The sequence below is a fragment of the Eumetopias jubatus genome, unplaced genomic scaffold, assembly GCF_037043125.1.
Source record: "Eumetopias jubatus isolate StellerSeaLion01/CBP00866 unplaced genomic scaffold, mEumJub1_p1.0 scaffold_2, whole genome shotgun sequence".
Taxonomy (NCBI): Eukaryota; Metazoa; Chordata; class Mammalia; order Carnivora; family Otariidae; genus Eumetopias; species Eumetopias jubatus.
In genome coordinates this window covers 78,707,343-79,860,775 of record NW_028274808.1, presented here as the reverse complement: position 1 = coordinate 79,860,775, position 1,153,433 = coordinate 78,707,343, and the positions used below count along the sequence as shown (strand labels likewise).

Here is a 1,153,433-nt window from a genome sequence, read left to right as displayed (position 1 = left end):
AAAAAAGTTTACAGAGGAATATAATATAATAATGTCAAAATAGAAGTAAAATTAGGGAATTAGAACAAGGGAAAATATAAATGGATGTAGAATATCAAGGTCAGGTAAATAAGAACACTTAGAATAAGTGTGGAGTGTCTTTTTTGTCTTTCAGTGCTTTACTTTTGATAAATCCAGAATTTTTTACTGCAATATGTGGTACATTTATCATTCAGTTCTTCTCTATACCAATTGCCAGTTGTCCCTGCTATATTTAGTGATTAGTGTGATGCCATTCTCTCTGTTCTAGCATTTCTGATCTATCATCTTTCATTCTCTTAAAATAGTTCATAAATTCTTCTGAAATTTAAATATAATTATGTTTTATCTTTTTAGTCAAAAGACATAGCTTTTTTATATGCCTTATTTGTCAGAACAGTTTTAGATGCACAGAAAATTACAAAGGTAGTAGAAAATTGCCATATGCCCCTATCCAGTTTCCCCTATTACTTAAAATATTATAGTAGTAGGGTCCATTTGTTATAATTAATGAACCAGTATTGATCCATTATTACTAACTAAAATCCATCTTTATTTTAGGTTTTCAAAATTTTCCCTAATGTTCTTTTTTCTATTCTAGGATGCCATCCAGGGTACCAGATTACATTCAGTCATCATGTCTCCTCAGGCTCCTCTTTGACTGTAACAGTTTCTCAGACTTACCTTTTTTTTTTTATAACCTCAATATTTTTGAGGAGTATTGGTCAGGTATGTTACAAGTGTCCCTTACAAAGAACTGAATTATGCCTACCCAAAATGCATACATTGAAGTCTAACTGTCAATGTATTTGGAGATAGTGCCTGTGAGGAACTGATAAAGATTAAATGAGGCCGTAAGGGTGGAGTTCTTTTTTTTTTTTTTTAAGATTTTATTTATTTATGGGGCATCTGGGTGGCTCAGTTGGTTAAGCAATTGCCTTCAGCTCAGGTCATGATCCTGGAGTCCCAGGATCGAGTCCCGCATTGGGCTCCCTGCTCAGCAGGGAGTCTGCTTCTCCCTCTGACCCTCCCCCCTCTCATGTGCTCTCTCTCTCCCATTCTCTCTCAAATTTATTTTTATCTCAAAAAATAAATTTGAGAGAGAGAGAATGGGAGAGAGAATGAGGGGGAATGAGGAGAGGGAGAAGCAGTCTCCCCGTTGAGCAAGGAGCCCAATGCGGGACTCGATCCCAGGACCCTGGGATCATGACCTGAGCCGAAGGCAGACGCTTAACCAACTGAGCCACGCAGGTGTCCCCCATAAGGGTGGAGTTCTAATCTGTTTAGGCTGGCACACCAATAGGAGGAATAGGAAGAGACACCAAAGCTCTCTGCTATGTGAAGACACAAAAAGAAGGCACCATCTCTGCAAACCAGGAAGAAAGCTCTCCCAGAACTTGACCATGCTGGCACCCTGATCTCAGACTTCGAGCCTCCAGAACTGTGAGAAAACAAATTTCTGTTGTTTTAGCTTCCCAGCCTACGGTATCTTGTTACGGCAGCACAAGCTAATGTACCCCTCAATTGGGATTTGTCTGACATTTTTTCTCAAGATTAGACTGGTGTTTTGGGTTCTAGGGAGGAAAATCACAGAGGTAAAGTGCCATTTTCCTTATATCACATCAAGAGTGCATACTATCAACGTGGCTCATCACTATTGATGTTGACCTTAAGGGGTCACCAGGACAGAGCAGTGTTTGTCTGATTTCTCCATAGTAAAGTTATCTTTCCCCACCCCCCTTTCCACACTGTGCTTTTGGAGAGGGAATCACTATGTGATTCCCACACCCACACTTAAGGAGTGAGGAGTTATACTCCACCTCTCTGAGGGCACAGTATCTAGAGAAGTTATTTGGTATTTGTCTGCATGGGAGACTTTTCTCTTCCATTTATGTATTAATTCAATTACTTATTTATATCAGCTTAAAGGAGGGGAGAAAGGAGGCTACCCAGGGGTAGAGTAGGAGAAATGCTCTTGCCCCAGGTGAGATAAAGCACTATGTAAATCTTTTCCATGGGTTATAGGAATTTCACAATGTTTACTCTTACCCTTCCCCACCAGAGCTACAGGGAAATTTTCTTGGTTGTTCAGTAGAAAAACCTGGTGGCATCCCAAAGGTAAAACCCTTGTGGCCCCAGGAGTTCCTCACTCTCAAGCTAGTACACACTCAGCCTCCAGCAATTCATTAGAATTACTATTTAAGTTCATGTCTCCAGTGGCCTTTGCTCTAGGTGGGCAGATCTTAGCTGGGACTTTGAATTCTTCTCTTTGTCCAGATTTGGACATGGTGGTTTGCCCTGTGACCCCAGTTCTACCATGGGTCCAAGAAGTCACTGATTTTCAATCTGTTCAGCTTTTTCTTGTTGTATAAGGACAACTTCCAAGCTCTTTACACATAGGAGCTGAAACTGACATGAAGTTCTAATAATTGCCACTTTGTAAATTAGGTTTAAAAATCAGATGTAGCAAATCAAGAAGAGCTATCTCCTTTTAAAATACTTTTTTGCAACTTTGCCCAAAACTTATTCCACATAAACTTTAACAAACATGAACTGTTTCTATATACTAACCATAAAAATTTTGGTATCTTCACCATTTTTTTGTTTTTGTTTTTCCAGTAAGGAAACCATAATGTTTTTCTTTATGAAAGAAGTTACTAACTTTAAGTAGACTAGGCTCCAAAAAGGCAGTAGAGCTGATTTAAAGCCAGACCCTTACTATTTTTCTTCAGAGAAAAAAACAAAGATAAGAATGGTGCTTATAATTACCAAGATTTCTAGTTGGATAAGATCTAGAAATTTTAATTTATAATAGGAAGCTCAGAATTAAAAACTGAAATTGCTGGAAACTCAAACGGAGAAGAGGCAAGTATAAATACAGAGAACAAACTGATGGGAAAGGGGTGGGAGGTTGGGTAAGGGGCCTGGGATATACAGGCTTCCAGTTTTGGAATGAATAAGTCACGGGCATAAAGGAATAGCATAAGAAATGGGCCAACAATACTGTAATAGCAATGTAATGGGATAGACAGTAGCTACATTTGTGGTGAACATAGCACAATGTATAAACTTGTCAAATCACTAAGTTGTACACCCGAAATTAATGTAACATTGTGTGCCAACTCTAGTCAAATAAGAAAAAATGTATAGCAATAAGTAAGCATATATATATATATATATGAGCATAGAACTGTATAAAACTATATATTGTAAGAAGTATATGAAACAAACAATGGCCAATCCCTCCATACTTGTGCTATTATATGATTCTATGACTAGGGAGAAATATATGGGAAATACAAAAAAAAAAAGGAGAGAAGATCTGAAGTCATGTGAGTGGGTTTCAGGAGCTAGGACTACAGACCACCTATGAAACCTAGCCTTTTACCTTCAGTTCAGATTCTATTTTTCTCATTGGGGTTTATCATTTTATAAATCCCTTAAGTGCCAAGATTAATACCCACATACTTAATTTTTTATCTATCTATATATATTATATATATATGTAATAGCTAAATAGTAATTAATGTGCAATACTTCTGGAGCTTCCTTACAATCTGAAAATTTGCTAAACTCATTTGTTACTTTGATTAGTGTTGGTTAATTCCATAATTTCTATGACTTTTCTAATTTTTAATGGGTTTTTATAAGAAAGTTATTTCTGAAATATTTTTCTCCTTATTTTTACTTATGATTCTATTTTCTTTTCAAGTAACTATATTGGAAATAGGTGAAATGAGTGTTAGGCTAAACAGTAATGGTGGCAGGACAGATACTCACTTTACTCCTGGTTCAAAGAAACAGGTTTAGTCTTTCTTTCTTTCATTCTTTCTTTCCTTCCTTCCTTCCTTCCTTCCTTCCTTCCTTCCTTCCTTCCTTCCTTCCTTCCTTCCTTCCTTCCTTCCTTCCTTCCTTCTTTCTTTCTTTCTTTCTTTCTTTCTTTCTTTCTTTCTTTCTTTGACAGAGAGAGAGAGCACAAGCAGGGGGAGTAGCAGGCAGAGGGAGAGGGACAAGCCGGCTCCTCACTGAGCAGGGAGCCTGATGTGGGGCTGGATCCCAGGACCCTGGGATCATGACTTGAGCCCAAGGCAGACGCTTAACTGACTGAGCCACCCAGGCGCCCCCAGCTGTAGTATTTCTGAAGTGAATGTAATGTTTCTCCACTCTAAATACATATTATTAAAAACTATTTTATACTCTTAAGTAACTTAATGAAGAAAAGATGGCAAATTTTATGGAATACCTTCCTGGAGTCAATTGAACTCAACTTGTGGGCTTTTGTTTTCTCTCTTGTTAATCTGACGAATGTTACCTTTGTGACACAGGAGCCCCACTTTATTGCAATACTTCTACTTGAATAGAGGATATTATTCATCTGCTCTGTAACTATACTTTGCTTGCTTAGTTTCCTATGGTTTTATTTTATCTTTAACATTTGCCTATAAGTTTCCTTTTTCTTTTATAATTTGATAGTGTTCATAGGTTTAAATTTAAAACTATATTTTATTTTCAGAATTATATGTTTTTGGGGTGCTGGGTGGCTCAGTTGGTTAAGCGTCCGCCTTCAGCTCAAGTCATGATCTCGAGGTCATAGGATCAAACCCCAGATCGGGCTCCCTGCTCAGTTGGGAGTCTGCTTCTCGATCTCTCTCTGCCGCTCCCTCCCTCATGCTCTCTCTCAAATAAATAAACGAAATCTTTTAAAAAATTTTTAAAAACTAAAAAAAAACTATACTTTTTATTTCAAAAAATATATCAGGTAACATATTTTAGAAAAGCATATTTTCCAAAGAACATATATTTGGAAATTTTAGAAATTTGGAATTTGACAGTTTTATAATATTCAGGAACAAATGTCAATTTTCTTTCTCTCTAGTTGATGTTCCTTATTTCTTGTGCTTATTTGGTTTGTTATCAATTTTATAATTAATCATTTAACTTGATAACAAATTTATTAATATAAACTGTGAATGATCATACAAAAATGATTTAAAACTTGTCCTCAAATGATCTTCTGCATTCCTGATCCTAACTTATATTTTCTCTTTTCTTATCATTTAGATCAAGTTTTTAAATAATTCCTAGCAGTAGTTTATTCAACTTATCCATTATTTTTATCTTAAATGTTTATTCATTTTCCATTTTATTCCATCCTTTAGCTTTATTTCAGCATCTCCTTTTGCAATTACATGGAATTTTTAGAGAAGAATATATTTTAAGAACAGCTTATGTGATTTCTATAGGAAGAAAACCAAATGACATCTACTTTGCTTAGTACAGATTGCTCTTTACTCCTATAAGGGTTAGCGAGTCTATTATATTATATGAAAATTAATTTACCAGGGTGGAGCTAAGATACCTACCAATCAATAAACAATTGTCAGACTAGGTATTCTATCACTGACTTATTTATCATTCAAATTCTGAAACAGGAAAAAAAAAATCTTTCAAATATACAGAAAAATGCCGAGGTCGTGTAAAAGATTGAAGAGGGATGGTTGCTGGGTCTCTGTCTTTTATATAGTCATGTTTTCAAAAGGTTTATAATAAGAACAAATAACTAGATTGACATTCAGTACTGACTCCTATCAGTCTACACACCACCACCAGGGCAAGAACTTCTCTCAGATCCTTGCTTCCCGATGTGATTCACCTTACTAAAGCTCAGCCAACCTATCTTAGTTTAAAGAACTTCTTTTTCTCACAGCGCTTTCAAATTCTAATGAGATCTCCAGAAGTCTATTGCAAAATACCTGTGGCCCTTTACACAATTTCATCATTGGCTCGTAAAACAACCCTTCTTTTATCTTCAAACAGTCTACAGGCGTTTCAAAGGTTTTTTTTTTTTTTTAAGTTTTGTTTGACTATACAATTCTAGAGGATTTTGTGTTTTTGTCTAAAAGCCAATGAGCTTTGGCTTTGAGGAATTTCTTTTTGTACCTAAAGACACCTTCAGTTTACATTTTTGCTGATCACAGAGCTGACAGGTCCTGTGAAAAATAATAAGTTGTCAACCTGACTAATCTTTGTCCTTAAAACAGGAGGCTAATCCCATTAGGGTCTGTGAAGCTTCTTGACTTTACCTGCATGCTACTAAAGATGGGAGAAAGAATAAACAATCAAAAACTCACCGTGTAACATTTACACATAAGAGCATACTGACTGAGTGGCTTCCATTTTTCATCCTTTTACAATTCTGTCTGTTTAAAAGTAAAATCCTGGGCATTAAGCCACTACCACAAAACAATGGGGAAAAAAACAATAACCAGAGGATTGCTTTTAAATAAATATTAGAACTGCAAAACATCCAGCTCCAGACTAGTCGAGAAGCCAAGTCTCATTCATCTTTGTAATCTCTCTCCCTTAGGATTGTCATGGATGTGGCTCTTCACCCCTCTCAACAAGGACTGGTTGCCATCAGGCCATACAGGGCCTCCATACAAATGAGAAAAAGACATCTTTTCCCCATGTAAAAGTTTTTAAGTCAGTATAGTATGTATTTCTCAGTTATAACAACTACAGCAAATGTAAAGTCATTCTTTATAAAATTCACAAATCAAACAACTGAATGTAAAACAATACAAAATTCAAAATTGTAAACACAAAAATTAATAATGCTAACTAATTTAGATTTAGTACTTTGTTTAAAATAATTACACAACATGCTTTCTTGGCATATACATTTATTACAGCAGTTCTAATCTTTATTTGTAACTATGTCTCATTCTGTAAAAATGGCCACTTGGTGAGACTATATTTTTTGTGATCCTGTAGGCCTGAAATCATGTTTAATAAATTTTTGATTGGAGAATAAATCTTCCACTGCAACTGACAGACTTAAATATAAACTGAGAACCAGGTAAGCATTTGGAGTGAATTAAAGCCTCACGATGATATCCCTTTTTTGTTACTGCTTACCATGTACATCAGTCAATTTCAATTATAAATTTGTATGTACTTGTAGTAATTCATTTCTACAATTTTTCAAAGTATGTATGTCATCTAGAACAGAAGTTAGCAAACAATGGCTCACAAGCTGAATCTCATCCACCATCTGTTTTTGTGCAGCCCATGAGCTAAGAATGGCTCCTGCATTCTTAAATGATTAGAACAATGTTAAAAGAATAGTATTGCATGACACATGAAAATTTTGTGAAACTAAAATTTCAGCATCCATAAATAAAATTTTATTGGAACACAGCCATGCTCATTTGCTTATGTAGGGTCTAGGGCTGCTTTTATACTACAATGGTAGAGTTGACTAATGGAACAGAGACCATATGGCCCACAAGCTTAAAATATTTATTATCTAACCATTATGCAAACCCTGACCTAGAACTCTAAAAGGATTACGACAGTCTTTTTTCTTTTTTTAATTTTTTAACTTAAAAATTTTTTTAATTCTAGTATAATTATCATACACTGTTATATTAGTTTCAGGTGTATTATATAGTGATTCAATAATTCTATACATTATTACTTAGTGCTCATCTGTGATAGCTTTTTTAATACTGAAAAACTTTTTAAAATGATAATCTTATTGTATCATTTTTATGTATTTGCAGTAATGGTTATATTAAGACATTATTGCTATATATTACTATTTATTATTATGATCTATATTTCTGTATTAATATTGCATGTTATTATTCTTTGTAAGTCTATGCCATTAATATACCTATCTACATATTTAGGTATTTCTAATTTCATCATCAGCAATTTCTAAAAGAGCATCACACTCTGCTTCTAACATAGTTTTTAGTGACAATGTTATCAGTTGACTTCCCCATCACATATTTGACAAAGATTTTTAAGGTTTTTTTATATTTAGTAAATGTGTTTTAAATACAATTCAATGTTTGGCTGAAGTCAAAAAGTAGTTGGGTAGTTCTTGAAAGATAATTAAAATTTAGTGGTGTCAAAGATATTTTTTACTTGTATTGTTAACTATCAAGTTTAAAGAATGCACAGATAAAAGAATTAAAGGTTCTGTTGTGCAATCTGTTGTTTTCTATATACATTTATATTATTTGTCCTTAAGACATGAGGCTAATCCCAGAGGGGTCTATGGAGATTCACAAATTATTTTTGTCTTTAAAATTGTCTTTTTAAGTTGTTTAGTCCACAAGAAATGTACACAAGTCTTTAGTTATTTAACTTACATGGCAAAATTCCAACCCAAGAATTCACATATGGAAATATGTGCATCTCTATAATCCACAAATCTAATAATAATTGCTCTTTACTCTATTTGGCACACATCAGGAATTGTATCTAAAATAATTAAGTCGTGTTTTACATTTCTTGTTATCCAAACCATTCTGCTACAATTTTATAATTTTGGCTTTGTATTCTATCCCCTAAGAAGTATGATATGTTGCCAATATCTTCCATGGTATAAAATCCTGCTACAGTTTCTAAAAAATACAGCAAATCACCATTGTCTCATTAAGTTTCTTGAATAATTCTCTGATGTTAGACATAGCCTTGCCAAAAACTGAACCTTGCAGATTAAGAGGTCATAGAATGCAGATATTTTTCTCTTTCCAAGTAATCTCTGTTAGCACCAGGAGTTATAACATTTTTCTATAAGATTTCAATTTTGAATATTTCCATTATGGTTGGTGTGCATTTTACTTTTTTCAAGTTTACTAAGAATATGTAATAAAAGCTGACAGTCATTTCATACTTTCTTTCATTAGTGGAATTTTTTTCTATCCCCAAAGCATTTACAATGGAGATAGAAAATCTTTTGAGGTAGAATAACATAATCTCATTATTTTCAACATTTGGTAGAATCTGTGTATAATCACTTCTGAAATATTCTTATCTTAGTTTCTTTTGGACTGTTATACTTTCTTGCAAGAACTGGATACTTTTCTACAAGAGTGGCATGCCCTTTTATTTCATATTCAAATTAGATGACCATGAACCTGAATCTACAAATAGAATATTCAGTTTAGTAAATTCTTTTGTGTTTTTTCCCCCTCAAGTTGTTCTTGAAATTCTTCATTTAGAATTGACACAAGTGGAATTAACACCCTGCTTCATTATTGACATATCTCTGCTCCATTCTGCTGGAAATTATGGTTCTGAAGTCCTTTTCTGTTTCATTCTCTCATTCCACCTGTTTCTCTAGAACATTTATTTAACCAACCCAAATTTCTCTTTAATTATCTTTTCCAAAAAGTTCCCAATTATTTGTTTTCTGATACTAATAATTTATTTAAATTTTCCTTTCAATATCTCAGGGGAAATAGCACATTTTTCAAAAATTTGGAACATTTAAAAATATTACATAACATGTCGCCAGAGTTTAAGAGGTTAATCTCTATAACAACACTTCCATAGTAACAAAAAAAAAGCCAACTCTATAACATAATTAACAAATTGTTACATGGTAATCTCTATTTGGTATCTTTGCAAGACATACTTTGTAGATTATTAATGGAAATCGTATCATTACATAGTAAATTGTGTCATAATATAAGAACTTGTAGATTGATTGGTAATTTAGCAGTACAGTTCTGGTCCAGGAAACAAATAGCAGATGGTATAAACTATAGCATATGATAACTAATTAAGCCAGCATACTAAAACCAATAGGGGATTTTTTTTTTTAAAGATGTTCACCAAGATATTCAATAAGAAGCTCCTTGTTCCAAGGCCCAAGTTATTGGATCAAAGAGTTTTTTTGATTATTAAGCTCATTCCTCTTTTATGAGATAAAGCATAATTATACACATCTTCTCTGTTATAAGACATAAGCGTATGTCCATCTGTTAGAAATCTGTCACACTATGCTGACTTCACTCGAGTGAAACTCCTTGCTGTCACAAGCCAGGAAAATGTCATCAAATACGCGGATAATCCTTCTTTGGAGTGAACAGTTAGGATAGAGTAATTTTAAAAGTTCAATAGAAGGATGTCTATATGTGAATACAACCCCCATTGCTATGACACCTTTGTGTAGTATACACCCTGAATAATGTGAACAGCAATTATCTTTAAGAAGAAACCCGGAAATACTCTCCAGTTCCTATTGCAGAAGTAGGTAAACAAATATTTGTTGCATGAGTAGCACCTAGTGCCTAATTGGAGTATTCCTTTCTCTTTTCTTTCCCATCCCCATCCTTTTTCCCATTTTTGTTTCTTCTTTATTGTGAAGTCAATTTTAAATGTTATGACACAGACTTTGGAGCCTCAAACTTCTTCATTAAACTTACATCATTGCTGAAAGTTGAGATTGTTCTAGGCAACATCAAGCATTTTATGCCTCTCAACAAGATGATCAGCCAAGGCCAAAGAAAGAATTAACTTAAAAATACGGAAGACTGACTAGTCAATAGTCTTGTAGTAACTTTGTATGGTGACATATGGTAGCTATATTTGTGGTGAGCACAGCATAACATATAAAGTTGTCGAGTCACTATGCTGTATATCTGAAACTAGTGCAACATTGTGTGTTCAACTATACATCAATTTGAAAAGAGCAATTAAAAATACGGAAGATTAAGTAGATGTTAGTAACTCTCTATTTGGATGGGCTGTTCACATAAAAATGAGAATACAACTACTAGGTATCTAGGAAGTGTTTGATTTTTAATGTGAAACAAGAGTAGGTCAGCAGAAAAAAGTAAAGAGATAATAATATGTCTCCAAGAGCATAAATTCAATTCATAAAAGGATGTATTAAGCACATGGAATATTCAGCACTGAGCACCCATCCTGGGAGGAGAGATTAGCAATACACAGATTGAGTCTATACTCCTGGAATATGATATATACAATAAAATAGAGAAGATGCTATGGGAAAATAAAAGAGAAAGAAACTGCTTTGACTAGGAAGCATGGTGAAAATTTCATGACTTAATTGACCAAATATCGATGGAGGACGTACAGTGAGCAAGAACTATTTTTAGTGCTAAAGCAAGCAAAACAGCAAGAACAATCACCCTCATGAAGCTTATAGTCTACTGAAGAGAGCAGACCACAAGCAAATAAAAACTAAAATATCTGTCAAACAGTGCAAAGGGCCATGGAGAACAACAGCAGCAGAAGACAGGAATGTGCCGGAAAAGTGCAATTTTAGGTAGGATATTCCGGAAGGCCTCATAAGGAAAGCAATGTTTTTGCAGATCCCTGGAGGAGGCAAGTCACGTGAATCTTGTGACTACCAGGCATGTCGAGGGAAGTGCTTGTGCTAGAGTATGAATGGTGCATTGGAGGAATGACCTATCAAGGCACAGCGTGAAGGCCAGCGTGGCTGGGATGGAAGGGAAGTGGAACTATATGGAGAGAGAGAAAACCAGGGACAGATCACGTAGGGCCTTGTGAACCACTGTGAGGGCTTTCCTCCCCATGAGACGGGAAACAATTAGAAGTTTTAAGCAGAGAAATGCAGGAACTGACTCGGGAGAAGCCAATATGAAAACTGGAAGACCAATCAGGCAACTATCTCGAAACTCTGGAGCACTGGTGATACCAGCTCAGACCAGGGTGATAGCAGTGAAGAAGGTCTGCAGTGGTCATCGGTGATTCCTTAAATCTCTTAACCAACATCTTTTGAGTGCCTACCAGATGGCAGGTACTGTATCTAGCCCAAAGGCCAGGCCTCACTTGGGAATCTTTTGCGTGGACCCTCAGGACTTCCTTCTTCAAAATCCCAAACTCTATTGAAACTGAAACCACCACCACCACCACCCTCTCAATGAGCAAATATCCCTCATTGCCGTTTCAGGCCATACTGACCTCCTGGATTTGGATTCCAGCCTAGCCCAGACCATTTTTTGCTACAAACCAAAGATGTGGTGACTTGAATTTCCTCTTCTCCATTGTCCCTAAAAGACCGAGGTGGAAACTTTCATAGCACATTTGGAGGAGAGCACCCAACTATCCTAGACACCTAAGATAAGAATGTATACAAAAAGCAGTGCTGAAATATAAGACTGGAAATGTAGACTTGGTCTGCTTGACATTTGCACTTTAACCTTAGGGATAGGATATTTTATTGCATGCTTTTTAATCACTGTACTAAATTGGATTCTGTTCAGCAGGTATTCACTCATTTTTCCTAGGATCATAGATTTAGCTGGTGGTTTTTCAGATGAGTTGAACATATAAAGCCACTGTAATCTTTCAAAATGAAGGAGGAAGATCCTCACACCATCTATCTGAGAAAATTAGCCCCAGGCCTAATGGAGAGAAAAGGTTTCCAGATCCTTCTTTATCACTATCTACCTGTGAGATAAACTTCTTAAAAAATAAATTGTTTATATGATTTTTCAGAAAACCATGTGTACTATCATATCCTCCTTTGAGATGCCAAATTTAGAAGTATTTATAAAGCAATGTAACTAGTCAATTACATGATCAATTTCTAAGAAATGTCTTGATGGATTTGCACTAGATTGGAAAACCCACCACAGTGAGAAGTTAGATATGCCCGAGGCTCCCCATTTAAAATGTGAAATTATTTTTTAAAAGATACAGAAGTAGAGAAAAGGAGATCAGAAACAAAAAAGCTATTTTTCTCTACCAAAGGCTGCAAGATTTTAGGCAGTAACATTGGCAACTAATTAAGTTTATATGGAAGCAGTTTCTACTTACAGGCACTATGCACATATAACCTCGTTTAAATTCACAAAACATTTTGGATAGGTATTACCGCCATTTTACCCATTTCAAAATGAAGCTCCTCAGCAAGTGTGAGGAACTCCTCTGAGTTCACACAGATAGGTAGGCCTGTATATTTGCTACCATTCCTGGCCATCTTCCCAAATGGAATCCACCAAAACGTCTCATGTGGAACACGGTCATGAGTGCGTTGTGGTGGACTGTAATTCAGAATGCTCTCTGCCCCACATGTTAGAGAGCACTGCCTCACAGAAGAAGGATTGGAGGTGGATTTGGCTACGGAGCTTGTCACTTAAATATTTGTTGATCAAGTGATTGGAAAGTTAAATGGAACAAGTAAAAGGTTATTAGGAAAAGATTGCTTTTTGCCTGTCTCCAAGTTTGAAATACAACCTTTTACTAAACCCTGCAGACCCCCTGTATTTTTCACGAATTATCAACAAGAAAGAAAAAAGAGGAATATAAGTTACTTTGAGGAAAATGAAGATAAAATTTCACATCACCCTCGAATAAAGTCACACGTCGCTCTCTAAACCTTTGTAGTCAAAAAGATGCTATTAAAAAAATAAGGTACTTTTTTATATCCATAAGCCTGTCACCTGATCAGCTCTCAGGCTTCTGCTATTAACTGATTAGCATAGAGTAGGCTGACCTCAGCTCCTCCTCTGAACTTCCCTCTCTATGACGAGTGAGAACCTGCTTTCTTGGGACAGGCCCATACTCGAGCTTTCTTGGGCACTTGTCCATGTTTCACTAGCCTCAAAGTTTAATGGCAACTCCGTCATGAGAATATGAATCACACATGTTGAAGTTACAGATTCTCCAATATTCTTGAGCAAGATGTGCTAAGCCTTATGTTTTATTTGGCCCAGTTAGACTTAGCTAAAGGGCACACCTAAAGTTCAGTGGAGCTGTAGAAGAGCCAACTTCTAGCCTTATAGTTTCCTTGTGGTGTTGCATTAATGTTTAAAATACTTATATTCTTCTCATTTTTTTCTTATGCTCTTCAGCATAAGACAAACCCAAAGGCTTTGCCTCCCTGATAAGTAATTTTTTAAATCAATTCAGTAAGAGAAAAATTAATTAAATGGATTATTTTTCATTGAATAGAAGAAACTACCAACACAGCAGATTTTTCATGCTACAACTGTTTATGTTGATATAATAATGACAAACACAAAGTAGACAGTGTCTATCCAAAATAAAATAAAGCCTAGCCCCCAACACCCCATGTGACAAGGCCATGCCTTCCTTTTGACCTTGCCTCCTAGCATTCCTTTATATGATCGCTCTTCTCCAACCACACCAACCTTCTTTCTGTTCCTCAAAGAAATCGAGCTTGTACCTGTTGGGGCTCTGCACCTTGCTGCTCCCTCTGCCTAGAACACTCCGCTCCCAGGTTAGATGCATGGTTTGCTTCTACTTGTCATTCATGACTCACTTTATGCATCACCCTCAGACCTGCTTTCCCAGGTCACCACTACCCCACAACTCACACATACAACGAGGTAATCCCTCTCTCTCTACAGCTCTATTTTCTTCACTATCTGAAGTAGCTTGTTCATTTGTTTGTTTAGCTGATTTCTGTCTGTCTCCCCATCTAATATAAGCAACCTAAGAGCAAGGTCCTTGTCTGTCTTGTCTACCAGTATATCTCCAGAGAACAGGACCTTTGCCTAACAGACGACTCAATGAATATTTGCTGTATGAATTAAGTAACAAATTAATAAATAAATGAATGAATGAGTGAATGAATGAATGAATGAATGGTTTTTCTGAAAGCTGTAGCAAAGCCACTAACACTAAACATACCCAGGAGTTATGAAAAAGCAGCAGTCTTCTACGGCGGAAGTGAGTAACTTTGAGAACAAGATTCTACCTTTGATATTCATCCTTATGTTTAGACAAATTCCAAACAATGAAAAAGAGAAAATTCTTCTTTTTATTGCCATGTTAGGCTTATCTCCTTGTGCCAAAGGATGATATTCCTAAATAGAAACCAACAACTCGAAAGCCACCACATAGAAACTTTGTACTTTCTGTCTTCATAGTTAAAGGGATTTCTCCATAAGCAAACAATTTGGAGTTTTCTCAATTTAATGTATTCTAAACACTATTTTTGCAGCTTACCTGGTATAAAATTTGAATGTACACAGTTCACATTCTTTGGTTCTACTTAATCTTGACTAATTTCTGGAAATTTCCATTTGTACATTCTCTCTCTCTCTTCTCTGTCCTCTACCTCTGCCCCAACCTTTTCTCTCTTTTTTTTTCCCTCTCTGACAATATATGCCTAAGTTAAGGATAAAAAGAAGGATTTGTGGACCACAGCATGGGCATATCTTGAGTCATCTCTGCAGTCAGAGAGACAAAGAAAACAAGCATGTTACATAACAAAATGTTTGAAAACTGAACTAGAATGATGTCTCTTTTGCCTAAAGAAAAGCCACCCATAGTGGCTGCCTGACACCTTTTTTTATTTATGGAGACAAAAGTATTTCTTTTTTATTTAATACTATATATAGAAATTTAATAAATCAAAACATATGTCATCCTGTTAAAAGCTGATTATCATTTTTGTTGTCTATCACTCAAACTGTTATATTCATATATATAATACATTTCAGTTTTATGAAGAGAAAAATTTGAATATTTACCATTTATCTAAAATGCTTAATTACCATATTAAAAATACATGAAAATAACCAGCTAAAAATTAAAATTTCTTTTTATCTAGAATTTAAAACATTCGAGATTTAATGACCAACATTTAACAAGCAGTAATAATGGTGATAAAACAAATAAAAGAGAAATAATTTCTACCACTGTAAATGTCTTCACATTTAGGCAATTTTGACAAATTGCCACCTGGAAAAAAGTTTAGCCATACATTGATTAAAAAAAAAAAAAAAAACATATATACTATGGGCAAGGAGTTAACATTTTAGTTACCTAGCATTTCCTCTACAGAATGAATTTCTCCAGCCTCAGCATGCTTTATGCTCCATTCATAAGCTAATACCATAACCTGCTCCTAAGCTAATATTCAGATAAAATGAGGCAATTTGGTGACTCAGACTGATCTTCCAATACCCTTAATCTTTGGCAGGCAAAAGCCTACCAAAGGTGTGCTGACACCTTTTCAACCTAATCTCAAATGCATATAGTTGGGGTTTTGTTGCTTTAAAAATTGCATTGCAAAAATGACATGATGACCCTCCCCCTCATCACAAGAACTTCTTCTGTGCCTATTTTCACTCAAAAGTACAACCAATCACACAGATATTTTAAGACTAAGTCAGCCATTGTCATATTAGTCTAACAACATATCAGATGGGGCCTACTTGTGGCAATAATGAGATTCCCATCCCATGTAAGCTCATTTATACAGCCATTCCCCCTCCTCTGTGGGGGATATGTTCCAAGACCCCCAGTTGATGCCTGAAACCAAAGATAGTATCAAACCCTATATATACTATGTGTTTTCTTATATATACATAGCTATGATACTGTTTAATTTATAAATTAAGCATAATAAGAGATTAGCAACAATACTAATAAACTAGAACAATTATAACAACATCCTGTAATAAAAATTATGTGACTATGGCCTCTCTCTCAAAATATCTTACTGTACTGTCCTTGTGACACAGCCTTAGGCTACTCTTCACTTCACAAGGACCTGAGGACACTTGAGAAGGAGGAACATCTGCTTTGGGATCAGTAGATCAAAGGTGACTGAAACTAGGGAAAGAGAAACCACAAATAAGGGGGGACTACTATATAGACTAACTATTGATATATGTTTGGGAATTTGCATAAAATAAGACACTAAAAAGGAAAAACAGAGAGCCAAAACCCTAGAAACTGCTTTTGGCTCTAGTCTAGAATAGTTTCAATGTCACTGAGGCTAACAATAATGTGAAGCTTTCTGGCCATCACCTTAACAGAAATGCATTAACAGAACATATTTCAAGTGAGTGACTTTTTGCCAATTAAACATTCTCTTTATTAGTGCCAAGACTCAGAGTTTACTATGGGTTTACCTGTCTGAAGAGGGAGAGAACACATAGTAAAATAGAGACGTAGAAAACTGTGCTACAAATAAACGCCCAAGTGAAAAGTTTTTATACTGTTATTTTTTTTTTAAAGGGAGAGCTCAATAGGCAAACAACGAATCATGGAACACTGCAGCAAAAACTAATGAAGTACTGTATGACGACTAACACAACATAATTTAAAAAAAAAAGGGGGAGAGCTCAGGGTCTAAAGTTAAAACACATATAGTTTACAGGGATAATATGCAAAATCTTTTCACTATGTCATGAAAGTTTGTTTTTTGGAATTTAATCCAAGTTCACTTAGGTTCGTGCTAAGAAAGAAAAGAGTAATTGACCACTGTTCTTCCTCTCTAACAGGCCAGCCTCATAACCAGTCATCACAAAAATGCCCATTCATTTAGATCGCCACTCATTGCATTATGGGTTTAGATGGCGCTATGGCTTGGAAGGGGTGGATATGAATGTGTTTGTGTGTTTGTGTGTGTGTGTGTTGTGTGTGTGTGTGTTGTTGGGGATTTGCTGTCTTGAATTCAGTCTGACTGAGCAATAGGATAGGAGCTTCTATCCCTCTGGCTGCATTTTCCTGTAGGGAAGACCTCCACTCAACCTAGAGGAATGTGTTTCACGTCTTGCCACCTTTTTACATCTGTGTGTCTGTGTTTAAATATAAAATCAACCCTGCCCCTCAGGTGAGCCACTCCACTAAATCTTATGGATTTTACTAAAATATTAGGATAATTAGGACAATGGGAAAGTACATATCAATGTTACAATCTATATTTCTACTGAAGTTAAGAATTTGGTCATTCAACTCTGTTGAGTATTTGATATTTTCAGTTGCTCACTCAATGATGAGCAAGCTATTCAGGGTTGTTACATTCACAGGGCTTATTTTTAAAAAATGCTAAAAGAAAAGCCTTACACCTTTTCTTAAATACATTTTCATCATAAGGGTGTTTCTTCCTTTTCTCTTCAAAACTGCTTTTGGTTGAAAATCTGAGGTTAGACCACAGCTATTTGTCAAAAAGAATATGGAAATATCAAAAGCTGTTCAAAGAAGAAATGAACTGCCTCAAAGGCAATGCTTGTAAGGTATACAGCAATGTGACTCGGGTTGTCAACTTTTTGCCAGTCAACGCTTTTTGAAATTTTGTAACTACTTTTCTAAACACAGAGTAGGGAAAATTGAAGTAGACAGCATGGAATTCCAATTATCCCAAATGAAAGAAACAAAGTATTAGCAACTCATCACACATTCTACTCTCTTCTTTCTCTTCATTCTATTTTTTTTTTTAACTTGGTCACTTTCCCCTTCATTAATTCATTTATTCAGACAACAAAATTTTTAGCAATTGGCCAAACCCAAAAATTCTTCAGATGAACATTACGTCTTAGAAAAGGTCCACTGCTTGGATTTCAAAATATATTTCTTTAATATACACTGGGAAGAAGCCTATATTTATATCTATTTGTTAATAAATTTATGAAGTAAGGGATCTATTCAATAGAGGATGGAAAAGTTTCACTGTTATCCTTCAGAGAACAGCCTAACCAAGTTTGTTTTTTCCTTTAATCTGTGAAATATAATACACATACAGAAAAGTACATAAAACAAAAACTTAACAAATCATTATACAGCAAACCTGCATATCTACCACACAGGTCAAAAAATACCATTCCAGATCAATTCCACCACTCACCTAAATGAAATGTTTTTCTGATTTTTATGGTAATCATTTCCTTGTTTTTCCTTAAAGTCTTATCAACTGGTATACAATCCTAAATAGTTTTTGAACTTCATAAAGATGGCATCATACAGTGTGTATTCTTTTGTGAGTATAGATTCTGCAGCTTACTGCTGGTGTGATTTGTCCATGATGTCCCATTCAACTATAGTCTGTCCACTTTCTTTAATGAATACTACTACTTTGCACAAATATGCACTACTATTTCTGTGTCCTTTCTTCTGTTAACAGGAAGTTCGGATGCTTCCTCTTGTTGGGGCTATAATGAATCCAGCTACTATGAGCATTCTTGGACATATGTTCAGGGCATATATGCCTGCCTTTCAATAGAAATGGAACCGCTAAGTCATAGAGATTATAATATCTTCAATTTTAGAAAATATTGCCGATTTTACAAAATGGTTGTACTAATTACATCCCCCACCAACTGTGTATGAGAGGTTTTGTTTTGTTCTTTTTCATTTTAAACATTCTGTTGGGTGTGTAGTGCTCACTCATTGTGATTTTAACAGGCATTTCCCTGATTATTAATTATGATTGATCACTTTCTTATACATTTATTGGATATTTAAATTTTTTTAAATTCTCCTTTCAAATCTTTTGATACTAGGTTGTCTGCATTTTTATTGATTTGTAGTTTTTTTAAGTACATTGGATACAAGCCTTTTATTGGTTATAAATTTTGCAAACATCTTCACTCATTCTGTGGCTTGCCTTTTTCAGTCTCTTGCGGGCTATATACTACATATAAAACTAAATAAATGTATGACAACATTAGAACAGATGGTGGGAGTGTCATGGGAATTGTTTTCATTATAATAATTAGTTAATTATGGTATCAATTCCAGGAAGAATGTGATAAGATAAATGACATTTTAATCATTTGAGTAGAAATTAATAGAAAAGTATAGCTAAAAACAAGAAGAGGGGCACCTGGGTGGCTCAGTCGTTAAGCGTCTGCCTTCGGCTCAGGTCATGGTCCCAGGGTCCTGGGATCGAGCCCCGCCTCGGGCTCCCTGCTCAACGGGAAGCCTGCTTCTCCCTCTCCCACTCCCCGTGCTTGTGTTTCCTCTCTCGCTGTGTCTCTGTCAAATCAATAAAATCTTTAAAAAAAATAAAAACAAAATAAAAACAAAAAGAAAAGATGTAATAGAAAAATAGAATATTCTCAATTAACCTAAAAGAAGACAAAGGAATAAAGAACAAAGGAAAGTGGAGGGAAAATTACAATTATAGTTGGAGATTTATTGCCCATCTTTCATAAGTGATAAAAGTAGGGAAAAAACACAGAATATAAAAATTTGACCAATATGACCAAACTGGCATTTATTTAGTACTATACCCAACAACAGAATACATATTCCTTTAAAGTGCATATGGCACATTCACCAAGATATTTCAAGAAATTTCGAAGCATCGTTCTCTAACTGCAGTGGAACTTAATTAGACATCAACAAAAATAACAGAAAATCCTCAAATATTTGAAAAGAAGACATAAAATGAGATATATCTATAATGTAACTTGATGTAATAACCACTGTGGAAAACAGTATGGAGTTTTTTCAAAAAATTAAAACTAGAAATACCACATGATTCAATAATTCTACTACTGGGTATTCTACCCAAATCAAACAAAAACACTAATTTGAAAAGATACATGCACTCCTATGTTATTACAGCATTATTTACAATAGTCAAGATATGGAAACAGACTAGGCATCCATCTATAAATGAATGGACAAAGGAACAAACAAACAAGCAAACAAAATAGAAACAGACTCATAAATACAGGGAACAAACCGGTGGTCACCAGAGGGGAGGAGAATGGAAGGATGGGTGAAATAGGGGAAGGGGATTAAGAGATACAATCTTCCAGTTATAAAATATATTAGTCACAGAGATGAAAAGTACAGCACAGGGAACATAGTCAATAATATTATAATAACATTAAATGGTGACTGATGGTAACAATACTTACCATGGTTTGTAATGTATAGAATTATCAAATCACTATATTGTACAAGAAATTAATATAACATTGTACATCAACTCTCCTTGAAGAATAAAAAAATTAAGTTATATGAGTAGTTAATTAGTACCTGAAAAAATACTCAGTATCATTAGTCATAAGGGAAATGCAAATTAAATCCACAATGAGATATTACTTCATTCTGACCAAAATAGCTAAAATTAAAAAGACTAACAATACCAACTGTTGACAAGGTTAGGAGACAACCAGAAATACAGTATGTCTGGCAGTGCAACATGGTACATTTGGGAAAATAGACAATCTTTAAAATTCAATATACACTTACCTTTTAATCCAGCACTTTCCCTCCTAAATTTTTACCCAAGAAAAAATTAAAAATATTTCTACAAAAAGAGTTATATAAGAATATTTATAACAGGGTTTTCATAACAGGCAAAAATTGGAAATAATCCAAATGTCCATCAACAAGTTAATGGATAACTGAATCATGGTATAATATTATAATGGAATACTTTTAGCAATGAAATATTATGAAATACTAACACACAGAACTATATGAATGAACCTCAAAAACACTATAATGAGTGAAAAAAAGCCAGATACCAAAGAGTATATAATATGGATTCCATTTATAGATTCTATTTCTGGAATAGACAACTCTGTTCTTTGGTAACCAAAATTAGATTAATTATTTGAATAGGGTATAAGTAAACTCCCTAAGGTGATGGAAATATCATATTTCTTGGTTCAACTAAGGGTTACATGTACATATACATTTGTTAAAATTCACTGAACTAAAATCAGTTTGTTCTATTGTAAGTAAATTATAAAGTGGAATTTTAAAAGACATATTATAGAAAGAAATTTTAGTAATAACTTTAAAAAATAGTGTAAACAAAGTAATTATTTTCTATAATCAGGAACAGATTATCTCATTTCGCTTTTTTTTAATTGAGGTGAAATTCATATAACATAAAATTAACCGTTTTAAAGTGTCATTTAGTACATTCACAATGTTGTACCATCTACTTCCAAAAAATTATCATCATTCCAAAATAAAACCCTATATCCATTAAGCAGTTACTCCCTATTCTCCCCACCAGCCCTTAGCAATCATCAATCTACTGTCTCTATGGATTTACATATTCTAGATATTTCATATAAATGGAATCATATGATGTGTACAATATAGTATCTGGCTTATTTCACTTAGCATAATGTTTTCAAAGTTCATCCATAGTACATAATTCCTTTTTTTAAGATTTTATTTTTAAGTAAGCTCTACACCCAATGCAGGGCTTGAATTCACAACCTCGCAGCCAAGAGTCATATGCTCTCCCAACTGAGTCAGCCAGGCGCCCCAGTACCTAATTCCTTTTTATGGCTGAGTAATATTCCATTGTGTGTATATACCATCATTTGTTTACCTATTCATCAATTGACGGACATTTGGATGGTTTCCATCTTTTGGCTATTGTAAATAATGCTGCTGTGAACATGGCATACAAGTTTTTGTTTGAGTAACGGCTTTTGATTCTTTTGGCTATAAAACTAGAAGTAGAATTGCTGGGTGATATGGTAATCCTATGTTTAACTTTTTGAGAAAACACCACCTACTTTTCACAATAGCTGAACCATTTTACATTCCCACCACCAATGTAAGAGGGCTTCCAATTTCTCTGCATCCTTGCTGGCACTTGTTCTTTTCCATTTTGATTTTGCTTTTATTTATAGTCATCCTAGTGGATGTGAAGTTGTATCTCATTGTGGACTTTACATTACTGTTGTGCAAAGCTTGAACACAGAGAAATCCACCAATTAATTTCCTTAACAAATAATTTATGTTGCTGTCTTGGTAAGGAGTCCCCTCTAAGGATATGCCATTTTGTAACATTTAACAACAACAATAATAAAAATGATAATAGCTAACATTTACATAGTTTTTATTGCTTAATAATAGAATTATGATGATGATGATGATGATGACTCATTTAACCCTCAATACAACTCTGTGAGGTAGGTATTGTTAGCTCCACTTTGCAGATGAGGATACTGGGGCACTCAAGTGACTTGTCCAAGGTCTACGACCTGTTAATACTGGAGCTATGATTCACACCCAGCCAGTCTGACACCGGAGTTCATTTTTTTTCCTGTGGTTGCCAGGCTGTACTCCAAAATGGTTGGAGTCCTGCCGGCCTTACAGAGATAACATTAGGTAACTTAATTACGACACATAAATTCAAAATTAGGCACCCATGTTGTATTTAAAATACAAATGTGTGATTAGGCTTTTAGCTCTTTGTTTTAAAAGGACTGTTGTTGGGGCACCTGGGTGCCTCAGTCAGTTAAGCGTCTGCCTTCAGCTCAGGTCATGATCCCAGCTTCCTGGGATCAAGCCCTACATCGGGCTCCCTGCTCAGCCAGGAGCCTGCTTCTCCCTCTCCTGCTCCCCCTGTTTGTGCTCTCTCTCTTTCTTTCTCTGTGTCAAATAAATAAAATCTTTAAAAAATAAAAATAAAATAAAAGGACTGTTGTTATATGTTCCCCTGAATGCACCTCCACTCTCAGGAAGGGTCAAGTACCCTCCATCCCAACTGGGTGAGTAAGTGGAGGGCAAAGGCCAGGATCCAGGATGCCCAGGGTGGCTTCCTACTACCTGTTATGCCTCTCCCTCAGAGACCTGTAGGAGGCGCCATTCCGCCCTGCCAGCCAGCAAGGATTTGGCTGTGACACACTGAAGTCTCCACCAACCACCCTCGGAAGCAGAGGCAAGCCCAAGCAGAAAAGTAGGAAACCATAACCTTTAGCCTTCCTCTTTGGATCCTCTCCATTTTCCCTCAGGCCTCTGAGCACTAGAAGCAGCAATGAAATTTCATGTCTCTGTAAAGGGAAAAGAGCCAGTTCTTCCTCTATCTCTGGAACTCAAACTTAGTTCCTAATCAGCAGCTCCTGATTCAGCTCCTAACTGATAGAAACTCCCCCACTAAACTTACAGCGTTATCTTAAGATTTCAGAGGCAAAAGAACACTCCTTTCAAACACCTCCTCATCCCCACAAAACTACAATCAGTCTCAACTGATAAAGAAAAACCAGGTTTTAAAAGAAAATTGTTTTAAGCCTTCATTAATACAGCAAAAATCATGAACCCCTGCTAAGAATGTGAGCAAGAATTACCTCTCAAGGACAAAGAATGACTCAGGTTACAGAACTTTCTCGAATCCCCCAGCAGGTCCAGAAAGCCCGGAAACCTTTGCCCTCCTCATGCTTGTCATTCCAACCTAGACTGATGAGTGTCCAGGCAGTGTCCTTGGTGTGTGGCCATTCTCTCTGATGAGACAACAGACCTGCTGTCCCGGCCCACCACCACCCAGAAAAGAAGGAAATGAACATCTGCTGAGTACCTACTGTGTGCCAGGCACCATACTGGCACCATACACACATAAGAAGTAGCAATGGATGAGAGAAGGGTCCTGGGGTCAGGGAGACCAAGGTTTGGTGTTCAACGTTCCTCTCACCAGCCAAGCGACTTTGCCAAGCTGTTTAACTCCTCTGAACCTCACTTTTCTCATCTGTAAAATCTAACAGCTCACATGTCGTAAGACTGTGGGGAAGATTGCATTAGATATATACTTATCAAGTGCTCTGCACATAGCCTAGAACAGAGTAACTTCTTGGGGAGTATTAGCTAGTAACAGCAGTACTACCATTAGTACTGTTATTATTGCTCTATCATCTAGCATTCTCTTCTTACGCAAAGTGAGAAAAAAACTCAGAATGGGAAGAACATCCCAGATCTAAGCCAGCTCTCCCCAGGTTAGTCCCATGGGCCACTTCAGCATGTAAGCTGTTCCTTTCATCAAAAAGTGTCCCTGCCCCCAGGAGGCATCCGAGTGGACACCAGGCTTCAGTGCAACACTCTTAACCTGGGCAATGTTTGCTGTATAATTGCTCAAACACAAGTCTCTGTAGTTCTGTCTAAATTGCCTTGCGAAAACAGCAGTCAACCCCAAATGTAAACTTGCGCACTTGCTGAAACAAAAAAAAAAAAAAAAAAATGCCATTACAATTGGTACCCTAGGTCAGGGGAGGATTCATTGCTAAAATAACTGACTGCCTCCTGCTAAGAGTTTACATTGCTACTGCACCGATTAAAATCCATCTTTAGGATGTTTCATCAATGATGGGTCAGTTGAAAACTTTTGCCCATTTTTAGAACAAAATTGGAATTGGCCTTTTATGGTGATTCAAAGGCAGACCGATAGTATCTGCAATTATTTGCTTCTTTGCATTTATGGAATTGCTGCTCCCCCAAAGCAGGTGGCCTGAAGCAAACTGTGCTAGCTGCTTCCAGAATAGCCCATGTTTGTACGTTCACTCCCCACACACATACTCCAAAAAAAATCCACAGGAACTAAACAGAAACAGGCACATGTAAAAAACAGGTCTCTGACGCATGCACCTCAGCCCACAGTAATCCAGATTTCTGTCCTCCCTTTTTGCTCAATTAAGTGGACAATTTTCAGCTCTTGTCCTACTTGACTTTTTGAATACTTTCTGAAGCATTTACACTGTTGTGTAATGGAAACTTTACAGATTTATGGAAACTGCCTCATCCCAGTTCTGGTGATAACCTGTTCCCCAGGTTCTCTGGGCCTCTTCCTGTCTCTGTCCCTCCATAGGTTCATCTTCCCCTGTGCTCCCCACTTACACTATATGTGTTATCTTGGGATGCTACCTCAATGCTCATCTCCTCTCACTATATGGTACACTAAATGGTACCGCATGGCACATACAGCCTACTACTAGGAGGAAGGGAATCTGAACAATTACAACATTTCAGTTAGAGAACATTCTAAAAATTTCAATCTTACTTTAAAAATAAAATATAAGCTCATATAATTTCAAAGGCATTTAGATGCCTAAAATAAAACAACTTAAGATAAAGTCTCGGGCGCCTGGGTGGCTCAGTTGGTTAAGCAACTGCCTTCGGTTCAGGTCATGATCCTGGAGTCCCGGGATCGAGTCCCGTATTGGGCTCCCTGCTCAGCGGGGAGTCTGCTTCTCCCTCTGACCCTCTTCCCTCTCGTGCTCTCTATCTCTCATTCTTTCTCTCTCTCAAATAAATAAATAAAATCTTTAAAAAAAAGATAAGTCTCTAAATCATGCTCTGTTTACAAGAAGACAGAGAGACAGGCTGGTGGGAAAATTAAATTGCTATAACCTCCCTGAAAGCAACTTAGCAATAATTTTCAAAAAGTCTTTATAATGTCTGTACATTTTGATGCAACAATTCTATTTTCATATAATTAGGAATATGTGCTAATATTCATCTTAATGCTCAATTAAAAATGCATTTGAAATAACTAAAAACTGAAAGCAATCTAAATACTTCAATAAACAATGGCATATCCATATAATAACATCTAAAAATCTCTAAAATGCATTACTTCATGAAAAAGTGAAAAATAGCAAATAGAGTATGACCCTAGTTCTTAATATATGTGTATTTGAATAAATATACATAACGTGAAAAACAAGAGGGGGAAAAAATGGAAAGAAGTCACACCCAGTGTTAATAATGATTATTTCTTTGTGTAAGGAATATGGATGGTTTGTATTTTATTCTTTGGGCTTTTCTATATTTTCAAAATTCACTAAAATAGCATGAATTATTTTAATAATGAGGGAAAATAAACTTTTTAGGGAAAAATCTCCAAAAAGAGAGGTCATATATAAAGATGATATAGTAACCATTCTCCTAGAATACTGACTTGTAATTCCTGTAAGATCCATACACTGAGACTATTTGAAATACAATATATGTTTCAGAATGAGTGGTATTTGATTAAATAGACTTTAAATCCTGTTTGAGGTCAGTCTAGGGACAAATATCTAAGTGGAGATGTCTCATCTTATCACAACTTAATATAGGTAAGGGAACAGCATCTGACTGACTCCAGAACTTGCCAAGAGATAGCTTAGCTTTCTCACATGCAGTGAGATACATAGTACAAATATGGAAGCCTTGCCTTTGGAATTAGAAGAGCATCATTTAGCTTCTATCTGCCCCACTAACTAGCTGGCTAGCTTTAGGGAAGTGACTTAGCATCTTTAAACCTTAGGGATTTTCAATTTATGAAATAGGGACAATTCTTACTTCACACAGTGTGGATGTAGAAATCAGTTGATTCTTTTTATTCATGGATTCCATATTTGTGAATTTGCCTATCTGCTAAAATTTATTTGTAACCTCAAAATCAATACAGTGCTTTCAGGATCACTTACCAATATGCTCAGAGCAGGGAAAATTTTGAGACATAACCCACACATTTCCAGCTAAGGTTGAATAAGCGATACTCTGCTTTGTTTCAATTCTCATAAACAAGTATTCTTTTCACATTTTTGTACTCTTTGTTAGTGATTTCACTGTTTAAAAGGGCTACCTAGTGTGTTACTAGTGCTGTCTAGTGTCCCTAAGTACAAGAAGGCTGTGATGTGCCTTACGGCAAAAATAGATGTGTTACTACTGGGTATTTACCCCAAAGATACAAATGTAGGGACCCAAAGGGGTACGTGCACCCCAGTGTTTATAGCAGCAATGTCCACAATAGCCAAACTGTGGAAAGAGCCAAGATGTCCATCGACAGATGAATGGATAAAGAAGATGTGGTATATATATACAATGGAATATTATGCGGCCATCAAAAAGAATGAAATCTTGCCATTTGCAACGACGTGGATGGAACTGGAAGGTATTATGCTGAGCAAAATAAGTCAATCAGAGAAAGACATGTATCATATGACCTCACTGATAGGAGGAATTCTTAATCTCAGGAAACAAACTAAGGGTTGCTAGAGTGGTGGGGGGGTGGGAGGGATGGGGTGGCTGGGTGATAGACATTGAGGAGGGTATGTGCTATGGTGAGCACTGTGGAGTGTGCAATATTGTTGAATCACAGATCTGTACCTCTGAAACAAATAATGCAATATATGTTAAGAAAAAAAAAGAAGAAGATAGCAGGAGGGGAAGAATGAAGGGGAGGAAATCAGAGGGGGAGACAAACCATGAGAGACGATGGACTCTGAGAAACGAACTGAGGGTTCTAGAGGGGAGGGGGGTGGGGGGATGGGTTACCCTGGTGATGGGTATTAAAGAGGGCACGTTCTGCATGGAGCACTGGGTGTCATATGCAAACAATGAATCATAGAACACTACATCAAAAACTAATGATGTAATGTATGGTGATTAACATAACATAATAAAAAAAATACACATGTTAGATAAGTTTCATTCAGGCATAAGTTCTAGTGCTGTTGGCTGTGAGTTCAGTGTTAATGACTCAATACTATATGTTAAATAAGGTGTCTTTAAACAGGAACACACATAAAACAAAATGACATATTGATTAGTTGACAAAAGTTTTGCAACCAGAGTCTCACAGGAACCTAAACCTGTATTTCTCCTAGGAGCAATGGTTCAGTAGTTGCTAATTCACTCTTCATGGCAACTTTATAGACCATCACTACTGTGAATAATGAGAATAGACTGTATAAACAATTCACTCATGCTTTCCACAAATATTACATTAAATTCATCATGAGCTAGATTAACACCATGCCCAGAATGAAGAGAAATGGGTAATCAATGTCTATTGAATAAATGTAATGTTGCCTTAAATAAAAATAACAGATGTCATAATATGCCTATTGTTAACCAACATTTAGTTACATTTTCTGAAAAGCCTTAAGCATGATGGCTTTACAAACCTCCTTTGCCTGGGCTATCATTGCTTGCAATAGTAGTTAACCTTGAGTTCTCACAGGCCAACTTGCACTTCAATAACCATTCTTAGAAAGGGAACATCCAAAACACCTTCAAAATTATGTTTTGGCCTAAAGGTAACTACTGATTCTCTTTAAGGAGAGCTTTCCAACCATAAAAAATTTAAAAAGGAAAAAAAATTTAGCTTCTTTACAACCTAATTCATTCTCTACCTGCAAGAAGATACAATTACAGCTTATCTTTAACTTATTAGTTAATTCTGTAATATTCAACATCAGTATTTTTGAAAAAGTAGCCAGGAACAAAGGAGTTAAAAAAAAAGAGGGAAATATCCATAATTTTAATCTAACCATGAGAAATTTCAAAAAGAATTCAAATTGAAGAGCCTACAAATTTGAGAGTCCTACAAAAATATCAGTACTCTTGCAAAGTTTCAAGGTCACAAAAGACAAAGAGAGACAGAGAACTGTCACAGATTTGAGGAGACTAAGGAGGAATGACAACTAAATCCTAGGTTGGATCCTGAAACAGAAAAAGGACACTGTTGGAAAACAAGAAATTACAATAAAGTCTTTAGTTCACTCAAGAATACTGTATCTGTGTAATTTCTTAGTTTTACAAACTGTATCTCAGTTGTGCCTGGTGTGAACAATATGGGAAGCTGGTGAAGACTAAGGGAACTCTTACTAACTTTGCAATTGTTCTCTAATTGTAAAAATTGTAAAAAAGTTTTGACAAGAGAGAGAGTAGGAGAGAGTAAGAGAGGGAAGAAATGGCTCATCTCCATTCAAGGTATAAATACTGAACTGAATCCAGGTTGCAGGGAGGGGTAGACAAACAGCTACATTGGGTAGTTGGGCAAATTCCTTGCCGCACATAAGGGCCCATCATTTTCTGAAAGAATTGACAGGAAGTAGTTCTTTATTAGTACCACATGGAAGAACAACTCCCCAGAACCCTTAAATTCCTGTCTTCTGGAGGATTTTGGCTAGGCACACTGAATTCTGAGTACCCTACAGAATAGAGACCTAGAAAGTGAGCACTCTGTAAACACAGATCTTGTTTCACCTGAAAACTGAGCATAGGGGGCTATTTGTGGCCTAACAGTATTTTCTCTGGGCATGAACTCTATGTCCGGGAGAAAAATATCTTCAAATGTCCTTCTTTGAAAGCAAGGCCCTTGGGCCCCAGTATCCTGTCATTACATGACCATGACAATTCTAGCTCATAATTATTACCTGCTACAATTTGTCCCCAAGTTCCTTTGAAAGCCTATTGCTGTTTAAAATTCTGTTTTTCTCTAATTACTAGAAATCATGATGGGCATGATCCAAACAGAGGGGAGGAAGCTATTATTCTCTTCTTGAAAATACCTCAAAGCTAGGGTCTCTTATTCTGAAATTTGAGGAAATTTATTTTATTTTTCATAAGTTTCTTGAGCCAGCCCTTCCTGACAGCCAGCTGGTGAGTAGGAGGCATTCAGCCCTGATTGTCGACATTTGACTGTCCAGTGTGCATCTATATGATTTTAGAACAATTGTCATGATCATATTCTGTATCTATCCAAGAAATATGAGAGTTCAGAGCTATATACCAAGGTCTGTCTAACAGATGCAAGAAATCCAGAGTGTCACTGAAAACATACTTCCTAAAACCAGAAAAACTCAAAGGGCCTAGATCATAAGTTCTGCTTAGAAGAAACGCTGTAATTCTGGAACAGACAGAGGCCTAAATGACCCAAGTGTGCTTGCAACAATGATGGTGTAGAGTAGTAACATAGCAGCAGTAGTAATAGTAATAATAGTAAGAAATGCTAACACTTACTGAGCATTTACTGTGGTGCAGACACTGTACCATGCACTTGATGTGTATAACAATTTTAATCCTCTCCACAACCTTCTGAGGTAAATATGATTATTGTCCACCGTTGGAATGATAAAGACTAGGACTTTGTGGGGTTAAGTAATCTGCCAGAGCTCACAGGACTAGTAAATGTAGGAGATGAACAAAATTGCCCTGACACCAGAGCCTACCCACTGAACCACTACCCCGCACTGAGCACTGAGTAACTTGAGATGTTCCAGGGTTCCTTGTTACCTGATTTCTGAACCAATCTGACCTCTAGGAGAGGCTTTTAGGCAAAGTGAAGTGTTCAAAAACCACTTTAGTCTTTGGTCACTCTCTCCTCCTGCCTCCCTAAATACGTAGTTTGCTCAGGTCTCTAGTCTTCACTCCTGAAGGAGTCCTCGTGGTTCCCAAGGCTTGGATTCACCAAGCAGTTTTGTATCCAATGTTTAAATGTGACTGCCTGCTTCCTGCTCCTTTGGGTCAGCTCTCCTCTAGGGATAAGAGCAAAGGGCCAGGAATAAGGCTTGTTTTCTAGTCCTCCCTCTGCCACTAACTACTTCCCTGGACTTTGATAAGTCTCTTTATTTCCGTGTGTGTGTGTGTGTGTGTGTGTGTGTGTGTGTGTGTGTGTGTGAGTGAGTGTTTACTTCATGGAGTTATTTTAAGCAAAAATAAAAATCTTACCTGGGTATAAAAATACTTAAGTATTTACTAAAGCAAACTGACTGAATAATGAAAAATCCTGGGACTCCAGACTCACTCTGGGGATCTAAAAATCATCTCACTCAACTCAACTCAACTCAAATCTCTACCCTCGCCATCTATATTACAAATGCCATCCAGTCTCTTCTCTAATGGACACTTTTATAGCTGTGGGCAGGCAGCCAGCATGGCCTGGTTTTCTCTTGGGAAATGCCTCCTACTTTCCTTTAGATTCTATTGAGCCCATCCATCAAAAAGCTCTTTACCCCCTGTAGACACATCACTCAGGCTGACCAATGAGAATAATTCATCATCCAGATATAAAAACCCAAGAAGGGTTCATCCAAGTCCTTTCTGAGGGATTAACATGGATGTTTCTTTTGTGCTTTCGTCCCAAACTGTAAGGATTCCTGTGCTTGTATCCACCAGGGATATGTTGCCCTAGAGAGAGTGAAAGAATAAAACAAAGTAGTGGTAAGCAATACTGAAAGACAAAGAGAGACAAAGACAGTGAATATAGATAGCATCGCAGAGACAGAAAGTGGGTAAGATTGTTTGAACTCCTGGATACGACAATGCTTAAAACCAGACCTACCACTTAAAGGTCCCAGTTAAGTAAACCAAAATAGTCCCTTGTATATTTGGTTGTATGGGATTTTTGGTCACTTGCAACATACAGTCTTAACCAATACAGTGGACATTACAATGTCATTGATACCCAAGTTTCCTTCTTAGTTCTTTTAATCTGCTTTTAATTGTTGAGAAAGTGATGAAAACATGAAATAGTACCATTTCTCTTAAGAAAAAATAGATAAGAAACAACGCAACATATTTTAAGAAAAAAGAAAAAGAAGAAGATAGCAGGAGAGGAAGAATGAAGGGGAGTAAGTCAGAGGGGGAGACGAACCAGGAGAGACGATGGACTCTGAAAAACAAACTGAGGGTTCTAGAGGGGAGGAGGGTGGGGGGATGGGTTAGTCTGGTGAAGGGTATTAAAGAGGGCACATTCTGCATGGAGCACTGGGTGTTATGAACAAACAGTGAATCACGGAACACTACACCAAAACAAATGATGTAATATATGGTGATTAACATAACAATAAAAAATTTTAAAAAAAGAAAAGAAAAAATAGATAAAATCCATGATTTTTCATGTACTAACCATGTGAAATGAAACTCGAGATAGAGAAAAATTAATAGTGTGTTGGGTTAATTAAAATAATAAGGAGGCACCTGAGTGGCTCACTTGGTTTAAGTGTCTGACTCTTGAATTCGGCTCAGGTCATGATCTCAGGGTCGTTGGGTCAAGCCCTGCATTGGGCTCTATGCCCAGCTTGGAGTCTGCTCGTCCCTCTCCCTCCTCCTCTGCTCCTTCACCCACTTCCCCCTCTTTCTCTCTCAAATAAATAAAATAATAATAATAATAATAAATTATAAGTTAAAAAGGCCCTGATATTGTTAGCTTCAGAAATATTGACTACTATTACATATAAATTAGATGTGTATATTTAAACCCCATGTAATTTCTAAAACTGTCAGTGTGAATGTGTGTGTCTATGTGTGTGTATATATACATCATTGACTTCCAAATTTATTTTTCCCACTTTGACTGCCTCTGCTGAATGCCAGATTCATTTTTCTATCTGCCAATCGGACATCTCCCCTCTGATGTCAATATGCATCCAATGTCCAAAAGAGAACCTGGCTCTCTTCAGAGTTTTCCTTTTCAATAAAAAGAATGTTTAATTCACTCAATGGCTAAGGTGCAAATCTTAAAGTTATTCTTGATTCCTTTCCTTCTTTCACCTCCCATCTAGTCAATAAATTTTGTTGGTTCTTCTTCAGAATGTATCCTGAATCCTACCACTTCTCTCTATCTCCACCATTATGACCCTGGTCTAACCCACAATTACCTCTCATATGAATCACTACAAGAGTCTCTTACCTGGGATGCCTGCTTCCACTCTCAGCTCTGTCTAGCCAAATGTTCACACAATAAGCAAAGGTACATCTTTTATAATACAAACCTGATTATGTCCCACCTCTGCTCAGAACCCTTCCATGGCTCCCCATCACACTCAGAATAAAGCCAAAGTTCTTATCACGACCTATGAGGCCCCACAGGATCCGGTCCCTCACAACCTCTGATGTCATCCTTTATTACTGCCTCCCTCATTCCTCTCCAGTTGCACTGGCCTCTCTGCTATTGCTATAATATAGCAGCATGCACTCACCTCAGAGCCTTTGCACTCCCTATTTCTTCTACCTAGAATGCACTACCCCTCAGCCAGCTTCAGAGCTTACTTTCTCTCTTCATTCAGGTCTCTACTCAAATGTCACTTCATCCAAGAAGCCTTCCATAGCTAGCTTAAGATTGCCATCCCCTCTTGCTCTCTAGCACTTACCCTGCTTTATTTTTCTTCATAGGTCTTATGGTATGACATTATATTATTGTTTTTACTTCCCGACTTGTTCATTGACTAACTGCCTTCTCTAGAGTATAAGCTCCATGAAAAGCAAAGCCTTTGTTTTATTTATGGCTCTATCTCCAGCACCTTGACCTATGGTATTTTGTTATGGCAGTACTAGCAAACTAATACACCTCCCTTTTTAGAGGAGGCACTCTACTCCCACCCCACCCCCCCATTTTGAGTGTGGGCTGAACTTAGTGACTTACTTCTAAAGAATAGAGTACAGAAAGTGAAGAATAATAAATTTACAGTGAAGAAATCTGGCAAACGCCACCAGAACAAAATGACCAAGGTTAATATCATCAGTGCTAAGTCATGTTGACAGCATGTGCCCCCCACCCCAATAGGATATGATGGGAAAGGCATTCTACCTCTCTGGTATTCTTCCCAAAAACTAAACATCCCAGTCAAATCAGGAGAAAACATCAGGCAAATCCAAGTGAGAGATATTCCACAAATATCTGACCCGTACTCCTCAAAACTGTCCAGGGTCATAAAAACAAAGACTGAAAAACTGTCCCATACCAGGGGAGACTAAGGAAACATGAAGATTAAATGTAATGCAGTACTCGACTAGACTCCAGAACAGAAAAAGGATAATAGTGGAAAAACTACTGAAACCTAGAGTCTGAAGTTTAGTTAACAGCAGTGCACTAATGTTGGTTTCTTGGTTGTGACAAATGTACCACAGTAATGCAAAATATTATGTAGGATATACAAGAACTTTCTGTAATGATCTTTGTAATTCTCCTATAAACCTAAAGTGATTCCAAAATAAACATTTATTTTCTTTCAGACGGGCAAGGAGAATGAATAGGCACAACACTAAAAAAATGCAGATAGTCAAAAATCCATGGAAATTATAAACAAATATAAGTAATCAAAGAAATGTAAACAATAATAATGAGTTATTTTTCATCCATCCATCAGAGTGACAATTATTTTCAAAAGCGATATGACCAATGTTTCTAAAAAGGTGTGGGAAAATAATTTGCCACTGGCATCTAATGTCTTTATCAAGTACATACCTCAATTCATTTCCCGAGGAAATAAGCAAGCAAGTACTCAATATAATAATTAACATTTATTGAACACTTACAATGTGTGAATGATAGTACAAATGTATTAGATCATTTGACTCTGATGATAATTGTCTAAGGTAGATACTATTATCATCTATATTTTAAGGAAGATACAATTAAATTATAATCTTTGTAACTAGAATATTTATTATAGTAATGGCCTCCTCCAATGAATCATTCCTTCCTGTATCTGTGCCCTAGCATAGTCCCCTTCCACAGTGACTCTGGGTTTGGCCATGTCACTTGTTTTGTCCAATGAGATATAAGCAAATGTCACAAACAGAGGATATCCCTTTGTCTTTCTGCTTTTGAAATCTTGCCACAATGTTAAGACCCCTACCCTGCTAAGACTCAACTTCAGTCAATAGCCAGCATCAAGCATCAGACAGAGGAAGGCTAATTTAGACAACCCAGTCATAGCTGAGCTCTCAGATAACATTAGCCACATGAGTGACCCCAGGTGAGAGAAGCAGAAGACCCACCAAGCTAAGCCCAGCCCAATATGTTGGGCTTACAAACTCATGAACAATAAATGAACCATAAAATGGTTGTTTTAAACCACTAATTTGTTTTGCAGCAATAGATAACTAAAAGACAATCCTATAAGAGTTTTGTTACATCTAATTTATACATAAGGAATCCTGGATTTAAGTTAAGTAGTCTGTCTGGTAAGCAGCAGAGCCAGGATTCACAGGGACATAGCTAATAATTTTAAGAGAACATTCTTAAACTCTGTGCTATGCCACTGACCATTCATCTTAGTAAAGTAACTGAAAAGTATTTGAAGAGATTTGTTTAAGTAAATTATGTTACAAATAGATACAGTAGATGATACAATAAACTACCACTAATAATAGAATAGAATGCAATTATCCTCCCAACAATATAAATCCATGTTGATATGAGGAGATAATAAAAGTTCACTTTTGTTGGGTGTCAGTATGTGTCATGCACTCTTCTTAGTATCTTATGTGCTTAATTCATTTGCTATTCACAACAGCTCTCTGAATAGATTGCAAATTGTTCTCATTTATTATTTTTCTCAATTATTCCCATTTCCCATTTCCTTACAAATGAGGAAAATGAGTGCAGAGCAATTGAACAACTTGTTCAAGGTTAGTAAGTGGCAAAGCTGAGCTGCAAACCCGGGGAGCCTGACTTCCAAGGCCATGTTCCCAACCACAACATCATGCTGTCTGTTTTTCCCACAATATATTTTTAGTTGAGAAAGATCAGATTATGAAAACAATATGTGTTTCCATTTTGGTAACAGAAAAGAAAGTGTGGGTGGTTGTGTGGCATGTGTTTATGTAGGCATAGGAGAGAATATGGAGGCACTTCTTCTAAGTCTACACTATCAACTGCAGTTACTCCTGAGTTAATAGGATTAAGAATGACCTTTTTTCTATATATTTTTATGCATTTCCAGATTTTTTGCAGTGAGAGTTTACAACTCTGAGTATGGGAAATATACAACTCTTTTTAAAAGAAACACCTTAACACTTCAATATTTAAACACTATAAAATAGATTTTAAAATTTGCAGAATTTTAAGTTATTTTATATTTTTAAGTTATTTTATAGTTATTTTATATTGTCTTACGTGACAATATAAAAAAAGTACAAATTATTTTGTTAACTAAATATGGCGACAGATGTTAACTAGACTTACTGTGGTGATCATTCTGTAATATATACAAATAGCTAATCCTTATGTTGTTCACCTGGAACTAATATGATGTTATGTGTCAATTATACCTCAATTAAAACACAAAAAGCACAAATTAAAACCTAATTAAAATAATTAACAAGTTAAGACAATTTTTCTCATCAAATGGGCATCTTTTAAATGTTAATTCTCAGTGCTTGCAAGAGCCTTGAGAGATACGTATTTCCAGCCACTGCCACTGGGAACATAAAAACCCTACATACATATTGTATTAAGAAAGAATTAATATCACAACATGTGTTAGTGAGGATGCAGAGAAAAAGAAACCCTTCCTTGTATGCTGTTGGGGGGAATGCAAACTGGTGCAGCCTCTCTAGAAGACAGTATGGAGGTTCCTCAAAAAATTAAAAATAGAACTACCTTACAATCCAGCAATCACACTACTGAGTATTTATCCCCCAAAAATACAAAAACACTAATTCAAAGGGATATGTGCACCCCTATGTTTATAGCAGCATTATATACAATAGCCAAACTATGGAAGCAGCCCAAGTGTCCATCGATAGATGAATGTAGAAAAAAGATGTGGTATATATATACAACGGAATATTATTCAGCAACAAAAAAGAATGAAATTTTGTCATTTGCAACAATATAGATTGAGCTAGAGAGTATAATACTAAGCGAAATAAGTTAGAGAAAGACAAATACCATATAATCTCACTCATATGTGGAATTTAAGAAACAAAACAAATGAATGAAGAAAAAAAGGAAGAGAGAGAGACCAATCAAGAAACAGACTCTTAGCTATAGAGAACAAACTGATGGTTACCTAAGGGTATGGGTGAAATAGGTTATGGGAATTAAAGAGTACACTTATCATGATGAAAAAGTAAAATAAAATAAATGAGCAAAAAATAAAATAAAATAAAATTACACATAAAAAAAGAATTAACATTATATGTAACAGTAGCAATGACATCCTATTTATAATGCAACAAATTGAAAAAACCCTAAGTCCAACAATAAGAAAATGGTTCGGTGGGTAAGGCAACATCTGTATAATTGGAAAGAATATAGCCATTAAAAATCCTGTTTTCGTAAATATTTGATAACATTCACTATTCCCTATTACTTTATTTCTCCTATTACTTAAAAAGCAGAATATTGGTAAATACCAATACAATCCATATGCAAATGAATATGTGTGAATGAATGTGTAAATGTGCCCTCCCAAAAAAATCCCTGAAATTAAATACACAAAAATTTAAACCATTATCTCTGAGTAGTGACATTTTAGGTAACTTTAATTTTCTACTGAATGGTTGTCAAGCACCTAGGACAAGTCCATGTTGAAATCAGTTGATCCTAAGGGGCATACAAGTCAGGATCTCTACCCCATGTCTTAGTCCAGATAGCTACTACACATGTGAATCATGGCACACTGAAGGCCAGCACAAGTGCAAGTGCCAGAGTGTTGCTGAGTATGATTAGAACCACAGTACAGATGAAGAACTTACACTCCTGACATTCTCAAGAGAAGGACTTCACAAAGTTGCGTGTACTTGTGGGGAATCAGACATATGCGTGATCTTCAGCCGGAGCACATGAGAATCTTTTTAAGCTTCTTCAGCCTGTAAGTCCATTTGAAATTGAACCTAGGAAAGAATATCAACCACAGCACCTGCTACTAATATGTGTTTCTATGAAATATATAAAACATCTGGGACCAGCAACAGACACATGAAAAATGCTCAACATCACTCGACATCAGGAAAATACAAATCAAAACCACAATGAGATACCATGTCACACCGGTCAGGATGGCTAAATTTAACAAATCAGGAAACAGATGTTGGTGAGGATATGGAGAAAGGGGAACCCTCTCACACTGTTGGTGGGAATGCAAACTGGTGCAGCCACTGTGGAAGACAGTATGGAGGTTCCTCAAGAAGTTAAAAACAGAGCTACCCTATGACCCAGCAATTGCACTACTGGGTATTTATCCAAAGGATACTAATATAGTGATTCAAAGGGGCACCTGCACCCCAATGTTTATAACAGCAATGCCCACAATAGCCAAACTAAGGAAAGAGCCCAGATGTCCATCAACAGACGAATGGATAAAGAAGATGTGGTATAAGGGTGCCTGGGTGGTTCTGTCAGTTAAGCCTTTGGCTCAGGTCATGATCCCAGGGTCATGGGATCGAGTCCCGCATTGTGCTCCCTGCTCAGCAGAGAGCCTGCTTCTCCCTCTCCCTCTGTCTGCTGCTCCCCCTACTTGTGCTCTCTCAGTCTCTTGTGTGCGCTCCTTTCTCTTGTGCACACACTCTCTCTCTCTTTAAAAAAAAAAAAAAGAAGTGAGATACACACACACACACACACACACACACACACACACACACACACACATAAACTAGAATATTACTCAGCCACCAAAAAGAATGAAATCTTGCCATTTGCAACAACATGGATGGAACTAGAGGGTATTATGCTAAATGAAATAAGTCAGTCAGAGAAAGACAAATATCATACAATTTCACTCATATATGGGATTTAAGAAACAAAACAGATGAACATAAGGGAAAGGAAGGAAAAATAAGACAAAGACAGAGAAGGAGACAAACCATAAGAGACTCTTAATGACTTAAACCAATTCCTATAAAAATCTCCTCCTCTATGTATGTGTATACATCTTGTTGGTTCTGTTTCTCTGGAGAACCCTAACTAATCCACTTGAGTAAAAACAAACCATAAATGGAGGTTTGGAAACTCAATTCAATTTGTAATGTGCGACATGATCACTTCTAGCCTTTCGTGGCTATTTAAATTTAAATGACTTTAAGTAAAATAAAATCTAAAATTTAGTTTCTCAGTTACATTAGCCACCTTTTAAGTGCTCAATAGCCAAATGTGGCTAGTGGCTACCATACTGGACAGCATGGAGGAACATTTCCATTATCATAGAAAGTTCTAGTGAACAGTGCTAAACTGGAGATGGTTTGGTTACCAAACAAAAATGTAAAGAACAGAGGGTTGACTCCACTTCCAAACAAATCAAAAAGTGAAATCCTGAACTGCCATCGGTAAAACTCCAGCCATGTCTGCTCCAAAAGAGAAAAGGAAAAAAAAAAAAAAAAAAAAAACAAGGATAGGTCAGGACTACATGATACCCATTAATAAAAAGCTTACATTCCTTCTCCCCAGCAAAGCGCAGTACAGCTTAACCTCAAATGGAACGTGACATTAAGGAATGAAAATGGAAAGACGGGTAACAGAGCAGCTGAAGCTAAACAGAGCAGGCCCCATGCGCGGCACGCTTCATTCCACAGCCATAGTCTTTACCCTGAACTTTGATCAGTCAATCTCTTGACCTGATGGGAGAGCTAATAGCAGTGAGACAGAAGTGGAGGTGGTGTGGAACACACTGTCACACTCAGCTCTGTCTGGAATATCAACTCTGACTATGCAACGAAAGCAACAAGCACCACAAACAAAACAAAGAAACGAGCGGATGTATTAGTCAGGGATTAGATAGAAGAATAGAGATTTACTTCGGGAATTGGCTCATGTGACTGCGATGGCTGGTGTTTCTGAATGTGTAGTACAGGCCAGAAGCCTGGAAATTCAAGGAAGAGCTTATGTGGTTTTGAGTATGAAGGCGGTCTGGAGGCAAAATGCCTTCTTCCTTTGGAAGCCTAAGACTTTTAAGACCTTCAACTGATTTGATGAGGCTCATCCACACTATGGAGGGTATTCTGTTTTACTCAAAGTCTACCGGTTTAAACGTTAATCATATCTAAATCATATCTAAAAAAATACCTCCCTGGCAATATCTGGACTGTGTTTGACCAAACTGGGTACCCATAGCTGAGCCAATGTGACACAGTTAACCATCACAAGGGGATGGAGATTGAAATCTTTAGCTCCAGGTCCCTAGTGTTTGGGGCCTCCTTATCAGCTCCCATTCTGGCTACTTTCCTCAAGCTCAACAGCATCACCAGTGGAGACTGTAATGTTAGTGAGGCTGTAATAAAGGCAGACCTGGCTGTGGTGGCCACTGGTCACCTGTCCCACATCAGTTTATGACAATAGCACGGTCTCCATGAGCTTTCAGAACAGGATGCCTGATGTCAACACTGAGGATTGCTCTAGGACATAGAGTAGCAGAAACACTAGCCTTTCTCTTTTCCCCAAACTGCACCCTGCCAAAGCCTACCCAAGACACTAAAATTTGGAATCACGTTTTGCAGATTACATGACCACTTGGGAAATCCGGAAAATAAACGAGACGTTTGTCAACTACTTTGAGCGTCTCAAAAAACAAGCTCAGATGGAGGGAAAAATGGTTTTCATTAAAAAAGCCTTTCCAGGGGCGCCTGGGTGGCTCAGTCGGTTAAGCATCTGACTTGGGCTCAGGTCATGATCTCAGAGTCCTGGGATTGAGCCCCACATCAAGCCCCGCATGGGGCTCTGCACTCAGCAGGGAATCTGCTTGTCCCTTCTCCCTCTACCCCTCCATCAGCAAATAAATAATAATAACAAAAGAACCTTTCCAGGCTTCTAAACCCAGCTTGAATTTTTCTGTGAGTTTGGTAGGCAGCAAAGAAGGAAATTTGCTTGACTTCTAGAAAAAAAATTCTTCCAGACCATGGGCTTCATGGTCTATGAGCGATATAAGTTTATACTTCCACTAGAAAGTTCCTTCTGCCCTTAACTATTTCTGATTTTACATTCATAACTGATGAATATATAGCCTGCAGTGGTATTATCTGAGCAAGAAGAAATTAACTTATAAATCCATAGAAATCCTTCCTCCCCCCCAGTGCTATTAGATATTCAGGTAGCAGGTTTTTGGACTGATTTCCTTTATCACTTATTTCAAAGTCTAACCATAAACTTTGTGAGTCACAGACACTAATATCCAACTGCAGGTTTTTGCCTTCACCTTGGCATAGTCCTTGGGGCACTTTTTCTAAGCACTCAATCAGAAACCAAGAGTCCTTGGTTTCTTATAATATTACAAGCCACACTCCCCGCATCTGTTTATTCCACAAGACACCACTAAACTCCATGATTACCAGTTACCAGTTGAGGAGAAAAGGTTATAAAAAAATGCAATTATTTAAGTCCACAAAAGTATCGGTTTATTTCCAATCTTGAGCTAGATAGACTTCAAAAGATTTCATGGACCAAATCCCATCATATTTGGGTTTCATAGGAAGAATAAGAATTGTGTATAATTAAAGTGACTTAGTTTCCAAGAGTCAATGTAAATTCAGGAAATGACACTAGTAAATTCTTTCATATGAGAATATGCCCCATTCTACACTTTGCCCCCTATCCACCTTTCCACATTCTAGACTTATATTCTGCTACCCTCACCTCCCCTGTCTTGCATCCCACCTTCTCAAATTCATCCCTCCTTTTGAATTAATCCAATGCATTCCCATTTACATACCCACCAAAAGTCTGTCTGCCAGGTTCTTACCATCAAATCCCGCCTTCAATAAGCCTTCTCAAAACTAATCACTTAGAATGAATCGCTCCTCTTCTATACTTTCAGAATATAGTCTTTACAGAATTAGAGCCTTCATCACATGTCAGGTTAGTGTTACTTGTGTATCTTTCTCGTTACTTGTGAGCTCTGACTCAAAAATTTACTGTGTGTCATTTTTCTCTCCCAGCACCTAACACATCAAATACACGTTTAGAATGAAATGGGATGGAGAGGGATGGAAATAGCTCCAAAGAGGGACAGTTTCACAGCCCAGGTTCAGCTGCTAATACAGCTTTTCTGAAAGCCAAGTGATTCTGTAATGTGGCACCATGACTTTAGCCCACAGGACCCCAAAGGCAGGGGAGAAATGTCCTTAGAGAAATGACACAGGGAAGTAGAAAAGGATAGGGCATCCAGTCAAGGAGACACGTTAGCAAGTTCCAGCATGTGCTCACTCTCCCAGCGTTGCCTCCAACTTCCCATTCTCGCAAGAAGACTCTAACTCTGCTACTGCATCTTTCTTAGCCAAGTGCAAAGTGGTGAACTCTGACTACCCCCCCACGGCATACTATAATAAGAGAATAAGTTGTGTTTAAAGCTCTTCCATCTACATTAGCATATTCCATTCTTATGTATCCTGTGAGGTAGGCAGGGTAGTTTCACCTCATTTTATAGATGAAGAAAAGGAATGTCAGAAATTAGATCATTTTCCTAAGCTCACCTAGACAGTTTGTATCAGAGCTGGAACGGTAGCTCAGGTCTTTTGATTCCTGATTTAGAAGTGGCGGTGCCGGCCACACTCCCACTTTTCTAAGAGTGAGATTTCCAAGCCTTGACTGACATTCACTATGTCCACTCCAGACATTCTGGGGTTGGGGTTGGGAGGGCAGCATGTAGCTCCAGAGAAAGCTTGGGCAAGGGGCGGTGGAAGTGGGGAGAGAGCAAGCCCTGAGTGTTGGATGTCTTGTGTCAGAGAAATTCAGATTTCCATAGAATCTTTTCCTCTAGAAGCAGAAACTTTGCCCATTTAAGACAAACCCTTCAGAGATCATCAGTAATTATAATTTTCCAAGTTAGGTAAAAGCAAAGGACTCCACGCTGGCATGCAGGAATGATGGAGCTTCTGGAACCGACTCAGGAGTCATTGGTCCATCAAGGCGAGGAAGGGGCTGTCCATTTCTCCAGAAGAAAGAAAAAGGCAGGGTCTTTTGAGCTCTCAAAATACACAGTCTTGAGACATTTGATCTTGAGAGAAAGTGCAAGTACCTCCTTGACCAAAGTCCAGGATGTTCTGCCACAGGCAGCAGCCACTTTTCATGGACAAGATTTGCTGACAAGTATGCCTAATTCAGTGTTGTGACATTTTATGGGCATTACCCAAATACTGTGGTTATATGCAAATGACAGGCTGGGAAAAAAAGCTGTTCCAAAATGCAAGGTAAGGTTGTTCATGAAACCTTTTTGGCTCTTTGGCATCTGGTATGAAAAGGGGAAGGGGGGCACATACATTTAGCCAACATGTAACAGATGTAAATGATACATCTGATAACAAAAGACAAAATACAGGTTATTTCTATGTAAGATTTCTACAATGCTGAAGATAAACTGGATGAAGAACCCAAGGAGTCCCTAAGATTGAAGGGAAAAGAGAAAAGGATGGAAAGAGATCAGTGAAAACTGAGAGAGAGGGGGGAAAAAAGCAAGTCTTTGCAAATACAAATATCTGCTCACCATAAAAAAGATTTTTATTTTTTAACCTAGGTTGCAAGAGTACCATTTCCATAAATTTATTTTTTTTTAAGATTTTATTTATTTATTTCAGAGAGAGAGAGAATGAGAGATAGAAAGCATGAGAGGGAAGAGGGTCAGAGGGAGAAGCAGACTCCCTGCTGAGCAGAGAGCCCGATGTGGGACTCGATCCCGGGACTCCAGGATCATGACCTGAGCCGAAGGCAGTCGCTTAACCAACTGAGCCATCCAGGCGCCCTCCATAAATTTATTTTAACTATTGTTCCATTTTGCTTCAGTAGGTTTACAATATCCAAAAAGAGTTTGGCTTTTTAAATAGGAAATACTGGGGCACCTGGGTGGCTCAGTCCTCAGGCATCTGCCTTTGGTTAGATCATGACCCCAGGGTCCTGGGATCGAGCCCCGCATCGGGCTCCCTGCTCAGCGGGAAGCCTGCTTCTCCCTCTCCCACTCCCCCTGCTTGTGTTCCCTCTCTCGCTGTCTCTCTCTCTGTCAAATAAATAAATAAAATCTTTAAAAGTAAATAAATAAATAAATAAATACTAAAATGTATAATTTATTGAGACAGTGGGACTATGAACACTTTTTAAAGTTAGGTAATTGTAATACTGTTTGGAATATGTATGTGTGAATATAGGTGTGTGTGTGTGTAATATATATAACATATGATATGTAAAAATACATGTATATTATATATTTTTATATATTATATAATAAAAATATAAAAGTGTATATGTATATACTTATATATATATTTTTTAAGAATACCGGCAAAGGGAGATCTTAAGCAGGTTGTGAATGAACTTTGGGTTCGCTGGGCAAAATGGAATAATAATTTGGTTAAAGAAACAAATTGATGAGAAGAATAAATGACCAGGTTGCTATGCAGATTTTCTCCTGGCTGGTCCAAGAAGACAGATATAGGGACCTACCAGAAGTGGAATCCCGTCTGCCTCACTGCCACACCCATCACCCCCAGATGTCAGCCACTAGGAAGTGAAGCAGGAAAGAGCCGAGCCCTTTGATTTGGAAGGGGAGCCCTTGGAAAGCTGTAGACCATAGCTAATTAAAAGAGCCAAACAGATGATGGACTCTGAAAAACAAACTGAGGGTTCTAGAGGGGAGGAGGGTAGGGGGATGGGTTAACCTGGTGATGGGTATTAAAGAGGGCACGTTCTACATGGAGCACTGGGTGTTATGAACAAACAATGAATCATGGAACACTACATCAAAAACAAATGATGTAATATATGGTGATTAACATAACAATAAAAAATTTAAAAAGAAGATTTCAGAGGGGAGGGAGGGTGGGGGGATGGGTTAGTCCGGTGATGGGTATTAAGGAGGGCACGTACTGCATAGAGCACTGGGTGTTATATGCAAACAACGAATCATGGAACACCACAACAAAAACTAATGAGGTAATGTATGGTGATTAACATAACATAATAAAATAAAATTAAGTTAAAAAATAAAAAAAATTTAAAAAAAAGGAGCCAAACAGAAAAACCACCACATCCTTTCTGATAAAGAGGAAGAAATTAAAGACTTAGTTACAGGGTTGCTGTATAGAGTGTGTGTGCAGGTGTGTGTATTTTAATGCAAAGTCAAATCAAGTTCTAAATTACTGTCAGACAGGTAGACCCTAAAAGCAAATTTTGGACTTTGAAAAAAATGAAAATGAATTGTATTTTATCCAAAGCAACAAATCCATTATGGTGTTATTATTATTATATCTTGCCTATTTGAAAGAGAGACAAAGAAGGAATTTGATGTAGCTTTTTGTTAAAGTTGGGCATAAATACGGTTGGAATAGAAATTAAAACCAGAAAAGAAGAAAGAAACAAATGCTTAACCACAAAGGATAATACAGTTACTGTGACTGAGCTCCATGCTTGGCCCCAAGCTTCTTGGCAGTCAAGACCAAAAGGAAAACACAGTGAGTTATATAATGCCCATGAAAGAAAGCATACAGATGCTTCAAGGGAGAAAACCTTTGTTTCTGGTAATAAATTTTCCAAAAAGCATTCATCACTAGATTAAACAATAATTGGTAACAGTTGAGCTCTCATGGAAGGAGGTTGCCTTTGTATTTCTCAAAGGTTGCTATTTTTTATCTTGTCAAATACCTATCCTTCAATTTTTACCTATGAGAGGTTAATATGCATACTGGTGATGCTACATTTGTACTCTTGTAGAAAAATGTATAAGAACATGGACAATATGCTAAAGTCTTAACCTTCTGTCATTCGTAAGTGAACTTTACCATTTTAATCAAAGCCAGAGGCAAGTCCATGGTGGCATCCAGTAGAATTGGTTTTCATCCTCAAATTTACTAAGGGATATAGAGAACTACACCTTCATAAATAAGTGAGCATTTTCCAAAGAATGGGGGAATGGAAGAATAGTGCCCATGGGGGGCACCTGGGGGGCTCAGCCGGTTGAGTGTCCAACTCTTGGTTTTAGCTCAGGTTATGATCTCATGGGTCGTGAGTTTGAGCTCCGTGTGGGACTCTGCGCTCAACAGGGAGTCTGCTTGAAGATTCTCTCCTTCTGCCCCTCTCCCCGCTCTCCTTCTCTCTAAAATGAATAAATAAAAAATCTTTTAAAAAAATGCCAGTGGGATTTTAAGATAGCTTGGATATTTTCCTGTAGTCAAAGATTTTTGGAGTGCAGTGGGTCTATTTCTATTTTAATGTCAAAAGTAGGGGAATGGATTTATTCCTCTTCCTTGGAATGATGGAGAGAAGAGTCTCTCTAAAAGCATTACACAGGCACATGAAAAAGGGCTATAGAAAAGATTAAGAAGTGAAAGATACAGGATTATACGAAGACAGAAAATAAGGGAATGCAGATATCAAGGGAAAGGGTGCCAAAAGGCATTCACGAAGGTCAAGAGAAAGAGATCCAGGTGGATTTTCTAGGAAAAGGTGAATTTTATAAAGAAATTATTGAAAATTGCTGAAAATCCTGCTTTAAAAGCAGAACGCAAGAACAAATAGGAAAAACAAGTTTTAGAGACAACAGAAATTCTGGAGATCCAAGGAGTTACTTAAGAGTTTAAGGTGTATGATTCTGGAATATTTAACTTATCAAGTTTATGTTATAAAAGAACAGGAATTACATTCGCATAAGGATTTCAAGCCTTGTGACTATTGCTGCCATAACCAAACAAAGTGGAAAGAAAAGAAATAGATACTATAGGTACAGAAATAAGAAAGACAAGAAAGAGACAAGATGAGAAGCACAGACAGATAGAGCTTGGATTTGGAGATGGGCTCACGTAGATGTGAATCCCTTTTCACTACTCACCGATTCTGTGATATGACAAGTTACAAAACTTCTCCAAGCCTCAGTTTCCTCGTTTGTAAAATAAGAGTAAAAACAGAATTATGAGGAAGAGTAAATGGAATAGTATGAAAAACACTTAGCACAGTGCCTTCCACAAAAAGTATCGATGTACTTATAGGGATTGGGTGGGTGGTTGGGAGAGGAACAGAGAGTGAGTGAGGGAAGGAAAGAAGGAAGGAAGGAAGGAAGGAGGAAGGGAAGGGGGAAAGAAGGAAAAAAGAAATCCCTACTTAGAGACACTTCAAAGAAATATAAACAGGCAAATAAATTAGGGGACGAAGTCCATGCTGTTACATACTATTGGATGTATTAGAGTAGAAATGCCCCTTAGAGATTATGGAATTCAGCTCCAATTTATAGGTAACTAAATTGAGGTCCAAAGTTATATTAACTCAAGGGCACACTGCAAGTATGCAACAGATCTCTTCTCTGGAAAAAAATGTAAAGAGAAGATCTCTTCTCTGGGAAAAAAAAAAATGTAAAAAATAATGGTTATTTTAGAAAAGAAAATTACTGTCAGACAAGGTTGGCTGATTTATTTATGGCCATAAGTAAGGGATAAGCATTAGCCTTGGCTGGCTTAAATTTCCAAAATATACAACCTGAATGTTTTACTTGCTTTTGGCCTCGTCACTTTGAACACTTTTTCTCCTAAATTTAATGAACACTGTTTCATATTCTACTTAAATATAAACCTAAAGAATCTATTGAACATTTTATTCATTATAAGACTGCCAAGACTGAGCATGTAGTTCTTTGGAGTAAATAATTATTACCTCTTTGTTACTTTAACCACTGTCTCTGAAGACAATTTAGCCCAGACATGTCAATTAATTCCAGAATCATTAGTTCTTGGCTGCCAGTGCTTCTTGATACTGTTTCTCTTGTTCTAGCCAAATTCTAGAAGCTATAATCACAAAGGTCCTTTTCAGTGCCCTATAACCTTGTTGTTATTTTAAAACTGTAGCCAGAAAGAGTATTTCCCAAAGGAAAAAAAAAGTTTTGTTTCTGAGGAGAAAAATTATGTGTTCCAGCCAAAGAAGCCTATTGTTGAATATTTATAGAGAGTATAAGAATATGTTTTAGTTTTTTTCACTGTTTAAAATCCAAATAACTAAAAGATACTTGGAATGGGATTTTGGTTTATGTTTATTTTGACATCAGTATATGGCACAACATCTACTGAAGTGACTTCATCTTAGGAAAATGGCGGAGGTCCTTGATTCTATTGTTTAACTAGATTTCTTGACTTTTCACTTGGTTACTACTGTCACTCTAATTTCAATCTGCAAACACTAGCTATAAGATGTGTTCCGACTCTTTAAAATCCTTACAGAGAGAAATGTCAGACAGATTTACCTATTCTGAGGAAGTTTAGCACCTAAAAGAGGAGATGACACTTAAACGGTTTAAAAAGATAATTATCAACACAAGAAAAGACATCATTCCGCCAGTTACAAAATGAGTAACTTAGTGAGTAAACGCTGAGTCCAGAGGAGGGATGTAAGATGGTCAGGGAAGACCTACATCTACATCATCATCATTATCATCATCGTCAGCACCACCACTACCACCATTATATGTAACATATGTGAAGTGCTTATCACGTGCCACAGGATAGTTTAAGTATGTATATCCATTAGCTCATTTAATTTTTACAACAACCTGTGAATAGGTAATAGTATCCTCATTTACAGACGAGGACATTGAAACTCAAAAAGGTTAAATGATTTATCCACATCACACAATTAGTAAGTAGCAGAGCTGAGATTTGAATCCATACATTCTGGCTTCAGAGAATGAACCCAAAGGATAACCAAAGAAGTGAGATTTAATCTGGGTCTTGAAGGATAATATTTCACTAAATGCAGAGGAGATTAATGGGAAAAAGTAAGAGCAAAAGCAAAAAGGTGAAAAAAGTCAGTTTGCCTGGAGTAGAGAAATACAAGATTGGAAAGATTGGCTATTGGTAACAATGACAACAAAACCACTGAGATTTTTAAGCAAGAAATAGACATAGCAAAATGACATTTTAGGAAAATGAATATGACAATAATGTGCATGATGGATTCAAATAGTTAGAGGACTAGTTATAGACCTTCATGACAAGTGAGACGTGCAGATACAAAGACTCTAACAAGTAGTAAGAGAGATGGAAGAGATGACTGAGAAGCATTACAAAAAGGAGTGTCATCTCAGTCACTGAATTTGCCGGAGGGGTCAGAAAAAATGAAGAATCAAAGATGGCTCTGAACCTGGACAAACAGCAGTATGATATCACTATTAACAGAAATTGGAGAGTTGATTTTATAGAAAACAGTGAATTAAATTGATCGTTTTTCCCAAGTCATTGGTTTTCCTATACAAATGATTCTTCACTGCATTACTTCTTTCTCTGACAATCCATTTTTGTATTTCCCAAGGCTTAGTCCTTGATGCTATTTTCTTCTTCCCCATCCTTTCCCCTATGGGCACTGCATCCAATCTTATAGTTTCAATATTAATTTGTATGTTCACAATCCTTAATTCCATATCAATATCTAGCCTATCTCCTGAGTTCAATATCTACTCTAATGTACTAAGGCTTCCACTTGGAGATACTTCCAGCATCTCATATTAATATGTTCTCAAATAAGTGGGGTAATGGCAGAGCGGATAACAAAGCTAAAAAGGCAACCTTTACTACCAACACATATGGTCAATATATCTTGATCCTTGCTATACAGTAGAATCAATTATGGAGCATTTAAAATCTACACATGGCCACTTCATACCTCAGAACCTCTAGCGGAGGGTCATGAACACGTATGTCTGAAAAATCCACAGGTCTTCTTATTGTGAAATAAGGTTTGGAAATTACTAACCGATAATATGATTGATCAGTAGAAGTACAGCTCAATGTCTGGAAAAAAAGGAAATGGAGCAATTAGAAGTTAGAATCAAGTTATAGAAGAGAGCTCAGTTTCTTGCATGAAACAACCCCAGCAAACTTGTAGAGGTGTTAGGATAGCAAAGATCAGAATTGGGTCTTAAGCCAAAACCAGGGGCATCAGACACCAAAGTCATGAGAAATAGAGGAGGCATTACGGTATCCGCCAGCAGTTCTGTGGAGCGTGATTCCCCAGACCAACCACTTCAGCATCACCTGGAAACTCAAAAATGCAAAATCCCTCAAGCACACTTGACCTACTGAATCTAGAACCCTAGTAGTGGGACCCAGCAACGTGTGTTCTAACAGTCCTCCAGGCAGTGGTGATACACTGTAACGTTTGAGAACCACTGGTCAAGAATCTTAGAGAATGGACAGAAGGAGAGGACATAAGTAGAGAGGATGTCTGGAGGCCTTAAAATGTTTCCAGCCATCCTATGGAAATCTCATTAATTAACTATGCCCTATGCTACAAGGGAAGTTTCATATACTACCAAAGGATTAATATTATACAGATAGCATTCTCTGACAGCAATGCAACAAAAGTAGAATAACAAAAGTCTGTAAAAAAATATAGTTAGAAACTAAACGCCATACTTCTAAATAATTCACTGAAGAAATAAATATATACTGGTACTTATAAAATCCTCAGACGTGAATGAGGATTGAGAAGTGAATGAGAACAAAAATACTGCGTATAAAACTCGCATGATGCCAATATAGTGAGACTGAAGGGGGCAATTATCGTCTTAAATATGTACATTAGAAAAGATCAGGGTCAAAAATTAATGAATTAAGGTTCTAAGGTTCATATTTCATAGATGAAATATGCTATCTTTTAAATTTATCAAAATTAACTTAAGAAGAAATACTGAACATGAATAGACTTGCCATCATAATAATATCAAAGGTTCTCAAATTGAGAACCCCGGACCAGAAATAACATCATGTGGGTACTTGTTAGAAATGTAAATTCCCAAGCCCCCCTCATACCAACTGAACCAGAAATTCTGGGGCTGGGGCGTAGCAATGTGTATTTTCGCAAATTCTCTCTGTGATTCTGGTGCAACTAAAACAATAAAGCCTACTCTACAAAGGAAGCTACTGAAATCATTTCGGTGATTTTTATCTCTGATTAACACCAGAGAATTTGCTTATAATCATTGTGAAGATTTGAATGGGCTTTCATAGGTGAAATCAGTGAGAGTCACCGCAATGTGGATTGCCTAAAACATTTTGCTCTCGTTTTGCTTGAAGATGGTATAAAAGCCTGCTATGCCCTGCAGCCGGTACACTCCCAGATGGCATCCTAGCCAAGGTCTCTAGTCAGTACCATGTCCAGCTTTAAATGCAAGCCATTCCATTTGCGTGAATGATGCCTCTAGGATATTGTAATGTTTGATATGACCTTTCCAAACAAGCTGGGATCAGAACACCTAAAAAGACGAAGATTTGAGACTTTTACATACTTTTTGTTCCTACCTTCTAATACATGTTATACACAGATGAGAGTTTGCTCTGGGACTAGCTTTCATGATAAACTGGTAGTGAGATGATAGAAGAATAGCAAACCCCTGCTTGTCTGTCGTGGTGCACACTGGTAGGTACTGAAAAGAATCTCACGGGCATACAGAGTCAATTAGTATGGGCTAGTTCACGTTAAGTGGACTTAAATGAGAATGGTAAAGAGAAGTTGGAGACAATAAATATAGACAATTCCTTCAAGTAATTTTATAAACGGGAACAGAAATGCTGGGGCATGACTGGTGTGGGGGGAGTGAAGTCAAAAAAGATTATTGCTTTTGCTCTGAACAGTCAGTAAAGTAGTTATCCTATCTTTTTTCCTTTTTTAAAAAAGTACTCCCCCAATACATTGAAAGTATCACAAAGAAGAAAACTGAGAGCTGATGATGCTCAAAAAAACCTTAAAGTGTTTTAAGTTAATTCACACTTTTAATCTGTTACAGTCTACGTTTGAATGTGCACATATGTAATCTATTTATTATCCCAAAGAGTTTGGCAAATTAGGAAACATATTTAGACCAACAGAATCAGTTTTTAAGTTTTTAATGTTTTAGCCACCAAAACACAGAACAGTCGTGAACCTTCCATTCAGCACCTCTTATTCTGTTCCTCTCCTGTGGCCTGCCATTCCCCCGCCACCATCACAAACAAACTTTCTATAGTATCTGTTCTTTGGAGTATTCTGTTTCCATAACTTCAGTTCACAGGAGGTTGGATAAGAGAGAAGGACTTTTTGTTAATGAAACCTTCTCTTTTTCCAAAGGCTTAATCCTGCTCATTAGAATGCTTGATTTTCTTCTGCAGTAAATATACCCCAGGTTATTTTCCCTGGTGAAGTATCTGGACACAAATGAATTCTGAGCTTTCGTGGCCTGACTTCAAAATTTTTTCTTTTACAATTCCCTGCCTGGCAGAATTCTTAAGCTGAACACTGACTCACACAGACTGCTGGATTGGGCATTCTACACAAAAGAATGAGTCTCTTCAGCTTACAGTACTTACTGTAGGAACTAACCAAGGAAAGGTGAGTCCTAAGTATCTAGTCTAGAGAAAAGGCTTAGCCAGCCAAAGTGAATTAAATACTTAGACTAGGACATTCTAAACATTTCTAACCCACTATCCAGATGTTTCTATGAAAACATCTCCAAATTAGTTCCTTTTGGGAAGCATAATTTTGAAACATTGATGAAAACAAACCTCTGTTTTTCATCAGATCTAATGAATTGTTCTACATTACTAAACAAAGAACTTATTATTCTGCACCTGTCTTTTCCTCATACAAAAGTACTCATTTTAATAATAAAAACTAATAAACATTTGAATTCAAGTTGTCATCTCTCTAAAGAAGTCAAGAATTCTATTCATTCTTTAAATTTAATCTTTGGGGATGCCTGGGTGGCTCAGTTAGTTGTGTCTGCCTTTGGCTCAGGTCATGATCTCTGGGTCCTGGGATGGAGCCCCGCTTCTCCCTCTGCCCCTCCCCCCGCTCATATGCACTCTCATGCTCTCTCTCTCTCTCCAATAAGTAAGTAAAACTTTTTTAAAAAATAAATAATTAATTAAATCTGATCTTTGAAGATAGTCATTGGGAAAGTATGCGAATATTTAGTGCTAACTTATACTTACCTAAGTTTGGTTTCTTAAAGGACCTTCACATTTATTCTCTCAACATCTGTGAGACAGGGATCGGAAGGTGTTATCACTGCCATTTGGCACATGAGATTCAGAAATTTAAGGGACTTGCTCAAGGTCCAACAGCTAGTAAGTGCTAAAGGCAAAACAAACTCCAAACCCAACGGCCCTCTCATGACATGACTTAGGTCCCATTTGAGTATCTAAGCAGAAGACAATGGATCTGCCAGTACTGTCCATTTCCAAGAGGTTATATATCAATCCTTTCTCAGCTGACTTAGTGATTGAATTCTAAACTGGCCTTACTGAATCGACTATCAAAAGCACCACAGAATTTTTACTTAAAAAAAAAACTTTCAATGTTCAAATAAACTCACGGTTCAAACATAATAAGGAATCTAAATATTTAGAAATGTTGGGGCCCCTGGGTGGCTCAGTCGGTTAAGTGTCTGTCTTTGGCTCAGGTCATGATCCCAGGGTCCTGGGATTGAGTCGCGCATCGGGCTCCCGGCTCAGTGGAGAGTCTGCTTCTCCTTCTCTCTCTCTCTCTTTCTCACTGTCTTGCTCTCTCTCTCCCTCAAATAAATAAAATCTTTAAAAAAGGATTTAGAAATGTTTAAAAAATATTTCTCACCAATACTGCATTAATCCTCTAATGTTATTTAAAAAAAAAAGAAAACCTCTATCTAATATTAACTCATCAACAGAGAGAGGAAAAGTATGTTTGTTAGAAAAGAGACTGAACAAGACTCTAACAAAGTATTAACCATTGCTATACAGAACCCATAAAGTTTTCAGCTCAAGGTCAGACTAAACATATATGTTTACTTTTCATTCCTTCCCAAACCCCATTTGAAATAAATAAATATATCTTTATATGTAAATAAATATATATATTTAAGGAATAAATCCCTAACAGCACTGGAAACAAGAAAAAGTATAATCAGTAGACCAGAAATTTTGAGGAAATAAAAAGCAGATGAAATCAGATGGATGGAAGGTGTAAACCAGAGAAAACCGGAACACACGATAGGTGTGGGAGAGACAGCTGTGAGAGACATCCGTCTCTAAGGACTCCATCAGAGAGAAACTGTAAGCTCCAAGTCTACAAATGTGGAAGGCAGAGTGGAAGATAATAAATTAAGGAAATATCTATAAAACAGCTGAGCCAACTGTGTCCCTTCTTTCTGTCTATGGAAATCTTTTGGCTGGGGTATTCGCTTCCAGAGGATCTGACTAGGCAGGGTAAATGGAAGCACAGCAGAGTCTGAGGTAACTCCAGACATCCACAATGGACACACACACACACACACACACACACACACACACACACACACACGGAATCAACTTTCACACCCAAACATTCCTTGTACTGGCAATCCTGGGGGTCTCTCAGCTTGCACAATTGCTCCTAGCTAACATACTCTAAAAGAAAGCATGTCTTCTTACACAGAAAATTTTAAATTCTAGACAAAATGTTATGTCCCTAGAAAACGTAAATATTCACAGTTCCAGAAAAAGCTGGAAACCAAAACTGGGTAATAAACATAGGATAAATTAAATGCATGGGGGAGGGGGAATAAATGTATGCCCCAAAAGGCAAAGGACCCAGACTGTTTCATGTATAAATTTGTCTCAATAAAACCAATAATCTCTATTTATTTACATTGTCCCTAGATACTTAAAAAAGACAAAAAAATCTCCCTGCTCCTTCTGTGAGGCTAGCACAAACACATACACACATACCAAATGCTACTAGCTGGGTTCCATGGGCCACATCTACCTTGCCAATGATTATATGTACATAGCATTTTTTTAATGTTGAATATAAGTATTATGAGACCCAACATCCATTCTCTATCATAACAGTCTCTCTTCTTTATGAGCCTCATCTACTCTACTTGATTTTTTTAACAAATTTGGCTCCTCTAGGCATGTGAATTTATAGTTCTTACTGTAGACAAGTTTCACTTGCAAATGTGAATTTTAAAATTCTTACCAAAATATTAGCAAATCAAATCTAGCATAGAGTAAAAGAACAAAGCATTATAACGAAATAGAGCTTATGCAGGGACTGGTTTATCATTAGAAAATTAATTCACAGAATTCACTATATTAATATATTAAAGAACCATTTGATAGATGGACACACACACACAAAATTTTATATCCATTTCTGATTCTTTTGTAACTCTTAGTAAGCTAAGAATAGAATACTTCCTTAATTTGACAAAGAGAATGTATCTAAAACATAGAGTAAATGACATTTTTTTTTAGGATTTTATTTATTTGACAGAGAGCACACGCGAGCACAAACGGGGAGTGGCAGGCAGAGGGAGAGGGAGAAGCAGGCTCCCTGTGGAGCAGGGAGACCCGATGTGGGGCTTGATCCCAGGACCCTGGGATCACAACCTGAGCTGAAGGCAGATGCTTAACTGGCTGAGCCACCCAGGTGCCCCAGCAAATGACATTCTTAAGGGTAAAAGATAAGAAAGAATTAAGAAAAAGACAAATCACTACTATTAAAATTATTTTTAGTTCCTAAATAATGTAATAAGACAAGAAACCAAAGGAAGCATAAATATTAGAATGATAATAGACAATGTTTCAAATAGTTATAGCTCAAGATAATTCATGGAAAATTTTTAGAACTAATGAGTTTTCTGGAACATCAAGATACAAGGTAAGTATACCAAAATAATGACATTACTAAAATAAACAACAATAACCCATTAAATGCAATAAAAAATCATATTTATAATAATTAAAAATTTATATATACATATATTTTAAAATAATCAAACCAGAAAAGTGTAAGAAAATTATTAATAGAAAAACCTTTATAAAAACCTGAGTATCAAAATATGTTCTTCTTTTTTATATAGGAAGATTCCATTGGTAAAGGTATCAGTTTTTGCCAAGTTGAATATGATTCTGACAAAAACCCAAACTATTTTCAATGGAATTTGAAAAGTTGATTCTAAAGTTTACTGGTAATAATAAATGTGCCCAGAAAAGGGGCTTAAAATTGAAAAATAATGATTTTTCCCCTGGCAAATATCAAAACAAACTATAAAGCCATGTTAATTAAAACGGAATTCACGTTAAAAATATAAATTCACAGACATACACATACACATAGATACATATAGACACACACACACACACACACACACACACACACACACACCTCCAGGGTACATCCAGAATCAACAAGAGTGAAGGAAATATATGAAAGAAGGAAATAAATGAGTCTTCCTGAGTTTTGTATCCTTAGTGTACCACCATCAGTCAGAGTAACCATTAAAAGCTAAACGTCAAGGGCGCCTGGGTGGCTCAGTTGGTTAAGCAACTGCCTTCGGCTCAGGTCATGATCCTGGAGTCCCGGGATCGAGTCCCACATTGGGCTCCCTTCTCGGCAGGGAGTCTGCTTCTCTCTCTGACCCTCCCCCCTCTCGTGTGCTCTCTCTCTCAAATAAATAAATAAAATCTTTAAAAAAAAAAAAAGCTAAACGTCAATGAAATTATGCAGTTCACAAACACTTTAAGTGCACTGTAGAGTATTTATAAAGACCAAATGCCTGTAACCTGTAAGTAATTTTCCATATAAACTTAATAGTAATAATCTGGTTAAGGGTGAGGATTTTATTTTTAATCCTGGGTCACAGTTGGCTTTATTCTACAGAAACACAAGAATTATGACCCAGTATCAAGGGTCAAAGAAAATGCTTGCACTATGAACCTGGGGGCCAGAATTTCTCATCTGAATTTTTGGAATTTGGGGGTCTCTAATCCTCAGTTGTGGAGCATTTCCCCATGCATTGTAAGATGTTTAGCAGTGTCCCTGACTTCTAGCTAGGCCAGAATGACATTTTTATAAAGAAATTGGATTGTCTCTTTCCCTTATTCAAAATTTTCTGATGACTTCCCACCAACTTACAATGAAATCCAAATTCTCTTCTGTTCTGTGACTGCCAGAATGCACCACACAGACCTCCAACCTTAGATGCCAGTAGAACTCTTCCCGCATACATACCTTCTCAACTGTGATGACCAAAAATGTCCCCAGACACTGCCAAATGTCCCCTTGGGGGCAAAACTGCCTGGGGCTGAGACCCACTACTATGAACAACTCCAATCAAACCTCTGCTTCCTCTGGGCCTGAAGAGCACTCAATAGTGTGCAACCCCATTTTGATATTGCTAACCCAAAGCTCTGGTGGGCCTTCTGTGTTACCTGGCATTCCTGCATTATACCCTAGGCCATCACTCCCCTAGAGTCTAGGAGAAGAGACCATAATTTCATCCCCCCCGCCGCCGTTTTTCTCAAACCACAAATTCATCCTCAATCCTCACTTTTGTCAACTACCAAAAGACAAAACTGCAAGCTCCAAAATAAAATATGTGCCTTTATTTAGGGTCTTAGAGATTGCAATCGGGAGACACAGACCCCACCAAAATTGAAAGCATGTTCCAGAGAGACAAAGGCGATTAGAGCTTTTAAAGAGGAAAGAGGGAATTTACATAAATTGTTTCAAACAAAATGTGATTGGTGCTGGTATAGTTACACTAATCTATACATGATTGGTTGCTAGGGCTGTTAGGCAGAAAGTTCATTTGTGTCCATCTTAACATATAACAGATGACTTGGCTTTCAGCTGAGTTCAGCAAAAATTCTGAGAAGTTGAGACAAAGATGTGCATAACCTCCACATCTTCAATGTCCGCGCAGCTCCATTTTAAATAACCCTGTTAGCAAAGCTTACTCCATTTTTTTCTCCCTGTTGTCACTTTTAACTAATGGCTTTTCTTCCTATTTCACTGAGAAAATAGAAGCAAACTGAAAATAGCTTTCTCACCTTTTTACCACAAATTTCACCAGCATTCATGTGGCTGCACATTAGTCCCCCCCTTATCCGCACGGATGTGTTCCAAGTCCCCCAGCAACTACCTGAAACCATGGATAGTACCAAACCCTGTATATACCGTTTTTTCCTATACATACAAACCTATGATAAAGTTTAACTTATCAATGAGGCACTGTAAGAGAGTAACAATAACTAAGAATAAAATAGAACAATTATAACAATATCCTGTAATAAAAGGTATATGAATGTGGTTTCTGTGTCTTTCTCAAAATATCTTACTGTACCACACTCACCCTTCTTCCTGTGATGATGGGAGATGACAAAATGCCTAAGTGATGAGATGCCCTGGGGTGAAAGGCGCAGGCATTGTGACTTAGCGTTCGGCTACCAATGACCTTCCTGATGACTCATCAGGAGAATCAGCTGCTTCTGGTTGACCACAGTAACTGGAAATGCTGGGAAAGCAAAACCATAGAAAAGGGGGGACGACTCTATCTCTATACTCAACCTTTTTTCCTGTTACAATGAGTGATCCCTCCTTGCTCATAGCTATATTCATGTAATCATAATTAATACACACATTAATTTTATAGCCTTTAGTAATTCATCGTTGCCACCATCCAAAGGATATGTACTTAAATTAAGACCCTATCTTATTCCAGTTGTAGCACTACTGTGATAATGCTCCATTTTTAAAATTCTGAGCTTATAGCCCAGTAACAATATTTATAGATATCAATGAAGTGTGAGGAACCCTGATATCTAATATCTGTCAACAAAATGTTTGGAAGTCCAACATCTTTGAAGGATGGAAGCTTTCAAATACCTGGTATCAAGCAACCACATTCATAACTTTGGGCAAATTGAGGATGTTGAAGAGAGTAAAGGTGAAACTTGGGTTTTATTTTTTTAAGAACATTGCCAATGAGAACAAAATGTGAAAGCATTTTGTCAAGTGTTTTATTGAACAGCTACTACACTTTTTAAAATAGCTCAAGATAAGTGGGAGTCTTTAATAAGGTGTGAAACTTCCAAATTTAAATTTTTCCTTTGGGGAAAATAGGATCTCCTTACAACGATTTACCTTATGATGCAATTTCCAGAGAAACTGATAAGAAAATGAGATTTGCCTGTACCTGCCCTACTTTTCTCATGGGAATACTCTGAAGCTTTTAAAAATATTTTGGCTATAAACGCAATTTGAAAAAGTTGAGTGAATTAAACGCAAACTATTATCCAAAAAAAAAAAAAAGTCCAGTTCTTATCATGGAAATATTCTATCCTAGGGTGGGCAGCATGATTACTATGCATGGTCATCCTTTTAGCTTTTAAAATTTGTGGGACCAGGGACTACATCTATTATATTCTCTTCCATTGTAAAGCCTAAATAAGGACAATTTTTAAAATGAATAAAATTAAACAAGCATTTAAGTAATTTAAAAGACAGAGAAAATGGATGCATTCTAACCCCGGAGTGATAAGCATAAGTGGACTCAGCTGGCCAAGTCTGGAAAGCGCTCACCAGCTAGGTGCATCAATGGCTAGCACTCGCTTGAGAGTGGTCAAATGTATTTGTCTGACTAACCCCCAAGAGCACCTAGACTCAAAAGTAGGGCCTTGCCTTAACAGATGATAAATACCGACTAGTAGGATTCCATTTGCAATGCCAATGGAGAGACAAGACACGCAGGAGTTTCAGTTTCCTGTAGTTTGGGGTAGAAGACAGTGAAGATCCTCACAGGGTCCAGGGATGGGAGTGTAGATGCAAGCAAACACAGTGGTTCTCAGCATTCTAGAACTGGCTCTGAATAAAGATAGAAGGAGCAGATGAGGTGAAGTCTTGTATATGAACTCAAGTTAGTTCCTAGCAGCCACTAAGTAAAAGGAAAACAAATGTTCTAGAGAAATATTGCCACAGACCAGAAATGAAAAAAAGAACATTAAAGAACATTTCCAAGGAATAAACTAGGTAAGGGCTCGAAGTAAAAGAGCTTAAAATGTTATCAAAAACAATCTCTAAGACTTAATATACTCAAGGCATGATTTTTTTCTAAGTCTCACATAGATAGAAATTACAAAACAATAGCATGAATAAACTTTACCTGTAGTGACTAATATCTACATAGTATTACTAAAATGAGGAAAAATCACACATAACCACATCCTTGAGAAACCTACATCAGCATTTCCTAATGTTATGTAACCACGGGATGCTTTATGAATTATAAAATGTTGATGGAACACCAACATTTTTTTAAATTTTTATTTAGTTTTTAAAGATTTTTATTTATTTATTTATTTGTTTGTTTGTTTGTTTGTCAGAGAGAGAGCACAAGCAGGGGGACAGCAGGCAGAGGGAGAAGTATGCTCCCCACCAAGCAAGGAGCTTGATGCAGGATCCATCCCAGGACCCTGAGATCATGACCTGAACTGAAGGCAGACGCTTAACCGACTGAGCTGCCCAGGCATCCCACCAACATTTTTTTAAAAGATTTTATTTATTTATTTATTTATTTATTTATTTATTTATTTATTTATTTATTATTTGAGAGAGAGAGAAAGAGAGCCAGAAAGAGAGCACAAGTGGAGGGGAGGGGCAGAGGCAGAAGCAGCCTCCCCGCTGAGCAAGGAGACCGATGTGGGACTCGATCCCAGGACCCTGGGATCATGACCTGAGCCAAAGAGGGATGCTTAACCCACTGAGCCACCCACATGGCCCAGAACACCAACATTTTGACAGAAGATATTATGCACACTTGATTAAAAGAGGACAGCAAAAAATAAGTGCCTTGGAAAAACATCAAAATTGAATTCATATGCTTGAGAAGAAATAAATACTTAATGAAATCACAAATAAATTCAATAAAAAATAAACATTTAATAAAATCATAAATAAATTCAATAGGAAAATGTTCTTCTATTTTAGAAGTGAATGCTATGACGTCCATAGCCTACTTTAAAACATTCCCACAGAAATATGTACATTTAAAAGCACATAAAGCAACCTGAACACTTTCTTTAAGTCATGCAAACCCAAAGGTCAGTACATGAAGTGGCAAGTTGGAGCGAGCTCTGGAGCCTGGAGTATAGTGGGGTGTGCTAAATATGTCCACAAAGTTGAGACATTTCAAGCCATGGGTGCAAATATTAAATGTTGTGGGCTGCATTATGTTCCCCCCTAAAATTCATATGCTGAAGTTCTAACTGCCAGTACCTCAGAATCTAACTGTATTTGGAAATATGGCCTTTAAAAAAATAATTAAGGCAAAACAAGATCATATGGTGGGCCCTAATCCAATACGACCTTATAAGAAGATTAGGACACACACGTACTCAACACACTCATGCAGAGGAGAGACCATGTGAAGACACTGGCAAGAAGGCTGCCATCTGGAAGGCAAGGAGAGAGTCCTCAGAAGAAACCAGCTCTGATGACACCTTGATCTCAGACTTCTGGCTTCCAAAACTGTGAAAAATAAGTTTCTATCATTTGAGCCACCCAGTTGGTGGGATTTTGTTATGATAGTCCTAGCAAAAAAATACAGATGTCCTCCCAGATATATTCAAATCAGAAAGCTGTAAACAAAGGTCCTTGAGATGCAGCCCAATCTGTCCATCATCCTTCAGGCAAAGCCACCTCTATGTCTCCCAGGTGAGGGATAAGAGTACCTGATATCCACCAGAGATGACTATTGTTGGCTGTGCGCGCTGAGAATGGAATTGTGAAATCTCCGTTCTAAATTCTTCACAGCACAAAACCCATCAACCAGTTTTGGATATCGATCTCTGAATAGCAGCCTTAAAACTCTGGTTGACTAAGATGAAAAAATTTGAAACACTTTGCTACAGAACACACTGCATTAAACACTACCTAAATTTAATCAATAAGAATACATGAAAAGCTGGAAGTCTCAGTCATTTTTTTCCTTAACTCAGGATTCAGGTGAGGTCATGAAAAACATCTCAGCAGCATTTCAAAAATATAAATTAAAGAAATTAGGAAGAGGCTTTGCTTCAAACTTTACCTTAGATGCAAGCTTCTTTGTCTCTTGTTCGCCTTGGCTTGAAAAATATAAGTAGAATTGTTTTCCCCAATAAAATTCCTTTTCCAAACTTACCAAGAAGTCTTGAAAAAAAGCCCAATGTAGTACATGCTAATTGTAGATGGCGTTGACTTTTCTTCCACATATTACAAAAATAAATTTAGCAGAAAGATTTATACTCATTCCTTAGCAATGTCCCTGCATGTCTTTTTGCACTGTTTCTAATTACTAAGTTATTTTGAATGTGTGTAAAGCAGAGGAGTTTGCCTAAAGGCCCAGCGTGACATCCTTAGAACAATATCGCCCTTATTGCCCATCTCCCCACCCCATTCTCACTCTTCATTCTCTTTGACCTCTCTTGACCACCCACTTGCTCCTGTAACTCTCTTCTTTCTTCCCAGCACAGACATGGCCCTTCCCTGGCTCTTTCTCTGATGTTTCTCTCTCTTTGAACAAGCTTCTGGTTGTTGCTTACCCTAACTGAATGCTTTCTACAAGGCTCATCCTGGCTTCTTGGCCCTTTTCTTTTTCACATTTAGTCTCCAAATGAAATGCTTCCAACTCAAGGCTTCAGTTACTGTTCACTACCCTCATTCAAGCCTGAAGGCCTCACCTAGACCCAGGCCTACAGTTCCATATGCCCTTAGATATCAATCACATCCACTTGAATGTTTTCAAACTGTTTAAAAACTGAATTCATCTGCTTCCCACTTACATAAACCTCTCTTGCCCCTCAAACCTGGCTTCCCTTTCCTGGTACCCTGATAGATTCACTGTCAATCTTCCTCACCTGGCCTTTTTGCTCACATTCTGTGTATGGTTCCTTTTTTCAATAAAAGCGAAGTCCAGTAACTTTGACAGAGACTGTAGGGTCCACAAAGCCAAAGTATTTACTAGATAGCCCTTTACAGAAAATGTTCCCCGAGCCCCTGTATAGCAGATAGCTCTATCCTAACACTTGGTGGGCTGTTTTTAAGCTGTTTATATATCTTTTCCCCCATTAGACTCTAGACTTCTTTTTTTTTTAAGATTTTATTTATTTATTTGACAGAGACAGGGAGAGCACAAGCAGGGGGAGCAGAGAGGGAGAGGGAGAAGCAGACTCCCCGCTGAGCAGGGATTCCCGACGTGGAGCTCAATCCCAGGACCTTGGGATCATGACCTGAGCCAAAGGCAGCCACTTAACCAACTGAGCCACCCAGGCACCCCTAGACTCTAGACTTCTTTAGAATACAGTTATGTCTTATTCATTACTGGTTTTTTTTAAATCTCTATTCCTAGCACAGAACCTGGCATACACAGTATTTACTCAATAAATATTGGCATAGAGTCATTTTTTTATTCCTCCTGCTTCACCCTCTAGATCTACGCTGCACCCTTTCCCCCAAAACAATTCTTGGTTTCATGAGATTGTTTGCAAAAATGACTGCAATAGTTCTCTCACTATTTCCATGCCCTTGGTTAGTCTCCGCTGATACTGGCTCTGGCCTTGACCATGTTACTTGCTTTGGTCAATGGGATGAAAGCAAACATGGTGCAAGATGACACCTGAAGACTCTTTGGTTACTGGGTCTTGCCCTTGCTTACTGCACTTGGAACCCTGATACCACGAGATGAATGAGCCAGGCTAGCCTGCTTGATGATGGAAGACATATGGCCCTGCCAATCCCTTGCTCCAGCCAAGAGCCAGATATGTGAGTGAGGCCATCAAATGCTAGCTGACTGCACATACATGAGAAAACTCTACAACATGAATGAGCCTAGCCAAGACCAGCCAAAGAACCACCCAGATGAATCTAACCAAAACTGCTGACCTACAATATCATGAGCTAATATGCTATTGTTGTTTTAATCCAATATGTTCCTTTGCAGGTGGGAGTTGTTTTTGTTTTTTGCTTTTTTAAGATTTTATTTATTCATTTGCAAGAGAGACAGAGAAAGAACAAGCAGGGGGAGAGGCAGAGGGAGAGGGAGAAGCAGACTCCCCACTGAGCAAGGAGCCCGATGTGGGACTCGATCCCAGGACCCTGGGATCATGACCTGAGGCGAAGGCAGACGCTTAACCATCTGAGCCACCCAGGTGCCCTGGGGGTGGGGGTTGTTACATAGCATAAGCTGGCTGCTATTTTGTTTTTCTTCATTTAAAATATCTCTAGGATTTCTGCCTTAAACTTGACCACCAAACCACCAAAGCTCTGTCCACCACCACTTTATTCTCTACCCTTATGCTTTATACTAAGATAACACACGGTAGGAGAGGAAGGAAAAAACTTTCCATCTACCTTTCTTCTAAGTTCTCTGACTGATTTAATAATCTAACAAATAGGGGTGCCTGCGTGGCTCAGTCATTAAGCGTCTGCCTTCGGCTCAGGTCATGATCCCAGGGTCCTGGGGTCAAGCTCTGCATCAGGCTCCCTGCTCAGTGGGGAACCTGCTTCTCCTTCTCCCTCTGCCATTTCCCCTGCTTGTGCTCTCTCTGTCAAATAAATAAATAAAATCTTAAAAAAAAAAAGATATGTAAATTGTGAGCTCCACAAGAAATAAATCATAGACTCCTAAAGCATAAAAAGCCTATAGATGATGTGATCTTACAACTTCCTCTTATTATGAGCAAACTGTCTACTTTCTGCATGTCCCACCATTATATTTTGGAAGCACGGTTTTTACAGGTTCACAGCTGGGAAGGAATTTTGCCTTAGGGAAAAATCATGTCTCTAGTCTCACCCATACCTGATTTAGATGATATTTAGATGAGACTTTGGACCTAAGACTTAGAGTTATTGTTGGAATGAATTAAGACTTTGGGGGGCTGTTAGGCTAGAATGAATGTATTTTGCATGCAAGAAGGACATAAATTTAAGGAGTCTAGGGGCAAAGTGTTATAAACTGAATGTTTGTTTCCCCCTTGAATTCACATATTGAAACCTTGTGATATTGTGATTTATAAGAAATATTTATTTGGTCATTCAGATGACCAAAGTATATGTCTCACATGTATTTCGTCTTCATCAACAATTCCTGGCTCACAGCTCCCAACACCTTGGAATTTCCTGAGCAATAAGAGAAGCTTTTGTTATGGTATTTGGTCTCTTGACCTCAATGCCAAAAAAACACTTCAGATCCATAAAGGTGAAATGAGTGTCATGTTATTCATGACAAGCCCCTTTCCAACACAACTAGGCTATGTAAATGAGGTGACTTTTGGAAAGAAACTAAGGATGGGGGCTAATTGTCAGGGGAACCAACCATGAATAGAGGATTGGAACTTTTAGTTCATGCCCTGATTTCTTGAGACTGAATCAATGATCAATGGCCAATGATTTAACCAATGATGCCTACATAATGAAGTCTCCATAAAAAAACAAAAAACAGAGGGTTTAGAGAGCCTCCAGGTTGCAGAATCAGATGGCTCCCACATAACACCATGCTGGGCCCCAAACTCCATAAAGACAAAAGCTAATTTGTTTAGGACCTCACCCTATGTATCTTTTTTATTGGGCTATTGATTAGTATCCTTTGCTATCCTTTGTCATAAATCAGTAACAACTTTCCTGGGTTCTGTGAGCCACTCTAGCAAATTAATCAAACCAAAGGAGGAGGGTGTGTGAACCTCTGATTTACAGCCGGTCAGTCAGAAGCACAGACAACAACCTGGGTTTGTGATTGGCATCTTAAGTGGAGTGCCATTTCTTGGGACTGAGCCCTTCACTTGGAGAGTCTGATGCTATTTCTGGGAAGATAGTGTTAGCATTGAGTTGAATTGTCAAACATCTAGCTGATATTGGAGAACTGCTTGGTGGTGTGGAAAACTGCCCCTTCAAATATACCCCTCCACACATTAAAAGTGTTGATCAGAGCCCATGAAGCCTTAACCACCAATGTGATGGTATTTGGAGACAGGACCTTGGGAGGTAATTAGGATTAAATGAGGTCATGAAGGTGGTGCCTTCATGATGGGAATAGTACCCTTATAAAAAGAGATATCGGAGTACATACCCTTTCTCTCTCTCTTTCTCTCTCTCTCTTTCCCTTTGCCATTTGAGGACCCGGCAAGAAGCCAGAACCTGAGCATGCTGGCGCCCAGATCTTGGACTTCCAGCCTCCAAAACTGTGAGAAAATAAATTTCTGTTGTTTAAACTGCCCAGTCTGTAGTATTTACTAGGGCAGCATGAGCTGACTAGGACAACTGGTCAACATCCAAAAGGCAAGAATCGCTTGCATCTCTACCAATCAAAATTAATTGTAATTTCAATGTTCAAGAATCTCTTGTATGGCTATCAGTTTTCTACAATTTACAGAGTTGTAAAAGAGCTCAAAGGTGATGGAAGGCACAGATAACACAGAAAAATGCACTAGACAGGACACCTAGTGATCTTTTCTGCCAATTTCAAAATCTACCGTAAGTTGCCCTGACATATCTAAAGAACAAACTGTAAGCTAATTGTCCTTAACTCTCCTGCCCTGAGGTTATTATTCCACAGGACACCTGCTATCACCTTTTTTGATTAAGTCTCTTTATTCAAGCTTACACATAACCTGTTTGTTGTCTTTTATTACAAGTGCAGCCCACAGTTCCCAAGCCCATACCAACCTAAAGGAGCATTCAAGAGTCAGAGTCACAATGATGTCCTCATAGTACCCATCTTGATCTCTAGCCCTCACTAGCAAAATCTTGAACCCTCAGGACAATGCAGCTGGTTGCCATGCTCCTTTAAGTCTCTTTTAATCTAGAAAAATACCCCTTTTTCATTGACTGACTTGTTGAGGAGATGGGGCTAGCTGTCCTGTAAAATGTCACACTTTCTGGATTTGTCTATTTGTTTCCTCACGGCATTTGTCTAACTTGTAGGTCTATCTCCCATCTTTCCTGGAAACTAGATTAGCTAAAGTCTTTTTTTCTTTTTTCTTTTTTTTTTAAAGATTTTATTTATTTATTTGAGAGAGAGAATGAGAGAGAGAGAGCACATGAGAGGAGGGAGGGTCAGAGGGAGAAGCAGACTCCCCACTGAGCAAGGAGCCCAATGCGGGACTTGATCCTGGAACTCCAGGATCATGACCTGAGCCGAAGGCAGTCGCTTAACCAACTGAGCCACCCAGGCGCCCAGATTGGCTAAAGTCTTAAGTTAAACATTTGTGGCCAGGCAGAATATGTCATTAGAGGACAACTAATATCTGCTTGCCTAATCATTAGTAACGCTAAGATAGAATGATTTTTTTCAGCCCTCCAATGAGGCCACCAGTGGTTTACAAAACATCTGGCTGCCTTAGGCCTTAAGTATCTTTGGATGAGGTCACCTGCAGTCTTGGCCACCATGTGCAACATTATTGCAGTGAGAAAACACTTTAGAATCCTCAGCGACCTATCACAAGCTAACATTTGGGAATACTTCCTTTTAAAAAAACAAACTGTAACATAACATGATAAAATAAAATAAAAAATAAATAAATAAACAAACTGCCTGCAGTGAATTTCAATTAAAAATGGAACTTAAACTCACCGGGCTTGCTTTTTCTTCTCCAGGTACATTGGCAACAGTGAGCCTTGACCCTGACACTGCCCAGTGTGAAGGCTACGGTGATGGGTCTGGGTCTCTGATGTGCATGTCCCCAGCTTCTCCCCTTCTCCTCTCACAACCAGCTTTCCAGCCTTTCTTTATCTTTGTGGTTCTTCCCTAACCCCTTCATGTTTTCTTCCCCCAGGGGGCCCTGAAAGCGAACACAACATTTTTAGCAAATACTGTGAAACGCAAATCTTTTATCGCACTTCAAGTTTGAAGATCTTAAGAATTAGCAATTGTGAAATGGATTTGCAAGTTTGAATCAAGAAACTTAAATTGATAAGAACTTTTATCCCAAGGGCACATGAGAACTTGGCTTTTAAGTGCTATCTTGAGTACTTCTTAATCTTCAGCAATTATTATTCAGGAAATCAATAATGATAATATGATGTTGAGAAAAGTCAATGTAACTACCATTACAGTAATGCTCCACTTATGAGCTGCTTGAACCAGAAGTCAAGTGTGATTAAGAAAGTCTCCTGGAAATTCCAAAGACCTGCAAATCTGCATTCAACCTACCCTTCCAGGGGAAAGAAATAATCCTTGGAAGTCAAGTTGAGAAACTTAGTCAAATATATTAATTATATGTTCATTAAAAGAACAAAGCAGGGGTGCACCTGGGTGGCTCAGTCGGTTGAGCGTCTGACTCTTGGTTTCCACTCAGATCGTGATCTCAGGGTCATGAAATTGTCCAGCTTCAGGATCTGTGCTCAGCAGGGAGTCCGCTTGAGATTCTCTTTCCCCATTCATCTGCCCTTCCCCGCTGCGTGTGCGTGCTCTCACACACTCTCTCTCTCAAATAAATAAATAATTTTTTTTAAAAAATACAAAGCAGGGAATATAAAAGTGGGGTGAGTATAGAAAGTCCTGTACATGGGGAGAGGGGTTAGTGGAAGTAGTTAACTTAAATGAAAACAGATTTAAATCTACGGAAGTCATTTTCCCCAAGGTAAAGCAGAAAAGACAAGAATATAAACCTCCAAAACCTAAGGAAAGTTTGTGTTGTTCTCACCTAGAATGAGGCAATCCCAATCCCTTACAAAGGCAGATCTATGCTGGCGATCCACACAAAAACGTATTTATTTACGTTTGAAGATCTTTCTTAGAAGAAGCAGTAAATTTATTTTAGGAGGGTTTACGGCAGATCAACAGGTAAGATAGAGAGGTAGATTTCATTTTAATGTCAGGGAGAATTTTTTTGTGTGGCAAAATATACGTAATATAAATTTATCATCTTAACCATTTTTAAGTGTACCGTTGTGGCATTAAGTACATTCACATTGTGCAATCATCACCACCATCCATCTCCAGAACATACTCTGAAGCACATTAAATAGCACATCCTCATTCTTCCCCCATTCCCGGCCCCTGGCAACCACCATACCACTTTCTGTCTCTGATTTTGACTACTACTCTAAGCACTTCACATAAGGGGAATCATACAAAAGCCGTCCTTTTGCATCTGGCGTATTTCACTTAGCGTAATGTCTTCAAGTTTCATCTACATTGGAGTATGTATCAGAATTTTACTCCTTTTTAAGGCTACATAATATTTCAGAGTCTGTGTGTGTGTGTGCTACATTTTATTTATCCATTCATCCATAGATGGACATTCTGGTTATTCCTATATTTTGGCTATTGTGAATAATGCTGCTATGAACATGGGTGTACATATATCTGTTTGCGTCCCTGGTTTCAGTTATGTTGGGTATATACCCAGAAATAGAATTATTAGATCATACAGTAATTTTATGTTTAATTGTTTGAGGAACTGCCACACTGTTTTCCACAGCTACTGGACCATTTTACATTCCTACCTGTAATGCACAAGGGTTCCAATTTCTAGACATTCTTGTCAACACTTGTTGTTCTCTGCTTCTTTGATAATGGACATCCTAATGCATGCGGAGGAGGAATTTTTTTAAGATTTTATTTATTTATTTGAGAGAGAGAGTGCATGCACATCAACGGAGGGCGGGGGTGGGGGGCAGAGGGAGAGGGAGAAGCAGGCTCCCTCCCGAGCAGGGAGCCCAACGCAGGGCTCGGTCCCAGGACCCTGAGATCATGACCTGAGCTGAAGGCAGACCTTAACCGACTGAGCCACCCAGGCACATCTGGAAGAGGAATTTTTAATAACTAGATTTGTGCCACAGTGGGATGAGATGTTCCCAGATTATAGGGCCGATGGATGTGCTCTACCAAAGACTGGATAGACTAATATGCTCAGTTATGCAAGTTGTGCACTGTCCAAGTGTGTTTGGTCACAGCGTGAGTAGGGCCTAAAACCCAGCACATGTTTCACATTCTGAGGTGTGAACCCTGGTGTAGAACTACCTCTTCTGGAGGAAACAATAACTTTTTCTTCTCTGGAAATATTCCCAGCTTGCCAAACCATGTGCTTGAAGGGGTACCTTTTTTTTTTTCAATGCAAACTAAGGTACTTATTTATGAAAGCTATTTGTTATCCCGGCTGACTGACAGAGATGTCATGGGAAAGCTATAGATAGATTAATACACAGGATAATACCTAGTCCAGTCAGACTAGATGACTATTAAGGCCCCACTCAATGGTGATATTCTGTGCATCTCTTTGATTCTTTTACAAGATGCCCCCTAAAAATTCTTTGCACTCTTTGCATTGACAGGTGGAGGCAATATCCCCTCACCTTGAATCTGGGATCAGCGACTGCTTTGTAATAGAATTCTGCAGAAGTGACACTGTACCAGTTTCTAGGCCCAGACCTTAAAAAACTGGCAGCTTCCACTTTCCAACTCTTTGGACACTCCTTCTTGGAACGAAGCCACCATGCTGTGAGGAAGCCTACAAATCACTTTGTAGAGAGACACACAGGGAGAAAACCAACACTCATCACCAAGTGAGTGAACCGTCTTGGAAGCAGAGCCTCTAGCCCTAGCAAAGATGAGCTGTCGCAGCCAAGCCCTGCTCAGATGGCAGAATCATGAGTAAAGTAAATGACTGCTGTTGTCTCAAGCCACTACCGTTTTAGGGTGAATTTCTTTAGCTGCAGTAGATAGCCAGACCAGCCTGTAATATAATGTTACCAGTGCTCCAAACTCACCTTTCCACAATATGTCTCACACCAGTAGTGCCTTAAAGGACTCCAAGGGAGAACTTCCTCTAAAGAGCCCTCAATTTTTTCTTGTATGTCAGAAGCAGTGGCCTTTGTCCCTCACCTCCTCTCCCACCCCCCAATTTAGGATAAAACTCTATCATAGAAAGATGCTGAGACCCACCTTCTGCAGTGTCTGCACCCTCAGTGTTTGAATTTCTTGAGGAATCGCGAGTTTCTCTGAGCCACACACTGGACCCTTCCACAGACACCCCTGCCTTACCCTGGAGCGGTATGGAGCCTTGGGGTGCAGGCTTCTAGAGACGAGATAGAAGCAAAATTTGATCCAGTCAACTGCTGTCTAAGGTGGCTCTTGAACATGCGATAAGCTTAAGAGGGGGCATATAAGCCAAGCCAAGAGGCAGGGAATGCAGAGGAGACCGCCCTACCCTGGGACCCTGGTTCTAGCTGTAGTCCTTCCCTCGCGGATCAAATCTGCCTACACTTACTGTGAAGGGGATGGGTTTTTCAGCAAGGCCCTCCTCAGTTCTGAGTCTTGTCGGTAAAACGCTCCTCCTTCGATTGCCAAACCCCCCCTTTATTTCGGGAAGGAAAGAGTTAAAAGACTCTTGCCCTTCAGGGCCTGGGAGGGGGCGGCCGCTTTGCGCTTTATAGTGGCAGCCTTGGGAGGGTTGGAAGGTTAGGACGGTCTTGCTGTCCCAGAGTGGAATAGACGGTCTGGGAGTGTTTCGAGGAGAAGGGGAGGACAGACGGGAGGCGTGTTCCCCTGGAGTTTTCTTTTTCTGCGAGCTTTCGCGCGCGCGCGTACAGTCATCCCTTTGGTCTGGCGATTGCGTGCAGGAGGTGGAGAGGCTCCGTCCCACCCGGTGGCCAGAGGCTGGAGGCTCGGGAAGACCTCCCGGGAGAAGCCGTGCCCAGGAAGCTTTCTGAAGCGGAGGCAGCTGCGCCTCCCGGGCCGCCGCGGCGCGGGAGCCGGGGGACGTCCACCACCCACCCTCGCCGGCTCCGCTTCCTCCCGCCCGGGTGCGCGCAGCTGTCTGAGCCCGCCAAGCTCCACGGTCGGTGCAACTCTTTCCTCTCAGGGAGCCGGGAAGGGGGTGGGGGTGGGGGATGCGCCGCCTGGGCACCTCGGCTGGGAGGAGAGGCGAGCCCGGCGCCTTTACGCCCGGCGCCCTGCCGCTTGGCGACCCTCCGCACAGGGACTGGCACCCACCTGCCCAAGGGCGCGTGGCGGGGCGGGCACTTCCCCGGGAAGGGCGCGCTCCGGAAATGTTTGGGGACTGAGGGGACTGATCGAAAGCCCCCCCAGCCTCCCCGGGCGGGATTCGGATTTTTAGTCAGAGGAAAACCAGCGGTTCTCCCTGGGTCTCCCTTTTTCCCCAAGCATGCGAGAACTTTGTGGAACATCACGCCCTTGTCGGTGGCTCCAAAGCCTACTTGTGAAGTTTGCCTCGCAGCCTTTTCGGACTCGCCTGCTTCTCCTCCCCGCACACCCGGGGTACGCCAAGGGTAGCCAAGGGCACTCGGTGTGAGGGACTGCTGTGTTTTGGAAAACCCCCAGGGCGGCTAGTTTGGAAACCTGCCTGCAGAGGTCTGGGCGTTTTGTTCTGTGCTCTCCTTTAAAGGGCACTTGTTGCGTTTCACGTGCAGAAAACAAGGGCTGTTTCTAGATAATCAGCCTCTGTTTACACCATCCTAATAGAGTTCCCGGATAGAGTTGGCGGCGGAGGGGGTGGGGTGAGAGGCATATTATAGTCAGGCGTCGTCAGTAAGAGCAGTTGCTATTTATTACCCAGAGAGCAGAACCCACGGAAAACTAGTAAAAAGTTTCTGGTTTATTTGTTTGGGTTTTTTTTTTTTTCCTCTCCTCCTGTAGATGTTCCCCCCCCTCCGACCTAGTACCCCCTCTGTGCTAAGTGTTAATTAATTGAGAAATACCTTGGCAGTCATTTCAGTAAATTACCTGCTTTAAATTTATGCCATTTCAGTAAGGTTGGAATTTCCAAATTACTAATTATGTAGGCCAACTTTAATCCTGAGAATCCAAGATGTTAAATGCTTACAGTGTAAGCCTAAGGATTCAGTCCTCTTCCTTAATAATAGCTTTTGAACTCCACCAAATTCCAAGAATGCTGAATCTATAAACCTTGGGCTGAACCTGAGATGCTTCACTAGAGAACTAGGTCTGATTATGACTGAGGGTTCCAAGCACAGCTTGGCTTAGATCCATGGAAAACGGCTACAGATTCATCCTTGGAGGAACATGCTTTTGAGAGGCTTTTGTTGTTGTTTGGTTTTGTATTTTTCACCCAATGATAATATGATACCCACATACCTTTGCCAAGTATCCCTTAGCTCTGCAGCTTAATACATGCAGAGAGCTGATGGAGATGTCATCAGAAAAGATGTGGTGGTGTCATTGTTGGAGGAGGAAGGAAAGTGGTTTTGGTGGTAGCTACCTCACACCTTGGTAAGAACCCACAGCCTTGGCCCCTTTACCTCCTGCATAATCAGCTGATGAAGCAAACCATCATGCTCATGTTCAGACACTATAGTAGTACCTTTCCTGAGGGTCATAATCACCCATGATAGCGAGGTCAGTTCACTAAATATTCTCCTAGTGGACTCTACTGGGCAAAGAGCCACTCCATTTCCAGGAAAGGCCTTCTCTCTCTTATTTTTAAGGAAACATTACTGAAGGGTCCATTCCAACTGGGGAAGTGGGAGGCTTTAGCCATCAAATAGCACAAGGTATTGAAGGATTTCTTTTCTCCCATAACTATGATCTAAAGAGGAGAATGATAATGTGCTTTGTTCTTTGAGTCCTGGTCTCCACTGTGCAATGCAAGTAGTGGCATTTTTGTGGGTCTATCAACATTCGGTCAAATATTCACTCCAAACTGCAAAAAGCAGGAAACAATGGCAAACTACTTATAATTAAGCAAAGCAGAGTGAGGCAATATACCTGTCCTGCCCCTTCTTGGCCATGAAGCCTTAACTTCTTTAAGACTCAATTTCCCAATTAAAATGGGAATATTGCCCCTGCCTACCTAGAGTTGTAAAGCTCAAGTCAGATGCATATATAATAAATTATTAATATACATACAATGTCATTATTGTTTCAGGTTCCTGGGAAAAATCTCAGGCAAAGGCAAAAGTATATGGTATTTGCACCTTGTACCTACTTCAGACCTTCTATACAAACTGAATAAATCTTATTTCATCTATATGTTGTCTAAACATAAGCTCTATTGATTTCCCAAGACAACTGTCAAAATTCCTAAAAGTGGTTAATACCAACCATAAATAGACCAAGAAAAAGGACACAATTTTTAAAAAAATTAAATTATGACTTGGACATATACACCATAGACACACGCCACTGCATTAATGAGCTTATGGGTCTTCATTTAAAGAATCATTAAAAACTCATGGGGAAGAAAATGTACAAAATATTTAAATGGGAGGAGCCATTTTTTATTTACCTTTGATTACTGTGTTAACCACCAACCCCCTCATTTTCCGCAACATCTTTCCTTTAAGGATTAAAGTAGAAACCTAGACTTTCTGAGCAAGAAAGACCACTTGCTCTCTGCAAGTCAATTAAGCAGAAACCACAAATGATCTTTCGAAAATATGTAATCGCCCTCCCGAGCCTATTGCTTCATCAAAACTCTGGAGACTCCGTTGAAACATTTTAGCGCTAAGAATGCAAGAGAATGAGAGATAGTGTGGTCTAGTGGCTAAGAGCGCAGGCTCAGAGTCACACTAACCTGCCTTACAATCAACATTTCCACTACCCCCTGTGGACCTGACAAGCTGCTTGCCCTTACTGAGCCTCTGGTTCGCTGTGTTTATAACGGAACTGTGTATCGGCTTCACAGGAGCATGGTATGCATTAGATGGCACGAGGCATGTCAAGTGCTCGGTGCAGTGGGCCTTATAAATGTAGCTACATAGGATGTTTAAAAGAGAGCATGGGACAGATGTCCCTTGGAGAGCCAAATACTGTGGCTGGCCTGAGAAAGCCACTACTCCCAGTTTCACTCATTGGCAAATATTGTAATAATAATTTCTGAGGAATGGAAAAGAAAAAAAGTTCCTGTCAGAAGGGTGGATTGTACCCATTATTCATCAAGATTTTCAATAAAATAAATATTTTGCCTTTATCAATTATATAATTTTTAATTGAAACCAAGATTGTTAAATGTATCGATGGTGTTCACCAGAGTTCTGATTTCAAAAGAGCATTTTATAACACTTTAAATGGCTGCCTGTGCTGTATTTTATTCCCACATCCATATTTACCATGTGCAAAACAGAACCCATTTTGGAATATTGAATTACAGAATTGGGTGATTTTTAGAATTAATACCATGTGAGTTCTACTTGGCAAATAATGCCTTTTCTCTTCCATTAACAAATAAAATTTTGTATCTCAACTCTTGAAGATTTTTGTAATTCCGGTTCTTATCAGTCTAGGTGTAACGGAGAGAAAAAACTAACTTTTTATCTACTAAAGGAAAAAGCGGCATATCCTCATCCGTATTATAATCTAGATATAAGGATAGCTATGGATGGAGATGAGAGAGGGAAAGGGGAGGCAGAGACGCAGAGAGAGAGAGAGAGAGAGACAGAGACAGAGATAGAGAATTTGCCATAATGGAGCTTTGGTCTTCTCTTTGTTTTTCCCGCCGTGGGATAACCTGACACAGATGATCTTACCCAATTACCAAATATACACTACTTTTTACTTGAAGTAATAAAGAATCATTGACTACAATTTAATTGGCAGCTGGATTTTGTAACCAAAATTATTTTTCCTCCTTTCTTTTCCAGGTGAAAAAAAAAACTGAGGGTATAAAGGCAACACAATAAGAGACACTTCCTCAAATCTGCATCGGGATGGAAACCTTTTGCCTCAAGGTGGCCTTTTGGGTAGTGCTGGTTGGATGTGTAATCAGTGATCATCCTGAGAGCTACAGCACAAACGTAAGCACTCCAGTGGATGACTTCACCATTTTTCATGGGACAGAACTCAACTTCCTGGTTACCACTCATCGACCCACTAATTTGGCCCTACCTAGCAATGGTTCAATGCACAAGTATTGCCCGCAGCAGACTAAGATTACTTCAGCTTTCAAATACATTAACACTGTGATATCTTGTACTATTTTCATCGTGGGAATGGTGGGGAATGCAACTCTGCTCAGGATCATTTACCAGAACAAGTGTATGAGGAATGGCCCCAACGCGCTGATAGCCAGCCTTGCCCTTGGAGACCTTATCTATGTGGTCATTGATCTCCCTATCAATGTGTTTAAGGTAGGAAGTAACCACAAATATATTTGCAGGTTTGAACATATGCTCTGATTGCACAGTAAGAGAGTTGCTGCCGACCTTTGGAATTTTAGTCCGCGTTTTTACTGAGAGTGATTTCTGCAGCCTTAGAACTCGGTGGCATTTAAAAATTTTATTATTTGTTAAATGTTGCACATATTTGCTAACTTAATTGTTAACAAAATCGTATTTCTGGGATGACTGTTCAAAGTCATGGTCTTTAGCGAAGCAGATTCTCATGCCAGCCCTGAGCTTGCTGAGTGGATGGGCAATGGTGGGAAGCAACTGGATTTTTCTGAGATTCAGTTTGCAGGGTGAGATCTATTGAGCCCAAAGAGTACTTAAAATAAGTATCTCTTCAGTTTCTATTACCTTTTTAAGGTGCTGCCATTCAGCAGCCAGATATCCACAGTACGTCTTGAAATGAAAAGTACCCATTTTATTCTGACTGTCTGGATTGATGATGGAAGGGCATGCTGGCTTCCCTCACTGATCTGGGTGGCGTACAGTCAGTGGGGTCCATGGGATGGCGGGCCAGTGCTAACCTTGTTGAACAGTGTCACTAAAGCTATTTAAATTAGGCATCAGTTTACTGTCACCTCCTTCGTTTCTTTGGTTTATGGAGTTTTCGGACGCACTGTGTCCCCACCCCTGAGCAAGGCAATCAGGATCCCAGGACAAATAAGACAAAGTCGGTGCCTCAGCCCCGAGGAAGATAATTAACCCACTGTCACTGTGATCACCTCGCTTCAGGGACCAGTTAGTACCGAAACAAACTAAAGCCAAAAAGAATTAGATATGTCGTACTTGGTCTAGCAGTTGTGGAGGGGAAATTGCTGCAAGAATCCAAATGACCTAAAACTCAAGTGAAATCACGTGGTCTATGCCAGATGTTCTGGAATGTCTTTATTCTAACTAAGCCCAGGAGAAGTGCTTTCCCCAGCCTTTATTTTTTTCTTCTATGAATTATCCATAAAAAACAAAGCTATTCTGAGCAATAATATTCTGCAATGTGACTTTAAATGGCAAATTTTTGTTTGAAGACATGATAAATTTTAAATGAGGCTCTCGGTTTCCAATAGATACACTTAAACGGTGGCAAAATTATACTCGCCTCCCAGGAAAAGCGGCAGTACAATGAAGTGCTAACAATAATGCTGAAAACATTGATCACAATCTTGAATGTTACAAATAAGAACCATTTCAGAATTACTCCAATATACTCTTTGCAACATTGGGGAAATTAGACAACAAATGATTTTTTAAAAATATACCATCTCTTTTCACAGAATAGCATGAAAACATATGTTTTCTATTTGAACTTAAAATGGGATTTCAGAACTGAACTATGATGCAAAACTTAAAATGTGCAATTAACTTAAAATGTTTAGCACATGCTACAGATCTTTAATTTTTTTAAAAGGTTATTAATTTTCTCTTTATGAAATATTATGTGTAAACACTTGACTTTCTCATGACATCTTTCTTTAATAATAGATGTAAAATGTTTATATGACTCTTATTCAAAATTTTACTCCAGTAGTCACGTTGTAGAGTATTAAACATTGATTATTCATACTTACACACTAGCTAACCAACCCATCAGGGCTCAGGAGAATAATTATCTCCAAATTAATTATTCCCATTTGACCATTTGCAAAAAAGCTTTTTGGAAAATCAATATCTGAAACTTGCTTATGTCTTTGAGGTGCTACCTGCCAGTCACCAGACTAAACGTCATTTCCATTCCATAGCAACATTTGAAGTCAGATCATCTGGAATATCTCCAGTTGGTGAAAATTCAAATAAAACTTTGTTTTACATTCATATAACAATGGGTAATAATTTACACGTCCTCATTTGACCATACGATTCTTCCCTCTTGGGAATCCAAGACTTTATATACCTTTTTATAGTTCTAAATAATGTGGACAGTTTAACATGTTTTCACATCACAGGAGTACATTTGTGTAATTTCTGTTTTTTCTAAAACTCGTGTAATGAGTCATTTAACCAACATTCATTTTAGAAAGTAAACCTTTTGGGTTACATAATATATATACAGTTTAGTTATTTTGATCTTCTCCCAGAGGAAAAGAAGAAAACATTTGAGTAAGCTAAAAAGCCTCACAATACTTAGGGGTTATTTCTCCTTCATTCTGTCAGCCCTGTCCTCTAGGTTAGGAGACCATAAGATGTTGCAGTTTCCCCAATTTCGGCCCAGGAGAGTCAAGAGAAATCCCTCCAAATGATGTGAGCTCGTAGCCCTCCTGCCTTTTGTCCACAGCTGCCTCCTGCCTGTAAGAGTCTGATGCTTTGGAGTCTCATGTATCAGACCTGTGGACTCCTCTGACCATGGCAAGCTGCCCTGCGTTATGGGGCAAAGTAGCAGTTGTCCAACTCGCTTTACCATTTTGTTTAGTACTGAGTGGCTCCTGATGGTCTGTGAGCATTCTGATTTCCAGAAGTTTCCTAATTGATCTCTCTATCTTCAGAGGTTCTTTCCTCCAGCCTCTACTGGTCTTCACTTCTACTTACTGAGCATTGCTTTAATAAAATATACCCAGGAGCTCCCACGTTTAGTAGTCAAGATCCTCCTTCCTCTGACCACAGTTCGCCTACTTCTTACCAGCTCCCAGCATGCGTACACAGCTCTGGTCAAAATGCCATCACTACCCCTAAATCAATGACATTCTCAGAGAGGCTAGACCTCGTCACTGAATGGCTGCTTCTGAAGGATTTACAGATCCTACATTGAAAAAAATGAGTCCGGAGTTACATATGCCTCAGAGAAGAAATACGCCAAAAAAGTGGAGCGAGACTCCTCTGGCCTGGCTTATACTCGCACACACAGACAAGCTACCTGGTGATAAAATCAGACGGTCTGAGACAATAAAAGACCAGACCTTTGGTGTGGAACCAAAGAAAGCAAATAAATGCCAATTTCCTTCTTGGTTTTTGAGCATACAAGGGCTTTGCAAATGGCAATGTCGAAGAAAAGTTATTACTAAGTTTAACAAAGGATTACTCTAAATTATGCAAAAAGCAGAATATCAATAATTACAAGAGAAGACTGACAAAAACAGGAGAGAGGAAAGGAAGGGAGTTACAGACCCTTTCAAATATCCACCCTTGTAACCTAAACTGATGATGGATTTGAATTGTCAAGAAATTACATTATCTGGGGCACCCGGGTGGCTCAGTTGGTTAAGCGACTGCCTTCAGCTCAGGTCACGATCCCAGGCTCCTGGGATCGAGCCCCGCATCAGGCTCCAGCCCCGCATCGGGCTCTCTGCTCCTCGGGGAGCCTGCTTCTCTCTCTCCCTGTCACACCCCCTGCTTGTGCTCTCTCTCTCTCTCTCTCTCTCTCTGTGTCAAATAAATAAGTAAAATCTTTTTAAAAAATTACATTATTTGATACATGAATTTTCAAGAAATGCACAAATTTAGCCAGTAAATTAATCTGTATATAAATTGTTTACATTCATTACAATGGCAAAACAAGTAAAACATTGTATCTGTGTTTAGGGTCACGAATAACCTCCCAACTACTAAATGCCAATATAGGTTGGAAGTACAGAATCTAATGATTGTACTCTTTACTGATCCCATGAGATTATGTTAACACCCTGGAGTGTTGTCTATAGGGAGGTGGGTTTTAATTTTGAGTAGAGTGGAAACCCTACAAGTGATGTGTGTGCACGGGTAAGCCAAAGTTGGGCATCACGTGCTTTCAGGATAGCAGCTCACCCATACATGCGCATAGATGTGCCCGTAAACCACTGTACATCAGCCCATTCAGGAGAAACAGGAATGTGGGGTAATACGTGTATGACAGGAGTAGATCTGAGGGGATTAGAATGGTGGCCAAGGGAAGAGGAAAGAAGTTGAGTCCAACAGCGTAGCGTAGAAAGCGCTAGCATGCATCGCACGGAGTAGAAACCAATGCTATCGTAGATCATACTGTAGGTGAATAATGTCCCCATTCAGCATGGGAGGTAAAAGTGGATTTGTGAGAACAAGCTAACCAGCCAGTGACAGAATCCCATAAGTGATTGTCAGTTACTAATTTGGTCCACTCTAAACACCTACCTCTTACTGAGGACAACAACGAAAAATAAACAAATACAATTTCTGTTTGAAATTATCAGGAATATTTTGCAATGGAAAATCGAGACTCAATATGTTGCTCTGGCAGAGGATCTGAGCAATGTGGAAACCAGAGACAGTCGCTTGGAGCCAGTTATCTCCGTATTCACACAGCCTTTGACATCTTGTGCAACTGGAATCCATCCTGTTGTTGGGGCAGCCATACAAAAGTTGTTTTCTAACACATCAAATCATCAAGGCAACTTCTGCCTCAAAGTTAAATTGCCACAACTTATAGATTGTGTGTCTCAAACGTGATAGTTGTTCCGTAAGTGCTTTTCGGTATGATTTGATTTGATTAGGGTCTTTACTGTTAAAATTCACTTCTAAACAGATTTCTCCAAGATCTTCATGGTAAAATATTGATGGTGATGATGATGACGATGATAATTTGTCGGAGGGACTCTCCATTTATGTACATAGGATATTACCTGTGGCCTCTACATCCTAGTCCCAAGTTGATCGAATTGCCCACCAAATTATTGCAGATGTGATAATGGTGGTGTTTCCCTTTTACTCATCTTCAAGCAAATAAAAACAGATCTTTCTCATGTACTCCAGTAATAGTGCTATATAATCATAAAATTAGGAATAAAAACTGTATTCCTTGAATTTTTCGAAAGAAAAGTGTGTCCCTTGACCAGGATCTCTGCGCCCTGTTGGTGCATTGCATCCCGGCTAAATGTTTCCTGTGGGGTAGCTCGGACCCTGCCTTCCCTCCTGGCGACTCCTGGGCACACGTTCTTCTACCTCCATTTACTCCAGCTAACCTGGCCTGTCTGGGAATACCCGGATGGTCTTTCTACCTGGCATATTTTTCCCTCATGCCTCCTCCGACTTATTCCACTTGATTCTTCAGATCTCAGCTTAAACATTTATCTCTTTGTCTGCCAAGTATCCATGACCCAAACTGGGTTATTGCCTTTTTCATGGGCTCCCATGACACCCTCTATTAGCTCTGAAAGAGCGTTTAACATATACTCAATTATTGTATTTACCAGTTGACCTGCCAGTCTGCCCCACTAGACTGCAAGTTCCTTGAGGCAAGCTGCCATCATTCTCCATTTATACAGTGTATCTCCTGCATCCAGCATGGTCCCCAACTTAAAAAATATTTGATGAATGAGTAAAATAAGAAAATGTACTGTATTTGCTTCTGTAAGAATGTTTTTCCTCCCACATAATTCCAGATCTAAAAGCTGACGTGTTTTTTGAATTTGTTGAATTTCTACTTTTTTCCTGCAAACCAGGAATGTCTCAGGGTCCATAAATCTGCGAGATATGTGTGCCAAGCAGAGTAGGACATAACAACAGGATCATTTTCCCCCTTTGCCTTTGTCTGGGCATTGTGTCATGTACCTTCCTCTGCGACCTACAGACAATTGAAGAGTCTTTTTTCAAGTTTCTGTGCAATATGCATTCTTGGAGCACACCTGATGGGACTGGGATTGAAATATTAAACCTACAAGTGATGTGGGCTATCAAAAGGAACATTCATGTTATTAAAGATTGTATTTGCTCTTTAGAGAACAGGAAATAGGTTGAGTTTCTGGCATTGCTAAGACACATGTGCATTGCAAAATTCATTATGCTAACTAGCTGATTTCAGAATATCTGTACACATAAAATGACAGAGTGATAAATTTATTACCCAATTTGCTGTTCGTTACAAGGAAGTTGCTGTCTGGAAAGGCTTCAGAAACCTCTCCAACTCTACCTCCTGTTCTGACTTTTCGTTTCCTGTGTCTGGGAACCTCATTGCTTTCTCTCATGGTCATGTTAAGTAATTATTCTCATGTGAGGTTACTCTGCTAACCCTTGGCATTTGGCTCAGAGCAGTTATTCCTACTTCAGGGGGATGGGGGATGGAAACCGTCCATAACTGCAAGATTGTTCCCATGGCTGAGGAGGGAGGGATGGTTTCAGTCCTGTTCTCATTAGGAAGGTGTTGAGATGTAAAAGGCATCATGGCTGATGATATTCCTCCATCGAACACTTAAGCAACTAGAAGAGGCTGCTGTGCTCTAAATTTAACGTAAAATAGGAACGCATAAAAGCTTTACTTTTGAGAAAACAATTTTCACAAGATACACTGTGTGTGTGTGTGTGTGTTTGTGTGTGTGTGTAAATGTGGTGCTGCTTCGAGTACTCGGATCAATAAAAGCAGATGTTCGGGCTATTTCATTCCGAAATATTTCTATGGTGTCTTCATCTCATGAGTTGCTAGGATATGAGTGTTATTTCTTTATTATCATACAGGTCTAGGCAGTCGGTGGAAAGAGCATGCGCACTAAAATGAAAGCGGGTAGGGAATCAACTTTACTGTCTCTGAAGTTGATTCTAAGACTGGAGTGATTAAATAAGGACTGTTCTAAGAAATTCTGTCAAAATAAATTTGGTATACTGCCAGCAGTTCTACAGCTGCTTTCCGGAGCTACCGCACCCTCCTGGGCACTAGAATAACTGCTTTCTATAGCGACAACCTTATTTTTAATTAGGTCTAGTTTGTCTTGGAAAAACTTCCCTACATTACAAAAGTTAATGGTTGAAAGTGAATTCGATAAGAGGACTAAATGTAAGTATCATTCAGTATTAACTTTTGGTACCCTTATTTTTAAGCTTGAACATCAAAAATTTTACAAAACCACGTGCTCTGAAATGTTTACTAAGATTTGGAGTCCCCAGTGTTCCTGGACTCAGGACACAAAGATCAAGTGTGCCCTCAGGAAGATTTAATACTCAATAGAGGTTACTTTTAGAGTTTAAGCATCTCTGAGAGTTTCATTGACAGTTTGCCATCTCAACTTTTAAAACAAGTGACTTAGAAAAGAGCATCAGTACTGGAAACTGGTCAAATCATGCTTCTCGTAACACTAATCCTAAACATAGGATCCCTATTCTTTTAGATCAAGTTTTATACTAAAAGATAATGGGAATGGCAATGGATTGGCCATTTGGTTACTCAGTGACATCAGATCTTTCTTCTCTAAATGTTCTTCCTTTATTCATTCAATAGATATTTATTGAGCTCCAACTATATACCAGTCATTGGGGAAATAGCAATGAAGAAAAACACTCATCCTTGCTCTCAGGGAGCTTACATTCTAGTAGAAGAACAAGACAATAAGCATGTGAAATAAGTAAATATATAGCATATGAGATAACTGCTAAAGAGAAAAGTAAAATGGGAAGGAGGAATAGAAAGAAGGGAGAAGATATTAATTTTAGAGTGGGTGGCTAAAGAATGCCTCAATACAAGGTGACAGTTGAATAAAAACCTAAAATATAAAAGAAGCAAACCATGCCACTGTCTAAGGTAAAAGCATTCCAGCCAGAGGAAAGAGCGAATGCAAACTCCCGGAGGCAGGAATGTGCCTGGAGGAGTAAAGGACCAGCGAGGAGGCCATAGTGGTGAGTGGAAAGGAGAGTGTAGTAACATGAGGTCTCAGGGATAGACACAGAAGGTATGTGATGGGGGAAGCAGATAACATAGGGCCTAATAATAGAGTAACCGTATATTTTAGCATCCAAACCAGGATAGTTTGAGAGTGAAAGCAGATACTGTCAATAATTGCATCTGGGCAATAGGCATAAATTCAGATTGTCCTAAAAATACCAGGAAACATGGTCACCCTACCCGTACATCTTTATAAAGCCCTTAGCCTTTTCCTCTGAGTGAGATGGAAAGCTTTTTTTTTTAAAGATTTTATTTATTCATTTGAGAGAGAGAGAGCACAAGTAGGCAGAGTGACAGGCAGAGGGAGAGGGAGAAGCAGGCTCCCCGCTGAGCAGGGAGCCCGATGCGGGGTTTGATCCCAGGACCCTGGGATCATGACCTGAGCCGAAGGCAGACACTTCACCGACTGAGCCACCCAGGTGCCCCGAGATGGAAAGCTTTAGAAGCTTAAGAGCAGATGGTGACATGATTTCGTTTATATCTTAAGAGGATTCTCGCTCCTAGGTTGAGAAGCACTTCCTGAATCAATGAAGGAAAAATATACGATCTTAAAATACGTTTTGTATACCAATGCATAACATGAGAGTAGCATTACCTGCAGCTTAACTAGTGTGTGCTTTGTGCCAGGCTAACTCATTTGATCCTCACAACAAGCCTGTGATTCACTACTGTGGCCTGAAAATGAAGAAACCGAGATGCAGCGTTTAACGAATTTTCTCAGGGTTACACAGCTAGCAGGTGGTAGAGCCAGGATTAGGATCCAGTCTCATCCCAGGGACCATGCTGTCTCTGAGCAGCCATCCTGCTTCTTTCCCACATACCTCATAAGGCAAACTTTATAGTTATCCAAATGCCATCCCTTGTACAGAAATAAAATTGCAAAGACTGTCTTCAAAAATAAAGTCAGACCCTTTTCTCTCCTCCATTGAACCCAACAGCTTCTTTAGTTGCTTATTTAAGACAGAAGTGACATATAAAGGAAAATGTGTGCAATTCAGAGATTGCTCTCCAGAATAGCATCTATGTTGTAAATCTTGCAGATTGCATTGGCACATCTGGTAAACAGATTTTTGTATTCCATACTCACTGTCATGTTGGCAAGGTCAACCGACAGAAAGGAACCGGAAAGTAAAATAATAAACTGAAAAGAAAGGTTGAGTTCTTGATGAACTGCTTGTCTAGAAACATGCATCTGCTTATCTGCTCAGAGGGACACATTTTGCCAAATAGGTGTCTCACCCAGTTCTTGCTGGGAAGGCTGGGCAATTTTTCTGTGAACATGAGACAGAAAATGAGTGTCTATGGCTAGTCCATAGTTTTATTTGGGGTGGAAACATCAGATTTTATTGATGAAACTAAATGCTGCATTCCTAGACTTTCCTTTCTAGGTTTCGCAGATGCACAGGAATTAAAAGGGGAGTGTGAAACACAATGAATGACATTTGGGAATAAGTCTCAACTGATATTTAAAAAAAAGTCAGAAATCTTCAATTTAAAAAAATTTTTTCATAAGAACTCTATGTTTTGTGAAGTGATTCTATTGACTAAAACTATTTAGGGGCACCTGGATGGCTCAGTCAGTTAAGCATCCAACTCTTGATTTCAGCTCAGGTCATGATCTCAGGGTCGTGAGATGGAGCCCCGCATTGGGCTCCGCGCTGGACATGGAACCTGCTTCAGATTCTTTCTCTCCCTCTCCCTCTGTCCCTTGCCACTGCTCTCTCACTCTCTCTCTTTCTAAGAAGGAGAGGAAAGGAAAGGAAAGGAAAGGAAAGGAAAGGAAAGGAAAGGAAAGGAAAGGAAAGGAAAAGAAAGGAAAAAAAGAAAGAAAGAAAGAAAGAAAGAAAGAAAGAAAGAAAGAAAGAAAGAAAGAAAGAGAAAGAAAAGGAAGGAAGGAATGAAGGAAGGAAAAAGGAAGGAAGGAAAGAAAAAAAGAGAAAGAAAGAGAAAAGAAAAAGAAAGAGAGAAAAACAAAGAAAGAAAGAGGAAAGAAAGAAAGAAAGAAAGAAAGAAAGAAAGAAAGAAAGAAAGAAAGAAAGAAAGAAAGAAAGAAAGAAAGAAAAAGAAGAAAGAAAGAAAGAAAGAAAGAAAGGAGGGAGGGAGGGAGGAAGGAAGGAAGGAAGGAAGGAAGGAAGGAAGGAAGGAAGGAAGAAAGAAAGAAGAAAGAAAGAAAAACTAAGCATGGAACTTGAATAGCCCTAATTATAAAAGCAACAAGTAAAGCAAATAATTATTGAACATGTTAAAAGTGTCCACAGCCATAGCCTGTCAAAGTGTGAAAGGTAATGAGCACACATCTCTGCCAAATACTGAACACTGTACTATGCCCCGTCCCACATGAGTTTTCTATCTGATGAAGAAATTATGCAGAATGTCTGTACCAAGAGAGAAAGAAAAAAAAATCTCTGCTGTGAACTTTTAACTTAGTTCCATAAAATAAAAATGTCTAGGACACTCCAAAATTTCTCCTTTAAAATAATGTCATTTATGTCATAAACACCATTTCTTGGCATATTCCCACCGTTTCCTCGAATTTGATTTTCTTATAGAAGCTAAAACCTATGAAAATTAGGGAAATGTTACATAATCTAAGAGCCATAATACTGTGTAAACTTTTTAAAATTTTTATTGAATATAATATACATCCAGAAAAATGTACATGTCAGCTCCATGAATTTTCACAAAATGAACACTCTGTGTAACCAGGATCAAGAAACAGAACATTACCTGCACCCAGAAGTCCCTCAGTCATTAACCACCCTAACTCCCAAGGCAACCACTTTCCTGACTTCTAATGTCATGAATTTGCCTGTTTTTGTATTTTATGTAAATGGAATCATATGATATATATTCTTCTTTGTATGGCTTCTTTTGCTCAACATTATATTTGTGAGAGTAACCCACATTGTTGTGTTGTAACTTATTCGTTCTCATTACTCCATAGTACTTCCTTGTCTGGATATGCCACAATTTATTTATCCACTCCACTATATGGAGGCATTTAAGTAGTTCTTAATTTTGAGCTAATAAGAATAGTGCATTTATGCATATTCTCAAAAGCATCTTTGTATGCATACATATGCTGAAATATATATACATATGTATAACCTACATATGTATATATAAAAATATATATGTAATCCTTACATATGAACATACGCCTCTATATTAAATATATATTCTAATTTAAATCTTGATTATAAATCTTTAATATAAATTTTGATCAGTAATTTTGGAGAACTTACCAGGACATGGTACAGTATTAGGAATCGGGCAGTATTTCCTAAACAGGAATTTTTTTCTAATTCTAGATGCTCTAAAGACCTGTGTGGTGGTATATGTGTGAATTTTGTTCATTGTAATTCTTCTTTGCCTTTCAAGCAAATCTGTTACCTGCCTCCATAATGGATAATCCCCAAATCAACTCACACATTAGCTAAGTACCTATAGAAAACACAAATCTAGGATAGCCATGACTTTAGTGGCATACATTCTGTTTGAAAATACAAACACATACAATCAAGTTAACCCAAATGCCACTGCAATTTTATACTTTGGTGTTTTGTTGAAAGTTTTTGAGACCACCAAACACACACACATGAAAAACATTTTGAATGTGAAACACCAATTAACATTTTATTTAAAAACAGAAACACTGTCATTTCTCATTCTCCCAAAGTAATATATGCATCTAAAACAAAACTAATCAAATTAATTTCTAGAGTTACAGAAATAAAATTAGGTTTCAGCATTTTCCATTATGGCTATAATAAATGGTTATTTATTTTATAATGTTAAAACACACCATGAAACGCAGATTCAAAAAACGCTTTTTTAAACCATGATTGCAGACAGTAAATGTTGTGGGAGTTTAAGTTGAACTGATGAAATTTTCCACACAATCTTTCTGAGGTTAATTTTGTTAAGTGACGTATCTTGGATGTGCCACTTGCTAGGTAATACTTGGAGGTTTAGTTATAATCTGGTTACTACACTGGTAAGGGAGGGTTGCTATAGAAATTTACCAGTAGTAAAATATAGTTTATGAAGACAAAATAAAATCCCCCTTAATGTCATCTGCAAAATTTGCATTGCAGCATCCCGATAAAGAAATTGTATTCATCAAAACCACCGACTCATGGAACATTACATCAAAAACTAATGATGTAATATATGGTGATTAACATACATAATAAAATTTAAAAAAATTAAAAACAAAAAACCTCCGACTTGATTTCAAATGGAACTTAACAATGGTCTTACAATGCAGGTTATACATACTCCCAGAAGGTATTCAGAAGTGTGTGAAATCTTATGAAAATGCATTTGAACTCAGGTGATGTGTTGAAACTTTTCCTGCTTTTGTTCCAAAGAAATAATTAGCTTCACAGTAATATTTTCATTGGTGTTAATGGACGGACCTTAAAGTTGCCTCCAGTCCTGGGCCACGAAGTGAATCTGGAAGGTAGTAGACACTAAAAGGGAGACTCCAGTACCTCATCTGCAAGCGCTGAGTACTTACCACTTCTGCTTTTTCCTGATTCTCTGACCCAGGGGTGGACAAACTACAACCAGTGGGCCAAACCCCACCCATCGCCTATTTTTGTAAATGAATTTTTATTGGAACACAGCCATACCCAATTACTCACATAAATAGTTTTGACAGATATCATATGGTCTGCAAAGGCTAAAATATTTGCTATCTGGCCATTTACAAAAAAAAAAAGCGTGGCATCTCACCAACTACCCTGCTCCTGTTTTTCATCCTTGCCTCTCATTCTTCATTTTGATCCCTAGCATGTCAAAGCTCAAGACCTGAACTTCAAAAATATTACTACATCTTACTAACCTTTGATTTTTTTTAAGTGGCTTGGCCTTCAATGCCCCCAAAAGTAAATGGGCATAATCCCAAGAAATCAAAATATGTTTTTTTAAATGGTTTGTGACTGATCTTAAATAAATCACTAGATCTCTCAAGTCGTTATTTTTATATGGAAAGAATAATGAAGAGCCCCCCATCTCATGGAGTCACGTTAGGCATAATGACACATAGTAGGCTTGTTCCTGAGGTGACTACTAACATCAAATAGAAGATCATCTCTTGGTCTTCCCCATTTAGTTATTGCACATCAGAACTTTGGCCTCATTGAGTGTCTCAGTGACCAGGTATCCATGAAGCCTATTGGACAAATCATGGATCTGTGGTCAAAACTGAAGAAGTTCTAAATTCTTTGTCATGAACTTAGAGATAATGATTATATTGTCTTTCAAACAATTAAGAGCAGCACTAAACCAGGTGACCAGATTTTGGACAGGCACTCATGTTTCAGTTAAGAAAAAGAAGTAAAGAAGACTTTTCCATCTATTTTAGGGAATTTTCATACCAAAAAAAATGTACTCTCTAAAGATCTTAAAGACAAAACCTTTACATATTTGAAATTATTTTATCAGAAAATCACTACACTTTACATTTCTTTGATAGGCCAATTAAATTACATGGCCAAAATTTAAAATAAATGACTTTTTTTTTATCTCTGTGCTATAAAATTCAAGGAATTTTTCTTTGATAATGGACCAAAGGGCCATGTCACAAAGGGGAAAATAGGGAAAGGATCAGAAATGCTCTGTGTTCCTTTTTTATACACTGTGTGTGTGTGTGTGTGTGTGTGTGTGTGTACATGTAATTTTGTGGCATCAGATATTCTCTGTATATATCAGCCCTTTCTCAGTTGTTGGGTGAAAGAAGGAGGAGCTACAGGGGTTGGAGGGAAAAAGACAAAAGTTGGGTGATAGATCCATCCCTGGGACTCAACTCTTCCACGGGGTGTAATTCATCAGGTACACAGAAGGCAGTTCGTATATACTTAGGAAAAGAAGAAGAGGTGGAAGGAGGGAGGGAGAGAGGCAGGGAACATAGATTCTCAGAATGTGAGGAGTCAACATTTTTAGTTCCAATTGTATGAACCAGAACACTGAGCTGTTTATAATCTTTTTTTTTAAGATTTTATTTATTGATTCATGAGAGACAGAGAGAGAGAGAGGCAGAGGGAGAAGCAGGCCCCCAAGGAGCAGGGAGCCCGATGTGGGACTCGATCCCAGGACCCTGGGATCATGACCTGAGCCGAAGGCAGACGCTTAACCATCTCAGCCACCTAGGCACCCTGAGCTGTTTATAATCTTACAGAGATCCTAATTCAAATTGGTTCTGCTTTCAGGTTGATGTAATAAAAGCAGTCTCTCAGCTGATAGACCAGAGTCCACCTCTACTATGTTTTTTTTTGCAAACAAGTTCTTTACTTGTTTGCAATAACTCTTAATTAACTCTCATGAAATGATAAACATTTCATAGTTTGTGGAAATGGTCCAGAAGACAAAGCTGGTACAGAATTGATTACATCTAATAAAATGTTACTGCCTAGCCAGAAATTTTGGATAAATGAATAAAAGGAGAAAAGTAAGTGCCTTAGGGCTTAATATTTATCATTCAATCCCTTTTTAGGTTCCTTGATCCTCAGTGCATCCCCTCATTCTGTTCAAACTACCTCTTCTCTGCTAAAGATATCCCTGACCCATGACAAATGGCTACTTGGTAATTTTCATGTTATGTATATTTTGCCACAATTAAGAATAATTTTTTAAACTATGGACTTAAATGAAAATGTAAAAGTATAAAACTTTAGAGACAAAAAGGAAGAAAATCTTTGGGATCTAGGACTAGGTAAAGAGTTCTTAGACTTGATAATCTATAAAAGGATTGAAGGATAATCTATAAAAGAAAAAAATGATAAATGATAAATAGAACTTTATCAAAACTTAAAACTTCTACTCTGCAAAGAACCCTCTCAAGAAGATGAAAGAAGGCTACAGACTAGGAGGAAATATTTGCAATCGACAAATCCAATAAAGGCTAATACCTAGAATATATAGGAAACTCTCAAAACTCAACAACAACAACAACAAATCCAAATAGAAAATGGGGAAAAATAGAAACAGAAATTTTACTGAAAAGGATATACAGATGACCCAACAAACACATGAAAAGATGCTCAACATCATCAGCCATTAGGGAAATATTAAATGGAAACCACAGTGAGATACCACTACACACCTACCAGAATGGATAAAATAAACATACATGGCTGGTGAGAATGAAAAATTATAGAACCACTCTTGCAAGGAGTTCGGATGTTTAGTATAAAACTACAACGCTTCAATCTATGGGAGTCCCACAGATTTTGACATCCTTAATCCTTTTGGGTAGAAAAAAAAGGGCCAAGAGGACTAAAAGAGTCACAGATGGGAAAGATAAAAGAGAAATTGGGGAAAAAAATCGTCCAAAATCAAGGGAAGGATTGAGGTAAGGATTAGGGATAAATGGAGTTGATCATAGTTTCAGAGAAACCAGTTACAGACTGGAGTTCTGATGCGAAAAAGAAATCACACAATTTATGAGCTGGCAAAGAATTTAGAGATAAGAAATGTTGGGCCAGAACTAGATTATTTGGCAGAGGAGGGAAGCAAGGCCCGTGGATTTCCGACAGAACTGGAGCTGGAAGTCAGGATTTCCAGCTTCCCCCTCAAGATGTTCCACTCTTCTCTCTTCCCATTTAATATAACTTTTGTGGTTTTAATACTCTCTATACCACACATCGCACTTCCCCAGAAGATAGCCAGGCTTCCGAAACTTTAATGGTGAATTGTTAAAATGCATGTCATTCTTCTGTGAAGTTTCATTACATGACTGGTAATTCGGACATCTTGGGTATTTTTTTTTTCACTTTATGTCTCAGCTATTGGAAATCTTGAAGTTTTATTGTCGAATGACTTTCTGTTATTACATATTCAAAATCACCTCAACCTTAGCTACTGTAACACATCAGCTTCAGCATCAATTGTGTTCTCCCTACCCTCCCCCAAGACACATACGATACCCTTTCTTCATGCTTCATACCATTTCTTGGTTAGATCATTGTTTCTAACTACACATAGGATAATTAATTTCCTATGACCACGTGACATACTTTACAATGAAGGACTAACTCCAGTTCTTAAGATTTTACACATTAAATCATTAAATAGGCTGCGTGCCTTCAACTAGGCCATTGACTTTCCCTTTTTCCTACTTAACCCCAATTCTTGATAAGTCTTTTGTAGCTACTCTGTAAATCTATATGTGGGGATCTCTTTTGTTCTGTTTTGCTTTGTTCTGTATTGGTTTTGCCTGCAGGTTTCTTTTAAATAAGTACCAGCATGTACTACTATAGAGACTGCTGAATAAAAGAAACAATAAAATTTTTCATAGGTTTTGGGCCTTACTCTGTGTCTAGGTCAGAGCACTTATTTTCTATAATTAACTATGCTTGCACTTTGTTACAAGAAAAGGTAAGCCTCCAGTCATGACACATATGTAAAATCTTTTCTCCATTCAGGAAAAAACAGGTTCATTTTTTCCAACATAAATCTTCTCTCTGTTATGAATGAAATCTTAAAGTATTGACACATATCTTTGACACTGACCTGTGTAATTTTGACATTGAGTCCTTCTGATGTTACTGCTTTAAAGAAGTTTAATTCTTTTCCACCTAATGATCCTTTGGTTTTCTGCATGCAAAATAAGCACACGTCCAGGTCCCCTGCTTCTAGATTGGCATCCTTACAGGAAATAGTTATTTGAAAGAAATATTTCTTTTCATTCCCAGCCTTCAGGTAACTGAGACTGTTGAGGATAATAAGCCCATTATCTTGGGTAAACTGTCTTTCTTCTAAGGAAGAAACCTTCATGGCTTTGGAACTCTGGTTTCAAAAAGTATTTTTCTCTTTTTATTTCCTCTCCTCCACTTGGTTGTTCTTTTTTTTCTTTCAAGATTTTATTAATTTTCAGAAAGAAAAAGCACAAGTGGGGGGAGCAGCAGGCAGAGGGAGAAGCAGGCTCCCTGCGGAACAAGGAGCCCCATATGGGACTTGATCCCAGGACCCTAGGATCATAACCTGAGCTAGAGGCAGAACTTCACCGAATGAGCCACCCAGGCGTCCCCACCTGGTTGTTCTCAACAGCTATGTATTTCAGATTCTAAAAAGTTAAGACCTCAGCAAACAGAAACACTGACAATTCAGTAGTGTAAGATGCAGACAGCAGGGAGTAGCAACTCCATGTTTTCCAGGGGAGTGCAGAGTAGCGGGAGCAGGGCCTCACGGGAACTAACACTAAGGATCTGTGATGGGCTAGGCCATGTTCTGAGTGCTTTGCATGGATTAATTCATTTCATACCCACATCCACCGGAGGGCATAGGTTCTTTTTTATCTCCAGTTTTCTCTGAGGCACAGTTACCTTGTCCAAGTGATGCCAGGGGACATCACAGACTCCAGATCCTATTCCCTCTGCCATTGTGCCAGACCACCTTCTCCTTCTGTTGAGCTGCCACGGGATGTTGCTTACAGCTTCTTTAGGAACTGTTCCATCTGTTCATCTTCCAGGTAGTGATTTCCTTGAGAATGAGGTCTCTTATGCTTCGGTCATCTTCTACCACCCTGCCTCCCTGGTAACCTGGATGATCCTCCTTCACGTTCTCATGGAAGAACAGGACAAAAAGTAGAGACTGATAACAATCATCTGTACACATAGCTCACTCTTCCAGATGCTTACTTCTGCTGATCCCTCTGTTTGGATTGTCTTCACCTGTTGCCTACAGTAATCCTCCGAGGTAGTTGCCACCCCGTCTTCATCTTGTAGAGGAACTGAAAAGCAGTGAGGTTAATCAACAAGCCAAGGGCACACGGGAACATAGCAGAGCCTTAAGTCCAGTCCGAGGAGAGCTTCAGGGCTCACGCTCTTAACTGCTATGCCAAGTCATTTGCTTTAATGAAAAAGAAGTGCTTTCCCATCCCCCTAGGTCACTGACGGCACCGAGCACCAGAACTGAGAATGTTCACGGAGTGCTGCTCTGCTCAGCATTTGTCATACACTCCAAATGTGGGGCTGGTCAGGAGGCAAAAGGGGCCTGTGGGAGGAAAATATGTGTGGATAGAGTAGAAGCCACGGTTTTTACTTTGTTTATCTCTATGAAAACTCTGCCTCGGGGCACCTGGGTGGCTCAATCTGTTAATTATCTGCCTTCAGCTCAGGTCATGATCCCGGGGTCCTGGGATCAGGCCCCGCATCGGGCTGCTCAGCGGGGAGCCTGCTTCTCCCTCTCCCACTCCCCCTGCTCATGCTTTTCTCTCTCTCTCAAATAAATGAATAAAATCTTAAAAAAAAAAAATCTCTGCCTCAATCCTGAAGCAATTAAAACATAAAGGAAAAGCAAAATCCTTTCTCAGTCATGCACAGTGATTTATTTTATTGTATCTGATTTGAGATTTGCAACAGCCAGAGAGCATGTTCACATTAAAGGCCTGTCCTGGGCAGCAACAGGCCTTATAATTAACTCAGTCTGTGTTATTGGAAGATGTTCTTGTTTACTACTGATTTGACTATTCAACTTCTACATCCCAGCCCCTCCCCCAGCAAGGAAGAAAACCTTAGAATCCCACTTTTTGAACCTTGGTACCTGGCCCATCATCTTCAATTCCAAGTGACACTACCAGAATTCATGGTGAGGAGAAGAGAACATTTAATTTGAGATTTTCAGCTACTATCAACTGTGTTCATAAATCCCTCATTCCTGTCTAGGATGGGTGGAGTGGATGAAGGGAGGAAGAGAATCCCTCAGCCACACCGGATGGGTTGGAAGGAAAATGAGCACACACAAAAAATGTGCCACTGGTTTTATTTATCCCATTATTAAGATGCCATGACAATAACAAAAGTAATACCCAAATAATAGCATTAAATGGCAGGAGATGACATCTGGAATAGATAAAGAGGGGCAAATTCATTTCTATTATCCTTGTTTTCATTAAGTTGTGCATAAATGGTACATTTCCATTTATTATTACAAATTATAGCAATTCAAAATAACTAATGTGTGGTACAGATTCAGTTTGCAGAATTCTTTCATATGCATTGTTCTTTTTTTAATTTAATTTATTTTTATTATATTATGTTAGTCACCATACAATACATCATTACTTTTTGATATGGTGATCCACGATTCATTGTTTTCGTATAACACCCAGTGCTCCATGCACTACGTGCCCTCCTTAATGCATTGTTCTGATTGAGCCCCAGGTGGTCATCATTCCATTGTTGGAGGCATGAGAACCACCCCACTTAACAAATACAGAAATGAGAATTACAGGGGTTTACCCAAGGTCACACAGTAACAGGTAGATCTTGATTTTTTTATTATTATATGTTCAGTTAGTCACCATACAGTACATCATTAGTTTTTGATGTAGCGTTCAATGATTCATTAGTTGCGTTGTAACAGGTAGATCTTGGACTTGAACCTAAGTCTTACGAGTTCACAACCTAAGCTGAATTGAGGGGAAAAACAGCCTTATTCTGTAGTGCCAGTCTGATGAGGCCTGAAGCATTAGGCTATATAATATTAGGGACTTGCATAACAGTGAAGTCACCCGGTATTGAACTGTACTTTTATGTACTGATGCCTTTTGGGACTGCTGGGGTGAGGAGGTACTGGGATGCAGGCCCTAAACTATTGTGAGTTTGATTTCATATGTCTGTATTTTATACCATTTCTGCTCCTGCACTATCTGGCTGTCAGCTATCATTTTTTGTTGACCATGGTGCTTCTAGAGTGTGGGTGATGGACCAACACTATCAGCATCACCTGGGAACTCTTTAGAAATGCAAATGATGCATATCAACTATACTACAATAAATAAATAAAATTAAAAAATGCAAATCCTCAGGCCCCACCTCAGATCTACTAAATCAGAAACTCTGGGAATGGAGCCCAGCAATCTGGTTTAATGAGCCTTCCACGTGATTCTGATGCTGTGAAAGCTTGAGACCCACTACAGTGGAGCAATGATTCTCAACCTTGGCTGTACACTGGAATCACCTGGGAGCTTTAAGAAACTACTGAGGCTTGTATCCCAGCCCCGAGGATTCTGGCTTATTGGTCTACAGTAGGGTTTTCAACCTTAGCACTATAGACATTTTAGGCTGGATAATTATTCACTGGGGAGGCCTATTCTCTACCAGCTGGATGTTAGTAGCTTCTGTTCCCCAACCCAATTGTGATAACCAAAAATGTCTCTAGACATTGCCAAATGTCCTTCAGGGGGCAAATTGCCCCAAGATGAGAAGTACTAGTCTAGGGGCATGGCCCAGGTACTGGGATTCTTAAAACCTCCCTAAATCATTCTCATGTACAGGCAAGACTGAGAACTATTACTCTGAAGCATTCCTAGTAATGAGCAGCTTTAGATGTGCACTGGACTAAAGAACAATGAAAGCTCAAATTTAAAGCACTGGGGGTAAAGTAGAAATCATCCTGCGGTGAAGACTCAGGCAGTTTGCCCATAAGGAAAGTACATGAGTTTTAGGGCATAAATTTCACATCAACCAACTGGCTCATTACATTTTTGCTTTCTTTCCGGTTGTTATGTTCCAGAAAACTGACATAAACAGGTACATTGCACATATCTGAGAGGTTCCAACCAAGTAGACATTGCTTTGTACTAAACATAGTGGTGGACAGAGATCCTGCTTTTGGATCTAGTCATTCTAAAAACAGGTTGCTTATGAGTGTACCATGCAGTATAAGTCCTTAGGTAAATCTATTTTTGACAGGTTAAAAAAATGCAGCCTGTCAATTTTATAATGGTTTAGACATAATCCAAATCAGCCACACATAGACATAGTTTCAACATTAATTTCTGCCATTTAGAAGTACTTTAGTTTTCAAGTGATGATCAGGGATTTCAACTGTAGAAAAATCCCCTAGGCTAGAACCAAGGAAAGTATCCTTCAATAAAATCCATACTCAGCAGACTGCCCTCTACTGTCCCAGAGATTGGTCTGTGGTGTTCCTCTGTATCCACTTGAGAATGCAATTAGACCACAGGATGTGCATCATGTCCAAGTGTCTGCTCTGTGGTTCTTATCAGGCTGGACAGTCTCATCACAGCCCAGACTGCAAGGTCTCCAAAGAGTTTGTGGCAGCTCCTCTTTAACCTGCAGTCTTAAATAGAACAGTATTCTCCCACTTCCTCAAACAACTCATTAGCTGGTGCATGGTTTCTTTCAACGTAAGGAATGGAAATACTACTCTGGAATACTGATAAACAACTTCTAAAAATAAAAAGTAAATTACAAGATGAATGTGTTTTCGGGGCAAAATTGGTACTATCTAATTTCAAAATATGAAAATATTTTCCTGAATTAATGAGTTGGGATTATTAATTCATTCAACACCTACTATGTGCTAGGGACTATGTGATGTCCTTGGAAGTTATAAATATGAGGGTTCATAATAGTATAGGCCCTTGTATGGCAAAAATAAGCTGTGGCTACCTGGTGCTTGATTAACCCTTTGAACCAATCCAACTTGTCAGTTTGTCAGAGTAGTTTGGTTTTTCTTTCATTGAATTGATAGTAGCTTGTTAACATTAATGAAATCAACCAATTCCTTTGCTGTGGTCTAGATTTATCCTATACAGTTACTTATTTTTTCCTATCCTAGTCTGAATTCTTTCACTGATGTGCTTTTAAAAATCAAAACCTTTTAATTAGGCAATAGAACTGCTTACCAGAAAAGTACTCTAGGCAAAAAAGATCATAAAAGACTGTTAAAAGATATTATTTCCATATGTTTCTACTTTTTTAAGAGCATATGCTCTTATGTACAAAGGAAGTTTTCTGGGAGAAAACATTAAACAATTAACAATGGTTGCCTTTGGGCAGAGAGTTTAGGGGCTTTGACTGGAAGGAAGGTTTGCTTTTCATTATGTTTCTATACAGCTTAATTTTTACCATTTTAAATATTGTTTTCAATTTCAAATGCTAGTAAATAACAGAAAGGATGCATTCCCAGTAAGTGGTCTTTCAGAAGTTCTAAAATACCTCTTCTAAATAAGAGAAAAATAGGTCATCTACACTCTATGCCTCTTTGATTCCCTCTTTCTTTTGTATATGCTTTATTGCTAAACCAGAGTAATCTGAGACTTGGAATGTAAAATTACTCCCACACTGGTTCCATGAGGAAAAGATTAATAAGCAGAACCTACCGAGATTGGGTAGCAAATGGGGGCCTCTTTGAGGAAGTCACCTTTAACGAGAAAAGGAAGAAGTTACCCCCGGCAGTGGCCTAACTTCCCCCCAGCTGCTTTAGGACTGTTACCGTCCATCCATCCTTTCAGAATGAAGTGGATATAGGTTAGAAAATTCTGCACTGTGATTGTCTGGAAATTTCCTCCAATGATTTCTTTTTTTTTTTTTTAAGATTTATTTATTTATTTGAGAGAGAGAGAGTGCAAGTGGTGGGAGGGGTTCAGAGAGAGAGAGAGTCTCAAGCAGCCTGCCTGCCGAGTACAGAGCCCGACTCGACTCAGGGCTCAATCTCACGACCCTGAGATCATGACCTGAGCCGAAATCAAGAGTCAGACACTTAACTGACTGGGCCACCCCGGCGCCCCTCTCCAATGATATCTTTCATTTCCCCTTGTCTTTAATTCCCAAGAAGAATCAATGCTCACTCCTGGGGAAAGGAAAAATAACAACAAAAATAACAAAACTCTACTTATGTCAAAGAAAGACAATTCTGTGATCTTTTTGGTGCCCACCAATTCTGTGATATCTTTCCCTTCAGTCCTTCCTCTACATCTCACCCTAATTGAAAGCTTTGGCAAGCATGAAAAAGGAAAAAATTCAATTGAGATTGGAAGGGTCTGAAACAATACATGCTCAGGTGTGTTTTTTTCTGGATCATTTTTCTTAGCCCTTGTCATTTAGACCCTCACAGGACTTCAGAGTCTCCCTTGTTAAGCAAGAAACATCCTGGGCGCCTGGGTGGCTCAGTTGGTTAAGCGACTGCCTTCAGCTCAGGTCATGATCCTGGAGTCCCGGGATCGAGTCCCGCATCGGGCTTCCTGCTCAGCAGGGAGTCTGCTTCTCCCTCTGACCCTCTTCCCTCTCGTGCTTTCTATCTCTCATTCTCTCTCTCTCAAATAAATAAAATCTTTAAAAAAAAAAAAAAAAAAGTTAAGCAAGAAACATCCTTTTCTCTCATTATTGGATGTGTGAATTGGGAAATCCATCCACATGGATTTTGGGATACTCTGTTTCTGATATGAACCAACCGTAACAACTCAATTGTTCCAAAGCATATCCTGTAAAAATCCCTACACGTTTTAATTACATCCTGTAGTCTTCAGTGGAGAATTACACTTGTGGGACAAAATATTAAACTTTCATTCTATAAAAAGTAGTTTTCATGTTTTCTTCTCTTTATGGGGGGAGATTCATCTCAGAAACAGTGTTTTATATCTTTACTTGCATGAAGCCTTAACAACCAGCAATCAGCAATGGTATAATTATTCGTTAGTTTCATTAAACTGTCATGAGTTTAGGGCATTGTTCCTGTGAAGAGCCCACCAATTGTCCTTGGACAAATGTTTATGCAGAAATTCTGGGAAGATACTAACCAAGACTCATCAGAGTGCAAGGAAAAAAAAAAGAGATGAGAGACGGAATTGGATTCTTCAATTCAGAGGTCCTTTCAGAAAACTGTTCAAAAGAAAGGGAAATATACAGGAAACAAACTGAAAGTTGCTGATGGGGAGGTCAGGTGGGGGAATGGGTAATTGCCTGATGGGCATTAAAGATGGCACTTGATGGAATGAGTGCTGGGTGTTGTTGTCTGCAGCTGATGAATCACTAAATTCTACCCCTGAAACTAATAATACAGTATATGTTAATTAAATTGAATTTAAATTTAAAAATTTTTTAAATGAAAGGGAAATATGTTTGAAGACTAAAAAGAGGATTTCTGAAATAAGTCACACAAGGTTTTAGCCATAAAAATAGAATTTTAGAGAGCCCTACATTACTAAATTTTCAAAATGAGTATTATATTAATGACCACATTGACCATGAAATTAAACCTCACATAATCTTTTAGATATGGGCGCCTGGGTGGCTCAGTTGGTTAAGTGACTGCCTTCGGCTCGGGTCATGATCCTGGAGTCCCGGGATCGAGTCCCGCATTGGGCTCCCTGCTCAGCGAGGAGCCTGCTTCTCCCTCTAACCCTCCCCCCTCTCCTGTACTCTCTCTCTCTCATTCTCACTCTCTCAAAATAAATAAATAAATCTTAAAAAATATATATATGTCAAAACAGAAATTCAAAGCTCAACTCAGAGCCACTAAGGCAAAAGGTACTTTGCAAAAAAAGAAGAAAAAGACAGGTTTGTCAAGTTAGTAGGATAGTGTTTCCTATTGAGTGGAGTCAGTTTCAATTCTGAGTCACTAAGCAAAAATTAGAAAGGAAATCAATACCATTTTTACTCTTGAAAAGGCATCATGTATTCAGCAAGGACTTCCCTTTTAGGTAGCTGAGCTAGTATTCAAGCCCATGCTCCTGCTCTAATACCTAATTAGATAAGTATCAGCAACTCACAGGGGACTTTATGTTCTTGCTACTTACCATAGCCACTAGAGGGTATCCATCCTTTCCTTCCAACAAAGGTTTTAAATTGTCAACATGGAAGAATAGACTTTCCGCAAATGCTACAAACAGATCAGAGTAACCACATTTGTCTGTATGATAAAGGGAGGTTTAAGCCTAAATAAAGAAAGGCCACTTACGACACACCTGGTGAAGCAGAGTCAGCCCCATCAGCACAGAGAAAAAGCTAAGTCCAAAATGGCGTTAAGGGTGTTAAGCCGATGACAAGTCGGTACATCCTAAACCACTTCCTTTTTCCAGGATTCTCTATCACCTTGAATTCAGAGACAGTGCTGCTTGTCAAGAGATAATATAATCCTCCAGCACTGCTACTTGAAAACTAGCTTTACTCATGGTTTAGTAAAACTAGTTAAGAGATGACTGCCTGCTTCTCAGTCAAGCTGTCACCCAAACCCTAACCTTTTGCTGCTCTTTGAAAAGTAGGTGGTCATTTGCCTCGACAGGGATGGAATTGGAGGGGATTATGCTAAGTGAAATAAGTCAAGCAGAGAAAGACGATTATCATAGGGTTTCACTCATATGTGAAACATAAGGAATAGTGTGGAGGACCACAGGGGAAGGGAGGGAAAACTGAATGGGAAGAAATCAGAGAGGGAGACAAACCACGAGAGACTCTGGACTCCGGGAAACAAACTGAAGGTTTCAGAAGGAAGGCCGGTGGGGGGATGGGGAAACCGGGTGATGGGTATTAAGGAGGGCACGTGTGGTGTTGAGCACTGGGTGTTATACGCAACTAATGAATCGTTGAACACTACATCAAAAACTAATGATGTACTCTATACAGTGACTAACTGAACATAATAAAAAAAAATTTAAAGAAGGAAAAAAAATGAAAAGTAGGTGGTATATGACTACTTCGCGTAAGATCAAAGGTTCATCTCTTCTGTTATTATATTTATCATTCTCTACATTTTTCCAAATTAAAAAAAAATGACTAAGGCTTTAAAATATTTTTTTAAATGATAAAAATGCTGTATTGCTGCCCTGCTAACTGGAAAGCATAATGAACAATACAATTTAGAAGTTCAGAGGATAATTAGAAATGTAAGTGTCCACGGATTCCATGCCAGCTCTGTTGTTTCTTACCACGGTGTCTCCTTCTTTCAGCTTCTGGCCGGGCGCTGGCCTTTTGATCACAATGACTTTGGCGTATTTCTTTGCAAGCTGTTCCCCTTTTTGCAAAAGTCCTCGGTGGGGATCACCGTCCTCAATCTCTGCGCTCTCAGTGTTGACAGGTAATGTGGTTCTCTCCCACCACTCTTGTTAAGGTTTCGAAAAGCATTTTTCTCAAAAAGAATAGAAGTCAAGGAGCCTTGAGAGTTGGTGCCCAGGACAGTTGTTAGTTTCAAGTGAATTAAAATATCAACAATCTAACCCTACTGTTTAGAATTGCTTTACACATTTGTTGATCATTAGCCATCTTTAGCTCAGGCAATTTGTATCTAGAGCAGCCATTTGGCACCCTATGGCAACAAAGGAGAAATGCACATATTGGATGGAAAGAACCTTGGAAAAGGAGATTTTAGGACATGCAAATGCTATATTTTCAGTGGTAGAGTTCTCATTAGAAAAAAGAAGATACCATTCAATTATATGTATAATACTTGATCACTTGAGCTGGGTGGTGAATATATAATATTGTTATTTTTTTTTCTATGTGTCTTTCAATACCTGAAATGTTTCACAGTGTTTGAAAAGAGGGCAACAACAGAAGCACTCCTTGATCTGATTCTGAAAAACCCATCAAGTATCTCTAAGTCTTTCTGGAATTCTCCTCAAACAGAGGACTCTTGATGTCAAACTTATGATGTCAAACAGAGATGTCAAAACTTCTCTCAAGAAGTCCTTCTAGATGGTATTTTCTGCACCTCCTAACTTTCATAGCAGTAACTATAAAGAATGAAGTTAGGAACTTTATAACACAGTCTATAATGTTCCTTTATATTGAATATTCTCCTATGCAAATGCTCTTTAATGTCCTATTTAATTGATCTACCACAATTTAGAAGAGGTTTCCATTTTTTTCTCTCTCACACTCTGGCAATCATTCTGTCAGAGCAACTGAGTCCCATCATCATAGAAATAAAAGACTCCCTTTCTTAAAGAACATTTAAGCCTTTACAGACATTCTGTTATCTATCATCTGCAATTACTTTGGGGGACCAAATCGTTATTGTTAAAACATAAAAATACTCATTCCATCAGTAGATGAAAATTATCGTGGCATCCTTGTTATAAAGGTATGCCTGTAATAACTGTCAAACACAAAACAAAATGTTTAGCAGTGTTATTAAAAATAAATGTATTGCAAAAAAATGTATTGCTGAAATTACAACACACAAAAAATTCCTTTAAGTAGTTTAGTCACCAGCTGCTGATGAAAATGTTGCCGATGCAGTGGTAAACACAAGCTCAGAGAGCATTTCTCCCTTATTAGTCGGATTCTCCATAGTTCGCAGGAAAACCTGAGGTCTGGGTGCTTTTCTTCTCCGTCACAGCAGACATCAAGGGCTGCTGTATGAACACATTTCAGAGGCTAGTTGGCCACTGTGTCCCTTACACTTGAAGAAATAACAGACTATGTTACCTTTGGCCATGTCCTAAGAAATTGAGTAAGCATTTATAATCTGGATTTTACTCACTAATGAATTCTCACTCTGCTGTTCCTACTCCTAGCATCATCCCAATAACACAATTTCGTCTTGTATTCAAAGTGTTGTAGTATCTAAAAATTAAAGCATTTAAATTATATCTGTGACATTACTAATACGTGTAAAATGTTTCTGGTATTTATCAAGTCGTATATTTAGAGATGTAGCTATGTATTCTTATTACAATATCCAATTAAATTTTCAATTACAATATAACTCTAAAATCCCTGTGGGGAAAAGAAATAAGAAAATAATCATGATAGTTTAAAAAAGAATTATGTTTCCTGCATGCATACTCTTCCTATATAATAGTGTTAAATATTGTAAAGCTACAGTATTTAAAACGGTCTGGCACATGGGTGCCTGGGTGGCTCAGTCAGTTAAGCATCTGACTCTTGATTTTGGCTCAGGTCATGATCTCAGGGTCGCTGGACGGAGCCCTGCGCTGGGTTCCACATTGGGTGTGGAGCCTGCTTGGGATTCTCTCCATCCCTCTCCCTCCGCCCCTCCCTCTGTTCCCTCCTCCCCAAACTAAAAACAACAACAACAAAAAACAGTGTGGCACATACATATAAATATACTGAGAAATAAATGGGAAAGCCAGAAACAGGTGTTATACTGTATGAGAATGTAATATAGACAAATCACTTTGAGTATAATGGGAAAAGGAAAAATAGTGCTATTTAGCCATCTGGGGAAAAAAAGCATGTTAAAGTCTTATCTTTTACTATATATCAATAATAATATTGATAATAATTACCACTTATTGAGTATTAGTATGTGCTAAGCCCTGTTAAAAATACTTTACAGAAGTTCTTGTCCTTGGTCCTTACGACACCACCTTGTGATGGTCCTATAATCACCCTCACTTTACAGATGAGGGAACTAAGGTTGGAAGAGGTTAACCAAGGCCATTTGGTGACCAAATGTCGGAGCCAGTAATCAACTCTAAGTAGTCTGCCTTGTTAACCACTATGCTCCAGCATGTAAAAACTCAAGCCATGTAGAAGAAAGTAGGCTAACATCTTTTTGATCACTAGAAAAGGAGGACTTTTTGAACTTAAAAAGGATGGCAGAAATTCTGAATATAATTATCAAAGGATTTCAGGACATAAAACTTTAAAACATGAAGATCAAGCATTCATAAATTTCAAAAACAAAGAAGCTGGGGGAAATATTTGCCAGCAAATACCTGTTACAAAACTACAACATATTAATATACTTGGTAATTAAGGAGGCCATACAGATAGTAATGAAAATCATAAGACTTCCATATAAAAAGAGCATGAATATAAAAATACCAAAGAAGAAACTTAAGTGACTAATTAACATATGAATAATGTTCATGTAATCAAAGAAATTCCAATTAAGAAAACATGTTTCTCAATATCTGGTGGGAGTAGAGATTTAAACAGCCCTTCAGGAAGGTAAAATCCTACAAATGCTTTCACCTTCTGACCCAGTAATTATAATTTTTAGGATGGATTCTAAGAAAACAGTCCAAAAAATTTGAACAGAGAATTCATGCACAAAAATGTTCTTTATAAAATTATTTACAGGAAAATATAGCAATCTCATTGCCCCATGTTAGGCCAATGGATAAGGAGGTTAAATATAACTGACATGTATAGGTATATGAATATAAAATTCCTTGAAGGAAACATGACAAATATTAGTAGTAGTTAAATCTAGGGATGGGGTGATGGGTGTTTGTAATGTTCTAGGAGTAGAACCTTATTTACCGAAAGTGTATTTACCTTTATTGCCTGTTACCCATTTTCCTTATTTACTCTATGCCACTTTATACATTTTATTTATCTCATTTATGTAACTCATTCCTGTGACCTCTGTTCTATATCAAGGCTAATTTTCTATGGGCAGGCAGCTCTAAAGCACAAGCACATAGGCAATAAACATGAACACAGAAGCTTCTGTACATGGAGAAATACATGTACATACCCAGCCCAGAGCTGCTCCTATCCCTATTGTTGCCTTTACAAAAACACCATCATATTTGGGAAAATATCATTTTATTTAAAAAACTAAACTTTGTCCCAAAGGCTTTAAAAACCAGGATGATAACGAGCGCTGGGAAAGAGAAACCCAGCATCCCAAAAGAAAACTGCACCTCTGAGGAAACATCCAACCAAAAGCCAAAGCCAGATAAGATCAGCATATGACAAAAAAGAATGAGAAACAGAATGAAGACAAGGATAATTCTTGTTTCCTATAAATAATAACATCTTTTTTAAGACATGTAAGTAAAATCCCCTGAGAGGCATGGATAAAAAGAGAAGCCAAAAGAGAGGAAGAACTCATGATCAGGGAAATGCAAATCAAAACCATGATGAAATATCACCTCCCACCTGTCAGAATGGCTGATATCAAAAAGACAAGAAACAACAGGTATTGGCGACAATGCAGAGAAAAAGGAACCCTGTGCCCTGTTGGTGGGAATGTAAATTGGTGCGGCTGCTGTGGAAAACAGTATGGAGGTTCCTCAAAAAATTAAAAATAGAATTACCATATGACCTAGCAATTCCATTTCTGGGTATTTATCCAAAGAAAATGAAAACACTAATTTTAAAAAGATATATGCAGCCCTATGTTTACTGCCACATTATTCATAATAACCAAGATGTGGAAACAACTCGTGTCTATCCATGGATGAATGGATAAAGAAGATGTGGTAGATATAAACAATGGAATATTATTCAGCCATAAAAAAGAATGGATCTTGCCATTTGTGACAACATGGATGGTCTTTGAGGGCATTATGTTAAGTGAAATAAGTGAGACAGAGAAAGACAAATACTTATGATCTCACTTATATGTAGAATCTAAAAAACAAAACAAGCAACATTAAGCAAAAGACAAGCTCATAGATACAGAGCACAGATTAGTGGTTGCCAAAGGGCAGGGTGGTGGGGGTGAAATGGCTACAGGGGGTCAAAAGGTACAAACTTCCAGTTATAAAATAAATAAATCATGTAATGTAATGTACAGCATGATGGCTATAGTTAATACTGTATTGCATATTTCAAAATTCCTAAGGGAGTAAATCTCAAAAGTCCTTACCACACACACACAAAATTCTATAACTATGTGTGGTGAGGGATGTAATTAGACTTATTGTGGTGCTCATTTCATAATGTATACAAATACTGAATCATTATGTTGTACACCTGAAACTAATATAATGTCTTACGTCAATTATACCTCAATACCAGTAAATAAATAAATATTTTAAAAAGAGAGAAGAAAGAATTTGCTTGGTTTGGTAAGCAATGTAGGCAAATTGTCATCCTTGTGATATATTTTCTTGTGAGAAAATGTAGAGTATATTTTGTGAATTGTGTTATGTGGCATAGTTATAGTGGTCCCTTTTATATTTTGTGTAAGTGTAGGTACTCAATTTTTTGTTGCAAAAATATTTTAAGGCACTTATTCCTTAGTGACGTATTGTATAAGAAATTATCCCTAGATTGAGAAGCATAATTCATAATTTAGTTCCACGGGAGCTCAGGCAGAAAGGGGATGATGCACAGACATGAAGAATAAAGCCCAGCCACTGGCCCTTAGAAGTCTTCACACTTGTGAAGACAGCAACCTGAGGACAAGGGAAAAGGAAATACATGAAGGTATTTAGGCTACAGGATGCCTAAATCACCTAAATCATCAAAACCCTGCATTGTTCTTCCCTCTCTTTCTTCCTTGGGGGAATCTCAAGCAACCATTTTGCACAGTTTCATTCTCCCCAGTAGAAACTCTACTGTCATGGGGTGAAGGGTGTGGGGCATGGAGGGCATGGAGGGAATCAATCTTAGGTTCTCACGTCAGGTGTAGGCTCACCTCACCTTACCACATCCTCCCCGCTCCCATCCCATGCATGGAGAAAAATGAACTAAATGTTCCATCACAAATTATCAGTTGTGTATCCAATGACATGTTCTTGGTTAAAAGAAGGAAAGAGGAAATGGCATCAAGTGTCTATTTCATTAAGACTTGGGCTCAGTTTTAGATAAAGACGATAAACCATTTTAAAATTCCACTGCCACAAAAATCTGCCTTACTCTAGGAGGTTTTCCTTGGTAATAAACTCAACACTCTTTGTCCCCTGGTTCCTTTTTTATTGCTTTTACATTTCATTTGGTACTGATTCTAAGCTTTGGGACCTGAATGTAGGGAATCTATTTTGACATTTCTATTTCAAAAGCTTGGTGTGCCGGGGCCTCGGCTCACGCAGTGCGGGCCTGCGGGAGACAAGGCGCATCCCCGTTGGGTGGCAGCCATGAGCACCCCAGCCGTGCCCCAGGACCTGCAGCTGCCCCCGAGCCAGAGGGCTCAGCCCGCATTCAGAGAACAAAGAAGACAAAAACTCAAGGAACATATGTTAAAAAGAAAAACTTTTTTTGCATACAAACAGGAAAATCACATACCCAGTAGAGACCAGAAAGTGATGAACTCTGAGGGCCAAGTCCACGAAGAGACAAAAGTTCTGAAATTTAAAACAAAAATGGCTGGTAAAGAAAATGTCAGTAGACCTCCTGGGAACAAAAATCATATAACAATCGGAAAAAATTGTATTCCTTTAAGACCTTCTAATGAGTTAACCAGTTCAACAATAGCAGTTGACACATAATTTTGAGGATAATCAAATGGGACAGTCTGTACCAATTAAAGATGACCCTCAAAGTCAACACATGATATTAAGCCAAGTGTTTCATCTTAAAAACAACAATAAAGAGAAACAAATATCCATAGAAAAACCAAAGCACGATGCTAACATGTCCAAGAAGCTTGTGCTTGGGTCTTACCATGGCCAAATTGTTCAGTCTAAGATTAATTCATTTAGAAAGCCCCTACTAGTCAGAGATGAGAGTTCTGCAACAACGAAGAAGCCTTCAGCTGCTGTCCTTAAAGACCCAGAGCCTCCACCCACAGACACTCGAAGTGCAACAGTGAGAAGTGATAGAGCCCCAAACATGGTGACCACCACTAAACTTGGGAGCACTGCATCTCAGAACAGACAGCTGGTGCAGCCTCCTATCAGAAGTCACTGCGACAGTGCTCAGGACACTGTGAAACGGGGCATCAGGCGAGCCACTGCCAATGTTACAATCCGGAAAGGGCCTCGGGAGAAAGAATTACTGCAATCAAACACGGTTTCATCTAGTGCCAAAACCAGTTCTCAGGATGTAGACAGAAAAAAGACACTGTCAAGAAGCCTGACTTCTGAAACTGTAGCCAGGCCTGCTTCGTCTTCTAACACCAAACTGATACAGAAATCAAAAAGCATTGACCCTCGCAGATACACTATAGCAAAAGCAACTCTTGATAGATCGGCTCAGCCCAAAGAAACAGCAGAAGACAGAAAAGCTCGTCTGAGTGAGTGGAAAGCTGGTAAGAGAAAAGTGCTGAAAAGGCCTCCTAGCTCAGTGGTTACCCAGCCTGAGCCTGAAGGGCAAAACGAAAACTCAGTTGGGTCCTTTTGGACGACCATGGTGGAAGAAGATGAACAAAGATTATTTACTGAAAAAGTAAACAAGACATTTTTGGAATGCCTAAACCTGATTAATGAGGGGTGCCCAAAAGAAGAAATATTGGTCATACTGAATGACCTGATTAAAAATATTCCAGATGCCAAAAAACTTGTTAAATATTGGATATGCCTTGCACATATTGAACCGCTCACAAGTCCTATTGAAAATATTGTCACAATCTATGAGAAAGCTATTTTGGCAGGGGCTCAGCCTATTGAAGAGATGCAACATGCAATTGCAGATATTCTAACAATGAAGAGTCAAGAAAAAGTGAAATATGGAGAAAATATTGAGGCTTGTGCAACTAAGGAATACATCCAAGAAGTCGACAGTGAAGATATAGGTGTTAATCTAGAGTCAGGAAGACCAGAAATGGAAAAGAAACCTAGAAATGTGGTATTTCAAGATGGTGAAAAAGAGGAAGATGACAAAACAAAAGATCCAACCAATGATGTTAAAAACCCCCAGTACAGAAACCAGGGGCAGTTGCTTAATTAAATATAATGTGTCTACTACACCATACGTACAAAGTGTAAAAAAGAAGATCCAGTTTGACAACACAGATACTACATTTAAAGAGCTAAAGTTTCTAACACCAGTTAGACATTCTTGACATATTCAAGAGAAGACTTCTAAATTGCTAGATATGTTAAAAGACCATTATCCATGCGTGTCATCACTGGAGCAGTTAACAGAGTTAGGAGGTGAAACTGATGCTTTTGTATGCCGTCCGAATGCAGCACTATGCCCCATGTACTCAGAGGCTGGAACAGCACAGGACAAATAAAGTGATGATAAGGAATGGGGCTTTTGTTGTTCCTGGGGGCTTTTGTTTGCTTGTTGTAGCTTGGTATGTCTCTTAGGAGTTGGCCAAGTACTTAAGTATTCATGGCAGTGAGCTCTTCTACTGATGTTCACGTTATAGCAGGAATGCCTTCTGTGCAGCAGAATGCTAATCCTACCTTGTCAATCTCAGCAGAGGGAGTTCCTAAGAAAGGTGAATTTTGTCAAGTAGTTTACTATGTTCCTTGAGTATAAACAGGTTTGATCATCATGTTGGCTTGTTCACTTTTAATAGTCTTAAATTGTTAGTCATTAAATATAAGTAATGCGGCAGACAGAATACTGACTTTTTTTGCCTTTTCTTAATTTTGGATCAGTAGGAAAGTCAATAATTGTAATGTGACTTTTTTGAAAGGTGAAGACATGGAAGATTTAGCTCGCTTTTCCACCCAATTCTTGTTACCCGGGCTGCTGTGGTCTCTTGTGCTTTGGCTCTTCACTATCATTTTCCATCAATGCTAGTGAGTCTGTGGTCTCTGTTGGCTTCTTTTTTATTGTAGCTGAGGTCACCACAAACAATAATTAACTAAATGCCCCATTTCTAAGAGGAAATACTTTGTAGTAAAAAAGAAAAGGTGCCAAATGCAGTGGGTATTTGAAACTTTAAATCTGAGTTTCTTTCTTTAGTTCCTTTCGTAACTTGGCTATCTAAAATGTTAAAACTTTAACTTTCCTCATTTCATTTGATATAGTTGTAGACTATTAGAATGGAATTAGAGAAGGAATATATAATGTCATTCTAATTTAGGTAGTATTTCTAGAATAACTAATATAAAATATAACAAATATAAAATATAATAAAAACTTTACTGTTAAGTCATGTCCCTTGAAACATGATAGTTATATACAGTAAACAGTTTCTTCTCCCCACACATTAAATATAACCCCTAAAATTGTTTTATAAGTCTCTGAACTAATACCTAAATACATCCTCTATCAATTCTACAGTTTCAAAGATTCGATAGTTTTAAAATTGTGTGTAATATAAGTGTGCTTGAAAATCACAGTCTTATGTTCACTCATTCCATTTGTATAATAGCACCTACCTTTGTTCTGTTGTCTTATGCTCTAGAGAGGAGTTTTATTCTTTTATAAACTGTGTTCCTAATATTTATAAATAATCTGTATAATGACAAAAAAAAAAAAGCTTTCACACTAGAGAATGAATCATACACACTTAATTCCAGAAGATAAGATACCATTTGCTTTGGGTCTTGATTTGGTTGCATTATATTCTACTAAAAATAAGAAAATCCCTCTTTACTTTTTTTTTTTTTAGAAAATCCCTCTTTAAAAAAATAAAAACAAAACAAGAAGTAAAAAGAGAGAAACTGGAACATATTACAAAACAATTTGCAGTCTGGGAATCCCTGCCTTCCTCTTAAGAGCTGAATGAATCAAATTACAGCTCAGGAAGAGTTCCTATGATTTTTTTAAATATATTTTAAATATATCTCTCATTTCAGAGTTGTTGTTTTTGAGAGAAAATAATGAGAGAAACTATATATCCAAGTTCTATACAATTTCTTTATTACTTTATTGATTATTCAATGAATATGGAATACAGAAAGATGAAAGAAAAAATCTAGCTGTCTCACTATCAGCTTTGAATCTGAATAAGGTAAACAAGAGAGTAAGAGGAAACCCATGAATTGCCCCAGAAAAGATGAGCTTTCATTGTTAATATCGACTATGGACCTGCCTCAGCTCTACCTGTTCACCAATTCCTCCTCAAATCTAACTTTTATTGATTTTTACTTTGCATCCTTAGTCACTTAAGAAAAAGATAAAACAGGAATTTCAGAAAAGACTGAGGAAATTTAGAAACAATTTTGACCTCTACTCAGCTTTATCAGTGACTTTTTTTTTTAATGCTACGGCAATATACTTCTAACATGAATGAATTTTTCCCCAAAAAAATAGGACTAATCAGCCATTACCAACAATTAAAATAGGTATTTTTGCATGCCATAAGTGACAAATTTCAGATGTTACTTTGAGTTTGTTTGGGGGGAAAAAAAGACGAGGCAGAATGGAAGGGGAATTCAATGCTGTTCTTTGTAAAGTTAACTGTCGTGTTTAAAGTGGAAAATGATGGGGTCAGACCAGTAAAAAGGTCTGGGTACAGCTCTAACTTGTAGTTAAAAATTGCCTGGGAAGGAGGCTGTAAAAAGATAAAACTCTCTTAACAACTGCTCCAGGAAGAATGTATAATTAGATACCTGGAAAAGTTGCAGAGACCTATGAATAAGGCAGTTTTGTTTGGTAAGCCTCAAATTCAAAAGCCAATATAGGCTCTTCATCCCAGCATTTCAAGTAATTGCTAAGTGGTCTCTATGATGTTCTCAAAGGTTTATCCTAAGTCAAGAAACATGAAAGTGGTTTTCTGGAAAACTGCATTTTTAGAGTCAGACTTGATTTGTCCTTATTCTCCTGGCGGTATGATTTCCCTTTGCTGCATGACGGTAGGGGAAACATGAAAGGCGAGTCAAAGCCAGAAGAGAGAACCCAGGGCTGGGACAGAGACAAAGCCAACGCTGACTGTAGGGCAACTTGGGATCTCATTTTGGGGTCTGTGCCCTGTTGCACATAGTTATGTATTCTTTTATCTTAATTCTATTGACAAGATCGAGCGACTGGTTAATTTTGCTATCTTTTTTTTCTTTGATAACAATCTACCCCAAAACTTAGCAGCTTTAGACAACCACCATTTTATTATTATCTCACCATGTGGTGGGGTAGGAATTTGGGCAATTCTTCCACAACTTGTCACTTCGCCTGGGTCTTTTGGTGGATTTAAGCTGGTGGCTAAGCCTGTCTCTTGGGTCCAAGACACATGACTAGCCCATTGGCAAGAACAGCTGGAAGTCTGAGCTCGTCGGAGCCTCACTCCCTCTCCTGTAGTCTAGCACCTCTCAGCACGTCCTCTGAGACAGGCCTAAGGCTCTGGGAGGCAGTTGCAGCTCTGCTCAGAGGCCAGGCTTGCCACCCACAAAGCATCCTTCCAGCTCTACTTAGCCGGTCCAAGCAGTCACAGGCCAGCCCAATTGAAAGACTCAGTGGAAGGGGCGCCTGGGTGGCTCAGTCGTTAAGCGTCTGCCTTCGGCTCAGGTCATGATCCCAGGGTCCTGGGATGGAGCCCCGCATTGGGCTCCCCGCTCCACGGGAAGCCTGCTTCTCCCTCTCCCACTCCCCCTGCTTCTGTTCCCTCTCTTGCTGTCTCTCTTTCTGTCAAAAAATAAATAAAATCTTAAAAAAAAAAAAAAGGAAGGAAGGAAGAAAGAAAGACTCAGTTGTAGAAGTGTGAAAGTACTCACCGCTATCTTTTAATCCACCATGCCTGGTTTCTCTTTCAAATTCTTCCTGCTGGTATTTTGCCTCCAAACCTCTGTATGGCAGTTGGTTTGTCTATCACATAAGAGGTATAAATCATGAACAAACATTACAAATGATTGTATTTGCTGTTAGTTAAAAATGTGCATAGGTAAGGATAGAAGCAAAGACTTAATGGAAGTGACAGAACTGAAGGAAAAATAATAAATTCTAATGTAGGCAGGTATTGATAGGCAACTGATAGAAACTTTTTTAAAGTACTTCAGCTACCGTGTCCTTCTCTGATTCGATAATCCCACTCAAGATAATTAATGCAAGAAAATCATTCAAAAAGAGAAAAAAAACTATATGTACAAACATATTCATAGATGGGTTATTCACCATCTTGAGACACTAAAATCGATGTGAACTTAGGAGAAATATTTAAGTAAACTGTATCAATATCCAGTTATACTGTGTAGCTATTAAATTAATAAATGCCATGCTTCTGTAGAAGCATAAGGGCATTTTTTTAAAGATTATTTATTTGAGAGAAGACAGGGAGCAAGCTGGGGTGGGGGGGAGGGGCAGAGGGACAGGGAGAGAATCCCAAGCAGACTCCCCACTGAGAACTCAGGGATCCATCCCAGGACCCTGAGACCATGACCATGAGCTGAAATCAAGAGTCGGATGCTCAACTGACTGAGCCACCCAGGCACACCAGGGACATTTTTTATAATGAAAAGTGGATAAAACTAAAAATAAAATTGTAATTGATATGACTGTAATATATACTTAGATTATGCTTATGCAAATAGAAATAGACAAAGAATAAGAGGAAATAAAAATAGATTTTATTGAAGCAGTATCTTTTGAATTTGTTTTATTTTATATTGTTTTAAAGCACATTCAATAATAAATATTTTAAAATTTAGTGACCATCCCAGATGGTACCTCAAAAATTCAAAAACATGCATTAAATGCCTTTGGCCTTGAAAACATGTAAAAATATATTTATAGACATATACAGTAACAAACATCTTTACATAAGTAAAACATGTAATTTATACTTTTATCTCGGTACATCACATAACAGGGCACAAGGTGATGTCATGGGAAAAGACTCCCCTGGGAGTTGGCAGACCAGAGCCCTGGTCCAGGCTCCCCACATTCACAGGAGACCAGGCAGAGGATGTAGTAACACTCTAATCCTCAGGTTCCCAACTAGTAGAACATGAAGGGGAGAAAGAGCAGCCCAAGGGTCCCTCGTGGGTTTTTTTTTAAATTATTTGATTCTAGGATTCTAAAAGTAATAGCTTTCTATCTGTTGCCTAGTCAGGGACAGCTTGAAAAATAAGAAAATGCTCAGAATGTAGTGTGTTTTATTGGCTTTAGCCAATAAAGATAAATGCACGGCCAGGAAACAAACAAAGACACTTAATTCAACAGATATTGATTTGGTACCTATTATTCTAGGTATTATGACCAACATATAAAATGTCTGCCCTCATGGAGCTTGTATTTTAAAGACAAGGGTGGACATAAGCAATAAACAAAATACATAAAATACTTGATTGGTTACATGGTAATAAATGCTATGGAGAAACAAAAATCGGAGTGAGCAGGTCAGGGTAAGTCTGGAGGGGATTCTGGCAATTTCAAATAGCATATTCAGGGAAGAACCCTGTGAAAAGATGAGCAAAGAAGGAGATGAGGAAGCAGCTCTGAGGACACCAGTAGGCATTCCCACTGGGGTGGGAAACCACTGGGGGATTTCACAGAGGGATGACATGATGGACTTCCGAGCTAACAGGCTCACTCTGGGCAGAGTGCAGGAGGACAAAGTGGATGCAGGGAGAATGGTTCGGAAGCTACAGGATAGGTAGTGAGAAGTGGTTGCATTTGGATGTATCGTGAAGGAAGAGGTTGCAGGGTTTGCTAAAGAACTGGATGTGTGGTAATGAAGAGAAAAAGAGGAGTGAAAGCTAACTTCAAATTTTGGGCCTGAGATGGTAAAGACTGGAGAGAGGTCAGGGTGGCTGTCATGGAAGAGGACCAGGAGTCTGGCTTGGGTGAGTTCCAATGCCTACTAGATATCGAGTGACCATCTCAGTCAAGCAGTTGGATAGACAAGTCTGGAGCTAGAGGCGAGATTCTAAGCTAGAGTTATAAATTTGGGAATTAATTATCAGTATTTAGAAAATTTAAATGATACTAAAAGCCATGAGACTGGCTGGATCACTAAAAGAAAGTGTGTCAACAGAGTAGAAAAGAGGTCCAAGGACTAAGGAGGAATCCAATGCTACGAGTGTGAGAAGTGAGCAGGTTCCAGCCAAGGAGATGAGATGGATCAGTTGGAGAAAAAACAGAAGAATGTAGTAGAAGCCAAGTGCAGAATGCATTTCCAAAAGGAGACATCATTTCTGGACAATCAGTTGTTAGTGGTTGAATCTACACTTGCAGATTTTCTATGGCAAGTGAGGATGTCATATGTATACACCAACTCCACTGAAGGATGTTTATGATCACACCTAGTGAGGAGAACATATTTGCGTATATGTGTGTTGTATCATTATGTTCCAAATAGACATCACTTTTGAAACATCGAGTATTTCTGATTTTCCACACCTTTCCCTGCCTGCATCATCACAAATGATTGTTTCTAATTGTTCTTACGATTGTTTTCTCATCTCATGGAAATGTTATCAAAATCAACATGATTACAAATGAAAATAATCTAATTCTCAGTCATGTGGGTTTGCTACACTACACACTAAACATTACTTCTATTTATTTAAAATGTTGAATTTACATTAAATTATAAATATGTAATATTCTGGGAGCTTATGGCACATTATAAAATGAAGCTGCACTCTGAATGTATTCATCATAAGAGCATGTTGACCATATTTTCTTACTCAAACCACCTTCTATCGCCAATCCTGCCTAAGAAATCTGGCTTTCTTACTCCCTTAGGAGATAAAGCATTTTATTTAAATCACCTTTCCTGATAGTTGCTCTAAGGGAAAGGAGAAGAGAAATAGATATAACTCACTGACAGCCTCAGGATATAGACATCCTGTCTCCATTCCTTTTAGCTTTTACTGGACATCAGGCTGCCAGTCTAATAAGGCAACAAAGAAAAGTAAACAGAAATAAAAAGCAAAATAAATAGCAGTCTTTATCCCACTGGAAATAACCATAAATTTAAAAATGCAACCTTGGCTATATCATGAAAGGATTTTCTTGGTCTGTTTGCATAGCTGTATTTTATTCTCTTCTGAACTAATCCAGACTTCTTTAAAGATTTGTATTGGACACCAATCTTATTTGCCCTAAAAATCTTTTGCAAAAGACATTTCTCCAGTAAATCGTGCTATATCTATGCCATGTGGCATCATCATGCATACCCAAAGTATAGGTTCTAATCTACAGTGAAGAACTAGGTAGCATAATTCCTATGACTTGTGTTTTCATAGATGTACTGAGACAGAACACTAAATATAAGGGATTTGGGTAGCTTGCCTTGGCTTCACTGACAAATCTTTGACGTTAAGTCACGTATCCTACAAACCCATGTGCACCTGTCCCCAATGCCTTGGTCTGTTTTACAGTCTTCTTCTGGCATTATCTAATGAAAGCTATAAAAAGAGAATGTTTCCTTTCCATTACAACAGCAAAAAACATTTCAAGAATGAAGCCACAAAAATACCATACCACGTCACAGGTCCCATCTTAATAGTAGGTCTAAAAGTCGTTAGCATCAGACCATCACATCAGGTCAAAGCAGAGTTTCTGAGACCAAACTTTCTCTAGACTTAACATCGAAATGTGATTATTATTACAAAAATATTGAAGTAAAAAATAAGGTAAACTATTTCTTAATGCCAGTTTTTTGATTGACATCATTGTTCTGTTACATTTATGTTCTATATTTTGGTATGAACCATTCTTTTCTATTAGACTATAAAGCCTAAAGATTAGGGACAAAGGTATCTTTAACTCTATTTTATCTATTCTAGCATGGGACCATAATGGGAGAGATACAGTCATTCTTTGACATTTACCAAAAATGTTTACTTTTTAATGCTGTCACATGGCACAAGGCCACAGTACCAGATGTACAGTGAGAGTAGAGGAAAGGAGAAGATGATGGACTATTTATGCCTACTATCCACTTAAGGGTATCTAGATCTACCTCATAGATAATGTTTCAGGTTTCTTTTTTTTTTTTAATTTAAATTCTAGTTAGTTAACCTAGTGTAATGTTGGTTTCTGGAGTAGAATTCAGGGGTTCATCACTTACATACAACACCCAGTGCTCATCATAACAAGTGCTATTCTTAATACCCATCACCCAGCTAGCCCATCCCCCACCCACTTCCCTCAAGTTTCTTTTCTAATATATAAAGAGAAATAAGATATGACCTGAATGAGTACCAGCAGCTTTCACTACTCCTTCCATCATCCAATTCTTCCCCCCCACGTAAAAAAACACAGGCAAATCTGTCTGATGCTGCCACATTATAATCTGTCACAAGCTTTTGCCGAACCCCAAATGAAGATCTCAGACTTAGGCCTGCTGGCAACTGATTCCCAGAGGGGTGGAACTCATCATGGTTCCACTTATTTTTCACATCAGGGCTCACGGAAAGTTCCTAAAAAGCCAATGATTCATCATTGGCCAAGGGGAAGATCTTTCCAGCATTTCTAATTTCTTTAATTGAAATACATTTTAAATTTCCTAACGACTGCTTTCCTTCACCACCACCACCCCCTTTTTTTTTTTTTTTCAGGTACAGAGCAGTTGCCTCCTGGAGTCGAGTCCAGGGAATTGGGATTCCCTTGATCACTGCCATTGAGATAGTCTCCATCTGGATCCTTTCTTTTATCCTGGCCATCCCTGAAGCTATCGGCTTCGTCATGGTGCCCTTTGAATACAAGGGTGAACAGCACAAAACCTGTATGCTCAATGCCACGTCAAAATTCATGGAGGTATGGCGAGTATAAAGGAAATTAATTGGGGGGCGGGGGAGGTCTTCATTTATACTTTACCATCGCCAAGACTTCATGGTAGTCTCTCTACAATGCCCAGCATGGTTTACTCCTTCAGTTCACTCATGTACTTTTCAGCTGCGTGAAAAGTACATGTTATAGGAGGGTTTCACTTCTTGAACAGAATAACTATTTTGTTTTCACTCTTATAGCACAATTGTAGACACGACTGTTGTTCTGCACCAAACAACTCAGAATCTGAAACAAACTTACTCAGTGTTCAATTCAGTAACACATATACTGAAGGAAACTAAGAAAGACAGATGTGCTATTTGTTTTTATAATAAGTAATACAGCACAACAATTTCCATCTGACAGGCATGCTGATAGGTATTTTAGGTTACTTGGGCAAATGCACATTGCTCACATTTTTTAAAAGATAGAGTTATTAACTTAAAGTAGGAAGCCATACTTGCATGTACTTATATTCGTACAAATTCTGCATGTAATATACAAATAATATAAATTTGCAGAACTTCTTAAAAAGTGTTTTAGTTTGGGGCACCTGGGTGGCTCCCGTTGGTTAAGCGACTGCCTTTGACTCAGGTCGGCTCAGGTCATGATCCTGGAGTCCCGGGATCGAGTCCCATATTGGGCTCCCTGCTCAGCAGGGAGTCAGCTTCTCCCTCTGACCCTCCCCCCTCTCATGTGCTCTCTCTCTCTCTCTCTCTCTCATTCTCTCTCTCTCTCAAATAAATAAAAGCTTTAAAAAAAAAAGTTTTAGTTTAACAAATTTCCTTGTCGTTTAATACACCTGACCACATTAATGTCTCTCTGAAAAGTTTAATTATGTAACTGAATGTATTGGAAAACATGTTTAAAATGCACATTTCCTTTGCCAAACTAGTCAAATGTAGACTGAGGAGAAAAACCAAAAGGATAACTATTTCTCTTAAATCAGCATAATTTAGTGCTTTGATGTAGGTTTCATGCAGCTCAGATTCCACATTTAATCATTTACAGACATCTCCAGGTATGTTTTCCTAACATGGAAAATTCACAAAATTAGTGGTTTTACAGTTGACCAGTTCTCCTCTTTGGAAATTCGTATTTTAAATTTAAAAGTGTTCTTGAACTAGAGGGTAGTATGCTAAGCGAAATAAGTCATTCAGAGAAAGACATGTATCATATGATCTCACTGATACGAGGAATACTTAATCTTAGGAAACAAACTGAGGGTTGCTGGAGTGGTGGGGGGTAGGAGGGACGGGGTGGCTGGGTGACAGACATTGGGGAGGGTATGTGCTACGGTGAGCGCTGTGAATTGTGTAAGACTGATGAATCACAGACCTGTACCTCTGAAACAAATAATACATTATATGTTAAAAAAAAAATAGAAGAAGAAGATAGTAGGAAGGGAAAAATGAAGGGGGGGAAATTGGAGGGGGAGACGAACCATGAATGACTATGGACTCTGAGAAACAAACTGAGGGTTCTAGAGGGGAGGGGGGTGGGGGGATGGGTTAGCCTGGTGATGGGTATTAAAGAGGGCATGTATTGAATGGAGCACTGGGTGTTATGCGCAAACAATGAATCATGGAACACTACATCAAAAACCAATGATGTAATGTATGGTGATTAACATAACATAATAAAATAAAATTTTTTTTTAAAAAGTGCTCTTGAAAACTGCCAAACTGGCAATGGTAAAATGAACGTATTCTGTTTATCTACTGACCATTTTATTAAGTCAGTCTCCATAGTGAAAGAACAAAGTAGATGGCAGGAGGTTATCAGAATTTGGGCACTGGGAATAAGCAATCTAGATATTCCCGACTAAAGTGTTAGAAAGAAGAGGCTCATTATAAGAAGGGGCTTACTAGCCTTCAGGAGTTCAATGTCAAGAAGGGGCTTACTAATCATGTGAACTAGACAAAATGAAATGGGCTGTTTTGCAAAGACTGAGTCTCCCATATAGAGTGGGCAAGCAAAGGCTAGTTACCTTAGGGGGTTTCAGTAACGGGTAGGAGTTTAAACTGATCATTTTTTAGATTCCGTTCCAAGCCTGAAGTTTTCAGATTCTTTTTCTCCTCCTGTTCTTTTTTTCTCATTTGATTCCCCAGTTTGTGTTCCATTCTTTCCTCCTCAACTTTGCTCTAACCTAGGCTGGAGGGAGGTCCCCCCACACCCTGGCTGATGACATCAGTTCAAAAGAAATGTGTGACCCCTTTCTCTACAGGCCTCTGCCTTGGAGGGGGCAGGGGACTCCGCCCAGACCCCTCAGGGGTCAGCATCTAGACGCTCTGCAGCTACTTCAGCATTCACACCCGGTCATCAATGCATCTGGAAAACCCGGTTACAAGTGAAGGGGTTGCTCAAAGGAGTGTTTGTGTGCACTTAAAGAGTTCTGTTTTTTTTTTTGTTTTTTTTTTTGGTTTTTCGACTTCAGTACTGAAATCTTTCTACCATGTGATGTGGAGAGGGAGATATTTATATGAACACACCTGAATAAACCTACGCCTTTGGTAGTTTGCACTAGCCTTAGGATAGAATTCAGGGGTCTGTGAACTTAAATGGAAAAGAAATTACATATTTATTTTCACTAACTTCTAACTGAAATTTATCATTTCCTTCTATTATGAATGTAGACAACAAACCATGATCATATTTAACAGAACCATTATATTTCCACTAATAGAAATAACATTTTCATGTCACAATAACAGTTGGATAATCTTGAAATATCATTTATGCTCATCATTGTTTCAACTTCTGATAGTTATTAGGACCACCATTAGATTTTTCCCTCAATTTGTTAAGAAACACCTTTATTACTATATCAGAATTTTCTTTTCAATAGTTCAATAGCTGTGTTTAAATATAATTGGTTACCACTGTAATCTTATTTTATTTTATGCATATAGAAGTGTTATTCTCAGAAAGAATTATAGCCTTCACCAGACATCCAAAGGAGTCCATGGCATAAGAACAGTTAAGAACCTCTGCCCAGAACTTTTTTTTCCTCAGGAACCATTTATAGATTATTTTAATAGACATGTTACAAATGTAGCCTACTGGGCCTCTTTCTATATTCAGCAACTGTCCAGTTTTTCACAGAGCAGCATGATTATTTTTTACTGTGGGAACTGAGATGATACAGGAGGCCGCATTATCCTTCGTAAATAAACAATCTGGAGAAAGAGCATAGGGGAAAGCATTTCTAAGTTGGTGATTAATTTAGTGGGAGGAAGAATGTAGCTATAATTTTCTAATTTCCATTTTTATTGGGTACTAAATTTTCTCCTTTAAAAAGACATAAAACTGAATAATCCTCGCATTTACAAATCCTGCCCACAAGGAGATAATGCTAACTATGCCTTTAGATAAGATACTCAGCCTCAATAGTTTCCAGGTGATAAGTATTACAAGAGTGAGAAAGGGCATGGTTTTTGATGGCTCAAACTGGCCGGCTGCGAGGTCACATAGCAAGCATACCAGGCAAAGGGTTAACTCCCAGGAACCAAAGCTACACAGACAAGCCATTCATAACCTTCGCTGTTACCAAACAAGATTCACATTAAGTACACTTTAACCACAAGGGGCAAAAGGAAACCAGGCAGTAGCAAAATTTTGAGGCTTATCAATAAGTAAAGATAAATACATATTCTGTATATCTCAAAATCATGCTTTATGAGCTTTGGAAGAGAATTCTTTTTCTTGATTAGGGCTCTCCCATTGTGTAATTAAAACCAACTTCAGTTCATAAAACGTATCTTCGTCAGGATAATTTATTTTGAAGTGCCATTCCTTCATGTGCTTTTATAAATCCAGGATGATTTTTGGAGTTTCCAATTTAATTGAGTTCTGAACTTCAGCCCCAAGCCCTTTGCCACAACCAGAGGGCGTGCACATAGAAACATTCCTGCAGGCGTGAAGATTTTGAAGCTACCAGAGGCACTGCCCAATAAATTTAGATTATAATGCCCCTCCTTTTCTCTCCCTTTTCTTCACCTTACAGTTTTACCAAGATGTAAAGGACTGGTGGCTCTTCGGGTTCTATTTCTGCATGCCCTTGGTGTGCACTGCGATCTTCTACACCCTTATGACCTGTGAGATGTTAAACAGAAGGAATGGCAGCTTGAGAATTGCCCTCAGTGAGCACCTTAAACAGGTAAACCTCATAAGCTCATGAAAATTTGGCCAAGACTGATTTGTCCCAGACAACAGAGAGCCTACATACTGTATTTAGCCGATGTAGCCTGGTTTCCTAAAAATATAGTGTCTTATAACTGTTTTCTTTATAGTTATAATATTAGGAATATCTCTTCTTTTTTTCTTTTTAGTTTTTGTATGTATGTATGTATGTATGTATTTATTTATTTATTTATTTATTTATTTGACAGAGAGAGACACAGCAAGAGAGGGAACAGAAGCAGGGGGAGTGGGAGAGGGAGAAGCAGACTTCTCACTGAGCAGGGAGCCCGATGCGGGGCTCGATCCCAGGACCCTGGGATCATGACCTGAGCCGAAGGTAGACGCTTAATGACTGAGCCACCCAGGCACCCCAGGAATTTCTTTTGTGAATATGGAGAGCCTGCCGATAAAACAGGTGACGCTGGGGGCAGAGCCAAATAGAGAGGAACTATTATTTAGTTTGCCAAGAGTATATTCAACATGTGTGTTTGTGTGTCTGTGAATTGAACTGGGCTTGGCACTGTGCCAGGACACAAAGACGCAGGCTTTGCAGTCTTGGTGCAGAAATAAAATACAAACAATTGGAAAACAGAATCACAAGGTATGTATGGTAGAAGTAGACTGTGTTGTGGGAAGCCAAGGAGGATGTAAGACCAAGTCACAGAGACACTTGTCATGAATGAGGGAGATTGAACTGTTCATAAAGGATTAATGGGTTTGATGGGGAAGGAGAAGACAGAGGGCATTTCAGGTGCGAGGACAAGAGCCCAGTGAGAACATGGTATGGGCAACATGCATTTGGGGTGTGGGAAAAAGAGATGAACCTCATTAGAGAAATATCTAAGGTAAGACTCATGATAGGATATGGGATTGGGTACAGAAAAAGAGGTCAAATTTTTGAGAGCCCCAAAATTGTACATATCAACAGGAGAATGCTGTTGGACCTCCAACCCCCATCCCCAGGCAGCAAATAGAACAGATAGGGCCATGTGTTTAGAGGGCAAACCTTTACACTTACACTAGCTGGCTCTGTGATGTTGGGCAAATTGCTTACTCTCTCGGAACCTCTAGTTCTTCATAAAATACGTATAATAATACCTGCATCTTTCTGTACAAATATCAATTCAGTTTGAAGTCTTAAAAAAATTAAAGAAAATGTATATAATAATACATCAAGGGGATTACCTAATGCATATACAGTGTCTAACAGAGCTCAACTCATAGTAAGTACCCAGAAAATGTTTGATATATAGTAATTGAAAGAGTAAAAGCAGGACTACAGGTAAGTTCTCAGTCTTAGCAGAGAAGTATGTAAGAACACCCAACCACACAAAAAGCTAATGAGTTGTTGATGAAGCCAGTAAATCTGCCCTCTACAATTGCCATACACAAACACCATTCTTCATCAGTGACTCCTTTCCACTACTGTACTGATTTTTTCTGAGCTTCAGCTTCTTATCTGTAAATTGGGCATAATAGTATATGAATTGATATCACTACAGAAATCAAAGGAATTAAGTGCATACATGTACTTTGTAAAATCTAACATGCATACAAATGGTAGCTATTATCTTTTAGTAAAATTTAACAGAAAAAGTATATTGAGTATGACTTTGTTCAGGCATGAATGTTTCAAGGGCTCCAGATGGGAAATATATCAAACAATTCTTGCCTCTCACTCCTGCAGTGGAGGTAATTAATTAGAATAGATTTGTAAAAAGCAAAAAACAAAAACACAGTGTTTTTCAGTATTGAGTTTTTCATTAGTACCATGATTGAGCCTGTTTAAGCTATGAATGGTAGCTGCTCTGAAAATAATTGAATAGGGATTGGTCACGAGGATAATAGGATGCTGCTTCACATTTCCATAGCATTCTTGAAGTTTACAAAGAGCAAGTTATTTGCTTATTTGATTTCTCCAAGCACCCTGTGATATAGGGAGGACAGATGTCCTTATACACTTGTTTTATGAGATTGGCTCATCCAAATGGAGATTAAAACTGAAGTCTTGGCCCTATGAGGCATTGCGTAGTGTCACACCCAAAGCTGTAGCAGGTTCTAACAGCAAGAGAGCAGGCCTGGCTGGAAGGCCTTCCACTGGGACTGTGGGGAGCTAAGCTCACAGTGAAAAGCCCTGCCACCCTTTGACCAGTATCCAGTATATGGCTCTTGGTCATGCTTCCTGCGTGGTTTTCTCGAATTTCTCTTCATTATTCTGACTGCAACTTTTATCAGTTAGGGATTGTGTTTGGATGCTGGTAGCAGAAAACCCAAAATAACATTGAGTAAAACAAGTGAAGGTTTCTTCTTTCTCCCACAGCAAAAAAATCAGATGTCACTGGTTCAGTGCTCAAGGGACTCAGAAGCCAGGGCTCAGCTCTTTTGCTGACTTTTCCTTTAGAAGACAGGAGATACAGCTCTACCCTTATATCAGATTTCCAGGCAGCAAAAAGGGAAAGAATATAGGTCACCTTCGTGTGTGTGCATCAGAGGACTAGCCTCCACTTTTTAGTAGCTTTTCCAGAAACCTCACACAACAATTTCTACTTGATCTCCATGGTCAGACTGTGTCAGGTGGCTTGCGGATGATTAGCCTGAGCTCTCTTGCTGCAGCAACAAAATCAAGGATCTGACTGATAGTAAGGAAAACCGGAGAATAGATACTGGTTAAGCAAATACCAGACTGCCATGGCAACATATTAATATTAGGTTTTGAAGGATTGTCCTCTTTGAGGATGTGCTCAAGGGAGATAACCTCTCCCCCAGTACCCTCCTTTTCTCTTTTTCCAGTCACACTGTCTTTCTGTGTACACAAAAGGACCCTTTAAAATGAGCCCCTATTCCTACAGATTGGAACTCTATTTTCTCAGTTGTTGCTCAGCTTGTATGTTCTCTGAAGCCATAGCCCAGCCTCCCACCCAATAACTCTGAAAGATTAAAGAACTCCAGTCCTTTGGGCTAGAGCAGCAATTGGTGACAACTGCCTTGAAATCTTTCTAAATGGCTCTATTAATCATGTGGGTTTATTGTAGGCTTCCCATACTTAATGCTATATGCTTTGGGTTGAACCAGCATTACCCTGCCAAATTCTGTTTTCAATCAATTTTATTTTGACATTAACTGATCCCAGTTACAGACAAGTTGCATTTTATGTTCCTAGTTAGGCTTTCAAATGCATGCTTTGTAATACTCAAGCATGATGCACACAAATGTCTGGTTGCAGATAATTCCTAACCTATGATTTTTCTGAACTCTACTGCTACCAGCATCCAAACACAATCTCTTGAACTCTAAAGTATGTAAACCTTCAAACTGAAGTCGCCCGGGGTCATCATGTCCCAGTCATTCTAATCATCATTGCTGATAATCCTTTACCCTCATCCCTCTGTTTGCAAACAAGAGGTCTTTGGAAGCTACATGTCATTAATAAAAGAATTTTAAAAGCAAAAAACTCCCAATGCTAGCTTTCTTCAACATCAAGAAATGGAGAAAACACATAGCTATTGGCTTTTTCTCTTCTATTCCCTACTTCTGTTTTCCAAATATCTTCATAGATTTGTTCGTTTTTTATCATGCTAGCTTCTGTCACCTTGACTGCCATGCTGCCATTAATGCTAGTTAGGCTTTTAGTTAACCCTCCCCCCCATATAGTCACTCACATACGCGCGCGCGCGCACACACACACGCACTCAGCTCCAGCCAGTTCCCAGTTCCCTGACATGAACTTCTGTCCTGACCCTAATAACCAGCTTGAGGCCACCATCCTCCCTGGCAGCTGCCCAAAAGAATCATTAGCAACTCCTTGATTAGAAAGTTGGACTTCAGCACACTCCAGAGCGCCCCCAACAAAGCGGTTCTCGGGGAGGTTGGGGCTGTTATCCGCGGCGGGGGCGCCCGCTATTGCACAGGCGCCTCAGAAAGATCTCTGCCTCGCGCGTGTCCTTTCGGGTCTGCCTCGCCCTCAGGGCCCACGAGAGCGGGGTTCCGCCAGTGCTGAGTTCTGCGCGCCGGCGGCAGCGGGAACCCTGATTGCTCTCCTTCAACACATTCATTATGAAGTTATTAGTAATACTTTTATTTTCTGGACTTATAACTGGTTGTAGAGGTAACTCTTCCCATAACCTGCCACCCAAGTTACTACTGGTATCCTTTGATGGTTTCAGAGCTATCTACAGAACTATGAATTTCCTCATCTCCAGAATTTTATCAAAGAAGGAGTCCTGGTAGAGCATGTTGAAAATGTCTTTATCACAAAAACATTTCCAAACCACTACAGTATTGTGACAGGCTTGTATGAAGAAAGCCATGGCATCGTGGCTAATTCCATGTATGATGTAATCACAAAGAAACATTTTTCTGACTTTGATGACAAGGATCCTTTTTGGTGGAATGAGGCAGTACCTATTTGGGTGACCAATCAGCTTCAGGAAAACAGATCAAGTGCCGCTGCTATGTGGCCTGGAACAGACGTACCCATTCACAATACCACACCTTCCTATTTTATGAATTATAGCTCTTCAGTGTCATTTGAGGAGAGACTAAATAATATTACCATGTGGCTGATGAATTCGAACCCACCAGTTACCTTTGCAACACTTTGTTGGGAAGAACCAGATGCAAGTGGCCATAAATATGGACCCAAAGATAAAGAAAACATGTACAGAGTGTTGAAAGAAGTAGATGACTTTATTGGTGAGCTAGTCCACAAACTCAAGGTGCTAGGATTGTGGGAAGATCTCAATGTGATCATTACAAGTGATCATGGGATGACCCAGTGCTCTAAGGACAAACTGATAAACTTGGATCTCTGCATTGATGATTCAAGCTACACTCTTGAAGATTGGACTCCAGTTGCTGCTATACTTCCCAAAATAAATACAACAGAGGTTTATAACAAACTGAAAATCTGTAACCCTCACATGAATGTTTATCTCAAAGAAGACATTCCTGCCAGATTTCATTACCAACATAATGATCGAATTCAGCCTGTTATTTTGGTTGCTGATGAAGGCTGGACAATTGTGTTAAATAAGTCATTACCAAAATTAGGTGACCATGGTTATGATAATTCTTTGTCTAGTATGCATCCATTTCTAGCTGCCCACAGTCCAGCATTCCACAAAGGCTACAAACACAGCACAATTAACAGTGTGGATATTTATCCAATGATGTGCCACATCCTGGGATTAAAACCACATCCCAATAATGGAACCTTTGGTCATAGTAAGTGTTTGTTAGTTGACCAGTGGTGCATTAATCTCCCAGAAGCCATTGGAATTGTTATCAGTGCCCTCTTGGTCTTAACCACGCTAACGTGCCTCATTATAATCATGCAGAATAGACTGTCCGTACCCCATCCATTTTCCCAACTTCAGATGCAAGAAGACGACGATGATCCTTTAATTGAGTAACATGTGCTGGAGTTTAAGTATCTTTGATTAGTCACAATACCAAGGATATACTCAAGAAATGGTGTTCTAACGATGAAAAATATACCTTGAAAGACAAAGAACTTAGACCAAGTATGCTAGAATTATTTTGTTTTTCCTTGTGCTTTGTTTTTGTGCATCAGCTAATACAAAAAACCCTGACCATAGTAAAAATTGTTAGTAAATCATTAGTTAACACCAACTATTTCTCTAACTGGAAACTTTTTTTTATGAAAAATATTGCCTCTGTCTTTTTTTTTTTTTTGCAATGAAGATTTGACACATTTTTAAATAAAAATATATCAAAATTTAAAAAAAAAAAGAAAGTTGGACTTCAAATCTTGACGAGATGGAGGCACTGGGAGGAGCGCTGTTCTGGCCCTTTTTAAAGTAATTCTTTCTCTGCTGTCTACTACTTCCTTTGTGTGGTTCTTTCCTCTAGCAGAAAAACACTAAACTTATTGTACTTTTCCCCCCCTCACTTCCCTTTAGCGTCGAGAAGTGGCAAAAACAGTTTTCTGCTTGGTTGTCATTTTTGCTCTTTGCTGGTTCCCTCTTCACTTGAGCCGCATTTTGAAGAAAACCGTGTACGATGAGATGGACAAGAACCGATGTGAATTACTTAGGTACGGGCCCATGTACTCGTTAGGAAATCGAGAGTTTCTCTGATTGTCGTGCTTATAATACTTTTACAAAACCATCTAGTCCACAATCTTGTTAGCCCTGAAAATTAAAACCACAAAGTTGATTATTTTTCTTTCGTTGACATAGCCTGTGACTGATCCCAGAGTTTGTGCGAGCCATATCTGTAATTTTGAGGCACCCCTCCTGGGGCTGTGTGTCATGGTTTGAGCTAACCAAGTGGCAGGTATATCCGTAAATGTTCTGCAGAACTGAAACTGCCACTTAAACAAGGACTTTAAAAAAATTCTGACTGCCACCTATAAGGAATGGCTCCTGGGCAAGAAAAATGCTTATTCTAGGGATAAATGCTAGTTAGCAGATTGAAAAACATTATCGTCTAATTATTCCATTTTCTTCTGTTCTAGTTTCTTGCTACTCATGGATTACATTGGCATTAACTTGGCAACCATGAATTCTTGTATAAACCCCATAGCTCTATACTTTGTGAGCAAGAAATTTAAGAATTGTTTCCAGGTAAGACTGTTTTACACATATCTTTTTAAGGACAACCAAAGGAGTACATTAAGTAGCCAACAATCATGGCTAATTTCCAGTAGAGAAGTGAAAATCCTATTTTGCCCAGACAGAGGGTCAGATTGTCAGCATAAAGCAATATTGTCAGAAAAATTATCCGAAAAGCAATACCAATTCAGACAACAAAATATTCAGGGGTTCAAATAAAAAGAACTAACTTAATAACATGTTAATTTTGTATGCTGCTTTATAAAGAAATGCTCAACTGTGAGCTCTAGGCTCCAGAAAATACACACAACCTAGTCATGCCTCACATTATCTTAGATGTTAACCACACCCTCAACAAAACATGAAATCTGCTGCTAAAAAAGCTCTTGCTAAATAATAGGATATTTAATAATAGCCTCTTCAAGAAAAGGAAATGCTTATTGCCCTAGCAATCTGAACTAATGTAATTTCATTTGAAATCAGTTTCCTTCTGTTCTTCAAAATTCCTTGCAGGTAAGCCAATCCATGTCTTCCCGAAGCTCCATGTACTTCTTCCTGAAGTATCTCTCCAGTTCCTGGGACAATTAGCACGGCATTAATCCTAACTGGATTTTGTTATCTTTGGCCAGGATGTGTCACTTCAGTTTATGGCACATATTAGGAAGAGTAGTGTAGAGGTCGAGGGTGCAGGATCTAGAAGCAAGCAATCTTGATTTACATCACAGCTCTGTACTTACTGTCTAATCCGGGTCCAGGTGGTACCCCTCCTGCCTCCTCAGTTTGATCATCTGTAAAATCAGATGATCACTGTATCTATCTCATAGGTAGGATTCAGTGGGTTAATATATGTTAAGCACTTGGGACAATAATAAGCTCTCAGTAGGAGTTTTTTATTATTAGGGATAGAGAAGAGAGGAAAAACCCCATGACTTCCCTCATGGAATGGACCATCTAGAAGGAGATAGACATACCAAAGAATCTTACAAACAGGTGAATCTTGGTATAGAAGTTCTAGCTGCTACCTTTTTGAAGTCTACTTGATAATGTTTACAAGTCATGCAGTGCTCTAAGAAAGATTCTGCCCAAGGAAGGATTGACTAAAATGCTGGTCATAATTAATCCATCATATAATCTGGAATTAATATCATTTTAATTAATTTACATATTAATTAGACAGGAAGGAAAATCAAGGTACAAACTCAGAAATTAAACCTACCTGTTGACTGATCTTCATACAGAGGTAGCATATGCAGGAGAAAGAGCTTAATCTAGAGAGTCCTGGGTTCTAATTCCAGTTCTGCCTATTTCCCCTCTAAGCCTCCATGTCCTCATTAATAAAATGGGGAAAATAGCACCTACCACCTAAGGCTGTGAGGAGCATCACATGAGGTGCCCAAAGCAGAGAGCCATGCAGGTGATGCACTCTGTAGAAATGCCAGGCACCTCCGGACCCTTCTCCAACCGTGCCCACCCCAAGTCATAGGACATGCTCCCTTGGGCTAACACTGCCTTCCCTTCCACTTTGATTTGGTGAATCACTAAAACAAGAAACAAGGGATCTATTTTCTCTTCACTAGAATGGACAATTGAACTTCTACCTAGAGATTACAGGCTCCATGCTCTAGATTACTGTTCAGGCTCACATTCTGTCCTCACATTTTTTGGTAGGAGCCCAAGGCTTCTGTGTTCTGCTGGGAATGGGTTGGTAGGCTCGTTTATTAAGAATCTCTTCCTTCCCCCAGTCTTGCCTCTGCTGTTGCTGTTACCAGTCCAAAAGTCTGATGACTTCAGTCCCCATGAATGGAACAAGCATACAATGGAAGAACCATGAACAAAACAACCACAACACAGAGAGGAGCAGCCATAAGGACAGTATTAACTAAACATCTTAAGAGATATTAATCAATAATCCTTCAAATTCTATTGGAGAAAAAAAAAAAAACACACAGCAACTGTGTTTCCAGAAATCTTTTCTCCAATCCTTCTCCCGTGACTCAGCCCCAAACCCAGAAAAATGCTTTCCAAAACATCGGAGGGTAGACTGGTTATGGTCACAAATTCAATGAATCTTACTTCTTTAATTTATCTAATTTACATATTCTACATGTTATATTCCGCACTAAAAAAATGGTGGGAGTTGGCAGGGGGAAAGGAGACTGTTCGACTAAATCAGAGGGATATTTACTACTTTTGCATGAAAATAGAGTCTTCCAGTACATAACAGCTTCCCTGGCAGTTCTGTGGAATGTCCAGTGAGAACTGGTTACAGTGAAAATTTAGCGATTACGACAAGATTTTCTATTTTTTTGAATTGGCCAGACACAGTAAGGTGAGCAATCAGGTTAATGCTTTTCATGTCACTTTTTTATTTTTAAAACATTAGTTCTCAAGCTGCAGCAGATATAGGCACTTAAAAAGCCCAGACTGATATCCACATGTGGCAGTGTAATAGCTGCTATTCAAAGAATTTTTAAGAACCTGTATTTTCTTTTGTAATGGTGTTTCATTACAGGAGATCTGGAGCATATTTTTATGTTAAATTTTAAAATAATGCTTGAATCAAATAGTTCTATTTTTCACAAGCCCAATCTTTTTTACTGTAGATATTTTATGTAAAATCAGTATCATGTACCAAAATTTAAATGTGTGTATCATTCAACCATACCTAAGACTTTCAGTGGAATGTATTGATGTCTAAAGCACAACTAGTAGAAAAAGACTGAATGTTTTTAGAAGACTTGGAAATTTTCATTGAGGGGATTTTTTTTTGTAATAGTAACATGTATATGTGTGTATTTGGTAATAGCAACATGTATGTGTACATGTATACATATATGTACACATACATATATGTTTTACATATCACCTCATAGTCTCTTGATTTCTCTAAAAATGTTAACTGTCGGTAAGACTTTTTTGGTCATTCCCTTTTCCATATAAGAAACCATTTCAAAGTGGCCAGCTGAGTTTATCATGTCAGTGAAATATAATTACCCCCAAATGCCACCATGAACTTACAGTTCTTCACTTCTCTGGGTTTCTAGTACGAATCTAAACACCTCCCCCACCCCCACTTCTCACATGGTCACCATTTCAAAGGGCCCACAGTGACTTTTGCTGGGCATGTTCCAAGATGTTTACAGACTGTGAGTACAGCAGAAAATCTTTTACTGTGTGTATATAAATATATATAAACAATTGTACATTTCCTTCAGCCAATTTTTCTGTGATTGTCTTTATGGAATGTACTTGTGTGTGTGTGATATATGCATGTGTGTGATGGTATGTATGAATTTAATGTAATCTAATAATACTGCCCTGTAGTCGTACCACAGGACACACTCTGAGTGGAATCTAAGTGGTTGCTCATCATGACCACTGGCCTTAGTCAGTTTTAATCTATCTGTGTTCATAATTCTTGTGAACATGTCACCATTACAAATGGAATATGGGAGGCAACATGAGTGGGGATGAATCATGGGTTAACAATAGTGTTTGTTCAGCTGGTTGGTGGGTTGGTTTGATAAAACAGCATTTGAGATTGTACTTTTTCCTGTGCTAGAGCAAAAGTCATTAAATATTGAAGTATTATATTGTCCTGGTTCTTCAACTCAGTATGCTGATGAAACTGACAAGAGGTCTGATGTTTCCCATCAGACTTCACCAGACAGACTGCTGATGATAAATTAACTAAGCTGACTTGTTGGGCTATATTTTAGCATAGTCATGTATAAAATGATATCAGGTTCCAGTTGATCTAATCACAGGGCTCCTTTATGTGTTAGCAGTCAAATTCCATAACTTACTGGTACATCACATGCAGTGATATATACCTATAATATAAGCCATAGTTCACAGCATTTTGTTTAGACAATTGCCTTCCTTTTTAAGATGTTTTCTCTCTTGCATATGAAAAAATACATTTCATAAGTTCAGAAAGTCATAGATTTCTGAATAACACACAGGCTTCAGTGTGCATTTTGTTTATGGACCAGTAAGTAGCCATGGTTTACTAGAAGGAATATTTCCAATTTCTACCTTTATCACACCTTTCCAAGTAAATCTGTAGAAATGAGCCAGAAGCCAAGGTCCCTGCATTGGCAGTGGCCCATAAGTATAAAATAAAAGTTTACAGAAGCCTTGCAAGCGTCTCTTCATTTCTATATAGTTCTACACAGAAAATGTTGATTACATGATATCTATTGCTAACATCTCCCTAGTAATAGCCCAGCAAGCAATTTTACTTTCAAACAGATATTTCCTAACTATATCCTATTTGCAACCTACTTTGTCATACAGAACACTTAACTCTTTCATCCAGTCCTTCATTCACCTTTCCAGTATATTTTACTAAGGATCTACTTTACCCCGGTCATTCTTCTAGGTATTGGGGACATAGTGGTGAACAAAACAGGCAGAGTTCCTGCTCTCATGGAGCTGGCATTCTAGAGGAGGGAGTTGGACAATAAACAGTGCATCAGGTGGATACCTGGATGAGGAGATCACATATATCCAAGTACTTATTTGACATTTTCACTTGAATGGCTAACAGACATACTATATGTAAAACTAAGCTACTCATAGCTCTCTAATCTGTGCTGCCCTAATATTCCTCTGCTCATGTATTAGTCAGGGTTCTCCAGAGAAACAGAAGCAATAGGACATATAGATAGATAGATAGATAGATAGATAGATAGATAGATAGATAGATAGATAGATAGAAGAGGAAATTCATTATGGGAATTGGCTCACATAATTTTACGGAGGCTGAAATATGCCATGATCTGCCATCTACAAGCTGGAGAACCAAGAAAGCCAGTGATATAATTCAGTCCAAGTCCAAAGGCCTGAAGAAAACAGGGGAGCCGATGGTATAACTCCCAGTCTGAGGCCTAGTCCTGGGAACCATGGAGCAGCCTGCTGGTAGAGGTCCCAGAGTCCAAAGGCCCAGAAACCAGGAGCACCGAAGTCCAAGGGCAGGAGAAGATGGATGTTCCATGTCAAGAAAAGACAGAGAATTCACCCTTCCTCTGCCCTTTTTGTTCTTTGCAGGCCCTCTACAGATGGATGATGCCTGCCCACACTGGTGAGAGCAGATTTGCTTTACTCAGCCTCCTGATTCAAATGTTAATCTCTTCTGGAAATACCCTCACAGGCATACCCAGAAGTAATTATCTTACTAGCTTTCTGGGTGTCTCTTGGCCCAGTCAAGTTGACATATAACGTTAACCGTCACAGCTTTGTTAAAGACAGCTCCATCCTTTGAGCTGTCAGGATAAAAACCTTGAAGTCATTGCCCATTCTTTCTCTGATATATTACACTCAATGCCTCAATACATGCTGACAGCCCTATCTTCAAAATATATTTTTGGGGCACCTGGGTGGCTCAGTCGGTTAAGTGGCTGCCTTCAGCTCAGGTCATGATCTCGGGGGCCTGCTCAACGGGGAGTCTGCTTCTCCCTCTCCCTCTGCCTCTCCCCCCCGCCAGCCCAGCTTGTGCTTTCTCTCACTCTCTCTCTCAAATAAATAAATAAAACCTTAAATATATATATATAATATACATATATATTCATTCCTAATTTGACCACTTCTCTCTCTCTGCCTCTACCTCCCTTTTCTGAGCCACCAACGCCTCTTGCCAGAAAAACTACAATAGGCTCCTATCATGCCTACTTGTTTCCAGCCTTGTAAACATTATACCCTAATTGGAGCCTGTCTCTTGACCCCCATAAATGGTCTAAAGGTATTCACATTTCCAAGCTAACTTGACCAGCATCCCCTGGGGAATTTTCCAGTAACAACTAAAGTAGGAAAGAGCCCTTTCCCACTGTGGCACACCTAGTAGGTCATGAGCCTGGGAGCTGCTGGCCACCATGCCTTGGGCATTATGAGGAAAGTCAGCCTAGAGTGTTACAAAGATGGAAGAGGGCATAGAAGTTCCTGGTGCCAGTTTTCCCTGATGCATTCCCATGGCTTGAGTAAGCAAACCAACATATTTACCTTTGTGACTATGCTAATTACATTTGGGTTTTTGTTGCTTACGACACATACATTCTAAGAACATCTCATCTAAATTATCTTGATTTGGGGCGCCTGGGTGGCTCAGTTGGTTGGGCGACTGCCTTCGGCTCAGGTCATGATCCTGGAGTCCCGGGATCAAGTCCCACATCGGGCTCCCTGCTCAGCGGGGAGTCTGCTTCTCCCTCTGACCCTCTTCCCTCTCGTGCTCTCTATCTCTCATTCTCTCTCTCTCAAATAAATAAAATCTTTAAAAAAATATATAAATTATCTTGATTTGTTTTTTCTTATTGCTTAAATTCAGAGGCTTTATGTTTTTTAGAGTTTTAGAGCGGATTGGAAAGTACAGAAAATTCCCACTTGCCCTCTTTTCCCCTTTCCCTCCAGAGAGTTTTCCAAGGGCTCCCGGGTGGCTCAGTCGGTTAAGCATCTGCCTTCAGCTCAGGTCATTATCTCAGGGTCCTGGGATCGAGCCCTGCATCACATCGGGTTCCCTGCTTAGCGAGAGCCTGCTGCTCCCCCAGCTTGTGCTCGCTCACGCGTGGTATCTCTCTCTTTCTCTCTCAAATAAATAAAATCTTAAAAAACAAAGCGTTCTCCCTATTATTTCATTTTGTGTTAGCGTGGTATACTTGATGAGCCAATATTGATACAATATTATTAAATAGTTTACAATGGGGTCCACTATATTGTACATTGCATGGATTTTGATAAATGTGTAGTGACAGTTATCCACCATGATAGGATCATTCAGAATAGTTTCACTGCCCTAAAAATCCCCTATGCTCTAACTTTTCTTCCCTCCTTCATTCTCCCCCTTGATTTATCTTTTCACCCAATACAAATGTAGTGAACACCCTCCATTATTACGCTGTGCGAGTTGCCGGGAATATGAAACCAGATGTATAAATAAATAAATGCACTAAAGTCCTTAGTGATAACTCAGTAGATGTCAGCATCAGGGCCAGTAAAGGCACGAAGACAAAGTAGTCAAAATTCTTTAAACTTCAGCTGGTGACAGTGAACAAACAAATTAGTGAACAAAAGTGTGAGGGTTCTTGCTTCTATGATTCTTATTTTAATGTAAAAATGTATCACTGCCAGGAAAATGGCATAATAAAAAGCAATAGACTATTGTCTGTACATTATGAGCTTTTTTAAGCCTGTAAATACATGTTATTCTCCATTCAAAAATAAACCTAATATCGGTGCATTTAAAATTATTAAGGTAATAAAACAAACTGGAGATTAAGTCCAGGAAGGAGCCAAGACAAATATGAATCTTTTGCTAGTCTATTATCTCTATCATTATTTTTAATAGTATTACTAGTCCATAATATAGTGTTAAACAATATATAGGTGTGGAATGAAGAAAATGCACTACCATTATTCCCAAACCTCTCCAGGCCTGAAATTCTGAGACTACGATTCCTTCATTTATAACAGAATCTAGTAGAGCACTCTATTGATTGATTTTTCTCCATACCTCAAATAAGCAAAGTTAAATCAAAACACAAGTCCACCATATGCAGTTGTCTCTGAAATTCCAGTGGGGTCTTCATATTGAAAACCGCCCCATGTTTCTGTTTGTTTTTTTAATAAATCTTACATTTGGAGAAGCTTCTGTCACACTTTCCTCTAAGTACTTTTTCCTTATTGCTTAAATTCGGAGGCTTTATGTCTTTTAGAGACTGGTTTGTCTCTTTATGTCTATATGTTTGTCTCTTTATATTTTTTAGAGACTGGCTTTACAGACACTGGTTTGTCTATATTTGGTCAGCACCGACACTCTGACTTTTTTGTTTCTAAAACTGAAAGGAGAAGACACAGTTCTTAGAACTAGGGAATAATCAAGAACCAAGAATAACATTATAACTGCAAAGCTAGGCTTTCCCCCTGAAGCAAACTAGCATGGATCACTTTTGATTTGATGAAGCCAGAAGTCCTAATATCTCACGGTTTCCCAAGCTTTTGGCATCAGTATTATTCAGTAGATTTCCTTGTTTCTTCCTGGGAGGTAATAAATTAGGAATGGCATTGCCAAACCTAGCTATAATAAGAAGAGTCATGGAATCTCCTGAGGGAATAGAGTAATCCACAAATTTTTCCTTTCTGGCCTTAAACCACAGTCCTCTTTCCTAATTTATCTACATGGAACTGACCATCTTTTATTTGAACTGGATTCTTTGATGATAGGTACAACTGTTTATTTGGTGTTATCCCAGATGGGAGACAGTAATGCGCACTGCCCAGACTGCAAAGTATCATATGACCAGCCAAATCAAAGGCCCCGGCACCTACAGGACACAGCCCTGACTCACTCCACTTACGCAAGTTTTTACAAAATAAAGCCATTTCTCTTAGCTCTTTTTTTCTCTCAAAGTGTGACCATTGAGAGTCACTGCAGTTAAATGCTTAGGTTTTTTAAATATCTTGAAATGAGAAAATCTACTAAATGTGATCAGGTGAAGGGAACACATGGGCCCTTTTAGGCTTTTCACGTGTACATTTGTGCCTAATGCAAAACTGATCTCTTTGATCTGGTCTTTTCTCTATTTTATGAAGCCTAATGGGGTTAGGCCTGGATCACTGCTCTTCACTTGCCATGAAGACCTTGTTGGGAGGGATGGATTTCTGCTGATCAGTTTAGGCCAAACAGGGCCAAATGGGGGTGGGGGGAAGGGTGACTTCCTGAAGAAAACCCCACATGGCTTTAGAAAGGGGAAGGGAGAACAGCGGTACCATTTCCTTTCTTCATCTTTGAGGTTATCGTCCATATATCCTGCTGCTCCTGATTTCTGCTGCCTTTTCACATTTTTAGCTTAGCTAATTCTTCAATTTTTAATACTTTCTTTCAAAAGAATTTTTGCTCTTCAAATTCTAAAAATCGTATACAAAATAGATCTGTAATGTATTTAAAGCCCTTCTAGAATAAAACAATAATTAATGAATGATCCATGTAGTCAAGGGGGGGGGAATCTTTATACATGAGACTTTAAATAGAATGTATGATATATTTAAATATATTATATTTACATATATATCTTACATTTATTGTATCTAGTCCTTTGCTACCACAAACAAGGCTCCACTGTACATCTTCATACAAGTCTTCATGGAGACTTGTGTCATTTCCCCCGGACAATTATAGAGGAGTAGGATTGCTGCTGGGTCACAGGGGTTTTGCACAGTTACTGTCCTTATGTACTGCCAGACTGTCCCCACCAGGTCTGGGTGGAGCCATTATTATTTCAGGGCTCTGGGTGCCTTGCAGCTATACCACTGTACACTGGCGCTGTCACATTGGGGGTGTGTACACCTTTAGGCATACGTACAGATGCTGTTGGAGACCTGTCCAGATCCTTCTGGATCCCTTGTACCGACTCTGTTCACCCATCCCTAGCTTCATGGTTTTTGCTACTGTTTGCACCTGCCCTTGGACATGGGAGCCCCCTAGCTTATAAGGAGAAGACTAAGTGACTGGAAATTTTATGTCCACCTACGACCCCCACAATGACCTGCGGACAACGACTTACTGGTGTGAGAGGACAAAAGTCCAGCTCTCATGCCTTAGGTGGGGCTAACATCCAGCACCCCAGGAGATGGGGCTGAGTCTGCAACTTCACCTGAAAGCTCACCTCTCTTAGGTTCTTCCGTCTCCCCAGTCTGCTTCTTCTACTCCCTTACTGGTTTCTTCTTCTGGGGCTGGGCATTAACAAACCACTTCTGCCCAAATCCTTAGCTCAAGGACTGCTTCTGGAGGAACCTGACCAAAGAGAGCATATTTTTATTTCACTGCGAATGTGACTGGCAAATTCCGACAATGAACATATTAGACTCTTCAGCATACTGAACTGGGGCTCATATGTGAAACTACTCTTTTGATTTCTCTATCTGGGGCATCTTAGATGTATGAGATCTCTTTACTAATTGGCAATCCAAACTTCCTCACCCTCAACGTTGTTCCCATCTGTTATAAAGGAGCATGTTTTCTGTTGGATGCTCACACAGACCACTCTAGGAGCTCCACTGCAAGCTCCAAGGTTTTCTGTGCATGCAACATTACTTCTAATGGAATGTGACAATACTTACCCTTAGGAGAACATGCCTCTCCCAAGGGTCTGCCAAATGAAAGGGTCAGTCATTTATGAAGCTCAATGAGAGAGGTAACGCAATTAGTCAGCCAGGGGTTGGAAAGTGCAGGTAGCAAGCACAGACCACTCTTTCAAAGGGTTGGGCAATGAGAGCCCCAGAGAACTAGGATGGCAGCTTGACAAAACAGCAGGGTCAAAGGAAAGCCTTTTGTTTCTTTAAGAGAAAAACCACCTCAGCATTTTTAAGATGGAAGAATTGAGGCCAGGGGAAGGAAGAGATCGTGGGTGGGTGAAAAAAAGAAGGTAATTGATGGATCAAACTCCCAGAGAAGATGAGAGGAATCAGATACGGCAGCCTTTAATAGAAGGAAAGATTTGAAACTAAAACACTTTGTATGTCAACTATATGCAAATCAAAGACAAAGGAAGGAAGAGGGAAGGAAGGGAGGGAGGAAAGAAGAAATGCAAGGAAGGGATGGAGGGAGGAAGATTCTTCCTTACTGATCAATCAATAGCATCTATTTCTTCAGGCATGTGATTTCCTATTATCTTACATTTATTCAGTCCTTTGCTACTGCAAACAAGGCTACACTATATATCTTCCAACCTATGACTGTCATTTGTCTATGTTTTAGGCTTATGGACAAGAGCAGAGCCTGTTTGTACTATAGGTAGAAGAGTGTCATTTTTAAATCATACCTTACAAGAACAACCTGGAAAGATACCAAGTGCACCTGTATGACGAACTCCTCACTTTGGTCAGCTCCTAGCTAGAGGAACTCAGAGAAGACTTTGTTCATTCAAATACTAGTCTCCTCAGAGACATTCTCATCCACACACCCAGAAAAAATGTTTTATCAGCTGAGCATCTCTTAGCCCAGAAAAGTGAAAATAAAATCGACACATAAAATTAATCATCACAGTTATACAATAAATACACAAGAAAAACCAAAATCATTTCATTACATGTTCACGTTTTCTTATGGAAACTATCAGGGAAAATAAATTTCCAATAAGCTGGACATGCATACTATCTACATAACTATGCTTTAAAGCCTTTATTTTATAAACATCTCCCAATCTCATAGCTGTTCCACATTAAAGAGTCTTTCACACTGTTCCAAATCTATCAGTCAGGGTAGCTGGTGGAGAGTAAGCCCTGAAGCCGTCCAACATGCTTCCCTTCCTCTGTGTGTCCATAGAGAATCTATAAAATGGTAGACTGTTTTCCAACTCTTCCCCTTCCACTGAGTGCTCCATTCCCAAATATACCTAGGCCTAAAGTTCATTGGGCAGAAGGGAGCCTGAGTTCCTTACTTCTTCCATGTTGACCCTCTGTTTCTCAGATGCTACATCATCTGCAGATACTCAGCAATTGCGTTAAAAATTGCACAACTCCTTGGGCTTGGTTAATCGGTACAGTCATCCACTTTTGTCATCAGCCCAGCATCCAGAATCTCCTTCAATCAAAAAGTAGAAGGGTCATGGGAACTTAATGTACTACTGAACTGTGAATTGATTCAGGAAAAATAACGGTAGAATTTCTGACCATGCTTGGGATCACACAGCATTCCACCAGGTTGCCCCAGTACTCCAGGGAATGTTGTGTGGTTACACTCGAGTACTCTCATCTAGGAATTATGCTGCATGACGTACAATCTTACAAGCTCTTGCCTCTGTTGATTACACAGTATGCAACAAATAAAAGGTTGTTATTCTGATTTCAGCTTAAATGTCACCTCCTCGGAGAGGACTTTCCTGATCATACAATGTAAATTAGTCACCCAGTCATTCTACCATATCATTCTGTTTTAATTCTCCGCACAGCACACGTCACTAAGTGATACTTTTTTACTCACTTAAGTTTATTTGTCTACTGTCTGCCCCCCTCCTACTAGATAGGACCTGGTCTATCTCATTTTTTGTAATATCTCCAGTGCCTGGGATAATTCTGGATGGCATATAGTTAGCCCTAAATATGTATATGTTAAATTAATTACATCAGGTGATATGAAAGAAAAAATGGCTAGGAAGTTACCTTGAGGCTACTTTTAATACAGGATGGTCAAAGAAAGTTTTTTCTGGGAGATGAGTTTTGAGCCAAACCTATATGACAATTAGATAAGCATATGAGGCTTTGATTATTATACTGGCCTGCACATTTTTATTGTTGATATGAGACTGTTCTTGTGAAGAAACGGCTTTATAACTATTGAAGAGTGACCCAAAAAAGTATGAGATTGGCCCAAAATTTCAACAGAACCGGTAGAGCACTGGACCTATAGAGTGGTTTTAAAAGAAGTAATGAGAAAAATCATTTTCAAAGAGGTAATGAGAGAAATCACTGCTTCCCAGAACATTTTCCTTTTCAGTAATCCAGAATTATTTTTCCTTAAAGTTCCTTCCACCACTAAGGCTTAATCACCCAAGGGAAGGGAATGGCAGATACCACCTACAACAAAAGTCCCCAGTGAAAAAATGATGAGAGAAGATTCCACCAGATTAGGAAAAATACATGTTCTTCTACTGAGCAGTGGGAAAGCTTAAGAAGGAACAATATGCATATCCCACCTAGGTTCCCTTGGGTTTCAGAGCTCACACCCCATACCCTTAAGATTTAGCCAGTTAAAGGGTTGATTGTGGAAACAGAAATCAGGTAAGCCTCAGACTGGTAAATTATGCCCTGTGTAGAAAAAGGCTTGTATGTTGCAGTTTCTGATTGGAACACATTAGCAGACCATCTCACAGAGCGTCTGCTGACCTAAATCAACATGCGGGTCTGCAGCTACTGAGAAATAAGCATGAGTTGTTAGACAGGGAGAATTGTATTAGCTATCCTCACGCCTCCCATACTTTCCCATGCAATGTGGAAAAGATATAGGTGTTCCTATACTTGCTCCGGGAGCCAAGAGTCAAGAGCCAGAGAGCTTGCCTTTGAGTTACTATAGAGAAAAGTGAGATGACACCAAAGGCCATAGGCTAGACAGGGTAGGACAGAGAGCCAATGGAGGACAAGACTGGACATTTCAGCAGTGGATGCAGTAAGGACAAAAGTCACTCACTGTAGAGGTGAGTATGTATCCCAACTGGTGATCAACAGAAAAGCAGAGAATGATATTACTTGGTCAAGGAACCCTTTTCCAAAACTATGAGGAAAAATAAGCTCCTCCTTGCACCTAGATGCCATCTTGGGCATAAGGAAAAAGAAGGAAGACTCTTCAGAAGAGAAACAACTCTGGTGGGGCTTATCTTATGAATTTCAAATTGCTTAAACACAGACAACCATAAAAATGAAACTATAAACTAGAATAGATGACATTACCTTCTAATAATAAGCTTTAAATAATGATTTTCTGCAATCACCAGGATTTTAAGTAGCTCCAAAGGAACATGTTACAGAAATACACACTTCAGATTATTTCAATTTTGACCCTACTGTTGTGTATAGCTTAAGTGTCCACTTCTCTTGTTCTAGTTTCAGATGCTCAAGCATGCTCAGTTCAACTCACAAACTTCCGCACTAGGTATCCGAGGATTCCTTCGGTCTTATAGTTGTCCTGGAGGCAAAGGTAGGGTACAAGTAAGAGAGTAGCTTTCTCTATTTGCTGTAGAGCCAAGGAAAGGAAACTTAGGTGGGTATTGCTTCCATACCCACAGTGACTATATGATTTATTAGCAGGACACTTGAAGACAGTAATACAAAATTCCCCGTAAATACCCGGACCATCAGTGGTGTGACTTTGAACTTCTCTGGAAGTGACCCTTCTCTCCTTGCCCTTGTGTTCATCTCTGCATTCCCATACACACTACTGCTCCCATCCTCAACCTCTCCCAATTAAACCTATGTCCCTCTTCTCCTGTTGCCACTACCAAAAAAAGTTATCTTTTCTCTTTTTCTAATACTGTGGCTGTTAAGAGCTAATAGGTGGAGCCAAGATTATCCATTAAACCAGGGTCCCATAGCATTGGTTCCTTTTCCTCAAAAGCAGGAAGACCTTTCTCCAGAAATAGATTACCAGATCGCCCACCCATAGAAGGGAAGAGAGAGCTTTGTTTTCCATGCTTGAGAGCGTTGCCCAAACATTCACTGCTACTTTTCTCCTATTCCCAAATAAGACAAATGACTTCTACAAATGCCAAAAAGAAAAGACAAACCCAAGATGAGTTTTGGGGACAAAAGAGATTGACTCAAGTAAAATAAGGTAGTTAACCAAAAAAGAAAAAAAGGTAGGATCCAGTAAAACAGAAGGCTCTAACACAGGAGAGAGGCAAAGAAATTTCCCAGAATAATAAAGAACAGCAGCAGGCCTAGAGCAACCAGTGCAAATAGAAATAGGAGGACAGAAAGCTTGAGAAAGAAGAGCTTATCTGCAGGGGAATAATGAGAATTAGTGAATTATCTAAAACTGTTCAAATTGTGACATTGCTCTAGTGCGGTAATCAGAGAAGGGAAAGTGTGTGTGTGTGTGTGTGTGTGTGTGAGAGAGAGAGAGAGAGAGAGAGAGAGAGAGAGAGAGAGAAGGAGAGCGAGAGATTGGGGTAAGACTTCATTTACCCTGAAAAGAAGCCAAAAAATAACGTGTAAAATGGTTAAATCCAGGGAAATGACAGTGTAAGCACATTGTTCAAAGAGATGGAGTTAAATACCAGTAAAAACAAGCTAAAAGTTGAAAGTGGTAGCCTCTGGGGAACAGGTATCAGGTGAGGTAAAGGCAAGGGGCTTCCTCTTTTCATTATTAGCTATGGTGGATCAAAGATGGCCACAAATTCTTCGACACTCTTCCCACAGAAGGGTCTATTTCTCCTCCCCATGAATGAATTTGGGTTGACCTATAACTGCTTACCAATAATGTCCCAGTGGGCAGGACACTCTGCCATTTCCAGTCCTAGCTTTTTAGAGGATTAGAAGCTTCCACTGTGGTCTCATGAATCCCTGAACCAACATGTAAGAAGACCAACCACCTCCCTTGAGAGACCACATGGAGAGGCCTTTAGGAGAGAGATAACCAGCTGAGCCCAACCTTATAGCCATCTCTCCAAGATAGCAGACGTATGAACGAAGCTGTCTTTGAGTCACCAGACCAGATCAGACACCAGTTGAATACATCCAGTTAATGGTACATGGAACAGAAAAATCACCCAGCCAAGCCCTGCTTGAATTCCTGATCTACAAAATCTTGAGACTTAATAAAATTATTGTTGGTTTAACCCATCACATATTGGAGTCGTTTGTTATATAGCAGTAGATAATTGGAGCCTAAGTCTTCTAGTCCTCAAAAGTAATAAGTCTTTAGTACTAAATTTTTAACATGTATATGTATAGTTTTCATAAAAATAAAAATTAATTTAAAATAGTCTGATCTGGGGTGCCTGGGTGGCTCAGTTGGTTAAGTGTCTGCCTTTGGCTCAGGTCATGATCCCAGGGTCCTGAGATCAAGCCCCACTTTGGGCTCCCTGCTCAGTGGGGAGCCTGCATCTCCCTTTCCCTCTACCTGCCACTCCCCTGCTTGTGCTTGCTCGCTCTCTCTGTCAAATAAATAAATAAAGTCTTTAAAAAAAATAGTTTGATCTGAATAAGGTCAATGAATTATATTGAGGTCAAGTTCATGGTTGCAATATTGTACTATAGTTATACAAAATGTTACCCTTGGGAAAAACTGGGTGAAGGGGCATATGGGGGTCTCTCTCTCTCTCTCTCTCTCTTATTTCTTACAACTGCATGAGACTCCATAGTTACTTAAAAATGAAAAGAAAAAAATAATTCAGGGGTGCCTAGTGGCTCAGTTGGTTAAGCATCTGCCATCGGCTCAGGTCATGATCCTGGAATCGAGCCCCACATGGGAGTCCCTGCTCAAGAGGGAGCCTGCTTCTTCCTCTCCCTTTGGCTCTACCCCTACCCCAGCCCCCATCACCACCACCCCTGCTTATGCTCTCTTTCTCTCACTCTGCATTCTCTCTCTCAAATAAATAAACAAAATCCTTTAAGAAAATAATTCAAACAGTTGAATGTTTCTAGCTTGTCATTCTTACTTATTTTTAACAAAAAATAGTGGCATACCTTACAAATTATCCTATATTTATTCATTTAATATATTTTGTACCTATTTCCATGTCAGCACTTATAGGTCTAGCTTATTAATTTTAATGGCTACATTCTTGTCCTCTGTATGGATTTTCTGTAATTTATTAGCTAGCACCTTACTGACAGATATTTAGGTTGTTTCCCTTTCTAGAGGCTGTGTACTCTATCAAATCAGAAGAATTCTAAATTCCCTTTGAGTAATAAAATTAAAAACTGGGCAATCTGGCAATATTCCTCTACTATAAACTGATAGAACTTATTTCTATCATTCTTATAATTCCCTTCCTGTCTTCACATCTTCCATAAGCAATTCTAGAATCAGTAAGCCTGCTTCTGAATCCAGGCAGTGTCCACATATCTATACATAGCTAACTCAACTTCTTGGTAGCAGATTGCAACTCCAACTGCCAGATGTCAAGAGAAAAAATAAATAAATAACTAAAACTCAAAACTCCAGCCCTGAGTTACCCTGTCTGAAGGGGTTTCAGAAAAAAATGAAACCAGTAAAGAACACAGATATATGAGAAAGAATTGATCTTCAAAACTAAGTCTCAAATGACAATGCTTCCAAAACCCATCATCTCAAAATAATTATTTAATCTAACTACCATGTTTTACATTAATGATATCATTAAGACCAAAAGAAAAAGTAAAAAAGATGTTCCAGGCAGATACACTGAATTTCTGGCTAAGAATAAGTCATTCTACCATCTGAAGACTCTGGGTTTTTAAGAAGGTGGATCAGAAGTGTATTATTCGCTCATTTCACTCATTCAGTCCCCAAATATCTAAGTGCCTGATAGTGTGTCAGAAGCAGACAAAGGCAGCTCTCACTCCCTGGAAGAACTCATACTCTAGTGAAGAGATCAAGAACTAAATAGGTAAATATAAACAATATGGTAGATGACAATAAAAATAAGCACATGATAGCACAGGGTTGCACAGGAGGGCATGCAAGACTTCATGAAGGAAAATTTTAAAATCTTAAAGTGGGGATCTTTAAAATCTTAAAGCTCTCTCTGTGGGAGAGAGAGCTTATTCCGGCTGGAGGGCAGCATGGACGAAGTCCTAGAAGCCAGCACAGGGTTGAGTGTAGCTTGCAGGAGTGGGTGGCTCTAAATGCAGTTCCATGCTGCCCCAGTGTACAATGGAGCATGGGGTTCTGTGAGAGGCAGCTTGGGTCCAACTCATATAGGGCTGGGTGCCTTTCTGAAGAATTTGACATGCATCCCTCAAGCAAGGGGGATCTAATGAAGAAGAGCTTTGCTGGGGGTGAACATATTTCCCAGTTTGACCAAGACTGTTCCAGTTTATGCTTGTGGTCCCGGTGTAATTATTAATAGTGCTCACTTTCACATTCAAATGTGTCCTGGTTAAGATGATAACCTTAATTACCACTGTAGTTATGACAGATCTACTTCCAGTGGTACTCAAGATCATTGAAAACCTGCTTATGTGAGAAATAACTGACAATATAAAGGAGGAAGAAAACAATCTATTTCCCACCCTGCAGAGACTCTGATCAAGGCTAAACCAAGTAGTAGTGAAAGAGTAAATGCAAAATTTTCATCAAATACATGCAGCAGCAATTTTTATAGTCTTTTGCATTGTGAAACCCAAAAATATGCACCTTACAACCCTTACTTTTCTTTCTTATACTTCATTTTTAGGATTTTCTTTCCTTTGGATATGATACTTGTTGATTTATAAAAGGAATACATGAATATCATAATAATTATAAAAGTGTAAAAGGAAAAATTAAGGTCTATCTTCCCTCCTCAACTCAGGCCCACTACCCAAATGACACCATATGAATTCATCAATGTATTAAATAGGATAAATCTAACTGGGCAAAATAAGAGAATAGGTTTTTTTTATTCTTCTATTGCCTTCAAACATGTTTGGACTGCCCTTCTTAGGGTTAGCTAATTCCTGAAATAGCCGACAACTGGCCTGCAAACACACCTTTCATAAGCAAACCAACCAATCCATAGCACATACCCCAACCATCTCCTTTATCCAACTGTCACACTTAAAGCCACTGTCCCCCTGCCCTAATCACCCCAGGCAAACAACTAGGCACAGCTCCCATGCCCCAGAGATCCCCCAAATTATTCAAACTAGGAGTGATACCAGCAAAATGACCAAATAAGACGTCCCCACTAGTACCTCCCCACCTCACAATCTGGCATCCATACAGTGTCTTTGGCTCCCAAAATTGCCTTTGTGGATGCTGTGGGACTCAGCACCATATGCCAAGGGATCCAGAAATACTCTTGCCACATCCCACACCCACCCCTATGCTATGAGTAACAGGTATACAGACCTTGGTTCCAACTGTGGACCCTGAAGTGGACCATGAAACTGCTCCAGTCTCTGCCTCTCTTGGATGTGGCCTGGGAGCAGCTGGAGAACACACTCTTAAACAATCACCCACAAGTGAGAGATCTTTGTGGAAGTCCAAGTTTCTAGCAGACATGTTCTAGATTGGGCACTAGAGAAAAAAAATCCAAGTTTGGATACATTGGAGAGCATAAGAGGAATAGTTTGACTTTATCAGCACTATCCCTCCCCCAAGGCAAGACAGCTTAGGGCCAAGAGAGTGATTTTTTTGCAAGGGGTTGGGTAGTGAGGTGAACATGTGTGAGTAAACATCCGGCTTCCTCAGATAATGCAGGATGCTGCCAACGAGGCCCATTTCTCTCTCACACCAACTGAGTTGAATTATGAACTGCATGACTCGGGGGCAGAGAGTGACTGGGAAAGAGGTAGATAGGATTCTTGACAGCATTAAAGAGAAGCAGATCCTAATAACCATGTCATAGACTCTATCAAGAAGCCCACCTACAAGCTCCTGGAAACCCTGGCCCTCAGATCTTTCCAACCGGCACCCCCAGCACTCCATGTACCTCACACACACATGTGCATGTGCACACACACACACGCACACACACATGTGCGTGCACACACACACACACCCTACCTGTGGTCAGCTCCCTGTGTATGCTCACAACAGTAATGAGAGTAAGCTTTGGCAGTCTCAGATAAAATTAGAAATGGAAGAGGAAACATTACAACTGATACCACAGAGATATGGGGGATCATCATAGACTACTATAAACAATTACATACCAACACATTGGATAATCAACCAAAAATGGATAACTTCTTAGAAACCTACAACCTACCAAGACTGAATCATGAAGAGATGGAAAATCTGAACAGAACAATACCAAGTAAGGATGTTGTACAAATAATCAAAAATCTCCCAACAAAGAAAAACTCAAGACCAGATGGTTTCACTGGTGAAATTCTACCAAACATTTAAAGAATTCACACCAGTCCTTCTCAAACTCGACCCCCAAAATCAAAGAGCAGTAAACATTCCCAAACTCATTTATGAGACCAGGAATACCCTGATACCAAAGCCAGATAAGGACAGTACAAGAAAAGAAAACTATAGGCCAATATGCCTGATGAATATAAGTGCAAAAATTCTCAACAAAATATTAGCAAACCAAATTCAACAGCATATTAAAAAGATCATACAGCATGATCAAGTGGGATTTATCCCTGGAATGCAAGAATAGTCCAAATATCAAATCAATAAATGTGATACATGACATTAATAGAATGAGAGAGAAAACTCATGATCATCTCAATAGATGCAGAAAAGGCATTTGCCAAAATTCAACAATGATTTATGATAAAAACTCTCAACAAATTGGGTATAGGGAAAAAGTACCTCAACATAATAAAGGCCATATATGACAAGCCCGCAACTACTGTTTTACCCAACAGTGAAAGGTTGAAAGCTTTTCCTGTAAGATCAGGAACAAGACAAGTGTGCCCACTCTCACCACTCCTAATCAACATAGTACTGGAAGTCCTAGCCAGAGCAATTAGGCAAGAAAAAGAAATAATAAGCATCCAAACCGGGAAGGAAGAAGCAAAATTGTCTCTCTATATGATATGATCTTATATATAGAATATCCTAAAGTCTCCGCCAAAAAAAAAAAAAATTACAGCTAATAAACAAATTCAGTAAGGTTTCAAGATACAAAATCAACATATAGAAATCAGTTGTGTTTCTATATACTTACAATGAAATATCTGAAAAAGAAATAAAGAAAACAGTCCCATTCACAATAGCACCAAAAAACAAAACAAAACAAAACAAAAAAACTTGGGAATAAATTTAAGCAAGGAAATGAAAGATCTGTACACTGAAAACTGTAAGACTTTGATGAGAGAAATTAATGAAGACACAAATAAATGGAAAAATATCTTATATTAATGGATTAGCAGAATTAATACTGTTAAAATGTCCACACTCCCCAAAGCCATCTCTAGATTCAATATGATCTCTATCAAAATTTCAATGGTATTTTTCACAGAAATAGAACAAAAATTTTTAAATTTATATGGAACCACAAAAGACCCCAAATAGCCAAAACAATCCTAAAAAGAGAAACAAAGCTGGAGGCAGCACACTTTCTCATTTCAAAGTATATCACAAAGCTATAGTAATTAAAACAGATGGTACTGGTATAAAAATGAACATATACACCAATTGAACAGAAGAGAGAACCCAGAAATAAATCCTCACATATATGGTCAACTATTATTTGACAAGGGAGCCAAGTGTACTCAATGGCAAAACGATACTCCCTTCAACAAAGGGTGTTGGGAAAACTGGTTACTCACATGCAAAAAAGTGAAATTGAATCCCAGTCTTGCATCACTCACAAAAATTAACTTGAAATGTATTAAAGACTTAAACATAACACCTGAAACCATAAAACTCCTAGAAGAAAAAATTGGGAAAAATGTCCTTGACACTGGTCTTGGCAATAACTTTTTGTATATGACTCCAAAAGCACAAGCAACAAAAAGCAAAAACAAACAAGTGGGACTAGACCAAACTACAAAGCTTCTTACAACAAAAGAAATGATCAACAAAATGAAAAGGCTACCTATGGAATTGGAAAACTTATTTCCAAGCCATATATCTGTTAAGGGATTAATATCCAAAATATATAAGGAATTCCTACAACTCAATAGCCAAAAACTAAATAGTCCTATTAAAAATGGGGAGGACCTGAATAGACATTTTTCCAAAGACGGCATACAAATGGCCAACAGGTACATGAAAAGATGCTTAACATCACTAATCATCAGTGAAACAAGATATCCACAATGAGATACTACTTCATGGCTGTTAGAATGGCTATTATAAGAAAGGCAAGAGATTAAGCATGTGGAAAAAAGAGAACCCTTGTGCACTGTTGGTGGGAATGTAAATTGGTACAGTCACTATGAAAACTAGTATGCAGCTTCCTCAAAATAGTAAAAATAGAAATACCACATGATCCAGCAATCCCACTTCTGGGAATATACCCAAAAGAAATGAAATCAGGATCTTGCGGAGATATCTACACTCCCATATTCACAATAGCCAAAAAATGGAAACAACCTGTCTATCAAGAGATGAATGGATTAAGAAGATGCAGTGTATATACACAATGGCTTATTATTCAGCCCTGAGGAAGAAGAAAATCCTGCCATTTGTGACAATGATGAACCTTGAAGACATTTTGCGAACTGAAATATCTCAGACAGAGGAAGATAAGTACTATACGATCTAACTCACATGCACAATCTAAAAACATCAAACTTAAAGAAACAGAGAGCAGAATGATGCTTACCAAGGGCTGAAGGTTGGGGGGAAATGGAGTGATGTCAAAGGGTACAAACTTACAGTTATAAGATGAATAAGTTCTGGGGATCTAGTGTACAGCATGGTGACTACAGTTAACAATACTGTATTATATACTTGAAATTTGCTGAGAGAGTAGATCTTAAAGGCTCTTCCCACAAAAAAGAAATGTAATTACATAAGGTTTGGGAAGTATAATTTAACCCTATTGTGGTAATCATTTCAAAATATGTAAGTGTATCAAATCATCACATTTTACACCTTAAACTTACACAATGTTATATGTCAATTATATCTCGATAAAACTGAAAAAAATTATTAAAACTAGCCAAAACTAGCCAATTCTAAACCTACTTATCATTCTTCCCCCTTTCGTTCCCACAGACATCACAATAAAGGTTCTGCCCACATTTTCCCCCCTCCCTCTGCCTCACCAAACTGCTCCAATCCCATGGAGCTGATCTCATAGTTGAGAGCATCAGTCAAAGAGGTTCTAGTCTTGATTATGGGAGAGGAAATTCCCATGGGTCATCACAGACATCTGTACTCTCCCACGGAAGCCTTCTCTTATGTAGGCTGCTGGGGTAATGATTACGGTACCCAACTCGCTACCTCTAGGCAAATCCTCAGCAAATGACAATATCTCTAATACCCCTCTTTAGAATGTGGAGATTCTTAGCCATTTTTCCCTGCTTTGAGAATTTAAGCAAAATTCTGAGCCAATAAGAAAATTCTCATTCTACATCCTGTTATGACAGAAATGAGTTACCCACTTTGGAAGCCATTGTAAAAATTGTAATCCTCAAGGAGTGAAAACTGAAGCTGCCTTCCAGTCATAAAGATCCAGATGTGTGCTTGCGGTGAGTGTTTTTACTCCCAGAAACTAGATGAGATTGGGATGGGGGGGGGGAAGGAAAGGGGCCAATCAGAAAGGTGAGGAAGAACAGGACAATACTCAAAAAGAGGGTCGGGGAGGCCCTTTCACCTCAATAAAAGAACAGAGCCGAATGTGATTCAACCCAAGCTATCACTCACGTTTTCATCCAAGAATTGCATTCACCACTAATCATCATGAGTATCCAGTTTGCAGTAATGCTCATCGATCTCTGGAGACTTTAATACTTTGTGGGATGACAGTAACACAATGGGAAAAATGTCCAACCCAGATGGGACCAAGAAGAACTATCTAGACGTGCCCTCTAAGCCAGAAGAAGAGAGGAACTTGCTTGTCTCTATCTGGATCGTGCATAAAGCTTCTTACCTTCTAATTGTCTTCCTTTTACTATTTTGACCACTGAAGAGAAATATGTTTTCATAATATTAAGATGTCCTGTGTTTTTAATCAAACAAGTTATGGATAGAAATAATTTTGTTGTTGTTGTTGTTAAAGATTTTTTTATTTATTTGCCAAAGAGAGAGAGAGAGGGAGAGCACAAGCAGGGGGGAGCGGCAGGCAGAGGGAGAAGCAGGCTCCCCACTGAGCAGGGAGCCAGATGAGGGACTCGATCCCAGGACCCTGGGATCATGACCTGAGCCAAAGGCAGATGCTTAACCATCTGAGCCACCCAGGTACCCCAGAAATAATTTTCTTTTAAAGATATTCTTTACAGAGCCTCTGTCTTCCTCTCCATTGGGAACTATTCTTTCTAAGCCTACATGCAACTGTCATCCTGTAATTGCTTTACATTGAACTCCTGACTTTCACTGTTTCTGTGTGTTCCTCTTGAGTTTTCTTTTTTTTTTTTCCCTAGTGAGTATCCTTGGGTAATTTTTTCAGATGGCAAAAGATGTCTTTCTTTTGCAAGCACTGGAAATATCTGTTTTTCCTTCATACCATAATGATAATTCTGCTTGTAATGAATGCTAGGTACAAATTCTTTTCCCTCAAAATGTGGCTGGTATTGCTTGTGTCATCAGTACCCATAGTTGTTGAAAAGATACCTAATAACATTCAAATATTTATTCATTTGAAGTAACCTGTTCTTTTATTCTCTCTGGTCATATTTGAGATTTTTCTCCTTTTCCTTAGAATCTTGAGGCTGCTGAGATATTTTCATCTGTTTATTCATTTAACAAATTTTTCCCAAACAAGTAATACAAAAGTGCAAGTGATACAGTTGTGAACAAAACAGATTAGAATGTTGTTTTCTCATTTGTTTTTGTTTTGTTTCTTTTCTTGTTTGGTATTCTTTTTTTTTTAAGATTTTATATATTTATTTGACAGAGAGACACAGCGAGAGAGGGAACACAACCAAGGGGAGTGGGAGAAGGAGAAGCAGACTTCCTGGAGCAGGGAGCCCCATGCAGGGCTCGATCTCAGGACCCTGGGATCATGACCCGAGCCGATGGCAGACACTTAACGACTGAGCCACCCAGGCGCCCCTCTTGCTTGGAATTCTGTGAGTCTTAAAATTAATAGAAATGGGTTAATTATTACTTTTTAAATTTTATTTAAGGAAGCAAGACACCATCTCTCTTTCTCTTTTTCTTTTCAGCTCTCAATTCTGATGAACACATTTTATCTTTTAGATTATCAACTAAATCTTTTTCCCCAATTTTCTAATTCATCTAGTCCATACACCTTTTTAAATTTTGCCATTCTGTTTTTAATTTCTGTGTATCCTTTCTAGAACTCTGCTTTCTCGTTTATGGCAGGCTGGTTTTGTCTGATGGATGCAATATTTTCTTAAATATCTCTGGGGATAGTATTTAGAATTTTTAAAATTCTCTTCTGTTCCTTGAATTATGTTTTCTCCAGAATCAATTATCATTTCAACTTTGATCTTCCATTTCACATGTTTTGCTTTCCTCCTGTGTCTGATGAGCTGTTATCTATTCATATCCATCAATGGTGGATGATATAAGTTAACAGAAGGAGCTGAGACAGGTTTTCTCTCTAACTGTGTAGGCCCCATTTCCCCAGTGGTCTCTCCCTTGAAAACTGGCAATAGATAAGTGGACAGAGGTGTGTTTCCAGGCAGCCAATATGGGTGATTAACCAAGAACTCTTCCAAATATCAAATTATGAAGGACTTTTTAGTGTATTTTACCCCTGAAAAACCTTCAGCTTCATCTTTCCTCCCTTTCCCTTCCTCTTCTTCTTCTTCATTTTGTTTTGTTTTAGAAGTCTAGAGTTACTTTAAATTCTGTGCTTTTTTCTCAGGCATGAGTAATCTCTCTAGGAGCCTCCTGCAAGCCTATTGTTGACTAAAAGCAGTTATTAACTTGGGCCTAAGGGTAAAGCAACTGCTCCCAAAGCCCCAATTTAGGGCGTGGAAAAATAGTACTAGCAATTAGGATCCAGCATATAATTTGCAGGCCTTGGTGCAAAATGAAGATGCAGGGTCCCTTGTTTAAAAATTATTAAGAATTTCAAGACAATGATAGCATTAAATCAAGTTGAGGCCACTTCTTTTTTTTTTTTTTTTTTTCTAGCTCTATGGGGATTAAAAGCCCCTTTATTTGCCTTGAACCTAAATTGAGGCCACTTCTAAGCAAGGGGCTCTATGCCACTGTACGGGTCCCATGCCTATGAAGACAGCTCTGACTCGCCATGGGGAATTTCTCCAGGTTCTACCAATAAATACCCTTAACCTCCTTGTTATTGCCTTTGTTCTGTGTTTCTACTGTTCTGCTTTTACCATCAATTCAACACCTTTTGCTTTCTACCAATCAGGAGTTCCCCAGATCTTCTGGTCTGCTCATGGTATTTACCTCACTTTCCAGTGACTTTTTTGGTTATATTCTCTTATAAAATATATTTTTCTATTATTTTGGAACTTTGAGAAGAAGAGGAAGCAGATGTCCACTTGAAACAAAACCTGATATCTTTTAATGATAAATAATCAGAAATATATGGGTGACAAACTGATTTTAAAACCATCTAGTCCCCTATAATTTATTAACCTTAGTAGCACCAGAACTTACATATTAACCAGTAAAACCAGAGCTATGTTTAGAAACACTAAAATACTACATTTCTGGGTGCACTTGTGCACTTCTCTTTTTAAAAATTTCACATTTCCTATATGAATTCATTTTAAAAATAACCACTCATATCAATTAAGTTGTCAGCCTGCAAAGTTGATGGGAGTTTCCCATCATACAAAGGAACATCACTTTACCAGAAAAGCCAACTATTTTTAAAGTCCAGTTTTTTTCAGCCAAAGATGTGATTTATATACAGAAAGATGAATGAACACTATAAATCTGAGGGAGGGGGGGAAGGAACTTTCTGATTTTAGCTTATTTTTTGTTTTCTATATGTATATCTTCACAAGCTCCACTCCCATCAAAAAAGAGAAGATTTAATATATGTCATTACCTGGTAAAGCCCTTTAGTGAGAAGAGACTTTCATTTGCCTCTCTAGAACCTATTGCAATTTTATTGAAATGACTTATCAGAAAGTGTTCAGAGTCCTAAGACTTCCTTGTACATTAACAAAGTTTTTTCTGTAAATTTTCTTTTGTGTGTCTAGCATTTGGCTATTTCTAGCTATACTCTGTCAGTTGGGGAGAAGTGGACTTTACTAATGAAACATCATTTGAGAACCATTGTTTCAAGTCACTCATGACTACTACTTCATGACTTGAGACAAATTTTCTCGCTTTCACAAAAGTTTTCTTGCAACTTACAGAAATGAAAATAGGCAGGAAAATGAGACATAACAATGTCATATTTTTTCTAGAAATAATACAAGTAGATACACTGTTTTCAATGGACAAACAAGAGCCTTAAACACAACCCACACCTTTTGATCCAACAAATCCAATTCTGGAAATCTACCCAAAAAATAATCTAAAAGGCAAGTTGTATGCTAAGCATGTGAATTTCCAGGGTTTTTTTTTCATAACAGTAAAAAGTAGTACGTCCTAAGAAGTGTCTGAGTATGGCTTCACTCTAAAACAGAGCCTGGGACACAGACTTGGGTAGATAGCTTGTTTGAAAGATGACTCTAAAAAACAGAAAAGGAAATGGAAGATTAAGAGAGAGAAGAAAGAAAAAGCAACAGATGGTCTATTTTGAGCTGGTTACATCTGTAGGTAACATGGGTCTGGTCCTGCTGGGGACACTCTGAAGAACCTGGCTTTGGGCATCTCAGAGTTGGGTGACAGAGCCCCAAGCCCACAGGATGTTGTCTCCACCTCTCATTGTATCTGAGCCTTTAATAGGCCATTCCAACATCTTACCAAGCTGTTGTTTCCAAGTGATATGGTATATTATAGTACTCATGGATCTTGTGGTCATGAGCCCATGGTCACACATCCTTTGCCCCCAAAATGGGTCCCTTGGTCCAAGGCAATGTTACGCAGAGGATCCATGTCAGGAAGTCAAGTATAGTAGGCAATAAGACACTCATAATAGCAGAGGCACTGTGGGCAGGGAATTTAAACCCATATTCTGCTGTACAAAAGCTTGGGCTAGACAAATGAATGATGAGCCTGAGTCTGAACTAAAATAGAGGCCACACAGAGAAGCAGTGAAGCACTGAAGCACTGAGGTGCCAAATATTTGAGTATAGGTTTCTTGGACCTACAAAACCAGACCAGCCCCTAGCTGAGTGCAGCTAAACAAGTGGCTAACCCCATGTAGAACAGAAGATCCCATCCCAGCCTGCCCCAAATTCCTGACCCAGAGAAGGATAAGAATAATAAATCATTTTTGTTTTGAATCACTAAGTTTTGGGATGACTTACTAGCAGCAAGAAGCCAGTAGCTTCTGTTTTCATACTCTTGGAATGCTACCTCTTAGAAACCAGCTACCATGTAAAGTGTCTGAATACTCTGAGACTGTCATGCTATAAGGAAACCCAAGCTAATAAGTAGAGGGCTTTATGGAGGAGCTCCAAGTCTCCCTAGCCAATAGCTCTACTCAATCATAATCAAGTAATGAAAAAAAAAAATCAAGTAATGCAGAACTACCTATGCAATCCACAGAACAATGAGAAATTTAAAAACAAAACAAAAGAATCATTGTTGTTTTAAGCCCTTAAGTTTTGGTATGGTTTGTTACATTGCAATAGATCATTGAAACATATGGCTACTCCATTCTTGGGCCCATTGCATAAGCACTGACCGAGGCTGGCTAACATCCACCAGATACGTTTGTCCATTCTATTGCCAAGTAACTCCTCTGCCGTGGATACTTCCTAGCAGATACTGTTATGAGCATAAAGATTTTTGTGCCCACACTCATGGTTCCCTCTGCCTCACTCTTTCCCCAGATCTTTACTGCCTAATTGCCTACCAGTTAAAAAATGTACACTTCAATCCTCCAATCTTGCTCTATTCAGGCCCCTGACCAACAAGCCAAGAGAGTTGCCAATGCTTAGACCATTTCTGTCATACAAAAATAACAGAAGTGTACTGCTGAAAGCTTTACCCACCGGGAGGATTTCATCTCATCACTGCCTTATAGGGTATACTCCAAGGAGGGACAATAGTGTGGCAGCAGTCCATTTTCAGATATCACCAGCATATTGAGCCAACCCATCCATGAACCAGGCTGATGGTTTTCTCCTATTTTGGTTGGTCACAGGGAACTCCTCAAGAAGCTATGGGGTGAGATGAAGGAAAGGTATGGGTACAAGAGAAGTAGGTAACATGGAGGGCAGGGCTACCTATCCCTATAAATTTATGCCCTCTGATTAGCTCCCAGATGTACTATATTATCATACAATATTGCAACTTTCTTTCCAACATTATGATTTGGGGGCTCCAACTCATGACAAAGTTCATGATAGGCAGTTTTAATAACATAGTTATTTGATACTCCCATTGTCAGCCATTCAATTTCTACTACAGTAACATTCTAGAAGCCTGTCCCTTCCTGTCAGTCATGAGACTCCTCTACGGGGCAATCTTTATCCTGGGCTTCCCATTGGCCTAGCAAAGATTTTCTCAGAGACTCTTAATTATTGTAATGTTACTATCACCAGTGAAAAGGTTTCATTGTTATCTGGTTGTTAAGTGATTTAGTGCTAATAAATAATCACAGCCTGATTGTCTAGGTTCTAGAAACACCTTTGTACTCCCTGTCTTAGATACAAACTTGAGTGCAAGTTTCTTTGGGAAATGATCTCAGGAAGCAGAGTAAAGGAATGGGAGAGAGAAAGGAAATGGGTAAAAGTCAAGTAAGGGTAAATTTTTAACTGGTGGTCAATTAGGGCTCAATCTCATTATGGATTCTGAGAGGAATCATGTTAATAGGCTTAGAACTCTTCTCCCAAAGAAAGGAAGCCGGAATATCTGCCATCTCCCACTCCTTCATGACTTGAGGGTTTTTCCCAAGGGTGTTAGTTCTTCTTGCTCTTAATACTTCTATGGGACATAAATGTCTTAAAAGCACAAGATTTTTCAAACTCAATCCCCTGGCTCCTTATTCAGGGCTTTTCACTACCAGAACCAGCCTAATAAAGGAGTAGAGGTAGGCGTCCACTTCTGGCAGGCACGTTCAGAAAGGTACCAGAAAGCCTTCATGACTAAACAATGGACCTGTCCAACAGCTTGGGGATGCTGGAAATGACCTTCACTCAATGGAAATGAGACCTCAAATGCAAGACCCCTTGGAGAGGAAACTGGCAGAGTCAGCCCAAAGTTTGAACAACCTAGAAGAGATCCCTGTGGAGGGCAGGGGAGGGACTGCATGGAGGGAGTGGAGGGTATCATAGAGAGGACCAAGGGACTAGGAAGAAATTGTTAAAGGCTTTGTATTTGTTTCCTATGGCTGCTATAACAATACCACAAACTGGGTGGCTTAAAACTACAAACAATTATCTAGATGCTACAAGTCCATAATCAAGATGTTGGTAAGGTTGTTTCCTTCTGGAGCCTCTGAAGGAGGAACCATCCCATGCCTCTCTCCTAGCTTCTGCTGGTTGCAGACAGTACTTGGCATTCATTTGGTTGTAGATACATCACTCCATTCTCTGCCTCTGTCTTCACATGGTGTCTTCCCTTTGTATGTCTATGTATCTATGTCCAAATTTCCCTCTGCTTGTAAGAACAACAGCTATTGGATTACAGCCTAATCTAATCCAGTATGGTTTCCTCTTATCTTGATTACGTCTACAAAAAGATTATTTCCAAATATGGTAACACTCTGAGATTCCTGGTGGACATGGATTTTTGGGGGGGACACTATTCAACCTAGTATAGTCTCCAAAGACAAATAACTAACCACCTAGCTCTGTCCTTTTGGACCCTTGGATTTGTGGCTTCAGGGGCCCACAGAAGTAGCTATTATTACACACTTCTCATGGCTTGAATCACTGGATAACTGGACAAAGTCTTCTCCTTGCATGTGCCAGAGCCAAAGTACAGTGGTAAACCATGCCAAGAACATTCTCTAGTTTAGTGCCTTCTAAACTCCTTTACCCATAAAACCCTTTGTTCAAATGAAATTTTACTAGGAGTGTTCAGAGAAATATAATAGATAACAGCTGCTCTGATGGAAGTGGAGCTGGCAGGACCAGGGTCTCCCCCTCCTGGATCAGATTATGAGAAAAGGAGCTTCACAGAACAGGACTGGAAATCCACTTATCCACTTCTCTGTTTACTTCAGAAAGCAATTGATAAGTGCCACTAACAGCAAAATAAGTACATAAGGGCTGAGAGAAGAGGTAAAGAGAAGAACAAGGTAAATTTAGAAAGGGCTAGAGAAGGGATAGTTATGGCCACCTTATGTATTTGGTTGGAAAAGCGAGAGGAAAAGTCACAAAATACCAATCTGTGGCCCCCTGGTAATACCAGGGGAGAGGGTAAAAGGATGGGGGAGGGGGGCGCCTGGGTGGCTCAATCGGTTGAGCAGTTGAGCATCTGCCTTCAGCTCAGATCATGATCCCAGGGTCCTGGGATCAAGCCCCACATCAGGCTCTCTGATCAGCGGGGAGCCTGCTTCTCCCTCTCCCTCTGCTGCTCCCCCTGTTTGTTCTCTTTCTCTCTCTCAAATAAATAAATAAAATCTTAAAAAAAAAAAAGGATGAAGGGAAAGGAAGAAAGGACCTCCTTATACAAGGATTTAGGATGGTAGCTAGTATTTTATGGCCCATGATGGACTCATGGAGGAAGCTCTAGAGTTTCTGGGTCAAGTTTGAGGCAATTAGCTACAAAGTGCAAGCAAGTTTACACTGAATGACTTTGACATCTTCTGTTTCCCAAATAAGTAGATAAACAGAAGACTTTAGGCTCCAGACTCATTAATCTAATACCTTCTGTGAGCACTCAGCATGCATACAAGGCCAAATAAAAGCATTCAATATAAATAAATCAATAATAATTTATATCTTTTGATCTCTCCAGAGAGAACTGTTTATATGTGCAGAAAAAATAAACAAAATGACATTTAAAGAAAGAGCCATCCCTACCCACGAACACACAGAACATTAAAAAAAGTGAGATTGGATGGGTGGGGTAACTGGGTGATGGGCATTAAGGAGGGCACGTGATGTGATAGGCACTGGGAGTTCTATGCAACTGATAAATTATTGAACACTACATCTGAAACTAATGATGTACTATCTGTTGACTAATTGAGTTTAAATTTAAAAAAAAAGTGAGACACTAAGCCATTTGATGCATCTTTAAAGTCTTTACCAAAGGGGGGAATTATCTGTCAGCAAGCCAAGGCGTGTGAGTCAATGAGTCAGTTAAGTTTTTCTAGAGTCATGCTCCCAAGAAAGCACTTTAATTTTTGTCTTAAATACTTTAGTAATTTAACCTATTAATTCTTTTTTTCAATTAAAGATTTTGTTTTTTTATTTGTCAAAGAGAGAGCACAAGCAGGAGGAGTGGCAGGCAGAGAGAGAAGCAGACTCCCCACTGAGCAGGGAGCCTGACACTGGACTTACCAATTACATTAAAATATAGTTATCACCCCACTCCTCCCCCCAAAAAATAGTTATCAGAATATTTTTTAAAAGCAAATTTGTAATAGGGCAATATATGTCTTTTGTATTAACACATTAAATAATAAGATCTAGTGGCAGGTCAAACAACTATCACAATTTCAAAGGAGGGATAAGTGTAGATGATATTTTGAGAGACCTTTCAATAATCATAATATGTGAAAATATCAATGATTTCTATTGGTGATAAGGTCAGAGGTACAGCTAACACCACTGTGATGTGTTTGCCCATATTCATAATTGAAGAAAAGGCCAACTATTAGTTCGAAGTGCATGAACATAAAAATGCAATTTTTTCCCATCCATATACTCAGCTCCCCAGATTCAAAACTCCTCTCTGATTTCAAAAGTTCTCCTTTTCTCAGTGCTCACAAGGGCCTGAATGAAAAAACACACCTGCAGAAACCCCTCCTCTTCTAGTTCCTGCTCCTGGCTCTCTGAATAAAGATTATTCCTTATCCCACCCCCAACACCTTGGCTAAGGCTCTGTGCCTCAGAGGCTGCCATTCCTGGGGCATGGCTGTAGTTATCATTTCCCAAACGATGTCCTGCACCCAGGATGCAGGTTGTAAAAAGACGGAGAGAAGAGAATGAGCATTTACGGAGAACCTACTATTTGCCTGGCACTCCACTGTAGGCACTTTATAGTCATTATCTCAAGACGCCCTAAGGAAAGAGAAAGAAAATGGGTTGGAGTGGATAAATGGGCTGTTGCCAGTTAGCACATGACTATCCTTGGTTTTGAATCCAAGTCTGTCTAATTCTAAAGTGCACAATCTTTTTTTAGTACATTTTGCATTGCTGACACTGGGCTGGCTTCTTGACCATTCAGAATCAGTTTCCTTATCTGGATATAAGATATTGTGGATCATTTGAGAATCTGTATACAAGTGTTCTGTAAACTATAAAACACTTAGCACACGTTACTGTTGTTATAATCATGTCACTGCTGTTATTATTAACATCAGAAATTTGGCATAACTTCTGCAATCATCGGAAATCCTGGGCACCTAGACAATTCTGTAATAAATGAGCCAAAGTAAGGAAGATTATGTCACAGTAATGCAGAGAATAATATTCTGATTTTTCCTGGTAATTACCTTATTATTTAAGGAAATTGGGTCTTTTCTAGTGAGGAAAATAATTTGCAAACTAAGTCCCACTTTATATAATATTCATTTTCTAAGAACTTATGTAAAGCAAAAAAAGTAATAAAATAATCTAAATATGATAAGAAAATATCTTATTCAACACTGAGGTAAGATAAGCTCTATCGAGGGGTCAAAATTTCTCATAATTCTTGGGCAGCGGCTCCACGAAAATGGATGTGCAATATCTTCTCAAATGCAACTTGTTCTTGATTTTTTTCCCCAAATGTTTCATTGTGATATGCGTTCAGTTAAAATAAAATGGTTTGTTTTGTAAATTTTTAATAGTTTTTTTTCCTGTTTACAAAAACAACATCTGCTTATTTTGGGGAAAAGAGAAACACAGATAAAAATTAAAATACCAAAAATAACCAATGTCAATTGGCTGTGCAAACTTTTCAGCCAATTTTTGAACTTTTCAATAAATTCAATACTTTGTTTTTGAACTCTGACTCCTTTAGTAAGTCAGCTCCCTTTTAGTGGATTTAGCAACAGTGACTTTCTATATAGGGAGCAAAAAAATCTCTTCCCTGATAAAACGAATACGTTCCAATGATCCAACTATGGAGCAACAGTTTAAAACTATAGAAGATTCACAGATCTTTAAAAAAGACACTTATTCTTTAAAAAAAAAAAAAACACACATGTAAGAAAAGTTGCCACTGAAAATCAAATAAAGGAATAGGATTGTGTCAAAACCTGTCTGAGGACCTTGGGGAGAGGCAGAGGAGGAAAAAGTTGGTTAAAAGAGGCAGGGAGGGCCACCTGGGTGGCTCAGTCGTTAAGCATCTGCCTTCAGCTCAGGTCATGATCCCAGGGTCCTGGGATCGAGTCCCGCATCAGGCTCCCTGCTCAGTGGGGAGTCTGCTTCTCCCTCTCCCACTGCCCCTCCCCCCGCTCACTCTCTCTCATTCAAATAAATAAATAAATAGATAGATAGATAGATAGATAGATAGATAGATAAGGCAGAGAGAGGTCCTCATGCCCCAGTCCTGTGTCCCATTTCCTTTTCCTGGGGCCCCCTGGTGGTCTCTGGCACTCCCACACTAGCAGTCTGGCATGAGCGGGCTCCTCACCCCCATCTTCACTGTGGGGCGGGGAAAGTAGAGGGAAAGCGGTGCCCTAGTCCTTCTGACATTCTTCTTTCTCACCTTGCAAAGCAAAATTGGTATTCAAGTCTAATGACCCACTGAGTTAAATAAAATGTAATTTCTGGGGACTGCAGAGCCCCACATTTTCTCAGCAGTTTGCTAATGCTGGCATTTCTTTTAACCAGGGCTAAATCTTTCACTTCTGAAATAGAAATAACAAGATTCAGTTCCCAAAGTCTTGCTGGGGTAATATTGAGCATAAATAAGTTCTCATCAAAGTGTAATCAAGTGAGATGGGAAGTCATTTTGGAATACGTGTGGGGGCAGGGTACCCTGGGCAAGAAGAGACTTGGAATGAGGAAATTCACAAAGATCTGATGTTTCCTAGAATTAACTTTGCTGACTTTCAGCTGATGGAGAACAAATAAAGGCCAGGCCAAATTATTTTTGTCATTTCGTTGCAATCATAGATGACACTGCCTACAGAACTCCAAAGATGTATCCCTGTGTGTAACACTGCCAGCCAGCACACAGTGTTTCCCTTGTGGTTTATTCATCAAGAACCCAAGATCCTGGAGCTGGACATGGTTTTTTAAAAATCATCTAGTCCAGACGCCTGGGTGGCTCAGTTGGTTAAGCGACTGCCTTCAGCTCAGGTCATGATCCTGGAGTCCCGGGATCGAGTCCCACATCGGGCTCCCTGCTCAGTGGGGGTTCTGCTTCTCCCTCTGACCCTCTTCCCTCTCGTGCTCTCTGTCTCTCATTCTCTCTCTCAAATAAATAAATAAAAATCTTAAAAAAAAATCATCTAGTCCAACCCCCTCATTTTCAGAAGAGGAAAGCAAATCCCCAAAAGTTAAATAAATTATGAAAGGTGGGCTCTCTAGTTAATAGCTAGAATGCAGTTTCCCAGGAACTTTTTGCAATCTTACTTTTATTTTGTTCATGGTGTAATTTCAACATAAAAAGCCTCACACATACACTGAATGAGGTTTACCTAGACAAGGTTGCTGACCTACATCTGTTTTTTTTTTTTTTAAAGATTTTATTTATTTATTTGAGAGAGAGAGAGAGCACATGAGAGGGAAGAGGGTCAGAGGGAGAAGCAGACTCCCCGCCGAGCAGGGAGCCCGATGCGGGACTCGATCCCGGGACTCCAGGATCATGACCTGAGCCGAAAGCAGTCGCTTAACCAACTGAGCCACCCAGGCGCCCCCTACATCTGTTTTTACTCAAGCTGTTTCTTTATAACAGCTATACCATGACACTAAAGAATTAACAATGGACACAAAAGATAGAGTGACTACAGTTAAATTTATATGTCAACTTGACTGGGCCACAGGGTGCCTAGCTATTTGGTTAGACATTATTCTGGGTGTTTTAGTGAGAGTGTTTTCGGGGAGATTAACATTTAAATCAGACTGTAATGAAACAGATTGCCCTCCCTAGTAGTGGGCGGGCCTCATCTAATCAGTTGAAGGCCTGAATGGAACAAAAATGCTGACCCTTGCCCAAGTAAGAGAATTCCTGCCTGACAGTCTTCAAGCTGGGATATCAATTTTTTTTTCCTACCATTGGACCCAAACTGAAATATCAGCTTTCCCATGTCTCCAACCTGCTAGCCTTCAGATTAGAACCACACCAGTGAATCTCCTGGTTCTCTGGCCTACAGACTCAAACTTTTCTGGGTCTCCAGCTTCTTGGAGAAGATCTACAAGATCTTGGACTTGTCAGTCTCTATAATCACGTGAGTTAATTCCCTATAATAAATAAACTACTCAATGAATAAGTGAATATCCTATTAGTTCTGTTTTTCTGGAGAATCCTAATACAGTGACCTTTCCTAATGTTCTTATGTTGTGTCTCTCATATACCTCAAAACACACTTTCAAGGAAATTTTATGAGCTTTTGCCCAGCTGTCAATATAAACCATTTGGTACCACCACCATAGTTCATACACATTGAAGAACAAAGGAGTAGAATGAACATGAACTCCCAAAAGTCATTGCTAAAATGAATACTGTAATATTCTGGTTGTCTTATGTTGATCATCTGAGAAATATGGAGATTAAGTTCCCGGACTGGTAAAATTTTATTACTAGATCAGAAGTTCTCTGGGAAAGTAAGTCAGGCTGGTGGCGATTGGCCAGAAAATGGGAAGAGAAAGAAGAGTCTAATAAAAATAGCAATAACCAGCATTTATTTGGTGCCTACTATATTCCAGACAGTTTGCAATTATTTATTCATCCAACAGATATTATCAAGCACTTCTAATGTGCCAGACATTGTTCAGGGTGCTAGGGATATACTCTGTAAAAACATACTTGATTTCCTGCTCTCACGGATCTTGCAGTTTAGAGAAGGGAGATAGGCAAGTAACAAAACTGGTGGAGAAAAATAAAGCAGGGAGGAGGGAGAGATAGTACGAGGTGGAAAGGGTTATCACTGTTGGTAGCGTTGTCAGAGAAGACATTACCAAAGCCAAGGTAACAGTTGAGAATAGAGCTGAATGAAGGAAGCGAGGGAACAAATGATATGGGGGACATTTTTCAGGTATGGGACTCAGTAAGTGCAAATGGCCTAAGGCAGATGGATGTCTGTATCCTTGAAGAAAAACAAGAAAACCAGTGGGGCTGGGGCTGAGTTTTTAGCCAGAAAAGAGTAGTGGAAGGTAAGGTCATAAAAATAACGATGAGCCAGATCCTACTCCAGAGTCTTGAGTGAGACAGACAGTAATGGTGGTATAAATGAGATAACTGGGGCTCAGAGTGGTTTGTAATTTTCCCACAATTTAGCTAGTAAATGATGGAGCCTAGCATAGACCTATGTATATCTATCTGGGTCTAAAACCTTTACTCTATCCTCTTCGTTATGGTCTTTCTCCAGGAAAAGCTTCAAGCCTCTCCAGTTGTTTTGCGTATCCCTAGTATAGTATTTTCAGTAAATATTTGTCTTTTTTTTTTACTACCCAACATATCAACATATCCTTCCTCCTCGGAGGGAAATCCCCAATGTGTGAGTCTTGGCTTGCCACATTCAAACCAAATGACCACACAGTCCTTCTCCCTAGCCCATAACAGTTGGAGTGAGAGCATGGGACCGGGGTCAACTCAATGACTCTGCCCTAGACTTTGAACCTTGAGGGTGTAGCCCAAGAGGACAGGGTCAGGTGGCTGTCTGAGGTGTCCAGCAATGCTGGTGGCAGGGCTCCAGCAGAGGTAGCTACAGGAGGAGCACTCTGACCAAAGGTGCCTACAGCAGGACCTTGATTGTATTCCCTGATTCCTCCCATTTTCTCAGCCTGATTTCAGCACTGCTAACAATGTTGCAAGACAAAAAAGGGGAGGGATCATCTCCTTCAGCTCCAATGAGGTACTCCGTTTGGGAAAAATTGTGCGAGACTTTGGAAAGGAAAAAAAGACGACTGACTGTCCTCTTTAACATACTTTCCAGGCTATTTCTGCCTTTTGTCGTTTTTGAGCTATTTTACAACTCTGTACTTTGTAGTAAGCTGAAAACAATACAAATGTTCTTCTCCATACAAATGCAAATGAGTTGTGTCAGATAGAATGCATTCCCACTTTCCTATATAATTGTGTGGTACTTTAAATTCACTTTTCAACCAGTTATAAGTTCTCATCACACTCCCCCAGTAATTAATGGGTTAAAATTGACACCATGTTATATTTACTTGTCAAATCATTTCCTCATTCTTTAGCTGTCTATATGTATAAATGTATGGTACGTTGGAGTTTTTCAACCAGTAACTTCTTACTGGTTTCCTTAACAATTAGTAAATTAAATAAAATCCATGGTGTACGTTCATTTTATATTTGTATCAGAGGCATGATTTTGCCACTTGGAAATATTATTCTTTAACAATAGTGAATAGGAAAATCACATCACTTTCCTGTCTTTAGCTCAGAGCTCTCTCCTCCTGACCTCCACCCACCATGCACAGCCATGTACTTCAAGAGAGAGGAGGCTCAAATGCTGGCCTTAGCTCTCACTTTTACCAACTTCTTAATTCACATGGCCTCCCTGGACTTCAGTTCCCTCATCTTTGAAATAACGAGGATGAATTCAGTATTCTTTAAGATCCAACTCAGCTCTGGGACGCCTGGGTAGCTCAGTCAGTTGGGCGTCTGCCTTCAGCTCAGGTCGTGATCCCTGGGGTCGAATCCCATGACAGGCTCCTTCCTTGGCAGGAAATCTGTTTCTCCCTCTGCCTGACACTCCCCCTGCTTGTGGTGCTCTCTTTCTCTCTCTCTCTCCCCCTCTCTCTGACAAATAAAATCTTTAAAAAAAAAAAAAAGATCCAACTCAGCTCTGACTTCTCATGACTGTGTTTTCTCCCCACTATCTTTTGTGAGTTTCTCGTCCCTTTTCCCAGACACTGCTGTATTTACTTCCCCTTATTTCACTTTCTGCCACAGCATGCCCTATTTTCCTTCTCTTACTTTCTCAAGGTTCAGTTCCTCGATATTCAGCTTCCTGTCTCCCCACATCTCAATAAACACACACACACACACACACACACACACACACACACACACACACGAATACAAACCTCTTGTGGGAACCAAAAGACAACAAATGTGTAGTTATTATAGGATTACATGGAAGAAACAAGTAATTTCCACTCTGCTTTGCCCTTAATCCCTCCAAAGGAACTACCTCAAAATAAAACAAACAAGTGCTTCACTAAAAACCAAACTAATTGAACAAACAAACCACTTTGATCTCAATATTCAGAGGTAGATAATAAGAGCACAAGTGATGGGCTTTCTTTTTTCTTCTCCATTCCCCTTGCTAGAACCACACTCAGGCTTCCCCAGCTGGGTCGGGAGAATGCACGTTCTGAGGATCACTCTGTAGCTTCCATAGAAAACTGCTCAGGCCTGCGTGCCAGAACTCAGGAGTTCCGGATTCTTTCCCAGCGTCCTTGAGGTCAGCCATCCTCAGGGAATCTGCTCTTACAAAACGCTTTCATGTGCATTTTTCTACCAAGTTCCATTAAGAATTCAAATGGACCTAAAGAAAAGATCCAGGAAGAAAGCCAAATTAGATTCTCCAAAAAGTTGTTTCTAGCAGTGATTCCTGGCCAGTGTGATGTGCTTTCTGAGCTTTCTTATAGCTCGTAAAAATGTCATGGGGTGTTTGGAGGTTGGAGGGAGTGTAGCAAACTGAAAGGCAAGAAGAAATTCCAGGCCAAGGATACCCATGGGCAAAGTACAGACTCTTCAAAGGACCCCTGTAGTGCAATGTGGCTGCAGCAAGGAGGCTGTGTAGGAGCAGGGAGGGGCGGTGAGAGGATGAAGAGGAGGCAAGCCGGGGACGATAAGGCTGAAGCTGGACTCCAAGGGCCACACCACTGCTTGTTCTGCCAGGTAGCTCCCAAAAGGAAACTTCTGTCAGATTTGCCACCTTGATAGTTTATAATTCAACAACACGTGGCGATGTGACTCCTGAAATGTCCCCTTCAAGGTACTCATTCAAACCAATAGCACTTCCCCAGAGACAAATACCAAGTAGTCATTTGACCCTAAATGTTTGCTGAAAATAGATGTGTAGTTGGGAGTTTTTGTTTTTCTCCAGGTAAACATATGTGAGTGATCATCCTCTCTCCACACCTCACCTTCCAGCAGTTGGAACACATGGAGCAATCAGCAGTAAAGTAAACAAGCACAGTTGCAATAACTCCAAATACTTTATGGTGCATTAACAACCCAGGAATTTGGATGGAAGAACATGATCATCTTCTGTCAAAGAATTTCAAACACATATTCACTTAATTGATTTTGGTCTCCTGGAGATAATATGAACAGGTGATGCTTCAGCCGCCTTGTTTAATGACTAGCACCGGGGAGGGCATGGCTCCCATGTCTGGCGAACTAATGATGAGGAGAGGCTTGGAAAGAGGGACTGCCACTTTGATAAACTCACACAGTTGCTTGAATCTAAAAATCTCCTGTTCCAAGGCAAAACCAGCCCTGAACAGACTCAAGAGAGCAGGTTTGCCGTCAATGTTCTCCCACCTCATGCACACCTTCATTCTTGTTCTGTCCCTTTCCTACTGAGACACACCAGGCATCTTAGTCAGCTCAAGCTGCTATAACAAAATGTCATAGAGTGGGTGGTTTAGCAGGAATTTATTTGTCACAGTCTGGAGCCTGGGAAGCCAAAATCAAGTTGCTAGCAGGGTCAGTGAGTGATGAGAACTCTCTCTCCTTGAGTAGCAGACAGCCACCCATGGGGCTGCATCTTCATGTGGCCTTTCCTCTGTGCTCAGAGGGAGCAAGAGCTCTCCTTTCTCTAAGGGCACTAATCCCATCATAAGATCCCCATCCCCATGACTTCATCTAATCTACATACTTCCCACTGGCCACAACTCCAAATACAGTCACACTGGAGGTGAAGGCTTCAACATATGAATTGAGGGGGAGGGGGATACAAATATTTAGTCCATAACATTCCACCTCTGGCCCCTCAAAAGTCATGTCCTTTTTGCACGCAAAACACATTCATTCCATCCCAACGGCCCCATGAGTCTTAACTCATTCTAGCATCAATTTCTAAAGTTAAGGTCCAAAGTCTCATTTAAATATCATCTAAATCAGGGGCACCTGGGTGGCTCAGTCGTTAAGCGCCTGCCTTCAGCTCAGGTCATGATCCCAGGGTCCTGGGATCAAGCCCTGCATAGGGCTCCCTGCTCAGAGGGAAGCCTGCTTCTCCCTCTCCCACTCCCCCTGCTTGTGTTCCCTATCTCGCTGTGTCTCTCTCTGTCAAATAAATAAATAAAATATTTAAAAATAAATAAATATCATCTAAATCAGATATGGGTAAAACTTGAGAGATGATTCATCCTGAGGCAAAATTCCTTTCCAGCTCTGAACCTACGAAACCAGACAAGTGATGTGCGTCCAAAGCACAATGGTGGGACAGGCACAGGACTGATAGTCCCATTCCAAGAGGGAGAAATAGGAAAGAGTGAAACAGTGTGGTCCTAAGCAACTCTAAAGCCTAGCAAGGCAAATTCCATCAGATCTTAAGACTTGAGAAATCCTCTTTGGTTTGATGCCCTACCTTCAGAACTCACTGGGACAGCCGTCCCACTTCCAAGGCTTTATGAGAGAGGAGTTGCACCCCAACATTTAGGGTTGGGGGGGCTCCTAAGGTCCCAGAGGGCAGCTCTACTCCTGAGGCATGGATGGGATCTTCCTGGCACAAAGAAACAAGAGAGACAGCCCTACCCTTTGAAACTGAGGAAGAGACAACCTTGCCTCTGGACCTCTTCTGGGTGTGATAGTCCTCATGATCTCTGGATCTCCTTCCGGGTCATTCTTCCTTTTCCTTGAAGAATAGTACACATCCACAGCCAAATAGGTCTATGGTCTTGTCTTATAGAATCCAAGAAGGCTGGCAGGCTTTCTTCATTTTGTCTCATCTGTAACCCTTCAGTTCAAACTGGCAGTGTTTCTTCTATAATCCCATAACTTTTATCGAGTGATAGTACATTCATGCCCTCGGTGTTCTTTTCAGAACATGCTTTGTCATTTTTTTGCAATATGGACAGGTTAAGAATTTTCCAAATATTCAAATTCTGGTTCCTTTTTACATAATAATTCCTTTTGCAATTCATCCATCTCTTCTCTCATTTTACCCTTCTCTCACCTCTGTTCTCTCATTCCTCAGTCAGGGGAGTCAAGCCACTCCTTCAACACTTTGCTTAGAAATCTCCTCACCTAAATATCTAATTTCATCACTCACAAGTTCTACCTTCTGTAAAACACTAGAACACAAATTCTTTGCCACTTCATAACAAAGATCACCTTCCCTCCATTTTCTAATAAGATGTTCCTCATTTCCATCTGAGACTTCCCAGAATCTCCCTTTATGTCCATATTTCTAGCATGCACCTCAAAACTTTTCCAACCTCCCATTTCCCAGTTCCAAAGCATCTTCCACATTTTTAGGTATTTGTTACAATAGCACCCCCACTTCATATATTCATATATATATGAATGATATGGAGAGATTGATTGATTATAAGGAATTGGCTTACACAATTATGGAGACAGAGAAGTCTCAAGATCTGCAGTTGGCAAGTTGGGAGACCTAAGAGAACCAAACATATAAGTTTCATTCTGAGTCCAAGTCCAAAGGCTGGAGAAGACTGGTATATCAGCTAAAAGACAGGCAGAGAGATCGAATTCTTTCTTTCTCAGGCTTTTTATTCTACTCAGGCCTTTGACAGAGGGGATGAGGCCCACTCATACTGCGGGAGGACAGTCTGCTTTACTCAGTCTACTGATTCAAATGTTAGCCTCATTTGGAAACACCTTCACAGACATGCCTGGATAGAATGTTTAACCAAATATCTGGGCACCTCGGAGCCAGGTCAAGCTGACATATAAAATTAAGCATCATACCAAGTCAATCTACCTTGACCTGATTTCTCATCTTTTCCTCACATGTTTTACCCTGGCTTCACCTGTTTATCACAATTTTCTGATTTTGTCCAATAATCGGAGCCTTTCTAAGAGACTGCCTGATTGCCCTAAAAATTACTACAAAGATATTGATGAGTGCAAATGACTTAACAGTTGTTCTGCCTATTGCATTTAACTTGTACTTAAGAAAAAAAGATCTGTTGTATTGTGGTAAAATACATATAGCATAAAATTTACCATTTTAACCATCTTAAAATGTACAACTTAGTGAGATTAAGTACCTTAACAATATTACACAGCCATCACCACTATCTATTTCCAGAACTTTTGCAACACCTCAAGAGGAAACCCCATACCCATTCCCTGCTCCCCAGCCCCCAGCCCCTGGCAACCACTAATCTGCTTTCTGTCTCTCTGTATTTGTCTATTCTGGGTATTTCATATAAATGGAATCATACGCTATTGACCTTCTGGGTCTGGCTTCCTTCACTTAGCTAAAGAGGAATGTTAGAAGATGAAAATGGAAAGTAGAATATATTTTGTGCTACAAAGATTTTGAGGAATCTTTAAAATTACACCAACTTTCAAGGCACCTGGGTGGCTCAGTCGTTAGCGTCTGCCTTCAGCTCAGGTCATGATCCCAGGGTCCTGGGATCGAACACAACATTGAGCTCCCTGCTCAGCCGTGACCCTACTTCTCTCTCTCCCTCTGTGATCTCTCTTGTTCTCACTCTCTCTTTCAAATAACTAAAAATCTTAAAAAAAAAAAATTACACCAACTTTCTACTTAACTATTTTATTTTACCAAGATTTAGGGAACTCATCTGTGATCCATCTCCCCCAGACATTCCACTTTATGTTATTCTTTCTTTCCATAGAGGTTTGAGGCAGCCAAACACAAGCTAGCATCAGGCCAGGATGGAGAATGTGAAGACACTTTCAGAGGGCCCATTTCCCCCATCAGAGAGGCCTTCCGTCCCTGCAAGTGACCTGGCAAAACCATGGGAGTCATAAGGTCATACAGCCCTGAGGGACACAAGGATGTTTGTCCCCTGACACTTTAGGTCTTGATGAAAATAAAAGCAAGCACATCTCTGGCAGCAGAGTAAATTATTCATGGGCTTTATTTAAAAAGACAGTATTTATAGGAAAAAGAAATGGACACCATTTCAATTCCAAAAATCATTTCCAGAAAAAGAACATTCCTAATCAAGTGTGAGTCAACGATACTACCTTCACGGTTCACCCAGCACAGCGACCGAATTATCAAAGGATCCCAGGTTTGCTTGGATACTGGTTTCTACAATGTGGGTAATTTGAAAGGATACATAGCTTTACTGGGAATGTGTTGCACAGATGGCCAGCCCAGACTGCAAGTCTGCTAAGTTTTATGGGAAACGAGCAGTTTGGCAGCCCCCCAGTCTAAAAGGTCTGAGAATGGCATGCCGGCAGGGCTCAGGCTGCAGGAGTCAGTCTAAAACACTGAAGCCTGGAGGCCCCACTTGAGGGTTTCAGCCTGTGTGGCAGATTTTATGTGCTACAAGCTCCCACAGCTTTATTTGGTCTAACGAACAAACGAACGTACCTAAGCAGAAAGCTTTACTTTCTTAGCTCTTCCGTTTTACTCAGCTCCTATTGTTATTAATAACCAAATGCAAAGAGGGTGCAAATATTTGTAGTCTTTATTTCTATCCTGTTACTATTTATATTTTTGCCAAGATCAAAGTTTAGATTCATCCTCAAATGAGTTCATGTTGTTTCTGTTGCTTCTGTTTCAAAATATGGACTGTGTAGTCTTTATAATTTTATTCCATGATGACTAGCTTCGATTTAATCATATACACAAGCTTTGGTAACTCCATAAACAAATCCATATGGGATAAAAGGAAGACCATAGGTCCAGTCTGAGTACAAGAGCCTTTATATTTTTCTCCTTCTTTTCAAAAGTTTCTGAGGTCTGTAACTGAACACAGTGGACTCTAGTTAAAAATTCACGATTCTTTTTTAAATAACACCATTTCTCTTTTTATGGGGTCCATCAGTCCATAAGGATCCCTATTTAACAGCATAGATATTTACATTCAGAAGACATGACTACAAGGCAAGGTCACTGGATTTTAACAAATACACCTGAATTTATCCATACAAATAAATGATGTCTCCCTTAAATAGGTAGCAACATTCCAAGAATATTGCTATTGTTTAAAATGATTTTGGAACTCCAGTTAGGAACTGACTTCCTTCACACACTGAGGGAATTGCTTCAAATAGCCCCAACTTTACAAAAAACAAAAAATATATATATATGTATATATATGTTTCTCATCGGTATAAGCATCATTTTCAGAAACAACCAAATCACTCAGTAAAGCAGATGGTAATTAACTGGATAGAACTGCTTTAGCTTAAATAAGAAGTGACTAAAATATAAGAAGACTAGCTTTTTCTTTAATATGATTCCCTAATTATTTTCAATGCTAATTCCAAAAAAATTTCCTAAAACATTTAGAACAATAGCAGTATGGTTGAAAGAAGTGTCTAGACCTCCAAAGCAACTCCTCTGAAAAGGAGGACTTTCGTGTGAATATATGGAGGGTTTGGGGTTTTTTTTTTTAAGTTTTTATTTATTTATTTGAGAGAGAGAGAGACAGAAAGAACACGAGTGGGGGAGGGACAGAGGAAGAGGGAGAGGGAGAAGCAGACTCCCTGCCAAGTGTGGAGCCAGTCCTGCAGGGTTGGATCCCAGGACCCCAAGATCATGACCTGAGCTGAAGTCAGACACTTAACTTTCTGAGCTACCCAGGCACCTCATGGAGGGTTTTGTTTTGTTTTGTTTTTTTAAGAAAAATAGGCTACCTTCTTTGATTTTCACAGAAACCCCATGTTATCGGTGACTAGATACAGGAGTTCGCTGTTTTTCAGCTTATGCCGGGATATAATTTAATTTAACAGTCCGATCTTTGGCGTGAACAGAAGGGCGAATTTCAGTGAACTGAAATAACTTCATAGAACTCTGCTTTCGTGATGTCTTCCAAAACAAAATGTTCATATGGCTATACAATCTGGAAGTCAATGTATATACTATGCACAACAGATAAAAGTATGTTCAATGTACATATGAATATTAACAAAATATTTAAAAATTAACTCTGCTCTTTAGAATTTATTTTTGGTTTCAAAGTCTTGTTTCCAAAGCTAATTTCTTCACTTTTTTTAAAGATTTTATTTATTGGGGCACCTGGGTGGCTCAGTCATTAAGCTTCTGCCTTTGGTTCAGGTCATGATCCCAGGGTCCTGGAATCCAGTCCCGATCGGGCTCCCTGCTCAGTGGGAAGCCTGCTTCTCCCTCTCCCACTCCCCCTGCTTCTGTTCCCTCTCTAGCTGTGTCTCTCTGTGTCAAATAAATAAATAAAATCTTTAAAAAAGATTTTATTTATTTACTTGTCAGAGAGAGAGAGCGCACAAGCAGGGGGAGGGGCAGGCAGAGGGAGAAACAGGCTCCCCACTGAGCAAGGGGCCCAATGTGGGACTGGATCCCAGGACCCTGAGATCATGACCTGAGCTGAAGGTAGATGCTTACCCAACTAGCCACCCAGGCATCCCGCCAAAGCTAATTTCATTAAGCATGTTTATGACTGGGTTGCAAGAATAGCATGTACTGGAATATTAGGCACTGTACAAATTAATTTAAACAAGTTTTGTATTTCACCCACATAGAGATAAATAATATAGGTAAACCTGTGTTTTATTTTTGTACTCCTGTTGATGAAAGGGAGAAAGAAGGAAATTCTTGCATGCTGGGCACCTATTTGTACACAAGGACTAAACACGTTACTAATTTAATCCTCTCCACATTTCTGAAGTAAATATTTTTAGCCCCATTTCTAGATGAAGAAACTGAGGCTTGGGGAATTTAAACAGCAGAATGCTGGCATACCACTGGCAAGTGGGAGAAATGCACTCAGAATTAACTGAGCAGGGGCAGAAAAAAAGTCAAAGGTCACACTCATGTGGTTTTTCTTCTCCCTCAAAAAACTGATGTTATCGTTCCCCCTAATTTTTTCCACTAATCTCAATAATTCCTTTGTCATACTTTTCTGCAAAATGAAATAGTGCAATTACCTCCTGATCTGGGAAAATAAAATATTCAATTAATTTTTATCATATTATTTATACAAGGAGCCTTTGGAAACTAGTTAAGTGCTTGAACCAGTTAAGTGTTTGGGTAGGACATATAAAAATAAAGCAAGTTAAATAAAGAATTGTTTAAGTGAATAAAGCAAAGGAAAAAAAATCATGATACTGAGTTAAAAAAAGAAAACACCCTCAGCTTTAATCATCTATGGAGGTAATAGGTTAAAGATTTAACTTAGGAAAAGGATAAAGAGAAGATCCTTCAAATAAATAAGAGGAAACAGAATCAACATCAGGGCATTTCATTTGACTTTACAGACATATTTAACTGTTGACTTTTTTGTTTTTAAGTGTGTTTCTGATTTGTTGTTGCTGTTGTTAATGGCCTCAATTTTCCAGTTACCTCCCAGTTTATTCTGCCTAGCGAAGCTTGTTCATTTTTACCTTTTATTTTCTTGTTCAGCCCCTACTGACTGACAATTTGAAAGGAAACAAAGTAAAATAAAGCACCTGGTTTGAGTAATGAATTTTTTTCATTATCCTGATGGATAACAATCCATTTTCAAAATAAATATAGGTTCCATAATTTACTAATATTTTGTGAGGTTCTTACATTATTTCTGCAGGGTTTCATTGTCATTGTCTTCTGTCTTTCCATTCATGACCCAAACTAACACCACCCAAATCCTAAAAGGGGTTAAACCTGAAGTGACTGATGTTTTGACAGTGATGTGGCCAAAAAATTATCTTATCCAGAAATTTAGATTTGTGAATATGTTATCTGAGGAGTTCTCAAAATCTCAAAATAAATTGCATAATTCTGGCTTTTTGGTTTGTTTTCTATAAGTTTGTGTCTGTTTCTACATTAAAAGGATATACAGAAACTTGTATGCATTGCTCATCTTAAATTGACGTCTTATGAAGCTGCGCTGAGTACAGAATTTTCTTTCACTTCAGAGAGCTGACCACAGGGTACAGAGAAAGAAGGGATTGGGTGCTTCCAGCCAAACACTGCCCTCTGGCACTCATACTCAACTCCCCTGGGATAGAAGAGGGCAAACTCTGGCCCCTTTTAGCCCTAGGTAACATTTCCCACAACCCCTGACTCATAAATATTGACATTTGGGAAAAACAAGAGCAGGAAAGAAAAAAAGAGCTTACCCCAGGAAAAAAAGTTGTTTTCAAATTGAAATGTTCATATATTTTCTAAAGCCTAATTTATATCAAAGGTACTGATATAATTTTAAATAAAATATACTTCATCTTAATACCTCAAAATATAGTCTTATCCATCAACAACTAGAGAATATAGGAAACAAAATTTTTGACAGAGTCTTAAAATGTATTTTTCCATGCAGAAAATAGTTTTAACTAACAGGACTGGGTTGATGCAATTTTTTCTAAAAGTAACTATAACAATGTTCTCAGAGAAACCCTTTTTTGCTGAATATCAATTTCTAAATCATAGCGAATTTAAAATTCTTTATTTTCAGCAGTCTTTTTTTTCCTTTTAAATATTTGTCTCCCCCCACCCCACAACCACCACCCCAGGCTTCAAAAAATAGAAATAATATGGCTAGCTAAGATCTAGGAGAATTCCTCACAGACCCTAGCCTGTTTTTTTCCATTGTGGAACTACAGCGCAACCTGGTGGTGATTACTGTTTCTACAATGGCTTATGCATGTGAATGGCCAAAATTACAAACCAAAATAAAATAATGCCCAGTGTTTAAGCTTTTAGAAAATAATCAGGAAAAAGAACTGTAGAGTGGCTCTCTTAAATCATAATTATGAATAGATCTCCTTATAGTTTCTAAAATAATATACCTTAAGAATGGTTTAGTAAGGTTACTGATGAGTCATTGACACACACTGACACAATTTTAACATTCATATATTTTCATAATCCCCCTTTTTATGTTTCAAAAGCAAAAGCATTTAAGGGGCAAAAATATCTTTAATAGGTGATAAAGTAAACTAAATATTTTATCAGCCCTGGGAGAATTCTTTTCTGCTTTGTGCCACAGGTACAATAAGCACCATCAAAAGACCAAAAAGAAAAGATGCACTTGTCATAGGATTTTTCCCTAGCTGTCAAATTTTAGCCAACAAGAACCTAGTCAGTCAGACTCATTTCCATTCTTTTTTTTTTTTTTTTAAGATTTTATTTATGTACTTGAGAGACAGAGAGAGCACAAGCAGGGGGAGTGGTAGGTAGAGGGAGAGGGAGAAGCAGGTTCCCCGCTGAGCAGGGAGCCCTACATGGGGCTCAATCCCAGGACCCTGGGATCATGACCTGAGCCAAAGGCAGACACTTAATCGACTGAGCCACCCAGGCCCCCCAGGCTCATTTCCATTCTTAAAAGGGAAATGTATTTTTTTGTAATTGTTTCCCCTAAAAGCAAAGACAGTTTTATATGCTTTTCTTTCACAGCTAACAATACCATTGATGCAAGATCTTGTGGACAAAATGGTGATTCATAGTAACTATAATCATTTATTACGTGTTTTTAGGACTTTACACCCATTCTCTTATCTAATCCTTTCAACAACCCTAACATCGGTATCTCCCTCTTACAGCGTATGACACTAAGGCTTAGAGATATGGAATAACTTGTTCAAGGTCACTCAGCTGATGAGTGACAGAAGGGACCAAACCCTTCTCCAAGCCCATGCTCAGGCTCTGGCACCTAGTAGGCCCTCAAATGTTGGCTGACTCAGTGAACAAAGGCACCTGTAGCTGGATAGTAAAGGTAAGCCTGTATTAGACCCAGTCCTTTGACTCTCCATCTGGTAATTTTTCAAGTAAGGTTTACACATACTTTGACTTTTCTCTTGCATCTGCATGCAATTATACTCTTCTGAGCCTGCGAAATGCCTTCTATTTTCCAGAAAAGAACAAAGCAACAGTACCAGGCCAGAGACACCTGAGTCTCACACCAGAGCTATTTTATCCACGAGGTACTAACAGGATCTCTATAATTTTTATGCTATAGATCCCTTTGGAAGTCTAGTGAAGTTTCTGGAACCCTTCCCAAAATAATCTTATTAAATATATCACAAAGGAAACCAACTATTTAAAATATTTTCAAATACTTCTTAAAAACTAACTGGTAATATATGCACTAATTTATTAATCCATTAAATAATGAGATTAGCATTAGCGGCAGATTTAATAACCACTATATTGATATAAACGGTATCTTGAGATATCTATGACTACTATAATTAATGTATCTGTGACTTCACTGGTAAGAGAGATATTGTTATACTAATATAATATATGTGACATAGATTCATAATTAAAGAAAAAGCCAAAATTCAGTTTGAAGTTAATGAAAATAAAATTTTTTTTTCATTCAAGTTCATGTACCCCTCACTCCTCAAATCAAGAAATCAGGCTAATCATAAAAGAGCTATCTGTAGACAAATCTTTTCAAAAACTAAATTATAAAAAAATTCTTAAATTCAAAAAGTGCTTTCAGCAAATATACTTATTTACATTTATATATATTTCCTTCAGTTACTAGGTGAGATATTCACTTTTTTTTTTAAGATTTTATTTATTTATTTGACAGAGAGAGACATAGCGAGAGAGGGAACACAAGCAGGGGGAGTGGGAGAGGGAGAAGCAGGCTTCCTGCTGAGCAGGGAGCCCGATGCGGGGCTCGATCCCAGGACCCTGGGATCACGACCTGAGCCGAAGGCAGACGCTTAACGACTGAGCCACCCAGGTGCCCCGAGATATTCACTTTAATATGAATGGTCTGATGTGAAGCGAGTCTCCAAAAATAAGCCTGGCTAGATTCCGGGAAGGTATAAATAGCCTTACCTGAGTCTTATGATGTTAATCAGCAAATAAACATTTATTGATTGCCTATAATAATAACTCCATTTGATTTAGCAAATATGTGTTGAGCAGGTACTATGTACCAGACACTCTTCTGGGAGTGTTAGGAACTAAGTAAAAAATGAAAATTTTCTATTATTTGTTTATGTAGCACTTTATAATATTCAAAGCAGTTCTCTATACATCCTTCATTCAAGCCTAATTGTAACACTGAGAGGTAAGCAAAGTCTGGGGACTTATTCATTAATTCTATATTTCCACAATAAATGCCACTTCAAACACATGGTAGATATTCAATAAATGCAGCCACTGTGCTCTGTTCTTATCCCTTAAACAAGCCCCTTAATTAGGGTTGCCAGATAAAATGTAGAACACTCAACTAAATTTGAATTTCAAATAAACAACAATTATTTAGTGTAAGTATGTCCCATGCAATACTGTAACACACACTGTATTCATTCATTTAGTGGGGCTGCCATAACTAAGTACTACAGACTGGGGGACTTAAACAACAGAGATTTATTTTCTCACAGTTCCGAAGGCTCTAGAAGTCCAAGATCAAAGTGTCAGGGAAGTTGGTCTCTTCTGAATCCTCCCTTCTTGGCTTGTAGATGTCCACTTCTCACTGTGTCCTCACACGGTCTTCCCCGTACACCTGTCTGTGTCCTAATCTCCTCTTCTTACAAGACTCCAATCATATTAGATTAGGGGCCACCCTAATGACCTCATTCTCTCTTACTTGTCTATTTAAAATTAGGCTCTATCTCCAAACACTGTCACAATCTGAGGTACTGAGGGTGAGGGCTTCAACATATAAATTTGGTAGGGTACATAAGTCAGCCCATAATACCCACTAAAACATTCTTAGTTGTTTATCTGAAATTCAAATTTAACTGGGCATCCTGTATTTTTATTTGCTAAATCTGGTAACCCTACCCTGGAGTTCTCTGGATTTCTCTGCTTCAGAGCTCTCTCCACTGCAGGAACTCAACCACAGGTAGAAATAGGCCAGAAGTGTATGGAGATGAAGTGTGCTGCCAGCAGCCAGCAATTAGTGCTGGATGTAGTTTAAGGGATAAAGACACCAGCTTCCTCTCTCCATCTCTCTCTGGGAGATAATTCTGAGCATGTGCTACAAAGTCTCCCAGAGGTTCTCCGTGGGTTGGAGCCCCAGCTGCCCATTAATACCACTTACCTCAAACTGGCTTCCTTCCCTTCCCTACCTCTCCTTCCCATGCCCCTTCTGCACATCCTGGAGTCATCTCCCAAATAAACTTTCATATTTACATCTTTGTCTCAGCATCTGCTTCTGAGGGAACTCAACCTACAACAACATGCTTATTGAACTACATCGTCATTTTCAGATGAGAGCTTTGGGGAGCATAGCAGATGCAGAAGAGCATGGGGAATGAGAGTGTTGGGACTTCTTTCCTTTATTCAGCATGGCCTCAAGTACCAATCCTTACACTCCTATCCTGTACCAGGCCCTGGGAGAGTCCCTTTACAGTATCTTGGTTAATCCTTTCAACTACTCTGCATGGTAGCTATCTATTGTCAAATTGCAAGAGGGGAAATTGATGCTCAGAGAGATTTTCTTTCGACACATAGCTATGGCAAATGTCTTTTCCTTTGCTTAAAAGTGAGTTGAGAACACATAACATCTATATATGAAAAGATAACTACAAACACAAGACAGTAGGTGGAAGTGTATAACAGGCAGCTCAAAGTCCTACAGGAGTCCAAAGAGAAATAAGAGTGAACAACGGGGAGATCTTCACACGGGAGGTTGTGAGTCTTACCAGACATGTTAGATTCCACTGTGAGAGGAAGGGCAGGGAGAGCGTTCTGGGGTGGGTGAGCACAATGCAGAAGCAGAGCTGGGCAGGTGTGCTGTGACTGTAGACAGACAGATGGCCTGAGGAGATATGGGTAGAGGGGACAAGGCCTTATTGCAGACCCTCCCTGAAGGGTCAGGGAGAAAAAAGGATAAAGAAAATTCCTTTACTGCTCCAGGGTAATGGGGGAAATGGCACCATGAACAAGATACTGGGAAGCTGGGTATAAGAAGATGAGCAAAATGACTCCCTCAGGGTATTATCATTTCTCTAAAAATTATACTCTTAAGATTTTTCTGAATGATCTGGAATTGTGACTATGTCCCCAGCTAGACAAAAGTACTCCAACCTGTGGGTGAGGCATTTATTTCTTCTTTACCCTCCGTATCACACACATGACCTTGACTCGCACTTAAGACTACAATCAGTCAGCTACTAACCGTAGACGACATTGTTGCTTCTGCTTGCCCAGTATCGGCCAGCCTCCCCAATTCACCTGGTAACGGTATTTGTCTTTCCCGTAGAGGTCTCATTCTATGCAGTCCAGGAGGGCCTGAGCCGCCCCCCATCCCACTCCACCCCTCCCACCAACTCCCCCACCCCTAGCCAGCTACAAAAATAAACACATAGCCCAGACCTAGCCAATTAAACCACCCTGTACTCCCTTCACAGCACAGATTCAGGAATAGGCATGTGGCCAGAGCCAAGCCAATCATTAATTGTAACTGTTATTAAGAAGTAACAAGAAATACTTCTTTCTGCTACAATTAAGGTCCATAGTAGGAGTTAGGGGTTATAAATTCAGGGTTAAAGATCAAAGGATGAGAGGAGGGCTGGAAAAGAGCTAGTAGAGTTGAGAGAAGAAGAGTCTCAGCAAAATCATTTGAACCCCTGGATCCAGCCATATCTGATGTTAGCTGAACTTCTGAACTTTCCAACTACATCAACAAATTCTCTCTTTTTTCAAGATTTTATTTATTTATTTGACAGAGAGAAAGAGAGAGAGAGCACAAGCAGGAGGAGTGGCAGGCAGAGGGAGATACAGGCTCCCCACTGGGCAGGGAGCCCGATGCGGGACTTGATCCCAGGACCCTGGGATCTGAGCCCAAGGCAGATGCTTAACCAACTGAGCCATCCAGGTGCCCCAACAAATTCTCTTTTTGTTTTGAGAAAAACAAATTAGACTTCAATTACTTGCTATCAAAAAAAAGTTTTTATATAGTTAATTTTACTAGCTTGTTATTAAAAAGTGTCCTGCCTATGCCAACAGCCCACATCATCTTAGAGATCATTTTATTGAAATTCCTTCATTGGCCCCCAGGTGTGTTACTCCTCCTCTCAACAATCTGCCTCCCACACCTAATATTTGCATTTACTTTGAAGAACTTCTAAAAGTTCTAGCAGCGCACCCTCCCACGTGTGGCCACTAACAAAGGAGGATCTCCAGAAAAGCTTCCAAAAAGAGAACAGCAAAAGTCCCAGGGCAGATAACAACTGCAGCGCTAACGGATACCTTGATTTCAGCCCAGTGAATACCTGGGCAGAGAATCCAGCCATCTGACCTATCAAAAGTGTGAGATAATCCATGTGGATTAGTGTAAGCCACTTTCTGGTAATTCGTTATGCCACAATAGAAAACCGACAGGGGCCACATGAACAACTTGTTTTTCACCTTGGACAGGATATCTTAACACACTGTAAAGGACTAGGACCTTAGAAAACTGAAATGGAGACATAGGGGCAGTTTCCAATGAAGCTGGATAGTTGAAACACCTATATTCTGTGGAGCCTTCTCTGCCAGAAGAAGCAGCTCCTCCAACTGTGCTTGAAGAGGTTAGTCTCCCTCTGCCTGAAGAACCTTCCTGGTATACTGTAGAAGAAGTATCTAAAGGCTTAACGAGATAGGAACTTTGAGCTCCCACCTCGGACACAAAGACAACAGCCTTACAAAAACTATTTAACCAGCTCCTACAATTGCGTAAGTCCAAATCTTTGTAACAAATGTGGTGTGTGTGTGTGTGTGTGTGTGTGTGTGTGTGTGTGTGTGTGTGTGTGTCCTAGTGTTTCTGCTTTTCTGGTTGAATCCATAGTGATGAAGGAGAAGTCATTGTCACTAATTCCATGTTCAGCGTATATTCTCTTTGCCCCAGGCCCTGGTATTAAGAGTTCGTTGGACAGTCAGGGCCAGGGTCCCCAACAAGAAGATATGGAGTCAGCACAGCTAAAATAAAACAGCACTAACATCCTGTTTTGCAGCCTTTGAAGAAATGACTTCTGCAAAACATCCTAAAATAAGACAATTAACCACAAGGCATTTGCCCCTAACACAAGCAAGAGGCAGTTAAGACCTAAGCCTCCAGATGTCAACAAAAAAGATCATCCACACGTTGACATTAACCCAATAGGTATACAGATACGTGACCAAAGCCCTGATTGGCACACCTCAGCACACCCTGATTGCTTAAGATAGTTCTGCAAAAGAGCTCATAAAAACCCTGAAACTTAGAAACTCCAGGGGCAACCCTTTCGGGCCCCCCTCCTTCTCTGGGAGCTTGTACTATCGCTCAATAAACTTTCCCTTGCTGCCCACCACTCTTTGTCTGGTCTACCTCTTCATTCTTCAAAACGGAGTGACCGAGAACCATGGGCACTAAAGGCAGAAAATTCCTGCAACACTGGTGTCTTCCTAATGTACGTTCCTCAAAGTGTTATTACCTACACCTCTGGAAGAGGCAAAAGTCACACCGATTTTCCTCAGTTTCACTCAAGAGGTTCAGGACATATGAGGCAATTTTAATGAAATCACCATGAGTTATTAACAACCCATTGTTTATGTATAAAAAAGAATAATGTGAGAAAATTTATGAATGTTTTGCTCCAAAAACTGTATTTTTTTTTCAAAAGTGTTACCTTGATATTTCTCTTTATTCTGTGAGGTTATTTTTGTTTAAGGAATGTGAAAAATCTAAAAAAAAATAAATATCCTTCTGGCTTGTATGCAAGTGAAAGAAAAACAAACTGGTTGTAGCAATCAGGCCTCAATCAGAGAAGCAGAGTCACTAGAGTATTATGGGAATAAGAGATTTATTATAGGAAATAGACCACACACAAACATGGGAGTAGCTGAGGAAGTGAAGGTCAAATGATTTGAGAAAGAGTCACTAACCAGTTCTCAAAAAGCACTGGCATGAGTGGGTAAGTTGGAGGTTGCAGGGAAATCTGAGAGGCAACTATACGCAGCTGCTTCAGTGGGATTGTGAAGGGGGAAGATGTTCCCTCTGTGGAGCTATGACCTCTGTGGGCCTGCAGCCAAGTTTCTGCATAAGGGCATAGGAAAGAACTATGCCTGCTTTGGATGAGCAGGGCCATCAGTTGGAAACTAGACAGTGCAGAGGAGAGCCAGAATAAGGTGGGACCCAGGGTGCCTCTGTGTCTGTCTATCTGACCAGGATGCTCTTCTGAGAATAATGGTCTTTGCTTCTCTTCAACCTTCCAAATCTCTTGGAACTTCCTCTTTGGTCAACTCTAACTCAGAACTGTGCACAGAAGAGGATTCTGGGAAGTGTAATTCCCAGCTTAACAAGAAGTCATAGCATCATCCAGCACACTAGCTTAGAAAAAGAGGAATTTATTGATCCTAGGATTCCTCAAGGAACTGAGAACAGGAATGAGATTAGGTGTCAGGAATACTCAAAAACAGGAACTCCAACACTGTCACCTCTCTGTTTCTTGCCTCTCTTGTTGGTCTCCACTTACCTGCTTCTTTATCTGCCTCTCCGCATACTGACTTGTTCCCCTGCAGGACACCTGTGCTAACTGCTGACAACTCTTGAGTTTTCTTTCTTTCTTCCTTCCTTCCTTCCTTCCTTCCTTCCTTCCTTCCTTCCTTCCTTCCTTCCTTCCTTCCTTCCTTCCTTCCTTCCTTCCTTCCTTCCTTCCTTTCTTCCTTCTTCAAAGATTTTATTGGAGAGAGAGAGAGAGAGCACAAGCAGGGCAGGGAGAGGGAGAGGGAGAGGGTGAGAGACAAGCAGATTCCCCACTGAGCAGGGAGCCCAACACGGGGCTTGATCCCAGGACCCTGAGATAATGACCTGAGCCAAAGGCAGATACTTAACTGACTGAGCCACCCAGGCACCCCTCCTGAGTTTTATTTCTTACAGCTTCTTCAAATGTGTTAACTGGACAGACTCTCCCAACTCTTATCTCTTGGTGCCTAGTCCAAGACATGCTGAGAAAGGACTCACTGGCCAGCAGACTGGGTCATGCTATCATATTGCTGCTCCCGCTGTACCATGTGGATGGGGAAGGAAGGAGCAGTTGTCAGAGGAAAGTAAAGTATTTTGAACAAAGCAGCTCAGAGGTGTCCACTGCATGGGGAAGTACTTAAAATATAACAGGCTCTATGCTAAGAGCTTTGCATGTATTATCTCATTTAATGCTTACGTCAACCCTCTGAGGTTGTTTTCCTTCTTGTTTCCATTTTACAGTTAAGGAGACTGAGGCTCAGAGAGATGATATCTTACTGAAGGTCCCAGCGTGCAGAAGTGGTAAGACTGGTCTGGCTCCAAAGAGTACTCTTTATACTACACCAGTGGCTTCTAGTGTTTCAAGGAGCCCCAGTAGCTTCATCTGAATGTCATTATGTGATGGGCTTTCCCAAGATTGCATTTCAACAAAACTTGCCGTTCTTTTTAAGTTCTTAAAAACCACTATGCCATATTGTACTATCTCCTTTATCATTTCACAAGTAGCAGAGACACAACATGATGACCTAAAATACACATCTGCAGAAAAGCTCTGACTCCTGGTACAGAGCTCTTTTTTCTATTCCATACAGCCCCTGAACTCTTGATCATCCACTACAGTAAATATGATAAAAGCGACTTTTAATTTCTTAGTTGTAACAAGAGGAAAGCTGTGTTCACTCTCAAGTTCATTTAGTTTAGCATAATCAAAATAAAACCCACACTTGATATAATCACATAAATTGCTACTGATACTACTTCAGACTCAAAAACCTTCTACCACAAAGAAAGGTCAAAGCAAAATGGAACAATAGCTTGGAAGTTCATTGTTTCTTTTCCTTCTAGAATTTCATTATCAACAGCAACTAATATATATTGAGCATGCTATTTTAAAGCACTTACCAGGCAAAGTAGAAAAAAGTGAACATGTAAAATACAGTCTTGGACTTTTCTTTAAATTCCAGTTAGTTAACATACAGTGTAATATTAATTTCAGGTGTACAATATAGTGATTCAACACTTCCATACATCACCCTGTGCTGATCACTCCTGAATCCCCATCACCTATTTCACCCATCCCTCCACCCACCTCCCCTCTGGTAACCATCAGTTTGTTCTCTACAGTTAACTCTATTTCTTGGTTTGCCTCTCTCTTTTTTTCTCCTATGACCATTTGTTTCTTAAATTCCACAGATGAGTGAAATCGTATGGTATTTGTCTTCCTTTGATTGACTTATTTCACTTAGCATAATACTCTTTAGCTCCACCATGTTGTTGTAAATGGCAAGATTTCATTCTTTTTTATGGCTCAGTAATATTCTATTGTATGTATATCACCACATCTTCTTATCCATTCATCTGTCACTGGACACTTGGGCTATTTCCATAATTTGGCTACTATAGATAATGCTGCCATAAACATCAGGGTGTATGCATCCCTTTGAATTAGTATTTTTGTATTCTTTGGGTAAATACCTAGTAGTGTGATTCCTGGGTTGTAGGTTAGCTCTAACTTTTTGAGGAACCTCCATACTGTTTTCCAGAGTGGCTGCACCAGCTTGCATTCCCACCAACAGTTCAAGAGGGTTCCCCTTTCTCCGCCACCTGGCCAGCACCTGTTGTTTCTTGTGTTGTTGATTTTAGCCATTCTGATGGGTGTGAGGTGATATCTCATTGTAGTTTTGATTTGTATTTCCCTGATGGTGAGTGATTTTGAACATCTTTTCATGTGTCTGTTGGCCATCTGTATTTCTTCTTTGGAAAAATATGTATTCATGTCTTCTGCCCATTTTTAATTGGATTATTCATTTTTGGGGTGTTGAGTTTTATAAGTTCTTTATATATTTTGGATACTAACCCTTTATCAGATAATGTCATTTGCAAATATCTTCTTCCAGCCTTTGTTGATTGTTTCCTTTGCTGTGCAGAAGCTTTTTATTTTGAAGTCCCAACAGTTTATTTTTGCTTTTGTTTCCCTTGCCTCAGGAGACATATCTAGAAAGAAGTTGCTATAGCCGATGTCAAAGAGGTTACTGCCTGTGTTCTCCTCAAGGATTTTTATGGTTTCAATCCCCATCAAAATACCAATAGCATTTTTCACAGAGCTAGAGCAAACAATCCTAAAATTTGTATGGAACCACCAAAGACCCAAAATAGCCAAAACAACCTTGAAAAAGAAAAGCAGAGCTGGAGGCATCACAATTCCAGACTTCAAATTATATTACAAAACTATAGTGCTCAAAATAGTATGGTACTGGCACAAAAACAGACACATAGTTCAATAGAACAGAAGAGACAACCCAGAAATAAACCCACAACTATATGGTCAATTAATCTTCAACAAAGCAGGAAAGAATATCAAATGGGAAAAAGACAGTTTCTTCAGTAAATGATGTTGAGAAAATTGGATAGTAACATGCAAGAGAATGAAACTGAACCACTTTATTACACCATACACAAAAGCAAATTCAAAATGGATTAAAAACCTAAAAGTCTCAGCCTTTTAAATTTGGTTGAGTGGATAGAATACAAACATGGAATATAACCAACCATTTATGGTAGCCTATTTTAGCCACTAATGAATGATACCGAATAGGGAATAACACTGAGGCCTGGAACAGTCAGAAAAGGTATCATGGAAAGGGGCACATGTGGCTCAGTCGGTTTAGCAGCCTACTCTTGATCTCATTTCAGGTCTTGATCTCAACTCAAGGTTGTGAGTTCAAGCCCCACCTTGAGCTCCACACTGGGCATGGAGCCTACAAAAGAAAAGAAAAGAAAAGAAAAGAAAGGAAGAGAGAGAGAAAGAAAGAAAGAGAGAGAGAGAGAAAGGAAGGAAGGAAGGAAGGAGGGAAGGAAGGAAGGAAGGAAGAAAAGGTATCAGGTATCAGGGGGGATATAGGAGTGGAAAGCCTGGACTTTAATACTTATTCCTATAATTCATTCATTCATTCACTCATTCATTCACTCATTCATTCAATACTTACTGAGTTGAGCATCATACTTAATGTATGTAAGAGTAATGAGCAATGGCATACAGGCTGGATAAGAGGTATGAGAGAATCATAAGAGGTATTATTCCACTATCAAAATAGTACAATTGAAATGTGTACTCTCCATTCTCCCACTCACCAGGCACTTGTTGAGTGAGTGTGTCTTGCCTGCGAGAGCTGCGCTAGATCCTTTTATATTTTATTTTTTTTAAGATTGCTTTATTTTAGAGAGAGGGAGAGAGCAAGCATGAGTGGGAGAGAGAGAGAATCTCAAGCAGACGCTGTGCTAAGCACGGAGCCAATGGGGCTCCATCTCACAAACCTGAGATCATGACCTGAGCCGAAACCAAGAGTCGGACGTTTAACGGACTGTGCCACCCAGGCACCCCTAGATCCCTTTTTAAATGAAGTAAAAGATAGCCTAGCCTGGTCACTGTCTACGAAGACACAGAAAACATTTGAACAATAAGATAAGTCTTTGTAAGAATAAATGCCGAAATAGCCCCTGTTGAGGACAACCAGGACTGTATCACATGGATGGATTAGGCTCAAAGAAACGGGCACAAGGAAAACAGGATGCATGCAGTACCCTCAAGTTCTTACCATCCAACTGCTTAGCCAGCCATAGCATGGTTATGCTCCAGGAAAAAGACATAGATCCTCTGCCGCCTTGCATATTTACGGGAGCAATGAAGGAGGCAGGAATTACTCAACTGATCTGGGAATTTCAGCCTAGCCGGTATAAGAAACACCCTTTGCTGGGATGTTAATGTACATATCAGCACTAGTTTTAGAGAGAGGTCTTGAAATTTATATCCCCCCTCTACTCAGCCAACTAATTGCTAGGCGCCTGAGGAAGGGTCGCTATCCTTATCCAGTAGAGAAATATTCCTCTTCTCAGAACTATGGGAAATCAGAGTGACGTGGGATAGGGAGATACATCCGCAGACAGGACTTGAATAGGTGGGAACAAAGGGGGTTGGACATTCTAAACAAGGGGCCTGCACAGGTGAAGGTACAGAGACAGAGATCAGGATGCCACATTCCCCGTAGTAACTCAAGTGCTTATCAATGCCAAATAATAATACACAAATATTTGTTGGCTGACTGAAAGATATTTAGGAAAACTGCATGCCCAGAATCTCAAACTTGGTCCATAAAATAAGTGGCAATGTCTTGGGGTATATTCAAAACCACAAGAAATAAATGGCAACAATTTTACGAGATTTACTGATACATTAATTTAAATTAAATATATGCAGATATATTAGTTTTAATTTTCTACATTATATATGTGTGTATATATAACTAGATTGCAAAGTTTCATTAAATTCTTCAAATAAAATATGAAATGAGATTAAAAAATGAAATCTAGCCTTTGCAATGAGCTAGAGAGTATTATTCTAAACAAAGTAAGTCAATCAGAGAAAGACAAATACCATATGATGTCACTCATGTGGAATTTAAGAAAAAAATAAACAAGTAACGGGAGAAAAAAGAGAGGCAAACCAAGGAACAGACCCTTAACTATAGAGAACAAACTGATAGTTACCAGAGGAGATGTGGGTGGGGGATGGGTGAAATAGATGATGAGGATCAAGGAGGGCACTTGCTGTGATGAGCATCAGGGGTTGTATGGAGGTGTGGAACCACTGTATTGTACAGCTGAAACTAACATTACACTGCCTGTTAACTGGAATTTAAATAAAAACTTCTAAAAAACATAAAATGAGAGAAATTTCTTCTTTGCAGTACCTTCAGGTACTATTGCAGGCTCCTGGGAAGGACATGTTCACTCTTCTCCACTAGTACTGTGATGGAAAATCTTCAAAAGCATGAGTAATGGGTTCCTGTTAAGCAAAAGTAAAAGAAAAAAGTGATGAAAATAGCAGCAAAGAGAGTTGTAAGGTTCCTAACCTTTTCTTGAAGAAAGAGTTGTTAGTTAAGACTAAGGAAATCTTTTTCTTTAAATCAGCAGTAAACTGGATTATGTGGCCTCTGCAATAAGTATTTTTATAATATGTATGTATATACTATATATCATATAATATATATTATATAAATTTACATATAATACAACTAATTTAAATATAAAATATATTATATTATTATATTAATATTATATTACATATACAATATGTATAATATTTATAATAAATGTTATAAATGCAAATAGAAATATTAGTTCATATCAATATCTTCCACAATAAGAAAGGGTCCAGCTTTATAAACCATCTTTGGGGAAAAATAAAAATAAAACCCTGCTAGATCTAAGAATTTGTAACTGTATACACACACACACACACACATACACACACAATGTTCCAAATTTAAAATAATCTGATTAAGGTGGGCAGAGCAAAATGGCGGAGGAGTAGGAGACCTGGATTTCCTCTGGTCTCAGGAATTCAGCTGAATACGGATCAAAGCATTCTGAACACCTACGAACTCAACAGGAGATCGAAGAAAAGAATAGCAACAACTCTCTGAACAGAAAAGCGACCACTTACTGGAAGGTAGGACGTGCGGAGAAATGAATCCGAGGTGATATTCAGGAGGATAGATGGCGGGGGCGGAGGCCTCCGTTGGCAGCTTCTGACAAGTGATAGAGCCGCAGAGCACAAAACTGGAACTTTTAGAAGTCGGCTCGGCTGAGGGACGTCGCTCCAGTGGCTAAGCGGGGGGTGGAACCCTCGCGGGACAGTGTGGTCTCAGGACCCTCAGGGTCACAGAAAGACCGGGGGTGCCTGAGTGCAGCAGAGCTCCCAGGTATCAGAGCGGGGAAGCCGGCTGCAGAGACGGAGCCCAGGAGCGGGCTCTCAGCTCGGGGTGGCCATAAACTGTGATCCGCGGCCCAGTCGGGACACTGCTCCTCCAGCAGGGACCCAACAAGCGGCAGAGCCAGGGAGACTCCCCTTCCTTCCCCGGGAGGAGCGGCGCGGGAGCGCACCACAGGGATCTGCTGGGTTTGGAGACTCCACACGGGGTTGGGTGCCAGAGATAGAAACACTCATCACAGGCCAGGTGAGCACGGAGTGCGGCCGGAGACCGGGGACACAGGAGTGACTGCTTTTCTCTGGGGGCACACTGAGGAGCGGGGCCCCGAGTTCTCAGCTCCTCCGGGCAGAGATTGGGAGGCCACTATTTTCACTCTGGTCCTCCAAAGCTGTGCTGGGAGCTTGCAGGGAACAAATGCTCCTGAGAGCAAACCCAAGCAGATTGCTTAGCCCGGACCGGCAAGGGCGGGGCAATTCCACCTCCAGCAAAGACATTTGGGAACCACAGCAATAGGCCCCTCCCCCAGAAGATCAGCACGAACAGCCAGCAAGCCAAGACCAAGTTTACCGATCAAGGAGAACGGGAGAACTCCAGCGCTAGGGGAATACTGCACATAGAATTCATGGCTTTTTTACCATGATTCATTAGTTTTTCAAAGTTAATTTTTTAACTATTTTTTTTAATTTTTCCTTTTCCCTTTTTCAACCAACATCTTATCAACCCCTTTTCTAAAAAAACATTTTTTATTTTTCATTTTTAGAGTCATATTTTATCCCTTCATAGTAGTTACCCTTATTTTTGGCATATATACATAAGTTGTTCTCTCTTTAAAATTTTGAGATACGGTTTCTTCTAACAGATCAAAATATACCCTAAATCACTAGTGTATGGGCTTTGTTCTAGTGTCCTGCCTGATCACATTCTCTACCTTTTTTTTTCTTTTTTTTTAAACTCCTTCTTTCTGGGGCGCCTGGGTGGCTCAGTTGGTTAAGTGACTGCCTTCGGCTCAGGTCATGATCCTGGAGTCCCGGGATCGAGTCCTGCATCGGGCTCCCTGCTCGGCAGGAAGTCTGCTTCTCCCTCTGACCCTCCCCCCTCTCATGCTCTCTCTCTCTCTCTCATTCTCTCTCTCAAATAAATAAATAAAATCTTAAAAAAAAAAAAGAATAAACTCCTTCTTTCTTTTTTCAAATAACTTCTTATGTTATCAATTCCTTTTATAAAATCTTTTATAATTTTCATCATTAAAGTCACCTTCCATCCCTTCATTGTATCAACCCTTATTTTATACATATATAAGTCTTTCTTCCTTTAAAATTTTAGCAGGCACTTTCTTCTAACAGACCAAAATACACACAAAATCTAGTGTGTGGCACTGATCTATGAACTAGCCTGATCATATTTGATCATACTCTGGTTTTTTTTTTTTTTGTTCTGTTTTTGTTTGTTTTTATCTTTTTCTTTTTCTTTTTTTTCTTTTTTTTTCTCTTTCTTTTCTCTTTCTTTCCCTTTTGTTTCCCCTGGTTTCAGGTCTTTTCTGATTTGTATAGAGTATATTTGCTGGGGACGTGGTTAACCTGTTAGCATTTTGTTCTCTCATTCATCTATTCTCCTCTGGACAAAATGACAAGATGAAAAAAATCACCTCAGCAAAAAGAACAAGAGGTAGTACCATCTGCCAGGGACCCTCTCAATAGGGACATTAGTACAATGTCAGACCTAGAGTTCAGAATCATGACTTTAAAGATACTGGCTGGGCTTGTAAAAAGCATGGCAGTTATTAGAGAAACATGAAAGAACTAAAATCTAACCAAGTCAAAATCAAAAAGGCTATTAATGAGGTGCAATCAAAAGTGGGGGCACTAACTGCTAGGATAAATGAGGCAGAAGAGAGAATCAGCGATATAGAAGACCAAATGATGGAAAATAAAGAGGCTGAGAAAAAGAGAAATAAACAACTACAGGATCACAAGAGCAGAATTCAAGAGATAAGCGATACGATAAGACGAAACAACATTAGAATAATTGGAATCCCAGAAGAAGAAGAAAGAGAGAGAGGGGCAGAAGGTATATTGGAGCAAATTATAGCAGAGAACTTCCCTAATGTGGGGAAGGAAACAGGCATCAAAATCCAGGAGGCACAGAGAACCCCTCTCAAAATCAATAAAAATAGGTCAACACCCCGACATCTAATAGTAAAACTTACGAGTCTCAGAGACAAAGAGAAAATCCTGAAGGCAGCTCGGGAGAACAGATATGTAACCTACAATGGTAAAAACATTAGATTGGCAGCCGACCTATCCACAGAGACCTGGCAGGACAGAAAGGACTGGCATGATATCTTCAGAGCACTAAATGAGAAAAATATGCAGCCAAGAATACTATAACCAGCTAGGCTATCACTGAAAATAGAAGGAGAGATAAAAAGCTTCCAGGACAAACAAAAACTAAAGGAATTTGCAAATACGAAACCAGCCTTACAAGAAATATTGAAAGGGGTCCTCTAAGCAAAGACAGAGCCTAAACGGAACATAGATAAGAAAGGAACACAGACAATGTACAGTCACAGTCACCTTACAGGCAATACAATGGCACTAAATTCATATCTTTCAACAGTTACCCTGAATGTAAATGGGCTAAATGCCCCAATCAAAAGACACAGGCTATCAGATTGGATTAAAAAACAAGACCCATCGATACGCTGTCTGCAAGAGACTCATTTTAGACCCAAAGACACCCCCAGATTGAAAGTGAGGGGGTGGAAAACCATTTACCATGCTAATGGACACCAAAAGAAAGCTGGGGTGGCAATCCTTATATCAGACAAATTAGATTTTAAAACAAAGACTGTAATAAGAGATGAAGAAGGACACTATATCCTACTTAAAGGGTCTATCCACCAAGAAGATCTAACAATTGTAAATATCTATGCCCCTAACATGGGAGCAGCCAATTATATAAGGCAATTAATAACAAAAGCAAAGAAACACATAGACAACAATACAGTAATAGTGGGGGATTTTAACACCCCCCCTGACTGAAATGGACAGATCATCTAAAAGATCAACAAGGAAATAAAGACTTTAAATGAAACACTGGACCAAATGGACTTCACAGACATATTCAGAACATTCCATCCCAAAGCAACGGAATACACATTCTTCTCTAGTGCCCATGGGGCATTCTCCAGAATTGATCACATCCTAGGTCACAAATCAGGTCTCAACCAGTACCAAAAGACTGGCATTATTCCCTGCATATTTTCAGACCACAGTGCTTTGAAACTAGAACTCAATCACAAGAGGAAAGTCGGAAAGAACTCAAATACATGGAGGCTAAAGAGCATCCTACTAAAGAATGAATGGGTCAACCAGGAAATTAAAGAAGAATTAAAAAAATTCATGGAAACCAATGAAAATGAAAACACAACTGTTCAAAATCTTTGGGATACAGCAAAGGCAGTATTTTCTCAAGAAACAAGAAAGGTCTCAAATACACAACGTAACCCGACACCTAAAGGAGCTAGAGAAAAAACAGCAAATAAAGCCTAAACCCAGCAGGAGAAGAGAAATAATAAAGATCAGAGCAGAAATCAATGAACTAGAAACCAAAAGAACAGTAGAACAGATCAATGAAACTAGGAGCTGGTTCTTTGAAAGAATCAACAAGATTGATAAACCCCTGGCCAGACTTATCAAAAAGAAAAGAGAAATGACCCAAATCAACAAAATCATGAATGAAAGAAGAGAGATCACAACCAACACCAAAGAAATACAAACAATTCTAAGAACATATTCTGAGCAACTCTATGCCAGCAAATTAGATAACCTGGAAGAAATGGATGCATTCCTAGAGATGTATCAACTACCAAAACTGAACCAGGAAGGAATAGAAAACCTGAACAGACCTATAACCACTAAGGAAATTGAAGCAGTCATCAAAAATCTCCCAACAAACAAAAGCCCAGAGCCAGATGGCTTCCCAGGGGAATTCTACCAAACATTTCAAGAAGAATTAATACCTAGTCTCCTGAAACTGTTCCAAAAAATAGAAATGGAAGGAAAACTTCCAAACTCATTTTATGAGGCCACCATTACCTTGATCCCAAAACCAGACAAAGACCCCCTCAAAAAGGAGAATTACAGACCAATATCCTTGATGAACATGGATGCAAAAATTCTCACCAAAATACTAGCCAATAGGATCCAATAGTACATTAAAAGGATTATTCACCACGACCAAGTGGGATTTAACCCCGGGCTGCAAGGTTGGTTCAACATCCGCAAATCAATCAACATGATACAATACATTAACAAAAGAAAGAACAAGAATCATATGATCCTCTCAATAGATGCAGAAAAAGCATTTGACAAAGTACAGCATCCTTTCTTGATCAAAATTCTTCAGAATATAGGGATAGAGGGTACATACCTCAATATCATAAAAGCCATCTATGAAAAACCTACAGCGAATATCATGCCGCGGTCAGGAACGTGGCAGGGATGTCCACTCTCACCACTGCTATTCAACATAGTATTAGAAGTCCTAGCCACAGCAATCAGACAACAAAAAGAAATCAAAGGCATCCAAATCGCCAAAGAGGAAGTCAAACTCTCACTCTTTGCAGATGATATGATACCCTATGTGGAAAACCCAAAAGACTCCACCCCAAAACTGCTAGAACTCATATAGGAATTCAGTAAAGTAGCAGGATATAAAATCAATGCACAGAAATCAGTGCATTCCTATACACTAACAACAAGACAGAAGAGAGACAAATCAAGGAGTCGATCCCATTTACAATTGCACCCAAAACCATAAGATACCTAGGAATAAATTTAACCAAAAAGGCAAAAGATCTGTACTCAGAAAACTATAAAATACTCATGAAAGAAATTGAAGAAGACACAAAGAAATGGAAAAACGTTCCATGCTCATGGATTGGAAGAACAAACATTGTGAAGATGTCAATGCTACATAGAGCAATCTACACATTCAAAGCAATCCCCATCAAACTACCATCCACTTTTTTCAAAGAAATGGAACAAATAATCCTAAAATTTATATGGAACCAGAAGAGACCCCAAATAGCCAGAGGAATATTGAAAAAGAAAAGCAAAGCTGGCGGCATCGCAATTCCGGACTTCCAGCTCTATTACAAAGCTGTCATCATCAAGACAGTATGGTACTGGCACAAAAACAGACACATAGATCAATGGAACAGAATAGAGGGCCCAGAAATGGACCCTCAACTCTAGGGTCAACTAATCTTTGACAAAGCAGGAAAGAATGTCTAATGGAAAAAAGACAGTCTCTTCAACAAATGGTGTTGGGAAAATTGGACAGCCACATGCAGAAGAAAGAAACTGGACCATTTCCTTACACCACACACCAAAATAGACTCCAAATGGTTGAAAGACCTAAACGTGAGACAGGAATCCATCAAAATCCTAAAGGAGAACACAGGCAGCAACCTCTTCAACCTCAGCCACAGCAACTTCTTCCTAGAAACATCGCCAAAGGCAAGGGAAGCAAGGGCCAAAATGAACTGTTGGGATTTCATCAAGATAAAAAGCTTTTGCACAGCAAAAGAAACAGTCCACAAAACCAAAAGACAACCGACAGAATGGGAGAAAATATTTGCAAATGACATATCAGATAAAGAGCTAGTATCCAAAATCTATAAAGAACTTATCAAACTCAACACCCAAAGAACAAATAATCCAATCAAGAAATGGGCAGAAGAGGGGTGCCTGGGTGGCTCAGTCGGTTAGGCGGCTGCCTTCGGCTCGGGTCGTGATCCCGGGGTCCTGGGATCGAGCCCCACATCGGGCTCCCCGCTTGGCGGGAAGCCTGCTTCTCCCTCTCCCACTCCCCCTGCTGTGTTCCCTCTCTCGCTGTGTCTCTGTCAAATAAATAAAATATTAAAAAAAAAAAAGAAATGGGCAGAAGACATGAACAGACATTTTTCCAAAGAAGACATCCAAATGGCCAACAGACACATGAAAAAGTGCTCAACATCGCTCGGCATCAGGGAAATCCAAATCAAAACCTCAATGAGGTACCACCTCACACCAATCAGAATGGCTAAAATTAACAAGTCAGGAAACGACAGATGTTGGCGGAGACGCGGAGAAAGGGGAACCCTCCTACACTGTTGGTGGGAATGCAAGCTGGTGCAACCACTCTGGAAAACAGTATGGAAGTTACTCAAACAGTTGAAAATAGAGCTACCCTACGATCCAGCAATTGCACTACTGGGTATTTACCACAAAGATACAAATGTAGAGATCTGAAGGGGGTACGTGCACCCCGATGTTTATAGCAGCAATGTCCACAATAGCCAAACTGTGGAAAGAGCCAGCATGTCCATCGACAGATGAATGGATAAAGAAAAGGTGGTATATATACACAATGGAATATTATGCAGCCATCAAAAGGAATGAGATCTTGCCATTTGCAACGATGTGGATGGAACTGGAGGGCGTTATGCTGAGTGAAATAAGTCAATCAGAGAAAGACATGTATCATATGACCTCACTGATATGAGGATTTCTTAATCTCAGGAAACAAACTGAGCGTTGCTGGAGTGGTGGGGGGTGGGAGGGACGGGGTGGCTGGGTGATAGACATTGGGGAGGGTATGTGTTATGGTGAGCACCGTGAATTGTGCAAGACTGTTGAATCACAGATCTGTACCTCTGAAACAAATAATGCAATATATGTTAAGAAAAAAAAAGAAGAAGAAGAAGATAGCAGGAGGGGAAGAATGAAGGGGAGTAAGTCGGAGGGGGAGATGAACCATGAGAGACGATGGACTCTGAAGAACAAACTGAGGGTTCTAGAGGGGAGGGGGATGGGGGGATGGGTTAGCCTGGTGATGGTTATTAAAGAGGGAACATTCTGCGTGAAGCACTGGGTGTTATGCACAAACAATGAATCATGGAATACTACATCAAAAACTAATGATGTAATGTATGGTGATTAGCATAACAATAAAAAATTTTAAAAAAATAAAATAAAATAATCTGATTAAGAAACCACAGTCCCCTTTTAAAGCTGAAATTTTTTATGGCCATAAGTGAAGATGACAATATGGCAGGTAATGTGATATATGATAATAGTTCATTATTAGAAATTTTAAGGATTAAATATAATTAGAAAGAAAACTGGACCGCCAAGATTCACTTCTGTATATTTTTGCATAAAATTTTACTAGTGTTCAGTTTCAAACTTTGCTCTCACTGCCTTGCTTCACTTCTTTCAGAAAAATATACATTGTGCAATTGGGGGGGGGTCCCTGAGGTTAACTAGTATGGTCAGTTCTGTGTGGCTGTAAACTTCAGATCTGGATATTGTCCCCCATTCGCTCTTTCCAAAGATGCAGGGCACTTATTACAGGATACCTGTCCTACTGTATTAGCTTAAAAAATGCTGGTGACAGTATAGCTGAAAAGTCAAATGGAAAAAAATTTGAAAGTCTCAGCATCTTCACTTCTGCTGATTTTTTTAGACTGATTCTTGAGAAGAATGTTCCTGTGCAGAATGACCAGGCTGTGGCACCTCTAATCCTGTCACTGCAAGTCCCTTCATAATCAGTGGAGATGGCCACACGGTTGGTTCATTCACCCCATAGTGATGAGAATCAAACGTGAAAATGGCTGAAACAACTGGGTCAAATATGCAGCTGGCCACATAAAAATGAGGGCATATTCAAAAATCATAACGGATCATACTTTCTGTGGGTAAAATAGGAGTGATGATGGGGAAGTATCAGCCAGTTTCAGAAGGACACTGGCAAGTAAAATGATGTAAATCATTCATATTTATATAGGTATGGAATAAAAATAAACAATACTGTTTATCATATAAATTTAGGCAGATTTATGTCCCAAACATCTAATTTCCAGCTCATTCCCTCTCATAATAAAAGTTAGCCAGCAATAGAAGCATTGGGGAGTCAGAATATTTTAAGCTTAAGTATTACTTTTAATACTGTTTCATTACGCTGGGGTGGATTTCTTCCATTAGCCATTCCAAATCCATCCTCTGCCCTTCTCTGCTGCGTCCTGTGCCCTGGGAGGCTGGTTTGGTTTGGGCTCTATCAACAGGCTTCCTTGTCCTCTGGCTTCCAGTTTGGTCAATAGAGGGCATGAAAGAAGACCAGAGAAAGAGAGGAGAGTGAGGGTGAGCATTGCTTCAACTCCCCTTGATGAGGTCATCCCTCCACATAAGGTAATGGCTCTTTCTAGATGGCCTATTCCACAGTCTGTCTTCAGATCCCTGCAAGTACTTTCTCCTCTTTGCTTTATTACTACACCACCCCTAGTGGTTTCCATACTCCTTGTCCAAACCTTTGTAAACAATCCCTCTAGTAAACTCTCCTCAAAACACCAACCTGTTTGACCATGTGTGACCTTGGTTGAATCACATGACCAGCTAGAACCTTGACTGAATCATATGACCAGTAATCATTGTTTATAATTATTTGGCAATTCATTTAAAATAATTGATGATAACAAAAGGTGGCTGTTTCCCTTCACCGTTTGCATGCTTTCCTTGCTAAACCTGAGACAAGATTCATGGAATGCACCTTCCGTATTATCTCAGAACTTCCTCAAGGGTATGTGGCCTTGACTTTATTAAAACAGCTCTAAGTCTAACAGCTGTCTTGGGGATGGAAAACAAGTAATTCTGTCAGGTTGACTCAAGTCAGGCCTCTATTCGCCAAATGTGTGATTTTTTGGTGATACAAGTCAAGTAGGTCTGGTTATCTAGTTTACTCTTTATTAGGGGATAATTCATTCCTTACATTTCCACTTGCTGCCTATCAGCTTTTGTTCTGAACTATCTTTTCAAGGATTTATATGGCAAACAGCCTTGGAATGTAGAGATAATATCTCCTTGGGCAAAGAGCACATTTGTTTCCTGACCAGGACAATAAGGACAAGTTCTCCCTCCAGGGCAAAAGTTGGGCAGGTTCGCCTGCAGATCCTTCTTAAAAGATTGGGTTTTCTAAATTTGGAGTTCCTCGGCTGTGACTCAAACCCGCTATGTTCACAGCATACACTGGGATCTTTTCACCTAACCCACGGAACTTGGAAGGCAAGGGAACCAATGCAGACATGAAGCTCACACTGCCTGCTGTGCTAGGAGTAGAAAAGTCCTTTGTCTCTGACCAAGATGTCCCCTATCTTCTATTGGCATTTATGAAACTATGGCAGGCTAATCTGTTTGTTTGTACACAGGGTAAAAATCTTATGCCCTTCACAGTTCTTAACAGTCCAAGGACTCCCACTGTAACCAAATTTACTTGAATTGAGTCACAGAGAGAAACTGCGGCAGGTGGAGTTATTGCATAACGTAAACATTATTTGTAGCAAATAAGGAGATCATGAGGAATAACTTCCAAAGCCATGACTCCTCAAGTAAGGGTAAATGGGTTCCTTTTATTTAGGGTTAGGATGAATATTTAGATAGGGGAGTCTTGTCATCATATATAGAGGGGGATGTAGGGTGGGGCATGTGCCTTAAGGAAACATGCCTATACATACAATGTATGTTATGTGAAGGTGTCTTGTGCTCTCCTTGGGCACAGATTTTAGTATTATAATAAGGTAAAGGTAACTGCTGGTCACTCCATGGGTCACTCCATGGTCCATCTGTGCAGGTGTGAATTGGGGTTAAGTTAGAACTTGTCTGATGCCAAGTGATGTGGAGCATTTTTTCATGTGTCTCTTATCAATTTGTATTTCTTCTTTGGAGAAATGTCTGTTCATGTCTTCTGCTCATTTCTTTTTTTTTAAAAAGATTTATTTATTTATTTATTTGACAGAGAAAGCAAGAGAGCACAATCAGGGGGAGCAGTAGAAGGAGAGGGAGAAGCAGGCTTCCCACAGAGCAAGGAGCCCGATGCAGGGCTCGATCTCGGGACCCTGGGATCATGACCCGAGCCAAAGGCAGACACTTAACCATCTGAGCACCCAGGCGCCCCTTCAGCCCATTTCTTGATTGGATTTTTGTTTTTTGGGGTGTTGAGTTTGCTAAGTTCTTTATAGATTTTGGATACTAGCCCTCTATCTGATAAGACATTTGCAAATATCTTCTCCCATTCTGTCAGTTGTCTTTTGGTTTTGTCGACTGTTTCCTCTGCTATGCAGAAGTTTTTTATCTTGAAGTCCTAACAGTTTATTTTTGCTTTTGTTTCTCTGGCCTTTGGAGACGCATCTAGCAAGAAGTTGTTGTGGCCAAGGTCAAAGAGGTTGCTGCCTGTGTTCTCCTCTAGGATTTTGATGGACTCCTGTCTCATTTAGGTCTTTCACCCACTTTGAGTTTATTTTTGTGTGTGGTATAAGGCAATGGTCCAATTTCATTCTTCTGCACATAGCTGTCCAATTTTCCCAACACCATTTGTTGAAGAGACTGTCTTTTCTCCATTGGACATTTTCCTGCTTTGTCGAACATCAGTTGACCTTAGAGTTGAGGGTCCATTTCTGGGCTCTCTATCCTGTTCCATTGATCTATGTGTCTGTTTTTGTACCAGTAGCATACTGTCTTGATGATGACAGCTTTGTAATACAGCTTGAAGTCCAGAATTGTAATACCTCCAGCTTTGGCTTCCTTTTTCAACATTCCTTTGGCTATTTGGGGTCTTTTCTGATTCCACACAAATTTTAGGATTGTTTGTTCCAGTTCTGTGAAAAATGTTGATGCTATTTTGATAGGGATTGCATTGAAAGTGTAGATTGCTTTCGGTAGCATAGGCATTTTAACAATTATTTGTTCTTCCAGTCCATGAGCATGGAATGTTTTTCCATTTCTTTGTGTCTTCCTCAATTTCTTTCATAAATATTCTATAGTTTTCAGACTACAGATCCCTACCTCTTTGGTTAGGTTTATTCCTTGGTATCTTATGGTTTTGGTGCAATTGTAAATGGGATCGATTCCTTGATTTCTCTTTCTTCTGCCTCATTTTTAATGTATAGAAATGCAACTGACTTCTGTGCATTGATTTTATTATTTTATTTTTTTAAATTTTTTTAAAGATTTTATTTATTTGAGAGAGTGTGAATGAGAAAGAGCATGAACGGTGGGGAGGGGCAGAGGGAGAGGGAGAAGCAGACTCCCTGCTGAGTGGGGAGCCCAATGTGGAGCTTGATCCCAGGACCCCGGGATCATAACCTGAGCTGAAGGCAGATGCTCAACCGACTGAGCCACCCAGGTGCCCCTGTGCATTGGTTTTATATCCTGCCACTTTGCTGAATTCCTGTATCAGTTCTAGCAATTTTTTTGCTAGAGTCTTTTGGGTTTTCCACATAGATTATTATGTTATCTGTGAAGAATGAAAGTTTGACTTCTTCTTTGCAGATTTGAATGCCTTTTATTTCTTTTTGTTGTCTGATTGCTGAGGCTAGGAATTCTGGTATTATGTTGAACAACAGTGGTGAGAGTGGACATTCCTGTTGTGTTCAGAATGGCTAAAAGTAACACTCACGAAATAACAGATGTTGGCAAGGATGCAGAGAAAGGGTAACCCTCTTGCACTGTTGGGTAAGAATGCAAACTGGTGCAGCCACTCTGGAAAACAGTATGGAGGTTCCTCAAAAAGTTAAAAATAGAACTGCCCCAAGACCCAGAAATTGTACAACTAGGTATTTATCCAAAGGATACAAAAACAGTGATTTGAAGGGGCACGTGCACCCCAATATTTATAGCAACAACGTCCACAATTGCCAAAATATGGAAAGAACCCAGAGAAGTCCATCAATAGATGAATGGATAAAGAAGATAAGGTATATGATGTAGTTTTTGAATGTTGGTGAAGTCTGGAGCCGAAGGCCAAGAAAGAATTCTTGAGATGTCTTTGGTGCAAAAAAAGGTGATTTTATTAAAGTACCGGGACAGGACCCATGGGCAGAAAGAGCTGCTGCCCCAGAATTGTGAGGGGCAACTGATGATATACTTTGGGGTTGGGGGAAGTAAAGACAAAGGGAAGTTCCAAAAAGATTTTCATATGCTAAAGGAGACTCTCAGGATACCAGAGGCCTTGCTATTGTCAAACTAAGGTCGTTTTTCCCTCTAGCAAGTCATTAAACATTAAGACAATTGGGGGCTTCCTGGAAGGTTATACTCTGCCTGCCTCAAGTACTTGTCAATGGGCTATAGGTTATAAGGACATTTAATTTAATCTACACGTCCTTCTGCCTTTGTTTTCCATATCAGCGCGCGCACGCGCGCGCGCGCACACACACGCACGCGCGCACGCGCGCACACGCACGCACACACACACACGCGCACACACACGCACACACACACACACACACACACACACACACCGGAATATTATTCGGCCATCAAAAAGAATGAAATTTTGCCACTTGCAACACTGTGGATGGAACTAGAGGGCATTGTGCTAAATGAAATAAGCCATATGATTTCACTCATATGTGGAATTTAAGAAACAAAACAGATGAACATAGTGAAAGGGAAGGAAAAATAAAATAAGAGGAAAGCAGAGAGGGAGGTAAACCATAAGAGATTCTTAACTATAGCAAACTGAGTGGCTAGAGGGGAGGTGGGGGGGATGGGGTAACTGGTGATGGGTATTAAGGAGGGCACTTGAAGTAATGAGCACCAGGTGTTGTATGCAACTGATGAATCACTGAATTCTACCTCTGAAACTAATAATACAGAATAGGTTAATTAAATTGAATTTAAATAAAATTTTAAAAAAAGAGAGAGAGAGAAAGAGAAACTGGTCTAGATGGCCTGGGCCCACCTGGGTGGAACTTTGTCCAGGCAATCCTCATTGCTTGAGGGGTAGTTTTGGTTTCTATCATCATGAGATGCTACACATCTCAGGTCTTTTGTCTGAGGTAAGAGATAAGCTGGAAAGAAATGCTTAAGGAAAAACATGGGATAAAGATCAGTGGGTACAAGCAGGTGAGCAGGAAAGGTCAGGTCTTGGGGTCTAGCTGCTGACACCATCTCAGTGATGAGGGAGCCAAAGGCAAGCTGAGGACAAAGCACAAGCTGACACCCTGCAACCTCACCTCCCCGCCACCCCATATGTGTGACATGCCTCCTGGAAACTCCCAACTGTCTTAATGCTTTGATAGAGGGAAAAGCAACCTTAGCTTGACAATAGCAAGGCCTCCAGTATCCTGAGGGTCTTCTTTAGCATATGAAAGTCCTTTTGGACACCTCCCTTTCTCCTGACCTCCCCCAACTCCCAAGTATATAATCAGCCATTTCTCACAACCCCAGTGCCAAGCTCTTTCTACCCTCGGGGTCCTGTCCCCTTGCCTTTTTTTTTTTTTAAGATTTTATTTATTTATTTGAGAGAGAGCAGAGTAAGAAAGAGAGAGCACGAGTGTGTGTGGGGGGGTGGTGCAGAGGGAGAGGGAGAAGCAGGATCCCCATGGAGCAGGGAGCCTGATGTGGGGCTCTGTCCCAGGACCCCAAGATCCTGACCTGAGCCAAAGGCAGCTGCTTAACCGACAGAGCCACCCAGGCGCCCCAAGAACTGCTTTTCAAAAGAAGAAAGTTATAGCATGAACTTCCTCCAAAACCTTGTCTAATCTAGGGCTTGCCAAAGTCTCCAAACAGCATCTCTGCTGCCAGGCACACTTTTAACGCCATTAGATCTGCTATGCCATAAGGCCCAACAGGCACTTCAGCCTGCTTATCAGCCTAGACCTGTTGCAGAGCTCGTTCTTATTCCAGAACCCACTTAAAACTGGCAGCTGATGGCTTGTCTCATGAATGGGGTGGTGCAGCATGCCCAAATGTGGTAGAGGTTGTCACCAAAATCCAGAAAGCTTCATCATACACTGTGCCTCTTTCTTTGCAGTGGTTGATGCAAGGTACTGCCACTTGTCTCTCTGTGGAAGGAATCTCCTAATATGCCCCAAATCACTGAACCCCTTGAAACTTCATCAAGGTGGCAGGGCCCTGAACTATCACAGTTTATCTCCCACCCTCTGGTATATATAGTTTCTAACTCCTGCTCACTAGATTCAATTAACATTGCAAATAATGAATGTAAAAAGAAAAAGGTGATGTTTCATAAAATACAATAAAAGGTATAGCTTTGTCTCTGCTATATAAATGCAAACTGCTCCTGATTGGGTTGGAAAAGAATGCATGTGCCAGGTCACATGTCAGGTGCCAGGGTGATGACTTGTTCCAGTCAATATACGTCTAAAACTGTAGCTGCAGCAAACATTACAATCTGAGTATGTCTGCAATAATCTATCATTTTCCAAAGCCCTTCAGGCTGTTGCTCTGGTCACACAGAAACATTTTATGCAGACATAATAGGAATCACTAACACTGCTTCTCTCGAGGTTTTTATGGCAGTGGTAATTTCTACCATCCCTTCCGAAGTATCTCTTCCCAATTACTACTGGTGTATTGTGCGGGAAGAGTTCCAGAGACTCTAGATGGTTTTTCCTTTCATAATAGCCCTCACTCCAAAGGACAGGAAACCAGAATGGTACTTTGTTAGTTATCAAGTCTATGTATGTGCATTCTCACCATATATCCTGTAACTGTAATAATAAACACAGTGTGGATCTGCAGTTCCACTAGACCCACTGTTAGCTGAATTTGGGTCAAGACTTCATGTAAAAGCCTGACGTCCATAAGCACCGACTTTGGTGGACTTTTGTAGAGTTTGGAGTCTCTGGGGATCAGGGTAAAATTAGAGTCAGTATGTCATATCTCCCAGGAGTTCTGGGTATTTCCCTTTCCCCAGGGCACGGTCCTGTGGGTAGATAGCTGCAGGTCACTCTGAGGAAAGCTCTTCTCCACCCTGTGGAGGAAATTCACTGTGTACACCTATAGCTCTCCTGCAGGGTTCTTTTTCAGAGGCATGTAGCCCCCACCTCTGTTGAGGGGCTCTGGGTCTGTACACTAGCTTAGTTCTGGGAACCTGGTAAGAAGTCATGAATCCAAACAGTGAGGTCTAGTTAGTTTCTTCCCAGCTGACCTCAAAGTATTCAAAGCAGAAGCTGTGTAGGCTGCCCATTTATTCCAGAACACCCCTATTACTCTTCTCTGTGGATTCATTGTACTAACCACACCAAACATGTCTTTGTTAGGATCTACCGCCTAGCTCCGTCCCCCTCTGAAGTTCCATTTTCCCACTGTCATCAGGAAATGCAATTTCCATGGCATTTCTCATGGTCTTTCTGGTTGTCAAGAGAGCCTCAGAGAGATGCCCTCTTGCTCCCTTACCCAATGCTTGGTGAACAAAGTGGCCTCTAGGCTCTCCTAGAGGGCATAATTAGTTGGTGGCAGAGCTGGCGACCAATGACAGGATTTAGAGGATCAAATCAAGAGGCTGCCACTGCCTCCAGTTTCTTCCCTATGAACTCTAGAATGCTGCTAGATGACCAAGCTGTGCTGGACACCTCGTACTGCCTTCTACACATCAGAGAATGCATCACTGGAGGAAGCCTGCTTCTCCCTCTCCCACTCCCCCTGCTTGCGTTCCCTCTCGTGCTCTCTCTGTCAAATAAATAAAATCTTTAAAAAAAAAGAAAAAGGAACTAATCACTATTCAGAACTTTAGCTCCAAAGGGTTTGAGAAATGTCCTTTCTAGCTAGGTGGCCTTGTGCCTATCCACAAGTCTTTTACTGTGGCAGAAGAGAAGAACAGACAGATGTGGGAGAATTACTCCCAGTCTGCCACACTTCCCTCTCCTTCTCTCCTGGTTCCCTCCCATCAGCATTTAAACATGCTCAAATCGCTGTTGTTTTCTGCCATTTCTGGAAGAGAAAACCATCCCTCATCTTCATCTCTTCTTTATTTCCATCTCCTTATTCTACATAGTTCTATATTATGAAAGAATTATCCTCAAATACTTATTTATTGGTGGATGCAAGAAAGTCTGAATTCAGCATAGCAAAGGAAGCTATAGATATCAATATGCAATATATGAAACTGACAGCTGTGGACTGACTGAAAGTTGAAGACTGTTCAGTGTCAGGTCATTTATTATCACCAGGTGTGGTACGCAGAATAATGGGCCCCAAAGATGTTCATACCCTACTTCCAGAACCTGTGAATATATTACCTTGCATGGCAAGAAGGATTTTGCAGATGAGATTAAGGATCTTGAGGTTATTTTAAATTATCTGAGCAGTACCAATCTAATCACATGTATCTTTAAAACTGTAAGATGGGGGTACCTGAGTGGCTCCGTTGGTTAGGCATCTGCCATAGGCTCAGGTCATGATCCTGGGGTCCTGGGATCAAGACCCACATCAGGCTCCCTGCTCAGTGGGCAGTCTGCTTCTCCCTCTCCCACTGTCCCTGTTGTGCACTCTCACTCTCTTTCTCTTAAATAAATAAATAAATAAACAAATAAATACCTTTAAAAAAATAAATAAAAGAATAAGATGAAGAAAAAAGAGGAGATGCTTGAAGGGAATTCAACTTATTGTTGCTGGCTTTGAAGGTAGAGGAAGAAGACCACAAACCAAGGATGTGGACATCCTCTAGAAGCTGTAGACAGCCCTCAGCTGACAGCCAGCAAGGACAGGAACTTATAGTCCTGTAACTTCAAGGAACTGAATTCTGCCAATGACTTGAATAAGCAAGGAAAAACATTCTCCCTAGAGCCTCCAGAATGCAATGTGACCTGGCCAACTCCTGGGCTTTAGCTCTTTGAGGTCCATGCCTCCAGAACTGTAAGATAATATATATTATTCAAGCCACTACATTTGTGTTTGTTATGGCAGCAATAGAAAATATATCAAACAAGGTACTTTTGCCATGTAAGTCTTCCTTCCTGGGGACACTGATTATAAAACCAGGGTCCCTGAGATTAGGGGAAGTTGAAAAAGATTAGTTCTGGGACAACCACCTGAGTCTTATATCCTGACTTACAGAGAGTTCTAGGCAGAGTATCAAGGAGGAAGGGAAAAAACAAAGACACTGCTCTTCTGTCTTGTTCTCCCTTCCCAAATGAGAAAACTGGAAAGCACGCATCATAGGATTTACAAAAGAGCAGCAAAAAATTCTAGTTCTACCTCTATATAGTAAAGATATGTAAATAAAAGCACTGATTACACTGGCCCAAGCCCAGTGGGATACCATTCAGAGCTATGCATGTACAGAATACTGGTTCTTCCCCATCCCTATATCCTACCTGTGTAAAAGCACAGAGGACATGTGCTTTACATGAGTTTACACAAGTGCAATTCACAGTGTGAAATTACCCCATAAAGAGCTCTCTTCATATTTGAAGAAAAAAAACCATTCCTCCACAGTAGTCCAAAATCCTCCCATGAATTCTCCTTACCTCACAGAAGTCAAAGCCTTCTTTCTATGGGGGATCACCATAGTATAGCATCTAATGTACAAATGAATGACATATTGATCTTTAAATCCTAAAATAATTTCTCAGTATAAAAACATTTTTCCTTTCTCACATTTTTATAATGCATAGAATCTTCTTCCTAACCAGAAATACCTTCTCTCCCAAATCTTCTGAATTATCTAGTTTTGAATCTAATTACTTAATAAAGTTAAGGTTTTTTCAAATTTCTTTTAACCTGTAACTTGGTATTTCTGAATTGTCACTTAAATCAGCCTGAGAATAAAACATCCATGGAGATAAAGAAAACAAAACTTCCCTACCAGACAGAGCTACTGGAAAGTTCATCTAGTGAGTAATAATTTATAGTAAAGGTAATTTATTATTTACCATGCAAGTTGTTTACGCCATTTACAGCATCTTCTTCACTTTAGTGACAAAGGCCAACATATACGACTAAGGATTATCAGGTGGCTTAAGATACTTTATCACCTTTCTTGTGAGGAAACTAAAGAACCCTATGGTCATTAATCCAGTAATTCTAGTAACGCACTTTTGAAGATGAGGGTGAATGTTCTACTCATTTTTTATTTCAGTAGTTTAAAAACAGAGACTTTATAAAGAAAAACCAATATAAAAGCTAATGAAGGAAGAAACCTGAATCAAGGATGTAAAAATTAAATCTGTAAGCAGAGAGAGCCATCAGAAAATATTGTTAGGCAAACCCTGGAAATGTGGGAAATAGTAATTGGGGTAAAAGAAGAAGCAAGGGCAAGGACAAAATCAAATCCAAGTCAGAAACACAGGTAGACTGCAATTTCCAAACTGTGTGCTCAGGGGCATAGGACACTGGAGTGAACTCACAAGGCACCATGGGATATTTTAAATTTTTGAGAGAAACACGGAAACATCTGCGAGACATTGTAAGAATGTCTATGGTTAGGTTGTTTGAACCTAATAACTTAACAAATGGAACTATGCAGTATTTCTTAGGCTCAAGGACACCATGAAAAAATTAAAGATTTCAATGGTGTTGTCAAACAAGTTTGGGAATCTCTGTCTTAAGGACATACTAGGGTTCAAAAGACAGCTTGTCCAGAGTAGAATCAGAAAAGTAGAGCAAAAGTTAAAAGGACAGTGCCTCCAGCCCCTATTTCCCTAGTTATACCTAGTGGGGCCTTTCTTTCACTCTATCCTGGTTCTAAAGAAAGGAACCTTTCTGCCCTATTACTCTGAATTTACTGCAGGATTCCTTCAAAATCAATGAATCTTGCTTATAAATCAATGAATCTTACTCTTACTTAATAACAAAAACAAAACCATGATTTTTTCAATGTTGGTTTGGGGACCAAATAACTAGAGTTCCCCAAATATTTAGTATGAGAAAGTCTACTAAAATTTAAATACTTCTCTAGTGAAGGAATGAACTTTATGTTAAAATTCATTCAGCAATAATAGCCCATTATAGAAGTTTTAAAATTTACTCTAAATTAAGGGTTGGCAAACTTTTTCTGTAAAAGGCCAGATAGTATTTTTAAATACTTTATCTTTTTTAACAACTCTAAAAATGTAAGAGCCAATTGAAAGCAGTGGGAGTATTCACATTGCAGTCAACCAATCTCCAAATCTCATTACATCTTAAAAAAGCTGAAACTCTACACCCACTGAACTAACAGTTCTCCCGTTCCCCTTGTATTCCTGTGTACACAGCAGCACTAGACACCATTAGGGGATAGAAAGAAGGGTCTGTGGTCAGGGTTAAAAGGTCAAAGTGCACACACCAATGTTCACAACAGCAATATTCACAATAGGCAAAAGATGGATACCCAAATACCCACTGACAGGTGAATGGATAAAGAACAGGTGGTATATACATACAATATCATACTAGTCAGCCTTAAAAAAGTTCTGATACCTGCTACAACATGAATGGACCTTAAAAACATTATGCTAAGTGAAATACGCTAGATGTAAAAGGACAACTACTGTATGACTCCCCTTACACGAAGTACCTATTCATAGAGACAAAGTAGGATGGTGATTCCCACGAACTGGGGGAAAAGGGAAATGGGGAGTTAGTGTCAAATAGATAAAGTTTCATTTTGGGATAATGAAAAAATTGCATATGGATTTGGTGGTGGCAGTTTCACAACAATATGAATGTACTTAACGCCACTTAACTGTACACTTAAAAATGGTTAAATGGCGCCTGGGTGGCTCAGTCGTTAAACGTCTGCCTTCGGCTCAGGTCATGATCCCGGCGTCCTGGGACTGAGTCCCACATTGGGCTCCCCACTCAGCGGAAAGCCTGCTTCTCCCTCTCCCACTCCCCCTGCTTGTGTTCCCTCTCTCGCTCTCTCTCTGTTGAAAAATAAATAAAATCCTGGGGCGCCTGGGTGGCTCAGTTGGTTAAGAGACTGCCTTCGGCTCAGGTCATGATCCTGGAGTCCCGGAATCAAGTCCCGCATCAGGCTCGCTGCTCAGTAGGGAGTCTGCTTCTCCCTCTGACCCTCTTCCCTCTCGTGCTATCTCTCATTCTCTCTCTCTCAAATAAATAAATAAAATCTTTAAAAAAAATAAAAAATAAAAATCTTTAAAAAAATGGTTAAATGGCAAATTTTATATTGCTATTTTACTACAATAAAAAGATGTAAAAATAGCTCTTAGCTCATGAGCCATACGGAAATAGACTGCAGACCACAACAGGGTGGCAGGCCATAGTTTGCTCTGAATCCTAAGACCCACTGAACAAAATGAACGAAATGACATGAAATATTTAAAAATTTTTTCCAAGTCATTATAATTGTCTTTTAACATGAACATGTTAAACAGATTTTTACATTTCACATATTTGTTACATCCACCAAAACTTTTAATGCAATCAAAAAATACTTGAGAGAAGTCTAAGATGAGGTCAAAATGTATATAAAGACATACAGACATATATGTAGAAATCTGGTATTACACAGACGTATGTACAGCTTTACCTATTACAGATGCAGAGGAGGCAAAAATGAATAAACTATATTGTCTTCAATGAAGCTTAAAATGTAACCTAAACAATGTGGTAGGTAAAGCTGACACTTAATGGGCAAAAATACTCAGTTTCAAAGTTCAGATTTTAAAGTTTGATATTACAGCTTGTTCCACTTTTATTTTCTTCCCCATTTATTGGGTACATAGTATGCTATTTTCCCTCCCATTTGGGGGGAGAAAAAAATGACACATTACAGAATCAAGCATAATGTAAAGACCTACTCACATCCCCTCCCTGCATTTGCAACCTTTAAATCTAACACTCACTTAACTCTTTCATTGGTTAGCACAATCTCAGACTCTGAAGGCAACATATTCCTAAAAAAGAAAACCCCAGATACTTTTTCTAGGCTTAAAGTCAGCTCTAGGCAAAAAATCACTCTATGCCAGAAGCCTTTTTCAAATAGATAGAGTGTATGTAAATATAGAGACAAAGGACATGGTTCCAGTTATCTATTCTCTGGCACAGACACGTAACAACCAACCCTAAACAAAGAAGTAAAACAATCATTTTCATAATGCTTATGGATTCTTTTTAAGACTTTATTGTTTTCTCAGAGCAGTTTCAGATTTACAACAAAACTGAGCAAAAGGCACAGAGAATTCCTATATACCCACTGTCCCCCCACATGCACAGCCTCTCCCATTATCAGGATTGTCTACCAGAAGGGTAAATTTTTTACCAAGGATCAGTCTACATCGACATATCAAAATCACCCAAAGTCCACTATTTACCTTAGGGTTCATACTTGGTGATGTACATTCTATGGATTTGGACAAAAGCACAGTGACATACATTCATTATAATATACAGAGTATTTTCGTTGCCCTAAAAATCCTCTATATTCTGCCTATTCATCTCTCCCTTTTCCCCATCTGGCAACCACTAATCTTTTTTACTGTCTCCATAGTTTCGTCTTTTCCAGAATGGCATATAATTGGAATCATAGTGTATAGCCTTTTCAAATTGGCTTCTTTCACCTTGTAGTTGTCATTTAAGTTTCCTCCATGTCTTTTCATAGCTTGACAGCTCAATTCTTTTTAGTGCTAAATAATATTCCATTGCCTGAATGTACCACTGTTTATTAATCCATTTATCTACTGAAGGACATCTTGGTTGCTTCTAAGTTTTGGCAATTATGAGTAAAAGTGCTATAAACATCAAGGTGTAGGTTTCTGTATGGACAGAAGATTTCACCTACTTTAGGTAGAGTAACAAGTGCAATTGTTGGATCACATGGGAAGAGTATGTTTCATTTTATAAGAAACTTACAAACTATCTTCCAAAGTGGCTGTACCGTTTTGCATTCCCACTAACAATGTATGAGAATCCTTTTGCTCCACATCTTCACCAGCGTTTGGTGTTGTCAGTGTTCTGGATTTTGGCCATTCTATTAGCCATGTAGTGGTAAGTCATTTTGTTTTACTTTGCATTTCCCTGATTGTATGATGTAGAGCAACTTTGCATATACTCACTTGACATCTGTATTATCTTCTTCGGTGAGGTCTGTTAAGGTGTTTGGCCAATTTTTTTAATGAGTTTTTATTTTCCTATTGTTGAGTTTTAAAAGTTCTTTATATATTTTGAGTAACAGTCCTTTATTAGATGCATTTTTTACAAATATTTCTCCCAACCTTGTCTTGTTTTCCAATTCTTTTAAGGCCATGGATTCTTCAGGTCAGGAATTAGGACAAGACAGAACAGGAATGGCTTGCTTCTGGTCCACAAGTCTATGGCCTCAGCTGGGAAGACTGAAAAGACTGAAGGGTGGCTCAAATGGCTGAGAGCTGGAATCTGCTTCATCACTCATGTAACTGGTTCCTGGGCTAACTGGAGGGTGGGCTCAGCTATGACTGTCAATGAGAGTACTTCAAGGGGTCTCCCTATTGTTCTGGGCTTTCCACAGCACACCGGACTCAGATAGTCAACTTCTTACATAATGGCTGAGAGTTCCAAAAGCAAGTGTTTCAACAGACAAGATGGAGTTGCATGGCCTTTTATGACCTAGCCTCTGACGTCACATATGGTGATTATGATCACTTTCACTATATTCTATTGTATAAATCAATCATAAGCCCATCCAGATTTAAGGGGAGGGGACACAAGGTATATCTTTTTATGGGAAGGACATCAAAGAAGTGGTACCATATTTTAAAACCACCATGGACATATTTAGAGAGAGATGGAAACCTATGCCAAAGGGTTAACAGTGCCACCTCCCAGGATCCCTCAAAGTGAATTTTATTAACTTATTATTTTGTCAGACTAACCCAAACATATCCTCCTTGGATGTCAAAGTTCCATCTACGTATTTTCATATAATACAGTAACAAAGAGAAACTTCATTTTATCTATATAAACTGCATTAAGGATGACTAATATCTTACTTTTGGCCCTAGTACCATCTGCCAGTTACAGCCATTTCTTATTTTCTGAACAACATCAAGCTGAGATCCATCCTCTGGCTTAGGCTAAGGCATATCCAGAAAAAATACAGAGAATACCTATAGCAAGTAGATTAAGATCATGCCAGCATTTTAACTGCTGAAACTGGTGGCCATTCTCTATCTCAGTGATTGCTAGACTTTAGGATTTCATGAACCAAGAAAAATTTCAGAAATAAAATAAACCAAATGGGAGCAAATAAAATTAGCAACATTTTATTTTCCAAGGAAAAATATTTAGGAAACAACTACTGCTCTATAACTGTCATCACATAAAAGAAATAGAATGGACAATTTCAAAATAAAGCACAATCCTTAAGAGTAAGTTTGACTAAATGAAAACTCACTATATATATATTTTTCTCATTTCCCCACTGATCTGCAGAAACTTCACCATAGATGAAATTCACAAACTGGTGTGTGAAACCACTTGTGCTTAGGACATTCTGGTCTCTTCCATCTCTTGCTTTATTCTAATAGTTCTAGAACTTTAGCTTGCTCCTAGGGACTCGGTCTAGAAGACATATAAATACATAATTATAATACAACATGAATGCTGTAAGGATACAGAGAAAAAACTGTGAAAGGTTTCATACATTGGGTGAAAATGATTTGCCCATGAGCAGGAAGGAGGAAAACTATTAAAGGTGGCAATGACTATGGCTGAAAGCACAGAGACAATCTGTGTGTGCGGTATATCCAAGGAATATATATTGTGTTCTAAAAAGTAAGTAGTGGTTATACTTGGTTGTACAGCAAGGGCTACTTTTCTTTATTCTTCTATTTTCTGAAATTTAACAGTGGAATATGCATTAATTTAATGACCAGGAAATAACTATTTTAATTTTGTAGACTACCTTAGGAAGAACAAACAAAAGGCCTATTTCCCTTTAAGAAAGCAGTTTGTATTAAAAGAGGCCAGGTTGGAAAATGGAGATGCTAAGGATTTGATAGATGGGTGCAGAAATCCAGCTCCAGACTTTGGCTAGAACGGATGACACTGGGACTGGTAACATTCCCTCAGTGCCTCTGTGAGAATTCTAGGCTAGGTGCACTCAATACCGAGGTTTTCTTGTCCACATAGTCATTAGTCAGAAATTCTCAGGTGGCAGGTGCTGTCTGACAGGTCAAATGCTTAGCAGTGCCTTTGGAGTCAAGAGACCAAGGTTAGAATTCTGGCTCTACCACTAACTAGCTCAATGAGCAAAAGGAAATTAATCATTTGAACCTGTTTTCTCATCTGTAACATGGAAAACTGCCTACTTCTCTGGCTTTTTGTACAGATCAACTGATATAATAGAGGTATTTAGTACAATGTCTGCCCCTCAGAAAATGAGAATTAAAATATAGGACACTTTTATATATCTAATGGAGAAGTTAGGTATTTGTTTGCTTTACTGGTTTTGAAAGGCCTTAAGGTCCTATTTGCCATTTGTTCTATAGGTTTAGCTAAAAGCTGTAAGCACATAAAAAGTCTGTCAGTTGGAATGTCAAAACCTTTTGAAACTTAAGGGTATGAGAGTTTCTAACACAAATTCTAAATACGGAAAGGATATTCATTATTTGCGGTTGCTTCTAAAATTAAGCTACCTTTAGAATGTTCTGCAGGATCCAGAAAGAACTAAGTAGCCCTCCCCTAGATTCGAACAACTGATAAAAAACGAGGAGGACGTTTCCCATTCTTCACTGACTTACTCCGGCTGGCTCCCCCACCCACTCCCAGAGAGAACCGGAGATCTTTGTGCAGCTAAAAGGCTCAGTTCTAAGGTCTTACCCAGGCTTTCTTAATGCTGGAATACAGCGAGCAGAATAATGTAGTAGGTGTTCCTCAAGTCTTTTCAAACAACTCTTAACAGCTTCCACAATGCTGTTCACAGGCCATCGAGAAGCAAGTACCAATTCCAACAACTCCCATCTACTCTTCTCTTCCCAATCTTCTCACTTCGCTACACCTCCCTACAGCCCCGCCCCCTGAAAATGACCAATCAGAGAGTGTAAAGTGAGCCGGATGGGGTGGGCCCAGTTTCGCGCTGTCGACGAATCAGCACCCTCAAACAGCGGGGGCGGAAGCGGAAGCCCTGGGGTGGCCTTGGGTTCCGCTGTGGGGGATGTCCCGTGGGAGTGAGTGAGGAAATCCTGGGGCCCGCTGGTTTCAGTCCTCACCTCTATCTGCCAGCAGAATCGGGCCAAGAGACGCCTGCCGGTGCGGGAGGGAGGAAGCTCCACCTCCCAAGAAAAGAGCAAGTGGGCAGGCAGCTGCGGGGCGGAACCGAACTGTGTGCAGGGTGTTTAGAAGTCGGTCCTGGTCGGCGCCGCTGTCCTCGAGGCCATGGTGCAGGCGGAGCTCTGGGCGATACCCAGGTGAGGGCAGCGGCTCCGCCCGGGAATTCCACCGCGGAAAAACTGGGTAGATGCGGGGCAGGGAAGAAAGGATGCTGTCCGCACTGTTCCCTGGTAGCACCCTGAGCGGCCGCAGTTGTGGTAACAGCAGCAGAAAGCACAACGCGGGCCGAGGAGGCGACTCGAGCTGCTGGTAAAGTCGCCCAACAGCTGTTTCTCTGTAGTATGCGAGTTGACAAAACAGCAAAAGAACAGGGCTCCCCATTACAATCTCCTTCGAGTTCTTTTTCCTTGCTACTTGGAGCTGATTTATGCGGAAACATGCCTTGCACTTGTACCTGGAGGAACTGGAGACAGTGGATTCGACCTTTAGCGGTGGTCATCTACCTGGTGTCCATAGTGGTTGCGGTTCCTCTATGCGTGTGGGAATTACAGAAGCTGGAGGTAAGAGTGTCCTTCACCATCGGCCTCTAGCCTTTAAAGTTGCCCATTTTTACGCCAGATGCCCCAGACTCTATATCCTGAAAATTGTCATGTAAATGAGCCCAGTCTTAGTTGATAAACCTGTCTGGTTTCTTGTTCACGGTTTTTCAAAGCATGCTGCAGGTGGAAGGAGGACCAGGTCGAGAAAATAGTTAGAATATATTAAGATTGCTGCTTAGAAGAGCACTCTTTTGCAAGTATTCATCAATTCCCAGAAAGGTAATTTTATTCCTGAAATCTGATCTGTTCAGATACTGGACTTCACAAGATCAAATAAACTACCTTGAAACCATGTATTGAATTTTACTAGCATTTAACTAGCTTCCTGAATTAAAGGATTCTAGTTGGTTTAACTTTGTAGTTTGTTTTTACTTACACATTAGGTCTTAACCCACAAAGATTTTGCAAAAAGTCCCTTGTATATTTTTTGATGTCATATTCTTATTGTGACATCAGTAAAGTACTACAAGCGGGAAGACCCCAAGGTATACTCAACTTAGATGGGTACTTTATAAAAATTGTATAATGAATTTTAAATTCTAAGTTAATAAATACCAGAAAATACTTTTATTTAGCAACCCTATTTTACAAGAGCATTGGCAAGACCATGGCTATTTTAGGCTTTTTATTATGGAAATGATTTTTCCATAATTAAAATGCAGCTTAATATACATTTTCTTTCTGTATGTTCACTAAATTATGTTTTGTTGACTTTCCCATATTGGCATAGCTTATGTAGTTATTTTTAATGTTAATATAACATTCCACTACATTAAATATTCCCCATGTGTTAGATGTTTAGGTTATTCTCATAATTTGCCTACCAGAATTCAAGTATAGACATCTTAATACAAATAGGTATCTTTTACTTGGGAGTATTTCTTTGGAGTGTGGTATAGTAACTCCTTTTAAGGCTAATATGTATAATATCAACCTAGTTTAAGATTTCTCTTAGTTGTTAGTTAACTGTAGTTTTTAAGTGCCAGCTTTTAAGGAAAATTTTAATCTGCAACCTCTACTGCAAACACCCTGAACCAAATTCTCTTCATGTCTTGTCTGGACTATTCTCAATTCACCAGCCAAAGTAATTAAAATGTAAGTCACATTATGTGCCTCTTCTCTAAATTTTCCAATTAGAGTCCCAGATTAACAGGCGATATCCCTAACTATGGCCATTATAGCCCAACATAATCTGACACCACCCCTGCCTCATTCATCTCTGACTTTCCCCAATTCTGGGCTTCCATCACAATGACTTTGCTCACACATGTGGGGTAGGCTACCTCCTTAAGGCCTTTGCATTAAATGTTCCCCCTTCGTGGCATGCTCTTACTCCAGATGGTATTATTCCTTTACATCTTTCAGGTCTTTACTCACATGTCACCCAGTTGCCCTGTTTTAAAAATTTCAAGCTTTCCTTCATCACAGTGATAAAATCAGGCTTGTGTTCTATATGGTGAGAGCTAAAAACCTGGCACCCACCTGCATGGAACTTAGTGGTGGAGACCAATACAACAACAACAACAAAAAAACCAAATCAATAAAATAAAACCGTACAAAATGGCTATGCTACCAGCTATGGAAAATTAAGTGGAAGTAAAGGGACGTTAGAAAGCTCTTTATGGTAGTTAAGAGGTCATTGGTGCCCAAGTTACAATGACTTACGGTCCAAATCAGGATAGCAGAAATAGAGATGGAAAACTGAATTTTAAGTATCGTTGGCAGTGAAAAAACAAGACTTGACAGTAGGTTTGGTTGGGGAGGAGAGGCAATGAGAGAAAAACAAAAATGACTGTGAGGTTTTTATCTTGAACAACAGGGTAGATGGTGATGGCAGTTAGTGGGATGGAAAATTGATAGGGACAGGTTTGAGAGAAATTGAGTTCTGCTTTAGACATTTAGTTTGAGGTATATGAGAGACAATCAGATGGGCATGTCAGATACACAGTTGGGTATGCAAGTCTAGAGCTCAGAAAGGTTTGAGCTGCAGATATTAATATGAGAGTTGTCAGAACAGAGATAGTGTTTAAAGCTGTAAGGATGGGGTGCCTGGGTGGCTCAGTTGGTTAAGTGCCTGCCTTGGGCTCAGCTCATGATCCTGGAGTCCCGGGGTGGAGCCCAGTGTCTGGCTCCCTGCTCAGCGGGGAGACTGCTTCTTCCTTTCTCTCTCCGTTAAATAAATAAATAAAATCTTTGAAAAAAAAATAAAGCCATAAAGATGGATGAGATTATAAAGGCTGAGGACCTGGCACCAACATTTAGAAATCTGGTAGAGGAACAGGAACTTAACAAAAAAGCATCAGCCAGTGAGGAAACGGAATGCCAAAAGAGTGGTGTCATGGAAGCCAGAACAGGAGGGTGTTTCAGGAAGTAAATAGTGAACGATGTCCAGTGCTACTGAGACATCTGTTGGTTTTCATAAGATAGGAGGGTCACTGGTGATCCTAGTAATGGTTTCAGTGGAGTTGTAAGGGCCGAAAGTAGAGGGGGTTGTTGGAAGAATGAATGTGAAGCAAAGAAGTGGTATCAGGATATGAAGACAAGTACTTTGTTCATTTTTGTATTTGAGTATTTTGACTCTGAAATGGACCAGAAAAATGAATGGCATTGTAGATAGGAGTGTGGGTTAGGGAAGCTTTTTTTCCTTGTTAGGTTTTGTTTTTAAGGTTACATACAATAACTAGAGCATGTCCCCAAGAATTAGGTATAATTTTATTTAATCTTCTTAAAACCCTTGAAGCATAGGAATTGTCCTCGTTCTGTAGATGTGAAAACTGAAACAGAGATAGTGGCTAACATGACATTGTGCTAAGTGCCTTATATACAATATATCATTCTCTTCATCGTTATTCACTAAATGAGCTTATGTATCTAAAATGCTTAACATGGGGCCTGCCACGTAGTAGGTGTACAAGAAGCCCTAATTATCACTGTTTTTAAAATTTCAGTATTGCTTTGGAGCAGCAGTTCTTTTTCTTGTGGAATAACATCTTAGTTGGGATTAGGTTCTCAGTTGAACACCTAAGGCAGAGTCACGTACATCTGCTTGAGCATTAAATGTTTAGGGACAGTTTTGCATGAAAAACATTTGTCTTTTAAACACTAGAATCCCTGTGCTTACACTGTGAGAAGTCAGTGGGAACTGAAATTGTAGAAAACAAGAAGTTCATAGAGACCATCCCATGCCCATGGTGGGGCATATACTTATTTATTGGAATGGCAAGATGACCATCTGCACTACTTAAAGTATTTCTGTCTCTTACTTGGCTGAGCATGTATAATGAAAGTCCAGTAAGTTAAATGCACACATATTGTCACACTACTCTGCAGTCATTTTACCCTTCCCTATGTGTACTTATGCCTCAAGTAGCTACCCTTTATGTTAAGTGCTCCTCTCTTCCCGGGAGGATTGGACCCAGAGAGCACTCTCTTATGCACTTTCCTCTCTGCTCTGAAAGCATTTGGCTCAGGTTCACTTAACTCACTCCTGGATGTTTGTCCTTAATGGTTTTTTCTTTTCTCTCTACTTTCTTCGAGTTACCATAGGGGGGAAAAAGTCAGTGCTACTTATCTCCTCCTTGTTTTGTGAACCGAAACAACCCCGCTTATGGCTGATAAGTCTAGATAATCTTAATGATACCCTCATATCAGTGTGTTTCAAGTGTGAATAATTTAGAAATAAATGTAAATTAAAGGTAATAATTATATTAATAATTTCTGCAGATACCTAACATTTACTTATTGTGTATCTTTATGTGCACACACAAAAGAGATTAGACTTCTTATGCATATAGCTTTTTTAGGTAACTCAAAAGTCAAACAACTATAAAACCATGATTCAAATTAATGGCATTAATGTGAACAGATGATGTGTTTCTGAAACTACCACCTGCAATGTAAAAATGGTACTAACTCTGTGATGCAAGTTTTTTTTTTTAATTTGGCATCACTCTACTGAAATGACTCAGTTCTCTAGTCACTTGTTTTATGATCATTTGAAAAGAACTTTCTTTTTTATAGCACACTGAGGATGCTTGGCCTTCATTAGTCACAAGCACATCATTTTTCTCTTAAAGAGTCTACCACCAAGTTCGCACTAAGGCAATTATAAAAACAAATATGGGCCCATTAAAATTACTATCACCTTATAACAGAGAAGATCTAGAATATGCTGCTATTATTAAAATGAATACAGGTCTTCCTTGACTTATAATGGGATTATGTCCTGATAAGCCCATCATAAGTGGAAAATATTGTCTGTAAAAATGCATTTAATGCATTTAACCAGCCAAACATCATAGCTTAGCCTAGCCACATTTAAATATGCTCAGAACATTTACAGTAGCTTACATTTGGGCAAAATCATCTAACAGCCTATTTTATAATAAAGTATTGAGTATCTCATGTAATTTATTGGATACTATACTGTACTGAAAGTGAAAAACAGAATGGCTGTGTGGGTATAGAAGGTCCTCAACTGTGATGGTTTGACTTAGGATTTTTTGACTTTGTAATGGTGTGAAAGCAGAATACATTCAGTAGAGACCGTACTTCAAATTCTGAATATTGATCTTTTCCTGGATTAGTGCTGTGTAGTATAATGTTCTTCTCATGATGCTGGGCCCATGCAGCAAGCTGTAGCTTTCAGTCAGCCACGCAGTCATGAGGGTAAACAACCAGTACATATAAAGCCATTCTGTGCCCATATAGCCATTCTGTTTTTCACTTTCGGTATAGTATTCATTAAATTACATGAGATATGAGATCTTGAACACTTTATTATAAAGTAGGCTGTGTGTTAGATGATTTTGCCCAACTGTAGGCTAATAGAAGTGTTCTAAGCATGTTTAAGGTAGGCGAGATAATATTTGGCAGGCTAAGTGCATTAAATGCAGTTTCAACTTAGGATATTTCAACCACGATGGGTTTATGGGTTTATTGGGATGTAACTCCATCGCACGTGGAGGAAGTTGTAAGCGTGTAGATTGTTTACCCTTGCGATCCCATGGCTGACTGGGAGCTACAGCTCCCTGTCCCAGCCCAGCATCAGGAGAAGAATGTCATACCACATAGCAAAAAACTCAGGAAAAGATCAAAATTTGAAGTATAGTTTCTACTGTATGCATATCACTTTTGCACCACTGTAAAGTCAAGAAATTGAAAGTTGAACCAGGTAAGTCTGGGACCACCTGTACTCAATTTTAAATGAAATTGAGCCAAGCAAAAATCCCTGGAAAATGACTGCTCAGACATTCCTTTTAGAATCTTCACCTTCACATACTTGCTTTTGCACTTACTATTTTGATTAATCTCCAGCATTCAGCAAGACTTTTTGTGTAGTTGACCCTTGAACAGCATGGGTGTGAACTACTGCAGGTCCACTTGTACACGATATTTGTCAATAAATACAGTGTTGTACTGTAAATGTATTTTCTCTTACGATTTTTAATAGCATTTTCTTTTCTCTAGCTTGCTTTATTGTAAAAAAAAAAACAGTATATAATATATGTAACATAGAAAATATGTGTTAAATGTGTTAAAGGACTATTTATGATAGTGGTAAGGCTTCTGGTCAAACAGTAGGCTCTTAGTAGTTTTGGGGGAGTCAAAAATTACATACAGATTTTTGACTGTGTAGGATTTGGGGGTGCTAACACCCAAATTGTTGAAGGGCTAACTGTATTTGCTTTTCAAGTTTTCCATACTGTTTAGTATAGAAGTTCATTGTTATAAAAATACATTTGTTCTCTATACTTTTGTTTTTTATACCCCTGTTGAAAAAAAGTATCTTGTTCAAAACAGTAAAACTAGAAGTTGTGGACTTCAACTCTTTTAATTAACTGTTCAAACCCCAAAAGTACCAAAATTAAATGCCTACTTTTTTCCTTTAAAAAGTTAGCATTGGGGTGCCTGGGTGGGCTCAGTCGTAAAGCGTCTGCTTGCGGCTCAGGTCATGGTCTCAGGGTCCTGGGATCAAGCCCGCATCTGGGCCTTCCTGCTCTGCGGGAAGCCTGCTTCTCCCTCCCACTTCTTGTGTTCCCTGTCTCGCTGTCTCTCTCTGTCAAATAAATAAAATGTTCAAAAAAAAAAAAGTTAGCATTAACTTATACTCCTGCCTTGAAGAGTGAATTCACAAATTAATATAAAATTCATTCCCTAGGGCCCCACAGATAGAACAGAGTTGTTGGGGTTTTTTGCCAGGAAGTGAGTGAATCACTTGAACTCTGCCTTAAGATGAGATAGTTCAGGGGTGCATGGGTGGCTCAGTCAGCTGTCTGCCTTCAGCTCAGGTCATGATTCCAGGGTCCTTGGGATCCAGCCCTGCATCTGGCTCCCTGCTCAGCATGTCTGCTGCTCTCTCTTCCCACTGCTCCTCCCCCCGACTCGTGCTCTCTGTGTCTCTCTGTCTCAAATAAATAAATAAATCTTTAAAAAAATATATGAGATTGTTCAAAGTGTATTTTTAGAAATTGAGCTTTTAAAGGATAAAATATTGATCAGATACTGACTTAAAAAATTAGAGGTTTTTAAAATATAATATCCTGAGTTGATACTGTCATATATAAGAGGGGTAGCCATATTAACACAGTTTGTCTGGACAGTAGTTGTAGCAGTACTTATCATCAAGTGGGAGGGTTAAAAGACATGTAAAAAACTTAGCAAAGTGTTAGGCAATACTCAGTACACATTGAACATGTTGGGTAACAATAAAATTCAAAGAAAATGTAGGTAGGATTTTTTTTTTTAAATAATGTTATGTTAATCACCATACATTACATCATTAGATTTTGATGTAGTGTTCCATGATTCATTATTTGCATATAATACCCAGTGCTCCATGCAGAACGTGCCCTCTTCAATACCCATCACCAGGCTAACCCATCCTCCCACGCCCCTCCCCTGTAGGTAGGATTTTAACTCTCCAAACATAAAAGCAAAGGTGTAGACCATAAAAGATTTTTGGGGGCGCTTGGGTGGCTCAGTTAAGTGTCTGATTCTTAGTTTCAGCTCAGATCATAATCGCAGGGTCATGAGATCAAGCCCTGTGTTGGGCTCTGCCCTGAGAATGGAGCCTGCTTGTGATTCACAATCTCTCCCTGCCCTTCTGCCCCTCCCCACCGCGTGCGCATGGTCTCTCTCTCTCTCAAAAAAAAAATAATTTTTAAAAGATTTTTAGACTTGTGGAAAATTTAAAAACTTCTGTACATCCCCAAACACAATAATCAAATATAAAAGACAACAAGCTGAGGAGAAATGATACAATGTTAATATTCTTACAGTACACAGTGCTGTTACAAAAGGCCTCACAAGGAAAAATGCTCAACCCCATGAGGAAAAATCCTACCCCTCCCTCTGCAAAACCACAAATAGGCTGTTTTTCAAAAAAGAAAAAAAATAGCCACTAGTCATTTGGAAAATGTTGGGCCTCCTTAATAATCAAACATAAATGTAAGAAATAAAAATACTTTATTTAGCTTTTTAGTTTTAATATCAGGATTTATTTTAATACTTTTTTTTTTAAGGTTGGAATACACACCAAGGCTTGGTTTATTGCTGGAATCTTTTTGCTATTGACTATACCTATATCACTTTGGGTGATATTGCAACATTTAGTACATTATACACAACCGGAACTACAGAAACCAATAATAAGGTAAATATTAATATAGTTTAATTCTTCTAGTGTTATGTTCACTTATTTCATAAATATGATGTAAAATGTTTTTAACTTATGCTTTGCTTTCCAACTAGGATTCTTTGGATGGTACCCATATACAGTTTAGATAGTGTAAGTATGTTTCATTTTATCTCATTAGCTAAGAACTTGCTTGATGATACAACTATATTTACAGAATGCTTAAGGTAATGAAAGTTTATTATTTGGCAATAAGAAGTCAGATTAATAAGAAAAGTAAAAAGATTCACTTGTTTTTAACGTTAATAAGAAAGATGAAGTATGACAATAGAAAAGATGAGTGTTTTAAATTTTAAAAAGTCTATAGCTATTTTCTTTGCTTAATCTTTTAAAATTTCCAAGTACTAGTTCTTAGTCCTTTAAAGATTTTAATATTTAAAATTACATTATCATCCTTTTTATTTATAAATCTTTTGAGGGGGAAAAAAAACCTTCCTTGATGGAGTCTAACATGCATTTGTCACAGATGACTGCTTTAATTTGATTACATATAAAGGAAATGTCTTTAATTGCATTTTCTATGACCATCTCAAGGAAAATTTCAGATTATATTTAAGAACCCAATAACAAAATAATTTAGCTTCTTTCTTTATATTCACTATTTATCCCCCAGCACGAATGTTTTTACCAATATCCAATATGTTTATTCCTTTAAAAGTTCATTTCACAGATTGTCTGGGAGCTCTCATAAATTTTAGAAAGTTTGATGTAAATATGTGATAAGACATCTCAAGCTTAAAAATTAGCATTGTGATTACCATGAATTGGAATGGCACTTCGTTTTATCTTAGCTGCAACTGTTTTTAACATCTGTGCTTTTTCATAGTGGATAGCTTTGAAATATCCCAGCATTGCAATATATGTGGATACCTGCAGAGAATGTTATGAAGCTTATGTCATTTACAACTTTATGGGATTCCTTACCAATTATCTAACTAACCGGTATCCAAATCTGGTATTAATTCTTGAAGCCAAAGATCAGCAGAAACATTTCCCTCCTTTATGTTGCTGTCCACCATGGACTATGGGAGAGTAAGTATGTTTTGTTTTAATCTTTTTATGTATTTAAGCAGAATTTTTAAGCATCAGTCAGGTCTCTGCAAAGCAGCATGTTAAGTACTATGAGCAGGACAGAAAGTTTAAGAAGAGTTCCTACCCTCAAGTAGTTCATAGTCAAGTTTAGAGAGTAAGAAAACACATTTTTATAATCCACACATACAAAGTACTCTCTTGTACTTTATTTATCCTAAATAGAAAACTTAAAACATTGCAGGGAAAAAACATCATAAATTGTTTAATCAACATCCTTTTACTATTGAGACCCAGGATCTACAGAGATTAACTTACTCAAAATTACATAGCTGGTTAATGACAAAATCAGGTGTAAGACCCAGGGAAAGATAGTCTAGATGGGGAAACAGCATATGATATGAAATAGGAGCAACAAATAGTGTTTATCCTAGTACTAAATAATGAGCTGTTAGCCTTATATATCCATAGAAGACAGTAAAGGAAAATAAAGCCTGAAAATGTCAGTTGAAGCTAAGATTGCATTTTTTATATGAATGAGCCATTGGATATTTTTCAGCAAGGAAACGTTTGAAGATACCATTTCAGAAGGATTAATTTTGCAATACTATACAGAATGCATTAGAGGGAGGAAGATTCCAGAGATGTGGAAATTAGGAGGTTATTATTACTAGTCCCTTTGTGAGGTAAGCTGAAAAGGAGGCATGAAATTGGAATAGAAAGGAAAGAGACTGGTAGGACTTGATCACTGATAATGGGGAATAAGGTGAAAGTTGCAAGTCAAGATGACTGGAATGATTTGGAGTTACACTAATCAGTGTAGATACAAAACCTGGGGATACCTATATTACCTACCATGCAATACAGAACCATTTGTACACCATTAGGACTAAATATGTCTCTAGTTTACACACTTGGCAATGACAGGGAGCTACCTAGCTATTCTAAATCATAAGCTCTTAATGTGTTCATTAACACACTTGATATGTATTTAGCACTTAGTGTGTGCCAGTATACGGATATATCCTAGTGCATATAACAGATGTAGAACTCATGGAACCTACATTTTGGTTCGGACGTTTGGAATTAAATGAAGACACAAATACAGAGTTACTTATATCAGGAAATGCTATGAAGGAAAAGGAACAGGAGACTGAAAGAGGAATAGTAAGGGAAAACTACTGTAAGTTGGGGATGGGGGAGAGATATTGTGCTCAGCAACAAATACAGTATGGATAGGGAGATTTGTAGCTAATGAGCAGATTGAAGCGATTACTAAGAGAAGACATCAAGGGAATGGGGATTCTCTCTGAAATGGCATAATAGAATTCTTGCTAAGGGCAGACCAAGCACTTACACATCAAGACTGGGGGATGAGGAGCTTATGAAATATCAAATATCAAGGGTAATCAGGTGTCAAGGGTAGGCAGATGACTTAGCAGTATTCTTGCTCAGTCTGACTTAGGCCAAGGACAAGGCCTAAGAATGATGCCTAGTTGGAAAAGACAACTCAGAGGAGACCTATCTAAAGTTTGATCAGGAGAGAGAGTCATTGTCAGATGAGAAGCCATTATAGGATTTTGAATAGAGGATTAGTGCCCAAATTTCATTTTCAGAGATTATTGTGTTCTTTGTAGACTGAATTTCAAGTGGAGAATGATGGAAGAGATTGCAGTAGTCCAGTAAATATAATGATGATGGCTTGACTTTGATTAGGACTCTCCTCCTAATACTACAGAACCTAAAATGAGGCTCTAGCTGTATCTTCATCACAATTAGCTAGTGGTCCACTAAAACCCCAGACCTTTTTCAAGTGATGCTACTGGTCAAAATCCTCCTATTCTATGCTTGTGCAATTGATTTGTTCCTAACTACACAATTACATTTATTCTTGTTAAATCTCTTTGTGTTGGTTTCATTTTTTCCTAAGACTCTTGAATTCTGCCTGAATAATGTCAGCAATGCATCCATAGTTATAACTCAGTACTCTTTCCTTTGAAAAAACATTAAGTGTTTACCAAAGTTAATGCAGTTTTAGCAATAATAAAACATCTCTTGTGTATAAATACATTGTAGGCTACCAGTCTCCCTCTAGTAGGTAACTGGCGTTACAAATCTGATAATTAATCAGGCTGTTGCTATTTAGGATAATTCAGTATAGTGCTTTGGTTATGATGTAAATACCATGGCAAGTGTGCAGTTGTTAACTGATTAAACAACTAAGTCTGCTTTTTATCCTCTTGTTGTAACTTAAACAGTGAACACAATGAGTTTTCTTTCAATGAACCTTAAATTTTGTGTATGTTCACGAGAGGAGGGGAAACTCTTTACCTGTTGATTTAGTATACTGGTGAAACAAATGTTTTCATGAAATGGTACTAATCCTTATTATATATTCCCTTCCTCTTGTTTTTAAAATTCAGGTCATGGCCTACCAAGTTAAATTTGACAGTTTGAAAAAAAATGCTCTAGGGTATATACCTTGTAGTGGCAGGCTAGGTCTTTAGGTTTTGTTCAGCTTTGTTACTGGTAAATTGTTTTCTGAAGTGGCAGTACCATATTCCTCTCCCACTGACAGTATAAAACACTTCTAAATGAACCACATCCTCACCTACATTTGGAATCTTTATATTTGCCTGTCAAGAGGATATAAAGTGGTATATTGCTGTGGTCTTAATTTGGATTTCCCTGATTAGTAATGAGGTTGAGCAACTTCTTATATGTTTATTAACCATTTTTGTTTCCTTTCTGAGGAATGCTTTTTTCTGTTTTTTTTTTAAATTTTTTTAAAGATTTTATTTATGTATTTGACAGAGACACAGCGAGAGAGGGAACACAAGCAGGGGGAGTGGGAGAGGGAGAAGCAGTCTTCCCGCGCATCAGGGGCTTGATCCCAGGACCCTGGGATCATGACCCGAGCCAAAGGCAGATGCTTAGTGACTGAGCCACCCAGGTGCCCCGCTTCTCATTTTTTAATGGGTTGTCTGTCTCATGGCTCTATAGGGGATCTTTATATATTTAGATACTAATTCTTTGTTTAGTGTGTATTGAAAATATCTTTTCCAGTTTTTGGCATGCTTTGCCACCTTCATTAAATCTTTTGGTAAATGGAAGTTTTGAATTTAATTTTAATATAGTTGAATTTATTTTATAGTCAATACTTTTTGTGTCTTGTTCAAAAAATTATTCCAATTATAGGATTACAAAACATTGTCCTGTGCTTTTCTTCTAAAGATTTCAAAATTTTCTCATTAAGATTTATAAACATTTGATGTTTTATGTGTATGTTGTGTGAGACAGGAATGCAATTTCATTTTATTCCATTAGCTAATTGTCCTAGCACCATTCTCTCCCTTCTACCTCACTGATCTTGCCGTCTCTGTCATATGTCAAATTTCAACACGAATGGGTGGGTCTGTTTGTGGCTTTTTGTTTTGGGTTTTTTTTTCTGTTTTGTTGGTTAACTTTTCTATTCCTGGACCAATTCCATACATTAACTACTACAGGTTATTAATAAGTGTTAAGTGAGGGGCAAGTACCCTGACCCTATTATCTTGGCTATTTTTGGGTCTTTGCTCTTACGTATAAACTTTAGAAACAGTTTGTCAGGTTCTTGAAAAGTCTGTTGGGATTGTTTTTTATTGTAATTGAATTCAGTCTTTAGTTTATTGATATCTTTATGATTTTTTGGTCTTAAACTATTAATATGGCCTAGCCTTCTACTTATTTAGCTGTTCATTTACCTTTCAGTAGACATTTTTCTCAAAGTATATCTTTGTTGATTTTATAAATGTATTTTATTGCTATTATAAATGGCATCTATTTTAAAAATTATTTTAATTGCTTCCAGTGTGCAGAAAGGCAATTGGTTTTGGCATATTGGTCTTATATCCAAAAATCCTGTTACATTTTCTTAGTCTGTAGATCTAAGTTCTCTGTGCAGGTAGTCCTCTTCAAGTGAGGGGTCTCTTTGTTTTCCGGCCTGTACTATACATTGCTCTTTCTTCTCACTGTGCTGGTGTGCATCTCTAGATATTCTTCTTGCATTATTCCTGATTTTAAAGGGAATTCTTATAAAATGTAATTGAGTTTTATGTTTCTAAAGGTGTTTTGTAGGCATCCTTTATCAAGTTAAATGAGCTCTCTTTTACTCCTAGCTTGTTTGAATTTTTAATCATGAGTAAATGATTAAATTTGATCAAATGCTTTTTCTGTATTTATTGAGATGGTTGGTTTTTGCCTTTAACCTCTTTAGTGAATTAGATTCATAGCTTTTCTAATGTTAAAACACCCTGCATTTCTAGGGTAAATTCGGTGATTAAGATGTATCGTCTGCTTTTCTGCACACAAGATTTGGTTTGCTAATATTTTGTTTAGAATTTTTACATCTATGTTCATGAGTAAGATTATAATTTTCCTTTTTTACATTGTTCCTGTCTGATATTCATATCCACATTATACTGCCTGAATAGGCATTATCACCTTTTATTTGTGTATCACAGGAAGAGATTGTAACTATAGCATGAAAGATTAGACCTGGACTTGTGGGAGGACAGGTATAGAACTGTTTCGGCTTCCTGTTGTTTCTGAAATCATTTTTTAAAAAATAAAATTTTTAGGAATTAAGCAGAATAAACAAAGTTTTAAAATATATAGGCAGGGGCACCTGGGTGGCTCAGTCTTAAGTAAGCGTCCTACTCGATTTCAGCTTAGGTCATGATCTCGGGGTCCTGAAACGGAGCCCCGAGTTGGGCTCCAAGCTCAGCAGGGAGTCCGCTTGGGATTCTCTCTTCCTCCCTGCTCCCCCTCCCACCCCACTCATGCAAGCACACACAGTCTCTCAAATAAATAAATCTTTATGGGCATACATCTCTTCTGGATCTGTTGTTATGATCCCTTTTCCATTTCTAATGCTATTAGTATCTTTATTTTTTTTCTTTGAACAATGTGGTCAGAAGTTTGCCTATCTTTCCTAGTCTTTTCAAGAACTGATTTTTGGGGGCACCTGGGTGGCTCAGTCAGTTAAGTGTCTGCCTTCTGTTCAGGTCATGATCTTAGGGTCTTGGGATTGAGCCCTGCATCAGACTCCCTGCTCAGCGGGGAGTCTGCTTTTCCCTTTGCCCTTCCTTCCACTTGTGCTCTCTCTCTCACTCTGCTTGCTCTCTCAAATATTAAAAAAATAATAATAAAACATTTTAAAAAGAACTGATTTTTGGCTTTGTTGATTCTCTGTGTAATATATTGGTTTTCTCTATCATTAATTTCTGCCCTATTTTTACTTCCTTTTTCCCATTTCTTTTGGTTTACTATCTTTTCCGAACATGTTAGAGTCTTAGGTTACTAATTTACATAGCCTTTCTTCCTTTCTTTTAAAGATTTCTTAAAATTTTTAAGGTTTTTTTTTTTTTTTAAGATTTTATTTGACAGAGAGAGACACAGTGAGAGAGGGAACACAAGCAGGGGGAGTGGGGGATGGAGAAGCAGGCTTCCTGCTGAGCAAGGAGCCCGACGTGGGGCTCAATCCCAGGACCCTGAGATCATGATCTGAGCGGAAGGCAGATGCTTAACGACTGAGCCACCCAGATGCCCCGAATTTGTTAAGTAATCTTTACACCTAATGTGGGGCTCGAACTTAACTCCAAGATCAAGTCACATGGTCTTCTGACTGAGCCGGCCAGCCACCCCCTTCTTTAATACTGCATTGAAAACTGTACATTTTCCTTCCAAGTTCTACATTCACTTAATCCCAGTTTTTTTATTGAAAAATGTAATTGACATACATTAAATTAATAAATTATACTAATTATGCTAATTTCAGTTGTTCAAAAAATTGTTCGATTTTTTTTTTTAAAGGGCAGGGACATTTATGATTATTCATGGAGAAAAGATGGAGCACGTACATTCAGGAAACATGTACCATATATTCCCATGTTTACTTTGGGGTGAAGACTTGACATGAGAATGAGGCAAAATTAAGTCCCTGATGTCAGGAGGTTATCTTAGGACAAGGAGAAGAAGCTGTGGGCATGCTCTTGAGAGCTGGTACAACCTGGATGGGGTCCTAGGGCTCCTTCTCTCAGGAAAGGAATCAGGAGCTTGCTTGTTCATAGGCTGCAGCCATATCAGTTGACCTTGAGTCCAGACTTCTGCAGAGACAGCTAGTATTTGGTAGCAGGGCCTGGTAAGGCTGAGGGGAAGCAAAGTATCAGGCCAGCATTTCCAAGGGGCTTTGTTGGCTCCGTAAAGTCGATCTGACTTTCTTAAAGCCGTCTCATCATATCTGAGTCTACGCATGTGTCGCTTAAAGATGACATTCCATACTATTTATATGTATTGCAAAATGAACACCACAGTAAGCCTAGTTAATATCCCATCACCACATAAATCTCAGATTTTATATTTTTATTATCATCCATGTAATATTTTTAAATTCCTATTGGGATTTTTTTCTTTACTGGAGTTATTCTGGAATACTTTAAATTTCCAAACAGGATTTGGGGTGGGGGGTAGATTTTCATTTTATTTCTTTTCATTGCAGTCAGAGAATATACTCTCTCTGAGACAGTCTTTGGAATTGGTTAAGATTTGTTTCATGTCCTTTAGTACATGATCAGTTTTTATAAAGGTTCCCTGTATGCTTGACGAAATTGTATTTTTTATATTAATGAATGAACGTATTATATTTATGTCCATGGGGTCAGTCTTATGTGTTATTCAATTTTTCTGTATTTCTGTTGATTTTGGCTACTTACACTGTCAGTTACTGAAAAAGATACTTAAATTCTGCCACTGATTGTCACTTTCTGTACTTTTGTCAGTTTTTGTTTTATATATTTTGATGCTGTTTCTATTCCAAAAATCTTTTTTGTCTTGGATGCCTGAGTGGCTCAGTCAGTTAAGCAACCAGCTGTTGATTTTGGCTCGGGTCATGATCTCAGGGGGGTCATGAGGATCAAGCCCTGCATTGGGCTCCATGCTGAGTATGGAGTCAGTCTCTCTCCCTCCTCCTCTCCCCCTCCCCTCAAACGCATGCTTTCTAATAAAAAAAAAAAAAAAACTTTTTTGTCTTAAAGTTATTTTCCTGTTCTTTCTTTTGTTTAGTATTTGCCTGGCATATCTTTCTCTACCTTTGACTTTCATCCTTTCCATTTCCTTATGTTTTAGATATATTTAAGTTTAGAATTTTTTGAATTCTAATCTGACAATTCATCACTTAAATTAGGCCATTTACATTTTTGTGATTATTGATATATTCATTTAAAATCTTGACATCTGTTTTCTTTTTGTCTCACTTTCTTCTATCCTTTTATCACTGATTCCATTTTAAAGTCAGCCTTTATTTTAGAATAATTTTAAATTTACAGAAAAGTTGCAAAGACAAGACAGATTTCTAACACACCCTTCACCCAGCTTCCCCTAATGTTTAACATCTTAATAATCGTGGTACATTTGTCAAAACTAAGAAATAACACTGGTGGGGTGCCCGAGTGGCTCAATTAAGCATCAGACTCTTGATTTCAGCTTAGGTCATGATCTCAGGGTCGTGAGATCAAGCCCAGTGTGGGGTTCTGTGCTCTCGGTCTGCTTGAGATTCTCTTTCTCTCCCTCTGCTCCTCCCCCCAACTCACATGTTCTCTTTTTCTAAAATAAATCTTAAAAAAAAAAATTGGTATAATACTTTTAACTGCAGACTCTTCAGATTTCCCAAGTTTTTCCACTAATGTCCTTTTTCTAGGATCCAGTTCAGGAATCTACATTTTTTTTTTAATTTTTTTTAAAGATTTTATTTATTTATTGGACAGAGAGAGAGGGAACAGAAGCAGCGGGAGAAAGAGGGAGAAGCAGACTTCCCGCTGAGCAGGGAGCCCGATGTGGGGCTCGATCCCAGGACCCTGAGATCATGACCTGAGCCGAAGGCAGACGCTTAACGACTGAGCCACCCAGGTGCCCCAGGAATCTACATTTTAATAAAGATTTTAATAAATAATTTTAAAGTTTTCCAAACATTAGAGGAATACAAACAAATGTAAACAGAAAAATCTGTTTTAAAACACCCATATTTAACAAATACTAATATATTAATAGGTTTGTGACTATATTTTTTAAGAAACCTTGAAAACCAAAAGCTTTTTCACAGCTCATATAGTGGCAAAACGGGGTATAATCTTTGACTATTTGTAATTTTAACATGATTATTTTACCTATTATGAAAATATGTATTTTATTGCAATTGTATCAACCTGTTTGCCGGTGCTACTCCAGATTCCATTGGTAGGTAGGTAGTTTATTTTGTTGTTGCTGTTTTCATTTTCTTACTCCGTTTTTTTATTTCATTTTTTTTTCTTACAGGTTTAAAAGTTACAGTTTCTAATGTTATGACTAGTTAAGAGTCCAAAATTTAGGGGCGCCTGGGTGGCTCAGTTGGTTAAGCCGCTGCCTTCAGCTCAGGTCATGATGCCGGGGTCCTGGGGTTGAGCCCCACATTGGGTTCCCTGCTCAGCGGGGAGCCTGCTTCTCTCCCTCTCTCTCTCTGCCTGCCTCTCTGCCTACTTGTGCTCTCTCTCTAACCCTCTGTCAAATAAACAAATAAAATCTTTAAAAAAAAAACAAGTCTAAAATTTACTGACTACTTAAAATCTAACTTTAATCTTAAAAATTAGACATATTTTTGGATAGTTTTTTTTTTAAAGTCTTTTGTAGATTTGACTACAAATATTAACAATTTACATGGGGTGCCTGGGTGGCTCAGTCATTAAACGTCTGCCTTTGGCTCAGGTCATGATCCCAGGGTCCTAGGATCAAGCCCCACATCGGGCTCCCTGCTCGGCGGGAAGCCTGCTTCTCCCTCTCCCACTTCCCGTGCTTGTGTCCCCTTTCTCACTGTCTCTCTGTCAAATAAATAAACAAACAATTTACTTGATCCACACTCCTTGCTTCTTGCATCTCAGCACTCTGTGGGATCATTTCCTTCTTTCTAAAGTCTGGCCCTTAAAAGTTCCCTTCAGTGTCAGTGTATCAGTGGCAAATTTTCTCAGATACCCTTATCCAAAAGTATCTTTATTTTGCCCTCATTCTTGAAAGACTGTTTTGCTGGGTGTAATTCTGTGTTGACAGGAATTTTCTTCAAGCGTTTTGAAGATTTTATTCTAATTCTGGCTTCGATTATTACTGTTAGGCTTCTCCTATCAATTTGTTATTCCATTATAGATGATCTGTCTCCACCTGCATTTAAGACCCCATCTTTGATGTTTTGCAGATTCACTATGAAGTATTTAGGTTGTTTTGTTTCTGTTTTAGTCCTGCTTAATTTACAGGGTGCCTCAACCTGTAGATTCGTATCTTTCATCATTTCTGCAAAGTTCTTAGCCATAACCTCTTCTGATTTTGCCTTTCCTCTCCTGTCTTCTGTAACAATGAATATATGTGAGATCTTCTGATTCTACTCAGTTCTCTGTAACTTTCAAATTTTTCTCTTTGTCTCAGCCTTTGCTACATTCTGGGCAATTTCTTCAAGTACATCTTCAGTTCATTAATTCTCTACAGCTTTCAAAGGTAGCTAATTGACTTTAATCCATTTATAAAGAGTATGGGGCAGGAAGCACAGCATGTACAGCCAAGGCATTCTCTCAAGAGGTCTCCCAACAAGCCCAAGTGCCCCCTTTAGGCCCCCACATAGGGCACACTTAGCTGTAAGTGGAGTGCACCACCTCAGCAGGGAGAAGCAGCTCTCAGCACACAGAACCCCAGCAGTTTCTTTATTCAATCCTATTAACATAACACCTCAAGGCTTGTATGCCAAATTCTCAGTCTTCTCAGTTTAGATGTAATTTTTTTTTTAAGATTTATTTATTCATTTGAGAAAGATAGTGCACAAGAGGGGAGAGGCAGGGGCAGCTGGGTGGCTCAGTCGTTAAGCGTCTGCCTTCGGCTCAGGTCATGATCCCAGGGTCCTGGGATCGAGCCCCGCATCAGGCTCCCTGCTCCGCGGGAGGCCTGTTTCTCCCTCTCCCACTCCCCCTGCTTGCTGTGTTCCTGTTCTCGCTGTCTCTCTGTCAAATAAATAAAAAATACTTAAAAAAAAAAAGGGGGGGAGAGGCATAGAGGCAGAGGGAGAGAGACTCCTCAAGTAGACTCCCCACTGACTGCAAAGGCTAATAACATGGGGCTCAATCCCAGGACTCTGAGATCATGACCTGAGGCGAAATCAAGAAGTCAGCCGCTTAACTGACTGAGTCACCCAGGTGCCCCTAGATGTAATTCTTAATATTAGGGGATTCATAATACATAACATTGATAATCAGTTCTCCTGATAGTAGTGCTAAATAAAGCATTTGCCCTCAGAGCAACTTGGTCTTTAAAGGCTTGTACAAGGCTGTCAGGTAGAGAGCCTTTTTGTTTTGGGACTTCCTGTTTTGTCTTTGTTACTCTTCGTGAATTTTCCCCTATGTTGAGTGAGCCCAGCAAAAGGATAAAAATTGTTTATTCAGGATCTTTGTGTGTCCTTTCATAATATCTAATCAGTCACACTCTCTGGAATAATATTTAAATTCCAAACTTGAAACAACCTTAAATGTAAATAATACCTTCTGAATACACTTTCACATATACATGGACACAGTTCATTTGTTACTCATTCTTTCTTCCAGAAACATACAGGGACAAACTTTTGTTCTTTCTGTGCTGCAGTAATCAGGAATTTGAGACTGAACACAGAAAGGGTAATCTTTCAGAAGATGTAGTCGTCAAATAATTTAAAAAACAGCATTTAAACAATGTTTGCTATGATCCACATTCTTCCCCAGTTGTCATTTAGAATAACTAAATTAAAAAGATTAATATAAATATGGCATCATTTGTCAAAGTGATTTTAATCTGGGGGGCTTTGGAGAAAATTTGATACTATTTAAATGAGTAGTTGAAATGCTAAGGTTTTTTTTTCCCCCCCCATTTGGCAGAGTATTGCTATTTAGGTGCAAACTGGGTGTTTTGCAGTATACAGTGGTCAGACCATTCACCACTATTGTCGCTTTGTAAGTACAAAGAATTTATATTATCATTTTAAAATCCTCATGCTCCGACTTAAGTGAGAACAGCTGATACAAAGAGCATTATTTACTTGTTTATGATATATAGTCTGTTATAAAAAACACAGTATACAGAAACCCTACGATATTAAAATAAATAAGGTGACTATAAGCAAAGAATCGCCACAGAATTCTTCTAAATAGCATTCTCTACAGCTTTCTGGAAAACATTTTAAAAATGCTTTTCCTTTTCAAATATTAATGTTCGCACAGCTTTACAAAAGTACCTGTTACATGAATTAAAGTATGCTACCTTCGGTCCACTATATGGTTTTATTTTCTATATGGATTATTTTCTATATGGTTAACTTAGAATATGAGTACTATATTCCAAGGATGAACCGTATTTTTCTTTTGTAAGAATTCTGTCAAGGCTTAGGAGGTGAGATAAAATGGTATTGTCATTAAGCTATCTGGTAAAATAAAAATTTAAGAATATCAGATAAAGTGAGTAGATTACATGTTTTACCTGCTATTCATAATTAAATTGTGCGTGTTCAGAGAAGGAGAAGGTGGTGAAAGAAGCATTCATTTCTTTTTTCTGCCTTTGAGCTAGCAATCCTTTAGTAACATTTACCTTAGAATTAAATCTAATTTATTTATGAAAGCATGCTTTATTTGTCTGCAGTTTAGAAACTGGGGAATCATGTAAGTTAATTCTTAGATCTGGGTGTTCATAAAATTTACCTCCCAGGATAGTTTGGGGAAAAAATTATAGTTGTATATATTGACTTGCATTACATGTTTTTCAAAATTAGGCAACATAATTTTTTTTAATCTAGTAATTACCCCTTCTAATTCAATGTGTGTGTCTTATTTTAGATTTAAGATGGGGGAATAATCATATGGTAACATTACTAGAAAAATTTTTTAATTTTAAACCACCTCAGTGACCAAAAATCAAATGATTATCTGTAGGGTCTTTTAAATAAACTGCCTTCTAAATTTAAATATTACTGTCAGTGCTATGTTTTAAAATATATTTTGATTTAATCATAAATCTCATTTTTACCATTTTTAAGAATCTGTGAGCTGCTTGGTATATATGATGAAGGGAACTTTAGCTTTTCAAATGCTTGGACTTACTTGGTTATAATAAACAACATGTCACAATTGGTAAGTAAATATTTTAATTGTATTAAATTAGTATCTATGACTAAATTTTCTTAGAAGTTTCTTTGGGAATAAAGTTTGTTATTTTTTAATTTTGAAATTCAATTTATAGGAAAGAACCTTGAAGAAACTTTAATATGTCTTTATACGGATATAAAGACATAGTATCTTTGTAAATTACCTGGTGACTTTTACCTTGACCTGTTTGTTCAATGTTTGTTCATTTGGTCCTGGTAGTCATTACATAGTTGTGTGGATGTCATAAATAAAAGCACAATGCTGTCCTTAAAAAACACATAACCTAGGCATACTCAGTAAGAGAAAATGTCTTGTCTAAAAAAAAAAAAATGTCTAGTTGGTATATGATAGTACCAGGTTTGGTTTTTTTTAAACGTTTTTTTCTAAGATTTTATTTATTTGAGAGAGAGAGAGAAAACGCGCAAGCGCACACAAGCAGGGGGAGCAGCAGCTGGAGAGGGAGAAGCAGGCTCCCCGCTGAGTGAGGAGCCTGATGCGGGACTGGACCCCAGGACCCTGAGATCATGACCTGAGCTGAAGGCAGATGCTTAACCAACTGAGCCACCCAGGTACTCCAGTACCAGGTTTGAATAAAAATGAGAGAATAAAATTCTCTCGTATATTTGGAATAAAGGAAAATTGCAAATGCCAAGTTTAAAGAAAAATGATGTTCTAGAAACTGAAATGCTCTAAAAAATAACTGTCTGGGGTGCCTGGGTGACTCAGTTAAGCATCTGCCTTCAGCTCAGGTCATGATCCTGGGGTCCTGGGATCAAGCCCTGCCTTGAGTTCTCTGCTCAGTAGGGGGCTTGCTTCTTCCTCTCCCTCTGCCCTCCCCCCATAAATAATAAATGTCTGATCCTTTCAGCTTAAGAACATGTACTTTATTTAAAATCTTTAATGTTTTCAACAAAATAATAGGTGCAGGGGCATGCATGTGTGATATTAGATGTTTATTATAATAATATGCGTGTGCATTCAAAGCTTTCGCATATAGGTTCATATTCTTTGGAACCAGTAATTCCGTTTCTGGGAATGTATCCTCAAGAAATGGTTTATTTTTGGTTTTAATATCTTTGGGTATACAGCCTATCTTTTTTTAAGATTTTATTTATTTGAGAGAGATAAAATCTTTAAAAAAATAATAATATTCCTCATGAAACATATGAAAAAGTAATACACTTTAAGTGGGGGAAAAGTTAGGCAACAAAATTTTATATTTAGTCGATGATACCTTTTAAAAAGCACCTTATGGGGGCACCTGGGTGGCTCATTCGTTAAGCGTCTGCCTTTGGCTCAGGTCATGGTCTCAGGGTCCTGGGATCGAGTCCCACATTGGGCTCCCTGCTCAGCGGGAAGCCTGCTTCTCCCTTCCCCACTCCCCCTGCTTGTGTTCCCTCTCTCGCTGTGTCTCTGTCAAATAAATAAATAAAAAATCTTAAAAAAAAAAAAAAACACACCTTGTGTGTGAAGGAAATGGTTGGATATGGGACTATGGACAACTTTGTATTTTTCTTTATTGCTTTCATATTCTAAAATATTTTACATGAACATTTTATATACTGTAATGGGAAAAACTAAACTTTCAGGGAAATGTTTATTTCTATGTATACTACATAGGTTGTTACAACTGATTTCTAAAAATAGTTAATAATTAAGTCTTAAAAACTATTTTAAAAAAGTAAATTGAGCTGGATTAACATACTGCCCTCAAGAAAAATTGTTTCCCTGATTCCTTACTTTCATATTTCATGGTCATTATTCTATTCAGATAGTACTTACTCTGTTGTCTAATAAGCAGATATATTAAAAAAAATAAGCAGATATATTTTTATTTGGGCTGAATGAGGGCCTTTTCCTCCACTCATGACAGTCATTTGTTCATTGTTTTCTTTATGGGCCCCCATAAGTGAATGCTGAAAACCATTTTCAGGGAAGACATTATGTATCTCTTCTGAGAAATTTCATATCCTATATTTTCATCCACAGTAAACTCTAAAAGCTCATTATTAATCTAAAAAATAACAGAACAGAAAGCCTAGAAAAATTTGCCTAAAACATTACTCTGTACCAGGTCTCTGTTTTCTCTGTTATAACTGTATTATTTCTGTTACCATCTTTAGTTATTCTTACTGAATAAGTTTAACTGTTGTTAATTTTGTTTCTAGTTTGCCATGTATTGTTTGCTCCTATTTTATAAAGTACTGAAGGAAGAACTGAGTCCAATCCAACCTGTTGGCAAATTTCTTTGTGTAAAACTGGTGGTTTTTGTTTCTTTTTGGTAAGTGTTGCTTTCTCTTAAATGTTCTCATTTTCTACAGGGCAATAACACTGTTGATTAGGGAGGATTTTCAAAATAATCTTAATATAGAAAATGAATTAAAATGTCTCTACTTACCTTTTTAAAAAGTTCATCTGTTTAGCCCTTCTTGGTTTTTCATAAAGAAATAATCAGATGGTCACCATAACATTTATAAGAAGAAAATAATTTGAGACAACCTAACTGTCTCAACACTAGAGGAATCATTAAATAATACATGATGGTCCTTTCATATAATAGAATAGTCTGCAGTTTGGAAGATAAACATAAGAATATTTAATAATGTGAGATAATGCTCATTTGCTTAGTAAAATATATTTTTTAAAGCAGAAGGCAAAACTGTACATGGTCCCAATTTAGTAAAAGGGTGGGTGATAGGGGACCTAGAACAAATACACCAAATTTAACAGTATACAAATACAAAAAGGGGAAAAAGAATAATCCTTGCAATCCTACCACTCAAAGAATGAATAACATCGTGGTGCAGATAATGTCACATATAAAATGCCACAGAAAGAGTTTCATACCATAAAAACTTGCAGAACTCAATGATACATTCAGTATGTTATGGATATAGTTCTTTGTCAATCACATTTGGGATTGTTTTTTGGTTTTACTAAGTATTCTGTTCTGTGGATCTAACCTTTTAACTACTCTCCTGTTGACATTTAGATTGTTCCTAATCCTTTCACCATTACAAGCAATATTGAAGTAAAAATCTTATATTACAGAACTATATAAACTTGTCTCATTATTAGCTGTTTAAATTTAACCTAGGGTCATAGCCACAGATGTGCTTGAAATGTTCAATATGACTCCCATTTTGGGAGTCCAATGCCTTCTGAGTTGGTCTGTAGTTCCAGCACTTCCAACAAGACTGGTTTCAAAATATTTTTTAAAAAATAATCTGAATAATTAACTAATACACATGTAAATAACACTTCAGTGTCTGTCCTTTATTTTAAATGCCTATTGTTCAAGGTTGTGGGCATTGTCTGTATATAGGAAGAACTTAAAATCTAATTACTTGTATACACTTTCAAAACGAAAGACATATAAACCAAGTTTTGAAGTTCCATGTGTATAATAATGCATAATCATAATTCACGTGATGAAACTGTACTAGAATAAATTTGTAAAGCAAATAAATGTATTTAGTGTAGATATACGGTGTCTTCAGGTGTATGCTGTGAAAGCAGGGCGGTGGTGGTGGTGGTGGTGGTGGTGGTCCACAAGTTGTGCTGGGGTTTAACTTTTTTTAAAAATGGCGTATTTTTAAAACAACTGCTCATTTTATGCTTGATATAGATATGGCGTTTACCTTTTCCTAACATATAGGCAAGCAGTAGTTATTGCTTTGTTGGTAAAAGTTGGCGTTATTTCTGAAAAGCATACATGGGAATGGCAAACTGTAGAAGCTGTGGCTACAGGACTCCAGGTTAGTGCTCTCTGTAAATAAAACTTTACTGTTTACTCATTTTACATATTATCTCCTAAACCTGACAACATGCAGGTTGTGAGGCTACTATTATCCTCACTTTACAGAGGAGAAAATGGAGGAACCCTAGAGAGACTAGCCATCATCACTAATTTGTGGTAGAGCCAGGAACAGAACCTAGATTTTTGTTTTTCCTAGTCAGTTTCTCTTTGTGCATTTCTCTTCTTAGTCTTTGGGCAGTGGATTGAGACTGCATTGTACTTTGCAAAAACATACTTGACTGAGTTAGTGTAAAATTTTGTCCTTTTTTTAAGAGGTGAGAAATGAGTTATTTTGGGAAAATGAAAAAATGAATATAATCTTATGGGGGAAATAAAACAGCTGATGATACTGAAATACTTTTTGAAAAGAGAGTAAGATAGTGCTTTTCCTTTATCTCCATAACTAGAGTTAAGCTGAAAGATGGCGATTTTTGTTTTTGTTATTATAGGACTTTATCATCTGTATTGAGATGTTCCTTGCTGCTATTGCTCATCACTACACTTTCTCATACAAACCATATGTCCAAGAAGCAGAAGAGGGCTCATGCTTTGATTCCTTTCTTGCCATGTGGGATGTTTCAGATATTAGGGATGATATTTCTGAACAAGTAAGGCATGTTGGTAAGTACCAGCCATTTCATTCATCCAAATAGATTATTGTAGTTCTCCTGCTAGGGCAATTTAGAAGCTGTTTAAGAGATGAAAAGACTTTGTTTAAAGCAGTACCAGTAAAGCTCTTCAAAGTGAGAGATGGGAGGGGGAACTTATTCCTAGCACGGTAAGCTTATAGTGGTAAAAATAACTTTTGACTAACTTGGGAACCTTTCTATTACTTTAAAGGAAGGACAGTCATGGGACATCCTAGGAAAAAGTTTTTTCCTGAGGATCAAGATCAAAATGAACATACAAGCTTGTTATCCTCATCCTCACAAGATGCAATTTCTGTTGCCTCTTCTGTACCACCTTCACCCATGGGTCACTACCAAGGGTTTGGACACACTGTGACTCCCCAGACTACACCTACTACAGCTAATATATCTGATGAAATATGTAATGATACTATCGAAGAAAAAAAAGAACTTATAGATAAATCTGTGGCCTCCTGAACAGTGTGCAAAAGCAAACTACTCCTGCTACCATGATTTCATTACCTGGTATCCCACTGCTCAGGATTTTGTGCTTGGGACAAGCCATAAATGATGGAAAATTTCAACATAAAGAAGGTGAAAGCCAGGTACAACCACTGGATTTATATAACTGACGTGAGTTTTGTATATCACAAATAATCAGTCTAAATATCCTAGACTTAGACTTGATTTCTTAACATTAGAGTATCACATACTCAGATGGTAGAAAATGACTCTACTAAATGTTCCTAATGTTACATTGCTTTATTCAAGAGGATGGACATTAAAAAAAAAATCAATGCTTCCTACCACTGCTGCATGAATATAATGCTCTGGATTTAGCAGAAAGTGTAATTTGGAAATATGAATTAGTGGAACTTAATCATAATCATGTGCCATTTATGCCTACCTAACAATTATTTCTCTATTTCTCAACTGGATGTCTTTCAATAAATAAGAATTTATCATTTATTTTCTGCAATTTTTTGTTTCTCATTCTTTAAACATAAACCCTTAACATTTTTACAAAAAGTTCTTAATTAGAGGCACAGCAAAAAAGAAATAAGTCCAAAAAGATTAAAGGTTAAAAATTATACCTACAATGAAAGATACCTGTATCTTCTATTCCTTTAGGAGAAATAGCTAGGACCCGATATTAATCTTTAAAACAACTACTATCTAAAAATCCTGTTTGCAACACTAGTAATAGATATCCATTACTTTCAGATGAAAAGAATAACCTAGAAGACTAGGAGAATAAATAAGAAACTTGTGATAGAAATGGAGTCTACTTTTCCTCAGTGCTATTAAGGGTGTCAGCAAACATAAAGCTAGGCTGAGTAGTCTTAATTATTCATTAAACCACAGTCAGTAGACATGTAGGTGCTATTTCGGAGACATTTATTACTTAGGATGGAGTTTCTCTAATTGCTAATCACAGCCCACTGGGTCATGTTTAACATTATATACTGAAAATCTAGAAAGTACCAGAGTAGGATGTTACAAATAGCAAGAATAAATATTTTCTCAAATTCTTTGCTTCATATATTTATGCACACATTCACATTTATGTACTGGTTCACAGTAATCAGATGCAAAGTCTTTATTCTGTCCACTCTTAGAAACATTTCTATTGAAGGTAAAGCAGGGTAGTATAATACTAGAGGCAATGAGAATAGGCAATGTAGAGAGAAGGTGCATCTTATTTTCTTTGTGTATTACTTAAAAAGAGTGCACAGTATCTACAAGGCACAAGAATCTTCCTTATTAATCTCTCTGTTGCAAGTCTTTAAAAATTGGGCCAATTATTATATATTTCTTACTGTGCATCCAGATCAAAACTTTAAAAAATACTGGTTTAGGTTTAGCACTTTCTTGAATTTACCAGTTTAATTTTCTTTGCCAAAGCAGACCAAGAAAAATGCTGCCTTAGAGATTTTACTTCATCCCTAACTTTTACTCTCTTAACAAATTCAGCTGATAGCTTAAATTCTTAATTCAAGTTTGCATTCTCAAAACACAAAAACCCAAGGAGTTTCAGAAGTACAGTATTTAAAAGAAGCAAGCTTGGAATTTACAGGTAACCATAAACCCTCTGTCTTTAGTAGAAGCCCCAACTTTCTGATGTATCCCAATTAAGAAGTTTAGACTTAAAAAAAAGCCAAAATGCCTTAAAAATTAAAAGTTCTGCTTTACTTACTGGCACAGGACAATGAAGATGGGACTCAAATCCCTTATCTTTATAGCTTTAGAGTGTAGACTAAAGTATCAAGCAAAATTGAAACCATTTTATGTATAACCAAGCAATAAAAACAAACTTTGCTAACTTGAAAAATTAATGACAGCCTTTTTTGGAAAGGAAGTCTGCAGCAATATCTTTGTAATAATGCTCCCCTTTAGAATCTTTTAAATATACTTTATTAATTTAAAAAAATATTTGACCATTACAAGGAATTAAATCTTCACACATATCCCCATTTTATGATTACAACCCCACTACTAATTCAGACCAGAACTGTGTACTTGCTGCTCTACCTGGACAGTTTTTCATTAGAAAACTGCTCTTCACTGCTTTACTGTGATGCTGACATTGCTTTTGTGGTGCTGCACATTTAGTACTAATTCTTCTCCCATTTCCACCTGGATGGGATTATCTAAAACAACTGCAGCTTGTTTCCAGTGGGAGGCTTCACTTGAAGTATCCAACCTAATCTCGTCATCAAGGTACATATGATACCAAAAGGGAATGGCAGTCACTTGTCCAGATTTACAAATGTGTACCTATGAAAATTAAGAAATCATGAAAATTTCATCAGAGTAAATAGAGTGGACTTGGATAAGTCTGTCTTTTTAGTCAATTTTAGCTCCAAATTTTATAAACTTTAATCACCCAATTCAAATTAATACCAATCTATTGTATTCACTAGTATTTACCCAAGCTCACTTTTGGATATTGTTTAGAAAAAAAATAACATTTAAATTGTAAAAAAAAAAAAAGTGGCTACTACTCTTTTGTGTACATGAAGTATTGCCCAGCTTAAGATAATTCTGAATATGACAAGAATAATCATTTTGTATTACCTTTACTTCTCTGTTAGAGGTGTTCAAATATGGAGTCATTAAATCTAGTCTTAAGAGTTCCACTGGCTTGCTTAAAGGTATACACGGCAATGAGGATAGATCCAAAAATACTCGTATAGGTACCTAGAGAAAGTACAAATTTTTCACTTTTACTCAATTCTTTTTGTGGCCAAGTGCCCTCAAGTATTTACTTCATACTTGCATCAGTATGATATAATGCTTTTTATATCTAATATCTCATTTAATTCCCTTATCAACCTTAAGGCATAAGCAGTTTCATGATTCCAGTTTTACAAGAAGGATGAACAAACCAAGGTTTAGGCAGGTTAAATAATTTGATATGGTTTCAATTATCTACAGATCCTTTGCTTGGATGAACGCAAATTAAATTTTTACTTAAGCCAAACAGCTCCAAAAATTTTAAACCCAGGTTGTGCTTATGTGTGAAAGACGAACTAATAAGCAAATAGTACAACATTAAATTATGGTATTGTTTGAGAAAATATGCCAAATTCAAGCAAATAATAGTGGATTTTATTTGGAAAATAACGTTTATTTCTAGAAAGCAATGGTTCTCAACTTTTAACTGCAAGTTAAAATCAGCTAAAGAGCTTTTTAAAAGCCCCAACTGCTCAGGCCACACCTCAGATAGATACGGTAGTTTTGAAAGTTCAGTCAAGGTTGAGAGCCACTGCTATAATGTGTTCCATCAATTTTAATACCAATGAAAGGTTCCTACTAGTAACTTTTAGCCTCTTCATTTGAAATAAAAAGGAAACTTGTTTTCAAAGCACCCTCTTGCCTTTGAGTAAAATATTAAGAGAGCAACTGCATGGTGAAACAGTGGACACAGATCTACCAACCTCTCCTTGGGCATCCTTGAAGGCATCCAACCTTCTCTGCCATGACAACACAGCAGTTCCATGCCATTTCCAGGACTCATTGCCCTTTATCCTCGTTTATATCAGTCACCAGAAGAAGCTCTAGATTCCTGCTACCTCTTATCACATGCCTTCTAATCCCTCATAGTCTGTCCTCACTCCTGTTTCTCAACCTAGCCTCCCGGTCACTCCTGGCATCTGTGCTAATTCTTAACATTTCCCATCTAGAACTCATCATTTCATGAATTCTCTAGAGTTCAGTTCTTTCTATATACCCCCAAGGTGATTTCACTCAGGCTTTAAATATCATCTACCAAATTTAAGTACCAAATTTTATCTCTAGCCTCAATCTTCCTCTGAATTCTTATCCTACTGTTCAATGATCCCGCAAACACATAAACAAAACCTGATCTTCCTGCTATTTTCCCCATTTCAGTAGATGGTAACTATCCTTCCAGGTGCTCTCGTACCCCACATCCAATATACCACAACCTACCTTCAAATATCTCTACAATTGGAACACCTGGCACCACCTCCACACTGCTACCACTCTAAGTCACTACCACCTCTCACCTGAATTACTGCAGTAATGCCTTTGCCTGCCTCTCACAAGTGGTTTACTTCTTTCAAAACAACAAGATATACCGTGTCGTTCCTCTGTTCAACACCCTCCAGGTGTCTTCCACCTCTTTCAGAGTCGAAGTCTTTATAGAACCAAAAGGCTCTACAAGATCTAGCTCCTAATACTTGTCTGACTGCATCTTTCATCTGACCTGCTGTTACTGAACAACTCCAGTCATGCTCCTCCCTCAGGCCATTGCACTTTTTGCTCCTTTGACTTGTTTATGGCTTGCTTCCTTATTTCTTCAGTTCCCTACCTAAATATCACTTATCCATGAGTCCTTTCCCTAGTTATCATTTATATAAAATAGTGTATCACTTACCCCCATTCCCTCTCTTAACTGCTTTATGTCCATAGCACTTGTAACCATCATCATTCTAATCTTTTTATTTGTTTATTATCTCTCTCTTGTTTGTCAATTTGAATCCTAGCTCCAGGAGTGCAGGAACTTATCTCAGATTCGCAGCTATATTCCCAAAACCTAAAGTAAAGTAGCATATATATGGCAGACATTTGTTGAAAGAATACATTTCTGTTGTTTTCTGTACAGTAGTCCCGTTTATCTGTGATTTCACTTTCCATGGTTTGTTACCAGCAGTCAACCAAGGTCCGGAAGCAGAGGATCCTCCTCCTGACAAACTGTCAAGTCAACAGTAACCTAACACCTGTATCATTCCCGTCACATAATCTCACTAGGTAGGCATTTTATCATCTCATCTCATCACAAGAAGGGTGAATATGGTACAATAAGCTATTATGAAAGAGAGACCACATCCACATAAGTTTTATTACAGTAAATTATTCTATCTTTAGTTATTATTATCTCTTACTCTACCTTATAAACTAAACTTCATCATAGGTGTATGTTTAGGGAAAAACAGTATAGATCGGTTCAGTACTATCGGTGGTTTTCATTGTGGGTCTTGAAAAGTATCCCCCATAGATAAGGGAGGACTACTGTATAGTTTATTTTACCACCTCTCATTTTGATTCATTGGTTCACTCAGCTGTCTGTGTAACAGATAATATTAGAAAAGAAGAGACAATATCATCTAAGAAAATGGGTAGGTGGACCAGAAAATGTAAAACTACCAGGCCAATTGCCTCTTGGGATGAGTAGTCACAGGCTGAAGTGAGACCAAAGTCTGCATATTCAGCTGTAGGAGTACCGGCACAGAGAGGGCAGAAAGCTGGACTTAACCAAGGTAGGATCTTCCCAGGCCAGTAGAAAAACTGAAGAGAAGGGATATATGAAAAGTACATGGACCATGGAATACAAACTATTAAGGAAGGAGGATATAAAACAGGAAATACAGTGAAAAGATGGAGGGATCAAAATACCATAGATTCTGATGGAATCAAACAATTGTTGACACCAACATCAAGAGGGAATAAGCTAGAAAGGAGATGGTGGTATTTTTGAACCACACAAACAACGAAAACTTCTGTCTTTTTTTTTTAGTTGATTTATTTTTTAGTAACCTCTATACCCAACATGTAGACTCTGAGATTAAGAGTCACGCACTCCTCCAACTGAAACAGCCAGGTGCCCCTAAACTTCTGTCTTCTGATAAGTGTATTCTCCTTATTAAACTCTCCAAAAATCTGAGATCAAACAAACTCTAAGATCTCATTTAGCCAGCCCTGGAAAAAAAGCATTTTCTCAACAAACTTATATTTGTTGATCAAGTACTGTTCATGGATCTCACTGCATATTCAAAGGCTTACTATGCATAGCCATTAGATAAAAGTTTGAGATATCACTTCTTTAAATCTGCACACAAATCCTACTTCCCAAAATTCTGCTTTCGCTTACACATCAGTATTCCACCTACTTCCTACCTGTCTTCAACCCCAAACCTCTTCCCCTAGACACTTCATCCACTCACACAATTTTAACTTACAAATTTGTATTCTCCTGCTAATGCCTTTGCCAGTACTAAATCTTGAGTCCTTGTTTAACCCCTTTTGCCTTGAGCTCCAGTTTCCTAAGCTCCTGCATTCCTACTCAGAGCAGTCTGACTATCTAGACATCAGCTGCTTACAATAACCTATCGCCTGCTAGCCTGAGGTTTAAATGTAATTAAGGGTTCAAGTTTAGAATGCAGGTCTTCTTCTGGCTGCTTCTGTTTTAGACAAGAAGCACCCTTTTTCCTAAGACTAAACCTAGGACCCTATTTTTCACTTGTAACAATTGGCTCAGAGGAATATCTATAGACTTTTGTCAGTAGGAACAACAGAATTCCTTGGCTATTCTAATCTCTGGATTCATTTGCACTCATAAATTCCTTTGCTCTAAGAAACTGATTACCATCCTAATCCAGCTAAACACAGTGACTCGATAAAACTACAGAGAAAGATAAGGTAGATGGTGGGTAAGAGCCACCCGGCTGAACTTCTAAACACTTACCTGAAATTGATTAATAAAAGGTGCTATATTTAATCCAAGAGTGCGTTCTGTTCCTTGAACAGCACTCTCTTCTACCAGTGTCTGTGATTCCACAAGCAACCCAAACATCAGCACATACTGAGGAAAGATCTTGCCTCCAGATTGTAGCAAACACCTAGAGAAGGAAAAATGTTTTAAAAAGCATCTTGATTCCCTATGTTTTATAAATACCAGTAACTAAATCATAATTAATCGGTGAGCTACAGATTGTACATAATCTAATAGACTATGTTATTGGCTGGTAGTTCAGAGTGGTAAACCACTGGAAATAATTTCCCAACAAGTCAAGGTGGCCCCTGATCCACGAAAGAGAAAAATAACCAGTTGGCTGGGTGGATATGTCTTTAGATTTAGGAAGAGTCATCAATGGCTATTAAAACTAGTGAGTGAAAGTTTTGTTAGGAAAAGATTACAAAGTCTCAAAGTATTGCCCCCCTCCCAATGACATACTCATTACAAAGGGAAACAGAGCAATTTATTGTGGAAAAACCTTGTGGATACAACTTAAACCAACTGATCTAAATTAACACAATAATGGGATAAAGCAATACTATGCGCCTCCTAATGTGACGCTTACTTCTGTAATGTTCATCTCTAAAATGGATAATCCAAATCTGATTAAAAACAAAACAAAACATGAGGAACATTCTACAAAATAAATGGCCTACACTCTTCAAAACTTAATATATGAAAAACTCAGGAACTGCTCCAGAATTAAGGAGACTAAAGAGAAAGGACAACTAAATGCAATGTGCGATCCTCAACTGGATTCTGAACCAGAAACAAAAAAAGTTATAATGGATATTATGGCAACAAAGAGTGAAATCTGAATAAGACAGTACACTAGATAAAGGTATTGTGGCCATTCTTCCTGATTTTGACAACTGTATGATGGTTATGTAAATGAATATCCTTGTTCTTAGAAATATACACCAAAATATTTAGGGATTAAAAGAACATGATATCTGGAACTTACTCTAAATAGTCCAGAGAGAATAATAAAGCAAATGTGGCAAAATATAACAATTTGTGCATCTGGGTATAAGGTATATGTTAAAAGATCTTTTTTGTTGTTGTTGTTAAAAGTTCTTTGTACTATTTTTTAACTTCTCTGTAAGCCTGATATTATTTCAAAATAAAAAGTTAAACACTGAAAGAAAATCTAATTAAAAATCCAAATGTTCTAGTAAAGAATGTGAGGAAGAGTGTGAGTAAAGAGTTAACAAAACCCATTCTCCTCCTCCAACTGGTCTTGGGTTCACCTTTTGTTTCCCTGGAAATCCCATTAAGGTGGAATGTCAGCTGTCTTAGTGTGATCAGCAACACTGCTTGGGATAAAGATTTTTTTAAATTGCCTCTCAATATAAGGTAGAGCACATTTAGACTGAAAGAACTATGAAAAAAGCACCCGATGGGAAGCTGTATCATCTTTGGGCTTCCCTGAGGGTGGTGTATCTTGTAACCAAGTGTTCCTATTGCTACACCCATGGAAGGTATTAGTTCCTATGTGAAATTTAAGGCTCTTAAGCCAAGACAGCACCCATGTTCACCTATACAGTCTTATTTCCTCACACCTCAGCTGTGAGAAGCATGAGGGGGTGAGTGGGTCACTTACTACCATCAAATGAAGCAGATTTGGAGGTTACTTTAAAGGACTTTAAACCAAGTCATTATTTTCATTTGCCACATTTACAATCACACATTAAATCCCTCATTTTTACTGAACATTCTAAGCTGGTTTCCACCTGAACTTCTAGGACAGGCTATTTATAGACATTTATAGATATAGATATATATAGACATATATTTATAAATATATAGCTATTTATAGAAGTGGACTTCATATTATCATATGTATCTTAACAGTAAATTTTTCCTCTTAAATACATAGAGGTAGTAAGGATCTATTTATAATAACACAAAGCTAAGGTTTGGTTTGCCAAGACATTTGTGTAATCTAAAAAAAAATACTTCCTACAAGTTACTTAAATTTTATGCTATGTAGTTTCCCTGAATAGGTCATTAAAATCTTGACAAATTATAAAACACCCATTCCTCAAAACCACTTTGGCACTTCTCTTAAATTAGTTTCAAATCATTAATTCTTCTGGCTTTTACTAAACTGATTCTCTTAACCATTTAAAAATACTGTATCTAAAACCAGAATGACAAACTATAATAAGACATGACAACTAAATGCAATGCAGGACCCTTGATTAGAACCTAGATTGGGGAGAAAAAAGGAATATAGGATATTACTGGGACAGCAGGGGAAATTTTAATATAGACTATATATTAAATAATAGTATTTTATCAATGCTGTTTCCTGATTGTGATTTTACTGTGATACGCAGGGGGGGAAAAGCCTTTGTTCTAAGGAGACACACTAAATGTTAAAGTAAAAGTGAAGGTTATAAAGACAAAACAACAGTCTTGTATTCACTGTTACTATTCTTGCAATTTTTAAGTTTGAAATTTTGAAATATTTCAAAATAAAAAGTTGATGGAAAAGTTTACAATAAGACTGTTCTTTTTTAAGATCTTTTTTTTCTTATTTATTTGAGAGAGAGCGCGTACAAGCAGGGGAGAGGGGCAGAGGGAGAGAGAGAAGCAGGCTCCCCACTGAGCAGGGAGCCGGATGCAGGGCTCGATCCCAGGACCCCGGGATCATGATCTGAGCTGAAGGCAGATGCCCAACTGAATGAGCCCCTAAACAAACTATTCTTCTAACAGCTCTCCCTAAAGATTAACTAGCTAATCAGAAGCCATGTCATAATCAGGTTATCTGAAGAACATAAAATCATCAAGGAAAGCTGGAGATGATTCCTAAATATAATGGCATTAGACTGATTGAGACGTCATGATCCTAAACCAGGATAGTCTCTTTTCAGTAAATATAAGTGCATGATTATTTATGTTGTAATAAGTCCTATATATTACAGATCAGCCTTAAAAAGGGCTCCATCCTGACCCCAATGCTTTGCTTATTTTCATTACTGCTTTCCTATCAACTTCTGGTATTTTAGGTAAATTCTAGTAGAAATTAATCTCTACAATTAGTAATATTACACAGCTCTTAACAAAATTCTCATCTATATCTTTAGCAAACCAGATAAAAATTTATCTTCCAAAAAACTGGAGAAACCTGTTTTCCTCAAATGGATCAGGTTTAATTCTGAAAATTCCTGTTACTAAATTTTTCTGAAGTTACCTGCTAATTGTGATCCGCTTAAATGGAACCAGATCTAATTTTTCTTTCAAGAGCACAAGATCTCAAATGACATAGTAGCCGCAGAGCTTTATGCTGCTTGACTAATTCCCTCCACCCCCAGATAACCACAAGAGGGTACTGTACTATGAAATTTGCAAGCTGAAAAAGCACACAGGTTAAAAGTCAACCTTCTAACCATAAAAATCTATAGGAAAGGGGAAGGGAGGACAATACATCAAATCATTTCAGAAAATTAGACTAAACAAAGTATCAATATTTTATCTGCTGAACCTTAAAAAGTCAGAAAAGGCTGAATCAAGTACTATGACCATACCAGAGATAAATACTACACAAAAGCAGTATATGAAAATTATTTTAAAAGGCCATGGTCCTACTATTTTAATCTAAAATCTTGTACAAATCCTTAACTCAATATTACTGTCACTAACAGGAATGCTTCTTAGTTATGTTTAGATAAAACAGTAATGCCTTGCAACTCTGCTTAGCTTTACTGACATTGTTTTGTCACTTATACCACTGGAGCTGCCAGACTCCTCAATGGAATCCTCTGCACAGCCAAATAATACTTCTGAACCATCTGTGCTTTTAGGAGTGAAAAAATACGTCCCAACTCAAAAGTCTAACCATAAATGGCAAAAATTCTGAAGAGAAGAAATTCTTCAGTTTCCTTGTGACCCAACACAAGATGTTTTTAAATGGGTTTAAATTAAAAAAAAAAAAAGTACCAAGCATTTAAACTTTCTCCTGTATTTTTAGTATGACTAAACATTTTAAAACAACAACTACAAAAGTAATTAGAAAGTACTTAAGTCTGTGAAATGACTCATTTTCCCTTGCTTTTGGAGAGGGGGGTGCTGGGAGGAGTTCCAGTGAGAGAGATACCCTTATCCCAGATATAATCTATTCTCCCAATCACTAATTTCACCCTTTCACCAGTCATGAGACCTCCCCTCTGTTAGAGGCAAAGAGGAGGCCTGTGTGAGAGCATCTGCATACCTCTATCCCCAGAATTGAGATAAGCCTATCCATCCAGGTAAGGAGGCTGTACAACAGCTTGGGCTAAAGGAAAGAACCACTGGTTCCCCACTGTTACTCAGGAGGGATTTGGAGGGGAGGAAAGAATACTGGGTTAAAACAATGATTACGGGAGCTACTAGCATTTAGTGCCCAGAGATGCCAAACATCCTGCAATCCATAGGACAATCCTATATAAGAACTGTAAAAAACAAACAAACAAAAACAAAAAACAAAACAAAGAAAACTGTCCCAAACTGCCAATAGGATTCCTCCCCCTACCAATAAACACAGGGAAGAGGAGTTGGTAGCTTTACATAAGTTGTTTCCCGCTATAATAACTAATCCTTCACACAGAACACATTGTCTGCTAAATTGTTTTTATAACCAAAAATGCTTTTTAAAAATCCTTTAAAAGTTCCATGTAAATAAAATGTGACTGACTGAAAGCTTTTCCACTAAGATCAGGAACAAAACAAGGACACCCACTTTCACTACCTCCATTCAACATAGTCACTGGAAGTTCTAAATGAAGCAATCAAGCAAGAAAAATAAAGGGCATCAAAACTAGAAATGAAGAAGTAAAATTATCTCTGTTCACAGACAACATCATCATATATTTAGAAGCCCTAAAGATTCCACACAAAAATGTTACAACTAATAAATTCAGCAAAGTTTCAGGATATAAAGTCAACACACAGATTAGTTGTATTTTTATAATTAACATGAACAACCCAAAAAGGAAATTAAGAAAACAATCCCACTTACAAAAGCATCAAAAATAATAAAATACTTAGGAATAAAGTTAACCAAACAGGTTAAAGATTTGTAAACTGAAAACTACAAACACTGCTGGAAAGACACAAATAGGGGCAACTGCATGACTCAGGGTCCTGGGATCTGCTTGTCCCTCTCCCTCTGCACCCCCTATTCCCCCTCCCCGCTCCTGCGCATGCATGCACTCTCTCTCTCACATAGATAAGTAAAATCTTTTTTAAAAAAAGATACAAATAAACCAAAAGACATCCCACATTCATGGACTGGAAGGAAATATTGTTAAAATGTAAATACTACCCAAAGTGAGCTATACAGATTTAATGCAATCCCTATGAAATCCCAAGAGCATTTTTTTTAAAAGATTTTATTTATTTATTTGACAGAGAGACAAGCAGAGGGAGTGGGAGGGAGAAGCAGGCTTCCCACTGAGCAGAGAGCCTGATGCGGGGCTCAATGGGGCTCAATCCCAGGACCCGGGGATCATGACCATGACCTGAGCCGAAGGCAGACACTTAACGACTGAGCCACCCAGGCACCTCCAACAGCATTTTTTTTTACCAAAATAGAAAACCCCCCATCCTAAAATTCATACGGAATTTTAAGGGATCCAGAATAGCCAAAACAATCTTGAAAAAAAAAAAAAAGTTGGAGGTTTTACACTTCCCAATTTCAAAACGTATTACAAAGTACAGGGAAAATAACCATATAAGCAAAATGGTGAATAGGAAGCCTCCGACTCACCTCTCCCCAGAGACACTTACTTAATAAAAACACACAGACTCAACTATTTCTGGGAGATACCCAGAAACCAGTTAAGAGGTTCCTGTACCCCAGGCCAGTGCACAGCCAGAAAGAACTGCATGGAAGACGGTAGGAAAATGTATCGCATTTACTTGCCATAATCTCTTCCCCAGCCACCCACAGCACAGTACAATCAAGAGAGAACTCCCAATTCCCAATTTATTTGTTGGGGAGAAAAAGAGAAGAATGGAATGTACATCATAACATTCTGACTTTTGGGGGGGGTGGGCTGCCCAAGGGACTGGTTTCTCTCTTGCATGAACCTAAGCAGTGACAAAAAAACGGGAGCCAGGTTGGGGACCTTTGATAGATAAAGGAGATCACTTGGCTTGGTTAAGGAGCGCAGAATGTGCAGTACCACAGACAGACATCAGGGTGAGCTCTAGTACCATGACTTGCCATAGCACCAAGGAAGCTGCAGTACTTCAGTCAGAATTACCATATGACTCAATTGCACCCCTAGATATACATCAAAAGAACTGAAAGCAGAATCTCAGAGAGATGTATACACACTCATTTTCACTGCAGCATTATTCACAGTAGCTAAAAGGTAGAATAACTCAAATGTCCAACAACAGATGAATGGCTAATGAAACTGGCATATTTATACAGTGAAATATTATGCAGTTTAAAAAAGAAGGAAATCCTGTTACATGTTACAACATGGATGAACCTCAAGGACATTATGATAAATGAAATATATCAGTCACATAAGACAAATACCATATGATTCTACATATGAAGTATCTAAAGTACTCAAAAAAATAGAAACAGAAATTGGAAAGGTGGTTGCCAAGGACCTGGGGGCAAGGGGAATTAGTGTTTTGTGGTTATAGAGTTTTAGTTTTGCAAGATGAAAAAGTTCTAGTGATCTGCTGTACAACAATGTGAATACACCTTAGTACTACTAAACTGTATGTTTAAAACGGTTAAGATGAAGAATGCCCGGGTGGCTCAGTCAGTTAAGCATCTGCCTTTGGCTCAGGTCATGATCCTGGGGTCCTAGGATTGAGCCCCCTGTGTCTGGTTCCCTGCTCAGTGGGGAGTCTGCTTCCCCCTCTCCCTCTGCAACCCCCCCCACCCTGCTCTCTCTGTTGAAGAAATAAAATCTTTAAAAAAATGGTTAAGATGATAAATTTAATGTTTTTTACCACAACAAAAAAAGAATTAGTTGCTTAAAAACACATTTATTATAAAGCTACAGTAATCAAAATAGGATGGTAATGGCATAAAGACTAGACATGAACATCAGTGATAATAGAACTAAAGACCTCAGAAATAAACCTTAACATATATGGTAAAATGGTTTTTCCCAAGGGTGTCAAGACTGTTCAATGTGGAATGGATGTCTTTTCTACTAACAGTTGTTGGGAAAACTGGGTATCGATAGTCAAAAGACTGAAGCTGGGCTCTAACTGAACGCCATATACAAAAATTAAATCAAAATGGTTCAAAGACCTAAATTTAAGACCTAAAACTATAAACATTCTTAAAAGAGAACATATGAGAATAGCTTTAGGCCATAGCATCTGACAATGATTTCTTGGAGATGACACCAAAAACAGGCAATAAAAGTAAAACAAACAAACAAAAAAAGTGGACTGTATAAAAAAATTTAAATTTCTGCATATGAAAAGATATTATCAATAAAGTAAAAAGGCAACCAACACACAGAATGGGAGGAAATATCTGTCAGTGATGTGACAAGGGATTAATATCCAGATACATACAGAATTCCTAAAAACTCAATAAAAAAAAACTGACTCAAAAACTGTCAAAGAACTTGAAGAGACATTTTTCCAAAGAAGAAATACAAATGGCCAGTAGGCACTCAGATCTGAACAGCACAACTAAAGGACCTTGAAACTTAGTCAAATTTGCTTTCAATATTAAATATTAGGGTCAAGTTTGCCTCCAGCAATCAACACTGAAGGGAAAATACCTTGGGGAGAGAACTGTATTATAAAATAAAGATTTTAAGACCTAAGAGGACTGGGGCTTGTTTATAAGAAGCACTTTGCTCTCCCAATATACCATCAAATGTGTACCACATGTTTCTTAAAGGTATTTTTTTTAAGATTTTATTTATTTGAGAGACAGAGTGACAGAGATAGTGAGAGAAAGCATGAGCAGGGAGAAGAGGAAGAAACAGGCTCCCCGCTGAGCAGGGAGCGTGATGTAGGGCTCAATCCTAGGACCCCAAGATCATGATCCAAGCCAAAGGCAGATGCTTAACTGACTGAGCCACCCAGGTGCCCATTAAAGGCATTTCTTTTATCATAAAGATGAGATTTTATTTTTCCTTATTTACAGAATATCTTATCGTTCTTATAAATCTTTACTTAATTCTCTATATTATATAGAGGCAGTCCAATCCCAAAGCAGGCTCTCTTCTTCACAATACAGAGAAGGCGTTCCTTTATATGAAAAAAATGAGTAATGACATGCAAAGAGAAAGGGATAAAGTCACATATTGTGAAAAGGAACACACGTAATCATGATTCATTTGTACAGCTATGCCATTAAAGAACTAAAAGAATTGACATGAATTTAAGCTCAAAAACCAAAAGTTGTATTTTGTGTTTTACCTGGATATTGCTGCTTTTTCCATTATTTCCTGCTGAATGAGCCCAGACGGCTCAATGACATCCAATATAATTATACTCCACAACTTGTCTGATTTTGGCCTTTGCAACACAGCAGATTCATCTTCCACATGTCTCAACCAAAACTCCAGTGTTTCTTTAGGAAAGTGATTGGCTTCAGATATGAGGTCCAGAGTGATACGATGCTGGTCTTTCTCCACAGAACTGTAAGGTTTAACCTGCCCAAGTGTGCCAGCAATTATGGGCAGAATAGAGAAGCCTTCAGACACATCTAACACATAGAAAGGTTCAGGGATGCTCTCTTCAGAATTACTCTCTTCACTTCCGCAGCTCATCTCATTCTGACACTGAGTGTCCATGGCCTGACACAGTTTCTCTGGAGTCAACGAAGACAACACTTTTCTCATTGCCATTTTAAAGCCTTCATGATAGAGGCTGTTATTAAGCAAAGCAATTTCTGTGGATTCCAATATACATGTCTGCTCCACAGCATCTGGTTTACTGGTCTGAAGGTTAGCCAGGGCACTACAGAGTTCAGCCTCACTTCCTAAAGACAGCAAGTCTTTATCCTGGGTAAAATTTTTTCCAGCACCCACTTCACGTTCCGAACCAAAAACACTGATATTCTGGATTCTTAAGTAACAATCTTGACAAGACACTTCCATCATCACATGGTCCCCAGGTTTTATCCAATAGTCTCCATAAAATAGTAAGAAAGAAAAAAAATTGTAATTGATGAATATATTTGTAAGTCTGAGGATCATACAAACACCTCCCACCCTCCCCCATTTTGAAATCACTACAGGAAAGATTGTATCTATTGATTTAAGAGAAATAAGTGGATTAATTTATTCATTTCCTACAAAACACCAGGAAAAATCCCTCCAGCTTTCTTGGCCAAAAACTTAAGTTTGAAGACAATTAACTCATGGCATGATAGAGATTAAAGAGCTCCATTACTGGACCCCAACTATTAGTACTATAGTGCTTTTAGTGCAATCAGTAGGTATCATCATCCCCATATTAAGGGGTGGGGGAAGAGCTGCAGGGGCTCTTAATCTTCTTCAGTAATGAAGCCAACAATAACAAAGATAAATCAAAGTCAGGGGTCAATACCAAACCCTCACCCTAGCTTAAAGGGACATTCTTTTCTCAAATTTCCAAAAGAACAAGGCAGCATTTAATAGAATCTTATCAGTAATATTTCTAACCGTAAGTATTTAGACATTTGCATGTTCAGGAATTTGACAATATATGGAAGGACTAAGTCCTACAATAAAGACCTATAAAGCTCTTATCCATGAACTTTCAAACTCTGTAAAACTTTAAAATATAAATGTAGGGGCATCTGGGCGCCTGGGTGGCTCAGTTGTTAAGCGTCTCTTTGGCTCGGGTCATGATCCCAGGGTCCTGGGATCGAGCCCTGCATCGGGCTCCCTGCTCAGTAGGAAGCCTGCTTCTCCCTCTCCCACTCCCCCTGCTTGTGTTCCCTCTCTCGCTGTGTCTCTGTCAAATAAATAAATAAAATCTTTAAAAAAAAAATGTAAATGTAAAATCACAATTCCTTCTTATCAGCTTTAGAACCAGTTGAAAATACAGGTTATTCCTGTGATTACACATTTAAAATGTCCTTCCCCTAAGAAGGATTAAAAAAAAAAGGCCCATATGTCTAAGTAACTATAAGAAAGTTTGAATAAACAAAAATAACACAAAAGATGTTCAACATCACTCATCATCAGGGAAATGCAAATCAAAACCACAATGAGCTATCACCTCACACCTGTCAGAATGGCTAAAAAAAACACAAGAAACAACAAGTGTTGGGAAAATGTGGAGAAAAAGGAACCCCTGTGCACTGTTGGGAAAACTGTGGAAAATAGTATGGAAGTTTCTGAATAATTAAAAACACAATTACCATATGACCCAGTAATTCCACTACTGGGTATTTACTCAAAGAATATGAAAACACTAATTCAAAGGGATACATGTACCCCTACATTCACAGCAGCATTATTTACAATAGCCAAGGTATAGAAGCAGCCCAAGTGTCCAATCATAGATGAACGGATAAAAAAGATTTGGTATAGAAGGGAGAGGGTAGGGGGATGAGTTAAACAGGTGATGAGGATTAAGGAGTGCACTTGTTGTGATGAGCACCAGGTGATATACGGAAGTGTTGAATCACTATATTGTACACCTGAAACTAATATTACACTGTATGTTAACTGGAACTTAAAAAAAATTTTTAAAAAGATGTGGTATATAGATATAATAGAATATTAGCCATAAAAAAGAATGAAATCTTGCCACTTGCAACAATATGGATGGATCTAGAGAGTATAATGCTAAGTGAAATAAGTCAATTAGAGACAAATACCATATTACATTCATATATGGAATTTAAGAAGCAAAATAAATGAAGAAAGAAAGAGACAAATAAAAAAACAGACTCTTAACTATAGAGAACAAACTGGTGGTTACCAAAGGGGAGGTGGTGGACAGATGGGTGAAATAGGGGGAGGGGATTAAGAGTACATTTATGATGAACACTGAGTAATATAGAGAATTAATGAATTACTACAATGATTATCTGAAACTAATATAATACCATATGGTAACTATACTGGAATTAAATTTTTTTAAATAAGATAAATAAACTCTATTAAAAAATGCCACTCACTGAGTGCCAGCTGCCATGTTGCTGATAGGCATTTTATATCCATTCTGGTTTTTTTTTTAAGATTTTATTTATTTATTTGTCAGAAAGAGCGAGAGAGAGATCACAAGCAGGGGGGAGTGGCAGGCAGAGGGAGAAGCAGACTCCCCACTGAGCATGGAGCCTGACGCGGCACCCGATCCCAGGACTCTGGGATCAGGACGTGAGCCAAAGGCAGACGCTTAACTGACTGAGCCACCCAGGTGTCCCTTATCCATTATTTCTTAAAATCCCTAGAACAATCCTGCAAGGTAGATAGCATCATCCTATTTTTGTGTATCACATAATAAAAGCTCTGAGACATAGTCAGCAAGGCCAGCCAGGGACTCAATAAGTGGCAGTGCCAGGACCTGAATCCAAGTCTACCTGACTGACTCCAAAAACACCATACTAGCCACATCACTATACTCATTCCAAGACTTAACAATCTTGCCAAATTAGATCCTTGACTAGGAAACTGCACAGAAACAGAAACTTATTACCTCCCCCCATTTAAAAAAGGTAGAATTTTTCTATGAAATATAACTTACGTGAATATATTGAAATCCATCAAATTACTGGTAAAAAATTTCTATACAAAAAATATCTTTACCATAGAACTTCCCTAGGGAAGTCCATGAATTTATAAACCCTTTATAAACTTCAAAAAACTTCAAAATTTTGTTTTATATGTGTGTGTGCACCTTTATGACCTGGGACTCCACAGATTCTGTAAGCAGCAAGAACTCCTACACTAGTACTTTTCCACTGTTCTATAAAAAATGGACTAGCATTTCTCTTATCTATAGATAACTAGAGTAATCAGAGCTGAAGAAATGATATTTTTTAAATATTTATTTATTTATTTGAGAGAGCTTGCATGTGAGAAAGGGGAGGGGCAGAGGGAGGGAATCCCAAGCAGACTCCCCACTGAGCACAAACCCCCTATAGAGGGCTCAATCTCAGGACCCAAGACCATGACCCCACCTGAAATCAAGAGTCAGACACTCAGCCAACTGAGCCACCCAGGTGCCCCAATGATAGATATTTTTGAGTAGTATGCAGCAATTATGTTTTACTTTCTTTTCTTAACTACATATATTAATTATTTAAAACTACTTTTTTAAAAAGTAAGTTCTGGGGCGCCTGGGTGTCTCAGCCCATTAAGCGTCTGCCTTCCGCTCGGGTCATGATCCCAATGTCCTGGGATGGAGCCCTGCATGGGCTCCCTGCTCAGCGGGGAGCCTGCTTCTCCCTCTGCCCCAGCCCCTGCTCATGCTCAAGCGCGCTCTCTCTCTCTCAAATAAAATCTTTTTCAAAACATAAAGAGTTCTGAAAAATTTAACCAATCTCCCTTGACTGGAAACTTCATACTCAACGTAAATTTTTTTTTACACAACTTCAAATGCTTAGAGGATTAAAGCAACAAGATTAAAAAACAAACAAACAAACAATTAGATAAGATATACCTGCAAGGTCATGTACAGGGTAGATAGCCTGTTCCCAACATGTTTCCACACTAGGACTTGTGGATAAACTGTGTTCATCATCAAGCTGGAGTACAAACCAAACCACAACAGCATCTAGTATGCCTTCTTTGATAACAGGAATACCAATTTTACCAGGTTTTTTAGTTGCAAGACTTTTTAATTCCTGACAAAAATGTAAAAGGAATGAAAACATTTTATATACTTAATATATACATGCCCCGATATTACATCACTTTCCATTTCTCTAAATTCTCAGATCTGCCCAGCATCCATAGGAAAATCAGTATCTTGACACACCTATAGCCATTTAAGGCATACTGGATGAGAAGCTCCCATCTATCATAGTGGAATACTGTGCAACTATTAAAAACAATGAGGCAAATACATAATACTGATGTAGAAAGAAGCCTATGACATATTGTTGAATGAAGGCAGCGAGTGGCAAACAAACAGGGATTTTGTTTTTTAAAAAGCGTGTGTGTGTGTGTATAGAAGAACAGAAAAGCAAGTCTGAAAAGATGTACTTCAAATTGGTGATTTGGGGAAAGTAGGACCTAGATTTTAAAAAGGAAGACATACACTTTTTCTTTTCTGTTCTTCATTACTTGAAAGTGTTAAACAAGCAAATATTACTTCCAAATTAAAGGCTTCCTAAAGTGGGTTTTTTTTTTAAACTGTGGCAAAAAAAAATTAATGTAAGAAGAGCTCAAAATAAGAAAAGGACAGCTTTGGGGTATTTGACATCGATAACTGTGTTGTTCCCTACTCTACCATTGTATCAGAAATGGAATGCTCTTGAAGCTCAGCCTCAGTAAGTAATGTCAAAGCGTTAATGCAGCTCCAAACCACCTCAAGAAGAACCCAGTAGCAATTAATAGGGGATTAAATTTTATTAAATTTATTAAATTGTAAAGATCATAGGCTAAAATGATCATTACAAAGTCTTCTGTCCCCAGGCTTGTCTCATCTAACCTTAAAGATCTTCAGAGAAGGACTCTATGTAACCTTTCTCCATTTCCTTGGGCACTTTCTTTATGCAGCACATCCGCCCACCACCCACCAATACACACACAGATAGATACATAGGGTGACCAACTTCTCCTGGTTTGCCCAAGACTGTCCTAGTCTAAAACTGAAAGTCCCATGTCTTGGGAGCCTCTCATTTCTGGGAAAACTGATTTGGGTGATCACCCTAATACAGATACAATCTAGAGATTTGGATTACTGTTCGTTTTCAAGGAATACTGTTAACTTGAAATGGCAGCAGGAAATTGAGAAAGTCAGAAAGCTCTAGGTTGTAACTCTTGCATTCGCACCTGCATAATTTGGGGAAAATTAATGTAAGCAATAGTTCCCTCATCTGTATAGCACAAGGATAATTATAACTCTAATTATAATTGCAACACTGTTGTAAAAGAAATCTAAGAACACATGTGAAAGCACCTGGCACATTATACATTTCCAACAAACCTTAGGGATTTTTTTTTCCTATGTATTTAAAGTAAGTACATAATTTTAAGAGAAAATACTGGTTACCATTTAATCATTTTCCTTATAAGTAGTAAGTAGAATCCCATGCAAATTCATAAAATAAGACTGTCCTATGTATTACTTTAATAATGCTTGAAATTTAATGCTCAGAAATTATCTGATTTTTTTTTTTTTACCTGAAGATTGTTGAAATCTACTGTCATAATTTCAAAGCACTCTGTCAAGGCCAAATATCCTCCAGGAACTCGATTCATTTTCTCAGTTGTATATGGTTCAACTGTCTCTTCAGCATCTATAGAAGAACAAGCTGGACTCTGAAATTTCACATTTGTTGGTAAACAGATCCCAGCAACATTCTTAGTACCCACCCTGGTAGGAGGGAAAATGAGAAAGGGAAGGGAGAAAGATGGTTTCTGTGTGGGTTTTTTTTTTTTTTTTTAGAATCAAGTAACACCATCTAATATTGAGTCCAGAAAAAATAAACATAAAAATGAAATAAAACTTCACTGACAGAGATTTAAACACAATTACATACACAATCACTAACTATAAAAGAAAACAAATGACAAATAGGTCTATTTAAAATTAAAAACTCTTGGGTGCCTGGGTGGCTCAGTTGGTTAAGCGACTGCCTTCGGCTCAGGTCATGGTCCCGGAGTCCTGGGATCGAGTCCCACATCGGGCTCCCTGCTCAACAAAGGAGCCTGCTTCTTCCTCTGACCCTCCCCCCTCTCATGTACTCTCTCTCTCTCTCTCATTCTCTCTCTCTCAAATAAATAAATAAATCTTTAAAAAAAATAAAATAAAAAAATAAAATTAAAAACTCTTTTCATCAAAAGATACTCAGCTTTAAGAAAGTACAAAGGCACACTGAATAGAAGCAATTTATAATACATCTATTCAAAAAAGGGCTCATTCCAAAATATATTTTTAAATTTCTACAAATAAAAAAAGGGCAAAAGACACTTCCCTGTGTAATTAACATTTTTCCTTTTGTAATAAATAATTTGTGGGAAGTTACTTTTAAACTTATAAATATCCTGACCGTCATTAAATTTCCCCCCCTTTGATTTGATCCATTCATAATTTTTGCTCCTATCTTTACATGGGGATTGCAAACAATAATTCTGCAACATTTGTTATTAGTCAACATTCTACTGCTGGAAAGAACTGTCCTTTTGTCTCCATTTATGAATTTATTAATCTATTTATTATAAGTAGGAACTCATGGATTCTTATTTTACTCAGTGGGTTTTAATTGATAAATGCCCTTATGTATGTATGTATGTATTTGGTGCTTAATTTGTCTCAGATTTGGCCAGTGGGAGACCCTTCCGCATGCTTCTCTGTCCTTTTAATGGCCTATAATATTTTTTGAGTACTTCCTTAATTTCTGACGCAAAATGTTTCAGAGTCATCTTGAATCTGTCCTACCCTAGTCCTGGAAGCAGCCATTTCTCCAAGGAGCTATATATAGTTCCTTTTGGCAAGAAATGGAATTTAGAAACCAAAACCTAAGTGCCAGGTATGCTCATTGCTCCTAGGATAATACCTTGTCTTTTTCACTTAATAGTATATTATGAACTTCTTTCCATGTCAGTACATGTACCTGAAATAATTCTTTTTGACACAGAGTACTGCACTGCGTAAATGTTTTATCAAAAATTATTGAAATATTTTCTTACTAATAAGCCTTCAGATAGGTTTTTTTTTTCCCAATTACAGCATTACAATAAACATCCCTGTACACGTATCGCTGCACACACCGGAAGGAGAAATACTAGGTCAAGGACTATACAGATCTTTAGTTTTGTTAGATAATGCTAAATTGAGCTACTAAAATGTTGTACTAATAGTATGTAAGTTTTCCCCACACCTGTGAGAAAATAGGATATTATCATTTTTAATGCTTACTAATATAAATATACAAAAAAAGTTATATTGACAACTTCCATTTCTCTGATTAATAGACAATTTTAAGTACATTAATGCTTTGTTGCAAAACTTGCAAATTTTAATCTCAGTCTGTCAACTGTCTTTTAACTTTATTTATACTATCTTTCACCAGATATATTAAAATCTTTTTAATGTGGTCAAATTTGTCAATCTTTTATAGCTTCTAGACTCTATCCTGTGTTTTCCTTTGGAAAGCCTTCATCTCTCAATGGATTTTCTACACTTATTTAATTCATCTTGAATTAAAGAATCTAATGTTTTTCCCCAAATGAAAAATATCATCTCTATCTCCATTCATCCTTTCTCTGCTGATCTGAAATACCACATCTGTATCAGTACTAAATCCCTATAAATTCCAAGGTCTGTATCTGTATTTATTGTGTTCCACTGATCTATTTTTCTATTTCTGCATCAGTGTTTTCTATTTCTAGAGGTTTATATCTAACAAGGCAAATGTCTCATTTTTCCTGGCTATTCTTAAAACATTTGCTTGTTCAGATAAGCATAAGATTCAACTTATTAGGTTCCAAACTAATTTGGTTCCAAACATTGTTTCTATCAGGGCACCTGGGTGGCTCAGTTGGTTAAGCGTCTGCCTTCAGCTCAGGTCCTAATCCTGGGGTCCTGGGATCAAGCCCCGAGTCGGGCTCCCAGTTCCGTGGGGAGTCTGCTTCTCCCTCTCCCACTGCTCCTGCTCTCTCTCTCAAATAAAATAAAATCTTAAAAAAAAAAAAAAAAGTTTCTACCAGGGGAGCCTGGGCGGCTCAGTTGGCTGAACATCCAACTCTTGGTTTCAACTCAGGTCATGATCTCAGGGCTGTGGGATCCAGCCCCACGTTGGGCTCTGCCCTCAGTGTGGCGTCTGCTTGGGATTCTCTTTCCCTCTCCCTCTGCCCCTCCCCCGGCTCATGCTTGCTCTCGTGTTCTCTCTCTCAGATGAATAAATAAATAAAATCTTAAAAAAAATTGTTTCTACTAGATAAAATAGTAGCACTAATCTTTATATTTTCAACACCTTTCCTCATGGTCCTCAACCCACACTGCTGAGCTTCATGAAAAATAAATACCAGGCCTCACTCACCCAGACCTACTCAAACAAAATGTATGGCATTTTTATTTTTACAAAAGCTGCTCTGGTGCTTCTGTTGTATAGTCAGGCCCTTATTTGCTATATAAATGAATCAATGATGAGGGGATCCTTTTTCAAAATGGTTGATACCAGTCAATTTCTATTTTGCTCAGGCAAACAAATTTAGTGACTTACCTATAAAATATAAAGAGAAACTAATAATAGCAAAGAATCTAGAATCATGTGATAGCAAGAAATCTCAGCTAGATACAACCTAGCTTTTCTGGTGGGCAATTCAGCAATGTGTCTCCATAAACTGAAAAATGTACATACCTTTTAACGCAATTCTTTTTTTAAAAAGACTTTAACTCAATTCTTTATTAAGAAATTTATCCCAAGAAAATAATAAAGACAAGTCCACACAGACCTAAGTATGAATTATTTATCCTTGTTCTTAAATCCCGAACAGCAGAAGCAACCTAAAAACTCTAAATTCTGAGAACTATAAGAAATTGGTTTTAAAAAATCATGAAGCATATCTATTAACATGAAGAGGCTCACAAAGAAAAAGCAAATATATTTACTGATACTTTTGAAACAAAATTAAGTTTATACACACACACATTTACTTACACAGAGCTGACACTCAACCAACACACTAATTCAGCCAATCTATTAATTAAGGCCACTGTCTGTTTGGTTGGTGCCCTATGCCCTACCAATAACTAAATATTTTTACTTATCACCCTGTAACATGCATAGAAAAGTAAGGAAGAGTATACAACAAAGATAAACAGTAGCTACCTAATGGCGAGGAGTTTAGGATAATTTTTATTTTCTTTTACTCATCACTATGTCTTAAAATATTTATATGTTAACTTTACTACCATTAAGTTATTGAAGGGAGCCTCTTTAAACGATCACAAATGAAAAAAAATACAAAGTTGTATCAAAATCAATTTTCCACTAAAAAACTGAAAGCTGGTTTTAATTCTGGAGTTCCACTTTATTTTTTTTTTTTAAGATTTTATTTATTTATTTGAGAGAGAGAGCACATGCACAAGCAGAGGGAGAAGCAGGCTCCCTGCTGAGCAGGGAGCCCAATGCGGGGCTTGATCCCAGTACCCTGGGATCATGACCTGAGCCGAAGGCTGACGTTTAACCCACTGAGACACCCAGTATCCCTAGAGTTGCACTTTAAAAGTAAGAAAAAGGCAAAAAGGGAATTAAGACTGGAATAAACATCACTGAATTTAAAGGTCACAAAACTACAAATTCTCATCCAAATAAATATTCACTAAATAAACTTTCAAGTACAGTTTAGTCTTTAAAATTAATGTTTTCTAGTATTTGCTATTTAAATAATCACTTACCTATGATGTCTTCTTATCTCTGCACATTCTACTGCCATCCCAAATATCACAGCACTTGCTGGTATAACTTTCCCATACTTTTCACAATTACCATTTTCACCTCTGGTCTAAAATATAACAATAAACATTAAATTCAATTACATGTATGTAAAAATATGTGTGCATGATTATGAGAAAGAAAATTAGTAAGAAAAAAACTTTAAAAGCAAGAGGTAAGTATAAACAAGTTAAGGTATTTTTTTCTTTAAAAAGTTGTTTTGGGGGTGGTATCTGGGTGGCTCAGTGGGTTAAGCATCTGACTCTCTTGGTTTTAGCTCAGGTCATGATCTCAGGGTCATGAGATCTATCCCCGTGTCGGACTCCACGAGATTCTCTCCTTCTCCCTCTGCCCCTCCCCCTACTCGCACATGCTCTCCCTGTCTCTCAAATGAATAAATGGATAAATAAAATCTTTACAAAGTTTCTTTTGGGACACCTGGGTGGCTCAGTCAGTTAAGTGTCCAACTCTTGGTTTCAGCTCAGGTCATGATCTCAGGGTCATGAACTAGAGCCCCACACTGGGCTCCACAATGAGCTCAGAGTCTGTGAAATTCTCTCTCCTTCTTCCCCTGTCACTCCCCCCATTTGCTCCACCTCCTCTCTAAAATAAAATAAATAAAACCTTGTAAAAAAATTAAAAAGTTTCTTTTGGGGGGTGCCTGGCTGGCTCAGTCGGTAAAGCATACAACTCTTGATCTCAGGATTGTGAGTTCAAGCCCCACATTAGGGTTAGAGATTGCTTAAAAATGAAATCTTAAGGGCGCCTGGGTGGCTCAGTTGGTTAAGCGACTGCCTTCAGCTCAGGTCATGATCCTGGAGTCCCGGGATCGAGTCCCGCATCGCGCTCCCTGCTCAGCGGGGAGTCTGCTTCTCCCTCTGACCCTCTTCCCTCTCGTGCTCTCTATCTCTCATTCTCTCCCTCTCAAATAAATAAATAAAATCTTAAAAAAAAAATGAAATCTTAAAAAAAAAAATGCAATTGAAAAGCTTCTTTTAACTAGACTTATTGTGGTGACCATTTCACAATATATACAAATTTTGAATCACTACATTCTACACCTGAAACTAATATAATATTATATGTTAATTGTACCCCAATAAAAAAAGCTTGAATATTACTCAGCCATAAAAGAGAAAGAAATTTTGCCATTAGCAACAACACAGATGGATTGTTGAGTATAATGAGTATAATGCTAAGTGAAATAAGTCCAAGAAAGGGGCGCCTGGGTGGCTCAGTCATTAGGCGTCCGCCTTCGGCCCAGGTCATAATCCCAGGATCCTGGGATGGAGCCCCGCATCGGGCTCCCTGCTTAGGCCAGAAGCCTGCTTCTCCCTCTCCCACTTCCCCTGCTTGTGTTCCTGCTCTATCTCTCGCTCTGTCAAATAAATAAATAAAATCTTAAAAAAAAATAAGTCCAAGAAAGATAAATACCGTATGATTTCACTCATATATGGAATTTAAGAAACAAATGAACAGCAACAAAAAAGAGATAAACAAAAAAACACTTAAATACAGAGACAAACTGGTGATTGCCAGAGGGGAGGGGGGTGGGGGAATGGGTGAAACAGGCGATGGGGATTAAGAGTGCACTTATCATAATGAACACTGAGTAATGTACAGAATTGCTGAATCAGTATGTTGTACACCTGAAACTAATATAACACTGTATGTTCATTATATTTAAAATAAAAACATAGTAATTAAAAAAATAAACAATGAATGTGATGCCAAGTTAATACTAATTTTATTTTTTTTAAAGTTTATTTCACTTTCATTGCTGTGTGTGTGTGTGTGTGTGTGTGTGTGTGTGTGTATACATATTTTTTTCAACAGTACAAATAGGAAGAGGAGGGCAACCATAAATCTGTATACAACAAAAAAACTGTTGGGTATGACTCTAACTGAGAAGCCAAAATCACTATTACCTACTTGAAAAACAAACTACTCTTCTTTTCAGCCTTTAATTAGGTACTTTTAATTCAAATCATTTCCTGTAAACAGTAAGTTCTTATGATATGTTAAAAGACTCATTCACATTACATATTATAAAAACCAGATCTACAATTCGTGGGCCACATTAGAGGATTTCATTGGAAAACACAATTTGGCAATTTAAAGAGTTATTCCTGTCCAATTGGTACCTTAAAACCATACCAAGCCAGTTATCACTACACTCCCCTTTAATAGTTTGCCAAAAATCCAAGCACTGAGGGCTACTGAGACTGAAAGTACTTCCCCCTTCCTCAACCCTACTCAAGAATTCCACAATATCTGTCTCACAATGTAACCTCAAATACTGAATTCCTTCCTGGAGTTTTCTTTGCCTATATACCCCATGGGGGTACACAAATACATTACATTACATGATTAAATGGCTTTTTGCACAGATTTCTTTCCAACTACACAGTATGTACCTTGAGAGAAGGATGTATTTCATACTGCTTTGCAAGTACAGGAGGGACTCAATAAATACCTGCTGAAATAATGAATTCTTAATCAAATTTAAGTGTTATCATGCTGCTTACCTTTGGCTGCAAAAGTAAATGCTCCCATGCATGAATTAAACTCTCCACAATTCCTTCTCCAAATAAACCTGCATCGACAGTTTCTGTTACAACTAGGGACACTCTATAGAACGATTTTTTAAAGATACATGTAAGTAAAATATCATGCTATTTAAGTAAAGATGTCAAAGCTGAGAGAACAAAGGAAAAGTATATTATAAACAGTCCACATATTAACATTTTCTCATACATTTCACTTTTTTAATATCTACCCTCAAATCTTACGGAACTTGACTCTACTGTTCCACAGGCTCCTCTGTTCTCCACTGGCACCCTCCAGCCAGTGCATGTGTCTGGGAGACACACAACCTTCTCAGGCTATTCTTTCACTGCCTAAATCCTTAAGAGTGCTTCATACCCACTACCTTTACCAGTCCCCTCCTTAACGCTGAGTAAATGGATTTCTATCCCCAGCGCTCTATAAAAATATTCTCTATCATAAATAACTCTACTTGTCAAGATGAACAATCATTCTCAGTTCTCATTTTCCTTAATCTACAAATAACATGTAATATACCTGAGAAGACCTCCCTCTCAAAATCCTCTCTCTCCCTTCATTACCCATGTTTACCTCTTACACATTCATTGTAGCTCTTGTTGCTTCTCTTGCTTTACCTACTATCTTTCAGTTTTCACAAAAGCTTAAGTCCACAGAGCTGTGATCTTCTGACCATTCTTTCTAGAAAATTTCACCCAAAGATATACCAAAATAATTTCTCCCTTCTCTGAACTTCTTTAGCACTTATTGCCAGTATCATTTATTTAGGTAATTAAAAGATAAAGAAAAGTTTCATGAATATTCCTTTTCTTCCTCTCTAGATTATAGGTGCCTTGAGGACAGAAAAAACTTTGGTATCCCCCATAATGCCTAAACCCAATACTATATAAATACACAAAATTTTCAATTTTTATGGTTGCATACATTTAGAATGTGGAAGTTATCTCAATCATCTAGTCCAATATCTTAAAATCTCTAGATTTGCTCAAGGTCAAAATAAATTAAAAACATAGTACTGGAATCCCTATCTCCTAATTCAAAACCCATAGGTCCTTCTATAACACTACCTGTGAGAGAAATGAAGGTTAAATCAAGGTAACTGATTCATGACATGGACTGAATTGTGTACCACCAAAATTCATAAGTTAAAGCCCTAACCCCTGAAGTGACTACATTTGGAGCTAGGGTCCTTAGGAGGTAATTAAAGTTAAATGAGGTCATATCGGTGGGGCCCTAATGTGACAGGGCTGGTATCCTTATAAAAGTGGAAAAGACACAGCCAATCTCTCTTTCTCCTCTCATGCACAGAGGAAAGGGCAGAAATGTAGCTGTCTGTAAGCTAGGAAGAGAGTTCTCACCAGAAACCAAATCTGCGAGCACCCTTGATCATGAACTTCTAGCCTCCAGAACTGTGAGAAAATAAACGTCTGTTGTTTAAGCCACCTAGTCTGTGGTATTTTGTAATGGCAGCCCGAGCGGACTACGATAATTCAGTACACTGTTTTATTTCTATAAAATGTGTCTCTCTGCCTCAACAATCTAATAAGACTTCTTTCAGGAAAATCAATGTAGAGCCCATTGAAAAGCATGAGTATTATGTAAACAAATATTACTATACATATGGAAGAAGACTTCTAAAAAATCACAGTCCAAATGACAACAGAGTATAAAAGTCCTCTTTCAATATAAATTGAATTTAAGATGAGAAGACAGACCACCCAGGAGAGGTAGTAAAGAAAGTGCTACATTAAGCAAACTGTCACTAAAATGATAGTGTTGGACCAGATAATTTGTAAATCCATTCTAGCTCTAAAATTCCATCACCCTTGTGATATAGATTAAAGCAAGAGGATACACTAAAAAGCCAAGACTTATAATATTCAAAGCATTTGAAGAACCCAGGCCAATATACTTCGAGAGCTTCCATTTTAGCCAAGGATAACACAAAATATGACAAGTCCATCAAGCCTGATCTCCTCATGTATTATTTTTAACTACAATTTTTAAATAGTGACCACACAGTAGGTAGTATCCAGTTTTACAGCCAGAATACTGAAATTAACAAAAGTAAAGTAACTTCCTAAAGGTCAAGTTTATTTAGTAAATCTCTTAGCATGAGTTTCTTTCAAGATCTCTAAATATTTATCAGGAATATGACCTTATTATGAAAATCCATCTTATGCTAAGTGAGCCTATGTTCCTATCTTTACAATATCAGGGTTTTAGCATTTTTATTTGGGCTAGAAGCTCTAAACAGGAATATCTTAATTTAAAAAAAATTACAAAAACTAAAATTATATTATATAAATATTATATAGTACCTTTCAGGAATGTGCTTTGGAATTTCTATGTCAAGTGACTTCATATGTAAGAGTCTGATTCCTGCTTCCATCTTGTTTGCTGCCACTACATCACAGGCAAGTTCATACATGGTCTTGGATAACTCGCAAGCATATACCGAGTGTGCTCCAGCTTTTTTAGCAAACATGCTGCAAGGGAAAAAAGTGCTCCATCAAGAAAAAATAATTCACTGTAGTATTTCAAATTTTAGTGGAATTATGATGCTTAGACATGGGGTTTTCCTTTTATTCTTTAACACAACCATTATTCGTTCCACATTAAAAAAATGAACCAATATTTGTATCAAGAAACAAATCATACAATAAATCATGACATTCGTGTTTTTAAGAAGACACAATGGGCATGGAAAATGTTGATAGGCTTTAACTTAGACAACTAGATTCAACCAGAATGTTAATGCAAAAAGTACTCTTAAAAGGCATCATTCAAAATTTCAATAGTCACCCCAAATTCTTAGTAGTTATGTCTAGTTCTTGCTAAATTAAAGTTACAGTGAAAAATACAATAATGGTAGTTGCATGAATAATCACAAGATTATGAGAAATAAGCTCTATTTTTAAATTCCACTGTTAAATTTTCCATATTTGGTAAAAAGCTTTAATTTACCTTAGTGTATATGTGCATATAATTAAAACACAATTACAACAAACCTTAGAATTCCAGTTCCTGCTCCAATGTCCAAAACACTCTTGGACCCCAAACAAACTGCATTTTGGATTGCTGCGTTATAAATCGTATTCCTTTTGGTGTCATTAAGCATGATAAAGTGCCAGCGTTCCACTAACCAGTTTGCAACACGATAAAAATTCTCCTTTGCATCACTGAAATCGGGGTTTAGCTTCACTGCTTTATGAAAATACCCAGCTGCTTCATCTCTAAAGCCCATTCTATAGTAAAAAATGACAGACAAAATATTCAATTATTATGATATCAATTACTGTGCCTTTGTTCATGCCACTCATCAGGCCTGAGAATCTCTCCAGCACCCTAAATCCTGCTCAACCCAAGCACCAACACCTTTGAGAAGCCTTTTGTGAGGATTACAATCCTTGATCATTTTTTAACTTTTTGAACCCTTATTGTATTTATGTATTCTAGGAGGCTAACTATAAATTACTATTTTACTAAAGAATAGTAAGAGCTCTGAGTCACCCTGCATTTAACCAACTCACTAGAAAGCCAGTGCTTTCTAAAAATCATTCCCTGTGTAAAACATACTAATGCCTATAGCTAGTAGGCTTCTCTGTGGTGTGCCTCTGTACCTTTTCTCTCAGTAATTGAGTGAATTATCAGTTGTGTTTGCTGCCAGACCAGTTTATACCTGTTGTACTTGTTATTATAATTACATATTTTAATTAAACATTATAGAAACTAAATAAATATAACTGCAAAGAGAGAGCCGTTGTTTCTGAGGACATTAAACTGAACGCTTTGGAAAAAAATCAAAGGTGAGTCACCCAAAAATTGCTACTGAATGAGATGTGAGCAAATCAACAATAAAAGGGGGGAAAACAATCAACTATCTAGAACAGTGCTTCTTGAACTTTCCGTGGTAAAGAACTCATCTCCCCTTTTTTGAAATATCTAAATATTTGTAGACCAATACAATTCTACTGCACGTGATTAGCATGCAACCCACACATCAGATTTCAGCAGCAACCAAACTGGTCCACATTCTCTTCCACAAGTGAGTTCCCTGAGCACATGCTTGGATTTAAAGTATCAAATTTCTATATACATTTCTAAACACTTACTCTCAATTTCTACACTTATCTGTTACTAACTGATAATTTGTGGACCTGCCCCAGTGTGTGGTCCACAAATTGAAGAGATGTGAGCTAGTAAAACCCTTTTACACTCATACTTCTTCACAAGAACCTTTAAGAATTTTTTTTTAAGATTTTATTTATTTATTTGACAGACAGAAACACAGCGAGAGAGGGAACACAAGCAGGGGGAGTGGGAGAGGGAGAAGCAGGCTTCCCGCTGAGCAGGACCCTGGGATCATGACCTGAGCCAAAGGCAGACGCTTAACAACTGAGCTACCCAGGTGCCCTGAACCTTTAAGCATTTGAAATCAAATCAGATTATTCATTCTAGGTATGGTTTACATAAAAAAAAAAAAAAAAAGACATTATGGAACTCCAAACAGGGAACTACACTCTAACAAAAGGTAATGGCCCTATGTCAAATGATAGGCACTCATGTTTTAGGTTAAAAAAAATGTTTAAGGTTAGTTATCTATTATTTTTAAGTATCTTAAAGACAGGGTTATCTTATTCTTATTCTGCAACTGACATTGCACACAATACAATACAAAACACATTTTAAGGGCGCCTGGGTGGCTCAGTCATTAAGTGTCTGCCTTCGGCTCAGGTCATGATCCCAGGGTCCTGGGATCCAGCCCCACATCGGACTCCTTGCTCAGCGGGAAGCCTGCTTCTCCCTCTCCCACTCCCCGCTTGTGTTCCTTCTCTCACTGTATCTCTCTCTGTCAAATAAATAAAATGTTAAAAAAAAAACACATTTTACATAATCATTAGTTGGTGAGACAAACCTAGCAATGCATATTTTAAAATGTTTAAATATCAACAATCTGCTAAATCAATGCCAAACCTGCCCCTATTAGTTTTCTGGGGTTTGTGCTTCCCTTAAGTTTGATTCTTAATATATCATTCAGTTTTCTTAAACCGTAATGATAATGTGAAGGATATATGGTCCACTCAATTAAAGTTTATCTCATATTGATAGACTCAACAAGTGTGTCAGTATCAACAAACTATAAAATCACCTTTCTTCTTTTAACTAGAAAAAAAAATTACTTTCCCAATTAGCAACTTAAATATGTTTTGTATCTGCTTTTGATGAGAAAAGTAGAGAGAACAAAAGCCAAGAACCACTGTTGTAAAGAACAAAGACAAACTGTATAGCAAAAGCCACATTCACACTATCACAAGTTCTGAATTCTCAATGTCTAAATTAGAAATTTTGCAAAATTACACCTCCTGAAGCAAACAAGCATTTTTTTGTCTCAGTATCTGGTAACTGCTCAGACTAATATAACAATAGGTCACCAAGTTACAACCTGTCAAAAGTATGTAGAGCTCCAATTTTCTGTTGAATTGAGTTTATACTTAAACATACGTTTTAGAATGTTATGATCATTACATCATATTATCTGGAAATACAATTGAATCCTATAGACTACTCCCCTTATTATGGACTGAAGAACTAAAGAAAATTTTGAAATTAAAATGTAGATTTGTAACTAATGTGACAAGTTATTTAAAAGTCTTTTTAAACTAAATTTCATTTAAAGGGCAAGTACTTGCTAATTAGTAGAGATGGAATCTGTGTAGTACCAGGATCAGGTTAGCTGTTAGTGTGAGCAAACAAGCCTCAGTTGACAATTTGCCTCATTTTCCTGGTTATTATCATACTCCACAATTAGAAACTATCAAATATTTGTCTCTTAAATGAGTACTTATTTCATTCCCCCAGGCCATGTTGATTTTAAACTGTATACAGCTACATCACTGAGCCTAATTCATTTTGATAAAGGTACTTCTTATATAGAACTTTTCATTGAATAAAACTTAACATGATTAGATGAACAAAGCAATAATACCAGAGGACAACAGCTGGAACATGTAAAATGATCTCACTATATAGAATAGGGCATTTTCATGGTGTTTCTTAAACAAGAAGTCTCCTTCTTTGCACAAAGAAGTGAAACCAAATTTATTAAAACAAATCTACAACAAAAATTTGGGGTTTTCATGTTTTCCTATTATACAGTTTCTATGGAGAATGGACAGATCCAGAGAACGGATTCACAAGTTCCCTGGCAAGGTACCACAGTGACTTACTTCACTGCCATCCTGCAATCCATACCTATGTCCTGTCCAACAAGGTCTCAATTTTAGCCCAGTGAGGGGAACTCTTCCTTAGATACTCTGTCTCAGTCCTTGGGGCAGTGGCTATTTTGTGGTATACAATATAATACTAAAATTAATCTGTTATCACATATTGTATTTGCTATTCTTATATTCTTCTGATCCCTGGTCACAGTTAATAATTCTTTATATTAAACTTTCCTTTTCAGACTACTGTGTGATTTTTCCCTGATCAAGACTCATACAAAATAATTCTTGGGCGCCTGGGTGGCTCAGTTGGTTAAGTGACTGCCTTCAGCTCAGGTCATGATCCTGGAGTCCCGGGATCGAGTCCCACATCGGGCTCCCTGCTCGGCAGGGAGTCTGCTTCTCCCTCTGACCCTCTTCCCTCTTGTGCTCTCTATCTCTCATTCTCTCTCTCTCAAATAAATAAATAAAATCTTTAAAAAAAAAAAGACTCATACAGAATAATTTTTAACAATACTGAAAATCACTACAAACCTGAAGAGATGCTCCCCCATACTATTGCAAATCACTTCATCATCAGGAAACAGTTCCAAAGCTTGCTCATAACAACCAAGTAAGTCTTGTGTTCGATTGAGAGCATCAAGCTCTTCAGCCCATCTGAACAGTGTATACTGAAAAGTTTCCTATGTGAAAGAGAAAACAGTAATTTAGTCAATAACATAAAGAACATACAACGTTTGATGATTCCACAGAGAATAGAACTATTATTAACTGATTACCTTAAATTTTATTTAGCTTTAGTAGACAGTTTGCTTAATAAATGCATAAATGAATTTTACCACCTGTGTGGCAATAACATGCACAAGTAAACTCTCTCCATTCTTAGCTACCACATCACATTCTCTACCTAACCTCTCTTTTGTGGGCTCCTATGCTTTAGGAGTTATTTCTGGCCGCCTTCTCCTTTCTCATCCATCTCTGGTGCATTAACTATCACCCATGCATTGACGGATGATGCTACATCTACATCTCCAATCAATACCCTCTCCTCTTCTGAACCTGACTCACAGACACAACTTGCTATCAGTCATCTCAACAAGGAACTGTACCTTCATCCATCTCAAATTCAGCTCAATTCAAGTATTTCTTGAACAATCAGTGTGCAAAGAACTGGAGCTAAAACACAGCAACGAACGACATAAATCCTGTTCCTATGCTCACAGAAGACTTGTTGGGAGAAATTTAACATAAAATTTTGAAAAAATTCAAAATGCTCTAAAGTGAACCTACTACAATCCTCTCACACAGGATATAAGGTTAAGGTACCACCCAACCTCAAACCACTAAGTCATTTTATAACGCTACCTTAACTCCAATGCAATTAGTTTCACATCCAGCCAATTCTATCTCAACATCTTTAAATCTGTCACCGTCTCTTCATCCCCACTGTTACAACGTAGTCTGGCCCTCGTAATACTTGCTGGACGACAGAAACAGCATTCCCTAGCTCCAATCTCACCTCCCTCCAGCCATTCTCCACACCACAACACCGTAGAAAGAAGAAAGGCTTTAGTCATTCCAGTTTTATGGTGAACACATTTTACATCATCTTCACAGATTTATACAGAAAAGTATAAAAATTGTACTTCAGATTGTACCTGAATTTTGATGGAGTTTACCAGATAGAAAAGGATAGGGAAGAAGATTCTACAGTTATCGGGGGGAAAAAAGCACAGATGACATGAACTGGGTCAGGGAATCTATAGGTAACTATCTTGATGTGGCTGAAGTGCGGGCATGGGGAATAGAGTGAATAGTAGGAAATAAGACTTAAGAGATCTTTTGCTAAGGCCAACAAGAAGAAATACGGACTCTGGTCTGCAGGAAACAGAAGTAGTTTCTGAACCCTACTGAACACAAGGTATTCAAACACAAGCTTTAAATATACTTTTGATGTACACTAAACATGTATAAAAAAAGTATTGTCACTGTTTTACAAAGGACGAACTAAGGAACTATGAACTAAAGAAACCACACTTGGGTTGATCCATTATTCTGCTGCCTACCTATAAGAGCAAACTGTATCTCAACATAGCACCTTCTCCTCCTTGGGGCCAGTTGCTCCTGAAATTTACACTAAATTTATGTTAACCACAAACATCTAGATGTTACTGACATCTAGCAGGTAGAGGAGATCAACAATGCTGCTAAACATTCTACAATGCACAGGACAGCTCTCCAAAACAAAGAATCATCCCATCCAAAAAGTCAGTAACGCTAACGTTGAGAAACGCTGGGTGAAATAAAGCAAGTAGCTTGAGGCTGAACGCTGAATGCAAAATTAAGTGAAATCATTTTATTAAATTTAGATTCTGAAATAACTTGAAAAAATTTATAGCATTTAAAGAGAATAACCATCACAATCCAGTAGTTGAAGCTTAAAAAATGCATCATCAAATGATTAGGCTACTTCCAAACTTTATTCAACTGCAGCTACCCACAACGGTCCTTCTGCCTACAGTTGGGACAAGGGCAAAGGTCCTGAGGCAAGGACATGCTAGAATTAGGTATGAGAGGAGGGAGAGGATCACCGGCGGCCTCGTTTGCAATACAGCGTTTATAGTAAAATGGAAGTTTTGAAAAAGAGAAGTGACATCGTTTGACTTGTTATGAAATGCTCACGCAGGCTGGGTTGAGACAGGCTACAGGGGAAAGCCTAGTTATGAGCCTACTGCAACAGCCAACAGATGATTGAGGCTTTAATCAGGGCAGTAAAGGAGAAGGTGGTGAGAAGTGGTAAGATTCTGGATATATCTCAAAGATGGAGCCGACAGGATTTTCTGATGGGCTGATTGTGGGTGTGAACAAAAGAGAAGTCAAGAATGAGCAGTAAATATTAATAGCAACCAACTTGCCACCCATCTCAGCCACCCACCTCCCCCAATTTATTTTACGTGAAGAACAGAGGATCTGCTAGCAAGTGAAAGAAGGGACCTCCTCCTCACCTTCGCGTCGTCTTTCAGCTCCGGTGCCAGGCTGAGTACTAGGAGGTAGTGGGCATAGGCGGTGCCGAAGTCCTGGGCGCCCAGGCAGTGCTCTGCGCTCTGCAAGGACCGGGACACCAGCTCGTCCCGCCCGGCTGCCCCGGCGCCACTCCGGGCACCCCGACGGGGCCTGGGCCGCGAGTTCGGCATGACAGAGCCACCGCCCTGGAACTGGCCCTTGTATAACCAAAGGGAAGACGCTTTCTAAACGGAACGACAAAACTGTCCCGATGGCCACACTTCCAAGTGACTTAAAGAGAGCACGAGAGCCGGTACAGGAAAGTTATCCCTATGCGGCGTGTGTGCGCGTCCACCTCCGCCAAACGGAAGCCCCGCCTCCTCCCCGCCAGACGGGCTCCACAGACCTCCGAACCTGGCAACTACCGGCACCGGCCCGCACCGCACGCCAAGCAAACGTCAGTGCGCCCGACGTGGGCACGTCGCGGTCCGCCCCCTCCCGTAGGAAGGGAGGTGCGAAGCGGCCAATGCGCGTGCGCGAAGGGTATGGTCTCTGATGGTCTCCTTTACTGTCGCTTTCCTCTCCCAGTCTCCTCCTTCTCTGCCCGCTCCCCCGCGCTGAAACTGAACTTTTCTTTCTCTTTCCTGGTGGTCAGGACCGTGTGACTTCGACTTCTAGACCTCACAATGCAGACCCAGTCGGCGCGAAGCTGCACCCGACCTTGAGGAACCTGGGTGGCTATGAGGACAGAAGGCAGGCGTTTGTGGTGATGCTTAAGACCTCTGGATCCTGATTCATCAGATCTCAAAAATGGCGAGACTGGAAAGAACCCCGAGATAACAAACGTACCTTAGATGTGGTAGAGCAAGTGCTTTCACAGGCATTACTTTAAATCACCCTCACAAAACCCCGTGAGGTGGGCCTTTTTAAATCACAATCTTAAAGATGGAAAAGAGGACACCCTGAGAACTTACTTGCCCAACATCACACAACCGGTTAGTGGCAGAGGCGTGGCTCAAACCCAAGTTCCCTGACTTATTTTAATACGAGTTTAGGGTTTATTTCATTGTTACATGTATCACCGCTATATAGTGATTATATTAATACATAGAAAACGTTTTTCTACCTTCAAGTGTGGCCCCCTAAGAGATGGATTCAAAACTTTTAAGGGGGGGAAGGTAGGAATTACGCTTTGAAAGCAGTCATTTTTGTCCCCATTTTAAAACATGTCAGTGGTGAGTAATTTACTTAACAAAAAACAACAAATAGAGCATTTGCATATCAAACTAACAAACGTTGGGGTCTCCTCCAAGTCTCTGCCTTCTCTATTGATCTGATTATCTGAACCACCCTTCCTTTGAGCACCTACCAAAGTAAATACTAATCAATTCTTCGGAGTCCAGGTCACTAGATTGTAACCTGCTCTCCTAGTCCGAAAGTTCCTCAAAGGCAGTAACTATTCTTAACCATTTTTGTAACCTTTGCCCCTAGCAGAGTCTAGCTCAAAGTAAGGACTCAAAATTTTTTTTTTAATTTTAATGGAAAGTACATTCCCCATTACCCGGTTTTGTAGATTTTCCCAATCATTGAGGTCCTTATTTCTCTCCCTATCTGAATTTGCTTTTTGTACTAAACAATTTAAGATATAACTATATATTTCCCTAAAATGCTAGTCCCTGTAGGATGTAGTAGAACACGAAAAGGCCCCTGAACTTTAATTAAAAAAAATAAAGTGCGTTCTAGTCCAACTAGTCTAATCCTTTTTTAAAAGAGTACTATATTCCATTACAAAGAACCCAAAAGCATGTTGCAAAACAAATGTAGAATGTGGATTTTATATTTAGTTTAGTTCAAGAAAATCAAAGTTTTCTTTAAAAAAAAATATCGAAGGTATTGCTCCTTTGTTCACAATTGCCTTCTTCCCAACTTCCACCTCACAATCAAAACTATAATCTTTAATTACCTTTGAGAGTCTATTTGATTCCTTCACTTACGGGTTCGAGTTCACCATCTTTTAGGGTTCCAAGAAAAACCCCACTAATTAGAAAACCACTGCTGACTCAGAGGCAGGTTTAATTGAGGTTGTCTTTTACCACATTCTGGGCGGCTTGTCAACAAACCACACATGCCGAGCTAGGAAGCAAAACCGACTCTCAACAAAGGCTCTCAATCAACTTTCCAATGTGCAAAAGTTGAAGGTTAACAGTGAAAAAAAAAAAAAGGCTCACAGGAAGTTCATTAACAAGTGATAAATAGCTTGCTGGGCACAAGTATCTTGTGTTTATACTTTCTGTGGAGAGTCATACCTTTTTGGGTGATTTAGTTTGTTTTCTTTTGTGGTTTGGAGCCTTGTTTTGAACTCTGCATTTTAGGATCATCTGGGGAGCTCTTAAACAGTATCAATGTCTAGTCCTTGGACCTGGAGATACTGATTTAATTGGCTTGGGGGGGGGGGCAGGGGGAGGGTCTGGATATGAGCACTTTTTTTTAAAGATTTTATTTATTTACTTGAGAGAGAGCACCACAAGCAGGGGAGTGTCAGGCAGAGGGAGAGAGAGAAGTAGGCTCCCCGCAGAGCAGGAAGCCTGATGTGGGGCTCGATCTTAGGACCCCTGGATCATTACCTGAGCTGAAGGCAGATGCTCAACCAACTGAGCCACCTGGGCACCCCTGGACATGAGTACTTTTAAAAAGCTCTCTGAGTTGAGTCCAAAGTGCGTGATAGGGGTGGGGTGTATGGTACAGGCTTCTATTATATCTGATATATTTGAAGTATTTAAGGTATTGTAGTATAAAGTGTAAGGGCAATGTAGGGAGTAGAAATATAATTTGTTTATGGCTTAACAAGAATTGTGAAGATTCAATTCTTTTGAAGTGATTGCTATGTGATGAAGAATAGAATGTTCATCATATTGAATTACTTGTTGGAGAAAAAAAATTATAACTTGATCAACAAAACACTACCACCAGGACCAACTGCTTGGGCACTGAAATTTGCATTGATACATTCCCCATGCTTAATTTTCCCAGTGCCTTCAATCTTTTTTATTTTACTACAGTTAGGATTATTTAGTTGTTGTTGTTGTTTTATAATAGCCCCTTTCTATTGTCCTGTGTACATTTCAAAATCTAGAATTCAAAGTTAAATATAAAACTCTAATAATAGCTAGATCAGTGCTAAATTCAGGATCTGTGTGCACAAGGGCCTGTAATAATGTGATAAGAGTTTCAGAGTTTCAGAGACAAGATAAGAGAAGATTCACTTATTGAGTGCTACTGTGCACCAAGCACCATGCTTGGTTCTGGAGAACCTGCCTGAAGCCTCTGCTAGAGATGCCTACCAAGGTGCTGGTGCTGGGACAGACTCCAAGTAGTCTGAACAGAGCATGTCCTCACAGAGCCCTAAAATCCATTAGGGAGCAAAGAATCTAATCACCTCAATTCTCTGCACTTTTCTCCTTATTCCCCATCAATCATGACTAGTCAGGTCTCTGCAGGAAAAAGATTCAAAGGGCTTAATTCTAGAGAGCTTAACCAAAGGACATTTTATTGAGGTGGAAGAAGTTCAGGGACTAAATGCAGCTTGTGAGGTACCCACAGAACAGCAATAGCTGGAAGCTATTACCACCCCCTGTCCCGAGGAAGCAAAATAAGAGGATTGTGTTACTGGAACCCAGAAAAAGCTGTAGCTCTGGAAGAGGGGCCGTGAAATGGAGGTGTACTACAAGTAGAGGAGAATTCCCTGACCTTTATCTCCTGCTGTCCTTGTCTCCCACTGCCCTCCAGCCCTCAATAAGATGCCAGCCAGTAAGGGAACTTGGATGATAGAGCCTGTAGAGTCACACCCTCCAAAGCACAGAATAGAGCAAAGAAAGGTAGAAAATGGTTCAGTAGGACAAAGGGAAAGCAACCATCAGTATTTACCAAGTTTTACCTCGTTTTACTCACTAATTTTTTTTTAATCTGCCTTCTCTTCTCAATGCTTATTACCATTGTCTGTGTTCATGTTCTTTTAATCTTTCACCTTGTCTATTTTAATGACCTTTTCATCATCCAGCCTTCAATTACACACTCCTTATACTCATCTTTTATGCTGTAGCTAGAATGATCTAAAATGCAAATTTCCCATGCAGTGGTTCCCCAAAACCTGTAGCTGTATTTTACAAACTTTTTTTCTTAGTTGTTTGTGTCAAAAATTTCCTAAATCCAGGGGCACCTGGGTGGCTCAGTCGTTAAGCGGCTGCCTTCGGCTCAGGTCATGATCCCAGGGTCCTGGGATCGAGCCTGGCATCGGGCTCCCTGCTCCGCAGGAGGCCTGCTTCTCCCTCTCCCACTCCCCCTGCTTGTGTTCCCTCTCTTGCTGTGTCTCTCTCTCTGTCAAACAAATAAATAAAATCTTAAAAAAAAAAAGAAAGAAACAAAAGAAAGAAACAATAAAGCTTTTAAAAAAATGTCCTAAATCCTAATTAAAAATATAGTCGTCTTTCCTCAGGAAAGGGTCATGTTGAATGTGTAGGTTTACACACAGAAGTGGTTTGGTTTAGAATGTATTATTTGAGTAAATGAACTGAAGATCATCTGGTGTCCTTAGAGACAAAAAGCCATAGGAATGTTTACTTCAATTGTCCACCTTGGGCAAAATAAAATAGTTGAGCCACTTAAGATTGACCCTTAGAGGTAAATGAACTGATAAGGACACTGCCCCAATTTCTTTTGTAGCAACCTTGGAGGAACTGGACCATCAAGGTACAGGCTTTCCTTTCAAAGGTAGAGGTGAGACAAATTGACTTTAAAAAAATCCAAGCCCTGGGGCGCCTGGGTGGCTCAGTCGTTAAGCGTCTCCTTCAGCTCAGTTCATGATCCCATGATTGAGCCCGGGATTGAGCCCTGCTTTGAGCTCCGCATCGAGCCCCGCATCCAGCCCCACATCGGGCTCCCTACTCGGTAGGAAGCCAGCTTCTCCCACTCCTCCTCCCCCTGCTGTGTTTCCTCTCTCGCTGTGTCTCTCTGTCAAATAAATAAATAAATAAATCTAAAAAAAAAAATCTAAGCTCTGGTCATAGGCTAGCCTTTTTGGGATTGGCCTTTTACATACTCTGCCTTAAAGGACTCGCCTTTTTTTTTTTTTTTTAAAGATTTTATTTATTTATTTGAGAGAGAGAGAATGAGAGACAGAGAGCACGAGAGGGAAGAGGGTCAGAGGGAGAAGCAGACTCCCTGCTGAGCAGGGAGCCCGATGCAGGACTCGATCCCCGGACTCCAGGATCATGACCTGAACCGAAGGCAGTCGCTTAACCAACTGAGCCACCCAGGCGCCCAAGGACTCGCCTTAAGACCCACTTAAAAACACACTATAGCTCAGTGATTGTGAGATCAAATACTGGAGCCAGACAGTTTGAATTTAAACTCTAGCCCTGCCACTTACCATCTAGGTATCTTGAATGTTTTAAATTCCTTAAATTCTGTACCTGAATTTCCTCATTCATAAAATGAGGATCACACAGTACCTGTATCTTAGCTTTGTTGTAAGGATTAAATGAGTTAACGCACTTAAAGTGCCTGAAACATATGAAGCCCTCAATTAAATATTAATTGTTGCTGTTACTACTCCACCTTTCCCTGGAGGACAACTCTAACTCTTCTCAGAGGAGCCAGCCTTCCACCCAAGAGGAGCCAGTGACTATCTTTGACAAGTCATGTAAGTCTTAACAGTGCTTGGATCTAGAGTACTTTAATGGGGGTAAGAAGACAAGTCATTCCTCCTCCGCCTACTGCCTCCCAAATAAACTGACATCTGTCTCAGAGCCAAACAATAAGTGCTTAATTTGGTTTTCTCCCACAGTTGAGGTAAGGAAAGGGAGCAAAAACAGTGTTTTTCATGGTAAAAGAGACCTTAAAGGATAAATCTTAAACTGTCATAACAAGCCCTCTGAAGGTTCTTTGAGCTTGATGGAAAGCAAGTGTTCACAGTAGAGTCCTATGACCTATTTTTTGTGCAGAGTACTGATTGGAAGTGAACCATGAAAAAGCCATAAAACCATGCAGAAATAATAATAATGTCTCATCCTGTGCTTTGTCTTCAGAGCAGAGTTCTTAAACTGTTCAGTCCTCATGCTTTCCAAGCCAAAGGTATCTTCTCTAAGCTCTTTATTTGTATGGTTTTGATAAGCACCCAACCCCTTTAGTTAAGGGAAATATTTGCAAGCGATGGTGTGAAAGTTAGCTGAGCTGCTCTGATTGAAGTAGGTATCAGAACCAAAGCCATAAAGCACAGTTGGCCTTCTGTCCCCTTTCCCCCACCATTCGCCAAATGAGGAGGGGCTTTGTTTATCCCAATTTGAAACTGCAATCTTACAAGATTAAGTCCAGATTCCTTAATTAAGTCCAGATTCCTTAATTAAGTCCAGCTACATGATTTGGTTTCCACTTAACCTTTCTAGCCTCAATCTTTAACATTTCCTACTTCACTACCACCATTCACACCTTTGCTAAGGCAGTTCTTTCTTTTTTTTTCTTTTTTTTTTTAAAGGTTTATTTATTTGAGAGAGAGAGAATGAGAGATAGAGAGCACGAGAGGGAAGAGGGTCGGAGGGAAGAGGGTCAGAGGGAGAAGCAGACCCCCTGCTGAGCAGGGAGCCTGACGTGGGATTTGATCCCAGGACTCCAGGATTATGACCTGAGCTGAAGGCAGTCGCTTAACCAACTGAGCCACCCAGACACCCAAGGCAGTCTTTCTTCATATAATGTTTTCCATCTTAGTTTGCTCTGTTACTCCGTATCACCCTTACTCAGTTCAAGATTCTTCCTTCCAGAAATTGCTAGTTTAGGAGGAGCATTCTCTTTTTGATTTCTCATAGTCCCCTGTCTATAGCTCTATCTTAACATTTACCCAATTATGTAAGTGAAATGATATGTTTGTCTTCCTGACTAAAAAGTGAGTTCTAGGCCTTAGGAAGTACTTTATTTATTCCTTATCTCCAGCATTCGGAATAGTGACTGGAACTTAAAAAGTAATGAAATGTGTGGGGAACTGAACTAAAAGCAGTAGCAGGAAGATCAGAGAAAGGAAGACTTGGAAAATGTGTAGAGAACAGAATCTATAGGACTTGAAACAATTACAGTATAGAAATACCAAGGACATAAGGAAAGGGGAGAAAGTTAAGGGGACGCCAAAACTATTAGCATGAACAACTAGGGACATGGTGGTGCTGCTAAACAGGATAGACAATTCAGACAACAGCAACAACAACAAGGATTTGAAGAGAAAGATGAGTTAAATGGCCGTGTTTGAGATATCAATGGGATATCAAATGAAGATGTCCAGTAAGAAGGTAAGAAAGTGTGTCTAGAGCTCACAAGCAAGATTTGGTCTAGAAATATATTTGGAGGTTTTAATTATATGGTAGGTTGAAGTTGTATAAGTGGTTATTATCCTCAAGGGAAAGTGTGCAGAGGGTAGAAATGCTCAAACCAAAATGTAGAAGGAAGAGAGAACAGCAAAGCCTCTGGGAGAATCCTCTGAAATTAGTAGTGGAGGAAAGTAAAATCCTGGGTAAGATGGATCATTTTGTAAAAATGCGCTATTCTAAGGAATGGTTTATAAATGAGTTGCCAGTAGGACCACGGTCTCTCCCAAATCCAATCAGGGTAAGAGCATATAGAATAGATAAATATAAGGAATATAAATGTTATATTTTTCTCAATATACAGGTATAAAGTCATCTTCAGATTTCTTTTGGTTAGTGAAAACAAGTATTAATATAGGGGTTTTGGTGAAAGTAAAGTGATGGAATTCAAACTTTTGGAAAGTGGGGGATACTCTTCAGTTTATGCCACTTCGGCTTACAGGGATTTCATAGGAACATTCTACCTTCAGATAGTAGGGAGAAGCTGTATTATAACTCATCTTTATGAGGATTTTTTTGTGACTTATTAAAAGTGAGAGTTGGAAAGTTGGAATTTATTGGCATTTCTCCAGGGAAGTCTATAGTGAATGCATTAAGTAACTTAATGTTTAAATAATTTAATATTTCACCGGCCAACATCTTCCTCTCTTTTTCTGGGAACTGCTTATACTTGTCAACTTTCACTGGGTTATGCTACATAACAAACAACTCTGAGAGTTCACTGGCTTACAAAACAAAATACTTTCTTGCTTATATTACATACAGACTACAAGTTGCCTACAATGGTGCTTCAGGCTTTGGGAAGTTGTCTACAGTGCACCATGTCTTATCTCATCCTGGATTCCAGGTTGAAGAAGCAGGTCCTAATGTGAGATCTGCCATTCTCATGGTGGGGATGGGGGAAACCTGTGAGAAAAATCAGGATGCTTTTTTAAAAAAACTTTATTTATTTATTTATTTATTTAAGTAATCTCTACAACCAAGGTAGGTCTCAGACTCACAACCCCAAGGTCAAGCGTCGTATGCCTTTCCAAATAAGCCAGCCAGGCATGATGCCTCTTAAAGCTTCTACACAAGGGTGTTGTATGTCATGGCCTTTCACTCCACTGGCTAAAGCATGCCATATGACTAAGCTCAGCCTTGATGGGCGGGGTGTATATATATATAGTCTTCACAAGGAAAGGGACACTTCAAGTCACATGTACATGGAAAGGGAAGAACAAATAAGTCAATAATACAATTTGCCACACTGTTCCTCTGTCAGCTTAACCTCCATGGCTCTTGTGGGAAAATTCCCATGTTCTTATATGTTCCCAGTTTTTTGGCCATAATTGATTCCTTCAGGGTTGAGCACATAACGGAGCCCTTCTATTTTCTAACAGGAATTGAGAGAGACGGGGAAAAAAAAAAAAAGACTCTACAGTAGCCAAATTATATATGTGCTGCTGAAGCGAGCGCTCTGGTAACCAAATTGTAAAACGTAGTGCGTGGGAGTTATCAGTGACCACGTTCCTTAACATATGGAGAAAACCAGGCTGCAGTGGTAGGGAACAGAGCTGACACACAGAGAAAAGTCAAACAAGGACAAAAAGGAAATTATGGTATTTCTGCTCTTCCAATGGTTTGGTTGTTCAGCCATTCCTTGGATTCTGTGAATCGTGAAGCTTTTCTTTTTGTCTAAGCTGAAATTGTATTGGTTTTTGTCTTTTGTAATGATATCAAGGTAATGGACGTTTAATTTCATTTAATCCTAACACAAATACTTTTAGGCAGGCACTGTAATTGACATTTCACAAATGAGGATTAGAATTAGGGATGGAAGTTCTCTCTGATACCTGGCTAGAAGAAATATTTTACAAGAACACCCAACTACATTGTTCTGCACTATGCTCACCAGCAGTTCTTTGTATTGGTCTCTTCCAAGGGCACTAACAAACTGGGAAACAGCGACCCCAAAAAATGGGCTGATGTTGGTTATCTTGCCAGAAATAGCTTGCATTATGAAATAACTAGTTGGTATTATGATTTATAAACTAGTTTTTTAGTGAGCTGGATTAGTGTGAATCATTTCTGAGAATTTGAATTAACTATTTAGAATTTAAGAATCTGAAAAGTTGAGGATTATATTAGAGGTAAAACTTATCCGGGTCTGACCTTGCCTAGAGCAGGTGCACAACCTAATTTTGGGCATCTACTTAGCTGTGCAACCATCATAAACTTGGATTTTTCAAGATGTCAAAAGATAGAATTTTTATAAAGAACTGACTTCTGGACACAAAATTCAGAACTTCCTGATCATTTCTATTTCAACACAGGTCTAAAAGATGTACTAGTTGCCTACAGTGTTTTTAGTCCTAGACTATCTAGTATCAGTGTTAAGAACGACCTGAGGTGATATCAGTGAAAATAGCAGAGTAACATACTCCAAATTTCAACCCCCCATAAAAGCAAATGAAAAATGGGAAAATGAAAAAAATGAAAAATTATCAGAATCAACTTTCTTGTGACTTTGAAAATTAGCCAAAGGCCTATAGCAAACTGTCACATACTTATTCGGGGAAAAAGGGCTGATTTTTAATACGAACAGTAAAAATGCATGGTGTTTTAACCTATGCCACCCCCATACCCTGCTCCTCAGATCAGTGGTAGCTGTGAAAATAACAGCCTGCATTCCTGGTACCAGAGGGAGCAAATCATACTTCATAAGCAAAGAATTGTAATTAATGGCAGTTGACCTTTGAATAGTATGGGTTTGAACTGCATAGGTCCACTTACATACAGATTTTTTTCAATAAATACAGTACTATAAATGTATTTTCATTATGATTGTCTTAATATTTTCTTTTCTTTTGCTTACTTTGATGTAAGAATATGGTATATAATCTATACAAAGTATGGCTTGATTGTTTGTTACTGGTGAGGCTTCTGGTCAACAGTAGGTTATTCGTAGTTAAGTTTTGGGGAACCAAATTTATAACTGGATTTTCGACGCACAGGGGGATAATGAGGAAGTTCACCATCCTAGCCCCCATGTCATTCAAGGGTCAACTGTATTTGTTCTAACCACGTCTGGTGGCTCCCTGGAATGTTGGCTCAAAGGCTTGTCTTTATTTTGCCTAACTCCAAACTAGCCTAGTGCTAAACCTCCTTCCCACAGGGCATTTGTTGAAAACATTTACAGTATAATGTCTTGGGTTGCAGTGCCTGCTATGATAGATAATAGCGGGGGTAAACAATAGACTAATCAGAAAGGCTGGGCTATGAGTGTCTTGTAAGGACTTACAAAGCTCCTAAGAATCTAGAAGGCCAAATGCATGCTCAGGATGGTGTGCATGCTCAGGAAAGACCGAAGCAAGCCCTACATTCTCACCCCCTGCTGACTTTGAGGCTCTTAGAAAGAAGGAAGTGAAGGAATAAGGCAGAGTTGTAAAGTGCCTGGTGAATGTTGAAAGCATGCCACAACATACATAGGCTCTCTGCAAAGACTGGGACATTTTTTGGTTCCAGGTATTTAAGGAAATCTCCGATCAATCATTAGCTGATCTACTGTAACAGATACTTCAGGGGCTACATACAACAAAGAACAGACTGCAGAATTAGTCCAAGGAAAGTCACTAAACAGGGGTGCCTGGCTAGCTCAGTCAGTAAAGCATGTAACTTGTGATCTCAGGGTTGTGGGTTTGAGCTTCATGTTGGGAGTAGAGATTACTTAAAAATAAAATCTTAAAAAAAAGTCACTAAACAAACAGTAACAACTACAATAAGCAGTAACATCAATAAATCCTAGGGAATGGAGAGTTAATATCATTATCACCCGAAGTCTATATTTACATTAAGGTTCACTCCATTATTGTACATTCTATGACTTTTGACAAATGTATAATGACATGTAGCTTCCATTATAATATCATACAGAATAGCTTCACTGACCTAAAAATTTTCTGTGCTCTGCCTATTTATCCTTTCTTCCTCTCCAACCCATGGTAAGCACTCACTCCTCTTTTTACTGTCTCCATAGTTTTGCCTTTTCCAGAATGTCCTATAGTTGAAATCATGTAGTATGTAGCCATTTCAGATTAACTTCTACTTACTAATATGTATCAAATGTTCCTCTATATCTTTTCACATGGATTGATAACTCATTTCTTTTTAGCATTGAATAATACTCCATTTCTTGATGTATCACCGTTTATTTTTCTACTCACCTACTAAAGGAAATCTTGGTTGCTTCCAAATTTTGGCAATTATAAATAAAGCTGATATAAACATTTGAATGCAAATTTTCTTTTTTTTTTTAAAGATTTTATTTATTTGAGAGAGAGAGAATGAGAGATAGAGAGCACGAGAGGGAAGAGGGTCAGAGGGAGAAGCAGACTCCCCGCTGAGCAGGGAGCCTGATGCGGGACTCGATCCTGGGACTCCAGGATCATGACCTGAGCCGAAGGCAGTCGCTTAACCAACTGAGCCACCCAGGTGCCCTGAATGCAAATTTTCATGTGAACATAGGTTTTTTTTTTTTTTAAGATTTATTTATTTTAGAGAAAGAGAGAAAGTGGCGGGGGAGGGGCAGAGGGAGAGAGAGAATCCCAAGCAGACTCTGCCCTGAGGAAGGAGCCCAATGTAGGGCTTGGTCTCATGACCCTGAGATCATGATCTGAGCTAAAATCAAGAGTCAAACGCTTAAGCAACTGAGCCAGCCAGGCACTCCAACATAAGTTTTCAACTCCTTTGGATAAATACGAAAGAACATTATTGCTAGATTGTATGTTAAGACTATGTTTTGGGGACACCTGGGTGGCTCACTTGGTTAAGTGGCCAACACTTGGTTTCAGTTCAGGTCACTTTTTTTTTTAAGGATTTTATTTATTTATTTGACAGAGAATGATAGCGAGAGCAGGAACACAAGCAGGGGGAGTGGGAGAGGGAGAAGCAGGCCTCCCACTGAGCAGGGAGCCCGATGCGGGGCTCAATCGCAGGACCCTGGGATCATGACATGAGCAGAGGAAGGCAGATGCCTAACGACTGAGCCACCAGGGGCCCCTCAGTTCAGGTCATGATCTCAAAGTCCTGGAATGGAGCCTGGCATTGGGCTCTGCAATTAGTGGGGAGTCTGCTTGAGATTTTCTCCCTCTCCCTCTCCCTCTCCCTCTCCCTCTGCCCCTCCCCCTCTCCCTCTGCCCCTCCCCCTGCTCATGCATGCTCTCTCTTTCTCTTTCTTTCTCAAATAAATAAGTAAATCTTTTAAAAAAAAAAAAAGACTATGGGGCACCTGGGTCGCTCAGTTGGTTAAGCATCTGCCTTGGGCTCAGGTCTGATCCCAGGATCCTGGGATCAAGCCCCACACCAGGCTCTGGGCTCACCAGAGAACCTGCTTCTCCCTCTCCCTCTGCTGCTCCCCCTGCTTGTGTGTGCTCTCTCTCTCTGTCAAATAAATAATAAAATCTTAAAAAAAAAAAAAAGACTGTGTTTAGTTTTTAAGAAGTCTCCTGTCTTCCAAAGTGATTATACCATTTCATATTCTCTGCAGCAATGAATGAAAGTTCCCATTGCTCTACATCTTCACCAACAATTTGGTACTGTAAGCATTTTGGATTTCAGCTGTTTTAATAGATGTGTAGTGATATTTCATTGTTTTAATTTGAAATTTCCTGTTGACATATGATGAGGAGCATCTTTCCATATACTTATTTGACATCTGGTATATCTTTTTTGGTGAGGTATCTGTTCATATCTTTTGCCCATTTTTTTTTAAATCAGGTCATTGATTTTCTTATTGTTGAGTTGTAAGTATTACTTGTATATTTTGGATAACAGTCCTTTCTCAGATACGCCTTTTGCAAATATTTTCTCCCACTGTGTGACTTCTCTTCTCATTCTCTTGATAGTGTCCTTCACATAGAATTTTTTAAATTTGACAAAATCCAATTTAACAAATATTTTTTTCATGGATTGTGTCTTTGATGTTCTACCTAAAAAGTCATCACAAGGTCATGTAGATTTAATCCTATGTTACCTTCTTTTTTTTTAATTTTATTTTATTATGTTATGTTAGTCACCATACATTACATCATTAGTTTTTGATGTAGTGTTCCCTGATTCATTGTTTGCATATAACACCCAGTACTCCATTCAATACATGCCTTCCTTAATACTCACCCCCGGGCTAACCCATCCCCCCACACCCCTCCTATGTTATCTTCTAAGGTTTTTATGGTTTTGCATTTTATACCTAAGTCTGTGATCTATTTTTAGTTAATTTTTGTGAAGGGTATAAAGTCTGTGTCCAGATTTTTTTTACATGTGAACATCCAGTTGTTCCAGCCCCATTTGCTGAAAAGTCTATTTTGCTCCACTGTATTGTCTTTGCTCTTTTATCAAAGATCAGTTGACTGTATATATTTGGGTCTAATTTGGAGTTCTCTAAACTGTTCCATTGATCTGTTTGTTATTTTGCCAATACCACCCTGTGTTGATAACTGCAGTTTTATAGCAAGTCTTGATGTCAGATAGTGTCAGTCTTTTAACTTTGTTTTTCTCCTTCAATACTGTATTGGCTATTCTGAGTCTCTTAGCTCTCCATATAAACTTTACAGTCAGTTTGTTGATACCCTCAAAATATCTCACTAGGATTTTTATTGGGATTGCTTTGAATCTATGCATCAAGTTGTGAAGAACTGACATCTTGATAGTATTGAGTCTTCCTATCCATAAATATGTAATATCTGCCCATTTATTTAGTTCTTAAATTTCTTTTATCAGAGATTTATACTTTTCTTCAAATAGATCTCGTACATATTTTGTTGGATTTATACCTAATTATTTCATTTTGCGGGAGTGCTGATGTAAATGGTAATGTTTTTAATTTCAAACTCTACTTGTTCATTGTTGGTATATAGGAAGGTGATTTACTTTTGTATATTAACGTTGTATCCTGTAGCTTTGCTATAATTGCTTTTTCATTCCAGAAGCTGTTTTCATCAATTCTTTCTGATTTTCTACATAAGTAATCATGTCATCTGCGAACAAAGACAGGTTTATTTCTTCCTTCTTAGTCTGTACAGCTTTTATTTCCTTCTCTTGTTTTATTACATTAGGTAGGCCTTTCATTACAAGGTTGAAAAGGAGTAGTGAGAGAGGGGACATCTTTGCCTTGCTCCTGATCTTAGCAGGAAAGCTTCCAGTTTTTCACCATTAAATATGACATTAGCTTAGGTGTTTTGTAGATTTCTTAATCAAGTTGAAGGTGTTCCTCTTTATTCCTAGTTTGCTGAGAATTTTTGTCATGAATGAATGTTGGATTTTGTCAAATGCTGTATTTGTGATATGATCATATGATTTTTCTTTTTAGCTTGTTGACGATAGATTACATTAATTGATTTTATTTATTTATTTATTTATTTATTTTAGATTTTATTTATTTATTTGACAGAGAGAGAGAGGAGAGCAAGAGAGGGAACACAAGCCGAGGAAGAAGCAGGCTTCCTGCAGAGCAGGGAGCCCGATGTGGGACTCGATCCCAGGACTCCGGGATCATGACCTGAGCTGAAGGCAGTTGCTTAACCAACTGAGCCACCCAGGCGCCCTACATTAATTGATTCTAAAAGGTTGAATCAGCCTTGCATACCTGGAGTAAATTTCACTTAGTTGTGGCATATAATGTTTTATACATTGTTGAATTTGATTTGGTAATATTTTTTTAAAGTGTGTGGTTTTTTTAAAGATTTTATTTATTTATTTGAGAGAGAGAGAGAAACAGCATGAGAGGGGAGAAGGTCAGAGGGTGAAGCAGGATCCCCGCTGAGCCGGGAGCCCGATGTGGGACTCGATCCCAGGACTCCGGGATCACGACCCGAGCCGAAGGCAGTCGCCCAACCAACTGAGACACCCAGGCGCCCTGATTTGCTAATATTTTATTGAAGATTTTTGTATCTATGTTCATGAGAGATTTTAGCCTGTAATTTTCTTTTCTTGTGATATCTTTGTCTGGTTTTGGTATTAGAGTAGTGCTGACCTCACAGAATGAGTTAAGTATTCTCTCTGCTTCTGTTCTTTGAAAGAGATTGTAGAGAATTGCTAAAATTTTTTCCTTAAGTGATAGAATTCACTACTGAGTCCATCTGGGCAGGTAATCATTTTTCAAAGATGATACCGGAGGGCGCCTGGGTGGCTCAGTTGGTTAAGCGACTGCCTTCGGCTCAGGTCATGATCCTGGAGTCCCGGGATCAAGTCCCGCATCGGGCTCCCTGCTCAGCAGGGAGTCTGCTTCTCCCTCTGACCCTTTTCCCTCTCATGCTCTCTATCTCTCATTCTCTCTCTCTCAAATAAATAAATAAAATCTTTAAAAATAAATAAATAAATAAATAAATAAAGATGATACCGGAAACAAAAAAACACAAAAAAATAGATAAATTGGACTTCATCAAAGTTGAAAACTATTGTGTGTCAAAAGACACTATCAAGAATGGGAGAAAATATTTTTAAGTCATATATTGGATAAGGATCTAATATTCGGAATATATAAGGGACTCTTATAACTCAACTCAAGAAAGACAGATAACCCAATTTAAAAATAGGCAAAAGATCTAAATAGACATTTATCCAAAGAAGATAAACAAATGACCAACAAGCATAAGAGAAGATGTTCAACATCATTAGTTATCAGGGAAATGCAAATCAAAACCATAATGAGATACCACTTTGTACACACTAGGATGACTATAACCAAAAAAACAGTAATGAACTCAAAATTAAAAATGCAACTACCCTATGATCCCAAAAATGCACTACTGGTATTTACCCAAAGAATACAAAAACAGTCATTCAAAGGAATATATACACCCTTATGTTTATTGCAGTATTATTTACAATAACTAAACTATGGAAGCAGCCCAAATATCCATTGACAGATAAATGGATAAAGAAGATGTGGTGTATATATACAATGGAATATTATTCAGCCATAAAAAAAACTAAATCTTGCCATTTGCAGCAACGTGGATGGATCTAGAGAGTATAATGCTAAGCAAAATAAGTCAGTCAGAGAAAGACAATTACCATATGATTTCACTCATGTAGAGTTTAGGAAACAAAAAAAGAAACAAAGAAAAAAAGAGACCAACCAAAAAACAGACTCTTACTATAGAGAACAAACAGATGATTATGGCGGGGGGGCGATGAGTGAAGGGGATTGACTACACTTACCTTGATGAACACTATATGGAACTGTTTAATAACTATTTTGTACACCTGAAACTAATATAACACTGTGTGTGGAATTAAAATTTTTAAAAAAAGCAGTAACAATTGTTGGTGAGAATATGGAGAAATTGAATCTATCACACAGTGCTGGAAGGAATGCAAAATTGTGTGGCCTCTTTGAAAAAACATATTAAAGTTCTTCAAAATGTTAAACAGAGAATTACTGTATGACCCAACAATTCCACTCTTAGGTATAAATCTGAGAGAATTGAAACATGTTCACAGTAAAACTTGTACATCAATTTTTACAATGGCATTACTTATAACAGCCAAAAAATGGAAACAAACCATATGTAATTCAGCAGATGAATGAATCAATAAAATGTAATATAACCATACAATGGAATATTATGCAGCCAGAAAAAGGAATGAGGTACTAATACATACTACTCATGGATGAATTTTGAAAACATATACTAAGTGAAAGAAGACAGTAACAAAAGTCCTCATATTGTATGATTCCATTTACATGAAATGTCCAGAATAGGCAATAGAGACAAAAAGTAGATTCGTAGTTTCCTAGGGCTGGGGTGGGGGTGGCCAAATAGTGGAGTAACTGCTAATGGGAATAAGGTCTCTTTTTGGGGTGATGAAAATGTTCTGAAATTAGACTGTGGTGATGGTCGCACAACATAGTGAAAAAACTAAAAACCATTGAAGTGTATACTTTAAGATGGTGAATTTGGGGATGCCTGGGTGGCTCAGTCAATTAAGCATCTCACTCTTGGTTTTGGCTCAGGTCATGATCTCATGGGTTGTGGAATCAAGCCCCGCATCAGGCTCCATGCTCAGTGAGAAGTCTGCTTGGAGATTATCTTCCTCTGCCCCTCCCAGCACTCTCTCTCTCTCTCTCTCTCTAATAAATCTTGGGGCACCTGGGTGACACAATCAGTTAAACACTGAACTCTTGGTTTTGGCTCAGCTTGTGATCTCAGGGTGGTGAGATCAAGCCCTGTGTCAGGCTCTGTGCTCAGCACAGAGTTTGCTTGAGATTCTCTCCCTCTCCCTTTGCCCCTCCTGCTTGTACTCTCTCTCTCTCAAAGAAATCTTTAAAAAATAAAATAAATAAATCTTTAAAAAATAAAACAAAGTGGTGAATTTTATATTATGTGAAGTGTATCTCAATTTTTTAAGTGTTATAAGGGAGAAAAATAACCTGGCAGGGGTTACAATTTCTAGAGAAGAAACTAACATGAAAAATTAGAGAAATTGTAAGCCTCTATTCAATTCTCATTTTTTTTTAACATTTTTAAATGTAGTTGACATACAGTATTAGTTTCAGATGTACAACATAATGCTTTGACAATTACATACATTATAAAGTCTTCACATTTTAAGTATAGTTGTACCATCTGTCTCCATAAAAAGTTATTACAATATTATTGACTTTATTCCCTATGCTGTACTTTTTATCTCCATGATTTACTTATTTTATAACTGGAATTTTGTACCCTTAATCCTCTTCACCTATTTCACCCATCCCCCACACACTCTCGTCCTCTCTGGCAATGACCAGTTTGTTCTCTGCATTTATGAGTTTGCTTCTGTTTTTTGTTTCTTTGTTCATTCATTTGTTTTTAGATTCCACATATAAGTGAAATCACATGGTATTTGTCTTTCTCTGACTGACTGATTTCAATTAGCAGAATACTCTCTATATCCTTCCATGTGTTGTGAATGGCAAGGTTTCACTCTTTTTCATGGCTGAGTAATATTCCACTGTGTGTGTGTGTGTGTGTGTGTGTGTGTGTGTGTGTGTGTGTGTGTGTGTGTACGCAACCTCTTCTTTACACATTTAACTTTCAGTGAACACTTGGGTTGCTTCCATATCTTGCCTATTGTAAATAATGCTGCAGTAAATATAGGGGGTGCCTATATCTTCTCAAGTTAGTGTTTTCATTTTCCTTGGGTTAACACTCAGAAGTGGAATTACTAGGTCATACAGTTTTTTTATTTTTAATATTTTGAGGGAATCCATACTGTTTTTTCATATTTGTTGCACCAATTTACGTTCCCACCACCAGTGCACGAGGTTTCCCTTTTTTCCACATCCTTGTCAAAAGTTTTTTCTCTTTTTGATGCTGGCTATTCTGACAGGTGTATGGTGATATCTCATTGGAATTTTGATTTAAATTTCCCTGATTGTTAGTAATGTTGACGATCTTTTCAAGTATCTGTTGGCAATCTGTATGACTTCATTGGAAAACATCTGTTCAGGTCCTCAGCTAATTTTTTAATTAGATTGTTGTGGGGTTTTTTTGGTGTTCAGTTGTAGAAGTTCTTTATATATTTTGGATATTAATCCCTTTTCAGGTATATTATTTGTGAATATCTTCTTCCATTCAGTCAGTTGACTTTTTCTCTTGTTGGTGTTTTCCTTCACTTTGCAAAAGCTTTTTATTTTGGTGTAGTCCCAATAGTTTATTTTTGCTTCTGTTTATTTTTGCTTCTGTTTCCCTTAGCAATAATATTGCTAAGGCTGATGTCAAAGAAATTGGTACCTATGTTTTCTTCTAGGAGTTGTATGGCTTCAGATCACACATTTAGGTATTAAATCCATTTTGAGTTTACTTTTTTTTTAAGATTTTATTTATTTATTTGACAGAGAGAGAGACAGAGACAGAAGGAACACAAGCAGGGGGAGTGGGAGAGGGAGAAGCAGGCTTCCCGCTGAGCAGGGAGCCCAATGCAGGGTTCGATCCCAGGACACTGGGATCGTGACCTGAGCCAGAGGCAGACACTTAACCGACTGAGCCACCCAGGCGCCCCTTGAGTTTACTTTTGTGCGTGGCATAAGAAAGTGGTCCAGTTTCATTCTTTTGCATGTAGCTGTCCAGTTTTCCCAGCACTGTTCATTGAAGAGACTGTCTTTTCCTCCCTATTGTATTCTTGCCTCCTTTGTCATAGATTAATTGACCATATAAGCTCGGGTTTATTTCTAGGCTTTCTATTCTGTTCTGTTGATCTATGGGTCTGTTTTTGTGCCGGTATCACACCACTTTGATTATCATAGTTTTGCAGTGTATCTTGAAATCTGGGATTGTGATACCTCCAGCTTTGTTCTTCTTTCTCAAGATTGCTTTGGCTATTCGAACTTTGGTCTTTTGTGGTTCCATACAAATTTTAGGATTCTTTGTTCTAGTTCTCTGAAAAATGCAGTTGGTATTTGATTAGGGACTGCACTGAATCTGTAGATTGCTTGTGGTAATATGGTCATTTTAACAATATTAATCATTGCAGTCCATAAGCGTGCATATCTTTCCATTTATTTTTATTGTCTTCCATTTTGTTCATCATTGTCTTATAGTTTTCAGAGTACAGATCTTTTACCTCTTTGTTTAAATTTATTGCTAGGTATTTTATTCTTTTTGATGTAATTGCAAGTGGAATTATTTTTTAATTTCTTTTTCTGCTACTCTGTTAGCGTTCAGAAACACAACCAATTTCTGTATATTAGTTTTGTGTCCTAAAGCTTTGCTAAATTCATTTATTACTTCTAATAGTTTTTTGGTGGAGTCTTTAAGGTTTTCTACCCCTTTCACACAAATGTTATTGTGCTTGATGTCCCAAAATTTCCCTAACCTACCCTACTTTTTTTTTAAGATTGATTGATTGATTGATTGATTGATTTAAGAGAGAGAGCACAAGCATGAGTGGGAGGAGGCAGAGGGAGAAGCAGACCCCCCATCAAGCAGGGAGCCCAATGCAGGCCTCAGTCCCAGGACCCTGGGATCATGACCTGAGCCAAAGGCAGATGCTTAACCAACTGAGCCATGTAGGTACTCCAACCTACCCTACTTTTTAAATTCTTTTTAAATTCTTTTCTAATTCTTTTTGCTCTTCAGCTTGGGTGATTCCACTGCTCTGTTTTCCAGATTGCTGATCCATTCTTCTACATTCTCTAATCTGCTGTTAATTTTCTTTAGTGTATTTTTCATTTCAGTTATTATTCAGCTCTGATTATTTCTTTTTCATATTTTCTATCTCTTTGTTGAAATTCTGAGTTCATCTACTCTCAAGTCCAGTGAACATTTTTATGACCATTACTTTGAACTCTTTATCAAATAAATTGCTTATCTCCATTTTATTTAGTTGTTTTTCTGAGTCTTGTTCTTTCATTTGGAACATATTCCTTTGACTTCTCATTTTGTCTGATTCTCTGTGCTTTTTCTGTGTATTAGGTAGGTCAGCAATGTTTCCTGGTCTTGAAAGTAGTGACTTTCTATAGAAGGCATTCTGTGGTACCCAATCTCCCGAGTCACCAGAACCCAGCACTCCAGGGGTGTCCCCTGTGTGGGCTGTGTGCACCCTCCTATTTTCACTGAGCCATGAATGCTGTGGGCACAGTTGTAGGCAGAGCTGACCCCTCGCCTGGTTGACTGCAATGACCAGTTGTGACTACTGTGGGTGCACTGGTGAGCAGGGCTGGCTCCTGGTATGACTGGCTGAGAGGCCTGGCTGTCGCTGCTTTATTTGTGCTGGTGGGTGGGTCTGCTTCCCCAAACCAGGGCAGGTAGTGCTTTGGAGAGGCACTGGTTCTGGCCAGGGCTATTTGCTGGATGTGGCAGGGGGGGTAGTTGCTTTTGGTGGACACCAGTCCTGACCAAAGCTGTCTCCCATGTGTGGCATGGTGGGAGCTGCTTTGGAGAGGAGCCTGCCAGGGTGGGTGGGTTGGATGGGACTGGTTCACAGGGCAACACCAGGTCAGGGTGAGTGGTGTTCTCAAGGTAGATGGATGGTGTCAGAACCGGCTCCCACCAGTGTCTGTCCAGCTAGCTGAAGAGGAGTAATAAAATTGGTACCTACCAGCATTTCTGTTTCTGGAGAAACTTTGTACAGATAGCTGCCCCTTCACCACAAGCCTTAAAATTAGTCCATAAATCTCCTTCACATATAACTGAAGCACTTTTTAAAAAAAGATTTTATTTATTTCTGTGAGAGAGAGAGTGAGAGAGAGTGGGGTGGAGGGGCAAAAGGAGAGGGAGAAGCAGACTCCCCACTGAGCAGGTAGTCCAATGTGGTTCTCAATCCAAGGACCCTGGGATCATGAAAAACATGCACTTTTCAAACTGCTGCCTCTGTGCTGGGTCTCAGACCAAGTGATATAGTGCATTGGCCCTTTATTAAGAGGAGAGTCTCAGCTTCCTATAGCTCTCCAGGTCTCCTGGGGGTAAGCCCCACTGGTTTTCAAAGCCAGATATTGTGGGGGCTTGTCTTCCCAGTGCAGATTCCCCAGGATGAGGAGGTGCCCAATTTCAGGCTTATCCCCTGGCTCCTCCTGGAGGCCCTCTGTGTCTATGATATCCCTCCCATTTTGGGGTCACTGGACTTCCAGGAGGTGTGAGTCCTGACCCCATCTCCACCCCTGCTACCCTTCTCAATGTGGGTTTTCCTTTATTTTTAGCTGTAGAAGAGCTGTTCTATCAGTCTTTAGGTCGTTTTCAGAGTGAGTTGCATTTTATGTAGTTGTAGCATCGGTGTGTCTGTGGGAAGGTGTACGCTCAGGAGCCTCCTACTCTGCCATCGTCCCCATCCTCCCATTTCAATTCTTAATCGTGGCTTCCTCTAAAAATTGCATTATAAGTTCATTTAAATGGCTACAATGAGTGGATAGACATTCAGGAAGGTGACAGGACTTGAACCACGTCTTGAAGAATGGGAAGTATTTGGGTTGTGCTGAGATAAGGGGAACAGTATTTTTTCAGAAGACACCAGCAAAACAGAAGCAAAAAGTTGAGAATTTATGTTGGAGAGAGCTGTCTCTACAGAAAACTATTTATTGTTTAAGTTGAGTAGCAGTGGCAAATAAAATCGAGAGTGTAGAATGGGTCCAAATCATGGGAAACTGGAGAATAAGACAAGGGAAACTCTCGAGTCTGAAGGTAATAAAAAGAATGTGTGTATATTTATTTCCTAAAGAAAAAGACAGGAGCACCTGTGTGGCACAGTTGGTTAAGCCCCTGATCTTGGTTTCGATTCAGGTTTTGGTCTTGGGGTCTCGAGATCGAGCCCCGTGTCCGGCTCTGTGCTCCGTGCAGAGTCTGCTTGGGATTCTTTCCCTCTCCCTCTGCCCCTCCTGCTCATTCTCTCTCTCTCTCTCTCTCTCTCTCGTAAATAAATAAATCTTTAAAAGAAAATAAAGACAAAGACAGAATTCACATTTCTGGAACACTGGAAAATTACTCTGACATCAGTTGCAAGATAAATTTAAAGGAATTCAAGCATGAGATATTTCAAGCCTGAACTAAAAAAACAGTCCTGGGACTAGGAATAAGGGAGATTTAAAAGGTTTTTGTTTCAAAGATAGAAAGAAAGAATATTTGGAAATAAATTTCTGGTGATGAAGAAAATAACCAAGTAAAAATGAATCATCAGAAATTAGGTAAATTGAGAGAAAAATGGAAAATGAAAAAAAAATGACAACTTACAGAGATATGACAGTATTAAGATAACCACAGTTAGTAAATCAAATTCCAGTTGAATAGCAGGAGTAGAGAAGCATAATCAGGGATCTTCAGTTTAAAAGTCTTCAGTATTGTATGGTGACTAACATAACATAATAAAATAAAATTTAAAATAAAATAAAATAAAAGTCTTCAGTATTCGGCTCCTGGGTGACTCAATCGGTTAAGCGTTTGCCTTCACTCAGGTTGTGATCCTGGGGTCAAGAAGCCCTGCATCCGCATCCAGCTCGCTGCTCAGCAGGGGGCCTGTTTCTCCCTCTCCCTTTGCCGCTTCCGCCTGCTTGTGCTCTCTCACTCTCTTGCTCTCTCAAATAAATAAAACATTAAAAAAATAAAAGTCTTCAGTATTATTGAAGCAATGAATTATTTTTTTTCCCAGATGAATATATAATGCTGTCAAAGGACTTTCGTTAACCTGGGAATATTCTCCAATGTACTTAACAAGAAAAGGAGGAATAAGTATGGACTTTGGGAAAATTTGTTAATCTCTCCATGTTTCACTTTCCCATTTTGTAAAATGAGGATAATAAAAGGGCTGATATAGTAAGAGTTCAATAGCTATTGATTTGAGGTGGGGAGGTTACATAACAGAAGTTTATTTTCTCAGTTCTGGAGGCTAGCAGTCCAAAATCAAGGTTCCAGCTCTCACATAATTTCCGGTGAGGGCTCTCTTCCTGGCTTGTAGGGGGCTACCTTGTCACGATGTTTTCAAATGGCCTTTCCTCAGTGTGTGTACATAGAAAGAGAGTTCTCTGTTATCTCATTCTCTCTTTTTTTCCCAAATTTTTTTACTGTGTTAAAATACACATAACATAAAATTTACCATCTTAACCATCTTTAAGTTTACGGTTCAGTGGTATTAAATACTTTCATAATGTTGCACAACCATCACCTCCACCTATCCCCATAATTCTTTTCATCTTGTAAAACTGAAACTCTATACACCCTGTATATACAAATGGCCAATAAGCAGAGTGACTCCCCCTAGCTGCTGGCAGCTTTCCTCTACTTTGCTTTTACTCTGCTCTTTTACTTCTGGTGCGTGCATGTGTGAGTGACTGTCTTATTTCACTTCGTGTAATATCCTCCATGTTCATCCATATGTTGGAATTTCCTTCCTATTTAAGACTGAATATTTCATTGTATATATGTACCACATTTTGTTTATCCATTCCTCTTTCAATAAACACATGAGGGCGCCTGGGTGGCTCAGTTGGTTAAGCGACTGCCTTCGGCTCAGGTCATGATCCTGGAGTCCCGGGATCGAGTCCCACATCAGGCTCCCTGCTCAGCAGGGTGTCTGCTTCTCCCTTTGACCCTCTTCCCTCTTGTGCTCTCTATCTTTCATTCTCTCTCTCTCTCTCGAATAAATAAAAATAAAATCTTTAAAAAAAAAATAAACACATGAGATGCTCCCACATTTTAGCTGTTTTGAATTATGCTGCTATGAACATGGGTGTGCAAATATCTGCTTGAGAAACTGCTTGCAACTATTTTGGGTATATACCTAAAAGTGGAATTACTGGATCATATAGTAATTCTTGTTTTAATTTTTGGAGGAACCAACATACTGTTTTGCACAGTAGTTGTGCTACTTTACATTTCTACCAGCAGTGCACATGGGTCCCAATTTCTCTAAATCCTTACCAACACGTTATTTTCTGTTTTTGTTTGTTTGTTTTTTAATAGTAACTGTCTTACTAGGTGGGAGGTGATATCTCATGGTAGTTTTGATTTGCATTTCCCTAAGGATTAGTGATGTTGAGCATCTTTTGATATGCTTATTGGCCATTTGTATATCTTCTTTGAAGAAATATCTGTTCAAGTTCTTTGCCAATTTTTGAGCCAAGTTGTTTGGATTTTTGTTATTGAGTTTTAGGAGTTCTCTATATATTCTGGATATTAATTCCTTATCAGATAATAATTTGCAAATATTTCCTCCCATTCTGTGAGTTGCCTTTTTTGTTGATACTGTCTTCTGATGTGCAGAAGTTTTTCATTTTGATGTAGTCCAATTTCTTTTTTTTTTTTTTCATTTTTGTTGCCTTTGCTTTTGGTGTCATATCCAAAAAATCATGTGAAATCCTATGTCATAAATCTTTTCTCCTGTTTGTTTTATCATTTTAACAAATTCTCCTTACCACCTTCTTTAATGAACTATGATACCAAGCATTTCATTAAATATTTGCACAAGTCACAAAATATTTCACTAATTATTAGTAGTTATTCTTAGTAGTGACTTTATCACAGATGTTATGTCAATGATCATACAAAGGCACGTTGAGCTTAAGAGTTTTTCCTAGAGCACTGGTTCTCAAACTTTTTGGCCTCAGGACCCCTTTACATTCCCCCAAATTATTGAGGGCACCAAGGGGCTTTTGTTTGTATGAGTTATAGCTATCCTATTTACCTTACTGGGAATTAAAGCAGATGTTTTTAAAATATTTATTTATTTGAAACAACAGTGATACATTCATTACATATTATCATACATAACATTTTTATAAAAATATTATATTTCCAAAACACAAAAAGTGTAGTGAGAAGAGTGGCACTGTTTTACATTTGCAAGTCTCTTTAATATCTAACTTAATAAAAGATAGCTGGATCCTCATATCTGCTTCCCATTCTATCAATGCAACATGTTGTTTTAGCTGAAGTTTATAAAGAAAATCCAGCCCAAGGGGCGCCTGGGTGGCTCAGCCGTTAGGCGTCTGCCTTCAGCTCAGGTCATGATCCCAGGGTCCTGGGATCAAGCCCCGTATCGGGCTCCCTGCTCGGCCGGGAGGCCTGCTCCTCCCTCTCCCACGCGCCCAGCTTGTGTTCCTGCTCTCGCTGTCTCTCTCTCTCTCTCACTGTCAAATAAACAAGAAAATCCAGCCTGACATAGATATGTTGATGTAAAAGTGAAGAGCATTTTAATAACATTTTGGGTAACTGAAGATATTTTTCTTTGCTATAATAGTCAACAGCAATAGTTTCTCTCTTTTTTTAAAGATTTTGTTTATTTATTTGAGAGAGAGAGCACGCACACACGCGGGGGGGGGGTGGAGGAGCAGAGGGGGAGGGGACAAGCAGACTGCTGAGTGTGGAGCCCCATGTGAGGCTCAATCCCACAACCCTGAGATCATGGCTTGAGCTGAAATCAAGAGTCAAATGCTTAACCGACTGAGCCACCCAGTGCCCAATAAGTAATAGTTTCTTAAAGGCTAGTTACAATATGGTCTATATTTAGTGGTTTATCTTACCCTTTAATGGATCTTTAACCCAGGCATGATTTTGTAACATCATGCTTTAGTCATTTGGAAAGTAGTTCACTGAGATATTTAGATCCTCCTAATGTTGGCACATTTTGTCATACATGATTAAAAAAAAGTCACATTTGTTATTATACCACCAATCTCATCAGAAAAATCTCTGTTTTGGGAAGCTTGTCAGTCTAACAGTGGTGGATGCAAATTTCCCAAAATTCTAATTTTTGCCTGAAAGTTGAATTTTTTCATTGGTAACAAATACCGTAAATTATTTTCATAGAAGTTGCAGGCTTACTTGGCTCATTTTCAGAAAAATATCTGCCAAATTTTCAATTCTAAATAACCATAGTTTGTCTTTAAGTTGTTCTTTCAAATAAAGATGGGGTTTCATTTTAAAAAGTGGCTAGTTCAGGGGCACCTGTGTGGCTCAGTCAGTTAAGCATTTGCCTTTGGCTCAGTTCATGATCCCAGGGTCCTGGGATTGAGCCCAAGGCTCTCTGCTCAGTGGAGAACCTGCTTCTCCCTCTCCCTCTGCCTGCCATTCCCACTGCTTGTGCTCCTACTTTCTTTCTCTCTCTCAAATAAATAAAAAAATCTTTAAAAAGTGGCTAGTTCAGCATTGCCTTTTCTTAAGATAACCATTATATTTCTGTATGCAGCAGAAATGCTTTATGTATATTTTCTGTTTGTCACCCAGACTATTAAAAGGATGTGTCTCTGAGGGATGAAATTTAATATAAAAGTTAGTAATTTTTACTGCTTCATTAAAGACTTCTTAAATAAAACTGGCTCTTTTTCCCCCTGCGAATGTGTGATGGTGGAGGCTATAGTAACTAGGTAATTTGGTACTATTGCCTTGATTCATGCTAAGGCACTTGTAATTTAACCCACCATTGTTTTCATATGATCAGTGCAAATGTGAACACACTGGGGAAGTCAAATAATGCAATTGTCTTATTAAGAGAATGTTTTTGACCTCTTGGACCCTCTGAGGTATTTTTGGGGGATCTGAAGACCACACTTTGAGAACTGATGATCTGGAATGTGAGCAGTATAAAAGTAGTGAGTTTCTTTTGTTCACTTTATATTTTCAGCACTGTTCTATCTAGAACAGTGCCTGGCACACAATAGGTGCTTAACAAATATTTCCTCAATGTATTAATAAAACAAGATTAATTTTTTATACAAAACAGAATAATAATTTAAGATGTATTTCTTTTTACTACATGTAGCTCAATAATTAACCAACATGTGCCACAAAATGGCATGAAAATCTAGTTTCGTTATTACAACTTCCTTTCATAAAGATCCCATTGACTACTAAATTATGAGCAAAAAGACTAAAGGATGTATGTGAAGGAAGAAATGTGAACTGCACCAGAATCAGAATAAATGCCATTTTTTTCCCACAGAAGCACAGAGCTTAAATGCCTTCAGAGATCATCTAGCCCAATTCCTTCATTTTTGCAAATGACGAAATTTAGCTGCCTGGGTGCAGAGTCTGCCCAAAGTCTTAGAGTGAGTGACAGGACTAAAATACAGGATCTTTCACATTTTTCTTGCGTATAGAAATGGTAGGAACAAGGGGTGCCTGGGCGGCTCAGTCGTTAAGCGTCTGCCTTCAGCTCAGGTCATGATCCCGGGGTTCTGGGATCGAGCCACGCATCGGGCTCCCTGCTCCGCGGGAAGCCTGCTTCTCCCTCTCCCACTCCCCCTGCTCGTGTTCCCGCTCTCTCTGTGTCAAATAAATAAATAAATAAAATCTTTAAAAAAAAAAAAGAAATGATAGGAACAATAATAGGAGGCAAGAAAGCTGTTGTGTATTTCTGCTTTGAAAAGGGGCCAAGCAGGTCAGAGTCAAATCCTTAAACCACTCCATGGGTACTTTAAGACAGAAGAGAGACCTGGGGTTAAAGGATAGGAGACTTAAGTAATATTTCTTTTTTTTTTTTTTTAAAGAATTTATTTATTTATTTGAGAGAAAGAATGAGAGAGAGAGAGAGCACATGGGAGAGCGGTGGGTCCAAGGCAGAAGCAGACTCCCCGCCGAGCAGGGAGCCCGATGCGGGACTCGATGCGGGACTCGATGCGGGACTCGATGCGGGACTCGATGCGGGACTCCATCCCGGGACTCCAGGATCATGACCTGAGCCGAAGGCAGTTACTCAACCGACTGAGCCACCCAGGCGCCCCTTAAGTAATATTTCTTGGTCGAGTCCCTGCTCCTTCCCCAAACAGCTCAGGCTGGAGACCTGCAAAGACTGCATGGGGAGTCAAGCTAGCCCCGCGGAACTGTCAAGAGGAAAAAATTCAGGCTCCAAGAAGTAAGCAAGAGGGGGCCTGATCCCTAGAAGGAGGGCCGTGGAGCTGTCCTGGATAGTAACATGGATTGGGCCAGGGACTGAAAAAGCAACAGAGAAGAATGTCTTTGGTATTTGCCAGCAGAAAGCTATTGGCATTTTATATGAACTGTCCTGCATTTTGCAGACTGTTCACCATCCCTGACCTCCACCCACCAAATGCCAGTGAATTCCATGACACTGGGACAACCGAAAATGTCCTGCGCATTTTCAAGTGCCCACTAGAGGGCTTATATCGGCCCCAATTACCCTGATTACCATGTACCACATATTTACTAAGAAACACACTTCCTGATGGATTTGGTGGGACACACTTTGGAGATATTTCTCTTTTTCACAGGCTTTTTGGTTCTCCTCCCCCACCACTAATCCTCCCCCTTCACCCACTGAGTCAATAGCATTCATGGCTCCAGGATGAGGGTAAACATAGCTAAGAATAAACAAGACAACGAAGTTTCTGAATGGGGGTTTTTGTTGTTATTGGTGGTGGTGGTGTTTAGTTTTTGAGTGAGTGACTTCTATTTTTCTCTGACATTATACAGTCAATTTCTACAAACCTTTCTCCAGAGAAAATCTGAATGGAATTTTAAAACCAAAGCTAAAACAGTAGGTTTTTTACTATAACTGAAGGTTTCTCAAAAGAGGAAGCATGGGATTTTTTTTTTTTTTTTTTTTTTTAGTTTTAAACCAGTTAGAGGTTGGAGAACACAGGGCAGATTGTTTACACCATAAGCCAAAGAGTTACCAGGTATGAAGTTGTCTACCAGAATAAAATAAACGTTCAACCTGCTGGAAGGAGAAGAGAATCTGAGGGCATGTAACTGTAATTTAAATGCTGATAGGTGCCTAAGAAAGGATTGTACCCCCCATTCATTCTTCTGAGTCAGCTGAGAGGACAGGAAATGTCCTGGAGGAAGACAGGAAGGACTTTAAAGCAAAGAGGATCTTCAACTTGCTTCCAGCAGGCCTCTTTGAGAGGGCCCCTGCTCACCACACAGCTGAGGCAGAGTGACTGAGTGAGACATGCCTATCCACCCTCCAGGTTACTGAGCTCCCCAAAGCAGCACATAAGTGGCTTGACTGGAGAGGCCTTGTGGTCAGCATGAGGTTAGCAGAGATGGATGCAGACGTGGGGCAAGAGGGAAAGGAGCTGACAACCAAGAGCTAGAGGTAACTGCCTATCCCAGCAGATCCTGGGCCAGGTGACTCTGAGGTTAGTACAACATCCAAATCCCCAGAAAAGGGGAGAGAAGAGCAAACTCCTGGATTGACTGAGTTTAAATCTGTAAATTGCAAAGTTTACATAGAAGGTCAAGTTTTAGGCTCCTAAATGAAAAGAGGCTTAGGAACTAAGTGCAATATTTAAGACCTAAAGAATGCAGAAAATTTATCCTCAATACAGTAATGAATATTTATACCCTCTTTGCTTAAGCCCTTTAAATTTGCAGAAGGTATTTAGATGCCAAATATCAGCTGTTTAGTTTGTTCGGGTTTTATTATTTGTGTGGCTTTGATGACTATTGGCAAACAAGTGCTCCTTTTACTTCTCTGTGATTGGAAACATCACTGAAGTGGCCCCTAACTATATAAAGGAGGCTGAAGATCGGTTGATTTTGCCTGTTATCAATGGATGAGATACTTCAGCTAGAATCTGTCCCTTTTTTAATCAGCAGAATATTTACCCTCTTTTGTACAAACTGTAGTTTTAAAATTAACTGTCACTCAAATTAGACTTTAAAACAAAGACTAACAAGAGACCAAAAGGCATTACATAATGGCAGAGGGATCAATTCAACAAGAGTACAAGATGTAACACTTGTAAATATCTATGTAGCCAACATTGGTGCACCTAAATACATAATACCAATATTAACAGACATAAAGGGAGAAACTGACATTAATACAATAATAGTAGGGGACTTTAACAACCCATTCCATCAACAGATAGATCATCCAGGCAGAAAATCAAATAAGGAAACGGTATCTTTGAACAACACCTTAGACCAGATGGACTTAACCAGTAATACACAGAACATTCCATTAAAAAAAAACAACAACAGAATACACATTTTTTTTCAAATGCACATGGAACGTTCTCCAGGATACATGACATGTTGGGCCACAAAACAAGTCTTAATTAACTTAAAAAGACTGAAATCATATCGAATATCTTTTCCAGCCACAATGACATGGAACTAGAAATCAGTTACAGGAAAAACTGGAAAAAACCCTGATGGGGTACATGGTCACTGGGGTGGCCACGGAATGGGCTGTGGGACACATTGTGGCTCCTGACCGGAGCCTTCAGTGGGGTGAGCTCAGAGCCTATCCAGCCTGCCACTCAGGAGGCCTCCACCCGCTCTGCTCCCCTGCCCCTGCAGATGGGGCCCTGCGCCTATGAGATCAAGCAATTCCTGACCTGCTCCACCACTCAGAGTGACCTGTCCCACTTTGGAGGCTTCAATGAGGCCCTGAAACAGTGTAAGTACAACCACGGTCTGAGCTCCCTGCCCTGAAAAGATGGGGGCAGACTGGTGCAAATTCTCAGGCCAGCCCTGCACCCACCTTCCCCCCCTTCACTGACAGCTGGACCATGGTGTCAGATGGCACCCATGTAGCTGGGATTGGGGGTGAGGATGGGGGTTTTCACCCCAGAGATGACCAGAGTCACAAATGTACAATTAATTGAGTTTAATTATTTTTTTATTTTATTTTTTAAATCCTAAAATTTATATGGAACCACAAAAGACCCTAAATTGCCAAAGCAATTTTGAAAAAGAAAAGCAAAGCTGGAGGCATCACAATTCCAGACTTCAAAATTACAAAGCTGTAGTAATCAAAACAGTATGGTAGTGACACAAAAAAGACAGAGGCCAATGGAACAGAATAGAAAACCCCAAAATAAACCCATAATTATATGGTCAATCAATCTTTGAGAAAGCAGGAAAGAATATCCAGTCGGAAAAGACAGTCTCTTCAACAAATGGTGTTGAGAAAATTGGTAAATTACATGCAAAAGAACGAAACTGGACCACTTTCTTACACCATACACAAAAATAAATTCAAAATGTGTTAAAGAGTGGACCACCTAGGTCTGACTCTTGATTTCAAGTCAGGTCTTGGTATCAGGGTTGTGAGTTCAAGCCCCATGCCCTGTGTTGGGCTCCACACTGGTCATGGATCCTACTAAAAAAAGAAAAGTGTTAAAGACCTAAATATGTGACCTGAAACCATAAAAATCCTACAAGAGGGCACAGGCAGTCAAGTCTCTGACATTGGTTGTCGCAACATTTTTCTGGATATACCTCCTGAGGAAAGGGAAATAAAAGTAAGAATAAACTATTGGGACTACATCAAAATAAAAAAGCTTCTGTACAATGAAGGAAACAATCAACAAAACTAAAGACAACTTACAGAATGGGAAAATATATTTACATATGACATATCTGATAAAGGGTTAATATCCAAAATATACAAAGAACTTATAAAACTCAACACCCAAAAAACAAATAACCCAATTTAAAAAATGGGCAGAAGAAATGAACAGAGATTTCTCCAAAGAAGACAACCAGATGGCCAACAGACACGTGCAAAGATGCTCAACATCACTGATCATCAGGGAAATGCAAATCAAAGATGTAATGAAATATCACCTCACACCTGTCAGAATGGCTAAAAAGAAAACCACAAGAAACAACAAGTGTTGACAAGGATGCAGAGAAAAAGGAACCCTCTTGCACTGTTGGTGGGAATGCAAACTGCTACAGCCACTGTGGGAGACAGTGTGGAGGTTCCTCAAACAGCTAAAAAGATAGAACAACCCTATGATCCACTAATCATGCTACTTGGTATTTACCCAAAGAATACAAAAGCACTCATTAAAAGGGATACATGCACCTGATGTTTATAGCAGCATTATTTACAACAGCCAATTTATGGAAGTAGTCCAAGTGTTCATCAGTAGATGAGTGGATAAAGAAGATATGGACTATATGTACAATGGAGTATTATTTAGCCAGAAAACATGACATCTTGCCATTTGCAGCAACATGGATGGACATAGAGGGTATAGTACTAAGTGAAATAAGTCAGTCAGAGAAAGACAAATACCATATGATTTGATTCATATGTGGAATTTAAGAAACAAACCAAATAGGCAAAGGGGGGAAAAAAAGAGAGTAAGAGAGAGAAGCCAAGAAACAGACTCTAAACTGTAGAGAACAAACTGATGGTTACCAGAGGGGAGGTGGGTGGGGGATGGCTGAAATAGGTGATGGGGGATTAAGGACTCTACTTGTGATGAGCACTGGGTAATGTATGGAATTGCTCAATCATTATATTTTACACCGGAAATTAAATAACACTGTATATTGAAGAAAGAAATTGAAGATGACATAAACAAATGGAAAGGCAGGCCATGCTCGTGGATTATAATGATTATATTGTTAAAATGTCCATATTCCACAAGCCATCTACAGATTCAGTGCAGTCCTTAATCAAATACCAACAGCATTTTTTACAGAACTAGAACAAAGAATCCTAAAATTTGTATGGAACCACAAAAGACCAAAGCTTTGAATCTTGCTTTGCATAGCCAAAGCAATCTTGAGAAAGAAACAAAGCTGGAGGTATCACAATCCCAGATTTCAAGATACACGGCAGAACTATAATAATCAAAATGGTGTGGTACTAGCACAAAAGCAGACGCATTGATCAACAGAACAGAATAGAAATCCTAGAAATAAACTCATGCTTATATGGTCAATTAATCTATGACAAAGGAGGCAAGAATACAATATGGAGGAAAAGACAGTCTCTTCAATGAACAGTGCTGAGAAAACTGGACAGCTACATGCAAAAGAATGAAACTGGATCACTTTTTATACAAAAAATAAACTCTGAATGGATTAAATACCTAAATGTGTGATCTGAAGCCGTACAACTCCTAGAAAAAAACATAGATAGTAATTTCTTTGACATTAGCCTTAGCAACATTCTTCTAGATATGTCTCCTTAGGCAAGGGAAACAAAAGCAAAAACAAAAGCAATAACAACAACAAAAAACTATTGGGACTACACCAAAATAAAAAGTTTTTGCAGAGTAAGGAAACCATCAACAAAATGAAAAGGCAACCTACTAGAATGACAGAAGATACTCACAGATGATATCGCCAATAAGGGGTTAATATCCAAAATATATAAAGAGCTTCTATAGCTCAGCACCAAAACAAGACAAAACAAAACAAAACAAAAAATCCCAAAATCAATCTAATTAAAAAATGGGCAGAGTGGGGCACCTGGGTGGCTCAGTCAATTAAGCGTCTGCCTTCGGCTCAGGTCATGATCTCAGGGTCTTAGAATTGAGCCTTGTGTTGGGCTCCCTGTAGGCAGGGAGTCTGCTTCCCTTTCTCCTTCTGCCCCTTTGCCCTGCTCATGTGCTCTCTCTCTCTGTCTCAAATAAATAAATAGAATCTTAGAAAAAAATGGGCTGAGGACCTGAATAGACTTTTTCCAAAGAAGACATATAGATGGCTACTAGGTACATGAAAAGATGCTCAACATCAGTAATCATTAGGTAAATGCAGGAAAAATCCCCAGTGAGATATCACCTTACACCTGTCACAATGGCTAGTGTCAAAAAGAGAAAAAATAACAGTGTTGATGAGGATGTGGAGAAAAGGGAACTCTTGTGCACTGTTGGTGGGAGTGTAAATTGGTGAAACCACTGTAGAAAACAGTATGGAGGTTGCTCGAATATTAAAAACAGAAATGCCACATGATCCAGTAATTCCACTACTGGGTACTTACCTGAAGAAACAAACGTTAATTTGAGAAGACATATACATCCCTATGTTTCTTGCAGCATTATTTACAATAGCCAAGATACAGAAGCAACTCAAGTGTCCATCAGTAGTTGAATGGATAAAGAAGAGGTGGTATATACACACAATGGAATATTAGTCATAAAAAAGAGTGAAATCTTGGGGTGCTTGAGTGGTGCAGTTGGTTGAGCATCTGACTCTTGGTTTCAGCTCAGATCATGATCTCAGGGTCATGAGATCAAGCCCTATGTTGGGCTCTGCGCTCAGTGTAGAGTCTGCTTGAGTTTCTCTGCCCCTCCCCCTCATGTGTGCACATGCTCTCTCTCTCTCTCTCTTTCTGTCTTTCATGAATAAATAAAAATAATAAAAATAAAATTAAAAAAATAAATAAATCTAAAAAACAGTGTGAAATCTTGCCATTCACAACAACATGGATGGATCCAGAGGGTATGATGCTAAGTAAAATAAGTTAAATAAAGACAAATACCATGTGATTTCATTATATGTGGAATCTAAAAAACAAAACAAATGAACAAGCAAAGCAGAAACAGACCCATAAATACAGAGACAAACTGGCTGCTGCCAGACGGGAGAAGAGTAGGAGGATAGGCAAAATGGGTGAAGGGGATTTGGAGGTATAGGTTTCCAATTATGGAATGACTAAGTCATGGGAATGAAAAGTACAGCATAGGGGATATAGTCTCAGTGATTTTGTAATGGTAGCTGCACTCACAGTGAGCGTAGCATATAGGGGTGTGGAATCAATATGTTGTACACCTGAAACTTATGTAAGTTTTTGTGTGTCAACTATACTTCAGTAAAAAAATATAGAATTTAAAAATAAGAAAAATAATATTAACTGCCACTAAGAGAACAACAAGGGTTCACACCTTGTAAGGTTTTTAAATTTAGATGTCATTAACATTCAGATTTTAAATTTGGTAGACATACCCGGTGTACAGACTCAGCCTGCCTGTGGAGATGACCAAAACAGGCTTTCTTATCTTATTGTACATACTCATTCCAAGTCAACCTAGAGTTGATTTCCTTGTTTTGATACTGGTAAGAAGCTCATGTTTTACTTTAGTAAATTTTGCCTTTCTCTGTCTCTCTCTCTCCAGAAAACAAGAGAATTTCAGCTTGCTCTCAAAGAATACCAAAATAGTCTGAGAAAAAAAAAAGTCTTAAGCTCTCATAAGCACATAATCAGATCTTCCCGTCTTTCATGGGGCCTATCATTTGGTAACTTGTGTTTTATGTTCCAAAAGAGCAAAGTGGCAGTATTCTAATACACTTCTAGTTTTGCAACAAAGTCCTGTAAAATTTCATGTTCTCATTATTAAATATGTGGTTTTTTTTTTTAAGGGCAGCCTTATGTCTAGGTGATAAAAAAAGAAATGTGCTGAACTTAGTCAATTTTATTACAAACCTGAGACCTTTTGTGGTTGAATTTGATTATTTGATTCATGAAAAAAATCTGCACCCTTGTCTTTCAGGTCATTTGGATAGCCTTGTGCTTCATTCTGTTGCTTTGGAGCTTTGCTTTTTATTTGTTGATTTGTTTTACTTTTCAGTGAAAATATGTTGGTAGTTCTAGTGGTATTTATGCTTTAGTTAAGTAAAGAATCAAGAGAAGACTTCTTAGCCTTCTTAATCATATTAATGTTCTCTCTAGTAAAGACAGTGACTGAGGCCGGAATAGGAGAGACAATTGTGAATTTAGAATTTCTTTTCTTCTTTTGATCACTTCATTCTGTAAGTAACAAGAAACACATGAAACAAAATTCTGAGAACTAACTTTAAACTCAACCTTTAAAAACCAAGAGAAACTATGAGTTAAAAACTGGTTATTAGTCACAGAGCATGCCAAAACAACTTATTTCTTGCTCTTGTAACTATTTTTTCTAACAGGTTAAAAACTGATAAGAGGCTCTTGGGAAACTCTTATCAGTCATTGCAAAAAATGGGTTAACCCATTCCTAATCTGGCAAAGACTTAAAAGGCCTAAATTCCTAAAAGCATTGGGGTATTTTTTTTTTTTCTATTTGCTAAGTATGCTGTATAAGAATCATTTCTGTTATAACAAATTCAGAGTTAAAATATCTTTTCATTCATGTGATTTGTTCTATGAGTGCATTTGCAGCCTATAAAAGAGATGGTTGCCTAAGCTGACACCGCAGAACATTGCAGGAAGTGTTGATTAGAATTTGCACATTTGTTCTGAGTTTGTGAATTCCAAGCAGATTTGCTAATGGAGAAGCAGTGGCTTTTTCACAACTGTTCAGCTCTAGGTCGTGGCTACTTATGTGTGTTTCTTTATGTGGTAACTGCTGTTAGTATTTTAGTATATATTCTTCCTGCCTTTTCCTCTCTTCATATAGTCTTTCACTTTGCAAAGTTAATCTCATAGCATACTTGCTATTTCATATTTTTTCTACTAATGGCATGTTATTAATTTTTTTGAAAAAATAATTTCAATCATATAAGATAATCCATCATCTAGCTATAACATAATTTATTAAACTACTTTCCTATTGTTAGACACTCAGACTATTTCTGATTCTTACCTATTGTAAATATTGTTGTAACTAGAATCCTTGAACTTAAACCTTTGGCATATTCTAATTGTTGTTTCCTATAGGTAAATTCCCAAAAGTAATACTATTGGATCAAAATGCAAATATTTTAAATGATCACTACCCTAAGATAGCCACTGCTAACAGTTTGATGTATATTTTTACAGTCTTCTTCTTTTTTTTTTAAAGATTTTATTTATTTATTTGACAGAGAGAGACACAGTGAGAGAGGGAACACAAGCAGGGGGAGTGGGAGAGCAGGTAATAATATTAAGCAGGCTTTCCCCTGAGCAGAGAGCCCAATGCGGGGCTCGATCCCAGGACCCTGGGATCATGACCTGAGCTGAAGGCAGACGCTTAACGACTGAGTCACCCAGGCGCCCCTACAGTCTTCTAAAAAAATAAATATTTATGTGCTTGAATGTATGTATACATACAAGAAACCTAGTTAGGAGTCCATAGCAGTAATCCAGCAGATGGATCAGAGTAGCCTGCAGCAGGAGGCAGGAGTGGAGGTAGTGCATGGTGGTCAGATTCTGGATAGATTTTTTTCAGGAAGACAGATTGGATATGGAGTAGGAGAGAAAGAAAGGAGTGAAGATTTACTTCAAGTTTTGGAGACCTGAGCATTTGGAAGGATGGCGTTGACCTCAAGTGGCAGGGGAAAAAATGCTGTAGGTGGAGCAGGTTGCAGGAGAGGGAGGAACAGAGTTCAGCTAGGAGAGAGTGAGAGTGAGATATTTATTAGGTACCCAAGTAGAGATGTCCAGTAAGCTATTAAGTATATGAGTCTGCAGTTCAGGAGTGAGCAGGTATCAGAAGTATAAATGTGGGAATCCTTGGCACATACATGATATTTGAAGCCAGGAGACTGGGTGAGATCACCAAGAGAGTGAGTACGGACAAAGAGAAGAAGAGTCAAGACTGGGGAGGTGGGCGCTCTTACCTGGAGAGCACTTCCTAGGTACCAGGCACTCTTCTGTGTGCTTTGCATAGATTATAGGTTGACTCATTTAGTCTCCAAAGCAACTCAGTGAAGGGGTATGATAACCCCATTTTATAGAGGAGGAATCTGAGGCACAGAAAGCTTCATTTAGTAATCAATAACTATTTCATGATATGAACTGATAGAATAAGTCTTAACTCCCTTTTTGAATAATGCAAACTTGTTTTGAAATATATCACAAACTTTTTCTGCATAGGTTTGATCCATCATGTCTCAAAAATCTTAGTAGTTAGGGATTCCAGTTATACTTTAACGAATCAGCATGACTAATCTGTTCAAAGGTGCTTTTCTTTCAGCTGACAACACATTCTAGAAAAGAATATTGAGGGGATGCCTGGGTGGTTCAGTCAGTTGAGTGTCCTGCTCTTGGTTTTGGCTCAGGTCATGATCTCAGGTTATGATCCCAGGGTCGTGAGATCGAGCTCCACGCCTGATTCTGCACTCAGTGGAAAGTCTGCTTGAAGATCCTCTCCTTCTGCCACTGCTTACACTTGCACGTGAGTGCACATGATTTCTCTCCCTCTCTCTATCTCTCAAATAAATAAATCTTAAGAAAAAGAATATTGAGGAGAGACTGAAAAAAGAAAAAAGCTTATTTTCAAAAAGGAGATAAGGAGAGCCATTTTTAGGGTTCAATATTTCTTAAAGATCTTGTGTTTATTTGCTTTCATGAATCTTTTCTTCAAGAGCCATGAATTCTTTAATCATATTTAAGGATAGTAGAGGCAAGTTAATAAAGGGAAATTGTCATCACTCCTACCATCTCACTCTCTACCATATTCAGAATATCCCAATGGGATGGTTTCTAAGGCTCTACCTCACCGTTAGCAGAAATGTACATAAGACAGGGAAAGACAAATTCATTATCATGGGTTAATTATTACAGAAGGCTTCCAGAAAAAATATTTCAAATTGTCCTCTTGGTACCCTGGAGCTTTTTACATCTTGGGACAAGGTTGCAGATGAATGAACTTGCAGTATACTTTTCTACCTTCTCTTCCTTGAGAGAAGGGTCACTGTGAAAGGGGAGGTGGGTAGGAGAACTTGCAAAATGCTTTTTCAGATAGTTCAGTTTTAGGAAAAAGGACAAATAGAAGTCAAGGATCTGGAAATAAAATGTTCCCTGCCAACAGTGTTTCTTAAAAAGTATTCACATACTTTTGAGGGTTCTTATAACTCAGGTTGAAGATTATTGTCTTAAATATTCCCAATAGGGAAGAATAAAAGAGATATCCTAAAACACCAAGGTGACTTCAGAGGTGTTCCTTTACTGAGCCCAAAATGTGAAATGATGGAAAGATGTGTACATTTATCTAAATACTAGAGAGCAGCATGACCCTTGAATAACAATACTGGGAAAAGCAGAATCCAGAATTAATTCAGAGATGTGAAAAATGTTTTTAAAAAGAGGGAGGCGGTTGGTGGGGAGGGCCCTTTTAAGGTCATGTTCATAGCAAGAACAAAAACATAAAGACACTGGGAAAAGATGATGTAATGTTTAAAAGATAACAGAGAAAGCAGAACTAACCAAAGCCTCTTTTTCTCCATTCTTCTTTCAGTAACTACTTTCAAATGAAAAGGGTAAGAGTAATGGTGGAAGGGAACACAAATGCAAGGAAGTTAAGAAACAATTTAGTTAATGGAGTTATTTTAATGAGTTTGTTTTTATGCCCACATAAATTGTATCCTGAGATATTTAGAGAACTTGTAGTTGTAATCATGTAACCACAGTTAACAATCTTAGAAAATAATTTTAGAAACAGAAAGCATAGATTCATTAAGAACCAATGCTCTCAAACTAATGTTACATCTAAGAACTTATTACTCAACTTAAGACCTAATCTATCTTTTTCATTTAACATTATATTGGAGCATTTCTTTAATATTTCTCATTAAATATACTTCTCTACTATAATTTTAGATAGCTATGTAGTTCTCAATTGTATGACTATACCCTAAATTGCTTAACCAATCCACCATGGTCAAGTTTAGACTATTTCACATTTTTGGCTTTTAAAAACCATGCTATGGTTAAGATTATTTAATGAAAAACTTTATAAATTACTATTTTTTAAATTTTAGGTCAAATTCCCAGAAGGGAGATAGATGAATCAATGGCATCATATTTCTTCTTTTTTTTAATGGCATTATATTTCAAAGGCCTTTTAATAAGCACCACCAAAACGGCCTCCAGAAAGAAGTACCTATTTATAGTTTCAAAAACAATACATGAATGACTGTTTTTCCAATCCTTATAATTACTGGAAGATTTTGGTAGAAAAACTTTATATTGGTGATTTTTTTGTTGTGGTAAAATATACACAACATATAATTCACCATCTTGACCACTTTTAAGTATACAATTCAGTAGCATTAAGTATATTCATAATGCACAACCATCACTACTACTTCCAGAGATTTTTCATCATCCCAGACAGAAACTCTGTACCCATTAAACAAAAATTTAAAAATAAATATTAAAGGGATGACTGGATGGCTCAGCCAGTTAAGCATCTGCCTTCGGCTTAGGTCATGATTCCTGGGTCTTGGAATCGAGTCCCACTTTGGGCTCCTTGCGCAGCAGGAAGCCTGCTTCTCCCACTGCTTGCTCAGTCTCTCTCTCTTTCTCTGACAAATAAATAAAATCTTTAAAAAAATATTGAAAAATTTTGCCATTGTTTTGCTGTATATTATTCAATCCCATCAGCAATACTCCTCCCCCTCCCTAATATCTTAGAATTCTTCTCTATTAGAAATAGGACAAGCTGTACCATGGTAACAACTCCAAAATCTTGTGGCTTACACAACAAGAGTTTACTTCTCGCTCAACTTACATATTCTATGCCAGTCAGTGCATATACTTGTTTCTTGGCCTTTCAGAGGTTCAAGCGAATGGAGACCCTGTCGTATAATCGCTTCATAGTTTGCTTGGTTACTGAGGCAGGGCAAGAAAGTGCTGTAGAGCCTTGAGGCAACAATCAAATGCCAATCAAATCAAATGACACGTGCCACTTCTAAGAACTTGGTGACAACTAATAACATGGTGGAGGGTGACAAGTACATTCCTCCCATGTTACCTAAGAGAGAGGGGAGCACTAGAAGTTCTGCATCTTCCTTTGTATCCTTACTGATACAAAGTTGGCTTTGTTTAACTATTTGCATTTTTTTCCTATTCGTGAAGCCCACACATTAATGTTTCACTCTATGTAATGCACAAGAAATCTTGGAATAAGTGAAAACCATTAATTTAGAAGTGTAGTAATTTGATCTAAGTGAAAAGCCACATGTTGCAGAGTAATCTGTAAACACTCTGTTGTGGCTAACATGTTAAATTGCCACCTTTGGGCCCAGTTTTCTTAATAAATTCTAACTTTGGAAGTAGATGCTGAACGTTTTAGTAGCATTGGACCCTCTGGGTTTCATGTGTCACTGTTCATGCCCCATGGAGGATGATAAATATTGACAAACACTTGACAAGTTGATTAGCAACTTTTTTGAGAAATGGGAAAGCAGTGCTTAATTTTTCATTAGACATGCACTCTCTCTTAGCTTATTCCTGCCAAAAGTTTTGTGTGTGTGTGTATAAAAAAAAAGTTACCAAACAGTAAAATTTTTAGTTATGTAACTACAGCCATGGAGCTCAGGCTTCTTTCTATATGCTCTGTGGTAGCTCTTGTAAGCCCTCATTTTCTTTTGTATATTATACTTAACCTGAAAGTTTTTATGAATCATGTTGACCTGATGACCTGGCAACTTCATTCATCTTGTAGGTTACTGCATGGGCCATTCTAAAATTGGCTGATACATCAAAGGGCCAGCAAGAGTAGCAGTGTAAACTACTGGAAGGAGTAACTGTAACTGTCCCTACCCGATCATATCCCAGGGAGCTTCATTAGACTGGTAAGTGCCCTTCTTGAAAGTGTGTTGGTTACATTGTTTCTGGAAAGGTCAAAAAAAGAGAGATAGGTTATCCTTGGTAACCTTTCAGATTTCCTACTTGTCAAAGTAAGAACTCTGTTCACTGCACATGTATCTCATGCACTACTAGATGAGACTATGGCAGGAGATCAAATGCAGGGTGAAGGTCCAGGAACCCATCTTGGCTTAATTTTAAAAATCTCTTCAATATTGGGGTGCATGAGTGTCTTAGTCAGTTAAGCGCGTGACTCTTGATTTTGGCACAGGTCTTGATCTCAGGGTTGTGAGTTCAAGCCCTGCATTGGGATCCGTGCTGGGTGTGGAGCCTACATAAAAAATTAAACAAACAAACAACAATCTCTTCAATGCAATTATTTATAGTAAAACTTTATTTCAAAATGACATATCCAGGGGAAAATTGTGAAAGGACAACAGCTTGGCATGCCAGCCTTGGAACAGGAAGCTGGATAGACTGCCAGGCAGCAGGTCTCTTTTGACACTCTTGGCTGGAACAAATGAACTTTGTTTCTTCTCTCAGTGCTTTACTATGCTTCAGAATCAAAGTCCTGGGAAAAAGAGTCTGGTTGGCTGAGCTTAGGGCATGTACCCCGCCCTTGGCAAAGGCAGGTCTGAGAGAAAGGATTAGCAGAAGGAATCTCCAGGGATCTCTTTGGATTTCCTAGTGTGAGGCAGGCACATGAATTTTACCAAAACTCCATGCTATGTGGGAAAATAATTACCCACGTGAAAATCAGGATGCTCTTGGGAAGTGGGAATGAAGGTTCAGCATCCAAAAATGCCAGTATCCACCAGTAAGAGCAAAAAAGGCATCAAAGCTCATGTACTCATGAATCTGTTGAGTTGATATGTGCTGATTTGTTTGACTATTTTCTAATTGTTAGATTGCTTCCTTTTGTTTTCTTTCCTGCAACAAATAGCCCTAAGCACATACATTAAAAAAAATTATTTTTTTTAGGACAAATAATCAGGCCTGGAATTATTGGGTCAAAAGACAACACATGAGTATTTAAACTTTTTTTCATTTTCTATTTTACTGAAGTGTTGATGGACTCTGGAAGTATGCCTCTGGTCATTGTAGATTGGCTTTCCAGTGACTGGATGATTGCCTGGTTGAAGGTCACCCTGTGAAACCTCTCTCTGGGTCAGGGGCATTTGTGGTCCTGGGAAAAGCATACTCTTTAGAGCTCTCCTCTTTCCTTCTACTAATGTTTTTTAAATGTCCATTGCTATCTGGATGAAATGAAGGGCAAGGTCTCTGTTTTGGTCAATTGATTCACATGTTATAAAAAAGAAGGTAGCATTTGCCAGAGGGATCTGTGGGCCGTGGGGAGTGCCTGCTGGTATATGTATCAGCATATATAATGGCATATACCCAGCTCCCTCTTCTCCATGCCAAGTATCTCCAAACCTGGGGGACAGGAAAAGCAGTGATTGCACTGACAGGGCACTCCACTCAAGGAACGTACTTGTTGAGTGCCTTGACACACCTCTTCTTGAGCCAGGTTCTTCTAACTCAAAATGCGAGAAGAGTCCTAGATTTCTTTGGAAGCAGCAGTGTGCTTTGTTTTATAATTATCCCTGTGTTGCTTATTCCCCATGGCTGGAGTACACCAGATTGTAGATGTCTTGATATTAGCAATTGTCTCACCTTGGTATTTCTTGCAGCACTTTGCACAGTGCCTTGCTCATTCCAGGTACTTAATATTTGCTATCTTTTTTTTTTTAAGATTTTATTTATTTATGAGAGGTAGAGAGTGAGAAAGAGAGCACACGAGCACCAGTCGGGGAGGGCAGAGGCAGAGGGAGAAGCAGACTCCCTACTGAGCAGGGAGCCCAACACAGGTTGGATCCCAGGACCCTGAGATCATGACTTATGCAGAAGTCAGGCGCTTTAACTGACTGAGCCACCCAGATGCCCCAAAATTTGTTGACTATCTTAAGTGGAATAGTTCTAGTATTTTCTTGGGGTCTAAATTCTTCCAAGTTATGTCTCAAGGTGCTGGAAAAGGTGAGCATTCCCTAAAAGCAATCAGGAAACCCCAGGGGGTTCTGAAACCCATTCTCAGTGATCTGGAGGAAAAGAGCTAAGCCTGGTGCAGATGCAGATGGATGAGCACTCACTCCCTTTCCAGGGGCTGTATCTCAGCCTGCGGTGTTCCCACCACATGACCTTTTTCAGTGTCTTGTACTAGCTCTCTGACCAAGGTTTTGCTGGGCATGTTTCTCCCCTCTCTAGGTCATATCCACTTTACCCGTACCCATTAACTCCTCATCCTTCAGATCTCAGCTCGATTGTTAATTCCTCACTAACATCTCAGAAAAGGCCAAATTCCTGTTATATATAGCATCATGTACAGCTCTTTCCTAGCACTTATCAGTGATTTCATTTAATATTTATATTTGTAATTATTTGATATGTTCTTTCTCTCTGACTGGAGACTATTAATCCATGAGGGCATGAATTGTTCCCTTCACAAAAGTGCTTGTTTTGTTTACTGTTGTCTTCTTCGTTCTAGGGTCCTCCCTGGCATATGGTGGGTACTCTGTCATCATTAGAGGCACACACATGTACCCACTGCCCTTCTGGCAGATACAGAGTATATTGGTATTCTCCAGAGAAACAGAACCGACCACTGGGATATATAAAATTAGACGTTTTTATTGTGGTTATAAATACCTATATTATTTTTATTGTGGTCAACTGCACATAACGTAAAATCTACCATTTTTAGCCATTTTAAGTGTACAAGTGGAATTAAGTATATTCACATTGTTGTACAACTTTCATCGTTATATTTTATAGATTCCTAGTTCACCAACTAGTGGAATTAAGTATATTGGGATTAAGTATATTCACATTGTTGTACAACTTTCATCATTATATTTTATAGATCCCTAGTTCACCAACTTATTGTATAGCATCATCATATCTTGGTGGATTAACCCACCTTCAGCTCAAAGGATGGACATATACAATACGAAGATGTCCCACAGTTTTGCATTTGCAAGCTGAAGAACCAGGACAGCCAGTGGTGTAAGTCCCAGTCCATGTCTGAAGGCAGGAGAACCAGGAGCACCAATGTTTGGGGGTAGGAGAAGATGGACATCCCAACTCAAAAAGAGAGAGGGAATTTGCCCTTCCCCTGCCTTTTTGTTTTATTTCTGCCCTCAATGGATTGCATGATGCCTACCTGCATTGGTCTCCCCCAGCTCAAAGGGTTGCCCCTCGGTAGCCTAAGCTATTTGGCATTACTCCTACCCTTTCCTCAGTGATCACTTGAGGGAGAAGCCTCCAGGTTTAATTGAGATAGGGCATGGCAGTCTCCTAAACTGGTTTGATGCCCTGATTGAAGTAGTTGTGATTGGGGAGCATCTTTCTAGTGCAGGAAGTGGCATTGCTTATGCGTAAATCTGGAAATGATGAAGCCATTCAATTCTTAGAAAGGAAGCTTCCAAGAAGCTAAAGTCAATACTCAGCTGGTGCAGAGCTGAGCAGATAAATCTACAGAAGCCTCTCTTACCTCTCCAAGGAGGATTTTAGTGATATGGTCCAATAATTTCTTGTTTATATTATTTTGGCATTTCCCCCCTTAATACTTGTGAGATAAAGCAGCCTGACACAATTTGGAAGACATTCAAAGATTTATCTTGCATTTCTTCTCTTTATATCATTTATGTTTTGCCATAGCTATAATTTATGTGCCTCACTCATAAAGGTGTCATAATCTCTGCAGCAGAGATTGCTAGGTTCCTGCTCAAAATCTATTGTCCTTTTCTCTTTGTAAAAAAATTCAAGTTTGATTTAGGTGGCAGTGTGCTTGGGTAAAAGACCACATTTTCCATTTTCCCTTGCAGTGATATGTGGCTATGTGACTAAGTTCTGGCTAATGAAATAAATAGCAAAAATGTCTAAGATCGGCCGGAAGGTGGAACAAAGTGCTGACTCAGCTGGCGGGGGGCGGGGGCAGGGTGCACTTTTAACCTTTCTCTTCCTCCTTCCCGGAGGGAGCTCTAGGAGCCACCTTGTATTTTGAGGTGAAACAGGATGGAACCCAATGCTTCCCTGGGGACTGTGGAATCATGTTAGACTATTTACTTCTGGACTTCTTTTACATGAGAGAGAAATAAACTCCTTATGGTTTAAACTACTGTTATTTCAGATTTTTCTGTTACAATATGTCTGAGACTAATTCTAACTGACTCAGTCTGAAACATATCCAAAGATTAAGTAGAAGCCATGTTTGACTTTATATGTGGCAACTTTGTTACTCATCAGGGAAAGACAACATTGTATGTAGCAGAACCTACATAAAGGGAAGGTTTCATCTGTATTAACCTCTGTTTTATCTAGACTGGAACCTGACCAATTTGCATTGTTTCAAATCCTTAACTAATCCAAGCATTTAGCAAAGCATAAGAATGCTTACCTGACATACATACTTGAATGTCTCCAGGCATCTAAAAACTTAATGAGTCTGAAACGGATACTGATCTTGCCCATCCCAGTCATCATTAATTACCACCACCACATGGACTTCTTATCCCCTGTTTTCCTTTTAGTGAATGTTCAGTGAAATTCATATCCACCCACCTTACTTATCACCACAAGGGCCTGGCAGCCATCTTTGACACCCTCCTCATTTCTAATATCCAGGCCATTGTCAACTCCCAGAATCTCCCTCTACAATCTATTTTGATCTATTTCTGTCTCCATTGTTACTTTAGAGGGTAAAGCTATAACATTTCTTGCCCACACCACTCCAAAAGTGTCCCTCTGGACTCGCATTCTCCACACAGCAGCTAGAGAGAAGACACAAACCAGATCCCATCACCATCATGCTGAAACCTCTTCAAAGGCTCCCAATAGCATTATAATACAATCCAAAATCCTAAATATGGCCTATGAGTTCTGTGAAATTTGGCCCCTGCCTCTCCTCCACCACGCTGTGTTGTCTTGAGCCAGTTTCTCTCACTGACTGTGCTTCAGCCACCTGACCTCTTTTTGTCTTTTGAATGTATCAGACTCTTTCCCATTCAAGAGGCTTGCACAGGCTGGTTCCCTGCCTGGACTACTTTGCTCTCAAAGCCCTCTATTTAATGGTTAATTCCTACTGATTCTTCTGGTCACTGATTAGATGACACTTCTCATTAAATCTTCCTGACCCGACTCTCGATTTTTATCAGGCCCTCAATTATAATGTCTCACACACTCTTTACTCTGACTGTATGGCACTTTCATTTTAAACTATATATTTATGTGTGTGGGGTATTTTTTTTGGGGGGGGTAGTTACTGTGTCATTTTCCCTCCAGAGAACAAAAGCACCATGAGGACAGACACTGTCTGTTTTGTATACCGCTGTATCACCAGCACCTAGCGTGGTACATAATACATATAGAAACTTAACAAATATTTGTGGGAAGAATGAATGAATGAATGAACAAAAATGAGACCTAGGAACCCTGTAGTATCTGCTTTTGTGATCACTTTCCTTGAATTCTGTCTTATGTGATTTTCGGAGAACAGATTCCCCTGCCCCCCCTCCCTTTCCCCCATATTGATGGAATGTAATCTTCATCTCTTCTTCCTCCTCCTCCCTCTTTTCAGCCTACCCTCCCAACTTCCTCCTCCTAATATAAAGTATTATAACTTTAGCAGATGCTTTACAAAAACAATTTTATTAAATCTCCTCAACCAACTTGCAGTTGCAAAATCATCATCTCCATGCCATGGATGGCAAGCCTGAGATTTAGTGAAAATTTACCTTTGCCAAGCTGGTATGACTACTAAGTAGTGAAGGTGACTAGGAGCTCCTAAATTTCTATCTATCCATTGTACCATAATGTTTCCCTTCACTTGGCCATACTTCTCATTCATTCCACAGTTACTGATCAACTCTACTAGGCACTGGACAAGATGTAATTGAATAAAACTAAACTACTTAGGCCTTTCACTCTTGGTGATCACAGTAGACTTATTTAGTATTGAATTAAGAGTCATATTCACCTGCTCTTTAACACTGTTTCCGGCTGTGTGTGTGCAAAGACAGAAGTAACAATGTTTTTGTGATGTTATAAAATTGTTTTAAACAGCTCATTTTGTTCCAGATACCTAAATATCTAAGGAAGAACTGGCCACAGTGAATGAACCAGAGTGTTTGTGGCTGGGAGTAGAAAGCCGTAAGGAAAGAGGCACTTCTGGAGCAGCCCCTTGCCCCCTTTCTTAACTTTGTAATTAAGGTACTTCACATATTAAAAAAATTCACCCATTTAAAGTGTACAGTTAATGATTTTCAGTATAGTTAGAGCTGTGCAATCATTACCAAAATCTAAGTTTAAACTATTTTCATCATCCCCAAAGGAAACCCTTACTCTACACCCATGTCAGCATCCAGCCTCTGACAACAGCTAATCTCCTTTCTGTCTCTATTGATTTCCCTATTCTGGACATTTCACATGAATTGAATAATATATGTGGTCTTTTGTGACTGGCTTCTTTCACTTACCATGTTTTCAAGGTTCATTGTGTTGTAGCATGTATCAGCACTTATTTTTTTTTCTATTAATATTCCATTAGTAGATTAACATTCTGCTGTATGGATACACACATTTTCTTTAACCCTCCATTCATCAGTTGTTGGACATTAGGGTTGATTCCATTTTTTTAAAAGATTTATTTATTTATTTATTTGAGAGAGAGAGAATGAGAGAGAGAGAGAGTAGGGTCAGAGGGAGAAGCAGGCTCCTTTGCTGAGCAGGGAGCCTGATGTGGGACTCGATCCCAGGACTCCGGGATCATGACCTGAGCCGAAGGCAGTCGCTTAACCAACTGAGCCACCCAGGCGCCCGGGTTGATTCCATTTTTTTTTTTTTTTTGGCTCTTATGAACAATGCTACCGTGAGTGAGTATTTGTGCAGACATAGGATTTCATTTCTCTTGGGTATATACCCAGGGAGTGGAGTTGCTAGCTCACATGTTAATTTTACGTTTAACACATTGAGGAGTGTCAGCAGCCCCTCTTTATGAGGATAAGTTTAGGGTTTTGTCCAGAAGACTGAGTCAGTTTTTCTGTTTTGCCAGGTCCTCAGTGTTTGTTTACATCCCTTCTATTCTTGCGTCTTTCGCCTCTTCTCTTCTGTGTAGAATCCAGCCCCCTGCTGATTTTAGTAGGAACTGCAGCTTTCAATGCCTAAAAGTTATTTGTAAAACATTTTGAACTCTCTGGAGGATGGACATTAAAGCAATAATGTTTATCTGTTTTTCCGTGGGTCTGCCGCACGTGGTTCTATTTTGTAACAAAAGAGTTCACTGAGTAGGAGGCTTATTTAACTTGTTCCTGAGAGTTACACTCCAACAACATGCTGTCCAAACAGATTCTTAATTACCCAGAGCTGAGTCTAAACGTTTTAAAGAATCAGTTTGAAGTTTCTTGGAGGATATTAACATCTTTAATAAATCTATATAGGTAAACATATGTTGAGAGCTTGTAAAAAATGTATGTAGAGTTCCTGGTACATAATTGCTTAATAAATTGTTAGTTGCCATTATCAAAAGTTACTGTAATGAACGACTGATTTAAGTATAAATCTCAATTACTTAAAATGTCTTAATTTTTTTGGAAACACATTTGAGTTCTGTTTCAGAATACACAGGATACTTTTCCATGTGTGCTGACATAAATTCTCATTTGATCGTCACCCCCACCTCGTGAAACCTGGCATTTTTTTCCAGTAGTTATTTTTAGAACAATAAAGATCATTTCCACCTACCCAAGCAAAGTTAATCTGAATACGACGGAGACAACTCTTCAGTGGTTTATCCACCCGCTCCCTTCCTCCAAATCGTTCAGTGTGGATACGCGGAAGAGTGTAATAGGAGCTGTCGGTCCCCAAGCTCTCCCTGCTTGGGTAAAGCTTTCAATTAAAGCGGAGATTTAACACGCATTTTACTTGAGATGAGGAGCGGGAATAAGGAAAAGCGAGCCCTGCGTGCGAGAGCTTTCACAGCTCAGGGTCGCTCCCAGGATAAATAATATCGAGTCAATCGTTTCCCCTCGCCGAGTCAGACATCTGAGCGCTGTCTCCCGGCTGAAGGGATTAGAGACTGCTATTAAGACGCCCCTTCCCGGTCCTGGTCGAGGTCCCGGCCTCGCGGAGCTGACTCTGAGTCACCCCAAGAAGGGGAGCCGAAGAAAGGGGATGGGCACGCACCCCGGGGGTGGAGGAGAGCCGCGGGACGAAATTCTAGACCGAGTAAGGCTCGGAAGGAAGAGGAGGGGCAAAGGCGCGAGGGGGAAGAGAAGGAAGAGGCTGCTGGAGAAAGGAAGAGGAGGAAAGGGAGGGAGGAAGAAGGAAGGCGGAGGATCAAGAAGGGGGCGAGGGGGGGCGGGGGCGCGGGGCGGGCCGGGGAGGTGCCCGGGGCGGGGCGGCTCGCGCCTCGGGGAGGGTCTGCGGCGCGGGGGCCGGGCGGGGCGGGGCCGCGGGCGCCCGGGGCTCGGCGGGGGCTGCCGGGATTGGGGCGCCGCGGCTCTCGCTCGCCTCCGCGGCCAGGCTCAGCTCCGAGGGACACGTCCGTGCCGCGTTAGCCCGGGGCTGCGAGCCTCTCCGGGACTTCCTGCCCGCGAGCCCCGCACCTGGCCACGGCCCCGAAGCCCGGCTCCGGCTGTAGTGCGCGGCGGGCGGGCGGCGGACCGCGGCGGTCATGGGGCTGCAGCCGCTGGAGTTCAGCGACTGCTACCTGGACAGCCCGTGGTTCCGGGAGAGGATCCGCGCCCACGAAGCGGAGCTGGAGAGGACCAACAAGTTCATAAAAGAGCTCATCAAGGACGGGAAGAACCTCATCGCAGCGACCAAAAGTAAGCGGGGACCAGGCTGCGGCACGGCGAGGCCGGGAGGAGCCTCTGCCGTAGGGAGACAGGCAGTCGCGTGCCCCGGGTCAGCCGCCCCCGGAACAGGAGATTGGGGACCGGGAGGCCCCGGGCTCACTCCTGCCCGGCTCCCCAGGCAGCGAGTGGCGAGTGCCCTTTCCCGCCCCTAGCCCTCTACCAGCGGCCAGAGCCCGGGGCTGTGCGTGGGAGCGCGCCGCCCGCAGCCCAGTACCCCTCGGTGCCTGCGTTCCCTGCCCGACCCGCCCCGGGGTCAGGTGGGATTGTACCCTCAAGCTCAGTTTCGTTAGTTTTGCCTTGTGACCTCTCCAGAGGACTTTCCTGGGGATTCTTTGAAAACCTGCTGCGTGCTGACTTATTCAAAAGTCCCTTCCACTGCACCCTTACCGTGTGATTTTCCGATCTTTTCGGATAGTCTCGGCCCGGGTCCTTCACTGTGCTAAACCAGAAAGTCCACCCGGCGTCGTGCTGCTTTCCGCACATTCTTTCCCTCCTGCGCTGGGGAGGGTTCAAAGACTGGGACTTGTCAGGGTGAGCAGACAGCGTACCCTTTGGCCTCAGCCAGCGTTGCCTGCCACCAGGGAATTTCACCCACGATGCCTTCCTCCCTGGTTCTTTTATGCTTTTTGAAAAACTAGGAAGTGGCCACCGGAGAAATAGATCTCTATAGATACATCTGTATCTGAGAAGAGTCTTTTCTAGGAGGGAGAAGGGCCAAGATTCTGGGTGATGGTTGGTGATGCTGCTGGATGGGGGGGGGCATTAGCTCCAGTGAGGAGCTGCGGGGCTGGACCACACCTGTAGCCCATAGCCCTTCCGAGGAGGCCTCTGAGGGTCCTCTCTTCTTAAGAAGACAGCAGACAAGCGACAGGGCAGTATCCAACCTCACAAGTCTGTGTTGTTAGGGTCTTTATCGCTTCTCTAGTTTCTCAGTTCGGTAATTCCCAGCTTTGGGAGTTAGTCCCTTGTACACTTGTTTGTAGACCTCACCTCTGGGAAAAATACCCCGTATCACTCTCCCCCACTACCACTATTTTGCATTTAGGAAGATGAAAACATACTGTACAAACTTTCAAGAACCCAGCACAGTGTCTGGAACAGTAAATATAATGAGTTGAAATAAGTTTTAATGGGAAGAATTTAGTGAGCCATCCCTGTAATTTTGGAAGCAAGTCACTCCTCTGGATGATGTCCAAAGTTCCTTTTGGTTCTGTGACCTTGTTGGTGTTGCAAAAGAAGGATTGGGAATCACTTTGCCCTATGGGACTAGTAGGCTTATTTGGTTGATGGCTGCCCAGTGCCTTGGCATTAGATATATGTGTTGGGTGGGAAGTAGGGAGGGGTTATAAATATGTAGGCAGGAGTGAGAAGGGCAGTGTGTGTGTGTGTGTGTGTGTGCGTGCGCACATGAGCACATGAGGGAGAGGGTTTCTTCCTTCTGTAGCTTGGTGTTAACCAGTGTCACTGGCCTGGCGAGTGTACCTTCTGTCTTACTGGCGCTAGCAGCTCCCTCTGAAGCTAGGATTAGAGGAGGGAGGCTTTGGTATGGGGAGAGGCAGATGGCAAAGCCAGTTTGGCCACTGGTAGGAAGCTATTTATGTGACTGCATGTTAGCTCTTCTGCCAACAGGACACATGCTTGGTGTTCCAGCGGCAGCTGGTGCATCTGGGAGGCCAGCTGTCGCCTTCCTCCCCAGAATGTAGACTTTCTTGAATTTGTCACCTGGTGTCTTACTCCTTTTGGTTCTTGTCCTTTACCATAAGAAACACAATTTATAATCATGAGTAAGAGAGCAACCCGAAAGTATCTTTTTTCTCATTTTGTTTGATTAACTTAAAATCTTTCCCAGAAGACAGCAAAAATACAGCTTTAGCTCACATGCTTTAGGCAAGTTAGAAAGACCCTGTGTTTGCCCAGCTTGCTCCTCAAAGTTTAGTTCTAGTTCCTATCAAAGACTACGAGCATCTGACTTAAGTCAGGACACCTTCGTTTAATTCACCTTTCCTGTTAGGGCCTGGCCACACAACAGCTGAACGGGCCACTTAATTATTTTGTGTTCAGTTTCTCTTGTCCTACTTCTTAGAGGCACTGGTAAGGTCCTGCAGTGTTTGGAAATTGCAGTGTAGGTCATTCGTTCGCCTAACCAGTTGAGCCTTTCTATATAACATCTGTGAGTCAAAAAGTCAAGGAAGGACGTGAGGTAGGGGTAGGAGCTGCCGAAGAATAGCAATCAACTAGGTCAGACTGATTATATTTTCAGATGTCTTACACTCCGTTGTGTATAAATGGCATTTGGTGCATTTTCAGAATTGTGAGTTTGAGATTTCTGTTTTTAGTTGCCCTGTAAGATGTCTCCTGCATGCACTAAATACTTGTTAGATTTATGTAGTTTTGATGTCTTGATGCTTTGCCTATTCCATAAATATTTAAAGAAATTGGAGGTGGCTCTGTGGGACTTGAAGGCTTACTGCTGAGTTCAGTGATGCAGCAAATCAGCAAATATTTAACATCTATGATTCATTAAATATTGGGATTGAGATACAAAGAGGTAATAAGGCAGAGGCCCTTGTCCTTGAGTTTATCGTCTTGCGGTTGAATTCAGTCCAATATAGGGAATGTGGTTGAACTCTTATAGCATTGTGCTAAATTCTTGAAGAAACAAAGGATAAACACACACACACAGACACATTAAAAGGTTAAGGGGCACCTGGGTGGCTCAGTCGGTTAAGTGACTGACTCTTGGTTTCGGCTCAAATTATGGTCTCAGGGTCCTGGGATTGAGCTCTGAGTTGGGCTCTGCTCTCAGCGCAGAGTCTGCTGGAGATTCTCTCCCTCTCCTCCCCAACCCCCCATGTGCGTACTCTCTCTCTCAAATAAACAAATCTTTTTTTTTTTTTAAGATTTTATGTATTTATTTGACAGAGCAAGAGAGGGGGAGAGAGAGCACAAGTAGGGGGAGCCGCAGAAGGAGAGAGAGAAGCTGACTTCCTGCTGAGCAGGGAGCCCGACTTGGGGCTTGATCCTGGGACCCTGAGACCATGACCTGAGCCCCCCAGGCTCCCCATAAATGTTTAAAAAATAAAGTTTAAAAATTTAATGAGAAACGAGTATTCTAACTTTGCTAGAAACAAGAGTTTGTTGTAGGTTAGAATGAAGACATGACTGGCAGTTTGGGAACCTAAGTAAGGAGCAGAAGCTTGTAGAACTTGTCAGATTGAAAATAGCTGAGAAGAAACCTGAACACCACAGTATTTGAGGACCCCGAGGAGACCAGTTAGGAATGGGATAAAGGGAGAGGTCGGTTTCAGATTATGGAGGGTCATAAAAGCGAGGTTAGGAATGTGGACTTTATCCTGTGGAGAATCACTGAGGTTTGTCAGCAGAAGGCTGACATAATGGGAAAGAGTTGATTTCGAGACAGGATTTGACATCTGTGTGTAGGGTGGATTTGGACATAGCAGTGGGGGTAGGCGGGAGCTCCAGAGAGAAGTCTGGGATCATTGACTTATGTGGCACATTTGGAGATCATTCACTCAATTCAGTGGAGTCTTTGTTTAAATGGATTTTTTAGTCCTTTTTCTTTTTCACGCCTTTCCTTTCCTAGAATAACCAGTGTCCTCTTTTAATACAGTCTTTCCTTTTGTAAGCCTTTCATGCACTGTGTAGTTTCAGATGCTTATGATTCATAGAAATGTTTAGCATATCTGCCAGGAACAGAAATAGGCCATATATGCTTTTCCACAAATTTTACATTAGGCCACCTTGAGAGAATTTGTTGTTTAGAGGCAAAAAAAATTTTTTTTTTAAAGATTTTATTTATTTATTTGAGAGAGAGAGAATGAGAGATAGAGAGCACGAGAGGGAAGAGGGTCAGAGGGAGAAGCAGACTCCCTGCTGAGCGGGGAGCCCGATGCGGGACTCGATCCCGGGACTCCAGGATCATGACCTGAGCCGAAGGCAGTCGCTTAACCAACTGAGCCACCCAGGTGCCCGGCAAAAAAAATTTTTTAAAGCAAATAGTCCTTAGAGTTATTAAGCATTTATATAGTTATGTAAAATACTCTTTATTAAGCTTAGATTGTCTAGCTTTCTTGGTGTGTGTATTAAGCTAGAGAGCCCCTCATAAGTGAGCCTGCTCTAAAGCATAGACATGGAGAAGGGTGTGAGTGGCAGACAGGACTAGAATTGGAGTCTTCCAAGTCTTGGTTTTAGTACTTTTTTTTTTTTAAGGCCTTGGTATTTTAGTATTTGCTTTGCTTTTTCCTTTAACATTTTCTTGATTTTTGCTTTGCTTTCTTCAGGACAACATAAAAGTTCCTTTTTGCTTTCTTTATGTTAATGTTTTAGAGAAATGATTCAAATGATAATCCCTTTTAGGGGAATTCCCAAGTTGCTATTGCACTGAAGCATACAGAAGCTTGGAAGTCTTAAAAGAATTTCACGTTGTAAACTTAAGCCTCAGTTTCCTTATTTGTAAAATGGGACTACAGCAGAAAGCCCAGTCTGAGGATTGAATAAAATCCAGTGATTTTATGTGAAAGTGTTTTGCAAACACACATATAAAGTGGTTGTGTAGATTCTCTTGTTTGCCCAGCCAGCATAATTTTTCTCTATCGGAATTTTGTTCAGGTGTCTATACCTTTTCCCAGGAGATGCAGGGAAGGGTGATTAGGGGTAATTCTGATTAGTTTAAGTTTTTCAAGCCCAGCTGATCTTTAGAATCACCTGGGCAGTTATAAAAACATATGGTCAGGTTTAAGAGTCCCAGAACTCTAACTCAGTTATGGTGAACTTATTTTCTGGGCTGGTAACTGGTTTAAGAATGAGAATATATCTCAGTTCTGGCCGGTGAGACATGAGTGGAAGGCTGCTGGAGACTTTGGAAAAGATTTCCTTTTGTGTGAGGAGACTCTTAAAAAGGGTTCTTGGGGTGCCTGGGTTGAGTTGAGTGTCTGACTCTTGGTTTTGGCTCAGGTCATGATCTCAAGGTTGTGGGATTGAGCCCTGTGTCAGGCTCCATGTTTAGCTTGTAGTCTGCTTAGATTCTCTCTCCCTCTCCCGCTTCCTCTGCCCCTCCCACTCGTGCTCTCTCTCTCTCAAGTAAGTAAGTAAATAAATAAATCTTAAAAAAAAAAGTTCTTTATTATTCTATGCTATCTGGTTGTGTTGCGTGGAGCTGCTACCGCCATCTTGGGACCGTTGAGTGGAGCCAAGGTAAGGACTATGGAGCAGAGGTAACTGTATCTGGGTTTTTGATGTCATTGTGGGAGTCACAGATTGTTCTATGTCGAAAGCCCAACTCTGGATATATTGTTAAATGACCTAAGCCAGTTTGGGTTGTGTTTTCTGCTACTTCACACTCCAATTTTGATGGAGTTGTATAATTGTAAATTTCATGCTGATGCTGCTATTCAGTGGAATTTAGGGAGGTATAGAAATAAAATATTACTTAAAAAGTTGATAAATTACAAGTATAATTTTTTCCTGAATGGAAAAGAACACTCGTATGTATTTTTTGTCCCAAAGAAATCACCATGGATCACCAACAATTCAGGGCATCGCCTGGGGTAAGTCTTCACCTCTTGCTTGGGGTTTTAGTATGGTGGGCCAGTCTCTGGTATGAATGTAGACTTGCTGTAGAAAAACTACCATCAGACTGGAGCTAGGATGTGGACCCAGACAGGCTTTAGAGCTTCAGATGCATTACTCACTGTAGGTGGTCCTTGACTCCATATAGAATAGTTTTTTTTTTTTTAAGATTTTATTTATTTATTTATTTGACCAGGGTGGGGAGCAGGGAGTACAAGCAGGGGGAGCAGCAGAGGGAGAGGGAGAATCAGGCTCCCCACTGAGCAGAGAGCCTGATGCAGGCTTGATCCCAGGACCCTGAGATCATGAGCTGAGTTGAAGGCAGACGCTTAACTGACTGAGCCACCCAGGTGCCCCTATAGAATAGTTTCTATTTAGAGCTCTCTACTGGCCAGCCATGTTCATTTTTTTTTTTTAAGATTTTATTTATTTGAGAGAGAGAGAATGAGAGATAGCACAAGAGGGAAGAGAGTCAGAGGCAGAAGCAGACTCCCTGCCCAGCAGGGAGCCCGACGTGGGACTCGATCCCGAGACTCCAGGATCATGACCTGAGCCGAAGGCAGTCGTTTAACCGACTGAGCCACCCAGGCACCCCAGCCATGTTCATTTAAAATGTTTTATGGGTCAGTCATCCGGTGTTCCCCATGTCTTCCTGACACATTGACTTTTCCCTGTCCTCCCATTTGTTGGGGTTCCTTTGACCGCCTCCTTTTTGTTTAGTTTTTTTGGCGGGGACCAGGGAGCATTATTGACTTTTGGAAGAGGGGAAGTCAGGAGGGCATTTTTGTGTTTTAATTTTTAAAGTAGCTGATGATACAGTACAGGGTAGAGGATTAAGAGCACAGGTTGAGGGTACTGGTCTGTCTGGGTCCCTATCCTAGCTCAGCCACTCACTGGCAGTGGGACCCTGGTCAAGTTGCTTGGCTTTTCTCTATGTTGTCACCTATAAAATGGAGATCATAATACTATCCACCGCATAGGGTTGCTCATTGGATTAAATGAGCGAATACATGTAAAGCATTTAGAATAAGCATTCAGATGTGAAATGTTAACACTTATGATGTATTATTTAAATTGCAGGTACATGTTTTAATATCCAGGTCCTTTTCTTGTCTGAAAAATGGTGCTCTGGCCCAGTGACTAGTATCTAACCTTTTGGTGCTTATTACCCCTAAGAGTATATTGGTTCATATCCTCATTAGCGGTGACCAAGAAAGACAAATTTGACAAATGCTGGGAGGCTTCCAAAGTTTGAATGCCATGCGAGATGCTGAAAAACCTTGAAAATAAGTTGATGAATCAAAGCTAAATTGTGTCTTGGGAAAACATTCTCCAGAATTTATTTCCAATTCACAAAGATTTGAAGATGAAGTAGAGAGTGTCAGTAAGGCCGCTGTAGATCTAGCAAAACACCTGCAGCTGAGACTCAAGCAGTCAGTAGCGCGCCTCTGTCTAGAGGACTGAGAAGGAGGGGTTGAAGGTGACAGAGTTGTGCTCAAGGTCCTGGGATGATAACATCAATGACTGGAGCCTTCAGGTACTTAAAAATCACAGTGACACTTTTAGAGGATATTAATGTTAGTGTCTAATCTCCAGGAAACCCTAACAACTAGTGGACAGTGCTTGTGTCTGCTATGGGAAATTCACAATGAGAAAAGGCAGTCAGAGAGGCCTCTAAGAGGGCTGTACCTGAGACCTGTTAGGTAGTCCTATTCTCTATGAAAGGATCCTCAAAGTCTCCTCAACAGATTCCCAAAGAAGCTGTTTTGAGTCTGTGACTCCAATAGCTATTTATGACACCTGATGGTTTTGTTTGTTTTTTGGGTCATAAGCAAGAATTACGAAGGATATAAAAATGCTGGGTAGTGGGTGCCTGGGTGGCTCAGTTGGTTAAGGCGACTGCCTTCGGCTCAGGTCATGATCCTGGAGTCCCGGGATCGAGTCCCGCATCGGGCTTCCTGCTCAGCAGTGAGTCTGCTTCTCCCTCGGACCCTCCCCCTTCTCATGCTCTCTCTCTATCTCATTCTCTCTCTCAAATAAACAAATAAAATCTATTAAAAAAAATGCTGGGTAGTCTGCTAAGTTACCATAAATCGTGCTTTAAGTGATGGCGGGCTGTATGTGGCAGTGAATAGGTACGGTGTGAAAGCGTGTTCAAATCACACAGTTTGTCAGTGGAGGAGCTGGGATGGGAACCTACTTTTGTCTGGCTCTGAAACCCTTAACTGCAATCATTAGCTGTTTCCATAAAGGGGTGTAACTGCGGTCTTGTGTTAAGGGAAGTTATTATGATAAATCTTGGTTATCTGGAATGTGTGTATACTTCATGATGTAGTTGGGAGACTGTTCTTTTTTTTTATTTTAAAGAATTAAAAAAAATTTTTTTTTTTTTATTCATGAGAGTCAGAGAGAGAGAGAGAGAGAGAGAGAGAGAGAGGGGCAGAGGGAGAAGCAGGCTTCCTGCGGAGCAGGGAGCCCGATGCGGGACTGGATCCCAGGACCCTGGGATCATGACCTGAGCCGAAGGCAGACGCTTAACCATCTGAGCCACCCAGGTGCCCCGGGAGACTGTTCTTATTAGCTCAGCACAGGGGCCACCACTGACAATTTAAGGCCCCCTGGGATGATTATTGTAAATAAAACTGGTTTCTAGTTTGTATAATAAGTATAGACATTCAGAGATTGGTTGATTTAGAATCCATTAGATTCAGATCTCTGCTTTAAAACAGTATCATTTCCTTCCCCTCAGTCTCTCTCTCTTAATCTCCGCTCCCCCATCCTTCCTTCGCTGCCCATTCCTTGTCCCACTCTTTAGTAGAATATGTTTTCATTTTGTTCTCGTATTTTGGCATTAGGCTTTTTTGCTTACCAAAATTATGAGATAGTTTAAAAAAAGATACAGAGAATCTCATAATAACTTCAGTGTGTATATTTTGTCCTTCAATTAACATCTTGTTTCATTAAGATGCAAGTTTTTGTAAACATGTGCAGAAGCATATAGGAATAGCTGTGTTCTTAACTCATTGAAAGCACACTGTGTATAAATCGTCTTTCAGGTAACATGTTCTTTCATTAAGATATAAGTGGTTGTTAATGTTAGTGGAGAAGCATATGGAAATAGCCCTGTCCTTAACTCATTAATAACTGTGTGTGTGTGTGTGTGTGTGTGTGTGTGTGTGTGTGTGTGTGTATAAAGAATCTCATAATAAACATTTCTGTATTTGCATCTTGGTTTAGAAGAAAGCTTACTGTCTGCCTCTCCCTGGTAGCAACCTGTCCTTCTCCCTAAACATTGGAGCTATCTCAAATCTGGTGTTTATTATTTCTAGACATTTTAATATATCTGTACAAATTCCTAGATAATAGATAGCATGTTTTTAGACTTTATATAATGGTTCTCATACTATATGTGCAACTTCTTTTTTTCCCTCAATTTCATATTTGTGAGATTTGTCCATGTGGATACATCTGTACCTCTATTTCATTTAGTTCAAGCTCTTTTTCCTCCAAGTGGTGTTTAAGAAGACTTTGTTAATTGATGTTTTGTAGATGTTATATAAAAGCGTAAGATGTTCTATGATGTGTCATATAGTCATGCATTTTTTGATTGCCAAACAACTTATTAGAGAATTTATGCAGCATGAAAGCCTTATTGTAATTAATTTGATAAACTTTAAAACAGCGGCTTTGACAACAATCTGTAAATAATGTTCCCATGAATTTTGAAGTTCTTTAGTAAAATTTCTTTTTGATAAATTATCAGCTTAGTGTGGATAATCAGAGCAAACCAGTTTAAGTTTCAGTCACTGGTCTGAATCACAACAAAATTTAAAGCCTTTTCACTTCCTTGAAATTAGACTTCTGATATTGGTATCTAGAGAAAAAAATATTTGTATTCATCAACAGTGTGCATTAAGAACTCTGGTAACTGTCAGTCTAGATAGGTCATATGAACTTGATTTTTAGGCAGGGATTGGTTGGTATTTTGTGATAGGTCTCAAAGCAAACAGGAACCACAGCCTGCTTTATTTGATTATCCTAATATAGGAACCTAATTTATAGACTTGCCAAGGGGATCTTTTGTAATGAGGAAGGCTTGACATCCTTCTCTTTTAAACAAACAAACACACACGCCGAAAAACCCCTGACACTTTACATTCTAAGGGCAGGCATCGCTAAGTCCCAAGCAAGCATCACACCCCTGTTGCTGCTGCTGGAGGCCTGCCTCCCTGGTTGAACTAGAATTTCCTCCCTGTGTTTCCTGAGGAAGATGTTAATCCTGTGCCACTTAATATTTCAATGGTGAGTGTGATTTCTCCTTCCTTGTTGACTTGTTCACCCATGAGCACCGTCTGCCCTTGGGTGTCAAGGTGTGTGTTCTGCCACCATCTGGGAGTGAGTCATGGTGAGGTGTGTGGCTGGAGGAAATCCATTTGGAAATTCAGAGTAATGTCACTTCAGGTCTGAATACAGGATGTTTAATACTCTCTAAGAAGATGAACGTTTTTATCTCTGACTGTAAAGTTGGCTCCCCTACTTCTTAGCAGTGTAGACTGCTAGTCTTTGGGCAAATGAAACTTTGGGCAAATTACTTAAACCCTCAGTTCCTCACTTTTTTTTTTAAAGATTTTATTTATTTGTCAGAGAGCATGAGCAGGGGTAGCGGCAGGCAGAGGGAGAAGCAGACTCCCCGCCGAGCAGGGAGCCCGATGCGGGACTCGATCCCAGGACCCCGGGATCATGACCTGAGCCAAAGGCAGACGCTCTACTGACTGAGCCACCCAGGGGCCCCATCTCACTTTCTGTTTTGTTATTAGTAAAATGGAGATAGTAGGAACTCTAATGGGGTGGTATTATTTAGTCCTAATGTTCCCTAGTAAAGGATCTCAGAACTGTGTCTGGCCCCTGGTAGGTACTGTCCTCATCACCATCATCAAAAGAGCACCATTCTGACTTCCTTTGGTTGAACTTGGACACATTGTGGCTTTACCAGTAGAGAGAGTAGAAATAGTCTCTGAAACCTGTTCCTTGCTCTTTCAGGCTAACAGTATTTTGGAGCACTGGGCTGAATATAGGCCTTACATTTATTAAATAGAAGAAGCCAGCTGTCCTAGCATGTTGAAATCCAGCATATTACTGAAGCTCTTTGCTTGAAAGTTTTGGGGACAAAGCCAAAGAAGTACAAGGGAGTGGAGTGTCATTGACATGTCATTACTTTTATTGGAGAATCTGGCAGATAGGACTTCTGTCACTGTGACAGATAGTTTTGTTTTTCTTTTGTGAAATGTAGGTCAAAGGCAGCAGAGCAAAAATATTGAAGAGCATGGTCTTTGATGTCAGATTTACTATATGATCTTGGGCAACTTGTTTAACTCCTTTGTGCCTTGATTTCCTCTTCTGTAGAATGTGGATAGTAGTTTTCTTTCCCTAAATGTTGCTAGAATTAAATTAGTTAATTATTTCCCAAGCACTTAGAAAACTGATTCATAATGACCCCTGAATGTGTTTGCTAAGCACAGACAAAAAATTGAAAATCTATTCACAGTCATCATTCTAATAACCTCATTTATGACAGTGGGGACAAAGTGTCATCCCAAGTCATTAAACCCCACCGATTGTGGGCAAGTTGCTAGAGGTTTAACAGTGAATAGGGACCCTGGGTATCTGTGCAGAAGTCAGAGTTCTAGTGGGGGAGATGGAAGATTAATTAAATGTTGTCATTCACTTTGTTGAGTAAGACTGGGATGCTATGGCCCTGGTTAGCAGGACTAAAGGAGTCAGAGTCAGAGAAGACTTCAGGAGAGTAGCAGCTTCCAAGCTGAGGCCACTGGGAAGGCTAGGAGCTTTCCATGCTGAGGGTAGGGAAGAAGAGTTCTTCAGGCAGGGTCAAATGCATGCAAGAGGACTGGAGGCCAGAGAGATCGTGTGCTACACTGCTGGAGGAACATCTCTGGTGGGCTGGGAGTGAGGCGGGAGCAGAGTGAGAACAATGGGGCTGCAGAGTGGACAGGTGCAGGGTTGGGAAGGGCCTGGTGAAGCCAGTTAAGGACTTCGCACTTGCTTGGAAGCACAGTAGGAAGTGATGGCAACATTTCCAGCAGGGGATTGGCATCATCGGAATTGCATTTTAGAACAAGTTCTCTGGCAGGCAGCGATTGTGAGAGTGAATTTGACGAAAGGGGACCTGGAGGTTGGGAGGTCACCCATCTAGGCCAGAGGCTTTGGTAGCAGAAGAGGCAGATTCTTGAGGAGGAGAATACAGAGGCTGCAGGCTGTGGTGGGTGATTGGGTGTGGGGGTTGACGAAGGAGGCACCCAGGGTGATTCCTTAGTTCCTGCCCTGAGCAGTTGGGTGCTGTTCACTGAGGTAGTCCAGCTAGAGGAACAAGTTCTGTGGGAGAGAGGAGACATTTTTGAATTAGATATGTTGAGACTGAGGTGCTTCTCAGCTATCCAGTGGATACATTCAGTAGTTTGCTTTTTTTTATAAGTATGTATTTCAGGAACACGGAATAAAGCTGCAGGTAAAGATTCTGGAGACACAGCATATAGATAGGAAATGACACCGTGTAACAGTAGAAAACCTGCCCAGAGGAGGAATGTAAAGGGAGAAGGCAGGGAGGCTGGGCAAATCCTGGGGAATACAGCTTTAAAAATTTTTTTATTTTATTATTTTTTAAAGATTTTATTTATTTGAGAGAGAGAGAAAGTGAGAGAGAGAGAAAAAGAGTGAGTGAGTGAGAGAGAGCTGGAGCAAGCAAGAGGAGGGACAGAGGGAGAAGCAGGCTTCCTGCCAAGCAGGGAGCCTGATGTGGGGCTCGATCAGCTGAAGGCAGACGCTTAACCGACTGAGCCACCCAGGCGCCCCGGGAATACAACTTTTCAAAGGGTGGATGGAAGAAGAGCTTGAGAAGGAGGTTTGAGAGCTGTAACCATGGGGTGGGGGGGAGGGAGGAGATGGAAAATCTGGTGAGGGTTGCACAAGTCACGGAGAAAGGAGGAGAAAGGAGGGAGGAGCCAAGGTCATGTTACAAAGAGAACCAGTACCGGCAGTACAGATGACATTGCATTAAGACAGTGTCATTGGTCAAACAAAAGGACTCTTAAATGTAGAGAACAAACTGATGGTTGCCAGAGGGGAGGTGAGTAGGGGGGATGGGGGTAAATAGGTGACGGAGATTAAGAGTACATTTGTCCTGAAGAACACTGAGTAATGTGTGGAAGTGTGGAATCACTGTATTGTACACCTGAAACTAATGTAACACTGTATGTCATACTGGGGAAAAAAAAGGACAGCGACATTGGTAATAACTGGATTAGTTTACGGCCCAGCAGGGATGAGACCCTGATTGCAGAGGGTTGAGAGGGAGGGTGTGATAAATGAACCTGTGGTATAGATAGCTCTCCGGAACTATTGGTTAATGGGTGAGATTTGAACATGCTGATGACGATATCCAACAGAGAGGAGGAGCCTGAAGGTTCAGGGAATATTCCAGAGTACCAAGTACCCAATATAGAAGATGGGATTCAGAGTCCAGGTGAAGGCAGGACACACCCATCATCTATTTCAATACTAGAAGGGTGGAAGAGATGGGTGCAGACTCAGATAAATTTGTTGATTTGTGTCAGGACTTTGAGGAAATTATTACCAGTAGATTTATTTTCTCTGTGAGGTAGATGGCAAGATAGTTTCTAGTAGTTAATTGTGTTTTAATTTCTCCCCCACCACATTCTTTCTCTGGTTAATAAATAATACATGGCTTGTAAGACTTTTGTTTCACAGTCTGTTTGAAATGGGGGATGGATGGAATCTAGATGTTAAACTGAGACTAGGTAATGGAAGGTGGATGGGGAGAAAAGGTAGGAATAAAATGTCTGGATAAACAATCATCAAGACATTAACAAATGCCTAGGGGCGCCTGGGTGGCTCAGTCGTTAAGCATCTGCCTTCGGCTCAGGTCATGATCCCAGGGTCCTGGGATCGAGCCCCACATCGGGCTCCCTGCTCAGCAGGAAGCCTGTTTCTCCCCCTCCCTCTCCCCCTGCTTGTGTTCCCTCTCTCGCTGTGTCTCTCTCTGACAAATAAATAAATAAAATCTTTAAAAAAAAAAGAAATTAACAAATGCCTCAATTCCAGACTTTTATTCTACTGGCACTTGAAGTTGAATATTCAGTCTTTAAACTTTTTTTTTTAAAGTATTAAATGAAAACACCTTTTTTTCCCCCCCACAGAATGACACTGCTGATTTTTCTCTTTTATCTCTGTGGAATTATGCTGGTTGTCTTTAGATGCCTACGGAGAAGAAAATGCCTCTGGCAACGTCTGGGAAGAGACTCTAGGACTTTAGATTTTTGCCTTTTGTCCAAGAGAGGAGGAGGAATAGAACCTGTAAGAGTTTAAAGTGTAGTAATTATCAGCGATCTAAAAAGATCTTTTCATTCTCTTTTCTAGCTATCTGCTTAGGTTCTAATAAGTTTAAGAAGTGATTCTAGAAGAAAGAATTGTTTACGATGACTGTAACTCTTCAGGTGCAGTGGTGTGCAGATGGCACCCCTTTCTCTTTAGCCCTGGGTGCACTGAGTGTAGACACACTGTGCGCCTGGAGGTGAGGTGCGGAGGCTCTCAGTCTCTACAAAGGGAGGGACTCCAGCACTTTAGTGTAGAAGTTCATTGCTTGTGTCCCTAGAGCTAGAGTTGGTGGTCTCTTTGTGGAAGGTGTAGGATAGGGTTCAAAATTAACCTGAATCCTTTTTTCTTTCTTTTTTTATTCTTTTTTTTTTTAAACACTTTATTAGAGAGAGCTCGAACATGAGTGGGGGAGGGGCAGAGGGAGACGGACAAGCAGACTCCTGGCTAAGCAGGGAGCCCAACACGGTGTTGGATCCCAGGACCCTGAGATCATGACCTGAGCTGCAGTCAGATGCTTAACCGACTGAGCCACCCAGGTGCTCCATGAATCCTTTTTCTGTCTTGACAGCTCAAATTTTTGACAAACATGCTGTATATCCTCATTCATTTCTTTCAGTTGCAAGTGAGAGAAATCCAGTTTAAAGTAGTTGAAGCAAAGAAGAAATTTCTGGGCTCATGTGAGTGAAGTCTGAGGATTGGGGCTTGCTTTAGGTGTACCTGAATCCAGGGGTTCCAACAATATCATCAGGTCACTCTTTGTATCTCGGGCATTTCCCTCCGTTGGCTTGACCCTCAGATGGGCACTCTGGCATGGTGCTGATAGCTTAAGGCTATCTTTCTTATTGCTCTGGGAATTCCAGAGAACAGTAACTCCTTTTCCGTAGAGGATTTGTTCTCAAATGGATGAATTTGACCCCCCTGGAGACATGTTTGGTTGTCCTAATTGGGAGGTGCTACTGGCTTCTAGTGGGTAGAGGCCAATGATGGTGTGCTGCTGAATGGCCTGCAATGTGCAGGAGAGCCCCCTACAACGAAGAATGGTCCAGCTTAAAGTTAATTGTGCTGAGGCTGAGAAACCCTGTCTTTGAGGTGGGGATCAAGATACTTTTGTGAAAATAAAATTATGCCAGAGCAACAAGGATAAACTGGGATTGTCCTGGGGAAAACCTGGACATGTGGTTACCTTCCCTAAAGGCCCTGTCAGTCCTGGGTCACTTGCCCAGCCTGGACCCGCCGCTGAGCACGGCAGATGGTATACTTGGGCCAGCTGAATCATGTGCTTGCCACTGGGGTGAAAAAGCAGGCAGTAAGTAATTGCTTTACCAGAATGCTAAGGTTCCTAGCAAAGGGATTTGTAGAATGTGGAAAAAAGAAGCAGATCGCTGATCTGTAAGAGAACTTACATTTTTGAAGGTGACTTTTAGACCTGTTTTGATCTGGGCCTCGGGGCTTCACGGGGCAAATGAGGACTGTGAGAAGATAGTAAGTCAGAGTTAAGTTTGCCCTTGCAGCACCTGGTGGCTCAGGTGGGTAGGCATCTGACTCTTGGTTTCTGCTCAGGTTGTGATCTCAGGGTCATGGGATGGAGCCCTGCCTCGGGCTCTGTGTTTGGCGGGGAGTTGGCTTGGGACTCTCTCCTTCTGCCTTTGCCCCTCCCCCTGCTCGCTTTCTCGCTCTCAAATAAATAAATGAAAAAAAAAAAAGTTTGGGGCACCTGGGTGGCTCAGTCAGTTAAGCCTCTGCCTTTGGCTCAGGTCATGACCCCGGGGTCCTGGGATCGAGCCCCGCATCCGGCTCCCTGCTCAGCGGGGAGTCTGCTTCTCCCTCTGCCTGCCACTCCCCCTGCTTGTACAAGTGCGCTGTCTCTCTTGCTCTCGCTGTCTCTGTCTGTATGTCAAATAAGTAAATAAAATCTTAAAAAAAAGATATATGATAAAAAAATTAAGTTTGCCCTTTATTTTTCCCATTGCTTGGTTGATTCCTTTTAACCAAACTTGAGAAGGGCAGGAGAGATGAGAGATAGAAATGAAGTGCAGCTTGCCTGGATACAAGGTTAAGGTTATTGATGCAGTGGGGTAGTTAGTGTCTGTGCCTTCCTGTATTTAACCTCTAAAGTACCGAGTGATTGCGACACTTTCTTTTTAAATAATATTTTAATTTGTGACAGTCCAAGAAAATATTTTAAAAATTAAATAGTGATTTGCTGCCTTAATTTCAATTTCTCACACTGATACAGTGCTTCTGTTTAGTTTTGGAGAAGTAAAGTATTGCTAAGAAAAACTGATGTTGGTGAGTATAATTCATCTCACACAGTAGATTGAGCAATTTTACATTCTTTTTTCCTTTTAAGGAAAGAAAACTTTTCTTGAACAGAAATTAGAGCAGGTGTTTTTTTTCTGTTTGTATATATTCCAGCCTTAATTTTAAGTTTTGAATCAGATAATCCTGTAAGTTTCTGGAAAAGTTTATTATTAAAAAAAAAGTTTATTTTCTTCTGAATAGTATGATAGTCTCTGGAAATACTTCCCTTGTCTCCATTTTATTGTGTATGCTGGATAGTATTTAAAGCAAAGATTTGAAAGTAGGTAAGTGACCTATTTGGACTATTTTCTTTTCGTTGCTAGTCTAGGGGAATTGTGATGGTTAAATTACACATTTATGATGTGAACTCTGGAATCTTTGAGATTTGACTGTATGTCTTAATTGATATTTTCTAAAAGGCTTATATGGCTATGCAAAATTGTTGATGAGCAGTCCTGCATCCAGAAACCGGATGTATCACTTAACCACAGTTAACAGTTTTTTGTTTGCTTTAAGGTGGTTCACTGCCTTTTGGCAGTATCTACCGGAGTGCCTGCAGTACTGATTTATCTTGACAACCATGGAACAGAAGGGTTTAAAAAGTGCTTCTTTGTCCAGAGAACAAAGAGGCAACTTTGTAAAGACCTTTAAGTTTTGTGACTTTGAAGTTTTCATTTCAAAAGCTTTAAAGCTGAATGTGTAGTTTTGAGTAAATGTACTTCCTCAGTTCAATGTATGTGACGGGTGAGAACAAAATAGAAAGGAACAGGGAGAGAGTGGGTTCCATGGTGGAAGCTAGAGTAGCAGTGAGCATTTGACCTTTGGAAGGTGTTGGAGGGCACCGTAGAATGATGCATGCCAGATTGTGATGTGTTTAATGAATGTGTACCAAAACTCAGAATTTACATTAGAAAGGAAGGTTGGAATGGAATTAATATATAATCAGCTCTGTGGGCTTCCATTATGTGTGTATATATAATCTAATCATAGTTTAGATGTCACTAAACTGTGTTTATTATTTAAGAGGGATCAGTGATGATTCCTTTAAAATGAATAGTCATCTCCCAACCTATTTTTGGTATGTGTATGTGAATATCCATTTTTGTCTGTTTGATTTGTTTAAATGAAGGTGCACATAAGATTATCTTCAATTTAAACCAGCAATGAGTAGGTTACTGTTGCTTTAAGTTGGAGATACTAGATTTTGTTTTAATTTGCTTCATAATTATCAGTTGAGCTGTTAGAAAATAATATCTGAGATGTACTAAAACATATTTCTAAGTTTACTAGGACTAATGATAATGATGGTTGTGGTAGTAGCAGATAGTAGGTTTTTATTTTTTAGCACTTACTGTATAAGCATGTAAACCTTTCACATGAATTAGCATTTACTCATAGTCTTGTTTGGTGCTCATTCTTAGATCTAATACCATTTTGCAACTTAGGAACCTGGGTTTAGATAGGTTGAGTTACTTGCCCAAGGGCACTTAGCCAGAAAGCTGTGTGGCGCCTGCCAGCTACACACTATTTCTGAAGCCTGTGGTTTTCAGAACATGCATTATTGCCATTGATATAGTATTTCACAAGTCTAATTTACAGTATTATCTTGTAAAGACACGGGGAGGGCGGTTATGTCTGCAAAGCACACTTCAGGAAATTAAAAAAATTTCCATGAAGGTGATAAAAACTTCCTTTGAGCTATTAAAAGTCACGGGAAAGGACATCACTGTTTCAGAGCTCTGAAATAGTGGCCATACTATTCTACTTGTTTTACAAAAAGTAAAACTTACTGGTGTTGGCTTTTTAACCAAAGCAGAATTTAAAAAGTAATGTTATGGTTAGTGATCCAAAGGGTGTGTGGGTTTGATGTGTATCGACAGCCTGATACTGTTGCCATTTTTCAGCTTCCCCGGCTTATCATGATAAGCCTGTAGGAGTTCTTCCTTTAAAGGGAAAGAAATACTTTGTTTTGTGAAATGGATGCTTTACTGTTAATGCCAGTTTGGACCCTTGCTGAAACTTGTTGCTATTTCATGCCCCAAATTGTATTGCCATCTTATTTTCTTCACAAGTAATGGCCGTTTCTTTTCTTTCTGGGTGCAGTTTCATTCTTTTTGGTGCTGTATTTTGAATGTATTTACCCTGAAATAGATTTTCTCCTCGTTCATGTAGGAGGAACTTGCTACCCCGAAGTTTAAGAATTTTGTCTAGAGTCATAGACAGTATTAAGGAGACATTGTAGTTAATTTGAAAATATTTTGGGGCTTTTTAATAAGTCTTGAGCTTAGTGAATTTCAATTTCCATATAAAAAGCTAGAATTAAAGTCCTGCTCTTCTAACATCTGCCACGGAGCTGGAAGGAATGCCCAACTCTTGTATTCTACAGAGGAGGAAACACGTTCTGAGTGGCCCCTTTAGATATTTGCTTTGTCCTCTCTGTTGGTTTTTTGAAGTTCATTTATAATGTTAAGTTTACATGGTAGTAATTTTTTTATTTATTTGCAGTATTAACGAGGAAATCTGGAAGTCATATTTAAAGGGTGATTTTTTTCCCCTTTGAAACTTCATGATGCTTAATGTCATATTCATATATGTCGAAATTTAGATGTGGATGAGAGTGAGCAAATTTTGAGACTTAACCATTTAATTTACATGAGTGAAAGCCCTTCCTTCTGATGCTTCATTTAAACTTGAAGTAGAGAAATTAATGAATTGAATAAAGATGATGTGTCTTGTGGTTGGGGTTTCCATTCATCTGCTACTGCTGGTCCTAGTAAAGATTGAACATTCCTATAAAAGCTTTGCCCCTCACCCAGCTCACATTCTAGATTCCAGTAAACTCTCAGTCCCTTGAGGGTGGTTTCTCCTTGCGGTCCTCCACTAGCGCCTAGAACAGTGCCTGGTTCTTAGGTCTTGGATTACTACGCTTGAGTAAATGCCTGTCTGGCTCCTGTGAGGTTGGAAGTCCTTGAATTCTGGACAGGTTAAGTGACACCATTAAAGACAAGAATGTGAGAATCCAGGCCCCTTCATTCCTTTCCTGTTCCTGAGCCTCTGATGTGAGGCAGAAGTTTCTTTTGTAACTTTGTATCGTATTGCTATCCCAGCTCCTCTGCAAATTCCCACTGAGTACTTTGTATTTTAGGAAAACAGGAAAATCATAATGCTCAGGAGGTGGAAGTTGCTACATTCTGGTTAGAAAGTTGTTTTGGCTTTCAGTTGATAAATGTTTGGAGCGCAAAGATGGGCCTAGGGGGAGTTAGGGCACGGTTGGGATAGCATGCCAATTCTTTTGAGGGCCCCAAACTGCCTCGGGATGCAGAGAAAGTTCAGGATGGTTCTTGTCCCAAGTGTATTTCTTTTGGTTGACTTTCTATTGTCACTTCTTAACGATTGTTTCTATTTAATATGCTGTAAGTTGTATACAATTTGTTGTTGTTCTTTTAGTCTGTTTCCACATAGAGAGAAACAGTCTGGGTGAATTTTCATTGTTACACATGAGTGAAGGTAGGGTATTAGTGTTTAATTTGTTTCATGTAATGAAAACTAACAGGAAAAAAGACAAAAAAATAGCAATTTTGCTGCACAGTTAAGTTGTATATTCTTTTATTCGATTTATAATAGAACAAGTTTCCTGAAAAATATTAAAATCCTTTAAAAAAATGATAGCTTTAAAAAATTCCCAAGCAGTCCCACAATTATGTGGTCATTTAATCTTTGACAAAGCAGGAAGGAATATCTAATCGGAGGGACACCTGGGTGGCTCAGTTGGTTAAGAGTCCAGCTCTTGATTTCAGCTCAGGTCATGATCTCCGGGCTGTGAGATTGAGCCCTGCCCTCCATTGGGCTCTTTGGTCAGCTTGGAGTCTGCTTGTCCTTTTCCCTTTGCCCCTCCCCCTGCTCGTGCTCTTTCTCAAATGAATAAATAAAAAAATTTGTTAAAGAATATCGAATGGGAAAAGACAATATGTTCAACAAATGGTGTTGGGAAAACTGGACAACAACATGCAAAAGAATGAAACTGGACCACTTTCTTACACCATACACAAAAGTAAAATAAAAATGGACTAAAGACCTAAATGTGAGACCTGAAACCATAAAAATTCTAGAAGAGAACACAGGCAGTAATTTTTCTGTCAGTTGTGGCAACTTTTTTTCTAGATATGTCCCCGATGCAAGGTAAATAAAAGCAAAAATAAACTATTGGGACTACATCAAAATAAAAAGTTTCCGCACAGCAAAGGAAACCATCCACAAAACTAAAAGACAGTCTACTGAGTGGGAGAAAATATTTGCAAATGAAATACCTGATAAAAGGTTAGTATCCAAAATATATAAAGAACTTATAAAAATCATTTAAAAAATGTGCAGAAGAAGTGAAGACATTTCTCCAAAGAAGACATCTGGATGGCCAACAGACACAAAAAGATACTCAACATTATTGATCATCAGGAAAATGCAAATCAAAAGCACAATGAGATAACACCTCACACCTGTCAGAATGGCTAAAATAAAAAAAACACAAGAAACAACAAGTGTTGCAAGGCTGTGGAGAAAAAGGAACCTTCTTGCACTGTTGGTGGGAATGCAAACTAGTGTAGCTGGTCTGGAAAACAGTATGGGGTTTCCTCAAAAAGTTAAAAATGGAACTAGCCTACCATCCAGCGATCACACCGCTTGGTATTTACCCAGAATACAAAAACCCTCATTCAGAGGGATATATGTACCCCAGTGTTTATAGCAGCATTGTTTACAATAGCCAAACTATGGAAGCAGCCCAAGTGTCCATCGATAGATGAATGTAGAAAAAAGATGTGGTATATATATACAATGGAATATTAATCAGCCATAAAAAAGAACGAAATCTTGCCATTTGCAACGACATGGTTGGAGCTAGAGAGTATAATGCTAAGTGAAATAAGTCAGAGAAAGAGAACATGATTTAACTCATGTGGAATTTAAGAAATGAAACAAACAAGCAAAGGGGAAAATAAAAAAGAGACAAACCAAGAAACAGACTCTTAATTATAGAGAACAAACTGATGGTTACCAGGGGGGAGGTGGGTGGGGGGATGGATGAAATAGATTATGGGGATTAAGGAGTGCACTTGTCGTGATGAGTACTGGGTGATTAAAAGAAAAACTTAAAAACATTTTCCTGAACAGTAATGATAAAATACAAGCAAACCTATTATTTAAGCAAAACCAAAACTATGATATTAGAAGTACTTGTTATTTTAAGAAGAACAGACTGTCATATTTTTCCTTGTGAAAATATTTTCTTACATAACCAGTTCTTGTGAAACTTAGTCTGGACATTCTGTGTTCACAGCATCACTTCTCATCTAATTTCTCTTAGAAAATTGTAAGGCATTTCATTCCATGTAATCCCTGTAAAGAGGAAGGGAGCCTAGCTATAGGAATATCAGTGCTATGTTATCAAAAAGAAAGAGATGGCTCGTTTTGAAAACATCATCATTCGCAAGCTGCTTATACGGTATTTTAAGGAGTAGCTTTACTTTTGGTCTTAAAAACATAGTAAATTGACCCTGCCCTCTTGTCCTTCACTTGCCCTTATATAGTGTGGGTAATACTGTTCTGTTTGTCTCTTTTAGAAGCTAGACTAGAGAAGGCAGGGATGTGCATAGTACATTGTGAGTCAGGCTCTGTGACTGCTCTGTATGTTGTCTTTGGTTTATTTTGCTGTGTTTATCCCGTATGTCTTGAGGAGCAATGCATCAGTCACAGCTGGTTGCATGCAGCAGTAGACAGACCTTGATCGAGTTGTTCATTTTTTTTCTTTTCTCTCACAATAAGTCAGTAGTAGGTGGTTGCTGGCTAGTTGTCAAGGCTGAGGGTTCTACACATTTCTTGGCCTTTTCCTCATGGTTGCAATGTGGCCCAGCCATTACACCCTCTTTCTAGGGCAACAGGAAGAGGAAGAAGTAGTAAGGAGGAGAAGTCTGTATCAAAGGCTTTCCCAGGAATCTTCCATCAGCTTCTGCTTATACCCCATTGGCCTCAGTTTTCACGTGGGTTCCCCTCGCTGTAGGAGGCTTGGGAAAGAGTTGTTCATGGTCCAGCCTTCACTGTAGAGGAAGGGGAGGGAAGAGAAGATTGGAATGGCTGTTGAATGAGACAACTTCTGGACCTCCCGGAAACAGTTTAGGATCTTAATAGTGTTTCTCCACTTAACCTCAACTAATCAACAGGTCTTTACTGAGCACTGTTAATGTGAACTCTGTTGTTACGGGCGTAAGTGAACAAGAGAGAGAGCTGCAAAAATATAATGGGTTGTCGTACTAGAATTTATAGTCCAATTGTGGAAATAAAAACATGAGACAAAGGTTCAGTGGAATTAAGTGCTGTGTTTTCTCACCAGATTTTAAGAAGAGGGGCCTTTGTGCATACATGGTATGATTAAAAATGCTCCGTACAGAAGGTAGAGTTGGCTAAGGATGGGCTGATGGGAGGGATAGAAATTTCTGGGAAGGGGAAACAGCTTGAATACCCAAGGTTATTTAAGACATAGTGGAAAATATTAGGACCTATCAGAAGGATGAGTGTGGAAATAAGTTCTGCCCTGAAATAGAACTGGGGAGTTGTTGTGGTTTGGGAGTAGGAAATATGAAGATATGCTGTTTAAAGGGAAACTAATCAGGTACTCCTTTGTGGAGCAGGGAGAGCCTAGGGCCAGAGAAGCCTGTGGAGGGCTGTCCTGCTCACCTTGAGGACTGGGGCCGTGGTCCAGGTTGGTAGCAGAGCAGTTGGAGGGGGAGAGCCTGCCAGAAGGAAATGAGTGATGCCTAAGGAAAGTTAGCAGGGCTCCATGGCTTCTAAGATTTGCTGAAAAATCTAAATCAAAGCTAATGGTGTTCGAAGTCTAGGCTGCTCTGTGTCCACCATCTTGACATCCCTCTACCCACTTCCATCTCTGTAGTGCCCACAGCTTTTGTTTGTTCATAGTTTCTGCATCCTTCCAATTTTGGCTTACTCGTGGGCTGCTTCTCTAAGTGTGCTAGCAGCCTCACTGTCCTCTACTATGCATCTGGGTAATTTCCATATTCTTAAGTCAGCTTGAATCTAGTTGGCCCAGCTAATTACCATTGCCCTTGTTTGGGGTGAGGTTGTCTGGCTCAGCTCTTGGGAGGTCACTAACCCACCTGTTGGTTGTCTGCTTTTGGATCTGGTGCCTGTCCCTGTCCAGCCAGCTGTAACCCGTGATACAGAACAGGTTTACCTGAGATTGCCACCTCACCACGGCCTGGAAGAGGAGGGGTGGTGGGCTGATTGAGGGGCAGGCACCATTATTTAGTTATGTGCTTAACTAGTATATGCGCCATAGCTTGCTTTGCATTTTCTAGTCCTTTCTTTATGGGGAGGAGCTATTTTCTGTCTCACTCTAAAGAATGTGGTGCAGTTACATGTGCATCAACCTTCGGCTAATACTTTTTATTTGGTATTTTTTTAACCACTTTATTGAGATCTAATCTATACACCCTATGAGTCACCCATTTAAAGTGTATAATTCAGTGACCTTTAATAAGTTCACATATAGGTGTAGCCACCTCCACAATCAGTTTTAGAATATTTCATCACCCCAAAAAGAAGCCCTGGACCCTGTGGGCTATGGGTTTTTGGTGGCTGATCATGTGTAACGTGCTTCTACACTTCAGCAGGTTTCAGGGTGAGGTGTTTCTGACCACAGTGTTTCATTTGGCACCCCTTCCTCCTTCTTTCTCCCCCTTACCTGCCAATGACACGCCACAGCCCTCATCACCTGGTATCTTTTGTGTTTTTGTGTATCTGTCTTAATGTCTGCTTTTCTCGGAATGCAAGCTTTGTGGCAGTGTCTTTTGTCTGACTTAAGATATCCAATATGTGGTAGGTATTTAGGTATTTGCTAAATGCTTTCTTAAGCGTCCTGCTACCAGTGTGATGGTCTCAGCTCCTTATTTTTCACAAGAGCCAGAGGAGGAGGTGATTATATCAGGTCCTAGTACCTGTCCAATTGGCATGAAATTTTACAGATGACAGTATGGAGATCTGGAGAGCTTAATACTTTGTCCAGATTCACAAGCTTTCTTCTTGGTAGGGTTGGGGGTAGAATCCAGCTCACTCGAGGCTTGGGCTAGTCCTTCAACATAAAGAGTTTGTCTCTCTGTCCCCCTGGTCCATCCTTGGCCTTCTGAGGGACTCAGTGTGTCAGAGAAACCCAGAGGTTCTTGCTGATTTCAGCCTTTGCTCATTTTGACCCTTCCCATATTCCCTCTTGTTTTGAACAGCTGTCCCTCCATCCCTACCCTAATTCATTGTATTATCTCTCTCCCTCTCTCTCTCTCCCCTTTCTCCCCCCGCCCCCGACAGGGTTCCTTTTGAGACTTTCTTCTTTTCCCCAAAATTCTCCCCCTAGAAGTTCCCTGTTCTGTCCCTTTATGATCAATAACTTAAAAAGGCAAACAAATAATGTAAGGAAAAGATCTATTAATTTGCTGACTCGATTATCTGAGGGCCAATTAGTCGGTAGTACAGAACTAGGCAAAGAAGATTTCCTCATTCGTGACCAGTTTCCCGAGGTCCCAATTAAAGGGGGGTTGTGTTAGTCTCTTCTGGGGGTGGTAGGAGTGCCCTGCTGCTGTTCGGGGCGGTGGGGAGGGGGGACTCAGGGCTGGGAGATGGGACCCCTGGGTGGACACTGTGGATGGGAACAAAATCCTAGGCGGGAACTGAAGAACCTCCACCTGAGAACTGGAAGGGAACTGTTTATGGGCAATAATTTCTGAGAGGCAGTTTATTTGATAAAGTTATGTAACCCTCTTTATAGCAGCCCAGAGTTAAAATTGTTTAAAGCTGTCGAAGCCTTCTCTAGGGCTTCCCCCTTGTCATAGTAATTTCTTCACCGGCCACAAGTCCGTCTCATGTGTGTTTTGTGTTTGTAGGTGGCTGCTTTGGCACTTTTTGGGTGGGTGTGGCAACAGCATTCAATTCAAACCACATGCGTCTGCTGCAATACACAGTGGTTCCTCTCTGATTAAATACTTGGGGTTTGGCTTTGTTTCCTCTCCTCTCCAGGGCAGTACCAGGAGTCTTTTTTTTTTTTTTTTAAGATTCTATTTATTTGACAGAGAAAGACACAGCGAGAGAGGGAACACAAGCAGGGGGAGTGGGAGAGGGAGAAGCAGGCTTCCCGCTAAGCAGGGAGCCCGATGCGGGGCTCCATCCCTGGACCCTGGGATTATGACCTGAGCTGGAGGCAGACACTTAACGACTGAGCCACCCAGGCGCCCCCAGCAGGAATCTTTTATGAGTGGAAGGAAGGCTTTTAGCGGGGACCTAGCCATTACATCAGGCGTTTACATTTATCCACTATAAAATGTAATTGTATGGAATTCTGCAACCAAACAAGAGCCAACAGTCTGAATTGGAAGATCTGTCCATTCATAGTATGTGGGCTAGTTAACCTTGCACCGTACTAGACTCTTCTTAAGGTTTTGTGCTGATGGGTGCTATGCAACTTTCAAGGTGTTTTTAAGAAGGCTTTGCTAGGACCAAAGAAGGAAAATAGGGCTAAATGAATTGAGTTAAATGAGCGACCATTTGCTTTAGCTTTTCTGAGCAGCATCCGTATGTTGCGTTCTTTCTCTTGACTCTGGTTTTCATGCTCATGCCTAGATCAGAAACTGCAGATTCTCCACCACCAGACACTTATTCCTTTTGAAATATAAATATGATCAATTAATATGTTATTATCTCATAGCAGATTACAGTCTTTAACATTGGTATTTTTTCTCCCAGCTTATTGAGCTATAATTATCAAAATTGTAAGATATTTCAAGTGTACAGTGTGATTTGATATATGTGTACATCATCTCCCCCCGCCCCCCGGCACTGACGTACTTTATAAGGACTAGTTGAGGCAGATACAGAATGGTAGTCTGGTAGGGGGGGCATAGGAAAAGGAAAATGAGTGAAATAGCCAAACAAAGAAATGATTTATTTTTTCACAACCAAGTGGACTGGGGTAGGGCAGATTGTTACTAATCAAAGATTAGTTGTTGCTACTCACCCACTCTCTGCCCTATTTGCTGGCAATTATGAATGATAACAGATTTCAACAATTGAGGTGAGACATAAACTGTGACAGGACATAAACCCAGAAGGAAAGTAAAGTAAGAATGAGTAAATCAACTAATGATACAATGTAAAAACAAAAGACCCATAATAAGTATGTATAAGATTCATTGCAAGATAGATGTTATACAACAGTGTTTCTCCATTCTCATTATGCACTAGAATAAAATGGGAAACTTTTGAAAAATGCTGATGCCTTAAAAAATGATTGATTTTATTCTGCTTGCTTTGGGATGAAGGCTGGGCATTGGTGTTTTTGAGAGCTCCTTAGGTGCTTCTTAGTGCAGCCAGGGTTGAGAATGACTGGTATAGATGTGAATTAAGCCTTACATAGGGAGTGATTATTGAACTTCGGTGGGAGTCAGACTCACCTAGGGTGCTCTTTAAAAATGTAGTTTCCTAGGGCGCCTGGGTGGCTCAGTCAGTTAAGCATCTGTCTTTGGCTCAGGTCGTGATCCCAGGGTCCTGGGATTGAGCCCCACATCGGGCTCCCTGCTCAGCGGGGAGTCTGCTTCTCCCTCTGCTTGTGCTCCCCCCACTCGTGCTCATGCGCTCTCTCTCTCTCTCAAATAAATAAAATCTTTAAAAAAAAAAAAAGAAAAAAATGTAGTTTCCTGGTCTCCACTCAAGTACTCTCTGGAGTTTGAGACAGTATCTTGGACTACATTTTGAGAAACACTATGTTGGTATAGATAATTGGGTAATAAGATCACTGGGCACTGAATGGGGTTGGACAGATTTCTTGTAAAGTGCAACATGAGCAAGTGTCTGAGTAACGTATAGGACTCAGAAGAACAAAGGGTGGGAAAGTAGAAGGTATATTTGGGGGCATTGACAGAGTTGGTTTTGGTGAGGGAGTAATGGGAAGTGAGGTTGGAAGGTAGAGGGACTGCTGTACCACTTTATGGAGCTTACGTTTTGCATTTTTAGGCTTGGAGAGACTTGAGTTTGCAGAGCCTGGTCTTAGCTAGTCCTGAGTAAGATAGGTCAGTAAACAACACACAGGATAGGCGTCCTTAACACTATAGGAAGTGATTGTTGTATGAGAGGTGACTTGGGAATTTCCCATTTGCCCCCTGCAGTAATAAAATAGGGACACTGAGCTAAAAAAACCTCTAAATTTGGAATAAATTAATCCAGCAAACATTTGTTAGGAGCCTTTTATTTTTTATTTTTAAAGATTTTATTTATTCATTTGAAACAGAGAGATACACAGAGAGAGAGCATGAGCAGGGGGGAGGCAGAGGCAGAGGGAGAAGCAGACTCCCCATTGAGCAGGGAGGCTGATGCGGGGCTCTATCCCAGGACCCTGGTATCATGCTCTGAGCCGAAGGCAGATGCTTAAGCATCTGAGCCACCCAGGCGCCCGTTAGGAGCTTTTTCTATGACCAGTGTGCTGAGGACCTATAGGTTATTTTTAAATAGCATGCTAGAATGCTTTGTTGGTAACACATTTATATAAATTCTGCAGACTCACCAGACACGAGCCCATCAGACTAGGGAGAAAAATAGCAACTGTGACTTTGGATTGTGCATAGATTCTAATAACATGGTCAGGACTTACTGGAAATGTTTTAATCAGGACAGCTTGCAGTGTTTTTGATGATCTTGATGTGACAAATATAATTGTTTTGTGTTGGAAATATTACCAGAATACTGCTGGAAGACTGTTCATTGGGAGTATTTTAAAAATATATTTTGGGCCACAGAAACCTTTGAGTATCGAGTACAAGCAAAAGCTGTCTTTCCACAAAAATGCACAGATACATATACTCTTGCTTATAATTTAGGGCTCTTAAATGCTGTGAGGTCAGTTTATAACCCATGTAGGTATTCACAGACTCCAAGTTAACACTTAGATTATGGAATTACTCTGATGTCACGCACATTTTGGGGGAGTGGAGAAATACAGGTGTTCATGGACATTTTCAGTTCTTTTAATTGTTAGTCACGACACTTCATGATGTGTAATTCAGCATCTGTTTAGGAAATGCTTTTGAATGAAGTTTGCATAAACCACAGCCCAAGTATTTCCATACGATAGTGCTGTAATTAAGTATACTTTGGAACAAGGGCGTGTGTGAATATGTATATGTGTATTTCAGTATGCTACACCCGTTTGCACTCCAGATAGGCTGCAGAGAATTGGGTATGTCTATTGTTGTTAGGTCTCCTGAAGTAAAACACAAGATAGGATTTAATCCAGCAATCCCCAGTGTATTTTCTGGGGGAATGCTACTTCTGACAGAAGCTCCGTGAAAACAGCCTAAGAAGATAGAGTCCTTCTATAACACATGACATGTTCTATCCTGTCTTGGAGATACACTACACATGTGATTATATTAAAAGAAGTCTGGCAATAAAGAAACCTGTTTAGCTTTGCTTAAACCCACTGATTCTTAAGTTTATTTAATCAGGATTTCTCTTCTCAAAACACTCTTTAACCTCTCAAAGATAAATATTGTGAAATATTAATTTCACTTACTGTCATCAAAGTTGGCTGCATGAACTATAAGTGAAGCCTTAATGTGTGTGAGCTGCAGAATTTGCTTTTTTAGAAAACCCATGTGGAAAGAATTATGTCAGCACTCTGACATAATTCTTATAACTTAGTCTCCCTGCAGATCTAGGGTCAGAATTTTGAAAGGCATTCTGAGATGATTGCCTAGACAGTACCTTTTAAAAATGGCCATATTTGTGGGGTGCCTGGGTGGCTCAGTGGTTAAGTGTCTGACTCTCATTTTGGCTCAGGTCCTGATCTCAGGGTTGTGAGATCAAGCCCTGGGGTGAGCTCCACACTCAGCAGGGAGTCTGCTTGAGATTCTCTCTCCCCCTCCCTCTGCCTCTTCTCCCGCTTGTGTGCACTCACTCTCTCTCAATAAATAAAATCTTCAAACAAAAAGAATGGCCATACTTACTCTTATAAAAAGAGAATTTATCAAGGTATTATCGAGAATCATGTTGAAAATAAAACAGAAAACTTTTATAGTTTTCTTCCACTAACCCATGCCTTTTGCTCAACTGAAGTCCTTTCCCCAATATAAATTGCAAATTTGAAAATAATAACTGATGGGGTGGAGAATCAGGGAATACCATATTTGAATGATCAAGGAAATGGTTCTTAAATAACAGGACGGATAGAGTGTTTTATGGATGAAGGAGCAAAGATTTTGATTATAGAATTATGAAGGATATTATATATGAATATACTAGGGAGTAACCATCCCCCCAACCCCCGACCTAAGTCTAAAGGCATGAAAATTATATTGTAGTTAATGGATTAGTCTTTCTTAATAGTTTATTGATTAACTATTTCAGGATGATTTTCAAATATTTAATTGATTTAGATCATGTATCAGACACTGAATAAACATCTGTAATTGGCCAGTACTCTAGCTGCTGAATATACAGGAATGGTTAGGATATCCCGAATATTCAGGAGCCTCTCCTGCCATTGAGAGGCTCATAATTTTGGTGGGAATTGCTTTCCCACCAATGTAATTTTCCACTGGGTGCCATCTTTTTCCTCTCTGGGCTTTCTCTCCTGTGCAATCCTTCCTCCCCCCCCTCCCCATTATTGCCACTTACTGTTGCTAGCCTTATCTCAAGCTGAATGAATCGTGGACCTGAGCACGGAGTACTTACATTGCTTTATTACATTGTGAAACACTTCCTGATAAGAACGTTAGAAGTGGTTTTGAGTGTCTGGAAACCTTGTAAACCTACTGCCAAATAATCCTGAAGAATCCACTGTTAATGTCTGTGTAAAGATTTGTTAGTGACTTATTTGCCAATTCCTTATTCCTATTCCCCCCTTTCTCCTTAGTTAAGAAAAAGTTATCGATGTTTTGAATTTAGTGAATTTTACTTAATTTTCCCAGGAATAAGAGACTTTAGGATATTCTCATAATAAGATTGTTTATTCTAAGAATCTTCTGTGCCAAAATTTTCCATTTTTTTTAAAAACATATTTTTTGCCAGCTACTAAGTAGAAATGAATGATAGAAACTCTAGAAATTGCAAGAGTTTGATATCACCTTTGCTGTTTTTGAAAGTTTTGATATAAATGCTTAACTACTTAAAAATGGGGAGGGGATGAATTACACAGTGGTGATATGCATATCCATATTCTTCACGTTCTGTTTTGGTGATGAGGCATTTTCTCACCATGTAGAGTAGAGTAGTTCTGGTCTTTAGGGAAGTTACTCAGTAAATGTTCTTGAGGAAGGAGGGAAAAATGGAAGTTATCCATTCTGGCCCATAATTTTAAACTTAAGGTAAACCCCTAATTAGAAAATAAGTGTAAATTTTATAGGCATCTAGGTTCTTATATATTCCTGTTCTGTGTTGTTTTCTTCATAATATGAACATTAAAAGTAAACCATGCATCAAAACTTCATTTCAAATGAAGTCACAGTGCTTTATGTGCATCGCAAATTCCCTATTAGCTAACATTCTGCTACCATGGAATTTCCATATATTAAGAGGTTCTTTCTACAGTGATGATTAGTACTTGTAATGATTACCCTGAGGAACCACAAAATCCTCTTGAGTCATCAAAGATTATATTCAGTATAGTTTTAATGTCACATACTTATTGTCTTCTAATTGTTTGAAAATTAAGAATCTATTTGTGATTTTTTTTTTTCCCTCTTGGTTGAATGCCCCATGTCCTGATCATTTCACATAAGAAACTGTAGGTTGCTATCAGAAATCTGTTTTTCTTTGTTACCCTAGTTTAAAAACCAGTGGCTGGAGTTAAGAAATGTGTTCTGGAGCTTCAGAGATGAGCCTGCAGTGACTTCTCCCTTCTCTAACCATGGAATATGGAGTATTGCTTTGGACTAAGAATGATTAAAAAGAGGGGTATTGAAAAGTCATCCTACTGTTTATACACATATTCCAGATAACAACAAAAGGGCCCAAGGAAAGCAGGGTCAAAAGAGTGTGATGAAGCTGCCCTCTTTGATCACAGAGATGTAGTGTGCATTCATAGACCAGCTGTTCCTCCCTAGCCTGTCACCACTTCCTTGGGCCAGGTCATTATCAGGTCTCACCTGTGCTACTTCATCAGTCATGTAATTGGGACATTTACCTCAATTCCAAACTTAACCCCAATCCACTGAATCGCTGATACAGTAGTGTTTGTCTATCATAGCACTTAGGAATTAACCTCATCCCTTTATATTATAGCTTTATCCATGGATCCCACATTCCAGCTTATAGTCGCTTGGTGTAAATAAGGAGTGGTCAGTATTTATGGAGCACTTACTTTGTGCCAGGCTATGTATTCAACCTGTAGAGAGTAGTTTGTGTTTTGACCTAGATTCAAATTCTAACTGTGCCACATACTAGCTATGTGACCTCGAGCGAATTAGCCTCTCTTTGAGTGTCTTTTTCTGTTATAGTAGTTATGCTAATTTGCTAGGGTTGCCGTAGCAAAGTAGCAGGGATTGGGTGGCTGAAACAACACGAATTTATTTTCTCACAAGTCTGGAGCCTAGAAGTCCAAGATCAAGGTATCTGCGTGGTCCTCTCTGATGCCTCTTTTCCTGGCTTAGATGGCTGCCTTCTCCCTGGTCTTCTTTGGTGCGTGTCTCTCTGTCCTCATTTTCTCTTAGAAGGACACCAGTTGTATTGGATTAGGGCCCATCCTAGTGACCTCATTTTAACTGAATTACTTTTTAAAAAGACCCTGTCTCCAGCCACATACAATCACATTCTGAGATGCTGGGAAGTAAGACATCAACGTATGAATTTTGGGGGACATGATTCAGCAGTCCGTAAGAGCAGTGAACGTAATATATGCTCAAATATTGTTGTACTGTTGTGAGGATTAAATGAAATAATATATGCAAAGGCCTGCCCTGAGGAGCTTAGCGCATACTCAGCGTTAACCTACTCCTCTCTAGAGGTGGGATAGAATCTTGTTTTCTTTATGTTCCAGCCAAGTGTAAAAGTAAACTGGTGGAATTGTGCCGTGAATATCTAGGTGTCTCTTTCCAGAGGCTTCCCATCTTCTTTACCCTCATTCATGCAACCAAATGAGTGATTTGTTTCAAAGCTGCTTGTGTTCTCTCTGCTTCTGCTCCCCGTCCATCAGCGTGTCATTACTTTTCAAGTCCACGGGGCTTTCCTTCCAGCGGCAGGAATGTCAGGCTTCTCCCGAGAACCGCAGTGCACCTTTGATTCCTCTCTCTTGATTCTTTGAGTGTTTCCACCTGGCAACAGTATGTTTCTGCCGTTTGACACTTCAGATGTCATGGTTTATGTTATTTAGACCTGTTCTTCCCCATCCCCGCCCCCCCCCCCCCCCCCCCCCCCCCCGGCTTCATGTAGCAGCACCCCCTCCCCACCGCAACCGCAGTTCCACACACAGACCAGAGGTTTAAGGCGGGGTCGGATAGGTGAGTGAGGAAGCAGTGTGAGAGGAAAATGAGCGCAGACTAGCAATGACTTACTGTTTTTGTTCAGACCTGTACCATGTGGTCTGTGCCTCATGGTCAATGAGCATAATTCCTCGGAGAACATTCTCTTGAAGGATCACGTCTGACAAGGCATTAGCCAGTGTGTATCATCCAGAGAATTCCAAGTAAACGCACATGAGTTTAAAATCCTAGGGTATAATTGGTCACAAAATCATTTCACTTGTTAACCTTCGGGATACACTATGTATTTTATAAGTGTTATTTAAAATTCTTTTACTGGCCTTTTCATTATTAACTATTGAGAAGTTTCCCCCCAGTGTTCTCTCAAGTTGAGAAGGTTTACTAAGTGTCGTTTTCCAACTGGAGCTTGGTTTCCTGGAAGCTGTTCTCAGTGTGGTGGATGAGTACAGCTGTTCATAACTTAATATTTCAGTTGAGTCACTGGGTGGGCGGAACTGACTAGAATTCCAAATGCAATACAGACAGGGGATAGGTGGAACTCTTCTGGAATTTACTAGGAGAGGTTTTTGACGGAAGTCCTACATTCTGGACTTAAGTGGTAAAAAAAAAAAAAAGACTTCAAGTACAAAGTATCTGAATAAATGTCTTCTGCATTTTGTTTTAGTTTTCTTTTTTGGTTGGTGGCAGGGACATTTTTTATATTAAGAAACAGTTAAAATATGTTGTCGAGATAGGATTCTTTGAAAATATTTAAAATAATATGCTTCCCTTCCAAAAAGACGCTTCTTTACTGTGGGTTAGCATGACCTTATTTTCATGAATGTTCATACGTGTGTTCAAGACATCATTTTTTCCTTTAAACACTTTGTGAAGCTTTATCATAATTCCACTCGATTTACCACAAATTTGAATTTTGCTGTATCCCATACACCACTTGGGAAGACAAATTCTGTTTATTGAATGGCAAGTGGCTTTTGGGCTGGCTAATATAAACATCCCTTGGAATGTGGGCCAGTGTAACAAAGAGGGGCAGTGGAAAGCATCATATTTTAGGATTCCAACTGCCCAGTGACAGCTTGGGAAGCAGTGTTAGGTTTTCGAGTTTGTGTTAGGAATCAACCCCAATCCATATGTGGGCTCGAATGTTACATTCTGAGTTATGACATAAACTGACATTGTAGTGTTTTCTAGGATGTGGTTTTCAGGGTTGCCATGATGTCATAAGGAAGGCTTGAAAAAACAGTGATTCACGGGTAAAGCTTCAAACAGTCTGTTAAAAAGCATGCACTCTCTAAAACAAGCCATAAATCAAAGTGGAATAATAGGGAATCCCTACGGGGTAGAGAGAGAAAGAGGGTTCTTGGCTCTGCACCTCAGGTCTTCAGAATGTGAATCAACACAAGTAAGAAAGTGGACAGCTCTGAAAGACACGTTTTAGAGCTCCTTGAAGCTCGTTTAAAGGGTTACTTCCTTTTCTCAGCCGTTTAGTCCTGATCAACTCCAGAGCGTAGCCTGAAATATGCTTTGAAGGCATCTGTGAAGCCACACATCAGGTTAGGCGCACAGATGTGAGAACCTGGTTGCCTGTGGGCTACACACTTCGGCCTGTCCTTCAAGCTATGTGATCTTGGGCAAGTTACCGACCTCTCCGAGCCCCAGTTTCTGGCTATAAAATGGGCATGATAATAGCATTCATAGGGGAGTTGTGAGAATGAAATGCATTAACATATGTAAGGCATTTAGGCTAGTGCCTGGCACCGGGCCAGCCCTGTCTAAGTGTTGACCGCTGTTATTATTTAGCACATATTAAAAACCCATACATGACCCTGAGCAGACCAGGTTGATACCCAGCGGCATTGTTGTGCATTCCTGACCTAATTTGTCCCAAGTTCTCCAGCTAAACTCTACAGTTCCCTAGGCTAGGTAGGCACGAACTCTTACTCTTGGTGGAGTGTTCATGGAATAATTTGTTTCTGCAGGTATTTGATGTTGTTTGACAGGTTTGGTTTGTGTGTAAGGGTGTAGGTGGTGCGCGTGACCTGGGCTTGTGTCTGTGGGGTTTAAAGTAGTCTTTAGGTGAGGGTTAGAATGGCGATTTTGAGATCAAAGTTTTCCTTATCTCTTTCTCTCGTTAGTGTTCTCCATTCTGTAACATACTTATTTTTAAGTTTTTTTTTAACCTTTAAACCCTCTTGATTGCCTGTGACTTTATTTTGTGGAGTGGCGACCACCCATGAGTTAGAGAGCTCACTGCCTGTGTGTTGTGGGAGACTGTATAACCTTCACATAATGCTTTTACTCAGGCACCTGTGTGTGTTTAATTTTTTTTTTCCTTGGGCTTGAAGAGGCAGATATAAGATAAACATTTCGTGTTGACTGAGCCCCGAGGGACTCAGAGTTGAGGTAAGCAGCATTTGCTCTGTGTCTTCTCCATGCTACTACTTTGCCGGAGCTCTTTCCCTGTCGATGGGCCTTACCTGCCCTCCGCATCCTCACCTGTGGAATCCAGGTGTAAAGCTTGCATCCCACCTCTGGGCCAGTCTGGAAATAAAAATAGAAATAAAGGGGGCTTTAGGTGGGTCCCTGCTGTGTGCTGCTTCTCCTTTGTCTCAGGCGGCTGGGGGTACTAGCCTCTCTGCAAGGGCCGAGCTGTGCAGATAGGAGGCTGCTGGACGAAAGCGGTTCCTGTTGTCTTGGGGGCTGGCCCAGGGGCCAGCGGTGGTGAAGGCTTTTCCTCAGACTGGCATCAAGGTCCTGGCCTAACCCTTATTCCCATAGGTGCCCAATTGGCATAATGTAACAAGGCCTGGTCAGAGAGAGAGTGGTGATTATTGTTGGTACCCTTGGCTTTTGTCAGAAGGCCATGGAAACATGGAAGGAGCACAGGCTTTGCGGTCAGGCTGACGTGGGTTTGAATTCTGCTCTATTGCTCACTATATCATTACAAGTAAGTACCTCCCACCGACCCTCAGTTTCCTCCTCTGGAGCATGGAGGTTCTCATTCTTCTTGCTCGGGGTTATGGAGTCAAAAAGCAAAGCGCAGCACACCAGGAGAGTGGCAGGCGCCGATGCTAGAGCCCTTGCTGTGTGCACCAGGTACTGTCCTCGGAGGTGACAGATAGTAAGTTACTCGGTCCTCTCCATGACGGCATCTCCATTTTACACACTAGCAAACTGGGGCATAGAAAGGTTAAGCATGTTGAACATGTTGGTACTGAAATCCAGATTCGAATCCAGGAACTCAAAAGTTTGCTTCTGCAGTTACCCCGACATAACTTTTTGATGATTTCTAAGATGTGGTATTACAAAATATAGTTCCTTCTAAAGTCTCCTTTAGAGAGACTCCTATAGTTCCTTCTTAGTCTCTGAATGGCAGCTTATTGGCTGGTACCTGTACCTTTTGGGGACCTACCGGTGGGCAACACATACAACCTACTGATGAGAAAATTGTCCTTTTGCAGATGTTATGAAGTTATAATGGTTGTTCTGGTTCTACGTGAAACCTATTTCTCCCCTCAGACACCACCTGTGGTACCTCCACAGACAGCAAGCAGCCTAGGAATTACTGTTCTAGAACTTTTGATGCATTTGTGAAAAAGAAAGTCTCCAGACCAGACCCTTGGGCTTCCCTGTGCATTGTTGCTTAATCCAAGTTGCCTGGGAGTTCTGCAGCAGCTGTTGAGGTAAGGTTTGATAGGGAGTGACTGCCCATCAGAAGCTCACTCATTGGGACTTGCCGTGGAGCATAGACTGTGCCCTTAGCTGCTGTGAGGCCCAGATGACATACGGTGGTTCATTCTGATCCTGCTAGAGTGATGGGGACTTTTGCCACGGCATGGTGAAAGCTTTAGGATAGGTTCTGTCTGACCTCTTCACTAGTGTGGCCTGCAGTCACATGGAGGCTTTGGGGGTAGGTGTTTGGCTATATTCGTCACTGACTAGTCCAGAAAAACTCTGGCTGGGCTTGACCTGGCAGCAGAAAGTAATGTGAGGTGCTGGTCGCTGTCACGATCAGTTTTCTTCATTTGGACTTGAGTATATATTCATGTTAAACTGTTTTGAGATGGGTGTGCCAGATCTGAGTTTCAACTACATATCTATGTCTGGTCACCATTAAGAAGTTTGGTCTCCTTGCTGTGCCAACTGAATGAAGGTGTGTGGCCGGATAGAATTGTCTGCTTAGGGTGTGTTTTTCAGACGTGGCCTCATGTTGAACCCAAGGCTTGGAGATGTAGCCACTCTGTCAGGCAGATCTGTGAATCACACTGGGCTTCCAGGGTGACTCATGTGTGTGTCATTTCTGACTGTGTCTTTACCTCTGGCGGGGAAGCTTATGCCTCTAAATAGTTAATATGAAGTGTGGCAATGAACCCTGATTTTTATTACCTTGAGTAACACCCCTGAGGTTATACACCGGGGCCCTTATTGTACCATAAATGTTGTGTTTTTAATGACCTAACTTTCTAAAATCTAGATTCTGTTCCCTGTACGTGGGGAGATGTCTTGAGAAGTTGGGGCCCTAAAACTAGAAAGGAGTTTTGTAGGCCCAGCCCGTGTGTGGTTACCTTTCATCACAATCTGTGTATGGCACTGAACTAGATAATGTGAGAAACAAAGTCGGTCCTGCGTCCTGTCCTCAAGTTGCTTGCTACTCAGGCGGAGATATAAGTGAGATTAAACACTACCTAGGTTTGCAACAGGGAAGATCCTCTTAGAAATGTCTGTTAATATTGGCACCGAGAAGAACAAAATGATTTGAAATTGATAGATCCCTAGTCTCTGAGTCTAGCTTAGACAAGATTATTTTTTATGGATTTCTTAAACTCTGAGATAGAGAAAAGTTGGTGTTATCTGTCAGATGGCAGATGTTATATCATTCTTGATGGGAAATGGGTCTTTTTGTCCCTCGTGTCACCTGGTAGAGTGTAACCGTGAAATTGTGGAAAAAAGCGAGATACGCATTGGGTTTATAATGTGCTACAACTCTTTAACCTGGGGCAGAGCACACTGATTTCTGCCGCGGCCTGGGGTGTTCTCTCAGACGTGTTGGAGACCTGCCTGCAAGGAACATGGTACTCAGAAAGTCCTGCTTCCTGTAGTCTGTTTTATCTCTGGGTCTTGGAGAGCCCTTTCCTCTATTTCCTTTTGGGTTAAAACCCTAGAGCAGGAAAGAGACATTTGGGGTAAGTACGCTATGGCACTGTCCCCACTCTCCCAAGGAAACTGCTTGTAGGGCTATGGCTAATTGGAATGTCCTTTTCCTACCTGGGTATAGCTGCAGCATCTTTCTTAACACATATTCCTGGCTGTCACTACTTTTTGTTTCAAGTCGGCACATTTTATGAAGTTTGTAATTCCTACCCTAGAAGTCTGAGGGGTTGTCATCATTTTGCTCTGTTGCATTTTAATAGGGGTTCAGCCAGTGGTGGGTTGTTAAGTGCTGTTGGCATTCAAAAGGCAAGAACGTGTTAGAGTGATCAGTAAAGATTTTATGGTGGAAGAGGGACTTGGTCTGTGCTTTGAAGGGTGGCTGGGAGTTGGATGGTGGAGAGGACGCTGTCCTGTGACTGAGGGGCAGAAGAGGAATGTATAAGCATAATCTGGGCATGGTGGCCTCAGAGGGTTTCTGTGGGGCAGTGGTTCTCAATTTTGCTTTATTGGCCACCTGTTGGGCCCCATCCCTGAAGTTCCTGTTTTAGTAGGTCTGCAGTAGGTCCCTATAACTTGCATTTCTAAACAGGTTCGCAGGTGATGTTAATGCTACTGGTCGCAGGGCCGCCCTTGAGAACCACGGCTGTAGGGGAGGCGGTGTAGTGCTGCAGGCGAGTTCTATTAAAGCAGAGGTGGTGGCTGGGGCAGCCCTCCTGGCCAGTTCCAGGGATCACTCACTGTTGCCATGCGGGCTCTATTCTGAGGGGGTGCAAAGTAATAGTCCTGCTGAGGTCTGGCGTGCCGGCCTAAGGAGCTGGCCCTTGATCGTGGGTAGTGAGAAGCTATGGGAGAATTTTATCAGGATAGTTTTATTGGCATCTCCTTTCCCAGTTTATTGGGTAGCAGGGAGGGAAATGGCCAGAGATGGTGAGACACGCTGGAGGGTTGTGCAGTGTCCAGGGGATGAATTATTTTAGGAGTGGGTTTTAGAGAAAGATCCGGAAGGTAAGAAAGAGGAAGAATACAAAGGTGATCCAACATTTCCTTCAGCTCCAGAGCCTGGGGAGTCGTGGTCACATTGCCAAAAGGGGGAATCAGAGCGGTGGCTGCTTTTGGGGAAACTTCTCAGCTATTTTTAAACTGAGTTTAAATTGTTGATCTTTTCTTCCAAGAAGATGATTGTCTCTCCTGTTTTCAAAGTGAAGGGTCTGTATAATTTTCCATGCCTTCCAATTGTTTTTTTCTTTAATGTCTCCTTTTCGTGAGTCTAATGTCTATGCTTTTTTATGAGACACCTGTCTCTCAAAATAATTTCCTCTTATCAAGTTTAAATGGGAGAATATTGTTTGAAAATCTCTTAGCTATCTTGCTGTAATTTTCTCTAGACCTTACACCCCTGTAGTCCTAAGTATAAGTGAAATGATGTGTTGTTATCAGTCACTTTTGTTTTTTAGCAATATAACATTAATTATGTTGGATTGTGGTATATCCCTCATTTTTCTGTAAGTTATTATAATTGTGATCATTATGAACACCCACGAATTGGTTTATATTTCATTACCCCCCTCATTTTTTAAAGTAATACATACTCATTATAGAAAATTTGGAAAAGGGATGCCTGGCAGTCTCAGTCAGTAGAATATGTGACTCTTGATCTTGGAGTTGTGAGTTCAAGCCCCATGTTGGGTGTAGACATTACTTAAAAAAAAAAAATGAAAAAAAATTTGGAACCTAAATATATAATAAGTAGGACTCAGCTGTGAACTATCCATAAATTATGTCCTTAACATTTTCATTTATTTCACTCTGTCTTTGCACGGCTGCATGTATATTCAGCAGTAGAGCTGGGCCTGTCTGGGTCAGAGCTGAGGCTCAGTATGCCAGTGTGTGGAGCTGAGTGGCAGATTTTCTCCTGCCTCCCCTCTCTTTAGTGTTTGGTTCCCGCCCCCCCGCCCCATGTTCTGGGTGAGGCCAGATGACTGGGAGTGACAGCATCCCCCCTGAGAATGAAACAAAATGCCAACGTTGAAGAGGTTGATGAGGAAGGAGTCGGGCAAGCAGGGCCTGAAGTGAAGAGGGCAACGTTTGTATTTCTGATGAGATGATACCATGCTCATCTCCACTGTGTTTGGATCTGTCCCCCTGAGGCTTTAAGGGCCTTCGGGAGAAGGCTGGGAAAAACAGACTGAATGAACGATGTCACAGCTCTGTTCTGGGATTCCCCTTGCCCAATCCACAGAGAGGGACTCCAGGAGGGGAAGTTCCTTGCCTATCATGCAGAGAGAGAAGGAAACACTTGAGGTCAGTGGTAGGTCAGCCTCATCCTGTGGGTGAGCTGAGCAGGGCAGCGGCCATGGAGTGGGGCATCGCAGGTGACAAGGAATGCAGCTAGTGACAGGACTTAAGGCACAGCTGGGCGTGTGGCTGGAGTGTCCTCCTCTGAGATGGGGTCCAGTGACGGTGGAATGGGCTACGGGAGCCTAGAGAAGCAGAGGCATAGGGAGCAGCCTGACTTTTGTGTGGGGGTAGGCCCTTTCTCCTCCACCTCTCACCTTTGGGAACTCCAGAGAGGGGGAGAAGGAAGGGGAAGGGCTCGGCTCTGGCGCTTGGCGGTAGGAGCCATTGATCCTGCAGACTTAGGGAATGACTGTTAGTGACCTTACCTGGGACCTGGAAGCCATTGGGGTATAGGTGTGGTGACCATCTAGCTTGTTGACCAAACTGGATACTGTTAATATTTATATCGGGCCTGGACCTGGCAAGCCTGGACATAGGGTCACCCTAGATATTGGAGATATTCAGGTTACATACACATATTTAAAAAAAAAAAATCTGGGAACTGCTTTTATATCTTAAGTAGCTCCTTCCCAAGGCTCTAAACTTTTTCATACTTTGACTTTTTTGTTCTCCTTTAAAAAGAAAAAAAAAAAAGGATAACAGTCCCTTTAATATTAGGAGTATTTTGGTATACTCAATACTGTACTGAAAATATTATTAATAGGTAGTTGTGTTTCATCTCATAAATGTACCACAACTTCATTAATTACATAATGTTACTAATGTTAATTCCTTTCCAGCTATTTACTATCAGGAATGATAGCAAAATAAAGAAATCATTGTGTATGTCTCAGTACTTTCATAAAAGTCAAATTCTTAGAAATAGAATAACTGGGTCAGACTGTATAGTTCTTGATACATATTGTCAAATTGTAGGCATTTATTTTAAACCTGAGTTTCTAAATGGACCAACTCTGATAGTTGAGTTGCTCTGATTTGGAAGTAATGTGAAATGATTTCTTTTTTTTTATTTATTTTTATTTTTTATTTTTTTATTTTTTTATTTTTAAAAGATTTTATTTATTTGAGAGAGAGAGAATGAGAGATAGAGAGCACGAGAGGGAAGAGGGTCAGAGGGAGAAGCAGGCTCCCCGCTGAGCAGGGAGCCCGATGTGGGACTCGATCCCGGGACTCCAGGATCATGACCTGAGCCGAAGGCAGTCGCTTAACCAACTGAGCCACCCAGGCGCCCTGATTTCTTTTTTTTAAAGGCGTTAAGTAGTTTTTACCACTTAGTATTTCTCTTCTGACTTTGGACAACAAAGGTACAATACAGTGATGCAACACTTGAATAAAGAAAACACTTTTATTGCTAATGCAGCATGTTTCATGTTGCTGTAGAGGGAATGTCTTGTCGAGACTGAGTTTACTGAATTTAACTGTGGTGGGTGTGTGGGGTGTGGACACAGAAATATGTGACCATGAAAATCCTTACTGTTTTTATTGATAATTTGCACAATATGGTTAAAAGATCAAATCTTGGGCGTGGTTAGCTATTTGTAGTTTTCATGAGGAACATGATTCTTTATGTCAGTGATGACAGTTGTAGAACATATTGGAGTGCCCATGGCATTTTTCACGTGGCTTATGCGTTTTTATTACTAGCATGAAACTAGCACATTTTCAGGAGTGGGTTCTTCTGGTGTGAGCTAGCTTTGCAGCTGACCAGTCAGCTACTAGTTACAGAATACTACTTTGTGGAACAGTCGTCAGCAAAAAAGAAAAAAAAAAGTCTTCCTTACCTCAGCAAGAATTAGAGCTGAGAAATCAGCTTTGAGAGAGAACTGTGTGTGTAGATCAGTGGGTCAAATGAAGTGAAGGTGCTTTGTTGTACAGCCTGTGTGGTAATTGGCTCAGTCATTGCCGGTGTCTGAATGCCACATGCCAGCCCTGTGTGTGAGGTGCCCATTACTGGCTATGTTACAACTTGCTCAGAGGGGCCAGAGCAGTTTGCAAACAGGAAAGAAGAAACTTCTGGAAAGTTAACGAATGTGTAAGGACTTCCTGGTTAGAGAGCATTCCTCAGTTGTTCCCAGTTCACCTGGTCTCTAAAGATTCAGAAGACCCAGGAAAGATTTCCTGATATTTTAAATATGATAGACTATGGTCAATGCTGCAGTATATGGGGGATTACGTTCTAACAGTCGGGGAAATAAAAATGTTATTAGAAGCGTGATGCTCAATAACACCCAAGCTAAAAGGAAAGAATAATCTTGAATATTAACTTGTTTAGCTCCTCCAGTGTTTATGCTTCAGATTTAAGATTGAAGCATGAGAGTTCATGCATTTGGAAGTAGGACTAAACCTCAAAATAAAGTTGCAGTGCTAGAGTTCTGCTTTCTGAGTTTTCCTGGTTTTCTAATGATGGCCTGTGGTGTTTTGTATCATTTGCTGTGTCTGTAATCCAGTGTGCCATTTTGCTTCTCTTTTATTTTCTGGCCCCAGATTTAACATTCATTGATTGACATTCCTAGTTGTTTTTGAAGGATGACTTGACAGTGCTGGGCATCAGGGGAAGCTGTGTTATGACCTTCAGATTAACAGCCTGTAGCTTTTAGAATGTGAGTGTTGCAGGCATAGGGCTTTTGATATCTTATGCACTTCCTTGAATTCCTTGGATGTCCCTGAAATGGATGTATGTGCCTGGTATCCAGGATACACATAACGTGCAGCATATGCTTTCGAAAAAGCCATCCAGGCAACCTCCCTTCCCCCTGCCACATTGTCGTATCTGAGCTCTTTATTCTTAAAATGCAGTATTAAGTCTATTGAAGATAATTTTCCCTCTGTCATCACTAGCCATGACTTTAGCCAATTTTTGTGGATTTTCAGCAATCATTTCATTTAAGGAAGGTTGTCCTCTATTAGATTTTAATATTACATTGGGTTTAAAAATAACTATAAAGGCTTGGCTCATAAATGACTCTTAAATGACACTCATTTTCTTAATCCTTTAGGTATGCCAACCACTCCCTATTTTCATAATTTATCACTGAATATATGTTTCTTATATCCCAAGTTTGTTGTGAAAGACTGAGCCCATGAGTGCCTTTTACAGGATAAACTTGTTTCTGATTGTAGGAAAACTGAGGTTGGTGCGTTCATGTTTATGGACAAGAATTTTTCTGAGGTGGGTCATTTACAAGCTCTTGGTTTCTTAACTTTCCATGTGCGAGGTTGCTTTTTTGGTTAAAGACAGACAGAAGGAGACCCTAGGCGAAGAAGCCATGAAAGTTTTAAATGGAACCTGCAAAGTCGGTTGTTCCGTGGAGCTGCCTTATGACAAGGCAGCTGGAGAGCCTGCAAGCCTCTCTTAAGCAGCTGCAGCATATCAAATAACTGATTTACATTAATATTACCAGGCAGTGTCATTAAATGTATTTGTTTTGTTGATCTGGCAATACCAGCATTGTAGTTGTGTGACCCCCTAAGTAATTCCCTGGGAAACGGGAGGGTAAGGTGTAGGACCCTATGGAGGGATCCACTGTTACGGAAGTCCAGTTCCTACCAATGGCAGGGAAAAGTAGTGACTCAAAATTTGTAGGAAGTATTTTCTTCTTTTCTATTCATTCATTCCCTTAACCTAGATATTTTCCCATCTGTAGGAGCAAAAGAGGCAAAAAAAAAAAAAAAAAAAAAAAAAAATCCACGCAACATTTTGATTTGCAGTATGGGAGGAGAAAGGTTGTCCCATGTCAAAGGATAGCTGAGGATAAAATGGTAAATTATTGGTGAGAGAATGCCGGTCATGTCTACTGGATGACACAAATTAGTTTTTGTGTCTGATTTAATTTATTCAACAATAATTGCTCTCTTGGACACATAAGACCTGTTAAGGTTATTTGGGGATATGGATGGAGGAAAAGTGGGCACAAACATGAATCTGTGTTCAGTCTCCATTTCCTTACCTCCCACTCTTTCATGGCTCAGACCATTGCAGTCTTTTCTGTCTTGTGTCAGTTGTCCTCACCAAGGTCACACCCTTTTGACTCAGTGTAGTGGATGCATTTTTTAATGTCTTAACTCCCTGGCAGCATGTGATACGTTGTAAGTCACTCCTTTGTTCTCAAAGCACTCCCTTCCCCATTCTGAAGGAGTCTGGAATGCTCAGTCCTTATGCTGAAGAAAGTCTCTTCTTCCCTACTTTTATCTCCCCAGCCAAGAACCAAGATGGAAGCTAGAAGATCAGGGATGTAACAACGTGTGAGGTGCCGTAGGCCTTCTGAACACAGCAGGGAACACTGGAGGATTGGGTGTGATTTCCTGGTAGAAGTAGTACTGAATTTTTTCTTTTGTTAAATGGCATTTGAGATGCACTTGGCCCACTGGGGGCTCTGTATTGGAATGAGTAAAGGCAGGGTTTAAACAGAGGGGATGGGGGGATGAATTTGTTTGATTTAGAAATCAACAGAGACCAAACGTCAGCAGAGGGGGAAGATGGAGCTGGTGAAGGTAAAAATGAATCATTCCCTCGGCCGCAGGGGAGTGATGGTGGGGGTGGGGCAGGCAGACGGCGAGTGTGTGTTCTTGCCAGACTCTGGAAGGCTGCGAATATCAGCCAAGGAATTTTGGGTTGTGTTTGTTAGCCAGTGGGTGGACTGGAAGGATTCTGAGCAGGAGAAGCTTTTGGAATTGGGTAGACTGATTCAGCAGCAGTTTGTCAGATGGGATTAGACTGAGAAAAACCTCATCTGGGTTTTTCTCACTTCTGGACTCCTTGCAGGCATTTTGCCCCACCGGAGGGGCAAAGCGCTGGCGTACTGCCTTCATGCTGCAATAGCTCATTCCCCGTGACCATTGCCTGATTGTCCTTTGGTCACTTTCCCTGAGCCACCTGGTCCCATGACCACTGACCACGGAGTTCCTATCAACTTGTGTGCACAGCATATCAAGTAACAGCCGTAACTCTGGTCTCCTGATACCACAGATACCAATACGGTAACCTTAGCAGAAGTTATGGTACCTGGTGGAGGCACAGGGGCAGTGTGGCTGGAGTTCATGGGAAGCATCAGGTCTGTAGGGGGGAGAAGGCCTGCGATTTAGAACACGAGTGAGGACGGCGGGGAGGGTGTGGGTACCTTGGGTGGGCTCAGGAGTGAGGGCTAAGGGCAAAATCAGGGCTAAGTTTGCCTGAAAAATCTAAATAGTTCCCAGATATGAAAAAAAAATAATGAGAATTTACTTCATTATCAGTTCTTCCTGTCTAGGCATCCTTCCCCCCATATCCACAAACCAAACACACCCCCCGGACTCCATATTGACACCATAATTGCTTGGTGTTTTTTTTTTTTTTTTTTTTTAAAGAGTAAGTACTTCTGAAGTCAAGAGAAAGTACGAAGGAAAAATTCTGAAAATGCTTCTCTTTGTTCATGCGTCTGTAAACTTGGGGGCGAGGACCAAGGTGGGGGCATCAGCACATGCAGCCAGGAAGGGTAGCGCCCTTCACATCTCTGCCAACCTACACATTTGGGAATGTACTACGAGTATGATTTGAGCAGCAGTAGTAGTCTGCATTATCAGTAACTGATGTCTATGCTAGGTCTTTCTTGTTGGTAAAAATGGGGAAAATAGTATTATGAAATATTTGTAGAGAACTCTGATTCTACAGGCTTTGGTAGATTCCTGTGACATCAGGAGAGCTAGATAGTTTTATGTGCTTGATTTCATGCTTCATTGTTGATAAGCTGAAAACATCTAGAAAGTCACTCAAATGGAATAAAAGTAGGTCTAAGTTAGAATGTCAGTGATATTTATTAAATAACCATAAATGTGATGGCTGGTGCCGTAAATCCATTCAGTTCTTGCGACAGCAGTGGCAGCTGGCCTCAGCCGGTGTGGTCTTCACTGGACCGAGGACATCAGCGAAAACTGATGGCAAGGTGGTGGCTGCTCATGTGGAGAGTGAGCTCCCTTCTTAGCTGCTCCAACTGCCTTTGGGAGGGTGACTGGGAAAGAGGCTCTTTTTAGAAGCATTATCTACTTTCCTTTCAGTCTTGTGGAAGTCGGTTTAACTATAATGTTAAACTCAGCTCGGCATCATTACAATCTAAGCAATATTTTGTCAAGGCGTGTATTTCTGTGTTAAGTGGGCTGTGTCCATTGAGCTCCAGGGTCCACATAGTTAAAGTGAGAGGTGCAGAAATGCCTAATTAGTGTGATATTGAATTTTGAAGCCAAAGAGCCTTTGGTCCCTGGTAGCAGTCCCATGTTTTAGGTACGGTTGTCACTAACTAGAAATCAACTGACCTGCCAGTGCCACACAGCTTTGCCAGACCTTCCAAGTTAGGGCTTTCCCCAATAAACTACTGTTGTTCTGTGTAAAACAATGGTGGAAGTCACAGCATTGGTCCAGGGAGACAGGATCCCAATGATATGGTTCATGTCTCACGCCCTCTCTGGCGTGGATTTTTGTGGACTCAGAGCAGGTGCTTTCTATTAGCACTTAAGAAGGTCTGTTCTTAATGAGCAGAAAGGTTTTTTGCTTTGTTTTTAATCCTAGTGTCTTAGTCATCTTGGACTGCTGTAACAAAATATCATAGACTGAGTGGCTTAAACAACAGACATTTATTTCTCACAGTTCTGGAGGCTGGGAAGTCCAAGATCAAGGTGCCCACAGATTCATTCCTGGTGTGAGCCTTCTTCCTGGTGTGTTCACCTTTTTGCTGTGTCCTGACATAGTGTAGGGAGGAGAGCTCTGGTCTCCCCCATCTTATAAGGGCACTGATCCCATCGTGGGGTGCCACCCTTATGAACGCATCTAAACCTAGTTCCCTCCCAAAGAACCCACCTCCAAACACCATCACACTGGGGGTTCGGGCTTCAACATATGAATTTTAGAGAGACACAAATACTCAGGCCATGACACGTAGTGATGCTGTTTTTTAAAATAGGGTGGCTATCTGATAGAAAGTATGTTTTCAATTTAAGAGACAATCCGGTGTATCAGTAGTTATTATTCATGCTCACAAATATTCAGAGATGTGAGTAAATGTTTTTGAAAATATCCAGAGACGGCTAGGTTAATAATTTGACTTTTTTCTACCTACTTTGTCCAGTTTATTCTGCAAATGCTTATTTGAACACATCTTATGAGTTGGGCCCTGTGCTGGTTTCTAGGCCAAAGGAATAATAAAATAAAGCTATTTATCTTTGAACCATTTGGTAGCCAGTGTTAAGGTGGCATACAGTTGTTACTTCCTCCAGTCTTCTTCCTAATACATTTTATCAGGTTTTAGTCTTGTCCTGTGTACCTTTTATATGAAATATTGTAAAAATACATAATATAGATAATATAATAAGTATGTAAGTACTCATACCTGGCTTTATCAGATCTTGATATTTGAAGGAAACATGTCAAAATTTTTTTTTTAATACGAGAAATAAACATCACTGGGAATTGAAGATTCCTGTACACCCCTCCCTGTCCTGTCTCTCTTTCTCTCTTTCTAGAAAGAACGACTGTCCTGAATTTGGGGTATATCATTGCCATCCACGTTTTTATACTTTTATTATGTGTGTATGAGTTTATGAGCAATAGAATATATGTCGTTTTTAAAACTTTATGAAAAAAATAGCAAACTATTTGTTCTCCTGTACCTTGAGAGAAAAAACAGCCAGGTTATTTGCGATTTATTCCCCTTGATACATAGCTCTAGTTCTTTTTAAAAAACTGATGTATATAGTATTCCATTGATGATTATTCTACATTATTAGTCTATTCTCTTGTTGTCAGATATTTTTGGAAGGTTTCCAGATTTTCATTATTGTAAATAGCACTGCTGTGGACATTCTTGTACCTGTCCTGCATATATGTGAATTTCTCTGGGGACATAAGTAAGTGTGTAATTGCTGGGTTATAGGATGTGAGTGTCTTCAACCCCAGACTTACTAGATAGTGCCACATTGCTCTGCACGGTAGACAGTTTGCATTCCCCTTACAATGTATCATTGATCTCGTTGATCTGCATCTTCTCCAATACTTGGTACTATGAAACGTTTGAGTTTTCACCCATCTGTTGGGTGTAAAGTGCTATGTTATCATTTCTAGCTTTAGTGCTGCATTTCCCTGATTGCAGTGAGGTTGCATATCTTCTCACACATCTATTGGCCTTTCCGGCTGTTGCTTCTGTGAATTGCCTGTTTGTCACACAGCCCCACTTCCTTACTGGTGGTGGTGATGGGACTCCGGTGCCGAGAAGTGGATTGATCATAATCCTTAATTCATGACACAGTATCACCATTTGGTTTTGCATGACCCTCTTCTTTATTCATATTTTTAATATAATGTATACCTGAGAACTCATGAAGATCTGAAACACTGCCAACAACTTACATCTACCTATGCTTCTCCCCTTCCATTCCTCTGCCTCCTGCCCCCATACATACTGTCCTGAACGTCATCCTTCCTTGTCATCTGGTTCTGTATGTGGTCTTCCTTCTGGGCCTTGCTTTTCTTAGTCCCCCATTATTAGCCTGATTTATCCAAGTTGTTGCACTGACTTTGGTCTGTTCATTTTCACTGCCGTGTAACATTCCCCCGTGTTGTTATTTTTCTACTCTTTCACCTTTGAATAGGCATTTGGATTGTTTTCAGTTTTTTTTGTAATTACGAACCATTCTTTTAGAAGCGTTCGTATACGTGAATCTTGCTGGCCATATGATCAGGATCGTCTCTTGAGTATGACAAGGGACTGAAAATGCTTGATTAGATATTCTCATGTCTGACTTTGTTAGCTAATGCCATTTTCCCCTCAGTTGTACCATTTATATTCCCACAGGCAGTGGGTCTGGTTGCTCTAGAGCTTCTGCACAATTTACGGTTCTTTTTATGTCTGTGATTTGCATCAGTAAACAGTTGTTGGTTTGGTGGGGTTGGGTAGTAAAGCCTGGTTTCCTTGTAATATGCCTGCTGGTATGAAAGGGGTGCAGGAGGAACACATAAGCCTGTCCTGCTAACTGTTGGAGGCTCTCAAAGATAAAAACTTGACATTTGCTGAATTGCCAAGTGGGCTTAGGTCTGTTTGCAACATCTTTCATGCCTGTAATCATTTTAAATTTATAGTGTATCTCATAGGTCTGTTATTTAAAATTCACAGTGGGTTTAATCCCTGCTCTTCTGTAGTGTCTGCTCTGTTTTGTCCCTGGTCAGTTTTTTTTTCCCCTGGGTGCTTTTTAGTTTTGGATTGTGAGCTCCTTTTCAATTGAGCATTATCTGTGAGAATCCTGGGGCACCTGGTCAAAAGTGTATTAAAAATATGGAGTAGGAGTGTCAATTTACAAAATACTTAGTGATGTTGGGTAAAATACAACAAATATCCTTTTAAATGCAAAGCTGTGATTATAAAAATAAAGTATGGAAACTTCCCAGAGTTGGACAATGAAGAGAAGACATAATTCCCAAGCAGTATGCTAGGAGTTGAACTTTTCACAGGTTCAAAAACAGGGGTCTGAACACCAATATGGGGAGAGAGAATGAAGCCTTGAGCAAAAAGTTGGACCTGGGATTTTACCTCATATCTGGTTAGCCAGGACCCTCCAATTGCTACACCATTGGTGAAGGAGTAGATCATGAAAAGTCTGCCCAGCACAGAAATATAAAGAAGTTTTTCCATCTCAGCCTGGGCTCTGGGTAGGAGATAAAAGTGCTCTGATCCTGTCTTAAAATTAGAAAGCACAGGTGTTTCCTTACCTCTTAGGGTTCAAATGTATACTACCCAAATTTTCCAGGAGTTACCAAGTCAAGAAGTGAGCTTAAAAACCAGTCCAGAGTCAATGATGCTCCTCTGATGAGATGCCTCACAGAAACAAATCTGTGCTATTTGTCTTCTGCCTCAGTAGTAAGCTTCTTGGAATGTAGCCATGGAGGTGATCTGATGCACCTTTGCACGTCAGTGTATTTTTGGAATGAATGAATGAAAGTAGAAACACATGGGCATTTTTAATAGAACTTAAGTTCATCTACAAGGTAGGTTTTCAACACATTAAAAAATAAAGCTTAGAAGAGATACGGTTTTGCAATTAAAATTTTCCACAATTTTCAAATCATTCTTGCATTAGAACCTTCTGCAAATCACAATTAGCAGACATTTATTATCTTCGCTGTTTTGTGTGTTGTGAAGGATACAGAGATTACCATGTGCTTTGTTCTTAGGGAATTGTTCAGTGTAGGGAGTGACAGGCTTGAACACAAATAGTTATGGTGAAAAGTGCAAAGTAAATGCTTTAGTAAATTTTCTGAGTAGTTTTGGGATTGTAGAGGTTGGCACTGATTCATTTCACCTGAGGAATTTATTCATTCCGTAATATTTAATAGAGCTTCTCATGTGGTCAGTATTGGGAGGGATTACAAGAGAACCTAATATTTATTGTGTGATCACCCATGTATTAGGTGGCAAACATTTTATGTGCAGTTAATCTCTACAACATAATTTTAATTCTCGCATCATCCCTATGAAGAGGAACCTATAATTATCATCATGCTTAAAACTATTTATTGGAATTTAGTATATATGTAGATATATATATATAGAGAGAGAAGGACACATTCATATGTGTACAACTGGATGGACTTTCATGAATTGTATACACCTGTGTAACCAGCCCCCAGAGCAAGAACAAACTGAATATTACAGACATTTCTGGAAGTCCCCCTTTTGCCCCCTTGACTTCCAGAAGCAATGTTTCCTTTGCTGTTTCTGTATTTTCTGAAAACAGAATCATATAATATGTGTATAGTTGTGGATTACTTATTCCTGTACTTCTCTAGTATTCCATTATCCGCATTTTACAGATGAAGAAACTGAGGCTGAGAGGTCAGAGTAACCCAATATCATGCAACTAGTAATGAACATATTACAGTGCCACTAAGTGTTTTTGCAAAACATGATTTTTAATGTTCCTGTGGTGTCCTGTCATGTACATATAGCACAATTAATTTAACCAATCCCCTCCTGATGGATATTTGCGTTGTTCACAACATGTTATCATTTATACTTTACCATAAAATAAAAAAATCACTTTCAATATTTGAAGTGTGTTTCTACATTGGTCCAAAACCTATGGGATACTGCAAAGGTGGTCCTAAGGGGAAAATAACATAGCCATCCAAGCCTCACTCAAAAAAATAGAAAAATCCCGAATTCAGCAGCTAACTCTACACCTTAAAGAACTAGAGAAAAAGCAACAAACGATGCCTAAGCCATGCATTAGAAGAGAAATAATTAAGATTAGAGCAGAGATCAATGAATTAGAAACCAGAACCACAGTAGGTAAGATCAGTGAAACTAGAAGCTGGTTCTTTGAAAGAATTAATAAGATCGATAAACCACTGGCCAGACTTATCCAAAAGAAAAGAGAAAGGACCCAAATTAATAAAATTATGAATGAAAGGGGAGAGATCATGACTAATACCAAAGAAATAGAAACAATTATTAGAAATTATTATCAACAACTATATGCCAATAAATTGAGCAACCTGGAAGAAATGGATGCCTTCCTGGAGACATATAAACTCCCAAGACTGAAACAGGAAGAAATTGACAACTTGAATAGGCCAATAACCAGTAACGGGATTGAAGCAGCGATCAAAAACCTACCAAAAAAAAAACAAACAAAAAACAAGAGTCCAGGGCCTGATGGATTCCCTGGGAAATTCTACCAAACATTCAAAGAAGAAATAATGCCTATTCTCCTGAAGCTGTTTCAAAAAATAGAAACAGAAGGAAAGCTTCCAGACTCATTCTGTGAGGCCAGCGTTACCTTAATCCCCAAACCAGGCAAAGACCCCATCAAAAAGGAGAATTTTGGACTGATATCCCTGATGAATATGGATTCCAAAATTCTCAAGAAAATCCTAGCTAATAGGATCCAACAAGGATCATTCATCACGACCAAGTGGGATTTATCCCCGGGATGTAAGGGTGGTTCAACATTCGCAAATCAATCAGTGTGATAGAACACATTAAAGAGGAGAGAGAAGAACCATATGGCCCTCTCAATTGATGCAGAAAAAGCATTTGACAAAATACAGCATCCTTTCCTGATTAAAACTCTTCAGAGTATAGGGATAGAGGGAACATCCCTCAAGTTCATAAAATCCATCTATGAAAAACCCACAGCAAATATTATCCTCAATGGGAAAAGCTGAGCTGAGAGCCTTTCCCTTAAGATCGGTAACATGACAAGGATGCCCACTCTCACCACTATTGTTCATAGTACTAGAAGTCCTGGCAACAGCAGTCAGACAACAAAAAGAAATAAAAGGTATTCAAATTGGCAAAGAAGAAGTCAAGTTCTCTCTCTTCTCAGATGACATGATACTTTATGTGGAAAACCCAAAAGACTCCATCCCCCAATTACTAGAACTCATACAGCAATTCAGTAATGTGGCAGGATACAAAATCAATGCACAGAAATCAGTTGCTTTCTTATACACTAACAGTGCAACAGTAGAAAGAGAAATTAGAGAAACGATTCCATTTACAATAGCACCAAAAACCGTAAGATACTTCAGAATAAACCTAACCAAAGAGATAAGGGCTCTATACTCTAGGAACTACAGACCACTCATGTAAGAAATTGAAGAAGACACAAAAAGATTGAAAAACATTCCATGCTCATGGATTGGAAGAATAAATGTTGTTAAAATGTCTGTGCTACCCAGAGCAATCTATACCCTTCAACGCCATCCATATCAAACTTCCAATGACATTTTTCAAAGTGCTGGAACAAACAATCCTGAAATCTGTATGGAATCAGAAAAGACCCTGCATCGCCAAGGAAATGTTGAAAAAGAAAAACAAAGCTGGGGGCATCACATTGCCTGATTTCAAGCTATTTTACAAAGCAGTAATCACCAAGACAGCATGGTACTGGCACAAAAACACACACACAAACCAATGAAACAGAATAGAGAGCCCAGATATGGACCCTCAACTCTATGGTCAAATAATCTTTGGCAAAGCAGGAAATAATATGCAGGGGAAAAAGACAGTCTCTTCAATAAATGGTGCTGGGAAAATTGGACAGCTATATACAGAAGAATGAAACTCGACCATTCTCTAACACCATTCACAAAGATAAACTCAAAATGGATGAAAGACCTCAATGTGAGACAGGAATCCATCAAAATCCTAGAGGAGAACATAGGCAGTAACCTCTTCGACATCGGCCACAGCAACTTCTTTCAAGATACATCTCCAAAGGCTGGTGAAACAAAAGCAAAAACGAACTTTTGGGACTTCATTAAGATAAAAAGCTTCTGCACAGCAAAGGAAACAGTCAACACAACAAAGAGGCAACCCACAGAATGGGAGATATTTGCAAATGACACTACAGATAAAGGGCTGGTATCCAAGATCTATAAAGAGCTTCTCAAACTCAACACCCAGAAAACAAATAAGTCAAAAAATGGGCAGAAGACATGAACAGACATTTCTCCAAAGAAGACATACAAATGGCTAACAGACACATGAAAAAATGTTCATCCATCATTAGCCATCAGGGAAATGCAAATCAAAACCACATTGAGATACAACCTTACACCAGTTAGAATGGCAAAAATTGACAAGGCAAGAAACAACAAATGTTGGAGAGGTTGTGGAGAAAGGGGAACCCTCTTACGCTGTTGGTGGGAATGCAAGTTGGTACAGCCACTTTGGAAAACAGTGTGGAGGTGCCTCAAAAAATTAAAAATAGAGCTACCCTATGACCCAGCAATTGCACTACTGGGTGTTTACCCCAAAGACACAGATGTAGTGAAAAGAAGGGCCATATGCATCTCAATGTTCATAGCAGCAATGTCCGCAATAACCAAACTGTGGAAAGAGCCGAGATGCCCTTCAACAGACGAATGGATAAAGAAGATGTGGTCCATATATACAATGGAATATTACTCAGCCATCAGAAAGGATGAATACCCAACTTTTACATCAAATGGATGGGACTGGAGGAGATTATGCTAAGGGAAATAAGTCAAGCAGAGAAAGTCAATTATCATATGGTTTCACTTATTTGTGGAACATAAGGAATAGCGTGGAGGACATTAGGAGAAGGAAGGGAAGAATGAAGGGGGGGAGATCGGAGGGAGAGACGAACCATGAGAGACTGTGGATTCCGAGAAACAAACTGAGGGTTCTATAGGGGAGGGGGTGGGAGGATGGGTTAGCCCAGTGATGGGTATTAAAGAGGGCACGTACTGCATGGAGCACTGGGTGTTATACGAAAACAATGAATTGTGGATCACTACATCAAAACTAATGATGTATTGCATGGTGACTAATATAACATAGTAAAAAAAAAAAAAAAAAGTGTATCCAAGTTTCCAGCTACTTTGCCGTTGACTATAATCAGTTCCATGTAAGTATAGCAGCTAATGAACATTAATTTCCCCTGTGGCTAAAATAGCAGCTGCTAGTCAAGAGTGGCTTTTGTAGTTTTCATGTGGTTTACTTGCCTTTTGAAAGTGCCTTGTAAGAATGTGCAGTGTCCTTGCTTTTTTTCCTCTTGCCATATTTATGTCTTCTTCTTCCTACTCCTTTTTTCCCCTTGAAAACTCCTCATTAGAGTATCTCCGTTCTGCTGTAGTCCAAAATTACATCCCTTTGCCTGAAGGATAGCTCTCCATCGGGCCTGTTGATGTGTTCTGCAGCAAGTTTTGTGTGCATCAGTCCTTCAGAGGACTTCATGAAACATTCTTCAAGAAACCTTCTCTAGTGCAGTGATTCACAAAGGGAACTTACAGGGTGTGAGCCTCTGGAAGGGAGGAGCTGTGTGTTCTTCACCATGATACCTGGCAGGTAGTAGGTACTCACTCAGTGTGAGGTGACCAAATAAAGATCTGTTAGAGCCTCAGATTTTCTTCTTTTTATTGACCTTTATAATGTTATGATTTATGCTTTTGGGGAATATGGATTAATTTTCTTAGACTCTTTAAACAGAACTAGGATACCTAGAGTTGTTTGTTTAAACTTTTTTTTTCCTGTTCTGATAGCAGAAGAGGAGTGATTTAGGAATGCGATAGAAAATAAGTTTGTGATGATTTTGTTACAGCATGAAGTTTCTTATATTTTCTCCATTCATTGAATATTTGTTAAAACCCTACTGAGTGTCATGCAATAGAGATACAAAGATGAATAAAATAATCCCTGCCCTTGAGGAATCTAGTGGGAGAGATAGATACATGTCTAAGTATAATGCATTGTGGTAAAATATATCCACATAGCTGTGAGCTATTTTTTGCTTGTTGGTTTGTTTTGAACACAATGGGGAGGCAGCCAGGAGGGTCCTCTGGGAAGATCTGACACCACCACTGAATCTTAAGGAAAGCCCATAAATCCCTACTCGATCTTCCATCCAAATGCTACTCTCCTGTTTCCTTATTTCTAGAATGGGAGTGCTGCCCATAGTTACACCATTCTCCCCCTTCTAATGTAAAAACCTCACTCTTGTCTTTTCCAGACATCACATAGCTCTTTTCTCAGAGTCCTGTTGATTCTAGCTCTGAAATGACTGTTTCCTCTTCCTTTCCGTCTTCACATTGATACCTCTTTGATTTGCAAGAACAGGCATGGGAATCATTCATCTTTCTGCTTTAAGTATCTGACCTATGGCACATAATAGGTTCACATTTTTGTTGAACCAAAATGAACTGAGTGACCTGTAACTGGCCTTCCTTCCTCTAATCCCTTTTATTTTCCTTTGATTCTATACAGGGTTTTATTGCTCTGCTTAAAATTATTCCATGACTCCGTATTACCCCCAAGATGGAAATCTAGCTTCTTGGCCTGGGTCCTTACCATTGACCTCAGTCTGCCTTAAGTCATGCTACTGTATGTCAGAACATGTCTGGGACTCTTTATGTCATTTTCATGGCCCCATGTACCTTCCCCTTTGCTGATATGTCGCTTCTGTCTCATATGTTAAGGTCCAGCTCAGCTGTCACCAACCCTGTGAAACCTCCCCTACCTTTCCCAGGAAGAATTAGTGGTACCCTCACTGGGCTCCCTGAGGTCTGCCCAGGTTGTTCTCTGGTTGTATTTCTATATTCGATTACAGTCTTCTCTTTCCCTCTGCATTTCTCCCGTTAGACTGAGGGCCAGGAATTGTGTTTGATTCTTTTTTGTCCCCTGGTCAGATGGTTGTTACCTGTCAGATGAATAGGTCTTGCCTGTACTGTCCCTTAAATATACATTCTGCTTTCACATCTCTTCAGTTTTGCGTGCATGATTTTCATGATGGACACACCCTTTCAGCAGCCCTATTTAAATCTAGTGCATTATTCAAGGGCCAGTGCAAGTCAGGCCTTGTTTGTGAAGTTGTCTTTGATCATGGCAGCCCAAAATATTGGCACTTACCTCTAAATCATCTTAGTTAGCCCTTGGCTGTGGCACTTACACAATACTTGCTATTATTATTTTTTAAAAGATTATTTATTTATTTATTTGACAGAGAGAGTGACAGAGAGAGAGGAAACACAAACAGGGGGAGTGGGAGAGGGAGAAACAGGCTTCCTGCTGAGCAGGGAGCCCCATTTGGGGCTCAATCCCAGGACCTGGGGATCATGACCCGAGCCAAAGGCAGACGCCTAACAACTGAGCCACCCAGGCGCCCCAATACTTGCTATTATTTATTTTTTCTTTTCTTTTCTTTCTTTCTTTCTTTCTTTCTTTCTTTCTTTCTTTCTTTCTTTCTTTTATTATTTTTTATTTTTATGTTAATCACCATACATTACATCATTAGTTTGTGAGGTAGTGTTCCATGATTCATTGTTTGTGCATAACACCCAGTGCTCCAAGCAGAACGTGCCCTCTTTAATACCCATCACCAGGCTAACCCGTCCCCCCATCCCCTCCCCTCTAGAACCCTCAGTTTGTTTTTCAGAGTCCATCGTCTCTCATGGTTCGTCTCCCCCTCCGATTTACTCCCCTTCATTCTTCCCCTCCTGCTATCTTCTTCTTCTTTTTTTTTTCTTAACATATATTGCATTATTTGTTTCAGAGGTACAGATCTGTGATTCAACAGTAATACTTGCTATTATTATTTGTATTTTTGTTGTGTATATATCATCTCTCCCTAGTTAGATTATAAACTCTGGAGTTAGAAGTTTCTCATAGACAATCGTGAATCTTCTCTGTTGAAATATGTAATTCCTTATTTAATAGTCATTTGTGCTTTAAAGGTAGGTCTGTTAGTGACATATTCTTTTAGTTCCCTTTGTTCTGAAGGATACTTTTCTGAAGGATTCTTTTCATTCATTCCTGAAGAATACTTTTGCTGGGTATAGAATTTGCAGTTGACAGTTCTTTCAGCACTGAAAAATCTATTTCCTTTAGAGTCCATGGTTTCAGATGAGAAATACACTGTCATTTTCCTGTGGCCGATTTCAAGATATTTTGTCTTCGGTTTTCAAAGGTTTAGTTATGATGTTTTGTTACTTTACCATTGACCCCAGCCTTGGCATGGCTATCTTTGAATTTATCCTGTTCAGGAATTGGCTCAGCTTCTTAAATCTGTATGTTTGTGACCAAATTTGGGAAGTTTTCAGCCATTGTTTCTTTGAATACACTTTTAGCCTCACTCCATTTCTCCACTCTCTCTGGGACTCTGATGATACAAATTTTGGATCTTTTGTTCTTCCATAGATCCCTGAGTCTTTGTTCATTTTTTCAGCCTGTTTTCTCTCTGTTCTGATTGAATGAATTCTCTTGTTCTTTCCTCAAGTTCACTGATTCTGTTCTCTGTCCTCTGCAGTCTATTATTGAGCCCATCAAGTGAGTTTTACCTTCTGTTACTATATTTCTCAGTTGTAGAATTTTTGTGTGGTTCTTTTTTGAACTTCTATAAAATTGCCAAGAATTTCTATTTTTTTCATTTGTTCCAACATAATTTATAATTGATTGTTGAAGCACTTCTATGACTTTTATGCTTTAAAATCCTTTCAGGTAATTCCAACATTTATCTCAGGGTTATAGCATCAGTTGATTGGCTTTTCTTATTCAAGCTGTAGTTTTCCTGGTTCTTGGTAAATGGATGGTTTTTTTTATTAAAGATTTGTTTATTTTAGAGAGAGAGCGAGAGTGCGTGAGTGAGGGGAGGGACCAGGTAGAGGGAGAGAATCTCAAGCAGACTCCCCACTCAGTGCAGAGCCCAATTCAGCGCGTGATTTGAGGCTTGACTTCACAACCCTGAGATCATGACTTGAACCAAAATCAAGAGTTGGATGCTTAACTGACTGAGCCACCCCAGTGCCCCAGATGGATGATTTTGATTGTATATGTTTTGCCTAGTTCTGTTAGGATATTCAGGGTCCCATTTAAATCTTTTATTTTAGCAGTTAGGCTGTTTGGTTTTAGCACGTAAGTCCTGGCCTACATTTGAGGGCTGGGACTCCAATGACAGTTAATTCTTAGAGCCTCTGTGGTGGTGTTTTAATTTGCTTGATGGTCAGGTGTTGCTGGAGCTCCCATTGCCCCCTGCTCTCACTGGCTGTGGGGACAGAAGGAGTTTCCCTAGGCAGGGGCACTGGGTATCTGGGGAGGGGGGGCAGGTGGATGCAGGCTCCTGGGGACTTGGGGCTTCCCTGAGTGTGATGGAATCCCCACTGCCTGTGTGGGACAGAGGGTCACCTTGATTCTATCACTTGTTGAAGTGAGATCTTTTTACTGGTGCCCCATGACTTTCCCAAGGTCTTCTGGACATGAGAAAGGAGGGAGTCCCAAGCCTGTGGGACCAAAGAGACTTCTTGGGCCATGTGTGGCTGGGTTCTTGTTGCATTGACTTGTCCTTGGGCATATGTCTTGGTTCCCCTAGTTGCTTATTGTTGGTGGGGCTTCAGATAGGTCCCCCTTTTGGATGGTGTTGGACTTGCCTCATGTTTCCAGAGGGATTCTCCTTCCATTTGGAGTCTACATGGTCCACCTGCTGTTGTTAGGACAGGGGCTGGAAACAGTGGGTCTCAGTGGTTGCCTTCTTTGTGTGGCAGGAATGTGTGCTTTCCCAGGGTTTTCTGGACAAGGGAAAGGAGGGAGTCCTTTCCTCTGCTGTGCTGCTCTTCTAGTCTTGAAGTCACAGACTGGTTTGCTTTTTTCTTAACAGTTTTCAGAGTTCTTTAATTATTTCCAGGAATTATAGTGCTTAGTAGAAAGGAGCAGGGAGAAATGAGTCTATGCTATCTTGAGTCTCTTGTCCTTCATTCTTAAATGTTGGATCTTTTTTTTTTTTTTTAAGATTTATTTGTTTGACAGAGAGAGACAGCGAGAGAGGAAACACAAGCAGGGAGAGTGGGAGAGGGAGAAACAGGCTTCCTGCTGAGCAGGGAGCCCAGTGCGGGGCTCGATCCCCGGACCCTGGGATCATTACCTCAGCCCAAGGCAGATGCTTAATGACTGAGCCACTCAGGCGTCCCTTAAATGTTGGATTTTTAAAAGCAATTAAAAATGTTAAAAAGTTTAACATTTATTTTCTACCTTTAGCAAATCATGTCAGTGAGCTCTCTTACTTTTTTGGTGAGGAAACTTGAGACCCAGTCAGGTTAAGTGACTGGTCTAGGGCTCCCACTGCTAGTTAATTGCAGAATTCAGACTAGAACTAGGCTCCTGGTAAGGAATCCACTATTTGTTTTATTGTAGCAAACTTAGTCAGAGAGTTATCTAGAAGAGGAAACAGGAGAACATTGCAATGCGGTAGTGTTCTGGGCTTTATAACATTAACACACTGAAAAATTAATACCCCAAATGAAAAACCTGTCAGAATACAAGAGTAAAAGAATCAGTTTTAAATTATATTGACTGAGATTGAATGACATGCCATATGTTTGTCCCCATTTTAAGACTAAAATTTTTTGATAAAGCCTAAAATAACATATCTTCTGTTTTTGCTATAAAATATCCAAATGACCTTAGAAAATGATCCTTCTTACAAAAAAGTTTTATCACTGGTTATCATCAGCATTCATATTCTACTTCAAAGAGAGTAAAAAAGTATAATTAAGATTGGTGGCACTACCCAAACAAATTAATGTCCTAGCTTAGCATTCTCTGTGGCTTTTTATCAGATAATCTTTGTGTACTCCACAGACTGTAGCTCTTTCTCCCAGTATTTCCCCATGAAGCTTTTTCCTGTATCACAGAATTGGAGACATGGAGAAACCCAGATGTTAACTATTCGGTTGTTTATAATTTTTTTGAAGTCTCCAGGGTTTTACAGCGAATAGGGTCAGAACTGAACTGATGCCAAAACTCTTTGGAAATCTGAGTTGGGAAGCATTTAGTTCTTCCCCTGGGACCTTCCCTGAGGCACAGTGAGAACGAGGTACAATGAGGAGGGCTAAACATTGGCTCTTTTTAATGTCATTTGGGTCATGATGACTGACCGAAGGGACTTGAGGAGGGGGTGCTACTGCCTCCCTTGCCCCCCTTGTGTACTAAGTTTCTCTCTTTCTGCTTTGGTGTTTTTTCCCTCTTCCCTACTTACGTAGTCTTTCTGGTAAGTAGAATCGCTGCACTGAAGAGAGGAATTTAACATTGGGCTTTGGAGAGCTTTTCCCATCACTCATGGTAAAACTTTAGCATAGGCAATCCGTATGCTAAAATCAGCTGCTTAAAATGAAGGGGTATAAATCGGAGGGGGAGACGAACCATGAGAGACGATGGACTCTGAAAAACAAACTGAGGGTTTTAGAGGGGAGGGGGGTAGGGGGATGGGTTGGCCTGGTGATGGGTATTAAAGAGGGCACGTTCTGCGTGGAGCACTGGGTGTTATGCACAAACAATGAATCATGGAACATTACATCACAAACTAATGATGTAATGTATGGTGATTAACATAACAATAAAAAAGAAAAAGAAAAATCAGCTGCTTAAAATATGGAGTCAAGTTTCTTTTCTTTTTTTTTTTTTTAAGATTTTATTTATTTGTCAGAGGAGGAGAGAGCGCATGCACAAGCCGGTGGGGTTGGGGTGGGGAGTGGCAGGCAGAGGGAGAAGTGGGCTTCCGCTAAGCGAGGAACCCGATGCGGGATTTGATTCCAGAATCCTGGGATCATGACTTGAGTTGAAGGCAGATGCTTAACTGACTGAGCCACTCAGGCATCCCTTGGAGTCAAGTTTCATAAACATCCTATACGGTATGGTGGTTAATTTTTTTTTTTTTTAAAGATTTTATTTATTTATTTGACAGAGACACAGCGAGAGAGGGAACACAAGCAGGGGGAGCGGGAGAGGGAGAAGCAGGGTTCCCGCAGAGCAGGGAGCCTGTTGCGGGGCTTGATCCCAGGACCCTGGGATCATGACCTGAGCCGAAGGCAGACGGTTAACGACTGAGCCACCCAGGCGCCCCTGATGGTTAAATTTTTAAACCTGTCTTATTTAATCCATTATGTATGTACTTGCGCTATATGCTGTAAAGGTAAGAAAGTATTAGTGCCAGTAATTCACCAGCTGTTGATTGGCTTAGAATAAAATAATGTTCACATGGGGCAGGACCTTTTTGGACCACTACTCTGAAGTCCCACCCTCAGCAAGATCTCCCTACCATACAAATAGTAGTGATGTCTCATAATTGCCCGCCCAGTGAGACAGCCCATTGTATTACAGTTAGCAAGTTCTGCTTTACTTTAAACCAAATCTGCTCCCTTTAGCTTCCACCTATATTGGCTTTTGGATCAGTCCGTTAAGACCATGTGGGGTGAATCTAAGAACTGGTCTAATTAATGTCCCTCAAAATTCAGAAACCTTCCCAAGATTTTGTTTTAATTGGTAGGGTTTTTGGAATCCTCACCATCCTGATAACTGTTCTTGGATATTCAATTTCACCAGCATTCCTTTAAAATGTAGTCCAAACTAAATGCAGTGCCCCCAAGCTTCCTTACTCATGCTGGAAATGTTATTTAAAAAAACAAAAAAACCCTAAAAAATAAAAACATAAAAGCAAGCTTGTAAAAAAAAAAATAACTGTTTTGTATGCTCTGTATAATACCATATGTGGAAAGGGGACATTTCTGAACTTGAGTCTTCACTTACCCTTTCTGTGTCTGTTCCCTTATTTGTGGAGTGGGAAGCACAGTGTCTGTCTTATGGAACCATTACCCATGTTAGAAACCATGTGTGTCAGGGATCCAGACTTGAATGCCCCAGGAGCCTGGAAAGTCAGTCTATGGCCAGCTGGCTATAAGGAGTGGAAGCTCCTAAATCGCTATACTCTATTGCCGTTTCCATATTATCTCTGGGAATCTGTTTCTCCTTCTCAGGGATGGCTCCAAGTACCTAATTTCTAGAGTTTGGGGGGCTTCTCCTTAGCTGTATGGCAGTATGAATGTGATATATAAAAGTTGGATATCTCTAACCTCCATTTATCAGCATCTCTTCAATTTTTAAAAAGCTAGTTCTTAGGTGGCACCGGGGTGGCTCAATTTGTTGGGCACTGACTCTTGGTTTCGGCTCAAGGTCATGATCTTGGGGTTGTGGGATCGGGCTTTGCACTGAGTGTGGAGCCTGCTTGAGATTCTCTCTCTTTCTCCCTCTGCCTCTCCCCCTGCTCATGCACTCTCTCTTAAAAAAAAAAAAGTTCTTAGAAACCAAAGCAAAAGAGTAATCTGGAAGTTAGAATTAATGATCTTACTTATATGGTATTGCTTTCAGAGGGGATAATAAACCTGGTAAATCTTGTGCTAATACAAATTGCTAATCCAAGAGCCATCCCAATCCAGCTCAGTACACTTAAAAGAAACCTATAAATTTTGTACATACACAATATTTTCCACTAAACGAGGGGAAATGTATATTCACTTATACAATTTATACTTCCACCCAATGAATCCTTTATATTTATCTTACAAGAATTACCAGTTTTGTTCAAAAGTGTTTTTGTACCAAATTATAGTAATGCCCCTACCTGTCTTCAACTCCCTATACCAGAGGACTCTATTTTCTTTCTCTACTATTACAAAATGATGGTGTGGCTCAATGTACTGATTTTATCACCCACTAAATCACAGATGGTGCACTGAAAAATTCTGCTCTGGGTACTTTGAAAAATGCTACTGTAGGTCAGTGCCACTCAAAGTGAAGCCTGTAGACCTATGCTAGTCTGCAGACTGTTGATTACGATAAGTTGACATCCTTTATCAAGAAATCTTGCTGTAGGGGCGCCTGGGTGGCTCAGTCAGTTAAGCGGCTGCCTTTCACTCAGGACATGCTCTCAGGGCCCTGGGATTGAGCCCGCATCCGCTCCCTGCTCAACGGGCAGTCTGCTTCTCTCTCTGCCCCTCCCCCTGCTCATGCTCTCTCTCTCTCTCTCTCTCTCTCTCTCTCTCTCTCTCTGTCAAATAAATAAATAAAATCTTTGGAAAAAAAAGAATTCTTGCTGTAAAATAGTGTCAGCCAAACTAGACAGGTGTGCTCAGTTAATTTACATTTTGTCCAAATTCCTTGTGTCTCGGGGACCCTGTGACTAACCGTTCAGGGGCTGGCCCTTGAGTAACATTGCCTGCAGGCACCACAAACCTTCCTTTGTCACCTAGTTCTTAGCCATGTGGCTCTCAGGTTTCCAGGCCTCTGGTAGATTTGGAAAGGTGAGGCAGTGCTACACTAATTTGGTATGTCAGTTAAACCCCCGTAGCCCAGTGCTGCCTAGTGTGCAAGCAAGTAATTCTACCAGAGTTTAGGAATGAAGAGGTCATGAGTTGGGAACCTGAGTGACCTGGGCTTACTTCCGGTTTTACTGTGTGACCTATTTTACTTCTCTGTTTCCCCACACACCTCTGTCTATAAAATGAAGACATAATATTTACCTTTGTGGTATGAGTCTAAGGATGAGGGGTAAATTTTATAAAACACACTCTGCATGATAGTAGATGCTTATTGCTTTTAGGGATAATTCTGAAATGATAGATAAAGTTCTAAAAGAGAAAAATAATAGAGTTGATTGGTTGTATTAAGTAAAAAGCATGACGTGAGACCGTGGTTTAAAATGTGGTACAGAAAGAGACAAAGTAACAGAATAACTCAGAGATGCCAGAATTAAGATTTTAAAAAATAAGGTTTAGGACAATTGGAAATACTCAGTTTAATTTTCTTCTAAAATGTTCTGAGATGTAAAAGGGTGGGTGCTTTTTAATCGTGAAAATGATGGAAGAAGCTTCTTCAAAATAATGGGGAAAATCTGACTACTTAAGAAGATACAAAATTCAAAATCATAATCCAAAAGAGGTCACACAATTAAGAGGGAAAATATTTAAAACAAAATTATGGATCAAACTAGTTGGGGTAGAGAAAATAAAGACAGTCCATTAATGGCCATTTGCACCACAGAAATACTTGCAATCAAGGAAATAAAGATTAAAGGTGAGAAAATACAAAAAAAATTAACTTTGAAAAAAGTTGGGCAAATGGAATAATGAACTCCCATGTACCTGTAACCTTCTTCCTGGAATTATGAAGTCATGGTCCAGTGCTGGGTTTCTAGGTTATAATTTCATAATTTTTAATAATTATGTCTTTGCTTTATCAGTTTGTGGAAAATGAAATCCAATATTTCCTTTTGGAAGCTTTCCATCTCTAATTCAACTTTTTCTTTCCTTCTGTGCTAACTGGCCCTGTGGCAAGTTTACTTTCTATAACATAGCTTGGTGAATAAAGGATGTTAGCTGATCTCTTGCTAAGTGTCCTGGAGCCTGGATATTATTAATGGGCCAGAAGTGTTCATGAAGGTCTTTACCCATCTTTTGCTTGTGTGTGTGTGTAGTTTTGGTTGGGGAAGGGTGAACCAATAATGTAATTAAATTTAGAGTGATAGTAATAAAAAACTTAACTGGAAAATAGGCTTTAGGGGCATGTGGATCTTCAGTCAATAGCTGATTATTTCTTACACATTTTATTTTATTCTACTTTTTAATTTCTTATACATTTTAGTGTTTCCTTTTTGGTTATCTACTGATTTGGAATAAAAACCATTTGAAATTAGGAACCATGGATTGCAAATAGTACGACCACATGCATCTGCTGTATATATGGATGTCTCATAACTGTGGAGCCCGGTTATAAAAGCAGGCAGGGGTAAACCCATTGAGCTTGGGGGAGTCCTGGGGGATTCGAATGTAGGTTGCACTTGAGTTTTGGAGGAGGTAGGAGAAGAGCATTCCAGACGGAAGGCTGGGCATGTTCGAAGACCCCAAGAAAGGAGAGAATTTGGCATTCCTCCTCCATTCCCCCAAGGAATAGGTGGGAGGCTGATGAAGCTGGAGTTGGGTGAGCTTAGGGGTTGAATGAGGCTGGAGGGCTGAGCAGAGACTAAATCACTCAGGGTATTTTAGACCTTTGGTGAGGAGTTTGGGTTTTATCCTAAATACAACAGAATGATGTTGAAGACTTAAGGTGGGGAGTAAGGAAATCCCATTTATATTTTCAGTTTGCTTTTGCTGCTACGTAGGGGAATGAGGGGCAGCAGAGAGACTGGTGAGGGCTGTGTTAACAGGATTGAACGTGTTAACAGTTGAGACAGAGAAAGTGAGCAGATCCATAGGATATTTTGGATGTAGAGTTGGATGTGTAGAGGCTTAAGGGAAAGGGAGGAATCAGGATGATTTGTCAGAGAACTACTTGCCAAATCCCCAGCCTTGCAAAACATTTGGCACTTTTGAGCATCGTCAGTTTTGTGTCCTCTCTGATTCTGCACACCCCTCGTGCCTCGTTTTGGCTCTGTCTTTTCTCTGTCTTGTCGTCTTCTCCGCGCCCCGCCCCCCCGCCCCTTGCTCCATTGTGAGTGTCCCTTCATGGTTCTCTTCTTTATTTTCTTCTACAGATTTCCTCTGCTTTTTCCTTCTAACAAGGAAAATTCACTTCAATTACCTTTCTGCACATAATTGACAATGAGACTCTCTGGACTTGACCTTTATCTTGAGCTCCTTTCAGAATTTCTGTTTAGTTCATCCACTACTTTGTGAAATACCTAAAATGCAGTTGTTTCCTCACCTTACCTTGGCTTCCTCTCTTGACTTCCCCTTTTAAAAAAAACTGGTTCCGCCATTCTATCAACCCTACAGGATAACTTAGTAATCTTTTGATTCATCATTTTCCTTTATGACATTTTGTTATATAAAACCAGTATTCTTCCCAAGCGGTTGGTGAAGAAACCGGAGCTTGGGAGGGGTGTCACCTGCTCAGGACCACTCAGCTGGTCCCCCGGGACACCAGTGTGTGAGCCCCAGTACATGTGACATGGTCCAGAACCTGTGATCTCAATCACTGTGCTGTGTTACAGGCCAGAGAGCTTTGTGACGAGGCTTTTCTGAGGGACAACTAACCTTACTTTGTAAAGGATGTCACATTTTCAGAGGTTGGGACCTCAGCTGTTAACTGTAGTGCTGGCTGGCCGAGCGTTTTCTCTGGAAATGTTGCACACATATTATCTTTTTTTTAATAGGTAGAAATGGGTCAGCTGCCATGGCAGGTTGTTTGCCTTCTTCCCTCTTTTAGGGGGAGGAAGAGAGGAGGAAGAGTGAGCAGCAGTTCCAGATTCATTTTCTTCTCCCCTACCGGTATATGAAAGGTTATTTACCTATATGCTTGCAAATACTGAATTTCACTAAAATCATATTGGCCATCAGTTGAAGAGCGATTTAAATTATCTTTGATGACTAGTGAATTTGGATTTGTTTTTTATGTATGTTTATTAGTGGTTGGATGATGTCCATCCACATTGGGGAAAGCCATCTGCTTTGCTCAGTCTGCCAATTGAAATGCTAGTGTCTTCTGGAAATGCCTCCCAGCCACACCTAGAAATAATATTTCATGTGATATCCAGGCGTCCTGTGGCCCAGTCAAGTTCACAGATAAAATTCACCATCACAGCCACGTTGTCTTATACCTTAGTCTATCCTGATGATCAGGTATCACCCATTCTTCTGTTTTGTTTTGGCTTTAACTTATTTTTTTCCCTGATTCTAAAAGTAATTTATGCTACATGAGGAATATTTTGAAAATACAGAGAATTAGAACATAAAAATAATCATTGGTTAAGATGGGGCAGGAGGACTTTTAAACTGTTAGGTATGCATCTCTATACTTTTCTCATGCTTTCAGTGACTTTACAAGTTGACCATGTGTCTTATTTATTTATATAATCCCTCTTTCCTCTTTTTTTTTTTTAAGATTTTATTTATTTGTCAGAGAGAGAGAGAGAGCATAGCAGGGGGAGCTGCAAGCAGAGGGAGAAGCAGGCTTCCCACTGAGCAGGGAGCCCAGGACCCTGGGATCATGACCTGAGCTGAAGGCAGATGCTTAACCCACTGAGCCACCCAGGCGCCCCACCTCTTTCCTCTTTGAACGTGGCTAGTCTTCAGGAGGCCCAGACCGGTGTCTGCCTGCCCTAGGAGGCTTGGGTTGCGTGGACCCTGTTGTCTGGGGTCCTGGTGTATGTGGATCTTGTTCTTCAGGAAGCGTGACACCAAGAAGCAGACCTCACAGACTTGACTGCCTGGCTGGTACTCGTTTTCTAAGCACGGCTCTTCCAGTTGCTCTTTCCTTTTTCCTGTCGGCTGCGGTTCCTCTGCATAGCTTTCTTGCCCTGCCCTTCTTCTTGGCCAACTTTCCTTTCCTAGGGATTGTCCACAAACATTTTTATTCCCCCAGAACTAAAAAAAAAATTTCATTTCATTCTGAATTAAAGACCGAACTCTTGGAAATCCCGAAAGCAATGTTATTACCATGGCAAAATTTCACAGAAATCATTTCACAGAGTGTGGAGACCAAGCCTGGGCCCCAGCCAGCTATGAAGGCTGTCTCTCCGGGGAGGGGCATGAAGGGGGCAGTGGCCTGGGTGGGCCAGGCACAGGGGGTGGCTGTGCCCCTGTGATAAGCCCTGCTGGGTACTTCCTGGGACCAGGCTCAGGGCCCAGCCTCCAGCTACCACTACAGGACTGCAGCCAGGGGCTGGGAGGGATCGCCTTATCTTCGAGGCCCTTCCGTGTGGGAGCCTTTCCAGCGGCCTGTGCCCCACGTTGCTTGCTTGCAGTGCTGTTGCTAGAAATTCTGTAGTCGGAGCAGCTCCACTTCCAGCCCAGCTTGCAGGACCCAGTCCAGGAGCTCCCAGTCCTTGCCTCCCCACTGGTCGCAGAGCTCCTCAGTGTTCATGCCTTGAATGTGGTCAGAGTCTGACTTGTAGAGCCCAAAGAGGCTAAAGCCGTTCACCTTCCAGGAACGGTGCGGGTCCCCCAATGGCTCCCGCGGGCCCGGCCCGTGACCACAGGTGCGAAGGCCAGCTTGTCCTCCACACAGTGTTTGCAGATGCCCACACAACCTTGAAAAAAAAATCTTGACCTCTCCTCGAAAGCTCCAACAAAATCAAGACATTTTGATGATTGACATACATTTTATAAGGGCATCGTAAGGAAAGGATCTTGTGGCCCATCCGTGGCCTGCTCAGTTTTCTCTGTGGGGAGGGTGGTGTATTGTGACCATTTAGGTGGAAATCTGGCTCCAGGGTTCAAATCTTTGCTTCACCATCTAACTCAGTGTGACGCGTTTGTGTCTTCTGGTGCTTGTCTGTAAAATACAGGGCAAAAAAGCATACCTAACTGAGCATAGTGCGGATTAAATGAGCTAATACATGCAAAGTACTTCCTTAGAGTGACCAGCATGTAGGAGGTGCTACGTAACTATTAGATGGTTGTTGCACACATTTAAACCATTTGGAAACACTGGACTTGAACCCATTTTCTAGTCCATTAGGAGTGTTAAAACTGCTTTAGGTCAGGGCGCCTGGGTGGCTCAGTCGTTAAGCGGCTGCCTTCGGCTCAGGTCATGATCCCAGGGTCCTGGGATTGAGCCCCGCATTGGGCTCCCTGCTCAGCGGGAAGCCTGCTTCTCCCTCTCCCACTCCCCCTGCTTGTGTTCCTGCTCTCGCTATCTCTTTCTCTCTGTCAAATAAACAAATAAAATCTTAAAAAAACCCCAAAAAACTGCTTTAGGTCGAACATAATTCCTTAGGTTAAAATGGCCCATCTCATAGACTCCTGCCCTGCCTACTGCAGTTTTTCAGATGGACTGGTTTCTGCCTTTAGGGGCATTTTGTGGAATTTTATGGTTAACGTAGTAAAATCTTCAGAAATAATTTTGACCTTTAAAGGATGTATTTTGTCCTCTTTGGCTTTGTACCCAAGTTGTCACTCTTGGCATTTGCTAACTACTTCACAGCTCCTATAAGGAAAAATGGCTTTGCTCACAGCCGCTACTGAGGAAGGGTCTCTGAGGACCACATGACCTCCCTCCTCTAGTCTCCCTGAGCTGGCTGACTTGCTTCGTGGGACACTAGACAGCTACTTCTGTCATGGCCTTCAGTGGTGGGGGGGGAAAATGAGCCGGACCTGTTTGATTCTCTTGAGAATTTTAATTGGGGGAAATAAGGGAAAAAGCAGTTAAGAGCTCCACTTCAAAGAAAATGAGAGAGAGAAAAAAGTAAACAGAAGACAAGTTGTGTTAATGGCAGCAACCCAGAGAGGAGATCCCATGGCAGGCTATGCTGCGAGCTCTCTGTCGGGACATGTTGTTTACTTTCTTTTCCTGGGTTCTTTGCTCTTGTATTGTCATTATCTGAGTCTTTATTTCTTGTATTCAAAAGGCCCTAATTTATATAGGTTGTGCAGTGTAGATAGTCTTTCTCATTCCCATCTGGAGGATTCCCCTCATTTTGTTCCTACTGCCTGGAATGTCTCCTCTGTGGTTTATAGCGATATAAACGTTAACTCACTTTTTTGGACCCTTTTCAAGCCACCCATTCCATGCTGTGCTTTCCTGATGACTTTCACATTTTTTTTTTTTTTTGAGTTTGTCTCCCATGGAACTCTTGTGCAGTGTGTAATCTGGACCCCTCAGTGTGTATTCGATATGTGACATCATGGCGATCTCCGACGGAGGTCACGGCTCCCTAGGACAACCATCACATCTTGGTGTTTGGATGACACGTTGGGCTGCGCTGAGTGAATGATGGAAGTCATGGGGCATTTCTTGGGACATTGCCTTTAGCTCTTCTGATCCTGGTTTATCTTGGGACACAAAAGAAGAGGTTTTAGTTCCCCCTCACAGTGAGTCTTGTTTTACTTAAGAAAAATTATTTTAAAGGAAACAAATGATTAAAGCATTTGAGAGACGGGGAAGCCTGGGTGGCTCAGTTGGTTAAGCATCTGCCTTCGGCTCAGGTCATGATCCTGCGGTTCTGGGGTCCAGTCATGCATCACGCTCCCTGTTCAGCAGGGAGTTTGCTTCTCCCTCCCCCTCTGCTCTTGCTCTGTCTCTGGCTTTCTCTCTCTCAAATAAATAAAGTCTTAAAAAAAATAAAGCATTTGAGAGAAATGAGAGCTACATAGTAACATTTAGCTTTGGCTGGCAACTAAGTATCTCTTTTGTGCTGTGACATGGTGATGCTTTGGTGGCAGGGAAGCGGGAACACTCATGTTCATTAGCCAGATGAACACCTGACACCAAAGGCCCTACTCCTATTTACTTTGGGCCTTAAGCATATACTGTGGTTAACATGGTAGCTTGTCTTGACATTATCCCCTGTATGTGGTTTTGTTTTTCTTTTTGTCTCCCCTCTCTTAGGACATTTTGGAAACCACTTTGTTTACAGGCTTACTATATTCTGTAACCAGAATGTTTGAATAATATTGTTTTGCCACAGAGCTTAAATCCCTGATCTGTACTTACCAATAGCGTTCTTATGCCTATATTACTTTTAACCCCAAGGTTACCTTATTTTTCTAAAAAAGGGAAAAAAAAATCTTATGTATTAGGGCTAGGGCTGCCATACCAAAGTACCACAGACTGGGTGGCTTATGTAACAGACATTTATTGTCTCCTGGCCCTGGAGGCTGGAAGTCCGGAACTGAGGTGTCCGCAGGGCTGGTTCTTTCTGGGGGCTGTGAGGGAAGCTTCTGTTCCAGGCCACTTTCTTTAGCTTGTAGATGGCCATCTTCTTCTGTCTCTCCACCTTGTCTTCTCTTTGTGTCTGTGTCCAAATTTCCCCTTTTTATAAGGACCCCAGTCATACTGGTTGAGAGCCTACTCTAATGATCAGCTTTAACTTGATTATACCTATAAAGACCCTCTCTCCAAATAAGGTGGCGTTCTGAGATCCTGAGGGTTAGGACTCTAATATATGAATTGGGGTGGGGGTGTTGCACAAAAGAACCCATAAACAGAGGAACAAGAACACTTTACTAATTTTAAGCACCTATAAAGCAGGCTTTCTTGGCTTTGAAGCCAAGATGTTTCAAAGGGATTGCTATCCTTGGGGAAGTTTTTGCATGTTAGACCCCTCAACTCACTAGGTTGAGATCCCAGAGTCTTACCAGTTTTTGGCACAGTTTCCAGAAATTCTTTAAAGAGGAACTGTCATCTCTCAGCAGTAGCCTCCTAACTTGTTTTCCTGCTGCCCCTCTTGTCTACCTTCAGTCTGTTCTCAGCACAGCAGCCAGAGTGAGCTGCTGAATGTTCAATCGTGACCCTCCTGTGCTCAGAACCTTCCAGAAGCTCCCCATCTTACTCATAATAGAAGCTCAAGTCCTTTCTTAACTGACCCCCATGATCGTTGCCCTTCTTGCCTATTGCTTTCTCTGTCCCTCCCTCAGTTGGCTTCAGCCATACCAGCCTTTTTTTTTTTTTTTAAAGATTTTATTTATTTGTCAGAGAGAGAGAGAGAGAGCACACGCACAAGCAGGGGGAGTGGCAGGTAGAGCAGGCAGAGTGAGAAGCAGGCTCCGCGCTGAGCAAGGAGCCCGATGCGGGACTTGATCCCAAGACTCTGGGATCATGACCTGAGCTGAAGTCAGAAGCTTAACCAACGAGCCATCCAGGCGTCCCAGCCATACTAGTCTTTTGCTGTCCTGCAGCAGGTCTGTGCATGACTGTCCCCTCTGTCTGGAAAGGCAGTTATCGGTGTGGCTTGCTCCTTGCATCATTCAAGTCTTTGCTTTGGTGCCATCTCTTCTGTACCATCCACTCAGATCTTCCAGCCTCTCCCCAGGCATTCCCATTTCCCTAACCTTTCCTAAGTGCCATGGAGAAAGTAATTTTCCACTTACCTGCTCCCAACATACTATGTAATTTACGTCTTATTATCTTCTCCCCCGTCTTGCCTTGGCCTGTCACCCATTCTCACCCCAGTTGGTGTGATGTATTTGTTGCAGAATCCTCTGTGTCTAGAACACTGGCTGGCAAATATTTGGATAAATACACAACATGAGTAGAATGTGGATGCGTAGAGTAAGGATTGAGATGCTGAGAAAGGAACACTGGAATTTGGGCTGCTTGGGTTCCTGGAAGTATAGGAATGAGATGAGGGTAGATGGGACGAAGGACAACAGAATGGTTCATTGATTCAGGGATATGTGGGTGTTCTTGTTTCTTTCATTTTAATAAATTGTGATCATTTTATTCTTTTGTGCTAATTATTTTGTTTTATGAATATCTACTACAAGAGTTGCAAGGATAGATTAATGAACATCCGTGTATCCTTTCGTAGACCCACCAGTTGTTTAGCATTTTGTGGCCTTTACTTCATTTCTTTCATTCCGTATATCCACCTGCCATGTGTCTGTGTCTCTGGCTGGCCTGTGGGGCCTGTTCTTAGGTCATCTTTCTATCCCTATTCATTTCGCCCTCGTGAAGTTTGGGTAGGGTTATGTGCCACAAAACCTGCCAGTGTGGGAAGTGAAGGCTCTGGCGCAAGCATATTGCTCTAGAAGGGAAAGTGAGAGGTCACATGTTCATTAGATGGGACATTCTGGGTATTTTCAGTTTACAGATGAGAAATCTGATACATACTATGTGTCTTGCCCAGAGCCAATATTTCAAGCCAGCTCTGCCTGTCTCCTTTACATAAACCACACTGCCTCTGGTATACTGTGCCTTTGGTTCCTCATCTGTAAAATAGGATCATTAGTCTAGATTGTCTCTAAGATGACGTTCCCCGCTAGAGTTCTTTAATTTAGGCCAGGACTTTGGATCCCAATGCCTCCAGGGGCCATGCAGATATTTTACATATGTGAGGCAGATGAGTAGAAGACTGTAGTGAGTAGGGGGGGCAATGGTAACTGGAGGGTTTGAGAGATTCAGATTAAAATTGTAATGAAAGGGATGGCCAAATAAATAAGTCTATGAGACAGTCGGTTTTTGATGCTCAGATCTAGGTACTTCCCTGGAAGTGTCAAGCTGTCCAAATATCAGCATGCAGCGCTGTCATTATAATGTTTGTCGGCCCCTCAGCCATTCTTATGCTCTATGAATTATAATCAGAGGAGGTGGAGCTTGGGAGTGTGTTGGCCTCGATATTCTCTTTCATACTTGAGCACTTCACCTTGACCCCCTTCCCCGTGTGTGCGTGCTTGCACTCCACCTTTGCGGTCTTTCTCTGGGGCATACTGTCCAACTGCTGGACCAAGTATTCCTCTGTAACAGGTGCACCACCAGGTTATCCTCAAACTAGGATTCTATACTAAAACTTGGATTCTAGATAGTGCTCTCCTTGAACTAGGTGTGTGAAATTGAACTAGTTGTTCAAAGTTGTGCTTTCATTTCCCAACTATATAGTGAAGGTGAGAGACTCTGTCGGTGATTTTCAGATTGGGTTTTCTGCAGGGTGCGCTCTCATCGGGGAGCCCTTTGTGGGAGATGGGGACCAGTTGAACGGGATCTTTATCTTACCTCCACCTGAGCAGCTTTGATTATCTCTTGGTTCTACTACTTACTAGTTGTATCATCTTGGGCAAGTTGCTTAACCTCTGTGTGACTCAGTTTTCTTGTCTGTAAAGTGGGCATAATAATAGTTCCTGTCTCTTAGAGTGGTTGGGATACAAAGCAGTTAATAAATGTAAAGTGGTTAGGAGAGTACCTGACATTATAAGGTATGGTTGGCAGAATAATGGCCCTCCAGAGAGGTCCCTTTCTCTTCCTGGAACCTGTGAATATGTTATTTTACTTGGCAACAGGAACTTTGGAGATGGGATTAAGTTAAAGGCCTTGAGGTGTCGAGATTATCCTGGGTTAGGATGGTGGGCCCGTTGTAATCACAGTAATCCTTAAAAGAGAGAAGATGTGTGATGGAAGTGCAGGTCAGAGTGATGTGATTGGGGGCCGGGGGCTCTGGGCCAAGGAATTTGGGCATCCTCTGGAACCTGGAGAAGGCAAAGAAACGGATTTTCCCTTGGAGCCACCTGAAGGAATGCATCCCAGTGAGACTGATTTGGGCCTTCTGACCTTGAGGACTGTAAGAATAAATTTGTTTTGTTTTAAGCCACTAAATTTGTGGTGATGAGTTACAGCAGCAGTAGAAAATGAATACATAAGTGTCTGCTAATTTTTCTGTTCTCACTGTAGATAAGATTTTCTTCGAACAGCTGAACCTGTGGCCAAAGACAGTTTGAGAGCTGGCCGGCTAGCCCTGCTCATCTGATAGCCTGTAGTGGCAGGGGTTCTCTCTGTACACAGAACCTAGCCTGCATAGCCTCTTCGCATTTGCTGAATGTGTGAGGGACAGTTAAAATTTGGAATAAGATGTAGCAAAGGTTTTGTGGTGGTTGCCAGTTTGGACCTGCCTATGAGGTTCTCTGCAGGGCTCAGATCACTCCCTTCTTAAGTGTTGTTCATAATTATTTTGGTTAACAGAGTCTGGTTGTCTGTTAAGTGCCATGTTGCGTCTTGGGTCTTCTACTCTGGATTTACACATTTGTTCCGAGGCATATGCATCTCTGTGGACTCATCTTATTTTCCTCTGCCCCATAGATTTTTCAGTTCAGGTCTAGAATATTCTAGCGATTATAGAAGCTGCTTTTTCTATGATTAAGAAGACCTTACTCTACGCACACTGCAGTTGGGCTGGAATTGGAGAGTTAGGGCCAGGAACGCCTTCATGTAACAGTTCCAGAGATGGGGCTGGCCTGTGAGCTGTTCCTAGAACGGCCTGTGATTTGGCCTTCAGGCCTCGACTGGCCCAGTAATGCATTTTGGGCTCATGAGATGTTTGCATCATTTAAAAAATCTACACAGTGAGTTACTTACTTTCTTATTTGACTCGTACAGAGAGGCCATAATGCTGTTCTTGGATATAGTGCCGCTGCCAGTTGTGTGAGTCCGGAAAACATGAAGGAAAATATGAAGCCAGGTAGAGGCCTAGAGGAATTTTGTTTCATTGCCAAGTTAAGTTGGATTAACACCAGCATTATTTCCTTGGCATGAATCTGGCATGAAAGATACTAAGTTCTTAGAGTCTGGACCCTGTTCCTGTCTAAATAAAATGTTGAAGAATTTTGGTGCCTGTTTTGTTGTGCAGAACGGGTGGCAGAGCTTCCAGTGGCAGAATGTTTGCATATTTGATAAACTGGTTCCTTTGGTCTCTACATGTAAAGGAATGTGAATGTCCAGGTGCACTTTGCCTATTTGAAAAAAAGGCTTTAGAACCCAGTATGGTGTATGCAAAGTCTTGTATTTCAAATTTAATGAGTAAGAAAGGCACATTTATTTGCTCTTTCATTCTTCTTCTCAAGCCCAGATGTATAGAACCTGCCGCGTTTCCTCAAGCGGCCCCATTCGTGCTCTGCTTGATGGTGTGGGAAGTTGCTGGAGACGGTAGTCACAACCTTTATCGCCAGACCTTTATCACTGTCACTTAGCGGTTACCCCGCCTGCAGAGCGCTGCCTTGAAGTGCAGGAAAACTAGAACAACCTGAACAGAGAGGCTTCCCATTCACCTCCTTCCAAGTGCCCGTATATGACTCAGAGTTCATGGTCCTGATAACTGTTAATGGGTAGGGATTCGCAAAAAGATAATTTTCTCACCTGTAAAATCAGCAGGGGTGAGCTGTGGCAATTTGAGCCAGTGTCTGGAGGCTCTCTGAACCTGGATTTAAACCGTGATTGCATCTCTCCACGTGGTGCCCTACGTCTCAAACCCACCAGGTCTCCAATAGAACTAACTCATCTCTCACACGGCTCTTAACCCTAAGAAGAGTTCTGTTGCCGGTGCTTTCTTCCGTTTGCAGATTGAAGACCTACAAGTTGTAGTCTGGGTGACTCTGATGGGGCAAGTTCATTTGAAAGAGTGCAAATCACATGAATTCTTTCACGTTAGCTGTGCTTTTTTGGGTGCACCTTGAAGGTACTTCATTCACAGTGGTCAGGAATTAGTTGGCAGGAGAGAATGTGGGCACAGACCCACCTGTATGTGAATTTTCCCTTTAGTTAGAAATCTTCGCTAGAGCCATTCAGATAACTGGGCGAGATCCTGGCAAGGGAATAATGCTCTGTCTTCTGAAAGTCAGAATGATGTAATTAATGGAAAGGACATTGGTAGACACTTGAGAGACTAGACAGTTGATCCTTTGCCTCCAGCACTTACTACTAGCAGTCTGAAGAGGTCTGTGCGAGGTCTGTGCCCTTGATCAAGTCACTAATCTATCTCTGAACTTAACCCATTTGTAAAATAAGGTGACCCTAACATCTACCCTCCAGGTTGATTATAAGGAGTAAGTGAAGTAGTATTTGTAAGTCAGTTAGCATAGAGTAGGCACTCAGTAATGGTATTCCCATCCAGGGGCCCCCTCACCGTCTTCCCCCCAGTAGAGGAATGTTGCCAGCTTTTGTAACTTGAGAACTAAAGACTGGTTGAGATTCATGTGCAGCGATATTGGAAAGAGGAAACATTATCCTTTGCACAGAGCATCTTTGTGCTTGTTTGATGGACTGTACTAAATATGGTGAACTGTCTTATGATTTTTATGTTATGTTTGAAAAGGCTGAAGATATCTATGAAAGTATAAATTACATGGGAGAATAAAATAAATTTAAAATGTATAAAATGATGGAAATGGGATAAATTTGTGATTCTTAAAAGGAATGGAGTTTGGGGTGGTCGAATTTTTAAACAATAAAAATTTTGCATAATGAACTCTAATAACACCAGAAGGAAGTCAACAGAAAGGAAAAACGATTTATTGTAAAATAAAGTGTTAATGTGACTATGATACTTAGCACTTAATAAGAGAGAAAAGCATGCTATTTACGTTGGGAGAAATATATCCTATTAGCTGTGCAAATGAACCCAAATTTAATCTGCTATTATAAACATTTTAAACTAAAATGAAATTAGGTATTATAAAATGTTAACAAAACGGATGCCTTTAAGTTTTAACTTTCTAGGGAGCATCCTGCCCTGGCCAGAGGAAACATGGTCTTTCAAGTATACTTTGACCTGGTGATTTGGATAAAATACCACAGGAAACAGCTCCAGAGGGGAAAAGTATATAATTTATGCCAGTGTTTCTATATTATATGAATATTTATATAAAGTATGTATACTATATAAGTAAATATACATTAACAAAATGGAATAACATAAAGTTATTCAAAATGAGAAACCCACACACTAGTAATATCTGGAAATAGGTTCATGAAATGCAAAAGGAAAATCCTGTTGTTCCTGTTTCAGGGGTACAGTGAAGCACAAGATCGTCAGTTGTTGCGCAAGACTGACAGGGTACTGTAGAGTGGGAAGGTAGATGACCCCGGGTAAGTTTTGACTAAATGAGGTAGTTCCAGGTGGTCAGTGCTATGAAGAAAAATAAAGAAGCAATAGTATAGAGAGGGATTTGGGACTGCTGGGGACCCTGTCTTGGAGAGGGGGATAGGGAGGAGAGGATTGTATGGGCTGGGCCATCAGGATTAAGAAGGAGCCCGCCCGGTGGGGGTGGGGAAGGAGTGTTTCAGGTGGAGGGAGCAGTGGGTTTAGGGTGTCAGACTGGCATGAGTGTGGCATGTGTGACCAAGAGCACACCAGTGTGGCTGAACCTTAGAGAATAATTAGATGTTTGCTTGGATTACAATAGAAACTAAGTTACTACTCTTCTGTGGCTTAAAAAATTTTATTTTTTAGTTGTGAATTTATGGCCAAAATACAGAGGCATACAAAACAAATGTACATGGTAAACAGGAACCATAAAGCAAGTATCTACAGACTCACCACTAGGTTATGAACTAAAATACCTTTAATCCCTTTCATTTTCTGTCTGCCTTGCTGTCCTCAGCCCCCAGTGGCAAACACTCTGTGACTTTTGAGGTAACGATTCACTTGCTTTTCTTTAATTTTGTGACCTATATATGCAACCCAAAATATAGTGTAGCTTGTTTTGAACTTGGTATGAGAGAACCATACTGTGTGTATTTTGTGTGTGTGACTTGCTTCTTTCTGTCCAAGTTGTGAGATTCATCTGTGTTGACATGTGAATTTATAGTTATTTTTACCCTATAGTGTATGAATGTAATATAATTTTCAGTTCTATGATTGATTGGTATTGGTTTTTCCAGTACCAATAGTGTTTGGCTATTTTTGTGATTGTTCTGTTATGGATTTTTTAGTACATGTTTACAAGTGCACATGTGTTTAGAGTTTATTTTGGGAATTTACTTAGAAGGACAATTTCTGGGTTGTAGGATATCATCAAATTTACTAGAAAATGCCAAAGTAAGTAAAAAGTAAGTATCCCAATTTTTCCTCTTAACCAGCAGTATATGAGGATTTCTATTGCTCCACATACAGAATTACACAAACACCTGGGCTTGCCAGACTAATTTTTCCCAGTGTGGTGAATGTATTGAGGTATGTTGAGATTTTCATTTTCACTTATTACCACTAATGAATTTGACCACCTTTTTCATGTGGTTATAGGCCATTTAGATTTTTTTTTAGTTCCTTTTGTGAAGGGCCTATTTAAGTGTTTTGTTCAATTTTTTACTGGAATTTCTGCCTCGACTTATAGCTGTTATTTGTGCCTCCTGGGTATGTGCTTATCTTCACTCTTTTTATGTCTTAAAAATTTTTAAAGTTTAACACAGTCAAATTCCATTAATTTTCTATATTAATTTATCTATTGCTTTGTAGCAAATCATCCCCAAACCTAGTGGGTTAAACAGCAGACATTTATTTCAGTCTAGACCCCGCTTGTCTGCATTAGCTCCTGCATGGAGGGCAGGAAAGCTCTGCTTCTGTGGGTTGGCTGTCTGACCGATGGGCCAGTAAATGGGAGGACTGGACCACAAGTCTTTAACCAACCAGCAAGCTAGCTGGGGCTTGTTCACATGGAAGGCAGAGTGTTCCAAGAGAGTTGAGCAGAGGTGTACAGAGTGTCGTGAGATGGAGGCTCTCAATTAGCACAGTGTCACTTTCACTACATCCTGTGGGCCATAAGACCAGCTAGATTTAAGGGGTGGGAGGATAGACTCCCCCAGTTGCTGGAGGAGCTGCAGAGTCCCATCAAAGAGAGGTGCCTACAAGGAGGGGTGGAGAATTGTCACCATGTTTGTAGTCCCTCACAATTTACGTTCCGGTGTGTTCTTTTGTTCCATACGCCAACGGTAAGAAATTACAATCCTGTATTATCCTCTAAAAGTGTTGTGATCTAGCCTTTCACATTTATGTCTTTCACTCTCTTCTTTATTTTAATGAGAAAAAGGATTTGAGAAGAGCAAGCTAAACATGAGTTAGAGGAAGAATGAAATTTCAAAAACCATGATAGCAAGGGGATGTTGATAATAGGGGAAGTTATGCATGTGTGTGGGCAGCGGGTCTTTGTGCCTTCTGCCCAATGTTGCTGGGAATCTAAAATTGTTCTAAAAAATACAGTCCTCTGGGACGCCTGGGTGGCTCAGTCGGTTGAGCGTCTGCCTTCGGCTCAGGTCGTGATCCCGGGGTCCTGGGATCGAGTTGCGCATCTGCATTGGGCTCCCTGCTCAGCGGGGAGCCTGCTTCTCCCTCTGCCTGTGCTCTCTCTCTGACAAATAAATGAATAAAATCTTAAAAAAAATAAAAAATACTGTCCTTTAAGAGAAAAATTAAGAAACAAAACCAAGGCGTGACAGTAGCTGAAAGAGCTGATGAGCGTGACTAGAAAGTTTGAGAAGTGAGAGAAAGCAGCTTGTCCAGGAGGTCATTGGGGAGCCTTTGTACTTAATGATTGGATATAAAGAGTTGGCAAAAGAAAAAAAAATCAAGTAGCATCTTCTAATGTAAAAATAAGAATCTTTTGCTTTCATTCCTTGTTTAGTCAATGACTAAAATAAAAAAGAGAAAATTGCTTCTACTATCTCATTAAAAACAGCCCTCAGTTTTTTAACATTGTTGACTTCCCTTTCTTGTTGATATTTATTGTTTGCATGAGTACTCTGACCAGCAGTTAGGGATTGCATTTTATTTTTTTTTCAACTTTTCAATTTGCTTGACATGAAACTTCAACACAATCTCAGTATTCACGGTACTGAGACAGGAAGTATAAGGACTACAGGAGTCAGTGAGCAGCTTCTTATAAAGTGCTTTAGACCAGTGGCAGGATTGTATCCTGGTCAGGGCATGGCTTTGTGCAGATAGCGCTGGAATAGAATCAAGCCTTTACTGTTGTAGTAACTGTGCAACTTCGTGTAAATTCTTTCACATCTCTGAGCTTCAGCACCCCATTGTAAAATGAAGATAATCTTTATTTTATATATGAGTATTGAATGAGATAAAAAAAAATCACCTAGCATGGCCCATGGCCCATAAAACAAATGTTACCCTATTTTAGAAGTAGGATTTTCCATTGTTAAGTTATTTTCCTTTCTATATTTGTATGTACTTCTCATTAATTTTTTTATTGAGGAATAATTGTATTAGTATCAACATAGTGATTCAATATTTATATACATTATGATATGATTGCTACAGTAAGTCTACTTACCATCTGTCACCGTACAAAGTTATTACAATATTATTGACTATATTCTTTATGCTATACTTGTGTCTTATTTATTTTATAATTGGAAGATTGCACCTCTCAGTTCCCTTCACTATTTCATTCATCACCCCCTCTTTGGGTGACCAATCAGTTTGTTCTCTGTATCTATGAGTCTTTTTCTGTTTTGCTTTTTGTTTGATTTGTTTTTTATTTTCCACATATAAATGAATTAGTGTGGTATTTGTCTTTCTCTGACTTATTTCACTTAACATAATGCCCTCTGGTTCCCTCTATGTTGTTGCAAATGGCAAGATTTCATTCCTTTTTATGGCTGAGTAATAGTCCATTGTATATATAAACCACATCTTCTTTATCCACTCATTTATTGATAGATAGTAAGGCTGCTTCTATATCTTGGTTATGGTAAATGAAACTGCAATGTAATTTTCTACTATTTTCTATTAATCCCCAGTTAAAAAAAAAAGAGAACCTATAGGTCTTTTGTAGAATAAATTCTTTCTACCATTTAAGCTTGGCCTTTAGTTACCTCCATGCTTCTGTCTTCTATGAAAACTCTTTGATCCATCTGGGTTTCTATCTGGCTGGAGTTTGCCAGTCAGTTAAGGGCTTCTGACTGGCTGACTTTGAGCTTTGATACTTTTAGATTTGAAACCTTGGCATCCAGCCAGTTCTCATCCAGCCCTGGGAGAAGCCATCAGGTGTGTGTGTTCCTAATCATAGCGTGAACTTTTGAATTGGACGAGTTCTGACCTGAGTGCTCAGAGACAGGGAAAGCGCTTTGGAGAATGGGAACAATGTGGAGCAGTCACATCTCTGAGGCTAGGGAGGGAGTAAACATTTCTTCAGCACCTGTTCTGTGCTAGAGTGTAGAAGCGAAGACAGAAGCATCCCAGAGTGTGCCAGGTTGAGGACAATGGGCCCCTTGGCAAAGGAGTTGGGTTGTGCCTCCTCGTAGATTGGGTGGAGAGCTCTACAGCACTGGCGACCTTAGGAGGAATACATTTCTTCTAAACCTGGACTTAAAGCCCCAGGTAACCATTAAATTTTTCTTCCTAGGTCTTTCAGCAGCCCAGCGGAAGTTTGCACATTCACTCAGAGACTTTAAATTTGAATTTATCGGTGATGCAGAGACTGATGATGAACGCTGCATAGGTATGTAAAGGTGAGGTTTATGGTTTGCCTTCCTTTGCTTTGGCCACCAAATAATCATAACTTTCTCTTTGTAGATGCTTCCTTACGCGAATTTTCTAATTTTTTGAAGAATCTGGAAGAACAGAGAGAAATTATGGTGAGTTGTGGGATGTAAACTAGTATATTCACCTTTAAGCAGGGAAAATCTGGGTTTAGAAGCTGGTTCTGGTAGAAGTTTTTTTTTCTTTTTTCTTCTTTAAGATTTTATTTATTTGAGAGAGAGAGCGGGGGGCGGGGCAGAGGGGGAAACAGACTCCCTGCAGAGTGTGGAGCCCGATGCTCCACGATGACGATGCGGGGCTCAGTCCCAGGACCCTGCGATCATGACCTGAGCTGAAATCAAGTTGACTGAGCCATCCAGGCGCCCCTCTGGTAAAAGTTTTGATACATTTATCTGCAGATGAAGTAACGCTTGGTAGTGGAAAGAGCCCTGGAGGGATTTCAGGGGGGTTTGAGGTTTCAGGAGCCTGGATTTCTAGTTTCACAGTGGTGCTGACTGCAGTAAGATCTTGGACAAGTTGCCTGACCTCTAGACCAGGGCCCCGTTTCTTTATCCATAAAATAGTGGTTGGACTATAGCAGTGCTTTCTAGATTTTTGTCAGCAGCGGAGCACTTTCCTTTAAATTGAGTCTCAGACAGAACATTAACGTACCCAGAATATGAAGGCAGAAAAACTTAACGTAGAGGCAGAGGGACAGCAGAGCAATGTTAGAGCCTGACTCGTACTTTGGTAGATTTTTAGGTTGTGTGAAGGGAGAGAATTTTGGGTCTTCAGAATCCCACTTTGCCTTGAGATTTGTGATCACAACAGTAATCATAATAGCTGCTCTCCACGTGCCTGATACTATGCTGAGTGCATTGAGGGGATGATTTTTATTTAACAAACACTCAGCAGTGGATTTTGAGGGTGTTGAATCATATTTTCTTACCTTTCTTAAAAGCGTCCCTCCTAAAGTCTGTTACTTACTCATTCAGTAAAGATTTACAGTAGAATTGCCCCCAGATTATTATATACTATCTATTCACACCGATTTTTACAGACTTTAAGAAAATGACAAACTTTTTTTCCCTATGTCCTTAAGAATGAGTACTAGCTGGAATTATGTTAATGTATAGGTGTACAAGTCAGTTTATTTGTGGTTGTAATAATAATACTGATTGGGATGGCTGAGATAGTTAGCCTTTACTCGGACTGGTACTGGTTTAAGCTATTAACCTAATATTTCATTTAATCCTCAAGTCAGTCCAATGATACAGATTCTGTTATTGCCCCCTGTTTTGCCATTGAGGAAACTGAGGGATAGTACCTTGCCCAAGATCACACAGCAGCTGAGAGCTAGAGCCAGAACCAGCCTCTCTGAAACACCCACCATTTTGGCCAGCTTCCTAGATGTTGCTCTAATTAATCTCGTGGGTGGTGGTGGCGGTGGGATTTCTGTCTGGTGGAGTTGCAGTAGAGGAAGAAGGAGTGGGAGGGCACTGATTTTTATTTAAAGGTGACGGGGACATATGGCCTTTAAAAGCCCCAATATAATTTGCACTGTGCCCTATTTCCTGAGCTAATTTGTATATATTGTAAATATTGGAGAGGGCAGGTGAAGGTACTGTGGTCACGTTAGGTTTTTGTGGCACAAACTGTGACATATTCAACGATTCTTTGTGTGATCCCGAATCACTGATTTTTCAGCAGTTTAGGAAAGTCTAAATGTGATAGTGGATAAAAATAGTGCTGTGACATTACCTGTCTACAACACAAAGTGGGTGTGGGTATGTTCTTAGTTTATGTGCATAGGATCAACTTTTTTGTTCTCAGCCCTCCATGATATTTGCTTGTACTTCTGGGATCCTGAGCATTCGGCAGATATACATTTGATCTGCCTGTATGTTCCAGTTACTGTTTAGAATCTGAGGACCTAGAGGCAAACCGAGCAAGGTCCCTCATGGAAGTTGCATTCTGGGAAGGGGAGTGATAAACATGTAATATAGGTCAGGCAGTAGTAAGTCCTACAAAATGAAATAAAGCAGGGTTAGTAGCCAGAGTCAGGGAGTGGGGCGAGGTGCTATTTTATCTAGGGTGCTGAGGGGAGGCCTTTACTGCCGAGAACTGTGTGAGGCATCCCGGCATTTAGGGGAAGAGGGTTCTACGCAGCCTGGTGCCTGGTTTTAGCTCCACTGAAATACAATGTGACTACTTCCTGTCTTGATGTTCTATTTTCATCTCATGTTCCTTGAGATGAATTGACCAGGTCAAAAAATGAATGTGGTCTTAGCTCCAGGCTGTCTGACACAGATAGCATGGTCCTCACAGCTTTTATTAGCTGGCATCTTGACTTAATCTTTAGCTGTGATAGGGGTGGATAGGGTCTTTTAGATAGGGTGAGGATGGTGGGGCTGGGTTTCCAGTACAGGGTAGAAGTAGGAATAGGATGTCTGCAGAAGGTCATGAACCTCAGGGAGGGATGGGGCAGTATGTTACCATCCATTTGGGGGAACAGCAACTCTTGCTGCATAGCCGGAAACTGTTCAATGCCGGAAAGCAGATTGGGGTTGCGGGGGGGGGGGTAGGGAGCAGCTGTGACCAACCATAGAATCAAAAGGACACCTAATACTTTTTTTTCCCTCAGGCTTTTTAGTTTGGAAAATTTTGAGCATGTATGAAAAGCAGAGAGAAAAATGTAATTAAACTACGTGTACTCAATGTTCAGCTTCAGTTGGTTGCCACACAACCAATCTTGTTTCTCCTGTACGTCTCACTCCCTGCCCCAGTCAGTTTGACGGAAAGCCCATTATCGTATCGTTTCATCCATAAATACCCTACTACAGAGCTCTAAAAGGTAACTCTCTTTTTGATCCATGGTATCCTCGACACACTTAAAGACAAGCAGTTAATTTCTTAATATTACAGAGAATTAAGCTGTATTCAGATTTTTCTGATATTCATTTACATCCTCCCATAACAGTTGGTTTGTTTGAATCTGCATCCAAACACGTTGCATTTGATCGACCTTCCTTCCTTCCTTTTTTTTAAAGATTTTATTTATTTGAGAGAGAGAGAATCAGTATGGGAGGGGGGAAGAGCAGAGGGAGAGGAAGAAGGAGACTCCCCACTGAGCACGAAGCCTGGCGCAGGGCTCGATCCTAGGAGCCTGGGATCATGACTGGAGCCAATGGCAGACGTTTAACCAACTGAGCCACCCAGGTGCCCCTTGATTGATAAGTTTCTAAGTCTTTTTTAATCTGTAGGTTTTTCTTCCTCCTTTTTCCCCTTGATAAGAATTCCTGATACTTTTCTGTTCACTTTAAAAGACCTTTAAAATAGTACTACTTCCTCAGTTATGAGTTATAACAACAAAATAATAAAAGCAAAAAAGTTTGGTATTTAACCCATATTGATGTTCTTTTGGTGTTTCTGTCTAATCTTGATCATCAGGGGTCACCTTTTTTAACCATAAAAACCACATAGAATAATGGCTACCTTTGTTTTAAATAGCTTTGAACACTTAATAAAGAGAACTTTGATGCTTTGTTAGACACTAGCCTTAAACTTTTGAATAAGAAAAGATAACTCTGTCAGGAAGTGCTCAGTGTGGCCCTGGAGAATAGCTGGTAAAAAGTGAATTAAAATCTCTTCTACTAAGGGGCACCTGGGTGGTTCAATCAGTTAAACGTCCAACGACTCTTGGTTTCTGCTCAGATCGTGATCCCAGGGTCATGAGATTGAGCCCTGCATCAGGCTCGGCACTCAGAGCAGAGTCTGTTTAAGACTCTCTCTCCCTCTGCCCCTCCCTTCCTCCCATGCTTGCTCTCTCTCTTAAATAAATCTTTAAAAATTTAAAAATTTTTAAATTTTTATTATTTTTTTTATTCTCTTAAATCTTAAAAGAATCTATTCTACTAAGTGTGATAATACAGGAATAGTTGGGGTTGCGTGAAGTGGGGAGCAGCTAAGTCTGTGCTTGTCAGGAAGGACTTTGTGGAAGAAGTTGTATTTGAGATGGAGTTTGTGGAGCAGAGACACCAGAGGAGGGCCTTTGTATGACAAAGAGATGGGGAAAGTCTTTAAGTAGCTAAAGTGGGAGCCAGTGCATTGCGGGAACTTTTAAGAACTCTTGTTTTACTTAAAATTATTACACGTTGGGGTGCCTGGGTGGCTCAGTCAGTTAGGTGTCTGACCCTTGATCTCAGCTCGGGTCTTGATCTTGGGGTCATGAGTTCAAGCCCCACGCTGGGTTCTATGCTGGGTGTGGAGGCTACTTAAAAAAAATAAAAAGAATACTTGGTTATCAGTATTATCATTAAAGTACCTCATTGTCATCTTTATGTGGCATAGTGAAAAACCTACATTAAACACATATTAAAAAAGTTATTACACATCAGCAGTACAGAGCCACATATTAAAAAAGGAATGCAAAATGACAGCTGTAAAATAGTGGTAGAATAGTCTAAAATTGGCTCTAAGAATTTAACAAAATCTTACTGGTCACTTAATCTTTAAAAGCAATCAGGGGTGCCTGGGTGGCTCAGTCGGTTAGGCGTCTGACCCTTGATCTCAGCCGGGGTCTTGATCTTGGGGGTCATGAGTTCAAGACCCACGCTGGGTTCCATGCTGGGCCTGGAGCCTACTTAAAAAAAACAAACAAACAACAAAAACAATTAGTGTTTTCTGAAGTCCTTAATTAAATGATGTTGTACCATGATAATTAGATATTCATAATTAAGACTGAGTCATTAAAATGTGAAAAAATATTTTAAATCTAATCTGTTTTTAGAAGGGAAGGACCAATGTCAAAAAACTTTTAAAAAGCTTTCCATTTCTTAAATAAATGTTAAAATAGGATGCTTGGCTTTAGGAATAAGGTCATCGGATTGGAAGCTCAACAATAAGGAACAAGTTCTTCTTTATTGGTTTTGAGCCACTAAGGGTGTATGTGTATGTGTGTGTGTGTGTGGACACACACACATGACTGAGCTGTATCCCTCAATAGGCTTAGATATAAATAGTTCAACAAATACCATGTGTGTCTACTACATGCCAAACACTGTGCCAAGGGCTTTAAAGACAAAGGCGTAGTTCCTACCTTCACGAAGTTAGCTGTCCGTTGGGAAAGACTGCCCAATTCATGCTTGGGGTAACAGAGTTATTGGGGGAATTCGGGGAAGGCATGTTGTAGACATCGTTTCAGACCTGAGTTGACAGATGATTCGGAGTTATCCAAGTAAGGAAAGACAGAAGTGAAGCACTAGTTTCTTCTCTGTGGGAAAACTGATAGAATTTGGGAAAGAGGGAGGGATCTGTTTGCATAGTTCCCACCAGTGTTTGGCTCTGTGGCTATTAAAGCCAATTTTGTTGGGGAGGGAACTGGAAAGAAGGCCAGTCTGGAAGTCAGAGTGTTTCCCCCCAGCCCCTGCATGTAAGTCTGGAATGGATTTCTGTGAATGGATGTGTCATGCCCTTTAAAAAGCCAATATTGACTTTTTCAGGGTAGTGTTTTCAAGTGAGTAGTTTTTACTGATAATTTTGCTAGCCTTGACTGTGAAAGTCAGTAACTCAAGTTGGGGAGCTGGGTACTGTTTGTGGCCAGAATTGCTGAGCTCACTTCTGTGCATGTTCTCCAAGGAGAGTACTGCGTGATGTTTCACGGCCAGAATGCTCGAGATGTTCTCTCTGGTGTGGCAGGACATGGCGTACTTATCTGAGGTGGGCAGCTGTCCAAGAATTTAAGGACTTTTAAAATAGTGCTGCATCATTTATGATGCTCTTCTAAAAGCCCTCATATTGTATTTATTTCTCTGCATGTGTTCTTTGATCATAACTTTTTTGTTTCCATCCTTTTCCCGAACACAACTGCTCAGTTTCTGAGGCTTATGGAAAATTAGGACAGTTGTGTAAGGCCCAGGGGTTGAGGAAATCTTCAGGGAAGAGGGGGTGCCTGGAGACAGAAGGTAGAGCTTGCCAGATGGTGCACAAAAGGCACTTGCCTCTCGTCCCGAGCGGGCTGGGGGCCTGCTGGGCTGCCAAGAAGAGTGAAGTGCCAACAGTGTCTTATGCACCAGCTGCATCCCGTTGCCTCCTTGAGCAAGATGACCCTGTTTGCCATTAGGAATTTTTGTGTTACTGAATTTGTCTTTAGCATTACTTATGAGTTCTTGAAAGGTGATAAGTATCTAAGGTATTACCTGCCATTGGGAAGATTGTGCCTTTAGTTTTGTATTTTTTTATGGTATATCAAATCTATTTTAATCAGTTCTTTTACATACTCTTTAGGCTGTTGAGACCTCCTCCTCCTCCTTTTTTTTCTCCTCTTCCATATTTTTCTCCACCACAGATTTCACTCTTGTGAAAACATCAGGTTAGGGAACACTTTCTGGGTGATTTGCTCTGAGCTTATGCCCCAGTAAAGAAGACTCTGGGCTTTTCAGTACCAAAGGTTTTCGTTAATCATTTAGGTGGTTCCAGTCAAGACACAATGGCGTGTTTCCTCAACACTTGCCTATTTGCTTCACTCCTTTCTCGTTGTTCTATCATTGTTTCACATATCTTACAGAATGATGTGATTAAGTGACTTCTGTATCTTTTGGGGTTTTTGATACAGAATTTTGCTCCAAGCTTCCTATTTTTTTTTCTTTCAAAAATATGTCACGATATTGTTAAAATGACATATGTTGGTTTAAATGAAATAAATATCTTTTACCTTTTGGGAGAAATTTTCATGCTGTTCTTTCTTTAGTACACTCTAGGGCAGTGGTTCACAAGGCTTGGTCTCTGGTCCAGCAGCATCAGCATCACCTGGGAACAAGCTAGAAATGCTAACTCTTGGGCCTCACCCTAAGCCTACTGAATTGGGAACTCTGGGGTGCGGCCCCTCAGTGTGTGTTTTAATAAGCCCTCCAGGTTATTGTGAAGCATGCTTACATTGGAAACACTGGCCTAGGGTGCCGGTGAAGTCTCTGCTGGCATTCCTAACCTTGGAGCTAGAGCTGTCTGAAAGTTGGAAATACTGTAAATTGCTTTTTGATGACTTTCTGTTTACCAGGAGGTTAAAATAGACTTTAAAAACCTAAGCTTTCATGTATCACTTCCAAAGGATTTTGAACTATATCTAGTTTGTTTATTTTCATAGAACAGGTTTCTGCTGTTAGGAACTTTAGTGTTACTTAATTTATGTGTAGCATTACTTATGGGTTCTTGTAATGTGATAAATACCTAAGGCATCATATGCCATTGGAAAGATTGTGCCTTTAATTTCATCTTATTATAAATATTGTATTTTATATGGTATATCAAACCCATTTTAATCCGTTATTTTATAGTTAAGGTGACATTTTTGTGTGTGTGAAGTTCTGTTGGAAAGCGTATGCAGATGGGGAAAAATCCATCTTGAACTTATTTGTGAAAACATTTCTCAGATTAGCTGAAAAGTTGTCAAATGACCTAACTTTATGAAGAATTTTTCTCCTTGGAACTGACCCTTACAATTTGACATTTTTTTTTTTCATATAAGTCCCTTTTTCCTCTTGTAAACTCACTATAATTTAGTCAGATGCAGATGTCATTGTGAAACCTGTTTCCTAGGAAGATAGCTTTTGCAAGTTGGATTTCTACCTACCTAGAATCCTATAGAGGTTACAGTCCGGACTGACTCAAGTCAGAATCCTAAAGTGAGTGAGGGTATGTTAGGTAAGAGGATTGGGCTCCTTGGTGGACCCCCTTCCGTGGAAGGCCTTGCTCATGACTCAGTGTCCTCTCTTTGATGACTCATAGTCATCTGTGGTCTTGAAGCCTTGTCATCATCAGATTCTACTTCCCTATTGAAACTTATATTTCCTATATTTCATGTCCTTGGGCTTGTTCTCTGCTTCTGAGGAATCAGCTCTTCTGATAAACCAGTTACTACTGACATGAAAGAGCAAAGAGGACACACATGGACTCCCCCTCAACCCCCCCCACACACACCAACAGACACCAGAATGTGACCAGCTCACTCGTTTCATTGTCTAATGTAGAGGAGTGGTTCCATTAGTGGGAATTAAGTTCAGCTGAATCTACAGTTTCATGAGAAAAATATTTTTGTCAGATCCAGTTATGAAGTACTCAATGGTATGGCCTTGGCTCCTAAAACAAAGAACTGAGAGAGAACTTAGGGAAACTTTTAACACTTTTACTTACCAAAAGAAGAAAAGGGAAACTGGAACTCAGTGAAGTAGAGTGATTTGATCCACATCACTTCACAGAATAAGTTGGTGACAGTGATGAAAAGAGAATCTCCTATCTCCTGGGAGCCTAAAGACATTATTCTTTGCCTTTAGCCCCTTGTAAGATTTACCAACCTTTCCTCCACCTTTGAACCTGGGTGAAATGGAAATGTATCCTTATAGCTGCCATCTACAAGGTGGCAGTCTTGAATAAATGTGAATTTTGTTATTTCTCCTGGCCTGTTTGGACATGTGTAGCCCCCCAACATTTCAGTCAACAAACCACTTGGCCACTTAAGGAAGAAATATGGTGGATATCTGAAAACCTGCCATTGAGGCCTTCTAGTTATGTCAAAGAAGTGCCAGCATTGGTAAATACCTAAAGAGTGGGTGCCATCACCTTGGAAGAAGATCCTGGGTACCATAGTGGAGCACCCCTTAAAGAAATAATGCATCTCCAATATTCTTAATGGCACAGAGGAGAAAAAATGTGTGGGCAAAACTTGATACTGGTGACTGAGATGAAAAGTGATTCAGAGGAGCTGGACTCTGAAGAAGTTTTAGAAATATCTTAAATATGTTTTGTTTTTTCTTTTATATATGCATGAAAGGGATACGTGATAAAAATCTGCCAAAGAGCTTTTTCAATAAATGTATAAGTTCTAAGTATTACGTTTTAATCAAGATTTCATTTGCAGTATTTTTTCCATAATAGTATATGATAGGGTGAAGTATTATTATTATATTTTATTTTTTGAGAGAGAGAAAGTGCTTGTGAGTAGGGGGAGGTGCAGAGGGTAAAGGAGAGAGAGAATCTTAAGCAGACACCATGTCCAACACGGAGCCTGACATGGGGCTCGACTTCACAACCCTGAGATCATGACCTGAGCCAAAATCAAGAGTTGGATACTTAACTGACTGAGCCACCCAGGTGCCCCTGGAGTGTCTTATTATTAGTGGCATGTTAGCTTGAATGAAATACAGAACTTCAGTGATGGTGGTGATTACTAGAGGCCCAGGGGTATACCAGTGGCCATGATAGTGTAGTGGAAAGAATATGGACTTTGGGGACAGTGGCAGACAAGCATCTCTCAGATCTCCCACCACAGGGAGTGGAATGGACCATTGGGCCCAGCTGCTGTATGGTTCCATCACGGCATTAGAGTGAAGGCCATGCCTCCCACAGGCTGCCCCCAGCCAGTGACCGAGACAGCAGGCGTCCTAAAGCAGCTCATTCCTGAGGACTCTGCAGTCCTCTGACAGGCAGCCTTGGCTCAGGGAATCCCTGATGGCCTCACTGAACTTTCCCTAGAACTGCCCTGCCGTCTAACACGTGTCCACCCAACCTTCCAACCATCCTTCCCTGCCTGTCTCCTTCCCCTGGGGTCAGACCGCATCACTGACGGCTCTTCTAGCCTCCTGGGCTCCCTCCCCATGTTCTCTCACAAATGTTTCCCCTAATACATTTCTGGCATTTCTAATCTTGTGGTGTCTACTTCTTAGAGGATCCGGTGTAACACAGAAACAGACTGTTCTGAATGAAGATAATGTATACAAGGAGCCTCAGCTTTCATGAATAGGCATTCATGTTACTGTTGTCACCATTAGCAGGGAATGTTGAATTTTTGTAGAAACTCTATTCTTTTTTTTTTTAAATATATTTATTTACTTATTTATTTTAAAGATTTTATTTATTTATTTGACAGAGAGACACAGCGAGAGAGGGAACACAAGCAGGGGGAGTGGGAGAGGGAGAAGCAGACTTCCCGCTGAGCAGGGAGCCTGATACAGGGCTCGATCCCAGGACCCTGGGATCATGACCTGAGCCGAAGGCGGACGCTTAACCGACTGAGCCACCCAGGCGCCCCTAGAAACTCTACTCTTTATGGTATCTAAATTTGTAGGAGAATCCTACCTCATTCATAAAATAAGTATTTTTGAATGCCTGTTAGGAGCTGGACGGTGTTCTAGCACCTGAGGATGCAGTGAGGAGTTAGGTCCTTATCGGGATGAAGTGCTCAGCTGCTGGCTGCAGAGTGGAGAATGAGGGCCTTTTTGCCTCGCACCCTCCTTTTCTCTCTCGGCCACTCAGATAGCCCAGGCACAGAAGGGCTGGAGATTAGTCTCTTTGCCATTGACCAAAGGTATAGGTGTTCTTTTCTGAACAGGTCTCCCCACCACTCCCTTCTCTCTGTCTCTCTCATAGTTTCTTCATACAACCATTTATGGCCTGATTTATCAGGTTCCACTAGTAACTATGCCTCCGACTTACACCCTTCACTTCAGAAATGTAAATATTTTCTTATTTAAAGCTAAAAAATAAAATTTCGAATTCTCTCATGATACTTTTGCAGCTTTCTGTCAAGCTCCTCTTTCCCTCACTTTTGTGGGGTTTTATTCCTTCTCTTATTGTTCTGCCTGGGTATTTATTAAAAAAAAAAAAAAGAAGCTAGATCCTTATTTTCCCTCATGCACAGAGGAAAAGAAGATCAAAGTTAAATCTCTTATTTAATGTCCTTATTAGGCTAACTTATTCCTAATACACCTAATCTTTGTTTGAAGATTCTAGGTTTTTCCCAAGAATAATAAAAAACAATCTTTTTTGGTAGAGTCTATCTGATTTAAACAATTGGAGTAAAATTGCTATCTTTAACAAATGGCCTTCAAAATTGATGCAAGGCTTCCTTTTTCTCCCCCTTCAAATAAAGGCTAAGATATTTGTTTGTAGAAAAGAGACATTAAGGGAAGCTTAAACTTTTGTGTTTCAGTGGCTTAACTTTTTTTTTTTTTTTTTGAGAGCCAGATTATGGCCAAATATTCAGGGAATTAAGCCAGAGTGAAGAAATTGTCAGAACTTCAGTTCAAATCCTCTGGTTTTGTTAGGCTCTGTTCAGAGTTTAGGATTGAAAGTTGACAAAAACTCTAGGAACCTTTTATTCTTGGACTTTCAGAAGAAAGCAAAGGTGTGGTGACTGATCTGGTGAAATTAGAATGTATATTTTACTAATTATAATTTTTAGCTTGTTAAATAGTACTGCTGTGGGGTAAAAGAATCAGACATTCAAGAAACTTTCACATTAATTGGCTCTTAATTTTCAGATATAAACTCTATAGAATTAATTTACAGCACCTCTGTACCTATGTCCCAGTTAGACCTCTGTATATGGGTTCGTTAAGATTCTCACTGGTTTTGAGTTGGTAAGTTTGAGCTATCACTGCTCTAAAATTTAATTTTGTTTTTACATTAATTTTTTCCACCAGAAGGATTAGCGTAGCTGTGAGCTGTGCTCACAAATAAAATAACATCCAGGGATTTATTTGGAAGTTAAAATTGCTTCTAGTGTGGCATTCCCTTCCTTTTTTTTTTTTTTTTCCCTTAATTGTGTAAAGTAGGTAGAGAGAGCAAGCATTATTCCTTTTCTTAAAGTTGGGAATACTCAGGTAAAAAAAGAGAATTGTGTTTTCTCTGGTGTAAAACCAGAACTGGTTAGGACCGAGCCCAAATGAGAGAACTTACTTGTCACTGTGGCAGGGCTCTGTTAGCACGACCAATTAGATGTTTTCATTTCTTCTCAGCATCACAGTCTTTTGACTTCTTTCCCTCATTATTTTAGGTATTAGAAAAATAGCTTTATTGTGCATTTTAATTTTCCTATTAGGACCCAAGTCTAGGTTGATGGGGGAAGGCACAGTCCAGGGAGATCCTGGCTAGATAGAGAAAAAGATTGCAAAGGATGAGTGTGACTGGGGAGTAATCTAATTCATGAAAAACGATCTGGTTTAATCAGGAGAAAAAACTTTAGGAATTGAGATGGACAGTACTGAAAGCATTTTGACAAGACTGTTGAAAGTTCTGCAGTTAAAAAAAATGTGAATCCTATGTTAGTCTAGATTCTCAGTTGCAAGGCCTAAGTATTCTGAACAGAAAGGGAATTTATTTAAAGAATACTTGGTAGGGCACCTGGGTGGCTCAGTCAGTTAAGCGTCTGCCTTCGGCTCAGGTCATGATCCCAGGGTCCTGGGATTGAGTCCCACAACGGGCTCCCTGCTCAGCGGGAATCCTGCTTCTCCCTCTGCCTGCTACTCCCCCTGCTTGTGCACTCGCACACTCTGTCTCTCTCTCTCTCACTCTCTATCTGACAAATAAATACTATCTTAAAAAAAAGAATACTTGGTAGTTTGCAGGATCTTTATCTGGTTCTGGGAACTAGAATGATGCCCAGAGTTGCACTTGCAGAGCTGGGCTTGGAGAAGACCGTCACCACCATTGCTTCAGGGTGTACATAACAGGGCATGTCCCAGGAGCACCTCTGCCCCTGCTGGTGGTTGTGGAACTGCTCCTTCTGTAAACCCACCATCTCATTAGTGGAACTCTGGCCAGGTCCCACGACCTCACTACAAGGGGGCTGGGAAAACAAGTGTTTGTCATTCCCAGCTTTTATAGTGGAAGGTGGGCTGTGCCTCCTTTGGTAGGAGAATTCTCAAACATAGGAAAGGTGTTTTAAGTGTTATGTATCGCAAAGGGCAGATATGCACTACCTATAATGTTATGCCTGATTATATGGCAACACCATTTTCCTATGAGAAGATTAAACAAAAAATGTTTTGGGATGGCTTGAATGGACACACATGCCTTAAGCATGTGATTATATAGTAGACATATATATGCATACCTATAAGTGTGTCCATTAAAAAAATATGTGGCTGTATTTTAAAATCAAATTTTTAAAGATTTTATTTATTTGTCAGAGAGAGAGAGTGAGAGAGCATGCATGCTCATGAGCGGGGAGGGGAGACGCAGGAGCGGTGAGCCCGATGTGGGGCTCTATCCCAGAACCCTGAGGTCATGACCTGAGCCGAAGGTAGACACTTAACCGACTGAGCCACCCAAGCATCCCTAAAATCAAATTATTGATGTATACTTTAGATTTTTTCCCCACTTATTTAATAAAAAAGTTATTCCAAGTCTCGACCGCTTTTATGTTAGGATGTTTATCACTGACATGCTCTGAATTTTTCAGTACAGCTGTCCAGAGTATTTCATGGCCCCGTTTGTTGGAGTTGAGATATGGCACCTTTAAAAAAATCTCTTTCTGATGGTTTCATTGGGTATTTTATCTTAAGCTACAGATTTGCAGCAGATTTGGACAGTCTCTTTTACAGGTTTTGTAATACAGATGTGTTTTTATGACTTAATCACCCACCTTGTTTCTTTTAAAGTGATCTTTACAAAAGCACCCAACACTTATAAATTGAGGTTTTCTCCAGAATAACTACATCTCTTAAATTTCTTAGCTTCCTGTTTTTGTAACCCAGACTTCTTTGTAATCTGCAGCATCTGAAACTAGGTGTGATTGGGGCCCTTTCAGACTAAGATTCTCAAACAGTTCTTTGTTGATCAAAATAATGGAAAGTCTCCTTAAGGAGACTGTGAGAATTCTTATATAGGGTTAAGTTTTTTTTTTTTTTCCTGAGAGACAATTTTGGGAAAAATACTTCTTATGTTCATATATATATATATACATACATACATACACACACACACACACACACACACACAATAGTTCCTTGGCACCCTTTCTTGAGGTTCTGTTTCAAGAAAAAAGTAAGAAACATGTCTTTGATGCATGGTTTCTTTGCCGTTATTCTCGATATTGGAGTTGGAAAGTAGAGTTTTCCTTTAGTCTAATGAAATGGGAAGTATCTGGAAGGTCATGGGAGAAAATAGTGGAAATTCTCCTTTGCTCTCAGATTATACATTCCTCTGGGGTCAAGAACACTTGGAATCCAGGCTTAAAATAACAAGGGCCATGGGGAACAGACATAATTCCTTCTGTTCCATTAGACTCCGTCTATCCTTGTTAGTACTGAGTGATTAGAAAGGCATGGTTTAGTACTTACATGGACTTATTCACTGTTTTATCTAGACTGAGACTTGAAAACATTGTTACTAAAGATCTCTTAGGATGTAGTTTTGCCTTTTTACTGAATATGGGTTTCTAGCCCCAAGCCCCATTTTCTTTAGATTTAGAATCAGAACTTAGCCTTCGATCTCAAATGGGGAAACTTAAAGCAACAGCAGAGGTTCCTCTCCAAAGCAGAGTCTGATTCTCTGCTGGTCAGCTGTCCGTTGTCAACAGATTTCTCAGCTACTGCTTGAATGGTAGAGACAGGCAGAGATACCACCCTCTCTTCTCTTTTCTTTTTAGACATTTAAGTTCTTACCTCCAGATACCTAATAAAAGGGATTTCAGACTTGACTAGTTGGAGAACTTTTAATCCCCCACACTGTTATAAAATAATTTTGTTCTTTTACTTTGAATTGTGAAGTTTTAATGGATTCTGTGATTGGCCAATCACATGAAATGTAGCTTGTATTTCTGCTTCTCCCAATGCACTTAGAATCCTAGAGCTGGGTAAGACCCCACAGGTCTCCTAGGCCAGCTCTTTCTCAATTCAGGCCTCTGTGGTAGAGTATCCCTGGATATCAGTTGTCTAGATTGTATTTGTTGGTGTGAAAAGAGCTAGAGGTCATGGTTTGCCTGCTCCATGAAGGTCTTACTGACCTCCTCTTGATAGCTAACTGAGAATCTGCTCTACAGCTTCCCCCATTAGACCTGGTTTTGTCTTCTCTAAGCAAATCAGAATGATTTCTTTCTTCTTTCTTACAGCATCTATTTAAATATTTATGGATAGCTTTCATGTTCCCTCTGAATAGTCTCTTCCTCCCCAATTCCATTGAATACCTCTGGTTTTCCTATTCCTTCTAAACTGTTTTAACATTCTGGGCACATTCCTGCTTCGCTCCAGTTAGAAATTGTCTCTCTTAAATCGCAGTACCCATCCTATTGAGATAGGTTCTGATCTTATGGGACACAGTTGAATGATTGCCTTGTTTGGTTTGAACATAGCCAATGTATGTGTTCATTCTTTTTTAGGACCTCTTATGACTCCTTTGACTCATGCTGAACTTTCAGTTAACTCATTTTTAGGGACTAAAGCCCTTATTAAAGTCTGCTATTAAATTCACATAAATTGTTGTTAAGATAGTTTTACACTTGAACAATTGCCTCTCATTGTTGAAACCCGCTGGATTGCTTATCCTGGCCAAACTCGACAGTATCGCCTTTGAATCCTTCTTTTCAACTGGACAGCTACTTGAACTGTGATTCTCTCATCCAGCATTCAGCCTTTCCACCCAAATTTTGGTACCCTGCAAATATGGTAAATGTATATTTAAAAAAATACATACAGTCCGTTAAGAGTAAGTAGAACCTCTTTGGCCATGATACTTGAGATGATTATCTCAGGCAGGGTTTAGCCAGCTGTGGCCTAAGCCCACCTGGCCTCCTGTATTTGTAAATACAATTTTGCTGGCATCTAGCTGTTCTGGTTCACTTACATACTGTTTGCAACTGCTTTTGTGCAAATGGCAGAGCTGAGTATTTGCAACCCAGTCTTTTATAGGAAAAAGTTGGCTGACTCCTGCCCTAAGGCGAAAGCAGCTGATAAATGAACATGTTTTATGTTCATGTAGATGCATTCTGTTTCTAAGCAAGACTATCCAAAACCCTTTCCAAGGCTCATTAGTCAAGGCTTTTTATGACTTCTTTTTGTGGCTTGTTCAAGTATTTTATGGGGAAAAATATGGTTATATAATCTTATTTGTGGATTCTAAAATCACAGTCTATATTTGCTTTTGCTTTTTCTCTTTAAATTACCAAATTTCTAATGTACTAGTATTTGAAAGCTTATGTCCGTGTTATTACTTCAGCTGTCTCTTTCAAATTGAGGTACTGTTATCACCAGAAATTTCCTTTAGGGTTTTAGGGGCAGTTCTTGATTTGGTATTCATTTTTCACTGGGGAAGAAGAATCACATTTTGGTGTTAGAACGTTTTAGTAACACTCATTACTAATAAATATGATATAATACTTCTGTGAAATTTATAAAAGGAACTGAGAGATTCCATGGAGTCTCCAGTCTATTTTGAGAAAAAGAAGAAAACAATCTTCATTGCTCAATCAGCATTGCCTTACTGAAGATTTAGTCGCCATTCTGTTACTTTGTTCTCGAACAGAATGCTTAAGGTTCAGTTCAGAAGTTACATAACCAGATTTTTTAAAGAAAAAAATGATAATTTTAAATAAAAAAATTTTAATAAAAAATTTTATGAAAAAATTGGATATAGTGGTATCAGAACTACTCCTTATTCTGGAAATTTCCTTTTTAATCTGCAAACAGTAAGACAGAAATCCCATATATTCTTGTCCTACACTAGTGTTAGACCTTGGGAGTCAGATATTGCATCAGATTAATTCTCCAAGTGAAGGACGTACTTAATGACCTAAAATTGCTCATGTGTAATCTTTGTGACCTGGTCCTTTTGTGAAGCACAATGTTTCCTCCACAGTAGAGAGTTTTAGGGCTCACATTTTAAAAGGCCTTTATATGTCCGTGTTATTAATGCCTATATCTAGCATTTACGGGGCATTTCCTACATCCTACTCTGTGATGGTGAATGGAGCCCGTTGGATCTCTTCAGCCTCCTCTGCTTATTTTCGGCTTCTTCAGCTGCGTTAGTGACACCAGGATTGCTTGCAGTTCTGTGTCCTGAGGTTGCCATTTTCCCCTCCTCTTTACTCTTATTCTTTGCCTGAAGAACTCTGATGCCCTATTTTGGGCTCAGGTCTGTTTTCTCCCCTTCAGAAGTCTTCTGTCACCCAGTCAGCGTCCTCCATACAGCTTGCCTGTGCAGTGTGATGCTGATAACGTTTACATCTCCTGGAAATGCTCTTCCCCAGGACGAACCTCACTGCTCACCTGCTCCCTGTGTCGCTAGAGAAAAATCTCACAACAGGGCAGATGGTGTCTTCAAAGATTCCTGTTTACTTACCTCAAAGGGCCTGTAGGCCTGCCTAGGAATGTTCATATTTCTCTAGGAAGTGCCCTACTCACTGTTTGTGAGGATTCTTTCCTTCATTCTCCTCTCTATTTAAACTTTTTCCCATGCTCAGACCCTCTTATAAGTGGCCTCGCCTTGTACTTCATGGAAAAAAGAAACGTCAGGTAGCAGGTCCCCCAGCCTCTCTTCGTGAAATCTGCACGCTCATTTGTACTGATAACTTGCATTCTCCTTACTTCCTGTTACAAGGGAGGGAAGGAGCCCTACTCCTGTGACAGGACAACACCCATGTGTGGGCAGCATCTCATCTCCCACATTCGAGGATTTGAACCATCTTTTCTGGATTCTTCATGTGGGCATTTAGATGTTTTACTATCTTTGCAGTGTCTCCTAGAATCTCAAATTTAACGTAATCCCTTAGTGCTTGCTTCCAGTTGCTTTTCCTCAAAATTTTCCTATTTCAATAAAAGGTATTCTTATACAGTTGCTCATGGCAGAAATCTGGGAGTGACCCTGGAAACGCTTCCCTTTCCCACATTCCGTCTATCACCAGTTACTCTGATTCTACCTGCAAATATCTCTGAAAATGGTCTCCTCTCAATTTTTATTATCATGACCTTATTCCAACCCCCAGTTCTCTCTTCTAGAAGAGAGAATGTGCTATTCTAGAAGCCTCCTAGCACATCTTTCTCTTTCCAGTTTTCCTCACCTCTAATCTCTTTTTCTCAGAGAAGCCGGAGTAATCTTTAAAAGATCTAAATAATCATTGTGTTAGTACCCTGCTTAAAACCCTCCAGTGGCTTTCATCATGCCCCAAATAAAAGAACTCTTTCCTTGGGCCTACAGGGCCCTGCATGTTCTGGTCCCTTGCCTTCACTTCTCCCTTTCCATCCACTTCTTTGTTTTTTATGCCCCCAGCCACACTAGCCTTTTGCTAGTTACTGTAAGACACAGATTCCTCACCTTAAGCCTTTTGGCCTCTGCTGGCTTCAGGCTGGAAACCATTTCCCTTCCTCTCTTTACCCCTAATTCCTGCTCATCTTTCAGATCTGAGCTTAAAGGTCATTTCTTGGATGGAGCTCTCCTGCTTCGTTTTTTTCCTTATAAATCCTCTAATAAATTCCTCACCTTAGCCCTACTTTTCTCCATATGAAGGGATTACTAGAATTTACTTATGCATTTACACATTTACTTATGCATTCATGTGTGCAACCTGTGTCTCCCGTGCTAGACGGTAAGTTCCAGGAGGGCGGAGACTATACTAATTTTGCTCAGGGTCATGTCTCCAGCACTTGGGGCTGAATGCTCAGCAAATACTTGTTTCATGAAATACAAGTTTACTGAGATGGCTGCTTGGAATGGGGAAGTCCCCATCTGGTACTTTTAGGCTCATACTTAACATGATTTTGAATCTCTGCTTCTATCTTCTGTGCACTTGAGCAGCTCCTAGCCCCTGTGTTCCCAGCACGTCATGCTGGGCTGACTTCTTTGAGTGGGCCAGCCACCATGGAGGATCTATGTGTGTGTGTATATATATATGTTTATGTGTAGGTTTATGTAGGAACACGATGTGGAAGCTAGGCAGCAACACTGGTGCTCATAGAAATGTGCCTTAAATTATTTTGAGATGTTGTGTGTGAGTTGGATCACTCTAAAAATGTATGGCAGACCCTCTCCTATCTGCTGGAGGCATTCCATATTGTTCTGAGTGGTTGGGAATTCCTGGTATGTGCTTTGTCCTTGCTCTGTTCTTTAGTGCAAAGGATTTTCTGGTTTGCCATTGTTGTAGGTCACACGGTCAACAATGTAAAGAGGATAAAATTAAGGTATTTTGAAAAGGATCCCTTTCCCTTGACTACTTGTTGCTCTTAGTTCCCTGTTGCCCCAGCTCCTTGATACCTAAGTGACAAATTGTCAGGGTGGGAGTGAGTAGAACCTAGTTTCTAGCCCAAGGAAGAGAGTTCAACTTCTAGGCCTCTCAAGTAGGCATAGTCACTTTGAGGATTCCCTGTCTCACAGTATGAATGGTCTCTTTGGGAGAAATCCTTACCTAATGGAACATTGCAAAGAAGCCTTTGGTTAAATTCAGAATCCTTCCTTTTTTTTTTTTTAAGATTTTATTTATTTATTTGACAGAGACACAGCGAGAGAGGGAACACAAGCAGGGGGAATGGGAGAGGGAGAAGCAGGCTTCCCGCCGAGCAGGACCCTGGGATCATGACCTGAGCCGAAGGCAGATGCTTAACGGACTGAGCCACCCAGGCGTCCCAATTCAGAATCCTTTCTTTTCCTTTTTTTTTTTTTAGAAAAAATTTTTGAAGATTTTATTTATTTGAGAGAGAGAGAGAGAGCGCAAGAGAGCATGAGGGGATTGAGGGGCAGAGGGAAGAAAGAGAAGCAGATTTCCCACTGAGCCTGGAGCCCAGCTCAGGGCTGGATCTCAGGACTCAGAGATCATGACCCGAGCCGAGTCGAAGGCAGATGCTTAACTGACTGAGCCACCCAGGCGCCCCAGAATCCTTTCCTTTTCTAAGGAAATTCCTTTTCTATAATTTAAAGCTTGGATTTCTAGGGGCTTTTTTTTTTTTTTTTGTAAAAAAAGGAATGACACACAGTTGTAAAGTATTTTGAGGTTTCCTTTTCTATCCTGAATATTTTTGATCTCCTGGAAATACAGGATGAGAAAACCACTACCCACCTGCATATTGTTAAATGCATTTTCCTTAGGTGATTATTCTCTTTTGTTTGTATTTTCAGCATTGTTTGTTGTATATTCTCTCTTAAAATGAAAAGCCCCAAACCAGTCAGTATAAGAATGAGTGCAGTTGTGGTTGGACTCCGGGTGTGGCTCCTATCATGTTGACTTTCCCCTTCTGTAACTGTTTGCCAGCACCCCCAATGTTTACTTTGTTGTGAGCTCCGGTGACTCTGCTTTGCTCATATACCTTACATCCTCATGAGGAATTTTCAATAAGACCGAGTGTGTTTAAACTTGTAGTCACAAAACTAGCCCTTTACATAATGTAGTCTGATAACTAATAAAGGAATGTAATTGACTTGTAAATTTCTGAGGAGGGGGAGGGAAAAAAATCTCAAACAGAAGTGTTCTGTTAATGAATGTGATAGACCCCTTTGTTGTTTAAAGACAGCCCTCTTGCTATTTCCCTGAAGAAAGAGCTGTGTTGGGGCTGTGTTGCACATTTCACTGGCACTTTGCCCCACCTCCTCTTCCCTGAAAATGTTTACGGAGATATAGCGTGTTAATAAATTTAGAAGTGATTTAATGGTTGCATTGGCAGGGTGAGATAAGGTAGTTAAAATATGTTGTTCATTTTATTTCTGGGTGGGGTGGAAGAGGGAAATGAAATACTGATTTTTTTTTTTCCTTTAGGGAAACCTAATACTGTGTTCTTTTGTTATCATTCTTGTTCTCTAGGCGTTAAGTGTAACTGAAACCCTGATTAAACCCTTGGAAAAATTCAGAAAAGAACAACTTGGAGCCGTAAAGGTTTGTGTCTAATTTGAGTGCACTTGTAAATGGAAGATGGAGGTGCCTCTGCTGTGTCTAGTGTACGCTTTATTCGCATTTGGCAGCTTTGAAGGAGATGCTGGAGTAAACCATCTGTTGTTTTATGTTTTCAATGTGCTTTTTCCCCTTTGGGCGATATGAAATTGTAAACAAAACAAAAACACCTGGGCAGGATCATAAAACCTCTAGTTGTCTTTGGCTACATCTTCCCATATCGAGTTTTGAAAGCATCCTTAACCAAACAGCACGTTCACTTGGAATAGAAGCATCTTACCTCTGTAGGGAATGCAGTTACTTCCTTGTAAGCCTCAGTTTTATGGAGGAGTGTAGCAGTATGTGAGGGTTTAAGATTAGAAACGCAGCTACACCATGATGCCATTGTGAAACTAGGAAGAGAATATTGGGTTATTGGGATGTAATTTCCTTCCATTGAACACAAGTTTATTGAGCTTCTGTTATGTGCCAGTATTGTTAGGTGTCGGGGATTCAAAGATGAGTGACCCACAGGCTGCACTCAAGGATCTGGGAGTTAGCCAGGATTCCTGGGAATAATATGGTGACTTGACCACAGGGAGCCTGGGATATATTTAGCAACTTCTAAAGTTTGTGAACTGAACTTTGAAATTATCCCAGAGAAATAATTTCCACCAACCTTTCCTGAATTTTATGTATTCACTTGAGGGACAAAAGTGTTGACTATTTTTGGCTTGGCCCAGAAGAGAATAACATCAATTTTAGGTAGAGAAGAGAGTTTTTATATTTGTATTTTTCTCCCCTACATGGCTTGGGGATGTGATACGTTTTTTCCTTTATCTTCCTAAACAAAATATTAAAATCCTTTTGTACAAATAAACATTGTGGCTTCAAGGGCTGTAGCTATAGAGTTGGGCCCAAAGAGTGCCAGTTTTTTAGTTGCTATTTATAGAATCAGTTCTCCTTTAAGTGACTTGTTAAAATATTAGACACTTCCTTTTGGCATAGTGTTTTACCGTTTTTAATGAAGGGCTGTGTTTTGAGAGGGGTTAGTGGGGGTACCCTCCAGGTCCTCTTCTTGGGATTGTTTGCTGAGCTGCACCAGGCTGACTGTGTCTTCTGGCTTTGCAGTAGGTCACCGGAGGTCTGCTTTCACACCTGTGACCTTGGGCAAGTAATTGCCTTTAGTTCCTTATCTGTAAAATGAGAGACCTGGGGATCTGACTGCTCTACTTTGTAGTTTATGATTCTGTTTTAAATCTCGAACATCTTGGTTCTTTCTTTTTTTATACTTAATTGGCAGGTATGGAATGTAAATAGTGTCCATTTATTATTTTTCTTATTTTAATTGGATGAAGGTGGTGGTGAACGAGGATATAGTATGGAAATGAAAAATGAATATGGCTTAATTAATATATTTTCTTTTTATTTGCCATACACCCTACTGGTTTTTTCATTTTTTTTTGTTTGTTTGTTTTTTTTTTTTTTAAAGTAAGCTCCATGCCCAACGTGGGGCTTGAACTCACAAACCTCCCAGACCGTGCTCTACCAGCTTGAGCCATCCAGGCAGCCCCCTATTGGGTTTTTATAAATTTCTGACCTGAATTTTCTGTTGATGGATGACTTCTCCCTCTGAAACTTTCCCCATTTCTGATGTTATAGTTTTTCAGAGTATATCCTGTTAAGTACCTGACAGGATAGATTGCCATATTAAAAGAAGAAGTTATTTTAGTAGTTTTAGTCTATGCCTTGAGTTGTTTAGTGGCCAAATTCCAACCTGAAGTCTCTCTCTCTTTTTTTTAATTCCTTCATTGTTCTCCTGGCTTTAAGTTTACAAAGGATATATCCCATGTTTTTGTTCTGTACAGTATGTGTATTGGCTGTTGCATCATTGATACTATTCGAGGAGGCCAGTCCTTGTGGGTCATAGGGAGAAGCCCTTTTTTTACTGACAGTTTTATATGTTATAATAAAGAGTAGAGAAAGGTGATTTCCTAGGTGACATAGTGCTACATAAACACCTGTTTCATTAGATTGTTCAGTTTTTCAGAGAAAAGACTGTGCTTTCCTTATTTTCTACTAGCCTCCACTCTGCCTTAATACATAAGGTATCTAATTAAATAACCTATTCTGATAATTCTAGAAGAACCTGGGGAGGGTTTGTGATCTGGGTACTTGATTTTCTACATCTGTGCTTCCTAAATATTTAAACATGTTTTGACAAAAATATTTTTGTTTCACTGGTTAATTGGGATACTTAAAAATAACTTTATTCTCATAGATTAAAGGTCTTTTTTTAAAAACAGAATAAAGCTTTTTTTTTTCTTTTTTGTGGGGATTAAAACAAAAGCCTTTAAAAGTTGGCCATAGCAGAATGTTTAAAATATCCTTGTTAGGATGTTGATCTTCCCTTTCTCTTCTCCTTCCCCACCTGGCATATCCTGCTGTCTGCCTTTTCAACTAGAGCCCTTTCTGTTCTTTCAGTCTTGGTTTCTCCAGTTTCCAGAATCCTAGTGACGCATTCAAACTGTGGTTTTCATGTGATCTAAACTGCTAGGTGGTTTTTGCAAGTTGGATTTTTTAAAAGCCCTGAGGTGGTATTTTCTACCGTTTGCCTCTGTTTGGATTTGTTCTCCTTCTGTCCTGTTTGGTTTGGGCTTATTCCTCTGTTCTTGGAGGTTCTGCTGATTTTCTTGCATGCTTGCCAGCTCCTCTGTTGGAAAAATTCCATTTCCCTCGCAGGACACCCGTCCTTCTGTGCTGTGTCACATGAGGTGACTCGTCAGAGTTCCTTTCAAGGCCTAGATCAGTTTTTATTTCCTCTGCAGCTCTTTCCCCTTCCCTGGGGCTTCTCACTTCTCACTTGTATCTGCGCAACCCTTTATCCGTAGCCACTGCCCATTAAATGTCGAATTAGCCCCAGAGGACTAGTACAGGTACTGAACAACGTAGGAGCCTAGTCGGTTGTGTGAAATCTCCACGAAATACCCCAGCTTGCTAAGACAGTGGGAGAATTAAAAAATTGCTCTTTTAGGTATTTGAGCAATCCAGTAATGACAACGTGGCTTCAAACAAGGGGCAGCATGCAAGTATCAAGTAGATTCAATTAAACTATATTGTTAATAGAGCCTATTCAAATGCTAGGTTGGAAAGAGCCCATTACCATTTTATTCCATGGAATAAAAAAATGTAACCTCAAAGGGTTGAAAAAGATATTCATTTCATATGAAATGAAATCTGCCTCAGATTTCACTGCCTCAGCCATTCACTGACCCTCATGCCAAATGTCTTTTGTATTTCTAAGACTAGATATCTAATGACTGAATATTTAATAAAAGTTGATTTCCCAAGATTCTTTAAATGACTACAAAATATGGGTAAAAAGCAAATCTATCTAAATAATCTCCCAAATTATGTTTGATAAAGCAGAAAAAAAATAATTTAATTACATTTCTTTCATTTAGTTATACAACACTTCCCAGTGCCTGTCATTATGGCAGGAGGCCCTGGGTACAGCTGTGAATTAAAACCCTGGCTGGTTGGCCTTCAGCTCTGGAGGGGAGATGTCAAATAAAAAAGCAATAAAAATACACTAAAAAGTGCTATAATTGGGGTAGGCATAGGTGCTCTGAAACATGCCCTATGATCTCAGCTTTGGAGTACTGGGCAAGTCTCTCAGGAAGACCTGAATCCTTGTTTGAATCCCACTTCTGCCCCTTAGCTCGATGTGTGATTCAGGGCAAGTGACTTATGGCATCTAGCTCTTGATTTCCTGGTATGTATGTATGTATGTATGTATTTATTTATTTAAAAGATTTTATTTATTTATTTGAGAGAGAGAGAGAATGAGAGATAAGAGAGCATGAGAGGGAAGAGGGTCAGAGGGAGAAGCAGACTCCCCGCTGAGCAGGGAGCCCGATGTGGGACTCGATCCGGGGACTCCAGGATCATGACCTGAGCCAAAGGCAGTTGCTTAACCAACTGAGCCACCCAGGTGCCCTCGATTTCCTGATCTTTAAAAGGAGACGAATGACCCCTGCCTCCGAAGGTTTTTGTGAGGACACATGAACGTGATGGTGTATTTCTCTAGAGTAGGGCCAGGCATACATAGTTGCAATTTATTTTATTATCCCATTTATGGCTTATGCTGCAGCAACTTGCCACACAGGACTCGCTCAGGTTTTTGTCCACTCTGCACGCAAGCTTCAGAAATAACATGCCACTGTGGCATGTGACCCTTCTGGCCAAGTAGCGCTGGGGCGATGGGTAGGTGACTCTGGAGCGACTGCTTGGGACCCCAGGGTGCCCATCAACTTTGTTGTTGTTGGTGCCTCTGCAGCCATAGGCTTCCTCCTTCACTCCTCCTCTGACGGGTGTCTCCTGGGTGTGGAGTCAGTTGCTAGATTCTGTGGGGAGGAAAGCTGAATTATCCTTTCTTTGGATAGGCTGATGGGACTTTACAGAAGGGGGGACAGTGGGGCTGAATCAGGCAACTGAAGTGTCAAGCAGGGATACAGGTGACACTTGGTGCAGGAGTTAAGGGGGGGTGCTGTTTTTACACCCCCGAGTAGGGGGGGGTGCTTCCTGGAAGAGGTGACGTTTCACCTGGGCGTGTAGGAGGTTGGTAGACCAGGGAAGGAGAACAGGGATGGCAAAACTCTGGTTGGCTTGGATATCAGGGTTGCATTTGAGAAGGTGTCCTGCTGTGAGTATATTACCTGTGGGCGAATCTTGTTTCTTGAATGTGTGGTATTACTCCCATCTTACTTAAGTAAGGGGGGGGAAGAGTTGGAATATCTAAGAAAGTATCTAGTTCTCCAGACTAATCATGCCTTATTATTTAATGTTTATAGTTGTAAAATAAGCCTTTTCATTTCCGCATCTTAGGAAATTTGTAAAATAACCAAAGCGTTTTAAAAAGATCATCTGGGAACTTTAAAAACTGCCCTCCCCCTTCTAAAACAAAACAAAAAAATTCTAGTACCCTAAAGAAATGTGGACAATTCACAGTAATGTTCAAGTTTCTGTGAGTTCTTTATATGTTCCTTATTCATTTTTCAGTGGAAATATTAATGTGTGATTTTAGCAAAAAATTGCTTAATCTTAAGAATGTTTTATGCATTAAAAATACTTGCTTCTTTTCTTATATATTAATTGCCTCTTCTCCCTGCTTTGTTGTTGGCCTTTTAGCTTATTTATTGTGGGGTTTTGTTTTGTTGTTTTGTTTTTGGATATCTAGACGTTCTTATGGCTTCTCCCATTTCTTTTTTTGCTTAAAAGTATGTCTCTGTTCTGAGATCTGATGAGACTGTTCTTTTTTATGGCTTCATTTTTTACTTGTGACTCTTTCAATCCATCTGGAATTAATTTTGATATGAGATGTGGTTCTCTGTTTCCAAGTAGTTAACTAATTATATCAACACTGTTGGATAAATAATATTTTTTTACCTAGTGAATTATGATAAAACCTTAATATATATAAATATATAAATATGTATATATTTACTTCTAGCATATTCAAAAGACCTGATTACTTAAGTTTTATTTCTTAGGTTTCTGAATTTCCTTTACTATTTATGCAGTGTACATCTTATTTGGTTAAGCTGTTTTAAATAATAGCTGTTCTTTACTTTTTTGGGGGGGGCATGGGTGGTTTTGTAACAGATTACAAACTGACTTTCAGTGAGTCATATTTAACCTGTAAACATAATTTTGCTTGGCTTACTCATGTGAAAATGTAAAACAAAACAAAACCAAAAACAAACTATTGCCATCATTTAAAAATCTTCGGATTTTTCAAAGCTGTTCCGGAAAAATCTAAGGAGATGGCTTATATACTAGCCTATATTCCCACATGGTGAAAATCTGCTGGAGCCATGATATGGCCACCTTCCCGTCTAGAATAGATGTGGACGATCTGGTTTTCCATTGCTCCCCACCTCTCCTTAATGAGTTCTGTCTTGCTTCACTCATTGTACTGAGTTCAGGTATACACTCATTGCACCCGGCTCATAATTACTTGAATTTGTACTGCTGTTTTGTACAAGAAATTTTCATTGTATTAAATTTGATTCTTCATAGAACCTTTTGTCATAAGTTACTCAATATATTATATATATATGTATATATATATATAAATCCACACACATCTATGTATGTATGTCTGTCGGATATAGCAGTGTTGAAGAAAAAATACTGTTCTTTATTAGATGCTACTTGAACATAGTCCCTTTTAAAATTTGCATTATTTCAGCACAAAAGCCTTGTGAGCACAAAGAAGCAGAATACTATTCTATAATGGGATTGAGAACAAATGCAAGAAGAAATAATTATTTAAGTCTTCAGGTTTAACAACAAAACTGCTTTTGTATAACGCCATACCATGTGTGAACGAATGTGTTTCCTCTCTGTTGGTGCGTGGAATGTTGTTTCTTGGCTGAATTCCTTCTTCACAAAGCCTTTGATACCCCCGCTTTCTTTCATTCTCAACTTTACCCACGTGTTAACTTACAAACCCCACAACTGCTGAGTGTGCTGGGTGTTTTGACTGCTGATTTTAGCATCACTGCTTCCTTTGTCCCCTTCTGTGATTCACATGAAATCAAATGAATAAAAATATTTTCAGTCTTCCTGGTAAGGATGAATCTGTGAGGTTAGTGAACGTTTGTTCCTATACGATCCCGCTTTGCAGTCCTCTTGTGGTGAATGCAGTGGCAGGACTTCTCTTCCTGTTTTGTTTCAGCTTGAGAAGAGGAATCCCCAGAGAACGCTGTGATGCTGGTGTATAGTCACAGTAGAAAGTGGCCCAGACCAGGACCCGTCTTCTCACCCCTAACCCCGTGTGCATTCCACCGTAACAACATTTTAAAATAGTGGAGATTCTGAAATGGTGGCCACACGTTTGTTTTGTTATTTTTTTGTTAGTCACCAAAATAGTTGACGAAGAGTGTAGTAATAAAAAGCAGAAAAGAGGGTAACCGTAAATTAATGCTTTAAACTTTTTTTTTAATAGTTGTAAATTAAGAGCATAAAGGAAAAGTACTTCTGTTTCAACAAAAGTGTGACTCTTGTCACACATGGGGAACCATTGGGTCACAGAACTTTAGGATTGGATCAAAGAATGAGCTAGTACCACCCCTCCCTCCCCCCAAAAAATCCCTGATCTTTTCAGTAAGAATTTAGGTTCTGTGTTGTTGCATTTTTGTTTTTTTTTCTCTAAGTTGTACAGCTAGAGTGTAATTAAACTTGGAATAGAAATGGGAAGAAATGTCTCTTCCGGAGCCTGCCTGTCCTCCCTCAGTGTGGGATGAGTTCAGGATCTTTAGATGAGCCAGCGGAGGCTCTGTCCCAGGTTTCCACACAGCAGTTTGTAGCCCTGTGTTGTGAAAAAAAAACAATGATAAATGTGAAGAAATAGACTTTTCATGCCTTGTTCAGTCTCTTTGCCTGCTAGGAAAAAGATTGTTATCAGAAAAGATTATTTTTGCTTTAGAAGATAGAATTGGAAAATAGGGAAGGGAATGTTCCTTTCCTGGAGCCCTTGGAAAGTTAGGGAGAATTTGAAGTTAACGGAAACATTTTGACAGTATGAGGACATAGTGTGTGCTCTCATTGGTGCTCAGAAATGTTTATTAAAAATCCACCTAAAAAAAAATCCGCTTAAATTGGCCAACAGTGTTAGGGGAGATAGTCTGTCTTTTCTGTATTTAACAATTAGGATACTTGTTTTCTCAAAAAGCTTCTTATAGCAAAAGAAAAGCAAATTCTAGTTCTAGGCAGTACCGGAGAAATGTTTGTAATGCTCAACCAAAGAGTCTCAGTATGAGGATGTCGGTGTTACTTTAGGCCCTCTTGACCTATTGATATATATTCTCAGTGGTGTTATAGAAATCACTGCAGAGGTTTTGGAAAGGAAATGATGTTTCTGATCAGAGGGTCTTATTAAATTCACACTGGACAGTTAAGGGAAATCTTTCCCAAGTTTTTTTTTTTCTTCCCCAATTGTGATGATGATTATTTTTTTAATCAGACCAAAATTTACTCAGTTTTAAAAGAATCCCATTTCTTTGCCAAAATCTGCACAAGTTTGCTGTTTTAAGCCTGTGTTGTTGTTCTTATTATTTCTTTTAATGAGGGACAAGTGTCAGGGCATCACTTCTAAACACTAAGTGTAAGTATTGAAAAATACCGTGCTCCGTAAAAAGCCCATTAAAGGAAAAAGTAAAAAGCCCATTTGTGACTCTTCAGTCCTAACACTGTTTTGATGATTAATAAGCAGTGGCCTGGGTACAGATAGATTTTTCAGATAACTTCATCACACTTAGTGGTACTTTATTTATTTTTAGATCCTAATCTTATTTTGAGCTTCTCAGTAGATAAACTGTATATATGCATTTTCCCCCTGTTTAATCATAGTTGTCTGTGTTTTCTGACTTGTAGGAAGAAAAAAAGAAGTTTGACAAAGAGACGGAAAAGAACTATAGTCTAATTGATAAACATTTGAATTTATCAGCCAAAAAGAAAGACTCACATTTACAAGAGGTATTGTTTTTATTTTCTGTTTGTTTCTAAAATTCAATAAGCAGTGCATGCCTTTTCTTTTTAAAATGTGCTTTTCTTTTGTAAACTTTTCATCTAGGATTATTAGGGATGAAAAAAAATGAACAGGTATCATCATGAATTAATAAAAAATTCTTGCGGAACAAGACAGAAAATGATGAATACATCTTACAGTGATTAATTCAGTAGAGATTCATAGTATTAACATTTTCGGTTCTGAGTATATTTTCACAGGAACAATTTTATCTGGCATTACTGAAGAACAGATACATTATTTTCAGGAATAGACTTATTAATTGGCTTTCAAGATTTTTTGAGGAAATGAATTGAATTTAATAAGCTCATCTACCATTTTGCTATTATGTGAAGGCAGCATTAATCTTATTTAACACTGAAGATTCATGAGGTTCAGCTTCATTGGAAGGAGGGCCTCTGTTTTACTTGTGTTAATAGACTTTTTTTTTTGGAGGGAGCCATGAGTAAGGAGAAAGGAATTTATATCTTATCTCTCATTTTGTCTGTCTTTGTCTTTTCTAAATTCCCTGGCACTTGGGTTTTCTCACTCACACACTTGAGTGGAAACTCAATGGTTTGCAATTTGGAACATATGTTTTCATTAAAAATAATGCTGTTTTGCAGCTGTTGGGATCTTGACTCATCCCACAAAAGTGTGATATTTTTCTCATTTTGTTTATTTTTAAACACATAAGGAATCTGGGCATAATATACCACTATAATATACACTTATTGAAGGATCATCAAAATGACACTAACAACATTGGCTCCAGTATATTTAAATGCCAGATATGCAGTTGCACACCCTGTGTATGTGTGGTCATTTTGACGTTCCCCACTTGTCACATTTACTTTTTCCTCTTTAATAACTTTAACTGACATTTGGAAGGTGTTTGAGTTTATAAAAGAGAAGGGAGGGGCGCCTGGGTGGCTCAGTCATTTAAGCATCTGCCTTCAGCTCAGGTCATGATCCCGGGGTCCTGGGATTGAGTCCCACATCAGGCTCCCTGCTCAGCGGGGAGCCTGCTTCTCCCTCTGCCTCTGCTCCTCCCCCACACTCGTGTGCATGCTCTCTCTCTCTCTCTCTCTCGCTCACACACTCCCTCTCAAATAAATAAATAAAAAATCTTGAAAAGAAAAATGAAAGAGGAGGGAGCTTTTATACTACTGAATCCTCACAATACCATAGGTAGGTAGGGCTCCCTTTTCTCCTCGTTCCATATTATGTGGAAAACCATATAGTTGTTATATGTGCTCCGTCATCTCCTTCCCTCTGTCCATTTTGAAATGATAGCTGTTGTTTTTATCGGCCCTCCTTATGCCAGAGGCTTTCTACCTGTCTTCTCCTCTCATCTCTCTTTTCAGGTATTCTGAAGGGATTTTTCATGCTGCTAGTAAATTTCCGTCTTCACTTCACTCTCTAATTACGTATCTCATGGGAGCTGTTGAGCAGGCAAAATCTTTATGGCCATCCTTAGCCCTTCCTCTCCTATGCCACACCTACTTTCTCAGCATATGTCTTCCTTAGCTTCAGAATATTCTCAGGATATGGCCACCTCTGACTCCTACCACCATCACCCTGGCCCGTGCTGCTGGCATCTCTCACATGGATTACCGTAAAGGCCTCTTAATTGGTCTCCCTGCTTCCACCTACGTATTCCTACAGTTTATATTCTGTACAGCAAGCAGAGTGAGCCTTTATGTTGCTTCTCTTCCCCAGACCCTCCCTAACAGCTCTCTCCAGAGGCCCAGGGCCCACCCTCCTGTCCTCACACCCACATGGGCTGTTTTGCTCTGACTGACTGGGACAAGCATACTCTAGGCTCAGGGCCTTTGCATAGTATGTTTCCAGCCCAGACCCAGATGCTTTACTCCTCCATGTACTCTCAAATACTGTCCACACAGAGTTCACCTTACTAGAGAAGTTCCTGACCATCTTATTTAAAGTACCCTCCCTTATGCTGCTTTGATTTTTTTTCATACTCTTACACACATTTGACATACCATGTATTTGGTTGTTACATGGCTTCTTGCACTCACATGTAAGCTCCTCGAAGGTGACAACATTGTTTGATTCGGTACTCTATCCTTTACACCTACTCCTTAGCTAGTCAGGGAGTAGGCACTTAATACATATTTATTGAATGAAGAAGTGTGAAGATGCTTGCACAGTGAGCTGGGGCTTCATTAATTTCATCATTCCCAAAGATAATTAAACTCCAGATCAGAAATTTGAAGAGACCCTCGAGACGAATAATTTTAGTTTCATTTAAATTATATATTCTGTCCCATCTTGCTGTTTGCTCTTTACAAACATACACACTCCCACTTGAAACAGCTTTCTATTACAAGTGTGAAGGCCTTAAAGGGGGGCGGATGCTCTTTAAAAGGAAAAGGTTAGATTTGGATCTTTATTGATTTTGGCATTGGCTTATGTATTGCTAATCTGCAGTGAACTGAGTTGTACTAGAGAGGTTTATAAAGGTTGCTGAGAGTGGTACTGAACAAAGGCATAAAAACTTGTATCATTCTTTCTCCTTGTTTCAAATGAAAATAACAGGAGACAAGTGTCACAGACAGCAGGCTGGCTATTTGATAATTCTGTTAAGACCGTTACCTATAGCTCTCCATTTACTGGGTACAGTAGCTTCTACTTCCATCCACACTCCCAACTTCTAATATTTGCACTAGAACAAGTATCAGACATTTGAGAAAAAATCTATTTCTGTTAATTTTTGAAGTACATTTTTGTTTTTTGAGTAGTCAAATGATTATATTTCAGTACATATGACCAGGGAAGTAGATCTTTTGAATAACTTTGCCTGAGAATGGTCTATTCTCATGATACATATTTATAGCAGGAATGGCCAGAAATGAGATGATGATCAAATAGAAGTTTGTTTAAAAAGTCACTTTTGCTTGGTATGGTAAAAAGTAGAGTTTGAATGTGTGTTTTCCCATACAACCCAGCGATTAACCCAATTCTCAGTCTACCTGGAGACCGCATCATTTCCAACAGGTAAAGGGCTCCGTCCCACAAGATGGTCCCTTCTTCAGATACCGGTTGCAAATCAAGGTTGTTTACCTATGCCTCTGACCTACTGGCTATAAATTAGACGTTCCCACCTTCCCCTCCTCCAGTTTGATTCATTTGCTAAGAGTGGCTCACAGAACTGAGATAAAACACTTACTTATATTTACTAATTTATCGTAGAGGATAATATAAAAGCTAGAAATGAATAGCCACATAGGGTGGGGTCTGGAAGGGTCCCAAGCCCAGAACTTCTGTCCCCGTGGAACTGGGGTGTGTCACTCTCCAGGCTCTCGTGTGCGTCCATCCACGGGGACGTTCCAGGGTTTTTACAGAGCTCAGTCTGTGGTACCCCTCCCTCTACCCACTGCCAGATGTCAGTGGGCAGGACTGAAAGGTCCAGCCCTCTAATCACCTAGTCTTTCTGGTGCTCTGTAGAGGCCCCACCCTAAGTCACCTCAGTAGCATAAACTCACGTGTGCTCCAGAGGGGCTCTTTATACAGATATAAAAGATACTCCTGTCACTCAGGACGTCCTGAGGGATTTAGAAGCTTTTTGCTTTATTCCATGTATAGCACATTCGCATTCTTGTGCAACCATCACTACCTTCCGTATCGAGAGCTCTTTTCATCTCCAAAGACTGAAACTCTGTGTCCGTTGAAAACTACTTCCCCAGCTCCCTACCCCCAGCTCCTGATAACTGCCCTTCTGCTTTCTGTCTATGAATTTGTTTTAGGTACCTTATAAAAGTGGAATCCTACAGTATTTGTCCTTTGTGACTTGCTTATTCCATTTAGCATAATGTTCTCAGGTTCATCCATGTTATAGCACATGTCCAAATTTCCTTCCTTTTTTGAGGCTGTATAATATTGTCTATATCTATCTATGTATATATCACATTTTGTTTATCCGTTTGTCAGTGGACACTGGTTGCTGCCACCTTTTAGCTTTTGTAAATAATGCTGCTGCGAACAGGGTTATATAAATCTTTTTTGAGTCCCTGTTTTCAGTTTTTAGGAGTATATACCCAGAAATGGAATTACTGTATCATGTGATAATTCTGTGTTTAAATTTTTTGGAGAACTCCCATGCTGTTTTTCTTTCTTTCTTTTTTTTAAAGATTTTATTTATTTGACAGAGACACAGCGAGAGAGGGAACACAAGCAGCGGGAGTGGGAGAGGGAGAAGCAGGCTTCCCGTGGAGCAGGGAGCCAGATGCGGGGCTCGATCCCAGGACCCTGGGATCATGACCTGAGCTGAAGGCAGACGCTTAACGACTGAGCCACCCAGGCGCCCCTGCCATGCTGTTTTTCATAGCAGCTACATTTTTTTGCATTCTCACCAACAGTGCACAGGGTTCCAAGTTCTTCACATCCTCAGCAACACTTGTTTTCTGTTTGTTTTTTTTTTTTAATTAGTTTTCTTATTATTTATTTTTTTGATAGGTGTGAGGTTGTATCTTGTATTTATATTTCCGTAATGATTAGTGCTTTTGAGCATCTTTCCAGGTGCTTATTGCCATGGCTTTGGAGAGTTGTCTGGATAAATACTTTAAAAATTGGCCAAGTTAGGAAATATGTGATGCCTTGTTAAGAGTGGTTTCTAGGATGACAGTTATTGTTCTGCTGTTCCTCCATGGAACCCAGCTTCTCCGCCAATTCCCTTCTAGTTAGATAAGATAAGCTGGAACCCCTTCCCCCCGCCAACCTTGGAATAGTCTCCTGACCATCTGGTGCCTGTTTACTCTCAGAGGACGGCACATTTTGAGGGCCTAAGAACATGATTACCTGTAGATGGGCTTTAAGCCCTGGACTACCTTTTGAGAATCAGGTTCTTTTATTTTACTTTCTTTAATTGAAGTATAGCTGACACAGAGTGTTACATTACTTTCAGGTACAGCATGGTGATTTGACAGCCCTGTACATTATGCTGTGCTGACCACAGGTGTAGTAGCCCCACCTGCCTCCATACAGCGCTGTTACAACACTGTTGACTATATTCCTGGGCTGACCTTTCATCCCCATGACTTATTCATGCCATAATCGGAAGCCTATACCTCCTCTCCCCTTCACACATTTTGCCCATCCCTCCACCCACTCCCCTTTGACAACCATCAGTTCTCTGTTTTAATGGGTCTGTTTTTGCTTTTTTGTTTGTTTGTTTAGATTCTACATATACGTGAAATCATGTAGTATTTGCCTTTCTCTGTCTGACTTAGCATAACAGCCTCTAGGTCCATCCGTGTTGTTGCTAGTGACCCCTCCCCCCAAAAGCTCCTCCTTTTTTATGGCTGAGTAATATTCCATTGTATGTATATCTACCACATCTTTATCCATTCATCTATCAGTGGACACTTGGGCTGCTTCCAGATCTTGCCTATTGTAAATAATGCTGCAGTAAACATAGGGGTGCATGTGTCTTCTCAAAGTAGTGTTTTTGTTTCCTTTGGGTTAATACCCAGAAGTGGAATTACTAGATCACATGGTATTTGAGAACCAGATTCTTGAGATGGTACCCTAGCTGCCACTTCCTCACCTGCTGCCTTCAGTTGTGCGTCCTGGGGTGACTAGATTTCCCAGGCCAACTGCATTCTTAGAGGATTTGTCAGTGGAAATAATGTTTATGTGATTTTGAATGTATGTGTATGGTTCAACCTTGGGGGTCAGTTGGGGTTGGGGTGAGTTTTTCGTGAAGAGCCATTCTGTTTGATGTTCAATCCTTGGGGTCAAGCTCATCATAAATGGCAGGAGTTGGCAAACTTTTTCTGCAGAGTCAGGGGGTAAAAATTATGTTTTTGTAGACAGTAAGGTTCCTGTTGAAACTAACTCAGTTTGACTGCCCCAGCGGGAAAGTGACCATGGAAGATACATAAACCAGTAGCTGTGACTATGTTCCAGTACAACTTTATGTAGAAAAACGGGCTGGGGGCCATATTTGGCACAGGGCTTGTGGCATTGCCAACCTCTGATCAAATGTTTCACTCCTCACCATCTCTGATTTAACCAGCCTCTATTGCTTTAACATAGGCAGATATCCAAGTGGAGCAGAACCGGCAGCACTTTTATGAACTATCTCTTGAATATGTATGTAAGCTTCAGGAAATCCAGGAAAGAAAGAAGTTTGAGTTTGTGGAGCCTGTAAGTATCATAGAAGGTTGTTCTGTTGTTAGATTTTTGTGATATAATAGAGATGTTTTTCTCTCCAGATGGAATTACCATTGTTGAGGGCCATAGTGCATACACGTGAAGCACAAGGCATCATAAATTATAAAAGTGGACACCCATCACCATGAAGTCAAGGAACCACCTACAAATTAGTGGTTCTGAGCCTTATTGGCACAGCAACATGTAGGGAATATTAGTTCTTAAAGACTCGGCAATCAGGTGGTATTTCTGCCACCCTATTGTAGGTCCACCCTTTAAAGAGAAGCCCTGTGAAAGAAGTGTTAGGATGGGAGAGACAGTGGTGGTGGTGATGGATAATCTTCACTCTGCTCGAGTTGGTTCTGAAGCAAGCACACCAGTTCAAGTTTTGGTACTTTGAACAATTATTGGTAACAAATTATTTCTAACACAACTCAGTGCTTATGGCAACCTGTAAAAACCAGCATGTGGAGCACTTGAAACTATCTTGTGAGTTACTCTGGCCATTCTTTAGACCTATTTATAGACATGTGATTTGTGTTTGTGCTTATATAGATGTATTCTAATAGCTTCAGTTCTTTATATATTTTTGTATATATATAATGTATACAGACACATATGAATATATGTAAAAGGTAATTTGTACTGTGGGTTTTAGTGAAAAAACCAAGAAACATTGAAATTTATGATTCTCAAGATTAATTTTAATGTAGCCGTTTTTGCATGTGATTTTTTTAAAAGAACTTTACTGAGATAGAATTTACATCCCATACAATTATTCATTTTATGTGTGATTTTGAGAAACAGAAAAAATAACAAAGTAATGATTAATTTAAAATTGACATTCATGGACGCAGTGGTCTAGTTAGAGTAATAGAATTAATCTTATTTATTTATTTAAGATTTAATTGAGAAACAAATATAGCGACAGAGATAGGAGAGATAGCACGAAGCGGGGAGGAAAGGGAGAAGCAGGTTCCCCTGCTGAGCAGGGAGCCCGATGCAGGGCTCACTCCCAGGACCCTAGGATCGTGACCTGAGTCGAAGGCAGATGCTTATCCAACTGAGCCACCCAGGCACCCCTAGAATTAATCTAATTTAAACAATGAGAGAAAATTTCATTTCCATAAACCTTTCTTTTATGTGAAATACTAATAATGACCTGCATTTATTGAGCATTTACAGTGCTCATTGTTCAAGTCATTGTTCTAATACTTCACCATGCTCATGTGTTTATTCCACACACTAGCTCCATAAGGAGATATTTTTATGATCCCACTAAGCAAATAAGGAAATGGAAGTACAGAAAGTTTCAGTAATTTGCCCAAAGTCCCATACGGAGCTGAAGTTGGGGATTGACCCTTGCTGGCCACTTCACATTAGAGTCCCAGATTCCTAACCATTGTGCCACGTGACATTATGAAGAAAATGAATCTCAGGATTTCCTTAATTCCTACCCCAAATCACTTTTACTCATTTTAAATTGACATGTTGGGCAAAAGCAGGTGCCCTTTACTCAGGAGGGGCAGGTTGAGGGTAGGTCAGAACTCAGAGCTTAATTATCACTCTGTCTCTACCTGTCTCTGCCCCAGTCACTGAAGGTTTATAGATAAAATAGAGAAGTCACAGTGCACTGGACGCCATTGAAGAGAGCTTTTAGCTTTTTAATTCTGTGATTTCACTTTCATTATAGATTGTATTGACCTATGGTGATAAAATTTCAATTATAAATGAAGGTAGAGATTTTCTTGACCAAAAAGAACAATGGGTGATATAGAACTCCATTTCTCCAGTACACTATACTCTCAAAGCTATCTAATGGCTCTGATATTTAAGGAAAAATAACACACCTTCCATTTTGTAAAAGGACAAATTAATAAAATTAATAAATAATATGTAGTTAGATTTAATTAATTCCGGTGACTTCTTTTAATTATTTTACTTCAGTAGAATCACAATGGGTTGAGGGGGACAATATGTGGCTGTTCTTATTCTACCCCCCCCACCCTGAGTTTTTGTTTGTGCTAATGTTATTTTTTTCCCCCTTTGTCTTAGATGCTGTCCTTTTTTCAGGGAATGTTTACTTTCTATCATCAGGGCCATGAACTTGCCAAAGACTTCAATCACTACAAAATGGAACTACAGATCAACATTCAGAATGTAAGGAAATGGAAGTTTTCTGGTATAAAAGGATGTTTGGGATGTGTATTTTCATTTTGTTTTATGAAAAGCCTTAAACCAAAACCAGGCTGAGCTGTTGGTGTTGAGAAACTGAGGCTACGTTGCCACCTTCTGGTCAGTTCTCAGTGTAACAAACTGCTCTTCAATTAGGTGAGGCTCAGGAATTCTGCCACCTGGCGGCTCTTTTTTTTTTTTTTTTAGATAATGAATTTGTTTTAAAAATTTATCTTGTCTTACTTTCAGAAAAGTCACTGGATATATGTTTTAAATCAGGAGTTCCATAATTTATTATTTTTTCCAGTTTTATTCAGATGTAATTGACATACAGTACTATATACGTTTCAGTTGTACAGCGTATCGACTTGGCATACATATGGCAAAATGATTACCACGTTAAGTTTAGTTAATGTCTGTCACTTCATACCGTTACAGAAACTTCTTTTTCTTGTGATGATAACTTTTAGGATCTATTCTCTTAGTAACTTTTCAAATATGTCCTACAGCAGTGTTAACTGTCACCATGTTGCACTTTGTAGGGATAATTGTAAGGATAAACTTTGTTACGTAACTTTCAGTCTTTCATGTAGGGAGCAAACAAAAGAACATACTCCACTTCAGTTGTAAGGCATTTCAGTTATAATGGTCTCAATTTCTTAATTACCTGTGTATTTTACTGGATTTTTAATCCCGGATAGGCTTATAGTTCAAGAGTAATTTCTTCCCCATGTTTAGGCATACTCACTAATGTATTGAGTTCACAGTTGCTGTTGGGCTCTATTATTTTCCTGGAAAGTATATGCTTTCAAAGAGGTCTTGGATAAAGAGATTTAAGAGAGCTGTATTAAACGGTATAACAGGGGATTTTGATCAGAAGGTGGTGGATGTTTTTCCTCTCAACACTTATATTGACTTTGGAAGTATCCTCACTGAAATTCTTTTCAGGTTGTGTTTAGTATAATTTTAGGCCTCATTAGAAAAAAAAATGAGTGAGTTTTGGGACAAGCACATTCTAGCTCATACTGAAAGACATATGAAGGATGGGACTCTGCTGTTTGCTGCCTGACTTTCAATTTGCTATCATCATAGAGATCGAGGAGGAATGGTTTTGTGTAGATTTTGTTCCTAAGTGTTTTGTATAGTTCCCTACATTTGGGAATTTAGATGATGAAATCTCACTCTCTTTCTCTCTCTCTTTTTCTTTTTTTGATAATTCAAGTGTCATTTGTTTTTATAGATTATTTTGGTGTTGAGCTGGGTTAAATAACTAAAGGAGTAACCATCCCCATTCACGGCCCCCCACTCTCAGAGACCACAATGTGACAGAATTTTAAAAAATATCAAAATGTATATGTATGTGTGGATTAGTTCTAATTTTAAAATTGTCTCTATAGGTAGTAGAATAGTCTAATGTTGCTGCAGTTTTTTCAGAATACTTTTGCAGACAGCAGAACACAGTTTTGTAAAAAGAATGCTATATAGTTGGTTTAGAAGATTAATTATACTCCTGATGTTTTCCTCTACCACCTGGCAGAGGAAATTTACCTCTTCTGCCTGGATGTCATCTGTCAAGTGCAGGGCTGGCCTGGATGAGAACCTTCAGGCAGAACTGGTTCCAAAATTTGTGGGGTCAGTATAAGATGGGAAGGCAGGGCCCTTATTTAAAAATGAAGAATTTCAAGACCGTGACAGCAGAGCATTAAACCAAGAGCATGGCCTTCTGAGCACAAGGCCCCCTGTGGTTGCACAGGCTACGTGCCCACGAAGCTGGCTGCATCTCGGTGTCTGGGATGAGGGGTGGGCATATCCGCAGACGATCCCTGCACAGCTTGCCTGTGGGTTTGTGGGTGGAAGTACTTTTGTAACACGTCCATGTGGTAAAAGGGATGTAGTTTCCTTATATACACCAAATGATTTCAAGAGATTAAATATTTCAGTGTAAATGAGCAATGCCCGGTCATGAAGTATTAGAAGAAAAACCTAAAAACAAGCTATCCCTTGAAATGGTTCACAAAATAACTTGGTTAACATCCTTACTACATTCAGAAGTTAACTTACACATTTGATAACAGTCATTTCCCATAGAGAAATGGGCAAAGAACGGTTGGCTGGAACATTTTTCTGAATCCTCTGGAACTCAAGGATTGCCATCAGTAAATGGCCCTAAAACCTCTTTTCTAAATACTCATCTCTTCGTTTTGTTCTGCTTCTGAGGCTGCTCCTGCACCTCTTCCATGCAGAGCCTCTTCTTTACACCTCACCTGCAGTTTTGAGAACACCTGATCGAGGTGTCTTTGCTTTCGTGTTTGTGCTTAGCTAATTCTTTTCCCTTCAGAAATGCCAGCACCTTTGAAGCACATGCCACTCCTTCTGTGGTACCTGCTGTACCTGAGTGTTGCTGTAGTTTGTTCATTTCTTGGCCATTTCTCTCATTACCTGATGATATCAGCTTTTAGCATAATAAAGGGAAATGCTGGCAATGGCCATGAATTACAAAAATCCCAGTTATGTGTTCTTTTTTATGCGATGTATATTTATGTATTTGAGGAAATAGATGCAAATATTAAAACCAAATCGTAGGGCGCCTGGGTGGCTCAGTTGGTTGGGTGTCTGCCTTCGGCTTGGGTCATGATCCCAAGGTCCTGGGATCGAGTCCCACATCGGGCTCCCTGCTCTGTGGGGAGCCTGCTTCTCCTTCTGCCCCTCTCCCAACTCGTTCTCTCCATCTCTCACTCTCTCAAATAAATAAAATCTTAAAAAATATAAAACCAAATATTAGCATTTAATATCTGTGTGCTATAATGCTATGGATAATTTTGGTCAACTTTTAAGAACTTTAGTAAAAAAAACAGCAAGATCGTTTTACAAAATCAGAAAAAAAGGTAAAAGTTACTTAAAAATGAAAACAACCTATTTTCCCCATCTGGTTTCACCTTTTCTGTTGTAAAAATGGCAACATCTCTTTTAGTTTTTTGAAAGCAATTTATTCCTCATCCACTTTCCATAATCCAGAGTAATACATGGAAAGCAAAACAGAGCAAGATGGCTTTTAGAAAATAGATTTTCAAGAAAAATATAAATTGCATCAAAATTGAAGTATATTTTAAAAAACTAAATTTAAACTTTTGTTATCTTTATCCCCAGAGGAATGTGGGGAAAGAGAAACTAGAATAGAATTCTTCCTAGAAGGAAATGTAATGTGTGAAATCTTAGAATTCATGAAGAATCCCCAGAAGATCCTAAGAATAGTTAAGATTTTAAGAATATGCCCAAATATTTTTGTTACAGTGTTGTGAGAAAAGTAGAACACTAAAACAATAAACTGTGTTTTTTTTAAAAAAGGGATTGGAAGTGATTGTGTAAAAATACAAAAGCGCTTATTTCTGAGGGATAGGCTTATGGTCACTTTTAATTGCTTTTAAACCTTTTCTTTCTGCCCCCAAGACAGGACTGTTTGTGTCCCTTCCCTCTTTCTTTTTATAATGTTGTGGATTTGTTTTTATATTCTGAAAAAAAATTTTTAAAATATACTTTCTCTTGCAATCAGATTTAAAACAATAAGCTGTTGGTTTGATATTGAAGATTTTCCTTTATCCTTTGACAGGGAATAATTGTGACTTTTGGGTGACTTCATTGTAATGGTAGTCATGGTAGTAATGTCATCTATATTTATTTTCTTATCATGTACCAGCTACTCCCCGTGTGCTTTATTTGGAGTATGCACATTTCATCTTCCTAGAAGTCCTGTGACGGAGACTTTGTTATTCCTAGTTTACAGATGAGGACACTGAGGACAGTAACTTCCTGCCATCCTGTTGCTTTCAGGTCGGGTCCAGCATTGGAACTTGGGCAGAGTCCCTCCAAGGGACCATGGTGGTTGGCTTCAGATTCTGTGCTGGGATATAAATGGGTCACTCATGGTGTATCTGGGGTCCGTACGTATGGGAGCGGGGGAACGTCTTGATATGGCCATCTGCTTGCCCAGACCTTAGCAACCTGTGGGTAACACGGGAGTCCTTTTAATTGTAGGAACTCAGATTTAGGCCCTGATGGTGAATCTCCGCTCACCTCCACCTGTCACCAGTTCTAAACTGTGTTTCCCTCATCCCCATGGAAGGTGTCTTATATGGGATTTAGACTCTATCACCTGTTCACCTGGGGTCTGTTGCCTGATGTTCCTTTTTCTGCCACCTCCCTCTGCGTGGGGCGTTTGAGGGGCAGTATGGGGATTACAGTGAGGGGATGTGTGTGTGTGTGTATAGGGCCTTATCCCTTTTCTGTTACATTATTTTGCAAGGTTACTAAGGCAGGGCTGCATGGGGCCCACCCTCATGTTTTAGAGCTGTTTCATGAAACCTTTTTCATATTTTTAATTATACTTTGCCTTCCTTTCTCCTCTGAATGAGGCCATGGGGCCAGGATGGGAAAACTTAAAATGGCTATCTGTCCTTGGAATTAGCCTTTTCTCTCTGCCTTGAAAGCTTTATTTCTGGGTATAGCACGGAGAAAAGCTCCTCTCTCTCTCGTCTTCCTTTTTCCCTTACTATGGGAGTGAACCTATGCTAAGCCTGACCCACCAGGTTTCTAGACATACTCAAATGTGTCTGAATTCCAGCTTCGTCCCCAAATTGAATCCTCCTCCTCCCAAGGAGGTGATGTAATAACATACTTAATTTATAAGGCTTAATTTAAGACTAGTTTATTTGGAGATTTATTTAAGAAAGTATACAAGGAAAGGAATTTCCTTTTCCTTTTCCTTTTTACTGACAATGGATAGCACCAGACTATCTCAGAGGTTATTTTGAGGATTAAAGCACCAAAAAGTGTTTTCAGTAATTCCAACCACAGTGTAAACACTCTAATGGCCACTTACTGTATCGTTTCCAGTCTAACATTATTATTATTTGATGATAATATACACCTAGAATTTAGGAATTGGAGATTGTGAGGCTCTAGCCATTCTGTTATTTATGTTCAAATTTTAAAAAATGTTGGGGCTCCTGGGTGTCTGCCTTCAGCTCAGGTCATGATCCTAGGGTCCTGGGATAGAGCCCCGCATTGGGCTCCCTGCTCAGTGGGGAGCCTGCTTCTCCCTCTGACCCTCCCCACTCTCATGCTCTCTCTCTCTCTCAAATAAATAAAATCTTTATAAAAAATTAAAATATGTAATTTTTATTCCTGTTCATAATTTACCTAAAATGGTAAAATCCTTCCCCTCCCTTCCCAGTGCAGAGTCCTACACATCTGAGGAAGTAGGACAGTGAGGGCAGGTGGTACTCCCTGGAGGGGTCTGCAGCAGGGAAGGTGGGGGTGATGGTGATGGTGGGGGTGGGAAGGGTATAGAGGCAGCCTGAAGAAGAGGTGGCTGGTGTATTTGGGAGATTGGTTACATTGAGCAGATGTATTAATTGAACAAATAAGTAAATAGATTGAGGATATGGGAGCTAGATTTCTCACTCTCTGAAAAGAAATGTACAAAACGGGGTAGGGAGGGGTGCCTGGGTGGCTCAGGCGGTTAGGCTACTGACTATTGATTTTGGCTCAGGTCATGATCTCAGGGTCATGAGCTCAAGCCCCATGTTGGGTTCCCCGCTGAGCAGGGAATGTGCTTGAGAGTCTCTTTCTTCCCCTCCCCCCCCCCCGCTTGCATGTGCTTGTGCATGTGCACACACACTCTCTCTCTCTCAAATAAATCTTCAAAATTGGGAAGGGATAGGCTAGAAAGAAACTGGAGTATTGGATTGGGATTATATTTACTTGTATGAACATACGGGGTTTTCAATATAGAGAGATATAGAAGTGTATGTGTAAAAAAAAAAAACACAGCCTATCTTTGTGTACACATATATACATCCATGTAGTTTTTCTGTCTGCCAGGAACACCCAGAAGCAGTGACACCCCTTTAACTGTGACACACTGTGCTCAGATTTTGGTTTCTAACTTCTACACTCCACTAAAAGGAACAAGGGCTTCTGGAGGTAGAGGGAAATCATTGCTTCTAGGACTGGGACAGAGAAAGTATAGGATGAACCCAGGACTCCTTTTGGGACCAGAAAGTAAGGGATTACTCAATTAAGGGGGTGTGTCAAAAGATACAAGATTCAGCTAGAAGGGGCCCCTGCTGGTCCAGTCCCAGGACAATTTGAGTATTAATATAAATAATGAGAGTATTGGGTGCAACTCATGAGATTAACAGGAATATCTGTGTGTGTGCAGGTGTGTACTCTGTGTGTGTGTGTGTGTGTGTGTGTGTGTGTGTGTGTCCCGGCATCTGTCACACGGCATGCACATATCTGTATATGTGTGTGTGTGTATACAGGCATGCCTCGCTCTATCATGCTCTGTTTTTTTAAGCGTCACAGATACTGTGTTTTTTACAGATTGAGGGTTTACGGCAATGTGTGTAATACAAGTCTGTTCGTATTTTTACAGTAGCAGTTGCTTACCTCGTGTCTCTGTCTCACGTTTTGGTAATTCTTGTGATATTTCAAGCTTTTTCACTGTTGTTACATTTGTGATCATGATCTGTGATCTTTGATGTTACTGTCAAAATTGTTGTGGGGCGCCACAGACTGTGCCCATATAAGATAGTGAATGTAATCGATGAAAGTTGTGTGGTTCTGACTGCTTCACTGACCAGCTGTCCCACACCCCCGTCTCTCTCCTTCTGTTCAGGCCTCCCTATTCTCTGAGACACAATATTGAGATTTGGCCAGTGAATAACCCTACATTGGCCTTTAAGTATTCAAGTGAAAGGAAGAGTCACACATTAAATCAAAAGCTAGAAATGATTAAGCTTAGTGAGGAAGACATGTCAAGAGCCCAGATAGGCTGAAACCTAGGCCTTTTGCACCAAACAGCCAAGTTGTGAGTGCAAAGGTAAAGTTCTTGAAGGAAATTAAAGGTGCTACTCCAGTGAACACATGAATGCTAAGAAAGCAAAACAGGCTTATTGCTGATATGGAGAGAGTTGGAGTGATCTGGATAGATCAAACCAGCCACAACATTCCCTTAAGCCAAAGCCTAATCCAGAGCAAGGGCAATAACTCTCTTCAGTTCTATGAAGGCTGAGAGAGGTGAAGAAGCTCCAGAAGAAAAGTCAGAAGCTGGCAGAGGTTGGTTCATGAGGTTTTAAGGAAGAAGCTATCTCCATAATAGAAGAGTGTGAGGTAAAGTAGCATGTGCTGATGGAGAAGCTGCAGCAAGTGATCCAGAAGGTCCAGCTAAGATAATTCATGAAGGTGGCCTCACTACACAGCAGATTCTCAGGGTAGATAATGTTTGGCTTCAAAGCTTCAAATGATAGGCTGACTCTCTTGTTAGAGGCTAATGCAGCTGGTGACTTTAAGTTGAAGCCAGTGCTCATTTACCATTCTGAAAATTGTAGGGCCCTTAAGAATTAGACTAACTCTACTCTACCTGTGCTCTATGAATGGAAAAACAAAGTCTGGATGACAGCACATCTATTAACAGCATGATTTACAGAGTATTTTAAGCCCTCTGTTGAGAGCTAGATGCCACTAAGAACATTCGTCATTCATGGGAAGAGGTCAAAATATCAACATAAGCAGGAGATTGGAAGAAACTGATTCCAACTCTCAAGGATGACTTTGAGGGGTTCAAGACTTCAGTGGAAGAAGTCACCACAGATATGGTGGGTATAGCAAGAGAACCAGAATTAGAAGTGGAGCCTGAAGCTGGGACTGAATTGCTGCCATCTCATGGTAAATCTTGAACAGATGAGTTGCTTTTTATGCACGAGCAAAGAAAATGGTTTCTTGAGATGGAAGCTACTCCTGGTGAAGATGCTATGAAGATTGGTTAAAATGACAACAAAGAAGTTAGAACCTTCCATAAATTTAATTGATAAAACAGCAGCAGGGTTTGAGAGGGTTGAGTCCAACTTGGAAAGAAGTTCTGTTGTTGGTAAAATGCTACCAAATATCATTGTTGTCTTATTTCAAGACATTGCCCCAGCCGCCCCAGCCTTCAGCAGCCATCACCCCGGTCAGTCAGCAGCCATCAACACTGAGGCCAGACCCTCCCCCAGCAAAATGATTATGACTGAAAGCTCGGATGATGGTTAGCATTTTTTTTTTTTTTGGCAATATAGTATTTTTTACTTAAGGTATGTACATTTTTAAGACGTAATTCTATTGTGCACTTCATAGACTACAATATAGTGTAAACATAACTTCTATATACACTAGGAAACCCCAAAATTCATTTGACTTGCTTAATCGCAATATTCGCTTTATTGCAGTGGCCTGGAACTGAACCCGTAATATCTCTGAAGTATTTATATGTATAAATATTATACACACACACACGTTGAGAAAGAAGTGAGGGTTGGGAGGAATCTAAGTAAAGTGACAAAGAGGCAAATAAATAAAATCGGTGTATAATTAGTATTAAAATGAGGACAAGAAATCCTGGAGGTATGGGAAACAGGGAGGCAAGAGAGGACTGGCCATTAACAAATGAGTCCCACCCTCCTTGCAATCCTGCATTTTGTTCTAGTACCTACATTTTTTTTTTTTTTTAAACTCTCAGCTTGGGTTTAAAATAAGTTTCTGCAGATAAGTTTTCCCCTTTGCAATCCACATTTATCAAACTCCCATTCCCCTAAAAAATGTGTACCATCCTACCATTTTTCTGTTCTAGGACCCTTGGTAACCCCTTTCATTGTAGGGAGGAGAGGGGAGGGATTTCAATAAAAATTTTTTTAATCTCTGCTTTTTCACAATTTCACATCAGCAGTTTTTTGGTGTTAATACAGTTATTTTAGAGTGTGGATAAAAGAAATGTCCAGAAACTTGGTGTTGCTGACTCATCATGCTTGCCTTGGTAATTTCGTCACTTCACCTTGCATGTACGTTTCCAGTGTGTCCGTTTGACAGAGATATTGGCATACCGAGTCTCCTGGGTTTCAGAAATGTGATTTGTCTCTTCGGATATCAAAGACATTATTTGTACATGGGATTCTGTCCCACCCCCCCCACCCCCTGCTTTATCTGAGAAGAAATGTCATTTCAAGTGCAATTGCCATGACCTGCAAAAAATGAATTAAGTTTTTTGGGTTCTGAGTACCTAATACTGCTGGTATAATAATGGTGAGTCAGGTTGATGGTGCGAAGGAGAGACTTCCCAGATATTTTATGACCTACTTTTTTTTTTTAAGATTTAGTAATATTGTGAAATGTGGAGGTATAAATTCTTATGTTGACTATCACAAGCATTCTTAGTGTTCGAAAGCTTCGAGAGTAAATAACCTCCAGTTACCTTAGCTTAGACTCCTCTATTAGCTATTCCAGCACTAATTTTTTCCTTTGAACGGTAATCTTAACAAAGAGACACACTGGAAAGGGTGGGTATATTTCAAGAAGTTTATAGGAAAATCCTACAAATTTAATTATAGTTATCCAGAGCCTTAAAAATGTACATGAAAAAGCTCATATGAGGACTTAAAACTTATATGTGTTTTTTTATCTGTTTCAGACACGGAATCGTTTTGAAGGAACAAGGTCAGAAGTGGAAGAGCTTATGAACAAAATCAGACAGAATCCCAAGGACCACAAACGAGCAAGTCAATTCACAGCTGAAGGCTACTTATATGTGCAGGAAAAAAGTAAGAGGACCTCCAGCAGTGATGAATGACTAATGAAAAATGATTTTAAAACTCTTACTGTAATTACTCTATTTTTTTTTTTTAAAGATTTTATTTATTTATTTGAGAGGGAGAGAATGAGAGACAGAGAGCACAAGAGGGAAGAGGGTCAGAGGGAGAAGCAGACTCCCTGCTGAGCAGGGAGCCCGATGTGGGACTCGATCCCGGGACTCCGGGATCATGACCTGAGCCGAAGGCAATCGCTTAACCAACTGAGCCACCCAGGCGCCCCTGTAATTACTCTATTTTTGGAATAATTATTGCTACCACTGCCTTTGCCCCGTCCTGTCCTAGAAAGTAGTATTTTGTATTATGGGGGAAAGCACATTCCTGCTCCAGGAAGGGGACAGTGAAATTAGGAACTCAAGGAGCACCCCACTTTCCAGATGCATCCTGGAATTCTGCATCACACTTTGCTAAAACTTGCTTATAAGGATGCCAGAAGTTGGTGTAAGGCTGAAAGTGAGGCGAGGTATTTTTCCTTCTTTCGCTTCATCCCTCGCCGTCCTTATCACCTACGCACACACATATGCACATTCATATACATATGCACACCCTCCCCCTCCCACAGCCCTCCTTTTCCATGTTAAAGTCAACAGGGACATATTCCTCCTATTCCTTCACATCAGTTCTTTCCACACCAATCTGAGATCATTTGTTCTTGCTAAAATTGTCAGGGTGATTGCAGATGGCTATAAAAAAGACTCCTAGATGGCATTCTAACTTACAGAATTTTTAGTATTGTTGCTCTCAGTGAATATGCGGTGCATAGAGTGTCCTTATTTTGAAAATGAAGGCACCTAAAAATTCTTTCAAACTTTTTGACAGTTTGGTCGTATTTTTAACTGTTCAGCTCTTAAACTTTACTTCCTCAGCTATAGAACCTGAGTATTATTTAGTAGAAAGGAAGAGAATGTGAAAATATTTCTCTATTTGCTGTTCTCCTGCCTTCCCACCCTTGACTGTCATCAGCACACTTCACAATTTTCATTAGTGCGGCTGATTTACAAGACTTTCCAACTGACCACTTGAGTAGGAGCGAGTACTTGTGGAAGAGCTGTGGGGTATCTGTGCTTCAGAGTCAAATTAATGCATATGTGGTTGGCAGAGGGGTTCTTTTGCCATTTGTCCTTATTCAGTCTGGGCTACCGCAGTCTTCATGTCTCGTGAAGAGGAGACACGGCCAGCGGAACTTTAAATTTTCCTGATGTTTTAGCTTTTTAATCTCAGTTTGTTCATTGAATTTGAAATAACTAAATTAACATGCAGGGTAGAGACATTGGAAGGATAGAGTTTTTGTATTACATGCCCAAGTGAAAATCACAGGAAACTTTAATTTTTAGATTCATAACTGTTGCTCAACTTGCTATCTTTGAGAGCAATTGGGCTGAGACTAGTTGGAAAAACAACAAAAGCAGTAGTGGCAAAAGTATCCTCTTGTTAACTGCATGCGAGACACTGTGCTAAGCTTCTTGTACACCTTGTCTCATTTAATCCGTTAAAAAACCCTATGAAGTGTACAGTACTATTATTACTCCATTTACCATTGAGAAAATGGAAGCAGCATTGAGAAAATGGAGAGAAACAATGTCCCCTAGATCACACAGGTCCTGAATGTTGGAATTGTCAGTCTGTGTTGCGCTCTCTAGGATATTACCTGGAGCATGGACAGCTGTGAAAAGCCTAAATGCTGGGGTTAGATGGGAGTCAGGAATGGATGGTGGCTTAATGAATGGGAAAACCTTGGTATTTGGGACCAGGGACTCCCAGTTTGAGGATGGGCTTTGTCATTTCTCGGGTATTTGGTCTAAGCTTAATTTTTTTTAAATTAGAGATAATAATGCACCATTTCCTCCTCAAAGTTTTTTCTTAGTATTGCGTGAAATATCTACACAATATGTTTTAAGCCATAGAATAGGATACAAGTGCTAGCTATTTGTAACACACACACCAGTGATCCCTGCATTCTGGTGTTTGTGTGCCTGATGGTCTGAGGTAAGATTTACTGTGGTCTGGTAACACCTTTCATTCCCCACTGCCCCCAAGACAATGTGAGCAGCTTTTTTAAAAGCTCAGTGGATTCCTTTTGAATGATCTCTTTTCTCCCTCCTAAGCTTGTCCTTCTTGAGTTTTAGGTATAGAAGGTTTGTTTGCAGGTAAAATGATGGTGATAAAAGATGTTACTTTTTTTTTTTTTAATCTTTATTTGGTAAAAGACACAATTGTTAACTTCTGTTGGGAATAACTTTTGTTATGATTGGACTTTTACTGGCATGTGAAACTCTAGATTGCTAGGTACTCCTGACATAGACCACGGTCTTCCAAAAGCTCTGGTGGTGATAATACTGACTTTACCAGAGGTAAAAAGAGGTTCTGAGAATGTTCTGGTCATATGTGAATAGCTCACCTCTCTGTTCTTCATTTTTCATTTTAAAGCTTAGCTTTACCATCATTAGTAATGGCAGTGGTCTACCAAGGTGCTATAGTGGGCTTAACACTCTTGTAGGTGCTAGACTAGATGATTTTTCTCCGCATTTTGATTCTATGATTGGTTTTGAGAGGCCAGAACTGAATCCCAAACAATTACATACATTGAATGGAATTCTTAAAACCCTTGTGAGCTCTTAATACCTGGAAGTAAACAAAAAATATAGCTCACAATGAAGAGATTTTTAGGTGTGAGGTAACAGTCCAATCTGGCAAACTGTTTGAAGAGTATGTCTTCAACTCATTGCTTTGTTGTTGAAAAGTATTGAATCTTCTCTCAAATGATCTCTCTGAGCCTTCTTATTTTCCCTACTTTTTTTTTTTTTAATTGGAATCAACAGTGTTGCTAGTTGGTTTCCTTGAGCTGTATTAGTTGCTGCTTACTGGGTTTTTCCTCTTTAGTAATACATTTGAAACTCTGCGTATCTGCTTATTTATGAGGAAAAATGTAAAGTTCTATTTCTTGTTGAAGGGCCCGCTCCGTTTGGTTCCAGTTGGGTCAAACACTACTGCATGTATCGGAAAGCAGCCAAGAAGTTCAACATAATCCCATTTGAGCACAGATCTGGGGGAAAACTTGTAAGTATTTGATTATATATTACATATTCTATGTGAGATGTAGTTTTTGAGGCTGACATTTTATTGATTTATTGATTTATTGATTTTATTTATTTACTTGAGAGACAGAACACGAGCAGGGAGGGGGCAGAGGGAGAAGCAGACTCTCCCTTTGGCAGGGAGCGAGACATGGGACGCAGTCCCAGGACCCTGGGATCATGACCTGAGCCAAAGGCAGACGCTTAATCGACTGAGCCACCCAGGTGCCTGAGGCTGACTTTTTTTTTAAGATTTTTATTTATTTATTTGACAGAGAGAGAGACAGCGAGAGAGGGAACACAAGCAGGGGGAGTGGGAGAGGGAGAAGCAGGCTTCCCCCTGAGCAGGGAGCCCGATGCGGGGCTCGATCCCAGGACCCTGGGATCATGACCTGAGCCGAAGGCAGACACTTAACGACTGAGCCACCCAGCCGCCCCCCGAGGCTGACATTTTAATGTGTTTATATTCTCTAATGATAAATACATTATATTTTGGTTTTAGGATTAAAATCTTTGTTTTCTTTTATTTCTAAATAACGTAGGCCAGTAAACAACAATTCTTGTGGTTTTTGGATTGTATGTATGAGTTTTTATGGTCAGGACTAGAATCCTTTTTATGTCTCTGTTCTTGGAGGATAAAGTGAACACTTAAAACGAGCTTTCACAACTCAGTGTTCTGTCAGGTCAGTATTTACAAAGATCTGATATGCATACATGTATTCACAGCCTGAAAACGTGCTACGGTAGATAGTCTGTAATGAATTTTATTGTTTTCCATTTAGACTTACAAAGTTCTCACTTAGGCAGTTCCCAGTTAACTACTCCTTCCACAGAAATAGATAGCGAAACAACACGTGATAGCAAGAAGACCTCAGGAATTGTCTGTGTAGGAAATATGATCGTTATTTGGGTTTTAAATAGAAACTGCTGCTCATAGCAATAATTGATAGTCTGGAGGCAAAGCTCTTCCACCAATATTGAACATAATTGGTAATGCATTAAAAAAAGGGGGAAGTCATTGCTTGCTGGGTATGATTTTGCTTAGGTAAATACAGAATTGACCCAAGTTCACTTCTATTTACATATACTTTACATCTTCCTGAAAAATATTTAAAGCAGCTTATAATACAGACATAGTTTTGTAATAATGAAATAGACATGGAAAATCAGGGCCATGGAGAAGAGGAGGAAGTGAGGAAATCACTCATAAAGGCTGATGGGATTAAGATTGAGCATCAGGTTTGAGTTTGAGATTCCTGTCAGGACTAATTCAAACGGCTAAGACATGTCTGCTTAGCGATGTCTTTCTGTTTAACCACCACATAATAAAAAATACACTTCAGAATATAATGACTGTGACAATTTGAGTCTTGGCATATTTGAATGTTTAATATTACGTGGAGATTCTCCTATTTTAGAAAATGTAAGACTGTTCTAGAAGTAGGTACTCAGAGGTTTTCTAGTTCTTTACTCAGAACCTGTGTTCCTGCATTGCTTCTATCTCCCTTGGATGGTTTAGTGAGGTAAAATAGTACCGTATTAAAACAAATTAAGTAAATATGAATTCAGGGTGGTCCACTCCGGAAACAAAACCCACGTTGATTGAGTGGCTCTAGCTTTCTATGATCACAACAGTTGCTCTAGGGCCTTCAAATATGATACCTTTTAGGTATATTCATATGGAACTGAAGTTTTTATAGGTCAAAAATGGTCACATATTGGGACGCTTGGCTGGTTCAGTCTTTAAGCATCTGCCTTCAGCTCAGGTCGTGATCCCAGGGTCCTGGGATGGAGCCCCGCATCGGGCTCCCTGCTCGGCGGGAAGCCTGCTTCTCCCTCTCCCACTCTCCCTGCTTGTGTTCCCTCTCTCGCTGTGTCTGTGTCTGTCAAATAAATAAATAAAATCTTTTTTTTTTTAAAGTCACATATTGCTTATTTTATGTGGTGTAACAGTATAAATTAAAAACATTTTTCCTTTAAAAAGTGCGATAAGAGAATAGCAAATATTCTGGCTTGTGGAAACTGTGTTGTTAGTCTGCCTTTTAAAATCAGTGCTCACGAGGTCTGATTTGGTGTTACTGTAATCAAAGCAAGATCTAGAAAACCTTAAGGAAAAGAGGATGACAAAAATGATTAAGATTATAAACAGGGGCACCTGGGTGGCTCAGTCGGTTAAGCGTCTGCCTTTGGCTCAGGTCATGATCTCCGGGTCCTGGGATCAAGCCCCATGTCGGGGGCGGGGGGGGGGTCCCTGCTCAGTAGGGGGTCTGCTTCTCCCTCTTCCTCTGCCCTGCTCACGCTCACTCACTTTCTCTCTCTCTCTCTCTCTCAAATAAATAAAATCTTAAAAAGATTATAAATAGTGTTTAAACAAACTTGTTTGAAAGAGAATAGGATAAAGGGACTTAAAATCTTGAACCTTGGGGTACCCCCTCCCCAATATAGGGCTCTTTAGTGTGTCTATGTTTATATTGTAGTTTTTGAGTATGTTTAAAATGATTATTTTCAGGGGGATGGAGAGGTGTTCTTTTTGAAAGAATGTACCAAGAGGCATACTGACTCCATTGACAGAAGATTTTGTTTTGATGTAGAAGCTGCTGACCGGTAAGTTATTAGAATTCTTGCACTTAATGAAAGAGTCCTATAAAAGATGATTTAAAAAATGGAGGTTAATTGAAACTGAGATTTCCTTGGCCTGAAAGAATGTTATCTTGTTACATTTCCAGGCTTTGTATTCATTTTGACCCGTTTAGTCTTTGTCTCTGTGTTTAGCTATGGAGTGATAGCTTGATCTTGGCTGGAGTTCGAAGTCCTTCTAACTAGTAATTAAAAATTACCTTGGAGCATTTCATTGTTGATCCAAGCCTAATTATGGCACTGAAAGAATAATGAATGAAAGTGAAGCAGTAGGTGACAAAGCTGACAAGACATGGTGGATTGTTAATACAGAACAATATTCATTTTTGTGTGTGGGAATTTTCGGTGTGTGTATTCTGTATGTGATGGAGGTTCATAGGCATACTGTTTATTTAAAGACTGCTTATCTTTTCCCTTGTTGTATGACTTTCAGTTATTTTGAAAGAATCTTCGCCAGAGAGGAGGAAGTAAAAAAAGGAAAACATTCCTCTGATAATATTACTACTTCTCTGGAATTTATTTCTGTATCCTCTTGTCGTACTGAGGAAAATCTTGGTACTCATAGAATATTTCTTTCGTAATGTCTGACAGTATGGTGATTCCTTGCCAGTCCTAGTCTTGGCAACACTGGTCTTTAGATAAGGCTGTTTCATAGTTGTATAACAAAAGTTTACAAGATGAGATTTCTGTAACAAAAGTTCATTTCGGGGTCAGGATCCACCAATACAAAAATAATTAAGGCTACCTCTTCCCTCAGATGTTGGAACCGAGTCTGTGGGGTGGATGCAGAGAGGAAGGAGCTATGCTTTCCTTTCCAGTAAATGAACTGAAGACCACATACATAAAAGTGTGCCACTAGGCGCCATGATAAATTTGGCATTACCATGAGAAAGGTAGTTTAATACGCATTTTGCCAAGACTGAAAAAAAAAATGAAAGAGAATGTCATTGTGGAAGAGGTTCAATTTCAGTCCAGTAAGGACTAATTCAGAGACTTTAAGAAGAGATTCAGGCTGTGTAGTACAACTTGAGCATCTGTGGGCATCTACCCAGTAGGCATTTACTGAGTCAGTGCTAAGTACTCTAAATTTTTCTGTGCTTTCTCTCATTGAATCCTCACCGTGGCCCTTTTAGGCAGCTATCATCCTTCCCATTTTATGATGGGAATCTGGGCCATAGAGAGCTTAGGTGATTTTCCCAAGGGCATGGAGTTGTAAGTGGAACGGCTGAGATTTGAACTCCTGCATTCCACCTCTAGAGCCCTTTCTGCCTCTCACCCACTACACCGTAAGTCTGAGTATTACCACGTAATTGTGACATTCCCTGAATAACTGACAAAGATGTGTCAGCAGTGCTGTCTACTAGAAAATGTGTTGAATGGGGTTAATCTGATTTGCTTTGAAAATAGGATACTTCTAGTGCTTTCATATATTGCTCTAGTATAGTGTGTATTGTTTTTGCCTAACCTCGTATTTTCTCTAAGACTTGATCATGCCAAATGCACTTGGTCACCAGTGATCCTTATTATGATGGTAAACACTTTCCACCCCTCACAGAGATTGACCAGGGATTACCGTGGAGTTATTTTCGCCTATATAGGATAACACCTTATAAATAGACTCTGATATGGTGAGCGCTGTGAATTGTGTAAGACTGTTGAATCACAGACCTGTACCTCTGAAACAAATAATACATTATATGTTAAAAAAAAAAAAGAAGATAACAGGAAGGGAAAAATGAAGGGGGGGAAATCGGAGGGAGAGAGGAATCATGAGAGACTATGGACTCTGAGAAACAAACTGAGGGTTCTAGAAGGGAAGGGGGTTGGGGGGATGGGTTAGCCTGGTGATGAGTATTAAAGAGGGCACGTACTGCATGGAGCACTGGGTGTTATACGCAAACAATGAATCATGGAACACTACATCAAAAACTAATGATGTAATATATGGTGATTAACGTAACATAATAAAAAAAGGGAAAAGAAAAAAGTAAACTCTGAGAATGTGGGGGGCAGACTTTAGAGATGATCTATTCTAGTGGTTTTTATTTTATTTATTATTTTTTTTTAAAGATTTTTTTATTCGACAGATAGATTGAGAGAGAGCACAAGTAGGCAGAGTGGCAGGCAGAGGGAGAGGGAGAAGCAGGCTCTCCGCTGAGCAGGGAGCTGGACATGGGGCTCGATCCTAGAACCCCAGGATCATGACCTGAGCTGAAAACAGCCACTTAACTGACTGAGCCACCCAGGCGCCCCTATTCTAGTGGTTTTTAAACTGCTTTATAGGGAGACCCTCTTTTCAAATAATATTTTACATTTCTGTATATGAGAAATAACAGAAAAAGAGAGTTCCCTTATTGAAGAGGGTAAGCGGCCTGGATCCCTACTTTTTCAGCTTCTTTCTTCTTGTAGATGTCTCTAATTTACTTCTGCTGACACCCAGAGCTTCTTTCTGGGATATCATGGTAGGGGGACCATTAATCTAGTCTAGATAGGTGGTTGAAGAAAGGCATATGGAGGACCTGACGTCTAGTTGATGACTGGTGGATTATTTGGAGTCAGCTGTGATTGGGACTCCTATTCCAGGCAGAGTGAATGGCTCATGTGAAGGCCTGGAGTCAAGGGAGGACGTGGCCCATTTGAGGTCCCCAGAGGCACCAGCAACACTGGAGTAGCCAGGAAGAGTAGGAGAAGAGGCTGGAGATGGAGGCAAGGGCCTGGCATTGAGGTTTTTTAGGTTAATCCATTAAATGGCTTTAAGTCGAGTAGTGAGTGATAAATTTATCTTTTTCAGAACTCACTCTGGCAGAGTAGAGAAAGGTCTGCAGGTGGCAAGAATAGATGAAAGGGCCCTGGATTAGTGTTGGTAGCAGTGGGAATGGAAGCTAAGGGATCCATTTGAGGGAGATGTTTAGAGCTAAATTTAGAGACAATTTGGATGTTGGAGTATAGAGTGAAGGTTCCTGGCTTAAGCACCTAGGTAGTGCCATTTACTAAGATGGAAAACCAAGGAGGCCCAAAGATGGAGGACAATGAATTCAGCTGTGGTCGTGTTAAGTTAGATTGCTCTGGGTCATTCAGTAAGAAACCCAGTGGGAGACTGGGTGCAGCCCTTGGCAGCTTTGGCAGCATTTGACCTACATGACTGAATCATGCTTGTTGCCCAAAATTTCTTGGACCTCTCCATTTTCAGCTATTGCTTTTTAAATGTTATTTCCTGTGGCTGTCTTTTCTTTCTTTCTCTGTCCATTCAGGTGGTTTCATCCTCAAAGTGAATCACTCTGCAGTCTGTATTTTTCTTTTTTTTCTGTTTTTTTTGAGCTGCTTTTAGAGTCTTTAGCTCCTTACACGGTATATCTCCAGTTCTACTCCTTTTAAAATTCTTGGTGATTTCACTACCGCTTGAGAGGATTCTTTTTAGCACTTTGCTCTTGACTCCTGGAACTCCTGTCCTTTGGTCATCTTGTCCTTTACCCTACCTCAGCCATTCACTCTCACAGTCATTGCTTAGGTCTTGTCATTACAAGGACTGGCAACCGCTCTAGAATCTCAGCCGCAAGCCTTTCTCTTTCCGCCATCCCCTATCCTTCTCTGCTTTTTTCCTGGTCAGTATCCTTAGAGTTTCTCTATAATCAGTTGAGCCTGTTGTTACTCAGTTTCTTACACCCTCACTTCCTTTCCTCGCCTGGTTTTAATTTCATAGTCAATCTTTTAAATATGCTCCGTTGTCTTTCTCTTCCTTTATTAGACTTGCTGGTACAACCCCAACTTAAGTAAGAGTCACTTCTGCCTTCCCTCTTCCTAGAGAGGCACATTTAACCATGTTCACTGGGATCACTTCAGATTCATGACCACTAACCTCAAATGAGCCATTAAGACTAACCACTAACTGTGCTACATTTTCTAGCTCCTTTATTCTCCTGGTTGATGAATATTTTATATATTTCTCTTTCTGAGCCTCTGACACTGCCTCTTTGCTGATAATTTTGTGTCCTATTTTGTTGTGACCGTAGAAGCAATGAGAAGAGATCATCCACTGCCATAAAGACCCACTCCATCACCATGCCCAGACACCCTGCCCTTCTTCCGTCTCTGTGAGCTATGTTCCTGAGCCTCTCTGTTCATTTGTCTCTCATCCTGTCCGTGCTACTCTACAGTATCACTCAAGCAGTTTTCTTTCTTGTTAACCTGAGGGTTGCCCTTTCTACTGGATTATTCTTATGACACAAAATACTCTTTTTTCATCGGAAAAAAAAAAACGCCCCCACCATCACATGTAAGAGACCCCTGTCTTGACCAGTCTCCCCTTTTGTCTGTTGCCCATTTCTCTCCTCTAGTAAACAAAAAAGTTCTTCGAACGCTGTTATATTAAGGTCTCATTTTTTCTTCCTCCTGTTCTCTTTTGAGCGCTCTCCAGTCTGTGCTTTGTCTCTCCTCTCCACTGTGTTGTGTTTGTCAAGCTGTCACGATCTCCATGTGCAGCGTCCAATGGTCAGCTGTCCCGTGCTTCCTCTTCTTTGTTGGCAGCAGCATCTGACATGGCCAGTCACATGGAGTCCACTCTCTTCCATGACCTACTTGCTTCACTTCTTCTAGAACATCATACCTGCCTGTTCGTTTTCTCCCACCCCACTGGCTTTTCAGTTCTTAGACTCGATGACACCTTCTTATTTCCCAGACCTCTTGATGTTGGGGTTCTCTGATGTTCACCCTAGAGCTCTTCTCCTCGTCCTCACCCTTCTGATCTCGTCCGGCCTCATGGCTTTAAGTGCCATCCTTATGGTGGTAACTCCGACGTTTATTATCTCTACCTAGATCTTTTCCCTGAATTTCAGGTTCTTATCTGGCTGCCTACTCAGTATTCTCAGTATTGTTTCCGTGATGCATTTTGAACAGTGCAGAGGTGGAAGATATTGTTTGTTTTGTAAATTTTCCCATTTTGTAAATTCTGGGAACAAACACGGTCCCTTTATAGGATCTAACATTTTATATGAGTCTATTCAATCTTATGTAAATACTAATATCATAGAAATACTTCTTCAAAAATAATACATGCTTATTGTGAGTCTTTTTCTAAAGCTTTTTGGTTAACTTGGAAAATAACTTTATGTATGTCTCCTTGAGTCTCTAGGATTATGTTACTTTTGAGTTAAATTATTGACTCCTCTTGTCTTTGCTTATTTCTTCATTTCTAAGCAGGGAAACATCTATTCAGGCCTGATGTTACCAAAGGATAGTTTTTGTGGGGCTCTTAGGTTCCTGCTACCAGCCCCTGCCCCATCAGTGCGTTGCTATTAGTCTCCCACTTTTGAAACAAAATTTGGAGGGAGGGTGAGTGTACTTTGAGGTCACTTCCCTAATTCTTGGGTTTCGGAAAGCTTATTTAGTGAAGAGTTTGAATGAGGTAGGCTCTTCTCTTGTGTATTTCTCCAATTCCTGGCCAAGTAGACTACTGGGAATTGTAAGTAATTTGTTCTTTGTCTATCAGATTATGAATCCCACGAGGGTAGAAACTCTGTTTTAGGATTACTTGGGACTGCAGTACCAAATGCGATGCTTTATATATGGTGGGCATTCACCAAATTTGTACTGAATTAAATGAAATTGAATTGTTGCTTGGAAGTGACAGAACTGGGATTAGATTCAGTCAAGCAACTACCAGTCAGCTGTCCTTTTCTTCTGTACCACACTGCAGTGCTGAGAGTGCCAGTGGTTTTTTGTTTGTTTGTTTGTTTGTTTGTTTTGCTTAAAGAAAATAAACTTAACCCATTGTGGAGCAGGTGGGTATTGTAAATGTTTCTGATAGATTTTTTAGAGAATTCCTATTGGGTACCTCCATATAGTAATTTCACAGTTGATTACATATGCTTAACACAAACATATTTTGGCTTCTTTCCTGGTATCAATTTTTGCTATTGTTTTATTCCTTGGGTTGGGAAAGCAGGTAACATTGTGACAACAGGCAATACTTCATAAACTGCAGAATGGAGCTTGGGCTTGCATTTGATTTATGTAGAGATAAATCAAGAGCTTTCACTTAATTGTTGCATGAGTTGAGATCAGGTTTGATTGCATGTAACAGAAAAACTCAAAATAAGATGGGTTAAATTGTGCAAAAGTTTATTTGTTCTTGTTTGGGAGAGCCTAGAGGTGGTCAGATCAAGGTGGGTATCATGCTTTTTGGTGCCAGGTCTTGTTCCGCCTTGTGTAGGGTTTACCCTTCCGGTCACCTTAGGTCCAAGATGCCTGATCCCACTTGTACAGCAGTCTCTTGTTGTAGGAACACTTTCTAGAGGTTGAACATAGCACTTCTGATCACATAACAATGTGAATGGAGTTGTATGGTTATATCTAGTTGGAAGGGAGGCTGGGAAATGCTGAGGCAGGGAGATTTCTATCTTTTGTTTCCAGACATCCATGTGCTCTTCTGATTCAGGGGGAATTTGTCACTGACAGTGAAAGAGAGAATGGTTGGTGGTGGGGGCCCAACTAGCCATTACTACTTTGATTATCAGTGTTAAATGGATCTGTGCTTCATTTTCCTCCTCTCAACTCACCAGAAGTTTACTTTGACTATTTCAGCTAAGAACATTTAGGAACACATGTGCTGAGAATGCCATCCAAAAAGTGAAAAGACAGCCCACAGAATGGGAGAAAATACTTGCAAATGGTATATCTGATAAGGGACTTGTATCCAGAATATATAAATAACTCTTATAACTCAATAATAAAAAAAGAAGTAACCCAATTAAAAAAATGGGTAAAATATTTGAATTAGTTTTTCAAAGAATATGTACAAGTGGCTGATAAGTACATGAAAAGAAGCTTAACAGCATTAGCCATTAGGGAAATCAAAACCACACTGAGGAGTGCCTGGCTGGCTCACTCTGTAGAGGATGTGGCTCCTGATCTCAGGGTCATGAGTTCAAGCCCCATGTTGGGCACGGAGCCTACTTAAAATAAATAAATAAATAAATTAATTAATTAATAAATAAATGTATTAAAAAAAAACCAGAATGAGATATCACTTCACACCCACTAGGATGGCTATAATTAAAAAATCAGATAGTTACTAGTATTGGTGAAGATGTGGAGAAATTGGAACTTTCTCATAAACTGATGGTAGAAATTTAAAAGGGTGTAGCTGTTTTGGGAAGCAGTTTGGCAGTTCTTCAAGAAGTTAAGCACAGGGGCACCTGGCTGACTCAGTCGGTGGTGGAGTATGTGACTCTGGATCTCAGGGTTGTGAGTTTGAGCCCCATCTTGGGTATAGAGATTACTTAAAAATAAAATCTTTAAAAAAAAAAAAAAGTTAAGCATAAAGTTATCATGTGACCCAGAAATTCTGCTTCTAGTTCTATACCCAAGAGAAATGAAAACCTATGTCTACATAAAAATCTTGTATGTGTATGTCCATAGCAGCCTTATTCATAATAGCCAAAATGTAGAAACAACCGAAATGTCTATCAGCTGATGAGTGGGTAGATAAAATGTGCTATATTCATACAATGAAATATCATTTGGCAATATAAAGGAATGAAGAACTAACATGTGCTATGATGTGGATGAACTTTGGAAACCACATGCTTAGTGAAATACATGAGTCACAAAAGACTACATATAATTTTATATTTATATGAAACATCCAGGACAGGCAGATCGTTATAGGCAGAAAGTAGATTAGTGGCTGTCTAAGGCTGGGGGTTTCAAGGGAAATGGACACTAACTGTTAATGGGTATGGAGTATTTTGGGAAGATGTTGAAAATGTTCTAAAATTGATTTGGTGATGATTATACAACTCTTTGAATATATTAAAAGCTGTTGAATTATATATTCTAGGTAAATTTGATAGTGTGAATTATATTTCAATAAAGCTTAAAAAAAAAACAGAGCTGCAAATAAGGACCATAAGTAAAATAAGGCTTTTAAAATGATACAAACATTCAGTACTTCACGCCGGCCACACTCCAGATACCATGGGCTGTGAAATGATCATGTCACTCATTTCAGGTGGGAGAAGAGGATTTTTTGTGGTTAGTTTCTCTTTGGCAAGCTGTAGCGTGTCAGAAGAAGCAGCTTTCTTCTCTAAAGGACAAAACACCATCTCCTTCCTCCTGCCCCAACAATTTTGTTATATAATGTGCTTTTAGCTTCCTTCGCATGCTTATCACATGCCTCATTGTGCTGTGACCCCCACACATTTGCTTGATAAATAATTACCATTGTGTGAGGTTCTCCCACACATCACATTCAGGCACTGCTTAAAGAAAATGCTTCCCATTTTACTCTCATTAATCTGACATTTCAGATATTCTGTTTGGTTTGATTTTGCCTGATTCCCAGTACGTTGGTCTTGAAGGACGGCAAGATATTTCTTACTTTATAATTCACTCATTTATGTTTTCATGATGATAGTGGGTAGAGGCAATCGCCTAAGTATCCGGAGCAATAAGCGTTTTTGAGTGCTGCTACACCAAAGACTTTATTTAGCAACTATGTGCACGGTACTGTCTTGTTTGTCCCCTGAAAAGTGAGTTAAGAACATGTTGCTTCCAGAATCCCATGCGGTTGGGCTGAATAATAATGTTTCTGTAGCACATTAACTGTGGTAGTATTTGTAAGTAGTGTAGAGAGCATGTCATTCAGGCACCTAAACAGTCATTAACTGTGTTTGGCACTAAGGATGCAAAAATGAGAAACTAAAAGGCCTGACCTCGAGGGAACTCGCAGGCTAAGAGCCTTTTCAGAGGTCCGAGGTGCTTTAGGAGCTGCAAAGCAATAGAAGTGGGGCTGGCGGGGAAGGCTTGATAGAAAAAATTAATTGTTAAACTGGATCTTGAAGATTTGGCAATAGTTTGGAAACTCAGAGGAAGGGTTGCCCAAGGCAGAAAGAATCACAGAAATCTTGAGACAACATATTGAGATAATCCTTTAAGTCCAGTTCTCAACTGTGAGTGATTGGAGACACTGTGATTGTCACTCCTAACATCTAGTGGATGGAGGCCAACCCTGATGCCAAATATCCAGCACAAGACAGTCCTTTGCAACAAAGTATCATCTGGTTCAATATATTCCTAGTGTGGCTGTTGAAAAGCCTTGCTTTAAAGCATTTGAAAAGACAGCAACTCCAACACATTTGTGGAATTGAATGCCATCGTTCTGTTGTTTTGTTTTTACATGAATACATTTATGGGATATACATTTCAATTAAAAAAGTGTAACAGCTTAATTGGTTATAGTTCAGGGGATGAGTAAAGCCAGAATGTGAAGAGATCTGTCAGGGCTGATGCATCATTCAAGAATTCTTAGATTCTAGTGTAGAGAGACTAGGAAAGGAAGTCACTTTAAAAGAATTTAGGTAGAACTGGTAGAAAATGGATTATGTAGAATTAGAGACAGCATTTCTTGTATATAAGCTTCTGTGTTTTTCACAGTATGTAAGATTTTGCCCTAAAGATGGTAGTTGATAGTGGCATACTGACAGACACATTTTATTTTATTTTTTAAATTTTATTTAAATTCAGTTAATTAACATATAATGCATTATTAGCTTCAGGGGTAGAATTTGGTGATTCATCAGTTGCATATAACACCCAGTGCTCATTACATCATGTGCTCTCCTTAATGCCCATCACCCAGTTACCCCATCCCCCCACCCACCTCCACTCCAGCAACCCTTAGTTTGTTTCCTATGGTTAAGAGTCTCTTACGGTTTGTCTCCTTCTCTGATTTTGTCTTGTTTTATTTTTCCCTCCCTTCCTCTATGCTACTCTGTTATGTTTCTTAAATTCCACATATGAGTGAAATCATATGATAATTGTTGAAAGACACATTTTATATTGGTTCCAGTATTTAAATGGAAAACTAAATTGACATTAATATGAATTTATTCTTAAAATACATGCTGAAAGACATTGGAATGTAGATCATAGAGCAGTTCTTAGCTTTTGTGAATAAAGTTGTAATGAACAGTTGTATAGAAGGGTTTTTGTGGACACATATTTTCATTTCTCTTGGAGAATCCCCCTTGGAGTGGGATTGCTGGTGTGTGTGTACATATATATTTATGTATATTTGGCTTTTTATGAAATTGACAGTTTTCTGGAGTAGTTTTATCCTCCTACCAGCATTATATGAGTTCCAGTTGCCCCACCCCCTTACCAACCTTTGACTATGGCAGTCATTTTCTTTTTAGCTAATTATAGTTAGTGATGTTGAATAAAATTTTTCATGTGCTTTTTAGCTATTTCTATTTCTTCTGTTTTGAAGTGTCGATTCAGATCTTTTGCTCATTTAAAATATGTTGTTGATCTTTTTGTTATTGGATTGTAGGAATTATTCTGGATACAAGTCCTTCAACAGATACATTAGTTGTGAATACTTAATCTGTGGCTTGCCTATTCATTTTCTTAACAGTGTTTTTCGATGAGAAGAACATCCTAATTTTGATAAAGTTGAATTTATCAATTATTTTTAAAGAGTTTATTTATTTTAGAGAGAGAGTGAGTACGCCATTTGTGAGTGGGGGTAGGGGCAGATGGAGAGGGACAGAGAATCTGAAGCAGACTCTGTGTTGACCGTGGAGCCTGACTCTGGGCTCAATCTCATCACTGTGAAATCATGACGTGAGCTGAAACCAAGAGTCGGAGACTCAATTGACTGAGCCACCCAGGCACCCCTGAATTTATCAGTTTTTAAAAATTTTATTGAGAGAGCTCTTTGCTCTAAGAAATCTTTATCCCAGTGTTGTGAAGATTTTTTCCCATGTTTTCTTATAAAAGTTTTATAATTAGTTTGTGACCTGTGAAGATTTTGTGGCGTGGGGTGGGGGGGTGTATGGTGTGATGTGTAGAGAGTGAGTTATTTATTTTTTCTTATGATTCCTCTGTTCTTTCTCAAAATTGGTTGGCCATTGTAGATCCTTCGCATTTCCATATAAATTTTACGATCAGTTTATTTCTACAAAAGCCTATAGTTCAATATCATCAATACAGAGTTTTAATAATTCCTGAGTAATTACCATTTATTTAGTCTTTAATTTCTCTCAGTAATGTTTTATAGTGTTTAATATAGGGGTTATGGACATCTTTCATTAAATTTCTCTAAGTATTTTATGTTTCTAAATGTTATTTTTAAAGGTTATGTTTTACATTTCATTTTCCAATGTACTGTTAATACATAGAAATGCACTGGTTTTTTGTGTCCTACAATATTGCTGAGTTGACTTATTCTTAAAATTTCTTTATGATTTTTTTATGTACACAATGGTATCATGTGTGAATAAAAACAGCTTTCTTTCAGATTGAATCTGTGTGTCTTTTATTTCTTTACCTGTCTTATTGCAGTGTCAAGACCTCTAATAAAATGTTAAATAGAAGTGGTGATATTGGAAATCTTACCTGATTCCTGATCCTCGGGAAAAAGCATTTATTATTTCACTGTAAAGTATAATGTTAGCTGAAGATTGTTTGCAGATGCCTTTGACATGTTGAGGAAGCTTGTATCTATTCCCAGTTTTAATGATGAATCGACATTGACTTTGATAAAATATTTATTATCTATCAAAATGATCATTAAATATTTTTCTTGAACCTGTTAATGGGTGAATTGCATTGAATTTTCTAAGTTAAACTAATGTTACATTCCTGAGTTAACTCTACCTGGTCATGATGTATTAACCTCTTTATCTATTGTTCTATTCATTTTGCTAATATTTGATTAAGGATACTTAAATTTATGTTCATGAGAAAAATTGTGTGTTATGTTCTTTTTTTGTAATGTCTTTGTCTGATTTTGATTATCAGGGTTATGGTGGCTTCAGAAAAGAGTTGGGAAGTTTTCCATTTCCTCTGTTATTTGAAAATGTCTGTGTAATACTGGTATTATTTCTCCCTTAAGTGTTTCAGAGAACACACCTGTGAAGTCCTCTTAATCTGGCATTTTCTTTGTGGGAAATTTAAAAATTACAGGTAAAATTTAGTGAGTAAAGAGATATTCAGATTTTCTTATTTTTCTTGTTAGTTTTCATAAATTGGGTTTTCAAAGAATTTATTTCCTTTAAGTTGTCTCAGCGTACCTTTCTTCATAATATCTGTTTCTTACTACTTCATATCTGTAGGATCTGTAGTGATACTTCATTTTTTATCTCTGCTATGGGAATTTTTGTTTCATTTTTTTGTGAAGTCTTGCCTAGAGCTTTATCAGTTTTGTTAATTTTTTTTTCAGATAACCCATATTGTCCATTTTATATTTCACTGGTTTCTGCTTTTATTTTTATCATTTCATTTTACTTACTTTGGATTTAATTTGTTTTTCTTTTAATTGCTTCTTAAGATAGTATTGATTTTCCATTTTTTTTTTGAATGTAGACTTCTTTTTTGAGAGAGTAACATGCTGGAGGGAGGGGCAGAGTGAGAGAAAGAAGGCTCCACACCCAGCAGGGAACCCCATGCGGGGCTCAATCTCACAACCCTGAGATCATGACCTGAGCTGAAACTGAGTTGGACACTTAACTGACTGAGCCACCCAGGTGCCCCTGAATGTAGACATTTAAATATATAATTTTCCTTATAAGGACTGCTTTAGTTTGCATCCTACAATTTTTTGATCCTACAAATTTTTATGTCTAGTGTTTTCATTGTAATTCAGTTGCAAATACCTTTTTTTTTTTTTTAAATGTGATTAGGACATAAGTATTGAATTTTAACCCAGGTGTTACTTAGAAATGTTTTAAAAGTTCCAGATGGTTGCGGGTGGGGGTTTCTATGTATACTATTTTGTTTTCCTAGTGTTTATTATTTTCTGTTTTTCTTTTATACTCTTTTTGGTCAGAGAACATACTCTATTTTATCAGAATTTGGAAGTTTACTAGACTTGTTCACTGCCCCAAAGGTGGTGTGTTTAGTAAATGTTCCATGTGCACTTGAGAACAATGAGTTTTCTGCTGTTGTTGGGTATAGTGTTCTCTAAATGTCGATTAGATCAAGTTAATGATAGTGTTGCTTGACTCCTATATTGTTTTGATTTTTAATATTCTGTAAATTACTAAACTCAGAGTGTTAAAATCTATTAGGACTTGCCTATTTCCCTTTAATTTTGCCAATTTTTGTTTCACATATTGAATATTTGAGATTTGTGTGTGTGTGTGTGCATTTTTATGTTTGTTACGTCTTGTTGATGAAACGACCCTTTTATCAGGGTGCCTTGGTGGCTCAGTTGGTTAAGTGTCTGCCTTCGACTCAGGTCATGATCCCAGGGTCCTGGGATTGAGCCCCATGTTGGGCTCCCACTCATTGGGGAGTCTGCTTCTCCCTCTGCCCCTCCTCCTGGTTCATGCTCTCTCTCTCTCTCAAAAAAAAAAAGGACCCTTTTATAATTATGAAATGTCTGTTCCTGCTAATAATCTTTATTTTGAAATCTACCTTGTTTGGTAATGTAGCCACACTAGCTTACTTATGCTCAGTGTTTACTTGGTATATCTTTTTTTTCTTTTTTTTATCTTTTTCCTTTTACCTCTGTGCCTTTATGTTTAAACTTTGTTTTTTATAAATAGTGTATTATTAGGTCCTGATTTTAAAAAATCTAGCCACTTAGTCTTTGCTTTTTAGTCAAGGTTTCAGTTAATTTATGTATAATATAATTACTGATTTGTATGGGTTTAAGTCTACCATCTTGGTTTTTTTTTTTTTTTTCCTCCCCACTGGGCCCAATGTGGGGCTTGAACTCACAAGATCTGAGATCAAGATCTGAGCTGAGATCAAAAGTCAGACACTTAATCATTTGAGCCACCCAGGCACCCCTTGGTTTTGTTTTCTATTTGTCTTACTTGTTCTTTGTTCTGCTTCTACTTTGCTTTCTTTTTAGTGAATTGAGTCTTTTAGTGTTCCATTTTCTATTTTTAGTTATGCCTCCACGTACGTACATTTTTAATTCTACGTACACTATGAACCCAATATACGTTACTGCTTTTACTTTATGAAATCAATAATTAGTAATCTTTTAAAGAAATTTGATGTTTTATTTATGTATGTGTTTTTCTTGTCTTTTTTTAATATCAATATATTTATCCATTTGATTTTCTTCATTTCTTTCTATAGAACTGAGTTTCTGTCTTGTGCCATTTCTTTTAAATTCCTTAGGCTAATTTAATCTGAGTATTTCATGTAATGCAGATCTGCTGGAGAAGAATTCTTTCATGTTTCATCTGTCTGGAAATGTATTTTGTCTTCATTTTTTTTTTAAAGATTTTATTTATTTATTTGACAGAGAGAGACACAGCAAGAGAGGGAACACAAGCAGGGGGAGTGGGAGAGGGAGAAGCAGGTTTCCCACGGAGCAGGGAGCCTGATGCGGGACTCCATCCCAGGACCGTGGGGTCATGACCTGAACCGAAGGCAAACACTTAACGACTGAGCCACCCAGGAGCCCTTTGTCTTCATTTTTGATAGATGTAGATTTCTAGATTAATAGCTTCCCCCCTGTGCAGCACTTCAAAGAAGTCATTCTATTTTCTTCAGTCCTTCCATTTTTTTTTATCATGATAAATCATCCATCTTTCTTATTCTCCTCTATGTCATCTTTTTCTTTTGCTGCTCTTAAGAATTTTTTTTTAATGATATGTGTAGGTGTGGCTTTCTTTTATATTGCTTTGGGTTCATTGAAGTTCTTGGATATTTGGGTTGATATTTCATAGCAGCTTTAGAAAATCTAAGTCATTTCTTCAAATACTTCTCCATTTTGTCTTTCTTCACTTTCTGGGATTCCAGTTACATTATCTCCGACCATTTGGTATTTGTTTTGGTTGTACCTGCAGGATTTTTATTTATGGAAGTGACTGAGTGATGATGTGGACAGACTAATGGCATTGGAAGACCATTTATTAATTAGAATTTCCAAGAGAAGAGGGCATGCCATGACACATAGGACCACACGGGGAATGCCAGGTTTTGGTCAGGAGTCAGGAAGGAGTGAGAGAAAATCCTAGACTAATCTTATTGGGGTTTCTGCAGAAAAGGCAAGGCAGAGAAGGGGAAGCAATTTAGGATTGGCTAGTTTGAATAATATTGGTGGGCTCTCTCCACTAGGGGTGGTTGTCCTGGGGTGACTTAGGGCAGAGGAAATAGTGCCTCCCTGAGTACAAGTTAGATAAAGGAAAGGTTGCAGATACTGACTCCAGATTGGTTGGCCTGCATATGAAAGGTGCCCTCCTGAATTCTTCATCCTTGTTCTTTTATTTTCCATTTCTTACATATCCATTTGTCTCTTTTTAATAGTTTTCACTTCTTTGCTGAAATCCCCATCAGTTTATGCATGTTGGCCACCTCGTACACTGGATCCTTTAATATACATATAGTTGTTCGTAGGTTCTGTCTGATTTTTTCTTCCTCTAATATCTGGGCTATTTCTGAGTTTGGTTCTCCTAACTGCTTTGTCTCTTTATGTTTGGTTACATTTTCTTCTTTGCATGCCTCATAATTTTTTGGTTGAAAGCCAGCTACTGTAAGAGAGTAGTAGAAAGAAAGTAATATTTATGCCTGGGAAAGGGTATGCACTTTATTCTGTGGGGCTGCTAATGGGTAGGGCTGTCCCTTTAGTTGTCAGTTGAACTGAGAATCTATGTTGTTACTTCATTTAGATTCTATTTATCAAGGATCCATGTGATTTGAGAACACCATCAGAACCTTCTCTGGAGGTTCTCCTGCTCTGCCCCTCATATTTAGCACACACACCTCAGAGGGTTGGTGGTAGGGGGCTCTCAGCCATGCTCTCACATTTCCTCCTGAGCACTTGGTGAAGTCCCATGGGAGGGTTGGAGGATGGGTTCAGGCTCTTTGTGTCTCCATTTTGTAGGGATTTGAAACCATCACACCCAACCATACTCTGCCTTTGCAACTCCAGTTCTGCTGTTGTCTTCCACTCTGTCTTCCTCTTTGCCCTGCTGCTTCTCGAAGGCTCTAAGTAGCTGTGTGTACATGTGTGTTTGTTTTCTCTTTAAGAAAGGGCTTGTTGCTGTCTGCATTTTAGTTCATTAGGGTTTTTTGTTTGTTTTGTTTTTGCATCTTCAGTTCTCCAGTCTTTATTTAAACACTATGATTTTATAGATTCTCCATCCTGTTGTTAGGGTGCAACTTTCTGTGTTCTAAAGTAGCAGTTCTCTAATGATTAATGGTTTGAATTCACTTTTATTAGAGGAAATAATCATACTTCTAACTATATCAATGCTTACTTGCTCTATTTGAAACCTTTTTTTGTTTTGGTAGACAGAAGAAAGAAGTTATTATAAAGTCTTTACCCTTAGTAAAATCATGCACCTTGCTTTGATCATTTCTGGAAAAATGTAAGATTCATTGATTTGTACTTAAATTTTTCCCCCTAGGAATCCTATGTGAAACTGATTATGACAACTACATTTCTATAACTTTAGAAAGTGTTTGGTTTGGCTTTGGCACTTTCCCCTTCTCATAGTAAAATTTAGTGCAGGATTTACAACATGCTGGTTTGTTTTTTTCCTTTTCCTTTTCAACATTCTTCTTAGAAAAACATTAAAATATTTCTAATTGGTAACATTGTAAGTTTTGATAGCTGCTTAATTTTTTCTCTTCTCTATTTACAGAATCTGTCATTAATTGGCATCTCATAAATGTGAATGTTTCTATTTTTTATATTTTCTTAATTTACAGGCTCATTGATCTATTGTGTAGAGTATAAGGAAAACACATGTCTTCCACACGCCTTGACTGAACTGTAAAAAATGCAGTTGAAAGAGAATTAATAGATATGGGGTCAAATGTGGAATACAGATAATAAGCTCTCTAGACTGCTTCTCATGTGTGGGCCTCAATAGTGCTTAATAGTGCATAGTAGTGCATATTTTATTAATGAGTGAAGGGAAAAAGATGAATTGCTGATTTAAGAACAAGAACTTGCTTAACCTAAGTGTTTTTCTTTGGATTTCAATTCTCTGCCTTGTGTTCTACAGACAACATTTATGGTTTTAACAAAAGAAAGATAGATTATCTGGTCAAGTTGTGCTCTTTTCCCTCATCCGTTTTTTCTTTATGAAGTTCATACTGTTGCCTTTGTATTTGCTAAGAATTAGTTTTGCTCACCATATGTGGTAAGTTACTCAGAGCTTAGCACAATGCCTGGCACATATTAGGTACTCAGATGTTAGTTTGGTTGAAATGAATTTTTTTTTTTTTTAGATTTTTATTTTTTTTTAAAGTTTATTTATTCATGAGAGACAGAGAGAGAGAGAGAGAGAGAGAGAGAGGCAGAGGGAGAAGCAGGCTCCCCATCGAGCAGGGAGCCCGATGCGGACTCGATCCCAGGACTCTGGGATCATGACCTGAGCCGAAGGCAGATGCCCAACCAGGCGCCCGGTTGAAATGAATTTTCAGATGAAGAAGGGACTGTTGTATCCTCAGTGGACCAGCATAGTGCGTGGTAGCAATATCAGCTCCAATTACCAAAAATTAGAACTTTGTCAATTCTAGTTCAGGCTCTGATGGAGTCACTAGTGTTACCGGAGCTTCTCCATGGAATGAAGAAGATGTAATTGTGAATAATCTAGCACACTGTAAAATTTTCTGTTCTTTGCTATCCGTATATATATTTACTGTGTCGTTCTATCTATCCATTAAACTTCATGAGTAAAACATGTCTTTGTTTCAAAAACTAAAGAATTTTTATGGTTTGGTTTAACAGTGAGATGCTATTAATACTGTAGTTTAAAATGTGTCCACTGCTTCCCTAAAGTCCCATATTTGCAAAATGATTTCCTAGCAATGGTTTATTAAAAAAAGAAACTTGAGAAATTGAAAATCTTTAAAACATGTTTTAATGCACTGGTTTTTACTTTTCCTACAGTAATGTTTTAGAGGTGAGGGCTAAGCAAATGGGGGATGAATGTGAGCCATCTCTTTGATTCATGGGAACCCAACTTTATATAATATTAGTGACTGATCCTGGTCTGGAATGTTCCAAGTGTGAAGTGTTCTGAAAATGTGTACTGTGATGAATTAATTCTCAAGGGGGGAGTTGTTTGAGTTACCATGCTATTAGTGTCAAAATGCAAACAGAAATAGACTCCTTTCCTTGTAGGTGATATATTTCTATTTCATCTCTCATCTTTCAGTAAGTTTGTTTGTTCTCTGCTGTGTTCCATAGAGGGCTAGGTGGCTCAAGCCTGAGTCATTGTGCTTGGAGACAAGACGTATAATAAAGATTTAGTTTTTATGCTGCATTGGGGTTTTATCCAGAAGTACTCTGGCTGTTTTATTGGAAGCCTGACAATTGTTTTTTTGTTTTCTTTCCCCCCTACTGTGCTATCTGTAGTTCTAGTTCATGACTCTAGACTCTTCATCATTCAACACTTTTTTCTTGTGTTTCAAGTTACCAGAACCAGTCATTGTTTCTCTTATCCAACATCTCTATTTGCCACTCTATATGAATATCCAACCATCTCCATGTAGTAAATACTATTTCCCCTCACATATCCACGGAGAACCTTAGGGGGAAGCAAAAAATGGAACTAGAAAGCACAGGATTCTCATCAGGCTCAGTGTCTGATGTTTTTGAGTGTAAGAGTATTAAGCCCTTATTTGCTACAATTGTTTTGGCTTTCACGGAATCCCTTTACTAGTTACTGGTGAAACACTGTAATTGACCTGTCCTTTACTGTTGATTTTGTTGTTGTTGTTGTTGCCTGTAGCATGGAGAAGCAACCTCCTATTTCTAAGTTCCTGCATATTTTCTTTCATTTGTGCCCTTCCATCTCATCCCCTCATTCTGCTTACAAGTCTCTGCAGCCAGCTCATGCCTATCTTCAGTCCATTTCCATCCAGCAGCCTGTGTTCACGTACACCTTTAATCGTGTTATTCCCCTACTGAAAACCTTCAGTGACATTGAGAATTAATCAAATCCTTCGCCCAGCCAAGGAGCCTTTTGTGACTGGACCCCCAGGCTGCTTCTGTAGCTTTCCACTGTGCTCCTCTCCAGCTGGGTGGGAAGGCAGCTGATGAGGCTGACCCAGCTCCTCCAAGGTGTGTTCCTTCTCTTCTGTGTGCCTTCTCAGCTTAGGGGTGACTCTGGCCCTGGTGCTCTGACATGGCCCACGTATCTTCAAGGCCTTAGGTTAAATGTCCCTTTCCCAAAGAAGCCTAACGTCCAGGGCTAGGTACGATCTTTTTCTTAATTCTCCATAGCACCTTGAATGCTGAAATTTCCTCTTAGACTGGCAGCCAAATTAGCAACAGTCAAGTCTTCTTGACAACAATTGAACATAGTGAAGTTGAATGCTTTTTTATTTGGGCATACACCTTCTGATGTCTTTATTATGCCCTCTTTTTCTCCTAGGTAGCTGGCTTTTTGCAGGGCTCCGTACAATTGTAATTAATAGATTACTTGTAAATTTTTTTTTTTTTTTTACCTTCTTCTTTCTCTTGATAGGCAATAAGCCCTTTGTGGGTGGGATGCCCAGCTCAGTGCCTAGCCTGAGTAAGATCTTTAATAAATAATTCCTGGCCCTCTGGCACAAGATTTAAAGCATAGTCAGCACTCACTCGGTGTTTATTGAACTGAATGTAAACTCTCTGTTTACCTTTCTATGATAGAAATTGACTTGTTTGGCCTTCTGTCCCATTTTCTCTGCACATTTTGCCATTTCTGGACTAGAGAAGCTGTCAGCTTGCTTGCTTGCTTTTCTTTTCTTTCTTAGATTTTATTTATTTACTTGACACAGAGCACAAGCAGGGGGAGCGGCAGGCGGTGGGGGGAAGCAGACCCCCGCTGAGCAAGGACCCCCCCCCCCCGCCCCGATGCGGGGCTTGATCTCAGGATGCTGGGATCATGACCTGAGCCGAAGGCAGATGCTTAACCTACTGAACCACCCAGGCACCCCAAAGCTGTCAGCTTTCTATTATGTATTTGCTATCAGATCTTATTTTGCATTTTATACTTTTGTTCACTTATTTACATACTAAATGTTTGAATACAGCTATGTTTTAGAGAGGTATCTAGATATTTTTCCTTCTTGACAAGAATGGAGCATTCTTGCAGACGTTAGACCCCCATATGTAAATATTGTTTTATCACTTAAAGAATGTAAAGAAAAACATTCGTGCCATCTGAAGTTTTCCCTCACAATTTTAATTAACTCCCTTGAGCCCAGTGTGGGTTACTAAGAATAAGGGCCAAAATCTTCACGTCCCAGTCAAGGAACTTCTTGAAACAGACTGGTTGTCTGGGCATCTTGCCTTTATTCTTGCTCCAAAAAGATGCTGTGTGTAGTAGAGCGGGAGGAGGTGGGACCTTGGGTCTGTACTGTGTGGTGCCAAGGTGATGGAAAAGTGGAACCAAGAGAAAAAAGTGCTGGGTAGACAATTAAGAGTCATTTTGCTATTTAGGGGTGGGGGTGGGGGATTATTGGTGATTTTTTTTTTTTTTTTAACCCCCTACAAATTTCAGTCTGGAGAAAATGGTTGTAGGCAAGAGCCTATCAATTGTAGCTATAGTTACTTTGTAGTGAACCCTAATCAAACAACTTCTCTTGTGCTTTATAACGATCGTGTGGGGAGAAAGCATAATGCCTGTGTGAGTGAGTGTTGGGAGTCCTACTTACATTTGGCTCGTTGCTTTTGGAGGACTTTTTACTTTATAGTACTTTATAAAAATTGCAGTGATTATTGAATTAGAGTTGATTATTACTGCTTGCTTTACTTGAAAGAGATTATCCATTAGTTAAAAATGAGTTGAAATACTACCACAAGAGTGATAATTTTAAAAAGTATATTCAGTATCCAACAAGAATTAATATTTACTTTTTGTTTCAGCCATCTGCTTTCATTTCTAGTTTTCTGTGTTTTGCCTTTTAATTCTTTGCCAGAAAAGTTCTTTTCGAATACTAATTTATAATATTTGAATCAAATATTCAAAATTTGTTTCATTTGCGAAACTGCCCCCAGGTGAAGAGGCATTATTAATGGCTTTTCTACCTAGTTATTCCTTCCCCGTATAAAGAGTTTTTCTGACTGAATCTCTGAGTGTCTGAATACACTGAACTGAGAAAAGATTATTTGACCCAGAGGACCAATACAGGGCTCTGAGAAACTACAAAGGAAACACCAAATGGTGAACAGTCTGCCTTCTTGAACATAGAATTGGGATGGGGTGGAAAATGATTTTCTGGTTTTACACTCAGTCCATGTAACAATAAGCATGTATCTCTTTTATAAATAAAAATTTAGTCATCACTAGCACTTCACACCAATTAAGATGGCTACTCTAAAAAAAAAAGAGATAATATAACAAGTGTTGGTGAGGATGTGGAAGCCTTGTGCATGTTGGTGGGAATGCACAACAGTGTACCTCCTGTGGAAAAGGTGTGGCAGTTCCTGAAAAAATTAAAAATAGAATTACCATTGACACAGTGGGAGGCAAAATTATTTCTCCCTATTCACACAATACTTCTTCTGTACTCTAAATATGTGGGTTTTTCGATACCCAACAAGTCTCCAGTTCTCTGCAGAGACCGAGTATCCTACAGTTTAACCGAATTTTGGCACTACCTCAAGTTAGTGAAGATGTTTCAGATTAAGGGCTCACTCCCACAAGACTGCACCCACTGCCTCAGATGCCAATCACAAGTCCAGGTTGTCAGCTGTGCTTTTGGCTATAAATTTGGGGTTTGATATCTTGGGTTTGATAATTTTCTAGAACAGCTTGTAGAACTCAGGGAGACTGTTTACTTCTGCCAATTTATGACAAAAGATATTTTAATGGAAATAAATGAAAAGCCAGATGAAGAGATATATAGGGCAAGGCATAGGGGAAGGGGCTTGGAGCTTCCATGTCCTTTCTGCACATGCTACCCTCCTAGTGCCTCCATGTGTTCTCCAACCTGGAAGCTCTCTGATACTTAGGGTATTTTTTAGATCTTCATTGTATAAGAATGATTGACTGACTCATTGGCCATTGGTGATTGAACTCAATCTCCAGCCCCTTCCTCCTCCTGGAAGGGGCATGGGGGGGGAGGTGGGGCTGAAAGTTCCAATCTCCTAGTCACACATTTCCCCTGGCAACCAGCCCCCATCCTGAGGCTGTCCTGGAGCTCCCAGCCTTGTTATCTCATTAGTATATCAAATGACATTTATTTTGGCTATTCCAAGGGTATTAGGAGCTTTGTGCCAGGAAATGGGTCAGAAACCAAATGCATTATTTCTTGTCATGTCACACCTAGTAATTCCACTTCTGGCTATATCTCTAAAAGAATTGAAAGCCGGGTCTTGAGATATTTGTACACCTATGTTAATAATAGCATTGTCTAGAATAGCCAAAACGTAGAAGCAACCGAGGTGTCCATGGACAAACGAGTGGATAAGCAAAATGCAGTGCATGCACACAGTGGAGTATTACTCAGCCTTTAAAAGGAAGGAAGTTCTGAAACATGGTACAACATGGACGAAAATGGAGGATATTATAAGTGAAACAAGCAAGTTACAAAAAGAAAAAATACCGTATGATTCCACTTACAAGAGTTACCTAGGAGTAATCCAATTCACAGAGACAGAAGGTAGAAGGGGAGCACGTCAGGGGCTGGGCAGGAAGTAAATGGGGCATGGTTTCATGGGTACAGCATTTTCGTTTTACAAGAGGAGGAGTTCTGGGGATTGGTTGCCCGATAACGTGAACATATTCAACACAGCCGCCCTGTACAGCTAAAAATGGTTAAGGTGCTACATTGTATGTTATGCGTCTTTTGTCGCAGTTAAAAACTCACCCCCTCTTCCTCCCCACAATAAAACATTCGAAGGTGGAAAAGCAGGGTTGTTTTCCCAGCCCCGGGCTCACCGGCCACATCCCTGGTGTCTTTCAGGCCTGGCGCTGCTCTGACCATGCAGGCGTTCTCTGAGGATGAGCGGAAGCAGTGGTTGGAAGCCCTGGGCGGAAAAGAAGCTGTAAGAATCCTCACCGGTCGAGTCGTATTCACATCCTTCAGCGTTGACTTGTATTTCTCTTTATGGGAGTTTTGCTTTATGGTATTCGGCAGGGGAAAAAAAGGTTTGCTGCCGACGCTGGTGTTTTGAATCCTCTGGGAAGTGTCCCGCATTCCAGTAATTTGGCGGGAGCTAGCAGCTGCACACAGAAGACCCGTGTGTCCTTAGTTTTGATTTTTGATTTTTCTTGACTTTGCCAGTCAGGTTTGCTGTGCTTGAGGAAGTCATCGAAACGCTCAGTTTTGTTTTTGTTTTTTTTTCTTTCCTACCTGACAGTTCTTTGGGTGATGAACACGATAAATGCTTGCAGTTCATTTTGATCTCAGTGGAGATGGAACAGTAAATACGAGGCCATGCAAGCAGTATTATAAGTGACTGCTTATATTATATATTATAAATATTAGATATTTTGCTTGATTTAGCAATTTATGGGTCAGGCTAATGGTTTATGGTATGCAATATCAGGTAGCCCTAGTCAATGGGCCTCTGTATGATGGGTATGAGGAATAAACTAAAGGGAGCAGTAGAGATCCAGAGGCACACCAACTCAGTCTGCTTGCGACTTGATTCAAGCACTGCTTTCATTTTAGTGGGCTGGTGGCCTTTGGGGGGAATTGAGAATTTGGTAGATCGCATATCGAATTGGGGACTTAGGATAATTATAGAAAACACCATAGAACCAATTTAAATAAACTCTGCTGAAAGTATTATGACTCTAATAAACTGCCAGTACAGGTACCAGGTAGGCTTAACTGGAAAGCATTTGCCATCTTAGTAGGGTTTAAAAAAAGGGAAAGAGAGTGGCTTGCAACGTGAAAGGGAGGTCATATATAGTAGAAGGAGAGGTGTCCGAATAGAGTTGTGAAACCGGGAAAGATGATGTTATCTGATGGTCACAGAGAGCACGTTGGTGGAAGTATAGAGTATGGGGGCCGGGGAGATGGGCCATGGTGTATGTGGCAGTCCTGGTTCAGTATTTGAAAAACGAAAACCCCAAGAACACATGTTAAAAATAGATGCTGTAGAGGAGAATATATCATGTTTGGGAAAACAAAAAAGTAGTAACCAAATTTGTCTGTTATTTTGTTGTATTTGACCGACATTTAGCCTTCATAGTTTTATTTCTGTCTATTCTTAAATTGTCCTTGAAATTTTTAGCTGGGAATCAAGAGTATTTAGAGCATTTATGGTTACTGAGATCCAAAACACATTATACTAATCCTCTCTAGTAAAAGCAATGCAGTGACTAGGACTTCTCTCCCCAGAGATTCAATAAGTGCTTTGGAAAGTGAGTTTGCGTAGCAAAAAGATCACATGACTAAGTCTTTGAGAAATAAATCTGTTGTCAGAGGCAGTGTAACCTTGAAGACATATATAACCTCTCCTTTAGAACAAGGAACCAAGTAATTAATTTGAGATAGACAGACAAAGGCAAATCTGCAGAAAGAAAATATTTAGATATGTATTTATGTGAGGACACTTAAGGTTGCATATTTTTTTTTTTCAGGTGCTATATATGCCTTGCAAATAATGGGTCAGTGCTGAAGTTCTTAGAAGCAGCCTGGAATTATCACCTAGCTATTTCAGATGTAGTTATTTAAATTATGAGCAGGAGTTATCTTTTTCTTAAGAAAATACCAGATTTTAGAAATAGTGGTAAAAAAAATGAGCTTCATCTTATTGCTTAGAATGCAGCAATTTCTTTGTCATTCGATACCTATAAGGCTGAGCATTTCAAATTTATATAAACTTTCAATGAGTTCCTAAGGAATCATAGCTCCCTCATCTTATTTTTACTACTGTGGCATACGTCTCTGTAAGAGACAGAGTAGACTCAGAGATGCCCCTTATTGTTCCTTATCTTAGTATTTGAGCACATTAGTATATAATTAACCAATATCAATGTATTCTTTTGCATAGTCCTAGGCATGCCTACTTGAATCCTTTATATTGATGTGTTAAAAATACTGTTTTCTCTTTTTCTCTTTTACTAGCTGTTACATAGTTTTAATAGAGCCATCGTCCCAAGACCAGAAGGAAGTAAGTGTTAATTCGTAAAAAGGACTGTTTGTTCCCCTTTTTCATGAGTTAGTTTTCATTACTGATGTCCAAGTGTTGCTGAGTGCTCTGTACCCTCTCTAAGCTAGTCCTCCAAATAATATATGTATTCTCTTTTACTTACTGGGGACCAACCCAGATTTTCCTGGACTACTGTAATCCTCATTGATCTTTTCCATCTCTGGGCTTTTTTTTGGGGGGGGGTCTTTCTCTATAATTACTTTCTCCAAAATGCTTCCTCCACAGTTTACTTTGATATTTATTTTCATAGCCATAAATAAAGATGTAAGAGTTTCAGGGATGCATCTTTCAGCTTCCTAAATTGTAAGCTCATGTGGGAGCTCTTTACTAGGTTCCCTGTTTGCAACCCCCTCACCCTGACCCTTGATATTTTTTATCCTTAAAGTCAGAGTATGGACTATATGAGTAGTAAATCACTGCACATTAGAAAATAACAATCCAACTTATTCAGATATTCTAGGACATCGATCTTCACGTGCATTGTATGCACTTGAGGAACATAAAGCGTAGCCCTCTAATCTTGATTTTTTACTGAGATAAAACAAAAATGTGATCGGAGTTGTTGGATTCTTTGTAAGTTTACTTTTGATATCTTCGGAGAAATTAAGGCTGCGTTTATCAAATGTGTACAGTTTGGAAACTTTATATTCTCTAACACACAATTTCAAAATTATCATGCTACGTGTTTCATTTGAGTCAGTGCTTGAGTAAAAGACATGTCTAGCCTGCCATCGAGAACGGCCGGTTGTAAACCCACGTGAAGCGCCTTCTTACCCCCTTCCCGTCCTCCCTCCTCTTCCTCCCTCCTCCTCCTCCTCCCTCCCTCCCTGTCTTTCTCCTCTTCTTTCCTCCTCCCACTCCTTTTCTCCTTCTCCCCTTCCAAAGGCTCTTAGTTTTTATAGAGAAATAAAAACATGCTACTTTTTTTTGAAAAATAGTTTTGCTAAACATTTTATAAAATGTTGTGAATAGTGGATCCTTAAACAGTAAACCACTGCCTTATTTTCCTCCTTAACGTTCTCTTTAAGCTTAGCATTAAACCTGCAGTTTATATTCATGGATGGTTCATGCTGTCTGCTCTGAGAGACAAGTGTTAATATTAGTGTTCCCTCGTTCTAAATACAGACTCAAGTATTCACTTCCCCTGATTTCATGTTTGAAACAAGAATCGTCTTTTATTAGGACACTCAAATGTGTCAGCCTAATCACAGGCAAGCATCTATATTAGAAAAAAAAAAGGAAATTTTTGAAATAATCTTTTCTGCTACATGAATCATTTGTTTTAAATTCATTATGAAAATAATAGCATATTAAACACTTAGAGCATGGTATGAAATGTGAGATTATTTTTCAAACTCATGGCCCAAATAATACTTTTTTTCCCCCAAATAATACTTTTAGAAGTGTTTAAAAAATTTTTTTAAAGATTTTATTTATTCGAGGGAGAGAGAGCATGACCCTGAGGTGGGGAGGGGCAGAGGGAGAAGCAGGTTCCCTTGTAGGGCTCCACCCCAGGACCCTGAGATCTTGACCTGAGCCAAAGGTAGCCACTTCACCAACTGAGCTACCCAGGTCTCCCTAAAATTTTTTTTCTTTAGGTTAAAAAAAAAAAGTTTGTGTTATTTCTCTGTCAAGTAATTTACTTCACTCATATATAACTAAAAAAAAAAAAAAAAATCCTGAGGTGGTGGTCAAATTTTGGCAAAATGTATCTTAACCATCTTTAGATAGATTCCCCCTAAAGATTTGTATCGTGTTCTTTTCCACTGTTTAAAATAAGTTACATTTATTAATATAAAAATTACTTTATATTATAAATTTATAAATTATTGGTAACAGATGTCCTAATATTCCGGTAAGTGCTTCTCTAAATATATGAAATTCTCATTTACATTATTTAAACAGGGAACACATGGCCTTTAGCTTTCTTTTAATAGCGAAATGAAAATTAAATTGGATTTAAATAATTTTTTCTATTTTTGTAAAGAAGAGAAATGTAAATAATTCATTGTGCCCTTAATATTTTATAACTGTATTTCTTTTAGGTGCACAGTTGGATAAGATGGGATTCACAATTCTCAGAAAGTGTATCAGTGCAGTTGAAACACGAGGTAACATGATTGAATCATTTTATTCCTGAAAGGCTATAGGTATGTAAAATCTAAGAGTCATTTAAAATGCCTGTTGCATGGGTAAGTGTTGTAGAATGGAATACTTCAATGCAAAATGTACATTCTGGGTGTCAGAGATTGAGTTGCTCATTTACCACGACAGGGTGGGATTTTCCTTTCTGTTTACATTAATATTTCTACCTCCCCCCGGTCTCCCATTGAGATTGAAGTCAGAGCTGAAATGAGAAGCATTCGAAGAATCAGCAGTGTCGGACAGCCAATCTGAATCATGTTTTGTTCACTATTAAGATATTCTCACCTTCCATTGTCTTGTTGGCCTCCCTTTAAAAAGTCCATTTCATCGAGGTGTCATTTACATAAAAAGAATTCACTGTCTTTGTAGAAATTGGTGAGTTTTGACAAATGTACTGTCGTGTAACTGCCATAACATAGAAGTAACAATCATAGAAGATTTCTAGCTTTCCTCCCCCCATTCCTTTGTGCCCCTTTGCAGTCAGTCCCCACTCCCTCCTTGGCCCTTGGCAACCACTGAGGTGCTTTCTATCACTTTAGTTCTTTCTTTTTTAAAAAGTATTTCATATAAATGGAATCATGAAGTGTAGTCTTTTGAGTCTGGCTTCTTTATGTAGCATAATGCTTTTGAGATTCGTCTCATTGGGTGTATCCCTAGCTCCTTTCTTTTTATTGCTAGGCATGATTTCATTACATGGATGTTTATTCATTTACCTATTGATAAATATTTGGATTGTTTCCATTTTAAATTTAAGGAAAGCTAATCCCTCCCCTGACCGAAAGCTTTCTCTTTATAGTCCCTAGAAAAACAGGGCCCTTCCACTTTGCAGCCATGGCAGCAGACTTTGGAGAAACGAAATATTGAACATTACAAAACGGGCTCCTTCTGGAGGTCGAGTTTCTCTTTGTTTAGAGACCTAGTGAAATATGGATAAATGGATATTTAATTCACTCTCATGTATTGCATACCCTGGTTCCGCTTTGGATGACTCTGTGGATGAAGCATTGCGTTCATACTTTCTGTCAAAACAAGGTCTTTGTTGTGGAGCCAGGTGCCTGCCATGTCTGAAATGAGAGTGTCGGATGACAGAAGAACGGCCGTTTTATGACTTGGGGATTTGCCCATTGATAGTAAAAATGCAAGCCACAGAAAGCCTTTTCTCCTGCACTCTCTTCCCCTGGCAATTTGGGCTGGAACAGATTTTTCTTCCATCTTAGCCTGCCCTCAAGTTGAGCTGACAAGTTCCTTCATTTTCCTAGAGCTTCACACATTTTCAAAATTTAGAAAAAATACTGTGATTTTCATATCTCTCACTTCATCATTCATGGTTCTGTTTCTCCTAAGCTTCTGAAGTGAAGTGCCTTAATTGTATCACTTGTGTGCTTATTATTTTGATAAATTATGTTCTTTCCCCAAAGGATATGATTTATACATACTTGCTTCTGACTGAACAGATTAAAATCTATCTAGAATGCTTTCTGATTGGTAGGTGTAGCTTTACAGAGTGTTCTTTGCCTTGAATGGAATATATATACTAGAAACTGCATGTATTGAATGTGTTTTTATTATAAATATATAATTTTTGGATGTTTTTAACAGAATGAATCTACACAATTTTTTTTTTAAGATTTTATTTATTTGAAAGAGAGAGAGAGAGTGCACAATTGGGGGGGCAGAGGGACAAACAGACTCCCCGCTGAGCAGGGAGCCCCATGTGGGACTCGATCCCAGGACCCTGAGATCATGACCTGAGCCGAAGGCAGACGCTTAGCCAACTGAGCCATCCAGGCACTCCGAGTCTACACAATTTAAGTTAGATTTTCTCATTTAAAGATAACAAAAAGCATAGTTTTTCTTTTTCAAATCTTTTGTTCTTAATGGTCGTCCATTACTGAATGAAGCTTTTTGCTTTTAATGGAATACTAGAGTAAAAACAGTGTTAAAAGCATCAGTGGTCAGATTATATTATTAAAAATGATGAGAAACATTGTAGAATCTCTGAGGCTTTTATCCTAAATTTGTAAGTTCCTCCGAGTAATATTGTTCTTAATGATTTCCTCCAAATCAGCTATCATGGCTGTTGATTTTTTTTATGCTAAAGGTATGGTTGCCTTACTTCTTTTTTTTTCATCAGGATAAAGCAGCTATCTCTGTCCTGTAACAAGAAACACACAAGTCCCTGTGGCTTAAAACAACAGGACTTATTTCTCACTCAAGCATTGGTATGAGGGCTTTGCTCATCACCAATACCTTGGCTTACAGGTTCCTGGTTGCCTTTGCAAACCAACCAAATTAAAGGTTCCTGGTTGCTGTGCCAGAGGGCAACAGTTCTGGAGGGCTTTGGACCAGCAAGTAGAATGATCTGGCCTTGAAGCGAGTTACATTCACTTACAACTAATTGGTCAATAGAAACCTCATGGCCCCACTCGACCCCAAAGAGTTTAGGTTGAACAACCCTACCAGGAGACTGGAAAACACACAGAGAGCTGGAAATATTTGGTGAATAGCATTAGTGACAACTGTGTATTTTGTGGATCTACATGCCTAAAGACCAGGGGCATTTAATGAAATTTCACTGAAAAATTATTTCTAATCACTGCTTTTAGTGTTTTAAATGTGACTATCATTGTCTGAAAACTACCATTTCATGTGTTTGGATTAAAACTATTAGTGTACCTTTTCCCTAATATGTTCTTCTAAAAATGACTTTTGGCATTTTTATTACTATCCACCTTAATTGTGACATCACTGAAATATTTGGAAAGCATCAGACAGATGTCAAGAACTTACTGTGGTCCTCAGTATCCTAAGAAGAGGTAACATTTTTAGTGTACTAACATATCTTTGACAACATATATAATATATATTACACTAAGATAATATATATGACACAAATATATATGTGACACTAATATATGATATCAATATAAATATATAATCTGTGTTAACATGTACAATGTATGTTGACATATACAGATGCTAACATCTTGACCCGAGTGGGACTATTTAGCAGTTAACTCTGCTTTTGAGATAAGAAAGAACCCGTTTCACTACAATATCAGCATCAGTTAAATCATACTCATCATTTCCATAGAGTTGTTTGCTCATGAGGTTAGGGGGTATGTGGGAGTCAGATTAACTGATCTACCAGCCATTTACCAAATGTTTGTAAATGCTGTGTACCAGCTCTTAATGGATTCAGGCGAACTGACTATCGCTAGGAAATTATTGCTTAAGTATGCCAAGCTGAAGGCCTTTCTAAAGCCAAGATTCCAAAATATTGCTGCACATTGGGATCATCTGGGATCCTCAAAAAATATGACCTGACTTCCCCTCTGCCTTACCTGACTTCATTGCTATCTGGTATGAGCTGGGAAGTGGGATTTTTTTTAAAAAAAAATGTTCTCCAGGTGATTCTGCTATGTAGCAAAGTTTGGGAACCACTGTCCTTAATGGAAGGGTTGCTTGTATGTTGGAGAAATAGGTGCACAATTATTATCTTTATGGTTATAGTATCCTGCCATGTGGGGAGCTTTTCTTTTAACTTCTTAAAAATAACCCAACCTAACCCCAAACAAACAAAACAGAGAAGTTCTGAAAAAATAGCGCAGTGTTCTTTTCCTTCCCTCAGTAACAGGTGACCTATCACAATTAAATCCTAGTTCTAACGTGAAGCCAGTCAGCTAACCAGTATTTATTTATTGAGCAGTCATAGTGTGTACATAGCTTTGTTCTAGTCCTTTGGAACACATATTAAAGGTTAGTTATATATAATGCTGGATACATGAATAGTAAACATAGAGATTTGTAATGTAAATATACCATGCGATAAAATAAAAGTGTTATACGTTTGCAAGAATTAAGAGAATTTGAATGCATGTTGATAGATTGCAGTGTACTTGATGTTGAGGACTGTGTTTAGGAATAGGCTCCCTTAGATTTAAGGGATAGGAAGGTATGTTTTGGCATTTAGAGACACCTCTGCAAAGATGTAGAGACAGAGTGTGACAGCAACAAGGCAAATTTGACTGGAAAGGAAGCATGAAGAAACACTATAAAAGCAGATACTCAAGCATTTGCATTTAATTGTGAAGGAGCTTGGTAAGTCCTAGAGGATGGTGGATAGAATAGGAGGCTTAGAGAGATAAATATGAAAATTAGTATAGGTAGCCATTTGTGGGATGACTGGGCGCAAAGGAGCCCGAGTTCTGCCTATGTTGGAGGATCTGGCAGGGCAGGTAGCAGCTGATTCAGGATGGGAGATTTGGCAGTGAGGTCAGATAACATGGATGCACCCCAGTGATTTAGCAGATGCAGTAGTAGTCACAGTTAGCAGTTGGTTGTATGTAGAGGATCAGAGTTCTGCAAGGAATTTCACCTTCAGATTTTAGTTTGGAAAACAAAGGATATCAAGGAAATTTCAGGGGCCATGGCAGACTTGTTGCAGATTCCTGGGCTCAGTCAGCTCTGTTGAATCCGTAATCAGTGGTAGCTGGACCTCTGCTGTAGACAATGTGAGTTCCAATAAGAATAGTCAAGGGGAGACAGGGATTTCTCATCTTCTGCTTTTAGGAGGTAGAAGAAGCCATGATGGTTTCCCGAGAGAGTAGAGTTTCTGAGGGCCCTGGGTCATGGCTCCATGTAGCTTTGGGGATTATGAGTGTGAATCTAGCAGATGTAGGGTAGAACCTCCATCCTAAAAAATGCACTTGAGAGAAGAAATAAGAAAATGGCTCCAAGTGGCCAAGTTTCAGTCAGAAGCCAAGGGCATTTCAGATTTCCAGCACACTGTAGGTGGATCCAAGGCAAATTCTGAAGTGCTCATGGTGTCTGTTGTTCACTGATACTGTGCTTCACCTCCAGCCCCTTTACCTGCTATTCCATGTGATGCCTAGTTTCTGGTGCCCTGTAGTAGTTTGTTCCTTTATGGGAAAACACCTGGTTATTCTCAAGCAGTTTTATACAGCCTTTCGTCCATTGTGTCTAGGCTAAAAACCATGCAGCCACCAGGTCTCTGGCTATCTGATGATGGAGCATCCCCTGTCTGATGATGGAGAATATGATGGGCTTATTTGCCCTGCCCCTGCCCACCCCCCCACCCCTAGCCTCTGAATCACCACTGACTCAGGGCTTCCCTGGGGACTCAGCACATAAGCTGCATTCTAAAGGATGAGGAATTGGCCAGGTGTACAACTCCGGGGTGTCAGGAAGGATTTTGGCAGAGGGATAGGGTGGGGTCGAAGTGTAGATGTTTGACAGAGCATGATGCATCTGGGACCTGGGGGCCATTGGCCAGACTGGAGGAAGAGACGTATTTAGATTACTCTGGAGAAGGTGCACCTCTTTGTTGGCTGATAGGAGTGGTCAGGTTTACACTCCAAAATGATGCAATAAGGTAGGCATTTTGGAAAGATTTTTAACCCTTCAGACCCTTAGTCTCTAAAAGAATGTGGCTAGGAAGTTCATACACACTGTCTACCTGCACCCACGTTTGTGAGGATGAGAGCTAATTTTAGTACATAGTAGATATTCATTAAATGTGTTTTTAAACTTTCTCTTTCCATCCTCCCTTGAAGAGCTTTCCTCATGAAAAGGAAGTTCCTCATTTGGCAGTTATATTGGCTGACATTGTTAATTATATTGTTCTATTTATTTTGTTTCTGGAACTTTATGGTTTCCTTGGAGTGGAAAAAAATGTTTTATTTATCCTTTGCTTGCCTCTTCTCATCTCTATATATATTCTGTGTCTTACATACATAGAACTCAGTAAGCAATTGTGTTTTGCTTGAGTATTCAAAGATTTGACTAATGCCATGTCAGAAAATCATGTGTTCCAGCAATTTGTAAAATTATTGGAAGGACTTTTTCTTCTATATGTGGTTGGAATTAGTACTTTTGAGTAATGTATGTAGGATTGGTTTTCATTCCTTTATGAATTTATGTCAGCATCTTTGGGAATTAAGGGTAAGAGTTTAGACATAGAAAGATACATCATGTTACATGTTGAAGCATTTTATGGTTTCAGAGCTTGGAGAGTAATTACACGACTTCCTTAAGTAAATTACTCCCGTTCCTATAAAGGGACCAACTCCCATGACCAGTATGTTGACTTTCTCTGGAACTGCATGCCATCTAGTTTTCAGGTGCATGCATTCATTGTAAAATACACAAAAACAAAGTTAAGACTCTTGCTCAAAAACTTCCTCTAGTTGCTATTTTTTAAATAGTCATCATGATTTAAAACTAAATTTGTATGCCACTTTTGTTTATGAAGTTTCTCTTAAAAAATCTTCCATATGTGAATAATTTGAATATTCACTTTAATTTCTAAAGTATGGCATTAAAATGTTGGTCTAGGCAAGCTGTCAGTTATCCAGTTCAGCACTGTAACAAGCTGTGAATTCAATGGGATAGAAGGAGGAAGTCACATCTAAGATGTGTCAGTCTTTGATTTGTCGTATGTAAAAGTGAATTTCTCTTTCCTTGAAAAGCAGAGTTTTAGGTTTTTGGAAAATCTTTTTGAAGTTGACTTGAGGATTTTTCCACTTCTGGAGCACCTCTGGAATTGTCCTGGGTTTCGAGAAGGGGCCTGGTAGAAGATGATGCTGTACAGCTTCAGTGTTAGTCTTTGTGGGAGGGAAGATGCCCAGAGTGAACTTGCAACATATTTAACCATGATTGCACATTAATCTTAAATTGCCAAGGGCAAATTATATGCAAAATGAAGAAAATAAAGAACAGCTGTCCCCAGAAAATTTACAGCAAGTAAACTTGAGTTTCTCGCGCACTGTCTCTTTTTTAATCATAATGGGTGTGAGATGGGAGTGGGTGGGTAACAGAGGACAGTCTTCTGTGGGAGGGAACCAGAGAGACTTGTGGTGTCTGCAGAAATGCAAATGCAAAACTGAAATACTAAATCCAGGCGAGTCAGGATTATTCATTTTCTTAATTAGTAATCTTATTTGTTTTAAGAACAAATAAGCTTCCAGAGCTATTAGTTTCTAAATGAGTGGTTGCTGTGTAAAGTTAATAGGGAAAAATGGTTAAACTATCTTGCTACAGAGTAGGCGTGCTAGATTCTCTGTGTTTGGTTCAGATTCTGAGGAGGTTCATGGTGTTTTATTGCAAGGGAGTGGCGAGAAGGGCATGAGCTCAAAGGTCAGTCTGGATTCAAATCTCTTTCAGCACGTATTAGCTCTGCAACCACCACCAGGTTAGTTACTTGACTCCCTGTGACCTGGTTTTATCATGTGTCGCCTGGGATAACGGTGGCATCCCCTTTGCGGGCAGGTTGTGAGAATGAAAAAGGAGTGCTTGGGACGTTGGCTCACATGGAGTGCCCAGTGAGTGTGAGTCACTTAATTAGAGATCCATCAGCGAATCGAGGCCAATCACAATTAAGTAGTTCTGTTATTGATTCAAGGCTCTGGGAGCATGGAGAAATTTAGTTTGGTTTAATTTTTTTTTTAATAGTAATTTACATAGGGAAATAAATCACTTGAGTTCACTTTAGTAATTTTATGTGACGCTTGTAACAAGCAGTAATAGTAACCGCTTTGGCTTTCAATCTTCTGTTCCTCAGTGTCTTGTGGACGCTTGAGTAAAAAAGTGGCTGGGAGGCAGTGAAGAAAAGGAAAGAGCCTCAGGAAGGAGACCATTTAGATTACCTCAGCCTCCCCCCACGCCCAAAAAAAAAAGAAATTGCCCAGAGTTGCCCAAAACTGGCTTGGTCCCTGATGGCGCAGCTACTCTGAGGTGGAGAGACAGACGGCAGCAGCGAGACACCTTTAGGCCTTTCCTGATGTTCTGCTCTCTGTAGAGAAGGGAGGAAAAGGAGCCTTGAAAAAACAACAGCCAACTTCTGCCTTGAGTCTGTGTTTTTTTTCTGATTTACGTAAGTAAAATTTTGTGACTGCTGAAGCTTAAGCTGCATGAGCGAGTTTGGAAATAAAATGTACTTTTATTTAGCTGTCCCATCCATTCCAGCTTATTTAATACTAACATATTCCTGGGCATGCATGTGTTAGATGGGCTTTAGTCCTTTCTTTTTGGGTGTTTCCTACAGGAAAGATATTGGAGGAAAAAATGGTGCAGATATGGTTCCTTTTCTTAAAGATTAGCTTCGATCTAGTTTCAAGGCAGTGAAGGCCCTGATTTTATGCTTTCATGTGAACAAGTTATTTTGCGGTTTCATGGATGCTAGTAGAAGACTTAAGACTCCTAGATCAGAGATGAAGGATAGTTTATTACTCTCAGTAGCCAGAGTATTAAATTTTGTATTGGTGCCTGATTCCCAAGGGCACTGCAGAGAGGGTCAGATGAGATCTGCACACATAGTGGGTCATATTATAAGAAGAAAAAAAACCTCTGAACTTAGGAAACTTGAGTCTATTATGGCCAACAAGCATGCCTGCCCATTGTTCTAGATGGAGACACTATCTCTCTTTTCCAAGGCTGATTCAAACCTGTTCTTTGCTCCAGAGGGAGCTAGTGGAACAGATGGTGTTCATCCGCCCTAGGGTGTTGCCAGCACAGGGGTGGATGGGTATGATGCGACAAGATGCTCCATTGAGGCCAGAGTGTGGCGGATCCCAGGCGCTGTGCTGCACGTTTGCCTCAGTTCTATAGGCAGTGATGAGATGTTGACAGATTTGAGCAGGAATGTGTTCACATCTTTTAATGGGAGGAAGTAGATTTAATGGGAGCCAGGTGGGATGGAGGGGATGGCAGGCAGGATGGCTGGTTGGATTTTAGAAATAATCCATACAGGAGTTGATGGAACTTTAAACTAGGGTGTCGGCAATGGAAAGAAGGGATGGATAGGATGAGAGACTAGGGAGAAGAACAGAATCTGAAGACGAGTTGGCTGTAGAAGGTAGGGAAAAGGGAAGGTAAACTGTAAGCCTTCCAGCCAAGGTAGATGAAGACATCCTTAGCCAAGACAGAGAATGCAGGAGGAGCAGTAGGGTTGGGAGGAACATAGGGATTGGCATTGGTTTCTTTCTTGATTTCTTTTTTTTTTTTTTAAAGATTTTATTTATTCATTCGAGACACAGATAGAGAGAGAGAGAGCATGAGCAGGGGGAGAGGCAGAAGGAGAGGGAGAAGCAGGCTCCCCACCGAGCCAGGAGCCGGATGTGGGGCTTTGATCCCAGGTCTCTGGGATCATGACCTGAGCCGAAGGCAGACGCCCAACCATCTGAGCCACCCAGGCACCCCTGGCATTGGTTTCTGATAGGAATTCAAGGTGCCTGTGACATTTCTGTCAGAAATAAAATGAAGGTAACAGAAGAGCTGGTGGGCATGATTTTTGGAGACGTGAAGTTTCGAGTGTCAGAAAGTCATGCCATGTGGACGGTTAGGGAAGAAGATAATGGGGCAAAGGGCAGAATCTTTGGGGATCTTTGAGCTTAGAGAATATGAGGAGAAAGAATAATTAAGGAGACACAGCACAGTCATGGGTCAGAGAAGAACCCAAGGCAGTGTGTGTAAAGGAATCCAGAAGAGGGGCGATTCCAAAGAAGAGAAAGTCATACCTATGTCAGCTGCTCTAGCAAGTTCAGACAGGAGGAAGACCAAGGAAAAAACCACTAGGTTAAGAGCTGGGAAGCAAGAAGCTAGAGAACAGCCAGGTTGGACAGGTTGTACTTCCTACAAGAACCCTATGAGACAATATTTCTCCATTTTACATGAGCATCTGAAGCCAGGAGACGTGATTTGACTTGTATAAGTCTCAGCTAGAAAGCATTAGACTACCACTCAAATCCAAGGCTGAGTTTTTAATGCTGGTGCTATCAACATCCATGAACATGAGGAGATGGAGACTCTGTAGGCTGATTTCCTAAGGATGCTGGAGATAAACGAAATAATACAAATTCTTATTATTTATTTTTTGAAGATTTTACTTATTTAACAGAGAGAGAGTGAGAGAGCACAAGCAGGGGGAGGGGGGAGAGGCAGAGGGAGAAGCAGGCTCCCCACTGCAGAAGAACAGAATATGAAGACGGGTTGGCTGTAGAAGGTAGGGAAAAGGGAAGGTAAACTGTAAGCTTTCCAGCCAAGGTAGATGAAGACATTTTTAGCCAAGACAGAGAATGCAGGAGGAGCAGTAGGGTTGGGAGGAACATAGGGATTGGCATTGGTTTCTTTTCTTTTTTTTTTTTTTTAAAGATTTTATGTATTCATTTGAGACAGAGAGCATGAGCAGGGGGAGAGGCAGAGGGAGAGGGAGAAGCAGGCTCTGTGCCGAGCCAGGAGCCAGGAGCCAGGAGCCAGATGCGGGGCTTGATCCCAGGACCCTGGGATCATGACCTGAGTGGAAGGCAGATGCTTAACTAATTGGGCCACCCAGGCACCCCTAGACAAATTTTTAAAGAAGAGAGGAAGTTTGAAACTGTGGACAGTAGAAATGGGAAGCAGGGAGGGCAGATTTAAGTGTCCGTCTCTGAAGTGCTTATCCAGATTTGAGATGAAGTCATTCTAAAGTCATGCCTTCTTCTTTCCATTCGAGCCCCATTCTGAAGGGGCACCATCAGCCCAAGAAAGATTTATCCTTTGCTAAGAATCTCTGCAGCACCTTGGAAAGTCTTAGTGGAAGACATAATATCAGTGTGGATTCTGCATCTGACAATATTTAAAACTTTAATAATAAATGGCATTTTATGTTTTCCAAGTATTTCATGTACTCTAGCTCACCTGATCCCTATAAAACTCAGGAGGTGGTTGAGGCTCAGGTGCACATGAGGGATCTGAGGATTGGAACAAGTTAAGGGTAAACCTGCCACAGTTCACACAACTAGAAAGTGGCAGAGCTGGGATTTGGATCCTCATCTCCTGACTCGAAGTCAGAATTAATCTTGTGGCAGTGGCATAAGGTGAGAGGAAGAGTTGGTTGACAACTCAGCTTAGTGGTAGTAGGGGAGCTGAATTCTGGGAGGCCCAGGGACTGTGAGGTACTCCTTTTCGCAGGGTTTCCACTGTGAGGGAAGATGGAAGGGCACATTGGATGAGTCATAGCTAGATCTGTCAGATCTGGGACAGTAAGACATCAGACCTCTGGAGAGAGTTTGGGACCCCAAGTATTACTAATGAAAGAGGAAACTTCCTGTTAGTGTGTAGTTTCTCACCAGCCCTGCTGGAGGCGCCCTGCCCACTTGTTTGGGTGTTTGTGCAAGGAATAGCAGCAAGTCTAGTGGTTGTCCAAAGCAAAAATGCTTTTTCTCATGTGGGCTAGAAACTGGAAATGAGGCTGGCCACATGGAGTGCTAGGAATATATATTCTGTTCTGACTGTAATACCAAGGTAGCAGCTAATAAACCAAATACCCTTTGTATTTGAGACTTGGCTTTGAAAGGATGAGTCTTAGAGTCAAGACTAGATGACGTGTCTGAAGAGTCCTGAAGTGATCGGTGCTTCCAAAAATATTGGCTTAGACCTGGAATTGGATATTTGCCTTGTACTTTGTCCATACTCATCCCTTCCGCTGGGATGGGATACAGTAATATAAGTGGATCTCACAGCCAGACTCAGTGGACACAGCCGCCCTCATGTGCTGAGCTGTTGGGTTTCTGAGCTAAGTCCCCGGTTGATCTGGGCGTGGGAAGGCCATGTGGATGAAATCACGAGACCTTTCCTCAAAGTCCCTGCTGGTGGGGACGCTATTATCATAGTGCAGAAGTGGATTGATCTGAAAAGATAAATCGTGGAGGCCAACTGAAAGTGAAACCAAGACTTCATAGGAAGGAAAAGTGCCCAGTGGTTCCCGGCAGATAGTAGCTGTCTGTCATGTTTTCCTGTCTGCAGCCCACATCATTATCATCTCAGGGAGAAATTCCAAATGTGATCAGTGAACAGGAATTTCATATTTTCCATGAGCCATTCATATTGAATAAACTTTGACTCTCTTCTCAACATGTGCTTTATTGTGTAAAAGTAGGCTATGGACTATGCGCCTCAGGTAGGGCAACGTGTGTTTGTATTGTGTCTTGTACCGAGCTTTTTTGATACTGATTTTGATACTGATTTTGAATTTTATGCTCAACTAAAGCTTGTAATGGGTGCTTGGTATGTGAGGCTCATGCACATGCTTTACACATGTTGTCTCCTTTAATTTTCATGACAACCCCATGCCACCATTAACCTCGTTTTTCAGGTACAGAAGCTGAGACACAGAGAGATTGAGCAACTTGCCAGGTTGTACAACGGGGTAGTGTTAGAGCTGGAAGTTTCCAAGATATCAGTAACCTTAACTCCTAATAATTTTCGTCTTACAAACTTAAACTCAACAAACTTGTGTTTCCTGATTATGCTTTTTTTTTTTTTTTTTTTTTAAAGTGAGGGGACCGAGATCCGGAAAGGTTAAAATGTTACTATCAACTGTAGTTAATCTTTTCTTTCAGGGCTTAAAATTTGTTTCTTACCCTTTTTGCAGTATTTAATTCATTGGAAGTGTTAAAAACAATGCATTCTTCTTCCAAAGTTTTAGAATTCTAGAATTCTATAAATCTAGTCTCTTAAATTTTATGATGTTGAATGTTATGTCCCTTTGATGGACTAGAGGAAATGATTCTTGGTTCTTCCTGCTTATACTTAAAAATAATTTAATGTGAATGTGCGTTTTTTACAGAACCTTAAATTATTATGAATTGTCCGGTATCTTGGAAGAGCATCTTTGTGTATGAAGCTGTTTATTTTTATGTAACCCAGTTCAGTGGATAGCCTGGAAAGTGCTTATTGCATTTGCACAGACATGTAAATAGAGTGTTTATTGGAGATTAGTTATAAATAGATGTAAGGGACACATTATCAAATTTGTGTAATTCACTGATGACCTGAAGCAATAGTCATGGTCCTCATCATTGCTGTTTTTGGAGTCACCTTTATAGCATATCATTCTTAGCCTTGTTGCTGGGTCATTTCCTCACAATTTTTCCTAATCATTTTACCAATAGTGCTTTTTTCCTTTTATTTTCAAGAGTCTTTCAAGGTTAGTTAATATTTATAATATATAATTATATAACATATTTACAACTATGATTAATATTTACATATGCATAAAATTTTATGTTTGTTCATTACATAGCCCAAAGGGGAATCGTCTTTGCAGCGCTGGGGGACATGTAGACCTACATTTGTATTTACGCTTGCGTGCGTCCGTGTGTGTGGATGCCTTATTAATGATGACATGTGGCAGACTTTTGATGTAAATTCTGTGAATGTGAACCTGAATATTAATGACCTTTCACCCCGTTGTCAACTTGCGCACATGCAAATAAATGATTCAGTCCTTCCACAAATATCAAGCACTCTGCTGGTTACTTGATGAGACCTGAATGAATGTTAGTTGATAGACCCATAACATATGGTCATTTATTTCTGTAGAATCATACACCTGGAAAATTCTTTTTAGTGATTTTGTGCCTGTTACCATCAAAAATATTTAAGTTCCACTTTGAGTCTTATTCTTTTATACTGTTATATCTGTCTTTTCTACTAACAACCTTTTCTGTCCCTTTTTATTTTCTGTTCTTATCACTTTACAGATCAATCAACTTATTAATCATTTATTCAGTTTATCCATTAATTTATCCAATTTGTTAAATGTATACCATGTGCTGAGGATCATGCAAGTTATTAAGAATCCTGAGTTATCAGGTATGGAATCTGCTCCTGAAGCCAGAAAGGAAAGGAAAGACTTTATGGCTGGGTTGGGCCCAAGTTGCTCTCTCTTTTAATTTTAATTCTCTTTCAAATTTTACCCTGTCTTCACTTTATTCTACCTTAGTGCTTAAAATATAGTAAGTACACATTATTTTATGAAATTAATAAGAATTTAAATGTTACATAATTTCCAGTCTGTTATCTTCTCATTGATTTCCAATTTCTCCTTCCTTTCATTCTCTTCTTTGTTGACCTTTCCTCTGTGTGTGCTTCTCTCTTCTGCTTCCTTTACTCTAAATGCCGCTTCCTGTGTTCTTCTTACTCAATACGTTTGTCAGTTGCAGCCACTCCAGCCTTTGCACCCACCTCTGTTGTTTAACTGAACTTATCCACCCTCTTTGGCTTTCTTTTCCTTTTGCATCTAATTCTTTTGTTGTCCCGGAGCGTCTTATTTTTTTGCTTCTCCAGCTCACCTGCCAGGGCCTGAGTGCCCACTGGTGTTGGGCAGTTCTCTGCAGATGTTTTATGGAGTAGAATAGACTCTGGTTCTGGCAGCATCTTCTGGGTTCTGAGAGGAAAGCTGTTGGGCAGAGATGATGATGAAACCTGACTCATTTCCACTTTTTGACTTTCTCCTCAAGAAAGATGTGGCTAGTGCTCAGTGACAGGACTGTGTGAGATTGGAGGAGACAGGTGGTGGGAAGGAGGACACATCTGATTTCACCTTGTCCACTTTGCCCGAGGACAGCTGTGAGCAGCTGCTTATCATGGTGACGGAGAGCGCTTACCCTTTCTTTACTACTGATCAGAAACGATCTTATTTATTAAAAGAGAAAAAAATCCTTGGGTCTATAACACTTTGATCAGATGACGAATTTTTGTTAAAAGTTAGAAAGTCTTGTAATGACATCAGGGAATGTTGATATCCTGAAAAAGTTGTAATAACTTGGATATTTTAAGTTTTTAGTTCCTAATTGTAATGTCTGCTTTGGTCCAAGTCCAATCTATATCTGTAGTTCCAAGTTAATTTTGAGTCAGATCACCCTGGCCATGCCTCTTCAACTATTCTATACAAGGCACCATGAAAGCTATTAAAAACAAAAACCAAGATTGACCTAGGATCTTTCCATGTCTCTGTGTATTTGGGAAGAGAAGGTAGAACACAGGGCTGAAAATCATGAGGTTGGATGTGTTTTTAGAAAGGTCATGTAGACAGTATGTAACATCTCCAGCTAGGTTGTGTGTGGAAATTGCCTTTAACATGGTTTTAATTAGGAATATTCACACTGAGTGGGGGAAAAATACATAACTAATCTGATGTCAGGTCAAGCATTCAGATTTTGATTTTGGGAATTGCAAATAAGAGATTGTGGGCTTGTTTTATTTTTTTGGTTTTTAAGAGGAATTAATTATGAGTCACATTCAGAGAAAGGAAATATCACTGTGGGCTGGTGGTAGAAAAGGTGGGATTTTTATCTGGTTTTGAAGGTCCGGATGGGACTTCATTTTGCGAACCGTTGAATCTCAGGCAGCTAAAACAGTACCTGGCACATATTTGATGAATAAATACTTGACAGTGGAGTAATTTGTGAAGAGAGTGTGTTCATAGATATAAAGTATGTTCCAATTTTCTTAATTTTAAGGACATTGTAATAAGAAAATCCTACATGATGTGTGTGTGTGTGTGTTTTACGGGCTGTTTCCAAGCTGTTTTAATAAGAGGTTTATTTAAATTCCATCTTAAAAAAGTGGAAACTGCATTGAATAGCATCAGTTCTCCCTTGCACCTTTCATTATGCATTAGCAATTAACTCAGCTTCTCTCAGGTTGATGAATTTGAACTTGATCAATTATCTGATAGTAATTACCAGCACAGAGTGATGATTATTGCTGAGGTAGCATTCTTACTTCATTTCTTTATGTATTTTAGGCCCTTCTCAAAGATGCACGTTTGTTTGACTGCAGAATATGACTTGCTCTTTTGGCTTCTGGCACTGAGGTCAAACTATTTTAGGTTTCTTATATAGAGGAGTACTGAGAAAAAAATCCTCTGGTATTTTAAACTCTTGGGACATGGCCTTGTGGCCTCTAGGGGAAGGAAGGAATGAAGCCCAGTCTTTTCTCTTGTAGCAGGCTCAAACTCTGATTTTTGTGTTTCTTGACAATTTCCTTTCCTTTTTATCAACTCCTGGCAGGGCTGACCTGAATTTTTCTCTCTCTCTTGGAGTCCGTGAGCTTCCCCATCAGGAGGATGCCTCTCTGCTATTTTGGGGATTCTTTAGCATTCAAAGCATCTTTAGAACAGACATGTGTAGACTGAAAGGCTAGTCTTTGCTCTTCTGGTTCTTTGAGCTCTTTGGAGATAATTGAGAGAGAAGGTGTATGTGTTTGCTTGGACTACCATAGTGAAGTACCACAGACTGGGTGGCTTAAACAATAGAAATTTATTTTCTCAGAATTCTTGGGGCCAGAAACCTGAGGTCCATGTGTCAGCAGGGCTGGTTTCTTCTGAGGGCCCCTGTCCTTGGTTTGTAGTTGACTGTCTTCTCCCTGTGTCTTCACATCATCTTCTCTGTGTGTGTGTTTCCCAACTTCTTTTTTTTTTAAATTTTTTATTGTTATGTTAATCACCATATATTACATCATTAGTTTTTGATGTAGTGTTCCATGATTCATTGTTTGTTCATAACACCCAGTGCTCCATGCAGAATGTGCCCTCTTTAATACCCATCACCAGGCTAACCCATCCCCCTACCCCCCTCCCCTCTAGAACCCTCAGTTTGTTTTTCAGAGTCCATCATCTCTCATGTTTCGTCTCCCCCTCTGACTTACTCCCCTTCATTCTTCCTCTCCTGTTATCTTCTTCTTTTTCTTTTTTCTTAAAATATGTTGCATTATTTGTTTCAGAAGTACAGATCTGTGATTCAACAGTCTTGCACAATTCACAGAGCTCACCGTAGCACATACCCTCCCCAATGTCTGTCACCCAGCCACCCCATCCCTCCCACCCCCAACCACTCCAGTAACACTCAGTTTGTTTCCTGAGATTAAGAATTCCTCATATCATTGAGGTCATATGATACATGTCTTTCTCTGATTGACTTATTTCACTAAGCATAAGACCCTCCAGTTCCATCCACGTCGTTGCAAATGGCAAGCTGTCATTCCTTTTGATGGCTGCATATTATTCCATTGTGTATATATACCACATCTTCTTTATCCATTCATCTGTCGATGGACATCTTGGCTCTTTCCACAGTTTGGCTATTGTGGACATTGCTGCTATAAACATTGGGGTGCACGTACCCCTTCGGGTCCCTACATTTGTATCTTTGGGGTAAATACCCAGTAGTGCAATTGCTGGATCGAATGGTAGCTCTAATTTCAACTGTTTGAGGACCCTCCATACTGTTTTCCAGAGTGGTTGCACGAGCTTGCATTCCCACCAACAGTGTAGGAGGGTTCCCCTTTCTCCACAACCCCGCCAACATCTGTTGTTCCCTGACTTGTTAATTTTAGCCATTCTGATGGGTGTGAGGTGGTATCTCATTGAGGTTTTGATTTGGATTTCCCTGATGCCGAGCGATGTGGAGCACTTTTTCATGTGCCTGTTGGCCATTTGGATGTCTTCTTTGGAAAAATGTCTGTTCATGTCTTCTGCCCATTTCTTGATTGGATTATTTGTTCTTTGGGTGTTGAGTTTGATAAGTTCTTTATAGATTTTGGATACTAGCCCTTTATCTGATATGTCATTTGCAAATATTTTCTCCCATTCTGTCGGTTGTCTTTTGGTTTTGTGGACTGTTTCTTTTGCTGTGCAAAAGCTTTTTATCTTGATGAAATCCCAATAGTTCATTTTTGTCCTGGCTTCCCGTGCCTTTGGCGGTGTTTCTAGGAAGAAGTTGCTGCGGCTGAGGTCGAAGAGGTTGCTACGTGTGTTCTCCTTTAGGATTTGGATGGACTCCTGTCTCACGTTTAGGTCTTTCAACGATTTGGAGTCTATTTTGGTGTGTGGTGTAAGGAAATGGTCCAGTTTCATTCTTCTGCATGTGGCTGTCCAATTTTCCCAACACCATTTGTTGAAGAGACTGTCTTTTTTCCATTGGATATTCTTTCCTGCTTTGTCAAAGATAAGTTGACCATAGAGTTGAGGGTCCATTTCTGGGCTCTCGATTCTGTTCCATTGATCTATGTGTCTGTTTTTGTGCCAGTACCATACTGTGTTGATGATGACAGCTTTGTAATAGAGCTGGAAGTCCGGAATTGTGATGCCGCCAGCTTTGCTTTTCTTTTTCAAGATTCCTCTGGCTATTCGGGGTCTCTTCTGGTTCCATACAAATTTTAGGATTATTTGTTCCATTTCTTTGAAAAAAGTGGATGGTATTTTGATGGGGATTGCATTGAATGAGTAGATTGCTCTAGGTAGCATTGACATCTTCACAATGTTGGTTCTCCCAATCCATGAGCATGGAACGTTTTTCCATTTCTTTGTGTCTTCTTCAATTTCTTTCATGAGTATTTTATAGTTTTCTGAGTACAGACCCTTTGCCTCTTTGGTTAAATTTATTCCTAGGTATCTTATGGTTTTGGGTGCAATTGTAAATGGGATCGACTCCTTGATTTGTCTCTCCTCTGTCTTGTTGTTGGTGTATAGGAATGCCACTGATTTCTGTGCGTTGATTTTATAGCCTGCTACTTGACTGAATTCCTGTATGAGTTCTAGCAGTTTTGGGGTGGAGTCTTTTGGGTTTTCCACATACATTATCATATCATCTGCAAAGAGTGAGAGTTTGACTTCCTCTTTGCCGATTTGGATGCCTTTGATTTCTTTTTGTTGTCTGATTGCTGTGGCTAGGACTTCTAATACTATGTTGAATAGCAGTGGTGAGAGTGGACATCCCTGCCGCGTTCCTGACCTTAGGGGAAAAGCTCTCAGCCTTTCCCCATTGTGAATGATATTCGCTGTAGGTTTTTCACAGATGGCTTTTATGATATTGAGGTATGTACCCTCTAACCCTATACTCTGAAGAGTTTTGATCAAGAAAGGATGCTGCACTTTGTCAAATGCTTTTTCTGCATCTATTGAGAGGATCCTATGATTCTTGTTCTTTCTTTTGTTAATGTATTGTATCACGTTGATTGATTTGCAGATGTTGAACCAGCCTTGCAGCCCAGGGATAAATCCCACTTGGTCGTGGTGAATAATCCTTTTAATGTACTGTTGGATCCTATTGGCTAGTATTTTGGTGAGAATTTTTGCATCCATGTTCATCAAGGATATTGGTCTGTAATTCTCCTTTTTGATGGGGTCCTTGTCTGGTTTTGGGAGAGTTCAGAAGTTTTCCTTCCATTTCTATTTTTTGGAACAGTTTCAGGAGAATAGGTATTAATTCTTCTTTAAATGTCTGATAGAATTCCCCTGGGAAGCCGTCTGGCCCTGGGCTTTTGTTTCTTGGGAGATTTTTGATGACTGCTTCAATTTCCTTAGTGGTTATAGGTCTGTTCAGGTTTTCTATGTCTTCCTGGTTCAATTTTGGTAGTTGATACATCTCTAGGAATTGCACCCATTTCTTCCAGGTTATCTAATTTGCTGGCATAGAGTTGCTCGTAATATGTTCTTATAATTGTTTGTATTTCTTTGGTGTTGGTTGTGATCTCTTCTCTTTCATTCATGATTTTGTTGATTTGGGTCATTTCTCTTTTCTTTTTGATCAGTCTGGCCAGGGGTTTATCAATCTTGTTAATTCTTTCAAAGAACCGTCTCCTAGTTTCGTTGATCTGTTCTACTGTTCTTTTGGTTTCTAGTTCATTGATTTCTGCTCTGATCTTTATTATTTCTCTTCTCCTGCTGGGTTTAGGCTTTATTTGCTGTTCTTTCTCCAGCGCCTTTAGGTGTAGGGTTAGGTTGTGTATTTGAGACCTTTCTTGTTTCTTGAGAAAGGCTTGTATTGCTCTATACTTTCCTCTCAGGACTGCCTTTGCTGTATCCCAAATATTTTGAACAGTTGTGTTTTCATTTTCATTGGTTTCCATGAATTTTTTTAATTCTTCTTTAATTTCCTGGTTGACCCATTCATTCTTTAGTAGGATGCTCTTTAGCCTCCATGTATTTGAGTTCTTTCCGACTTTCCTCTTGTGATTGAGTTCTAGTTTCAAAGCATTGTGGTCTGAAAATATGCAGGCAATAATCCCAATCTTTTGGTACTGGTTGAGACCTGATTTGTGACCTAGGATGTGATCAATTCTGGAGAATGTTCCATGGGCACTAGAGAAGAATGTGTATTCCTTTGCTTTGGGATGGAATGTTCTGAATATGTCTGTGAAGTCCATTTGGTTCTGTGTGTCATTTAAAGTCTTTATTTCCTTGTTGATCTTTTGCTTAGATTATCTGTGCATTTCAGTCAGGGGGGTGTTAAAGTCTCCCACTACTATTGTATTGTTGTCAATGTGTTTTTTTGCTTTTGTTATTAATTGCCTTATATAATTGGCTGATCCCATGTTCAGGGCATAGATATTTACAATTGTTAGATCTTCTTGTTGGATAGACCCTTTAAGTAGGATATAGTGTCCTTCCTCATCTCTTATTACAGTCTTTGTTTTAAAATCTAGTTTGTCTGATATAAGGATTGCCACCCCAGCTTTCTTTTGGTGTCCATTAGCATGGTAAATGGTTTTCCACCCCCTCACTTTCAATCTGGGGGTGTCTTTGGGTCTAAAATGAGTCTCTTGCAGACAGCATATTGATGGGTCTTGTTTTTGAATCCAGTCTGATCGCCTGTGTCTTTTGATTGGGGCATTTAGCCCATTTACATTCAGGGTAACTATTGAAAGGTATGAATTTAGTGCCATTGTATTGCCTGTAAGGTGACTGTTACTGTATGTTGTCAGTGTTCCTTTCTGATCTTTGCTGCTTTTAGGCTCTCTCTTTGCTTAGAGGACCCCTTTCAGTATTTCTTGGAGGGCTGGTTTCGTGTTTGCAAATTCCTTTAGTTTTTGTTTGTTCTGGAAGCTTTTTATCTCTCCTATTTTCAGTGACAGCCTAGCTGGATATAGTATTCTTGGCTGCATATTTTTCTCGTTTAGTGCTCTGAAGATATCTTGCCAGTCCTTTCTGGCCTGCCAGGTCTCTGTGGATAGGTCTGTTGCTAATCTAATATTTCTACCATTGTAGGTTACATATCTCTTCTCCCGAGCTGCTTTCAGGATTTTCTCTTTGTCTCTGAGACTCGTAAGTTTTACTATTAGATGTCGGGGTGTTGACCTTTTATTATTGATTTTGAGAGGGGTTCTCTGTGCCTCCTGGATTTTGATGCCTGTTTCCTTCCTCACATTAGGGAAGTTCTCTGCTATTATTTGCTCCAATATACCTTCTGCCACCCTCTGTCTCTCTTCTTCTTCTGGGATCCCAATTATTCTAATGTTGTTTCGTCTTATCGTATCACTTATCTCTCGAATTCTGCCCTCGTGATCCTGTAGTTGTTTCTCTCTCTTTTTCTCAGCCTCTTTATTTTCCATCATTTGGTCTTCTATTTTGCTGATTCTCTCTTCTGCCTCATTTATCCTAGCAGTTAGTGCCCCCATTTTTGATTGCACCTCATCAATAGCCTTTTTGATTTCGACTTGGTTAGATTTTAGTTCTTTTATTTCTCCAGAAAGGGTTTCTCTAGTAACTTCCATGCTTTTTTCAAGCCCAGCTAGTATCTTTAAAGTCATGATTCTGAACTCTAGGTCCGACATCGTACTAATGTCCGTATTGAGTAGGTCCCTGGCTGACGGTACTACCTCTTGTTCTTTTTGCTGAGGTGATTTTTTTCGTCTTGTCATTTTGTCCAGAGGAGAATAGGTGAATGAGAGAACAAAATGCTAACAGGTTTACAGCGTCCCCAGCAAATATACTATATACAAAGGAGAAAAGACCTGAAACCAGGGGAAAAGAAAGGGAAAGAAAGAAAAAAGAAAGAGGAAAAAAAAAAAGAAAAAAACAAAAACAGAACAATATAAAAAAAGCAGAATATGATCAAATATGATCAGACTAGTGCATAGATCAGTGCCACACACTAGATTTTGGGCGTATTTTGGTCTGTTAGAAAAAAGTGCCTCCTAAAATTTTAAAGGAAGAAAGACATATATGTACAAAATAAGGGTTGATACAATGAAGGGATGGAAGATGAGTGTAAAGATGAAAATTATAAAAGATTTTATAAAAGGACTTGATAAGATAAGAAGTTGTTTGAAAAAAGAAAGATTTAAGAAAAAAAAGAAAAAGGGAGAGAATGTGATCAGGCAGGAGACTAGAACAAAGCCATACACTAGTGATTTAGGGTATATTTTGATCTGTTAGAAGAAACTGTATCTCAAAATTTTAAAGAGAGAACAACATATATATATATGCCAAAAATAAGGGTAACTACTATGAAGGGATAAAATATGACTCTAAAAATGAAAAATAAAATTTTTTTTTTTTTTAAAAAAGGGATTGATAAGATGTTGGTTGAAAAAGGGAAAAAGAAAAAAAAAAAGTTAACAAAAATTAACTTTGATGAACTAATGAATCATGGTAAAAAAAAGCCATGAATTCTATGTGCAGTATTCCCCTAGCGCTGGAGTTCTCCTGTTCTCCTTGATCGGTGAACTTGGTCTTGGCTTGCTGGCTGCTCGTGCTGATCTTCTGGGGGAGGGGCCTGTTGCTCTGGTTTCCAAATGTCTTTGCCGGAGGCGGAATTGCCCCGCCCTTGTCTGTCCGGGCTAAGGAAGCTGCTTGGGTTTGCTCTCAGGAGCTTTTGTTCCCTGCAAGCTCTCGGCACAGCTCTGGAGGACCAGGGCGAAAATGGTGGCCTCCCAATCTCCACCCGGAGGAGCCGAGAACTTGGGGCCCCGCTCCTCAGTGCGCCCCCCAGAGAAAAGCAGTCACTCCCGTCTCCCTGGTCTCCAGCCGCACTCCGTGCTCACCCGGCCTGTGACCGAGCGTTGCTATCTCTGGCACCCGACCCCCGTGTGGAGTCTCCAAACCCAGCAGATCCCTGCGGTGCGTTCCTGCGCCGCTCCTCCCTGGGAAGGAAGGGGAGTCTCCCCGGCTCTGCCGCTTGTTGGGTCCCTGCTGGAGGAGCAGTGGCCCGACTGGGCCGCGGATCACAGTTTATGGCAACCCCGAGCTGAGAGCCCGCGCCTCGGCTCCGTCTATGCAGCAGTCTTCCCTGCTCTGATACCTGGGAGCTCTGCCGCACTCAGGCACCCCCGGTCTTTCTGTGACCCCATGGGTCCTGAGACCACACTGTCCCGCGAGGATTCCACCCCCCGCTTAGCCACCGCAGCGACGTCCCTCAGCGGAGCCAACTTCTAAAAGGTCCGATTTTGTGCTCCGCGGCTCTATCACTTGCCAGAAGCGGCCGGCGGAGGCCCCTCCCCCGCCGTCTATCCTCCCGAATATCGCCTCGGATTCACTTCTCCGCACGTCCTACCTTCCAGTAAGTGGTCGCTTCTCTGTTCAGAGAGTTGTTGCTACTCTCCTCTTCGATCTCCTGTTGAGTTCGTAGGTGTTCAGAATGGTTTGATCCCTATTCAGCTGAATTCCTGAGACCAGACGAATTCTACGTCTCCTACTCCTCCGCCATCTTGCTCCGCCCCCTGTTTCCCAACTTCTTATAGGAACATTGGTCATACTGGTTTAGGGCCTACCCTAATGACTTAATTTTTAACTTAATTACCTCTTTTAAAGACTTTATTTCCAAACAGTCAAATTCTGAGGTAGTGAGGGTTATGGATTTTGGGGGGACACAAAATTTTTCATATAATAGACAAGTAGGACATTTGAGAAGCTTAAAAAATGATTAAGGAGAAATAAATGAAAGGCAAAAAGAGAAAAGGAAAATAAAGACTTCTTTTTGCAAGGAATAATAAGAGCTTGTATGTGTGTGGTATGTAAGAATCGACAGTACATGTGTTAATATTGTCTCAGTATCCTCCCACCGTAACACAAGGTGCCAGATACTATCCTTGATCTCAGGTACCTCATTAAGACTCAGAGAAATCTCTGGTCTCTCTCTGCCCAAGGTCTCGGAGTTCAGGAGTGACTGAGCCTTGACCTGAATCCAGCCCTTCAGAATCTGCCTGGTATTCTATTCATCACCCATGCAGGGAGGCAAAAAGAAAGTAAGCCCCCTTGGGCAAATTCCAGGGCCTTTTGGGTGATGTTTTGTTTTGGAAACTTGAAGGATTAGAGGCATCATCTTCCTTTCAGCCAGTTGTGTTCTTGTGAGCTTTAACACCCGTAGTGCAGACCGTAACCACAGGCAGCACGCTGTAACTCTCTTGAGAAATAAAGATGAGTCTTGTTTTTTTGAAAGTCAGTATTTTATCATGAAAGGTTCCAAGCATAAAAACAGTAGAGAGAGTGGTACAGTGAACTCTCTTATATTCCTATTACTCAGGCTCAACAGTTATAAAGATTTTACTAAAATTGCTCTTAAAGCAAATCTTAGATAGGTTCCTTTCACTCTTTTCGGTATGTACCTTAAAAAAATAGCGACATTTTCTGACCTAATCTTAATGTCACTCAGAGTTTCCGGATTGCCTGAAAAATGCCCTTTTACAAGTTGGTTTGTTCAAATCAGAATCCAAACGTGCCATGTATTCGATAGAATAAATTATGTTCGATAGGACATTTTCTTGCCTTTACTTCTTGTCTGTTGTGCAAAGAGATATTTTGTTTCCCTGGCTCTGCAGAGAGAGAATGCTGTGATTTGGTTCATTTTATTTATTTATTTATTTATGTATTTATTTTTTAAAGATTTTATTATTTGAGAAAGAATGAGATAGAGAGAGAGAGAGCATGAGAGGGTCAGAGGGAGAAGCAGACCCCCCTGCTCAGGAGGGAGCCCAATGTGGGACTCGATTCCGGGACTCCAGGATCATGACCTGAGCCGAAGGCAGTTGCCCAGCCAACTGAGCCACCCAAAAACAAAAACAAAAACAGTTCTGCCTTAATTTTGAATGCATTTCCATGGTCTTAAAGAATCATCCAAATAACGATTTCTTTGTGTGTACTAATTAGCACCATGTTATTTTTAAAAGGCTAAAACTTTTCAAAAAAAACGTCAAGAATAAATAAACATAATAAACACAAAAGTTACAATGCATCTTTACAGAGTGCATTGGTACACATGAGTACTACTTAAGGAACTTCTTTCATTAACATTGACTCATTACATTTTGTCCACATGGAACATTGTTTTTATGAGATTATTTTCCAACCATAACTCATGAATACCAAGCTGCTAAAACAAGTTGGTAAACACTTGCTTTTGTCGAACGTTATTTTTATAGTCAACAGGAATGCTAATGTGAGTTAGCAAAGATTCTGAATGCAATTGTTTGTTCCCAGCTTTTAAAATATGACAGTCTTGTATTTTGCTAACACTTTGTCTCTTCCAATAGGTATAAATGACCAAGGATTGTACAGAGTTGTGGGGGTGAGTTCAAAGGTCCAGAGACTTCTGAGTATGTTGATGGGTATGCCTCTTTTCTAATCATTTTCCATGCATTATTTGTTTATGTTCATTGACTTCACCACTTAATATTTCATAGTAATGTACAGCATACTTGTGAATCTATTCTGTTCTTCTACTGCCTAGATGAGCTTTCTCCTGAGCAGAACTAGCTGATGCAGAGAAGATTAGTGTTTGCCTCAGCCCAGATATCCACTCCCTCTTTACTGACTAAGAAATGGTGGTGGGGGGGGTGGTGGAAAAAGAATGCAGGCTCATGGGTGAATGTCTTCTTGCCCTTGCTTCTCAGAGGAAAGAAGCAGCCAGGCCTCTGCGATTTGCATGGCTTCCAAATTGCCTGTCCAGAGTCTTGACAGTACATTTGGTTGGACAAGACCACTGGGACTCACTCATTTTTATGTTGCTTCCAAAACTGTCACTTGACAGCAAGGATCTGATTCTCCGGGATTCATTGGTATTCACAGTGGCTTGTTTGTAGTTTGCACCAGGCTCTTCTCCAGAACCATGCATGCTCCATCTGTGCTGATAACACAGTGTTCTTTGGCATCGCAGACTAGAGGAAGCCAGAAAGCGAATTCATTTCATTACCCCAGACATTACGTGAATGACAAAGCGCTTTTACATTACACGCTGCTGTCATCTCAGTGCCACCTGTAAGGGGCCCCACTTCCCTCCCCACCCCAAAGCAGGCTGCCTCTTGAGGAGTGATGATAACTCATCAGGCTGGAGGGCCTGCATGTCAAACCAATCTGTCATTTTGACCTTGCTAAATATTAATTAACTTGATATCTCACTTTAATTAATCAATATTAACAATGCCCTCAGGTATACTGTCAATGCATTTAAACCTGCCTGCATCCGAAAGCATTGTAGGGAAGACTCAGTTTTCGGAAGCATAAACCAAGATGAATAAAATCAGCTGATGTGTGGCAGATAGGATTGCTTGTTTGGCTGTATTTGAATTAAGGATTTAATAAGCAATAACCTTTTTTTTTTTTTTTTAGCTATTAACCGCAGGAAAAATTGCCCGTCATCAGTTGGAGAGCTGTCTTAGAATACATTCACTTTCATGAGCTGTTTTCATTTTCTGCCTCTCTGGTTTAACTTGGGTGTGCAATTTTGGCAGTCAGATTTTCCTTTTTACCATTAGTGGGCTCCAAATTAAATAGACTCAGGTTGCCAGTGGTTCAGTAGCAGCTGGAAGAGTTTAATGGGACTCCAGCATCTGCTTTTAGTTAATTTTAAAATTAGAAACACTTCTCTCATTTCCAAGAGATGGTGTAATAATGATTAGAATTGGAAGACTCTGTTGGCATCAGAAAGGGATATACGCAACCAATGAATCGTGGATCACTACATCAAAAACTAACGATGTAGTGTATGGTGACTAACATAATAAAGTAAAATTTAAAAAAATAAAATAAGAAAGGGATATTTTGGCTGAAAGGCACACTTGGGCAGCAAATTGGTCAGAAGGATCATAGCATTATTTTTATTATCTTCTTGTTCACGTCCAAGGGAAGCTCAAACCAGGGTGTCTCCATGTTCACGCCAAAGTGTTAAGCTGTCTCAAAAGTTGTTCTTAATCTCATAAAATCCCACTTGATCTGCATCCCTGAACAAGGTGGTAGTTTGCTGTGCTCAGGGGAAATGTCTCAAGATAATCCTGAACTGGCAAGGTGTTTTAAAATACCTAAACCCTCAAAAATTCATGACCTGGAAAATGGTTTTCACTTTCCATGAGACTCAGAGCAGCGAAGTCGGGGATACAAGCATGATACAACCTGATTTCAGTTACTGACAAAGGAATGCTGTGTTTTCCCAAGAAGTATTTCTCCAGGAAGTTGAAGAATTGATGAGAGTGTTATCTCCTTATTAAGGCGGGGTGGGCGCTACACAGTAGAAATTATTTTACTTAATCCATAAATAATTCCTAGTATGAATTTAAAATTGCCAGTCACAAACCTTGGATTTTTAATAGGATTAATCCACTTTCTTGTTACTTTGTTACCAACTCAAACTTAAGCTCTTAACAGAATAGATTTATTTGCTGTGTCCTAATTTAAAATTCCCTTAAGATAGCTCTTTCCATAAAAAAAAAACCTCTTTCCATCCATCCTGATTCACTAAGTGTTCACGACAAATAATTTATACCTCTTCCAAAAAAAAAAAAAAAGGATTTTAGAGTTTCTGTGTATTGTATATACCCTTTCCCCTGGACATTCTTTGTTTCTGTCTTTTCTCACCTCCCTATGTTGTTCTCGGGTTCTATATCTTAAAGAGAAAAAAAAAATTGGATGAGTCCGCCAGATTTTTAGCTTTGCTCTTTTAAACCAGTCCATAATTCCTCCCCTCTAGAGGAGTTAGTTCTGATGATTTTGCCCATTGTGGTACTAGGCAGTTTTTTTTTTTTTAAGTTACCATTTCTCTAGGTAGTGTTTATTTCAAATTTGAATTTTTCAGAGTGCAGTTTGTGTGTAATGCTTTTGTTCTTTATAGAGATGAGAAATAATCTAATTTTTTAGTATCTGAGGAAAAATTCCAAGGCATTTAATATTTTCTTGACAAGAACTTCCGTTTACTTGGTTTCTTTAGTTCTTGAGAGATAATTATTTACTTGGATGTTTTTCTATTATTGCCATTTTATGTAACACATTTGTATATTGTTTGTTTGAAATGTTTTAAGTATTTAAGTACGCTTGTATAAATGTGATAATTTCTAAAGAAAGGATGCATGTTTAGTATCTTGCATATTTTCTTCACCTGTGTTGTTTTTTGGTGTTTCACCCCTGGTATTTAAGATTAAAATAAAAAATGTTTCTCTCCATTCTTCTCCTCTCCCATCTCCTCTCTGCCCCCCCTTTTCCTCCACCCCATTCTTCTCTTTTCTCCTCTGCCAACAAGAAATACTAATGACAGTTGACCATACAAAGTCCTCTAAATAGACCTGTCATCTCTACTTCTCCAGGTCAGGTCATGGTGATGGGAGTTGTTTGTCTTTTTAGTTGTCTTCCATTCTGGGAGCAGAAGATAGAGGTCTGCTAGCTTTTCCTGGACCAAGCTCCTTAAGTTTCCAAAAAAAAAAAAAAAAAAGCCCAAGTGAGCAATTGTCTTTATTCGCTTTTCAGGTGTTTTTCTTTCCTTCCCCTTTTGCTCTAACAGAGGGCATGCATAGACATAGTTTTGTAAAAGTTGTTTGTTTGTTTAAACAGAAACTTGGAGCACTTGGGGAGGGAAGGGAGAAATATCAGATGAGGTGTCTTTGGGTGAGTCATGGATTTTTTAGTAAATGGGGTGAGAATATAACAGATTAATTACAATAGTTATTGGTAGGTTAGAACTAAGATGGGTTAGAATTGTCAGTATTCTTCCCACCTCCCCACTGAAGAATGAAAACATCAGAGCAGAGTGGGGGAATTGTGAGAAAAATGTGGTGGTAGCTTATGTGTGTTGGTGAATTTGGTGGTTATTTCTACATTTAACTTGCAAAACAGGCTGGATGATTTTAGACACAGAAACATAGAAAACAAGAAATAAAACTAATTTAGAAGTTTTACTTTAAAAAATACTACCTTGTTTATTTGTAGGACAGCTTTTTAATATGGATTGGGGGGAAAAAGTAATATAGGTGAAAAATTCTGATTTTGATTATAAAGAATATTCTCAAAATTCATTCCATCACCGTGCTCCGTCAAGTACTTTAAAGTGGGGCCCAAATCAATATTCAGAAGGGTGTCAGCACTTTGTATTTAGGTGGGGCTGAAAATTTCCAGTTTCAAAAAAAATAGAACACTGGTTACATAATTATGAAACATTAGCCCAAATAAAAAGTCAACTATTTGTATCTGTGCTTGTTAGTTTAGAGTTTTAACTAATCCATAAGGGTGTTGTCCCTTGGTCAGAAGGGAAGCAAAATTCCTTCCTTGTTTATAGTAGAACATATATTCTGATTGAACACTCAAAGCATTTTTAAAGTTTGAATCCCAAATAAGTTATTAGCCAATTTACCTGGTCCCAGTGCATCCACTGATTGTAAGAACTGCTAGGGATGATTGAGTTATTTGAAAACAGTGAAAATTTAATAGAGGATTAGTACCACAGGCCCTATGTAGTCATTAACTTCTGAAATGACAGCTACTTTTTATTCCATGAATTCAAAGGATGGCTTATTTTTCCATAGAAAGAATATTATTCTCAAAATATAGACTGATTATTTGGTAGAAAGAGGAAAATAAAAGATTTTCTTTAGAAGCCTCCTGATTTTAAAATGCTGATTTGCCGGTAGCAAGTTGATTGAAAATGTTATCTGACTTGTATGTTAAAATGAGATTTAAATAATTGATTTAATGAGAGAGAGAATATTCAGTTACTGAAGTAATTGGTTGGCAAAGCCTTTAGAACAGAATTATTTAGTCCTAGTTATAAAGGATTGCACCTTTAATCAGGGTGCTTAATTTGATTTCTTGAATGTATCTGTGGCTTGTCTGACAAGCTCAGTAACAAATGAGTTCTGAATTGTAGGAACTGATCAAAATGTAATCAGTGTCAATTGCCATTGTTGTAGTTTATTGCATGTTGCTGTCAGTTGCTGTAATCAAGAATTGTTGAAGTGCTTAAAAAAGTCTCCAGACTTTTGAGTAATTGACTTCATATGTATGATGTTATGGCTGTGGAAGAATCATCACTTCCTGTTTTACTTTATTTTCAGAAAGTTTGAGAATAAGGTTGAGTTGCCATCTATTCTTCCTCCTGCCCAAGCCCAAGGCTTTTTCAGTGGCATGCCTGACTGAATGCAGTGGTCCTGTTCTGACAGGCTTTTCTTTTTAGTGCCTTTCAAGAGGAACTAGCTAACAAGATGTTTCCTCCCCTATATAGACAAATACAGTGTTAAGGGAGGGGAAAAAAAGTCTGAAACGACTTGTTTTCTTGGGTCTTGGTTGAAACAGCATTCTGGAGTGAGGGAGAAATAAAATCTCTTCCAGGAATGTCTGATTTTTTTCCTTTGGATGATGGGAGTATAGAAAACCAGGCAAGTTTCTATCGATTGTTTAGTATCATTCATCATAACCCATTTGCTGCCCCCTCCTTTTGAGTAGGAACCACCTCTGAACGCTTATACTTTTAGTGACTCAGCTGTGGTAATTGCCTACTCATTTAAACAATTTATGGGAATCTGTACACATTCCTGATTTACTTTGCTGCTCTTCAGAGTTGAGAGCATTTACTTGATCTCCATGGTACAGCCGAAAACCCGAAGTTCTGACAGGTTTGGAACTGACTTGGTTTGGGTGGTGTAGCCACTCAGGGTGGTGGTGGGGATTTAAGCCCAGGTTTGTGATAACATGCTGCCCACCTCCCCTCCTCCCCGGTGCCTAGCCAACAGCCAGGTACAGTAGCCCAGCCTTGGAAGGATTAAAGGTACTACCATACCCAGAGTGCTTGCCTTTCCCTTTTGCACCATCCTTTCCTTTTATTTTGACCAAGACTCACTTTTTCCTTTTCAGAATTTACTACCTCCCTTCCCCTCCCATTTATTTGTTTGTTTAAGCCACACATCTTTTTCTACTGAGTTTGTTGGCTATCTGAAAGGGCATTTGGAAGAAACGCATCATTAACACTTTTAGGACAAAGAAAACTAGTTTTATTCAGAATGAATGTCAGAAGGGTTGCACAGAGGCTTCCAATAAGTATTTCTTAGACGAGCGTACAAATTGTGATGTTAATGTGAAAGTTGAGTTTAAATGTATGTCTCACCTGATTGCTATTTTGATGGATCATGTGTTAATCTTCAGAAAGGTAATATGTTGAGTACAGGTCTTAGAAGCATGGGACCAAGCTTACTGTCCTTTCTTCCCACTGACTTGCCATCTTGCCATTAACAGTGCTGTTTCCCTTGTCATAACACAGTGTGATGACCATAATGCCACCTGAGACACAGTAAAATATGTAGACACTACAAATGCCACACGCTCTAAGCCATGGCTTCCAAGTAGTGTCTTTAATAATAGTAATAACTGTCAGCATTGCCATCATTGTGGCTACATATGCCTTGAGTTGTGACTATTGAAATGCCCCACTCTGTCCAGGTCTTCCCTCCTCCCAGCCCCATCTTATCCTGTTCTTTTGATTTCCACTACAGATCTTCTGAAGTTGCTTAGGAATGTCTAATAATAGGACACACCTTATGCTAGAAGAAACTGTGTATGTTTTTATAAGAAATCCTAGAATCAATTATTTGTGGTTTGGCCATTTAAAAGTGGAAGCTTTGTGAGCCGGTCAAGGGGGCCGTTGAATGTTCCGGGTTTTAATTACTGTTTTCTTGCTTGCTTGCTCACTAGATGTAAAAACATGCAATGAGGTGGACCTGGAGAATTCCGTAGATTGGGAAGTGAAGACAATAACAAGTGCCCTAAAACAGTACTTGAGGTAAGCTCCTCTCAGTGACAGAAAGGAAGTGTGCGCTCTTGGGCATCCAGCACACGGCAGATGCTGACACTGCCCGGAGATCTCAGTCGTCGAGTCAAACCTTATGAAAAAGGGGGACATTTAGGAGGGATCTGTGTCTTCAAAAGTGTGGCAAGTAGTAGCTGAATGTCAGTTGTTAGATAAATTGCAACAGAATTGGAATGGATTTGGTTTTTGAAATAGATGTCTATTATAGATGTGAGTTTGAGGAGTTAAGTGTTATGAAACAGGAAGAAGGCTATTTATTGAATTCATTGACTCTTTTAGGTGAAAATGAAGATTTTTTTCGTTTAAATTTAAACCATTGAACCTAGAGGCTTATAACGATAACACGTAAATACAAAGCTATTTGAAAGGAAGTTCACTTGAGATTTTAAGATAAACTTAAGTCTTGCATTTATTATAGAAGATATTTAGGACCAGAATTAGACTAGGGCTCAGCATCTCTATGGGGCATTACCCTTTTTATAAAAAAGAAAGGAATTTAATGATAAAAAGCTTGAGATTAGATGAAGAACAATACCACGAGAGGGGAAAAAAGAAGTTTAAGTAAAAGAATGGAAAAAGGATGACGACCATAATTCCTGTGCTCCGGTGCCCCCATGGAGGACTTTGATTTTTGTGTGGCCGACAAATGACAGTGCTCCCCCAGGACTGATTCTTGGTTACTAGCACAGAGGATTGTGTTTCAGGTATATATTATTTGGGTTTGAATGAGCACATAAAATGAACTGCTATTACATATTTTAAGCCATTCATCTATTTGAAAAATTCCAAGTCTGTAAAACCAGAGAGGTTAGTATACTGCATCCTCATGGCTCCACTACCCCGTGTCTACAGTTATCAAATTCCTACCCTTCTTGTTTCTGCAGTCCCCTACCTGCTACTTCTTTTGGATAACATTTGAAAGATTTTCTAAAACATCGTATTGCTGTACCCATAAATACTTAAGTATATGTCTATAAAAAGGTAAAGACTTAAGAAAAAAAGACAATATAGAAAGACAAGGAGAATACAGTGATCATACCCAACAAAATTAATATCATCCAGTACTGAATCCATGTTTGCTTTTTTTTACTGATTTTTTTTAAAAGGTCTTTTCATATTTATTTAAATTCCTGCAGGGTTTGAATAATGTCAACACATTTCATATGTTTTAAGTCACTTCTAATCTGCACAGTCCCCTGCCTCTGCACAGCTTTCTTCTCCCTCAGCATTTCTGTTTGTTTATGAACCTAGCTCATTTTAATTTTTTTGTTCTTATTTTTTTAAGGATTTATTTATTTATTTAGAGGAGGGGTGAGGGGCGGGGCAGAAGGAAATGGAGAGAGAGAGTCTTAAGCAGACTCCGCACTGAGCACGAAGCCCAGTGTGGGGCTTGATCTCACAACTCTGAGATCATGACCTGAGCTGAAACCAAGAGTCCTATGCTCAAATGACCATACTCCACAGGTCCCAACCTGGGTCATTTTTAAGTAGAATTTTCCATATTTTAGATATGGCAGTTTGTGTCATGGTGTCATTTAACGTGTTTCTGTAGCCATCATATTTCTTGTAAACAGTTAAATCTATAGAATTCATTAGATTTTAAAAATTGATTTATTCCAAGAATATATCATAGTAGTGTTATATTCTTTTTTTTTAAGATTTTATTTATTTATTTGAGAGAGAGAATGAGATAGAGAGCATGAGAGGGGAGAGGGTCAGAGGGAGAAGCAGACTCCCCGCTGAGCAGGGAGCCCGATGCGGGACTCGATCCCGGGACTCCAGGATCATGACCTGTGCCGAAGGCAGTCGCTTAACCAACTGAGCCACCCAGGTGCCCCCATAGTAGTGTTATATTCTTCCTGTAATATATCAGGAGGTCTGTTACCTGTTTGTCCCACTTTTTCATTTCTTTTCTTTTTTTCCCAAGATTTATTTATTTTAGAGAGGGAGAGAGCTGAGAGAGAGCGCAAGCATGGGGAGGGGCAGAGGGAGAATCTCAAGCAGACTCTCTGCTGAATGTGGGGCCCGACATGGAGCTCAACCTCACAACCCCGAGATCGTGACCTGAGCCAAAATCAAGAGTTGGACACCCCAACCAACTGAGCCACTCTGGTGCCTGGTTGTCCCATTTTTTAATGAGATTAAAACTTATCAGTGAGTTTAGATGTGTATTACCTATTTTTGAGTATTTTATTTAAGCAAGGTATTTTTAACCACCTTTTAAAAATTTTTTTCTTAAACTCTGAAGTACATTATTGTCCCTAGTTGATAAAGGGATACAATTAATGCGAAACCTATGTGTTAATGTCTCCCTAACTGACCGTACCTGACTGGTTTGGATGAGAATTACGGACAAAATGAATCCCCTTAGATCCCACCTGGGGATTAGAATGTAAGATTCCTGAAGATAGGCATCTTACGTGTCTTGTTCAGTGCAGTTTCTCCAGCAGCTAGAGCTGTACTTGTCACGAAGATATAGGGCTTCTCGACTGGGGAAATTTTGCATCCCCCCCGGAGATAACATGGCAATGTCTGGAAGTATTGTTGGTTGTCACGATTGCTGGAAAGGGGGTGCTACTTGGCATGTAATGGGGGGGGAGTCCAGTGATGGGCTGCTAAACATCCTACAGTGCAGGCGGCAACCCATGATTGCTCCTAAATGTACAGAATGTTAGTAGTGCTGAGATTGAGAAAGCCCATAAGAGATGGATGAAGGAAAGAATAGGAGAGGGATATAAAAATACAATGAACTGCACCTGTTAACTTGATGAGAAAAGGGTGCTGCCACTCTAGGAGGTAGCTTTAAACTCATTTTACTCTTTGGTAAATTCTTGGCTAATACAGTTAAAGGGATTGACCAAAGTGACTCAGTTATTGGTGGGAAACTAAAGGCAAAAATCCAGTTGTTTTATAATGAATTGCATGAGGTTTGTTTGTTTGTTTGTTTGTTTTGTTTTGTTTTGTTTTTTAACCCTGTTCCACATGGTTCTTTTTTTCCTGGTGGGGTAAGTAGTTTAATAAACTTAGAGGATCTTTTTATTGAGTACCGTACATAAAATTTCTTTTTGGTTCTCGATACTTTCTGAAGCTAGTCCCTTATCGCTCCTGGTCTTATGTTGCTTTTTCTCTCATTACATTGCTTTATCCTTTTGAATTCTGCTTTTAAGCAAACATTGCCTACAGAACAACATTATGAGATGCTATTATTATATAACTTCCCTCCTAACAATATACACAGTCTGCCTGAGTGTGATAAAGTGATTATCATAAAATGGCAGATGTCTTGGGAGATTTTGAAAGTTAGGTTGCTGTTCTTTCCCCTGTGTTATTTTTAGCAACTAAAAATGCAGTAATTAGGATTTAAGTAATACTTTCTCTGGTGACGCGCCAAGTGGGAGAAAACGGAGTTTTTGTTTCGGCTGTCTGGTTATGGCCTGAGCCTGTGCACTTCTTTCAGTGCAAGAGGTAATACTGTGTGATGGTCAAGAGCATGGTTGGAGCCAGCCTGCGTGGGTTGGAATCCCAGCTTTGTCACCTAAGGTACCGCAGCACAAAGTTGAATATAGCTTTTCTCACCAAAAAAGCTGTTGCTCTTGAATTCTTCTCACTGCAAATAACCCCGCCATCTTACTGGTTGGGAGGTTGGAAGTGTAAGAAGGAAGTAGCCAAAGCCCTAAAACACTAGGAGAAGGATAAAGGTGTGTAGCAGATAGATGTATGGCATCTCCCTTTTTCTTCTCCGGACTTGAGGCAAAAATTCTTGACTTTAGGGTTTTAGAGGGCTGAATACCAGCTCCCTGATTGATTACCTGTCTATTGATACCATAATTTTGATTTCCAGCAATGTGTTCATTACAATGGTTTCCCATTGTGAGGGGACAAATGAGCTGTTTCGTGAGGTTTTTCGTAAACTGATTTGAGCTAGAAGAAACTTTCAAAGCCTGGAAATTGGAATGGAACTTTTTGGGAAGAAAATGCCAGCTTAGATAAATATTATGATTTATACTCATAGATCCCAAGCGGTGGCAAAGAGAGGTAGCTTGAAACATGTTGGATGGCAAGTTGAGAGACACAGTGACTCGGTAGAATACATTTTGTATGGGGAACTTGTCATGTTTATTACTGCTTCCCTACCATCAACAATATTTAATACTTATTATTTATGCTGTATTGACTAGCAGACATATGGCATTGGCAGATGTAGCTCGTAGAAGGTTTTTCGATGCAAATTCGTTTTTATCGGGAACGAAATGCTCTCTGTGGCTTTTCTAAGTGTTCTCTTCCACTCTCCTCCCCCCAGTTTTCTTTTCAGGACTGTTTAGCTTTCCTTCTGTGCCAAGTCATCATTTTCCTTCCATTTTTCACATATTTTGAAACAAAAAACTCCTAAGGTTTACTTCTTTGTATTTTGGCTGTGGGATAATTGATTTTGTTTTTCGTCTTTAAATGAGAGCATAGGAGATGAAGGGGAGGGAGAAAGGAAATAAGGAACAGCTTTTCTTCACTAGGGCTTTAAGTTTTAGTTGATGTGCCTATGGTTGTCATTGTGATCGTGTGTGTGTGTGTGTGTGTGTGTACTGTAGTATCCTAAGTTGTGTATAGGGAATATGACCTGTAAATATATTTTTGTATCTGTTTTAGTTGTTTTTTAAACAGCTTTATTGAAGTGAAATTGACCTGTAATAAACAATATATATTTTTTTACATCAGGGTAAGTTTGACATGTGCATACGCCTGTAAAGCAGTGGCCATAATCAAGATAGTGAACCTAACCACTACCCCCCAAAGTTTCCTCATGCCCCTTAGGGATCCCTCCCTCCTACCCTTCCCTTTTTACTCCCTCATTCCTAGGCAACCACTGTTCTGCTTTCTGTCACTGTACATTAATTTGCATTTCTTAAAATTTCATATAAATGGAATAAAAATATATCTTTAAAAAAAAATCTGGGTTCTTTCATTTAGCATAATTAGAGGTTCATTTGTGTTATAGCATGTACCAGTAGCTCATTCCTTCTTGTTGCTAACCAGTGTTCCACTGTATGGATAAATCACAGATTTTTTTTTTTTTTTTTTTTTTAAGATTTATTTGTTAGAGAGAGTACACATGGGCGGGGAGGAGCAGACAGAGAGGGAAAGAGAATCTCAAGCAGACTCCCCACTGAGCATGGAGCCCGATGTGGAGATCGATCTCATGATCCTGAGACCATGACCTGAGCCGAAATCAAGAGTTCGATGCTTAACTGACTGAGCCACCCAGGCACCCCTACACCACAGATTTTTTAAAAATCCATTCACCTCATGATGGATATTTGGGTTGTTTGTAGCTTCTGGCTATTACAAATAAAGATACCAAAATCCTTTCTGTACGTATCTTTGAGTGAACAGGCTTATATTTCTCTTGGGTCAAGCCAAGGAGCGGAATATCTATCTACATTGTATATTGGATGTATGTTTAACGTTTTGGGAAACTGATAAATATTTTTTTCAAAGTGGTTATATTTTTTTTATGTTCTCACCCTAAATGTGCAAGAGTTCCATTTCCTCTGCATCCTTGCCAACTCTTGATATGGTTAGTCTTTTTCATTTTAGCCATTCTAACAGGTGTATAGTGGTATCTCATGTGCTGTTAATTTTCGCTTCCATAATGACTGATAAACTTAAACTTTTCTATGTGCATATTTGCTATCTATGTATCTTCTTGGGTGAAATGTCTTTCATGCAATTAAAAAAACTAAACTTTTGTTTCCTTATTATATTTTGATAATTTTTAATTGTATTTTGGATACAAGTCCTTCGTCAGATCCGTGCTTTGCAAATGTTTTCTTCAGTCTGTGACTTGTCTTTTCCTTCTCTTAATAGTGTCTTTCAAAGAGCATCAATTCTGATGAAGTTCTAGTTTATCAGTTCTTTTTTTGAACTGTACTTTTGGTGATGTATCAAGAAATGTTTGCCTCATCCAGAGTCACAAAGGTTTTCTTTTAAATTTTCTTCTAGAAGTTTTACAGTTTTAGGTTATACTCTTAGATCTATGATCTGTTTTGAGTTCATTTTTATGGAAGATATGAGATACGGATCCAAGTGTGCTTTTGAATATGAATGCCTAGTTATTCTAATACCATTTATGGGAAGAACTATCTTTTCTCCCCTGAATTGTCTATTGAGATGATCATACAGTTTTTCTATTTTAGTTTGCTAGTGTGGCAAATTGTATTCATTTTGTTTTAATATTAAGGCAGTACCACATTTGTGTGATAAACCCAACTTGGTCATGATGTATTATCCTTTTATTTATCTTGTTGAATTTGAATCTTTTTGATTTTATTTTGGTTCCTTTGCTTATTTGGGGTTTAATTTACTCTTTTTTTTTCTTTTTCTTCTGACTCTCCAAGAAGGAAAGTGTAGTCATTGGTTTAAGACCTGTCTTCTTATATAGGTGTTGAATGATATAAATTTACCCTTAAATACTGCTTTACTAATAACATCCCTTAAATTCTGATATGTTGTGTTTTCATTTTCATTTTGTTCAAAATACTTTCTAGGTTTCTCTTTCTTTGGGGTTTTCCAGATATCTTTTTGTTATTGATTTTTAATTCAATTTTTGTTGTAATCAGAGAAATAGCTGGTATAATTTAAACCCTTTTAAATTTATTGAGATTTGTTTGATGGCCTAAAATGTGGTTTATCTTGATAAGTGTTCCATGTGCACTGGGAAAGAATGTGTTTTCTGCTCCTTTTGGATGGGATATCATTTAGGTGAGGGATATATCAATTAGGTAAAATTAGTTGATAGCTTTTTTCAAGTCTTCTGTATCCTAACTGAATTTTTTGTCTACTTGTTCCATCAAGTTACTCAAACAGAGAAGTATTTAAATCACCAGCCATAGGTGTGGATTTGTCTGTTTCTTCTTCTAGTTCTATCAATATTTGCTTCATGTATTTTGAAACTCGTTATTATGTCTTGTTGATTAATTGCCCTCTTTATCAATATGAAATGAACTCCTTTATCCCTGCATTTTTTTCTTGGCTTTTGTATATGTCTTAAATTTTTGTGTGTGTGCCTTTGACTTTTTTTTTTCTTAAGCATTTGAAGAGGAATTTCTGGGTTACACAATTTAAACCTCTTAAAGATTTTTAATATCTTGCCAGATTGCCCTCCAGGAAGACTGTGCAGATTGATACTTGTCTAAGTATTCTTTAAGTGTTTTTACAGAGTTCAGAGATCTGGTCTTTTAAAATTTAAGATACATATAAAGATCAACTGAACTGTAGCATTCTGTTGACCACAGGATAAAATACACTACCTTTTGTGTAATCTGTTTGGTAGAAGATTAAAATTATGTTGGGCATTTTTCACATTGTTATCAATTTTATTTCATATCTCTTTTATTGTTTCATAGGCATAAGCCAAAAATGGATATCATATTTCTGTAATAGAGATTTGTAAGAGGAGAGGATATGATCTTTGTTTAAAGTTTTTAATGTTTTTTTGTAGCATCTTCAGTTAATATCCTAGAGATGATTTTCAAAACTATATGCTTGTATTTGGTTGGATAGAATGTTTGACTTTAAATACCTTAGTATGTGGAAAGAAGTTTTATATATAAACTCCGTTGTTTGTAAAGGTATTTTCCAAGATTAAATATGAAATTTTTAAAAAAGATTTTATTTATTTGAGAGAGAGAGAGAATGAGAGAGGGAGAGAGAGAAAGCGAGCATGAGAGGGGGGAGGGTCAGAGGGAGAAGCAGACTCCCCGCCTAGCAGGAAGCCCGATGGGGGACTCCATCCCGGGACTCCAGGATCATGACCTGAGCCAAAGGCAGTCGCTTAACCAACTGAGCCACCCAGGCGCCCCTAAATATGAAATATTATGTGATTAGATCTCATAGGGATTGGTGGCTGCTTAAGCTTTGGTAGTGCCTGGTACAGATAGTACTTAATAAAGTAATCCATTTGATCTATATATCTTTTTGATATGTAAAAAAATTTCCTAGAGAAAGTTTTACACATTAACTGAGAAATGCACATCGTATTTATAACCTTTTATAAAAAAATGAACACAAAGAGCAGTGATCTGTTGGGATGTGTTTGGTAATTCTGGGCTGTCCTTTTCATACAGGAGTCTTCCAGAGCCTCTTATGACCTATGAACTACATGGAGATTTCATTGTTCCAGCCAGTAAGTATTATGTAGAGGTGTAGTGGTTGACAGAGTGTTTAAAATTTCCACATGAAAAATCTCACTTAATGTTCTTGTAATCTATGTTAAAAATAGAGATCCCTTTAGAAGATGTTTGGTCTCTTTCCTCTTTTAGAGGGTGAAAAAGAGGGAGAATTAATTAATTAACTAATTCCCATTTATTTATTGCCTACTGTGTGCTAATCACCGGTAGATACTGGGTAGATGGAGCCCTGAAAGGATTTCTGCCTTTAGGAGTCCATTCTCCAGCAAATATTGGGGCACACATGCCTCCCATTAGCCCATAAAACAGAATAATGTGATGAGCAAAACACTTTGGGAACACAGAAGTATTTAACTTGCAGAAGGTTGGGGAAGATTAGCAGATTTGGAGAGATTAGCAGGTTGGAAATGGCTTCCCATAGAAAGATATTTAGATGGAAATTACAGGCAGAAGGAGTAATGTGAGATAAAGCCAGAAGCCCACACAGTATCCGATAGAGAGTGAATTATATGTGATAAAATGTTAAATAAAAAAGTCCTATAGTTGGTAGAATTTTAATTTGTGATTGAATGTTTCGTGAGTCATACTCATCCGAAGCTGTCCTGTTTTCTCTCTGTTATTCATACCCCTTAGTTTTTGTGTTGACACATGGTGTTTAATCATCAGAGTCGTCCGAAATCCATTGGTGTTAGGTATTTAATAGTTAAGGAGATGAAGGGTGAGACATGTGAAGTCACTTGCCAGATTATAGAGATCTTTATTTAAAATTCAAAACCCTAGCTCCACTGGCTAAAACCTGCAGGATTGGTTTTCACAGGTGCACTGACAGTAGCTATAATTGTATTTTCATTTCCTTCCCCCTTGGATGTATTCCACAGTTTAATTTGTTGAAAAATTTAGAGCAATCCCTTTGGGTCCTATGTTACTGCTGCCCGAACAATTGCTTTAAACATTATTTTCTTGTGAGGTCTTTACGGCGGCCAGTGTAAAGGTTCCTAGTGTGTTACCGAGAGAAGCAATGTGTAGGCCCAACTAGATTAGACTGTGCCGATAAAATAGGCCTTCAGAAAAGGCAAAAACATGGTCCTACTCACTTCTGTTTTCACGTGGAAGAGGATTTTTTTTTTTTAAAGAAAATTTATGTGATCAAGGAAGTGGGGGAAAGTTTTCTTGGCAAAAACTCAAGCAAACGCTTAGTTGTTTTGATTCCTTCCCGGTGGCATTTTTGGCAAATGGGGGAAAGAGAAATTAAACTCTAGTTGGAGGACAATTGTTTCATGTTGTTTGCCTCAGAGACTGGAAAAAGCAGAAGAGTGCCAGTTTTAATCTAGAATCCTTTGAGAATGGGAGAAAGATAAAGTGATTATGGAGTACGGTTTTAAAATACCACAAGTTAATGTCATTATGATTATCACGCCTTATAACTGAAACTGGTGTGTCTGAAATTCTGATGTCAATGTTTTTTTGTTTTTTTGTTTTTTTACTGGATGAAGGCTTCATAAGAGGTAGGAACTTGCGAGTAGTAATGGAGTCTGTAGCGGTAGGAAAGGAGTTTAAAAAGTTTGTCGAGGCCGTCCTTGAGCAATGTGGTAGAAGAGATTGCATAAATATAAACGGTAGCATCGCCTACTAGACTGGTGCCTTGTGTTTGGCCTCCCGACTTTCTGGGGATGCTCTAATAGAATCTCCACAATGATTTGAGTAACAGGCCTATTCCAAAGAAATACTATAGCTACTGTAATTATTGGCATGTTTTTGTGGAGTTGCGGTTGGAGCAGGACCTGTAGTTACCTTCTTTAATGAGAAAAAGTGTGTGTGTTACACAGGTGTATCCAATATCCCCAGTGTGGACTTTAATTTTTTGAGTCTCTGGGAGTACCCCTCACCGTCTTCACTGTGCCTCTCTTAGGAAAGAGTGTGGGAGCAGGTTTTCTAATCTTTTGCACATGGACTTGCAATTATTACATAAAAACAGTTACAGAAGTCAAGTGGCCAAAATTAGTCTCCTCTTTTGAATATTGTTGGAAAATTGGGATTGCGGTCAGGCTATCATTTTCCATTAACAATGGCACAGATGACCTTGTAGTGCAAAAGTGTCTATTAGCAGAGCTGACTGCTAAAATTATCAAGCATCGCCAGTCTTTGTTACTGCCTCTCACGCCAGCAGGGAAAACTAATTTTTGATTTCTTTCAGTCATGTGTGGTGGGTTCCATCAGTTCTGGGCTGTTGAGATGGTCTTGTTTGCCCTCCCTGCTGAGAATTCTGGAGGTTTTTCCTGGGTCCCTTTATTGTCTCTCCTCAGTTTCTTCTCTGTAGGCTTCTGTTGAGAACCCATGGGTTAATTTCTGGAGTGCGTGATACAAATATGACTTTTATTTCTTTTTTGTCACCACGAGACAGACATTTTTTGTTCTTCATTCTTAAAAAATACTGTTCAGTGTTGAATGCATTGGGAAATTAATTTTTTTTATAGAGAAAATTAAGAGTGTTAACTACACCCTCTCAGCTGAGAGAGCTAACTAAAATTGCCGAAAGGAACTAGAGTCCCTCTGTATGGAAAACCATTCCTTTGTTTCTCCTTTACTCACACATACAGTACTTCACTTCTGACACTTCTGGTCACCAACTGTGTGGGCTTTTTTCCCATGCCAACCAGTTCTGCGACACCAGCCGAGCGTCCTACATTTTGGTTCAGTTCTGATTCTTTCTACCTGGAGTTAGCATCAGGTCCTGCAGGGCAAGGGCTCAGTAGCACAAGCCTGCCCCCACTTCAGACACCAGTTGTGAGTCCCAGGTTGTCTGCGGGACTCTGACTAACTGGCTTGAAATCAGTTTCACGACCCCCACCTTAGGTATGATAAATGGCTCACAGAACTGGGGGAAATACAAAGTGGTATTTGCCAGCTTATTATATAATAGAGGATATGATAGAGGATACAGATGAAGAGCCAGATGAAGACATACCTAAGGTGAGATCCAGAAGTGTCCTGAGTGCAGAAGCTTCTGTCCCTGTGGAGTTAGGGTGTGTCCCCATCTGGGAGCCCACCACAAAGTCACCTCATTAGGATAAAAGATAATCTTATCACCCAGGAAATTCCAAGGGACTTAGGAGCTTGGCATCAGACACTTCTATCACTTACAAAATTATGGAGGTTGTTGGAGCTTTGTGTTAGAAACTAGGATCAAAGACTAAATATTAGGGGCACCTGGGTGGCTCAGGTCTGCCTTTGGCTCAGGTCACGATCCCACGGTCCTGGGATCAAGCTCCGCATTGGGCTCCCTGCTCAGCAGGAAGCCTGCTTCTCCCTCTGCCAGTCCCCCTTCTTGTGTGCCCTCTCTTGCTGTCTCTCTCTATCAAATAAATAAAATCTTAAAAAAAAAAAGACTAGATATTAGAACAGAAGATTAGAACACAAGATTCATATGTGTATCAGGCACTCCAGAAATCAAACCTTACTCCTATTTATAAGACTTTTAGGAGCTCCATGTCAGGAACCAGAAGCAGAGACCAGCATATATATGTCTTATTACTTCATACCATCCATCTTGTGAGAAAATATAATGAGCTTTTTAGTATAGAAATTCATAAGATGAAAACACAGTTTAGTTGGTCTGTGCAGGAATGCAAAAGATTGTGCCCATCTAGGGAAGGATATTAGGTGTCTACCTGGATATTTTTCTACGGCATTTATTATCTCTGAGAATGTTTTAGTCCATGGTCTGTGTCTTAGCCTTTCAGGCTCAGAGTTCTTGATATATCATATTGATAGAAACTGGACCCATTCAGGATTGGACTCATGTTAAGCTTAGCTTGAGAATGACCGTCGAAGCCTGGATGCCTAATGTGGCATCATACAAAAATATTTCCCCCCTGAACAAGAACACTTGTCTTGCTATGTTTTATATATTTTCCTTCTGTAGTCAAGTTACCTGGGAAGCAAAATCATAATCACAAAGCTCTTAAGTCATTTATGATGAAAAATATAAACTATTAGAGGATCCAAGGCACTGGTATTTGCCTAACTGGAATGTTCTATCTTAGTTGGTAAACCTGCATGGGAAGCAGGAAAATCATGTGGTCTTAGTTGGGAAGGACTTGGAAACTTGGACATTACAAAGGAATTGAATGCCTAATGACATTGAGCTATTTTAGCTGGATATATTCATTTCCCAGTGGATAGGGTCACCCACTCGAATACTTGATGTCTGTTGAGTGAAGCACCTTGGGAAGTGTTTGGATGTTTACCGCTATGCTTTCTTAAACTTACAGTACTGTTGAGTTATGACATTTAAATATTGAAATAATTTAATATTTATCTGCCTGGGTATCTTTGATAAGCTCCAATAAGCTATGATCCTATCTTTTTCAGTCTCTGTTAGTTGGCACAGCATCGTAAGCACATAGACATTAAGTGTTGTGGATGCTGATTTCTAGTTTCACAACTAAAAATGCTTTTGCTATTACAGTAAACTCCTAATTCCCTGGCATATGTTAGGAATTTGGTGTTATGATTAATTCAGTATCCTAGATTTTAAAAAAGTTATGCTTTTCATTATATAATTTATATAAATTAAAATATAATGAAATGCATATAGCATAAGCCACTGAAGATAATTTAACTATGTACTTTATCATTTAAAAACTTTTTTTGAGTACCTTTAAGTTATTATTATGTTGCAATTACATGGAAATGCCCATTTAGTAGAGATTTCTGATTAATGTCAAATAAAATGGAGAAAAAAGTAGTTTTACTTTAAATGCCTTACTTCCAGGGGTGCCTGGGTGGCTCAGTTGGTTAAGCATCTGACTCTTGATTTGTTTTTGGCTCAGGTCATGATCTCAGGGTCCTGGGATCGAGCCTTGCATTGGGCTCTGTGCTCAGTGGGGAGTCTGCTGGAGATTCTCTCCCTGCCTCTGCCGCTCCCCCACCACCCCAAAATAAATAAATAAATATTTAAAAAGCACCTTATTTCCAAATATTCTTCTTTTTGAAAGAGGGAAAAAGCAGGCTTGAGAAAAATGCGTGTGTGATTTCAAATGAAGATGGGTGTGGGAGGGGCACTCAAAGAAGGAAGTGGAAGGCTTTGATTCTATTTTTCAAAACCGATTCTACTATTTTTAGAAATGAAGAACCTTAACCTTAGAGAGTGGGAAATGATTTCTCTAGCTTGTGTTTCTGAATAAGTAATAAATCCCCAAATATTAAAATTAGATTTTCTTTGGAGAGAAATGCTTATTAATGACAAGGTAGACAACATGAGTTAGAAGTAGCTTTTTAGTCAAAGTTTTATAAAATATTCAGTTTTTGAATGTACGAAATTCTTATCATAGCCAGTTACCTTTTTATTCCTTTGGAATTTTTAAAAATTATTTTTCAGAGTCTTGACTTTAAATTTTCCCCCAATTTAGTTTTATTTTTAAAATTAAAGCTGTGAATTGCAAATGTTGTTTTTTTAAAAATTTCTTTCATTTTTCTCCAGCTTTGATTTAGTAAGGTATTATCTTGGTTTTAACTCCAGACAAAAACTTGATTATAATTTGTGTTTTTTTTTTCTTGAAGTATTGTATTTGAAGTATTGACACACAGTGTTACATTAGTTTCAAATATACAACAGAGTGATTTGGCAAGTCTATTCATTATGCTATCTTCATCACAAGTGTAGCTACCATCTGTCACTGTATCATTGACTACATGCCCTCTGCTGTACCTTTCATCCCCCTCACTTACTCATTCTGTAACTGGAAGCCTGTACCTTCCACTCCCCTTCACCCATTTTGCCCATCTCCTGATGTCCTGCTCCCCTCTGGCAACCACCTGTTTGTTCTCTGTGTTTGTGAGTCTGTTTCTGCATTTTTTGTTTGTTTGTTTGCTTTTGTTTTTTAGATTACACATTTAAGTGAAATCCTATGGTATTTTTCTCTGACTGACTGATTTCACCCCTCTAGGTCCATCTATTTTTGTTGTGAATGGCAAGATCTCATCTGTTTTTATGGCTGAGTGATATTCCTTACTAACTCTTTAGATAGTTGTACTTTTGGTTTCAGTGACAAATTTAGTCTAAGAGGTTTTTTTTTTTTTTTTTTAAGATTTTATTTATTTGAGAGACAGAGAGAGAGAGAGCACAAGCAGGGAGAGGGAGAAGTAGACTCCTTGCTGGTGCGGAGCCCAACCCTGAGATCATGACCTGAGCTGAAGGCAAATGCTTAACTGCCTGAGCCACCCAGGTGTCCCTGTATCTAAGAGTTTTTAGTATGTAATATGATTTGATTATTTGTATTCTGCTTTATCAGTTGCCTTTTCATTTCTTAGCCTTTTTGCTTCCTTTGTCTTTAGCAACAGCTGTGTCCTGTGTTGTGAAACCTCATTCCTCACTCTAAAGCATTACTATTAGAAGTGTAAACTGGAACAGACTTACCTGTACAATCACTGGAAGCACCTCAAATGTTCAGAGAATTGATGGTGTGGTGCTTTTTAATGACATGGAGAGATGTCCATGGTATATTAATGCAATAGGCTATTCACGCATTTCATTATGAAAAAAGGAAGCAAAGTTCTGAAAGGATTAAGCCTAAAATTTACCAGCCTCAGTTAGGGTGAGATTTATTATGGGTAGCTTAATGTAAGTGAACTTTTTGTTGAAACATAATAGAAATGTATATGAATAATAAGTATACAGCTTAATGAAATTTCACATATTAAGATAGCCGTGTAATCGGCCCTGGATCAAGAAATAAGACATTGTCAGAGTCCCAGAAACCCTTTCTCACACCCACACAGTCCCTATGACATACGAGCACTCCCCTGACTTCTGACACCACAGGTCCAGAGGTTAGGGTTGCTGCTGCATTCGCATTGTATCTAAATGGAATCATCCAGAATATCCTCTTTTGCATTCAGCTTCTTTTGCTCATCTTGGTGACATTCCTCCATGCTGAGTGAATCAGCAGTTCATTCTCTGTCCTTGTGGTATAGGATTCCATTGTACGAACACACCACAATGCATTTATCTGTTCTGTTGATGGAGACTTGGGTGGTTTCACTTTTGGGATTATCAAGAGTGCTACTGCTGTGAACATTCTAATATGTGTCTTTTAGTGAACATTTATGTGCATTTCTCTTGGTTTTGAGTAGAATTTTTGGGTTGTGGGTTGGAATGTTGTGTTCAACTTCAATAGGTACTGCCAAAGAGTTCTCCAAAGTGATTGTGCCGTTTAATTATTCCCACGTAGTTAGAGCCGGACAGTTCTAGTTACTTCTTATCCTGGCCAGAACTTAGTGTTGTATTCATTTAAAGCCATTCTGGTGGATGTAGTAGTAGCTCATTGTGGTTTTAATTTTATTTCCCTGATAAATAACGAAGTTTAGCACTTTTTCTTATGTTTATTGGTCATACGGCTGGTCTCTTTCCTGGAGTTCCTGCTCCAGTCTTTTACCTGTTTTTCTTTTGGCTTGTCTCTTTCTTTTTGGATTGATTTGTAGTTCTTCATAGTCTGATGGCATGTTCTTTCTCAACGATATGTATTTCAAATTATTAGTGATTGCTTTCACTGAGTTGTTTCATCTACATTTTCTAAAATTTTAACAGAGTAGATATTTAGTTTTTACAACAAGGAAAAAGTAAAACATCATCATTTTGAAGAAACAGATTCCTAAATCAGACAAAGACAAAAACCATATTATTTCACTTATATGTGGAACCTTAGAAAAGATAAACAACAGCAAGCAAGCTGATAGATACAGAGAACAGATTGGCAGCTGCTCGGTGCTGGGGAGTGGGCAAGTTGGGTGAAAGGAGCTGGAAGGTACAAACTTCCAGTTATAAAATAAGTAAGTAATGAGGATGGAATGTAGAGCACGGGGACTATAGTTAATAATACTGTATTGTGTATTTGAAAGTTGCTAAGAGAGTAAATCTTAAAAGTTCTTTTTTTTTTAAGATTTTATTTATTTATTTGAGATAGAGCATGAGAGAGAGAGAGCACAAGCAGGGAGAGGGGTAGAGGGAGAGGCAGAAGCAGACCCCCCGCTGAACAAGGAGCCCGATGTGGGGCTTGATCCTGGGATACCAGGATTATGACCTGAGCTGAAGGCAGACGCTTAACCGACTGAGCCACCCAGGCGCTCCGGTCTTGAAAGTTCTTATCACAAGAAAACAATTTATAACTGTGTGGTATTGGATGTTAACTAGATGTATTGTGGTGGTCATCTAGCAATATATACAAATACTGAATCATGTTGTACACTTGAAACTAATGTAATGTTATATGTCAGTTATTCTTGATTTGCTTTCTCTCTCTTCCCTTCCATTTCTTGATACTTGAACCAGTGATCTGAAATCCCACTCTCTCTGTCCCTTCTAGCCACTCACTCTTTAACCTTCTTGTATAACCAAAGAGGGACTCCTGGCTGGCAAACTTAGTGGTGGGTGTCTAGGCCCTCCTTCCAGTCTTGCTCTTCCTCAGTCCCTCGTTAACTCTTTATACCACTGGCTACCCAGGACTTGCATGTTTCTTCTCACTTGACTTTCTGATGATATTGAACCTCCTGGTCCTCCCTCCTCTTCCTCCTCCTGTGCTTTGTTTAGCCCCCAGTTGGCATGTCCCATGCACCCGACGGAGCTCTTTTCCCCACGGGACACTCTGTTAGCTTTCTGAAGTAGTCTGGCAGCCTTGGTCGTGTGCCCTCCAGAGAACATTGCTACCTTCATCTCTAACGCCTCCTACCATTCCCAGCTCCCTGCTAGATATCTGCCCCTTGAACATCCCTTCCTCTGTCACTCCCCCATCATCGTCCCCCTTAAACCAGCATTGTCTCCTCTGCTCCTGTCTGTTAGGGGGACTGACCATACTACTGCATAACCCAGGCATGAAACATGGGTCATCTTTGCCTTCTTCCTTCTGACCCACGGCCAGTCTGCAGCTAGATCCTATCAATTCTATGTCTTCCGTGGGAGCTCTCACATGGGAAGAGTAATGCAAACCACAGCAGAGGGGATGGGTGATCTCCGTGAGGGAGCACCTGTCTGTGCCTGCCACCAGCACTCGGCACTTTTCAGGTGCTACCTCACTGAATCTCAGAATGGCCTTAGGAGATAGTGCTGTTAACTTCATTTTGCAGATGAGGAACTGAGGCCAGAAGCCTCCGTTAGTAGGTATCTTGCCCTTGTTGTCAGTTAGAAGCAGCAATTCTAAGGCCTGCCTGCCGGCTCTGCTTCCTCACTTGTAATTCTACCACCTGCCCACCCCCCCCCCCGCCCTTTCCTGGCTCATTACTTCTTGCCCAAATAGCCTTTCCCTCCTGATTGCTTTTTTCCCCATTCGAATCCATCCTCCAGAAAACGTCAGGTATATCTCCCCAAATTTGACTCTGTGCCTATCTCTTCCCAGCCTTCCTTACAGTGACTGATTTAGAAGCCAACAGTCAAGACAGATTCTTCAAATTAGCTCTTACAACCAGAGTTTGGCCTCTGCCTTTCCATAAGCTTAAGGCGCCCTCTCTGCATAGGCTGTGCATTTTCTTATACTGTTTGCAGAATCTGAAGTGTGCCCCTTCCTCCTCAGTTCTGCTTTAAATTCTTCCCTGTTCTTCAAGACCCAACTCAGATGCTCTCCCTTATATGAAACCTCTCCTCAGCTTCTCCTGCCAGCTCTCTGTGAGCCTCCAAGCAGTCCGTACCATCCTTTCTGCTGCCTTAACTGCTCGCTGAATTCTCCTCAGTCGCTTCTTTGACACCCCTGAAAATTCATGTGGAGTTCTCAATAATAAGCATTTTATTGATTTGTTTGATACTTTCTGTCAAGAACACAATAAAGGGAATTTGGGCGTGTTGCTAATAAGAGCCATGGATAATTCATTCCAAAGTCTAAGGGAGAAAGTGAGTGTGTTAGTTCCCTAGGGTTGCTGAATAGCTTAAATCAATCACTCAGTCAGTCAATAAGTAAATAAATAAATTCATTCACTCATTCACTCACTCACTCACAATTCTAGAGAATGGGAGTCCAGAATCAAGGTGTAGGTTGGCACGGCCAACCTCTAAGGCTCCAGGGAAGGCTCTTTCCTTACCTCTTCCAGCATGTGGTAGTTCCCAGCAATCCTTGGCATTCCTTGGTTTGTAGACACATCACTCCAATCTCTGCCTCTGTTGTCACATGATATTCTCCCCTGTGTCTATCTTCTTATGGCCATTTTCCCTTTGTGTCTTTGTTTTCTTATAAGGGCACCAGACATACTAGATTAAAGGAGCACCCTACTCCAATATGAGATCTTAACTGATGGCTTCTGCAATGACCTTATTCCCAAATAAGGTCATTATGTTAAGCATGTCTTTTTACTCTGACATTTTGACATCTGGGGCTTTACTGATCCTGGGGAGAACGCCCTTTCTGGGGCTAACCAATTCCTTGAGATAGTAAACTGAGCATGCTTTCCATGTGCCACTCAATCCAGAGCCCATTTTCTCTCCGTGACTCTGTCGTTTGGGCTCTTACGCTCCAGGTCAGCATTATCCTGCCCTTAGCACCTCGGGGCAGGTACCATATGTCTTGGCATAGCCCTTGTGCTCCAGAGTCTGCTGAAGTAATTCAAACCAACCAATCCTGAGTCTGCTTGCTCTGCCTTGCCTCTTCCCTCACATGGAAAACACAATCAAGCCTCTTGCCCACATTTCCCCCTTGTTCCCTCTGCCTCGTGGCTGACCCTGGCTTACCATGCCTCCTGTTTCTAGGTGGTATGAGTATAAAACGCTTCCTTCAACTCAGTCATTTTCATGTCAGCATTTCTTACCATACCTGATTAAAACAAATCCCAGGCACGTTTTAAAACAGTCATGTTCTGAGACACTAGGGAGTTAGAACTGCAGTGTATCTTTTTGGGGGATAAAACTCAACCCTAAGAGGGAAGAACCTGTTTGCCTCTATTTTATTTGCATTCCCTTGTGGGGCAGTGACCCAGTAATCGACTCCTTCAAGGGACAAGCAGACTTGAAGTGTAGAGTGCAAGAAGGAGAAGCTGTAGTCATCCTCTGTTCTTAAATATCACCCTAGGGATAGGCACTCATTGCATTCACACTGAAATAGATAGTTCCCACCCCCCCACCTTTTTTGGGAAAGGTGGCGAAATACGTTTAAATTCTCTGTTGAAAGATGTTGAACAGATGAGCTGTTGTCATGGTTGATTTCTGGGACTGTATTTGATTGAGTAATCTAACCTATTTTTTTCTTTTTTCTTTTTTTTTAAAGAAAGTGGAAGCCCAGAATCTCGTGTTAATGCTATCCATTTCTTGGTACACAAACTGCCAGAGAAAAATAAAGAAATGTTGGACATTTTGGTGAAACACTTAACAAAGTAAGCCCCTTTTTCTTGCTTTCTTTGTTTCACTCTGGGTGCCATGTGGGGTTCTTGGATTCCTAACGGTTGGAAGTGGGGCTGTCTACACAATACCAGGGACCACGCCTGGAAAGGCAGGCTGGACAGTTGGATCACTGTGTATGTTTTGGACAAGAGCATTGAAATATGATGCTTTCGTAAAGTTGTATAATTATTTGCTTAACATCACTGCCAGCAACTTGGGGTTTGATTGGAAGTAAGAGAAGAGAATATTATACACTTCCCTGTACACGGATCCTGGAAATGTGATTATAAGTCTGTTAGCGAATTTAGCCTGGTTTCACACCTACCTAACTCTAAGTTTGTACATGGCCTTTAAGTTAGTTTAATCCAGTAATAGGTAGTTATTTCATAGGATCCATTCTAGCCTTTTTATTCCCTCTTTAAAAAGCAGGCAAAATCTAAGCATTTAGTGGAGAAATTAGCCCTTTCTTCAAATGACTCTTAGATCATTGTAATTATAGAAATTTGGAGGTAAGAGGAAGCTGAGGAATGCTGTTTTAGAATGTCCTTAATTTTCTTTTGTTATTTATTTTATTATGCTTTTATTTTATATAAAAAGAAACTGAGGGCCAGAGGATATTATGACCTGCCAAATGTCCTACTACTAGTGGAGCCATATGTGTTCATTTAGTCAACACGTATTTATCGAATGCCTTTTTTAGGTGCTTGTGGATACATAGTTGAACAAGATAGATGAATTCCCTACTTTCATGAAGTCCCTTCTTTCTAAGAGGGAAAAGATAATAAACAGATTACAAATAAAAATACGAAATAATTTCAGGTGATAAGTGGTTAAAAAAAAATGAGGGGATAGAGAATATAGATTGAATGTGGGACTTTAAAGAGTATTGTTATGGAAGGTGTCTTGAGGATCGGAACTTTGAATTGAGACCTGAATTAAGCATCAGGGCTTCTGAGAACCGTTGTCTAGGTTGCTCACTGCACAATGTATTGGGCCAAAGGGGTGAATGTGGGTGCTCTGCCCAAGTTCTGTGTGCTCGTGAAGCTAATTCTTATAAAGATACCATACAATCTGGTCATTACTGGAAGCCAAGGGTATAATAGTCTGGGGAAAGTGGGGATATTCTAAGTAGAGGGGGATGGTAAGAGAGGGTCTTCGGGGGGCACAAGTCTAGCATAAACATGGAATTATTAAGAAAGCCATCGTGGTTAGAGCAGAGCCTCGAGAAGAGAGGGCTAGTGGGAAGGTAGGCAGGGACCTAATGCCCTAGGGTCTTGTCAGATTTTGTTATTTCAGAAGCAGACACGGAGGACAATTGAGTGTCTTGACTCCTTGTTTTTAAAGAAACACAGAGTTGCAGAAGATTGTACCTTCCCAGCTATTGCCTCTCTTTTAACCGGAGACTTTCTCCCCCTGTCCCCTTCCTTATCAGTGTTTCAAATCACTCCAAGCAGAACCTCATGACTGTGGCAAATCTGGGAGTGGTGTTTGGACCAACTCTGATGAGGCCCCAGGAAGAAACTGTTGCTGCCATCATGGATTTGAAGTTTCAGAACATCGTGGTGGAAATCTTAATTGAAAACCACGAAAAGGTAAACTCTCTTTGTTTTTTCCTTAGGGGAATTCCTGGTTTTGGCTTTATCACCATGTGAAACTAGCCTCCAAGATTCCCCACCACCGTTAAATGATTTTATTATTATTGCGATGATGAGTTTGGTTCTGAGAAGTTCCTCCTGAGCTTCTGTCTTCTGATGGATTTCCGTAAATCTGAAGTTTACCTGGTCTTCTGTTATCTCACTGGTTTAAGGGAGAAGCATTTTACCCAGATGCAAACGACAGTCTGCAGTATAATATTGAACTGTTTAGATTCTTTGCAGCTTTCAGTCCTATCTTTGGATTTCTCAAACTCTATTTCTGTAACCCAGGGAAAATATTTTTGCCAATCTGTGTCACATTCTCCCTTCAAAAACACACATATAACTTCCCCTTATCTCCCAAATTGTGCTGACAATTTCAGGGGATTCACATGCATCCCTGAATCTGGGAACCCCAGGTTAAGAATCTCTGGTTTAAAATGAATAATCTCCTTAGTGACACATCGTTTTACTTGTTTCTCTATGATCAGGGGACTACAGAAGTTTACAAAATATGATAGATTCTTTGAAGAACTTTTATGTGGTTTTTTCTCACTCTCATTATAGATCACAACTTTGCTAATAATTTTCCTCACTTCTTTTAAGATAGGGAATTTGAAAATTGTTAAAATGCTTGGTTACTCATTTGTTTATTAAAGGTTTGTTGTAGTTTGTTTGTTTTCAACTGAGATTACACTATATGCCAAGCATGTATGAGGTGCTAGGCCATGAAGAAGAACATTACAGCCCCTGATGGAAAGCAGCTCACAGCGTGGGGTGGGGCCCCATTTTGGGACTTGTATCCCACAGCACTTATCTGTGTCCAACGTGCTAATTTATTTATTGTCATAGTTATCTATTTCTCCCTGCCAGATCCTTGAGGGCAGAGATTGTTTTTTACACTTAGAATAATACCTGGTACATATTAGGTGTTCAGTTCATATTTATTGGATGAATTAATGAACTCAGTAAATTTTAAGGGGGTCAGAGGAGTGGGAAGGAGAGAAACAGAGTCTCCATGAACAAAGCACGGTAAGAGCCTTGTTGCATTTGCTGTTTGCTAGAGTGATTCTAGCTTGTGTGAGTTAAGTGTGAAAGCTGGTCAGAGATTTTCTTGCCCAATATAATAAAAGCAGCTTGTTTATGGGTGTAAGAAGTTTGGTTTTTGTTTGTTTGTTTGTTTGTTTTTAGCTAGCAAGTGGTGCCCTAAGCTATCCAGACAGCTTTAAGGAAAGATGGCTATAATTGTTTTTAGAAAAAGAAATAATTAAGGACACCTGGGTGGCACAGTTGGTTAAGTGTCCAATCTTTGGTGTCAGCTCAGGTCACGACCTCAGTGTTGTGGGATCGAGTCCCACATCGGGCTCTGCACTCAGAGTGCAGTCTCCTTGAGATTCTCTCTCCCTCTGCGTCTCCCCTGCTCACTCGCTCTCTTTCTCAAATAAATAAAAAAAATCTTAAAAAAAAAAGAGAAATAATTAGACCCATGGCTTTGAAACAATGTTTAGTGGTACAACTATCATTAGATTAAGTCCCAGTTAGGGAACTTTTTATGCAGTTTATTGGTGAAAATACTGGCTCTGGGTCTTGCTCTCAGATAAAAGGATCTCCACTGAATCCTGCAGCTTCCTGTTTTCTTATTTGAAGCTGAGAAGATAAGTTCACAATTTTTCGGCTTGGGAAATAGACAGCGATGCCTTCACCTTGTTAACAAATCTTACAGGAATTTCCAAGTGGCATTGGTGAGCCAATTATAATAGTGATGGCAGATGACACTGGACCCACTCTCAGAGATTAAGCTCCATAGGGCTAAGGAGAGGGCTTTCACTTTTCCCCTCTGCCTTTCTGTGGCTACGCTAGATAATGCTGTGAAGGCGTAGCCAATGTGAATTGAAGCACTGACTTCCTATTAAGAAGGGGGCAGGTGGGATTGAGTTTCAGATCCTTCAATGAGTGCGTGGGTTTAGTTTGGAAGCACAGGGTTGCGGGGGGTGGAAAGCTTTTAGCTTGGATTAGTTCATATTTCTGAGAACTTAATTTCCCCATTTCCTCTTTTTTTCTCTCCGATTTCATCCTTGTCCACTTTCACTCCCGGCTCTATTGTTCCTACTCAGCTGGACTTCGCTTCAGAGTCTAGGCTCTGCTATGAGGAAGGATACTTCCGCCGACAAGGGTGGTTGTACAGAAAACTTCACATGGATTCATGTACCCATAGGAGCCTGAGGTTTCCTTGGCAACTGATCCATGTTTACCACCCAAAGATCTTGTGTTTGACTTGAATGTGGTGAGGGAGGGATGTGGTTCCTCTTAGTAAATGTTCGAGAACAAAATGAGAAAGTGAGAGGAAGGAGGATAGAAGGGTTACAAAGAAGAGTCTTCTGGGGGAGGAAAGAGTTCTAATAGTTAGGGGAGCAAACAGGTGCAGTGAGAGAGGGAGTGAAGAGGCCTACGCAGTGTCTATGAAGGAGAACCGACAGAGGGAAAGTGACAATAGAAGGAATGCCTTTTCTTTTCCTCAGTTACTTATTTTTTCATCCTGGGAATGTGAAAAATGTTGACTCTGACCCGGAACGTTACTACAGCAAAAGAGGAAACTTTCAGCATATAATTAAAGCAAGAAAGCTCTAGATTAATTTTAGAGTTAGAAAAAGACTGAAGTTAATCTGCCTCGGAGATCACATTTTGTCCTAGCCTCTTTGCTGTTTTTTTTCATAAAACTCATATGTACTCTATAGGAAACTTAATCCACATGCTTTGGCCTCATTTCCACACAATATATTAAGATGTTGTTTTAAAAGAAGCGTTCACGGGCCAAAAATATTATCAAGGTCTTTCTTCCCGTGCAAGCCAGAAAATTGCATTTCCCAGGTGGAAAAGGGTACTGCAAAATTCCCACAGATTTTCAAGTTGGGATTGTGCCTTATAATTTATCAGTTTTACATAAGTTTTTTTCTAAGATTTTATTTATTTGAGAGAGAGGGAGAGCCCGAGCATGGCAGGGAGAGGGTGGGGCAGAGGCAGAGGGAGAAGCAGGCTTCCACCGAGCAGCGAGCCCGACATGGGACTTGATCCCAGGACCCCGGGATCATGACCTGAGCCGAAGGCAGACGCTTAACCAACTGAGCCACTCAGGCGCCCCTTAAGTTTTGTTCTTGACAAAGTATAATTCTTACGGATTAATGCAGTGTGTTTGTGGTGAGCACCTGCTTGGAGTCAGACGTGATGTGAGATTTGGGGGAAGAGGCTGACAGGGGAAGGATCTGTCCACCAGTAATTGCAAGATGCAGTGGAGAATAGTGCTCTCAGAGCGATGCAGAGAAAGCTGCTGAGACTTCAGAGGAGAATTTAGGTCTGACTGTGGGGATTCTAGAACGTTTCCTGACTAGGTGGTTTGAATAGGTTTTGGAATGGAGTTTGAACAGGTGGAGATGTTTTAAGATGACATTTCAGGTATGGGGAGGTCATGTAATCAGAGAAGCCCCGAGAGTATGTGTGCGTCTGGGAATGCAGCATCTGTTGGAACAATGGTGAGGGGCATGAGATGTGGTTGGAAAGAGATTTGGGCCAGGTGTAAGGAGTTTGGGAATGCCACCCTAGGACTTTTGGATTTCATTTGGATAACCAGGGCCCCTCATGGTTTTTAGGTAAACTGCTTCAGGAAGTTTAATCTGGCATCAGGTTAGCAAATAGAAGGTGGAAGAGTAACAGAGTAAGAGGTCACATGGCTGAGGACGTGGTAGTGGGAGTGAGAGTTCAAGGGGAGCAGGCTTCATCTCCCAAGGCTCAGTGGACACAGTCCAGGGACTGGATCGGTGGGCCGTCTCAAAGCAGTGTGTTAGGAATGATGGTCAGTAGGTCACAAATGAGGACCCAGACCTGGGAGAATATTAGGGTCATTAATAAAAATAGGGAAAAAATGGGTTTGGGGCAAGAGTTCAGTTTTTAACGTGCTGAATTTTAGCTGTCTGGATGTCTAACAAACAGAGATGTGGGGCTCAAATCTGTGAGAGAATTTAGTGGTAGGAAGTAGAAGATAAGATAAAAAGGCATGATATTGGCATAGGAGAGTGTGCTATATGCTTTCGGACTACTACGTGGGGTACTTAACCTCCTGTAACCCTAGTGTTTACATGTGTGCATGTAAAATAGATATAGCTGCTTAAAATAGATAAAATAGATACAGAAACTTAAATATATAAAGTAAAACATAAAGTGCCTACTGCATGCATATGTAATAGTATCCTTGTATATATACAGAATTCTTATTACATATATTGTCCCTTTACACCGTGGGAGAAAGCTGAAGGGTGAGAGATTAGCTTGTTTATGGGCACACTGCTGGTGAGTGGCGAGGCTTGGGTTTGAACTAAGGGGTGTTTGACCCCCACACCTTCGCTTCTCATCACTCGGAGAAGGTTAAGAGCAATATCCTCGAGAAACACCAAGATTTTCCTATTACAACAGGAGCCAGAAGAAACCCAGGCAAGTTTCAGTGTTAGGGTTGTCAAGGGTCCTTGTCAGTGATGCTGGATGCTGGCACTATGGGAGAGCACGAGTATTTACTCCAAGAGTAAAATGTCTGTTGAGAGCAAGAGCTGAAGTCGACTTCAATGAGTGAGTGTTGGGGAATGGGTGCTAACAAGTACAGACCTACGTTGTATTTTTCCCACGTGACAGAACATACGGGAGGAAAAGGCAGAGCAGACAGGACAGGGGAGGGAAAGAGTAGGGTAGGACTACTAGCACCTGACCTGTATACAGTTTGCCAATCAGTTTCAATTCTAGTTTTCGGTTAGCTAATTTCTGAGATTGGGGGCTCTTTAGAGGAACTTAGGGATGGAAAGAACCTTCCTGGGAGTTCATAGAGTTTGTTGAAATGGAGCCCATTCTGCTATTTCATACATTTGTAGTGTCCTAAAAGGAATTTGTGTTTATAAAGTGACCCTCTTCTAGTCACTCCCCAAGTCCCTGAGGGCCCTTGAAGATTATGAAGAGCCTTTGAGAATCATCAAAGAAAACCTTAATATCAGTGTGGTTTTCTTTTATTATCCATCTTATTTCATGTTAATACTTAGATTGGCAATTCATGTAAAGTAAGATTATATAATGTTACTCTCAACCAAATCATTTTACATAATATATATAACTTTAATCCAGATTATAGGCATGCCTTATTTTATTGCCCTTTGCTTTATTACCCTTCATAGATACTGTGTTCTTTACAAGTCAAAAGGTTTGTGGCAACTGTGCATGGAGCAAGTCTGTCGGCGCCATTTTACTTTGTGTCTCTGTCACATTTCATGTTTTGGTCATTCTTGCAATATTTCAGACTTTTTCATGATTATATTTGTGGTGGTGATCTGTGATCAGTGATTACAACTTGCCGAAAGCTCAGATAATGGTAGCATTTTTTAGCAATGAAGTATTTTTTAATGCATGTACATGGTTTTTTTTAGACATAATACAACTACACACTTAATAGCCTGCAGTACAGTGTAAACATAGCTCATGAATGCACTGGGAAACCAGAAAATTCACTGGACTCACTTTATTACAATATTCATTTCGTTGCAGTGGTTTGGAAGCAAACCCGCAATATCTTTAAGGTATGCCTGTATATTTATCTTGTTAAGGATTATAATTGGATTTTCAGTGTGATCGGCCAGATATGGTGCTCTGGTTGCCTTCAGCTTTGTGTGGTGCTTCAGTTTGCCTTGATGTTCACGGATTCTGTGATGGTCAGTGGCGCATGAAGTTGTTTTCTAGTGTTAGCCTTTATCACTGTTTCTGTGGACCACAGGGTGCCAAGAGATAATCACATTTTACTTGCATAAAACTTTTCCTTGGTCAGGATTCTTAAAACTTTGTCGACATAAACATTGTTATCTTTGAAACGGGTACTCTGGCAGTCTGTGTCTCATTTTTCCTGGTGAGAAAATGGAGGCCATTTGTGATGCTCAGGCTTTGTGGAAAAGGCTGATGTTATGTTCCCATTCTGAGGTTTCTTCCGTAACCCTCCCTGTAAATCCTTGAAGAGCCAGTGTCCCTCCAGTCACAGAAGAGTTGAGATGAGAAGGGCATACCCGTTTCCTCTCAGGCGTGTGACACAATCAGAATATTGAGTTACACGCACACTTGAAGAGTATCCAATGACACGCTGCATTCCTCTTGTTGACCTTGGATCCCACTGTCTGACCTACACCCCTGTCTTTGCCAAGAGCTGGAAGAAGGTGTCCCTGCCCCCAGGCTCAGTGGTGGCATGGATTCCTTTAGTCAGTCCCAACCCACAGTCCAGCAGGAGCCGCACGTGGATCAGGTTAGGTTTGGGGCAGCCTGCTCCCCGACTCCTATAGCTGCAGAGATAAGGCACCTCCTAGCTCTGTTCTGCTGGTTGGTCTCTGTCATCCCTGATGGTAAAAGAGGCCCCAGTGGGTAGTATGCAAACCATTTGCCTTGAGGTGCAAGGAACCTTTATGTCTTCAAGCGCGCCTGTCATTCAGTAGGAACAAGAAATTTCTCTCTCTCTCTCTCTCTTTTTTTTTAAATGCAGCCTAAAATGCTTCTTGATTTAGCTTTGCTGGCACTGGGTTGCTAAGCAGCACCAGTTTTCATGTGAGAGAAAAATAAATATCTGAAACAACAGCAACAATGATAAAACTCCAAAGTTTCTAGAAGCTTTATGTTTGCCTGAGTAGTGATGGTTCAGTGTAGAAGTCAAGACCCCATGGCAAGAATAGTTGACAAATTGCAACGGGGTGGCTTTTTCCCTTCTTCCAGTTTTTCTTGAATGTTGGCCATCTTTGGCATAGCCACAGAGACTTACTTTACTGTTAGCCGCTCCCCGCCGCCCCCAGGGCCTTGCATTCTCTGGAGTGTTTAAAAAGAGGCCTTAAAACCACAGAAAACTTTCTGTCTGCCTTTCTCCTTCCTCAAAGGAGAGTCAGAAAATAATGACATTGTCTTCCCAGTTCTGCTGTCTGCAGTTAGCTCTGCTACAGGAAGTCCATTCTCTGTGCCGTAGTGTGCTCTGGAGAGGGTAGGTAACATTTTCCCATGGTACTAGTGTGGTTGGATAAGAGAAAATTTGAGAGACAAGGTCCTTTCATTCTGTAGCATTTTAGTGTCCAGGATAGACAAAGCACTGGGGCTGTCTCAACAAAATCTAAGAGCTGCAGTACAGAAGGGGGGTGGGTAGATTTATTCTCTGTTATCTAAGAAAGCATAGTCCGTACAAGCGAGCAGAACCTGCTAGGAGGTGAGTTTTTGATAGAATAGCAGGAAGAACTTCATAATATTTTTCATAATGAGAATGTGTTCATGTTGGAAATGAGGATTGAGGAGTTGGAGAAAGTGAGCAGGCCTAGGAGGTCTGGCCCACTCAGAAATTCTCTGCCAGGGTCCCTGGAGACGTAGAGTCCCTGGAGACAGGTCCTCAGAGCAGAGCTCTGGGCTTGGAACTTGGCACTCAATTAGTATTTGTAGAACTAAGGATGATGAGGAATACGATCCTTTTGTTCATCTCTCTTTTATGAGCAGCACCAAGAATTCTTGGAAGGGAGAATAAGAATCTGGGAGTGAGGGGATGGGGGTGGTGGGGAACGGGTAGGTGAGCAGTGCAGAAGGTACTGCTGGATGCCTTTCCTTAGGGGACAGGATGGTGTGGAGTGTTTATGGGCTTGGCTCTTCGCGTGGTTGTGCTCAGTTTTATTTTCTTTTATAACCGCCCCCCCCCAGCTTTCAGAGCTATCTCTTCCATGTTTTTCAATATATAATTGAGAACAATAATAATTATAATAGCCAATATTGACAGAGGGATGATTATGTGCTGGGCACAAGGCTTATCTCCTTCTATGGCATTTTACCGAAATACTCTATAGATAGGATCACACAGTGTAGCACAGTGAGCTCTAAAGTGAAATTCCTTGGGTTGGCATCTCAACTCCACCACCTTATGTGACTTTCTGTATGATCTGGCCACCCTCTTGACTCTCAGTGGCAGTTTCCTCCTCTGCAAAATAGAAATAATGAAAGTACCTCTTCAACAGTGGTTGCAGAGATGAGCTGAGCTGATCCACAGGAGATACTCCTCTCACTGCTGTTGCACACGTGAGGAAGACGAGGCTCAGAGAGGCTCAGTAACTTGCTCAAGGTTACAGTTCTAGGAAGTGGCCAAGCTGAGATTTGAACCCAGTCTTTCTCCAAAGCCTATCCCTTAACCTTACACTGTCCCTGTCAGATAATGTGTGTATAAATATACAGTTTTATATTAAACAACTTTAATGACTTTATTTGTATTTTTTAAAAGACTTCATTTTTTTTATAGTGATGTTAGTTTACAACAAAATTGAGAGGGAATTGCAGAGATTTCCCATATATCCTCTGCTCCGTCCCCCCCCCCCCACATGCAGAGCCTCCCCATTATCAACATCCTCCCATCAGAGTGGTACATTTGGTACAGTTGAGGAACCTACACGGACATGTCATTATTCCCAAGTCCAGAGTTTCTTTGGTTCCCTCTTGGTGGTGTAGTTTCTATGGGTTTGGCCAAATGTGTTATAAAATATATTCATCATTATAATAGCAGCATATTTTCACAGTCCTAAAAATCCCACAGTCCTAAAAGTCCTAAAAAAATTCTGCCTGTTCATCTCTTTCCTCGCCTGCCCCCTGCCCCCACTTCCCAGGCACACCACTCACTGGTCTTTTTACTCTCTCCATAGTTTTGCTTTTCCCAGAATGCCATGTAGTTGGAATCATATGGTAGGTAGGCTTTCAGACTGACTTCTTTCACTTGGTAATATGCATTTAAGGTTCTTCTGTGTCTTTCAATCGTTTGATAGCTATTTCTTTTTAGTGCTGACTTGTTTGTATTTTGAGAGAACCAAGGGGTTTATGTGATCATTGTACCCATCAGGCAATGGCAAGAAGGCCAGATCCTCTCAACTGGCCATCTTTCCTCCCCTCAGATTGCCCGCCATTTGCCGTGTCATGTGTGACAGGCAGCCTGCTTCTGGGATGCCCTCTCTCTGGGGTCAGCAGGTTGTGTCAGGCCTCCTCTAGCGAAGAAGCTCTGCTCATCATCTCTCTCCTTGTGTTCATCACCATCAGGATAATTAACATATAATAATAGAAAGCCCAATATTTATTAAGTGCTCACACTGTTAAGTATTCTATATCATAATCTCATCTAATGCCCTGCTCAACAGTTCTGTGAGGTAGATATCATCATCCTCATTTTACAAATGAGGAAACCGGGGCTTTGGGCAAGAATTTGCCCAAGGTCACTCAGCTGGTAAATGGCAGTGCTGGTATTTAAAGCCAGGACAGTCTGGCTCTGCAGGTGGGGCCGTTAAACCCTAGTCTATACTGCTGCTCTCTCTGTTCTAAGTGGCTTACATGGAAGGCTCTGTCTGTGTGGTCCCTGGCTAATAGACTGGACAACTACATTCTGATCCTTAGAAACAGCAGACCTAGAGTATATGTATATTGAACAAAATCACTAAAAATAGAATGTTTCAATGTCTCAAATTTTCAGAAATCCAAAAGTACACCAAATAGTGCAAGTGGGAAAATATAAACATGAAGTATCATTTCAATAATATGTAACGAACTGATTTTTCTAAACTTTAAGTCAGACTATCGCGAATAGGCTACCTGCTTTTAGCAAAAACTTTAGAATTACCAATAGAAGTTTTTTATTAATGATGTATGCTGTTGAAATCTATGTAATGATAATATGGCCACTTGCATTGGACTAGGATGCTTGCAGGGAAAGTTTTTTTTTTTCTTTTCCCTTTCTTGTCCTGGCAAGATGGCCTGCTACTATGTAGATAAGCAGGGCAGGGAGAAGGGTATTTTTCTAGACTGAACTACATCTCTTCCCCTTTTACCTCTCTCTGGTCCCCCTCATCTGTACTGCCCCATAGTCATTTAGTCCAAATAGGTCCTGGCAGACAGCCCCGTGCCTCTGAGAACTGTTTACTGTGGAACTCATCCCTCCCGTAGGTTTATAAGACATGGTGCCACTCGAATCTAGGTCTGCTGGTGGGAGCTGGCTAGACGCTCAAGAGGAGTCTCACTGGAGCCTGGGTTGAGTCAGGTTCTCTCCCCTAGAGATTTGGAATTGGGAGAGGGAGAAACTCAGCCAGTTACTCTAAGATTGCCCCTGGGCTTGAGGCTGAAGGAACCCTGGTGGTGGGTCAGGTGCCCAGCGGAGAAGGCAGACCATTGGGAAGGATGGGGACTCTCATTAGAAGAGGGTGCAGAGGTGAGAAATGGAGAATTGTTGGCCGGCTCTCGATGGCCTCAGGTTACTCTTGAGTTCTAGTTCTTCCTACTTCCTGCTGATTCCTTTTAATGAATCCCTTTTTATTTCTGTCAGTTTAGTACTATTTTGGTTGCAACGAAATCATCTTTGGACCCTGTGAGAAAATTCACAACGCACTGTACCTGCGATTTGATAAATTTACAGATACATGATTTATTCATTGACTTTGATTTAACTCAGTTTATATTTTGGTGCCATCAGGTAGCTCCAGCATGTCCTTGAGGCTGGCTGCTACTTAGGCCCGGTCCTTATGGAAACAGATCAAGTGGGTCCGGTCAACAGAGTTTTAGGTGGAAACTGGCATTTTGAGGTCACCCAAATCTGAACCTGTTGCTTTATTCCCATGATTTTAACTAGAACTTCCTTAACTTTCTTCTTTAGTTTTCTCAGACCAGTATTTAAAACAGAAGTGACTTTTCTCTTAACGCTAACATAATTTCTTTATTTCTCTGGGTAACGTTGTTCCCAGCTGTTGGTCTCCAACCTGATGTACCCATTTCATCTCCCACTGCATTCTTACACATCTCCTGGCGGGGTGGGCCTCTGGTCTGCCACTCGGTCATGTAGCATTTTAATGTATACTCTTCCATCTGACGTACTCTTCCTCTGTCTAGAGCAATAGTTTTGAAGTTTTATTACATTAGGACCCAGTTTGAAAATTTAATGAAAGCTTTGGGTCCTGTTCCCAGAAAACAGTGTTATATATACACAGAAGAAATGTAGGTGCAGTTTTAGGAATTTGAGATTAGGAACCTAGAACCATGGGGAAACCAAGAGCTGCCATATATATCCATGAGAAGTTAGGGTCTGGAACATGTCTTCAGGCTTAGCCTTTCTTGTCTTTTGCTGTTGACTTATTCCATGTTTCTGCTCAGAAGCTGGGAGGGGGACAGATAAAGATGTCACTCATATCAGACTTACGCTTTATTTTGTCAGTGACACTTCGTTGTTTCTGTTCCTTACCCAGGACAGCCACCAAGGAAACCCTTTATTAAAATACTGATGGCTCAGTTTGGCCATGGAAAGAATGAGCCCATGCTGAAAGGCATTGTCCTTAAATAATGAAAGGCAGCCATTTTCCATTATTTTGAGATGTGCTGATATTCAGACTTCTGCCTGAGTGGGAAGCAGAAGGAAACTGACTTCGGGGCAGACTGAAGAAGGCACCTCTGTCCTCACCAGGTTTTCACAGTGCAACCTTGTTGTCTCATTTGAACTCCTCTGAATTGCCCTGAAATTAAAACTGATGGGAAACACGACTGCTGCACTTAGTGATAACCGAGAGCTGACCATGTGTTAGTATTTTAGCTCCTGCATCTTTAGCATGGCAAACACCAGTGTCTTACCTAACTAAGCGTTTTGACTAATGAATGGTAGCTGGAAAATGGCTAAATTAAGGGTTGACAGTTTCAGCTCATGCACAGTGGGGCATGGCAGTTCTATTTCTGCTAGGCTTCCAGAAATTCTCCAATTTCCACCGTAGCTAAAAGTCAGAGTAGATAAAATGTCTACCTGATGAAGCCGGCCACTACGTAGTATCCTCCAAATAGAGGTCTTCCCAGCAAGTGTAGTACCTGCTTTCCTGGCTCTGTCTGGGGTCCTCAAGACCACCCCCATGTTTGGGGATGTGCTGGAAGGGGGTAAAGTTGTCCTCACAGCTAGAGTCATCGCAGCAATGTAGTAAGGACACACAGAGAAGAAGACAACCGGGTGGAATCTGGAGGAATCCACATGTTGTTTGCTTATGCTCTTTCCTCCCAGGAGAGGTCACACAAGGCCGACTCTTCCCTCAGCCCTGAAAATACAGCAACATGTGTTTGATACTTCCGTTCAGGAAAGCCCACTGGAGACCAGTGCCTATTGGAAGGTAGTCCCATAGGCATCCTTTGCCCACCAAATACCAGAATTCCAGACTCCCAGACGGAAAGCAGGTGTTTTCACAATAACCTCCACATATACACATTTATGTACAAACAGTTTAGGCGTGATGGGCCATCCTAACTTTAAAGGGAATGTTTTCCATCAGTTCAAAGACCTGTTTACCAGCCTGGTTCCCAGACACCAACCAGGGGCCAACTTTGCAAGCAGGCCTTTCTAAGGATGCCCATCTTAGGCCTGCTGTGTTTATTTTCTTCTACATACTGGGCATCTTCTAACTGCTGGGGTGAGGAGCTTGAGGGCAGGGGTGACCGTGAGTTACTATCTCTCCTGCAAGGTTGTTCTCCGTCTTTGGGATTTAGAGCCTTTTCTCTTGTGCTTTGGAAGTGTCTTCTCCATGCTGTTGGGGAAGTGTATGTTGGCAGCCCTATTAGGAAGTACAGGATTAACTTTATTGAGGAGCTTGAGAATTGACACAAATGTGGTCAGTGCAGGTCAAGTAAATTTCAAGCCATGCAGCCTTATGTCGCTGGACTAATTTGGCACAGGATGAAAAGTCCCTTAAAAGCCCTCCTTGTCTTAACTTTCCGGTTGGTTGATTTCTCCTTGCGTATGACCCCAAAGGGCAGGAATCAGTTTTGTCAGCTTTATTTCTGTTCTCACCCTTCAGCTCTATTGAGTGCTGTCGTTGGAGGCCCCACATTTTCTCAAAGATCAAGGTGCTGCCATGTCTGTCTTGCCTTCCCTCCTTGGCATCTGGTCAAAACCCCCCTCTTCATCTTGGCCTGAGCTTTGTAGTGTCTGGCTGATGCTGAGCCTCCTCAGATCTGCACCCTCCGCTATTTAATCTTCTGGATTTTTCTCTAAAAAATCTTTTTTATTTAAAAGGTAAAAAAAGTTAAAAAAAACCTATAGCCTTATATGAGGATTTGTTAGATGAGCTTGTCATCCAATATTAGCACTGTGTTCCTTCTCCCAAGTCATTATTTTTCCTCATGCAGATATTTGTAGAATTATTGTCTCTCTCTCTCTCTTTTTTTTATTTTTTACTACCAGTACTTTCTAACCGGTAGTGAGTTAGGGGAAGGGTTTGATTTCCTTTTTTTTTTTTTTTAAGATTTTATTTATGCATTCATGAGAGAGAGAGAGAGAGGCAGAGGGAGAAGCAGGCTCCCAAGGAGCAGGGAGCCCGATGCGGGACTCGATCCCAGGATCCCGGAATCATGACCTGAGCCGAAGGCAGATGCTTAACCATCTGAGCCACCCAGGCGCCCCTTCCTTTTGTTTGTATCACAGTTTCTCTCTTGACTAGATAGCGATGACTTCTATTGTTCTTTACGTAGTATTGTGTGTTTCTTGTTACTGTAGAGATACAAGTGTCTAGAATTCTAGAGTCTACTAGACTAGTCTAGAATTTACTTTAAGTAAAATCTAATTAAAGCTTCTTAAACATTTGTACTAAGTCTGGAATCTGCCTCAAAATAATCTAGGGATATCGATGAATTAAGCTGGCCATCAGTTAATGATTGTTGTAGTTAGGGGATGTGCACATAGGAATTTCTTATATTATTTTTTCCTTGTATATATATCTCAAATTATTCATGATAGAAGTTAAATGATCTGATATTTGATGTTGGCATCATTTCTTTTACGCACTTTCCAATTCATTCACCAAACATCTATTAAGCCGCTCCTTCATGCCTTGTACTACATGAACAGGCACAAAAGATTAAGGGAAAAAAAAAAAGCAGATCTGCTTTCTGGAAGTCCAGTGTGTAACAAGCTCTGACATAGTGGTGGAGAGCTAGTAACCTGGCCCGAGGATTGTGTGTTTGGAGTTTGGACCTACAAGAAGCCAGTAGCTTTCTTTGTCCAAAGCCATGTTAAGATCATTTCTATACTTTGAAGACTTACTGTACTAGGCATTCCTTTGTGAATCAACTCAGTTGTTTCTTCAGAAGGTATTTACCCATTCCATTCACAGCAGTGAGCTAGGTCTGCAGGAGATCTAGTGGACATAATTATAAAATTCAAAATTCCTTTTCCTAAGCATTTAGTCTGCGTAGGGCGGAAGGCCGGCAGTAAGGCCTTCTTGAGCACCTGATGTTCCAGGCGCTGGCCAGCTCTCATTCATACGACCCATGAGTCAACTAGCCAACCCTGAGAGGGTAGGTAGTATTAGTTGTATGTATGTTTGTTTGTTTTCTTTTAGGTAGTTTTGTTTTCTCTGCAGTTTACAGACTAATGCAAGAAACGGAAGCTTGGAGAGTTGAAATTAACTTTCCCAAGGTCACACAGCTTGTTTTATTCATTGACAGTCGGCCTGGTTCCAAAAAGGATTTCAGGCAGTTAAGCCACACAGTTAGAAAATTCTTTGTGGTCTTTCTACTGTCCCAAGAAAAACAAGACCATATTTTTTTCTTTTTAAGCTTCAGTGATGCAGTGTTTCAGTCAGTATTACTACATGGATAGCTCCAAGTTTAAATTGTGCAAAAGTGCTTACGTGTGTCTCTGTTGGAATGTGTAGGAGTAAGAAAGGAAATCTCTATATTTGATTTCATAAAGTCATGAGCTTTATATAGTTGCTTGAGCCACACATGCCAGCGCCTGGTTGTGTGCACAAGACAGTTCTTATTAATCATTGCACAGCTGGTGTGTTGTTTGTCACCATTATTACTTATTCTTAATTACCAAAAGTGCATATGGGCTGCAGACTGTAGATTGTGCCAAACCAAACCTCTAAAGTGGTTGGACTAATAGGTTTTGAGGAAGATTTATAATCCTTTGTAAATGATAGCAGTGCTGTATATATTCACATAAAGAAACAGTGTACATCAGAAACTCACACGAAATCTGGATCATAATCTTGAGTATAGGATTCTCAGTATCTGCCTCCTGTTCTCTTTAATTTGTTGCTGAATCAACTTTGCTTGCTTTGTATATTGAGAGTAGAATCTACTTATAGGCCATGCCCTTTTTTACGGTAATTGTTTCTCTTTCCCTAACTCAGCACTAAGTGGAAGTGGAGACATTCTTTCTCCAGGAAAGCCTTTAAACCCTTGATTTCTCTAGAATGTCATTTCTGTTTAGATGAAATGCGGGACATGACCACTAAGAGGATTAGTCATCATTTTCAAAATTTAATGAAGGAATTAGATCATTTGTGCTTAATGTGCTAATAAGCTCAGAGTAAACTGTACTTACTGATGGACTGATGTGGAAGGGTCCTCGGAATGATTTTTTTCCCACAGTTTCTGTAGAACTGGGTTACCTGCAATGCCCAGGGTCACAAACAACCTGTGGTTGAACTTTTTTGGAAGTCCTGTGGGCTTTGTCCAAATTCCATGTAGCTTAAAAGAAAACTCTTTCACTTGACTTTATTATTTGGATGAATCCAAACTCTTGTAAATGGTTCCTAATTCTCCATTATTTTCCATTCTTGGCAGCTTTCCTGCTCATTACTGTAGGTCAGTGGTTCCTAACCAGTTTTTATGTTTCATACTTCTTTGAGAATTTGATGAAAGATAACAATCTCATTTTCTAAAAAGAAAAAATACAAATGCATATATACCATTTACAGACGATTTTTGAGGGTATACAGTAATACCAAAGTCTGTAAGAAACCTCAGTTAGGAATCCCTGCTTTGGTGAAATAAACTTGGGTGATACTGAAATAACTTAATAAAAACATGTGGCCCATTGACACAACGTGGGAGTGAGGGAACTAGAGAAGTTTATCAAGTTACAGGTTTCCACATGTGATGGTATGTGTTACCTTTTACTTATGTCTTCATCAGTAGTATTATTGTCCATTTCTTATCTAAAACAGATACCTCAAACACATGCTTTAAGATAGCAAACTCAGATCTCAAAATCTTACAATATAAACCAAAAATAAAGAATAACACCTTGGTGTCAGTCAAATGGAGGAAAAGGCTAGAGACTAGCAAATAACATTTTAAAAAATTGGCATGGACCATATCTGTTTTACTCCTAACTCAACCTTCCACAGATGTGATACCCGACAGATGCATATGTAATCCTCAAAATCCCTTTTTGGAGGGAGGAGTATAAGATGGTTTGGTCAGCCTTGGGTGAGACTTGCAGCTTGCCCAAAGGTAGATGCTCCTCCTGACCACCCTGCTTTCCCACCAGGGCAAGGAGAATAGGTGGGGTGTGATATATCACGGACTCTTAGAAACATCCCACGGGTGGTGAGCTCCAGCAAAAAGCAAAGTCAGAAAGAAAACGCAGAATCAAAACTAAATTAAAAAAAAAAAAAGCTTCTGTAAGAGAAGAAGATGGGTAAAATGAACCCCAAGAGTAGAGAGAGGAATGCCATTTCCCACCCTGATAGCTTGTGGTGTGAGCGTCTAGAAGTCACGTCTCTTACCTGGTCCATCTTGTGCCTGGAGAATGATAGGAAGTGGTGATAAACCGGCCACTGAAGACAGAGACTCCTGGCAGGGGCTGAAGGGCCAGGGACACTGCTGGAATTGTGGGCAGCTCAGGCAGGGGGACTAAATACAGACACAGGCATTTTGGCAAAACCAGAGATGAGGTGAAAGACCAGGTTGCGTGCAGTCCTGGCTGTATCCTTGTCTTCCCCATCCCCACTGGTTGCGGACTGGTTCTGTCCTCTCAAAATGTTGAAGCCCTAGACCCCAGTGGAGGGGCGCTTTGGAGATGGGGGCAGTCTTTAAAAAAGGGAATTAGGATTAAACGAGGTCATAAGGATGTGGCCCCCATCCAACAGGACTGCTGTCCTTATAAGAAGGGGAAAAAGACACCAGGGATGTGCATGCACAGAGGAAAGGCCATGTGAGGGCACAGCAGGAAGGCAGCCACCTACAAGCCCAAGAGAGAGGCTTTGGGAGCAGCAGACCCTGCTGGCACCTTGATCTTGGATCCCCAGTCTCCAGAACTGTGAGAAAATAGGTTTTTGTTGTTCGAGCCGCCCCGTCTGTGGGGTTCTGTTGTGGCAGCCCAAGCAGACGAACACACCATTCTCTAGCTACAGAACACCGGGCAGGCAAAGCTGTAGTGTGTGGAAGAAGAAAATAGACCCCTGCAACATGGGAAGAGATTCAAGGACGTGTCACCCCTGGTGTTGTGGTGTGAATAAAGTGTTGACAAAGCTGCCCATTTAGAACACAAGTAGAATTGAAATCAACCAACCAAAAACATCCAGCGTGGAGTCTGTATGAATGTATTGCAGCAGGAGGGGAGAAAATGTAAACTGTAGCGGAAGAATCTGTTTTGGAAGAAATACTGACCTAAGGAAGAAAAGAAATGAATTTATTAAAATTTGTCTCTGTAGAAGAATTAAATAGTTAATGAAATGGGAGTTGAAAAAATAAGATGATTAAGGAAGATTTTTTTTTTGATATTTCTCTTTCACAGCCTACCCACTTTATTTATTTATTTATTTATTAATTAACATATAATGTATTATGTGTTTCAGGGGTATGGGTCTGTGATTCATCAGTCTTACACAATTCACAGCTCTCACCATAGTACATACCCTCCCCAATAACTATCCCCCAGCGACCCCATCCCTCCCACCCCCCACCACTCCAGCAACCCTCAGTTTGTTTCCTGAGATTAAGAGTCTCTTATGGTTTGTTGATTTTTTTTTAATTTTTTTATTGTTATGTTAATCACCATATATTACCTAATTTGTTTTGGTGTAGTGTTCCATGATTCATTGTTTGTTCATTACACCCAGTGCTCCATGCAGAATGTGCCCTCTTTAATACCCATCACCAGGCTAACCCATCCCCCTACCCTCCTCCCCTCTAGAACCCTCAGTTTGTTTTTCAGAGTCCATCATCTCTCCTGGTTCCCACCCCATCCCTCCCACCCCCCACCACTCCAGCAACCCTCAGTTTGTTCCTGAGATTAAGAATTCCTCATATCAGTGAGGTCATATGATACATGTCTTTCTCTGATTGACTTATGTCACTCAGCATAACACCCTCCAGTTCCATCCACGTCGTTGCAAAGGGCAAGATCTCATTCCCTTTGATGGCTGCATAATATTCCATTGTGTATATATACCACATCTTCTTTATCCATTCATCTGTCGATGGACATCTTGGCTCTTTCCACAGTTTGGCTATTGTGGACATTGCTGCTATAAACATTGGGGTGCACGTACCCCTTCGGGTCCCTACATTTGTATCTTTGGGGTAAATACCCAGTAGTGCAATTGCTGGATCGAATGGTAGCTCTAATTTCAACTGTTTGAGGACCCTCCATACTGTTTTCCAGAGGGGTTGTACCAGCTTGCATTCCCACCAACAGTGTAGGAGGGTTCCCCTTTCTCCACATCCCCGCCAACATCTGTCGTTCCCTGACTTGTTAATTTTAGCCATTCTGACGGGTGTGAGGTGGTATCTCATTGAGGTTTTGATTTGGATTTCCCTGATGCCGAGTGATGTTGAGCACTTTTTCATGTGCCTGTTGGCCATTTGGATGTCTTCTTTGGAAAAATGTCTGTTCATGTCTTCTGCCCATTTCTTGATTGGATCATTTGTTCTTTGGGTGTTGAGTTTGATAAGTTCTTTATAGATTTTGGATACTAGCCCTTTATCTGATCTGTCATTTGCAAATATTTTCTCCCATTCTGTCGGTTCTCTTTTGGTTTTGTGAACTGTTTCTTTTGCTGTGCAAAAGCTTTTTATCTTGATGAAATCCCAATAGTTCATTTTTGCCCTGGCTTCCCGTGCCTTTGGCGATGTTTCTAGGAAGAAGTTGCTGTGGCTGAGGTTGAAGAGGTTGCTACCTGTGTTCTCCTTTAGGATTTGGATGGACTCCTGTCTCACGTTCAGATCTTTCAACCATTTGGAGTCTATTTTTGTGTGTGGTGTAAGGAAATGGTCCAGTTTCATTCTTCTGCATGTGGCTGTCCAATTTTCCCAACACCATTTGTTGAAGAGACTGTCTTTTTTCCACTGGACATTGTTTCCTGCTTTGTCAAAGATAAGTTGACCATAGAGTTGAGGGTCCATTTCTGGGCTCTCTATTCTGTTCCATTGATCTATGTGTCTGTTTTTGTGCCAGTATCATACTGTCTTGATGATGACAGCTTTGTAATAGAGCTGGAAGTCCGGAATTGTGATGCCGCCAGCTTTGCTTTTCTTTTTCAAGATTCCTCTGGCTATTCGGGGTCTCTTCTGGTTCCATAGAAATTTTAGGATTATTTGTTCCATTTCTTTGAAAAAAGTGGATGGTATTTTGATGGGGATTGCATTGAATGTGTAGATTGCTCTAGGTAGCATTGACATCTTCACAATGTTGGTTCTCCCAATCCATGAGCATGGAACGTTTTTCCATTTCTTTGTGTCTTCTTCAATTTCTTTCATGAGTATTTTATAGTTTTCTGAGTACAGATCCTTTGCCTCTTTGGTTAAATTTATTCCTAGGTATCTTATGGTTTTGGGTGCAATTGTGAATGGGATCGACTCCTTGATTTGTCTCTCTTCTGTCTTGTTGTTGGTGTATAGGAATGCCACTGATTTCTGTGCATTGATTTTATAGCCTGCTACTTGACTAAATTCCTGTATGAGTTCTAGCAGTTTTGGGGTGGAGTCTTTTGGGTTTTCCACATAAAGTATCATATCATCTGCAAAGAGTGAGAGTTTGACTTCCTCTTTGCCGATTTGGATGCCTTTGATTTCTTTTTGTTGTCTGATTGCTGTGGCTAGGACTTCTAATACTATGTTGAACAGCAGTGGTGAGAGTGGACATCCCTGCCGCGTTCCTGACCTTAGGAGAAAAGCTCTCAGCTTTTCCCCATTGAGAATGATATTCGCTGTAGGTTTTTCATAGATGGCTTTTATGATATTGAGGTATGTACCCTCTATCCCTATACTCTGAAGAGTTTTGATCAAGAAAGGCTGCTGTACTTTGTCAAATGCTTTTTCTGCATCTATTGAGAGGATCCTATGATTCTTGTTCTTTCTTTTGTTAATGTATTGTATCACGTTGATTGATTTGCGGATGTTGAACCAGCCTTGCAGCCCAGGGATAAATCCCACTTGGTCGTGGTGAATAATCCTGTTAATGTACTGTTGGATCCTATTGGCTAGTATTTTGGTGAGAATTTTTGCATCCATGTTCATCAAGGATATTGGTCTGTAATTCTCCTTTTTGATGGGATCTTTGTCTGGTTTTGGGATCAAGGTATGGTGGCCTCATAAAATGAATTTGGAAGTTTTCCTTCCATTTCTATTTTTTGGAACAGTTTCAGGAGAATAGGTATTAATTCTTCTTTAAATGTCTGATAGAATTCCCCTGGGAAGCCATCTGGCCCTGGGCTTTTGTTTCTTGGGAGATTTTTGATGACTGCTTCAATTTCCTTAGTGGTTATAGGTCTGTTCAGGTTTTCTATTTCTTCCTGGTTCAGTTTTGGTAGTTGATACATCTCTAGGAATGCACCCATTTCTTCCAGGTTATCTAATTTGCTGGCATAGAGTTGCTCAGAATATGTTCTTAGAATTGTTTGTATTTCTTTGGTGTTGGTTGTGATCTCTCCTCTTTCATTCATGATTTTGTTGATTTGGGTCATTTCTCTTTTCTTTTTGATAAGTCTGGCCAGGGGTTTATCAATCTTGTTAATTCTTTCAAAGAACCAGCTCCTAGTTTCGTTGATCTGTTCTACTGTTCTTTTGGTTTCTATTTCATTGATTTCTGCTCTGATCTTTATTATTTCTCTTCTCCTGCTGGGTTTAGGCTTTATTTGCTGTTCTTTCTCCAGCTCCTTTAGGTGTAGGGTTAGGTTGTGTATTTGAGACCTTTCTTGTTTCTTGAGAAAGGCTTGTATTGCTATATACTTTCCTCTCAGGACTGCCTTTGCTGTATCCCAAAGATTTTGGACAGTTGTGTTTTCATTTTCATTGGTTTCCATGAATTTTTTTAATTCTTCTTTAATTTCTTGGTTGACCCATTCATTCTTTAGTAGGATGCTCTTTAGCTTCCATGTATTTGAGTTCTTTCCGACTTTCCTCTTGTGATTGAGTTCTAGTTTCAAAGCATTGTGGTCTGAAAACATTCAGGGAATGATCCCAATCTTTTGGTACTGGTTGAGACCTGATTTGTGACCTAGGATGTGATGAATTCTGGAGAATGTTCCATGGGCACTAGAGAAGAATGTGTATTCCGTTGCTTTGGGATGGAATGTTCTGAATATGTCTGTGAAGTCCATTTGGTCCAGTGTGTCATTTAAAGTCTTTATTTCCTTGTTGATCTTTTGCTTAGATGATCTGTCCATTTCAGTCAGGGGGGTGTTAAAGTCCCCCACTATTATTGTATTGTTGTCAGTGTGTTTCTTTGCTTTTGTTATTAATTGCCTTATATAATTGGCTGCTCCCATGTTCGGGGCATAGATATTTACAATTGTTAGATCTTCTTGTTGGATAGACCCTTTAAGTAGGATATAGTGTCCTTCCTCATCTCTTATTACAGTCTTTGTTTTAAAATCTAATTTGTCTGATATAAGGATTGCCACCCCAGCTTTCTTTTGGTGTCCATTAGCATGGTAAATGGTTTTCCACCCCCTCACTTTCAATCTGGGGGTGTCTTTGGGTCTAAAATGAGTCTCTTGCAGACAGCATATGGATGGGTCTTGTTTTTTAATCCAGTCTGATAGCCTGTGTCTTTTGATTGGGGCATTGAGCCCATTTACATTCAGGGTAACTATTGAAAGGTATGAATTTAGTGCCATTGTATTGCCTGTAAGGTGACTGTTACTGTATGTTGTCTGTGTTCCTTTCTGATCTTTGCTGCTTTTAGGCTCTCTCTTTGCTTAGAGGACCCCTTTCAGTATTTCTTGGAGGGCTGGTTTCGTGTTTGCAAATTCCTTTAGTTTTTGTTTGTTCTGGAAGCTTTTTATCTCTCCTTCTATTTTCAGTGACAGCCTAGCTGGATATAGTATTCTTGGCTGCATATTTTTCTCATTTAGTGCTCTGAAGATATCTTGCCAGTCCTTTCTGGCCTGCCAGGTCTCTGTGGATAGGTCTGTTGCCAATCTAATATTTTTACCATTGTAGGTTACATATCTCTTCTCCCGAGCTGCTTTCAGGATTTTCTCTTTGTCTCTGAGACTCGTAAGTTTTACTATTAGATGTCGGGGTGTTGACCTATTTTTATTGATTTTGAGAGGGGTTCTCTGTGCCTCCTGGATTTTGATGCCTGTTTCCTTCCTCACATTAGGGAAGTTCTCTGCTATTATTTGCTCCAATATACCTTCTGCCCCTCTCTCTCTTTCTTCTTCTTCTGGGATCCCAATTATTCTAATGTTGTTTCGTCTTATCGTATCACTTATCTCTCGAATTCTGCCCTCGTGATCCTGTAGTTGTTTCTCCCTCTTTTTCTCAGCCTCTTTATTTTCCATCATTTGGTCTTCTATATCACTGATTCTCTCTTCTGCCTCATTTATCCTAGCAGTTAGTGCCCCCATTTTTGATTGCACCTCATCAATAGCCTTTTTGATTTCGACTTGGTTAGATTTTAGTTCTTTTATTTCTCCAGAAAGGGTTTCTCTAGTAACTTCCACGCTTTTTTCAAGCCCAGCTAGTATCTTTAAAGTCATGATTCTGAACTCTAGGTCCGACATCATACTAATGTCTGTATTAAGTAGGTCCCTGGCTGACGGTACTACCTCTTGTTCTTTTTGCTGAGGTGATTGTTTTCGTCTTGTCATTTTGTCCAGAGGAGAATAGATGAATGAGAGAACAAAATGCTAACAGGTTTACAGCGTCCCCAGCAAATATACTGTATATAAATCAGAAAAGACCTGAAACCAGGGGAAAAGAAAGGGAAAGAAAGAAAAAAGAAATAGAGAAAAAAAAAAGAAAAAAAAAGATAAAAACAAAAACAGAACAATAGAAAAAAAGCAGAATGTGATCAAATATGATCAGGCTAGTGCATAGATCAGTGCCACACACTAGATTTTGGGCGTATTTTGGTCTGTTAGAAAAAAGTGCCTCCTAAAATTTTAAAGGAAGAAAGACATATATGTACAAAATAAGGGTTGATACAATGAAGGGATAGGAGATGACTGTAAAGATAAAATTATAAAAGATTTTATAAAAGGACTTGATAAGATAAGAAGTTGTTTGAAAAAAGAAAGAAGATTTAAAAAAAAAAAAGAAAAAAGGGAGAGAATGTGATCAGGCAGGAGACTAGAACAGAACCATACACTAGTGATTTAGGGTATATTTTTATCTGTTAGAAGAAACTATCTCAAAATTTTAAAGAGAGAACAACTTATATATATATGCCAAAAATAAGGGTAACTACTATGAAGGGATAAAATATGACTCTAAAAATGAAAAATAAAAAAAATTTTTTTTTTTTTAAAAAGAGATTGATAAGATGTTGGTTGAAAAAGGGAAAAAGAAAAAGAAAAAAAAAACAGTTAACAAAAATTAACTTTGATGAACTAATGAATCATGGTAAAAAAAAAGTCATGAATTCTATGTGCAGTATTCCCCTAGCGCTGAAGTTCTCCCGTTCTCCTTGATCGGTATACTTGATCTTGGCTTGCTGGCTGTTCTTGCTGATCTTCTGGGGGAGGGGCCTGTTGCCGTGGTTTCCAAATGTCTTTGCCGGAGGCTGAATTGCCCCGCCCTTGTCGGTCCGGGCTAAGCAAGCTGCTCGGGTTTGATCTCAGGAGCTTTTGTTCCCTGCAAGCTCTCCGTACAGCCTTGGAGGACCAGGGCAAAAATGGTGGCCTTCCAATCTCCACCCGGAGGAGCTGAGAACTCGGGGCCCCGCTCCTCAGTGCGCCCCCAGAGAAAAGCAGACACTCCCGTCTCCCTGGTCTCCGGCCGCTCTCCGTGCTCACCCAGCCTGTGACCGAGCGTTTGTATTTCTGGCACCCGACCCCGTGTGGAGTCTCCAAACCCAGCAGATCCCTGCGGTGCATTCCAGCACCACTCCTCCCCGGGGAAGGAAGGGGAGTCTCCCCGGATTTGCCACTTGTTGGGTCCCTGCTGCAGGAGCAGTGGCCCAACTGGGCCGCGGATCACAGTTTATGGCCACCCCAAGCTGAGAGCCCGCGCCTCAGCTCCGTCTCTGCAGCCGGCTTCCCCGCTCCGATATCTGGGAGCTCTGGCGCACTCAGGCTCCCCCGGTCTTTCTGTGACCCCAAGGGTCCTGAGACCCCACTGTCCCGCGAGGGTTCCACCCCCGCTTAGCCACTGGAGCGACGTCCCTCAGCGGAGCCGACTTCTAAAAGGTCCGATTTTGTGCTCCGCGGCTCTAGCACTTGCCAGCAGCGGCCGACGGAGGCCCCTCCCCCGCCGTCTATCCTCCCAAATATCGCCTCGGATTCACTTCTCCGCACGTCCTACCTTCCAGTAAGTGGTCGCTTTTCTGTTCAGATAGTTGTTGCTACTGTCCTCTTTGATCTCCTGTTGAGTTCGTAGGTGTTCAGAATGGTTTGATCCCTATTCAGCTGAATTCCTGAGACCAGACGAAATCTAGGTCTCCTACTCCTCCGCCATCTTGCTCCGCCCCTGTTGATTTTTTTTTTAAAGGTAATTGTGGAGCTCAGAAAACAGATTGACACATGTATGGTATTTTAAAACAAATGAACAAATTAAAATATACCAAAGGAATAGAATTAATAATTAAATTACCCTTATTGATAAAACATGGTCAGTGGAAGGAGAGAGACAGGTAAAAGAAGTCAAAGAAGCAGACATGGAAGGCAAAAATGACCCGTTTAAAAGTCACCACGGCAGTATAGAACAAAATGCATGGAACACAAATAATTTTGATTGATAAAACAGATGAGAACTTTTTTCTGAATCAAAGTGAGACCATAATCTGATCAAAACATTCACTGAATTTCAGGAAACCTCAATTCTTACTTTTAAGTTCTTCAGAATTAACCATACAGGGACAAACTGTGATCCATTTGTTAGAGTTTGAGGAAAAATAGAAAATCCACTAGGAGGAAAAATCTGGTTGCCTCATATTTTCCCACAGCAGCTCTGTAGGAGAAAATAAAGCAGTGTTTGTAGGTTTTCAGTATCTATTTTTGGCCACAAAGAAAAATCCCAAATTTCAAAAGGCAGAAGTAACACAGACCATTTTTTTCCTGATCTGTAATCCTCTAAATCTGGAAATTAGAAGCAAAAAAAAAAAAAAAAAAAAGTCCCTGGTCATCTGGAAATTTAAAAACTTTCATGATTCATGGATTAAAATAGAAATAAAAAGTTGGAGAATACCTAGAAAAATATTGTGAACACGAGAATATCAAAACCTGAAGAATCATGCAGAAATTATGTTCTGAGGGAAATGTATAACCAAGCCAGAAAGAATGAAATAAGTTATGCTTCCACCCACCTCCCCCCAAATTTGAAGAAATTAAGAAATATAAAAGATGAAATTATTAATTAGGAAAGAAAAAGTTTTTTTATAAAACCTCTTGCATTTTTGGTGGAGTGGGGAGCATAAAATAAAACAGATTTTCTTGGCTAAGCTAGTCAAGAAGAACGGGTGGGAGAGAAGGCTCACATATATAAATAAAAACAAATGTGGAAATAACCGTAGATACACAATGCACAGAATTTTGAAAATCAGAATAAAATTAGTGAAATAATAAACAGAAAATTTAAAAGAGCTGCCATCCTCCCAACAAGTACCAGGCACAGATATTTTCACAGGTACATTTTAAACTTGGAAGAAACCATTTAATCTGTTAATGTTTTAACTGGTCCACACCATAATAGAGGAGAGTTTCAAATTCTTTTTATGACGCTGGTAGGGCACCAATGCTGAAGCCTGTCAGAGATAAAGTTGTAGATCAATTTTACTTAAGCATATTGTGCAGAGGCCTTAAATAATACATCAGCAAATAATAGCAGTACTTTAACTGTGTAATATTTCAATCTAAGTTGACTTCATCTCTGAGATACAAGGGTGGCTCAATATTAGGAAATACATCAATATAATATATCATATTATTAAGTCAAAGGAGAAAATCTTACAGCAGATGGTAAAAGCATGTGACAAAATCTACATAATTCCTAGGGAAATATTTTAGCAAAGCAGAAATTATGGATACTTAAAATGATCTAAAATGTGTATTTTAATCCTTAAGTTAGTATTCTCTTTAATTATTGAAGTGGCTTAGAATGTTGAAATCGTGACTTAGCTCACTGTTACTAATTAACGATTGTCCTATTAGACAAGAAAAGTGAGAAAGCAATACGGGGTAGTTTGGAAAGTGGAAGGGGGAAAGTTTGCATTATTTACGGGTGCGATTGTACACATAGATAGCCCTAGAGAGCAGATTGAAGAGTTCTTACATACACTAAAATGATTCACTGGGATGAAGGATTAACAGTAATTACCAAAATCGATAGCTTCCCTATATATCGCAAGACATCAGAAAATACAGTAGGATAGCAGGCCCTATTATCAATGTTTTCCGAAAAGATGAATTGCTTGAATGTAGGCCTAAATCAAGAAGAGATAAATCACCGGTGTGTAAGTCTAAATGAGGAGATGAAGAACACCTATTTGAAGAAAGCTGGAAAGCTCCACTGAGAGCCGAGGGAAGTCTCCGGGAGGAGGAAATGAGTGTGTGTGAGCTGGAATAGACTTCCTGTAATGGTTTGCAGTGTCCAGCAAGGCTTAGAATGTGCTCCTGCTTTGAAGCCATCTCTCCGTAACAAAGTACTCTACGGATAAGTGTCAAGATCTTGTAAAAATGTAGAACATATTTACTGCTACTGCAGATCTACCATACCTCTCAGTGCAAAAATCAGAAACAGGTTGAGGGCTCTGCCACAAGTTCTGAAGATGCCGCCCAAGGGAAAAAGTGGTTCCCGGAAAGGGGAGTAAGTGGGGAGCAGCTTCTGGGAGTGACAGTTCTGACAAGAAGGCTCAGGGTCCCAAAGGTGGTGGCAATGCAGTAAAGGTCAGACACATTCTGTGTGAAAATCATAGGAAAATCATGGAAGCTATGGAAAAGTTAAAGTCTGGAATGAGATTCAGTCCAGTGGCCACACAGTATAGTGAAAATAAAGCCAGGCAAGGGGGAGACTTGGGTTGGATGACCAGAGGTTTCATGGTGGGACCATTTCAAGAAGCAATATTTGCTTTGCTTATAAGCAGGCTGGATAAGCCTGTGTTTATAGACTCTCCGTTTAAGACAAAATTTGGATATCATATTATGGTTGAAGGGAGAAAATAAAATTGTATGAAAGACTGAAAAGAAAATCAGAAACAGCCTCCAGTGGCAGGGAAGTGGGTTAAATAAATTATGGGATGGTCATAAGGAGAAATGCTCAGCAGCCCATTAACAAGAATGAAATAGACTTATAAGCACTGGTACTGAGCATGGTGGACACGCGCTAAGATGGCCCAGTGGTCTAGGCCCTAGGATGCCTGTGGGACCTGTGGCTTGATTCTCACCAGTAGAATCTGAGGGGATGGGATGTTTTCCCCATGATGGTTTTGTTATAGAAGACTCCATGGGAGCTGACTGGAGACAGAGGTTCTTGCTGGCCTGGAAGAAGCAGATAGCTGTGTTGGGAACTGCCTTCAGAGAGAACCACAAGGTAGGGAACTAGGGGGACCTCCAGCCCATGTTCATCAAAAAGTCAGAACCCTCGGTCCTATGACTGCAAGGAAATGAATTCTGCCAAGAACCCAAATGAGCTTCGGGGAAGCAGGTTTATCCCCAGTTCGGCCTCTGTAATGCTAGCTGGCTGATACTTTGATTATGGTCTTGTGAGTCGAGGACCTGAGGTCCTCTATTTTTCCTCAAAATCTAACAAATGGATCTATAGTCATGGGACTAGACAAAACTTCATGTTAAGATGTGCCTGGACTCCTGACACTTGGAAACTGTGAGATAAAAGATAGCTTTCTTATACACATTAAGAATCAGAAAACACAGAAATAGTAAATGTGTTGTTTTTAGGCTTTGAGTTTGTAGTAATTTCTTATACAGCATAGTAAATGAACACACTGAAACTGAATGATGTCTAAAATACTGGTGTGTACTGTCTCACTTTGAGTTAAATTAAAAAAATCTCCTGCTACTGACTGACCCACCTTTTCTTTCATACCCTCATGACTGCAGTCATCCTGGCCTCTTTGGCATTCCTGGAACATGCCAGGCACAGTTCTCCCTCAGGGCCTTTGTGCTTATTTATTTCCAATGTCCAAAACATTGTATGTTCCATAGTAAGCAGTTAATAGTTGAATAGTTAAAAACTGAGGCTTGGAAGGGCAAAAATGAACTATTGAGACTTCATCAAGATAAAAAGCTTTTGCACAGCAAAGGAAACAGTCAACAAAACCAAAAGACAACTGACAGAATGGGAGAAGATATTTGCAAATGACATATCAGATAAAGGGCTAGTATCCAAAATCTATAAAGAACTTAGCAAACTCAACACCCAAAGAACAAATGATCCAATCAAGAAATGGGCGGAAGACACGAACAGACATTTCTCCAAAGAAGACATCCAAATGGCCAACAGACACATGAAAAAGTGCTCAACATCGCTGGGCATCAGGGAAATCCAAATCAAAACCTCAATGAGATACCACCTCACACCCGTCAGAATGGCTAAAATTAACAAGTCAGGGAACGACAGATGTTGGCGAGAATGCAGAGAAAGGGGAACCTTCCTCCACTGTTGGTGGGAATGCAAGCTGGTGCAGCCACTGTGGAAAACAGTATGGAGGTTCCTCAAAAAGTTGAAAATAGAGCTACCCTATGACCCAGCAATTGCACTACTGGATATTTACCCGAAAGATAGAAATGTAGTGATCCGAAGGGGTACATGCACCCCGATGTTTATAGCAGCAATGTCCACAATAGCCAAACTATGGAAAGAGCCAAGATGTCCAACAACAGATGAATGGATAAAGAAGATGTAGTATATGTATACAATGGAATATTATGCAGACATCACCCCCCCCAAATCTTGCCATTTGCAACGATGTGGATGGAACTAGAAGGTATTATGCTAAGCAAAATAAGTAAATCAGAGAAAGACAAGTATCCTATGATCTCATTGATATGAGGAATTCTTAATCTCAGGAAACAAACTGAGGGTTGCTGGAGTGGTGGGGGGGTGGGAGGGATGGGGTGGCTGGGTGATGGACATTGGGGAGGGTATGTGCTACGGTGAGCGCTGTGAATTGTGTAAGACTGATCAATCACAGACCTGTAACTCTGAAATAAATAATACATTATATGTTAAAAAAAAAAGGTAGGAAGGGAAAAAATGAAGGGGGGGAAATCAGAGGGGGAGATGAACCATGAGAGACTGTGGACTCTGAGAAACAAACTGAGGGTTCTAGAGGGGAGGGGGGTGGGGGGATGGGTTAGCCTGGTGATGGGTATTAAAGAGGGCATGTACTGAATGGAGCACTGGGTGTTATACGCAAACAATGAATCATGGAACACTACATCAAAAACTAATGATGTATGGTAATTAACAACATAATAAAAAATCATATAAAAACAAACAAAAATACATACCTAGAAATTATGTGTGTGTGTGCACACACAGGCCTATGCATAGGCAACTTTTAAAATTTTCTTAGAAGAAATCAAATAAGCTATTGGCAATGATTACCTTGGAGGGTGGAGGGGACTCAGTATTTTTCTGGTATTCTGTGTGTCAGTACCCTCATCAACAGTGTTTTTAAGATAGGGAGATTATGGTTCATTTATAGTTTCCTTTTTTGACTTAAAGCCAACTACCACATACTTAAATTTACATTACAGAATAAACAAATACTCTTGTTCTATATCTCAGAATGTAAAAATATCTGTCAATTTGACTCATCTACTGGATGAAACTGGAAATTGCTGGAGAGATCAGGCTTCAGTTTAAAGAACCTTAACAATGAGTCTGATTCTTTTTTGAGTTTGAGCTCCTCAACATTCTTCCATGTCCTTCCTTTCTGATGAATGAAGCCCTTGTAGAGCCATCTTGTCCTTAGGTGACAAAAACTTGAAGAAGTGGTGAGAGAAGTATTTGTATGTATGATCTTTCGAGCACATTTATTGTGGAGTGTTTGCATGGTAGTGTCACTTTGGGAATGGTTATTTTGCTTGTATCCAGACTATCATCTGGTTGTAAGGATATCAGATGAAGAAATGAAATACATGGGTCTCTTTGTGGCAGATTACATAAAGGTAGCCACAAATTCTTTTACATTCCTTCCACAGAGATAAGAGAATCTGTCTCCTTCCCTTAGATCTTGGTGGACCCTGGGGTTGCTTTGGTCATTGATTGTGGCAGAAGTTACTCTTAACTGTAGCTCAAAGGGCTGACCACTGCCGTCCCCTTCCTTTTGGAGTTCTACTTTGGGAGAAGTTGGCCGCCATGGAGAAGTCTAGCTACCCTGAGAATGCCAGGCTGTGAGGAAGCCCTGTGTAGGGGAGCTGGGTAGAAGAGAGGAAGAGAGATGCACAGTCAGCCTCTGCTCTTCCAGTCTTCTCATTCCAGGCATCAGCTGGAAACACAGCTTGGTCATCCCAGACTCTAGTGGGCAAAACTGAGGAACCCAGTGGAGAGCCAAAACTGAGGTTTCAGATCTATGGCCCCGATCACTGTCCCAGCCATCTCCAGCCATTTGATTTGACCTTGGCTGAGGCTGATCATTCCTGCTATGCCATGCCCAAACAGTTGAGCCAGAAAATTATGCATGATAGAATGGTGGTGGTTTGAGACTCTAAAGCTTTGGAGAGGTTTGTTACACAGCAATCAACAGAAGGAGTGTCCCACCATTTCACAATGAAAATGAATTTTGGTTTAGTGAATTCTGTGTCCCTACTGACTTCCGGAAGAATGCTCTTTTAGGTAGAAAAGGGACTATTTTGAAAGGTTACATATTTAAAGAGCAACACGTGATCTGCTTATTTTCATCCAATAATAATTCTAAAAATGGAAAATACATTGCAGGATCTGCAGGGGATTAGTTAGCATCTGTTCTTCCCAGGTTGACAGCAGTTTTAGAGTTTTAGCCAGCTTTCACCAGCTACCTAAAATTTCCACCTACCCTGCCCTCACCTCCCATCCTTCCCCAACACACAGACTTTACTTAACAGTGGGACTCTTGGGTCTCTTTTGGAGCAGGGCTCAGTATTACTACTGTACCTGTATGGTTTTTTTCCTGTTTTTTTTTTTTTAACATATTTTTGCATAGTAGGATATAGGAAAATAAGGTTAAAATGCCTATATGTGCTATGGCTCTTAGGAAACTCCAAGGGGGTTAATCATCATGCTCTTTGACGAACACATCTCTATCCATGGCTGTAGAACTATAAGATCACTATTTCAGGAGCCAAATAAGGATGACTTTATCTGTAATGAGTGCATTTATGAAATGGTAACAGTTCACAAAGCCTTTTCGTGTATTAATATCTGACATGTTCTTCCATTGCAAAGGGAAAACCAGAATAGAAGGAATGGTAAGACAAGATTACTCCGTAACAGGGCCACCCGTGTCATGTTAACTGTGCATCTGGGACGGAATGAGCACTCAGATCATGACCGACTTGTGGCAGGAAATAAGGGAGTTCAGGTCTCAGCATGGTACAGTGTGAACTTATGAGGGGTTGGGGAAAGGTTACCCTGTCTTGCAGAAAAGGGTGACAGGTCAGCTTGACAGGCTTGTTTCTATATTAAGGAGTCAGGCACTTGGCTCAAATAGCTTGGCGAGTGAGACTGTCTTTTGGGAGGGGCAGATATTTTCTCATTTACAGATTCATGGGTCAACTATTCAAGCCCAGCCTGCATGCAGTTTTGGAGCCTCTTTTGGAATGCTCCTAGTCTTACCTTTGTAAGACTTTGTAAAACTTTGGTGACATGGAACTCCTCATCTCCTAAATTTACTGCCTAAGAGTTGTATAACTTCTTTAGTTCAGAAGGGTTTTCCCCCATATATTTAGTTGACATACGCCTTCTTATATTCTTAACCCATTAGCCCTGGCTTTAATCTCTGGGCCAAAGACAAGATGAATCCCTCTTTCACACGATAGTGTTTTTAGAATCAGATGCTTGGTAAGTTGCATGACTTTCTTTGGAATTGCCCGCCTTCCTGGTCACATTGTGCTGTGGTTTATAGCAAGTAATATATATATTTGGTCTTTGTCCATAGTTCCTGGCTCCCAGTTCCCAGAACCCTTGGAATTTCCTGAGCCATAGAGCCATGGGGACATCTTTGTTGTATTTGGTCTCTTGTCCTCAGTTCCTGAATTGCTTCAGGTGAAATGGGAGTTTTACTATTCCTGAAAAGCTTTCTCTACCACAACTGGGCTTATGTAAATGAGGTGACTTTTGGAAAGTACTTAAGGATGGGGGCTCTTTGCCAGAGGAACCTACAGTGAATAGAGTATTGAAACTTTCAGCCCTACCCCCTGATTTGGGGATTGAAGAGAGAGGCTGGAGGTTGAATCAGTCGCTAGTGGCTAGTGATTTAATCAATGATGCCTATGTCATGAAGCCTTCATAATGAACCCAAAAGCAGAGGGTTTTGGAGAGCTTCCAGTTCGGGAGCCAGAAAGCTTCCCACATGTCACAGTGCCAAATCCCAGACTCCATGAGAACAGACTTCCTTCGTTTGGCACCTTACCCTGTGTATCTCTTCATCTGGCTGTTGATTTATATCCTTTGGAGTATCTGTTGTAATAAATCAGTAATCTAGTGAGTAAACAGGTTTCCTGAGTTCTGTGAACTGCTCTAGCAAATTAACTGAACCCAAGGAGTGGATCATGTGAGCCTCTGATTTATAGCCAGTCAGAAACCCAGGTAAACACCTGGTCTTACAATTGGCTTCTGAAGCAGGGGGTGGGGGAGGCCGTCTCATGGGACTGAGCCCTTAACCTGTGGGATCTGATGCCACCTCTGGGTAGATACTGTCAGAATTGCGTTGAATTGCTCTAGTGTGGTCCAGTCAATATGGAATATTGGGATTAGCATCTTCCTTGTTCTAGGTGAACTCTCTGTCTGTTAATTCTGTTGGAGATGTCCTCAGCTTGCCAGTCATAACATGTGGTGGCCTCACCCTGGCCGTACTGTCCACATTGACTACTCACAGCTGTGGCTGAGGCGTATGTTCTCACACCGTACTTGTGTGGCTGTTTTTACACGGGTTCAAGTATGGCCCCGATAGTTTTTTTCTCTTGAACCCTGCTCTGTTTGTTTCCAACCTGCTGAAAGCTGCTTGGGCACACTTCTTGCTCCGGAAATTGTTCACTCTCTCTCCAGTTTTTTGTGTCCTCTGTCTATGAAGACCAAGACGTTGTTAACAAATATTGAGCTCTGAGGCATAACAGTAGAAATATTTCTCTAGAAGTATAGTGGTGGATCTCAGTCCCCAGGGAACATTTGGCAATGTGTGGAAACATTTTTGATTGTTAGACCTGAGTAGGGCTGCTATGGGTATTTAGTGGGTAGAGGCCAGAGGTGTTGCTAACCATGCACAGGATGGTGCCTCCAACAAGAATGATCAGACCTAGAATGTCAAGGGTGCTAAGGTTGAGGAGTCTTTGTCCCTATTCATGTAGTTCTAAACAGTGTCTGCTGAAAATGATATTTTTAATTTTGTTAGTCAAGTTTATTAGCATCCCAGACAAGGATTCTCAAAGTATGAATGGGGGTTCCCTGAGACCCTTTTAGGGGTCTCTGAGGTCATAGCTATTTTTATGATAATTGTCTTTCTCATTCTTTTACAATTGGAGAGAGGAGTTTGATGACATGATATCATGTCATGATATGACCAGAGGTCATATGACATCACAATATGGAAACAGATTGAATGCAGAAGCAGATATGAGAATCCAGCTGCCTTCTTTTAAATCTGACATTGAAGAGATTTTTCAAAATGGAAAACAGTGCCATTTCTCTCATTAAATTATTTTTGTTTTGGAAAACCATTGTTTTTTCATAAAACATGTTGATATGTAATGGATGTATTATTTTTAATCAACTAATATGCACTTAAACATTTTTTTAAATTTTGGTTTTTATTTCTATCACTAAGAATGTCAGTGGACATAATCCACACAAACAAAGATCCATACTGTTCTTTGGGATGCCAATAATTTTTACTAATATAAAGAGGTCCTGAGATGATGAATTTTAAGAACTTGTTTATTTTTAAATTTTATTTTATTTAAATTCGATTAATTAACATATAGTGTATTATTAGTTTTGGAGGTAGAGGGCAGTGACTCATCAGTCTTATATAACACCCAGTACTCATTCCATCACGTGCACTCCTTAATGTCCATCACCCAGTTATCCCCATCCCCCCACCCACCTCCCCTCTAGCAACCCTGTTTGTTTCCTATGTTTGAGTCTCTTACAGTTTGTCTCCCTCTCTGATTTCATAGTTTTATTTTTCCTTCCCTTCCCCTATGATCCTCTGTTTTGTTTCTTAAATTGCACATATGAGTGAGATCATACGATAATTGTCTTTCTCTGATTGACTTATCTCACTTAGCATAACACCCTCTAGTTTCATCCATGTCATTGTAAATGGCAAGGTTTCATTTTTTTGATGGCTGAGTAATATTCTAGTGTGTGTGTGTGTGTGTGTGTGTGTGTGTGTGTGTATACACACACACCACATCTTCTTTATCCATTCATCTGTCGATGGACATCTGGGTTCTTTCCATAGTTTGGCTATTGTAGACTGCTATAAACATTGGGGTGCAGGTGCCACTTTGGATCTCTACATTTGTATCTTTGGGGTAAATACCTAGTAGTGCAATTGATGGGTCATAGGGTAGCTCTATTTTCAACATTTGGAGGAACCTCCATACTGTTTTCCAGAGTGGCTGCACCAGCTTGCATTCCCACCAACAGTGTAAGAGGGTTCTCCTTTCTTCACATCCTTGTAAACATTTGTCACTTCCTGAGTGGTTAATTTTAGCCATTCTGACTGGTGTGAGGTGGTATCTCATTGAGGTTTTGATTTGGATTTCCCTGATGCCAAGTGATGTTGAGCACTTTTTCATGTGTCTGTTGGCCATTTGGATGTCTTCTTTGGAGAAGTGTCTGTTCGTGTCTTCTGCCCATTTCTTGATTGGATTATTTGTTCTTTGGGTGTTGAGTTTGATAAGTTCTTTATAGAATTGGGATATTATTGCTTTATCTGATAAGACATTTGCAGATACCTTCTCCCATTCTGTCAGTTGTCTTTTGGTTTTATCAACTGTTTCCTTTGCTGTGCAAAAGTTTTTTTTATCTTGATGAAGTCCTAATAGTTCATTTTTGCCTTTGTTTCCTGTGCCTTTGGAGACGTGTCTAGCAAGAAGTTGCTGTGGCCGAGGTCAAAGAGGTTGCTGTCTGCGTTCTCCTCTAGGATTTTGATGAATTCCTGTCTCACATTGAGGTCATTCATCCATTTTGAGTCTGTTTTTGTGTATGATGAAAGGAAATGGTCCAGTTTCATTCTTCTGCATGTGGCTGTCCAGTTTTCCCAACACCATTTGTTGAAGAGTCTGTCTTTTTTCCATTGGATATTCTTGTCTACTTTGTCAAAGATTAGTTGACCGTAGAGTTGAGAGTCCATTTCTGGGTTCTCTCTTCTGTTCCATTGATTTATGTGTCTGTTTTTGTGCCAGTACCATACTGTCTTGATGATTACAGCTTTGTAATAGAGCTTGAAGCCTGGCATTGTGATGCCACCAGCTTTGGTTTTCTTTTTCAACGTTACTCTGGCTATTCAGGGTCTTTTCTGGCTCCATATGAATTTTAGGATTATCTGTTCCAGCTCTGGGAAAAAAAAGTTGATGGTATTTTGATAGGGATTGCATTGAATGTATAGCATAGACATTTAACAATTCCAGTCTATGAGCATGGAATGTTTTTTCCATTTCTTTGTGTTTTCCTCAGTTTCTTTCCTGAGTGTTTCATAGTTTTCTGTGCACAGAATCTTTGCCTCTTTGGTTAGATTTATTTCTAGGTATCTTACGATTTTGGGTGCAGTTGTAAATGGGATCAACTCCTTAATTTCTCCTTCTTCTGTCTCATTGGTGTATAGAAATGCAACTGATTTCTGTGCACTGATTTTATATTCTGCCACTTTACTGAATTCCTGTATGAGTTCTAGCAATTTTGGGTAGAGTCTTTTGGGTTTTACACATAGAGTATTATGTCATCTGTGAAGAGTGAAAGTTTGACTTCTTTGCTGATTCAGATGCCTTTTATTTCTTTTTGTTTCTGATTGCTGAGACTAGGACTTATAGTACTATGTTGACCAACAGTGGTGATAGTGGACATCCCTGTCACGTTCCTGGCCTGAGAATGATACTTGCTGTGGGCTTTTCATATATGGCTTTTATGACATTGAGGTATGTTCCCTCTATCCCTACCCTATGAAGAGTTTTAATCAAGAAAGGATGCTGTACTTTGTCAAAAGCTCCTTCTGCATCAATTGAGTGGATCATATGGTTCTTATCTTTTCTTTTATTAATGTGCTCTATCATGTTGATTGATTTGCAAATGTTGAATCACCCTTGCATCCCAGGAATAAGTCCCACCTGGTTGTGGTGAATAATCCTTTTAATGTACCGTTGGATCCTATTGGCTAGGATCTTGTTGAGTATTTTGGCATCCATGTTCATCAGGGATATTGGTCTGTAATTCTCCTTTTTGCTGGTGTCTTCATCTGGTTTTGGGATCAGGGTAATGCCGGCCTCATAGAACGAGTTTGGAAGTTTTCCTTCCATTTCTATTTTTTGAAACAGCTTCAGAAGAGTAGGTATTAATTCTTCTTTAAATGTTTGGTAGAATTCTCCTGGGAAGCCATCTGGCCCTGGACTCTTGTCTGTTGAGAGATTCTTGATTACTGCTTCAATTTTCTTGCTGGTTATGAGTTTGTGCAGGTTTTCTATTTCTTCCTGGTTCAGTTTTGGTAGTTTATACAGCTCTAGGAATGCATCCATTTCTTCCAGGTTACCTAATTTGTTGGCATATAGTTGCACATAATATGTTCTTATAATTGTTGTATTTCTTTGGTGTTGGTTGTGATCTCTCCCCTTTCATTCATGATTTTTTTTTTTTTTATTTGGGTCCTTTCTCTTTTCTTTTTGAGAAGTCTGGCCCGAGGTTTATCAGTCTTACTAATTCATTCAAAGAATCAGCTCCTAGTTTCGTTGTTCTGTTCTGTTCTTTTGGTTTCTATTTCATTGATTTCTGCTCTGATCTTTATTATTTCTCTTCTCCTGCTGGGTTTAGGCTTTACTTGCTGTTCTCTCTCCAGCTCCTTTAGGTGTAGGGTTAGGTTGTGTGTTTGAGACTGTTCTTGTTTCTTGAGAAAGGCTTGTATTGCTATACACTTCCCTCTTAGGGCTGTCTTTTCTGCATCCCAAAGGTTTTGAACAGTTGTGTTTTCATTTTCATTTGTTTCCATGAAGTTTTTAAAATTCTTCTTTAATTTCCTGGTTGACCCATTCATTCTTTAGTAGGATGTTCTTTAACCTCCATGTATTTGAGTTCTTTCCAACTTTCCTCTTGGGATTGAGTTCCAGTTTCAAAGCACCGTTGTCTGAAAATATGCAGGGAATGATCTCAGTGTTTTGGTACTGTTTGAGACTGGATTTGTGACCCAGTTTGTGATCTATTTTGGAGAATGTTCCATGTTCACTCAAGAAGAATGTGCGTTCTGTTTCTTTAGGATGGAACGTTCTGAATATATCTGTGAAGTCCATCTGGTCCAGTGGTTCAAAGCCCTTGTTTCCTTGTTGGTCTTCTGCTTAGATGATCTGTCCTTTGTAGTGAGTGGGGTGTTACAGTCCCCTACTATTATTGTATTATTATCACTGGGTTTCTTTAATTTTGTTTGGTTTATATAATTGGCTTGCTCCCGTGTTAGGGGCATAAATATTTACAATTGTTAGATCTTCTTGTTGGATAGACCCTTTAATTATGATATAGTATCCTTTCTCATCTCTTACTACAGTCTTTGGTTTAAAATATAATTTGTCTGATATAAGGATTGCTATCTCAGCTTTCTTTTGATGTCCGTTAGCATGATACATCATTTTCCACCCCCCTTTTCAAGCTGGAGGTGTCTTTGGGTCTAAAATGAGTCTCTTGCAGAGAGCATATCGATGGGTCTTTTTTTTTTTTAATCCAATCTGATACCCTTTGTCTTTTGATTGGGGCATTTAGGCCATTTACATTCAGAGTAACTGTTGAAAGATATGAATCTAGTGCCATTGTATTACCTATAAAGTCTGTATATTGTCTCTGTTCTTTTCTGGTTTGTGTTACTTTTGGGCTCTATCTTCGCTTAAAGGATTTTAATATTTCTTGCAGGATTGGTTTAGTGGTCACAAATTCTTTTAGTTTGTGTTTGTCCTGGAAGCTTTTTATCTCTCTTTGTATTTTGAATGACAGCCTGGCTGGATAAAGTATTCTTGGCTGCATATTTTTCTCATTTAGCACCCTAAATATATCTTGTCAGTCCTTTCTGGCCTGCCAAGTCTCTGTGGCTAGGTCTTTTGCCAGTCTAATGTTTCTACCCATGTAGGTTACATACCTCTTGTCCTGAGCTGCTGTCAGGTTTTCTCTTTGTCTCTGAGATTTGCAAGTTTCACTATTATATGTTGAGGTGTTGACCTATTTTTGTTGATTTTGATGGCGGGGGGGGGGGGATTCTCCGTGCCTCCTGGACTTGAATGCCTGTTTTCTTCCCCAGATTAGGGAAGTTCTCTGCTATAATTTGCTCCGTTATACCCTCTTGGCCTCCCCCTTTTTCTCTCTTTCCTCTTCTGGGATCCCAATTATTCTAATATTATTTTGCTTTATGGCATCACTTATCTCTTGAATTCTCCCTTTGTGATCTAGTAGTTGTTTCTCTTTTTCTCAGCTTCTTTATTCTACATCATTTGGTCTTCTATATCACTAATTCTCTCTTCTGCCTCATTTATCCTGGCAGTTAGAGCCTCCATTTTTTATTGCATCTCATTAATAGCTTTTTGATTTTGACTTTGTTGAATTTTAGTTCTTTTTTTCCTCCAGAATGGGATTCTGTAGTGCCTTCTATGCTTTTTTCATGCCCATATATTATCTTTACAATCGTTTTTCTGAACTCTAGTTCTGACATCTTATTTAATATCCATGCTGATTAGGTCCCTGGAAGTCAGTACTGCCTCTTCTTCTCTTTTTTGAGGTGGGTTTTTCAATCTTGTCATTTTTGCAGAAAGTGGTTGCTTTTCTATTTGGAGAATTGCAGCAATTCTTTTCTTAGGTCTCCAATTTAGTTCAGCGGTATTCAGAGTGATTTGATAGCTATCTAGCTGAATTCATGGGACTAGACAGAACTGAGGTCTCCTACTCTTCCACCATCCTGGACTCCACCAAATTTTAAGAACTTCTGACTAGGCTACATTTCTTCATTTTATAGGTGAGGATATCATATCATGAGGCCTTGTTAGAATCCAGATGTATAGAGTGTTGATATTTCCCAGCCTGAAAGGAAATTGATTGGCAGGTTCCTAGTTAACCTGTGGTAGTTTCTGGTTATCCTTTTCTGCTCTTGCAAGTGATCACTATTCCTTTTGTCATAAATCTGAGCCCAGTTTGGGATCTCCATTTGTTGGAACGGTTTCTTCTGCTTCAATTCCTTTCCTTCATTCATGGGTACCTGTTGTTGTTGTTGTTGTTTTAGAGTTAGGATTAAATTTTTGAAAATGTCTTTGGCCCTTTGAGAAGGCTTTCCTTTCAGGACCTCAAACGATGGAAGCATACATTACTTTACACAGACCATTTTGATGTCTACTTTCGTGAAACCTAAGTCTGGTATCCAGATAAGGGACAGTGCTATTCCTTGGAGAGAATATGTGGCTTAACTCCTGATCTTTTTTAATTTTTGGAATTACATTTCATATGGTTAACCAATTAAAAACATCATTGATATCTGTGATTTAGTGTTGGTCATATGGATATGTTTTTTAGGTATGTTTGCCTTTGCTCTTTCATTCTGCCATGAAAGTAGTGGGAGAATAAAGACCTGCCCAGATGAAGTGTGTGAGGGATGTAGTGGTTGCAGGGTGCACTGACTCATGGGAAGAGCATGGTATTTGAGATGCTAGACATCATCTGGTCTGGTGCAACCCTTTCAGCTGGATCAGGAAACCGAGGCCTAGACATGCTATTACTTAATGATCTTTTGGCCCTTTACTAGAATTATGATTGTACACAAGTTATTTGATCTCACCAGACATCTGTTTCCTCATCTGTATCATTGAAATCAAAATAGCAGCCTTATAGGGTTGTTGATATTAATTTACATAATACCCTTTCTGTTGAAAAATTTCAAATCCACAGAAAGGTTGCAACATAATGCAATAAACATTTGTATTTCCTATACCCTATAGAATTTATTACATTATTATTGTTATTGTCGTTGAACCATTTGAGATGAAGTTCCATTTCTTCATGACCCCCTTCATTTCTAATTACTGCAGCATGTGTCTTCCAAACCAAGGACAAATTCAGGAAGTTTGACACTGACACTGTGTTGATATTTAGTGTATTGCAACACTAAGTGTGACCCATATCCCAGCACATTGATGCTAACTGGGAACTTGTTAGAATTGAGAAGTTGGGGTCCCATTCTAGGGCTGCTGAATCAGAATCTGCATTTTAACAAGACCCTTGATTTGTATGTGTATGAATATTTGAGAAGCACTGTTCTGAGTAGTCCATATTCATAATTAGGTTTTATGTGATACTTTTTTTTTTTTTTTTTAGTAATCTCTTTGCCCAACGTGGGGCTTGAACTCATGACCCTAAGATCAAGAGTTGCATGCTCTGCTGACTGAGCCTGCCAGGTTCCCCACATGATACTTTTTTTTTTTAAAGAATTTATTTATTTATTTGACAAAGACACAGCAAGAGAGGGAACACAAGCAGGAAGAATGGGAGAGGGAGAAGCAGGCTTCCCGCCTAGTAGGGAGCCTGATGCGGGGCTTGATCCCAGGACCCTGGGATCAAGACCTGAGCAGAAGGCAGATGCTTAATGACTGAGCCACCCAGGCACCCCACATGATATGTTTTATAGAAAAATTTACCCACATGCAGGATCCAGTCCAGTATAATGAATTGTGTTTTAATAATTGGCATGTCTCTTTAGTTTCCTTGAATTTAGAATAATTCCTCATTGTCTTTCATGATACTGATACTTTTAAAAAGTATAGACCAGGTGTTTTTAGTTTTTTAATTTAAAAATTTTATCTCTAGTATAGTTAACACACAGTGTTATATTAGTTTCAGGTATACAGTATAGTGATTCAACAATCCTATACATTACTCAGTGGTCAGCATGGCAAGTGTGCTCTTTAATCCCCATCATCTATTTTTACCCATCCCCCATCCACCTGCCTTCTGGCATCCACCAGTTTGTTCTCTATAGTTAATAATCTGTTTTTTGGTTTGTCTCTATTTTGTTGTTGTTGTTGTTCATTTGTTCAGTTTCTTAAATTCCACACGAGTGAAATCATACAGTATTTGTCTTTCTCTGACTTATTTCACTTAGCATTATATCCTCTTGATCCATCCATTCTTTTTTAATGGCTGATTAATATTCTATTTTATATATATGTAAACTGTCTCTTCCTTATCCATTCATCTGTTGATGGATACTTGGGCGGCTTCCATAATTTGGCTATTGTAAAGCTGCAATAAAGATAGGGGTGCATATATATTTTTAAATTTTCCTTTAATTTTTAAAGATTTATTTATTTGAGAGAGAGAGAGAGAATGAGTGGGGGGCAGAGCCAGAGAGAAAGGGAGACACAGACTCCTCATTGAGTAGGGAGCCCCATGGCGGGCTAGGTCCCAGGACCCTGAGATCATGACCTGAGCTGAAGGCAGATGCTTAACTGGCTGAACCACCCAGGTGCCCCAGGGGAGCATATATTTTTTCAAATTAGTGTTTTTGTGTTCTTTGGGTAAATACCCAGTAATGGAATTACTGGCTCATATGGGAGCTCTATTTTTAATCTTTTGATGAACCTCCTTCCTCTTTTCTACAGTGGCTGCACCAGTTTGCATTCCCACCAACAGTGCACTAAGGTTCCTTCTTCTCCATGTCCTCGTTAACACTTGCTGTTTTTTGTGTTTTTTGATTTTAGCTATTCTGAGAGGTGTGAGGTTTTATCTCATTGCAGTTTTGATTGGTGTTTCCCTGATAATTAGTGATGTTGAGCATCATTTCATGCACTTGTTGGCTATATGAATGTCTTCTTTGGAGAAATATCTGTTTATGTTTTCTGCCCATTTTTAATTGGAAAACTTTTGTATTTGTATGTGTTGAGTTGTATATGTTCTTTATGTATTTTGGATACTAACCCTTTATCATATATGTCATTTGCAAATATCTTTTCCCATTTGGTGGGTTGTCTTTTAGTTTTGTTGATTATTTCCTTTGCTGTGCAGAAGCTTTTCATTTTGATGTAGTCCCAATAGTAAATATTTGCTTTTGTTTACCTTGCCTCAGGATACGTTTTTAGAAAACTATTGCTGTGGCTCGTGTCAGAGAAATTAGTGCCTGTGTCTTTTCTAGGATTTTTATGTTTTCACATCTCACATTTAGATCTTTGATTTATTTTGAGTTTGTTTTTGTGTATGGTGTAAGAAAGTGGTCCAGTTTCATTCTTTTGCATGTGATTGTGCAGTTTTCCCAACACTATTTGTTGAGGAGATGTTCTTTTTCCCATTGCATATTCTTGTCTCCTTTGTCATATAGTAATTGATCTTATAAATGTGTGTTTATTTCTGGCATGTCTATCTGTTCCATTGATCTATGTGCCTAGTTTTGTGCCAGTACAATAATGTTTTGATTACTACAGCTTTGTAGTATATCTTGATATCTGGGATTGCCATACTTCCAGTTTTATTTATCCTTTTCAAGATTGCTTTGGCTATTTGGAGTCTTCCATGGTTCCATACAAATTTTAGGATTATTTGTTCTAGTTCTGTGAAAAATGCTGTTGGTATTTTAATACGGATTGTATTAAATGTGTAGTTTGCTTTGGGTAGTATAGATATTTTAACAGTATTTGTCCTTTCTATCCATAAGCATGGACATCTTTCCATTTGTGTCGTCTTCAATTTCTTTCATCAGTGTTTTGTAGTTTTTGGAGTACAGGTCTCTCATCTTCTTGGTTGAGTTTATTCCTTGTCATTTTATTATTTTCAGTGCAATTATAAGTGGGATTTTTTTTAATTTCTCTTTTTGCTGCCCCATTATTAGTGTACAGAAACACAATGAATTTCTGTATATTGATTTTGTATCCTGTGAGTATACTGAATTCATTTATCAGTGGTAGTAGTTTTTTGGTGGAATCTCTCAGGTTTTTTTTACATATAGTATCACATCATCTGCACATAGTGAAAATTTTACTTCTTCCTTACCAATTTGGATGGCTTTTATTTCTTTTTCTTCTCTGATTGGTATGGCTAGGACTTCCAGTACTGTGTTGAATAAAACTGGTGTGGCTGGATATCCTTGTCTTGTTCCTGATCTTAGGAGAAAAGCTCTCAGATTTTCACCACTGTGATGATGTTAGCTGTGAGTTTTTCATATATGGCTTTTATTATACTGAGGTATGTTCCCTCTAAACCTACTTTTTTGAGGGTTTTTGTCATGGAAGGATATTGTACTTGTCAGTGCTTTTTCTGCATCTATGGAAATGATAATACGGTTTTTATCCTTTCTCTTGTTGATGTGATGTATCACGTTGATTGATTTGTGAATGTTGAACCACCCTTGCATCCTAGACATAAATCCCACTTGATCATGGTGAATGATTCTTTTTTTTTTTTTTTTTTGTGAATGATTTTTGAATTGGTTTACTAATATTTTGTTGAGGATTTTTGCATCTATTTTCACCAGAGATACTGGCCTGTAGTTCTCTTTTTTTTGGTAGTGTCTTTATCTCGTTTTGGTATCATGGTAATGCTGGCCTCAGAAAGAATTTGGAAGCTTTCCTTCCTCTTCTATTTTTTGGAATAGTTTGAGAACAGTAAGTATTAACTCTTCTTTAAATGTGTGGTAACATTCACCTGTGAAACTGTCTGGTTCTGGACTTTTGTTTGTTGAAAGTTTTTTGATTACTGATTCGGTTTCATTGCTAGTAATCAGTCTGTTCAAATTTTCTTCTTCTTCCTGATTTAGTTTTGGGAGATTATATGTTTCTAGGAATTTATCCACTTCTAGGTTGTCCAATTTGTTGGCATATAATTTTTCATAATATTCTCTTATAATCCTTTGTATTTCTGTGGTGTCAGTCATTATTCCGCTTTCATTTCTGATTTTGTTTATTGACCTCCCTCCTCCCCGGAATCTAGCCAGAGGTTTATCAATTTTGTTGCTCTTTTCAAAGAATCAGCTCCGGGTTTCATTGATTTGTTCTTTTTTTTTTTTTTTTTTTTTAGTTTCTGTTTTATTTTTGCTCTAATATTTATTACTTCCTTCCTGCTTGCTGGTTTTGGGTTTGTTTGTTACTCTTTTTCTAGCTCCTTTAGGTATAAGGTCAGGTTGTTTATTTGTAATTTTTCTTGCTTCTTGAGGTAGGCCTGTATTGTTATAAACTTCCGTCTTAGAATGGCTTTTGCTGCATCCCAGAGATTGCAGCAACAGCTGACTGCTGTTTTAATTTTCATTTGTCTCCATGTATTATTTGATTTTTCTCTTTGATTTCTTGGTTGACTTATTCATTGCTTAGTAGCCAGTTTTAACCTCCATGTATTTGCTTTTTTCCAGATTCTTTCTTGTGGTTAATTTATAATTTCATAGCATTTTGGTCAGAAAAGATACATAGTATGACTTCAGTCTTTGTGAATTTGTTGATACTTGTTTTGTGGCCTAATATGTGATCTGTTCTGGAGAATGTTCCATGTGCACTTGAAAAGAATGTATATTTTGCTGTTTTAGGATTGAATGTTCTGGATATATCTGTTAGATCCATGTGGTCTAATGTGTCATTCAAGGCTACTCTTTCCTCACTGATTTTCTATCTAGATGACCTATCTATCCATTGATGTAATTGGGGTGTTAAAGTTCCCTACTACTATTGTATTACTATGGATTATTTCCTTTGTGTTTGTTATTAGGTGCTTTATATATTTGGGTGCTCCCATTATTTATATCTTGTTGGATTGTTCCTTTATGATTATGTAATGTCCTTTTTTGTCTCTTGTTACAGTATTTCTTTAAAGTCTGTTTTGTCTGATAAAAGTATTGCTATCTGGCTTTCTTTTCACCTCCCTTTGCATGACAACTGCTTTTCCACACCTTCACTTTCAACCAGCATTGTCTTTAGGTCTGAAATGAGTCTTTTGTAGGCAGTATATAGATGGGTCTTGCTTTTTTATTTATTCTATCACTCTGTTTTTTTGATTGGAGCATTTAGTCCATTTACATTCAAAGTAATTATTGATAGGTGTTTATTTTTTGCCATTTTGTTACTTGTTTTTGGTTGCTTTTGTAGTTCTTTTCTGTTACTTTGTTCTCTTGCTCTCCTATGGCTTATTGATTTTCTTTAGTGATATACATGGATTCCTTGGTCTTTATCTTTTTCATATCACTGGTTTTTGATTTATGGTTACCATTAGGTTTGTGTATAACATCTGCATATAGCAGTCTATATTAAGTTCATGGTCACTTAAGTTTGAACCCATTCTTTACTCTTCCCACGCACGTTTTAGGTATATGGTGTCATACTTTAAATTTTTTAATTTCAACATTTACATTTACTAATTTTTATTTTATTTTTTTTCTGAAGATTCACCCATTTATTTGAGAGAGAGGGAGATAGCATGAGCACACGTGAGGAGAGGGGGAGAGGGAGAGGGAGAGAAACAGACTTGCTGCTGAGCATGGAGCTCATTGTGGGGCTTGGTCCCATGACCCTGAGATCATGACCTGAGTCAAATTCAGGAGTCAGATGCTCAACTGACTGAGCCACCCAGGTGCCCCAGACTTGACTTATTTTTTATTTATTTATTTTTAAAAGCCACATTTATTCAGCGTCGTGATCAGACTATTACATTTAGCAATCAGCAGCACGGGTGCCAAAAAAAAAAAAAAAAAAAAAAAAACCACACAAAAACTCTACGTTAAAACCCTTTGTTGGAATGCTTTGCACTTTCCACAGAACAAAAACTAAAATAACCTGTTTTACAATTAGTCACAAATACAATCCTCGAGTTTTTTACCCATACACATGAGTATTGTTTAAAACATATCTTCTTTGTAGCAGCTAGGCCCTGCCATCACTGTGCTTGGCCGAGTTCACAAATCTGTTGTAACCTGTAGCTTCCCTGCTACTTCTCTGGCTTTCCTCTCCTAAGCTTTGTTTCCTGGCAATAATTAAAACCTTCTGCCACTGCCATAGCTACTGCTGCTGCTGGAACCACCACAGCCACCTTGGTTTCGTGGTTTGGCAAAGTATTGGCCTCCACCATCATAGGGGCCAGAGCTTCTGCCTCTAAAATTTCCTCCTTTCATGGGTCCAAAATTTGAGGATTGACTGTTATAATTGCCAAAATCATTATAGCTTCTGCCACCTCCAAAGTTGCTTCCATCATGACCAAGTCCGTCATAGCCATCCCCACGGCCACCATGTCCACCACCACCTCAAGTGCCACTAAAGCCACCTTGACCACTGAAGTTCCCATGACCAAAGTTGTCATTCCCACCAAAACCACCTCTACGACCACCACCAAAGTTTCCAGAACCACTTCGACCTCTTTGGCTGGATGAAGCACTAGCCATCTCTTGCTTAGATAGGGCTTTCCTTACTTCACAGCTGTGGCCATTCACAGTATGATATTTCTGAATTACAATCTTATCTACAGAGTCATGGTCATCAAATGTTACAAAAGCAAAACCTCTTTTTTTGCTACTGCCTCGGTCAGTCATGATCTCGATCACTTCAGTTTTCCCATACTGTTCAAAATAATCTCTTAGATGATGTTCTTCAGTGTCTTCTTTAATGCCACCAACAAAAATCTTTTTCTCAGTTAAGTGGGCACCAGGTCTTTGAGAATCTTCTCTTGAGACAGCCTTCTTTGGTTCCACAACTCTTCCATCCACCTTGTGTGGCTTTGCGTTCATGGCTGCATCCACCTCCTCCACAGTGGCATACGTGACAAACCCAAAGCCTCTGGAGCGCTTGGTGTTTGGATCTGTCATTACCCCACAGTCCGTAAGCATTCCCCATTGCTCAGAATGGCTCTTCAGACTCTCATCGGTTGTTTCAAAGCTCAAACCTCCGATGAAGAGCTTCTGCAGCTGTTCAGGCTCTTTGTGAGACTCTGACTTAGACATGCTGGCGGTGGGAGGGGATATTTTAACGATGCTCACTTGGTGATGTCAATGGGCAGAAAAGCTTGACTTATTTTTATAAATATAATCTTACTGCTTTTGTGCATTCTACTTTTCTTGCTCCTACTTATGATGTTTCTTTCCATTCAAAGAGTTCCCTTTAACATTTCTTGTAGGGCCTGGTTTAGTGGTCATAAATTTCTTGAACTTCTGTTTGTTTGGGAAACTCTCTCCTTCTATTCTGAGTGGTAGCCCAGATGGATAGAATGTTCTTGGTTGCAGGTTTTTTTTTCTTTAAGCACTTTGAATATATTATGCCACTGTCCTCTGACCTGCGAGGTTTCTGCTGAAAAATCAGCTGATAGCCTGGGATTGAGTTTCCTGCATATGTTACTGTTTTTCTTTCCTTTGCTGCTTTTAAAATTCTCTCTTTATCAGTATTTTTTGCCATTTTAATTACTCTGTGTCTTGGTGTATACCTCCTGGGGTTGATTTTGTTGGGAGCTCTCTGTGCCTCCTGGATCTAGATTTCTGTTTCCTTCCCCAGATTTGGGAATTTTTCAGCTGTTACTTCTTCAAAAAATTTTCTGTCCCTGTTTCTCTTTCTTTTCTTTCTGGGATCTTTACTATATGAATGCTCTTCCCTTGATGGTATTGCTGAGTTCTGTTGTCTGTTTTCATTTTTATTATTTTTTCTCTCTCCTGTTCAACTGGATTGCTTTCCATTATCCTGTCTCCCAGGTCACTGATCCATTCTTCTGCTTTCTCTAGTCTACTGTTTAGTCTTTCTAATGAATTTTTAATTCCAGCTGTTGAATTCTTTATCTCTGATTGGCTCTTTTATGTTTTCTGTCTCTTTGTTGAGGATTTCACTAATGTCCTCTACTCTTTTCTCAAGTCAGTGAGTATCTTTATTACTGTTATTTTAAAGTCTCTATCAGGCATATTATCTCATTTTGCTTAGTTCTCTTGCTGTGATTTTCCTCTTCTTTCATTTGGGACATATTCCTTTGTCTCCTCATTCTGTCTAACTCTCTGTGTTAGTTTCTATGTGTTGGGCAAGTTAGCTATGTCTCCTGCTCTTGAAAGTAATGGCTTATGAATGAGAGGGCCTGTAGTGCCCTGCAGTGCAATGTCCCCTGTTCACCAGGACCTGGCACTTCATGGGAATCTCCTATGTGTGTTACTTGCATGCTGCTGTTGTGGCTCACCTGGCTTTGTTCAATCCAGTCATGTGTCACGGCTCTCTTTGCCTGTTGTGGGCAGGGTTTCGTCCCTGTGTTGATAGTGGGCCAGTCTGGGGCCACCTTGGGCTTGAGTTGAGTCAGACTACGCTTTTGCCAGAGTAACAGTAGCACTGAACTGCAGGGCACTTTCCCTGAGTTGTCCCCTATGAAGCTTTTTTTGGTGGGTGGGTTCTGCAGTCAGGCCTAATGTCTGCCCCTAGCCCACTACTGGGGTTGCAGTTAGAATGATGTATCTAGTTATCTTCCCCTCTCTCTGGGACAGGAGTCACTTTGCAGTGGTGCTGGCCACTGTCAGGGCTGCTTGCACAGTGCCAAGCTTTTGGCACCACTTTGGATGGGCTGTGGCCAAGGGTTTTTTGGAGGGGGCAGGGTGCATGGTGACAGCAAGGTCCACACTAGTGCTCTATGGGAGCAGCAGTTTGGGAAATTCCTGCTGAGGCTGCCTGGGTTGTGGGGGAGCATATCCACAGAAGTGTGATGGGGCAGAGGTGCCTTTAGCAAGCTAGGTGGACAATGTTGGCACTGTGCTTGTTCCTGTAGGTGTCCGTATATCTAGGCTGGGAAGCAGGGTGGGTAAATTGGTGCCACTAGCTCTTTTTTTCTTGGAGAAGTCTCTCAGAGAGCCCTGCCCTCTCTGGCCTGTGCTCTGAGATTAGTAAATAAATCTCCTTGCTGTATACTCCAGGTGTTTTTCAAACTGCTGCTTCTGTGCTTTATCTTAGCAGGGCTGTTTGTTGTTCTGTTTAAGGGTGGGAACTCAGTTTCCTCTCACCCTTTAGCTCCCGAAGCTGAGCCCACTGATTCTTAAAGTTCCAGGTGCTAAGCCCCATCACTTATAAGAACTTGTGAAACCAGGCCCCTTTAAAGCCAAATGTTGTGGTGATTCCTCTTCCCATTGTGTGTTCCCCATGCCTGAGGTGTCTGGTGTGGGGTCTGGTCTTCTCCCCTCTTCGTGCCCACTGTGTCCCTTCCTCCTGAAGACAGTCCATTGGCTCCTGACTGTGTCTTTGCCCTTCCTACCCTCTTCAGTGGGGCATCTTTTCTACATTTAGCTGTGGAGAGTCTGCTCTGCCAGTCTTTGGGTCCTTTTCTGGGTTATTTGCACTGATGTGGGTGCTGTTGAGTTGTAACCATGAGACGAAGTGAACTTAGGATCCTACTACTCCACCATCTTCTCTGGAAGTCTAGACCAGTTCTTTTATAAACTGATCTTTATTTTGAATCTTTCTTCATGATTAGATTCAGGTTATGTACTTTTGGGAGGTAAATGATGTTGATTATTCTAAGCAAATCACCTGGGAAGTTTGAATGGCTGGGGGGCTGGAATCATCTGGAGACCTCCATACTCACATTTGGTGCCTAGGCTGGGGTGACTCAGAGACAAGGCTCCTCTCGGACTATTGAGCAGAGTCTCCTAGACAAGCTTGTGTTTTCTCACAGAGCATGGCAGCCTAAGGGAGTGTTCTAGCCACCACGACAGAGACTGTAGGGCCTTTTATAATCTAGCATCCACAGTCCTCTAGCATCACTAATGCATATGCTGTTGGTTAGCATGGTCAGGAGCCTGCTCAGATTCAAGGGGAAGGGACATAGATGCCACTCTTGATGGAAGAGTGTCAGTGAATTTGTGGTTGTGTTTTAAAACTGTCAGAGGTGATGACTGCCAGATTTTTTAATTGTAAAAACAGGTTTTTTCCCTTTGTAGTTAATGGTGATCCATTAGGATATAGCCTGAGACTTTTGTTTTTTGTTTTTTAAAGATTTTATTTATTTATTTGATTGAGAGAGAGAGAGAACATGAGTGGGAGAGGGAGAAGCAGATTCCCTGCTGAGCAGGGAGCCTGATGCAAGGCTCAATCCCAGGACCCTGGGATCATGAACTGAGCCAAGGCAGACGCTTAACTGACTGAGCCATCCAGACGCCCCACCAATAGCCTGAGACTAAGAATCCTATTCCATGGTAGACTTTTATTCTTTAGTGATAGCATTCATTGATGTCTCCTGAGCATTTATGATTTGGGACTTAAATTACATAAAAATCTTAAACATAATATGCTCATCTCCCAGTAAATAAACATATAATGATGACAGACAGTTTTAGATTATTGAATAATTCCTGTGACAAAGATAAGCATGCATGGACCCAATTTGATGGGTACTAAACAATTTACATGGATGTAAGTAACAAGCACTTAATTATTAGAATGTCAACAGAAATACAGATGAAGAGGTTCTGCTCTCTGGGTGTGGTTCTGTGGCTGTTTTATCCTGACTGTTCTTTCCTTCCAATTAAAGGAATGCACTTAAGGCATAATGCACCATTCATCATGATTGGAAACATTTGTGTCAAAGCTGGTTCTAGGAGAAGTGAAATCAGTTGAGGAAGATCTTACCTTTTACACTTCAAACACAGCTGTTGTAACTGAGAGTTAGCAAGTTCCAAACTGTTGTATAATGCAGGAACATAAGCATTAACCTTTTGAGCCTGAAGGTGCAGGAACTAGGTAAAGATTATGATTTCATCGTATTTAAGTCTTATTAAAATGAATTGTGCGGTACATACTGAAGGAGTGGGTATCAGGCGCCAGTATGTGTGACTTCCACGGAGGCTTGAGTTGGCAGGGTGAGGGTTTAAACATTGGGCTGCTTGGAATATTCTTAAAATTATGCATGAGTATTTTCTAAATTCCTATTTAGAAACATTTCAATTAGGAGGTGAAATCTAGCTGTGTGCTAAGGTGTTTAGAAATCAAATCTTGCCCAAACACAGTTGTGTATGGCAGAGGTCACTACCTAGCACATGTAACTAAGGACTGAATACTGGCAAATTCTGGGAGACTGAGGTCCATGTATTTTTGTAGTCATCTATTGACTTCTTTAAAATGAGACAAATGTTACATGAGGAAAAAAAAAGCTCTGAAGAATAATCATTAAAATTTTAACAGAAATGTTTCTGTGTGTGGAATGTTGGGTGGTTTTTATCTTCTTTAAAGAGTTTTCTTTCTTGGGGCACTTGGGTGGCTCAGTCGTTAAGCGTCTGCCTTTGCCTCAGGTCATGATCCCAGGGTCCTGGGATCGAGCCCGGTACGGGGTTCCCTGCTCGGCGGGAAGCCTGCTTCTCCCTCTCCCACTCCCCCTGCTTGTGTTCCCCCTCTCGCTGTGTCTCTCTCTGTCAAAATAAATAAATAAAATCTTTTAAAAAAAAAAGTTTTCTTTCTTTTTTTTCTTTTTCTGAGTTTACCAGAATTCTACAAGGAATATAATGTGTGTTAGTTATCACTTTTGTAACATGAATAAATTGTACAGTTAACCTTTGAACAATACGAGTTTGAACTGCGCAGGTTCACTTACAGATTTTTTTTTTAAGATAAATACAGTATAGTACTGTAATATATATTCTCAATAAAATTTTCTTTAGCTTACTTTATTGTAAGAATACAGTGTATAACACATATGACACACAAAATATGTGTTAATCAACTGTTTATGTTTTCAGTAAAGACCTCTGGTCAACAGTAGGCTTTTTTTTTTTTTAAGATTTTACTTATTTATTTGACAGAGACACAGCGAGAGAGGGAACACAAGCAGGGTGAGTGGGAGAGGGAGAATAGGCTTCCCACGGAGCAGGGAGCCCAAATGCAGGGCTCGATCCCAGGACCCTGGGATCATGACCTGAGCCAAAGGCAGTCACTTAATGGCTGAGCCACCCAGGTGCCCCAACAGTGGGCTCTTCGTAGTTAAGGTTTTGGAAAGTCAGAAGTTACATGTGGATTTTTGATTGCTTGGGGGCGGGGAGGTCAGCACCCAACCCCCACATTATTCAAGGATCAACTCTAATTTGAAACAAAAAAATTACCAATAAAAAGCTAAACCAAACTGTCCCTATAAATTTTAAAACCATTGATTTAATATGAAGACTGATAAACATCCCTGCCCCCACCATGCAGCTTCTCATAAAGGACCACCGTTGACCACCTTCAAAACATGGTTTTGCTTTAGGCATTTCATTTTTATGAAAGTTAAAAACGTAGGAAAAGAGAAGTCTGCTGCACTAGCTCTTAAATATGTAGACCATGCCTGGGGGCATACATACTTGAAAAAGGTTTTAGATGATTCTGATAAATATAATCATATACGTGCCTTCAGGAGATGTTGTCTTCACTGTGATTAAAATTCACACATTTCCTTTTAGAGAATTAATAGGTCTATGGCTTATTTTTTCTTTCTAGGGACATGGTCATTCTGATCTACTCAAATGACTAGGGGTCATGGCTTGTATTCCAAAAGAAAAATGTCATTCACCTTGAAAATGTCATAAAATGATGAGTGTATTTACTTGTATTCAATTTAAAGTGTCACAGGTATCACTGAAGGAGGGGCCTGCTTTTTGTCATGACTAGAGCTAGTGCTGGGTTGGGGAGGCCTCTTCTTATGGACCCCCAGGCCTTTGGGGATTGCAGATGGTGGGCTTCCTGTGTTCTGATCCTCTATGCTGCTATTAGGACCAAGTGATTTCTAAGGGAGCGTTGAGTCCTGCAAAGATAAAGGGTGAAAAAAAAAAAAACAAAAAATTTTGGGAGAAGTGGTACACCAAAATTGGAGGAAGAGGAGCAGGAGAAAAAAGAAAGGAATATTATGTATTGAGTATGCTTCATTGTTGGTGGAGCGTATCTCTATTTCCTTAATGTTATTCTAGGCTTTTATTGCTGAAATGAAAACTTTTTTTAAAAATATTCTTTTTTTTTCTTTTAAAAGATTTTATTTATTTATTCATGAAAGAGAGAGAGAGAGAGAGAGAGGGAGGCAAAGGGAGAAGCAGGCTCCTAAGGAGCAGGGAGCCCGATGCGGGACCCGATCCCAGGACCCTGGGATCATGACCTGAGCCGAAGGCAGACACTTAACCATCTGAGCCACCCAGGCGCCCGAAATGAAAACTTTTTTACATAGTGGGTTTTTATTTAGTGAAGAGTATTTCTTGGAATTTGGGTTTTGAAAGTCATAGTTACAGCTGTGTTTGGGAAAGTGTATTCTGACTTTGGAAGGTGTATGCTTGTATTTCCCAGATGTTTGCAGGTGCAAATTGATAAAACTGCACCTGGAGTGTTTTTAAAGGGTTGCAAACCAGAAAACAACATTTTATAACTGGGAATATATGTTCACACCATGAGTGTAAGAGCAGTGTAGCTTTGGCTGAATCAGGAGAAGTTTCCCTTATGAATTGAGTGGGGAGAAAGTTATTTAGGGAGTCTATAAACATTTTCTTAATGCCATTTAGTTCTCTATATATCAAAGTTATTAATTATTATCATTACCTCTGTCAGTTCTTGTTGAACACTAGAAACACCAGGGCACTGATGTTGCATGCACAGTTAATGGCACTGAAAATACCCATGGTTTGGGGTAGGTAGTTCTGGGGTATGTTTCATTATATAAAGTCTGGTAAATAAAAGTTGTCATTTATTGAAATCTTGAAGTAAAGAAACCAAAGTCAGTTATATATTACTCTAGTGCATGGAGTTCTACAGAAATCAATGTGGTATATACCCCATTAGGACTTGGGAAGGGTCTGAAAATGTCTCTAGAAATTAAAGCTAAAAGCTTGGAAAGAAGAACAAGAGGAACTTTAGCAATTTGATAAATTAAAAAAAGTGTACCTTTTTTCCTTTTTCTTTCTTTTCTTTTCCTTTTTTTTTGGGGGGGTTGTTGTAAACCAAAATTGAAGTTGTTTTTCGAGAAGCTCACAGTAAGTCAGGGCCACAGTGAAACCCCGAGCCTGTAGGATTAATAGGCTGGGACTGGGAATGTCCCCCTTTTCCCTCCCATTCTTCCTGGCTGCCCTTCATCCTCTCTTCTGTGACACAGTGGGAGGGGCCTCATGCTGATGGGTAGCTGGGGTACTCTGAGCCAAACCCTGTAACATGGTCCAGTGTCAGCCTCACAGATCCCTGTGTTGAGGCTTGCATCAGATAACGCATATGAAAGCACTTGGAGGAACTGCAGCTATTAAGCAGAATCTCCCCTGATGAGGAAGCACATGCGTAAAGAGCAGTCTGTTGGAAGGAAAGGACCCAAGCCAGCAAGATGGGAAATAGCAGTTGGCGTTGAGGCCTTGGTCTGGGAACAAAGCTTGAGTTTACCACTAACTAGTGGTATAAATATGAGCAAATCTTTAACCACAGGGGCCTCGGTTTGTTCCACGGTGAGATAAAGGGCTTGGCATAAGTGATAAGTAGGATACTTTTCAGCTCTGAGATTCTGAGTTCTAATGAGCCAGAACAAAAGTGAAGCCTCAGAATATTTCCAGCGTCAAGTCTAAACCCAACTGGTATTTCACTGTCAGCCCTTATTGTCGATTCTAGTTACGTTTTCTGTAGAAGACCGGTATTTAGTCATGGCATCGAGCCGATTCGAGGACAGACAGCTGGAAAGTTTTCAGAGTTCTGTCTGTACTGCTCACACAGTAGCTGACTTCTGAAGTTATACTGTAGATGGAAGGTTCAGGCTACCTTGGTGCCAGCTTAGAGTCCTACAACCTGAACGTGATGAATGTTTGCCTCAACACACTATAGACTCCGAAGCTGAAAGGAATATCTGGCCATTCTGTAGTTCAATATTGTGGAAAGAAGACTGGAAATTTTATTTCTGTCCCTTTGTATGTGAAATGTTTACTAAGGGGAGTAGGCATTGATTTCCAACTACCTGCTGGCCATTTATATAGTTATAGTTCGGTGAGATACGCCATCATCAAAGAGGACATAGTATGAATGGCGCTTAATGCGATTGGATGATGCTGGAGACTGGGCAGCATAGTGACTGACACATCCACATTGAAGTCAGGAAATCTGAGTTCTGGGTTCAAATCTTTGTAGGTCAAGCATTTGGTCATAGGACTAGGTCAGACATCTATTTCAACTACCCAGGTATTAGTATTCCTATTGCAGTAAAGACTGGTGAATTCCTATTGCAGTAAAGACTGGTGAATTCTTCTGTAGAAACATGTAAAAAAATAAAAAAGAGATCTTGAATTATCTCATCCCCCTTAATTTGCTTCAACCATATTACTAGTTAATTTAGTTGAATCAAATGCCACAGGTTTGAATTGGGTACTAAAGCAAACTTTTCAGAGACCATTTTTATTTCCTGTTATCTACACAGCATTTCCAGCAGACGTGCCCAATCATTTCCACATGTGGCCTCTGGTGGCAGAGCAGGAAGGACTTGGGGAGGTATCTGTCTGTATGGTTGAGTCCCATGGGCATACACGTGCGGTTTGTTGAGTCTGAGGAATCTGTGCCTGAGAGGTGGTGCCAGACTTGTGTTTGTGCTGACACTCAGGAGACCTGAATACGCGCTTACTTACCTGACATGCTTACGTGCAGAATTTTGTTTTTTTGTCATTGGATTGTCTGGTTTGAGTTTTTCTTTGTTATAAAATACGTAGGTGCAGTGAAGAAACTTTCTACCCTGAAAAAAATGTTTTGAGTAGACTTGATCTCAGTATTGTTTCACATGAGTTCATCTGCCCTACAATGAAGGAAGCCTGGTGCTAGGGAAGTTAGGAGAGTCCAAAGATTTTGAAAAGAGATCTGGGCAGTAAAGGAATTTATATCCATACAGTGGTTCTAGAATCGGGAAGTCATTGTTAAAGATGACACACATCTTGGCCACATAGAACAAGACAAGCAAAATTGTAACTTCTGGAATCAGATGGCCAGAAAACAGGTCAAAACTTTTAAAGTATAAACAGTTTTATAAACAGTTTACTGTTTCCTCCTCTCCTAAGTTTAAAAAGAATATTTTTAAAAAGTTATTTCTGGTGTTCAGCCATGAGAGCATAGCTTTGTAGCTTAAAAAAACAAAGAGTTGAGTACTTGAGGCTAGTGCCTTGGCAAACAAGGTAGATGCACATGAAAGGTAAGGGGGTCTTGAAACATCTGGGAGGACATAGCACATGATGGTGAGTCTTAGGCAGATAATCTCATATATACATAATCTGAGATTATATAGTATCCAGTTTTACTCTTTTAAACAGATGTAGAATAGTATAGTTGGTGATTTTTTTTTTCCCCCTGAGAATTAAATTTTGTTTTTTAAACTGGCAACAGGGGCTTTGGAATCAGAGCTGAGAGTAGAGATACCAACTCTACCATTTTCAAACTGGAGATTTGGATTCATGATTTAATCTTTGAGCTTTTATCATTTTAAAATGTGGGGAACAGTGCTTCCCTCAAAAGTTGTGAGAATATTAAAGCCTACTACCTAGTAGGCGTTTTTTAAATGTTAAATGTATTCAATGAAAGAGGAAGTAATTTAAATCTCAAATTTTTGAGCTGCAGTGCACACAAAATAATGATGTGATTTTGGCTGACTTGGGAGTTTCCGTAAGGGGCTCTATTTGTTTCTTCCCTTTTGCCCTTTGCTTGATGGGCTTTATCCATAAACGTTTTAGAATCATAGTGTTTAGAATAACTAAACAGTGAATTGGAGGAATATTCAAGACCTCAAGAAATTAGTGCCCTTTCAAAACAGTGGTTGAGCTGAGTAGTGAGGGTCTAAATCCATTTTTATTATCATTATTTACTATATGTGATCGTATTACAAGTATCATTAGCTCCCGTTTATTTCTGGTTACGGTGGGCCAACTGCTATACTAAACACTTTATAAACATTTTCTCATTTAATCCCTGTAATAACATGAGATCTAGTTGTTATAGCCCTCATTATACAGATGAGAAAATGAGGTATGCTGTTTTAAGGACTACGTCTAAACTTCCATAGTTGAGAAGACTTAAAAGCTAGGATAGTGCCTTCTCAAGTTAGCAAATGTGCTTTGGTACCCCCTCATTCAGATGATAGGTTAACTCTTTGAAATGTTAACAAAACACGGAGTTTATTGAGGGAATGGTTGATATTTAGAATCTTTGAAATATTTTACTCTGATTAAGACTTGGGAAGGTCCAAGGAATTGATTGTGTATGTTTTTCTGAAATAATTTTTGTGGTGTTTTGGTTTTGACTTTGGTCTACCCAACAAAAGTAGAGAGTGCTATATGATGATTGTCTGAATGGGCATCTCTCAGCCTTGGCTCCACAGAAGAATCACCTGGAAGCTTTAAAATGCAAATCCAAGGAAAACTGAAGCCTAGTCCCCATTCCCAGATATAATTTCTCCCCAGTTTTATTCAGATATAATTGACATAAAATGTTTGTATTAGTTTAAGGTGTACAGTATAATGATTTGATATATGAATGTATTGTGAGATGGTTATGACAGTAAGTTTGGTTAACACCCATCATCACCTCACATACTTAAAAATTTTTATTTCTTGTAATGATAACTTTTTTTTAAAGATTGTATTTATTCATTTGACAGAGAGATCACAAGTAGGCAGTGGTAGGCAGAGGGAGAGGGAGAAGCAGGCTCCCTGCTGAGCAAGGAGCCCGACGTGGGACTCGATCCCGGGACCCTGGGATCTTGGCCTGTGCCTAAGGCAGACGCCCAACCGACTGAGCCACCCAGGCGCCCCTTGTAATGAGAACTTTTAAGGTTTACTCTCTTAGCAACTTTCAAATATGTAATACAGTATTGTTAACTATAGCCACCCTGCTGTACATTCCATCCCCAGAACTGGAAGAAGTTTGTACCTTTTGACCACCTTCATCCATTTTCCCCCATCCACATCCTCCTGCCTCTGGCAACCACTAATCTGTTCTATTTCTAGGAGTTCGGTTTTGTTTTGTTTTGTTTTTCTTTTTTATAGATTCCTCCTATAAGTGAGATCATAAAGTATTTGTGTTTCTCTATCTGATTTCACTTAGCATACTGCTCTCGGTGTCCATCCGTGTTGTCAGATATGGCAAGATTTCCTTGTCTTTTTATGGATGAATAATATTTTCTTAGATATTCTAATGTAAACTAAACATTGTCATAAGTATTCCAGAGGCTTCTAGAGGCTCAGCCCTGGGATGTCTCAGATCAGTCCCCTGAGAGCACTGGAGTCCCACTCCCAGGTCCTGACTTGCTTGGTAGTTTGACTCTGTAGACTTGAGCTGCCCCACAGCTTAGCCCCCACACTCCCACTCATCCTCTTACCCTGAGGTGTGTGGGGGAACATTAGTCATCAGTGTGGATCTTGGAGGAAGGTCTGTTCGGAAGGTTATCAGCTATCCAGCATCAGTTCAGGGGATGTAACTTTGTCATTGTTTATTTAGGCTTTGGATGTATTGGTTCTGTGTATTTTTTGGTTTCCTATTCCAGTACGGTCCCAGAGGTATTTCCCATATTTGTAAAGATCAAACACAGGTAAATCAAGAAGCTCTTCCAAAAGTCGGCTGCATACATGTGCTGTTTTCTTCCAATGGAAGTAAGTTTTCCCGTCTCTTCTTCTCTCCTTCACATTGTCATGCGCTTCTCAGCCTAACTTCTCTCCTGCTCCTGCTACCCCACAACCTACTTTAATTTGCACAGTGACAGATGGTAGTAAATCCAGCTGTGGACAGTAGTTTAGACAGCAGAGGATTTTTTTTTTTTTTAAGGCAGATAAGTAGTTTGCTATTTGCCAGAATGCCCGATTGGAACACAGAGTCTGTGGAAATATGGTATTAGCAGGTTCCCAGTTGGAGCACTAAATTACATTTTCACTAGCAAATATTTATCCAGAGTAATTTAAATCATTTTGTATTCCATTTACACATGAGGGGGCAGTATGGTACTATAAAGCAAAGGCTCTGTTGAAATTATCTATTTTTATTGGTATATAATAGTTTTTAGGTGAGAACTTTTAGACTCTGCGAGTATAACTCTGACATGGTTGTTAGCTGTTAAACGTGATACATATATGTGACACCCTCACTCGTATACCCAGGTCACACGCCTGTTTTTATTTAAATGCATAAATAATCATGTCCTTGCAGCAGTGGGGTTTTCCCACAGTGCCTTTTATTGTGAGTTTTATATTTATATCTTGTTTAATGCTAGCTAGCTTTCTTCCTGTTTCCTGCTTTCACTTGGGGACCATCAGCCCTTTTGGAGATGCAGTGTCTATTAGGTTGATGTATCTAAATATTTTATTTTATGACTTCATCAAAGACTGAAGGGTCTGCAGTGTTGTTGGGGACAGGAAGCCTCTGAACCCAGGTCTTAGAAGGTCTATTATAAATCACCTCTGCATGATATGCTTCTCTTTACAGTACAGATCGCTTTTCTCAAAAGAAAAAAATTGCTAAGCAAAGAGCCAGCACATTTTAATTAATGTTATTATTGCTGATCTATGAGTGACACTGTGAGATAATCAAGGTGCTAATATTCTAGGTTTCATAAATGGAAGAGAAATTATTAAAAGAAGTTGGAAGGTATTAATTGATAAAATCTATAAATCATTTTATGAAAAATGTACTTGGGAATCTGAAAGGTAATTTCATAAGCATAAGCTATTTTTAAATGTGCAAAAAATATTTGCAGTACTATGTTTCTGTTTTTGTAGTTTGAAAAAAATTGAGACCAGCATTTGGCATAAATATAACCCTGTATGAAATTTAATGGGATATTTACTTTTGACATTTTATCCTGGCTACTTTCTTTGTGGATGAGTAGCTGTGGTATTGTCTACACCTGGTAGAGATAATTATACATATTTAGTTTGGGAATGAATTTATTTTGAAATGTAATGATTGGATATTGCTTTTACTTAATGGGAAATTTTATTTTGAAATCTTCTGGTAAAAAAATAAATGAAAGGTTTAGAACCTGTACCTGAAATTTGAAGGAATGGGTTTTTGGCTGCAGCGTGTTTTGGATGAGCTCCAAATCAAATGTTGTTTGATATTGGTTTACTATTGCAACACACAGGTTTCTGTTCATGGGAAACGATTAATGTTCTTTGTGCTTTGATGGCAGATTTTTAGGACTCTGCCTGATGCCACATTCCCAGAGCCGGTCTCCCTGTCAACATCACCCCCAAATGCTCCACCAAGGCAATCGAAGAGACAAGGCCAGAGGACTAAGAGACCTGTGGCTGTATATAATCTTTGTCTTGAGCTGGAAGATGGTAAGATGTTAATTATATTTTTCTGCTTGACAGCATGTCCAGAGTATGGTATATCGTATGTCCCCAGGGAAGGCCATGGTTTTCCTTCCTTTGTGCTTTAATTCCTTTTCCCCTTAAGATGATAATTTTTGAGATTAACAAGGAGGGTAAAGCTTTCTTGTCAGAGAGAGAATGCAAGTTTCAGGTTTGTGTTTGTATTTGTTATGCATGCTTTTTTTATTTTTAAAAGACAGCTTAAATTTCTTTTTTGGGAGACTTGTGTGACCTCCTGTGAGGTTATATAACTCTGAGACAAATGGAAAGGGGAACTAAAATTAAAGCAGATCTTTTGAGAGGAGCTGATAGTTTAATGTTAAATGCATCTAGATTAGAGGCACAGTGTCTTTTCTGTTGCACTAGCTTCTGCATCTTACTTGGCCCATTTTTTGGACTTTCTTGTGATGCTGGCATCTCCTATCTAGCAGGGGTGGCAAAGTGACCTGCCTTCGGGGGCCAGGCTGAGTGAAGTAAGCTGCAGTGGGACTCTGGCAAATGGAAGTTCTCCTGTCTCATCCCGGCTGCCATGTTCCAGTTACTTGTTGTCATGCAGCCACATTGTCTCAGCATTGCCAGATTGCCTTGCTGTTTAAAGAGAGCTTGGAAATTTGAATTTTAAACACGGATCTCTACAAAACAAGATGGTGCCTTGTGGAAGTCACCGATTGCCAATTTGTAATCATGTGGTTATTGGTGTGGAGAGGAAGATGATCCTGGTCTCAGAACCTCCAATTTCAGTAGGCATGTCTGAAACGGGGACTCTTTTGTTGTGGGACTTCACACCTGTTGAGGACATTTCCTGAAATTGAAATTCATCGTCATTCTTCTTCTTCTAATCCTTTTTGTTTGTATCTTTCTTTCTTTTTTTTTTTTTAATTTTATTTATTTATTTGCCAGGGAGAGACACAGTGGGAGAGGGAACACAGGCAGGGGTAGAGGGGGAGGGAGAAGCAGGCTTTCCACCGAGCAGGGAGCCCAATGCAGGGCTGGATCCCAGGACCATGGGATCATGACGTGGGCCGAAGGCAGACGCTTAACCGACTGAGTCACCCAGGCGCCCCGTATTTTTCATTTATTATCCTTTTAAGCTACCAAAGTTATGCTGGTTTGGAAGTATGAGGTGATTGTCAGAGGGAGAAAGGGAATGCAGACAGAAACAAATATAGTACCTTCATCATAAGGAGCTATATAGTCAGATGTCCAGGTAGTTAATATCCAGAGATCCACGCGAGCAAGTGACAAGTGACTTGGGAGTCTCTGCAGGAGGACTCGGAATGCTTCCTGTAATAGCACGAGGGGCGAAAGTGTGCTGGTATTCTTTTACATTGTTTAAGACATACATCATATGATACAACTATTAGTTTTACAATCAGATCCTTATTTTCCATAGGAAGAGTATGAATCATTAAAATCAACCTATAATTTCAGAGCTTCCTTTTAGACATCAGTTTCATCTTCTGATCCCACCTAACTTTTTTGTTCTCTTTTTTTCTCACCTTCACTCTCTCAACAGAGTTGCTAATAAGGAGTAAAACTGGTTTGAATTGCACCGTTTCTTGTATCTCACTTGTCCTCTGGGGGAAGTGTTAATAAATCGTGAAAGAGGCTAATGTTGGGAAGTAGGAAGAGAAAAAGAAGTCAAGGAGATACAGAAGAGTATCTACATTGGCTCATGGGCCCTTGAGCAAAACTGAATTGGCTATATTTCAGAAAGGAAATGATCAGAGAGGGGCTGTTTGTCTTAGAATCACATCTACTTTTTTGGTATTTTAAGGAATTAAATCATAATACCCAATTATGTATACATGGTATACTGGTCTTTTGATCATTGGGTTGCTAAGTGATTATTAATGGGTAAGAAGTTGCTGAAGTAGTGTTTGGCACATCTTTTATGGGAATGCTCACGATGGTATATAATCATAACTTTCCTAGTTTTTAGGTCATATAATAATTCTTAATTATTTGATTATAAGGGGAAAAGATTGTGAAATATTCAATTCCTTTAGTCTGTTTTTATGTTCATTATTTATATGATGTTTTAGTCTACATTTTGTATTTTATAACTTTACATTAATCTTTCTTGATTGCAGCCTTGGAATTTGTCATTGGTGTTGCAAGTTGTCAGAATCAGGAAAGTCCATGATTTTGTCATAGAGTGATTTTATTTGATCTTAGAGGTCATAAGATAAAGCAGTTAAAAACTATTATTTATCCCCCCCCATTATTTGTAGCTAAGCTTTAGTGGAACTCAGGTTTGTGAAAAAGAATTATTTCAGAGAGTATAGTAGGGTCTACATATTGCATTTTCCAAAAAGAGAGTGAGTGGGGGATAAATGAAGAGAAAAGCTTTTGAAAGGAAGCATATAGGGGAAGGTTACTAAAAAACTGTGTTATTGAATATCACTTAGCATATTGAAAACTCTGCCCCCTTCCAGGAAAAAAAAATGTATTCTTGCCATTAAGACATAAATTTTTTTTGTATTTCTTCTCATCAATGGTAGTAGTCACTTGCTATGTTTCTCTAGGTTTGGTTAAGGTATGCATTATAGCCAACTTTGGTGGATTATTTTTCTCAATTTTATAGCTTTTATGAGTCTGATAGAAAATTTAAATGCAAATATGCTCTTTCTCCCATTTATGCACTATGGTATAAATTAACCTTGACTTAATGAAACCCAGGGCAAATAGGTTTTGCTTAGATTTAGGTGGATTATCTGCCAAGATTCAAGGGACTAGACTGGATAACTGGAGATTTTCTTCAGTCCTATGATTTGGTCACAGATTTGGTATTTGAGTTAAGTGGTTTGTAGTATGTTATTTCTTCTTCTACATTGAGTAGGGTATGAAACTTTCTGATGTACCAAATAGCCAACCCTGGAAAACCATCAGAACTGGCTTCAATTTAACATCAGGCATATCAAAAAGCATTATTAGCAAAGAGTCAGCAAAGCAAGCCTGTTACATGAGCTGATGTAGGATAGGCCTGGAAGCAGAGAATCCAAGCGGGTGTAAAATGAGAGCGAAACCCTCTGCTGTTAGACATGATTTTTATTATGATATGTTCAACCCCACCCCCATCCCAATTGAGAGATGACCACTTTAATTAAAGATGCCTAGTATCTTTACTTTGTTAAAAACTTCAGTTGGCTTTGGCACATCTAGCCATACTGTATAGACAATGGTCATTATTTTTTTTGTAATATATGATTAAATGATATTAAACTTACTTTTTGCAAAAGACTTTAAAATTCCAGTTAGTTGCTTAAGGATCCTTGTTGATGATTAATATGAACTGAAATGGATATAGTTTCTGGCTAGATTTCTTTAAATAGAGCAGCTATTAAGTCTTTACTAAAATTCTTATCTTTATTTTGTAGAAGCCATATTCATTTTCATATAGCATTTAATAATCTCATGAACTTCAAAGTTGAGGAGATTTGGCTAAGTCTGCTGTGAAATAGCAAAATATGGGGTAGGCTGGAAAGTGCTAGAAGGAAAACTAAAAATCAGAGGTCTACCTTCATTCTCCAATTATCTTTCTGTGTTATTTTCTTAGAATTAGTAATAAAGTAACTCCAAGTTTAGTATATAACATATATTCCTTTTCTTCTGCCCCCTCCACATTTATGTCCTTACTACCTCTTATATAGAGACTGTTGTCTTCTTTTTTTGGGGGGGGAGGGGTAGAAGGGAGGGAGAGAATGACCCCCAGGCAGATTCCCTGCTTGAGTGCAGAGCCTGACTTCCGAGACTGTTGTCTTTGCTGTAATTCTCCCAAATACAAGGAAGGGTTGTGAGGTATATGAGATATATTCTTTGTTATTTTCATTCCAGGCAAAAGGAAAATTTTAAAGGTTTGGGGAGTGGGAGAGAAGATGATTGTCATCTAAATTTTGAGTAAGCTCTCTTTCTTTATGCTAGTTCTTATTTTAAACAGAACGAGGCATTCACAGGACAAGTTTTTATTTGTATCTTCTTGGGTAGTTAGGTATGCTGTGCCCATCTTCTTTTGTACATGATATAGCAGTTTATTTGTTTAGGCAACTTAAAAAATATTTATGGAGAGTTGAAAACAGAATCATCTTGCAAGCCAGTTGGTAAGATTTAATATTATAGAGTAGGTCTTACTTGGGTATCGTTGGGTTGGCACTTTCACACTTGGATCCTGGATGTGCTAACTGCAGCACATTTTGTTGAACATGTGTTATTGTAGTCCTACAGTGTGACAAGGATGCAGAGCCTTATAAGCAAAAAGCAAAAATGTAACTGTTGAAAGGGAGATAGATAAACAGTGAAGCATGAACATTTCCCTTCTGTTTTAAGGAAGAACATACTGTGACATGGATCAGTCTCTGAAATTGGACAAAGAAGTCATATATAGATGTCCTTTTAGCCTAAATGATACCAAGTTAGATTTTTTTAAATGATTGCCTAACATTTAGATGTTCTCTGTCAATGAGAATAATCCTGATGAGACAAATGAGCCACCTTAGGTATGTCAAAAAAAAGCTTACTGAATTATGAGACATAAGCAAGAGAATAGACCTAAAAAAGTAGGCTACTGTAAGGTCTTTTGAAATGTAGATTTTTAATCCTAAAATATGGAATGCTCCTGGCAGTTTGGAGTTTTTCTGCCTCTATCATTTATTAGTGATTTTTCTTATACTGGATACTAAAATCAGAATTCTGCATATCTATTTTTTTAAAGATTTTATTTATTTGAGAGAGAGAGAGAGAACATGCATGAGTGGAGGGGAGAGGCAGAGAGAGTGGGAGAAGCAGGCTGCCCTGCTCAGCAGGGAGCCCAGTGAGGGGCTAGATCCCAGGACCCTGGGATCATGACCTGAGCTGAAGGCAGATGCTTAACAAACTGAGCCACCCAGGTGCCCCTATACTGCATATCTATTGAAGAGCTTTTATAAACTCTGCATCATGTCACACAGGGTTTCTGTTTCAAGGAGCTGATATTCTACTCTCCTTCTGTCACTACATAGTGAAATAAGATGAAACAACATGGCAGTAAGTGTCCAGTGCTGGGCTATCAGCTGTGAGGGCCCTCAGGAAGGGAACTCCTCCAGGACTGCAGGAGGTAGGGAAGGTTTCCTAGTTTCCTTGAGCTGAGCCATTTGGGAGTTGGATGGGGAATGATTTCAGGTGAGGGGACTAGCTTGAATGAAGGCATGGCAGCAACGCTGATCAAGAACAAGGCGGGGTGGGTAAAGAGGAGGCTAGCTTGATCAGAAGGGGGCAGGGATGAGGGGTAGTGATGGGCGGACCTGATGAGATGCTGCCCACCCTGGCAAGGTCAGCCTGAGGAAGGAATAGGTGGTTAGAAGTCTGGGCTAAGGAATTTGTATTCTCACTCTACTAGTGAGCAAATAGCTTACCCTGTCTAAGTCTGTTTTATTACCTACAAAATAGGAGTTATCATAATGTCTACTACTGAGGATGGTTGGGAAGGTTTTAGGTGGTTAATATACTTAATACAGTATCTGGCATATAGTAAACACTCGAATACTAGCTTCTGCTGTTCAGTATTATTACTAAAACCAGAGAAAGGCGCCTTATATTTAGAATGATAAGAGAAGTTACTGTTTATCAGCAAGGGAGGAGAGTTGTAACATAGAAAATAATATTAAAGGAAATTTAATGGGACTTAATCTGTCTGTAAGAATCAGAAAGTCCGTGGCAAAGGCTGGTTAAGTAGTTTAGGCTCAGGTTGATGTGGTCTTGAACCCACACTAGGGATAGAAGATAAATCTGGGAGAGATATTCAAGCACGTTGAGGGGACTTCTTAACTGACTGGATGTGGAGAATGAAGGCAGATAATCGAAACAAGGTCTTCAGCCACGTTTTAGGCTCATAGATAAATGTATCATTGCCTTTATGTCTTAGATTTTGCCTTGAGGGTCTTTTTGTTTTAATATCTAGACCACCTTTCCATCAAGAGGAAGGAAATATCTCATTTTGTTAGCATCTTCAATACATATTGCTGTATGTAACTGCTTTGGAAAATAGGTTTGGTAAAAATAGTGTAAAATGTATTGGTATAAATAGAGTATATGGAAAGTCTGTTTCCATATTGCCTATGGAAAGTCAATATTAAGAAAATACTAAACTTTTCTGAATATTTTAAGAAAAAATATTAAATAATACTAAGTGTTACGTCTTCTTAGAGAAAGAATAGTTTCATAACTGTGAACAATAGAGAGCTCATTTTTTCCCCTCTGCTTTACCTCAAAGACTTATATCTCCATTCACTCACAGGCTGGGAGGGTAAAGGATGCGAGGCAAGTGCTATACTAACAGACGCTCGTTTTAGTAGATGTCGAGGGTGGATAACAGACAGTCATGGCTGCTATGTACTCTCTAATCTCGGTTCCCAAGAGACCATCTTTAGAAATTGCCTTCATGAAAACATGCTCTTGTAAGTGAATTGCAACTGCTCTGTCCTCCCCAAAATGTAAGAAGAACCACCGTAAAACCATTGTTGATGTGAATTTTCAGTGACATTCTATAGCTATTGACATTTTCTTGTAGACCTGTCTGATCAGCTTGACACAGAATTATAACCAAGCTAAGTAACTGAGCACAAACAGATCTTTGGCTCAAGCTTGGCAATCTTCTCATGATTCTTATTTTTTCTTTTTGGCATGACACTTCATGGATGGGCTCTAGATAATAACTTCCTGAGTGCCAGGCCTCTTGCCATCTCTCCAGAGGAATGTTATGATTCCCTGACATGGAATTACTGTATTGTGAAGTTAAATCTAAGACCAGGCTTGAATCAGTGACAGTATATGTAGACAGATTATTTCTTAACTCACTTTTACAGTGATGAGATCAATGGGTTGGAAAAGGCAGCCAGAAATTTCAGGGCTGTAATTGAGTTGTGGTGTGCCCATAAATCATGCGAGCTGCCTCCCCTGCATTGGCATCTCCCCAGAAGCCTCCCAGAAGCTCAGCCCCCCTAATGTTAGTGACAAAGCACACGGCAACTTCATATATGACTTCCTATATAATCTTAACTATGCTTCTGTGTGGGATGAACATTTCCCCTTTTCTCTGGAGGGAAAAAGCTTATTTAATGCCTTCAAAAAAATACATAGCTGCTTCTGTGGTGAAAATAAGTTCATGGCAGGTAACTAGAATTTATAGAAGAGAGAAAAATTCTTTAAAGCTGTCTCCCCGTGGTGTGGGTTTTTTCTTCACTTCTAATAGCTTTTATTTTAATTTCTAGTTCTGAATTCAAGCAGCTGTCATTCTCTTTATAGCCCTTTTTGAAACTCCTACAGCGTAGGAGGTAGCCGGGCTGTCTAAGAAACATCTTTTCAAACCAACCAAAGTATTGTTTATCCTGAATGAAATAGAATTTTTAAGGCTGTCAAGAGTGAGTGATTTGAAACGTTTTCTTTGATAGCCAGGAAGATGAGCAGAAATCTTGAAGAGGGGAAGGTATTAGCTCAGTGTGGCCAATTCCAAGTAACTTCTATTACTCAGAAAACCCTTTTGGACCAAGATAAAAGTTACCACGAAGTAAGGGTGCTGTCTACAATTAATATAACAAAATAAACCTATGACAGCTCAGTTTTACCTCCTGAATCCCTACCAGCTGTTGAAGAAAAAGAAAGAATGTGAGCTTGAGTCAACAGTGGAGAATATTCCTATAACTTGTCCTCTCTAGTTGCCTCTTGTGAACTCTGAGTAGCAGCTCTACAGCTTGGTTTCCTCTGAGGGCTCATTCTGCTTTCCATGGCATTGCTGTGTACCCTCTGCACAGTATCTGGAAGGAGTCCAATGTCACCCTTGGATGAAAAAAAATCTTCAAACCTATTAAAATGAATTCTTGGGCTGGCATTTTGCATATACTAATATTTGCTCTCTAAAATCAGCAGCATGACTTTTTGAGCTTCAGATGCAATTATGGTCACGATTTTATTTTTCTCTTCAGGTCAGAAGAGAATAGTGCTTATTTAAGTCTTTGTTGATTATCTTAGTTATTTATAAGGTGTATTCTTTTTCTTAAACATTTTAATAGTTAATGCAAGAACAAGATACAGAATTTGGAGGGTGATAATGGTGAACAGTTACATATACCATATTGAATGCCAGACACTGTTTATAGCAATGTCTGTTAGATAATAGATAACCCTCATAACCGTCCGAGAGCTGCTTGAATTCAGAACTAGAAATTACATTTTATGGTTCACGAAACAGGCCCAGGGGTCAGTAAAGACACCTAAGTCTCACAGCTGGCCAGTGCAAAGCCAGGACTGAACCCAAGCAGTGCGATCCCACGGTCTGGCCCCTTTGCACCCGGCTGGTGTGCTGAACATAAGTGCTGTAGCCAGAGGTCCTCTTCCCCTGATTCAACACACATGGCCTGCTGGCCTCAGAGTCTTTCAGAGGGACTCGGTCCATTTCTTTTTTAACTTTAGGAATGATTTTTAGTTTTTCCATTTAAAAAAAAAGTACCTAGTTTTCTTGTACTGGATTCAGAGTAATGGTCTTGATGGAGGAGATGAAAGAGAGATGGGTATGGTTTTAAATCTGGGGCACAGTGCTCTGTGGCAGAAATGGGCTCTCCCCACTGCCCCTGCAAAAAAAAAAAAAAAAAAAAAAGCGGGGGTGGTGCCTGGGTGGCTCAGTTGGTTAAGTATCCATCTTTTGATTTCAACTCAGGGTTGTGAGATCCGGCCCTGTGTCATGCTCTGTGCTGGGCGTGGAGCCTGCTTAAGATTCTCTCTTTCCCTCTACCCCTCCCCCACTGCTCACCATATGAAAGTGCCATCTTTTATTTCCAAAGTTATCTAATATCGGCAATTTAAAAAAAATTCATTTATTAGGTCAGAAATACAAAAGCTATCAGAAATTTCATGTAGTTCAACCTATAGTTTCTTAAATCATTTCAGAGTTGAGATCCAAATTGGATTGCTGACCACTGTTGTTGGAAGGGTTGTACCATTTGAAACTGCTGTTTGTGCGCGTGCTGTTTGTGTGAGGCTGAAGAGCCTCGGTTTCCCGTGGTTTAACCTGTGGTTTCTCATTCATCCTTCCAGAATTCTTGATGTATTTATAAGCAAATATGAATATAGACTCTTACTTACCTCCTTATGGACCCAACAGAGTTGTACCTAATTAAAAAAAATTTATACTCATTGTTGCTTCTCATGTTGCTACAGAGAGCTCTCTTTCCCCATTTTTCACTGATGTATAGTATTCTATGCGGTCTCTTGTACGGATGTACTCCTAAGAGGGCCTTGTGTTCCAGAGCCCAATGCAAGTAGATAATGCAAGACCCTTACTGACCACACACAGGCTTTAGTCTTCCAATGATAACAAAAAATGTTTCCACAGAGATAATGTATGTGGTATGCTTTTGAGTGAATAAAGCAAGCTATAAACAGAATTTTCAGAATAATCTCACTTCTAAAGGAACAACTGTGTAAAGAAATGTGGAAGCATAGAAATAAATCTGGAAGAATATGAATCAGTTACAACCATGGTTATACTTAAGGGGTGAGAGTCATGGTTTTCTTCTTTATTCATATCGGTGTTCCTTTTTCCTATATTACTGTTACACATACGTAGTACTTGTTACACACAAGTATTTGTTATACACATATGTACATATTTTTATACACAATATTGTTATACACGCATATACATATAAACACAAATGAATACACATATACCACATAAATATATATGTATTTAAGTTACAAAACTTTTGGCTTAACACTGATGCAAGCTGTGCTTGGTATTTGGCGTGCTGGATGTAAGTTTAAGATTTGAAGTGGAAAGAATGAAACAGATCCTAGCAAGAAGGGTTTGCAGCCCCTCTTGCATGAGTTGGCTTGGACAGACTTCATTGGTGCCACATTGAGAATGGATAGGTCTTGCTGGTTAGTGGTTTCCTGTTTGATGTAATATCTTTCACTTTCTACCTGGGCCACTCTCTGAGCCACACTGTCCAAGCACTTTGGGGATCACTATTACTGGAAAGACTTAGGTAGCCAAAGAGTTTTATTGACTGGTAGAATTGTTTGTGGTCAAGTTTGGATTTAAAGTAATCTGGATTTAAATCCTTGTGCTCTTTCTGTCTTTTATGATCACGGCAAATTCTCCTCTAAGCCTCAAGGGTTTGGGGCAATAAAATTTCACATGGTTTTTTGCCAAGAACAAATGAGTTGATAGTTGTAAACCACCCAATATTTTGCACATATCAAGAGTTTTAGCTTATTTTTTTGAGGGTCTGATGTATGAAGTAGAGGGCTTCAAATATATTTTCATATGAGATATACTTTCAAAGAAAGTATAACTCCGTCTTTTATTTTTGTCAAGCATAATACCTAGGCATATTTGTTTCTAGTGTCTTAATCTGGCATTTGATGATAATTAACATTCCTCAGGGGAGAAGAATGGCAGGGGAGGAGAGGAGGACAGGTAAATAGCTAGAAGTCCAGCAGCCCTCATTGTCTCAGCTGGATTGGAGTTTGTGTTCTGAGCAGTGATCTAAATTTCCTGAGCTGTCAAAGTGTCAGCCTTCCTCAGAAGTTTATGGAAGACAGTTTGATTCAGTATCTGATTACTTTTTGGTTCCTAAGGACAAGAGTACATGGTTGTTATATTTTTTGTTTGTTTATGTAGGCAGAAATCTGAGTCTGTAAATAATACTTCAGGACTGTGATGATGGTGTAAAAATGCTCTCTGGCTTTACAGAGTAAAGCAATTTGCTTCGACTTCTATTGACATTGCAAGTGAACCGGTCTTATTCACTTTATAATTGAATTGCCACAGACTTCCATCGACCTTTGCAAGTAGTAGAGGTGGTTCCTGGAGTTGTAACCTAATGCCTATTAGCTGCTGCTATAACGTTATAATGGGGTTTTATGTTTTATGTCATGTGATATTAACACAGCCCATTCCCTCTTCAGCTTCTCCTAGCATACACGGTGGGCATATCCAGGCTGTGTAGTAGATTTTGGGGGCAAGCATCATACTTAACTTTTGAAATCTTTGGGCAGTAAAAAATAAAATTTGCTTCATAATTTTATGGCAACTTCATTACATCTTTCTATGCCCTTAGTATGACTCATTAATTCGTAGTTCGGGAATTGCCTTTTTCCCTCCTATACAAGTGTTTTGGCAGATGCATTATCTGTAAGTAGTTTTGTTTTGTTATGCTTTTGGGATTGGGAGTAGGAGGCTATTCTACTGAGATAACCTTTCCTAGACACGATTTCAGATAAAGAAATTGTATTACCCAGGTGAATTGTTCTCATTTAGCCACTGACTGTCATTAATTTGCATGTTATTTAGCTTCATTAAGGTTCCCATTATCGTTTGTCTTGTTGGATGAGGGCAAAATGAAATGAGAGGAACTGGGACATCTTGCCCCCTTCCCAGCATGACATTGCTTTAACTTGCAGCAGAACTGAGAATTGGGTAAGTGGGACTTTAGGAGCCTTTCCTTCCACTTGGCAATTATAACCTGTCTCAGTGCACCTCCCACTGCTAAGAAACACAATTAGCTTTCTTTCCTTAATGGGCATTTGGCAGGGTTAATTTCTTATGCCTCCACCCCCTTTTTCCCTAATGTAAGACTTAGGGAAGATTTTTCTGATCAAAGAATCTAGACTGTTTTCTAACAGTAATCATTTACCACCTACTACTCTATGGACAGTTAAGACTTCCCTTTGAATGGTAGGGTTGGGTTTGCTTTTTTAACGAAACAGATCCAATTACATTAGGAATTTTAAAAGTTCAATTTTAAAGTCAAACTTTGAGTTTCCTAACCTGTCTTTATTATTCTAATTAGTTTTAGAAGGAACTGTGTGTGTGTGTATCTACTTGTGTGTGTGTGTGTGTGTGTGTGTGTGTGTGTGTGTGTATTTACTTTTCCAGTTAAGGAAAGCTAATGTATAAGATAATATGATGTAATTCTTTTGGCCGAAGTTTTGAGGAGAGGATAAGAATAAATATGTGGCCTGAGAAATATATCAACTTTAATTTTTGTCTTGCTTTAGACTTTTTCTTTCAATAGATCTTACCTGTTTAATGGCACTATTGATAGTGTTTCATAAAGCGAATTATGTCAGGTCTTTGGCTGTTTTGGGTGCAGAAGACTGGCATATGGGAAGATGTGAAGGGAGTGCCAGGTTTTCTTTGGCTCGTTAGGTGTTATTGGGTGCTGAATCTGATCATGACCCTTCCCAGCCATGCTGCTCACAGACTGCTCTGCTGTGCATCAGTCCTTCTGTTTGTATATATCACAGCTTCCAGTTAGAGAAGGTCATAGAAATCTGTAAAGTTCTGGCCCAGCCAGCCATCTGAGTAGATTGTGAAGAAACAGGCTGTTCACTTTTCTTCAGCAACCAAAGAGTGGGCTATTTGTATGAAACCAATGTTAGGCAAACCACCTAGGCAAGACAGGCTCTTCTCTTCTTTGAGTATGTGGCCTTTTCCTGTTTTCCTCATTCTCATGGTAACTTTGGGTATCTGGCCACCCTCATGCCTGTAAGTTAGTAATTATGGGAATGCTAGTGCTAAGGACAAGCGCTGCAAAACAAAACACTGGATGACACCATAATCCTGCCTTTAGAGCAGTTGCCAGTGGTAAGCTGTTCTGGGAGTCAAGTAAGCTGCGCCTTACTCAGAGGTGGAGATCGAGAATGTTTCACTGTCTGCAGTAATTTCACCCCACAATCTGAAAGCAAGTAGGAATTTTGATGTACATCTAAGACTTGGATAGAAAATGTGAGGCCATGGGCAACTGGATTGGCCTTGGATGTCCTTGTTAAAAGTAGAATTCTCCCCTTGATGGGTTATCTTTCTGATCTAGTATGACAATTCTAGGATGTCTCATTTCTCACAAGTCAAGTAGCGGAGTTTGAACCTGTATTAAACACATTTTGGGGAACAGCCCTGCCTAATGCATGCTACTATTCCCATGCACTGGATCCTTAATGAATTCTCTGATCTCTGTTCACCTTAAAATTCCATTTTTAGTCCCCTTCCTATCTTTATGGAAATCAGTGGAAAAATATTTTCTTCCTACTGTTTCATATATCTGAAGCTTCTCACCAGTTCCTGAACATATTTACTTTATTTATACAGGTTGCTTCCATATTTGTTGTCTGGTTTTTGACATGGTAAAATAACAGTGACTCAGACTTTCTTTTAACAAAGTAGAAATGATGTCAGAAACTATAGGAAATGAATTTGGGAGTACTGTATTTGATACAGGGCACTCCTTTTCAGTACATGTTAGGTCCTGGGTAACATTAGGAGGAAAGACAGCCATGGGTGGAAAGAGATTTTATTGACGTCATAATATCTGCCACATGGTGGAAACTAGAGCAGCATGAGTATTTCCTGCTTCGTTCAAAGGTTGTGTTTTGAACGGGCTTATATAAGTTAGCAAAACAAACAAATGAAACTCTCTTCCTACTGCAGCATTTCATAATCCCCCTCCCACTTTCAGCCTCGTCCTGTCAACTTCATTCCCAAAGCTGTTGTCCACTACTGTGACAGATGTTGATTCTTGAGGGTATTCCTTCTCTCTTTCCCACCTGTGCTCAGCCCTTCTTGGCTTCGGTCATGAAGCCTGAATGTTTGGTGCATGAGTCTTCCTTGGGTACAGCATCGTTAGAGAAGACACACCAGTTGGGCAGAGAAGTCAAAATACTCTCAGCAAGACCATAGTGGTTATTATTGGGCAGCCCTATTTTAAAAGATGAAAAATACAGAACGACAGGAGAATGGATCCAGGCACAAGGGGAGGGTATACACCACAGCAGTTTTGTTCACCTCCTACTGCTGAAAGAGTCCACCTAATTTTGGTTGAAATCACCCTTCAAAAGTGTAATAGATCATCTTTAGGCTTGAGACCCATTTCTCTGTACCTAGGGTGAGTTTTTATTTGTCAATTCACAGTTTCTCATGGAAAAAATGTGATTTTGGAGGCTTTTTCCCCCCAGAAAGTCTTAATGCCAATAAATACTAACAGTAATAGTTAAGAATATTAACTTCTTGGGGAAGGAAAGATGGCGGAGGAGTAGGGGACCCTATTTCAACTGGTCCCCGGAATTGAGCTGGATATCTACCAGACCACTCTAAGCACCCACGAAACCAGCCTGAGATGTAAGAAGATCTGGATCTCTATAAACAGAATATCGCCGGTGGTTGGTTTCGAGGTACGAAGCGGGGAGCCGTGATTCCGCGGGCAGATATTGGAGGATAAACAGCAGCGGGAGGCAGCCTGGCCATGGGGATCCTACATCCCCAGTGAGTGACAGCCTCGCACGCGGGGGACAGGGCAGAGACTCGCAGACCCGTAGCAGTGGGGAAAGGACCTTAGGGCAGCCCCCAGGGCAGAAACCCGGAGCAGCGGGGTCGCACCTGCGAACTGGGGGCGGCTGGCGGTTTTAGAAGCACAAAGGGCAGAGACGTGCCCTGACCCGGAGGCAGGACTGGGGGCGCTGCGGAGGGGCGCACACCCCAGGCCGCTGCAGTTTATAGCAGCATGGACAGAAACGGAGGCAGTGTGGCCTGGAGAGCTCACTGAAGAACAGACTGCGGTCTCTCTGCTCTGAGGTGGAGGGTTGGAAACGGTCTCTTCTGCTCTGACTCGTGGAAGAGACGTGGAAAGCTGCCAGGGAAAGCCGCCAGAGAACAAAAGCCCCCAGAAACTGATTCCCGCTGAGCCCATCCCCCGCCACAGGGGGCAGGGCAACTCTGCCCAAACAGGGTTGCCTGAGTAACAGCGCGGCAGGCCCCTCCCCCAGAAGAGGCTGGGAAAACAAGAGGCCAGCAACCCTAAGGTCCCAAGAAAACAGGTGCATCTTGCTTGGGTTCTGGTCAATAATTTGACTCTATACATTCCCTCAAATACCCATCAACAGAATGACTAGGAGGAGGAGCCCCCAAAATAGAAAAGACTCAGAGATTATGACTTATGCTGCAGATTTACAAATGGATGCAGATATGACCAAGATGTCGGAGATGGAATTCAGGCTAGCAATTGTGAAGACAATGGCTAGAATGGAGAAATCAATTAATGGCAACATAGAGTCTCTAAGGGCAGAAACGAAAGCTGAATTGGCAGAACTTAAAAATGCTATCAATGAGATCCAATCCAATCTAGATAATCTAACAGCTAGGGTAACTGAGGCAGAAGAACGAATAAGCGACCTGGAAGACAATATAATAGATAAAAAGGGAAAAGAGGAGGCCAGGGAAAAACAACTCAGAATCCATGAAAATAGAATCAGAGAAATAAGTGACACCATGAAGTGTTCCAATGTCAGAATAATTGGAATCCCGGAGGGAGTGGAGAGAGAGAGAGGTCTAGAAGATGTATTTGAGCAAATCGTAGCTGAGAACTTCCCTAATCTGGGGAATGAAACAAACATTCGTGTCCTAGAGGCAGAGAGGACCCCTCCCAAGATCAAGGAAAACAGGCCAACACCCCGGCATGTAATAGTAAAACTTGCAAATCTTAGAACCAAGGAAACCATCTTAAGGGCACTTAGGGGGAAGAGATTCCTTACGTACAGAGGGAGGAACATCAGAATAACGTCAGACCTATCCACAGAGACCTGGAAAGCCAGAAAGGTCTGGCAAGACATATTCAGGGTACTCAATAAGAAGACCATGCAGCCAAGAATACTTTATCCGGCAAGGCTTTCATTTAGAATGTATGGAGAGATGCAGAGCTTCCACGACCGGCAGAAACTGAAAGAATATGTGACCACTAAGCAGGCCCTGCAAGAAATATTAAGGGGGGGTTCTATAAAAGGAGAAAGACCCCAAGAGTGATATACAACAGAAATTTACACGGACAATCTATAAAAACAACATCTTCACAGGCAACAGGATGACAATTAATTCATATCTTTCAATAATCACTCTCAACATGAATGGCCTAAATGCTCCCATAAAACGGCACAGGGTTGCAGATTGGATAAAAAGACAGGACCCATCCATATGCTGCCTACAAGAGACTCATTTTGAACCTAAAGATACATCCAGACTGAAAGTGATGGGATGGAGATCCATCTTCCATGCCAGCGGACCTCTAAAGAAAGCTGGGGTATCAATTCTTATATCAGACAAATTAGATTTTAAACTAAAGTCTGTAATTAGAGGCACAGAAGGACACTATATCATTCTTAAAGGCTCTATCCAACAAGAAGATCTAACAATTGTAAATATCTATGCCCCAACATGGGAGCAGCCATCTACATAAGCCAACTGTTAACCAAAATAAAGAATCATGTTGATAACAATACATTAATTGTAGGAGACCTCAATACTCCACTCTCAGCAATGGACAGATCACCTAAGCAGAAAATCAACAAGGAGGGGCACCTGGGTGGCTCAGTTGGTTAAGCAGCTGCCTTCGGCTCAGGTTGTAATCCCAGGGTCCTGGGATCGAGTCTCGCATTGGGCTCCTTGCTCGGCGGGGAGCCTGCTTCTCCCTCTCCCTCTGCCTGCCTGCCGCTCCCCCGCTTGTGCTCGCTCTCTCTCACTATCTCCCTCTCTCTGTGTCAAATAAATAAATAAAATGTTTAAAAAAAACCAAGGAAACAAAAGCTTTCAATGATATACACTGGATCAGATGGACCTCATAGATATTTACAGAACATCCCACCCTAAAACAACAGAATACTCATTCTTCTCGAGTGCACATGGAACTTTCTCCAGAATAGACCACATACGGGGTCACAAATCAGGTCTCAAACGATACCAAAAGATTGAGATTACTCCCTGCATATTCTCAGACCACAATCCTTTAAAACTGGAACTCAATCACAAGAAAAAATTTGGCAGAAATTCAAACACTTGGAAGCTAAAGACCACTCTGCTCAGGAATGTTTGGGTCAACCAGGAAATCAAAGAAGAACTTAAACAGTTCATGGAAATCAATGAGAATGAAAACACATCTGTCCAAAACCTAGGGGATACTGCAAAGGCAGTCCTAAGGGGGAAATACATAGCCATCCAAGCCTCACTCAAAAAAATAGAAAAATCCCGAATTCACCAACTAACTCTACACCTTAAAGAACTAGAGAAAAAGCAACAAACGATGCCTAAGCCATGCATTAGAAGAGAAATAATTAAAATTAAAGCAGAGATCAATGAATTAGAAACCAGAAACACAGTAGATCAGATAAATGAAACTAGAAGCTGGTTCTTTGAATGAATTAATAAGATCGGTAAACCACTGGCCAGACTTATCCAAAAGAAAAGAGAAAGGACCCAAATTAATAAAATTATGAATGAAAAGGGAGAGAGCACGACTAACACCAAGGAAATAGAAACAATTATTAGAAATTATTATCAACAACTATATGCCAATAAACTGAGCAATCTGGATGAAATGGAGGTCTTCCTGGAAACCTATAAGCTGCCAAGACTGAAACAGGAAGAAATTGACAACCTGAGTAGATCAATAACCGTAACGAGATTGAAGCAGTGATCAAAAACCTCCCAAAAAACAAGAGTCCAGGGCCTGATGGATTCCCTGGGGAATTCTACCAAACATTCAAAGAAGAAATAATACCTATTCTACTGAAGCTGTTTCAAAAAAATAGAAACAGAAGGAAAACTTCCAAACTCATTCTATGAGGCCAGCATTACCTTGATCCCCAAACCAGGCAAAGATCCCATCAAAAAGAATTTCAGACCGATATCCCTGATGAATATGGATTCCAAAATCCTCAACAAAATCCTAGCTAATAGGATCCAACAATACATTAAAAGGATCATCCACCACGACCAAGTGGGATTTATCCCTGGGATGCAAGGGTGGTTCAACATTTGCAAATCAATCAATGTGATAGAACACAATAAGAGGAGGGAGAAGAACCATATGGTCCTCTCAATTGATGCAGAAAAAGCATTTGACAAAACACAGCATCCTTTCCTGATTGAAACTCTTCAGAGTATAGGGATAGAGGGAACATTCCTCAAGTTCTTAAAATCCATCTATGAAAAACCCACAGCGAATATCAATTGCACTCCTGGCTATTTACCCCAAAGACACAGATGTAGTGAAAAGAAGGGCCATATGCACCCCAATGTTCACAGCAGCAATGTCCGCAATAGCCAAACTGTGGAAAGAGCCAAGATGCCCTTCAACAGATAAATGGATAAAGAAGATGTGGTCCATATATACAATGGAATATTACTCAGCCATCAGAAAGGATGAATACCCAACTTTTACGTCAACATGGTTGGGACTGGAGGAGATTATGCTAAGTGAAATAAGTCAAGCAGAGAAAGTCAATTATCATATGGTTTCACTTATTTGTGGAACATAAGGAATAGCATGGAGGACATTAGGAGAAGGAAGGGAAAAATGAAGAGGGGGAAATCGGAGGGAGAGATGAACAATGAGAGACTATGGACTCGGAGAAACAAACAGGGTTTGGGCGGGGGGGAGAGGGATTGGCTAGCCCGGTGATGGCTATTAAAGAGGGCACGTACTGCATGGAGCACTGGGTGTTATATGAAAACAATGGATCGTGGATCACCACATCAAAAACTAATGATGTATTGTATGGTGACTAACATAACATAATAAAATTTAAAAAATTTAAAAGAATATTAACATCTTACCTTATGGTATAGCTTGTGTTTATTAATTATAATATACAAGTAATTTCCCTTGAGTCATTCAGTAAAATAAAAAAAATACATCAAATGTATTTCAGTAAATTCTAGTTTTATTGAGAATTTACCATAACTAAATTCTATAATTTAAACAGCCATGATGACTCCCATTTGACTATCAGTATTTTGGAAAATTGTCTATTTAAATATGGCATAAAAATGTTCTGAACCTTTTTTTGTTTTCCAATAAATATTTTAGAGCTATAAGGTTCTCTTGGCATTTTTTTTTTTTGCTGTGTTTCACAGATTTTGATATGAAATGTTTTTATTATCATTGAATTCTAAATCTTTTAAAATTTCTATTATGATTTTCTTTTTAACCATATTTAGTTTACCAGCATATGGAAATTGTAAAATCTGTACTTTTGTTTATGAAGATATAAATAGTTTGCAATTTTGATCTGAGAAGACCAAAGTCAATCTTTAGTATTTAAGACCTTAATCTTGCCTAAAATAATCTGTGTTCTTTTTTTTTTGTTAAAGTGTCATTGACACACAATGTTACATCAGTTTCAGGTGTACAGCTTGGTAATTCGACAGGTCTCTGCGTTAGGCTCTGCTTACTACAAGTGGAGCTACCATCTGTCACCATACCATGTTATTACAATATCATTGACTATATTCTCCATGCTGTACCTTTCATCCCTATGACTTATTCATTCCATAACCGGAAGCCTGAACCCCCCCCACCCCTCACCCATTTTGCCCATCCTCTTACCCTGTTCCCTTCTGGCAACCACCCGGTCTGTTCTCTGTATTTATAGGTCTGATTCTGCTTTGCTGTTGTTGTTCTATGTGTTTTTTATTGTTATGTTAATCACCATATATTACATCATTAGTTTTTGATGTAGTGTTCCATGATTCATTGTTTGTGCATAACACCCAGTGCTCCATGCAGAACGTGCCCCCTTGAATACCCATCACCAGGCTAACCCATCCCCCCACTCTCCTCCCCTCTAGAGCCCTCAGTTTGTTTTTCAGAGTCCATCGTCTCTCATGGTTCGTCTCCCCCTCTGACTTACTCCCCCTCATTCTTCCCCTCCTGCTATTTTCTTCTTTTTCTTTTTTCTTAACATATGTTGCATTATTTGTCCCAGAAGTACAGATCTGTGACTCAACAGTCTTGCACAATTCACAGCGCTCACCATAGCACATACCCTCCCCAATGTCTATCACCCAGACACCCCATCCCTCCCACCCCCCACCACTCCAGCAACCCTCAGTTTGTTCCTGAGATTAAGAATTCCTCATATCAGTGAGGTCATATGATACATGTCTTTCTCTGATTGACTTATTTCGCTCAGCATAACACCCTCCAGTTCCATCCACGTTGTTGCAAATGGCAAGCTGTCATTCCTTTTGATGGCTGCATAATATTCCATTGTGTATATATACCACATCTTCTTTATCCATTCATCTGTCGATGGACATCTTGGCTCTTTCCACAGTTTGGCTATTGTGGACATTGCTGCTATAAACATTGGGGTGCACGTACCCCTTCGGATCCCTACATTTGTATCTTTGTGGTAAATACCCAGTAGTGCAATTGCTGGATCGAATGGTAGCTCTATTTTCAACTGATTGAGGAACCTCCATACTGTTTTCCAGAGGGGTTGCACCAGCTTGCATTCCCACCAACAGTGTAGGAGGGTTCCCCTTTCTCCCCATCCCCGCCAACATCTGTCGTTTCCTGACTTGTTCATTTTAGCCATTCTGACGGGTGTGAGGTGGTATCTCATTGAGGTTTTGATTTGGATTTCCCTGATGCCGAGCGATGTTGAGCACTTTTTCATGTGCCTGTTGGCCATTTGGATGTCTTCTTTGGAAAAATGTCTGTTCATGTCTTCTGCCCATTTCTTGATTGGATTATTTGTTCTTTGGGTGTTGAGTTTGATAAGTTCTTTATAGATTTTGGATACTAGCCCTTTATCTGATATGTCATTTGCAAATATTTTCTCCCATTCTGTCAGTTGTCTTTTGGTTTTGTGGACTGTTTCTTTTGCTGTGCAAAAGCTTTTTATCTTGATGAAATCCCAATAGTTCATTTTTGTCCTGGCTTCCCGTGCCTTTGGTGATGTTTCTAGGAAAAAGCTGCTGCGGCTGAGGTCGAAGAGGTTGCTGCCTGTGTTCTCCTTTAGGATTTGGATGGACTTCTGTCTCACATTTAGGTCTTTCAACCATTTGGAGTCTATTTTTGTGTGTGGTGTAAGGAAATGGTCCAGTTTCATTCTTCTGCATGTGGCTGTCCAATTTTCCCAACACCATTTGTTGAAGAGACTGTCTTTTTTGCCATTGGACATTCTTTCCTGCTTTGTCAAAGATAAGTTGACCGTAGAGTTGAGGGTCCATTTCTGGGCTCTCTATTCTGTTCCATTGATCTATGTGTCTGTTTTTGTGCCAGTACCATACTGTCTTGATGATGACAGCTTTGTAATAGAGCTGGAAGTCCGGAATTGTGATGCCGCCAGCTTTGCTTTTCTTTTTCCACATTCCTCTGGCTATTCGGGGTCTCTTCTGGTTCCATACAAATTTTAGGATTATTTGTTCCATTTCTTTGAAAAAAGTGGATGGTATTTTGATGGGGATTGCATTGAATGTGTAGATTGCTCTAGGTAGCATTGACATCTTCACAATGTTGGTTCTCCCAATCCATGAGCATGGAACGTTTTTCCATTTCTTTGTGTCTTCTTCAATTTCTTTCCTGAGTATTTTATAGTTTTCTGAGTACAGATCCTTTGCCTCTTTGGCTGAATTTATTCCTAGGTATCTTATGGTTTTGGGTGCAGTTGCAAATGGGATCGACTCCTTGATTTGTCTCTCTTCTGTCTTGTGGTTGGTGTATAGGGATGCCACTGATTTCTGTGCATTGATTTTTATATCCTGCTACTTGACTGAATTCCTATATGAGTTCTAGCAGTTTGGGGGTGGAGTCTTTTGGGTTTTCCACATAAGGTATCATATCATCTGCAAAGAGTGAGAGTTTGACTTCCTCTTTGCCGATTTGGATGCCTTTGATTTCTTTTTGTTGTCTGATTGCTGTGCATTGATTTTATATCCTGCTACTTTACTGAATTCCTGTATGAGTTCTAGCAGTTTGGGGGTGCTAGATTTCTGTGCATTGATTTTATATCCTGCTACTTTACTGAATTCCTGTATGAGTTCTAGCAGTTTGGGGGTGGAGTCTTTTGGGTTTTCCACATACAGTATCATATCATCTGCAAAGAGTGAGAGTTTGACTTCCTCTTTGCCGATTTGGATGCCTTTGATTTCTTTTTGTTGTCTGATTGTTGTGGCTAGGACTTCTAATACTATGTTGAACAGCAGTGGTGATAGTGGACATGCCTGCCCCGTTCCTGACCTTAGGGGAAAAGCTCTCAGCTTTTCCCCATTGTGAATGATATTCGCTGTAGGTTTTTCATAGATGGCTTTTATGATATTGAGGTATGTACCCTCTATCCCTATACTCTGAAGAGTTTTGATCAAGAAAGGATGCTGTACTTTGTCAAATGCTTTTTCTGCATCTATTGAGAGGATCCTATGATTCTTGTTCTTTCTTTTGTTAATGTATTATATCACGTTGATTGATTTGCGGATGTTGAACCATCCTTGCAGCCCGGGGATAAATCCCACTTGGTCGTGGTGAATAATTCTTTTAATGTACTGTTGGATCCTATTGGCTAGTATTTTGGTGAGAATTTTTGCATCCGTGTTCATCAAGGATATTGGTCTGTAATTCTCCTCTTTGATGGGGTCTTCGTCTGGTTTTGGGATCAAGGTAATGCTGGCCTCATAAAATGAGTTTGGAAGTTTCCCTTCCATTTCTATTTTTTGGGACAGTTTCAGGAGAATAGGTATGAATTCTTCTTGAAACGTTTGGTAGAATTCCCCTGGGAAGCCATCTGGCCCCGGGCTTTTGTTTGTTGGGAGATTTTTGGTGACTGCTTCAATTTCCTTAGTCGGTATAGGTCTGTTCAGGTTTTCTGTTTCTTCCTGGTTCAATTTTGGTAGTTGATACATCTCTAGGAATGCACCCATTTCTTCCAGGTTATCTAATTTGCTGGCATAGAGTTGCTCATAATATGTTCTTAGAATTGTTTGTATTTCTTTGGTGTTGGTTGTGATCTCTCCTCTTGCATTCATGATTTTGTTGATTTGGGTCATTTCTCTTTTCTTTTTGATAAGTCTGGCCAGGGGTTTATCAATCTTGTTAATTCTTTCAAAGAACCAGCTCCTAGTTTCATTGATCTATTCTACTGTTCTTTTGGTTTCTAGTTCATTGATTTCTGCTTTGATCTTTATTATTTCTCTTCTCCTGCTGGGTTTAGACTTTTATTTGCTGTTCTTTCTCCAGCTCCTTTAGGTGTAGGGTTAGGTTGTGTATTTGAGACCTTTCTTGTTTCTTGAGAAAGGCTTGTATTGCTATATACTTTCCTCTCAGGACTGCCTTTGCTGTATCCCAAAGATTTTGAACAGTTGTGTTTTCATTTTCATTGGTTTCCATGAATTTTTTAAATTCTTCTTTAATTTCCTGGTTGGCCCATTCATTCTTTAGTAGGATGCTCTTTAGCCTCCATGTATTTGAGTTCTTTCCAACTTTCCTCTTGTGATTGAGTTCTAGTTTCAAAGCATTGTGGTCTGAAAACATTCAGGGAATGATCCCAATCTTTTGGTACCGGTTGAGACCTGATTTGTGACCTAGGATGTGATGAATTCTGGAGAATGTTCCATGGGCACTAGAGAAGAATGTGTATTCCGTTGCTTTGGGATGGAATGTTCTGAATATGTCTGTGAAGTCCATTTGGTCCAGTGTGTCATTTAAAGTCTTTATTTCCTTGTTGATCTTTTGCTTAGATGATCTGTGCATTTCAGTCAGGGGGGTGTTAAAGTCCCCCACTATTATTGTATTGTTGTCAATGTGTTTCTGTGCTCTTGTTATTAATTGCCTTATATAATTGGCTGCTCCCATGTTAGGGGCATAGATATTTACAATTGTTAGATCTTTTTGTTGGATAGACCCTTTAAGTAGGATATAGTGTCCTTCCTCATCTCTTATTACAGTCTTTGTTTTAAAATCTCATTTGTCTGATATAAGGATTGCCACCCCAGCTTTCTTTTGGTGTCCATTAGCATGGTAAATGGTTTTCCACCACCTCACTTTCAATCTGGCGGTGTCTTTGGGTCTAAAATGAGTCTCTTGCAGACAGCATACTGATGGGTCTTGTTTTTGAATCCAATCTGATCGCCTGTGTCTTTTGATTGGGGCATTTAGCCCATTTACATTCATGGTAACTATTGAAAGGTGTGAATTTAGTGCCATTGTATTGCTTGTAAGGTGACTATTACTGTATATTGTCTGTGTTCCTTTCTGATCTATCCTGCTTTTAGGCTCTCTCTTTGCTTAGAGGACCCCTTTCAATATTTCTTGGAGGGCTGGTTTCGTGTTTGCAAATTCCTTTCGTTTTTGTTTGTCCTGGAAGCTTTTGATCTCTCCTTCAATTTTCAATGACAGCCTTGCTGGATGTAGTATTCTTGGCTGCATATTTTTCTCATTTAGCGGTGTGAAGATATCTTGCCAGTCCTTTCTGGCCTGCCAGGTCTCTGTGGATAGGTCTGTTGCCAATCTAATGTTTCTACCATTGTAGGTTACATATCTCTTCTCCCGAGCTGCTTTCAGGATTTTCTCTTTGTCTCTGAGACTCGTAAGTTTTACTATTAGAGGTCGGGGTGTTGACCTATTTTTATTGATTTTGAGGGGGGTTCTCTGTGCCTCCTGGATTTTGATGCCTGTTTCCTTCCTCACATTAGGGAAGTTCTCTGCTATTATTTGCTCCAATAACTTCTGCCCCTCTCTCTCTCTCTTTCTTCTTCTTCTGGGATCCCAATTATTCTAATGTTGTTTCGTCTTATCGTATCACTTATCTCTCGAATTCTGCCCTCGTGATCCTGTAGTTGTTTCTCTCTCTTTTTCTCAGCCTCTTTATTTTCCATCATTTGGTCTTCTATTTCGCTGATTCTCTCTTCTGCCTCATTTATCCTAGCAGTTAGTGCCCCCATTTTTGATTGCACCTCATCAATAGCCTTTTTGATTTCGACTTGGTTAGATTTTAGTTCTTTTATTTCTCCAGAAAGGGTTTCTCTAATAACTTCCACGCTTTTTTCAAGCCCAGCTAGTATCTTTAAAGTCATGATTCTGAACTCTAGGCCCGACATCGTACTAATGTCCGTATTGAGTAGGTCCCTGGGTGACGGTACTATCTCTTGTTCTTTTTGTTGAGGTGATTTTGTTCGTCTTTTCATTTTGTCCAGAGGAGAATAGATGAATGAGAGAACAAAATGCTAACAGGTTAACAACGTCCCCAGAAAATATACTCTATACAAATCAAAGACCTGAAACCAGGGGAAAAGAAAGGGAAATAAAGAAAAAAGAGAGAGAAAAAAAAAAAGATAAAAAAGATAAAAACAAAAATAGAACAATAGAAAAAAAACCGAATATGATCAAATATGATCAGGCTAGTGCATAGATCAGTGCCACACACTAGATTTTGGGCGTATTTTGGTCTGTTAGAAAAAAGTGCCTCCTAAAATTTTAAAGGAAGAAAGTCATATATGTACAAAATAAGGGTCGATACAATGAAGGGATGGCAGATGACTGTAAAGATGAAAATTATAAAAGATTTTATAAAAGGAATTGATAAGATAAGTTTTTTGAAAAAAGAAGAAGATTTAAAAAAAAAAGATAAAAGGGAGAGAATGCGGTCAGGCAGCAGACTAGAACAAAGCCATACACTAGTGATTTAGGGTATTTTTTGGTCTGTTAGAAGAAAATATATCTCAAAATTTTAAAGCGAGAACAACTTATAAATATCTGCCAAAAATGAGGGTAACTACTATGAAGGGATAAAATATGACTCTAAAAATGAAAAATAAAAAATGTTTTTTTTTAAAAAGGGATTGATAAGATGTTGGTTGAAAAAGGGAAAAAGAAAAATTAAAAAAAAACAGTTAAAATAATTAACTTTGATGAACTAATGAATCATGGTAAAAAAAAAAAAAGCCATGAATTCTATGTGCAGTATTCCCCTAGCGCTGGAGTTCTCCCGTTCTCCTTGATCGGTAAACTTGATCTTGGCTTGCTGGCTGTTCCTGCTGATCTTCTAGGGGAGAGGCCTGTTGCTGTGGTTCCCAAATGTCTTTGCCGGAGCCTGAATTGCCCCGCTCTTGTCGTTCTGGTCTGAGCAAGGTGCTCGGGTTTGCTCTCAGGAGCTTTTGTTCCCTGCAAGCTCTCGGTACAGCTTTGGAGGACCAGGGCGAAAATGGTGGCCTCCCAATCTCCGCCTGGAGGAGCTGAGAACTCGGGACCCCGCTCCTCAGTGCGCCCCCAGAGAAAAGCAGTCACTCCCGTGTCCCTGGTCTCCGGCCGCACTCCGTGCTCACCCGGCCTATGACCGAGCGTTGCTATCTCTGGCACCCGACCCCGTGTGGAGTCTCCAAACCCAGCAGATCCCTGCGGTGCGTTCCCGCGCCGCTCCTCCCGGGGGAGGAAGGGGAGTCTCCCTGGATCTGCTGCTTGTTGGGTCCCTGCTGGAGGAGCAGTGGCCCGACTGGGCCGCGGATCACAGTTTATGGCAACCCCAAGCTGAGAGCCCCCGTCTCGGCTCCGTCTCTGCAGCCAGCTTCCCCGCTCCGATACCTGGGAGCTCTGCTGCACCCAGGCACCCCCGGTCTTTCTGTGACCCCAAGGGTCCTGAGACCACACTGTCCTGGGAGGATTCTACCCCCCGCTTATCCACCACAGCGACGTCCGTCAGCGGAGCCAACTTCTCAAAATTCCGATTTTGTGCTCCGCGGCTCTATCACTTGCCAGAAGCGGCCACGGAGGCCCCCTCCCCCGCCGTCGATCCTCCCGAATATCGCCTCAGATTCACGTCTCCGCATGTCCTACCTTCCAGTAAGTGGTCGCTTCTCTGTTCAGAGAGTTGTTGCTACTCTCCTCTTTGATCTCCTGTTGAGTTCGTAGGTGTTCAGAATGGTTTGATCCCTATTCAGCTGAATTCCTGAGACCAGATGAAATCTAGGTCTCCTACTCCTCTGCCATCTTGCTCCGTCACCTGTTCTTTGTGTTTTTAAAGAATATATATCCCATGTATTGCAGCATGTGTGTGTGAAATAGATTACCTTTGTATCGTTGAGTACAGATATCTCTCTCTCTCTCTGTTTTTTTTTTGGCCTGCCTGATAGCATCTGAGAGGAGTGTGTTAAAATCTCCAATTACAATTGTTGATTTTTCTGTTTTTCCTTACAGTTCCACTTGTTGCTTGAGGCTGTATCATTAGGTGCTTATCTTCTTGTTAGATCATCTTGTCCCTTTATAATATAAAATGCCTTTCTTTGTCTCTCACTTTATTGAGATCATTATCATAATATTTACCTACTACATCTGTTATTTTTTTACTTTCAGCCTTTTTTTAAGCTTTTTTTTGTAGTCAACATATTGTAGGATTTAAAAAATACATTTGGAAAGTCACTGCCTTTTAACTGTTCAGTTTAATCCACTTATGTTTTTGTATTTACCATTATGTTAGGACTTATGTCATTTTATAATTTTTATTTAATAAACTTTGATATGTTTTTTCTTGCTTGCTTTTTCTTCAAAAAAGCAAATGTTCTTTTGTTTCCAATATTGTTTTTGTTCCTAAGGTGTTTGCTCTTATTTTGGGATGTCTCATATATCTCTTGATTTCTTAAACTTAATTATGTGTTTCTCTCCCCACCCCTTACAATAAGACAAAGAATTTAATGCCCTCTCCTCTGCCTCTGGGCTCCCCTCCCCTACCATGTTGATATTTTCCAGAATTTTAGTTCTGGATCAGTTTAATTATGTTTTTACCTTTTGTCCTAGTGTTTTTAGAAGGTAACAATACACATTATCAAGTTTGTTGAACATCCCGTATTATTTCTTTTATTTAAACACTTAACTATTTTCTTTAAGAGTGTTCATCAATGTAGTTCTTTGTGTGGCAAACCTTGTGTATTTTTATGTCTAATAATACATTTATTATGGTCTCACATTTGAATGGCAGGTTGGCATTTTGAATATATAATTCTTTGCTCAAAATTCTTTAATACTTTAAAAATATTACTTCATTATTGTGCATTCAGAGTTGCTGTTGAGAACTCTGATGTCAGTCTGGTTCTTTTTTTGTATGATCTGCTTTTTATATCAGGAAGCTTTTTGTTTTTTTCTTTGTATTTGATATTCTCAAAGTTTGCAATAATGTATTTTATATGCAATATTTTCTTTTCTTTTCTTTTCTTATTTCTTTTCTTTTCTTTTCTTTCTTTTCTTCCTTCCCTTCCTTTCCTTCCTTTCCTTCCTTTCCTTTCATTACTTTCATTACTTTTAAATTTTAATTTTAATTCCAGTTACCATACAGTGTTATTTTACTTTCAGGTGTACAATACAGTGATTCAATAATCCCATATGTCACCCAGTGCTCATGGTAACAAGTGTACTCCTTAATCCCCATCACCAATTTCATCCATCTCCCCACCCCTCCTCTCTGGTAACCATCAGTTTGTTTGCTATTGTTAAGAGTCTGTTTCTTGGTTTGTCTCCCCCCACCCTTTTTTTTAACCTTTGCTCATTTGTTTCTTAAATTCCACATATGAGTGAAACCATATGGTATTTGTCTTTCTCTGGTTTTTTCACTTAGTATTATACTCTCCAGCTCCATCCATGTTGTTGCAAATGGCAAGATTTTATTCTTTTTATATTCTTTTTTTGTGGCTGAATAATATTCATATATATTCCATATATATTATATATAGTCCATATATATATATTCCATATATATATTATATATATTATATATATATAATATATATATAAAATCTCTATCCATTCATCACTTGATGGACACTTGGGCTGCTTCCATATCTTGGCTATTGTAAATGTTACTATAAACATGGAGGTGCATGTATCTCTTTGAATTAGTGTTTTTGTATTCTTTTGGTAAATAGTGTGATTACTGGATCATAGGGTAGTTCTATTTTTAATTTTTTGAGGAACCTCCATACTGTTTTCCACAGTGGCTGCACCAGTTTGCATTCTCACCAACAGTGCGGGAGGGTTCCCCTTTCTCCACATCCTCACTAACACCTGTTTTTTTTTGTTGTTGTTGATTTTAGCCATTCTGATAGGTGTGAGGTGATATCTCATTGTACTTTTGATTTGCATTTCCCTGATGGTAAGTGATGATGAACATCTTTTTTTGTGTCTGTTGGACATCTGGTTGTCTTCTTTGGAGAAATATCTGTTTCATGTTTTCCGCTCATTTTTAATTAGATTATTTGTTTTTGGGGTGTTGAATTTTATAAGTTCTTTATATATTTTGGATACTAACCCTTTATCGGATGTGTCATTTGCCAATATCTTCTCCCATTCCACAGGGTGCCTTTTAGTTTTGTTGTTTACTTGACTGTGCAGAAATTTATTTTGATGTAGTCCCAATAATTTATATTTGCTTTTGCTTTCCTTGCCTCAGGAGACATACTTAGAAAAAAGTTGCTTTGGCCAATGTCAAAAAAGTTACTACCTGTGTTTTCTTTTAGGATTTTTATGTTTTCAGGTCTCATATTTAAGTCTTTAATCCATTTTGAATTTATTTTTGTGTATGGTATAAGAAAGTGGTCCAGTTTCTTTCTTTTGCATGTTGCTGTCCAATTTTTCCAGCACCATTTGTTGAAAAGAATATCTTTTGCCCTTTGGATAGTCTTTTCTGCTTTGTTGAAGATTAATTGACCATATAACTGTTGCTTTATTTCTGGGTTTTCTATATTATTCCATTGATCTGTGTGTCTATTTCTGTGTCAGTACCATATTTTTGATTATTACAGCTTTGTAATATAAGTTGGAGTCTGGAATTGTGATGCCTCCAGCTTTGCTTTTCTTTTTCAAGACAGCTTTGTCTATTTGGGGTCTTTTGTGGTTCCATATAAATTTTAGGATTGTTTGTTCTAGATCTGTGAAAAATGCTGTTGGTATTTTGATAGGGATTGCATTGAATCTGTAGATTGGTTTGGATAAGTATAGACATTTAATAATACTTGTTCTTCTAATCCATGAGTATGAAATGTCTTTCCTTTGTGTAATATTTCTTTTATTCCCCTGTTTGGCACTCGGAGTTCTTTGAATTGAGGTCTCTGAAGTTCCTTTAATTTTGAGGAATTAGTTGTTGTTTCTTTAAGTATCCCTTCCTCTCAATTTATTTCTTCTTTTGGGACCTGGATGTTGGCAATTTCACTTTCATTCTATATTACAAAGCTCTAAATATTTTTGTATTTGTTGAGTTTGCTGTCTTAGTTTTCTTTGTGTTTTAGAATTGTATAATTCTCTCATAAAGGAGGATTTTGTGTGTGTAGTTATGGTTGTGATGAGTTGGAACCTCCTTCTCTCTCTTTCTCTTTTCTACTCCCTCTCTGGCTCTTGCCTCAACCTAAATGCTTTGTTTCACAACCAGGTCTTATTCCTGCTCATAAATCACATCCTGGGGATGGGATGGGAGGGGTAGGCACGTCACGTCTGGTTTCCCAGGCAAGTGGGGAACTCAGTCATAGATTTTGGGCTTCCATTTAGTGTGAAGAGCTCTCCCAACCCCCAGTTCCACATGGAGAGCCTGGTTCTAGCCCCTTGCCCCATGCCTGGTGGATTACAGGTACTTGGAACATCACAGGATTTAAATGTCTGTCTGGTTTTCATAGGTCCTAGAGCCAGGTTTATGGCTCTAGGAGTATGGTTTATGCTCCCACTGACCTCTGAAACTGTGTTCCCCTTCTGTTTCACAGATAGGTCTAACAAAATGTGGAGTGCGGTTATAGCTTTGTATTTATTTTAAAAATATTATTTTATCATTTTGTTGTTGGTGGTGGTGACAGCATATTTAATTTACACTTAAATTTTCATTGCCCTCTTGAGTGGAAATTTCCTGACCAGCCTTTATTATAAAAGTGTTGCCGTGGTGTTATAAGTGCAGTTACTTTATTCTCAGTAAATGCTTCTTTGATCCTAGTGATGAACTGTTTGATATTTAGAAGTACCTACGATTCCCCCAACCTGACATGGGGCGTACGTGTGTGTCAGTGGAGATGTAGGTGTGGTCTGCGGTTGACTTCCAGTGAGCCCAGATGCACAACTGTGAGGCTCACTAGAATGACGTTCAATTAGTACACTGGATCTTTTCTTTCTATGCTTTTTTTCTGTCCCACTTTCCTTTTCTTCCTTACTTCTAATACATAAAGCAGGATGTTTAAGAGAGAAAAACATGGAATATTCTTGCTGCTGTGGAGACAATTCATTCCTGAGGAATAACCTAAAACTTCTCTGGTTCCTTAATGGAGGCACACATTTTAGGCTAACGTGGAAAACAGCAGGGAAGAGATTCAAAGGGAACTATCCCTGACTTCTTAACAGTTAGGAAGTATATTTGAGAGGAAGACAAGAAGGAAATGAATGAAATGGAAGTGGAAACTCAAAGCCTTGTTCCCTCCAACAATGCAGAAGCACTTCTACTTACATGAAATGACCAGAGATGAGTAGGGAGAATCATTTGTCATCATCAGAACAAGAAAGTTCAACTACTAGCGTGAAAGTCTGTCCGTCTATTAGCCTGGTGATGGGTATTAAAGAGGGCACGTTCTGCATGGAGCACTGGGTGTTATATGCAAACAATGAATCATGGAACACTACATCAAAAACTAATGATATACTGTATGGTGATTAACATAATATAATAAAAAAATTAACGAGATGAACGTCCTCTGCATTGTTAGATATGGTACAGCTATCAAGTTCTTGTTTCCTCTTGCTCTAATTTTCTGCCAGTCTTTGAAGTTTCAGTCTATCATGAAAATAAAACACTGTTCATGTCCGCAGGGTCTTAAAAAAAAAAATCAGACTAAATAGTGAAATGTAGTAGCCATCATGAAAGGCATGACTTCTTGCATGCTTTTTTGCCCACTTTTTATGAAAACGTATGCCTGTGAGGGAATCCTAAATATTTGCAAAATGACTTCGTATTTATCGTCATGACGACAGCAACAGTCACCGCCAGCGCCACCCCTGCCAATAATCTTGCTTTAAGGAGAAGCCTGCTCCTTGCATCTGAGGCTTCTCCAAGGTTCTCTTACATTTCTACATCTCTTCCTTTGTGTACTCCATCCAGTGCCGTGACTTCAGTTCTACCTATGTGACACTCAACTCAAAACGGCTGTCCCCAACCTCTTTCCTGAGCTCAGGGGTTGTATAACCAGCTCTCCTCTGGGTATTTTCACCTGGATTTTTTATTGACACCTGTAGCCCAAGATGTCTACAACTGGTCTTATTATCTCTCACACCCAATTTGTTCCTTGCTTTTTACTCCCTATAATTCTACCGTTCGCCTTGTTGACTAAGCCAAGAACTTGAGGGTCATGTTAGGTTCCTCTCCCACCCTTCACCTTTATTCACAGAGTTCTAGTTGACTGTGCTACTGAATATCTCTTGAATCCATTCTCTGGATCTTGTCACTTTAGTACTTCACCCCTGCAATAACTTCCCAACGCCTATGGAACAAAGTCAGGTACCTTAATGTTTCATATATCACCCCACTTCGTATTCTTACTCTCCACCTTTGCCCTTATTCTCCAGCTAAATCCAACCATCCATAGCTCTGGAAACTGCCACATTCTCTCTTGTTTCTATGCTTTCAACCATGATATTTGCTCTATCAGGGGTTCTTACCTTGCAAGTTTGGCAGTAATTTCTTCCTTTTTCTGTTGCCTGATTCCCATGTCTTTCTCCCTCCACCACTGGCAGGTTTGGAAACTTCTTTCTGTGGATCTCAAAGCTGCTTGATAAAATCGTAGTATGGCTGACACCACCTTCTGCTGTGTTTGTCTTTACCTTACTGTCCTCAGCACTGTACTGTGAGCACCTTTGGGTTAGGGACTGATTCTTCAGCTTTATAACTCAGCAGCCGTGATGTGCCTTGTACGTAAATAGAGGCTTAGGAAATACTTTATTGATTGAATAAAGAAGGTGAAAGATATTTGTGGCTTCAAAGGGGAGAAGATGATAATGGAAGCTGTGTGCAGATTTTGTAACAATACTTTGAGGCTTATAGATTTTGTTTTTCTCCTCCTTCGTTCCTAGAGGCACTTGCTTTCCATATTCATAATATTTCATGTGGCAGTGAGTCCACAGTATTTCCTGAAGATTCCTGGTTTGCCTGGCCCTGCATTATGTCCTCTAAGAATTACCGAGACTGAGGCCTGGTCTCCACCCTCAAAAAATGCATAATGGAAATGAGGAATTAAAACCAGGTCATGAAACCATTAGAGGATAGCGAATGCAAACTTGCTTGCTGCATCTCGTTGTGAGAAAGGAGAGAAGAAGTGGAACAGGTAGCTGGCAAGTGCTTTGTGGAGAAGGTGGGAATGAAGCTGGACGCTGTGAAGAACTCGTTTTCTCTTCTAGGTGGTGGTAGTTCTATTTCTAGTGAGTTTCTTCTCTGGGAGTCTCTTCATAATGAAAGTCCTTCAGCACCATTTCTGCTCACTTACCAGAACAGCCTTTTTACTCACAGGTGATTTGTCTGTCTGTGGGTGCCTGTTAAAGGGTAGCACCTATGGGAAGAGGTTGTGTGACACTCAGAAGAAATGGAAGGTGAGAAACGATGAGAGTATCTGACTTTAATTCTCAAGTACAAATCAGTTTCATAGGCTTTAAAATCTTTAGCCCAGAAATCATTTGGACGTAGAGGTTTTTTTTGGAAAAATTTTTATTATTTTCATACTAGTTAAAAAGTCCTGGTTTGATTTGGGGGAACTAAAGTTTCAGAAATGGTTATAAGTACTTAATGTTTATGTGCCTGAGATGTTCTGTGCCCGTTTTCTTGAATTCAGTGAGCTCAAATAGATAAGCTCATTCCAGAACAGTGAAGGAGAAAGGAAATCTGTGCGCACAGAAAGTAGGGTGAGGTATCTCTTCATTTGATCAGTTTGTGTAAACATATTCCCTTCTACCAACATTCTTTTCACTTGAGGGTTCAGATGGCTACTGTTTGGCAGGACAGGAGAGAGAAATTCTCGTAATAGAAGGCATTTAATATGTTGAATGGCCGTTTGTGCTGTGTCGGTCTGCTGGGGAAAAGGATCTGAGGCACTGTGGATGAGCTAGTGTGTCTGGTTGTAAAAACATTTCAGGCATCTTTTGGAAGTAACATTAGACCCTTGCTTCTCACTTCCCCAAAGTTGCTTCTCATTGAAAGGCTTCTCCTTGTAGGAATGAGTCAGGGAATAACTGGTCCCAGACTCTCATTTGCTGTTTTTGCTATGTCATGCCCTGCCCTAGAGACAGGGCATGAGGCCCAGAGAGCAGAGGGCCGGGATCCAGCCTGCTGGCTGGGAAGCTGCCTCTGTCTGACTCAGTGTTGCGGTGATCCTGCTCTGCTTCAGAGCTGACCATATTTTGCTACTTCTAGCCAAGCCCCGATTTGGCAGCTATTGTATAGGTACCTGTTCAGGAGTTCCTGGGGAAGCTAGAGCTCCAGCCCCTCGTTCTTGGGCGTATTCACAGAACAGAACTGGATGGATTTGAACTATCCAGACATAGGAGGAGAAGTAGCCTTAGTTTCAAAGTGGACTGTAGCCCAGAATGAAAATAAATCAAAAGGAAATCCTATCAGTGGTTATGGTTTCTTTGCCTGAAAGCTGGCCCATGTATTTGGGGCTGAGTTACTCCGATTAGCTAAATACTTTTGTGGTGAAGGGCTATGGAAAAAGTGACTTCACCAAAAGAGGAATCATATAGTATTCTAGACTGCACATTTGCAAATGGGCACCGAGCAAGCCTTCACAGGGACACTGAGAGCAGGGAGAAGACCTGCCCACAGAGGTTGCATTCATCTCTTGTTGCAACTTCTCTCTCACCTTCCCTGATGACAACACACTTGAGGAAAGAAAAAGCTCAGAAAACTCTCGTTTACCAGAATCTTCTGCCCATGATCATCCTGGTAGTTCCTCCTAACTACCCCCATAAAGAATTCCTTTTTTTTAATTATGTTAATCACCATACATTACATCATTAGTTTTTGATGTAGTGTTCCATAATTCATTGTTTGCGTATAACACCCAGTGCTCCATGCAGAACGTGCCCTCTTTAATACCCATACCCCACCCCCCACCGCTCTAGAACCCTCAGTTTGTTTTTCAGAGTCCATAGTCTCCAACGGTTCATCTCCCCCTCCGATTCCCCCCCCCTTCATTCTTCCCCTCAAGAATTCCTTTTTCCAGCCATCACCACCATCTGTAACTCCTACCTCCCTGAATTCAACTTTTCTAGATCTCCATTTCTAAGATCCTCTCTCTTAGCCTGAGTTGTAAGCTGGGTCAGAATTAAATAAGAGTTATCTCCTACAATCAATTTTCAAGGTTAGCATCTTGGGATCTAGCTTAATCAGAGCCCAGAATTTCTCTTGTGCTCATTATTAGTAGAATTGGAAATCCATCTGAGATGGTGTTCTGAGAGCAAGTTCCTTGCTATTCCTGGCGTTCATGCATACTCTCTTTCTAGACCTGGGACTAATGGACTTAAGGAAAAATGAAGGTTTAATCAGCTAGAAGCTGTTTGTGGCTGGAGTCTGGTCCTTCAGGTTGTGTATCATCTGCTTCCATGGCAGTTTCTTGATCTACTATTGTGACCCATCATCTGTAAAATAAAGGTCAAACCAGTGCCTCTTGATAGAATATTGCTACCTCTGCAAGGCACCTTGGAGCAGTTAATATTTTGATGGGGACTATGAATGTGGCCAGAGGGTCCCAGCTCTGATGGCTGCTGTTCTGGTATGTTATGGTAGGAGCACCAGGAAGATAAGGAGACCAGTTGAGGAAAACAGCTGCTCTTGTGAGCTCTCTTTTCCATTCTCTCCATTTTTTCACCCCAGCTCGTAATATGTACAAATGATACTAAACGTATTCCATAAAATGGTCCTCTGTGAATGATAAATCATGTAACCCATTTAAAAAATGCTTTTTAGTTTTGGTTTAAAGTCCTCCCTGCAGTCATTGCAGGTGCCTGATTCTTCTATAACATCCTCCCTAATGTTCACAGAGAAATGGAAGTTTCTCTATGTCTGGGATTTTCGTAAATTGGACTATTAAGTTGTAATCCAAGACCCCAGCTCGGAAGACAAGGTCCCTTTAGAGTTGTCGACTTTATTACACACGAAGTGGTGACTGGCAGTGTCTTAAAGAAACATTAGGTGACTAGAAAGGGAGAGGTTGACCACGTTGGGGCTGGTGTACTGCTCTGAATTATTCTTGGGGTTATCATTGACTTATAACTGCTCACCTTAGAGATTAGGAAGTCATTGTGGCCGCCATTAAGGCTCTCATCTTCCATTGGATCTGATTTTGATTATTGCATTTTCTTGTGGGGAAAACACCCCTCACTGTGTATTATCTATGATTTAGTTTAAGCATCTTTGGTTCAAAACAAAAACAAAAGCTTTAAGGAGAGGACACCCAAATAATCTCAGGGTGAATTGTAAGTGTAATTTTGGTTTTAATTTGATTTAAGTAATCAAATGATGCCACATAATTATTAGTGGAGTTGTTTTTTCCCTTTTTTTTTTTTTAAAGATTTTATTTATTTATTTGACAGAGAGAGACACAGCGAGAGAGGGAACACAAGCAGGGGGAGTGGGAGAGGGAGAAGCAGGCTTCCCGCTGAGCAGGGAGCCCGATGTGGGACTTGATCGCAGGACCTGGGATCATGACCTGAGCTGAAGCAGATGCTTAACGACTGAGCCACCCAGGGGCTCCTGTTTTTTCCCTTTTGAGTACGTGTTTGGAAGTTCATGCTATTTTTTTCCTCCCTAGGTGACAGTGCTAACCTTTCTAAGGAGGACACCCCTACCGGGAATCTAGATTCACTGTCCTCTCCATCTCCCACGACTGCAGCCGTCCACGGGCCTCCTGGACCAGACAAAAACCACCTTCTCGCCGATGGGGGCAGCTTTGGGGACTGGGCATCCCCTGTGTAAGTAGTGGTGCTTCTGTTTGGTGCTGAGGAAAGGAGGGCCATGACCTTCATTTTAAAGTTCACATGGCGAGTGGGTTCTAAAGTGTTAGGTCTAAGGACCTCTGTTCTCTAATCAGTGGGACTGCTTAAGGGAGGATGGCGCATAAGGAGGCCTTCCTTGAAAGCATCTCTGTTCCCAGTGTGGAAATGTGGGTGGGTGCCATTTCATATCTGTTCTGAGTTTAATTTGTGGCAGTTTTGGGTTGCATGAAGGAAATTTGTTATTGTCCTACTCAGGTACTCAGGATGTTTTCTCAGTAGTAATGCAAACTTTTAGACATAGGAGAATGCATGCATTGTGATCCATAGACTCTTGAAACTATCTGTAGAATGATATTTTAGTTGTCTGAATTTTCAAGAGCTTTATGCTGGTGTTCTCTGTCTTCTCCATAACACCTTGCATATTTGACAATTGATGGATGAAATACCTGATTTTATCTTTTCAGTTGGGTTTAGTGACAGGCATGTGCAGATCAGCTCAGGTATGTCAGGACAAATAATACTAATACAAACAATATCATGGACCTGGTCTGACTACATGGTTTGTCTTTCTGCGCTGACCAAGCTGTGGAATAAATGCAGATTGGTGGTGGTTTGGGACATCGAAAGAGCATCAAATTTTGGGGCTCCTGGGTGGCTCAGTCGTTCAGCGTCTGCCTTCGGCTCAGGTCATAATCCCAGGGTCCTGGGATCGAGCCCCGCATCGGGCTCCCTGCTCAGTGGGAAGCCTGCTTCTCCCTCTCCCACTCCCCCTGCTTGTGTTCCCTCTCTTGCTGTCTTTCTCTCTGTCAAATAAATCAATAAAAAATCTTAAAAAAAAAACAAATAATACTAATACAAACAATATCATGGACCTGGTCTGACTACATGGTTTGTCTTTTTGTGCTGACCAAGCTGTGGAATAAATGCAGATTGGTGGTGGTTTGGGACATCATCGAAAGAGCATCAAATTTCAAACAAATGCTTGGAGAACCAAAAAAAAAAAAAAAAAAAAAAGAACCCTACTATTAATTACATGCCATTACTTGTTTAGTCAATCACATTACATCCAAAAATACATTTATAATTCAGCCTGAGAGTATTTGGGCGTCTAAGTCTTCAAAGTTAAAAAAAATTTTTTTTTTTTTTAAATCAAAGTTGCCTAAAATAAGTCACAGATAATGATGTCATCCAACCCTAGCTGGGCATTCTTGGGACTTTAAATGGAATTGGAAAGTGTCCCTCACATTACTTGACTTTTTATAGTTACTGCTGGATTCACATGAAATCATTATGAACTTAATTAAGTATTAAAAGAGGCTGGGAGAATTTTGGTATGCTAAAATTTGGGGGTGACCTAAAGACGGAAAATCTAACTGAAACTGCAAGTGAAACTCAAAGTATGGAAACATTCTCCAGATGAGATTTTTTCCCCAAGATTGTAATATATGTATATTCATATGCCAGAGACTGTGTATTGTAGACTTAAATTGCATATTACTCAAACATGCTTGTCATTTTTATTATTCTTTTTCTAGATTAAAAATTCTCTTTTCACTTTAGTACTCCAAGCACCAGTGACAATGGTTACATAGGAACCAAGAATCTAATCCTGGGCCCTCGGGGGGTAGAATTTGCATGGGTTCATGTGGGCACATGTGTGTGCATTAAAGCAAAAACCAGATTTCTAATTATTTCTTTCACTACGCGTGTATCATAGTGGAGAGCAGCTTAGTTAGTCCTACTTCTTCCGGAATGGTTCTGTAGGAAAGTGACATTATGAGCCATGATAGAGCCAATGCTCAATTCATAGCACGTTCATGCCTGAAACATGAAGGGCTTGATATTTTTGGTCATAAATCAAATGAGGAGTGAATTCTCCAGCTTCCTATTCATACAAATTTTAAAATGTCATGGAAAGCACTCCAACACAGGTCAAAAAGGGAGAAGAGAAAATAAGTAGTTGAAGCAAGTCTGGAAAGGAGATTTGTGTTATAAGGTAGACTTTCTCCTACTTCAAGAAATTTTTTTTTTTCCTGTGCAATGGATAAAATGCATGGATATTTCTCTTAATTATAGAGAGTGTTTCTTATGTATCTTTTGAAGGCTTTTCTTGTAAGCATATTTCGGTTCAGATTTATCATGAAGTGAGGAGTGTGTCTCAAGCTTGAGCACTTTTAGCAAGATCACCTGGAGGGCTTGTGAAGCCCCCACTGCTGGGCCCCACCCCAGAGTGACATTGAGGCTTGAGGGGCGGGCTCCAAGTATGCATTCCTAACAGAATGCCCCTCTCATCTCCCTGGTACCAGGCATGTGTGGATTGTAAACAGCTTCCCTGAGGAGTGTAATTAGGGTGAGTGATATCTCTTCTTGCCTTTTTTTTTAAAACTCTTCTGGGATGGTGTGTTTGCTGTCTTGAAGTCCCCCTGAGTGGCTCCGCCATACTTTAATTTACTCTGCCTGAAATATTGCCCCCTTTCTTTGCTCAAGGCGATATGACCTATCTTTAGGGTCTAATTTAGTTTCGACTTTCAGGAAGCTTTCTCTAGCGCTGTAGTCTATAGGAAGATTCTCAGTATCTTTCTGTCCATACCTGATGCTGGACATGGGGAAAATATTGCCTTCTAGTATTAGGTAATATTTACCTTTTAGTGTTAGTTGATATTTAAGTGGTGTGTGTGTATCTGTATATTCATATCAAAGTCTCTATCTGCCTGTCTGCCTATTTGTGTATTTTAGTCCGTTCAGGCTGTGATAACAAAAATATGTTGAGTGGCATATAAATGACAGAAACTTATTTCCCACAGTTCTGGAGGTTAGATTTCCAAGATTAGGGTGTCCTCATGCCAGGTTCTGGTGAGAGCCTGCTTCTAATTTGTGGAGTGCTGGCTTTGTGACTCTTACAAGGACACCTAATTCCATTCATGAGGATTCTACTCTCATGACATCATTGAATCCTAATTACTTTCCAAAGGCCCCACTTCCTAATAGCAGGACACGGTGGGGCGGGGGGAAGCGTAGGGTTTCAACATAAAAATTTTGAAGGGACACAAACATTCAGTCCATAACACTGTCTTTCCCTCACTCCAAGATAGAGTATAAAATTATTGATGATAGAAATTGGGTTTTATAACTCTTTGAACTTTTTAGTGATCTTGACATAGTTCTTAAAATGGGAAATAAAATATTATGTATTTATAAAAATGCCTTCTTCTTAGAAATCTCATTTCTTTCTATCATTGAATGTCTGTTAAGCAACTGTGCTTTGTTTTTGGTCCATCTTCCTTTTTCCTTATGAAGATTAACGAGTCTTCCTCTAGGAACTTCACAGAATTAATCTCACCATTTTCTCTTTATAGCATTTTTCTTTGTTTCCTTAGAATTGGTAAATGTGGTTTTCATTGTGTGGTGTTTTTGTTTCTTCTTTTTTTTTAATCCATGACCTCTGCACACAAGCTGTACAGTACTGAATATAGTAGGCTCTGCATAAATACTGATTAAGATTCCTTTTGATGAAACCAAAATTGCTGTGGGGTCATTAAAACTCTACCTAGGGCTTTAAAAAGGAGGCAGTGCCTGGCCTGCCTGGTTTTAATCCAGGGTAGTGATTCTTCATTCCAAAATGTACACTTGCCTTATCTTGTGTCTTAAAACACGGACAAATGTATGTGGATCACATCAGGACCCCAGTAGGTCTGCCGTACAGAAATGCCATGACCCTAGCCACGGGAAAGCAAATTTGCAGAGGAAAACCTACAGCAGCCGAGATTCAGATGGAGGCAATGTGTAAACACAGATGTAGCCTCTGACAGGTAGAAAACAATACAGCAGAATTGGATTTCTTGGGTTTCTGCTGATGTTTATGACTTGGGATTATTCATTGCAGTCAATCAATCTGGAGCTATTACTTACCTGTACACTCAGGAAGGTGATGGGTGACTTCATTGCCAGTGAAGAATTGCTAGCTCAGTCTCCTTGGAGGACATTACATCATAGGTCAAGGTATTTCAGATGTTCCCAAGTCATTTTTTTTTTTCTTCAATAAAGCGGCTTTCTCTAAACAGATTTTCTTCAATTGTAAATGATAGAACAGGTTCTTGACAAGTAATCCTTTTAGGTTCCCTGCCACAAAAGAAAATCTCTTAAGAAATACCCGCCATTGCTATCTGCTTCCTCCATAGATTGCAAATGAAAAGGGCCCGCCCCCTTTCCTGCCAGCACATCCCCACCTCCAAGATGGCAGCATCATAGAATATCTCTGTGTGGTTGGGAATGTTAGTATCCCAAGGTACAACTCACGCTGGGCTCTGGCGGGCCAGAAGGGCAGGAGATCCTTCTGTCCCATCTGATGAGAAGCTTGGCTTAGTTTATCCTGAAGAGTAAGTCCCAACCCATCTTTCCCGGTTGCTGCCCAGAGCTGCTTTTGGGCAGCAGCTTCATGCCTACCCAGACTTGATGCTAGTTGCTTGCAGTCATTAGGCAGTAGACTCCCACTCTCATTTATAGCCTTGTACTGCATGTCAGCCCTAGACACTGTGTGCGCTCACTGGTAACCATTTGTATGCTTGTCAGTGAAATAACTTGCTTCCTTTAAATTGTGCAAACAGTTCGAGGTTGCCCATAGACAACTACTTGGTACTTTAAATTACTTGGCTGTTGGTTCCATGATTGCTTTTTAGGAAAAGCTGATGAACACATTTTGCTGGGAGCCCTTTAAGTTTGATTTGTGGCTTAGTGTACAACAACATACCATGAGTGATTTGTCTGAGGTTCAGAAAATTAATCATCTTAAACAGTTTTTTAACAAATTTCTGTGAAATTTGGCACATATCTAGGAATTAGAAGATAGCAGCCATAGGGAAGCCTTGTCTTCACCTCCCCCTTTATCTCATTTTCTGTCCTTTTTGCGTCTTCTCCAACCCTTGAGGGAGGCTCTCGAGTTTACTGCTCCCAACCCTTCTTGGCCAGGGGCAGTCAGTTCACCCTAGAAACTGGTATCTTATATTTTCCCCCTCTCTTGTTATGATTATTGTTTAAAAAGAAAATAGGGAGTTTCTCTCTTAAAAGTTCTCCCCACATCTGCTTTTTTTTTTTTTCTAACTTGACTCAAATGAACACATAATGCTTTTGTAGCAAGGGGAGGAAAGCTACGTAAATTTAAAAAGAGATCAGGAAGCAGTGAATTGCCCATCATAGGAATTTTCAGCATCTTTAGTAGCTAGGGAGGAGACTGTATCCTAGTAAGTGTAGCACTTTTCTTTGCTTACGTGTAGGCTGGCTTTGGTTACAGACTGTGGTGGGTTTCGTGGATTGAGGTCTCTAGTTGAGCTAGTACCTTCATATGGAAGGATGTCCTTTCTGGTGCTGGCTACTATGAAGAGTGAGTTGGAAGCCAGTCCCTGCCCCCACCCTCCCACACCTACGTGAGCAGCAAAGTCCCTGGGTGGATTCAGAAAGATTGAAGTCTCAAATAGCTCAAGTGAAGGAAGAATAGGGCCTGTGAGCAGGAGGAGCGTGTTCCCTGGCTGTGACCCAAAGCAGCGTTTTAAATTATGCTCAGAGGATGGCTCCTTTCTGGACTTTGTTTTGGGGCACTGGGGACTTATAGGGAGTAGAAGCTTCTGCTTCATCAGTGGCTGGTGGTTAGGGGCTGAAGAGAAGGCTTGATTAGATACTTACCCTCTTGCATTTCTCAGGAGAACAATGGGGCATTAATTATCAGGGGCCACCAGAATTTGTTTTAGCCACTTTATAAATGATATTTCATCTTAGTCCTTACATGAACCCAGCGGGGTAGATATATCTTCATTTTTAAAGATTGGGAAATCAAAACACAGAGGGTAGGAAAATTGCCCCAAGCCTCAAGACTCATAATGGACAGAGGTGGAGTTTGTCCCTGATCTGTCTGTCCAGTGATCATGGTGTCCTTAGACTTACTGTCATGTAGGGATTGAAATTATCTAGGTGCAAATGAGAGCATTGTTGGAAGTGCAGGTTTCCCTCGAATCTGAAACCCAGTGAGATCACAGTGGCTGTCAGCCGCTCATTGCCCTTGTTTTGAAGAGGGAGCTCTGCCCCCACATTCGGTTCTGTGGCTTTGGTTTATAATTATCTGTGGGAGATAAAAACTTGAATCTGGTTGCTCCATATTCATCATCCAACACCTTTGGCTGAGATTTGGGAAGGAGGGCATCCTCCCCAACAACAGAGCTGAGAGGCTTAGAAATCTGAAAATTTGCAATTGAGCAGCATCCATAATTTTTTTTCTGAGTAACATGATACCTGGTCGTCTCTCTTTAGCTTCAGTAGAGCATTTGAGGCTAATCACAGGGCCCACGTATTTGGCCATCGACCATAAATATCTATTCCCATTCCTTTCTTTTGGGTACAGTTTTGGTCATGGCTGTTTCCTTGAATCTTCTCTCCAGCTCCATGGGAATGATCCTCACAGCCTTCCATACACAACCCGTGTGCCTTGCTAGGGCATTTTTGGTATTTGTACCGTGTACTCGGATTCACGTGTGGCCCGGTTCACGTCTTCCCTTGTGCTTGTAACTACAGGTTCTGAAATTCGAAGGCTTTATTTTCAGTGCAGAATGTTGATTGTTCACGTAACTTCAAAGCCCCATAATGAAAAGTGGACTTTCTAAAACTAAGACACACGTCGGAATTTTGTCGTAGCTTTTCTCTCGCTTAACTCAAAGAACCAATTACGTCTTCTCATTATTACTATGTTTCATTGTTCTTTGTTGTTATAATTTATCATTTGCTCTGCATGGATTGGTTGGAGGCGTCTTCATATCAAAACGAAGGCAAGGACCTCCTGAGTTCTCTGTAAAGTGGAAGATCATTGAGACTGGTAAAGCATTGATTGGAGAGTCGCACAGGCTTGGCTTTGTATCCACCTTCTGCTTCTGAAAACCTTGGAGGCCTTCTATAAATGATTTAAACAAACCAGGGCTTAGCACGGTTGTCTGTAAAAGGGGAATCATAGCTGTCCCTCTGCATTGTAAGGTTTCAAGGTATCACATCTAATAAAACCCAGTCACGGCTCTCCTGGGAGTGCTAGGTGGCCACCTGTCTGGATTGCTTCCATCTGAGAACCTAATTTGATATATTCTTAGTTTAGGTTGGCCCGACTTCCTGGTTCATGAGTTCCAGAATCTCCTTACTAAATCGTTCAGGGAAATAACCTCTCTGGTCCTGGGGAAGCCTTAGAGGTTGGTCCAAGAGGACTCCACTTGGGGTTCCTCTCCTTGCCCCTCTGGGTAGGAACCCCCTTTGTAGAACCCCCTGAGAATAGGGTCTTTGGATATTGCGTGACCAAGGCATGCGGTGCCCACTGGGACCAGGCCACTCTGTAAATTATTCTGAGCAGTATGGCTAGCTTACTCTTAGAACAGGTAACTCATAAAACCAGCTTGGTAAGTAACTAGAGGGTATTTCTTAGCGGAGTACTGCTGTACCCCTTTTGAGCTGCGCTTGGTAGGCCCTGTGTTATATGTGTGGGCCTCACACCGGGTCGCAGCTGTTTTCCACAGAAGAATTGAGCTGCTAGAAACATTTCTGTCAGTTATCCCGCAAGACCTCAATGCTGAGGCCTCTAATGCCCCATCATTTTCTGAAATGAAGCTTGAGTTCCTTTTCTGTTCAGCTAGCAGGCTAAAGTTCAACCCTCTTACCTGATTCCAGTGATCATCTGGAAGGAAGGAAAATGGGATTCAGGGAACACTCTTTGAGTGAAAGATGGGTCACAGCTGTAATTCTGAGACAGTTCTTTTTATAGCAAAACCCAAGAAAATGACCACCTGTGGAGTGAACTTCGTAATCTCTAGGATGACTAGGTGGTGGTGTCCTTTCTCCTGAAGGAGGGAAACCGCCAGGAGCCTTAGCGCCTCCCGGCAGGAGGGGAGGACTGCGTGTTCACTGTGGCGGGGTCCAGCAGGAAAAGGCTCTGTCTTCGCTGTGCTCCAGTGAATTCCTGTGGGGCTCTCTCTCCTGTTCCGGCCCACACCCCTCCTGCAAAAGGCTTTTTTCTCAAGGACGATCGAGTTATTGCTTCTGTGTGCTGGCTTGATATATTGTTGTCTCCCCGTGCATGGGAGGTACTCGTGAGCACTGGTGAGGAGTGCTTCTGCTGTGGGCAGGCCCTGGGCATTGGTAGATGGGCTTCTGGCACATAGTGGGGGGGGCCCATGCCACAAAGCTAGTGTAGACGGGGGTGGGGGGGGGGGGTGGGGCCTCACAGGCCCAAGGGAGTTTGCCATCATTGTCATCTCCCCCAGCTCTCCACTCCGAAGTGGATTCTCATCTGGTCCATCTAATGCCGGGGTCAGCACACTGTGGCCCACCTCTGCCTGTTTCTATACGTAAAGTTTTATTGAACACACAGCCACCCAGTCACTGACATTGCGTCTGTGATTGCTCTGGTGCAGCCGGACGGCAGAGGGGAGGAGCTGGGAGACCAGCTGTATGGCTGCAAACACTAATGTGTTTACTGTCTGGCCCTTTCCAGATAAAGTTTGCTGACCTCGATCTCCTCTATAAATAAAACAAACCTTTTTGGAAAAAACACCTTTCTTAAAACCCCGTTTCAACAAGTGAGGTTAATGGCCTTAAGATGGGCAGTGTATGTGATTTCTAAACATAACCCTTATGAATCTTTTCTTGTCGTTGAACAAAGCAGAAGGTTTCCTTGTGGCTTTTGGATGTCTTCAAGGGGTGTGATTCTAATTTCAAAAGGTCTTTAGTGTTTGAGTGAAAAAAGAGTTTACATGGGGCTGGGTTTTTTGTTTTTTTTTAAACCTATTGTTTAAAATTTTTATTTGAAATAGTTGTAGATTTACAGAAAAGCTACAAAGACACTGCAAGGGGTTCCTCTAGACCCTTCATCCAGCTTCCCCTGCTGTTAGCATCTTACCCAGAATCCTGGCAGTTTTATTAAAAATAAGAAATTCACACTGATACATGACTGTTAACTAGAGACTTGATTTGGATTTCACTAGTTCTTCCATTCCTGCCGTTTTCTTCCAGGATCGTTCCAGGATACCATATGGCATTCACGGCATCCAGCGACTTTTTTCCCCCTTTTTTTTAATGGTGACATCCACTTAATATCTCCAGTTTTTCCTCTTTGAAATAGTTTATATGTTGTCTTTGGGTAAAGAAAATGATTTGTTTGTGATGACATAACCCTGGACAGAAGGAGTGACCTCTGACTCCAAAGTACCTAATGCTCATAGTAGGGGCTTCATTTATCAAGTGTTCGGTGAGTGCCCGTCACTGCGGGGGGTGCCTCACACCTGGCACCCCACTGAAGCCGTACAGCCACTTGGCCTGTTAATGATTCCTTTCATTTTCATTAAGGAAACTGAGACCAGGGAGCTTGATACTTACCCAAATTTCAGTTGTGGGTGGCCCTCAGCCAAGGCTAACAATGCCATGGGGCACCAGCCTCCAGCGGGCACTCCGAGGTCATTCTCCTGCTCCTTACCACAGCCTCTAGCTAGTGAGAAGTGTCCTCTGTGCTTCCAAAGACAAAAGGAAAAAGCGTAGGGAGATTAGCCAGAGCTGGCTTGGGAACCCAGCTCACTCTTCGGAGTGGTGGCGCTTCCCACACTTGTAATTTGTGTGATTACAGTCCTTCAGTAGCCACCCCCACTTGCCTTTAGCACACAGTCCTGCCCCCTGAGTGGGTCTGACTCCCGCCCTTCTCCATTCCTCTCCTTGCATTCTGTTCCAGCCACTCGGAAGGACCTGAGGCTGTGAGCTCTGTGCAGTCTGGTCATTTAGCACCCACATGACCTTGAGCAGATCCCTGTCAGCTTTCTGAGATGCTCTTCTCGCAGGTTCTGTGAAAGGGGGGCATGGCTGGCACTAAGTGCATCGGAGTGTACGTGTCTGGCCCAGTGCTGGAGCGAGCGGCTGGGCCTTGTGGGAGCCAGGGTGTGGAGGGGTGATGATGATATTGGCCCTGGCTGCATCAGCTCAGGGCAGACACTGCCTCATCCAGAAAGGCTTCCCAGGGCGCACGTGATCGCTGGATGCTTCCTCCTCTGTTCTCCCAAAGGACCCTGCGCAACTCTCTACATGGTAGTCATCACACTGTGTTATGATTATCAGCTTGTCATTCTCTACTCACTTGACTGGGCACTCACGGAGAGCGGATGTCCTGGTCCCTTGGGTGTCCCCAGGGCTTAGCATGGGGCCTGATAGGTAGTTCTCGGGCCGTAAATGAGGAGTGAACTAGGTCTACATCCAGGTCTCCTAAGGGGCAGTGAAGGCCGCCTCGCCCAGCCCTGGACGAGTGCGACTGTCTCGTCACAGGCGTTTGCTCACCGCCGCTGCGGTCTCCTCTATGCTCATTTGGAACCGACAGTGTGCTGGCGGTGGGATTCTCCCTCTCTGGCACTTCAGGGATCACTGTGGCATTTATCTGAACAGAGATTTCCCATAGTATACAGATCTACAATATTTCCTTCTGTCTTTATTAACATTTTCAAACACTTTTGCCCAGGACAGCCGTTCTAGACTTTGGCTGTACATTTCCCAGGCTGGAATGAAAGATCATTTCACTAATGTGTTAGCTTCTGCTCGGAGACCTTGCAAATGAGGTTTTAAAATCTTTCAATCCAACGCAAACTTCTGATGTGACGCTGGCATCATATAATCAGAGTCAAATATCTTGGTTGGGGGGGGCGATTTAATCACTTCATATAAGCAATCATTTCTTTCCTTGATATGTATTCTCCCTGTTCTCTGTCCTTTGAATATTTTAAATTATGCTCATTGCTCAAAGAGCCCAGAATCGGGCACTTATGTTGCCAGCGCTGCCCAAAGCCTGACCCGTCTGTGTTATGCAAGAAATGTTCACTAGATGCAGAAGTTCTCCAGTGACTGGTACAGCTGTTGTCAAATTTTAACAGTTAAGGCCCTAACTCCCTTCCCCCATTGCTGAAATGCTTGTGCTCTTCTGCTGCCAAAAAAGTTTTTAATATGCATGGAGCGTAGAGTCTGGTATTGGAAAAGATTGGGTCACAGTTTGAATCAGAAGCAGCATATATTGCTGATATGTTACATTTTATAAATATAAACTATAAAGTATATACATACACAGCTACTGTCATGATTTTATGTATCTGAGGGTTTATTCCTGCTCACCACGAAATCTACAGGGTCTTTCCCTGAAATACAGACTCCAGAGCAAGAGTGTGCATTTTTTATTATATTTTTTTTATAGAGGTCTCTCAGCACTTTCAAAAATGCACATTCTACTCCCCGCTTATATGTTCCCAACCCCCCCCCCCCCCCCCGGAGCACAGGAGACTGTTGCCGTAGGAATAGCCAAATAGGCTTTCAGTGTAAGTATTTTCAAGAATGAGTTTCTGAGTTAGCAGTATGAAATCTTTATGTGTTTTTCTGCAACCCTCTTGTTGCCATTTGAGAAGGAAATGTTTCTCCTCAAAGGAAGGTGGCGATACTGGCTCTTCTGCACTCAAAATGGAGAGGGGTCCATTCAGAAGAAGGTTCTTTCAGTTTAGTGTGTGAAATTGGGAAGCTAGCAAACAAACAGGTATTAGTACTTCCTTTTAACTTATTTCTGTTTGGGTAAATGTGGTTTCTGAGCTTTTCAGGAAGAGTTGACTTCTGCCTCCATTTTGCAAACCACAAGCTGGCTTTCAGGAAATATGTGGCGTTTAGGTACTTTGTTGTAATTGCTTGCAGCTCATCATTAAATAAAATGGGTGGTTTGTGATCATGCCAGTCCTACTCATCAAAAATTTGTAAAGGGGCAGCAGGAGGAAGGATATAAATGTTTTCTGATGCTTAAATGTGGGAAGTGGTGGGAGTGGACACTGAAAATATTTCATTGTGTTTTAGCAGGTAGTAAGCTTTTTATTCTTAGATTACCCATCATTTTTGGTTTTTAACCCAAAGACTTTTTTTTTTTAACCAGGATTCTCCTCTGAACCACAGCCCCCCCCTCCCAAAAAAAGGAAAGAAAAGGCCTGAGTATTTTCTCCATTTTCCCAAAGATGTGAATGTCAAGAACTTTGAAGTCTAAAATCTCATTCTGCTTACAAGCCACCACATTTGTCTCTTGTGGCTTCATGGATACTGGTAGAAGATGCGGTACTCCTGGTCAAAAGACTGCTGATCTTGGCAGGAGTAGTAGTAGTCAGAGTACCAGATCCCTGACTCCTAGTTCCCACAGGCCAATGGCCCATGAGCCGGATGATACCTGCATGTGGAGTGTTAAAAGAGAGGAACCCAGGGCTTAGGAAGCCCAGATCTTTTATGATGAGCATAAAGCCTGCTTTTTTTCTCCAGGGGGAGACCCAGTCTCTATCTCCCCAGGCTGTTTGCTCTACAGACATCCCTGGAAAGATAGTCTAGGAGAAAGGCAGCCAATGCCTCTGCTCAGTAGGAGCGCAGAACACGAGAGGCCCATCAAGAATTGTCTCTCACCACATGGGTAGCTGGAACCATTCTAGATGTATAGGAGATGTTAATTTTATGTACCTGGATGCCTTAGGGCTTAATTATCTCTGAGGGCTCAGGCTGAGAAAAACTGAGACCTTTGCTGGGGGTTGCCATTTCCAAAATGCCCAGTGTGTTAAATCAGAGATGAGAAAGAGAATAACAGAAATGATATTTTCCTTTGCTGCTTTTTGGAAAAATATAGTGTATTTGAAGCATTAAATACAGTTGACCCTCGAACACTCAGGTTTGAACTGCGCAGGTCCACTTCGATGCGGGGTTTTTTTCAGTACAGTACAGTAGTGTAAGTGTCCTTTCTCTTCATTACGATTTTCTTAAAAACATCTTTTCTCTAGCTTACTTTATTGTAAGGATACCGTACATAATGCAAATGTAACATACAAAATATAGGTGAATTGGCTCTTATCGTTAAGGCTTCCGAAGGTCAACAGAAGGCAATTAGCAAGGGTTAAGTTTTGGGGGGAGTCAAAGGTTACATGTGGGTTTTTGACTGCATGCGGATCAGTATCCCTAATTCTCGCATCTTCAGGGGTCAACTGTAGTTAAAAAATTTCTGATCTTCATTATAATAAAACCCCCCAAACAAACAAAGGACCCCACCAAATTCTGTAAAGGAGGAGGTGGTTTATATAAAGAAGCTTATGCTTTACAATTTCTTGCCTTCAGAAACAATTCAGGCAGTTTGCTTGTGGGAGACCCCTGTGAGACATGTCGTTATTGGACCTCTGTTGGCTGAGGTGAGAACTCATTTCAGGACTTTCTATTTACTTAACCACTTCTTGCCTCCTCCTCACTCCTTCCCAGCGGAGAAGCCTGTGAAACATTTCTAGTATCTAACCCAGCAGCTGTTCTGTTTGTTTTCCAAACTTTGTTTTGCCACGTAGGTCTCCTCTTTCATAGGACTTCCCATTCTCCACGTGACTTCTGATGCCTCCTCCCCACTGAGACTGTTTCCAGACTTGGGTTTTGCTCCCTCTTTTGAATATTCCACCTCACAAAGTTTTTGCCTGTGTGGGATCCTGAATTCCGAAGGAGAAGGGACTGGCTCAGGCTTCTGAGATACTGTGGGGGGAACCCAGGAAATTGCATACAGAAACTTAAGTCTCAGTTGGAAGTCCGAATGGTTATCTGGGTGAACTGGTCAGTGCTGGATCACATAGCACATCCGTATACTGAAGGACATCAAAAAAGATCACAGAAAGCAAACGAAAATGGCTAATGTTGAGAACTTGACCCTGAACAAGGCTTGCTGAGTCTGAGTCCCTGTTTTGGAACAGGATGGAGAAGGCCAAGTCAAGGGATAGGCTTAGACCTATAGCACCTGCTATGCCAACGATTCTTTCACTTTCCAAAAGGAGTGTTTTTCCTTTACAAAAAAGCAAACCACTTAAAAAAAAAAAAAAAAAAAGATGTGAGGATTAAGTAGATAATAGCAATAAAATTTATGATCTTTATTTTTAAAGAGCCTTATAAATACAGGCACCATTGTTACTTTATCTTCATCCTGTGGCTGTCCTCCCTCTCTGCAGATAGATGGCCATCATTTAATCACTAGGCTATTTATGACCTGGAAGAGTTGATGGGGGTGTGGTAAAACATCTCATCTGCTGCCACCACCACCCTCCAAGCACCTTGAATAATTGCTGGGAGATGAAATGGCAATTGTTTGGCTAAGTGCAGTCTTAAATTCTCTGTCAGAGCTTCACTCTTGCCTTCTTCTCCCTTCCTGATTAGGAAGACACCATTTAAGTTTCATTTTCTGATAAGGCATTGAGTGACTTTTGGTGCTGGCAATACAGATCATTTGAGATTTATAGGTTTCTTTGCGTGGTTATGAAATATGTTTTATGACTTCCACATGAATTGGCTGGATTGGGGGATTGTAAATAAATTGTTCAAAAAATAATGTTTTTTAAAATGTGAGCCCCTCTCCCCTTTTCTGGTCGAAGGATAGGAGACCTTCTAGTGTACTAAATATCTATCAAGTCAGTAATGCAATATTTCATGTACTCGATTTGTAAAATCCAGTTGTAGTGGTGGAATGGTTATTCAGATGTTCGTGGAAGACTTCACATGCCTAGCACTCTGCCTGGCTCTCTGAGGTCTGCAGAAGGAGTTAAAGACCTGATTTTACCCCAAAGGCAAGAAAGATCTCTGAAACCATCACAGAATAACTCCTGCCAACCTGCCCTCCCATTTCTTACTGGGCTGGGCCTTCAGAGATCTGTGCCTTAGACCAAAGGAGAAGCATTGTGGGAGGCAGGCCTGGAGCTGAGCTGAGGAAGGGACAGACTGGGGCTGGCAGAGGGGATGGGGAGCCTGAGAGGTGAGGAGAGACCTGAGGCAGAGTGCGGGACCCATCAGGGAGCAGGCGGAGGACAGGTCGGGGAGCGCACTCGTTCTTGGGGAGACGGATGGGGCAGACTGGGTCTCAGGTGGCTGAGGGTGGCTGGTTGAGCCACTCGAGTTGGAGGACTTGGCCTGGGGGCTGAGCCAGGAGACCACAGTGGTGACACAGGCATGAAGCAATGTGATGGGAAGGTAGAGAAGAAGACAGCTTGGGGGCTACTGGAAGCAAAAATGGACCGAATTTGCTGTTAGTTCTTCTGTAGAGGAAAGAAGCAAAGGTAATGCTCAGGAATGTGGAAGGATAAGGAAGCTGCTCATGGAAACTGGTTTTAGCTGAAGAGGGTGAATTTGAGGTGAAGAGCATCTGGGTGTAGCAGCCATTAAATGCATGTGTGTCAAAAATGTAGTTGAAACGAGCAGCTTTCATCACTGTGCTTTTAAAGTAAGCTTCAGATACCATAGTCACAAGCCTTCAGTTTGGAGATAAAGAGTAATTTAATTCAGATCAGCACCTATTTATTGCCTTCTTTTTCATGTTTAGAGGCCCCTCCGTGAGTCTGTTCACTGACCTTTTTATGTTAGCTTTTTTTTTTTTTTAATTTGCAAATATTAGGGAACGTTAAGGTCCCCAAAGATTTTTGCTGTTCATGGGTTTCTCTCTTAAATGCTGTCTTTGGTCTGCTCTAGAGGAATTTTGATTCCTAGCTGCAGTTTTTTCTGAGTTGTCCCGTATGACCAGATGAAACAACTTTAAACACTGAAAGGCCATGTGTTGGGTTTTTGGAGCGACAGGTCATGAGTTTGACTGTAGATTCTGACACTTTCCTTATAAGCAGAGAACATGAGCACCTCAAAAGTCCAAGTAAGTAGTCATGGCAGTTGGATTCTAGTGTCCTAATTAGTGAACTGATACGGTGCTAGGTTGGACAAGACTTGATCTTCTCCATGAACCTGGAGAAGTACAAGGCATCTCTCCTTTGGATTGTGGTTCTTGGGGCTACAGACTAGTGAGAACTCTGCCCTGTTCTAGTCATCGGAGGAGATAAGGAAGCTATCCTCTTAGCCATTTAGGAATGGGGTGCCACGTATTTGGTGTTCTGTGGCCTTTATACTGTTAACCCTGTCCTTCAAATTTCCATCTGCAGTCCCTGCCAGACGAGATCGCCCATGGTCCAGTGGCTTAACACGCAGTCCCCAACCACACCAAGCTGCAGCCCAGTGGTCACACCTCCTTCACCCAAGCCACCGCCTTCTCCCCTCTCTCTGCCTGCCGCCATGGTGGACAAGCCGCTGGAAAGGTATGGGGTATGGAAAATGATGTTGAAGACAGGGGCAGCACACAGGCTTGATCAACCTGAGCAGCTTCTTGTGTTCCCCACATGAAAGAGGCTTGCTCAGGTCTCGCAGCCTCCTGGACCTCATGGACAACATTGACAGCCTTGTCTTGGACTGCGCCTTGGTTCAAGAGCAAGTACATTCTCAGGAGAAATTTGCCTTATGTGAGAGCTGCTTGAATGTACTGTCCTGGTCCATTTTTTTTTGTTTTGTTTTTTGTTTTTTTGGTGCTTGTTGTGCATCGATGAAACCACTTATTTTGGAAGAACTTCTTATACATGAATATAAAGTACATGCTTTAAAAAAAAAAAAAGTAAACGGGGCCCTGGGAACAGGAGTTAACATGGCCATTTAATGGGTCTGTTGTATAGAAGCCAGAAGTGCTGGCCTAGCAAGCCCTTCGTCCTGGGTGGTAGGCTGACATTCTTCTTGTCTTCACTGGCTTCCCCCCACTCCAGTGAGGTGGGGCACTTCCTTCTGCTTCAGTTTGCATCTGGCTAACCCCACGGTCTCCCTCCTCCCCTGGTGTGCTCTTTCCCCAGAAGGGCACAGAGGGCATTTTGACAAGTGGTGAGAAGCTGAGCCTTGAAATGCCTTTCAGAGGCAGGCGGAGGGGGTCAAATAGTGAAGACCCAGCACAGAACAACAAACTCCTTCCAGAGTGGTGTGGAAGGAGACTGTCCACGCGGACAGATGGATGTCCACTGAGCACTGCCCCAAGTCACTCGGTGTGCACGCCTCTGCCCTTCACTGCTTCGCCTTCTGCCTCAAGATACTGGTGCTTTTCCTAATAGATGAACGCAGTGCTTAGGAGTAAACATACCCTGTGGCTCCGATAATGCTGAATGATAGGAAAAGGGCATCCTACCGGGCAGAGAGGAGAATTAGGTGATGAGGTTCAACGAAAGCTTCTCAGAGAAGCTCCCAGAAGAAAGATTTGAATTTGAAACCCGTCATTTACTTGAAAATCAAGTGCTGTAGATGTGCCCGATGTTCACTTTGCTGCTATTTGGTTGGTTGGTTTTTTTTTTTGGAAGGAGTTGTCCCACTGGTGTGGGAAGGGGTGGGGTTGGGGGGAGGTGAGGTTTCCCCTCCCAGTTTCTCACCTTTTAATTCGTGTCTTTCACATTTCCCTCTCAGCGTTGTCAATCGGAAGGCTCGAGCAGTGTATCCGTGTGAAGCAGAACACAGCTCAGAATTGTCTTTTGAAATAGGAGCAATTTTTGAGGATGGTAAGTGTTCGTGGGAGCTCTGTGGTAGCATATATTCTCTCCTCCCTTGGAATGTCTACAATCCGGAGTAAGCAGTCACTGGTTGTGGGCTTATCAGGGGCACACGTCCATCCGTTGACCCTTTGGGCAGGAGAGACCGGGCCCAGTTGGCTGCCGGGGGGCGTGGGGGGGTGGCTATGGAATTCCACTTCTGTTTTCATCTTGATGATTCTCCAGCCCTTTGAACTCTTGTGAATCTTTGTTCAGGACATCTTTCTCCTGATGTAGAGAAGCTAGTGCCACTTGGAATTAAGAAATACTTCTAGGGCGCCTGGGTGGCTCAGTTGGTTAAGCGACTGCCTCTGGCTCAGGTCATGATCCTGGAGTCCCGGGTTCGAGTCCCGCATCGGGCTCCCTGCTCGGTGGGAAGTCTGCTTCTCCCTCTGACCCTCCCCCCTCTCATGTGCTCTCTCTCTCTCATTCTCTCTCTCAAATAAAATAAATAAAATCTTAAAAAAAAAAAAAGAAATACTTCTAATTTGCATCCTTTGTTTTCCTCTCCCAGAGTCCCCAGCCAAGCCTCCTCAATGCATCAGGTTTGCCAGATCTGAGTTACAGAAGAGAACTCTTGTCAAAAAATTCTGGTTTATAGTTCCCGTGACATTCTTTTGCTTTACCTGATCTTTGCTCATTTGAATAGTGTGTGAATCTCTGGATCTGGGTATTGACTTTGTACATTCAAGCAAGGGTGTGGATTTTATCTCAGTCTTTAATATTTACACACAAGTGTTCAGGAGCTCTGCCTGGCTTAATGTTTCACAGATTTCTCCTATGGTTCACTGTTTGTCTCTTTTCCCCCCGTCTCCTGATTTCTTCCTTAACAGTCTTGCTCATTCTTAAATTCACGGGTTGCTGTGGAAACAGTGATGCATGTGGGTGGAGCTGCCCAAAAGAGTTCTAGGGAGGCAGTGAGGATCTTAGATGCTTGGAATGGAAAGGTGGGTTAGCCAGAATGTTTGGAATATATGGAATATATCAACACAACACCTAGTGGTATATTGTCAGTAATGCAGTGTTTGCTGGTGATTGTCTTTTAGAAAGCAATTTGCCTATTTATTTATATTTGGGGGGGGAGGGACAGAGGGAACAGGCGAGAGAAAATCTTAAGCAGCCTCCATGCCCAGTGGGGAGCCTGACGTGGGGCTTGATCTCATGACCCTGAGATCATGACGTGAGCCAAAATCAAGAGTGAAATTAAGCGTCAGACGCTTAACCGGCTGAGCCACCCAGGCGCCCTGCAAGTTGCCTCATTTAGAATAGATTTCTATGTGTGATGTGTACTCTTGAGAGCCAGGGACTCCTGATAGTGTCAGAAAACAAACAACACTCCCATCAGAACCCCACATACAGCAGAATTATACCTTATGGAGAAATTTTATTCTTGGAGTAGAAGCAAGGTCATTCTTCTATCACCATGACACACACACATGTGATTTTGCCAGGAGAGCATGGTATAAAATCTGCCCTACTCCAGGCCCTTCACATGTTGGCCCACCACATGGCAGGACAGAACGCTGAGACAGTAGTGTTGAAACCCACCCATTGAGAAGTGATGGTGAACGTTTACATTGTGTGGTGATTAGACCTGATTGGGAGCTTCTGAAATCCCTTAGGCTATATTGTTCCTGAGATGTTTACCTTGGTAGAAGGTGTATCTATTAGGATGCCTTTGGCTGCAAGAAACTGATACAACCGGCTATCAGTCGTGAAAATAGATTAGCTCCTACAGTGATTAAGTCTGGAAGGGTTGGCTAATTCACATTCTCAAAGATAGCATTAAAATCACGGTAGATCCATCTCTGCTGAGCCGTTCACAGCTTGTGGACAGGGGCCCGTGGCTGGCTTCCCCCGGTGGGGACGAGATAGCTGCCAGGTCAGGCATCATAGCTATGCTGGACCCTTGCAGAGGAGGGTGCCTCATCCTTGTGTTTTTTTTTTTTTTTTTTTTTTTTTTAAGAAGGAGAAAACTTTTCCAGAACATCTTCCTTCGTTTACCTACCCTCACATCTCAGTAGTCAGAACAAGGTCAGATGCTCACTCTAAACCCATCATTGGCCAAGGCTTAGGGCAATCCGAACCACACTGGGCGCCGGGACCCCTCCTCTGGGCACACAGACATGTGAATGAGGGTCAGGACCTCAACCAAATCCAGTTTCTGCCAGCATGGGTAACAGGGAAAAGGCTAACAGATGTCAGACATGAGAAACTAAGCTGCTCTACCTCTGAAGTCCCTACACACACACACGCACGCACACGCCCACGTGCACACACACACGTACCAGTATCTCACTGTGTTTAGGAAGAGGAGAGTGATGAGAGCAGGTAACTATGGATCGTCAACCCTGCAGTTATTTTGCTTAAGATCAGATTGGCTTTTCTACTTTCTCTGTGCCTTTGGACGAGTTTTTTTAAGTTCTCTCTGGATCAGAGTCTCCATCCTAATCTTCACGGACGTCTACAAGAGCGATGCGGTGTCAGGGCAGCATTTTGGGGCACGGGTGTAGGTAGGGCTTTGAGAACAGCACAGACGTCCGTGGAGGATGGGGCCGAGCAGGGAGCCACACTTGGCACACTGTGGGGTGCCGGGGACCGGCTCCATTCTGAGCCAAGGCCTGCCTCCCTCAGACGTGGTGCTCTGTAGTGCTGTGTCCAGTTCTGGCCAGGTCCTTGGCACAGTGGTTCCTTAGTCTCTCCCTCAGGCTGGCTGCCACCTTCTCCTACACAAGTATGTGAGCGTCTTATTTTATGTGAGCTCCTTGTCCTGCGCGGGCTCCCTGTGACCCTCCTGCACAGAGAAGCACGGCGGACACAGAGGAACGCATTCAGAACCTACACCGTGACACTTGCTGTGTCTTAAGGCTAGTTCTTAAAGGGTACAGAAAGTCAAAGGCCCTTAAGCAGCATTTATTCTTTTTAATTTGCACCTTCATCTCTGTGCATAATTGATCTCTTAACAGAAAATGCATAATTTGTTGTGTGCTTGCTTAGGATGTCTAGTGAAGCTCTTACTTGAATGGTTTGGGGTCTTCCCTTCCGGGGACCGACACAGAGTAGGACAGATGGGCAGCTCGTCCGGCCTCAGCTTCCGTGGTGGCCGCTGTGACAGCACCAGCCATGGAAATGTGGCCAGGACCACCTCCTTTCTGCACACCAGCAATACTTTGGCCTCTAGAATGTCCGAGACCTTTTCCCTGTGTTCACTTGTCCACTGGAGCCTTAGTGGCTATCATAAATGCTCTTGCAGTATAATCCCCTTTTGTACCTCATATGGGCAACAAAGGAAATTGGTTTATGGCATTCAGTGGCCTTTGGTAAAGACAAAATCCAGGTCAAAGTGGCCTGTGGGCCGCGTCATCAGTAGTTCTGTGGTTTGTAATATATACAACAGTGAGAAACCCCAAAGCAGAGTGTGGAAGAGAAAGGATCTTTAGTAATGAAGTAGCTTGATGGCTGTTCCTTGCTCTTTTGCTCTTACCGTGTGGACCTAGACGTAAGTTATGAGTTTAAATTGTAGGCTGAAGATATGTATCGTAGACACATGAATGCTTAGCTGTTGTTTAGGGGCAGTGCCTCCCATATCCCCCAGGGAGCGCCGTGTTTGTAAAGTCTCAGGGCAGCCTATATTCCTGTGACTGCCGTATGGACCTTCCCTTCTCTCCGGGCCCGGGGAGCTCCAGAAGCACGTTTGCCTGGTGACCAGTCAGTCCTGCTCTTTCCAGATAGGCGGCTTTTTGGCTGGCAGACTGTCCGGACAGAAGGGGAAGTGGTGTCCCTCCATAGGCTGCCAGGCACGAGGAGGGGGCGCCCTCTGGTGGGAGGGTTTCCGGGAACTGGCCATCTCTCAGCAGCGCCACCCCCCCCCACTTTGTTCATTTCCATGTGTATATGTGGCTGAGCCAATGCCTTGGGGAGCAGGTGTGGCCCAGATTAATCTTTTAAAACTCCTGGTGATTCATTTTAAAGATCTCAAATATATAAGGAGTAATCCTTGCAAAACAATTTAGCATTATCTTGGCAGGTTGAGTCTGTACAGACCCCACAACCCAACAATTGTATTCCTGTACTCTTAACAATTGTACCTGTGGGAATCCTTACATGTTAAGTAAAAAAAAAAAAAAAAAAAAAAAAAAATATGAGTGCCAGAAGGCTCTATATAATGTGGTTCTGGCTAGGCTCTGAAATAAGCAAAATAAACAGCGTATTAGAGATCTGTACATGTGCGATGAAACTGTGTTTTAAACCTAGCTGGGGTAAGAGGATGAGAAATACAACATTCAAGCTACTGGTCACCTCGAGGTGGTGGGGGCATTAGGTGAGCTAAGCAGAGGAACCAACCCAGGATGAGGCCCCCTTATCGGTCATGTGCTGGTGGCTTCCCGGTATTCACTGTATTATGGTGATGCTTCATAATACTTGAATATTTGTCATATATATTGTTTTTATTATGCTAAAAAAAAAAAACCCACCCAAACTAGAACTGAGTCCATATTCGGTTCTGGAGCAAGCTTCTTGCAAATTATTCTTGTCACTGGCTCCCGTGCCCCTGTTGTTATGGGACAGTAAATGAGGAGGACATGGGAAAAGCACAGTGAGATTTCACCTCGTACCCATTAGGATGACTGTTCTCAAAAACACAGAAGAGAGCAAGCACTGGCGAGGATGTGGAGAAATCAGAACCCTTGTGTGTTGCTGGTAGAATGGTGCACGTAGCTGCGGGAAGATGGAATGGAAGTTCCTCAGACAGATGAATCACAGAGTTACCATCCAGTCCAGCAATTCCACTTCTGGATATGTACACAGAAGACTTGAAAGCAGGGACTCAAACAGGTGTTTGGACACCCGTGTTCACAGCTGCATTTGCATGGTAGCCAAAAGGGGGAAACACCTGAATGTTCCTTAACGGATGAGTGGATAAACAAAATGTGGTGGATGTACGTATAATGGAATATTCGGCCATGAAAGGAATGAAATTCTGAGACATGCTCCGATGTGGGTGAACCTTGAAGGTATTAAGGGAAATAAGCCAGCCACAAAAGACCAAATTGTGTATAATTCCACTTACACGAAATATCTATACTAGGCAAATTCATAAAGACAGAAAGTAGCATGGAGGGTCCCAGGAGCCCAGGGACGGGGCTGGGGAGTTAGTGTTTAAGGAACACCGAGTTTCAGTTTGGGAAGGGGTAAAAGCTCTGGGGATGGAGATGGTGCTGGTGGTTAGACAACACTGTGACTATTCTGAATTGCACGCTTCCAAATGATCAAAATGGTAAATTTTACATTATATGTATTTTATAACAGTAAAAACAGTTGTACTAGGGAGTGTTGGTGTAATCGTCATCACATACTGATCGGGTTCTTCAGGCTGTGTGGCTCGCTAAGCGGCAGGACGGGGTGTGTAGCTTGGGCCCTTTCTCGACCCTGGCACGAGGGTCCCGCACGACCCTGGCGCTTGCTGAGGGGGACCGTGCTGTGTTACCTCTGCGGCGTGGGAGTCTGTAAGGAGCCACTAGCTGCCTCTGCACAGCCTCTTGGTGTGGGGAGCACAGCTCCTGACCTCTGGCCCATAGGGGACTGTGGCTGGCGGCAGTCCAATGTCAGGGAACTGGGGGGAATTACCTTTAGTTCACTTACCGCATTTCGTTCCCATGCCCACTACCTTTGGGAGCGTTTGAGGAGGGTATTTACTGCTCACAGTGTTAGTGACCCCATACCCAGACACCACAGACTGGGGGGCTTAAGCAGCAGAAATGTATTTCCCCCAGCTCTGGAGGCTGGGCATTCCGAGAGGGCAGCAGCAGGATCAGGTTCTGGTGGGAGCTCCCTTCCCGCTTTCCTCACACGGTGGGGGGGGGGGGACAGGAAGGGCGTGGGGAGAAGAGGAAGTGATCACTCTCCTGTCTCCTTACAAGGACACTCATCCCACCATGGGACCTCACCTCATGACCGCATCTAACTCTGATTACCTCCCAAAGACCCCACCTCCTAATCCCATCCCATGGGGAGTCGGGGTTCCAGTGTATGAATTCTGGGAGGACACAAACATGCAGTTCCTCACAGCTGTCTCGCTGCGTGCCCTGGCCTTCCCCAGCATGAGGCGGGCAGGGGCTCCACAGCTGACACTGACAGGTAGGGTACGGTCTACAGGGACGGGCACCCACACACATTTACTTCCCTGCATTGCACAGGACGTGGACCTGGTTGATGCCTGGCATCACACTTCATGTAAATTGTCTCATTTTAGTCTTTGCAGCAACTTCAAATGAGTTACTGCTTCCCTCTTTTAAAATGAGCGTGGCGGTCAGAGGTGATGAAGTAAATCATCCAGGGTTGCCCAGTCATGAAGGAGCCAGGATTCCAGCCAGGACCTCATTTCTCTTATACTCACTGCCTCTTGGAGTCAGAATCTTCCCCCAAAATGAGGCTATTTCCGAAACTGCCTGCATTCGGGTTCTCCAGAGAAACAAGAACACATGGGATATGTCTGTCAATGAGTGAATCGCTTTCCATAGATAGCTATTGGCTCATGCATTTGTGGGAAATGCACAACCTGCAGGGTAGGCTGGCGGGCTGGAGACCCAGGGAGGCGTTGCAGTCTGTGTCCAAAGGCAGTCCAAGGGCAGGGTTCCCTCTTCTTTGAGGGAGTCCACTCTTTGTTCCATTAATGCCTTCAACTTATTAGGCGAGGCCCACCTGTATCCTGGACGATCATCTGCTTTACTCAGAGTCTACTGATTTCCGTGTTCATTACATCTAAACATCTAGAGTAACACGTGGGTACCATGGCCTCACCAAGTTAACACATGAAACTATCACACTGCCATTGGAGGAAGCGGTTTGATCAGCTAAGTGTAGCAGGGATCCTAGGATGGGTCTTTTGGGATTTGATGCTCCCAGGAGGGACTGGGTCATCAATTTTAGTATATGTGCTACCGAAGCGAGCACAGGGACTGGGTCATCACAGAGGTGGTGAGACCTTCACAGGCCTCATCTGTAACCTCTGGGCCATCTTCCCTGTGCCTGGGGAGCCCAGCTATGGGCGCTTGGCCCTCCTCCATCCCATTCCCAGCCCTTGGCCATTTCCAAGCTCTTTGGATACTGCCAAGAGTCTCCTCAGTCCCCTCTCTACGTTGGTGACCCTTCTCTCCTACCCTTTGGAGAGATGAGGGCTGGGGAAGAAGCAGATGAGGTGTGGAGAAGCCCCCTGGTCTGCGAGAGGATTGGTGCAGGATTCTCGACCGCGCCTGGTTTCCCACATCAGGCCTCCTTCACAGCCAGCTTCATGGGGGATTGCCTTTCTCTTCTGCTCAGCCTGTGTCTGTTAATACCTGCTCTGTGCGAGAGTGAGCGTTTGTGGTGTATAAAGAAACAATGAGCACCTCCAAGGTGTTCTTCCATAAGCTACTTTACGGACTCCTGGTAGCAGTCGTCCACGCTAAGTGCTGGTAGCCCCATCTTGCAGGGGAGGAGGCTGCACAGGGCCCTGAGGGTTCAGTAGCTCCCCGGTGCACCTGGCTGGCACCCACCAGCTGGGAGTCTCCCCTCCAGGCTCTCTGTCCTGAGCCTGGGGCCCCTTTCCACGGAGGCCCCCCAAGTTGCACAACCTCTGGGGGCCTTTCCCATGGAATCCAGTCCCCTTCCCCTGGCAGCGGCTTGTGCTGACATTGCCAGCTTGGGTGGTTTGGAATAAGTGAGAGCCTTTAAAAATCCTGCTCCGAGGACCAGTTTCAGGCTAGAAATCAGTGAGGGAGCAAAAAAGGTGACTGGCTGCCAGACTGCCTGGAAAGCACATACCTCATTCATTTGATTATTCGTTTTTTTTTTTCTTAAAGATTTTACTTATTTATTTGACACAGAGGGAGAGAGAGAGAGAGAGAAGGGATCACAAGTAGGCAGAGTGGCAGGCAGAGGGAGAGGGAGAAGCCGGCTCCCCGCTGAGCAGGGAGCCTGATGTGGGACTTGATCCCAGGACCCCAGGATCATGACCTGAGCTGAAGGCAGATGCTTAATGACTGAGCCACCCAGGCGCCCCGATTATTCATTCTTTAAACAAATCCTCATGTGCCGGGCACGGTGCTGGGGGTGCAGGGTCCCTGTCTTATGTTAGAACCTAGACTAGAGGGGGAGAGTTACAGTCAACTTCCCCCCTCCTCTCTGTCTCTCTCTGTCTCTCTCTGTCTCTCTGTCTCTCTCTCTCTCTCTTTCTCTCTCACACACACACACACACACACACACGGAACATGTACGGTGTATTTCTGGGGCTCTGACCTAGTCTGGAGCTGCTAGGACGGTCTCAGAGGGAGGGACGCCTCAGCTGCTCTCTGCAGGGTGAAGAGGCATCCTCCAGGCCTAGGCAGGGAGAGGAGCATCCGAGCCCAGGGAGCAGCCGTGAGGAGGTCACACTGGGGGCTGCCACACATTAGTGGGTGATGAACTCCATTTGCTGAGCTGCGGTCAGTGTTTCAGAAGAGAATAAAGAGTGCACGGTGCACAGCGAGGGAAGTACTGTTTCGGAAGCTTTTGTGTGGTAGGCACATGTCTGTGTGTACGGGTTTCTGATACACAGTAGTTGTTCTGGGGGGCGATCGCAGCTGCACGGCTTGGCCAGCTCCGGGCCGGTCCCCTCCCCTCTCGGCACACAGCTGCCACTTTGCTCCTGGCCCTGGTCGAGGCCTGAGTGGCAGCTTGCCCACAGTCCTTCTCTTCTGTATCTGTCACGGATATTTCTGGACATGAGCAGTTTGCCAGGCACTGCGCCCAGGTATGTGCGGCCTAGGCCCTGCCCTCAGGAGCACCCCATCCTGTGTGGCAGACAGGTGCCCAGACGAGGCCTGAGAAGTGCTGAGAATGGTCGAGGGCGTCTGCCCAGAGGTCAGGACATTAGAGGTCTCCGAGAGCAAGACCACCTGGTGGAGAGGTGGGGGGAAGGCGCTCGAGGTGGAAGGCACCGCGCTGGTGGAGAGTCCAGAGGGGAGGCTGCGAGTTTGGGCAGGACCGGGTGTCTGCGCACCCGACCAGAAGTAGCTGGGGTCTGTTCCTATACATGCCGGCAAAGGTGATCGGCTCTGTGTTCTAGAGAGTTCACTGAGCTCCTTTGTGCACGGTGGATTGGAAGGAGCCAGATGAGAAGCTGGGGGACCAGTTAGGAGGCTGCTGCGGGAGGAATGATGGGGGCTGTAGTGGCCGAGGGGCAGAGCCTATAAATATCGCTTGTGCAGATTTGTAACCAGACAGCCCAGCTGTGGGCCCCCTTCTCTTCTGGTCAAGCCTTTAAGATACACAGCGGTGCAGTGAATTCCACAGGAAGGAAGTACTTGGGGGCATTTTGCTAAAAAGTGATTTCTCTTTTCAGTGCAAACCTCAAGGGAACCTGGCTGGCTAGAAGGGACCCTGAATGGCAAGAGGGGGCTGATCCCACAGAATTACGTCAAGCTGCTCTAGTGTCTGGCCGGTGAGGCCCCACGTGGACCTTGGCACCTGGGAACCTGCCTTCTCCCTCCAGGGCGGAACCCACAGCCACCTGGACACAGGAACTACATATCACCGATGGGCACTCCAGGGGCAGGGAGGGGGTCCTACGACCAGAGGCGGGGGCAGAGGACGTACCGGCACGGGAACTGCATCGATCTGTGGAGCGGGAGAAGAGCATCAGCATTAACAGGATGGACTTTTCATATGTCAAGCCTCGGGACTTCGGACTGTGAGTTTTTAATTATCCAGTCCTTGGCCTGCCCAGCCTCCCCCGCGGGTGATGGCTCCACTGGGCAGCGCACTGTGCACCTGCTGCTGAGATTCTAAAGGGAACTGTACTTACTCACGGTGGTGTTTGCAGGCTGTGCTCTTGGCTGTGGTTGATGGGGTGTGGAGGGGGCTGCTCCTGGCAGGCGGGGGACGGGTCCAAACCCAGAGGGCAGTGGAGAGATGCTCCTTCCTAGATGGCCACCCCGGGCCCCACCTTCACTCTAGAGCACACTGGCGTATTTATAACAGGCTTCTCGTTGGTGCTTCTCCCCTGTGTGCTGTTTCCCAAACACCACCTTTTTGCCCCAAGCTCTCTGTAAATGAAATAAAATGTAATTTACTATTTGATTTGTGTGTCATAATGTGGGGAAGAGATCGTGGAATGCATTCCCTCTGTAATGTTTTACACTTTGGCATCCGGTGTGTAGAAATTCCTCTCCTCTGATGCTGGCACACACCCACGGGTAGAATTTAGTAACAAGGAGCCTTGCTTATCCACAGCAGGCCGTGTTCCTGACGGCAGCAGCCTTCTCTGGTGTGTGAACTCCTGGAAGGCCAGCTCCGGCCCCCTGAACACGCCTTGCCCCCCGAGGCGTGTGTGACTCCTGAGCAGGAGTGGGGCTGGGGCTCTGCCCCCCAGTGGCTTGTGTGTGAGCTGCATCCGTGCCGTGGAGGCCCGCCCTCCCAACTCGCGTCACTGGACTACTCTGTCCCCACCCCACCCCATATTCCTTCTGTTTTCCAGACCTCAGCGCTAATCTCTCCATCTGCATTAAGCCAGGCAGCCGGGTGGCCGGTCAGGCATCCAGACCGTTCCTGGAGGAGTCTCAGCCATGACCCTGCCCCTTATGGCACCCCAGCTGTGGGCGGGCCCCACTGGGAGGCTTCCTCCTTCTTCCCAGGCACAGACTAAACCAACTTCTCCTTTGTCCCCTGATCTGGAGTCCTTGGAGTATGGAGCTCCTTTTTAGGAGCCTCATGATTCTGAAGCCTGCCCCACTACAGGGCCTGCTGTGGAGGCCTGGCAGGTCTCTCTTCCCCACGGGAGGGAGGCTCCTCAGCCTGTCAGACTTTGCTCCTGAGAATTTGCCACAGGAAGGATGTGTCTACCGCCTCTTCTCCAGATGAGCTGATTCGAGAGCTTGCTGGTTATCAGGTTTGAAGTCACCTCCGTGGACCATGCAGGGTGTCAAGTTTGGGGTGATGGGTAGACGGAGGAATGGGCCTGTTGAAAAGCATCCATGTTTTACATAAAAAAAAAAAAAAAAAGACAGTCTGAGTGCAATCTAATTTAGAGTAGTGACCTGTGGGCCCAGAGGAGAGGGCAGGGAATGCCGAGGAGCCCAGGGCCACACAACAACGGCCAGCCCTGGTGTCCTGTTTTCTGAGTTATCACTTTCTGCTCACGCCCCTGCTTAGGGATGTGGAAGGGGAATTTGGTTTATGAGAAGAGTTACTGATGTGTCCCACTTTAAGACAGCCCTCTGCGGGACAATGCAAACCTCCGGCCACTTGGAGTGGGCTCAGTATAGCGCTGGGAGTGATCTCCTGGCAGTTTTCCTAATTGCTTTATCCCTTTGGGGCCTTACAGATAAGCCCTCCTGCACCAAGACCTGATTGATTTGCTTGCTTATGGGCAATTTCCATCCTTGACAGTGAGGTGCACCCTACCTGCTGGTCCCCGCCCAACGGCTGTTAACCCCCAAAGTGTGTTTACCGCCCCTCACTTGGTCAAGGAAATTGCTACTAAGTCTGACTGCCTGTGTGATTTTGGGTCGATTAAATTGACTCCGTGATTCTGTTTCTGCCTCCTAAAAAGAAAACGATAGCCAGAGGTTTGGCTTGAAATGATGTAACCCAAGTGGCATGCCCAGCATGTAGTATATGTTTAGTTAATGGGACCTGCTGTCCCCTGTATTGTTACCACTATGATTGTCACTAGCTCCTTTGGTGTCAGGGCCATTTGTGTTCCGTAGGGTGACAACGGGCTGGTCGTGAAGCCCCAGAACATGCCGGGTGCGAGGTCCCCAACAGCCCCAGGCCCTGCAGACCCCTCCTGTGGCGAGCCGGGGAGGAGCGCCAGGGGGCAGCCAGGGCTGTTTGCCTCTGCCAGCGGGGACTGGTGTGGCCAGGTTTGCCAAGGCGTCCAGGTAGGGAGCTCCCCTCTGGGTCTGGCCCAGAATATACTTAGTAACGGGATCGTGAGGTGTTCGCTTACACCGGCAGATCATCTCCACTTCCCCAGATGAGGAATAGGGTGTATTTGTTTCTGTGTGTCTGCTGCATGGGCGTGGCCAGTCCCCCGAGCATCAGCAGGGCTCTGGCCTCTCAGCCCACCTCATTCAAACCAGGCCTCCAGCCTGTGTTCATTGAGAGTCCCCAAGGGAGGTTTGGGCAAAAGCAGACACCCAGATTTTGTGTTTCTGCTTGCCATGGGGGCTGTCTATGGGGCTCACATCTGATTGCATCATCCAAGGGCCTGTTCTGGAGACCCCTGTGCCTGTAAAGAAGATGCCATGTGAGATTAGAGCCAAAGAGCTTGTGGGGTTTTTCTCCTCCTTTCCTTTGTAGTAGCAGAAACATCTGCAGTTGGGGGCACGGGGCCGGGGGGCCGGGGTAAGCAGTGGATTTTCTGTGCCAGTGACGGATGTTTAACTCATTCTTTCCGTATAGTGACTGAATGAGCCTGGAGAATTTATCCCATTTTATTGATGGGAAAATAGAGGCCCTCAAGGACAAAGAGGCTTGCTCAGGTTCAGTCAGCTAATCATGTTCTTTTTGCTGTACCATCTTGCCTCTGGGGGCCAGCCAGTAGGGGACAATGGCTGTTTTGGGTTGATTCGCACTCCCCCTCCCAAATTCGTATGCTGAAATCTTAACCCCCAGTACCTCAGAACATGACCTCATTTGGAAATAGGGTTGTTACAGGTGTAATTAGTGAAGATGAGGTCAGTACAGTTGGGCCCTCATCCGATATGACTGATATCCTTATAAAAAGGGGAAATTTGGACACACAGACAGACGCACATAGAAGGAAGACAACGTGAAGAGACACGTAAGGAGAAGACAGCCATCCACGAGGCAAGAAGGGAAGTCTGGAACAGAGCCCTCCCTCACGGCCCTCAGAAGGAACCAACTCTGCCAATACCTCGATCTCAGACTTGCAGCCAACAGTTTGTGATACCTTTTACAGCATTCCCAGGGGACTAATACAGTGGCTACCTGTATGAGTCTTGATTAAAAACAACCTATTTTGAACCCTTTTTCACTATTTTATACCTTGGTGACCTTGGGCAAGTGACCTTGACTTCTTTCTGCTTCTGTGAAGAGAGTACTACCGACCTCACCGGGATGGTGTGACCAATGGTGACGTGAAGTCCGAGGGGTGCGCAGCCGGAAACACAGTTCAGTAAGTGGCGATGGGAGCAGGCAGCCGGCAGGGTGGCCTGGTGGTGGGAATTAGTCTCTACCCCCCTTCCTGTCTCCAGCCACCCGCTGCTTTTCTCCAGGTCCTTCTCCAAAGGCCAATGCTTGGTCTTCCCCTCTACGTTGTCTGACCTTTCCCTGCCTTCCCAAGGACATACTCTGCCTCTGTCATCTTGGCCTTGTCTTTGTTTCCTCTTCACCTCGGTGCTGAGCCCCTTCTCGCTTTCTTATGTTTCCCCTCCAATCTCTCCAAGCCAGTCTTGGTGACTCCTTTTCTCAGCCAGATGTTTTCCATGACTTTTTGAGTCTTCTTGAGCCACACAACTTTCCTTCCTTCCTCTTGTCCAGAGATGTTATTCCAGGAGCGCGTGGCTCCGCAAATGCCTTCTCAGAAGCTTGTTAGCATTCTTTTTCCTTCACTGGCCTGGGCAGTAATTTATTGCTACCCCACTTGGGTCACCTGACATATCCTCCTAATGCTCACGTCTGCAAAAAGTGTCTCAATCTACTCGTTGGAGGAATACCTTGAGGAATTTCTTGCTATCAGAAGATCAGCTTGATTGGAAAGCAGACTTCCGCATTTTGCCCAACAGGAGACCCACACTTTGGACTTGGACAGTTAACATACCAGATTCATTTAGGCAGCTCAGTGCCATGTGCTGGTGTTGCGATTTCTCCTTCCTTGGAGGATTTAGCAAATGAGGCAACACTGCAGACAGAACAACTCAGAGAGCAGCAGGAGCATGATCCAACCCAGCTCAGCCAGTCTTCACAGGAGCTGTGACCCTCTCTGGACCAGGCTGGCCCAGGGCATGAAGAACCAAAGAAATGGGTTTTTCAGACCATGGATAACCTGGAGACTGCTGTCCTGGCAACATCAATTCCATGAAAAAGCATCAGAGTAATTGCGAGTGGTAGATTGATTTAATGATCCTAAATTTCACCCCTCTCTGAATCCATGTCATTTTTGTAGAGGCCTCCTATGCTGACTCAAGGCTTGACCTTGTAACCAGTTTTGGCCCATGGAACAGGAGGAAACGATGCAATCAGAGGCTTGAAAAGTGTTGTACCTTTCCACTGTCCTTCTTATTAGAACCTTGCGCCTTGCCTTTACCATGGAAATATGCCCAGGCTAGCCTGCTGCAGGATGAGAAGCCACACAAAGCAAAACCATCCTAGACCAGTTGACTGCTGGTTAACTACAGAAGCACGATTAGGGCTGACTCAGCCAAGCCTGGTCCACATCAGCAGGACCCTCCAAGCTGATTTGTAAACTCAGGAGAAATAATAAAAGGTGGTTGTTAAAACACTACATTTTGGGGTGCTTTGCAGCTAACTACCTGCCACTCTGCCCCGCGGTTCACTTTGCTTTGGGTATAGTCTTGGTCTGTGCTGACCATTCAGATCATATTCTAATCACTTCTCCAGTGTTGTTTGGGAAGCCACTGTTTGATTTCCAAGAAAACTGCTGCACTAACAATTGGATGACTTGAAATTAAAGTGCCAGAGATACTGTAATCATTTCAGTCTGTGTACACTTGCAGTTTATAAAAAGTTTGTTAGCGCTGACTTGAACATAAAGGGACAATGTTTTCTATTTGCTTGAGGGGCATTCAGTATACCGAAGCAAACGAACACCTAATTATACATGCATCACCATGCATAATTTCTACCGCTCTCATGTACAGTGGCTAGCTGTCTCAGTGGCAGAGACTTCGTTCTTAGCTAATGATTCCTCAATGTGCCGCTGGAGTTTTTGCGTCCGAGAGCACTTTTAGAAGTTCTTAGAAATAGAGTCACCCTTGTCCCAAGAATGAGTCTGCTCTAGTCAGAAAGGACACCCACTTTAATTAAGGGTGCACATTGGTGTGGCCTGCTCGTCTCAGAGGGCTCACAGCCTAAGATGGTTTTTATTTAAAGTTAGGGGCCTTGGTGAAAAGCCTTGCCCCTTAATAGGTCAAATTCCATAAACTTTGAGAAAAAATTAACTGCATTTATAGATGTTTTATAAACAAATTTGTTGCACCCGATTCTCAAGTTTAGAACATTTTTTTCTCCCGTTCTGTGTTTAATGGCCATGTTATGTTCAGAAATCTTCCTATCATGTTAAAATGAAGTTGAATTTGTTTAATGCTCAACTAGTCTTCTCTTTCTGGAAGCAAATAGTTTGAATGATCACCAGTTAAATGGCAGGTTAAAAATGTACTTGAATTGATTTTTACATGTTTTCTAGTTTTAAGATGAGCTGATAATTGTTTCCTGCTCTTCTGTGGTCCATATTAATGAGTGAAATCAAGAGGAGCAGCCTGTAAGGAGTGTGAGAAGCATTATGGGGAGTGGAGTCTCTCGTCGGCCCAAGAGGACCCCGGGGTAAAGGAGCAAGAGAGGACTGAGTGGAAGAACTGTGGAGTCAGACGGGACATCTGGTCTACTCAGGTCAGTCTCAAAGGCTGACAAACGATCAAGCTTCCCTGTGGCTGTAGAGAGAAAGGCAACGTGCATAGAGTGTTTAGCAGCTATGTGGTGGGCAGTACTTGTTGTTAAACTGTTACCGGTTGTTTTAGTCACCCACATGTTATTAGCAGTAAGAAACAAGGCATCAAATCAGTCCCCAAAGAGTATAATTAACATGTGGCTAACGGGGGGGGGGGGGGGGGGGCTCTAACATGGGGGAAAAATGTTACTCTGTCTTGGATGTAGGTGGAAGCTCCCGTTCTCAAGATGTGGAGGGGCACAAAGTCCAGGTGTTCCTACAGACATCCAAATGAAATGTTTCCAAAACAACAGGTGATTAAAGTAAAGGATTTATTGTAATCTGCTTACAGTCCTTTGCAAAGACAGACATATGTTTTTGCATAAAGATATAAATTGCTTCATTTTAAACTAATTTAGTGTTTTTTAATTATATGAAGTTTTGGTGAAATATGAATTGTACCAAACCAAGATTTTTAAGAGCAATATGGTACAAAAATAAGAGCAGACAGACAATTTGGACTGGGACAGGCATTCAACAGTGAATTTAGAATATGGCTTTGCTGTTTAATCAAGCAAAGTTACCTGGAGACACATAAAGAGCCAGTAACTTTGTTAATACAAAGAGCTGATGCAGACTGTCTCCATCCCAAACCTGGTTACACTGAAATTCCAATTTCATAAAACGTAAGTCTGAACTAAAAGCTGCTCTCGTAAGCCATTTCTTTTCTAGAAACTCCCAGTCTGCATGCTGTGTATTTATCACCTTCCAAGTGTGGCTTTCATATTGCTGTGCATGTAAGTTGACTGTATTTAAAGATCTGCCTATAAATTAAATTACTGAAGTTGCAAATTATGTTAAGAAAAACTCCTCCCTCTGAATGCAGCTTTCACAGGTTCCCCCTTGCATAAGGCAGGTGTCTTCTGAAAGACAAGGTAATGTTGCCTGCATGGTGAACCCTGGAGAAAAGTGTGGATCCCAATGCTGCCTTCCCCTGGCCTTGGGCTTCTCCAGCGACAGCTTTTCGATTTCACTGAGTACCTGATGATTATCACTTTTAAAAGATTAATTTGGCCTCTAGTCGAAGTCGTTTATTTAGTGCAATCATATTGTGAAGTTTCCCCAAAGATAGATAGGTTTGTGATCTGGGGCAAGAGAAAAGCCATAAATTGCATCAGTGCCAAACAGACTAATGAATTAAAAATTTTAGTGCCACTGTCTTGCTTATATGATCTGTAGTTTTTTTTTTTTCCAAAACTGTTTATGTATAAAATTTTTAAAACCTACATTTTAAAAATCTAAAAACCCTCTAATTATCGTGGGTCTCCACGCGATTCTGACCGAACCGTGCCAAAATGCATCTTCCTGGTGCGTCCTGCAACAGCCTACGTGTCCCCATGACCAGTTCGGGAGTGTAAAACCCCTTTCCCAGCCCAGAAGTGAACATTGTCACCTTCTGCAGATGTAGAGAGTGCCTGGCATTTCCTTCCCAAAGGAGGAAATGCGATTTTCTAAGATGGAATGAGATGACTATGCTCTCTGGGCCATCGCATTTCCACCTTGGGCTCCTAGAGCGGATTCTGCTTCAAGAGGAAAGCAGGAGGAGAGGCCGCTCTCCTAGAGCTGCAGGCCCTCCCAGGACCTTCGCTCACATGTGGCGCCAAATGACACCTTTGAGGAGCTGCAGACGCCACAGCACATCGCTCCCCAATGGACGCAGAATGGAGCAGAAGCCGGAGAATGTGCTCGAGTCCCATGAACACCCCCAGCACGAGACCAAAGACAAAACAAAAGTACAGAAAAAGTAGAAAGGCTTAAAGACAACCAAACAGGTTTAAGTGTGGTTATTTACAACAGAGACTGTAAAATGGTAAATTAGATATGAAGCTAAAAAAGGCACAGCTTTCCCTTTCTTAAATACACTGTAAACGGTTCATTATGCATGCAGAACATTTCACTTTACAAAAAAAATTTTTACCTTGTTTAGACAAAGATAGTACTTAAATAGTCTCCAGCAAAATAGAATTCTTTCAAAAATACTTTCCCCTTCATCCTATCAACCATTAAAGTTTTTTTTGTTTGTTTTTGTTTTTGTATGTGTCTCATTTACAAAAGTTCCTTACACCTTAGTTCAGGTCCTTCACAATTTATACATACATAAATGTACAGCACAGCAAAAGACTGCAAAAAATTATTTGTAAAGCCAACACAATAGATACTAGAAATTGAAACCAAGGCATTTGTTTGTTTAACATCTTATCCGTTCTAATTAAATAATAAATGGACGCTAAGGGTGTGTATACCAGTGATGCAGAAGACAGTGGGCAGACAGGAACCCCCGAGGGGGCTGCCGTTCCCCTCCACGTGCTCTGTTATTACACAACAGGAATCTGTATATATTTTTTCTTTTTTTGTGTTTTTTAAATAAAAGTATATTAATGCCCCATATTGACTATACGTTTTATGTGCAACCGAGGGTAAGCTCTAAAAAGTTCGTTAGTCCTTGAACCCTTTTAAAACAAGCGAACGATACCAGAAACTACATGGCATAGTTAAAACTTCCATCTGTTAAAATATCAAAATCAGAGTTATTGACTAGATATGGCTTTTCATCCAGAGGAACAGGAACGTGTTTCTAAGCGCTGGGGATCGGAGAGGGAAGAATCCTTCCGACTGCTCAGGTCTTGCCAAATCCATGTCACATTGCTTTCCCGGCTCCAAACCTTTAACATGATTTTAAACTTGAGAAACTGCTGAACAAGTAAGAATCAACCATCACATGTTAAAAATCGGATTTCTTGGGTCCTTGGTGGGTGTAGAACAGCATGGGGAAACTTAAGGCAAAGCTCTCCTGGTAAGACATCCTCCGTCACTTCCTGTGAAAGTAGAGGGGCTTGGCGTTCCCGGACTCCACCTTTGGCAGCTGGTCACTGATGATCTCCACCAGCATCGCGGGGAACTCCACTTTCAGGGCCTGGGACTCTCGGAAGGTATAGAAGCAGAATTCCAACAGGTCGCTCACCAGCTGCAACACAGACAGGGGACATGACATTGGGGGCCTCTTTTCCTTTCCCGCACCCCGCTGCGTCCTAACTGGCGTAAGCTCGAGCAGCCTTCAGAGATCCAACCAGGGACGCGCATCTGTGATGCTGCCTGGCTTGGCTAAGTCGTCTGTTTTCGGGGAGGAAGGGTGCTCACATCACTTGTCATGGAAGGCGCCTTTCATGCACAACAGATTCGGCCAAGAGCTGAGTAACTATCGAATACTGACTCTCCCGGTGGCCACAGGGTTAGGTAGAGTTCAGAGTGGCTGGGACGCGGAACTGCTCGCACCAAATTCTCATTCATAAATGTGTGGATTCAGTGGGGCAGGCATGCACCTGTATCTCTGGGTGCTGGCTCAGGGCCTGCACGGCAGAGGCCCAGGACGGTGAGGGGCAGGGCCACAAAACCTTTGCAGGCATGTGTTCTGCTCCCTCTGGTCCTGGGTGGGCCCCGCCCCCTTCTTCCCTCCTCCAGCTTCTCACCCTGAGCTGCGGGCAGGGTTGAGACTTTTCAGTACCCACCCTGAGCTCTGTTAAGGTATAATTGATGTGTAACATTGTGTAAGATTAAGGTGTCCAATGGGTTGATTTGATACTTATATATTGCAAAATGATTAACACCTTCATCGTGTCACATAATTCCCATTTCTTTTTCTGTGGCGAGGATATTTAAGGTCTACTCACTTAGCAACTTTCAAGTACATAATACAGTATTAACTAAAATTACCACGCTCTACATTCCATCCCCAGAACTTATTTGCTCAGCACTGGAAGTTTGGGTCCTTTGACTAGCATCTCCTCATTTCCCCCATCCCCTGGTTATCACCATTCTACTCTCTATTTCTGTGAGTTTGGGCTTTTTTAGATTTCCTGTATGAGTGATATCGTACAGTATTATCATCTTTCCCTGACTTCACATAGCATACTGCTCTCAAGTTCCATCCATATTATCGCCAATGGCAGGACTTCCATCTTTCTCATGGCTGAATAACATTCCAGTGTGTGTGTGTGTGTGTGTGTGTGTGTTTCTTATCCATTCTCAACCACTTTCTATTTTAGCCTGATGGTGAGAGAGAGTGTAAGCAGCAAGGACAACCTCTGCGTCTACTTGCCTGTCCAGCTATTTCCCCTGCCTGATTGGCCCAAGGACCTTTTCCATCCTCCTGGACTTGAACAACTCCCATTTCTGTAAGTTAACAAAACAACCATCCACAAATGCAGTATATCATTAATTCGAAAAATAAGTTTTGGTTATTTCCCACTGTATTAAAGCAGACAATATTACATGCCATAAAATCACTCTCGTCTTAATAAAATGATTCTGGTGAAAATACATCTGTAACTTTTCCTCAGAGTTTTTTTTAACTTAATTAGCAACCCTAAGGACAGTAAATAACTGCACAGTTAAAGGCCTTTAACACAAACCAGAAATCAAAAAAATGTCATCAGGAAAAATAGCCGGTGCTTCTGTTTGTGCCTGTATGTGCCCGCAGTCTTAAGAGGGGCATTTCCCTAAGTAGGTTCCAAGGACTGAGAACTTTGGTAAGTGTTCTTCATGCACAGAACACTGGGGCCAAACAAGCTGGAAAACAGCACAAGCCATTGTCCACTCTGGGCACATTCACCTTGGCACCTGCCTTGTAGGCTGAGTCTCAGTTTCTACATCTGTAAAATGGGGTATATCTGCCTCACAGGGTTGTTTAAGAGGACTGAATGAGTGAACTGGGACAGAAGATGTCAGTTCTTAAAAATGTTGAGGGGTACTGCCGGTAAAACCCCCGATTCTGTCTTCCCGAGTGGTCCCAAACTCCTTCAAACATACAACATCATTTTTTCTCTATGGGACACAGTTTGCAAAATCTGCTCTGGGTCATCTTTGTGTAATTTGGTGTCCTTGGGTCCCCCTTCTATAAATCGAGGGACAGGAGAATTTTGTGTTTCACCTTTCCAGGACAGAGATTCTTAGAATTGAGATAGCAAATTTCTTTTTTCTTTCTTTCTTTTTTTTTTTTAAGGTGGCGGGCTAGTGACCATGAAAGCTAAAAGCCATGCTGAGCCCCTGTCTCCGGATGTGGTGCCACGAATGAGTTGGCAGTTTCGACTGCAGGGCACACCTTTCAGTGGGCGGCGGTAGAGCTCTGTTCACCAGCTGCAGGCACAGAGAACCAAGTTTAAGTCCACCCTGATCTCTCCTCCTCCCTGTCCCCAACGGCCCTCTGTGTGGGGTGCCTGCAGGGCTGTAGAAGAGGATTTTAAAAAATGTTAACTTCCATATAAAATTGTACCAAAAAAAAAAATAAAGGACCTAGGAATCAAGTTAACCAAGGAAGTGGAAAACCTATACTCTGAAAACCATAAAACACTGATGAAAAAAATGTAGACAACACAAACAAATGGGAAGGTATTTCATGCTCATGGACTGGAAGAAATATTGTTAAAATATCTATACTACCAAAAGTCACCTACAGATTTAATGCAATCCCTATCAAAATACCAAAAGCATTTTTCACAGAAGTATAGTAATCCTAAAATTTGTATGGAACCACAAAAGACCCCAAGTGGCCAAAGCAATCTTGAAAAAGAACAAAGCTGGAGGCATCACAACTCTGAATTTCAAGATATACTACAGAGCTATAATAATCAAAACAAGTATGCTATTGGCACAAAAACAGACACACAGTTCAGTGGAATAAAGAGCCCAGAATTAGCCATGTTTATATGGTCAATTAACCTGTAAAAAGGAAGCAAGAATATACAACAGGGAACCACAGTCTGTTCAATAAGTGGTGCTGGGAAAACTGGACCACCTTCTTATACTATACATAAAAATGAACTGAAAATGGATTTAAGACCTAAATGTAGGACCTGAATATATAAAACTCCTAGAAGACGTAGGCAGTAACCTCTTTGACACTGGCCTTCACAACATTTTTCTAGATATGTCTCCTGAGGCAAGGGAAACAAAAAGCAAAAATAAACTATTGGGACTACATCAAAACAAAAAGTTTTTTTTTTTTGCACAGAGAAGGAAACTATCAACAAAACTAAAAGACAACCTATTGAATATTTGCAAATCATAGATTGGATAATGAGTTAATATCCAAAATATATAAAGAACTCCTACAACAACCCCCAAAACCAAATAACCCAATTTAAAAAGGGGCACAAGACCTGAATAAACATTTCTTCAAAGAAGACATCCAAATGGCCAAGAGACACATGAAAAGATGCTCAACATCACTAATCATCAGGGAAATGCAAATCAAAACCACAGTGAGGTATCACCTTACACCTGTCAGAATGGCTAGAATCTAAAAGACAAGAAATAGTAAGTGTTGGCAAGGATGTGGAGAAAAAGGAACCTTCCTGCACTGTTGGTGGGAATGCAAACCGGTGCAGTGACTGTGGAAAACAGTATGGAGGTTTGTCAAAAAAATTTAAAAACAGAAATGCCATGTGATCCAGTAATTCCATTACTGGGTATTCACCTCCCCCAAATGAAAACACTAATTTGAAAAGATATATGCACTCCTATGTTTATTGCAGCATTATTTACAATAGCCAAGATATGGAAGCAACCCGAGTGTTCATACACACACACACACACACACACACACACACACACAATGGATTATACGTAAAGAAAGGATAAGCCATAAAAAAAGGACATGTGTATACACACACACAAAATGGAATATTAGCCATAAAAAAGGATTAAAATCTGGCCATTTGCAACAACATGGATGGAACTGGAGAGTATTATGCTAAGTGAAATAAGCCAGTCAGAGAGAGACAAATACCATATGACTTCACTCCTATGTGGAATCCATAAAACAGAACAAATGAATAAACAAAGAGCAGAAACAGAACCACAAATATAGAGAACTAATGGTTGCCAGAGGGGAGGTGGGTGGAGAGATGGGCAAAATGAAGAGGGGTGGGATACAGGCTCCCAGCTACGGAATGAAGTCACGCGGATGAAAGGCGCAGCACGGAGAATACAGCCCATATAGCGCTGTATGGTGACGGATGGTAGCTGTGTAGACTTGTCCAGTCACTATGCTGCACACCCGAAACTAATGTTAATAATGTGTGTCAACTATACTTCCATAAAATTTTAACCTGAGGGGGAGATATCTCGGTTTCTGGGCAATATCAACCCCCACGAGGCCAACTCTGCTTGGCTGCCACATCTTGTACTTCTCTGGGGTTGGCCCTAGTTCATGTCCAGAGATGAAGGCTCCCTGTCGTTGGGCCACAGGGCGCTGAGGGGAGGGCGGAGGTCCTCTGAGCCAGGAGCTGGGAAACCGTGGCAGACACAACAAAGCCTTGTTCTCAGGTATCTACGTTCTGCTCTACCGAGAGGAAACCACGAACGCAGTCAGGTGCCGCCAGCACAAGAAGGGCCAGAGGAGGTGCTATTTTCGGAAGGGTGGTCAGAGCGACAAGGCGGCTCCGGCTTATGAGCTGAAGGAGACGGAGCGGAGCTGTACGGCCGCCGGGGCGCGTGTGGGCTCACTCGGAGGGTTCAGGGCGGCACGCAGCTAGTGAAGCGGCCCCTGTCAGCTGACCGGCTGACGGCCGAAACAAGTTACCTGGCAGGGCCACTTAGGGATTTCTGTTTGTAAACGTGCCAGTTCCTGCACGTGAGGAGAGGTAAGGAGCAGAGTAAGTCAGGTCGTGAGCCTGAGGCGGCACACAGGAGCACCACGGGAGTCTGTCTGTGGGGACAGGTCCCAGGCCTGCTCATGGCCTCTGCACCGACCTTTAACCCCTCCATGAGCATCACCTAGGAGATGCTGGGGAGAGAGACCAGAGCCAAGGGCTCAGCTGTTTTCCCTGACAGGTTGGCTGAGGACAGGTGTCCCAGACTCTACTCACTAACCATGCATATTAAACTGGGCCTGGCGTTTCACACTCACCTCTGCTCCATGTTCCACAGACTGAGAAAGCAGTTCCTTTCCAGTCATGAGCAGACACCCAGGCTTCTGTTTACAGGAAATGCCTTGGCCGGCTGCAGAGGGACAAGGGCTTTCCTGGGGGCACGTGTGGTAGGCCTGGCAGCCTGGGACTGGACATTTGACCCTGCGAATACCTGGGGGTTAGGGGACTCCATCGCCACCAACCACTCTTAGGAAGGGGCTCACTCCTGTTGAGGTGGTCAAGATGCCGACAGGCTGGGAGGCCAAGGGGCCTCAGCAGCTACCAGAAAGTGCTGACTGCTTCAGGTGTCTGGCTGGCCCTCCCTTCCCTGGCTGAAAACCTCTGCAGGCCTCAACCCTGTGGCTGGTGAGGTTCAGGATGATTTGGGAGAATCAAAGACAGGTACCCCTGGTCACTGGGCACAGAGAATAGGGGCCACTCCGGTCCAGGCTGCAGGTTCTGCCTGCCGAGAGCCCTCCTACTGCCCTCACCAGCCTTGGCTGGCTGCAGCCAGTGGGTCAGGGCCTTCAGGACCGGACCCACGGACCGCCGGCTCTTAGCACATGGCTGAGGTGGGCTGCTGCCACACAAGGGCACCACGTGGGTTGAAAAACACACGGCACTGGAAGGGCACAAGGAAGTGGGGACCGGGCTCTGGCAGCTGAGCAAGAGTCACACTGAACAACAAGGTGGGCAGGGATGCTGAGCTGTCAGAATGGACACCAGTTCACGAGCCAAACTGCTGTGTCACAGCGAGGTGTCTAGTGGTCACACTGCTCACATGTGCAGGCATCTCCTAGGTGTCACCTGGGTGTAATGCAGGGGTGCGCACTGAGGAAGATGCCAGGCAGGCCCCTGCCTGAGCCCAGAGGAGCCAGGAAACAAGGGTACAAACGAGTACCATGCCTGGGCCCTCCCCAGACACTGTCCACTGTCCCAGGTAGAGCATGTTGGTGGGGGTGGGGCAGGCGACAGTTGTCCCCTGGAAGGGGCCCTGGGTGTGGCTGTGCATCATTAAATGAACAGTATCCAGTCTGAATCCCAAACCACTATTCCCACTATGAAGCCAGAGAGCACTAGGGAAGAGCTCAGTTCATCACGGCCTGCTAGTGTTCTGGTACACGGTGTGGGGGGAGCCAGACCTTCACCAAAGCCGCCTTTAAAATGAAATTACTTCAGGACAGCTCTGCCTGGATGGATCGCCCTTCAGAGATAAGTCAGCAGTTCCCCTGGCTATCACCTGGCATGGAATGATTTCTCAGGAGTGTCACACTCTCTTTTCCAATAAGGTGAGTACTGGCTGCTTCTGCTTGTTTCCTGGGCTCCCCACTCCCTACAGTCACCCCTAGCCCCAGCCTACCTGGAGCCCCAGCCTGAAGGAAACTTCCTCTGCTCCCAACTTACAGATGCCACCTTTTGTCTAGTTGATAATTAGCCATGGAGTCAGGGGGCACCACGTTCTCTTTTTTCCTGGTAGTTTGCATCTCTTCTTGGTGTAACTTTTCCATTTGCAGGTCCCTAAGCAGTCTGCAAGCTCCTTGGGGGCAGGAATCACCTACTTACTCAGCCCCACGGTGTCCAGGAGAGGCCCCCTTCCCATTACTTCCGTGCAGCCCTGCTGAGGGCTACAGGGACCAGAGCTCCTGTTGTGGGGGCCTTGCTCCTGTGTTTCTCTGACTTCTTCCAAACTCTTAAGTGCTCAGAATTAACAGTATTTCCTTAGGGCAATGGGTTGCTGGTTTTAATCAATGAACCAAAACAAAAACTGGGCAATTTAGATGGGCATCTTCATTTTAGTGGTACTAAGTAGATAATGCAGAACTTCATACATAAAGCTAACCTCTTTCATCAGTACTCAAAGCTATCCCCTTTCATCTTCCCCTGTGATTCTGGGCAACTCATGTATGCTGGGTTTTACAATGTGACTTCATACGTATGCCACGCCATGGGTGCCATGAACCGCAATCACTGCTCATTAGGACAGGTGTGGGGAGGGGAGTCACAGCTAAAGAGATAGGAGCTCTACTACCCTGTTGGCCCATCAACATGAATGCATTAACTGCAATGAGACAAAAGGCCAGGCGCCTTAATATTGATCCCCACCAGCCTTTCCTGGTAAATACCAGGCTAGAGGGAGAGAGGCAAGAAGCTGCACTGTAATCCAAAATGAGTCTCACAATATTAGGAATCAGAGAAAATCCTATGCACTGACTTTTCATTCTATACAAAACCTATCTGTTGGGATCACAGAAGTTTAGCTAGATGCCCGGCATGATTTATCCCGCCTGAAGGGCCACAGCGATCAGGGCGGTAGAGGAGCTTGGCGAGATCTCAGTGCAACCGATGGCACTTTACTTGCACCGAACATGAAGCCGTCAGGCTCTCAGGCTCCGTGAGTGCCCTTCCCGCACCGAGTCATCGCCAGCCGCATGGCCACTCCTACCACGAGCAATGAATGGCCTCTCGGGGCACCGTGCAGGGAGCGTCTGGCACCACTGTCCGAAGGTGACACAGTCACTAGGTGGTGACGGGAACACCTGAACAACAGCCTCTCTGAAATAGGGTCCCACATATTTTCAACAGCATGTTCATTTCTTCTAAGTTATCTGCTGAATCCAGAACTCTCCCCCAATTAGGATCAAGTTTTTAGCCTGAAATGAGCATGGGGGGGGTTAAAGGTTTATTTTCAAAGATCAGAATTTTAGCCAGCTGTGTTAACAGGGTTACCTGCAAAAGATACACAGCTTCACCTCTAAGTACTGTGACACTAACAGAAATGGCCAGCAACCATTTACTCCAGGTATTCCTGCAACAGCTTTGTGGATACTTAAAAAATGCTGCTCAGGGATTGTATAAGCAGTCTGGCCTTCATTCCAAACCCCAAGCTCCACCCAGCACAAATCCCTGTGGAAGACGGCTGCACATGCACAGGTGGGCCACGCAGGGCTGTTTCTCTGGCTGGTGATGCCTCAGCGAAACACGATGGGAACATGGTACAAGAGTAACAATAGCAACCCAAATTTAGTAGCATTAGCTTCTATGCCCAGAAGACAATATAAGCTTTAACAATGCAGTTATAGTACTATTTACTTGTGGATTCCCTTTGAAAACCCAAGCCCCACAATGCCACTACTCTGCTGAGTGCTCTTGGTGGGCCTGCCTACAGGCTGCATTTGGGAGCAGTCCTGAAGGCCTCCTAGATCAGGAAGATACCATCAGGGAGTGACGTTAGCACACAGCAGCGGAAGGCATTCCTCCTTTCTGGTCCTCTTTTTCAATGAAGAATTTGTAGTCTATCCATGAACAAAAGTGCCTCTGTGGGAGCTGCAGGATCTGGCACCATATGCCAAGGAACCCAGGAGGGAGTCTGGCTCACCTGTGCAACTGGTTATGGGCACAGGCTGTAGAACCAGTGGAGCAGTGAGCCTGCCCCAACCTCTCTTGCCATAATCAGGAAAAAAACCTCAAGAGTGCTGACCTGGGCTGATACCCACAGACAAGAGAGAAACTGCTGAAGCTTAGCCCTTATAAAGAGAGATTCTAGCATGCCAATGGAGCAATAAAGAAGTTTGGACACAGCAGAGATGGTAAAAAGAACTTTACCAATGCTGTCCTCACCCCCACCAAGGAAACACTGCACTGGACTGAACTAGCAGGTGGCAGTGATCTCTCTCATGGAGGAAAAGAAGAGCAGTGAGTGAGTGTCCAGCTACCCCAGTGCTGTGGACCGCTGCTGGAGAAACCCGTTTCTATCCAGCAGCACCCAGAGTACTTACTTAGGCAGGATCTCCATGACTGGGAGGAAAGAGGAGATAAGAATACCAAACGACATTAAAGGGACTCAGGGCCTGCTGACTGTACTCAGCAGGAAGTTCAATAATAAGCCCCTGGGAGTACTACACCTGAGGATCTCCCTACAGGGCCTGTGGGCAACTCTAATGCCCCAAAGGCTGAATCTATACCTCCCTCCACTCTGTGGGTGGCTACCTGTGCACACTCCTGAGTGTGGTGGCAAGAGCAAGCTCCTTAGGAGTGTGCTCAAAAAACAGGCCAGAGTCTGTGGACGAGGGAGAAACTACAATCTTGAGCTATAGCACCGTCTTCTGGAAAATCAAACAAAGGTTTCCAATAGCCAGCCTGGTGAGCTTTAAGAACCAAAGATGTAAAAGCTTAAGAATTTTGCCACAAGAGGGAGCAAGAAGAGTGGAACAGGTGTACCCATACAAAGGCAGAGAAAACCCTAGATGGAAATAGCACCAATGAACCAAATACCCAACCTGAAGGCAATAATCAAAGATTTAAGGAGGTGGCTGCTACTTCAAATGTGAAAGCAGCAACGAAAAACTACAAAGAACATGAAAAATCAAGGAAATATGTCAATACCAAAAAATAATAATTCTTCAATAACAGAGCTCAAAGGCAAGGGGTTTTGGATAAAGAATTCAAAATCGGTGTTGAAACTTAATGAGCTACCAGAAAACCCTAAAGATAGTTGAAATCTCTCTCTCTCTCTCTCACACACACACACACACACACGCACACACACAAATGTTCAAGATGAGATATTACCAAAGAGACAGAAATCATAAAAAGGAACCAAGCAGAAATTCTGGAGCAGAAACTCAATAAATGAAATGAAAAACATAACAGAGTAAAGCAAATGGAAGATCGAATAAGTGAGTTAGAAGATAGAATTTTGAAATAACCAAGTTAGAGGAGAACAAAGACAAAAGAATGAAAAACTGTGAAGAAAGCCTACATGAGCTAATCTGTGGGGTTTCATCAAAAGAACGTATGTTAGAATAATCTGGATTCCAAAAAGAAAAAAGAGGAGAAGGGGATAGAAAGCTTATTTAAAGAAATAATAGCGGAGAAGTTCCTAAGCATGCAGAGAGAATTAGACATTTAAGTTCACAGAACTATAGAATATCACCCTATTATCTCAATGCAAAAAGACCTTCTCCAAGACACATTATAATGAAACTATAAAAAAAAATAAAGAATTCCAAAAGCAACCAGGGGAAAAATATTGTAACCTACAAAGGAACCACCATTAGGCTGTCAGCAGATTTCTCAACAGAAACACTACAGGCCAGGTGAAAGGGGAATGACATATTCCAGGCACTGAAAGAAGAAAATTGTCAGCCAATAGTACTATACCCAGCATAGTTATCCTTCAGATGTGAAGAAGAAATAAAGACTTTCCTAGATAAACAAAAGCTGAAGGAGTTTTTCACCACTAAACCTGTTTTGTAAGAAATGCTGAAAGTTCTTCAGGCTAAAATAAACTGATACTAATAAGCAACATGAAAATACACAAAAGTATACAACACACTGGTAAAGGTAAATAGACTTTGGATGGTATGTTACAGTATAGTATAAATGTCAAAGAAAAAAAGTACTAAAAATAATTAGAGCCACTATAATTTAACTATAGCTACTATAATTTTATGTTATATAAATATACAACATAAAAAGAGGTAAATAATGACATCAGAAATATACAAGGGGGGAGTAAAGGCTGAAGCATCTATAGACAATTGAAGTTAAGTTGCTGTCAGCTTAAAATGGCCTGTTTTATCTATGAGATGTCTTATGTAAGCCTCATGGTAACCACCAAGCAAAACCCTAGCATAGATGCACGAAAGATAGAAAAGGGGGGAGCAGAGCATACCACCACAGAAAATCATTAATTTACCAAGTTAGGCAGAAATAGGAGACTATGCAAATACAAAATAATCAGACAACAGTAAGATGGCATTATAAGATCTTACATAGCAATAATGTAAATGGATTGAATTAACCAACCAGAAGGCATATTGGCTTGATGAATAAAAAATGACACATCTACATGCTGCCTACAAGAGACTCACTTCAGCTTTAAGAACACACATGGGCGCAGAGTGAAGAGAGAGAAGAAGATATTCCATGCCAGTGAAAATCAAAAGGAAATTAAGGGTAAGCTATACTTACATTAGACAAAACAGACTTGAAGCCAAAATCGTAACAAGAGACAAAGGTCAATATATAATGATAAAGGGGTCGATTCATCAAGAAGATATAACAGTCATACATACATACACACCCAATGTTGGAACACCTAAATATAATAAGCAAAATTAATAGATCTAAAGGAAGAAACAGACAACAATACAATAATAGTAGGGGATGTCTAATACTCCAATTTCAGCAATAGACAGATCATCCAGACAGAAAACCAACAAGTAAACTTTGGGCTTGAGCCACACATTAGGCCAAATGGATCTAACCAAAATTTTAGGACATTCCATCTAACAGAAGAATACACATTCTTCTCATGTGCACATGGAACATTCTTCAGGATAGGCCACATGATAGAACAGAAGTCAAGTCTTGTGAATTTAAAATGACTGAAATCATACCAAGTATTCTTTCTGACTACAGTGATATGAAACCAGAATAACAAGAGGAAAGCTAAAATGTATGAAAAGCTACAAATCCATGAAAATTAAGTAACATACTCTTGAACAACCAATGGTTCAAAGAAGAAATCAAAAGGAAATAAAATATTTCAAAACAAATGAAAATGAAACACAATGTACCAAAACCTACAGGATGCTGCCAAAGCAGTTTTGAGAGGGAATTTTATAGTAATAAATGCATATATTAAAATAAAGCGATCTCAAACAACCTCACTTTATATTTTCTTTTTCTAGAAAAAGAAGAACTAAGCTCCAAGTCAGCAAAAGGAAATAAGTCACAAAGATCAGAATGGAAATAAGTGAAAGAGAGACAAGAAAAATAACAGAAAAAAATCAGTGAAACTAAGCTGGTTTTTCAAAAAGATAAAATTGACAAACCTATAGCTAGACTAAAAGGACAAAAAGAGGACTCAAATAAATAAAACCAGAAATGGAAGAGGTGACATTACAAGTGATACTACAGAAATAAAAAGGCTCATAAGAAACTACTATGGACAAATTATATGCTAACAAATTGGATAATCTGGAAGAAATGATAAATTCTTGGAAACCTACAACCTGCCAAGAATGAATGAGGAAGAAATAGAAAATATGAACAGACCAATACTACATAAGGTGATTTGATCAGTAATTAAAAAGCTCCAAACACTGAAAACTCCAGGACCATATGTCTTCACTGATGAAATCTGCCAAACATTTAAAGAAGAATTAATGTCAACATGTTTCCACCCTTCTCAAGCTCTTCTCAAACTGAAGAAGAAGGAACACTTCTGAACTCATTTTATGAGAGCAGCATTACCCTGATACCAAAGCGAGATAAGGACACTAGAAGAAAACTATAGACTAATATCCCTGATGCATACAGATTCAAAATTCTCAACAAAATAAAATCAAGCCAAATTCAGCAACGTATTAAAAGGATTTCACACCATGACCAAGTGGGATTTATTCCAGGAATGCAAGGATGGTTCAATATACATAAATCAATAAATGCGATATACTACATTAATAGAAAAATAAAAATCATGACCATTTTAAAAAGCTGCAGAATAAACATCTGACAAAATACAACACACTTTCATGATTAAAAACCCTCAACAAATTGGTTATATAAGGAATATACCTTAACATAGTAAAGGCCACATATGACAAACCCACAGCTAACATAATAGTGAAAAATTGAAAGCTTTTCCTCTAAGATGAGGAATAAGGCAAGAGTGCCCTCTTTTATTCAACACAGTGCTGAAAGTCCTGGCTATAGCAATTAGGAAAGATAAGGAAATAAAAGGCATCCAAACCCGAGAGAAAGAAGTAAAATTGTTATTTGCAGATGATATGATCTTATATAGAGAAACCCAAACCGAATCAATGAATTCAGTAAAGTTGCAGGAGATAAATTCAGCCTATAGAAATTAGTTGTATTTCTACACACTAACAACAAAACATTTGAAAAAAATAAAACTATCCCATTCATGATAGCATTCAAGCAATAAAATAATCAGGACTAAGTTTAACCAAGGAAATGAAAGATCTGTACAATGAAAACTATAAGACATTGATGAAAGTAACTGAAGAAGATACAAACAAATGGAAAGATATCCTGGGTCCATGGATCAGAAGACTTAACATTATTAAAATGTCCTTATTACTCAAAGCCATTTCTAGATTCAACACAATTGCTATCAAAACCTTAACAGCATTTTAAACAGAAATTTAAAAAAAATCCTAAAATTTGTATGAAACCATAGAAGACTCTGAATAGCAAAGCAATCATGAGAAAGAAGAAATCTGGAAGCATTATATTTCCTTATTTCAAACTATACCACAGAGATACATAGTAATTTAAATTTGGCTGTCATTAAAATAGGCACAGAGCAATGGAACAGGGAGCCCAGAAGTAAACCCCAACATTAACAGTCACCTAATATTTGACAAGGGAGCCAAGGACACTCAATAGGAAAGGATGGTGTCTATAATAAATGGTGCTGAGAAAACTGGACCACTATCCTATATCATACATAAAAGTTAACTTGAAATGGACTGAAGACTTAAATATACAACCTGATACCATAAAACTCCTAGGAAAAAAACACAGGAAAGAAGCTCCCTGACATTAGTCTTGGCAATGGGATTTTAGATACGACACAAAAGCACAAGCAACAAAAGCAAAATTCAACAAGTGGGACTACATAAAACTGAAAAGCTTCTGCATAGCAAAGGAAACAATCAAAAAAGAGAAAAGGCACTTACTGAATGGGAGAAAAATATTTACAAATCATATACCAGAGAAGGGGTTGCTATCCAAAATATATAAAGAACTCATCCATCTCAATAACAAAAAAAAACCCAATTAAAACAAAACTAAAAACAAAAGCCAAACACACACACACACACACACACACACAAACATGAGCACAGGAACTAAACAGACATTTTCCAAAGAAGACAGCCAAATGGTCAACAGGTATGTGAAAAGATGCTCAGCATCACTTAATATCAGGAACATGCAAATCAAAACCACAATAACACCACACACCTGTTAGAATGGTTGTCATCAAGAAGGCAAGAGATAATAAGTGTTGGCCAGGATGTGGAGAAAAGGGAACACTTGTACCTGTTGATGGGAGTGCAAAGTTGTTCAGCCACTATGATAAAAAGTATGGAGGCTCCTCATAACTTTAAAAATGTAACTACCGTACGATCCAACAATTCTACTCCTGGGTATATAATCCAAAGGAAATGAAAACAGGATATGGAAGAGATATCTGCACTCCCATGTGCACTGCAGCATTATTCACAATAGCCAAGACATGGAAACAACTTGTGTCTTTCAATGGATGGATAAAGAAGATGTGAGATATATAGTTATATATATATAACCATACACACACACACACACACACACACACACACACACACACACAGAGGGATATTATTCAGACATAAGAAAGAAGGAGATCTTGCCACTGGTAATAACAGATGGTCCATAAGGGCATTATGCTAAGTGGAACAAGGCAGACAGAGAAAGACAAATGCCATATTATTTCACTTAGCTGTTAAATCTGAAAAAGCCAAACTTGATGGCAACTTAGGAGGATCCTGAATTCACCTCCTCTCATGGACATACCAAAGTCTACACCTACATATAAAGCAATTCCTCCTGAAGAGCTGTGGGCTGATTTAACAGCTTTTGCACAATAAAGCACTGTGGGGCCATACAGAGAATGGCAGTAGAGATGGAGACATGGTAGTGATGGGAACCCCACCCTCAACATGGTAACCTGCAGTAGGGAGAAACATCACAGATGGGCAATGTACAGATTCACCTGACCTGGGGCACTGCAAAAAACCATCAGTTTAAAGGGCAACTAGACTGCAAGTGAAGGAAACCCATTTACTAACCTTGAGTGTTTGCCAAATGGTGGGGCAATTTCTCTCTGTCTAGGGTCAACAGTGCTGGCAAGAACCTCTCCACTTTGATAGCACAGACAGGAACATGGAGCAGGTGCTCTAGCCAGCCTGCTGCCTCAGCAAGCCCTAAGCCTCTAGCCCACACCAGCTCCAGTCACTCCATCAAGGCTGCCCCAGCATGGCACACATTGGGAAACCTAAGGCTACGTTTGCTTCAGCTCCAGCCATCCCCCCAGGGCAGCTCTGGTGCTGTGTCAGGGTGTCCCCTGTGCAAAATGCCCTGGTCCATGCCTGCCCTAGCTCAAGCCATCCACCAGAGTGACCCTGGCATGGAGCAACCCGGGACCTACTGGTCCATGTCCACTTCATCCACACCCCAATTGTCCAGTGCCAGCCCTGGCATGAAGCACCCATCTCATCTCCAGCTATTCCTCCAGGGTGCCCCCTATGCAGAGCATGCTGGCCCGTACCCACTTCAGCTCCAGCCATCCTGCTAGCATGGCTCTGGTGTGGAGCACCCCCATATCCTCCAGCCTGCACTGACTACGGTTCCAGCAGTCTCAGCAAGGTGGCCCAGGCACAGAGCAGCCTGGGACACTCCCAGAGCACCCTGGGACCTCCCAGCCTGTGCCACCTACAGCTCCAGCCAGTCAGCCTAAGCCACCAGGCATACATGGTCTACACAGGGGACATTCCTATTCATATTCAAGGCTACTCCTTCAAGACTGGGAGAGGTAGTTGTTTTACCTAATAAACACAAAAAGTCAAACAAAATGAGATGGAGGAATATGCCCCAAACTAAAGAATAAGACAAAACTTCAAAAAAAAGAACTAAATGAAACAGAGATAAGCAATCTACCTGATGAACAGTTCAAAGTAATGGTCATAAAGATGCTTACTGGACTTGAAGAAAGAGTGGATGAACTTGGGGAGAACATCAACACAGATGGAAAATTAAAAAAAAAAAATCAGAGTTGAAGAATATAATAACTTAAATGAAAAAGACACTAGAGGGAATCAACAGCAGATTAGCCAACATATGTAGAACAGATCAGCTTCTGGAAGACAGGGTAATGGAGAACACCCAAGTTGAAAAAAAAAAGTGAGAATAGGTTACGGGACCTCTGGAACAACATCAAGCATACTAACATTTGCATAATAGGGATCCCAGAAGGAAGAAAGAGAGAGAAAGGGGCAGAAAGCTTATCTGAAGAAATAACAGCTGAGAACTTTCCTAATCTGGAGAAGGAAACAGATATCCAGATCTAGGAAGCACAGAGAGCACCAAACAAGATGAACCCAAAGAAGTCCACACCAAGATACATAATTAAAATGGCAAAAATTGGGGCACCTGGGTGGCTCAGTTGGTTGAGCATCCAACTCTTGATTTCGGTTCAGGTCATGATCTCAAGGTCCTAGGATCAAGCTTCGTATTGGGCTCTGTGCTCAGTGGGGAATCTGCTTGAGGATTCTCTCTCTCCCCCTCCTTCTGCCCTCCCCCGGCGCTCTCTCTCTCTCAAATAAATAAATAAATCTTAAAAAAATAGCAAAAATTAAAGATAAAGAGGGAATCTTAAAAGGAGCAAGAGAAAAGCAACTAGTTACATACCAGGGAAATCCCATAAGGCCATCAGATTTTGTAGCAGAAACTTTACAGGTCAGAAGAGAGTGGCCTGATATATTTGAAGTACTGAAAGGAAAATACCAAAAGTACTCTACCTAGCAAGATTATCATTCAGAGTTGATGGAGAGAAAAAAAATTTCTCAAACAAAAGCTCAAGGAGTTCTTCACCACTAAACCGATGTTAAAAGGACTTCTTAAAGCAGAAAAGGAAAGGCTGTAAGTAGAAGAAAATTATGAAAGGAAAAAATTTCATTGGTAAAGGCAAACATATAGTAAAAAGGGTAGATCAATCACTTGTAAAGCTAGTATGAAGGTTAAAAGAAAAAAGTAGTAAATCAATTATATCTAAAAATTCAGTTAAGGATTCACAAGCTTTATAAAAAGATGTAAAATATGACATCTGATACATAAAACATGGAGGGGAGGAGTAAAAATGTAGTGCTTTTAGAATGTGTTCAAACTAAAGCAACCACCAACACAGACTGCTATATAATTGGGATGTTACGTATGAACCTCACGGTAACCACAAACCTATAAAGATACACAAAAATAAAGAGAAAGGAATATAAACTCAACACTAAGGGAAGTCCTCAATCACAAGGGAAGAGAGCAAGAGAAGAAAAAAGGAATAGAGAACTACAAAAAACAAAAACAAGAAAAGCCCAACTCATAGAAACAGAGAAGCGAATGGTGGTTACCAGAGGTTGGGAGAATAGAGGAGATGACAGAGGCTACAAAATTGCAACCAGTAAGTAAGGCCTAGAAATCTAATGCACTGGATTCACCTGTGTCCCTGAAGCACGAGACAGGGCTCAATGGGGCTGCTTGCTCTCATGTGCACTCTGCCTGCAATTCTAGGTAAGGGGACCCCCCCACCATGAGGGTGGCCAAAGCCAGGGCCCCAAGCCAGGATGGGCACCTCTGGCTCTGCCTCCAGAGAAGCCTGGCTACCTGAAGAAGTGAGGGAGGCAGGGTTGTCCTGTGTGGCCTCACAGGGACAGTTCCAGAGTCTAGGCTGGTGCAGGCGTGGGCATTCTGGGCCGGACCAGGTGCCCAGGAGGAAGGGGCTGGCTTCTGAGGTGGGAAGTAGAAGCTGCTCCACATCTTATGAAAAACCAAGAGCATTTCTGAAACTCTGTTATCTGAGGCCACTTTTTAATTTGTCTTCATTATCATTTTTTTATCAAATTCAGTAGCAATCCTTGATCTCTGGTCAGTGATGAATATTAAATCTTCTAAATATGTTGTTTGGATGCTGTGCTAAGACAGGTTCAATATCCTTCCAATTTTTTTTTTTGTACTTAAATTTATTTAATTTCCAGCCTGTTTAAGTTTCCTTGTGTTACAAGCCTCATTCTGGATCACAGCTCCGCCTTCTTGTGAATAAGGTCTATTGTACATGTGAAAAACACAAAGAAAAATGACACAATGGAAACAGAAAGTAGAGCCTAAAGATAAAGGGATAATTAGAACATTGCCGAACAAAGGGAATCTAAGGGAAGGGTTGTGTTTGAAATGCACTGGCATGTTACTGTATATAGAGGTATGAACTTTTCTTAATTTCGTTTTCAATATTTCCTAGATCCTTCTTGCCAAGGTACTCTGTACTGAGCAACGTAAAAATCTAAACCAATTCATGTTGGTAAGTTACCAAATTTTATATCAGGCTAACTCAAGATTAAGCAGTTAAAATCCTTATTTCAATTTCTAAAGAAAAGGAATATTAAGCAACAAGGAGCAGACCCCACTGGGCAGGGGCAGCCTCTTCTGATCCAACCAAGGACACTTGAGACCAAGGGGTCTCATCTATTTTCCTGTTCCACTGAATGAATCAGGGGTTGGCAAACTATGGCCTGCAGGCCAAATCTGGCCTAATAACTGTTTTTATATGTTTTTTTTTATTTGGTTTTTAATACTTTTAAAAGATTGAAAAAAAATCAAAAGAGGAGTATTTTGTGACATGTGAAAATTATATAAATAGCAATTTCACTATTTTTACTAGAACACAGCCAGGCTTACTCATTTACGTCGTCCCTACAGCTGCTCTCCTGATACAACGGCAGCTCCAGGTAGCTGCAGCAGGACTGTGGCGCCCACAACGCCTACGGTACTTACCATCTGGCTCTTTACAGAAAAAGCTTGCCGGCCCTGGACTGGAAGGCACGCCAGGGATTTAGTAACAGTTTATGGGAGAACAGGTTTTGGTTGGTTGTTAAAATATATAAATCAAATATAAGATGTCTCCTGATTTCAGAAATATTGAAATGTGAAAAAAAAAGTCTGTGAACCAAGCAATATGGCTGGTAGCTAGAGCCGGCTTTTTAAGTATTATAGAGATTCTCTGCGCCTTTAGGAAATGCTTTCCAAAGAATTTTTGTACATCATTGTCCAGAGTAAAGGCTTCAGAATTTGTCATTTGAATGGAGAATTGCAGAGACCCTTGTCTTGCATTTCTGGCTGTTCTTTCAGGAGTCATTTCCCTTTGAGCCTAGAGTCCCTGTAGGTTACATGCATTTACAGTTGTCATTATGCATGGTAGTTCCATTCTATTATGTCATGGAGAACAGAATTAGCAGATACCGAATCCTTGTTCCTAGGGAAAATACAGGGTTAGGTATCCATGAATTGCTGGTCACATTATCAGCGATGAATACACCATCTTGTTTTATGTGTTTCTGTTTCAAGACGCCTTATTTAATGTATATTGCTGATTCTTTAATACTGAACTCATGGCCAACAGCACTATAACTCATGCCTGAATGAAGTTTACTGAACACAATTATTTTCTCCATAAGGCACATCAACAGCCTTCCTTCTGCTTGGAAGCATGAGACAGTGCATAAGCACTACATTTGGGGACCACTGTGAACAGCAGAATCACCAACAAAAATGCAAAAACTGTGTCACTAAGAGATCCTGAAAAGGACACTTAATTTACTGTACGAGAGCGGAAACAAGAAGGCAGAACATCGCCTTGTTTGACCTTCGTTGGGAACACACACATTTTTACTGCTTGGTGCACATCTGTGAATGACTGCAAAAGGGCCATATTGATTCTGTGGTTACAAATATATTTTAGCCAGTAGGAGAATTTATAAATACAGTATCTACAAATAATGAGTATCAACTATGTTTGGAATCATAGTCACTTTCTAGTTCCTTTAACCATGACCTTTTAAACAAAATTGATCAACCAGCATCTTCTGAGTCTCTGCAATCTCAGTTATTTAAAATGATCTGCCCTAGTCTGAAAGAGCCCTGGTTATAACAGTCCTCTTTTCTACCGCTGAACGACATCTCCCTCCTTTCTGAAATTTCTCCACTCTTTCTTTTTGTATCAAGTTAGGCCTGAGTTGTTCAAGGCTCCTTTTCAGTGTATGGATGAATCTCTTATTTCCTTCAATTCTCCTACCCTGCTTCACTTAGCTTTCTGCCTTTCATATCCTGCGCTGCCTCCTTTCAAAGACACATCTGCCCAGTGCATTGCAAGCTGCAAAGGGCTCCTCCCCACACTCATCATCGCCTCTGACCAACACCATCTGAGATGGGCGATACTGTGCCTAGGAGAGGCAGCATTAGCTGTGGGGCTCCTTGTTCAAAGTTTGCTACAGATTTCAAGATGGTGAGAGCAAAACATGAAGCCAAGAGTGGGACCCTTCTCTGTGTGGGCCCCTGAAGGATCCCTCACCCACCAGAGGCAACAGAGCTAACCAAGGGCAGGGCTGGCTCTGCACTGATGTATCTCACACGCACCCCCGCCTTCTGGTCCTGCCCTCACTTACGAACCTGGGAAAGTGTACTTCATCGGTCTCTGTTTTTTTCTTTTTCCTCTGTAAAAAGGTAAAAGAGTAAATATTACTTTTATTCCCTTTTTATAGAGAAAGGAATTAAGATGAGGTGATTAAGTGTAAACAATAGTATTTACTCATCCTTGCCTCATGGAGTTATTAGGAGGATTTAATGAAAGGACTTAAGAAAGAAAGGCACTAGGTAAATCCCAGGTATTATATTGTTATTTTGTATTGTAAGAAGGGGGATTTAGTCTGTGTAAGAGGGAGTTTTTATTGACACAGGTGTTAGACAATGAGATAGTTTTCCAAAATCTTCCCTAGATATATTTTAGATTAAGAAAAGATTCCTATGTGTCTGGTTAGATTTTGATGAGATCTTCTATGAACATGACTTCCAGGATCCTCAGTGGTTCTTTCTACCTGATATTTTGTTTTTGTTTTTAGTTTTTCAGAAAGCTCACCTTATAGCATCATAAGTCTTACAGAATCGGGTGGGAATGGAATGCACAATTCTTTTATACCTCCCCAAACAAGGCAAATTCCTAGTTTCCCTCCAGCAACCTTTCAAAACTAGCTGTGAACAGTGGCACATGTTCTATGGGTATGCAACTTTTAAAATGTTAATTAATGAAGCCAAAGAAGTAGTTATTACAAGAAAATATGCCTTCTCCACTTTTCTTTAAATAAATTAGGATTAGACACAACTTTTAATTTTTCCAGTTAAGGATTAAAAGAAACAAACTACTGTCTGTTATCATTATAAGTTCATAAGGGAAAGATTTTGACACCAAAACAGATAAACAAAACCCATGGAATGAAAGAAAATACTTAGAAGTCATGTATCTGATACGGGGTTAATATTCAGAATATATAAAGAACTTGTACAACTCAACAACTACAACAAAAAACTGGTCTGAAAATGGGCAAAGGGGGGCGCCTGGGTGGCTCAGTTGGTTGAGCATCCAACTCTTGATTTCAGCTCAGGTCATAACCTGAGGGTAGCGGGACTGAGCCTCCGTTGGGGCTCCGCACTCACTGGGGAGTCTACTTAGGATTCTCTCTCTTTCTCTCCCTCTGTCCCCTCCCCCCACTCACAGTCTCTCTCTCTCTCTCTCTAAAATAGATGAATAAATTAAAAAAAAAAATGGGCAAAGGACTTGAATAGACAACTCTCCAGGGAAGAAATACAAATGACCAATAAACACATGAAAGATGCTCAACATCACTGATCACTAGGGAAATTCAAATCAAAACCACACGATAACACCCTCACATCAGTTAGAATGGCCATCATCCAAAACAAAACAAAAACTCAATAACAGCAAATAACAGGTGCTGGTGAAGCTGTAGAAAAATTGGAACCCTTGTGCTCAGCTGGTGGGAATGTAAAAAACAGTGAAAAATAGTTTGGGGGTTCCTCAATAAATTACACATAGAATTATCATATGATCTAGCAATTCTACTTCTAGGAACACACCCAGAGAACTGAAAGTAGGGTCTTGAAGAGAGATCTGCACACTCATGTTCATGTAGCATTCTTTACAATAGCCAAGAGGTGGAGGCAACTCAAGTAACCGTCAACAGATGAACGGAGACACGAAGTGTGGTATACACATACACGGAATATTACTCAGCTTTAAAATGGAAGGAAATTCTGGGCGGAGCGAGATGGCGGAGGAGTAGGAGACCTGGATTTTGTCTGGTCTCAGGAATTCAGCTGAATAGGGATCAAACCATTCTGAACACCTACGAACTCAACAGGAGATCGAAGAAAAGAATAGCAACAACTCTCTGAACAGAAAAGCGACCACTTTCTGGAAGGTAGGACGTGTGGAGAAGTGAATCCGAGGTGATATTCGGGAGGATAGACGGCGGGGCAGGGGGCCTCCGTCGGCCGCTTCTGGCAAGTGATAGAGCCGCGGAGCACAAAATCGGACCTTTTAGAAGCCGGCTCCGCTGAGGGACGTCGGTGCAGTGGCTAAGCTGGGGGTGGAACCCTTGCGGGACAGTGTGGTCTCAGGACCCCCGGGGTCACAGAAAGACCGGGGGTGCCTGAGTGCAGCAGAGCTCCCAGGTATCGGAGCAGGGAAGCCAGCTGCAGAGATGGAGCCGAGGTGCGGGCTCTCAGCTCGGGGTTGCCATAAACTGTGATCCGCGGCCCACTCGGGCCACTGCTCCTCCAGCAGGGACCCAACAAGCAGCAGAACCAGGGAGACTCCCCTTCCTCCCCCGGGAGGAGCAGCGCGGGAACGCACCGCAGGGATCTGCTGGGTTTGGAGACTCCACACGGGGTTGGGTGCCAGAGAGAGAAACACTCGATCAGGTGAGCACGGAGTGCGGCTGGAGACCAGGGAGACGGGAGTGACTGCTTTTCTCTGGGGGGCACACTGAGGAGCGGGGCCCCGAGTTCTCGGCTCCACCGGGTGGAGATTGGGAGGCCCCCATTTTTACTCTGGTCCTCCAAAGCTGTACCGAGAGCTTGCAGGGAACAAAAGCTCCTGAGAGCAAACCCGAGCAGATTGCTTAGCCCGGACCGACAAGGGCAGGGCAATTCCGCCTCCGGCAAAGACATTTGGAAACCATGGCAACAGGCCCCTCCCCCAGAAGACCAGCAAGAACAGCCAGCAAGCCAAGACCAAGTTTACTGATCAAGGAGAACGGGAGAACTCCAGCGCTAGGGGAATACTGCACATAGAATTCATGGCTTTTTTACCATGATTCATTAGTTTTTCAAAGTTAATTTTTTTAACTTTTTTTAATTTTTCTTTTTCCCTTTTTCAACCAACATCTTATCAATCCCTTTTTAAAAAAAAACATTTTTTATTTTTCATTTTTAGAGTCATATTTTATACCTTCAGAGCAGTTACCCTTATTTTTGGCATATATATAAATAAGTTGTTCTCTCTTTAAAATTTTGAGATACAGTTTCTTCTAACAGATCAAAATATACCCTAAATCACTAGTGTATGGCTTTGTTCTAGCCTGATCACATTCTCTCCCTTTTTTTCTAAATCTTTCTTTTTTCAAACAACTTATCAATTTCTTTTATAAAATCTTTTATAATTTTTTCTTTACACTCATCTTCCATCCCTTCATTGTATCAACCCTTATTTTGTACATATATAAGTATTTCTTCCTTTAAAATTTTAGGAGGCACTTTCTTCTAACAGACCAAAATACGCCCAAAATCTAGTGTGTGGCACTGATCTATGCACTAGCCTGATCATATTTGATCATATTCTGCTTTTTTTTGTTTTGTTCTGTTTTTGTTTTTATCTTTTTCTTTTTTCTTTTTCTTTCTCTTTCTTTTTTCTTTCTTTCCCTTTCTTTTCCCCTGGTTTCAGGTCTTTTCTCATTTGTATAGAGTATATTTGCAGGGGACGTTGTTAACCCGTTAGCATTTTGTTCTCTCATTCATCTGTTCTCCTCTGGACAAAATGACAAGATGAAAAAAATCACCTCAGCAAAAAGAACAAGAGGTAGTACCGTCTGCCAGGGACCTACTCAATACGGACATTAGTACGATGTCGGACCTAGAGTTCAGAATCATCACTTTAAAGATACTAGCTGGGCTTGAAAAAAGCGTGGAAGTTATTAGAGAAACCCTTTCTGGAGAAATAAAAGAACTAAAATCTAACCAAGTCGAAATCAAAAAGGCTATTAATGAAGTGCAATAAAAAATGGGGGCACTAACTGCTAGGATAAATGAGGCAGAAGAGAGAATCAGCAATATAGAAGACCAAATGATGGAAAATAAAGAGGCTGAGAAAAAGAGAGAGAAACAACTACAGGATCACGAGGGCAGAATTCGAGAGATAAGCGATACGATAAGACGAAACAACATGAGAATAATTGGGATCCCAGAAGAAGAAGAAAGAGAGAGAGGGGGGAGGAAGGTATATTGGAGCAAATTATAGCAGAGAACTTCCCTAATGTGAGGAAGGAAACAGGCATCAAAATCCAGGAGGCACAGAGAACCCCTCTCAAAATCAATAAAAATAGGTCAACACCCCGACATCTAATAGTAAAACTTACGAGTCTCAGAGACAAAGAGAAAATCCTGAAAGCAACCTGGGAGAAGAGATATGTAACCTACAATGGTAGAAACATTAGATTAGCAACAGACCTATCCACAGAGACCTGGCAGGCCAGAAAGGACTGGCATATCTTCAGAGCACTAAACGAGAAAAATATGCAGCCAAGAATACTATATCCAGCTAGGCTGTCATTGAAAATAGAAGGAGAGATCAAAAGCTTCCAGGACAAACAAAAACTAAAGGAATTTGCAAACATGAAACCAGCCCTCCAAGAAATATTGAAAGGGGTCCTCTAAGAAAAGAGAGAGCCTAAAAGCAGCATAGATCAGAAAGGAACACAGACAATATACAGTAACAATCACCTTACAGGCCATACAATGGCACTAAATTCATACCTTTCAATAGTTACCCTGAATGTAAATGGGCTAAATGCCCCAATCAAAAGACACAGGCTATCAGATTGGATTAAAAAACAAGACCCATCAATATGCTGTCTGCTGGAGACTCATTTTAGACCCAAAGACACCCCCACACTGAAAGTGAAGGGGTGGAAAACCATTTACCATGCTAATGGACACCAAAAGAAAGCTGGGCTGGCAATCCTTATATCAGACAAATTAGATTTTAAAACAAAGACTGTAATAAGAGATGAAGAAGGACACTATATCCTACTTAAAGGGTCTATCCAAGAAGAAGATCTAACAATTGTAAATATCTATGCCCCTAACATGGGAGCAGCCAATTATATAAGGCAATTAATAACAAAAGCAAAGAAACACATGGACAACAATACAATAATAGTGGGGGACTTTAACGCCCCCCTGACTGAAATGCACAGATCATCTAAGCAAAAGATCAACACAGAAATAAAGAATTTAAATGAAACACTGGACCAAACAGACTTCACAGACATATTCAGAACATTCCATCCCAAAGCAACGGAATACACATTCTTCTCTAGTGCCCATGGAACATTCTCCAGAATTGATCACATCCTAGGTCACAAATCAGGTCTCAACCGGTACCAAAAGATTAGGATTATTCCCTGCATATTTTTAGAGCACAATGCTTTGAAACTAGAACTCAGTCACAAGAGGAAAGTCGGAAAGAACTCAAATACATGGAGGCTAAAGAGCATCCTACTAAAGAATGAATGGGTCAACCAGGAAATTAAAGAAAAATTAAAAAAAATTCATGGAAACCAATGAAAATGAAAACACAACTGTTCAAAATCTTTGGGATACAGCAAAGGCGGTCCTAAGAGGAAAGTATATAGCAATACAAGCCTTTCTCAAGAAACAAGAAAGGTCTCAAATACACAACCTAACCCTACACCTAAAGGAGCTGGAGAAACAACAGCAAATAAAGCCTAACCCCAGCAGGAGAAGAGAAATAATAAAGATCAGAGCAGAAATCAATGAAATAGACACCAAAAGAACAGTAGAACACATCAACGAAACTAGGAGCTGGTTCTTTGAAAGAATTAACAAGATTGATAAACCCCTGGCCAGACTGATCAAAAAGAAAAGAGAAATGACCCAAATCAACAAAATCATGAATGAAAGAGGAGAGATCACAACCAACACCAAAGAAATACAAACAATTATAAGAACATATTATGAGCAACTCTATGCCAGCAAATTAGATAACATGGAAGAAATGGGTGCATTCCTAGAGATGTACCAACTACCAAAACTGAACCAGGAAGAAATAGAAAACCTGAACAGACCTATACCGACTAAGGAAATTGAAGCAGTCATCAAAAATCTCCCAACAAAAGCCCAGGGCCAGATGGCTTCCCAGGGGAATTCTACCAAACATTTCAAGAAGAATTAAGACCTATTCTCCTGAAACTGTTCCCAAAAAATAGAAATGGAAGGAAAACTTCCAAACTCATTTTATGAGGCCAGCATTACCTTGATCCCAAAACCAGACAAAGACCCCCTCAAAAAGGAGAATTACAGACCAATATCCTTGATGAACATGGATGCAAAAATTCTCACCAAAATACTAGCCGATAGGATCCAACAGTACATTAAAAGGATTATTCACCATGACCAAGTGGGATTTATCCCCGGGCTGCAAGGTTTGTTCAACATCCGCAAATCAATCAATGTGATACAATACATTAACAAAAGAAAGAACAAGAATCATATGATCCTCTCAATAGATGCAGAAAAAGCATTTGACAAAGTGCAGCATCCTTTCTTGATCAAAACTCTTCAGAGTATAGGGATAGAGGGTACGTACCTCAATATCATAAAAGCCATCTACGAAAAACCTACAGCGAATATCATTCACAATGGGGAAAAGCTGAGAGCTTTTCCCCTAAGGTCAGGAACGCGGCAGGCATGTCCACTATCACCACTGCTGTTCAACATAGTATTAGAAGTCCTAGCCACAGCAATCAGACAACAAAAAGAAATCAAAGGCATCCAAATCGGCAAAGAGGAAGTCAAACTCTCACTCTTTGCAGATGATATGATACCTTATGTGGAAAACCCAAAAGACTCCACCCCAAAACTGCTAGAACTCATATAGGAATTCAGTAAAGTAGCAGGATATAAAATCAATGCACAGAAATCAGTGGCATTCTTATACACCACCACCAAGACAGAAGAGAGACAAATCAAGGAGTCGATCCCACTTAGAAGTGCACCCAAAACCATAAGATACCTAGGAATAAATTTAACCAAAGAGGCAAAGGATCTGTACTCAGAAAACTATAAAATACTCATGAAAGAAATTGAAGAAGACACAAAGAAATGGAAAAACGTTCCATGCTCATGGATTGGGAAGAACAAACATTGTGAAGATGTCAATGCTACCTAGAGCAATCTACACATTCAATGCAATCCCCATCAAAATACCATCCACTTTTTTCAAAGAAATGGAACAAATCATCCTAAAATTTGTCTGGAACCAGAAGAGACCCCGAATAGCCAGAGGAATGTTGAAAAAGAAAAGCAAAGCTGGCGGCATCACAATTCCGGACTTCCAGCTCTATTACAAAGCTGTCATCATCAAGACAGTATGGTACTGGCACAAAAACAGACACATAGATCAATGGAACAGAATCGAGAGCCCAGAAATGGACCCTCAACTCTATGGTCACCTCATCTTCGACAAAGCAGGAAAGAATGTCCAACGGAAAAAAGACAGTCTCTTCAACAAATGGTGTTGGGAAAATTGGACAGCCACATGCAGAAGAATGAAACTGGACCATTTTCTTACACCACACAAAAAAATAGACTCTAAATGGTTGAAAGACCTAAACGTGAGACAGGAGTCCATCCAAATCCTAAAGGAGAACACAGGCAGCAACCTCTTCGACCTCAGCCGCAGCAACTACTTCCTAGAAACATCGCCAAAGGCAAGGGAAGCAAGGGCAAAAATGAACTGTTGGGATTTCATCAAGATAAAAAAGCTTTTGCACAGCAAAAGAAACAGTCCACAAAACCAAAAGACAACTGACAGAATGGGAGAAAATATTTGCAAATGACATATCAGATAAAGGGCTAGTATCCAAAATCTATAAAGAACTCATCAAACTCAACACCCAAAGAATAATCCAATCAAGAAATGGGCAGAAGACCTGAACAGACATTTTTCCAAAGAAGACATCCAAATGGTCAACAGACACATGAAAAAGTGCTCAACATCGCTCGGCATCAGGGAAATCCAAATCAAAACCTCAATGAGATACCACCTCACACCAGTCAGAATGGCTAAAATGAACAAGTCAGGAAATGAGAAATGTTGGCGGGGATGTGGAGAAAGGGGAACCCTCCTACACTGTTGGTGGGAATGCAAGCTGGTGCAACCCCTCTGGAAAACAGTATGGAGGTTCCTCAATCAGTTGAAAATAGAGCTACCCTACGATCCAGCAATTGCACTACTGGGTATTTACCCCAAAGATACAAATGTAGGGATCCGAAGGGGTACGTGCACCCCAATGTTTATAGCAGCAATGTCCACAATAGCCAAACTGTGGAAAGAGCCAAGATGTCCCTCGACAGATGAATGGATAAAGAAGAAGTGGTATATATACACAATGGAGTATTATGCAGCCATCAAAAAGAATGAGATTATGCAATTTGAAACGACGTGGATGGAACTGGAGGGTGTTATGCTGAGTGAAATAAGTCAATCAGAGAAAGACATGTATCATATGACCTCACTGATATGAGGAATTCTTAATCTCAGGAAACAAACTGAGCGTTGCTGGAGTGGTGGGGGGTGGGAGGGATGGGGCGGCTGGGTGATAGACATTGGGGAGGGTATGGGCTATGGTGAGCGCTGTGAATTGTGCAAGACTGTTGAATCACAGATCTGTACTTCTGAAACAAATAATGCAATATATGTTAAGAAAAAAAAAGAAGAAGAAGATAGCAGGAGGGGAAGAATGAAGGGGAGTAAGTCGGAGGGGGAGACGAAGCATGAGAGACGATGGACTCTGAAAAACAAACTGAGGGTTCTAGAGGGGAGGGGGGTGGGGGGATGGGTTAGCCTGGTGATGGGTATTAAGGAGGGCACGTTCTGCGTGGAGCACTGGGTGCTATGCACAATGAATCGTGGAACATTACATCCAAAACTAATGATGTAATGTATGGTGATTAACATAACAATAAAAATTTAAAAAAAACGGACGGACATTCTGACACATGCTACAATATGGATGAACCTGGAGGATTACATGCTAAGTGAAATCTGTCAGTCAGGAAAAGACAAACACTGTATGAGTCCATATATCTGACGTGCCTAGAGTAGTCAAATTCAGAGACAGAGAGTAAAAGGGTGGATGCCAGGGCTGAGGGAGTGGGGGCGAGGGGTTGTTTAATAGTATATATGGAGTTTTGGTTTTAGAAGCTGAAGAGTTCTAGAGATTGTAGGACAATCTTTTGTCCTACAATTGTCCTTCTAGGACAATCCCACCAACTTAACACTAGTGAACTGTACAGTTACAAATGGTGGAAGTGGCAACTGTTAGTTTGTGCATTTTACCGCAATTAAAAGGAATGACAAACTCCTATACGGAAGTTTTTTCATTTCTCTAAAATCTAATACAACAGCATCTCAGAATGTGATGGAGCTACTGACCAGCAGTTGGTAAGCACTGTCACAGTCTAAATGTTAGCCACCGAAAATATTCAATGTTTTAAATCAATCTTCTCCAAAGAGGTAAGGAAGTAACCCAGATTTGGCCTTAGGTCAGCCACAGAAAACCATGACCGACCAGAAATGACTGGAAGAGCTAAAGTTCTGGGCGGCTCCATGTGGAAATTAACTGTCATTGTCATTAAGGTTTCATTGAGCGTGATGGGTGAGGAAGGACTCAGGCCCAGTATTATTGATAAAATCATGACTGGAAATGCAAGATCAGCCCCGACACATCGCGGCTTGCCTTTGACTCCCGCCCTCCATCTCTGTCTCTATCTAGATCGATAGATGTATGCAGTATGTACACATGTATTTAGTGTATGCAATACATATATGTGTATGGAGTATATCATAAAGCTTTCACTAATTCAAAATTACTCATGTGTGACTGATCGAGTTCTGTACTCGTTTGCTTTGGGGTTATTCACAAAGAGTTTGCGAAGCCACTGTGATTTCTTAACTATACTCAAACACAAAACCTGCATGTTCTTTCATCCACATATAAAATACTCATTTATATACATGCCCTCACATGATGGAAAGATTCATGCTTCTATTTATTAAAGGAATTTTTCTAAGGAGCTTTACTGGAAAACATGTTCTTGAATGTTCTTTTTTAAAAAAAATCTTGTCCCAGTTTGCTTTGTGGCTTCTGATACAGTTATTGGAAACTACTGAACATTAACACAAGTTGAATCAGCCAGCGATTTTTCACAATAACCTTCCTGTTGCTATGGCTATTCAAGTGTTCAGATCGTTTGCTGCCTGACCTTTCTGCAGCTTCTGCCCCTCTGGCCCCTCATTTGCACGGTGGGAGACACATTGTTTTCTAGCTTGTCCCCTATGTCCCTCCTTTTGCTGCTGCTGCTGCTTTTTTTTTCTTTTTTAGCTCAGCAACAGCTCCTTTGTAGCCTCTCCGGAATCTTTCCATTTGGAATCCACTGGCCATTTCTCCCTCTGCGTTTGGTTCTAGGCCCTCCACTCCACACCAATGCCTGAGCAGTCCCATCTGGCCCCAGGCTTCATGACCACCATGTGCCACCCACTCTGCCATCTGCATCAGCATTCCACGTTCCTCATCTTCTTCTCCATCGAGCCTACTATCTGCCTGACACTTCTCCTGGGTTGTCCTAAGGACACCTCAAATCAGGACATCCAAAACCTACTCATCATATCCCCTCCCAAAGCTCTTCCCCTCGTCCCCTTGCCAGTGCTGGTTCCAGCCCATCCAGCCATCTATGTCTAAATCCCAGGGTCATCTTCGACCTCCTCCCTCCTCTCTCAACCTCCATGTCCTATTCATCACACCAAGAGCCATCCATTCCGCCACTCGAATCTCTCCTCAGTCCCCCTTTCCTCTAGTGCTGACTTAGTCCCCCCTCTCTTACCTGGATCACCTCACCAGCACCCCAACGGGCCCTTTGTTTCTCTTGCTCCTCCCCTAATAGATTCTCTAGATCAGCACCATCCAATAATGGACAATTGTCAGACTTTCTGCATTGCCCCAAATGGCAGCAACTAGCTACATGTGGCCACTGAGCACCTGAAGTGTGGCTACTATGATTGAAGAACTCAACTTAAAATTTCACTTAATTTTAATTAACTTCCGTGTAAACAGCCGCATGTGGCTAATGGTTACTATACTGCACAGAGCAGATCTAGATTCTCCACAGATGCTGCTCAAAATCCCTTGTGGTGGTTCACAGATCCCTTCATCGTCTCCATTCTCATTTCTCTCAGTTCCTCCCCAACGCCCTTGGATGCAATGAAATTCTCCATTTCTCAAAATCACCATGCTTTCTCTCTCTCTTGGGATATTAACTCCTTTGGCTTGGAACAGCTTCCCTCCATCTGTCTGGCAAACTCCTACTTTGCCTTTGGGGCTCAGCTTAGCAATCACTTCTGTCACCTCATGCCATGGGCCATCTCCACCCTGCCTCTTCCTCTTCCAGATATGCCACCTATGGGCCTTATAGCCCATACTGAGCACCCATCACACTGGTTTTAGTCCGCAGTTTGTCTATATTCCCCATCAGACTGCACTCTGAGGTCAAGGACCCAGTCTCCTTTGCTGCTGTTGTATCCTTAGCACCAGCACAGTACCTGGCCTGCTCGAGGCTGCTGTATATGGGCCTTACTCTGCCAGAAGCTCAGGTCCCAGAAGCAGAGCCCCTCAGCAGCACTTTGTCTGCACACCCCCGTGAAGAGCGACAACAGGAAGTGTAACTGACATAGGGATGTCTCATTCCAGAGTCTAAAACAACGAGGCACTGAAAGATACCGTCTCTTACATAGTATCCCGGTTTTTCAGATCCTCTTTCCAACAGGTTTAGGAAAACAGTAATCCAGCTATTCTGCCTCTCACAATATGAACTGATTACAAACCCTAGGGGAGCTTTGAGAGTCTCAATCCTGACCATTGACTGATGGGGCCCTTAATTCACAGGAGAACAAAGAAGGAACAACAGGTAAGGACATCCTTCATATCTGTGGGGCTAGCTTCTACCTGGGCTTCATGGCCAATCCTAGACCTTTCCAAATCACACCCAAAGTCATCAACTCCCTATTTATCCACAGTATCAAAATACTAGAACTTATTTTTTCCATTTTCCCCCATTCCTATTTTTTTAAAAAATCTGATGCATTTTTTTTCAACTATACAAACATAAAAATGGTCTAAATGAAAATAAGCACTCGCTGGTGCAATGCACCCAGTGCAATGCATTCTGAACTATGCCATACCCTTGAAATTAGAAATCTGTAAAGGCAAATGCCAGTCCTTAGGTACTAAATAGAAATGCAGAAACAGATGCAGCAAACCATTAATAACTGTTCCACTGGTTTCACCAACTAGACAAAGAATAAGATCTGCCATGTCAATTATTCATTTAATTTGAAATCTTTACCTATGAAGATTTCTTTTTCAAAAGGAGAGGGTCTTTGCAAATTTATATCCTCCCCTCCACTGGTGCCTTGGAAGATAAGGCTTTGCTCACTTAGCTGACTCTGGAATAAACTTCTCTTCCTTTATTTAGAATTTTTCTTAGTCATGGTCTTTTCAGGGAAGAAGGCAGTGTAACGCTGTTAACTATATTCAATAGTTGTTTTGCTCAGTGAAATAGAATGTGGCTTTGAACTTGATCTCTCTTACACACACACACACAGACACACACACATGTGTGCTACCACCAGTACTGTATTACAAATAATCAAATAATGTCATTTCCTCGTCACCTGAGCAACGGGAAGAGAGGGAAATTTCTCTCCTCGTGCTGAAGCAGCATGGCCAGCCTTTATTCATTGCTCGAAGTGTTCTGATAATACCTGAGGCAAGGGTTTATAGTTTGCCAGGATCAATCCTCCTGATGGTCACTCCACAGCAATCTGCCATCATTCCATCATCAGACACCTTTAATCCTTCCAGCAAATTAGAAAGTGGCTCGAGCTCACCCCAACATGTTTGTAACAACAGCGATCTCCCCTGGTAAATGCCTAGCTGACGTGGTGGGCCCCGAGGACCCAAAGGACTGTGGAAATGCTTCAGGACTGACTGGATTCTGGCAACTCACTACCAGAGAACGTACGTGCTTCCCGCCCTGCTCTGTGGGCTGGTCCTCTCTGCCTGTCTTGCCAACTGTAGCCTTTATTTCCTCGAAGGTCCATGCTATGCCTCAAGGATCTGGGTGTCTCTGTATTTAAAAGTAAATGAAAACTGCCTGATGGAAGTTTTCTGGTGGTGCGGAGACACGGTTTTTGGGAAACTCTAACATAGTCTGGGAAAAGGAGGGGTATTTGTTGCCTGCTCTGTGGCAGATGCCCCACTCAGGACCCATGTTATTTCATTCACTCCTAAAAATTCCCTGTAAGATGGACAGCATGCCCATTTTATAGTTGAAGAGACTAGGGATGGAAAATTTAAGTGAAGTGCCCAAGTTTACTGAGAGAAATGGTGGTGCGGCACCACAGGTCATCCCCTGGGGTTACATTTCTGCGGTGGGCTCCTATTTTGGTCTCAGAATGTTTCCTGAGCAGAAGCTGGGAAGACATAAACCAGAATCAAATGTGAAAGAAAGCGGGCTGCCCAAATGGTGGACTGAGCCAAACTTGTGGCTTGCATTCTTCAGTGTGAGGTGAGAAAGGCTGAAAATAGGTTTGCGTCGATCTCAAAACCACCTATAGTGTAATTACGATGGAAATTACCACTACCACAGCCCGGATGCAAAAGTACCCACTAATTAAATGAGCAATGAGAATCTCAAAATAATTTGCTAATAGTCTCGACTGCTTGCAGCAATATCTCTTTTGTTGGTGATCGTGTCACTGAAACTTAACACCCTCTTCACGTAGAGAATGAAGTCTCCCTAGTGCACACGTGGAGCATTTACTGTATCACCAGATGTTCTGCTCCTCACCAACCCTCCCCTCTCCCCGCCCCGGCCTGCCCCGCTACAGAAGGGAGACCTTGGCTCTGAAAGGAGAGCCACTTCAGTTGTCGAGCATTCCCTCCGGAACCAAAGAAAGCAAATCTTTAGCAACATGACCCTCAGAGTGTTTCCTTTTGTCACGCAGAGAACAGCATCTAAGGGACACACCAGTGCCTGCCCAGGCAACGGATAGGTTCTTATCTGGGCTTAATGATCAGACACAGAGACAAAAGCCTCCACACCAAAACATGCTCAGCTTACGCTGAGGCTAACCTAACGTTTTGTTTTGGGAACTTCTAAACATGCATGACATTTTAATACAATGCGAGGTTCACTGCCTTCAAGATGTAACCCTGTGCCTCACAAAAACAATGCATTCCAGAAGATGCCAAGGAAGATCCAAATGAGTCTGGAGAGCTGGAGAGCAGTGCAGCTGTTTTTAATGTTCCTAGATGCTAGTTTTCAGATCTGCAAAGATGCAGACCAGCCTAAAACTGAACAGCTGCTATTAACCTGAAGCTCTCCCTCATGGTGACAGTGGTGTCTGGAGCACGAGACAGTGAGTCAAGAGGGTTCAGCTGCCACCGGCTACGTATGGACCCTGCAAAGTCACTCTCTGGGCCTCTGTCTCTTCTTCTATTAAATAAAGATTCTCTGAATCCCTCCTGGAAACCTTCCAGGTCCCCTGCCCAGAACAGCTGGCTCCTAGCCTTTTCAATCAGGCTTTCTATCAGTTCAGAATAAACATCAGCGAGCCCACAACTCACGGCATGCTCACCTCATCAGAACTCCCAAGCACACTGCCTGTACAGTGCTGTCTGGGGCCCCTGAATGGACTGCAATCTCCTGGAGGCCAGGCTTCAGGTTTCTTCTCCCTTGTACACTAACTGCCTTGCACTTTCAGACATTAAAGCATTTGCTGCATGAGATGAATATCTTTCTGCATCAGACAAGTGGGATTCTGAAGGACAGGTATTCTATTTGCACTTGCACCTTTGGTCCTAAGAACATGTTGGGGCTCACTGGCACATGAAAGAAGAAGACCCGTGTGTTCTCAAAGGTTCTACTGCTTGGGGGGCCAGTTCTGGCACCTGATTCCCTTCTGCTGTGCATTGTTCTCCAGCCACCTGTCTAGAACCTAAGCTATTTGAGGGCTGGGCTGGTGTCATGGATTTATTGTGTATCCTTTGTAGCCTTGTCAATAGTACTAAGCATGGGGCAATTTTTGCTTGCACATTTTCAGTGTGTATACTGAAATGAAGATGATTCTAATAGTATGACCCTGAAACTAATAGAAAAAGGGCAATTTTTGCTTCTAAAAAGTACTATTAATATCATCATTTAACATTTACTAATTCTATACAATGATCATAACATAGTTCTTGATCTCTATGAATGAATAAAAGTTACCAATAACTTCATTAGAAATGTGCTTCTTGGGGCGCCTGGGTGGCGCCCCAGTTGAACTGGGTGGCTCAGTCAGTTGAACATCTGCCTTTGGCTCAGGTCACGATCTCAGGGTCCTGGGGTCGAGCCCCGTGTCGGGCTCCCTGCTTAATGGGGAGTCTGCTTCTCCCTCTCCCTCTGCCCTTCCCCCAACTCATGCTCACTCTCATGCTCACTCTCTTTCTTGCTCGCTCTCGTTCTATCTCAAATAAATAAATAAAATCTTAAAAAAAAGAAATGTGGAAAATTAGTTGCCTATCTTAGCAATAGCTAGAGAATGACTATTAATTACCAATTTTCTTTAGAAGAATAAGAAATCTATATGCCTTGCATGCATATAACACCCAAACATTTACAATGCAAAAATACATGTATTCCTAGCAGCCTGACCACAGCTGCTTTCTTTGAAACATTCTTTGGGGAAAGACTGATGTTCAGGGGGATTATGATTCATTAAAGTTGCTGACCGATTCAAATACTTAACTGGCCAACCTATTTTTTCAGAGAATGTTCTGTTCACACACCTTGGCACCATTCTGCCAACACATGTGTGCACCATGTGGGAGAAATCCACATGTCCTGAGATATGGACATGTGTCCTGAGGGGTGGCATACTATGCACGCTATTTAAGCAGAGCTTTGGTTTGACTCATAGGGTTCATATTTGTGAACCTTAGGCACAAATGCTCTTTTTCCACAAGGTGACCAAAACTAGGCTCGAGTACAGAGCCAGTCATTGTTAGCTCTTTGTTCCCTGGAAGAAAATTCCACAAATGTTGATTCACTAATTTACTCTAATGAAAAAGCTGTAGGCAGTCTCAAGTCTGAGTAAGCGTGAATGTTAGAAAGGTCCCTCTAGACTTACAATGCATTTTTCAATGTTCTGTCTGGAATAGGAATATAAATAGAGCATTCAAGATGCTTCTGTTAGGCTACTTCTAAGTACAAACATTTTTGATAATTTAAAACAAGGGTTTCAGAATTAAAATGACTGTAGTGATTCCCCAAAGAATGTTCTCCTTCCAGCCATGGTGGAGTAAGGTGGATTGGATTTACCCTTCCACAAGGAAAAACCAAAAATGCTCTCAAAAAAACAGAACATTTAAGGAAATGGTTTTTTTTTTTTTTTAAGATTTTATTTATTTATTTGACAGAGAGAGACACAGTGAGAGCGGGAACACAACCAAGGGGAGTGGGAGAGGGAGAAGCAGGCCTCCCACTGAGCAGGGGACCCCCCCCCCATGAGGGGCTCGATCCCAGGACCCTGGGGACATGACCCGAGCCAAAGGCAGCTGCTTAATGACTGAGCCACTCAGGCGCCCCTAAAAAAATGGTTTTCAAGACACTCCATATCAGTCAATGAAAGATAATGATCTCTAGAAGAAAACAGGAAAAAAGCTTGTGACATTGGCTTGGGCAGGGATTTCTTGGTTACAACACTAAAAACAGGATTCATGAAAGAAAAAAACAATCAATTGGACTTAATAAAAAATTGAAAACTACTGCTCTTCAAAAGACATTGTTAAGAAAATGAAGATAAGCCACAGACTGGGAGGAAATACTTGCAAATCATAAATCTGATAGAGGATCTGCATCTAGAATATCTGAAGAACTTTTACAATTCAACAATCAGACAATCCAACTTTTAAGAATGAGTGAAACATGAATAGATACTTCATAGACATAAAGATGGCAAATAAGCACACAAAAAGATCATTGATCATTAGGGAGATGCATATGAAAACCACAGTGAGACACCAGCAATTGCTTCTAGAATGGTTAAAACTAGAAAGACTAGCCATACCAACTGCTAGCAAGGATGTGGAGCAATCTGAACTCACACACACTTCTCAGGGGCAGGTACAACTGGACAACCACTTTGGAAAAGACTTTGGCAGTCTCTTGAGGAAAACACACCTACCATGTGACCCAGGCATTCCACTACTAGCTAGCTATTCACCCAAGGGAAAGAAAGCAATGTCCATGCAAAGACTTGTATACACATTTTAGTGCAGCTTTATCTGTATTAGTTCCTATCCTGGAAACAACTGAAGTGTCCATCAACAGGTGACTGGACTACCAAATTGTGGGATATCCATATGGTGGGATGCTACTCAGCAAAGGGCAGGGATGAACTAGTGATACATGCATTCCCATGGATGAATTTCAAAATAATTATGCTAAGTGAAGAAAGCTAGGCCAAAAACCTATATACCGCACGATTCCACGTATACAAGACACTGGAATATATTAACAAATCCGTATTGCCAGAAAGCAACTGGGGAGTAGGAGGTAGCAGGAAAGGTTAAAAAAGGGAACAAGGAAATTTTGGGGGTCACAAATATGTCTATTTTCTTGATGGTGATGATAGTTTCACGGGTGTGTGAAAAACTTCCCAAAGGTATGCCTTAAGAATGTTCAGTTTATTGTGTATCAATTATACCTTGATAAAAAAATACTAAGAAGACACGGAGGTTTGCCTCGGGGAATTTTGCAGAATATCATCATTTATGATCTAGTCCTTTGCGTCAAGGACTCATTGAGTTCCAATCATGTGCCAACCATGGCACTAAAGAACCAGCTGGGTGAGGACAGTCTGACACACAGACCACTGGTTGGACTCGAGTGTTTCCCCAGGGCCACTCTGCTTAAGGCACAGGGGTTCTGAGAGGCTGTGGAAAACCAAGTTTTAACTTCCGTTACCAGTCTCATTATAGGCAAATTGCCTCAAAGTGTATTATCTATTATCATATGTTGCGGTGATGACAATCACAAACTAATTCTAATTTTGCACTTGAGCCTGTCCATACGTTTGAACAAATAAGAGAATTCATCAAGAAAAACCCAAGAACCCATTCCGAGTCCACTATAACAGGCTTTCCACAAGCCAACCGAAGAAAGTAGATCTGCTGCCTGTTCTCATATAGGGGATCTGTGCCCCAGGCTCTAGTTTCTTTTGTTCTCCGTGTGAGTTGTGGAAAGCAAAGTGGGTTGTGATCTCTCTAAAGCTGCATTTGCCATCATCTCTTAGTCCCACGATTTTCCATTAAACCATGCTCTTTAGGCCACTGATAATTAGCCAAATTATCACTGAATTCACCTCGTAGGAATTTGACTTAATACCATATGAAAAGCTGAGAGAAAGCAAAATCAATATGATATATACTGAGTGTTCAGTGTAAAACACTGGCGAGTGACATTCCTTATCTATCAAACCACAAAGGCATCATCACATTCCACTGGCATAAACAAAATCTTAAAGGATGACTCATGATTTCAATAAAAATACTAGTATAATACTAGCCCATGGCGCCTGGCAACATTTTTCTGAACAAGAGAGAAATATTTGAAAAAGGATTTCTTATACAAATCATATGGGCTGAATGTGGGCAATAAATCTTTCAAAAGAAAGTATGAAAACTTCACAAACATAAAAAACGAAATCAGCATGACTATGTACAACTTTTTCCTTGAGCCAGAGCTACAGAAAACTGCTCGCAAAGTGAAACAAGAAGCATATTTCAAATGACATAACAAAGCAAGTTATCCAAATCGGTATTTTGTAGAAACTGCTAACACCTCAGCTGCATCTATAATTGATTAATTTAGAAACAAGCTCAGAATTTACTTTCTCTAGTTACATAAGACAAGAAAGGTGTCTCCTGTGAAGAATGAATATAGGATTCAAAGTCTGGCAAAGACTGAGATGATCCAAGTTGGCCCTGGACCACTAATAATGTTTTGGAAAGATTGGGTTATTAGATTAACAGTTGTAGAAGATGGACACTATTTATGCAATGTTAAAGCAAACATTTTTATTAACCAAACATTTCCTAAATTGTAAGCAGAAATGTGAAACTTGATCTGACACCTGTAGCAAATCTGAGGGCCTTCCCTGGCCCAGGACACAGGGGTTTTGCCATGTAGGTCCACGCCGCTCTCATCCTGCTCAGAATGGAAGACAGCCACACCTTTTACTTTACTCGGGGTTTGTTTCAAAGGTGATCTGAAGAAAATTTCCTTCCTAATCAGTTCTCAACTCTTGCTGCCTCCCACTGGATAATTTATCCCTATTCTTCCCAAAGCCCTGAAAACTCTTCCTCACCTTTCCAGCTTTGTTGGGTCAACAGTGTGTGATTGTTGATCCCTCATTTAACAGGCACCAAGAGGCTCTACTTACGTCATGCATGGAGTCCAGAAGCTTGGTCAGTTGGTAGAACCTTTGCCAGCTCTGCCCAGAATTGTTGGGACACTTAGTCACCATCTTCCTCAGTTCTTTGATGTAATTTGTCCTCATTTCTTCAAATGCAGCCTGGCTTTTGAGGCCATCCTTTGGAACTGCGTTTAAGGAATACAGACATGTAAATCCGCAGGATGGAAAACAGCTTTGACATTGTAGCAGTTAAATGGACTAGAATATTTTGAGGTTTTTAGGCTCACACTTTTAGACTGATCCTGAATCTTAATTAATTGCATTTATGAACAAATACGGCAGTTATCTATTGGTAAATTCTTGTTCACATCTACATACAATAGAATAATAACTGCTATTTATTGGGTGTATGTTAATATGCATCTTGCATATATTAATTTTTTTATGACATAATCATTATTCTCCTTTTATAGATGACAAAACTGGAGACTGGAGGTTTAATTCTGCCTAAGGACACAATAAATAAATGGCAAGAAGGGGTGGAAACCTAGGTCTATTTCCAAAGCCTGCCTCTTAACCACAATGTTACATTGCCTTGTGGCCTGTCATCGAAGTGTTTTAGGAATCGTAACTTGCCAATACTTCAGAGGTAGGAAAATACACTTTGATTTTCCAGGACAACTGTAAGAGCCACGGACAACCTAAGCTGGGGCTAGAATTAGAAAGTGACATCTCTATATTCAAATTCAAACATCAGAGACACTTGGGGAGATTGGCCATCTATGGGGTGGGGGAGCACAGACATGCTGAGAAGCACTTTGCATCTTCTTTGCACCAGGATCCCATGACCAGTGGGGCCCTGTCATGTGGCCTCCCAGGCAAGAAGGCGGTGGGTCTGTGCACTGGTTTGTGTGTGCAAAGGAGTAACACCACAGTGGCTCTGCAATGTAAGGCAAAAATCTGTAAACTTGAAAGAGAATAAACCTTGTTCTCCTTTTTCTTTGAGAAAGTAAAAAAGTAAGCATCAGGTTTTCTTTTACGTAGTGGCTGGCTTTTTATTTTAAATTTAAAAATCTCACTTAGAAACAATATTTTGGGATTCAGGGCTTGGAAGCATATCAAGTGTCTCTGTGGCCTGCTGAAAGGAGATGCTTTGTCCCAGGACATATGTGAAAGCCCTTATGGAGGAAAGGCGCTCCTGTGCTGGGAATGTTCTGGAAGGAGGTATGGGGCAGAGTGTACAGTATCCCCTGTGAAAATCTATCTACATGTTTGCTCTTTTCCACTGTAGCCAATAAATAGTTATGTGTATGCTTTAACTTTGAAAAATAAAATCACTTAAGAACTTTATTTTTAGGAGATGGAGACCTAAAGAAAATTCGTCTTGTGAAATTAATGTTCTGAGTTTGGAACTGCTTTTACTTTCACTTCTTAATTATACAGCATGTTTGCTAATTTGTCATAACTGGGATAAATAATAATTTACTTGGGTCATCAGCCCTTTAGAATGGCTAAGTACATTTTTTGACTGTTATGAGAACCCTGGAAGCCGGGAATACTGCTGTTTCCAAATTAAACCCTGTTGTCCTGTATAAAAATTATCTTACAAATTACATTCACATCTTATGTTAACAGTCTCCTTGAGTTTAATTGTTGAGGCTTTTGATTTGTGGTTTATCTAAATCTACTTTTGTGGGGGAAAAAATAAACCCCTAATAGCAATTGCATGCATTCCTGAGACAGCCACAATATTAGCTGTGGTTTCAAATATTTGACATTCACATTAAAAGTTAAATGCCATCCATTATATAACAAATAGTTTGTTTTCTTTAAAAATAAAGCCTTGTTTTAAAAGTATAAAAAATATGAAGGATGGTCATAACCAGGATGTTAATAGTAAAACTATAGACCTACTGTCTACCAAAATTTTTAATGTTAACTTAGAACTTTCTGAAAGAAATGACAAGTTTGCAAATACTTTGCAAATAGTGCCTACACACAGGTTAACAATTATTTTTTTAAGTTATAAAATATTAAGGAGTACACCTTTTGCTTTTCAATATAAATATTTACAGAGATCATCGTATACATTAACAATTACCTAAAATTAGAATGGAGTGAATAAATTTCACTACTATATTTCACTACTATTTGGTGTATCTGCTAAGATTAAGCAAAGACCTTCTTATGGATAGTTCTGTATCAAATTCTCAAGATTACAAATGATTTGTGTCAAATATTACTTATATATTATTGCTATAACTGAAATATATTGTACCAATTTCCCAGCCAGATTTTTTAGAAGTTAAAACAAACCCACAAATAAGGAGAACTTAAGCAAAACCTCAAATTTTGGAGGTTTGCCAAGATTTTCTGAATTTACTTATTAAATGCAGCAGGGCTGCTGGAAACCATCCAAAATCTATGGGCTGGAGAAGAGCAAAGAGGCAACTGGGGTAGAGGTTTATCTGTTTTCCTCCATAAGCATTAAGAACACAAGATTCTCTCAATGTCATTGCTAAAAACCTTCTCGATACACTGGACATCAGGTGTGCAATTTAACATCCTAAAGAAGAAGAAAACTTCTAAGTTTTCTATCACAGATTAGCAAAATAAGCTTAAATAAGCTTACTAAAGCCTGCAGCTCTATGACTCATACAATTCTTTACTTACGTTTCCCTGCCTTTTTATTTTGCTTTTCCTGCATCTATAAAAATCAGAATTGAAAGTACTGAGCTACGTGGAAGCTAATAAATTAATTTGGGTAGCTTCAAAATGATATCAGGATTGATTATAGGCTGATTAAATGGTCTAAAAGGATAAGACACCAATTAAGTTGTAGTCAAAATTTATAAAAATTAGTATCACATGCATTTTTTTATTTAAATTCTATCAGACATCTGATCTATCTACATCTAGATCTATACTTTCAACATTTTTCAGGCCAGTAATGGTTAATGACATAGCTTGGAAAGGGGAATAGAATCACTGTCGCTGAATTTAAAGATTCTAGCTCCAAAATTATATTCTAAAAAGGATAAATCGGGGACTTCAGAAACCTTAAGGGAGAGCGGGGGTGGGGGTGGGGGAAGAGCCCTGCTCTGAGCACCCTGCAGATGAGGGGTTGCGCACACGACCCTACAGGAGATTTGCTGAGTGTAATTAGTGAGGAATGGTAGGGCCTGTGGCAAACTGGAGAGAACATGCCCTGCCTTGGGCAATCGAATTCAATGAAAATAAAACAAGACAAAAGGCCAAGAGCAACCTAAAATACCTGTGCCAGCCAAACAAAACACAGCTGTGAGGTGCTGGCCCCACCTCCCGACTGGGGCTGCGGGTTTGCCCCCTGGGCTGGAGCCTGGGTCCCGCCTGCTAACCACTCCGTGCCTCCCGCTGTGGCCACGTGCCACCAGTGGCCTTTCGGCCCCTTGTTCCCCGCTCTGGGGAGAGCGGGAACAACACTGGGCGTGAAGGCCACAGCCAAGGCTTTGAGTTCTAATGCACAGAGGATACTGGACAAAAACACCTGTGTGCCTCCTTTTCGTTAGCTTTAGAACATAGGGTTGTTTTAAGCATTAAATTAGATGATATATGGCAAACACTTCAAAAGCCGTGAACTGCTAAACAACAGGGAAGCAGGTGCTTATCCAGAGTCGCTATGGCATCTCCTCTTCCTGCTCTTGTCACTACCCGATTCAGGCTAACTCGTCCTCAGACCCAGGCCCTCTCTGGGGGAAACAACATCTCTTCTGACCCCTCCTATCCTCATTACCTTGGTGAGTAATGCCACTTTCTCCCAAATGACTCTACTGAAAACTGCCCCTTCTGCCATGGCCCTGACTCATGAGCCAAGGGGAGGGCTGGGCATGTGCTGGATTCTCTTTTCTGCTTCCATGTGGTCACTCAACAATCTCTCCTCCTTTGAAGTCCATGCCACTCGCCTGGCACCCAGAACATTTCCCAGTTTCCTCAGTGGCCACACCACTTGGCTTAGAGATTTCTTCTCCATGCTGCCTCCTGCCATCATTCTTGTCTTCCTCTCATCTGATGTGAACTTGCTCAGATTCTTTCCCCTCAGTTTGAAAATGTCTGTGCCGTTGCCGGAGGAAGAAGTGCTCAACATCCTTGCCAAGGCTAATCCTGTCCTGACCTGTCTCTCTGGCACCTTATGTCATCAACTTCTCTACTCTCATACTTGGTTCCAGAAGCCTAAAAAAGCTTCCCATCAATCTGCAAGTCCCTGGCCATCGGACACCTGCCTGAGGGCTAATGGTCAACTCTCACTGGCCTCTCAACTTTCTCTGTGGAAGCTCTGCTGTTAGTCATGCCCCTTTTGGAAAGCAGTTCTTGGCTCCCAGTTTCTCTGCCTCTCTGACAGTCCCATCTCTGCCTCTTCAGCCCTGCCTGGACTGTTCCTCTTCTTTCTGTGCCCTGGCAACCCCACTCACCATTTTAGTTTAGACGACAGTTTTCTATGAGGATAATTTCATGTTTATGTCTCAATACCCAAGCCTGTCTTCTGAGTGCTAGTCCCAAATTCTCCCCATCTTTTGGGATATATCTGAAAATTGACCCGTCTGAAATAGAACGCATTTTATAAAATCCCCACCAAATCTTCTCCAAGTCCCAACATTAACATAGTCCTCTTAAGGGTATCACAGCCATCTTAGCCATTTCTCTGTGCGCAAAACCTATGTCACTTCTGACCTATACCATTTTGTTTCCCCTTCTAGTTCGGCCTTGTTCCTTGAATGCATTTGCTCCTGTCCATCATACCACCCACCACCATCATTCAAGGCTAAGTTCTCTGTCTTTGCCTCTCCACCTCCCCCTCTCTTTCCCCTTTAATCCAGTCTACCAGATACATTTTCATAAAGGCACAGAAGACAGCTTGGGTCATGTCACCCCACTGCTCAAAGCCTGCGGTGCTGCACTCCTCTGCCCACCCAGTGAAGGTCAGGTGCCTTCAACAGACACTGAATATCCTGCTTCAGTCTCCATCCCAACTTTATTCCCCACTCCTCTCCAACCCAACATCACCTCATGCACCTTAAAAAATTAAATGAATACAGAAATAAAAAATTTAAAAATTAATGGGTAAAACACCTCTTCCAGAACTAAGTTCTAATGCCTGGATATGCTTTCCCACATTTCCACACTCCCTCACATCATCCCCTGATGGGAATGCCATCTCAGACCTCATAACCAATTCATAACCCTCGCAAAGCTTGCCAAGATTCAGCTTCACCATGAATCCCTCCCTGACTCCCAGAACTAAATACGCTCCTCCCTTTTTTGAGCCACCGTGACACTCTCTATCTTCTATCATGATTAATCCCTTTCCACAACGTATTAAAAGTATCTTTGAATTTATCTTATAGTAAAACTCGCTGAGGGCAGAAACTGCACCTCATTCACCCTTGTAGTAGCTGAATTGCCTAATCCTACTATACATATAACAGACACTTAGTAAATATTTAGTGGTCGGACGGATGAAGAAATGAAGGAATATGCTCTTTGTTCACCCAAAGCCTCATACTTTCCAAGTAACTTAGTTCACCAAAGACCAAAGCCCTTTTCTCACCGCCTCAATTTTTTTTTTTTTATACTAACTACCTGACACTGAAAATACGCTAATCTCCTTAAAGGTAAGATTATTTGACAATGTAGAAAAAGTGCACAAGTGGACATCAACTTACTTGTGCTCAGCAGCAGCAGAACTTTCATTATGGTGTATTCTTCGAAGGTAAGCTGCAGTCGAACGAACTGAAGGCTGATTTGGTGCATCCCCTGGCATAGTTCATACATGGCAGACTGATGCATCTTCTCTCTGCAAAGGAAATGGAAAAAAAAAAAAAAGTTCGCTATCAAGCTCAGACTGGTGGCCCAAGGCAGCTTAATAAGAGATGGAGTCAGAGTTTCCCTTTGGCTTCAACATGGAGCAGATATGTATCCAAAGACAAGTTAGATGACTTTCACATTGATGGCTAAATTGCTTCTAGACCGACACTGCCATGCCATTTCCTAGTACCCTGTAAAAATGCGTCGGAAGCATGGAAACCAAACTTTTTCCATGTGTGCCATTATTTTATTTTATGTCAAGAGTAACGATGACTGATCGTGTTGTGTTATATAGTGAGATCATCCGTAGAGCAGAGAGGCAGCTGTGATGTGGGGTGAAGCCCACAAACTTCTGTTCCTTTTCAGCTAGAGATACCAAACACTTAACTATTTTGACAAACTATACTAGATGCTGTGAATACAGGACAGTGATGACCAGTCTTATTTCCACATGGACTTCCCTTACAGAGGTCATGAAACATGACTGTTAACTATTTGAAGCAGCACATTTAAAAAGGAAATTGAACAAAATTTTGAAACGTGAGAACCTGGACTAGAATCTTTCTGATAAAGGGAAAAAGCAATGTGGGAAACAAAGGCAAAAGAAAAAATTAAATTTCCTTACTACTTATAGACCACTGACAAGTTCTTGAAACAGGTAGAGTGACCTTCCTCTAGGCACTCAGCTGCCTTGATGTTAATACTTTGCTAAGGGCAAAAGGTAATCTTAGCTTAACATTATCCTGACTCCCCAGGATCCTATAAGTCTACTTTAATATATAAAAATTCCTTTGGAAACTTCCTTTATCACTACCCACCCCAAGATATATGTTGGCAATTGTTCTCCAAGCATATGGTCCACTGATACACATCTGAAGGGTCTCATGACTAAGGTTATATTAGACAGTAATAAATGACCTTTTCCTAACAATAGCTGGTCCCCTCCAGGTCCTGGAAACCTTGCTTCCAAAATTCCTTAGAGATTTACACTATCCCTAACCCCCTCCCAACTTGAAAATATATAATCGGCCACTCTTCATGACCCCAGTGCAGCAGTTTCTGCCTACAGGTCCTATCTCCATGCTTTAATAAAACCACCTTTTTGCACCAAAAATGTCTCAAGAATTCTTTCTTGGCTGTCAGCTCTGAATCCCAACATTTCCTATGTCAGGAGTTTGGGGCAATATATGCATGTTTCCACTTGGACAACTAACCAATCTTCTCCCTCCACCCAGTCTAAATGTTTCCTTTTATGTTTTTCTAAAGATTTTACTTATCTGAGAGAGTGAGCAAGTGAGTGAGTATGAGCTGGAGAGGAGCAGAGGGAAAGGGAGAAGCAGACTCCCTGTTGAGCAGGGAGCCTGATGTGGGGATCGATCCCTGGACTCCGGGATCATGACCTGGGCAGAAGGCAGACACTTAACTGAACCACCCTGGTGCCCCTCCTTTTTTCCTTTTAAGATTTATTTGTGGGGTGGGGCGCACACAGGAGTGTTGGTGCTGGTAGAGGGAGGGGCAGAGGGACAGAACCTTCGAGCAGACTCCCACAACCCATGAGATCATGACCTGAGCCAAAACCAAGAGGACGCTCAACTAACTGAGCCACCCAGGTGCCCCTAAATATTTCCATAAAAATCTATATTATACAACAACAGAAGTCATCATTGTCTCTTTCCATGAGAAGTAAACAAAGCATCAGTTAGTTTTTAAGATTTTCCTTCTCAAAATAATAAATCTTTTGGGATATATTGTTGGTAACTATTGCTTTATGATGACCAGAATCTAATAAGTGACAAAGAGACTATTAGTGAAAAACAGGAACAGACTTGATAAAGGCCAAAGAAACAGAGAAAGAGGTCATGATGGCTGATATATTTCCACAGGTGATGGATAGCAGGCAGGAGTCTGTAGGACAGCAACACCTCTCCCAGGATACATTCTTGGGTTCCCCTCATTGGCAGAAATCCCTTTCATCTCAACTCTGAAATCCACCTGTATAGAACCCATAATGGAACAGAACCTTTTCTCTGTATTATTATTGTATGTCTTTTGTCTCCCATAATCTGGAAGATATTTTTAATTATGTAAACCGTTTTAAACACATACACACACACAGAATAATAGCAGGAGCCTATGCATCTGCCATCCAGAACTAACAATGTAAATAAATGCTAATATTTTTGTCATATTTACTTCAGATCTTTAAAAATTAAACATGGCAGAGTTATGCCCTGCTCTCTCTTCCTGCTGCTTCCCATTCATCTTCATTCAAAAAGGGAACCTCCCACTTTGGGGGACTACCATTTCTTCTCAGATGTATATATTTTACTGCCACATGTATGTATCTATAAAAACAGCATACAGTACCTGCTTTGTTTTATGTAAATTTGTAATTAGATATGCACATCCTTCTGCAACTTATTTTTATTCAGTGTTGTAATTCTGAGATGTATCATTTTAATACAGGTAACTAAGTTAATTCATTTTCACTGATGCAAGTTTCATTTGTTTGCACATATCATGATTTACTTATCCATTCCACTACTGATGGTCACTTGGATTGTGTCCTCTTTATCGCTATTATGAATGATGCCCAAGGAACATCCTAGGGCATTAATCTAGGATACAGAATGAAAGCAGAATCGCTGAGTCACACATCGGTGCACATCTGCTGTTTCCATTCCAACCAGTAAAAGAGAAGAATTTCCTTTTATTCCACACCCCCACCAAATTTGTGGCCAGCTGACGGGCTGAAAGGATAGCCCCACTGGTTCTTTTATTTGCATTTCCATTAACACCAGTAGGCTGAACATTTTTCAAATGTTTTCTGACCATTTGGGTTACTTCTTTGTTGATTTGTCTCTTCATATCTTTACCCATTTTACTGTAAGCTTTTCCTCTTCTATCACTAAGTAACACCATCTTTAATCCTAGTATTTTTTTGCCTTAAAAATTTTGTCTGATAATAGTTTTGTTTCTCCCTTTCTCTCTCCCTTCCTTCCTCTTACTTTCTTCTGCTCTCTCTTTAGAATTTGCCTGGTATGCCTTTTTTTTTTTTAATCCCTTATTTTCAAATGTCCCAAATAATTATATTTCACGTCTCTTATATAAGCAGCAAAAAACTGGATTTAAAAAATCTGAGTCTGTGTATTTTAACAACTCAGTTTAATCTGTTCTCCTTTATCGTGATTACTGATGGTTTTGGATTTTTTTTCTACCATTTTAACTTTCCTCTTTTCCTTCTCTCTTTCCACTTTCCTTCCTTTGACTAGGTTGATCTAGCTTTTAAAAAATCCCCCTCTTTGCTCCAGTACTGGATTTTCATAAAGTACACATTTTTACTCTTTAAATAATTATCAAGTTGTGAATTTGCATACTTAAAAGTCAAAAGTTAATCAATAGCTTTTCCATGAGAAACAGACACGTAAAATGTCTTTGGTCTACTGCTTCCAGTTCTCCTTGTTACAGCTCTTTAGAATTTAAATTATACCTGTTTTCACATCTCCCCTGAAATCAGCCCTTCTCCCCTCACACCCACATACCCTCATCTGTTTCATTACTGATGGGTTTCTTTGATCACCACTGTTTCTTATACTTTACTTCACACTTCGGGGTTTGGTATCTTACATGTTAAAGGATATTTTTTCATAATTCTTTCAGCAGTGGTCATTGAAAGTTCAAGTCTTTCAGTCTTGATTTGTCTGAAAACCTCTTTATTTCACCTTCATTCTTTACAAAGTCATAGATTTCCCAGCTTGACAGGTAATTGCCCTCAGTACTTTGAAGATAGAATTCCCCTATAGTTGGGCCTTAAGAACTGCTTTTGTGGAAATTTCTCGTTAGCCTAGTTGTCATTCTTTTACAGATAACCTGCATTTTCTCTTTGGTAGCTTATCCCAAACTCCCTGTTTATTTGATGTCTGCAGTTTCATTCCAAAGTACCTGAGTGCAGAGTAATCTTTATTTCTCCTGCTCGGGACTCAATGTCCCTATTAGATTTGAAGGTGTAGGTAATTCTTTAGTTCTGAAATGTCCTTAGACATTGTTTCTTCAAGTATCACCCCTACCCCATCCCCGCTACTTTTTCTTTTTGAACTCCTATTAGCAGTGTGTTGGACCTTTTCACTGTGTCTTCGCATCAACCTTCCTTTCATATTTCTTTTTATCTCTCTGGACTGTATTATAGGTGATTTTCTCAGATCTATTTTCTAACTATATATTTTTCTGTGTCTAATCTGTTTAATGTCTACAGTGTTTTAATGCCAATATTTTTTTCACATTTAGCTGCCTAGACATATTCTATTTGGTTCTTTCTCAGACATCTGTTACTTTTCCATTAGGTACTTCTTATTTTCTGGCTATTCTATCTTCTTTCTCTAAATTATATCTTTACCTATATCTCCAAATACTTTTAACATTATATTTCATAGTTTCTTTCAGATTTTTTTTTTTTTGTTTGTTCAACTTTTTGGGATGCTAACATGCATACCTACCACATACTGTTTTGGCCTAGGTGAATCCCAGGGGCACTGCCTTGTGGAAGGGACTCTAAAGGAAGTTTCAGCATTTATAACGGTTGGGGGTATAAGCATTTCACTTGTTTTGGACCAGTTCTTATGCTAATTTCTTAGCTAAAATGCTTTTTGCAAGACTTGTGTAGTTTAAATTTAGACTCCACATTTGATGTGATACAGGCTTGTGTTTCTTATTCCTTTCAGCATCCCTGCCATGTCCCTGGGCTGGCTGGCATGTTGAGTTTTACTGTCCTTGTTAGGAGACAGTGATATAGTTGCAGAGCCATGGCTTTATGCAAGAGGGTCCATTTCAGGCTCCAGTCTTGCTAGAGTCTATGTTCTCGTCTCCTGTTCCTGTTTGTGTTCTAATATGCGCCCCTAAGGCATTTATCTACATCTACTAGTCTGTGGGCCAACTATAGCTTTAGCTCCAAGTTAAACCACTCTGGCTGTGAATTCCCTTTTCTTGCACCTGTTTTTTTTTTTTTTTCCTTCTCTCTCTCTCTTTTTAAGCTTGCCTATATATTTAAGACTTTCTTTTTTAAATGCAGAATTTCCATGTGCTTAGAGAAAAAAAAAAAGGCTCAGTTCAGTTCCACCATTCTGACTGCTAACTACAAGCTTCTTAAAGACAGGATCCATGTCTGGCTAACCGTTTTGAATGTCAAGTAGAATATGATGGCCAAGTGTCATGTGTCAATCTTTGCTCAATAAATATTTCATGAATGAATGAGAAGAAAAAACTGAAGACAACAAAACGATGATTTGCCTATGATGATGATGATGATGATGATGATGATCAGAGCAAGAGAATACTGAAAATTTACATAAAGTAAGGTCAAATGTCTAATAAAATAGACATGGCACTTGTGAAGTTCTTCAAAATTTTCTCAAAAAAAGGAGAGATTTAGGTTGTAAAATGGGGTGGAGTGGATTACAAATCAGGATATCCACGGAATACAGCACAATATGCATTTGATGCTAGACAAGTTAAAAAGTGAACTCCTGTGCATTTGATTCCTTAGGCCACCTGGAGACAGCACAGGCACCCTTGGCTTCATCCCGGCAGGGTCTGGAGATGTGCAGCCCATCCGCCCTTCAGGGTGCTGGCTTTGTGAGTCTGCAATTGTGCCACTTCTGAGACCCAAACTTACTGCATGTCAAACTGGGATACTAATAATTCCAACCTTTCAGAAATGTAGGAACCAATTATATGTAAATTCTTATAAAGTACTATTAGCTTTTTTTTTGGTATAATAAGGAAAATAAAATTCTCCTTGAGAGATCAGTGATCAATTTGGTTAAAACAAAGCAAGTAATAATCAACTTCTTAAGATGACTTTACAGGAAAACAATATTATATTGTCACTATTATTTCTCTATGTAGGGTAAGGCAGGAGCAAAACCAGGGAGTGTGTAGATTTTCAGGGAGGTGGAAGGAACTTGCACCTCTGTGTTAAAATGTTTCTGTTCTCAGATGTGTTGACAAAACATCCACAAGCAGATTAAAGGTGACTTAAAGAGAGACCTCAGATTCTACTTGAAGACAGATGAGAACGTGAGTGTGTGACAACACACCCAAAGGAAGCATATTTTGCCCCTTCAGTACAAAGAGCATCTCTTTACCTCTTTCTTGAGGTCTTATTCCCTGAGTAACCTCCGTGGTCTTCACAGCTATCACTTATGGGGTGCCTACCATCCACCAATGCTAAATTTAGTCTTGCTAATTCTCACAGTGCCTTGTGAATAATTATCCTCCTGTTCACGATAAGGAAATGAAGGTACACGATGCAGCCAGGAGCCGACCCCAGGTTCTCCACTTTGTACCTCATGTCATCTTCTCTCTCCACGCTTGCCGGTGGCCCAGCGCTTTTTAGCTGTTTTCTCCAGAGTATCTCTTTCCGACTACGAAGAGATGTTTGGTACCTTATATGTTTTGTTATTCCACTCACTCATTTGTTTATCCTTTGCTCCCCATTACGTGGTAAGATTTTGTGTTTTCAAACTCAGTTGCTGTTTCCACTGCATGAAATTGAGTTCTCTAAATGAAGAGCACTGGGTACTCAATATAGCTTGAAATCTCAGGAAAATAGGCCATCTTAAAAACACATTTACATCACATCATTTTTGCACAATTAGATTAAATGCATGGAAATGTATATCCATAGAAGTTGAAATAAGGACAATCTTTTTGGCATGACACTGGTATTAATTTTGCAATATTACTTCACAGAAATACTCTTTGCTACATGCTTTTATTCATTTTATAATCTTACCTCATTTTCAGTAAGATAATGTAAAAATACATGAATGACTTTGGGAAAAAGATGAAATCTGTATAATTCTTCTAAAAAATAAAAGTCAGTGCAGAAGTTATCCCTGAATGCTGAACTAACATGAAGGCGGTAGGAGATTACTGATGGAGGAAATAGCTTTGTATTCAAGTGAACATCAGACCTGAATAACTGACAGCCCTCTGAACAGGGGGCACATGTCACCCATTTCTAAACATCTCATTTGCAGTTACAAAATGAACTCTATTTCTGGATAAATAAATACAACAACCAAAATGGGCAGAGAGACCCAGTTCTGATTCCAAACGGATGCCTTGGGATAAAATCTATGAGAATGATAGTCCTAGAATATTTTTTAAAAAACAATTTGAGAAAAAAAGAAAAAGGAAAAAGAAATATTTCAATAGTTTTGCAAACCTGTCATTTTTTCAAACTAAGACACCAATTTTATTCATAGCTATAACTTCATCTGGCTCTCCCTTGGAACAGCCATTACACTAAACTACAATCATAGGGTCATTTGGAAATAGTTTTAAAATATTAAAATAATCTAACGTCTCCAAACCTGATTAAATCGGAACAAAAGTGAATAATTGAAGAGTTGGAAAATATATTTTTCCTGGCTTTTGAGGGAATTTGGGGTTGAAAATGGAGTTCACTTTCATGATAACAGTGGAATGAGAAAGTCCCATTATAATCAGAGTAGGAAGGATATTCACAATTTATTTTTTGCTAAAGATTTTATTTATTTGGGGAAGAGAGAGAGAGACAGGGCGAGCGAGCAGAGGGAGGGGAGGAGGCAGAGAGAGAGAGAGAGAGAATCTCAAGCAGACTCCCCGCTGAAGGTGGGGTTCCATCTCACAAGTCTGAGATCATGACCTGAGCCAAAATCACGAACTGGAAGCTTAAATGACTGAGTCCCCCAGGTACTCCAGGATACTCACAATTTAAATGATTTGTATGCTAATTGCCTGCTTTTAATTTAGCTTAAGAACTGAACAACTTTTGTATCTACAGGACCCATGCCATCTTGCCATTCTTATGTTACCAGTGTTGCCCTACTTTATGAGGCTAGCCCTTTGAACCTACAGGTCAATGGCTGTCAGAAGTAACACTTCTGTTTTGGTGCTCAAGTACTGGCTTACCAAGACACTACTAAAAAGGTATTTGAAAAGCTTAGTCAATTCGGTTATCTGGAGGTCCATCTGGAAGCAGCTGATTTGGGAAATTACTGACCCAAACTAAATGGAATCCTGGAATCATATTTATGTTCTATTCTGTTAGAACTAAATCTCTGATAAGCCCAAACTATAAACTATTCCAAACTATGGGTATCTGCAGAACTCAGGAGCTCTAAGTATTAACCTGAACACCTACTGTGAATCCTCATGCTGTGGCTTCTACAGGGAGGATGCAAGCTAACTTCTTAAGAGACTTCGCAAAAATTTAAAGCAGGGTCTCAGAGAGACATCTGTACATACATGTTCACAGCAGCATTATTCATGATATCCAAAATGTGGAAGCAGCCCAAGTGTCCTTCGATGGATGAATGGATAAACAAAATGTGGTATATACATAAAATGGAATATTATTTAGCCTTAAAAAGGATATTCTGACACATGCTCCAACACGAAAGAACAGAATGATATTCTGTTAAGTAAATAAGCCAGTCACAAAAAGTCAAATGCTGTATGATTCCACTTATATGAGGTACCTGGAGTAGTCAAACTCCTAGAGACAGAAAGTAAGAATGGCTGCTCCCTGGGGCTGGGGGGGGAGCGGGGAGGAATGAGCACTTATTTACATAACACTGTGAGTGCACATAGCATTCTTGAACTGCATAGTCAGAAATGGTCAAGTTGGTAAATTTTATGTTATGGGTATTTTATCACAATTAAGAAAAAAATTAATTAGAAACAAAAAAGAATCTCTGTAACCCATGATCCTACCTGCTATACTTTGTGTTTAATTAAGTAACTTCTTTTATTATTTTTTATTTTTTTAAAATATTTTATTTATTTATTTGAGAGAGAGAATGAGACAGAGAGCGCATGAGAGGAGGGAGGGCCAGAGGGAGAAGCAGACTCCCCGCTCAGCAGGGAGCCCGATGCGGGATTCGATCCCGGGACTCCAGGATCATGACCTGAGCTGAAGGCAGTCGCTTAACCAACTGAGCCACCCAGGCGCCCAAGTAACTTCTTTTAGAGTTCAGGCTTTTCATTCATTCTTCTTCTTTTATAATAGATAAAATATCTCTCTTCTTCTCTGTTTTTACTACTTGCTTTTTGCCTTTTTGTGTCTTGATGGATTTTTACTTTTACTGCATGTGCTTTTACTGCAGGCTGTGCTAAATGCTTTTTAAAAGCAGGAAGAGTAAAAATTCTTTAATAAACCATAATTTCACAAAGTCAGTCACAGAAACACCTCCTAAAAGGCCTGTCTGTTGTAATTTTGGTACCCTAAGGGAGAAGGGAAAATAGAACTACCTTTATCACTCTTTTCTCTTTCCAAGAGTTCACATTTAATAAACATAATCCTTTCACACTGGCTGATTTTATAAATGCCAAAGCACAAAAGGCTCCCAGCTCTTCCACCTATGGGAGCCCATGAAAGGTACAGTGATACTTCTTAAGTGAAGATCCTCAGCAGTATTGCACTAAACTGTACTGTGGTCACCACATGTCTTTTAGGAGTAGAAAGCATCACTTTATTTAGTGAGGGACTACAAAAATAAACTTCTGAAACATTTCTCATTAGTCCATGGATTAAACAACAGGCAACTCTCATCCCTTTGAAGGTCCATGTCCTCCTTCTGGATAATCACCTCTGGATGATTTTGTACATGCACAGGTACCAAATCACACCAGTACTAAATAAATATCTGGTAGCCACTGAGAGCAGGTAAATCCAATGGATTTCACAGACCTTGAGTTGCTCTTAAAATATACATGTATTGGGGTGCTTGGATGGCTCAGTCGGTGGAGCGTGTGACTCTTGATTTCAGGGTTGTGAGTTTGAGCCCCACGTTGGGACTAGAGATGACTTAAAAATAAAATCTTAAAAAATAAAAAAACAAAAAAAGTATATAAACAAAGCACAGCAAAACTCATTCAGGGCTGGACTCCTTGAAATCCCTGGCATCTCAGGAAGACCCTTCAAAAACATGTTTGGTAACATGCTACTACTTCCATGAATTGCTCCTAAGAACGTGTGTGTGTGTGTGTGTGTGTGTGTATTACACTGTTGGAATGCATACAGCAGCAGTGTCAATAATACAACACAGAGTAAAATTAATTGAGTGGTATGGTGCATGCACAATCACAGCTGATCTGAAAGATGAGACCTTATATCTGATGCTGCAGACTACACCATTATGTCTGAATCAATGTAACATCTTGTTAAGTGGTCAGTGTAACATATGGTCCCTGTCTTAGGCTTGTTATTCTTCTAAAAAATAACATTCAGGAACAGTTTTTTTTCAAACCTTAATTAGAATAAAAATGACCTCAATTTGAACATTCAAATTATTCCAGTTTATGGTATACATTTTTTTTTCATAATCTTACCAGATTTTTCCCTCACTGACAAACAAGATCTATCTATAGAAGGCCCATTATGCTAGCTGCAGTTCTGATATGTGTTATAACATCTACATCATTTATTTATAGACAGGGCAGAACTCAGCCACTTTGGTCTAGGAACTGCTGGACAATGTTGTTTGTGGTTTCTTTACTGGACTACCATACCAGAGAGTGGGATCCCAATGGTCTCCATGACATTCATCGATTTTCTATTAATTTTACATGGTCAACTCTAGTAAGAGTTAAAAGCTAATTCAGTGTTTTGTCGCCTTAACTGATGTTCCAAAAGGGATGTGTTTTTGTGGAAGTGCCCATGAACCTAAGCAACACGGTTGCCACTGACTTGAGTAGATATTACACAGATCAAAATAGTATTTGACAATCTAAAAATTTAGAAGGGGCTTGGTTACATGGCAACCATAATTTACCACTCACAATCCTAGAAATCATGAAAAAAAATCTTTTAACCATATATTACATATATAGTTTTTTTTTGGTAAAAAAACAGTCTTTTGTATCTTAGATTTTTAAATACTTATATAGTTAGCACAATTTCTTTTGGATACAAGGACATGCTTCTTGTAGAGGAAAGAAAACATGAAGTCATAACCCACTGTGAAAATTTCCTCTTAACTGCTATATTAAGATTAAAATACTCAACAGCACGCTTAGAACCTTATGAGCACTTCATAAAATCCAAAACATGTTAAGACTTAACACCGGAATTGCTCTCCACACAGAAAGGATACAAAAAAACCAATATTCTCTGGTGAAAGAATTTTTTTAAAAAAATTAGCAAAGACTCATTTTTGTAGGATGTAGACTGTAATACTAACTTTCTGCAGATTTAATGGTATGCAGACCACAGATGTTTCAATAGAGACAGAAAACCTTCAGTGAGCTATTATTGCTTCAAACAGGGACATTTTGGGTATATACTTAAAGACACTGCTTAATTTCAATGAACGGCCACAGTTTCCTCATTTGTAAAAAAAGGAGCCATAAAAAGGTAAGATTCCTACCTGATAACTACTGAACTTCAAGAATGTGAACAAAGTTAATTGCTGAATTTGGGAGTGTGGCTGGACTATCGTGTGCGTAAAGGGTGACAGCAAATCACTTTTCCTAGTACAATAAAAGATTTGTATTAAATTGCAACTTCTGGAGTCGTATTCTTTGTGAAGCAAAAGGCACAGGTTATAAGGAAGGCCATTTACCCTGATAAAGCCCAGGTGTGCGGTGAGGCTTCCGAGGCAAGAGCAGAGTGCGGCTCACACTTGCAGAGGTGACTTTCCCAGTGGGCGCCTGGGTTGGGGTGGAGGTGTGGCAGGTAGGAAGCAGCTGTGCCCCTTTCCCAGGATCACAGACTCCTTCTTCTACCTGCATTGTCTCGCTTTGGAAGAAGAAAATAGCTAAACCTCAAGAGACTGTCATCACAGACACTATTCCATTCATTAATTGACCTGGGTCCCAGAAAACATTCTCAGGTACCATCGTTTTGGATGAAAGGTAGTTTATTTTGTTTGTGTGAATCCTTCTAAAAGCTGACAAATCATCGGCCTAAATAACAATAAAAAAAAGATGATGTTCAACTCAATCAATCTATTCGAGATGAGCCACGTGTCCTTTCTTATTATTCTGAACATCTGTCACAAAGCAGATTTTGTTCAGGACACGATGAACAACTGCATCATTCATGACTGGGTGAAGTCAGTATAATCCTACCAGGTCACTACACCAGCGGTGACATCTGTTTCCCATAAGACATCACCAGTCAAACGCATACGACACATGCGCACGAGGTGACGTGAACACAGTGCTTATTCAAAGCATAGCCTCAATATTTTCATCTTCTTTATCCACGTGTAGAAAATCGCTAGTCAATACAGCTGAGGAGTATGGCTGATGTTCTCAACCTTCTCTTCCACTTGGAAATTCTGTGACCTTCCGAATGTTCTCTAATCAGAGCAGAATGGCTATGCGGTCTTTAATGACAAACAAATGATTCTTTGGGTTTCTGTTTTCATCCACTAGAAGCAATGCACAGTTGAAGGTCAATGCTTCAAAAGTGTTAGCTCCCGGGCGCCTGGGTGGCTCAGTTGGTTAAGCGGTTAAGTGTCTGACTTTTGATTTCGGCTCAGGTCATGATCTAGGGCTCTTAGGACTGAGCCCTGTGTCTGTCTGGCTGTGTGCTCAGCATGGAGTCTGCTTGTCTCTCCCCTCTGCTCCTCCCCCAGCTCGCACTCTCTCTCAAACAAAAACAAAACAAAACAAAAAATAAAACATTTAAAAAAAGTGTTAGCTCCCTGTAGGTCTCTTGAGCAGGCAGGACCCCAGGCCCAGGCAGGCACTGGGTCTCACAGCCTGGTAAGAGAGTGTGATTCAAGCCCCCCACCCCCAATGTACTGCTCAGCACAATGAACTGGGGGGGTGGGGTGGGCAGCCAGTTGACAGCAGTATTTTTCTGCAACAAGTACAAAGAATAGCATTCAGGAAAGATATAAAATATAATAAAAATTAGAAAAGTAAAATCACTCCGAGTAACTTCTGGAACAGATTTTCAATGATTTTAAGGCCAAGGCCAAGACTGGCGGACCTTGAATGAAAAAGTTTCCCACTTCGGGTTACCACCCCAAAGAAAAGAGCACAAAGGTCATACTGAAGTGAAAAAGCAACTTTGTGTTTTCTGTTTTCCTTCCCCCTGCAAAGGTGTATGATGGCCTTAACACACCTAATTTCAAAACTAAGACAACTGTGTATCGCATGGTGACTGGTTAATAACACTGTATTGCCTATTTTAAAGTTGCTCAGAAAGCAGATCTTAAAAATTCTCATCACAAGGAAAAACATTTGTAAGTATGGTGACAGATGTTAACCAGACTTACTGGTGGCAGTCCTTTTGCAATATGTGCAAATATGGAATCAGCATGTTGTACACCTGCAACTAATACAGTGTGACATGTCAATTATGTCTCAGTTTAAAAGCTAAGCTGACAATGGGACACAACATTTTTATTTGATAAATGAGAGAGACTGAAGGGCTGTAGAGTCGCAGGGGCAAAAGGACAGAGGAGAAAAAGAGGAAAAGAGAAAGCCAGAAAACGGAGGGAAGGAGAAAGGGTCAAGCAGAAGTGGAGGGTTGAGACAAGAAAGAAAAAAAAAAAAGTCAGTTGTGGCAGGAAGGAGGTTAGGGAAAGCAGAACTAGCAAAAGAAGAAAAGGAGAGCAGGAAAGAAACAGCCTCTTCCAGTCTGAAGTGTGAGCCCACCGTTCTTCATGCCCAACGCACAGTTCGATAACTTCCAACTCTGAATTTCAGAGACTCATCCCCTTTCCTGCTCAGGTACAATTCCTCATGCCCGGACCACAGAGCATCGGGTTCACTGTGCCCATCCAAATTCGGACCCTCCTTTAGAGGCTAATACAAATTTTAAAGCCAGATAATTCTGCCAGGCAGCTTTCTTTGATCACTTCAGCCCAGGGGAATCACCTTCTCTTTAAACTCCTGGAGCCCCCATCTTAAATACAATTTATTTGTCACACTTGTCATGTGGACTTCATCCTGTTGGGCCACTACTCTTGTGCCTGGGTCTTAATTCACCAACAACAGGACAGAATTCTGGAAGATGGAAATTGTGTCTCTCACTTTGGGTTCCTTACAACAGCCACCATGGTGCTTTGCATATTGTAAATATTCCCGATATTTATTAGTGACCAGTGAAACGTTAGCCATTGTTCATAATTTTTTTAAGCTAAACAACAGAAAGACATAAATTTCACGTTAGGGGAAGCAATCAGGATATTCGCTTATAATACTGTCCGCTTCCCTTTTAACTGGCCTCATTTCAGTCACAAGTTCTCATAGCTACAAGAATAAGTTATCTTGTTGGTAAAGCAGAATCATAAACTGTAGGAGGTTGGAAGGGACCCTGAAGACCCTTCCATTTCCATTACTTTGTAGATGCACGGAGACAGATGGCATAATGAGAACAGCATGAACTTCCAGGGAAATCTGGGCTCAAACCTGAGATCCACCTCTCAGCGGCTATGCGATCATCCTTGGATAACCCTACTGAACGTCTGTCTGTCTGAGGCAGCTGAGTTATTTATAAAGCAGTGATAATAGTATCTGCCTGAAAACATGACTGTCTATGAAGAAGACAGTTCATATAAAAGCATCAAGTACAGAAAATGGTACATAGTAGGCTCTGTAAGTGTTCTGCTACTAGACTGAGAGCCCCTTAAGCACGAGGACCACGTTCTATTCACTATTCAGTGATTATCTGATAACTTGAGTAGAGATTAAGTCTTTCCTGAATGAAGAAACAGAGATCCATACCACAAGTGAGGCTTCCCCAAAGCCAAGCAGAATTTTAAGTTTGGGTTGGGTTTTATCAATCACCTCATCTAGTGTTTCTCAAAGTGTGGTCTGGGGACTCTGGGATATCCCCAAGACCCTTTCCAGGGGTCTGCAAGGTACTCCTTTCTCCAACTAACTACCTGGGTGAAACTGAATTTTTTTTCATATACTTCAACCAAAACAACCTATCACCACAGACTGAATATGAGAAGCAGACAAGGGAATGTAACTGTCTTCATTTAAGTCAGATTGAAAGGATTTACAAAAAAGCAAAAGAGTGCCATTCTTTTAATACTTTTCTTTTGTTAAAAAAGTTATTTTTCATACCATATTTATGCTATGCCGTTTGTTATTTATATAATATGTACTTGCTATTTTAATGTGAATGATAAAACCATATTCTAAAAATTTGTTTCAGTTTCTAATATAGGTAAATATGAATAGATGTAACTTATATAAACAGAAGCTCTAAAAGCACCAGCTCATCATCCTTCAAATTCCCCCTCCAAACCACTTGATTGTACCCTATCATCCATGTAAGTGGAGATGATAGAGACCGAATGTTTGTGTCCCCCAAAATTCATATGTTGAAATCCTAACCCCCAAGGTGATAACAGTGGGAGGTGAGGCTTTTGGGAGTAAACAGGTTTAGATGGGCATAGCCCCCATGATGGGATTAAAAAAAGCAGCAGCAGCGGAGACACCAGAGCTTTTTGTCTTTCCCATATGAGGACACAGTGAGAAGGCAGTGGTCTGTAAGCCAGGAAGGGGGCCCTCACAGAACACAACCACACAGGCACCTTGCTCTCAGATTTGCAGCCTCCAGAACTGTGAGGAATGAATGTCCGCTGTTTAAGCCACCCGGCCTGTGGTATTTTGTTACAACAGCCCAAGGTGACTAAGACAGAGCGTGACATCATACCTACAGCAAAAAAGAAATTAGGAGTTTATAAACTACTAATTCCATTGATTCTATTGAGGCAGGGGCTCTTTCAAGGTGGAGAAGCACAGGTGAGGGGCCATGAGACAAAGGTTGCCACATCTGTAAATATGGACGCTGGCTGGGGCAGTACTCCTACTGCTGATACACAGATGAGTTTTTGTTGTTTTTAGATTTACTTATTTATTTTGAGAGAGAATGAGAGTGCGTGTGCAAGCACGGGGGGTGGGGGGGAGAAACAGAGGGAGAGGGACAGAGAGAATCTTAAGCAGACTCTGCAGAGCCTGAGGTGGGGCTCGATGCCAGGACCCTGAGATCACGACCTAAGAGTTGGATGCTTAACCAATGAGCTACGCAGGCACTCCACAGATGAGCTTTAATAAGTACACTGAAGGTCACCAAATATGGCCTTTTTTTTTTTCCCCTTCTCTACTTGTTTCTTTCAGGAAAGTATCAATGCCAGAACCCCTCCTCAAAAATTAACCTCTTCAGAGCCTCTCAGATACACAAATCAATTAATTTGCTTAGGTTTCATGGGTGGAAGTGAGGTATTAACATCTAAATCATCTCTCATGCATGATACAATAAAAATAGATAATCGTGTGGCTTTTGGTTCTAGAAGTGTCTAGAGATGAAAGCTCACTGAACAGGTTATATATCAAGACACATTCAAGTGTGTTCTCTTACTTCAATCTAGAGGAGAATGATCAAAGACACCATCTACGTGTCTGATGATGACCTGGGTTAAAGGAGGAAGCCTGGCACTCTCCTCAGTTTTGTAACTAACTAATCCATTCCTCACCAGCTGCCCCAATCTTACAATGTGTAATCACTGCATCAAAAATAATTTTTCTCTGTTTATCAATTTTTCAAAAAAACCCCACAAATTCATTGCAGTGATTTTATTTTATATTGAAAGGAAGAGTATTTTTAGCTCAAGAGACCAAAGTCTTTGGGCATGTTTATTGAAATACAAAGCAACATGCTGCTATTAGCCACACTAAGCCTTTTACAGATAACATGTGACCTTAAACTGGTTTTGACTTTTATTCAAAATAAAAAATAGCTCCCTCTAGTTATTCAGAGTAAGGCTTGGACATATTTCTTGCATAATTACTACTCGGTACAATCTCGGGGTGCCTGGGTGTCTCAGCTGGTTAAGCATCTGACTTTTGATTTTGGCTCCAGTCATGATCTCAGGGTTGTGAGACCGAGCCCTGTGTGGGTCTCCACACTCAGTGCAGAGTCAGCTTGAAGATTCCCTCTCCCTCTCCCTTTGCCCCTCCCCCTACCCAGGTTCACGCTCTCTCAAATAAATACATCGTTAAAAAAAAAAATAGATGGCCAGTGTCTTCAACAGAAGACTGGTTAAAACAACAACAAAAACAACAGAAAAACCAGAAAAATCCCCAAAACCCAATCCCCCAACCCCCTCCCCCCCAAAAAAAACTCTGTGCAATCTCTGTATAGTTCTATAAAGCTTAAACAGTGCATTCCATTTGCAGTCTCCTTTTTGCTTTAATTTCATACTATACTGGCAATTACCTGGCTTCACTGACTACTTAGGAAATTTCTCAAGTACGCTACCAGAAGTAATGTAAGAAATATAACCATATAGCAATGTTCCTGAAGTAAAATTTGAAAGAATCCTATAAAAAATGAATCTTTTTCATTAAGTTCCCAATGCTACACCTAAAAGCATTGTAGAGTAAACCCATATCAGGAATCTTGCATCTGACACTTGTACTAGAAAGAGCACTCAATTAACAGACCAGAAAAAGCCGCCAAGTGTCAATATGTAAAAAGCATTTTGCTAAATATTAAGGAACATTTTTTTTTTCAAGTATGCTTCCTGTGCTCTAGAAGTTTACAGTATAGCTGGAGGGAAAACATACATAAAACACAAAAAACAGCAAATAATTGACAGAGAAAAAAGTAATACAGAAAAAAGAGTTTTTGGGGCAAAAGTCCCTCTTGATTTTGAAGATAATAGAAGTTACCAGAGAGGAGGTGTCCTTTGGGTTGGGTGAGGGAGGGAAAAGGAAAATGTTAGGAGCAAAGGCATAGCAGTGGAAAGACAGGACTAAGGGAAGAGAAAGGTTAATTTGGCTTGCACAGAGTTTATGCAGAGAAGCAGCTGGAAATAATGCTGAAAATAGCATTTTTAAAATTAATTAGTTCATCAAGCATTTACTAATGCCAGACAGTATTCTAGGTCCTGGGTGTGCAAAGATAAACCAGACAGGCCAGGTTCCTGCCCTCTCTGAGCCTACGTTATGGCAGCAGGAGACCTACTACCAAGAAAATAAACACGTGATACAACGGGGAGGGACTGAGCAGATGGGTCTCTCTAGATCTGGTGGTCATTCCAGCTGAGACAAGAAGGTGAGAAAGGACCATCCTCCTGCAACAAATAGCAGGTGGAAAGGGTCTGGGCTGAGATCCTTCAAGATACCACGAGGAGGTCAATGTGGCTTACCAAGGGCGCTAGTACATCTTCTGAGAGAATCCAAACTGCACCTTATTATTTTAAATACCACTTGTTCCTGGTTGTACACAAGGATGATGGTATGTTCCCTGAGCTACAGTCCTGGGAGACACAGCAGGTGGGACTTCTTCACCTTGCTGCCTCCACTTCTTCTGCTATCCCACCCACCCACCACCAGAGTGTGAACTCCATCTTCTCCCTGTTGTATTCCCAGTGCCTAGAACAGTGCCTGGTATATTGAAGTTGCTCAAGAAATATGTATTGAATGAATGGACTGAATAAATATCACTTATCTCCTTCTCCCAAGAACAGTCCAAAAGGAGAAGGCAGAGTTTGGTGAAAAAGAAGATGGGTTGAGGCATGAATTAGAAGGTCTACCTACAGTTCTAGTCTTTTTTTTTTTTTATGTTATGTTAAGCACCGTACATTACATCATTAGTTTTTGATGTAGTGTTCCATGGTTCATTGTTTGCGTATAACACCCAGTGCTCCACGCAGAACGTGCCCTCTTTAATACCCATCACCAGGCTAACCCATCCCCCCAACCCCCTCCCCTCTAGAACCCTCAGTTTGTTTCTCAGAGTCCACAGTCTCTCATGGTAAGTCTCCCCCTCTGATTTTCCCCCCTTCATTCTTCCCTTCCTATCTTTTTTTTTTTTTAACATATAATGTATTATTTGTTTCAGAGGTACAGGTCTGTGATTCCACAGTCTTAATACTCCTCTCTTCAGTGTTCTTGCCTTTCTCAGGTAAGGGCAGTCCCTGACCCCTGCATGCTCGTTTCAAGAACTTTTCTTAATGTGAGCAGTAACCCAGAAGCAGCATCCCACAGCCAAGTTACCCATTTATTTAAGAACTTTCCTCCTCTCAACCCTTTGGCTAGAAATGTCTAGAAGTAACTTTTTGCTCTGACTCTACTTCTTATCGCCATGCTAGTTGATTAAGGGGAAGAAATACTGTTTTCAAACAATGGGAGAAAAAAGAAGGGAAGAAATACCTCTTGTTTGGAGTTCTGCCCCTACCTTTCCTTTGCTTCCATATATGATTGAATTCTTATTTCTCATTCATAGCTTACAAAATCTCCTCAGGTTTCATTGTACCTTTACCTATAGTTCCCTCTGCCTGGTCTCCTTCAGGTGGCAGGATATTTTCCACACCTTGTCTTTGTGCAACAGAAAAAAAAAAAATCCCATTCTGCCATGTTTCTGCCACTTGCAGGCAAGGATTGACCATTTTCTGATTCGTGACATTGTTTTTCTTTATTCAGGAGTGTCAATCTTGATAGTTTACAGGGCTGGGCATGAGCGAAGAGGGCCAGATGCAAAGAGCGGCCAGCGAGGGGGAACCATGGGAAGAAGGGCAACACAGGCACCCTCTAAAGGGGGAGCTGGGGCTCCTGTCCAACACTCAGAATGGCCACACCCCAGTCTGTTGAGACTCTGGCCCTCTAGCTAGTAGGACAGGACCTCGTTTCCATAGGGGCCAATGGAAAGAGAAGGCACAGAAGGGCGACTTTTTGTTCTTTCAGTTTATGTCTTCATACTGATCCAGAAGAAAAAAACAGGAAATCTCAGAAGACGGGAGTGGGGAGTGTGTGTGTGTGTGTGTGTGTGTGTGTGTGTGTGTGTGTGTGTGTGTAAGACACAGAGGGAGAGACAGAAGGAGGAGGAGAGGGAGGAAGGAGGAGGAGGGAAGGGAGCGGGAAAGGGTGGAGGTCAGATATTGGACACTACTCAGAACGGTGTCCCAGTGAGCACAGGGGAAGTAAGAGATCCTGTTTGGAAGCCACAGAAAGGGAAGAGAAGAGGGGAAGAGCCGCTGGGGATAGAGCAGGAAAAGTACATGAAGCCAGTGAAGGGGAAGGTGACCCAGGCTCATCCTGCTTCCGTGGCTCCTCTCATCAGAACCCCTGTCCCCCACCCATCGCTGGCTCTTACCCTGCTGGAGCGAGGGCCCAGGCACAGAAGTCACCTCAGGAATACCAACCATGCTGCCCTGGGAGGCGTGGGGGAGGCCTGCCGTGGCCCAGCTCCGTGCGCTCCTGGCCTTCCTGGGGACACCCTGCTCCCAGCTGGAACAACAAGTGACACGGCCTTGGAAGACACAGCCTATGAGCCAGGCCTACTAGAGCTTTTGGACCTTGCTTGGGTGCAGAGGATCCTTAAACGGCACTGTGACCCAGGGAGGGCCCCTCATCAAGGACTACTGGACAATGGCAGCACAGTGGTCCCCCCACTGGGGACACAACAGGGACAGGCAGCACTCCATGAACCAGGAAATGACTGATACCGAGTCTGGTGCTGCCGTCACACAGCCAATGGCGGTGGGCGGGGGGGGGGTCACTATGGAGCTGAGGTTAACGAGTCCAAGTCCGAGGCAGACACACTCAGAGCGCTCACTCAGAGGGGCTCAGAAAGTGGCACCGAGGCTTAAACTCTTGCTCCTACCGTCTCTGAACCAGAAAAATAAATAAATAAAATAAAGGTTCAGGAACCACAAATTATCTTCAGTGAAAGATCATTCAAAACCATTTTTTGTTGGGCTACCACTTGAGACAACATAAACATGCTTTTAAATATACTTTTACTTCTAAAATACTGGCCAGGACTTAAAAGAGAGTGGTAACACTGAACCTGCCTTTCAGAAATTTAAAAAAAAAATTGGAAGAAATTTCATTACAGGCTTAAATGGGAGTTTTAATATGTGTACTGAATTGATAAGAAAATTGAATACTTGCAGCGATCTGTAGCAATATATGATAAGCTGTTTCAAGGTACAATTGAAGAATCATTTAATACATGTTTGAAAAGTTTCACATTTATAATAAGAAAAGTTCTATGCTAATTTAAAGTATTAACTCATATCTTCACCCCAATGTTTAATAAAAAAAGATGGGAAAGAATGTTTTCCTTAATTATTCTCTGCTCCCCACCTTTCCTCCAACTCCAATAAAGCCAGTACACAGCGTTAAGGATAAGATCTTTGGGAGCTTTCAGATCTGTTTCACAGGAGAAGGCAAACACAAAGGATCAACTATTGAAGTTTTGCTCACGGTTTTAAATACAGCAAAGCTTCTGGCATGAAAACTGCATCCCCTATCACACTTCTTTATCATAGATGTCATCCTCATAATCAGCAATGATAACGTAGAAAGCATCTTCTAGACTAATTAATGGATTGTTTGGTTCATTTGTTCAATAATTCACTTATTCGGCAAATATTTACAGAGTTCCTACTTTGCCCTGGACACCGTGCCAGGTGCTGGAAATTAAAAGCTGATGATGACAGAGCTTGTGATTTCAACGGGGAGGTACCAGGGAACCAAAGCAGGGCTATGGATGCTTAGGAGCGAGCTGCCGATGCAGGTGTGAGGCGGCCTGAGCCGGCGGAGGGTGAGCGGGAGGCAAGGGAGGGTCCCGTGAGAGTTGATCTCCCCTCAGCTGAAGGAAGTATGTTACTTCCTTGCACAAAATCCCAATTCCTTCCCTCCCTTGGTGGAAGGCTATGCAAGTACAGGTACTGGCTGAAGGAAAGTACAGGGACACGCTCAGCAGACAAGAATGTGCAAGGCGCTGGCCAGCAAGCGGGGAGGCGTGCTTCCAGCTCTCGGTTCACCGCTCACTGGGCTCACGTGGCGTTTAATGCTGATAGCTATACTTTCTTTCTGGAAGCCCTCTCTTTCCTTAGGACCTGTGACCCGCACTCCCCTGTCTTGTGCCCTTTGACTACCACCTCTAACACGAGTCCAACATTGGTATCTTCAGCTGGGACCTCTCTCTACGCTTTGGGTGTGTATAAAAACTGCTTATTTAATATCTTCCCTTGAATAATATTTGAAAGGCAGTTCAATCTTAGGTTTAAAACTGGCTTCACACCCTCCTTTCTTCTTCCCTTCCAAACTCTGGTCCTCTACCCTTGCTCCCTTTTCCTGGGCAGTGACACCAAATCTGACCTGGCACTTAAGGCAGAGGCCTGGAAGTCATCCTAGACACCCATTTCTTCCTCCCCTCCATTCTCTACCTGAATCTGACCACCAGCAATTCCTGTCCACTTTGCCTTTCAACATCTTTGCATTTCTCTCCGTGTCCCATCACTACATAACTATGCACGGAGTTCCTTCCTGCCGCTGGGCACTGTTCAGAACATTGACAACAGCTAGCAAATATTCCTTCAATAAATGCAGGATGAAGCAGACATATGCATTCAGACTCTAGTTGCAGGCCATCCTCTCTTAATAGTTTCTCTTAAAAAAAAAATAGAGGGTCTATGATAGCACCCTGTGATAGAGCTACTGATCAAGCTCTTTTTGTTGGTGTGATTTGATCAAAAGGCTTTATGTCATTTCTAAATGTTTTCTGGAAGTAGGTTCCCCCCTTTTTCAATTCTGAAAAACACAGCCCTGCCCTATTCTAGTTTCTACTTGAGAGAAACCTACAGAACTCTAGGGTGGGGTTAAGGTCAAAGTTTTAAGAACAGAGATAAAATTTTCATTCTAATAATTATATAATATCATAACATTTAACTATTTAAAACATTAGAAAGCCATTTCTGTGTTTCCATTTCATCTCTATTAGTATTTTTTATAATAGGCAAATGTACACAAAGTGTATATGGCCTTTTTTATTTTTGGTTTCTTATTTATTTCCCAAACCTTTCAATTACATTAATTTAGACTTCAAATATAAGTTGCTTTCCCCTAAATCTCATTTGTTAAAAAGGATTCTTACAATTTTGTACCTTTTTCAGAACCTGTATACTTGGATATGTGCATACAATTAAAAACTAATAGAGTATACCAAAAGCATAGGCAACAAAAGAAAAAGATAAACTGCACTTCATTAAAATTAAAACCTGTAATTTTAAATGCCTCAAGGGATACTATCAAGAGTGAAAAGACAACCCACAGAATGGGAAAAATATACAAACCACATCTCTGATAAGGGTTTAATATCCAGAGTATATAAAGAACTCCTACAACTCAAGAACAAAAAGACAAACAATCCAATTAAAAATGATCAAAGGACTTGAACAGACATTTCTCCAAAGAAGATCTACAAATGGCCAATAAGCTCACGAACAGAGGCCCAACATCATTAGCCATTAGGAAAATGCAAGCCAAAACCACAATGAGAAAGGACTTCCCAACTCCTAAGAGATAAGTCATAGAAAGACAAATGCTGTATGATATCACTCATATGTGGAACCTAAAAAAGGCTAACTTGCAAAAACGGAGTATAATAGCAGTTACTGGGAGGTGAAAGGAGGGGGACGGAGAGATGGTGTTTCAAGCGTACAAACTAGCAACTAGTAGACAAGTTGTGCAGACTTAATGTACAGTATAGTGAATGTATAAACTATTACAATCATCAACCTTGCTAATGGACTAGATCTTAACTATTACTCTTACCAAAAGAAAGGAATGACAATTACGGGACTTGACAGAAGTGCTAAGCATCTGCTACAATGGCGATCATATTACTATATATAAATGTCTCAAATCAACATATCTTAAATTTATATAATATTATATATCAAATATATTTGAAAACAAAACAAAAAAATCCCATCCCCAAACATTTTATACCTACTAGGAAAGCTATTAAAAAAAAAACCCTAGGGGGCGCCTTGGTGGCTCAGTTGGTTAAGCATCCAACTCTTGATTTCGACTCAGGTCAAGATCTCAGGGTGCTGGGCTGGAGCCCAGTGTCCAGCTCTGTGCTCAGCGGGGAGTCCGCTTGAGAGTCTCCGTCTTCTTCTCCCTCTGCCCCTCCCCCATCTCTCTCCCTCCCTCTCTCTCAAATAAATAATCTTAAAAAAAAAAAAAAAAGCCCAAAACAGAAAATAAGTATTAGCAAGGATGTGGTGAAATTGGAACTCTTGTAACTATTGTCACATTGCTGGTGGGAATATGTAAAATAGTACAACTGCTGTGGAAAACAGTGTGGTGGTTCCTCAAAAGTTTACTGTAGAATTGTAATATGCTCCTAGATATATACCAAAAAAGAAATGAAAGCAAGGACTCAAGCAGATACTAACATACAAATGTTTACAGCAACGTTATTTACAATAGCCAGAGGTGTAAACAACCCAAGTGTCTACTGACAGATGAATGAATAAACAAAATGTGGTCAATGCTCTTTACTTGGTAAAAATAAATAAGGTAGTTATATTTTATAAAGTTGCAGCAAACACTGAATCAGTGAATAATGAACTGTTCCTCCTAAGGGGAATACAGGGTTAGGTTCTTAAGATCCACTGGTCACTTTCATCAACTGATCTATACATAATCCTGTTTTATGTATATTTCTGTTTAAAGGCACCTTATTAATAAATATATAGCTGATTCATTAGCATTGAACTTACAGCTGACAGCACTATAACTCATGCCTGAAAGAAGCTCATCTAAGACCTATGTCTTTCTCCCTAAGGCACGTCAGACTTCCTGCTTTAGGAACACTAGATAGCACTTCAGCACTCTGCTTAGAGGTCATTTTAAACGGTGAAATCACCAACAAAAAGCACAAAAATGCAAAAAACGTGGTACTAAATAGACCATGAAAAGGCCACTTGTTCACAGTATGAAAGCTGAAACAAAAAGGCAGAGAGTCTCAGCTGAAATGTACACATTGGGTGACGCAAATTTATTGCTGCTCTGGGCGCATCTGGGAAAGACTGTGGAAGTGTTGTGAGTCTTGACTCTGAGGTTACAAATAAATGTAGCCAGAAGGTCATTTCACAAACACAGAATCTGCAAACAATGAGGATCAATCCTATGTACATACACTGGAATATCATTCAGCCATAAAATGAAATTCTGATACATGGTACAATAAGGACGAGCCTTGAAAACCTTATGCTTCAGTGAAATAAGCCAGACACGGAAGGATAAGTATTGTATGACTCTACTTATATGAATTACCTAGAAGAGGCAAAATGGACTAGAAGTTATCAGGTGTTTGGGGGAGGGGAGACTGTGGAGTTCTTGTTTAAGGGCTTCAAAGTTTTTGTCTGGGACAATGAAGAAGTCCTGGAGACGGAGGGGGGGGCATGGTTGCACAGCAATGTGAATGTAATTAATGCCACTGAACTATACACTTACAAATGGCTCAAATGGAAAATTTTTATGTTATATGTATTTTATGGGGAAAAGTTAATATATGTCCTCAAGAAGACTGAATGGATCATTTAAATCTGTTAAAATCAAATGGAAACATGCTGGATGGCATGGAATAGAGATTCTTGTTAACCCCCACTTTTAAAACAAGGAACATGTTTTCCTTTTGGTTTATAGACCATACTTGAAAACAGGCTTACTATTTAATAGTATCAGCTGACTAATGAGGAAAACAAGTAAATGAAAATGCGCATGTCAGTTGTTTGGCCTCACTTCACGCTTTTGGTGAAAAATTATGCAGCAGAATTATTCTTTCTGACTAATTGCCAAAAGAAGGGTCACCCTGAGAACCAACAACTGATGTTCCTAATTTATACTGGAATAAAATGGTCTTTGTGACCTACCATATTGGGGTGAACTGGACTTCGTAGCGAAACTGCTATGGTACCATTTAGGTATCTTGGCACTATGTGTCCACTTCTCATCTCTTGCATTGCTTTTTCTTTCCTTTATCACTGATCTATTTCTTATCTGCTTCCTTCCTTACTGAAAACCCCTATTTTCATACCTCGAGAGAGCTATCTGTTAGAATATGGCTGTGGTTACTGTCATAATTCAAAAGTTCCTTTTTTATATTAGGTGTTTCTTGACCCAACGATGACAAAGAAGCACTGCTGGAAATGAACATACATGACATGTGCTAATGTGGAATGCAAAAAGTGTAAACTTAATGTAGGAAGGAATTCATGGCCAAAGAAATCTCTCTTACAATTCTTTTGATCTTTTAAAATGTATCATAAAACTAAGATATTTCACTACCACATTTTGGCTTTTTTTATGATTGCAAAGAAGGGTAATTTTGAGTGTCATGAAACACTGAGCAGCTGTATACTGTTAACCATAGAACCACTACATGAATGCGTGCAAAAACTGGCACTTCATACATTCACATTTCCTAGAAATTAGATAGTCTTCTCAACTGGAGCAGATACCAAAAGAGACTGTTTTCTATTAATGGTGGCTTTGTACCAGTCAAGTTTCTAGAGCCAACTGGATCATCTTTCTTTTGGGACAATTCCCACATACTATTATATGAGAACTATATACACTGATTTATATATACTCAGACATGTGCATGGTAATTCTGCAAAAAGTAATTTTTAAATTCTTAAATGATAGGATTTTTTCCTCTTAAAAATGCTAGCTAGTGTCAGTGGATTCTTTCACAAATATACGTATGATTTATGTTTAGAAATCATAAAAAAAGCATAACAAATAACTCTGCAGTTTATTTTATGAAGGCTAATTAATAGGTACTTACTCATTAAAGACTAGGTCTGGCGCAAAATAGAGAAATTGGCTGTTTGTATGTTTGTACGATCTCCAGCTCAAGGCAAATGATGATAGACACATCCAAGAATACTGGATTAGGGTAATTTGGTCCTCAAGAGGCAAGTTTCTAAATCCTGAAGAACAGAACAATTAATCACAGAAATACACTTAGCATTTAAGTACATTCCAGGAAGAAGCTTCTTAAGGCAACCCCAAACAGTCACCTGTCTCTAACAGACTCAAATTAGTTCAACAGTCATTTCAGGAGCACCCACCATGGCCCTGTTCAACATTTCATTCTAAGTTCACCCCAAATTTTCAATGAGGGTGAACTGCCAGGACAAATAAAACCAGGGAGTTCAGGCAGTTTCACTGTGGATAACGGTCTAAAACCGTTGGTTAGACTGAAAGAATTTATATTAACCTGTAAAACTTGCTTCATTCTACTCCCAGTAACATTAAAATAAGGAATATTTTAGTAATTAACTGTCAACTCCTGCATATCTGCTATCATGGTGGAAGATTTTAATTTTCATGAATTTGGGGTGGTTGAAAAAATATCATTCCTTGTTTCCTTTCTTCTGGGGGTAATACCGGACTCCAACAAAGTTGTGAAGTAGAATGAGCATCCTTGGTACCTGTCCTGCCCTCTCCCCCAGGCTTCCCATCTGGGCCTAAGTTAACCCCTCTTTTATCCCTCTTCTCATCCCCCTGTATTCCCAGGGGCATCATGGTATTCTTCTATTTGTAGAGCTTCACCTGAGGAAGCTCCTCTTCAAAGAAAGAACTATCGGAGCTTTCCCCAATCTTTTCTTAGGGCCCTGGCTGACCACAGATAATCCAAGAAACTGCTTTGATTAATGAACTGGGACAACGGGATAGCCAGTCTAAGTGATTCTTCTGTAGATTAATAGGGGCCTTCTTAATAAAATTCTAGAGCACAGAAAATGACTAGAGAAGGAATTTCAAGGACAATTTAAAGGGTGCTGGAGGTAAGATGATATTTTCAGAAAGAATAGTCTTTCAGGGTCTCATACAACTTACTTGACAGGTCTTAGTTTCCTTGTCTGTGCTTAGATTGGCCCTGGTTACAAGCTGCTGATAAAGGGCTCACCTTGTGCTCGCATAAACAGAATGTATTTTACCTTATAAATATTTTGGGTCTGAAATGTCCCCTTTCAATCGTCAACACAAGGAATGTATATTAACAATAGAACCCGCAGCCCTAACATCTCAGGAGAAATGAGCACATGAACAGAGTTTCCTTACACACTCAATTAATTTGATATTGATGAAACAAATCTGGTATGAGGATTTAATGGGAAGCTAATTCCAACTGCACTGTTGGAGATGGGGAAATCTGTTGCCCTGACTTCTCTAGTTCAGGATGCAGACCGTGACAGGAGAGGCGGTCCTACCTGGAAGTACCTTTGCCCACTTCACGACTTGGATCATCTGTTTGCCTGCTAGGCGGTTTAGAGTCGAGAGTAGGTTTTCGGCTGTGTCTGGTTTTGAGTTGTCGTAGCCTGCATACACAATCTCAGGCTCGATGTTTTCAAGGATCATAACAGGGGAAGGTGTGAGTGCTCGTGAGATTGTGGAGAGCTGAGGAACCAGCGCTGTGTTGACTGAGGGCTCTTTGGCGGGAGCGATGTACGTCGTCCCTTCCTCGGGGCTCTGGGGAGGCGGGGGTGGGGGCGGGGGTTGCTGCTGCTGTGACTGTTCCTCGTGAATACCTTTTAACTTGCCCAACTTCTTTGACTTTCGAGCTGTAAAACATTATAAACAATAAGGGTAAATTTAGATTATGTTTGGGATACATTACATGAGGTAAGGTATAATTAAACACTGACTGAAACGGATTACTTTTCTTTGAAAGATGTCTTGCTATACTAACAGAAGCAGTCCCTTTTCAGTATTTTTCTAATACCAGGCACAGTCCTATTTCATATCAATTAACCAATTTAACAATTTTATGGGTAGGTACTATTAAGGTTCTTATTTTATAATGAGGAAACAGACCAGAGGGTTAAAAAATCTGTCTACAATCACAGAGCTAACACATGATTGAGCTGGGAGTTCAGAGGAAGGAAAAATTACTTCATATGCTAATAAGTTACATATGCCTCGGTTAAATCTTACAGAAGCCAGTAATTCCCACTATTATCCACCAACAAGTCGCCAACAAGTGCCAGAATGGGTCTTATTATTCTAGTGCTGTCTCTGCTTCCTCGAATTAGCTCTCCCTGGCCCCTTTACTAGTTCTTCTTGGTGCTTCTCTACCACTTACTCTTCCTGTTCTGGTCCATGTGCAATTGCTGGCTTATGCACAGTTATTTGTTGTAAATGCTGCTAGCCCTACACCCCCAGCTACACTGTGAACCGCTGAAACACAAAGATTGGGTGTCCCTCCTCGTTTAGAGCCCCTCTGGCACCTCGGTACATGCTATATCTGGAGACAGTGATTTGTAGATGTCCATTGAATTAATGGGAGAGCAATCAACCCCAAAGCAAGGCAACAAAAGGGAATAAATTAAATATCTAGATGATTTCAAACTAGAGAGCTAACTACTACATGTACAGGAATTAATGCTACCAAAAATCAGGTTTAAGTTACACCAATACACACAAATAAAATCTTTAAAAATCTGCCTCACTCTGTATTTTTAATATAAACAATTCACATATCATATAATCTAGAACTAAAAAAATATAATAATACTATAATGCAATTCCACTTTAGATTTTTAGAAGAACATATTACGTACGAGTGACCTTAGGTTCTGATTTGCCCAGAACAGTCCTAGTTTATGCTGGTTTTTCCAGCATGATTACCAGTAGCGCTCTGTTTACTCTTAGAAGTGCCACATTTTGGACAATAAATATGTGGTAATTTTAATGAAAACCAAAGGGTCAGTATTACGTTTAATAACAACTGCTTTTCTTTCTCATTTCCTTTAAGGGCTCTTAAAATAGACAATGAGAAATGAAAGACTGGGGAGGTGGAAGGGAGACTGGAAGGCAGATGGGAAGGCTGAGGGGTGGACAGCAGGTGCATGGGGTGGATGGGGAGATGGACAGACAACTGGGAAGATGGATGGATGACTGAATGGATAAAAAGGAAATAAAGCTTAGAAATGCCAAACTGAACTTCGAGCTATGGTGATAACTTATTTGCAAATGCAAGGTTTCCAATTTTACTGAAGACTTTATTTCAAAATTCTTGAAGGACCAGCCACCTACTACTTAGTTCTAAGATGTATGGGATTTGTAGAATACAAATTTAATGTAGAGTAGAAATATGCCACACGAATTAACTTGATGTTAAAAAACAATCATTCATGATTACAATTGTGGCCATTAATATTTACAACATTCATCACAGAAACACTTACCAATTTAGATACAAGACAAGGCACTAGCCAACAACAGATCTCTTTGCCACACAAACATTAAATATTGCAACTGGGCTTAAAAGATGTAATTCCTGTCTTTAAGGAGTTTAAAATTAGCAGAACAATTTTAAAACAGTCATTTCAAATCATTTCATTTCTTTATAGACTACCTCCTTAAATAAAAGGTTTGTGGCAGAAAAATCTGATTTTTCGGAATTGTTCCAACGAAAAGCAAATGTATCATATTCACATATGCTAACGGGAAGCTGCGAATGAGTCCTGCCCAAGAGTGCCGAGCTTACAGTGGGGAACTCAGATGCTTCTGAGGAATGGATGAGTGAGAGACCGCCAAGAAAAGAAATCAGCCAGGTGCCTCGCCAATAGCCTACAGTAATTACTTGGGGAATCAGATACCTGGAACTGCCTGTGTCACATGAACTTTTCTCTAAGCCTCAACTGATTCATCTGAAAAATGGAGATGATGAGGCTTCCCTCTCCTATCTTGTAGAGGGCTAACTGGGTAAGAAAAATAAAAACACACTGGAAATTATTACTAACATCTGAAATAATATTTCAATGGTACTTGCATTCTTTCCATAATTTTGAAAATATTTAAAATATTCCAGTTCATTAAAATGTCCTCATTCGTTGTAGAACTATATCTGATGATAACCATAATTTGATTGACTAGAAATAGCCAAGGGTTATATTTTCAACTCTTATTAAAAGTGATACTTGCTTGCAATTAATTATAAAACTCCTATTTGTTTTCGGCCTTAGGTCTATAATGCTGTGTTTATTCTCCTGGCTGATTTAAGGTCAATGCCATGAAATATCACGAAGAAGAGAGCTTAACACTTTCTCTAGCACTTATCCACAAGGCTATGTCCTATAGCCTGTAACCTAGTGAGCAGATTATCAACATTGTTTAGTATTTCAGGTACATTTAACTTGACCCTGTGATTTTGTGGATGTATTTGGGACACACTTGACATCGAGTAATAAATACTCTGCATTTATTTAAATAGCTCAGGGTAATATTTTCAGTGTGCAGATTCTGCAGCCACATGTACTCATCCAATATCTTTTCTAAAAGCATGGGGAGTTACATAATTAATTACAGTTTTATTACTCAAAGTAGTCTTTCTAAAACACTTGAAAATTTTATGCTGCTTTTCTAATACATGCTGTATTCTAAAATGAAAGCTCCTAAAAGTTGGTAATAGTGTCTCATGTGTTCCTCTAACATCCTTTCCATGATGCTTATGGGTACTCAATAAATATTGAATTTATTTCAAATTCAAATTTTAATAAACTTGTATAAATTATTATACTCTAGTAATGGAGTTATGCTTTGCGGCTTCCCTTCTAATCCTTTTCTCTTTACCTAATTCGCATCATTTTTGCACTTTAAGATTAGCACAAGCTTCAAGTCCAAGCGTATAATTAAGATGTTTGCTAATTACACAGGAACATCTTTTACCAAAGATCCTTAATAAGCCATGTTTCCATTATCCAAAGCATCAGTGAACAAAAATTTGGGGTCTTAACACTGCCTACTAACCACCTTACTAAATTAACATGGAGTTAATGGGCACTGGGCTTGGGAACGTATGCTCCCAGGTGGCCAGAGCCACACTTCATTTCTTAAGTGCCAGCAAAAGCTGTGGGTGGGTGTGTGCACGTGCATGGGTGTGTGTGTGTGTGTGTATGCATTAATGTGACTGCAAACATGTCCCAGTCCCACTTAAACCTAAAGGAGTTTCCCTTGTTCTACCTGGATGTTACAGTAACTAGTATGTGCTTACTGGCTGCCCTCAGCTGCCAAGTCCTTAATTACTAACAGCATCTTGGCAGCCACTATTTCCTGGCACTGCTGGGAGACAGAACTCTATAGATTCTCCATGAATTGCTCCCCCAGGAGCTGCGCAATGGGGAGGCCCTGCTTCCCATCATGACCAATATGCAGAAGCAAGCAGGGAGCATCTGGCTGGACCTTCTAAAAAGTGTGAAAAATTCCCAGTGAGCTCTCACGATTTCACAAAGGCCGTAAACGTAGCATGGCAAGACTTCCCCTTTGGTTTACTCTCTCTTCTGAGGCTGATAGGACCTGTAAGATACCTTTTTGACAAACTATTGGTTGGGTAGAATGATGGCTGGCTAGGAATTCTATCATTCTTGCATCTCATAGTAAAATAAGGGGGTACACTAGGTTCTCATAGTACTTTCGTCGTGATCTTTATCAAGTATGTTCAGTTAAAGATATTTTAGTCCTAGAAATGGGTAATTAGGACAGCTTTTCTTCTTCTTCTGGAGTAGAATAAAGCCTGGTATGGGATTTTTTTCAATCACAGTGTTTCACTGGAAAAATTTAAAGTGAGAATTCTGTCATTTTATTTAATTTTATTTAATTTTAAGATTTTATTTGACAGAGAGAGACACAGCGAGAGAGGGAACACAAGCAGGGGGAGTGGGAGAGGGAGAAGCAGGCTTCCTGCAGAGCAGGGAGCCCGATGCAGGGGCTCGATCCCAGGACCTTGGGATCATGACCTGAGCCGAAGGCAGATGCTTAACCGACTGAGCCACCCAGGCGCCCCGAATTCTGTCATTTTGGAGATGCTCCATGCCATGTCTTGAAATTAGGTCTCAGCAGTAAATATACTGAGAGGATACACTCAGGTTATATGTAAACATGTGTTTTCTGTTCACAGGCCAAATATAATTTCTGGATTGAACCCACAGGACAGTAACAGTACCCACCCTATCAACCCTCTTTTAACAGACCATTTCTCCTGCCACCCTTGCCCTGCTCATGTTTTCCTCTCCTCCTCATCCTCTTTATTTGCATAACTGCTTTTTGCCTTTCCCAGAAATGGCATACTCAGAGAGCTGGGGGGGGGGGGGGCAACCAAGTATTTCTGTGTCGTAAAACCAAAGGAAGGAATGTCATCTTTCTACAAGTTTAATTGGTTTCACGGCAAAACCTCTCCCATTGGTACTAACAGGAAAAAGAGCATCTGTTGTTCACAAGACAATACACACCCCTGGAACTGGGGTAAGCATCCAGGGGCACCCTGTATTATGAATGAATGAGTAGATTCTCAACTGATAATAAAAAAGTGGCATTTCAATTGTTTGTAAATAGTCCTTGAGTGGTTAAAGAACTTGAAAACAGGGTGTTTTAAAAAGTATCTCTAAACATTCTCACAGTAATGTACAGAATTTAATAAATTAACTGGCATTATTGATGTTAGTAACACAGAAAACATGCCAAGGCAAACTCAAACCCAACTTCTGACCACTTTAAAAGACATTCCACACACACACACACACACACACACACACACACACAATGGTAACTGTATGAGGTGATGGATATAGTAGCTTGTGGTAATCATTACACAGGTTTATTTATATCACAGTACCACACAGTACACGTTAAATATATGTAATCTTTTATTTGTTAATCATAACTTCAATAAACCTGGGGAAAAAGATGTTCCAAATTAGTGGATATCCATATATTATATTTTAATGTGTGTACAAATATCCATAGATATCTTCACATCTATAATAAATATAATTTTGTTGCTATTGGAGAACATGTTTCTTTACTACTTAGTCAATAACCAGTATCTACCCACTGTGTAGAAGGTGTCTTGGTTCTGGGAGCAGTGCAATGTTGAATAACAGTACTGGAGTCTGGACAAGAGATGAGAATCTTGGGGAAGGAAGTTGGATCGATACATAAGAAAGTAATTAGGTTTGTAAAGCAGGCTATGGTAAGTGTGGGGTCAGTGGTACTGACAAGATACTTGGGAGAGTCAGACGATGGGAGGGAGAAGTTGTTTTATCTTTCTATGGGAGGTCACGTTTTCCCGTATTCCTCTGCGTTAATTCCCACCATGCTCTGGTTTGCTTCTGGTGTGATTCAGGTTACACTGAAGACCCACGTGGGCCAGGCCCCCTTCCTGGGTCAGGATCCACCCAAAGTTAAGCCCCACCGACTCCTCTAAGAGGAGAGTCCCTCACACCAGAAGCCAAATCTCATCAGAGAGACTCAAGGGAATCTGAGGCAGCCAGAATAGAGGATCTACTAATTTTGCAGAGATAGTAACAAGGTTCTGGAAGATAACCCCCAATGACATATTCTGCTACTTTCCCTGCTGGAGACAGGAGGTCAGAAGGTGCAACGCAAGCCTCTGCCTACAAGGTACTTCTGGGGCTAGACAGATGATCAGTATGATTGTTTTCATGGCATTTATATTTTCTGTAGGTATATATTTTAGTATATGTGCTGCTGAAGCGAGCACTTTTCTGTAGGTATATAGATACTACTTTTTCCTCTTACATTTAGCAACATCTTTTTCCCCTCCCTTTTTTTCTTTTAATGCCAGTCAGACTCGAGAATGTGCGTACAAGGAGGCTATGTGTGGAGAGGGTTCCATCTTGGGCCAGAGTTCTGAAGGTGACGCAGCAGGTCTTCCAGGTTTGGCCAGGCTGGGACTCCCTTAAACTAACTGTATTAGTGGGGAAATCGTGATAGTAAAGAGCTGCCACTCACTGAGAATCTGTTTTGTTAAGTGCTAGGACGGCATCTTGTAAAATATCTCACTGAATCCTCAGAAGTGCCTTGTGAGGCTGGTACTGCTGTCATCACCATCACACAGACGGTACGGTGGTTTGCACAGGGTCACAAGGCACTGACGGGGCTGTGGCAGAGGGGGTAGGCGCTGAGCTGTGGTAATGACAATGGAAAAACAGAAGAGAGAAGCCCCATTACATGTGCAGGTGACATCAAATCAAGAGGTCAAAGGGGGGTGAAAAAGGGACTGGCCCTCCAATGGCATCTACAAGTTCAGCAAGGTTACCATTAGGTCGCCTCTACTGAAGAGATTAGTTTTTTCAGTAGGAGGCATATTACGACCTGTACCATACACAGGTAGTCTGTCTCCTCATTCCCTGGGCAGAACGGTCAACTTTGGGGTACTTGGGGGCTGCTGCTGCTGTAGCAGATGTCCCAGGCTTTATGCTTTTGCTCAGGTGAGGGCACCTTCATTCTGATGTAAGGAGGTACCAAAAGATGCAGAATTCAAACCGGTCTGTATAAAAAATAGTATTCACTGGGGAGGAAGAACTCACTACCTCTGATAAAAAATAAAGGTCCTAAGCTCCATTGCGACTGAGTGAGATCTTTAAAATCAGATGAACATTCCTGAAAGAAATACATGTTATTTATCTGCTTTGTAGATTTCACATTCTTTAGGAATAACTACGCTATGCTCAAGATCGACAGATCTGTGGACGTAAAACAAAACACAAACAAATTAGCAAAAGGGAAAAAAAAGGAGAGGAAAAACTTCCATCTAGCTTTATAATATACTTAAAATAAGAAAAACAGGACCATGATAGCTGTGGCTGCCAAGCAAAAGGCCCCTCCCTCAGTCAAAAAGTTAATTCTTTAACAGCTGCAAGAGTTGCCTTCTTGGCCTATGTTTGAGCACAGAATTTATTACATGAAGCATGATCTCATTGGGTATGCAAGGTAAATAGTCTCATTAAGAATGTTTTATGAAGAAACATTACTGCTCTAACAAGGTCAAAGGGTGAGCAAGGTATGAGAAAGAGGCAGAAGGCAGTGACCTGGAAACAGACTATAGTGCCCAGCTTAATTTACTGTGCCTTCCTGCACCCTCACATGATCCTCCATTGGCTCAGGCCAAAAAGAACTGGTCAGATGCTAGGACACATGCTGTGCAGAAAACCCACAAAAAGGGCCCCAGGCAATACCTCCTCAAACCAGAAAGCCAACTAAGTGGGATCTACCTTAAGTAGTATTACACACACACACACACACACACACACACACACACACACACGTTTACTTATTTATATTTATAAATATATAAAGAGTTTACCCAATAGGTATATTAGCTTATTTACCCTAGGTTAATGGCATTTTTCTTTACATTTTCAGCAAAAGATTCTACAAATAAGCTCTAAGAGAACATTGAAAATATGATGCTTTAACGTTTGTCTGCACATCACTTTTTAGGCATGTTTCAATTGTCCTGTTTCTCCCTCTTAGCATTTGCTCCTCCTTTACTGCAACGGCTTCTTCACCTCGGTCCCTTTCATTGTACCCAGCGACCTTACAACTCGCAAGTATTCGAGAGCTCTAATGCAATGAGGGAAGCTGCCAAAATTCAATTTCCGATTTTTTTTAATGACTACTGTTTGTGTACCTAAGAAAGAAAAACTATGGGGTGGGATGGAAAAATATGCAGACTAGGAGGACAGTTTTGTCTCCAAGACCAGTTTTCTTTAAAATAGTTTAGCCTTAGCTCAATATTCTTTTTGTAAAAGAATTACTTAGAGCCACATCATTATAGTTTTAATTATTTTTAAGGACTATTACTTAACAGCACATTTTATATAAAGTCATCTCAATGTTAATCAAATTACAAGTAGTGCTTTACATCACTTACATAAAAAGTAAACTGACGAGGTTTTAGTTAAGACTACCAATGTTGAGATTATAACTGAACGATTAAAAATTATTAAAACTTCTTAGCAAGAAAAAGAATTGGCGACCTAGATAACCAAACACAGAATAATAATCCCATGAATTGATATAAACACATATTTTTCACAATTGGCATAACACAGAAAACATTCTGCATTTCTGAGTACTATCACTCTAGTATTTTAACATTTAAAAAAAGCAAGACAAAAAAGCCAAGCAGAATTTTTAAAAATCTTCATATTAGAAGCTAACACTAATAGAAAAAAAGGATAAGTGAACATGTTAATGAGTTAACAGGATGCCATCAAGTTGGGGGGGGGAATTAAACAGGCCTGAGGAAAGAGAAAACAAATGTCAATGTTTGTAGCTTTCATGCATTTTAAATAAATATTACTCTACATTTTATTCCACTGACATTATCAGAATAAGTCTAAATTAAGAATTAATAGTAGCCAATGATGCATGTACTTGAAAAAACATTATTTTTCTAGGCTGCGATCTCCAGGATACAGGCTGAATTGGTCTGGAAACTCCCAGATAAAGCTGAGCCAAACCAAATGGCCTTTTTTGAATAAGTGATTCTCTTGCATTTGCTTCTTGTGTTTTCATTCCAGCTTTCCTCTGCACACAGAGGTTAGTGCTAAAACATTTTGAGGCACTCTGATGATGTCTTGTGTTGGCAGGTCTCAGGTCACCGCTGAGGAGGAGCCTTCTTAGCTGCCTGGTGGTGAGCAGAGCCATGCCAGGGTGGGGGCGGACACACATGCCTGACCCCTCAGCTCTGTTTAGAAGACGAACAGCTATTTTGTTCATCTGGTATTCTGCCACAGTGTAAATTCCAGAGCTTTGGTGGCTCTCTCACAACCTAATTCAGCACAGCAGGCGGGACAAAAGCATCTTTAAAAGAATATGCTTTCCATTTAAGTTTCAGATTTAAAGTCATCTCAATTTTATATCATTTAGCTACATTTGAAAAAAAAAAAGGCCCAAGAAAGAATTTAATAAAGTTTTTTTTTTTTTTTTTTTTTTTTTCCTGGGGCTAAAAAGGTGGTGGACAAGACCCGTGGGCAGAAAGAACTCAAGAAAATTCTTTGAAGATTTTATTTATTTATTTGACAGAGAGAGACACAGCCAAAGAGGGAACACAAGCAGGGGGAGCGGGAGAGGGAGAAGCAGGCCTCCTGCAGAGCAGGGAGCCCGATGCGGGGCTCGATCCCAGGACCCTGGGATCATGACCTGAGCCGAAGGCAGACGCTTAACGACTGAGCCACTCAGGCGCCCCAAGAAAATTCTTAATAAATATGATGCTAACCCATAAAAAGAAACTTTTAGGAGAAGTAAACATTAAATCCCTTTTTATATTCCGTGATTCCTTATAATCTATTTTTCCTTCACACAGGAGATTGAACCATAGATTTAGATGAAAACAAGCCAACCCTTCTCCATCAAAGCTAGAAAATGGACTGCCCTGAGGAGGTCTTTTGGAAACCCTTTAAGTAGTTCAGGAAGGGTAACTGGGCCATTCTGAAAGTTTTTCTTTCACGCTGTAATTCAGATTTATGTCACTGATAGTAATTTTTAAAGTAATGTCACATTTACAATAAGGAGATTAAACAAAAACAGTTATGGTTTCTTCTCACAAATTGCCTGCCATTCTCCCATCAGTATTCTGCTTATATTCCAAAGATAGGTTTCCCTTCATTTAAAACACAGTCTGCTAGCATGTTGTGATTTTTAACACCCCTCTATGTAGCTCTGAAGAATGGATGGTGCCTTTGATGATAAACTGTACTGATGGCTTTGCAGGTGTTAGAACGAGGCTCTTCTACTGTCATGGGGTGGCACACGGCTGTCAATCCCAGAGCAGAGGTCTTGGCTAGGAGTCAGTTCTTCATTGCTGATTTGGGTTGGGGCCAATTTTGTGCTATGATTTTCACATGGACAATGTCGTTCCACATCACATACCATGTAAAACACCATTTTTAGTGCCCATAATAATTTTTAACTTCCATAATTGAATGGGGGATGATACAAGCCTATAACCTTCCCATTAGAGAATTTGTAATCTTTCATGGTAATTTCTCTGAGCCCAGAGTTAGGATTTGAAATTCTTTTTTAGATTCAACTATTCTACCTTTACAGATATGATCATAGAGAATAAAGATCATGAGACATGCCCAACATAATGATATACTCTATATTCATTTGTTTCAGTTCTGTATTCTAATGCTTAGAACTTATGGAAGCACACAGAGGTTAAATAAGTGCTTACTGAACAAAGAGGAAAAAGTGCAAATAAACGAATGAATACTTTGCTGACATTCTATAACCAGTTGCATTTCTTAATGTGATGACTACAGTCACCATTCTCTAATAAAGTGCTGAGGGAAACAGAGAGTATGTTTTGTTAGTTTTCACCCCAAACCCCAATGAGCTAGGCCAGTCTATCCAGAAAACAGCTCCAAGCCTCAACCCAGCCTTCGTATGATCACAAAGGCAGGTCAGGTGTCCTCCAAGAAGCAGCGAGCCAACTATTATAGTAGAGGGCAGGCAGCCCTGCAACTTCTAACCTTGAGAGAGTCCAATGAGAGATGAAAAAGGGAAAAGCCAAAAATTATTTTTTTTTAACTCTTTGACCTCAAAGAAGAACCTATTCTATCTAGAGATAGAATCCAGGAAAGAGGTACTCTACATCCCTATTCTTAGGGCCCAATTAGTATCACTGAGTTAGACACAGCAGCATGGGTTCCTTTTTGTGGGTGCAATGATGGGAAATGATTCTGCCCTTAACACTGACCCATCCTTGGGGAGGGGGTAGGGATGCAGGGAAAAGCTGTGATCTTCCCCTGCCCCAAATGACCCTCACTAATTCAACATTTGATATCCAAATTGTGGGCACTCTAACAGAATCTTAGCCTTCTAGAACTAGAAGGGACATCACAAAACAGTCAGTTTAATCTCCTCACTTTTAAATCAGAGTAAATAAAGTTCCAGAAAGATGAATTCATTGAGATTCCAGCTGGTTAAGGTGACATAGACACTCAGTCTCATCATTTCAAGTTCAGTGGCCCGTTAGCAGTGTCAGCATCAGAATTTTTATAGAGGAGGGGCTTAGAGAAACCCATGAAAACACATTTGCTCAGTGAGACATTTATCCATATTTATTTATAGGAGGTTGGAAAGCATTTGATGAAAATTATGAGGGAGAAGCTAAAGACCTCTCCCCAGGCCATCTGATAACTACTTTAATATCTGCTAATTGGTATGAACACAAAGCCATCCAAATAGAATTCTGGCTTTCTTAAAATAGTTTCTTCAGGATTATCATGAGAAAGTGATCAAAGTTGGATAACAAAGTTACTCATGACTCTTGGTGGCAAGCTGGTTAGACCAACATCGTTTGCATGATTTTAAGTTTCTTATCTGTGTAGAAGGGCATCTGTTTTGGTAACAACATCCCAGAGGAGATGCCTTATTAATGACCCAGTAATTGCCATGTAACATTCTAATGATAAATTTCAAGACACAGAACAACTGCTGTAGACCTATCAAAGCCCTGTAATTTGTACTCAGCCGTCATAATACAGAGAATGCCAGACATGAGTTGAAGCCCCTGAAGGCAGGTACCTGCATGAACATGTGGTTTTCCTGAGTGCCAGGCAGCATTTGGAGAAACAGGTCTTATGTACCTACAGCTGCCCTCACCTTTATGCCTCCATGGAACAAGTACACGGCTTAAACGACCATCTCCAGGGAGTTAATTTTTTGTGACATTCATTTCACATGCATCAGTTTGGCTAAGGAATCACTTACGTGGATTATTTCCAGTATTTTCAGCTGTTACAGTCCATGCTTTTTTTTTTTTTTGACACGGTTCATACATTTAAAAAAGTTTTTAATCTTGTATTTTCAGGGAACTGCTCTCAACCAGTGAGAGACATATGGTATATTAAAAAAAAAAGTAGGGAAAAGAGACCAGAAATTTTGGGAAGAAACTCTATAAGCTATATTATCCAGCTACTTGGATGACTTGTCCATAAATACATTTTATTTCCCAAAGTATAAATAATTATTAAAAGCCATGTATATTTTAAAGGCTTAATAAAAATAACAACGTAATTGAGAAGTTCCACTAATAAAGGATCTAAACAAATGAAGAAAAGCAGATATTCTGAAAACAAAGATTACCCTACCACTCTAACTGTGGTCAATGCATGGTCTTCCTTAGGATCACCCGGGGGCTTTTCAAGATGCAGAACCTTGAGCCACCCAGATCTACAGGTCAGAATATCTACAAGTGGGGGCTGACAGTCTTCATTTTTTAGGAACTCCCACGTGATTTTTTTCCTGCATTTTGAAATTGAGAACCACCAACCTAAAGGTTCTGAGTGAGATTACAGAAAGGAGAAACAGAGAGGACCCAGGAAAAGGTTCTTTAAAAGAAAGACAGGAAGGAAGGGAAGGAGCGAGACACAGAAATAAAAACACGGTCTATACCAGGGTTTCTCAATCTTATGTCAATAGTGATTGACATTTTAGGCCAGATAATTCTTTGTTGTGGGGTTCTGTCCTGTGCAATGTAGACTATTTAGCCGCATCGCTGGCCCTCTACTCCCTAAATGCCAGTAGCATCCTCCCACTCCAAGTTGTGACAACCGAAAATATTTCCAGACTTTGCCCGATATTCCCCTGGGGATATAATTGCCCCGATTGAGAACCACTAGTCTACACTATGGAAGTTGATAAAAACAGGAACAGTAAGCTAGAAAGATAATTAAATTCTTAGACTATATTAAAAAATATCAAACGAGAACTGAAATAAGCAGCATACTAATTTATTATGCTCCTAAAGTTAGTTTCCTTGATCGAAGAAATCATAAACTGGAAAGTGAGCTAAGTAAAATTTAAAAAACTTCATTTTCATCTTTCAGAATTTGGCATATTTCACAAGAAATTTTAAAATTCTGATATCTCAAAAAGAAATCTTAAATTCTGGCAAGATCTGCCTATTTTCCCCCATGGTAACAAATGCCTGGACCTGCGAGCTGGCTACTCCCTTCAGACGGGAGCACTGAAGGTTTTCCCTTTTGCTCCATAGATAGTTGTATTCTATACAAAATTCCCTGTATGCATCGCTAGTGTTGTAAAAGATTAGGACCTATCCATATACTTAAAATTCACATTTAGTCCTCTAGAAATCCAAATCTTATGATCTGTTCTACAGTGCAAACATAATTTGCCAGCAACATGGGCACACACACCCAGTACACCAGAGAAGTTCCCACAGCTTGTGTAATCACAGCATCAGGTTTACAATTCAAAAGTCATGGCCAAGTATACCACGCCCAAAGGGTGTACGTACTCACTGACAAGTGCATATCCTGTATGTTATTACACTCATAAAAAAAAAATGAGTAATGACTGACTGACTTCAACATTCTCACATTAAAATTCAAGATGGGTTTTATACAATAGGCTTCCTTACTAACCATCCATTAAAAGAGTATTTGTTCCTGCAATGAAACAAAACACAATCTTCCTTCAGCTGTGTTGCTGGCACTGCTCCCCATGGTCAGCTTCCTGCTGACACCACCTGGAGGTAGAAAGGTCCACACCCGTAGGTTTATAGCCTGTTTCTCATCTTTGGAAGTTGCACCTTTCCCCCATCCCATGAATGGTAGCCCTACACACAGCCAAATTAAGCGTACAATTAAACATGACTACAATGTAAAGGAATTTCCACGTATAAGCTGCACAGAGTTGCTTCCATCAAAGAGTATAGTTTTACACTGTTCAGTTAAGTAGGTTCACATTTTTCTCATGGATGAAGGCCTTATAGGTCCTCCCTGATACCATTTTTCTTCTTCAGCCGGCAGGCTTCTCTATTTCCCAGAAATGGGACCAGATCACTGTCTTCATGTTTATGGTCACGAACACAGCATTGCTTATTTCTGCTTTACTCAACTGGATGCCCAAACAGGGGCTGAGCATTTCTGTCAATCTTGGTGAAGTTCTTGGGAAGACAGGTTCTTCTCTCACCTGAAATCAGCACAGATGCTTGACTTTGACCTTGGATTACAACTGTTCTAGAGACCATGGATTCCACTGATGCAGTTAATGATCCTTGGGATTTAGGATCCCACTAAGCTGCTCCACCAAATCTTCATCTTAACCTACTCATCACAGGTCTGCCACACTCCTGTATTTTTCTTTTCTTTTCTTTCCATTACCTCATATCCCTGTCTTTTTACATTTATTTTGGAGGCTCAGTTCTCTAGCCCTTTCACTCTAGGCCAACTCAAACGAGCCTCTCTTGACCTTGAACTTAAAGCTTCACTACCAATCATCACACCAGGGCTAGAATTTCCACCTTAACAGCTACAACAGCTACCCCAAAATGCCACTGTCCCATGCTGGTGACAAAAATTGTGGTTAGATAAGAATAATTAAGGAGTTCAAACATCACATAAAATTCCCCATTAATGAACAAAGAGATACACAAAAGCTTTTTTGCAATGTATTATCATTTAAGGAGTTGCCAAATTATACTATATAAGTCAACATTATGATCAAGACTTACCATATGTTTTTTGGAAACTGCACCTTCCTGGTAAGGGGATGGAAACAATAATATTTATAGTAGAACTTTCTTAAAATATCATCCTTGGAATCTTTGTTATGGGACTGGTTTCAAAATGAGAATACTGTGCCTTAAATAACTGTCTAACCAAACTTATAATCTTTTTGCTAAGGTCAGCTTGGTTATATTTGTGCAAGGTTTAACTGCATGCTCATTCATTCACTCATTTATTCCATAAGCATTTATCAAACACTGACTTGTTCTAAGTGCTCTAAAGACAAAGGAACAGCTCTGTTCCTGAGAAATTCAAAGACTATTTGGCAAGAAATACCTATAAACAAATAATTGTAGTAAAATCTGATAAGTGCTCCAACAGAGGCTTTGGAAGTACAGAGGAGGTACTAATTAACCTCATCTAAGGAAGTCATAAAAAGCTTTATACAAGAAGTCTTAATAAATTATATACATACATAATATCCTGGAACTGTCTAAAAAGGAATGGAAGTTCTCCCCACCGTGTGAAAGACCGATCTGTGAGAGGTGTACTCAGTGCGGAGGAGATGAGTTTTTTGAAGGAGGTGTGGAGTGGGTAAGAAAGACTTATTAGTAGAGGGGAGGAATATGTAGGCCGTTTCAGAACTGTGCGTACAAAGGCACAGCCAGAAGGTTGTGAACAAGAAACCAGAGTGGCTTCAGGGAAAGAAGGGGTGGTGTCAGGAGGTACGGTGAAGAGGAGGGTAAGCCGGGTGAGTAGGTAGAGGGCCCAAATCAGGAAGCCGTCCAGAAATCTCAGGGTGGCAACAAACCATGTTTTATTGGAAATAGGTTGTGAATGGCATGATGGCAAAATAATGGTCCCCCAAAGATGTTTACCTCCTAATCCCCAGAACCCGTGAATGTGTCACCTTACAGGGCAAAAGGGACCCTGCAGATTTAATTACATTAAAGTAGGGGAGATGCATTTAATCTGGCTTTGAAGATGGGAGGGGGTCATGAGCCAAGGAATGTGGGCAGCCTCCAGAAGCTGGAAAAGGCAAGGAAATTAATTTTCCCTTTGCGCCTCTACCAAGGATCACAGCCTGCTGACACATTGATCATTTTAGCTCAGCAAGACCCCTTTTGGATTTCTGACCTCTAGGATGGTAAGATGACAAATGTGTGTTGTCCTAATCTTGTGGTACTTTGTTATGGCACCGATAGGAACCTCATACATGTAGGGATACAGGTGGCTCCCTCGGCCTGCCTAGGTCTGCTGCAGATGGGAGGCCCTTCCTGTGCCTGACAAAGGGGCCCTGTCACTCACCCCAGTGAGGCGGCCTTGGCAGGAACTCCCCCACAGTACAGAAGCAGAAGAGGCTGCGGGCAGGGGGGTCACTGACTGTGTGGAGGGGACCCCGGGGCAGCCGGCAGGGCTGCTCCGACTGGCTGGTGCCCAGGAGTGGTACGGAACCTTTCCAGGGGCCAGGTGAGCAGGTGAAGTGAAAGGGGTGTGTGCAAGCTGAAGACAAACCAGCACTGTGTTCACACCTTTATGTTCCATCACAGGATGCCACTGATTTTATTTCAAATAACCTAAGGGGAGGCTTCAGATTTTGCTTATTAAAGAAGAAAATGAGTCAAACATTTTGAAAAAAATTGACCCATTGGATAGGAAAGCTTGCTGGGAACAGGGCAGTTAGTGAACCTTAGAGTAAATAAATCAAACAGAACTAAGTTTTTAAGTTTTATTTTGAATCTGTTCTTGATTCTAAGGTATTTTAATCAAATCTTATATTTAAAGCCTAATAAGGATTTTTGTTTAACTATGAAACAACTGGAAAGCCAACAATGTGTCACCACCATTATCTGGAAAAGTTTAATGATGTGACCCAAACCGTGTGGGGAACAGACCCACTTGAGGGCTTGGAGGACACCACGCATACAAATGTCTTCAGACCCCACGATGACAAGCTGGAGAGAGGAGCACCACGGCGTGGGCGGGAGCACTATGTGCGGGGGGGAAGATGGAACCCTGCTCCCTTTGTGCTCCTCCCAGCTCTCCTCAGGGGCGCAAATGTCTATACATACACATATATATGAGGTGGGAGCAAACAAACAAAAGTGATGTGACACCCAGGATGGCATTTCTAAATCAGTTTCTTCTCTTACAACAAATCACAATCCTTTCCACAGTCCCCTCTCTCTCCCCCCTCAACTTTCTTCCTGAGATTATTCTCTGCCTTCTCATCTCCTTCTCCACTCATGGTTCCCCAGAAGAGAACCCTAGGGCCACTGTTTCAGACTTGTCCTCTCTCAGGATAAGAAACCTACCTTCATCTTTGCGTTTTGAACACTCTGCCCCCAATATTTGTAGCATTTAAGTGTATAACTTATAAAGTTATTGCTTTGAAAAGCACAAACCAGTAAAGTCAGTGGACTAAAAGCTAACATGGCCCTCTGTGAGGCTGGGTTAGGATTAACAAGGAAAATACAAATACATTAACTTAAAATATCATTTTTTGGGGACTTCTCCTGAAAAAGAAATATTTTCTAAATGTTAGTGATCTACTTGAGAAAAATAAAATAGAAAAAAAAATAAAACACTAAATAGAAAAAAAAATTAAAACTAAGGTGCTTAAAAAAATGAAAGGGTTTTCTTATCCTAAGAAAACCACTGCCAATGTTCTAGTAACCCCTAGAACAGTTGTTCTCAGCTCTAGTGAACTGACGCACAACACGTAGGTTTTTCAAAGTAAAGATGCCCATGTTCTTTAAAATTTACTGCATGAGGGCCTGTGGGAGCAGGGCATGGGTGAATGTGAATCTGATATGTAGTGAGAACCAAGAATGACTCTCCTAAAGTATCCCTTAGTTGCAAAGTCCTCCTGGGCTTCCTATCTTTCTTCTGCATAGTCTTTTGAATTTGGCTTAAAATTTCTAACCCAACTCAACTTAGCTTATCTAAAAATATGAGTATATACAGAATGGAAAGGTGTTTTTTATCCTATAGGATTTAAGATTCTACTTTAAAAAAAAAAAAAGTGAGCTGGGGTGCCTGAGTGGCTCAACCAGGTCTCTTGATTTGGCTCAGGTCTTGATCTCAGGGTTGTGAGATCCAGCCCCACATTGGGCTCCATGGTGGTATGGAGCCTGCTTAAGATTCTCTCTCTCTCTCATTCCCTCTGAGCCCCCACCCCTCCCTCTCTCAAAAAAAAGTGAGCTAATTAACATATGCAAATGTTTCTAAGTAATTATCATGAACTGCCAAATAAAGATGGAACTGAGTTTTCACTGGTGAACTACACTAATTTTAGAATCAAGAATGGCGGGCGCCTGGGTGGCTCAGTTGGTTAAGTGACTGCCTTCGGCTCAGGTCATGATCCTGGAGTCCCGGGATCGAGTCCCGCTTCGGGCTCCCTGCTCAGCAGGGAGTCTGCTTCTCCCTCTGACTCTCTTCCCTCTCGTGCTCTCTATCTCTCATTCTCTCTCTCTCTCACATAAATAAATAAAATCTTAAAAAAAAAAAAAAGAATCAAGAATGGCTAGAGGCGCCTGGGTGGCTCATTCGGTTAAGCAGCTGACTCTTGGTTTCGGCTCAGGTTGTGATCTTGAGGATCTTTCGGTCGTGGAATGGAGCCCCACATCAGGCTCTGCGCTCTGCACACAATCTGCTTCAGATTCTCTCTCCTCTCCCTCCTGCTCACACTCTCTCTCTCAAATAAATTAAATCTTAAAAAAAAAAGAATGGTTTGGTTTGACTATTTCTAGATTAAGAAAACTGCATGTGGAAAGAAATCTTCAAGAATTAAAAACATTAAAAAAAATTCTTCACAACAGTTTGTCTCCTGGCTTCTCTGGCAGTTGTTGAAGGTGAGTTCTGAAGTTTCTGGGGAATCAGGAACATGCTAGGGTGGTTCTGGAACTGAAGGGAGCGGGCAGAAGGTTGGCTGCTAGAAATTGCCTCCCGAAGTTCCAGCCTTTCTCTACAGACGTTTCTTCTCATCTGTTATAAGAGCTACAAGAGAGATAGACATGGTGTGTGTTCCCGGGAGACTAACCAGAGCTGCCTCAGTTGTCCTCAGACTAGAAATGACTTAAAATCCTCTAAGATGGCCAGAAATCTTCATAGTAAAGTCAGTTTGATTTTTTTTTTTGGCAAGAATATAAAGAGCCTAATCTCATAGTTTGAGTTCAGGGAGCAACATCAAGTGAAGGTAGATGCTGAAGTTGGAACTGGGGTGGTCTGCAGTTATGAAGGAGCTGTGTGGTCCTTCAGAGCTGCTCCTTTTCAGACAACGTCCCACACAAGAATGGGAAGATGCCATAAGGCCATTTGGTGGGATCAATGCACAAAGGAAGCAACCAGAATGAACCAACCAAATATCAAGGGACAGAGTCATGGGAAGCCATCCTGAGAGGCCACCACTTTGATCAATAAATACAAATCAAAAAGTTGTGGATACCACTCTAAGGCAAAGACAAAGAACTCTAGGGATTTGTGCCATTATCAACACTAATGGTGCTCTTAAGTGCCTTGCTGCAATTTTTAATGCTTGTCTGGTCCGTAATAAATTTCTTCATTCTTAAAGATTAGGTCTTTGAAAGCAAGGCCAGTGCCTGCCTTCTTATGGCACACTGGCAACACCCTGTGGGATACCCGGAATTTCAGAGGCATGTGATCGATATTTGCTGAACAAATCAATGAATAGATGCAGCAGAGATGTACTTTTTAAATAGTATGATCCCCTCCTATACAAATTAATCTTAATATAAAAAATAATTACATGGTAACAGAGTAACTGCTTATCTTTATCACTACTTAAGCATATTTCATATTATCCTCTCAAAACAAATGCTGTACAAAACACTGAGGGAGAAATATAGAACAATTACATTTTGGAGCTTCTTATTTTTATGACCTAACTCAGCAATTGCCTTTATATTGTTGTTGATAGATCTTCTTTTCAAAATAATGAAGCAGCACATTCTGAAGAAACCATTTTTATTAGCTCTGCTAGTTCAGCTTTTAAGAGCCTCTATGTCAAAATGTAAATCATTATTTTTTAATCAGTAAAGTGCTCAGCAAACATCTTGACTCTTCTTCCATCTTTATTCTCTCAATATATTACAGAGAACTATTACTTTCCTTTATTAATCACTGTAGTGAGTATGGTATTTTATAATTCAATAAATCAATAAAAATATTTTAAAAATCTGTTAGAATTGGGTTAGCCTTTAAAAGGTATGTTATCTACCCCAGAAAAATCATCATCTTAAAAGATACTAATGATATTAAATATCATACATATTACTACCGAAGGCTGAAGAACTGTTGGCAAGTTAGCTGGATGGTTTTTTTAAGTTCTAGAGGTGAGGACAGAGGACTTTATTGTAACATAAATAGCTTTCTCTCCCTGTCTTCCCATTCATAACATTTTACTGTGAAACTGGGAAGAAGATATTTATTCAGAAAGACAACAAGCAGATGACCATTAGTCTCTAGGTTTTCAAATGGAAAAAGATTAAGTTATATGTCTTAGTGGATATACCTGTTAATTGAAAGTAAATGAATTCAATAATTTTAACTTTGTGAAACCAGTATTTGAGGTAGACAGTAAAATGAATCCTAGAGAACAGGTGGGGACTTTACCTAGAAAGACTGATCACCCCTTTCTAAGTTGACTGAGTACGGTAAACCTATGAAGCTTGGTTTTAAGTGGTTTCGTCTTCTTCTCTAATATTTCCTTAGCCCTCATTCCCTACCTTTCCCTAACCCCAGAGCTCATCCTCTCTTCCTAGAGCCTGGCATTTAGGGACAGAGAACAATTTGAGTATAGAGAGATGTTCTACAAGAGAATGTCCACCTTACACAGTGATTTTTTTTTTAAATTAAGATTTGTGTTATTTATGTTTGTGTGTGTGTGTTTGTTTTTTGGGTTTGTGTATTTTCAAAGTAGCTATGTCAAAAAGTCTTGAACTCCAAAATAAAGCCTTAGTAGTTGTGTTTCAAGAAGTATTAAAAGTTATTTTCCTTTGTCAATTTACCTATTAAAAACAAATGCTTTTTTACTTCTAAATGTATGGATAACTTATAGTATGTGAGTAAAAATCACAACGTTGAAAAAATTACTATGATTTAAGGGATGCTCTACAATTAACAGATGACTGTAATTGTTACGAGTTTGTATTGAATCTATTACACTCTGATGGCTATATTTCCAGTTCCTTTCTGAAAAATGGGATCAAAATGTTTCTTGTCAAAAATCATCAAGCGTCATGCCCCAGGGGTCTATAACCTGCCGCACCAGCCTGGGTAACGTAGGGGCAGCAGAGTCAAAGGCAGTCGTTTGTCTATACCCTCTGGAGGACTCCAACCAGCCAGAAGCTCCGTTCTGATAGTGATCAACCAAACAGCCCAGACCCTGCTTGGGAAGTTCAAATACAGGACACTCAGATGACAATGAAGCTGAGAGACAGAGAAGGCAGTTCGTAGAGACAAGTGTAGTGAAAACCATGAGTAAACAAAAAAAACCAAGCAGGGGGAAGAGAACTTTCTGCTTGAAAAGAAGCCATAAAAAGAGGGGAACAAAAAAAAAAATCAAAGAGAAAGTACTAGAAATTGAAAACCTGACGTGTCCCAAAGAACATCCCAGTATTTCCCAAAGACTAATTGTGAAACCATCAATTTTCTTAAAATAAAATTCTATCACCTGGGGTAACTTCAAAGAGTGTAACAGTATGAAGCATGATAAACAAAACAAAAATGAAACTAAAACTCCCCATAGTTTACCAAAGACTTAGAAAACAGTCATGTATTACACAAAATATCAGTGAGTATGTGGGCCTGGAAGGCTGCTAGAGTCCAGCCAAAAGAGAGACTGTACCTGTGAGGCGGGCCAGGTCTGACGCCGGGTCTCTAGAGATCACTGTGGCCAATGACAAGCTATCCTGGCCCCACGAGGTCAAGGCTAAGCTCTCCTGCCCATTAAATAAGAGGGGATGACAACCTACCAGGACAGACTGCAAGTGAAAAAGTTAAAGGAAACATGGACGTAACAATGGGCCTCTGCATACCAAGCAGAATTTTTCCAACATCTCTGGGTTATATATTTAAAAAGACCTAAGGGAAGCAGCCTACTTTAGTAAGCTCGCCAAGACCTGAGTATGTGCCTACAAATAAATGTGTATATTCTTGGGATGGATGAACCTTTGAATTGAATGCCTCTACTACTTCTAAGGTGTCATCAGTCACAAAATAAGACCCCAATATAATTAAGAGTATTGAAGGAAACTAATAAAAATTAAATGCACATACTGACTGCAAATTATGTAATCATAATAGCTAAAATTTGAAAGAAGAAAATGCCTTGGAATTGAAGAAATATAGTAAATATTTTTTAAGTTTTTTTTTTAAGATTTTATTTATTTATTTGCAGAGAACACAGCAGGAGAGGGAACACAAGCAGGGGGAGTGGGAGAGGAAGCAGCAGGCTTCCCACTGAGCAGGGAGCCCGATGCAGGGCTCCATCCCAGGACTCCAGGATCGTGACCTGAGCTGAAGGCAGACGCTTAACGACGGAGCCACCCAGGTGCCCCTATAGTAAATCTTTAAATTCTGCCTGCTTTGGGACCAATCCTGAACTTTCCTCCATGAAATTTTGCAGAATAAAAATACCAGTTGTTTAATTCAAGTTATATCACTAAGACAATTAATATGGCTTAACTTATACATGAAGATTAAAAAAAATACTTTCACTGATTTATAAAAATGTGTTATTTTCCCCTCTAGTTTACTGTTCAACAGTCCCACTGAAATTCTTACTGTCTACAAGCAAGAGGAATTGGAAAGAAAAAAAAACCCGAGGAATGGTATTTCTTCATAAAACTCAGTACACTTGGGCTTTCTAAACTTCTACAGACTACTGCATATCCTGCCTCAGGAGACCCTTAAAGATATAAAAATTGTTTTTCTTATTGGATTTCTGATATTAAACCTACTCTTCACTGGCGTTGATCCTGTAATTTCTCTCACCAGACCCACAGTGCGTGTGAGTTTTGCAGGTGACCAAGCCAACTAGTTGCAGCAAGTTGCTGGCAGGTAAAGCCAATTTTCCTCAAGTAAAAAGATTCCTCTCCTTGGGCTTGGTGCATCAGTTATGATTCTGTCATTCTCCCATCTCTGGGTCTTTTGTTTTTCACCCACTTCTCCATTTTGGTTTTTAAAGCATTTCAGGGGAGGAGATTGATTTACTGAGGTCTCTAACCTCCCTTCCTGCTTTTTCCTCCTTCCTGTCCAGGGACAACTCCTTTGGTTATGTGTATGTCTAATTCTCTACCTCTTCTGCTCAACAGCAGCATTATTTTCATGTTTCCCTTCTTTTCAGTTCAAAACTGTGAACTCTATTTTAAGTTTTATTATAAACATGCTCATATTATTAAAAAAACTAGAAAAGGGAAAAGAAAAACTTTGCCTATACCCATACCTCATGGACCCAGCCATTTTTGGTACTCTATCATTTCCCCCACGTCTCTTGACTCCTGCAAGTCTTTTCCTACATAGCTGTAATTATAGAATAAGTAACCTAAATAATTTTACATATTAATTTTTCATTATTGCTTTTTTTAAGAAAGTTTCTGTGTTGCTATGAATTTTCATCACCATAATTTTATTGGCTGATTAATTATTGCGTTATGTGGATGAATTTTAATTTACAGATTTTCCTCTCTTTGGTTCCATTCTCATCAGTCCTATACAAGAGTTATCTGTTTCTCTGAATGCTGCTAGCATTAGCATTCTGTTTCATTCCTTTTTCACCAAGCTGCCTTGTCTGTCTCCAGAAAGCAACCATGAGGTCTACTGTTGCTCCTGCTTCCTGGGCCAGACATCCTTCTCTCTTTGCATGGGAAGTGGTCCATTCTAAGAGGCAAAGGTAGACCTGCTTGACAGGGCCACCCTTTAAAGGAAGGCTACTGCTGATCTGAGTGAAAAGGATCGCTGGCATTCAGGAAAGCTGCAGATATGCGCTGGAAGTAAACTGGAACCCAAGTTACGAATATCCGGTGGTTTGTAAAGTCTACATTTCTAAAGCTAAAGGAAGCAAGATTTTAATACTTTAGAGTCTTCATTAAAGGAATGTGAAAGTGGACTTAGCCTAGTTAATGAAAAATGAAGGAGGGGGGTGTGCTTTGGAAAAGAGGAAAGACAACGGAATTAGAATCCTTACGTTGCATTTTTTAAGTCTCTAAAGATACGATCTTGGATTCCGAGTTCCTCATCTGTAAACAGGAGGACTGGAATAGAAAAATCTCAAAGATCCCCTCTATATTCTATGGCCAGGCCAGAGTGCAGTCAACGGGAAATTACCCCCCCCCCCGCACCCCACACTCATTCTTGGTCTGAGGGCCACTTGGCTTTAATGCTATGTTTTATCTATTTTAGGAGAAGCTCTAAAAGACATGTATAGATCATCCTCTTTCGGATCACCCTCTTTAGAACACTGGCATGTAAAAGTGATTAATTCCTTTGGAGAAAGCTATGCAAAGCAGTAAATTCTCATGCATATGGAACCACGACTTTTTTAGATCTACTGATAGGGGCTATAGCAAGAGTGGCAGGCCCAGCTTGGGGCCAGGAAAGCTGTTATTTTCCTTTCAATTTCTCTGTTGACATTCTCACATCTTCTGCTATATTTTCCTTTGCATGCAGCCTAAAGCTCAGCAGGATTTTAAAAGAAAAGGAATAGTACTTGTGGTAGGAAGGAGGGAGTGGATCTAGAGAAAAGGGAAGGGGCACATTTTGTGGCTTTAATTTTTGAGAACTAAAAATCTACTTGCTCTTCTTCCTTCCTCCCACTTTCTAAGGTAGAGGCTAGCATGGGGACAATGGTTAGAATTACAGGCTAACCAGCTGATAAAATAGGAAAAAAATTATTCTAAAGTATTTTGGATTCCTGAAGCCTTTAGAATGGGAAGGCTAATTTTGTTCCCAGAGTCATGATCACTCACCAACAGAAAATGCCTTCCAAATATTACATTGGGTTGGCAGCTGCCTTATCCCCCAAGAGAGGCAGCAGGGAAGAGGAGTGGATCAAAAGAAACTGGACAGCCCTGCTCTGTTAAGAACATGGGTGAGACTGGGACATGTATAGATAGAGGCTTTAATTTAACTCACATTGTTAATTTATAAAATTGCTTCACGTTAAAAGGTTAAAATTCATGTTATCTTTCTTGAATATAATAAAATTGTTTGCATTTCTTATTGCCCACATTGAAACTAAAAGCGAGGCTTCAAAATAAATTACAGAAGCAAAGAAAAAATTACAATGCAGGTCACTGCAACTGGATAATTAGTAAAAGTTAAGGATTTAATCTATGAACCAGAAGTGGTTAAATTATAACTTGAGCCTAAAGAAAACAGTATTTTCATAAATATTAATTTCCACTCTGCCCTGTTTTTGACTCAGTACTTTCAATGACCTCAAGATTCACAGTATGCTTTCTCTCTAGTAAAATGTTTTACCAAAACCCACAGAACTTATGCTGCATACACAGAAACCAACGACAAACTATGTGAATTCTGTATCAGGTCCTGTGCCAAACCTCACTTACAGGTCATTATAGACACAAGTGAAAAAGCAGGCTGCCGCGGCTGCCATTACTAGACAATCTGGGCTATTTTAAAAATGCCAATCTACAAATAGCGGACCTATGTCATACTTCAGAGTGATGCTTGACACAGGCTTCGGTGCCAGGGACGAGATTTGAGTTCTCTGGCTCTGTGGTCTTAGGCCACTTCTTTAACCTCTCTGTGCCTCTGTGAACTCATTTCCAAAATGGACAGATTTAATAGTATGTATTGCATATTGTAATGTGAGGTTTAAAAAGGATGATACATATAAAGGCCTAGCAAAATGCTTAGAACACAGAAGCCCTCAAAAATGCCAGTTAGTCATTCATTCAACAAATAGCTACTGAACACCTACTTTGTGACAGGCACTGTTCTAGTCACTGGGGAAAAAAAAGCAATGAACAAAACAGGCAACAATTTTTCACTGGATGGAATTTATATCCTAGCAGAAAATATCTCATTGAATAGTGCTTACAATTATTTACTATTATAGCTAAACCAGTGGGTCTTGATGCCACCCAGGGTATATTTAGCAAAGTTTGGAAACATTTTTAGTTGTCACAACCTGGGGAGAGGGATTGCTGTTGGCATTTAGTAGGTAGGGACCAGGGATGCTGATATACAAATTACCCAAAATGTCAACAGTGCAGATGTTGAGAAACCCTATTTTAAAGGTTATGTATGGGCTTGGCTAATCCTTAACAAAACCCTATGAGGTAGGAATTATAAATATGGTTATTTTGTTATTTTATAACCAATAGTACTTATATTTTATAGAGTATAATTATATAACATTTATTGTAGTATTTATGTATTCAAGTTTTATAATATTTATAAAGTTATATAAAATGTACATGTGGACACTTTAAAAGATACCTCAGTAGTGTGTATGTATATTTAAATTCAGATTTTGGATTTTACAAAATTGATCTAAAATTTGCTGTACCCTTGTGCCATCTAGATTTTAAATAATTAATTTCTCTGGATTCTCACTCACATGCTTAAGGAGGTGATCTTTGTGCCACATTTGCACTGATTCAGATAACAGAACAAGAGAACAGTGTTGTATATGGGAAACACCAGACCAAGAGTCTAGAGCTACAAGACCTCGGTTCATCATTTCACTGGCTGTGGCATCTTTGGGCAAGTCACTTAGCCAGTCTGGGCTGAGGTTCGCCATCAGCAAAACATGGGGCAACAATGTCTTTCAGATCATGTGCAAAAGCCCTATGGAAATCACAATGAGCACTGCCACCACCCACCAAACCACTGACATGTACTGAGTGATCACTTTCTTTTCACTGCACACTGACTCAGTCACTCCTCATCACAGCCTATGAGGTAAGCATGCTGATTACTGCAAGTGGAAGTTAAGGAAACACAGCATGGAAAGGTGGTAACTTGCTTGAGGTTACAAGGTCAGGAAGTGGCAGGACAAGGGTTCCCACCCAGGCAGTCTGGCTCCAGAGCCCATCCTCTTAACCAGCATGAGTCTCTCTGGCTGAGCTGTTATGTAACATCTTCTGGCCACACTCTGACATGAACAGCCTCAGCTGGCCACAGCCCATACTCCTCTTGCTTTCTAGGAGTCGCTCTGCTCTGCGTGCCGCCATGTTTGCTCCCCAGTTCTGACAAGCTGGCCAGTTGCATTTATCAAAGCAAAGAAGGATGAACTCTCATTTCTTTTTCAAATTACTTTATTTCTTTTAAATAGGTAATATGTATACACAACACATGCATCAAACACAATACAAAATTCAAAGGCACGAAAGAGAATACAGTGACAATAATTCTCCTTCCTATCCTTGTCTCCCAACTACCCAGTTCTTTCTACTGAGACAACCAGCATGACTAGTTTCTTATAAACTATTCCAGAAATGTTCTACACAATATATATTCTTTTTCTAAAACAGTTAAATCACTTGTAGTAGACAAAACATCCTATTTTGCAACCTGATTTTTTTCACTAAATAATATTTTGGAGATCAATCCATATAGAGCTTCCTCTATTGTCTGAAGAGTATCTGTAACTTATTTAACCAATCCTGAACACCTGAATATTTAAGGTATTTCTGATGGTCAACAATGTTATGATGACCATCTTATGATTGTATCATTTCTTACAGTGCAAAAATATACTTAGAAATCATTAAGTCAAAGGGTATGTGTCCTTTACCATTTTACTTAAATAGCTAAATCGCTCTCCATAGGGGCTGTATCACCTTATACTACCACCTAAAATGCATGAGATCACCACTGAATTTTACTTTATTTCTGTATCATCAATGTATCATAAAAATGTTTTACTTTTGCCATTTATAAAAAAATTACCTATTTTAAATTTGTATTTCTCTTGATTAGATTGAGAATCTTTTCATGTATTTCAAGAACCAATTGTATTTCTTTTGTCTATAATGTTCTGTTCATATTCTTTTGTTCAATTTCATTTTTTTTTTTTTTTTAGAGAAGGGGAGAGCAAGAGGGGAGGAAGGGGGAGAGGGAGAGAGAGAACCTTAAGCAGGCTCCATGCTCAGCACAGAGCCTGACGCGGGGCTCGATCTCACCACCCTGAGATCATGACCTGAGCCAAAATCAAGAGCTGGATGCTTAACCAACTGAGCCACCCAGGCGCCCCTCAATCTCATTTTTATAATAAGTTGGTTTCTTTTTCTTATGGAATTATAGGAGCTTCTTATGCAAGAAATAAACCTACTGTCTATAAGTTGCAGGTACTTTTCCCCAGCTTATTATTTGCTTTTGCAGTGATATTTGATTTGCAAATAGTGTTGATTCCTTCATTTCTTTTCTTTAATAGCTTCTGAGTTTTATCCTCAAAAAGGTCTTCTCCACTTGCAGAGTATTAAAAAGATCCATGTTTTCTTTTAGTACTTCTGTGGTTTTATTTCCAAGTTTAAAACTTTGCAAGACTACAATTTATTTGGGTGGATAGTATGAGTTTGGATTCAATTTTCTTGTTTTCCAGATGGCTTCCCAGTTGTCACAATAATTTCTGTTGAATAATCTATCCTTTTACCACTGATTTGGAACGACAACTTTATTACATAAAAAATTCTCATATTATTTTTATTTCTTGAATTTCTGTTGGTCTTATAATCAATAAACAAATAAACAGATCATTTTAATTACTGTAGTTGTATCATATGTTTTACTATCTGGTAGAGGTAGTTGACCTAATTATTTATCTTTTCCAGAATTTTGCTGGCTGTTCTTTAGGAACTTAGAATCACTAATTGGTAATTTTGTTAGGATGTGTTATGTTTATAAATTAATTCAGGGGAAACTGATACCTTTAGCATGCTGAATCTTCCCATCCATGGACATTGTATACTTTTGTGTTTGGTTCAAGTCTTTTAACCACCATCCTCCCAATTCACCTTCTCCCCCAACCCCATCTTTCAGTGGGCTTCTATGACATTTTTAAGTCTTTTCATATAGGTCTTCCTTTATTACATTTATTCCTAGAGTTAGGAATGTATTCCTATCTGGTTAATGTTACACATATAGGGCGGCTTATTTCTAAACAGACACTATAATAAAAACTGTGAGTTATGGTTTTATATAAAAAGTCATACATTTTTGTTTTGGTTCTTTGGTTATGCTCTGAGTTCTTGAAACCTTAGCAAATGCAAGGCTGAAAACTTCACTAGGACCATAGTCACATAACATACTTTTTTAAAACTCCTGCTGAGAAAGAAATACTAAAATGACTGAACATGAGCTTATTAGATTTTTAGAAATCTTTGCTCCATGTTAGCTTCATCTTAAATTTTGGGAGTATTAGAGCTTAGTAGTGTTATATTACATATTAACAATTTTTATTGAACTAACAAACACAAAACTTACCTCCTAAATTCATTCCAGCTTGAAGACATTTCTGAAGTCTACAGGCAGGACAATTCTTCCGTCGAATCTTATCAATGATACAATCATTTCTTCCAGCACATAAATAGTTGTGTTGCCCTGAATAATTAAAAAACAACTGTCAAAATAAAGACTTCTACACTACTATAAAGTACTAATAAGTATAATCAGAATATGAAACTTCATCTTTCCTGCCCTGAAATTTATTCTTCAAAAACACAGAAGAGAAATAAGATTCATGGATAATATAGGCACAGGAATAGTCAGTTTAACACAGGTGAGATTTTAGATTAGAGATAAGATTAATACTGCGTTTATTTCCAACTGACTTTCATATATGTAGAGCCATGCTCCCTCACACTGAAATTTTTGGTAGCTGCCCAAGCCCTCTTAAGCAATGGTGCAATTTTCATTTAGAAATCACAGCAGCAACAGAGTGAATTGCTCAGAGGCTCTCCTGCAGTTGTTTAAGCTGCTATGCCTGTCCACCACTTACACACAGGTGATTTCAGTGGGAAGACTTACAAATTATACAACTGTAAATGTTTAACTATTTCATACTGTAGACCAAACTGTAACTTAAAATATTCAGATGTGGAAATATGCTTAGAGAGAGGCATCTACTGGCAAAATGTGAAATTGTAGCCTAGCTCTATTATTCATTTATTTATTTCAAAGATTTACAGAATATCCACCAGGTACCAGGCACTGTGGCTATAGCAATGAACGAGATAGTCAAAAGGCCCTGCTATCATTAACTTTCATTCAACTGGAAGGAGACAGTCAATAGAAAGGTAATTAGGTAAAATATACAAATGTTGGACCGTCGTAAGTGCTAGGGAAGGGGCATATAACATGGTGGAGATATGGGAGGATGTTGACATTTTAAAAAGAGTACGGAAGGCCTTACTCAAAGATGCTTTAAATAAAGGTCTGAAGGAAATGAGGGCACTGTGTGGACGTCTTGGGGAGAAAATACACTATGCAGAGGGAAAAGCAAATGAGGTAGGGGCAGAGTTGGGGAGGATACCTGGCATGTTTAAGGAGCAGACAAGTACGAAAGAACAGAAAGAATGAGTGGAAAGTAAAAGATAAGGAAAAAGAGTTGATGTGAGTCAGATCATACTGGGCCATAGTAAAGATCATATTTAGGACTTGGACTTTTACTTTGAGTGCAATTGGAAGCTTTGAGTAGAGAAATGACTGGATGTGATTTACATTTAGCACGATTACTCTGGCTGCTATGTTGACAACTGACTCAATGGACAAAGACAGATGCAGGAAGACCAGGGGTAGGAGGCTGTCACTACAATCCAGGGGAGAGATGGTCGTGGGTCAGGTCAGCATGGCAGCAGTGACAGTGGTGAGAAGTGGTCAGAGTTTAGATGCATTTTAAAGGTAGAATGGCCAGCATTTGCTGATAGACAAGAAGAGAAAGGGGAGTTAGAGGCATTAAGATTCTTTGGCTGAACCCTTAAGAAAAATGGAACTGCCATAAATTGAAATGGGGAATACAGTAGGAACATGTGGTTTATGGGAAACCACCCCAATTTTGGACATGTTAAGTTTGAGATGCTTGAGAAGTTTCTATGTGGATGTGCCAAGTTGGCAGTTAGATACACAGGTCTGCAGTCAGGGAGAGGTCTGGGCTGGAGGTGTAACAGCTTGTAGCTTGTAGTCATTATTTTAAGCCATGAGACTGGATGAGATCATATGGAGAGTGAGCACAGACTGGAAAGAGAAGAGGTCTGAGGACTGAGTCATGGGTCATTGAAAACATGCAGACAAAGGAGAGAGGGAGTTTCATCGATTGCTATAAAGCAGTGAACAAGCTCTAAAGCACTCCCTTCAGCTTAGGACTATCATGCTCCTTGGTTGAGACTTACTAGGTAAATTACAGTAAATACTCAATAAAAATAATGTGTGTTGCTTAATGTAACTGAAATAATTTAATCTAAAGCACATTCTCCGTAACATTATGGTAAATCTTAGTAATAATAACAATAAACAGTACTAGAATAGGGAAATCTATCAAAGTAGAGAAATTAAAACCTACCATTATAATAATAAAATGACTTTTTAAAAAATCGGAGGCTCTTAGTGAATATAAGTAGGTATAGATAATTACACAAAGGCAATCAATACCCATGGTAAAGACCATAACTGATTCATATAACATTTCATGATGCTGCACAGTATCTTAACTGGTTACCACCTTTAAAATAAAATTTTAAGACCCTATTATAGCCCTATATTATTTAAGCCTTATAACAACCCTATGATATAGAAGGTAATTATTATTATTGCTATTTGCTCACAAGAAAAAAACTCATGCTAGCACTGGTAAAGTGGCTTCCCAAAATGATGGAACTGGAAGAATTCAGGAAGGCTGACAGTATCAGTGTGCCTTAAGGCCAGAGTCTTTTAAACATCAATTTTCAATATAATTTACTGGTGTTCCAACAAGATGCTGAAAGTGCTCTCTGGAACCAAGAAGCAAAGGAACATTATTTGAATGAGGAACACTCTACTTTATCAGTCAGTATTTCCACTGACAACCAGCATTATGTAACTTTTGCATGGTGTGAAACTGAACACAAAACCACAGATTTATCTATAACTCACACTGAGTTGAACAAACTTTAAAGTCCAAAGAGAAAATTAAACATAATTTTAATTGGTTTCAATTCAGTCAAGTATTCATTGGGAACCTACTATGTGTGCAAAGCTGCCAAACATTTGCATAAGGGGGTGGGGTAATCTAAGGTTCTTTTCCACTTCTGCAAATGGGCAGTAAAATATGACTAAGTCTCTTCGATTGCAGGCATATGAGAATGCATAAGAAATGACCACTGCCTTCCGTACACACTAGAAGATTTTTTTTTTTTTTGGGGTATTCAAAAACAAACTTCCAAAAGCTAGGATATTTCCATAAGGATTTAAAAAAAATGAACACACCATGAAAAAAAAATCCTGTATCTAGTGTGGTGACAAATTGTTAATTAGACTTATTGTGGTGATTGTTTCACAACATAGACAAAAATAGAATCATGATGTTGTACACCTGAAACTAATATAATGTATGTCAGCTATACCTCAATAAAAAAACAAGAAAACAAAAACAAAACAAAAAAAATGAACACACCTTAAAAATCCATGTTATTATAATAGCTACAGGATAATTTCCTTCCTGCAGCAATATTTGAAATTGTGTACCTGGTTTCCACCGACCAGTGTGGTCGCTGCCACCAATTCATCTTCCAAAAATAGGCTGGGAGCACTGTAAAGGACTGCTGCAGGAATGGCCTAAGATTTTTCAGACAATTCCCCATCATTTATATTTTCAGTTGTGCAAACATTAAAGATTTAAATTGTACCTTAAAAGTACGTATGTTCCATCCCTCAATCTATACTAAAACATCAAAGTAACAACAACAAAACCCACAATGAAAACAAGAGAATGCACCTAGAAGATCTAAAAAACTTTAATCATGTCTTACTTAAACACTGTGTTCTCCTAGTATTAAGAATACTAATCCTGAGTAAGTCACATCCCAGGCATTTTTAGGTAAACGATTTTCTATGATGCTAACAACATAGGGCAGACAACCAGAATGCTGGGGACCAGAGAGTGGAGGCTTTGGATGATAAGCTAAGGAACTCAGATTTTATTCAGCAGGTGATGGGGTATCAGTGAAGATTCTTGCTTGCAATATGTTGAGTTCAGAACTGTGTTTTAGAAACATTAATCTGAAGGTGATATACTAAGTAGATAGAATGGAAATAGGGGACACCATTAACAGTCTACTTGAAAGTTCTCAAAGATGGCCTCTATGCAAATTAGTAGCTATATATTTGTCAGACTATATAGCAACAGGAATAATCCTGTGGTTAAAAAGAATCTTGGTGATAAAGGAAACAAAGATTTCTGATTCAAATTACATGTCCATTACGGGGAGAATTCCAGTTCTGGTAGTGGCAGAACAGCTTGAATCAGATAAACCTCCTACAGATAACAATTATAAACTGTCCACAAAAGGAGAGAAAGATGTGAAGGCACTGGGGAGCAACCAAAAGCAGGCAGAAACTGGAAGAAAATGGACTCTTGAGAAAAGAGAATCACCCTAGACAAGATTCACCTTTGAATAAGTCTTTCCTTGAGGGCCTACATTCCACTCAGTGCAGGGTAGAAACCAAGCAAAATCCTCAGTCTTATTAGCTTCAGAAGGCAGAGAACAGACTTGGGGACTGTCAGAGCAGCTAGAAATTGAAGAAGGATATTCTGGAAAGAAGGGTGTCATAGGGGGATGGAGGTAGATAAAGTGTACATATTAACTCCCCTCAAATTCTTGGCTGACCCCTAAACTGAACATGAAACTTCAGAGTCCAGGGGTAAAACAATTTAAAGTTGTAAGGGCTGAGCAGATTATTTCAGCTGCTGCCCACTAAATCAGGACTCGTTAAATACCTCAGGCTTTCCATTGTAATACTAGAAGGTCCCTACCTGGTATTCCAGGACTGAGGCATTTACCGTGTGGTTAAAGGCACAACCAAAATAGACCTACCTTAAAAAAGTTTAATGCAAAGGCTCGACAATTTCAAGGTGATCTGTCAGAAATGTAACTGACTACTAGAACAAAACTCAATACTCTTTGGAGAAATACATCAGAATCTGGATTCTCTAGAAAGTCTAGAATACAATAATAATCATCAGAGGTATTTAAAAACAGAAAAATATGAACCAAAGTCAATACAAAAAATAATCAGTAGAAACAGATCTAGAGGTTGGAATTAACAGATAAGGATTTAAAAACCGATATGTCAGACTGTATAAGAAAATATGATTAATAGGAGTTAAGAATTGTGGACTATCAGAAGAGGTCTGGAAACTATAAAAACTAAATAAACAAAACCAAATGGCTATCCAAGAACTGAAAAATACAGTATCTAAAATATTTATTGGTTAGAATTAACAATATATTGGGCACTAAACAAAAATGAGTTATTGAAATTAAATAAATCTAAGTAGAAATCATCCAAATTAAAGCACAAAGAAAAAAATTACAGTATAAATGAACAAGGCACTAATAGCCTGTAGGATAGCATTAAGTAATTTAATATGTGTGCAGGTGGAGTCCCAGAAGGTGAGAGAAAATAGGTCAGAAAACTATGTGAAAATTTATAAATTTGATTAAAGCAGCAACTTGAAAATCTAGAAAGCTTAGCAAACGCCCTCTTTGAAAGATAAATACAAAGAAAAGCATTATAGCACAATATAGTCAGGTTACTGAAAAACAAATATAAAAATAATTATAAGCAGCCAGAGGCAAAAAAATTACATTAAAGGGACAAGCAAAAGAGTAATATCTGATTTCATATCAAAGCAATTGAGGCCAGAAGACAACATATGATATCTTTAAAGACCATCAACCCAGAATAACCAATGAAAGTATTTCTCAAGATGAAGGTGAAATAAAGACATTTTTGGATAAACTAAAGCTAAGGGAATTTGTTGCTAGCAGAATCACATTATAAGATATGAAAAAGGAAGTTCTCTTTGCTGAAGGACAATGATACCAGATAGAAATCTGGATGTACTGAGAAGAAAGGCAAAAACTGGAAATGATAGATGGTAAAATGTAAAAGAAATTTTCTTTCTTTCTAAAAATTACTTAAAAGTCAAATGATTGTTTAAAGAAAAAAAGAATAAAAATGTATTATGGGATTTATAAAATATGTATGAGTGAAATATCTGAGAACATAAGAAAAAAAGCGATAAAAATGAAATTCTACTGCTGTAAGTTTATTACATTATACTTAAAATGGTACACTTGAAATTAATTCAAGGTAGATGATGATAAATTAAGAGTACATCCTGTAATCCTGAGAGCAATGGTTCTCAAAGTATGGTCCCTGGACAAGCAACATCAACATCACATAAGAACTTACCAGAAATTTAAATTTACAGGGCCGACTCCAGACTTACTAATTCAGGAACTCTAGGGTGGGACCTAGAAATCTGTGTTTTATATAGCCCTTCAGGTGATTCTGATGCACATTAATGTTTGAGAGACTGCCTGAGCAGCCACTAGAATAATAACACTAAGAAGTGTAGCTCAAGACACCGTAGAGATATAAAATGGCATACTAAAAAGTACTTAACCCAAAAAATACAGAGAAGGAAAAACAAGGGAACAAATAACAGAGGGAACAAAAGGAAAACAAACACCAAAGTAACAGGTATAAATCTAGTATAGCAATAATTACATTAAATGTAAATGGTCTAAACACTTTGATTAGAAGTAAAGGTGGTAGACTAGATGAAAAGAAGCAAGACTGATGTACGTGTTAAGGTGCATTTTAAATATATAGGCACAGACAGGTTGAAGGTTAAAAGATGGGAAAATATATACAATGTAAAATGTAATATAAGAAAGCTGATACAGATATATATATATATATATATATATATATATTAAAGATTTTAGTTATTTATTTGAAAGAAAGAGACACAGTGAGAGAGGGAACACAAGCAGGGGGAGTGGGAGAGGGAGAAGCAGGCTTCTCGCTGAGCAGGGAGCCCGATGCGGGGCTCGATCCCAGGACCCCGGGATCAAGACCCGAGGCGAAGGCAGACGCTCAATGACTGAGCCACCCAGGCGCCCCCTGATCCAGCTATATTAAAATCAGACAAAGTAGACTTCAAGACAAAGAGGATCACCAAGAGACAATGTCATTTTATGATGATTAAATTGACAGATAACAATCCTAAATATAAAATGCATCTCACAGTGGAGCTTCAAAATACATCAAGCAAAAATTGACAGAACTAAAAGGAAAAAAGATAAATCCAAAATCACAGTTGGCGACTTAAGAACCCTCCTCTCAGCAACAATTTCTCAGAGCAATCACTATCTACCTAGAGGAACAGTAAAGATATAGAAGATTTGAACATTATCAAACACCTTGGCCCAAATAACATTTAGGTCACACAATTACACAATACACATGTTCAAGTGCTCATGGGACATTCACTGAGAGAGGGCATATCTTGAGCTATAAAACAAGTGTCAAATTCTAAAAGGATTAAAATCATGCACAGTATGTTTTCTCATCACAAAGGAATTAAATTAGAAATCAATAACAAAATAGCTAATAAAACCACACATATTTAAAAATTAAGCAACACCCATCTAAATAATTTGAGTCAAAAAAGAGATCAAAATGGAAATACTGAATATTTCAAACTGAATGATAATGAAAACTCAACATATCAAAATTTGTTGGATACAGCTAAAGCAGTACTTACAAAAGAATTTTTAGCTTTATACACTCATATTAGAAAAAAGAAAGGTTTAAAATTGATGACCTAGGATTCTACCTTAAGATGCTCGAAAAAAATAGAAACTAATCCCAAAGCAAATAGAAGGAATGAAATACAGTGTAGAAATCATTGACAAAGAAAAATACAAGCAAGAGAGAAAAATCAACAAAGTCAAAAGGTGGTTCTTTATAAAGCCTAGTTAATTAGGCAACAGCAGATAGGCTGGGAATTCTGCTCCATGTCTTCTCACCTTGGGCCCTAGGCTGATGGAGCAGCCACCACAGTGAATACTGAGTCTCAGGGCACAGACGCTAGTGAATCTACTTAGGAAATCTAATGCTCCAGACTAGAAAGGACAATTCACTATTCATTGCTCAGATCTAGTCCAATGAGCCCACTCAACCACAAGGAAGGCAGGAACTGGAATCCTACCTTGTGCCCAGAAGGCAAAGAGCTGGAAATATATGGGGAACCTTGCTGAAGACTACCTCCAGGAAGGGTAAATGAGAAAATAAAGTTCAGCCTTTATATTAGTTCTTCTCAAAGTATTAGAAGATTTACATTATTGCTTTTTTTTGAACAAATTAATTTTAATAGATAATGCTGAGAGCTCTTTCCATAAATAGGTGAACTTTTCAAAGTATTAATGAGAAGCTACTAGTGTGTAATACATTTCCTTTTAAAAGAAAATAAGCATCTATGGACTATTTTAATAAAGAATGTAATCCAGTGACCACCTCCAAGTCCCAAAACCCCCAGCCTATTTTATCAATGGAAACACACTAATATGCATATGTATTCAAGAATTTGTACTGAAAGAAAAAGAAACTAAATAAATTAAAAGCTTATAGGGGAAATGCAAATGTCCCACAATTTTCAAATAGATTATAATTATTTTTCTTCATAAAAATTTAGAGAAAGTTCCATCTGGCTAGTTGGTAACAAGCACTGTAATAGATACTCCAAAGAAAAATCATTTCCACAACACGGAGGGAAATAAAAGCTTAAAGTAAATAGGATATGCTTTGAAGATTACAAAATATTTCTTTAAATTAAAACCTTTGTACAAAATTGCTGAACATCCATCTATGACACGCTATTAGACACTAAGAAGAACGATACAGCACAAACAGCATACTTCCTGGTCCATAGCTGCTACTGAATAAAAGAATGAAGGAATGAATACAAACACACTGATAAATTCAATCATGTACAACATACAGAATTTAAATGTTCATACAGTATGTTGTATATAGACAAACCTACAGTAATAATGAATGTTCACAGAAGGCCTACTGACTCCTAGGTAATTGACTTTCACAAAAGATCCATGCATATAAATCTTTTCTGCTTATCTCCAGCATCATACCTTTTAGACTCTCCTACACACACACAACAATGGAAAAAAAAGAGCTCTCAGGATTTACTAGGAAGCAGCAGAGAGTTCTATGAAAGGCAAAGCTTAAACTAGGGTCAGAATCCCACAGAGGCAGAGTGTGCCTTTCTGGTGTCCTAGGTCCCAAGTCATTCCCCAACCCCCCCCCCCCCCCGCCCCATGTAGCCCACATCATGCTCCATTGAAGTTGGCTAGGTAGCCATTACGGAGCCACTTGTATGTAAGAACATCTTGTTTTAGGAATGAAAATCTGTTCAGGAGGGCTCAGGGAACTTTAGTCACTCATCCATCAGTGTGTACTAGTTCAGTGTACCTCCTGCCTGAGGAAGTGGCTGCTTTTTGGAGAAAAGGCAGTCATTCTAGAAAACAGAAAGCCACCAAGGTTGGAGTAAATCTGGATGGGGTACCGGGAAGCTTAGTTAGCACATATGTAATATAAATTCACAGGCTTACAGAAAAACCAGAAGTATTCAAATCAAACGGAAAATGCCCATGGACTTTAAAAAACAAAGTCGAGGGATGCCTGCGTGGCTCAGTTGGTTAAGCATCTGCCTTCGGCTCAGGTCATGATCCCAGGGTCCTGGGATCGAGACCCGCATCAGGCTCTCTGCTAGGCAGGAAGCCTCCTTCTCCCTCTCCCACTCCCCCTGCTTGTATTCCCTCTCTCACTGTCTCTCTGTCAAATAAATAAATAAAATCTTTAAAAAAAAACACAAAAAAACAAAGTTGAGTTCAAAAATTTAAAAAACAAATCAACAGTATCATTTTTTCCCTATTGTTCTCAACTGTGGTATTGCTTTTAACTGGAAAATAATTCAGAAAGTGCCTAAAAATTAACATCATTGCTTTAAAAGTTACTGAACTCAAGAAAAATTCTCTTTGAAAACTTTCAATTACTTTGAAATCAAAAACCAAGTTTTTGTTGTACTTGGGTTGGTCCCAAATGAGAAAATACAGATTGGATGACATATGGGTCTTGCCTTAAAGCATCAATAATGCTAGAACCGAAAGAATGGAAACGTGGAAGGCAGCAGGGAGGAGATACAGTGGGAAGGGCACAGCTTTGTCACCGGACACACCTGGGTCCCAACCCAACCTCAGTCAATAGGGAGTTGTGAGAATCTTGGCCAAGTTGTTTAACTTGTTCTGAGCCCCAGCTTCCTGATCTATAAAATGGACATAGTAACGCTTGCTTTATAGGTTGTTGAATTCAAATTAATATATATAAAGAAAGCAGCACAAAGCCAGGCCCGAGGTAAGAACTCAAAAAAAAAAAAAAAATGGTGATAGTGATGTTACCCATCTTTTTTTTGGTTAGCTTGGTTTAAAAAAAAAAAAGTAGAATGAGAAAATCCAAAGAACATAGCCTAAACTTTTTTAAACTATAATTTATTTTTATTTTTTATTTAATTTTATTTTACTTTATTATGTTAGTCACCATACAGTCCATCATTAGTTTCTGATGTAGTGTTCCATGATTCATTGTTTGCGTATAACACCCAGTGCTCCATGCAGAACGTGCCCTCTTTAATACCCATCACCAGGCTAATCCACCCCCCCAGCCCCCTCCCCTCTAGAACCCTGTTTGTTTTTCAGAGTCCATCATCTCTCATGGTTCGTCTCTCTCTCCGATTCCCCCCTTCATTTTTCCCTTCCTTCTCCTAATGTCCTCCATGCTATTCCTTACAAACATAGCCAACTCTTAATTAAATACGTCATTGAAGAACTTTCTGTGGGAAACAAATATCACAATTGAGTGAGGAACACCTGTAGATGGAAAGCCCACTTGAGACGAGACAGATACCATTCAGCTCTGATCTCCAAGCCTTAACTTTTTCAAAAGCTGGCAAGGATGTGAGAGTGGGGAACGATATCCTTAGGGTAAACACAGGACAGAAAGCTGGGACTCGGATCTGTCTGCAGCTCAGCTAAGAATTCTAGATGAGGGTCCAAGACCCTAAGAGTGGTGTTAAGACTCTGCAAAGTTATAACTTTCTTGTACTGTTGCTCCTCATATGCTTTACCTGTTTTCCAGGGTTACTTAATATCAAAACTCTTAAAACTAAGTAGGCACACATTTTAAAGGCAAAACAGGGTCCAGTCCCTGCATGACCTTTCTAGAAGGTGGACAAGGCTGGGGAAACTTAAATGACTAAGATAAATCATGAGATCGATGTGGTATGACTTTGAAGAAGGAAGTGATTATACTGGGAAGAAAGGGATGAGGAAGGCTTTGTGCAGAAAGCAAGCATCTGAGGTAAGCCTCGAAGAATGCTGTGGATTTGAAACACGGAGAGGACAGGCACATAGACATCCCAGGCAAAGGACGGGGGCGGGGAACAGCAGAGACACAGTTAAATGTGCGGTGAGCAACTGGTCTGATCAGTTGAGGTCCAGGAAGACAGGGGAACAGAGAAGCAACAAACTGTATTCTGGTGCCCAGAGGACATCCAGGGAGCTGTCAACACTGTGAGGGCTCCTGAGCCCCCTCTTCTGGGTTTTAGACGTGCGCATCCACCTAACTCAGTGGATGTCCCCACCTGAAGGTCTCTGACACGTCAAATCCTCCATATTCACAAATCAAGCATAAAGTGCCCACCCTACAGACAGCCCTCTTCCAGCCTCCTAATTCCCCTGCCCTTAAAGCTATAGCCAGTTATTAGAACTAGAAGCTTCAGGGTCATCCTTGATTTACACCCCACCCACCTCCCCACAAACTCCTGCAATCCCCAATATTCCATAGGTCCTGAGGCCATGAGGTCCTGGTGATTCTCTGCCCTGAGTTTCTCTTGAATCCTATCTATATCTGCCAGTACTTTCTCCCCTGATTTTAGGCTCTCTTAGTTAAATTTCTGAATTACAGAGTTTGAATCCTTGCTTACTATCTGTGGGACCTGAGACAAGTTACTTAACCTTTCTGTATATCCATTTCCTCATTTGTTAAATAGGAATTATCAAAGTGTCTATCTCATGAGTTATCAGGAAGATGAATATACCATATAAAGTACTTAGAGTAATCCCTGGCATCCAGTAAGGATCCGGTGAATGGTAGTTGTTATCATGAAATTATTGCCATCATATATTATTATTATTATTGTAACTAGTCTACCCTGCCTCTACCATGTCCTCATTTCTAAATCAAATGATGATTAAACTTCAATTTGAAAGCTAAGAGAAATGAACCCTAACACAGCCCTCAGTATCTAAGAACACAAAGTGAAGAGCTACCCTGGCTGAAATGGCCATGAGGACCCTCCCTGGTGCTATTCCCCATTTTGCACCTGCCGGTGATCCAGAAGGCACTGTGTGGCAAACCTAGGGCTCTTCTGAGCACACAATCAGAGCCAGGAGCCTCCGCCTTCCAGAGAGCTGTGCAGTGATCCTTTGGAATCACAAACCTGATCATTTCATCCTTCTGGTTAAAGGCCTTCTAGGGCCCTTCACTACCTAAACTTCCAAGTGCAAACTGTTCTGTATCTTATTCAAAGTGACACTGAGCCACTGGGACACAAAGAGGGGAGGTAGGCTGGCAGGCAGAGCTCAAAGATATGCTCAGCAAAACTTACTACTATTTCAGGAAAAGTAAGCAAAGCTGGGATCAGAGGCATTTGATACTGTAACACTGGACTGTTTTTTCTACTGGTCTTTTAGTTATGGTGTTTTTATTGTCACGTGATTGCTATTATGATTGGTATGAAAGACATCGTAACTGGTGGCTTATTTTAACAAAATGGAAAAAGTCAGAAGATCGGTCACTTTGTATGTTTGTATCTCTGTTCACAGGTACAGGCATATAGGTCAGTCCAGAATTACAAACCATCCTTAGAGACACCCTAAAACTGCAGATGGTAGCACCGGGTGCAGTGAGCATCCCCTGCCTGTCTGGCTCTGGCTCATGTTCAGTCCTAGGCTGTGGCGGCACCTGTGGTACATCTTCCCCATTACTTCTTTGCTTTGACCTTAGGGAGGAGTCCTATTTCTGCTTTGCTCTGGTTCAACTTTCATATTCAGTGATATCTTGGGAACACACACCACCTTCAATTCCCCAGCAATGTTCTGCTCCTCTAACTACATCTGGAAAAACACACTATCCTCTCTTATTCCACCTGGGAGCTAGGCCATAAGTACGGCTGATATCAAATCAAACACTAGAGTTCTCAGGTAAAATTAGACATGGAAAGAACCCGGTTCTAGAAGCCCTAGTAACATGCTGAACACCTACAAATAGCTTCCTGAATTTTTTTTAAAAAGATGCACAAAGAAGGAGGTAGTTGAACTCAATCTGATGAGCAGGCATTTGATGTGACAGGGGATTAAAGTGATTCTATACTGAACAGAATGCCCCAAGTTGTACATTTTGAAAAACTGACTTATCATGACACTTGGGGAGCACAGCCCTTTACAAATGGGGGACTGACTGGAGACAGTAAGGACACACCAAACATGACACCTGTCCCTGCCCCAGCGTCCAGATCCTTTCCCATCCCCCTAAAGAAGCTTGCCTGGGGTCTCAGGTTGGGTCTTCCAGATGGGAACACTTCAACCTCTCCCCATGTGGGTATTTTCTTCCGGAGGAGACAGCTCCCTGGATGCCACACTTCAGGTCTCTCCTTTACTCACTCTGCCTTGATTAGTAAGTCTGAGAAGAATCAATCTGACTTGTTTGCCTCAGCATCTTCCTCCGGGGGGAGAATTCCCTCAGGGAGCAGGTGCAGCCTCCAGTCTTGAGGAGGCCTGTCCTGCTCCAGGATTGCCTGCACCTCTATCTAATTCTGGGGCTCAGGTAGCAGTCCCCTTTTTTGCTCTTACCACTAAGCCACATCCTTCAACTTATTTACCACCCCCCACCCCAAAGTTGATATTTTATCTACCACCAGCTACTGCTTTATTTCTTCATTTGTTCACCATCCAGGTAGGGAAACAAGGTGCTAGTTCACAGGTCTCTTAGAGATAAAGACAGAAGCCCACACCAGCGTCCCCGAGACTCAGATCTCAACAACAGGGATACGACACCAGGTGGGTCCCCCCAATGTGAATCCTGTGACAAAGATCCTACGGTCCTTCTCTACCTACTTCCATGGAATCTTGCTCCCCAATTCCTGACTCCCCAGGTCTGCAATATGTTAGAAGGCAGGGCACCCAGAGAATACACGGTCATGTGAGAATCCAAATGTCAGGGTGCAAACCTCTTGATGACAGTTAAGACATATGTTAGTTCCTTTTCTGTGATTGTTTTCATTTTCCTTTAAAAAAACAATCTATCAAAGAGATTTCACCAAAGGATCTCATTTTTCTTTAAAATTTTATTTTCGCACTTAACACGCTAGGTGAAATGCAATTTTCTTTTTCACGCCTTGAAACTACAAGAGAGTTTAACTAAAAGGGGGCAGAAATGAGTAACATAGTTTAATATTTATCACTATCTCAAAGATATATTGCTCAATAATTTGTTATATGCCCAAAGCCATTAACGAATCTGATAGTCGTGTTGCTGTTGCTGTTATTAAAACCTGGGAACTCTGTGCTTTAGCAGAAAACCAAACTTTCTGAGTCCTCTTTAACTTAACTACCCCTGATGGATACTCTAAGAATATCCAGGCTTTATGTACAATGTAGTTTCCCTTTTTCTGAAAAAGGCATTCATTTTCAGAAAGGCAATTTCACCAAATCCCTTTTAGAATTAACTTTTGGCTTAAATTTCTTTCTGATTTTTAAAGGTCCATTTGTTATCCTGCTGGAGGATTTTTTTTTTTTTTTTTTTTTTAAAGCAGTTGACAACTGCCCAGCAACAGCAGCCTGTGTTTGCAGTCACTATTTTGGGCTACATCACATGTCACTTACATAACCTTGTTTAACTGCTCTTGAACTGGTTTGAACAACCTGGGAAACAGATTAGGGCAGTCCCGGCAAATTCCCTCATTGCAGATTCTGATGGGTGATTTCCCATCCCCCCTGCCCCCATCTTAAAATGTTGCACGGTGAATAAGACGGTGTCCGACAAGAACTGGTTATTCATTGTTAGAGCCAGCTAAAACATTTGATAATTAACTTCCTCTGCTCAGTTTAAACCAGTCTGGTCTGCCCATAATAAACCAATGAACAATGATCCCCTGCTGCTGGGGTTTATGAGTGAGCCTGGATTAACATGCTTTAAAATGCCAGTGGTGGGGGGGGACTCACTTGAGAAGTATAGGTTGCCTCTGCCACCTTTGAACACCAATATTTTTAAGTTATGTTTTGAGGAGTCTAAGATTTTAATTTAGAAGTCAGATTGGACTTATTTTTTTCCCTGTGGTGTTTCAAGAGTTCTTCCCATGTGGGTAAGCACGAAATTCCCAGATAAACATTCTTCTTGGTGTGAAAGGTGTTAGTTTTTCATTTAAAAAAATATAACTTCTAATTATCGTGACTTAAATTTTAGGCACTCTGTATATTTTGGTGAAAGATAATCAAAGAAAATATATGACACAAGCCAAGTGCAATAAGCTTTTAACCTTGAGAAACATGTATTATGATGTGCAATAAGAAAAGACAAGTACGTTATTGACAAAGAACAAGGAACATTTTTTCAGGAGGAGTGACTTATGTCCTACACATATTCAGTAGTAGGAATTTAACATAGCTGTACTTTGCTATGCAAAAACATCTGTTATCTAGATAAACTTTCTTTTAAATAAGTTATTCAGGGCACTGGGCAGGGAATTAACACTTGCTGAATTCCTATTATGTGACAGGTGCTTTACCAATCACATAATTTAATCCTTAATTTAAAAATCCTATGGGATGTGGGAATGAATCCTATGAGATTGGTCATATGTTCTCCATTTTGTCAATGAAGACACACAGGTTAAATCATGTGGCCAGCTTAGCTGGGATTTGTACTTGGTGCTCTTTCATTACAGCATTTACTCTTTCTATGGCTCCATATGTATTAGAAGTACCCCTAAGATATTTACACCCACGGGGTAAAATGGGACATAAAGAGAATCTTTGCATCAAAAGACATTTAGGCTACCATATAGGGATAACTTGTATACTAAAATATTAACTACTCTGACTGACACTTGGGAAGGGAAATGGCATGAATTTAGGCCTATCTACAAGTCTGTTACATAGGATGGCAAACTTACATACTGCCCAATCCACCACTTTTTCTTGGTCCACATGTACCTGCAAACCCCAGAACCTGAACGAAACATATTCACAGTCTTACAGAACTGAATCCTGTGTGCTATGTTCTTAATGATCAGATCTCATTCACTTATGTTCAACCAGAAAATTGCCCAAGATCTTAAAAGTAGAAATGAGGCCTGGCAGAGAGAAGGGGTCTTGTTCAACCACCCTGGCCTCAAACTATTAAGATTTGAAGGTCTCAACACAGCTCAGTGGGTCCTTATTTGCCATCTGAGGCATAGCCTGGTTTCTGAACACCCTTCTAGTTCTAAACCCAAATGAAACCCAGCTGAGAGCTGTCTTGGTAACAGAGAATGATTGTATCATAAACTTATACTGACAATCTAAATTTTTTTTTAAAGTTTTATTTATTTATTTGACAGAGACAGCGAGAGAGGGAACACAAGCAGGGGGAGTGGGAGAGGGAGAAGCAGGCTTCCCGCTGAGCGGGGAGCCCGATGCAGGGCTTGATCCCAGGACCCTGGGATCATGACCTGAGCCAAAGGCAGACGCTTAACGACTGAGCCACCCAGGCACTCCGACAATCTAAATTTTTGCTAGAAAAAAAATTATGAAACTTTTTGATGTGAGGTTGTTTTGCTCACACACACACACACACATTAAATTAGACTAATTTGGGTATATAATAGCATGTGCAAGGTACAGAACTGAAGCAGTATTATGGGTCATATGACTTAAAGGTTCTCTCTGTCTCCACTATCCGCTGGCCACCCAGTTCCCTTCCCCAGAGGCAACCACTGTTATCAATGTCTCTGTAGCACTCCAAAGGTTTTCTAGGACACATGTCTTTTAAGCACAGTGACTATGTTGTTTGTTGAGTTAAGCACTATTAATTCAATATGTCTGTTATTTTACTAATTAACTCAACAAATAATTATTGGGTGGCTATTACATGCCAGTTATTGTGATCGGCACGGGGGCTGAGAGATAAATAAGGCGAGATCCCTGTCCTTGAGGGACTCATACACGGTCCAGTGTGGGAGACAGGGTGCTAAGCAGATCAAACCCTGGAGCAAGAACAGCATGTGGGCAGAGTGCTAAAGGAATGTGGAAGAGGAAAGACGTGTTTCAGAAGTCAGAAAAGGCCTCCTCGGGAAAAAAAAAAAAACAAAAAAACACAACACTAGGCCAGCTTCTTGAGGAATGTTTGTTGGGTGGAAAGGGAGAGAAGTTTTCTAACTAGAGAAACAACATGTTAACGTGGATGCTGTCAAAGGGTATCATATACAGAGATGGGAGAGCTTGGTGTGGCTGGAGCATTGGGAGCATATGTGAAGGCAGTAAAAAATAGGACAGCAAGGGTTTGCTGTGCCATGCGACGTAGGCTGGCTATGGATCTTTAGGCAATGGGGAAGCCAATCCAGGTCTAATTTGTGTTTTAGGAAGTTCACAGGGGCAGCTCAGCAGGAAATATCCAGAGTAATGGCAAAGGGACTGGTTAAGCTCAGAATTCACCTGACTCTTTAAGACGGTGGTTAGTTATCCTGATTAGTTAACCTAATCTGTTACTCCCTAGCCCCAAATGTGTTTTTCTATATCTTACTTGCTTCAACATCCACTCATTATCCAAGTGATAACAGTTGAAACCATCCTAAATTATTTCTTTCTGGTCTTCCGTGCAAATATTCCACACCTTTCTGATTTTATTACCCAAAGTTGTTGACTTCTGCCTCCAGGGTCTCATGGTCTCAAAGAAGGAGATAATGTGTATGCTCGAGGTAAAAACGGTAGCCTTTGAGTTACCTTCCTACTTTGCCAAAGCAGAGTAGATATTTTCCTTGTTTAGCATTCTCCTTTATCCAATTCTTTCCAATAGAAATAACTCACAAATTTAGGATGTTTGAACCAAAATTCTTGTGCTTATGAGGAAAAAGTGGTACAGGATGTAGATCTGCATACATTAGACTTTGTGTAGGATTATTTCACCATTCGGAGTTGAAGACCATAATCAGAGGAGGCAGGGTGGAGGAACTGTGGCAAACTGTCCTGTGAAGTAGGACAAGCCATTGGCTGAGGAGGAGGACAGGGGAGGATGAGAGAGCAGATCCTAAGTGTGTGGAACTGTCATGAGAATATGACAGACAGCATGACGGGAAAGGCAGAGGACTAACATTTGGTGAGTAGCTACGATGCTCTAAGCTACTAGGCTGGAAAAGTTATATTCTCATCATATTCAATGTTGATAGGGAATATTGTCCTCGTGCTCTGGACAAGAAAAAACATAAGTTAAGCAGCTGTCCATGGTGCTTCTCACAGCCAGTGGTGATGGCAGAATTTGAACCCAGATCTGATAAAGCCCATGCTCACCTGGCGAGTCACTCAGAAAGTCCTGAAATCTTAATATGCACAATATCTCATTCTTGCTTTCTAAGACAGCTTTGTACTTACACATTTTAACCTTGTACATTTGATCATTTGGACTAAATTGCTTAAAATCAAAGAACTTCCCTTTTAGAAAATAGCTTAGTCCTTATTTATAGCTGAAACTCAGAAGAAAAAGTTCCTAACGTAGTGATGGGTTTGGGCTCAGACACATGTGGGTTATATCTAGACTCTATCACTTATCAGCCCTGCAATATATTTTCTCACCCATAAAGTTGGAGTAACCAAACTTATCTCATGGGGGATTATAGTGAATAAATGCAATAGTATGTTTAAAACGCCTAGCACCATGACTGGAACACAACTGGTGCTCCACAAACCTTCTCCTCCAAGGTCATACCCTTGAGATTGAGACCGGGGAGTGGAGCCCTGTTCCTGGAGCCGAATGCCTGGCTCCCACCTCATTTCACCACACCCTGACTGTGAGAGCTGGTTAGTCGGCCTCGTGAAGCCTTCATATCCCCATCTATAAAATGGGGAGAGTAATAGTACCTCTCCCTTAGGGCAGCCCTGTCCAGGCCAATCTTGACTTTGAGCAGGAAGGAATGAGTCCCTCTGTTTTAAACCTGGATCTCTGCATTAAGTCCAATATAATCTCTAATTATGCTTGTATTCTGGGTTCACTTTCTGTTAACTGCACTTATGCCTCATACAGACAGTGTCCCACTGTCCTGTAGCTTGCACAGTAGCACCCCCAATTCTTACAGGACAAAGTTCCTGGCTCTCTCTGACGTCCAGCTCCAAGACTGAGGCTCTGACACTTGTTGCCTGAGAGCCCACCTGGTTCCTCTTGCGCTCAGAGACTCTCATGATGCCCTGCCCAGACCACGGTGGCTTCTGCACTCTTTGGAACTCTATTCTTTCGGCACGAATGTCCATGCTCCAGTTATTGTCCCATATTGATGAGCAGGTCTGGTTTCATACACCAGGCCTTTCTAGTTTGCCCCATCATTACTTATTCTACAAAGACATATTTTCTTTCCCTAATTCTTGTCACCTTTTCTTTTATACAGAAGAGATGAGACACAGAGAAATAAGCATTTAGCTTAATTACAACCGTACTGTGTTTTCCCTCTCTTGAAAAGCAAGAGTCTGTCATGAGGAACATATAAAACTTGTGTTACTAGATCATTAAGAAAGTATACAGATTTACAAATTGATTGCCTAATGATCATTGTAGTCACTTTTAAATCAGAGAGACACATTCACTTTAGTGGCCTATGTAACTGGAAAATGGCCAGCTGATTTTTGGCTCATTTGGACAATCTCATGAGGCCTGGGATGGTTGCTCCCAGCCCTTACCGGTCTGGGCCTTCTCCTCCTCTTCCAGGTCTCTCTTCTTCAGGCCTCATCTAGCCAGAGGTCCAGGGTTGATACTGCTTCGGGCTAGAAGTTCCCAGAACATCCCAGCCCTTTGCCTACTCCTACTCCCCATTCATTATGCTGGCCTCCACCGTTTGCTCAGAGCTACACTGCTGCATAATGTTCTCTCACTGCATAAGAGTTTCCCAGGCCTAAATTTCCCTACTGGACCCCAGGTCATAAGTCAGCCCTTCTGTGCAGTGTCCTCGTCTCCTTGAAGGGGCAGCTTCTAGAGGATAACCCCTTTTTATTAATAGAGAATGAAAGTGGGCAGACACAGGCCTGCTTTAGTGTGACACCTGAGTTTCTAATATCCTCTCTTGTGGGGTCTAGACCCAAGCCCACTGCACTAGAACAAGGTAATTTGCTTCCCCACTTGTCAGTGTTCCTTATACACACTCCTAGAGAGAGAAAAAGACCTGGGGTTTGAGGCAGGGTTGCGCCTTGGTCTTGGCCCCCCCATCCATGTTGCTTTCCCAGGTACCTATCTAACATTGCTGGTGTGTCCTTGGCTGTCCACGCCCTCTGTCGCTATACTCTACCACATGGTTTAAGCTCCACAAACCATGGGTAAAACTTCAAATGCCAACTGTCTACCTGGATTCTTATTCTTATGCCCTATCATCTGCTATGTGATCCCCAAGGTCTCATACCAACCAAAAGCTCGGACTGCGGCTGGGAATGGCAGTGCCGCTTCGACTCTCAACTTTACTCCTATTGGTCCTAAGATATGTTGTAGGTACAGTACCATGCTGTGAGAATGAAGAAATCCTGAGACACAGCAGATGAAAGCAATCATAATGTGGTTAAGGCTTTTCTAGCCACAAAGCCAATAAATTATTACCTTAATAAGCTAAATAATTTTATACAAAAGTTCCTCGGTCAGCTTTATAAATCTCTAATTGGCAGGTCATCCTGGACAAGTTATAACCTTCCTAAGTCCCTTAACTGTAAAATGTCGGGATGGGATTGTCTCCACTGTCTGTGGCTCTATCTCTTTGCTTCTACGGTCCTGAAAAGAGGAATGATTGAGGGAAAGATACAGAGTCATCATTAGAGTGAGCAGACAGTAAATAGGGCAATGTAGCCTTAGCCTGTGGCCTATGTAAATACACAGTGTAATTGGCAAAGCCAAACTAAGAGCGAATTGCTGAAGACAGGAGAGGGAGCTGTAATCGCTGTCCTTATACCACACAAGAGTCTTAGAATTGCAAATTAGTTAAAAGAATTCAAAAAGTAGTCACTACGGCCTTTGATGAGAAAGGCAAAGATAACAGAAATGACTTTTTTGAAAATACTTCTAAAGAAAGTACTCCAGGAGAGAAGAAACAAAGTCATAAGACCGGGTATATATTTGTATAGGTATCTAACCACACCTACGTCTTAAAGAACTGTAACACTGATGAAAGTTAAAAAGCAATCACATTACAATCTTGAAGCTGTGTTATGTAAAAGAAAAAAAAATCTGGAATTTTTCACTAGGTATTTCAGGATTAAAAAAATGCAGAAATGTAAGTTTCAGCCCCCCCCCCATTTCCATTTTCCATGCTCACTCCTACGAAGTTTTTAAGGAGGCTACTTGTTTATTTATCTTTATGTTGCAATTACAAATTGATAAACCGTGTTGGGAAAAAGTCTAGAAGTAATACTGTAAGCCAAATAAAAATCAGAGATTATTATAATTGAGAAGCTGTGGCTTCCCTGGAAGAGTATTCAAGAAAGAGGTACTCTGTGGTTAACACATAAGATCGAGTAACGTGAGATAATATGCCTGTATGAAGCAGGATGGTGATAAACATAATACAGCTTGTAGGCCAAAAATAGCCTAGTTTTTCCTAGCTCTGAATTCCATCGGTCAGAATAAGGTGGATGGCATTCATCAGATACCCGCAATGCATATATAGCTGGACTGATTTAATCCTCTGGGGGACTTAAATTTTCTTACCCATAAAAATAATCAAGCACCAATTAATAGAATTTGTGTAAATTCTTATGTAATGGAGTCTTTGGACATTATCACCAGCCTATTCTTTCTCCCTTTATGGAGACTAAGGTCAGTACACATTCACATCCTTTCTACATATGTCTAACTAAGGTCTTGACTAAACCTCAATATTCTCTGCAAACTTAACTGACCTTGGACACATACATCTTCTCTCTCTAAAACACCCTCACACTTTATTTGAACCTCAGGGATCTAGCTTACATTAGCTAAGAACTATTATGAGCTGGGCCCCATAGTGCTGCATTATTTTAATTAAGATTTGTAAGAATACCATACACTATTAAAATTACTCCCATTTCATGGTGTTCTTATTGCTCTGGCAAATCCTCACTGGCAATTACTGCTTTCTTCCCTATGTGAAGGGTGGGTGTTTATGAGCGTGAGCCATTTTTTCATATTTGTATCAGAATACTTTCAAGGGAGGGAGCATGTCTTAAGTATCAATAGAGCCCCATGGTGTGTATCGCATGGTAAGCGTGAAATACACATTTAAACCGTTCTCAGAAGTAAAGAGTGCAGTCCTCTGGTTTAGCACCAGGCTACTGCCTGGGGCAGGGAGGCTCTGTCTTCCTAGTCGGTGCACCAGCCCTGTGCTAATGGCCGTTGCCTCCCAAACTTCTCAATGCCCTGGCTGGCAGAGTCATAGGAGTTAACAAAGTCTTGCACCAGAGGAGTCAATAGTTACCGTATCACCATATAATAAAACAAATATACACAGGGGGCCAAGAAAATATCTGAAAGTGAATGAGAAGTTCATTTGAATGAAATGAAAATTTAAAGAAAAAGTACATGGTCTGCAACAAGATTTTGAATAATAGATTCTCATTTAACCAAAGTTTAATCTTATGACACAAAATGATTTGGGATAAAACAAAAGTATTTTCTAATTATATGGTTTCAGCCTCTGTCCCTTTATAATCACCTACTGTGTGACAGGCGTGTTTACTGACATACAACAGGTATGAGAAAAGAAGCTTACAAAGTTGTTCACAGAACTATATACAGAACTACTCACAGGTATAAAAAGCGTCATGAGCTTCATGCCTGTTAGGATGGTTGTTACCAAAGTGACAAGAAATAACAATTGTTGGTGAGGATGTGGAAAAAAGGAAACCCTTGCACACTGTTGGTGGGACTGTAAACCGGTACAAGCCACTACGGAAAACAGTTCTTCAAGGAATTAAAAATAAAACTACCGTGTAATCTAGCAATCCCATTTCTGAGTATATATCCAAAGGAATTGAGATCATTATCTCCAAGAGTTATCTATACTTCCATGTTCATTGCAGCATTATTAATGAATCAAGGTACATAAACAAAGTGCTGATGGATGAACGGATAAGTGTGATACATACACACACACACACACACACACACACAGTGTAGTATTTATTCATCCTTAAAAAAGTCTCCTTGCTACAATATGGATGAAACTGTTGGGTATTATGCTAAGTAAAATAAGCCAGACAGAGAAAGATGAATACTGCATGGTATCACTTGTAGTGGAATCTTTAAAAAAAAAAAAAAAAATCAAACTCATAGAAATAGAGTAGAATGGTGATTGCCAGAGGCTAGGAGGTGGGAAAATAGGGAGGAAATGATAAAAGGGCACAACCTTTCAGTTATAAAGATGAATAAGGTCTGAAGACCTAATATATAATATGGTGACCATAGGTGACAATACCATATTGTATAAATGCAATTTGCTAACAGAGAATTTAAGTGTTCTTACCAAAAAGAAAAAAAAAATTTAAAAAGATAAATATGTGAGGTCATGCATTTGTTTGTTAATTCAGTGGTGGGAATTCTCATAAGGTACATGTATACTTCAGGTGTATTATAATTTTATTTGTCAATTATACCTCAATAAATCTGGGGGGAAAAGTGTTACGAGATCACAGAGGAGGAAGAAATTAATGAAGGAAGGAGGAGAGGTAGTGAGTGGTATTAGAGAGGTTTGATGAAGAGGTCATCTTTATCTGGATCTCAAAAGAGAAATGCAATTTCTCCACAATGAGAAGGAAGAGGGAAGGACACTGATGCTTTCTTTCCCACCAGACCATACCTGCCCATGTGGGGCCACAGCTGCCATAACAAGGTCCCAGAGCACACTCAGGGCCTTCCACACAGGACTCAGAATAGATCAGTTGAACAACGGTAGGGTAAAATTCAATGAAGTCATGGAATTAATTTTAAAAATCAGTATAATAAAGATAGCAAAAAATATCAGTAAAGACAATCCTACTGCCAAACCCAAGGAAAAACAGAAATCAATAGACATGATTCTAAAGCCCACGAAATGTCAAAACAAAAGGTGAGGAACTAACCCCCGAAGCTGACAGAATGCTTATGTAGGTTTGGAATTACATGGTAACTCACTAAAGAATCAATTTTCTGCTTTTATATTTACAGTAATCTGAACTGAGTATGTTTATCTCGTATGAAATTAAAGCTGAGTATTATTAGGCAGCATTTCCAAAGGATACGGTCTTTCACATGTACTCAACCTTTAAGTCAATACAATCTAATCACTTAAGAAACAAAGACATTACATCTCAGACAGCTATTCTGCCTAAAAACACTCTAAATTATTTAAACTGAATTCTGATTAAAGTTAAAATAAAATCTTCTTCAATAGGGCATGCAAGGTTCCTTAGAACTTTTGCAAATGAGATCTTTGTAATCGGATTCTGTTGCATCCAGTAAAACCATATAATGAATATGCCATAAAACTGCAGTCACCGTAGCTGTCTGCAGAATACTTTTCAACTTACACAGCCCTCCTGTTCTTGCTTGAACTCTAAAAAGGCAGAGGGAAAAGAGTATGAATGCTTCTCCTGAAAGTCTGAACACTACCTTCAGTGATTGAATTGAGAATTTTGTTTCTTATAGAGGACAAGAGTCTTCTGTTTATTTTAGAAAATCATATAATTTTAGAGCTGGGTTCATTCCCACCCAGGGGTTAACCAAGGTCACGGAGATAACAGAAAGATGCTAGACTTTAAATCAAAAGAGCTGGGTTTGAAACCAAACTCATCCAGTCGCTAGCTGAGTGAGTTGGGGGCAGGTTACTTTACTCCTTTGGGGTCAGTTTCTTCCTCTGTACGTCTGTAAAAAATATAATCTGTGTGATCGGCTAGATGACTGTAAAGGACAGGGGAAAAAAAAACCCATATTCAAGGTGTGAAGTATAGTGCTTAGCAGGATTGGTATTGTAAGCAGCTTTGTTTTTAATATGGATTATAAAGTTGAGCCCTGAACCAAGAAAGATGCCCTGGATGGCAGTCCACCATCCTGTCTGGGCTGTTTTTATTTTGCTCTGCTTTAAATGCCCCCCCCCCCAGAAAACTACAAAGTAATATAATAACCATGTACCCACTTTCTATAATTTGAGTTGTTTTTCAACCCTAGAAACAAAATAAGATGAAACAGAAAGATTTCCCAAATGATAGGCTAGGTCAAAATGAATGCATTTGGCTTTGTGACCATTTCATGTTCTGGGGGACAGCTGAAAATCACCAGTAACTAAGGCCGCAGACTAGAGGAGACATACTGAGGAGCTACCTGAGCCCCATCTAGGCAGAGGGAGGTGGGGAGGTGGTAGTGGGACTGGGGTGGCGAGATGCTGCGCTGCGTGAAGCACGAGACGGCAGGCCCTGGCTCAAGGCAAGCGCGGCTGCTCCAGCTGCTCCAGCTGCCCCGCGGGGCTTGCCAAATGCTGGCATGGGGAATGCAGGCAGGGGCTGCCATGCCAGATCTTCCCCCACATCACGAGAAGCTGGGCATCCAGATTTCATGTGGAACCTCCTGATTTCTAAGTGCTGGCAACCAATTCGCAAGCTCCTTTGTACGGGCCAAAGGAAACACCTCAGCAAGCTGGATTTCAATCCGGGGGAAATCAGTGAAGATCCTCAGGAGGACAAGAGCACCCAGGTGTGGGGGCCGGGGCTGCATGCCGCCTTCAATAACCGGATGGGGCTGGGGGTGAGGAGCAAACACAGCGCTGCTAGGGAGGAATCTGGCCTTCTGAATTTCAATTTGTATTTCGATGTCTAAGAATTCACAACAAATCCTGGATACTGGCATCAGGACAGATCATATAAACCCCGTTCGGGGTATGAGAAGGAAAACAGGGCATCTAGAACAGAGGCATGTCCCTGATTTTCGTTACCCTTATGTCCTTGGGATTCATTGCTATATGCCTCTGGTGTTTCACAGAGTATTAGGAAAAACAACCAAATCGACTCTCAGCTCTCTGGAAAACCATTCCAGTTCACTAAGCTGCAAATGTTATTAAATGCCCTTGAGGCGTCTATCCACGAACTGCTGTATGCTGGTGGAGACTGCGCTCAGCAAGCTTATAGAAGCCGATCCAGGCTTTCCTTGTGAGGAAGCAAATGCTGTGGATAAACAATATGGAGAAAGTGGCGGTCATTTATTAACTCGAATTACAGTAATGCCACACATGACCAGAGATAGCATTTGTAGCATCCGGATTAAAATAGCTATTAAATTTATGCGTCTTTCGAATACCCTGGTAAGTAACACTGGGCATCAAGAACATGATTATCCAGGCAAAAAGGTTTCCTCATTCTCTATCCTATTTGAGAGAAGGTATGATTACTCTGCCAAGCTCTGAGTACTGCAAGGATCTATCTAGAGCCAGGGTAAACAAATTTTCTGTAGATGGGCCAAACTGTAAATATTTTAGGCTTTGTGGGACATATAGTTTCTGTTACAACTACTCAACTATGCCATTGTAGTGTGAATGCAACCACAGAAGATATGTAAATGAATGAGTATGGCTGTATTCCAATAAAACTTTATTTGTGGACACTGAAATGTAAATTTCATGTATTTTTTTATGTATCATAAACTGTTATTTTCCTTTTGATTTTTCCCATCCATTCTTAGTTCAAAGACCATACAAAAACAGTCAGTGGGTTAGATCTGCCCCCTGATCCAGACAGTCAAACAAAAGGAAACAGTATTTCCTGGTCAATTAACCATAATTCATTTAACTGGGACAACAACCCTATGAAATACTCTTTTTATCCCATTTTACATATGAGAATGCTGAGGTTTGTCTAAGTGTATACAGACAGGAAGTGAGAAGCCAGGATTTGAACCCAAGCATACAGACTGTGGGCTCCATGCTAAGGGCCACAGATACACATAGTGGGTCTCGACCCTGGCTAGGCATCAGAACCTTACTGGAGACTTTTCAAAAATACAGACACCCAGATCCACCCCCCACCTCAGTTTACCAAATCAGAATCACTGGACAGGGGACCCAGGCATCTGGATGTTACATCCAGGCATCTGGACGTAACAAAAAATACAGTTTCCCATTAGTTCTGGAGTATAATGAGGACCTACTACACGCCTAGACCCTTTGTGGGAACAAAGACTATCAGACATGGTCCTCCTAATAAAAAGCTGACATATCCTGAATGTAAACCACTCTGCTATTTGGACCTGTTACTTAGCTCATGCTCATAATCATAGGCAAATTCTTTAAAAGCATCAAATTACAGATCAGGCTCACAAGAAGCTAAGTCCCAGATGGTGCCCAGAGTCTTATTACCAAAGCCATATTTGCTCAAAACTACTGCCACAGAACTGGGGATAAGCCAAAGTTGAACTAAAGCTACATGCCTAAACCATATCAAGAGCAAAAAGTGGCAAGACAGCTAGAAAAGGCAGTATGAATCACATACAAACTTTAAAGACATTTAAACAGGATAAGCATAGATAAGCCAACCTGGTTTGGGGCAAAGCATTTATGTGCATGACTGCAATGGGTTCCCAGTGGTCAGAATTCTCCCTTATAGCTCTGGGAAGTAATAAAGTCTCTGCCGGAGAAAAACTCACCCTAGGAAGCTCCTGTGATCTCACTTGCTAGATTTAACCCAATGGCAGCAATCTGCCCAGGGAATGTGCTTCTACCTTAGAACAAAAATAATGGAATGCTCCCAGGACATGCACAGGATAAATTTGTCATGGTCCTGAGGGTCCAACATTTACACCTCAGAGATTTTCAACCTGTCTTCCTGAATTTCTCCTTGTCAGAGGTCATTAGTGCAACAGATTATATGGCACTCGCTTGAATGATGTGACTGTCCCTACTGATGTCTTCCTGGGGCAGATCTCTTCTCATACTGTGACTTGATCCTTGCAAACAGAGTTTCTGCGTCCTTCCATCTTTTCTTTTTGATGACCCATGCTGATATACTTGCCACTGTCTCTTGACACTAGCCAACCTTTCTTTCCTTTTACCTACTTGCCTCTGACACCATATGTGGGTCAGGGCCCTGTGACCCAGGCTACTCTATAGGTTTTCATTCACTGGGATCAAGTGCTTGCTGTTATCAAGTACTCAAGAAGCTTGGAGCTATAAACAGAGAAGACAGATATGGAGAAGAACTATATAGCTAAAAGGGCAGACAGAATGTATATGTAACGAACATCCGTTGCCACTGGTAGGAAAGTTCAACAATGGCACCTTTGAATATAAAGGACAATGAAAACCTCCTAAAACCAGGGCAAATCTATTGCAGCTACATGCCTTTTCCTTGCTGGGAGGTTTACTCTGTCAGATAAATAGTGTTGTTGTCTTGTTTTAATTTTTTCAGGGGTACCCTGTAACTCCAGCAGAGCAGTACAAAAGAAAAAGTCACCAACGTTTGATCTTAACTTTTTAAGACACTTGGAGCCAGTGACTGGAGGATGTTAAGACTATGAATTTGCTACAAGCTTAAGTACAAAAACAAGAGTAAATGTTATAGTTGATAAGTATTACCTTAATGAGAAAAAACGAAATAGAAGGTTTTAGTAGCAGAATGCATGGATACCATTGAAGATGTATATATAAAACAGAACGGCAAAAACAAAATAATACTTGGAGAGTGTGCCCCAAAGAGATACTCAGGCAAAAAATGTGTAATGGTTGAATAGTCCATCATACAAATGATGCAGGATTGTGCAGAATCCTAGCAAGTGCTATGTTCTAAGGGATCTAAAAGGCTACAGGATATAGCCACCCACTCTCTTATAAGTAATAAGAGTTCAATATTAGTCTCATGGTTTGGTTTTGTTTTGGTTAATATTTTGGTGTATTTCCCTTGTCTTATTTTTCAGGTATGCATTTTTAAAAAACATAGAAATGTATATTTTCTCACCCACTTTAAGTGTACAACTCAGTGATTATTATTTCACATACTTGTGTAATTATCATCACAGTCCAGTTTTAGAACATCCCCATCACCCCCAAAAAAGATGCATTATGCTCACATGCAGACACTTCTCATCTTCTTCACCCTGATCAACCACTGATCTGTTTTCTGTCTCTTTAGAGTTGCCTTACTGGACATTTCAGATAAATGATTGACATCAGATGGTTTCTACATTATTGTTATACCGAATAATGTTCATGTGAACATTTGTTTATAAATCTTTGGATGGGCATGTATTTTCATTTTTCTTGGGTAGATACGTAGGAGTGGAATTTCTGGGTCTTAAAGTAAGTTTAATTTTCTTTTTAAAAGATTTGTTTATTTATTTGAGAGACAGAGTGTGACTGAGCATGTGAGCAGGGGGAGGGGTGGAGGGAAAGAGAGAGAATCTTAAGCAGATCCCCACTGAGCCTGGAGCCCAGTGTGGGGCTTGATCCCAGGACTCTGACATCATGACCTGAGCCAAAATCAAGAGTCAGACACTTAACTGACTGAGCCACTCAGGCACCCTGGTAATTTAATTTAAGAAGCTGCCAAATTGCTTTTTAAACTAGCTATATCATTTTACATGTCCACTACCAATGTGTGAGGGTTCTGAATTTTTTTCACATGCTAACACTTAATATTATCTATTTTATTTTATATTTTTATTATAGCCATTCTAGTGAGTTTGAAGTGGAATCTCCCTATGGCTTCAACTTTCATTTCCTTAATGATTAATGGTGCTAAACATAGTTTCATGGAATTATTAGCTATTTGTGTATCTTTTCTGGTGCATCTATTCAAATTTTTTGTTCATTTTTAAAAGAGTTGTCTGCCATCTTATTATTGGGTCTTAGGGGTTCTTTATATATTCTGGATACATGTGCCCAACTAGTGTTTAACTTTGCACGGAACTCTAAACTTTCATTCGATGAGCTAGAACAGGGGATCTCAAACTGCAAACCAGGATTTCTAGGACTGTTTTAGAGAGTGAAGAGGTCAAAATTATTGTCATAATGATACCAAGTCAGTTTTTGCCCTTTTCATTCTCATTCCTTCATGAGTATACAATGGAGTTTTCCAGAGACTAGAAGTATTCACAATTATCTGAAAAGGCTCTTAAAATACTCTTCTCCCTTTTCAACTATTTATCTGTGTAAAGCCAGACTTTCTTCATATACCTCAAACAAAACAATATGAGATCCAGCTGTCTTCCATTAAACCAGATATTAAAGAGATTTGCAAAAATATATACCAGTGCCATTCTTTTTTTTCAGAAGTTATTTTTCATTAAATTATGTAATTTATGTTAGCATGTAATGGGCTTATATTGTTATTCTTAAAGAAATTAATAAGTAATTTTAAATGTCTCTTCAATTTCCAACATAAAAAATATAGATAGGTGTAACTCACATAAACAAAAGGTTTTTGGGATCTTCAATATTTTTAAGCATGTCAAGGAATCCTGCAACCAAAGTCTTGAGAACCACTGAGGTAGAGAACCCATAAGTTAAGAAAATACTGGAGTGACTTGTGATTATAGAGGTCACCAGAAAGCATTTTCACATGTCAGAGTCCAGCAAACAAAATCTATAATCAAAGGAAAACTTCCCTGTGGAAGCCAGCTCGAGGTGCAATAAAGAAGTGGTTCAAACGTGGAGAGGCTGAGTGCAGTCCTGGGCAGGGCCTGGTGGCAGGGATGGCTGCTCCTCATCTGGCCTGGGGTGAAAGGGACAGGGGAGCACGGGGAGAGAGCACTGTGTTGATGTAAAAGAATACACAGAGTGGACTCTGATTAATCCCAGGTTTTTAATATCTGCTTATTTACTTCAGATCCAACACACATTTTTGAAGGCTTTGAGGCCTTTGCCATCCCAGGCTAAAGACTGAAATGAAGATGCTAGCAAATAAGAAAATATATGCAAAGAGTATCTGAAGGTGAGACCAAACTTCTGATGAGATTATTGTTGAAACCTGTTAAACTCTATGCATTATATAAATCTAAAACAGATGGCCTCTGGGATGATGTTAATGCAATGGTAAGGTGACCATCTACCTCCTGGGACACTTGTCAGAACACAGTGGCCGAGGGTTTGAAGTCCTTATTATTATGTAAACCTACCAATCATTTTCTTAGGAATATATATGCTAAATCTCAAACAAGATTTCCAGAGTCATCACACTAAAAAGTCATATGAAGAAGATGTACAATGCAGAGAGTAATTCTTTCTCAATCACCGTAATACATTCTCAGACATCCTGCAGTTTGAAGGGGATGATCTGTTTAATTACTAGTCATAATATGTCATGAAATACTACAAATGAAAAAGAAAATGGATGATAGAAATTGGAAGAGGAAATAATCGAGTAAGATAAGCTTCTTCAAAACAAATCGATTAAAGTTTACTTATCTTTTTTCTATTTATTGAGACTAGAAATGAACTAAACCTCCCATAACTAGAAGATTTAAATCAAAAGTAAAACATATCTTTATTACATTTCAGAGTGAGTTTAGAAATAGTACTATAATCTTAACATTCTAATATGGAATAATCATAATAATATAGATTTGTGTATGTGTGTGTACTAAATGAATTAATATAATCTATAAAGAGCTAACTCTGTCTGTCAATCATTCAGCTTATTTGCTTATTCGACCACTAGTTGAGTAAGCAATCAGTAAGGGTTAGCTATTATTATTGATTGTTATTGATGCAAAAATTGATACCAAAACTCGTTGATACTTTTGTCTGTTTAATATATGGAACACCACCATTATATTTTCTAAAAATTAAATGAAACATCATTGGAATTAGAACATACCTTAGGAAGAGTCATAAAACACCATCTAAAATGACGAATTCTCCATTATTTGCAATGATAGGAATAAGGAGGCATAAACAATTAAAATTCCTCAATAGATTCCAATTTCTTAGGGGGCCAGATGCTAAGTACACAAAAGCCTGTTGATTTAGTAGATGAGCCCAAAGCCCACTTTATCCTATAATGTTTGCCTGAAAGAAATTCACCCTGGTTATCCAATACTACTAAGGAAAAGCTGGACAAATTCATCTTTTTTTCAGCAGCAACTCTGCCACTCAACAACTGAAAATTTTCAGTATACTTTATTACAAATGGTAGCATTTAGGAAATTAACAAAACATAGTAAAAGTGACATAATTTAAAATACAGGTTGTACACTCTGATTAAGATTCCTTATTTAATTCAGATAATTTTATAGCTTGCCATGTGAAATGTTCACTAGGAAGGAGCAGAGAAAGTAGAAATTTGCTATTTATTTTACTGCAATTTCAATAAAGTAAGTTTTTACTGCTCATGTACTGTGTGCCCACCAGCTTCTTAGATGCTAAGGGAATACAAAGACGTTTCAGGTAACATTTTCTGCTCTTGGGATTTCACAGCATAGATTGAATGTGATAGGATCTAATACATACATGTTGGGAGAGGAAGGAGAGAGGCATCAAGGGTAAAAATATGTGGTAAAGATAATATAGGCAATTGGGTAAAAGGAAACTGTGAACCAGAATTCTTTAGAAATTCTTTAGAAATACATTAAGAATATTAGAAAGAGGCTAGAAATTGAATAGCTAGAGAAATAAAAGGTATTCTGGTTCCCTCCCCCCTTTTTAACCTTAGCCATCCACTCTGCCGTACACTGGCTCAGCAATATATATATTTTGTTATGTTAGTCACCACAATTTATTTATTTGAGAGAGAGAGAGCATGAGCAAGCGGGTGAAGAGCGGGGGGGGGTGGGTGGGTAGGGAGAGGGACAAGCAGACTGCACTGAGCATGGAGCCCAATGTGGGGCTCAATCTAATGACCCTGAGCCAAAACCAAGAGTCAGCCACTTAACTGACTGAGCCGCCCAGACCCTCAAGCAATATATCAGAGCTATTCATTAAGCTCCAAAAATCTCCTATATCTCCTTCAAATCTCCACTCATTCTTTCTCCCCAGTCTCAAATGCATTCCTACTCCCTGCTTCTCTAACTCTTAGCATTCTCCAAGATTCAGCTTAAGACCCATAAGGAAGCACTCACTTGGTCCTCATTAAGCACTACCATGTATTGTTAGTGTTGTTTTCACACATATGTTTTAATTCTCTAACCAGACCATAAACTACTTGAGCACATGGACTGTGTGTTACACAAATCTGTGTATTCTCCACAGTGCCTGGCAGGCTTTCAATAAATATTTGGTAGTTGATTAAGGTAGAATTTGATTTAAGAGCAAAGTCAGACTGTTACTGAGCTATGATAAGCCCTTATTAAAGACAGGCACAAAGCAAGAAGCATGGGAGAAATACCAGCTGAGCAGTGGTATGGTTAGTTAGGGACAGGAAAGGGTCTGTCAATTGACAGAAAATCAATACCTGATTACATAGAAGAAGGGAACACAGAGATACTCTGAAGGAAGAGCTAATAAGAGTTAGAGACTGATTTTACATAAGGAACAAAGGGAAGAGATAAATCCAAATGACTTTAGGGTTATAAACCTTAGTGCAAAATAATAATGGTGTTATCATTAATAGTAATGCAGAAGTTGGAAAGAACTGCCAAGTCTATGGGAGGCTGGGCAGTTAAATTTTCATCTTGCTATGTCTTAGGCATCTACAAAATCTATGCATAGACAGATCTTATAGACAAACGAATAGATAAAACATGACTGAGAATTGAAGCTGAATTTGTTGATTTGGGAGATGTTCACAAACCTAGGTTGACTGAATATACCAAGGGATTAAGCCAAGAAAGTAAAAGACCAGAGAGTCAAGAACCTCAAATTAGGTAGAAAGAATATGAATGAGAAAAAGAAAGGACACACACACACAAAAAAAGTGGAGGAAAATGAGTTAACTAGCAGAGACAACACGCAACTGCCTAAACTTAGGAAGAAGTAGGTTATCTTGCAATAAATTTAATGAGCTGTGTAGTCAAGAATTTTACCATTAGGGGACATACTGAATTTTGGTCTAAGGATTTTATAAAAGACCACACACACACACACACACACACAAACACATCAAAATGGAATGTATTAGAATGACATTCAAAGCACAATGATTTTATCTCTTTTACCTCTTCAGCCCTCACAGTAAAGCTCAAAGCAAATAGTGAATAAATGTTTGTCCCGTAAACATGCAAAACGTTTCTAACTTGGGAAAAGTGAGGTAGCATTACATTGTGGATTACACAGACAACGGAAAATGAGACTCTCAACCCTACGGTGAGTCCTGTATACAGTGAATCCATTCCATAGCTGGCGATCATTTCAAAGTTTTTTGTTTTTAATGGATTTCAACAGATTCTAAATTTCAAGAGTTTATGTGACATGTGGGAAAATGTTTGGGCTTTGGAGGTGAACAAAATGGGTTAGAATCCCAACTCAACCATTTGTTTTAAAACTCTGAAGCTTCTGGAAGTAACAACTTCCATGTCCTTACTTAAAAAATGGTAATGACGATATCTAACAGGATGGTTACGAGGAGTAAGAGATACAGTGAGAGGACCTGACTCAAAGAAAATAGCTCATTTTCCCTCTTATTTCGGGGAAACTACCTTCAGAAAAAAACTCCTAGCATTGAGATTCCAGCTCTTGTTTCCATTTTAATCAAGTATTTCCTCTTTCTGCTGAAGCAAGGAGAAACTGATGAACAAAGAGGGATGTATTACTAGGAATTAAGTATTGAAAACTGTAACTTAAATAAGGGTTTCACCTAGAAAACTGGAACCTTAAATCTTCATTGGGCCCACTAGAAGCCATAAAAATGTATATTGCTGATGAAATGCCGATTATTTTTCTCTTCTAAATGGACTCTCCTCAACCTCCACCCCAGCTGATGTAAGATTCTAGAAAATCCTGTCACCAAATCCAGAGAGTTCTGGTGAGGTTTGATGCCTGACAGAAACCTTCTGCTGAATGATCAGTAAAACTAGAGTCTAAAAAATGCTGTGTGAGTTTCTAGAAAAGTTACCATGCATCAGGTAATATGAGTTCATGTTTGCCAATACAATTCATTATGAAACAACATAAAATAATGCCCTGAAAGACAGATATAAAAACATAAACTCCCTTATCTCCAGAACTTTGTTTTCAAAAGTTATTACATAATTTTATGAATTCTGTAGTTTAATTCTTTCCTCTGCTGAAACAGACACAAATACTCATTTAGAAATTATTCATTCCCATCATTTCCCAATTACATATAATTTGTGAATATTAAAACTTGACTAACTTTGAAGTACATTAGAGCTCTCTTGAAAAGAAAATTTCAGTATCATTTCTATACCACTAACAGATTTACTCAGTTCCCCAAAAAGCCACTAAAAAAAAAACACATGAAAAACATTTTTATTAACAAAAACCAGTGTTCTGAGGAAATAAATGCAAAGTATTTAACAGCAGACTCATCCAGAAGATTATAATCCTAGTATTTTTACACTCTGACTTAAGCTGCACTCAAACATCTGGCATTCTATCTCTATTACTCATTGGGTCATTTTCTCCCTTTCAGAAAGGATGTTTATGACTTACTAATAAATGTCCTAGCTTTATAAAGAAGTTTACCAAAGTAAGAGTAGGTATTTTCAGATGTCTGCAATCCATAGTACAAAATATATTAATGAAACTTAGATGAAATGTAAATATGCTTTCCTAAGATGTATCTAATAAAAAATAATACATTGAAAAAAATAATATATTGTAAAATTTCCTGAAGGCATCTACCACAGACTGTTACTGAAAGCTTTATATACATAAATATTAGCTGAAGGTTCCAGTTTAACACATGCCATTCTTGCTTAAGTTATAAGTCCTTCAAAATTCTACTAAGGGCTTATTCAATGCCAGGCAGTCTGCTCCATTCTGGGCCTTGAGTTTAAATGAGAAAAAGTTTACTGTCTAATTCAATGTGCTTGGATAAATACACACACCCATCAAATCCAGATACAGACTATTTCCATCATCCTCCTTCCAGCCAATCCCCACATACCACTGGGCAATCACTACTCTGATTTCAATCTCTATAGGTTGGTTTATTTTGCCCTTCTTGAATTTCATACAGATGGAATGGCACAGGCAGCTCTCTTTTGTCTCTAACTTCTTCTGTTCAACATTGCCTTTTAAGATTCATCCATGTTGTATGTATCACTAGTTCATTCTTTCTCCCATTGCTCAGTATTATCCTGTTGTATAAATATACATAGTTTATGCTATGAATACAGATGCAATTAATATTAATGACTAAAACATGACTAATATTCATATTTGTGTGGATATATGTTATCTTTATGGATCAATACCAGGAAATAGAATTTCTGGGTTGGAGGGTGGGTATATATTAGATAGGCAGAGGGCACATACAAACTTTATAGGAAACCGTGAAATTGTTTTTCAAGGTGGCTGTGCCATTTTATACTCCCACCAGCAAATTCTAAGAGTGCCAGCTAATTGATAATGTCCATCTTTATCATATTGTTGTAGGTGTAAAATAGTCTCTTTGCAGTTTTAACTGGAAATTTGTATTCTTTCTGACTACTAATGTTAACATCTTTTCATGTGCTATTGGTCAGCATCTTTTGGGAAGTGTGTGTTCAAGTCTTTCTGCTAACATTTTTAACTTTTAATTTTGAAATAATTTCAGAATTAGAAAATAGCTGAAAAAAAGTCCAAAGAATTCCTGTATAACCTTCACTCAGCTTCTCCAAATGTTGGCATCTCACATAAGCCTAGTACAATGACCACTGAATTATGCTACAGTGCTGTTAACTCATCCACAGACCTTCCTTCTATTTCACCAATGATCCTGCTAATGTCCTTTCCTTCGAGATCCAATCCAGGATTCCACATTGCATTTAGTTGTCATGTCCACTCAGTTTCCTTCCTCCAATCTGAGACAGTCACTCAATTTTTGTTGTTCATGACCTTGACACTTTTGAAGAGTACTGGCCAGTTATTTTGTACTCTTAGTTTGAATTGTCTTATACTGCCTTACGTTTAACTTCAGGTTAGACATTTCTGGCAAGAAAATAAAGCAATGTTGTACCCTTCTCAGGGCATCACACCAGGTAGTACACGGTGTTGACATTTCCTGTTACTGGCTTTATTAACTTTGACCACTTGCTTTTTCCCCTATAGTGCTGTTATTTTTCCCTTTGTTATTAATGAGTATCTTGTGGAGAGATCCTTTGAGACAGGCAGATATCCCGATTCTTCCACTTTCACTCACTAATTTAGCATCCATTAATCATCCTTACTTGTAACGATTTTTACTGCGGTGTTGGTCAAGTACTGGTTTTCTATTTCCCTCATTTCTTCGATATTTATTAATGGAATTGTACTATAAGGAAGAATTATTCCTTTTCCCTCATTTGTATGTTATATATAGAATTATGGATGTTTAATTTATACTATGGGTTATAAACCATAACTATCATCCATTTATTTTGTTGTTTAAGCTGTCCCAGATTGGCTACTGAGAGCTCCTTCAGCTTGGCTCTTGGGCACTTCTGACATGCCCCCATCACTTATTTTTTGAAGACCAACCTTATTTTCTGGTTCCATAAGATGTTCCAGGATCATCGTATATGTTCCCTGCCCCAGGGGAATGGGACCATTTCTCCAAATATCCTGACCTTTTTGTTGGACAATGGTATTTACTAGAAATCAAGATCTAGATGGTAGATATGCTTACTGCTACTGGGTATCACTGTTTCTGGGCATTCTCAGGAGATAGAACAAGAAACGTGTGTGTGTGTGTGTGTGTGTGTGTGTGTGTGTGTGTGTGTGTGTGTATAAACACACACACACACACACACACAAACATATAAACCTATTTCTGTATCTATATATGTATACAACTATTAAGAATCATGAGTTGATACCGCTATTTTCTATTCCAATCCAATCCCACAGGGTTCATTCCTTACTTACAACCAATCTCATTAGTTTCTGGTTTATCCTTCCTGTACAAATAAACATAAATATGCATATGCATATATATGTATATTAGATTATTGTATTTTCACCTGTCTCAAATTAACAGTAGCATTATATAGATACACTTTTGTACTGTGCTTTTTCCACTTAATAAAATGTCCTCCGAATCAATTCTGAGCTCTTTCTCAGAGTATTTGGAGTATTGCACTCCATTGCATGGATGTACCCACCACTGACTTAATCACTCTCCTATGTATGGGTATTTAGGTTGTTTCCAAAATTCTGTAATAATAAACAAAGCTACAGTGATTTTTGCATTTTTTATTGGGTGATATGTGTTTTTTAAAAGCTATCTATACCTATTATATGTATTCATTCTATATTATGTAAATAAGCCATTGGTCAGATGTGTTAAGACGTATCTTACAAATATTTTCTTCATTCTGTACTCCCCGCTTCATTTTCTTCATGGTATCATTTGATGAACAGAGTTTAAAATGTTGATGAAGTTCAAACTTTTGATGAAAAGATAGTATGACAGAAAAAGGCTTTAAAAAGTCTTAAGAGTTACTGACATTTGAATACTTATTTTTAAAAACAGCTTACACATGCAAACTGCAAATACACAGTTTAGGCAACCTCTTATCCCCGCCTATTATAACAGCGTCAGAGAAACAAAGTATCTTTTCATTGCAGCCAGACTGTGGCAGGACAGAAAGGCAAGCACCTAGTCCAAACTTCTGTACCATGTGGATAAAGGAGCTGGGAGGCATGGACAAGATGAACAATTATGGTGAGAGATGGAAGGACTAAGAGACACACTTGGTCCAGACACCAGGAGAAAGACTACTGAGCAGGAGACCAGGTACAGGGTGAGAAGCTCTCTCTTAGAGTTTTGCTGAAAGCAGACCAAAGCAAGTGAGACCAGTGTACATGGCCAGTTCTGGGACTGGAAAGGGTCTCAAGAGCCTGACTCTAAAGAAACCAATGCTATCTGGAGCTGTGGCTTTCCTGGCAGAAAGGGATGAGATAGGGCTGCAGAGTAATGACGTCCGCAGCTCTTAGATGCCTGTCACGACAGGTCACAGAAAGTCCTGTGACACTCAGGTTTTCCAGTTCTCAGACCTGCCACAGCAAAGAAAAGAGACACCAAAATGAAATTCACCAGGGCAACCTCTGGCCAAAGATGCCACTTGAAAGTCAGAAGAAAGTTTGTTTTCTCATGAGCTGCTTTAAATTAAAGAGACGTTGTAGTGGGCCTTATTTTAGCTCAGCTGCCGCCCATTTCCTCCTTTTCCCTTCCCCAAAGAACTCAAAATATGCCCCCTTTCCACTTCCCATATAGTTTATCTACTTCAAGGGCGCTAACTCCAATCTCAGCCCAAGGGAAATTCTTAATCCTATGGGGTAACACCAATCCCTGTCAACAACTGCTCACAAGTCAGCACGTAACTCTAAGGCCAAAGGTTTCCTGAGGACGTCTGGAAAAACAAAGCTCTCTCATTTTTTTTTAATGAGAATTCTCTCTCTTTTCCTGTGCATAAGTGAGAAAGCATGGCTCTAGTCGCTTCTGGAAGCCAGCCTTGGAGTAAAATAGGCACTTAGAGGAGAGAACAGAGAGAAGAAAAGAACCTGGATCTTGATATTGTTATTCTCCTGTATTAGCCAATCCTGACACCTGCTTTCCCTCTGGATTTGCAATATGTGAGCCAGTAATAGTTTTTATTATTGAAGTCCATGTGCATTGAATTTCTGAAAATTAATTACAGCCAAAAGCATCCTAAGTGACAGATTATCCAACTTAACATCCAATACCTTTGCCTTAGCTAACTAATTTCTTCCTACATCGCATTTAACCTTGATGTTCAGATCTAACCATGTAGCAGGAGGAGGAAGTAAGAGTAAGCACAGTTCAGGTTCCACATGAAAAATGGGAGAATGTAATTATGCTTTAAATCTCAATCCTGAATTCAGCAGACCATGTGGTTTCCTAGTATCACAATGAAGTTTAGCAACAGCTAAAGAATGAGAAAGATGTGCTCAGCAAATTCTCAAAATTTAAGTATCAGTTACTGAAAATAAGATCTTGTAATATAAACTCAAAATGAATTCTAAGGGGTGCCTGGGTGGCTCAGTCAGTTAAGCATCTGCCTTCGGCTCAGGTCATGATCCCGGGGTCTTGGGATTGAGCCCCGCGTTGGGCTCCCTGCTCAGGGGGGAGCCTGCTTCTCCCTCTGCCTACCGCTCCCCCTGCTTGTGCGAGCTCTCTTTCTCTCTCTGACAAATAAAATCTTTAAAAAAAAAATTCTAAGATGTGAAATTCATAAATGTGCATGGTAGTCACACGGCCTAACAAGTAAGATGGATTTTTATTCTTAGTACCATCTAAAGGATGTCTTAGATCCTATTTGTCAAGGTAATTTTCACCCGCTGGTGAGTATTACAATTCCTATGACAAATTAATCATCTCAAATAGTATTCTGTTAAAAGCATAGTGCTCTAATGTGACAACCGGAAGTACCATGTTCTAGAAGACATAATCTCTACTGTGAGTAAAGAGCTAAATTCTAGGTCCAGATAAACGATTAATAATTTTGCACAACTAACTGAAACTTTAAAAATTCAGCTCCTTTGCTCTAAAAAGCAAAATGTAAACAGGACTTGCCACGACTATGAACAAGTACTCGTATATTCACTGTGAGGACAAAATAACCTACCTATAAATCACTTGAAATAAATGGCCCATACTTACTGAATAATTACGAGGTTGATGGTACCATCACCCACAAGCCATCCCCAAAAAACAATCTCTACATGCAAGTTTGGTTTCTGCCATGTACAGTCAAGGTCTTAAAGTAGTCTGCCTACTGAATACACTGTAGCAATGTATAGAGCTTTCCACCTTAGATTTTGGAAAGGTGACATAATTATCAATGACTTTTAAAACAAACTAGAAAGATTTGCTCCACATGAAAATATTTTCACAGGATATTTGGGCTAAACCACATCTGCTGTTCTATGATATCATGAAAATATTTATAAGACCTTTGGTATGGTTAATAAATCACATTTAAAATTACAACTCCTAGGCCCCGAGATCTTAGTTATATTCTATTTAAGACATTAAGCTCTGTTGAGCTTGCTTCGTTCCTGATTTGAACAATTAGAAAAAGATATTTAAAATAGGATACTAAAGAAAATTTCAATAATTATTCTTTTAGTAATAATTATATTTAACACTTTTAAGTAGCAATTTTAGTTATGTTTTTTTAAAGAGACCTATCTCTTAAAGATACATATTAAAGAATTTATGGAGGATGGACATGCTTGGAAATAACGCAGTAAGGCAGAAAAGGGGATATACTGATAATTGTTGAACCTGGGTGATGAATACATGAGTGTTCATTATACAATTTTATGTATTTTTAATGTAAAATTCTCCATAATGAAGTAAAAAGCATTTATTTTAAAATATAAGGAATAAAAATAGAATGGTTCAGCTGATTTTCTTTTTTAGTTTAAGGATAAAACAAAACCACTCTGAAATAGGATTTTATTTTTTTTTAAATTTCAACTGCTTTACTGAAATATAATTTACACCCATACAATTCACCCACTGTAAGTGCGCAGTTTATTGATTTTTAGTTAGTTTATTCCACTGTATAACCATCAGAACAATGATTTAACTTTAAGCCAGGAGATTTTTTTTTTCCCCCCAGTTGGGAGTATTTTTCATTTTCTGCTGTTGTGAAACAAAGTTCTCCTTAAACAGCGGTTATCATAATGGCTTAGTTATGCTTTAGAAATCTGCCTATTTTTCTCTTCTTGAAAGATCAGTAATCCTAAAAAAAAATATTTATCAGCAACTAGATTTTGAGACTAAAGCCATCTTTTTCTCCTCTATCTTTATTGACATATTTTCTCCTTGCCAAGTTATGAGGAAGAAACACACATTCCACACCCCCCCCAATATAACTTCTCCATTGGCAGACTGCCACACCAGCGGCAGCAGGCAAACTCGAGATCTGAATTGGCTCTTCTGTGTTTCTACGGCTAGTTCAGGGCAGCCCCAGGGAGGGTTCCCACCTCCCATTCCAGGTCCCCTTGGGAAGTGCAGAATAGAATTTATCTTTCCCACTTCTCAGGAAATGAAAAAAAAATTGAATACACTAAAGTAGGCCTGCACAGCACTGTACTATCAGGTAAACCAATTTGGTTGCTACTCCACCATCATCTCTAGCCAGGCCTTAGAGGCTTGAGGTAAGTTATCATCCAGCTCACAATGGCTCCCGATATTTGTTTCTATATAAATCCTCTATGTTACTTCAGTGGCACCTCTAGGAATTGGCATGTGTGCTTTCATTTTCAAATTTCCAGTCTCAACTGAAATAAGGCAATCAGAGAAAGACATGTATCATATGACCTCACTGATATGAGGAATTCTTAATCTCAGGAAACAAACTGAGGGTTGGAGTGGTGAGGGGTGGGAGGGATGGGGTGGCTGGGTGATAGACATTGGGGAGGGTATCTGCTTTGGTGAGTGCTGTGAATTGTGTAAGACTGTGGAATCACAGACCTGTACCTCTGAAACAAATAATACATTATATGTTAAAAAAAAAAAAGAAGATAGCAGGAGGGTAAGAATGAAGGGGGGGAAATCGGAGGGGGAGACGAACCATGAGAGACTATGGACTCTGAAGAACAAACTGAGGGTTCTAGAGGGTAGGGGGGTGGGGGGGTGGGTTAGCCTGGTGATGGGTATTAGAGAGGGCACGTTCTGCATGGAGCACTGGGTGTTATACACAAACAATGAATCAGGGAACACTACATCAAAAACTAATGATGTAATGTATGGTTATTAACATAATAAAAAAGAATAATGCATTTTTTTCTAATGAAATCCTATAGGCTTTTCATATGGGTGAAAAGATAACAATATTAGAATAATTCATTTTGGACACATGCCATTAATATATACAATTTGCAACTGATATCCCTTACTTAAAAAAAAGAAAGCTTAGAAAACTTTTGTTTGAAGGTTTATAGGTACCATAAATAAAATATATATGATTTTGCCATCAGAATGCTCAAATTTCACTGTTTGGAGTATTTAGAAAAAAAATCAATGCTTCTGGGGAAGTGTTGCATATACCTGGGCACTCATGGTCAATTAATCATGCATCAAACACAGAGTAAGCGGTTTATTATCCAAACACTTATGGGTGTGAAAGGAGGCGGTATTAAAAACTGCACCAGGATAAGAGGCATAAGCCAAAACTATGCCAGGCATACTGGGTCACATGATTGCTCTAGTTATAAGTCAATGCAAAAACATTTCAGATCAATGGGACTTAGCTACAATTCCCAATTCTTTGGGGTCTACAGTGAAATCTACACAATAGTTATTCTCAAACTTCTTTGGAAAGTTGTAGCCGCCAGTACGGGAGAAGCTAAAAGAGATCTCTTTTTAAATCTTATCCCTTGACTCTGATATTTTACCTTTATACCATTAACATTCTTATCTTTATATTTATAATATATGTCAGTAAACTATGGACATGAATGAACAATACTGAGTATAGCAAAACATTATAATTTATCAAATGAGAATTATGAAAATCTCCCAATTGTAGAAAAAAAATTTTTTTTCACCCAATTGTAAAAGTTTGAAAACAACATCCAATTCTAGGGAAGACACTTTCATTTCCCAACTGGATCATTTAATTGTTTAAGAAATATATTGCCAAAGACCACTAGCACTATAAAATACCAATGACAATTTTGAGACTCAGAGTGTGCACTTAATCCAAAACAGAAAAAGAATGACCCTGGTGGTGCTCCCCACAATTATTTATATCATTTGGATAGTCCTAGAATTTGAGTAGCATTTCAATTTCTTTTAAGGTCTCCTCACACTAAAAATGCCATAATTAACATTCTCAGCAGCATTTATGTCTATGAATGTTAAAACCCAAATCAAACTAAAAAATTAAAAACAGCTGGAATTTATAAACCAAAAGGATTTTCTCCTCTGGTAAAGAGATTATAATGAAGTATGGCACAATTTTATGAACTTATTAGTCCGACTAAATGAACTTACATTCTGCAGCACTTCAATAACTTTCTAAGTTGGAGCACTGCCCAAAAATGAAATGGGGATTTTTTTCTTGTTGCTTTCTATGCAGAAGTCAAAATGCTTTACATTTAAAAATTAAATAACAGAATAAAATACATGGCATTAAGAAATCAAGTCAAGAATACTAATGCATAAAGTTGAAACATGATACAGAGTTGAATAGTGTGATAGGCTTCTTTTGTGAAGCTAAAAATGGTTACAATGGGTGAACAATAACAATGTGAGTTTCCCTTTCAAGAAACAAGCAAAATACATGCTAAAACTATTTCTGAATGAACTTCCCAAACTATTTGCATCATTCATTTAAACGGTCTGGTATTAAGATGATACCAGTTTCAATATGGGTTCTGACAGCTTGTTTCATTTTACAAGATCTCAAGCAGACTCCACACTGAGCGTGGTGCTTGATGCGAGGCTCCCTCCCACCACCCCGAGGTCACGACCTGAGCTGAAATCAAGAGTTGGTGGCTCAACCAACTGAGCCACCCAGGTGCCCCTCTACTAGTATTTAGAGCAAACCATCTGAAGACACCATGAAATACTCTTTCCTTTCCCTAACCAATCACTATAATATCTGCTCGTACTATTTTGTATTTTTATTTAAAATTACAAACTGCTCTTTGCAAAAGTCTCTATTCAGGCATGGCCACCTGGCATGTTCAGTACCTGAATCTAGAAGAGAGATGAGGTAACACATAGCCACTTGAGAAGTGCCTTAACAGGAAAGACTAGGACATTCAAATTTATCTTTGATATCTGTTTCCCAAAGCCAAGACAATGTTTTCCCTCAGCTGAATTTCACCACTGGATTGATCCTGTACGTCAAAAATGACTTGAATTTCTTAATGTCATCTGTAAGAATGTGAAAAACTTGAGCAAATCACTATGACTAACACCCTTAACAAAAAGAATCATTTTGGCAAAGGAGAGGTCAGAGAAACCAACACAGAAAAGGAACTGAAGTAAGCTATCAAAAGTGTGAGAACAATTTAAAAATAGTCATAGATATAAATTGCATCAAAAGACCATCATTAAGTGTTGAATTACAGTGCACTGCAGAGACCCAATTCAGAAGATAATAGTCTTCCATTTTCTCCTATAGTTAAAATTTTAAATATTGTATTTCCCAAGATGTGATACAAGACAGACATTCATCAACTACCTCTGACTCTGAGGAGACTCTGGCAATCTGGGCTTACCGTTCATTCGTTCATTCCCTTACCATTTACTAGGTACCGTACTTGTAGGAATAAAAGACTAAACAAGGCACGGACCCTGCTCTTAGCAGTCCAGTGGGAAGACAGCAACAGGCCATTTTAATAGAACTTGTTAAGACCTGTGGTGGGGCAACTCAGCTGTCATGGGACACAGAGGAGTCAAGGAAGCTTCCCAGAGGCAGCTACCTCTAAAATGAGAACTGAAGCTCTAGGGGGAGCTGGCTGGCCCAGCACAGAGAGAGGGAGGAGGAAAGAGCGATCAAACAGGGTACTGCATGTGCAAAGCCCATGGGTGGGATGGGCAGCCAGTCAGACACATGGGAGGGACAGACACTTTCATAAGCTAAGTGCAGCTGGAGAACAGATTCTGAGGCATGAGTGGAAAGCAATAAAGCTAGAGAGGCCGGCAGCTTCCAGAGCTCATACATAATGCGGAGGAACCCTGAAAAGCAAAGCCAAGAAGAGTGAATGCCAGGTGGACTCACTTGCTCTCTGTCATGTGCTCCCCAGCTCCACCGTCGCCGCACAGGGATTCAAAGTGGTGCCTCTGCAACCGTACTGTCACGCATCTTTCTTTCTTTTTTTTTTTTAAGATTTTATTTATTTATTTGACAGAGAGCACGCACAAGCAGAGGGAGCGGCAGGGAGAGGGAGAGGGAGAAGCAGGCTCTCTGCTGAGCAGGGAGCCAGATGAGGGACTTGATCCCAGGACCCTGGAATCATGACCTGAGCCGAAAGCAGACGCTTTATCGACTGAGCCACCCAGGCGCCCCTGTCGCACATCTTTCGATGAAGGCCAGCCCTGCAGATGGCAAGATGAGTTTTGTCAACATGTTCATGACATGTGGTACCTGCAGGCCTTATGTCTGCACTTCAGCCTGGGGTCCCATCTGCCCCTTTCCCTGGCTGCTTACCCTCCGGGGGTATCCGAGTTTGCCTCTGGTTTAGACCATTGAGAGTGATGCCACAGTGAAGGGGGAATGCGGAGAGGCTTCTGAGCTCTCCAAGTTCCTAATCTGTGACAAGTACTAGGACAACTACAAAGATGCAGAGGACATCCACCTGGCTAGTTGTCACAAACACTGGAAGGCACAGTTCTTAATACCTGCTAAGAAGTCTCATATACCTGGCTGTCAGAAGCTGTATGGGGCCCATAGTTTATTTAAAGACATTTTATCAGGTTTTTTTTAATATCCTGGGGAGATAAACAGGTAAAAACTGAAGTGTAAGAAGAGACTCTCCATTATTTGGGAGAATGTAGGAACTTTCAAAGTTCTGTGGACTGACGTTCAAGTTTCCCCACCACCCCCCCCTCTGTGATCAAACCCTAGAAGCTCCAGAGATAATGTATGTGAGATCTGGGTATTGTTCCCCTCTTCTCTCACCAGGATAGTGTTTAGTTAGTACAAACAGGGCAGTCTGATGGTCAGAGCACTGCGTGAGGTCCTTCGTGCGTGCATGCGTGTACATGTGTGTGAGGGAAGAGGAGGCAAACAACAGTTAAAGGAGAAGGGCACTAAGGTCAATATTTGCAATTTCCTGGGTAGCCATATTAAAAAGTAAAAATAAACAGCTGAAATTAATTTTAGTACTTTTATTTAACCCAATTTCACCAAGATATTAATTCAATACACAGCCAGTAAAAAAATTATGAAAGGTACTTCATATTCTTTTCATACTAAGTTTTCAAAATCTGTTATGTATTTTACATTTACAACACATCTCAATTAGAACTAGTCACATTTCAAGTGTTTGAAAACCACATGGGACTGGTGTCTACCATATTGGATAGTGCAAGTTTGGAGTATTTTACTAAACCTTCCATCTGTTACAAACCATAATGCCATCAGAATATTGAGTCATTTTTCTCATGGTAGAAGTAGCTAGCCTAGGATTAGGGGGAGGCTCTCACTGCCAGGAGATGGTAGTTTCACTGGGTCCATGACAAACTGCCCAGGGGCAGTGGAAGAAATGCCGAGTGACAGAGGCTGGCTCAGGGGTGCAGTGAGTCGGCATAGGTGGCGGACTTAAGGAAAATCTACAACTCCCTCTTACAGGAGCAGTGTTATTCCGGATGTAAAATCTGTTAAGGTCTGTTTTCCAAAACACCTTTTCCATTCAAAACTAAAGGTCTGGGTACAGCTTTTTACATGTCAATCCTGTCTTAAAATGGTTTTTAAAGACTAAAGGTCTGGCTCTTTGCTGCAGGGAGCCACTGGAAAGCAAGTCTTAGGCTTCCTTTACCTCACCTATACAATGGGGAAGAAAGTAAAAAAAAATAAAATAAAATGGGAAAAAAGTCTAGATGCTAAGTGTTATGTCTGACAGAGTGGGTCCTTTGTAATTTCTCTCACTCCCTCCTGGACTTATTGTTAAGGATGAAATGATGCACCTCTCTGGAACTGTGAAGGGTGATAACCATTCTATGTCTTGCTTCCAAGTGCCTTTACAGAGATAAAATCCAACCTCCAAACCATGGTCTTTGAGGTCCTACACGATCCGGTCTCACCTCTGTGCCCTCACTCTACCATTCCCCTCATTTCATCTCCCTCTTGCCCACTTTCCAGCCATATGGGCCATGACCTATTCTTCTTTTATTCTAGTCTCCCTCCTGCCCTGGGACCTTTGCACTGTGCCCAGGGCACTTTTAGGGCTCTTATTTCCACTTCAAACTTCAAGTCCCATTTACCTCCCCAGGGAGCTTTGAGAAACCACACTGTCTAACATAACCATTTCCCTGCATCCCTGATACTCTATCTGAGAATTCTTCACCCTTTTTTATTTTACCTGTTTGGTTATTTGTAAACTGCCAGTTTTCCCCACTAAACCGTATTGTCTCTGAGGGTAGTAGTGTTGTTCTGCCCCCCGCGTCTAGAACAGCATCTGGCACCCAGGAAATGCTCAAATTTTCATGACTTCAGGAATAAATGAATGTCATTCAAATACAGATTTTTATCAAGTAGCTACTAGGGCAAAGCCTTTCTCGGGGAGTTCTCTTTCATCATAAAAAAGTATCTTTTCATCGACACTGTGCTAAGTGACAAAAAGACAAACACCTGATTCACACACGTGAGGCACCTACAGTAGTCAAATCCATAGAGACAGAAAGAAGAAAGAAGAGCAGAGGCTACCAGGGGCAGGGGAGACGGGGCAAAGGTGAGTCGCGGTTTCATGGGTATGGAGTCTCAGCTGGGGAAGGAATGGAGGACGGCAGTGACAGCTACATGACACTATGAATGCGCTTAGTGTCCCTCAACTGCACCCCGCAGCGGTTAAGACGGTCAATTTTATGTTAGGTGTATTTTCCCACAGTTTTTAAAAAGGTCACAACGATACAGATACCTATCAAACTAGCATAAAGTAAAAAGCATGGTAATACCTGTTGCAGGTGAGGCTGGAAATAGGCTACTGGTCAAAATATAAATTATTGCCATCTTCGGAAAGCAACCTAGCAACAACTTCTTAAAATCAAAACCCTCATGTGATTCAGAAAGTTTAGTCTGGAAACCTATCAGATGTAATAAATATGAGGATGTGTATAGGAAAAATCTTCTTGGAAGCGTTCTCCCTCCATGTGGGAAGAACCCGCAGCACGTATATTTTTGTATTCCTGTGGGGCGTGCATTTACTGGACAAGTAAAGCAAACATCACAACACCAACTGGCTCCCATATAATTCCCTGCTATGCTCAAAGGACAGATATTTATTCGGTCTTCATTCTTGTTTTCTAAAATTGCACAGAGAACATTTTCTTATATAAGTAGGGGAAAAGACTACTTATTAAAAAGCTGGTCAACTGATGCAATTTTATCATCAAATCAACTATCTCCTAGGATTTGAAGTTTAAAAGTCTATTACAGAGTATAGAGAACTAGTTCTTATGTATAAGAAGCTGAGGCATTTGAATGAATCACATTAAGCCTTAAACATTTAGTTTCCCCAAACATATTGCAAATGAAAACTTTTACATCTACTCAGTGAGACAAAGTTAAGGCATAAAGGAAACACTATCAAAAATGATTCTAACAAAAGTAGGAACATTAATTGGTTGCAAAAAGGTTATCATTTTAGGTAGAAGGATTTCTCCAGATTTTTTTTTTTTCCATTTTAAATAAGATAGGTAGTTGGCTATAAAGGCATTTTTTAACTCTGGGAAAGATGGTTCCATGATAAATAGGATCTCAAGTATTACTAATAAGCTGCTGACTATTACAAAAAACAACGCAGAGAAAAGAGCTAATTTTCTTTCATTTAACTGCCCCAATGATTCATTTTAAAAAGGATTCCCAGTATCCCTTGAATTCCCATTCTGAGATCTATTTAAGACCAGACCTGCTTTCCTGGATTTCCAAGGGTTCCATGGCACCTCCTGATACACATGAATAAGATATGCCATGGGAAGACTCATTTTAGCATTTTCATTTCAACAAATACAGACTTCCTTATAGCGAGCCTCCTTTAAATGGGGTACACTTGAACGGCTCTCAACAGTGCTCATGACTAGCTCCCTATGCCCTAAATATGTCAAAGAAAATCTAAATGACATATTCACAGATCGAAAACACAAAGCCATTCGAACGTCTTAGGAATGTGTAGAGCATTTGGAAGTCTTGGAAAGCAAATCATCTGTTGATTTTAACAACGCACCAAGTATGACTTTGGGACCAGTTTATTGAAGGAAAGTGCTGTATGATTACTGCTGTAATTTCTGTGGCAGAGAAGTTTCCTGTAGTTAGATAATTTACAACTGGCACTATGCAAAGTCATTAAAATGGGTAAGTTTGAGGGACCGTCATTTATGAGTTACAGTAAGTTCTGGCTAATATGTACCAACAGAGTCAGCCACATGTACAGGTGGAACTGGCAGTTAACCAGTGACCAAATTACCAGCTTGACAGATGGAGCCTATAGTCCTCACTGGAGACATTTATTGACTACCTTGGTTTAAAAGACCAGTGACACAACAGCCATCCTCGGTGAAGAGTACCCTCTTCATCTAACATACGTACTTGCTTCTAGAGGGTCAGCCATAGGTTTTGGGATGACAGAGGTGGGCATTCCAGGTATTCCCAGGGAAAACCACTAGAAGTCAAAAAAAATATTTTTGGACACTGTAAATCAATTCCTGGTTAAAATTTTTAGCCAAGGGCACGCCCTCTCTCCACTTTTCTCCAATAAGCCAGACTCCAAGGGTTAGCTTCTTTGTCAGGACAGTGTACAGCTTGACTCAGGTCCAGACTGAGTCCAAGCTCTGTCATTTATTAGCTGTGTGAGCCTAAGTCACTCAGCTGCAAGTGTTAACTAGTATGAAGACACACGCAAACATGAAGCTGTTATGATCACAATGGTACATGGAGATATGGAAGTGAGTTTTGCTGTGTATTTCTTCCTAGGAGCAAGCCCACAGCATCTTAACTTAAACTGTCAGCATATTTCTGGTTTCTGTAGACTTGGTCTTGAAGGGAGAGAAACTGCCTAATATACATACTTTTAAAATCCATTTTTCCTTTTCCTTCTCTTTCTTCTAAAAGTTTTTTAAAGAATACTTCCACATTAGGACTATGTGGGCAAAATTTTAGTAAAATTTTGTTTCAAGTTAGAATTCAAATTACTCCTTTTAGAAAAATTACAGTTTAGGACTTTAGATCTGTGGCCATACCTAATATCATGCAGTGAATCTTTTTTACAAAATAGTATTAAATAGTATTATAGCTTTTAATGTCACCCATTACCCTATTTGATAACAGAACAGAGCTATTTTAACAATTGAGAAAGCTGCTTACTCTAGGTCTGCACCTGATTTCCATGGTATTTATTCTCACTGGGATTCAAAGAAGCCCCTTACTTGGTTTCAAATACACATTTTATATTTAGTACATGGTGGGGGGGTTAGAATCTGATATATAAAATTATTGTTCCCCTGACATTTTATATACTATTCCACCAAGTAACCACTTAGAGAGCTTTGCATAATCTGTGGGGTATATCCAGTCTGGCAAGTACCAGAGGCACTGTGAACAGCTGTCATTTATTTAACAACTACAACATGCCAGGTAATCGGCATACATCATCTCCAATTGCTAAAATACCATGCTGAACGAGGTATTACCCGATCTTCATTATACAGCTAGGAATCGGGGATAGGCTAATAACTTGCCCCAGTAATGCAACATGGTAAAACCAAACAAAAGAGAGCGTGGTGTCACAAAGACGTGCAACTATTCCTGCCTCTGACCTTCACTGTGTGACTATGGACAAGTGACTCTATTAATTCCTACAAAAACTGTACAGAAATAAAACCACAGAATCTCCATTTCAGTGCCTCGCTCTTCAGAGCAGTTAATAAATGTTCACAGTGATGAACAGCCTGTACGATCACACCAGAATCTGAACACAGGCTCCAAAGGTTACTACTGCACATCTTAACTGAATGTGGAAAATGAGATCTTATCATCTAGTTTCAATTATGATTAAAACGAAGAAAAAGCACTTGTTAAAAAAACAAAACATATAAAGACAGAAAGCATAATGGTGGTTGCCAGGGGTCAGGGGAAGGGGAAAGTGAGGAGTTCTTATTTAATAGGTATAGAGTTTTGGTTTTACAAGATGGAAAGAGTTATGGAGATGGATGGTGGGGATTGCACAGTGACATGAATGTATTTAACACCGCTGATCTACACATTTAAAATGGTAAGATGTAAGATTTATGTATAGTATTTATATGTGATATATAATGCTACCACAATAAAAACTAAAACAAAACAAAAATAAACACTGAGCTTTATTAGACTGAATCCGAATATACTTAGATGGAAATTTTGTTTAAGTAAATTTTCATATGATAGTATTTTTCATATGATAGTAAAAGTACTTTATTATATGATCCTAAACAGAACACTTATCCTATGATTTACCTGTGTAATATAAAATAGATCATTACCTGGTGTTGATTTCCAATGGATTCTTAATTAGCCCTTCAATATGAATGAGTGGGTACATGCAATGTGTTCTAGAAACCTGAATATAAGAAAATGTTTGGTGCCCCCTTGTTAGAATATATGAAGCTCCATGCTAGGTGTGGAACCTGCTTGAAATTCTCCCTCTCCCTCTGTCCCATCCCCTGCTCATGTGCTTTCCCTCTCTCTAAAAAAAAAAAAAAAGAGAGAGAGAAAGACTGGTCTACATTAGGCAGCATAATGCATCACAGGTACACACCTCTCTACATAATGATGTTCCCTTTAGAAATGTTTTTTCCTGAAACAGATCACCAATAATGCATAGAATGTCATAATGCAATTATTAAAGGAAAAACTACACCGTGAAAGATATTTGCTAATGTTTCAACTTAAATCTTAAACATATTTAAGTAACTGAAAAAAAAATTTCATACAGGGTTGATTTTAAAAAAATTCTTTATAGGGCGCCTGGGTGGCTCAGTCGGTTAAGCGACTGCCTTCGGCTCAGGTCATGATCCTGGAGTCCCGGGATCGGGTCCTGCATCGGGCTCCCTGCTCAGCGGGGAGTCTGCTTCTCCCTCTGACCCTCTTCCCTCTCATGTGCTTGCTCTCTCTCTCAAATAAATAAATAAAATCTTTAAAAAAAAATTCTTTATTGAAAGTACCACAGTCACAACTACCTGAAATGATATTCTTGTAGTCCAGTCAACAACTGAGGTTCTTCAAAAAAACCATCATCAGATATGTTGAGTACATTTTTTCACTTATATTTTTAAAGATTTTATTTATTGATTTGTCAGAGAGAGAGCATGCACAGCAGGGGGAGCAGCAGAGGGAGAAGGAGACTCCCCGCTAAGCAGGGAGCCCAATGCAGGGCTCAATCTTGGGACTCTGGGATCATGACCTGAACCGAAGGCAGACACTTTACCAACTGAGACACCCAGGCGTCCCTGTTGAGTACATTTAATTTAAAAAATTTAAAGGGAAAGTTACAGTAATTTTATATCTAAAATCATTTAATAATGATATTTCTAGAATTAATCTATTCTCTTTAAAAACACTGATTCTTATTAATGCCTATTAACACTCTTTTAAAATTACTATTCCTTTTTAAAAAAATTATTTATTTGAGAGAGAATGTGAAAGAGAGAGAAAGAGAGAGAGAGAGAGAGAGAGAGAGATCAGAGCATGGGGGAGGGGCAGAGGGAGAAGCAGACTCCTCACTGAGCAGGAAGCCCAATTCAGGACTCGATCCCAGGACCTTGGGATCATGACCTGAGCCGAAGGCAGATGCTTAACTGACTGAGCCACCCAGGCGGTTCCTTTCTAAATTACAGGATCAAGTCATATTGGATAGTAAAAAAAAAAAAAGAAAGAAAGGAAAAACACAGTTATTACTTACGTAATGGTAAATTATGGTAAAGACAAAACAGGAAAGCCTACTCCATTTTCCCACATAAATGAAAACCCATATTTTATGTTACACTTCTGACTTGCTCCCCTGACTGTAAGAGAGATAATTTGCTTGATTTTTTAAATAATTTAAAAATTGCTTTAATTTTCTCGTTTGTTTTTATAAAAGATGCACTAATGGCTCAGGAGAGGTTAATTTTTGATACTAAAATAATTTCTTTTTTGTTCTCATCCCCTCCCTGTGGGTCAGGACTATAAATGACAACTTACTCAGTCTCATAAATAGCTTCAGGACTTGAAAACTGCAATTTTCTGTTTAGTAAAGGAAGTTCAACAGTGAGAATCTTTGTTTAAAAAAAAAAATCTTTCCTGGTTCCATTTGATTTTTACATGATTTGTACTGTTTCACTGGAAAAGACACAGTTAATTCCTAAGGCTCAACATGATTATTCTGCTTTATAGGAAGTTTTTAAAATAAACTAGATGTATGGGGGTGGGGGGAGCACACTGCTTAGAATGAAGTAAGGGGTGGTGTCTGGGATCCTCGTGCCTCTTCGCTAACGGGAATGGCAGCAGCATGCTCCCAGGGCCTAGAGCATAGTAAGCGCTCAACAGTTCGCCGAGCTGCATGGAGGCGCCTGGGTTGCTGTGTGCCCCCACTGTGGTGTGCGTGGGGCGTTTTCCTTTCCATTTTCAATGACTGCTTTATCCCTAACTGGCCATGGTCCTGTGGTGTCCCTGCTTCTTTACCTGTCCTCTCATCACCTGCTCTCCAGGTTCTGGACCTGGCTTTCCATGTTTCAGTGAGATCTGACCTTAGTCACTCTTACAGCTCTGTTCTTTGAGATGCTGGTTAAACTAATTAGGCAAAGGTCAGCTATTTCAATATTTGGGAGATGTAACAAATATTTTGAATTTTAAGGATCACCAATTAGAACAACTAAACTCCTCAAATAACTCTAAATCCTAATCAGATGTGTCAGACCCACATTTGATTTTAAAAATTGAAAGGGAAGGCTGTTTGAAGGAATTTTTGGTCTAATATCATTTAATAATGGCATTTCTGGAACAAGATCATCTATTCTTCTTTAAAACCAGTAATTTTTAAAGGAGTGCTAATTAATGGCTACCAGTACTCTACTCCAATTCTTTCTTTGAATGCAACTCTAGTTCATATTAGATAGCAAAAAATGAAATAAAACAAAACAATTAATACTTATGTAATGCTAGCTATATCAAATTGCTGAGCCTGGTCCAACTAGGAAAACGCTATGGTGTGGGCCAGATGAAAAAGAATCAACCTAGACTAATTCTGCACTGGTTTTCCAATTAAGTCATTCAACAAGAGTGGGAGGGTAAGAGAATGCAGGATGTTTTAGAAATCCTGGCACAGTTAATTAAAAAAAAAAAAAAGATAGTAAAAAGCAGTTGTGATCTTGCAAATGGTTAAGATGTTGAAAGAGTGTGAAAATGGTCTTTTTTCTTTGTCTGATTCTGTACTCAGGTGGATTAAATTTAAATCCTGACCTTAAATACAAAGGTTTCCCCACCGTGGCCCCTTGGCACAATACTCAGGAACAATATAGATCTGCCTAAACCAAAGTGGTTTAGTGACAAAGAGGTCAAAACTCCAAGTCTTACCTAAAGTAATAGATGCTTTAAGTTTTACTGGTTTTTCCTGCAAACCAAATATTTAATATGTACATAAAATAGCTACAGTTTAAATATCCCACAGTTTATGGAGAACCAACGTATATTGATTAAATTACTTCCTAAGAAGAGGAAAGTTTTTTAAATATAATGTTTGTAAAGCAAGCCATTATTGTTTTTAAAGCAGTTTAAGCATACATGTACTATTTTATATCTTCCTAACTCTGAGGGATGGGTAGAGCTGATACTTCAATATTTAATTTCTCTGGTTTCTAGAAGAGGAAACAGACATTAACAATTATTTGCTCAAAGCATCAGAGTGAGCAGCAGTATGGACTAAAATCCACATTGTCTGACCCAAGGCCAATTCTCTTTCTACTCTACCATCATTTTACATAAAAAGGACATATTTATTTGAGAGACAGCAAGAGTGAGAGAGATCACAGAGGCAGAGGGAGAAGCAGACTCCCCGCTGAGCAGAGAGCCTGACAAGGGGCTCGATCTCAGGACCCTGGGATCATGACCTGACCTGAAGGCAGATGCTTAGCTGACTGAGCCACCAAGTGCCCCTAAAAAGGAGTTAAAAGCCTATTTTGGTAATGTTTTCCTTTACAGCTTCTTACTGGAGGACTCTCACAGTAAAGTGTGCAAACCAATGGATAATATCCAAGTAGCCTTTCACTAAAAAATTAGTAAGTGTTCAGTATGGCTTACAAGAGGGTGGTATGAATTTGGAAACCCAATCCCTGGTTCTTCCTTCTGAACTGGAGAAGAAAATAAAATATAAAAAGGGATTAGGAGGGAGGAGAAGGTATCTGCCTTGTAGTTTTCAAATTATATAGTTTTGATTCCACTGAAATAAAAGAATTTAATGAGCCTGAGCTATCCTACAGTGACATATATAATTTGAAATGTATGTTAAACTTTCTAAAAACCTCACCCCATCTACTCCTCAGCTATTTGCTGTAAGTGACTCTTCACAGTTCTTGCTGACAATTAGGATGCCCTTCTAGATTTAGATCCTCTAATCTGTTGTTTTATTTCATTCGCTTTATTTCATGTTTTACCATTAGAAAAGTAAACAAAACATTTTTGTAATGATGTATTAGGCTGTCAAATGCCAGTAATTTAATGGAGCCTTTGGTCTTCTACCTGTAGAGAGAAAATGTATTTCTCACTCTTCTTTAGGGATTGTTCTTTGCTCTGTGAGGTATAAAAGTTCACTGTTAATTAGCAACACAGCACATACAGGAAGGTGATGCTTTTGTAGATGGAAGCTTATAGTCAACAAATTCCAAGAGCTAGCATTTATTAAAGAGCTCCAAATAGGGCCAACCTGAGGGCAAAATGGAAACAATCTACGTTGCTTACGAGAGTTGTGAGCTTCATTCCTCGGCGTCAGTCTGCTCTTCTCTAGATGTGGATTTGGTCTATGATGCTGGAGGGAGGTGTGTGAGAGAATGTGTGCATGTGCACAGAGGGCTTTATGATAATAAACGTCTTGCTGATGTTCGAGGTTTCCCCCGCTCCTTAGCCCCAGAACAGCCGTCACCGGGTGATCGAGTAAGGTGGGGCAGAGCTCTGGAAGTGTGCATGTGCTACCTGCATCTGCTTATCTCTAGAAACATCATTATCAGCCTCTTTCGGTTTCCCATCTAGAAAGTCAGGATGGGAAGTGAACACAGATACCGAGTAAGGTTCAAAGGAAAAAAAAAATCACTACGCTACACTAGATATGTCTGTCCTTAAAGAGCAAAACATTACAGGAAAAATCTTAGGGACTTGAAACACTGGCATCTTTTCATTTGCTACAGATTTTTTCTGCCTTCTCAACCATAAATAGCTTCATGTTGTGGCTCCCTATGGGGCCATAAGCTGCTGAAATCATCATTTAGTACCTCTAATAGAGGAAGTAACAACAGCCCAAGTCCCCCCGGTGATCACTGCAGCCACAGGCCTGTTCCAGTGGTGCTGTGGGCCCGAGACTTTCGCCAGGCTCTCAATTTCATTGTGCAGCTTCCACATCTATTGCCTACAACTAAGCCCATCTGCCAAAATGCTTAATACTTAACGACGCAGTTTATTTTAAAATTTTCAAGAAACTATTTCCAGGTAGAAAGTGAACTTTTTTGGAATTTTGTCTCTGCTTTTCCTTTCCTACTCACCTGGACTGCTTTCTCGCCTTTGGAGAACTGACTGCTACAGCCTCACCTGTTCTAAACTCCACTTTTCCATCATCTCTATTCTTAGAGTGTTTCCTTCCTCAGTCTCTGTCAGCGACCTCCTTCTCCCAGATGAATCCACCATCGGGTCCTTCCAATTCTCCCCTCCCCGCTCAAATCAGGCCTTCCACTCAGAGGCACCAATGCCATCCCAAGTTAGGTCCTTTCTACTCTCCACCATCCACAGGCCCATCTCAGCTGTCATATCCTCCTCTAGGTGGCCCTTGCCATGAGCCACTCACCGTTCCACACCAAGAGACAAAACTGCCTAAGCCACTGTGTTGATTTTTTCCACTGTAAAGAACTTTTATAAAAAGACCTGACGTATTTAAGAGAAGGGCTGTGATTTCTCATTCCAATAGGAGGGCCTTACACAAGCTGGCCCTAGCGTCTTTGTTCAGTTGCCAACACCACATCTGGGCATGGGCCTGCTCTGGCCAGGCTGTCACTGAACTGAGCTCAAGCAAGTGGGCTCAGGTTCAGGCTTCATCTGCCCATTCCTCCTCCACCCTCTCCTCCTCATCCTCCTCATCCTTCCAGGACCCTATTTTGGCATTTGACTGCAGTCAATTTAGCAATTTTCATTTTCGGTGTCAAAGTATCAAATCCTGATCCTAATTATACCATGAGCACAAGTTGTATGATCCTAGTTACACCACGAGTAAAGTTCCTTGAGAGAAGCTTTGTGTCCTATGGCTCTTGGGTCTGTTTCTGAGCCACCACACATAAAGCAGACAACAAAGAGCGGAGGAGTTAGTCACTTTCAGCTTTGGATGAAGGAGGCCATTTTCCTGATGGTTCTCTGAACCTGATAGGCTACATCTAATTTTTATCACACACAGGAAATGAAACACAGGAAGATAAAAATTTTAAATAAAGCTTCAGATTAATATCAAGATGTTAAAGAGGTACTTCAGGATGGTAACAGTAATTTTTTAAAAATATGGAGCTCATTCCTTAAGAAAAAATAGAGACTACCCAATCTCTTTCCCATTAGGGCAACAGAAATTCAAATTAGAATTCCAACTTGGAATGGTTAGGAGTTAATTATTTAGAGTATAGCGAGATGACTTAAATTATAATGTGCTCTTCATAAGTGTTCTGAAGCCAGAGATGTTGCCCTACTTTTTGGTGGGTAGAAATAGTTGGGATCTTCGTAACTCTGTGAGAGGCAGTATAGCTTATGTATTAAGTACACAGAGTCAGAATGCCTGGGCTTCCTGAGTTCAAATCCCACTTCCTTCAATCTGAGGATTCTTGGACTACTCACCTCTCGCATGCCTCAGATGACTGATCTCTAACATGAGGACAGATAATAATCATACCCACTTCACAGGATTATTAGGAGGATTAAAATGAGAATATACAATAAAGTTCTTAGCATCATGAGCACAAACACAAGTACTCAAATATTACAATTATTGCTATAAATTTCAACAGTTGAAGGATCATAGCATAAAGCCTTGTTAAAAAAGTCAATGTTTTCCTTATAGCAACAACTGCATACAGAGTTTAAAGATATTACCTTTCAAAACTTTCAGATGTCAGAAGGCTGTCATGAGGAAAGTGTGAGATAAAACATGGAGGACTGGGCACAGTGTCCGGCATCTAGTAACTAACTGCTCATTAAATGGTAGCTATTATTACAGGAGCAGGGGGTTGACAGAACAAAGCATTTTTTAAAGCACTGCTCCTTAAGATAAACCCAACTCTTCCATTAACTGCAAAAAGAGTTACTTTTTAAATTTCAGATTACAATTCGCATGGAAATGCTCACGAAAATTTTATCAACAGGCAATCCTCTACACTAGTTTTTAGAAAGGATCATAGGTTAGGTGACCTCCTGTTGTCTTTGGGTTGGCTATTGGAAAGCCGACAGCCAAAGGAGTGAGTGGCCAGTCTCTACAAAAGTCTCAGGGCATATATTCTCTATATCATCCCCATTCCTGGCTCTAGTTTTCTCTTTCTTGCTCTCATCTTCCCTTTGTCCTGTTTTTCGTTTCACTCATTTTAAATTTCATTTTAACTTATGTAAAGTTGTCAGTTTCTTTGGATGTTTTTTCTGGAACAAGATGGGTAGCAAACAAACCCATAAGCATTTGAAAATTACTGGGCTTCTAATTTATACTTTACACATTTGTTAAGTGCACCTTAATTTAAAGTTTTAAGCTACAAGAAGTTCTCCTTGGATAATGCTAACTTACTCTTGGCCCACCTGTTCCTACTTCAAATCATTTTCTAATAAATCATTTCAACATATTTGACAGAAACAAGGGTGAATCCCATTTATAAATAGTTAACGAACAATCAATCAACAAATGTTGCTTGAGCACTGCTACATGTTTGGCATTATTTTTGCACTGGTCAGCAAATCAAATCTCCTTTATATTATGTTTAGTTGTGGGCCCTGGACTAGTAAGATTCAGTAATAATTAAGGCTTAATGATGAATAAAAACAAAAACTGGGATTGAAAATTCCACATATGCAGTAATGCCTTAAGTCTAGCTAAATTTGGAACAACGAGAGACCAAGTTAACTAGGACTTTGTGTGCAACTTGAAGAGAGAAAAATTATTTGCACATGCATAACACACACACACACACTCAATGTTCCAGATTTATGTTCTCTAAGATTCTAACCATGGCACATTCTTTGTCTAAGTACCCATTTCTCAGGCAAATGCATCTATTTTCATGGATGATGATTCCAAAATCTTTGCTTTAAATCGTGCCTAATTCCCCAAGCTTCAGAGTCTCACATCCAACTTTCTGTTAGGCACACCTGACTGTCCTACAGACATTTCAAACTCATTGTCCTAAACTGAACCTCAATTCCAGTCTCCTTTATCCTGGCAGTGCCCCTCCCTTTTTTCCATATGCTACATAAATGGCTCCTTTATTATGTCTAATCTCTCCACGACCCCTCACTAGAATGTACACTCCACCAGGGTAGGGGATTTTGTTCACTTGATCTTCATTCAAGATGTCCCTGGGTATGCCTAGAATGGTGTCTGGCATTTAGTAGATATTAAATAAATGTTTGCTGAGTGAATGAACCTTTCCTCCCATGCCCCCAAAGCTACTCCCTCTCCAATGTTCCTAGTATCAGCAAATGAGCCTGGGGACTCACCCTAGATCTCTGCTTCTTTTCCTCCAATATAGAACTGCCAATGTTCCTTCCCAGATAGTCTCCTTAACTACCCCTCCTCTCAATGTCTAACACTGATGGTCTAGTTCTTTCCCTGGACAGCTCTCACCAAAATGATTTAAAACAGCCACTGGAACTGTCCCTATTTAAATAAGCATACCTCCCTGAGGCCAGATATTAAATGCAAAACTGAGTTTGCCATTCGTTTTGCCCAAGGATAAGCTCAGGCCCCTCCTTACGGTCCAGGACCTGGACCCAATCGGCACATTTAGCTTTACCTTCTATTACCTCACACCTCAAATTTTTGAAATGGTTAATGTGAAATTGCTTTTGGTGCCCTGTGCAGACAGCCTATCTTCATCCTTCCTCACCATTGCCAATTCTAATCTTCCAAGATTCAGTTTGGGGTCAATTCTTTAAGAAGCCTTCCCTGACCTTCCGAGTTGGCCTAAATGTCATGGCTTTGCATGTTCCCATAGCAACCAACTGAAGGGATATAAAAAATCTAGGCAAACATTTGCAATTAACACTAAAGCCTTATGTTTATATAAGGAGGAAAGGAGTGTTCATAAAAACCATAGATATGATCTACTGGGTAGGTATTTAAGCTCTTAAAATAAGTAATTAGAAAGAACCAGGTTACTTGTTTCCTAATATGTGGTAAAGGAAAGAAATAATCTTCAAAGAATTTAAAACTGTAAACCAGAACAGTGCTTGGTTTCCTATTCTGACTCAGCAGTTCTATAAGAGTGACACTGGACTTTGATGTTCTTTAGTCTCCTGTACATGGCTCATGGGGACACTAAGGGCTATATCATATAATGAACTGAAGACATCTAGTAAATATACATTAAGTTATTTCCTTGCATTATCATTTCCTTAATTTTATATTGCCAGTTACAAGGGAATGGCTATATTTCAATTATTATATAATACCACCCTAATTAGTTTGTGTCCACTAAATTCAAGCTATTTTGGCACACAACTGTATTGTGCCCATCCCCCACTCCCCTACACCTCCCACTTGCTCATACAGCATTGACAGGGCAAACGTGGGTATGACACAGTGAGACACATTTTCCTCTGGACCTGTTCAGTTTAATCATTAATTTCAGAAAAGCAAAAGAAATTAACTATTAGCCAACCATCACATTTCTTTAAGAACAGTTTCCCCCAAAGAATAATCTATAAATTTAAAGATTTTTTTAATCTATATGCTGTGTACTACATTTGAAAGGACTGAGGTACATGTTCACAGGCTTGGTTACCTTAAAATTCTGCATATTTGAGGAATCCTTTGATTAATCTACAATTATATCTCCTAAAAGGGATTTCAATTCAGGAAATAAATTTGTAAGTCTCTTACTTACAAGGAAATGTCTGAGTATGGAAACTGACATCATGTGATTTGGCTGACCTTACCAAGATATGGAATCTTTAGCCTAACAGGTCTGCTTACAAAAATACAAATCCAGCTGACTTTACATAATAATGAACTCTCTCTTTTTTTTTTTCAGCCTTGTAACTCTTCAGTGATTTGTGGTAGCTGTGTCTACCAGACACTGCTTGTATACGGAGTATCCAAAAAGGAAATTAGATTATAAAATAGTGTACTGAATGTAGTCGGCTCTGTTCATTGAGGGATCACAAAATAAAATACACATGAGATGAAACTAATGGCAATTTACAGTTGGAAAGAGACTGAGATCATACAAACTCAGACTAGAATTAGAAGTTGCGGATTAGAAGGCCAAAGGCCTGCACAAACTCTTGGGCCAGTTTCATTGCTAATTTACTGACTTGAAGTCATTTAACCTCAGTTGCTCTCATGCCACATGTCCACATTCACGTGTACCTTCAAACATTTATTTGGTGACTACTAAATATCTATAGAGTCTTGCTAGATTCTGGAAATAAGACTCTGTCCTGCCCTGAAGACATCTAACAGAGGAGCTCAAAGTCCAGTTGATAGCTCTTAATATTTTCTTTACTATGCAACTTCCAAATGTGAGACCACCCCCCATCATTGACAGAGAGTCATTATGGGGGTAAATCGCAACAGTCCAGGCCACATTGGAACATGTGGGATGGCCTCTCCAGAAAATTTTGGCAGACCCTCCATTATCCCCACTTCCCCCATATGCCCTTTGAGAACTTTTGAGAACTGCTAGTCTAGAAGGATCTTACAACCTCCAAGGGCAGCTCAATGAAGAAAAATAACGTATTACAGGAAAAATGAAGATCTAATGAAGAAAAAACAAAAACCTAACAGGGCCATGTTATTGTACCATTTACATATCTCTCTGCAAGGACATTAAGCAGAGAACTGTAGCATTTGATCCTAGGGAATCTAATATTAAAATAAAGTTCTAATATTTTGATGTACTTTATAAAATCGGCAAAAACATTTTGTTTTCACTTAATTTTTCTTAGTAGGTTACTAGGGCAGTATTACTTTCCCTATTTAGATATAAAGAAACTGAGGCCCACGCAAATTAAATAACTTCCCTTAATATCACACCTAGTGAGTGGCAGAGCCAGAAATTAAAACTAAATCTTCTGGCTGTAAAACCAGTCCAGTCCAGTTTCTACCCAAGGGAGAACCCTACCTAAAAAACTATAAGTATATAAATGCTTCTTCTTCTTTTTAAGATAGAAAGGTCCTGACAAACCTTCAAGACAAATAAACAATTCAAATTTAAAAACAAAATTATAAACTTCCAATTGTAAGGTTTAATAATATGGCTCTTAACTGACATTATTGGAAAATAAGGTAAGGTGTTCTGGATGAAACTTCTAAGGATTTTTATATTAGATGTTTAAGATGAAAAAAATAAGCACATATATATATATGCCATTAAACAGAACACAAAGAACATAATTTATACTTTTAAAAAATGATTTTCAGTCTTCCTACACAGTTACAACTACACTATTATACCAGTCTTTAGAATGGAGTGCTCTGGGGCATAAAGCCTTAAACCAGTAAACTCAGAGCACAGATTGCTACATTTTTCCTCCTGTCTCCACTCTAGTGGTCACTTCCAGTTCTGTCTTTGGTGTGGTTAGCTCTTTTCAGCTTAACTGACTGCCCTTGTCCCAGCTCCCTCTCTATCCACTGCTGCTTGGAATTCTCTGCTTTTGTAATCTAAAGAGGAGCTTAAGGTTATCAGGGAAAGCCAGAAAACAAACTTAGTAAATATTCAAATTTAAAAACACATAAATATTTGCATATGTGTATGACTATACATCCACAGTCACCCATACATATGCACCATACTAAGGGTGCCAAATTATGTCTTCTCAATGCTTACATCACTCCCTTCGTTATCACCAGGTAGGCATGAACGAATGACATATAGGGTAGAATTTCCATGAACCTGAGAATTATAGAAAATGAAAGAAATAGATTTTGAGATTTAGAGTTGTGAGATGTTAGGTTGGGTCTAGTGTGGAGTCCTAAGACTTTAATACGGGTTTGAGTTTTTGGCCTTATGATTTTGAATTGATTAGTAGACTGGGTCTGATCCCAACTGTCTTCATCTGTAAAAGGGGAATAAAAAAGAAATCTATATACCATAATTTTAACCAACTGAGCCACCCAGGCGCCCTATATACCATAATTTTATAACTAGTGCCTCAAACTATATAAAGTATTATAAAAATAATTTATTAAATCAAAAAGTTCTGATACAAAGATAATCTAATTTCTCACATATTCTCTCTCTTACATACAATAAAACAGTAAAGAAACACAAATACAAAATAAAAACAAGTCCTCAGTCCCATGAAGTTTATATTCAAAATTTATAAGCCTTGTTTCATGCAGGTGAGCTCTAAAATTGTAATTCCCCCCCAAAATAGGGACTAAGCTATATTAATAGAAGTCTTAAAAAGTGCTTATCAAGTGTCATTATCCATTATTAATTAGCTTTCCAATGAAAGAACAAGATATATAGATATCAAGGCTTTTCCTTATTTATTTATACCTTAGTTACAAAAACATTTCTTTCCTCAGTTACTTCCACAGAAACTATTTAAAACAAAAACTAAGCAAAAACTTTGGGAAAACCTTTTGCTTCAGATGTAGAGAAGAGCAGGTTCTGTAAACAGCCGAAGCCTGGGTCCTGATATGAAAGCTGACCCGGATGCAGGGCAACACAGAGGGTCCCCCTCCAAACATTCTCCACACTGCTTTAGTTTTACATATCGCCTTACTTTGTTCACTAATTAGTGAGCAGGGGTGGGGGTGGGTATGGTGTCCTTATATTGGAAGGTACAAAGTGGCATTAGGAAAGTACCAGAGGCAATTTTACTTATTTATCTTCTACTGAGCCAATCATAGAGTTAAGGAAAGAGAAAAGGGGGTGGCAGGGGAGGAAAGTCTGAAAAAAATAAACTGATTTCAGTATTGTACAAATTTATTTTCCAGGAATCAGTCTCCTGCTAACGGGATCCATTTTTTCCTATGGGAAATACTCTTCCCCACTGTTGGTCTAGGTAGCTTAGGTTGGCCGACTCCAGCCAGAAGGAGCCTGTCAGATCACTGCATTCCCGGGTCACTGTGTTTGGTTCAGAGAAGAATGTGGGAGCCAAGTACAGTATTAGGAGATTGAACTGGGGCCTTCTATAAGAAGAGCTGGGAACAGAGAACCTCTTTTTCATGAGGTCCTGGTGGCTGTCTCATCACCAGAAGAGAACCTGGATGAGAATAGAGCCAGAGTAAAGTCAAGGGGGAGAGGGAATGGGATTGAGCTCTAACTACCTGGCTTAAGACCTCAGCTTGTCTGAAGCCAAGCCTACACTAGGGCTTTAGAGTTATGTGAGCCAATGAATTTCTACTGGTGTGTATGCCAGTTTGTATTCAATTTTCTGTCACCTGTAACCAAGAGCCCATATTCTGCGAAAGAAATATAGAACTCCCATTACCAATTCAACGCTGGGTTTGGGGACTATTAAATAATTAATAGTGTAAATAATGTAAAATCATGTAATATTAATTAAATAACGCAAAATCAATCCCAGAAGCACAGAAATAACTACTTGGTCAGCTTCTGCATCCGAAACTGAAGACATATCCTCATGGTCACCAGCAAAACAAAGAATAAACATTCAAGTCCCTTCCCCTTAGGTCTCTGAAGCACTGATTCGTCCCCCAGAAAACTGTCCTGAGAAATAAATCTACAGGAGTCTTAATGTGGAACTCCTTGGTGAAATCAGTGTCAATTATGCCAGTAACGCTGCTCCTAATAGCAAAAATTCTACACTTTACCCAGTCATGTAGTCAGCATTAATAAAACCATCTGGACTAAGTTTGATGTTAATTAACTGCTTTTAAGTGAGGATGGAGGGAGGCAAAAACAAACTAAAAGACTACTTCTCCTGAGGAAGTACAATTACTGGGACAGAAGCAAAAGCTAGCCTAAATACACCTACAGAATCATAGTCAGAGGTTTCATTTAACTTCCTGGTTTGGAAAACCTTCAGTTAGAACAAAGATAGGACTTTAGCAGGAACCCGGAATCTGAAGCAGTTGCTAAATGAAATTATTCTGTATGGAATACAACTTAAATTACAGACAGGATTCTGATATTAATGTTTAATTTGCCACAAACACATATATTTGATACAGAAACACAGAGAAGACAATGCATTCTATGTGTGCCTAGTAAAAATGCTCTTGCTCATCATGCAAATTAAATTTATGGAGAATTATTTTTCTAAGGCTCACTGAAAAACAAAGACAAACAAGCAAAAACAAAAACTTCTTTTTGATTGATCGCAGTTCCCCATGTCAAATTCTGCCCATTAAATAGCGCTCAGTGGAAAATCTCCAGGTGGTTTTTAGGTAAGACATTACTACTATTTATCACGGACAAACTGCCTCAAAAATGTTTTTGAATTATTTCCCAATAATGATTTGGAGTTAACTATGCAAGTAAGCTACACACTAGAAAAGGAAATGTGTAAAAGGCACACCCACATGAACATTTACCTTCCACTGCTCTTTTGAAGAACACTTTGCAGCTGCCACAGGTTACTACCCCATAATGACATCCTGAAGCCTCATCCCCACACACCAAACATATTTTGGAAGGTCTTGAAGATCCAGTAGAAACACTTCGTAAAGAAGAGCTGAGGAGAGAAATAAAGATTTAAATAAATACACTGCAGGAGCACATTTGATATGCTGTATAGCTTAGCTCAAAATTGGTCAATATTCGTGGTTCCATAAATGAATTCAGTATTTACTGGTCACACATGTGACTTAGAAAATGAAGGTAAAACCCTATCAGTGGAGGAATGTTATCCAGAATTCTGTAGAGCAAAGCAAAGCCTTTTCTTGGTACCAAGAAATAATAATCACATATATACTTTTTCCCCCCTACTTTTTTTTTAAGGTTTGGGAGAACTGACAATTATTATTATAATTTTTTAAAGATTTTATTTATTTATTTGACAGTCACACACACAGAGAGAGAGAGAGAGAGAGAGAGAGAGAGAGAGAGAGCGCACAAGCAGGGGGAGGGGCAGAGGCAGAAGCAGGCTCCCTGCTGAGCAGAAAGCCCAATGTGGAGCTCCATTCCAGGGCCCTGGGATCATGACTGGAACAGAAAGCAGACACCTAATGGACTGAGCCACCAAGTGCCCAGGGGCCCCTCCCCCTATTTTTGGGAAAGTTGGCCAGAAAATATTATTTGTATTCTAGGTGGTAGGGAAGAGAAGAACCCTGAGCCGAGTCATCAGGGAAGTATTTTTGGCATCAGAGAACTATTACTGTACTTTACTCTCTTCACCCAGACTCAGATTATGCATCTCAGTTATGCCAGATAAAAAAATTCTCCCATTTGCAAAACAATCCACTAATTAAAATTTAAAAATTCTTGCCTCTACTGCCAGCAATTTTATCCCTTCAAGCTTCTGCATTTTTTCATGTTACCCTATTTAGGTATATTCAAATCACTACATTTTGCTTACTAATTTAAAGGGACACAGTCAATACTTAAAAAAAAAAGGCCATATATAGTAAATATCTCAGGTATCTTTCTGCTAAGAAACTGAAGGGTTCCGGGCATCAGTTTTTAGGGACAAATGTGACCCTTTAAGCAAAAAATCTGTATGAATACTTTTAAAGGGGGATCTTCTCATATATATTGTGATATATATTACACTGCTAGTTAATGGCACAGTTTAAACAAAATTGTTTTAAGGAATCCCAGTTCAGCGACAGATGTGTTCTGAGCAGGCAAAGAAGGCGATGTTACTCATTCCCAGTCCTCATGCATTTATTGAATACCTACCTGCAGGTCCTGTGCAAGGTTCTGAGGAAATATACCCCAACCCAGTCTCTGTCCTTCAGTTAGTGGGGACATGAACTATTGCGGGGAGTGCTATGGTGCAGGGGCGTACGGTGGCACAGACTGGGAGGGTGGGGAAATGCCTTGGGGAACCCTGCCCAAAAGGTGACCACTGAACTGAATTTGGAAGCACAACTGCATGAGAGCCAGACAAAGAAAAGGGACAGGGGAAGCAGAAAGGGCAATGGCTAGGAGAAATGCCAGCTGGACACGTTCAGAAAACTGAAGAGACTTCTTGTATGTCACCACCCTCACCTTGCTGCCATGAGCTCTGTCTCCATGCACAGCAGGCATGTGGGGGAAAAGACTCAAACATAGTAAAAGGCTAGAATGGTTACATTACAGTGATGCTTTTTCTGTATTCCCAATTAGCTAAAACGTAATAATAATCCTGACCTGGTAATTAAAAGAAAAAAAAAAAAGGTCTGAACTATTTTAACTATGCTCTCACCAAAAGCAGGAGAAGGAACAAAATATTCAGCTGCTGGAACACTGCATCATGACTGACTTTCTAGAAGAGGACTTCTTAAATCAAGGACTGAAACAGTGTTCTCCAAAGCTGTTTCTCCTTCTGAGAAAAGCGCTCTTTATTATTTTTATTAGTGTCCTTTGACTTCTTTATGGCATTCAAAACATTCCATTTCAGCACCAGTAACTTCTTCAGCATATCAGCCAGTGAAACTCAATCCACGCTCTGTCCAATTCTCTTATACTTTATAGGGAAATACCTCGACCTCGTTAACAATTAGAATGTAACTCACAATTGTCATTAACATGGAACTGCTTTCTCACAACTACTAGCATCCTTGGAGCTTGTATTTCACATTTTTGAGAGCCTTGGTCTTGGTCCTCAAACTTAATAATCTCTTGACTTCAGTTTTTGTAACTCTCTTCTATCCAAATTCACTTTCTCTGTGATCTCTATGCCCAGGACTTCCAAATGTTTATCTCCAGCCCAGACACCTCCCTGGAATTTCTGACCTATTTATCTGACTGCCTGATGAGTCCATTTGAGTGTCTGAGGTGTACCTCAAACTTAACACGTCTGTAAGTTTGCTGACCTTCTCCCTGCTCCTCCTACAGTCATTTCAGTTAATGGCAACTGTTTGGGCTGAACTGTGTCCTCTCCAAAATTCCTGTGTTGAAGTCCTAGCCCCTAGGACCTCAGAGTGTGACCTTTTCTTGGGAATAGGGTCATAGCTGATACAATTAGTTAACATGAGAGCATTCTGGAGTAGGGTGGGACCCTTATCCAATATGACTGGTGTTCTTATTAAAAAGCGGAAATGAGGACACGGACACACACACACACACACACACATACACACAGGGAGAATGCCACATGAAAATAAAGGCAGTGATGCTTTTACAAGCCAAATAACACCAAAGATTGACAGAAAACTACCAGAAGCTAGGAGACAGGTATGGAACAGATTCTCGCTCATAGCCTTCAGAATGGAGCAGCCCTGCCAAGATGTTAATCTCGGACTTTGGGCCCTCAGACCCGAGACAATACTTTTCTGCTGTTTAAGCCACCCAGTCTGTGGTCCTCTGTTGCTGCAGCCCTGGCAAACTAATACAACAACTTGGACTCATCTCTGGCTCTTTACTTTTTCTCCAATCTGTTAAATTCTATTCACTTTGCCTTCAGAATACATCCAGGTTCTGCTCACTTCCCGCACCTCTTCTGGAACCAGTAGTCCAAGCCATCAACACCCCTTCCCTGGGATTTGCAGAAGCCTTCTAACTGATCTTCCTGTTTCCCCTTGCCTGCTTCCTTCCCCTGTATCCAGAATGATCTTTATTCACGCCTTTACTTGAACCATCCAGGGGCTTTCCCTCACACTCAAAGGAAAAGTCACAGTTACCCTTGTGACCACAGAGCCAGAATCCGGCCTCCCAGACTTTCCTAACCTCTCCTGCTTGCCTACACCACTTCAGCCACACTGGCCTCCTCACTAGCCCCCAAGCCCACCGTGTGTGCTCCCACCTCAGGGCCTTTGCGCTTGCTGTCCCCTGTTCACCTAGATATCTACAGAGTTCCCTCCTGTACCTCCTTCAGGGCTTCATCCAAATGTCACCTTCTCAGTCAGGCCTACTCTGACCATGCTACTGAAAATGCCCCCTTCCTCAGGACCCTCTATCCCCTTTCTGCTTTATTTTTCTTCCTAGAACGTATCACCATCTAATATACTGTCCACTTTACTTCTGTACTCTTTATTGTCTTCCGCATCCACACAAGAAAGGAAACTCAGTAGGAGCCGGGATTTTCTTCTGCTATTTACCATTGTGTCCCCAGTGTCTGGAATAGTAGCTGGTGCAGGGCAGGTCCCCAGTCAGCACTTGAATAAATGAGTGATTTCGAATAACGGGCACTGTCACAACAGGTATCATAACACCCACCACATCATCAATTCTAAAGTCCTACTACACTCCTTATATAAAGGAATGAGATCTGTTTTTAACTGTCTTGAGAGTGAAAAATATGCAGTGGAACCAAATTCAGAGAAGTTGAAAAGAAAATGAAGGGGGGGAATTGGAGGGGGAGATGAACCATGAGAGACTATGGACTCTGAGAAACAAACTGAGGGTTCTAGAGGGGAGGGGCTGGGGGGATGGGTTAGCCTGGCGATGGGTATTAAAGAGGGCACGTTCTGCACGGAGCACTGGGTGTTATACGAAAAAATGAAGTGTAGATCACCACATCGAAAACTAACGACGTAATGTATGGTGACTAACGTAACATAATAAAATTAAATTAAATTAAAAAACGAAAGTGTAGCATTAAAAAGACACATTCTGAAATCCAAATTAAAACAATTTTCTTTAATTATAAAACTAAAGCAAACATGAATTATTTTTCCCTCGTGCTCACTATCAATGACACGAGAGCAAATTTGCCTCTGTATGCCTCTCTCAGCCCTCGGCCTTCTGGGTTTCTGTCACACTGTATTGAGCCCCTTCTCCTTCACACGCCTCCTCTGATTTTCAGGGTCCTCATTTTCTAGATCATCAGTGTAGCTTTTCTTTGGAGCTTGACACTTGGCCATTTTTTTTTTTTTCTATACTTTATCCCTTAATGATCTCATTCACTCTCCCAGCTCCCACAGCTCTCTTGGTGAATGACGTCCCAAATCTTCGTATCTGTCTCCCATCGCGCTCCCCCATGTCCAACTGCCTGTTTTCACTTCCTTATATAACATCCCTGCTTCTGCATTCTATGAGCTTCTGGAAGGGTCCTGCCATCGGCGAGACTCCCAGGATGAAACCTCCCTAACTGTCAAATCTAACAGTTACCGGGTCTGCTCTCCGGCCTCAGCCTCAATACCTGCTGTGAACATGGTACCAGGCCCCTGTCACTCACTTTTGAAGGGTTCCTCCCTGACACCAGCCTCTCCCCCCTCCAACTCCTCCTCCAGTAGCAGAGAAATGAATTTTCCTGTTTAAGAGTTCTGACTGTAGGACTTCCATCGCTCCCCTTCCCCACCACGAATGATGACCTCGGGAGGACAGCTAAGTCCTCTTTCCCCTCCCAACCTCCCCAGTAGGCTCCCTCATGTGCCCGGCCTCGTACCAGCCACACGCGGGCACCCCTGCTGGTGTGCACACCCAGCTTCCTCTCCCCTGCTACCACTCCTGGCAATGCATCCATCCTTCCAGGGCCCCGGTGTTCTCCCAGCTGCAAGCACCCCTCGCCTTCCTCCTGAGTCACTGCAGCACTTGGCTACCCCCGCATTTCAGCAGTCCTCACTTCCGGCCTTACACTAGTGACCTGTGCACTTATCCTAGCCCCTTGAGGGCGAAAACCTTGCCCTGTGCATCTCTGGGCTCTCTACTGCCATTAGTGCAGGGGTGCTGCTATTTATTGAATGAATGAAATTGCACTCCTAATCTCATTACAGTAGAACATAAATTTCCAAAAGGCGATCGTACAGAAGGTAAATTAATGAGGCCAAGGTTATAGGTTCAATTCCCATGCGGTTCATTTAGCTTCGCACAGAGGAAAATGGGGGGGGGGGGACATCCAGGGACACAGACTACTCTCAAAAGCTCAGTCAGCTGTCTCATAAACATATGCATTATTAACATAGAAGACAGGCCACGAAGAGTGGACGGGTCAGGAAAATGCTGGATTCTACTGACACTTTATCAGGACGTTATTTTTGAACCTGAAATGTGGCACATGTTGGGAAGCGTTAAAGGTAGTTTTAAGGAATACATCAGTACATTTTAGAAGGGGGTGGGTAGAGAAGGAAAAGTGGGAAAAAGAAAGCAGGAAGAGAAAGACAGAGGGGCAGACCTTGAACTCACTTCTTAGACACTGAGTGTTATCAAAATACAAAGCTTATTTAAGTTGATTCTGTATGTCAGAATTCAACTTTATAGTATAGTCTATTTACTAGGCAGCTGTATAGGCTGTGAGGTCCAGACTGCAGGGCCAAATATGCAGGGGAAAAGGGAGGAACAGAGGCTCACGCTCCAGTCCTGGCTCAGCCATTTCCTGGTCAAACCTTAGCAAAACCACCTCTCCTCTTTGGACCATAATTCGCATCGTAACAAGGTTACATAGGAAATCTCTAAGATTCTTTTCAAGATATTCTTTTAAGACAAAGGTGGATACAGAAGATAAATGGACAGCCTGTCCTGATCAAGTTTTACACAAATCAAATTGCAAGCTCAAATTAAAGACAATGTATTATACACCACAAATAACCATCATTTGATCTAGATCAAGCATAAAAGCATCTCCATGTAAAAACGTATTCTTTCTAGAACAGCTAATCACATGGCACTTAAAAGCCTTTTACATCTACATGATTGCATCTCTGCTGATTTTGGTTAAAATTCCTTTATAAATGTATGCATTAAAATGGTACTCTACCCCCTAAAAACCATTTTAATATTGACAGGTTGGGAAAAACTACCCAAACTGATAATTTTTGGTCTTGGTAATCAAAGAAACATTGTTCATAAAAAGAAGTTTATAATTAACAGACAAAGGGAGTTAGTTGTCCATAGGATTTCACACAAATGTTAAAATACTATAAAGAAGAACACACGAACATTATCAGTGTCTCTTTTAGGGAAATACAAATAAAATGCAGCTATTTTTAGTACGAAAAATAATAATTCTAATGACCCAGTGAAGAAGGTGAAGACAATAATCAAAGGTTCAAGATGCATGTTGATTTTGGTGACATTTGGAAGGGGATACACTAGCCAATCATCAAAAACATTCCCTGAAATGGCGGGATGTTTAGGAAGAAGCAGTAAGAAGCTATGTGAGAAAAAATGGATTTTTAGTGATCAAAACATGACTGAAAAACAAAACAAAACCATGACTGGAGAAACCAGTTCACTGAGAAACTGTAATGTACCATGTTGTTCCAGGAATTACCATATGTAAAACTATCTTTCCCTATCTTTATGACAATTACAGAACAACAGAGTAGTGATTAATCCACTATTCAGTGAACTGAAATTTCTTCATATGAAAATACTGTCTTGTTTCTTAAACTCAATGTGAATTAAACAAACCTATCTTCTTTTTTAAAACTTATCTTTTGTACTGTCACTTCATCACATATATGCTTCCAGCATCACCACGAGTTGCTAAAAAGGACTTTTCCATGTGTAATCAACTCTAGTATTCAGCCAGCTATCTAGAGCGGGGTGAGAATTTTGAGGAACATACAAACACTACTTCAATAAGCATCCTTGTATCTGAACATGCTGGTGTGTTTAAATCACTCAGTAATTAAGCAATTCACTGACGGCCTTCCATAGGCACCACTGTGATGAATACAAGAGAAGGTTCTATTGCTGTGGAGTTTCTACTGTAATAAGAGAGACAATACAGAAGTAAGCGAACAACTGCAGATAGTGGTAAGCGCTAGAAAGAAAATGACAGACTGAGATTGGATGGGGTGGTAGAGAATAGGATTCTTGAGAAAGGTAGCCCGAGAAGACATCTTTGAGGACACTGAATGACAAAGTAGCCAGCTATGGGAAGATGCCAAACAAAGGGACAAATAAGTGCAAAGTCCCTGAGACAGGACTGACTGACATATTCCACAGACATGGAGGGCATTGCGGCCGAAGTGCAGGCAGCAAGGAGGGAGGGGAGCTGGGAGATGGGATGTAAGGCCCCAAAGGAGGACAGAGAAGGACCGCATGGGCCTCGAAGGCTACAGTAAGGAGTCGGAACACTGCTCGGAGCGCCATCAGCAGTGAGGTGAATGTTGACGTCTTTTAAGCAAGAGGGGAACATGATCCGACTGACACTTAAACACCTTACTGTGGCTGCTGTGTGGAGAATGGACCGGAGGAGTGGGTGGTTTGGGAATCAGGGAGGACAGCAAAGGAGACCCAGTGATGCCCCAGCCAGGGCAGGATAGTGGCTTCTACACCTGAAGTAGGAAAGATGTTGAGAAAGGACACTTTTTTCTTTAAAGTAGATAGTACTGACAGATTTGCAGAACAACTGGATGGCAGTGCTGTTAATATGTAAGATAGGGATGATGGGCAGGTGGGTGGGGTAGGGAGAGTTTGTTTTGGATCTGACAGTGGTAGGGCAGTATTGGTACCCTATATTCTATTTTTGTAAATAATGTAACAACAATTAATTAAATGATAGTTTACTCATAGGAAAAATGGGGAGTGATCTCTATCAGGTTTACTTAACCTTTCTGGGCCAGTTTCCTCATCCATAAAGTAGTGATAACAAAGCTTCTCCCTTATTTTACTCAATATATGTAAGAGCTCTAAGAAGAGTGACATATCTTCAGTGTTAAATTCTGGTGATAATTATTCAGTGTTACTGTAGGATCTACAATCCTTAACAGTGACTGCCATAGTAGTCAAACTATAGATAATTCCACTTTTCCCTTTATATTTTTCTGTACTACTTTTAATTTATATAAGCAGGTAGAACATTGGTAAGCAGCAAAAGAAAAGGTTTTTAAAAATATACTATAAAATAGTAGTACTACAATAGCCATATTGTGTATTTACTGCACGCACTGTTTTGTGTACAGGTGGATATAAGTATTTCTTGTAAGCATTCTAGTTCATGTCTGTGATAAGCAAGTTGGGAACAGCCACATTAGATCATTAGAATAAACAATCAGAGATTCAAATATATTTTTATATAAAGAACACTGAATCTAAGAAACATAAGTTTCTGGAGAACACTCAAAAAAAAAAAAAAACCAAAAACCTTTCAAGAACATAAATCAACCTTTAACAACTGGTTTACTAAAATGCTAATTTTACCCACACATAAAATATGCCAAACAAAAAAAAGAAAAACCCAACACAAAACCTTTTTTGCTATTTCTTCTTGCTTTGATAAGCATATATTTTGAATCACGATATTTAACCTGAAGTATCTCATTCTAGTTTCCTCATATATCTAGGGGAAATATTTGGGAGTGATTCTCGTGGTATATTTTCCTTTATGGTGTTATCTTTGGTGATAAACGAATCATTAATGTTTGGGGGGTAATTCATCTCTAAACAGAGTTCATCCTCCTAAATCACAATTCATGATGCGCCACAGATAGGAATTTAAAAAATTGGTATATCTTATAATCTCAGTTTTGTGAAGGCTATAAAGTTCCCCAACACAGAAAATTCAAGGATATAATTAGCTTGGAAAATGAAAATTTAAAGCGCAGCTATGGCTGTTCAGTCTTTTCCAATTTACTTTTTTGTTTGTTTTCATGATAATTTATACCATTAATAATATTAGAGTGGCTCTGTTTAATGAGATATGTATTCTCTACACTCTAAATTTCATTTAAATGAAGGAAATTTGCCCATAAAAGACTTAAAGTCATAATCAAGAAAGCATAGCAGAAAAATATCTTGATATAGATTTAAAATTTAAAAAAAGGTAGAATTACTTTGGATCACAGCAAACTGAAGCCCACACTACTATGCGTAGAATTTCATTTTAAAAATAAGGATCTATGTTAGGAGGGCATTTGAGTAACTTTTTCTCCTTAAACTATAGCTAGACAAATTAGCATTTGATCAAAATATGCAAAACCTATTTTTGGATAATAGGCAAAAATATTTAAGTCTAGATTAAAATGTATTTTCTAACAAAACAAACAGTCAAATGTAATTATAGGCCACTGTATTATTAATGAATCATTTTAATCAAATGATTTTTACTAAATACAAGCTATGTGAAAGTCCTTCTGAGAATACAAAAATAACAAATGGCTTCTACTCTCACTAAGTTTAAAGTTGAGTAGGGTAGATAAGACCTGGAGATTGGTAAACATTAAAGTCACTACATGGTAAGAGTCATCCATGGCTTAAAAATAAATCCAAATTGAAAAATGAGCTGCACCAAGAAAAAAGTCCAGACAATGGCCAAATGCACTGAGATCCAAAGTCAAGGAACACATTCTAGAGGTAAGTGTGAAAAATGGCCCAAATCATGGAGGATCTCTAACACTAGATTAAGTAGTTAGAGATGATTGTAGGACACTGAGTTGAAATATCTGGTAGACAACTGAAAACATGGCATGGAAAATGGAGGTGGGTACAAAAATCTACCATGTTAAAGGTCATAATAAAAGTGACTTGATTATGATTTTTAACGTGTACAATACAATGAAAGCAAAAAGATCTGATGAACTGGAAGAAAAGTAAGAACCACTAGATAGTTCAAGCACAAAAACCACATTCAACAAAAGCAAGGGTGGAACGTAACTTGAAAGATAGGTTATTTTTTTAAAATATTTTATTTATTTGACAGAAAGAGCAAGCGAGCATAAGCAGGGGAACAGCAGAAGGAGCCCATCAGGCAGGGAGCCCAACTTGAGGCTTGATTCCAGGACCCTGAGATCATGACCTGAGCTGAAGGCAGATGCTTAACCGACTGAGCCACCCAGGCGCCCCAAGATAGGTTGTTCATAGACAGCAAGGACTCTAGATTTTAATCACAGAACAACGAATGAATTCACCCAGGGAGAAGTTGAAATGAGGAGAAAAGGTCACAAATGGAAATTACAGAAAATGAACATTTCTGGTCAGGCAGGAAAAGACAAACTCAACAAACAAACCTGGGGGGCGGGGAACAGAAAGAGGGGGGAAGCATAAAGGCAAGATAAGGCAGACGTAGCATCAAAGGGAGGAGCACTTCAATGGAAGGTCAACAGTGTCAAATGCCACCAAGAGAACAAGACTTAGGGTTGACCACTGGGATGTTGTCATGGTTGACACCATTGACTTTAGTGATAGTAATTTTATGCATATATAAAAGACATATATAAGCCATATAGAAGCAAAAAGTAGTCCACATCTTTCTATTAAGGAGTTTCCAAATTCAGGGACGTTGCCCTTCTCATAAAACTATACCCGGTAGTATAATACACTTGAGTGTATGCAGAGTCTCTAAAAAGACCTAACATCAAATCATCTTCAGGAACATTTATTGAGCATGTATATGTCAATCACTGGTTGCTAAGACAATGACAAAATATATGTGCTAAAAAATATGCCTCCACATTTTATTTTGCCTCTGTGATCTCTGGCATATGTGAGTGTATTATACATCATAAGTTAGTTATCTAGAATCCTCTGGAAGGAAAAAATAAACTTATCACATCATCTGTGGGTCAGTATTTATAAAGTATGTTTTAAGGAGATTACATCTAAATGCTTGCTTGAGCGTAAAAAGCGTGTTTTAAGGAGATTACTACAAAACGCTTGCTTGAGTGTTTTTAATTACGTAACTTTGCTTTTGAAAAATACTATATATAGTACACATGAATTAACTTTTTCCCCTGAATGTTAACTACCCTTATGTTAAGATGCAGACTTAGGTGCTGACACAGATGGCACGAGACACTGAGCACTAATGGGTACTGAACCTAGCTATGGACCTTGAACCTGAGTTATTTAGAAATGACTGATCAAAGTGTGTTCTGTTTACCACATTTTCAAAAAGTTGATGTAAAACATGCTTCATCATGGTCTTTCTGTGCAGAACATGGCTTCTTTCTATAAATTTAATTAATCAAAGCTCCAAATTGTTTTTTCCCTGAGTGGTTTTTCTTACATTCTAGAAATAATCATTTTCCTTGCCGCTGGTATTACCCTCTGATTCACCAAGTCAATTCCACTATCACTGTAAGACTTGGACATGAGATTACAGGGGCTTTTGTAAGAACTCACAACCCCCTATTCTACCTGCCTTATCCTAAGTTTTTTGATATAGGATAAAGGGATATCCTTCATTATTTCATGAATGTACATGTGATAGGTTTATAGAAACTCACTCAAAAATATATAAATTAATGACAACGTGACAGTACTTTTGCTGACATGACATCTTGCCATATTTATTTCAAATCTACTCAGTATCTGACTTTCAGCACAGTTGGCACCCCTCAAAATATTAAAATTAGCAGCTTAATATGATATCAAAGCCCTAAAGAATGATTATAATTAATGGGATTAAATAAATTCATTCTTTAACATTTCAGTTTTTAAATAATCAATGAGGAATCATTTGAGAGAAAAAATTGGAAAAAAGTTCCCAAATAATAAACTTACTTTCTTAGGGTTCATTCTATAATTTTGAAATAACATTATTGCTTTCGGTCAGCTTAATACTCTGACATAATCTTTCAGTAAAAGTATAAGGACTTTATTAGAAAAAAAAATCTTTCTTATTCCCACATTAGCTTGTAACATGTAAAAAAATATGTCCCTTTCCAAAACACTAGTGAGCTTTTCTAGTCATCAGGGGTTTTCTTTATGGAAGCCTACAGTATAACTACACACACACACAAAGCAACCTTGTCCTTATTGTGCTGAAAGGCAGCGTGAGTTGTACCTGGATCCTGTTGGCAGGCATCAAAAGGAATGATTTGGTCAGCACTGCAAAATGTTACTCAGGGGATAGACCAGCCTCACTGGTAAGCGCTGAAAATAAGGTGCGTGCGCATGCGCGCGCGCGCGCACACACACACACACACACACACACACACACACACACACACAATGAAGAGGAGACACATACACACACACATATGCAAAAATCTTCTGCAGTGTTACCATGTGCTGCCCTTCAGGTATTTTTCATTAAGAATTTTTTGAGAAGAAAATAGCAGAGGCGGGGCACCTGGGTGGCTCAGTTGGTTAAGCATCTGCCTTCGGCTCAAGTCATGATCCCGGGATCCTGGGATTCTGGATCGTGGGATGGAACCCCATGTCGGGCTCCCTGCTCAGCGGGGAGTCTGCTTCTCTCTCTCCCTCTGCACCCCCCCACTTGTGCTCTCTCTCTTTCGCTCTTTCTCTCTCAAATAAATAAAATCTTTAAAAAAAAAAAAAAAAGAAAATGAGGCTTTAGGTGGGAGCAACCATAGGGCACTGGTCAGAAGGTTTAGACGACTGAGTCTGCAGAGAAATTCAGAGACACCTTTTCTACCTCATCCCCATGCCCTTCAGGATTGACGAATCAATGATGTTCTATTCCAACAGTTGCCCGTGTTCCTCATAGAACTAACTCCCTTTTAAAATTCTCCCTCTCAAGCACAATTTGTAGGATTGAACCATATGAAATAGCTATTTTTCAACTATTTTTGACCTGAAAAATCAGGAATTTGTTAGGGTTCCATATAATGCATTTCTGGCCTCTGGTTTTAATGATGAAACCACAGGATGGCAGTTCAAACTCAATAAAATGATCCTTTACTATTATGTGGGTAATAGCACTCTGCTAATAAGTATGGCGGCCCTAGGCCTTCAAGGTAACGCACTGAAGTACTGGGGTGAAGTTAAATATTGGTTATCCCCATCGCCAGACTGCTAAGTTCCCTTTTGTTACCACGTTCTCCACTCCACCAATTTTGGCTAAGATTTAAAAATCTGTTGTTATGTACTTTTCTTCATTTTTTCTGATCAATTTTATTACTTTTACTTTTAAGTGAAAATGCTAGTTTTTTTTTTTTTTAAGAACTTTAATAAACCAAACTGTATGCTCATTTCCTGACTTGGCATGAACAGAACAATGACAGAATCCTGAGTACTTTCTTTGCGTCTTTGTTTTTCTTAGGGTTTGAAGTTAGGGGCTGTTTCTTTGACTTCCACCCTCTAAAAATATTTGAAGCCTAAGGTTGCAGGAAGGCTGTTCTTTGGTTAACCAAGACTGTTTGCACACATATGCACTAACACACAGCCACTGAATTACTGCATTCTATGTAGCCAACACGAGGGTACATAAAAACACTGTATTTATTTCATTAGCTACTGTCTTTCCCAGGGATCTTGCACCCTACCCTACACTTCAGGAAAAATCAAGGAAAAAAAGTTTCCTAAATACTCTGCCTCTTCCTCCTTTTCTCTACCTCTTTCTCTTCCCATCTCTGTCCCCCTTCCTCCTGCTCCAACTCCATTGTCATACATATTTTGGCTTGGAGAAATAAAGCTACCACTAAAATCAGAGGTGCAGGTATATTTGGTCCCTATTAGAGCAGACATTAAAATTGTTTCAATATTTAATTTAAATTAAAAGGGCCAGTAGTTGGGAGTGGAAGAAGGAAGAACTAGCCCCCTGTTAGGCTCACTTACACCTCCTTCCTCACCCTGTCTCTGCTGCTACTCTGGTACTAAGGAATAGGGATAGTTACCTCCAAGTATCTCTCCAAAGCCTATAGTTGTGTGCTATGAATAACTGTTTTGCCCCTCTTTTCATTTATTCAACTCCATTCCTGAGTACCTAGCATATGCCAGGCACTGTTCTGCCTTTGACACATATCAGCTAACAAAATACACTAAAATCCCTGATATCTGGAGGTCATTTTCTAGTGCCAGAATGGAGATGGAAGGCCCAGCGGTACAGACAAATCTCTACTGGAAAATAAAGAGATGTTAATATATGTATTAATTTCTGAAATATTTTCATATTATTTTCCTCTCTTAAAAAATATATCGTCTGCTTAAAATAGCCCTTTCTCAAGGCAAGAAAAACTAAATGACAGTTCTAGATTCAGTCAACTCAACATGACTTCTATTTCTTACAAATGAGATGGGAATCACATAGATTCAAAAAAATACTCCCAAGAGCACTGAATCATAAACAGGATTTAGATACATACTTCTATTGCTAAGTCCTGGGTGTGTGTGTGTAAATACCCATGGCATTACTGAAATAAACATGCCAGTCTTTCCTTGCTTTCAGTGAGATGTGGTAGTCCTTCAAATGAAAAGGTACTCATATTTACTACTGGCTTTAATGCCCAATGTAATCATCTCCCAAGGGTGCAAAAATCTTATTAAAGACAACTGTTAACATCAAAATTTCCCTGACGTTCTTAAAAGCAATGACAGAAGCTTTTCTTAAAAGCTTTTTATAAGTTAGGCTTTTCCTTTTGGAAAAGATCTGAGAAGAGATGAAAAAGGTTTTTAAAACAAGGCAAATGGCATAGATATCAAAGCAAATAGGACATTGTTTAGTGGTCAGTAGTTCCAGTGGAGTTTGTGGGGGAAAAAAGATTTGTGTACCTATGAATAGTAATGAAAAATGGTGAAGAGGTTGAGGAAGGAAGGGCATTCCTTCAGTTGTAACTGACAAGGCAAGAAGTGGTATAGCAGTCATTTAGATCTACCCTGCTTCAAAAATGTCTCCCTGCCTCATACTGCTGCCAGATGAGAAACAGGACAATCAACTGATACCAACCTGATAACCTACCACCAAAGATATGAGACTGGCCTTTCTCTATTTTATTATATGGAAATACCTAAAATATAATGTACTAAATTTCCTATGTTTAATTTCAGTGTCTCAGAACTAGGACTGTTAGATGTCCTGACTTGATTTAAAGGACATTGCATATGTCCTCTATTAAAACCGTATGATCAACGACTTGCTTGTAATATAAATTTTTTTAATAAAGATTTTATTTATTTGAGAGAGCAAGAAAGCACAAGTGGTGGGGAGAGGCAGAAGAAGAGGGAGAAGCAGACTCCCCCCTGGGCAGGGGGCTCAATCCCAGGACCCTGAGATCATGACCTGAGCTGAAGGTAGACGCTTAACTGAATGAGCCACCCAGGTGCCCCTGCAACATAAATTTTGAAATCTACACCAATATTCTCTTTCTAGTGTTTGAAACAGTACATATACTATATGCATTCTCCATCAGAGAGAGTAATATAAAATATTTCCACACACAAGGAACATAATGCAAATGTGTGAACGTACATTTCACCATGCTTTAAAGGATATGGTCAGCAGTATAATTTTTTTAATATAGTAAAATAATGTTCAGGAATCAGATGGCATCTTGACCTTTTCCCTCACCCCTTAATTTAGTAAAACTTATCCAAACTGATAATTTTTGAAGACCCAGAAAAGGAGTAGGCCTCAGAGGTGCTGTGATCCCAACACATTGAGTGAGAGGAAAAGGAGGCAACTTATAAGAGCCAACATGGACACCTGAGAAGGGGCTGACACAGGAACATGGTCAGGAAGCCAAAAGAAAAAAATGAGAGGCAGAGAAGGCACACTGGGAAAACGCTGGGCAACCTCTGGGGCCAGGAAGCACAGAGATGCCCAAAGTTATAAAGGAAAGGTTCCAAGTCAGCGAGGCCCTTGGAAACCAGGTAAAAGAATCAGGGCCATCTAGGTAGAGGCAGAGGGCCAAGCTACAGAGCAAGAGACAGGTAGCTGGCCTCAGCCGGGTCACTGAGGGGTAGACACAGATAACAGTGTTGGGGGCAGATAAACCTGGAAGCTTTTCTCACCCAAGGAGTCCCCCTGGCTTGTCCAAGACACTGAAACCCTACCCTAGGCTTTGGGTGCTGCCCAGCCCAGACCCCATCACGTGCAGAGAAAAACCGGCCAGCATGTTCAATACAGATAACAGAAAGCCAGTTCATGGGAAAAAAGTAAAGTTAATGCAGGTGAGAAAGGAAAGGGAGAAAAATAAACCTTTCAAAAAAACTAGGTAGCTGAAAGCAGCATAAACTTTCCGAATATGGTAAGTGTTTTAAAGGAACTGCTGTTGAGAACAGATGGTGTTCAAGGAGACAAACGGCAATTTATTGGAGTCCTAGAAAGGTGGATATATACAAGCTTAGTCAGAAAAGTTGCCTAAAAATGGCAGGCATTTCCAAGAAAGAAATGGGAAAATAATGGTAGAAATAAATTTACGACAGAGGGAATATGGTTCTGAAGTACGCATTTATGTTCACGGTTTATCTTCTGAGCAGAGAAGATTATTTGTTAGCTGAAATAACTGCAGCCATGCTAACCGGAAAGATCATTAGAAAAATGATAAGTGTGAGAAATTAAAGGTAGGGAAAGGATTTGTTAGAACAGTAGAAGGAATTTTCTACCATACACTTGCAGGGTTGGAAAGTAATTTGTTGAGGTCTAAAATTAAGCTAGAAAGTTTTGCTTACTTTTATTTTCAAAATTTAAATAAAAAAGAGTTGACAAGGAATTCTATTTTTTTAATAAAGTATAAAGCTAATCTTTTTACAAACCATTTAAAAATATGAGATATAATGATAATAACTGATATTGTTATATGCCATTTACACAACTAATAGGAAGAAAATCTGGAGTTTCCAAGAGTCAACAGATACCAAACAACTCTGAACAAATCTCTAATTCAATTTGTAATTCCTGAAGTAGGGAAAAATATTCCATCATAGGCTTATTTAAATAAACATAGTAGCTATGATTAATATAAAATGTGATTGTCATAAAATGGGATAATTTGTTTTATGAAATTTTGTGATACTACTTGAATATTACTCATAAATTCCCTTTTTTCCCCTTAAAACTAGTATTAAAATCATTCTAAAATAAAGAGAATATAGTGAAACTAATGGAAGATTTTTCACCTCAGAGCCTTAGGATCCTCACTGTGAACATTTTAAGGCAGCCTTAATATGTTTGACCTAAGAATATTTCTTAGAATGGGAGGTGGGGGGGGGCATGCACCAGGCAGGGGCACCACAGGAGTGAGGTGCTATTTTGCTGACGATTCCCTATTAACTATTTGAATTTTGCATACAAATTAGTAAGCGCAGGTTCTGATTAATTTAGATATATTTAACTGTGGGTTTTGGAGTGTTTTTAAATACGAGTCTGACGTAATTGGTCTTGGTGCATTTTACAGATCTTGAAGTAGACCCAGAGCATAGTAACAAAAGACCACAGACAGAAGAGTTTACTCTTACTACTCAGTTGCACGAAGTTAAGATCTTGTGCAAGAGTTAAAGGAATAATGGCAGTATTACTGGGACAGGGATTTCTTCTTCCTAATGATAGGCAGAGTCCCAGCAAGACATACCCAAAACTAGATAAAGGACTAGAGTCTGGTGGTAACAACAGTTCCATTAAGGTGTATATTTATCAAGTGGAGCTGGATGAAAATAGATGAGTATGGGACCCCCCCTTTCCCCACAATCAGTAATAGTAATCAGCTGTCCTGAGAAACACATTTCAATCATTCTTAAAAGTGTACCACGACTTCCTACTGTTTGTTCAAGAGAAAATTGGGGTAACACTTCACAGAGGTATGAGGGAAGGCAATAGTTTTACTCTTTTTCTTTTACACTACTGAAACCATTTATAACAGTAATACCATAACCTAGTGATAAATTTCTCTTTTATATAAATAGTTTCAAGAGTTTTGACAGCTGTCTTTTACTCTAGTTAAAATAACTGATTACATTTGTTTGCATACTATTTCAAGCACGGTTGAGACTCAACCTACTGTGTGTTCAGTGACTTGATACCATTTAGTAGTATTTGTCTCACTTGATCTTTAGAAGCAAAGTTTCAATTTATAAAAGGAATCAAAATATCATAAATGATATCTTCTGTAGTATACACTAAAAGTTAAGCCTTTTAGGGGGATCCAAATCTATGGTAGCAACTTGAAGATCAGCATCACCTAATTTTTTTTTGATAAATATTAGCATAAAATCCTACAAAATGGGATATTCTAGTAAAAGATTAAATTTCAGCTCTAAAAAAATTTCAAGTCTGTTACTTAGTAATATTAAGCAAGACAATGAGTACCCAAAGACGACATTTAAAGACTATTAAAACGATATGAATCATCACTGTACAGAAAATAATATGCCTTGGAATCCGCATGGCTATGGGTCATCCTCACAGGCACATGAAGTACTACATGATTTTAAATATTATAACACAGTGTCCAAATCTCTAACAAATTAATCTACATCAAAATTATATGTGTTCTTTTATTTGTGCTGTGAAGTTCAAGTGAATAACAGGAAATAAAGGTTTTACAAATGGTGCCTGAATTTAAAATACTCCACACCTCCGGAAGGCTGCTCCCATTACCTCCACCCTACCCAGCACTCATGCCAGAAATCTGCTAGCCCTGTGGCAGCAGCCACACTAGTCATCGGCACCCAAGGCCAACAGCCAAGGCCAAGACTTGGGAAGGTAGGAGACAGACAGCTCGACATCTATAGGACCTCATGAAAGGAAAACCCACACTTTTGGTCTCTGTATGAATTATTTGCTCGGAGCCAAAGTGTGTTTTCTAAAAGGAAAGGAAAACAGATCCCTAGCATCCAGAGATGGAACCCTACTATGAATAACATTACTTAGTTAAGAAACGATCTTTCAGGAAATGTTTCAAAGGAGTTACAGAATTAAGTTTTGAAATACAACTTGTTTTTTAAGTTGAAGACAGCTTGCATTCAGATTTGCTAAATGATGTGCAAGATTTTCAGAGGACCCTAGTCTGATTACAAATAACGTAGGAAGACTAAATATGAACTGATAACAAAAAATATAAAAATGTATTTTTAAAAGTTTTGTATAATGTCTGGATCTCCCTTACCTACACCTCAAACCTTTCATCTCTCAAAAAAGCCTAATTTTTCTCACAAATTTGTCAGGGAAATAACTCCTTAAGAAACTTTATCTGGTAAGAAATGCACTGAATTTTTAACTTAAAATACATGTATACACATGTACATAACATATGTAGACTACTGTATCTCACCTCACACTGCTACTTAAAGAGAAAAAGTGTGTATTCTTTAATAAGAACTACTCATTTTTTTTAAAACATTCTAGTTTAAGAAACCAATCTTGAATTTTGAGCCCAAGAACTGCCAAAGGGAAAACAAAATTCAAGATTGATTTTTTGCTTTGTGAAATAGCTAAATCTCACCCTAACATATTGAAGAAAATTTTCAGAAATTGTTATTCTAAAGCAAAATAAGTGATTAAATTAGACAAATTTGGTGGAGAGCAGAATATCAAATGAGCATAATCTTTAATTCCTTTTCTTCCTGTTATTGGAAGTGCTGTAACTATCAAAAATATGCATTTTATGCAAGGTTTATGTAAAGAGACAATACACTCTAAAAATTCATGACTAACAAGTCAAAAATAAAATATAAGCAAAGCTAAGCCCTAAGTCTTTCAGCTCTATTAACCAGAAGGGTTCAGAGTCTTTTCAGAAAAGCAATGCATATGTTGACAAATTTGTATATAATACGCACCTATTATCCTTGATGTAGGACGAACTAAGAATTTAACTTGATTTAAACCAAGCACTGCATTCATTCTTTGCCATGCTTTGTAAAGCAGTAATTTTAGCTGGCTTCAAACTGATAAAAATACCTTATTTTTACCTTAAAATAATCTGTTTACATCAGGAAAAATAAAAACTTAATAACCGTAGATAAACTTATCCTTTAACAGAATTCCACTGAGTTCCTACGAGAGAATAAATCTAGTTTTCCACAACTGTTCAAAGAGATTTTAAGGCATAAAATCTCCTCACAATTTTTCTGAAGTGTACTTTTTACTAACTACTATCAGAGTTAACATGATTCTAGTCCCTGGAAAAATAAAAATAACTTGTACAATTTTTCAGTTTATAAATACAGTTACCTGTTCACTTAGAAGAGTTAACATGGAAAGAAAGTTATGAGTAATACCAAAAAGGATGACAATTATAGCAAAGAAAACGCTAATGCACTTCAAAATACACGCATACCTTGTTTTAGTGCACTCTGCTTTACTGCGCTTTGCAGATACTGCGCTTCTTACAAATTGAAGGTTCAAGACTTCAGTGGAGGAAGTAACTGCAGACGTGGTGGAAATGGCAAGAGAACTACAATTAGAAGGGGAGCCTGAAGCTGGGACTGAATTTCTGCGATCTCAGGATAAAACTAACAGATGAGGAATTGCTTCTGATGGATGAGCAATGAAAATGGTTTTTTGAGATGCATTCTACTGCGGTGAAGATTACTGAAATGACAACAAAGGATTTAGAATATTCCATAAACTTGGCTGATAAAGCAGCATCAGGGTTTGAGAGGATGGACTCCAATTCTGACTGAAGTCCTACTGTGGGTAAAAAGACATCAAACAGCACTGCACGCTACCGAGAAATCATTTGTGAAGGGAAGAGTCAATGAATGCGGCGAATTTCATGTCTCATTTTAAGAAATTGCCAGAGCCACCCCAACTTTCAGTAGCCACTACCCTGATCAGTCAACAGGCATCAATGTGGAGGCAAGACCTTCCGCCAACAAAAAGATTATGACTCACTGAAAGCTCAGATGATGGTTGGCGTTTTTTTTCTTATCAAGGAAGTATTTTTTAATTAAGGTACGTACTTTTTTTTCAGACATAATGCTTTTGGACACTTAATAGACTGAGATATAGTGTAAACATAACTTTTATATGCACTGGGAAACCAAAAATTCATTTGACTTGCTTTATTGCAATATTTGCTTTATTGCAGAGGTCTGGAACCGAACCTGCACAGTATCTCTGAGGTCTGCCTGTAACAAGAAGGGAATAAGGCTTTCAGATATACTAGGCCAAAAAGCACTGTATATCAACCATCGAATTAATTCTGTTTTAGAGCATGTATATGTATATGATATTTCTTCTGCTAAACTCATAGAAAGGTAAGAGAAACAGATTCATAAGTGCATGAATTCCCCTTTTATGATAATTTTGATTGTTAAAATGTGTTTGAGAGAAGGGGTGAAGGCTAGTTGGGAAAAACAATGAGCAGAAGGAGAAACTCTGAGTCCCAGGCCACCTGTGCTCCCTGGATCAGAACTGCAGGCACCTGCTTGAAACATTTCCTTGAGAATTCCACTGTGACTCTGTCACTCCCTTCATCTCCGACAGATACTTCATTCTTTCTTGTTCCCCAGCTCTCTAAAATCAAGCTGTCATGGCTTTGACCTTCCTTCTGTTTTCTCTTTTATCCCCCTGTTTAATTACAATCCCAAAATGAAAGGAAACAGTCTGTGACACTAGCCAGTTAGCCCCATGAGGAAAAAGCATGTGAAAGATGAAAGAAGGCATTTTTTATTTTCCACCATAAAACTAGTGCCTGGGGTTATACCCAAATGCAGGAATAACTATTTGAACTGTAGTAAATTATATTTAATTGAAACAAAAGTTTCAATTCATTCAAACATCATCAAGCACATTCTACAGTTTTACATATTATTGTAATTACTCTGTATCCTTTCTTAATTAAAAAAATGAGCACTTTATGTACACTTACACACTTTCAGTCATTACCAAATATTTTTATTTACATTTTCTCTTTCACAATTATGAAAATTCAACTGCAAAACATTCAAATACTCATTACATATTTTAAGGCTTTAAAAATCAGTGTTTTCTGAGATATGTCTTATACCTTGTGCTTTCTTACTTTAAGTCCCAATCTTTGCCCTAGGTTTGTTTCTTATGCCTTATGAAGAGATGTGTTCAGTATCAACATTCTTGGGATTTTCATTTTTTATATATTTTTTTTAAAGATTTTATTTATTCATGAGAGACAGAGAGAGAGAGAGAGAGAGAGAGAGGCAGAGGGAGAGGCAGGCTCCTGGTGGAGCAGGGAGCCAGAGACGGGACTCGATCCCAGGACCCCGGGATCATGACCTGAGCCAAAGGCAGACGCTTAACCCTCTGAGCCACCCAGGTGCCCCATCATTTTTTATATTCTTTCCCCCTCTCAATTCAGTATTACAAACACTCAATAAGTATCTATGCTATGTGGAGCATCATGCTAAATGCTTTGAGAAATGTAAAAATGATTCCTGTCCTTTCAAGGAACTAACAAGGAAGCACAAATATACGTAGAGATAGCCATATATAATATTTTTGTGTTATTATAGAGGAAAATGGTAACACGAGAATAAAATAGGAAGAGATTAATTCATTTTAGAAGCAGTAAAACTTAAGGTGGGCCTTGAAGTATAGGTAACATTTTAACACCTAAAAGTGTTCATTAACTTCTCTGAATATCCCTTTTAGATTATTACTTTTGTTTTTTTCTTTTGAGAGACAAAGCAGGCATGTGAGCCGCAGTGAGGGGGGGAGGGAGGGACAGGCGGAACACGGCGGAGGGATACAAGACGGAGGGATACAAGACCGACACAGGCGGCACACGGCGGAGGGATACAAGACGGACACAGGCGGCACACGGCGGAGGAATACAAGACGGACACAGGCGGCACACGGCGGAGGGATACAAGACGGATACGAGACGGATACGAGACGGATACGAGACGGATACGAGACGGATACGAGACGGATACGAGACGGCCACAGGTGGAACACCGAGAGGACTACAAGACTGAGAAGTGAAACAAAGGGGATGGTCCGGAAGGGCAAGAGCTGAGCGACTTTGCAGGGCATCTGAGGAAGGGAAAACAACAAAGAAGTGAGAGATGAAAAGAAGTGAGAGATGAGGTTAGAAGGAAAAGGAAGGAAACATAGTTGAGAGAATAAAACCATCATACCTAGCGAACTACGAGGAAAAATTCCTTTAAATGTCCTATGTGCTACAAGCAAAAACATCTAGCCCTCGAAAGAAGTAAACATTAAAAATAATAATTGGGTCGTTTTAAAGATAAGCAGCATGTGAAGGAAGGAGATAACTTTTAGCAATTAAAAATTAAGTAACTGCTTAAGACTATGGTCAGGTAAACCAGTTTTAGCCATTACACAACTGAAAGGATCAGAAAAATATAAGCACCATAGGTCACAGTCTTACTTCTATAGAAATTATAACACTGCAAAACTGATGAGTTTTTTTCAAAAGAACATTAAATTTTTAAATAAATGATACCAGGAATAGAACGCTTAGGGTTTATAGTGTTTCCTTCATGCTAAGGGATGTTTTCGTAAAGAACCCACTGATAAGAGAAACCCAAGAGTGACACTGAGCACTAGAACTCTCAGTGTTTTTCCCATTGTGATTGCTTCTGACAAGTGTCTTAATCTTAAAAGACTATCAAGAAATGGAAGTATTAACTACCTCAAATTCAGATGACTGCTGTTTTTTCAGTCGAATTCCATTTACAGTTTTATACTCAGTTCCTATCTACCTCTTTCTGTAACGCAACTGGCAGAAGGCACTCAAAATTTTTCTCTCCATTTCCAGAATACAGCCAAGAAAAATGCTAAAAATTATGCAATCTATACAATAAAAAAACAACTTATAATTCAATTCTTGATTAATTCATAACTGCTGCTTAGGCAACAAATGACTTAGTTCATTAATTCATATTTGATTACATCAATTTCTGGTAAATCATTATTCAATGTTTAACAGTAGTAACGACAGAAATTCAAAAGGACATGAACTCTTTTGAGTCACATAGGAGACAACAGAGGATGAGGGTAGTTACCAGCCCATCTCTACCCATGGGAGTAATTACTACTTCCAAGGTGCTTCCATACCAATTAAATTCACTTTAGGAAATACTTTATTGACCTTCTACCACGTGAGAGAGAAGCCTGTGAAGGAGAATGGGACAAGGCAGTAGTGAAGAGCCCAGGTACTAAAGGAGCACCGAGGAGGGCTCCTGTCTCCTGTGGACATATGTCTACTAGTATTTATTCCTCTGGGCTATTCTTTGCATACATATGCATCCCCCCATAAGCCTATCAACTCCTTGAGAGTAGAGACTGGCCTTCTAATCTTTGGGTCCCCAGCAAAAGATGTGACATAAATTAATACTCAATACACATTTGCAAACATAAATGCATGAATAAATGAACCAAAGGACAAATGAACGTGTCCGAGTTTTCACAGATAGGTCAAGGCAGAATCAAGGCTAGGTACTGATTAAGTGATCTTTACTTATGCCTAGAGGAATCACAGAGTTGTTTCTTTTTGCAACAAATCAGGTAAGCGAGTAAATACATTCTGGTTGTTTACTATAAGGATTCCTGCTAGGCTATCTGACAGTCAAGAATACTTACTGGTACACCCTTCTGGCCAGCAAGGAAGGTGAAAGGATCCATGATTTTCTATCTTGTGGGCCAAGCTTTATTTTATACTGACATGCAGAGCTCCAATTAGTGCCTTCTGCCATCAGATGGCACACTGGCCCTTATTAGCACTGTAATCCCAGGTCACTGTCCAAACCTTCTGACCTTCAAGGGCAGGAAGAAGGAAATTTAACATGTGCTGAACCCCAAAGCAGTGAGGGGTCAGAGGCTTTACATGCATTCTTTTATTTAATTCTACAGATGAGTCTTTCTATGGGTTATTGTTCTCATTCCATAGATGAGAAATTCAGGCCCAGGAAAAGCAAAATGTAACTACCCTCTGGTTACAGAGCAGGTACCTGGCAGAGATAGACTTGAACTTGGGTTCATAAGACTCCAAAGCCAATTCCCTTTCTAGCTCTCAGGATTATACAACATGTGGTTCATTTCCAGAGCCCAGCTCCCTTGATGTGAGCTGTAGCAGCCCTGAGAGTCCTACTGTAGAATTGTCATGGAAATACATCATGCTGAGAAATGAACTGAGGATGTCAGAAGCGACCAAGGCCCAGAACGTTTTCTGCAAGATAGAAGTGATTTCTCCCCTTGTTGCAACCTTTATCATGGAATGAATAACATTAAAAAGTGCTCAGGGTCTTCTAATCTATAACTTGCATTACGGAAGACAAAGAAAAACCAACTCTTCTGAAGAATGCGGGTGAAGCTGTGCAGAGTCTAGTGGTACCAATAAGAGAAACAACAAGCCTGTTTTATAGAAAAGGCAGGAGAAGTAGCATACATACTTCATCTTTTGAAATTAAAACCCTCCTCCCTCCATGGGCAAATACTGCAGCTGCTTCTCTGCCCCTCGCATGTGGAGACAGGACAAGTCAAATACACTGTTACCTTAAAAGGTGTGATGGTTTCTGGTATAATTTCTACAGATCTATTTAAAACATACTATGCTATAAAATACATTTATTTTTCACAGAATTCATTCTGGAGGAAAATATTAACATGTTAGTTTTATGCAAAGAATGATTTCACAATGTGTGTTTAAAAAGATGATTGAAAACAAAAGAAATGTTATGCATCATTTGTTTTCTGATTAACATGTGACTAGGAGAGCTGGGAAGCAATGTGTTAAATAAGAATATCTGGAGAAATTTTGCCTCATCTGAAGTGACATTGCAGGACAAGCCTAGGTGTGTGACACAATTCTGTTATTTAAATTTCTGTCAGCAGTTTAAAATAAAAGACCACGATGAACAGAAATACAATTTTTGGAGTGGATGCTGAACTGTTAAGATTATAGTATTTTAAAGCCCCAGTTGATGATAGTAACACAGCAAACCAGCAATCACTTTAAAAGACCTGGCTACTACAAATGGCTTTAAGTGTCTCTGTTGTCTTCTGGGGGTACTGTCAGGCAGCTGCTCTTGAATGTATAGATCAGAGCTGAGGGAAAATAATCTGATTATATATGGTCAACCATTTGGATTCTAGAGCAACAGAAATTCTCTGTGATGCACTTCTACAAATAACGGCATGGATCCTCACAATGACCGTATGGTCACTGAAAAAAAAGTTCAATCAAATTTGTTATTTTATGAAATAAAATAATAGCCTGAATAGTCATTCTTGGCTCTTCTAATGGAATGTGGATGAAGGAGGGATGGACCTGAATAAACCCAAAAAACAACCACAGACTGTTCAACCAAGATAAGGAAATCATGCAACTGTCAAGTGCAAAAATGTTTTCTCAAGAGTTGTACATAGCCTTGTTTCTATGCAGGAGATGGACTACAGGGTTAAAGAAATCTATGTCCAGTTGCAGGAGCATTTTAAGAAATTCAGCTTATTTAACAGACAGCAACATAAATCCACCAATTGAACTCAGTTACAGCAAAAATCTCCTAACATAACTTCTGCCCATTATTACTTTACAGTCATGTACAAAGGGAGTCATGATTCTTCTCTGAATGGAGAAGTAGTTAGGGAGTCAAGTGCTCTAAACTCTCCTGCCCAAACCGCATTCTTATTCTGCATCTGTATTTCCTGCTTGCTTGTGGCAGAATGCTAATTTCAACTAATTTAAATGAAAGCGCCACATAATGCAGCACTCTCATTCTATTTAAACAAAAACTAGCGATAAGGAGCAAGTAAGGGATGGCCCACAAGGCAGCTCAACCCAGCTTTCCATTATTTAACAGAGAATTATTAGCTATGCATGGTAACCATTTTTTTTCTCTAATGTTTTTGAATTCTGATCAGAGCCATTACTACTGTTTCTAACTTTGTACCCTCTTTTGCAAGCTTTCACAAGCCCCTTATTAAAGCACTGGGAAGGCTTCCTATCTGATGCTCTGCCAGGCACTGTCCTTTTGGACACAATGCATTCAGGTTATTAGCTTGATGTGCATCATTCAGCAAGCTGTCTTACAATTTTACTGATCATCATCTAGTAAGACTGAATTGCTGCCTTGCCCATGGCTTTTAGATTTATATAATTAACCAAAATTAGCTTGATGTTTAAAACACAATGCCAGCCTACTCATTTATTTTTGGAAGAACACTTTAGTGAACACAATGAGTGGGCTGATTTGGAATTGCCAACTTAAACTGTCAAAGTTTTCCTATAAAATTACTAGGCTTAAAAAATTCAAATTCTATTAAGGCAAATACCATTAAAAGAAAAACTATGTGATAAAATAACCAGGTACCATATTATTTTCACATTTAGGTTCACTATTATATTCAACTAAGTTCTAGTATAAAACATTCCACACAATTCCTTGGGTGTGTATTGTAAATATTATACACAGAACCTTCTGGAAAACTGTATAACGGTTTTGGTTACAAAGCCCTACAGAAACACAGCATGTACAAAATGACATGTATAAACTATCATTCAGAGGTTATTAATGTCAGACAGAAAATTAAAAATAGCCAACTACATGCTAAACATAGAAGATAATGGGTAATACCTTGGTGTATTGAGCTTGAGCCTGAGGTTTTTCCAACACACTTTTGCTTCCTTACGTCAAAGTTACCTTCGTAAGTGATCCATGAAAACATATTTAATTACCAACATTTTTCATAAAGGGGGACTGAAGAACTGAAAACCAAAATGATTTTCATAAAATGAAGCAGTACAGTCTGTAAATAGCATGTAGAAAAACTGAAATTAAAATTCAGCTCTCATGGCTATTTCTAGTTCCACTAAAGCCAGTAATATGTATTTTAGAGTTTGCTGGACCTTGGTTTGAATAATTTTAGGCAAATTCAAACTTCTCTGTAGCTCATTTTATTTCTATGTAAGATGGTGTCAGTAATAACCTATCTCATAAGGATCTATTAGTACATGAATACCTTACAAAATATGTGAACAGCACAAAGCATAACACATAAAATAGGTGTTCTGTAAATGCTAGTTCATTCATTATTCATTCATACTTATATTTATCCAGCCATTATTAACTGAGCATGTGTAAGTGCCAGGCATTGTCCTAGGCCCTGGCCACGTGGAACTATCATTCTGTAGGATAATCAGGGAGAGGTCGGCTTGTTGCATAAATGGCAACGAACAGTCCCTCAGCCAACTTGTCCTCACCCCTCCATTCAGCACATGGTTCCTGGGCATCAGCCAGTTGCTCTGGCATACAAAAGGTTTTAAGATTTGAATCCTGCCCAGCTACTTCACTTTCTCTCTTGTTCACTCTGTTTGCTCCTTTTTTTTTTTTTTTCTTTCTACTCTTTTAGTCTCAATCATCTACAATTTAAAACAGTAGCTTCAAATTGTGCCAAACACAGGGGTTCAGCCAGGAAGGTGACTGGAAGTTTGGACAGGCATGGCTTGGGGAGACAGGTCTCTCAGCCCTGCCTAAATCAGAACAGATATCTCTATTTTATCTGTTTGATGCCTTCTACTTAACATACTAGGCTTCCAGTACAAGATTTTGGTGTGAATAAGTAACTTTAGTGCTAAAGGAATGTTTGGGGAAAAGAAAAAAAGCACCAATTTAAAATATGTCCCATTCTTTAACAAGCTGATGTACAGGAAAAAGAAATGAGGGTGGGAGAGGGAATCTAGTATACAAAAAGAAAATTATAAGACATAAAAATCAAGTGGGATATAGGATCTTGGGTTGAACAAGTCAACTATCAACAGGTATTTTTTGAGACAATCAAGGGAAATTTAAATATGAACTGGGTATATGATAATTTTAGTATATATTACTATGATAGTATGTTATGTGGCAAAATATACCTTTTTAAGAGAAGAGTACTGAAATATTTAGAGATGAAAAACCATGATGTCTGTAATTACACTGTAAATATTACAGCCCCCCCAAAAGATGATATAAATATGAAAGTCAACAACTGTTAAACCTCAGTGATCAGTGTGCATTATACGCTTCTCTTGACTTTCAATACTCTGGCTATTCTTCATTAAAAAAAAGTTTTTAGGGACGCCTGGGTGGCTCAGTCGGTTAAGCAGCTGCCTTTGGCTTTCAGGTCATGATCCCAGGGTCTGGAGATGGAGCTCCGCATCAGGCTCCCTGCTCAGCGGGGAGCCTGCTTCTCTCTCTCCCCCTCTGCTGCTCCCCCTGCTTGTGCGTGCTCTTTCTCTCTCTAGTAAATTAAAAAAAAAAAAAGTTTTTAAATGATCAATTCCTACTGGCATTCATTGGCCTTAATATGCCTCAAACTTCCTTCAGTTGCACAAGTTAAAACTGTATACAGGTTGTTTGTTTTGTACTTTAAAAGTTATATAATCCTATTACAGCATTTAAAAAAATATCAAAATGACTCACTAACCACCATAAAGAAAAGAGATGGTTTACAAATTACATATAATCATTACTACATGAGGAGTCTCCATCCACGCTCTGATATTTTTCTGTTGTACAGATAAACTTCATGGCAAGTATATACTTAAAAAGACTCTATAAGCAGTTAGTAGGCAGCCTCTAAGATGATCCCCAATGAGCCCCACTTCCCAGAATTCAACCCTTGTATAATCCTTTCCCCTTGAGCACTAGGCTGAACCTAGAGACTCCTCCTCCTAACACATGACCCTGGTTTGCTGGTTGCCCCTAACCTGGTCTCTGTGTCGAGCACAACCTGTTCTCTAGGGAACATGCCAGGTCATAAAGGTAGCCTTGAGTACTCAAAGCCCCTCTTCTCCACGTACCCTTCCCCCAAATGGGGGGTTTGGCTGTGTTGGGTGTTTTCCTAGGTACCTGCGTACTCCTTCAAAACTGATCTAGTGAAATTACTGGTGGTTACAAGCAGCAGCTCTATGGGCAAACAGAGCTTGGTTCAAATCACAGTGTCTTACTAAGTCATGAGTGAATTTGAATTAAATATGTACTGCCTCGAGTCACAGTTTCCTCACCTGTAAAATGGGAATGGTACCTGCTTTGTGGTTCTGAGGGTTAATGGAGACAAATACTTGGCACAGTACTAGGGACATGGTCAACACTCAGTGTTAATCTTCAATTACATGCCATAAATTTGGATAAGTCCTGAGTGGTAGTTTGAAGTGACTTCAGCTATATTATATATACAACCACCTAATGATTTCCATATACAGACAACCTGTGCATTGCTGTTTCTGACAATTCAGGATTTAAATTGTACAAAAACATTTTAAACATATCATCACCCACTCCCTCACAGAATAGCCCTTTATCCTGTGTCTTATTGAAATTTAATCCAAGTACTTTAACTGTTGATAATCTAAATTTTAATCCAATACTATAATACCTCTACCTTCATTCTAGGTCAAGAAGTCCTTTTAGAGTTTCTCATTGATATAAAAAATATGTTGCTTTGTAACACTGTTAATCAAATGACTATGAAATAAGCACTCTCTTATTATTTAAATACTGACAAAATTATGAAACATTTTAAAATTTAAATATACTCACAAAAAACTAAAAATTAGTATAAAAGATAAAACAGAGGAGGAGAGTTGCTAATTTATACCTGATTTTAGACATTCCACAAAATGGAAATTTCCCTTTAAGATATAGTGTAAGAGCATCTTTTCTGGAACCCATTAATATTTCAGATATACTGATATAATGAGAACAAAAATTTTGAAGCAAAATTCTGTAGAAAAATTAAGAAAACTGAATGTACTGATAAGTACATTTAAATATGACAATAAGCATAATCTCCAAAAATGTCCAAAAGCCACAGCCCTGACTGGGAACCATCACAATAAGGCTCCAGCTGTAGTACCTAATTCCCTTCTATTCTTATTCCCTGTACTCTGAAGACTAAATACATAGACATTTATGGTCTATGACCCATTATTCATGTCATCCCCTCCATCTAGAATGCCTACTCTTACCATCTTTGCTTACCACAAATCCTGCTGACCCTCTAAGGCCATGCCCAAATGGCGGCCCCTCCACACACCAAGATGGAAGGGCTCTTTCTTATACCCTCACTATTGGCGCTAACACTGAATTCACCTGACACGTGTCTATTAGAACCTAAGTTCGATAAAGACAAGAAATAGTCCTATTGACTAATTCATCTTCACTCCACCATATCTCCCAGCAAAGGCATGTGCATAAAGCAACGACAGATGCATCCTGATGGGGATTTAACAGTGGCAGCTAATGTTGTTCTGCCTTTCATCTCCATAAAACTTAGGACACACATAAACTTTTCTAGCCCGACAGGAGCTAGAAAAGTTGCATTTTTACTTCAGAATCAACCCATTTCATCCAGAAATACAGCAAGGACAGAAAACACAGAGGATAATTTTGTTCAAGTTAATACTTTGCTTGAAATAGATCCTTAATATGAGCTGAGAGAGGGAGTAAAAGAGAAAAAGAATGTAGTTGGGTCATAAGACAGGACTCAGCAGATCTAGAATCAGCTTAGGAAGGTCACAAAATACCTTACTGGACTCGCATCCTTTATCAAAATCAATTATCAAAACTCCTATTTACTTCACATTGATTATTTTATTTTATTTTTTTAAAGATTTTATTTATTTATTCATGAAAGACAGAGAGAGAGAGAGAGAGAGAGGCAGAGGGAGAAGCAGGCTCCCAAGGAGCAGGGAGCCCGACGCAGGACTCGATTCCAGGACCCTGGGATCATGACCTGAGCCGAAGGCAGACGCTTAACCATCTGAGCCACCCAGGTGCCCCACACATTGATTATTTTAAAATAATTCAAAATCTTAAAAGATTCTTTTAAAAGGATATTTTTACTGTCAACTGACTTAACTGTGCTCCAGCCACACTTACAATGTTACCACATTTCTGGGAATTGACCCCAAAAAAGTAGTATTCACAGTTATTCTTTAAGATTGTCTTTTCTTCCCGTAAAAGATTCTAGACTGGAAAAAAAAACAAACCAGAAACAAGTAATATTTTATTTTCTCCCATTATGTTCAGTAGTAAAATAGAATGCTGCCTAATTAGAATCTTTTGTTTTCTTTCTTCACACCAAGGCATTATACCTTTCATACTGACATAATCATTGAAACCAAATGACTTTATTCTTAAGAAAACAGGATTGTTTTTAATGATTCACTGTTTTTATGACTTCAATCTGCTCAGTAATGATCTAACCAATTAAAAAAGCACATGTGTCTATAACATAAATGGAACAGATGAGAAAGATTCTAACACCATAAACGGAAGGGGGTCTGAATCAGTTGCCCGTCTCATTTTATGCATAGAAACAACTGGCCGGTAGAATGAATTTTTTATAAGTGGCTGTTATTCTAAATCTAAGCATTAGATCAAGTATTCAGAAAATATAACTTCACATACTGGGAATTTTGTATCTGTATCTGTATCAATGTTCCGGTTGTGATACCATACTGTAGTTTTCCAAAATGTTACCAGTGGCGGAAACTGAGTAAAGGGCACACAGGATCTTTATTAAGTCTTACGACTGCATAAGTATCTAAAATTATGCCAAAAAAACTTCAACCAAAAGGTAATAAAAATATGAAATAAGATTCCAAATATCAAAAATTTAAGTGAATTAAAGGCAATGATTACAACCAGACTTGCACTTTCCAGTATATAAAGGAGACAGACATCTTCTTTATTCTACAATATAAATACAAGACCAGACAACACCTGAATATACTTATATGGCCATGAATTCTCCAATAAGTATCTACTAGCCATAATTAAGGTAAACTGGAAAAACCATTGCTCAGTAGCACTAGCCACATTTCAAGTGCTCATAGCCATATGTTGCTAGTAGATAGTCATACTGAATAGCACAGAATGACCACGTCTATCAACATGGAAAATTCTACTGGACAGCACTGTTAGACAATTCCGATAAAAAAGTGTTTATGAATGAATCAATGAATAAATGACTTAGCTAGTGAACAAACCAACCTATTAAAAACATAAATTTTCACATTAAATGTGATGAATGCTCGTAATTATGTAGTTAGCTTTCATTATCTTTTACCTTATCCTTAATCATTATCTATTATCTTAAATTGTTAAATTTCTCAATTCAAACCAATTGACAAAAATATCTGTGAAATTCTGAAGAGTCCACATTTTCTAATTAACATAGCTTAGAATTCATAGCATTCAAATTAAACTTAGAATTCTGAAAATTTGCCTATATATTAAAAAGTTACACACTATACATCCATCAGAATAGCTAAAATTAAAAACATGGATAACACAAAACATTGGTGGGGAGGTAAAGGAAAAAACCCTCACATATTGCTGGAAGTAGAAAAGGCTGTATCTACTGTAGAAAAATGTCTGGCAGTTTATTGGAGACTACACACACATCTCCTCTATGACCCAACAATTCCCTTCCTAGATATTTTCCAAAGAAAATAAAAACATGTCCATGGGAAGTAGGAATACACATAGAAGCTTTATTCTTAATAGCAAAAAACTGGAAAAAGGCCTAGGTGTCTATCAACAGAGGAGATAAACTGGTATATTCTGACAATGGCATACTATGCAGCAATAAAAAGAACTTTGTAACACCACAAATAATTCTGAAAAGCATTAAGTGGGTGAAGAACATACAACATGATTCATGTGAAGTTCCGGAACACACAAAACTCACCTATGGCAAAACAAAACAAAGCAAAACAAAACCCAGAACAGTGACTGCCTCTGGGAGAGAGCCAGGAAGGGGAATGGTGGGGGTGATGGCCTGTGTTGTATCTTGACTGCTACTTTTAGAATGTATAGCTTTTGTTTTTTAACTGAAATAAGGAGCTAGAAACAAAGAAGAATAAATTACTTGCTAATTTAGTTTCCTCTTTACCAGCAAAGGCACAGCTAATTTAAAAATCAGTAATGCCCAACTGAGACACTGATACAGGACATGCTGATCAAATGACTTATGTGGAGGTCTTAGAAAAGCTAGCAAACACTGAAGAGTACTTTTTCTGCAGAACTCCTACTCCTTGTTAGTCTCTCAGGCACTGCGGGTCAGCACTTAGGCTGACCAGAGTTCAACAACAAGCACAGAAATTCCAGTTATTCTGTTGCAGAGAAATAAAAATGACAATGCATATATGCTATGTCTCTCATAACCTAAGGCTTTCGTATTTAGAATTTATCCTTAATGAATAAACAATATATATTTAGTTTTATGTGCAATTTACCATTTCTTGCAGTTCTTGAGTGGTCAGTGAAATAAAATAAAAATTTTCCTCATTTACAGAATAATGAAAAAAGTGCAAAGCATTTTTGGTGTCATTGGAATACTTTAAAATTCTGGGGTAGATACATTGAAAAGGGAAGTCTGAAACTGCTCATTTTCCATCTAATTAATTTGGATTCTTGCTTAATTTTTTTTCAAGTTTTGTTCTATAGTCTTCATTTAGGGTTGTGTGCATAAAAGCTTTTTTGATCGATTGAGCAAAGCAGCACTTTGTGCATGAGTGAAAATGTATGACTTAGAGCTAGGAAAAAGTTGGGGCTTGCAGGCAGTTAACTCAATTTGGGGATGTGGAATTGAAGAAATCTTACTAATATTAAAACAGGTGAACAGTCTCCCAGGAATATGAATATTTTATAAAAATTCAGGGACTTTATATACTCAGTGTATGTCCTGGGCTATTCAAGTTGCTTTTATTTTACATGCAGAGCCAAATAAGCAGCTGCTCCCAGAGTTCTCAGAAAGGAAAGACTTGCAGGAGCTCGACTGCCATGGAAGGGATTCTGAGGAAAGACTAATGAAAGGACAAGAGCTGATTCTACTTTAAAATGAAACAGGCCACGACAGCCATCTGGCCAACAGCGTGCACTGGACGACCACCTTGTATTTTCTGCACAGCACATGATGGTGTAAGGCATGCTTTCAAAAACTCAACTATTCTTCTGCTGCATATCATGCACTGGTATGTGCCATCTTTCCTGTATTTTCTTAAAAAGGGGAAATAAATAGCTGCTCAAGGAAGCAAGAGGTAGAATCTAAGGGGTTTCGATGTGCAGACTTTTTCTGGATTGAAATATAAAATGCCTTTTCTTCTGTCCTACGGCTCTGAAGGGCCTCTTGGTGGCATGCTGGGACTTAGCACAAGATGATGACCTCTTTTGGTGAAAATAAGATGGACACCCAGCACACTTTAACTTCTTTCTGCCAAAGTTGTAATTGGGGGTACAAGATGCCATGGGTATCAGAAAGCCTAGCTCACACAGAATGTCTGAGAATCATAAACAACTCATATTTTTGTCTCTGCTCTCCCCAACCTTTTAGTCTGAGGATATTCAAACCTATGGAAAAGCTGAAGAGTGTGTAAATACCCTTTACCTAGGTTAACCAATCATTAACATTTTCCCATAGAAATAGTATGCTAGTTGATTTTATTGTCAACTTGACAGGACCACGGTGCCCAGCTATTTGGTCAAACGTTATTCTGGGTATTTTTGTGAGGGTGTTTTTCGATGACATTTAAATTGGGGGATTTTGAGTAAAGTCAATTGCCGTCTATAATGTGGATGGGCCTCATCCAGTCAGTTGAAAGCCCAAATTTAACGAGACTGACCTCCCCCAGGCAAGAGGGAATTGTGACAGCAGAAGGCCTCCAGACTTAAATTGTAACATCAGGTCCTCCCTGCGTCTCCAGCCTGGTGGCCCACCCTGCTAATTTTGGACTTGACAACTTCCATAATTTCAAGAGCCAGTTCCTTAAAATAAATCTCTCAACAGAGATATAAATATAGATACAGATACAGATCCATTCTATTGGTTCTACTTCTCTGGAAAGCCCTAATATAGTTTTCTGTTTCTTTTGTAACACGTGAAAATACATGTAGACATGATAAAATCTTGCACTATCATCAATATATATTTCCTAAGAGTAAGACTATTCTTCTACATAAACATAATTCCAATATCACACCTAAGAAAACTAGTGCTCATTCAATAATATGTAACATACAGTCAACATTAAAATTGCCCCAGCTGTGCCCCCCAAAAAAGTCTTTTATACTTTGTTTTCATAAGGATCCAATCAAGGTCTACTCATTGCATTTGGAATTTTTTTTTTTTTTTTTAAGAATCGGACTTTTTAAATGGGGTCTACATTCTAAATTTGCCTTATTTTCTCATATTTAGACCTACAATAAACTGTTTTGGCAAGAATACTACATAGATGATACTGTTTATTTTTTATTGTGTCATATGAGGAGACATATCAGAGTATCCCATCGCTGATGATATTACATTAGCAATTTTAAACAAAAAATTTATTATGAAGTATCTGCCCCTTGCCTTCTAGTCCAGATTCTGTTAGAATTATTCACTAAACACTTTTAAATAGGTTGCATTAAAATCTACATCACACAGAAACACAGGGTCATGACCCCATGCTTAAGATCTGCAGGTTTTAAAGTAAAAACTTGCAAATGATGAAACTGGCGTGTATGAAGTAAACAGTAAGGTAATTTACCTCAAAGGACTTATTTATACAAATAATTGCTGGGGAGGGACCAGGAATGATGTCAGCCTGTCAACCTCCTACTCACTGTATGAAGACCACATCCCTGTTACTTCCCTTTAGTTTTCTGTATATTCCTTACTTTTTTTGTTTTTGTTTTGTTTTGTTGTTGTTGTTATTGTTTAGAATAAAGAAGGAAAAGTTAAAGAACATGGTTGTATTTCCAAATCCACAGGGAAACACAATTCTGAGATGAAGCCTACTGAAAAAGAAGATTCTCTAAGTTCTATTGTGGAAGCTAAACCCCAACCATCTCTTTCTTAAGATGTTCATGGTTTTATTGTTGTTTGACAATGTGGTTGTTTTATGCTATGGTGCAAGTAAAGTGAAATTCTACAATTTACCTTCCTTTCTTTACTTATAAATCATACTCAAAAATTCAGAAGAAATACAGGATGAATACTAATCAAAGAGGAAACGGAGTGACTGTTAAATGGAAAAGGCTGGGATATAAGGTTCTTGATTTTAGTGAACTCAAAATATAATTTTACTTTAAGCTGTACACCGAAGCTCTGTTGACCCAGGTGTATTTTCTCACTTTCTTTGTGGTATCTCTATACATGCATTTTCACTTACAAAAATTTAAATATGAACTTGGAAAAACAGTGCCAACAAAGCTTTGGAAGCCACATGCTCTCTGTGTGTCTTCCCTTCTGCTGACCGTTCTCCAGGGAAGGTGGGGCAGCACCTACGGTTCTCGCTCCTGGACAGCCTCTTTGCTGCTCACTCTTTTTTTTTTTTTTTTTTTTTAAGATTTTATTTATTTATTTGACAGAGAGAGACACAGCGAGAGAGGGAACACAAGCAGGGGGAGCGGGAGAGGGAGAAGCAGGCTCCCCACGGAGCAGGGAGCCTGATGCGGGGCTCGATCCCAGGACCCTGGGACCATGACCTGAGCTGAAGGCAGACGCTTAACGACTGAGCCACCCAGGCGCCCCTGCTGCTCACTCTTTATCTTTCACCGGAAGGCAATGAGATATTGCACATGCAGCTCTTGAGGGAGTGCGTTTATTTTAATATTGAGAGCCACTTCCTACAACTTGGGGGGAAGGGTTTAATATACGTTTCCAAAAAGGTAAAATGTCTTAGATAATAAGACAAACTGAGAGAGAACAAATGTGATAATGTTCATTCATTTGTAAAGAGATAAAAGAGAGAAATAGGATAACTTTCTTAAAGCCATTACCTATAAATTGATGACATGAAACAAAATCTTACAAACCTCCTGCACTCCTCTTTCAGACTCATCATATCCCTAGGTTATGAATTATTACGCATACTTTACTACTCTATTAGGCTTCCTTGAAATCTGGGAATCGTGTACTCATTTTCAAATCCATCCTAGACTTCACCTTCTCCAACTGCCCAAGTAAAATTTCAAATAAATAGACTTATCATTCCTATATGTAAGGATAAGTCTATTATCATGAATGTTCCTTGAACATATCTTAAAGTTTAAATTACTACTAACTGGACACACTTTACAATTCTAAAATATGACAGAACACAAAGCAGTAAAGTTTGGATCCGCCTGCAGAAACAAATAAAGCTAATTTTCAATAATGTGTCTCATTCTTTAAAGCTGTGAACTAGGAAGGATAATATTAAATATTTAAGTTCCCCAAATAAGGGAGCACATTAATGAAGGAAGGTTCTATTTTCCAATAAGTTCTAACAGATGGTTTCCAAACACATACCATAGATTTAAATGCATAATTTCACCCTATAAATATGCTGCAAAACATTAAAAATAGATTATAGCACATATGCCTTATGGGGCAAATGAAATGATAAAAGGAATCTTGTAGTGGATAAACTCATAATTAAGAGATCATGCTTGTTTACAACTACGTGTCCCTTTTAATAGAATTAATGGATTAAATGGAACAGCTTTATAAATAACACTTAAGATTATTTCCTTAATTTACATCTTAATATACTGACACAGTATAAGAGGAAAGATTTTCCCTTTAACACAAATACTTTTTTCTGACAGGTTGGAGTTTTGGGATTTAATTTTTTTTTTCTATTTCTACCTCACTAATAAACAAAGCTACATTCAAATACTAAGATAGTTACGTTACATTACACTAGGTAAAAAAATGCAAAAAGATAAAACTGGGCAAAGAGAAATGGCAACCACCTTTGAAGCAATTTTCCTATTTAAGATGGTTTTCTCTGTTGATTTCTCTCTCAGAGCAATCAGTTTTGATGATTTCAGATGTAACTTATTATTGCAATTAAAATGTGTTATGTACTAGAAGGTGAAAATAAAATGGTGAGTTAAGGAATGAATCGGTTATTCTGTATTGTATTTCTATCATACTTTCTAATTTTCAACATAATTGCCTAAAGTATTACCTTACAGATTCACATGAGGATGAAATAAAATTGGTAGACAACATTTGACAAATGAAGACACTTAAAAACATGAGTTGCGTGCATGACACAGCCCAACTACTAAAACATCCTTTATATCATGAACACCACGAACCTCTACCTTATGAATGCCCTTCAAGACAAAGCACAAACCCAAACATGGCTGAATCTTTGCTTACGAAGCTCACATTTATTTAATATGCATAAGGATCTAAGGATGGTACCAGCACTGCTGTTGGAGGCCCAACTTAGCTGAGAAACACTTAGAACAAGCCTCTTCCCCAAAGAAAAAATAAAGTGACAAAAGATGACTAAAAGCATGCTTCCTACGTGCAGCGGGTCCTACTAAATGAAAGGGAGCTGTTTGTTTTAAATAAGCTTCTGTACGGGAGAAGAGTTAGTGTAAAGCTAAACTCTACATCATAGAGGAAAGGGCATTTGAAGATACTTTAAAAGGAAAAAAGTCTAGCATAAGTCCATATATATATATATATATATATATTTTTTTTTTTTTTTTAGAGAAAGAAAAAACACTTTGACTCCATTTCCCAGCCAGCTCTTACCAGCTTCTCTGTCCTCCTTCACAGCAAAGCTATGGAGAGAATGCCCCATGCTCCCCATCTCCAACTTCTGTCCTCCCATATCCCTGGGGAACCCAGTCTCTGGACATGGTCAGCCCCAGGAGAAGCACTCTCACCCCAGTCAAAAAGGACCTTCACATTCTAAGTCCAAAGGACAATTCTCAGTTCTCGCCTTATCCTACCTATAACCTGCAGCGTCGGACATCTTGGATCACTCTCTCCTTGAAACATGCACTTCACTTGTTTCCCAGACACTATGTGCTCTTTGTTTCTCTTCTAACACCCAGGCCATCTTCCTCGGGCTCCCTCACCAGCTTGTCCTTATCTTCCCACCGGGTTGGAGAGCTCGTGACCTTTTCTCTTCTGCCCTCTCTCAGTAACCTCGTCCACCTCTATTCTGATGACTCTCAAGTTTATAGCTCCAACCCAAACCCCGCCCCAGATTCCTACACCGGACTGCCCACCCAGCGTATCTGTGTCACAGTCACCTAGAATGTAGCATATTACGCAAACAAACGTACTTCCGCCAAGTCTGCGGTGATCTCTGTCATCTCAGTTAACGATAACTCCATTTCTCCAGCTGCTCAGGCACAAGCTTTGGAGTCACCCTTTCTCTCCCGTGCCTCGTGCTGGCGAACCCCATCACCTCTACCAGTGAACTAGAAGCAGCGTTTGGTCACGTCTCACCCTCCAGCACTACCGCCATGGTCCAAGTGACCACCAAATGCATTACTGCAGTCGTGTCCTGACGAGTTCCCATACCTCCCCACTGGTCCCCTACAATCCTAACAGCGGTCAGAGTCATCTGAAGCACAGGTCACTGGTGTGTTCAAAAATTCCCAAGAGCTTCCTACCTGGAGTGAGTAACTGCTTAGTTCCTAGCAATGGTCTACAAGGGCCTACACGATAAGGCTCCAGTAATCGCTGAACCCCCTGCCTCTCAGTCCACCCTCTCCCTTAGTTTGCATCAGCCATGCTGGCCTCCTTGAGGATTCTGAACATGCCACATCGCGTGCTCGCTTCGGCAGCACATATACTAAAATTGAACATGCCACATCGCTCCTGCTTGGGGCTTTTTCATCTGCTAGTCACTCTGCCTGGAATGCCTTTCCCCAGAGGTTTCTTTTCTTTTTTTTAATGTTTATTTATTTGAGAGAGAGAGAGAGAGAGGACTTGAGCATGAGTGGGGGGAGCGGCCAAGGGAGAGGGAAAGAGAGAAGTGGACTCCCAGCTCAGCACAGAGCTGGATGCCAGGCTCGATCCTACAACCCTGAGATCACAACCTGAGCCGAAATCAGGAGTCCACCCTTAACAGACTGGGCCACCCAGGTGCTGCAGCCCCCCCACCCCAGAAGTTTCATCATTGTCTCCTTTACCTCCTTCAGAAGGTAGGTTCAGAAGGTTTCTCAAATGTCAACTTCGCAGTGAGGCCTCTACTGGCCAGCCTTTCTAAAAGAGCATGGTACATGCATGTGTACACATACAGAGCAATTCCTCGTTCCCAGTTTTGCTTTAGTTTTTGGTCACACATCACCTTTTAACATATCATGTTTTATTTCGTAACTTTTGCTTGTCCTTAGCACTGCACTGGAGAGAGCTTACATTGGCTCATGAAAGCCAATGTTTACATTTTCAGGAATTCTGCAAATTGGTCATTGAACTACAGCTATTATTAAAAATCACCTTCTATAAACTTACAATTAATTATATTAAAAGGGCAATAAATACCCCAAATTTATTGCTTCCTGTTTCACTGTATGTTCGTTAGGTATTTACATTCGCTCTACTGGCAGGAAATACTGTAACCGTATACTACATGGCACCTTTTCCCACCTTCTCATTAGTAACATCACTTCTGTAGACTGGAATCAGTAGTGGTGGCAGTATTTACACTACAAAAAGCAGCAGACACTGAAAGTCAGGGCCTTTCCTCCCAGACAAAGAGCCAGTCAGTCATTAAACACCTACCATGACCAGCACAGCACTGACTGACTGACTGACTCTACTATTCTGTAGCTGTTCATCTTGTACCGTGCCTGGCATGTGGGGGGCCCTAAAACATTGAAGGGATGAGAGAATACATTTCTCTGAAAGTCACTTGCAAAAGCATAATGAGAAGAAAGGAACTGCAAAACTCTAATGTATTCTCATCTGACAAGTCACATACAGTTTTATATGGTGCTCTATTAAATAATGTCACATTAATTCAAGTAAACGTCTCATAAAACGATGATTCAACTTAGCTGTAACTGGCATTAACAAATAATCATACCTTTAAAATTAATACATTCTTGCCTCAGAGTTTCATTTAGTACTGCATTTCAGCAAATTTATAAAAGTTTTTTTTTTTTAAGTGTATGTCTTTAGTTAAAGATCTGTAATGCAATTAAATGTTATGGAACTTTTTTTTCTTTTACTGTTGGAATGATTCACCTTTGAACTACTAGAAGCTGTAAGCATAGATAATAAATGCATCATTAACCCACAACAAATAAAATTAACACTTTTCAAAGGCATGAAATAGTAAATGGTCCTCTTAATTACTTGTTTAAATGACCCAGGACTCTCTTTTATTACCAACTGCAAGGAATAAGCCATACCAAAATAAGATAAAACATGATGGATAATTTACTAGAGAAAGGAAATGTTACAGTCTTTAGAAAGTCCTTGGGCTGCAGTCCAATAACGTTTATCTTGTGAGGAGTACGCAGATTTATTACAATCCATTAAAAAAAGAACACCATAAAACATGATCACTTTTAACATACTTAAGTTCTGAAAAACTGCAAATTTGTAACAAGTCCACTTTGGTCACTGCAAATTTTGATGTACAAAATATTTTTAAGCCATCCAATGTGTTATATTTGTGAGAAAACTTAGCTGATGGATAACAATAATACACTTTGGCATGAGTTCTACTAGATTTTGTATTGACTGAAGAATCTTTCAATTTACATTTTATAAACTAAAAAGAATGAATAAAACATTGTTATCATAAATTTAGCAAAATGCTAAAATCCCTTTAAATCCGAGGACAAACCTATGAGGTACGTATCATTGTCCCCATTTTAAAAGTGACAGAAAACTGAACTTTGGTGGCTTACTCAAGCCTCCACAGTCAGGTGGGAAAATGGGCCCCGGGTTTCAGCTCTGAATTCTCTGCTCTTTCCAATGTACTCTGCAGCGTTTTAAGATGTTCTTCATTTGAAATTTTTTTTAATTCAATTAGCCAAGGTATAGTACATTAGTTTTTGATATAATGTTCAATGATTCATTAGTTGAGTATAATACCCAGTGCTTATCATGGGCCCTCTTTAACATCTACCACCCAATTACCCCATCCGCCCCACCCACTTCCCTTTCTGCAACCCTCAGATTGTTTCCAGAGTCTAGAGTCTCATATGGTTTGTCTCCCTCTCTGATTTCTTCCCATTCAGTTTTCCCTCCCTTCCCCTATGATCCTTTGCACTATTCCTTATGTTCCACATATGCATGAAAGCCTATGATAACTGTGTTTCTCTGTTGACTTATTTCACTTAGCATAGTCCCCTCCAGTTCCATCCATGTCGATGTAAATGGTGGGTATTCGTCCTTTCTGATGGCTGAGTACTATCTGCTTTGACCTTGCGTCCTGCAGCCTAGCTCTACCTTTCCTGCATGTATTCTGTCTTAGAAAGATGGCAAAGGCAGCCCCAAGTGAAGCAATTTACTTGCTAAGCTCAACAGTAGAAACTAAGATCCTCAAATCCTGCAGCAAGCCTTTCTTGCTAGCACACACTCGTAGGCTTTATGAAAATGGCTAATATACCTGCGTCTTACACTTTTTCTAGGAGGAAAGCAGGTAACAGAAGGATCTTATTTATAGAAGCTGCAAATATTCCGACTTCTATCTGAAAGAGGTGTATTTTATTGTAAGAACAAGTGCATGATACTGCAGTTCCAAACCTAACTAAGGAATCACAAACTCTAATGAGAGCTACTAAAAATGGATTCTGTGAAAAGAAACAACAAAAGGATGGGCGGGGCGGGGGGGGAGATCTTCAAAGGTAATATGATCACACAGTTTGGGGTGGAAACGAAAGAGAAGAGCAAGTGTGACATGAGGGAGATGAAGCATCTACCTTTCCACAGTTCACCAGAAATCACCACAGTGTCAGAAGCAAGTACACTATTTTTAGTACAGTATTAAAGTTGGCCTTAGTTCTGTGAAAAACATTATCATTCTTTCAGATCTATAACCATGTTTGAAATATGAGACCTTCTTATGTTTAAGAGTTTTATTCGGTCTCAGTTGTGGAAAAGATGTTGAGAGTTTACTATGCACATAGTTTTATAGATGTTTCCCCCATTAATGATCTAGTTCCTATAAAGTCACATTTTATGTTTATATTTACCATTTACACAGTAATGAAAATTGAGTGCCTAAAGGCCTACATTCCATACAGTATTTTAATGAAACATTATAAAACTACCTGCATGTCCATATTTTAAACATGATCTAAGGTTACTAATCATTTACAAATAGTTTTATAGTTTCCTAAAAAGGATAATTCATTATGGAAGTATCTTAATGTCTGCATGCGTTCTGAGGTGAAAACTAATTAAATCCAGAAGATTTTAAAAGAAAAATTAAAATCCAAAGCCTTCCTTTACAATTTATTTGTAAAAACAATGGGCAAATGCTATGCTATTTCTTTTTTTTTTTCCCCTCCCAAGTTTTAATTTAAATTCTAGTTAGCATATAGTGTAGGATTGGTTTCAGGAATAAACTGTTTCTGCTATCAAAATAAATTACCATAATGTTCTCATAACTAAGAAAACATACATCCAATAATTACACAGAATCTTTAATTAAACATGGTAAACAATTTGAGTGTTTTATACAATGAAAATGATGTAAAATCTCTATTATGTAAAATTCTAACACTGAAAACAGCGTTCTGCAAACATCATACAATAAATGACAATTACGTACTTTTAACATTGAAAACTCTTGATTATCTATAATTCAGGCAAATAGAAGTTTTAAATAACCAATGTTTTGACAGTATCAAAGATGCTACGAGGATTTATTTTTAAAAAACAGCTTTTGCAGTATGTCAGGGGACCAGAATAGTTAGGGCCAGCACTTGATTTCCTCCTACATCATGGCTCACAATTCAGTCACTTCGATCTGCCAATTACTCCTGAAGCCCAACAGGGTCTTCCAGGGTTAGCTGTTCCCAGCTTTTCATTCCTCAGACATTCATTCCATGGCAAACCACAACCACTCTCGGTGGTTTGAAACTGTCACTGGGCCTGAGCCCATGTGTCATGCAAAACGATCTGCAGTGTCACCTCCAAGCTACCATGCTTAGTTACTATTCCCGACTATCCATAATAAACTTAATAATAGACTATCCATAATAAACTCTTCTGGAAAACTCTGAACCCCTCACTGCCTACCCAACCAGTACATCATGTTGCTTTACAATGATGCTCTCAGACTATGAGGTCCTACAATACCTTCTGAAAAATTTTTTTGATGTTGCTTTTAAGGATATTTTGCTTTCATAGAACTGAAAATTAATGTTGACAGTAAGTTTTACTACATTTTTAAAAAGTTTATGACCCACACTTTCAAAAATTCTTACTCTTTGACCTTATAATCCCCCTTTTTGGAATTCATCTTAAAGCATCAGAATTTAGGTGAAGATTTAAGTACAAATATGCGCATTACAGGATTTATGGGAAAAAATTCAACACAAACTTGTATGGTCAAAGAAAGAAAATGTAAACATATGATATGTGATATAGGCTGTAAGCTTTTTCAAGCACTAAAAATATTTTCTATATTAAAAATGCTTATGATATGCTAACTGAAAAAAGCAAAAACACTTGTAAGACACGATCTTATTTGTATTCAATATATGTGAAGCAGTACAGACACAGAAAAGATAGGAGGGAATATATAAAATATTCATAGTGATTGTCTTTGGTGTGGTTGAGAATATTAATTTGTTTACTATTTAGTTTTATATAGTTTTATGTATAATTGAAAATAAAGTATACTTATATATTTATAGTGAACATATGTTATTTTTAATCCCTCTTTTAAGGGGGAAAATTAGATTATTTACTTTCTGGGAAGCCACAACCCATATAAATGTAGTTTTAATTTGCTCTACACAAATTTCTGTAAGGCACTGACTTACTACAAGTACCAATGCTCATGGCACATTAGGGGAAAATATTACACATTTACAAAAGAGAGGAGATAAAGAAATTGGTATAATTGAACATATAAAGTGTCTCTTAGAGTTATAAGAAATAATAGGTATTTGTGAAATTCTCTTTTCAATTTCCTTCAAGAAGGAAATTTTTATAAAGATAGATTTATTTATTTATTTGACACAAAGAGAGAACGAGCGAGAAAGAGAGAGAGAGCACAAGCAGGGGGAGTGGCAGGCAGAGGGACAAGTGGACTTCCTACTGAGCAGGGAGCCCCATGCGGGACTTGATCCCAGGACCCTGAGATCAGAACCTGAGCGAAGGCAGACGCTTAACTGACTGAGCCACCCAGGCGCCCAGGAAAGTTTTATAATTAGTCAAAATTATGCTTCGTTATATAGATTTTTGATTTATGGATATGACTCCAATTTGATACTATGTATTTATGCTTCATGTTGTTTTAGGAAAACATGCATTCTGGGTTCCAGTATTCTACTTAAAAATTAAATGTTCTTTATTAGTATTTTTAAAGGGAAATCATAGTCCTATTAATGTTTAGGAATTAACTGACTTCAGACACTAGAAATTCAATCTATATATTTAAGAGTCTCATAAAAGATAGTTGAGTGGCAAAAGAGTATTTTTAAATTTTCCAGTTATAAAAATGAAGACATTATCATGTTATAGTTTTTTCATAACTGCCATCACCCAATGAAATATAACTGAACCAGGTTGCTTTGTACCTATTTCAAACAAGAAGCTACCTAAAAGAAAATACAACTGACATGGTTATAATGAAGATGTAGCGAGAAAGTATGGGGATCTGATGATGCCAAAAAATGATCTCAAAGTTATTAGTTTTAATTTTCCTTGAGAGATACATCATAAATCACTTAGGCATTGTTTTAAATATATGTACAAATGAAGGAGAGGAGTTATGGTAAAAGTAAAACCTGATGGATATGTCGGAAAAACAAAAATTACACCTATCTCATTTTTTAAAAAGTCTTCAATCCCCAAGGTTTTTCTAAACCTTATACTATTTAAAATGTCTGAATTCATTTCCATTCCACAAACTACTCACTTCCAAAGTCTACACAGCTCTGACAAGAACAAATCTAAATCTCAGTGCAGAATGAGAACCAGCTGGTGAGACCAGCATCTACCACCAGCTCATTATCTTCCTATATGCTCCGGTACTAGCCAGAGAAAACAGTGTAACTCTGAGAAAGATTAGCCCTCTTTAATTGGATAAAGAATCATCCTACCTGCCTTCACAACTACTGTGCAAGTCTTTTGTTATTTTTTAATTGCCACAGGCCAGCAAATGAAAGACATGCAAAATATCAGAAGCCAAAGACAGAAGCCAAATGTTAACTTCAAATATTACATGGGCATGAGAAAGAAAAATCAGTATCATATTGCAGAGCCATCTCCAGATTATGGAACCATTCATTTAAGCACAAGTTTACCAAGATAATTCTCCAATACAAGCATCACAAGGTCTGCTGCTGTGCCTAAAGCAAGGAGTATAGGAGCGTGTATGCATATATGGGGAGGGGGTACAGTAATGAACCCAAAATTTCATCATACAAAAATCACTCAGCTCTGCTACCAAACAGCTTTGTAACCTTGAGCAAGACATCTTGGGTCTTGGTATCTTTATCCATAAAATGATGTTTTCCCTATATATTACAATTCACTAAAATTACAGGAGGTAGGAGAAAAGTAAGCAGATTGAGTAAAGGTACAAAGCAGCCTCTGTGTATATGCGTGTTTTAACTTTTTTATCTCTAGAAAATTGTGCCTATTGTTTGCCTCCTCTCTAACAACACAGATGTCCCAACACAGGTGTGCTACAGATCAATGAGAAAGAGATGACTGGACTTACGGCAAGCAGGAAGTCGTGACAGGTAAAGTACAGTAACTCTGCATGAAACCTAGGTATTCGCTCATGACAGCAGATGTGGATTTTTCACACACATGATTGTCATCTACCGAGTTGCTAAGCATGAAAAGGGTAAGATCAAAACAGATTTAAACAAGGGATAACTTATTCACCAGGGAGAGACAACCCAGACTTTTACTACTGCTGTTAAGTAAGCAAGCTGCTAGCAAAGGGTAAAGGAAGTTTTCCCACAATGGTTGTGTCAACAAAACCAAATACTTTCCCTTACCTATAATAATTAGTGCAAATGATTGATTATCCTTTAATATATTCACAGGTGAATCCTTACAGTAGTATATGGTATCTAAGATCTTGTTTCATTTTTTTTTAAAGATTTTATTTATTTATTTGACAGAGAGAGACACAGCGAGAGAAGGAACACAAGCAGGGGGAGTGGGAGAGGGACAAGCAGGCTTCCCTCCCAGCAGCGAGCCCGATGTGGGGCTCGATCATCATGACCTGAGCTGAAGGCAGACGCTTAACGACTTAGCCACCCAGGCACCCCTTAGATCTTGTTTCATTTTGTCTGTAACTAGGAGATACATATATACATACATGTACCAGTTTGGCTGCATTTATCAAGATCCCATTTTAGTTTTAGGGTTTAAGATTCAAGATTTTAGTTTTGTTTTATTTTGTTCAGTGAATCACACCACTGTTAACAAGTTTGTGGGAAAGTAAGTTTGATCCTCAAAAATACACTTACTTTCTACCTTATGATTCACTCTAAATGTGAACTTCAACCAGGTAGAGGCAAGATCACGGGACCCAGGTTGTCATAAGAACTACAGATGTTCGTTTTTAAAATGTATCTTTTTCAAAGTACCTTTATAAACTTTAAGTTTCCCAGCATTACTATACTGAGATGAGCGAGTTCTTTAAAGAGGAGAAGGTTACACACAGCTAGAGTTGGTCCAGGAAAGGGTTTTATTATTACCCATTATGTCTACTGTTCTAGTATGTAAGCTGTCAATCTTCCAAAGGCTTTAGAGTCTCAGGTTTTTGTGTTTTTCTTCAGGGCTTGAAGGATTTTGACCCCAAGTGTTTGTGGAACAGATTTAAATAATAAATTTAGAACAAGGACTGACAAGAGTTAACCTCTGTGACAATGAAGCTTCACCACTACCAACAATGTTCACCTTTCAAGAAGGGAGCCTGAGCCAGTGCTGAGAAATCCCATTATCTAATGCTTGAACTAAATATAAATATTTTAAGTATTTAAATAATCTAAAAGAACATCTGCTTTGTGAATTAATACAAAAACAAAAATGACTGGAAGAAGTAAAGCTCAGTAATAAAATACCACCAAAAATTACATTATATTCACAAAGCATAACTTAAATCCAAAACACTACTTTAATTACTTCTTTACAGATATATTATCTAAGATAAGTCCGTAGTTGAGTAAGAATTACTTTTGTCTGATAATTCAGTTCTGTATTTTCATGTCTACATAAGAAGCAGCTCCATTAATGGAAAGAAATTAAAATTAAGCTAGAAGATGTCAGTTGGGTGAGGGCATTAATCTTCAACAATCAGTGTGGTTTAATAGGAATATAAATAAAAATATCTAATTTCCTCAATCCTTAGTCATGACTGATGGTTTATGATGAGCACTGATTTGATGCAGAAAGGAGTCTATATTACATGTTCTTACCGATTGAAAGAAACACCTCAATTTCTGGAAGTTCAAACAGTAGAAGAGAGAGAAAAAGTACATTTAAAATTAAGGATAGGTAGCTAACCTAGTTGAGGATATGTGAATCTTTAAATTGAAGTTCAACCTTATAGAGCCCCAATCTAAAAAAACAAAAACAAAAAACCCCCGAAAACAGCCTAATCACGGACATTCCCATGCACCCTTCAAACTCACTGTAGAGATCCCTTAGAGTACTGTGGGATCCTGGGGGCTGTTACTGTGGCAAAAACGTGTCTACAGTCTGGAGCACCTCCAAACACGCTATATTGATGGTTTCCGGACCTCCTGTTCTTCCCCATAGTCCATAATGAGCTGAGAACTCCAGGGCGCTGGAGCTCCCAAAGTTCCTTCTTTGACACCCTCCTGATGATGATTTCACCAAAGGGAGTAGAAAAAGCAAGGCACAGGAGTGGATCTGACTGGACAAGGGGCAGGGTGGATGTGCTCTGCGACAGCAGTCCGAGTATTTGTCTGTTAGTCTTATGGAAACGGTTTCATCTCTCAGCACAGACAACTTGCTAGCCTTCACTCTGTTCTCTCCATTTCCTTTACATGTTTCCTCTCACATGCACGCTCCCAACCTGCATGCAGAGCGATGCAGCTTAGCCAGGCAGAAGCATGTGAACCAACATGTTAATGGCCAAGTGTTTTCCCAGCTCCAGCCCCTAAAGCCTCTTCCTTCTTGTGAGGGGATTTTGGTCTTTGCAGTTTCCCCTTCTTGCCTTAAGATTATGCCCCAGCTTGTCCTTTTCCAGAGGCAACAGTGGGCCCCGACTGCTCTGGGTATTTATTTAGACACTGGCTTCCTGCCAGGGCTCTGCCACTTTTAGCCAGGGCTACATTTGCTAGAGAAGTGACTGGAGTGATGGGGAAAGAGGTGGCAGCAGCTGTGGGAGGAGTGAATTGTTTTGCTTTCTCTTCTGCCTATAGCAACCAAAGCCGGCATAGGGCAGTGGCATTGAGGGGCTACACATGGAATATTCTACTTCCCATTGTAGAAGGAGGGGAGAAGTTGCAGGCAGAAGCATCAGCACGGGGAGAAAGATACACGTAAGAGAAAGAGAAGCATTCATTCTTGTGGCACAAGACAGACCTGCTCACCACCTGAATACTCCACAAATTCTACTTCTTGCAAGGTGGACACACAATATCCTCCCACGGAGGAAAAGACACAGAGCCAAAGCCCTGCCTTTTAAGTGCATCCTGGCATTTTTCTTTGTCTCCTCTGCCAAAGAAACAGAAATGATGACAACGTTAGACAGTGTAAAGGGAATAGGAGTAGACCCCATTCACCCCCTCAAAAAAGAAAAAGTCTTCTCCCCAGTAATAGCACCCAAGCTACCTGTCCTCAGTTTTCAGGAATCATCCACCCAGCCAATCCAGATTTTTAAATTTGTATCGATTAGTTTGAAGAGAGGGCATCATTAATACAGAACTACATTCTAATTCTCAATTAACAAAGGGAAGAAACTAACAATAGGTTAACTACCACCAATGAACCAGGCACTGTGCTGGCTCAAAGAATTTATCCGAGGCCTCACAGCCAATAAATGGTGGAGTACAAATGATAACCCTGGGTTTTATAATACCAAAAGAGTTCTATTTCAAATCGAACTTTAGCACACAATCTCAGCCAATCTCCAACCACACTTCTGCCAGACCGCTTGATGATACAACTAGTTTTTATGCTCTCCCCTTTCATTCTCTGTACCTGCAGGAATGCAAAACCTTTAAATTGGCAAAAGATTAGGAAATAAGATGACGTGATGAAGGTCTATCAGGGGTCAAAAATGCAAACACCTTCAGGGGGCCTGGTGACCAGGCACAAAGATGAGGAAATGGGAGACTGCGTACTGGAGAAGCCCACGCCCCATGTCCCACGCAACATGCATCGATTAGAATTGCCTTTATTCTATGGACCTATTAGGATTTCCTTCATTTACACTGCTTACAGAGACTACACTTTTTTGGTTCCTTCTTCTACCACATCACGTCCCTTCCTTACACAATACCTATTTGGCATCACAAGAGATTTCTCCGTAAGCTTTTAAGTAAAATAAAAAGAAGGAGATAGCACGATAACTTCTGTTTGCTGAACACCTATCATGTACTAAGTAGCACACTGGCAGATTTACATACACCAGCCTCAAGCAAGTCCTGGAAAAATTATAAAAACTTCTATATCTTACAAGCAAGGAAGCTGAGGTTGAAAAGTTTAAGTAACTTGTCCAAGGTAGAGAAGACTAGATTTGAATTCTGACCAATTCTATAGTCAGCAGTTCATTCAACTAACAAAGAGAAGATTAAAATTAAGTTAAAATTTAAAGATTAAATTTAAATTTAAAATATCTAGTGATTCTTCACGAATTTTAATCTGTCAATTGGCTTTAATCTTAAGTTTTGTTTAACTCATTAGTCTAACCTGATACCCAAGTCAAAAGGTGGTGCTTGATGGCTTTTCATTCTATGATCACCTCCTACCTTTACATGTTTGGTCACTGATCATCTCTTATCTATTTCTGACTAGCCAGGGAGACCATGTTCCAGCAATGCAAACACTTCTACAATACTAATTTGGGGGCAAGATTTAAAAAATGGATGCCTGAGTTGAAAACTGAACTTTGAATTTCTAAGGTTAATCTCTCATTATCTAAAAAATATTTTGGCATTAAGTGGAAAAACTTAATATGCCTCCTAGCACCTACATGTGCTTTTTATCTTCATAAAACTTGGCAAATATTAGCTAATTAATCCTAGTAAAAGCCCCACAATATGCATAAGACCTGATTCATTCTCAGTAGGCATTTATAAACTAGACAGTTATGGTCTCAAACTTTATGAGTCTTCAGCTCACGAACGTTATGAAATACAGCCTGGATCCACAACTGGTCCATCCAAAGTCCCGATGAAATAACAAGCTCTCCATCATCAATTTAGTACCCGATGTTTCACAGAGGTTCCTTTGGGCTCTTCCATCGCCTCCAATCACAGGGCATCTCAGAAAAAAATGCTCTTCGTGTCACAAGCAGAGGTAGCCCAACTTAGACACCAAAGTATAATTTTTTTAATTGCATATGAGGTTTTTATATATTGTTAACAATATTTTTCTTTCTCTGGTTTGGCAAATAAAGACTGAAGAAAAAGCTACCAGCCTTTAAAAAAAAAAAACACATACACACACAAACTTCAAGTTTTAGGCATATGTGCATATTCATGCAAAATACTAACGCTTCTCTTCTGTTTCACTCCATATTCAAAAGTTCACTCATGGTATATAAATGCGATACATATATTCTCCAAAATTAGTCAATAGAAAGTAGATCTAATCCTAATCTTTGGCATTAGGTTTCACAATAGGTGCAAAAGAAAAAAAAAAAAGGTCATTCTGCTACTTGCAAAAGTTGTATCTAGTAGTCTTTAGAACTTCCTTAATGACAAAAAAGATGGGTTAAGCGAAAAACTAAAATAACGGTGAGAAAAGATTGCCCCAGACATGAAAAGAATCAGTCGAATCAGGGTTTGGGAAAGTCCCCTCAGCGGAGTACATGCATCAAGGTAAGGGGCAGCACAGAGGTGACAGCATCATTCAAGTGGAAATATTACATTTAAGGGTCAAAGGTAACTCTCCTGATTCAAAAAATAAATACACGACAATTAGAAAACTTTTACATATTAAAGGTATTTCCAGGATGAAAGTTATATAATGACGTTTCTACAAGATTTCTAAGTAACAACTTAAACCTAAGTTTTTCTCCCACACTTATGCAAAACTTCTATAAATCTTATGAAAAACTGCCTTTTTCATAAATACATAAAGACACCCCCTTTGACTTTAAGAACAAAAGAAGAGGAGTAGCTTTCTAGGACAAGGGCAGCAGTGGTGCTACCCAGAGGGAGCACAATGCCGATGTGTTCTGATACCCTGCATCCAGGTGAACAAAGGGTGTGAGAAAATGAAACATGACATCTTGCAGAGGACATCTGACCTTGTCACATACAAAATACCACCTTTGCTGACCTTGTCGGATAGAAAAGATATTCTTTTATTACTAAATAGTAAGTGCAACTGTCAATTCTCACCTTGGGGCTCATCCATTCTTCCTCAGAGCTCTACTTCACGAAGCTGGAGAGCTGGGTAGGAATATCTGGCTTTGTACATTACTTGGTAAAGATAAACCTGAAAGCTCGATGCTTTCTTTTCTTTTCTTAAAGATTTTATTTATTTATTTGACAGAGAGAGAACGCGCACAAACGGGGAGTGGCAGGCAGAGGGAGAGGGAGGAGCAGGCTTCCCGCAGAGCAAGGAGCCTGATGTGGGGCTTGCTCCCAGGACCCCATGATCACGACCCGAGCTGAAGGCAGACGCTTAACCGATTGAGCCACCCAGGCGCCCAGCTCGATGCTTTCTAAGAATATCAGAAGAAAATTTAGGAGAACTGTCGTATGAACTTTGGGTTGGAAAGAACTTCCAAGTCTGTCACTAAAACGAGAAATCATAAATGCTGATCGCTATTATTACTTTAGAAAAAAGCACTTAAAAATATTGACAATTTACAAATCTGAAAATGGTATAAGTGTGGCAAATTATGATGAATAAATTCCAAGCTCTTTCAAATCAGAGTGAAGAAATCCAAAATTATAAAAAAAAAAAAACTCTGAGAAAGAAATGGGCTAGTGATGATTACACAAATTGGTGAATATAGAGAAAACCACTGAATTGTAGACCTTAAATAAGGAAATTATATGGTATGTGAATTACCTTTCAAACTCTGTAAGAAAACAAGAGGAAAGAGAAGAAACAAAGGAAAAAAAGGCAGGGAGGAAAGAAGGAACATCTTTAAAAAGTCTATATAAGTCAATAATCATGGCAAGAAAAAACTACAAATAAAAAAAACCCCACTTTTTGCCCAAGAGTATAATACTTGTAATCCCCCTTGCTACTGGTAAAGTAAACAGATTCAACCTTTTAGGAAACCATTCAAAAAAATGCTTTAATATTTAAACCATTATAACCTCTGAGGCAGAATTCCACTGGGAATGTCTTTTTTTTTTAAATATTTAGGTGATACCTATATGAATATACATACCCTTTCCATCTATCAAAGTTGGAAGAATATATACCAAAATTGGTTAGCAGTGGTTATCTGTAACATGCTTGTTTTGATTTGTATCAAAATACCCTGTATTAAAATAGCTATCAAACTGTCCTTGGAATGGTAGTATCTATGGCAAAATACCCAAGTCAAAACGTCACATATCTAAAGCAAGAGCAGGATAACACTGCCATTTGACCTGAAAGCCTTTCTTCTCACCCTGGGATACTGGTATCCCAAAGGGCACACAGTACAGTGGAATATTAGATAGCCATGAGATAAGGAGATACGTCTTCATGGGATATCAATTCTATTCAAGTTTGGAAAAACTTTTAGTTCTTTTCCAAAGGACTGTTTTTGTGTGTGGATTTTTTTTTTTTTTTTTGGTTGGTTTGTTTTTTCTTGTTTTTGGATGTAACAGTACAAGTAAAATCTATAGAAACTTAGTTTTCCAAATGTACTTTTATGTATATTTCATTTTTAAAAACCTTCAGAATTAAAAAAAAATTATATGCTGAGAACAGGCAGAAAATTTGGCATTTCTGTATCATCGGTGGATAATTAATAGTAAAATAACTCTGATTTTAAACTGCACACACTGCTGCCTACCCAAAGGACACTTCTAAGTCTCTTTTGCAGCTAGATGGGACCATGTGACTAAGTTGTAGCTAATGAGACATGAGCAGAACTATCAGGGGGAGCTTCTAGAAAATCTCCTTAAAATCTCCCTAGTGATAGGAGAATGAAAACTGGGAGGACCCTAAATTTTTTTATTTAAATTCAATTAGCCAACATATAGTACATCATTATTTTCAGAGATAGTGTTCAATAATTCATCAGTTGCATAAAACACCCAGTGTTCATCAGATCACGTGCCCTCCTTAACGCTCATCACCCGATTACCCCCTCCCTCCCTCCCCTCCGCAACCTTCAGTTTGTTTCCCACAGTTAAGAGTCTCCCATGGTTAACAGTATGGAGGTTCCTCAAACAGTTGAAAATAGAGCTACCATACAATCCAGCAATTGCACTACTGGGTATTTACCCCAAAGATACAAATGTAGGGATCCGAAGGGGTACGTGCACCCCGATGTTTATAGCAGCAATGTCCACAATAGCCAAACTGTGGAAAGAGCCAAGATGTCCATTGACAGATGAATGGATAAAGAAGATGTGGTATATATACACAATGGAATATTATGCAGCCATCAAAAGGAATGAGATCTTGCCATTTGCAACGACGTGGATGGAACTGGAGGGTGTTATGCTGAGCGAAATAAGTCAATCCGAGAAAGACATGTATCATATGACCTCACTGATATGAGGAATTCTTAATCTCAGGAAACAAACTGAGGGTTGCTGGAGTGGGGGTGGGGTGGGAGGGATGGGGTGGCTGGGTGATAGACATTGGGGAGGGTATTGCTATGGTGAACGCTGTGAATTGTGCAAGACTGTTGAATCACAGATCAGTACTTCTGAAACAAATAATGCAATATATGTTAGGAAAAAAAAGAAGATAGCAGGAGGGGAAGAATGAAGGGGAGTAAGTCGGAGGGGGAGATGAACCATGAAAGACTATGGACTCTGAAAAACAAACTGAGGGTTCTAGAGCAGAGGGGGTGGGGGGATGGGTTAGCCTGGTGATGGGTATTAAAGAGGGCACGTTCTGCGTGGAGCACTGGGTGTTATGCACAAACAATGAATCATGGAACACTACATCAAAAACTAATGATGTAATGTATGGTGATTAACATAACAATAAAAAAATTTAAAGAAAAAAAGTCTCTCTCATGGTTTATTACACTATATATTAACTAACTAGAATTTAAATAAAAACTTAAAAAAAACCCCACCCAGCTGATATAAATAAAATCGGGAGCATTAGTGTGATAATACTGCAAGGCAGTATTAGTGTGAAAGCTGTTTCAAAGTGAAACAGAAACATTTTTGTGGCCAGGACCCTGCCCCACTGGACCAGTCCTAGTCCAAAGGAATCAGAAAGCTAGAATTAGTGATTGCAGGGCCAGTCCCCTAAAATGCCCACACGGTAACCTTCTTCAAAACAAATTTACAAAAACTAGATAAAAAGCAATGTTTTGCTTCTGTTTTTGACTGTATGCTTCAAAAATAAAAATAGTTTTAAATTTATTTTCAACTGAGAATATGCCTTGATAATGAAAAGACAGAAATGTGATACTAAAACAAGGGAGAACACACAAAACAGTAAGGTGGATCTGCAACAACCAGAAGTCATGAAATGCCCTAACTGACCTCATCACAAAGGTCATACGCGCCATCAGGAAAATTATGAAGAATACTAGAAACATCTATGGCTAAAATAAGAGGTTTTTTGATTTAGAGAAAGCACAAAGCACATAAAAAATTGCATAAAGCAGCCTTCAAGGACAGCACCAGAATGAACATATATGGGGAATAGCAGCACATAGCAGAAACTTTGGCATTGATGTGACCATAATTTGTTCTAGATGACAAAGAAAAGGAGCAACCAACCTAAGAGGGGGGAAAAGCACCCTTGGTTATCAAACAGATTGTTGTAAAACTTTCTTAAACTGATGTATTAGTTTGCTGAAAATGCCATAACAAAGTACCATGAACTGGTGGCTTAAACAACAGAAATGTATTGTCTCATAGTGCTGGAGGCCAGAAGTCCAAGACCAAGGTTGTTGTCAGGGTCAGCTCCTCTGAGAGTCAAATACTGTTGAGAAAGAGAGAGGGCTCCAGGTCTCTGGCCTAGCTTCTGGTGGTTTCCTGGCAATCCTTGGCTCCTGCTGTATCACTCTGATCTGCCTCCATGTCCACATGGCGTTCTCTTAGTACGTTTGAGTCTGTGTCCCAATTTCCCCATTTTTAAGGACACCAGTCCTATTGGACTAGGAGCCCACCCTACTCTAACAGGAATTCATATTAACTAATTACATCTGTGATGACTATTTCCAAATAAGGTCACATTTGAGGTACTGAGGGGTTAAGACTTCAACATACGAATTTTGGCAGGGCGGAACTCAACCCATTAACAAATGGTGAGAAGCTAAAGTCATTCTGATTTTTCCCCATTATAGCTGGCTGAAAGTAAATGGATATTAACGATTGTGCCATTTAGTACTGATTTTTATTTGTATTTATACATGCCTGTGAAACACGTTAATTTACAAAGCATTTGATCGCACGCATAACTAATAATGTCATGCTAGCTAAGAGTTCTCAGTGGTAATGACTAGAGGAAAATGTGCAGAGATGTGCACAGATGGGGCCACATCTAAAACAGGCAAAACCAAAGGAGCGATCGCCCACAGAAGAGCTACTCTTCAGCCGGAACACAACCGCGGCCACTGAATCATCCACTGCACACACAGGCTCCTCTCAAGTATCTCACTGTGCTCAGTTAGTGAGTTTGCTGAAATTGGAAAAATTTATTAAATGTAAGCATTAGGAATGCTCCAATACTCACCATTTTAGAATAACTTGAAATGAAAAGGGGAGTAATTTTGAAAACTTGCTCTACTCACTACACAGTTGTATCCCTCACAATGTTTTTACTCAGTTTTCATTTTCAGGGTTAGCAAGCATTTTGGCTATACAGTGTCTCAGAAGTCATAAAAACAAAACAAACAAACAAACAAAAAAAACCCTTCACAACCACTAATGTTACTTTAGAAAATCCCCCCTAAGGAAATCATAAACAGAGAAAAAAGTTTATATGCATAAAAATGTTCACTGCAGTGTTATTTATAACACTGAAAAAGTAATGAACAACAGCTGTCTGAGAAAGAGAGATGGTTGGTCAACTACAGCATAACCAGGGTAATCCTAGGCAACCAGGGCTGAATAACCTATTACGGATTTCTGTTTTGTGTCCCTTCCTCTACCGGCTCTCCCCAAGTGGCCAGGCAGTGTATGCCCCTCGGTTGCCTCCAGTGATGGGGTCTCAGATGGCCAGAGGCAGACAGTACTTACAGACAATCTGATTTCATCACATTTCTGGAAGCCTGAGATTAGACCAAGTCTTCCTGTGGGTGGGAACGGAAGAGAGAAGCATGCCTTGGAGACCTAAGAGATGCTCAGCATAAGGGACACCTATCCAAGTCAGGACTAAGGCAGGCCTATGGGAGTGGGTTATTTGGTGGGCCTCTGGATCTCTGGTGCAGAGATCCAGAGGCCACAGATCTGACAGGATTCCTATGCTCCACAGGGCAGTGAAGGTATAGATCCATCAAACACTGCAGGATCACGGTGGCTTGAGAACGAGCTATTAGTGGTGAGGGCACAAGAACTCGTAACTGGGGGACCTCCATAGTGCTATGTAACCACCACCACCCCTCCCCACACACATACTACAGGACCTTTGCCTGACTCTGGGAAGAGAAAGCTACAGTTGAGAAACTGAATGTCCCTTTCCCTAGCCTGTCAGAGTGACCTCGTAGATCTAGAAGGAAAAAAGTACAAGGCTCTTGCACACCCTCGTTTGTGGATTAAGAATTATATGTATTACTTAGCCATTAGAATGGTATGAAAACCTTAAAATTATGCCAAGAAATTTGTAATGTTATGGAAAAAAAGCAGAGTACAAAAAGATACGAAAGTATGATGGCACATATATGTTGTTGTTGTTGTTTTTTATTATGTTATGTTAAGCACCATACATTACATCATTAGTTTTTGATGTAGTGTTCCATGATTCATTGTTTGCGTATAACACCCATTGCTCCATGCAGAACGTGCCCTCTTTAATACCCATCACCAGGCTAACCCATCCCCCCACCCCCCTCCCCACTAGAACCCTCAGTTTGTTTCTTAGAGTTCATAGTCTCTCATGGTTCATCTCCCCCTCCGATTTCCCCCCTTCATGCTTCCCCTCCTGCTATCTTCTTCTTTTTTTCTTTTTTTAACATATAATGTATTATTAGTTTCAGAGGTACAGGTCTGTGATTCAACAGTCTTACACAATTCACAGCACTCACCATAGCACATACCCTCCCTAATGCCTATCACCCAGCCACCTCATCCCTCCCACCCCCCACCACTCATATATGCCGTTGTCGTTTTAAAGCACATAGGAAAAAAGTCTGTAAGGAAATATATCAAAATGCCAATAGCTGCTGCTTCCTCCTTTTCAGGGGCATGGGAGGAGGGAATATTGTTTTTCTTTTTCCTATAATATGGTTTTGGTACTGTTAAAAATGGAAAAACAATTCAAAGTAAACACATGTGACTAAAACATTCTTCCATTTCGAACCTACATTAAGTCAATTCAGGGTTCATGTAACCTTCTGCTGATTATTTTTATGACTGCTGACTTCCATGATTATTCTTGTTGATGCATAAGTTATAGTGGTGGGCTTACTGGATTTTAAGCAGGTACACCACAAAGTAGAAACATTAGGAAGAAAAGGTCTTTTTTTTAGGAAGATTATTTGAACTTTCAAGTATATATTTTTTTAATTTTTTTAATTATTTTTTTAAAAATGTTATTTATTTATCTGACAGAGAGAGACACACAGCGAGAGAGGGAACACAAGAAGGGGAGTGGGAAAGGGAGAAGCAGGCTTCCCGCGGAGCAGGGAGCCTGATGCGGGGCTCGATCCCAGGACCCTGGGATCCTGACCTGAGCCGAAGGCAGACACTTAACGACTGAGCCACCCAGGCGCCCCAACTTTCAAGTATATTTAAGAATTAGGATTTGCTATTGCTTACAAGTCAGAACATAATAATTTATCTGTTTTTATAAAGGATTTAATTTGGTCTAGAAATCTTTGGTTTCAGTATTGGGCAAATATTTAAGTTTGACAAACTTTTAACAACTGAAAAGAAAATCAGTGTGTGAAATGCCCCTTCAGAAAAGCAGAAATATATGGCATATTACCCAAATTAAGCTAATATTTCAGGCAAATAAAATCAGTATTTTCATTAACATACTTATAACGCAATGATTTCAAAATACAAAATGGGAATTCATTTTCTGTTCTTTGTTTTTTTGAGGGCGGGATGTTTCTCCTTTTAATTTTGGGAAACAGCATGGTGGTTAGTGCTTAAAGATAGAAAACCTGGATTTGTATCTTGGATTTCTCACCAGATTTGGGACCAGTTATACATTTTCTAAACTTTACATCCCTCATTTTCCCCCCATCTGTAGCATTGGGATAATATAAGAACTGGCCTCACCGAGACACTCTGAAGATTAAACACTGTATGTAAAGTACACAGGTGCACAATGAACACCAATATAGAACACTACTGTGATTATTACTTTTAGGAACAAGACTTGGTCTCAGAAAGGAAGGCTTTCCTTCATTACGGGGAATAGCAAAACTACAACATAACTCACAAAAGTCACTTTCCCTTTAGAAATCCCCGTTGTTTCTTACAGTATTAATAGCTACCTTAGAAGAAAATGTACTCAGTTATAAACTCATTTCTCTTTGCTGGACTATAGTATTTAATATCCACTTAACTAAGAAAGAAATATTAAATAAATGAAGGAGATCCAATGCTCCATAAATTAAGGCATTTGATAGACCAGAAGTATTAAGTTCAAACAATGCATGTATAGATGAATATTCAAAAACAGGACATCTAAGAGCTAAATGTAATGTGATTTCTAAAAGTATTTTTTTAAAGAGGCAAAATTAAAATGTTTTTATTTTCAAATAGTGGAGATGAAGGAATCTTATTGGTACATTTAACTTTGCTTGTGGTGTAAAAGCTTCTTGTGATTTATCTAGGATTGGTTTATTCATTAAAAGTCAGGGGTCAAAACTCAAATGGTTTATAGGAGGTAAGCAGATAAAATAAAGGAGGAAAGCTGTCAGGTTGGGCCTGGTAAGCCTGATGTTAAGGGAAACCAAGCCTCGGTCTCAGCAGGAAGGAGCAACAGGGAACAGTGGCAAGTCCTGTGACCTAGAGATGCGTCCCATCGAAAGAAGGCAGCTGCTCTGGACAAGGCAGAATTCAAATCCAGTCGTGCTGGACAGTCTGGTCTCTCCCCTCCCCCCAATTAAGAACCAGAAATAACTCCATTTTAAGAGTTAGGGACTAATTTAATTAAAAACAAAACAAAACAAAAAATGTAGGGGCCAAACCAAACACATCACAGGGCCAAATCTGGCACGAGTGCCAGTTTGTGACCTACGACGTAAGCGTTCCCAATCACTTAAAACGTTTTCAGTAACATCCCCTTTGGAATGTTTGAAACTAAAAATTTAAGAATTACATTATACATACACACATCCATTTTAAGACAGCTACTTATGTTTAAAAGATACCTGAAAATTAGAGTTCAAACTCATCAATCCGTATATCCATCATCAAGACATGCTGCCCACCCACATGTAGTCGAAAGCCAACCCAAAAACAAAACAGTTTCTGAGCAGAAAACACCACTGTCCCAAATTCAAGCACTGGATTTGCATGGAAATCTCTGGTGCATCCTTCTAACTTTCTGACTCTTGTTTTACATGTTTTATAATCAGTCTGCCGGAGGGAGTAGGGTTGCTGAAGACAGCCCCATGGATGACAACAGATTTCAGGGTACAAGTAGAGATGACTGGAAGACTCAACTCAGAGGGTGACAGCTACAAGCAGTCAGAGCCTGACATCTTTGGGGTAAGGGTCATGTTGCCCAATATGACGCAGGGAGTTCAGATTCATGCAAGGGACCTTATTAAAAGGACCTGGTGGTTTTTCTACTCAGCACAATAGTTTAAACTAGTACTATAAATAACACACACACACACACACACACACACACACACACACACACAATCAGGGTCTGGGTTCTCAAGACAAAGATACATCATTGGTCAGCATTACATTTCAAAGAGATACCTGCTTAATTCAACAAACATTTATGGAAATCTATTATGTGCAGGCCCTAGGCCACCACAAATACTTGACAAAAATTATTTTAAGAGCTGATGTTTCCTTGTAGGTTAATCTACATCTCTGAAGTGACTTACGTCTCTGAAACCAGTCTGTGCCTCTTCAGTAAGGGGTTAAACACTCAAGCAATCCAGAAAATCAGATTTGAACATTTAGAAGTTCCTCACGGTAGAGATAAGGGTTTAGTTTGGTTTTGCTTTAAATCAGAACTGTGACTATAGATAACAAGTTACAAAAAACCAAACTCCAATGTTTAAGGACATTAGCTATCAATGAATTGATCAAAAATAAGTTTGCTCCAATAAGCAATCACTCAAATAAAGCTTGGCCGATAACTGATCAAAACGTTTGTGCAGATGGACTAGATTTTAATACAGACTCTGCCATCGCTGATGGCACATTCTGATGAAAATAGGAGGTGCTACCCTTTCCCTCTTAGCTAACAGTGTCAAGGAAGTAAGGAGGAGCAATTAACCTTCAGCTCAATGCACACAATGTATTGTAGCAATCAGATATGCCTGGTTTTGTTCTGTTGAACTTCTTGCCAGTTAGCATTTAAGAAGTGATGCTGTACATTTTTGCTGTTATTAAGTTGTGGTTATTTATTTCTCTAAGATATACAATTCCCAAGCCTAAAGAAAACCAGAGCTACTGAAAATTTTAAGTAAGTAAAAGATGTGTAGGTGACTTTTTAAAAAAGTTATTTCTATGTCTTCACTAACTCAATATTACACTGAATTCTGCTTCATTTTTAAAACTTTTGTTTTTACTTTACTCCAAAGATTTAGATTTCAAATAAATTAAACATTAAAGTGAGGAAAGGTGCATTTCTTATATCACTTAGAATGACTCTAAGTTTGGCTTTTAGAAGCATGAAGACAAGACTATGGTTTATACCAAATAAAACTCTTTCCCAGAGTCAGGCTTTGTAACGTATGCAAGGAGCCATCAATAGCAATAAAGAGCGCAGTTCAAATTAAGAAAGACCAGAATTGTCAATGAATCAGAGAACACAGCTGAAAAAGTGAGACGAGGTAAAGCCTTATGAGGAAATCCATCACATCATTTCTTTAATGTCATGGCTACCTCAAAGTATCAACTAGCGAGATACTGAAAAGTGAAAAAAGCCCAGCAGAAAGTTCTCCAGTAGGGTGCTCCATACATGCGTTGTGATCGGTATCAAATGGCACAAAATAAAACAACTCCGAGAATACACCTGTATTTCACATCTGATGAGGCCCTGGTTTGCTGATCCATAATAAGCCCCTTATGAGCTAAGCTGTGCTTTCACTATAATCCTTTCCCACATATCTGAACCTGCTGTGGGATTTTTTTAAACTGCTATTAGCAGTGACTAAAACTTCTAATCCCCTGCTATGCCTTTATTATTAACACATACAATTATCATGCTGTAGCATTAAAGAACTGTGAAAAACCTTATCTTATGTCTAAATCTCACCATTTCTAAGAGAATAACAGTAGGATTTTCACAGCAATACTATTTCAGTCATTTCGTCTGTATTTTTACTGTAAATTACTTCAGCTATAAGGTTAATTGGCATCTCTTATAGGCTATGAGAAACTTCAAAGTACCTGGAATGAATCCATTACTAATGCAACTACTTCAGATATAAAGTAATCTTTCTTTAGTTTACTAAAAGCAAGGGCAGATTTTCAGCCCATTCCTGGAAAGAAAAACAGAAACCATTTTGGAGATTTATATGGTAGTCGGACACAGAAAGGAGTTCACGTGACTCCATGGTAATTATTTAATCAAATATCACAGCTCTTTCCCTAGTCAAACTTAGGAAAGATTACGAAGCAGCCTAAATTCTGGAAGCTTCAAAGCAAAGACATATATCCACTAGAGGGCTGAGGCAAAACTGAGGGCACTCTACTACTCCTTACTGCCATGGATAACTTACCCCCACCATCTTTCTTCCATTCCCTCAGTCTTTATTATTTTATAACAGGGTCAATTATTTTGCCTTTATCGGTTTCTGTGTCACTGAACAAGAACTGCTAAACAATAAAGAAGTTTAAACCCGTCAGCCCAAACTCAGGGTCTCTGCAGCTCACTGAATCAAGCACCGAAGCAGCAGGGGGGCCTCCTTAAATTCTGGCCTACCGGAACTCCCATGTTAGAAAGGTAAGGGTACTGGCTGCCTTCTCCCCACTGACACCTGCCCTGCCTGGCATGCTTTTGGTCCTCAGAATTTTACTAGGTTTATTATTTTTAATCCTCAGGGTTTGGGGTGGAGTTGGATGGTATGAAGCAGTTTTCTCAGTGTGTTTTTAGACAATTCCAACCTAAGTCTTTAGAAACTAGGACTAAAACTTCCTATAAATGAGGAATAAAATTCCCCCAACAAAGCACTTCAAAGGTGCCGCTGATGAAAGTGAAAGTCAATTAGGGGACAAAAGTCACTGAGTGACAAACCCACGAACACATACACACGGTCCAACAAAATAGCAAAGAAAAAAGAAAATGTAATAATTAAGGATGAGTCTTCTCCTTTTGAGGTTGGGACATTCAAATTTGAGGGTTAAATCTGAGCAGGACGCAAAGTGGAACCTGGTTCAGCTACAAACACTACAAGGCCAGTTGCATTCCTGTTTGCTGAGTTGCAGGAATGATAAGCAGGACTGAAGTTATTGACAATTCCTGATACAGCTTTAAATTAATTGCTGAATGCCAACTAAGCCATAAGCTACATCTAGGGAAAGGATGATAGACCCATGTTTTACTGAAAACTTCAGAAAGAATAGTTCTAAAGCCTTTACTCTTTCTTCTAGGATTGACTTTACTTCAACAAGGTAGAGAAACTTCCATCCAATTTCTCTCTTAAAGTAACACAAAGGGATACTTGCAGGTCTACATCTTCACAAATACTAATAACTAGAGTTTTTAAACTTCCTAAAAATACCCAAATGTATTCCTTATATTCAGTTGCATTAAAATATTATTTGAATTATATGTCATATAGCGCAATAGTGGAATTTCAAGTAACATCAAAGCTAATAACCCAAGAAACGTGAACAACGTAGAGGCAGTATGGCTGGAAAAAGCACGGGCTTTAAAGCCAGATACCAGGATTGGAGATCAAACTTCACTGGGAACTTCACTGGGAGTGGCAAGTTACACAACCTCTGTAATTTATAAAATGGAAATACCACTGTGTCCTCAATAATAGAACAAACCTACAGCGCCTAGTGCCATGCTTGGTACCTCGACAGCATTTAGTAAGTGTTAGCTGCTCTGAGCAGGAGCTAGAAAACAGAACTTGGCCAGCCAGGATCTGAATCCATCTCTGTCCACCTCCAAAATCCAAGATTTTCCACTGCTTCTCTGTTATTAGTCTGAGGTCAATGCTGCTACTATTGCTCAACATGCTTAATATAATTAAGAGGTTTAGAAATTCTAAAACTAGATGATGAAATCTGAATTCTCTTGAGGAAGAACTGGGATAATACACATGATCAAGATTTGCTTCTCTGCTGGATCTGAATCTGACTCTTAAGAGTGGAAAGAATACTTAACCCATTAAACTATCTGGCTCCTTGTAACATTATTCCAAGGCCATATAGGATTAACAATTCTGCCAGTTTACTTTCCACTGATTAGCAAAGGATTAAAGACAAACAAATTCAAGTTGGTTTTCAGAGGCACAAAATTAAAGATTGAGAAAACATGGTATTTTCAAAGCATGCACCAATGAAGGATTTCTTTTTAATTGTTCTTTCCAAAACTTTTAAACATTCAGTGAAATAATCTCAATTTGCTTTGCTTTGTTCTTTGCTTTCAAATACTGTAAATGGCTGGATTCCAGATAGAGTAGTTATCCTCAAATGCCTTCCAACGAGGCCTGCCAGATTCTGTGGTTCAGAAGTAATTTAAAAGCAGAAATGTGTAACAAATGAGACCTAATGGAAAACACTGGATGCTTTATAGTTAGATCACTTCTTTTTTCCAGCAAGAAACAGACAATGCATATACACACATGTGCATATGAATGCAGACACATGCAGACCCATGTAAACAAGACAGAAAATGAATTGACATGTGTTTTATTTCTCTTCATTGTAGACACTAATTGGCAAAACTAAAAAAATACATATACATATACATATACTGTTGTTTTTGAAAAGAAAATGAAATTCATGATGCAACTATTAACCAAACTCAACAATAACAATCAAAACAGAATATTTGGGATAATACTACCTTTATCTTATGGGTTTTTCTGGGGCAGGTAGGAGAGCATATTGCTTGAAAGATCACAAACCACTTTCTTACACAAGACAAATTCTTCCTCCATACAATGAAATAGCTGTTTAATAATGACTTGTTCACAAGAAGAAATGCCCATCTTGTTAATGTGACTTCCTAGTGAGAGCACTAGTATTCAAGCAGAAGTTGGGATGTTCCAAAGGCAATTCATGTACTAGATAAGGATTAATTAAATTTGGGGACCACCCCACTGGGTTCTTCTGGATTTGTTCACTTGTTCATCTTTCCTAATATTCATGAAATGATCACTAAATGCCAGGTAACTTACTACACACTACAGGTATAGCAGAGCATAGGACAGACCCAGTTCCTACCTTCCTGGAGCTTAGAGTCCAGTAGGGAAGATGAAATACAAAGATTTACAAACATGGTGAGTGCCATGGGGAAGGTCAGGAGAGAAACCCAGGCAGGAGGCAGTGAGAGACTTCTCTACTAAAACCTTACCCATGGGACAAACTGAAGTTAGCTACACAAGAGGAGAGGGTAGAATGCTCTAGGCTCGGCAAAGTGCGAGAAGTGAAAGAAAGCCAGGATGGCTGAAACGAAGGCAGAGAAGGGTGAAGCCTGCAAAGGAAGGCAGGGAAATGACCTTAATGAACACAATTAGGCACATGTGGATTTTATCACGAGAGCAATGGAAACTACTGAAAGATCTTAAACTGTGGAGCGACACTTAGAATGGCTCAGGAAATGTGGGTAACACTGTGTAATGGCAAGAATGGAGGCAGGAAGACAAGTTGGGAAGTTATTACCCATAGCCCACAATAGGAAAGGATGGTAATATGGCCCAAGGAAATGGCAATGATGATGGTGATTCAAAGATATCTGGTTGTTACATATGCCAACCCTGGAGGTGAGGGTGAGCAGTGTCAAAGAAAATGCACAGGATTCTAGCATCTACCTAGTAGAGGGTAGATGAAGGTGTCTTCATGGGACGTGAACACCGGAAGCAGAGCAGATTAGAGGTAGGAAGGGAAGATGACATGCTTTGTTTTAGACAGGCTAAGTCTGAGGTGCTTCCTAGGCAAATGGATAATGGATCTAGAGCCCTAAGAAAGTTGAGGGCTAAAGAGGAGGATTTGGTTTTTGTGAGCAAACAGATCTTTAGGGTCCAATATGGCAGCCACTAGCCACATGTGTCTATGGAGCACCTGGCATGTGGCTAGACCAAATCAAGATGTGCTATATAAAAATATACATCCTAGATTTTAAAGAAATCTATATTAAAAAGAAATGTAGGATCTCACTGATAATTTTTATATTGATTATATATTGAATTAATAATATTTTTGATGTATCAGTTGAAATAATATTAAAATGGATTCCTTTTCTTTAAAGTATAGTTCACGTACAATATTATATTAGTTTCAGGTATATTAGTTTCAATAGTGATTCAACATTTATGTACATTATGAAATGATCACCATCTTCTGTTTCTTTTTACTTTTATAATGGGGCTCTACTAAAAAAATTCAAAGTTACACAGGAGTTTTGCATTATGACTCACACTCTATTTCTATGGGTGGCACTGCTATAGACAGTAACTGAAGTTTAGAAGAGCAAGACCATTAATGAGAGCTTGGTCTCTAATGAAGCTGCAGGATTCAACACACGTAGGATGAATGTGATGGGAGGTGCTGAAAACATGGTATAAACTGATGGAGCTGGATTATACCGTACAAGAGAAGAAAGATAAGCACAGGCTCTGATCAGCAGAGAGAGGGCAGTGGGGTCAAATTCTGCTTTGTAAGCAAGTAAGGACTGAAAAGCATATTTAAATTAGAACACCAAAAAATAAATGGGGTTATTAAAATATTAATTTATTAAAAAACATAACTGTATTACTATAATTTAATTTTTCCTGAATTTATGTAGATTTTACTACAAAGTTCCAAATTCTTATCGTGCTGATTTCCAAATGGCATATTATTTTAAACAAAAGTTTTACACCTTTTATTAACACATACTTCTCAGCACCACCCCTGAAATGCTCCTTCATTATCATTTGAAATCCCTGATATGACTGAAAACAAACCAAAGAATAGAAGAAAGAAAAACCTCCACTGTTTTCAAATTACATCTCCTTTTGTCCCATGATTCACATATTCCCTCTACTGAGTCATCCTTGCTCACCACTACATAATCACTGATAATCTCCAAAATTCTTCAAATTCTAATATTATACATATCTATTGTTAATATCTACATAATTCTTCATTCCATCCTTAGTAAAACCGGTGCTGCTGTAAGATATGGTGGCCTCACTAAAAGCACCCACTGTGAATGAAGTAGACATCTGCACATTTTTTTCATATTTAACTTTCCGAAAGCATTTATTGAACACATATTTCTTGGGAGCCTACTGTGTGCCTCCAGTGAATTTACAAACTGTGGCACAAAAATAAATATTGTTTCATGGCAATAATAACAAATAACAACCATCATCGCAGCGGTAGTTTATAAGGCTTACAATCACCAGGAATGGGGTCACCCAGCCTATTACTCACATGGTGTTCACAATTAACTTATGTGTTGGCTCACTCTTTAGGCCTATTTTACAGATGAAAAAACTCAAGACCCAGCAGCCAGTCCTCGAGCCAAACTCTGCCTACGTTAAGTCTAATCACCTGCCTGGGCTTTAATTTACATTCCTCCACCAGCCATAAACTTGATGTTACAGCAGGCTCTGTCCTCCCAGAGCAGCACCTATCATGGCGGTAACTTACACTATGTGATTTATGTCTGATTCATCTACTGTTCACTATACTCCATTATGGCAGGGATTGTATGTTTTTATGTCCTCAGCATCTAGAGAAATACCTGGAACATATGAGGTACTCATAAAATATTAGTTAAATGAATGAAAGTAAACTTTCCAAATCTAATAATTTATTCATGTTCAGGCCCAAACTTTACCATTCAAAGAAAAATCTTCTATCCTTGTCTGCCTTCTTGTATAGGGCAGAATAAATGTAACAGTAACTTTCTGGGGTCATCATTATAAACTCTAATTTTTGTACTTGGTTGTAAAGGCAGTGATGCCATTGGGGAGCTAATGAGGTTTATAGGGTCGTTTGCCTTGATAACAGATAGCTCCCTAATTGCTCTGCTAAGTGTTTGTATGGGTTTTTATGTCCTACCCTACCACTTTCAATATGTTTGTTCTCATCCCCTAATTTGCTGCTAATATATGATAATCCAAGAAACCTGATACTTGTTTACTGACCTTATCAAAAGGGCATGGATTTTAGCACAGAGATTTTGTTATATCTATTTTAAGAACTAGAATGTCTTCTCTGCTTTCTTCCTTCTGACTTTTCAACCATTTTCAAGCCTTAGGATTAACTTGTTACTCTATTTTTGCTGCATTCAGAGGGATAATACCAAGCACAAGGAAAATAACTACAAAGAGAATGAAATAGCTGAAAATACACTAAATTAATTTACCCAAATATTACACAGAAGTGAAAACAACTTCCAAAAGCCTGGAGGGGGACCCTTCCTTACTATTAACCAGGAACCAGACACGAATAAAACAATGGTTTTACAATGTGTCACCTTTCGGTATAGAAAATTCCATTACATACCATGCAAAATATTCCTTCATATTTCTGGTATTAAAGTGTTCTTCCTCACAAGGGTCGTCTTTGTTGCTCATCATTTTATTTGGCTTTCTCTACATTTTTTTTTCGGGTTTCATTATGTCTCTCTTGTACGATAACGAGTCTGAAATATAGCAACTTTCTGAGGACCCCTCATGATTTTGCTTGCTGGAAATGTTAAGGTCAGCTAGAACACAAGCCTAAAATAACAGAAATTGTACTTGGAGAAAGAAGGGTGTATGAATGTTTATCATCTTCTTTAGTGTAGCTCCATAGGGTTCCTGAAAAAAGGGATAACAAATGCCTACAGAGATACGTCCTGGTCTAGAGCTGAACAAACCTGTTTAATGAGAAACGACTCCCTTCTATGAAGGCTCTGTTGGTTGCTTGGAAAAGGAGTTCATAATGACCATTTTCCTTAGTGTTTAAAACACATTTGATTTTTTTGTTGTCGATGTTAATGTATGACATGCAATATCCTAGTTAATTTCATAGCTTCCATTTCCCATTAGACAATTTTCCATTATTTGCTAAATTTCTCTGAGTCCCCAGAAAGGTTTATGGTGTATATATTGTTGGTATCAAATAACACTATAGTATACTGCTCCCAATGTAATGTTATGAGACTGAGGGAAAATATCTGGAGGAAGGAGAACAGATATATAAACATAAAGTGAGGAAATATGCAAACAAGGGTCCCATTATACAAGTGGAGAAATGAACCAAGAGGCCCCAAATTACAATATCACTTTCTTTCTGAAAGACAAGTACCTTATAAATAAAAACAAGAAACATTTACTTATTGCTTAGAATGTAAGCTAGTATTGTGCTAGATGTGTTACGTTCCTTATTTCCTTGATCCTCACTAACTCTATAGGCCACGGATTTGGGCATAATGCCCATTTTATAGATGAGAATATTGAGGCCGAGAGAGATTAAATTGCCCAAGAAACACAATTACAAAGGACAGAAGGAGGTCTGTTTGGACTCCAAAGTTAGTGCCCTGGCATGCTGACCCTTCTGAAATCATCTGTACTCTGACCTTCCATTGCTGAATATGAGAATTTCCAAGAAATTTCACATGGTGGGATAGAAACCCTATGTTTATATTCATAACATATGAATAAGACTTTTAATTGTTATACATTTGGATAGACCAGACAGAAAAAAAACTACATATTCTTTAACTTTTCAAATAATTGGCCCTAATACATTAAGGGAAGAAGCTCAAAGGTTTAGGAATATTTCTAAAAGGCTGTTTAATTCTTAAACTCAATTTTCCAAATTATACCCTCATTCAGGCCATGCTATTTTCTCAGACTACTAGATTAGTCTCCTAACTGATCCCCTCAAAAATTTCTTTTACATTGCTACCACGGTAAAATATCTAAAACACAAATTTAAAACGTCCTCTCCTCTGCTTAAAAAGCCTTCAAGAGTCCCATCATCTATAGAAACACTCTGATCTCCTTGGCATAGGATATAGGGCGTTTAGTGGCTGGCGCCCATCACTCACCTGTCTTAAAATGGCTGTGAACTCAAGGTCAAGAAACTACCGAGTTTTACGAGTTCAATAAATGTTTACTGAGATGAATTAAATTAATAGCCATAAACTTAGTACAAAATATTGTTCCATCCTTCTAATGTTCTTTTCCGTTTTTAATTCCTATTTTTTCCCCATCCTGAAAGAAACTATATTGTATACATCTCTGATGTGCCAAAGTATCTGGTGTTCTACAGTAGTGTTCAATTAAAAAAAAAATTATAAAAATAAAATCCTTACCAGGCTTGTGTTTTCTCTGTTTCAGTGTTCTCAGGTAACACTTAAAAGGTGTTGCATAGGAAATCAGTCTTCTGTTTTAACATCCATTTCCTGTTCTAGGCTAACTTGTCTTTTCTAATATGTAAATTTGCCTCTTCCTTCTCGTGGGTCATGAACATCTAGTACCTCACCTTTCAGGGGACGCCCTACCCTCTACCTCTCAGCAGCAGCATAGTGACCAGAGCCCTGCAGGGGACCCCACTGCTAGTGATGACCTTGGTGAGGCTACCAACCACCTGAGGGCAGGGACAGCCTCTTGTCTTGGTCACTATGTATCCCCAGCATCTCCCCAAGGCAGCTGGCAGGTGATCAGCAAGTGCTTGTTGACTAAATAGTGAATAAAAGAGTAAACAAATTGACTCACAGTGACCACTAGAGTCTAGGTTTCCTCAGTCATAAAAGAGTAATAACCGTTTACCTAAAAGGTGACATTAGGTATTGCAGGTAATATTACTGCCTCAGGGGAGGCATTCTCAAAATTCAGTCTCCATTTTTTTTTTTTTTTTAGATATCATCGCCAAATACACTGTATTAGTTTTAAGCGTACACCAGAATGATTTGATATACGTATATATTGCAAAATGATTACTAGAATAAGCTTAATTATATCCATCACCTCACCCAGTTACAGTTTTCTTTCTTGTGATGAGAACTTTTAAGATCTACTCTCTTAAAAAACTTTCAAATATAGGATACGGTAATAACTATAGTCATCATGTTGTACATTCCATCCCCGGGACTTTAATTAATCTTATAATTGAATATTTGTACCTTTTGACCACCTTCACCCATTTTGCCCACCGCCAACCTTCACCTCTCCCACTCGCACCTTTGGACAACCACCAAAGTGTTGTCCGTATCTAAGTCAGGCTCCATTCTCTTTTTAAAGCCTTGGCTGAGATCAAGTACTGAAATTCAGGACACTGAGATGGTGGGTAATCTGTGTTTAACAAAGAAATGAATTTTGGAACTCTTAAATAGCCAATGGAAATATGGGTTACTCAATCTTCCTGACTTGCTGGAGGAAGGAGATCTGCTTCTTTGGAAGCCTCCTTAAACTATAAGGATGGATTTTACAACATTAGTTCTGGAAGAATAGTGTCCTACTCATTTTCCAGCAAAGAGACATCTGAAAATATTTTTCTGGATTTCTCTGTTTTTGGAAGTCATTCTGAGAAAAAGTAACTGGTGGAGTAATACTTATGGGGTGTTACTTTATGCTTTATTTTTGAGGTCACTCGAGTATTTGTTTTCTGTGTTAATTAAAATAATAAATCTTAACTCTACATAGAGCTATGACAGTATATATCCTTGTTCATCTAGCCAAAATGCTGCTTGGCATCTACTGAATTCTCTTCAGCCAGGGGTACAAACTACAGGATGACTCACTAGGGCCTGCTGCTCAGATAGAATTGAAAGGCCCTTCCTCCTAATACCATACCGTGTATTTTCTCCTACTGGCATCAGCAGGTCATTAGAAAAGGATGAGAAATTGTGGTCATGGATCTCTATTAATCTTAGCCCTAACCAGTCAACAACAAGCTTCTTCCACAATGAAACCCAGTAAAAGCAAACTATAGGGTCTTCATATTTTTAAAATGATATCTTACTCAATGTTTTGGAAATGCTAAACAACCAGGTTGTTTTGATTTTTTTAAAGTAGAGATATGTAAATAGTAGGAATGCTAAATCACAAAGGAGACCCCTGAAAAACAAAGATTGTTATATAACATGATTTAAAAATGTAGGGTAGCTAACAAGTTACTTAACACATTTTCTGAAATAATGTAAAATAAAAGTCAAACACTGAATGAATAAACATTAATGGGAACACAAGTGGTAACAAGGTAACAAAGCAGGTCTTAAAATTTTTTAAAAATCCTCAAAACAGTTTGCATAGACTATAGATAGCGAAACAAGTGAACTACTCACATTAGGGCAATGTATCAGTTTTTACAAACTAGAGAGCTCTTATATTTTTGCTTAAAAAAGTAGATTCCATCTCAACATGTTCCTAAGATATGATTAATCCAGATACTATATTTTAAATTTATCTATATCCTGCTTTATTCTAAAAAATATAAGGCAGCTTATAGTAAAAACACTAAATTCCAAAACTCTGATAAATATACAATTGAAGCACCAATATAGTTTCATTAATACAAATTCATTTTAATTTTTGATTTATAAAAGTCCCAAATAGTCAAAGCTAAATTTGTAGTTTGTCAAAGCCATGATAAGAAACAGTTTGTCTAATAATAGAGGACTGCTTATATGCACAAACATAAAAGTTATATATAAATTTTCTATATATATCCATAACTATTCATTATATATAACAACACTGGTTAGTTTTCATGATATGGTAAGTGCTAGTAGTTGCAAAGACAGTTTGCACAAAATTATGCCACTTTCATTTTTAAAAATATATGGATACCCAGGCAGGCAAAGAGTGGTAATAAAACCTGGATTTCCTAGTTTTCTACAAAATGAATGTGTTTTAAAAAGTGGAAAATTATACTTTTTAGAAAAATGCGTAATGTTCCTATGGTTGCTTCCCTTTATGAAGAGACCATCACCACTACTCAAAACAACTCCTGTTAGAGGAGGAGAGGGTCTATTCTCACTCTTCTTACTGACTTCACATGTTTTATCAAGGTTTTATTTTATTTTACTTTTTTTAAAGATTTTATTTATTTATTTGAGAGAGAGAATGAGATAGAGAGAGCATGAGAGGGGGGAGGGTCAGAGGGAGAAGCAGACTCCCTGCTGAGCAGGGAGCCCGATGCGGGACTCAAACCCGGGACTCCAGGATCATGACCTGAGCCAAAGGCAGTCGCTTAACCAACTCAGCTACCCAGGTGCCCCAAGGTTTTATTGTTTTATAGGACAGAGTTTCACCCTAAGTCAACACATATACTATAAATAAGGAACCATATCCTAGTGATGTTTCACTGCATATGAAATGGGTTCTACGTAATGGGATTTTTCGCTCACCGCTCCTTAAAAATGGTATTATATAGCTTAAAAATCATTACACAAATCACAAGTCCTAAATTATATATCTGGACATGTAAAAATTATTTTAAACCTACACAACCTTTCAAATATCCACTCACTCAGCGAAGAAAAATAACTGAATCAAGAAGTAAAATACATTTTCTGATGAAGTACGTTATAAAATAAATTACATTACTCTGTAGGATAAACAGCTTTAAAGGCATTTTTTTTTCAAGCCTGTACAAGGTATCTTAAAATAAAAGATCCTGCTACAAAAGAGTGATATAATACTAATAATTATAATAAAATACAGATTTTTTTCTGTTACTGATACATAAAGTATCTCCAAAAGAACATAGTTCATGAATTTATTTTTATGAAAAATATCATGAAACTATACCACACCCAGTTATTAATTATCAGATTCATCTTGTAACTAGGAAAAACGTGAAATGAGAAAACATAATACTCCAAATTAACAATGGAAATTAAGAAGTGATTTCATTTTTTTTTGCCAAGCTTGTTATTTTTTTTTAAGTGAATATCACATAATATCACTAAATTATTTCAATGGAGGAACAATAAAATAACAGTTTCTAATGGAATGGAGCAAAATTAAACCACCCATTTAAATGATCAAAAGTTTAAGATGAGCTGTTCTTATTGTCAGAAATTGCCTAGATGTCAATATTCTACATACGGTAAAAACTCCTCTTGCTGTTCCCACCCCCTCCAAAATTTATCAGTAGGATATCTATACCAAACTTCTCAAAGTCAAGTCCACATACCTCCGGGGGAAGTGAGGTGTGCCAGAGATTAGAAATCCCAAGAAAAACCATAGCATGTCACCTTAGGTTTCTTACTTTATGAGTAGAATGCTTCCAAGAAAAGGATCTTAGACAAAAGCACCAGCAGGCTTACAGGCCCTACATTTATCATAATGTGTCTCTCTCCTGGTCTTTGCATTTTCGATCTTTTCCTCCAAATACCCTACTCTACTCCCACTATGGTTCCTTTCCAAATTAATAACTAACTTCAATGTTGGTCTAACAGCCAGAAGAAACCTCTCCTGACTTTCCCAGGTGGCGCCCCCCGCTGGGGCAGCACTTCCAAGGCACCCCAGGACCACACTGGCAGCACACCCACCACAAGGCAGCATTTTAAGTGCCTCCCCTACCAGAACACACGCAGGGGTGCTCCCTCCGGTGTGTACTGCTAGCACATCACTGGTAAGCAACAAATGTACAAGCTGATCTAAAGCCTGGAGGCCCACCATGATCACTGGAAGGCCCTGGTAAGTGACCTATTAATAAAGCTCAACACAAAGTTAAGAATACCACTTTGAATAAAAATGTTTCTTGTCAGAAATCTGAAAAGGAAAGGTAAAGCTTAGGTTTTGGAGATCAAATTCTTGTCCTGCTACCTGATCCGAGCCAAATCACTTAACCTTTCTGTATTTCCTTGTTCTAAAATGGGAGCAGGGCTAAAACCCATCACACTGGGTTAGAGCGTGCATTAAATGAGCCACGTGCATAACATTCTGAGCAAAGGGACCAACAAGTACCCAGTGTTTCCTGGGTGCTGTTATGAATCAAGATCTTAAAAGTGAAAACTGCATAATGTTCACATGTATACTCTTCAGATATACAGAATAAAATTATCATTATTCAACAAAAAGGGACCTATTAAAAACATTTCATGTTATACTTAAACAAAAGCTATTGTTGCTGTAATAATGAAAGCATGCTCTCCATATATTTGAGAAAAGTTCATTTATAGTACTTAAAATACTGATGAAAATGAAAATCTATTGTACATGTACAAATGGTTTTGCCAATTCCATTAAAATGTGTGTACCTATGTATATAGGTACACTATGTAATTTTGGAGAAAATGATATGAATACGTACAAACAGTAAATTCTCATTTAAAGAAAGACATCTGTGAAATATACATTCAGAATAAAAAGGAATGTTTTTTTCAGTTTCCCCCCATAAAGGCTATCTAGGCTGTAGCTTATTGAGTCATAATTTTCTACATGTTAATTATTGGGAGCTTAATGTTAAAGCTACACTGTAACTTGGAATTTGCTAAAGGGATACTTAAGACCCATATATTACTATGACATTATTTCACAAACAAAAAGACCACTTCTTAAAGTAACCTTATGGCACATATCCCAAGAACAGACTCACTTACAAAAACATTGTCACAGGAACATAAGTATTTGTATGTAAAAATAAAGTCTTGTTACCAAAATAAAAATTTCACTTTCCTATGTATAGCTCTCTGGTCATAATTTTATAACTCTGGTCAAACCTTTTTTTTTTTTTAATTACAGTTGACAATGTTATATTAGTTTCAGGTGTATAGCACACGATTCAACAATTCTATGCATTACTCGAGGCTCACCAAGAGAAGTGTCATCACCATCTGTCACCATACAGTTATTACATTATTATTGGCTATAACCTCTATGCTGTACCTTTCATCTCATGACTTACTTCATAACTAGAAGTTTATATTTCTGAATCTTTATCTATTCCACCCACCCCCCTTCACTCTCCCCTCTGGAAACACCAGTTTGTTCTCTGTATTTATGAGTCTGTTTCTGTTTGTTTGTTCATTTGTTTTTTAGATTCACATATAAGTGAAATCATATGCTATTTGACTTTCTCTGTCGGACGTATTTCATTTCACAAAATACTTAGGTCCATCCATGTTGTTGCAAATGGCAAGATCTCATTCTTTTTTATGGCTGAGTAATATTTCATTTTATATACATAACACAATTTCTCTATCCATTCATCTATCGATGGACATTTAGATTGTTTCTGTATCTTGGCTATTGTAAATAATGCTGCAAATAAACAATAGGGGTGCATAGATCTTTTCAAATTGGTGTTTTCATTTTCTTTGGGTTAGGAATTACTGGATCATATGGTATTTCTAATTTTAGTTTTTTGGGGAACCTCCATACTGTTTTCCATAGTGGCTGCATCAGTTTAAATTCCCACCAACAATATATGAGAGTTTTTCTCCACATCCTTGCCAACACTTGTTTTTTTCCTTATCTTTTTTATACTAGCCATTTTGGCTGATGCCAGGTGTTTTCTGTAGTTTTGATCTGCATTTCCCTAATTATTAATGATTCTGAGCATCTTTTCATGTGTCTGTTGGCCATCTGAGTATCTTCTTTGAAAACCTGTAAATTCAATAAAGTTTCAGGATACAAAATTAATAGACAGCAATATGTTGCATTTCCATATACTAATAATGAAGTAGGAGATAGAGAAGTTAACAAAACAATCCCATTTACAATTGCATCAAAAAGAATAAAATACCCAAGGATAAATTTCACCAAGGAGGTCAAAGATTTATACTCTAAAAACTACAGGACACTGATGAAGGAAACTGAAGATGACACAAACCAATGGAAAGATACTCTATGCTCATGGACTATAAAAATTAATATTGTCATAATGTCTATACTACCAAAGCAATCTACAGTTGATTGCAATCACTATCAAAATACTAGTGGTATTTTTCACAGAACTAGAAAAATAATCCTAAAATTTGTATAGAATCATAGAAGACCCTGAATAGTCAAAGCAATATTGAGAAAGAAGAATAAAGCTGGATTTATCACAGTTCAGATTTTAAGACATACTACAAAGCTGTATTAACTGAAACAGACACACAGATCAATGAAACAGAATAGAGAGCCCAGAAGTAAATCCATGTACGGTCAATCTATGACAATGGTGGCAAGAAGATACAATGGGGGAAAGGCAAATCTTTTTAGTAAATGGTGTTTGGAAAACTGGACAGCTACGTGAGAAAGAATAAAATTAGATCACTTTCTTACACTGTACCACAAACAAAACAAAACAAAACCTCAAAATGGACTTAAGACCTAAATGTAAGACCTGAAACTCTAAGACTCGTTAAAGGAAAACAGAGGCAGTAATCTCTTGAACATTGGTCTTTGCAACATTTTTCTGGATAAATCTTCTCACACCAGAAAAACAAAAGCAATAATAGACAATTAGGACTACAAACTAAAACGCTTTTTTTTGCACAATGAAATAAACAATCAACAAAATGAAAAGGCAACCCACAGAAGATATTTGTAAATGATATACCCAATGAGATTAATATCCAAAATATATTTAAAAAACTCATACAACTCAATACTAAAGAAACAAATAATCTGACCAAATCTTCACTTGTAAATCTTTAAAATTAGGATCTATTCATTTCTGTATTGAAGGCATGTGTGTTAATACAATACAAGCCCACTTATCTATGGAAACAGAACCTATGCTTTTAAATGTCAAAAATATCATCATCCTCTGTAGTGAGAGGACTGAATTCTAAGGTATATTTCCCAACATAAATTCATGTACTTTTAAATGACTAGGCTGTAAGTATCTTTTCACCGGGTAGCTATAACATGGAGGTCTCTCCCAAATCATAACTTTATCAAGGTAAAGCAAATATAATGCATGCACATATATAAAATGTAAATGTAAAACATTTCTGTGATATCTACAGATTTTAAATTTATTCCCAGAGGAATCTGGGAAAATATTAACATAACAATCTTTTGTGCTAAATACAAAGAAATCTCCATCAAAGGCTCACTATTTAACATTGATGATTTCTACTAAATTGTACCATATTATATAGCCTTTTCTCTGTTTATCAATCTCCATTACATCTTCTTTCCAATTATCATTTAAAAAAAATGTAAGAGAAGTGTAAGCCACTTTAGTTCCTGGCATGTTAAAATTAAAAGTGTGACACAGGCTACAAAGATGAGGAACAGGTCAAAAAAGGGATAAACACACTGAGATCAAAGATTTTTTACTTCTCAATTTATAGAGTATGAGAAAACCACAAATATCTTTAAATTATGAAAATGCACTGAAAGTGTCCTCTTTCAAAAGGGCTATATTTATTCAACTATGTGTTCCCAATACAAGGTAAACCCCTTATTAAAATGCTATGCCTCAATTCTTTGTTTGCTAAATTTAAATTATATGAAACCACTTAATCACTGAGGTTCTAAAAGCAGTAGGTCTTAGAATTTCAAAAGAAAAGATTCCATTTCAAGACACTCATATCTTTGATTATAGTGACGCACTAGAATACTTGGCTAATAAATTGATATTTAATTGGCCATTACCTTAAATCGCAGTAATAGCCTACCAATAATAGTATTTCCATAAGACAAGTTTGATCCTGAAAATGGGAAAGCATCTACAAAAACACAAATATGATCATATAAAACTAAACCACAATTCTAAAAACAACAAAGTGCAAAAAAATATTCCAAAACGCTACATATGTAATTCACTTGGTAGGTCATAAAAGATACCTAATTTTTCAAGTATTGTTTTTTTGGATCATCATGCCAGAAGAGAGCTGTTTAAAGGAAGAATTCATGCTAGAATTGGTAAATGAATTGCTTTTGCTAATCTGTAATCTTGGTCCAACTTTCTTATACAGTTAATTTTTCTTTTCTGGACCATTCAACTTGACTATAATACAAAAAGATCATAACTAAACACATTAGGTCAAATGGGTTTAGTTTTCTCTGCCCTGCCTTCACTATAGCTATATATATTTAAAAAAGTAATACTTTGAACACTTTATAACCTGGATAAAATTTTTTAGGATTTACTGAACCTGTAATGGTTCTTACAGGTTCCCAAAAGAAGGTACTTCTCACATCCACTTGCGTTATATGTAGGATCTGTAGCTCCCCAAAGCAAAGGGATTCCAGTTACCTTTGGTTTCACCACTACCACTGGCAGATGTAGCTATATATATAAAACTTATAGGAGAAACAAATGAGTACCAATAAATTTTGCATATGCCAAAAGAAATCAGCCACCACTGTATCTTTCACTGCTGATTACAGATCAGAGTTTAGTTGAGAGAGAGAGAGAGAGAATGGATATAGCAGTAATGGCGGAAATCTAAGAGTTAGCTTCCATTTTTTCCCATTTTTGGTGTCCCACCCCGCTTTGAGAAACAGCTATGTACCCACATCTCTTCTATATACGTGTGTGTATATATACACACACACACATACATACCAATTTTAGGTATAACTACAAGCAGCCCATAGAAGCCCCCAAATTAAGGCTTTATAAACTTTAAAAATGGCACTATCATGTACGACGGAGCTCTATCTTTGCATACAATTGATTAGATTATCCCGTGCAACTGATTAGGTGGGCTGGAGACAGGTGAGTATTCAGGACGGGAGAATGAGGCAGGTGGAGATGAACGAGGAACTGATGTATAATGCTACAGCAGGGTCCCTGGATGTGTTTTGTTCACATCTAAGAAGGAAGCAAAGGTAGAAAAATGAAGTAGAAGGAAGTTCTTGGTGATACTAGCTAGAATGGAATTTTCAAGGTAGTCTGTTCAAACACAAAAATATAGAAGAGATACTATAAGTCGTTTAGCAAAATCTTAGCATAACAAAGGCAGGTTTTCTTCTCCCCTTGCTTCACATTTCAGTATCATTTTGCTTATTTAGCATCAAGCACTGCAGAGAAGAACTTTATAAAAATAAAAATTATATAATTAACACTATTAATTTATACATACATACACATAAGTATACTGTATATATGTTCTTATTCCACTTTATAGTGTGTGCTTTCCTCTTGAAACAAACGAAAAACAAGTTCAACTGAAACTGGATCATAGTAATGTAGGCCAAGATCCATACTCTATGTAACTGCAGTAAGTATGCTCATTAATTTCTTTTCTGTGCTATGGGTATTAAAACGTCTTATTATGAAGCTAAGGTACTCATAGCAAAGGCAAAAAAACTCAGCCAAAAGCATTACGAAACTGTAGCATAATTAGAATTACATTTTCTTCAGTAACAAACCCACTTTTCTCTAAAAAAACTTTTTAAAAAAACTTACAAGCATCATCCCTATTTAGATTTAGGATGTGTTTGGGTTATAAACAAAATCATGCTATTGAATTTCTGCTAGAAACATGATTTCTCAGATTCTGGAACATTCCAAGTCACACAGTAATTTGACTGGGTTTATACAAAAAGAGTTTTAAAAAATTCTTTAAGTGCTATGTGCCAGGTATTTTAATAGGAGATTTAATGTAAGTTTTCACCTTAATTATATAATGCTGAAATCTTTTATAACACAATATTAAATACATATTGGCAAGAAATGGCAATGTTCAATTATATTTTTGATTCATGAAGTCTGAGGTTCCAAGTCTGGAGTGTGTGACTCTAGCCACGAGCTACACATTAATGGATCAATTTATACATGAGAATTCTCAATAACAAAATTAAAGCATTAAGCCTTTAATCACTTGGAATAAAAATCTCTGGACTATGATATTCTTTTCTTTCTTAAATGTAATATAATTTACATTCTTCCAATGACACAGTAATTATTGTGAACACCAGTTATTATACAGAACTTTGCAGGTAAGCTGTAACTACCGATGGCACGAGCCAAAGAATGAGAGAACCACCCTGAAACCTGCCCCAGCAGTGGCCCTGCAAGCGATGCCGGAGATGCTCCTGACATTGTCCTTTTCCATCCTCCTCACACATGACACAATTAATGGAAAATTATGGGTTCTGGTTTTAATCTGAGCTCTGACACCTTATCATCTGAATCTTGCACAAGGTAAATCTCTCTGGTCCACCAGGTCTTCAACTGTTAATTTTGTGTTAACACCACCTACAAAAGACGATTGTGGAGGTAGAGCCAACACCCACTCACTAGCTTCAGGGCCTTTCCTTCTCCTTCCATTCTTACAAGGCATACCTTGTAAGGTTACTTTACAAGGTTAATGGTAATGGTGTAATGGTTACACCTTTAATGGTTACTGAGGTAGAGGTGACCCTATTTTCAGAACCAAAAACTGAGGGACATGACCACATAACTACATTAATATTTAAAATATAGATTTCCTGGAAAGTTCAGGATACACAGCATTCCCCAAGACTGTAAACTGTCTGCCCTATTTCCTTTTATTAAAAGTTTCTTGGAGTCTTTATCTCTACATTGGCCTTTCTATTATTTCCATCCATGTGTAGACTAGTATATAATCATTCCTGCTTTCACCTGCTCTAAAGCTACAGAGTGCCAGGCATTATGCTCTAAGACTAAAGCAGGGAAGAAATGGGCATAGTTCCCATTGCAATGGAATTTACATTCTAGAACCCTGAGGAAGAAAGAGCCATTTAACAAAAAAATTATGCAAATAAATAATTACCAATTGTGATAACTGCTGTGCAGCACAAGAGAGTGAATCCTACCACAGGAAAACCAGATTTGGCAGAGAGTTGGGCAGGGCGTGAGGGAGGCTGGGCAGGGTCTCTCAGGCATGTACTTAAAGCACAGCACTGAAGGCCCTCACACTGCTTCTGTTCACTACATTTTTCTACCCTTGTTTCTGCAGCTTTCCATTTTCTCCATCATCTCTCTCTGTCCCTGCAAAAGGTGCCCTGACGCTGAATCTGAAGATCTTGCTCTGAGTCTCATTTGTAAAGGTGTTAGAGTTACTTCATCTTCCTGGGCTCAATCTGTAAGATGGAGAGGACATCTGCCCCAGGTACCTCAGAGTTCCTATACATGAAGTGACAGACGTCAAAACCCTTGGTGTCTACAGAACTACTAAACAATGTAAACTTATTTTTCTCATCATTGCTGTTTTCTTACATTTAGTGATCTCCTTACTGCTCTTAGTGTTCTCTGAAAAGAATGTTCATTTCAGATATCCCACGTAAACCTTCCATTTCCTTCTAGTCAGAATTTCACCCACCAGAACATGCCTTCCTTGAATTTTTCAGTCACTCATTCACTTAAGAGACCTTCAGAATGTGTTATGTATCCAAGTCACAGGCATTAGGGGATAGGATTTTAAACATGAAAATATGGCACTACTCATAACAACTAAAGTTGACTTTTCATGTATCTCTATACTAAGTCTTATCTATAATTTCAAAGGGGTAAAAATACTCTCCTGCCCTAACTGTATATTCAATCTCAAGCATCAATGAAAAATGAATGATGCGCTGGAAATAAAAACTCTAAAGAGATTTCACATTTCAAAATTAATTCCCAATTAATTTTACTCAGTAATTATATTTTAATTCAATCATATGGCTTTACAATTAGTCTTGAATAGGAATCAAAGTTTTATAACTTCTGAGTAACGTGACCATTTAATAAATTGATACCCATCTCAATTTACTCATCTGTTAAATTGCATATTTATGACCTACATAAGGCTGTCATAAAAACAAAACTTTTATAAAACATCAAATACAATACTCAGTATCTTTGTTCTTCCCTTCTCCTATGTATTTCCTGATTAATTATATTAGACAGAGGAGCTTCACCACACTGCTTCATGTTGGCTTGCTGGAAAAGAAACGGGCACTTTCCTCCCTGGCTTTGCCTGACTTACATATTGCTTTGGGGAACACTGAAGCCCATCAGTTTGGATTAGAGGATTGGAGAATACAGGAATCAATTTTAAAAGAAATATTTAGGGGAAAGTAATCCTCTTTTCTTCCATGAATGGTAATGTTCTGGAGCTCTATTGAAATTGGCATGTTCCCGGAGCAGTTCATTGTGAAGTGTAACGACACCAGGCCACGCTGAAACTGGAGAACGAAAGCACAATTTATATTAGATTTAGATGCCTCAATTATACTCAACATTTATTTATATATGCCGTGTTCCTAGGAAGGCAAAAATATTTTTAATAACATCTTCTGTATGCATAATCCTAAAGTTTTTCAAAACTATTTCCCTCGTCTTATCTTTACAATTAATTTCCCAAGTCAATGGGTGTCCCCATTCTATGTGCCACATGGCCTCACTGCCCCAGGTCACACAGTGAGGTACTGGTAAAACCAGCTCTAGAGAACCTGTCTGCTCAGTTCCCCTGCCCAGGGACCCTTTGTTATGCCATGGATACTTTCAGCAGTCTGATGAAGTCTATGGACACCTTGTCAGATGATGGTTTTTTTAAGTGTGTTATTAGATTACATAGAAAATCATCAGATTGACAGTTATCAAAATATTTAAAATGTGATATAATAATGTACTGCTTTATTAATGTATTAAATAAGTTCTAACTGTGGGTCTAATAAATGTTGTAATTTTGAAGTAGTGATGAGCTTCAATATTTTGAGCTATCTGTAACAACTATAATGTAGGATGAAAACATCTGGGATTTCTTTTTTTTTTTTTAAAGATTTTATTTATTTATTTGAGAGAGAGAGAATGAGAGATAGAGAGCACGAGAGGGAAGAGGGTCAGAGGGAGAAGCAGACTCCCTGAGCAGGGAGCCCGATGTGGGACTCGATCCCGGGACTCCGGGATCATGACCCGAGCCGAAGGCAGTCGCTTAACCAACTGAGCCACCCAGGCGCCCATATCTGTGATTTCTATCAGTGGCAAAGTCACAGGCTGCCAATACTACTAGGGTTGACTGCTTACATTCATAAATAAGACAGAGGTCAAATTTCAGTTAGATACTAATGAAAATAAAAGAGTAATTCTTTCTCCCATCCAGACTCATGAATTCCTAGAAATTCTGGCCACTGACCCCAGGTAGGTCTCCTGTCAACTCTCACAACAAAGTTCACCAATTTATAAGGTAGCCACAGAAATTCTAAGGTGTTTCAATATATGACAAAAAGTTATCCTTAATGCCAATGTCAAAATCTAAAAATCAAACCAAAAAAAGCCAGAAAATTCTGTTTCAGAAATTCAAAGCTATTATTTCCCAACCTTCACCAATGTTAATATCCCAAATCTTTTTTTTTATTTTATTATGTTATGTTAATCACCATACATTACATCATTAGTTTTTGATATAATATCCCAAATCTTAAGATAAATCTCTAAGAACATTTCAGGAAATATGGAATTCTTAAAAACCTGATCTGCTGAAAACATATATGTTGGATAAACTTACTTTGGTTCCCAAATCAAAGGAAACAATGACACAGCAGGTGTAATCACATACAAGGATGTTAAATATCATGAGTAGGGAACATCTGCTTCCACCCCTGTGTGTAAGCCACCCCACCCCGAGTGCTCTCCCCCACTGTCTGTGCCCTTCTCAGAGAGTTCAGTGCACTTGTTGCTTGCTCCCTGACTTCAGTCATAGTGCATATAGCTCTAACTAATGCCAAAGTACCCCATGTAGGGAGACCTCAAAGTAGCCCCAAGTTCATCCTTTGTAGATCTAAAGACCACAGTTTCTGAAGAACCCTAAACATGGTTTGACAAGTATATTTGTGGAGACAACTGGACAAAATACTTGATCTCAGAAGGCTCCCGGAAAATCTGTAAGAACAATTTAATGCATATATAGGCAAGTTCTTTCTCCTCCTAAAGATAAAGTTGACCTTCCTGTACTATAATTGGGACACATGCCTACCCTACACACCACACATTAAGGAGATTTAAGAAGACTTTTGCCAATTATGTGACTGTTTAGGAATTTTTGAAGTAATTTCAGCTGCTTTTTTATACACTTTTTTTTAACACACTTTTTTTTTTTTTAACACAGCAATATTCTAGAAGATACACTAGAAGAGAAAAAGTTACTGGCTCTCAAATTCAGTTATAAACTTCAAGACACAAGTACTAATTTAGAAAAATCTAAATTGACAAACTCTTACCAAATCAATGTCTCTATTCTTCCTCATCAGTTCACAAGCCTTCTCACACATGAAGCAAAGGCCTTATTAAATCATCAAAAAAAGTTCTGATTTCCCCTTCCTCCCACACTTAAATTCTGAGTGATTACATTCCATTCTGAATATCAAAAGCTAAAATTACAAAAAAGAAAAAAAAACCTCTATAAGAGCTATAATAGAAAGGAATTTTCTAGAATAACAAATCATCAAACAGTGAAAAATGACCTTCTATTAGCTACATTTAGATTTTATTAACAATAGCTAGATGTACAATTACACTGGCAATGTGATTTCAATAACACCAATCTACAAGAAAAATACTTCACTCTTAGGTTTTCTGTATGGTGATTTATTTTCTTTGGTGATATGCTAACAATTTACAATCTATTCGTAAGTAAAACACAGCCTTTATAATATATAAAGTTCAGAATGAAGTATGTTACACTCTATGAAATCAGTCTTGAATTTTGTCACCTCAGAGGCTACCCACTGTAAAAAGAATTCACATCACTTAAAAATGCAAAAAAGGTACCAGTATCTCCACATTTGAGAGTCCGTGTTTAAAATATATATATATATAATAAAATGGTACCGTCATGAGGTTGTATGCTTCACTACATTTGGAAAGTTGCTGAAAAATTAGACGGTGGTTTCAGTGAATGTAAATGTTGGAGCAACTCAAGATTAGACATAAACTTTCAAGATAGACATACCTCAGCGATACTGTGAATTTGGTTTCAGATTGTCATAATAAGCAAATTCACAATAAAGCAAGTAAAATGAATTTTTTTTATCTCCCCTGGCATATAAAAGTTATGTTCATACTCTATTAAATGTGCAATAGCATTGTCTAAAACAAAAAGCACCTTAATTTAAAAATAAAATATGTTTATATTTTTATATATTAAATATTTAATATTTATTTTATATTTTATAATATTTTTATATCTGAGCTTTCAATGAGTCAATCTTTTTGCTGGTGGAAGGTCTTGCTGATGGCTGCTGACAGATGAGGGTGGAGCTGCTCAAGATTGGGGTGGCTATGGTGATTTCTTAAAATAAGACAACAATGAAGTCTCATTCTCATCAACTAACTCTTCCTTTCACAAAAGATTTCATAGGAGCATGTGATGCTGTTTCACAGCATTTTTAACCCACAGGAGAACTTCTTTCAAAATTGGAGTTAATCCTCTCAAACCCTGCTGCTGCTTTATCAACTAAGTTCATGGAATATTCTAAATCCTTTGTTGCCATTTCAATAATCTTCACAGTAGTAGATTCTATCTCAAAAAACCATTTTCCTTGCTCATCCACCAGAAGCAACTCTTCATCGGTCTTATCACGAGATGGCAGCAATTCAGTCCCACCTTCAGGCTCCACTTCTAATTCTGGTTCTCTTGCTATTCCCACCACATCTGCGGTTACTTCTATCTTGAATCCGCCAAAGTCATCCATGGGCGTTGGAATCAACTTCTTCCAAACTCCTATTAATCCCATGAATCATGAATGTTCGTAATGGCATCTGGAATGGTGAACACTTTCCAGAAAATTTTTAATTTACATTTGCCCAGATCCATCAGAGGAATTGCTACCTGTGGCAGCTACAGACTTACAAAATGTATTTCTTAAATAATAAGACTTGAAAGTCAAAATGACTCCCTGATCCATGGGCTGCAGGATGGATGCCGTGTTAGCAGGCATGACAATAACATTCATCTTGTTGTCCATCTCCATCAGGGCTCTTGGGCGACCAGGTACGTTATCAGTGAGCAGTCATAGTTTGAAGGAAATATTTTTTTCTGAGCAGGTCTCTCAATATTCAGTAAACCAGGTTGTAAACAGACGTGCTATAATCTAGGCTTTGTTGTTACATTTACAGAGCACAGACAGAATAGATGTAGCATGATTATAAGGACCCCAGGATTTTTGGAATGGCAGTAGATGAGCATTGGCTTTAACCAAAAGTCATCAGCTGCATTAGCCCCTAACGAGAGAGTCAGCCTGTCCTTTGAAGTCCTGAAGCCAGCACTGACTTCTCTGTAGCTATGAAAGTCAGAGACAGCATCTGCTTTCAACAGAAGGCTGTTTCATCTACACTGAAAATCTGCTTAGTGTAGCCACTTTCATGAATTAACCTGAGCTAAATTTTTTGGATAACTTGCTGCAGCTTATGTAACAGCACCTGCTGCTTTACCTTCTACCTTTATGTTATGGAGACGGCATCTTTCCTTAAACCTCATGAACCAACCTCTGCTGGCTTCTAACTTTTCTTTGGCAGCTTCTTCACCTCTCACCCCTCATAGAATTGAAGAGAATTAGGACCTTGCTCTGGATTAGGCTTTGGCTTAGGGGAATGTTGTGGGTAGTCTGATCTTCTATCCAGACCACTCAAACTTTCTCCGTATCAGCAATAAGACTGTTTCACTTTCTTAGCACTCGTGTGTTCACTGGAGTGGCACTTTTCATCTCCTTCAAGAACTTTTCCTTTGCATTCGCAACTTGACCAACTTTTGGCACAAGGGGCCTAGCTTTCAGCCTGTGTTGGCTTTTGACATGTCTTCCTCACTAAGCTTAATCATTACTAGCTTTTGATTTAAAGTGAGAGATGTGCAATCTTTCCTTTCACTTGAACACTTAAAGGCCATTGTAGGGTTATTAATTGGCCTAATTTCAACATTGTTGCATCTCAGGGATTAGGAAGGCCCAAGGAGAGGGAGAGATGGCAGAATGGCCAAACAGCAGGGCAGTCAGGACAAACACAACATTTATCATTTAAGTTCACCATCTTATATGGGTACAGTTCATGGCACCCCAGTACAAATACAATAGTAACATCAAAGATCACTGGTCACAGTCACCATAACAAATGTAATAACGAAAAAGTTTGAAATACTGCAAAAATTACCAAAATATGACACCAAAAAATGAAATGAGCAAATGTTGTTGGGAAAATGGTGCCAATAGACTTGCTCAATACAGGGTTGCTACAAACCTTCAATTTGTAAAAACAAAACAAAACGAAACAACAAACCCTACAAGACTCATCTGTGAAGCACAATAAAGTAAAGTGCAATAAAAACAAGGTATGCCTATATCGTATACTTGTTCTCTTGGTCTGTAGCATATTACATAAATACTATCATAACATTAAATCAACAACGCCATCATTTAAATGGTATAAAATATTAAAAGGTATAAATATTAAAAAGTTTAAAGATACTCTCAAATAAACTGAAAAAATGTCTATTAAAATTCAGGTTGGGTTTAATATGAAAAATGCTAACGTACGAAAAGAATTCTAGCTAAGCAATCATGTATAAACATAGATATTAGCCTGAAATTCAAGACAAGCTGCTGGATTGAATGATGAGACCATCAACTTGAGATCTTCAGTTCATTAGCTTAACCACAATCCCAACCTAATATCCATAAAGTCACAAAGGCAAATGTAATATACCTCCTAAGTTTAGAGAACTACACAAATTTTTCATTATTCACATCATAAAGGATTTACGTTCAGCATTCCTTTAGTGACAGTGAAGAGATAACTAGAACAGTCCTTGAGGAAGAACTTTTTAAGAAGCACTAAAAATCTGTTTTTCTTGAGTTCCATTACAACATGAAAAAGCAGAAATGCATCTCTTAATAAACAAAACCAAAAACCTCTGCAAATTACTCAGTATGCTTCCACACAGAGATACACTAAAGCCACACTCAATCTTCCTCCACAGACTGGCCCTCTTGCTCTATTTCTTCTACCAGATCTACCTAGATGCCCAAATCCTGAACTCTCCCCTTCCTCCCCAAATCCTCACTCACCAATCACTCACCACTGATTCCACCTAAGTGTCCCTCTTCCTCCCCCTCTCCCCCTCAGATCAGCATCCCAGTACCCTTGCTGGGGTGGCGTTTCTGCCTCTCCCCATACAACACCAGCCACCTATCCTCCTCCCCTTCACTTCCACAGGCACCGCTGCACCTGCTCAAACTCTTGCAGGGTCTCTGGCCTCTGAGCCCTGTACTTCTAGGTTCACCTACAAATCACTTCCTGTGGGAGGAGGAAGTCACTTCCTGTGGGAGGAGGAAGTCACTTCCTGTGGCAGGAGGAAGAGCTCTAACAAGAGGCACTCACTTCTTTGGTCGGCTATGTCCTCACATGAAGAATGTGTTTCAGTGGAATTAGTACCTCCTCCAAGAAGAGAACCAAGAGAAGGGAACAGAATTCTGAGCCGTGCAGTGGCACTCTAAATGTCAGGGTGGATTTTTAGCTCCCCACGAAATCCCTCACTTCTGGTCTCTGCTATTGTTATTTTAGATCATTACTATTCATGATAATAAATAGCCAATAGTGGTATTTTGTTGTTAATAAAAGGACAGGGTACTTTAACATACACAATTATGTATTTAATTCTTCTCTGGTCCTAGTTACACTGAGCACAAGGGGCATCCTACACATTCTGTCAGTACAGTGTTTCACTGATTTCTAAATGGGGGTAAGAGAGGAAGCAGCAGAATGGGATCTAAAGATGGGACTGGTATATAAACTAGCACTGCAAGGGAGACAGTGAGTGAAAGAAAAGATGGGCCGATATAAAAGGCACAAAGAGATATTTAGGAGATATTCACAGGAGATCCCAGAAAGTGGGGCTCAATTCATAAGCAATCTCAATTCCTAAGTCTCTCCTCCACTGTGTCCAGCATGATTTCCCAAAAGATGCAGCCCTGCGGAGATTGAGTTTGTTTACACCATACTGGGGATTATTTTCCCTGGTACTAACTTTCCTTCTTGGCCTTTCTAAACTTGTTGCCTTCAGGCTTTTCTGGTTCTACCCTCTACAGCTTGTTGCCATTAACTACATTCTGTAAAAATGCAGTCTGCACTTTAGAATTTGCAAGCAGTGGGGCTAGTCACACTTGACAATTACCTGTTAGCAAAGGAAAAAATCATTTCCCTTAATAGAGTTTATGCAAAAATGATCCAGCATGGATTACAAGGGCAAGTATCTAAATTGTGATTTCATACATGGCACAGTGTTAGTGATTTTATGTGGTTTGAAATGTTTCCTATTGATGAATAAAATGAGGAGCTCTTTAGAAATTGTTTAAGATGCCCATAACATAATTAAAAATATATTAGAATACAATTTCACAGTGACGTAGATAAGCCACCTTCTCATCTGTACTTCCCCCCCACATTTTATGACTATAGCATTTGCCCACAGAAATTTAAACGCCCCAAATGGCAGCATTAGCAGAGATATATACTTCACTTGAAATATTCAAAATTTGAGTTGGATTGAAAAAATAAACTGACAGAACTGGTAACAGATCTGAAAACTGACATTTAAGTATTTCTTCGGCACTTTGCGCATAATCATCATGCTCACCATTTCTCTTAAATCTTCCACGGTTTCTCTAAATTTTAAAGCATAATCTACTGTTTCTATCCATTTCTTCGATCTCCTGTTGAGTTCATAGGTGTTCAGGATGGTTTGATCCCTATCCAGCTGAATTCCTGAGACCAGACGAAATCCAGGTCTCCTATTCCTCCACCATCTTGCTCCACCCTGTTTTTTTCTAATCTACTGTTTCTATATGGCAAATGGATTCTGCCCACTCTGATGTCATCATATAAATTCTTATCCAGTGATACCTACCTACCCCCTTGAGAGGCTCTTAATGAAGAGAACAAAACAAAACAAACATAATTAATTCTGTAGAAGAAAAATCAGTGAAGATGAGCTATATTGCAAAAAGCAGCAAGACTTGCCTCTGAGCTCATGGTTAGCTATCCTGGCAGTCTCAGCCTCTTCATACACTGCACAAAACCACACAAAATCAGACACAATTAATGGGCACTGAGGAGTTAGAACCACACACCACCTTCTTAGAAGCAGTAACTTTCTAAATCAATAATAATATGCTTTCTTGTATACCAAGATGATGTGACCAGCCCATCTACTGGGAGGCATGCGCTTTGAAGTATTTTTCTAGCAGTGGTGATGGATGTAAGATTTGTCCCGTGGGGATAGATGGCCAGTGACAGATGCAAGACAACTGTGATCTGACTACAGAACAAAGCAGAGTTCCTGCTTCTTCTGGAAGAAAACCTTCACCTTGGGCCCCATGAAACCCATGCCTGACCTGGCTGGATAGGCTAAGGCACAAAAACCAACACAAGAGTTCGGAGGGCAAATTTTCTGAAAAATTCCTGAATACCTATTTTCCCATGGATCAACATTTGGAAGAACCTCACTACAAGCCAATTAAAATAATTCAAAAGTAAAAAAAAAAAAAAACACTTCACTAAGAAATGAAAACGTTACTATTCAATTTATTTTGTAAAAGTCTTTCTTGTGAATGTAATCATGAAAGTGGTATGGTTAGAAGAATCATATAATTAGCCTTATTACTTTTTTTTCAATACTGTATTTGTGTGTCAATATGTCTGCACATAAAAGAAATAGATGTTTATTATTTTGGATAAATACTTGGAATGGAATGCTATCACATGGAATGTTACCAAAATCAAGAGGTTTAGATGGGATTTTTCCTAACTATGCAATTTAGATGAAATTTCAAAACAGATGAATGGAAGGGGGTGCTGAAATTTAGATATTTGGAAAAAGAAAGAGAGCACTCTCTCAGTCTGGTTTAAAGTAAAGCAGAAGAATCAGTCTTACCAATAGCCATTTATTCAGAGAATAAGTTATGAACATTAAGTTCCCTTCATTACTTTTAATTCTTATAATCATGGGCTAAGACAGGATAGCTGGTAAAAATGTCTCTGGACCTGTCTGCAGAGGGAACTAGGTAAATGCCCAAGGACCCCTTGGCTTGATGACTTTACAATTTTACAATTCCATAAATATTCAGAGACAAAAGAGGCCCCCAGAGACAGTGCTACACCACAGAATTAAACAGGCATACCCCACCTTATAGAAAGTAAAGAATTTCACACCTAATAACTTTATGCATAAGCAATCTCTCCCAAAACAGTTTCTAGTTCATCAAAGGAGGGGAAAAAAATGAAGGAAAAGACATTCAAAAGCACCAAGAACTTAAGAGGGATACCTAAAATTTTGCTAAAACAAAACATTATCAATGCTCATTAAGCTGAGATAGGTACTACTGTGACAGAGATTATCCAAATGGAGGATCTAAAGATGAGATGCATTAAATGAGGTCATTACGTATGATCATAAGCTGGTGAGTGACAGCACCCACACAGCCCAAGATTAAAAGGAGAAGGTGGAGAAACTCAGTTTTTCCACTTTTTCCCACAGAAATGATTATTTCTAGGTCCTTAATGTCTCATTTATTCATTCATCAGACATCTGATTACTAAGGTTACTACCTTATGCCAACTACCTAACAAGGGATGAATATTGCTCATGTACAAAAAGCTCATGGTCATAATTTTAGTAGAACAGATCTAAAAGTCAAAGTAAAATACACTATTTTAGCAAATAAAGAGTATTTAAATTAAGATGCATTCTCTTACAAAACATAACATTAAATATCACACTCCACCTTAAAAAGTGTTCTGTGGGTAAATAAACCAAAGCAGAAAGGTATCTCCCTTCCTGAAAATCTCCTACTGAACTAATGACGATGGTAGAAATAGAATTCTAGATACTATACCATGATCTCTTGTTTTAAAAATATGTTATATTCCCTCTCATTTATACTGTGCTACTAATATTTTCTGAAAACAAAAGCCCTACTATTTACCACTACTTCTCAGTGATTCCATTCATATCCCTGAAGGTGATGCAACTGATAATTTCATCATACCCAAAAGTTGAACAGGTACCAAACACTAAAGAAGCTTTCTTAACATGGAAGAAAATATTTGACTCGAGGTTTGAGAAAAACATTTCCTATTGGCAACCAGAAATACAATGTGCCCATAAGCAATCTTATTCACTGTAGCTTATTTTAAATAATCTATCATGAAATAGTATTTCAAACTGCTGACAAATGAAAGGTATATGAAAGGAGAAAGTCAATAGCTTCTTTATTTTTCCAAGTTATTAACATTTAAACACAGATACTTACTGGATCAATTCCAGAGAAAAGTTATTCAGTTATAACATGGTTTTAAGAGATAATAACCAAGATTAAATATGCCAATCCTTCCACTGATTTCTGAGTATGCTTCAGACAGTTTAATCTCTTTAAAGAATCTTTGCTCTTAAGTTGTTCAAAAATTCAAAACTACAGAGTACAACACTCTTCTATTACTAAAGGAATTTATATGCCACTTGTAATGGAAAGATTTTTCAGCAATATCTGATTATATATATGTGTGTGTGTATACATACACACATACACATTATATGATCTGGAAAAAGCATCTAAAGAAAGTAGATGTCTTTGATAAGACATTAGGATAAACCAGCACTTTATGTAAGTTTCCAATATATAATGGGATTAAACATTTCTTCTTACTATATAAAGCAATGCTATACTTTGATTTCCTTCTAAAGTCACTTCTATTTTTCTTTCCAAGGGAAACCAGGTTCCATCAATGCCTCAAGTCCTCCAACCCTGGTGGCTCTCTTCTGACGGGAAGCCCCTCCTGGCCCTTTCTTCCTTCTTCTCCCACTCGGGAAATCTTATCCACCTTTCAAGCCCAGCTCAAATATACCTTCTTATATAGTCTTACATAATATTTCCCGATGAAATCCACTGTTCCAACTCTATTATTTCACTCTCATTTACTGTTTTACAACTGATTTCCATAGTATGCCTTCCTTTCTCATTACCCACGTGTGTACACCCTCTCCCCACAGTCCTTTAGATGCCCAGTTCAAGTCTGCCAACTTGAACTAGAAGATGATTTTTTAGGATGCTGAAAATGAAATTAAGGATAGACCTGTGAAATCACCATAAATTACCCTCATTTTAGAAACAAGGAAACAGAATCAGAGCATTTTAATGAATTATATCGGGGATCAAAACTTTTGGGTAATAGAACCAGGACTGAAACCCAGGGCCTGGGGCTCAAAGTCTTGCAGCATGGTGATTAATGAGCCAAATGAAAAAGTAAGTATGTTGACATGTGTCTATCGTATAAAAATAATTTTAACGTCAGGGAAGTAGGGAAGAAGAGTACACTCAATCTTAGCTTGATTTTCGGACGACGATGTATATTTAATTTCTAGTTGGGTCTAGAAGTTTCCATGTGAAAGATTAATGAATAAAACTGCAAAATTTAAAAATGTTGACAAGATGGTTCTATCAAGAAAGTATCTACTTCTTTCTGGCATCTCTATTTTAATATCATGAGCAAATAATCCTTTCAAAAATAAAACATTACCAAGCCTTTTCTCGCATTTTAAAAGTTTCAAAAGGGACACACCCCGTAGATGAAAGACAGAACTCCACACCCTTCATTTCCCTCTACCTCTTTTCAATTCAGCAGCAGCCGTACAAATTCCAACACAAGGAGAAGGCAACTTGGTAATGTCAGAAGTAAAGCAGGCATATTAAAACTAGAATCTGAAACCAAAAATATTCCAGGACAAGAGGAAGTAAAACCATGATAACAAAGAAAAATAGGAAAACATCAACACAGAATTAATTTTTAAAGTCACATAGTATTAAGTGTTCTGAATTCAACTCCGTTCACACTTCTCTACTCACATTCTTTTCATCACCATGAGAGGACATTGTCCTTTTAAAAATTAAAAGTAATAAAGTTATTCTGCTTATTTCAGCAGAAATCTACCCAAGGCTAAGAGTAAGGGAGAAAAAATGGGTCATTTGGGCACTTTTTCCCCTGACCACAACAACTATTTTTCTATCTTACGACAGAGGAAACTCTTCAGTATGGAAGGAGAAAGCAAATAAAAGGAAGAACTGTAATTCTTGAGCCTGTGCCAGTTTACAGTATTTAAAAAAAAGAATCTGCGCCACAGCTTGGCGGTCGGCCATATTTACAGTAAGCTATCTAGAGTTTTGCCCGACAGGAAGAACAAAGGACTCAGTGTAGTGCTGGTTTTGTGTGCTTCAAATATTGTACGGAGTAGGAATGCAGCTCCACATGCAACAGATCCTTTGGTTTCTGCAGCTCTCTCTCCTCAAGGGCTCTCAAAATGTGGTCAGAGTCTATAAAAGGGCAAGAGAAAGCTTACTGCTCTAAGAGTTTTAGCTGAAACTTTAAATAACCATTTCTTTTACTTTTTAAAAATGCAACTTCTCTATTAATTTAGCTTGAACTTTAAAATTTCAAAAGCTTAAAAGCACATGATGTTTAACAATATAGGTAATTCTATCTTCCAAGAATAGCTAAACCTGAAAAAGAGCCCAGACTACAATTTTCTTGGTGAGATTTAATATATATTCTTCCATTATGTTATTAGAAATTTTAAGCAAATAACTGGAGTAACACCAGGAAAATTATGTTAGGGACTCAATTACTATTTTAATATAGTACATTCCTGGTCTATTTCCAGAAATAAATAAAAATTTAAAGGTATAATTTTATGACCATCGTATTAAAATCAACAACAAAAACTCTTTTCCTTCAAAGTTATACTTCCTTTGACACTTTGCCCAATATAGTATAAATTCAAATTTAAGGATGTTGAAATTTCTATTTCATTATATATACCTGGGTTTACATATTTACTAAGGTCACAACATTTTTTTTAATTCTAAACAGACACAAAGGACAACACATTTCTGATCTTTTAGTTTTCTCATTGACATTTTGTTCTAGTGGGGAAGGAAGACAAAAGAAAGGTACACAGGTATAATACACAGATTATTATATAGTGAAGTTTGCTAAAGAGAAAAAATAAAGAAGGCATGAGGAGATATGAGTTGGTGGGGCAGGAAGAAGACTACAAATTTTGGGTAAGAAGTCATGGAAAGTCTTTGGAAAAGTGAATTTGGAGCCCATACCTGCATGGGAGAAGGATAACTAGCCTGGGAATATCACAAAGAGCACTTTAGCCATCGTGACCAGCAAAGGATGGGGTTTCCAAGGGAATACATAACTATTCTCAACTATTGTGAAGCTCTTCTCAAAGGTCGGGGGACAACGAAGATAGTTTCATTTGAACAAAGATGCTGCCCACAAAATGAGAAAAGGAGCTGGCTCTGGGTCAGAAGGAACAGCAATAGCTAGAAAGAATGTAAAAGGAGAAAAGGTAAGGAAAGAGTAGATGAATAAGGGAGAAGAAAGCTAGACAGATGAGAATGATGTTGTGAGAAAAGGTACTGCCCTAAATATTAATAATTATTATAACAACTGGACATCAGACATTTGTAGAGTTTGTAAACTGCTGCTGCCTGGAAGAGGCTTCTCCTGAGAGTCTGGGTAGCTAAGCAGAAGAATCACCGAGGCAATGTCAGACGCTTCTACAGCAGGGTAGTTTATTGAGATGTTATTTTTGAGGTTTCCATTGTTTTGTTTTGTTTCCTTCCTTGTGGGAAAAATGGGGGAGAGAACTTCTCTGGGATACAGGCTGTAGAGCCAGCCTCTCGGTGCTCAAGAGACAGCAGGAGAAAGGAATGGGTACGCGGTACAAATACAGACCATGTAGGCATAGCATCTAGTGCCACTTCATAGTGTTACAGGACTTGGGTGCTAAGACAACCAGAGGAACTCTTTAAATATTCTACTGTGAGTATAACTGCTGGGTTCTTCCCATTGGCCATGGAGGTGGTTAGAGGAGAAATAATGAGGATGAGCTAGAAAGATACAATTTCCCTCCAATCTGGGTGCTTGGGAGCTCCTTTAAAAGAAAAAAGACAACAGTAAGAAAACACTCGTAGCTTTCAGAGTAGCAAAAACTTCTGACTCATTAATAACAGTGTTGGCAAGAATGTGAAACAAAGAGTCTCATACGCTACCAGTAGGACTATAAATTGTAGAAGAACCTGGAAACGACTAGGGAAAAAAAATAAAGATATGCATCCTCCATGCCCTGTCAATTTCATTTACAGGCATATACTCAGAAAAATTGTTGTGCCATGGTACATTTGCACAAGGAAACATATAAAAGTATTCAGTGTGCTATGCTCTGAAATAAAGAAAAATCACAAAGAATTTTCGTCAAAAGGAAACAAACTGTGTTCATTATAATAGAATATTATGTAGCAATGAAAATAAATTCACCGAATCAACTTGTGTCAGCAAAAAAAAAAAAAAAAAAAAAAAAAGCAAGCTACAAAAGAATTTGCAGTATATTACATGAAAATGAAAAGCTAGGGGCGCCTGGGTGGCTCAGTCATTAAGCGTCTGCCTTCGGCTCAGGTCATGATCCCAGGGTCCTGGGATGGAGCCCCGCATCGGGCTCCCTGCTCCGCGGGAAGCCTGCTTCTCCCTCTCCCACTCCCCCTGCTTGTGTTCCCTCTCTCGCTGTGTCTCTGTCAAATAAATAAATAAAATCTTTAAAAAAAAAAAAGAAAATGAAAAGCTGGAAAACAATACTAGAGAGATTAAGCAGCTAATAAAATAAATGAAAAAAAGGGTTAAGAATTAATATTTATCTCAATTCAGTCATGTATTTAACTACAGAATATCTAGATACCTTTTTCAGAGTATGCATGTTATTTTAAACTAATTCTTATTTAAAAATCCATTTTAAGGATGTAAGCCAAGTATTCTTTATGACAGAAACTCTCAAGTAGAAGCGGTTAGGAATTCATCAATGAATCTGGGCAGGGATCTACCTCCCCCCCACCTCCCCATGAGGAAGAGAGGGAAGGCTTCAAACCGTGGTGCGCAAACGGGCGGAGCAGAACGCACCACATAGCAGCAACACGTGTAGAAAAGTTCACCCTCCCTCCCAAAGTTGCACAGCTGACAAGCCAGGCTGTCTCTGGCTTTGAGAAACGAGATCTGGGAGAAGCACCAAGAAGGTGCCAGGAGAGCTGCTAAGTGGGATTTTCAAAGGAGTCTAAGAAACCATCACTTTATAAGAACTAGTTAAGCTTCTATTCAGAAACAAGAGTTGATAAGAGGTAACGGGCCAATTCTGAAATAAAAGAAAAATGTTATAGTGTTCTCCCATATTATTTACTAAATAAGCAACTTTGATTTTCTCATGATGCCAGTGATAAAAAGAAAGATGAGATGAGTGAAAGGTTCAGAGAATAATTTGAAAATCTACTTCAATAACTTAAAGATATTAGGAAGCAGGATGACCTCAAACCTGGCCTCTGTACTTGTTCCCCCTCATTGATGCTCCCTTATTAAGTCCCTATTTCAGTATGAATATTTTTTAATACCGACTAATACCCTATCTTCACCCAATTTGGAAAACTAAAATTAAGAATTCATGAAAAAAGTCCACAAAAATAGATTTAAATGACTTTTTATGTTACTCAAAAAGGCTGACAGGAAAGTTAGACTATCTTTTAAAAATGTAGTGATTTTGGGTAAATCCATTGCCAGTGGCACTACACACGCACATAGTCTTTTTTTCCTTTTACTGAAATATAATTCATATACCATATAATGCATGCTTTTAAAATATGCGCTTCAGTGATTTTTAATACAGTCACCAAATTGTGCAACCATCACTTCTAATCCAAAATCTTTTTATCCACCCCAAAAGAAACTGTACCCATTAACAGTCATGTCCCATTCCTGTCTCCAGCCCTTAATAACTATTAATCTATGTTCTATGTCTCTAAATCTGCATATGCTGGACACTTCATAAATAAATAATGTGGGCTTTTGTGTTTGGCTTCTTTCACTCGGCATAATGCTTTCAAATTTCACATATTACGTTGTAGCATGTAGCAGCTCATTTCTTCTTTGGCTCAATAATATTCCACTGTATAGCTATACCACATTTTGATTACCCATTCGTCAGTTGATGGGACATTTAGGTTGACTTTTTTGGCTATTATAAAATAATGCTTCTGTGAACATTCATGTACAAGTTTTTGTGTGAACATGTATTTTCAGTTCTCTTGGAAGTTCTGGGTCATATGGTGATTCTATGTTAACCTTTTGAGAAACTGCCAGACTTTCTTTTTTTTTTTTTTTAAGATTTTATTTATTTGAGAGAGAGCGAGCACAAGCAATGGGGAGAGGCAGAGGGAGAAGCAGACTCCCCACTGAGCAGGCAGTCCGACTTGGGGCTCGATCGCAGAACCCTGGGATCATGACCTGAGCTGAAGACAGATGCTTAACTGACTGAGCCACCCAGGCACCCCTGCCAGACTATTTTCCAAAGCAGTTGTACCATTTTACTTTCCCACCAGGAATGCACGAGAGTTCCAATTTCACACATCCTCACCAACACTTGGTATTGTCTGTCTGTCTGATTATAGACATCTTGCTAGGCATCCATGGTATCTCAATATTGTCTTGATTTGTATTTCCCTTATTACTAATGATGTTGAACATCTCTTCAGTACACAGACTTTCACAATAGTTTTCCATATAGTTTAGACTGATCTAACAAATTCTATAACAATTATGATGAATAATTTTTCAATCCTTACATAATTTTTACATTAGACCTCACTAAGGAGACTTACAACCAGTGAATGTTTATCTTGTGAATGAAAAAACTATTAGAAAATAAAAAAGTACATCTTTAAAAATTATATATACTGACATTAAGATTTTATACATTGATATACTCATAATACAAACACTTTATCCTTTGGCAAACATGGTTGATCAAAGGAAAGTTCGGGTAAGAACGAAGTTTGTAAAAAGCAGTTCAAAATCATCTAGCAAAATAGTAAATGGTGATAGGTGAGCTATAGCCCAGTTGTTCAAATGCCATTAATTATTTCTCTAGGAAAATGTAATGATTCTAAATAATCACTGCAAGTTTCATCACTTGTTAAAGTTTCTAAATTGCTTTAAAGTTTACTTCTGTGACCTTTCCATTTGCTAGACCAAAATAAAATATTAACTTAAATTATATTCAGAAACATTTCATTACTAAGTACTAGAAAGTATGTTTTGTCATATGACAAAACATATTACTGCCCACACTCATGACATATAAGACCTCTGTACAATAAAAGTTAGTAGGGAAACATGTTTAAAACATGGAAAATTCAATCAAAATGTTCCTATTTTTAAAAACATAAAACAAGGAACCGAAAGCTCAAAGTATGGCTGATAGCAACAGTTAACTCACTCCGGTTATGCTCACTTTTAAACTCATTCAGGAAATGCCCACATAATCATTTAGTAAATGACACCATAATGTTTTCCACTGAAAGTACCAAACCCAGTGAACTGCGTCAACATTTTGTGTGTATGTGTTCTAGATATTCTGATCTAACCATTATGCCATCTCCCACTATGCTTTCTACTTTCAACCCCAAACATTTGTTTATGCAAGTCCCCCTGTCTGGAATTGCCCCCTCTCCAGTCTTCTTTCCCTCACCACCGCAATCTACCCTGATCCAATACCAGCTCTGTGTGTGACAGAATGCCAGCCCTTACTGCTCCCTCCACTGAGCAGCTACACCAACTATCAGTGGGGGCAATTAAATCCACAGGTAGGTAAAAGGAGCTTGATTCTGAAGGATCAATGATGACGTCCAGGTTTCTAGTTTGGCTGACTGTGTAGATGGTCACATCCCTGTCCACATAAACCTTTATGAAGGTGTGAGTCAAGTCAAAGAGAACAATCTTCAAATTACAAAGCACAAAAGTTGTTGCAATCCTTTCTGGGATCTCTAAATGAGTTAGTTATTACCTATTCTACCTCCTCCTAACTGGACTCTGACCTAGGAGCTAAGGATAAAAACAAGATGGTCTATGAAGTAAATATCTAATATTAATAAAGCACTTATTATGTAACAGTTGCTTCACTTCTACATTATTACTTTCAATCTTCACAGAAGACCCTACTATGTGCCCCGTGCATAGAGCAAACAAACTCAGGGCTTAAGTGGTTTGCCCAAGCTCATGAACCAACCAATACGCAGGCCAAGATCAAAAGACAGATATGTCCAACCCCAAAGTCACCCAGCCTCAATGCCTCGAGCAGCTCAATCAGTGAAGAGTGTATGAAAGGTATAAAATATATATCATACAGATGCAATCATTATGCATTTATAGCATATAAAAATAATGTCTGTAATTTCCAGGACATTATACATTAAATAAGCCAGTCTGGGTATTTTATTTCTAATTTGTAACATCATTTACCTCTTTCTAAAATATGCCAAGAAGGGCAATAATCAATTTAGTAGAGTTTTTACAACATAACTTGTTTACAGGTAACTAACTTCCTACTGCCAACCAAAAGATCTACTATGGAAAAAGGAGTAAAAGTCACTCTAAGTAATATTAAAAGAAGAACATGGGTAAGATCTTATAAATAAAGTAGGAATGCACATAAAGCAGTGAAACAATATTACCCCTTCTCTCCAACAAAAAACCCCTGCTCCCTACTCACATTCTTTAAAAAAATGTGAATGGTTAGTCTCAATTTACTCAGAGACAGTATTTTCAAATCCAGTTTGTAACCACAGTTCGTTTACCCAAAGTGTAAATAAGACAACCTATAAATTAGACAGTAAGTAAACATACTCAGAATATTCTCAAAAATAAGCTGTAACAAGAGTTAAAATAGTCACAACCTGATTATTTTAATTTATATATTAAAAAAATATATATATATATATTTGGAGTCAAACTGAGTAAATTGTAAGCCAAAGACCCAGATAATATAATATATAATATATTATTATATAATAATAATAAATATATAAAACTTACAGGGTAGCATGAAATATTGTCATGCTGTATGTTTCACTATATTGTATAAAAGTGGCTATAATAATAGGAACTAAAGCAGTAATTCCGAATGATTTTCTAGAATTTCTTTTCTGAGCTAAGCAAAACCAAGCCTTAGGCAATAAGGATGGAGATAAATCTATTATAGCCAGAGGCATATTAACTTCATGTAAATCAACACAACTTAAGTTATACTTTTCTTACACTCCAGTTTGTAGTAGCCTAGAAATTCCAGTAGATCTTTGTTTTTGTTTTTTTTTTTTTTTAGAATCATTTCATACTTTTGCTTTTGGTTAACAATTATAGGTTTTCTATATTTTGAATGTATCTGAAATTAAACATGACAGCTTTGCCACAATTTTATGAAGTTTTACAAATGTTAAACAACAGCTGTTTGACTAGGGATTTATCATACCAAAATGTAAACTGACATCATCAGTGCAAAGGGCCTAAGTTTACAACTTTATCACCATAAGCCAAGGACAGTTTGACTTCACGGTCTAGAAATAAGCACCTTTTAAAGCTGAATGACAGCAATAAGGAAATAGATGCTCACTAAAATGATAGTTTTTTGTTTGTTTTTTTTGTTGGTTTTCTTTTTTTATGAACCAAGATTCACTGGCAATTTCTGGAAAGGAAAAAACATTTTATGTAGACGACACCTGGTAAATGGTGTTTTATCATATTCAAAATAGAATTCAAATGATCATGTATAATAATTCATGTTTTCTATTACCAAAAATATTAAAAAATGTAAAAACAAGTATTTTCTACATGTAATAGAAGCTAAAACTTCTTACATCAATATGTGAATACTGTTTGTATTCACAAAATTACTACCAGTAATTTTAGTACTTTTATTACTAGTAGTAATTTTATTACTTATTTTTATAGGTAAGTTTCACATATGTTATAAATCTTTATATATATTTAAAAGCACACTTGGGCACCCGGGTGGCTCGTTCAGTTAAGTGTCCTACTCTTGATTTTGGCCCAGGTCATGATCTCAGGGTTGTGAGATGGCACCCCACGTGGGGATCCATGCTCAGCACGGAGTCTGCTTAGATTCTGTCCCTCTGCCCCTCCTCCCCAACCACCACTTGCACTTTCTCTAAAAAAAAAAATTAATTAAAAAAAAAACAAATGAAAGTACATTGGATTTTCCTTGTAAGAAAATATCCTGAGAATTGTAGTACTGTGTTTTTTTTCTAAACGTTACTGACAAAGAAAAAAGGCATATCATAGTCCAATCAACTGAGTTTTTTTTTAATTCAGATTGTATACATAGAACCTACTAATATTATGCACATCCACACCACGTGGTTTAGAACTTATTACTCAAGTCCAAAATTCAGTACACACTCTAAACAAACAAAAAACCATATATGCTAAATTTATTCCCCAATTGTGTAGAATAAGTTTTCCTATTCTGTTTGGTGAAAACTACAGATTTTTCCTATGCTTTTACCAATTTTGTAGCCATAATGTTCTATTATCTGCTCTTCATAAGATATAATGTAAATGGAGAATTGCAAATTAATTTAATGAAACATTTCATTGCCTTTTACAGTTTCTTTTTGAAATCAGTCATAAGAACACCAGTAACTAGGCATATTGGTAACCAGGCTGCAATTACAGGTCCTATAATAACTACGAAGGAAGACCAAATAGTGACAAAGGCCATCAGGGCAAAATCTATATGACTCTCTTCAGGGAAGCATGATCTCCCTGGATACCACTTTCTTGAGGGCAGAAAGGAGATCCTAGATCTTCCTGTGTTCATCTTATCAAAATGGAGGCACATTCCTCTGGTGTTTATGGGCCTCCAGAGGTTAGCCAACACATAAATATGAATAGGACATGGATTCAAGAGCCTGCATCATAACCCCACAGATCCTCCTATAGGACAGCAACACTGAGGCTGCCAAAGGCAGCATCTGAGAACTAAGCTACCACCTAAATGAAGGAACAAATTCCTGGGAAAACAGACTTATCACATCACCATTATATAATAGGAAGAAACTCAATGTATCGTGCGGCTTGTGCTAAAATGCTTAGTGATCTCATTCTTACCATAACAAATTATCTACCAGAAAAGACCTTCAAGGTCAACCCTGGCAACAATTAAAAAATAATGAAAAGCATTCATCCCTAAGGCAGAGTTAGAATGTTTTAGTTTGAAGCAATGTGCTGTATATTTTATTAGCTATAACTTGTTTAATTATTCATTGCAACTCTTCTTATATTCTATACAGAAACCTCAGGTTGCTCAGATTTCTATCTTAAATCCTTTTTTTCCCTTACTCAAGGGCAAATGCCTTAAGAACCCAAATTTCTATCCACTATTTTCAACTGAACACAAAGATATATTTGTTTAGGATAAAATACTAAATTAAAGCCAGAAAGATAACAGAGTGAAAAAGAGGGAAGCAGGGACAGAGAGGAAAAGACAGAGAGAGAGACATACTATTTCATTATCCTAAATCATGTAAACCTCTGACAGGGATCCTCCTTCTGCACCTCAACCGCACCCCCCCCACCAATTCCACCTGCATTCTACATACTCCTGTGGTGTGTTCTCAGCGTCCACGACCCCCTGCAGCCTGAAGGGCTGCCTTGAAGGGCTGACTGAAGCATTGCTAGGGCACCTTCCAAAAACTTCTGTGTGGCTTCCCATCAGTGAGGCCACCGCTTCCTGTGTTGTGTTCTGGCACATGCCACCCCTATGGAGAGGGCTACTGGCACTGGTTTAACTGTCTATTTCAGATGTATGGGTGCACCACAGGTGCTCTGTCCTGGAGGGGCACACAGGGGTGTGGAGGAGCCCGGGGGCAGCTCTGCATTGCAATGCCAACACAAACGGAGGAATGCTGTTGATGTCTGCAAGCCTGAAACCACCCTGATGGACATCTGGGAAGAAGCATCCCTCACTCACATGAAATGGAAGAACTGCCTCCCTTCTCTTTACAGCTCTGAACATGAGAGTCCACCCCCCCAAAAAAATCCTACTTTAACACCAAAATTAACAGGGCCATTTGCATGTGTGGTCACAGGTCTAAGCCACAGGTGAGTCTCAAAGGGGTGACATGCCTGAAAAGCAGCATACCTTAGCTTTCCATACAAATTAAAGCTTTTATAAGTAACCTGATGGCAATTTTTCATAAAAATGACCACCAATACTATATATACTTAACTTCACATGTGGTGATGTAAAAGAGCTAGATTTGGAGTCAAACTGAGTAAATTGTAAGCCAAAGACCCAGATAATGAGAACATCTTTTACCTTAGAGGGATCACAGTGACTAGCTGGACTCCCTCATTTTAGAGGTGAAGGGAGGAAACCCTTATGGTAAGAAGAACACAGTGATCTGTTGAGCTTAACAAAGTTAGACATCAGCAGATTCAGGGCCAGGCCCCTGGGTCCCCTAACACCAGGTCTGTAGCATTTCTATTGCACTACCAATTGGAGTAATTCGAGAACTCCCTAGGGTCAATTTCAAAAGGAAGAACTACAGAACGCTAACTTCTTTTTACTCTATTATTCCATAGAGCTTTGCCTAGTTCCTAAATCGATGATTTAAAACAAAACAAAACACAACTGTACTTCTCTCATATCTGCCATTTTCCTGGGCTTTGTTTTGGGTCTCTGCCATGGAAATCTCTGCACATAGGTGTGGCAGATCCTTCTACCTACCTACTCCAGTTTTACCCCCCTTTATTCTTAGTGACACAACCCCTGTTTTGTGCACAGCAGCAGTTCCCAGCTAACAAAACCTATATCCCAACCTCTGGTTCAGCTATGGATGGCAAAGAGACTTAGCTCTGGCCAAGGAGATAAAAGCAGAAGGCACCACTTGGGAGTTCCCAGGAAAGCTCTTTAAAAGGGAAATTTGACTGGTTTGTGCCTTTGGCTTTTTGCCTTTCATCTTCTTTGTTCCTAGGAAGATCCTGGAGGTCCAGCAGCCACACTGTCATCATGAGGCAGCAAGCATGAGGATGAAAGCTGGACAGCCAAAAGGAGGGCCAAACAGAAGGTCAGAGAGATCCTCAGATCCGACATTGTGAAGCTACCTACCTGCCTCAGGCTGCCTTCTCTAGACTAGAGGAAAAAAAAATGGTTGATTAAGTCACTGTGGCTTGAGTTTTCTGTTACATACAGCTGAAATTTTTGCTGATTCATGTAGCAGGTGTCAGTGGATGTCAACATGAACAAGAAAAAGAAAATCACAATTGTATCATTAATTGTATACTTCAATTTTTTTTATGGTAGCATGTTTAGCCAACCACTGACTGAATGCTAATTTATTTGGACTAACATGTGACAACACTGCTGGGGGGCGGTGCTTGGAAGAGGTACCAGTCTGTCCCACTGTCAAAAACATACTCATCTGACGTATGAAGTGTTAAAATTGGTTGTATCCCAAGAAAAATTGATGTAAATTACATCAGTACCTTGGTAAGTTCTAAGAATTTAATAGTGACAGCAACATCTCCTATACGAATTCCTAAATAGCTGATGTCTCAATGTCTTAATTCTGAAATTTAGAGCAAGCAGTATTATACAGGTGGTACAAAGAACATCTAGGTAACCTGTTACCCATTTCCTAATCAAATACTTTGCAGCCAGAAACAGCATATGAACACACTACTGAAAATCCTGCCACGTACACTGCATATCTGATAAGTTATTTTAGTTTCTATGTCCAGATTCATTCCTGAGATCACCCAAGAGTTCTGAACTGCTACTACGTCTGCCAGACACACTCATTTTTATTCTTGTCTCATTTGCAAATTCTAATAAGCTGAAATGAGAAAATGACTTCAGAAAATAATTTATATGCTACAGTAGCTTTCTTTACTTTTCCTCTAAATATTAGGCAAGTAAATAAAAAGTCCAATACATTAGAACAAAACAAAGTATTGTGAGGCTGAATCAACCTCTTCTAAATTTTAAATTCACAAATTTTACTCTTCAAAAAGTATATTTATATCACATCACGACTTCACATAAAAATCTATCAGCCATCAACACCAATTTCAACATACAAAAAATGACAAAATGCTTAGATATAAATAGGTAATTATTAAACAGTCATTTATTTGGAACTAAAAAAACCCATTTCTCTCTTTTTTTAAAGATTTTATTTATTTATTTGAGAGAGAGAGAGCATGCAAGCAGGGAGAGAAGCAGAGGGAGAGGGACAAGCTGACTCAGCACTGAGCCTGGAGCCCTAGGTGTGGCTCTATCTCACCAGCCCAAGATCATGACCTGAGCCAAAAATCAAGAGTCGGATGCTTAACCTACTGAGCCACCCAGGCGCCTCTAAACAAACCCATTTCTTAAAAATGCTTATCATTTAGCTACCATCTTGCCCACATACTAATAAAGGTGTAATAAGTGGAACCAGTAGGGATGACTGGGAACTGAAAGGCACTCTTGAGTCACAGGACTGTAGAAGACCCAGACAAGAAAAAGGAGTTTCTCTGACTCCCCCCAAGATCGGCCAACCTCAGGCAGGGGACCTGGGTGGCACACATCCGTGGCAAGCAGGTTGGAAAGGGACACATTCAGTCATAGACACTGCCTCTGCAGGCCACCTTACAACATACTGGTTTACAAGGGAAAGCTTTGCCTGGCTACTAGATCATCCTTACATCGTGCTACATGTCAGTATTTTAAAGACATATGTTATACCTCAATTGAGTCAACGTTCAACATCAAGGTCTTTCATCTAAGATTTCTACTTTCATTTACCAAAGCATTATACATGGCTTGTCCTAAGACTTGAGAAAAGCCTGTCTCAGCCACACCTCCAGGTCTTTGAAGCATTTTAACTTGCCCTCAACAGCAATGAGGGGCCTGGCCACATCTTGCAGAAAAAGCAAAGCTCCAGGTAAAAAAGGGCTCGCTGCAGAGTGATTTTGGTCTATGTGTTTATGAAGAGGATGGCAGGTGCTCTGCCATGATCCTGCAGTGCACAGATAAAAGGTGATTCAGCTGCAGGATTTAACAGATAAGTTCCAAATGTAAATGTACTATTTACTAATTTGATAAATGTCCCCATCTTTCCTCCTTACAGTATATTTTAAAAATACACAGATTTGTAGTTTTAGAAGTCTTTTTGTCCTGTGCTCTTTTCTCTCCTCATTTATATTCTAGTATTACTTTTGTAAAATATGAGGTTTTGTTCTCTTTGTAAGTACAAGGAAAAAGTCCTCATTTAGAGAGGGTTCCGGTTTTACTTTTAATAAGATAATCTATGTAGATAAGAATTTAAAAAACTAAACTGTACAAAAAATACTTTCTTTGGACTGATATGATATAGATACATCTTCTATGCATTTCATAATAACTATACTGAGATAATCAAGTCTTACATGTATTTCATTTAAATATACAGAGGCATTCTGCTGGTTATTAACTATAACAAAATACTGAGGACAAAAATACTAAAAGGATAAAGGATATTGCTAGGACAAAAAGCCTAGATTCACAAACTACTACTTCATATTAAAAATGAATTAAGAATCTTAAATTGTAAAGAATATAATAATATTTTTGAAAAAGTTTCACCTGCACAGCTTATGCCATCAGGGAAATGCAAATTAAAACCTCAAGATACTACTACACACATATTAGAATGCTCGAAATACATAATGCTGACAATACTAAATGCTAGTGAGGATGTAGAACAACAAGAACTCTGATTCACTGCTGATGGGAATGCAAAATGGTGCAGCCACTTTGGAAGACAGTTTGGCAGTTCCTTATAAAACTAAACACACTCTTAGCATGTAATCATGCTCTTTAGTATTTACCTAAATGAACTTAAAACTTGTATCTACACAAAAACCTGCACACAGATATTTATAGCAGCTTTATTCATAACTGTCAAAACTTGGAAGTGACCAAGATGTCCTTCACTAGGTGAATGGATAAACTGTGGCACATTGGGGCAACAGATTATTATTCCGTACTAGAAGAAATGAGCTATCAAGCCCTGAAAAGGCATGGAGGAATCTTAAATGCACATTAATAAAGGAGAGAAAACAATCTTGAAAAGACTATATACAGTATGATTCTAACTATATGACACTCTGGAAAAGTCAAAAACAGGGAGACAGTGAAAAGACAAGTGGCTGCCAGGGGCTGATAGAGAAGTGAGGAAGGGATGAATAGGCAGAGGAGAGAAAATGTTGGGGGCAGTGAAATGCTCTGAATGATACAATAACGACAGATACATGTTATTATACATTTGTCCAAACTCATAGAATGGATAACACCAAGAGTGAACCCTAGTGTAGACTATGGACTCTGAGTGATAATGACGTGTCAGTGTAGGTTCACTATCAGTATCCTTATCAGATACTGATAATAGGTGAGATTGTGCACGTGTAGGGATATCTCTGTACCTTCCCTTTAATTTTGCTGTGAACCTAAAACTACTCTAAAAAAAAAAGTCTTTAAAAAATTCACTTGTAACACTATGCCTGAATTTTTAAAATCATTACCTTTTACATAGGCAAATTTAAGAATGTGTAATACAACAGTTCATACTGTCTGTGGCTAAACAGGAGTGTGGTAAAAGTAGAACACATGTACTATAAAGAAGCACTGGAGTGGTCATATCTGGGGAAGAAGTAAAGGAAATGTAATTAGGAACACTTCAATGACACATTCCTTTAAAAAAAAAAAAAGAGGCGGGGAGGTCGGCAGTAATGCTGATAAATTAAATGTTGACAATTAAATCAGAGATAAATGCATGGATGTTTATTAGTATGTTCAATTATTTTCTTGTCTTTTCTATATGGAAAAAAAACAACAACCACCTTGGGGTGGAATTACATTCTCAGATGAAAACATGACCAAGTGGGATGTGGGGTTAGGTAAAAAGCATCAGGCTGTGGTAAGAATTGGAGAGAGTGGCGGGAAGTGTACGTAGAAGGGTCAAAGACTAGCACCACAATCACTTGAAAAGAGGACAAGGTAGGATTGTCTGGGGAGACAGTACACTCCAGGCACTGTGTAAATGGAAAACGCAACAAGGTCTTATTCAAATAGATGCTGTTTACTTGGTGATGTGTGACCCCAGAATTCAGTGCTGTATATATCAGCTTACTATGAACCAAATAAAAAAGATGTTTGATTTGTTGCATAAAACAAAACCTTAAATACAGAGGAAACCACTAAAATAATGTTAGGAACAACAATCTTGAACAAAGACTTTGGCAGCACACACACACAAATTGTTATAAAATATGTGCTTACCTATAAAAGTAAAAAATTATGCCTGCTCATAATATGACTTTTAAGAGTGAAGTCAGGAATTTTATCTGGTACACCATAGTAATTTGCCATAAAGCTTTATGAAACAGCTAAAATAATGTTACAGCCAGAAACCAATTGTTGCTAAAATGCATTCAGTTAAAATGGAAAATATAGGGAAATAAAACACTGTAATTGTCTCTCAACCCACATTATATATTATATTGCTAAATTATATACTATTATATTCTCTACATTTTAATATGCTTTCCCATGGAGGAATTGATAACATAAGGAAATGATTCTCTGCTTTTATTTCTGAAGACCTAAAAAGTATCTTACACATATTTATAAACCAAATAGAGCTTCAGCCTCTTATTAGATCCCAAAGCTTATAAAATCTTTTTGACAAAACCACAACATGAAACAATGCATGAAATAGCTAACACAAATGGTTTTCTGTTCTACTTCTTACTCTGATTCACAACTGGGGAGTTATATATTTAAAGTGAACTATAATATGTGAGAAAAAAATCAAGGTTTTCTTAATTTTAGAAAATCTTTTAATAGTGTATTGTATAATTTGTACAAATATTGTCTTTGGCCTTGATGATATTTATTTTAACCTTGTCCATCTACCGAACTGTTGGTGCAAGTAAAGCAGAGATTTCTCCCCAAAGGGATGAAAGAATTCCACAGTCCTGGTCCAAATGTAGCAGGATTTGACAAACCATACACTAGTGAGGAATATGTATACTACTTAAACAAAAGGGCAAATGTCTCTTTTACTAGAGACCATGTGAGAATTTTTTTATGTAATAAACCATCACAATTAATAAAATATAGTAGAAAAGCCTCTGGGGAAGTATAAGAAGCTTACGTACCTCAAGAAAGTGAATAATTTTCCAAGACGCATTTACCAAATATGAACGGACAGACTTGAATCAAAAGAGACAGACCTTGGCAGAGGTTTTAAAGAAACGATTTCACAACTCCTTCTAAGTTATCAGTTCAGATTTTCTATGAATACCTTAAAGTTCTGAAACAGGAAAGACAATAACATGCTTACCCCTTAACTCTTAAGGTTGAGACTTCACTGAATTCACTCTAAGGAACTACTGTGCTTCTGAAATATTTACCAAAAGCAAGATTTAAACTCTGTGTTTCTCACAGACTTCCAATATAGCCTCAGGATCGCTCTCTTAGGAGATTACAATGATCCCACCTCACCCCCTGCGCCACCCTTGTGCTCACTGACGGCAGGCATGTCTGACTGGTGTCCCCGGACCTAGCCCAGCACCTGCTTCTGACTCTGTGAATCTGTGCTATAGAGAAGACTGGACTAACAAAACTGGGAAAGCAGGTCAAGGAAAACAAAGGGTGACTTTAAAACATGGGTTTGTTTTGTTTTAAACAATCTCAAATAAGCATTGACCATATCTAAAAAACTATGACTTTATAATTGTAAAGTAAAAGAGTTTACTAAAATAAAATACTGTAAAAGCAGGTGCCTTCTGAGACACAGAGAAGAGGAAGATACATTTTTGTGTGCTTTTAAGACCCTTTAATAATTTAAGTCTTTACCTTAATTTCAAGGTAAATGGTACCATCTCCATGGTTAGCTTCTGTAGGTCATCAGAGCTGTTGATGTTCACAGTCCTTTCCCACCTTTATAAAGACATCTCTCAATAGGAAGAGATTCAAGTGCTAATAAAATGATCACTACTAAAATTTATTACTTCTATTTGAGTTTCCTATAAGTGGAAAATCCCTAAAGCTGTAATAAATGCTGATTTTTTTTTTTTTTAATATGGAGAAGGTAGAGTTTCAGGAGCCAAAATTAAATTTCCCAGCAATTCACAAATTAATTTCCCTATCTTATTTCATCACATACTCTCTTCATAGAGAACTTAGGAAGAAAAATTAAATGTGAAAGCATATGACATTTTTTTAAAGTAGAGAAATAAGTAAATTCAAAGTACAGTCATTTCTCAATTATTCAATATTATTCAAATATGCGGGAACCTTATCTTGGGTCAGCGGTTCTTAATGATGGGTATATAGAACCACCTGTGACGCTATGAGGCAATGCATGTGCCCAGGCTCTGCTTCCTATTCAAAGGGTCTTAGGTAGTGCCCTGGAACTTGCAGCTTTAAAACTTCCCTCACAGGTGGTTCTGACACACAGCCCTGGTTGATGATGAGCTGTCACAGGTTCAAATGCCTTGGGAGCTGGGGAGGTAATCGGAACTAGTGAATGGGCAGTGGCGGGGCCTGTGACGAACCAGAAAAAAACACCCCCACACTGAAGGGGCAGTCTACTTAGCTCCAGCTCCTTGGTGACTTGTTGATGAAAGCCTCATATGCCAGGGCTTCCATTTTGTTAAACAGAAGAAGAAATTCGGATTCAGTTTAGTGTAAAATCTCTTCAGTTTTAAATGTTTAAACATGCCAACGATCACACGGAGGCCTCAGCAGTCAGTTTTTGATCCTTGGTTTAAAAGACCAACAGCACTGAATAATTTTTGCTTCTCGACTGGAATACTCTGAAGGGCATACAATACCGAGGTGGCAGTGTGAAAAAACACGGCCACGGTATTTTGCAGGTCCTTCCATCAAGCGGTGGGGTCTATTTCCCCACCTCTTGAGTCTAGCTGGCCTTGTGGCTTATTTTGAGCAACACAGAAGTGACACCGTGTGTTCCAGAGCTGGTGCCGCCAGGGGTCTTGCAGCTTTCTCCCTCTGAAGACCCCTGCTGCCAAGTAAGCAGGTGTGCGGTAGGTCATTGAACAATGAAAGACTACATGGAGCCAAGGGCCCGCCCAGCATGTAGCACCAAGGCCCCAACGCAGGAGTGAAGAGAATACCTGAAACTCTCCAGGCCCCCGTCCCTCAAGCCATCAGATGACCACCACCACCTGAGCAGACCCAGCTCAGCCCACCCAAAGCGCAAAATCATGTTCAAGAGTTCTTGCTTTAGCCACTAAGCCTGGGGAGGTGGATTAAGCAGAGATTGAGAACGGCTACAGAAATTATACTGAAAGTAAACTGTTGCCATCATAAAAATAATAAAAACCTGGAACATGTGGCATCAGTTTTGGGAGTGAATGGTAGACAGCGGCAGGGAAAAATTATAAAGCAGTAATTAAAGACGGGAGGAACAGCAGCTTGTTGTGGTGAAATAACCGATAGCCATTTCTGCCTGTGATAATTTGGAAGATAGAAAATGTATCTAAATGAACTTGCTGATGTGGCTAAGAAGATCCTAGAAAGAAGGCTGAAAATATAATTTGTTTCCTTAAGCTGCCTATGATAAAGGCATGGGGGGGGGGTAAGAAGAGCTAAAAAAGGAACTTTCCAGTTTGCAAGCAGAACGTAGGGGAAAAGAGAGTCCAGAATTTGGTGGGTTGGAAGTAGAACTGTCTCTCATGCTCAAAGTTTTCAGTTATAGATAACCAATGTGACTGTGGGGGTGGGGGGGAGGAGAGGTAATACTTGAGAAGAAACAATATAAACTTAAACAGAATACATACTTAGACATGCCTGTGTGTAGACATGTTTTTCTATTATTCAAAATATTGTTTTACATTAAAATACACAGAAATATACTATGTATAGATTCTAAATTGGCATGAATTTTCCAATGTAAGACTTCAAAGAAATTGCATTCTTGTGGCTAGTGGTTGGGGATATAGCCCTAACTCGTCTGAGATAGGCGGTGATTCTCCTCCACCACATTAGGGGTAACTTGGTGGAAAAGGTGAAGCTGCGGTGAGATAAACCACCAGGTGAGCCTCACTTCATGAGGTGTGGAACCTTGGCATGAATACAAGTCCCTACAAGCTGGGGAGCAGGGCAACAAGGAGTTGCGGAATCACAACTGTGTCATAAGGATTATCCCAACTCTCACAGATCCACTTCTCAAGAGAAAAGAACTGAACCAAATGGCAGAAAAATTAAGAAACACAGACCTCTGTAATTAAAACAGATGACCCAGAATCCATGTGCCAAAAGCGCTCCTGTATACTTATAGGCAGTCAGGCTCTTACTTAGAGCTTATTTGCTCTCACTGTACGTAATACTGAACCATACTCAATTAAATTTTCCAGACTCAGGACAAAGGGAATAAGGTATTGAGGACGAGCTCTACAAGCTAGACAAGATTATAGCCTCAAAGCAAGAAGTAGCGACAGCAGTCTAAGGTCATTTATTTTGATGGCAAAGTACACTAAAAATATCAGTTGGTTAAGGGTATCATAGTTTGGCATAATGGTTTCATTCATTCAACTAAAATAATAGACCGTGTGCTCTGTGAGGTGCCAGGGATAAAAAATGTTAATCTTGCCCTCAGTGGACTTACAAGCAGGTAGAAGCAGCCGTCAGAGTAGGGTAGGGATATGGAATTCTACTACGCTTACAAAAGCCACTAAGCTCTGAAGAAGCTTAAAATAAACCCTAGTTTGATCATTCATCAAGGAAAGGTTTTTGCTCAGTACAATCTATTTAAGACAGGAAAACGGGCAATTTATTTTAGACAGACTTCTATTCCAAATGTCTAAAACAAAACAGTCTTGAATTTTAAGCAAACTCTCAGCTCTGGAACAATCCCAACGCCAAAGTTGTACTGAACATATCATATGCAATATTTCATGATACATCCTATAAATATAAAGCAGAACATAAAATAAATTACATATATAAACAGAGACTAAAAATTCATATGTTAGTACTTATGAGTAATAAAACTTGAAATAGTTATGTTTTCCCTGGGGCAAAGTTTCTTCATTTTATCCATTAAAAGTTCAAGGCAATTTGAGAAAAATTTATATCCAACCATTCTGTATACATCTAAATTACCCTCAGTGTTGTATAACTGAAGCACTTCTCACTAACAAAGACTAAAAAAATAACTGAAGCCTAACTTGAATTTTTTTAATTGCAAAATAAATTATTTTCCTTCCGTTGCCAGAAACAGTTTCATTAAACTATAAGAACAAAACTTCCATACCATGAATTTGATATTTTTTTCTACCTAAATGATAAAATAGGGACAAAAATGTTTGAATCCCTGGAAACAGGTTCCCATAAAACTGCTTCCTTAGAAAACACTGTAGGCACCAAAGAATATTTTTATTTCATTTACAATAGCTCATTTGAATGTATTCCATAAAGTAAAATTTACTCTTGATTAGCTGAAAGCTTAATATACTCTAATAAACTTTGAATAATTTTAAAACAATTTCTAATCTTTTCATTAACTTTCTAAACTTTTTCTTACAACATTACATTACAAAAGAGAACAGGGTTCTCTCCAATCCCTATTTCTGTTTATAAAGGACAATTCAATTTAAAGAAGTTGATGTAGTGCTCAATTCTTCCCTGTTGGAAATCTAAGAACCCTTCTTTTTGAAGAATTCGGAGGTTTTAAGCATTAAGTATAAACTACCACTAACAAATATTCTGTAGAAGTTCCAGTATCAAAATTTGCCACATGAACCTGAGATTTATAGTTTGAACAGCTACTTTGGCATTTTACTTCATCTATCATATACCAAGTTACAAAGCAGCTGCTTTCACTGAACATCCCTCCAGGGTCCCACAGTGGGAAATTCCAGTGAGGACCAGCCTCTCCCTATTCCCTCAGTCCCTAACTGGCTGCCTGACCACCAGCCTAGGCCCTGCATCCTCGAGGGGCAGGGCAGCCCCTCTCCTGACCCTGGGGAGCCATGGGCTTTTATCATGATCCCATTTCTGACAGCCCTGGGCAGTGAAAATAGGAAAGCTTTTGAAGCCATAGTCCTGGGCTCTAACTCTGGCTTTCAGCCTGAAAACTATAGAGCCTGGACCAGTTAGATAATCACTGTACAGTAGACATATAGTGACCAATCTCAGATATGCAACCAAAATGTATTGTTACATTCTTAACTACATTATGCAATCTGAGATAAGAACCTAAGGTATAAGCATTCCAAATTCATAAATGAGAAAAACAGATTCAAGAAACTAAATAATTTGCCCATGGTTCATACAGTTAGCAAGGAATGGTGCTGGGGAGAGGGTTCAAACTCCTGATTCATTCATTCAAAAATATTTACTGAAATGTTCCATTTGTAACAACCACAAATCTGTAAATATAACAGATACCCTCTTCCCTCATGGAGTTTACATTCTATTAGATAGACAAGAACTTAATAAATTCACAATTACTTATTGTGGTAAGCTAAGAAAGAAATAGTCACAGTGATGGGAGAGTGTGTGTGTAGGTGTGGGTGTGTGGGTGTGTGCGTGTGTGTGTGTGTGTGTGTGTGTATACATACATGCATGCGTGGTGGTGGGGATGAGAAGTTCAGAGAGTATGTCTGGAGAAGGCCTTTCATGAAGAGGTTTACTGCTGAGCCACCATCTGAAAGAAGACATTTTCATAAAGGAAGGACATTTTAGCAAAGGATAATAAATGTGTACTTAGGGTGGCACAGACAAGACTCTATAAACCACCTCCTAATCATCTCTCCAGGCTCATTTCTTGTCTCTGTGCCCATCTCAAACTCTATGCTTTGTCATCCATTCAGAAACACTTTCAGTCCTTAAAACTGCCTGCCCACTCTTGTCCCTGGCCTTTGTGTAAATGTCTTGGTTTGCCTACTTATGCTCAGAATACATATAAGATTATTCTGCTTTTATATTATAGTGCACATTCTCCACGCTCTTATGAGCTTCATGATTATGTTAAGATAGCAACATAATATTCCACTAAATGTCATGCCATAATTTATCATCTTATTCACTTGTTTTTTAATACCCAGTATTTTTCAAGTATGGAAGTATCCTGGCTGTAAGTTCCAAAACGGGACACTGGTGTCAGGCTATGGGAGATTTTTAATCTTAGCCCAGTGGTCAGTATTATATGTTCAGTAACAAGCGCATGAACAGTAGACAGACACAACAATTACCTTCTGGGCTTTGAATTCTTAATAAACTGCCAGACTAAATTACGTTTCAGTAATTATTCTGAACTAGGAATAACAGGAGACAGGAGGAGGAGGAGATAGAGCTAATCAAGATGAAGCCCTTGATAACAAAGGCATCTAGTATTTAATAAAAGAAACATCAGAAACCATATCTGCATTGTAGCAGATCATCTATGAATATGAAATATATAGCTAAGATACTGTCATATTCAAATCAATAAGCTGGTATTTACTGAGTTTCAGGTTTTGTGGGAGACATAAAATTCACATATAAAGCACCTCAGAGAGGGATGTAAAGACCCTGGAGTCACTGGACTCCTCTTTAGTAAGACTTGCTAAATTTGCGGTTAGAGAGTAATCTTTGACGTTTATATTATTTTTGTGTACAGAAACAATAAAAATCACTATATAAGTCCTTGAGGTCAGGGAGCTACATCTTCATTTCAAATATCCTTAGTGCCTATGTGGTAAATGATTCAATAAATATCTTATGGAAAAAAATGCCTCGAGTATATTTCTTTAAAAGTTTTAAGATTAAAACATATACATGCCATGGAAAACAAAACAAGCTTAAAAGGCTTTCCTGACATGGAAATAAGTCCAAAATGCATTATTAAATTAAAAATGGCAAGTTGCAGACAGTGAGTAGTTTGTAAATATAGCAAAAAACTTCTGAAAGGATATACACTAAATAGCAGCTTCTTTGGTTTTGATGGTGGGTTTTTGGTCTTGTGGTGGTGTTTTTGGTGGTGGTAAGCAACAGGGAAACTTTTACTCTATATAATCTTGTTTTATCTCATATATACATATGCATTTGTATGTATATACCACATACTTTGAAAGAAACACACACACTTTTCAAACGTGCCTTCTGAAAAAAGGAGTTAAAATGATTTTTAAAAATACCTGTGTAATCTAAATGAAAAGTGAGTATTATCCAAATAGTTTCATTCACAAAACTGAAATAAAAAAATAAAAAAAAATTAAAAAAATGTTTGGTATGAAATCCACACACTTCCTTCTCATATTACTATAAAGCTTCAATTGTATGTTTCAAATAAATCACGAGTTGAGATCCCAATCATATACTGGATGCTGAAAAGGAGTTTTCTCTATTCCACCATCCCTTAATTTTTTTTTTATTATTATGTTACGTTAATCACCATACATTACACATCATTAGTTTTTGATGTAGTGTTCCATGATTCATGGTTTGCATATAACACCCAGTGCTCCACGCAGAACGTGCCCTCTTTAATACCCATCACGAGGCTAACCCATTCCCCCACCCCCCTCCCCTCTAGAACCCTCAGTTTGTTTCTCAGAGTCCATCGTCTCTCATGGTTCGTCTCCACCATCCCTTAATTTTTATACTGTTAGGGTCTGCTTTCCATTTGTTAGGTAACAATATCTTTACTACAGAGGAAATTCCCCTGGCTTCAAAAGGAAATCTTCCATTAGAAAGTAGTCAAGTGCTGAAAGAAGGTGATCAAGCCCAAAGGAAAAGAGAAATTTAGGGAGATGCTCTGTTTTCTAATGACTGAAAGGAAAATAATCGACTTCTAGCAGATTTCAATGCCTTCCCTCTCTATATAATGTTACCCAATCTTATTTCAGAATATTCTTTACAAATTACTTCCATGCTTCAGAAAATATATTTTTATACAGAGCCAGATACTGATTGAAAAATGAGGGTATAAAAGTAAGACAAACTTTTTACTAGATTTGATCACAGTAATTTGCAAATTTAAGTGTTCTAAATAATAGAGAGTGGAAAATAAGTGCCAGTGTAGAAGTTCAAGATTCTAACAATTATGAGCACTTTTTATACTTCCTCTGATAACTAGTTTATGTTTTAAATGAAGGTATATTTTCTGAAATCTTTTTGAATGCCAAAAAACTTCATATTCCGTTTCATATACTTTCTCTTTTAAATATACCTGGAGAACTGGTCTCCACTCCCACTGAGAGGAGACCGATGATAATTTGTTCAATATATAAAGTTTCACTTTCCACTACAGACTTTACCTGTCTACTCTTTTTGGTAGGTATTAGCTCTATGTCTTGTATGGGAATCCAAAAGTGAAAACAGTTACATCTTTTGCTCAGGCTCAGAGAGCTGGGTCAAATTTTAAACTCAAATATATTGGATTTCAAAAACCTGTGCTTCTGATGCTATTATCCACTTGGAACTATTTTGTAAAGTGTACATTCATGCCCAATTTATCTTCATTTCATTTTATAGATCAGGCTTAAAGCCAGGTACTTTAGCCAGGTACCCTGCACAGAATAACACAAAGTACCTTAAAGCCAGGTACTTTAGCCAGGTACCCTGCACAGAATAACTGAAAACTCTAGTTTATAAAAATTTACATTTCAAGGAAGAAATGACTCACTGATTATTTACATGAGATATTTTTCTTTAAAATAGGATTCATTTAAAACTAAAGTTCTTCTGAGTAAACTTCAAATATGACATACAAAACTTAAATTTACAAAAGAGGAACAAGAACACACCTATTAAATGAAGTATACTAATATTTAATAGTCAAAACTTTGGCTTTGGCCAAAGATCATTTCAAGTCTCTCAGAGCCTTTGTTTCATTTTTGTTTGTCTGTTTGATGGTGTGGAGACAAGTATCTGCACACAAAAATGCAAACAAAATATTTTGAGTCTCCTGCCATAAGCATAAGTATGATGTTAGTATAATGTTCTGTTAATGTCAAGGACTCATTTTTGAACACTTATGATCTACCATCTCATCTAGAAATTCAAATTCAAACTAATATACATGGATCTTGATGAATTTTTTGGAAGTAAAATGATAAAATGATTTTAAAACATAATATCAAAGCGTAAGAAAACATAATAAAAATGGAGCAAATGTACTTAGGGGCATACTTTCAGTAATGATGAAAGTCTATGTAAAGTTTTTCATTTACATTCACAATTTATTTGTAATATTTGCTTCTCAGAATGTTACCTGAAGGAAAAAATCATAACCAAATTTAACTGACTTAAAATAACCAGAAATAAGAGCATACATTTAGCAGAATTTCCTAAGCCTATAAACTAAAACGCATGTGAGGAATTAAATGGCTCCAAATTCATGTACTGGATTTTCTTTAGCAAATTATTTCAACATACAAAGTCAGTGGACTGTTAAATTTCAAATATTTTACATTCTTGAAGATTAATTTCTAGTAAGATAGTAATGTTTTAGAAATGTCTTCTGCTCGTATAATATTCAAAATCCAGAATGGACTTATTTTGCTTAAAGAAAACGTAGTAGATGGAAATAACAAACCATGGCAATGACAATTTGACATGCAACATGCCTCTGTACAGAAAGATACACTACTCTCACCAAAAGTCTGTAGGAAGAGCATTCTGCATAGCCATCATCCTTCTCTAATTCTCAAGAGTGAAAATATCTTGCAAATCTTTCACCAACATACATGTGCAGGACATGTGTGTGCATGTGCACCCCCCCACACACACACCCCTTTCTGGGTCCCAGTATCCCAAACTGGGACCAGGAAAGGGGGAATAGGCTGAAGTTAATACGTGTCAACCCCCAGAACCACATCACCCCTTTTTTTCAGATAACATTAATAGCACAGGTGCCAAGACTTCATTCCCTTCTGCCGGGGAAAGGATTTTACTTTTGGGAGTTACGAAGTTTAACAAAATTCCATCACAACAAAATGCTGACCAGTTCCTGAACTAGTCATAACTGGGTTTCACCTCCAACAAGAAGAATCAGCCTCTTTGCAGCAAAGTTTGAATGCTCTATAGTGATAAAAATTGAGAGATCCTTAGATTTATAAAGCACTTCACAAATCCAAGGTCTCTACTGGGAAGTTAGAGGTCTCTACAGGGAGGTTCTTGCTAGATACTCAAAGGGCAAGCAGCAGGGCACCTGTGTTCACACCTGCACACCTAACAGCTGTCCAAGAGAAGCCCAGCTGTGCGCGCCCCACCCCCACCTCCAGGCAGCTCTCCCTGGCCTTGACACTATTTTCCAACTCTGCCACTTTCCGACTTTCAAATGCTAACCTCTGTAAGAGCAGTGAGCAAGAGAGATACAGCCCTGTCCTAATGGGGTGTGCATTCTAGAAGGGAGGACAGTTAAATAATAAAAAAATGATAGAAGAGTAGTGATACTAATAATTACAATACTTATAATGTACATATTTGGTAGAGAAGTATGAAGAGCCATAAGAATATCTAGAAGGAGAATTTAAGGTCACAGAGTTTGGAATGCCTTCTTGACAGAGAAACGTTTAAGCAAAGCCCTGCAGTACTAACAGACAGGACACACATGTGGGACAAGGCAGTTATGGTGGTTACGAGGTATGCAGAGAGAACTGCCCTGGGTGTAGAAAACTGACCACAGATGAGAGTAGTATACTGTTGGAAAACTTGGAAGAAATTCAGCACAGAAAGAGCTAAGGTGAACTAAGGATCCTGATTGATAACTTCCTAAATACCGACATTTAGGATTTTTCAAATACTAAACTTTAAGATTGTTAAACTAGGAAAACTCATTATTATACAGAATAAGTGTTAAGAAAACTTTTTTTTTTTTCCGATCTACAAAACACAAAATAGTGTTAGAATCTGACAGTTGACAGTTTCAGGGAGATGTGAATTTAAGTTGCAGGTTTTAATCTAAGAAAATGTAATACCAAGCAGTTAAAATATATACATATACACCTTAATTAAATAATGGCAACCATTTGCCTAGAGTTAACATTTACATAAGTGCCAAGCATTGTGGTAAGGGCTTTGTGTGTATCGTTGGTTCTTCACAAATTCCCAATGAGTTAAACAGATGATCACAAATGGAGAAACTTGAGGCTTACAGAAAGTAATGACCCTCCTGAGGGCACAATACTAACAGTTCACCAGAACACAAATGCAAGTCAATGCGATTTCAGTTCCTGACACTACACAGTAATCAAAGTCATAGATATCTGTTAGGAAGATGGTATCTTTAACACTAGACAAATATGGCCTATGAACACAACAAAAACTCTTGTTTCATGTAGAATTCACTTGACTATATTTTCTTCAACTAAAGAAAGTCCTAAAATCAGGGTCAATAGCTATCAACTGCATGGTCCTAAAAACTATCTCTTGTGACATAATTTCCCATATTAAAATGATTTTATCATACCTCCCAAACATATAATTAGTTTTGTTTGAATGGTTTACTTCTGTGGAATTGGAATTGTATTGATCCATTCATTAAACAGCTTATTCTTCAAAGAAAACAGTGTTAAAGTCTGCATAAATTACTATTGATAGACAAGATTTCACTAGACTTCCAAGCATGCCAATACCTTTTTTCATAGTTCGAGAATACGATTTGCAAGCATATGCACATAATGAATCTAAATGAATGTAAATCATTCAAATCTATCAGAGGTCCCACTTCATTAGGAATACATTCTTCTAAAAAAATTAGTTCACCATCCCATCTTTACATTAGTTAGCAGCTCTTTTAACTACTCTAGTATTACTGTAGTATTATAAAATGCCACACTTATTTTTGTAAAAGATCAGTATCTTTGCCCCATCACTATTTGCTACTGGAAGAGTGTTCAATCTAGAAACGTTAACTCTAATATTAGAATATTTTCTTCTAAATAATTCACATTAGCAAATTGATGTAATAAGAATTCTGATAACCTGGTGACAGGCCTTCAGTAATACCTTTCTAGAAATTAAAAAGCAACAATTTTTAGATTAAAAAAAGAAAAACAAAAACCTTGAGAATCCTCCCTCCCACCGCCCTCCTTCCGCTATTGTGTGGTGGCAAGAGGCAACCCAACATGTGGCCAAATTAATATCCTTAGCTAAAAAATTAAAAGGTTCTATTACCTGTCACATATGAACTAGCAGGGACCCAACACCTGCAAGTAAATGTTTTTTTTTTTTTTTTTAAGTTTTAATCTAAATGTGGAAAAGGGGGGGGTGGGGGCGGCAGGAAGTGACAGGCACTGATGGGCCAAACAAGGCCGTAATGAATTAGAGTAAATAATCAAAATTATTAATCCTATTAATCACTGCCAGTTATCTGGTAATTATAAGGACATAAACCAGATTTCCATCCTCCATTTTAATGTAACTGTAGAGGTAGTTTCTGAAATCTCAGAGAATTTATTTATAGGACTTTCAGTAGAGTTTTATCTTGCCTCTCCCACTAAATTTTATACTTATGGAAGGCAGAGATCATACCATAGTTCTTTTTTTTTTTTTTTTAAGATTTTATTTGAGAGAGACAGCGAGCGAGCACACATGAGCATGAGCAAGGGGGAGGGGCAGAAGGAGAGAAGAGACAGGATCCCTGCTGAGCAGGGAGCTGATGAGGGGCTGGATCCCAAGACCCTGAGATCATGACCTGAGCAAAAGGCAGACGCTTAACCAACTGAACCACCCAGGTGCCCCATACTATATTTCTTTATACTCCACAACATCAAATTCAGTAATCATACTCAGTTGAAATAATCAAATCACCCATGAAAACTTTATAGTTCAAAAAAGAGTGTTACTTTTTTTAAATGCTAGGTGGTATCTTTGCTTATAAAAGGGCGGCTGCTTTAATTTTCTGTTTATAAAAATAGGTGAATTGTAGGAAACAGAATAAAAAGTGTTCAGAAAAATGAAATCAGTTATAATACCAGACTATCACCCAGAGATATATATCACCCAGAGAAATAAATTAGCCTATTTCATCTCTGAAACTATTTCATTTATGAGTATGTCTAAGAATGTATATTTTTTCATATATGGATACATGAAAAGATCATGCTGAATATGTTGTTTTATATGCGGCTTTTTCACTCAGTATTTTCCTGTGTCTTGAAATGTAGAAAATATTTAAAGTATTTACAGCTGTAAAGCCCCAAATAGGACTATACCAAACTTTGTTGCATTATTCACCTATTAGTTGTCATTTTCTAGGTCCTGCTAACACTGTGATGAATCTTTGTCAATGTCCACATTTCTCATTATTCCCTCAGGTTAGTTTCCTAGAAGCAGAGGTACTGGGTCAAAGGGTAAAGGAAAGGCTACTAACATACTGCCAAACTGTCCTCCAGAAAAGGTCCCTTATCTGTGCTCTTGTTAGAAGCACACGTGTATCTCTCATTTAAAAAAAAAAATAAAAACTTACTTTAAAAATTTTGTCAATATGGAAAGCAAGCAATAGATTCTTATTGTCTTAATTTATATTTCTTTGATATTAAGTGAGGTAAACATCTTTTCATATGATTATTAACCATTTACATTTTCTCTTCTTTCTATACAAAAATTCTTCATGTTTGTCCTTATCATGAGCCATGAGCCTGATTTCAGAAACCCATGAGTTGCCGTCTTGAGGGAGGTCTGTACACTTCCAAGTATTTATCCACTTAGACTATTAACAAAATTTTGTTTCTGCCAAAACTTGTAAACCCAGACTTCATCATTTCTGATAGAACTTTCTCTAGTTACAATAAGTATATTTTAATTTTTATTTTCCAAAGAATCACCTATGAAATTATCCTTAAGTCGGAAGTCACTTTCTAGGTTAGTATTTTGTAAATTGAGAACAATATCTAATAAGATGTTGAAAATTGGAAACATTATTAAAATTGAAATATAACCACATTTCTATTTAAACATCATGGGAAAATATTTGATTATCTAGGTGGTCTTCTTGACTCTCATGTCTTACATAAATTCATGGTAAAATGTCCCAAGGGAAGTAAGTTACTTAGTCCTAAATGCTGGGTGTTTATTTTTTTTAAGGTTTTATTGTTTTATTTATTTTAGAGAGAGAGTGTGTGAGTATCTGTGTGGGGGGGGTGAGAAGCAGAGGGCGAGGGAGAGGGAAAGGGAAAGAATCCCGAGCAGAGTCCCTACTGAGCAGGGAGTCTGACATGTGGCTTCATCTCTTGACCCTGAGATCATGACCTGAGCCAAAATTAATAGTTGGATGCTTAAGTAACTGAGCCACCCAGGTGTCCCCTCAATGCTGTTTTTTTTTTAATTGAGGTATAACTGACATACATATTTGTTTCAGATGTACAACATAACGATTCCATATTTGTGTACATTGTGAAATGACCATCACAATAAGTCTAGTTAATATCCATCACCTTACACAGTTCCTGTAATGGGAACTTTTAAGATCTACTCTTAGCAACTTTCAAATATGCAATACAGTATCATTAACTATAGTCATCACGCTATATATTCCATCGCCAGGACTTACTTATTTTATAATAGGAATTTTGTACCTTTTGATCCCCTACACTCATTTCTCCCACCCCCACATCCCCTAAATTCTGTTTTTACCAGTGCTTTTCCTCAGGACTTGAGGGGAAACATACTTTCTCTTTACTAAAACATACTTTCTCTTCACTAAAACATACTTTCTCTTCACTAAAAATCCCCCTATACATAATGGAGGGCTTAAGAATGTCCCTATCATCACGAGAAGGATGTTATGAGGCTAAATGTCATATGTTTCTAAAGTCCTTTAAACTATCTTATATTAAAAAAAAAACCTCCACATAAATTCCAAAAACTAACATTATACATAATGCTTTCTTAAAAAAAAGTTAAGTAAAAGTCACATCGAAATTCAGGTACTTCTAAAGGGCTGTCTCATTTTTAACGTAGAAGAAAGCTCTTTAAAGAACCTATAGTCATTCATCTCTCAATTTCTAGACTGTCATTCAAAAATATGTGTCAAGTTTTAGAAAGTATGCTAATAATCTTATGTATGTGTGAATTTTTGGTTATTATGAAATAATAAGTAGTAACTAAATGGCTTTCTGAACTAAGCTTATCTCAAACGAGCTGCTGCTTCTTGCCCATACTATTCCAAATCAAGTCATCCATACTTCCGATAAATGAAACCGTGCTTCAATTATTAATAAAGTTTTGAAGAAAAGCCCACTCTTAAAATGAGGCAATGGACAGAGTCTCCAAGAAGCCAGACCATCCTCCAAAAGATAACAAATCAGCTTCTCTCAAATCCTCAGTTCATAGCATATTCCCCTTTAACTGAGCAATAACAGGAGTTTACGGGCTTCAAATTTATAGAGACTTAATTCAGGGAACTATTAATACCACATTTTAGTTTAATTGCAGAAGCTTAAATCAAAGTTTAAGATACAGAAGTAAAATTAAAATACAAGTTAGTGTTTTGTGATCTACCAACATGGGACCTTTCACTTTATTTCAAAGAAGTAGGGTTTCGCAAAGAAATTATTTTTCTTCCTTATCTGTGAGTTTCCTTGAACATCTTCGACTGTAAGGAGAAAAAAGTAACTCCAAGCAGTGAGTACTTGGAGACTGGCATTTGGATTTCTCTCTTACGTATAAAAACTGAGCTTGTACTTCTATCATTTATGTATCCACAGAGCACAATAAAGTCACACACCATTTAGCCAGGAGTAGTGACAAGGCGTGCTTTATGGATGACTGTGAGTTCACAGATATACAGAACACATGCAGTCACCAAAGACACAAACCAAATGCAAGCATGCAAAGAAGCCTCAGGGAATCCAACTCTCCATTTAGTGTTACCTCACACTGCAGTTCCTTGCTATATCCCAATTACATATTTTTTATTTTTGGCAAGGAGAGCTCAATGGCAAGAAGAGCTCCTTTTGGCTGGTTGCATCAGACTTCTCTTCTCAATGGCCCAAACAAAGAATTGAACTATTTAGTTCTAGTTCCAAAATATTTCTGTTTGGAAGCACGGTAATTAGCAGCAAATCTTCCTGGCTTATGACCACTTTCTGTTGTGTTGTTAGCTGAGTGAAAAAAATACTCAAATACAGAAAATTGGAAGCAAGTTTGGTTGACAGCTTTATTCCATATTTGTATACTTCCATTATACCACACATATATAAATAATAAATGGACATATTCTATGTGCTTTTAAATTTTTATATGAATGACACTACATGATCTATATTGCTCTACAACCTATTTTTTTTTCCTTTCCCCCCCCCAACTCAACATAGTGCTACTAAGACCCATCCTCAAACATTTTGGACAGTGTGGTCCTACTTTATGTTGTTTTCAGACAATGTCACATCACAAGACAGTTATTCAGGGTACCATCTGCATATATACCCAGGACAAGCTCTAACATTAACCACTAGGCAAGCAAACTTTAGTCTTCAGTGTTGCTAAAATAAATATTCTCTTTGCTCTCACCTTACCTCCTCAGCAAGTACGGACAGAGACAGAGGAGCCCCACGACTCTTCTCAGGAATATAAAAATCCACTCATGCCAAGGCACAAAGTCATAAAATTATAAAACCACTGCTCATTTTAATTAAGATGGCAGTATTCAAAAGGAAAGGGTTTTGAGTCTGTCAGAGCTGGGTCGTAAGCCTGGTTCTAGCATTTACTAGCTGTGGGATCTAGAACAAGCTGCTCGGCCACTTACAAGCAGCTGTTTCCTTATCAGCAAAGCAGAGGTTAGCACATCTGTCTCCTACAGTCGCCAAAAAGGCTAATGCTTCGAAAGCACAGGGCAGCTAAGGCTGACACGTGGGCAGCCCTGAAGCCAGGCTTGACTGCTGCGGCAAAGGGGCTGCCTGTTTGCCCACCAATGGGCTACTTTCTTCTTTGCAGGGAGGGGTGGGAGCAGTGATGCCTTGCTTGCCCTTAAGAAAGCAATGAATCCTTTATACTTACTAACTTATTTTCTAGGGACTGACATTCCTAAAAGTATCATTTAAATTAGTTAAATTTCAGAAGACTGAAATTGTGTTAGAATACGTAAGTGAAATAAAAAAAGATCAAGCTGGAATTGTAACTAGTTTCTTGGCTAAGTAGTCACAGTTTTGGGATTCAGATTTAGCCTTTCAATGATAAAATGCAGGCAGCATCTATTGGTAATTTAAATTGAAGAGAGAGGCAGAAGCGAGAGAAGTAGAGAAAGGGTAAAAAATGTTCCTTCCTTTCTTAGGAAGAAAAAATAGGGTTTGTCTGAGAGCCTTATAATGGCAACACCAACTGTAGATTCAAAAACTCAACTGCCAGCACTTTCCAGTCTTAGGAACATTTTTTTTCTTACAGTTTCTAAAAAGGTGCAATTTTTATCTTTTAATCTGTGATGGAGCTTCCCTCTCTGACCCAGACCCCACCACTGTGAATATCAATGTGCTACTCAGGGATCATACCCAAAGGACCACCAGGTGCTTCTATCACACTTCAGGTGGCAAATTCTGTTGAGACTACAGAACAAAATTTTATGTCATTTGAGCTTTTTCCCAGTCAGTGGGGCCTTATATTTATTTCCAAAGAAGTTTAAGATAATAATATAAATCTACACTGAATAACCGGGATGATCAAAATGAGAAGTTTCCCCTCTTTTACCTTCTCACGCCAGCATATTATTTTCACAAATAACTGAACCTCAAAACCAAGTAAGAAATAAACAACCCTGACTTCTGTGTTTTGTCTTGTATTTATTGAAAGCTTCTAAATAGCTATGTAGCAGTCACTTTTGGTAAGTCAGTGTTTAACTGGTTTTGGTTCTTTGCTCCTTAAGTATCATAGGAAATTATCCCTATTGCTGTGAAGATCACTTCTGAGGATAGTGATGGCAGTGCATCATCTCCTAGGGTAACCTCATTTCTGAAAACTAAATTCTTTTATCAATTACTACATGAAAGTGTTTAGACTTAAAAACAAATCCTATGAAAGTATATATTGGAAAATATCTTTATGAATATAAGGTAAGGAAGGAATTCTTGAGCAAAGCATATAAAGCACAAACCTAATGTAAGAAAAATTAAAATTTTACATCAAAATTTGAAATTATTAAAAAAAATACCGTAGCAAGGTTAAAGGACAGGCCACAGGTTGGGAGATCCTATTTTCAGCTCACATAACCAAAGGTTTAATGTATGGATTGTTTTTGTAAATCAATAAATAGAACACAAGCCAAAAGAAATCTGGGTAAACAGGATATGAACAGCAATTTACAGAAGGGGAAACCCAGTCTGATAAACCTACGAAAATATGTCCAACTTCACTAGTAATGAGGAGATTCATATTTAAACTACAAATGAGACACTATTTCCTACTCATAATACAAAGTGTCAGCAAGGACATGAGGGAACCAGTAACTTACACATGCTTTTGACAGTGTAAATCAGTGCAAATACACTGCCCCGCACCATGCAAAACTTGCAAAATTTAAGATCTATACATTCTCCATTACCCAGAAATTCTATTTCTAATTTTATATTCTAGAGAAATCTCTGCTCATGTGTATAAGGACACATGTATAAAATTGGTCTTTGCAGCACTATTTTTATTAGCAATAAAATTGGAAACAACCTCAATGCCCACTAGTAGGGAACCAGATAAGCAACAAAATTCTATAAAGCAATAAAAGTGGAATGAACTAGATCTAAATGCATCACACACAGAGCTCAAAATTGCTTGATGTTTTGCAAGGGTAAGATTTCATTTCTGTAAAATTGTTAAATATGTGCATATACATATATATGTGTAGGACAAAAACATGGGCAGAAGATAACACATGACATCCTTGACTTTGCCCTGCAAAGACAGAGGAAGGGAAAGGTGGAGAAGGGTTTCAAACAGGACTTAAAATTCATCCGTAATGTTTTATCTCAAGTTTACATGAAGATCTGAAGCAAACGACGAATTAACAGGTGTTAACTCTGGGTGGCAAAAGATGGATATTATCACCTTTGGCAATTTAATTTTTAAAAAATCATAATGAAAGGGACAAATAAGGCATCAAGTGAGAATTCTTAACCCCCGTCTAGGTGATTTAGCTTCTGTTTGGTTCAACTGATTCAGCTTCCTGGAAAGTAACAGTAATCTACCTTGACTGTCATCTACCTTAAGTAATTCTATTCTGAGCTTCATGCCACTTTCAAAAAATACACCCAATAAAATTATTATCAATAGGTCAAACTTCCATATATGAAGGTCTTTTGGGAGATAATTTGTCACACATACTGATGTTAAACATGAGAACTTCTGAAAGAAATATGTATAAACTATTTTTCTTCACTTCGCTTAATGAAAAATTTTCGACTACAAAGAAGAATTACTTACCAATAACAACAGAGTAATTAGAAACATAAACCTAGACAAGACAATTTCCATGGTCATCATATTCTCAATGAATATAGTATCCAGTCAGCAGACCAATTCCAAGCCATAATATTAACATTAGTTTTTTTTTTAAATAATAAGAATTTCATATTGTGCAGAAAAGCCAGTCTAAAATATATAGCAATTGATTAGCCCACAGACACAAAAAAATCTATTAGGCTGTTTCCAGTGATTGACCCAGTATCAAATAATAAAACTTTTCCTGTTTATCCACATAACTTCTCTTCATCTCATTGAGTTAAAGGATCATTATGTGAGAAGAGCGCAACTTAAAAAAAAAAAAAGTTAAAAAAAAAATCAAGATTGTGGATCTAATCTAAGTACCTGAAAGAACCATTCTTACACAATCACAGAAATTGAGAAGGTCAGATTTCAGGCCTGATAAAACAGGGACCCCATGGTGGAACAAGAGGAAAGATCATTAAGGTAAAGGAGAAATAAATGTGAGGATAATGGATTTTTTGTATGCAATATTTTTATTCTGCCAAAACAGCTTTTAAGTTCCTTTATTAGTTTAGGAAATAAACTAAATTATGAAAACCTTGCTGTATTCATCATGCCTGCTTCATTCAGATAATTATAAACATAACAATTTAATTTACTCTCAAGTAATTTTAATAGATATTACAACAAATAGTCCTACAACCTTAAAGAATCTAGAAGCAGGCAGAACCTGCAAAAGGCAAAGTAACATTCTGAGAGGCAAGGGCAAGGCCCACACAGTCCTCCCTCTTTTAGACCTGGTCTGGAAAGCAAGGCAAACATAACCCTCAAGCACAGATCCTAAGGAAACAAAATGCCCATCAGCCCAGAATTCTTTACTTCTCTGAGAAAATGGTAGTGCCACCTGGAGGCAAAGATGATCTTGTTCTTCTATGTGAGAGATTTACTATATCTTCAAATGAAATCCTATCTGGCACTCTTTTAATAATTTATTGTAGACATAATACGTTCTCATTGTAAAAACTTTGGTAAATACAAGAAAGAAAAATTAGCAAAGCAGTAATCCTATTACTCGGAGATAACCACTAATGATTTTAAGGCAATTTCCATTCCACTGAGAATGAAATACACACATTTATTTCCACTGAGAACAAAATAGACACACACATAAATATGACTAAATTCTGTAAATACAGTTGCATATATAATGTTAAATGAAAAATATTAGATTTTAATGATTTCCCATGCTATTAAATTTTCTCTATAGAAATGACTGCATATATTACACGGTAATATTCAAAATAAATGTATCAATCCATTAAAAAAACTATTTAAAATTTTATAAGTTATGCTAAAGTGAACACCAATACACATGAATCTCTGTCCACATGTAAAATAATTTCCTTATGATACAGTCCTAGAAACTGGACCTTTTGAGGTACCTACATGCAATGATGACAGTAACAATAAAGAAAATACACTCATGTAGGGATTACCACAGACCAAGAACTTTTCTAAGCAGTTCACATTTACTAACTCAATAAGCCCTTATAATAGTTGGTAAATTCTATCATTGTCTCCATTTTACAGTTGGGAAAACTGAGGCACAGAGAGGTTAAGTAACTTGCCCAAGGTCACACAGCCAATACGTGGTAAAGCTCAGATCCATCTGGCTAGGGAGTTCATGCACCAAAATCATATTACACTACTTCTGATGGTATATGCTGTCACATTACTTGTCTCTATTTATACTCCTCATTGGCATCTTTCCACAGTGGCATCCACCCATCCATCCGTCAAGTTGTTCTCCTCTCTGAAAATCTGATAGATGAAAAGTGCTATCTAACTGTTGCTTCTATTTGTCTCTATTTACTAGCATAACTAAACAATTTAGAAGTTCATACACTCCATCTGTATTTGCTATTCTATGAGCTGTCTATCCATGTTCTTTGCCTGTTTTTTTTTTTCCCCACCCCTACTGGAAGTCTTCATGGTCTTCTCATTGATTTCTATTACTCTTAATAGAGTTAACCTAATCATCATTTCCCATCTTCATCTTAATTTTATTTGGCATATAGGCATCTAGAATTTTTACACAGTCAAGATTTTTGAGATTTAGGTGTATGTACTTTCTTCCTCTGCTCTAGTCTGATAAAGCACTTCTCTATCTGGAGTCAGATATGCCTTCAACTGAACGTTTTCCTTGACTGACTTTCTCTTTAATACATCTGGAAATTATCTGGTGTATGGTGTTGGCATTAAATCTTAAGCAGAGTGGAACTGTAGCGATTTGATACTATAGATGGTTTTACATAATATGTTTTTTAATCCTTAAGCAGTTTTTAGGCCAGACAGCAACATATGCTGACTTATTACACCAGAATTCCTCAATCTGAGGAAAAGGCATAATCTAAGCACTTCTATTCTAGTTACAGCCACATCAAAAACATCTCAAACATGAAAATCATCCTCACCTTTAAAACCCAGAGAGTGAGAGCTGTCACGGGCCTTCCCTGAACAATAATTCTAGATCAATGTTCAATATAAACTCAGCAGATTTTTCATCACTGATCTAAATCCCTAACAGGGCTTCCTGTTTTATTGTTGGCCCAAAGAAAGAGCAACTATATATTTGGTATCATCATCTTAACAGTTTTATATTTGAATAGCACTATTATACTTAGTAATTTTAACTGTGTGGAGGAGGAGGAAGGGTCTGGACATTTTTACTGATGTCTCAGGCTGTCCTCTAAATCAGAGTGCTATGTAATAGTGCATGATCATCTGTGAGCTGTATGCCAAGTAATTTGTTAATAATAAAAATGATATCGATGTTCATAAATTACTTTCAAAACAGAAACAAAACAGGTTCATGATTCTTCTCGTAATAAAGCCACTTACTTGTCTGCATTCTCGTGTTTTCACTGGCAGAAGAGGTGGAAGTTAAAACCATTACTGTATATTACCATGCAGCCTATATTATCTATGCAACAGCTCATAACAAGGAATCCTTAGTGAATAATATTTTTATGCCGAGCACTGATTTTTTATGAATACCACACAAACAAAAAGCTCATGGTGCTATCTGCTCTACCGCCCACACACACATACTCACACAAGGCTTTTAAATCAAATCTGCCATTGAGTATGTGATATATGCGAATATGAATCTTCATTTGTATTGCTCTAAAAAAGAGTTGAGAATCCCTAGTCTAAACTATCTTCATAATCATCTCTATTTTTGGAATTCAGAAAAGAATAGAGTTCTCAATTAAGGATCTCATGAGGGCACAAAGAATTGGAAGGATTTCCTCTCTAAAATAATGTTAGTTCTGTGGTTGAATCTATTAAATCTACATTGCTAATTCTTCTCACAATGGAATTTCTTAGGTCATACTTTCTTATGAGCAATTATTTACCCATGTAGCTCCTATGTGTTCCTATTCCTTTATATCAATTCTAATCGAAACTAATAATAAAAATTAACAATAAGAACTAAGATTTTATTTTCACTGAGCCGTCACTATATGCCAGCACTTTATTTTACATGGATTACCTCAGATCAATTTCCCAACAGCCCTAAGGGTAAGGACTATTATTGTCACTATTTTAAAGATGGAAACTCACTGTGAGAGAGGTTAGGTAATTTGCCTAAAGACATAATACAATAAGTAAGTAGACCGTGTAATCCCAACGTTGGCCTCACTATCCACCATCATTTTCCTACATATTCATTTTGTATATTTTCTCCAAGTTACCAAGACCATTCTAACTTCCAATTATACCCTTCCCAAACGACACTATCTGTACCTACAATATCTGGAAGCTTATTGATCCTTATCTTTTTCAATTTATCAGCTATCAACTAATCAGATCAACTGATAACGCTGGCCTGTTTATACAGGCCTCTCAGCACTCCCTATTTCATGGGATTCTTTTGCCCAAATAGCCGTCTTGCATAAATATTTACCACGTTAGGAGATGTGGTGACCGACTGTATAACCTAGCACTACTGTCGAGCAAACAATTCTAACGGCATTTTCAACTATAAATGTTTTCTTGGTAGTTGACCACTATGTTCCTTTTTCTGTTGTTCTCTAATTATATTTTAACAATGACCAAGATAAGTGGTTCTTAACCTGGAGCCTAGGGGTTCATAAACTGCTCCATGAATCTTCTGAAGCCATATGCAAAATTATGTGTGTAAATATGCATGTATTTGAACTTAGGTCTAAGTTCATTTTGTTAGTAATCCTCCCACATAAGAAAACATCATTTCCACCAAGAACGGCAGAGACTCTCAATCAACAGGCCAAAGAAAATAATATATAATAGAGACTTCTTAGGTGCTCTGAAGTAGGCAATGATAACCAGCTCTGGATGGTCTAGGGCCATATTTATTAATGGGGTCAATTCAATAAACCTTTTAGAGGTATATTAATGCTGATTTTCCCTATGTATCAGAGAATGAGACTGAATCTGCAGTGTACTGCTCTTGGAACACATTCTGGTTACTACAAAATTTTCTCATCATTAAAGCATCTGTAAGTGTACTCCACAAAAGAGATTATCAGAGCTCTCCCTCTAAAAAGAAAAGTCACCTTGCCCTTTCCAAGCATCAATTTTCTGTTCTCTACAAGTTCTCAATACTACTATATAGTTTACCTCAATATTAGTAAAGTCTTATTAATGAAAATACTTAGAGAGTCAAGCATTGTGGTTAACGCTTCTAATTAAAGGATAATTAGTAATTGACTATATGATCGGTTTTGAACTTCTTGATGTAGAGGACAGTGTTTGTTTGCCTAGGACACTAAAGAACCATCTTCCCGTGTTCTTACTTAGCCCACTGGGCTGGGTGCAGCCAAGCACCTCCTCCCACCCACATACACACATACACACACCCATACTATTTCTACTCCAGGCTAGTTGTAAGACCCAAGCCAGGCCAATCATAATCCATCGAGAAAAGGGCTGATCCTTTTGCCAGAATCAAAATCTAATGAAAATGAAAGCACGGAGTGATGCTGGCCATAGCTTCTAAAAACAAAGTTGAATGAAAAGAGAAAAGCTGCAATGGATGGAAAGACAAAGAAACTTATGACACCACCATTTGAAACCTGGGATCTAGCCAAGCCTGAGGTTTACCCCTTGAACTTCTCCCATTTTGTGAGCCAAGAGATTCCGTTTTATTTAAGCTAGTAGGAGATGGTTTCCTGTGCTGTTTACAAACCAAGAGTTCTGACCAATTACATTAAATTCACTTATGACCACCATACAATTTTACAAATGAAATTAGTATTAATTTCTAAGAATTCTCTCCCTGTGTTCTCCAAAGAGTATTTGGTACTAATAAATGCTTGCTGAATGAAAATCAGTACTGAACACAGTACATATATGACACTGTACTTATTAGTGCAGAAGAGTCAAAGCTAAGTATATGGTCCCTGCTTAGTCTTTACTCTCAGGGGCTCACACAGTGGACTTCCAGTACACCTCAGTATCTTTCATCAATGCAGGGCACCCCCATTTTTGTCAAGATAAAGTGCTACTTTATTTGCTATAAAATTTACATACATAAAATATACTATTTTCACCATTTTTAAGTACATTGTTCAGTGGCATGAAGTACATTCACACTGTTGTGCAACCATCACCACCATCCATCTCCAAAACTTTTTCGGGTTAAGTGCCATTGTTGTTACAGATCCACGGAGTTCAGTAAATAGAACTGGTATTAGTTATTTATAGGTGGCAGTACATTCCTCTTTGAAAAATCTCCCTTTCTTCCGTCTTGTAATAGTCTTTCTTCTCTCTCCTGAGCTAATGACCAGGGAAGAGCACCTCCTTTTAAAGCCAAGCAACTGAAGCATCAATGCTAAAAATAGTATGGCAAACTTTGATCATTCCTCATTGATTAAAAGCCTTGAATAACTCAGGTCAGCATGCACAATATCATTTACATGTGTGGAGGAGAAAGGCTGTATACAGACTCTGACACATTCATAGAAATTTAGTAATTTTCCCTGTTAAAGCAACATTTGATTTTTTAAAACTTGTTTTAGGTCTATTCTCCTTATAACCCTCATAATACTAGATTTGATTATTTCTGCCACAGTAAATTGGCAAGAGTTAAAATTTAAAACAAAAAAAAAGCGTATTTCATCCATGTTATGAAATCATAGAGGCTAGGCCATTTTCACAGTTAGATTTTTGGTTTTTATTTCTTCCATTCTCAGGTACTGGCAACAAATTCATCCTTCAACAAATGTGCAATTCACGCAGTTATACTCTGTTATAAAAATCTTTAGCGTTTAAATGAACATTAACTTAAAAGTAAGGGGTACCTGCTAATAGACACCTAAGACCTTTCCATGGAGTGGTTTCAGAAGTTACGTAAGAGTTCTTAGCTCTAGATTTTCACTAGGAAAGGTTATTGTGCTTATAACCTCTCCTTCCTCTACTCAGTAACCCATCTGTCAGTTTCTTCAGGTTGCTAAAAAACACTATTTAGGAGGGGGGAAAGTGCTGTTTTCACCTGAATCATAGCAACCAAGTCCAAAATACAGGGTATATGTTAACAAAATTATCATATTTCTGCCACATACAGAAAACTCAAATGCTTCCAGAAGTCTCAAAGGAATACCTCACATGTACATTTACCTCAGTTGGGTCTGAAAATGATGGAGAAACAGAGAAAAAAAATACTTTGTATTGTGGGACCATATATTCTTCCATGTTACCTTAGTTTCAAGAACAAAAGCTGCTCTGAACATAATTTCCATTTCAAAACTACAGGGAGAATCTAAATTGGTGTAAATTTAAAGAATATCTGCTCCCATTTAAAATCTCTACACTCCCAAACTTTGCCCTCGGAGTCTCTTCTCAAACTTATCAGAAAAATATTTATTAAGTAAATACAAACTCTAACATGTGATGGAAGAAAATGAGCACATTTCCAGTTTTGGAAAGAGCACTGTTAATTCAAACACCAGTTACTTGAGGACACAAGAAATGGCCTTCCAAGCAAGCTAGGATTCTGTTCATTTATATACATGTGTACACGTCTGAGTTCCATAAATTGACATTTCTGATTCATTTACATCATTTTTTGCTTTCCAACTTTGTCAAACCAGGAGTCGGCTCTTCCTGTTTCCATTTCCCAGGGGTATTTTTCTCCCCCAGTCTAATAAAAAGTACTTTATTTTGGTATCAAAATTATCAGGTTTTACCTTTATCCAAATAAAATTATTTCATTCCTTTTCTCTTAGAGTCATAATTATGCTCAAATTTTCTCATTACTATTTTTATTCCTTATACCCTGTGGCAATCTACTTTTTGTGGGGCTGTTAGCATATATGACTTAGTGGTATAGTGGAAAGGAACAGGCTTTGGGTCTGATATCTGGCATTCAATTATTTCTTCCTTCAAACTCTAACTCCCACCCCTTGCCCACATTCTGACAACTCAGGCACTTATCCTTTTAGCTTGAATTACCAGTATGATAGCCTTTCAATTGCTTTTTTTCGTTTCAGTCACTATTTCTTATCTCCCTTACCATATTTACCTTTCTACCCTTTTCTGTCACTTTTTAGGTTATGAGAATGTTTAATAATGACATATTAAACGTGCCACACACTTCTTTTTGGCACTCATAGAAATCTATAATCTAGTTTTCTCTAAGTATCATTAAACCACCCAAGCAGGCTTCATTTGTCCTCTGTCCGAACACCTGGCCTGTGCTGTTGCTTATTCTTCTGATAACTCTCTACTCCCTACCAAATACCACCAATCTTCAAATGTCAACTGAAATTCACCTCCTTTATGAAGCTTTCCTTGGCTATTCCAGCCCACACAGAAGTCTTTCTTTTCTAATCTTTGGAAACAGTTCTTATCTGCATCATGCAATCAAACACATAATTACAGAACCAAAAAAAAAAAAAAAAAAGCTGTATAAACTCATGTGAGTCATCCCCCCAGCTAGAGGGGAATACAGGGAAGACATGTGGTTTGTTCACTGCATTAAGAACACAGTAGGTACTAAATAATGTGAAAACCGTCTATTATTTCTCCCCCTGAAATTTAAATAGCTACCTTTCTCTTGGTTCTAGGTCTTCTGTCAAAAAGTTCACATTAATATCCACTGATAACAGAACTCAAGAAGAAGAAAACCACCCAATAAAAATGGGCAAAAGAGTTAACAGGCATGAGAAGGAGGCCTATGAATGGCAAGGAAGCACATGAAAAAATGTTCAGTATCATTCAGGCATTAGAAAAATGCCTTAATATGACAATGAGTTATCATTACACAGCTATCATAATGTCTAAAATTAAAAAGATGGTCTCTCTCAAGTGTGGGCAAGGATGTAATGGAACCAGAGCTCTTGCACACTGCTGGTAGAGTTGTAAAACAGTACAACCACTTCGGAAAACAGCTGGACAGTTTCTTAAAAATTAAACCTATACCTACCATATGACCTAGTCATTTCACCTAGAGGTATTTACTGAAGAAAAATGAAGCATATGTTCATACAGAAATTTGTATGTGAATATTCACAGCAGCTTTATTTGTAACAGCAAAAACTGGAAACAACAGGTGAATGGATGAACAAACTGTGGCATAGCCATAAATGGAATACTACTCGGCCACTAAAAAGAAATAATACATGCAAAAACATGGATGAACGTCAAGTACATTATGCTAGATAAGAGAAGCCAGAATTAAAAGGCTATAAAAAATTTAATTCCATTTATATGACAACCTAGAAAAAACAATTCTACAAAGATGGGGAACATAAATGGTTGCTAGGGTTTGGGAATGAAGAGAGGGGTTGACTGAGAAGGGACAACACAAGGGAATTTCAGTGGGTGACACAACTGTTCTTATCTTGAGTGGGTGGTGGTTACAAGACTGTACACTTGGTAAAACTTCTAGAACTGCACACCCAAAAGAGTGAATTTTACTGTTTGCAAATTAAAGATAAACGACCTCAAAATAAAGACTGTGTCACCATATAGATTGTAAAACATCATTACGAACTACTTTATTATGTTGAGATTAGAAAAAAAAACAAGAATAGCATGTTGATTATTTTTGTGAACATCCTTAAAAATATGCTGACAGAGGTCACCACAATTGTTTGCTAACCTCCACAGAACTCTGTTATTTGACAGTAATTGTATTAGTCTTCCATAACCACCAACATTTAGTCATTCTAGATATATGCCTGCCCCAAGTTGTTCTGCTAAGCAATTCATTCGTTCGTTCAGTGGGGATTTACTGAACATCAACAATGCACCTGGCACTGTTTTAGGTATGGCAAATGTACCGGTAAACAGGACAGCTAAGGGCCCTGCTCTCAGGAAGTTTACATTTTAATTGGAGGAAGCCAAGTAAACAGATAACTTCTGATAGGTATGCACTATGAAGACAACAAAAGCAGGTGATGTGTTGTTAGAAGGTTGGGGCGGGGGTGGCACCACTTTAAATAGGATGTCAGGGAAGGCCTCTGAGACGGTGACATCTGAGCTAACGCCAAGTGACAAGAAGGGGTAGACAACCAAAATTTGGAGGCAGAGCCTTCTTGGCAGGGAGAACACTAAGTAGAGAGGCCCCCAGAGGGAAAGGGGCTTGGCTGGTCTGAGCCACAGAAAGGTCAGTCAGTGTGGGGACTGAGCAAGGAAAAAAACAGACACTAAATAAAGTAGTCAGAGGTCTGATATTTCAGTGCTTTTCAGGCCCTCGATTAGTTTACTTTATGCCGCTTACAATGAGAAGCAGCCAGAGGGCTTTACATCAGCCACATAATCTGATTTATGTTTTTAAAAGATCCATCTCTCTATTTTTTTGTTAGGACATTCAGTTTTCTTCTCTATCTCAAGTTTTTGTTTCTTCATTTACCTTTGCTATGTGCCTTAGGCAAATCACATATACCTTCTAGGCCTCAGTTTCCGTATCTGTAAAAACAGTGATGCTGGCTGCCAGTAACGGCTTACATGCGCTGGTTCAATGGGGCAGTTAAATATCTGACCCTGTGGCTACCTGCAGTCTCCCTTTTATTCTCAGCATCCCAGGACACTGCCGCCGTCTGTCATCTGCCCTCCCTCTTACACATTGCAGCTCAGTCAGGGCACAGTCTCCTCCGCCACCCTCTTCAGAGCTTACTGTCCAGCACAATCCTTACTCTGATCCTGCGGCTCCTTTGTGCTACAATCTCCTCTCTCACCCTTTCTCTTTACCACTGAACAGATGCCTCCCAAGGGTAAACACTGTGCCCGCATCCCCCAAGTCTCTCCTCTTCCTTAACTTACTCATTAGCCAATCACAGTCTGATTCCCATTCCCACCACTCTACAGAATTCCTTCTTGAAAAATCACCAGCACCAACTATTCAGTCCAATTTCCGGTCCTCACCCCATCATCAGGTTTTGAACCACCACCTCCTACCGAAGGAAAGGATAATGTAATAGACAAAAGGGCAGGATCTACTCCCAGCTCTGTTACCAACTGCTTTGTAGGATCCTGGAAAAGGCATGTAATCTCTCTGGACCTTAGTTTTAGGGCTGGATTTATAGATAGCCTTAGAGCCCTTCTAATTTGGAAAATCTAAGACTACCTGATTCTTCCCCTTGGCATCCATGACTTGGCACTATGTTGATTCTCTAAACAACTCCCTGTCTCCTTTATTAGGATATGTTGCTCATCTCCTAAATGGTGTTCTGTTCCTCCAAATTCCTAGCAAAATGCACTTTGTTTTTTTTCAAAGATTTTATTTATTTATTTGACAGAGAGAGACACAGCGAGAGAGGGAACATAAGAAGGGGGAGAGGGAGAGGGAGAAGCAAGCTTCCCGAAGAGCAGGGAGCCCGATGCGGGGCTCGATCCCAGGGCCCTGGGATCATGACCTGAGCCGAAGGCAGATGCTTAATGACTGAGCCACCCAGGTGCCTCCAGAATACACTTTAAACTACACCTGAGTCATATATATAGTTTCTCGATGGGCAACAGCACTCACACTGACCCCCCTCAACTGCCACTTCTAGGAAGAGGCCTCCTACATCTCCAGATCAACATTTCTGCCTACAGAGAGAGAACTCTTCCAGTCAGAGGTAGTTTGGAACTAAAAACTCATGTATCCAAGATAAATCATCACTTCTTCTCCAAGGCTAATATTCTTCTTGACCTCTCCATTTCTCTTATTGCTCACCATATCCATGACAGTTAAACTTACAACATGCTGAGTTTTCACTGATTTTCCACATACTTGACCCTCCCTCCATTTCTACGGAAGTATCAAGTGCTCTCCCTTCTCTTCCATCACACTTCAGTCCTAAAACCATTAGGCAAGACATAGCAAAGTAGAGATTCACAGTAGAGCATAGGGTGTGGACAGCAGTCATGGCCCACAGTGGGACACCAAGCCCAAGGGTAGCTCTGATGCCTAATGCAGGGTGGGGAGGGGTATTCATGTGTCCATGTGTACACAAGGTCTAGTGCAGAGTATCAGAACCCAAGCAGGGAGAGGATAGCCCAGCGGGGGAGCGGGGGGGTCAGTGCTGGAGGGGAATAAGGAGGGCATCTGTTGGGGGAATGTGGCCCTGTGACCCAGAACAAGAGTTAGACCCCAATCGTAGGCAGGAGAGTATCTGCGGGAATGGAGGCGGTCCTTGGAAAAGCAGATGACTCCAGGACTGGGGCAGAAAAAGTACAAGATGGGTCTAAAGCAAGTAACTTAATGTTAATTTTTTGATTTTAATGGCTATATTGTGGCTATGTGAGAGAATGACCTTCTTTATAATTCTTCATAATGGACTTAATTTTTTTAAGTTTGCGATTATTTAAAAAATAAAAAAATTTATACAGAAATCAACTCCTACAAGGGCTTCTTCTGTAATACCTCACATCTGTCCCCTTTTTTTCATTACCGGACAGAGTCAAGTTCCCATCCCCCTGTACTGTTGCAATAACTTCTTAACAAGGCTCCACCCCACAACCACTGCCTAATTAAGGTTTTTCCAAAGTGCACTTCAGCTCATGCCACTTCCCTGCTCCAACATTTCAATAGTTCCTCATTACCTCCCAAATTAAGTACAAATTTCTTAGTGTGACTTTCAAGTTCCACTCCCTTCGAGTTCCAACTAACTAACCTCTTCCAGGCCTTCTCCCCCCAACTCCCTGTGTGTCGCAGTCAGCCGTACAGCCGGACCATATTCGGTGTTTTCTGCCCATCTCCAAGTTTGGCTCATGTAACTCCCTCCATCAGAAAATGACCACTCTTACTCCCTGCAAAAATTTTAAGACTAAGGATAAATATCAGTTCTGACCACCACCACCCCAACTCTCCATTTTCCAAAACTTGCCTAGATAATCTTCTACCATCAGAATACCCAAAGTTGACTTTGCCCATTATAAACCTTATTTCATTTTATTTTAGATTACAATTTTTTTTTGTTTCTATGTCTCAACAATTCCTCATCTATAAGGTGAGGATACATGCCAATGAAGGAGTCCTCATTGATAAAATTAAGTCACAGCTGCAGTTGTGAATTCAGGTCACAGTTATTAGCTCACTCTCTCCCCCTAGGGAATTTTTAAGTATTCAAATTACTTTGTGTTTGTTCTCTTTCCTTCCTTATACTAGGGTTTTCTATTTCTTGCATAAATACAAGGAATTTCTACCTCTTTTCTACAAAGAAATTTTAGCCTGGGCCTTACCACTGACAATCAAAAATCCAGAGGTTTCCAGGCATCAATTAACAGGTGCTTATATGTAATTACATTTTAACTTCATCATTACTTTACTATATAAAGAACAAAATAAAACTCTCAAAACTGAAAACAAAGCCTATACTTGACAAGTTTAAAACCAGAAATTCTAAAATTTAAGATGAAGACCTATACATGTAACATACTTATATTTCCTGGGTTTTCACTAATAAACTTTGGAATGCAGTCCACAACAATATACAATTTAATGGCTATATTTAAATTTAATAATGAAGCAAATATTTTTGTCTTGATTTGAATTTAGTAAATGAAAGAAAATGATACATTATTTGGCAGGAGAACTGAAATTTTATCAGTAGATGAGTAGCATGAAGCTAAAGCCAACAGTTGAAAGCGTGGAAAAAATATTTTGGAGAAAAAAATTAATGACATCAAAGCATCAGGGGAAGTGAAGTGTTACTCCTAAATTACTTGTGATCATCATAACATCTGGTATTACTCTAAACATTACAAGTATAGAAAAGGTCAGACACATCCAGAATTTCAATAGTGCAAAAGGCATCAAATCCATAAATGCTACACCTCCAGGTCCTAGTTTTAGCACAACACTGCTGTGCAGGCAAACAGCCTGACGTTGAATAATTTGAGTTTATTTAACTGAAACCAGGGCTCTTATCTCCATTTTTTAAGTATGAAGTGAACAGTTCTAAGTATACTAATACTTTAGGTAATAAAAGGTGGACACATTGACATATATACCTAGGACACTTGGAATGTTAAAAGCAAAATTTATCAAGCTGCACTGTACATAGTGATTTAATTCATTAAAAAGCACTAAGGGTTTTTTTTTTATTTTCAACAAAATTATCACTACTCTCACCAAAAATACCATAACTGAATGGAAGTGAATGAATCATGAGAAGCAAGTCTCATTGAAAAATCATTTCTAAAAATATTATTTAGAATACTAACCGGGAAAAATTCTAGGTACACTAGCAATTTCAAAAATCAATATTGTGAGACAAATAATAAGAAAAAGAAAGTTTCATGTTTTCAATTCCAAATGACCTCAGTAATTCTTTTTTTTTTTTTTTAAGATTTTATTTATTTATTTGACAGAGAGAGACACAGCGAGAGAGGGAACACAAGCAGGGGGAGAGGGAGAAGCAGGCTTCCCGCGGAGCAGGGAGCACGATGCAGGGCTTGATCCCAGGACCCTGGGATCATGACCTGAGCCGAAGGCAGACGCTTAACGACTGAGCCACCCAGGAGCCCCTGACCTCAGTAATTCTTAATGATTTTATAAAAGTAAGCACCAATAATTAATCCAATTCCACACCCCCCCAATCATCACTCTTTCATACTTTGCATTACACAGAGAATATTCAGAACTCAATGGTTTACTCAGGAAGTTTGCTAATAAAGTTGCTTTATTATAGGAGGTGAGTTTTAAAAAACTCTAGGGACAATTGAAAAATAAAAAACAACTATAGGTGATTTACCAAATTGTTTCCTTCTATCATGGAAAAAAAATGCAGCACAATTAAGATAAATACCTGATTACCCGTCTTGAAGCCTACCAGAATATGCCCTTTGAAACAGTGAACTTTATATTCAAAGGTCTAAGTCAATGTTAGCACTGTTATGATGCTATCAAAGTGACTATGACCATCGCCATAAACATCAATGTTGTGTCAACAGAAAAACACTGCTCTCAAAAGGAAGAGCGTAAATTAAAAGAACGAGAAATTCATTGTATCAAATTTTATAAAAGACTTGATAAAAAAAACTCTGCTTTTCAAAGTAAAATAACTCACCCCTGACTTTCAAATGATAAATGAAAATGACATTTTTCTATCCGGAACACCCTGGAAACTAGAGAGCTACACCTGTGATTCAAATATACTTGAAACCAGATTAGCAAATCTGTTAAAGGATACTCTATTTTGATTTTTAACATACAGAACTCCAAGGAAACTTCACAGACAATAGTTTGGCTGGCAGACCTCTAAGAGCACAGAATTCAACATGTTCACTTTTTATGAAGAAACTGAGGCCCAGAGAAGTTGTGACTCACCAAGGTCACAGTTTTGTTTGTGTCCTAGCTGACAGGGAAACTCCAATCTACATGACCCAACCAGGTCCAGTGTCCATCCTCAAAGCTCTACATTCAGCTTCTGTCATAATTTACTTTACAGTTGGGTGGCCAGGCAATCCACTCACTAGAAATGATTAACAGACAGATGGCTTTCGTCACTGCTCTCACAGGATGCCCACGGAGGACAACACACACTTCACAGCCATTACTCACTTCTATCAGCTTGAAAAATTAACTAGATGAGAACCATTTTTCTTATCTGAATAGGGTACTCCCTCCTCAGCATAATATTCAGGGAGGCTAACACAAAATAATAACTTCTTTTTTCATTAACCTCCAAAGGGTGTACAGAATAAAAGAGATCAGCAATTCTCAGCTTTTGGGTCTTAGGACACCTTTCCATTCTTAAAATGTACTGAGGATGCCAAAAAACTTTTGTTTATGTAAGTTAGATCTAATGCTATTTACCGTATTAGATTAAAACTAATATTCATTTTAAATCATTTAAAACTAAGAAGTTATTACGTGTTAACAAAAGCGTATGTTTGTGAAAAAAATAACTGTTTCCCAAAACAAAAACTTGAGTGGCACTGTTTCACATTTTTGCAAGTCTATTGTCTCACTTAATAGAAGACAGCTGGATTTTACTATCTACTTCTGCATTCAATGTGTGGTGATAGGTTTTGGTTCAAGTGTATGAAGAAAATCTGGCTTTGCACAGGTATGTTGTTGGAAAAAGGACGAGCATTTTAATGGTCATTAGAGATAATGGCAGATGTGATTCTTTGATACTACACTGAAAACTGCTTGTGAGTAATTTCTTAAAGGTTAGTTGCAACGTGGATCTGAAACCATGTTAGTGAACTTTTCATAAACTATTACATTAAAAGCCACTGGTCTATCCTCCATTTTGAGTGGACCTTTTACTGAGGTGTGATCTTTCACTTCATGAACCTCCTTGAAAGGGTCTCAGGAATCCCAAACAACACTTTGAGACCTACTAGCAAACAGTTTAGAGTTCAATCTAAAGACAAAGGTTATTACGAAACCTAGGAACAGTCACACACCACCTTGATCCTCCACAACCTGTAATTCTTTAATATTCCACATCCCCCGGAACGGGGTATCATCATCCCATATTAAGATATAGAGCAAAAGGCTGGATTTTGATCCAAAAGACACTAAATAATAAGAGACTGGTGATGAAGTATGGTTGAGGTTAAATTAAATATTATAACATGGGGACTGAAATCTAGAAAAATACCCAAGTATCTTCCGGTCCTTAAGCCTTTATTCTGAGAATGATCAAAACACATAGGTTTCAGCTTTGCACAGTGGCAGTATCGTAGCCAATGAGGTTTATCCGAGGTGCGATTATTGCTAATTGAAAACTTTTCCTAAAACAAATTGGTTTGAATAATACTCACCAGAAAAAGCTGTCAAGAATCAGTACGCTGTAAAAGACTTCATAACATTAAAGCTTTGTTATTAAAGTTTTTGGGAAACTTACCCTAACTAGCATAATACCAACCTGTATGTAAACAAAATGAACCCCCTCTGACTATATTTAACACGTATGTAAAGAATTTTGGAGTACTCCAGAAGAGACACTGAACAACACCTCCAGTGCCCCACAAATGCAGAGTAGGCTCAAGGTCACTGATTCATATTAATATGTTTAAGGCTATGGGTCACTAGAACATTGGGAGGGGCTTCAGGAATTGAGTGTAAAACATACAAATCAAATAGCAGAAATAGGATACAGAACAAAACAAAGCAGAGAACTAATGATTTTATCTACTCTACCTCTACTGTTGCTACCAGAAATATCATTACCCAAAGCAATAGCCTTCAAAACTATAAAAGCAAATAAATATGTAGTGACAAATGTATGATGCATGCCCAACCATAAAAAATAAGAGAATTTAACAAGAGTTATCAACAAATATTTCTTTCAACTACGTATAAAATATTTCTTTAAACTCTTTTGTAATTTCATATAAGAAAACACAAAACTAAAGAATATGAAAGCTAAAGATTGTGCTAATCAAATGTTAACAGTCACAGCTAAAATGTATAGAATCCCTATTGCATACCAGATGATACGCAAAATTAACTCAATTCTCTTAACTACCTTTGAGATGGGTACTATAGAATTTTTTCTTTTTCCTCCAGATGAGAAAATTAAAAGCCCAGAGATGAAGGGATACGCACAGGGACACAAATCAATTAAGCTGGGATTTCAATCCGGGCAGCCATGCCCATAACTACTAGGCTGTACTCCCTCATACTAATTCACTAAAAACATCACTTAAAAAAATATCGATATCATGTGCAAAATTTCCTTCTCCAAAAGTAAAACAATGCACTAGCAGGAGACCACATGCTGAGTTTGTTTCTGATGAAAGCCATGCAATCTTAAGCTACCTTGCATTAGGGTTCAGATTTTAAGAGATCAGAATATGATCATTCATGCCATGGAGACTGGAGAACTGTAATAACGTATCCTTTAATGGAATGTTTACTTCCATAAAGGCCAGAGGAGCAAGGTTTGAAACAATGACAAGGAAAAGAATGCACGAATTAAAGTTTTAGCTTTTGGCTCATAAGAGAAGAGAAGGAAAAAGATATAGAAATACATGTAAACCCTATACTGTTAATGGGATGAACATATTTCCCATGACATAAGTTTTTAAGGGACAAACCCACATATTCCTAAATGCCAAAGGAAAGAACTATATCTAGGACATTTCTTCTTTATATGTTCCATAAAGGGATCATTTATCACAACCATGTAATAAAAACAGTACTGAAGCAAAGTCCAATGCAAGTATTCGTCGTATAACTTAGAACCACCCTTTACAGTCATATCGAAAGCCTCTTCCTTGTTTTTTTCCTAAATATATACAACGTGCTATCTGCAAAAAGGAAAGTCAGGAGATATTTTACAGTAAGTGAAGTCTGTCTTCTTGCAGATCTTAAAAGTTATACCAACTCAAAACTGCAGTGACCTATTTCACCTCCAAGAGGAGTAAGAAAGCCAGACTGTCCACTTAGTAATTTTAGATGTGCTGAGTCTTTAAAAGCCCTCAACAGTTATGGAAATGATTTATTTGCATTGAAAACCATGACTTACATACAACTAACCTACCCAGAAAAGGACAAAGAGGATACAGAGCTTGTGGGTAACAGATTTGGGGTTCAATTCCATATTTCACAGCTAATGAGGTGATGAATAAAAAAAAAAAGCTAAGAAAAAGACCACAAAGAAACAAATGTAAAACAATTCTAGTAAACCAGTGTACAGCTAAAGAAAAAAATAATCTAACACTAGTCTGCTAAATATAGTAACAGGCAGGAGAAAAAAAACTTTTCCCAAACACCTACAACAGGCAATGGGGAAGGGGGGAGGGGATGCCCATATATGCTCCTTCACAATCAACACAAATATTTTCTAAAAGATTTTAAGATTTTTTGTTTCTCTACTTCAAAAAAGCAGTAACATTATACCAACAAGGAAAGAGGGGGCACTAAATGACCACGCTGAAAACATGTAAAACAGTCAACGGAAACGTGTTTAAATTTATCAATTATAAATACTTTTTCAACATTTTATAAAGCCATCATTTTCAAAAAAGGAGGAAAAAACCAACTTACCTCGTTACATTTTCTGGAATGTATTCTAGAACTGGATATCCATCACTTCTTCTAGATGACAGGTCGCCATGTGATTTCCATGACTCCACTAAAGTATTAACAGGAGGAAAGGAACTCAGGTGTTGGAAAGATTGGTCTCTTGCCGATCGTGATAAAGATATTGTACCTTGGGCACCAATCCTGTAGTGAAAGGATTGTCCACCCGAATTCACACCAACAATAGCAGATGAAGGGATGCTGGCCTCTGGGTAATAGCTCCCATCATCCGGTTCCTGTTTAATACCCATTGGGAATCCACTGCCTTCACAGTTACCATCAAAGCCGGGCACAGGTGGTCCTAAAATTCCTGATAGAGAATAATAGTCTTTATCATCCATAAAGGAAAAATATGAGCCATCCATAAATGGAAATGGGTTTACTGCTGGATTCCCTTTAAAAGAGGTGCCTGAACATGAATGCTTGGTTGATTCTTGTTTTATTGGTACTGAGAATGGGGAATCAGGATTTATTTTGCTATTTCCTCCTAGACATGAGCTGCTAAAAGCTCCATCTGGCTCCGGTTTTATGTACTGGACAATGTTAAGCTGACCAGTCACACCGTTGGAGATGGCATTCTCTACTTCCTCACTCTTAGGAAAGGGGGCCTCTTGAGCACCTTTCTCCTGTGTGTCTGGACTAGGAGCCACATCCCGGGCTGCACTGGATCCAGCAGGGGTGCCAGAAGCAGTGTAGCTGAAGGCATTGTTTACAGGGCTACAGATAGATCCCACAGTACTAGCAGTTGGACTGGAAAGCGTGGATCTGTTATTTGTGTTGGAAGGGCTGGAAACAGAGCACCTTGAGTTGCTGATGTTTGCAGGGCTAGACACAGAGGAACGCAGAGTAACATTATTAGGACTGGAGACCGGAGATTTTACGCTGCAATGACTCGGAGGGCTGGATATTGGGGATTTCATGCTACTTAATGGACTTGAGAGAGGAGAGCCCACATTGCTGGCGTGTGCTGGGCTGTGTGACCTGGAGCCTCGATTTTCAACATTAGGGGAGCACGTCAAAGGAGTCCCCTGGGTGATAGGGCTGTGCACTGTGAAACTGCCAAAGCTGGCAGAGGTGGAGGACACAGAGCTGATTCCAGCAGGGCTGCAGACTGAAGATGTCATGTTCAGAGGGCTGCAAACAGATGGGCTCTTCTCATGACACATAATAGGGCTTTTAACAATGGCACGCATGACCCCACCATTCACAGAGCTCCCAGAGTCAGACATGAAGGATCTCAAGGGCCTGTTCACACCACCTAGAGTGGAAGGATGATGGCCATTTTCTTTGTAAAATTTCACCAGCTGTTCAACATTTTGATAAATCTTTGCTGGACTCATGCTTCCTTGTTGGTTCTGCTGATCATAGGTGTAGTCAGCATCTCTTACGGAATCCATGTATAAACCCATGGACTCAGCTACAGTTGCTGAAAGTTCCTTAGACTCCAGCTCAGTTTTAATATCAGATGTTAAAATCCCAGACCGATTAATGTCTTGCTGAAGGCAAGGGAGTAGTTCGTGTTTTTCTTTGCTGCTTCCTTGAGTACTGTTGTTTGGAATAGCACCGGAAACACAGCTTACGTTGACAATCTCCATGTAGTTACTCTCATCGGTCCTCTCTGTAGGTCCCAGGGAAGAATGTTCCACAGCCTGAGAAACTTGACCCCACCGTCTTTCCATATCTAGACCTTCAGGGAGACTGTGGTAGCCTTTGGTCTCCATAGCTAACAAATAAATTTATATTAAAAAATTGAATTAGAGTCATTTATAGCAATATTACTCTAGAAGACATTCTAAAATTCCATTTACTAAGTGATACATACATATTCTACTTATAAGCATTACTTCTAGTTACATTAAAATTGTTACCTTTTTAACAGTACTGACTATATAACTTGCCCAGAAGCTAGACTTTAAGCAGCAATCACACAAAATTATTTTGCATCTAAATAAAAGTAACATGTTTGCTATAATACAGCCTTTAGATTTGCAAAGAATATCTACAAATGTTAACTTATTTAATATTCTGAGTAATCCTGGGGACTGATGAGGCAGGCAAGGAGGAAAGGAAGGGCTTAGTGATGTGGGTGACTTGCCCAACGTCAAAGACGTGGTAAGTGATGAAGTTGGGTTTAAAACTAAATCTTCTAACTCCAAAACCTTTGGAGTCTTTCAAGCATATGGAAGCTGCTTTCCATATCTAATACATGGCTTTATTAAAAACAATACGGAAATACAATCAATGTTACCCTTTCTCAATACGAAATTAAAGTTATCCAGTGAATTATCACAGGAAAAATAATTTAAGAATTATTTTTTTAAAAAATAAGATTTTCTGAAAATGGATTAGTGATGAGAATAACGTAATGTCAGTTTTGAAAAGTAAAGATTCATGTATCCTGATTAATTAAGATGGTCCATAGCTCCATAGAGAGGCAGTATGATAGCTCGGGAATGTCAGCACTAGATTCTCCGTATTTCAATGCTGGCAGGGACTTTGACACGCATCCTTACTTAGTGGTACCTGTGCTATAAAGACTTCCAGCAGAGACAGTTTTATTTTCAGCAGTAAATGACGGAAGTTTGAGATGAGTCCTGACAATTTATGTGTTCATTCATTCAACAAATATTTACCAAGTGCGTGCTACATCCTGGGCCTACAACCAGTCACTGAATCTGTAGTGATAAACAAAACAGGCACAGTCCTCATCCTCAGGGAGCCCACAGGTTTTTTCTTTTCTTTTTTTTTTTTTAGATATACAATCATATCTACTGGCTCTCTATATAAATTTATTTCACAGACAAAATAATTGTGTTATATTTACATAATCCTATGTACTATATAATCCGATGCCACATTATGAGCCTCTTATTTACACTAAAAACCCTATAAGATTGATTAAAGTAGTATCCAAATAATACATTGGGGAAACCAAGGCACAGGCCACATAGCTATGTGGCAGAGCTGGAATTTGATCCCAGGTCTCTCTCTACACCAAGGTATCTCAACCTTGGCACTACTGACATTTTGGGCCTGATGATTCTTTGTGGTGAAAGTCTGTCCTATGCATTGTAAGATGTTTAGCAATATCCCGGACACCTACCCACTAGGTGCAAGTAGCACTCCCCATATCCAGCTGTGGCAACCATAAATGTCTCCACACATTGCCAAACGCCCCCTGCTTTGAGAACCACCACTCTAAAGAAACCTACCTTAAAGAAAATTAACTCATTCTTAGTAAAAATTTAATTTAATATACAAAACTGCTAAAATCATTATGTATGCATTTTTCAAATCCTTTCAGGTGTGTCAACAATCCATGATCCAGATAAAAGTCTGATGAAGTTTCTGCAGTTCTGTACACCAATATTACTTTAGGCCTCTCATCCTTTTCCCCCTTGGCCACTCACTACCCCCATTCCCTCTAGCTTCCCCTCAGGAAAAGAGACTAGGAAGTCCTTCTGCTACAGAACTTACAGTAATTAACACAGAAAAATAACAGAATGGCTCTACTAAATAAATTGGCAATAGATATCACAAGGCTCTATAATGACATGTAATGCCTAAATGGTCTAAGTTATTTTAATTATCTCTTACTTCTCTGTATTCTACACTACATTTTAAGTTCTCAGGAGGCAGAAACTTTGTTAATTTCACCACTGCATCCCAAGCAGATAGCCCAGTACAAATAAAAAAATGTTAGCTCTTATAATATAATCAACAATTTGTGAACACTAAAATCTAGCATGGAACCTTTTATTTAAAGAACATTATTCTATAAATTCCTAATCACAAGTCAACACAAAACAGGGGAAAATAAATCAAATTACAACAGTTGAGGTGTTTATCTGGTAATGCCAGCCAAAAAATTTAGTGTGGATAAAAGACAAGTTGAAATATGTATATATATATATATATATATATATATACACATACACATATATATGTATTGAAATGGGACTTTTAAACTGCTAATACTGACCTTTTCTACTTTACTGAAAAACCATTTAGCTGTAACCATAGGTTGCAAATTCAAGCATTCTGTGCTTCTACTTCTACCTAAGAATATTCTGTCCTCCCCATACCAAACTTGAATAGATGCACATCTAAGGTATAGATGTTTCAGGTCCAAATTCATTAAACACAAGAAACATGTCAATTCATGCTCAAAACTGAACATCTTCTGTGTAGCAACCCCCATCTCCCGCCTGAACCCTGTCCATAAACCCACATTCTGTATCTCAGTAAACTGCACAACCCTCTACTCTAATGCCTGCAGGTCACCCTTGCCTAGGGCCCCTTGACAGAGACATCCAAAGTCTCCAGCCTCCCCCTCTTCCACCTACAGCTTCCTTTCTCATCTCCACTCCCCCTCACCCCACCCCAACCCTAAGCAACAGTCTGAAAGGAGAATCCCTATCTCCAGATCCCTTTCCAAAAATCCAACCTCCAAATGTTCTTTTGGAAAAGATGATCACTTATTGCTTTTCTGAAGTTTCACAGTGCAAATCTGCATGCTAAACTTCTGAAAAGTTTTACAGTGCAGAAACCTGTTTCCTTTTTATTCCAGCGTCCCCTAAATAACTTGGCCACTGCCCCCTTTTTCCACAACACCTACTAATATTCTAAGGGATGCCTTTCATCACTCTGCCCTAAAGCAGGAACCAAATCTCAGACTTGTAAAGCTACACGAAGATTCGAAGAGAATCTATATGGGAGATAGCAGGCAAGTACAATCTTAAAGCACTCTACAAGGAAGCACCTTATCACTATCATGCAGCTGATCACAACTTTCCAAGTCCTGTTTGGCTAGCCTTGAACTCTTAACAATAACACAAAACAGCCTGCATTTCACCATGTTATTGACAGGGCTATCATTAAAGAATTTGCAAAAGGCTTTGCTGAAATCTAAATTAGTTCTGTGTAAGGTACTGTCTTCATCTACCAACTTTAAACGCACCTCTCAACAAAGTAAATAAAGGTTGGCAACTGTCAGGCACAAAAAAATAGAGGACATCTAGTATCTGCATGGCTTCCACTGCAAACATTTTTAAAGATCAGAGTTTTAAAAAACTTAGGAGTATTAAAATATTTTATGCTGAGTTCCCATTATTTACTCAGTCTTCTCTGTAAACAAATAGATTAGGTTAGGCATTTATTTCCTATGTAGTCCAGGAAAGCCCGGTTGTCTTTTTGGAAATGGCATAATAACCATGGCTTGAGCAGAATTTCAGTTAACCTGTACTAATAAATACTGAAAATACTAGTTGATGATTATACTCCTCATAGGACTTAATACCCAGAGGGTAAAGGGAAAGTTTTTTTTTTTACTAAACTAGATGACGAAGCAGGCACTTCATGTATACATATCTAGCTTATATAAAATCAGACTTGTCTCCCTTACAGCAGAAACTATAAGAGGCTCTCTTGGGACAAAGACAAAAACCATTTAGACCCTTTAATTTTCATGCAAATGGCCTCCCCCAAAACATAAAGGAAATTTCACAAAAGTAAGGAAAAGCACTGACAAAAGTTCTACCTTAAGCCATTCATATGCTCTTAAACACTATTTTGGTAAAGGAAAAACCTGACTTTAAAATTTTTATGTTTTACAGTCTGTGTTAAATTGCGCTTTTCCATAAGGAAATAGCGGTGTTTTTTTTTTTTTCAGGAATATTAACAAAGATTCTTGTGAATTTGTATTCTGTCTGAAAACACTTTCACTTTTAATATCCCCCAAACATAGTACCATTTAAAACATATTTTCTATAGTTATTTCACTATAATACGGCATCTTAAAAGACAGAACCTTAAGAATTTCACAATTTTCACTGGTTGCATCGCTGTGAAAGTTTGCTGTATATAACTATTTTTCTGTCATACCTACTACAGAACTCTTATTATGTTCTCCTCTTTTATACATGAGGTAAATGATAGAAACCTGCCCAAGGTCACCTAAGAGAGCGGAAGAACCAGTTAGAACTGAGCACACCTGATTTCTGTTCACTCACCTAATTCACTGAGCCACCTGATCTTTCCAAAATCCCCAAGCCAAACTACGTCTCCCTTAAAGGAAAAAGCTCCCCTGTATTTCTTTTTAAACTTCTATCCTCAGGCATTTCAACGATAGTGTGCCATGGAACTCAAACATAAAATTAAAAACTTCACAGATGGAGAACGCTGTTATCATTACTATGTAAATACCATCAATAACAGCACCTAAAGAAATGGCCATACAAATGTTAAAAAGCAATTTAAGTGCATTAGAAATTCACCGCTTTCAAAACCTGTCTATCAAAGTTTTTCTAACTTCCAGGTTATAATAAACAGTTAAAACTGAAGGTGCCATAAACCATTATGATTTAAACCCAGTCTTTTAAAATTCAGTAGGAAAGGCCATGCACCTAAGTTCAGTATAGTAGGGTACGGATGACACCTAAAGAAGCTTCATCCTTTCTCCCCTGCCTTTGGAATTCCTACTGCTGCCACAGAAAGCATTAGCCTCTCTCAAGAGTTTTATAAATACTAGGGAACGGGAAATGCACTAATTTCCAGAGCCCTCTTTTTACAGGCTACATCAGGATCTGTATCTCCTTCAACTGCCCTTATCCACTACACTTCCAGCTAAGATTTGGGTGCTTCCGCAATTGATAGAGGAAAGAAATATTATTCAAACGTCCTTTAAAAAAAATTCTAGAAGGAAAACGATCCGAAATTCATCCTTGGGGAAAGAGAAGGGAGGTAGACCTCCCACTGCCAAAGGCGGTTGAAAGCTGCTCGTCAGAGGGCATTTATCCAAAGTGGCCAAACTTTCCCAAAATAGTCCTCTGGCGGCCAAAGGGGGTAAAAAGTGGAAAACCAAAACAAAACAACAAGCACACAGCACCATACTGACTGTGCCTCCGGATTACGCAGCCACTTCTCCCTGCAAAGTGCACGCTCCCGCGCCGCGGCCGCAAGCCGAGTCCGGCAAGCAGCGCCCCGCGGCGCACCCCTACACACCTGCCTCGGCCGGGGTCCGTCTCTCGGCGTCTACCTGTTGCAGCGCTCGCCAACGCCACGACACCCCTGCTGCGGAGACCCCCTAAATCCAACCACATCCAGGCCAGCGAGTGCCGCTCTCCCTGCAGCGAGAGAGCCCGAGGCAGCAACGCTCTTGCACCCAGGTGACTGCTCGGGCTTCCTCCGAGCAGCCTGAAGTTGGCTTGCGTCTCCCCGGTCCAATGACACCCCGGGCGCGGAGGGGCGGAGAGGAGGGGGCGGGGGCAGGGGCAGGGGCAGGGCCAGGGCCAGGGCCAGGGCCAGGGCCAGGGCTGGCGAAGTGGGAAGGGAGAGAGGGAGAGAGGGCGGGCGAAAGCCCGGAGGGGGAGTGGGCCAGCTCCAGGGCCGGGGTGGTCACATGTCCAGATAAAGTTCAGGTTGCTATCCCGCCCCCCTGAGCCCTTCCTATTGGCCCGGAGGGAAGCAAGTCTCCACGCCGCACAGGCCAGGCGGGTTTCTCATTGGACAATCCCGGCTGTCAGTCACCAGGAGGGCGACATGACTGATACAAAGTTGCTGCGACACAGCCTAGACTCGGCAGCTCCCTTAAAGCCGCAGCCACGGCGGGTGCTTGAGGTGCCGGGCGGCAGCTACGACACTGGGCACTAGGCACCCTCCACGCGCTGCCCCCCGCCCCTCTCGCTCGACTGCCCCAAACTTGCTCGCGCCCACCTGACTCTCCTCCTGGCTGACCTCAGGCTATCTGGAAAGACGTGAAAAGTGTGGTGACGCGGAAGAAGTCGGTTTTTCCGAGATCCAGTCAAGGTGTTGGTCCCTCATGCTCTCCACCTGCAGCGCCAGGTGAGCGGCAGCCCTGGCCCAGGCACCGCCCACAGCGTCCGCGCGCAGGGGATGACTCCTAGTGGGCTTTACCCGACCCCTAAGGTTCCTCTCCCCGCCCCTTTCCTCGGTCTTGCGAGTTACCTCTCAGACGAGCAGCCGCAGCGTCGCTGCCAGCGAGCAAGAGGATCACGTTCCCACTCGATTTGAATTTCCTTGTTTTAACCGTGCAGGAAAAGCCCTTTAAACGCAGCGTCTCTCCCACCCCATCAAAAAAAAAAAAAAAGTGCCAGGGTCAAGAGCTGCTGCTCCCCTTTATGATTTTGTTGGTGCATTAATTAGTTTAGTATTGGATTTTTCCACTAGCTCAGTTTGAAAGCTTACCATCGAGGATATTCACTTCTTTATAATGGGTGGGAGGGGGCACATAATTGGGAGAAACACACAGGAGGGGAAGGAATCAGTGTTTTCTAAGGATCGAGTGTCTGCAAGAAGAAATTTCGGTTTCCCTCCAACCGCCCCCACCTCGACTCTCCGCTCGCCCACCCAAACGCTGTAGTTACTAAGCAAAAGGAAGGGCTTCTTTAACTTTGATTTCTAAGGACTTTGAGACTCCGCGTCTGAGCCTCCGTTTTGGGCTCCCGGCTGGCCCCGAGTCAGCACCAGTGACGTACACACCTAAATCTGGTCCCCCGGCCCTCGGCGACCCGCAGCCCGGTGGTGGCAGCTGTGCAGCCTCCCGCCTCACCCTTGCCTCGCACCCGCCAAAGTCGGAGGGCGAGGGGGGGTGGTGGTCAACCTGTCTGTGCCCAAAGGCCCCTCCTCTCTTTACAGTAATTAAGCTTCGGGATTCCAGACCCCGAACCCAGGAAGACTCGAATTCGCCGCCGCTCCAGGTAGGGAACTCCCTGGCGGCGGGGGCGACTCCGGTGCTCAGCAGTCCCCTGCGCGGAGCGGCCCCCGGGACCCTGCAGCCGGGAGTCCCAGCCAAGTGTCCCAACTTTCCCGCGGGGCCCGCCGTCACGCGCGCTCTCCCGGCCAGGCAAGCAGCCTGGCGTCGATCGCACCGGGCCGAGCACGGGCGGCAGGCAGGAGCGAGGGGAGTCCAGTTCCTAGCTAGCGCCGGGTCAGGCGAGGAGGCGGCGGCTGAGCCTGCGCTGACAAATTATTCATTATTAAAGGAATGGACGTGTCTCTTTTACTAAGTTTTTACCTCCTTTACGGAGGGCCGGTCTTGCCCTGGATCTCAGCTTCTTGCAAAATGTAGGTTAGATTTTGCAGGGACAACCGCTGCGATCGCTCGCCTTTCGCCCAGCACCCCTGCCCGGAGGCGTCCCGGCGGGCACCTGGTCTCCTGCCCACAGCCCACCTCGGTTCGCCCACCCGCGCCCTCTACGCGGACCCTGTCTTCCCCAGGGCCGCCTCTGCGCTCCCCGGGCCCCCTCCCGCCGCTGTCAGCGCAAAGTGACTGTCGCTGCACTCACCTTTTCTAGGACATGGTGGGGAAGCTGGGGCGCGGGGCGGGGGGGGTAGGGTGGGGGTGAGGGCAGCGAGACTCCCGCCGCCGCCGCCGGCGCCACCACCAGCAAGTCCAATATTAGCAGATCGGCGGTAAGGATGGAGAGGATGATAATCCCGGCAGTGGCCCTACTGACGGTGGGTAGAGCAATAGATCAGTAGTGTTGTTACCCCGCAGGAGGAGCAGAGGCGGCAGCGCCAAATCGCGCAGAAGGGGACGCGGGCGCCCGCCCGCCCCCAGCAGCGGCGGCCCGGCCTCAAGCGGGCCCCTCTCCCGGGGCTGCTGGTCTCCCGGGCGTTGACGGCGGCGGCCCTGGAAGCCGGGAAGTACGGCGGGATGATTCCACGCGTGAGCCCCGCAGCGCGGCTCTCCGCGCCCCCTCTTCGGGCCTGGGGTGGCCGGTGACAGCTCCGGCGGCGGAGCGTGTGTGTCTGTGTGTATGTGAGGGGGTGGCCGCAGGGGGAGCCCGCGGCGCCGCGGCCCCCTCCCCGGGTCACACCCTCAGCAGCGGGAGGAGGCTGCCGGCTGGTGGGAAATCGGGATGGGGGCGCCAGTGGCTGGTTGCCCTCTCACCCTGGCCCCTGGCGGCAAGGAGGCGGAGGGAAAACGGAACCCCCAATGCACGTAACCCTCCCTCCACCACTTCCCACGTCCTCCCGAAGTCTGGGCCTGAGCTCGCGCCCCGGCCTCAGGTGCAGTCCCCAGCCGCGGGGGGCGGCACGGGTTGGGGACCACGCACGGGGGGCGGGAGTGAAAAGTTTCTTTTCCTGCTCCCTTGCCGCCCACCCAGTGAGGCTGCTCCTCTCCACCTCTCTCGAGTTTGCGGCGCCTTTGCCCCACCCCCAACGTGGGGGGGGGGCGCCGAGGAAGGACCGGTGGCTGCGCGTGGGGGCGTGTGGGGAGATTGGTGAGGAGCGGCGGCCGCGACCGGTCCCCTCGCTCTGACAGCGGCTGAGATGCGGACGGTGGTGCCTGGGCAGAGCAAGCTGAGGAAGGGGCCCAGCGCCAGGACCCCTCCCCCCTCAGCTCGGCGAGCGCTGCGCGCCCCCGCGCCGCCCCGCGCGCCCCCGCGCCCTCGCGCCAGCCGGGGCAGACACCTACGCAGACGCGAAAGTGAAAGGGGGGCGACCGAGCCGCGAAGGCGGGCGCACTGCGAGGGGCAGAAGATTAAGCTGTGACCCGCGATCCCGGGTTTCTCTCACTCTCTTTGCCCTGCGGAGCAGTCAGCTGCCTCCGGACTCCGGAGCCTTCCCGAAGTCCCACGTCCGCCACTCTCTGCCACACAGATCACCCCCATCAGGGGATGTGTGTGTGTGTGTGTGTGTGTGTGTGTGTGTGCGCGCGCGCGCGGGTTCACGCTCACTCACGTGTGTGAGATATAGGTTCAGCTCCAGACTCTTCCAACCGCACCGTTACACTTACCCTTGGTGGAAAATTGTGTGTGTTTGGGGGGGGGGGAATAGAGTCACTACCCCTTACAGGCTTCCCTTTTTGTTGTCCTTTATGATTCAGTTTTTTAAACCCCGCGAACTGACCCCCCCCATACCCCTTTCCCAGTTTAGCACTTCTTTTCCTACAGGATCTATTGACCACCACCCTAACCGCCCCCCCCCATACTTTTCAGGGTTCTTTCCCATTTTCTTACTAAATAGCTGTGAAAGTTGCTAATCTCTTCCCACACAAAACTGTGTTAAACTCGGAGCTGCTCTGTTAAAACAATCACTGCCTTTCTTCAGCCACATTCCCGATGTCCGAATATAGAGCTTTGGGTCCATCACCCACACCCACTGAGTATTGGCACTACTCAGTTTTTAGATGGCAGAAGGAGGAATTTTTACTTTTGCCTCAGTTCCCTTTTTTGTAGGGAATGTGAAGTTCTTAAGGTATTATATTTTAAGCGAAATCAAAATAATAAATACTATATTTTCAAAATGAACATATTAATAATTAATTACAAGTGTCCTGACTGCAAAAACTGATTCTTGAAATGCATCAAAAATAAGATGGATTGACATTGGCGGGTTTATAAAATACACAGAAGGATGGATAGATATGTGATGAAGCATGTGTATATTGAAGTACAATATTAATGGTAGAATATAGTTTGGTGGGTAGACAGGTGTTTGCTGTAAAATTCTTTCAACTTTTTTGTATGCTTGAAATTTTTCATAATGAAGTGTTAGAGAAAACTCTTAGGTAAGGTAACCTATATGACGTAAATTCTGTTTACAAAATTAGTAAATTAGGTATCAATTATTCTTTCCCCCTTTAAAAAATGATTTACCATAAACATTCTTTACCTAAATAGTCTACCGTGATTTTAATCAATAATTTCCATTACAGAGAACTTGTCAAGGATCAGACTATGGTGTAAAGTAGGTTATTATAAGTGCAACATTTTAGAAATTTAGATTTCTTCCTGTGTTTTTTTCTTGTCCATTCTGAATTTTTTATCTTCCCTGCCTGAAAAACCATTTGGTATTATAAAACTAAGATTGAGTGTTTAAGTGTATATAAATGTTCTTTTGAAAGTTTTTCACACCAAAATAGTTGGGGGTGGGGTGGGGGGTCATATGGCCATATATAGCAGCTTCTCTTATCCTTTGGAAGCGCTGTGGGGATCTTGCAATTATTAATAGGCAAATCTTTGGGGCTATCTAAGTTATTTAGCTATTTGCCCAAACGTTTGAACAATTAAGTTTCCCTCTTCTCTTTATTTTGTTCTGCTCTCTGTAAGACAAGAGGTGGTCCTGTGCCACCCTAAGGGAGAACACCTCCAGGATAATATCTGTGGCTCCCTCATCTGAAGAGAAGGTGACACTTGTTTTGCTTGGAATCACCCCACAAGTGATGCCCCTGAGAGACTCCATCAAATATGGGGATGCAGGGTTTTCTAGTTGTTTGGAATATTCTTTGTGCCAATGCTTGTTAATAAAGAGCCCCGTCACCTTAAAAAAGTATGCGCCTAGAAATGTCATGACTTGCTTGTTTTTTAAGCTGTCTCAACAAAGTTTGTTCTTTTCACCCTTTTAGATAAGTATATTTTCTCTTTGCAAGAGGATGAAAATGTGTTTTTTTTTAAATAAAATTAAGAAAGGAAAAGAACAGAAAAGGAACTTCATCTCCAAATAGAGACAATTTACAGCTGCCAAATACTCTTAAATCTTGAAGCAGTAGCAATAGTTATCTCCCTTTTGACAATAAATCACTCTCCGTTCACAGTCACTGTACCTTAGGACACCACCCTACCTCATCCCATTAGTGTCAAACTCCCTGAGGTTTGCCACCATAAAATGCAAGACTCAGCGTTTGCAATTTACATGTGTGACATCACATCCTCTATTATATAACTTCAGATACAAAGCCTAATATCATCTAAGTTTGTGTTGGAAAAAATTCTCCCTTGCTCTTTATTTTAGCTTTAGCAGAGCCACCCCTTAATTCCCCGATGCTAATCCCATTTCTTCAAACAGCTGACTCTGGGGGAAGAAAAAAGCATAGAGTTGTTTTTTTTGTTTTTTGTTTTTTGTTTTTCTTTTTTAGCTTAGAGTTGTTTAAGCCATGAAATCATTACCCACCCCCCAAAAAAATCTTTTTGAATTTATTTTGGAATGTATTAATTACCTCTCTATATCTTTACTTAGCAACAAGAAAGTAAAGACCATTAGGTATAATATAATTTAATTGTATTCAATAATTTTTAGAAGTTAAAGGCTAAGCATTTGGTCATAGTTAACTTCATTAATAAGCCTAGCCATGCTGGCATTTTTTTTTTTCTAAAAAGCTAGGCTTTCTTTTCTGCCACCCCCCCATCTCTTACCAGCTGTTGGAAAGAGTTGAGAAAGAGAGAGTCAGAATGAGAGAGGAGGGGGGTATTGGAGAGAGAAGATAAATAGGGGAATAATATAAGATAGAATTTTTTCTTTGTTTATTGCAAAACACACATGTTATAGTTTATAAACATTGCAAGCAAATAAAAAATTGTGGACCAGAAGATAAATACAAAACATATCAGGGTTTTTGTTAATATCCAAAATAGGCCAAACTCAATTTTCTAGACTACTTGGAATATTTTTATTAGCGTTGGTTATTCATTTATTTCTGTATTTGTTTTCCTAACTATTTATTCATCTATCTACCTTAATTTCTTTTGCGGTCATTTTAAATAAAAATACATAAACCTAATACATTTCTATGGCCAGATTTTGAGATGACAGAGCACCCAACAGCACATGCATCACAATTAGTGTGCCATATTATTAGAAGCAAATCAGATTTCACTGTGCCTACACTGATGTTCTCAATTTAGAAATAATGTACAGTAGTTGAAAAGGGGGAGAGGAACTTAGAGCAGTATATTTTAATAAAAATAAAGATATTTTCAATTTCTTGTCTTTTTCTCTCTTTTTCTTTGTTTAGTACAGGTAATTCATCACCTTTAAATAACTGTGCTAATCTTACATAAACAAATTCATGGTTTGCACATTAGGACTATGCTTTGGGGCTGTTTCTCTGATATTATGTGCAATAACAACCACAGAAAAGTGAAACAGTCCAGTGGGTCAGGTGTGAGAAACATAAGAGTCTCTGTTGAACTTGATGAAAAACTCATTTAGAATTTCTCATTAGGACTTCACAAGAGCAGTTAGCTTTTCAGTAGTTGGCACTATATTTTTAGCAGCATTTTAACAGCTGTCAGTAACAACTAAGACAACATTTTGATCAACACTATTTTTTTATTCTAACAAAGATGATTGCAAAGAAACAAAATGCTTCAAGATTTCAATGTTTAGCTACGAAAATCACAATTAAAAAGATATTTTCTGTGATATAAAATGTTAATAATACCTCAAGGGCAGGCAATAAGGTATCCATATAAAATGAGGCCAAGTGGATTTTTAAATTTTAATTTTCTGATGCCTAGGTACACATAATAAAGATTATTTTATTCTTAAAAGGTGTGTTCAATGTCAGAAATGGAAACGTCAGAATAAGAGAATGTGCAGTATATCTTGTCATACATTTGCAAGTAGGTCAAGAATAGCCATATGGGCACCCAGAACGAATAAAATCTTTCCCCTAACATTAGAGTTCATAAAGGGTGGTTATCATATGTCAGATACATGACACTGGAAATAGCAGACAGAAAAATGTAAGAAGCTTCATGGAGGATGTCATCTTTATTCCTAAAGATAGAGGTAAATTTGCTATCGGTAATGCATTACAAAGCAAATGAAAACTAAATCTCTGCAAGTGTCAAATTTGCGTTTCACCCATAGTCTCTCCAAATTGAGTGATTTCTGTTCCAAGGCAAGTAGGAGTAATGGTATATTATTAAAGCAGCCTACTGAATCATCTTATTCAGAGGTCATCTACTCATTTGGAGGACCTAATCCAAGTTTTGAGTTTGTCCCAACAAAGGCAGCTGAGTATTTCCCACTTCATCTAGCTGGCACAGTGGGGGAATTAATGCATTCTTATGTCAAATGATATTTTTATTAAATTGCATTTATTTTTTCTGACTCTTTTGGGGGCACTTTATTAGATCTTTCAATATGAAGCATTTTTAATTGCTTGGTAAGACTTTCTTTTCAACAGACATAGATGCCCCTTTAGTAAAAACTGATTAGATATCCTTTCCTCTTTCCCAGCATCAACTCCTGCCAGATGCAAATGTTTTGGTGTTGACAGTTTTTCACAGAGCATTATATGGTTTTCTTGGTGCATAAATTTTGGACATTAAATGTCCATGTGTAAAAATGAAACATGTATAAACACTTTCTTTATAGAAGGTATATGCCACATCAATTATTAATATTTAAACCACAATCTATTTTGAAGTGCTTAGTGCTAATTATAGCTAGACTTTAATATTTTATCAAAACAAGTAGACATGTTTCCATTTAAACTAGTTCATTACTTAAAAAAAAAAAAAAGCTTTTTAATGGCCTTTGCCATGAATGTAGTAGAACCATGTCCTCTAAGTAGAAGTTAAGTTGACTTATGATGCCTCTATACAATGACAGTAGAGATTGCTTTCTTGTGTAAAGGACCAAATAAGCACCTAAAGTTTTGAGATTTTTTAAAAATATTTATGAATATGACTTTTGATCTGACTTTTTGATTTTTAATATGAAAGCATGTATTTTTATAGTAATCGTATATCTCAAAAAAAAAATTCCAGGAAACATTATTATAACCACATCATTTCAACATATACTTCTTCCCCATCCATTTATAAATTACTGCTTATATTTCCAATTTGAGTATCACATGAACTGAAGTTTTGTTTGAAAATATATTCAGTTTTTAAATTATCTTTATTTGTAAAACAACATATATTATTGTTATAATGCAATAAAAACTTCCAAGGAACAAAACACAGTATCATATGTACATATCTTTTTATTCACTATAAGTTATTTCCATGGCACCATGAGATTATAATACTAAAATACAACTACTAGTACATTAACAAAGTATGGACTCAGTAGCTAAATCAATATTATTAATTACAGTGAGTGCACTCACTGAGAAATTTAAACAAATGCTAACTTCTGCAGATAATTCAAAAAGCCCAAGGTACAAGAAAGAGCCAAGTTTCAATCTTCCTGAATGAAAAATCCAAGCAAAAATTTTTAGCCTAGAGCTATATTTTGCTACCCCTTTTCACAGAACCAGCAAATCAAGCAGTACTGTAGAGCCAGCTTACAAAGCTTAGAATTCTGGCTTCATCACTTAATAACCTTATGACCCAGTGCAAATTACTTAATCTTTCTAAATTTAGGTTTCCTTATTTGTAAAATGAGATTATTGATACCATAACAGGATATGTACTTAACATAGTACTTGGATTTAGTAAGTGCTCTCAAAAATATCCACCTTTGGAGTTTTGTCATAAAATACCAAGATTGATTCTTTGGAAGATTAAAGATCTTCCTTCCAATTCAAAGAATTTTCAAGGTCCCTTGAGAATCAGTGATTCACTTGAGGTCCTTAAGCATTTCAGACTTCTAAGAATTCTCTTTCCTGAAACAGAGATTCTCAAATTTTAGCATGCGTCAGAATTACCTGGAAACCATGTTAAAAGAGATTACTAGACCCCACCCTCAGAGTTTCTCATTCAGTAGGTATGGGGTGGGGCCTAATAATTTGCCTTTCTAATTAAGTTCCCAGGTTGCCGCTGCTGCTGCTGCTGCTGCTGCTGCTGCTGATCTGGAACCACTGCCCTAGAGTACAGTAAATGAAAGAATTGGCCCCAGGCTGCTCATTTTGAGGAGCTTAAGTTATTGCTGGCAGCTACTGCTGGGGTGGGGATGAGAAACAGGAAGTAGGAGACAGAAGAAAGGAAGTGTCAGGTAGCGATAAAAAGGAGTAAGGGTAGGGGTGGCCTTCATAATCACATAATTATTATAATAATAAGACTGGCTAATTACTGTTGAGGACCTTCTTTCAACACACACCCCTTGGACTGTATGTTGATTTTTCTAGACCTCTGGATTCCTCCCCTGAATTAGTATTTGGGAAGTACTTTATCACTTTCAGGCCCTTGAAGTACCTATTGGTTTATTATTGTATTATCTTAAGGCACTAACTAACTTTGGTTTATCTGGGAGAGATGAGAATTGGTAAGCCAATTCCTTTAATTATCTTTGCACACAATTCACTGTAGTCAAGTCCAGATCACTTTTCTCTCTATATACTGAGTGTATCACAAAAATGCATCCATTACTCTTGAGTTAGATTTTAATTGATTTCTTTTTCAGAGTTCATCCTAACAGAAGGGAATGTTAGATCAATTGACTGTGATAAGATTTTGACAAAGCCGTAGTTGTCATTCCTAGTTTTTAACCAATTATCATAGGAGGAAATTTCTAATATTTTCCTCAGGAACCCAGGCCTACTGTTTATACCTATAATAACTTCATCACTTTGTTAAGAAGTGATCTGGTCATTGCAGGATTTTCCTTCCTTAAGAAGTTGAAAAATAAAATTCAGTCAAGATAGTTGAAATTTCTATATTTATAGAGATGAACCTAAAAAACAGTCAAGTAAAGCCAACAGAAATAAAATAATGCTACATTCCTAGTGTTACTTAAATCAAACTTGACCTGGAATGAGCAAGATAAAAAGGGAAGAATAGAATATGTACTTGTGAGGAAACTTGGTGTTATAGTTAGCAGTGGACTCCAACTGGAGCATTATGTTATTCATAGGTTGTGGAAACAATTCAGAAGAAAACCCAATGTTGTTAGCAGTTTTTGAAAGTAAGATATACATGAAAAAATTAAAGTGATTAGATTTCCTTAACCTGGTAGATAGTGACATCATACAAAACTATTAATAACAAATTAGGTAACCCATTGAGTTCATTTTATTTTTTGCTACTGTAAAAATCACTTCAAGTTTTTGACTGCATCTCTTTAATGTCGCTATATTAATATTTAATTATATTATAAAGCATAACATATTTCATAAGTTTATAAATGTTTCATAAAATATTTCAAGCATTCCAAAAAAATAATCACAGGCTCCAAGGTAGTCACCACCTTTATATTATGAGGTGGGAACATTTTTTCATATTTGCTGCAGAAGTATAAAAACCTGCATGGGAGTAATACATTCCTATTTCCTGATAGGGGCTACTGTTGGAGAGGGAGGGAGCCAAAAAGTATAAGGGATAGGCTTTCATCACCTGGGGGTTTCACTCCCATTGTTACAAACCCCAGGTATTGCACTCTCTGCCCAAAGAGTTTAAGAGGGAATTGTTCTTAATATATGCAAATAACACTTAAACTGGGGCTGGTAGATTATCCCAGCTCATGGTTTCAGTTGAGGGAAGGGATTTAAAAGTCAAACTATTCTCTCTGAGATCCTCAAGAATGAAGACTTCAGGGCAATAAGAACTGCCCACCTAGGAGACTGTCGATCCTTGGAACAGAGCAATTCGAATTCAGTTCATTTCAATGTTACGGCTTATTGGGTCACTTTCTAATCGTCTTTTTCTTAGCCCAATTAATTCCAGTCGCCTTTTTCTCAATGAAATGCAGGACTCATATAAACCACTGTTTGTTGATTTAAGTCATTACCAGAACTATTCTGATTGGTTGGCCTTTGTTGTATGAATTGCTAAATATTTTGACTCTAATCCTAGAGAAAAGTGCTCAGTCCAAATTGGACAGGTATCTTAGTTTGTTTGGGTTTCTATAACAAAATACTACAGATTGTGTAGTTTATAAACAGCAGAAATTTATATGTCACAGTTCTGGAGGTTGGAAATCCAAGATTAGGGTGTTAAAATGGTCAAGTGCAGACCCTCTTCTGGGTCACAGGTTTCTTGTTTTATCCTCACATGGTGGAAGATGTCAGGGCACCTCTTTTGTAAGGGCACTACTCCCATTCATGAGGGCTCTGCCCTTATAACCTAATCCCTTCCCAAAGGTCCACTTCCTAATATCAACACCTTGGAGATTAGGGTTTCAACATATAAATTTTAGAGGGACACAAACATTCAGACCACAGCAAAGGGCTTAGGAATTCAGTGGGTTTGACCGCTATTCAGCTCATTTTATTTGGCAATATGTTGCCCTTTAAGCTAGAAATAATCTTCAAGTAGTTCTTATATTCTGATGTATTAGTCAGGTACAGATGAAGCTCCTATACAAAGACACCCCCAAATGGGTGGCTAAAATAGGAAAGAAGTTTTAATTCTATCTCACATAAAGTCAAGAAAAATGAAATTTGTTCAGGGTAGATAGGTGGTTTTGCTATATGAGGTCTTCAGGAACCCCTTTGGGGAGCAAACTTTACTACCCCGAAATATACCTCTTTAGCATATTGATTATTTTAAGCTGGTTATTTTTAAGAAACTGTGGGTATAATAGAAGTTCCTAAAACCAAATAGAAGTTACCCTTTTGTAGGAGATATTTACATGTATAAGGGAAATCTCCATTTGTAAAAGTGTCTCCCTGGCTATACCAAGATAACTCTAAAATCTCCAGAAACTGTTATCAATGGAGAAGGCATGGATTTAAATCCACTTAACAACATTACCCTTCTTTATTGTGCTTTTCCTGGTAACCTCCCATAACTGACTCTCCACTCCCAACATCTTTTCTTTAGCTGGAGCTATTTACAGTATGGCTCTGGCCATTTCAGAGACTTAGTTTTCCTAGGTCTCTCCCATGTATACAGGAGGTGTACAGTTTATTAAATTTTTGTTTGAGTTTTCTCCTATTAATCTGTCTCATGTCCATTTAACTCTTAGACAAGCCAGGGGAAATTTGAAGGGTAAAGAAAAATGTTTTCTCCCCAACAGCCCCATTCCACACAGTGTTGTCCTCATCTGTATGGTGGAAGCTGTGTCACCAGCATCATATCCACTGTTTCCTATTAAAAAACAAAAGTTTTGACCAAATAGTTTGTACACATCATTTCTGCTTACATCCCATTAGCCAGAGCAATTTTCAAGAGAGGTTGACTGGCCATATGCCCTCCCAAATCTGGAGTTCTACTGCTAAAAGGAAGAAGGGGAGAACTAAGTACAGGGGACAATCAATGGTCTTTGTCACATGATGACCAACTCCACTGAGCAGAGAAGAAAATGAGACAGACTTAAACTGTGGCACAAAGATCTAAAGTTATAGCTGAGGGTATAAGAAATGATGGGTAGAAGGGCAGGTGAGGTCAGGAGCCAGGATGTAGATGCTGGGATTGGGATTTACACTCTCATAATAAAAGGGGCCATCTTTTGCAATACACCTAGATAGTGGAATAGGTGGTAACTAAATATTCTCGTGAAGATGAGCTAATATTTCACTAAGCCATATGGTAAATTTACAGAACAAGTTAATTTCACTTAATGATTTTTTTAAAATGAGAAGAAACATATCCAATATAGACCAATCTCAAAAAAAAATCACTGAAATCATTATCAGCTATTTCAGATAAATCAGCAGTGTTTGAAGTGCAAGTAATACTATTCTATAGAAAGCCAAAAAACCTCAGATTTTAACCTGCACTTGACACAGAGAGAGCTAATATGTGGCCCTCAGTGTATATGTTAGCACAGGGGGAATATGCAGGAGATTACAATCTCCTTTTGCATGCCTGCCAGAACACGACAGCACAAGGTTAAGAGCAGGCCTGATATTCAGTTGTTCAGTACTAAGACAACTGGACTTCTTGCTTTCATTACAGTCTGTGGCCCTGCTGATTGGCTGATATGCATGCCTGATTGGTCAGTGCTGCCTTACAGGTCAGTAAATATTAGCAACATTATTTCTGCTTTCAGGGTCTATTCAAAATTTCCTTGAGAGATGAGAAGACCACAATGGGCCAAGGAAGAAGATTCTTAAGAAAAAAGTAGTAATTTCTTCTCCAATCTGCAAAAACTCTGCATATAGGACAGATAAAATGGAGAAAAAAAGAGACAACACCCAGGTTGATTTGTCAATCCATCTTTGAGATAGTAGTGTAGATTTCCCTTACATTCCAGATGCCATATATCTACTCTATTTACAGAGTATGAAATGTTGAGACAAATTACAAAGGAAGTTGTGAACTTCCTACTCTGGAAAAATTTAGAAGTAGCATTTCCTCTGATCTGAAATGGCAAAGGCAGGGGTCTGTAAGCAGGGTGATGGATAAGGTATCTATCAGTTTGTTTAGCCTTTTAAATAATCACCTTGCAAAAAGAAAATGAGATCAGGAAGAAAGGCCCAATATAGCCTGATGAATCAGTGGGTGATAAAGTACATGGAATTTTGACATCCAGCCTTTTACATTTTCTTTTGAAAAGTTGCCTCTATGTCATAAACTAAGTATCACTTAAAAGAGGAAATTCAGCAGGATTTGTGTTTTAGACTGGCAATAACTATAAAGTTTAAAGCATAGACTCTGGAGCCAGATTTAGCGTGGGTTTAGATTCTAGCTTTGCCTCTGAGTAGCTGTGTGACTCTGGGCCTTAGTTTCATCACCTATCAAATGAGATACTATAACTTACCTCATAAGATTGTTATGGGGATTAACAACCTGTAAACTGACTTAAATACAGTAAACAACACCAACTATGATATTTTTCATACTGTTAATCCTAAACCATTTTCTCCTACCCATTACTCTACCCATATTCTTTCCTGCTCTCCATGCGCTTGACATCTGATCTTATTGAATCACTTCTCCCTTTTTTGTATTTTCCTTAGTGGGGTCATTTGATATTCAGGGCTGTCTGCCTGGCTTCCTCCCATTAACATTCTGGTAGACTTTCTTCTGATATCTCAAGCCTCCTGTCACAAAACCTGCAACTCTCCCGGCACATTTCCACTCCTCCTGTGGTAACCTAGTGTTCCATGGCATAAACTTGACCTCGACCTTTACATAATATTCATAGGGTCTTTTTGCTACATGAAGAAGTAAATTTCCTTAAATAGTGTAGAAGAGATAATGTTATGGGTTCTCCAGATTTGATCTCTCTCACTCTCTCTCTCTCTCTTTTTTTTTTTCTGAGCACACAGGAAGCCTCCCTTGCATTTAGGTTGGGTCCATATGACTGGGTTTACATCCTGGTATATTGGTGGAAATTATGTGTTCCACTGGTCATAAAACCACTTCATTGATTGTCTAACCTCTCACTTCCCTTACCATGAATGCCTGGGAGGTCTCAAGTTTAGGATGGCAGTATCATAGTATGGAAGGAGATTGGATCCCTGAGTCACCTCTTCGAGGAAATCTACCAAGGAGAGTTGCCTGAACTGCATTGGACTGTGATGTGAGTGACAAATCTTTATTGTCTGCAATCCATGAAACTTGTGTTCATTGCCCTGATTAATTTAGATAGGACAGAATATAAGTCTATGGTGAGTATTATAGTGAAGTTTGAATGTATTTATGCTAGGATGTTTCCTATGTTCAGTATTACCAAATTCATTATGGAGTTTAGGTAGCAGAATATTGTAGAGAAAAGGATATAGACTGTAGATTCTCCAGAAGCAGATTTGAATTTTGTCTTAAAACATTTATAACTTTGACTTTAATATGTTCTTTCTCTGGAATCCAAATAATACTTCCTTTCTAATAGTGTTATTGGGTAAGTTAACTAAAACCTATTAGGTAACTATCTTCTACCCCTATACCCTTTCCAATATTCCAGTATTTCCAATCCAGAATTTAATTTCTGTAATTTTCCCTTCTAAACTGTTTTTCATAAATTGTACTTTATAGCAGCACTGGACTAAAATCTTGACAATAAAAGGTAGTAATTTGGTCTGGAGAAAGTATCCATATTCTTAATTTGTGCCCAAATAAAAGAAAATCATTACAAAATTTTATGTGTTGAAAATAGTACTTAGTAGAGAACAATTTTCCCTTTATTTAGTGCATTATTCAGAAAGTTCCCAACTAAGAAAGCCTATGCCATGCACGATAGCACAATTTTGAAAATATTGTATTTAATTAAAATGGGAATTTCTGAAATTATTACTGTAGAATTTATCTTTCCAAACCTCACATAAAATTTTTGACCATGCAATATTTATGAGTTAATTTTCCTTTTCCCTATCTCATCTTAACAATCAGAAGAGTAGCCTCCATTTCAAATTGTTGAGGGTGGTCCATTGGCAGAATGTGCACCAGCAAAGACAGAGATAAGTAGTGACCACCTATTTTTCAACCTCACTGTTTACACACACAAAAAGCCATTTGTACACACAATATAAACACAGACTTCAAAGGCACACCTGCAAAAGCTGCCTTGTTACTTGTTTAATATTTAAACAAATTGTTTAGAATTTATGACATGTACTTGCTCGCTTTTTAAATTAAAAAACAAGCTAACACATAACTTATTAAATTAAATGATAAATATGACAATATTGTACATTAGGCATACAAGAAAAGAGAGTTAACAATTCAATAGGCATTACATTAGTTTACAGACCTTGATCATACATTCCACAGTAATGTCTTTAAAAGATCAATATTGCAACAAACTAAGCTCTCTGTGGCACAGCTTCCCTTTTATAACATCTGTAAACTTCCTTTCAATTATCAAATAGATGTGCCTGAAAATTGATGGAGTAGCTATGTGCTCTCTCCATCTTCTTTGCCTTTCTGATCTTCACTCACCATCTCTTCTTTTCTCTTTTTTTTTTCACCATCCCAACCTCTCATTACCCTCAAATCTATCCCAAGACCTCTACTTCCCACCACCTCTCCTCTAATGTGGAGTTGCATTTTACATAGAGTTTGATTCTTAAGTCCGTGAGCAAGGTGAAAAATCATACTAAGTCAGAAATACCCTAGGAAAAAAAATCCCTTAAGGCATAATTTACATGGCCATTTTTGTGCACATTTGAGGCTGATATAGCATCCAACTCAGCCAGTTTTTCCTCCAGCATTGGAACAGATTGCTGTTTTCTCAGCTAAACACCTGATGAAGTAGTTGGCTTGCATTAAGGGGCCATGTTGTACCAAAAAAAAAAAAAAAAAACGTATCTTAAAACACTTGAATCACACTCAGCATGGTAAGATGCTCATTCTATGAGAGCAATTCAGGAACTGAGACCAACTGAAGGAACATCAGATTCGCATCTCCCATCCTGCGCTCCTCAGGGCATATGCTCTAGTGGAACGTGGAACAGAATCACCCACACTATTTACATTCTTCTCTTTCTCTCTTTCTCTTTCTGGCAGAGTAAGTAGAGTTGAGTATGGATAAGAACTTTATTCTCTATGTATTAAGGAAAAATTCTATTCAAAACCACAAATTTTTTCTAAGAAGGGCAGCTTGTGTTAAAGGACATTTCAGGGTCTCTGTTGCTCTTGTGGGCCATAATGTTCCCCTTCAATTTAATGGAGGGAACCACCTCATAGGTTATCGACATAAGATTGAAAGACATGGAGAGTATGGAGGCTGGAGAGAACAGACTTACTCCACATCATGTTCTCTCAACATTGGCTCTATTGACATTTTGGATTGACTAGTTCTTTGTTGTGGGGGGCTGTCGTGTGAATGTAGTACGTTTAGCAGCATCCCTAGTCTCATCTCACTAGGTGCCTATAGTAAACATGCCCTCAAGTTGTGAAAATCAAAAATGTCTCCAGACATTGCCAAATCTCCCAAAGGGAACAATCACCCTTGATTAAGAAAGTCTGCTCTGTATAATACAGTAGAAAGAGTTTGAAAATCTTGGGGGTAAATTCTGAATGGAAGAAGTAAAATTAAAATATGGGATGGGATAGAAGGAGCTTTCTAGATAGTGCAAGGCTGAGCACAATATGAGGTGAAGTGGCTTCTGAAAAATCCTTAGTCATGGGACAGCTGAAGGCTTTTAAAAGACAGATATGTCTAAAATCCCATTCGAAGCTGTTTTTTGTTATATGAACCCCCTTCCATTTCCCCAAACCTTCAGTAAAGTCTATTGTCAGCAATAACACCATGTGAGAGTAGTTAGTTTGTGGCTACCAAGGAAGGGAATGAGTTTCCTAGCTGGGCTGACATGCAATAGGGAGGGCCCACATGGAAAAGTCACTTAAGTCAGAGGAAATGGCACCTTAGAACCGAGGTAAGCATTCACAACATGGATTGTGCAAAAATCTTTGGATTTCCACAAGGACTAGATTGTGGGTTTGAACAACTCTTATCTAGATCTTAAAGGGCAAAGACTTTCCAGTGGTGCCCTTAATTAGTGGCACTGTGAAGTTGTACAATGTGTGGGTTCCATAGGCCACACAGAGTCACGACCAACTCTGGCAAGTGTTAGTGTGGAAGACAAAGAGACTTGTCTCCATGTGTCTCAGTGCATTAGGAATCTGGGGCCTCCTGAAATGGGAGGTGATCTCTTCTCATTGTGAGAATGGTCTTTACTAGGTAACATAAATCTACACAGGACACTGCTAATTCCCCAATTCTGTCACCCTCAAACTCTGTCTCTTTTGCCTCTCCTTCTTAGCTGCTTCTCTCTTAACCTGTCACAGTGTCCCATACATTTTTCTATAAAAAATTTTTAGATGTATTTTTTTGTCACCTTCCCAAGGCTACCTTGCTTTTATTGAGTACAGATTTAGAAGGGTTCCACATCTGGTGGCCCACTCCCCTTTTAGGATCAAGTCCATCCTGTCAGATATAAACTGTTTATTCAACATATTCTGCTCTTTACTACTTCCATGCTATTCTGGTCTCAGGCTATTCCTCACTATAGAAAGTCTTTCACTGCCATTATCTTTGGGTCTTAATTTGATCTATTCTATTCTACTTAAAAATATCGGTTCAATAATACTATTTCTTATAGTAGGATAAACTCTGAACTCAGAACTTTATCTATTCTTTTTAGTGGCATTTATAATTTTCTATCTGCTGTAAGAGCTATTTGCGTACATGGTATTTTTACTTTTAGACTAAGAGCTCCCTGAAAACAGGAACTGTGTCTTAACATAATAATTGGTTCATAACAGCTGTTAAGCAGTTGATTTTAATTTTTTTCCCATTTTTCCCAAAAAGAATTTAAGATGCCTTAGAAGGACACAACATATTGGCTGATGACTTAAACTAGAAGAAAATGAGAAAAAAATAAGAGAGATATGATAGCAACTTAAGAATAGTAGGTTTTCAATAAATGCTTGCTGAAAAATAAATCGATTTTCTTTACATAAACATTTCCAGTGGGTCCAATTGTAGACACAAGCTGCATTTGCTTCTTCACTCACAACTCTCTCACAATGATGACATCCATGCTTCATCCCCCTTCTTTACTCCCTATTTTTTTCCCTTTCTCAAATCTGGCCATGCTTTATTATGTGGTCCATTAGAAATTACCATCTCCTTCCACAAAATTCACCTTCCTGACTGCAATGCTCATTCTAGGCATGGGCACTTGATTTAAGCCAAGCCAAATAGAATCCTTATCTTAGATTTGTGGAGCTGGAGCAAGAGGTAAGAGTCTTTTCTCCATGGATGGTAAGCCAGGAATCTGCTAAATCACCATACTCCCTGGGTAAAAAAACCTGATGTTCAGGAGAAGAAATTAAAGCCAACCCACAGAAAGAAGCAGAAATCAGAAACAAAGAGAATTCTGATGACATTTGTACCCCCAGTTCTTATTTCTGGGGACCCACCCCCCAGCCTCCACCCCAAAGCTTCACTTATCCTCTGCCTTTCAAAGCATGTCTGTTAGAGCCTCTTTGATTTTTATTGGATTAAGTCCAAGCCCTTGGGTCTGACAACCCAGCATTTCCAGCACCCAGTCAGCCTTATCTTGCTTCTAAATTCTCAGTTGAGAGCTGCCGTCACCCAGATGCCAGGCTCATTCTTTCCTCTGTGGTTTTCTTACAGTTATTTCCTTACCTTGAATGACCTCTTGCCTCCTCTCTCTGCAATACTAATTCTAGCCTCTCTTCAAGGTCCAATTCAAGATCTATCTCCTCCATTAAAACCCTTCTTGATTGATCTTTTCCTTCGCTGAACTACTGTAGCCCTTATTTCCCCAGTTTTTACCATGCTGTCTAAAGCACATTTATTTTTCTGCCTTAGGTTGTTTTATTATGTGTTTTCTGTGTAAGAGAATGTTTTGGTTTGTTTGTTACTTACAAACTTAACTACCTTTAAGAAATGGTATCTCCCCTTTTGTTTGTTGGCACTTTAATTTGGGTATGAGAGTTTGGGATGAGCATTCAGGGAGCACTGCATTGGTCTACCTTAAAAAAAGAACTGAGAATATGAGGTTCTTGCAAGCAATTCAGAAAAGGTGAAATGAGGAACAGAGGGGGAGACTGGGAGGGAGGGGAGAGTAAAGCAGTGAAGCAGAAGAAGTTGTACATAGCCCAATAGGATCATTTCCCATGATCCTCAATTGCTCAGGAAATTAAAATAAACTCATAAAATGCTTGGAGAGCATGCATATTTTATGGAAATTGGTGAAGGGATGGAGTTTTGGGTGCAGGCTGTTAAGGGGGAAAACAGAAGCAACACACATGGATGCAGGGGCTATGGACAGAGTGACCCTGAAAGATATGAGCCCCTGGGGATTTGCAGAAAGCATGAAAAAAGTTTTGAAATACAATCAGGTGTGGATTCATGGGTTCAAGCCAAAGGGCAAGAGATTACATCTGGGGCAAACATCTGGGTTATAAATGTTTATTAGTTTATTAGTAGACACATTTGCCTTGCCTTCCTATGTTGATTGTAAGTTTCACGATGTAGGGACCATCCTGTCTTCTGTCTCAGAGCCTCTCATGCCGTGTCAAACTCAAGATAACAGTTTCCATCTTTTGTCTCTTCACTTTCCAATTCTTCCTGCATATTACTGTAGGATTAATAAATCTTATAATTTTGCTTTTATCAGATCAGTTTTCTGATACGTGAAAAAAGGAGGAGGAAGAGAAGGATGAGACGAGTAGAAGGATAGTCTGTAATTGGTCTCTGCAGCCATGTTATACTGCACTACTGGTGATCAAAGTCCTTTGCTGTCTGGCCTCATCTGATTTATCCAAACTCACCTCTTACCCAACATGAATCTCTTTTCCAGGAATGCTGAGTTCCTCTCTGTCTACTCACATGGCACAAAGAGTCTCATCCCAGTGTCTTTTTTTATGCAGCCTCAGTCTCCTCTCTACCTATCAAATCCTGCTTGTCCTCAAATTCTAGCACAAAACACAGTTTCTCCAGGAAATCTCTTCTGTCTCTCAACCAATCTCTAAGTATCTTTCTACTCAGAACTTTAATTGCATTTATAGTTTGGGCCATGCCACGTAGCACTGATTTGCTCTAGTGATTTAATGATGGTTAATCTTCTCATAAGCACCTTGAGGACTGAAAGAATGATTTATGTTTTTTATACAGTGGGCAGTTGGTACTATTGAGTGTATAAGAAGTCCCTCTCCTAAGTGGATTCACAAAGAGCAGGGGTTTTACTTGGTTTTCTATTCTTTCCCCAGTGCCAGAACATTGCCTGGAAAATAGTGGTTACTCAGTGAATATTTGTTTAATGAATGAATGAATGAATGAATGAATGAATAACTATTGGTCTGCCAACCTTTATTTCTCCCTGTAGGGAAGACCAGTCTTTTTACTTTTCCATCACCTGTATAGGCCTTTACATAAATCTCTTGACTCTTATTACTATACTTCCTTTGTCAGATTTCTCAGCTTTTCAAATAATTTCAAATGGTGCTTTGTAGCTACTTCAGTATGGCATCAGTCATTCTTAAAGCACTGCATTTATTTCAAATCACATTTGTGCCAAATTTAATCTATTTATACAGAAGGAGAAAACAGGAGAGCGATGCTTATGCATAGCCTGCTCCTTCACTTCCATGCTCCCTTGGGTGCATCATAATATTGAAAAAGTGGGACTTGAGCATGTATATGGTAAAAAGGAATCTCTTTAGAGACATACCATTTTCATAAATGGAAATGTTCAATATCATAAAGATACCAATTATAAAAAAATATAATGTATAAAAATATGATGCAGTTCCAATCAAATGCCAGCAGAGAATTTCATCTGGTGAAAGTTAACAGGTAGATTCTAAAACTCACTTGGAATAAAAAGTTGAGAATGGCCAAGGTAATTTTAAAGAAGAATAAAGAAAAGGGACTTGACTTTTCAGACACCAAAAGTTATTGTAAGGCTATAGTAATTAAATCAGAAAGATGTTAGTGCAGAAATAGACAAATAGACTAATTAAACAGGACAAAGGCCCCACATACATGTGCACACATGTGCATACATATACACAGAAATGGCATTACAAATTAGGGATATCAGGCTAGAAAAAATAATACTGGGACAATTGATTGACCATACGAAAAAGAAGTATATCTCTACATCATATACAAAAATAAAATGAATTCCAGTTGGTTTAATAGCTCAAATGTGGAAAGCAAAAACCATAATACCTTCAAAGAAAAATACAGAATATTTTAAGACTTGGGGTAGGGAAAATTTTTGCACAGGTCATAAAGGAGAAAAAGATGAATAAATTTGGCTGCATTAAAATTTGAGGCTTACTAATAAAAAAAACACATCATAAAGAAAGTTAAAAGGCAAATTACAGACTTGAAAAAATATTTCAAATCATATATCTGACAAAGAATGGTATCATGTGTATTTAAAGTTCAGTTTAAAAACTCAAGATTCCAACAGAAAAAAAAAAATGGGCAAAGAGATGAATAGGAAAGTCCCAGAAAAAAAATAAATGGCCATTTATTCAGGGAAATACAACATCTACTAAAATTGAGATTGTACATACCCTATTTTATTGCAATTCTTATTTTAGGTATATGTAAATATATATTTTAGGTATATACATATTAGAGATTTACATATGCATACATTGTAATATATGTATATATACTTTTACATATATTTTATGTGTAAGTCAGCAGATATGTACAAAGAATCTCAGCAAAATTATAATTGTAAAAAAATGGAAAAAACCCAAATTCTCATTAATAAGGGAATACATTGTGGTATTTTCCAAAAATCAGTTAAAGTAAATGAATTAGCGTTGCAGGAATCAACATGAATAAACCTCAAAAACAATTTGAAGGAAAAAGGCAAATTGTAGAATACGTATTACACAATAGTATTTACATAAAGTTTAAAAACACTCAAAACAATATTTCATACTACTACTATTACAGTAGACTCGGGTCCCCATAAAGTAGGTTCTGAGACAGAGATTATCAAGCAGAAGATTCTTTAGGGAGTGCTTTTGGGAACAACATCTTGAGGAAAGGACAGGAAGGAAGCAGGATGGGGCAGAGGGAGAGTTTGAGCCGTAATACAGTCTTAACAATGGCCTTACTCAACCCCTCTGAAAGCCTGTGAAACTAGGATTGCCTCTCAGAATTGTCCTGAGTTGGGATGAGAGCCCTGGACTTTACATGCCTTTAATCCCACTGGATATGGGAAGGTGCATGATCTTGGGGGAGGCAGCTCTCCTCAGACTCTATGTAGTCATTAGGAACATTCACACAAATATTCTGACTTTCTTCTCCTGGACATATGATAACATTATATTTCCCTGTGTCCTTTGAGTTAGGTATGGACATGTAACACACTTTGGCCAAATTGAGTGGAAGCAGAAGCTGTACAGGTCACTTCTACAGAGGAACTTTTTTTTTTTTAAAGGTTTTATTTATTTTAGAGAGAGAAAGAGAGAGAGAGAGCACGCAGGCTTGAGCGGGGTGGGAGGGTGGGCAGAAGGAGAGAATCTCAGGCAGATTCTGTGCTGAGTGCAGAGCTGAGGAGCTGACTTGGGGCTTGATCTCAGGACTCAGCTCACAACCTGATCTGAAATCAAGAGTCAGTCACCTAATCGACTGTGCCACCCAGACACCCCTACGCAGAAACTTTTAATAGTCCACATGTGATCCTCCATATTCCCTTCCCACTGCCATGGTGATCTGTGAGTTTGTAGATCTGTGGAAGCTCTTCCACCTGCACGTCTGAACGAAGACAAGGTAGAACAGTGCACTCAGCCATCCTGTGATCAACAATAGGCGTAAAGAAGAAATAAACACTATCTGTTTGAAATCACTAACATTTTGTTTTGTTTTTGGTCACTGCAGCATAATAACCTAGGTATCCCAACTGATACCACTTTTTGATTCCAATTGTCATTTTTGCCATCTTTGATCTCTTCTTCTTGCCATATATATTTACTTAATAGGCTTTTTGTCTTGTTTCGTAGGTCGGATTTCACAAAATATGTTCTGCAGAAAACTAGTCATGTGAGCAGCTCTCCAAAATCATGATTTTATGGTCAACTAGGTAGGAAACCACATACTTTATCACTCTTTACCACTCATAATTGCTTATTAGCATATTAAATTTCCAGAGCAGTTTTTTCATAAAGAAACCTGTTTTACCTAATTTTGATCTTCCATTTCACAAACTCATTTGACTATGGAACCCTAAAAATAACATCTATTAACATCTGACAGAGGAACATGTTTTTGGAAACTATGCCCTAAGCAATCTTCCTCTTTCCATTCCAAATTAAACACATCCAGCAGGTCTACTTGGAAGTAAAAAGAATGGACCTGGGACTTATTTATGATGGACTTAAGAACTAAAAGCCTTTTTATAAATACAAAATTTCAATAGAACTGACTTGTAAAAAAAAAGGAAACATTAAATCGACAGCAAGATCACTCAACACTCACATAGAACATACAGACTAGAAAATACAAGTATGTATTGGATGTACAGTTCTTAATCACCTAAGGATGGCAATATGTTTGCAAATATAACATGTAGGCACATAGCAAAACAAAGCACCTATCACTGTCAAATGAGTTGGTATAGACAGAACCTTGAGGATATCTAAGCTCACACAATGAGTGAGAGCCAGAGTGATGTCTAGATTTCATTTATTGGGTGAAAGAATCAAGGATTCACTGAATCACAGAACACTCATTCTTTGAATCTATTCTGAATCGCATACCTGAAATATGATGCATAAGAACTTAAATCTCAGGCACAAACAATGAGAGTGATTAGAATTTCTGTATATTTCTGTCATGGCATCAGAAAACGAAAGAATACTTACCAGTTTCCCAGTCTGGCAAAGTCAAAAAATGCCTGCTTATCTACCTTATCAATGTAGCAAGTTATAGCACTGCTTGTTGGCTGAAAAATATTGCCCACTGAGAATGAGGCGGAAAGGCAGACGGCTGACTGTACATTTATAAATTTTCTTTCCTTACAGAATTTAGAGTTAAGGAATTATGTCTTTTGAATGAAAACTCCATATTTTAATAAAGTAGATGATCGATAACCTGGACTGGATGGAGCAGAATGTTATACAATTTCTAAACTCCTCTTCCTTTTTATGTGTTCTGAATGAAGGGGGAACTATTTTAGCTAACAGAAAGAAAAGACAAAACTTTAAAAGAAATACAAAACTACCAAAGTCTTGCTTTTGCCTACACACATAAGAGTTTGAAGTAGGAATAAAATTCACAGTGTAATGTCTTAGAGACTCAGAATCCAGATATTTTGGGAGTAGATAGCTCAGCAAAAACATAAATTACTTTTAGACCCAATCTATTATTTATTATTTCAATTTATAAAAAAATGCACCCAATGCATCTTTGGGATGAAGAGTTCAAAGTCATTGTGATTGTTTAGTTGGCTTATTTCTGGCATATAGAAATCTGCATATTTTCTGTTGACTTGAAGTTGTATTCTATATGAATTGTCATGCTATCAAAACAAAAAGCTGGTTTTAAAGAATAAAATTCACATGTTATCATAAATATATTAATTACTTTTAGGTTACATATCAAATAATATCCTGTCAATAAGAGGTTATAATTAAATTATGAGAAATGGCCGCTGAGATTTGGAGTGGGGCATTATTTTTATCACTATAGTTAATCATTCCTATTGCATTGAAGCCAGAATAAAAAGTCCTCCACAGAATTAAAAATGTGAGCCTCATTATTTGTAAACTGAAGTAATTAGTTTCTTTAGTTGGATTATCAGTGGTTACATTAAATCACCATTTCTAACACCTTCCTTCTTCCTCCCTCCAATGTTTCACCTAGCCTCCCACCTTCCAGAAGTTTCTGGTCTGCTTAGTAGACCCAGGAGAGACCCAGTAGAAAAAGTGGTTATGCTGAGCTCAAAAGTTTCCCTTATTACTTAATTTTAAGTTTAGTAACAATTTTTAGAAGGTTTTAATTTTGATCCTGAGACTCTTCTTTCTAAAAAAATTTATGATGATGAAAATAATTTTTCTTATATTAAAAATTAATTTTAAGTGGTACATTTAATTGAAAAAATATTACTTTGAACTTAATTTCTTGCTTTTTTCTTAAAATATACAATATGTAAGCAGATAAGAAAAATTAAACTGTCTTATAAGAAACATTAGACTGTCCTTTGAAAGCTGAATTGTAGATACCTCCTTACATAAATAAATATTCAATTCTTGAGTGTGGGTTCTGTTTTCTATTTGATTTTCCAGTGTTTCTTTCTTGTGTAATATTACATATCTGATGTGTATGTGCAACTACTTTCAAAAAAATAGTGCAATTATTTTCAAATACAGTAAAAGTAATCAAAGTTTAGCTATATAGTAAGTATAGTTTATTGCTTTCTTTATTAAAGGTGAAAGACTGTAATACATTCATAAATTCATAAATAAGCAGCCAGTTTGGCAAACTTCTTATATTAAATTAGATAGCATTTAATTAGTAAGACAAGTAGGCAATGAATGCGTTGCTAAGGAAAGCCCCAGCAAAACAACTACTCTCCATTCCCGATTTCTAATTCAGTGTCCATCAAAAAAGTCAAATAAAGGTCACTGTATCTTCTGACATCTGAATATCTAGGAAAGAAATCTGGCTGTTGAGTCCAGCATCATAAGATCTAAATCTGAACTTGAAAAATTAAGCACGTAAAACAACCAGCCAAACAAATAAGCTAAAAAACTCCATAGCGTGAGATTTCAAAATTGACAAGGCTATACAACAAGCTACTTAGAAAAGTACATTTCACATTTTTGTGTGAAAAGTGAGAGCAATTTTCAAGCAGCAGGTAAATAGACATTTGTATTTTTGCATCATGAGCTCAACATCTCCATAATAGGGTGAATAAAGCTGCATGGTACAGAAATAGATTCTTAAAAATTGAGTTCAAGTTTTATCTTGTTCATCCTATGAATGTGAATGAAAATAATTCAGAAGCTCAATCTGAACAAACTACTTATCATGGTGCTCTTAATGAAACACTGGTTTCAAATAGCATTTAGGATATAAACTACAGAATGAGGAATCAGAGATCCCATTTCCTGGTACAGTGAAGTATTTTTGAAGCTACTTTAATTCTTTCAACCTCCAGTTGATAAGATAATTGGAGCATCTTACAGGAGGAGGCTGAGTGAGTCCCTCTGAGGTGGTTTACCTAGAAGTTTCTAGGGACAAATTCAGATCACATTAAATACTTTTGCTGCTTTCTCTGCATTACCTTCAGAAGAGAACAAAACAACCAAATGTTATTGTGAATGCCCAACTACCCAAAGTCTAAGGAAATGGGAAGTGTACATTTTCTCTAAGATTAAAGAGGGCAGGTGCTATGATGAGCACTGGGTGATATACTCAACTAATGAATCATTGAACATTATATCAAAAACTAATGAGGTACTATACCTTGGTTAATTGAATTTAAATAAAAAAATAAAAGGTTAAGTATTTGCATCTTTAAAAAAAGGTTTCAACTCCATGTTTATAAAATAGATTTAATAGGAATGAAGAAGTTACTTAGTTTGGTGCACCTGGTTAATTATGGTAACCCTAGGGTGGTAGGGTCATTTACATTGATTGGATTAATTATCCAGTAAAAACCTTTTTTAGTGAAGCCAAGCTCTCTGCTGGGCACTGATAGAAGCCTACCTGTATCATCATTCCTACACCCCAACCCCATCCCCCTTACCGTATCCATGCTCTTAGCCGTGTGATTTCACAGATCTGTTCATCGAGAGGAGGAGTCTGGGACACCTGGGTGGCTTAGTCCGTTGAGCGTCCACCTTTGGCTCAGGTCATGATCCCGGGGTAATGGGATCCAGCCCTGCATCAGGTTCCCTGCTGAGCCCCGCATCAGGATTCCCTCCGCCGCTCCTCCTGTTTGTGCTATCTCTCTCTCTCTCTCTCTCTCTGACAAGTAAATAAATAAATTAAATCTTTAGAAAAAAGTAGTTAAAAGGTGGAGTCCATATCCCCTTCCCACTCTCTTGGGACCTCTTCCTCCATGAGGTAAACAATCCCTGGCTATATAGCTAGGGGATGAGAGACCACTGGGACCAGAACTATGTCAGCTCAATTGTCCTAACAGAGGGCCCCAGACACGTGAGGGAAGCCAGCCAAAACCAAGACCTGACCTGAAGCTTCAGATCTAACCTGAAGTTGATCGACAGCTGATTGAGGAATGAAGGAGCCCAGCTGAGCTCAGCCTAAATTGCCATGAGCTAAATAAATAGGTAGCTGATAAAAATATATTGTAAACTGATAATACCCCATTGTCCTCAATTAGTGATGTGACACCTAAGAATTGAATCAATAAATTCAGGGTCAAAAGACAAAAACCCATTCAGCCACATTTCTGTATGGCCTATCATTTTTAAACTATCTGTCGACATCGTTTGTTTTGCAAGGCAGTACACAAATTAGATGGATAATCACTGCCTTTCGGTAACTTAAAAAATTATTTACCATATAAATCACATTTACATTCCATACATTGTGTAGCACTATCCCAAAAATGTATATTCTTTCTTGATTAATTGGCATATTTAATATATTAAATAATTTAACGCTGAAAACCAAAAAGAAATGAACCTAAGAAGCCCCACATACCTACTAAAAAACAAACAGTAAAGTCAGTTTATGTATAGCTAGCCATGTATATGTAAATTATGAAGCTCATCAATTCTCTCTTGTATCTGGGCCTTTCACATCAGTCAAGGACCATTCTCGCAAAGTACAGACATGAAGTCCCTCTTCCCCACCCCAAACCTTTCACATTATTATGATCTTATTTGGGCCATTATAGATCGATCCCCTTATTCATCATGAACCACAGAGCAGACAAGTGATAGAATCTTAAAGTTAGAAGGAGCTTCAGAGGTTGCTGAATGTATTGGTGAAAAAAAGCAACAGTATATGCAGAACCCAATTTTATTCCTACCTGTGGCACTTGTACCTCTTTTAGATGATAGTTTTGATTGATCCGATAGTAAAATGACAGTTTTGGTATATAAGACTCCTGTGTGTGAGAGGGCAACTAAAAAAATTAATTCTCCATATTCTAAAAGATGATCAAGAAATCCTGAATTGTCAAGGATAATAGAGAGGGTTTTCAAAAGGCCAAGCAAGGAAGGAGAGAGAGGAGATGTCACTAGACAAAGTAAGTCTAATGGAGGAGTTTGGGGAAGTTTCTTTTGTATGGTATGTGAGTTTCCCCGTTCACCCTGCCAACACTTTTGGAGTTGGAATATTGGAGCAGGTTGGGGAGGCAGGGGAGACAGACTGAGGAGTATAGCTAAATACTCCGGGGGGCCTCTAACATGGGCTAGAAGTGAGAAAAGAAGCTGCCCCCAAAAGCCCAGTCATACCTGAGTTACATAAGATTCCTCGCATGTCTAAAAATCTCTGGCTGTGAACGCTGCCTGCGCAGCATTTACACTAAATAACAGTTGTCTGTATTCTAAATTCCCTAACTCAGGATTTTTGATGAGCCTTTGGGACCTGGCTGATGTATATCTCTATGCCATATATAAAGAAAGGATTTGTCAAGGAAATAAATGGCATAAACAAGATCATAAAAATGACACTCAAAATGTTTGAAAGAGCAATTTTCAAACACCCTAAATACTTTAGGAACATGATTTAATCAATTGTCCTCCATAAAATACATTACAATTATGACCGATGATGGAAAAGGATGTATGTGTTTTCTCCAATGTTGCAGAAGGATAATCGGAAGACGTTGCCTTTTTAATGTGTGAATTATAACAAGATTTACAGAAATTGGCTAATAATATGGCAAGCTGATGAGAAGAATTAGTAAATTAACCCAATCTGTTACTGTACATATGTAAGTCCTCTGAGATGGGAATTTTTAATTGATTCCTCAAGGGTGCGCGTTAAAGTAGCAAGATGGCTGCTTGACTGTTCACGTAAATTAAAAAAAAAAAAAAAGCAGTTAGTTAACTAATGGGAATGGTCTTCATACAGACACCACAACCACTGAATGTCAACGTTGCAGTTGAAACCCAAGGCTGCTTAGTTTTATTTGCTTTCCTCCTGTCCACCTTCCAACTTCCTACATCCCCAGTGCCATTGATCAGTAATGGTAAGCCCCTCTTGCCTGCTACCTTTGCTCATACTCTAATCTCCACTATCTCATTTTTTCTCATTTTTTGCCTCTATCCTCTACTAGTTCTTTGTGCATCATGCCAGTGTTTTATATTCTCATTTCCCCTATAAAACACTGGTTTAATGCAATGAAGTGGAGTGGAAGGGGAATGAGATTTTATTTGAGTTGGGTTCAAATCCTGACTACTCTGTTTAATAACTGTGCAGTCTTACTCAACCACATTTCCTGTTTCCTCATCTGTGATCTGAAGGGAATAATATCCACCTTGCATGGCTGCTGTGGAAATTCAAGATGATATAGATACAGCTCCCAGAACTTAGCACATAATTAGTAGCTAAAATGACTTTCTCTTCCTGTTTCTTTTCCCTGAAACCCAGACTTGCCCCTAGTGACATTGCTTCTCCCTCAACACTCTAAGTGTTGCTCCTATAATTTGGCTTCTGGAAGAGGACTCAGCGTTATCCTGGCTCCCTGCAACTTCTCCTGGTAATTTTATGTAGTTTTCAGTTAACAATCTCTCCTCCTTTGAAGGACATGCTGGCTCTTTGTATCTCTTACCTCCCAACAAGAACACATCTAATTACTTTTTATTTGATCCTCATAAGAATGTTGGGTGATAGCGAGAGCCAATATTATCTTGATGAAATATATGTCTTCTTGTTCCTGTTACTTCTGGGTCATTTTTTTCTTAATCCTCAAGGACTTTGCAAGTTGGCTCATACATCTGCTGTCATCCTGAGTGACTTCTCACAGTCTGCTCTCACACTGACATTTACCTCCATTTCACTTTACCAATCCCATGTAAAGAGAGGCACATTTTGGACCTTTTACTTGCTTGGAACTGCTCCTTGAAAATTAGATTTTTGAAAAAACTCTCTCTGCCCACAACTTTGTCGTCTTTCTCTTCTCAAACTCTCTCCCACTAAACCTGTTCTTCAGCCTCATCACATGCTGCTGCTTCTCCAATCCTTCCTAGTCTCTCAGTTTATGAACATCCTCCCGCTTCATCTCCCAACCACCCTGAATGCCAAGTATGAGCTCATTCATACGTTCATTCATTCCATAGCTCTTGAGTGCCTTGAGTGCCTTCTATGTGTCAGGTCCTGTGGTGGGAATCATGATAGGTCATTCAGCCCTGAAGCAGCTCAAGGTGGACTTGTCAGTCCTTTACTTCGTGTACTCATCAACACTTTTGGATTCTTCATCCTGTTTTTGCCCTTTGTTTTCACCAGGGAAAATGTTGGTTTTAGTTGTTTATTTTCCCCGTCCTTAGACCTTCGGGCTCTAATCACTGCTAGAGAACATCTTATCTCCTTATGATTCCTTGACTGAGCAGGGTCTTCAGTGCAAATCTAATTTCTCATGTTCCCCAGAAAGAGCCCTCTTTCTCTGCAGCTGTCATGCCAAAACTTGACTCTCTTCTCAAGCCTTTACCTACTCTCTCACTGAATGACCTAGCCTGGCCTCATGAAGAAAATAAAGGCTGTCAGTTGTGAAATATCTCAGTATCTCTCACCATTCATCTCCACTTTATCTGTATTTTTCTTTTTTTTTAATGGGCAACGGTAAGATCAAGCAAGATAAAATAATTTGCACAACTAGCTTCTCCATAGGTACTTTGGTCTCATCTCCTCTGACTTCCTCCTTGATTCCTTAAATTATGTGCTCTTTCAATCTTCCACTTCTTCTCTGATAGATTCTTACCTTCAACATCACAAACACCCTAACCAAGCTTTCTCTTAACTCGACCACTCAAGCTTCCATTACACAATTCCATTTAATATCAGCAATCTTGAGAAAGATATCTTCACTCACTGCCTTCACTCACGAACCTCTCCTTCACTCCAATGCAATGTGACATCTACTTCCAAAACTAACAAAATTGCTTCAACAGTTAATTGTAAACCCCTAGTGATCCTTCAGGCCTCTTATTGCTGGAAATGGTTGACTATCTCTTGTGTTTAGCCATACCCAGTCTGCATCTGGCCAAAACTTGATAAGGAGCTGTGGCAAAAATCCTGGACCTTTTCGCGTTTTGCAGTCTTGTTCCTCCACCTTCCTAGTTGTGCATTTCCTTGATGCTTTACCTCTGGCTCCCTCTCTGATTTCCAGCCAGAATTTATCACTTGCCTCTGATGACAGATTGGCATTCTTTGGCAAATCTTTGGAACATGCCCACAGTGTCTGATGTAATTCCAAAATCTATAATCCTACTTATGACTAGTTATCATATTGGTTTCCCTGCTGGGTCTGGTCTGAACTCTTCTATGTGGGTGGGACTCTTAAAGTCTGTCCTTTCCTAGTTTTCATGATACCCTTCTCTCCTGATGCTTTTTATACTCCTCCAACCATTCTTTCAAGTATCCTGTGAAATCTCTTCTTCCTTCGCTTCTCACTCTATACACTTTTCTTGGCAGATTTCATCCACTCCCATGGCTTAACCATCATCTCTATGTTGCCAACTCCCAAATTTATAATTCCAATTTTGAATTTTTTTCTCTGAGTTCTATATATGTGCTGCAAACTGCACACTGGATAGTTCCTCTAATTTGGACTCCAAATTCAACATATTTAAAAACAAATTCATCATCTTTTTCTTCTAACCTGTCCTTTTCTTGTGTTCCCTACCTCAGTTAATGTTACTTTAACTTCTTATTCCCAGCACCTACTTGAACATTAAGCTTTAGGAATGCCTCCTCCAAATGGTCTCTTATATTTGTTTTTTTATCAGTTTCTTCTGATGCCGCCTAGATTAGCACCTGCATTGTTTCTTGCCTAGATTTTTCCAGTGTCCTGGTGACTTGAGTCCCTCTCACATTTGCTTCCTCTTTCAAACTGTTTTTCTCACTGCATCAGAGTTTACCTTCTAATGGAAGGTTTTGTTTATGCCACTCCATAGCTTTAAACTTTTTAATGCACTTGGAGCTTCCTGCAACTTAACCCAAGATTTTCACATCTGAAACTCTGTCTATGCTTCCTCCTCTATCCAAGGTGAATTAACTTTCTTTTCTTCCAATTCAAACCTTAATTCAATGTCCATCTCTGATACAACAACTTCTGAAAAGCCTTTCCTAAGACTTTCTGATGTGTTCCCATAGCACTTATTTCTCTCCTCCAAATGGTGACTCAGGGACTCAGGCTCCTTCTATTTTGTGGTTCTGCTGTCTCCTGGGACTTCTAGAGGTTGTTTGAAAGTGTTAGTTAATTGTGGATAAAATGGAAGTCAATGGAGAGTTTACTATTTCTAAGCGAGTTAAGCAAAATCCAGTTGTGTTTAGTATTAGATGTGTACTAGTGATCCTTAAAAGCCAGGGGAAAGTATTATCTAAAATTAGGTAAGGTCTTCTTTATTGCTATATATATATAAATGAAATTTGTTATATTTACAATCAGGCTGAAGCATTGCAATTATCGGTCCACTTGCAAAGGCTGTGCTCCTTACCAGTGCTCATGCAGTAACATGTACTTGTCACGCTACTAAATGGTCCACCGCTGAGAGTAGCCAGGAGCTTTTGTTATCTTAATAGCATCATCTCTCAAGATGCTATTATTGTAGCAGAAATAACTATTTGCTTATTGACAAAGAGTACTTTAGAATGGTTCACTAAGGGTTTATTCAGGGACCATGTAAGATTAGCACCCAAGAAATGTGTGGCAGTTCTCAGTGTAGTGGAGATTGCTCTGTGAACACCACAGCTTAGAAGTGTTCTACCATCCTATCTAGTATTAGTAAATGTGACCTGCTTTATTTTTTTGACCCAGATAACACTCATGAAATTGTAAGAGAAGTTTCCAGATATCACATTATTGCAGAAATTAATGCTTCTGAAGTTTATAGTGTCAATCAAGTTATCACAATGTCTCTATAGTGGTCCTGAAACTCTGGCAGGACTTGAAATTTACACCTGTGATCCAAAACCTACTCTGCCACTCATTAGGAGTGTGATGTTAGTCAAATTTCTTAAGCCTGCTGTGCTGGGCTCATTATTTATGAAATGGGACTAATGCATTCATTTGTTTATTTATTGAGAATCTACTATATGCTAGGCATTGTTGTAGGCCTGGGGAAATAGTAGCAAACAAAATTAATACCCACCCACATGGAGCTTACATTCAAGTACAGAAAGACAAACAAAAAGAAGAAGATGGCAGAAGTGCTATTTGGGAGTGAGATACTATTTTGTTTGGGTAGTCAAGGAAGAGTTCTGAATAGGTGACACTTATGTGAAACTTGAAAGAGGTGTGAGTGAAAGCCATTGTGTATATCAGGGCAAAGTATGTTTCAGGAAGAAGGGAGGGCACATGTAAATAGCCTGAGAAAAGTAATCTCTTTTTTCATCTTCATTATAAAATTGCTGTGAGGATCAAATGAAATAATATATGCAACTTGTATATCATTGAGTATTATGTTAACTTTCACTACTGTTGTAGTCAGTGTTTTTGCATATAGGTTATTTTTGCAAGATGAACTATTTTATGTTTTATTAAAATAGAAATTCTTAAAGGATATGCAGCAAATACCATAATCTTGAGGTTCACTGGCGAAAACACACTTCATTCCTATCTGAAAAGAATTTATAAACTACTAGATGGAGTCTGTAGGAAAAAAGCAGAGTGTAAGAAAAAATACTGCAAGACAAGTGTCAGGCTGATGCAGCAGTCTAGCAAACAACATCTGAGATTCAAGAATTCAGATTCTATGACATAAGAGATGGATTTCTCTATTTAGGAACACTCTTCTCTACATCGGGTTTCCCTCTTCCTCTCTCTACCACTCTCTCTCTTTTTTTTTAAATTTCTTTCCTTTCTTGTTTTCCTGCCTTTTGTACACAGATCTTCAGGTGGCTTACAAGAACACAAACAATAAATAGCGGTTAAGAAGGAAGAACTTCCAACATTTACATGAATATAGCTAAGAACACATTTCTTAATGCTAAATTCAAGCACTGTTAGATATTCCCATGACGAGTTAAGCAGCAGGGAAATTTTATAATTTCCTCAGATAAATGGGAGAAAAAATGGTTCTTTGCTTCTGGTCCTCTGATATTGGGGAACAGTTGGCTCGAGTATGGAAATACTTAACAAATATTTGTATTTGTTTCTTTATACACATGGAACAAATATTAAAAAATTTTGTGAAGTGAGGCAGGGTATATACAAACATGTGAACAACTAACTTTGAAAACAGAAAAACAGAATTGAAAGAATGTTCATAAAAGTGCACAATGAGAGAAATTCCATTGAGGGGTTTTTTAGCATTAGTTGAAACACCGATTTCCAGAGTAAGTCACATAATATTTAGTCATGCATGTTTATAGATAAAGACATTATTTATTTTAAATAACATTGAAAATTTTAACTATATTCTCCAGGCTCGAACTAACCCCTACCATGATCTGAAAATCAGAAGCTCTTTTGTAACGAGTAGTAGACAATAGGGTCTATATTCTTTCATTTATTCATTTATTTAGCCACTGTAAGTTCAAGATTTGTCATGCTTTCTGAGCATCTGCTGTATAGCTTTGGGGTCATTGCTTCATATGGGGAAAGAAGCAGATTTTAGAGGGGTAGAACACTGGGGCTTTAATTACTTCAGTTGGCAAGGAGAAAAGGATTTCTGCCTGAGTCCTCCCAGATCGCTTTTCTCAAGTCTATGCCAAGAGCTGCTCCCCATCCTCCCAACCCACAAAATCCTTTCCAGGAGACTCATATGATTTTTAAATTTGAATGTCTTAAGGCACACCTGGAGTGTTTGCTACAAATCTAGAGATCCTGATTCAGGATGTCTGGGATGTAGCCTGGAATCTGTATTTTCAATAAGGACCCAGGTGCTTCTGATGCAGATGGTCTGTGGACCACACTGTGAGAAACAATGTTCAGACAAATTTACTCAAAGGTAAAGAAGCCTTTAAAGAAGCTGAATGTTGTAATTAGAGACAAATGGTTGACAGGTGGTTCTCCCTGAGCAGGAGGCTGGGAGTCCTGTGAAACTGGTGGGGGCAGGGAGAAATTATTTCAACAGATCATTTTTTAAAATTTTTAAATTTTTTTCCATCACAATAAATGTACTCTATCCTTATCACCTGTTTCATCCATCCTCTTGCCTTGCCTTTGGTAAAACCATCAGTTTATTGTCTATAGTTAAGAGTCTTTCTTGGTTTGCCTCTCTCTCTCTTTTTTATTTGCTCATTTGTTTCGTTTCTTAAGTTCCACATAAGAGTGAGATCATATGGTATTTGTCTTTCTCTGACTGACTTATTTCACTTAGCATTCTACTCTAGCTCTATCCATGTTGTTGCAAATGGCAAGATTTCACTCATTTTTATGGCTGCTTAACATTCCACTGTAAACATTTACCACATCTTTATCCTTCATCTATCTATGGACACTTGGGCTGTTGCCATAGTTTGCCTATTGTAATAATGCTGCAATAAGCATAGGGGTGCATGTAGCCCCCTGAATTAGTGTTTTATGTATTTTTCAGTAAATACCCAGTAGTGTGATTACTGGATTGTAGGATAGTTCTATTTTTAATTTTTTTTGTGGAACCTCCATACTATTTTCCACAATGGCTGCACCAGTTTGCATTCCCACCAACAGTGCAAGAGGATTTTTCTCCAGGTCCTCGCTAACACTTGTTTCTTGTGTTTTTGATTTTAGCATTCTGACGGGTGTGAGGTGATAGTTCACTGTAGTTTTGACTTGCATTTCCTTGATGATGAGTGATGTTGAGCACATTTTCATGTATCTGTTGGCCATCTGTATGTCTTCTTTGGAGAAATGTCTGTTCATATCTTCTGCCCATGTTTTAATTGGGTTATTTGTTTTTTTTTTTTTTTGGTGTTGAGTTTTATAAAGTTCTTTATATATTTTGGATATTAACCTTTTATCGGATATGTCATTTGCAAATATCTTCTTCCATTTCATAGGTTACCTTTTTGTTTTGTTGGTTATTTCCTTTGCTGTGCAGAAACTTTTTATTTTGATGTAGTCCCAATAGTTTATTTTTGCTTTTATTTCTTTTGCTTCAGGAGATTTATCCAGAAAAATATTGTTATGGCCAGTGTCAGAGAACTTACTGCCTGTATTCTCTTCTAGAATTTTTGTGGTTTCAGGTCTCACATTTAGGTTTTTAACCCACTTTGACTTTATTTTTAGTTTAAGCAGTCAGAAGTCCACCCTGATTCAAGGAGAAGAGAATTAAACTTCATTTCCTCATGAGATAGTGTCAAAGACATAGAGTAAAAGAGCACATGGTATGAGGAATATGGATGTACCATCTTTGAAAAATAAAATCTGTCAGGATCTAGGGAATTGGGTGGCTGGAAGAATGGGAAGAAAATGGATAGACCAATAATGGATAGTAAGTTTATTCAGTGCAGTACCATATAGTAGTAAAAATGACTGAACCACAGCTACACACATTAACATGGATGAAGCTTAGAAATACTCTGTGTTATTAAAAGTGCAAGTTGCAGAATACTTAACAGTATGCTACCATTTTTATAAAGTTCAAAATAGTTAAAAATAAGCAAACCTTTTTTTATTAACATATAATGTATTATTTGTTTCAGGGGTACAGGTCTGTGATTCACCAGTCTTACACAATTCACAGTGCTCACCATGGCACATACCCTCCCCAAAGTCCATCACCCAGCCACCCCATCCCTCCCACCCCCCTCCACTCCAGCAACCCTCAGTTTGTTTCCTGAGATTAAGAGTCTCTTATGGTTTGTCTCCCTCTCTGGTTTTGTCTTGTTTCATTTTTCCCTCCCTTCCCCTATGATCCTCTGTTTTGTTTCTCAAATTCCTCATATCAGTGAGATCATATGATAGTTGCCTTTCTCTGATTGACTTATTTAGCTTAGCATAATACACTCTAGTTCCATTCATGTCATTGCAAATGGCAAGATTTCACTTTTTGATGGCTGCATAATATTCCATTGTATATATATACACCACATCTTCTTTATCCATTCATATGTTGATGGACATCTAGGCTCTTTCCATAGTTTGGCTATTGTGGACATTGCTGCTATAAACATTGGGATGTGCATACCCCTTTGGATCACTGTATTTGTATCTTTGTGATAAAGACCCAGGAGTGCAATTAAGCAAGACATTTTTATTGTTTAGGGTTACCTACATATGTCATATGACCCTAAAGAAAAAGCAAACCAATGAGAAAAGGGAAAACCTTGGGACAGTGGTGACTTCTGAGGGTTATAGGTGGCAAGATAAAGGATTGCAGCAGAATACACAGGAAGTTTCTAGGTTCCAGTACTGCTCTACTTTTGAGATGGGGGTGGGTTTGGGTGTTTGTCCCACCCTTTATTAATTTACTGTGAGTTTGTCCATGTTGACTGGGTGGTTAATTTACAAATATATATTGAGAGCCTAGTATGTACCTGACGTGATAAACCATGCGAATAGAATGATAAAGAAGACAGTCATGCATGGTTCCCACCTTTTCAGAAGGGATTTGTGGTGAAAAATACACAGTGGCAGAAGAAAGTAAAGGGAAATGACATACAGTATGATAAGTCATCTCACAGGAGGACAGCAGAGACAAGAGGCATGTGAGTCAGGAAAAAAAATCTCTGTAAGGAAAGAAACATCTTCATGGAAACCTGAAAGAGGATTAGACAGAAGCAAGAGCATGTGCAAGGAAGGGTTTGGTGGGGAGAGGGACCTAACCTGTTTGTGGTATTGAATGAATATTAAAGAGGAAGCAGGAAATAGGCAGAGATGAGCTTGGATAATTAAAGAGGGCCTAGGTCATGAAAGGCCTTGCAAACCATTTGCATTCTAAAGGACTTTTGGTTGCAAGGGCCTGGAGCATACCTTGACCAACTCAAATGAGAAGGTGATTTTTATCGTAAATATGCTATATCATCTATAGAGCCCAAAGATCAGGGTGGGATCAGTTTACAGGGACACCTGAGACCAGGAACTGGAATACATTCAAGGCATCAACGCTCTCTTGTCTTAGTTCATCTTTGTGTACCTACCTTGTCTCTGCTGACACCTCTGATTCTAAGGGTCACATAACAAAAAACATGACCACTGACTTCCTCAGTCCCAAGTCTTAAAACCCGGGCAAAGAGACCTAGCAACTATAGGTAGTGTAATAACCAGCTCTCATGGAAGCCATATAGACAGATGGGAGCAATTACTTGAGAAAGCATCCTCCAGTGTCCTTAACATCTCTGTGTTAAAGACTGGTAATTTTCCTAAAAGTAATAGAGTTTTAATAGGAAGGCAATAGAACCTGATTTGTATATTAGAGATATGAATTTGTCCAGAATTTGGAGAATTGTTTTGGGTGGTGGTGATAAGGCCAAAGAGAGAAAAATGAGTTGGTAGCTTGCTGCAGATAAGGAAGAATGTGGTGTGGATATTGGCAGTGGGACACTGGACACGTGTGGTGAATTTCTGTTTACTTTATGCTGACTTGAGTGTTTCAAACTGTGTCATTAGCACACTTTTCCAGAAAGTCTAGCACCCAAAGAGGGGTGGTGAATGTTTTCATGGCCAATAAAATGACCTTCTCTAGGAGGGGAGTAAGTTCTTTTTCCCTTTGTGATTCCTACAGAATGAACATGACTCACTGAAGCTCACTGTTTTGAGCCTCCTTAATGTCTGCAACTGTCCTTTTTGTTTTATTCTCATTGCCACAATAAGGGGATAGATCAAGGTTTAGGAAGCCCCATTTTAGAAAAAAAAAATCAAACATTGTAAATACAAAATTAGACCAGGAAGTTAATTTCCATTTCGACTGGTATAAGGAATCATAACTGATAAATACCACAAGCATTACAAAATCCATAAAAATAATGTAACATTTTTAGTAATTAACCGCTTCATATACCGCACCAAAATTTTTTCCTGGTATATGTATTTTTTGGCTACATACTTTTGGATCACCTTTTTATAAGTTAAGGATCGTGTAATTTTTTTTAGAGAGACTAGAAAGACAATTCAATCTTTTTTTTTTTTTAAGATTTTATTTATTTATTTGACAGAGAGAGACACAGCGAGAGAGGGAACACAAGCAGGGGAAGTGGGAGAGGGAGAAGCAGGCTTCCCGCTGAGCGGGGAGCCCGACGTGGGGCTCGATCCCAGGACCCTGGGATCATGACCTGAGCCGAAGGCAGACGCTTAACCGACTGAGCCACCCAGGCGCCCCGAAAGACAATTCAATCTTTCTCCAACTTAGTGGATTGAAATGTTAAAAATTACTAATAGTTTAGAAAAGTTTGAGCATCACAGATCATTATCGTGATGTCATGTAAATTGTTCTGTTATAAACTAGTCTCAAAGTTATGAAAAAAATATCAATTTTTTTCTCATAAATGAGTTATGTTAGACTTTCTGTGAAGTGGGTCTAAAAGTACATATGTGTTTTGTAAACCTAAGTGTTCCGAAAAATTTTATTTTGTACTATTCTGTTTTAAAAAGAAACAAAGTATGGTGTATTTATAACAGTTAAACTGTTATAATGCATATGCTGCATTGTTGAATATATTCCCAACAGGAGAGGACATCTATTTTGATTAGTTATCAATAAGAAGCAAATCTTCCATGTCCAACTTTACATATCTGATGGTTGGTAGAATTTCCACAGACTTGGCTTCTGGCTCCATACATTTCAAAATGCCTTTCTCCTCTACCACCCACACCTTTGGGGCCTAAGGGTCTGAGGGCAGGGTGGCCCTGCACCTTCATGTCCAGACTCTAGGTAAAATGGCACTGGGGCACAGGAGTATTTCTGAAACCATTTCTGTGCAGGGAAAGAGAGTAGTAACTTGACTATACAGGGAAGTGAAGGAAAAGCATGTAAATATACCTTACTAAACCCAAACTAAATCTCTCTCCAACTCAAATTCCTCTTAGTTCATTCCCATAATGCTCCAGAGCATAATGAAAAGAAAGTGATATGGAAGGAAAGTGTGCTATAGACTGAATGTTGGTAGCCGCCCCCCCCGCCCCCCGCCACCACAGTCATACATTGGAGCCCTATACTCTGATGGAATGGTATTAGGAGATAAGGTCTTTGGGAGGTGATCAAAGTTAGATGAGGTCATGAAGATAGTGATCTCATGATGAGGTCCTTATAAATGTCCTTGTAAGAAGAGGAAGAGCTCTCTCTCTCTCCCCCCATGAGGACAGAGGAAAGGCTGTGGGAATACATAGCACCTCACATGGCTGTCTGCAAACCAGGAAGAGGGCTCTCATCAGAATTCGACCATGCTGGCACCCTGATCTCAAACTTCCAGCCTCCAGAACTGAGAAAAAAAAAATGCTTGTTATTTAAGCCACCCAGTCTGTGGTATTTTGCTATGGCAGCCCAAGGTGACTAAGACAGGGTGGAAAGAGAGAGTGGTCTTCACTAATTAATATTTCATTTTTGCAAAGTTCACAAAACCACTTGACTGTGTGAAGGAATTACTAGGGTCTTTTCTGAGGACTTAGACGAGGCTCATGCAAGTGTGGGGCCAAAAATTAAGCTTCATTACCTTCAGGTAAATTCATCTTTGGCCACAACCCTAATTCTCGCCCTTAGCATTTTGTGCTTAGATCATCACATTAACCTTCTAATGAATCTCTCTGGATCAAGTCTCCCCCCTCAACCAGGTTGCATAACTACTGCAATAATCTTTCCCAAATACCTTCTCTGCTTAAAGCCATCAGATATCTATGGAATAGTCTAAATCCCTTAGTCTGATATTTGAGGTCTCTACACTATGGCTGTAATTTTTGTTTACAAATTTTTATCCTGTGGCTTCCTACAAACACACACACACACACACACACACACACACACACACACACACAAAGCAATTATTGGAGGTCTATTTAGCAATAGGCATTTCCCCAAATGCTAGTATTTTAGGTTCTTATAACAACTCTGCACGATTTACAAATGAAAGAACAGAGTTCAGAGACAACTGCTGGGTTGAAGGTGGATCTGTCTGACTCAGTTCTCCTTCTCTTTCTACTGTATTATGTGCCTCTAGCTCAGTCCTTGACTCTCCCTGTGAATTTGGATATGGTTAAATCTCCATTTTAATCCCATCCTCTCAGGAAAGCTTTTCCAATTTACTCCCTCAAGTATAGGCCCTCTCCTACTTTGAACTGCTACAGTATTTGGAATCTGTATTATTCAGTGGGCGTATAGTCTACAATGCCTTGTGTTTTTAACTTAATCCACTCTATGTGTACCAACTGTAACTTGGTTGTAAGCTCTTTGGAGGAACAGAGAATGGTTGATGCTTTTATGTATCCCTTGCAACACATGGCAAGTCTCCCTACACCATTTAATACATAATTCTAGAATGAGTATATCTGTTCATCCGTGGGACCCACAAAATTAAGGTCAAAGGAGGGGAACAGTCAGCCATGCTGCCTCTCACTCTTTCTCTACCCCATTATTAGATTATTAGGGGAAGGACAGTTGCCACCGGTGCTTGGTTTTAAACTCTTCTCAGAATTACAGCTGCTGATTGACAAGACCTCAGAGAATATTAAAACAGCACAAGCACCAGTTGGCACTAGCTGACACAATGATGCTATTCCCCAAAGCACTACTCTCAGAGGTGACTGACACACCCATCAGCCTTCACAATGGTGACAGAAGATAAAAGAGTTCAGTTCCCTGGGGACTCCCGAATACTTAAACTTGAGAAAAAGCCGACATTTCTTGAATCACCCTGACACTTGTCTGTCTAATGTTCTCTGGTAAAGTTATATTTACCTTTCTATCATATTTACTGTTGGTATTTATTTTTTTGTAAGGAGTATGACATTCAATTTTTAAGTTTTACTTGCTATTTTCAACTTTGTGTCATAGAACATTTAAAATATATACAAGGGGCACCTGGGTGGCTCAGCTGGTTGAGCCTCCAATGCTTGGCTTTGGCTCAGGTCATGATCCCAGGGTTGTGAGATTGAGCCTCATGTGGAGCTCCACACTCAGCGGGAAGTCTGCTTGAAATTCTGCACCCCCCACCGCTGCCTCCCCCCCACTCTCTCTTTAAAATAAATAAATAAATCTTTTTAAAAAATAAAATATATACAAAAGTAGAGAAAATAATAGGACGGATCCCCATGTAATCATCACAAAGCTCCTAATCATGGCCAATCTTGTTTCATTTCTCCTTCAACTCAGGACTTTTTTGAAGCACATCCCAGAAATCATATTATTTCATCCTTTATTCTTTTTAAAATATGACTAAGTCTTGACAAAAGAAGCTCAATATGGAAAAAATTAGTGATAACACTTTTAACATGACAAATTTTTAAAATTATGACATTTGATTTATATTTTATTTAACTTATGTAAAAAAATACTTATGTGAAATATCTCTATTTAAAAAATCCTGAGTATAGAAATCCTGAATAATAGTAAAAAGACAAAAATTAATCTTGTTCATCTTATTCAAATATGGGGAGCTAGATAGCAGGAAGAAGTAAAATATCCAGATAGTACAAATGTTGACCTGGTGTTTTAGCTGGAAAATGTTTTCAACCCTGTTTACCTAACTCATATATTTTTATTCTGCCAATACAATTACTTAACAATGCATATGTAGAATTTGTTTGACTTTGGAATGGTCATTGGTTTATATCGAGTCATCCCCGTGTGAGGGGTTTTGCAGCACTTTGGCTCTAATTGGAACAACAGAGTCATATATAATGGGGAAAAATGTGTTGGTGGCAACACGGATTTGGGGGGTGGGCAGGGAGACAGGGCACAGTTCAGTCCATAACATATGAAAAAAAGTATGTTTTCCCTCTTCCCTCTTCTACTCTCTCTTGATGTCAGTTTTCCTCCTGCCATGAAAGAGACTGAAGGCTCATTAGGACACTCTCAACAATGTTAGAATGCAGGGCAAGCGAAGAAAGTAAAACACAGACAATTTAAAAGACATTTAAAGAGCCTATAATGAAATTCATTCAACTGCTTTATCTTTTTAGTTTCTGATGTCTCTCACTGTCTCTTAGAAAGGATTCATGCTCTCCTCTTGGTTGCTATGATGAGACACATGTGGCACTTTTCATTTTCCTGTATTGTGTAGACTTTAGCTGTCATCTTTACTGAATAAGCCAGCCTACAAGACAGCTCAGTTCAGGCCTTTTGTTATTTTTATTTTTTATTTTTTTTTGTGATAGTAAAAAAATGACTGATGTAAAAAGAGGAATGCATTTCTAAACCCCACCGAAGGGACAGTTTCTGTAGAATGGTAAATGATGAAGGAACTAGAAGTGCTTGTCTGGAAGAAGGTGTAGGGGTCTTCTTAAATCTGAGAAGGGGGGCAAATGGATAGTTTGGAGGCTCAAAGAACAGTAGAAATCTCTGCACTGTTCCCTTCCTCTCATTATTCTCCTGAGGCATGACTCCAGGTGTCAGGCTCCCAGTCTCAGCAAAGCCCCACCCTGCACCTCAGCCCTGGAGCCACTGTGTGGTTTGGACAATAAGCAGGGACAATGACCAGTGTGAGCTGGAAAACAGTGGGTTTCTCAGCCACATAAGACTTTCGGATCTACCTTGAACCTGGACAAAAAGGGGTGAGAGTCCCTGAATAGTAACCAAAGTCAATTTTCCTATAGCCTGTTGATTAGATTAAACATTATTTAGAAAAATAACAAATGTGCCATTTCTTAAATGTGAGATGTGAACTAAAATTTATGAGAGCGGTGTTTTATATTTTCCCTAATTTACTTTCTCAGAGGACTTGAAAGAATCCTCAGAAACATTGAGGGAAATTTCTTTCAATGGTATTATTTTATTTATGATCTTGAAGTTTTGTTTTTTTCATATGTTATGGACTGAACTGTGTCCTGTTGCCCTGCCCACCCCCCAAATCCATATGTTGAAGCCCTAACCACCCCTCCCCCCATGTGACTGTACTTGGAGACAGAACCTTTAAAGAGGAAATTCAAGTGAAGTGAGGTCATAAGGGTGGGGTCCTATTTCGATAGGACTGATGTCCTTACAAGAAGATAGAAAGACACCAGGAGTGTGTGCACAGAGGAAAGGCCATGTGAGGACACAGCATGAAGGTGGCCATCTTCAAGCCAAGCAAACAGGCCTCAGGAGAAACAAAACCCGCTGATACTTTGATCTTGGACTTCCAGCCTCCAGAACTGTGAGACAATAGATTTCTGTTGTTTAAGCCACTCAGTTCATGGTATTTTGTTATAGCAGCTCTGGCAGACTAATATACCATGTTTAAATACTTTCATATATAGGTCCTTATTCTCAGAGAAAATCTACAATATTGTACCCTAGTAGACATCCTACTGTTGGGTGGCACTGGTTTACAATTGACCAGGCAAAATGATTCACTTTCTGAAAAGAGTGTTGCAAGGGGGCTACAGAACATACTGGATGCCACCAAGCAAATCCATGGTAAGTGTATGTATGCTCCCCACACAGTGACTAACACAAGGAGAGAGTATGTGCAGGTGCCACATTAAGTTCCACTGTAAATACTTGCCTCAGATACTGTGGTAATACTAGCCTCACATTACCCTTTGTCAGTGTGAAGTTGCCCAATACATGTTAGTTAACCAGGGAGATGATATTGACTTATAAAAATTACTTTCTTACTCCCACATTTGCCTGTACACTGACATTAAAATTCCGCTTAAAATCTTTAAAGATTGAGAGTTAATCTGCTTATGATTTTATAGGCCTCTAAAATTGCTAGTTAAATTTCATATGTACTGTCAAAAAAGAGAGCGAGGGGATAGGAAAAATGCAAAGACAAGGAATACATATGGCTAAACCATAAGTTTCTAGAAGTCAGGGATATATCACTATAACCTTGAGATCCTCAAACATACTATTTTACATGTGGCTGGCATTTATGATGGGTTTAATGCATGCAACTCTGAGAGAAAAGCATACAACTAATATGGCTGTAGAATAAAGATTAAATTTTGCATATGACATGCAAAATTCATTTCATCATTTTACAACTATACACTGTATACGAGTGAAAATATGTGGGCAGGTTTTAGCTGGGTCAATATACTGAACCAAATGTAGGTATTCCTGAATTTCTAGGTATTTCCGAATATCTATGGTATTAAATATTATTAAGAACAAACAAATAGCCTGTCTTAATTGGTCACTTTTTACTTGGTTGGTTTCCCTCTCCCCCACTCTGCTGAGGTATAACTGACAAATAAAATTGCAAGACATTTAAAGTGTCCAACATGAAGATTTGATATACACATACACTGTGAAATGATTTCCACAATTGAGTTAATTAACACATCCCATCACCTCACATATTTACTTTTTTTTTCTTTTTTGGTTTGCTTTTTGTAAAAATATTTGATATAAAAAACATTCTCCTAAAGGGGAACCTTCTTACACTGTTGATGGGAATGCAAGCTGGTGCAGCCACTCTGGAAAACAGTATGAAGGTTCTACAAAAAGTTAAAAATAGAAATACCCCATGACCCAGCAAATGCACTAGGTATTTATCCACAGGATACAAACATAGTGATTCGAAGGGGCACGTGCACCCCAATGTTTATAGCAGCAATGTTCACAATAGCCAAAATGACTGATGAATGGGTAAAGAAGATGTGGTATATATAATGGAATGCTACTCAGCCATCAAAAAGAATAAAATCTTGCCATTTGCAATGACTTGGATGGAACTAGAAGGTATTATGCTAAGCAAAATAAGCCATTCAGAGAAAGACAAATACCATATGATTTCACTAATATGTGGAATTTAAGAAACAAAACAAATGAACATTGGGGAAGGGAAGGAAAAATAAAATAAGATGAAAATTAAGAGGAAGGCAAACCATAAGAGACGCTAAACTATAGGGAACAAACAAGTTTGCTGGAGGGGAGATGGTGGGGGGGATGGTGTAACTGGGTGATGGGCATTAAGGAGGGCAGTTGATGTAATGAACACTGGGTGTTGTATGCAACTGATGAATCGCTAAATTCTACCCCTGAAACTAAAAAAAAAAAAAAAGAAAGAAAAGAAAAAGAACAATTGCCCTCCTTATTTAAGAACAAATACTGGTAAAGATTAATAGTGTCTAAGTTCCTTAAATATATCAACCTGGTAATATGATCATTTGATTTATAATTTGTCATACATTAGTATGTATCATTACATTAGCAGCATATATCACGTTAAAACAAAAAGAAAACCATTATTTTTTGATCCCAGATAAACACAGAATTCTCCCAGGAGTCAGTGAGAATTGAACGAAAGTACCTGATTCTCTGTCTGCATAACCAAATGCAGGATTAATTTCCCTTCATTAATCTATCATTTTACCTCTAAGGATCCCCCGTGACAATTAGAACACAGGAGAGGGAGAGAAGGAGCCAGGTGACTGGGGGACGTGGGATTGACCTATGTGTGCGGCGGCCGCATACATAAGCCCCGAGTGACTGTGTTGGCTGGAGTTTAGCTGTGCCCTCTGCAGGCCCTGCAGCCTAATCATAACAACAGCAATAACTTCAGAAAGCATTTATTTAGTGTAGACAAAACATAGAATCTTGTGCTAGGTGGTTTCATTTGTTATTTTTAATCCTACCAAAAACTCACAGCAAAAACAAAGTTTCACTTGGTTTCTGCTCACAGGGAGAAGTCTAGCAACAGTACAAGAAGTGCTAGAGTAGAACTGTGCCCATGCCACGGATCAATTTAACCAGTACCTAAGGAGACTTCCTTGAGGTTGTCACTTTGGAACTGGACCTTAAATAATGGCTCTAAATTTGCCAGGATAAGAAGAAGATGCTGGGCGCTCAAGACAGAGAGAACCAACTTTGAAGAGCATTTAGGCATGATACAGCATGACACATTCGGGGAACACTTCAAAGAAACCTCAGAGTTTACCACAGCCCCAGTACATTTCTCTTTCTCTTTGAGAAGAGAAAACAAAAGCGAGCAAACACCCCAGTGACATAGTGATTATTTTTTACTGAGCCTTTTCTGTCAGCTGTTTGACTTGTTATTATCTTTGTAAGAGGCCCTACTAGACATTCTATTTTATAGAACTGTTGGTGGGTGTAACTTTCATCTTCTAGCCTAGAAAAATCTCAATTAAGGTTTCTTTAAATCTGGAGGGAAGCCCTATTCAAAAGGCTATCGTCTTTTATATTTTAAAAATAAGTATTTATACTTAAAAATAAACTAGAGATATTTTTTATATTTACATAAAGTTAATTTATTTCCATTTTGTAATTTGTACAAGCTCTAAAGAATAGTGAACTTTGGTCCCCAATCAACTTTCTCATTTTTAAGACAAGTAAAATAAGACGATGATTTGAGTTTGGACAATAAAAGGGAAACTTTGCCACATATATATCTATATAGAGATATAGATATATATATCTCCATGAATTACTGGTTTTCTTTTCTAAATTTAACAGAGATAGCAGCAACCAGCTTTAAACTGTTAAATAATATTAGGACACCCTAAATAATGAATTGCATTTAAGAGAGAATGTGATCTATGACTCATAAATGAAACCAATAATTTTACTATTTTCTATTAGAAAAAAGTCCACCTTCCTCTTAAACTTTCAATGTGAAGAAGACAAGTCTGAACATTTTTATGTGAAGCAATAACATCCCAAACAAAGGTATAGGCTAGCAATGGACTAAAGAGAGAAGTAGTGGAGAGTTTGGTTTCTTTTGCATGAGATGTGAGCGTATTTACTTGTCTTAGACTGAAGGAATGTGGTGCATTTTCAGTCACTTTGCAATATCTAGATTTTTTTGGAGTAGCTGGTTTGGGGGCACATGTCCCTTTAAGGGGTTGCAGCTTTAATTAATTGCATGGGTGAAGTTTTGTCTACAGGATGCTGTATTTTTGAATCTTTCTCTCTTATCCCTTAGTGTCTTTTTTAACCCTTGAAGACTGCCTGGAAAGAAGGGCATGTAGGAAGCACAGCAGCCTGCACTGCCACAGTTCTGTTTCATGAAGAAGGTCAAGGTCAGTTTCTGGCTATAAAATGTAGAAGCTGACCTCTAAATCAAGAGGAAGTACCAGCCTTATAGTTTGTCCAGGAACTCTAATCTTAATATTTCAAAGATGTACATGCTTGATAAACTATTAAACATCAACTAGGTCATCCTAGGTAACTACTTTGCATATTTCTATGATGCAATGTACTTTAGAAGTTACTGAATCAATGGAAGGAAAAAATTAGAATTAAGTAGAATTCTATATTGCAGCTCAGAATTCAAAACTATGTTGGTCAGCAGTTGAAGGTGAACTTGGCACATATGTTCTATTTTAACTAATAAAGGCTTAAAAACATAGCAAGACCATTTGTTTAAATAAACTATTACATAAATACAGTTACCTAGGAATGCTCAAAAATCAGCATTTAGTTTTCTTGGCTCATTCAGTATCTCCCTTTGCAAAATTTATTTGCTCCTCCAACTATACAAGTTGGAGAACGTATAAATCATGCTATGGCTTTTTTTTCTGGGGAAACTAAGTCATTTCCAGACTTGCAACATGAGTTGAATTATATAGATTTTTGGTTTCAAGCTATAAAACACTTTCCCTGTTATATTTAGTCACATGATTATTGTCACATGAGAGTCATTATTGCAGAGCTTCCCCAACACTTTTGGTTATGACACACCAAAAATTGTCTTAGTCACAGGGCACACTGGAGTAAATGGAAGAGGGTGCTCCCAGTGATGGGGCCTGGGGTTCCAGCTTCCTCTATCTCCTCCCCACAAGCCTGAAAGATAAGAGTCTTAACATCTTGGTATACATACAATCTATTCATAGGCATACAGGTTGATTTATTTAGAGCTACTTTAATAGCTCATCTAAGAAGTCCAAATACTCATCTACTACAGTCAATTATCACCTTTTAGAGTTGAATGGAGCCTAAGAAAACTTTTAGAGTGACCATTCAGCTCACAGATAAGACAACCAAGGAAGAAAGCAATGGCATGATAGAGTGAGGAAGGGATTTTAGTAAGAGAACTAGGTCTGAATCTTGGGGCTATTGTTGAGTATGTTTGTAATCTTAGGCATGCTACTGAGCCACTCAGAGTCTTCCATGTCTTCATCTGCAAAGCAAGGATAATTTTAATTACCTTGCTATAATATTTTAAGATTAGAAATAATGTATGTGAATTACATACCTAATATGGTATGTGACACATAATTAATTGCCAATTTGCTAAGTGACTTTCCTAGTTTATAGAGCAATATATAGAACCTGAATTAAAATTCTATACCTAACTTCTAGCTCATTGCCTTGTTCGTACATTGTGGCGTCCCAGATTTTTCAAAATATCTCGACCTATTATGGTTAGTATTGGATGTGTGCCCCCCAAATTCACTTGCTGAAACCCTATCTCCCAATGTGATGGTATTAGGAGGTGGGGCTCTTGGGAAGCAATTAAATTTAGGTGAGGTCACTTGGGTAGGGCCCACATAGTAGGATTAGAGACTATTAGAAGAGGAAGAGACCAGAGCTCTCTCTCTCTTCACCGTGTGAAGATGCAGCAAGAAAGTGGCCAACTGCAAACCAGGAAGAGGGCCCTCACCAGACACCAAATCTGCTTGCACCTTGATCTTGGATTTCGTAGCCTCTAGAACTGTGAGAAATAAATGTTTGCTGTTTAAGCCACCCAGTATGTGACATTTTGGTATAGCAGCCCAAGCTGACTAAGACACTTCTATTACCTGAGCTCACTAATGTAGCTCATCAGTTTAATGGTTAACAACTCCCATTTTATCTCAGCAAGTAAGCCTGGGGGGAGAAAGATCCTTTGGGGATAATCCTAAAAGCAACCAATAGGGACAGCTGGGTGGCTCAGTCAGTTGGGCATCTGCCTTTGGCTCAGGTCACGATCCCAGAGTCCTGGGATCGAGTCCCATATTGGGTTCCTTGCTCAGTGGGAAGACTGCTTCTCCCTTGGCCTGATGTTCCCCCTGCTTGTGCTCTTGCACGCTTGCTCTCTCTCTCTCTCTGACAAATAAATAAATAAAATCTTAAAAAAAAAATAAAAACAACCAATACTTGGAGAAAACTTACAGCTTTCAGAGTGTTGTTACAGACTTGGAGTTTCTGAATAACCTTGGGTAACTGCAATAGTCCCTGTTTTCACCACCCTCAATATACAGATGAGGCAACCTCAATCAAAGAATCTAAGTATGGCCATGACAGGATGTGAACTGTTCTGAATCCTTGTGTTTCCACTGCTCTAAGTGTTTCACTGCTGGACTTTGCAGTGGACTGCAGATGAATATGCTGATGGTTCAGACCCCTAACCACATCTGGCAGATCAGTACACAGTGATGAAAGAGGCAGGAATAAGATGTGCACTGGTGGTGGAGAAGACAGTTCTGAAGGAGGAAGCAGAGATAGGAGGAGACCACAGTGTTGGAAGCTAAGAAGTGGATGAGCCTAAATCTTCTCCAGATGTTTTCAAGCCATTAGGATAATTTCAATATGCTAAAAGGAGTAGTGTGATTTGAGGTCTTTGTAAAGTGACAAGATGCCACCTAATAGTATCACACCTTGCCTTAGGCACAGACTAAGTTTTTCTGGTATTTTGTTAAGATGAGGAAGTATTTTACCAAACATTATTTCACTTTTTTTTTTAAGATTTATTTATTTATTTGAGAGAGAGAGAGAGCCATGCATGCAGAGGGGAGGGGCAGATGGAGAGGGAGAGAATCTCAAGCAGACTCCCCATTGAGTGCGGAACCCGCTTGGGCTGGATCTCACAACCCCATGATCATGACCTGAGCTTAAATCAACAGTCAGATGCTTAACAAACTGAGCCACCCTGGCACCCCTATTTTACTTTTAATTAAACTTTAAAAAATTGAAGTGATTCACTGAAAAAAAATTGAAATAATCCAGTTCAACCAATATTCATGAAAATTTAAATTGGCGTATGCTGCAGTCATTTGGAGAACTGATTCATCATGCACAAGTTTCTAAGTTTATTTACCTTGCTTCAAAGACAGAAGCCATAAAAATATAAGAAGATTAATATTAAGAGATAGTAACTTATCCACCTATATTTAGCTTTGTGGGGCCTTGAAAAAGATATGCTGAATTGTGCCAAAATACATGTGCTGTTAAAAATAGAGGACTGTTCCAGTGAAATCTGCCTTCAAATCCTTCAGCAGGAATTGGTACAGACCCCCATTTCTCTGAAGAACACTAATTTTTGACTCTTCAGCAAGGCACTTGTTCTTTCTAGACATTTTTCTCATTTATGAGAGGTTGTACTAGGCTTTGGCTAAGGTTTTCATTTTAAACTTACTTTAATAGATGATCTAGGTATTAAATGGTAAAAATAATTTCAATTTATTGAACATATAATAAATATCAGATATTCTGCTGGACTCTGTGTGCGTGTGTGTGTGTGTGTGTGTGCACGTGCACAATATCTGTCATCTATACTACAGCCAGGCAAAGTGAGCATCTCCTTTTATATAAGGGGAAACTGAGGTTCAGTTCATTTGGTAATTAGCCTAGATTAGAACTCAGCCTTGTCTACCTCTACAGACTACACTCCTTCTTCATCATATACATTCTGAAGATGTGTAGAGATGTTTGATTTTCAAGAAGCCAGTTTGAATATACAGTATAATTCACTCATTTAGTCTACAAATATTCATTGAACTTTTATTATATTCCAGGTATTGTGATAAGAACTGAGTTTACATTGATGAACACAACCAACAAATGACTCCTACCCACGAGGAGCTTCACTATCTTGTGGAAGAGTCTGTTACTTAACTATTCCAGCAAGGAGGAAAACATAAATGGTTGTTATTGACAGGTGTTATTTTAATTCTCCAAATGCTTTAAGAAAAAGAAAAATAATAATTATAAAAAGTAAGAATATAATGCATCCATTTTGATTTTTGCATTTTGTCTCTAAAGATAGCAAAGATATTCCTTTTTTGTTTTTTATTTTATTTATGTATTTACGTATTTATCTTTTTGAGGTTTTTATTTAAATTCCATTTAGTTAACATGTAGTATAATATTAGTTTCAAGAGTAGAATTTAGTGATTCATCACTTACATAAAACACCCCTGTGCTTATCACAAGTGCTCTCCTTAATACCCATCACCCATTTAACCCATCCCTCTGCCCACCTCCTCTCCAGCAACCCTCAGTGTGTTTTCTATAGTTGAGTTTATTTTATGGTTTACCTCTCTCTTTTTTCCCCCCTATGTTAATCTGTTCTGTTTCTTAAATTCCACATATGAGTGAAATCATATGGTATTTTTCTTTCTCTGATTTATTTCACTTAGCATAATACACTCTAGGTCCATCCAGGTTGTTGCAAATGGCAATATTTCATTCTTTTTTATGACTAATATTCATATGTGTATATGAATATCTCACAATGTCTTTATCCATTCATCAGTTAATGGACATTTGGGCTTTTTCCATAATTTGGCTATTGTTGATAGTACTGTTATAAATATCAGGGTACATGTGTCCCTTAGAATCAGTATTTTTGTATCCTTTGGGTAAATACCTAGTAGTGCTCAAGCCTTTCGAAGGATAGTGATAAAGTCATCCCTCCCTATGTAAACGTATACATTGAATTCTTCTGAAGACTCACCATAGATAGTTTCCCTTACTTCACTTCTCAAGAGACAGAATCTCTGACTACATCTAGAATTAAAAATAATTAAGAATATTTCCACTTTTGCAAAAGAGCCATTTAAAAAATACAGATAGCATGAAAGGCATAGGCACACTATTTCTAGAAATTGACTTTTTTTGCTTAACATTTCTAACATTAATATTAATTAGCAGAGAACTAAATATCATCTCTGAGTGTTCATTCACTTTGGGAAATGTGAACTAATTAAGAGTAACATATATGTATCTAATTAATTAAAACTTATGGTCCCTCCCCAATGTGTTTTCTTTCATTTCAAAATGTAAGAGGATCTACTGTTCATTGTCTTAGGTACGGACTAATGAGATTTTTGGTATTTAATCTATTCTTGATCTCATCTCTCTGTCAACCTCTCTGCCTTACTCCTGCTAAATTTGGTTGTATCTTGAATCTAATAGTTGCTGCACTTTCTGCCCATTCATTACTAACCCCAATCTGGTTTTGATGCACCTGTTCCTATTATAAATGAATCTTAAAGTGAAAGACAATCATATTCAATTTTCACTCTTCCTGAAAGTGAAAATCTTCCAGTCAAGTGGAGAACTTCATTGTGGAATTTTCAGTTTCCTTTAAATGGGACTTAGTGTAACTAGACTTGCCCTGAGAAAGAGTGTCAAAAGGAAAAGATCAAAATAAAGCCACAAATGAAGCCAAGAATAGTTGTCTATTGTTCTTGACTCTTAGATCATTTTTTAAAAATGAAATGCTTGACTGACAAAGATTCAAATGCTTGCCTTTCTTGACAAAGGCTAACTCAATGTGTTGACATAATTGTGCAAAAGTGCCTTACCAAAGTGCCAAATAAAACAAGACATAAGCTCCAGTAGATGTTGCATTGACAAATACATTTAAATATTTCTTAAGATTTTGCAGATAATAAAAATTATTCCTAAGAGATTTAGAAATTCAAATCACCCAAGAGAAATCTTACCTTCCCGTCTCTTGATATTTTCACATTTTAACTGTCTTTTGGACGTCATCTATTGTGGTATTATCAACGTTTCCATTATTTACCTAAATCTTATTGACATTTTTTTTTAATACCCTGTTTTCCTTATAGCCTGAGGCCTGCAGGAATGGAAGGAAGCCTCACATTCAGACTTTGCTAAAGGGAAAGGTCATTTAAATAAAACTTTCAATAGCCCAAGTTCCTGACTCATAGGTTGGAGGTTATTCTGCCAACTTTCTCCAAGTATATGAAGTAACTTCAGAGCATAGAGACTATTGTCATTACATTAAAATAGATGACTCATGCTGTGTGTATTTCCAGGATGGAGAGTCAGTTCCTCCTGCATTTCTTTCCATGTAGCCAGAACAGAGGGTCCTCCTCCCAATCCTCCCTGACTTCAAAGGAAATATTATATTCCTGTTTCCTCCTTGTGTTGGAATAGGGGTGGAATTAGAGAATTTAGGCAGACAAGGTCTCTCCTTTCTAGAAATATCTATATGTAAGTAACATATACAGAAATTTATCTAGGTGTCTATACATAAAACTTATATGGAGAAATTTGTCTAGAAACATATATATATATGTATATATATATATATATAGAGAGAGAGAAATTTTGAAAAAAATATGGCAATAATCCAATTTAGCTTATATTGTAGAGGAAAGAAGGCTGAAGTCTGAGTTAGAAAACCTGCACGGTTACTAGTCATGGGCCTTCAAGCAACACATGAAACATCTCTAAACCCAGATTCGTTTACTCAATGTTACACAAATGATAATAACTCTTGTCTTACTTCCTAGGTTATTGTGAGCGTGAAATAAAGTAATATACGTGAAAGTGACTTAAAGCTCTATGCAACCAGAGTGTTGTTATTGCATGACACCTCTTATTGCCTTCAGTGGTCACCAACTTAGCTTATGGGTCCATGGACCTCATCTACAAAATTTATATTGGAAGCCAAAGGAAAATGGTTTGATCTATACAAATGCTTGTTTTATCTACAACATTTACAGTTTAAGGAGCAAAAAAAAATGCATTTGTGTGAATAATTGTGCATAGAAGAATGTTTATAAATGAAGTAGAAGGAAAGGTTAGCATTGTGCCCTCGTCAAGGGAGTAATTACACATTTCAGGGTGAGAAGTACAAGTTGCAGGAGATGCCTGTTCACTGGTGCCAAGACAGCTGTGTGTTTAATCTCAGTAGCCCAGCCAACTGGTATCAGCTCTGTTATCACTCATCACCTGCTCCTACCTCTGCTGTTGTGTGAGAACCAGTGAGACTCCTGGCACATACTATAGCAAATTTTAGTTTGGATCTTCTCCGGTCAATATACTGGCAATCTGAAATGACCTCAGTTAAACTGAACACTAAGGCAGTTTATCTGAACTGATTTGCATTCACCTCCCAAACATGAGGATTAGTACCTCTTTTCATGCCTGTGTTAGCACATGCCATCCTTGATTCGCTATTAAATATACAGAGGCTTTATTCCCTCAAATCATCAGTGTTTTTTTTTTAAGATTTTATCTGATAGAGAGAGAGAGAGAGCACAAGCAAGGGGAGCAGAAGGCAGAGGGAAAGGGAGAAGCAGGCTCCCCACTGAGCAGAGAGCCCAATGTAGGGCTCAATCTCAGGACCCTGGACCATGACCTGAGCCTAAGGCAGACAGACACCTAACCGACTGAGCCACCCAGATGTCCCATAACCAGTGTTCTTGCAGTGTGCTCCACTTTGGTCTGAGCCATTCACCTTAGTTTTCTTTTTTTCCTTCTTTGGCCAAAGACACCCAGGTGTGTTTTTTGGCACTTCTACATTTCTATAATTAGCCTGTGCAAGTGTGCATAACCTGCAGGCTGTGCTCTCACCCCTGATGTTTCACAGATATACCCAGACACCTACAAAGGTGAGTTATATGCTCTTCTTCAAGGCCGAGTTCAGAATGGCCAAGTGCCTCTTAGCCTCCTAGTTTCTCCTCTGCAAACATGGGTGCTGCTTGGCTCTGTATTGACATGCTGGTGTGAGTTTGCTAAACTTCTGTCCTTCTGGAGGTTGTGTTTTCTCAACCATGACTTCTGAGTCTTATGCTACGTGTATGTTTAGGGCTTGGAGTCAACAAGAATTGTTGGTATTTTTATAGTTTTCTGAAGTACTTCCTCCAAAATCCAGTTGCATATTAGTATTATTCAGTCACTATGGATCCTAACTGGTGGCATTCTTTTTTTCCAAATATTCTGATATCTTTTTTTTTTTTTAGGAAAGGAGATAGTTAAACATTTCTGCAATAGGTCAATGTGCAGAGACCACTAGAATAAGTTTGTGACATTTTCCTGCCAAATAAGTACCAAGATATGGCATATTGAAGTTTAATTCAGATTGAATGAAGCCATTTTAAAATTAGCAGAACAGCAGCAAGTAATAAAATTAAGGTAGCATTTTGGCACATGTTCTGGTATTCATATATTCACAAGTCCACCTTTGACTTGCTGAAATCACAAATGGTTACTATATCTGTGATATATTAATCATATTTCTGTTTCCTAGAATCACAAATTCAGGTCCAATTACTCTTGGTTAAGTCTAACATCTTTCAGAGAAATAATTGATATTTTCAAAAATTCCCAGGTCAGAAATTTTGCATAACTTTTTAAAAATGAATCTCTTTTTCATCTGTGATTAAAATGCAGTGGAAATTTTCAGAAAGGCCACATTCCAACTTAATGTTCATGGGTGGAATTCCTGGAACGCTGCTACATATCTTAAGAAGTATTTCTTAAAAACGTTTAACATGTATATGTTTATAAATATTAAGCTCAGTAGCAGTATTAGACAGTAAGAGAAAAAATATTAATAGCTGTGAAAAAACTACCTTTATAAAGTATTTGTATTCTTGAAAATTTGCATGTCCATATTTCTAGAATTGCAATATTTTTCCATTGACTTAATAGCAATTTCAGAAATATGTTTTCATATAGACTTATCTTTCAAGCACCATACAAGTAATTTTTCAGAATGTGGTAAGTCTCTTTTCTTCTTTGTGCATTTTCCTTGCAGAAGTCTTTGGTGAATATGAATTGCTTTTGTTGTGAGAAAATGAATTTTTAAAACATTTTATAAATTTCAAACAATATCCAACACAAGATTAGCTAAACTTGTATTATCTTCATACAGTGAATTAATATCCCATCACTAAAATTCATATTATAAAAGAATACTTGTGATATGAGAAAATAAATAATATATTACACAAAATAGCCTATTATAAAAAGGTAAAAATTAATTTTGGTAAGAAACCTGTGTATATATACATGGATAGAGAAAAATACACAATGGAATATTAACTGGTTGTCTCTCAGTGGTAAGAATGTGGACACTTTGGTTTGTTTTTAAACTTTTCTATATTTTTTCAAAGTACTCTCAGAATTGTATATTATTTCATAAGCAGGAAATACATATATTTAAAAATAATAGAGTATATAGTGCTTATATATATCTTTTGAAATTCTATACTTAGCAGACATGACAAAGAGAGTGCAGGAGATCTAGATAGAGGGACCAGAACAACAAAATTCACAGAAGTGTAACAGGACATTACATTTGATGAATGACAGGTAGATCTACAGAGCTGAAGAGGTAGACAGGGTCAGATTTTATAAGAGCTCACAAACTAAGCTAAGAAATTTAGATTCTATAATGGGTGATCATACATATTGGTTTGCCTCAGAGAGTCCATTTTAGTCCTATTGTAGCAGCATAATTATTAATAGCATTCCCTATTATTATCAAAATTGTCTGGGTTTAGATGATAAATTATGTGGTCATCTTATACAGATACTAGGAAACCACTGAAACTTACTACTAGGAGCTTAACACAACCAGATTTACATTTTAGAAAGAGATCCTTGGTTGCACTGTGCAAAAATGAATTTTGGTGGGGGGTAGGATATGCAGGAACATGGGCAGGGAAATCAACTAGGAGACTATAGCAAAGTTTATGGGAACTATGCCAGTGGCAATAGGGTTACTGTAGTGGAGACAGGAAGGAAATTTATATGGGAGAGCAGGTTTAAACATTCACATGAGACATTTTAGATATTTTAAGCTAGAAATGTGTTTCTCTTGATATCATTTGTGGAAAATTCTAGACTAGCACTGTCCAATAGGGCTTTCTGTATTCATGAAATTTTTTTATATTTGTGCTGTCCAATATGCAGACTTAAAATTGAGTCTTAAATTATGTTAAATTTTACTTAATTTAAATTTGAATTTAAATAGCTTCACCTATCGGGGCTTCTGTACTGGACAGAGTAGCTCTAGATTTTTGTCTGTGAATTGTGAGAGAGGGATCTGGTCTGTAGATGTAGCTTTGTGAGGGATCAGTTAGGTGCTGGCTGAGTAAATGCATTTGGTCATCACAGCTTGTATATTGAGAAGAGAGGAGGGTACCATATTTCAGAGATTAGCAGAGGAAGAGGAGTCTGCAAAGAAGACTAAGGATTAGTCAGAAGATTGGAAGAGACCAAGGAGCAGGAGTTGGTTTTGTAGTCAAAGAAATTGAGAGTGTCAAGAAGGGAGCGATTAATAGTAATCAAAGGTCTTATGCTGTAAGACATTCAAGTAAAATAGACACATTTTGGAAGGACTGAGGCTAGGAGATTATAGAGGTAGGGAGACATTTGGAGATTAGTAGAAGAGTCTAGGTCTCAAAGAGTTGAACTGCTATTGAAACTCCACTCTCAAAGGGAGGGATGAGGGAGAGAGTTCAGAAATAAAAGCAGTGGAATTTGATGACTGATTCAATGTTCTGGGAGTCATGAGGGTGGGATTCAAGGTTGACCAAGAAAGACAGTGTTGGTGAAAGGCAATGCTGAGAGTGAAGTTGAAACACAAACATTCACTATGCCCCAATTCTGAAGGAGTCATAGAGCAGATTTCTTGAGGCAGCTACTTTCATAAGAAATGATGGCTGTGCCAACAAGGAAGGAAACCTGTTTCATAAGTGAAGGAACCGCTTTTTTTTTCTTCTTTGATGATATCAGACAAGAACCTGGAGGTTTGTTTATCATTTCAGCAGGGCAACTGCAGCAAAGGCCCACAGATGAAAGAAAGGTGGAATCCAAGAAAGGAAGACAGAATCAAAACATCCTCTCAATAAAAAGAGGGATTACTGAAGAACAGCTCAAAGTTTACTTTAGGAACATTAGGATGGGAAAGATGCAAATAGCTGTGTCCATCTGTAAGCTGCATTTGGGGAGACAACGTGATATGGTGGAATAAACAACTGAACTGGTAGACCATCCAGTAGACTTCAGTTCTAATGCTGGTTCCATTGTTAGTTAACTATATGACCTTAGCACATATACCATTTAACTCTTCTGGGTAACAGCTACTCATAAAAGTAGATTAGTGTGGAAGTTTATGTCTTTCAACTTTAAAATTCCATTAGTGTAAAGACCAAGGTAAAATTATATCTAATGTGCTATGATAAATCTGGATCCATGAAACTGTGCTAAATTTGTTGACCTGTGTCACAAAATTTCAGTCACTGTTTCAGTGGATACATTTGAAATGGCTTTAATGGCTGTATTGGCCATCCATATGTAGGAAACCAATGCTAAAACAGATAATACAGGGATAAGTCAAGTTTTGCAAAGTTCAAAAATTATAAAATACTTAAAGAGTTATTTTCAAATTATGAAAAAACAAATAATGAGGTTGTGTCTAAGCTAAGAACCTGTACAACAAGTTTCAGTTCAAAGAAACTGTTGAAGCCTTCTTAATGGTGCCTGGAGGGGTAGACAGCATGGTGGGTTAAAAAATGCAATACTTTTAATCTTTGGTTTCAATACTTAATTCAAAAAAAGAAAGAAGGAATGAAACAAGAAAGAAAGGAATGGAAGGAAGGAAGGAAGGAGAAGAAGAAAGAAAAAAGAAAAGAAAGAAAGAAAGAATGAAAGAAAGAAAGAAAAAGAAAAAAGGGAGAGAAAGAAAGAAAAAAAGGGAGAGAAAGAAAATGGAGAGAAAGAAGGAGAGAAAGAGAGAGAAAGTGAGGGAGGACAGGGGAAAAAAAGAGAAAATGCAATCTGTTGTTTATTGTTGCAAGAAAAGTTTGGTGTGGTAGAACATAACTACAGTTTCAATCCTAATCTTCCAGTAACTGTGTGTCCTTGAGCAAGTAATTACCCATCTCTGGGCCCCCATTTCTTCATCAGTAAAATAAGGGGTTTGGGCCAGAACATTTTGAAAGTACCTTCTAACTCTATGGTGTTACAACATTGGCAATGTAACTCCCATGGCCCTGGATTGTGGGGTTTGTGTTACTCAGAAAGGAGTAAAGCATAATATTGGGGAAAAGTTGTCTATTCATTATTTCACTTTATTGCATATATTCAGTTTTAGGAAACTGTTTTCAGCAGACTAAAGTGAGAAAATTAAAAGCAGTCTTACCAGTTAATGATCCCTACTGTTCCAGCTGTGATGGAGGGGGTGCCTGGAATCACTAAACCTGCCCAGGAGTTGGAGTCCTGAGGATTCACCTCTTCTGTTCTCTCTGCCAGCCCCCTCCCAACATCAGTCCTAGGAAGATGTACTCATCTTTATTGCAGAAGACAAAGGCAAGCCTCTGTGCTAGAGAAAGAATGTGGAGGAGAGCTAACAAATACCCTGGGATACTGGACCTGTGGAAATTCATGTATTTTCTGCAACTAATAAGTGTTTAACAAAGATCTGTTATAAATTGTTAGCTTCTCTGCACTCATCCACTTTGATTACTCCTTTGAATTGCTGAGGTACTCTGCAAAGACACGAGAAATATCTTTGTTGGAGAGATGGCCTGCCCTGGTTTTCATGTGCCAAGCTCCTTCCTTGTACCAAAACAAAACAAAAAAAGATTTTCTTTGAAGTTATTGTAAGTTTCCAAGGCGTAGAAATTTTTCCCCGCCTAAAAGTAAGGGTCTTCTAAAAATCTTTCTTTCTGGAGCAGGGTTGGGCAGTACTTTCACTGTCAGAATCTTTAGACTTAAAGTGCTAGCTAAGATTCTGGAATTAGGAGGGTCTTACATGTTTAAGATTTCCAGAAATCACTTAAGTTTGGGCTGTCCTTAAAGACAGGGTGAGGGTAACAGAGTTCACTCTGCTTAGATTCCCAGCATGCACATTACTTCTCTGTTTCATGTAAACAGCTAAAATGACAGAGTGTGATGACTCCTCTCAGGATTGCTGTATTTTTTTCTTTTATTATAGAGATTGGCAAAACACTTTAAGTGATACAAAGGGACAGAAGAAAAGCAGTGCTTTTTAAAAATATTAAACTTTGTGGGCCTTAAATATCAGGTTTCAGGAAAAAAGTGTTGTTATTTTGGTTATAATATTCTTGACCTTTGGGTGTTAGACCTGGCTCACTTTCAACTGCTTTTTAGCCTTTTTGTATCTCAACCAGTGAGGCTACGGTATAAAACTTTGGTTTTTTTTTTTTGGAAACATTTTTAAATCTTGACTACTTGGCACTATAGCTATTCAGTTTGGGCATTTCTTAGAAATCAGTGAAATGATGCATTATCCACATTTCTAATTACTAACATTTACTACTTTACTGTTTTCTCAGATGTCATTTAAAAGCAAATGACCTTAGTCCTTATTCTCTAAGACCACTGTTCATATTGGGCTTGGCCTACCAACTCTTTGCTCTTGAAATTCTCCTTCTTTGACATGTCCAACATCACCACTCTGGTTCTTCCCCTTATTTTTCATTTCCTAATTAATTTTTGTTGTAAGTTTCTTTCCACTTTACTTCTTCTTTGAACTTGGCACTTTTCTCTCTCCACATTCTTCTGGAATATGAGCTCTTTCTTATGGCTTCATCTACTATTTCTAGTTTGTTAATTCAAAATCTAAATCTCTTGCTTTGATTTGGTATCAGAGTTGCACTCTTGAGTTTACAGGTGCTTCTTAGATGTTTACAACTTGTGTAATTAGTGCTAGGTGTGGTGAAAGTTAATTGTATTTCCTGTGAATAAATTGCATTGAAAAATTGCTAGTAGCTTTCATCTGTGGAGGCAGATATTCACTTTGGGGCAGATCTTTGTTTTCTTAAGTTACACAAATATAAGGCTAATATTTAATCTTGGGCCGGCCCTGAAGTTACCCATTTCAGAGATGTCTAGTGCTTTTTTTTAAATTTTTATTTATTTATTTGTCAGAGAGAGAGAGAGAGCAAAATCAGGGGCTGTGGCAGGCATAGGGAGAAGCAGGCTCCCTGCTGAGCAAGGAGCCAGATGTAGCACTCGATCCCAGGACCCTGGGATCATGGCCTGAGCCAAAGGCAGACACTTAACTGAATGAGCCACCCAGGTATCTCAGAGATGTCTAGTGTTCTCTTTAAGAAGATAAAAATATTTTCTTGCATCAATATGGATACTACAGATAAAATTTCATGACAACATATTTGAAAATTCAAAATAAATTAGCACCTTTTATTTTAAGTTCAAAAGTATATCTTTTTAAAAATTAATTAATTTATTTTTATTATGTTCAGTTAGCCACTGTATAGTACATAGTTTTTATAGTACATAAGTAGTGTGCAATGATTCATTAGTTAAGTATAACACCCAAAGCTCATCACAACACGTGCCCTCCCCTCCCCCCACCCTACTCCCCTCTGAAACCCTCAGATTGTTTCCTGGGGTCCATTGTCTCTCATGGGTCATCTCCTTCTCTGATTTCCCCCCCTTTGGATTTCCCTCCCTTCTCCTATGGTCCTCTGTGCTATCGCTTATGTTCTACATATGAGTGAAACCATATGATAATTGTCTTTCTCTGCTTGACTTACTTCACTTAACATAATCCCCTCCAGTTCTATCCATGTCGATGCAAATGGTGGGTATTCATAATTTCTGAAGGCTGAATAATAATAGACTAATGGAACAGAATAGAGACTCCTGAAAAGTGAAACAAAAGTAAAAATGAACTTTTGGGACTTCATCAAGATAAAAAGCTTCTGCACAGCAAAGGAAACAGTCAACAAAACTAAGAGCCCACAGAATGGGAGAGGATATTTGCAAATGACATTACAGATAAAGGGCTGATATCCAAGATCTATAAAGATATTCTCAAACTTAACACTCAAAAAACTAATAACCCAGTCCAAAAATGGGCAGAAGGCATGAACAGACACTTCTCCAAAGAAGATATACAAATGGCTAACAGACACATGAAAAAATAAGCATCTTTAAAACTATAACTTATTGGGGGGTGCCTGGGTGGCTCAGTCGGTTAAGCGGCTGCCTTCAGCTCAGGTCATAATCCCAGGGTCCTGGGATCGAGCCCCGCACTGGGCTCCCTGCTCGGCGGGGAGCCTGCTTCTCCCTCTCCCTCTGCCTGCCTCTCTGCCTACTTGTTCTCTCTCTGTATCTCTCTGCCAAATAAATAAATAAAATCTTTATAAAAAAAACAACTATAACTTATTGGGGCACCTGGGTGGCTCGGTCGGTTAAGTGTCTGTCTTCGTCCCAGGTCCTGATCTCAGGGTCTTTGGATTCAGCCCTGCTTAGAGCTCTCTCCCCAGTGGGGAGCCTGCTTCTCCCTCTCCCTCTGCTGCTCCTCCTGCTTGTGTGCTCTCTTTCTCTCTCTCTCAAATAAATAAATAAAATCTTGAAAAAAAACCCCCAAATTATAACTTCTTGGGGCACCTGAAGGGCTCAGTGAGTTAAGCATCTGCCTTTAGCTCAGGTTATGGTCCCAGGGTCCTGGGATCAGGCCCCACGTTCAGCTCCCCACTCAGCGGGGAGTCTGCTTCTCCCTCTGCCCCTTTCCCCACTCGTGCTCTCTCTCTCTCTCAAATAAATAAATAAAATCTTTAACAAAAACCCCCAACCCCCCCTATAACTTATTAAAACCAATGCAAGAAAACAAGGTGAATGATTCTATTTAGGAAATGAAATCCTTTTTAAAAAGTCTTCTCAGAAAGAAATATCCAGACCCAGCAAATGCTCCAGATATTTAAGGAAGAGATATTGCCAATGACAAATTATCAGGTGATTACAAAAAGAGGATCAATAGGTCAATGTCACTCATAAACATAAAAGCAAAATTTCCAAACACAGTATTAGCAAAGAGAATCCCACAATATGTTGAAAGGATGGTATATCACCACTGTTGCAGATGTGGACTGTGGGAGGGTCAATGTTACCTTTCAGTATATTCATTTCTTGCCTGAGAGCTTTCTCTGGACCACATGCATGGAGGCCACAGATATCAGAGAATTAACACTTTCCAGATGCAGTTTTCAACAAATGATTGATTGATGGATAAGGGTTGGGTTATAAATATTCCAATTCCCTCAACTCTCAGGTGGGATAACTCTGACATATGTGCCTATGTCATTTCCCAGAGTTTCTTGGTAGCTTCAGCGCCAGTCACCGACCATGGCCACTGGCTTGACAATTCACCCTTTCTGGCTTCTTTTTCTTCCCTGTCTCACTTCTCCACTCCCTTATCAGAGTTTTCTTCAACTCTTCAATAAACTACTTGCAACCAAATCTTTGTCTCTGGGCCAGCTCTGTGTGTGTATGTGTCTGTGTCTGTGTGTTTGGGGGTGGGAATGTGGGTGGGGGAGGGAAATCAATTAAGAAAATAACCAAGTTGGATTATTCCAGGAAGGAAGAATGGAAAATGTTTTTGACATTCAAAAATCAGTCAATTTAATCCATCACATTTACAGAATAAAGGAGAAAAAAAATGCCATAGGTTTATCTCAATAGATGCAGTAAAAGTATTTTCTAAATGTCAATACTTGTTTATGGTAAAAATTCCTACCATAATAGGGAATCCTTCAATCTGAAAAATAATAGGTACAGAAAAAGGAATTCCTCAATCTGAAAAATATGTATGTACAGAAAAATCCTACAGGAAACATAATACTTAGTCATGAAATATTTAAATTTACATCCTTATATAAAGGACAAAGATATTTGCTATCACTACTTCTATTTAACATTGCACTAGAGGTCCGAGACAGTGGAACAAGGCAAGAAAAAAAATCATACACCCTGGGAAAAAAGAAACAAACTGTCATTATTCATAAACAAAATAATTATTGATATATAAAATTCAAAAGAATGTGCACATAAATTATTGGAATTAATAAATGAATTTAGTGAAATAACTGGACATAATAGGGTTAATATAAAATACATTTTATTTCTATATACTAGCAACTAATAATTAGAAAATAGGGTAACTGGGTGATGGGCATTAAAGAGGGCATGTGATATGATGAGCACGGGGTGTTTTACTCAACTAATGAATCATTGAACATTATATCAAAAACTAACGATATACTATACCTTGGCTAATTTAATTTAAATAAAAAAATAATAATAATTAGAAAATAAAATTCAGGGGTGCCTGGCTGGCACAGTTAGTAGAGCATGTGGCTCTTGATCTCTGAGTTGTGAGTTCCAGCCCCACATTGGGGATGGAGATTGCTTAATTAAATAAACTTAAAAAAAAAAGAAAATTAAAAGAAACACACAACAATGCTATGGACAATAACATCAAAAGCAACAAATACCCAAGAATAAATCTAACCAAAGATGAAAAAAAATCTCCACACAAAACTATAAAACATCACTGAGATGAGTTAAATAACTAAATAAATGGAGAGATTTTTTATATTCATTAATTGGAAGACTCAATATTGTAAAGATGTCATTTCTTTCCAAATTTGCCTGTAGCTATAATGCAAGTACAATGTAATTTCAATCAAAAAGTTAAAAAAAAGGTTTTTTGTCCTGGAAACTCTGACAAGGTGATTTTCTATTTATGGGGGAATGTGGTCAAGAATAGCCAGGATAATCTGAAAAGAAGTATGGAGGCCTTACATGAGGTATTAAGACTTACTATAAAGCCACAGTAATTAAAATAGTGAGATATTTTGGCTATTGCAGACATTGCTGCTATGAACATTGGGGTGCATATGTCCTTTCAGATCACTACATTTGTATCTTTGGGATAAATACCCAGTAGTTCAATTGCTGGGTCACAGGATAGTTCTATTTTCAACTTTTTGCGGAACCTCCATACTGTTTTCTAGAGTGGTTGCACCAGCTTGCATTCCCACCAACAGTGTAAGAGGGTTCCCCTTTCTCCACCACCTTACCAACATTTGTTGTTTCCCATCTTGTTAATTTTAGCCATTCTGACTGGTGTGAGGTGTTATCTCATTGAGGTTTTGATTTGGATTTCCCTGATGCCGAGCGATGTTGAGCATGTTTTCATGTGTCTGTTGGCCATTTGGTTGTCTTCTTTGGAAAAATGTCTGTTCATGTCTTCTGCCCATTTCTTGACTGGATTATTTGTTTTTTGGGTGTTGAGTTTGATAAGTTCTTTATAGATTTTGGATACTAGCCCTTTATCTGATATGTCATTTGCAAATATCTTTTCCCATTCTGTAGGTTGACTTTTAGTTTTGTTGACTGTTTCCTTTGCTGTGCAGAAGTTTTTATCTTGATGAAGTCTCAATAGTTCATTTTTGTTTTTGTTTCCCTTGCCTATAGAGACATGTCTAGCAAGAAGTTGCTGTGGCTGAGGTTGAAGAGGTTACTGCCTGTGTTCTCTATAGCCAAACTGTGGAAAGAGCTGAGATGCCCACTGACAGATGAATGGATAAAGAAGATGTGGTATGTACATATACAATGGAATATTATTCAGCCATCAGAAAGGATGAATATTTACCATTTGCATTGACCTGGATGGAACTGGAGGGTATCATGCTGAATGAAATAAGTCAATCAGAGAAAGACAATTATCATATAGTTTCATTCATATGTGGAATATGGGAAACAGCACAGAGGATCATAGGGGAAGGGAGGGAAAATTGAATGGGAAGTCATCAAAGAGGGAGACAAACCATGAGAGACTCTTAACTATAGGAAATAAACTGAGGGGTGCTAGAGGGGAGATGGGTGGGGGAATGGGGTAATTGGGTGATGGGCATTAAGGAGGGAACATGATGTGACGAGCACTGGGTGTCACACAACTGATAAATTGTTGAACACTAAAAAAACAAAACAAAACAAAACAAAAAGAATAAAATAGATATTGATGCCAGGATACATACAAGGTGAAGAATAGAATAAAGAGTCCAAAACTTACACAAATATAGGATAATTTATATTAAAGTTGCTCCTGGGGCAGCAGGAGTGGCAGAGATGGGAAGAAAAGCCTTTTTAACATATGGCACAAGATAGATTGGGTATCCAAATGGAAAAAAAGTAAATATTTATCTTTACCTAAGTAGTACTGATGCAAGAAAAGGAAGTATGAATAGTTCTAGTCAAGAAATGGAATCTCTGGGGTGCCTGGGTGGCTTAGTTGTTAAGTGTCTGCCTTCGGCTCAGGTCATGATCCTGGGGTCCTGGGATTGAGCCCCGCATCGGGCTCCCTGCTCCGCGGGAAGCCTTCTTCTCTCTCTCCCACTCCCCCTGCTTGTGTTCCCTCTTTCACTGTGTCTCTCTCTCTCAAATAAATAAATAAAATCTTTAAAAAAAAGGAATGGAATCTCTAATCTGAGACCTTTCTGGAAAGAAATATCCAGGTCCAGTGAATGCTCCAGATATTTGAGGAAGAATTATACCAATAGCCAATTATCAGGCCATTACAAAACAAAGATCAACAAGCTAATCTCAGTATGAATGTAAAGGCAAAAGTCCTAAACACAATATTAGCCATGAAAATGCCACAATATGTTAACCATAGAAAGCATAACACCATACAAAAAATAAATTCCAAATAGACTGTAGACCTAAATGAGAGAGGTAACCTGATAAAGCTTCTAGAAAATACCACAGAGCATATTTTAATGACTAAGATATTCTTAAATAGGCAAAGATCCCCCCAGCTTAATTGAGATATAATTGGCATATAACATTGTATAAGTTTAAGGTATTGATTTGATACACTTACATATTGAGACATGATTACCACTGTAGTATTAGCTAACACCTTTATCACTTTCATGATTATCATTTTTTTTTTGTGGTAACAATACTGAAGATTTACTCTTAGTAATTTTTAAGTATATAATACAATATTATTAACTATAATCACCATGCTGTACATTCCATCCTCAGAATTTATTCATCTCAAAACTGGAAGTTTGTACCCTTTGACCAACATCTTCACATTTCCACCCCCACCACCCAGCCTCTGGAAATCACCATTCTACTCTCTGTTTTTATGAATTTTTGTTTATGGATAGCTTATATGTTTTTCTTCGTGGGGGGGAACAAGGGCCAGAATTTCCTATGTTGCTATTTTGGTAAAGATTTCTTAAATAAGATGTAAAAATCCCTAACCAAAAAAGAAAACCTTGCTAAATTAAATTATATTAAAATTAAGACTTTTATTCACTGAAAGATATCCTTAAGAGAGTGAAGAATTGTTGTTAAATTATGGACTTTAACATAAAAGTCATAAAGAATGCTATAGAAAACATTCATGATCTCATGACCCAGCTTAAGAATAAAGCCTTTATATGATATATATTACCCATTTGGTTGCTGTGTCTCCTATTTACCAATCCCCACTGTAATTACTTTCCCTCTCTTCCCATTCCCTGGGGTTAACCACTTTTCAGAATGTTGTGTTTCTCTTTTCCCTGCAGGTCTTTTTTAGTTTTAAAAGACATGTACACCCAAATAATATATAATACTTTATTAGTCAGGGTCCCAGCAGAAAAGTGATGGCACACTCACATGGGTAAATAGAAAAAAGTTTATAAAGACACTTCTTTTCAGAGGTGTGATAGACTGCAGGAAAACTAAGTAGTACTCTGGGACTAGAGGTTTTGGAATATGTCAGTAGCTCTTTTGGGGATTCCTAAAATATGGTCTTGGGAATAAATAACTAATTGGCCAACAAACTTCTAAGATGCTTGAGATCATAGGGTCCAGAAAGAAGGTAAGTGAATGCTAGACTTGTGTTTGTATTTACTACTCACTTGTTATGTGTCTTATCTCCATCTGATGTGGGTGTGTTGATGAATGTTGGTGTTTGAAAAACATGGAGGGAAGGTGAGGCAGCATGTCAAGCCCTATACAAGCCTCCATGACAAATCCATGTCATGAACCCATATTTACACACCTAGAATACAGTTGAGGCACTCTGGAAAAATGCTAATAAAATATATGGAAATCTTGGCAGAATAAATATATGACCACAAACTTCGTATACGTCTGGGAAGATAAAAATCATATCCCAGCTTGAAGAGAGAAAACAGTGGTAGCCAATTATTTATTTTGATTAGCAAAGGATATCTAAAAGCCGTCATGATTTTTGTTACCTAGGCAGTATGGAGATCCATGAGATCCAGGAAGCAGGAGTGGAAAGTGGAATCAATTGGAAGTCCAATGTTCTCCAAGGTTTACTGGCAGATAAGGGGTATGTGTGTGTACATATATACATATGTATATACGAATATACATATATATTCAGACTCTAGCATAGAATGAGGTTTTCTGACCTGTCTTATAAGCATGTATTAAGCACTTATTAGGTGTTAAACAGTTGTCTAAATGATACTAAAGAAGAGAGGCTATCTCTGCTCTGCGGTGGGAAGAGCAATGTGCATCACTGTGATAAAAATTCTGTTGTGGAAGTGACTCTGTTTATTGCTTTATTCTCAGCACTGAAAACAGCCTGGTGCTTCAATAAATAAGCATTAAGTAAATGAATAAATTATTTCTTGAATTGGTTCTTCAGTTCCTCTGATGTGAGTGATGTTTAACTTTAAGTAGGCAAGTCAGACAGGGAAGACCTAAACTTAACTAGTCTATGTAATTCTGATGGAAGCATGAGGTTTTGAGACTGGGCAGGTGTGAGGAATGTATGACAATAGGAGAGTCACATAGAAGCTGTTTGCCAAGCTGGAGGGTGGCAAGCAAACACAGAGTGAGTGGAAGAAAAGCTGTAAAGATCCCACGAAGTAAAACTTCATATGACTCAGTGTAATCCTGGAATTCCAAGTGATAATAGGCAGAGCATCTTTATTTTCACCAGTTAGAAGTCTAGCTATATATGAAAAATGGTAATGGGCAGAGGAAGACTTTAAATTGTGGAGTCACAAATAGCTGTGGGCTCTGCAAATAGGGTTACAGCTGCCATCCATAGAATAGCTTTTATGTGTGTACAGTGTGGAAGGAACAGTTGGTCAGGCAAAGGTTTTTTCAGCCACACCTGCTCACTCAGATAGAAATTGCCAGCGCTGGTATCTCTAAATATAAAGATAAATATAAATTTTATATATCAATAACTATGGAAATTAGATTGGCTGATTTTGCTCTTTGCTCTTTTAAAAGAAGAATGCAATCCATTTTGGATGCTGAGTTGAACCTGGTAAATCTAACATCATGTAGAGGGATCTCTTAGTTGAGATTATTCTTTCAGAGTCATTAGTGTGGTTTCGTTTATGAGTACAATGCCAGTAGAACCTTGTTATGAGTGACTCATTAATTACATCAAGTCAGATATATCATGGATCAAATCATTTCTTCTGAAGTACAACAACTACATATAATAAAGCCTGAAACAATGCAATTGGCCTATTAACCATTCACTTACTCATATAACAACTACATACCAAGTAACTCCTAAACTGGAGGAATTATGGGTGATATAAAGATGAATAACTCATAAACTTTGTCCATAATTATCCTAAGAAAACTAGATTTATCTTGTGAGGTGGGTACTTTAATTCTTTCAATGTTTTGTGGCAATATTAATACCTGTTATGAAATCTTTCCATCCTAGATTTCTTGAGAAATGTCCACATTGTCCTTCTCAAAGTAGTTTTTTAGAACATCTATTGAATTGTAAACAAAAATAAAATAAAAGGTAAGTAGTTAAATATCAATATGCTATTTGGATAAACACCTGATTTTATGTCTTCATTACAATTATAGTTTAAAGACATATAGCTACAGGGTAAAAACTTGTGAGAGCTGCTTGTCTCTCAACTCAGACTAATCCAGGCTATTAACTATGATTAAAATTCAAGATACTTAATTGTCATGATTTAGAAGAAGTCTATGCACTCTATAACATGCTTAAGTGGAATATGTTTTTCTGGTTAAAGTCATAGAGGATCTAATGTTTGCCTGCTGTGAGATTCTCTTCCTATATCAGAGATTATGATTTACAAATTATTTAAAACAAATTAAATGATTTCTTATTCATCTCTAGAAGGTGGTAATGTCAGTTATCCATTGCTGCATGACAGATCATCCCAAAACTTTGTGACTGAAAGTAATAATCATTTTATTTGCTCACAGTTTCCCAGGTCAGCTGGGAGGCTCTTCAGTTCTGAGCAAGCTTTGTTCATCTCTATAGGCAGTGGGCAGCTCATCTGAAGGGGGATGGTCTGGGATCATTTCACTTGCATGTTATCAGCTGGAAGGTTGGATAGTCTAGAGCCTTTCAGCTGAGATGGCTCATTTTTGTCTACATGGTCTCTCATTTTCCAGTAGGCTAACCTGGGCTTCTTCTTGTTTATTTTTTTAAATTTTATTTTATTATGTTAATCACCATAATTTACATCATTAGTTTTTGATGTAGTGTTCTACTATTCATTGTTTGTGTATAACACCCAGTGCTCCATTCAATATGTGCCCTCTTTAATACCCATCACCAGGCTAACCCATCCCCCCACCCCCCTCCCCTCTAGAACCCTCAGTTTGTTTCTCAGAGTCCATAGTCTCTCATGGTTCCTTTCCCCCTCCGATTTCCACCCCCCTTCATTTTTCCCTTCCTACTATCTTCTTCTTCTTCTTCTTCTTTTTTTTTTTTTTACCATATAATGTATTATTTGTTTCAGAGGTACAGGTCTGTGATTCATCAGTCTTACACAATTCACAGTGCTCACCATAGCACATACCCTCCCCAATGTCTATCACCCAGGCACCCCATCACTTCCACCCCCCACCACTCCAGCAACCCTCAGTTTGTTTTGTGAGATTAAGAATTCCTCATATCAGTGAGGTCATATGATACATGTTTTTCTCTGATTGACTTATTTCGCTTATCATAATACCCTCTAGCTCCACCCATGTCTTTGCAAAGGGCAAGATTTCAATTTTTTGATGGCTGCACAATATTCCATTGTATATATATACCAGATCTTCTTTATCCACTCACCTTTTGATGGGCATCTAGGTTCTTCCCATAGTTTGACTATTGTGGACATTGCTGCTATAAACATTGGGGTGCACGTAACCCTTTGGATCACTACATTTGTATCTTTGGGGTAAATACACAGTAGTGCAATTGCTGGGTCATACAGTAGCTCTATTTTCAACTTTTTGAAGAACCTCCATACTGTTTTCCAGAGTGGCTGCACCAGCTTGCATTCCCACCAACAGTGTAGGAGGGTTCCCCTTTCTCCACATCCCCACCAACATCTGTCGTTTCCTGACTTGTTAATTTTAGCCATTCTGACTGGTGGGAGGTGGTATCTCATTGAGGTTTTGACTTGGATTTCCCTGTTGCCGAGCGATGTTGAGCACTTTTTCATGGATCCGTTGGCTATTTGGATGTCTTCTTTGGAAAAATGTCTGTTCATGTCTTCTGCCCATTTCTTGATTGGGTTATTTGTTCTTTGGGTGTTGAGTTTGGTAAGTTCTTTCTAGATTTTGGATACTAGCCCTTTATCTGATATGTCATTTGCAAATATCTTCTCCCATTCTGTTGGTTGTCTTTTGGTTTTGTTGACTGTATCCTTTGCTGTGCAAGAGTTTTTATCTTGATGAAGTCCCAATAGTTCATTTTTGCCCTTGGTTCCCTTGCCTTTGGCGATGTTTCTAGGAAGAAGTTGCTGTGGCTGAGGTCGAAGAGGTTGCTGCCTGTGTTCTCCTCAAGGATTTTGATGGATTCCTGTCTCACATTTAGGTCTTTCATCCATTTTGAGTCTATTTTTGTGTGTGGTGTAAGGAAATTGTCCAGTTTCATTCTTCTGCATGTGGCTGTCCAATTTTCCCAACACTATTTGTTGAAGAGACTGTCTTTTTTCCATTGGACATTCTTTCCTGCTTTGTAGAAGATCAGTTGACCGTAGAGTTGAGGGTCCATTTCTGGGGTCTCTATTCTGTTCCATTGATCTATGTGTCTGTTTTTGTGCCAATACCATACTGTCTTGATGATGACAGCTTTGTAATAGAGCTGGAAGTCTGGAATTATGATGCCACCAGCTTTGCTTTTCTTTTTCAACATTCCTCTGGCTATTCGGGGTCTTTTCTTCTTCCATAAATATTTTAGGATTCTTTGTTCCATTTCTTTGAAAAAAGTTGATGGCATTTTGATAGAGATTGCACTGAATGTGTAGATAGCTCTAGGTAGCATTGACATCCTCACAATATTTGTTCCTCCAAACCATGAGCATGGAATGTTTTTCCATTTCTTTGTGTCTTCCTCAGTTTCTTTCATGAGTATTTTATAGTTTTCTGAGTACAGATTCTTTGCTTCTTTGGTTAGATTTATTCCTAGGTATCTTATGGTGTTGGGTGCAATTTTAAATGGGTTCGATTCTTTAATTTCTCTTTCTTCTGTCTTGTTGTTGGTGTATAGGAATGCCACTGATTTCTGTGCATTCATTTTATATCTTGCCACTTTACTGAATTCCTGTATGCGTTCTAGCAGTTTTGGGGTGGAGACTTTTGGGTTTTCCACATAAAGTATCATATCATCTTCAAAGAGTGAGAGTTTGACATCTTCTTTGCTGATTCGGATGCCTTTTATTTCTTTTTGGTGTCTGATTGCTCTGGCTAGGACTTCTAGTACTATGTTGAATAGCGGTGGTGATAGTGGACATCCCTACATGTTCCTGAACTTAGGGGATAAGCTCTCAGTTTTTCCCCATTGAGAATATTTGCTGTGGGTTTTTCATAGATGGCTTTTCTGATACTGAGGTATGTACCCTCTATCCCCACACTCTGAAGAGTTTTAATCAAGAAAGGATGCTGTACTTTGTCAAATGCTTTTTCTGCATCTATTGAGAGGATCATATGGTTCTTGTATTTTCTTTTATTAATGTATTGGATCACATTGATTGATTTGCGGTTGTTGAACCAACCTTGCAGCCCAGGAATAAATCCCACTTGGTCGTGGTGAATAATCCTTTTAATGTACTGTTGGATCCTATTGACTAGTATTTTGGTGAGAATTTTTGCATCCATGTTCATCAGGGATATTGTCCGTAATTCTCCTTTTTGATGGGGTCTTTGTCTGGTTTTGGGATCAAGGTAATGGTGGCCTCATAAAATGAGTTTGGAAGTTTTCTTTCTATTTTTTGGAACAGTTTCAGAAGAATAGGCATTAATTCTTCTTTAAATGTTTGGTAGAATTCCCCTGGGAAGCCATCTGGCCCTGGGCTTTTGTTTGTTGGGAGATTTTTGATGACTGCTTCAATTTCCTTAGTGGTTCTAGGTCTGTTCAGGTTTTCTATTTCTTCCTGGTTCAGTTTTGGTAGTTGATACATCTCTAGGAATGCATCCATTTCTTCCAGATTTTCTAATTTGCTGGCAGAGAGTTGCTCATAATGTTTTTCTAATTGTTTATATTTCTTTGGTGTTGGCTGTGATCTCTCCTCTTTCATTCCTGATTTTATTTATTTGGGTCATTTCTCTTTTCTTTTTGATAAGTCTGGCCAGGGGTTTATCAACCTTGTTAATTCTTTCAAAGAACCAGCTCCTAGTTTCATTGATCTGTTCTACTGTTCTTTTGGTTTCTAGTTCATTGATTTCTGCTCTGATCTTTATTATCTTCTTCTCCTGCTGAGTTTAGGCTTTATTTGCTGTTCTTTCTCCAGCTCCTTTAGGTGTAGGATTAGGTTGTGTATTTGAGACCTTTCTTGCTTCTTGAGAAAGGCTTGTATTGCTATATGCTTTCCTCTTATGACTACCTTTGCTGCATCCCAAAGATTTTGAACAGTTGTGTTTTCATTTTCATTTGTTTCCACGAATTTTTTTAATTCTTCTTTAATTTCCTGGCTGACCCATTCATTCTTTAGTAGGATGCTCTTTAGCCTCCATGTATTTGAGTTCTTTCTGACTTTCCTCTTGTGATTGAGTTCAGTTTCAAAGCACTGTGGTCTGAAAATATGCGGGGAATGATCCCAATCTTTTGGTACCAGTTGAGACTTGATTTGTGACCCAGGATGTGATCTATCCTGGAGAATGTTACATGGGCACTAGAGAAGAATGTGTATGCTGTTGCTTTGGGATGGAATGTTCTGAATATACCTGTGATGTCCATTTGGTCCAGTGTGTCATTTCAAGTCTTTATTTCCTTGTCGATCTTTTGCTTAGATGATCTGTCCATTTCGGTGAGGGTGTTAAATTCCCCCACTATTATTGTATTGTTGTCGATGTTTTTCTTTGCTTTTGTTATTAATTGGCTTATATACTTGGCTGCTCCCATGTTAGGGGCATAGATATTTACAACCGTTCGATCTCCTTGTTGGATAGACCCTTTAAGTATGATATAGTGTCCGTCCTCATCTCTTATTATGGTCTTTGGTTTAAAATCTAATTTGTCTGATATAAGGATTGCCACCCCAGCTTTCTTTCGGTGTCCATTAGCATGGTAAATTGTTTTCCACTCCCTCACTTTCAATCTGGGGGTGTCTTTGGGTCTAAAATGAGTCTCTTGCAGACAGCATATCGAAGGGTCTTGTTTTTTTTTATCCAATCTGATACCCTGTGTCTTTTGATTGGGGCATTTAGCCCATTCTCTTTCAGGGTAACTATTGAAAGATATGACTTTAGTGCCATTGTATTGCCTGTAAGGTGACTATTACTGTATATTGTTCCTTTCTGGTCTATGTTACTTTTGGCTCTCCTTTTGCTTAGAGGACCCCTTTCAAAATTTCTTGTAGGGCTGGTTTCATGTTTGCAAATTCTTTTAGTTTTTGTTTGTCCTGGAAGCTTTTTATCTCTCCTTCTATTTTCAAGCTTAGCAGGATATAGTATTCTTGGCTGCATATTTTTCTTTTAGTGCTCTGAATATATCATGCCAGTCCTTTCTGGCCTGCCAGGTTTCTGTGGATAGGTCCATTGCCAATCTAATGTTTCTACTATTGTAAGTTACAGGTCTCTTGTCCCGACCTGCTTCAGTTTCCTTAGTGGTTCTAGGTCTGTTCATGTTTTCTATTTCTTCCTGGTTCAGTTTTGGTAGTTGATACATCTCTAGGAATGTATCCATTTCTTCCAGATTATCTAATTTGCTGGCAGAGAGTTGCTCATAATATATTTTTCTAATTGTTTGAAAATAATATGTAAATGCTAGATTTTTTTGTAGATTGATTCAGGTTCTTCAAGTAAAAATAAAAAAGCACCAATATTAATTAGGAGCTGTTTTTAAAAAATAACATTTACTTATAAGTAGAGATTAAGAAACATACTTTATCAAGAAAAAACATAAACATTTAAGAATTGTTAGTAGAGTAATCAGGGCGAGTTGGTTAGTTAAAGAAAAGCTGACTTCTGCCTTAACTCTAAGGTGAAGCCTTTTTAGCTCCACTAAGTAGGACACTCACAATCTTTTAGTTGGTATAATATGTATAGGTCTCTACTGTTTTTTCTTTGCTCTTCTCTTTGTTCCACTCTCGGTGGTCTATACTTTCATCCACACACCATCACCTATATTATAATGATTCCCAATCTATATCTTCAGCTTTGACCTGCTTTTCAGTGACAGAGCTATTAAATTACTTGACTCCTTGTTTATCGCTAGAAGGCTTTGCTCATGGGTATTCTAAACTCAGCATGTCCAAATCTGAACTCATATCTACCTACCCAAACCTTTCTCTCCTACTCCAATCTCTAACTTAGGGAGTGGTAATGCCAAAATTCATTCTATGTCCAAACTAGAGACTGGAGAATTAGCCGAGTTTCTTCCTTCCCTCCCATCATCACCTTTTCGCCCCTTTAATATTTCTGGATTTCAGCTCTTCTAATTCCACTGCATCTGTCCCAATCAGACTCCTCAGCTCATCTCCTTGCTTTCAAGTTTTTCTCAAATGCTTCCAATACATTGAATTCCTAGAGAATTCAAACTAATTTTAATATTTGCTTAAGTGAGGCAAATTAAGAATGTAAATTTAATGTAAATAATTATGTTTTCAAAACCCAATTTCTAGAAAAAGTGTTTTAAAATGTGAATTTCATCATGTCATTCCAAAGCTTCCATCAAGAAAATCCCTCTAACCTTCAGGATATTATCCACTTCCTTATCTTGACATATAAATTTCTCCATGATCTGACCCCTGTGCTCCATCTGAGGAAACTGCAAAGATGCTTTATGACATCTCTCACTTCTTTGTCCAAGCTGATCCCCTGTCTTTATTTTCCTTCCTGATCTCCTTCCTTCTCCACATGATTAACTCTTGTTCATTCTTTAAGAACCCTAAAGCCATTTTCCTTAGGAACTATTCAGAAGTTAACACCAAACCTAGGTGGGTGGTCCACTGCTTTCACTTATATAGTACACAACTATCATAAGTCACATCTCATAGTTTTTAATTGGTAATTTACTTAGATCATCTCTGTTGTTCATCAGTGTGATGTTAGCAGTTAACACAGTCCCTGACACAGAGTAAGTTCTCAGTACTTGAATTATTACTGAGATTGAATGAATGAGTGACTGGATGAGGGATGTGAGGAGAGTATAATTAGATTAGAGTTGTCCACCTGCCCTGGATATATCTCCACCCTACACACATAGTGGAACTATTTATTATTCAGAGGTAATTTATATAAGCCTAGGTGTTGGAAGGAATGCACCTGGAGTTTAAGTCAAGATTCAGCTGAGGGTACAAGTGGGATAGGTTGAGAATGGGAACAGCTCTGCTTCTGAACATTTAGAAGTCATTTATTGGTTATATAATAATTGAAAAAAGAGCTCTGTTAGACATTTGTCTCAATACAATTGAGAGGATTCATTTTCTTTATTATTTGTTGCTAACTCTTAATCTCTGTTAGGATTCTTTGTAAACTCTAATCCTCATCTACCCCTGATATCACTAAGTATTTTCCTAGAGAACTTAAAATAATTTTAATATTTGTCTAAGTGAGGTGAATTAGGAATATAAATTTAATGTAAATAATTATGTTTTTCAAAACCCAATTCAAATCATTTTGGAATATCTGCTGCTTTGGATTATTCAGATCAATCCTTTCCCCATGTAAACATGGATAATGGAGTTGTAGATGATTAATAAATTGAACCTGATTCTCTGTATTTAAAGCAAGTTTGGTGGTGGCAATAGATTTTCCTGGACTCTCATTTTGGGTGTAATCTGCTTTTAAGGAGAGATTATCTTCTATAAATGGAGTTCTTTTGATTTGCATCTTTATAATACATCAAAAGTAGTGTTAAGAAGATATTTCTATCATTGGTGTGTGTGTGTGTATGTGTGTGTGTGTGTATATGTGTGTGTGTGTGTTTGTGTATATATATATATATATATATATATATATATATATATATATATAGTACTTTAAAAATATCTACTCAGTGAAAAGAAGAGTTATATCATTAACTTTTTGTCCCCCTGTCTTTCTTTCCCAGACACAATGGGTTCCTAGTCAATGTCCTCATTCTTCCTAGCAGTTCATTTCTCCACCATTTACCTTGAACCACTGATTGCTCCATTGTTTCACTTATGCTCCGGCTATTATTTTCTCTATTTCATAAGGAAAGAAAGCTATTAGAGCAAACACTTTTAGCTTCCTGCCATGAGATTGATAAACTTGGTAAGAACTATACCTTTTTTTGTCTTTCTTCTGTCTCTCACAAAGTAGGAGGAGTCCATTCTCTAAGGCCTGCCTGGCATCTTTGTTTAGAATCTATTTTTCTCCAGACCTCAGTGTTTCCCCAGTAGCATTTGAACGCACTCAAGTCTATCCCACCTTGTAACCTCACATTCCAGTCCAGTGTTTGCATTAACCCTCCCTTTTGCTCTGGATCCAGATTTCTTGAAAGTGTTGTATATATTCATTGTCTCCCTTTCCCTCCTCCTGACCTATTTCCTATTTAGTCTACAACTCATTTCATTCTGAATTCTGATCCATCTCTTTACTTAAACTTGTAAATTTTATCAATATCTTTGTCTCTAAATCCACTGGGTATCTTGAAGTTTTTATTTTATTGTCTTGAACATTCAATACCGCTATCATCCCCTGTCAGCAGAATAAGATTATCCTACAAGTAGACTAAGCACATGCTTGAGGCTCTTGCAAAATCAAAGAAAAATGGAAGAAAATTAGCTTCAATGAACTTACCTAAATCCTTCAATTAGAATTTTAGAAAGAAAGTATTTTAATTTCAGCATATGTGTTGGTTTCATGCTTCATGAAGGGACAGATATATAATATATAATAACGTAATTTTAATATACATATATAAAATATATATTTAGGTTTTAATTTCCTATGGGAGAGAGAATACCACAATCTTTTAATGTCTCTAAAAGCCTTAAACTAGCTCCCAACTTTCTGGAACTCTCTTCTGTTACTTTTGTGATACTATCAACTCATAGTTTCTCATGAACATCTCTTACTGCTGTCACTTCCTCTGCAGGGACTTCACATGTTGGTGTTCTCTGGGGTTCTGTCCTGACCTGTCTTCTTTTCTCATTCTAAACATACTCACTGAATGAGCCCATCCACATCTAAGTTTCAATTTTTCTTTCTGTGATGATGCCTCCTAAAACTACATCTGTGTGTTAGACCTCTTTCCCGAGTTCTTCATTAGTATACCCTCTACTAGAAGTCACTGCTCAGATACATATCTTGGAGATGATTCAAGTTCAGTGTGCTCCCAAATGATCTCAGTGTCTTTCTCCACAACTCTCTCCTTTCTCCTCAGTGCTCATCATTTTGATGAATGACACTACAGTCCAAATCAGAAACCTGGGATTTTGACATAAGTCCTCCCACTCCTTTATGGTTATAACGCATCAATCACTAAGTCCTAGGATTCTGCTCCCTGTTATGCCTTGATTTTGCTTACTTCTCTCCATAGCCACTAACACACTATTACAGGCCACCATCATTTCTCTCTTTAATTGCTATGATAATCATCTAATGGATATCTCTCCAGTCTGTTCTCTAATTTAGAAACAAAGTGATTTAAAAAACAAACAAACAAACAAAAAAAAATGTCATCCTGTTTCTCTCCTGTTTAAAGTCAATACTTTTAAGTTGACTTAAAAATCTTTTGTGGGTACATCCAGACAATGGAACATCATTCAGCACTCAAAAGAAATGTGCTATCAAGCCATGAAAAGATATGGAAGAAACTTACACTTTTAGCATATTATTTAGAGAAAGAAGGCAATCTGAAAGGGCTACATACTCGATGATCCCAATTGAATAACATTTTAAAAAAGGTAAAACTATGGAGATAGTGAAAAAGATAGGTAGTTGCCAGGGGCTAAGGGGGAGGGAAGAATAAATAGGTAGAGCACAGAGGATTTTTAGGGCAGTGAAACTATTCTGTATGATACTAAATTGGTGGATACATGTCATTATGCATGTGTTAAAATCCATATATGGTACAACACCAAGAGTGAAACTTAATGGAAACTGTGGACTTTGGGTGATAAATATGTGTCAATGTAGGTTCATCCATCAATAAATCTACCACTCTCGTGCAGGATGTTGATAGTGGTGAAGGCTATGTGTGTGTAAGGACAGGGGGTATATGAGGACTCTCGGTATGTTGTACTCAGTTTTTTGTGAACCTAAAATTGCTTTAAAAAATAAAATCTATTAAAAAAACCCACAAATCTCCATGGTGTGGCTTCTTTATATCTCTTTAAAATAATCTCTTCCTCACTCTGCCTTTGCCATATACTTTTTTGTTTTCATATGCAACTTCTTTGTTTCTTTGAACTAGCCATACTCTTGTTCATCTCTGAGTCTTTGCCCATTTCTTCTTACTTTTTTGCTTGCTGTCTGCTTGTCATCCTTGATCATTTATTATACTACATTGTCACTGTTTTCACTTTCCTGTCTTCTTTTGCCAGACTCTACATTCTGAGTCCATCTTGTTCACTATAGTATTTCCAGGACTGGGCATACAAAATACTGAATAAATGAATGGGTGGCATAGGGTTTGGAAGAATTTTCTCCCATTCTTTTTCTAGACCTACCCTGGTTTTTTTTTCAACTGCTCTGAGCTCTTGGTAAGAAAGCACTTAAAAAAAATTTACCAGCCTAGGTTGCCAGATTTAATAAGAACAACAAAAAGTACAGGACACTCAGATAAATTTGATTTTCAAGCAGACAATGGATGGTATTTTACTATGAGTATGTCCCCAGATATGTAATTTTTAAATAATATTGAATTTAATATTTATATAATATTTGGGGTCATTTATACTAAAACTCGGTTCATTGTCTGGAATTCAAATTTAACTGAGCTTCCTGTATTTTATCTGGCAACACTACTCAGGCCCCAAGAACTGTTTCCTGGTTACTAGAATCATTTGTTTAAACATAGATAATAGAATTGGGTTACTGCCTCCATCTTAAGCTCTCTGTAGTAAATTTCTGCTGAGGACTCCCCTTTTCCTTTGCAAATTTTTATTTTTCAGTGCTTGCAGCAGGACATTTTCATCTCTACCCATGGAGAAAGTTTTTGCCATTTACTAGGAGGAAAAGTTTTGCCTTTGAGCAATTGTCTTTTGAAGTGGTGTTATTCACATATAATTCACACAACATACAATTGGTCCACTTAAGGTGTACAGTTTAAGGGGCACAATTCAGTATATGCAGAGTTGTACAACTGTCATCACAAGCTAATTTTAGAACATTTTCGTCACTCCAAAAAGGAACCGAGTACCTATGAGCAGTTACTCCCCATCTGTCACCTACCCCCAGCCCTAGGCAACCACTCATTTACTTTCTCTCTCTCTGGATTTAGACATTTCATTTAAATGGGATCATATAATATTCAATCTTTTGTGACTTGTTTCTTTCCCTTAGCAAAATATTTTGAGGGTTCATTTATGTTGTAGCATGTATCCTACTTCATTTCCTTTTTTTCCTTTGCTGAATACTATTGCACTGTGTGGGTATACGATATTATGTTTATCCATTCATTAGTTAATGGACATTTGGGTTTTTCCACTGTCTTTTGTAAAGGTAACATTCTAAAATTGATTTTTGTCAATTTTGTGTTTATTGTCTGTGGTCAAGCTTTAGAGAAAAGTAAAGAAAACACTATGTTTGTTTTAATAGTTGTAGGATTTTATTTTGCTTCTGAAATTTCTTTGGATTCATTGATCGAACTCTGTTTTTATCTAAATCTTTTCTTTCACATAAGAATTGTTTAATACAAAAGGTATATTGGATGTTGTGATAAGAAATGCAGATTTTGTCAGACTATACCCTTCTGAGATCTCAGAAACTTCAAATTTGAGAATCCATGGTACAACAGGTCTGTCTAGTGTGGTATTTTCCATGACTACAGAGAATATTATAGACTAGGGCATCTGCAATTGATTATAGTCTTTGGCACAGATGTGTGAAATAGTGGTTGTGAGGCTGGAGTTTTTATGTTATATGTTTTTAAATAACATATTATGGTCTGATCTATGGATAACTGCACCCAAGATGGTAAATCAAAATATAAAACCAAAACACATCAAGGTAATAAGGATTTTTGAGTCTTTACAGACACAGAAATGTCAATTTAAAAACAAGTAATTTCTTAGAGAATATGAGTACATGAGAGTCAACAGTGACCATTGAACTATACAAGAATATTAATTATAGCCCCATGGGGGGCTCACATGGCTATATATACATTGACTCAAAATAATGGAAGATTTGTAAAATTAAATATCAACTTGCTGTGCTAATGTTCTCAATGCATGACTTCCTTCCTTCCCCTTTCCTTCTTTCCTTTCCTTCCTTTCTTCCTTTCTTTCTTTCTTTCTTTCTTTCTTTCTTTCTTTCTTTCTTTCTTTCTTTCTTTCTTTCTTTCTTCTTTCTTTCTTTCTTTCTTTCTTTCTCTTTTTCTCTTTCTTTCTTTCTTTTTCTTTCTTTCTCTCTTTCTCTTCCTTTTATGATATCTCCCAGGTCACCTAAGTAGAATAAACAGTTGGAAATTGCTTAAAGGAACCATAATACTTTGGGCATTTTAACATAAATATTGATGAATAAGAGGTAGGGATTTTCAAACTCAGGTTTTGTGATGACCTAGGCAATATATAATTATTTTCAAGGGGTATGAGCAAATGTCAAAGTAAGATGAATATATATTCACTTTAGTTTTTACAAGTACCTATCTTAATTGTTGTTTAAAAACAACAAGATATGAAACAAAAACTGTTAGGATGTCGACTCTTTATAAAACTTGAATGAAGTCTTAATCTATTGGAGGTTGTGCATTAAGTAGTTTGAAGCACACTCCTTTTTACACATGTACCTTATTCAAAGTTGTCTTTTAAAAAATATTCCTAAAGTCAATGCTCAGAGACTAAATATCCACAAAGTAAAATAGATCACTCTGATCCACTAAACTGCATATTTGCTGTTTGACTTTCAGTCAGAACTTACTGAGTGTTCATTGTCTGGAATTCCATGTGTTATTCTATATGTTAACATTTTAGTGAATCTAAGATTCCATCACATATCTACCACCAAGAAAGAAGAGACTAATTAATTTCAATGAATTGTAAGCAATATCCTGATTTCAGAGGTGAAAAAATACATTGTAGAATTAATGAAAAGTACTAGCACTATTGAAAGTATACAAATATACTCAAAAGGCAGCTGCACTCTAAAATCTGTAAAGCACTAGTCAATTTCATTCAGTTATAAATTAATTAAGCACTTAAAATATGCTTAGCTCTTGTCTCAATCCTAGTCCATAATTGGGCTGGAACCATTTAATCATCTAGAAGTTTCTGTTTGTTAATCACCTTCTATGTGTACCACATTATACCAGTTGAAATGGGTGGAGTAGGTAGCTGCCCATGAAGTGTGGGTTAAAGTTCTCTGGGAAAGTCTTTATACCTACTATTCTTCTACTGATGCCAGAAAATTTCCTGTAAACATTTTCTTCCTTTGGCCTTATGTCCTTTGAACATGTGGATATATCTGGAAGGATGCATTGAGTATTTTAATCATTAACTCTCTGGTGTGGAATCATTGGTTACATTTTCCCGATAGGATAGCAACTAGGGCTTTTCTTTTTTTCTTTTTTCTTTTTAAAGCATGCTATCATACCTAATGAGGAATCAGAGCTTCAGAGACCTTGTGTCACTTATCCAGGACTGCACAGCATGTAGGGGATTGAGCTGGGCTTTTAACTCTGTGCTGTTTAGTGGGTCAGACCGTCTTTCATGAACAAAGAAGTGAAACCTCCCATCTAGCTGACCTTTTGAGAGAGAAGAGCATAAAGAGAGAAGTGGAGAGCTTGAAGTATTGCCTGAGAGCATCAACCCTAAGCGGGGACAGGATTGGCTTGGGCAGTGAGAAGGCTAATGTTTCTGAAGAGGAAAATGGAAAGATGCTAGAAGTGGACTGGTTGCTTCACAATTCCCCCTGTGCTTGCATCAGAACTACTGATTCCCAGAATGGAGCTCATCCACCTTTCTCATTTGTTAGGTTTACTTCAATTCAATATTTCACTGTAGTTCCTCAGAAAGACTTTAGGACTCACTTAGGAACCCTGGCAAAATTTTTATCTTGATTCTAAAGCTGGAATTATTGCATTTTTCACCCATATTTAATGCAAATTTTTCTGACCAATATTTGAGACATTGGAGCTTCCTTTTCTCCATGTTTTCTATGATTGCAATGGAAAGACAGCTGAGAAACTGCACTAAATATTAGTGTACAAGTGTTTGAACACACCCATCTGTATACGAATATTAATGGTGGTGTAAGATGGAAAGATAAGAGATACTAGTATCATTTTTTCTTAACAAGGGTAATATTGTCTCTTTGTCCTTTAATAACACTGAAAAGTAAGCTGTAGATTTTGATATGAACACAAGAATGTCATGTAGTATTATTTGTGCAGGAGATGTGTGACATGCATATATGATACCGCTGCAGACCTTCAAGTCTAATCATCAGATTGAACTAACCAGAGTTCCTGGTTAGAAGCTTTAAAGCAGAAATAACAGAGCTGTGCTGAATTTATTCATTCATTCCACAAATACTTATAGAACTCCTACTGTAGATCACCATGTATGTACTTTTCTGGGAGATGGATACATAGCAGTGCACTAATCAGACAAATCTTCCACCCTGAATCTAGTGGAGGGGTAGATGAGTACAGTGAGAACAATGAAGTGCTTAAGGTCATTAATAGATACAGTAATTTTCACACTTGCTATTCTCTTTGCTTCAAAAACTTCTCATCCAGACTTTCACTAATTCCTATTTACTCTTTATGTCTCCATTTAGATGGCTCTTCCTCTGGAAGACTTTCCTGACCCCAAAATTCAGTATATCTGCCCTTCCCTTTACTCTCATGAAACTTTGCATTACTCATTTTCAGCTCTTATGCTATATTGCTTTCCTTGTGTGTGTTCTCTACCAGATTATAAACGCTGAGACAATAAGAACCATGAATTTTTTTGTCTATATTTGTACCCTCAGCAACCTACATTGTGTCTGGCACAGGACAGGAACTACTGTTTACTCAGTGAATAAATGATTTAATGAAATGACTTTATACATCATTTACAGAGTACATTTCAAGTTCATATTTTCACTTATTACAGATTATTAGATGGTTGTTTCAGGAGGCCCCTCCAAGGGTGTGAGATCCCAGTTTACCAATAGTCTAATCACTGAGTTCCTAGTCCACGGGTCAGTGTGGTAGAGTGGCTGATAAGATTTTAAAATGTTCTTGTCTGGGATGTGGTGTGTGTGTGTGTGTGTGTGTATGTATGTGTTTGAAGATGTTAACTTTGATTTGTCCCATCTTGGTATATGAATCCCAAAGTGCACTTCATATCTCAACCCTTGTGAAAATATAGTATAAGAGCATCAGTGGCTTTAAAAAATTAAATGCCAGAGAGAGGAGCAAGATGATGGAGGAGTAGGAGACCTAAATTTCGTCTGGTCCCAGGAATTAAGCTGGATAGTGATCAAACTATTCTGAACACCTACGAACTCAACAGGAGATCGAAGAAAAGAATGGCAACTCTCTGAACAGAAAAGCGACCACTTTCTGGAAGGTAGGATGTGGGGAGAAGTGAATACTAGGCGATATTTGGGAGGACAGACAGTGGGGGAGGGGGCCTCCATTGGCCGCTTCTGGCAAGTGATAGAGCCTCGGAGCACAAAATCGAAACTTTTAGAAGTCAGCTCCGCTGAGGGATGTTGCTCCAGTGGTTAAGCAGGGGGTGGAACCCTCTCTGGGACAGTGTGGTCTCAGGACCCTCAGGATCACAGAAAGACCAGGGGTGCCTGAATGTGGCAAAGCTCCAGGTATCGGAGCGGGGAAGCCGCTGCAAAGATTGAGCCAAGAAGTGGGTTCTCAGCTCGGGGTTGCCATAAACCATGATCTGCGGCACAGTCGGGCCACTGCTCTTCCAGCAGGGACCCAACAAGAGGCAGATCTGGGGAGACTCCTCTTCCTCCCCCGGGAGGAGCAGTGCGGGAGCGAACTGCAGGGATCTGCTGGGTTTGGAGACTCCACACGGGGTTGGGTGCCAGAGATAGAAATGCTCGGTCACAGGCCAGGTGAGAAAGGAGTGCAGCTGGAGACCGGGGAGATGGGAGTGATTGACTGCTTTTCTCTGGGGGCACACTGAGGAGTGGGGCCCCAAGTTCTCAGTTCCTCCAGGCGGAGATTGGGAGGCCACCATTTTCACTCTCGTCCTCCAAAGCTGTAGGGAACAAAAGCTTCTGAGAGCAAACCTGAGCAGATTAGTTAGCCTGGCCCCCTGCAAGGGTGAGGCAATTCTGCCTCTGGCAAAGACATTTGGGAACCACGGCAACAGGCTGCTCCCCCAGAAGATCAACAAGAACGGCCAACCAAGGCCAAGTTTACCAATCAATAAGAACGGCAGAACTCCAGCGCTAGGGGAATACTGCACATAGAATTCATGGCTTTATCCCCCCTGATTCTTTAGTCTTTCAAAGTCAATTTTTTTCTTCTGTTTTTTTTTCTTTTTCTTTTAATTTTTCTCTTTCCCTTTTTCAGCCAATATCTTATCAATCCCTTTTTAAAAAATCTTTTTTGTTTTTCATTTTTAGAGTCATATATTATCCCTTCAGAGTAGTTAACCTTATTTTTGGTATATATATAAGTTGTTCGCTCTTTAAAATTTTAGTATACAGTTTCTTCTAACAGACCAAGATATACCCTAAGTATCTAGTGTATGGCTTTGTTCTAGTCTCCTGCCTGATCACAATCTCTCCCTTTTTTTTTTAATTTCTCTTCTTTCTTTTTTCAAACAACTTCATATCAATTCCTTTTATAAAATCTTTTATAATTTTCATCTTTACAGTTATATTCCATCCCTTCATCGTATTTATGCTTATTTATATACATATATCAGCTTTTCCTTCTTTAAAATTTTGGGATGCAGTTTCTTCTAACAGACCAAAATATACCGAAAATCTAGCATGTGGCACTGATCTATTCATCAGCCTGATCATATTCTTTTTATAGAATCTTTTTCATTTTTTTTCTTTTTTCTTTCTTTCCCTTTCTTTTCCCCTGGTTTCAGGTCTCTTCTGATTTGTTTAGTATATATTTTTTGGGGTCATTGTTACCCTGTTAGCATTTTGTTCTCTCATTCATCTATCCTCCTCTGGACAAAAACACAAGATGGAAAAAATCACCTCAAAAAAAGAACAAAAGGCAGTACTGACTGCCAGGGACCTAATCAATATGGACATTAGTAAGATGTTGGAACTAGAGTTCAGAATGATGATTTTAAAGATACTAGCTGGACTTGAAAAAAGCATGGAAGATATTAGAGAAACCCCTTCTGGAGAAATAAAAGAACTAAAATCTAACCAAGTCAAAATCAAAAAGGTTATTAATGAGGTGTAATAAATAATGGAGGCTCTAGCTGCTAGGGTAATTGAGGCAGAAGAGAGAATTAGTGATATAGAAGACCAAATGATGGACAATAAAGAAGCTGAGAAAAAGAGATAAACAACTACTGGATCACGAGAGCAGAATTCAAGAGATAAGCGATACCATAAGATGAAACAATATTAGAATATTTGGGATCCCAGAGGAAGAAAGAGAGAGAGGGGCAGAAGGTATATTGGAGCAAATTATAGCACAGAACTTCCTTAATTTTGGGGAAGGAAACAGGCATCAAAATCCAGGAGGCACAGAGAACCTCCCTCAAAATCAATAAAAATAGGTCAACATCCTGACATCTAATAGTAAAACTCACGAGTCTCAGAGACAAAGAGAAAATCTTAAAAGCAGGTCGGGACAAGAGATCTGTAACCTACAATGGTAGAAACATTAGATTGGCAACGGACCTATCCACAGAGAACTGGTAGGCCAGAAAGGACTGGCATGATATATTCAGAGCACTAAATGAGAAAAATATGCAGCCAAGAATACTATATCCAGCTAGGCTGTCATTGAAAATAGGAGGAGAGATAAAAAGCTTCCAGGACAAACAAAAACGAAAAAAATTTGCAAACATGAAATCAGCCCTACAAGAAATATTGAAAGGGGTCCTCTAAGCAAAGAGAGAGCCTAAAAGTAACATAGACCAGAAAGGAACGCAGACAATATGCAGTAATAGTCACCTTACAGGCAATACAATGGCACTAAAGTCATATCTTTCAATAGTTACCTTGAATGTAAATGGGCTAAACCCCAATCAAAAGACACAGGGTATCAGATTGGATAAAAAAATAAGGCCCAGCGATATGCTGTCTGCAAGAGACTCATTTTAGACCCAAAGACACCCCCAGATTGAAAGTGAGGTGGGAAAACAATTTACCATGCTAACGGACACCAAAAGAAAGCTGGGGTGGCAATTCTTATATCAGACAAATTAGATTTTAAACCAAAGACCATAATAAGAGATGAGGACGGACACAATATCATACTTAAAGGGTCTATCCAACAAGGAGATCGAACGGTTGTAAATATCTATGCCCCTAACATGGGAGCAGCCAAGTATATAAGCCAATTAATAACAAAAGCAAAGAAAAACATCGACAACAATACAATAATAGTGGGGGAATTTAACACCCTCACCGAAATGGACAGATCATCTAAGCAAAAGATCGACAAGGAAATAAAGACTTGAAATGACACACTGGACCAAATGGACATCACAGGTATATTCAGAACATTCCATCCCAAAGCAACAGCATACACATTCTTCTCTAGTGCCCATGTAACATTCTCCAGGATAGATCACATCCTGGGTCACAAATCAAGTCTCAACTGGTACCAAAAGATTGGGATCATTCCCCGCATATTTTCAGACCACAGTGCTTTGAAACTGAACTCAATCACAAGAGGAAAGTCAGAAAGAACTCAAATACATGGAGGCTAAAGAGCATCCTACTAAAGAATGAATGGGTCAGCCAGGAAATTAAAGAAGAATTAAAAAAATTCATGGAAACAAATGAAAATGAGAACACAACTGTTCAAAATCTTTGGGATGCAGCAAAGGTAGTCATAAGAGGAAAGCATATAGCAATACAAGCCTTTCTCAAGAAGCAAGAAAGGTCTCAAATACACAACCTAATCCTACACCTAAAGGAGCTGGAGAAAGAACAGCAAATAAAGCCTAAACCCAGCAGGAGAAGAAGATAATAAAGATCAGAGCAGAAATCAATGAACTAGAAACCAAAAGAACAGTAGAACAGATCAATGAAACTAGGAGCTGGTTCTTTGAAAGAATTAACAAGGTTGATAAACCCCTGGCCAGACTTATCAAAAAGAAAAGAGAAATGACCCAAATAAATAAAATCAGGAATGAAAGAGGAGAGATCACAGCCAACACCAAAGAAATATAAACAATTAGAAAAACATATTATGAGCAACTCTCTGCCAGCAAATTAGAAAATCTGGAAGAAATGGATGCATTCCTAGAGATGTATCAACTACCAAAACTGAACCAGGAAGAAATAGAAAACCTGAACAGACCTAGAACCACTAAGGAAATTGAAGCAGTCATCAAAAATCTCCCAACAAACAAAAGCCCAGGGCCAGATGGCTTCCCAGGGAAATTCTACCAAACATTTAATGAAGACTTAATACCTATTCTTCTGAAACTGTTCCAAAAAATAGAAATGGAAAGAAAACTTCCAAACTCATTTTATGAGGCCACCATTACCTTGATCCCAAAACCAGACAAAGACCCCATCAAAAAGGAGAATTACGGACCAATATCCCTGATGAACATGGATGCAAAAATTCTCACCAAAATACTAGTCAATAGGATCCAACAGTACATTAAAAGGATTATTCACCACGACCAAGTGGGATTTATTCCTGAGCTGCAGGGTTGGTTCAACATCCGCAAATCAATCAATGTGATCCAATACATTAATAAAAGAAAATACAAGAATCATATGATCCTCTCAATAGATGCAGAAAAAGCATTTGACAAAGTACAGCATTCTTTCTTGATTAAAACTCTTCAGAGTGAGGGGATAGAGGGTACATACCTCAGTATCAGAAAAGCCATCTATGAAAAACCCACAGCAAATATCATTCTCAATGGGGAAAAACTGAGAGCTTTCCCCCTAAGGTCAGGAAAATGGCAGGGATGTCCACTATCACCACTGCTATTCAACATAGTACTAGAAGTCCTAGCCAGAGCAATCAGACACCAAAAAGAAATAAAAGGCATCCGAATTAGCAAAGAAGAGGTCAAACTCTTACTCTTTGCAGATGATATGATACTTTATGTGGGAAACCCAAAAGACTCCACCCCAAAACTGCTAGAACGCATACAGGAATTCAGTAAAGTGGCAAGATATAAAATGAATTCACAGAAATCAGTGGCATTCCTATACACTAACAACAAAACAGAAGAAAGAGAAATTAAGGAGTCGATCCCATTTACAATTGCACCCAAAACCATAAGATACCTAGGAATAAATTTAACCAAAGAGGCAAAGAATCTGTACTCAGAAAACTATAAAATACTCATGAATGAAGCTGAGGAAGACACAAAGAAATGGAAAAACATTCCATGCTCATGGATTGGAAGAACAAATATTGTGAAGATGTCAATGCTACCTAGAGCAATCTATACATTCAATGCAATCCCTTTCAAAATACCATCAACTTTTTTCAAAGAAATGGAACAAAGAATCCTAAAATTTGTATGGAAGAAGAAAAGACCCCAAATAGCCAGAGGAATGTTGAAAAAGAAAAGCAAAGCTGGTGGAATCACAATTCTGGACTTCCAGCTCTATTACAAAGCTGTCATCATCAAGACAGTATGGTATTGGCACAAAACCAGACACATAGATCAATGGAACAGAATAGAGACCCCAGAAATGGACCCTCAACTCTATGGTCAACTAATCTTCAACAAAGCAGGAAACAGTGTCCAATGGAAAAAGCACAATCTCCTCAACAAATCTTGTTGGGAGAATTGGACAGCCACATGCAGAAGAATGAAACTGGACCATTTCCTTACACCACACACAAAAATAGACTCAAAACGTTTGAAAGACCTAAATGTGACACAGGAATCCATCAAAATCCTGGAGGAGAACACAGGCAGCATCCTCTTTGATCTAGAATCATCGTCAATTTCTTCCTATAAACATCGCCTAAAGCAAGGGAAGCAAGGGCAAAAATGAACTATTGGGACTTCTTCAATATAAAAAGCTTTTGCACAACAAAAGAAACAGTCACTAAAACCAAAAGACAACCGACAGAATGGGAGAAGATATTTGCAAAGGACACATCAGATAAAGGGCTAGTATGCAAAATCTATAAAAACTTATTAAATTCAACACCCAAAGAACAAATAATCCAATCAAGAAATTGGCAGAAGACATGAACAGACATTTCTGCAAAGAAGACATCTAAATGGCCAACAGACACATGAAAAAGTGCTCAACATCGCTCGGCATCAGGGAAATCCAAATCAAAACCTTAATGAGATACCACCTCACACAGTCAGAATGGCTAAAATTAACAAGTCAGGAAATGACAGATGTTGGCAAGGATGCAGAGAAAGGGGAACCCTCCTACAATGTTGGTGGGAATGCAAGCTGATGCATCTACTCTGGAAAACAGTATGGAGGTTCCTCAGAAAGTTGAAAATAGATCTACCCTACGACCCAGCAACTGCACTACTGGATATTTACCCCAAAGATACAAATGTAGTGATCCGAGGGGGTACGTGCACCCCGTTGTTTATAGTAGCAATGTCCACAATAGCCAAACTATGGAAAGAGGCAAGATGTCCATCGACAGATGAATGGATAAAGAAGAATTGGTATATATATACAATGGAATATTATGCAGCCATAAAAAGGAATGAAATCTTGCCATTTGTAATGACGTGGATGGAATTGGAGTATATTATGCTGAGCGAAATAAGTCAATCAGAGAAAGACATGTATCATATGATCTCAATGATATGAGGAATTCTTAATCTCAGGAAACAAACTGAGCATTTCTGGAGTGGTGGGGGGTGGGAGGGATGGGGTCGCTGGGTGATAGACTTTGGGGAGGGTATGTGCTATGATGAGTGCTTTGAATTGTGTAAGACTGTTGAATCACAGACCTGTACCTCTGAAACAAATAATACATTATATGTTAAAAAAAAAAGAAGATATTAGGAAGGGAGAAATGAAGGCGGGGAAATTGGAGGGGGAGACGGACCATGAGAGACTATAGACTCTGAGAAACAAACTGAGGGTTCCAGAGGGGAGGGGGAGTGGGGAGGGGTTAGCCCGGTGATGGGTATTAAAGAGGGCACGTATTGAATGGAGCACTGGGTGTTATATGCAAACATTGAGTCATGGAACACTACATCAAAAACTAATGATGTAATGTATGGTGATTAACATAACATAATAATAAAAAAGAATATCAATGAATGTCATGGCATTAAAGCAGTGATATGGGAAGATTATGGTCATAGTGATAGCAGTATATACTTATTTAGTCTAACTATGTGCCAGGCAATGTTATAAGCATCTCATCCATACTTACTCATTTAAATAAACCCACAACTTTATGAGGAAAGTGAGGCCTGGGCAGGGAGTTGGTGGTTTAAATAACTTGACTACATACTGAGTAAATAGTGGAAAAGGATGTGAACGCCAAAGCTAGGCTCTAGAATTCATGTTTTTCTATATTCTACTCCTTCCATTTGAAAAAAAAAAACAAAACAAAACTATTGCTCTGAAAAAACTAAAGAAAACTGGAAATAAGAGAATAAAACAGCTCCAGAAATGCCACTTGAATTGGACCTAAGCATTCTCTTGATGTGTTAAAAACTGATATATTAAAAGCTACCACTGATGCCTATTTTTTTTTTTTTTTTTTGCCAGGGGAATTAATTGCTTATTAGACAGATGGAAGAGTTCAGTTGAGGGGGAAAGCGCTAAAGTATGTAGCCAATGTGAGAGAAAGGGCAAGCTTGGCACACAGTGATATGCCAAAAATACTTGCAAAAATATGTCAGAAAGATAGCAGGCAGGTGACTAGCATCCCAAAGTCCACATGACTGAGGCCAACATGGGAAACGAAGAGAAGGCAATGAAAAGAAAGATGACAGGTGAACAAAAACCTTTTATCTTTTAAAAGAAGTCTTGTGCAATGAAACAGAAGAGATGAGTCATAGTGCTGTAATTAGATAGGTAGAACATTGTACATCACAGATTATTGGTAGAGTAAAAAAAATTAATGACAACCAATTAATATCAAATAATATTTTTGTGAAAAATAATTTTTAATAATCACCGTTTTGATGAGCACTTTACAGCATCAAGGCAGATTTATTAATAACTTATCTATAAATGTTGAAGATTTTTCCACAGTCCAGGGCTCGATCAGGTTGTGGGAAAAAGGAAAGGAAATTTGTAAATGCCTTTGAGAGATCTTAGAAACAAATGCTTATGATGAATTAAAACTTGAACATAGGCAATGTGGGCTTTAGGGTAAGGATGAAATATTTTATTGTGAAATTCTAAAACAGAATACAGACATCTCTTCTGCTATTGAATGATACACACTTTTCTGAAAAACCTCATGTTTGGCAAAATCATCCCTATAAGATAACAAAGCTTAAAGGGAAAATAGAATTGGGGTACGTCATTCCAAACCTGTACAACTTATAACCTGCGCATGACAAAAAATACCAATTGTAATTATTAACTCTAATTCAGTTAGAAAGACATGCAATACTCTTTAAAAAAATAACACTACAGTAGATTTTAGATTTCACCCTTGGGGGGGAGAAGGTGAAAGCAACTGGGTCGAGGCGAATGTCGGAGAGGGTTGAAGCATCTGAATTATGGAAATAAGGGAAAAGAGATAAGTTGCAGGTTGAGGAAAAGTTTCAGGTTTTGCACAAAAGAAGAGGAAAACCTCCCAACAAGTGCTTCCAAGACAGTGCTTGTTTCACTGGGTCTAGTACTGTGTCTGTTTGCAGCCTGCTCCAGTTACTGTGTTACTGTATTGTGTTCAGCTGTTGTTACTCAGGTGACACAAAATATTAAGGGACTGGGAAAGTTCATTTATGAACCAAGAAGACTTTTGTGTACAAGCTGTCACATTACAGAGAATCTATGAATTGTAACTTGGTTTCCATCCATCCATCCATCCATCCATCCATCCATCCATCCATCCATCCATCCATCCAGCTACATCATCCATCCATCTACCCATCTATCATCTGTCTGTCTGTCTACCTACTTAGGTACTTACCTACCTATCTGTGCACCTAGTTAGCATGAGGGACTGAGGATGTCCTTAAAATGAGTCTTTCCCTCTCAGAACCCAGAAAACTGTAATCCTTTTCTGTCACTATAGCACTTTAGAAATACCATTTGGATCTTTTATTGCTTGAAGCTGTTCTTCATATTTGTGACTCTTTGCCTCTATTGTTGACTTTGGAGCTCAGAGATCATGTTGATAGTTTTCGATTCAAATAAATTCAAAATTGAAATTCTTGATTCAAAAATTTTAAAATCTCCAAATATTTTTCATTACAATAAAATTAGTCTCAAAAATCCCTCCAATTTCTTAAGAATATGGCAAATCTGAAATATATATTTATCCTATGAAAATTAAAGTAAACACAGGCAATTTTCTCCTTTGTATTGAACTAAATTGCTGTTAGTGCTTTTCTAGTTCTATTTTTGTACTGAATGACTAGGTTATATGAATTTTTATTGCATGCTGCTTCCTTTGCATTGGTAAAAATCATTTTGAGTGAAGAATTACTTCTTTCAATATAGTTTAATTATTTCTGAGGAGTTGGCAGATGAAAAAAATGACAGGAATATTATTGCTTGTGTTTAGCTTTTAGCATATTTAACATGTGTAACTAAGATAATTAGAATGAAAAGAATGCTCTTTTTATTTAATGAATTAATGGAATGGGCATCCAGAAGTTGTACTGCGAAAGTTCAACCAAAGCTGCTTAAACCTTCTTCCATAAATAAACTCAGTTGGTTCAGTAATTTCATAGCCAATAAGATAATAATGTCTTCCTCTGCCTTACTTTTATCTTCTGCATTCAAGTTACATGCACACCCTCGTTTGATATACAACTTTACTTTTAAGTTTATATGAAAGATGCAACATAATTTTATTCTAAATATGAACTTGACAATATGGATTCAAATTTGATTCACTGATGTGCAACCTTGCGTGTGATATCTGAAACCAGAAATTGTCAAATGGTATATCAAAAAGGTAAATTAGCATTTTCTCAGTGCAACCTGACATGACAGATGGGTAGGAGGAACGTTGTTATCTCTGAGAAGAGACTAAATATATTATAATTTGGATGTATACACAGACCAGATAAAGACTTTCATAAAAGAATTTGCAATGCAAAATCTATTTTCCACACTCATAATAATTAGTTAAGCCCCCTCCATCACTGGCTTCTTTCTATGTTTCTATGAATTGCTTTGCAAAGCATCCATGCATAAGAATTACCTTAGAGGATTTATGTTTATTGAGCACATACTAATTCCAAGACACTATGCTAGACTTTGTAGAGTACATTGGTAGGTCATTTCCATGACAATAATATTAGTAGTAGTAATAATAAGAATACTCATACAGATAATTGTTAATAGTGATTGAACACTTACCATGTGACAGGAACCGCTCTAAGCCCTTTACATGTATTTTGACTTTCACACACAGATACACACACCACACAATCAACTAACAATAAATGACAAGTGAGTGGTGTGGGTAATATTTGTTTTTAAAGATCAGAAGAGGTTTAACACCTGAAGGGTCACAGGGAGAAGGTGGACTGAGCTAGGGTCAGAAATGAGCCAGAGTTGGGTAGATAACATGAAGAGATAAGGCATTTTTGGGCAAAGAGATGGGGAGAAGCCCTGTGGGCACAAATTTAGTGGTGGGAAACTGCAGTCTGGAGGAACAGAATTTATATTAGGAAGGAAGTTATGGTAGAGAAAGAGGGGCCAATGTTAGGAATAAGGCTCTTGAGGGCAAAGCTGAGGGGTTTAGACTGAATACAGGATGGAAATGGGAATCCACTGAAGTGTTTGGATAAGGGGGGTGATTTGAAAGCAATAAATTTGGAAGACATATATGGTGACAGGCAAGTTGTGTTGAAGGGAGGAAAGGTGGAGTTAGAGCCTGATCAGGAGGCCGTGTTTGTCTAGGAATTGACATAAAGTGGTGATGATAAGAAGCTTCACTTGCTATCTGTCAGAGGTGAGGAAAGAGGAGTCGATGATGACCATTTTTTCTTGGTCTAGGTGACTGTCAGGATGAGGACCTGTTTATGGGAGGGAGGTGATGAGTTGAGTCTGAGATGTCTGTGCATAGAGGGCTGCAGAACATGGCGAGAAATTTATAGGAGGGGCTCAGTTTGGGGAGCCATCAGCCTGGAGCTGAGAGCTAGACTGAAGAGAAGGACAAATTCTGTTCTGCTGAGACAGAGAGAAGTGTGAGAGGCTAAGGAGAAAACCTGACAGAAAGTGGAGGCAGAAGAAAATCCATACAGAATAGGACTAAAACAAAGATAGCATGCCTATGGGAAGGTGGAGAGGAGAGTGGTCCAAGAACAGGGTGTCTTCCATACCATCTGATGTTGCAAGGGTACATGGAGAAAAGGGACTGCATACAGATGAGTGCACTGTCGTTACAAAGTCGCTTGGCACCCGTAAGCACAGCGTTAGTGAATTGGGCAGATTAAGACTTTAATTAGACTGTATATTTTTATTGATCACAAAAGCTACTTGATGTTATCAGTTGCCTGCGTTATGATAGTTTCTAGGTAGGTTAAGTTGTCTACAAAAATACCATTTATATCTTTAGGCTTCCAACAATGATATGGGCCATAGACAAAGAAGCAGGACAGGGCCCTGTTGGGGATTCTTGATATTACCAAATTAGAGAAACAAAATAATGTGAGAGGCTTAGAGTTATTTAATCATCTGCTTAAAACTATTCTTTCTAAGGGAGACAGAGAGTAAGTGAAGGTTGCTATCAAAGCATATATTTAGTTTTTGAGGAAAGTCTTCCTGTTCAAAAGGCCTTTAGTTTTTGTTTATGTTCTTACAACTTTTTATTTTTTTAAAGATTTATTATTCATTTTAGAGAGAGAGAGAAAGCACATGAGAGTGAGTAGGGGGAGGGGCAGTGGGAGAGAGAGAGAGAGAGAGAGAGAGAGAGGAAATCCCCAAGCAGACTCCTCGCTGAGTGTGGAGCCCGACAGGGGACTGGAACCCAGGACCCTGAAATCAGGACCTGAGCCAAAATCAAGACTCAGACGCTTAACCAACTGAGCCACCCAGGTGTCCCTATTCTCAAAACCTTTTGCAAGGAAATATGTCTTGTTTATGACTCTTGGAATGTTGATAGATTTAAAAGCAGGAAAGTTTTTCTATATACTAGTAATTACACTCAATGGGATTAAAATTCAAATGCCAGCATTACCCAGAAAAATCATATTCTGTGAACCCCAACCAAATAATGGAAGAAAAAAAACCAATAAAAAATAATTTTCTTAGGAGACAGAAGTTTAATTTCTGTGATAATTGGTGATGAAACTATAGGCCTGTTTAATACAGTATTCCAGAGTGGCCAAATGTGGCTATTAAATTAAAATTAATTAAAATTAAATAAAGTTATAAATCCAGTGCCTCAGTCTCACTAGCCACATTTTGAATGCTCAATGGCTAGGGCAGATGAGAACCTCTTGGTACTGCAGCAAGTTCTATCAGACAGCACTGGTATGCCTATAAAACCACCTAAAGCAGAGCATGGTATCATAACCAGATGTGGAGTGCCATATATAGATAATAATTTCATTTTAAAAGATACAACAATATTTCAAGACTGCTTTTGTGGTTGTTAAATCTTGTTACAATGGGGCTTATTTGCTGCACAGCCTTGGGTTAAAATTTCTTTTATAAGTAGCGTTTGCACATAGCTACAAGCTGTTTTCCAAATAACTATGACTGGGAGTGAGAGGTAGAGGAAACCGCAGAAGATGTTTGGAGAACCTCAAAGCATTAATGTCTTGGGACGGGGCAGGGTGTCACTCTCTCTGTGTTTATTCTCTCAGCTGCTTCGCCTTCAGCTCTCCCCATGTTCTGATCTGTATGGATAGTGAAAGTTTCCATGAGTGCTGCAGCTAAGTCTGTGTCTTGAGGAGCCCTGAGTCGCTCAGTGATGTCATGGTGTCCTGAACAGGGAGGAGTTAGACCCGTGAGGGGAGGAAGCGGGGATTGGAGATGGAAGAACAGGGGCACCACTTGTTTTCAAGCAGAGATTTTCTTTGGGTAGCAGAGTGGAGGAGCCCAGAGGGGAAGAAAACTGTGACAGGAAGCCACAGGCAGCATCTGTAAATTCTGCAATCCATATCGGGGGGAGATGGCATAGTGGGATAACATGGGTACAGGTACTTAGCAAGTTACATATGACAACATAATTAGCACTTGCGGAGGAGGACACAATAAGGTTGGCAGAGCAAAGAATGGACATTTCATTAAGTCATTGCATCAGATTTAAAAATGTAGTTTTCTGGTGATAGCTTGTGTGGGGGTTTGGGATTTCTTGAAAGAAGAAGATGCAGTGGGGCAGTGGGAGAGACAGTTGACTTGAGAGGTATCTCAGGAACCTGGAGAGAGGGCGTAAGAAGTGTGAGAGAGAGAAGAGGAAGACAATATGAGGATAATTATTATGGTCCCTGCTGTGGGCAAGGAACCTCTATTCTGCTGGAACCTCCACAGTTCTCCTTCTGAAAGACAAGAAACAGCTCTTTGCCATTTGTTGAGGGTTGTTTCAGGGGTCCGAACTGCCTTGCATTCCTGTGCTGCACTTCCATTTGGCCCAGCAGCATTCCCAGAGCCTGGGACAAAATGCAGAAAGACCTGAAGCACCTTCCTGAGATGGCATGCTCTCAGTGCCTCGAGAGTCTGAGGCACACAAATCTGTCCACGCCATCTGTGGCTGCAGTCAGAGTGGGCCCAAGGGATGATGCTAGGCACCAGAGACGTCTTCTACAGCTACCGTTTTCTTAGAATAATCATATGTGTCAAACACTGTGCTAAGTTGAAGCATATACATTTTCTCATTTAGCCGTACAGTTCCCCATGAAGTGGGGGTTATGTGCCTGCATTTCATAGAAGAAGATATGGAGCTGAGAGGTTAAGTGACTTGCTCAAGAAACAATATATCAAAAGCCTAAGATTACAAATGGCTGACATAGGATTTTTACCCTGGCTTTTGTGGCCTACGTACCTAATTCCACTAACCTTCAGGCTCCCTCAGTGGCTCTAAACTTCTGTCTTGCTGTTTTTTAGAATACCTCCCCTCACACTTTTTTTCCCCATTTGCTCTTTGTAGTGCAGCATTTCTGCAAGTTTTGGCAAATATATACATCCCTGTAACTCCCATCACACCGTAATCAATATATAGAATAATTCTTTCACCCTGAAAACTCCCCCTTCGCAGTAAGCTCCTTGCCCCATTTCTAGCTTCTGACAACCACTGATTTCTTTTGTTTCCCTGTAGTTCTGACTTTGCAAGGATGTCATATAAATGGAATCATACCATTTAAAGCCTTTTAAGTCTGGTTTTTTTTTTCACTTAACACTATGCATTTGAGAATCAGTCCAATTGTGGTGAGTGTCAGTAGTTCCTTCCTGTCTATTACAGAGTAGCATTCCCTTGCATGGCTATACCATAGGTTGTTTCTTCATTCCCTAGTTGGATTGTTTCCAGTGTTTGGTGATTAGAGGGAAGCTGCTGTGAGCATTTGCATAGAGGTATTTGTATGAATGAAGGTTTTCATTTCACTTGGGTAAATACCTAGCAGTCAGATTACTGACTCTTACTGTAAGTGTATGTTTAACTTTTTAAGAAATTGCCAAACCATTTTAGACACTGACTTTACCACTTGGCATTCCCACTGTTAATTGCTCCACTTTCTCACCAGAACTTGATGTAAAAGAAAATATTTTTTAGCCATCCTAATAGGTGTTTAGTGTTATATCATTGTAGCTTTAATGTATTTCCCTAGTTACAAAAGATGCTGAACGTCTTTCCATGTATTTACTGTATCTGTATATCTTCTTTGGTGAAATATCTATTCAGATCTTTTGCCCATTTATTTTATTGGGTTATTTGCTTTCTTATTATTGACTTTTGAGAGATCTTTCTATATTACGTATATACAGGTTTTTGAAAAAAAATCAGATGTATGTATTGCAAACATTTTCTTCCAGTATATGGCTAGCCTTTTCATTCTCTTAATAGTGCCTTTTGAAAAGTAGTTCTTAATTTTTGTGGCGTCCAGTTTGTCATTTTTATATTTTTTAATTTTTAAAAATTTTTATTTTTTAAAAAATTTAAAGTCCATTTAGTTAACGTATATTATATTATTAGTTTCAGAGGTAGAATTTAGTGATTCATCATTGCATATAACATACAGTGCTCATTACATCAAGTGCCCTTCTTAATGCCCATCACCCAGTTATCTCATCCCCCCCACCCACTTCCCCTTCAGCAGCCCTCAGTTTGCTTCCAATGAAAGTTTGTCTCCTTCTCTGTTTTCATAGGCAACCTATGGAATGAGAGAAGATATCTGCAAATGACTTATCAGATAAAGGGCTACTATCCAAAATCTATAAAGAACGTATCAAACTCAACACCCAAAGAACAAATAATCCAATCAAGAAGTGGGCAGAAGACATGAACAGATATTTCTGCAAAGAAGACATACAAATGGCCAACAGACACATGAAAAAGTGCTCAACATCTCTTGGCATCAGGGATATACAAATCAAAACCACAATGAGATTCCACCTCATACCGGTAAGAATGGCAAAAATTAACAAGTTAGGAAACAACAGGTGTTGGTGAGGATGAGGAGAAAGGGGAACCCTCCTAGACTGTTGGTGGGAATGCAAACTGGTACAGCTGCTCTGGAAAACAGTATGGAGGTTCCTCAAAAGGTTGAAAATAGAGCTACCCTACGACCAAGCAATTATACTACTAGGTATTTATTCAAAGGATACAAATATAGTGATTCACAGGGGCACAAGCACCCCAATGTTTATAGCAGCAATATGCACAGTAACCAAACTATGGAAAGAGCCTAGATGTCCATCAACAGATGAATGGATAAAGAAGATGTGCTATATCTATATCTATATCTATATCTATATATACACATATACACACACACACAATAAGTGATGATATATATATATGTACATACACACACAATGGGTGATGAAATAGGGGAAGGGAAGGGAAAATAAAATAAGACAATTTGTCATTTTTAAAAAATGGTTTGTACTTTTGGTGTCATGCCTAAAAATCTTTGGCTACCCCAGGTCACAAAGATTTTCTCTTGTTTTCATCTAAAAGTTTCATGATTTTAGGTTTAACCACAGATATATGATCCATTTTGAGTTAATTTTTATATGAGGTACAAGGTATAGATCAAGGTACTTAAAAAAAATTGATAGCTCATTGTTCCAGTCCATTTGTTGAAAAGATTATCCTTTCATGATTGAATAGCTTTTACACCTTTATTGAACATCGATTGACCATGTTAGCGTGGGTCTGTTTCTGTACTTTTTATTGTATTCCCTTGATCTACATGTTTATTGTTTCCCCAATACATTATCTTAATTACCATAACTTTGTAAAAAGTCTGGAAAGGTAGTGTTATTTTTCCAAATTTGTTCTTTTTTAAAAATTATTTTTGCTATTATGATGCTATTTTATTTTGCATTTTCATATATATTTTAGAATCAGCTTTATGATTTCCCCCCAAAATAATTCTGCTGGACTTTGATTGGAATTCTAGTGAAACTATAGAACATTTTTGGGGAAAACTGACATTTCTTTTATTAACATATAATGTATTATTTGTTTCAGAGGTACAGATCTGTGATTCAACAGTCTTACACAATTCACAGCGCTCACCGTAGCACATACCCTCCCCAATGTCCATAACCCAGCCACCCCATTCCTCCCACCCCCCTCCACTCCAGCAACCCTCAGTTTGTTTCCTGAGATTAAGAGTCTCTTATGATATGTCTCCCTCTCTGGTTTCATCTTGTTTCATTTTTCCCTCCCTTCCCCTATGATCCTCTGTCTTGTTTCCCAAATTCCTCATATCAGTGAGATCATATGATACTTATCTTTCTCTGATTGACTTATTTTGTTTAGCATAATACCTTCTAGTTCCATCCACATCATTGCAAATGGCAAGATTTCATTTTTTGATGGCTGCATAATATTCCAATGTATATATATACCACATCTTCTTTATCCATTCATCTGTTGATGGACATCTAGGCTCTTTCCATAGTTTGGCTATTGTGGACATTGCTGCTATAAACATCAGGGTGCACGTGCCCCTTTGGAGCACTACATTTGTATCTTTGGGGTAAATACCCAGTAGTGCAATTGCTGGGTTGTAGGGTAGCTCTATTTTCAACTTTCTGAGGAACCTCCATACTGTTTTCCAGAGTGGCTGCACCAGCTTGCATTCCCACCAACAGTGTAAGAAGGTTCCCCTTTCTCCGCATCCTCGCCAACATCTGTCATTTCCTGACTTGTTAATCTTAGCCATTCTGACTGGTGTGAGGTGGTATCTCATTGAGGTTTTGATTTGGATTTCCCTGTTGCCGAGCAATGTTGAGCACTTTTTCATGTGTCTGTTGGCCATTTGTATGTCTTTGCAGAAATGTCTGTTCATGTCTTCTGCCCATTTCTTAATTGGATTTTTGTTCTTCGGGTATTGAGTTTGGTAAGTTCTTTCTAGATTTTGGAAACTAGCCCTTTACCTGATATGTCATTTTCAAATATCTTCTTCTATTCTGTCGGTTGTCTTTTGGTTTTGTTGACTGTTTCTTTTCCTGTGCAAAAGCTTTTTATCTTGATAAAGTCCCAATAGTTCATTTTTGCCCTTGCTTCCCTTATCTTTGGTGATGTGTCTAGAAAGAAGATGCTGCAGCTGAGGTCGAAGAGGTTGCTGCCTGTGTTCTCCTCAAGGATTTTGATGGATTCCTGTCTCACATTTAGGTCTTTCAACCATTTTGAGCCTATTTTTGTGTGTGGTATAAGGAAATGGTCCAGTTTCATTCTTCTGCATGTGGCTGTCCAATTTTCCCAACACTATTTGTTGAAGAGACTTTTTTCCATTGGAATTTCTTTCCTGCTTTGTCAAGGATTAGTTGACCATAGAATTGAGGGTCCATTTCTGGGGTCTCTATTCTGTTCCATTGATCCATGTGTATGTTTTTGTGCCAATACCATGCTGTCTTGATGATGACAGCTTTCTAATAGAGCTGGAAGTCCGGAATTGTGATGCCACCAGCTTTGCTTTTCTTTTTCAACATTCCTCTGGCTATTCGAGGTCTTTTCTGGTTCCATACAAATTTTAGGATTCTTTGTTCCAGCTCTGTGAAAAAAAGTGGATGGTATTTTGATAGGGATTGCATTGAATGTGTAGATTGCTCTAGGTAGCATTGACATCTTCACAATATTTGTTCTTCTGATCCATGAGCATGGAACGTTTTTCCATTTCTTTGTGTCTTCCTCAATTTCTTTCATGAGTATTCTATACTTTTATGAGTACAGGTTCTTTGTCTCTTTGGTTAGATTTATTCCTAGGTCTTATGGTTTTGGGTGCAATTGTAAATGGGATCAACTCCTTAATTTCTCTTTCTTCTGTCTTGTTGTTGGTGTATAAAAATGCCACTGATTTCTGTGCATTGATTTTATATCCTGCCACTTCACTGAATTCCTGTATAAGTTCTACCTGGAAAACTGACATCTTAACAATATTCCTCTTATTTTATTATGTATTAGTCATCACACAGAGAGACTGAACATAGGCAACATAATGAAATGAAGACATGTTTATTAAGGTGTGACCGCTAAATTGTTAGAAAATTCTGAACACTTCTATTTCCATGTTTACATAAAGAAGAAATATGAACAAAATAATACAATCTTGTGTTGTTGGCTAGAAGGAAATAGTGTCTGTTGCTCAGGAGAAACTGATATTTGAGTTTTGCTGTTGTCCCCTCTAACTTTGGTAGTTTCCCCTCCTGTGTGGCTGAAATACCCATATCTGCCAAATAGAAATTCTATATCATTTATCTTTATGGAATCCAGTAAGTTGTTAAAAAAATCATTGCTTCTTCAAATATGTTTTCAAAGTGAAACATTCTCTACTGCTAAAACCAAAAATTGGGACACTTATAGGAAACAAATGTAGGCTGTTAATATTTTTAAAAATGTAGAACAGGCACGAGGCACCTGGGTGGCTCAATCAGTTAAGCGTCTGCCTTCAGCTCAGGTCATGATTTCAGGGTCCTGGGATTGAGCCCCAGGGTCAGCTCTCCCTCAGTGGGGAGTCTGCTTTTCCTTCTGCTTCCCCTATGCCAGGCTTGTGCTCTCTCTCTCATTCACTTTCTCTCTCAAATAAAAACTAAAATCTTTAAAAAATAAATAAATAAATAAAAAATGTAGAACAGGCAAGTAAAGATGATTTTCAATGCAGGTCTCTGGCATTGAAAATTTCAGAATTTCTTAAGTCTGCATGCTTTTCAGTGGTAACTCTAATTGTTGAAATTTTCTAAATGCCTGTGCATGGTTTTTAGTTGATAATTGAAAAAAGCATAAACGTTTCTGATACAGAGGAGAGGCCTTTTTCAACATTGGTAACTTAGATCCTGCCACCTTTACCTCTGGGTGTCAGGCCTCCTTTCTGTTGTTCATGCCCCAAATTCAACCTTCAAAACATTGTACTTGCCAGCTCAGTGTTTTAACCTTCCCCAGCCTATTGCTGACTCCTTGGCAGAATGTCAGCCCTGTCCAGGCAGGACGTCAGACCAGTCCAGATTCAACTAGTTTGATCGAAGAAGCAAGCCAGTGCAAAACAGCAAGATCCTCGTTAATCTTAATTAACAGTTCCAAACAGAGTTGCACAACAAGGTCATTTTCCCTAAATGAATTAGAGATAATATAAGAAGTAGACTTCTCCAAGCAGTATTTTTTAACCCCAGAAGTTGACAAAAACTGTCCCAGAGAATTTCTCTCTTTCTGAGTCAGTTCACTCTTAAAAAATTGAGGTGAATATTCCCTTGAAAACATTGAAGTCATGGTCTATAGCTGTTCCCCACCCCCTTTATCCTAAAAGTCAAATTACAAAGTTCAAAGCTTTTGAGAGAATGCTATAGAGTGATATTTCTCCCCTGGAAAAAAATGATTAGAAAAATCTAAACAGACCAGAAAATATTTCCTTATAAATTGAGAATATCCAGTGTCTTCCAAAGAACTTTAAAACTTCTCTGCATGTCCACTTGCTTGTCCATTTTATTGACTCTTTCACTTATTAAAAATTAATTGGGCACATTTTTCATAAATTGGGGCCTTTTTTTCATATATTTTGTCTTTCACTTACTTGTATGTGATTATCGTATTCTTCCCCAAAGCAAACAATATTGTTTCTATGAAAACACTTTAATTTATGATGAAATATACAGAGAATGGTATTTTTCTAAGCATTTAAGATCCTACCTTTATCAAAATACTGTCTAAACATCCAAATAAAATTATTGGTAAAAAAAATGCTAAAAAGTTTAACTTGGACACATAAATATAAATGTCAGAGTAAATTGACAATTTTCAAACTTCTCAATAAACTCTAAAAGTATTTGTAAGTAAATATAAACATGCATGGAAGTACTTGTAAGTAAAAATAAATATGCATGAACATCACTGGCTTCTTTGGCAGTCTTATACTCTAGTGAAGAGATAAAAGCTCTTAACTTCAAAGTTTATCTAAGAAACTCAGATTCAGAGTTCCTGTAACAATTCTTGTGAAAAATCAAAACACTGCCAAAAGCAGTTGAAGCCGCTGACCTGGCAGCCTGAATCTGAAAGAGGCATGCCCTAAAAGCTGTAGGGGTTGAACTAAACATATGGTATCAGATTACTATTAATCTGGAGAAACAGACCATCAGCAAATTGAGAAAAGAATCTCTTATTGTAGTGATTTGTCAAGGCTTTGAGTTTTCATCCTCATTCTTCCTTTCTGACTTGTCTTCTGGTGCTTGCCATATTGTCTTGTAGGGGTAAGGGTTTTCATAATGAATAGATTTCCTCTGCAATGCTTATACACATGTTCTCACCAATAAACTGTCAATTTCAAATTGACACTGACATATATGCCCATATATATGTACCTATATTGGTAAATACTATTACAGCTATATATTTATAATATCTTATATATAAAATATATGTATATTTGTATGTATTATATACTGAAGACATTATATATATAAAACCAGGTAGTTCTTTTTGAATTTTTAATTCATGTTTAAATAATTTGCTCAAGGTGATATAATAGTCTATGCAAACTATAAGAAGATGGTGTGCAGACTTAGACACAGCTTGGTGATAATGATTGTTTCATTGTGCAGATTGCTTTATCAATAAATGCACAAGTAGAACAAGTTGATTGTTTTGTTTCTGGCCTTCCAACCTCATTAGATGCAACTGTTTGAATAAGTTTTTGAGATATGTGAATATATAAAGATATGAGGAGAGAATAAAAGTTTCTTACCCTGATTTTGGCATAAGATGTCTTAAAGAGCAGAAAAGAGCCTACATTTTATTGAGAACAAAGTAACTTGATGGTTAATGACATAAAAAGAACAAACCAAACTAAACCAGCAAATAAATTTGTCTCAACACATTCAAAGATCAAATCAATCAAAGTGAGTTCAGTTAGTAGCTCTACAGAAATACTTTTATTTACATGTGGCATATTACAACATGATGATATATGTGCATTCACTGAACCACCAAAGTGCCCAATATTTACATATTATATACCTTGTCATATTATGTTAAAACACACTGTCTTGTGCTTGTATCCTCCATCAGTCCCTTAAGAGTAGGAAAAGTCTGTTCCCTCCCACCGTATTTCCAGTGATTAGCTCAGTGCTCAGCAAATTATAGGAAGATCTTTGCAGGAGTGGCTGGTGAACAAGGTGGCAAGTAGAACAAACAGTGAGTTGATGGAAGTGACCAAGATAGGACATGTTTCAGAAACCAGAAGCTGCAACCCTTGAGAGATTTGTGATGTGAAATCCTGCTCTTTCAGGAGGGTAATCATATAAATATTGAAATGAAGTTCTTTGCTATAATTGTCTATTCCCTCCCGAATTCCTCTAGACTTATGGGGAGTTCTCTCCCTAATTCCTCTAGACTTATGAATCTCTGAACCTACTATATAAATTTACTGTGAATGTAATTTCCCCTTTATTTTTTAATTTCTTCTGCTTGAAGCTATGGTCTTTAAAAATGTAGAAGTTTTAAGCAGGGACCCATATAAACTCTATCAGTCTTCTATTTGACTGTAAGCCACTACTAAGCAAGAATAGATTCTTCTCTGTAGGATGAGTAATTAGGAAAAACCATCAGACTTATGAAAAATCACTGAAGCTTAGAGAAGAGAGAGAATATGAAATATAGATTTGGGGGCCATTATGGAAAAAGAAAATCTAACAATCTGTGTTCTGAAAGTACTGCATGTGTATGGGAAATTTTAATTGTTTAATGAATAGATAAAATTGAAATCAGTAGAAACAAAATGACAAAAGTTGAATTGATGAAATAAAAAATAAATATAATCACACATAATTAAGAGCTTAAGAGGAGAAAAATAAGAGACATAGATGACTCATCAAAAGGTTAACTTATATAAAATAGAATTCTGTAAATAGAAAAATAGAAAGAATGAATCAAGAACAATGATCCAGAAAAAGAAAAGTCCATCATGGCAAAAAGGCTGACCTCAGCCCCTAAAGCTAGAATACATTGAAGTATATTACAGGTCAACTTTATGAAAACAGAATAATGCAATCCTTTAAAATCCCAGTAAAGTTATCAATGTGTGAAAGCAACAGAAAGGCATTCTTTGTTATGTGTGAATTAAAAATATGCTATCCTGCATCATAAATACATAGTTTGAAAATCTGAGTTGTAACAATATAAATAGCGTCAAAGTACAGAATTCTTGACAAAGGAAATAGTGGCTACAGAAAGCAACTAGTCTAGGGGTGCCTGACTGGCTCAGTGGGAGGAGCATTTGACTCTTGATCTCAGGGGGTCATGAATTTGAGCCCCACATTGGGTGTAGAGATTAAAATAAGTAAAAAGTTTTAAAAAAGCAACTAGTCTAAATCATTGGTAAAAACTATTAGACTAATATCTAAATTAACACATGGGTCACAAAATTTGGCTTTTATTGTGTAAGACATTAAAGAAGGAAAAATACAGGAAAAATTAAATTAAGATCTAGAAATTGGAGAATATTCAAAAGCAAAGGCACAAAGCATTTTTTTTTTCTCTATCAGTGGCAGTTAACAAATGATTACTTTGCCCTAACTCTTATGGTTACTTTAATATCATTTTACAACTGCCTTTGAAAAATTTAAGGTAGTTACTTAAGGGATAAGTATAGATATTTTCCTTTGCAAGTCAAAGATAATAAAAACAACAAAAACAAACAAACAAAAACCTCAACCAAACCTCTACTTAGGGAAAATAAATAAAGGTAAATCAGAAAGCAAATAATTTTAAAAGGATAAAAAGAAAATACATATTGGTAGAACCATGACAAAGTATTGGTTAGACCAATAAATGTGTATTAGTTAATATACTACAAAGCTATAGTAATCAAAACAGTATGGTATATGCATAAAAACAGACACATATATCAGTGGAGCAAAATAGAGAGCCCAGAAATAAACCCCTGTATATATGGTCAATTTATTTGCAACAAAAGAGCCAAGAACATAAAATGGGGAAAAGACAGTCTCTTCAACAAATGGTGTTGAGGAAACTGGACAGCTACATACAAAAGAATAAAATTAGACCATTATTTTACACCATACACAAAAATTAACTCAAACTGGTTTAAAGACTTGAACATAAAACCTGAAAATATAAAATTCTTAGAAAAAAACATAGACAGTAAGCCTCTTAACATCAATCTCGGCATTGATTTTTTTGGATTTGACACCCAAGGCACTGGCAACCAAAGCAAAAATAAACAAGGGGCTCTACCAAACTAAAAATATTCTGCATAGTGAGGAAAACTATCAATAAAATGAAAAGACAACCTACCTAATGGAAGAAAATATTTGAAAGTCATGTATCTGATAAGAAATTAATATCTAAAAAATACATAGAAACTATACAATGCAATAGCAAAAAACAAACAAACAAACAAACAGACAGACAAGCTGATTAAAAAATGAGAAGAACCATATAGAAATTTTTCCACAGGAGACCTACAGATGGCCAACAAACACATGAAAAGATGCTCAACATCACTACTCACCAGGGAAATGCAAATGAAAACCACAATGAGATCACCTTAAACTACTTAGAATGGCATTATCAAAAAGACAAGAAATAAGCAAGTGTTGGCAAGGATATGGAGAAAAGGGCATCCTTGTGCATTTTGGTGGGAATATTGGTGCAACCACTGTGGTAAACAGTATGGAGTTTCTGCAAAAACTTAAAAATAGAACAGTCATATGATCCAGCAATCCCACTACTGGATATTTACCCAAAGGAAAAGAAAACACTAATCTGAAAACATATATGCATACCTGTGTGCACTGCAGCATTATTTACAATAGCCAAGACACAGAAGCAACCTAAGTGTCCATTAATGGATAAATGGATAAAGAAAATGTGGTATGTATATACAATGGAATATCATTCACCATAAAAAAGAAGGAAAATCTGCCATTTGTGACAACATGGATGGATCTTTTTAAAAGATTTTTATTTATTTATTTGAGAGAGAGAGAGAGGGAGAGAGCACGAGCAGGGGTAGGGGCAGAAGGAGAGGGAGAGGGAGAAGCAGACTCCCTGCTTAATCCCAGGACCCCCGAGATCATGACCTGAGAAGTCAAACACTTAATTGACTAAGCCACCCATGTGCCCCAACATGGATGGATCTTGAGGGCATTGTGCTAAGTGAAATAAGAAAGACAGAAAATCAAGTACCATATGATCTCACTTATATGTGGAATCTTAAAAAAATGAAATAGATACAAAGAACAGACTGATGGTTGCCAGGGGCAGATGAAATTGGTAAGGTGGTCAAAAGGAACAAACTTTCAGTTATAAAATAAGTAAGTCATGGGGATGTAATGTATAGCATATATACTATATGACTATAGTTAATAATACTGTATTATATGTTTGAAATCAAAAGAAAGCAGTATTAGTACTAGATAAGGTAGACCATAAAGCAAAAACATTAAATGCTATAAAGAGGTTCATTTTAATCCAGAGATGGTAAAATTAGTAACAAAGATAAAAACATTAAAAAATCCTCATGCATGGAATGGTATAGTATCACTAATAGAGAAAGTGAAAGCTTTTAGAAATTCAAAGTAGTTTTAGCAGAATTTAATTATCATGAGAGATTTTCACTCCATGATAGATCAGTTAGACAAATAAATTATTAAGAGCATTAATACTTAATCTCAATATCATTAGAAATAAAAGAAAATAGGGGTGCCTGGGTGGCTCAGTCAGTTAAGCATCTGCCTTTGGCTCAGGTTATGATCTCAGGGTCCTGGGATTGAGCCCTGCATCAGGCTCCCGGCTCAGTGGAGAGTTTGCTTCTCCCTCTTCCTCTGCAGCTCCCCCTGCTTGTGCTCTCTCTCTTGCTTGCTCACTCTCTCAAATAAATAAATGTCTTAAAAAAAAGAAATAAAAGAAATGAAATTAACACGAGAAACCTTTTTGTAGCTATTAATGAGCAAATATTTTTTGAAAATAGCCAATGTTAACAAGTGTTTGTTGAAATGGACCCTCTAATGGCTGGTGGATGTGTAAATGTATATGAAGTGATTAGGGAAACAGCCTGATCATATCTTTCAACAGCCTTAAAAAAGCTCATATTCTCTGTTAGAGTATTTTCACTTTTTGGAGACAGCTTGCACAAAGATTTATATTTGTGCGTGTTAATTTTGCAGAGTTCTTTGGTAGAAAAACACTGTAAATAAATATCCATTAGTAGAAGAATGGTTAGGGAAATTCTTTTTGTTGTACATTTGGATATTATACTTGAGATTATCTATAATATTTTTGAAGAATATTGTTTGACATGAGGAAAAGGAAAAATAATATTTACTATTATAAAGAAAATTTATTACACAAGATTCAATAAGAGAGAGAGCGAGCTAGCAAGCAGGGGGAGGAGCAGAGGGAGAGGGACAAGTAGACTCCACGTTGAGCATGGAGCCGGATCCAGGGCTTGATGCCTCGACCTTGAGAGCTGAAACCAAGAGTCAGATGCCCAACTGACTGCACCACTCAGGCACCCCTCTGCTTAAGTTTTTATTAGGTTCCAGTTTTTCTTATTTATTAGGATGCACATGGTATTGCTATTGTGTAGACCAACCTAACAAAAATGGAGAAAGATTTTATTCCTAGGAGTGACATCCTACAAAAAGCTAATGTTACAAACTTTCTTGGTTACCAAGAAAAATTCATATTAATTTTGTTTTACTTTTCATTTTGTTACCAATTTTGAGGCATCTTGAATCAACCTACAGTTGTAAACTTATACCTATTTTTTAAGACAATTTTTTAATAACAATTTTAGATTCACAGCACAACTGAAGGGTAGGTACTACACTTGTTATCTTGATGTCTCTGTACATGCTGCAAGTCACATTTGATGGTGTGCACTTTTGTGACTGAATCTAACGCTACATTTATTAGGCACTTTGGTCTACATGTAAAACTCAGCCAGGCATTAATGGGTATTGAAAGTGAGTATATTCAGCATTTTGTCTGGGCTAGAAGTCAATCAGAATGCAATCATTCATTAAGGCTCCTGCAAGCAATAGCCACTGTGCTGTGCCAACATTCATCAAGTTAAGGGCCAGGAAATGTGAGTGCCAGGGCAGATCTCACAGAGACAGCACAAAAGTCAACTCATCTCAATTACAACGCAGCAATGGCTGCCTTCCTCAGAACTACACTCTCAGAAGGGAATCTGGGAGGCAATTCAGTCCTTTTTCATTGGGTTCATTCCCAGCAGGGATACCATATAAGATTATAAACAAACTAGGATACTTATTTTCCTGTTCTTGATTTTCACAAGACTGGTTGGAAGATAGTGCCTGTGTCTTGCTGACTCGAGAAATCAAAGGAGCAAGAATTAAGAGGAGCAGTGAATATTTGGTGTCCTGTTGAGGGAGAATATTGAACTGGGAACCCTCAACAGCTTTTCAGGAAGACAGTTAAAATCTTAGCTCTACCTCTTGCTGATCATGCATCCCTAGGCAAGTTCTATAAGTTTTCTGAATTTTAATATTCTTATCTGTAAACTGTCTAATCCATAGGATTGTTGTAATAAATACATAAAATAATGTAAATAAAGTACCTGAAGAAAGTGCACAATATGTGGTAGTTATTATGATGAGGGCAAAATAGCACCAAGTTAGAAAATTCCCTTTCTTTTGAAATTTGGATAAGGATAGCTATGTTTTTAATAGTCAAATAAAGAGTTAAACTTTGGAAGCAAGTGACAGTGATCAGGGATGTAAAGTAAGTCCTAAGAGTTCCTTAGAGTATCTTCAACTCCCATGGCTCTCATTATGAAATAAGATCGATGTTTCCTTCTCACATGAGCCTAAAAAGATGTTTGAAGTTCACCTGTCAGCATGGAGACATCCACAATGATTACTGAAAACAAATGGAGCTTTTATAAGTCCGAGAAGTTTCCAGTAGAGGAAATGCCTAGAAGCATGCTTCAGTTTTGGTAACACTTGCTCATCTTCATGGTTTCAGTGTGAATGGGTATGTGTGTTATGAGCGGGCTGAATTACAAAAACTCAACTGTTTACCTAATGTTCCTTAGAATTAAATGTAAATATGATGTAGTGTCTTATATATTAAAATGATATAAATATCATAATGATGTAAATGCTCCTATCACCATGATAATGTACTTTGTATCTATTCTCACTGTGATTTACCGTATATCAGTAAATGGCTCTGCATCATCCCTGGAACAGACATGTGGCAATGAGAATTGTGTTTGATCTCATGGTCAGTTCCTACTACTGTGTGTGAGGAAAGCCCATGGTATAATTCACAATCAGAGTTTCCTCTTTCACTCAGAAGCCTATGGCATGCAAGTCTGTAATTCTGGTATGCATGACTCCATGGATGAGGAATTGGAGTCTTGCTTCAAGGGTTGGGCTTGATGTTACTGTAAGGCACATGGCCACACTGTTGCTGGGCAACGGGATTTGTTTTCCTGCTGCTGGGATTCCCACTACTGCTTTCATAGATGCATGCTACATAGTTTATCTGTGTGATGTGTTCTAATTCTGTTTAAGGAGGGTGGCTGCCAGCAACCCAGGCTTGGCAAGAGGGGACTTTGGTTATATAATATCTCTTCTGTTATAAGGTTAAGAAATAATATGAATCGTCCATTATAAAGATGAGCTTTACTGTCACACTCTGGCACCCACCACCTGTTCAAAAATCTCCAACCACTGGCCCCTGTCCCACTCTTCTGTGGGTGTACTGTTTTAATTTCTGAGGAGTCCATGTAAAAGTAGCTGAGAGTGGATAAAAGGAATGACGTATGTGCCAGCAAAGATGGTGTTTACGGGAACCGTATTTCAAACTAGTCTGACAGGGGAAGCTGCTTACTGGTTTGACATAGATGTGACAACGTTCTTCAGAACAGTAGTCATCTTAGCCAAAAATACGCAAATCTAGAACTACTTTCAGACACTAGCCTGTGGGGGAAACTGAAGCTATTTCTACCGGATGGGATTAGCAGTAGTTGCGATTGGAGAAAAAAATAATTAGAACTTTATACCAGCTAGGAAAAGCAGTATCACATAAACATAAAATGTTTAAATTGTCTCCTTTTGCTTCTTTGCAAATATTAGAAATGTTTTGTTCTACCCTCAGATTTCTATACTTGTACAGCAACAGTGCTGAAGATACCTTTCTACTTCTTTTGCTTCAACTTCTACTCTTCCCCAACATTCTTTTTAGTGTTTTAAAAGTTTTTTATGGATGAATTTTAGTGTGCTAGGAGTAATAATATTTTGTGCATTATAAATGAAGAATATATCAAATTTAAAATTATCGAGGACAATCAGATTCCAATAAAACAAAATAAAGTAATGCAGAATTTCTTGTGTCCTAGAAAACGTTGAGTCTGCTAGAGTGATGTGCTGAAAATTGCTTAACAACTGGCTCTGGGGGTAGGTGGAGGCTTGATTTGTAATGTTTGCTGATTTCCATGGTGTAAATACTCTCACTGTAGCTGATTTCAAGCTATCAACTCAATGTGTCTGAATGCAGAGATGGGAAGAGAGGAGGACAACTGGATCTTTGTACAAGCTGGGTCCAACACACCATGGCTGCTAGATATTAATAAGAATTTGGGAAAGAAAGCATTCATAGATTTTTTTTTAAAAAAATGGGAAATACTGGGTAAAACTAAACATGTGGAAACATAACATTTACAATATTAATTTGTATTTTGAAATTCTAAGATATTCTTTAAACTTTATTGACTACTGAACATTTTTTTATTAACATATAATATATTAACTGTTTTAAGGGTTCAGGTCAATAATTCATCAATTTTACACAATTCAGTGATCACCATAGCACATACCCACCCCAATGTCCATCACCCAGCTACCCCATCCCTGCCACCCTCCTCCACTCCAGCAACCCTCAGTTTTTTTTCCTGAGATTACTAAGAGTCTCTTATGATTTGTCTCCCTCTCTGGTTCTGTCTTGTTTCATTTTTCCCTCCCTTCCCCTATGATCCTTTGTCTTGTTTCTCAAATTCCTCATATCAGTGAGATCATATGATAATTGTCTTTCTCTGATTGACTTATTTTGCTTAGCGTAATACCTTCTATTACCATCCACATCATTGCAAATGGCAAGATTTCGTGTTTTTTTGATGGCTGCATAATATTCCAAAATGTGTGTGTGTGTGTGTGTGTGTGTGTGTGTGTGTGTGTGTGTACACAACCACATCTTCTTTATCCATTCATCTGTTGATGGACATCTAGGCTCTTTCCATAGTTTGGCTATTGTGGACATTGCTGCTATAAACATCAGGGTGCATGTGCCCCTTTGGAGCACTACATTGGAATCTTTGGGGTAAATACCCAGTAGTGCAATTGCTGGGGCCAATGGTAGCTTTATTTTCAATTTTCTGAGGATCCTCCATACTGTTTTCCAGAGTGGTTGCACCAGCTTGCATTCCCACCAACAGTGGAGGTGGGTTCCCCTTTCTCCGCATCCCCGCCAACATCTGTCATTTCGTGACTTGTTAATCTTAGCCATTCTGACTGGTGTGAGGTGGTATTTCATTGAGGTTTTCATTTTTATTTCCCTGATGCCGAGTGATGTTGAACACTTTTCCATGTGTCTGTTGGCCGTTTGTATGTCTTCTTTGCAGAAATGTCTGTTCATGTCTTCTGCCCATTATTGATTGGATTATTTGTTCCTTGGGTGTTGACTTTGGCAAGTTCTTTCTAGATTTTGGAAACTAGCCCTTTCTCTGATATGTCATTTTCAAATATCTTCTCCTATTCTGTTGGTTGTCTTTTGGTTTTGTTGACTGTTTCCTTTGCCGTCCAAAAGCTTTTTATCTTGATGAAGTCCCAATACTTCATTTTTGCCCTTGCTTCCCTTATCTTTCGTGATGTGTCTAGGAAGAAGATGCTGTGGGTGAGGTCGAAGAGGTTGCTGCCTGTGTTCTCCTCAAGGATTTTGATGGATTCCTGTCTCACATTTAGGTCTTTCATGCATTTTGAGTCTATTTTTTTGTGTGTGGTGTAATGAAATGGTCCAGTTTCATTCTTCTGCATATGGCTGTCCAATTTTCCCAACACCATTTGTTGAGGAGACTGTCTTTTTTCCATTGGAATTTCTTTCCTGCTTTGTCAAGGATTAGTAGAGCATAGAGTTGAGGGTCCATTTCTGGGGTCTCTATTCTGTTCCAATCATCCATGTGTCTGTTTTTGTGCCAGTACCATGCTGTCTTGATGATGATAGCTTTGTAATAGAGCTGGAAGTCTGGAATTTTGATGCCACCAGCTTTGCTTTTCTTTTTCAACATTCCTCTGGCTACTTAGGGTCTTTTCTTGTTCCATACAAATTTTAGGATTCTTTGTTCCAGCTCTGTGAAAAAAGTTGATGGTATTTTGATAGGGATTGCATTAAATGTGTAGATTGCTCGAGGTAGCATAGACATTTCCACAATATTTGTTCTTCCAATCCATGAGCATGGAACGTTTTTCCATTTCTTTGTGTCTTCCTCAATTTCTTTCATGAATATTTTATAGTTTTCTGAGTACAGATCCTTTGCCTCTTTGGTTAGATTTATTCCTAGGTATCTTATGGTTTTGGGTGCAATTGTAAATGGGATCGACTCCTTAATTTCTCTTTCTTCTGTCTTGTCGTTGGTGTATAGGAATGGCACTGATTTCTGTGCATTTTATATCCTGCCACTTTAAAGAATTCCTGTATGAGTTCTAGCAGTTTTGGGGTGGAGTCTTTTGGGTTTTCCACATAAAGTATCATATCATCCTCAAAGAGTGAGAGTTTGACTTCTTCTTTGCTAATTCGGATGCCTTTTATTTCTTTTTGGTGTCTGATTGCTCTGGCTAGGACTTCTAGTTTGTTGTTGAATAGCAGTGGTGAGAGTGGACATTCCTGCTGCATTCCTGACCTTAGGGGGAAAGCTCTCAGTTTTTCCCCATTGAGAATGATATTTGCTGTGGGTTTTTCATAGATGGCTTTTCTGATATTGAGGTTTGTACCCTCTATCCCTACACTCTGAAGAGTTTTAATCAAGAAAGGATGCTGTACTTTGTCAAATGCTTTTTCTGCATCTATTGAGAGGATCATATGGTTCTTGTTCTTTCTTTTATTAATGTATTGGATCACATTGATTGATTTGCGGATGTTGAACCAAACTTGCAGCCCAGGAATAAATCCCACTTGGTCGTGGTGAATAATCCTTTTAATGTACTGTTGGATCATATTGGCTAGTATTTTGGTGAGAATTTTTGCATCCATGTTCATCAGGGATATTGGTCTGTAATTCTCTTTTTTGATGGGGTCTTTGTCTGATTTTGGGATCAAAGTAATGGTGGCCTCATAAAACGAGTTTGGAAGTTTTCCTTACATTTCTATTTTTTGGAACAGTTTCAGAAGAATGGGTATTAAGTCTTCATTAAATGTTTGGTAGAATTTCCCTGGGAAGCCATCTGGCCCTGGGCTTTTGTTTCTTTGGAGATTTTTTGATGACTGCTTCAATTTCCTTAGTGGTTCTAGGTCTTTTCAGGTTTTCTATTTCTTCCTGGTTCAATTTTGGTAGTTGATATATCTCTAGAAATGCATCCATTTCTTCCAGATTATCTAATTTGCTGGCATAGAGTTGCTCATAAAATGTTTTTCTAATTGTTTGTATTTCTTTGATGTTGGTTGTAATCTGTCCTCTTTCATAAATGGTTTTATTTATTTGGGTCCTTTCTATTTTCTTTTTGATAAGTCTGGCCAGGGGTTTATCAATCTTGTTAATTCTTTCAAAAACCAGCTCCTAGTTTCATTGATCTGTTCTACTGTTCTTTTTGTTTCTAGTTCATTGATTTCTGCTCTGATCTTTATTATTTCTCTTCTCCTGCTGGGTTTAGGCTTTATTTGCTGTTCTCTCTCCAGCTCCTTTAGGTGTAGGATTAGGTTGTGTATTTGAGACATTTCTTGTTTCTTGAGAAAGGGCTTGTATCGCTATATACTTTCCTCTTAGGACAGCTTTTTCTGCATCCCAAAGATTTTGAACAGTTGTGCTTTTATTTTCATTGGTTTCCATGAATTTTTAAAATTCTTCTTTAATTTCCTGGTTGACCCATTCATTCTTTAGTAGGCTGCTCTTTAGCCTCCATGTGTTTGAGTTTTTTCCAACTTTCTTCTTGCGATTGAGTTCTAGTTTCAAAGCATTGTGGTCTAAAAATATGCAGGGAATGATTCAAATCTTTTGGTACCGGCTGAGATTTGTGACCTAGGATGTGATCTGTTCTGGAGAATGTTCCATGGGCACTGGAGAAGAATGTGTATTTTGTTGCTTTGGGATGGAATGTTCTGAATATATCTGTGAAGTCCATCTGGTCCAGTGTGTCATTTAAAGCCTTTATTTCTTTGTTGATATTTTGCTTAGATGATCAGTGAGGGGGGTGTTAAATTCTCCTCCTATTATTATATTATTGTTGATATGCTTCTTTGATTTTGTTATCAATTGGCTTATATAATTGGTTTCTCCCATGTTAGGGGCATAGATACTTACAATTGTTAGATATTCTTGTTGGATAGACCCTTTAAGTAGGATATAGTGTCCTTCCTCATCTCTTATTATAGTCTTTGGTTTAAAATCTGATTTGTCTGATATAAGGATTGCCACCTCAGTTTTCTTTTGATGTCCATTAGCATGGTAAATTGTTTTCTACCCCCTCACTTTCGATCCGGAGGTGTCTTTGGGTCTAAAATGAGTCTCTTGCAGACAGCATATCGATGGGTCTTCTTTTTTTATCCAATCTGATATCCTGTGTTTTTTGATTGGGGCATTTAGACCATTTACATTCAGGGTAACTATTGAAAGATATGTATTGCTTGTAAGGTGACTGTTACTGTTTATTGTCTCTTTTCCTTTTTGGTCTATGTTACTTTAGGCTCTCTCTTTGCTTAGAGGACCCCTTTCAATATTTCTTGTAGGGCTGGGTTGGTATTCTCAAATTCTTTTAGTTTTTATTTTTCCTGGAAGCTTTTTTTCTCTCCTATTTTCAATGACAGCCTAGCTGGATATAGTATTCTTGGCTGCATATTTTTCCTGTTTAGTGCTCTAAATATATCATGCCAGTCCTTTCTGGCCTGCCAGGTCTCTTTGGATAGGTCTGCTGCCAATCTAATGTTTCTACCATTGTAGGTTACTGACCTCTTGTCCCGAGCTGCTTTCAGGATTTTCTCTTTGTCTCTGAGATTATAATTTTTACTATTAGGTTTTGGGGTGTTGACCTATTTTTATTGATTTTGAGGGGGGTTCTCTGTGCCTCCTGGATTTTGATGCCTGTTTCCTTCTACTGATATGGAAGTTCTCCACTATAATTTGCTCCAATATACCTTCTGACCCTCTCTTTCTTCTTCTTCTTGGATTCCTATTATTATAATATTGTTTTGTCTTATGGTATCACTGATTTCTCATATTCTGCCCTCGTGATCCAGTAGTTGTTTATCTCTCTTTTCTCAGCTTCTCTATTGTCCATCATTTGGTCTTCTATATCACTAATTCTCTCTTCTGCCTCATTTATCCTAGCAGTCAGAGCCTTCATTTTTGATTGCACCTCATTAATAGTCTTTTTGATTTCGACTTGGTTAGGTTTTAGTTCTTTTATTTCTCAAGAAAGGGTTTCTCTAGTATCTGCCATGCTTTATTCAAGCTCAGCTAGTATCTTTCTGAACTCTAGTTCTGACATCTTACTAACTTCTGTATTGATTAGGTCCCTGGCAGTCAGTACTGCCTCTTGTTCTTTTTTTTTTTGAGGTGAGTTTTTCTGTCTTTTCATTTTGTCCGGAGGAGAATAGATGAATGAGAGAACAAAATGTTAACAGGGTAACAATGACTCCAGGAAAATATACACTAAACAAATCAGAAAAGACCCGAAACCAGGGAAAAGAAAGGGAAAGAAAGAAAAAAAAAAAGAAAAAGCAGTAGGGGAAGAATGAAGGGGTGTAAGTTGGAGAGGGAGATGAACCATGAGAGACGATGGACTCTGAAAAACAAACTGAGGGTTCTAGAGGGGAGGAGGGTGGGTGGATGGGTTAGCCTGGTGATGGGTATTAAAGAGGGCACATTCTGCATGGAGCACTGGGTGTTATGCACAAACAATGAATCAATGAACACTACATCAAAAACTAATGATGTAATGTATGGTGATTAACATAACAATAAAAAATTTAAAAAAAGAAAAAGAATAAAAGAAAAAAGGAAAAAGAAAATGAAAAAAAGAAAAAAAAAGAATATAATTAAATATGATCATGCTGGGGGCACCTGGGTGGCTCAGTTGGTTAGGCGACTGCCTTCAGCTCGGGTCACGATCCCAGAGTCCCAGGATCAAGTCCCGTATCGGGCTCCCTGCTCAGCAGGGAGTCTGCTTCTCCCTCTGACCCTCCCCCCTCTCATATACTCTCTCTCTCTCTCATTCTCACTCTCTCAAATAAATAAATCTTTTAGAAAAATATGATCATGCTGGTGAATAAATCAGTGACACAGTAGATTTTGGGTGTATTTTGGTTTGTTAGAGGAAACTGCCTCCCAAAATTTTTAAAGAAAGAAAAACTTATATATGTACAAAAATAAGGGTAAATACAATGAAGGGATAGAATATGAGTGTAAGGATGAAAATTATAAAAGATTTTATAATAAGAATTGATAAGATAAGAAGGTGGTTGCAAAAAAAAAGAAAGGGAGAGAATGTGATCAGGCAGTATACTAGAACAAAGCCATACACTAGAGGTTTAGGGTTTATTTTTGTCTGTTATAAGAAACTGTATCCCAAAATTTTAGAGAACAACTTATATATATAACAAAAATAAGGTTAACTACAATGAAGGGATAGAATATGACTCTAAAAATAAAAATAAAAAAGATTTTTGAAAAAGGAATTGATAAGATGTTGGTTGAATAAGGGAAAAAGAAGAATAAAAAAAAATTTGAAAAAAAATCAACTTTGAAAGACTAAAGAATCGGGGGAAAAAATGGCATGAATTCTATGTGTTGTATTCCCCTCTTGCTGGCGTTCTGCTGTTCTCATTGATTGGTAAACTTGGTCTTGGCTGGGTGTTCTCGCTGATCTTCTGGGGGAGGGGCCTGTTGCTGTGGTTCCCAAATGTCTTTGCTGGAGGTGGAACTGCCCCCGCTCTTGCCGGTCCGGGCTAAGTAATCTGCTCGGGTTTGCTCTCAGGAGCTTTTGTTCCCTGCAAGCTTTCCGTACAGCTTTGGAGGACGAGAGTGAAAATGGCAGCCTCCCAATCTCCGCCCAGAGGAGACGAGAACTCGGGGCCCCACTCCTCAGTGAGCCCCCAGAGAAAAGCAGTCAATCACTCTTGTCTCCCTATCTCTGGCTGCAGTCCGTGCTCACCCGAGCATTTCTATCTTTGGCACACGACCCTGTGTGGAGTCTCCAAACCCAGCAGATCCCTGTGGTGTGCTCCCATACCACTCCTTCTGGGGAAGGTAGGGGAGTCTCCCTGGATCTGCCGCTTGTTGGGTCCCAGCTGGAGGAGCAGTGGCCCGACTGTGCTGCCGATCAGTTTATAGCAACCCTGAGCTGAGAGCCCACTCTTCGGCTCAGTCTCTGCAGCCGGCTTCCCCGCTCCTATACCTGGGATCTCTGTCACACTCAGGCACCCCTGGTCTTTCTGTGACCTCGAGGGTCCTGAGACCACACTGTCCCAATGAGGGCTCCACCCCCCGCTTAGCCACTGGAGTGACGTCCCTCAGTGGAACGGACTTCTAAAAGTTCTGATATTGTGCTCCACTGCTCTATCACTTGCCAGAAGTGGCCGATGGAGGCCCCCTCCCCCCCTGTCTATCCTCCTGAATATCACCTGGGATTCACTTCTCTGCACATCCTACCTTCCAGAAAGTGGTTGCTTTTCTGTTCAGATAGTTGCTGCTTCTTCAGAAGCGGCCGATGGAGGCCCCCTCCCCCGCTGTCTATCCTCCTGAATATCACCTCGGATTCACTTCTCCGCACATCCTGCCTTCCAGAAAGTGGTTGCTTTTCTGTTCAGAGAGTTGCTGCTTCTTTTCTTCAATCTCCTGTTGAGTTTGTAGGTGTTCAGAATGGTTTGATCCTTATCTAGCTGAATTCCTGGGACAAGACGAAATTTAGGTCTCCTACTCCTCCGCCATCTTGCTTCTCCAAGCTGTCTACTGAACATTTTAATTGGGATATCTATTAATATCAGGTAGGATACTAGCATTCTAGGAAACACAATTTAGAAAATGCTTAAGTTAGAGTTGTAACTTTTGTGTTGTTAATCTTTTAAATCTTATAATTCTTTTAAGGTATGAAATTGACATTGAACTCAAATTAATAAATCAGCAATAGAAATTTAAAGAAGTTAAATTATCTCTTTTAATTCCACTTCTCTGCGTTAATTAATGCTAGGAATTTGGTGTATGTCCTTTCATATTCTTATTATATCAACATATAAAATTTGTAACTACATATATAGCAGAAGTTCCCCCCTTGAATTGCTAAAAAACCCTACTTTATTCTGTAATTAAAAACATTTTTCAACCTTCTTATTGTAAAATAAGATGTAGAATCAATAAACTACCTAGAACAAATGTAAGTCTCAGTGCAATGATTCTCAAACTTTAGCATGCATCTGAAAACTTGGACAGACTGTCAAAACATAGATTGCTCCTTCTATCTCAAGTGTTTCTGATTCAGTAGTCCTGGGCAGGGCCTGAAAATGTGCATTTCTAATAAGTTCCCTCGTGAAGCTGATAATGCTTATCTGGGACAAAACTTGGAGAACTGCAAGCTTGGTGAACTATTTATATGAACACAAGGCAGGTAAGAAAATAGAAATCTGCTACCGCTGAGAAGACCCTCTATGTAGCCCATTCTAACAAGAGTTCTCTCCCTTCCAAGTAACCACTATCCTGACTCTTAATCACTTTCTTGCGTTGCTTTGTTGTTGTTTTACTTATGAACATATTTTATTAAACAAATTAGGATCATCCTGGACACACTGTTTGTACATGCCCACATGTTTCCATGTCAATAAAATAGTAATCTATATTATTTTTAAAATTAATAAACTTAATTTTTTAGAGGAGTTTTAGACTTATATCAAAATTGAGGGGAAAGTCCAAGGGAGTTACCATATAACCCCTGCCCCTGGCTCCCTTTTCCACTCCCACAAACTTACTATTGACATCCTGTACTACAGTGATATATTACATTAGTTATACTTGAAGTCCATAGTTTGCATTTGGGCTCTCTCTTGGTGTTGTACATTCTATGGGTTTGGACAAATGTATAATGATATATATCCATGATTATAGTATCCTACAGAATTGTTTACCTGCTCTAAAAGTCCTCTGTGCTCTGCCTGTTCATTCTCCTCTGCCGTTTTTTGTTTTTGTTTTTTGTTTCTTTTTTTTATGCCCTGCAACCACCCATCTTTTTACTGTCTCTGTATTTCTGCCTTTTCCAGCACATCATGTAGTTGGAATCATACAGTATACATATATAGCCTTTTCAGATTGGCTTCTTTCACTTAGTAATATATTAGAAATATGAGATTCCTCATGACTTTTCATGACTTGATAGCCCATTTCTTTTTAGTGCTGAATAATATTCTATTGTCTGGATATACTACAATTTAGTTATCCATTCACCCACTGAAGGACATCTTGGTTGATCCTAAGTTTTGGCAGTTATGAATTAAGCTGCTATAAACATATGTGTGCAGATTTTTGTGTGGACATAAGTTTTTAACTTGGCTAACTACCAAAGAGAACAATTTCTGCATTGTGTATGCTAAGAAATGTTTAGTTTTACAAGAAACAGCATACTTGTCCTCCGAAGTGGCTGTACCATTATGCATTCATACCAGCAATGAATGAGACTTCCCATTGCTCTGTATTCTGACTAGCATTTGCTGTTAGTGTTTTGTATTTGGGTCATTCTAATAGGTGTAAAATGGAATCTCATTCAAATTTGTAATTCTCTAATGACATAGAATGTTGAACATTTTTTATATATTTATTTGACATTGGTATATCTTCTTTGATGAGATGTTTTGTCCATTTTTAAATTGGATTGTTCATTTCCTTATTGTTGAATTTGAAGAGCTCTTTGTATATTTTAGATAATAGTCCTTTACCTGATGTGTCTTTTGCAAATATGTTCTCCTAGGTTGTGGCTTGTCTCCTAATTCTCTTAACATTTTTTTTTTTAACAGAGCAGAAGTATTAAATTTTAATTAAGTCCAACTTATCAATTATTTCTTTTTTAAAAAAATTTATTTTTAATTTAAATTCAATTAATTAACATATAATGTATTATTAGTTTCAGAGGTAGAGGTCAGTGACTCATCAGTCTTATATAGTACCCAGTGCTCATTATATCATGTGCCCTCCTTAATGTCCATCACCTAGTTACCCCATTCCCATATCCCCTCCCCTCCAGCAACCCTCAGTTTGTTTCCTATGATTAAGAGTCTCTTATGGTTTGTCTCCCTCTCTGATTTCATCTTGTTTTATTTTTTCCTCTCTTCCCCATGATCCTGTTTTATTTCTTAAATTCCACATATGAATCAGATCATATGATAATTGACTTTCTCTGTTTGACTTATTTCACTTAACATAATACCCTCTAGTTCCAACCACATTGTTGCAAATGTCAAGATTTCATTATTTTGGATGGCTGAGTAGTATTACATGCAGCACATCTTTATCCATTCATCTGTTGATGGACATCTTGGCTCTTTCCATAGTTTGGCTATTGTGGACATTGCTGCTCTAATTATTGGGGTGCAGGTGCCCCTTCAGATCACTACATTTTGGAGTATCTTTGGAGTAAATCCCTAGTAGTGCAAGTGCTGGTTCGTAGAGTAGCTCTATTTTCAACTTTTTGAGGAACCTCCTTACTGTTTTCCTGAGTGGCTGCACCAGCTTGCATTTCCACCAACAGTGTGAGAGGGTTCTCCTTTCTCTGCATCCTCACCAGAATCTGTCATTTCCTGCTTTGTTAACTTTCGCCATTCTGACCATTGTGAGGTGGAATCTCATTGTAGTTTTGATTTGGATTTCCCTGATGCTGAGTGATGTTGAGCACTTTTTCATGTGTCTGTTGGCTATTTGTATGTCTTCTTTGCAGAAATGTCTGTTCATGTCTTCTACCCATTTCTTGACTGGATTATTTGTTTTTTAGGTGTTGAGTTTGATAAGTTCTTTATAGATTTTGGATAATAGCCCTTTATCTGATAAGACATTTGCAAATACCTTCTCCCATTCTGTCAGTTGTCTTTTGGTTTTGTCGACTGTTTCCTTTGCTGTGTAAAAGCTTTTTATCTTGATGAAGTCCCAATAGTTCATTTTTGCTTTTGTACCCCTTGCCTTTGGAGATGTGTCTAGCAAGAAGTTGCTGCAACCGAGGTCACAGAGGTTGTTTCCTGTGTTCTCCTCTAGGATTTTGATGGATTCCTGTCTCAAATCAGGTCTTTCATCCAATTTTGAGTCTATTTTTGTGTGTGGTTTAAGGAAATGGTCCAGTTTCATCCTTCTGCATGTGGCTGTCCAATTTTCCCAATGCCATTTTTTGAAGAGACTTTATTCTATTGGACTTTCTTTCCTGCTTTGTTGAAGATTAGTTGACCATAGAGTTGAGGGTCCATTTCTGGGCTCTCTATTCTGTTCTATTGATCTATGTGTCTGTTTTTGTGCCAGTACCATGCTGTCTTGATGATGACAGCTTTGTAATAGAGCTGGAAGTCCAGCATTGTGATGCCCCAGCTTTGGTTTTCTTCTTCAACATTCTTTCGGCTATTCAGGGTCATTTCTGGTTCCATACAAATTTTAGAATTATTTGTTCCAGCACTGTAAAAAAGTTGATGGTATTTTGACAGGAATTTCATTAAATGTGTAGATTGCTCTAGGTAGCATAGATGTTTTAACAATATTTGTTCTTCCAATCTCTGAGCATGGAACTTTTTTCCATTTCTTTGTGTCTTCGTCAGTTTCTTTCATGAGTATTCCATAGTTTTCTGAGCACAGATTCTTTGCCTCTTTGGTTAGATTTATTCCTAGGTATCTTATAGTTTTGGGTGCAATTTTAAATGGGATTAATCCCTTAATTTCTCTTTCTTCTGTCTCATTGTTAGTGTATAGAAATGCCACTGATTTCTGTGCATTGATTTATATCCTGCTACTTTGCCGAATTCCTGTATGAGTTCTAGCAATTTGGGGTTGGAGTCTTTGGGGTTTTCCACATAAAGTACCATATTATCTGTGAAGACTGAGAGTTTGACTTCTTCTTTGCTTATTCGGATGCCTTTTATTTTGTTTTGTTGTCTGATTGCCGAGGCTAGGACTTCTAGTACTTTGTTGAACAGCAGTGGTGTTAGTGGACATCCCTGCTCTGTGTTCCTGACCTTAGGAGAAAAGCTCTCAGTTTTTCCCCATTGAGAATGATATTTGCTGTGGGCTTTTCGTAGATGGCTTTTATGATATTGAGGTATGTTCCCTCTATCCTTACACTGGAAAGAGTTTTAATCAAGAAAGGATGCTGTTCTTTGTCAAATGCTTTTTCTGCATCTTTTGAGAGGATCATATGGTTCTTCTTTTATTAATGTATTGTATCACATTGATTGATTTGCGGATGTTGAACCAAACTTGCAGCCCAGGAATAAATCCCACTTGGTCGTGGTGAATAATCCTTTTAATGTACTGTTGGATCCTATTGGCTAGTACGCTGGTGAGAACTTTTGCATCCATGTTCATCAGGGATATTGGTCTGTAATTCTCCTTTTTGATGGGGTCTTTGTCTGGTTTTGGGATCAAGGTAATGGTGGCCTCATAAAACGAGTTTGGAAGTTTTCTTTTCATTTCTATTTTTTGGAACAGTTTCAGAAGAATAGGTATTAATTCATCTTTAAATGTTTTGTAGAATTCCCCCAGGAAGCAATCCAGCCTTGGACTCTTGTTTGTTGGGAAATTTTTGATTACTGTTTCAATTTCCTTACTGGCTATGGGTTTGTGCAAGTTTTCTATTTCTTCCTGGTTCAGTTTTGGTAGTTGATACATCTCTAGGAATGCATCTATTTCTTCCAGATTGCCTAGTTTGTTGGCATTTAATTGCTCATAATATGTTCTTATAATTGTTTATGTTTCCTTGGTGTTTGTTGTGATCTCTCCTCTTTCATTCATGATTTTTATTTATTTGGGTCCTTTCTCTTTTCTTTGTGGTAAGTCTGGCCAGGGGTTTTTTGATCTTATTAATTCTTTTAAAGAACCGGCTCTTAGGTCATTAATCTGTTCTACTGTTCTTTTGGCTTTGATTTAATGGATTTCTGCTTCAATTTTTATTAATTCTCTTCTGCTGGGTTTAGGCTTTATTTGCTGTTCTTTCTCCAGCTCCTTTAGGTGTAAGGTTAGGTTATGTATTTAAGACTTTCTTGTTTCTTGAGAAAGGCTTGTATTGCTATATACTTCCCTCTTCGGACTGCCTTTGATGCCTCCCAAAGGTTTTGAACAGTTGTGCTTTCATTTTCATTTGTTTCCGTGAATTTTTAAAATTCTTCTTTAATTTCCTGATTGACCCATTCATTCTTTATTAGGATGCTCTTTAGCCTCCATGTATTTGAGTTCTTTCCAACTTTCCTCTTGTGACTGAATTCTAATTTCAAAGCCCTGTGGTCTGAAAATATGCAGGGAATGATCCCAGTCTTTTGGTACCAGTTGAGACCTGATCTAAGACCCAGTTTGTGATCTATTCTGGAAAATGTTCGATGGGCAGTACAGAAGAATGTGTATTCTGTTACTTTAGGATTGAATGCTCTGAATATATCTGTGAAGTCCATCTGGTCCAGTGTCATTCAAAACCCTTGTTTCCTTGGTCTGCTTAGATGATCTGTCCATTGCAGTGAATGGGGTGTTTAAGTTCCCTCCTATTATTGTATTATTATCACCGCATTTCTTTAATTTTGTTATAAATTGGTTTATATAATTGGCTGCTCCCATTTTAGGGGCATAAATATTATAGTTGTTAGATCTTCTTGTCAGATACACTCTAATTATGATATAGTGTCCTTCCTCATCTTTCATTACAGTTTTTGGTTTAAAATCTAATTTGTCTGATATAAGGATTGCCACCCAGCTTCATTTTGATGTCCATTAGCATGATAAATGATTTTCCAACCCCTCACTTTTGATCTGGAGGTGTCTTTGGGTCAAAAATGAGTTTCTTGCAGACAGCATATTGATGGGTCTTGCTTTTTTATCCAATCTAATATGCTGTGTCTTTTGATTGGGGCATTTAACCCATTTACATTCAGAGTAATTATTGAAAGATATGAATTTAGTGCCATTGTATTACCTGTAATGTCACTGTTTCTCTTTATTGTCTCTGTTCCTTTCTGGTCTATGTTACTTTTGGGCCCTTCTTTGCTTAAATGATCCCTTTTAATATTTCTTGTAGGGCTGCTTTAGTGATCATAAATTCTTTTAGTTTTTGTTTGTCCTGGAAGCTTTTTATGTCTCCTTCTTTTTGAATGACATCCTAGCTGGATAAAGTATTCTTGGCTGCATGTTTTTCTCATTTAGCACCCTGAAAATATCATGCCAGGACTTTCTGGTCTGCCAGCTATGTCCTTTTGTCCCAAGCTGCTTTCAGAATTTTCTCTTTATCTGTGAGCTTTGCAGGTTTCACTATTATATGTTAAGGTGTTGGCCTTTTTTTAATTGATTTTGAGGGGGGTTCTCTGTGCCTCTTGAACTTGAATGCCTGTTTTCTTCTACAAATTAGGGAAATTCTCCACTATAATTTGCTCCTGTATACCTTCTGCCCCCACCCCTTTCTCTCTTTCCTCTTCTTCTGGCATCTCAATTATTCTAATATTGTTTTGCTTTATGGTATCACTTATCTCTCAAATTCTCCCCTTGTGATCCAGTAGCTGTTTATGTCTGTTTTTCTCAGCTTCTTTATTCTTTATCATTTTGTCTTCTATATCACCAATTCTCTCTTCTGCCTCATCTATGCTAGCAGTTAGAGCCTCCATTTTTAATTGTATCTGATTAATAGCCTTTTTGATTTTGACTTGGTTAGATTTTATTTCTTTTATTTCTCCAGAAAGGGATTCTCTAGTGTCTTCTATGCTTTTTTCATGCTTAATAATCATTATTCTGGACTCTAGTTTTTCCTGAGGGCAGGCCTTGTTAAAAAGAAAAGAATAATCCAGCATATTTCAAGATGGTTACCTTTCCCCCCTTCATAATGGAGGCACAGAGGGGATTCTTCTCTGATATTTACTGTGAGGACCTTGTAGAACTCATGGAAGTGAAACTCACAAAACTGTGAAGACTGATTTGTGACTGGGTCCCCTTGGAGTTTTTAACTCTCAAAGTCGTCCACACTAAGCCTCCAGTAATTTCTCATTTACAGTCTAAATTTTCCTGCCCCAGCACTCATTCCTCTGGACATTTCTGCTCGTGGGTTTCTGCTCCTGGAAGTTGTGATTCTCTGTATTTGCTTCTCTTTCTCTCCAATTTGGGGGGCAACAGTTTCCTCTGTGACCTCACTTCTCTGATGGATATAAGAAGAATTATTTTCCAGTTGGTTCAGCTTGTTACTCGTTATTATGGAGTGGTGACTTCTAAGCTTCTTACATGCAGGGCTGGAATCTGGGAGATGTCTTTGTGTTTTTATTAGCCAAGTGTGAATCCCTATACAGTACTGACCAAGTCTGCCCCCCCCAATTTAATATGTCTTAAGTCTGTAAAACTGTCTGTTGAAGAATCCAGGCCATTTGACCTGTAGAGTTTTCATAATCTGGATCTTGTTGATTTTATAATGTTGGTACAATTTAACACAGTCATTTGTCTTTTATATTCCTTCAAATGAACAGGTGGATTCAGAGGCTTACTCAGATCCACATCCAAGAACTTTGGCAAATGCATAAATAGTTTGAGTTTCTTCAGCATGAAAATTCTGGCTTTCCCTCTATTTTTAAATCACTTTTAGTGTGGTATAATTTATATACTATAAAATTCACCAATTTTAAATGTGATATTTGATGAGTTTGATAAATATGTATAGTCAAGAAACTGTAACAATGATGAAACTAAACATTTCCATCACTCAAAAAGTTCTCTAGACCTCTTTGCAATCGAACTCCTGTGTCCATCCACTATATCCTGAAAATCACTAATCTTTCTATTCTATAGTTTTTGCCTTTTCTATAACTTTAAATAAATGAACTAATACACTAGGTAGTCTTTTGTATGTGTCTTTTCTCACATTGCATAATGCTTTTGAGATTCACTTTTGTCTGTATGTAGATCAGTAATTTGTTCCTTTATTATTACATAGTAGTATTCCATTGTGTGGATTTACCACAATTTGTTAGTTTACCAGTTGATGGACATTTGAATTTTTTCTTGTGTTTGGCTATTAGGAATAAAACTGTGCTGAATATGTCTGGCTCCCAGATAAATTCATGCAAATGGAAACCCAGTACATATAAATCTTCTCCTTTGAGCATGTCTCCTCACCAGAATATGTCAGTTTTTGTTCACTCAGCGGTGCTTTCAGGCAGCCTACTTTTTGTATTTTTACATTATGTATTTGTATTATAGTTGTTTTTTGATCCATTAGGAAATTAGTTTGCCATTACCCAAAGTATTTGTTCTCAAAATGGTGATATTCTTATTCTATTATTTATTTTTCATTTATTGTTTTATTTGTTCAAAATATATTATTTACCAAAGAGCCAATTCCCACATCTACTATTTAATTACCAAAGGGTAAAATTTAATTGGAATGACAGGACTAATGCTTAATTCTGTCTTTTTATTTACCCAGTTTTCAAGATGATGAATTGGATTCTAGTCATCCTCAGAATATGACTAATTAGTTTTTAAAAATAAATAACTATGATAAATAACTAATAACTTTCCAAAACAGAAAGTACCAGGTCTAAATGGGTCCACTAGTGAATTCTACCAGATATTTAGGAAAGAAATTACACTAATTCTCTACAATCTCTTCCAAGAGATTAGAGCGGAGGAATACTTCCTAACATTATATGAGGCCAGCATTACCCAAATACCAAAACCAAGGGCAATAGAAGAAAAGAAACCTGCAGACTAATGACTCTCATAAACACACATACAAAAATCCTCAACAAAATATTAGGAAATTGAATCCAGCCATGTATAAAGAGAACTATATACCATGACCAAGTGGAATTTATGCCAGGGATGCAAGGCTGGTTCAATATTTGAAAATTGAGTAATGTAATCCATCAATAGAGTAAAGAAGAAAAATATCATGATCATATCAATAGATACAGAAAAGGCATTTGACAAAATCCAATACTAATTCATGATAAAAACTCTCAGCAAATCTAAGAATAGAAGAGAACTTCCTCAACTTGATAAGGAGTATCTGCAAAAAAACCTAGAGCTAATTGTTAGCAACTTGAAGCTTTCTCACTAAGATCAGGAGCAAGGCAAGATGTTCCCTCTCACCATTCCTTTTCAACGTTGTACTGCAATTCCTAGCTAATGAAGACAAGAAAAGGAAAATGCTATGAAATCATGTATTTAAACATATTTGTTGAGTTTTAATACAGTGCAATTCTTATTCTTACTGAAGTTCAAAATTTCTGTCTTTGGATAGTGGACTTTTCTTCAAGATGGTTCTTATAGATATATAATAATAATAACTGGTTTTAATAGTTTCATGCTATCTGGTATATTAAACTATTACATGCTCTTTTTGTTCATCTCCTTTCCCAGACCAGAATCGGTTATGTTTCCAGGAAGCACCACCGCTCTCTGTTTTTAATTGGGAAATAGCATTTCAAGGCCACATTTCTGAGGCCCTATTGGTGATCCTTGCTATTGGATTGATGATTGTTTCTAGACCTTTTCAGTGGACAGATAGGATGCACACACACATATACTCTAAAAATATCTCATATGTTTTTAATATTTCAAATTAAAATTCAGAATGACATGGTTTTTACTTAATCTGGTCTGTGTTACACTGCTATTTTTTTTTTCTTGCATTCTGAGAATCCTGCAGTCATAGGAAATGTTACAATTAAAATATCCCATAAATATCCATTTGTTTTACTCTACACATGAGTTTTATCAAAATACTAATACTATACCACTAATTATGATTACTGGAAATAGTTAAAACTTTTTAAATATGCTGTCTTACTCTTTTTCTCTTTATAGTTATAATACAGCTACATGTGAGATTCTAGAATTTGTTTTAATTTTAATTAGTTCTATATGTATTTATATATTTACTCCTCATCATCAGTCCTTGTGTAAATGTCTCTTTGGTCATTTTGGTTGGTTTAAGTCACTTTTATAGTAGATTTCTTAAGAAGATTCCATGGGAACAATAGTCCCTAAATTCTTGGCTATTGATAACAATTAGTGCTTTTTAATTTTAAAGATCCATTTCACAGGGTAGAAATTACTTGGCTCATATTTTATTTCCTTGACTACATTAAATATATTACTTTATTTCCTTCTGGCATAAAGATAAGATGACAAAGAGTCTGATAATAATATACTTTTATATTTTTTTATAAATCATGTGCTTTTTTCTCTTGAACTCCAAAGCTTTTTAATTTTCTATTATAAGCCTAATAATTTCACTAGAATATCTTAGTTTGGTTGCTCTGAGTCTACATACTCAAGTACACATTGTGCTCTTTCAATACATAGTTGCAAAAATTTTTTGTTATTATTTTAGGAAAGGGTTTATAATCTTTTAGTTATGTTGATTTTCCTTGTTAGGGCTCCTCTTATCCATATATTGGATCTTTTTTATTCTTGCTATATGTTACTATCTGAAATCTTTTTCTTATTTCCTTTTGATTTAAAAAATCCTTTCCCTTTTTCATCATTTGTATTTAAAGATAATTTTGGGGTGCCTGGGTTGTTCAGTCAGTTAAACAGACAACTCTTGATTTCGGCTCAGGTCATGGTCTCATGGTCATGGGATCAAGCCTTGCATCCAGCTCTGTGTTCAGTGGGGAATCTGCTTAGGATTTTCTCTCTCCCTCTCCTTCCGCCCCTTCCCCCACTCATACACTCTCCTTCAAATAAATACATAAATCTTTAAAAAAGAATAAGGACAATTTTTGTTGTGGTTAATCCACTCCTGTTTCCTTCTAGGTTAGTCTTCATTTCTAAAATGATTTTATATCTTCTTTCTAATTTGTGAATTCTCTCATCTCAATTTGTAATTTTTATAATATTGAATTATACTGTTTTTTCATATTTTGTACATTTTTAAATGTCTTTTAACTTGTTTTGAAATAGTACTTTGCAATATTTTACTGTCTTTTGAATACATCTTTCTGGCAAGTTTTTATTGCTGAAGAGATGTCATTCTGGTTCTGATTCTTTTTTATGTAGTATTTCTGAATGGGATTTGATTTCAATAATTTATATTGCTCATTTTAATATTAATAATTTCAATACTTCTGAATTTTTATAAGGAGCCTGGCTCATATAGCCTTCTGCCTTCACAAAATTTCCTTTTCTGCTTTTGTGTAGTGTTAAAAATATGACATAATGCTTTCTAAGATTTCCTGGCTTTATTCACTTTGCTGAATTTTTTTTTTTTTGACTCTTCTCTTTTCTTTGTCCGTCTTATCCCAGTAGGATCAGTTTTCATTTTGTTCCCATCCATTTTTCCTCAATTTATGGCCCTGTACTACAAAGGAGCCCTGCAAATTCAGTTTCAAGAGTTCACAGGGGCTAGACTGATACAAACTCTTTCGTCCTTACCATGGCTCTTTGCATTTATACACTATTATAGGGTACAAAACCTTTCCTGGATGCAGCTACTGTTCTCGAATTGGCCTCCCAGAGTTTAAGGTGACTATTCCATATTATACTATTCTTAGATCAGTCAGGTGCCCCCTTGCTTTCCTCTGCTTTCTTTCATACAGATGTCAGTAACATTTAGATCTTATAGTTATTGGTGGTTTGTCTGTATCTGTTTGTATTTTGGGGTTCACTTGTTACTGATTTTGTTGTAAATATTTTGTTTTCGCTCTCTAGACACTTTGACTATTTTTATGTAAGAACTCAGAAATATCCAAAAGCTGGGCTACTGCCATCATTTTCTCAGAATGCACGTTTTTTCCTTCTTAAAAGACATGGCCATTTTCCATGTCAATGCAAATAGATCTAATGCATTCTTTTTAATAGTTCAGTAACATTTAGTTTTGAAAACACAATTTATCCAGCCATTTTCTTTTGTTATAAGCTTCATCATATATATTGCAAATATATTCTCTGTCTATCTTTGAATTTTGACAGAAAGTTTTGAGATTTTTATGTACCCAAATCTATTGATAATCTTTTTGTTGGCTTCTGAGCTTTACAATATTCTTAAGTCATCTTCCATTTCAAAGTTACACAAATGTGATTTTAAATATTTTACTACTTATTTTTTTAATATTTCGTTTTTAAGATTATGTGTGATTTAGTTTCACATGATACCTAGTAGGGTATAATTTTATTTTCCTAGATGGATAGTCATTGAAAAAAGTGCATTTTATCCAATATATTGTAAAACCATTTTTATTATATGTAAAATTCATGTGTATTGGGATAAGTTTGTAGACTCTATATTCTCCTATTTGACGACTATTCCTGTGCCAACATATTCTATTAAGATTATGGTAACTTGAGACTAATGCATTGTGTTTAGTAGGAAGAAGCACCCCTTTGCCATTTTATTTTTAATTTTCAGTTATCAATTTTTCATAATTGGTTTCATGCATGAAATTAAAAATATAATTTATACATTACAAAAATCCCTTATTAGAATTTATTTGGAAATGACTTAAATTTATATATTAGTTTTGGGGAAAACTGACATTTGTATGGTATTGTCTTTGTATCTAGGAATATGCTATCTTTCCAAAGGTATTCAGGTCTCAATTTTATGAATGTGTGTATGTGTAAGCAAACATAGATTTTACAATTTTTCCTTTATATCCTTGGAATATTTTAAATTGTTGTTCATGTACCTGGTCACAACAAATTTTACCTTCCAAATTGTAGACATTTTTCAGAACGTGTTCTCTGAATATAATCAAATAAAGACAGGAAGCAATAATAAAAAGTTGTCCAGGATAGGTTTCGTGTACTTATAGTGGAGATCTAAACTGGTTTAACAACTTTGAAAACTATCTGATAGATTAAAGCTCAACATTGAATATACACATACCCAACAATTTTACAACTAAATATAAGCCCCATGGGCAGATGTGTACCAAAACGTGAATGTACATAGTATTATTATTTATAATAGCCCCAAACTGGAAACAACACAAATATCCTTCAACAGTAGACTTCATAAATAAATTCTGGTATCTCCAGACAATGGAATGCTGTATAGTAATGAGAAAGTACAAAGAATTGTTACATAGAAAAACATCAGTGATTTTCATAAAGATAATAGTAAATAAAGGACCAGATGAGAAAGAATACATACTGTATATCATTTATATAAAGTTTAAAAATAGGCAAAACTAATTTATGGAAGTTGGGATAGGGGCGTCCTTGGGGGAACATAATGACTGGGAAGGAATAGGATGACCCTTGCAGTATTGATGATGTTCTCTGTTGATCCCTTTGTGAAAAGTTATTAAGCTGTGTGTTTATGATTTATGAATCTTTTATACATGTGTGACACTCTAGGAACAAATACACTTAAGAATGTGTTCAGGATATATTGTTAATTGCATTTACTTTCTAAACAAACAAGCGAAAAGCCTCTCCCAAACCACACAACCAAATAAACACATATATCAATTTCAGTACACAAATAAACATTTTACTTCAGATGGAACAGACGGTTTTTGTTGTTGTTCATCAATTATTTTTTTTTAATCTCATTTTTTTACCGAAAGAGGTTTTGACAAATGACTTTGGAAGAATTACAATGTTGAGAAAAGATGAATATTAATGCAGAGGAAGAAAGTATCTGGTCTTACCTGCTTCTTTTAAAGCTATCAGGCTGACCCAATGCCATGTAAGCAGTACCCATAAAAGCAGAATTTCCAAAGACCTTGCATTGTTTAAGGTTTTAAACCTGAAGTCTTTGCTCTAATTCATTTCAAATCTTGCAAATCAATTTCCTGCAAATCTGAGTGGCTTCTGACTCCATGATTCTTTTCACATCCAGGGCTCTACATATCTCTTGTACTTCTTTTCTTTCCTGACCATGACTACACCCTCTTGCCTAATCATGCTGCCATGGCCAGCCTGAGTAAATAGATGCTCGCTCTTCAGCATCCTACTCTTGGGTTAGCCTCTCTCACCCTTTTCCAGTGTCTCTAGGTAATTGTTGGCCCTGAAAGGGGGTTCTAGACAAAGGGTACAGGTTTGTTTTTTTTAAACATCATTTAAAAATTCAGACTTACACAGAAAAGCTACAAAAAAAAAAAAAGGTAGAGTCTTCCTTCAGATTCCCCAAATTAACATTTTATCACTTTTGCTCTCATTCCTGTTCTTCCTCTATTGTCATTATTTGTGGTAGGTCTGTTCTATAAAGTCACAGCAAACACTGAATTAGCAAATACTGAGCTCCTGGGGGAAATACAGGATTAGATTCCCATGAGTCTCTGCTCACATTTCCCTCAACTGATCAATACAAAATCTTGTCTAATGTGTGTTTCTGTTTAAGACACTTTTAGAAACATGTATTGTTGGTTCATTAACATTGAACTCAAGGCCAACAGCACTATAACCCATGCCTGAAGGGAGCTTGTCTAAGTATGTCTTTTCTCTATAAGGCACATCATAGCCTTCTTGCACTTAGGAACATTAGACAGAGACTCAGTGCTATGTTGGAGGCCACTTTAAACAGTAAATAACCAACAAAAAACAAAAATGAAAAAACAAGATGGCACTGAATTAACTGTGAAAAGGACACTTATTTACAGTATGAGAGTTGAAACAAGAAGACAGGACATGACTTATTTGGCATCAATTGGGAAGTGTAGACTCAAATTGTGTGACTCAAATTTTCATTACAAGGCCCATGTCCATGAATGATTGCAAAAGTGCCACAAGTATTATTTTGTGGTTACAAATAAATTTTAGTGAGTAAATAAATTCGCAAATATGGAACCCATGAATGAGAAATGACTATACGTAGGCCTATACATATAACACATATATTTCTGAAACATTTGAGAATAAGTTGCACATATAATACTTCTTTAGTCTTAAATATTTTAGTTTGCATTTACTAAAAACAAGAACATTATCTTATATAACTTCATTACAATGATCAAAACCAAGAAGTTAACCTTGGTGAAGTAGTATTACAGCTACAGATTTAATTTGTATTTCACCAAATATTTCACTAATGTCCATTATATTTCAGGATGCAATCCAGAATCACATGTTGCATTTAATTGTCATGTCTCTTTAAGTTCTTTAATTAGTAACAGTTCCTTAGTCTTTACTTGCCTTTCATCGATGGGGTCTTTTTAGTGGTATTGGGGCATGGAAAAACAAGGAGAAAATTATAAAAGATATAAATGAAGGGGCAGATGAGAGAATATTCGTCATTAAATATTGTTGGATTCTCATGATGATAATACAGAGGAAATACAGTAATGGGAAGCAGGAACTAACAGTCAACCAGTTACCACATTATTTTCACTTTATTCTTTCTGAATTAATTGCTTGTGTTTCCATCTTTATGCAAATGAGGACACTGAAGATCAGAGAAGGTAAGCCTTTGTGGAAGGTCATTTAGCTAGCACTGGTGGGATTAGAATTCAAACCAGGTTAATAAGACACCAAAAAACAATGCTCTTTAAAATATACATCCTGGTATTACTAAGATGGCACCCAATAAAATATCAAATAATCTCCTGTACAACATAAGTGTTATACTGCCCTGATTTTTTTTATCCTCTATCTTCAAAAAAAAAAAAAAAAAAACCAACAACTCACAAAAACAATATAAGAGAAACAGAATAGGCTTTAACAAAAGAATTATAAATCCAAACAGAACCATTAAAAACTTTCCATCAGGAGGTGGCCTAGAGGCAATCTCATTATCATTTTTCCCATCAACATCTCCCATGAGTATGCATTTAATTTTATTGTTAAACTTGACTTTTAAGATTTGTATAAAGCAGTATTTACAAAGTTGTTAGCACAGTCTCCCTTAAGGTAGGAGATATATGGATTTGATTAGTCTATGTTCTCAGGCATGTTGGAAAGGGATCTATCCTGGGAGTTAGGTTTGAATTTAGGGACTGTAATTCCAATCCAGGAAAAGTCTGTCTGTTTAACTAGAATACTTGTTCTTGTCCCAGTGGTCTAGTGAATATACTACATGGTCAGATTGCTCTGAATATGCTGAAACAACAGTATGTGAGAGCACCATGTTGTAGATGGGATGTATGATGGCATTTGAATATCTACATTAGAGTTAAGTGTGGATTGTTTCTCTGACTCTTCTGTCTTTGTTTGGAATTGTAGAATCAGAAACAGAACTGGAGGGGATTTAAGATACCATCTTGACTAACTCTCTAATTTGCAGGACTTTTTTCCTATTAAAATAGTTTTTTGTAAAAACAAACAAACGAACAAAACCCTAACATTCAATAAGGCCTTATGATGTACTAGATATTGTGTGTGTCATTACTTAATTTTCACAGTTCTCTGAGGTAGGTATTACTATTCACAGTTTGCAGATGATGAGACAAAGGCTCAATAACTTGTCATAGGTCACACAGTTAACAAGCAATAGACTGAAGTCTGGAGTCAGACCTTCAAAAAGTGTAGTGCTCATTTCATCACATGATTATGATTCCCTGAGTATAATATTTCCATCTCTCTGAGGGACCTGTTATACTAATAGTTATTGATAACTACCGATAGTCTTAAAAATCTGAATTAGGTGAAATCTGTTCTCAGTATTTTCCTAGTCATCATCTTAAACCATCTGTTTACAAGTGTGGCTCATATGTCTTGGCCTGTGTCTTTAAAGATTTATTTCTGTTACCTATCTGATTTCCTCAGATCCGAAGGTGTTACTGAGATAATCAGATAAATTATATCTATGAATATGAAAATGGGAAATAACTAGATGAGTACCTCTTGGAGAAAATATGCACTTTTTTTCCCTAAGAAAGACTTAATATTGGTGTCTAATTCATTGAGATGAGATTTTTCAGGCCAATTTATAGAAGTTGTATGGGATTCAGTCTGCTAATGAAGTATAGAAAAGCACATCTGTGAAAATGGATTATTAGTGCTCAGATCTTATATATTATCTATTTCATAACTCCTGACATGTTAACAAAATAGGTATAGGAAATTAAAATGGTACATCAGGGATATAAAGGAAGCCTGAGTTCTGGGTTCAAACAAATAGGTTATTATTATGAAATTAGGCATAGAGTAGTTTCAGAATGTTTTGTTAAAAGCAAAATGTTTCATTATCTTTCAGGACTGATATTTGTAAAGAATATAAAATATAGTAACAAGAATATCATAGTATGAATAAAGTAGTAATGATATCTTCAACTGCATGTTGAAATCAGCTAGCAACCTCTAAACCCACAGAATTTCACTCATTTCATGGTGCAGAAGAGCTTCAAATGGCTGGGGAGTTTTATAATGCCCTTACTTTCTGAAATGGAAACATGAAAAAGTTTTCATTGCAATCATAATGTTTGAAGATTATTGCATGTCAAAAGAAAATTCACATCTGAATGCCATGTGTTTAACATCTGCAGAAGAAGGAAAAAAAATGGAATACTTGACAAATTTATTACAAAGCTCTAGATACAATTAGCCTACCCATGTGCAGAAGCATGGAAACTTAGGAAATAAAATGGGAAATCACTGTTACTAAATACAGTTGACCTTTGCACAACATGGGTTTGAACTGCACGGGTTCACTTATAGATGAGTGTTTTTCAATAAATATATTGGAAATATTTTGCAGATTTGTGACAATTTAAAAAAACTCACAGATGAACTGCATGGCCTAGAAATATAAAAAAAATTAAGAAAAAGTTAGATATGTCATGAATGCATAAATATATGTAGATACTAGTCTATTTTATCATTTACTTTCATAAAATACATATAAATCTATTATAAAAAGTTAAAATTTATAGAAACTTATGCACATAAATACTCATAGGACATACATGACACCATTCACAGTTGAGAAAAAATGTAAAGAAATGTGAAGATGCCATATCAGAACTGCATAAAATTAGCTATTATACATGCTATGCTACTAAAATAATTTCCTAGATACCTCCTGTTGTTATTACAATGAGCCCAAATGTTGTAAGTATCTGCTTGGAATGCCATGTGATGTTAATCATATTAACGTGAGCAGTTTGTCTCAAATAAATTGTATACTGTAGTAAAAAGTGATCTCTCTCACTTCTCATGTATTTTTCACCATGTTCAGTGTAATACTGTAAACATTAACACCATGGGAGCCATACGAAATGCCACTAGTGTGATGCTAGAAGTTTTCCCAAGAGTCAGAGAAAAGTCATAACATTACAAGGAAAAGTTGAATTGCTTGATATGTACCATAAATTGAAGTCTGTAACTGGTTGCCCACCATTTCAAGATAAATGAATCCAGTGTAAGAACCATTGTAAAAAAAAGAGTAGAAAATTCATGAAGCCATCACTATAGCTATGCCAACAGGCATGAAAACCTTGCACTTCTTGTGAAATACTTTTTCTTTTATTTCATATTGAAAATGCAGCTTTTATGTGGGTGTAGGTTGCTGTAAGAAAGGCCTACTTATAAACTGTAACGTAATTTGAGAAAAAGCAAAGTCATTATATATCAACTTGAAGCAAAAAGAAGGTGAAGGAAATAAAGCTGGAGAATTTAATGCCAGCAAAGAATGGTTTGATACTTTTAGAAAGAGGTTTGGCTTAAAAAATCTCAAGATAACAGAGGAAGTAGCTTTTGCCAACCAAGAGGCAGCAGATGATTCCCAGGTGCCATTAAGAAAGTCATTTAGGCTGGGTGATAGACATTGGGGAGGGTATGTACTATGGTGAGAGCTGTGAATTGTGTAAGACTGATGAATCACAGACCTGTACCTCTGAAACAAATAATACATTGTATATTAAAAAAAAAGAAGATAGTAGGAAGGGTAAAATGAAGGGAGGGAAATCAGAGGGGGAGACGAACCATGAGAGACTATGGACTCTGAGAAACAAACTGAGGGTTCTAGAGGGGAGGGGGTTGGGGGGATGGGTTAGCCTGGTGATGGGTATTAAAGAGGGCATGTATTGAATGGTGCACTGCGTGTTATACGCAAACAATGAATCATGGAACACTACATCAAAAACTAAAGATGTAATGTATGGTGATTAACATAACATAATAAAATTTTAGAAAAATATCAATAAAAAAGAAAGTTATTTAGGAGGAAAAATATCTGCCTGAATGGATTTTTCATGCAGACAGAAGTACCCTATTCTGGAAAAAAAATGCCCCAAAGGATATTTATTAGAAAGAAAGAGAAGTGAGCACCAGGATTTAAGGTAGGAAGGGATAGGCTAACTCTACTCTTTTGTGGAAATAGAATTGGGTTTACCAACAGGACTGCCCTTACCTACAAAGGTGCTAAACTCTGGGCCTTGAAGGAGAAAGATAAACATTAGCTGCCAGTGTTTTGGTTGTACAACAGGAAGTCCTGGACAATAAGAACATTTTTTTCTGAATTGGTTCCATTGATGCTTTGTTCCTGAAGTCAGTAAGTGCCTTGCCAGTAAGGGACTGCCTTTTAAAGGCAGTCTTCTGATATTGGACAATGCCCCTGGCCACTCAGAACCCCATTAGTTCAGCCCCAAAGGTGTTGAAATTGAAATTGTCTACTTATCCTCAAACACAATGTCTCTAATTCAGGACTTTAAGGCTCATGGCACATGGTACTATATGGAAAGGATTGTCAATGCTATGGAAGAGAACCCTGATAGAAAGAACATCATGAAAGTATGGAAGGACTATACCATTGAAGATGCCATCATTGTTATAGAAAAAAAGCTGTGAAAGCCATCAAGCCCAAAACAATAAATTCCTGTTGGAGAAAACTGTGTCCAGATGTTGTGCATGACTTCACAGGATTTATGACAGAGCCAATCAAGGAAATCATGAAAGAGACTGTGGATATGGTAAAGGAGGTGGGGTGTGAAGGGTTTCAAGATATAGATCTTGTGGAAATTCAAGAGCTAATAAACACCACACCAAAGAAATTAACAGAAGATGACTTGATGGAGATGAGTTCTTCTGAACTACTCAGACCATGAGGAGGAAGACATAGAAGAAGCAGTGCCAGAAAACAAATTGACATTAGACAACCTGACAGAGAGGTTCTGATTATTCCAGAATGTTCCTGATGTCTTTTAGGTCATGGACCCTTCTGTGATATGGGCACCAAAACTAAAGCAAACAGTAGAAAAAGGATTGGTACTATATAGGAACATTTATAGAGAAATGAAAAGGCAAAAAAGTCAGACAGAAATTACTATGTATTTCTGTAAAGTTACACAGAGTGTGTTTGCCTCTCCCTGCCTCCCCTTTCACCTCCTCCACCTCCTCCCCCTTTGCCACCTCTGAGACAGCAAGACCAACCCTCCTTTTCCTCCTCCTTGTCACCCTACTCAATGTGAAGACAACAAGGATGAAGACCTTTATGATGATCCACTTCCATTTAATGAATAGTAAATAATTATCATGCCATACAGTTAATAAACTTATCTGTTGTGTATGTATGTGAGCATCTTCATGTAAAAATCTAGAAACTGTATGGCAAGAGCTGTATGAGACATTTTTGTGTCATTATCATCATCATTGCCTAAGTATTTGTCCTGTAGAATATGTGTGTGCAAGACTTGTATGGAAATGGGCAGTCTCTCTTTACATAGGCATAAAGTGAATGATATTTAATATAAAATTAATAATGTGTTAGTTTTCTTACTGCTCTATAACTTTGCTTTCAAAGAATTACATTACCATATAGTATTCTTCTCTCATAATTGGAGAAACTGTATATCAGTCTATGATCACAGGTGTTTTTTTTTTAAAGGTAACAATTTTTCCAATACTGTATTATAAATATGACTGCAAAACTGAATGTCATAAAAATTTTATAATGATTCATTCATTAGTGTATCGGCTAGACCACAATAAAACAATCTTATTGCTGTTTCTTCATTATCAATGCACGAATCATTATACCTATAAACAAATATGAATTTTTCACATTGTCTTTTCTTCATTTTTGATGTCTAGTGTTAGTAATATATATAACATCTACAGTGTTTTTTTAAATATTTTTTAAGATTTTATTTATTTACTGAGACAGAGAGGGAGAGAGAAAGAGAGCATGAGTGGTGGGGAGGGGCAGAGGGAGAGGGAGAGGGAGAAGCAGACTCCCTGCTGAGTAAGGAGCCTGACGTGGGGCTCAAACCCAATACCCTGAGATCATGACCTGAGCTGAAAGCAGATGTTTAACCAACTGAGTCACCCAGGCACCCCAGTCTATAGTGTTTTATATCATATAGGACAATACTGAAATAGGTACTGACAGATAATTCATCTTATAAACAGATGATATAAACTAATGGCATTGATAAATACAGTACAGTAATTAATGTTTTTTTCTTTTTCTTATGATTTTCTTAATACCATTTTCTTTTCTCTAGCTTATTTTATTGTAAGAATCCAGTATATAATACATATAACATACAAAATATGTGTTACTCAACTTTATGTTATTGGTGAGGCTTCCAGTAAACAGTAGGTTGTTAGTAAAGTGGACTCCACATGACTTTTGACTACTTCGGGGGTTAATGCTCCAACCCCTGCATTATTCAAGGATCAACTGTATATTTTCTAGTTAGTAGTATCAAAGAAAAAACCATACACACACATTATATATATAATTTTTTCTATTATTTACTTCCAAATTCAGTGATAAACTATGGTAGAGAGTGCAAGAGTTAACTAGCTCCAAGGCAGGACAGTGAAAGTAAACTGCTGTCCTTGCAGAGACAAGGTAAACTCCATCTAATCCTTCATAGTTATGGAAATTTTGTTTCATAAATAAATTCCAGAAGCTGTGCTGATCTGCTCCAGTAAAGAGATATTGTACACAGTAAATGTGACCTTCCTTGTTAAGTTTACACAGGTTCACCCTCATTTGCTGTGATCCATCTTGGGTTTATGAAGGCCTAGATGAATTGATAGAGATTTGATACACCACCACTGCATCCTTCAGTGCTTTGATGGTGGTGGATATCTCTGCAATTCTTTATGAGATCTGGCATTTCTTCTGATTTACTTTGATTACTTCTTATTTACCTTAGGTAGGATGCAAATTTCAGGAACTTCCTTCCATAATATCTCTTGCCCCAACTTATGTGAGCTGCTACATATATCTGCATCAATTATACATTTAGAACCTGAGGAAATTATCAAAGAGTAGGCTCAAGGACTTATTGGACCCACTATCAGATATCCTGAGCTATAATTGTGTTGATTACCTGGTTTCCATAAGCTCTCATTCAACTGGAGGACTGTGATAGTATTTTGCATCTCTTCAGAAGGTCTGATTATTACTTGTTCCCTAGTGGCTCTTCTCCTGGCATATGACTTCAGGTTTCTTTAAAGCAAGAAAGAAGGTATGTTATAGTTAGTATAATATATAACCCATGGCAGCATTGCAGGGTCATTCTTCAAAGGGATCTATCCTCCCCTCCAAATGATGTTGATAAATGTAGATCTGAAAACTGGGTGGAAGTGATGATTTTCCATTACAGTACTGACATCAAACTTCTCCTTACCAGATCTCAATTTTTTTAATACACAGACCAAACAACACCTTGGTCAGCTATTCTTATATCTCAACTCTATAGACATCATGATCTATTCACCATCATCAGAGATCCCTGTGTGTCAAGCACACTTAATACCTCTCTGGTCTTGATGTCATGGTGTTAATGACACCCACCCACCCTTAACAATAAAGCATTGATCTCTGAGGTTAACTCAGGGATGGACAATTGACAAGAGCCCAGAAGTAGATACATTTGGTATAAAACAGAAATAGATACATATTGGAAGATAGGGTATAAATTGGCAGAGGAAAGGAAAGGATTTAATAAATGGGACTATAAAGATTAATTTGCCCTAAGAAGAAAATAATTATATCCCTAGATTATAACCCTATCTCATATCATACTAAAATAAATTCCAGGTGAATATGTTTTGAATGTTGAACAGCAAAACTAAAACATTTTATAAAAAATATAGAACAATAACTTCGTGATTTTAAAGTAGGAAAAGTCTTCTTAAACAAGAACACAAGAATACAAGAACATAAGGCATCAACTATAAGTGAACTATTGATAAATTTGACAATTTAACATAGAAAACTGTAATCTAAAAGACAGAAAACAGATTTGGAGAAGATATTTGCAGTATTTTAGCACTGGATTCATAGCCCAAATGTTCAAAGGCCATCTACAAATAAGGAAGAAAAAAATCTAGTATGATATAAATAATATGGATAATCAATTCATGGAAGAGGTTATCCAAATGTCAAGTAATAATGAAAAGTAAAGATAAAATGAATTACTATTTTATACCATCAGACTTCCACAACTCTAAATGTCTTGCAATCCCAAGTGTTAGGGAGGATGTGGAGTAACAACAGTTTTATACACTGTTATTGGTAAAATATTTAATAAAGCTGAATATATTCATATCCTACAATGTAGCAATTCCATTTTTAGGATGATTATAATTGGAATCACACAGAAAATGTTTTCTTCCCCAGCTTGTCATTATATTTAAAAGTCCTAAAGATACATGCTTTTAGATTAAGTTACTCTTTATAAAAGTCATGATTGAAATGCAGATAGCTTTCATTGGATAAAATTAACCAGGAACATGGATTATTTTACAAACTTAGCTTTTCTCTCCTGGAGAAGAGTACTGAGGAAGGACACATGGGAAGGAGAAATAGAAATGTCTTAAAAGTGAAAGTTACTATTGAGAGGGGATTCAAGAAAATTGCAGTAGGCACATTGTATTCTTTTCTTCCTTGTCCAATTTTGATTTAACTGCATATTCTTAGTTAAACGTCTACTGAGGCCTATAGTCTTCTGGGTTCAGTGAAGCCCTTGGTTTTTGTGGGAACATTAGTAGAGAACACAAATGAAGGGAATTTTTTTTTTTTTCCCAGTGAGTTCAGTAAACACTTAGGAATCTGCATAGGGGAGCTGGGATAAAGATCATAAAGTGAGCAACCCTGGAAAATAGCTTGATTTACAAGCATTGTGGATCAAGGAGGTTATAGGAGAAGAGTAATATTGGCTATATATCATGAATATGATTGGTCTCCCTGGCCTCCAATGGAGAAGTGGCTGAGTCA

General features: G+C 39.2%; 5 protein-coding genes, 1 long non-coding RNA gene and 6 pseudogenes across 9 annotated transcripts; 9 read left to right on the top strand and 3 right to left on the bottom strand.

The window, feature by feature from the left end:
- Positions 1–75,154: 75,154 nt before the first annotated feature.
- EDNRA (endothelin receptor type A) lies at positions 75,155–129,785 on the top strand. Of its 2 annotated transcripts, XM_028125268.1 has the most exons (7): positions 75,155–75,574; positions 100,897–101,024; positions 116,935–117,133; positions 121,152–121,304; positions 127,249–127,382; positions 127,806–127,914; positions 129,645–129,785. In XM_028125268.1, exons 1-7 carry the CDS (start codon positions 75,155–75,157, stop codon positions 129,783–129,785), a joined length of 1,284 nt encoding a protein of 427 aa, XP_027981069.1. The 2 variants fall into 2 exon arrangements, with proteins under 2 accessions (XP_027981069.1, XP_027981070.1); XM_028125269.1 differs by lacking the exons at positions 100,897–101,024; positions 116,935–117,133.
- Positions 106,732–108,770, top strand: LOC114225552 (cytoskeleton-associated protein 2 pseudogene; annotated as a pseudogene).
- LOC114225553 (bis(5'-adenosyl)-triphosphatase ENPP4 pseudogene) lies at positions 125,351–126,747 on the top strand (annotated as a pseudogene).
- Positions 129,786–215,141: 85,356 nt separating the features above from the next.
- On the top strand, positions 215,142–242,214 carry TMEM184C (transmembrane protein 184C). Its single transcript, XM_028125275.2, has 10 exons — positions 215,142–215,838; positions 223,401–223,531; positions 223,630–223,666; positions 224,400–224,605; positions 235,558–235,632; positions 236,709–236,802; positions 238,986–239,098; positions 240,476–240,575; positions 241,066–241,237; positions 241,457–242,214. The coding sequence occupies exons 1-10, from the start codon at positions 215,620–215,622 to the stop codon at positions 241,720–241,722; spliced, it is 1,413 nt and encodes a 470-aa protein (XP_027981076.1). The 5' UTR covers positions 215,142–215,619; the 3' UTR covers positions 241,723–242,214.
- Positions 242,215–243,637: 1,423 nt separating this feature from the next.
- On the bottom strand, positions 243,638–279,058 carry PRMT9 (protein arginine methyltransferase 9). Of its 2 annotated transcripts, XM_028125273.2 has the most exons (12): positions 278,611–279,058; positions 276,140–276,288; positions 272,393–272,629; positions 271,703–271,870; positions 269,345–269,447; positions 266,780–266,886; positions 262,558–262,750; positions 260,870–261,053; positions 256,688–257,402; positions 248,237–248,390; positions 244,324–244,446; positions 243,638–244,023 (listed from the first exon to the last, which is right to left on the bottom strand). In XM_028125273.2, exons 1-12 carry the CDS (start codon positions 278,797–278,799, stop codon positions 243,808–243,810), a joined length of 2,538 nt encoding a protein of 845 aa, XP_027981074.1. In that variant the 5' UTR covers positions 278,800–279,058; the 3' UTR covers positions 243,638–243,807. The 2 variants fall into 2 exon arrangements, with proteins under 2 accessions (XP_027981074.1, XP_027981075.1); XM_028125274.2 differs by lacking the exons at positions 269,345–269,447; positions 271,703–271,870; positions 272,393–272,629; positions 276,140–276,288; positions 278,611–279,058 and having other exon boundaries at positions 262,558–262,673; positions 266,780–266,864.
- LOC148164860 (uncharacterized) lies at positions 278,346–280,377 on the top strand. Its single transcript, XR_015767770.1, has 2 exons — positions 278,346–279,151; positions 279,264–280,377. It is a non-coding gene; the product is annotated as an uncharacterized LOC148164860 (long non-coding RNA).
- Positions 280,378–309,592: 29,215 nt separating this feature from the next.
- LOC148164859 (coiled-coil-helix-coiled-coil-helix domain-containing protein 10, mitochondrial-like) lies at positions 309,593–309,866 on the top strand (annotated as a pseudogene).
- Positions 309,867–329,205: 19,339 nt separating this feature from the next.
- On the top strand, positions 329,206–669,953 carry ARHGAP10 (Rho GTPase activating protein 10). 2 transcript variants are annotated; one of them, XM_028125305.2, is made up of 23 exons: positions 329,206–329,546; positions 411,705–411,800; positions 411,875–411,936; positions 432,375–432,446; positions 440,880–440,981; positions 447,073–447,183; positions 449,245–449,349; positions 458,867–458,996; positions 461,995–462,101; positions 464,628–464,722; positions 487,628–487,709; positions 489,743–489,788; positions 491,873–491,938; positions 517,065–517,127; positions 523,474–523,561; positions 531,706–531,764; positions 543,009–543,114; positions 544,554–544,713; positions 605,443–605,593; positions 642,228–642,387; positions 658,404–658,556; positions 659,734–659,825; positions 669,217–669,953. In XM_028125305.2, exons 1-23 carry the CDS (start codon positions 329,393–329,395, stop codon positions 669,303–669,305), a joined length of 2,349 nt encoding a protein of 782 aa, XP_027981106.2. In that variant the 5' UTR covers positions 329,206–329,392; the 3' UTR covers positions 669,306–669,953. The 2 variants fall into 2 exon arrangements, with proteins under 2 accessions (XP_027981106.2, XP_027981105.2); XM_028125304.2 differs by having other exon boundaries at positions 517,065–517,139.
- On the top strand, positions 571,781–572,174 carry LOC148164858 (peptidyl-prolyl cis-trans isomerase NIMA-interacting 4 pseudogene; annotated as a pseudogene).
- LOC114225591 (heterogeneous nuclear ribonucleoprotein A1 pseudogene) lies at positions 591,344–592,303 on the bottom strand (annotated as a pseudogene).
- Positions 669,954–675,943: 5,990 nt separating the features above from the next.
- NR3C2 (nuclear receptor subfamily 3 group C member 2) lies at positions 675,944–1,005,605 on the bottom strand. Its single transcript, XM_028125270.2, has 9 exons — positions 1,005,499–1,005,605; positions 998,461–1,000,219; positions 848,005–848,144; positions 781,413–781,529; positions 751,860–752,210; positions 750,431–750,575; positions 723,678–723,808; positions 718,006–718,163; positions 675,944–678,529 (listed from the first exon to the last, which is right to left on the bottom strand). The coding sequence occupies exons 2-9, from the start codon at positions 1,000,215–1,000,217 to the stop codon at positions 678,374–678,376; spliced, it is 2,955 nt and encodes a 984-aa protein (XP_027981071.2). The 5' UTR covers positions 1,000,218–1,000,219; positions 1,005,499–1,005,605; the 3' UTR covers positions 675,944–678,373.
- LOC114225609 (U4 spliceosomal RNA) lies at positions 996,127–996,242 on the top strand (annotated as a pseudogene).
- Positions 1,005,606–1,153,433: the final 147,828 nt, after the last annotated feature.

Bases quoted from the DNA above. Each gene is read 5' to 3' on its own strand.
- NR3C2 (XM_028125270.2), bottom strand. From the start codon at position 1,000,217: ATGGAGACCAAAGGCTACCACAGTCTCCCTGAAGGTCTAGATATGGAA. The intron at 752,211-781,412 runs GTAAGTTTTGTG...AATGTTTTACAG, and splicing joins AGCTGGAATGAATTTAGGAG to CTCGAAAGTCAAAGAAGTTG. The intron at 723,809-750,430 runs GTAAGTACCTAT...TTTCCTTTGCAG, and splicing joins CCAGACCTAGTCTTTAATGA to AGAGAAGATGCATCAGTCTG.
- ARHGAP10 (XM_028125304.2), top strand. From the start codon at position 329,393: ATGGGGCTGCAGCCGCTGGAGTTCAGCGACTGCTACCTGGACAGCCCG. The intron at 447,184-449,244 runs GTAAGTATCATA...CCTTTGTCTTAG, and splicing joins AGTTTGAGTTTGTGGAGCCT to ATGCTGTCCTTTTTTCAGGG. The intron at 642,388-658,403 runs GTAAGTAGTGGT...TTCCATCTGCAG, and splicing joins GGGGACTGGGCATCCCCTGT to TCCCTGCCAGACGAGATCGC.
- TMEM184C (XM_028125275.2), top strand. From the start codon at position 215,620: ATGCGAGTTGACAAAACAGCAAAAGAACAGGGCTCCCCATTACAATCT. The intron at 224,606-235,557 runs GTAAGTATGTTT...CCCATTTGGCAG, and splicing joins CCACCATGGACTATGGGAGA to AGTATTGCTATTTAGGTGCA. The intron at 235,633-236,708 runs GTAAGTACAAAG...ACCATTTTTAAG, and splicing joins TTCACCACTATTGTCGCTTT to AATCTGTGAGCTGCTTGGTA.
- EDNRA (XM_028125268.1), top strand. From the start codon at position 75,155: ATGGAAACCTTTTGCCTCAAGGTGGCCTTTTGGGTAGTGCTGGTTGGA. The intron at 75,575-100,896 runs GTAGGAAGTAAC...TCCTTCTTTCAG, and splicing joins TCCCTATCAATGTGTTTAAG to CTTCTGGCCGGGCGCTGGCC. The intron at 121,305-127,248 runs GTAAACCTCATA...ACTTCCCTTTAG, and splicing joins TCAGTGAGCACCTTAAACAG to CGTCGAGAAGTGGCAAAAAC.
- PRMT9 (XM_028125273.2), bottom strand. From the start codon at position 278,799: ATGCCGAACTCGCGGCCCAGGCCCCGTCGGGGTGCCCGGAGTGGCGCC. The intron at 276,289-278,610 runs GTGAGGAGGAGG...TCTTTCACATAG, and splicing joins AGCTGAAAGACGACGCGAAG to GAAACTTTTCAGTATACACT. The intron at 248,391-256,687 runs GTAAAACACAAA...TTCCTTCTCTAG, and splicing joins GAAAAAGCAGCAATATCCAG to GTGTTTGCTACAATCTGGAG.